Here is a 1,153,433-nt window from a genome sequence, read left to right as displayed (position 1 = left end):
ATCACGAGGATAAGTCATCCTACGTAATCCATGTCCTAAGTAATCATGGGGACACGTGATTGCTAATACATCACAGGGTGCCTATGTAAATAACTTAGGGAAAAAACTGACACTCAATTACGCATTATCCAAAATAATGTAGATTGACTTAGAAAGGTAAAACCTGAATCTGATTGTAATGATTTGATTTATTTAATTGGTTAAATCTTGGCTCCTAGGAATCTCTGCTCTGGGGAATTTTTCAAACCTCGGCTATTATTCTCATTACAGTCATCATATTAATCTCTCTTGTGTGTTGTTTTATCTCGAGGGTTTTAAATGCCTTTCAGCAGTCGCTCACATATTAAATGATATCCATCAGGATTAGACAACTAATCCTGACCGCTCATGGTCTGACCACCCTTGTTCATGATGACGATGCAACTGTTGGTAACAGCGACTACATGACCACCCATCTTGGCGACTCAACTAGCAGAAACAGCAAATAGGTCATTCTTCGGCCTGACTACATCAACGGTGCTAACTGAGAGGAACACTATACTAGTTGGTCATACTCTCAGCCTACTGAGAGAATGACCAAAAGGGGCGAATTATTAAAATTAACTACAAAATGGAGACCAGACTTGAAATTCTGTGGGCAGACAAAACCACTTAAGCCACATAAGTGAAACTTAATTTAGCTTGTTCTGCAAAACGGGTGAAACTTAACTTGGGCCACTTCTTGTAAATGCCTGATAATCATAAAAGAAACTTAAGTCATCTTCTCCATCTTTGGAATTTTTATTCCAAAAATAATAGGAGGTAATCACTTTTAACCAATCCCCTGCCATCTGGAAACCCTCATTGCAATAACAATCATTGTGAAGGTTAAACAACTTCCTCAATTTCACTTTATTAGCCATCCTGTAACATCATGTGCTTCAGCTCCATATCAGTCTTTGAATTTAAAAGCTCTCAGGTTGCAAGCTGTTCTTATATGTACAATCAACTCTTACTAAATACCACTTATTGATTTGTTGGGCCTAATTTTGCTATTGCTGGATTTTTGACACCTGTCAATCCCATTCATCTCCTTGTTTGGACATCCCCATGATTACCCTCAAATCTGTACCTCTGTCCCTGACCCCTCTCCAATCCTGATGTCACATTGGTAGCTTCACCTGCCTGCTCCATCAGCACTTCAAATTCAAAATGCCCCGAACAAACCTGGATATTCGTTGGGAAAAAGATAACATTGGACTCATCCCTCATACCATACACCAGAATAAACTCCAAATGCATGAGAGATCTATATCTAAAAAGTGAACTCGGACAGGGGGCGGAGTCAAGATGGCGGCGTAGGCAGACTCTGAACTCACCTCCTCCCGTGGACACAGCCAATTTACAACTACTTGTGGAAAAATTACCCCTGAGACAGAACTGAAAACTGGATAAGAGGAACTCCTGCAACAACGGACAATCCTAACTGGGGTATAAGAGGCAGAGACTCCCTTCTGGAGAGGAAAAACGCCGCCTTCACAAGCCGCCAGCTTCACGGCCGCCGGGAGCAGCTCACAGGTACGCAGCCTCCCTGGAGGCGCGGGGCCCTGAGCCGGGGAGCGCCCCCACTGTGGGCATTTTGTGGACCCAGCACAATTGAGACCAGCAGCATAATATCTGACTTTGCCTGCTACTAAAGCATTGGGTAGCACCCCCAGAAAACCCGGTTCACAAAGAAACTAAAACTGGCTCTTAAAGGGCCCGCGCACAAACTCACCCGTTCCAGAAAGCATCCTAAAATCACCACAAAGAAACGCGCACAGTGCTTGGTGACAAGAGACTCACCTAATAGGCCCTGAGTGCATCTCGGTGAGGGGTGAGACCTCTCCAGGGACTGGGACATTGGCGGCGGCCATTGTTGTGGCCTGGTGTGAGCGATGCTGACACAGACGCCATTGGAGTTCTCCCTGAGACCTGCTAGCCCAGGGTCTGCTCCACCCGCTAGAGCACCGATTTAATCCAGCTCAGCCAGGGCAGGCAGCCCACCCTAGAGACTAGCCCCACCCAACAACAAGCCCTCAGGCAACGTGTGGGCCTGCATAGATTGGTGACTGGATTCTCTGCAGCCTGGCAACTGAGCTGACTTGAGCAGGGCAGGGTGTGCACAAGGAGCGGGTGGAGAGTGTGGGGCGGTGGCAGAGTGTGTGGGGCTCCCGCCGTGGAGAGACTGGGTCCACTTGGGAGGTCGGGCGCCACACGGGCAGGACTGTGTTGACTGTGTGTGTGGACCTGTGGGCGGCAGGGCTTCTCAGCCACAGAAGACTTGTACTTCTCAAAGACCCACATAGGAGGTTTGCTCCACCTTCCAAAACCTGAAACAATTGGGTGCTCCTGTGCCTGAGGCCAGCCCCACACAGCTGCAATCCTCAGAGAGCTGACAAGAGACCTAATAGGCTAGAGGCTTACAGCAATTGTAAGGCCCTGAGCCTAACAACCTGCCACGGTGGGGGCCTACTCACTTAAAAGAAATACTGCAACACAAATGTGGTATTAGAACTTGCAGCCAACTGTGCTGGGGCTCCCCACACCTGATAAAGAGACTGAAGGGCCCACAACAACTACAAGCAGCTGAGCATTACAACAGCTGGCCAGGAGCATAACTCAGCCTCCCTGGGCGCCTACAGGGAGAGCAAACAGGCCACAGCAGAAGGATACACGTAGCCCACATAGGGGTCACCCCTGGAACATTGAGAACTGAGGGAAGCACACTGGAAGCCTCCTAAGACATCATTTACATAAGGTCACCTATCCAAGAGCAGGAGACGTAGCTGACCTACCTAATACGTAGACACAAGCACAGGGAAAGAGGCAAAATGAAGAGGCAAAAGAATACATTCCAAGTAAGGGAACAGGACAAAACCCCAGAAAAGGAACTTAGTGAAACAGAAATGAGCAACCTACCCGACAGAGAGTTCAAACTAAGAGTGTTAAGGATGCTCACTGATCTGGGGAGAAGAATAGATGGACTCAGTGAGAATGTCAACAAAGAAATGGAAGATATAAAAAAGAACCAATCAGAAATGAAGAATACAATACTGGAAATGAAAAACTCATTAGAGGGACTCAAAAGCAGAGTAGAGGATACAGAAGAACGGATCTGTGAGCTGGAAGAAAGACTAGAAGAAATTACCCAAGGTGAACAGGTAAAAGAGAAAAGAATTAAAAAGAGTGAGGACAGTCTAAGGGACCTCTGGGACAACATCAAGCACACTAACATCCGTGATATAGGTGTCCCGGAAGGAGAAGAGCGAGACAAAGGGGCAGAGAATCTATTTCAAGAAATAATAGATGAAAACTTCCCTAACCTAAGGAAGGAAACAGACATCCAGGTACAGGAGGCACAGAGAGCCCCAAACAAGATAAACCCAAAGAGGCCCACACCAAGACACATCATAATCAAAATGTCCAGAATTAAAGATAAAGAGAGAATCCTAAAAGCCGCAAGAGAATGTCAAGTTACATACAAAGGAAACCCCATAAGGCTATCAGCTGACTTCTCAGCAGAAACCTTACAGGCTAGAAGAGAATGGCATGATATATTTAAAGTGCTAAAAGGAAAAAACTTACAGCCAAGAATACTCTACCCAGCAAGGTTATCGTTCAAAATGGAAGGAGAGATCAAAATTTTCCCAGATAAGCAAAAATTAAAGGAGTTTGTCACCAAGAAACCAGTGTTACAAGAAATGTTAAAGGGACTGATTTAAGGGGAAAAGAGAAGACCACAAATAGGAAAAATTATCTATTTCCACGATTAGAACGTAATGGATACAAATGCACAAAAAGAGGTTAGATATGATATCAAAAACATAAAAGGAGGGAGGAGGGGAGTTAAAGAGCACAGCTTTCAGACAGAGGTCAAACTAAAGTGACCATCAATTCTGTATAGAAGAAGTAAGGAACAGAGAAGGACTACTAAAACACTGAGGAAAAAAAAAAAAAGTTAAAAATGGCAGTAAGTACATACTTATCAATAGCTACTTTAAATGTCAATGGACTAAATGCTCCAATTAAAAGGCATAGGGTGGCTGACTGGATAAAAACAAGACCCATATATATGCTGCATACAAGAGACACACTTCAGACCTAAAGACACTCACAAACTGAAAGTGAAGGGATGGAAAAAGATACTCCACGCAAATGGCAATGAAAAGAAAGCTGGGGTAGCAGTACTCATATCACACAAAATAGACTTTAAAACAAAAACTGTAAAACGAGACAAAGAAGGGCATTACATAATGATCAAGGGAACAATCCAACAAGAGGATATAACACTTGTAAATATCTACGCACCCAATGTAGGTGCACCTAAATATATAAAGCAATTATTAACAGACATAAAAACAGAAATGGACAGTAACACAATAATAGTAGGGGACTTTAACACTCCACTTACACCAACGGATAGATCATCCAAACAGAAGACCAATAAGGAAACATTGACCTTAAACGACACACTAGAACAGATGGACCTAGTAGATATATACAGAGCATTCCATCCAAAAACCGAAGAATACACGTTCTTTTCAAATGCACATGGAACGTTCTCCAGGATTGATCACATATTAGGCCACAAAACAAGTCTCCATAAATTTCAGAAGATTGAAATAATACCAAGCATCTTTTCTGACCACAAAGGTATGAAACTAGAAATCAACTATAGGAAGAAAATCAGAAAAGCCACAAATACATGGAGATTAAACAAAATGCTACTGAACAACGACTGGGTTAATGAAGAAATCAAAGAAGAAATCAAAAAATACCTGGAGACAAATGAAAATGAAAATACGACATGCCAGAATTTATGGGATACAGCAAAAGCGGTTCTAAGAGGGAAGTTTATAGCAATTAAGGCCCACCTCACCAAACAAGAAAAATCTCAAATAAACAATCTACCAATGCACCTAAAGGAACTGGAAAAAGAAGAACAAACAAAGCCCAAAATCAGTAGAAGAAGGGAAATAATAAAAATCAGAGCAGAAATAAATGAATTAGAGACCAAAAAAACAATAGAAAAAATTAATAAAACCAAGAGCTGGTTCTTTGAAAAGATCAACAAAATAGACAAACCTTTAGCTAGACTCACCAAGAAAAAAAGAGAGAAGGCACAAATAAGTAAAATCAGAAATGAAAGAGGAGAGGTTACAACAGACACCTCAGAAATACAAAAGATTATAAGAGAATACTATGAAAAACTATATGCCAACCAATTCGACAATCTGGAAGAAATGGATAAATTCTTAGAATCATACAACCTTCTGGTCCAACAAACTGGATCAAGAAGAAGTAGAGAATTTGAATAGACCAATCACCAGTAAGGAGATCGAAACAGTAATCAAAAACCTCCCCAAAAATAAAAGTCCAGAACCAGATGGCTTCCCTGGTGAATTCTACCAAACATTCAAAGAAGACTTAATACCTATCCTTCTCAAACTCTTCCAAAAAATTGAGGAGGTGGGGAAGCTCCCTAACTCATTCTACGAAGCTGACATTACCCTGATACCAAAACCAGACAAGGACAACACAAAAAAAGAAAATTACAGGCCAATATCACTGATGAACATCGATGCGAAAATCCTCAACAAAATACTAGCAAATCGCATACAACAATACGTTAAAAAGATTATACACCATGATCAAGTGGGATTTATTCCAGGTATGCAGGGATGGTTTAACATTCGCAAATCAATCAACGTAATACACCACATTAATAAAATGAAGAACAAAAATCACATGATCATCTCAATAGATGCAGAGAAAGCATTTGACAAGATACAGCATCCATTTATGATAAAAACTCTGAATAAAATGGGTATAGAAGGAAAGTACCTCAACATAATAAAGACCATATATGAGAAACCCACAGCTAATATCATCCTCAATGGTGAAAAACTGAAAGCTATCCTTCTAAGAACAGGAACCAGACAAGGATGCCCACTGTCACCACAACTATTTAACATAGTATTGGAAGTCCTAGCCAGAGCAATCAGGCAAGAGAACGAAATAAAAGGGATCCAAATTGGAAAGGAAGAAGTGAAACTGTCACTATTTGCAGATGACATGATTTTATATATAGAAAACCCTAAAGAATCCACCAGAAAACTTTTAGAAGTAATAAACGAATATGGTAAAGTTGCAGGATACAAAATCAACATACAAAAATCAGTTGCATTTCTGTACACTAACAACGAAGTAGCAGAAAGAGAAATTAAGAATACCATCCCATTTACAATTGCAACAAAAAGAATAAAATACCTAGGAATAAACTTAACCAAAGAGGTGAAAGATCTGTACACCGAAAACTATAAAACATTTCTGAAAGAAATTGAAGAAGACACAAAGAAATGGAAAGATATTCCGTGCTCTTGAATTGGAAGAATTAACATAGTTAAGATGTCCATACTTCCTAAAGCCATCTATAGATTCAATGCAATCCCTATCAAAGTTCCAACAACATTTTTCACAGAAATAGAACAAAGAGTCCTAAAATTTATATGGAACAACAAAAGACCCCGAATAGCTAAAGGAATCCTGAGAAAAAAGAACAAAGCTGGAGGTATCACACTCCCTGATTTCAAAATATACTACAAAGCTATAGTAACCAAAACAGCATGGTACTGGCACAAAAACAGACACACAGATCAATGGAATAGAATCGAAAGCCCAGAAATAAACCCACACATCTACGGACAGCTAATCTTTGACAAAGGAGCCAAGAACATACAATGGGGAAAAGAAAGTCTCTTCAACAAATGGTGTTGGGAAAACTGGATAGCCATATGCAAAAAAATGAAAGTAGACTCTTACCTTACACCATACACAAAAATTAACTCCAAATGGATTAAAGACTTGAATGTAAGACCTGAAACTGTGAAAGTTCTAGAAGAAAACATAGGCAGTACGCTCTTCGACATCAGTCTTAGCAACATCTTTTCAAACACCACGTCTGACCGGGCAAGAGAAACAATAGAAAAAATAAACAAATGGGACTACATCAAACTAAAAAGATTCTGCACAGCAAAGGAAAGCATCAACAAAACAAAAAGACAACCTAACAATTGGGAGAAGATGTTTGCAAACCATACATCTGATAAGGGCTTAATCTCCAAAATATATAAAGAACTCATGCATCTCAACAACAAAAAAACTAACAACCCAATTAAAAAATGGGCAAAAGACCTGAACAGACATTTCTCCAAAGAAGATATACAGATGGCCAACAGACACATGAAAAGATGTTCAAAATCACTAACTATCAGGGAAATGCAAATCAAAACTACAATGAGATATCACCTCACGCACGTCAGAATGGCTATAATTAACAAGACAGGGAACAACATGTGTTGGAGAGGTTGTGGAGAGAAGGGAACTCTCATACACTGCTGGTGGGAGTGCAAACTGGTGCAGCCACTATGGAAAACAGTATGGAGATTCCTCAAAAAATCAACGATAGAACTACCATATGATCCAGCTATTCCACTGTTGGGTATTTATCCAAAGAACTTGAAAACACCAATTTGCAAAGGTACATGCACCCCTGTGTTCATTGCAGCCTTATTCACGATAGCCAAGACTTGGAAGCAACCTAAGTGCCCATCAAGGGATGAATGGATAAAAAAGCTGTGGTATATATACACAATGGAATACTACTCAGCCATAAGAAACGATGAAATCCAGCCATTTGTGACAACATGGATGGACATTGAGGGCATGATGCAAAGTGAAATAAGTCAGAGGGAGAAGGTCAAATACCGTATGATTTCCTTCATTAAGTAGTAGATAATAACAACAATAAACAAACACATAGGGACAGAGATTGGATTGGTGGTTACCAGAGGGGAAGGGGGGAGGGAGGAGGGTGAAAGGGATAATTGGGTACATGTGTGTGGTGATGGGTTGTAATTAGTATTTGGGTGGTGAACATGATGTAATCTATGCAGAAATAGAAGTACAATGATGTACACCTGAAATTTTTACAATGTTATAAGCCAATGTTACTGCAATAAACAAAAAATTAAAAAAAAAAAAAAGAAATAAATGACACACAAAACTCAAAAAAAAAAAAAGTGAACTCATATAAGTATTAGGATAAAGACAGAATCTGCAAGATGGAAAATACATACCATTTAGTAGGAAAAATCTGTAACAATAACCTTCAGACACATTCTGGCTAAACTATTAAACTTAGAAATAAATAAATATATATATATATATTTCACATTCAGGACAAAAAGAAATTCACTTACAAGGAGGAAAATAAGGTAGGTTTCAGATGTCTTTCCTGCAGTAATCAGTGCCAGAACAAAGGATTCTACCCAGCCAAGTTGGAGCTTAAGTATAAAGGCAAGAGCTTACATTTCCAGACATGAAAGGACTCAGAAAATACAGCATCTATGAGCCCTTTTGAAAAATCTACTTGATGGTGAAATCTCGCTCACTAAAGGATGAATTGAAATAAAGAGCCCTGTTATTTTGAAGCCATAGAAATGGGCTTGGTGGGGAGCACAGAGTCCACTTAGATATAGGAATGCTATTAAACATCCAAGATCATTATGGTTGCAGATCATTATGGTTGCAGAACGTAAACTCTGACAAAGTTAAAATAATATAAGCATCAAAACTAGGAGGAAGGAGAGGGCAGGATGGAGGATATTTCTAAGTGTTAATCCCTTGTCTATCCTAGCAAGTAATCAATCAGTCTTGCCTATATGGAAACTCACATTTAAAAAAAAAAAAAACCCGTGAGGATTCTAACTTCTTAAATTCCCTTATATTTAGTGGCATCTTTTAGGAACTTATTTCTCTTGTGGGGAAGAAACAATTATCTAAAGAAGTTTGATCTAGGCATTTGTTTCTGTTAAATTCATTTAAAATTAAATGCAGTATTCATTTTTAAAAATATGTCACATACAGAATGATACCATCCTTATGTAATTGTTTTCATCTCTTTTGGTGTCTCTCTATATCTTTGTCTTGCTGCCTCTCTCTCTTTCTCTAGATCCTTCTTTCCATATATGCATAGAGAGCTGTCTGGAATGATGTCAACCAAGTGTTATCATCAGTTATTTTTAGTAGAATTTAGAATTTTTGGTAATTTGTCACTTTCTTCTTCATAATTTTCTGTATTTCTTAAATTTTTAATAATGAGCATACATAGTTTATATTTTAAAAAGTGACATACTTAAAGAAAATAAACAGATAGACAAAGATACCCAACACATATGCTCAAAAAGAAAGCAGGTGGAGATACCAACATTAGACAAAGTGGAATTTAAAGTCAAAAGCATTAATCAGAATTATGAGAGACATTATAGTATGGTAAAAGGTGCAGTTTGAAGAAAACTTAACAGCTATAAATTTTGATATTTCAAACAGTATAGTTACAAGATATATAAAACAAAAACTACTAAAAATACAAGAAGGACTTAAGGCATACACACACATACATTAATAGTGAAATACTTTAATATACCTACATCTGAATTTTACAGATCTAGAAAAATAAAAATAAATGACATAGAGAATCTGAATATGACAATCAACAAGCTTGATTTAGTACATATATAGAATTCAGTGTCTGGCTAATGAAAAATAAACATTATTTTATTTTGCCCTTGGAATCTTTATAAAAATTGACCATATATGTGGTTCCAAAGAAAACCTCAATAAAATACAAAATGTGGAGATATACAAGCCAAATTTCCTGAGCTAGGGCAATAAAATTAAAAATACATAATAAAAGAAAACCTTAAAAAGTATTAAATACTTAGAATTAAGAAACACCCTCCTAAATACCTCCTGCATCAGAGGAATTCAAATTTAAAATTGTCTAGAAAATAATGAAAAGGAGATACACATGAATGGATGAATAATTGAAAGAAAGGAGGGAGGAAAGGAGAGAGGGAGAAAAGGAGAAGCAGCAGAGGGAAGAAGAATTAACCTAACTAAATATGTTTTGGCTATTTGAAAGAGCCAGCAGTTGAATGCCAATTAATAAAGCCACACCGTGAGTCAGCAGGTCTAGACTCTGGTCCAACCTTTGGTGTCATCCTGGCATTAAAATTGACTATAGTGGAGCCATTTTAAATGGGGTCAGATGTCCATTAGTAAAGCTGTCTTTTGCCACATTAAAAAAAAATTTTAGAGGCTGGCCTGGTAGCATAGTGGTTAAGTTCACATGCTCCGCTTTGGCAGTCCAGGGTTAGCAGGTTTAGATCCCAGGCACAGACCTATGCACCACTTATCAAGCCATGCTGTGGCAGGTGTCCCACATACAAAATAGAGGATAATGGACACAGATGTTAGTTCAGGGCCAATCTTCCTCAGCAAAAAGAGGAGGATTGGCAACAGATGTTAGCTCAGGGCTAATCTTCCTCACCAGAAAAAAAAAAAAACATTTATGCTAGGAGAAAATGTATGTTTCAGTATAAGGAATGGAGATTTTTTTTGTTAAGCAAGTAAATTTGTCCTAAAGAAAAACTGGATATGAGAAAGAAGAAAGAACAAATTCTGAATGTAAAAAAGAAACTACAGATTTGTGGAAGAAGAACCCTGAGAAAACAGTCTTGTGCATGGTCAATTTGGCTAAGATTTAAATGAATTTAATTAAGTAAATGAGTTTTGATATCAAAAGTAAGCTGCTGCAAAATTAGGATTTGATTTTCTCTCTCTCTTAAAGAGATAGTTTTCTTGGACATTTAGTCTGCTCTTGATAAAGAGATTATGAAAGTTTTTTCTTTACTTCTGAGTAAGTCTATCTAAAAGGCAGGGATTCTATGTTTTGTCAAAATAATTTCCTGTGTTCAAAAACCTGAGGTCTCTCTATTAAGATAGCTAAGGTTTGTTTTTTATTTGTTTTTTTGACTGTTTAAGTCTCTATGTTTGCCTTTAACATCTTCTATTGTTGTCACTTTGGTTAAATGGATAACTAAGCATTGTTTCATAGTGACCTATGATCTTACTTGACCAAATGTTTTCAAACTTTTTGATATCTTTAACAAACTTCTCAAAAATTCAAATCCTAAATAAAGTCTTTTTTTTTTTTTACCTGAAAGTAACTTTGAGAATTTCCAGAGAGCCCCTGGGACTTCTCAAAGAATTTGTTCTTTCTTATAAAAAGGGAAATAGTAAACTAATTAGGTTTATTTGGTATGTTAAATTTCATGAGAAGCATTGTCAAATAAGTGATGCAAAGCCTCCTTTATAGATATCCTTGTATGTATATATGTTATTAATATAAAAGTTCTAAAAATAATATGAAATTCCTAAAATTCTGATATGTCTTAGTATAATGTTATCAGTCATAATTCTAGTTATTATCTTAAAATGTTATATGTCACAGAAATAACCAAATTTCCTTATCAATTGCATTAATCAGAACTTTAACCAAGGCACTTTAAGTCTTTTGTCATTTATTGTGTTATTGTGTTACTCTGATGCTTTTGCAAATATGTTTCATCTTCAGAGAGATTCCTGGAAAGGACTCTGACACATACTCTAGAATACAGGTTTCTGATAAACTTTCAGATCATAAAACTGAACTGAGTAAGAAATTACAGAACTCTAACAGAGAGACTGACGGCTTCATAAAACTGCTAACAAAAGATCAAGAACAAATATTAATGACATGGGACTCCATGAATTGAGGAGGATGCTCTAATATTTTGTTTTTCCAGATTTAAAGAAATCTTTTCTCTTAAGCTATAAACAATTTGGTAAGATATACCTTTGTAAATAAAGATGAAACATTTACTTTTTCTCCCTGCCTGATCCCTCCAGAATTCAGAAACTCCAAATGAATATTCTTATTTTCATTTAATCAGGCCAAGTTTTTAATATAAAGAAGTTAGTTTTACTGTGATTAACTTTGAGAAAAAAACTGAGGGTAATTGTGGAGAAAAAAAAATTATGTTTGCACGTTTGTAGATGTTAGATTCTAGTATCATGCTGATGATGAGCTACTGTAAGTCTCTAATGTCTTATACTCAAGCCTATCATCAACAGCTTAAGGAAGCTACTTGGATTCCAATGTAAAGGATCCTGTTGGTCACAGTCTGGAGCCTGGTGACTGGGTATTCTGGAAGTATCATCAGAGGAAGATAGCCCTCAGGCCTCATTGAAAATAACTTACCAAGCCCTCTTGACCACTGACACTGCTGCAAACTAGAAGGTATTTAACCTTGGAGATACATCTCATAGCTAAAGAAAGCTCTACCCAACAGCTGGTCCTGTACACGTGCTGGAGAGCTTCAAGTCAAATTGACCAGGAAGAGAAGCAACCGACGTCTGAGACAGACAGCTTTCCCCAGATGGCCAGACCAGGCCTGTACACCTACAACTCGCTGTTGTTTCTTACCTTATTTTCTCCCTCTCTTTCTTGGAAATACAAGACTCTTAGCTGCAGCTCTGAATCTATTACAAAAGGGGGAAATCTTTCTGACTATTTGGTTTGTCATCAGAAGTCTCATTCTGTACATGAATCTAGAGGTTCTTAGTTCATTTAATTACCAATCTCTTTGCCATTCCTCTCCTAATTCCTTGTGCTAAGTGTCTAGAAATCCTTGCCAAGCCAGTCAAATCCTTGGTTTAGTTGATTTCATTATAATGATTCCATGATTTGTGTTTCCCTAGGGTATATTTTTCACTTATACTTAGCAGAAAGACCTATGAGGACACACTGCTTAAGTCTCCATCAAACTAGATGTTGTTATGCAATTGGATTATTGGTTATACCTACTTCATTATATGATCAATCAGAAACTCAGCATTGGGCTTTATCTTTGAATCTACTTCTCAGACTAAAATATGAAACTAGTTTCATGCATAGTCAAGGGTGTTCAGTGCCTGGCGGGATCAACACCAGTGAAGCTACCAGATTTGGAAAAAATATTTTTTCCTTGGGTATGCACTGCTGTGAATGAATATATGACCAGAGATTTATCTAAAACCCTGGACAATATTGCTAAATCTGCCACTAAAGCAATAGCTTCCCAAGATAAATCTTTGGATTCCCTTCACGAGTCATATTAGGCAATAGAATTGCTCTTGATTACCTCCTAGCTGGACAAGGTGGAGTTGTTCTGTGGCAAACACCTCTTGTTGTACTTGGGTAAACACCTCTGGCAAAGTAAAAACTGAACTAGAAAAAATCTGAGCACAGGCCAAATGGTTAAATATTGTGCCCACTGACACCCCATGGTTCTTTGATCACTTTAGCTGGCTCTCCTCAGGAATGGCCTTCTGGTTCAGATCTATTCTCCAATTTGGACTTAGCATTTTGTTTATTGTTATAGGAATTCTCGCTGTTGTAAAACTTTGTCTTTTCTGCGTAGCTCGATGTTATGAAAACATCGAGTGGACAATTATGCACTTGGATAATGGTCACTCAGCACTTGGAATGATTGCTAAGGCTTCTAAGCCTTCGCCTGAGAAACTTTGAGGAACTACAGTGTTTGCTTTTAAAGGAACTTGATGGTAAGGCTTTTCTCTGCTCTGGCACTCTTGTTGCTCAATTGTGGCCTAAGGCCCCTAAGGAAACCACTTTCCCTCCTACGTGGGACATGACATATGAAGAATGAGCCTTTCTGGTGATGAGGGGCCAACGATGCTTTGATGGCTGATGGCTGATCGGCAATGCTTTCCAATAGTCAATCAGCAATGCTCTCAAATGGTTGATCAGCAATGCTTTCAAAGAAAGATCTTAACCAAATGGGGACATGTCAAAATTGACTATAGTGGAGCCATTTTAAATGGAGTCAGAGCTGCCCCTTCAGAGAAACTGGCTTGCTGTCTTAAACCTTGGACTGGGCCAAACCTTTGGACTGGGCCAAAATGGCAATTATTTTACAAGCAATTGTTTGAGAAGTCAGCAGGAGAATAGACATCTTGATCACAAAGACTGAGGCTTGTGGACTTTCTGAAGATATAATCAAGAGTCAATCGATGTTTAGCCAAGACTAGCTCTCTGTCTCCAGCTCCAATTAAAATTCTTTATAATACAACCTCACTTCTTTGTCTTTAAAGCTCCTGACTTTTACTCTCTAGGAGGACGTTATTTGCATTTCTACCTGAATTTGTTCTCCCCGAATTGCAATTCTTGAGACCTCAAGTAAACTTTTTGCTTCTCTTGAAGTTTATGCCTCTTATTCATTGACACTGATGAGACATGTCTTCCTCTGGTCCTCAGACTTCTATCTCCAAGATGATAGATTCAACAAGATGGTCTTTAGGATCTCTTCTGCTCTATTTCATTTGGTTCGAACAATATCTTTTATTTATTCCAATCAGTTACCCATAAGGACATATTGGGAGATTTGATATGAAAATCCAATCTCTGCCTTCCTTTAAAAACCAGAGGTTCAGGTGACACTCCTAGCTCGGTGTTAAGGCTGCCCCTTTGGAAGGGGGTGCATTCTCCAGTTCACCAGAGTCCCCATTCACCAGCCTCACCATTATCTGTCATCGCTTTGGGGTTTCTAGGCCCTGAGCAGAAGGAAGGGCTGTAGAATATCAGTTGTCACTGTCTCCAGAGAAAACCCAAGACTCCCATATTTTTTTCCTTCTTAGTCTTCCCCTTCTAGTGACTATTGGGCTTAGGCAGAACAAAACCTAAATCTGACTTTCTAAAGTAAATTCTCATTTTTGTTCTTTGTAAAAATTTCCATCCAGGTAAAATTTAAATAAACCCAACTGTTTCCAAGAAAACAGGATGAAAAGCAGGAGAAACTCTCCCCACCCCTAGACTCACAAGTGCTTGTTACAGGCACCAAACCTCTCCTTGTCAGTCTGGATCCTGGATGTTTAGGGTGGCTGGCCTGGGAAACACCATCTGGTAGAGGACTTCCTGTGGTTTGGCAGCGTTGCATAGGTAAAACTTTCATTATTAAAAAAAAAAAAGACTCTTTCACAATATAAGGAAGTGGGAGGTAGGGATAAATGCTCCAGAAAGGAAAAAAAAAGATGAAAATCCACATAGGCAACTGTCTTTGGTCTTCTTAGGGAAGCTTAGTCCAGGAAGCTTCTCCTAGTTTCTAAGGTGATTGTTCTTCAGTATTAGAATAAATGACCTTTCCTTTCTCCTCTCAAATGGCCAAAATTTCCTTTGCATCCCTTTGAATGGCCTAACTACCCTGCCTCCTTTCCCACTGTGGCTGTGCACAGGGAATCCAATTCAGCCAGGCACCTGGAAGGGGAGTGGAGCCGAGGACGGGGGCTATCGTCACAGATGGGGTGGGAACAGGCTGGCCTTTCAGACTTGATAAATGAGAACGAGATAATCCCCAATCCCACCATCCAGAAAGAACTACTGTGACCATCTTTCTAAACCCTTCTCTCGGTCCGTACATTGTGCAGGTATAACTGTACCCTGCATGCAATCATATATATGTGGCATGCAATTTGAGATAAATAGGATCATGCTGTTTTGCACTCAGCAATATGTGGTGAACATGTCTCAATATGAAGAAATAAAGATCCACATAAATGGCAGCACTGAACACATGATTTAAATTATTGGCTTCCTGATTAAATGTATCCATTTACAATCCAATTACAAGAGGATATGAAATTGCTTCACTTTTCTAGACCTTGACTACACCAGGTTTTATCATTCTATTTCATCTTTGCCAATCTAAAACTCACAAAATAAATTTTAAAATTGAAATTCAAATAAGATTTGCTTTTCTCTGCTTTGTGTTAATAGATAACTGTCGTCATCTTTTCATGGTTATTGGTCAATTGTATCTCTTCTTCCATGATTTACAGGGTCCTATTCTCTGTTAATTTTTCTACTGGGGTGCTGTGAAATTGTAATTTATAATAAGAAATACATAGTTGGTCTTTGCCCCCATTTCTACCACAGAGCTTCTAAAACCCTTAGAATTTTTGGTGATAAGAGCAATAAAGGTATCTTTTGTTACGTTACTGAGGTGACTACTGGAGAGCTCCTAGGTCACCTGAGGATGGGGGCTGGTTGCCAGGAGAATCAACCCTGTGATTGGAGGGTTGGAACTTTCAGCCCCACCCCTCGATCTCCAGGGAGGGGAAAGGGGATGAAGGTTGAATTGATCGACTGCCAATGGTCAGTGATTTGATTAATCATGCCTACGTAATGCAGCCTCCATAAAAACCCAAAAGGCCAGGTTGAGAGAGCTTCCAGGTTGGTGAACAGATGGAGATTCCAGGAGAGTGGCACCCACAGAGAGCATGGAAGATCTGCACCCTTTCCCCATACCTTGCCCTATGCATCTCTCCCATCTGGATGTTCCTGAGTTATATCCTCTTATAATAATCTGGTGATTTAGTAAGTAAAATGTTTCTCTGAGTCTTGTGAGCTACTCTAGCAAGTTAATCAAACCCAAGGAGGGAGTCTTTGGAACCTTCAGTCTAGAGCCAGTCAGTCAGAAGCAGAGGTGACAACCTGGACTTGAGGCTGGCCTCTGAGGTGGAGGAGAAGGGGCAGTCTTGTAGGACTGAGCCCTTAACCTGTGGGATCTGATGCTAACTCCAGGTAAATGGTATCAGAACTGAGTTAAATTGTGGGGCACCCAGCTGGTGTCAGAGAATTTCTTGGCAGTATGGGGAAATCCCCTGCCACACACACATGTTGGAATTGTGGGTACAGAGCCTTTTAGGCACCTGTTTTGTTCTTACTGAAAAGTAAGCTTATTTTTTAATAGGAATATTAACCTTTTGTCTTTTTTCTCCTTTTTATAAAATTTTTCTCAGTTTGTTGCTGGTTTTTCTACTTTGATTTTGGTGACAGTAATTTTTTTTTAAACAATGCTGTAGTTTTAACTTTCTATGTAGACACATCTGTAACCATGGGCCCTCTAGGACCAGTTCAACCATCTTATCAACAGAGTAATAAAGAATTGTCTTTCAGGAACTGAGAGCCCCCCCTGTCCAGTTCAGGCCAGTTGAGACCACCAACCCATCAACTGGGCCTGCACAAATGCTCGACAAGTGACCTTTTTGAGGTCAAAGAGCTCAAAACAATGCTCAGATCATGGTAACGTGGCCATCCTGTGTCCTGTGAAGAGCCATGAAGCTCGACTGTACTTGCACAGATCATCAATTACCTCACTTCTCCTCACCTCCAATCATCTATCTCCACACTTCAGACCGCCCTGCCCTTCATCCCATAAATTGTGCCGCAAGCCCCGGATCGGGGAGACAGATCTGAGAGCACATCTTTCCAGTCTCCTTGCAGATGAATCTCGCAAATAAAGTTATTTCCCAAAGGCTGATGCCACAATAATTGGCTCTTTATGCACATCTGGTGGTGAGCCCTTGCTCAGTAACACATCTTTAATCTGTCCCTTTACAGAAAGGAGGGCAGATATGTGTTAACAGACGGAGGGGAGGTGGATTGGGTGGGAGGGTCTCATGGCTGGACCCTCGTGTAGCATGGAACTCACTTGTGTATTCTAACAGGCAACCCGAACCACAGTCCAAAATCTGATGGAAGAGTGGACAACGGACAGCCTCTGTGCTTCAGGTGAAACAGCTTTCCAGGAAAAGTTGATGAAAGGAACAACTAATAAAGTGGCAAATACACATTGGCTGAATACAAGGCTGAGGTCACTTCTTCCCTGGGCTGCAGACAGTATTTGGAGCAAAAGACAAAAATTATTCACAGCTACAGGTAAATGGGCTCTCTTTTTACTAAAGAAAAGTTTTGGAATATCCCTGGGTTAGAGGGCCCAACAAAATCTAATTTGCTACTCTTTCCCATCTGTTGTGGAAATTTCATAGGAAGGCATATATTTTGAATGTCAAATGAAGACAAGGAAGGATGATAAATAACCAAAATACCAGGAACCCAGATTCTCCACTCTGAAGGGCAAAATAGTCTCCAAAAATAATGTTGTACCCTCAGCGAGGACGGTCAATTTCTCTCCAAGAAGATGGAACAAGGGATGAACTCTCCATACGATGCAACTTGATACGAATACCCAAAGACCAATAAGAGGTGATGAAACTTACGGCAGAACATCATGTGTTTGGAGCTGTTTCATTTTTTGAGGGTTTTATACGTAAAAGAGCTTTCTAGATTAGCACATCTTTACTGGAGGAAAGGTGACCTAGAAGAAAAATAGGTGGGCCATGTGGGAAGGCCCTAATGTCGTTAGCCCCAGACCCCACGTACCAGAACCAACCTACAGGTTGGAGCCTTGTACTGGGAGCTGGCACTTTCCCAGGTGTGTTAATTTTCCGTTGCTGTGTAACAACTACCACAAACCTACCATTTAAAGTGACATACACGTTGATTGTCTCACAGTTTCTGTGGGTCAGAAATCTGGGTACAGCTTAGCTCTTCTGCTCAGGGTCTCAATAAAGTTGCAATAAAGTTGCAATAAAGCTGCAATAAAGTTGTCAGGTGGGGCTGCTGTACTCTCACCTGAGGCCTGGGGTCCTCTTCCAAGCCCGTGTGGTTGTTGGCAGAATTCAGTTCCTCATGGTTGTAGGACTGAGGCCCTTAGCTCCTAGGGGCCGCCCATAGTTCTTGCCAGGTGATGCTCTCCACTGGTGGTTTACAGCATGGCAGCTTACTTCTTCAAGTTCAGCAGGAGAATCTCTAGCACATGCTCGCAAGACAGAGCTACATACATGTATGTATAATTGTTCTATCTGTCTATATATCATCTACCTACCTATCCATCTATTGTCTATCATCTATCTATCATTATCTATCTATCATCTACTTATCTATCCATCCATTGTCTATCATCTATCATCTATCTGTCTAATCATAACATAATAATGGAAGTGACATCCCAACACCTTTGCCATATCTACTGGTTAGTAGCAAGTCATAGGTCCTGCCTACGCTCAAAGGGAGAGGATTTATGGGGTATGGACATAGGGGCCACCCTAGGGTCCATCTGTCACACCAGGCTTGTGATCCCCTAGCCCAGAGTTTCCCAAAGGGTATACCTGAAGCACTAGTCCCACAAAAATTATTTTTTTAAAGAATTATATCTCAGTTATGCAAGTTTGGAGTTGCTGCATATTTTCTCTCCCTCTTGGAGATTCAAAATACACCTGAGCATATTAAATGTACTTAGGAGCCCTACATATCGGTTATGATTACATTCAGCTGCAAAAAGCAGAAAACTCAACTACACGACCTTTTTTATTTTAAGACAAGAAGCCTGGAGAGAGGTGGTTGTGGCCCTGGTTCGATGGATCAGTCGTACCAGAGGAGATGTCACTTCAATTTTCTTGGTCTTCCCTCACAGTCACATGATGGCTGCTGCAGTTCCAGCCATCATATTTGCATTTTCGGCAGATAAGAGGAGGAAGGAAAAATCCCATGTTGGCTCTTGCTTCATTTATCATGAAGGCATAAGCTTTCTCATAACCCCCCAACTTCTACCCTCTTAGGCTTCTGTTTATATCTCATGGGTTAGAACAGAGTCATATGCTCACCCTCATCCGCAAGGAAAACCACAGAAGTGAATATTTAACAATTCTAGCACTGATAGTGAGAAGTGGTAAGGTAGAAGGGGGTTAGGAGAGCTTTTGGGGGTAGCAAATTACCAGTGTCTGTCACATGCAGCCTTAAAGAAATGTGCTTAATTTTTCCACTTGGAGTTCTAACATCTAAGATGACAGAAACAGAACCTTCAAAAGAACAGAAACACACCTTCAAAAATACTGCTGTAGGGGCCAGCCCTGTGGCTTAGCGGTTAAGTGTGTGCACTCCGCTGCTGGTGGCCAGGGTTCGGATCCCGGGCACGCACTGACACACCGCTTCTCCGGCCATGCTGAGGCGGCGTCCCACATACAGCAACTAGAAGGATGTGCAACTATGACATACAACTATCTACTGGGGCTGTGGGGAAAAAAAGGAGGAGGATTGGCAATAGATGTTAGCTCAGAGCCGGTCTTCCTTGGCAAAAAGAGGAGGATTAGCATGGATGTTAGCTCAGGGCAGATCTTCCTCACAAATAAATAAATAAATAAGTAAGTAAGTAAGTAAGTAAGTAAATAAGTACTGCTGTAGCCAAAATCTCTTGGGATAACAGAACCAGGAGAACAAAACCCCTAAATTTTGGCTTATACACCTGACACTAAATTCTTCTCTTGTTCTCTCCATTCTTGGGAACAGCTTCTGGTCTCAACCATAGGGTGGAGACCAGGCCTCCTGGGTGTTGAAACTTATCATGCATCAGCTGCCCACTGCCATATACTGAAACCTTTTCCTTCCAGGGCAGCCAGCCTTCCTTTTCCACCAGTTTTTCAGCGGAATCAGGTGGAATTAGTAGTTCCATAGCCTTCTGCCCTCTTAACTTTGAAACACAGTGACCCCAAACCCTACAAGCCCAGCACCCCCTCCTCTTGTGCCACAGCCAAGCAAGACTCCTCAGCTGGGAGCCACACCTGTTGTGGGGAATGGCACAAAGCTACTGAGCAGGAAACTGGCCCTGAGTCCAACTGGCCAGTTTCTAACAATACCTTATTTTCAAGCTCCTCCTTTCCTTCCTTTCCATTTCCTCAGTTTCTCTCTTACTTCTTCCTCTGACCCAAATCAGGTGCCTAGAAGTCTCACCAGACTCTTTCTTGGATTTCCACCTCCAGTGAGATCATCTACCCTTTATCCCCTCTAGTTATGGCCTCATGTTTTGGTTGTCGACGGCACCAGTTTCTGTGGAGTACACCTGGCATATTCGACGGCCCTCCAGGGACCGTCAGTGTGATGGAGCGATGTGGTCTTGCAGAAAGAGAACTGGCTGGGGTGCCCAGCTCTGCCCTAACTAGCGCAAGACTCTGGGCAAGCCAGCACAAAGAGCCTTTGCATTAAGGAGGGACTTTGCGGGGCACCTGGTCCTCCAGCCTGTGCAGGATCCCGATGGGAATCATCAGACTGAAAGAGCACTTCAGAAGGCAGCAGATTTCACTGGGGGAAACTTCACTGTAAGAAAGTTCAGTGCTCTTAGGATCAACATTTTCAAGCCTGAACTCAGGTGTCCGCTATCCTCATTTTTCAGGTGAGAAAGATAAAGCTTCCAAAGCCTGTAGTTAGATTGATCAGGATCCAGTGTTTTTTGTTTGTTTGTTTTTTATCCCCATCATGGGACGGGTTCATTCATTCATTCGTGCATTTACTCACTCATTGACTCGCTAACATACATTCATTGAATGCCTGCTATAAGCTAGGTACTGGGGTAGGCATCAGAGACAGGAAGATAAAAATACACTGCTCTGGGCCGGCTCCGTGGCTTAGCGGTTAAGTGCGCGCGCTCTGATGCTGGCGGCCCGGGTTCAGATCCCGGGGGCGCCCCGAGGCACCACTGCTCCGTCCAACGCGAGGCCGAGTCCCACGTACAGCAACTAGAAGGATGTGAACCTATGACATACAACTATCTACTGGGGCTTTGGGGGAAAAAACTGAATAAATAAAATCTTAAAAAAAAAAAAATACACTGCTCTTCTTCCAAGAAACTTATACTCCAGAGAGGAGACATCCTTGCTGCCAATAACAACATAATCTAATGACGATCATGCCATTGGGGCAGCAGGTGTCTTACGGGTGGTTTTGGCGGTTAGGCAGCCGTTGTTCAACTGGGCTGGATTCTTCCAGAAGGGCCTTGACAGTATCTTGGGGCACGGATGATGTCATTCCAAATAGAACCCTCAATGAGTGATGACCACTGTTGACCGATGACCCTCAATGGCATCAGAGAAAAGCACAATTCTGTCTAACTCAGCTTTCTTGGACTTCGTCCTGCAGAGCCTCCTATTTTCTCAATTTCACACTTTCACCCCCTCTTCCCCTCCCTCCAGAGAGTGTGTATAAAGGATTGTGGGAACAGAAGAAGAGTACATAGGTCTCCCAGGAAGTGGCAGGAAGGTTCGAGAAGAGGTGGTATTGTAGGTGGTGTGTAAAGGATGAGAAGTCACAATGTTACTGAACAAGAAGGAGGCAGCCCTGGAAGAGGGAGAGAGAAAGGGAGGTAAGAGTTGGTGTGTCCTGCGAACAGTAGTTCAGTATTTCTCAAGGTTCAAGTTGCAGGGGTGGGTAGAGCACGAGGGAAGGCTAGACAGCTCAGCCAGGGTCTTATAAAGGGTCTAGTAAAGTCTGCTGATATTTGGTCCTATCTCAGTTTTGTGAGACCTCCCAAAATAAATGCAATGCTTTCTTATTCTCCATAAATGAATCCTCAAGCATATGAATATAAATATCAAAGCCCCCAAAACATAGATTTTAAAATACTCCTCTCTTCTCCAACCTGAAAATCCAAAGTGGCCCATATGGCCAAATGGCCCTTAGCTCAATCCCTGAGGAACTTGATTCAAACTTCTCTACAGAAGGCACCATGCATCAGAAAGAACTGGCCTGTGGGGGAGGGGTGCTAATGACCCACAGTCACTTAGAACAAGGCTGGGGAAAAGCCATGTCATCCAAGAGGATCTTGCCTCCAACCTCGCTCTCATGTTATCATTCAGAATCCTGTTCTAGTATCACCTCCCCTTGGTAGCTCCTCTCACCTCTGCACACTGAATCCCTTCTTCCTAGGTATTGTTTTGGGGCTTTGTGTGGACTTGTGTAACTGCATATATCACTGTGTGTTGTGGTTCATTTAATAACAACTTCTGAGTCTATAAATTTCTTGAAAGCAGAAACTGTGTCCTAATAATCTTTGTTTGTCTCCCAAAGCATAACTCAGGACACTTCTACTGGAATACAGTAAAAGCCCAATAAATGTTTGTCGAACTAAGTTGTACTTTGAAAGCATCACAGGAAGGCACTGGCAGAAAGTGCATCAGCATGAGTAAAATGATCAAAGAATGATGGTAGAAAACAACAGGGAGATTGTTGATTTGGCACCCCAGTGTATGTTGCAAATGATAGAAAATCTGACTCAAATTCCTTATGTAAAAACATAACTGAAAAGCTCAGGGTGAACTTCAAGTGAAGCAATAAAGAGATCAAACAACATTAGCAATATTCAGTCTCTCTCTCTCTCCTTTGTTCTCTGAGCTGTCTTCATTCTCAGACTCTATGAGAGGCAAGGGATCCATGGCAGGTGTCTCCCAACAATTCCAGCAAAAGTATTCATTATCACCAGCTCTGCTGACATGCTTCTCACCCTGAACCAGTCACTGTGGCTGGGGGAATGAGGTGTCCTGATTTTACAGCTGTAAGATAAAGATAACGGCCAGTCTGCAGGTACCATTCTTGTGGCAAATCATGTAAATAGTTCGCTGGTACAAATTGGCTCTGTGCAAGTTTCGGCAGGGTATTGTGGTTGAAAACACAGTGGATGGATTGGGCACCCCAGCTCTGCCAGTAATTAGTTTGTGAACTAGGCAAATCACTTTGCACGACTTCCCAGACTTAAATTTCCTTTTCTGTAAAATGAAGTTGCACTTGATCTCCACGGGCCCCTCCGGCTGTAATGCTCACTCTTCAATTAAGTAAACTACCTGCCACGTTCCAACCTTACGGTGACAGCCCCCTGCAGACCTGTCCGCCCTGATCCCTGCCCCAGGCGCAGCCCTGGTGGACCCTCGAGCCATTCCCCCCCCCAGGCACGTGTGTCTGACCGCAGGTGTCATCACAAGCCTGAAGCCTGGAGCGGTGGGTTTGGGGTCTTGCCCCTCCGGTTTCCCAGGAGCTGCTGCCAGTCCCGAAGGCCCTGAGCACTGGGGAGCAAAGTTCCACATGGAGCACTTCCAGACTAAGGAGGTTTGCTGATGTTTGTACGAGCGCCTAACTTGAACCACAGGGAAAACGTCTGAGGTTTTCTGAGTTAGGAGCGGGCTGAACAAATGTGCTGTAAATTTGAGGATTTCAGGGCTGATCAAGGAAGAGGTAGGACCACGAGACGCAGTAACACACAACAAGCTTTACTGGGTGGCATTTGGTTAATGCTGAATGAAAGGGGCCGGCCATCCCAGCAAGAGACCTTCCCAAGACAGCAGCACAAGGCCACCACCCAGAAGGGAACAGGGCAAGAGGACTCCTGGGGGCAGAGAGGGGCTTACGTATCTAGGTGATGTCACTCTGCAACAAAGTGGGGGGGGGGGTCTCTGGGTTTGATTGCTCCAGAAGGCAGCAGCAATATGGGGTCTTTCATAGCTGCAGGGTTTGTCTTATCTATGGTTAGCAGATGTTGAGTGCAGTTTCATGGGGTTTACAAAGCAGACAGGCTCTAATATCTAAAAATATATTTATTTGGGTTATATTTAAAGCAACTGAACGTGTAACAACTTGAGTTTGGCCCTGGCAGGCTTTGGGCTAACAGTCCTAGCCTGCTGTGAATAAATAAGCAACACGGGAACATTCTAGGCCCGTACACTGAGGCCATATTTGGCCCATTTACCTAACAGGAGATCCAGCTGAAAATGTCTCCTGGACCAAGGTTTACCAGCCAGCGAGGCCAGGTGTAAAAGTCCCACTGCATGGTGTTGAAATTATCCCCAGAAAACCCAGCCATCCCAGGACCGAGAAAGTTCTCACTGTGATTTTCTTTCAAGGAATTAAGTAAATAATAATCCTTTAAGTATGAGTGGAACTTTATCCTTTTCAAAGCCCTTTCATTTTGATTCTTACAACACCCTCGGAAAGAATCAGAATAGCAATGCTCCCCTCCTCTGCACCTCCCCCCACACCAACGCCCGCCCCCAGCTTTTAACAGGCGAAGACATGGCCTCAGACAAACCTGGGGACAGAGGACAATAACAGCCAGGACTGAGATCAGGTCTCCTAAACTCCTAAACTCCTGCCCATTCCATTTTGACCGACTGCTAGAGAGCAGTCGGAGGTCATGCTCATCAAGGGTAAGAGAGGGCAGCCCAAAACTGTTGTTTTCTGCCTGGCTTCCTGCCTTGCACAGACTGACAAGGATTCACCCCATGCCCATGGGCCACTTTGCTCCTTTTTCTCTTTTTCTTTCTTTTTTGATGGAATGGGGGTAGTTCTCGTAGAAGCTGAAGAGAAGTAGCATCGATGTCTTTGCTTTGTCTCACCGAATTTCTCGGCTGGACGGGTTCAGAAGAGTCAGGCATTTAACAGATGGGAAAACTGAGGACCAAGAAAGGAGGTCACACAGCTCAGGCCCCTCCAATGCCTTTTCCACAACTGGCCACACTTCAGCCTTTGAGCCCTAGGGGGCGCCAGCCAGCCTCACATTTCCTGGAATCCAGTGCTGAGAGCAAAGCCTCCAGGAGGGTGTTACCCACCAAAAGTCCAGTGGTATTAGGAGGCCAATCGGCCTCCCTCTTTTCGAGACATTGTTCTCTCAACCCTCTGTACCACCTGCATTCTGCCCCCTCAACATCAGAACACACATGGGGCCTGACTTCCCTGCCCCACGGGAGTTTAGGGTCATAGCTAATTTCCCCAGTGCTGTCTTCATTGCTCCAAATTCTTTCACCTTTACCAGGAAACAGCTCTTAAGGGTAGTCCCAGACTCTGAGGCTGGAGATGCCCTAAATTCTCTTCCGGGCGCAATTCCCTGCTCTGTTGATGCCCAAGGTCAGCCCTGGATAGCCACTGCCTTCAGCCAGGGGTGGACCCAGGTTTTGATGCAGTTTTGGGGGCCTTCTTTAAGAAAAATAATGCAAGATGACACATACAAAATGCCCCCAGGCCTCTAGGAGGGGCCCTGGCAGTGAGGAGCCTGTTCTCCTAGTCCCAGGGGCTGGGGTTCTCCCAGCTGCCGCATTCCGGGCAGCGACTGGTGGGGGCTCCCAGCGGAGAGAGTAGAGCAGCCCGGGGACACTCCAGAGGCCCAGCGAGGGCCAAGGGGTCCTTCGTGTCCTCCAATAGTTGCTGCGACTGTTTCATAGTCAAGTCACCTGGTTTAAAGCCTCCTTTAACAAAGTAAGGCGAATTCTGCTTTACTCTTGGCCGGAGTGGGCTGGGCAAATTTCCGACCACCTTCGCTCTTGGCACCTGTGAGTGTCGACAGATCAGAGTCCCCCCTAAATGCCCAGAGCTCCCCGAGGATATTCACCCTGGCATAGAATCGCTGCCATCTTGTGTGGCCAACCGTTTCCAGGACTGTCCCGGCTTTAGTACTGAAAGTTTCATGTTCCAGGAGACTCCTCAGTCCTGAGCAAACCAGGACATTGGTCACTGTACTGCCCCCCCCACCCCGCCCCCACTCACAGTGGGTCAGCTCTGGGCCAGGTCTCAATCCAGTTCTCAGAACCCAACCTTGGGTTTCCATTAGTACTCCAAACAGCCGGTCGGGTAAGAGTGAGGATCCACAAGCCTGCCCTGGGCCCAGCTCTGTCCCTGTCCAGGCAAGAAACAAGGCTCACTTATTATTTTAGCAGACAAGGAAGAACTTTGTGAGTGATATAGGACGGTACCATTGCCAAAGTAAATAATAGTAACAGCAGCATTATTCAGTCCCTAACGAGTGCCAGGTTCAACACTGGGAACTTTGCATACACCGTTGCATTTACTCCTCACTATAAACTGTGAGGGAGGTATTTTCCAGGCTGATCCCACAGAGGAGGACTTGGCAGCTCAGAGATATTAATCAGCTTGCCTAAGCTTCCCTGGTCAGCACAAGCTCTTTCAACCATGTCACCCTGGCCCAGGAGACAGGACATCTTCCTTCCTTCCAGGTCAGGCTTCTCATCCCAGCTCTTTCATTAACTAATTGTGTGACCTTGACCAAGTGCCTTAGAACCTGAAGCCTCAGCCTCACTGAAGAGTGAGAGCTCTGCGCAGGTGCCCTCAGGTCCTTTCGGGGGTCTAGCTTAACGACACAGCATGGGCCCTGGGCTCAGGCGGGGCTGAGTGTGAATGTCAACTCTGCCACTTACAACACATGTGACCTTGGACAGGTTACTTGACCTGCTTCCACCTGTCACATCTGGATACTGCCTCGGGTATTTGGTGGTAAGGATTAAATGAAAGAATCCATGTAAGTTCAGCACCAAGACTAATGTATATTAAGACTTAAAAAAAAAAAAAAAAAAAAAAGCCAGCCATTATTGTTCCAGCTCTGACGTTGTAAGACTTTGTGTGGTTCCTTCATGCCCTTTTCACCAAGCCCTTAGAACTTCTATGTGGCCCCAAATACACTGAAATTAGAGATGGCTTCTTTACTCTTTTTCTGAAATCTGTTTCCCAAAAATGGAACAGACGTGTCCGTGGTAACCAGAGGGAGGTAGCCAGCAGAGATGGAGAGATGGAGAGAGAAGAGTTGGCTCAGGACCGGCCCAGAAGGTGTGAGCCTGCAGTAACTGTGGTCAGCCCCTTTCTAGGCAGTTGCCGTGGGAGAACCAGCTAATCCCACCTTCAGGATTTCAGAGGACCAGGGCCACGGGTGTTGACTCTAGTTTTCACACAGGACCCAGCCCTGGTTGGGCTGCTTAGGTCCTGCCTGCCAGGCCCAAGTCTTAAGATCCAAACCAGGAATGGGCTACTCCTATAGAAAGTGAGATTTTTATTGCAGGATTAAGAAGCCATCACACTTTTTCAATCACATCAGTACTGACATCCCTGGAATTGACTAGTCAGCTCATTTGAACCAGTTGCAGGCCTTGTGGCCAGTTCTATAAGGGGCAGATTTTGTTAGCTATCCTGTGACCGTCTGTCTCATTTTTCTAACCTCTTCCAAAGTTTGCAGACAGTTTCAGGAAGCCATGCACGCTGCCAGGGGCTGAGGAGAAGCTGGGAGGTCGGGGTGGTAGCCACACGCTCCAACACCACCCAAGCCAAGCAATTGCTGGCGGCCCTGGGTCTGCTCCCTTCCAATAGGAGGAAGACCAGCTTTCCTTCGACATCAGGAGATCCTCTCAGCCAATGCGAGGCCGGACCCCAGTGACTCACCCCACAGTGTGGGGTTTCTCGAGCAGATGTTCCTGGACCACAAGAAAAGTTGGCAGAGTCCTATTATCTGGTTTAATGTTCCTTCTTTTGTTAAAATTCCTAATATAAGGAAGTGGGGGTTGGGGATTGAAGGAAGCATCATTTTACAGCCCAGCCCCCCTCCCTGGCAGCTCAGCTCTTGCTGGTCCTCCTGGGATGGCAGGAGACAGAAGTGCTTCCCAGGAGCATATCTGGGGGCTCCCCCCTCCTCTTCTCCATCCAGGATGTTAACTTTACTGGAATTCATTTCAGTATAGTGTACGGGGCCAGGGGGTGGAGAGGAGGGGAATAACTCCAGGCAACTTGTTTGTAATCCTTCAGGCCCCAGGAGGCCTCCTGGGGACACCCAACACTCTCTCAGGAGCCGGGGACCAGAACCAAGTCACAGACTTCCAAGCCCCTGGGATGGAGATCAAGCCAGGAAAGGTGGGTTCAGTCAGAAAGTAGAATGAACCCTCTTTCCTCCACTTCAAGATACACTTTAAAAATTTTTCAAATTATTTTTTATTTTCTTATTAAAATTTCAAAATTAAAAAAATGAAAAAAAAAAAAAAAAAAAGCTCTTTTCCTCCCCGGCTGCTTGAGGATCCACCGCAATCATGAACGACACAGTAACTATCCGGACCAGGAAGTTCATGACCAACCGACTACTTCAGCGGAAACAAATGGTTATCGATGTCCTTCACCCTGGGAAGGCAACAGTACCAGAAATTCGGGAAAAACTAGCCAAAATGTACAAGACCACACCAGATGTCATCTTTGTATTTGGATTCAGAACCCATTTTGGTGGTGGGAAGACAACTGGCTTTGGCATGATTTATGATTCCTTGGATTATGCAAAGAAAAATGAACCCAAACACAGACTTGCAAGACATGGCCTGTATGAGAAGAAAAAGACCTCAAGAAAACAGCGAAAGGAACGCAAGAACAGAATGAAGAAAGTCAGGGGAACTGCGAAGGCCAATGTCGGTGCTGGCAAAAAGAAGGAGTAAAGATTCTGCAGTGACTTTATCTGTGGTGATTGTGGAGATTTTTCATGAGAGGATTAATAAACTAAGAACTTCTAAAAAAAAAAAAATGGAGAAAATAGTATAGTGAATCTCCACACACCCATCACCCAGCTTTAATAATTATCCACACTGAGCATTTCTGAAACGGGGATACGTTTATAGTCAGTGGATATGTTTAATGTGTTTCTTTCCCCTGCCAAAACTATTATCAAGTCAATGAGGCATCTGACAACTGGTTAAGGATGAACAGGTTGACGCAAATGAACAACGAGGAAGAAAGTGAACCAGGAAACAACCTTGCCCTAGAGCAAGTCTCCCTGCGTTTTTACTAGCCATGATCATTTTTGCTGTTTTCTTCTCATTGGCCTTGGGTTTTGAAGGTTTTTACTCGCCATGATCATTTTTGCTGTTTTCTTCTCATTGGCCTTGGGTTTTGAAGGTTTTTACCCACCAAATTCCATTTATTATTAATGTTTCCCCCATTTTTTAAATAATTAGAAATGAATAGTAACTCATACATCAATGTTCATAGTAGCATTATGCACAGTAGCCAAAAGGTGGAAGAAACCTAAATGTCCACCGACAGATGAAGGGATAAACTAAATGTGGTCCAGCCATGTGATGGAAGATGATTCTGTCTTAAAAATGAAGGACACTCTGACACATGCTACAACATGGATGAAAACATTACGCTTAGTGAAATAAGTCAGATACAAAAGGACAAATACAGTATGATTCCACTTATATGAGGTTCCTAGCATAGTCAAATTCATAGAGACAGAGGTGGAATAGAGATAATCAGGGGTCAGGGGCAGGGGAGAATGGGGAGTCATTGGATACAGAGCTTCTGTTTGAGGAGATGAAAAAGTTCTGGAAATGGATAGTGGTGATAGCTGCGCAACATTGTGAATATATTTAATGCTACTGAACTGTACTCTTAAAAGTGGTTACAATGGTAAATTTTATGATATGTATATTTTGCCACAATAAATTTTTTTTTAAAAGGTAAAATTAGTAAGGATTTCAAGATAGTGACAGCAGAGCATTAAACCAAGTGTGGGCCTTTCTGAGCCTGGGGCCCTGTGCAACTGCACGGGTTGAATGCCCATGAAGCCACCCTGACTCCAATGCCCAGCAATGGAGTCACAGGGGCAGACAAGACCCCGGCTCTGCCGACCTGGACTTGTGGGCAGCCCCAGACCCCGACACTCTTCCTTGATAGTTGCCATGGCTGGAAGAGCTCCTGACTGGGGTTTCCTGACTTAGGTTCTAGTCCTGGTTCTGTCTCCTGCTCTAGGTCTTGTTTTCTTGCCAGTGAAGGCAACAACTTTCACCCATCTTACTTTCCTTGCTGTTAATGCAAGAATCAAATGAGAAAATACCACATCCTGGTTCCTAGATGAACATCTGGGTGATGCAAACAGGAGCCATTGAGATCAGAGTACAAATGGCACAGGGAGGTGGCCCTTGTGTGACCCCACCCTTTACAGAGTAACAACCACTCTGGACTGAGAGTGTTGGAGGTGGGTGAATCAGAGGCGGAAATACTGGTAAGGAGCAACGATCAACGAGATTAACGGATCAACCAACACCTCACTACTGGAAAGAGTCCAGAGTTTCTCCTTTGCGAATTACCGTGGGAAAGGAAAAACCTCTCAACCTCTGGACTTTTCTTTTTCAATCCCTACTCATAAGCAGAGATGTTAGCTCTGTCAGCTGTCATAGTTCTGCCCAGCCTGCCATTCTATCAGTGTTCCTCGGGGTACCTAGCATGGGCCACAAGACTGGACAAACTTACTGGTATCCCTTTAGCAATGGCTATGAGAAAGGATAGAGGCATATCTGGGGCCACCCAGGTTGCAGGGAGTGAAAGTTCTTGGCTTCATTTTATCTTTCCTCCTCTCATTTTCCCCAGACCTTCTTCCATGTATGTAGATTTTCCTTGAAACTGTCAGGAAAATTCACTATGTAAATAAAAACAATAAACAAAGGTCAAAAGCAAGACAATGATAGCTCTTGTCTTAAATAACTAAATACGAAATACATAAATTCCCAACAGAACATAGCCCTTGTTCACGAGTCAGAATGAAAATACTGACCCAGGAGTTACTGTAGTCAAATGACTTTAATCCAATCATGTGGCCTTTGAGCCTTAGTTTCTTCTTGTGTCAAGTGGGAATAACATTTACTACTTCTCAGAGGTGTTGTGGAGACCAAATGAAATTTGCTTTAGAAAGTCCCAAACCCCATACAGATGAAACTCAGGAGGAGCCAACCTTAACATCATGTTGGGCCCAGAGAGATCCCCTGATCATTGCCCGTTCCACCCACGGATCTGACAGCCAATGGTTGGTTGTATGCAGTGAGCCAGGAGGGCTTTCAGAGAAGCTACGTTCTACTCTAGAATATGTCTATGTCTGTTTTCCTTCCAGATCTTCCAGCAAGATGTTTGTCCCATGGTTTTGTGTTCTTGGCCCCCTAGTTTGAGAAGCATTGCCTTAAAGAGACGCCAGGACTGAGGGCCACTGTCATACTGCCTGTGTTGGAATTTACTTTAAAATACTTTGGTATAAATAGCATGATGTGTGTATGTGAAAATTAATTATATATTCATTTGCTTAGAATAGGTAATACATTCACATGGTTTAAAAATCAAAAGAGTATAAAATGTACAATGAAAAGTCTTGGGTCCACTTCTACCCCTACTGGCCCTGTTCCCAAACTCTTTTCCCACTCCTACCCCCAGAGGTAATTTATTAGTGTCTTGTATATTCTTGCAGAGAGTCTTAAGCAAATACTACTATAAACTCTCATTCCCCTCCATCTCAATTTACACAAAATGTAGCATAGTATTCATTCGCACATCTGCACCTTGCTCTGTTCTCTGATATTTTCTCTTATATCCTGGAGGTCTTTCTCCCGCCAGTTCCCAGAGAGCTTCCTTTTTTTTAAATTTCAGCAGCAGAGTGTCTCATTAAATGATTGTACCGAATTTTCTTTAGCAGTCCCGTGTTGGTGGACATTTTGGTTGTTTCCAGTTGTAAACTAACTTTAATCCACAACTTAGGAGTGGTGAGTTAGCATTTGAAGCAGTCTAATTAGGAATCCACATTCCAGAGGTGGCAAAAGCAAGATTCAAATATCTTTGGCAATCTAAAGGGTTCCAGAATTAAAGTATGAGATGTTAGAAATGTTTTCATGTTTCATTAAGGAAATGAATGTTGCTCAGTGGGATTAGCTAGAGAGATGTTACAGTACCCACCACCCTTGCAAGACCAGGCCAACCCTACTGGAGTACAGCCTAGGCCTTGAGCTCCAATTGGTCCTTGGTTTCCCCACTTCATGGAGAGCTCTGTTACCTGACTCACTGTACATTGACTGATGCTACTATCAGAATGTTATTTCACCCCTCTTGGCGTAAGCATCTCATGCAAGGTGCTAGAGGCATGCCTGTGAGTGGGGACATTCCTGACTTGACAAGAACAGATTGTATGATTGCTTTTATGAAGGCTTCCTCTTGGGAGAATTTGGTCTAAGACTTGCTTTTGTGTAACATGCCACCATGGAGAGAAATTGAGGGAAGGGGACAAATTGCATCTATCTACTTCCCATTCCTGGACGTTACTGAGGAACATGACAAATGCTGGAAGACCAACAAAATTAGGTCATTCCCAACAATCATGGAGTCACATTTTGTCTCAAAGTCAGAGTGAAAGTAGAAAATCAAATAAAAGTTCCCCTTGAAAATCCCTTAAATTTTCCAAAGATTACACCACACATGGTTTTTTTATATACAGTTCTTTATCAGTTCCTCTAATTGTTAGTCAAGGCTTACTGATGACCCTTAATTTATTATTTCATTTCTTCTTCAAGGACTTTGGCAAAACCATCACCCACCTGCCTGACCACTTGCAGATGGGTTACACTTTCTCTGACACTGGTCAGGACCCATTTAAAATGACCCACATGTTCATTCCACAGGTCTCTCCAGCACTGCTCCAGGTTGGATTGCCTCCACTGCTGTCTACAGTAGGTGATGCAAGAGGAGTGAGGGCTAGAGGTCAGGTTTGAATTCCCAGAAGTTAAATGTGCTTGGGATCAACTTCTGTGCCTTCCCTGTGGGGTAGCTGCAAGGAGGACCCTGAAGAGGTAGAGACTCTCCAGGGACATAGATACCAAAATCCAAGATGAAGACAGCTGAATGAGACATTCAGAGCTGGGCATGGGAAGAGAAAGCCAACACTTTTTTTCTTTTTTTTTTTTAAGAATTACTGTACTGCAATAGCCAAGACTCGGAAGCAACCTAAGTGCCCATCGAGGGACGAATGAATGAAGAAGATGTGGTATATGTACATAATGGAATACTACTCAGCCATAAGAAATGATGAAATCCATCCATTTGTGACAACATGGATGGACATTGAGGGTATTATGCCAAGTGAAATAAGTCAGAGGGAGGTCAAATACCATACGATCTCACCCATAAGTAGAAGATAAAAACAACAACAAACAAACACATAGAGACAGAGGTTGGATTGGTGGTTACCAGAGGGGAAGGGGGGAGGGAGGTGGGCGAAAGGGATGATTAAGCACATGTGTGTGGTGATGGATTGCAATTAGTCTTTGGGTGGTGAACATGATGTAATCTATGCAGAAACAGAAGTATAATGATGTACACCTGAAATTTATACGATGTTATAAACCCATGTCACCACAATAAAAAACACAACAAAACAAAACCCCCCCCCAAAAAAACAAAACAAACAAAAAAAAATAGTAGTGCTAGGAGCCCAGCCTGGTGGTATAGTTGTTAAGTTCACACACTCAGCTTTGGCGGCCTGGGGTTCACAGTTTCGGATCCCGGACTCGGACATACGCACCGCTTATCAAGACATGCTGTGGCAGCGTCCCACGTATAAAGTGGAGGAAGGTGGGCACAGATGTTAGCCCAGGGCCAATCTTCCTCACACACACAAAAAAAGAATAGCTGTGCTAGAAGTAAACATTTAAAACAAAGCAAGTAAGGGACAGTTTTAAGGAAAGTCCATCCTTTAATATTCTACAGGCACTAAAATGATATTTGGTGACAACAGATTTCCAAGGAAAAGCGGCTTATGGCGCAACGTTAAAGGGGGAAAAATCCACAATGGATCACATAGTATTTTGTGTTCATTCTGACTTTAGCTAAATAGAGACAATCAACCAGGAAAGAACACACACAAATAGTTGTGTTACAATGATGGGATTATGATTGAACAATTTTTTTTCTCTTCTCTCTGTTTTCCAACTTTCCCTGTATGGTTATATTACTTTGGTAATTTTTTAAAATTATAAATGCAGGAAAGGTATGCAAATAATTTAGACAAAAGATGTAAAGAATAATAATGGTTAAATCCAAATTACTTAAACCTACCACCGGATTTTGTTAAAATTTTTTGCTAAATCTCTGTTCCAAATGCAAAGAGAGAGAGAAAATGAGAGAGAGAAACTTAATCCTTTAAATTCAAGCAAATTCATGAGAAGAAAACTGAAAAAGGCCCAGGCTGCCTTGCCAACGGCTCTTGGCAGCTCAGTGGGCAGAGCTGGGGCCAGGCGGCCAGCCGGCATTCCACAAATGGCTGTTTGCTGGACTTACATTCCCTTCTACAATCTGAACAGAGAAGGAGCCTGCACTTCAGCTGCTTGTCAACCCCTTGGCATTGTCCAGCCTATTTCTGGCCCTGGCACCAGGGAGCCCATGTTTTCCCAGAGTCAGGAAGCCCCCAGGAAGTGCAAAGACTGGCTCTGGCCCAGTGGAGCTTGGCAAGGTACTGTCCTGGGGTCAGGCTCAAGTTTCTGGGAAACTGCCTAGAACTCTGGCCTGTGGCTTTTCTCAGTATAAAAGCCACACTTCCCCTTCTGACTATGGAAAGTAAAAGGAGGTGACTATGGGGGCAGCACCCTCAGGAGGACTGGGGACAGGAATACCATGGATCCCATCAGTGATGTTGCTGGTGGCCTCTTTCCAATCTCCTATCCTCAAAAGAAACCAGGATTGAAAATGTGGAGCCTGGTCCAGCCTGGTTCCTACCTAATCAGAAACCACAGCACGAAGTGAAAACTCTTCACAAACAGATTCCTGGAGGCCTATTTTGTGCCAGACACTTTGCAAGGTTCTAGGCTAATGGGAGAGAGGAAATGTCTACACTGGGCCCCACTTGGGTGTACTAAGTGCCCTCAAGGTGCTGAGCGAGCCCAGAGGAGGGAGTTGCTAGCTGCCCAGGGGAGCCAAGAAAGATTTTACAAAGGTAATGCCTGAGCTGGGCCTTAAAGGGCAGATTTACTAGACAGAATATATGACAGTCCTATAAAAGGAATGGCAGGGCAACGCCTCTCAAAGGTGGGCTCTCCAAGCTTCTTTTTTTTTTAAATTTTTTGTTTATTGCAGTAACATTGGTTTATAACATTGTATAAATTTCAGGTGTACATCATTATACTTCTATTTCTGCTTAGATTACATCATGTTCACCACCCAAATACTAATTGCAACCCATCACCCCACACATGTGCCAAATTATCCCTTTCGCCCTCCTCCCTCACCTCTTCCCCTCTGGTAACCACCAATCCAATCTCTGTCTCTATGTGTTTGCTTCTTTAATTGAATTGCGATTATATCAAGATCTTAAGTCACTCTTTGAGGTCACTTTCCCAGCTGGAAATGTCCCAGTACAGTGAAATGCTCTTTCTGGGAACTTAAAAGAGATTTAAAAGTGTTTATTTAAAAGAGTTTAAAAATGTTTATTTTTAAACTAATAAACACTGCACTACCCTAAGAAGGCTGAATTAGGCTTGAAAACAGTAGGACAGGAAGGGTGCAGGTGAAAGATATCCAGCTCAACTTCCAGTTTGAGCAAAATTTGTAAAAGTGTGTTATATCAAGAGCGAGTCCTGTTACCAAAATGGCTTGAGCTTTTGATCACAGAGAGAGCAAACCTCACCCAAAAGGTCTTGATGCCGACTTTGACCTTGGCTGCATCTTACATATAGCTCCTCCCTGAATCAGCAACCTACTTACTGGAGCTGACTGGAGATGGGAATGGGTGGGCGTGGAGAAAAACCCACTGAGCTCACTATGCAAGTGGGAAGTGAAGACAGACAGACTGTCCACACCCTTTTAGAAAGTCTCTTTAAACTGTGGTGATTAATCAACAACTGTTTAGGGGCATTTCCAGAAATTGTCTCGAGGTCAAGGAAGTCTGAATCCAGCCAGAACTGTGTCTTCACCAACTGCTTGGAAACAAGTAGGTCCCCCACCTGCAAACTGTCTGTATCTTGTGCAGGGGCTGCCTTCCAGCCTTGAGGCAGCTGACCAGCTTTATCTAGGGGTCATTTTCCACCCATCTAGAAGCAAAATAGCTACGAATTGCTCAGGGGGGTTGGAACTTCCTTATCCAATATGCTAACTGATACGACTTTCCTTCTCTCTCATCTCCCTCTACCTTCTCACATCCCTGACCCCTACACCTCCTGTGTGGCCACCAACACAGAGAGAGCAGTACAGCCTCAGAGCTACTCCGGGGGTCATGGCCTGCACAGAAAGTCATATCTCAGAGATGAATGAGGCAGTGTTGATTTCACCATCATCCAGAACCACTCCACATGATAAAAGGTAAAAATGCAACCATCATGTTTGTTGAAAATCAGAAACATTTAAAGAGGTAAAATATATGTATGAGGTTTTCCAGGTATTCCATTTATTCCCTTTTCATTACTGACATCTTTTAAATATTTCATTACTTAAAAATTCACAGGGGCCGGCCCTGTGGCATAGCGGTTAAGTTCTCATGCTCTGCTTCAGCAGCTGGAGTTCATGAGTTTGGATCCCAGGGGTGGATCTACACACTGCTCTTCAAGCCATGCTGTGGTGGCAACCCACATATAAAATAGAAGAAGATTGGCAACAGACGTTAGCTCAGAGTCAATCTTCCTCATCAAACAAAATTCACAGATCCTCATGAAATGATGCTCACCATCACTAATTATGGTGGGAAATGCAAATCAAAACCATAATGAGATACCACTTCACACCCATTAGGATGGCTGTTATCAAAAATAAATAAATAGAAAATAACAAGTATTGTCAAGGGAGTGGAGAAATTGGAACTCTTGTACTCTGCTGGTAGAGATGTAAAATGCTCAGCTGCTGTAGAAAACAATATGGTGGTCTCTCAAAGAATTAAACGTAGATTACCATATGATCCAGCAATTTCACTTCTAGGTATGTACCCAAAAGAATTGAAAGCAGAGTCTCAAAGAGATATTTGTACATCAATGTACATAGTAGCATTATTCACAATAGCCAAAAAGGTGGAAGCAACCCAAATATCCATGGATGGATGAATGGGTGAACCAAATGAGGAAAATACATACAATGGAATATTATTCCATCTTAAAAGGGAATGAAATTCTGACGCATGCTACAACGTGGATGAACCTTGAAAATATTATTCTAAGGGAAATAAACCAGACACAAAAGGACAAATATTGTTGTGAATCCACTTATGTAAGGTACCTAGAGGAGTCAAATTCACAGAAACAGAAAATGGAATGGTGATTACCAGAGGCTAGGAGATGTTATTGTTGAATGGGTGCAGAGTTTTAATTGGGTGATGACAAAGTTCTGGAGATGGATGATGGTGATGATTGCACAACAACGTGAATGTACTTAATGCCACTGAATTGTACACTTTTAAAAATGATTAAGATGGTAAATTTTTTGTTATATATATTTTACCACAATAAAAAAGTTGAAAAATAAATAATAGAAAATTCACAGATCTCTTTGGAATAGAGTTAATTATAAAATATTTGACCAATAGAGATAAAGTAAAAGTTCCACTTAATGACTCCATGCTCTCATCAGACATTACCATTGTTTTCAGTTTCAAGTGTATCCCTGCTGACAGTTCCTATGCATTTCAGTGGTGTACATGCATATGTAATTAACATTTTTCTGTTTTTCATTCAATTTTTACATAATTATTGTCATATTGAGCATTGTGTCCAATCAAATTTGACTCCAGTCTATTTCTCTTACTGCATTCATATCTGACTTTATCATTGAGCTTTCTTATCATTTTTTCCTCTCCCTCCTGGTTTTCTAAGGCTTAGCTTAAACACCATTTCCTCCTTGCCTGATGATTCTGAGTCAAAAGGATCTTCTTTTTCTTTAATTCCTAACAGTTTAGAGGCATAAGGGAACTTTGAAAGTCTTTGGTGTGGCCTTGAAGTAGCACGTGACTGCCCTCACCCCTACACTGGCTTCCTTACACCTATCTTGTCTCTGATTGGACCATCTTCCCACTCAGTTGTGAGCTCTCTGTGCATTTCCCAGCACCTCACACAGTACTAGGCACTAACAGGTACTGGGAAAGAATTCAAAAGCAAAAAATAAAATAATCAAACTGAAAAACTTGTTGTTTGATTAGTAGTTTCCTGGTGAATTTCTGAGTCCTGCCAGGCACTTGGAGGCTCTTGGCAGAGAAAGAAGTAAATAACTATCTGCCTTGCTTCTCTGTTTTACACCGGGCAGCATAAATGTGTTTTTTTCATTTCATTTCAATGTTTGGAAAATTCGTGAGCCAGCACCCTGCTCTGTCTGCTGACCGCACCGTGACCCCTTTTCTGGAGAAGCAGATCCCAGAGTACAGGTCCTCATAAACCTGGTGCTTGTCTTCAGCAAGACCAGGTGGGAATGAGCCCTTCCAAGAAGATGATTAGAAGATTAATCAAAAATAAAACGTGGCATAGGGGGCTGGGGAGAGGATGTAGGGGTCAAGTTTTTTGAAAGGCTCATTAATGGGAGCACAACCAGGCCTGCTGGTGAGGACATAGCAAGACCACGGGACTCTTGCTTGTAGCCACTTGCAAATAGAAAACTTCAAGTTCTAATGTTATCTGCCAGCAAAAGGGCAAAGAGGTTTTCTCATATACCCTTCTAGAAACCTATAGAACTTCTCACCAGCTGAGTCATTGAACACTAGCAGGAGCAGGGTTGGCTTCAACATTGGTCACAGGGCTCTGGAGAGAACAAGGTCCCAGGAATAGCTTTGGTGAGAATTTTTGTGCTTTTTAAGCTAGCTCTTTGAGACAGAACAATCTGGTAGCCTTTTTAAAAAAATAACTTTATTGAGGTATAACTAACATGCAATAAACTGTGCATATTTAAAGTGTGTAATTTGATGTTTTGACATATGTATACACCTATAAACTATTCCCTTAATCGAGATATGGAACATTTCCATCACCCCAAAAGTTTCCTAATGCCCTTTTTGGAATCCTTCCTTCCCTCCTGACTCCCATCCCCTGGCAACCACTGACCTGCTTTTATTCCCTGTAGGGTAGTCTGTATTTTCTAGAGTTTCATATAAATGGAGTTGTATAGGATATACTTTTTTTGATCTGGCTTCTTTCACCTTGGCATCAAGATTTTGAGATTCATTCACGTCATTGCACATATCAATAGTTCATTCATTCTTTTTTGTTGTCCAGCAGTAGTCCATCGTACAAATACATAATTTGTTTACCCAGTCACCTGTTGATGAACACTGAGGTTGCTTCCAATTTGGGGCTATTACCTAAAAGGCTGCAATGAACACTTGTGTACAAGTTTTTGTGTGAACTTGTTTACATTGGAGTAAATACCTAGGAGTAGAATGGCTGGGTCACATTCACGGGTTTTTAAACAGAGCCCAAATGAGCCCTGGGGTTTCTGCTGAGACTGGGGATGAAATGGGACTCCCATTTCAAACACAGCAGTAGCTCAAAGGGTTTCTTCACATAGTTGGCTTCCTCTGGCAGCTTTTCTTTGAAGAAATGTTTCCATAGCCAAGAAATAAAAAAGTTTGAAAATCCAACTCTCGTTCTAACTCCCCTCATCATTTAATAGATAAAGAAAACTGAGTTTGCAACTAGCCTATGGCCAAGGTTGATGGACTAGATGCTAAGTCTCTGCACTTTCCCAGGTCTGGGATTCTAGGCCAGTGACCATGATCTCTTCCAATTCAAGACTTTCACCTCCCTGGGGAGTGTGGAAGCTGCTAGTAGCGTCAGGTTGGCATCAGATAGAATCATATCCCAAATATGTGGACATTTCCTTTAGAAGGCCACAAAGCCAGACAGAGTAGACAATTTAGCCCAAGAAGTCAGGAAGTCATTGCTAAGGGGACTTTCCACAGCTGCAAAGCACTCTTCCAGGGAATTATGCTGAGAGGCCCTCCAGTCAGTCTGAGCCAGACAATGCCAGAGTGGAGAGGTTACCATCCTCCAAGAAGGAGGGGGACGAGAGGCCCATCCTCACTGCAAGGAAAATGCAAAGCTTTTCCTCCAGGCCACTTCAGCCTGACACACTCTGTAGACACTAAGTGCTGAGGACAGGGGCTGAGCTATTTCATCTCTGTTGGCCCAGCTGTTTGAGACGAGTTGCACATGCTGTGGCTTCCTTAAGGGATTTACAGATGAGGTGGGACAGGGAGGCCAGATCATGTGGAGACTTGCAGGCTCAGACTTCACCTCGAGAGCAATGCAAGGCCACAGAAGGGTTTCCACAGGAAAGGACTGGTCATATTTCAATGTTGTTAAGCACATCTGGGAGTTAGGGAGGATAGTGATAATCCAGCTCTCCAGGAGCTGCCTCTGGTGAAACAAGACCAAACAAGGTGAAATACAAAACAGAGGTACAAGCAGTTTGATGTGAGAGCCAAGAGGTTAGCATGATTAATTCCAACTGGAGGATTCAGAGAAAGCTTCCCGGAGGAGGTGGCATTTAAGCTGGGCCTTGAAGGGCACAGTGGTCTGTGAGTCAGAAGGGAGGCTTGGATATATGAAACCAATGAAAGACAATACATGTGACATTTTCCTCACTTCTATTTTGCTGGCCTTAACTGGTATCAAATGCTGTCATTGAGATATTTTCAAAGAACATCGAATTGTATTTAATCAGCGTGTATCCATTTGCATTGAAGCATTAAAAATTATTTTCCTTAAATCTCAAAAAAAAAAAAAAAAAAAAAAAAAAGAAGGGAGGCTTGGAGGCCTGGAAGTAGACAGCCAGCCTTGAGAACAGGTGGTCCAGCAGAGTGGCCCACCGGGAGGAGGAGGTGGGAGAACAGGTTAGCACAGAACTTACAGTGTATTAAATGGCACACTGAGGATCTGTGGTATTTATAGGGAGAGGTGTGCTCAAAGGTAAACCTTGCTCATGTCCCCAGCAGGAATCTGGGGCCAGGCCAGTTACCCAGGTAACACCAGGGCATTACTTACCTGTAGGGTTCTGGAAAACAACCTCACTAACTTCTGGTACACAGGTCCTTACTTGGGTCATCTCTGAGAAGAGCAGAGAACTAAGGGCCACTCAGCTGCATGATTTCCCCACCCTTAGCCCCTGTATTCAGGAAGATCAGGTTACAGGCTATGGGACCTGGCAATAATGAATATTTACTGAATAAATGAATGAATGAATGAGTACGGGAAGGCACAAAAGGATTGTGTATGTGTGTGTGTGTGTAAAAGGAAAGAGGTGCGATCCCACCCTTTGTCTTGGAGTAGTGGGGCTGGGAGTGCTTCTGAAGAAGGGGAGAGGGTTCTGATTGTCTGAGCAGAAACTTGAGGGTTGCTCTCCTGCAGCTCCGTCTCCATCATCGCCTTTCCCAGACACACTCCTCCACCTCCAATCCCCACACATGGGACGAAGGCCTGGATTCCCCGACATTAGGAAAAGCTCTGCCCCTGCCCTGGTATTGAGCCCACATTCCAAGGTCGTGAGGACTCCACTCTCTCTCCATGAGCAGCAAAGGGCTCCATAGAAAGCATCCCACATCTCTCCAGCTATTAGTACTCTTTTCCCCAAGATCCGCTTCCTACTGAGTCCCTGTGTGAAGCCCACCAGCTAAAGCCTCAGCCCACCCCCAAATCATGCCAGATCCTTTCCCCTCACTCTAAACACCTTTGTCACTCCCCCAGTTCAGTCCTTAAAAGCTCACTTTACTAGAGGCTGAGAACATGATCCATGCTGCCTCCTCCCCCAGGTTCCTCTCTAATTTCATACCCACACTCCATGGTCTCGGAAGGCAGCATAGAGCAGTGAGCGGTTCCTGTGCAATCAGGCAGAACCAAAATGGAATCCCAGCCCCTTTTCTCATCCTCCCTGAACCTCATCTGTAAATGGGAATAGTAATTACTTACCATACAGGATTATAAGAACCAAATGGCAATATGCTATGTGAGAAGTGGTTACCAATTCAGTCCACAAACATGAGTGAGCAAAATGATTTCCTTTTCTTTTTCTTCAAAGTAGCTCAACTCTGTCTCCCACTTTCTGCTATAGATGCAGCAACCTGGAAAGAGTATTGTTCTCACCTTTACAAAGATTTTTTTTTTTAATCTGGGAAAATGGGAAATTTACAACTTTCATTGAACCCATGAGAAAGCTGAGGTTATAGGGCAACCAACTAGCCTGAAATCTAAGAAGAGACAGGTGCCTACAGGGAGAGACAGGAAATGAACATTGGCTTACCTGGGGCAGCTGCAGCTGCACACCAGGAAGAATTCAGCTGGAATACTTAACAAACTAGTAGAGACAGAGTGTGGCCTGGCAAGAACGTGTGAAGCCCAAGGGGAGAATTTGCTTTTCTCTACAGATCCCAATGTTGCGGAGAGTCCTGAGAAAGCATCCCATATGACATACAGATGGCCAACAGGTACATGAAAAGATGCTCAACATCACTAATCATCAGCAAAATGCAAGTCAAAACCACAATGAGATACCACCTCACACCTGTTAGAATGGCTATTAGCAAAAAGACAAGAAATAACAAGTGTTGGTGAGGATGTAAAGAAAAGGGAATCCTTGTGTGCTGTGGGTGGGTATGCAAATTAGTGCAGCCTCAAAAAATTAAAAATAGAACTACTATATGATTTAGCAATCCTACTTCTGGATGTTTATCTGAAGAGAACAAAAACATTAATTCAAAAAGATCGGTGCAAACGTATGTTCATTGCAGTATCATTTACAATAGCCAAGACATGGAAATAACCTAAGCATCCATCAATGGATGAACGGATAAAGAAAATGTGGTGTATATATACCACATTTATATATATATTATACACATAATGGAATATATTCAGCCATAATAAGAATGAAATCTTGCCATTTGCAACAATGTGGGTGAAACTTGAAGGCATTATGCTAAGTGAAATAAGTCAGATAGAGAAAGACAAATACTGTATGATCTCACTTATATGTGGAATTTTTTTTTAAAGGGAAAAAAAGGCATCCCTTTTGATACAGGCCTGGGGGAAGTGACCATCAGCCACCACAGGAGGGACACAAAACAAAACTCCATCCAGATGTTTCTCCCCCATCTCTTCTATGGGACAAAAGCCTTAATCTGTAGGGGAAAGGGCAACAACACAGTAGCCATAAGGGCACTGGTGAAAACCCTTTGGAGCTGGGGTAAGGGAAGAGAAAGAACCCTCTACTCTACCCCTGGGGAAGGGGCATGAATATGTTCCAGGCCCAGAACTACATGGCAGATCCAGACCACAGCAATCAAGAGAACCAGACTCAGATACAACACAGAGGTGGGAATTATCTCACAGGGAATTTAAAACAACTATGATTAATCCGTCAAAGTCTCTAATGGAAAAAATGGGCAAGATCCTTTCAGCAAAAATATGAAAACTAAAAGAATCTAGTGGAAATGCTAGAAATGAAAACATAGTAACAGACATAGAGAAAGTTTTCAGTGGGCTCATTAGTAGACTTGACACAGCTGAGGAAAGATAGGCTTATAGAAATCACCCAAACTGAAACACAAAGAGAAAAAAAAAAAAGAGTAGGAAAAAGGAGAACAGAAATCTCAAGAGCTGTGGGCAATATCAGATATTCTAATAGACACACAATTAGAGTCCAAGAAATAAGTGAAAAAAAGAATAAGGTAGAAGAAATATTTGAAGAAACAATGGCTGAGAATTTTCCAAAATTAATGACAGACACCAAACTGCAGATTCAAAAAGCTCAGAGAACTCTAAGATAAATACCAGCTCCAGAAGATGCACACGCATACACACATCTAGGCACATCATATGAAAACTGTCTTTCATTTTCATGAAAGACAGAGCATTTTGAAGACAGATGTAGGACAGAAAACATTACGTACAAAGGAACAAAGATAAGAATTACAGCAGATGCCTTGCCAGAAACCATGCAAGTCAGAAGATAATGAAGTGGCAGCTTTAAAGTATTGAAAGGAAGAGAAAAGAAACTATCAACCTAGAAATCTCTACTCAGTGAAAAAATTTTTCAAAAATGAAGGACAAATAAAGACTTTCTCAGACAAACAAAAATGGAGAGAATTCATTGTCAGCAGGCATATACTACATGAAATTTTAAAAGAAGTTCTCCAGGCACAAGAATGTGAAATTGAAACTTGGATTTACACAAAGAAATATAGAGCAATGGAAATGGAATAAATGATGGTAAAATAAAAGTATTTCTTAAATGTTTAATTACTCTAAAAGATAAATGACTGTCCAGAGCATAAATAGTGTCAATATATTTTGTTTATATAATATGTATAAGTAAAATATATGACAACAACAGGAGGGAGGGAGGAATTGGGAATATACTGTTGTGAGGTAATTAAACTACACATAAAGCAGTTGAATATTATTTGAAGATATATTTTGATTAATTAAAGATGTCTATTATAAATGCTAGAGCAATCACAAAAAATATTTTTAAAGATATAAATAATAAGTCAATACTGGAGATAAAATGGAATCATAAAATATTTTCAATTAATTAACTCAAGAGAAGGCAGATTAAAAAAAAGAAACAGAGGCTGGCCTGGTGGTGTAGTAGTTAAGTTCACGTGCTCCACTTCTGGCTGCCTGGTGTTCGCAGGTTTGGATCCTGGGCACGGAACTATGCACTGCTCATCAAGCCATGCTGTGGCAGGTGTCCCACATAAAGTAGAGGAAGATGGGCATGGATGTTAGCTCAGGGCCAATCTTCCTCAGCAAAAAAGAGGAGGATTGGCAACAGGTGTTAGCTTAGGGCTAATCTTCCTCATACACACACACACACACACACACACACACACACAAGCAAAGAATAGATGGAACAAATAGAAAACATCTAGAAAGATGGTAGATTTTAATATAACCATATAATAATCAATAAAATCTCTGTCTTTTAATTGGTATGTTTAGATAATTCATTAAAAGACAGAGATTGCCAGATTGGACATAAAAATAAGACCAAAATATAAGCTTTTGACAAGAAATCCCCTTTAAATGTAAAGACATATGTATATTAAATGAGATGCCATATGAAGACTAACCAAAGAAAGCTGGAATAGCTATATTAATATTAAACAAAGAAGACTTCAGAACAAGGAATATTATCAAGGATAAAGAGAAACATTAGACGATGGTAAAGGGACCAAATCTTCAAAAAGACATAATAGTCCTAAATGTGTATGTACCTAACAACAGAGCTATAAAACATGAAGCAAAAACTGATAGAACTAAAGGAGAAATAGAAAAATCCACAATTAGACTTCAATACTTCTCAGTTGGTAATTGATAGAACAAGAAGAAGGAAAATTAGTACAAAAAATAGAAGACCTGAACAACACTGTCAACCAACTTGACCTAACTGACATTTCTAGAACAATCCATCCAACATCAGCAGGATACAGATTCTTTTCAAGTGTACATGGGACATTCAACAAAATAGGCCATATTCTGAGTCATAAAATATACTTTAACAAATTTAAAAGGCTATAAATCATACAAACTATGTTCTCAGACAATAACAGAATTAACTAGACACCAATAACAGAAAGACATCTGGAAAATTTCAAAAATTTTGAAATTAAACAACACATTTCTCCATAACCCATAAGTCAAAGAGGAAGTCTCAAGGAGAATTAAAAAAGATTTTGAACTGAATACAAATGAAAATATAATATTAAAATGTGTAGAATGTAGCTAAAGCAATGCTCACAGGGAAATTTATAAAACTAAATGCATACACTAGAAAATAAATGTCTCAAATCAGTAATCTAAGCATCTATCTTAAACTACAAAAGAGCAAATTAAACCCAAAGCAAGTATAAGGAAGGAAATAATAAAAATAGAAACAGAAACAAGGAACATGAAAACAGAAAGACAATAGAGAAACAAAATGAAACCAAAAGATGTTTCTTTAAAGAGATCAATAAAATTGGTAAAACTCTCACCAGACAGACCAAGAAAAAAAGAGAGACGACACAAAGAACTAATATCAGGAGTGAAAGAGGAGACATCACTACAGATCCCACAGACATTAAAAGGATAAAAAAGAATTCTACAAACAACTCTATTCTCATAAATTTGATATCTTTAAAGGAAATGGAACAATTTCTTGGAAGACACAAATTACCAAAATTCACTCAATTCTACACAATCTCTTCCAGAAAATAGAAGAGGCAGGAACTCTTCCCAATTCATTTTATGAGGTCAGTATTACCCTAATGCCAAAACCAGACAAAGACACTGCAAGAAAAATAATATAGGCCAATATCTGTCATAAACATAGATGCAAATAGTTGTCAACAAAATAGTAGCAAACAGAATCCAGCAATATATAAAAAGGACAATACATCATGACCAAGAGAGGTTTATTCCAGGAATAATTGGCTGGTTCAACATTTGAAAAACAGTACTGTATTTCACCATGTTAACAGACTAAAGAAGAAAACTATATGATCATCCGAATAGATGCAGAAAAAGCATTTAACAAAATCCAACATCCACTCATGATAAAAAGGAAACTAAAGGGAGCTTGAAACTTCCTTAACCTAATAAAGAGCATCTACAAAAGACCTATAGCAAATATCATTTTTAATGGTGAAAGAATGTATGTTTTTCCTCAAGATCAGGAATAAAGCCAGAACGAGCTCTCTCACCACTGCTAGTCAACATCATACTGGAAGTCCTGGTCAATGCAATAAGAGGAGAGAGAAAGAGAGAAAGGGAAGGAGGAAGGAAGGAAGGAAGAGAGGAAGGAAGGAAGGAAGAGAAAGAAGAAATAGAAAGCCATATAGTCTGGAAAGGAAGAAATAAATGAACTCAACTCTAAACTCACATTTAACCATGACGATAACCCAATTTCACTCATTACTGTATCTTCCTCCCCACTTTCTAAAAGATTTTACGTAGGCTCTGGGGTCTTAGACTGCACCAAGACATCAGGGAGGCCCTGATTAGTAATCTGTCCCCATTGATGTCCCCAGTCATCAATGGGTGTCATAGCTCACCCATTCCCTTTAGGTTCAGCATCACTCATTCACCTGGGTGCAGAAAACTTTGTAAAGGCTGGAGCTCTCAATGCTTGCAGACGCACCTTCCTTAAGTACCACATTGCCATTTAGGTGAGGCCTCACAACCTCCCTGAGCTCTGCCACTGAGTGGTGTATGGCTCTGCACTTAGACTCACTTCCACTCCCATCTTTGACCTCTCTTATTCTGGGTGAAATTCCTCTCTCTCCTCTGCTTAATATCAAAGGCACTCTCTCTTTCCTCTTTTTCTTTCATAACTGTTCTCTATGGCCCATTAAATTCTATGTCAGAATAATTAGCAACAGAAAAAATTAATTTCCTTTCCTGGAGGGCAAGGAGCTATTAATCTTCCAGTTGTTCAATTAATTATATTCCAGTATTCCAGTGCTGCAGAGAAAAATAAAGCAAAGTGGTGAACTTTCTAATGAATGGTGGATTTGTCTATTTCTCCCTCTATTCTATCAATTCTATCATATTATTTGAAGCTCTGTTGTTAGGTGGATACACATTTAGGATGGATCCTCTTGGGCAGACATCTAGTCCCCCTTCTTTTGATAATAGCACCCCCCTTCCACACCTAGTCTCTGTAGTTTGAGTGGGTCTAACCCTCTCTCTGACTACCAGGTTGGTCCATGACACAGACATGGCCAGTGAGAGTACCACCACCCCACCACTCCCATCTCCTTGGCAATGACTGGCTTAAGAGTATACACATGATACTAGATGGGCTGATCAGAGCCAGTAAGCACATCCCAGGGCGTTTCATCGGACTCCTCATCAAGTCTGAATTCCTTTGTGCATGAGACATCCTACCTGCCTAGGGTAGTTGATATGATGAAAAAATTTAAATGGAAACCACTAAATTAACAGAAATAGAACCTGTAGCTTCCAAACAGTAGAGTGATAAAAGGGGATGGAAATATCTATATAACTCTATCTAACTCAACATACAGCATAGACAGAAGGAAAAGGAAGAAAAAAACGAAAGAAATGGATAGTAAACAGAAAACAAAAATAAAATGGTTCACAATAAATGTAATGGATTTAAGTCACCTATTTAAAAATGAAATTATCAGATTGAATAAAAAGGAACACAAAGTCCAGCTACATGCTGTAGCCAAGACATTTGGCTAAAACAAATCAATTCAGAAGAGTTGAAAAGAAAGGAATGGAAAAAGTATACCATGCAAATGCTAACCAAAAAACAATATAACAATATTAATATATCAAAAAAAATGGAATTTACAGCAAAAAGGACGATATAAAAGAGGCTCTTTCACAAGAAAGACGCATGCTTCTTTTTTCCATGGTAATTGGTATTTTTAGCAAGACACGTGGCCACCCAGAATAAAGACTATTTTGCAGCCTCCCATGCAGCCAGGGGTGGTCTATGTTCAAGCCAATGGGATTTAAGCAAAACTATTGTGTGGCAGCTATCAGAAAACTTCCTTGAGAGAGGTGGTATATGCCCTTTGCCCTTTGCTGGTTTATTTTGTGTGTGTGCCTGCATGTGCACGTGTGCATGTGCGTGTATTTGTGCATGCGTGTGTGTTCTTGGGATTCCTGGAGGTCCCCATCATTAATATCAATATGACCGCATAACACATCTCTCACTTGCTCAACTGTTACAAATATGCTTAAAACTGAACTCATTTACAATCTAAATGCACGTGTAGGTTGGTAATCAGGGCACCGTGCTAATTTAGGTATTATGTTTTAGGGAAAACAAAACGTATGTTACTATTTTATTCATCTCCAAATTAACTATAAATTATGCATCCTTGTATAGTAAATGAGGAAGTCCCAGTTGTTAAAATTAATGCAGAAAAATCAAAGTTAAAATTTGTTTCCTGGCACCCTGCTTGATGACAGAGAATTATAATCAATGGAAAAATTGCCTGTGAGGGTCTGCCTTCAAAAGCTTCCTCTTCCCCTTCTCTTGCTCCTGTGCCTGGGCAAACATTTGAGTAGCCCTAATCACTTTCCCTTCTGCTGGGGAAATCACAACACACTTCTTTAAAAGGTAGAGAAAAGGAGAAAACTTAGATCGTCTGATACCAAGTCATTGGACTTTGGAGGGTCAGTAATCTTTCAAGCCCAGCAGGACCATAAAATGTGTCTGAAGAAGCACTGGGGTATGAGTGGGGAAGGAAGAAAAAAGAGTTAGAAAGAGAAAGAGGAGAAGACAGAAAAAAATGGTTTAGTGTGAATATTCATGCATTCATCTATCGTTACAAATCCTTGTTGAGCATCAGAAGGTGCCCAGCACCAGACCCTGCATGTTGGTTTCCACTAAGGTCTGACTCAGGGAAAATCTGCTGAATTAGTAGCTCTGAACTGAATCCAGAAAGTCACCAAAATTAGGAGAGTCACGGTATTAGTCAGGGTCACTCTGAAAAAAGTTACACCCTAGGGGAAGAATCCTCTGATCTGAATTTTTCTCCTCTTGAGAAATTCTCTGCTTCCCATTCAAAGCAAAGAACACACCAGCGGTAGCTACTTGTCCATCAAAGGTTGTGCAGTTGGCTTCTTCTGAAAAAAGGAATCTGTGTCACATTTAAGTTAGATTTCATTCTTCTGTTGCTCTCAGAGCATTAGCCCAGAAAAGGGACCAGCTTCCATGATGACTGCTGCAAGAAACAGGTGTAATTTATGTCCCATGATATTAACTTCCTTTTTTATGTCCATCATCCTTGCTAGAATTTAATTTTTATGAGGTCAGGTCTATGTCTGTTTTGTTCAACATTGGACCATCATCACCCTGCATAGTAGGAGCTCAATAAATATTTCTTGAATATGTAGAGTAATACTATTCACAAATCCAGCAAAGAGCCATAGCAGTGACAGAAAATAAACCACCAAACTAACTTATAATTGCCATTACAATGGACCCGAAGAGCTCTGTCATACAGAAGTTAGGTAGCCCGTAATGTACAATTAGTAATGTGCAAGCTACATGCCTTACACTTTCACCACCATCTAAGAAAGGATGTTGAAGAAAATGAGCAAGAGTGACATCAATAGAGGAATAACCTGAATCCTCTCTAACTTTGTAAAGGAAGGCATTCAGAATAATCAGTTCCTTATTATTAGTTATATGTAACTTATGATACATCTCATATCATGCCTGAGGACCAGCAAAATAGGCTATAAATGCTATGAAATAATTTGTAGCTAAATAAATACAAGATTTTTTCAAAACACTCAATGAAATTATTTCAGACTCTTTTTTGGGGGGGTCTTATATCCCGTTTTATTTTTCATGACATTATATTATGAGCACATTACAATGCAATTAAATGTAATTGCACAACATGATTATTTTATTGAGATATAAATGACATACAACATACTATAAGTTTCAGGTGCACAACCTAATGATTCAATATACATATATGTTGTGAAATGATCACCACAATAAGTCTAGTTAACATCCATCACTGCACATAGTTACAAATTTTTTTTCTTGTGATGAGAACTTCTAAGATCTACTCTCTTAGCAACTTTCAAATATACAATACACTATTGATTTTTTGTGTGTGTGAGGAGGATGGGCCCTGAGCTAACATCCGATGCCAATCCTCCTATTTTTGCAGAGGAAGATTGGCCCTGGGCTAACATCCGTGCTCATCTTCCTCCACTTTATATGGGAGGCCGCCACAGCATGGCTTTGACTAGCGGTGCATCAGTGCACACTGGAGATCCCAGCCTGTGAACCAGGGGCCGCTAAAGAAGAGCGCACGCATTTAACTGCTGTGCCACCAGGCCGGCCCTACAACACACTATTAATTAACTATAGTCACCATGCTGTACATTACATCCTCAAGACTTATTTGTCTTATAACTGGAAGTTTGTACCTTTTGACAACCTTCACCAATTTTCCCTGCCCCCACCTCTGGCAACCACCAATCTGTTGTCTGTATCTATGAGTTTGGGTATTTATTTTTGTTTTTGTTTTTTAGATTCCACATATAAGTGAGATCATACAGTATTTGTCTTTCTCTGTCTGACTTATTTCACTTCACATAATGCCCTCAGTGTCCATCCATGGTGTCGCAAATGGCAAGACTTTTTTCTTTTTTAATGTTTGAATAATATTTTATCATAGATACCACATTTTCTTTATCCATTCACCCAGTGATGGACACTTAGGTTGCTTCCATGTCTTGGCTATTGTAAATAATGCTGCAGTGAACACGGGGGTACAGATATCTTTTCGAGTTAGTGTTTCATTTCCTTCAGATAAGTACCGAGACGTAGAATTGTTGAATCATATGGTAGTTCTATTTTTAATTTTCTGAGGAACCTCCATATTGTTTTCCACAGTGACTGCCCTAATTTACCTTCCCACCAACACTGCACAAGAGTTGCATTTTCTCCACATCCTCACCAGCACTTGTTATTTCTTGCCTTTTTGATGATAGCCCTTCCTAGTTTCTTTCTCTTTCTTGCTACCTGTAACGCAACTGTGCCTTGGAACAAGAGTGAGGGCCACACCCTAGAGATGGTGGAGGGCTAAGGGCTCCATGGAACAAAGCTGCCCCTCCAGCCCTAGAATGCATACCTGTGGACTTGCTATCTTGTCTCGAGGTTTTTAGTTGCTCATAGCTGAATGTAATCTCAGTTATATACACTGATGCTATGTTATCTTTTTATGTACACATATCTCTTTTCTAAGATAGATTATGTGCCCCTTGAGGGGGACAGTGGTATCTTAGAGCTTTTTGGTATCCCACTTAGTAAAGCTCTGTGATTGCTTTCACAATGGCCCAATGTAGGACCAAGGTCTGGTAGTGTATCTTATATGTTGGCTTTGTAAAAATTGTAAAGACAATTAGTATTTGTATTCTAAGCCATCCCCAATGGCTACCATAGGGCTAGAATAGTTCCCCTTTGTCCATCAAAGATCTCAGGTCTAAATTTAGAAAGAGCTTGCAACCTCTGGAAGCCTAATTCCTTTTGAAGACTATTACACAGCTCAGCGCTCTCAGAAACTCCTTTCACAAGTCTGCTGTTCTCCACCCTAACTCACACCTTCCCTTCCCAAACCTTCTGCCTCCTGCCTGGGACCCTGGGCATCCCCAGAAATAAACAAATTAACTTGCACTGAGCATCTGTTTGCAATGTTATTAATCTGTGTTATTGTTATTAGCAAAAATTGTCACTTTGGGAGGAAAACATATTTATTTCAAGATTGAAAACAGTGCACATCTACTGGCAGTTTCACAGAATCCTCACCGTTAAACCTGATTCCTCTTCTTCCTGGCTCCTCTCTCCCTTGTTGACCCTCATCCCCCAAAGTACCCTAAGAGAGGGCTCTATTTCTGGCCCCCAGATGAAGGGATCAGTGCTCACGGAAATGCTGTGACTTCTTTAGGTGCTCGAGGCAAACGTGGAGTCTTGGCCTCTAGGATGTTTGGTAGAACAGTCAAAGCAGAATTTGGGGAACCTCATAAAGGAGTCTGTTCTTTTGAAAGGGGATTTATCCTTTTAGAAAGCACAGACAGAACCCAATATGCCCTAGACCAGGGGTCATCAAACTTCTCCTATAAAGGGCCAAATAATAAATATTGTAGCTTCTGCAGGTCGTATGGTCTCTGTAACGACTACCTGACTCTGCTGTTAAAGCACGAAAGCAGCCTCTCCCCAGACAGAACACTGACACTCTCTGTCTGGCTATGGGGCCGCTAGCAAAGGTATGTGAAGTACTGACCGAGCTCCAGAAAAACAGGCTCATGCATTCCCTAACTTCTGTTTCCCTCAAAGAGATCCTTGACCAACCAGCCCTCCATCCCACACCCCTCCAGCCATCCCTCCTTCCCCCGGAACTTCTGCAGGCGGGATTTGGGACCCTGCCAGGTTCCTGTGAGGGGCTCTGCAGGCACCACTAGCTCTCTTCCAAGGTCCTTCTGGTTCTCTGCTCCCAGACACTCCTTCCTTTCCTTGGCTTTTCCTTCACTTTACCCCCCACCCTAGCTATGGCCGATAATTCTGACAAAGCTGCTTCCCGCCTGATGTGGATAGTAAATTTACTGGATGGTGGGAGTGGGGGTGGAGTAATTATTTAGTTAGAATATCAGGAAGCAGGGGTCAGTTATGCAAAAAGTTTTGGGAAACCAAGCTGATTCAGATGACTCAGATGGGATTCATTCCTTCTCACTCCAGTACTCTTAATTCTTCTAAGGCATTGTGGCCCTGGAATGCGGAAGCAATTTCTCTTTCTATGCCGACCTTTAAAGTTAAAACAATAGTCACTTTTTGTTTTTTTGCTTTCAAGTTTTTTATTCTTTCTTTTGGGGTTTTTTCATTGCTGGTGGATAAAAACTTTTAATGCATGATCATATTTTAACTTCTGCCTTCTAGGATTGGGTCCATAGAGGGTACAAACTGGACATATAATTGAAAAATGGATTAAGTGTGTATTAGCTCAGCGAGGCTGTGATAGGAAGAGATCTGAGGGCAGCCATGGGGCATCTATCTACATTTGACTCAGGATCTTTGACCCAGCAAATACGTGGAGGCATTTTTTAAAGCAGTTTTAGATTATGAAAAGCTTGTAAAAATAACATAGGGTGTCCATATACCCTTCACCTAGCTTCCCCTGATGTTAACATTTTACGTAACACAAACATTCCTAGTATCAAAAGCAGGAAACTGACGTTGATACAATACTATTAACTAACCTATAAATCTTGGTTGAATTTCAACAGTTTTCCCACTAATGTCCTTTTTCCTGTGCAGGATCCCATTGGGACTCCCACATCACATTTAGTCATCATGTCTGCTAGTCTCCTTCGGTCTGTAACGGTTTCTCAGTTTGGGGGTCTGTCTGGTGTTTTCTTGTGATTAGACTGAGATTATGCATTTTGGGCAAGAACACCAGAAAAGCAATGCCATGCCTTCTCCGTGCATCATATCAGGGGTTCATGATGTCAATCATGAGGATGTTAGCCTTGACCACGTGGTTAAGGTGGTAAGTTGCTCCACTCTAAAGTTATCATTATTTTCCTTTGTAATTACTAAATATCTTGTGGGGTGGTTCTTTGAGACTACGCTAACATTTTGTTTCTCATCATACTTTTGCCCATTGATTTTAGCATCCATGAACGGTTCTTTCTTGTAACAGTTATTAGTGCGTTTGCCCAATGTTAATTTTCTGTTTTCCTCATTCCTTCTGCATTTATTAATTGGAATTCTGTAAGACAGAGCTGTCCCTTCTCCTCCAATATTTCTTTATCTAGTTATTTATAACAATATGAGCTAACGAATATTTATTTATTCTATGCATTACAATATAATGTTATCATTATTTATGTTATTGCTCAATTTATTTCAGCTTTGGCTTTAGGAATTCTTTCATGTTGGCTCCTGTGTCCTTTGACATGCCCCGTTTTTTTTTTTTTTTTGGCTTTTTTTTTGTACTTCTTTATTTTCTGGCCCCATAAGATGTTTCAGGCTCGTGTATTTTTCCGGACCCAGCCCTGTAATCAATCATTTCTCCAGTGAGCTCTGGTTCCTTTTATTGGAGAAAGGTATTTAGAAACCAAGATCTGGACACTACATGTACTCATTGCTAATGGGGTGTATTTGTTCTAGGCCCCCTCAGCAGACAGTCCTAGGAAACCATACACACACACACACACACACACACACACACACACCCCTACATTTATTTCTGCATCCATCTATCTGTGTATATGTCTCATTCTAATCTTCCTTATTTGTAACTTTTCTTGAACAGTGAAAAGCCTGGCTCTCATTACCCACGATATGTTCACTTATTTATTCAATCCTGTTATGGACATAAAGTAGTTTCAGAATAGCTAACCCATATCCCATGAGAAACAAATTTACTAACTAGAGTACAGCATTTGCATACAGTTATATATATACATGTAAAATTGTATATATAAAAGTCTGTTCGTGACTGTCCCCCCATTTTTCTCTAAGATTTTTGGTCATTTGTCCCTTTAGGAGTTCTTCATGTATTAGGAGTATTGGCCCATTGTCTGTGGTATATATTGCAAATATTTTATTTCATTGTTTGTCTTTTGAGTTATTTATGGTGATTTTTTGTCGTGATGTTTTGTTTTTTTTAATTTGGTCAAATTGATCAGTGCTTTCTTTTGTTGTCTCTGGGTTTTGAGTCAGAGTTAACTGAGTTAACCCCTTAACTGAGGTTAAGAGGAATTCACCCATGTTTTTTCCTAGTACATTTATGGTTTCATATTTCATTTAGATCTCTAATCCATTTGGAATTTATTCTTGTGTGTGGAGTGAGGTATAGATCTAATTTTATCTTTTTCCAGTTGTCCCAGCACCGTTTATTAAAAAGATCATCTTTACTCTAGTAATTTGAGATGCTACCTCTCTCATGTACTAAATTTCCATGTGTACTTGTGTCTACAGATGGGCCTTCTATTCTCTTCCACGAATCTATTTGTCTATTCTCACACCAATACCATGATGTTTTAATTAAGGACACTTTGTAATATGGTTTTGTGTGTGTGTGTGTGTGTGTGTGTGTGTGTGTGTGTGAGGAAGATTAGCCCTGAGCTAACACCCGTTGCCAATCCTCCTCTTTCTGCTGAGGAAGATTGGCCCTGGGCTAACGTCCATGCCCATCTTTCTCTACTTTATATGCGGGATGCCTGCCACAGCATGGTGCATAGGTCCATGCCCGGGATCCAAACCTGTGAACCCCAGGTCGCCAAAGCGGAGCATGCAAACTTAACTGCTACACCACAGGGCCAGCCCCTCTACCATTATGTCTTTTATCTGATTATTAGATTATTATTTGTCTATACGATGGCTCTTGATTTTTGTGTGTTAATTTTATTTTTATTTTTTTTGCTTATTTTCTTTTCTTTTCTTTTCTTTTTTTTAATTTTTTGTTTATTGCAGTAACATTGGTTTATAACATTGTAAAAGTTTCAGGTGTACATCATTGTACTTCTATTTCTGCATAGATTACATGTGTGTTACTTTTATATCTTACCACCTTACTGAATTCTTTTATTTGTTTGAATTAGTTTTATCATTGATTTTTCTCGGGTTTTCCAAGTACACTAGCAAATAAAAAATTTATTTCTTTTACTTAAAAAGAAATTCTTATGCCTATAGTTGACTTCTCTCATCTAGCTGCATTGGTTAACTAACTAGTAAAATGTTGAATGGTTGTGAAGACAGTTCCTTGTTTGTGGTCTTAGAGAAATGCCTCTAGTGTTTTTTTAGGGGATATCATTACATGACCCAAAGCTAGAGAAATAAAAATAATAATAGCTAATATTTATTGAGCCCTTGAAATTTACTTATGCGTCTTTACAGAGCATCCTAGAAAAAAGCCACCTCAGTTCATTCCAAAGGAGGGAAAAGCAGCTACATGTCCTCCAACTGGAGGATTGAATGTTAATAGTCCTAGTCATCTTTAAATTAGTCAAGGTTGTCTTTGTGCCCCATCACCAAATTGAGCCCTAGTTTTTCTTCTCAGAAAAACCCACAAGAGGAAGCCCACTAGGCAAACTTTGGGTATGGTAGACCATCTGCCTCAGAACGTTTTACAGCACTGCCTAATAGAATTACCATGTGAGCTACATATGTCATTTAAAACTTTCTATGGGGCCGGCCCTGTGGTGTAGTGGTTGAGTTCAGCACAGTCCACTTCGGCAGCCTGGGTTCGTGGGTTCAGATCCCGGGTGCAGACCTACACCACTTGTCAGCCATGCTGCGGTGGCAACCCACATACAAAATGGAGGAAGATTGGCATGGATGTTAGCTCAGGGCTAACTCAGGGCTCAGGGCTAATACTCCTCAAGCAAAACAAAAAAAAGAGGAAGATTGGAGGCAGATGTTAGCTCAGGGCAAATCTTCCTGAGCAAATAAATAAATAAATAAAACTTTCTAGTTGCCACATTAAAAAAAGAAAGTAAAAAGAAAAAGATAAAATTAATTTAATAATATCTTTTATTTAACCCAATATATCCAAAATATTATCATCTCAACATGTAATCAATATTTTACGTTCTGTTTTTCATACCAAGTCTTCAAAATTTACTGTGCATTTTACACTTACAGCAGATCTCAGTTCATCCTGGCCACATTTCAAGTGCTCAATAGCCACATATAGCTGGCTACTACTATGTTATTCTTGTGTATGGAGTGAGATATGGATCTAATTTTATCTTTTTCAAATAGTCGCTATTTCCAAATGGTTACTTTTTATTCTCTTCCACTAGTCTATTTGAACAGTGTAGATTTAGAAGAATTGTTATTCCTATTCCTTCATGGAAACATGAAATTATATTCGTTCAGTGCCAAGGCACCATTAGGCCCTTTAATATATACTATCTCATTTAATCCTCATCATAACACTCTGACATTGGTACGATTACCCACATTTTACACACCAGGAAACCGAAGCTCAGAGACATTAAGAAAATTCCCCGGGCTCCCACAGCTGACTCCAGAATTGACTCTAGGAACTATCTAAGCAACATGGGAAAGACTAATTGAGTCCGCAGATAGAGTGGGAGAGTACGGCCAGGAATGGCTCCAGAACAGAATCTCCTTACATGAAAGAGAGAAAATGACCGTCATAACTATCTAGGAGCACAGTCTCCTTTACCCAGAAAGAAGAGTTTCTGAAGACTTCTAGCCCCTCCACAGCACTCACTGTCTGCACACACATTGCATACTTGTTTACATCTTGCCTTGCATTATTCTTTCAATAAAAACGTGGTGCCTCGATAAGACCTTAATTGTCTCAATAGCAGGGACCTAAATTTATATTTCTCTCCTCTTCTGCCCCCTACTTTGTTTGGTTGAGATTGTGGATATAACTAATTGATGAAACAATATGAAGCCTCATGTCTGACCCCGATTCTTGCCCCACAGACACATTTTAGAAACAAAAGGGTCTTTCCTGTTTGTCTTCCCAACATCTGCTCCTGTTGCTTCAACTCTGGGCAGTCAGTTAGGTATGGAGACAGCTTTCTGCCTATCTAACATGGCCAAGTCTTCCTAGTGAGAACCAGTAATCTTACATCTTGCTTCCTGGGCATGCCTCTCTTCCTGGAGTTGAGCCAATGGCCAGAATCTAAGTATTCTGAACCTCTCTTGTTTCATAATCTTATCCAGAGTCAGCCTAGTAAGTATCAAAGTTTACAAGAACCAGAGTCCACAGCTGTTGGTAAATGGCCATCTAGGAGTGCTTCTTGGTCACTTGGGAATAGCCAAAGCTGAACTTGCCCATGGGTGCTGCCCTATGGTGGCTACATCAGTGCCAGGCACACACAGTAGGTGTTTAACAAAGATTTTCTGGATGGCAGATGGATGAATGGATATATTGACAATGGATGGATGAAGGAATGAATGGGTGGATATGCGGATGATGTTTAAATGTCCATAAAATCATCCCTGACCTTAGTAGTGAGTGTTTAGAGTATAAGTGTCCACAAGCAGTCTTTCTCAAAGTGTAGACCATGAACCTCTTGTATCACAATCCTCTGGGAAGCCTTTTAAAAATAAAGATGACTTGATGCCACTCCTGGAGTTTCCTGTTCTGTGGGTCTGAGGTGGAACTTCATAATCTGTAATTTTTCAAACTCCTTGGGTAATTCTGGTGATCAGCCAGGGATGGAGCCTTCATCCCCTTCCCCTTGCAACTGCTGAGCCTTTAGCTTTAAGACTAGGAAGGGAATCCAGATCTCTCTTCTTACCATGAGGTAATATTACCCAAAGAACCACAGCCTGACTATTGAGTGCGGCCTTCTGGATCCTCCCACTCAGAGTTGACAAGCTGTTAACTCTCACTCCAAGCTTTGCTTGACCAGTAGCACTTTTGAAAAATCTGAATTAGTTGCCAACATTTAGGAGTCAGATGATTTTTTAAAATCTGAATTTCTGAGTTTTCATGGGAAAAAATAAAGAGAGAGAGAGAGTCCTGGTAGAATTGGGTGGTTATTCTTGCAAGGCATTGACATCTGGAACCCAATAGCCACCACCCCTTTAGACAGGCACAGCCTCTCCTGCTGGCCACAGTCCCCACCATTCCTATTTCACTCATTCACTTTGCCTCTTGACCCCTGTAGGCATCTGAGTTGGTGTCCATTGCTTCACAACCCAGCCCGTCATTTTAGGAAAGTAATTTGGGTGGATTCAGACTATTAGCCAACGGCAAGACCAGAAGGACCCACTCTTTCCCTGCTGCGTGTTAACCGTCAAAGTAGGTCAAGTAGACAGAGATGGAAAACTTGTTTAAAGAAAATGAATTAGGAAGCTGACTAATTAAAGCATTGTCATCATCATCATCATGGTTATCACCTTAAAAAATTATAGAATATGTATTATTTATGAATCACCTTTCCAGGCAACAGAACAAAAGAAACAACAAAGACCTGGCAAGGGTATCAATGAGAAAAAGCATTTGGGAATTATTTCAGAACGTGTGATAACATGAATCAATATCCATAACACTCCTACTAAATGCAGCATTTAGTAGGAGAAAATGAATTTGATGTTTCCTCAACATGGATTAAAATATATCTTGGAAATTAAATTGTTTGTGGATACATAGCAAAATATCAAGATAAGTTCAATCAACTCAAAATTGTTGGATTCAAAGGAGAAAGGAGAGCTTGGCCGTTTTCAAGTCATAGGCAATCCCCAAACTTTGTTTTAGGCCAGAAACTTACTAACTTTTTGTAATTGCACAATCCTATCCTTGATCTGAATTTCGTAACCCCTCTCTTCCCTCTCCCTTCCCTGCTCTTCCTTTCTCCCTTCTTTTCTCACCCACTATCAAGCTCTTGGTCCAGAAGGAAGCTGACAAACTCACAAACTTTGAAATGTACATGACTCATACTAGTACCTAGGATTCCCACTTCCAAGCAGATTTAAGCTTTAATGGGAGTCAAGAACCACATTTCTTTTGCTTTGTTTTGTTTTGTTTTGTTTGCTGAGGAAGATTTGCCCTGAGCTAACATCCGCTGCCAATCTTCCTCTATTTTGTATGTGAGCCACAGCTATAGCATGGCCACTGATAGATGAGTGGTGTAGGCCCATGCCTGGGAACCAAACCCGGGACACCAAAGTGGAACACGTGAACTTAACCACTAGACCACTGGGGCCTGCCCAAGAACCATATTTCTAAGTGAGTATTTTCAAAGTATATCAAGCTAAATGGGAGACCCATACTGGGGGTACATTTTCCCCTGTGTCCCTAAAATCACTCCTACCCAACCCACATTCTTCTCTGTGGTCACCAGCCTCCCAGCAGGAGCAGCACCGGCCAGGACCTGAGACAAAGCTGCCCCAGTGTCCTGCCCTGGAGACTAGCCAGCCCTGGTCAGAACATTTAACCTACTTCCCCTAATGCCCAGAGATCTGGATTCCAGTCCTCCTCCACGTTGTTAAGTTTTGGGGAATGACAACAAACCTTTGACTTGTGAGATGGCTCTTGGCAGAAGCTGGCAGGCCTTATCTCTGCCCACAGCTAAGTTATCCGTGGTAGGCAGAACAGCAAAATGAACCGAGGGCTGCCAGCCCATCCAGCTTGCTGGCACTTACTCTTTTCCAGGCATTTCTCAATCAGTTTCTCACTTGGTCCTCCCAATAGACGTAAAATAAGCATCATAAGCCACAGTGCTCAGAGAACTCTGGCCAACAGCAGTCATGTGACTAACCTGAGACTACACAGACCAGCCGTTGTGGACTCTGACAGGGATTTTGGGTCAGCCTCAGAATATCTGCCTGGCAGTCTGCCTGCCCTGTGGGATGGTTCCAAATGACAGAGGTACACACAACTGAAAAATTCCAAGCAGGCCAGCAGTCCAAGTATTTGCCCAGCTGGTTCGTGGAGGTTCCCCAACTTGGGATGTGGTGAACAGCTACACAAGAGTACACGTCTCAGAAGTGAACCGTTCACAAGACTAATCCAGGCACAAGCTAGCACATGGCACGGTCTTGTGTGTGATTTTGAATTTAGAGTGGTTATGGTTCTTTGGCCCCATAGAAATCAACGTTGTTAGTTAGATGAGGTCTGAGGATGAGCATAGATGAGTGTAGATGAGCTTCTTAGAAGCTTAGATGGGCTTCTAGGACAGCTCAGCTAGAGGTTGATCCAGTAGTGCACACCCAGACAGGCTCTCCTCTCTTGGTTCATCCAAAGGCTCCTGATGATAATATTTTTCCTTGTTAAAGTCTAAGCAAACGAGTAGGGTTGTAGAGATGGTGGAACTCAGTGTGGGTAAACTACATGGAACCTGACCCTGGGAAGATCTGACTTCCAGCCCTAGCCCAACCTCAAAACCACCAGTGAGACCCTGGGATAGTCCTTCCTTTCTCTGGGACTTTTGTCTCCCCAATAATGAAATAATAAAACTGGAGTTGATAACCCCTGAGTTTCCTTCCGTTCGGTCGTCTTCTGGTTCTGAGGTCAGATAAGCAGTTGCACTATACCCCGACACACTGGGGCATATCCCAGACACAAGAACATGCCCTGGAGTCCAGGTGAGAGAAGAGCCATGAATTCACCCACTGACTTGCTGTTTCCTTTGGCATGTCCCTTCCCCTCTGGTAATGTCGCCCTCTGACTCAAACACAAATGCCATTGCAGGGAAAACCTCACCCCAAAGACTCCCTGGGATTCTCTGAGAAGTCTGAGAGGTAGGAAATAAACAGTTCCAAACAGAACAGAACCGTTCTCCAGAATAAACACATTCCAGAGTTGAGGAAATTCCATGATGAGTCTCCCTGTGTCGTCACAGTGACGCCAGAGATGCCAGAGAGTTAACACACCCTCGCAGATCTGCAGGTCAGTCAGGAGCTGTGTTCAGTGCTGGAAAGAACATACCAGAACTAGAAGACATGCCTCTGTTCTAATGGACTCTACTGCTGGATTAGAGAGAAAAAATAAACTCCATCCACTTCCCAGTGAGACTTTATCAATAAATTTGCAGCAGCCATAGCGGTTGAGAACAGGAAGAGGAATGACTTTCAGGAGAACTGGGTCTTCCATGTAGCTGAAGGTCGAGCCAGCCCCTGGTACAGCGCCTGCCACACAGGGGGCCCTCACTGATGTCTGTGGGGTGAATGAATGGATATGCCCTTTAGGAAATATGATTGTAATTTAACAAATTTTAATATAAACTTCCCTTAAGTCTAGTGATACTTCTCTGCAGATAGGGTTTTCTAGAAAGATACAGGATCTGACATCACGTGATGCAGCACCTGCCAGCTCTGTGACCTTGAGCAAGATGCATTGCTTCCTCTGTGAAACAACGATATAAAAATCTGTGCCTCACAGGCTTGTGATGAGAAGGAAATGAGGCAATGTATGCAAAGCTCTTTGCAGACTGTAAAGTACCGCATACAGGCTATCATCTAGCCTTCTCTGGACAGGATCAACACAGAAAACCATCTTTTCCTAATAATTCAAGGTCATTGTTGCAAGTATCAGCCATCACAATGTTCTTTGGCTACAGCCTCAGGTGGACACTGTCCTGTGTAGCAGGAATGCCCTGACCCCAACCACACCCACTCCCCAGAGATCCAGCAGGTCCGTGGGCACAACTCAAGGATCATCTTCCTAAAACCCCCTTGGGTGATACCGATGTTTCATAGAGGCTGCACTTATGCAACAAATGAATTTCTCTCCTTCCCCAGGTGAGGGGCAGCACGAGTATCTGTTCATCCCCCTTCTCTCCAAATCAGTAGAGTCAATACAATTCCCATCTCGTTATCACCAAGTACCATGTACTTCACATTGGGCCTGTTTGCCACTTGCCACCCGAGCATCTGTCTCATTGCTGCTTCTGCTGACGACCACGGTTACTCCTATCCCTCGGTGCCCCCACCTTTGCCCCACCCGCTTCTTCTCTGGGTCCTGTGGCTTCACCTTCACTCCATGGCTTTTGTAAGCAAGTATTGACCTTTGGTGGATCTTGCCAGCCTATTCCAATGCCCTTCTGCTTCTGTCTGCTGAGCAAATCCATCTCAGCCTGGGACAGTCTGGCTCAGTGGCGTCTCCTTCCAGTACCTGGGGGGTTTTAGTTGTTTGTTCTGTGGAATGAATGTTTGTGTCCCCCAAAAATTCACATATTGAAACCTTAACCCCCAATGTGATGGTGTTAGGTGGTGGGGCCTTTGGGAGGTGATTAGGTCACAAGAGTGGAGCCCTCAGGAATGGAATTAGTGCCCTTATAAAAGGAACCCCAGAGAACTCTCTTGCCCCTTCTACTATGTGAGGACACAGTGAGAAGTCAGCAGTCTGCCACCCAGAAGTGAGTTCTCACCAGAACTCAACCATGCCGGCACCCTGATCTCAGACTTCCAGCTTCCAGAACTGAGAGAAATAAATCTCTGCTGTTTACAAGCCACCCAGTCTATGGTATTCTGTTATAGCAGCCCAAACTGACTGAGACTATTTGGTTGGTTGGTTTTTTTCTGGAAGGCTTTGAGACGAGCAGTACATGTGAACAAATGCCTGAGAGACTTGGAGGAAAGCATTGAGGAACATTTGTAGGGGTCCATCTAGAGAGACTTTTTGGAGAAGGGAGAACCAGAGCAGGGTTTCTGTAGACGGTGCTTGAGTGGTTGGCCTAACAAATCTAGGTCCCACTTCCTCTAGGAAAAACACAAAAGGTTTGCAATTGATGTTGCCAACTCTTCACTAATTCATCATAAGAATAGCAGGGAGTCACATCTGCAGATCCAAACTTCATTTCTTGCATAACTTAGCTATCTTCTTCCTTCTCAGTGTCTGCAAGAGACGAGAACAGCCCAAAGGGGACAGAGGCCGTTGTTAAAGGCAGAGCAGGTCCCAGAGAGCAAAGGAGTGAAGCACCTGGAGACAGGACAGAATGATTCCTCAGATGCACCTGGCTTGTCACCTGCTCCTGGTTTCCCTGGGGAGTACCTGCTGAGGGCCTCACACTGTCCCCCTTGGTGTCACAGCCCAAATCGCTGGTGGCTTCACTGTGACTCTCACAGCAGGACTGGCTTGGGATACTTTGGTCCTGCGCATTAGGTCAGTTACTAGGTCACGAGATACATGGAAAAGGCAGTCTTTGTTTTCTATGGGTATTAGTTTGCTAAGGCTGCTGTTTCAAAGTACCACAAACTGGGTGGGTTGAACAACAGAAATTTATAGTCTCATGGTTCCAGGAGCCACAAGGGGATCAGCAGGGTTGGCTCCTTCTGAGGCTGTGAGGAAGAATCTGTTCCATGCCTCTTCACTAGCTCCTGGTGGTGTGCTTATCTGGTGGAATATCTTTGACATTCCTTAGCTTGTGGAAGCATCACCCCAATCTCCACCTTCATCCTCACTTGGCGTTCTCCCTGTGCACGTATCTGTGCCCAAATTTCCTGTGTTATAGGGACACAAGCCATACTGGGTTAGGGGACCACCCTACTGATGCACGTATGTGTGTATAACCAGCATGACCTCACCTCAACTAATTACATCTGTAATGATCTTATTTCCAAACAAGGTCGCATTTTGCGGTACTGGGGTTAGGACTTCAACATATGACTTTGGGGGACACAATTCAACTCAAGTCACTATATAACTGATTTGATCTTCCTCATGATCTCCCATTTGTTGTGTAGTGTGTGGTGTGGAGGGGGCAGGGGATGTTAGATATACATAGCCCAGTCCAATAAAATAATTCAAACAGGCTCTCCAAAAAATATGCAACTCTCTAGGAAAAAGAAAATGATCACGTCTCAGACTTTTCCCTGCCCCATCCCATTTCTCTCTAAGCTGACAGATGGGTTTGTGGCAGAGGAGGTGGCTTAAGCCACCTTATAGCTGCAGGAAGAGTGGAGTCTTCTGGCGTGATGTCCTAAGCTACTCTCCCTTCAAGGTGATGTCCCTCCTCTCCCTGGTGGCTGCTTGTCCAGCTGGCATTTGAGGCTTAGGGCAGGAGCTGGTGGAGCTCAGGGCCCATGTCCTTAGCTCTCAGGGGCCAGTTTGTCCACCCCAGACTCATCCTCTCAACTCTTCGCCTGGAGCTACAGACCCTCTAAGGTCGGGTTGCAACTCCCATTTAGTCCTTGACCCGGGTGGTCTACCATGTAGCCCAAAGCTCCAGGACCACTCGCCCATCCCCTTCTCCACCTAAACTTGTTTTTCAAAAATCTGTTCTCTTATTTTTAAACAGCATCAAAAATCTTTGTAATTGGGTCAGGAGCCATGTTTTTATATCACCATCCAGCCACATTCAAGGGGAGGAATCGGCAGTCCCTGCAGGTTACGTTACTCCAGGAAAGACCTAGTACTCTCTCTGACACCTTGAGGAACTCTGAGAGGAAGATTATCGAGAGCCGGAAATGGCCTGCGCTCTGCTTGTGGGGAGCACGGCCCTTCTATTCCTCTTCCTCCTTCATCATTGACGCATCTGTGCTGTCTGCTGCCTCCTCTGGTTGATTTTATCTTCTCGGACAGGCTTGGAGTTCCCAACCAAAAGGAACCAAGAGGAGAGGTTAACTTCTTCCCCATTGCTCTGTGGCTGAGCCAGGGGCCACTGTTGGTTGCCCCTGGGACAGCCAGTGAGGCAGGAAGAGAGACAGAGATGAAGTTTCTGATCCTCGGGGTCCCTTACTCATATCTCTACTTGGGGAGGTAACTGTGAAAAGCCCAATGTACGCTGAATCAAGGATTTACAGGATCAACAAGAAAGCCAAAACATCCTGTGTGCATGTGCCCTGAGGCACTAATGTAGCACCCAATCCAACCACAAAGGTGGATTAATTGAGACATTCAAGAGGCGGACAGTATGAATGAAAACTCAGAGGCAGGAAGGAACTAGGTGTGCTCACTCATGCCCGTCTCCCACCATCTGGCTTTCTACCCCCATCCCACCACCAGCCTCAAAACTGTTGCCTGGATTGGACCTCGAGAGGAACGGATCCCATGGCCACATCTCATTGTTCCTTCTCCTTGAATTCTTTGCAACACCGAACACTCTTGGTCACGATAATACTAGCTAACGTTTATCCTATGTTTAATATGCCAGGCATCCTTGTAAGGTCTTTTCACTTTTTATCTCAGTCCATCATCAAAACAACCCTAGGAGAAAGGTACTATTATTAGCTCAAATTTACAAAGAAGGAAATAAAAGCACAGAGAGGCTGTGTAACTTGCCCAAGGACGCACAGGATGTGGTGGAGCCAGGAACTGCACTTGAGCATTCATGTCCAGATCTCATGTTCTCCTTGACCAAGTCACACTTCCTAGAGAGAGGGAAAGGTGTTAGGTTGTTGGGGCCCAGGGCGGGCCACCCCAAAATATCCCACAATAGCATACTGATGATCTTGAATTAAAGTTACTTGAGAAGCAAAAGGGGCATTCTGACCTCCTGTCTCTGAAAGCAGGAAATAAATCTCCCACGTGAAAGGTGCTCTCACTGCATCCTTATCACCAGAGCTAGGGAATTCAGCACCAAGAAGCCTGCATAAACAAATCTTGCTAATTTACTATCTCAAGCCCAAACTCTGCTTAAATTTCTCACTATTTACATCCCTCAAATCTAAGTTTATTTGTCCCGTCATTCCTTACAAATTTGTTGTTTCTTTGTGGAAAAGATATACACACTGCCTGCTTTGTTCACTCTCCGAGCATCATTTCTCCATAATCTCCAATACACACATATTAAACTGGAGTTTTCACTTGTTAATCTGATCTTGTGTCAATTTTATTATTAGTCCAGCTGTAAGGACACAAGAAGGGTAGAAAGGGGGTTTTCCCCGACCCTGACGAGGTCTTTGATGCAGACTTTGAAAGGCAAGTGTTGGAGGTGGGGGTGGCAGAATATGTTTCCACTTGTGCAAGGCTGAGATTTTTCTTTTTTTATTGTTGAGGGAGATTAGCCCTGAGCTAACATCTGTTGCCAATCTTCCTCTCTTTTTGCTTGAGGAAGATTAGCCCTGAGCTAACACCCGTGCCCATCTTCCTCTGTTTTGTATGTGAGTCACCACCACACCATGGCTGATGAGTGGTGTAGGTACGTGCCCAGGATCCAAACCTGCAAAGCTGGGCCACCAAAGCGGGGTGTGCTGAACTTAACCACTGGGCCATAGGGCTGGGCCCAGTGAGATTTTTTACAAGGGTTCTTGTTGGATCTTGGTCCATTTCATGGTGGGATGAAATGTATGACTCATGTGGCCATGTCCTCCCTTCTGATAAAAAACTCTTCATCCTGGAACCCTGGTCTTCTTTTCCCTGTGTGTATGATGCACTGAGCCTCCTCAGGGCTCTACATGCCAAGTGTGGAATTGGGGCTTGGTGGCCACTATAGGCAAGTGCCCGCGTCCTCCTCCTCTCCACTGAGACCCACGCTCTCTGAAGTCCTAGCTTACCTGACACCTGACATAGGACGTCAGCATCCCCTGCCTGGGACAGGTACTCCCTAACTCCCACAATGTCACCATGTTGCTGTGGGGACAACCCCTGGGATGGGAGTGGGGTAAGGCGAAGATTCTCTGCAAAGGACCTGAAAATCCGTATATAGACCTGGTTCTACCTTTGAATGTACAAATCCTTGAACTGTATTTCTTACAGACTGAATAAATAGTATGTCTCATACATGTATTTTAAATGTATGTAGATATTGCTGTGATCAAAAGGTGAATTCATTTAAAAACATGAGTGACTTTTTGGTGGTAACAATGAATATTTATGTAGCATTTACTCTTTGCCAGGATCTGTCCTAAGCATTTTACATGTATCAACTCACTTAATCCTCACAATAGCCTTGGAAAAAAGTTCAGTTATTATTATTATCCCTATTTTACTTATGAGGAAACTGAGACACAGAGAGGCTGAGTAACTTGCCCAAGGCCACACAGCTAGTAAGTGGCAGAGGCGGGATTTGATCACAGCATGTGGGCTCTGAACCATTGCACTATATGAGCAGCTTTTCGCTGGTCTGCATTCTCTCAACCAATGGATACCACAAACACAATGATCCTGTCCGTCATCACGTGAATGGGAAAAAGCCTGCCAACCCAGAAAGTTCCAAAACCTTAGCTCTATGTAAATGCTCTGTTTTTCTTAATAAACTTTTTATTTTGGAATTGTGTTCAACTTACAGAAGAGTCACAAAGAGAATACAGAGAGTTCCCACACACTCCTCATCCAGTTTTAGTTTTCCCTAATGTTATCATCTTCCATCGATACATTTGTCAAAAAGAAGAAACTAACACTGGTACATTGCTATACACTAAACTCCAGATTTTGTTTGGAATCCACCAGTTTTTCCATTAACATTCTTTTTCCTGTGTTCCAGGACCCAATCCAGGATCCCACATTGCATTTAGTTGTCATGTCCCCTTAGTCTCCTCTGGGCTGTGACAATTTCTCAGACTTTCCTGTTTCTCATGACCTTGATGGTCTTGAGTTCCAGTCAGGTGTTCTGCAGAATGTTCCTCAGTTTGGGACTGTCTGATGTTTTTTCGTGATTAGACTGGGGTTACAGGCTTTTAGAAAAGCATTTGATAGAAGCGAAGTGTCCTTCTCATATCGTGTCGGGTGTGATGGTTAATTTTATATGTCAGGTTGACTGGGCTAAGGGATCCCTGATTGCTGGTAAAACATTATTTCTGGGTGTGTCTGTGAGTGTGTTTCCAGAAGAGATTAGCATCTGAATCAGTAGACTGAATAAAGCACATGGCCCTCACCAGTGTGGATGGGCATCATCCAATCTGTTGAGGGACTGAATAGAACAAAACGGCAGAGGAAGGGCAAACTCGCTTTTTGCGGGAGCTGAGACACCCATCTTCTCCCGCTGTCAGACGTCAGGCTTTTGGATTTGTTCTCAGGCTTTTGGATTCAGACTGACACTTACACCATCAGGCCCTGATTCTCAGGCCTTCTGTCTCCAAATGAATTTTACCACTGGCTTTCCTAGTTCTCTAGCTTGCAGATTGTGGGACTTCTCGGCCTTCATAACCGTGTGAGCCAATTCCTGTAATAAATCTCTTCCTTCAATCTATCTATTTATCTATCTATCTATCTATCCTCTATCTAATCTCCTATTGGTTCTGTTACTCTGGAGAACCCTGACTAATATAAGGGGATACAGGACATCCACATCACCAGTGATGTCAACCTTGACCACTTGGTTAGGGTGGTGTTAGCCAGATTTCCTCACTGTAAGCCTACTATTTTCCCCTTTCTATGCTCTGTCCTTCCTTTGGAAGCAAGTCACTAAGTCTGGTCTACACATGGGGTAGGGACAGGAGTAGGTTAAGGTCCCCCTCTTGGAGGTGGGAGTATCAACATACATTGTTTGGAATTCTTCTGTAAGGGAGATTTGTCTCTTCTCCTGCGTATATTCAGTTATTCAATTAATTACTTATATCGACATGACCTCAGGCGTAAATGCCACTTTTAGCATTCAGTTTTGCTGCCTCTCCATAAAGTCCTTGGTGTGACTCCAGATACACTGGCCTGGGTCAGATCCTCTCCTCCTTGGTGCCCACCCGGGCCTGCTTCATCTCTCTCTCCACTCTTTGGCTTGCACTATTTGCTAAACCCAGAGCATCTTGCACATGCCTTTCCTCCACCCAAGTCCTGCCTGTTTTTCAATGACGAGCTCAAGAATCACTTCTTCAATGAACCCTCCTTCAGCTTCAAGTTTCTCTTTCTCTCTCCCTCACTTTTTTTATAACTTCTATAACATAAGTAACAGCATTATCCAAGCTGGCACTTATGTTGCTGTTGATGGCTTCGCTTGGGTACCACTTGTAATTCTACCAGCTCCTTAAACAAAGAAAACATAGTCTCTTTTCTATCTTTTTGTCCTCATCAAATGGCAGGTATCCAACAATTCAATTCATTGAACTGAACAGCATCAGAGGATCAAATTCAAACAAAAGAGAATAAATCCAGGTAGACCTGGATAAATTCTTTAAACCATGCCGTTTTTCAAGAACAAAAGAGCGGTTTTATTTCATGACCAATATATAATTTTCCTAGCATCAAGCACACCAACCCGAAGGCCTGTGTCCTTCTCTTGGCCAAATGCCAAGTCTGTTCTTATCCTCAAACAAAAATATCTAATCTCTTCCTTTTCTTTTGCAGATTTCATTAGCTAATTTGTCTGACCAATGTTCAAAACCAAGGACTATCTTGACTAATTGCCAATAGTGCTAGTATTTACAAAGCATGCACGAGATCTTTGTCCTGTAGGATGCGTGCAGGGAGGAGAATTGTTTCCCTCGTGCTCCATATGAAAAAACAGCCTTCAGAGTGTAACACTACAGGACCGTGAATGCTGGTTTGAAGAGGAAAACAAAGGGAGGTGAGCATGAGGGGTGTGCAGTACACGCTCTCATTCCACACAGCATGTTGTTGCAACAATCGCCTGGTCCTCAGGTCACCCTATCACTCTTGAAATATAGCCCTGCCCCCTAAAGGCCTGATCTGATGAGATTGCCCATCAGTGCAGTGGGCAGGCCTGCCCCCCACACCAGCCTTGAAGGAGGGCTTCCCAGAGGCCAGACCAAGCCTGGTTGGTATGCTTTGGTGAAGGGGTTGGTGGGAAAGGAGTTGTTCCTCTCATGGCCTGGCAGACTCCAGACTGAAGGACTCAGCTCCAAGCTAGTATCTATGTTCATTGAAATGACCGTTTGGCGGAACCATCAGCTTGACACCGTTGGGGGCTACGTGACTGGCTCTTGAAGGGATCAGGTGTTCATCACCTCTGTGTCTCTTACATGCAGCTCTTACTCTTCTCGAGGGACATTATGATTAGCCAGGAACCTGTCCACTCTGAAATTGCCTGCCTCACTCCCCAGGACTCTCAGGCCACACTGGTGGGTCATTCCAAGCCCAGTTTCAGGAGTTATAAGGTCATGAGAACCTCCCGAGCTCGTATGGTGTTGCCATCTATTGACAATTTTTCCATCCTCAGCCCTGTGAGTAGAATTGTTCCCCTACGCCTGCGCCAAAGAAGGGTGCCTTTTCCCATGCTTGGGAGCTGGGCAGTGGGCAATGAGAGCACCAGGGCTTCTATTCATGAATTCACAACACTGACTACATTGTTCACAGTCGGGCCAGACATAAGCATAAAATTATCGTACAATGGTTGTCAAGTGTTGCACTGGCAGAGAAAATCTGTTCCAAATACCTCGACGTCAAGTGGCCAAGGTATCTCAATAGGACTGTATCTTTCAAATTCTGGAAATAGATGGAAACTTTACAGACAATTGACTGAGCAAATTCAGGTTTCCTTTACCATCCTAAGTCAAGAGGAAAGAACAAGAACTTGAAAAGGCAAGAGCTAAAAGACTAAAGTCTGATGCAGGAAATGTGCTCCGACCTCCCACCCAATGAAAGCCTTGACACGAGGTCGCCTGGAAGTCCATCAGAGGCTACTCTCATGTTCTCAAGCCTTACACAGCCAACAGAGTCCTTCCATGAACCAACAGTCTCAGCCTTGCATTTTCAGTTTGTGATGATTAATTTTATGTGCCAACTTAGCAGGGCCATAATGCCCAGAGAGTTTGTCAAACGTTATTCTGAGTATTTCTATGAAAGAGTTTTTTTTTTTTTTTGATGAAATTAACATTTAAATTGGTGGAATTTGAGTAAAGTAGATTACCCTCAAAATGTGGGTGGGCCTCATCCAATCAGTTGAGGACCTTAATAGAACAAGCATGGACCTCTCCAGGCAAGAATGAATTCTGTCAGCAGACAGCCTTTGTGCTCAGAGTGCAACTCTTCCCTGGGTCTCCAGCCTGCTGGCCTGCCCTGCAGATTTTGGACTCACCAGCCTCCACAATTGCATAAGCCAATTCCTTAAAATAAATCAATAAGTAGATAGATAGATTGAAAGAAATAGACATAGATAAAGACATCCTATTGGTCCCGTTTCTCTGGAGAACGCTGACTAATTCACAGTTAACTCCTGTTTTCATGGAGGGCTCCCAGGGTTTTGTTGTCGTGGCTTTCCTAAAATGTCAGCTGAGCTCCTGAGCTCCCAAAGCCTCTGATTCACCATTTTAATTCAAAAGCACTGCTCTTTTCCCATAGGAAGTCTCACTCACCCCAAATCCTGGTACCCCGTGTAATTTTTCGGTTAGTCTTCAGGCCTCTGCTGGTTACAGAAAGTAGGATCTCCTTCGTTCCTGGATCTCAGGTCAAGTCCAGGCTAGTTGTGGACAAGACAAAAGGGGACACATATTCCACCAATCTCCCCTTGGATCCTCAAGCCCTGGGGTTCCCAGCCACCCTATGTTCCCATCCCACCTAAGGATGATGATGGTACCATTCTGACCCCAGATTAGGAAGACACAGCTGATTCATTCAAGGATTTGGCATTAATCTCTGGAAAACATAAGCTTTGGTTTCCAGTCATTGGCATCAAAAGATGCCACCCCTACTTCCCTCAAACGATGCCACCCCTACTTCCCTAGGTCTGATTTCAGGATGCTACACTCCCTCCTGCTTACCTGATTTCTTTACTTGTAAAATGGGCACAGTCACATTAGCTGTGTCTGCTTGGTATAGTCTCAAGTGCTACAGTCTTCAGCCCAGATGGAAATAATAACCACTTATTTTATTGGGTGCTTACTACATGGCAGACATCGTGCTAAAATCTTTGCATGTATCACCTCATCTAGTCCTCACAAGAATCCTATTATTAGTCCCATAAGTCACTCGGTTCACAGACTGTAGGGCTGGCCTTGTCCTGGATGTAGAACTCCTCTGGGCAGTGCTATTGGAGAAGAGTGAGGGAGCACATCTTAGGGTCCCATGTTTGAACCACGGAAGCCTCAAGTGTTGACTAATGGACCACTCTTACCCTGAAAACATCATGGCCCAAGGTCCCACATCTCAAAGTCATCCAGGAGTTGGAAGAGGCAGCACCGTGAGGCGAGCGGGGGATGGATAGTCAGAACCCTTGGCAAAACCTGAGGCTCATCTCAGGTGCCTCCCCGACTCGCGTGGCTGTGCCATTTCTCCTGCTGTGCTCCTCTCCTCTCCCCTGCTCCCAAGTCCTCATTCTTTCTGTATCCTCTATGTTCGAGCCAGCTTTCAGGAAACTCTCCTCAATGAACACACACACTTTCCCATCTTTTTTAACGAAATGAGTTCAGCATCAGTTAGCCCATCCTTCGTTAGTAAAGGCCATCCTGTTGAGCATGCATTCTAGTCAAGGCCTGTGACACAGGGCTGCCCACAAGGTTGATGAGTGAATGCGGGAGGACTCATCCGCTGTGCCAACTGGCCCAGATCACTCTACTGTTTTGGTGATTAGGCCTGTTTTCCTAGACCTGCTGCCGCTGCCCCACTGTTGCGCAGTCCACCATCTCCTCTCCTTACCATGCAACCCACCTGCTCAGGACTTACCCACCATCTGGTTTGCTGCAGGCTGGAGATCTTACAACCCAACTTCTGAGACTCACGGAAGCAGGTCCTGAGGGAGGCCGGGCTGGGAGTGAGGGGCTTTTCTGTAACTGTATGAACCGTACATGTGGCCTCTGGAAGGTTCATTTGTAACTTGGATTCAAGCCTTCATTTCCTCTCCTATAAATGGTGATAATAATTACTAGTTCATGGAAGGGAATTAAGGGAAATAATATATGCAAAGAGCTTATAATATGGAAATATGTATTTACATATCTATGTAATGTCTGTATAGCAACTTACACATAAAAAACATTCAGTAAATGGTAGCTTTAATATTCTTATTTTGGCTGCCCTAGAATGATTGTTCTTTCCCTTCATCTCTTCTGTAGTGTTGAGGTTGTCAGACAAGTTAACACAATATGCTATCTGGTCTCTGTATTGTTCTAGCCACACTTTTAGCATCCCCATGAAAAAACTGTCTTTTTACATCTAGGTTCTCCTTTGACCCTGACAACCTCTCTGAGAGTGCTCAGTCGGGTTGTCCTAATTTCTCAGAGGTGGAAAGGGGGCCTGACAAGCATCCCGCAGCTCCCTGGCTACTCCTGTGTAAGGAGCTATGCATATATTACATGCATCCAGAAGAGTGGAAGAAGAGCAGATTTCAAAATCCCTTGGGCATTTGATGAGTATTGGTTGAGGATGGTGATGCTGTTGGAACCACAGGTGGCCTGACTCTTCAAATTGTAAAGAATGAAGTGAATTGGAAAAGTTAGGTGACAATTAAATCCTTGTAAATGTTCACTTAGGGAATTTGCCTTTAAAAAAATTTTAGTGACTCCTTTTCTACGAGTAAAGATTACTTTGTAAAGTGAATAATCACACCCTTATTCATCCTTTTTGCAAATCCAGATTGCCCATGTGACCCAAGTGCACCATAGAGAGAGAAGGCCAGATTGTTGAAGCCACAGAGGGTGCAGTGAGTCATGTTGCCAGCTGACTTGGACAAATATCCAAGCTAGTTTTCCAGTCTACACCTGTCCTTCAGCTTTGATGCCTCACAAATACTTCAGGTTTAGACTCACACTGGAGAGGAATCCATCTTTCTGATCCATCCCTTAAGGCAGAAGTGGGAGGAAAGAGAAGGGAAAGGGATTTGACAGTGGTAGGTGTTTCCATCTGTGTTCTCATCTTGGGAGCAGAGAGCTGAAACATTCCAACAGCGTACTTTTGTATTTCTAGCTCCCTAGAGGGCCTCTGGCACCAGCTGATAGTGTTTGAATGAAGTTACTTTTCTCATCCAGCTCCCCATTCTTCTATTTAAACTAGGACCTGATCAGAAAACTTTTGGGTGTCTTGGCCTCCTTTCCCTTCTCTCCACTCCTGATCTAGAGTGAGTGAAGGTTCAGATTCAATTTGAAAGGGAAACAGATTTCCTTGGTTAAGAGCCAAGTTCTTAACGAGTGTTCAATATGATCACGTGGTATGAAGAGATATGGGCTGAGCCCTGCTGCCACCACAGAACACGAGAGATTTGTCCCCCACCGCAGCAGCAGCATGAATATTAGCTCTTCAGCAGAATGACCTTGGGCAAAGAGCTGCAGGCATCTCTGGCTCTGCTCAAGATAACAAGGACTAGAACACCAGCAAGGAAGGGGCATGTTCAAAACCAGCATAGGACTGAGGGTACCCAGAAAGAAGAGTCTTACGATGCCCCTCGTCCCATGTCTCCCCAACCATATTCCTCCTGCCTCCCACCCACCCACCCATTGCCATGTGACCACAGCTCAGAGGGTGCACAGAGAGAGCTGGCACGGCGCAACTGGCTGTTAGGAGCCCTTCAAGTCACCAACATGGGAGAGAAGGGAGAGGCTCTGTGGAGAAGGAAGGGGGATTGGAGGCAGAAGGGTTATCAGAAAGGCTGAAAAAGAAAGACCAGGGAGCTTCCCACAATGACCAGGAAGAACTTGGTGCTCATCTTAAAAATACCTTTCCTCCCAGAGCATAGACTAGCATTACGTGAGAGCTAGAAGAGCTCAGGACCAGTGGTTTAGACTTCTTTTGGGTCACAGACTGCCTTGAGATGCTGATAAAAACTGGGGGTCTCTCCTGAGAAAAATGCATATGAGTTTACTCACATGTACATCTCACACACACACACACACACACACACACATGCACGCACAAGTTCACATACAATTTCAGGAGAACCATAGACCTCCCAACTCATCTTTGGGACCCTCAAGGTCTACAGATTTCTAACCTAAGAGCTCTACTTCTGGTCCAGTGTTCTCAACCAAGGGCAATTTTGCCCCCTGCATCTAGAGGGCAGAGGTGAGGTGTGCTGCCAAACATCCCACGATGCACAGGACCACCACCCGCAGCAAAGTGTCATCTGGCCCAAAATGTCAATAGTGCCAATGTTGAGAGCCCTGCTGGACTAGGAGTCCAACACATCATCTTATTACAGAAAAGTTGAATAATTTGCCTAAGATCACACAGGTAGTTATTAGTAAGGCCAGGACTAGTACTCCAGATAAGAATGACAGCCCATTTATCGAGCACTTATTAGGTACCAGACACTGTCTCAAATAGTTTACATGAATGAATTCCCTTACTTCTCACAACTCTCCTCTGGGATGAGTGTAGTTATGCTCATTTCACAGATAAGGGAATTGAGGCAAAGAGAGGCTAAGTGTCCTATCCAAAGACATGGCTGATAAGAGGTAAAGCTGGGGAATGAACCAGGCAGTGTGGGTCTAGGGTCTGTCCAGGCCATTAACCCTTGCAGCACACTGCCTGGATCCTAGTAACAACCATATTCCAGCAGGTGGGCAAAAATCAGCATCTTCCTGGGTGTGCAATATTGGTCCTCTAAAGTCCTTTTCTCTCATCCAGACCCTGGCTTTCATTTCTTATTATTTTAGACTTTGTAGTTTTTCTTCTTAGGGTTTATGTCCCCTATTCCTGACTAGATCTTACATTTCTATAGCTATTTACAGTTTTCAAAATATCTTATCATCCACTATTTCATCTGATCTTCAAAACATTGCTGTAAAGCGAACAGGGCACTTTGCAGATGAGGAAAATGGAGAACAAGGTCGCTGGGCAGGCAAGTGATGAGAGCCAGAACTGCAGCCTCAGAGTGATGCATATTCCAAAATTCTGTCTCCCTTCTCTGCCACCACTGCCACCAGCTCACGAGCTCTCGCTCAGACCTGGAGTGAGCTAGGAAGCCCGAGGTCTTGTCCGGCGAGCAGAGGGGCCTCCGCAGCCTCTGTGACATGAGAATCCTTATTCACATGCCTATTGTGATAACATTTTATTAACTTTCAACAGACACATAAATTTAGGTTAATAAAGCCTTATTTTAATGGAAATGTATTTATTTAATCTTTGCTAATAGAGTGAAGCAATCTAAAATTCCTAAGCGTCATCCTACTCTCTTCCTACTCCTTGCTACACTTTGTTTCTGAAAATCACGTTATGTTGTTGATGGTGGTGTTTTGTTTTGATTTTTCTAAAAATGAGCTGTGCTGGGCTGCCTGCCAGCTGGTGCCCCCACCCCCACGCAGAAATCACAGTCCTCCGCCATCCCCTGTGTGTGTTCAGACCCCAGATTCCATTCAACTGGTCCATCTACAGTTCATACTTTGTCTTGGCAGAAATCTCTTTGGCAAGAAATGGTTGTCGGTATCTGGATAAGACCCAGTATTTTTAAGCAATGTTCAAAACAAGATCCCAGAACAGAAAAAGAAGTTCCAATTCCCCTCACCTCCTCCCCACAATATACAGGCCTTGCTTCCTGTGTCTGTGTAATGAACAGAATTGCCTCTAGTTAGAGACAAAAGTGAATGAACACTCAGTTTTCCTTAATTTAATTAAGAACGTGTTCGTTGGCTCATCCAACTGCATATACTTAGCATCTATTATATATGACGTTTGTATTTCAATGTGTTCTGAAAAGGCTGGAAGGCAGATACAGGCTTTGCTGGTAAAGATCACTAATTCAGTTCAGTTTAATTTGATAACCATGTCTTTATCATCTGCTGACTAACCCTGTGTCAAGCCTGAGTCTCCTGGTCATGAGACAATTCAAATCTCTTTGGAGAAGGAAGATATTCACACATGAAATAGTTGGAGACTCATAAATAGTCGTCTTCAGCTCACAAGTGGGTTAACTTGTGTTGGTTGGGATTCTTTCAGAGACAAAAAGTCTGCTGTAGCAGAAGGAAAAAAGGGGATGTGTTTCTCAGGAGACAGGAAGGCACAGGGACGGTGGCTGTCTCAGGGACAGAGACCAGGGGCTCCGATGATGCACTAGGGGCCTCTCTCCTACTCTTGACCAGGCTTCCCAGGGTCAACCCCCAGCTTGGCTTTACTTTTTCCTACTGCAGAAGGCTTCCTCTAAGTGGCCATGGGAGGCAGGACAGGGGCAAGACAAGACTGTCAACAGCTCATGTCACCCCTACTCAGCAGCCCCTAGAGGAAGGAAAAGTCCTTTCTCGATACTTCAGTATGTCAAAATCTCAAGGTAGAACAGTGATTGGCCGGACTTTGATCATGGATCCCATGGATCAATCATTGGTGATGGTGGTGGGAGGGTTAATGTGATTGGCCATCCCTGGGTCACATGTCCATCTCCATGACCTGGCAGTGGACTAATGTAATGGCAGCATTACAAGTTTGGAGTCGAGGAGGCACACTTCCCCAGAGGAAGAGGAGTGGGCGGTATTGTTAGCAGAAGAAGGGAAAAGAGCCATTGGGCAGAACAAAAACAACAGATGTCCACTATAATTATGGTCCAAGAGTGCATTTGAAAGCGGTCGTTTGGAACTCAGATTACATTTCCAATAAAAACCATCTTATAACAAGCCCTTATATTTGTGTCTTATAAGGCACTTTCTTATCTATTATGTCATTTGACCCCTCAATACCCCTGTGAGGTAAAGAGGAGAGATACGTCCTTGTATCTCAAGCCAGCCCATAAACATCCTTTACTGGGACAGTGACTCTGTGCCAATTCCCATGAGCCCTCAGATTCCAGGCAGGGAAGAAGCTTCTTTGGAAGGATTTCCATGTTGGGGGCAGGGTGTCACACTAAGCTGACTGTTCCTTTCAGGCCTGAATGTTTCCTCTCCCTTCTCCTCTGACTTGGTCCTGGGATCCTCAGAGGAGGAGCCTGTGGATGGAGCCCCAAGGCTGTGTCCAGTATTGTGTGAAACCCTACACGGAACAGAGGGCACAGGGGTGAGGAAAACTGTTACCTGCTGGCACCAAACTTCCTCTCAGGAAAGTATCTGGGGTAGGCTGAAGCTGTGGGGTGGAATGAGAAGGAGAGAGTTGAACAGGGGAGACGAGTGGGGAGAGAGTGGTAGCTGAGCAGTGCTGTGGGTGGCTGGAACTATGGAATTGGGTGGAGGGTGGGGATGCGGGATTTTAAAGGCCGGAATATTCCATTTTAATTGATCCACTGTATGACGCTGTAATAAAACTCCCCTCATATAAATCCCTGAATCGACAGTTACATTTTCCAGAACAAGACACTCAGCACCCCTGAGGGGATGGAGTGGGTGTTGAGAGGGCAAAGGGAAGGAGGAGAGAAAAACAAAGATTTGGAAAGCTCAGAAGAAGCAGGAAGTTAGGGCCAGAGTGACTCAAGGACACATAAGCCCAGGGATTCACAGCAATTGTGGGGAGGGCGTCAGACATCCCCAGGAAGTGGGGTGAGTGTTGGCTGGATCTCATCAAGGGGCTGGGGAAGCTCTGTTCAGCAAGCACATGGCACCCCCATCCCAGCCTCAGTTCTCTGTGACCTCAGCCCTCATCAAGCACTGATCAACTTCCAAGCCCTACAGGTCATGGCTGGGGATGGGGAGGATGGGGAAGGGGACGTATGTGGCAGGAACATGAAGAGGACTGTGGACACTGGGTCACTCTCCAAAAAGGAGTGTAGGCCAGGCAGGAGACCCAGGGATTGTCTTCCACAAAGAAGTTGAAAGTGATCAGCAAAAGTGGAAAGAACAGACCTTTCCCAGATTACTCTTCTCCTCAAAAACTTCGAGTCATTCCCTAGGACACAGGACACCAAAGGCTTTTGAAATCAGCAGAACTTTTGACCTAGTAATTCTGCTTTTAGAAATTTATTCTTAATAAATAATCACAGATGCACATAAATATGTATATACAAGAATGCCACCAAGGCATTATTTATGTTTTCAAAACTTGACGTCAGATAACCACTAGTAGGGAATTATTAAATAAATTACAGATGGAATACTAAGTAGCTATTAAAAGTCATGTTTTAAAGACTGTTTCCTTCATGGAGAAATGCTCACAATATATTAATTACATTTAAAAAACAAGTATAAAGCCATACACCTATGACTGCAACTAAAAATTATTGGAGGGAAATTCATTAAAAATGTTAGCAATTGCTTTCTCTGGATGATGTGCTGGCTTGTGATTCTTTGTCTTTATTCTTTTCTATATTTTTCAATATTTATATAATTAACATTCATTACTTTGTAATTAAAAAAATGGTATATTTTTTTGTTGATTATCTGTTTTGAAAGAATTCTCTGTAGGAAAAACTTCAGCTCCTCACCCTGGCATTCAAGGCCCTTCATCATCAGAGCCCAAGACATGTCCCCGCCTTGCTGCTCACTCCACTCCTCAGGCCACACTCCTTCCTGGCCCCTGCCCAGGGTGCACTCCACCCTCTCCCACAGCCTCCCTCACCCTGTTTTCCACCTATTCAAATCCCAGCAGTGTTTACAGTCTCACCTCCTCCAAGTCCCACCCAGGCCTTCCATTTCTGGCTAGCTGAGCCAGAAATAAGCGTCTGAGGCTTGACTGGTTGTATGGCCTTTTCAGGTACTCTCAGGACTTCAAGCACAAAGAAAACCTCACTTTCCCAAGAGGCTCCCCCAGCATGAGCTTAAGGCAGCCTTCTCACACACACACGCTGCACGCCCTCTTTCCTCCCACCGGTGTGCTGTGGATAAAGGGGAGTTGATGTTCACCAACGCATGAAGACCATTCCTGGCCCCAGGGGACTGCTGACAAGTGTTCAAAATTCAGTTCAGTTCAATGCAGTGTTCAAAATATCAACATCATCAAAATATCAACCTACTGTCCTTGAGGGCAAATGAGAAAGGTATAACCAATTCGTCCACTCATTCATTTACCCAGACTTACATTTATTCATTTTTTTTGTTTAGTTGTTCATCCTGTTAATAATTTAAGTAACAAATACTTGAGCATCTGCTGTGTTGCAAGTGTGTGCCCAGGTGCTGAGACCACAAGGATGTACAGTGCCAGCCTTCAGGAGATACGCGGTCTACCTGGGGAGGCAGGTAAACACAGTACAGGGCAGTAAAAGGCAAGACCAGCTCAGCTCCATCCCCATCACACGTGCACACACATGCGCACACACGCTCACACGTATGCACCTGCACACACATGCACACACACATTTCTAGAGCATAGCACAGAGTTTGGCTCACAGTAAGCTAGATTAGCAGAGGAGGGGTGAATTGTTTTTACTTTCAACACTTCTGACACCAAATATGTGGGAGTTTTCCCCACACCAGCCAATTCTCCAACTCTCCAGACAGCAGCTGGATGTCCTATAATTCAATTCAATTCTGACACTAACTGTAGTAGTTGGTGCAGACACCACAGGCGAAGGGCTCAGTCCCACAAGGCTGCCCCACTTCAGAGGCCACTTGCAGCTGTACTTCTGATTGACCAGCTATAATCAAGAGTTTCTGTGACCCTCTCCTCAGTTCAAATAATTTGCTTGAACAGCTCACAGAACTCAGGAAAACACTTTGCTTACTAGATTACCTGTTTATTACAAAGGATACAACTCAGGAACAGCCAAATAGAAGAGATACTTAAGACAAGGTAGGGGGTGGTGCATGGAGCTTCCATGCCTCTCCAGGCAGGTCACCCTCCAGGCACCTCAATGTGTTCACCAACCTGGAAGCCCTTCAAATCTCATTGTTTAGGGGTTTTAATGGAAATTCCATTTCACAGGCATGATTGGTTACATCATTGGCCATCCGTGATTAACTCAATCTCCAGCCCCTCTCCCATCCCTGGAGGCTGGGAGGTGGGGCTTAAAGTTTGAACCTTCTAATCATGCCTGGTCTTTCTGGTGACCAGCCCCCATTCTGAAGCTATCTAGAGGCCCACCAAAAGTGGCCTCATTATAACAAAAGACAATCCTATTACCCAAGAAATTCCAAGGGATTTAGGAGCTGTGTGCCAGGAGCCAAGGGAAAAGACAAAATATTTACTTTTTATATCAAAAGGGGCCTTGGATATTTCAACTCCAAACAAAAGAAAGGAGAAAGAGACATTTTAACATAGTACCAAACAATCATTAGGCTAAGAGTTTGTCTCTCAGTGGTGCTAAAGTCCTGTATGGATGTATGTAAAGACACAGAAATAAAGGAAAGTTCAGCGTGGCTGGTGTGCGGCCTCCAAGTTGGGGTAACGGGCAAATATAATGCTGGAGGGGTGGGCATGGTTCAGGTCAAGAAGGATATTTTACACTGTGCATAAGAGTTTGAACTTTAACCTGAGAGCAATGGTGTCCATTAAAATGTTGACATGATCAGGTTTATCACTTAGAACGATGCCTCTGCTGCAGCAGGAAGAATGGATGGGGAGGAAATAGAGAAAATGTAGAAGCAGTATGCCATAGGTAGTTGTCAGGTTGTCACTGAGGGAGGTGGTGGCCTAGACTAGGGTAATAGCTGAGGAAATGGTGAGAAGTGGAAGTATTTGAAGTACATTTACAGATCTTGGTTTCTAATACCATGCTCCAATAAAAGGAACCAGGGCTCTTTAGAGACATTAAGACTGGGGCAAGAAATATACAGGATGAGCCTGGAGCATCTTGTAGTGCCAGAAAATAAGGAAGTGCTCAAAAGAAAAGAACCCGTACGCATTGATGGGGATATGTCCAAAGTGTACAGAAGCCAACTGAAAGCACTCCCAATGGCCAAAGCTGGAACAATTTGAGCAACAAAATAAAGTAGGATTGGATTATAACACAAAGTATAAAATAGATATCCATGAGACCACGCTGATACAAAAGAAATGATTGAATAAGTTAATAAATGAGAGAAAAGAGGGAAATCTCTGCATAAGAATTCCAAATAAATTATGCAGATACCTCATCCTCAGGGAGGTGGAGCATAACTCCCCACCCCTTACATTTGAGCTGCACGTGGTCACTTCCTTCCAATGAGTACAGAATGGAAAAGGGGGAAAGCCCGGTAACTTTGCAGTGGAGAAACCTGGCAAACCCACCTGGGCCAGGTGATCAAGGTCAATATCAACAGTGCTAAATCATGTTGATATTAGGTGCCCTTGATATGATAGGATGAGGTATATTTAAAGAGGTAAGATCTCATTCTTTCAACAAACATTTAGTGCATATAGGCTATTCGTTAATTTGAAAAATATTGAGGACCTTCTATGCACCAGACACTGGTCTAAAAGCTGGGGATTCATTTTACTGGAGGGAGACAGAAAATAAATGAAGAAATATACAACATTTCAGGTATAATAAGTGCTACGAAGAAAAGTGAAGCAGGAAAGAATGTCATGAGGATAGCGGTGTTATTTTATGAGGGGTGGTCTGTGAAGGCCTCTCTGATGAGGACCATTTGAGCAAAGATCTTAAGGAAGCATAAAAGTTAGTCCTGCATTTACTGAAGGAAGAGTACCCCAGGCAGAGAGACTGGTGGTGAGTCTCTGAGATGGCCCCAGTGATCCCTGCCTCCTGGTTTTGCACCTCTGTGTAGCTCTCTGGGGCCACTGAATACATCAGAAGTGATGGTGTGTGACTTTATGGGCTAAGTCATAAAAGGCATTGCAGCTTCCACCTTGATCTCTTGGCTCTTGTACTCAAGCGAATCCAACCTTCATGTCCTCAAGACATCCTACTGCAATCCCATGGAGAGGTCCACGTGGCGAGGAACTGAGGGCTCCTCCAATAGCCAGCACTAAGTTGCCAGCCCTGTGGATGAGCCCCCTTGGAAGTAGATCCCCCATCCTATTCAAGCCTCGGATGACTTGGCCCCTGCCAACCTGAAATATCGTGAACCAAAACCACCCAGCTAAGATGCTCCTGGTTTCTCATCCCACAGAAACCATAAGAGATAATAGATGATATTGTTTTAAGACACTAAGTTTTGGGGTCATCTGTTACGCAGGCTTAGATAACTGAAACCACTAGCAAGTACAAAGACCTCAGGCAGTAATCACTTGTACTAAAGATCAGTGGGGTGGAGATGGAAGGCAGTATGGCTGTGTGCAATGAGATAAAATCAGAAGCCCCTCAAAACAGAATAAGCCAGAGAAACAAAATGGACTCTGTGTAGCTAAGTGGGACATAAAAACAAAACAGGGTCAATGGCCATAACGGGACTGAGTTGCAGTCACATATTCTGTTCTCGGAAAAACTTCAAGCTGTACTTGTCATCAAATGTGTCCTTCTGTATCTAGGTCGCTCAGAGAGCCTCACCTTTACCCAGCAACCAACCGGCACAAGACAACGCTTTCCTCGTGAGGATAAGCTGGTAGAGGAACTGCTACAATGCTCCTGTGGCTCCTGTGGTTTTGGCCTTTGAAACCCTCAACGGGCCTCCTGCTCTTCAGAGTGTACTCTCCGTTTGCCCCAAACGCTGAGTCTCCCTGGTCTGCAAACAGTTCACACAAATGCAACAAAGCTTTCCTTTGACAAAATTCCTGTTTGCCAGAGATTTTTGTCAACAGCTGGAACAGAATGAATGTGGAGGAGAAAGGTGGAGATGAGGGTAGAGTAGCCAGACGCCACATTCAAGACAATGGATGTACTCCACTGGCAAACTATAGAGGCTTTTGAGCAGAGGCACACGATCTCTGTTTTAACAGAATCCCTCTGTGGCAGCTTTTGGGAACAGACAGCAGCAGGGTAGCGGTGAAAGCAGAAGGAACAATTAGGAGACTACTACAGAGTTCCAAGCAAGAGCTGATGGTGGTCTGCTCTGGGGTAGTAGAAGCAGGCAGTTTCAGGATATATTTCCAAGGCAGAGCCAAGGTTTGTTGAGGTGACGTTTGAGAGAGTCAGGAATGACTCCAAAGTTTTTGGCCTGAACAACTGTAAGAATGGAGTTGCCCTTTGCTGAAGGAAAAGGTTAATTGGGAAAAAATCAAAAGTTTGGTTTGAGACTTGACTGATTAGGCGGGGGAGGGAGACAATGATGATGGAGAGGGAGAAGTCAAGGACAACATCGAGATTCCTGAAGGAGCAAGGGGTATGCAGACGGCCTTGGTAGCTGTGGCATTCCTCCTATGTGTGTGCTTCATCCTCTGGAACACAGGACATCTCTTGAGGTCCTAAGGCTACTCATAACCACACTCCCTCTTCCACTGGAGATATTTTCTTTACTGTCTGGTCTCTTTGTTTTGATGCCTCAGGTAACATAGGCCAGGAAGGTCCTGGAAACGAAAGAACTGGAGAACGAACGCTCATCTAAAGTTATGACCATTATCAAGCACCCAATCATATCACATCTTCCATTTTATCAAGAGGAACCGGAAATCTGGATTTTTATGTGAAACCTCCCAGTCTTTAAATGTTGTCATTTAATTTAACTTTTTAGAAAGTTATGCAGACCACAAAACACAGCAGTGGTCTGGATGTGGCCTAGTACCCCCACTCTGGTTGTGGGGCCTTTCTGCCTCACTTTCCTTGCCTGTAAAATGGGGCTTTGTGTGTCTCCTCTGCTTATCTTACATGCCTGCTGGGAGGCAGAGGAATGAGATCACGTGAGTGAGAAGATTTGTAAACTACAGGACCTATGAAGCAGAGTGGTGCTGCTGTTGTAGCTACCACATCTGTTATTACAACCGTCACGCCTGGGACGCAGTATCCTCTGACTCACCTTTGTTGACATCACTGGCAGCACAGTGCTCTACCTCAGAGTGCAATTCAGTTATTCTCATTACTCAGTTATTTATTTAATTAAACTCACTTATTGTTTCCCACAGCACCTAACAATCCCTGACTCATAATAAATACACTGTAAATATTTGCTCTAGGTGATGCTAATAATCCATTCACTCATTAACTCCCCTAGGACTTTTTCCCTAAGTACTAATCATGTGCCCATTGTTGCCCTAGGCGCCATGGAAAATGCACAGTGGCAGCCCAGGAGCATTGAAGGCATCCACCTGTGAAGAACACACCTCCTGCTGAGTGCTCATTGGGAAGAGAACCGTAAATGCCAGAGGAGCTCCCACAGGGAGGAGGAGAGGTCAGGAAGGCCTTCAGAGAAGAGGGGAGACCTGAGGCAGCCTTTAAACTATGACAGGATCTGGAGGGGAGGAGAGAAAGGAGAGCAGCTGGGGTGACCAACCACCTGGGTTTGCCTGGGACTGAGGAGCTCCTCAGGATGTGGGGCTTTAAATGCTAAAACCAGGACAGTCTGGAGCAAACCATATGGTGAGTCACCCTAAGAGTAGAACAACATAATGTTTACGAATATAGACTCGAGAACCAGGCTCCCTCCTCTCCTACTGTCCTAGCTGTGTGATCGTAGTCAAGTTACTTAACCTTTCTGAGCCTTGGTTTTCCTATTTATAAGTACCCACATGGTGAAGTGGTTTTAAGGACTGAGTGAGAAAATAGAGTAAACTCTCAGTAAATGGTTGTCATCATCATCCACCTAATCCCAGGGAAACGGGATGAATCGTGCCTCTCTGAAGTTCCCAGTACATTGTGTGCATGCTTCTGCGGCCAGGGTCTCAAGACCAAGCAGCTGCCACAATGCTAACAGCCATATGGCCTACTCCTCTTGGGAAAGACACACAGTCTGGTGTGCCTTCTGAGGCTGGATACAGCATCTGAAGGTCTTGGAAAATTGTGAGCCAACCAAAGAGCTGGAACAAGAAGGCAGACACAGTGTCAAAGAGCTACCTGGTTGTTAGCAAAATCTATACCTAATCAAGATATCCATCTTCATAGGCTGTCTGTAGGGGCTGCAGAGTCCAACCTCCTGCCCTATAAATTTCAGATAGGTTGTAGGCAATATTTTGACTCTCCCTGAATTAAAAGCCAAGGAAACAACCCAGCAACACAGCCATAATTCCCCACAAACTGCAGTTGCTGTGTCTCCATAAACTTTTCTGGTCCCCCACTTCCGAGATGTTTTGGTTCCATGCTTCTCACAGCTTCACTGGTACCACAACTGCTTTTGGTCCTATCCACCCCACCACGTGCCATCCCATCCTTAACAACTGTAACCTCCTTTAAACTACTTTTTAAAGTAAATATAATACAGCTTCACTGAAAATAAATTTGGAATATCAAATATGCAAAAACAAGAAAGTAAAACTTTTCTTTAAAATTCTACCCACTAGAAATAACCATCAAAAGAACTCGATGTCTATCCTTCCAGATGTAGATAGATTAGATAGATAGATAGATAGATAGATAGATAGATAGATAGATAGATAGATAGATAATGGATAGATCCATGGATGGATAGACGGGTAGATGGGTAGATGGATAGATGGATGGATGGATAGATAGACGATGGACAGATAGACAGACACCACGGTGTCCATTCCTCCCTTCTTTCTTACTAAGAAAACCTTAGCTTTGTACCCAATAAAAATTCTACACTTCTCAGTTTCCCTTACAGCTAGGGAAGGCCAGGAGGTGTGGTCTGACCAAGGAGCCTTCAGCATTTGTTTGCTGGAGATTTCTCAGAAAGTTTTCATTTCCTGACGTAAGTGCTTCCCTTTCTTCCTTGTTTTTTTATTGTTTTTTGCCTTGCTTGGAATATTTAAACAATTTACAACTTTTGGAAGTGCTGTGCTATGACAAACAGCCTTGTAGCTGAAACTTTGCACACATCCATGATGATTTCAATAGGATAAATTCCTAGAAATGGAATTACTGGGACAAAAGGCGTGCAAAAGTGTTCATACTTTTGATAACTATTGCCAAATTCCCCCAGGAATTGAGGTACCATTTTAGACTCCCATCAGTAGCATGTAGGAGTTCTTCCCTCACTCTCACACATGCCCTTGATAAATATTTGCCAGTTTAATAGGAAGATATTGTGTCACAGTGACGTACATTTCTGGTAATGCAGCAGACTGGAAATCAGAAACCGTCTAAGTGTTCTGCACCTAGTTCCAACGTGGGGGTTTTTCGCCACACCACTAAGCAATGCTCCAACACCAGCTGGGTGTCCTAGAATTCAACTCATTTCTGACACCATCTACCCAGAGATAGCATCAGATTCCATAGGTTAAGGGCTCAGTCCCACAAAACTGTCCTCCACTTCAGATGGCAATCAGGCCAGGTTGTTACCTTTGCTTCTGACCGACTGGCTGTAAAGCAGAGGTTCTTAAAACCCCCTCCTTGGGTTTGGTTAATTTTCAAGATCAACTTGTAGAACTCAGGAAACCTGCTTACTCACTAGACTAGTGATTAATTACAAAGGATATTAAAAGCTAGGAATCAACAGCCAGATGAAGAGATACATAGGACAAGGTATGGGGAAAGAGCGTGGAGCTTCCGTGCTCTCTCTGAGCTTGCCACTCGCCTCAAATCTCCACATGTTCACCAACCAGAAGCCCTCCAAACTCGCTCCTTTGGGGATTTCTCTGGAGGCTTCATTACATACGTACCAGCCCTGGTGGTCTAGTGATTAAGATTTGGCACTCTCACTGTCATGGCCCGGGTTCATTTCCTGGTCAGGGAACCACACCACCTGTCTGTTGGTTGTCATACTGTGGCGGCTGTGTGTTGCTGTGATGCTGAAAGCTATGCCACTGGTATTTCAAATACCACCAGGGTACCCCATGGTAGAGAGGTTTCAGGGGAGTCTTCCAAACTAAGACAGACTAGGAATAAGGACCTGGCCACCCACATAGGAAAAAATTGGCCATGAAAACCCTATGAATAGCAACAAAGCATATGTCTGATATAGCGCTGGAAGGTGAGAGGATGGAGCAAAAAAAGACCAGGTAGTGTTCAGCTCTGCTGTACACACAGTCACTAGGAGTCAGAATTGACTCAATGACACTAACAACAACAAACATTACATAAGCACGACTGATTAAATCATTGGTCATTGGCCATTGATGATTGAACTCAATCTTGAGCCCCTCTCCCTTCCCCAGAGGTTGAGGGGTGAGACCGAAAGTTCCAACCCTCTAACCATATGGTTGGTACTCCTGGCAACCAGCACCCATCCTTAGGTTACCTAGGGGCTTTCCAAACGTCGCCTCATTAACATAACAAAAGATGCCTTTATCATTCTCCTTACCTAGGAAACTCCAAAGATTTTAGGAGCTCTGTGCCAGGAACAGTGGAAAAAAACAAAATATATATTTCTTATGATAAATCACAATATCACAATAGTCATAGTTGTTTGTATTTGACTTGTTTGTATTTGCATAAAGGATATACAAGAAACTAATAAAAACCAGTCACTTATAGGGAGTAAGAGGAAATGGGGTGGTAAGGAAAAAGTCAGTATTCTTTTGATTTTTGAAACATGTAAATGTATTATGTATTCAAAAATAATTGTTTTTGTCTGTCTTATTGTGTCTATTTTTGTAAATTAATAAACTATTTCTTAGAGTAGTTTTAGGTTCAAAAACAATCTTTAAAGGACATGATCAACAATGTCAAATGCTACAGAGTCAAGTAAAACTGAGGCTCGAGGTTGTCCACTAGACTTAGCAACAGAGGTGTTATTGATGACATTCTCCATGAAATTTTTAGTGCAGCCATGGGGATAGAAACTGGGTTGCAGTGGGTCAAGGAAGCAGAGACAATTGTGTGTAGGCATCTCTTTCCAGAAATGTGGCTGTAGAAGGGGAAAGTTAGGCTGTCTGATAGAAATAGCTAAAGGGGAGGCATAGACTGGAACGGAGTTTTATTTTATTTTGGTTTTGTTTTATTTCATTTCATTTTATTTTATTGATGAGAGAACGTACACTGAGGGGAAAGAGCCAGCAGACATGAAGGAGTTTTCATTTATTGAGATTTTATATAATTTGGTAGGCAGAATAATGGCCCCCCAAAGACATCCATGTCCTAATCCCCCGAACCTGTTAGGAATATGTTACCTTATATGACAAAAGGGACTTTGCAGATGTGATTAAAGGTATGGACCTTGAGACGGAGAAGTTACCCTGGATTATCCAGAGAACCCAATATAATCACAAGGGCCCTTACGAGCGGCAGAGGGAGGCAGGAAAGCCAGAGTCAAAGAACCAGAAAGATGGCAGCATGAGAAGGATTTGGCCCAAGTTGCTGCCTGGAGGAAGGGGCCATGAGCCAAGGAAAGTTGGTGGCCTCTAGAAGCTGGAAAAGACAAGTAAACAGATTCTCCCCTAGAGCCTCCAGGAAGGAACACAACCTTGCTGACACTCTGGACTTAGCTCAGTGAGCACTGTGTGGGATTTCTAACCTACAGAACTGTAAGACAGTAAATGTGTGTTGTTTTAAGCCATTAAGTTTGTGGGAATTGGCTACAGCAGCAACAGGAAGAGAATATACCTAATGTACCAGGTCCTGGGAACTTTACATGGATTATTTTATTTAATTTCTTGGCACCTCTGAGGTAGATACTATTCACTCACATTTTCAGATGAGGACACTCCATCTTGCCCATGATCAAATCCCGCCCAGAGCCAGGATTTTGAACCCAATGCACTTAGAGCAGAGAAAGAGTGGGAAGTTGTGGGACACAGAGAACAGGTGCAGATAGCAGCAAGAACTTGAAGGAGTTTCTGAGAGCTCTCTTTTTGGCTGAGAAACAGGATGATACTAATCCTGCTAAAATTACTTGGAAAAGGAGGGTTGAGAGCTATGAGTAAGAGGGTAAAGTTTGAACTAAAGAGTTTCCTTGATTCTAAGATGACATGAATTATAAGAAATGTCATCAATGTAATAGCAATTTGGGGGGGGCACTGTCACACTAAATATACATGTAGGTTATATGACACGCCTTAATTAAGGTGCCCTCAAGTGTTTTTTTTAAAGTGAGTCTTAGAATGAAGGAAATAGGGCACTTGTTTTAGGCAGTCGAGGGGAGCTGACTAGGGTCACCAGGGAGGGCTTTGCATTTGCTTGGGGTCCATGTGAGGAGGGACTGCGTGGGTAGGAATATATTGAGGACCACTGTGTGCTGGGCACCATATAAAGATGATGTGATGTGGAATTGACCATTAAAGGATGGGAAGTGAAGGTCAAGAAGAAGTGACTAACTCAGAATGGAGGGCAAAGAGCAAGGAAATCTTCACCTGTGAGTCGATTGGTCTTGGAGGCTATGTGGAAGCTCAACAGGCTGAGAACGAAGGTAAGACATTCCAGAAGGAGAAGAGGATGGGGAAGGTGACAGGTGTAGCCGGCATGGTATGTTGGGAACGGCAGGTAGTTGGAATCAGGTAGGATGTCAGGGGCAAGGTAGGAGCATCAGGAGATGACACTGCAAAGGCAGGCAGAGCTGAGGTTTGGGGCCTTTTGCTCTGAGGAACCAGAGGATGATATTAGGCAAGGGGATAAAATGATCAGATTTGCTTTTTGGACTCTTAGGTAAAGAGGCTTCCCTCTAATTAAAAAAAGTCAACACAGAGGGCCAGCCACAGTGGCCTAGTGGTTAAGTCCAGCACACTCCACTTTGGCGGCCCCAGTTCAGTTCCCAGGCCATGGAACTACACTGCTCTGTTAGCGGCCATGCTGTGCTGGCAGCCCACATACTGAAAAATAGAGGAAGACTGGCACAGATATTAGCTCAGGGCGAATCTTCCTCGGCAAAAGAAAAAAAAATCAACACACTTTTCTATACTCCAACTCATGATAACTAGCTTTCCTCTCACTTCAAAAGGTAGTTGCTGGTGTGGTCGGCTATACGGTCTCCTGCTCTTGTGTCTAGGTTACCAATGACCATTTTGAACTCGAGTGCTGAGAGGTCAGAGGCTGGGTCTCATTTGTTGTGTATTTTGGTGCAGCCGAACACCATACGCGAATTAAATCACCAGATCAAACCCCCCTTTTTCCCTCCTCTTCTCCACCTTTGCGCCCCCCTCCCTATTCAAAGAGGTCCCTGGCCTCTGGGCCTCACCAGCTTCACTTTGGCCCCGGAGGCGGTCTGAGGGGCTGAGTTGGCCACAGAAGGAGCCCCAGGCACACACGGCCTCCCAGGAACGCTGGCCCGGCTGGGCAAGGGGAGGGCAGACGGGAGGAAGCAAACTGTACGACTTTCAAGGGACATCCAAGCTCAGCAACTCCAGGAGGGAGAGGGGGACAAGGCCTGGGGCTGGAGGGGCCCTGAGAGACATTTCTGGATCCCCTCTCAATCCCTTTCAGCCTCATTCACCAGCTCGCTCTTTCAGCTCCCCCTCAAGCCCAAGATTGGCTGCATTTTCCCCTTTCTTAGCTTCCACTATCCACACCTTCCAGCCAGCAGGTCTCCCCAAAGACCGCTGCTCTCTCTTGAGAGCAGAGAGGTTGGCAGCATGGAACAGCCTGGAACCCTCTTCCTCTTCCCTCTGCGCTCCTGGGCTGGGGCTGAGAGCGGTGTCAGTTGAGCAGTCGGGAGACCACCCCCCACCCAGAGCTGGGGCACCCCTTGTCCACCAGACACTGCTGCACCATGTGACACAGCCAGGGCATGGGGAGGAGAAAAGAGGTTGGTGACACCGGTGGGGTTGTGAAGGTAGAGCAATCTTTTATTTTCTTAATAAAATTTGAAGAGAAAAAAAAAACCACATGAGATCATTTCTACAGCTATGATCAAAATCTGGGGAGCTAGGTTAGTGAATGCTGAAAATGTGTCACTAAATTCCTCAGCTCCCTGCCCTTGGCACAGGAAGCCAGGCCCCAGCCTGGACATGGCACCTTGGCAAATCCACATGCTTCTTGTCAGGGCCTGCAGAGAAGGAGGCCATGAGCCAGGCACCAGCCCTGTCTCCTGCCCAGGAGGTCCTACAGCGACCTTTCTGGGTTCTGCTGACTCAGAGTTGGATCCTCCTGTTGGTCTCCCATCCATGTGACCTCAGGCCAGCCCGAGCAGAAGCACAAGCAGATCCTGTCTCCTCAGTGTCTTTCCAGAAAGACTCAACACCATCATTCCCCATCCTCCTCCTCCCTCCTCCAGGCTTTCTCTCCTCAGCTCCACCCCTGCCCTAAGAAAACATGCACTGCTACAAAATATGTGATGTTCCAGACCACCCTGGTGGCCCCAATGCCAGACATGGAAAGGACCAAGAGGGAAAAGGAGACAAAGAGCATGTGCCCAGCCCCACCGTTGCCCCAGGACATGAGCAGGAGTGCCGCACACGCAATAACACAGGAAAACACATCAAAACATGGCACAGCCCAGTACCTTTGCAAAGGACCAGAGCCTGCAGCCGTTCATGACAGGCCCTTCCCATCTGCCCCGCATCTGGAAGCACCAGCCACGCTTCCCAAGCTTGAGTTCTGTCGAAAAGACCCCTGTTAAAATCAAACACAATCGGAGACCAGACTTAAAATTCCCTGAGTAGAGAAAACCAGTTTAGTCGTACAAAAAACTTAATTTAGCTTATTTTGCAAGACAAACAAGGCTAACTTGACCCGGGTCACTTCTGGCTTATGCCTCTGAAAATCATAAGTGAAACTTAAATTGTTCTCCAAAATTGATATGAGGTAACCATTAACCAATTCCCTTTAATTTAAGAAAATTCTTAATATTATAACCCATCACTGTGAAGAATAAACAGTCCCTGCCTTCTCACTGTATAAGCTGCTTTATGACAATATACCTCTGAGCCTTATTCCACATTTTGGTTTACATGCTCCCGGTTTGCAAACTGTCTTTTTGGTGTGTGCACAATAAACTTTTACTAGTTACTACTTCAGTGACTCGTTAGTTTTACTTCTGTTTTTTTCTGAACTTTTGACACCCTGGAGAGTGCCTGTTGAGCCAAGAGTGTGCTCTCAGCCTGGGAGCAGAGCCAAAACAGTGACAATTGTCCCTACACCTGTCATACCCACCCAAGGAGCACTGGGGTAGAGAAAGCAGAGTATCTAAGGCCAGAAGGCCTCAGGGCAGCCCCAAATGTGCCTTGAGTACTTGACAATTTGTCTGAACCTTATTGTCCGTATCTGCAAAATGAAACTAATAGAGATCCACAAGCTGACTGTATTAAAAGAGAAAATAAGCAAGTGCTCCCTGATCTTAGTTATAACGATGGCAATGATTATCCAGTTGCCTGGTTAATCAACATGAATTTATCAATCACCTACTATATGCCAAGGACATTCTGTACATCGCCTCTTGTTATCTTCACAACAACCCTAAGTGGAAGGGGTCATTATTCCCATTTTATGGATGAAGAAACAGAGGCTGGGCTGCAAGGTTAATCATTTGCTCAAAGTTACATTGCTAATAAGCAACAATTCACCCGCAGGTGTGGGGCCTCCAAAGCCCAGGCTCTTTGCACAATAGGACTCTGCCCCAGCTCTCCAGGGCAGGAGACAGACACGGGAGATGGGGTGCACGTGGACAGAGCCCATAGAATGAGGGTAATAAGTAAAGTGGAAGGAATTCAGCCTCCAGGGAGACCACTGGGCCCAGTGCAGGGAAGCTTCTGCAGGAGGTGAGTGTGGCCCAGGCCTCATCTGGGGGAGACAGGTGAGCAGACCACAGAAACCAAGACCCAGTGGCCAGTGAAGCCTGGAGCCCACTGGGGCCAAAGTGAGGGTGGGGCACAGTTGGGGAAGGGCACCTGATGGGAGCAGGGGGTAGGAAATGGGCTTGGTAGGTGGGATGGTTCATAGAGGCCCCGGGGGGCAAGTCTCTGGGAATGCTCTTTCCTTCCGGAATCTGTGATAGCCCCACTCCCCACCACCCAGCCAAGGCACAATTACAACTTGGCCAAGTTTGCCTTTATCTTCGCAGCTTCCCCATCCTCATCGTCTATCACCTTGCGGGTTCCCCTCCTATGGAGGCACCCAAGGCTTCTGGGTTCCTCCATTCTTCCATTGATTCTCAACCCTTCCTGAGCACTAGACTCTCCTTCTCAGCGTTACTCTGCCCCCCTAACAGTGACCACCACTGTTTCCCACTTGATGTCATAAGCACATCCCTCAGCAAACCCTGACCTTTGGACTTTGGACAATGAGAAATACAGCTTTGACAGCCAGGCTGTATAGAGCCCAAAATAAGTTTCCAAATTCCTGTTGATTACAAGGCCTGTATATAGACCTAATTTTATGCCCTTACAGGTCAGCCTCTGAAGGCCCTTAGCCTTGGTTTCCATGTCTTGAATTAAAAATAAATAATAATAATATCTAACTTAGAATGGTTTTACAAGGATAACTAGAAATAATACCCACAAAGAGTAATGCCTGACAGAGAAGATAGCATTCAGGTATTCCACAAATGCTTACTCAGGATCTGCTGCAAGCCAGGCATTGGCTGAGCATGGGAGGAATATTGGATGTGTCCCTAAGATGTCTCTGTCCTCACAGGACTCCCAGTCTAGTGGGGGATTCAGGTAAGTAGAAAGGCAATTAGTACGTAGAGATCCATGTGCTCTGGGGCCACAGAGGAGACCACCTAGCCCAGCTGGGGACACACATCAAGAGGCTTCCATTAGTCAGGCTGAAGGGAAAGGGAGGTGGGCAGTAGAAGAGCATGAAGGAACAGCAAGGACAAAGAAATGCAAGTAGCTCATTACAGCTGAAACAGACAGAGTGTATTGGTTTCCTAAGGCTGCCATAACAAATTACCACAAACTTGGTGGATTAAAGCAACAGAAATTTAACTTCTCACAGTTCTGCCAGCTAGAAGTCCAAAATCAAGGTATCATCAGGGCTATACTCCCTCTGAAGGCTCTGGAGGATAATGCTTCCTTGCTTCCTCCTAGCTTCTAGTGGCTCCTGGCAATCCTTGGTGTTTTATATCACTCCACCTCTGCCTCTGTCTTCACATGGCCGCCTTCTCTCTGTGTCTCGCTGTGTCTTCTCTTCTTCTCATAAGGACACTTGTCATTGGATTTAGGGCCCACCTAATCCAGAATGAACTCATCTCGATCTTTAACTAATTTCATCTGCAAAGACTCTATCTCCAAATAAAGTCACATTCTGAGGTTCCAGGTAGACATGAATTTTGGGGGTTACTATTCAATCCACTACAGAGGTCAAGAGAGGAAGTGGAGAGAGATGAGATCTCAGAAGTTGGCTGGGGACACACACAGACTTTGGACTTCATCCAGGGACAATGGTGAGAAGTGACATTTTAGGCGAAAAATTTACAGAATAGAATCTAAGCTAGAGGATATGCTGACTGCAGGATGGAGAACGGATTGGGTATGGGCAAAATTAGATATAGAAGAACAAATTAGGATACTGTTGCAGCAATTCAGTGAGAAATATCTCTCAACACTCAATAGATATTTGGGAGAGAGAATTGACAAGGTTTGGAAGTGGAAGGAAGGAAAGGAGCCACATTTCATCCCAAGTTTCTTACTCAGGCAAATGAAAGAGGGCAGGAGGAGGAGCAAGCGTGGGGAGGAAGGAGATGGGAGACCCGAGTTGAGATGCTGAGAAGACTCTGGACTCAATGCAGTAGACTCGAGCTCAGGGGAGCACTGGAGAGTGAGCCCGTGGAAGGACCTGGTGCCATGAGAAGAGAGCGATGTATAGCATAGGGAGAGAAAAAGGCTCAAAACAAGACCACCAGAGCACTGACATTTAGAGCTCGGGCCGACCAAGAGCTCACAGTGAAGAGTAAGAAGGAGAGAAGAGAGACCAGGAGAGTGGACAACAGAGGTCACACAGAGACGGCACCCAGCCCTTTCCCTGCCCTCTGTCCTGCCTCCCTTCCAGTTCCCTGTCCACGTCACCACAGCAGTGAAAGCACTTGACCTTCCTCGGGGTGATGGGAGGACAGCCTCACGGGGCAGAGCGCACAGCCTCGTATTTATTTACTCAAGCATGTTCTGTGCTTTTATTACCTAATCACAGCCTGGACTGAGCAAACTTGGTTTTACTTCCATCACCTTCCTCCTTTAAGCTCCAGCTCCAGGCCCCTGGGTATCCGGAAACTTCTACTGTGTCATCCCTGGAAAAGAGCCCACACTCTCCAGGTATTCTCTCCAAAATGGCAGCTATTAGCCTCATGCAGCTATTGATCAGCTGAAATGGGGCTGCTCCGAATTGAGATGTAAGTGTAAATTACACACTGGATTTCAAAGACTCAGTATGAAAATAAATGTAAAATATCCCAGGAATAATTTATATTGATTATATGCTAAAATTACATTTTAAATATATTGAGTTAATTAAAATATATTATTAAAATTAATGTCACCTGTTTATTTGTACTTTTTTTCACGCAGCCACTAGAAAACCTACAATTTAATATGTGGCTTGCATTATATTTCTATTGGATGGTACTGCCCTAGAGACCTTCCCTGAGGTCAACACTTACTTGAAACACACAAGTTTTCCATTTCCCCAGAGCCCTGCTGGCACAGGTCACAGGAAGGGAGAAGGACATGCCCTACACTGCACCTGGTGTTTCATATTTTCATTTTATTTCTCATAACTCATAATAGCTGTTATTCCCTCCCTCTCCCCCAATTTTTCAGATGAGAAAACCAGAGGCCAAATTTAACTCATGCTTACTCAATTCTTAAACCCATCATTTTCCCAATACACATTGTTGTCAAGTCTAATGGTGATAATAGTCTTTAAGGAACCCCCTCAGATAATGATAATAATTCCTTTATGCACATAAAGCGTCTCATATCATTTACATCAAAATAAAACCTTAAGACCTCCAATATAAAATATTTTTATTTTTAAATTTTGTTTATGCATGGTAGAAAATTAAAAGGTACAAAGGGATATAAATTCAACCTCCCACCCACCCGTGACTTCCTCCCTCCCACCACCCTCTACACCCTGCTCCTACCCTCACTCCTGCCAACAACATGCTCTGTATATCCCCCCTGTGAAGGTCATGCACAAATACAATCAGGTGTGCGTGTGGATATATAGCCATTTTTTAAAAACTCAAATAGCATCAGATTGTACCCACATTCCACCTGCTTCTCTCTGTACTTAGCACCTTATCTTGGAGACCCTTCACATCAGTACATAAAGGCCAGCCCTTAACCAATATGTCGTACTTAAATGAAAAGAATGTTATAAATTACAAAACACATTCAAATCAGGAAACTAAGTTTAGAGAAGGAGTCGTTTGTTCTCTTTGACAGTGACAGTGACAGAATGAGGATGGGACCCAGGCCACCTGACCCCAGCCAGAGCCCGCTTCCTCTCCTTGACCCTCCCAGTGTCCCCATTTATGAAATAGTGGAGACAATTCCTGGCCCACCTACTGTGAAGCTGATATTGAGATTGAACAAGCTAATGAATCCTGGAAAGCACAATTCAAGCAAAAAACATTGTCATTATTATTATTGTAACTTTTTTTTTTTTTTTTTTTTTGGTGAGGAAGATCAGCCCTGAGCTAACATCCATATCAATCCTCCTCTTTTTGCTGAGGAAGACTGGCCCTGGGCTAACATCCGTGCCTATCTTCCTCTACTTTGTATGGGACGCCGCCTTAGCATGGCCTGACAAGTGGTGCATCAGTGCGCGCCCGGGATCCGAACCCGGGCCACCAGCAGCAGAGCACGCACACTTAAGCGCTACACCGCAGGGCCAGCCTCTATTGTGACTGTTTCGTCTGAGTCTCACCTCAGTAGAATTTTGAGCAACATAGGGGAGGGCGGATGTATTTGGGCAGGGGGACATTTCCTCCCCTTGATTCACACAGTGAGGAATTGTCCACTGGGCCCATAGTATTGGCTCCCACCCAGCACTGCTCTAGCCCAAGGAGACAGATCCTGGCTGCCTCTCCTGAAAGGGTTGAAATGTTCAGAAGGGCTCAGGTGTGCCTGCCCAGGCCCTCGTCTTGTAGGGAGTAGGTGGCCACAGGTCATGGCCTCCAAGAACAGGCCTCCCCAGGAAAGAGACTCCACTTACAGGGCCAAGACATAAACACAGACAGACAGACATGGACCCTGGAAATCTGGAGCAAGGTGAATGGCAAACTGTCCTCAGCCCAGGAGTGGCTGGTTGTTTATGAATGGTCAGCCATAGCCTGACGTTTTCCAGGCCCAGGCCCAGGCCCAGGCCCAGCACAGGGAGTTGACTGATCCCCCCACCCCAGCTCCAGCCCAGACACAGGGAGCAATGTGAATGACGTGAACCACAGCCAAATTAGGCTGGCCAAGGAGTCTGGTTTGTACTGTCCAGGTGAGCAACCAGTGCTGCCTCATTTCACTTGGTGGTCATGCCCACAGCCTTGGTGTCTGGGACTTGCTTCTCCTTGCTTCTTCCTGGGTCTCCCCTGGCTCAGCATCATGGGGAACAAAAAAAGGGAAAAACAAATCTCTAGAGAAGAAAAAGCAAACCCAGACTTACCCAAGCTAAATCCAGGCCACTGGCTACCTAGGCTGGACGTATCCCACACATCTTCTCAGCTTCTCCAAGATGGCCCCATGGTCCCCAGACATGCAGGGAAAGTGTGCTTAAGCTGTGTGAGCACCAAGTTGGAGCTTCCCCAGGAGCTTTCTGGAGCCCCTTAGAAGGGCCCACAAAGCACGGAGCCTCCGGAAAGTGTGCTTTTCTTTACCTTGGCTCCTTGGCTCGGCAAAGACTCACATTACCTCGACCCGCAGAGGTGGAAGACAAATCCACCCATCCTGTTTATAGAAAAGGTGTGGGGAGAGCAAGCAGACACCTCCCATCCTCTCACAGGGCTTCTCTCCAGATTGCCCGTGTCTGAGCAGCTCCACTCCGCTCTCCATCAACCATCCACCTTTACTAAATTCAGCCAGTCAATGTTCTGCGTAGTTGGTCCTAAGAAAGAAACAAGGATTAAAAGCTGAATATTAAAAACAGACATACTTGCTGACAGTCCTCCACTTCATGAAAGAATTAATTATAGAACTTCTTTAAAGGGGCAACTCCCCTAGGGCATATAAAATACAATTTTACTAATATAGCATCAATGTATTCACAATTTGTTTTTGTATAAACCTATCAAAGGTGCATATGTTTGGTTGTAACTCTATATCTGTGACATTTTTGTTTTCTCAGTATAAAAACTTGATTTTTATACAGCAGGGCTGGTGTTATTATTTCTACCTTTCAGATGAGGAAAGCAAGACTCAGAGAGGTTCGGAGCAAAAAGAGGCATTCCCACTGCTCCACGCTGCCCGCCCCGTGGCTGAGGGTTTTATTCCTTAACCTGGCAAAGCTCCATTGTACTTCCACCTACAGTGTCTACAGAAGTAGAGTAGAGGTTACCAGGCATGAGTGAGTGGGGAATAGGGTGAGGGGGGAGTGGGGAGTTAGCGTTTAATGTGTGCAGAGTCTCTGGTTGGGATGATGAAAAAGTTCTGGAAACGGATAGTAGTGATGGTTGCACAACATTGTGAACGTACTTAATATACACTGAATTATACACTTAAAAATGGTTAAAAGGGTAAATTTTATATATATATGTTTTACCACCATAAAAAGATTAAATTTTTTTTAAAACATAGGAAAAAAGCACCTAGCAGAAAGTCTGAATCGTGGGGTGTAATAACATAAGTTCACTTCCCCTTGTGCCCTTTCCTTCTACCTCTCCCTTTCCCCAATATAATATAGAGAAGTAACCAAGTGAAAATAATTAGAATTGAAGTAATGCTGAGATATCACTTCTAACCAGGAAAAAATGAAGTGATTCTACCCTTTGCTAGTAAATATATTTACTCATATATTGCTGTTGAAAAGATGAACTGCGAAGCCTGTTTGGAAAGCAATCTAGCAATATCTTATAAAAATAAACTTATTAAATTAAAAATACACATCCCTGATATTGGAGAAAGGAAAGATATATAGTCAATGGAATAAAATAGAAAGTCCAGAAAGAGACCCAAACAGATATAGTTAGTTGATTTTTGACAGACAGGCAAAAGCATGTCAATGAAAAAGGATTGGCCTTTAAATTGGACATACATATGCAAAAAAATTAACCTCAAACCTACCTCTCACCTTATTCAAAAATTAACTTAAGTGAATCACGGGGCTGGCCAGGTGGTGTAGTGGTTAAGTTCACATGCTCCACTTTGGCAGCCTGGGGTTCACAGATTTGAATCCCAAGCGCAGACCTACACACCACTCATCAAGCCATGCTGTGGCGGCGTCCCACATACAAAATAGAGGAAAATGGGCACAGATATTAGCTCAGGGCTAATCTTCCTCAACAACAACAGCAACAAAAGTGAATCATAGACCTAAATGCAAAACCTAAAACTATAAGCTAAAATTATAAAACATAGAAGAAAACATAGGAGAAAATCTTTGTGTCTTTGGATTAGGCAAAGATTTCTTCAATATTATACAAAATCATGACCTATAAAAGAAAAAAAATGATAAATTAGACTTCACAATATTTAAAACTCCTATTCTTCAAAAAACACTCTTAAAAGAATGAAAAGACAGACCACTGACTTGGAGAAAATATTTGCAAAATACATAAAGGATTTAAACCAGATTATATAAAGAGCTCCCAAAGCTCAATAATAAGAAAGCAAACAGTTGAATTTTTAAAAAGGTGGGGAGGGCCGGCGCCGTGGCTTAGTTGCTGGGTGCGCGCGCTCCGCTGCTGGCGGCCCAGGTTCAGATCCCGGGCGTGCACTGACGCACCGCTTCTCCGGCCACGCTGAGGCCGCGTCCCACGTACAGCAGCTGGAGGCATGTGCAGCTATGACGTACAACTATCTGCTGGGGCTTTGGGGGAAAAAATAAATAAATAAATAAAATTATAAAAAGGTGGGGAGTGAAAGATTTGAACAGACTCTTTGGCAAAGAAGAAATGTATGTGTAAATAAGCACACAAAAAGATGTTCAATACTACTTGTCATCAGGGAAATGCAAATTGAATCTACAATGAGATACCTTACACACTTATTAGAATGGTTAAAATCAAAATAGCTGACAATACCAAGTGGTAGCAGGGATGCAGAGCAACTGGAACGCTCATATACTGATAGTGGGAATTCAAAATAGTACAACCATAGGAAACAGCTTGGCAGTTTCTTAGAAAGTTAAATATATACTTACCACACAACCCAGCAATCCTACTTCTAGAAATTTAACCAAGAGAAATGAAAACATATGTCTACATAAATACCTCCACATGAATGTTTGTAGTATCTTCATTCATAATGGCCAAAAAATGGAAACAACTCAAATGCTTCTCAATTGGGGAAAGGATAAATAATTCCACATAATGGAATACTACTCAGAAAGAAAAGGAACAAACCACTGATATTCACAACAACATGGCTGGATCTGAAAAACTGTTATGCTAAGTGAAAGAAGCCAGACTCAAAAGTCTACACTGGGGATTCCACTTATATGACAATCTAGAAAACACAAAACTAGAGAAACAGAAAAGAGATCAGTGGTTGAAAATGTGGGAGTTGGGGGAGAGCTGCCTACGAAAAACCATGAGGGAATTTTGGGGGTCATGGAACTGCTGTTTATCTTGACTGTGGTGTATGCATTTGTCCAAACTTGCAGAACTCTGCACCAAGATGGGTGAATTATACTGTATCTAACTCACACCTTTACACCTTTCCTTCAACTCAGAAATCCCATGTCTGGAAATCTGTTCCATAGAATTAAAAAACACCAATACAGAAGCATTGTTTATATTGCACAAAACAGAAATCAATCTGATGGCCCATCAATAGAAATCTGTTGAATAAATGGTGGTATAGCCACTTCAAAGAATGATATTTAGCCATTTAAAAAATGCATTATATTTATACCAGTTAACTTGGAGGGATTTCCATACTATATTGTTAAGTAATAATAACATGATGCAGAAAAATATATGTAGAATGGTCCTATTTTAAAGAAATAACAACCACACATTAACCTATAGATGAGTTTGTATGATTCTATGTACATAAAGAAAGTCATGGAAGGATAGACACTAGTCTGTTAACGTTGATTACCTAAGCTGGAATAGGTTAGAAGTGAGGAAAATCAAGGTGAGTTAGAAAGAAAGAGGGCCAGCCCCGTGGCTTAGTGGTTAACTGCGCGCTCCGCTGCTGGCAGCCCGGGTTCGGATCCCAGGTGCGCACCGACGCACCGCTTCTCTGGCCATGCTGAGGCCGCATCCAACATACAGCATCTAGAAGGATGTGCAACTATGACATACAACTATCTACTGGGGATTTGGGGGAAAAAAAAAAGGAGGAGGATTGGCAATAGGTGTTAGCTCAGAGCCGGTCTTCCTCAGCAAAAAGAGGAGGATTAGCGTGTATGTTAGCTCAGGGCTGATCTTCCTCACAAAATAAAAAAAAAAGAAAGAAAGAAAGAAAAAGAGACAGAGACAGAAAGAGAAGGAGGGAAGGAAGGAAAGAAGGAGGGAGGAAGGAAGGAAGGAAGAAAGGAAAAGAGGGAGGGAGGGAGGGATTGGGAGGGCTCAAAGGAAGAAGGAAGGAGGAATGCCTGGAACTAGCCCAAGACTGATTGTGACTTCACCTCCTTGCAGCTGGGAGTCCTTATCGACGTGTCAGTCCCACCAGCGGAGGAAGAGATAGGGAATTTCAAAACTGTCTCCCAAGATCCCACAGCCTCCTTCTCACACAAGAGACTAGGAATGGCATCGCTTTCTTCTAGTCAGATCCAGCCAGGATGAAGAAGGGAGCTTGTCCCTTTGCTGTGGGCTGCCTTTCCCAGCTCCAGACCAAGGCGAGCATTGTGGGGGCTGTGGGAGGGGACCACACAGCAGGAAGGGCTTGGGGAGTAGAAGCAGGTGGTGTGAGTAGAACCAATGTGTTTTTGGGGACAGGAAGCATCAAGGGCCACCCAGGTAAGAGACTGGCTTTTCTCAGGTTTCAGAGAAGAAGAGCAGAGCCAAAGTCATTCTCCAGTGAACTCTGGAAACAAAAGAACCAGTCAGCAAGCCCTAACGCTTACTTACTGCATGCTTAGCTCTGTACAAGTTGCTAAGGAAGAAATATGAGGGAATATATATTGTGGACCAGGAAATGACCTCACAGTTTACGATTTCATCAGAGAGACAAGAGTATTGCATTTTAAAAGTGAAGGAACACTGAAAGAGGGTAATATGATATAAATGGGGCTAAGAGAAGGGAGATCAGGCAAAGTAATTTTTTGAAATAACAATGACCATGCTTCCCTCTTTCTTTGTCTTTGCCTTCCTCAGCTCCTGCAAGTAGTGGACTCCAGTTTCCTTGCCAGGGAGAATTTTGCAAGGGCTTCCCGGCTTCCCCAGGTCAAAGCTCAATTGAGGAGAACAGGATATGAGGAAAGAGAGTTTTCCTAGACTGAAATCGGAGGCGGGGTTGGAGTCTATGGGTACCAAGATCAATAGGAATTTGCAACCTGTTTCCTGAAATACCCCAAACTGAAAGACCCTCAGAAGGAATTGTGGTATGGGATATCCTGGGCTCTGGGCGCACCACAGAAGCCCATGACCCAAAGGTGATCCAGAAGATGCGGAGCAGTAGACCTGGAGAGACCACATCTGCTGGGTAGCGGCATCTCCAGTGTGATCAGTATGGACCAGTGGCCCATGGCAACAGTGGCCTGGAGCATTTACCTAACACAGTGGGGGATCAGGTAGTGACAAAAGGAAGATTTGGGTTGAATTTCCTGACAACCCAGTAGGATGGGGATTTGAAATCAACATTAAGCTGTGTATTAGTCAGGGTTCTCCAAAGAAACAGAACCAGTAGGATATATATATATAGAGAGAGAGAGAGAGAGATGAAAGATTTATTATAGGAATTGGCTCACACAAATATGGCAGCCAAAAAGTCCCAGGATCTGCTGTCTGAAAGCTGGGGAACCAGGAATGCTGGTGGTGTGATTCAGTCTGAGTCCAAAGGCTCGAGAATTGGGGCAGGGTGGGGGGCAGATGGTATAAGTCCCAGTCTGAGTCTGAAGGCCTCAGACAGGAGAACCAACATCCAAGAGCAGGAGAAGAAAAATGTCTCAGCTCAAGCAGAGAGAGTGAATCCGTCCTTCCTCCACATTTTTGTTCTATTCAAGCCCTCAGTAGATTGAGTGATGCCCACCCACATTGGTGAGAGCATCTTCTTTACTCAGTCCACCAATTCAAATGCTAATCTCTTCTGGAGACACCCTCACAAGCACACCCAGAAATAACGTTGTACCAGCAATCTGGGCATCTTTCAGCCCAGTCAAGTTGACACATAAAATTAACTATCACTAGCTGTTTTTTAGAAAATAAACAACCATGCTGTTGCTTTCATACTTGAGTTGGTAAACTGATAGTCTTCTCAGTTACAGGAGATCTAGAGGCGGGTATTGTGGATGAGGGGGGGTTCAATCTCACCTTGAGAACAATAGGTGCTTGGGGGGACAAATAGAGGAGCCAGAGAACAGAATAAGCAAACATGTGACAGCCCAGGTAAGCAAGGAGTGGGTGGCAGGGACAGAGAAGAAATGGGCTTGGCTGGAACATAGGGTCCAAATTAGGGAACAGAAAGGAACCCACTTTTACTGTCTCTCTTCTTCATTATCAAAACAAATCTGTCCCTGAACATCTCCCCATACAAGGTTCTGGGCTTGTGCTGTGATGTGTAGAGAGAAGTGAAATGCAGAATCTGTGCCTTCTGTGAGCTCCTAAGTTAGTTAAAGAGATAATGTATGTACGTGAAAAAACACACTCAAGGCAGAGTGCCAAATTAATGATCATCAATGTGCATTAGTTTATTCAACCAAGTCTTATTGAGCTTCTTCTTCATACCAGGCTAAGCTCTGGGGACATGGAGATGAATAATACAAAGTGCCGTCCTTGAAAGATGCAGAGAAATCACTTCCAGTTGAGAGAGGTCTCCCAGAACTGGAGCTAGATGAGCTGGTAGAATTTGATAGGTATCTAAGGAGGAAGCAGGTGTTCCACACCTGTGGTGCAATTAGCATATGAGACCCATGGCCTGTGGAACAGCCCAGGTGAGTTGGGGATGAGGTGGGCAGAAAGTAGGCTGGTCTGAGAAGAAGAGTTGAGTGAAAGCAAAGAGCAGATGAGCCTGAACAGGACAGTTGGAAGCCGACAATAAAGTGTCCTAGACGGCACCCAAAGACCTTTGGGCTTCAGGTTGTGGGAACCTGGAGCTACTGAGAATTCCTGACCTGCAGTGGGGCCCTAAATGTGACCCACAAAAGCTCCTGACTTCCAAAGTGAGTGGCAAATGGGGCTGAGTAGGGCCGGGTTTTTAATCTGGGGAATGCGTCCCAGCAAAGGTAATTTGTAGCCCACTCATCTAGTGCCCACCTCTGAGTAACGGCTCTTCCAGAGCTCCTGCCATCTCTGGTCACTCACCAGAGCCTGAGGGAGCCCAATTAGCCCTCCCCAGCATGGCCCAGAGACCTGTAGGGGCCTGTGCGTTCCTGAATGGCTGATCTCCAGCATTCCTTGTTCCTGCCAGTCAGACTAAAAAAGACAACAGCGAGTCCCTGTAGCATCAACCTCTGCTCCCCATTGCCAGCTGAAAAGGGAGTGGAGGAATCCGTGAGGCCCACTGCAAAATCTAAGCGTGTTCCCTGAGTCTCCAGCGGGCTCAGATGGAGTCAGGGCCAGCCGGGCCTCGTTGACCATCAACTTAGCTGCAGGCTACACAGAATGTGTCTTCAGGTGCCCCAGGCAGGGTTGTGTGTGTGTACATGTGGGGCTCCTGGGCACACGGTGTTGGGTAACCCATCCCTAATGTCCCAGCCCAACAGGCAGCCAAAGGATTGTGACAGGCTTTGCCTTTGAAGGTGCCAACAAGCAAATCTCCTTGTGAGAAGGTCGTTGTCCTCATGAACCCTCATGGCACAAACACATTGCACCAGATGCTCCCTCTTCTCACAGAAAGTTCTGTACATGACAATTCCGTACATTTCACCTGCTGAAATCAAACACCAGAGCGGCCTAGACTTTACACCGTGTGGCCAAGTTTTCACCAACCCTTAGGTACCCAATCAATGTGTGCTGATTTAATGGTACAGGGGTCCCAAGAACACCAATCCAAGGCAGGTGTAGTAAATGGAAGTGGGAAGGAGCTTTTCCATCTCTTCCCTTGGGGTGGTGGTAATGGTGGTAGAGGTGGTGGGATTGACGGGGGAAGGAGAGAAGTTGTGGATTTGCTACATCAGAATCTCCAGGGCATTCAGTAATCTCCAGCATTAATATTCCCTGAAGTTGGGCCAGCCCAGTGGCTTAGAGGTTAAGTGCGCGCGCTCTGCTACTGGCAGCAAGGTTTCGGATCCCAGGCGTGCACCGACGCACTGCTTCTCCGGCCATGCTGAGGCCGCGTCCCACATACAGCAACTAGAAGGATGTGAAACTATGACTACAACTATCTACTGTGGTTTTGGGGAGAAAAGGGGGAAAAAAAAAACACAGGAGGAGGATTGGCAATAGATGTTGGCTCAGGGCCGGTCTCCCTCAGCAAAAAGAGGAGGATTGGCACGGATGTTAGCTCAGGGCTGACCTTCCTCACAAAAAAAAAAAAGTATTCCCTGAAGTGAAGTCAAAGATTGAGAAACAACTGTCCCAACGAGAAAGGCATGAAGGGAAGCCTTTTTTCAAACTGAATCATGTGCCCTGAACACGTTAATCCACCATTTCTGTAGAATCCTCCCGCTAAATGTTCATCATATCCCAGATTCTTGCCTCACTCTATTGTCCACATTACACGTCAGTGCCCTCCCATATTCCAGTTTGGCACTTTAATATTCCCGCTACCCATTGACAGCCATTCCCTTAGGACTTTTTTCCAGCCCCAGTTAAGAAAAACATATGATCACCACCTTCCAGACCCCACCATCTCCCACTCTGCACACTCCGGGATCCTCCCCCAGATCGGAAGAAGTAAGAAAAGTTTGGGGGTTATTTTCCCCCCAAGCAAACAGGCATCCAGATATGAGCAAAATAGGAGCATATTCCGAGTGTGACTTCTGGGCGCTGAGATGAATGGGCAGGCCAGACTGCAGCACTGCCAGGGTGCCAGGCACTTGGAGTCTTTAACTGCAAATTTCTCCTGTGGCAGCCCTGGCCTCTTCTGCAGGGTAGTGGCCGCCTGGGAGGAAAGAAGAGATTTAAATTGGGAGTAAAGTGCTGTACCAGATTGGACTTTGACCTTCTTCAGAATTCCACTGGCCCGTGTTCCCTGACCTGACACCCCCCTTTCTGCCCAATTGTTTCCTTAAGTAGCTGCCTGCTATCTAAGGCAGTCAGGCAGACTGTCACCAGCTGCTGCCTCCCTGGCTGCCTTCCACCTGGCTAGCTCGGAAAGCCTTGAAATTAAACAGCTTTGCCTTTCCAGCCTTTCTTGCTACCTCTGAGCCTGGAGTGAGACAAGAGTGGTCTGGATGAGGCCTCCGGCCCCGGCTGGGCCTGTTTGTAGGGCCTGTGAAGAGGTGAGTGCGGCCCCAGCAAGCCACTCTTACACATTCTTGGTTACCAAAGCGATTCCCAGACAAGGTCTGGAATGGCTAGTGTGGGCCAATATGCCTGCTACGTCCGTGGAGGCAGCATAGAGCCAATATTCATTTTCTCCAGCTCCCTCCACGGCCCCAGAACACCCTCTGCTTGCTGCAAAACACCAAGTTTTTGCTCATTCCTTCTGCCCGGAAGTTCTTCCACTTTCTCTTCTACATGCCTAAGTTCTGCTCTTCCTCCCAGGGCCTGGGAAACCACTCCCCACCATAAGGCGCCTACACTCCCCTGCAGCCCTACCATCCTTCTTCTCTACCTCCTCAGTCCATGATTCAAATCACGGATTTAGTCCCATGCTGATTTGCCTTGTTGTCTAATTGTTTCAAGTCTTATCTTTCCAACAAGATGGTAGGCTTCCAGGGACTGTGTATTACCTAGAATTGGTACTTAGTAGGTCTCCTGGAAATGAATGAATGAAAGGATAAATGAATGAGTAAATGGATTGTTTTGCTTAGAGCAATATTTTCTTTATAGACCCAGAATTCTCCCCAACAAGAGAGCTCTTCCTTCTACTCGCTTTCTTCGAGACAAAACCGCTGGTGGAAACTTCACTTCCAATGCCTCCCAGAGCACAGGGAAACCAGGAATGTTTCACCAGGAGGAGTCAGTTAGCCAGAACAGCTGGACTTCCACCAGCGTTCAAGGCACTAGTGAGTGCTGGGAGCATTTTTCCCGTCCTCTTTGATCTAATTGGGACGGCAGAATGCGCCCACATGAGGCTTTGGTTTCCCGTCAATGAGCACAGTCGTGTCCATGTATGAAAGGCCTAAAAGCAACAGGGCACAAGAGGAACCTAGGCCACGCTGTCCTCAACAGAGAGCATGTGAAGGACACAGAAAGTAGGGTTGTCGAGGGGAGGCAGGGAGGAGGCTGGGTGTCCAAGGGAGGCATGGAAGAGCGCCCCCTACTGCCTCCTCACCAGCCAGACTCCATCTGTCCATGTCTGCTCCCCCAGCCAGGTTAGCAAGAGCCAAAAAATGGGGCCAGGACAAGGGTCAAGATTAGGGGTGGGGTGGAGGATAGGTAGTTAGCTCAGGGGGTTCATCTGAGAGGCAACATCTTGGGACCGGTCACATCAGAATGGAAGGCAGCCCCCACACATGCACTGTTAATAGAAAGGGGAAAAAGAGAGAAAGGCTCAAAAAGCCAGCAGGATGGAAGACCACGCAAGAAAGAGGATCTGGGAAGACAAGTGAAGTGTGAGCTGCTACATCTTTGTACACAGCGGGCCCAGGGCTGGGGCAGGGGACCACTGATGAGCTCTGTCCACAGGCCTTCCACCCACCATTTCAGAGGGATGTCAGGAGCCAGGGGCCGTGGAGCAGCCTATGTGAGCCCCGTAATCTCTGAAACTCCCCTTGTGCCGTCGTGCTCCTCTGTCCTTCGCTGTGTGAGGGCAGCAAGACCCTCTGACAAAGAGAGGCTATGTGCTTGTCTTCTGGGGCAGAGGGCGGGCTCGGAGAGGAGAACAGGAAGGGAAGGGGGAGCAGCAGCCCCTGACCTGCAGGCGAGCGGACCAGATGCGGCAGGGCAAGCCCGGGCATCTGAGGAAAGAGAGACAAGGAGTCGTTCTGGGGCTCCCCAAGGGGCAGAAAGGCCCATGTGTCATTTCCCAACTGTGCCCTCCTCTGGGGCCAGCCCATGCACAGCACACTCTGGCTCAGAGACTCATGCCTGCCCAGTGACTGCAGCCCTGTCATCAATGGTAGTGAGCAGAGTTTGCCAATCCTATTTCTTTTGTACCCATGCCTTTCCTAGGAAAAGGAGCAGACCTGAAGGAGAAGGCAGTTGCCATGATCTGGCACTTGTCGGCATATCTCTTTGCTAACTCAGCCCCTTTCTTTCAAGAGGAATTTTACGGGCATCTACTGACGTCAAAACCGTTAGTCCACGGGGTGGTGTCCAGGTCGGAGAAAGCCCCACTGCCAGGGTATATTTCCTCCTTCTGCTCCCTAAGGTCCCCCAGGACCGTGGGAGGAAGAGCAGGCAGTAAAGGAACAGAGGCTGAATGCCCGGGTGTGTGCGCAGGGGAACTTCCTCTCCCACTCTAGCCAGACACATGAAAATTTAAAAAGTCGCGATCCTCAGGAGCCATCCCGGTGGCACAGCAGTTAAGTTCGTGCGCTCCACTGCGGTGGCCTGAGGTTCGCAGGTTCGGATCCCGGGTGCAGACCTACGCACTGCTTCTCAGGCCATGCAGTGGCAGCATCCCATATAAAGTAGAGGAAGATAGGCACGAATGTTAGCCCAGGGCCAATCTTCCTCGGAAAAAAGAGGAGGATTGGCGTCAGATGTTAGCTCAGGGCTGATCTTCCTCACACACACAAAAAAGCAGCGATTCTCAAAGCTGGGGCGGGGGTGGGGGGGATGTGTATGATGTCTTTCATTGCGGGGAAGGTGGGTCAAACACCTACAGTATCTGATAACCACACACTCTAGAGCACACTTGTGTATGTGCACACAGTGTAGCGTTGAATCCAAGAAACAGCAGAGAACCACAGTCAGAGAGGGAACAGAAAGGGGCCAATCTGGAAGACAATGCTCCATCTCCAATCACTCCATGCGGGGTTAGGACCATGGTTCTCATACCTGGCTGTGCAGCAGAATCACCCAGTGAGCTCAGAGAACGTGCAGATTGTCGGGCCCCATTGCAGTCCTGCCAAGTCAGACCACATGTGGTGGGGAAATTTGTGTGTGTGTGTGTGTGTGTGTGTGTGTGTGTGTTCAACAAGCTCCCCTGGGATTCTAATGCCACATTCCCCTACCCTGTTGAGTTTGGAATTGCTGGATTGAAGTGTGGTTCCATGCAAATTGGTGACACTCTTGTTCAAGGCCACAGGCAGCCCTCCAAAGACAGACTCGGGGCCCAGAACATGGCACGGGCAAGCCAGCTCTACACCCAGAGAAGCACCACAAAGCCTGAGCATCTTGCTAGCACACTCAGCCACAGCAGGTGACCACCTTAGATTGGCTGACTTCTAGCACTTTGTTGTTTATTTTCACAAAATCAACTATCAGAAATATTTGATGATAGAAAGTTGAATGCTATTCTCCTTCCTGTTTAACATGGTTGGCAACCAACCTCATCTGCCAGAGGTAATGTGGAAACCATCCCCCGCTGGCTCACTCAAGATGAGTCCGGGATCACTAAACCATTATCTTATTTTCCTTGGAGCTTCTGTTTGCCTGAACTGTTCTACATTCCACTGCCAAGCGACTTGGAAAGTCAGGCTTAGACCAGTACTCCTGGGCTAAATGGCTGGGCAGAAGAGACAGTGGCTTCATTGCTTTTGGGGTTTTTTTTCTACCTAAGAAAAAGTCACAGAAGAAAAAGCATTGTTTCTATGTGGCTAGCGCTGAACCCTTGCAATTTACCAGTGACATCTTACCCACTCATGAACTATCCTGGGTCTGAGCCACACACAGTAGGGCTTTTAAGAGGAGAAAAAAATAATTTCTGAAACGAATGAGTTACATTCTGGCCAGGGAGGCAATACAATAGAAGCACTCACTCTCACCCACACAATCGGGGCTGAGAGCTGAGGACAGTGGTGGACAAGGCTATGAAATTGGGGCCTATGGAAACAAAGTCTAAGGCCATCACAAGGTGGGTAGTCGGATAGGACATTTTATGCTGGACCCCCAGAGGGCTATACCCAAGTGGAAGGAGGGACCAAAAAACGTATCTGCCCCACACAGCAAGGAAGATTACCTGTCTCAACCTTGGCACTGAGTCAAAGGAAAATCATCTACCCTGAGAAAGAGTAGGGAAGGAAGGAGGGAGGGAAGGAAGAAGGAAACAGGAAAACTGACATCTATCAGGTGTCCTTTATATGACAGCTATTATATGATGGGGACTCACATCCTATTATCATATTTAATCCTACAATTTTCCCCATTTTTACAGAAGAGGAAACTAAGACATGAGGGCTGAGACTCATGACTTGGGATTGCAGATCCCGGGTCACTGGCATCATCTAAGATGCTTTGCTCAGATCCCGACTACCATTGTCAATCACTGCCCAGGAATGGCTTCTCTCACACACTCCAGGAACAGTGCCTTCTTTCCATTCATTTGGACATTTGCACTCAACCGGAGGATCTCGGCATATCAGTCACAGGTTCAGGAACAGATAAACACCCAGGCCCAGGGGAATGGACTTCATAAAAGAGCAGGACAGTCAGCCTGGGATGGTTAATTTTATATGTCAACTCAGCTGGATCACAGTACCCAGATACTTGGCCAAACATTATTCTAGATGTTTCTTTGAAAGTATTTTTTAGATGAGATTAACATTTAAATAGGTGGACTCTGAGTAAAGCAGATTACCCTCCATAATGTGGGTGGGCCTCATCCAATCAGTTGAAGGCTTTAATAGAAAAAAATACTGACCTCCCCCCAGGGAAGAGGGAATTGTGCCAGCAGATTGCCTTTGGACTTGAACTATAACTTCTCCCTGGGTCTCCACCCTGCTAGCCTAGTCCACAGATTTTGGACTTGCCAGTCTCCACAATCACACGAGCCAATTCCTTAAAATAAATCTCTCTGTATATGTACACATCCTATTGACTAATACACAACCCAAGAGACAAGGACACCCCACACCCTAGACCCATACCAGCAGGGAGACCTTTTGCCCCTGCAATGGGCAGAGTGTCACAACAACAAAATCAATACTGACCTAGGCAGCAATTTCTTTTTTTATTTTTGCAGAGAAAGATTGGCCCTGAGCTAACATCTGTTGCCAACCTTCCTTTTTTTTTTCCTCCCCAAAGCCCCAGTGAAGGGTTGTATATCATAATTGTAAGTCCTTTTAGTTCTTCCATGTGAGCCACTGCCACAGCATGGCAACTGACAGACAAGTGATGTGGTTCTGCAACCCAGGCCACTGAAGTGATGTGAGTGCTGAACTTTAACCACTAGGCCATCAGGACTGGCTCTAGGCAGCAGTTTCTATGTTGCTGCTGTCAGGGACACAAAGACATGTGGCAGACTCCCTGTCCTCCAATGGCTTTCTAACTCATCACAAAGTTAAAGGATTTCTGTGCTGAAAGGGATCCCAATGAAACTCATCTAATCCAATGCCTCTGTTTTACAGATGGGGAAACTGAGGTTCTGAGAGGGGATGGGACCTGCACAGCCTGCAAATGGAAAAGTCTGGACTAGATCCCATGGAGAGTATTCCAGACAAAAAGAGCTTGAGTGTGAGTGGCTGTGTGTGTGTGTGTGTGACACACACGCTGAGGACGGAGAGAAGGTGAGTAGCTGGAGCAGGGGAACCAGGGGCTGCAGACAAGCTGGAAATGGAGACAGGTGACTATGGAGAGCATCAGACACCTGAGTGCAAAGTTTAGAGCTGGTCCACCAGATGTGGGGGAGCTTCCAAACACTTTCGTCCTGGGGGGTGACATGATGGAAGAGATCTTACAAGAATGCTGCCGTCACAGGACCATTGTGAAAGAGAAATAGACAGGAAGGAAACCTCCTTCAAGCCAAGAGGACAGGTGTTTCTCTCGAGACAGAAATTAGGAGGCCAGAGTAGATGAATCACCGAGTTAGACTAGGAAATGGTGATGGGGTAGGAGGAAGAAGAACTTCAAGAGAAAAGCAGAAGGAGACAGAACGAACTAGAAAAGTAGAGACCCTGGCCAACCTTCCAAGGAGCTAACCCAGCTGTTTAAAACAAGCAACAACAGGGAGATGTTGGGTTTTCTGCTCAGAGCCCATGAGGAGGTACGAGAAGCCGGTCCACCAAAAGCCTGGTGGGTCATGCTCCACCAGAGCAGCGCCACGGCTCTGCGCACGCTCTTGGCTTCTGGTCTCCCAACCGGGAGTGAGGAGAGCTGGCTCATATCATCGTTGGAGCCTCCCCCATCTGCCCTCTTCCCGCCATCATGGGCCTCCCACCCCTTCCAGGCCTCCAGGTCTGTCTGCCTGAAGCTTAGTCCCTAGGAGTTGTGAGCATCGCTTCTTCCCTCCACCGACACCAGGCTAGCACTCGGCGAGCCCCTCCCTGGTGGCAGCGCCATGGTGGTGGCACCATCTGCACATCCAGCCTTTCTTCCCTCCCCGCCCAACCCTTCCCCAGTCACCGCTTCTTGTCTGGGGACTTCAGCTTTTGGACCAATGCTCTGCTGAGATACCTAACCCAGGTCTAATCTCAAGAAAAGATCAGGACTATTTTCCCAGTGGGGCTCATCCTCAAGGGCATTCTCTGAGGTATCTCTGATGAGGAATCTGCCAGAATCCTTGACAACTGTTCACTACTAAAATGCTGCAAACATGGATGAAACACGACATAGACGTTCATTTCTAAAAGAGAAATCGTGCTCAATCTCAAGCCTCTCTCTGCATCTGTCTCTCCCTCTCCTTCTTCCTCTCCCTCCCCACCCCCTCCCTCCTTCCAAAACCTAGTCTCCCAGGGTGGTAGGGGAAAATGTAGACTCAAGGGAAACTTTCATGTGCTCACCAGTCATCCCACACTTTACTCACAAATTCGGGTTTCTGATGAGTAATGCAGTTACTATGCCACCACGGGAGCATAGGAGAGGGAGGGGATGAGCCAGCCTTACACGCTCACTTGGGGTGTCTAGAGACATGTAAGCAGAACTCAGGAAAGCTGTCCAGGCTGGAATCAGAGATAGGTGGTGGTTTTGTTATGTAACTGGATGAGATATCTGAAGGCGAGTGTAAAAAAGAGAAAGAGATTGAAGAGAGCTCAGGACACAAGGAGAGAAGCTGGTAAAAGGAGACTGAGGACAAATTGGAGACCCAGGAAAACCAGGAACATGTGCCGTGTCAGAGAACTTAAGAGAAGACTGGAGGCTTTTCTTTCGCCGGGAAGAATAGGTCAAATCAAGAGAATTGAATTGGCCTAGAAAACGCACATTGACTCTACCAACGGGCATCTCCGTACCACACTGAGAGCAGTTCCCGCCCAGTGGTAGATGGACAAGCCAGAGAGCAGTGAGTTGGAAAACACCTTCCAGAAGGTGTGAGAAATAGAGGGGCAGATAGATGGGCATGTGAGGGCAGAGAGGGAGACTTTCATTTTTTTTAATGAATGAGACTTGAACGTGTTAAACTCAGAAAAAAACTAGCCAAAGGGGAGGGGCTAGAGACACAGGAGAAAGGGGACATTTAATGGGATCAGTAGGTTGTAAAATCTGGGGCACAGGTGTCGGGAGTTGGCTGAACAGGAGGTGATAACGTGACACAGAGAAAGAACAAAGGGTACCAAAAAATACAGGAAGGTTCAGTGACCTGGAAGGGGAAGGGGCTGCTTCTGATGGTTTCCATTTTTCTTTCTTTTTTTAAGTAGAAGGGGACCTCATCTTGGAGGGTGGGCTGGTGCAAATCAGAGGACGCATCATAGGGAGACAGGTGTGGAATCTCTGGGGCCGCTGCCTTCCAGGGCCAGTAGTCATCCCGGCATGCACCTGATATGGCCTATGCAACAGCTGCCTGTTGATCTCAAAGGAGACTGGCCTCAAGCCCAGACTGATAAAATGATGCTCTCAGGCTACCAGCTCCTGGTGGCAAAAATGTGGGGCTCTGTGGAGATACATGACTACAGGTGTGGCTCTGCAGCCCTGGGCTGGTGTAGCCCCCCATCACGCATCAGACTTCTGGGACTCTCCCGACAACACCTATCTTAGTCCATTAGAATTGCTGTAACAAAATACCAGAGACTGGGTAGCTTATAAGCCACAGACATTTGTTTCTCACAGTTCTGGAGGCTGGAAGTCCAAGATCAGGGTGTCAGATGGTCAGGTGAGGGTCGTCTTCTGGGTTGCAGACTTCTCAGTGTATCCTCATAGGAGGGATGGAGCTAGGGAGTTTTATGGGGTCTCTTTTATAAGGGCACTGATCCCATTCATGAGGGCTTCACCCTTGTGACCTCATCACCTCCCAAAGGCCCCATCTACTAATACTGTCACATTGGGGATGAGGCCTCAACGTACGAATTTTGAGAGACACAAGCATTCAGACCATAGCAATACCCTAAACCCCTTCACACCGTGTTGGTACTCCCGTATAGTGATCGTCACAGTCCACCATGGGTCATAACCACGTGTGACAATATTCACTATCTTTTCTTGTACGTTCCTGAGCGGGAGGAGCTCCATGTTGTTGATCCTTGTATTCCTGTTCAAAGTTGCTCTCTGCATGACGTTGATCATTTTTCGGCTAACTTCCACGGCCCTGATGCTGACATTTTGGCTCAGCCATCACTCAGAGATGGCCCCCGGAAAGCCACCACCCCCTCCTCTGGCACTAGCCTGCTTGACATAAGAGGGTTTTAACAAGACGATGACCAGGGAATTATAACCCACCCTGCCCCACCCCCAGCAGCCAGATCAGAAAGGAGAATTCCAGATCTTCAACCCTTCCCAGTTCAGCTGCCTCCCGACCAAAAGAGAATTTCTGGGAGTTTGTTCACAATTCCATAGCTTCCATTGTCCGGTGCACAGTTCCCTGGCCTTCCCCCTTATTAATTCATCACTGGGGAGGGCTACAAAGCTATGGGCCAAATTCCAATCGTGTCGTCACTGGGAAACAATAAAATGCCTGACCGGCTATAAAGACTATAACTGTCACAGAGATAAAGGTCAGGCTCTGATCCTCTCCAACAATGGCCTTCGGGGGGTGCTCAGAGTGCAGCCCCGGGAAAGCTCGGCTGCTCACGGCAGAAACTGGGAAAACATTTCCAGCTTTGAAGCCCCCGCTGGCTCTGGTGTGGGGTAAAATGGGCAAGGCATGCAGGGCAGGAGATGGTGCTGCCTGGTGGACGGCCCCAAATCGGGCTGAGGGAGCCCCACACCCATGTCCACTTCACACGCCCTACAGGCCCGTGTGCTTTAGCAGGTACGTGGAGCAGGGAGAGGCCAGCTGGTTTGCAATCAAAAGAGCCAGCCCTCACCTCAGGAAAGCGTGTGGCAGCTTCTAAGGTGCCTTCACATTTTTATCTCAGCTGATCCTCAAAGCTAGCCTGTGAGGGGCTAGGAACAAGCATTCCTTTTTTTTTTTATTGAGATATAATTGACATTTAACATTATATTAGCTTCAGGTGTACAACATAATGATTCGATATTTGTATACACTACAAAATGATCACCACTATAAGTCTAGTTACCATTCGTCACCATTCAAGGTTATAAATTTTTTTTCTTGTGATGAGAACTTGTAAGATTTACTCTCAGCAACTTTCGAATATGCAACACAATATTATTGACTATAGTCACAATGCTGTACATTATATCACCAGGACTTATTTATTTTATAACTGGAAGTTTTACTTCTTGACCCCCTTCACCCATTTCACCCACTCCCCTCCGGGGGAGCACCAATCTGTTCTCTGTATCTATGAATTTTGTTTTGTTTGTTTGTTTTGTTTTTTAGATTCCACATCTAAGTCAAATCTTATGGTATTTGTCTTTCCCTGTCTGACTTATTTCACTTAGCATAATACCCTCTAGGTCCATGCATGTTGTTGCAAATGGCAAGATTTCATTTTTTTATAGCCGAGTAGTATTCCATTGTGTATATATACCACAGCTTCTTTATCCATTCATCCACTGATGGATACTTAGGTTGTTTCCATTTGGCTATTGTAACTAATGCTGCAATGAACATAGGGGCGCATATGTTGTTTCAAATTAGTGCTTTTGTTTTCTTTGGATAAATACCCAGAAGAGGGGTTGCTGGATCATATGGTAGTTCTATTTTTAATTTTTTGAGGAACCTCCATACCATTTTCCATAGTGGCTGCACCAATTTATATTCCCACCAGCAGTGTCTGAGTGTTCCCTTTTCTCCACATCCTTTCCAACACTTGTTATCTCTTGTCTGTTTGGTCATAGTCATTTTAACAGGTGTGAGGTGGTATCTCACTGTGGTTTTGGTTTGCATTTCACTGATGATTAGTGATGTCAAACATCTTTTCATGTGCCTGTCGGCCATCTGTGTACCCTCTTTGGAAAAATGTCTATTCAGACAAAACAAGTATTCTTATCCCCACTTTATAGTTAAGAAAACTGAGAACCAGGTGGTGAAATATCCTTGGATCTTAAGTGGCAGAACCACTCAGGTCTTCTGACTACTAGTTCACAGCTTTCTCCTGTGGAAGCGCATTGCCTCCCCTTTTAAGAGAGTAGTTATTTCGTTGAAAGTTAAAAACAAACTCTGAGGATGCTATAATTTCTTCAGCCTCTCAAACCCACTTGGCAACGATGCATCAGAGAGAGTCTCCTCCACTTCCAGATGTAAGAACCACTTCCTAGAGCAGGCTCTGACCAAGTCACAAACACCTGTTGCCACCTGATGGGAACGAGGAGGTGCCCGATGGGAACGAAGAAGGTGAACGAGGCTGCCTTGGGATGCCTGGGCTCTGCAGGGTAGCAGACGAAGGTGGTCTGGGAATATATCCCACTGGAGAAGGAGGACCCAAGGCACAAAAGCCCCCACTGTTCAAAAAGATAATCTGAACTTCTTCCTTCAGGATCAGGGTGAAATGGCAGATTTCAATGTATATAACTTGGGAAACATGAAAACCACTTTATTTTTGCAGTTTATGATTAATTTAGTCAATCAATAAGTATTTTAGGGGCAACACTTGTTTGCCCAGCCCAATGCTAAGCACAGTGAGAGAGGCAAATGCACAAGAAACATGGGCCCTATGCAAAGCTAGAGAGAGCAGAGCCCCATGATGCATCCTCCTCTCTACTTTCCTGCCTGAGACTTCAAGGCCAAAGAGAAGAAAGAACAAAAATCTCTCAGAATCTCTGTTCTATCCACCAACAGAGACTCAAAACCAGGGCTTTGTGGGTTAGCGTCCTCATGAGACCAAGGGGAGAGAGAGGTTCCTTCAATGCTTTTGCTGTAGATCAGGGAGAAGGATGCACTGCGATGGATACCCTGGAGAGTGCCGTTCTTTCCTAGAGGCTGGGTCTGCTTTGGCCTTGAATTACCTAGAAAGGTTGGTTATAGCAGAGTAGAACTAGAGGCTGTCCAGCCCAGAGCAGACCCGAGGAGCAGGTCCCAGAAAGAATGACCACCTCATGGGTTACTTTCACAGCAGATCTGAACTGGTCTGGTCCAAACTGCCACTTCCCTTTGGATCCCATGTATATGACCTCATGTAAACTTGCAACCACCTAGGCTTACTTTGACTGTTAGAGTATCTCATGGCTGTGGTCATCCTGAGTCTTCAATTGGATGGGAAGTGACATAAGGGCAGGGAGGTAGCCACATGGTCTCCCAGAGACATAATCTCCCATTTCTCAGACCTTCACTCTCCATAGATGCCCTTGTTCCCTCTCAGGTGCTTAACATCCTTCCAGATGTTATCAAAACCCAATCTCAAGAATGGATCTAAAAATTAAGGAGAATCTGAGCCAACTGGAGCTGGAATGACTCCTTGACTTGAGATTAACGCAGCACTTAAGGTGTGCCGCCCTGCCCCTGCAACTCACACTTAAAGCACCCAGGAAAATTCTAGGCATTGGTGAGGAGGGAATATTACTTATGAGTGGTCAGAGACTTTCACTTACATTTATGAAACCAACACTCATGACTCTGCTTCCTTTTAAGACTTATCGTGACCCAGTAGGGACAAGACTTAGCACACCCTTGGCATCCACAAACACTAGTTCCAGGAACAAATGAGTGAGCCACTCTGGGTCTACATGCCTGATGTGGACATGATTGAGCTTGCACCAGAACATTTATTCACAAGGCATTGGCCCCAGGTTGATGTTCAGAGCAACCACAGAGCCATTTGCTCTTTCACCATTTTTCCCAGTCACACTAGAGTCACCAGTTGCAGCTCCAACACCAGGGCAGTCACACTCCACTTGTGTCTCCCCAGGTAGACAGTGTCTGGAAGCAGGAGCCTTCATCCAACATCTCGATCACACAAGATGGTTCAAGACACATTTATTGAGCATCTATTTTGTGCCAGGCACTGGGATAGGTTCTGAGAAACCAAAGCCACACAAGGCATAGTTCCTGTGTTCCTCACCATCTAATGGGGAAGACACGTGAGTAACCAACAACCCCAGTTCGCCCCATGGGTGCTTTGCTACAGCTCTTCACAGTGCTGGGGTGCTGGGAGAAGAGTAGCCCCTAACCCAGACTGGGGTGAGCAGGGATGCTGGGGTTGTCATGGAGGCAGACCTCCATCTGCACAGATAATTTTAGTAAAAGATGGAAAGTGAAAGTGTAGAGATACGTACAAAATCTGTTTTAAAAGACAAGTCCTCCCTATACCTTCTCCCCTTTTGCTTCATTGTATAGCAAAATTTTTTGCAAATATTATCCACACTCATTTCCCACTCCACTGAAATTGCTGTAAAATCACCAGTAACCTCATGATTGACAATCCAACAGCCCCACCTTCATTTTATAAACCCCCTATGGTATCTGGTCTCTTGGCCACTCCCTCCTCCTTTCTTGGTCTCTCGGCCACTCCCTCCTCCTTTCTTGGTCTCTCTGATCCCACCTCTACCTCGATGGCTGCTGGTTCCTTGGGAATTCTGTTCTTGATTCTCTTCTTTTTCACACTGCGCATTCTCCCCAGGGCTGTCTTACCCACATCCAGCTTTAAACGGATTTAAAACCATTTGCCATGTGCCTAGAATGTCCCAGACACTGTGCTAAGCACCTTACGTAGATTATCTTATTTAGTCTTCCCACAATCTTGTAAGATAGGATTTAGATTCCTTTGTAACAAAAGTGAAAAGCAACACACAGACAGCTTGTAGATTGTGTCTTCTTGAGTTTGTGCAACTAGTAAGAGGCAAAGCCAGGATTCAAATTCAGCTGGCCTCTTAAATATCTTCTCTAAGCCACCAGGTTATACCACCTCCAACATCGAGTCTCTCCTTCTAATCCCTCTCCATAGTCCAGATTCCTATGTCTAACTTCCCATGAGTCAGGGCCACCCATGGGCCCCTCAAACTTGCTGTGTCCAGAACAGAACTTATCCTCATCTCCACAGACTGTTGCCCTCAACACTGTCCCTGTCTCAAATCTCAGGGTACCACCAGGTACCCAGGCCCCTACCCCAGACACTGGGCTGTGTCATCCCAGACGCCCCTCTCCCTCGCTGCCTCCTTTCTCTCCCCACCCTCCCTGCCTTGGTCTCATTCCTCAGCAGTTTCTGATGCCTTCATGGTTTCCCCTTCTAGTTCATCCCTCCAGTCCCTCCTCCACACTGAGGCACTCTCTAAAACACAACTCTGACTACATTACCCTCTTATTAAAATCCGTCACTGGTTTCCCAGTGCCCTCATGTCAACCATCAAACTCTTTAGCTTGGAAGATAAAACCTTTTAGGACCCAGCCACCCGCCTCTCCGTTTGGCCTTCTGCCCCTCTCACAGGTGGTCTGCGGTTCAGCCACCTCAGCCACCCATGGTCCCAGGAAAGCCCAAAACTCTTTCCAACCATGTGATTTTTACATGCTTTTCCCTCCGTAACACCTATGTAATAAACCCTTACTCATCCTTAACAATGTTCAAATGTCATCTCCTCCAGGAAGCCTTCCCAAACTCCCCCCCACACTCCTTTTCAGGCACATTTCTGTACCTCTTCTCCAGTGTTCCCAGAGCATCCAATGTATTCCTCCATTCACCATTGGTATGTACCTGTTCCCTCAGCTGTATACCCCTGCACCCACAACTGGGCTGCACATGCCTCATTCCAGATGGTGCCTTATTGATCTTTGCACCGTGCTTGGCAGAGTTTCTTTAATAAACATTGATTGATTGGTTGATTGATTAATTGTCAAACAAGGTCCCCTAGGAAGGAGCTGCAGTCCAGATGGGGAGGAAAGCCAATTGTGGGGGAGGTGATGGAAGATATTCTTGCTAAGATCAAGCGTGTTTTCCTGACCCCAAAGGGCTGTAGAAATTTGGAGGAGGACGATATTGAGAGAGCTCAAGTGGCTGAAGTAGCAGGAGGTTTCCTGCACGAGAAGGGGGTGAATCAATGCACAAGCCTGGGCTGTGGCTTCACCTACACCTGGTTTATTTTCCGGCAGCAGCAACATTTGCGCAAATATTGGTGCCAAGAGGCACCCAGGGTCCCTTCCACATAATTAGCATGTCTCTGAGGGAGGCCTGAATCCCACAGTCTGGAATGCAGACAAAGAGAGTCTGTTCCAGTTATGCTAATTGCTGCCTCTCTCCCACAGAGGATGGGACTGTGAGAGATTCCAGGAGGCAGCTGAGCAGATGGGGAATTCCTCATCTCACGCAGCCTGGCCCGAGCCCAGGGAAGGGGCCCTGCCAGCCTTCAGCAGTGAAAGCTGGAGGCAGAGCCGCATTCATTTGCCCCATAGGTTGTCGCTGAGGAAGGGCGATTTCAAGACCAGGCAGCTTCCAACCCAGGAACCCCAAAGCTTAAAATTGCACTTTAGAAATAGTGCTTTCTCCCGAAAGCCACTTTTTAAATGTAAATGACCCTGAAAGAAGTAACACATTAAGTTCCTAACACCTTAGTGTAAACGGGTGGGTGTACAGCTTTCCCAAGGGTCCTGGGGGCCTGGGACGGCAGGTGCCCCGAGCTGTAGCGGGAATGCAGGGAAGACAGGAGTCCCTGGTTCACAAATCCGCTCCTGCCACGGATGTACCCCAACCCCACCCTTGACTGTTCTTGCCCAGCGGCCCACTTCTGAGCCAGCCCTTCCTTCTGCCACCATCCTAGGCTGAAGATCTTGTTAATCCCCAGGAGCACCCACCATCCCACTCCAACATCTCTTTGCAAGGGCTTCCTCCCCTCAGAATCAGCAACCCCCTGAGGCCACAGGCAACCTGTGAGTTTACAGCCCTCTGCTACTCTATCGGGGTGCTGGTCCATGCTGGGGAAGCATTTGGGTGGGTAGTGAGAGCACTTGCTACACATCCAGCAGTGGTTCTCAAACTCCAGCATGCATCAGAATCACCGGGAGAGCTTGTTAAGACAGATCACTGCACACCCCCCAGAGTTTCAGTCAATCCGAGGTGGAGCCTGAGAATTTGCATCTCTAACTAGTTCCCAGGTGATGCTGATGCGGGTCCAGGGACCCCACTTTGAGAACCTCTACTCTATAGCCTTGTGACTCACTGTAGTCTGTGTGCCAGGATTCTTGGCATCATCTGCGAGCTGGTTAGAAATGCAGAACCAGAAGCTGCATTTTAACAAAGTCCCAGGTGACTTGTATGCACATTAAATGTTGAGAAGCCTCCTCCAAAGCAGTGTTTTTCAAAGTGTGGCAGACCACCTGCACAGCATCACCAGGGAGCTTGTTAATAGTCAAGACTCTCAGACCCTACCCCAGGCCTCCGAAACCAGAATCTTTGGGGGCAGAGTTCAGAAAAGGGCATTTAACAACTCTCCTGTGATCTTTCTGACCCTAATGTTTAGGAACTTGTGCGTCACAGTCCATGGTCCCGCTTGTAGAATTTCCTGTGGAGTTTGTCCAGGCTGCACCCCAGAACAATAAAATCAGACTCTTTTGGGGGGGCTATCCAGGCATTGACATTTTTAAAGTTCTCCAGGTCATTCCAATGTGCATTTGAAGTTGAGAACTTCTGGTCGACAGCATCATCTTCTTAACAGTAAATGTTAGAGCACATACCCCAGGTGGCCTTACACCAGAGGTTCTCAAACCTGGCAGCAAATCAGAATCCCCGGGAAGCTTTTAACTTTTTCTTTTTTGAGATGAAATTCACATAACATAAAATACATCATTTTAAAGTGGACATTGCAGTGGTTTTTAGTACAGTCACAATGTTGTGCAACTATCACCACTATCTAATTCCAAAACATTACCATCACCCCGAAAAGAAAGCCATACCTCCCAATTCCTCCCTCCCCACATCCTCTGGAAACCACTAATCTGCTTTCTGTTTCTGTTCCTACAGACTTGCCTTTTCTGGACATTTCATATAAATGGAATCATCAAATATGTGGCTTTTTGTTTGTTTCACTTCACATGATGTTTTTGAGGTCTGTCTGTACACGTAACAGTACTTCATTCCTTTTTATGGCTAAATAATATTCCATTGTATGGATATACCACATTTTATGTATCTATTCATCAGTTGACGGACATTTAGGTTGTTTCCACTTTTTGGCAATTACAAATAATGCTATGAACACTCATGTTATTGTGGGAAGATGCGTTTTCAATTCTCTTGGGTATATACCTAGGAGTGAAATTGTTGGGTCATGATAACTCCATGTTTAACTTTTTGAGGAACTGCCAACTATTTTCCAAAGCAGCTGCACCATTTTATGTTCCCACCAGCAGCATATGTGAATTCTGATTTCTCCACATGCTCGCCAACACTTCTTTTTTTTTATTGTAGCCATCTTATTAGGTGTGAAGTGGTATCTCATTGTGGCTTTGTTTGCCTTTCCCTAATGACTAATAATTTTGCACATCTCTTCATGTACCTGTTGGCCATTTGTATATCTTCTTTGGAGAAATGTCTGTCTAAATCTTTTGCCCTTTTTTTAGTTGCATTATTTATCTTTTTATTGTTGAGTTTTAAGAGCTTGGGAGGCTTTTAAAATCATCCATACATAGGCCCCAAAACAGTTCAATTAAAGCAGAACACTGGAGTGTACCTGGGCATCTGTATTTTTTTAATTCCTACAATCTGCAGTCAGGGTTAAAAAGCAGTGGTTTACACCGTGTGGCCAAGCAGAAACAGAGGTTCCGTGTAAGAGCCTGCGGAATTTATGATCTCATCGGACCACCTTCAGGGCTGATTATCTGCTCCTCATCCAATGTTAAGTGCCTGTTTTGTGCCAAGCACAGCGCTAAAGTGAGGAGAGGTGGAAACCAAGACGAAAAGGGAGGTGAATAAAACACAGTTGCTGCTGTGGAAGAGCTCTCAGTGCAACAGAGAAGCTGGCCCCTAGACAAATAATTGCAATATAACATCTTAAGTGCTCTAGTGGAAGGATATACAGCATGTCAAGGGGACTCCACAAAAAAGTAACTCAACGCCTTCCTGACTGTATTATTAGTAGTGCTGAATGTGGGTTGATGGTCACCGAGGCCCTCTACTCAAAGGGCGGTCCCCTACTAGCAGTGTTAGTACCTCATGAGAGCTTATTAGCAGTGTAGAATGTCAGCCAGGTCCCATCCCAGACCTGCTGAATCAGAGTCAAGTTTAATAAGATCCCTAGGTGGTCCATATGTACATTAAAGTTAGAGATGCACTGATCTAACTGATGTCAATTAAGAAGCATCCAGACAGTCCACCCACCTAAAACAAAATGAAACAAAACAAAAAATTCTACCACAATAAGGTATGGGTTCATTAAATTTTTCCTTAATGTGACTGACTTCCTCTCTTAAACTGCAACACATTTAATAACTCTCAGTCATACATATCTTAGCAAGAATTTGTTTCTCAGAATGTTTTAGCCTAAGCCATTCTCTTTCTCAAGCTTCCTTGGCCAGCCAAGTTACTAAGGAACAGGAGTTGAGACTAGCTTGGGGTAACATTGGCACTTGAGACACATACACTTGAGGCACATTCAGCTGAACTGAATACGGAGGCAACAGGGAAAACAGAAGATGCTTCACGATCTCTTTCACAACCGGTCCTTGCTCACACTTTTATACCAGATTTGTAGAGGCAAATGGCTTGCCCCAGCATAGCACAATAAATGAGTGTAGCAGTACTTGGTTTAAAACTTGGGTGAAATGACCCCTTTGACTGTGTTCAACCCACTAGATCACATCTGAACTTGATCCTTCAAGAGGCTAAGTCACAGCCTCCACTGACTGTGAACTTTCCAGAGGTCAAATAATCCATATCCCAGTCTCATATCAGGTTGCATTTAATTCCCATGTGTCCTCATATATAAAAGTTTCCAGATCTTCCCAGAGGTGCCTCTGGGAAGTGTTTTGTGAGCTTTTCTGGAGAAATCTTCACATTTAACTTAAATGCCATATGCTAATGAGAGATTACATTTCTTAGGGGCGACTGGTTTCCTTGTTCCAGCTTTCCGTGATGAGTAACAAATGAGATCCTCCTACTCTCAACTCCTCATCACTAAGATCTCAAATGGGACCCCAGATGTGGTGCTCTCTGAGGGGTAAGAGATGGGCAAATTTACCATAGCAATGGTTCTATTAAAGCCTTAGTTCAAAATCTCTTTGGCCCACCATCAAAAGCTCTTCCCAGCTCCAAATCCTAAGACTTAAGCCAAACTGTTTTCTCTTCCCTCTCATTAACTGGGCATTAACAAAGAGCTAGGAATTTTGTATTTATTCATTCAGTCATTGAATGCCTACTGGCTTTAGCCTCTGAAGTGTCCAATCCAGGCTCCCCTCTTCAACCTTTGTGCTGGCACTCAGCTCTGGTCCCAGGACTACGCCAAGAGGTGCAACACAACTGCAGCTTCCCATCTACAACGCTCCAAATCCTACTAATGGTCTCTTCTTACTCATTTTTAACGACTTTGTTGAACTATAATTAACATACCACACAATTCATGCATTTAAAGTATACAATTCAATTGCTTTTAGTATATTCACAGAGTTGTACAACCATCACCACAGTCAATTTTAGAACATTTTCATCACCTCAAAAAGAAACCCTGGGGCCGGCTCCGTGGCTTAGTGGTTAAGCGCGCGCGCCCCGCTACTGGTGGCCTGGGTTTGGATCGCGGGCGCGCACGGACACACCGCTTCTCCTGCCATGCTAAGGCTGCATCCCACATACAGCAACTAGAAGGATGTGCAACTATGACATACAACTATCTACTGGGGCTTTGGGGGAAAAAAAGGAGGAGGACTGGCAATAGATATTAGCTCAGAGCCAATCTTCCTCAGCAAAAAGAGGAGGATTAGCATGGATGTTAGCTCAGGGCTGATCTTCCTCACAAATAAATAAATAAATAAATAAATAAATAAATAAATAAATAGAAACCCTGTACCATTTAGCAGTCAATCCCCATCCCCCACCCCTAAGTCCTTCAGCCCAAGGTAACCATTAATCAATTTTCTGTCTCTATAGATTTGCCTATTCTGGACATTTCCACATAGATTTTATTTCATATAGAGGGAATCATACAATATATGGTCTTTGGGGACTGATTTCTTTATCTTAGCATAATGTTTTCAGAGTTCACCCACATTGTAGCATGTATCAGAACTCCATTCCTTGTTATTGGTAAATGATATTCCATTGTATGTATATACCACATTTTGTTTAACCATTCGTCAGTTGATGGACATTTAGATTGTCTCCACTTGTCGGCTATTATGAATAACGCTACTATGAACGTTTGTATGCAAAAAAATTGCCTTTGCTTTCTGAGAGGACCAGGAAAAAAAAGAGTCCTGATGGTCACCCCAACACTTTGGGCAGAAAGAAACTGGTACAAGGAGAGAAGACAGCAGGTGACATTTCCTTGGACCAGTTATTAGAGTCAAACCCCTCAAGTTACGTACCACTGAGCTGTGAGAGCTTGGCTAAGTCACCGGCTTTATCTGTGCTTCATTTTTCCTGCTTCATTAATTGCTTCTTACCTTTCCTAAAGGAATCAGAAGACCATTTATTAAATTATTATCAGAGTATCTACTTGTTGTGCATGAGAGACTTATTCCAGAACAAACTAAGGAAAAATTGACATCACCATGGATAACACAGTGTTATTCAGATGTTCCAAACATTTACAGCCAGATGTTCCAAACCTTCCTTCCTGCCTCTGTGGCGGCCAGACCCACTGCACCAGCATCTTCCCCTGGCCTTCATGACACTCCTTGCGAGTGTTAATCAATCTGCCTTCATGGAATTTGAGCAAATCCACCAGTAGTCACGAGAAGTTATGTACACATCTACAGGCTAGGATGATTCAAGGCCTGGAACATCCTCCAGGAAGTTCAAACTCTCTCAGCACCAGCTGAGTATTCTTCCAGAGTCTTTTGTTCATGGAATAACCTGCACGTCTTTACAGCTTAAGTGAATCCTGTGAGCACCAGGGGATAGCCCTTCCTGGCTTAGCACAGATCAGGACAGGCTCCTCAGCACCTCTGGGCTGGCTTAAGTCCTAGCCCTGGGGACAGAACATTCATCTTTTGTCTCTCTCATCTTCTTATAATTTTCAGGACTCTGATGAGCACGCTGCAGCAGGTACGGGCTTTCTTGGGTCTTCCTTCCTTGCCAGTCATCTCTGGTCATTTTTGCCCATCTCTGTACCTCTCCTTTATTCCCACGCCCATACTTCTGGGCACAACCTTTTAGCTCATCTTTTCCTATATGTTGAAATTGGTCTGGGCACTGAATTCTTGGTAGACTACTAAGTCCTTGATGGAAAAGAGTCTGAATTACTGTATAAAATTACAGTTTTAAACAAATATTCAGTTTGATTCATATTCAGTTGATGTGCCATGGACTTCAACCTCAATAAAGTACATTGAAGGTCGGCCGAGTGGCATAGTGGTTAAGTTCATGCACTCTGCTTTGGCAGCCCAGGGTCCGTAGTTTTGGATCCCGGGCATGGACCTACAGACCGCTTATCAAGCCATGCTGTGGCAAGTGTCCCACATATAAAGTAGAGGAAGATGGGCACAGATGTTAGCCCAGAGCCAATCTTCCTCAGCAAAAGGAGGAGAATTGGCAGCAGATGTTAGCTCAGGGCTAATCTTCCTCACCAAAAAAAATAAAGTATATTGACAATTACAGACAGTAAATAAAATGGAGAGAATAGGCTGTTGGTTATTTATCATGATGAGCAAATCCTGGGGCAGGCTTCCCTGAAGATGGTCTTCCCGTAATCCAAACTTTCTTCTGATTACGGTGGATAGATGTGGAATGTCTTCTGATTTCCTGGGGCTGTTGGCATCCTGAAGGGAAGCAGAAGATGTTGTTTGGGAGGAAGCCACCCAAGCAGGTAACAATTACCTGAAGCAATCACCAGGTCCCCTCACCTCCTGTTCTCGCGGCAGGGAGGAAGGTGCCCGTGCACCCGCTGCAGAGCAGGAGCGGCGTGGCCAGATGGAGGAGGGGTAGCATGGAGCCATTTGGCCAGTGGGGCCAGCATTTCCAGCCAGGCTGCCAGCCCTGAACAGAGCATAGAAGCAGGCCATAATGAATGATGCATGAGACTTCTCCAGAGGGTCTGCAGATGTAGTCTGTAGTCTGACTGCGTGGGAAACAGTGGCAGTGTCCGGAGAGCCAGCCTTCGGCACTACAACCTCTCTGGCAACATTGTTTATGAGGCTACCTCTCAGGGTCCAAACTGCTTATACTTGTAAGGGATGCTCTGATGGGCTGTTAGGGTGGGGAAGAAGATACCTCCCAACACTACGCTCAGGTGAGCACAGAGTCGCCCCAGGCTGCCTTACAAGGAGGGAGGAGATGCTGAGTGAGTATCCATGCTGGATGCCCCCACCCTCCCCGCATCAACCTTTCCCTCTCTCAGCCTTAATCTTTCCACCAAGTAAACGTTCAAGAAATATTTTAAATACGGGTCTGAAGGTATGCAATGCCATTCATTATCCTGCCTAACTCTTTACTCGTTGTAATACAGTGATTAAAAACAAGAGATTTGGAGTCAGAGAGGCCTGGGCTCGAATCCCAACTGCCATGTATTGCTCTAACCTTTGACAATTCAGCCTCTCCAAGCCTGTTTCCATGACTGAAATAAAGGAGGGGAGGCCTCATCTCATAGCGGTGCAGTGAGGATTAATGAATGGGACTGGAAAGGGCCTGGTTCCACACTGGGTCCTCTATTACTTCCAGAACTCTCTGGGCCTGCCTTACTGGTGATAGCTGGAGCGCATCCAGGCCCCACGGCGCAGCTCCCTCCTCCATAGCACCTCTTGTTCCCATAGCTGCTCCTCCCTTCAGGTTCAGCAGGTGGTTTTTCTGGTAAAACATCTCTAGGCCATTCTTCAGGAATGTATGTAATTGTGGTATCCCACAGCAAGCCAGTTGGGCAAGTTTGGAAATCTTGGTGACTGCCAATTTCCTATTCACCTGGAACAACAGAGAGATCATTTCTTTCTTGTCCATTTTCTTATGAGAAAGTCTTGAAATGAATGTTCCTTCAAAGGAAGCAGATGTCTCCCACTTCATAGTAGATGAACATCCAGATTTATACAGAGGACAAACAGACTCACAGTAGGAGGTTTCTGAAAAGTAAATTCTTTTAGTGCTTTTAAGAGAAGGAGATAACACAGGATTTAGTGCCTGTAGACCCAAGTTTAAGTCCAAGTTCATCCACTTACTGAGAGCCCCTGTACCAGCCACGGACCTCTTGGAACCTCAGTTTTCTCCTCTGCCAAGAAGAGGTGTTGTTATGGGCATAACAATACCTACCACACAGGTGGTTGTAAGGGTCAAATAAGGGAACACAGGTGAAAGGACTTTATAATACAATTAATTTATTAGTCATTATTATATAATAAATTTACAAAAATATATGTCTGTCATATAAATGGAAACTCACATGAACTAGCCCAAGGTTGTTTTTAAAGACCTTATTCTAACTTTTAAAAAAATGTGGGTGATTCTGTGAGGCACAGATTATTGGGACAGAGTGGGACAAGATTTATGTCAAGGTGGAAAGACTGAATGTTGGCTAAGGTCTGTAGCAAAGAGCAATTAGGAAATCTATTCATTAGGATGCTGGTTGCCCACCTGGCAGTTCTGATCACTAGGTGAATAAAAATATGTTTTAGTTTAATCACTATGTTCAATTTTACAGTAGTTTTTGGTACTATTTCCTCCTACTTCCCATCTCACCCTTCTACCCCCATCAAACAGGAGTTGAGAAAAGTTATAAAGTGAGTCTTCTCCACCTTCCCTCAGTGCTCCCCGGGGCACTCCCAGCTCCGTGATGCCCTGTTCCCAGGGGGCGAGCCTCTCTGCTCAGCTCCTCTTGGCCTGTAGGAAAGGTTCCCTCTTGCCCGCTCTCTCCCCAGTGCTATCCCTGCTGCACTGAGGAGGCAGAAGCCTGCCAAGTGCTTTCTCCTCCTCCCAGTCAGGGTGGTTTCAAAGGTGCCGTGTGAAAGGGAAAGCACCTCTGAGGGAGGTAAGTGACTTTGACCATAAGCAAACAGTCATAACAGGCCAATGATAATCGGCTTCCTGTTTTCTCCATATCATCCCTGAGCCTCATAGGCTGACCTTGAATTACACTCCTTTAAGCCCTTGAATTAATTGCAAGCTGACTAGGAAATAATCATCTGTCTTTGGTTGGATTCCCCAGGAGATGGGCGTTGTCTGAGATGGAGATTTGCGTGCAGGAGTTTTACTGGGGAATGCTCTCAAGATCAACTCCTGTGCGGGAGTGAAGGCAGCGGGACTGGGCAGGGGAAGACTTGAACCACGATGCAACAAACACCTCGGCTGGTCCCACCGGGAGCGCCGCAGCTCTTATGGCCCTCCACAGTGGTCCAGCCTTGAGACAAGAAGGTAGGGCCCTATTGACTAGTCATTGGATGTGTACTGCCCCTGGGGAGGGGCTGTGACCTTGAGCCCCTTGGTTGGCTGAGGGCAGTTCTTGGAGAGAGGCTCAGATGAGAGCCCTCAGCTGCCAACACTCCCAGCAACTGGGGGAATGAGTACCTCAGTGCTGAAGGGAGCATCTGGGTGGCCCTCCACACACCCACTACACCATCTAAAGTGGTATCTTGACATTTTTTAATTTCCAAATTTTAAATTTTAAAAACAAAAATGCCATTGTAAATGAGTAAATATGTATTTGCTTAAAATCGTTCTATCAAAAATATTTTTTATATATTCGTAAGGAGTAAGCCATAGCTCCCTGAAGGAATCATTTTGTCACTAGAAAGCCAAGCTGTAAAATACCAAATTTAGTGTAGAAAGTGTTCCAATTCAAATTAAGAACTGATGAAAATGGGTTGAAAAACTCAGTATTAAGATATTAATACTCCTTAAACATATCTATAAATTCAATGCAATCCCTACCAAGATCCCAGAAGACTTTTTGTAGAAATTGACAAGCTGATTCTAAAATTCACATGAAAATGCAAATGACCTAGAATAGCTAAAACATTTTAGAAAAAATCCAAGTTGGAAAACTATCAGTGTCCAATTTCAAGACTTACTATAAAGCTACGTTAATCAAGAGAGTATGGTATTGATACGAAAATAGACAAACAGATCAGTGAAACAGAGAGTCTAGCAATAAAGCCACACATATATAGACAATTGACTTTTTTTTTTTTTTTGAGGAAGATTAGCCCTGAGCTAACATCCATGCTAATCCTCCTCTTTTTGCTGAGGAAGACTGGCCCTGAGCTAACATCTATTGTCAATCTTCCTCCTTTTTTTCCCTTTTACTCCCCAAAACCCTGGTAGATAGTTGTGTGTCATAGTTGCACATCCTTCTAGTTGCTCTATGTGGGACGCCACCTCAGCGTGGCCCGACAAGTGATGTGTCAGTGCGCGCCCGGGATCTGAACCCGGGCCGCCAGTAGCGGAGCGCACGCACTTAACCACTAAGCCACAGGGCCAGCCCCGACAATTGACTTTTGACAAAGATGCTAAGGTAATTCTATGGAAAAAAGATAGTCTTTTCAAGAAATGGTCCTGGGAAAATTAAATATATGTATGCAAAAAAATGAACTTTGATCAATACCTCACACCACGTAAAAAAAGTAACTTAAAATGAATCATAGACTTAAATGTAAAACCTAAAACTATAAAACTTCCAGATAAGACATAAGAGAAAATCTTTGTAACCTTGGGTTAGGTAAGTTTTTCTTACAAATGACACTAAAAGCAACATCCATAAAAGAACAAACTGATAAATTGTATTTTGTCAAAATTTTAAACATCCACACTTCAAAAGACATTGTTAGGAGAATGAAAAGACAAACTACAGACTGAGAGAAAGTATGTGCAAATCATATGTCTGAGAATTTATATCCAGAATATGTAAAGAACCACCCAAACTGAATAATAAGAAAACAAACAATCTCCTCTATAATGGGGAAAAGATTTGAAGAGATACTTCACCAAAGAAGATATATGAATGGCAAATTAGCACAAGAAAATATGTTCAACATCATCAGTCATTAAGTCAATGCAAATTAAAATACAATAAGATACCATGACAGACCAGTTAGAATGACTAAAATTGAAAAGACTGACCATAACAAGTGTTGACCAGGATGTGGAACAACTGGAATTCTCATACAACGTTAGTGGGAATGTTTCCGATCACTTTGGAAAACAGTTTGGCAGTTTCTTAAAAAGTTAAACATGCGTCTCCCATATGATCCAGCTATTCCATTCCTAGATATGTACCCAAGAGAAATGAAAGCATATGTCCATACAAAGACTTGTACACAAATGTTCACAGCAGCTTTGTCTGTAATAGCCCAAAACTGGAACAACTCAAAGTTCATCAGCAAGCGCATGGATAAAGTGGTGGTATATCCATAGAGTGAGTACTACTCAGGAATAAAAATGAATGAGCTACTAATATGTGCAAAAACAGGAGTGAATCTCAAGATAATTGTGCTGTGTGAAAGAAGGTGAACAGAACAAGAGAACACACTGTATATACATTCCACTTACATAAAATTCTAGAAAATGAAAACTAATCTATAGTGACAGCTGATCAGTGATTGCCTAAAGAGAAGGCAGTAGGAAGGATTACAAAGGGGTCTGAGGAAATTTTTGAAGATGATTGATATATTAGTTCACTATCTTGATTGTGGTGATGATCTTACAGTTTCATGATGACTTCATATATCAAAACATCAAATTCCATGATTTATATATGTGCAGCGTATTGTACGTCCATTAAACCTCAATGAAACTGTCTGAAAAAGAGGAAGAGTAGGAGGGAAGGGAGGGGGAGAGGGGGGAGGAGGCAGGAGACAAAGAGAGAGAAGAAGAACTACTGGTGAAAAAGCCTGCCTTGAAGGAGGGAGAGACAGCAGCAGTGCAGTCTCCAGGGAAATGAACTACAGGGTTTGTGAAGCCGTATTTCTGAAAAACTCTCTTTGGCCAAAAAGGAGCCTGTTTAGAGAGTTTGGGGTAGCCTAGTCAGAAAGAAGAAATATGTGTTTATCTAAGAAAGGACACACGACAGATAGTAGGACTGATATCTTTGACAGAAAAACAAAATGAGTTGTTGAGATCATGATGGAATGCCCTCCCTCCCAATAAATAGTTGAGGCTTTGGCTTCATGATAATCCCACTGAAGCTGTCTTGGGATAATGACCAGGGCAGAAGTGAAGATATTTTTACTTTGAAGTGTACTTTTAGCTTCTCCATTCCAGTGAGATAATCCCAGCCTCTGTTCCCGGCCTCGACACTTCCAAGGTTGATATGTGGCGTTTGACGATTATCACTCGCCTCCTGTGACAGCATAAATGAGGAAGAGTGTGGATTCCTTTGGGCTGAGATAATTAGCACTGGTCCAGATAACTCTGCTCCTTGCTGCTCCAGCTGACCTCTGGGCCTGAGCCCTTGAGCCTTAGACTTGTCCTAGCTTCTAGACTCTTCCAACGGCCCTGTCCCACCACAACACATACATGCTCTGGTATGACATGAAGAAAGTCATGATGAAATGGTATTGCTAACCTCAGACGTTAAGGAAAACAAACGACTTGAACCCTAGTTTATATTTGTTATACTCTTATTCCTTTTTTTCACTTATTAATTTTTTTTTAGGAGAGACCATCCCCAATTTGTAGATAAACCCACAGTTACAAAAGACAGTTTTGACTCCTCTCTGCACATCTCCATGGCAACTACTACTGCCATGGAGACCACTGGGGAGGAAGGGGAGGAAAAAACATACGCTGGTGCGTAGAGAATCTTCAAGATCAAGAGTGAAGGAACAAAACCAACTGTGAAAACCAGCAATATCTTAGGAGACTTGACTAGAGGAAAGATTCCCAAGCAGGACTAGCTTATTTATCAGGTGACTACCCCCACCTGATGTTTTTCTACCCTAACAGAAAACTTGCCTTTTGATTTGCTCTGCTGCCTCAATGCAAAAGCAGGACTAGCTTATTTATCAGGTGACTACCCTGACCCGATGTTTTTCTACCCTAACAGAAAAATTGCCTTTTGATTTGCTCTGCTGCCTCAATGCAAATCAAAGATTAATTTGGATTAACAAGCATCTTCTTTTAACCATGCAGATAACTCTGGACTGGTTAAAGGTCTACTAGCCATTTTTACCTAAGCATGAATGAGTTCAGCTAAAAGCTTGCAACGCATCCCTTGTGGAAGTCAGCCACACTGAATAAATGAGAGCTTGGGTTGAGGGAGAAGAAAGTCAAGTAAATTTAGAAAATGGAATGCTTGAGGTGTATGGGAGAGGAGGTGCTTGGAGCAATGTGAGAATGTGTAATAGGGGCCAGGAAAGGAAGCACCAAGGAAACAAAGGGGCAGAAAAGGAAAGCAATAGAGGAACCACTAAGTAAAGGATGATGGTCCACCCACTGTGTGGAACTTTCTGTGGCCATTTGAAAAATGATCATTAAGCTCTTTTGCAACAAGGGAAATACTCCTGATATAATGTAGAGTGAAGAAAGCAAGAGACATAAGAAAGGAATGTCAGAGTTTGACAGATATGAACTTCGTCTACTTAAATATTTTAACTAGAATTGGCCTTGAAAGTCTTCCTTCTTTTCCTTCTCCTCCTCTCACATCCTGATTCCCAAGACTCAGGACCCAATGAGTTCTGTTACTGCTGCATTTCAGCTGTATATTATGTGTGGTCTGGCAAACACTGGGAATATAACTATGGTTTAGAGCATTGTTTCTATGGGGAAAGCTTGAACATTCTCAACATTCAGTTAAATATGAACTTTGTTCATAAATTGGAAACTGCCTATAATTCTCATAGGATTTTGCTAATTTATATTGCTAATTTCATAATAAATAAATAAAAGGGCTCTATTCTTTTAGACAAGGCAGAGTTGGTCAGATTGTGTGGTTTGTCTCACCATCCCATTTACCCCTGCAGAGAGCATCACCTCCGGGCCCCTCCAGGGTGCTCCCCCTCCCCTCCAGAAACAGCTACACCTGCACTCTGCCTCTGCATGATGGACCCTGCAAATCCAACAGCCATCCTGAGAAAACTGCTTTGAGAAAAGAAACCATTGAAACGATCTGTACAGTATATTAGGAATTGCTCTGCTCATGCTTAGAATCATTCTAGGCCATTGACAGTGGACAACAAGCAAGAGAGGACTGTGTCAAAGAATATAGTTTCTATTTTAATTATTTCACTTTATTTTGTTATTTTATTTTGGACCTCAGCTTCAGAGAGTTGTATTATCCATTCTCCTCAGGTCATGGCATTCTACCATGATGAAAGTCTCTCTTGTTTCATTTTTTCCCCACCCTCTGCTTAATCCCAACTTTCATTTTCCTCCCTTCCACCATGGGCACCTACTCTAACACATTTGATATATATTCTTATAAAATATATAGTGTTATTTTGAGTGTATGCATTTTAGTTTACATAAAATTTTCTGCACTATAAACATCACTTTATTGCTTACTTTTTCTTTTAACGGTTTTCAGGATCTAGCCAAGACGCATCTAGTTCAGGGCTCCTATTATATGTTGTATTGTATTCCCTAGAACATGTCCACCACATTTACTTGCCCATACCCCTAGGCAAGGACACTAGTGTGGTAGGCAGATTCTAAGATTGTCTTCAAGAGTCCCACCCTCTGGAGTATACCTGTGTAATCCTTCCCATTAAGTATGTGCAGAACCTTTGACATGATGGAATGTCACTCCTGTGATTAAGTTACTGGGCAGTAGATTTTTGAGTTAATCAAAAAAGAGATTATCCTGTATGGGCCTCATCTAGTCAGCTGAGCCCTTTAAAAGAAGAAGCAGCAGAGAAATGCTTATCTTACTGGCCTCAAAGAAGATGAAAGTTGCCATGAGTTCTACAGCTGCACAGAACTGAATTTTGCTAACAACATGGCTTGGAAAAGAACCCTGAGCATCAGATGAGACTACAGCCCCAGCCAACACCTTGATTGCACATGTGTAACACCTGAGCAGAGGATCCAGCTAACCTGTTCCTGGACTCCTGACCTATACCTATTTATTATCTCTATAATAAGGATATAAAGATTTATCTGTAATAAAGACATAATAAAGGGGGGTTGTTTTAAGCCACTAAATTTGTGATAATTTGTTACAGGGCAATAGATACCTAGGTTCCCCCAACTTTCCACTATAACAAACAATGATGGTATAAATATCCCTATATAAATCCAATTAGGGACCAATGTGACAATAGTTCTGGGGTATATATACAGGATTGAGACAGCCATGTCACAAGTTATATATATACTTAAACACACTAAGTACAGCTAGATTATTATCCAAAATGTCAGTACCAGCAGTGCATAAGGGTTCCATTTCTGAACACTTTTACCAATACATGGTATCATCCATTTTTCATTTTTGCCATTCTGATAGTATAAAGTAGTACCTCACTGTTGTAATTCACATTTATTTAATTTCTATGAGTTTCAGCATTTCTTCATACGCTTCTTAGCCATTCTTTTCATATCTTTCCCATTTTTCTATGGGAATCCTGTATGTTTTGTGTGTCTTGTCAATTTACAGAGGTTAGTTGTATATACTAGATATTAATCTCTTATCAGTTTTGTATGTCACAATATCTTCTCCAAGTTTGCCATCTGTCTATTAATTTTGTCTTATTCATATAAGATTAAGAACACAAAATTCGGAGCCAAACTACCTGATCAAATGCTGGTTCTGCCACTTACCAGCTGTGTAAACTTGGGCAAGATACTTAACCTTTCTGTGCCTCTATTTCCTCATTTGTAAAAAGGGAATGATAATACTTAACCTTATAGGGCTGTTGTAAAAATTAAATGAGTTATATGTAAACCTCTTAAAACAGAACCTGGCACATAGTAAATACTCAGAAAATATTGGCTATTATTATTCATTAGCGTCGTAATTATTGTCAAACAGAAATCCTTAATATTCATGTAATCAAATCCATCAATTTTCAATCTTATGGTTAACACTTTAGGGAATCTTATTTAACAAATCTTGCTACTCTAAGATCTCAGATACTCTCCTTATTTTATTTAATTATCTTTATAGTTTTACCTCTCAATTTTAGGCTTCTAATCCATCTGCAGTCTGCCTTTTTATGTGGTGTAAAATAGGAACCCAATATTACTTTTCTCCATATATTGAGCCAATTTTCCCAACACCATCTACTACATAAGCTACCTTTCCCCATTGCTTTGTGGTGCCACCTTTATTGTAAAAAACAAGTTCAAATAAATACATAGGTTTGCTTTTGATCTCTCTATTACATCCCATTAACCGGTTTGACTGATTATGTACCAATAGCAGACTCTTTTTATCACTATGGCTTTATAGTATGTCTTAATATCTGTTAGGAAAAAAGTTTCCATTTTACTCTTCTTTTTCAAAGTTGAAATATATGTTTATAAACTTTACCATGTCATATGTATTTTAGAATAAAATTTTTAGTTCTTCAAAAATGCTGCTAGAATTTTGATTGGGATTGCACTGAGTTTACAAAATAATTTGGTCTCTTTATAGTATTAAACCATCTCATCCATGAAAAGTTCATTTATTTAGATCTCCTTTTATGACTTCTAATGGTTTCTTGAATTCCTCCATAAAAATTTTGTATAATATGAGTTAAATTAATTCTGGAATTCCTTAGGGTTTGGGTTGCTATTATGAACATTATTTTCTTTTAAATTTTCTGGGTAATAATAGCTGGTAAAAAGGAACACTATTGATTTTTATTATCTGGTCCTGTATCTGGCAACCTTGCCCAATTTTCTCATTATTTCTAATCATTAGTCTATTTATTTTATTACGTTTTCTGTGTAGATGATTGTATAATCTGCATAATAAGAGAGGGTTTTTTTTCCTTTCAATCATATGCCACTTATTTTCTTTTTCTTTTCTTATTGCATTGCCCAGGACATACAGTACTATGTTAAACAGTCGGGATGATAGCAGCGATCCTTGTCTTCTTACCAACCTGAAGAAAGTGAGTCGAAAGTTTCTTCATTAAGTATGATATTTCCTGTAAATTTCTGGTAAAGAGGTTTTATCAATAGGAGAGTTCTGAACATTTTATGAAATATTTTTCCTATATCTATTGAGATAATTATGTGGAATTTCTCTTTTAGTAAATTAATTGGATGAATTATGCTGATAGATTTTCTCATAATAAGCCATTCTTGCATTCCTAGCATGAACCAAGACCACGATATATTCCTTTCAGTACTCGTTGGATTCAGTAGTTGTGTTTGTTTGCTAGGGTTACCATAACAAAATAACATAGACTGGGTGGCCCAAACAACAAAAATTTATTTTCTCACAGTTCTGGAGGATAGAAGTCCAAGTTCAAGGTGTTGGCAGATTTGGTTTCCTCTGAGGCCTCTCTCCTTGGCTTGCAGACGGCTGTCTTTCTGCTGCGTCTTTGCATGGCCTTTTCTCTGTGTGTGTGCATCCCTGGTGTCTCTTTTGTGTGTCCAAATTTCCCCTTTTATAAGGACACCAGTAAAATTGGCTTAGGGTTCCCCTATATGACCTTATTTAACCTTAATTACCTCTTTAAAGGCCCTATCTCCAAATACAGTCACATTCTGAAGTACTGGGGGTTAGGACTTCAACACATAAGTTTTGAGCAGGACACAATTCAGCCCATAAGTGTAGCTATATTTTGAATTTTTACGTCCGTGTTCATAAGAATATGTGGCCTGTAATTTTCTTCATAAATGAGTTTGGAAGATTTCTATTTTATTCTATTATCTGAAGTATTTGTGTAAGTTAGAGATTATAATATTCCTTGAAACATTGGTAGAACTTCCCAGTAAAACCTCTATGACTAGGGAGTTTTTTTAATATATGGGGTAAAGAAGAATCTTTTATTAGCATTTCAGTTTCTTTAATATTTGTTGATCTATTCTAATTTTTTATTTCTTATTATTTCGGTCATGACATTTATATATTTTTTAGTTTTTATCCAGATTTCAAATATGCATTTCATTATATCTAGTAGATTTATGGCTTTCTTTCACATTTGTATCATTCATTAAAATGGAATTAATCTTTGTATACGGTGTGAGAGATGAATCTAAAATATGTTTCTCCTTTAATGAGCCTACTTTCCCAGCATCATCTGTCTAACCATCCGTTCCTTTCCCAATGATTAACAGAGTCTCTTTATCATATATAAAATTGCCACATAGCCATAGAAAGGATTTTATTTTTATCTTTTTCCTTTTCTAACTCAAATGTTTGTAAAACACTGATACTTTTTCTTCAATATATATATATTTAAAAATCACAACAACCCTGTAAAGTATTGTCTCTGTTTCCCAGATGAGCAGACAAAGGCTTAGAAAGATTATATTTAGCCTAAAGCGCATGTAATACTGAGTGAAATACCGGGATTTTTTTACTTCAAGTTAACTTTTCTTTTCCCAATTCCCCTACTGCCTGCTTAAGCAGCTGATTTCTTGTGCTTACCTTCATCCATTCATTTAAATATCTGTTGACAACCTTCTGTGTTCCAGACACCAGTCTAGGTTCTAGCGCTGCAGCAGCAAGCAAGCCAGATAAAAATATCTGCCCTCCTAGATCGTCCATGGCAGAGGGCTGGGGGTAGCTATGAACACAGACGCAATAACTTAGAAATACCACATTGGGTAACAATGGCTGTTCTAGTACCTGCTTGGTGGGTAACAATGGCTGTTCTAGTACCTGCTTGGCATCCGTCCTTCTAAGGAGTTCAATGCTTCCATTTGTTTGTACAGTCAAAGGAGGTGTTGTGGAAGTTCCCTGACTCTAATTAGTGAAGGAGTGGCACTGAATTCCCAAGTCAGACAAGACACACTGAAGTCACCCAGACTATGACTCTACCTTTGGCAATTTCAAAAAGTGCCTTTACTCTGCCAGAGAGATTTCTGCCCTTTCCTCATCACCGTAATTAGATTAAGAACATACTTCTTATTGTCTAACCCAATCCCTCCCCTACTGCCATGATTGAGTATGGTATTTCAAAGTGTCCTGGGTGGAAAAGAGCAGCCACTTTCCACATCATAAAGCCCCCTTTCAGAGAAGTTTCATCTCATTTGAAAACATTTTAACATTTAAGACTAGAAATAAAGTCCAATTGATGTAATTTGTCAAACTTCATAGTGATAGATCAGTTTAAGATTACTAAAAATTGACTACAAAATTGAATGATTTAAAAGGTGCCCTGGTCTATCTCCCCACCCCTAGGGAATAAAAATTAATTCGTGATGAACAGATGGCAATATCCAATTTCCCTCTTTATAAATAGAATTGGACTTTCAGCCGGGCTCATGGGAACCCTAAATAAAGATAGGATTTCCCAGCTTCCCAAGTGACTGTATGAGTGATTTCTGGCCAATAGAATGTAGGCAACTTCTCAGTCATGCTCTTAAGAGAAAATATGTGCCCCCTTTCCCTTTCTACCTTCCATGGGCTGGAAGGGAACTGAATGGGGGACACTTTGGACTGTAGGGATGAGGGGAACATCCTATGGATGGCACAGCAAAAAACTAAGAGCTTGGACCCCTCTTAGCTTTATGGAGCAGAACCTTAAGTCACTAGGTCCCATGCAACCAAACCTATATCCTCGCTAATGTCCCCCAATGTCCAGCCACCCTCCCAGTTCTTCCTGATACATACGTTCAGGAATTTCTACTGTGATTCAAATAATTTTTCCTCTTGTTCTTTAGTGAAAGGAGTTGTTGTCCACTTCCTGCTAATAATTAGTATCAGACAGAGAATATATCTTATATTGAAGTAACTCTGTGTCTAGGCTTGAGCAGCCATAATTCTTTCAAATTTTAAGAATTGAGCTGCCAGACCACTAAGAATTTTGTAGTTTTTTAATTATTTTGCTATTTAAAAATTTTAATCTTGAAATTGGTTAATCTTAAAATAGAAACTAACCATATATTTGTTTTAATACATTATATACACTCAAGAAATAAATAGTGTTCTAAGAATTAAAAAAAAAGCATCATTATATACAAACAAGGCTTCAAGACAAATGTATAAATACAGGACCCACCGAAGATTTGATTCCCAAGGCTTCTATGACTGAAAACAGAAGTTAGAAGTAATCAGAATGCACAGTCAATAATACAAGCTTCACTTTGGCTAGAAAGCAATCACAGAAGCAAGAGAAGAAGCCACAATTGGATTGAGAAAATACCTTGAATTAAGAGTTGACTGGTTATGTCTTGAGAAGTTTGGCATTGAACAATGATACAACTTTGGCATAATACAGATTAAGACAATGTCCTTTAAAAACCTAAGTACAAAGAAAAGCGCTCTTCCCCCCACCTGACATCACATCTCCTTCCAGATAAATCTCATCCATAAAAAACCCAACCCCTTGGCACAGTTGTTCTCCTGGTTATATGTTAATAAAAGGGCTTAGAGTTTTACAGATGGCTCTGAAAAAAAGTCCTTCTTTGTCACGTGTGGGACATATTGATGGCAAATGGCTGTAGAGGTCTTGATGAAGTTGTAGAGATGAGCATACTAAGAACTTTGCCTCCAGGAAATCTGGGTCCTCAGCCTGGCTCCGCAACCAACTTGGTATATAACTCTAGGCATGTGGCTGAACCTCACTGAGCCTTGGTTTTGTAAAATGGAGATGATAATAGCTGCCCGACTCACCTCCTGTTGAGTCCCTAATTAGGTGATGCACATGCAAATCTTTTGAAAAGTATAAAAGGGTTTCTCAGATTTCATATCTATTAATTCAAATCAAGGTCTTGAATTGGAGGCTTTTCCAAGAAGTTTAACCCAGAAAAGGCACTGGTATTAGAACAAGATATTCCAAGGAGGAAAAAGCCTTGTTTTAAATCTTAGCACCAGCTCTGTTTGACAGGTGCTGGTTCTGTATAAACAGATATGTATAACATATGTAATACCTTCCATCTTCCTAAACAGAAGAGATTGTGCTCCGAAGCAAGCATATTTGGCAATTGGCCGCCATTCTGTCCCCAGCACGTATGATACGCTGCTCGCTTCTCTGCTACTGATCAAATGTGTCACTCTTAGGGGGAACACACACGTTAACTAAGAAGAAATAGGCAGAAACCACTTAAAGCCTCAGGGTCCCCAACTTTTACATCCTGTAGCCCTCCCAATGCCCTTTGTGCCCTTCATCACGTGTATATCCATGAATTATCTAAACTGGAAGGGGGTCTAGAAATTCCAAAACCATTAGGTCCCAGATGAGGAGGAGACAGTCTGGAGAGGTTTACTAATGTGTCTACTGCCACGTGCTAGTTAAATTTAAGTGCTTAATAAACATTTGTCCAATCAGAAAATGAGCAACGGAAAAATAAGAAAGCCAATGATGAGTGCTTTAGAGAGTGAGTTGGGGAGCAGGACAGAATGTCTAAAATGTACCCAGTATTGATCAATGCAGCCCATCGAACCCCAACAGCGAGGGCATCAGCACCAGCCCAGATCTACTCTCCCCTCTCTGGGTGAACCAGGTCACAGGCTTGCCATCCTGACATGAATCAGGTCCCAGCAGAAAGACCTCTCACTATGGCTCAAGTCAGGTCAAGCAGCTGACAGCCCTCCACACAGCCACTTCAGAGTGAGTGTTCCTTGTCAGGCAAAGTATGGGCTCATCTGGCCACTTAGAAACCAGCCTGGTGTGCACAAGGGGCCCGGGCATTTAGCCATCTGCACACAGATCTGGAGTTAGAGCTATTCTAGAGCAGCAGCAGAACAGCAGAAACAGCAGTGCATGGTCCTCTCCAAAGAGAAGTCCCAGCCGTCATGGGAGGCAAGGTCCTGAGCCCAGCAAGCAGGCTCTTCCCGGTGCTCCAGGGTCAAGGCCGAGAGGGGTCCTTCCGTCAGGCGGGTCCTCAGCAGTAACTTTCCTCCACATGCTTAGAAGGCAGGGGCGGGGGGCCTTGCTGGCACCCTCAGGGACTCTCCATAGTTGGGCTGAAAGGAACCGTGTGAGAAGGGTGTTCATTAGCTGGCTTAGCAATCATGCAAGCCTGTATTGAGGGTGTGCTCTGTTTACCTCAAGACCAAGCTTTCTTACATATCTATCCAACTCTTGTACTTGCTTCTCTTTCAGAACAAATGAAAAAGGTCCTGAGTGCTTCTTTCTCCCCGTCCCTCAACAAGCCACAGACTCACTCTGAGAAACACCACACTAGAGCCCTCTCTGGGTTCCTGATTCCATACACCTCAGTGCCGGCATTTACATGTTTAGCACAATACTCACTTGCAACACGCACACACACACGTACACAAGCACATGAACAAATACAATTGCAGGGAGAACTATTTTAACAAGTCCTCTTTGCTTTGATCTAGAAATACAAGAAAGACTATAATATGGCAGGAAGGGGGCAAGACAGAGTCAGAGATCTTAATTCTAGTCTCAGCTACACTAACACACCATTGAACCTCTCAGAACCTCAGTCTCCCTGTCAGTGAATAGGGAAACAGTATCCACGTCAGGAGAGAGAATACTGAGGTGTAACATATGTGTAGGGATGTCACGACTCCCTAGTGTTAATTTATTACTGGGGCTCCTATTGTTTTCTGTTCCTTTGAGAGTAAAGGAAAGGACGACTTGTTTTTTCAAAGAGGTAGTATGAAGCAAGTTATATCATTCTCAACTGTTATGAAGTTCTGGAACAGAAAAGAAGAGTAGCATATCTCATCGTAAGATATTTTATCATAAGAATGGCGATCCTTCCTGAGCGTGTCCAATCTATATGGCTGTTCTGAGGATCAATGAAGTTAATATATGTGGAAGTACTTGGAAAGGTATAAATTTGAATACAAATGTAAAGAATTAAAATTATTATTATAGCAGAAAATCATACAAGCCCACACTAGACGGAGTCACTTAATTAGATGGGCAGTTTTCAGAATCCCACAGTGCTATAATCACTGAACTTGTGGTCATGCTGTTGCTTCTGAACAGGAGACAGAGCAGCTGGGCTGGAGCCTGGCCCTCAGGCTTGGCAGACGGTTAATCACAGGGGACCCCAGCATGGGCACAGCTGCTTGATAATTGATACCCAGATCAAGGTGAGGTGATTTATCTGAGAAAGTGGAACCTCCACACTCAAGAAAGAGCACAGGCTTTAGAGTAAACCAACTTGCTTCAAATCCTCACACAGCCATCACCAGCTGGGGGACCTGGAAAGAGTGACCTCACCTCTCTGAGCCTCAGGTTTCTCAACTGTACACAGATTAATACCAGCATCACGGGGTTGATGATAAAAGTAAATGAGATAACGTATGGAAGGCACTGAATGCAGGTAGGCACACACTACATGCTCGGTGTATGGCAGCAGCATTATTATCTCAGTTAGGGCATTATTACCTCGGTTAGGGCAAGGGGTGGGGGCCTCCACCTCCCAGGCGTTTAGGCTCAGAGGGTGTGTGACAGATTCCCCTTCTGGATGCACCCACCGCCTCACACCATGAGATCAGCCTTCCCCAATTCTGAAACAATGGCACTCCAGCATGGGGCAATGGGACACTGAAGCAAGGTGACCCGTTTGTCTGATTCAGCACCACCCACACGAGCATTCCTGCTTCTCAAAAGGGGGAGAATTGCCCACTCATATCCACTCACACCAACCGGGGTTCCAGAAAACCTATAAAGGGGGACTATATCTTGTGCATCTCTTTTATGTCCCACCCTAATCCAGCCTGGCGCCCAGAAGGAAGCTAGGAACCCTGGCACCTTCCCACAGCCCTGGTCACTATGGAGAAGATCAATCTAAGACAGGGGCATGGGCACCCACCCCAGGGACTTAGTCACTGAAAGATCTCATTCCAGCAGGACCACAGGCTGTGACACCTACAAGGTGAGGCAGAACAAGAGGCAAAGGGACATTAACACCCTCCGACATCCTACACACCTCACTGATCAGTCTGTCTCCTTCCAGCAGAAGGTCAGCTTCATAAAGGAAGAGGTTTTTATCTGTTTTGTTCACTGCTATGTCCTAAGTGCCCAGACCCATGTACAGCTCGTGCTAGGTGACCCACCAACATGCGCTGCATGAACAGATGAGAAAGTCCTGGTTACCTGGTTTCGTTTTTCATTCTCCAGCCATCCCGACACTTATGAAACCAGAGCTCTTGGCCAGGAGATATGCTGGTGTTCTCAAGGTCTTCTGCACAAAAAGTCGATCTAAGAGGAAAAAGAAACCAATGTAGCCAAATTTCTAGGGGGAGGTACATGGCTGTGCATTAGCCAGATGGCGCTTTCTGGATCCAAGTTGGAGGGAGCAAGGAGAAAAGAGAAGTCGTCATCATGCCACACCCTGACTCAAGAACCTTCAGAACTCCCCATCGCTACTCTAAACCTTGACATCTTCCACGATCTGGCTCATGTCACCTTTAATCACACTTCTTCCGCCTTCCTCTGTCTATCAAAAGGCGTGGCCTCTCTGAAGCCTCCCTGACTGCCCAAGCCCTTGAGCTCTCAACTTAATAGAAAAGCATATCCTTATATAAATGTTGCTTTTGTTATTGTCGTTACTTCTTATGGCATGGAGTTAATAATGAATGTTTTGTCTTATTTTAACACATTATACACTGCCTTTAATTGCTTGTGGATTCCTACACCTACGGTGGACTGTAAACTCCTCGAATGGAGAAACTTGAGGTACCTCCAGTACGGTGTTCATAAATATCCATTGACAAGCGTAACTGGAACTCAGCTGCGAGTCAAAATCAAAGATGCAGCAAATGGATAACCAAGATCACAGAAAGAATCAGTGGTCTAATAACCATTTCAACTATAACTTACAGCCAAACCATGTGGGCTGCCCCACTCAGCCTTGGTGGTGTGCAGTTAGCATAACTCTGTGACCAATAAATGTATGGGACGCCTGACACTGATGCTGACCCGAGGGACAAAAGCCACATTCAGAACAGCTTTAAGAATCTTTGCAGGAAGCCCAAACAGCCCATAAACATAAAAATGTGACCCCCTACACTCACAATCAGGAAATGCAAATTAAAACAACATGTGGTAGGGGACCAATTCACACCCAACAGAATGGCAAGCATGTTTCACCAAATGTAGGTGAGGAGGAGGGGAGAGGAGAACTCTTACTCTGTGGCTGAGATTGAAAATTGGTCCAAGTACTTTGGAGAGGGATGTAATAATATTAATCGAGATGGAGAATACATATACCATAACCCAGTGATTCAACTTTTTAGTATACCTGCCCCAAAGAAGCCCTCACACACGTGCACAAGGAAAGTGTACAAGGATGTTCATCTCAGCACTATTTGTGACCGCAAAAAAGTAGCAACAACTTAAATATTCACAGAACAATGGTGAAACTATTGTTTATACAATGACAGTTTACATACAGGAGTTAAAGGTGAATGGACTAGATCTACATGTATTGGGCAAATTTCATAAACACTGTTGAATGAAAAAAGCAACTTGTTAAGGGATGTGTCCACTCATGTAAAGTTCAGAAGCACCCAAAACAATTCTATATGCTGTTTATACATACACGAACAGAAGTACTAATGGCATAAAGATTATGAAGGAGGGAAACACACTACCATGAGTTAATGTTGAAAGATGAGTACATTTAGTTTGAAAGGGGAGGAACAGGACAGGAGAAGGGCACAAAGGGGCTTCAACTCTGTCTGTAATGTTTTACATTTTAAAATCTTATATCTGAAACCAATACGGAAAATTGTTTACATTTGTTATGTCTCAGATTTATTATGTTTGAAATATTTTATAAAAATGATCATCTTTCTGCTATCCATAGGTACAGGCTGCACTTACAAGCACCAAGAGAAGGAAAAAGACACACAGTTATCTAGACCACAGTCTTGGTGCTAACAGCTCCCCAGCTGGCACCCCCCAGTTCACAGGTTTCGAGACCAGAATCACTCAGACAAGGGACCCAAGCACTCCCATCATAGCTAAGCTGTGCCATGTGATGGATGGAAACAGGACATATGAAGAATTGTGATGGAGAAAAGGCTGGATGAGGTACAAAGAGGGTGGAGGCTGCTTCCTACCATCCCAAGGCTGGCGGTGACCTCCCAGAGGCCTGCTGAAGGACTTGGTCAAGGAAACCCTCCTCTCTTGACAAAGCTCTCCCAGGCTTCCCCGGCTTCTACTTAGAAAGAAGCCTGCTCAGAGAGTCAAGGCATGGTTTTAGGGGCTGATACATAAAGGTCTGGATTTTTCATGCTAGGCTTGGGGCTAAAAGACATGGGAACCCACCATGGCATAGAGGCATGCCAACGAGGATTCTCTGTTAATTGACTTAGGACTCCTCCCCATGTCCTTGACTCAGAGCCTCCGAAAGAGAGATATAAGTCTCTGAAAACAGGATGCTAGGGAAACCAGGTCCTCCCACAGACTTCATCCGTGGGGGCTCCCGAGACCTGACACTCTGGTTTGCTCTGGACAGGAGAAAGACTTTTGGTTGCGTGGACCCCCGAACAAACAGATTATCAAGGCAGTGCTCCTCAAGAGCCCTGGCCAGGAGAAGCCTCCTTTCCTCCGGGCCAACACAGGGCTTGGCAAACAGAACAAGGGCTGGATTCCAGTGCCCACTTGCCCCTCCCCCTCAGCCAAGGGCCTGTGATCTGGGCACAAGGGGCACAGCAGCTGACAGAGCCCTGGATCTGGAATTCACTTTTCCTGGCATCGGTGTTGGAGGTTTTGCCCTCTGCTCTGCATACAGAACGATTGAAGGTGCGTGCTTAGTAAAGGAAAGGACACCGCAGAGGCACACGCCTTCGGCTCACCATTGACACGGGGCTGAAAAGGGTCGTGAGGCACTTACTTCCGCTGGGTTTCCCCAGACTTGACCCGGATGCGCCTGATATTCAGCTCCCGCTCCGATTTTCGGGATCGAGACAGATAGCTGCGAAGCTCCTTCCACAGGCTGTACCAGGACTGAGATGTCCCCTCCCAGGTGAGTTTGATCTTCAAGAGGTCTCCCAAGTCCTCCTCGGTGTAGACCAGGAAGGAGTTGGTGGCATTCAGCCCGATCTGCTCCACTCTACAAGGGGAGAGAGAAGCTGGTCTCATTCCCCTGCCACCTGGAAAACTTCTGCACCGTCGGGGGTGACGCAGTGGCACCACCTGCCCCACACTGACAGAGAGAAAAAAGCGAGAGGGCCCTCCCCCACGCCCTCCACATTCCCCAGCAGGACCAAGGCAGAAGCTCAGCTGTGCTCCAGGCTGACAGAGAGAAAACTCTGCCCACAGCACACTGGCTTCTTACCAAAACCATTCCTGAGCATCTCCCCATTTATGCTACTTCCTGCAGGGACAGGACCAAGAAAGAACAGAAATGAGAAAGCACAAAAAAGTCACATCCCCACTCAACAGTGTCCTCTTCCCCTCAGCTCTCAGCACCTGTCTCCCTTGGAACTCATAGTCCCCTCCTGCCTGCCCCTCTCATTTGACATTTGTGTGCGTAAGTGTGTGCGTACAAACCTGGTGTCCCAACTAGACCCTGAGCCCTGAGAGTGAGTACTTTGATGACATTACTTCGCAATCCCAACAATACTCAGCATGTGGCTTTGTACCCTGTGAGTGCTCAACAAACACAGACAGATTGCTATGTGCCCTTCCCACAGATAATTAGAAATGGTCCAGGGATGACATTTATGAAGTTCCTAAAGCCTCAGGTGTCAGGTATTGCCTGAAATGAAACAGCAGTTTCTGCCCGGCTGATCCAGCAGCTTCTCACACTGCTGATTCATCCTGAGAGCTTCCCTCCCAGAAATGTTCTGAGTCAACAGCTTGGCGAAGAGCATACAGCGGGAGAGAGGATGCAGAGGCCCGCTGGAACCACCCAGCTCCTCCCCCAGGCACTCCGACTACTCTCTCCTGCACTTGTTCACACACTCCCATCCTCTCTCTCATTCTCAAACCAACTTGTTCTCTGTCATGAACCCAGCAAAGGAAACTCATGACTTACATTTCCAAAGGCAGAATCTGGGAGTCTGCATTGGTGCCATAAAGGGTGACATAAAACGTGGGCTCGATTTCTCCCACATTCTTGTAGCTGAAGACATGGATTTTCATCTGATAATGGTAAACTGCAGAGACAGCAGAACAAAGACATTGTGAGCCTTGCTTGTCATCTCAGGGCACCCTGACCCAAAATGAGTCACCCAGCCCATTGAATTTTAGGGACTGACATCCTTTTGGTCCAGCCCCGCCTCCAGCCTCCCTCGGGTCTCATTCTACCCAATGGCATAAGAGGGCACTGCAGTATAGAAGAAGCCCTGATCTTGGGGTTTGGGGGACCTTTTGGGAATTCTGGGCAACTTTCTAACTATGTAACCTTGAATTAAGGACCAAGGTATTAATTTCTTCAAGCCTCAACTTCCACATATGTAAAATAATACCCACAAAAACCTTATGGTTTATAATATGTCATAAAAATACAAGATATCATTTTGACCCCTTTTTGTCCTACTCCAGGTTATTATGATAGTCGAATGAGAAAACAAATATGAAACAGCTTTGAAAAGTTAAATGCAAGATAGAAATTTAAGATATTGATATTGTAATCATGGAGTGATGATTCACATCACAAAAGGAGTCCCCACCATTTATTTTTAAAGATTAACTTTCCTAGAACAGGCCAACATAATCTGATTTGCAATGATTTGATTCAACTATGCCTGTCACATAGCCTAGGCCAGCATGTGCCCTGTTCTACAATGCGGTATTTAGAAGGAGGGAAATGATGAAGACCTTCCTCATGGCACAGCGGGCAGGGACTGAGGGTTACCTCTGAAAGGCATGCCCGCCCGGGTTTTCAGGTACATTTTGCTGTTCCTCTTGTTCCTCATTTGCTTGGCGTTGTAGCCAATGCTATTACAACGGTTCTTCCGGCAGCTGAGACAGATTCCCTTTTTGAAGCGGTTGGAGTCGGTGCACTGGAATGCAAAGCTCGGCTTGTCCTGATTCACCAGGGAGTCGACAAAGAGGTGTACTGCCCGCTCATGCTCACACTGCATCACTTCTGCGATTGCTGGGGGAGAGAGAGACAGAGAAGATATGGGATGAGCCACTTCTCCATGATTCACCCACTCAATCAATAAGTACTGTACACTCTATCAGTAAAAACTACTTTTATTGTTACTGTTGGTGTTCTTGTTTGTGTAGCTCTTAATGCATGCCCAGTGACGTGCCAGGCTCCCATTAGAATATAGAAGGATCGAAGGCCGTTCCTGCCACCAAAATGCTTGCTCTCCAGGTGGGAAGACAGCACTAATACACACAAAGCAAGAAAGACCGAGAAAGTACATATAATAAGCACTAAATAGGGTGATGAAGACCAGTGGTGCAGTAGGAGTCACTAAGTCGTGATAGAGTTGTGCGGTCACAAAATGCTGAGAATGGGTCAGATGCTAAACACCATCTAGTCCAGGGCTCAGCAAACTCCAGCTTGCAGGCTGGGCCCATTTTTGTAAATAAAGTTTCATTAGCACATAGCCATGCTCATTTGTTTACTCATCGTCTTTGGCTCTTCCACACTACAACAGCAGAGTGGAGTAGTTGAAACAGAGACTGTATGGCCTGCAAAGTGTAAAATATTTACCAGCTGATCCTTTAAGAAAATGTTTGCCAACCCCATTCTAGTCCAATCCTTTCAATTATAGATTATGACCCAAAGGCCCATAGAGGTGAAGTAATTTGCTCAGGGTCACACAGTCAGTTGGTTGCAAAGTTAGGAGTATAATTCGGATTTTCTGGCCCATAGTACATCATTATTTCTTATAACCCAAGACCAAAGCCAATAGTTTAAGTAAATCCTGGGACCTTAAGAAAAATTTGGCAAAGCCACCCCCACCCCTCCCTCACTAACACCAACAGCCTTAAGAAATGCCATCATCTGATCCCCTGAGATAGGGCTGAACTTTCCTTGCATGGACCTCCAAGTCCAGCAGGGGCTACTTGGATACTATTACATGGGGAGAGGGCAACAGTCTTAAGACTAGGTGACACAGTGGGACACCCAAAGGGCAGAGCATCAGAGTAGAGAGAGCTGATGGGGCCAAGACTGAGAAATGCTGCCAGAATCCAAGGCAGTGAATGAAGAGAAACCCAGAAAGAGATTGGTCACTGGGGCCACACATCACTTTCAGCAGCAAATTCAGTTCAGACCAAGTGTGCTTGGAATAGGCTCGGGCACCCAGAAGATAAATCGTAAGTGAATGGAGACAGCGCCTTGGTTTTACTCCTTGAAGTGTTATAAAAAATAAAATCATAGTGCATCCATGCTGAAGAATACTATACAGCCTTTAAAAGAAAATAAGGTAAATGGATCTATGTGCTATGATGTTTGAGAATGTCCATAATATCTATCATGACTGAAAAAGGAAAGTTGCAGAACAATGTGATTTTGAAAAATATAATCACTCACACATGCACACACACACTAATAAATTTGCAAAGAAAAAATGCTGTAAGGATACACACGAAATTGTTCATATTGGCTACCTCTGAAGAGTGGAAGTAGGCGTGGGAACGGGAGGTGAGGGAGTATTTTTACTTTTTGCTTTACGCAATTCTATATTGCTTGATTTTTTTCCCAACAAACAAGTATTCCTTTTGTTATAAAAAGAAAGTAATCAATAATAACTGTAACTTCAAAGCATGAGAAAGCAAAGCAGAGACCATGGGAAGGCCGTTAATAGGCTTGCAGCATGATGAACTGCAAACAGTGTTGGAGGGCCACTGAGGTGAGAACAATAAAATGAATGTCACTAGGACATCAGCTCTGGCTGATTTAGGAAGAGATGCAATAATGGAGTCAACACTCCACATTAAGCAGAAAATAAGGAACTCACTTCCATATGCAATTGACCCCAAGATATCATTGAGTCCACAGCCCGGCTGGAAGTCACCCCCGTTGGGGTAGATGTCGATGTGGCCCACAGGCATCTGGATCCCGATGCTCAAGCCAAAGGAACGTGTGTAGGTGTGGAGGACATCCACAAAGTCTGCATCATCAGGGGACAGCCTCTTGTGGATGTCCACCCCTTCAAACATGGGCCCAGCAGGATCCAAACCTACAGCAGGAGGGGGAGCAAGATCGACCATGTCAGGTGCACCAAGTCAATGAGTCTGGACTTAAAGTTAAGTCGGCCTGTGCAGAATGAAGATGTCCCAGCCCTGTGAATCTTGAACAGCGTGGTGCCTGCTGTAGAGGAACTTACAGGCTTTCTTCTGAAGGCTTCATCTGTCCTGACAGCTCAGCTGACTCGGTAAACCAGCCACAAAGTTCAACTAACACGTGGATCCGAGGACTGTCAGAACTAGAGCAGTTCTGTAAAGAACTGGGGCTGGCTGAAACAAAGCTATTCATCCCATTTTTTCTGCCACTGACAGCCTTCCACAACCTTAATTTTAGCAGAAGTTTTACAGAATAACTAAGCTACCTACATCTTCTGGAGGGAAGACTGAGTCTCCCCAAACTGAGCTAGCTATATTTGGACTTCCTCTTCCCCTTCCTTTAGTTATGAATGAGGCCCAGAGGAGGAATGGCAAGAGAGGAGGGTACAGCAAATACACTGAGAATCTATATCCCAGGCCTCCAGAATTCCTCTGTTTTGCAGCCACAGGGAGAAAACCTTTTTGCCTACAAACCTTCTGTATTGAACAAGCAATCAGCTCTGTAGAGAGCACTGGTTCTCACATTTGAAACAGCACAAATATCGCTCGGGAGCTTGTTAAAAATTCAGATTCCACTATGTAGCTATAAAAAACTCTGCAAGGACACACAAGCCCCAGGTTACCCGTGTGTATATGTGTCGGGGGAGAGGGGAGGGAAGGGAACTGGACAGGTAATGGCAACAGTAAGAGACTTTCACTGCCTTTTAATTTTGGAACCATATGAATATAAAACCTTCAAAAAAGAATTTGCAAGTCACAAAATGCAGATTCCCTGAAGGCCTAGAAATTCTGACTGGTAGGTCTGATGTGGAGCCCAGAAATATATATGTATTCCCCAGGTGATCCTAAAAGTAGGTGGTCTGTGGACCAGATTTTGAAACACTTCTCCATGCTTCATTTAGTATCATCTATAAATGAAACTTGAATGTCTTAATTCATACAGTTCATGTGAGATATTGAGAGATTAAGTGCTTATCAATGTAAATACTCGCTACTGTTACCAAGCCCAAGTAATTATAGGAACCGAATTCACCCCAACCTAGGAGGTCTTTGCCCTACTGACACAGGGAGAGGACCTGGAGAGAGTTAAGACGAGAATATGTACAGCAAAGGCGGGGGGTCTAGTTTAGTCTCAGACAGTGGTTCTCAACTAGGAGTGACTTGGCAATGTCTAGAGACCTTTCTGGTCATCACAATTAGTGGAAACGGAGGGAGGAAACTACCAGCATCTAGTGAGTAGAGGCCAAGGATGCTGGTAAACACCCTACAATGCTCAGGTCAGCTCCCACGCAAAGCAGTATCTGGCCCAACATGTGAATAGTGCTGAGGTTGAGAAACCCTGATCTGGAAACACCATGGTGGGGAAGAGATATGACCAAGAACAGAGTGGTGAAAGGAGGAGATGGGTAATGGAACCATGTTCCCCAGACCCCAGTGCAATAGAACCAGGGAGCACATCGCGAGACCTGAGAGGGCTGATTTTAGGATAAACAAAAGGCAGAGCTATTGTCTGGAGTGGACAGTAAACTTGTGGAACTCCTTACTCATCAGAGCTGGTAGAGATTGAAACTTGAAATAGTTTCCAGAAGGAATTTAGAAAAATTTATGTATGATGGAGGCAGAAGGGAAGCCCAAGCTGCCTGGGGCTCATCCCTAGCCCAGAAGCCGAAAGAAAGATGGCACAAAAGCAGTGTCCTCCCTGAATCGCCCACGATGACTCTCTTTAGAGGCTGCAAGGACCACAGTACTAACACAGGCAGCCTCTGCCTGCCTCTCGCTATGTCCCCTGGAGGAGAAAAAAAGAAGAGGAACATTCTGCTCTGCAAGCAATACAAGAGAGGGGCTCTTTGCTTGGTGTGAACAAAAGTCTCCACCAGACAGTCAGTGCCATGGAAACCAAGCTGCGCTGGAGGAATGCAGGCCGCTGATGGGGCTTCTCTACAGGCCGGCTGGCAGGCAGGCTGAGCCTTCACCTACCCAGACTGACCCGGCCTGACACATAGCCAGGACCCACAGACTCTGGGGAAAAGTTGTACAATTTACTCTTTTTAACTAGGAATGGGAGGGAGAAGTTATCCCCTCCAAAAAAAAAATAAGTTGGAGAATCACGCCTTCTTCCATTCAGTCAGACTCCTCCAAAGGTGTTCCGTCCAGCAGATGGAATACACAGACGCGTGCACATGCAGACACGCTCTCATGTGCACACACGTACATGCACAGGAAAGCCTCTGCATTCTGGCCCGGCAGGGCAAAGCCTGCTGCACTGCAAGCTACTTTGTCTCTACCAACAGAACAGAGGCAGAATGGCGCAGTGGCTAGGTGTAGGCTCTGGAATCTGATGGCGTGGGTTTGACTCCTAGCTCTGCTCTTTAGGGTACGAGATATTGGGCCCATTATTTAAGCACTGAGTCCTAGTTTCCCCATCTGTAAAATGAAGCCAAAAGGACCCTCATTGCTACGCAGCTTAGAGATAACATGGAGTACCTGTCACACATTAGGTACTTGACATTAGGTGGCATCTAGCCCAGAGCCTGCAGAGTGGACATTTAATTCATATTTCTTGAATGAATGAATCTGCTGGCTTATTTGTTTATAACTAACTAGACATAGGTTCAATTAGAAATATATGACCTCTTCCCTACCACATTGCAGAATTCCCTCAGAAGCCTAAGAGGGTAAATCCTAGCAAACCCCAGTCCACAGCTCTCTGATCTAAGCAAGAGAGAGGTTCAGGTATCCCCTGCAGGTCTCAGGCTAAGGACCCCCTGCCGTCCTCTGCACAGCAGCATCACTAGGCTCAGGACCCCACACAAGCTGCAGTCTCTGCTCCTCTTCCCAGTCAGGACCACCAGGCCCATGGGAAGTCTGAGGGGAGAGGAGAGGGCACAAGCCTCCCCCATCAGACACACACAACAGCATGCATCCAAATACCCTCCGAGGTGCTGCTTGGCAACTGGACAGAGGCCACACCTTCCTGTCGTGTTCACCCCAGGCCCCTGCTCCACAGAGAAAGGCCGGAGGGAAGGGGCTGCGCTCAGGACACGCGGGCCCCCATGCTCCTTGCAGACAGCACGGAGCACTGATTAGCATTCTGCCAACGAAGCCCACATCTCAGCAGTTCCCACTCCAACAGACAGGGAGAAAGAACTGGAACACTCCTCACTAGCTCCATCTCATTTCAGATTTAGAATCAGGGAAAGGAAGGACCTGCAGCTTGTCATTTGTTGCCAACAACAGCCTGGGCCCCTGCACTGTGGCGGGGGCCTTGTGTGCGCTGCAGTTTGAACACAGCTGGCCCGGCTCTGAAACATCTTGCCTCTCACTGGGGGCTAGGAGGAGGTGCTGAGACAATAGAACCCAGAGTGGCTTAAGGCTGCACAGCTCTCCAGCGCCAGTGGGTTAATGAGCAGTCATGTGTGGCCGCACGATCACTGCCCACTTAACAGCTCAGGCCCCGCAGTCTTGGTAATCCAAAATAAAGCTCTCAAGCTATGCTGAATCCAATAGCTGGATCTAAAGGAGTGTGTGTGTGTGTGTGGTTGTGTGTGTGTGTGCACGTGCACACATTAAACTTAAGCCCAGGACAACAACTTGAGGAGGGCCACTAAAACCTCACAAATATATACATTTTTAAATCTACCCCACCAGCTTGCTGCTGAAACTTGAAATTCTACCTTTACTAAATCATTCCTTAGCTAAGGACTCCCTTCTACTTGAGTCCTGTTTTAAAATGAAAACACTGCCAGGAAAGAAATGGATCAACTCTCTTCCCCTAGGTGACCAATGAGGCCCATAATATGCTGGGGGCGAGGCGGAAGCTGGGAGTGAAGACACATAGAAGAATTCTGGAAGGAGGATAAAAGTTCAAGGCAAGAAATTTACCATTAGTTTTAGCCTAGAGGAAGCCCTGTGTATGTATCTGAGGGGGCCCAAAAATGAGAAAGAGAGTCTTTCTCACTTTTTACAATCATTAAATGATTTAATCCAAACTCTCACATCAAAAGCTCACTAAGATGGAAGGCTCAATTTTCTATTGACAACTTGGGTACCAATATAAGACAGATCTCTTTAATGATGAAGTTTAACCACCCATTCTAAACACATAATTATCACTACTAAATATGCCAGCTAATCATTGGAAAGAGGCCTTTGGCTCTTTCTAGGATGAAATAGAAATCAGAGACAGAATTCAAACCGGAATCCCATTCATTCTTTTCCTTTGAGGTCCTGGAGTATCACAGGTGGAGATGGGAAGTGAGCCCCTGAGGCTCGTAGGCCAAGACTCCATTCCAGTCCTGCCCCTTAGTTATTAGCTGTTTGCCCCTGGGTGTTGCAGCCGCCCACTCACCACCGTGGCCCAGGAACCACACCACCCACCTGTCGGTTGTCATACTATGGCGGCTGCGTGTTGCTGTGATGCTGAAAGCTATGCTGCAAGGATTTCAAATACCAGCTGGGGCACCTGTGGTGGACAGGTTTCGGTGGAGCTTCCAGACTAAGACAGACTAGGCAGAAGGACCTGGCCAACCACTTCTGAAAAAATCGGCATGAATACTCTATGAATAGCAGCAGAGCATTGGCTGGTATAGGGCCATAAGGTGAGAGGATGGTGCAAAAAGACAGGGCAGGGTTCTGCTCTGCTGTCCACAGGGTCGCTAGGAGTCGGAGTTGACTCCACGGCACTACCAAAGCCCTGGGTGTTTCCTCACCTGTTGGATTAGACCAGTGGTTTTCAAACCGTGCTCCCTGGTGCTCTGGGACCCTAAGATTCTCCTAGAGAAAGGGAAGGCCCAAAGAACAAGGCTATCACTACCCACATATACCCAGCTTTGACCAGAACATCCCTTCTGTCTGTTTCACATATTGGGGTCCTGAACAAGTTTTTTCAGGCTCTGTGACTAAAAAAAAACATTTGAAAAGTTCCGGATGTTCTCCAGGTTTCTTCCAAAGCTAACCCTCTATGGCTCACTCACACAGGTTTGGAAAAGCCAGGTGAACTCCCCCAAGGGAGCCTGGGGACCAACTGTCAGTGGAGGCAGCAGAGCTTACCTGTGATTCTGCCCACTGTGCCTTTCACGAAGTTGCCAGCATATCCAGCCACATGAGCTCCCAGGCTGTAGCCGATCAAGTGAACATTCCCGAGAGAAAAATCATCCTTCCCCTGCAGGAAGTCACAAAACTGTGTGAGTGAAGAGTGTGGTCCTGAGCCCACAGGATCACCAACAATTCAACAATTCACCCACAACGGGGAGGAGACGCAGGAGCCAGGGGCAGAGGCTGCCCGGGGCACAGCTGGCATTGCTGGCAATGGGAAATAGCCAGGTAAGGGGAGGTCAAAAGACTGGGTGACACTTCAACTGCCAAGTGCTGAGGGCAGGGTGGAGGTTGTGACTTGAAGCTGCATACCTGACCTTTCCCCTACATGCTTCTGTTCCTTCTGGCAGTATCTAAGTGGGGGAGGGGTGGCAGTGTGGAGGTCAAAGCCACCAGGCTCACTGGAGACTCAGTGCCAGCCACAGCCTGCAGCAGGATGCTCCTTCCCCACCCTCTTAAGCCCAGGAGCTGCCCGTCTCCTCACCACAAGCCTGCCTGGAACCCCAGAGCTGAAGCATCGTACCCTGACAGGGCATGAGCTAGTGGGGGGTGAGGAGGTGGGGATTTGATCCCATGGCTCAGGAACCAAGCTCTACAAAACAACCTAGGCAGAGGACTGAGGGACTGCTAGAGAATCCTGAATTCTGCCAGAATCCATCAGATTCCATGGGCTTTTGCTTCCAGAAAGTCAGGCTGGAATTGCCCAGATAATTGGGTCACTCTGCCAGCGTACCCCTGCCCTCAGTTAAGTCCACCGATCTCAGGCAAATCATTAACCTACAAAAAGTAAATTTAAGACCTCCAGATCTGTTTTCCACCTTAATATTTTATGGGAGGCATTAGGCTGCATTTGTTTGAACCAACCCCCTTCCCACCCTCAGGACAGCCACCTTTCAGAACCAAGAGCATACATCCTTGTTTAAGATTACAGGCTGGGGGGCTGGCCCCGTGGCTTAGCCGTTAAGTGCGCACACTCCACTGCTGGCGGCCCAGGTTCTGATCCCAGGCGTGCACCGACACACTGCTTCTCCGGCCATGCTGAGGCCGTGTCCCACATACAGCAACTAGAAGGAAGTGCAGCTATGACATAAAACTATCTACTGGGGCTTTGGGGGGAAAATAAATAAATAAATAAAATTATTAAACAAAAGAGATTACAGGCTGGTCCTGGTGCCTGACCATTCCCAACCTAAGGGCATCAGCAAGTAGTGACCCATAAGGCAAATTTTCTTCCTGCAAATAAAGTAACAGGAAACATCCAGAGATACATCAATAATTAAAAAGCTTTCTAAAAGTCCCAGCTTTCAAGTATTTCAAGCAACTCTTAATTCAGTAAAAATTTGAATCCCAAAGATATTCTCAGACTCCTGAAGTTCACTGTAGCACAGTCTGTCCTGTGTTTCTTAAGAGGGTTCGGGTTCAAGATCCCGCTCATGGAAGGAGATGACTTCCATCCCGTTACCTGCAGCCAGTCGAGCATCCTTGCGATGCTGTGTCCCACCACCCTAGTATTATTGACCGCATCTATGTAAAGCTGGTGAGCCAGGGGGAGCCAGTCAACTACCACGACATTGGCTTCTTTCTCTCTTGTCTGCAGGGCTGACACGAGTTTGTACAGCCAGTTTTCCAACATGCCGCTCAACTGCAGAGAAAACAGGGCATTTTTCAAAAATTATTCTTCTAAATTTCAGAAATCCTAAGGAATATGGAATTCAGTTCCATGACCCTCTCCCCAGCAGATTCCAGAACATTCACATTGGTGGCTCAGGGAGCACACATTTGCACATGAGCAGGGCCAGCCACAGGCACTTAGGATTGTTGCCTAGGTATTTGTCTTCCATTGTTCTTTACATCTCCAGTTTTTCCCATCAAAACTTTCATAGCTGGTGTCCTCTGCTGCTGGCCCCTTATCTGATAGGGAAACTATGAGATAAGTGCTGGTGGCAATACTGGCCTGAGGTTAGCCTGAGTCTCTCTCACAGTCAGGCAAGTGGCCTGGTCCATCATTCAAAGGTAGCTGGGAAGGGTTGCCCTGGAGAATCAGCTTCTCTCTCGGAGATGCAGGGAGATGCTATCTCCTAGGCAAATGCAGAGTTAACAAATGACCCCTTCCCACAACCCATCTCTGCCATCCCTTTTGAAGCCAGAATAGGGAGATCTGTTCCTGGAATCCCAAATTACAACTCGGAACACATTTTCCCACAGAAACAAAGTATAAATGGTGACTAGGTCCAGTTGTAAGCCTATCCACAAGTACATTATTAGATAAATAGATTTTCTGTGTCTGGCCTGGGAACCCAAATGACGTTTACAATCTTGCTTCTATGGGAAACTTCTGTTCCAAGTTCCAAACAGATTACAAAAGAACTTTCTGGAATGCAATCCATTTGTAAGTTGCAGGCAGTTTGTATTTGCATTTTGACAGGGGGCCTCAAAAAGGTTCAAATGCATGATTCTACTCGTGGGCTGTGGGATGAGGATAGATGGACAGGCCCTTAATCATCTCTTCAATCACATCAGGTAGGTAGGCACCTACCCACCCCTACTTCCCCCCAGGCCTGACCCCAACAGTTGGTGATAGACCTAAAGACCCAGAAAGCATGTAACGGATATGAATTTCTCATCATTAAGAGGAGGAACATCCCCTCCCAATTAGCCGAGGCAGAAACCTGTTCACTTAATAGTGCCATTTTCCTACAGGCTGTCATTGTATGAATGAATAAATCCCTCGCTGGTCAAAAGCTTCTGAAGCCAGCGTTAAACCCCTTTTTTGTTGAAGTTTGTCATGGGCCTTTCAATCTGAATTGCTCAGCTAGGGGATACAAAGAGCCCCATTGCCTTTAAACGGAGCCATCTCTATGCAAACAGGAGGGCACCATGCCAGCAATCCAGGCCAGCTGGCTCCTCATAGACTCTCTGAGCCAGTCAAGTTGCTTCAGTTCAGCTCAGCTCTTAGGGAGGGCTGGCCCCCGTGAGGCAGTGGTTGACCAATGTAATTAAGTATAATTAGAGGGGTCCTTAAGAGCCAGCGGAGCGGGGCTGCTGCCCTCAGGAGAGCCACTTTCTGAAAGCCCGCTGTGTGCCAGCACTAAATACCACCCTGCTGGAATCCAGATTGCCCCCTCAGCGAGTGCCCATTACATTCTTCACAGCTGTCTGAAATACAAGCAGCCCACAAGAAAAGAGGGGGAGAGAGAGTGGAATCTGGAAGCACCAGTATTCTTTTTAATGTACCAAAACAAAGGAAACCAAATCTTGTGTAAATCTTCGGAGCTCCCTCCCCCAGGCTCACCGTCCAGCCGTGAATGATGAAAAAGGTTTTGGCTGTCATGTTGAAGCCACAGTCTTCCAGGGGCTGGTCATGGCCAACAGAAAGGTAGCATCCTTCGTGCTCCGGGTCCTCAGAGGTGACGAGGTTAAACTTCACAGATGGTTTGGCAGCAGCCTGTACATCCCCAGATTTGTGGAGTTCATCTGGGGAGAAAAAAAACAGGGTGTGGGTGCATCTAGCGGGCTTGAGTAGTAAGAGACCTGGGGTCTAGTTATTGCTCAACCTTGAGCAAATTACTTAACCCCTCTGGGTTTGAGTTTTCACATCTGCTGAATGTCTCCTCGTCACCTCCTAGAAGAGCTGCAAAGATATTATAAAAGGGACATCTCATCTATATTTAAGAGTATTAATTAATCACTAGTATTAATTACTGTGAGTTTGAAATAAATAGGTCTCTCTTGCTTTTCATTCTTCTTCCCTATCAAAACGAGTTCTCTTTCCCTTCCTCAAGTTAATACCTTTAGAGTATAGGTCCTCAGTTCTTTTCCTGAAATGCTTGGGACCAGTTGAGTTTCTGAATTCAGAAATTTTCAGATTTTAGAAAGGCATTATGGTACATATACCATATATCCAGCATGGTCTGGGGCATTCCTCATTCGTCAAACACACTAATATGTGTACTACTACTGTCATGACTCATGAGTCATGAGTACATGACTACTCACTCTCCAGGGCAAAAATAAAGATTATAAATAGCCTCCTGTTGGTTCAGGTCAGTTTTTGCTGCTAAAAGAGTTCAGGTCAGGTAAGGCGAGGTCTTGCTGCCAAACAAGTGACCAAACAAAGTTTCCAATTTTGAGAGATTTGGGATTTTGGAATTGGAGGTGAGAAGGTCAACCTATTATACAATGGCCTTCCCCTAGAGTTCCCATCTCGATTCCAGCACTTACTCCAAAGACCTCAGGCATCCTCAGTGCTCCTCCTAGTGCAAGACATGTGCCAGGCATTCTTCTAGTTTGTTAAGTAAATAGTTGAAGCCATGAAGAAACTCATAAGAGCAGTTCATACTGCTTCGCTATTCCACACAGTGCCATCTAGAAGATGGCCCTGTTCCCAAAACACAGCCGATGTCACTGATGGTCCCTATGGCCTTTTAACATTAGACATTGTCATCACTACACTGTTTCAGACGGTCACAAATGAACCCCATCCAGCACTCTTCCAACCATCCAGGAAACCATCCCTTGATAACGGGCTAGGGAATTAGAAAATTAAACTCTCCTGTCACCCAGAAATCAAGGGAAAAGATACCAAATGACCATCCCAGGAGCTTAATTTCTCCCAGAGTTAAGAAGCAAATAGAATTATGGAAAGAGACCAGAGTGGTGGTCACGGTGGTGGTGAAGGGGGCAGGAAGAGGAAAAGAATACCCCAGATGTTAAAAGGATAGGGTTCCAGAAAATGCAACTAAATACACACAAGCAGAACTTTGTCGTTAAAGCAAGAACAAAAGCCCCGACCAGCAGAAATTTGAACCATGGACATAACTAGTTTGACAACTCCCCAGTTACCACCCAGATAGCCACTCACACAGAGACCAGATGGGGAAGTCTAGGAGAGAAGGAAAAGGAGTCTGCCAGCTTCCTGGGAGACATTTGTGGATAAACCCACATATCAACATAGAAGGTTCACCCTAGCATCTGGTCTTCTCTGACCCCAGAGCTCTCTAGCTTCATTCCTACTACTTGCAGCTTGGGTCACTTCAACCTGCAGGACTTGATGATTGTTCTCCACCCAGATGTCCTCGTGGCTCATTCTCTCGCCTCCTTCAGTCCCTTGCTCAATGGTCAATTTCTCAGTGAGGGAAGCCCAACCACAGATTAAACCTGCACCACCTTGTCCCACCAGCACCCTGGACCTTTCTCCTCTGTTTTATTCTTCTCCATAACACTGAATACCATCTGTATATTTTAATTAGTTTACTGTCTGTCTTCCCACCCCTGAAATGTAAGCCCCACAAGGGCAGGGGTTTTCATCTGTTTGTTCACTGCTATATCCCCTGCTCCTAGAAGAGTGACTGGCACTAAGCAGGATGCAATAAATACTTTCTGAATGAATGAAACGCCCCACAAATACTCAGAATCACAGAACACAGAAGTTGGACGGAGCGTTCGCATTTTACAGGAGAGGAACTAGAGATGCAACCTACCCCAGGGCACTCTTCGATTAGCACGAAAGTTGGCAACATGTCGAGTAAAGCAAGACTTTCTCATTCATTCAAATGAACCCTCCCAAATGTACACAAGCTGACATGAATCAACATTATTTGGCCCAACCTCAGCAGAATAGTAGAAGATTAAATAATGGGGTGTCGTTTAGGAGTTCCCCGCTCTCGCTGCTTAACTGACGTGGTACTCCCGCTGAGTGAGGCTACCCTCACCCCTCCAGGGCAGGCTCCTTCCAATGGAAGAAGTTGCCATGCAGAACTCAGGAGAAGGAAAAGTTAGCAGCTAGAAGGAGGAAGGTGAAGAAAAGTAGAAAGGGCGGGGGTGCGGGGAGGGTTAGAAAGACTGTTGGGGAGGAGGAGGATGGCAACCTGCAGGAATAAGCCCAGCAGCTGCTGGGCACAGGTTACTCACCAAATGGTCCCTGCAAGCATAATCAAACCAGAGCCAGCTACCAGGCCACCTTAACTTTCAAAACACCTACACTGAATTTAAAAGGAAGGGCACCAAACGACAGCTCTCTTTCTAACAACCTTCTTGCCTCGAAAAGCTCCAGGTCCAAAGAAGAGGACAAGGTTGAAGAGCCGGCTGACAGCCAACTCGGCTGACTGGACAGCGCTGATTAAGGGAACCACATAACGGAAAGGGGTGGGGCGAGAGCGAGCGCGGGCGAGCGCACCCGCCAGCCTGCGGCCTCTCGGATGTCTCGCTAGGGATGCCCTGGTCAGAAGCGCCGAGGAACAAGTGAACTGCAGGCTGCTTAGGAGAAAGTGGACAGCGCAGCGGGTAAGGAAGGAGGATTTCGCAGGAATGAGGAGGGACTGAAGAAGAGTGGACAAGACAGAGGGAGCCCGGCACAGAAAACAAGTGGGAGGGGGTAAATAAAGTAAGTGCACGTTACCTTGCAGCCCGCCCTCTGGACCAAGGGGTGCGGGGCCTCCCGCGGCAAAGCAACAATAGACGCTCCAAAGGCAGAGCAGAAGAACGGACTTTCTCATCGTTCTCCGCCACACCCCCTCCCGCGAAACAGGACTTCAAAAAAAGAACACCTCTCGGGGTTTCCAGCAGTCAGAGCTGGTAAGACCCGAAGTGGGCAGCCTTCTCTCGACCAGAGAGTGGTGGGCTTAGACGGTTGAAAGTGGAGACGGTGGAAGATGAAAACTTGGCTAAACTGAGCCGCGGGGTGAGGGGGAGGAGTGTGAAGGAGCTTGAACCAGAACCACACCTGCCCTCACCCGTGCGGCTAGCCCGGGAAGCCAGGGCTAGCTACTGTCACACCGGAGAGGTAGTTTTTTAAAGCATCGGAGTCATCTGACCCATCGCCAGATGGTTATTTGCATAATTTATTCCCGTCCCCGGACTCTGATTGGTCACACCTTCACTGACGCCGAAACCGAGGCTTCCCAAAGTTTGAATGAAAGCGCCGCACATCCACCGCGTGGACGCTCCACACGCGCAGCCTCGCTTCCTCCTGCGCCTGCTTCTCGGGCGGCCACCCTCCTGCCACCCCACTTCCTCCTAGTGCCCACTCTCGGACCCTAGACCCTCCGCTTGCCTCTGCCGCCCCCGAGGGGTTTTTGTCACGAAACCCTGCGCCCTCAGGAGACTCGATCCCTGGAGAAGGAAGGTTATCCTCTCCAAGGCGCAAAGCCACCCCCTCGCCCAAAATGATCTCCCCTCGCCCCGGGTCAAGGGTCTTGATGGGGGAGAGCCACCTGGTCACCCTTTGCTCCTCTTCTCCCTCTTCTCGCGCCCAGCGAGGCTCGCGACAGGTGCAGACAACGTGATGGGACTATAAGCCGGTAGAGCTGAGGGGCTGTGGGCTGTGGCCGGGGCTTCAGGATCGCACAGATCTTTCTCGGAGTCCTTGTTCCGGCACTAGCTGCAAAACTCCTGGCAAGCCACCCAGCTTCTCCAAGGCCGTTCCCTTGTCCACAGTACGCGGATGGTAACAGTCCTGCCGCCTAGGGACGCGGGAGAAATCAGGAGATAATGTAGTACAGCGCTTAGTGCGGCGCCTCCCACGTGGTAGGCGCTCTCTTACTTTGGGGGTGGAGGACTAGAAGGATACCAGGCGACAGTCCCCAAAGGGAACAGTGAGCCGAGCTTGGGGGTCTCAGACTCGTGACCAGCGCCGAATCTCGGCCGACGCGCGCAACTACCTGTTGAGTGCAATTAAGCAGCCCCTTCCTCTCCCTCATCATCTTTTCCCTCCTCTCCTTCCCTCTATTGATCCTCGTCCCTGCTCCTCTCTCGGGTGTGAGCTCCAGCTCTGTCCGCGGGACCCCGGGACCGAGGGCGGCGAGAGCCCGACACCCTGGCCGGGAACCCGCGTATGGCGCAGGGGAGCCAGAGCTGAGCGGCGGCCGGGACAACGGGAGGCGGCTGCGCCTCAACAGCCCTTGGGGACACAGAGCGGGTGGGAGAGGTAGAACGCGCCGCGGCCGGGCTGCGCACCATCCCGCCTCCATGCAGCCGGCCAGAGCTGGCTCTGCGACACTGCACCTTTGACCGCAAGTAACCCCGCCGTCGCCGGGAACCTGTCCCGCTCCTGCTGGGGGAGGAAAACCACCCGAGCGGCCCCGCGGCCCTTCCTCCCTGGTGTCGGGGCCCCAGCCTGGGAGATCTGTGTGGGGAAAGCAGTCTGGAGGAGCAGGTCCTGTTCCTGCTGATACTCGTTACTTTGTTACTCCGGCTGCCAGCAGAGCACGTTTTGTCCCTCCTGCGTGCTGTAATTCATTAACGAGAGGCAGGCTGGGTTTATTTTTTTAGTGTAAAACTCAATGCACTTTATGGGATGGTAAATGGTACCCCCAGGTGTGTTGCTTCCGTCCCCTTCCCGCTCTTTTTCTCCACTGGCAAACTGTACAGACATAAGCCGGGTGTTATCTCCATTTTACAGACGGGAAAACTGAATCATGGGCACAGGCTGCGGGTTTGAAGAAAGTCTGGACAACCAGGTCTCTCTCTCTGCTCTCGGTTTGATTTAGCCAGACGACCTCTAAATATGAGCCCTTGGGAACCACGTCTCCATCTCTTCAGTAACCTGTGAGCCAAAAATCCCTTTTTCTGCTGAGTTGCTCAAAGCCATAGTCCCTAGAACCTTAACTGGACAGTGTGAAGGGTGTGTCTTGGGGGCCCTTGTCACAAGTGAGATCCCCCAGGGGAGCTAGGTATTTCTGCAAAGTTGGTTATTCTGCCTGAAAGAGAGAGAGAGAGAGAGAGAAACAGATTTGACAAAATCAACATCCATTTCTTGAACTGCCAAGGCTATGAAGCTGTTTAAGTTGTATTGCTGGTTGGTTACAGTGCCCTCCTGTGTCTCTATATGAAAATACCATGTGAGAACTTCCAAATGACATAGTGAAATTACAATCACAGCATTAGAGTAGTGTATAACATCAACTGTTTGTTATGCTTCCTACTTTCCAGAGGAACCATGAGGTTACCTGGGGAGCCTCGAGTGTGGAGGAAGTCCCTGCCTGGGGAGTTTCAGCAGAACCATCTGTTTGTGTTGCAGTCAAAATTTCAGGGTCTTGGGCTACTCTAGGAAAGGACTCTGATCATTCTTTTTGGCTGCCCATCTTCTGAAGACACCTTCCTATTTTAGAGAAATGCATCCCCCTCTCGTGAGAGGAGACCACTTTCCACTCCAGAAGCTGAAAAGCAAACACATACCTTTCCAGTCTCCCTTGCAGCTAGAGTTCCTGATTTAAACTCAGCCAATCAAACTCTGAACTGGAAGCTAGTGAGTCTAGAAGTGCATAGCCACTCCGCTCTGCCAACAGAGCAGCAGCAGGGGCAGCCAGCTCTGATTTTCTGGGGCAGCAACAGGATTTGCGCATTGCAGCCCGCCTAAGTGTTGTCTTCCAAGCCTGGTTCTTTTGCCCTGCAGGGATTCTGAGTTCTACCTGTTATGCCTTTAATGAGTTCCTCTTCTGTATAGATGAGCCAAAGACTGTGTTGCTTACAATTAAGAAGATGAGTTAACCACCAGATGCCTATTGAGCAGTTACTGGAGGTAAAACACTGGGCTGAGCACCCCAAGGAATATTCAGGAAGCCATCCCTGCTCTCACAGACACAATGTAGAAAGTTAAAAGTACTGGAAGACTTCCATGTGGGAGGTACCAGACATCTGGACCAGTGCTAGCCAATAGAAATATAATACAAGCCACATGTCTTAGTCAGCTTTGGCTGCTGTAACAAAATTCTACTGACTGGGTGGTTCAAACAACAGAAATTTATTTTCTCACAGTTCTGGAGGCCAAAAGTCCCAGATTAGGATGGTCAGGTTCTAATGAGAACCCTCTTCCTGGCTTGTAGATAGCCACTTTCTCACTGTGTCCTCACATGGCAGGGAGCAAGAGAGAGCAAGCTTTCTGGGGTCTCTTCTTATAAAGGCACTAATCTGATCATTAGGGCCTCACCCTCATGACCTCATCTAAACCTAATTATCTCTCAAAGGCCCCATCTCCAAACACCATCACATTGGGGGTTAGGGCTTCAACATATGAATTGGGCGGGCACAATTCAGTCCATAGCACCACATATGTAATTTTACCTTTTCTAGTAGCCACATAAAAAGGTAAAAAGAAATGTGAAATTAATTTGAATAATATATTTTATTTAATGCAATATATCCAAAATATTATTTCAACATGTATATTTCAACAATATAAAAATTATTAATGAGATATTTTACATTCTTGTTTTGAAATCCACTGTGTATTTCACCCTTATAGCACATGTAAAATCGACTAGCCACATTTCATATCAAGTGTTCAACAGCCACATGTAGCTAATGGTTACCATATTGGACAGCATAGATCTAGAGTGTTAAAACTAAAACAAACCTTAGAGGTCATTTAGTACAACCATCTCACTTTACAGATAATGAAACCAAGACCCAGCCAGATTAACTGATTTGCTCAAGGTCACACAGCTGACAAAAAGGCAGAGATGGAACACAAATCCAGGTGTCTGATTCCAAGATCAGTGCTTTTCTCACATCCTCTCTCTGTTCAAAGACAGAAAAGATGATGGAGAGCTGAGAGGATTGGACTTAGTGAAATTCTGAAATAAAGTCTTACCATTGGTTCTAAAAAAGAAAAAAAAAAAACAGCACAAACTTGATCCCTTCAACTATTTCTTAAACATTTGTCATATTCCCAGCACTATTCTAAATGCTATAAGAAACTCAAAAAGAACTGGAAAATGTAATTAAATGACAACTTACTCAAACTATACATGCCACATTCAGAGAAGAGAAGAAATATAAGTGAATCAAACTGATAGGAAAAACTGTTGGGTGCAGATGGGGCTTGAGAAGACCTTAAAGAATGGAAAGGCCTTAAGTCTCAACTCTTGGCTGGTACATGGATCCCCATAAGTTATTTACTGCCTGCCAAGTTTGGAAAGGGAGTACCAAGCCTCCATCAAAGGAGTAATATCCCTCTGCTTACTTGGTCCTTAGTCCTGGGTGACAAGCAGGAATTAAAGTAACCTGGCTCTCCTTTGATTAATTCAAAGGGCTGAGGTCCCCAGCTACTGAAGTTTCTATCAATCAGTAGCAACACTTCCTCCAAAAAGAATAGGCTAGAGCGTTTCCCAATGTGTAGTCCTGGGATGTGAGTAGGTGTTACATGGAATAAATATGGGAACATTGAGTTAAACAAACTAAAACAGGCTTCTTCAACGCAGAACTTCTTAGGACCTTTAATATGCTTTGACCGTTCCTTAGCTTCAGGTTCAAGATTAAGATCCTTCAGTTGGCCTACAACATCCTCCATGGGCTGGTGTAGGCAGGGGGCACCACCCTATCTCAAACCACCCTCCTCTTTTCCCTCTGCCTTTCTGCCACACTGGCCTTGCCAATAAAGTACCCACAAGCTACCTGTGGGTCTTGAGCACTTGAAAGGTGGCTGATCTGAATTGAGATGTGCTGTAAATGTAAAATACATACCAGATTGAAAAGACTTAGAACAAAAAATACATATAAAATACTGCACTCAGGGTGACATCAGCATCATGGTGGAGTGAGCTTTCCCCCTTAAACTCTCCCCCCCAAGATACAAGGAAGCGGACATTCACATACCAACAGAGGACATTCACACAACACAAAAGATGTCTGAGAGACCCATGCAGCCTTACATCTGAAGGTGGAGGTGCTGGTACCCCCAGAGGAAGTGGAAGGAGGTAAGGAGAACTCCTCTCCATCCCCAATGACAGCGACCCTGGGACTGGGGCTGCGTGGCTCTCTGGGGAGGGGGGGCGGGGGGCGGCCCTCCACGGGAAAACAGTCGCTCTCCAAGTTCTCTCACAGCCTGTGGGAAATTCCCATATGGAGGAGAATGAACTATTGCAGGGGTGCCTTCATCACCCTAGCACCCCAGGAGAGCAGACAATGAGAGAAGAGCAAGAAGCCCCTGGGGATTGGGCAGGTGAAAGAAAGAGCCCCTCCCGCCACCTGGAGCCCCAGCACACCCAGTCAGCCAGAGCGCCCGTGGATCGTGGTGGGCTCAGAATACACAGCTCTTGACCCCCACCCAGTGGCAGCAGGTGGAAGCTGCAACCAGATACTTTCAGAATGAGGAAAAATAACCTCACGCCCTCAAGCAGTATGAAAAAATATATTTAATCTCTAAACCAGAAGGAAAATGACAAGCACCCAGAAATCAATCCTGAAGACACAGAAATTTATAATTTAAATGACAGAGAATTTAAAATAGCTATCATAAAAAAGCTGAATGAACTACAAGAAAACACAGATAGACAATTCAATGAAATTAGGAACTTCTTCACAAAAAAGATTGAAACTATAAAGAAAAACCAATCAGAAATGTTGGAGATGGGGGCCAGCCCAGTGGCGCAAGTGGTTAGGTGCGCGCACTCTGCTGCAGTGGCCCGGGGTTCACCGGTTCGGATCCCAGGTGTACCAACGCACCACTTGTCAAGCCATGCTGTGGCAGCGTCCCATATAAAGTGGAGGAAGATGGGCATGGATGTTAGCCCAGGGCCAGTCTTCCTCAGCAAAAAGAGGAGGATTGGCAGATGTTAGCTCAGGGCTGATCTTCCTCACAAAGCAAACAAAAAAAAGAAATGTTGGAGATGAAAAACACAATGGAGGAGATAAAGAAAAATCTGGAATCTTTAAAGAACAGATCTGACAATATGGAGGAAAGAATCAGCAATATTGAGGATAGGAATGCAGAAATGTTCCAGATGGAGGAGAAGAGGGAACTAAGACTAAAAAGAAATGAAGAAATTCTCCAAGAAATATCTGACCCAATTAGGAAATGCAACATAAGGAATATAGGTATTCCAGAGGGAGAAGAGAGGGGAAAAGGAGCAGAGAGCTTGTTCAAAGAAATAATAGCTGAGAACTTCCCACACCTAGGGAAGGAGCTGGAAATAGAGGTGAATGAAATCAATAGATCTCCTAAATATAGCAACATGAAAAGACCCTCTCCAAGGCATATAGCAGTAAACCTGGCAAAAGTCAACAGTAAAGAAAAAATACTAAGGGCAGCAAGGCAAAAAAAATAATGTACAATGGAATTCCTATCAGGGTCTCAGCTGATTTCTCAGCAGAAACTTTATAGGCTAGCAGAGACTGGAATGATATAAACAAAAATCTGAAAGACAAAAACTTTCAGCCAAGAATACTCTATCCACCGAAAATATCCTTCAGATGTTATGGAGAAATAATAACTATCCCAGATGAACAAAAGCTAAGGGAGTTCATTGCCACAAAACTCCCACTACAAGAAATGCTCAAGAAGGCCCTCATGCTGGGGGGAAAAAAAAAAGAGAAATGGGATACAAATCTTTGAGCAAGGAGAAAAATAGGTAGACAAAATCAGAAAAATTGCAGCTCTCTATCAGAATAGAATGGCAACAATTATAACACTAAATATTGAGGGGAGGAAAACACCAAAAATAAATATAACCTCATCATTTTAAACACAAACTCACAACACAAGATGGAATAAGTTGTGACAATAATAACTTAGAAGGGGAAGAGCGAAGGGGCGGAATCGACTTAGTCTAAGGAAATAAGAGGTCATCAGATAGTGGACTATCTCAGCTATGAGATTTTTTATACAAACCTCATGGTAACCACTAAACAAATAAACAGAATAGAGACACCTACGGTAAATAAAGAGAAAACTAAGAAAACCATCATACAGAACTACCAAACCAAATTGGTAATCCAAAACACATGGGATGAGAAACAAAGGAAATGCAAAAGAACTGGAAAATGAGTGATAAAATAGTAACATGAAGCCCCCATATATCGATAATCACTCTAAATGTAAATGGATTGAATTCTCCAATCAAAATACACAGAGTGGCGGGATGGATTAGAAAACAAGATCCCACAATATGCTGCCTCCAGGAAACACATCTCAGCTCTAAAGACAAACACAGGCTCAGAGTAAAGGGATGTAAGACAATACTCCAAATGGCAAACAAAAGAAAGCAGGTGCTGCCATACTTATATCAGACAAAGTTGACTTCAAGATAAAACAGGTAATGAGAGACAAAGAGGGGCAATATGTAATGATAAAAGGGACACTCCACCAAGAAGACATATCACTTATAAATATATATGCACCCAACACAGGAGCACAAAAGTACATAAAACAACTATTAACAAACCTAAAAAGAAATATTTAAAACAACACAATAATAGTAGGGGATCTTAACACCACACTTACATCAACAGATAGATCATCCAGACAGAAAGCCCACAAAGAAATAGTGGACTTAAACAAAAAACTAAACGAGATGGACTTAATAGATATATATAGAGCACTCCATCCAAACACAGCAGACTACACATTCTTCTCAAGCACGCATGGAACATTCTCAAGGATAAACCATATGTTGGGAAACAAGGCAAGCCTCTATAAATTTAAGAAGATTGAAATCATAACAAGCATCTTTTCCAACCATAATGCTATGAAACTAGAAATCAACTAAAAAAAACAACTGGGAAAGCAACAAAGATGTGGAGACTAAACAACATTCTACTGAACAACCAATGGATCATTGAAGAAATTAAAGGAGAAATCAAAAAACATCTGGAGACAAATGAAAATGAAAATACACCATACCAACTCATACGGGATGCAGCAAAAGTGGTCCTGAGAGGGAAACTTGTAGCAATACAGGCCCACCTTAACAAACAAGAAAAATCCCAAATAAGCAACCTTAAACTACACCTAACAGAATTGGAAAAGAAGAACAAACAAAGCCTAAAGTCAGCAGAAGGAGGGAAAGAATAAAAATTAGAGCAGAAATAAATGAAATTGAAACCAAAAAAACAGTAGAAAGGATCAATGAAACAAAGAGCTGGTTCTGTGAGAAGAAAAACAAAATTGACAAACTCTTAGCCAGACTCACTAAGAAAAAAAGAGAGAAGCCTCAAATAAATAAAATTAGAAATAAATTACAATGGATACCACAGAAATACAAAGGATTATAAGAGAATACTATGAAAACTCATATGCCAACAAATTGGACAATCTATAATAAATGCATAAATTCTTAGACTCATACAAACTCCCAAAACTAAATCAAGAAGAAATAGAGAATCTGAATAGACCAATCACAAGTAAAGAGATTGAAACAGTAATCAAAAACCTCTGCAAAAATAAAAGTCCAGGAGCAGATGGCTTCTCTGGAGAATTTTACCAAACATTCAAAGAAGATTTAATACCTATCCTTCTCAAGCTATTCCAAAAAATAGAGGAAGATGGAACACTTCTTAACATATTCTACGAGGCCAACATCACCCTGATACCAAAGCCAGACAAGGACAACACAAAGAAGGAAAATTACAGGCCAATATCGCTGATGCACATAGATGCAAAAATCCTCAGCGAAATATTGGCAAACCGAATACAGCAATACATTAAAAAGATCATACATCATGATCAAGTGGGATTTATACCAGAGACACAGGGATGGTTCAACATCCGCAAATCAATCAGTGTGATACACCACATTAACAAAACAAGGAACAAAAACCACATGATCATCTCAATAGATGCAGAGAAAGCATTTGACAAGATCCAACATCCATTTATGATTAAAAAAAACTCTCAACAAAATGGGTATAGAAGGAAAGTACCTCAACATAATAAAGGCCATATATAACAAACCCACAGCCAACATCATACTCAATGTGGAAAAACTGAAAGCCATCCCTCTGAGAACAGGAACAAGACATGTGTGCCCACTCCTGCCACTCTTATTCAACACAGTACTGGAGGTTTTGGCCAGAACAATTAGGCAAGGAAAAGGAATAAATGGAATCCAAATAGGCAATGAAGAAGTGAAACTCTTGCTGTTTGCAGATGACATGATTTTATATATAGAAAACCCTAAAGAATCCATTGGAAAACGAGTGGAAATAATCAACAACTACAGCAAATTGGCAGGGTACTAAATCAACTTACAAAAATCAGTTGCATTTCTATACTCTAATAACGAACTAACAGAAAGAGAATTCAAGAATACAATCCCATTTACAATCACAACAAAAAGAATAAAGTATCTAGGAACAAATTTAACCAAGGAGGTGAAAGACCTGTACAATGAACACTATAAGATATTATTGAAAGAAATCTATGATGACATAAAGAAATGGAAGGATACTCCCTGCACATGCATGGGAAGAATAAACATAGTTAAAATGTCCATACTACATAAAGCAATCTACAGATTCCATGCAATCCCAATCAGAATCCCAATGACATTCTTCACGGAAATAGAACAAAGAATCCTAAAATTGATATGGGGCAATAAAAGACCCAGAATAGCTAAAGCAATCCTGAGAAAAAAGAACAAAGCTGGAGGCATCACAATCCCTGACTTCAAAACATACTACAAAGCTGTAATTAAAACAGCATGGTACTGGTACAAAAACAGACACACAGATCAATGGAACAGAACTGAAATCCCAGAAATAAAACCACACATCTATGAATATCTGATCTTCAACAAAGGAGCTAAGAACACACAATCGAGAAAAGAAAGTCTCTTCAGTAAGTGGTGCTGGGAAAACTGGACAGCCACATGCAAAAGAATGAAAGTAGACTATTTTCTTTTGCCATACATAAAAATTAACTCAAAATGGATCAAAGACTTGAAGGTAAGACCTGAAACTATGAAACTCCTGGAAGAAAACATAGACAGTACACTCTTTGACATTGATCATAGAGGGATCTTTTCAAACACCATGTCTACTCAGACAAGGGAAACAAAAGAAAAAATAAATAAGTGGGACTTCATCAGACTAAAGAGCTTCTGCAAGGCAAAGGAAACGAGGATCAAAATGAAAAGATAACCCACTCACTGGGAGAAGATATTTGCAAATCATATATCCGACAAGGGGTTAATCTCCACGATATATCAAGAACTCACACAACTGAACAGCAGAAAAACAAATAACCAGATCAAAAAATGGGCAGAGGATATGAACAGACATTTCTCCAAGGTAGATGTACAGATGGCCAATAGGCATATGAAAAGATGTTCAACATCACTATGGGGCCAGTCCGGCGGCATAGCAGGTAAGTGCTCATGTTCCGCTGCGGCGGCCCCAGGTTCGCAGGTTCAGATCCTGGGCGCACACCGACACACCGCTTGTCAAGCCATGCTGTGGGGACATCCCATGTTAAGTAGAGGAAGATGGGCACGGATGTTAGCCCAGAGCCAATCTTCCTCAGCAAAAAGAGGAGGATTGGCATCGGATGTTAGCTCAGGGCTAATCTTCCTCACACACACACAAAAAAAAATCACTAATCATCAGGGAAATGCAAATCAAAACTGCACTAAGATATCACCTTACACCCATGAGAATGGCTATAATCACCAAGACAAAAAATAACACATGTTGGAGAGGATGTGAAGAAAAGGGAACCCTCATTCACTGCTGGTGGGAATGCAAACTGGTGCAGCCTCTATGGAAAACAGTATGGATATTCCTCGAAAAATTAAAAATAGAAATATGTTATGATCCAGCTACCCCACTACTGGATATGTATCCAAAGAACTTGAAATCAACAATCCAAAGAGGCTTATGCACCCCTATGTTCATTGCAGCATTATTCACTATAGTCAAGAAGTGGAAGCAACCCCAGTGTCCATCGGCAGATGGATTAAGAAGATGCGGTATATATATACAATGGAATACTACTCAGCCATAAAGAAAGACAAAATCATCCCGTTTGCAACAACATGGGTGGACCTGGAGGGTATTATGTTAAGCAAAATAAGCCAAACAGAGAAAGACAAACACCGCATGATTTTACTCATATGTGGAAGATAAACTAACACAAGGGCAGAGAGAACAGTTTGGTGGTTACCACAGGGAAGCGGGTTGGGGAGTGGGCACAAGGGGTGAAGGGACGCATTTATATGGTGACTGACAAACAATAATGTACAACTAAAATTTCACAGTGTTATAAACTATTATGACATCAATAAAAAAATACTGCATTCATAATCATAATTGTTTATGTTGATTAAATGTTGAAATGACAGTATTTTGGACATACTGAGTTAGGTAAAATATATTATTAAAATTAATTTCATCTTTCTCTTTTTATTTTTCATTATAGTTGCTGGAGAACTTTCAATTACATATGTGTCTCATGTTATATTTCTATTGGACATTCTAAAGCATCAAGTCTTGGCCTTTGACCTAGTTAATGTTAATTCTTATCAAATTTCAGAGAACTGTTTGTGTCCCTTCTTCAGAGAAACTTTCCCTGACCCTGGCCTAGGTTTCCTGTAAGCATGTTCCTTTCTTTTACAAAACTCATCTGGGTCTGTAATTAGACATTATTTGTTTGGCTATTTGATCAATGTCCATCTCCCTATTAGAGTATAGCTCCACAAAAGCAGCAACTGGGTTTGTTTTCACTTATTATTCTCTCCCAGAGCCCAGCATAAAGCTTGGCACATAGAAAGAGCTCATTAAATATTTGTTGAATGATTAATTACACAAATGAAGTGTGTTGTGAATCTCCAAGAAGGCAACAGAGTGTTCAGCTCTTGCTAAATTGATTTGACCACAGAATCCTCACCCCACAAAGGGTTTAGTGAAGGATCAGAATTCTCCAGGAACACAGCTTGGAAAGCACTGGATCAGGGGCTGTAACTACCGAGGAAGATAATTGAGCCTCAGTTTAAATCTCCATTTGCGGTATGACCTCAGCTCTCCTATATCCATGTAGCTATGGGTAGGTTTGTTTTGGTTTGTTTGGGGTTTTTTTGGTTTTTGGTTTTGTTTTGTTTTGTTTTTGCTGAGGAAGATTATCCCTGAGCTAACATCTGTGCCAGTCTTCCTCTATTTTGTATGTGGGAGGCTGCCACAGCAAGGCCACTGACAGATAAGTGGTGTAGGTCCATGCCCAGGAACCTGGGCCACTGAAGCAGAGCATGCCGAACTTAACCACTAGGCCACGGGACCAGCCCTGGTTTGTTTGTTTTTTTGTTTCCCCTCCTCTGCAAATCACAAGCCCCAATCCTTGAATTCTTCCACTTACAAGACATCTAAAGGGAGCTGAGTAATTCTCCTTAATGAATAAATGTCCATGCAAATTTATATATGCAGTTCATGCATGGTTGTGTTTTTCTCCTGCCTATACACAGGCACAGAGCAGGTGAAATATTGGGTTTAACCAAGGGTTTGGATAGTTTAAAGGAATTTACCTGAGAAACCAGCCAGGCCTGGCGCATTTCTTTTGGGAGAGGCAGTACATAGTAGTGGGCTACATTATCAATTGACCCAGAGGGTGAGACCCAGAGAGAGGTTGTCAAGTCTCACTCACAACGCACCTTCCCCACAAAAAAACAACCAGAGTGGTTCAGCTCAGGGTGTCATTTTAATCTGCTATGTTAATAATCTTCTCCAACTAGCCCTAGGCACAAAAGCTAAATGACCACTGTGAGAGCAGCCAAGGACTTCAGGATTCTGAGCAGCCCTGGAGATCAGCACCTCCCACGGAGAGGACAAGAGGGTGACAGCCAGCACTGTATGCAGGAAACACAGCTGAGTAAACTGAGTGGCTGGACCTGCTGGGACCCTTTCTCTCGCCCATCACTTCTACACAACGGAACAGAGCAAAGGAAAGGCTGAGGCAGAGGGGCTCATTGCCAAACTGAGAAGCATTTAAAATGGTTCCAATGACAGACTGGAGGACTAGATTGCCAAATTAAGTCCATTTTTAAATGCTCTGGGCATTTCCAAAGCTCTGTGAAAAAAAAAAATTAAAACTGATTCAAAAAGGTCCATTTTCTAGCAAATATGTTACAAAGAACTGACCCCAGAATATCTAAATAGACCAATTACCACAAGAAAAGATTGACAGTGACCAAACTACGCTAAATGCAGGAGCCCCAAAATGCCAGGTGTATATGGTTCTCCAGGTAAATTCCCTTAAACTACCAAACCGTTGGTTAAATCCAATTTTTTCACCAATCACTGTATCTACATAGCAAATCATAGCTGGAAAAAGAAACACGCACACAAGCTTGCTAAATTAAGTTAATGACCATTAACCTCAAGTAGTCTTTTAATTCTGCCTGGCAATCAACTATATTTCCCTGGACCATCAGTCCTTCTATTCCTTCTCCTAGACAACTCTCACACATCTTCTCCTCTCCTCTCAGGCCTCCAACATCTCCCCCATCTTCACTCTCAGCTGATGATTTGACTTCCCACTTATTGGGGGAATAAAATCAATCAGAAGAGACATCCACAGGCCCGCACTGTCACATCCATCCACCTATTTGCATCTGTACCCATGTCCTCAGCCTCCCTTCCTGTTGAAGGATGAATTGTCTGTGCTTCTAAGTACCCCACACACACACATTTACACACCAGATTCCATCCCCTCTCACTTACACAAAGACATCACTCCAACAACTGCCCCCTCTATTGAATCATTTCCATCAGCATACAAACACAAGTTACAATCTCTCCATCTTATGAAAATTCTATCAACTTCACTTCCCTCTTCAGACTCAATTTCTCTGCTGCCCTTTACAGTAAAATTCCTTTAAAGGGTTCTCGATGCTCCCTAATTCCAATCCCTCTCCTCTCATTCCCTTTAGAGCTCCACCACCTCACTACCACCCCTCTTGCCCTCCTCTTGCCCCATCATGGTCACTCCTTTCTCCTTGAACACTTATCTGGTTTTCCTCTTCCATCTCTGGTCCCCCCTCTTCAGTCTCCTTTGCTGACTGGCTTCTCACTGGCACTCATTGGAGTGCCCTGGGGTTCCATCTAAGGACATCTTTTTGTTTATCAAAAATCACTCCCTTGATAATCTCATCTACTCTCATGCCTTCAAAGCCATCTATATGTGATTCTCAAATACACGTCTCTAGGTTGAACCTCCTCCCTGAAATCCAGACTTGTTTATCACCTTAAATGCCTAAAAGGCATCTCGAACATACCATGTTCAAAAACGAATCCCTGATCTTCCCCCAAAATCTACTCCTGCCTGAGTCTTCCCAATCTCAATAAATGGCAAACTAATCCTTCCAGACACTCAGGCCAGAACCTCGAGTCAGCTTTGACTTCTCTCTTTTTTGCTTACACCACATCTAATATCCAACAAATCCCAGTGGCTTCGCCTTCAAGATTCACCCAGAATCTGACCACCACTTAACACCTCCATTGCTGTCATCCTAGTCCAAGCCACTGTTATCTTTCACCTGAAATAAACTACCTGAAATATCCTCCAATGACTCCCCAATTCATTCATTATAAAGATTAGTCCTTATAGTAACGTACCAGGCTCTGCAAGGCCTCTCCTTTCCCTCTCTGACGTTAATGCATACTACTCTCCCCTGGCTCAACTCCCTCCTCCTTCTGCTATTCTTACTGTTCTTTGAACACACCTGGCATGTTCCCACCTCAGAGTTTTTACATTTTCTGTTCCCTCTACTGACCCCCTAGATATTTTCAGAGCTCTCTCCCTCACCTCCTTCAGACCTTTACTCAAAAGTCACTGAGGCTTCCCTGACCGCCCAATTGAAAACTGAAAAACCCCTCCCAGCACCCCCTATCTCCCTCTCCTGTTTAATTTTTCTCCATAACACTTACCACCATCGGACATACTATATATCTTAACTACTTATTTGTTTACAGTCTGTCTTCCTCCACTAGGATGAAACAGATTTTTGTCTATTTTGATCAATTGCTGTATTCCCAGTACCAGGACTTAATAAATACTTGTTGAATGAATAAATGCACGAATAAATTCTGAAACTATTTAAACTTTTTCAGTGCTAGACAAAGTATACAAGCTTCAAAATTCTTTTTACAAATTCAGAATAATACTAATACCAAATCTGACAAAGATTGAAATGCGAAAAAAAAAAACTATAAATCAATCTCATTTCGAATATTTTAAGTAAAATATTAGCAAATAAAACTCAGCAGTGCATTAAAAGGACAATATATTGTGACCAATTGAGGTACATTCAAGCGAGAAATACAAGCATGACTCAATACAAGGAAATCTATGAGTATAATTCACCACATTTATACATCAAAGGGTGGAAAAAAATATTTCAGTAGGTGTTTGGAAAAAGTTAGAAATAAGATAATTCAATAAAAAGAATGATTACATAATTAATACACAAAAGTTTCTACTTTTCCAATATCACAGGGAAGGGCTCTTGAAGCAGGATATAAATACAGAAGATAAAAGGAAAGCATAATAAACTTGACTACACAAAATTTTTTTTAAAAACTTTTCTGCAGTAAAAAAGACTTTAAACAAAGTCAAAAGACAATTTAAAACTGAGTCACAAAATATTTGTTACATATAAAAACCCATTTTCTGAGATATCACCTCACTCCCACCAGAATGGCTATGATTGACAAGACAGGAAACAGCAAGTGTTGGAGAGGATGTGGAGAGAAGGGAAATCGCATACACTGCTGCTCGGAGTGCAAACTGGTGCAGCCACTATGGAAAACAGCATGGAGATTACTTAAAAAGTTAAGAATAGAGCTACCATACAATCCAGCTATTCCACTGCTGGGTATTTATCCAAAGAACATGAAAACACAAATGCGTAAAGATACATGCAGCCCTATGTTCCCTGCAGCATTATTCACAATAGCCAAGACTTGGAAGCAACCTAGGTGCCCATCAAGGGACAAAAGGACGAAGAAGATGTGGAATGGAATGCAATACTCCTCAGCCATGAGAAACGATTAAATCCAGCCATTTGTGACAACATGGATGGACCTCGAGAGTATTATGTTAAGCGAAATAAGTCAGAGGGAGAAAGTCAAATGCCGTATGATCTCATTCATAAGTAGAAGATAAAAACAACAACAAACAATCACATAGAGACAGAGATTGAATTGGTGGTTACCAGAGGGGAAGGGGGGAGGGAGGAGGGCGAAATGGATCATTAGGCATATGTGTGTGGTGATGGATTGTAATTAGTCTTTGGGTGGTGAACAATGATGCAATCTATCCAGAAATCGAAATATAATGATGTACACTTGAAATTTATATAATGTTATAAACCAACGTTACCACAATAAAAAAAATAGTATATTATGAAAAAAAAAACAAACTCATTTTCTTAATTTTCAAAGACATTTTTTAAAATTTCAATTTGTCATCCTCATGCAAATTAGAAAGTGGACTCTTCCTCAAAATACTTTACCTCCACTTTTCGGAAAAACTATCACACACCTCTAATTTTGTTAGGATAAGACACTTCACTGCCATCTGCCAGAAAAATAACATAATAAATATTGAAATCTGTGATTCCTATGATGTGAATAGCATCCTCTTGGTCAGACAGTATACAACCTGCACAACCATAATGCCATCTATATTCTAGACTTAGATAGTCTAGTAAATAGTATTTTTGACTTATATAAACATCCACCAGTATTAAAATGTTGTGTTGGAGGTAAGCAAATTCATGTTTTGTTTTGTTTTGTTTTGTTTTTTGTTTTGTTTTGTTTTGTTTTGCAGGATGATGAGCATTCTTGCCCCCTCCCAAAATTCCAGTAATACCTTCTAATCATTGGAAAAATCATAAACAGTCTCAGACTTTTCCAAAATGCCCCCAGGAGATGGCATTCCCCTTCAAGAACCAGTGGTCTAGATTGGTTGGAAGGAGTGGAGGAAGACTTTAACTCTTCATTTTATGGTTTTCTATACAGTTTGAATTTTTCTCCATGTGCATGCATAAAAAATGAATAATTAAAACATAAAAAATTACATTAGTACTCAGGAAAGAAGCTAAATATTAGGGAATGAGGAGTGATTCCCATAAAAGACATATAATATTTATCCCAGTACCTAATAGGAACAGAGGTCTGAGGTCTCCCACAGTCTCAGCAGTAACTAGTTGAAAGAGCCTGGTCCAGAAAGCCAAGAGCTTGAATCTCCCCTCAAGAGAATCAACCCTCATGGCATCTTGAATCTGTAAATAGATGGATGGCATAGCGCGCAAGAGTATTCAGACTCATTCAGATGGGAGAGCACCTGAAGGTCATGATGCTTTTTGCTGAAGAGCATTGAATGTTAAAATATTTTATTGTATCACATAAACTATGATCTCATGTAAAACTGTTTAGCTAAAGTGTGGTGCTTCAAAAAGTCAGTTTAATTAAATTTACACACTGCAAAAGAAAACATGATTACAAATACAGATGAAAAACCAGCTGCCCAAGCATTTTTGGTCAGTTCTGATTTTTCCATGACTACTCCTTTGTTACTTGTTTGTGCTCTTTTATCTGCTGGAAGCCTGCAAGCAGTAGAAAGCATAAAAACTTAAAGAAAAAATATGGCTTTTCTGTAAGCCTAAATTTAGTTCAAAATAAAAAGATTTTTTAAAAGGTAAAAATCAAATAAGGTCTGTATTAGGTTAAGAGTATTATACCAGGTCCGGCCCCATGGCTTAGCGGTTAAGTGTGCCCACTCCTCTACTGGGGGCCGGGGTTCGGATCCCGCGCACGCACCAACGCACCGCTTCTCCGGCCATGCTGAGGCCGCGTCCCACATACAGCAACTAGAAGAATGTGCAGCTATGACATACAACTGTCTACTGGGGCTTTGGGGGAAACAAAGGAGGAGGATTGGCAATAGATGTTAGCTCAGGGCTGATCTTCCTCACAAATAAATAAATAAATAAATAAATAAATAGTATTATACCAGTGTTGGGCTCCTAGTTTTGATGGCTGTACAGTGGTTATGTAGGATGTCAATGTTAGGGGAAGCTGGGTGAGGGACACGAGCTCTCTGCACTACTGTTGCAACTTTTTTGTAAGGCAAAAATTAGTTCAAAATAAAGTTTAAAAAATTATTTAAAAAAATAGGACTCTACAAGGCTGATGTAAAATTACAGGAAATCCAAGGTCAAAAAAAAAATTATGAGAGATGTATGGTACGGTGACTATAGTTAATAATAATGTACTGCATTTTTGAAGTTGCTAGGAGAGCAAATCTTAAAAGTTCTCATCATAAGAAGAAAATTTTTTATGTATGGTGATGGATGTTAACTAGACTTATGGTGGTGATCATTCCACAATATATACAAATAGCAAATCATTATATTGTACACCTGAAACTCATATAATGTTGTATGTCAATTATTCCTCAATTTAAAAAATCGCAGGAGACGGGCCGGCCCAGTGGTGCAAGCGATTAGGTGTGCGGGCTCCACTTCGGCAGCCTAGGGTTCTCAAGTTCGGATCCCAGGCACGCACCAACGCACTGCTTGTCGAGCCATGCTGTGGCGGCGTCCCATATAAAGTAGAGGAAGATGCGCACGGATGTTAGCTCAGGGCCAGTCTTCCTCAGCAAAAAAAGAGGAGGAGTGACATCAGATGTTAACACAGGGCTGATCTTCCTCACAAAAACAATCACAGGAGAAAACTTGAAATCGAGAATATTATTTACTTTAATTTTTTATGCAAAGTGGGAAAAGGCAGTTATTCTATTTTAGTTAAGAATGTTTTATACCTCGGGCTGGCCTGGTGGTATAGTGGTTAAGTTCACACGCTCTGCTTCAGCAACCCTGCCCAAAGTCACTTTCCCTCCCCCCAGGGCAGCCTGCATATAATGTCTAGTCTACTGTGGGATATGCCCGGTCCCCTTGCCTCAGTTGGACACAACTCTGCAGGATTGATGGAGGCCTTTGTAGCATCACAGTTCCACTCGTCCTTCTGCCACCTTCTGCCACCCTTGCTCCCTCACAGGTAGGATGCCAGGAGCATTCTCCCAACAAACCACCTGCACACAAAACTCTGCTTCAACGTCCATTTTCTAGGGAATCCATCCTAGGACGATCACAGCTGCCAATACCTTGGAATTATCCAATCCACATCAAGAAATGTATCCTTCATTTTGCTGTGCAAAGTCACATACACATGAGATAATTTATTGCAGCATGTTTGCAACAGCCATGCATTGTAAACAATGTCTGTCGTCAGGGACCTGTAAATCACGGCTACAATGGAATAACATGCAGCTGTATAAGAGAATGAGGAACACTTTACATCGTGATATAACACAATCGTTAATATATAAAGTTAAGTGAAAAAGGAAGGTATAGAAAAATGTGTATAATATGCTACCATTCTGTTTACAAACCAGGAGAATATATATGTATATGTTCATATATTCATAGAATATTTCCAGAAGGATTTAGAAGAAACTAAAAACATTGGTTGTTTCCAAGGAGAGCATTTGGGTAGCTGGGGAAAGGAGTGGAGAGAGTTTTTTGTTGTTTTTTTTTTTAGCTTTTTTAGCTTTTTTGAACCTTTTGAATTTTGAACCACATGAATACATTATCCAGTCAACACTAAATAGATGAAAGTAAAGCAAAATAAAATAAATGTTGAAAACTAGAAAGAGGCCTTGGGCTTGGAGAACAGTAGCCATGGATGGTCCTGAGGAAAGCAGTTTCAACAGAGTTATGGAAGTAGAACATTTCAGGAGGCACAGTGAGCAGAGAACAGGAGGAGAGGAAGAGAGAGAGGAGATGGAGGCCCGTCTTTCAGGGTGTCTGGGAGAGCAGGCAGGAGAGGCTTCCTCCTTACCCCCATCCCCACCCTGGCCTTCACAGACTCTGAGCTAAACAAAGTCCCCTCATGGGCTGGCCAGCAAAGGTTGCCTAGAACCTCAAACTCTGCCCGTCAGGAACAAACTAGGCCAATCAATTTTCTCTCCTTTCAGCATTTGAACTGGGAAATATGTGAAGGATCAAGTAGGAGCCAAAGAGTGAAGCGAAGAGATGCACAGAGAGAGGCTTCTGGTCAGAGGGACCGTGGTGGCCACAAGTGGGTCAAGACCATGAGTGAGCCAAAGCCAGCTATGAGGGAAAGAAAAGACACACAGCAGCAGGTGGGGAACAATCCCCAGAGGATAAAAACATCAAAAACAGAAAAGGTAGCTGAGTCACAATAATGGCGATTACACAAGGCTGGTGCCGAGGTCTGTGAACTTCTGCTGTTGAGGTTGCCAGACTGCCTTAGACAGGAGGGTCACAAAGCGTGGTCCTCGAACCAGCAGCATCAGCATCACCTCGGAGCTTGTTAGAAATGCAAATTCTCTGGCCCTACCCCAGTCTGACTGAATCAAAAACTCTGGAGGTGGGGCCCAGCAATCTGTATTTTAACAAGCCCTCCAGATGATTCTGACGCACCTCAAGTTTGAGAACCACTGCCTTAGACCATAGACCCTGAGGCCCAGCCGTACTAGGGCTCCTACCTGTGGATTCCTGGCTGTGTGTGTCTTGACAACAAACCCCACTGCTAAACTAGCATAAGCTCTCCAGCAGAACATCTCGTTTCCTGCACCAAAAGAGCTTACAAGCTAACTACTGTACCTGCTTGAAGCCTCAGCTCAAGGGCCACCTCCTCCAAGAATCCTTCCCTGTAGATCTCCCCCAGTCTAAGTTAGATGTCACTCCTCTGGGCTCCTGCAGCCACCCCCTGACCTCTGGCATGATGTTTATCACTATGTCCCGTAATCAGGGATTTATTAGTTCACTTCCCACAAGGGTGGGACTATGTTTTCACTGTATCTCCAGCACTGGGTACTCAGTTAATATTGGTTATTAATAGCTATTATTATTAAGCATTTAATAAATAAATATATAAATAGAGAGAGAGTGATGATTATTTTCTGTGAATCATAGCAGCTTCCTTAAACAATGCCTAACTCTTCTCTTGTGAGGTTTCCCAGCAGGACAAGCCTGCTGAGCCAAGTCATAATTGTTACTAATGGGCTGTGACAGCTCCTGAGCTGAATTAACCCTTTGTTTCTGTGCAGGGAATTCCGAGTAACTGGCAGACAGTCACTGGACAGAAACAGCAGAAGACGGCCAGGAGGCACGCCCAGTGGAGTGGGCCAGTGTTTGAGGTGCATATAAAAGGTCCCTTTTCTCAAGGATGCTGCCTTACAGGGAGGCAGACACATAGCAGGTCATTATGAGTTCTACAAGGATAACACAACAATAAGATAATAAAACGAAAGGAAGAGGGGAGAAAACAAGAAAGTACTTAGCATGTATGCATACCATACATGAGTGAGCCAAAACCACGTGTACATAAATAAGGGAAAACATGCATAGCTGCTACCATTTCTCTAACTGGTCACAAGGCTGTAGTCAATATTTATGACTTTCTTCTTCCACTACCCCATCCCATGTTCCTTTTGTCCTCAGCCTTATCTCAGCTGCTCGTATCCTCTAGATGGTGAGGTGACCCAAACCTTCATTCCAAAAAGGTCTGAATCCTCAATGGGCCTGCTTTTTTTAGTTGCTGTATTTTTACATTAACTTCTATTATTGGACATGGAAGTACTACGAGACACCCAGGGAATGCTCAGGGTTCTAGACATAGTCCTCTTTGCCCCAATTGTGTGGCAGCAAACAGCTTTCCCCAGGTAATTGGGATCAATCACTCCAGCCAGCAGCTCATGGCCACGTGGCGCTCTCACCTTCCAACCCAACGGAACCATTCTGATGCCTCCCCATGGAAGCGTTCCTCTCTTGGAAACTAAGACCTCCAAACCAACAGAGCCCAGAGTTGCAGGAACAGCAGGCAAAAATCCTGTGAATGGGTTAAGTGTAACAATTAGTGCAGCCACTCCCAGTGTATCCCTTGATTCCTAGACCCACATGTTCTGTCTGTGGGAAAAGCAGCACCATATTTTGGCCACCAATTCAAAGCATATCCCACATCCTATAAGCCAAAACCTCAGCATTTCAGGTTATTAATTCCAGTTGGCACTGTATCTAAGTGTTCCATTCCACCACTCAGGCCAAATGGGGCATGTGGTAAAAACAATGATTTCCACGGGCTTAAGCCCATTGTTAGATTTTTTTTTCCTGTGAAATGAGTTCCTTGGTCAGAAGTAATGTTGTATGGGTTATATTATCATGTCTAAGGCAATCTAGGAATCCACAGATGGTGATGGTGCCACGTGTCGTGACTGAAGAAGGCAAAACCATATTCAGAACAGTATCTATTTCAGCGTGAACAAAATATTGCTCCCTTCCTAACAAAAAGGGCCCAGTGTAATCAATCTGCCACCAGGTGGCTGGCTGACCCCTCCTGGGGAAATGGAAAACTGCTCCATTGGGGGCTTAGCCATGGTCCCTGCTGTTGGCAGGTTAGGCTCTCAGTAAGAGCAGTACTCATACTAGTTTTGTGAAGGGAAGACCTTCTCAGAAGTCTGACCACCAACTTAGCAGGGCCTGCCCTCCTTCTCAGAAGTCTCCATGTGGCCCCTCCTCTGACATTCTAATTATGACGCCCCCAGCCTGTTCTCCTTATTCCCCATCCCACCCGGGATGGTAGCTGCTTTCTGTGGTTACAGTCTCTGGGTTACTTCAGTGTTCCATTTTTGGAAGGAAAAAGCCAGCGTGTTCGTCCCCCTCCCTCTCTGTCTCTGGCAGCTTCTCAGGGGAAGCTCTGTCTCCCCCATGGCTCCAACTGCTGTCCGTCAGACCTGCTGTGGCTCCAGTCTCCCTTGGGAGATCCTGGCCCCGGGCTCTGATGATATCACCTCCTCCCTTTGACCCTCTGACTCAGAGGTGGCAGGTGCTTCCTTCTACTGCTATTCTCTAGATGCCTCATCAGCTCCTGCTTGGCAACTCAGCTCCCCCGTCACCGCGTAACCAATACCCAGCATTAAACTCCCTCTGCTTCACAGACTTCAGTGGTTTCTCTTATCCTGGTTAGCCGCTGGCTGATACAGATCTATTTGACTGGTTTGGTTTTTGAAGGCACTTTCACAATCCATTACACCCCCCACCCTTGTTTGCCTGGATGAATCTTATTTCCTACCTAAGGTTCAGCTTAAAAATGCTTTCCTTTCTAAAGACTTTCTTGTCTCCCACTCCCACCTCCTCTCATCTCACCCTTGCCCCTGCATCTGTTGCTCTGCCTCTGGACTCTCCCAGAACTTGGATTCTACCACTTTTTCCATATAATTATTCCTGTGTCTGTCTGTGGCTAGGATGGGAGTTTCCTGATGGCAGGAACCAAATTTTATGAACCTATTTATATATTTGAGCCATGATAGGTATGCAATAAACGTTTATGGAATGAATGAAGGGGTAATAGTGACTTTCGTCTATTTAGAACAAGAACAAGGGGCTGGGGGGAGGGTTGAGAGAGGAGTTATTGTTTGATGGGTACAGAGTTTCAGTTTGAGAAGATAAAAAAGTTCCGGAGATGGAGGGTGGTGACAGTTGCATAACAATGTGAATGTACTTAACGACACAGAACTGCACACTTAAAAATGGTTAAAATGGTAAATTTTATGTTATGTATATCTTATCACAATTTAAAAAACTAAACTAAACTAATAATGAAGACACCCTTTATTCTCAACTATAAAATGAAGTTCCACATCCTATGAACCATCAATTCTACTGTGAGATCTATACCTTGGGAATATTCTCGTACTTGCGCATAGGAAGGAAGGCAGTCCATGGAAGTTCACTGCAGTCTTATTTGCAATAGCAACAGCAAGGGAGGAGGAGGGGCAACCTAAATGCCCAGTTAGAAAAATAGATGAATAAAATGTAGCATTGCATACTATGGAATACTATATAACATTGAAGATGAATCAATGAGAATTTCATTGATCAACACACACTAATCTCAAAACCACAGTGTTAAATGTAAAACAACGACTGCAAATTATATCTATGGTATGACACCATTTAGTAAATCTTGAAAAGAAACAATATAACATATTATTTATGTAGTAAAAGAATAAATTCACATTCACATATGTAGTAAAAGAATAAAAACATGCAATTTCAGGTTAGTGTTTAACCTGAAGAAAGGGAGCAAGAAGGAATAAGAGTATTGGCCTTTAATGTTTTATTTCCCACAAAAGGAGAGAATTCTGGGGGCCAGCCCGGTGGTGTAGTGGTTAAGTTCGTGCTCTCCACTTCAGCAGCCCGGGTTCACGGGTTCAGATCCCGGGCATGGACCTACACACCGCTTATCAACCCATGGTGTGGCAGGCGTCCCACATATAAAGTAGAGGAAGATGGGCACAGATGTTAGCCCAGGGCCAATCTCCCTCAGCAAAAAGAGGAAGATTGGCAACAGATGTTAGCTCAGGGCTAATCTTCCTCACTCAACAAAAAAAAAAAAAAAAAGAGGAGAGAATTCTGAAGTAAATAAAGCAAAATATTACATATTTGTTAAATCAAGTGAATGGGATATATGAAGGTCGATTATATTTTTCTATGCTTTCTGTATTCTTGAAATATTTCATAAATTTAAAATCTAAAAATTAATTTAAGTTGATAAAGGTCAGATTTCTTTCATATTTTGACTAACAAATTCTCAGCACACAACAATTTGCAAACCCAGGCATTTGCCTACTTCCTGAAGCACAAGTCAGTGTGAGAAGATTTGAAGATGAGGAAATAATTGCAACAGGATGATTTGGGCAACTAAAACCTCACACTACACCTCACGCTGTGCACATGCACACATGAGCTTGCACACACACACATGCACACACAACAACCAGCTGTGGAGTGCTAAATAAAAAACCCAAAGTACCCACAGTAGGATGGCAATAGAAATGTAATATTGTCTCTTTTGTACTAAGAAAAGAACCAATTAGGTCATTGCTTGAAAGTAAAAGTTTCCACTAATGACAGCCTTTGCAAGCAAGCCGGTTACCCAGGGGCTGGTAACAATGCAGGCAAAGGAGTAGTGAAGAATGCTGATTTCATGTTGTCTGGCCTAAGAGGGCCTCCCGGGAGAGCCAGGCTAGGGCACTGTGGAGCCTATTAAGGAGGGTGAGCTAGAAAGGGAGGGAGCCAGTGGCCACCTGCCCAAGAGTTCCAGCAACTCACAGAGGAAACTTTGCCAAGGCCACTAGTGCATGGAATCCTTAAAAAACTTATAGTCTAACGGCTCACCTACTGCAGATATCTCTTCTATGACATCCCTGTCAAACCTCTGCTTAAACGCTTCCACAGTTGGGGCCCCACTGTTCTTGAGGCAGCCAATTCCATTACTGGACCCTTTTGTTGGAAGATTCTTATATGTTTTTAAGAGAAATAATCAGAACTAAAGCTGGAGGCATAATAGTACGATTATAGTATGTAAAATGTGCATGAGGGGTGTGTGTGTGTGTGTTTGGGAGGTCATACACCAAAATATAAAGCATTAACACTGATTGGGATTATTGGAGATTTTTTTTGTCTGTATTTTCTAAAATAACAAGTTTTACTTTGGTAAACTAAGAGGAAATAATATTACATATATTTTAAGCTTAGTGGGGCGATACAGTTCTTTCTCACAGAGGTGAAATAGACCCTTTTTTGTCTTGTGCCCATTGGTCTCAGTTCTGTTGGATCTACTCTCAAGTGGACAGTGGATCCAGGCTGGGCCAGCCAGAGAGAGGCCAGGTCAGAATTTTCAGTGTGGTCGGTTCACAATGGACACATGCCACCCAGTGTGAGAAGAATGATGTTTTTCAGTAGCTACAGTAAATTTAAGCATGTCCACACTTCAGATCAGTGAGTTGGAAAAACCAGTTTCCTAGGAAAAGGGAGCAGTATTCAGCCCTCACAGTCCAACCAGCACCTTCCAGAAATGCAATGATTTTAATGCCAGTCCAGCTAAAGACAGGTTAGTGGAGGAACATTTTGGTCAGAGCACTCCTGGAGAAGAAGATAATAATGCCTGGCATTTGTATAGCATGTTGAGTGAAAAAGTTTCACAGGCATCATGTTAATTGACTCTTAACCCAGAATACCCTCTTCCCCCACCACCCCAACCAAAATACACACTGTATCCAAAATATTGTGTGTCTATGCATATGTTCAGTTTGCTGGGAGGAAGAGCCCAAGCTTTTATCAGATTCTCAGAGGGGTTTGTTGACCCCCAAAATGTTTAGGACCACTGGGATGACGGGTGCAGGCCAGAGCTGGTTTTGCAGAGAGCTGGCTCCAGTTCCTCATCTGTTATAAGCAGGGCTGCGCTGTGTGATTTCTGCAACCTCTTCCAGATCCCGCTGCCCCTCTCTTAGCACATTGTCCAGGCCCTTGGGTGCCAGAACTTATTTCCAGAGCCTGGATAGCCCAACCTTCACTGTCTATTACGGCTTCCCACAGAACCTGCCCTAGAGCAATGAGAATGTCTGCCTGCCTGGTGACAGGATTTGCAGCCAAAAAACCCTCCTCCAGGCAAGGGGATTGTGCAGCCTGTCTGGCTACAATTTATTCTCCTCGGTTACTTTGACTGCAGCCAAGTGCCAGAAGAAATTTGAATTAGAATGCTGCTGCCTCTGAAATAAGCTTAGAAAAATATACAGGATCTCTTCAACAAAGAGCAAGCCTGACTGACTCTGAAGAACCACATTTGGTTTGGGATAAAGACCCATGGGGAGACACTGTCCAATTGAGCGGAGTCTCAGGAAACCAGAGGGAGATTAACTTCTTACTGGACAGAGGGCTTGAGCCCGCAGGAGAGGCAGTAACTCTCCATAGAAAATTTGAGTGAAGGCACAGCGTGACCCGGAGGGATGGGGACTATATCAGAAAAAGTTTATTGAGCTCACCTGAAGGATGCATTGGGGAAGTCACTGGCGTTAGTAGGCTGCTTCAAGGATAGATGTGTAAGGATCTTTGTTGCAACACGGTTTTCAATGGCAACAGGTTTGAGACAACCTACATGCACATCACTAGGAGACTGCATAAATGCACTGTGGCATACTATGTGGCCATTAAAAAGAATGCAGTAGGGCCGGCTCCGTGGCTTAGCCATTAAGTGCGCGCGTTCTGCTACTGGCGGCCTGGGTTCAGATCCTGGGCACGCACTGACGCACCGCTTCTCTGGCCATGCTGAGGCCGCGTCCCACATGCAGCAACTAAAAGGATGTGCAACTATGACATACAACTATCTACTGGGGCTTTGGGGAAAAAAAGGAGGAGGATTGGCAATAGATGTTAGTTTAGAGCTGGTCTTCCTCAGCAAAAAAAGAGGAGGATTAGCATGGATGTTAGCCCAGGGCTGATCTTCCTCACACAAAAAAAGAATGCAGTAGATCAATGCAGGTTGACATAGAAAAACTCCAATTTTTCTCGTTTAGAGAAGACAAAAGCAAAATATACCATGTGAAGTATGCAGAGTATGTTACTCTTTATGGGAATATACCTATATACTCATATAATATTTCTGAAAATTCCTAAGAAACAGGTTAGGAATGGGAGAGAGACTCACTCTTCACTGTATACCTTTCTAGACCTTTCAGATTATTTACCATATGTCTGAATTCCTGTTTGAAAATATAAATAAATAATCTCTAAAAAGGAAAGGAAAAAAAGAGAAGCCACTCCTCTCCCTCCAAAATCAGCTCTGCCATGGAACTATCTTCCCTACCCAGGTGTGATGGTTAATTTTATGTGTGTCAACTGGCTGGGCCAAGGAACCCAGATGTTTGGTCAAACACTCTTCTAGATGTTTCTGTGAAGGTATTTTTTAGATGAGATTAACATTTAAATCAATAGACGTTGAGCAAAGCAGATTACCCTCTATAATGTGGAAGGGCTTCACCCAATCAGTTGAAAGAACTAAGAGAAAAAGATAGGGTTCCTCGAGGAAGAGTCAATTCTGCCAGCATTCAGCCTTTGGCCTGAAACTGCAACTTTTCCCTGGGTCTCCAGCCTGCCAGCATACCCTGCAGATTTTGGACTTGCCAGCCTCCCTACAGCTACCCATATAAATATGCTGTTGGTTCTGTTTCCCTGGGGCCCCCTGACTTGAGAGCTTGAGGGACTCTCTGAGCCCAGGCTTGTGCAAAGGCAGAGGTGAGGGACATTTGTTGCCTACTGGGGAAAGGGTGAGGTGTGAGAATCACTCAGGCGGGGGCTGTCCACTGACCTCTCTCTGGTGGCAGAGCTGGGAGGCAAGTCTAGCTTGTCCTCTGTCAGCATGTGGGGCAAGCCCTGCCTGGTCCTCCCGTGGACACTCCAGATACTCCCTGAGCATTAACCGATAGGTTCCTTTGTGTCCTCCTGGCCCTTCCTCATAATCTGACTTTTTCTTTTTCCCGCTCCCACTCCCCAAGTCATTTTTCTTCCATGTCTTCTTTGTGAACAAGGTCACACCAACAAGGCAAAAATAAAGATGTTGCCAGGTTGCTGTTTCCTCCCTGGGTATGATCCTATTCGCCTCAGTTCAGTTACCCGTTGTGGCCTCCCAGGCCAGCAAATTCTGCTGAGCATAAAGGACAGCCAGTCAGCCGGTTACTTTGTCTCAAAGAAGGAAGGAATAAGGTTGACCATTTTCCCCCAGCTTTCATTGTTTGACCAAATAAGACCAGGCAATTCAAGTCAAGATGATTGAAAATGACATGTATAGATATCCTCCTTTTTCTCCCTTCCCAACTCATGACACACTGAATTATTCATTCAGACTGTGTTATTCATTCTTCATTCCACCATGAACGGGGGCATAAAATGATCTCAAACCTAAAGTCCTTGCATTGGGTGGTCCCTTTCAAATAAATCTCTTTCCATGGATCCCAGCTTCAATTGAGCAGTCAATCCAAAGACTAAATCAGTTATGATGTAGGCATCACACAATGCACTGAAAGGATTTGACGGAGCAGAAAAAGAGCTTATGCACAAGAAGAGTAGATAAAGCACACACATAAGTAGATCATAAATTAGCGAAGCAGGATAAGGCTCAATAAGTGACAAATCAGAGGAGACCAGTCACTGTGGGCTGGAGAATCTCTGAAGCGTCTGGTCTGGGCATTGATGATGGACAAGAGTCAAGGAATAACCCGCTTTCACTTCTGCTGTGTCATTTAATCCCTCCAGCTACCCAGCAGGATGGGTGGTTCAGGTGGGTTGTCCCACTGTCCAGGTAGGTTCAGTTTGAGTCAATAAATATTTCCTGCCATGCATCAGGAATGAAAGTTCAAAGAGGCCAGGTGCTTTGACCAATGTTACCCAGCACGTCAATGCCAAAATCAGGGCTGGATCCAGATTTCCCCAAGCCCTCATTGGTGTTCTGTTCACTAAATGAGAGAAATGGACAAGGCTTTCCAGGCGAGGGCATCAACAGACACAAAGGCCCAGAGGCACAAAGAGAGTAAACAAACCAGGCTAGGTGGTACAGTGGGAGAAAAGCTGAGAAAGTGGGGGCCCTCCCAATCCCTGTAGCGTGCGCACACACACACACACACACACACACACATACTCTCTTTTCCTCAAGTTACATTTCTGCCTGAAGAGTATAGACAATAAGCAAAGCATTAACCATGCATTGGCTGAACCATTTCAGAGGATTAATGTGATGATATAAAAGCTTCCATTTGGGTCTATCTAACTTTACACCAGAAACTCATAGAGGAAGTAATCATAATTCTAGTCAGCAAAATAAAGGAAAGAAGCTTTACTATCTATGCAAAGTTATGTACATTTTCCCAGAACTGATAAAGTTTGGCACAATTTCAGCTGCACACAAAAGAATTATCAGTGAGACAAGGGATTTGTTGTTGGGGCAGTAAGGAGTGGGGTGAGGTGTTCACTTCAGCTCATTGGTCTGAGGCCTCCAAATGCACAACATTCTGCCATCGGGTGACCAGCTTGGATACACCATAACTGGGAGCTGTTGCAACCCCAGCTGATGTGAGCAGGAAAGAATTGAGTGTAACCTGCCAAGAGATATGGGATAGCGGCTTCCACTTTCTGTACCCTAGTCAGTTTCCTTATCAGTTAGGATAATAAAACTCTAAGAAAAGTTTCTTTGAAGCCCTCAGAGAGCCCTTCCATGTGGGAGTAACTGCTACCATCATCTTGACCTTTACATCTGGGGAAAAGGGGGGCATTCTGGAGGCCTCTCCAGGGGGGCTTCAGACCTGCATAGATTCACAAGCAGGGTGAAGTTCAGCTTCCTCCAGGATATTTTCTCCACCTGGCTTCTGGGTTCTACAATGTCCACCCTTAATGCCCTCTAAGAAATACGGACTGTCTGCTTCTGAGATCTTAAATCCTACCCAGCAGATCCTCATGCAGTGGCGGAGTCTCTTCCAGTGTCCTGGGCAGGGTTCATCCTGCTGTGGATGCTGATTGAACCCAGGAGATGAAAGGAACAGGCCACTTCAGAAGGCGGCCAGCTCAATCTGTTCAGGTCATTGTAAATGCTAGAAGTCCTTTATGTGAAGCCACATCTATTCCTGATAATTCCTACTTGTTAGTTTTAGTTCTGCCTACACCCTCATCCACGTTCCAAAGACTGTCCTTATGAATGCCCCTTCTGAGTCTTCTCTGATCCAGGCCAAAAGCCCACAATTTACCTTAGTGTAACACAATGGTTATGAGCTTCAAATCTGACAAGCCATGTTTGGAATCCCTTCTCTACAACTTTCTACGTAAGTGCCCTTGGGCAAGTTACTTAATCTTGCTAATCTTCCTTTTCCTCACCTGTATAATAAGAATAGAAATATCTACTTGAGAGATGCTGGGGCAGACAGACTCTAAGATGGCCCCTATGACACCCACTGCCTTGTCTCATATCCTTGCGTAATCTCCACCCCTTGAGTATGGGCAGGACCTGTGATGTGCTTCCAACCCATAGAATACAGCAAAGGTGACAGGATATCACTTCCATGATAATGTTACATAAGATTCTAACTTCCATCTTGCTAGCAGATGTTATCCTTGCTGGCTTTGATGAAGTAAGAATCATGTTGGTGAGGCCCATATGGCAAGGGACTGAGGGCAGCCCCTGGCCAACAACTAACTAGGAACTGATAATGGCCTCCAGCTGACAGCCAGTGAGAAGCTGAGGCCCTCAGTCTGACAGCCAGCAAAGACTTGAATCTTTCCAACAACTATGTGAACTTGGAAGCAGACCTTTTCCCAGTCAAACCTTCAGATGAGAACACAGCCCTTGATTGCAATCTTGCAGAGAATCCAACCTTGTCTGGACTCCTGACACACAGAAACTGTAAGATAACACATGTGTATTGTTTTAAGCCACTAAGTTTGTAGTGACATTATTATGCAGCACTAGAAAACTAATATTCTGAGATATTATAAGCAAAATTCTCAGCCAATACTTGGTATATGATAAGTAAGTGTTCAATCATTGGTAGTTTGTTTTTGTTTTTGTTTTTGTTTTACTGCTTCTAACATGACATTTCACCAACATCGACACCTCCATCCATTGGTCTACCCTCCCCAGAGGTTTTCTAGTTTGTCAGTAATCTTCAAAACATATTTGTGACCTAGAATCCTTCATGTTAAAGAATTGCCTTTCCAGATCTCTATTAAAATGAACCTATATTACTTAGCTGGGAAGGGTCTGTCAGGAAACAGTACAGTCTGCCCTCCGTATCTATGGTTCCACATCCATGGATTGGATGCAGATTGATGGTTGCATCTGTACTGAAGATGTTCAGAGGTTTTTTCTTTTCATTATTCCCTAAACAATACAGTACAACAGCTATTTACATTGTATTAGGTATTATAACTAATCTAGAGATGATTTAAAGTATACAGGAGGATGTACATAAGTTATATGCAAATACTATGCCATTTTATGTAAGGGATTTGAGCATCCACGAATTTTGGTATCCACGAGGTCCTGGAACCAATCCCCTGCAGACACTGAGGAGTGATCTTCATAGAGCTGCCACCCTGGGAAGCAAATACAGGGCTCTGAGGGAAGGAGCACAGCTTTGTTTTCGATGGGGAAGGCAGTTTGGAGCATGGAGCAGTACCTGAGAAGGTTAGATCTGAATAAGACCCTGTTACGGAGGGCTTCAGAGAGGAATGGCATCTAAACAGGTGACAGAAAGCAGAGGACTAAAGAAAGAGGAGTCAATTTACGTTAGGGGCCCTGTTTGAGGAAGCAGCATCAGGATTTTAATATCCCAAGTTCTAGCACCTGGAGGGCTCAGTAAATGACGACTATCATCATCATATCCAGAAATAAGGACTCCTCCGTCTGTGCTCAGCCTAGTTAGACCACGCCTACATTACTGCATGTATCCCACTCTATGTCTCTTAATTAGGTCTCAGCTTAAGTGTTTTAGAGGCAGAGACCACATCTTTTTTATCTTTGAATCTTCCTCATCTAGCTCATTACTCACACATTATAGGTGCTAATTAAATTTTAGTGAACTGAACTAAGTGGTGAGGAAATCTCAGTAACTAGTCTTTGGAGAACTTTGACGGCAAAAAGGAGAAGAAAGGGAGAGTAAAAAACAGGAGGAAAGAGAAAGAGAAGTTGGGCAAGTCTAACGGCAAGAGAGAGAGCCCTGTGGATGCTGAGAGTGGGAGCCCCGTGGAGAAGCGAGCGCCGGGAAGGGTGGGGGAGGTGGAAGGACTCTGAAGTGATGAGGCCAGGAGCAGGGTGTCTCGGAGGGCGGGCTTGGAGGGCTCAGGGAGTAGGAGGCAAACCATCCTCCAGGAGTGAGAGAGAGCGTGGGGACTTGGGGGAAGACAAGGAGCTCTGGACCAGCTGCAGAGACGACAGTGTCCATATTTTCCAGGACAGGAGCACTATCTAGGCACAGTCACTGGTACCCATCTGACCTTATGTGTCAACTTTGTATTCCAAAAAAATATGGCCACTATAGAAATCACCCCTGAGGGTAAGTGGAAATGAAAGGGCATTTGGCAGCCAGGGAGCAACAATGGAGAATCCTTTCCCGCAAAGAAATAAATAGACCTTTCGGTATGTAGGCTTGATTGTATTTGCATGAAGAAACCGAGAAGGATATCCAGGAAGTAATAAAAATGGCGATCACCCGTGGATTGATGTGGGGAGGATGAGACAGAGGGGGAAGAGATGGAGTGAGACCTTTTGTTGGATGTCTTTTTATATTGTTTTGACTTTTGAACCAGATGAATGTATTCCGTTTTTTTTTAATTTAAATATGTTTAAAAAAGAAAAAACTGTTTGAAAAATTTGTCTAGAGAATTTCAAATGGACAAAAAGAAGGCCCCTTAGAAACAAAGAGTGGGGAGCAAAAGTTGCACCCTTTACCTAGTTACCTCACAAAAGACCGCAGCAACCAGGAAGGCCACAGGCAAGAAATGTTGGGACGGTGTTTTTTCTTAGAACAATTGGGTAAGCTGGAAATCACTCGTACAGAAAGTAACAGAAGAATGTTTCTTTACCTGTGTCAGGAGAGGGTTGGGCTAGAAGACTTCTCAGACCCTTCCAGCTCCAATGCTCTCATGGTCTTTGAGTGACAGTTTTCCTCGGTTTGGTATTATAGGTGGGGTACTGTTTCACCCCACTACACTGGCAGGCTTCCCTGGGGCTGAGGCTTCATCATTTTCAGTCTCTTCACTTCCCCACCCCCCACCCTCACTCATCCCCCCACCCCCACCCATCCCCCCATCCCCACCCATCACCCTATCCCGGCCCGTTCACAACTTCATCTTTGAAAAGCTTACAAGTCAGCCCAGTTTACAGGAAGTACATAGTTCATTAGATCAAAGTCATATTTACATGTCAAGGTAAACAGAACTTGCTATGTGGCACACCCTTTGCCCACAAAAATGAGGATGGGGAAACGTTCACCCAGCGCTGAAGTAGTGCCATCTAGTGGCCCGTGGTGTCACTTAGCCACCTCACAAGAGGACGTATCCTTCAAAAGTAGTTTTTGTGAACAATATTAGGGTTTCTTTCCAACCTAGCCTTTGGAAAAATTGTGAAATCTGAGGCAAATTTTCCCATATTTCCAGCTTCCCCTTTCTGGAATTCTCCCCCATGATAGGCAAGTGTATTGGAAAGTGAGCAAACGCTGGAGTCAGGCTGACCTAGCTCCATGCCAAACGCATCCTGTGCCACCTATTAGCTGTAGGATCCAGGGCAAGCGATGGAACTTCCCCGAGTCTTGAGTCCATCCTCGGTGAAACATGGGTAGTACATCTTCCCTACAAAGTCGTTGTGGGGAATAAGTGTGACGAGGTGTACACAGCACTCAACATACAGTAGATGCACCCTAAATATTAGTTCCATCCTCAAGTACATCATTATTTTAAAATAGGAGTGAAAAAGATAAATATTGAGTCTGGTCCCTGGAAGTAATCAAATAGAGTGTGGATAACCTTCTGTTTGGATGCCAGCAGGATACAATTCCATGCAGCGAGTTCACCAGAAGAGACTTTAAGGAACTCAAGAGATGTGGGCAAAGTTAGGGGAACTAACAAGGGACATTGAGGCACGCAGAGACTAGCAACAACAGAGAGACGTTTCCACGCCCGGGACTGATGGGACAAGGAGGTACTGCAATGGAGCCCGGGGAGATCTGAGCTCGGGACGAGGGACAATCTGGCAGGGGCTGCATTCTCAGAGGGATGCAGCTACTCCAGAACCTGGTGCCAGGGCAGCAAGGGAGCTAGGAAAAAATAGCCCAGCCTCTCTCCCCCTGACCTCCCAGTTCCTGCCCATGTTCACCATTGACCACACCCAACCAGAAGTCAGCTGGGTGATAGTCAGTAGGCTCAGCCTCACGGGGCCTAGAGCAAAGCACAGACACCAGAGACTGGATCTGGAGGAGACACCCAGAGGGTAACCAGCGCTGGATATCATAATGGAAATCCTTGCTTTGGGAAAAGAATCAGATTAGGTAATGTCCAAGAATAAATTCTAAGGAGAAGGAGGGAGAAAGGAGGAATGAGCCAATATTTACTGCATATCTGTCTTGTGCTATTCACTGTCTGTTAACTTTCTCTTACAACTTTCCCAGCAACCCAGTACAATTGGTATTATCTTCCTTTTACAGATAAAGGAGCAAAGCTCATTGAAACCAAGTAACTTGCATTGAAACCCCTAGCTGGGCAGAAATGGAACTCCATCCCCAGGTACCGGTTGCCAATATCCCTCTCCATGATTCCCTCCACTCAGTGCTAGCTCTGGGAGGTATGGGAAAGACAGACCAGGAGGCAGAGAGGAGACGGCAGCAGCACACCTGTCAGAGAGGCAAAGAAAAGGACTCAACCCCCCTGCATAAGGGATTACATTTTCCTTGTTGTCATGTAAAGAATTCCCCTTTCCTGGCAAATAAGGCCAATTTCTAGGTGAGGCTCAAACAGCATTGTGTGGGGAGGCTCAGATTGAGGAGAGCCAAATAAATCTCTGCCAAGGAATTAAGACTTTCCTCCCCTGACTGTCCTGGAGGCCCAGGAGCCAACCCTCGAAGAGTATTATACAAAGGGGTGGGGGAGGTGGATGATAATGCTAAAACACAGAACATTAAATATTGACCCATCTGAAAATCTCCAGAGATATTCCTTTCTGAGAAGATGGTCAGACTAATCCATATTGGCCAAATGATTGAATGGCCAGGCAGGCAAACCTTTTCCTAAGAGATTTATAACCTTGACTGAAAACAGTCGTTTGGACAAACTGTCAAACTCCTGCAGGGCCCACTTGACATCTGTCTTTGTCAGGTCAATGAGGAGAATGGCCACCATTTTGAAAGGCTAAGGATTTGTTGTTTCCTGCTGCTCCCTGGAGATCTACATAGTAAATGAGGCCCCAGCAGTCACCACTAAGGAGAATCCAATAGAAGGTCTCAGGGGAGCTGTGTTTAAATTGTGTTTGAGGAGCCCAAAGGCTTTTGCTATTCCTTCCCTACCTTCTTTGCCCTTGCCAAACTCTTATTACCTCATGCCTGAATATCTGCTACGACTTTTCCCGTGCTCTGCCAGAATCTAATTCCAGGTTCTTGCCCTCACCAATCCACCCAGCGTCTCAGAGCCAGAGTAATCCTCCTCAACACTGCTTTCATTAGGTCCATCTTGATGATTGCAGGCAACAGTGGACTGAGAAAGTGGGATTGTGGACCTGGAGAGCATTGCAAATGCTAGAGTGAAGCTTGAGTCAGACTGCCCCAAGGCAGAATGGGGAAGGGAGGCTAGCCATGGTGAGTCAAGGTCACCAGGAAACGTCGAGGTCACTGGTAAGCAGTCAGGAAGGCAGGAATGTGCGGAATTGGCAGCAAGGATGGTGGAGAAGAACACAGACACTGAGGGTAGATTTAGGTTCAAATCCTGGCTCTGTCCCTGCTGAACCTTGGTTTTCTTATCTGTAGAATGAACCAATAATACCCACTGTGGTGGACTCTGGGATGGGCCTCCCAGATCCCTCTTCAGGGAGGAAGGACTTATTCTCCATCTATTAGGAGTGCTATCAGTCCTCAGCTGTCAGTCTTCTTTGAAGATTGGCTGAAGAAAACTGCCTCACCCAAGGTCACACCTCCTTCCTGGGGCAGCCCACACCCAATGACTGATCAATCAGGGAGTATACAAGCTCAGCTGCACACCCAACTTGGGACAACGTTGAAGGAACATCCAGCTCCAGAATTCCCCTGGGGTCGGGGTGGGGTGCTGGCTGAAACCTTCATTGGGACTGCATCACAGCCTGAGTTGGCCCTCTCATCAATCCTGCTTCCTTACCCTCCTTCCCACAGTATTGAATCCACAAGCACTTCTTGTTTGGTTTTTTCTTTTTTTTTTTTGGTGAGGAAGATCAGCCCTGAGCTAACATCTGATGCCAATCCTCCTCTTTTTTGCTGAGGAAGACTGTCCCTGGGCTAACATCCATGCCCATCTTCCTCTACTTTATATGGGACTCTGCCACAGCATGGCTTAACAAGCGGTGTGTCGGTGCGCACCAGGGATCCGAACCCACAAACCCTGGGCCGCCAAAGCAGAGCGCACACGCTTAACAGCTGTACCACCAGGCTGGCCCTCACGAGCACTTCTTCATCTCTATCTTAGACTCTGCATCCTGGGGAGCCCAACCTGCGACACCTACCTCATCCAGTCATGACGTTCCATGAACTAGCAAATAAAGAGCATCCAGCCACGATGCCTGGTAGAATAAATGTCAGTCCTTCCCCTTCTCTGAATCTAACCCAGCTCACCTGGTACATGGTCAGCCAAAACCTTAAAGGCTATTGTAACATTTATTCAACCAGTATTGGCATGTTGTCCATATGCCCCAAAATGCAGAATGCCACAGAATGCAGTCACCAACATTACTTAAGATCTGCACAACTCTTTGGGGCATGAGTCCTGTGTTGTTTTATGGCATTGCTTCCATTGGGTTTACTTCTTTATAAAATGTGTCTGTGTCTTGCTGTCTACCTAATTAGACAGTAGACTGCCCCTTCGCATTTACTATACATGGACAGTGCACAGCCCACCTTGTACTTGTAATGGCTTCTTAATTGAATGGATTCATGAGACAGACAGAAATTTTATGAATTCTGTTGTTTAAGCCACCCCAGTCTATGGTACTTTGTTATGGCAGCCAGGCAAACTAATGCACACGCTGTTACTTAAAAGTATTGAAACCTCATACAAATTAAGAATACTGAAGAATAATATATATAATAATAACATATATAAAGGAAAGGACATGTACAATATGTGTACAACTCTAGAATTTTCATAAACTGGACCAGCATGCAGGCTAAGAAACTGTGTAACCAGCACTCAGATTAAGAAATAAAATCATCAGCACCCAGAAGACACCTTCTACCTCCTACCTCCTTCCAGTCATCCTTCCCCCTCCAAGGGCACCCACCATCCTGACTTCTTACAGAAAAGATTAGTTTTTGTCTTTTATATAAATGAAACATTATAAATACAATCATTCTCTTTCATGTGTGACTGTTTTCGCTCAACACTATGTTTGTGAGCACATAAGTGATTTTACCAATTATTGTGCTATTCACTGTTATAACTTTCAAAGTATTTTCTATATCCTAAAACAATGTCCTCCACTAAGATGGGGTGCTAACACTAATGCTGGAAAAATACCCCAAAATATTAATAACTTTGCAACAGAATTTAGATGTGATGAAATACTATGAAAAAGCTTTAAAAAAAAAGAAAAAAGAAATGCATGATATGCCATGCTGTTAATTTAGGAAATATTCCTCTGAAACATAGTTAATGATTTTTTACTTAATAAGTGCTTATGTAGCACTTTCTGTGTACCAGGCTCCTTTCTAATTGCTCTATAAATATTAGCTCATTTAATCCTCATAACAACCCTATGTGGAAGGCCCTATTAGCATTGTTCCCATTTTACAGATAAGGAAAGATAACATTAAGGAAACTAAGACACAGAGAACTTAAGTACTTTCTCCAGGTCAGACAGCTAGTGAATGGCAGTCCTTGAAAAGGAGAGAGGAGATAGGATTTGAAACTAGGAAGTCTGGCTCCAGTGTCTGTGCTCTTAAAAAATATGCTGTGAAATATTCGAGATAATGCTGAAAAAAATAAGTAGCATGTTATGATGGTTGCATATTTAGATGTACTAGGAGTACATTCCCTCTTGTTTTATGTTCATTGCCAAGGGAAATTAGTCTTGCCTTATGCAATGACTTCAGGAATTCATCTGTTGCAAAAAATTCTACTGTCTTCTATTGCCCAATTCTCTTCATAGAGGCTCTGCTCACTTCCATTCCCATCATCAGTGTCACATCCCTCTCCTGATTTTATTATTATCCACTCTCTAGGTTGACCCTCCCAGTCTCTGATTCTGGGACCCACATAAATAGGGTACATGCTCGCTGAGATGTTCAGTAAACAGCCTATCTCCAAAATCCCTCTTCTGGTTTAAGAGAATGTGAACTGTAAGAACACCTACTTCACAGGATCTTTAAGAAGACCCTCAAAGTTTTCTCAATGAGAAGACTCAAGTGAAATGCTTAAAACGGTACCTGATTCATAGTAAGTGCTGTTTAACATCAACCATGTTTCCTCCTATTACCTTCCCATCGCCATATCTACCAAACTACTTGCATCCACTCCATAGCCTCCAAGTCCTGTCTTGTTATCATGGATGATGTGCTCCAGCCTTGATCTAAGGACACCCCCACACACACTTATGGTCCAGATCCATCTCCTCTCTCCTTTTCAATGACTCACCTCTTACAATTATACCTTCTTTCTTGCAGAGTCACTTTCTTTCTCTCAACTGGAGGACTCACAGCTGTGCAAATATTCTCTTGTATCTCCTATCTTTTAAAAACTTTCCTTAAGTAACATATGATAAAGATAGCATTTTAAATCTATAGGGAAAACAAAGATTATTGAACAATTTGTTATGACATTTGGGTAGCCATGAGAAAAAGATAAAGTTGGATTCATCCCTCATGCTTTTCAACAGATGGATAGCATATTTAAACTTGAAAAATAAAACCAGAAACTATCCCCAAAATTGGAAGATTTTTAAAAAATTATCAGAGTAGAGATGCTTTTCTAACACAAAACTGTAAGAGAAACAAGAGTGATAAATTTAAAAACAGAAATAAAATATTTTGACCAAAGCAAAAAGCACCATAAACAAAGTCAAAACACAAGTTACAAATGGGGGCTGGGGGGTGGATGGATATTTGAAACTCTTATCTTAAACAAATGCCTAATCCCTTAGTGTATAAAGAGTTTCTACAAGTTAATAAGAAAAAAACCAAAAACACAATAGAAAAACAGACAAAGAATATGAACAATTTTCAGAAAAGGAATACAAATGGCTTTTAAATACTTTTTAAAGTATTTATTTTTTATTTTTAAAGCTTTTTTAATGGCTTTTTAAACACTTGAAAAAAGTGCTCAACCTCTCTTATAAGGGAAATGTAAATTCAAACTTCAATGAGAAAGAGATGTTAGCATCATGGCAGAGTGAGCTCTCCCCTTAGACTCTCCCCCCAAAGATACAATGAAAAAGACACTCATATACCAACAGAGGACATTCACACAAAACAAAAGATATCTGAGACCCACGCAGCCATACTTCTGAAGGTGGAGGTGCTGGACTCCCTGGAGGAAGTGGAAGGAGGTAAGGAGATCTCCTCCCCTCCCGAACAGCAGTGACCCTGGGCTCCAGACCACTCAGCTCTCAGAGGAAAGGGGGGAGGGGTGGCTCTCCACGGAAACACCATCACTCTCCAAGTTACCTCACAGCCCAGGTGAAAGCCCCACACAGAGGTGACTAAGCTACTGCGGGGGTGTCTTCATCAAGCCAGCACCTCAGGAAAGCAGATAGCAAGGGCAGAGCGAGAAAGCCCCAGGATTGTGCAAGAGAAAGAAAGTGCCCCTCCCCCCAGCCCGGCACTCCAGCTCAAGGAATCAGCCAGAAGGCCCATGCAAAGGATGGAAAACCAGCAGCTAGGAGCAGGCAAGCCAGGGTCACAGTGGGCTCAGAATACATAGCTCTTGACCCTCACCAAGTGGCAGCAGGTGGAAGCTGTGACCAGACACTATCACTATGTGGAGGCACAAATCTATGCCGTCAAACGGTATGAAAAAATATATTAAATCTCTAGACCAGAAGGAAAATGACAAGCACCCAAAAATTAATACTGAAGGCACAGAAATTTATAATCTAAATGATAGAGAATTCAAAATAGCTATCATAAAAAAACTCAATGAATTACAAGAAAACACAGATAGACAGTTCAATGAAATCAGGAACTTCTTCACAAAAGACATTGAAACTATAAAGAAAAACCGATCAGAAATATTGGAGATGAAAAACACAATGGATGAGGGGCTGGCCCGGTGGCATAGTGGTTGAGTTTGTGTGCTGCACTTTGGTGGCCCAGGGTTTGCAGGATATAATTGCAGGCAATGAGCGACACAGCACTCATCAAGCCATGCTGTGGTGGTGTTCACGTATAAAGTGGAGGAGGATTGGCACAGATGTTAGCTCAGAGCCAATCTACAGATGTTAGCTCAGAGCCAGTCTTCCTCAGCAAAAAGAGGAAGATTGGCAAAAGATGTTAGCTCAGGGCCTATCTTCCTCACCAAACAACAACTAAAAAAACCCACAATGGATGAGATAAATCTGAAATCCCTGAACAACAGAACTGATACTATGGAGGACAAAATTAGCAGCTTGGAGGACAGAAATATAGAAATGCTTCACATGGAAGAGGAGAGAGAACTAAGACTAAAAAGAAATGAATAAATTCTCCTAGAAATATCCAACTCAATTGGGAAATGCAAGATAAGGATTATAGGTATTCCAGAGGGAGAAGAGAAGGAGAATGGACCAGAAAGCTTGTTCAAAGAAATAATAGTTGAGAACTTCCAAACCTTGGAATGGAGCTGGAAATACAAGTGGAAGAAGCCAACAGGACTCCTAAACACATCAATGTAAAAAGACCTTCTCCAAGGCACATAGTAGTAAAGCTGGCAAAAGTCAATGCCAAAGAAAAAATATTAAGGACAGCAAGGCAGAAGAAAATAACTTACAAAGGAACACCTATCTCGCTTTCAGTGGATTTCCCAGCAGAAACCTTATAAGCCAGGAGAGAGTGGAATGATATATTCAAAATTGTGAAAGAAAAAACTTTCAGCCAAGAATACTCTATCCAGCAAAAACATCCTTCAGATATGATGGAGAAATAAAAAGTTTCCCAGATAAACAAAAGGTAAGGGAGTTCAGTGCCACAAGAGCCCCACCACAAGAAATGCTTAATAAGACCCTCACCTGAAAAAAAAAAAAAAAAAGAAAGGGGTTATAAAGCATTGAGCAAGGAGAAAAATAGGTAGATGAAATCAGAAAATTGCAGCTCTCTATCAGAACAGGTTAGCAAACACTTAATTATAACATCAAAGATAAAGGGAACAAAAACATCAAAAAGGAATATAATCTTGTCATTTTAACCACAAACTCACAATACAAGATGGAATATGTTATGACAATAATAACTTAGAAGGGGAAGAGGAAAGGAAGGGAATCAGCTTAGTCTAAGGAAATAAGAGGCTATCAGAAAATGGACTATCTCATCTACAAGATTTTTTATACAAACCTCATGGTAACCACTAAACAAATAATCAGAACAGAGACACAGATGATAAATAAAGAGAAAATGAAGAAAACCATCATACAGAACTACCAAACTGAATTGATAGTCCGAAATACACAGAACATGAAACAAAAGAAATGCAGAAGAACCAGAAAATGTGTGATAAAATAGCATTAAGCCCTCATATATCAATGATCACTCTAAATATAAATGGATTGAATTCTCCAATCAAAAGACAGAGTGGCAGGATGGATTAAAAAACAAAACCCAACAGTATGCTGCCTCCAGGAAACACTTCTCAGCTCTAAAGACCAACACAGTCTCAGACTGAAGGGATGGAAGGTGATACTCCAAGATAATGGCAAACAAAAGAAAGCAAGTATTGCCATACTCATATCAGACAAAGTAGACTTCAAGGTAAAACAGATAATGAGAGACAAAGAGGGGCAGTATATAATGATAAAAGGGACACTCCACAAAGTAGACATAACACATAAATATATATGCACTCAACAAAGGAGCACCAAAGTATATAAAGCAACTATTAACAAACCTAAAAGGAGATATTAACAACAACACAATAATAGTAGGGGACCTCAACACCCCACTTACATCAATGGATAGATCAACCAGACAGAAAGTCAACAAGGAAATAGTGGATTTAAATGAAAAATTAGTCCAGATGGATTAATAGATATATATCAAACACTCCATCCAAAAACAGCAAAATACACCTTCTTCTCAAGTGCACATGGAACATTCTTAAGGATAACCCATTTGTTGAGAAACAAGGTAAGCCTCAATAAATTTAAGAAGACTGAAATCATATCAATCATCTTTTCTGTCCATAATGCTATGAAACGAGAAATCAACTACAAGAAAAAAGCTGGGAAAGTGATAAAGATGTGGAGATTAAACAACATGCTACTAAACAACCAATGGATCATTGAAGAAATTAAAGTAGAAATCAGGGCCTGCCTGGGTGCGCAAGCGGTTAAGTGTGTGCACTCCACTTTGGTGGCCCAGGGTTCATGGGTTTGGATCCTGGGCACGCACCAAAGCACTGCATGTCATGCCATGCTGTGGTGGCATCCCATGTAAAGCAGAGGAAGATGGGCATGGATGTTAGCTCAGGGCCAGTCTTCCTCGGCAAAAAAAAACCAAGATTGGCATCGGATGTTAGCTCAGGGCTGATCTTCCTCACCAAAAAACTAAATAAATAAAAATTAAATTAAAAAAGGAAAAACCAAAAAATATCTGGAGACAAATGAAAATGAAAATACACCATACCAACTTATATGGGATGCAGCAAAAGCAGTCCTAAGAGGGAAATTCTTAGCTATACAGGCCCACCTTAACAAACAAGAAAAACCCCAAATAAGAAATCTTAAACTATGCCTAACGTAATTAGAAAAAGAAGAACAAACAAAGCCCAAAGTCAGCAGGAGGAGGTAAATGATAAAAATTAGAGCAGAAATAAATGAAATTCAAACAAACAAACAAAAACAGTAGAAAGGATCAATGAAACAAAGAGCTGGTTCTTTGAGAAGATAAATAAAATTGACATATCCTTAGCCAGACTTACTAAGAAATAAAGAGAGAAGGCCCAAATAAGTAAAATTATAAATGAAAGGGGAGAAATTACAATGGATACCACAGAAATACAAAGCATTGTAAGAGAATACTATGAGAAACTATATGCCAACAAATTGGACAATCTAGAAGAAACAGATAAAATCTTAGACTCGTACAACCTCCCAAAACTGAATCAAGAAAAAATAGAGGGCCGGCCCCGTGGCTTAGTGGTTAAGTGCGTGCACTCTGCTGCTGGCGGCCCGGGTTCGGATCCCGGGCGCGCACCGACACACCGCTTCTCCGGCCACGCTGAGGCCGCGTCCCACATACAGCAACTAGAAGAATGTGCAGCTATGACATACAACTATCTACTGGGGTTTTGGGGGGAAAAAATAAATAAATAAAATCTTTAAAAAAAAAAAAAAAGAAGAAGAAGAAATAGAGAACCTGAATAGACCAATCACAAGTAAAGATATTGAAATGGTAATCAAAAACTCTCCAAAAATAAAACTCCAGGACCAGATGGCTTCTCTGGAGAATTCTGCCAAACATTCAAAGAAGATTTAACACCTATCCTTCTCAAACTATTCCAAAAATTCGAGAAAGACAGAACACTTCCTAACACATTCTATGAGGCCAATATCACCCTAATACCCAAGCCAGACAAGGACAACACAAAGAAGGAAAATTACAGGCCAATTTTCCTGATGAGCATAGATGCAAAAATCATCAACAAAATACTGGAAAACTGAATACAGCAATACATTAAAAAGATCATACACCATGATCAAGTGAAATTTGTACCAGGGACACAGGGATGGTTCAACATCCACAAATCAATCACTGTGATACACCACATTAACAAGATGAGGAATAAAAACCCCATGATCATCTCAATAGACACAGAGAAAGCATTTGACAAGACCCAACATCTATTTATGATAAAAACTCTCAACAAAATGGGTATAGAAGGAAAGTACCTCAACATAATAAAGGCCATATATAACAAACCCACAGCCAAAATCATACTAAATGGGGAAAAAACTGAAAGCCATCCCTCTGAGAACAGGAGCAAGACAAGGGTGCCCACTCTCACCACTCTAATTCATCATAGTACTTGAGGTTTTGGCCAGAGGAATTAGGCAAGAAAAAGGAATAAAAGGAATCCAAATAGTCCATGAAGAAGTGAAACCCTCTCTGTTTACAGATGACATTATTTTATATATAGAAAACCCTAAAGAATCCATCAGAAAACTATGAGAAATAATCAAGAACTACAGCAAAGTTGCAGAGTACAAAATTAACTTACAAAAATCAGTTGCATTTCTATACTCTAATAGCGAACTAACAGAAAGAGAACTCAAGAATACAATCCCATTTACAATTGCAACAAAAAGAATAAAATATTTAGGAATAAATTTAACGAAGGAGGTGAAAGACCTATGCAATGAAAACTATAAGACATTATTGAAAGAAATTGATTATGACATAAAGAAATGGAAAGATATTCCATGCACATGGATTGGAAGAATAAACATAGTCAAAATGTCCATACTACCTAAAGCAATCTACAGATTCAATGCAATCCCAATCAAAATCCCAATGACATTCTTCACAGAAATAGAAGAAAGAATCCTAAAATTCATATCAGGCAACAAAAGACCCTGAATAGCTACAGCAATCCTGAGAAAAAAGAACAAAGCCGGAGCATCACAATCCCTGACTTCAAAATATACTACAAAGCTATAGTAATCAAAACAGCATGATACTGGTACAAAAACACACACACAGATCAATGGAACAGAACTGAAAGCCCAGAAATAAAACCACACATCTACAGACAGCTGATCTTCAACAAAGGAGCTAAAAACACACAATGGAGAAAGGAAAGTCTCTTCAATAAATGGTGCTGGGAAAACTGGACATCCACATGCACAAGAATGAAAGTAAACCATCTTCTCTTGCCATACACAAAAGTTAACTCAAAGTGGATCAAAGACTTGAAGATAAGACCTGAAAGCATAAAATTCCTATCAGATAATGTAGGCAGTACTCTCTTTGACATCGGTCTTAGAAGGATCTTTTAGAATACCATGTCTACTCGGACAAGGGAAACAAAGGAAAAAATACACAGTTGGGACTTCAGCAGACGAAAGAGCTTCTGCAAGGCAAAGAAAACCAGGATCAAAACAAAAAGACAATTGGGCCTGCCCCATGGCCTAGTGGTTAAGTTTGGTATGCTCTGCTTCAGTGGCCCAGGTTCAATTCCCAGGTGCGGACCTACACCACTCATCAGGGTCATGCTGAGGCAGAGACCCACATACAAAATAGAGGAGGGTTGGTACAGATGTTAGCTCAGGGTGAATCTTCTTTGGCAAAAAAAAAAAAATACAAATGAGAATAAAATTTAAAAACAAAACCAAAAAGACAACCTACCAACTTGGAGAAAATATTTGCAAATCATATATCTGACAAGGGGTTAATCTCCATAATATATAAAGAATTCAGACAACTGAACAACAAAAAAACAAACAACCCAATCAAAAAATAGGAAAAGGAAATGAACAGACACTTCTCCAAAGAAGATATACAGATAGCCAATAGGGACATGAAAATATGTTCAACATCACTAATCATCAGGGAAATGCAAATCAAAACAACACTAAGATATCACCTCACGCCCGTTAGAATGGCTATAATCACCAAGACAAAAAACAACAAATGTTGGAGAGGGTGTGGAGAAACAGGAACCCTCATACACAGCTGGTGGGAATGCAAACTGGTGCAGCCTCTATGGAAAACGGTATGGAGATTCCTCAAAGAATTAAAAATAGAGACGCCCTATGATCCAGCCATCCCACTACTGGGAATCTATCCAACGAACCTGAAATCAACAATCCAAAGAGGCTTATGCACCCCTATGTTCACTGCAGCATTATTCACCATAGCCAAGAAGTGGAAGCAACCTAAGTGTCCCTCAACTGACAATTGGATCAAGAAAATGTGGTATATATATACTATGGAATACTACTCAGCCATAAAAAAAAAAATCTTCCCATTTGAAACAACATGGATGGGCCTGGAGGGTATTATGTTAAATGAGGTAAGCCAGAAGGAGAAAGACAAACACTGTATGATCGCACTCATATGTGGAATATAAACCAACATATGGACAGAGAAAACTGTAATGTGGTAACCAGGGGCAATGGGGGTGGGGGGTGGGCACAAGGGGTGAAGGGAGTGATATATATGGTTCATTCTGTGGCTTTTTTTTTTTTGGCTGAGGAAGATTAGCCCTGAGCTAACATCTGTGCCCATCTTCCTCTATTTTGTATGTGGGTCACCACCACAGCATGGCTGATGAGTGGTGTAGGTTGCACCTGGGATCTGAACCCACGAACCCGGGCCACTGAATCGGAGCACGCCGAACTTAACCACTACACCACAGGGCCGACCCGTTCCTTGTCTTTTGATAGGAAAATGCAATCCATTTACATTTAGAGTGACTATTGATATAGGAGGGCTTAATACTGCCATTTTATCTCTTGTTTACCAGTTGTTCTATATTTCCATTGTTTCTTCTCCCTTGTTTCTCTGACTGCTATTTCAGTTTGGTGGTTTTCTGTGATGGTTTTCTCAGTTTTTTCTTTATTTATGATACGTGGCTCTGCTCTGGTTTTTTGTTTAGTTGTTACCATGAGGTTTGTATAAAAGATCTCATAGATGAGATAGTCTATTTTCTTGTAGTCTCTTATCTCCATTAACCTAAGCATCCCTTGGGCATCCCTTTCTTCTTCCCCTTCTGAGTTATTGTTGTCACAAATTATTCTTTTTTGTATTGTGGGTTTGTGACTAAATTGAAGTGTTTATAGTTATTTTCGATGCTTTCCTTCCCTTTATCTTTTATGTTATAATTAAGTGTTTGCTAACCTATTCTGAAAGACAGCTGCAATTTTCTGATTTTGTCTGTCTACTTATCTCCTCGCTCTAAGCTTTGTAAACCTTTGCCTTTTTGTTTCAGGTAGGAGGGCTTCTTTCATCACTTCTTTTAAGGGAGGTTGTTGTGAGAGGTTCGGGGATTCAATCGGAGATGTAAAAGACACTTTCCACTCCAAACAAATGGACTGAAGGTATATTTTATTATATAGAGGATAGTAAAGGCAATAGTCTGCAAACAGATCCGAATAGGTCAAATATTAAGAGGGAAAAAAACATCAGCCCGACTGGAAAGGGAAAACATCCACATCAGCTGAAGAGAAATGACACAAATCAACCGAAAAGAGAAACACCAGGTTAACCGAAAAGAGAACACATCAAATCAATTACTTCATATCAAATCAATTACTTCACATCAAATCAGTTACTCACAACATCCACGCCCCACTGCCGGGAGAGCTCTGTCAATCGACGCGGCTGGGCAAGGATCACACGTCCTGGGCAAGGTGTCCCTTCCACAGGTGGAACTCTCACCGGGTCTCAGTTTCCAGCAGTTTATATACCATCAGTAATTTTCAGAGTAAGCAATTACAGAGTTTGCAGAGCAAGAATTTAGTGTTTCCACGCACAAATGGTTATCAGTGGCGTACGTGCATTGAGCCCCTTGGCTAACGTCCCAGCCCAGTAATTGTGTACGTGCATTGTTCTCTTTGGTTATCGTCTTAGCCCGGCACGGATGGCCAGTCCATCCCGTGCTACGACGCTCCAAGAGCCTTGAAATGTTACAACTTGCAACTCTCTCCGTGGGAGAAGGGCCAGTTCCCGGGAAAGGCCAGTTCCCACCACGCAGAAAGCAGCTTTTATATTTCTTTTTGTGCTGGTGGCTGTAGGTCAATGGAGTGGCCAAACACGGCTGTACTCATGTCAAGACAGAGGTCTAGTGGCTATGAACTCCCTTAGCTTTTGTTTATCTAGGAAAGGCTTTATTTCTCCATCATATCTAAAAGGATAATTTCACTGGATAGAGTATTCTTGGCTGAAAGTTTTTGTCTTTCAGTATTATGAATATATCATTCCATTCTTTCCTAGCCTGTAAAGTTTCTGCTGAGAAATCTGCTGAAAGTCTGATAGGGCTTCCTTTGTACTTCTGACTTGCTGCCCTTAATATTTTTTCTTTGTCATTGACTTTTGCCAGTTTTAATATTATATGCCTTGGAGAAGGTCTTTTTGCATTGATGTAATTAGGAGTTCTATTGGCTTCATGTACTTGTAAGTCCAGTTTCTTCCCCAGGTTTGGGAAGTTCTCAGCTATTTTTTTGAACAAGCTCTCTGCTCCTTTCTCCTTCTCTTCTCCCTCTGGAATACCTATAATTCTTATGTTGCTTTTCCTAATTGAGTCACATATTTCTCAATGAATTTCTTCATTTTTTAAAAATCTTAGTTCTCTCTCCTCCTCCACCTGAAGCATTTCTATATTTCTAACCTCTAACTCATTAATTCTGTCCCCATAGCATCAGTTCTACTTTTTATGGTTTCTAGATTATTTTTTTATCTCATTAATTGTGTTTTTTGTACCCAGAATTTCTGCTTGGTTTTTTGTTTGTTTGTTTGTTTGTTTGTTTGTTTGTTTGTTTGTTTTTAGAGCTTTAGTCTCTTTGGTGAAGTATTCCCTCTGCTCATTAATTTTATTCCTGAGTTCATTGAACTGTCTTTCTGAGTTTTCTTGTAACTCATTGAGTTTCTTTATGACAACTATTTTGAATTCTATGTCATTTAGATTGTAAACTTCTGTGACTTCAGGATTGGTTTCTGGAGACTTGTCATTTTCCTTCTCCTTTGAAGTTTTACTGTAGTTCTTCATGGTGTTTGATGAATTGATCCTTTGCTGGCACATTTGTGGTAGTATCAGGCCACAGATTCTACCTGCCAGCACTGGGAGGGGCAGGAGCTCTGTTTTTTGATCCCACCCTGTCTGCTGGTTGTTATGCCGGTAGGGCCACTCTGCATTTGCAGGGGACTGGCCACAGCCTCTCAGCAGGTTGCTCTCACATGGGCAGGGCCTTTGTGCTCAGCAGAGCAGCTGAGCTGCTGCACTAGGGGAAAGGGGTGCTTTCTTTCATGCAGGCCGGCACTGTACTCACAAGTGGTTCAGCTGAGCTAGACCACTAGGCACGAGGGGCACCTATGTGGGGGCTGAGCCACCGCCACTTGGTGAGGAGCATTCCCACAGGTGAGGCTGCTGCATGGTGGGATTCCCACAGGTAGGGCCCTGTGGGCTGGGCTACCACTTCAAAAGTGTTCACACTTGGGCTGGCTGCGTGCAGACTGGGCTGCCCCCTCTTCCACTTACAGTTGCGCCAGGCCAACTGCTGTGTGAGGATCTGCAACCTGGCTTGCTGCCACCAGGGAGGGAGAGGAGTGCATTCACGTAGTTCCACTGCTTCCCAGGGATCCAGTCCACCCACCTTCAGATGTATGGCTGCATGGATCTCTCAGGCATCCTGTTGTGCTGTGTAGGCGATCCTCTGTCGCTTAATGATTGTCCATTTAGTTGTAACTTAGAGGGGAGAGACAAAGGGAACAACTCAGCCTGCCATGTTGCTGACATCACCATTACCTTAGGACAAGCAAAGATTTCTTAGATATAATACCAAAATCACAATTCATAAGAGAAAAAAATCAATACTTGTACTTCATCAAAATTTTAAACTTTTACATTTCGTTAGACACTATTAAGAAAATAAAAAGACCAGTCAGAACCAGGGAGAAAATATTTGCAAATGTTACCAAACCATGTTCGTTTTGCCCCCCTCACAGTCATGCCAATCACCAAGATGATGAGTTTGCAAAGAGAAAGGATTTAATCACAAAGCAGCCAAGCAAGGAGGCGAGAGAATCAATGTCAGATCCACCTCACTGAAAATGGGGACTCAGGGATATTTATGGGGTAGGGGGCAAGGTGGTCTGAATTGTGGGAATAGATGATTGGAGGTAAGGAGAAGTGAGGTAATTGATGATCTGCACAAGTGTAGTCAAGCTTCATGCCTCTTCATAAGACGCATGTTCACAAAATGGCGGCATTACCATGATCTGAGGGTGGAGTTTTTAGCTCCTTGACATCAAAAAGGTCACTTGTCGAGCATTTGCACAGGCCAAGTTGATGGGTTGGTGGTCTCAATCGACCTGAACTGGACAAGGGGTCTCAGTTCCTGAGAAACCACTCTTAATTACTCTGTTGATAATATGGGGTGAGTTGAACTGGTCCTGGAGGGCCTGCAGTTATGCAAAACTGATAGAGGACTTGTATCCAGAATATATAAATACATAAATCTTACAGTTCAATAATAAGAAGACAAACAACCAATTTAAAAATGACCAAAAGTTTTGAGCAGATACTTCAGAAGTATCAAATAAGCATAGGAAAAATGCTCAACATCATTAGACTTTAGAGAAATGCTAATTAAAACCACAATAAGATACCATTATACAACCACTACAATGGCTATAAATAAAAAGACAGACAATACCAAGTTTTGATGAGGATGTGGAGAAACTAGAATGCTCATACATTGCTGGTGGGAATGACAAAATGTATAACTACCTTAGAAAACAGTTTGGTAGTTTCTTAAAAGTTAAACATAAACTTAACATGCAACTGAGCAATCCCACTCCTAGGTATCTATGCAAGAGAAATGAAAACATATGTCCACACAAAAATCTGTACTCAAATGTTCAAAACAGCTTTATTCATCACAGCCAAAAATCTAAACCCAAATGTCCATCTACTGCTAAACTATCAACAAATTGTGATATAGCTAATCAATGGAATTCTATTCACCAATAGAGAGGAATGACTTACTGATACATGCAACAATCTAAATGAATCTCAAAACTTTTGTGTTAAATGAAAGAAGCCAAGACTACATATTGTATGATTCCATTTATATGGCATTCTGGAAAAGATAAGACTATAGTGACAGAAAGCAGATCAGTAGTTATTAGGTTCCAGAAATAGGATAAAGGGATTAGCTTCAAAGAGACATAAGGGAACTCTTTGGGATGATGCAAATGTTCAACATCACGATCATGGTGGTGGCTATACAATCATATATATCTGTCAAAACTTAATAAAGTGTATGTTAAAAATTGGGGAAATTTTATTTTATATAAAGTATACCTTAATAAGGCTGATTTGTAAAAATCCAAATCAGTCACCTTTGGTGGTTGCTAGGGAACCAGTTCATTTTTCTGAAAGTCAATAAATACAGGAGAAAATTAACTTATATTCTGCCTTTCTTGTGTGCACTATATTTCAAGAGAACCAAATAATTGGAAGAGGGAAAATTATTTTTTACACAAGTCCGACTAAAACATGCTGATAAAATTAGAAAAAGAAAATCACCATTTTTCAACACCAGATGAAATAATGGATCTAGGCAATGAATTTCAAGGGCTGCTAAAGCCATTAGGTAAAAAGCTGATGTGGAACTTTATAATGAAAGGATCAGACTCACAACTCTTAAACTCAGTTATCGATCTTAACATCAATAAAAATGAGAGAATCAGATGACATTATGTACCTCCTGATATGACACAATAGGAAATACTATCACTATGAAGTTTTCTTGTCCCCAAAATTGAACTGACTCTGATCAAGCTTCAAGATATAATTCCAGGAAACTTGAAAGATAGAGGAAATTGTTCAATGACACCATGAGGATGTAATTAGCCAAATCCTGAAACGTGGGAAATTCTACCTGACAAATTATCCAGCCTTTCCAACAAATAAGTGATATGGGGTGGGACGTGAGGGGATTACAAAGAGAATATAAGAAGGAGAAATAGTTATAGATTAAAAGTGACTTAAGAGGGGCTGGCCCTGTGGCTTGGTGGTTAAGTGCGCGCGCTGCGATGCTGGTGGCCCGGGTTCGGATCCCGGGTGCGCATCGAGGCACCACTTCTCCGTTCATCCTGAGGCCGAGTCCCACATACAGCAACTAGAAGGATGTGCAGCTACGACATACAACTATCCACTGGGGCTTTGGGGGGAAAAATAAAATAAATAAAATCTTTAAAAAAAAAAAAAGTGACTTAAGAGATATATCTCACAAATACAATGTTTGGATCTTGCCTGGATCCTGATTTGAAGAAACTGTAAAGACATTTTTGATCACAAACTAGGGTATGAGATATATTAAGGAATTGTTGCTGTTGTTGTTGTTTTAGGTATGATAATGGTATAGTGGTTATGTCTGGAAAAAAAAGAGGAACAAAATCCTTATCCATTAGAGATACATATTGAAGTACTTATAAACGAAAAGATATATTTAAGATTTTCTTTAAAATACTTCTGCAGGGCACGCACCAATGCACCAACGTACCACTTGTCAAGCCATGCTGTGGCGGCATCCCATATAAAGCAGAGGAAGATGGGCACAGATGTTAGCCCAGGGCCAATCTTCCTCAGCAAATAGAGGAGGATTGGCATCGGATGTTATCTCAGGGCTGATCTTCCTCACCAAAAAAAAAAAAAAAACTTCTGCAAAAAAAGGGAGGGGAGGTGGTGGAAGCTGGGGAGGGAGGAAGATGTAGATAAAATAAGAAAGACAAAATGATGATTACTATTGAAGTTTAATAGGGGTACCTGTAGGTTCACTCTATTATTCTCCCTCTACTTTTGTGTGTTTTTAAATTTTATATTGTGGGAGATTAAAAATTGGCCACCCTGAAATATGTCTCTTTACCTTGATTATTTTCTCTGACAGACATTTGACTTTCCCCAAACTGCCTAAAGAATTTAACATAGAAGACCTGTTTCAGGAAGGAGCCAATGTCATATGATGGCTGTAATATAATGTAAAATAGATGTTACAATAGGAAAGGCACCACCAAGCCCATCTTATTAAAAATTCTGTCTCTCTCATGCCACATTCTCTAGGTGGCTGTCTTGACATGAGTACAGCCATGTTTGGCCGCTCCATTGACCTACAGCCACCAGCACAAAAAAGAAATACAAGGCTGCTTTCTGTGTGGTGGGAACTGGCCTTTTCCCAGGAACTGGCCTTTCTCCCACGGAGAGAGTTGCAAGTTGTAACATTTCAAGGCTCTTGGAGCATCGTAGCCCGGAATGGACTGGCCATCTGTGCCGGGCTGAGACGATAACCAGAGAGAACAATGCACGTACGCAACTACTGGGCTGGGATGTTAGCCAGGGGGCTCAATGCACGTACGCCACTGATAACCATTTTGTGCATGGGAACACTAAATGCTTGCTCTGCAAACTCTGTAGTTGCTTACTCTGAAAATTACTGATGGTATAAAAACTGCTGGAAACTGAGCCCTAGTGAGAGTTCCACCTGTGGAAGGGACACCTTGCCCAGGACGTGTGATCCTTGCCCAGCCGCGTCGATTGACAGAGCTCTCCCGGCAGTGGGGCGTGGATGTTGTGAGTAACTGATTTGATGTGAAGTAATTGATTTGATATGAAGTAATTGATTTGATGTGTTCTCTTTTCGGTTAACCTGGTGTTTCTCTTTCTGGTTGATTTGTGTCATTTCTCTTCAGCCGATGTGGGTATTTTCCCTTTCCAGTCGGGCTGATGTTTTTTCCCTCTTAATATTTGACCTATTTGGATCTGTTTGCAGACTGTCACCTTTACTATCCTCTATATAATAAAATATACCTTCAGTCCATTTGTTTGGAGTGGAAAGTGTCTTTTACATCTCCGATCGAATCCCCGAACCTCTCATAACAGTGGCTCTGCAAAGAGTTGCCAGACAAACATTTACATTTATAAGGGAAATCTCCATTTGTAAAGGTATCTCTTTCTCTGTATTGGGAAGAGGGGGGGATGGCCTTATCTGTGAAAACTCATCAGTATGGAAGGAGAGGACTTAAATCTGCATACTGTAAAATCTGTCTCCCTTCTGTCTCCCTCTCCACCCCCAACATCCTCCTTTGTCTTTAGCTGAAGATGGTATTTAAGATGAGAATCTCTGCCATTTTGTTGAGAAACACAGTTTCCTGGGTTTCTCCCATGTATACATGTTATTAAACTTGGTATTATTTTCTCCTGCTAAACTGTCTTTTAATTATTTGGTCAGCCATAAGAACCTTGAAGGAAAGGGTGGAGGGGGATTCTCTCTCTTCCCCAACAATATATAAAATTGAAAAAAAAAAAAAAACTTTTCACGTGACCACACAGAAGTCTTACTTTATTATTCCTTGTTCCTCCTCCAAGTGCAGCATATTGTACCACCTTGAGCTCAAGCCAAAAATCTAGGAGCTGTCCTTGATGACTGTTTTTCCCTCACTTCCCACATCCAATCCATCAGCAAGTTCTGTTGGCTCAACCTCCGAAAGATCCCGGAATCTGATTCCTTTTCACCATCTCTTCTGTGACCAGCCTAGTGTAAGCTCTCATTAGCTGTTGCAAGAACTTCTGCCTCCCTATCCCTGATTCCAGTCTAGCCCCTCCACAGTCTGCTCTCCACAGAGCACTCAAAGCAATTTTTTTACAGCATAAATCTTTCTTTAAATTAATTAATTAATTTATTTATTTAGTGTGTTTGTGTGTATGTGAGGAAGATCAGCCCTGAGCTAACACCCATGCCAATCCTCCTCTTTTTGCTGAGAAAGACTGGCTCTGAGCTAACATCTGTGCCCATCTTCCTCCACTTTATATGGGACGCTGCCACAGCATGGCCCGACAAGCGGTGTGTTGGTGCGCACCTGGGATCTGAACCTGGGCCACTGGCAGCGGAGCGCATGCACCCAACCTCTATACCATGGGGCCAGCCCCCAACAGCATAAATCTTATCATGCCCCTTCCCTGCTTACAGCCCTTCAATGGTTTTCCATGACAATTAAAACAAATTCCAAGGGCCTTGATTCCTAGTGTCAAGGACTAGATACCCTAAAAAGCCCTACTGATGAGGTCCTTGCCTACCTCCTCGTGCTCTGAGAGGTGTGGAGAGTCTCCTGCTATTACTCAAATGGCCTTATTTTGCTCAGAACAGTGATGTCCTCTGAGATTGGCCGGACAGATCTTCTTTTGGCCCATCTCCAAACCCTACTGCTCTGATCCTCAAAAACACTTCCCCAACTTCTTACAAAGGAAATTCTTCCTTTAGCGATTCATGCTTCTCCTTTCAATCCAATACACAATATCTCTGGCAGATGTCATCCATAAAGCTAGTTTTCCTTTGTTATAATGAGAGAGGCAGGAGAAGACTATGCTACAGGCTCAATGAGGAGACATTGTCAGCACAATCAGAAAGGGTAGGTGAAGTTAAAAAGCTACCAACTTTTACAGCTTACAATAATGAAATCCTGTTACTTTTACTAAAATCTCTTGAATTCAACCACAACTCTCCATTCTCTTTGCCAAAAAAAATGAGCTGAATCTGATCAGTTCAGGCCACCACTATCTTTTGCCAGCCTCTGGTCTTGCCCCTGTGGCATTGCAAATGTCTCCCTCCAAAGTGAACTTTTCAAAAGTAAATCTGATCAATTAACTCATGCATCCCCCAAGGGTTTAAACACTTTCAAAAGTCCCTGTTGACCTTAAGATAAATTTAAAACTTCTTGGTAGACAAATAGGATCCTTCAAGATCAGTTTCATCTCTCCCCCTTATATCTTCCCATTCAAACCCAAAAGGAACCGGAACACCTGTAGTTCCCATTATAGAACTTTCCTGCTGGTAACAATAAGCATTTCCCTCTTATTGCTCTTTCTGGTCATTTATGGTGCAGCTGCCATGTCATATTCTCCTACCCTAAGTGCTATTAATAAGGTCCTCAATGCTCACCCTACTTGACCAATTTCACACTCTATTCTAATTGGCTGTTCACCTCTTACTTCCCTATCCCTCCATCCCAACCCTCACTCCAAGACTGTAGTTTCCTTGAGATTAGGGACTCTCCTAGTACCTGTTATAGCTCAGCATCTAGCACAATGAAAAACATATAGTAAGTGTTCAATAAATATTCGTTGAATGGATGAATGAACAAATAAATGGATTGCTAAGGATTAACTCTATTTGTAGTTCACTATTGTTTAATAATTATGATTTCTGCACAATAAATATAATACAATTAAAAAGAAGAATTAACAAACAACAGATTGAAGGAAATATATGTATCAAATACAATTTAAAGACTTCCTTTAAATTTTATAGGAAAAGCACTGAGACTCTAAAAGATAAACCATTCCCTCAAAAGGAAATAATCCCAAAAGGTTTGAATTCCTTCTAGCCTAATCCAGTGCTGGCCGATATAGAATCAAATGTGGTGCCATGTCTAATTTTTAACCATAGGCTTGATCTCTCCCTAGAATCAGAGAGAACATGGTTGGAGTGTGTAGGGGAAGGAGAAAGGAGGGGTAAGAGATGAGGAAGGCAAAGGCCACATCATGGAAGGCTCTTAAGTCATCCCCAGGAATTTGGAACAGGAGCCACAGAAAAAAATGGAATCTGAAAAATGACATGCTCATTTGGGCAGCTATTTTAGAAAAAGGATTCTGTCTGGAATATGGAAGCTATATTAGAATGCGGGGGTGGAGGGGCGGGGAGTCGAGAAGACAACTTAGAAGACTCTAGCAGTAATCTAGATTTTGTTAAGTACTTATGTGTGCAAAGACAAGGGAAGAAATTATCTCCCAGCTTTCTGGTTTAAGAACCTAGTGTACAGTATAGAGAAGTCACTGGCCAAGGCAGGGGAGAGGCAGGATTGCCTAGTGATGATGAACTTGGTCACTGGAGTGTGCCTTTGCTTCCAGTTCTGTCACTTCCTAGCTGTGGGACTTTAGGGGAAGTTCTTTAATTTCTTTTTGCCTCAACTTCATCATTTATGAAATGGAAATAATCTCTAAAGTGGAATAATATCTTTCAACAGTTGTCCTAAGGATTGAGGAAATGCATGTAAAAGCAATGAAATAGTGCCTGGAACTTAGTAAGATTTTTAAAGCATTGGTTGTTATTATTATTATGCAAAAGAAAAGCAGAATCTGGGGGAGGAGATAATGAGTTCAGTTTAAGGACATTTTAGGTTTCAAGTATTTGCCTCAGGGACTTCCCAGGAAAGATGTCCAGGGAGCAGTCTGATATCTGGGGCTAGCTCAGGAGAGAGATGTGAGTGGAGATGATAATTTGGGAGTTTCCTGGGAGTTCTCAGCCTACGATTGAAGCCATGTGAGGGATGCAATTACTGGGGAAAGACCATGGAATCCATCATTTGGCAATGGGAGTGGAGTCCAGGAGAGGGACCTAGGACTGAGGTCTCTGAAACTGAGGTCAAGGAAACAAGTGTGCCTAGAACGTTGTCCAGAGTCCACTCACTTGAGTTTGAATCTGCCTAGAGTGATGGCGCCACGAAATAGAAGACCTAACGTTAAATGCTAACACCACCAGTGACTGTGAGGGAATAACCAGATAGATGACCTGGGAGAGGAAGAGAGGGAGGAAAATAACCAAGGGTTTTTCTCCACCAGATGAAGATCTAGAAGTGGCAGCGGGGAACGAGACCCTTCACTTAGCACATCCTTTACACAGGTTGCAGTACAATTGATTGGGTGATATTCCTATCCTGAGAATTTTCTGATTATCATAATTACATCCCATCTTTTGCATTTTCTTAATTATGCAATTACAAACCACTTTCAGGGGTACGTGATCACATAGTCAAATCTAACGAATGTTGACGAATAAATGTCTCGTCTATACCTAATAATACGTGGTCCTACCCTAGAACTACAAATCTGTTTTTAATTGATTGATATTTAAAATCTATAACTTTATTTCCAAATACAAAAAAAGGAGAATTTTGAGACACTCTCTAAGGAGGCAATTCGTTTTCAGATCTTCTAAAACATATTCCACACTCCCTTTCTCCTCCTCCCCTCTTCAAATCTCGCTTTTTTCCGGCGGGGAATCTCGCGAGAAGTCGAGTTACCATGAATTCCCCCAGAGGCCACTGCTCTTCCTCTTCCCGTAAGCGGCCTGAGGTGAGTGTGTCGTAGCCATGTCTTTCTTAGTGCTCAATCCTCCGGTCATCGCCGCCATCCTGGCCTTGGGGGTGCTGATCTTGAGACCTCCGGGAAGAGGACTCCCGCAGCTACTGATTCCTCGCTGAAGGCGGTGTTCCTCTGCGCGGGGGGACGTGTCGGAGCGCCCGACTTGGCGCGACTGGGGTGTCCGGTCTCTGCGTCCCGCAGAGGGGCGCGATGGACGGGAATGGGGGCGGCGGGGGTACTGCGGGCGGCCCGTGTTCGGGGCGGCCTCCGACGCCTGAGGTCCAGTGTGTCGCGGTGAGTGTTGGCCGCAACGAAAGTTTGGGGGGAATAAAGTAAAGTGGGATGAGGCTTGACTCATTTGAACGTGAGTGTTGCAGACTCGCTGGCGCTTAACGTGGGTGATATCCTAAAAAGCGTGCGGAGAGATCGCGTTGCTTGAGCAAAGGGGTTTTCTGTAGGGGGAGCATGTAGGGGCTCTGGAGGGTAGTAGTTGAATTCTATTCCGTCAATGCGTGGGGTCGGTTTACGCCTGAAGGATCTAGAGTTGGATGGAATCAGGCGGTATTTGCTTCCAGGGTGAGAGAGGGCTGATGAGGTTCTTGTCACTAGTGGTGTCCACACTGCTGTAGTCACTGGTGGATGCACAGGAGAAGAAAGCTCTGAATGGAGAACGGGGTAGCTGCGGTGATGGCATTTCTTAGGACACCTTTGGATTAATCATGAAAAGAACTACTCTCTGAGCAGCTGTTCGTAGCATTTAAGACGTATTTAAACTGTTAGTTACTGTAAATGTGTATTGACAGAATTAATTCTGCTCCCTTCCAGGTGATCTCTGAAAATGGTTCGCTACTCACTTGACCCAGAAAACCCTACAAAATGTAAGTGAACAGGGGATGCGTGTTTCTTATTTTGGGGTAAGAGAAACAATAAGATGCCCAAAATTAACGAAAGGTTTTTTTTTTTAATTTTTTAGCATGCAAGTCACGAGGTTCAAATCTTCGTGTTCACTTTAAGGTACGTGAATCATAGCTATGCTCTGAAAGAGTCGTTCCACGTGTTTGGAGTTTTACCCCTCTAAAAAGGTAGCTGCAGTGATGCGTTTCTTAGGACACCTTTGGATTTACCGTGAAAACTAATCAGTTCTGAGCAGCCACCTTTTAGTCATTGATCATCAGTGTATAACGAGTACTGTGATTTAGGATTTGTGGAATTGGGTAAAACTAGCAGAGAACTACTTGAGAACCTAGTGTACAGATTAAGATATGGGACGCATCGCTGTAGTGACAAGACGGTGGAATTAAAAGATACTACAGTGAATAAGCAGGTTTAGGGTTCATTTTTCGCCAGCTTCAAACCAAGCCTCCCTGGCTCTCAATCACAGATATTTTTGTCTCACTGTATTGCATCACCTCCAAAGAATGGAAAGGTTTTAGCTGTTGATAATATGTGGACATTTTGAAAATCTGAGAAGTTAACGTTTCTTTGAGAAATTGTGATCCTTTATCATGGTTAACGCACGGTTTATATTATTATACTTAGAACACTCGTGAAACTGCCCAGGCCATCAAGGGTATGCATATCCGAAAAGCCACCAAGTATCTGAAGGATGTCACTTTAAAGAAGCAGTGTGTGCCATTCCGTCGATACAATGGTGGAGTTGGTAGGTGTGCCCAGGTGAGAATTCGTGGCTGCCATTTGAAAATGCAAATTGTAAGGGAAAGTGATTGGGTGGGATAAGGTTGCTGTGATGACCATCTTAGGACACCTTTGGATTAACCGTGAAAAAAACCATGTTCTGAGCAACCTTGATGTTGGATAAAATTCATCTTGGTTGTAACATTGATTTAAATTAGGAAATGACTAATAGTCTCTCCATTCTATTTTCAGGCCAAACAGTGGGGCTGGACACAGGGTCGGTGGCCCAAAAAGAGTGCTGAATTTTTACTGCACATGCTTAAAAATGCAGAGAGTAATGCTGAACTAAAGGTACAGAAACCATTAGCACCTTTATAGGCATCCAACTTGGGTGGTGGTTCAATTAATATTACCATTGTCCAGATTTGTTATATAGGCAATAAAATAAATACTATTAGAAAGGAATATAGTTATCAAATTGATGGCCTTGGTAATGGTTAATGTGGTTTGTTAACCTACATTCATAATGGAGAGATATGTTAAATTTCTGTTAAAAGTTAAACCAACGATGTAATCAACAAAACACAAGTTTATCCATTTTGGCCATTATCCATTACCCTTTTGCATTTGGAATTCTGGGCCTGAACTGGGATTAAAATGATGTTAAACCCTTCTAGCTGCCAATCCATGCTGCCAAAATGCTGTTTATCACCAAGGCTTCGAAATTGACACTAGCAGATCCTATAACTCCCCTTCTCCTAATGACCTTTAAGGAGGCCACTTACAAACAAAGTGCATTTAGCACTGAGTTTTGGTCATTAATTAGATTTAAGGAAGGACACTTAGAATAGAGGTGAAAAGAAATGCTTGAACAAATAAACTATTTAAAGTCTTAAGGATTGCCTTTCATAAATGGTTTCATCAGGGCCAGCATGGTGGCGCAAGTGGTTAAGTGTGTGAGCTTCAGTGCAGCGGCCCGGAGTTCGCCTGTTCGGATCCCAGGGCGTGCACCGACGCACTGCTTGAGCAGGCCATGCTGTGGCAGCATCCCATATAAAGTGGAGGAAGATGGGCACAGATGTTAGCCCAGGGCCAGTCTTCCTCAGCAAAAAAAGAGGATTGGCAGATGTTAGCAGAGGGCTGATCTCCTCACAAAAAAAAAAAAATGGTTTCATTAAGGCAGGGACTTGATTTTCCAGTGATGATGTTAAATGATAAAGAGGTTATCTGATTTTGTTCCCCCTTTTCTCTTCCCAGGGCTTGGATGTAGATTCTCTGGTCATTGAGCACATCCAGGTGAACAAAGCCCCCAAGATGCGGCGCAGAACGTACAGAGCTCATGGGCGGATCAACCCCTACATGAGCTCTCCCTGCCACATTGAGATGATCCTTACTGAAAAAGAGCAGATCGTTCCTAAACCAGAAGAGGAGGTTGCACAGAAGAAAAAGGTAAATTACTTCGTCCTTGCTCAGTTTCATTTATGTATGATGATTAGATTTGTGGTTGCTGTGATGACTAACTTAGGACACCTTTGGAACAACCGTGAAAGAAAAGTATCCTGAGCAACCAGCAGTCTTCTACTCATTTTGTTTTGGCTTTCATGGGTCTCATTTGTTTCTTGACTAATTGTATTAGAACTTGGTATTATTCAGTACATCAGAACTATATGATTATCTGCTGATGGCCCCCCTAGATGTCCATAGCCACTCCAAATCCAAATGCATCATGTCCAAAAATGGGCCCTTCCCTCCTCTCCACGCCCCTCCTCCAACTTGAATAATCTTGTTTAGAGTAAGTGATCATTCAGTTTTTTAAGCCAGGAAGCTGGGAGTGGTTCTAAACTACTCCCTACACACTTAATGAATTTAGCTTCTGTTGATTTTATCACTTAAATAGTATCTTCATTGTTGCTGCCACTTGGTGTTTACCAGCTGGGCTCCCTGCCTCAGAAGCATAAGCTTTCCCATTTAGTTTCCTCCTGTCTGCCCCTCCCCCCATACCGCTTCTGTATGCCAAAGGACTCTATGTTGAAGTTTGCAATTTTTCTTTCAGTGAACTGCAACCTACTCCTTTAAGATGTAGTTTGGGTTCCTTCAGGAAACTTAATAGTTCTTTTATTTTTTTCCCCAGATATCCCAGAAGAAACTGAAGAAACAAAAACTTATGGCCCGGGAATAAATTCAGCGTAAAATAAATGCAAATAAAAGTAAAAGCAGAATGTTAGTTGTCTTTATTATTAAATATATTTCAAATGTCCTCGCGGGATGGATCAAACAGGTTTCTCGTGATTAGAATTAGAAACATATTGTTTGCCCTGTGCCATAGATTTTGGTTCATAAACATGCTGTTTTGAATCTCTAGGTGCTTCTTTGTATAAGATGGAATTAGAACATGGGAAAATGTCTGAAACTTTTTTCCACTTTGAGATTCAACAGTTACCCATTCACGAGTTTAGTTTTATGGCTTTTAGTATATTGATTTATGCATCTATCGCCACAATTTTAGAACATCTTATCCCAAAGAGGAACCTTGGCAGTGGTTAGCTGTCACTCCCAAACCTAGGGAACCACTTTTCTATTTGTGTATATATATTTGCCTGTTCTGGATCTTTTATGTAAATGAAATCACAATACACTCATCCCTTGGGATCTGAAGGGGACGTAGAGGGCCTGCTGTATGTGGCTGTTTGTCACTGGCTTTGACTTAGCACGGTCGGTGTTTTCAGGGTTCATCCATGTAGCGTTTTATCTGTGCTTTGTCATTGGTTAATTGATTATATGAATATACTATTTGTTGAACATTGGGGTTTTTTTTTAACCTATTACAAATAGTGCTGCTGTGAACCTTTGTGTAGAACAAATTTTTGGGGTGGGCATGTTCTCGTTTCTCTTGGGTTATATACCCAGAGTGGAATTGCTGGATCATATGGTAACTTTGAATAAACTATGGAGAAACTGCCAGATGTTTCCAAAGTGGTTGTGTCCCACCAGCAATGTATGAAGGTTCCAATGTGTCCACATCCTGTCCAAGGCTGATTATTTCTAGCTATCCCAAACATCCTGTCCAAGGCTGATTATTTCTAGCTATCCTATTGGATGTAAAGTCGCATAGCCATTTCTTTTAAACTAATACCCGCTTAAAGTTGACATTACTTCATGTTAATTTTCCCTGCCCTTGAATTTAAGACCCTTTTAACTACAGAGAGAATAGCCACAACTGCGTTTGAAAACAGCCTAGCTGTCACATGCAAATGGTGTAACCTTTCCTATGGGTGGTGAACCAGTGGCACGGGCGTCTCTGCTGAATCACTGTTCTGAATTTCGTTCCAGTATCCGGGCGGGGGTACACCGGAGCCCGGCTCTGCCGCGCCCCCGCAGGCTTTGAGCTCACGGCGGCAGCGCCGGAAGCCGCGCCGAGTCCCCGCCCCGGCGTCACCGCTACGTCCTGTGCGCCCTGAGGTTGACGCAGGCGCGCCTTTGTCGGCCCTTTCCGCGGGGCCCATTGGCTCGGGGCGGCCCGTCCCTCCCTCCGGAAGTGCGGACATCTGCACCGGGCCTTGGTGGTCGCGGGTGAGCAGGGCTGGGGTTCCCCGGCAGGCCCAGGCTGGCGGCTGGGGGTTCGGGGCGGGGTGGGCTGTGGCCTCGGCGCTGTGGAGCCGGGCCGCGCTGTCGAAGCCCCGCCCGGGCCGCGGCTCTCCCGCCCCCGGCGCCTCGCGGCCCGCCGGCGCCCTCCCTCCGGCCTCCGGACGCGCGCCCCTGCCCCCTGTCCGCCCCTCGCCCTTCACCTCTACCTGCGTCGGCGTCCACCCCCTCCCGGCCTGCCCGCCTCTCCCTTCCTCTGTGTCCGTTTATTCTCCGCCTTGGCCTGAGTTGTCGCTTTCACTTCTCTCTGCTGTCGTCTTCACCACCAGTCACTGATTCTCTCCGTCTTTTCGGGCCTTGTCTTGGGCTCGACCTGCCGCCTTGTCTCCAGTGAAATGATATGCCGAGCTGGGTTACTTAAAGGGAGGTGGCGTTCCCCCTCTACACCTGCCCCGTTTCGGAGACAGCCTCAACCTTTCCTCTCGTTGTATTGGACTTAGTCGAATGAAAGAAAATTCCTCTTCTCCGACAGTTTTAATCCATTTTGCTCGCTTTCTTGTAATATCCGAGAACTAGCTTGGAGAGAGTGAAGAAAATAATTTTGTCAATTTATCGTAGCCACCTTCTAGACCTTTCTAAGCCACATTTTTCTCATGTAATATGAAGTAAAATACCTCACTGAAGAATCATGAGGATTAAGAGATAAAATACGGTGGTTTCGTTCTGAAAGAACTAAAAAGTTTTATAAAAGCCATCATTATAAGCGATAGTAGTATTTGTTCTTGGGAGTTTAAACACAGCAATTACAAGCGGGTAAAAATGAGGCTTTATGATGGAGGGGTTGGCAGTCTTCAGCTTAAAGTAGTGCTCGAGCATCGCCAGTGGTTTTGTAGGGTTTAGTTGGTTTTGAAGGTTTGGTGGAAAGGGAGTAACATGGTCATCGTGTTTTTGGAAGGGTAAAAAGCATTGAGCCAGGAAACCAGAAGAGAATTCTGGTCTTAGCTCTAGTTACTAGTTATCTCTGTGTGAACTTTGGGCAAGTCACAGCTTTTGCATCTGGATTTTCCTTTCTTTGTATGGTAACAACACTTAAGTAGCATTTAATATATGAAGACACTGTTCTGAGCTTTGTATTCCTGTTAATTTATCTAATCCAAGCTACATCCCCGCGAGCACATAGATACTGTTCTTGTCTTCATTTTACACGCGAGGGAATTAAGGCACGGACTGGTTAAATAATTTGCCCAAGAAGACCCTCTAGAGAGTGGTGATGGCAGGTCTCAAACCCAGGCAGCTGCCAGCCAGTCTGCTTGATTGCTATGCTGTGGGACCAGTGTGCAAGCCCTAAACCGGATCACCTCTTAAGTCTCTTCAGATCAGATTCTAAATGTCTAGGCCAAAAATAATGATTCCTTAACTCACTGCTCTTTTGGCCTATTTTAGTCAAAGAATATCTTCTTTAAAATTTTGGAGCAAAATACTTCGGTAAATTGTTCTTTTGATTTGACGAGGGGATTGTTTTAAAGAATCCAGTTATGAGTCCTTTGTAAAAAGCTGGTCATTCCTTGATGTATATTTACATTTTTATTTGTTTATAGCTCTCGTCATTCATTTCAAAGCCACATTCAGATTGGATTATCTATACCACTGTTCACTTGTATTGTGAATAATTATAAATTGCTTCTGTGTAGTCATGGTGCTCACTCATTTGCCAACAAATACCACTTAATTTACAATATTTTGAAAATAAAAGATTTTAGTATCCTGAATTAGCCTTAGGTACTGTTCTGTAGCTGCTTAGTTTTCAAGGCCTGCTCTAAGGGATTAAAAATTGTTATAAATTTAGGAAGTCTTTGGTTAATATATTATGGAAGTAGTATTGGTTCTTTTTCAAGAAATTATTGATTTTGAGAAATTCCAAGATGATTTCTAATCATCAAGAAAATTAGAGGTGTTAATTTCTGGAAATGGACAACTTATATATAACAATAAAATTAAATAAAATTTTGTATTACTTGGTATACCTTAATTGCCATGAAAAAGAAAAGCAAATATATTAAGGGAGAGTGGTTACGTGGACAAGTCCAGCTGATTTTGCAGCCTAGAGGTCTTGCAAAGTGATATCTCAGGAGGGTTTCATTTTATAAGATTTGCCCTTAGCATTGTAGGTTTGGCTAATCAATATTGTCAGTCCATGAAGATGATTGGTCCTTTATACTCACACTAAACTGGGGTATGTCATAATTACCAATTTCCTTAATGTTTCTGTGTCTCATTTGCTTTATCTTTAAGTGGAGATAGAATGGGTACCCAACCTCACTGGGTTTTTTGAGGACTAAATGAGTTGATATATGCAAAGGGCTTAACTGCCTAGCACCCAGCAAATGTTGGTGTCGTTCCTTTATCATCAAATTTATGGTTGAGGAGCAGTGATTGGAGAGGTCTCAGGCAGAAACCTCACTATTATTTTTGTGTCTGCCACCTATTGTTCCTTTACCTTGCAGATAGCATTTTTATTTAATAGACTCTTGCTTTTAGCTAATGGTTTAATTTAAGTTTTTCCTTCAGTGTAGAAATAGTCCTTTCAAATGTCTTAATCTAGGTAAATTCCTTCCGTCATTAATCTATTATGAATTAATTTGTTTTTCATCGCATGTAGCAACAGTTGAGGAGCTCAAGCCTGGGACAATGGTGTGCATTCCTTGTATCGTCATTCCGGTTCTGCTCTGGATCTACAAAAAATTCCTGGAGCCGTACATATACCCTCTGATTTCCCCCTTTGTCAGTCGTATGTGGCCTGGAAAAGCCATACGAGAATCCAATGATAAAAACAAAGGCAAAGGAGACTATAAGGTAAGAACATTAAAATGTCTTGAATAAGGTTGGGTTAGGGGGGTGATCACTCAGGGTAAAATACTTGGCTTTTTGGAAAGGCAAGTTCTTGGAACCAGAAGCTTCATTAATGTGTCTTAAGTTCCTTCTTTTATAAAATAGGAGCTTGGGGTTTTTTTTTAAGTAATTAGCGTTCATTTTAAACTAAGGTTTTAAACTAGGCCTCTGATTAATGCATTTGCTCCTTGCCCTATGGCCAAGATGATAACCAGTATTTCCTGGCTGATAAGAGTAATGGTAAATAGCTAATGGATAAGAAGAGATGATACTAAAACAAGCCAGTTTCACTGATAGCTTTGGTAAGAGATTTAATTGGAAGGGTGATAGAGATTTTTTTTAAAAAACAAAATGAGGTTATTTTTTAAAATGAATACCTAGACCACTCTGTTGTCTTTAGCATTGGTACTTGTTAAGTTCTACTTAGACTTTGTTCACCTGCACTAATTTAGCCATCCTGCATATTTCTAGAAGCAGAGTTTGTTCATTCTGAAGTTTGTTGTCTGTTTTTAAAGAGAATATCTCTTACAGTGAGTATTTTGTGTTGTAATGATATCTACAATGGTTTTTCATTTTAGGGTGCAGACATGAATGGATTCCCAATAAAAGGACCAACAGAAATCTCTGATAAAAAGAAGGACTGAAGTGATTGTCCCAAAGGATCTCATTGTTTTAAAAATGGACCTAATATGAAGCACCTTCTTTGTAATTGTCTCTGATCTTTTTCTCTGAGACCAGAACTCGAGATAGATAGTTTCGATATTTACCTGATGCTAATCAGAAAACACGCGGTAGTATTTATATTTTAAATGTATTTAGTTATATTTAATAACCTCATTCCTGAGTTCCTTTTTCATTAAAGTAGCTCTCATTTCTATTATTGCCGTTTGTGCCACTAGACACTGTTACTAAATCAGTACCTACAAATCCTTGGGCCTCTAGCCTCTATTCAGGCTCTCCTGGTTTGAGTAGAGTACAATTTTACTGTGAAACAGGACGGTGAGACTGTGCAGTAAAATGAAAGGCCGTTTTGGAGATGATAATGACATGAAACGTAAAGATGTACTCACTGTCTAACACAATGGAGCAGCTTATCTATGAGAGTAGTAGTTACTGTTTATTGCTCTGAGGAAGATACAAAAGACAGGGAAATAGGGGAAACTTCTTTGAAAAATGGAACACCTTTTACGTAAATGTCTAATGTATATCATAATAAGTTCTAATCTTTGTTGCGTTCCTTCTAGTCCTACAAAATGTATTAAATATTCAGTTTAGCTTGTGCTTCTTTTTTCTTTAAAGTTTAAATATTTAAAGGGAAAATTTTCACCACCATCAGAAAGCAGGATTATAATAGTGTGATGGCATCTGGATAGTTATGGGACAAGAATGTTTTCTTTTTTTAAAGAGTAGATTGTATCAGTTACTTATTGTTGCATAACAAGACACTCCAATATTTAGTGGTTTTCAACAACAGTGACGTGACTGGGCATTTCTTTGCTGGTCTGGGCCTCTCTATATGGTCTTTCATCCCTGGGCATCTTCACTTGAGCGTTGGGATCTATAAATATTCAAAGATGATGAGACATATTTTTATATCATATTTATTTATTCCCTCTGAAGCAAGGAGAGGTTAGAAGGGGCTCCTCCCCTTGGGTCCCCAGTGAAGTCCTAGGTCCTAACCAAGGCTCTGTTAAGTTATGTGTCTGATCAAGTCATTGATTCACCCTGGACTTCAGTATAAATCAATAGATTTCAACTTTTCTGCCCCAACCTCCCTGAGGGTTAAGATAAATTCCCTTTAGCAACTAAATTTAGTTAATTAGTTTGTTTTTGAAAGGTATAAAAACAGCAAATATCGATAGTAAAACAATGAAGAGCAAGTTAAATGAAAAGTTAATATTCTTTCGCTACTCTCATTCCTTTATTCTAGCTCCACAGATGTAACCACTTAGTTTTTTTTTTGTGTGGCCTTCTAGCAACTTTCTTAAAATTAATTTGTTTTTATTAAATATATCATTTTTTTAAAATCAAATAATATTGTGAGGTTTATGGTGTCCCTACTCTTTTAGTGCCCAAAGGCTTTACTCAGTTTTTGCTTTTGTCTTATGTTTTATCTCCGTATTTCTAAATAATACATACATTACTGCTATTTTTTGGAGCTGTCAACTTTAGACATTGACTTCCTGCTGTGGTTGAGATATAGCTGTCTACACTGTGTTCCTCTGCTTCTCCCACACATCCTCATGTGTTTTTGTAAATTTTGGTTAGGTCACTAATCAGTGTTTCTGTCATTATGAGTGCACAAGATACCTTCTATTTGCCCCTCCAAATCTGCTCCCTTCACCCTACTTTTCTGTCCAAGAAAGCTGTGTGGACTACATCAACGGACTCCCGTGGCCTCTGGGATCTGTTGGTTTGGCCAGTGGGGATCTGCAGCAGGAAAAGGGAGGGAGGGAGGGAAGGAGTGAGGTCAGGGTCTTTATTCCCTTGGCTCCTTCCCTTCAGGCCAAGCGTGTTCCTCAGCCAAGGCCACTGAGCCTCAGGGTGGCCAACACCACTGGACTCCTTGCAGTTTCCACTAAGGCCTCTGTCTCCTTGCCCTTTTGGGCCTAGGGGCGATAGCATCTCTCAGTACTGGCTCTGGGTCACTGCTTTGTCTCGAGGGTGACATTGTTTCTTGCTGGACACTGACTGATACAATGTAAATACTTCTCACTGCATAGATTATGAGAGTAGTGTGACTGAGTTTCCTTTCAAGTAGGAGAGGTGCTTCGCTGAAGTTATTAATTAACTACTTTTTTCTCCCATACATTTCCTCTCTTGACCAGTTATTGCTGAGGCCTGGAGCACAGTGGCAGTCCTTGGGACTTTTCTTTACCATTCCTGTGTTGAATATCTTGTTTCCTGGATCCCACGTTGTCTTTCTGGATTTACTCCCTCGTGCTTTCTGTAGCACACCAGTTTTCTAATTCAATACTCTTAAGAGGTTCAGTATGGATAATTTTGAAAAGATCCCCCAGGTCATTCCAGTTCATTTAAACCCACCCTGCTGAGAATCACTGGTCTCCTAAGGCCTTTTCCGCTTCTAACAGTCTCACACTCGAGCACTGGTTCCAGTCTTATATTTTACGTACTAGTAAAAAAAAAAGTGTTTAAAAAGATTGAGGGGACTCATACACAGTTGAGGTCTTTTTATTTTGCCAAGCAGGAATATATTAAAAAGCTGTAATTTATTATCACCATTATTTCATTTAATTTTATTTATTTATTTTTTCCCCCAAAGCCCCAGCAGATAGTTGTAGGTCATAGCTGCATATCCTTCTACTTGCTGTATGTGGGATGCGGCCTCAGCATGGCCGGAGAAGCGGTGCGTTGGTGCGCCCCCCGGGGATCCGAACCTGGGCCACCAGCAGCGGAGCGCGTGCACTTAACCGCTAAGCCATGGGGCCGGCCCGCCATTATTTCATTTAAAAAAAGACGTTGTGACACCAAAAGAATGAAAGAGAACGTGAGAATAAAGGATAACAATAGCCCATTCATTTGAAAAAGTTTATGAAAAGTTCACTATTCATATTTTTCTTCTTTTTATGGTTGATTGGTGAAAACTTATCACCTATCCTTGGACTGGATTTGATAGCCACTGTCCTACACCACACTGGCGTTCTCTTGCCCCAAAATATCAGTCCTACCATCTGTCCATCTAGATTTCAGGGTAGCCTTTCTAGTAAGAGCTATTATTTGTTAAATGCATGTGCTTGGCACTGTGCAAGGGTATTTCACACACGTGATCTTATCGGATCCTTATAAAACTGAAATACAGTCAAAGAAACAGAGTCATAGAGTTTAAATATGTTCAGTGGACAGACTAGGATTTCAAAGCCGTGCTCTTAACCTACGTTATTTTAAAATATTGACTCGCTATGGAGCTGTCACAGCTGCTGATACCATGTAAGACCATAGTGGGAATAACTGGGCAGAAATGGAGAGGGGAGTGTGGACTACTCCGTGATTGTGGACTGGTTTTAAAGTTTTAATTTTGCTCACTTTGCAGCATGACTTTTTAACTTACCTACTTTCAGTAGCTTATTTTTGCGTTCGTTCATTTTAACTGCATTTCCTATCTCTTTTTGTGAGATGGGCTCATCTCGGGTGATTATTCTAGGCTCGTCTGACTCGGGATTTGTCACGTGTTCTTTTTCATTACTAAGCTGCCTTCCTGGGAAACGGGAATCAGCACTTCCTCAAAATGACCACCACCGGCATGTGGATCTATTCAGCAGACTGACAGGTCGGAAAAGAACTTTTAACCACTGGTCTTAGCCTCCTGAACTCTCTAAAGCTGATTGTCCTGAGTTCACGCATATCAAAAGGAGGAAGAGGAGAGAAGTCTCCTGTGGTTTCCTCCCCAGGGAGCTAATGGTTCCATCCTCAAAGCCATCTTCATTAACATGGTGACTGCTCCTTAAGGAAGAAGCAAAGACTGTGAGCAAACGTATTAAGTGAAGAGAGAGGTTAAATTGATAAGGTGAGAACTGTCAATGAACTGTGAAGGCCCCGTGTGTGATAAGTAGTCACAAAATATACTAGCCACTCCACATGTTGAGCTGGTATGGACCTTCAGGTACCCCTAGCTCAATCCTCTCATTTCTTTTTTTTTTTTTCTTTTTTTGTGAGGAAGATCAGCCCTGAGCTAATATCCTATGCCAATCTTCCTCTTTTTTTGCTGAAGAAGGTTGGCCCTGAGTTAACATCCGTGCCCATCTTCCTCCACTTTATATGGAACGCCGCCACAGCATGGCTTTGACAAGCGGTGCATCAGTGCGCTCCCAGGATCCGAACCTGTGAACCCTGGGCCGCCGAAGCAGGGCGTGCCCACTTAACCACTTGAGCCACCGGGGCCGGCACCCCCTCTCACTTCTACTAAGGGCAAAAAAGGGTAAAAGAGGTAGCCTAGGTACTGGAACAGGGCAAGAGTGGAGTCTCCTGCAGGACTGCCGTGTACAGTTGTGCTGTGCGTGCACTGCCCAATTTCAGAGAGCATCATTCACATGGACAACAATGTAAATGATGCTCCTAGACCTATACATTACACACCCACCGTTTAAGCCGTACACAGAGGTCCTGCTCCTGACTTGTAATTCAGCAGGTGAACTTTCATACTTCCTTGGTGTATTCGTTTTCTATTGCTGCATAACAAATTACCACAAACTCAGTGGCTTAAAACAACACAAATATGTTATCTCACGATTTCTGTAGGTCAGAAATCTGGGATTGGTATGGCTGGATTCTCTGCTCAGGATTTCACTGGGCAGAAACCAGGATGTTGGCCTCGTCTGTGGTTATCTAGGCTTCCAAGCTCACTGTCAGAGAATTCATTTTCTTGCGGTTGTAGGACCGAGGTCCCCGTTTTCCTTCTAGTCAGCCAGGCACCGCTCTCAGCTCCTAGCGGCTGCTTGCAGTTCCTTGGCGTGTGGCCTCCATAAGCAGCTCACTGGATGTTCACTTTCTTCCAGGGCAGCCAGAGCACATCTCTGATTTCTAATCTTCTGGGACCACCAGAGAAAATTCTCTGCTTTTAAAAGGCTCATGTGATTGAATCAGACCTGCCTAGATAGTCTCTATTTTAAGGTCAACTAATTTGGTACCTTAATTATACCTGCAAAATCCTTTCACAGCAGCACCTAGGTTAGTATTTGATTGATATTTGGGAGAAGGTGTGTGTCCGTCTAGGGGGGCCATCTTAGAAGTCTGCCTACCACTCTTGGCCCCTTTCCTGACTAATGATTCTAGTCCTTTGGTTACTTGGGAATCCACTTGTGATCTGAGTCCCATGGTCTCCACCTATCAGTGCCCCCAGGCTTCACTGATTTTAAACTCTGAAGAGTTTATAGCTTTGAAATTTAAAGAGCTACTCAGCATGGCCTTTTCTGACCCCAAATTGGATGGCTAGAAATCACTTCAGATGGGGAGATGAGGAAGGCAGTGAAATAAATAGTGTATTTCACATCAGAAGAAAAGCACATAAACGTATGACAACGTGTTTCAGCAGGGTAGTACAAATTAAAACCACAATGGGAAACCACCAGAATGGTAAAATTAAAGCTCAAGTGTTGAGAGGGTGAAGAACAGAAGGAGTTCCTATATACTGCTGGTGGGAGTGTAAATTGGTACAACTACTTTGGAAACCAATTTGGCATTATCTGGTTGATAAAGTTGATATAAAGTTGAACGTGCACGTACACTATGATCCAGCCATTCCGTTCCTAGACTCTAAATACCAGAGAAAAACATGTATCTCTGGAGATGTACAAGAATATTCATAGAAGCATTGTTTATGTAATAGCCCAAATACAACGGAACCAAAAGCCCACAAAAGTCCATCCAGATTAGGAACGATGAATAAATTGGTGTCATAAACCCTTTTATAATGCTTTAAGTGGGTTTCAAAAAATTCCGTTGTGTAAACCATGGGATAATATTATTTGGGGTTAAGGAAATGATGGGGGTGAATTTGCTTAGCTCACCTGATCCAGGGATCCAAAAGCCAATCAGCAATCATTTTATGTCCAAATTCATAAAATATGCATATACTGGAATACTATGTGTCTAATTGAAAAATAGAAACCTCATTAAATTGGAGTTGGGAGGCCAAATCGGGGAGCTTGCCAGCCCCAGGTCAACAGCAGAGCCCAACAGGATGAAGAAATGCTTTGTTTTCTTTACCAGCAAGAAGCTCAGCCAATGAGAGACTGTCACAGCTCAGCCAATGAAAAGACACTACACATCGAATTCTCAATTGCTCCAATGGACTCTTTGTTTACAATAGCCCTCCCAACCTCCTCCTCCCGTCTATAAAAGAGTTTTTCCTCCCTACCTGCTAGGGGACTTGCAGGTGGCTTCCCATGGTTGCAGATTTCGAATTGCAATTATTTGCTGACCCCGAATAAATCCATTTTTGCTGGAGAAATAACTGGCTATTTGTTTAAGGTCTACTTTGCAGCAATGAAAAATAAATGAAATTAAAAGTAATCCGTGTTGCTCAAGATGTGAATAATGGTTACTTCTGGGAGGTATTGATTGGAAAGGAGAACAAGCGGGCTTTCTAGGGTGTTAGAAATGTTCTATATCTTGATGTGAGTGGTGGTTACACACATATTTACGTATGAAAAGATTTAGATATACCCTTAACATTGTCGGTTTACTATAGGCAAGTCAATAAAAAAATTAATTAATTTAAAGAGTGAATTCTTAAATGTATGCATCCACATGGATAAATCTCAGAATTTTGAAGGAAAAACAAGTCACAAAATAATACACACTGAATAATTCTTTTTATATAGTTCAAAAACAGGCAAAAGTAAACAATATATTTAGGAATACATACAGAAGTGGTAAAACAATTTCTAAAAATCTAGAGACTTATTAGCAGAGACGTTAGGATGGTGGTTACCTTTCGTCGAGGGAGATGCAATCAAGGAGAAGCACAGAGAGGGCTTCTGGGATATTGTTACTATTTCTTAGTTGGGTAGTGGGTTTCACAACATTGTCCTTTAAACTGTGTCCATTATATATTTCTTTTCATGACATGTTTTACAATTAAAAAAACAGCAGCAGCATGGATCAGCTCTCCAAAACTCTTCACTTACCAATGCATCTTTCCTAAATTTTAAATTTTATTCTACAAGTAATACGTTAAGGTATTCTTATTGTAAAATATTTTTAAAATACAGATAGTGTAAAAATTTCTCCTGACCCCCTGTTTTGTTTGGGGGGCAGCAAATTAATGGTCACAGACTAAAACTGTCTTTGCCAATAGTTTATTTAACACAAGTTCACTGTGAGATTTATAATAGTATCACAAGCCAATAGCCTACAGGATAGTATCTCTTAATAATCCAATAAAAAAATAACACACACCCAACCAATGACAGAATAATCACACTCTTGTTCCAGGCAAGGGGAAATAAAGGAATAAAGTCCAAATTTAACCCAGGTGTACCTTTGTGTATGACTATGCACTGAGGAGAGAGGGTTAAACCAACCAAAAGCTGACTTCCAGCTGCCAGCACACAATAAAAGTCCCTTGTTGCTACAGCATGTTGCTGGGGAACGACAATGCCAAGGTCGGTGGGCAGGCTGATCTCCTACATGGGCCACTGAGGTTTGTCAACCCTACTGATAAGGGAGTCACCCTTACCATGGTAGGAGCTAATGCCCCAAGGTCTTTGGACAGTTTATTAAGTCAGCAAAGAATGCCTGTTGCTTCTCTACATGTTCTTACTTATAAGCACCCCAACACTGTTCATCCAGTGACCTACTGAGTGCTTATCAATGACAAGAGATGAGATGATGACATCCTGACAGAACTTACTTCAATCTTTTTTTTTTTTTTGGTGAGGAAGATTGGCCCTGAGCTAACATCTGTTTCCAATCGTCCTCTTTTTGCTTGAGGAAGAGTGGCCCTGAGCCCATCTTCCACTATTGTGTATGTGGGTCACCTCTACAACATGGCTTGATGAGTGGTGTAGGTCCAGGCCCTGGATCCAAACCCATGAACTGGGGCCACCAAAGCAGAGCACGCTGAACTTAACCACTACACCGGCCCCTACTTCATCCCTATATCAAAACAACAACTTTTTTTTTGGCCTGTGTCATAGACAAGTGGATTTGAAGTTGTAACCATGGGCCCAGTAGGACCAGTTCAACTGACCCCATCTTATCAACAGAGTAATTAAGAGTTGTTTTTCAGGAACTGAGAGTCGGCCACTTGTCCAGTTCAGGCCAGTTGAGACAACAAGACCAGCACCTGGGCCTGTGTAAATGCCAGATAAGTGACCCTTTTGACATCAAGGGGCCAAAAACTCTGCCCTCAGATCATACTAACACCACCATTTTGTGAACGTGCATCCTGTGAAGAGCCATGAAGCTTGACTACACTTGCACGGATCATCAATTACCTCACTTCTTGCCTCCAATCATCTATCTCCACACTTCAAACCACCTTGCCCTTCATCCCATAAATTTTGCCCCATGCTGTGGATTGGGAAGACAGATTTGAGAGTGTTGCCTCCTGTTTCCTTGATGGTCAACCTTGCAATAAAGCCTTTTCTTTTCTCAAAAGCTGATACCATAATAATTGGCTCTTTATGTGCATCGGGCAAGAGAACCCCAATTTTTTGTGGTAACACAGTCATATCAAACCAATACACACAACACTCCCTATCCTAGATTTTTTTTGGTGTCTTATTTCTTTTTCTTATTGTTGACTTTGAAGATAGACTTTAAACAATCTTAAGGAAAAGAAATGAAATTATGGGGCCAGCCCCATGGCCGAGTGGTTAAAGTTCCACGTGCTCTGCTTTGGCGGCCCAGGTTTGTGGGTTCCCATCTGGGCACAGACCTACTCCACTCACCAGCCATGCTGTGGAGGCATCCCATATACAAAGTAGAGGAAGATTGGCACAGGTGTTAGCTCAGGGCTAATCTTCCTTGAGGCAAAAAAAAAAAAAAGGGAGCCATCCTGGTGGTGTAGCGGTTAAGTTTGTGCACTCTGCTTCAGCAGCCTGGGGTTTGCAGGTTCGGATCCCACGTGCTGACCAACGCACCGCTTGTCAAGCCATGGTGTGGTGGCATCCCATATAAAGTAGAAGATGGGCATGGATGTTAGCCCAGGGCCAATCTTCCTCAGCAAAAAGAGGAGCATTGGCAATGGATGTTAGCTTAGGGCTAACCTTCCTCACAAAAAAATGAAAAAAAGAAGAGGAAGATTGGCAATGGATGTTAGCTCAGGGGGAATCTTCCTCACCAAAAAAAAAAAAGAGAAAAAGAGATGAAATTAACATATGAACAATCTTTTCAAAGCCTAGTGTTGGGGAAGAGGGAGAATCCCCTTCCATCCTTTCCCTTAAAGTTTGTATGGCTGGCCAAATAATTAAAAAGGCAGGTTAGCAGGAGAAAATCAAACAAAGTTTAATAACGTGTATACATGGGAGAAACTCATAAACTGAGCAACTCATCATTCTGACTCAGCTGCTCGCTTGAGTATTTTCAGCTAAAGATGAGGAGGGTGTGTGGGGGGGGTAGTGGTTTGGGATTTCAGAGGGGAAGAAGACAATTCTCATGGAGAGGGAAATGCAAATGTTTGTCTGACAACTCTTTTCAGGGCCACCTAGAGAATGTGGCCTGGGAGAGACAGAATTTTTGATAAGATGGGATTGTTGGTGCCTTTTCTATCACAGCATCTATTCTACATTACAGTACAGCCATCATATGGTAGTGGCTCCTTCCTGGAACAGGTCTTCTATGTTAAATTCTTTAGACAGTTTGCGAGGGGAAACTCAAATGTTCTTGGTGAGTCATCTGAGCCTTTATTGCCTTCAGCTCAAAATAATCTGCATACCAGAGTGGCGCATCTTCGGGCGGCCTGCCCTGAACACCATCACTAGTCATCTGTTATCTATTCTCAATGTTCATATTTTAATTTTTATTATAAGAATAGTACATGCGGAATTCCCACCACCTATAACAGTACCTGGCCCAGAATAGATACTCAATAAACATTTATGGAACAAATCATGAATATTCTTTCAAAAAATTATAATTCAGAAGTGTATGTGTATTGTAAAAAGTAAAAAGCTCTTCCTTACCTCCCTGTCCCCATGCTCTTTTAATTCTGATGATTGTGTCAAAAGAAAACCCTCTATCCTTTGTAAATCTCTCACTTACCACTTCTTTTTTAGGAAATTGTATCTTCTGATAGTCTTTAATAGAGAAGGGCTGTGTGCTATTTGGGGTTCATTGCCACCTTTTGAGGTAGTGGAAACTGTGATGGGTTGGTTCCTGTGATATTGTGATTTATAATATGATATATGTATTTGGTCTTTGTCCTTGTTTCTGGCACAGAGCTCCTAAAACTCTTGGAATTTCTTAAGTGAATAGAGCAATAAGGGTGTCTTTTGTTATGTTAATGAGGTGACCTGATCCGTACCTAAGGATGGTGGCTGGTTGCCAGGAGAATCAACCATGTGATTAGAGAGTTAGAACTTTCAGTCCCATTTCCCTGACCTCCAAGGAAGGGAGTGGGGCTGGAGGTTGAATCAATCCCCAAAGGCCAACGATTTAACCAATCATGACTATGTAGTGAAGCCTCCATGACTACCCTAAAAGACAGGTTTTGGAGAGCTTCTGGGTTGGTGAACACGTGGAGATTTGGAGAGAAGGGTGCATTCAGAGAGCAAGGAAGCTCCACTTCTTTTCCCCGTACCTTGCCATGTGCCTCTCTTCCATCTGGCTGTTCCTGAGTTATATCCTTTTATAATAAACCGATAATCTAGTGAGTAAGCTGGTTTCCTGAGTTCTGTGTTGCTCTAGCAAATTAATCAATCCCAAGGAGGGTGTCATGGGAACCTCTGATTTATAGCCAATTAGTCAGAAGTACAGGTGACAACCTAAATTTGCAATTGGCATCTGAAGTGGAGGGCAGTCTTGTGGACTGAGGCCTTAACCTGTGGAATCTGATGCTATTGCCAGGTAGATAGTGTCAGAATTGAGTTGAATTGTAGACACCCAGCTAGTCTCAGAGAATTGCTTGGTGGTGTCAGGGAACCACGCCCCACCCCGTTGGAAATTGACAACAGAACACTTTTAGCCACCATTTATATACCACAACCTCTGGGAAGCCTTCCCTTTCTCCCCTTCATGGGGGTCTCCTGCCCCTGTGCCCTGCAGCCTCCTTGCAACAATTTCCCTCCAGGTGACCTTGCACTACAGATAGGTGGGTACCTGTTGTGTCTTTCACAGGATGGTGAGCTCCTTGTAGACAGCCATCTTCCACAGTGCCTTGGGGGATATGTTTGCTAAATGTTTTGGAACTAAATCTTTAAAAATTGCAGGACAATTAGAAGTCACCAAATGCTAAATCAACAAATTACTTGAATCTCTCCCCCTGACATTTTAGTAGCACTTTAAAGGGCAGTTTCAATGACCTCGTCCAACAGTTAAGCCACCACTCTGACACTGGTGACAGAGGAGGTTTGGGTCACTGCTTTTCCATGCTCTGTTCTCTGGATATCCCCATCCCTATTCTCCACACAGTGGTGGGATAGCACAGACTAGGTCGTAAGTCCTTTAGGCTCGTGCTGCTGGCTTCTGGAAGATTCACTGTGTCTAATGAGACCAGCAGTCTCGTTGTTGTATAATTGCATCCTTCTATAAAACATGCTCTAGTGTATGTGAAAACAATTTTTACCTAATTTGGTTCATTGGACCAATAAATAAATCTGACCACCTCCTCGGAGGTCTACAAACAACTAATCCAGGGAAGATTTGAAACTGTGTGCCTGCACACAGGGAGGACACCATGAGAAGATGACTGCAGAACTCGGGGTGATTCTTCTACAGGCTAAGGAATGCCAAAGATTGCCAGGAAACCACCAGATGCTAGGCGAGAGGCATAGAACAGATTCTCCCTCTCAGGCTCAGAAGGAACCAACCCTGCCAACTCCTTGATTTTGGACTTCTGGCCTCCAGAGCTATGAGATGATAAATTTCTGTTGCTTAAACCACCCAGTTCGTGGTACTCTGTGGCCCTAGTAAACTAACATACCTGGGTATTATAGCGCTTTTTTTTTTTTGGAAAGACAAAATAACTCCGGGAAGTCAGTATGGATGTTCACACACTAATGGTATTGGCAAAAGAGCTCTGAAATGGCCTTTTCCAGTGAGTGAGAGCAGGCTTTGCAGCCGGACTGACTGCCTTTGAATCACCATTTGCTCGCTTTGTGATGCTGGGAAGTTTATTTAACTTGGTGCTGTAAAATGGGGATGATAAATAAGTACCTACTCTGGAGGGTCAGAAGGACTATTAAGTGAGTTAATATACCTGAAACTTTTAGAACAGTGCCTGGCATTGGTAGGTGTTTTCAAACATCATTAACTAATATTAGTTTGTGACTCATCCTAATTTGTCCCTAGCGGGAAGGAGACAGTGACAGCTGTACAATGCCCCCTCCCCTAGCTTCCTCCAGCAGCACTGGTGGACAGCTCCTCCCAGGAAGAAAGCTGTCAGGAAATGTAATGGTCTGGCGGGCCCAGTGGCTTTCACCCAAGACTTAGCCTTAGGGCTCAGGATAAGGAAAGATGAAAGGGGACTCTGTAGATGTAGATGTATATATAGCTGGGCTCTCCTGCAGGCAGGAGGGATTGGAGAACTAATTGGTAGCGTCTCGGTCTGCCAGGCAGGTGACACCCCAGACTTGTGGAGTCACTGTCTTCTGAGCATTCAACCTTATCTGCAGCAGTGTCTTACTCTGACTGCTAACAGCTGGCATTGCAGGGGACTCGTTACATAGCATCAGGTGAGGACTTGGAAGACACTAGTCCTGGAGCCTGCTCAGTCCAGTCATCTGCACAGCTTACTGGCTGTGTGTCTTTGTCCAGATCCTCTCATGTCCCTAAGACTCAGTTCCTCATCTCTAGAATACAGGGACTTGGTTAATTGCCAACGTCTTTTCTCAGTTGTAATTTTTTTTTTAATTTTATTTATTTATTTTTTTCCCCCAAAGCCCCAGTAGATAGTTGTATGTCATAGCTGCACATCCTTCTAGTTGCTGTATGTGGGACGCAGCCTCAGCATGGCCAGAGAAGCAGTGCGTCTGTGCGCGCCCGGGATCCGAACCCAGGCCGCCAGCAGCGGAGCGCGTGCACTTAACCGCTAAGCCACAGGGCCGGCCCTCTCAGTTGTAATTTTATTTGACTACCTGTTCGGCCATCCTCTGCTTGAACACATGTAGGGATTGGAGCCTCATTTTTATTCCAGGTAGACCATTTCGCGACTAGTAAGCTTACGTTCACTTAACAACCTATGGTGAAGTGCTTTCCTAGTCAGTACATAGCTCTCTACACCAACCCTTTCTCATAGGATTGTTTGGAGATTTAAATAAAATAGCAGTGCATAAACCATAGCAAACAGCCAATAGTGTAAATATCAAGTTCTTACATGGTGCTGAAATCTGCATCCTGTAACTTCAAAGCTTTGGTCCTAATTTGGTTCCCTGGCACAACACAAAAGACGTCTGATCACGCCCCCTGAGAACAGTTATCGTATTTATCTCAAGTCTTCTCTTAATGTAGTTGTGCATACTCAGTTCCATCAGCCATTCTACATCTGACATGATCTCCAGACCTCCCACCATCCCAATTCCCCGGCTAATCTAGTTTGGATTAATCTATACCCCTTGAGGAGGAGCATCCAGAAACTGACAACTAAAACATGTGAGTTCATTACCATGTGGATTGTGCTGGTGAACCAAAATTTATTGAAAAAGCATGCTACAGGCATTATTTAATTTAATTCTCACAGCGACTATGAGGTATGGAGTGGGTATTACTGTCTCCATTTAACAGAGAAGAAAACTAGGCTCAGAGAGGTTAAGTAGCTCTTAAGTTATGGACTGCATGTTTGTGTTCCCCCAAAATTCATATATTGAAACTCTAACCTCCAATGGGATGGTATTAGGAGATGGGGCCTTTTGGAGGTAATTAGGTTTAGATGGCATATGAGGGTAGAGTCCCCATGATGGGATTAGTGTCTTTATCAGGAGAAAGAGTCTAGACCTCTCTTTCTCCACCATGTGAGGATGCAATGAAAAGACACTGTCTGCAAACCAGGAAGAGGGCTTTCACCAGACACCAGATCTGCCAGCGCATTGACCTTGTACTTCCCAACATCCAGAATTATGAGAAATAAACGTCTGTTGTTTAAGCCACCCAGTCTGTGTATTCTGTTATGGCAGCTAACTAAGAACTGACTAAAATGGTAGCTTTCCCCAAATCATTCAGCTCATAATTATGGAAACAAAATTCAAACACAAGTCTAACTGCACAGTCTGTTCTTCTTTCTCAGAGAAGTTGGAAAACTGAGCACTGTTCTTGGAACAGGATTGGAACAATAATCTCGAATTAGTCTTGATCTTGCTTATTAAGTGGCCTTCTGTTAGGCAGAGGTTCTTTTTGGCCGTTTAGGTTCTAAAAAGAGAGTCAGCCCCCTCGAGGTGAAGACTGTATTCACATATGAAGTCTGTACTCAATCCTAGACACAGAAAAGCTGCACTCTAGACACTGTATACCAGCAGTTATGAAAAGCTCAGCCTCGGAGGTCTTGAAAGACACCTGGTCTACCCATGTGGCTCCCCTTTATGCCCCTACCCCTTACTTTCCCCCTGTCGTTAATGTTGCAATTTTGTGTATTTCATGTGTTTGCAAGTCATCTTAAATATTTTTAGGAAGAAATGTATAAAAAAAACTTTGTTGTTAGTGCCATCAGGTTGATTCCAACTCCTAGCAACCCCGTGTACAGCCCAGCAGAACTCTGCTCAGTCTTTCTGTGCCATCTTCTCACCTTCCAGCACTATATCAGACAATGCTTCGCTGCTATTCTTGGGGTTTTCGTAGCTGATTTTTTTGGAAGTGGGTGGCCAGATCCTTTTCCCTAGTCTGTATTAGTCTGGAAGCTCTGCTGAAACCTGTCCACCTGCTGAAACCATGGGTGACCCCGCTGGTATTTGAAATACTACCGGTGGCATAGCTTTCAGCATCATAGTAGCCACCACAGTATGACGACCAATAGACGGGCGGGTGTGATTCTTTTTTTTTTTTTTTTTAAAGATTTTATTTATTTTATTTTTCCCCCCAAAGCCCCAGTAGATAGTTGTATGTCATAGCTGCACATCCTTCTAGTTGCTGTATGTGGGACTCGGCCTCAGGATGGACGGAGAAGTGGTGCCTCAATGCGCACCCGGGATCCGAACCCGGGCCACCAGCATTGCAGCGCGCGCGCACTTAACCACCAAGCCACAGGGCCGGCCCGCGGGTGTGATTCTAACAAACGAATACTTATCCCCTGCTCTTTCCCTTTTACTACATCATATCTGAACTGAACTTTCCAGAACAAGCAAGCTCTTTTAGTAGCCTGCTCTACTCACTGAGTTTACAGTCATCTAATACCTTTTAGGGTCCTTTTTATTTGAAACATGCTCCATCCAATTTTTTATTTTCAGTCTGCAGCATTTAAAAATTTTTAATTATACTTATTTTTTGAATAGGTGATATGTTCACTAGGCACAAAATTTCTAAGGTGCAAGAGTGCACACAAGATTTCTTCCTCTCACCCTGGTTCCCAGGCACCTAGTTCCCCTCCTAGGAGGCAGTCAAGGTTACTAGTATCTTTTTTATCCTTCCAGAGATATTCTCTGAATTGCAGAAGCAAATACATACATATTTATGTATTTTACTTTCTCTTTTTTTTAGACAAAAGTAACAGACAGTATGCAGTTTTTCATTTTTTTTTCAATTAAAAGTATATCTTAGGGCCGGCCCCGTGGCTTGGTGGTTAAGTGCGCGCGCTCCACTGCTGGCAGTCCAGTTCAGATCCCGGGCGCGCACCGACGCGCTGCTTCTCCGGCCATGCTGAGGCCGCGTCCCACATACAGCAACTAGAAGGATGTGCAGCTATGACACACAACTATCTACTGGGGCTTTGGGGGGAAAAAAAAAAAAGTATATCTTAAAAAGAATATGTAGGTCTTGAAGATCAGTGGATACCAGGATGTTTTCTGTCTTTTAATATTACAAAAAAATACTGTAGTCACACCTAATAACAGACCATCAAAACATATGAAGTAGAGCCGGCCCCGTGGCTTGGCGGTTAAGTGCACGCACTCCGCTGCTGGCGGCCGGGGTTCGGATCCCGGGCGTGCACCAACGTACCGCTTCTCCGGCCATGCTGAGGTCACGTCCCATGTACAGCAACTAGAAGGATGTGCATCTATGACATACAACTATCTGGGGCTTTGGGGGAAAAAAAATAAAATAAAAAGGCAAAATATATGAAGCAAAAATGGACAGAATTGAATGGAGAAATAGTTCTACCATAATACCCCACTCTCAATAATGGATATAACAACCAGACAGAAGATAAGGAAATAGATGACTTGAACAACGCAATAAGCTCTAACAGACATACAGAACACTCTACCCAACAACAACATTCTTCTCAAGTGCACCTGGGACATTCTCCAGAATAGACCACATGTTAAGCCACAAATTAAGTCTCAATAGATTTAAAGATAGATATCATATAAAGTATCTTCTCTGACCACAATGGAAGTTAGAAATCAACAAGAGAAGGAAAACTCGAAAATTTACAAATTTTTGGAAATTAAATAACACACTCTTAAACAACCAGTGGATCAAAGAAGAAATCACAAGAGAAATTAGAAAATACCTTGAGACAAATGAAAATAAAAACACAACATTCCAAAACTTATGGGACATAGTGAAAGCATTGCTAAGGGGGAAATTTATAGCTATAAATGTTTACATTAAAAAAGAAGAAAGATCTCAAATCAATAACTTAATTTTACAACTTAAATAACTAGAAAATGAAGAACAAACTAAACCCAAAGTTAACAGAAGGAAGGAAATAGTAAAGATTATAGCCGAGGTAAATAAAATAGAGAATAGAAAAATGATAGAGAAAACCAATGAAACCAAAAGGTGGTTTTTTTGAAAAGATCAGCAAAATTGACAAATCTTTAGCTAGACTGACTAAGAAAAAGAGCAAGAAGACTCAAATTACTAAAATCAGAAATAAAGTGGGGATATTACTATTCATGCTGTGGAAATAAAAAAGATTATAAGAGAGTGCTATGAACAATTGTACACCAACAAAATGGATAACCTAGATAAAATAAAAAAATTTCTAGAAACACAAAACCTACCAAGACTGAATCATGAAGAAATATATATCCTGAATAGATCAATAACTAGTAAATGGATTGAATCTGTAATCAAAAATATCACAACAAAGAAAAGCCCTGGACCCGATGGCTTCACAAGTGAATTCTACCAAACATTTACAGAACTAACACTAATCATAAACTTTTCCCAAAAATTTGAAGAGGAAGGAACACTTCCTAACTCATTCTATGAGACCAGCATTGCCCTAATACTACAGCCATTACAACTAAACAAAAAAGAAAAAAATAAACCTACCAACCAATATCTTTGATGTATATAGATGCAAAAATTCTCAAAAAAATACCAGCAAACTAAATTCGGCAGTGTATTAAAAGGATTATGCACCACAACCAAGTTGGCTTTATTCCTGGAATGCAAGGGTGGTTCAGCATACAAAAATTGCCCAATGTAATACACCACACTAATAGAATTAAGGGGAAAAACCTACATGTTCATCTCAATTGATGCAGAAAAATCATTTGACAAAATTCAAAGCCCTTTTAGGATAAAACTGCTCAATAAACTAGGAATAGAAGGAAACTACCTCAACGTAATAAAAGCCACATATTAAAATTCCACAGCAAACATCTAAGATTAGGAACAAGGTAAAGATGCCTATTTTTGCCCCATCAATTCAACATAGTACTGGAAGTCCTAGCCAGAGCAATTAGGAAAGAAAAAGAAATAAAAGCTATTCAAATTAGAAAGGAAGAAGTAAAATGATCTCTGTTCACAGATGATATGATCTTATATGTAGAAAACCCTAAAGATTCCATAAAAAATCAGTTAGAACTAATTAATGAACTCAACAAAGTAGGAGGATACAAAATCAATACACAAAAATCAGTTACATTTCTATACATGAACAATGAACAATTTGAAAAGGAAATTAAGAAAACAATTCCATTTGGTATAGCATCAAAAAGAATAAAATGTTTAGGAATTAACTTAACCAAGGAAGTGAAACTTATACAATGAAAACTAAAAACATTACTGGAAGAAATTAAAGAAGACATTATTTATTATGGGAAAGACATCCTATCGTCATGAGTTGGAAGACTTAATATTATTATTATTATTTTTTGTGTGTGTGTGAGGAGGATCAGCCCTGAGCTAACATCCATGCCAATTCTGCTCTTTTTTGCTGAGGAAGACTGGCCCTGAGCTAACATCCTCGCCCATCTTCCTCCACTTTATGTGGGACACCACCACAGCATGGCCTGACAAGCGGTGTGTCAGTGTGCGCCCGGGATCCGAACCGGGGCCACCAGCAGCAGAGCGCATGCATTTAACCGCTACGCTACGGGGCTGGCCCCAGACTTAATATCATTAAGATGTCAATATTACCAAAAGTGACCTACAAATTCAATGTAATCCCTATCAAAACCCCAATGATGTTTTTTGCAGAAATAGAAAAACCTATCCTAAAATTCACATGGACTCTCAAGAGACCTCAAATAGACAAAACAATCTTGAAAAAGAAGGACAAAGTTGGAGGACTCACATTTTCTGACTTCAAAACTTACTACAAAGCTAAAGTAATCAAAACAGTGTGGTACTAGCACATAGATAAACATATAGACCAATGGAACAGAATAGAGAGCTAGGAAATAAACCTTTGTACATATGGTTGAATGATTTTTGACAAGAGCTGTCTTTTCAACAAATGGTGCTGGGAAAACTGGATATCCACATGCAAAAGAATGAAGTTGGACCCTTATCTAACACCATTAGAAAAATCAACTCAAAATGGATCAAAGACCTAAACGTAAGAGCTAAGCCTATAAAACTCTTAGAAGAAAATATAGGGAAACAGTTTCATAACATTGGGCTTGGCAACGATTTCTTGGATATGACATTAAAGGCACAAGCAATAAAAGAAAAAAGAGACAAACTGGACTTTATGAAAAATAACAACTTTTGTGCATCAAAAGACACTATTAACTGAGTAAAAAGGCAATCCACAGAATGGGAGAAAATACTTGCAAATCATATATCTGATAAGGGATTAATATCCAAAATATATAATGAACTCCTAAAACTCAACAACAAAAACAAAAACAACCTGATAAAAAATGAGCAAAGGACTTGAACAGACATTTCTCCAAAGAAGATATACAAACGGCAAATAAGCACATGAAAAGATGCTCAACATTACTAATTGTTAGGGAAAAGCAAATCAAAACTACAATGTGATACCACCTCACACTCATTAGGATGGCTACTATAAAAACAAACAAACAAACAGAAAATAAGAAGTGTTGGTGAGGATGTGAAGAAATTGGAACCCTCCTGCACTGTTAGTGAGAATGTAAAATGGTACTGCCACTGTGGCAAACAGTATGGCTGTTCCTCAAAAAATTAAAAATAGAATTACCATATGATCCAGCAATTTCACTTCTGGGTATATACACAAAAGAACTGAAAGCAGAGTCTCCAAGAGATACTTGTATACCCATGTTCATAGCAGCATTATTCACAATAGTTAAAATGTGGAAACAACCCAAGGTTCCATTGATGGATGAAGGGATAAGCAAAGTGTATATAAAATATATATATATAACATATGTACCACATTATGTATATACATTATATATATCATATATTATATATGATTTATATGTGTATATATACACAATGGATATGTATATATGTATATGTGTGTGTGTGTGTATATATATACACAATGGAATATGTCAGAAAGGAAATTCTAACATGTCACAACATGGATGAACCCTGAAGACATTATGCTAAGTGAAATAAGCCAGTCACAAAAAGACAAATACTGTATGATTCCACTTATATGGGGTACCTAGAGTAGTAAAATTCATAGGGACAGAAAATAGAATGATGTGGCTAGGGGTTGGGGAGGGGGAGAATAGGGAGTTATTGTTTTATAGGTACAGAGTTTCAGTTTTGCAAGATGAAAAGCATTCTGGAGTTGGATGGTGGTGATGAATGTACTTAATGCCACTGAACTGGACACTTAAAAATGACTAAGATGGTCAATTTTTTTTTTAATTACCAAAAAAATGCTGTAGTAAATATCTTTGTAGGTACGTTATTTCACTTGTGTGCACTCATATTTGTAAAATATAAAAGTGTATGTTGCAGCGTCAAAGGGTATGTGTATTTATAATTTTGAAAATATTGTCAAACTGTTGGTTGTGCTGCTGTACATGCCCATCAGCACGTATGAGTGCCTGTATCCCCACACCTTTGCCAACAGTGTGTTATCAAACTTTCTGATGTCCACCAATCTGATTTAGGAGATGACATTCCAAAGGAGCTTTAATGTGAATTTCTCTTGTGTTTCCCCACCCCCCCCCCAAAGCCCCAGTAGATAGTTGTATTTCATAGCTGCACATCCTTCTAGTTGCTGCATGTGGGATGCGGCCTCAGCATGGCCGGAAAAGCGCTGCCTCGGTGCGTGCCCGGGATCCCGGCCTGGGCCGTCAGCAGCAGAGCGCGCGCACTTAACCGCTAAGCCACGGGGCGGCCCTAAATTTCTCTTGTTATAAGTGGGTATTTACACCCACTTATATTGTTCTCTCTTTTAAATTTCATTTGAACTTTAGAGTTCTCTCTTTTAAATTTCATTCAGATCTTTTTGGTTTATTTGCCATTGGAGTTAGTTGAAAGAATTTTGAATCTTGATTTTCTCATCTGGTAAATTGGCTGTATATTTTTGCCAGTTTTGGATCTTGTCTCTGGCCAGAACGCTTGGCTTTCCAACAGGGATTTCCTGAATTCCAGAGACACCAGGAGACTCTTTTTAGCCACAGAGTCTTAAAGTTCAATTCTAATCTATAGTCTCTCTTTCCACCACCACCTCTCTTTTACCATAAAAATTCAATTTCACAATTAAATCACCATAAAGCGACCACAAAAATCCATTCTCCTTGAACTTTGCTGTTATATGTTGTTTATATTAGAAGGTGAACACTTGGCGGTCTGAGGAACCTAGTTGTTTAACCTTCAATAACTTAAAAACAACCCCAAACTACTCTATATTATGTTTTCTCATGGGTAAAATGCAGACAATAATACATTACTCACAAGGTTGTGAGAATAAGGTCCAATTACATATATATTACATATATCAAAATATACATATATGTTTCAATATATGTATACATTCAAAGGTACAAGTGTGTAAAAATTGAAAAATAAAAGTTACCTTCCAAGCCCAATTCTACTTTTCAGGCTTTTAAATAAATTGGAATTATGTTTTACATATTGTTTGTTAAACTTAATTTCACTTAATCTGTTGTGAAGTGTTTTCCAAGTCATTAAATAACTTTCTACATCATTCTTTTGAAAGGTGCACTGTTCTGTTGGATGAGTGTGCTGTCATGTATTCAACCAATCAAAACAGGATTGCCTCAAAGGAGAATAAGCTGCTTCTTGGCTATAAAGCCAGTTCTTTTCTTTTCTGTTTTTTTTTTTTGTGTGTGTGAGGAAGATCGGCCCTGAGCTAACATCTGCCAATCCTCATGTTTTTGCTGAGGAAGACTGGCCCTGGGCTAACATCCATGCCCACCTTCCTCCACTTTATATGGGACGCCGCCACAGCATGGTTTGACATATTCGGATCAGTGCATGCCCAGGATCCGAACCAGTGACCCCGGGATCCGAACCAGTGAACCCAGGGCTGCCACAGCGGAGCACACACACCTAACTGCTTGCACCACCAGGCCAGCCCCATAAAAAGCCCGTTCTGAAGGGCTCACAATAGTTGCTAGGTCATTTTGGGGCAGGTAGAGGGTGTAATTTTTGGTACAGGCAAAATTATAATGTACTTTGAGTTTGATTTTGGTGCCTCTCTTTTTGCTATAATTTTAAAATAAAATATATGTAATTCATATTCATTGCAGAAAAATTAGGAAGCACATAGGGAGAAACTAATTTTAACCATACATGATCTCATTCCCCAAAGTTAGTAATTGTTAGTATTCTTTTAAACTTTTTTTCTCCCAGGGCATATATACACGGGCATTATAAATATAATTCATTTACGAAAATTGGATAATACTATACATACTGTTTCCACTCAATAGATCATGAACATGTATCCATAGCATTAGAATGACTGCATAGAAGTGCCCACCTCTTTTTAGCTAGGCTCCCAGGTATCTTGTGTTTTAGTATGTTTTCCTGTAATAATCCTGCAAACTCAGAGAATTTATCAGCAATAGATCTGGAAAAGTATATCTAGGATTTGTATAGTACTTTTCAGAGTACATTACCATATATTGACTCTATAACTGAAATAACAGTGATATCTATCTCATAGCATAATTTGGAGAAATAAGATCACAGTGTACAGCACACAGATAGTCCTGTATGGGAAGTCATCACCATCTTGTATACATTTTAGATGAGGAAACCGGCTGGGAGAGGTGAACTAAGAGCTCAAGGACGTCAATTTGGTAACCTCAGCTCATTTGACTTCAAATTCCATACTTTTGCCACTACACCACCCTGATACTCTTTCCTGTGTGACCTGTCCTTTCTGACAATATTGCAGGCGGTTCTAGACCTGCTAGCTGCTTCCATCAAACAGTAGTTTCCTATTTCCCAATTCTTCAGAGCCCTACAAGGAACTGCTTGACTTTGGGATGGTTATTGAGTTGGAATGAACAGGGGCCTTAATAAAGTTAAGCTACCAGAATGAGTGGTGTAGGGTAAGCCAAGACTCCAGCACCGGAAACCGGAGGGTTTTGCGTCTCCTGGATTTTGCCTTGTGGCTTGGCCGTTGCCCTGGAGGCGCTAGGGGGTGGAGAAACCAGTAACGCGCGAAGGACTACATTTCCCAGAAGGCCTCGCGCCGCGTGCCACGTGACCGCCGGCTGGAGCGCGCCGGCCTGTTCGGTCCGTAGCCGCGTTCTCGGCTACTTCCCCCTTCTCTCTCCGCCTCCTGGCTTCTGCAGCGACGCGGCCCGGTCGGGAGCCGGAGCCGGAGCCGCAGCCGCAGCCGCAGCCGCAGAGACGTGGAAACATGGAGGCTTGAGCAGGCGTGCGCACTCGGGCTCCGGCGGCGACCACGGCTTCTCCTGATCGTCCTCCGCCACCCGCTCGTCGGTCAGCGAGCTGGAAGCGGATCTCCCCCCGGCTGAGACAGGTGGGCTGTGGTGCCGCCCCCAGCAGCGCGGCCCTGGGCGCCCGGCAGGCCCCCGCCCCTTGTCAGGGCGGGTTGGGGGACCCCCCCCTCCCTTCCCCTCCCCTGGTCAGCGCCGGGAACTGAGGGGCCGCTCCCTCAGGGCGGGGGAGAAGGGTCCCTTCCTGCCAGTGGGGGACGGGGCCACCCTGGAGGGCTGTGCCTGAACCGCGAGAGCTGTCTTAATCTCCCCGCTCCCCCCTTTCTCGGGTACACTGGCACTTAGAGCCGAGGGGTGAGAGGGAGTGTTGATCCAGAGAGTGAGAGGGACCTCCGTCCGAGTGTGGTGTTGAGAACTGGGGGGATACCGACGAGCGGTCGATTCTTCGGGAATTAGAGCGATGTTGGTTTGACAAATGGGCGTGTGATGGGCAGGGTGAGCAATAGTGTTGTTTTTTTGGACATAGACTTTTTTATTGAGATATAATTCACATACTGTAAAATTCACCATTTAAAAGTTCAATTAAAGTACAACTCAATGGTTTTTAGCATATTCACAGGGTTGTGCAACTGTCTAATTCCAGAACATTATCACCCAAAAAAGAAACCTGTACCCGTTAGCAGTCACTCATTCTCCCCTCCCCCACCCTCTGGCTACTAGCAGTTGTGTTTTAACTGAAGGGTAAAAGGTGGGAAGTTAGCCCAGGCGTTTGTGAACTGGGGGCAGTAGTGGGGATTGAGGGTAGTGGGTTGATAAAGCTGATGGGATGAAAGGACTGAAGAGAAGTGATGGGATGATTGTAATAGGGCCAGCAAAGGGGGCTTTAGGGGGTTGGATGGAGTGCGATCCTTGAAAGGGGAGAGGGGAAGTTGGAGGGAGAGGTGTGTAGGGAGAAAGTGCTGTACTGGCAGGTGTGAAAACATGGGGAGTGGAGGCTGTGGAGAGGAGTGTAACCTTACAGAGGAACCCAGGCGTTTGGGCTAATGAGTTGAGGGAGGAACTGGAGGTAGAAGGGAAGAGAATCTATAGGAATAGGTGAATGGTTGCTGCTGAGCATGACGTTTATAAATATATAGATTTCTAGAATGATTATCCTGCTTTGTGGGTTTTTAAAAAAATTTTTTTTATTTATTTATTTTTTTCCCCAGAGCCCCAGTAGATAGTTGTATGTCATAGTTGCACATCCTTCTAGTTGCTGTATGTGGGATGCGGCCTCAGCATGGCCGGAGAAGTGATGCATCGGTGCGTGCCTGGGATACGAACCCGGGCTGCCAGCAGCGGAGCTCAAGCACCTAACCGCTAAGCCATGGGCCGGACCCTGCTTTGTGGTTTTTATCTTAGATAATTCTCTTGGCAACTCAGAGAGAGTGGGCAAGTATAAATATTCCCATTCTGCAGATGAAGAACCAGTCTGTTAGAGGTTAAAGACTTGCTTAAGCTCATAAGATTAGTAAGTAGGGCAAAATTAGGTGGGGATTAAAGGATAATTGACGAAATTTATCAGTTGCAGGTGGATTAAGTGGCAGAGAATTGAGGTGGGGCAATATTACAGGAAGGAAATTCAACTATTAAATATATTAAGTTTATATTTTATGGTAGATAGGTTAAGGACTTTTGTTTTTGTACCTTTTAAATATAGAAAATTCAAACAGTGGAATAATATAATATACCTCCCTGTACCCGTTACCCAGTTCCAACAATTAGTAACTCAGGCTAATTTAGTTTCATCTATACCTCTATTCATTCCTATCCCCCTGCTAATTATTTTAAAGCAGATCATAGGAATACACTTCATTTGTAATTATTTCAGTATACGTCTGTAGAAGATTGAGTCATTTTCTTTTTAATATACCCACAATACCATTATCACACCTAAAAATATTAATAGTAAGCTCTTAATATCATCAATATCTAGAAGGACTTATTTTTTTTAAATGTATCCATTTGATATAAGGGAAATAAGCAGTGCAAACACTTTGATGTTTGACTCTGAAAAATACAGTATAGTCGTTTCCTGATTTTTCTAGTTGATCTTGCTATCCTGACGGTTCCATTTTCTTGGTTAATGTGGTTCATCTTTCTACAAAAAGTTTGAAGAATTGTCACTGGCTGGCTTTTTAATGGATGGAGTTTTGTGAGGGTAGGAGAAAAATTGAAGTGAAATGTACTGCAACATGCACAAATAACTATTATGTTTCATAATGCTCTAAATATTTGGGCAATTTGATTATGCTTTTTTCCTCTAGATAATTACACGTACTGTTAGAAGTTGTTTAATGTGTATGTATTAGTTTTCTATGACTCCTGTAACAAATTACCACATATTTAGTAGCTTTAAATAACACAAATTTATTATTTTATAATTCTGTATTTTAGAAGTTCGAAATGGGTCTCACTGAGCTAACATCAGTGTGTCAGCAAGACTGTTCCTTTCTGGAGGTTTCTAGGGGAGAATCTGTTTGCTTGCCTCTTCCAGCTTCTAGAGGCTGCTGCATTCCTTGGCTTGTGGCTCCATCTTCAAACCCAGCAACGTTGTGTCTCTCTGACCCTTTTTCTGTAGTCAATCTCAGACACAGCTGGGAAAAGCTCTCCATTTTTAAGGACCCGTGTGATTAGATCAGTCCCACCTGGATAATTCAGGATAATTTCCCCATCTCAAGGTCCTTAACTCAATTACCTATGCAAAGTCCCTTTTGCCATATAACAGAATCAGAGGCTCCATGGATTAGGATGTGGACATCTTTGGGGGCTATGATTCTGCCTTCCACAATATGTTTTGGCATATTTTGCTGAGACTTAAGAAAATAGGTGATTTCCTTTGCTGCTACAAGTGCACTGCAATGTGTCATCTTTCCCTTCGTAGATAATGGGAATGGTTAGAGTAGAGCGGACTGTTCCATTTTCCTTTTCAGTGACTATAAACAAATATGTGGGAAACACCTGTGACAGTCGTAGTGTAGGCTTTGGTAAAATGAGAGCTTTGCAAGTCATTAAGTATAAAAACAATGTAATAACATGTAAAGTTTTTCTGTATTCCGTTTCCGTCTCTCATATTCACGTTTTCTAAGTATTGTATACTTGTAATCAGAGTGTATATAATGCTCAACTGCTACTTGAAGTCATAGGACGCTCTGGGGCAGTGATGGTTCCCTTGCCCAGCGTGAGAGGGCGGGGACTCTGTCCCAGTGGGCGATAGAGGCACCGCCCAATTCAACAGGAGGACTCTTCAAGTGAGAGAAAATTTTCAGGAAGAATGAGCTACTGTGCGACTTGGGCTTGAAGCCCCTTCTTGAATTTTTCTTCTGTGACCCGTCTGGGCATGGTTGAGTGCTGTGGGCCTGAAAAGCAGAGGGCCAAGATGGCTGTAGCTGCTCCTCCTTTCCTGGGACGGGGAGAAGACTCTGAATCTTCGAGGTAGAGAGGCTTTCAGCAAGACCTCTAATTTGGTGTCCTGCTTCCTGGGGGGTTCCACTTTCTAGCTTAGCTCTCGAGGTCTTGACTGTCTATGGGTGTGAAGGTCCTGGCTCTCTGATGGTGTTGTTTTAGTGTACCACGTATCAGTGAGTATAATGGGAATTGTCACATATCTGCTCCTGCCTTTAAGCTTATTTTCCCTGGTAAGGTTCTTAGTGGAGCTTAATGCTCTGAACTTCTACTTATAAACTGCTTGTAAACAGTTTGTAAGTTATCCTCATGTTACTTATTTCTAGACAAAATAACCTAAACTAGTAGGGTTGAGAACAACTTTACAAATTGGTCTTATTTATTAAAAGGTTTTGGTTTTTTTCATTCCTTTAAAGAAGTTTGGTTAGTACTTTTTGATGTCTTCTCTAATTTTTATCACGTTATTTAAAAATGCAGGCACCAGGCCCGGGATGAGGGGTTGGGGGAGTGGGCAAAATGGGTTCCAGTGATCAAAAGGACATACTTCCAATTATAAAATAAATAATTCCTCAGGTTGTGATGAGCAGCATGGTGACTGTAGTTGATAATGCTGTGTTGTATATTTGAAAGTTACTAAGAGAGTAGATCCTAAAGGTGCTCATCACAAGAAAAATTTGTGTGTGATGATACACGTTAATTAGACTTATCGTGGTGATCATTTCACAATATGTACATATATTGAATAATTATGTTGTACACCTGAAACTATGTTATATGTCAGTTATATCTCAATTTAGAAGAGGTCAGGGGCCGGCCCAGTGGCATAGTGGTTAAGTGTGCACGTTCTGCTGTGGCGGCCTGGGGTTCGGATCCCAGGCGCGCACTGACGCACTGCTTGTTAAACCATGCTGTGGCGGCGTCCCACATAAAGTGGAGGAGGATGGGCACGGATGTTAGCCCAAGGCCAGTCTTCCTCAGCAAAAAGAGGAGGACGGGCATGGATGTTAGCTGGGGGCTGATCTTCCTCACAAAAAAAAAAAAGAGCAGGGGGGCAGATGCTGAGAGTGGCTGTAACTCTCCAATAAGGACATTGTAAGAATTAAAAAAATTTTTTGTGTGTCATATGACTGATAATAAATTTCTTTTTTAGAATGAGTCAGTCACCGAGTCTTGACAATTCTTCCTTCAAAATATCTCTTGCAACCTTCCACCTTTCTCTTAGAATACTGTGAGCGCCTCCTGTATCGGTTAGAATTAGGTTTGGTTGTGAGTAACAGAGATCTGGAAAATCATCACTTAAACATGTTAATAGTTTGTTTCTCATATTAAAGAAGTCCAGAGGTAGGCAATTCCAGGCTGGTATGGTGGTCCGTTGTCATCAGTGGCCCATCCTCTTTCTACTTTTTTACTCCATCATCCCTAGAGTGTGGCCCTTGATTTCTGGGTCCAGGATGGCTGCTGGAGTTCTAGCCATCTAGCCATGGAGGAAGGGACAAAGAAGTGGCTGTCCACTCTTTAGGAGTCGTACTAGAAGTTGCACATAATTCAGTATTAATCCGAACTTAGTCATATGACCATACTGGCTGCAAGAGAGGTTAGAAATGTATCTTAGCTGGACAGACAGGAATGTACTCAGCCAAAAATTGGAGTTCTGATAGTAAAAAGGAGGGAAGATCGGGGATTGGGGTAGGCAGTTGGCATTTTCTACCACACTTCATAATTAGTTTCTCTGCCTGTGGACTCCAGACTAACATATACACTTCCCAAAACTCTAGGTTTGAATCCTAGTTTTGTTGCTTATGTGCTTTGGCATATTACTCAACCTTTTTGAGCTTCAGTTTTCTCATCTGTAAAATAGAGCTAATATTTACTTTATTTGTTTTGTTTTCTCTAAGGAAGATCAGCCCTGAGCTAACATCCATGCCAATCCTCCTCTTTTTGCTGAGGAAGACTGGCCCTGGGCTAACATCTGTGCCTATCTTCCTCCACTTTATATGGGACGCCGCCACAGCATGGCCTGACAAGCAGTGCATTGGTGCACGCCCGGGATCCGAACCCAGGCCGCCAGCAGCGAAGCGTGCACGCTTAACCGCTAGGCCACGGGGCCGGCCCAATATTTGCTTTATATGCTTGTTAGAATTAAAGGAAAATCCTTTTATGTATCTGGCAACATATACACTCCTTATCTCAGCTGTTTTTCTTTCTCTTCCCTTAGATTTCTGGACTTGTGTATCTGAATGGGTGGTGTAAAAAAGAAATTGGAAAAGGGCACAGGAGAGGATATAAAGTTCAGTACTGGGCATGTTCAGTTTAAGGTGCCATTAGGACACCCAGATGATGATGTATGGCAGGTGGTTAGATAAATGGTCTGGCACCCACAAGACAATTCTGAAGTGGACATAGATATTTTGAAATCACCAATGTATGGGGAAGAGTTCACTCATCTAGAAGACTTAGGGATGTATGTGATTTTACGGTTACAATGGGCAAAGTAGAAGACACTCTATAGTAAGTCTCCCCATAAAGCATTAAGCATCAGTTTGCTTTCTGGCCTTTGACTTTGATTCCGTCCCTACTCCAGCCATGTTGAACTTCTTGAATGGGCCCTGCCTGCTTTTGTCATAACCCCAGGCCTTCACACATGCTGTTCTCTTTGCTTTGAAAATTTTCTGAACCCCACACCCAACCAGGCCAATCCTTCTTACTCTTCGGTTCTCAACTTTTAGGGCATGACCCCTGGGAAGCTTTCACTGAGTCTTGAATAGTTGCCATATTATAATTTCATGTTGACTTATCTGTGTCTCTTACTGTAAATAAATTCCATTCTTCACCATTTTAACCTTGGCCCTTAGCGACGTGCTGGCTGCATAGTGGGCACTCAGGAAATACTGACGGACTCCTTGTGCTTACATAACCATACTGTGATGTAGCTTGGGTATGGCTAGTTTGCTTTTCAACCCTGCACTATTCTTTGGTATTTGCACATTGAGTTATTTATATGAATCAATGATTGTGAAATAGTAAAGTACCCTCCAATATATTTAAAAGTGAATTTTTCTACTTAAAGTAATACTTGCATATTGTTAGAAAAGATAAATAATACTAGAAGGCATATTATAGAAAATCAGCAGTACTCTGCCTTACCCATCCTCTCTGGTCCTCAGAGGCACCTACTTTTGACAGTGTTTATAAATAAAGTCTAAGTGGCTCTTTGTGCTGTATCAGTTTTAGATAACACCTGCTGGCTCCTTGTCATGGTAGCTGGGGTGCTCTTCCTCCTCCTCCCCCTCCTCCAGCCCTTCCAGTGCGGCTGTAGAAGAACTGTGGTTGATGTAGTGCTCAGTGTTTCCATTCTGACCACGTAAATAGCACTCAGGCTGGGCTGAGGAGTTGACCTTGTTTTGTTTCCCTGCCCCCCGGCCCCCTTGCTTATTTTTCCGTGAACGTATTACCAATTTTTACCAAATACTTTGAAAGACCTGTGGGGATTGGGGCCCAGGAAACTGATGCAAGATGTTACTCTGGCTACTGCTGTTGCTGTGAGCAGTGAACTGTTTTTCATCCTTGTCCCAGGGGCTTCGTGTCTCTGTGAGGAAAATTTCAGACCCTTCCCAGTTCCTGACTTGACAGTGCGTTGTTTGTTCATGCTTTCATTTTGGAACTCCTGTTATTAGTATATGAAGACCTTCTAGATGGGTCTTTTGATTTTCTAACTTTCTGCCTCCTGTTTTCCATTTATTTGTGTTTTGTTCTTTATTATAGGAGTTTCCTTTATCTTCTCTCCTTTCTGTTGAGTTTTTTATCCTAGTTTTAATTTCAGGTGTCCTTTCTTGTTCTTTTATTGTTTGCTTTTTTATCACATCTTGTTCTTGGTTCATGGAAGCAGTGTGGTTAGTGGTTAAGAGCCTGCTTGGGTTTGAAACCTGGAGTGTCGCTGTCTCTATAATCTTGGGCAAGTCACTTAACCTTTCATTGCCTCAGCTTATTCTAGGCCAAGAGTTGGCAGACATTTTGTGTGCAGGGCCAGACCATAAATATTTTAGGCTTTGTGGGCCAAGAGGCAAAATGAAGGATGTTATGTAGGTACTTACATTACAAGAGAGAAAAAATTTCCACACGTTTTTTTATTGATGAAATTCAAAATACAATACTAATAACGGTTGAGAACAATTTTTTTGTGATAAAGGTTTGCTGATGAGAAGAATGAAATCTCTTTTTAGGGGGGAGGAGATCACGTTTTACTTAATCGGGGTTTAAAGTTCATATTCCCTATCATCAAAATTGACTACAAATGTTCATATTTAATGCTGATTTGTAATGCGATTTTATGTATTTCATCTTTGAGAATACCTTCTTACACAGATAAGTACCACCGAATACTGATATCAGTCCATGAATGTATGGTTTTAGTAGAGCATATTTATTGCTTGGACGGCATCTATAGAATTCTGTTCGATTCTTTTCCTGATATTTACCTTTCGCAAATCATTGCATTGCAGACTGATCACTTCCCAGCTGAGGGTTACATGGAAGCTCCTTGTTGCACAGTTAAATGGTTTTTGATGTGTGGAAAGTACTTTTGTATTGAGGTCTGAAAAAGTGCTGCTGGATCCACAGTTTGATTTTGGAAAATGTGTCTACGGCTTATTTGTGTGAGATTGGAAATCTTGCGTCTTGTTTGAATTTTCGACAGCACGGGAAGTGTATACAGCAGCTTGACGTCACTCGTGATTCAAACAATGCCACTTATCCTTAAAATGACTTTACCTCAGTATAAATTTTGCATGTAGGTGTTGTTGGCTTTCTAATTTTAGGCTGAATTCATGAGAAATATTATCAAATCTGCAGCAAAATCTAATTTCCAAAGTCACTCAATATTCAGTAATAGTGATTGAAGGAGGTTCTTCTTGTTCAGGAAAATTTGTCTCAACTCGGAGCTTGAAAAATTTCCATGAAACTATACTACTGCTAAGCCATTTTTGGTGTGTGGTAGGACATATCAGAATATTCAGCTTCTATTTCTGGCAAAAATTACATGGAACTAATGATGGTTAAGTTCATGAGAACAAATTAAGTTAACCATTATAACTGGTTCCGTAACACATGATAGATTCAAATAGTTTCTACAGAGAACCTGCTGATACAATGAAGACTGAATGGGCTTTAAACACCTCACATTTTCACGTTTGTAAATTTGTCCAGCTAAGCTCTTTTCTGCTCCACACATTTTTACCACCATCAGTGAGTTGTTATACATCATAGCAGATTCCATTTCAGGTTGTACTGAGTTAGTATTTTCTTAACTTTTTGGGAAAATATTCATAGCTGTTGTAATTGTTCCATGCAGACTATTCTTTGAGCAACTATTTTCACTGAAAGATAAGTCTTAAAGATGTTTATTTTCTCCAGACATATTTCTTTGGCTGCTGTAATCAAACGTAATTTAACTTATGATTGGTAAATGCCTTTCCTTTCTTGGTTAACAGATGAACTGTTCGGAAACTTTGGTTGCAGCCTCATTGTTCATTTTTTTATTTCCAGGAAGACATTCTGCTGTGATGAAATGCCTTGTTTTAAATTTTCTTATTTTCGTGGTCATTGCTCTCATGAATTGGGAGTGAGTGCTGCGTGGTAGGGCATGTTGGACTTTTGTAATGAGTGCTTGGTTGTTAACATCTTCCTATATTGTATTCTTCTGGCACAGCTATGATGCTATTACATAATAAACATGATGTTTGACATCTAATTAGGTAGAAAAAAAAATCTATATTCCACTGTGACTTAAAAGTGTGACATTAGAGTCTACTTTCTTCTTTCCTGTTTTGACATTATAGGTATCCACTGGTAGTAATAAAAAATGTCACAGTATGGGACTGCATGACACTTGAAGTGCTGACTTATGACCGTGTCGTTCAGATTTGCAGTGTGCTGAGTAGTAGTATAAAGGGATGAGAGCACCACATATGGTCTCTGTAGTAACTACTCATCTTTGCTGTTGTATCACGAAAGCAGCTATAGACAATATGTAAACAAATGGGCATGACAGTGTTCTGATAAAACTTTACGGACACTGAAATCTTAATTTCATATAGTTTCCCCCTGGCACAGAATATTCTGTTGGCTTTTTTCAACCATTTGGAAATGTAAAAATCATTCTTCAGGCAGCAGGCTGGATTTGGCCCTTAGTTCGTAGTTTGCTAACCCATGACCTAGGCAATGAGAATAATAGAAGTACTACCTGATAGGTTATGGTGAAGATTAAATGAGTCAATATGTGTAAAGCATTTTGAATAGTGCCTGGGGGCATGGTAGGTGCTACATAAATGTTTTGCACTTATTGTTATTTTCATTATTATCTCTCTGAGTATATTAATTTTCATTTTTAATTTTTTCTTCTCTCAGAATCATCTGTTTTCTGGTTCCTTTCATTGGTTTATTTTAGTTTCTTTGTTGGGTGTTGGAGACTTTCCTCACAAGTCTGATCATTTTTGGTTGTTCATTCTTACTAAGATTGAGACCCCCAAAATTGGTTGGAAGCTGTTTGGTATGAGTGGATTTTGTTGCGTGGTGGGCATTGCTGTAGGTGGCAAGCCAGCTTTTTAAATGGGGGTAATCCCAAATCTCTGTATCTTTTCCCTGGGTCCTCCTTCAGTTTCTCTTGAGAAGAATCCTCCAGTCTCCTGCCATGGCGGCTGGGAAACCCACTGTGTGACTGTGGAGCAAGCCAACTTGAACCTCACTCTTCTGTTTTCATCCTCCACCTCATTACCCTTCCCAGCCTTGGCTTTGGAGTGCAGAGTCTCTCCAGTCAGATTTCTCCAGAGGGCACACACATGGTCTCCTACACGGGGGGAGAGACCCACAGACTTTAGCCCTGCACCTTGCCCCTGTCTTCCATGGTGCTTTTCTCCAGCTCTTTCTCCTTCCTGGTGTTCCCAGGGGTGGATTGGCTGGCTTCTTGTTAGTGTCCCCTTTGGCAGGCACTTACGTTGGGGCTTCATTAGCTCTGCGGGTTCAGTTACTACTGCTCTGTCACCTTTCTGTTTTCCACACCTCTTCTGATCTGATCTTTGTGGTATATCTTTTTGTTTTCATTACTCTGATTGCGCTGGAGTAGAATACCATGCTGTACCTAATATAGCACTTGGAACATAGTAACCTTTTAGAGAATGTTCCATTACTTGCTGGGCTAATGGCACCTGTGACATTTAACTTGTCCTTTGGCTAGTGACCATTGCCCACTATTTCTCTGGTCTCCTGTTTCAACTATGAGGTTTTGCCTTAAAGTTTCTTGAGTACAAATGGGGCATATGTATATGTGTATATATATATTTTTTCCCTTTTCAGGAAGCAGGTGATTCTGGAATATAGCTTATGATTTATGGATTCTCAACCTAAGTTGGGACAAAGTACACTAAGGTGTCATTTGCATATTTTGAGGGTATTAGGACAGAATTTGGTTATCATGGATTTTCAGATCCAATAACGTTTACTTTCCATTTAAGGCACACTAAATCAGGAGACGGTGAGTCAGTACACATAAAAGAGGAGATTTAATTTTATGTGTGTAATCAAATATTTCACAAATTAAATACAAAATATTAACATATCACTTCTTGTTCAAAGTATTGTTTTTGCCCATAATGGTAAAATTGACTTGGGGAAATATCTGAAAAATTAAAAACCAGTATAAGAGACGGGAAAACAAGATTTTATTGGGAGGGTAGTTAAATTCCAAATGAGTGGTGAAGATAATGAGTGCTCTAGGATTACAAAGAAAAAAGGGAGATCACTCTATGCTTAGTGAGTAGGGTTTGAGGTGCTGGGGGACAGATGTGGTTATGGAAGAAGACGTGAAGGGCAAGAGCAGAGGTGTGGATGAGCATGCTAGATGTTGAGAAGACAGCTTACCTCTGCTTTGTTATGGTACTTAGTTGCAAAGTGGGGTTTACAGACTACTTGTATCAAAATCACAGTGGATGCTTTTAGAAAATGCAGATGCCTGGCCCCTACCCTGACGTGCTGAATCTCTGGGACCCAGGTATTTGCATTTTTCACCACGTGCTCTTCAAGTGTTTTTTATGAGCCTTTAAGTTTGAGAACCACCGGTTTGGGGGGTAGTTGGAAATAAAGTTGGAAAGTGAGCCTTCAGACTGTGGAGGATCTTGAATGTCAGTATTCTGTTTTTCAGGTATTGAAGAATCGTTGAATGTTTTTGAGCTGGTGAGTGAAATGATAGAAGTGATAATTTTACTAATATTAGAAATAAATTATATTTGACCTTTTATTTGGCTAAGCACATTCTGTGTCAGGTCCTTTACTGAGAACTTTGCATGCATCATCTTGCTTCATCCTCAGAAAATCTTATGGGTTGTAAGTACTGCTGTTTTTCCCATCATGCAGTGGGGTTTTTATAAGTGATAAAAGGGACATTTTACCACTCTATGCAAACTTAGCAGGGTCTGTCTCACTCTAGAACCTTTGATCTTAATTGGGATGCTGCTCTGAATTTCCTATTTAGTAAGGATTAGTACGGTAGTGGAGTGTGTAAAGTGAATTGAAGTGGAGAGATTGAAAGCAAAGAATCAGGATATTGTTGCGCTAAGTCATATGAAATTATAGAAGCCTGGTCTAGCATGGAGGCAGTGGGAATATAAAGGATGAGATGGATTTAAAACATGGCATGTAGAATTGTGGATGTTGTAGAAGAACCCACAGGACTGGTTGATGTCGTCGGAGAGTCACCCTAGTACAGGTAAAGACCAGGGACTCTGGAATTAGATTGCCTGGGTTCAAATCCTGGCTTTGCCACTAATTATCTCTGGGATGAGCAAGTCACTTAACCCATCTGTACCTTAGTTTCCTCATCTGTAAAATGAGAAAATTGTGCCCACCTCTTACAGTAGTTAATGGGGACTAAATGAATCAGTAATTGTGAAGCACTTAGATTAGTTTCTGACATGCAGATCGTATAAGTAAATTGGCTAAGTAAAAGTGCCATAGCACATGTTGTTCCCTCTGCCTCAAATGCTCCTTTGTATTTCCATAACTTCTTGTATATAAATAACTCCATTGTAGTACTTACCATATGTGTTATAGTAATTTATTGACATGTTTGTCTTTCTCACTAGGCTTTGAGTGCATTAACGGCAGGGACCTAGTTTTATTCATTTTTGCATTCTCAGTACCCATTGTAACACCTGGCATTTACAGTAAGTGTGTAATAGGTATTTGTGGAATGAATGCTTGGTTATATGAGATAACTTGAGCCAAGAATGCTGATAATAGTGATAGAAATAGTGACTTTTGGAGGGGTCACTTATTTTGGGGGGCAGATGTTAAATTCTATTTTAAAATTGATGATAACAGCAAGACATCAAGTTGAAATGTCCGTTAAGTGAAGATTTGTGCTTGGGTTTTGACTAAGTCAAGACAAAATATTCATTCTGGGGTCACTCACATAAAGGTTAAAGCACAAGTTAGAAGCACATTCATATCTTTTCAGGAGAGCAGGTAAAGAGAGAACAATCCATTTATTTGACAGTTTTTTTTTTGCTTTAAATTATAACATGTTTATGGTTAAAAAAAATCAAGCACGGGCCGGCCCGGTGGCTTGGTGGTTAAGTGCGCGCGCTGCGATGCTGGTGGCCCGGGTTCGGATCCCGGGTGCGCATCGAGGCACCACTTCTCCGTCCATCCTGAGGCCGAGTCCCACATACAGCAACTAGAAGGATGTGCAGCTATGACATACAACTATCTACTGGGGCTTTGGGGGGAAAAAAATAAAATAAATAAAATCTTTAAAAAAAAAAAAAAAAAATCAAGCAGGACGGAAGGACATAAAGTGCAAAGTCCCTTCCCTCCAGATTTCCAGTCCCATCCTTCAGAGGTAACCAGTCTGGGACCCTGCTTATGTTTCCTTCCAGAAATTGTCTGTAAGAATTTACGTTTATTTAAACTAATGGGATCCTACTATATGAGCTGTTCTGTGTCTTTTTTTGTTTTTACTTGAAGTATTTAAAATATCTTTACATATTAATACATAAGATCTACCTCATTCTTTTCAGTGGCTACATAATATTCCATTGTATGCTTATTCCATACTGTTGTTAATCTCCAGATGATGATCATTTCGGTTATTTTGTGTGTTTGTTATTCCCAAGAATGATATGATTAACAACTGTATGCATAGAGCTTGTCAACTTGTATGAGTTTACCTGTGAGTTAATTTCTTAAAACAAAATTGTTGGCACGAAGAGTATGTGCACTTAAAATTTTGATAGGTATTGCCAAATATCTACACATTAATGGTGGGAGTGCCTGTTTTCTTATTACCCTCACCCTGCTATCAAGGTTTCTTTTTAACCTTTACTAATCCAGTGGGTAAAAATGATACCTTATTGTTTTAATTAGCATATTTTATTCCTAATTTATACTGAAGATCTTTTCATATATTTATTAGCTGTGGGACCTTGGCTATTTCAACAAGTATTTTTTTGAGTAATTTTTCTTAAGCAGTGTGCTGGAGGTTAATTAGGGATATGGGAGAAATGTAAGGCCTGATTCATGCCTCTCAGGAATAAGTTGTCTCAGGAGATATGTCATATATACTACAGAAAAATAACATGTCAAGGTAGTTTTTACATAATGGGAACTTGGGGGGAGTAGTAGGAAGTTGAGAGGGGAAACTGGTTATGGGAGGGAGGGCGGAATCAGCTTTGCGCATGTTAACATTGAGTTCTTGACTACATTGCATTGGAGAGAGGTCCTTTGAGGGGCCAGCCCAGTGGTGTAGTGGTTAAGTTCTTGCGTTCCGCTTCGGTGGCCCGGGGTTCGCCGGTTCAGATCCTGGCCGCAGACCTGCACACTGTTCCTCAAGCCACTCTGAGGCGGCATCCCACATAGAGCAACCGGAAGGATGTACAACTATGACATACAACTGTCTACTGGGGCTTTGGGGAGAAAAAAGGAGAAAAGGAGGAAGATTGGCAACAGATGTTAGTTCAGGGCCAATCTTCCTCAAAAAAAAAAAAAGGTCCTTTGAAAGGTTTACTACTAAAAGCATCAGCAATAGCACGCTTTTCATTTCTAGTACAGGCTTATGTAAGGAGCGTTGTTATTCACAAAATTACTAATTATATGTATATATTATCCTTGAGGTAAAAAACATCTGAAGTATGTTAGGGATGTAGATAGAACTGCCATTCTGGTCAGAGCTTGGGACTAGGCGAGATTTGAAAGTAATATCATGGAAACCACTAGTGAAACCAGGAGGTAGGCTCAGTGACTGACAAATTGAGAAAAAGAAGAGCTGAAAGCCAAGGAAGCCTTCCAGTGCACGCGAGAGGGAAAAGCAATAGGACTCTTAGGAGGTAGGTGATTGGATAGTGGGTTTTTTAAGTTTTGTTTTATTCTGGTTTTTGGTGACAAGGGTCTTGGGAGTTTCAAATAAATTGGGTGCAGGTGGAGTGTGTGTGGATGTGTGTTATGTATGTATGTATAATTCTTGGCATGAATTGTTGCAGAAGAGATGCCATTGGGCCTCAGTTTCTTTCTGGTAAGAGTACCTCGGTGACTGGTCTTCTTCGCTTGGCTGAACTTGTTTCTCCTGGGCATTCCAGCTGCCTCGGGCACTGCCTTCAGTCCCTGTTCTCAGCAGTTAGGAGCGTATCCGTGCTGCCTGCGGGAGTAACGGCTTGATCAGGGGTGACTGGGCAGGGTGTCCTAGTCACACCTGTTAGGCACCCCGGGGCTCTGGTGTTTTTCTTGCTTCTGCCTCAGGACAGGGATTGCTGTTCATATTCTTGGTACCCTTGATGGAGGGCTCTTGGCCTGCCATGGGATGCCATTTCCCTTTCAGTCCATTTACATTTTATGGAAAAAAAAAGCATCCTCACACCATCTGGTCTCTTGTGAATTTTTGAGCATGGCTATGTTATTACTGACAAAAAATCAAGAAGTTTGATTAAACAGTGGTGGCCGTGGGGTGGAGAAACAGGCATTGCTGAAGGCAGGTTGGCACCCGCCCTCTGAAGAAGGCAGCTGGGCAGTGTAGGGGAGGACAGATTTTTCCCTCTACCCTTCTGAGTTCTTAGCTGAGACCCCTGTAATAAAATACAGGTGAACAGGAGAAAAACAGAAGTTTATTAACATGTGTGCCTCATGTATGCATGGGAGAAACCTAGGGAAAAGTGAGTAACTTTCCAAGGTGGCCTGGAATTCTGACTTAAATATCATCTTAATAGGGAAAGCGGGATGTAGGCCTCCTGGGGGAGAGTAAATGATTTTTAGGAACGATGAATGGGCCCTTAGAAGAATAGAGGGGAGGTGTGATAGTTTGTGACAAAGTTTGTCTGTGTGTGGTATCAGCTTCTACTCTCCTCTCCTGTGGTGAGAGTCAGTCTTCTCTGGTTGATGACACTCCCAGGGAGGGGATTCGTGACAATTGAGTTCCTTTTGAAGGATCTGTCTTTAGGCAGGTAAGGGGAGTCCAGAGAAAGCCTCTCTCTGCATTTGCCATTTTTCAAGTGCCTTCAGCTCAAAATAATCAAAATGCCAAAGTGCCATATTTTGAGGTGGCGTATTCTGCCACCCGTCAGCAATATCTCCTCAAATCAGAAATGCATGTAATCTTTGACCCAGCAGTTCTATTTCTCTGGATTTATTGTACCTACATATTCATACATATGTGAGATATCTTATATATCAGGATATTTATTGGAGAATGATTTTTTTTTTTTTTGTGAGGAAGATCAGCCCTGAGCTAACATCTGTGCTAGTCCTCCTCTTTTTGCTGAGGAAGACCAGCTCTGAGCTAACGTCTATTGCCAATCCTCCTCCTTTTTTTTTCCCCCAAAGCCCCAGTAGATAGTTGTATGTCATAGCTGCACATCCTTCTAGTTGCTGTATGTGGGACGCGGCCTCAGCATGGCCGGAGAAGCGGTGCATCGGTGCGTGCCCGGGCTCCGAACCTGGGCCGCCAGTAGCGGAGCGCACGCACCCAACCGCTAAGCCACGGGGCCCATCTGGAGAATGATTTATAATGTAAAAGAACATAAACTACTTAAATATCCATCAATGTAGAATTTATTAAATTAAAAACTGGAATGTTGTAGAGTTGTAAAAATGAATGAGGAAGTGCTTTATGTGCAGATATGTAATGATTTCTAATATATATTAACTAGGAAAAGCAAAGAGGCGTATATAGTTTGCTATGTTTTGTGTAAAAAGGGGAAAATATGTGTTTATACATAAAATATCTGGAATGATACCCAAGAAACTGGTAATATATTTTTTGTGTGTGTGAGGAAGATTGGCCCTGAGCTAACATCTGTTGTCAGTCTTCCTCTTTTTGCTTGAGGAAGATTGTCCCTGAGCTAACATCTGTGCCAGTCTTCCTCTATTTTGTATGTGGGATGCCACCAAAGCATGGCTTGATGAGCAGTGTGTAGGTCCGCATGCAGGATCTGAACCTGCAAACCCTGAGCCACCGAGGCGGAGCGCGTGAACTTAACCACTATGCTACCAGGCCAGCCCCGGGTAATATTTTTTCTGAGTTGAGAAACTAGGTGGTTAGGAGATGGGGTGGGAGAGACTTTTTACTATATAACCTTAGAACCATTTGTATTCCATACCTTGTGCATTACTGATTCAAAAAATAAACTACAAATAAAAAATAAAGTCTGACTTAAATTTTCTTTAGTCGACTCTATAATAATATTGTTTCTCATTGTTGCCTTGTCTAGGAGAGATGGGATGGAATTTTGTTCTTCTGAAAATTCAGCATTCGTGTACCTAAACTCCCAAAGTAAATTGTTTTAATTGATTGCTTTTACCACAAGAAAAGTAAAATACTGGTTTATTTAATTGAGAATAAATTGCTCTGATTCTCATTTCTTTTTATCTGGTGTCGTTTTTATCTTTTTAATTATAATGAAGCATAGAAAAGGGAAATTGAGTCCATGGCAGAGCTAGGGAACCCATAACTAAATTGCTCATGCCAGTAAACCACCCCTCTCAACTAACCCATTGTGATTCACACGCTTCGGTGTTTATCCAGTAAACTCCTGTTAGGCCCACAATGCCTGCTGCTAATTAGCATGAGTCACCAGATTAATAGAAAACTATGAACAGGTTGTGGAGGTCTTTTTTGTTTGTTTAAAAAAAATATTTCATTGAGGCATATTCAGGAGTTGCAAGGATTATTAGACAAAAGAATTGGAAAGGTTTGATAAAAAGGAAATAGCATGCATTTAAGGAGGGGGTAGAGGACAAAATCTGCTATATACTCCCCAGAGTTACGAAGTTAATGTGGGACCCCCAAAGGACCCAAACACATGACTGACTTTGCTTTTATTGAAAAAGTTCAGTTTTGAATAGATTTGAAAGAAAGGATTTATTTGGGGGAAGTTGGGGAAACTAGTCTAAGAGCATTCCAAGACACCAAGTAAAATAAATGTGAGATCTTAATATCTCATCATGTGATAATATAGGTGACAAAGTAATTTAATATGTAAAAATAAAGTTAGTGGTTGAGAGAGAAATTATCTGTTAGTCTAATTTGTTGGCACCTTTTTTGGACATGTAGATTAGATTTTTGGGTTTGAATGTTTTTAGTTGATTTAAAAAAACTTTTTATTTTGAAATAATTAGACTCATAAGAAGTTGCAAAAATAGTGCAGAGAAGTCCCGTGTACCTTTCACCCAGCTTCGCCCAAGATTACTGTAACTATAGTACATTATCAAAACCAGGACATTGATATTGGTACAACACGACAGACTGTACTTGGATTTCTCCAGTTTTTATGTGCACTCATTTTTTTCTTTTGTATGTACAGTTCTATGAGCAGTTTTTATGTGCACTCACTGTTTTCTTTTGTGTGTACAGTTCTGTGAAATTTTATCACATGTATAGATTCACGTAACCACCACCACAATCAAGATACAGAACTTTCCCATTCCCACAAGCGAACTTCCTTGGGTTACCCTTGTATATAGTCCCCTCCTGCTCCCTGACCTTCCACGCCCTGGCAACCACCATCTGTTCTTCTTCACTACAGTTTTGTCATCTTAAGTGTTATATGAATGGAGTTATAGTACGTAACCTTTATTGTTTGTTTGCCAAAACTTTTTTAATAGAAGTTTTATTTTCTGATAGTGACTTTTTGACGAACCCAGGATGTTGTTCTTTACAATGTCCTACATCCTGCATTTGCCTGAATATTTCTTCGTGGGGTCATCTGGTTTGTTTCTCTATCGCTAGCTTATGGGTTTCCAGTGCTCAAAGCATTTTATGATTTCTCTTCTTTTAAATTTAAGATGCGTTTTTTTGGCCCAGAACGTGGTCTATCTTGGTGACTATTCCATGTGAGCTTGAGAAGAAAGTGTTTTCTGCTGTTGTTGGCTGAAATAGTCTGTAGCTGTCAATCATATGCAGTTGATTGCTGGTAGTGGTGAAATCAACTCTATCCTTACTGATTTTGTGCCTGCTGGATCTGACCATTTCTGATAGAGGGGTGTTCAAGTTTCCAGCTATATTAGTGGATTCATTTCTTTCTCTTTGCAGTTCTGTCAGTTTTTGCCTCATATATTTTGACAACTGTTGCTGGTGGATACACGTTAAGGATTGTTGTCTTCTTGGAGGATTGACTCTTTTATCATTATATAATGCCCTTTATCCATGATAACTTTCCTTGCTCTGAAGTCGACTGTGTCTAACACTAATAAAGCTACTCCTGCTTTCTTTTGATTAGTGTTAGCATGGTATATCCATCTCTTTACTTTTAATCTATATGTCTTTATATTTAAAGTGGGTTTCTTGTCATATAGTTAGGTTTTGTTTTTTGATCCACTCTGATACTCTCTGTCTTTTAATTTGTGTATTTAGACCATTGATGTTCAAAGTGATTATTGGTAAAGTTGAATTAATACCTACCATATGTGTTACTGTTGCTATTCATTGCCCTTGTTTTGGTTCCTATTTTTGTCTTCTACTTTTTCTGCCTTTTGTGAAAAGTTCATTCTATTCATGTCCTTGTTTTTGTTCCTATTTTTGTCTTCTACTCTTTTTCTGCCTTTTGTGAAAAGTTCTAATGGAACCTTTTATATGATTCCATTTTCTCTCCTTTCTAAGCATATCAATTATACTTTTTGTTTTTACTTTTTTTAGTAGTTGCCCTAGTGTTTGTAATATACATTTACAACTAATCCAAGTCCACTTTCAAATAACACTGTACAGCTTCCCAGGTAGTGCAAGTACTTTATAATAATAAAGTATTCCTAATTCCTCCCTTCGGTTCCTTGTATCATTGCTGTGGTTCATTTCACTTATATGTACATAAGCTATAATCATCAAATACATTGTTGCTATCATTATTTTGAGTCTATAACCTTTTGAGATGGTGTTTTTTCATTCACCACAATGCCTTTGAGATCTGTCCAAGTTATTGAGTGTATCAAATAGTTTGTTCTTTTTATTCCGTTGTATGGATGTGCCACAGTTTGCTTCTTCATTCACTTTTTTTTTTTTTTAATAATTTTATTTATTTATTTTTCCCCCAAAGCCCCAGTAGATAGTTGTATGTCACAGTTGCTCATCCTTCTAGTTGCTGTATGTGGGACGCGGCCTCAGCATGGCCAGAGAAGCGGTGCGTCAGTGCGCGCCTGGGATCCGAATCCGGGCCGCCAGCAGTGGAGCGTGCGCACTTAACCGCTAAGCCACGGGGCCGGCCCTTCATTCACTTTTTGAAGGAACATTTGTGTTGTTTCCAGTTTTTGGCTATTATGAATAAAGCTGTCATGAACATTTGTGTATAGTTTTTTGTGTGTGAATTTAAGATTTTCTTTCTCTAGGATCATAGCCCAGAAGTGCAATTGCTGGGTTGAATAGTATCTGTATGTTGAACTTTATAAGAAAGTTTCAGAGTGGCTGTTCCGTTTTACATTCCCATCAGCAACATGTGAGAGATCCAGTTTCTCTGCATCCTTGGCAGCATTTGGTACCCTATTTTAAACTTTAGCTATTCTAATAGATGTGTAGTGGTACATCATCATGGTTTTAGTTTATATTTCCCTAATTGCTAATAATGATGTTGGAGTATCTTTTCATGTGTTAATTTTCCATTTGCATATATTCTTTGGTGATGTGTTAAAATCTTTTGCATATTTTCTATTTGAATTGTTTTCTTAACTGTTGAGTTTAGAAAGTTCTTTATATATTCTGGATATAAGTCCTTTGTTGGATATATGACTTTAAAATATTTTCTCTGAGTCTGTGGCTTATCTTTTCATCCTCTTAACAGGGTCTTTCACAGATCAAAAGTTGTTAATTTTGGGGCCTGCCTGGTGGTGCAAGCGGTTAAATGCGCGCACTCCACTTCGGCGGCCCGGGGTTCGCAGGTTCGGATCCCAGGCGCACACCAACGCACCTCTTGTCAAGCCATGCTGTGGCGGTGTCCCATTTAAAGTAGAGGAAGATCGGCACAGATGTTAGCCCAGGGCCAGTCTTCCTCAGCAAAAAAAAGAGGAGGATTGGCATCTGATGTTAGCTCAGGGCTAATCTTCCTCACACACACACACAAATAAATAAATAAGTAAAAAGTTCTTAATTTTGATGAAGCTAAATTTATTGACTTTTTCTCTTATAGGTTGTGCTTTTGTGTAATATTTAAGCACCTCCTAACTCCAGGTCACAAAGATTTTCTCCTATATTCTCTTCTAAAAGTTTTATAGTTTTATGGTTTACATTTAGATCTATGATCATTTTGAGTTAATTTTTGTATAAGAGATGAGGTTTAGGTCAAAGTGCTTTTTTTTGGCCTATTGATGTCCAGTTGTTCCAGCAACATTTGTTGAAAATATTGTCCTTCCTCAATTGAATTGCTTTTGCAGTATTGACAAAAATCAGTTGGCTGTACTTTTGTGGTCCGTTTCTGGATTTTCTGTTTTGTTTTATTGATCTATGTGTCTATCACTACTATCGGTTTTGAATTTAATTCCTCTTTTCTGACCAAGCCCGTGACTATTGCTAGTTAGTAAACACATACAATGGTGGAAATTTGAAATTTAGATTTTGGGAGATATCAGCTTTAATAATATATGACGTTAAACTATATCAGACAAATAGATTTTCTTGAGTTTGCTAGTTGTGTGCTTCAGTAAAGAATAATTCATATTTTTGTTACTGTTAATTTAGTTATGTGGTAACTTTGTGTTTTCCATATATGTTAAAAATTTAAATTTGAGTAGGAAATGGAATGGTGAAGGATATTAAAAAATATTTAATTTTTAAAATCAAAGTAATATGTAGACATAGGTTTAAAATATCAAATAATATGATGGACTTAACATGAAAAAACTGCACTACCACCCTCCCCACTCAGAGTCCTTTTCCCTAGAGGTGGCCACACTCAAATCTCTGAGCTGTTGCTTCTCATTGTTTACCTCTTTATTTATAACTAATATGCTTCTACCGTTATTTTATGATTTAGTAATTTTAGATATTTTCTGTTGACTTCCTACCTATTGTGGAAGATGAAGTTTTCACACTCTTAAAGCACCACTCCTTTTACCAGCACCTTCCCAATGTAGTTACCTCACAATTTTTAGTTAAATCTATATTTAGAATTTACATTATAATGATTACGTAAATATTGATTGCTGTTGAATTGAGTCACATGCTACGATTATGTGACCTTTCTTGAACAATTTCTGTTTTTCCCAAGGTATGTAATCTTTAAAAAATCATTTACTTTATTTTCTGTGTAACTATCATTCATTCCTTCCAAGTTCTCCTACAGTATTGTAACACTCCACAGAATAAGGTTAGCCACATCGGGTGACCTATCAGCTCTGTGTTTTCTCCCCCTGGAAGTCTTGGAGCTGTTTTGTCTCCTGTCCCAGCCTGCCGCACAGCTTGTCCTGGGACTCCTCTTCACCGCTCTTCTGTGTTGAATGCCCTGTTTCCTGAATTCCATGTCTTCCTTTTCCTTGGTTTATTCCCTCATATTGAAAGAGTACATCTTCCAGTAGCCTCTGAAAATGGGTACATGGGAAGTTTTTTGAGTCTTGGCAAGTCTAAAAATGTCTTTCTTCTACCTTCATACTTAACTGCTAGCTTGGCTAGCTATAAAATTCTAGTTAAATTATTTCCTCTTAATATTTTAAAGGCATTGCTATCCTGTCATCTAGCTTCCGAGATTGCTGCTGAGAGATTGAGAAATCATTCTTTGCTTTTTAAAAATTAGTATGTAAGACTGGAATAGAAGGTAATATAACAAAAACCTGTGTACGTACTGTCCATTTTCAGCAAATCTAAACATTTGCCACATGTGCTTTGTCTGTCTTTCATTCTATTCTTTCCTCTTTTCTGTTTAAGAAAGTATTTATTAATACTGCTGAAGCCCTCTGTTGCTCTCCTAATGATATTATATAAAAGCATTCTTCTGAATTTGCTGTATATTTTTCCCATGTATGTTTTAATACTTGTACTAGCTATGAATATATCCATGATATTCTTTTAAAATCATATAAATGAATCATACTGTGTATTTTATTATGTAACTTTCTTTATATATATAATATTTTGGAGATGTGTCCATGTTGGTAATTGTCACTCTAATTCATTTATTTTCACTAGTGTCTTGTATCCCATTGTAAGACCAAATTAAAAAATTTAGTTTTAAATAGCTTAAAATGTATAAAGTAGCTTTGGAATAGGGTATAACAAGTAAGGAATTTATACATTTCAGAATATTTCTTTATAGCATTTTCTAATTGGGCTTAATGATTCCTATTTTAAGAAATTAAACTGAAATCTAGAGTTATGATTAGCTGGCTGATTTGGAGGTTTACTTGGAGTCAGCTATTATTGGGGTCCCTCTCCCCATGACTAGGAGGAGAGTGGTGGCCTCAGGTTCAGGGGCAGATGATAAGAAGCCAGATTGGTATTTCTCACTCATATTCAGAAGACCCAGCTGCCCATGTGCAGTGAGGAAGCCTCATGTCCTCAGACAAATAGCTCAAGCCAGTTCCAAAGAAAATGTGGATGGGATGCTTCCAAATTCTGATCTTGGCTTCGATGTCTTTGTGGAATAAGGAAGGACGTGAGTAAGCAAGTAAGTTCCTGCTAATGTAAATCCTCATCTGACCTGAGCTTCCTTTGGCCACTGAGCACACACAGTTTCCTTTCATTGTGGTGGTGATTTTAACATAGTGTAGTTTATTATTCATCTCATCATTTTATTTCTGTCATCGAGAGAATTTTTCTGAACAAATTGAGGTAAAACATGATCTATAATTATGTTTGTGATTTAATGAAGATAGTGACTCATATTTGTAGCTAAACCATTAGTTTTCCCCTTAGTGACCAAAAATAACAAATCCTCAAGATGCTAATGATTTATTCACTTACTCTTTTCTTCAACATAGTATTTAGAGAATACCTATTAAATGCTAGCCTAGACATTGGGGATAGAAGGATGCATAAGATAGTTCTCATTGTCAAAAAAGCTCATGGTTTAGGAGAAGGGGAATGTCCACAAATAGTGTATGTGCATTACAGCAGAATGAGAGAGACACTAAATGTGACTCTTTTGGTATTGGGTGCTCTTTCACTTTAAGCAGGTAACTCATTTCGGTCCTCATTCTCCTCTTAAGTGTAGGTGGTATATAGTAATTACTTGAACAACTTTCTCCCCTTCTCGGCACATTCAAGCCAGTCAGTCTCTATTTCTTTAGCACCATTGTTTTAGTTGTAAAAGAGCTTCATTTTCAGACTATTAACAAGTTATCATTGTTAAGTATTTGCTTTGAGACATTTTCTTGGGCAGAGGTATTTTATTGGGCCCATTCTAAGATCTACCGTACAAGATTAGGTTTGGATTTTGGTGTTTGTGTTGGCTAAGACAGATTTTAGCCCCATTTTTCACCTTGTAACTTTGTATCTGATGTCTAATATATTTAAAAATAGAGGTGTGATTTCCTTTAGTAAGTTTACAGTTTTTTATATTTAGGTCAAGGGTGGGAAAAATAGGATGATTATTTTGAACAAGTTTGAAATTTCTTTTCATTCTTTATAGGTTGTCTTGTGGAAATGAAGGTTTAAGGACAAGTCATTTACCAGATTAGAAGATGGGATCGAACAGCAGCAGAATCAGTGATCTTCCTAAAAATGAGTACTTAAAAAAGTTATCAGGCACACAATCTGTCTCTGAGAATGACCCGTTCTGGAATCAGCTTCTCTCGTTTTCTTTCCCTGCACCAACCAGTAGGTAAGATATTACTTGGAGATTGAAAATTCTTATAGAGGGCCATATAAATTTGTGTGGTATGCTGGTTTTTTAATGTTCTGTCTATCCATCTATCCATCTTCTGTCTGTGTGTCTATCTGTCATACATGTACAAGAAGAAAATCCAAAAGGTCTGAAAAGTAGGAAATGACGTTTCTCCTTCCTTTCCCCCATTCAGCCACCTCCCTTCCCCACAGACGATTTCTGGTAGCAGTTTCTTTTGAATTCTTTTATAGATAGTACCAGATTATTTAAGTATATATCACATGTAGTTTTACAAAATTGTTTAAACACAAATGGTAATGTACTACACACACCTTGCTTTTTTTTTTTTGCTTGCTGTTTCTTGCTTTTTTTTTGGAGTTAAGTAAACTATATCTTGTATATGTAAGCATGTAGGCAACTGCCTTATTCTTTTAAATGGCTGCAAAGTATCCATAGAATATATTTAATTAATTTTCTATTGGTGGACATTTAGATTGTTTCCAGTCTTTTGTTATAACAGATAATTCTGCGTACATCATCTCTCATGCATACAAATACATGTCTAGTATAAATTCCTCAAAGTAGGATTGCTGGGTCAAAGTGTATGTACATTTCTGATTTTGGTGAAGATTGCCAAACTGTACTCCGTGGAAGTTGTACCAATTTATGCTCCTACCAGCAATGCATGAGAAGGTCTGTTTCCCATACCTTTGTCAATTTAATGCAATTTTAGACTCTTTGACTTTTGCCAATTTGATAGGTGAAAACCAATATCTCATTTTTCACTCTCTTATAAAAACTGACAGACATATAATAATGTTGACTAGACTGTTGAATTGCCATATACTCAATATCCAGATTTATTCTTTTTTTTTTTTTCCCCCTCAAGGCCCCAGTAGATAGTTGTATGTCATAGTTGCACATCCTTCTAGTTGCTGTATGTGAGACTCGGCCTCAGCATGGCCAGAGAAGCGGTGCGTCGGTGCGCGCCTGGGATCCGAACCCGGGCCTCCACTAGCGGAGCACGTGCACTTAACCACTAAGCCACGGGGCCAGCCCAATATCTAGATTTAAAGTTTTAAATTTTTAACAGCTTTATTGTGATGGGCAGAATAGTAGCCCCCTGAAGATGTCCAGTCCCCAGAATCTGTGACTGTTACATTGTAACATTTATCAGTACTTCATTCCTTTTTGTTTCTGAGTGATATTCCATTGTATGAATATACCACATTTGGTTTATCTGTTCATCAATTAATAGACATTTGGATTGCTTCCATATTTGCTTTTTCTGTTTTTGTTTCTTTTTTCTTACTTATTTTAAGGTAAATTAGGGCTGGCCCCGTGGCTTAGTGGTTAAATGCGCATGCTCCGCTGCTGGTGGCCTGGGTTCGGATCCCGGGCGCGCACTGATGCACCACTTCTCCAGCCATGCTGAGGCCGCGTCCCACATACAGCAACTAGAAGGATGTGCAACTATGACATACAACTACCTACTGGGGCTCTGGGGGAAAATAAATAAATAAAATTATAAATAAATAAATAAATAAGTAAATTAGAATAAGGACATTTCCTTATGTAACCATAATGCCATTGTCACTCCTAACAAAATTAACGTAATCCCTCCTACTCAGTCCATATTTAAATTTCCCCAGTTTTATAGTTCGTTTGTTACATTTAGGAACCACGTTGCAGTTGGTAGTTATGTTTCTTAAATGGCTTTAATCTAGAATAGAGATATTTATTCCCCAACCCCTGAAACTATTTTTTCCCCCTGCCATTAATTTTTTTGAACAAACTGGATCAGTTTTTCTGTAGAATGTCTCACCTTCTAGATTTATCAGATTGCTTCTCATAGCTTGTAACTTGTTCTTTTTTTGGTGAGGAAGATCGGCCAAGAGCTAACATCTGCCAATCCTCCTCTTTTTTTTTTTTTTTGCTGAGGAAGACTGGCCCTGGGATAACATCCATGGCCATCTTCCTCCACTTTACATGGGATGCCGCCATAGCATGGCTTGCCAAGCAGTGCGCGCCCAGGATCCGAACCGGTGAACCCCGGGCCACCACAGCAGAGCTTGCACACCTAACCGCTTGCGCCACCGGGTGGCCCCCTGTAACTTGTTCTTTTATTTCCTGTATTTTCTGTAAACTGTAAGTCAGATTTAAAGGCTTGATAAAATTTAGGTTAAACATTTTTGGTAAGAGTATTTTGTAAGTGGTGTTATGTGTTTCATATTCTGTTACATCAGGATACAGAAAATGTGTGGTTTTAAACCAGTTATCATGCTAAGATTAATCAGAGGTTTGAGTGTGTTTTAGCATCCCTTGGTGATTTTGGTCTGAATCATCTATTTCATAAGAGATTACAAAATGGTGATATTTCTAATTTGGTCATTTCTTCTACATTTATTAAATGGAATTCTTCTGTAAAAAAGAGCTTTCCTTCACTAATTAGGTTATATAAAATATAGTTTTTACTATATTATTACATAAGAGTAAACACTTAATTTTAACCTTTTCCTTTACCAATTTTCAGTGATGAAAATGGTGTAATGGTGACAAGTCTCTAGTTTCCCTCTCCCCTGACTCCAGGGTTGGAAGGGCTATCTTGGTGTTTTGAGGGTGAATTAAAAAAAAAAAAAGGTATGTTTGTGTGTGTATTGTGGTCCTTATGATTAAGGATTATTGGTATTTCCTTTCTATGAACTATTTATATGTTTTGGCAATAAATTTTCATTTCTAACTTTTGGACACAGTTGGATTGGGCCTTGAAAGTTTAATTTAATTTGCAGTTTATGTGATAGCATGCATTAGTTGTGTATTATGTAAAATGGCTACTTATTACTGCTTCTGAGATCCTTGGAAAATTAAAGGTGGCTATGGATTGGTGGGAGGGGTAAAACTGGAGATGAGTTATAGCATCAAGAAATTTTGAAACCATTTGCTTATTCCTTGAGGAATTGTCTTTGAGTACCACTGCTCATGTTGTAGTAATAAGACTTAGAGAAGAAAGGGCATATGAAGACAGCATCATTTATTATCCAAAATAAATTTTCGTTTCACTTATGTAAACAGTGGTACAATCTATATGTGCTCTTCTGAAAGACATTAAAGAAGACTTAACTAAATGGAGATACATACCATGTTTAAGGATTAGAAGACTATCGTAAAGATGTCAGTTCTTCCCAAGTGACCTATAGATTGAAGACAATTCCAATTAAAATCTCAATAGCTTTTTTTTTGAGATGGGGTGGGGGGATCCCGATAAGCTGATTCTAAAATTTGTATGGAAAAGAAAAACCAGATAGCTAGAATACTTCTGAAGAGGCGTGTGTGTGTACTTGATTTATGCAGAGCTGGCACTTCAGAGCATTGGTGAAAGGATGAACTTCTCAAGAAATGGTGATGGAAATAATTTGTTGGCCATTTTTGTCTATTTCTTACCCTCTAAGTTTGCCATGCTTGTGCCAGTGCCTCGCAGTTTGAATTATAGCTTTATAGTTTAATTACTGCTTTTTCTCAAAGATCCTTTCAGGTTCTTGGGTGTTTATTCTTTTTGATGTCCTTCTTTTTTCTTAATTCACCCTAGTTTATAGAGAAAGGTATAGAGGAATCTTAGAAAGTATAAAAAGCTGTCAAGTGAGTAAGCTGCAAGTTGGTCTGTGGGGGGAATATAGAGGCTTCATTTGTGGTGGTGTGTTTTGGCCTCTCTGTCACTTTGTTTGAGACCGCCCTGCGCCTCAGTGCTGGTATTTGATGTATGACCTGTAGAACCTTGACTCTGAGCAAGCCTCAAGGTAGCAGGTGCCACCTCACTGGCAGAGTCAGGGATGAGATTACCTAGTTTTATGAATTATTCAGGAGTAAGATGAATCTCTGTAGGAAGACTGTGAATCCAGACATTTCTGAGATTGGTCACTCCTGGAATTCCTTGGATCCGTATGTGCTGTCTTCAAGTAGGGCCTATTTTTGCAGCCAAAAATTGGTATCTGCCAATTTGTTAGAAACACCAAGACCTTTAGGACTAATCTAATTCTTCCTTCCTATAAACTATTTTTGTCATCAGAGTAATCAGATTTTGTTAGAGTTTCCATTCCTGGTTGCAAAATCTTGTTGGGATTCTTCAATAGTTTTTAATTTTTCAGCTTATTAAAATTATTGTAAAGCAAAGGTCTGAAATAAAATCAAGATTATTTCAGAAGTAAAGTTTAAGTAATATACTGTTTATTTTTCTTAACAAACTATTTTAAACTATTTACATGGCTGATTTTATTCATGTTTCTAAATTAATAATAGTAATAGCCAAAACAAAAACCTTTGCTTATTATTTTTGGGTTCACAGGCATCTGAGTATCCCCACATGAGGGTATGGTGCATTGAACACATTCATAATATGTGTCATACTTGTCATTGAGAACTGCTGGACCAGATGACCTTTCACTATTTATAAACTATTATTTATTCATTTACTTCTTAGGGTATAATGATGAACTAGATAGATAGTGTCTCTTGCCCTCAAAGGGCTTATAATCTATCTGTAAACCAATAAGTGAGTATGGTGAAGTGTGATAAAGGCTCTCATAGAAGAAGTATAGGGAAGCATGAACACGGCAGGATCATCTCATTGCCTGAGTTAGAATGGAACAGGGTGTGTCAGAGATTTCCTGGTGAGGAAGAACGTGTCAAGTGTGCAAAACTGAAGGGGAGTGGTGAGGGAGGAGGTTTGGGAGATTGAGGGTTCTTGTAAAAAATATCAAGGAGTTTTGACTTTGTCCTAGTATCAGTGGAAACTGTTGAAAGATTTTTATCAGAAAGGACGTGATCGGGTTTTCATTTTATTTGATAGTCTAATTCTATCACATGATGGTAGTCACTCTATCCTTCAACAGAAATTATTGCTTCTTGACTATGCAGCTTTTGCTTTTTTGTGTGTGTGTGTGTGTGTGTGTGTGTGAGGAAGATCAGCCCTGAGCCAGCATCCATGCCAGTCCTCCTCTTTTTGCTGAGGAAGACTGGCCCTGGGCTAGCATGTGTGCCCATCTTCCTCCACTTAATATGGGACGCCGCCACAGCATGGCCCGACAGGCGGTGCGTCGGTGCATGCCTGGGATCCGAACCCAGGCCGCCAGCAGTGGAGCGCGCACACTTAACCACTACGCCACGGGGCCAGCCCCTTTTGCTTTTTTTTTTTTTTAAGAAAATAATTCAATTATAAGATCAAACATATTTCAAACAAGTAGAAAGTTAGTAGTACATGGATACTGTGTGAGATAGTCAGGATTACAGGATTCTGGAAAGTATTTTGGGGGGGTTGGAAAGTGAACAGAGCCCAGATGGAGGTGGATGATTTAGAAAGGGAGTGAGCACGAAGGAGAGAATTCAGACACTTTTGAAAAGAGCACGGACAAGGGCACTGAGGCAGGCCGCAGTTCTGTGTGTGGGTGTGGACCAGTGGGATACTAGCCTGCCTAAAGGGAAATATCGATCACAGGGCTTGTTCTGTGGGCCAGAGCCCTCTGTAGTGTTGACGGATGGTCTGGAGAGATGGAGGAGCCATCATGTCTGTAGATAGAATTAAAAAAATTATAATTTTGTTTATTTTTGACTGAAAAGATAATACATTCTTGTGGTTCAAAATTCAAAGGATACAAAGGTGATAAAAGTGGAAAGTCTCCTTTCTTCTGTCTGCTCTTGTGCCCAGAGGCAACCAGTATTAGCAGTTTTCTTAGATATTCTTTCAAGGGGTATTTCGTGCTGCCTTAGTCCCTTTGGGCTGCTCTAACAAAATGCCACCAACTGGGTAGCTTATAAACAACAGGAGTTTATTGCCCACAGTGCTGGAGGCTAGAAGTCCAAGATCATGGTGCCAGCATGGTTGGGTGAGGGCCCTCCTCCTGGTTCATAGCCAGCACCTTCTCTCTGTGTCCTCACGTGGTGGAAGGGGTGAGCAAGCTCTGTGGGGCTTCTTTTATAAAGGCACTAATCCCATTGGTGAGGATTCTACCCTCATGTCCTAATCACCTTCCAAAAGCTCACCTACTAACAATACCATCACCTTTGGGGTTAGGATTTCAGCATAATTTTTGGGGGGACACAAACATTTAGACCATAGCACATGCATATACAAATGAATGTGTACATATATCCCTCTTGTTTTAGACAAATAATTACATATATATATATATATATATATATATATATATATATATATACACACTTCTGCACTTTGTGCTTTCTTTCCTTGATTATATCTTGGAGATCCTTGTATACATTAGCTTCCTCCTTCTTTTTGATGGGGGCGTAGCATATCATCGCTGAATATACCAAAGTTAACATAGCCATTTACCTTTACCATTTGTATTGCTTCCAGTGTTTTGCTATTACATATAATGCAGCAATGGATAACCTTATATGTCTGAGTAGAAGTGATTCTTGTGCTGTAAATAAATATGACCAAATGATTTCTGATAACTCTTCCAGTTTGTGTTGGCAGGGCATGAGAAAGTGTAATAGGGAACGCATTTGAGGGAGCGTTGAAGGCATTTCCAAACATATTTCATGGTGTTTCAGGGTAAACTGATAAGGCTGCTCAGGTCTAGTGGCCTGGAGGCTCTGAAGGGTGTGGGGGTGATGACCACCGAGGGGGTGATTCCACCGAGGGGAATCAAAACCTGTCTACCTGTAGCCCATTTTAGGCAGACCTCTTAGAAAGCTAAGGCTTAGAATTGTGGTCTTGTAGGTTCTTGTTGAGTGGATTTGGTGAAAGCCTTATTTCAGGGAGATTACTTTTTTTTTTTTTCCTAGAAAATTTTTTTTTATTGATGTTTTAATAGTTTTTAACATTGTGAAATTTTTGGGTTGTACATTTTTGTTTGTCCATCACCATATATATGACTCCCTTCACCTCTTTGTGCCACCCCCCACCCCCATTGCCCCTGGTAACCACAATACAGTTTTCTCTGTCCATGTGTTGGTTTATATTCCACATATGAGTGAGATCATACAGTGTTTGTCTTTCTCTTTCTGGCTTACTTCACTTAACATAATACCCTCCAGGCCCATCCATGTTGTTGCAAATGGGACGATTTTGTCCTTTTTTTATGGCTGAGTAGTATTCCATTGTATATATATACCACATTTTCTTGATCCAGTCGTCAGTCGAGGGACACTTAGGTTGCTTCCACTTCTTGGCTATGGTGAATAATGCTGCAGTGAACATAGGGGTGCATAAGTCTCTTTGGATTGTTGATTTCAGGTTCGTTGGATAGATCCCCAGTAGTGGGTTGGCTGGATCATAGGGCATCTCTATTTTTAATTGTTTGAGGAATCTCCATACCGTTTTCCGTAGAGGCTGCACCAGTTTGCATTCCTACCAGCTGTGTATGAGGGTTCCTGTTTCTCCACATCCTCTCCAACATTTGTTGTTTTTTGTCTTGTTGATTATAGCCATTCTAACGGGCATGACGTGATATCTTAGTGTTGTTTTGATTTGCGTTTCCCTGATGATTATGATGTTGAACATCTTTTCATGTGCCTATTGGCCATCTGTATATCTTCTCTGGAGAAGTGTCTGTTCATTTCTTCTGCCCATTTTTTGATTGGGTTGTTTGTTTTTTTGTTGTTCAGTTGTGTGAGTTCTTTATATATTAAGGAGATCAACCCCTTGTCAGATCTATGTTTTGCAAATATTCTCTCCCAGCTGGTGGGTTGTCTGTTCATCTTGATTCTGGTTTCGTTTGTCTTATAGAAGCTCTTTAATCTGATAAAGTCCCACTTGTTTATTTTTTCTTTAGTTTCCCTAGTCTGGGTAGGTGTGTCATCCGAAAAGATTCCTTTATGACCAATGTCAAATAGTGTGTTGCCTATATTTTCTTATATGAGTTTTATAGTTTCAGGTCTCACCTTCAAGTCTTTGATCCATTTTGAGTTAATTTTTGTGAATGGCGATAGCAGATGGTGCACTTTCATTCTTTTGCATGTGGCTGTCCAGTTTTCCCAACACCATTTATTGAAGAGACTTTCCTTTCTTCAGGGAGATTACTTTTTAAGTAGGGCGAATGATAGATTGGAAAGAGCAGGAAAGAAGAAACTAGGGCAGGAAAGCCAATGTGAAGCAGCTGCAGTAATGTGACCACCGTGAGCTGAAGGTCTGGATTGCTATACCTCCATAGGAAATGGAAAGTCCTGCATCCTTATAAAACTGATGTATCCAGCTAACAGAACATTGTATAGCATAATATATCTTAAAACTTCTTTTGTTTTAAATTGATATTTGATTTGAGCGTTAGTACTTAATAAGCTTAGATGGAGTTCTAGGTTTGAGAGCAGTGCTGAGCAATATGGTGACAGCTTGAATACTTTTTAAGAATGAGACTCATTTTGCCAAAAGGTGCAGTGATTTTGTGTGAAGCGTGGAGAATGGAGGCAGAGAAGATGGTAGGGGGAGCCTAGACTTTAGAGCCAGACTGACCTTGCCTTGCATCTCGGCTCCACTGCTTACCAGCTTTGTGAACTTAGGCGAGCTCCTTAATCTTGTTGAGCCTGTCCATGAAAAATGGAAATAATAACACCTGCCATGTAGATTTGTGGGGAGGATAAAACACCATAATCATGTGAAGTGTCTGACTTTCCTTTTCTTTCAAAGAGTAAATACCCATTAATTTAAAAAAGAGTACGAGTTCTGTCTTGAGAGTGAGTCTAAAAAATTTGAGGGGTGAAAATGAGCAGCAAAAATTTTTTTTTTTAATTTTATTTATTTATTTTTTTATCCCCGAAGCCCCAGTAGATAGTTGTATGTCATAGCTGCGCATCCTTCTAGTTGCTGTATGTTGGACGCAGCCTCAGCATGGCCGGAGAAGCGGTGCGTTGTTGCCCGCCCGGGATCCGAACCCGGGCCGCCAGCAGCGGAGCGCGCGCACTTAACCGCTAAGCCATGGTGCCGGCCCCGGGCAGCAAAAATGTAACCAATTTTCTGATGACTGCTTTATTTTGATGATTGAAAATCCTATGACTCTTTTTTTTTAATTTTTTTTTGTGAGGAAGGTCAGCCCTGAGCTAACATCCGTGCCAATCCTCCTCTTTTTGCTGAGGAAGACTGGCTCTGAGCTAACATCTATTGCCAATCCTCCTCCTTTTTTCCCCTTTTTCTCCCCAAGGCCCCAGTAGGTAGTTGTATGTCATAGTTGCACATCCTTCTAGTTGCTGTATGTGGGACACAGCCTCAGCATGGCTGGAGAAGCGGTGCGTTGGTGTGCGCCCGGGATCCGAACCCGAGCCGCCAGTAGCGGAGCGCACACACTTGATGGCTAAACCACGGGGCTGGCCCCCCCACGACTCTTTTGAATTAATTGTTTAGCTGTTTTTTTTTTCTTTTCTTTTTTTTCTTTTGTGAGGAAGATCAACCTGAGCTAACATCTGCCAATCCTCCTCTTTTTTTGCTGAGGAAGACTGGCCCTGGGCTAACATCCATGCCCATCTTCCTCTTCTTTATGTGGGACACCGCCACAGCATGGCTTGACAAGCGGTGCATCGGTGCGCACCTGGGATCTGAAACAGCGAACCCCGGGCCACCGCAGCAGAGCACGTGCACCCAACCACCTGTGCCACCAGGCCGGCCCCTGTTTAGCTGTTTTAAAAATCAGGCCAGACACTGAGTATAGTAATATTCATCTTTGTGCTTATACATTGTCCTTTTATAAAGGCTACTTTTTAAAACCTTTAGTGCATTATGAAAACTGTGTTATGTATACTGAGCACTAGATGGTGCTCAAATAAGGCAAGAAGGCAGCTTTTAGCACAGTCACGGTCACTTGAACTCATTTTTCTGAGTCCCAAAGTAATGTATGCTCATTTTTAGTACCTTTAGATATAGAAAAGCACAAGGAAGGCAAAAAAGATAAAAATAATAACAATCGGTAGTAACCATTGTTAATGTTTTGGTGTATATCCTTTCAGTTCTCACTCTCATTTGCAAGTAAGTGTTGGCATCCTATTCTACACATTGTTTCTTTAACTCACGTTTCACTCATGTCAGTGTTTTCCTACACAATAACTTTAAGTGGTTGTAGAATATTCTGTCTTATGGATGTCCATAACTTAACTAATGTTGTTTCATATTTTTCATGATTATATATAAAATTATGATGAACTTCCTTGTAGCCAAGTCTTTGTGCCTATCCCTAATTTAAGTGGAGTGAGTTCTTAGTAGTTGATTTACTGGTAAAATAGTCTTTTTTAAAAATCACACAGTAATCTTTCATTGTAGAAAAGTTAGTAAATACAGAAACAAAAGGGAAAACAGTCATATGTTCTCATCACATAGAATTAACCACTGCTTATATTTTGGTATACTTCCATCCTTTTTTTAATGCACATACCTGTAGATGGACATGTGTATTTCTATTTGTCTTTTCTCCCTCACAAGTATGGGATTAGACTGTATTACTGTTATGTAACTTTTTTGAATTAATATATCTAATATATTTCCTTTTCAATAAATGTGAATTTTTTAAATTTATTTACTCTAAAAATGGAATGCCTCCCATTTGCCAGGCACTATTGTTTTGGTGGGGTTTTTTTTTCTTTTGATGAGGAAGATTGTCCCTGAGCTAACATCTGTGCCGATCTTCCTCTGTTTTGTACGTGGAATGCCGCCATAACATGGCTTGATGAGTGCTGTCGGTCCATGCCTAGGATCCGAACCCTGGGCTGCTGAAGTGGAGCATGCGAACTTAACCCACTACGCCACTGGGCCGGCGCGGGCACTGTTTTTAAGGGCTAGAAATCCTGCAGTGAGCAAGAGGGACAAAGTCCCTGCCCTCATGCAGCTTGTATTTTAGTGGAGGAGATGGGCAATAAGCAAGTAAACAAATAAATATATAAGATCATTTCTGGAAATGCCAGGTGCAATGAAGAAATATAAAGCAGAGCCAGGTCATGGAGAGTGACAGAATGGGAGCAAATGCAAGCAGGAGGTTTCTTTAGATAGAGGGTCTCTGGGGAAGCAGCGTTTGAACAGAGACATTAGTGAAATCAAGGAGTGAGCCATGCAAATTCTGGGGAAAAAGTATTCCAGGTAGAGGGAACAGCAAGTATAAAGGACTTGATGCAGGAATAAGTTCTGCATGTTAGAGAAATTGCAGAAAGGCAGTGTGGCAGACTTTGAGCAAGGAAACAAAGTACATGGTGACTTTGGCCGTGTTCAAGATTCTTTGTGTTGCATGGTATTCCAGAGATAATGCAAGTTTTAATGTTGGTATTTGGGAATTGAGTCTAGTCTGCTATATTTTATAATTGTCCTATAATATGGAAAGATTTTACTCACATAACTTATTGTGGTAAAATATGCATAACATAAAATTTACCATTTTAACGATTTTTAAGAGTACTATTCAGTGGCATTAAGTACATTCACAATATTGTACAACCATTACCATTGCCCATTTCTAGAACTTTTTCATCATCTCAAACAGAAACTTGTCCCCATTTCCCCCCTCTCCATCCTCTGGGAACCTCTATACTACTTTCTGTCTCGATGAATTTGCCTATTCTAGATACCTCATGTAAGTGGAATCATGATTTTAGTCCTTTGGTGACTGGCTCATTTCACTTAGCGTAATATTTTTAAGGTTCATCCATGTTGTAGCATGTATCAGAATTTCCTTCCTTTTTAGGCTGAATAGTATCCACTGTATGCATACACCACATCGCATAATGTTTTTTAAGCTTCAGTTTCTCGTACTTGCTCATGAATTCCTGTATATGTCCTCCGTTCCTCTTCAGCATTGTTAGGTTCTAGGTACCGCTCTGATGTTTCTTTCAGGGATCCCTCTTACATTATAAAAAATGTGTACATTCAGCTAAGAGGCTTGGCTGATGTAAACCTTGTGATTAATTCAGCAGTTCTTTATTGAGCACTTACTGTGTGCGGGTGCTGGGCTCACTGCCTTCGGTGCATTTCCTCTTTTAGTTCTCGCATCAAGTCTGTGAGGTAGGTACTATTATTATTCCCGTAGGGAGAAAACTGAGGCCTGGGGAGGTTGTCCAGGGTCACATGGCTAGTACCTGGTGTGGACCAGATTTAAACCAGGTTTATGTAGTGCCTGTGATGAAATCTGTTGACCATCATGCTATACAGTCTCTATTTGGAAGCATAGATTAATCACAGACCAAGCTTCAAATAATGGTTAAAGAGCTGCAGCATCAAATTATGTGATAATCTTTGAGAAAAGAAGCACCAGATTATATATTCACATTTTCAATCACTGTCAAAGCGAAGGTCATAATAAGGTACTTCATATTTGAGAGCCATTATTTGCAGTGTAAATGTAATAATTACATTATTTACAATTAATACATGCAAGCTGGTGGATAATCTGTCCGGTATTTTAACCTTGCCTTGAGTGGAGTGTGTCTTCTCTGTTTAAAGAGAGCTGTCTGAATGATTCTTTCTCAAAGTTTCTTGATCTGTTTTCTCAGTTGAGAAACAGGAAGAGAGATGTTTATTGAATTAGGTCACAAGTGTTTAACTGATAGAAACAAGTGATTGTAAAATTATTTTTTTCTTTGAACTTTTGATGCCTGTCTCCACTACCATATTTTTATACTCTTTGGCACACTTTATGTACAATTTTATTAGAACTTCTCCAGTTGAAATAATCTGTCACTGAGGTGGGCCTGGGATAACTACTAAACTATCATCTAAACTCACTTCTAATTCTTTCATTACAGCTTAACTTGAATGGGGACCAAAATAGTGTACTAGGCCATTTTACTAAGGGAATAAATAATTTGAGACTTTTTTGACATCTTATTTTCTCAAATTGAAGAACCAAAAGAAGTTCAGTCTTTACATCTTGAGTCAAAACCTTTATTTCCTGTTCTTTCATTTATACCTTTCTGTGCAAAATCATTTTAAAGGAAGCTTGAGTTTGCCCAGGGTTGAGCACTCCCTTAAACTAAAAGTTTTAATGGGGGAAAATTTAACTAGCATTGTTTAAAACATTAAGATAAAGGGCCAATAAATTTACTCTAAGTAAACCCTCTTTCTTTTTCTCACTGTGTTGGTTGGAATGTGAATTTTTAAGTCATTTTTTTCTGTTAACTTCTTGAGAAAATACATACAATATTATTTTGCATGGTAGTTGCTGAAATTTTGACATTTTAATAGTTATAGTTTCTTTCGTTTTGGCAGTTGAATGACAGCAGATAAGATTGTGAATCACGTGAATATAAACACCTTTTTGGTTCTGTTTGGTGCATTAAAAATTGCTGTAATAAATTTATATGCAGTTTTTATCCTTTGACTTTTTACCATGAATAGGCCCTTTTAAAACATTAACATTCCCACAGTTTAACCACTGAACGGGTTGATTCTGGTTAGTTTTGTGAATGATTTCTGTAATTCTCTCTTTGCTAAGGTAAGGGGAAAAAACTCTTCAGAAATGCTTCCATACTTTTCTGAATGGTTACTTGTTGATTTACTCAGGTTGTGTTTTAAACTGAAAAACATTATATAATTTGTCAGGGTATGTATGTCGTGGGCTGAAAATGACATTATTAGTATAAAATAGCAGTTTTGAAAGAAGCTTAAACATTTTCAGTGTTTATTTTATGAACCTCATAATTATAGTTGCTTTGATTGTTCAGTAAATCTGTGTTCAGCAATCTATGTATAATTTCCCCCCAGCAGCTTCTGCCCATCTGCTTTTATTAAAAGATTTGAACCATGAGTTATCATCTTTGATTATTGAGATTCACATATGAGATTAGTGTGCTTAAAAGTAAAATAAAACCAATCTAAATTACTGAAAGCTGTGAATTAGGGAATATATAATTTAAAAATTTAGCTTCCTGACCAAACTTCCAAACCAGTTTATGATTTCATAGCAGTTACAAAAAAGGCATCTATCGGGGCCAGCCTGGTGGCATAGTGGTTAAGTTCGTGCACTCTGCTTCAGTGGCCCGGAGTTTGCAGATTCGGATTGTGGACCCAGACTTATGCACTGCTTATCAAGCGTTGCTGTGGCAGGCATCCCACATGTAAATTGGAGGAAGATGGGCACACATGCTAGCTCAGGGCCAATCTTCCTCAGCAAAAAGAGGAGGATGGGCAACAAATGTTAGCTCAGGGCTAATCTTCCTCACCCCCCCACCCCCAAAAAATCATCTGTCTTTCCCCCTTTTTTTTTTTTGAGGAAGATTGGCCCTGCGCTAACATCTGTTGCCAATCTTCCTCTTTTGCTTTTTTCTCCCCAAGGCCCCAGTAGATAGTTGCATATCATAGTTGTACATCCTTCTAGTTGCTCTGTGTGGGACACCGCCTCAGCATGGCTTGATGAGCAGTGAGTACGTCCACGTCCAGGATCCAAACTGACAAACCCGGGCCACTGAAGTGGAACACGTAAACTTAACCACTGCGCCTCCAGGCCGGCCCCTATCTTTCCTTATTAGACTCAGATTTTCCTATTTTGTTCCAGTTCTTTATCATTCACATAAATTTTACGTGATTTTAACCATAACATAGATATTCTTTTTCTAATGGGTAATACGCATATGACTTCTTTTAGGTATATATAGAAATTCTAGGTAGTTAGTGGTAGGCTTTTAGATTGATAGTATGTGGGTTTGCTTTAATAATGAAGTAGCTAAATTAATATTATTTATATTGAAAGAGTATTAAACTAGAAGTTAGGTATGTTTATTCTTATATCGTGACCTTGGACAAGTTACTTAGCTTCTCTGTTTCTGTCACCTGTAAAATGAGGATACTCCTATTCCCTCAGTCAACTTCTCAAGGTGTTTAAAAGAAATCAAATGAAATAATCAAGGTGAGAGAACTTTGAATAGTATATAGATCTATATAGACTGCAAATTATATCTCATTAGCAAATTTATTTGCATATCAACAATTAATATGCTAAAGTCTTTAAACACATTTCTTTTGTAGAAGGTTAAACAATACTTTTCCCAAATCTCCTCCTCCTTTGTTAAAATACTTTCTTTAAAATATGACATTAAAGTCAGTTTCACCTCAATTTTAGCCAAACAACCTCAAATTCTAAATTAGTGGAGTTCAAATTAATGAAGTCCTGCTAAGTGTATACTTGGTTGCAATTTTTAGTTTTTAAAAATAAATTATTTTTCTCTACTGTGTAAAAAAGTTTTTTTAAATCTGATTTTATGTGGGAACCCAAATACTTCTGTATTTGAGAATATGATAAGAAGACTTTTTTTTAGGTTGCAGCTTTGTTCTACAACCAACTGGTAGGCTTCTTTTCTGAGATTATATATTATTCAACCTCTTTTTTCTTTGTTTAATCCCTGAGGGCCAACACCATGGCCTGGCAGTGTCCACTTGGTACTTCTTATGTTACTTAAAAATCCAAAGTGTAGACAGATGAAGAAGAACAAGACAGATGGCTTGGTAGAAAAGAAGAGAGAGACTCGAAAAAGCAAAGAAAGTTGGATGGTCGAAACTGCAAAGGGTCCACAAACAATTGCTTCTGGGGCTGGGGCTGTATGTTGGCTCCGTGAGATGGGTCACAGGTCATCGGTTAAGTTCTCAGCCTAAGTGTGCTGCTTCTGTTAACTAGTATTTTACTTGCCAGCTAGCCTGTCTGACCTGTTACACCAGCTGACTAAAACATTGTAAATAACTCTTACATATTTCCTGTGTGACAATGATCAGGAATAGGCGTTTCATTTATTAGATGACCTATTTCATGTATGTATTTTGCTTGTGGAAACTTGAATTCTTGAACTACACGCTTCATAGGAAATTGGTTTCTTCCCCCTACCAAGAAATGTTCGTTCTTGTTTATTTGTCAGCTTTGGAAAACTGCTTGGCCTCTCGCAGTGGTACTCTGTTGATGAATGAAGCGACGCGTGCTGTAGCTGTGCGTTCTGGTCTTTATTTCATTCACGAACTCATGTCAGGGTCTCCCTGGGGTTGTGTTGGAGAGCAGATCTAACCATCACGGCCATGGTGTTACTATTCTCTCCTGTCACCTCATGAATTGTGGCTGGTGACATTTTCTGCGCAAGTGGCTGATACAGTCGATCATCTATTTTATAATGACATGATATTATCCACAATTTTTTTACTTAATATTTGCTAATTTGTTTCTTTTTCTATCACAACCGAACATTTCTGTATCCTCTGCACTACACCATTCTTGAAGTTAAGGCCAGAGTTGTTGTCATGTCAGAGCGTTGTAACCCAGAGTTTAAATCCAGAAAAGGCATGAACTGTCTGTACACTGACTCTTGATGTGCCCCACCCCCCACGTAATTTAATACAAAAATTAACTGCCTTGTACAGTGAAAGAATTTAGGTGGTGTTGAATAGAATTTGTTTTAAATTTACAGTGACGTGATAATAATTTGTCAGATATCATATCCTTTATAAATTCCTCTCTATAGGCCATTTTAGAAGAAAGTATTTGTCATAAAGGTTCCTATGCTTGCTTACTGTCAACACATTATCTAAGTATAAAGATCACTGGATTTGCTGTCAAAAGATCTGGGTTTTCTAAATTTTGCAAATTTAGGAATATATGTGAGTTTATAAGCCACAGTTATACACTTTTGGTGGGAATGGTAATTGGTCAAATCTTTCCGGAATGTAATTTGCAATATTCATCAGAACAGAAGTGTTCATTAACCTAGTAATTCCACTTCTAGAGTTTATGTTAAGGAGATAATTGGAGAAGTTCAGAAATATATGTAGAAAGATATACGTATAAAGACGTTCATAGCAATGTTTATCATAGCGGAAAATTGCCAACAACCTAAATGTCTACCAGTAAGGAGATTGCATAAATAAACAAACAAATAAAATGATGCATCTGCTCACTGGACCAATATACAGTCATTAAAAATGATCATATGTTTTTAGTCATGGAAGAAGATCCACAGCATATTAAGTGGTTAAAGCAAGTTATAAAACCATTCATATAGCATAATCTTGTAAAAGCAAAATTGTGTATATGTATGTGCATTTAAAAAATGTGTATATTTATATAACTCTTTTGTATAGGTTTATATAGCTTTATTTTTATGATCCAATTTTTTTTAAACTTGTTATTTTGAGATAATTATAGATTCACAGGAAGTTGCCAAAAAAACGTATAGGGCAGTCCCTTGCATCCTTTACTCAGTCTCCCCCAATGGTAGCATCTTGCCTAACCATAGTTCAGTATCAAAAACAGGCAATTGACATGGGTACAGTCCACAGAAGTTATTGAGACTTCAGCAGTTATACATGCACTCATTTCTGTATGTGTGGCTCTGTACAGTTTTATCACGTGTAGACTTGAGTAACCACCACCATAATCAAGATACTTAAGTGTTTCATCCCAACAAGGCTCCCTTGTGCTTTCCCTGTATAGCCACACCCATTCTTTCCCTCTCCCCATCTCTAACCGCTGGCAGCCACTAATCAGTTTTCCATCTCTATAATTTTGTTATTTCAAAAAGTTATATAAATGTAGTAATACAATATGTAACATTTTGAGATTGGTTGTTTTACTGAGCAGTGTGTCTTTGAGATCCATTCAGGTTGTGTATTATCAGTAGTTCATTCCTTTTTATTGCTGAGTAGTATTCTGTGTTTTGTATGTACCGTAGTTTGTAACAATGACATTGAAGGACATTTCGGATTGTTTCCAGTTTTTGGCTATTATGAATAAAGCTGCTATGAACATTTGTTTACAGGTTTTTGTGTGAACCTAAGTTTATTTCTTTGAGATAAATGCTCAAGAGTGCAGTTGCTAGCTTGTATGGTAAGTGCATGTTTAGTTTTATATGGAATTGACAAACTGTTTTCCAGAGTGGCTATATCATTTTACATTCCTACCAGTAATGTATGTGAGATCCACTTTCTCTGCATCCTCACCAGCATTTGATGTTGTCACTCTTTTTTATTTTAGCGGTTCTGATAGGTGTGTAGTGTTACCTCATGGTGATTTTAGCATGGTTCATTTTTATAATAATAAAATATAAAAACTATTTTCTTTTAAAAGAGAAAGATTACCTAGATTTAAGTTTATGTTCTGCCATTTATTAAATGTTACTTAATAACAGAAGTTTTGCTAGGTGAATGGGGAATATTGATTTCCTTTGTAATCCACTAGGGTTATACTTCTACTATAGCAAAATATTGATGTAAATAAAAGCAAAGCAGATCACCTACAGTTGTTTGACACAGATGTTTTGGATACTATTTCAAAATGTAAAACTACCTCAAAAATTACTAAATTATGTTTTATAATTCCTCTCTGCCACATGTGTTGAAGAAAGGGGAAGGCTGGCAAATTACTTGTAAGAGGTATTAAAGAATGAATATATGCAAATTTGACAGTTTAATACTAGTGGTTTTGTTTTGTTGTGGTTAGGGGGTTAGAGAACTCACATTTATCGAGCTATGTGCTGGCACTTTCCATACATTGCCGTATCGTCCTCAAAACTATCCTATGAGATGGTGGCATCCTTACCTACATTTTATAAATGAGGAAACTGAGATTCTCAAATGAAGTAACTTGGCTAGGTCGTACCAACAGGAATGAGGAAGCTGGAATTTAAATATGTGGCTTCAGTCTGTACTCTTTCCATTATACCAGGGGCATACATTGTCTTTAGTAATGGGCCACATGATTGGAAATCCGCGTGGGCAGTGTGCATGAGTTTGTTAATTGATGGTGATGGATAAGTTGAGAGGTAGTGCACTTAGTGTATAAGTGTTGAAAATGACCAGCCTGTGAATCTGGCGGGTGCAGAAACATTCCGTATTCTTCTTGTTGGTATTCCTTCCTAGTGTTCCAATTTGGTATATAATTTTAGTGGAATTAAACTGGAATTTTTAAAGATTGTGTACTTGACTGTGTTCTGCTTTAGTAACAGTTAGTGATTTATCCCAGTTTGCTGGCCCAACACTTGGCAGCAGTAGTTAATTACAGTCGTTGTTGTGAGCACATGGTTAGGCTTTATCATATGCACTACTAGAGGCATTATTATTATTGTTGTTGTTGTTGTTGGTGGTCACATTAACCCACCTTCCCTCCTTTTTCTTTTTGCTAAAAATCTCAAGGTGGTTGTAGCTAGGATCAGACATTTAGCCATTGTATACCTGGGGTATCTTGCTGCTGCTGTAGGAGTTCCATTAGTGTATATTTTTGATTCTGTGCTAATGGCTTCCCATTTTATGTAGAATAAAATTCAAACTCCTTAACATGACATTAAGGTTCTTCACTCTTTTGCTCTATTTTACCTTGCCAGACTTCTCTGCTACCTGCACTCCCCAGTTACTTAGCTTTGTCATGGTGTATGTTGGCGCACTTAGCAGAGGTGGCATAGATTACAGTGATTATTTGAGACATAACTTAGAAATAATGCAATTGTAATATTGGTATTCATTGGGGAATTTTGTCACAGAAGCTATCATAGAAGCATGTTAGAGAGGTTGAGGTTGATGGCAGTACTCTCCCTAGGGAGATTCTCTTCATGAAATCAAAGCAAGGGAGGGAATAGACTTAGAATATAGCCCAGAAATGGCGGTGATAATGTGTAATAACTTTTCTATAGTGGTGAGAATTTTAATAACCACTTCCTTGCTGAATTATCTTCATGGAAGCCCAGTAAAATTTCTTAAAACTGTGGGAAACTCCCTAGACCAGTTTCAGATTTTCTTGTTGCTGGGTGTGTGTGTGTGAGTGTGAGTGAGTGATTCTTGGGCATAATAGCTCTCCAGCCCCATAGGTCCCATTGTTCATTGGGGTGTCACCAGCAAAACTGAGATCCCTATTTTGTGACTCCATCTATTCATGTTATTGCCAGAATGATATAGCGGTGAAGCCCTTAGTGGGAGGAGCTTGATATGCTGCCATGCATAAGGACTGCTTCAGACAGAGCCACACCTGATCTTTGGATCAATATGGTTGCTTATCTAGAGTTTAGTTCATTTAGCAAAGTCTGAGAGATTACCGGTTTCAAGTATTTGTCCCCAGTCTCCTGTTATTGACATGTTTCACATTGACCTGGAGTTGTGGAGTTCATGTATACAGTGAGTTGAGGTATTCTGTGTGGTACTCATTTATTTAATCTGTGTTGGTATGAACATTTGCTGCTTTTTCACCCCCTTTTTGCATGCTTCCCGTGCTTCAAATTGGCTTTCAGAAACAATGTTCGGTTTCTAACTGTAATTGTCTTGGAAACATTGGCATATTTTGCAGGACCGTTTTACTTTTATTTACTGCAAATGATGATTTGTTAGTTGCCTGCTGCCAGCACATCTGAGCTCATTTGTTTAACTAAAAGAGTGCTGTGCATAGATGCCTATAACACGCAGCAACAGTTACCAACCACCCCTGTTGGTTACCACCTCATTTTAGCTCTAAATCAAGCAAATAGGCAAGAAGATTATTCTTAAAATGTTCCAAGAAGTTTAGAAAATTGGAGGATGGAGGGATGGGAGGCAAGGAATTCGATTATAACAATCAGTGTGTTGCTTTTGGCAGGGGTGTGTCTGGCTGATTTCCTTTGTAGAAGTAAGTAACACTTCAGAGTGCAGAAATTGTAGGAATTTTTTTTTTTTTTAATAGGTAATTACGAAGTGTTTTTCTTTTGGCGGAGCCACTGTACCGTGCATGGGTGAATGAGACACTTTCCCTGTTCTCACGGAGCTTATAATCTGGGCATGGAAGGTGCTTCTGCCCTGAAGTGGTGATTGGTGAGGAGGCGGTGGCAGTGGTGCTGTTTCAGATCATGGTCCTGCGGGGAGGGGGGGACCCAGGCCTGAAGGGCCTAATCACAGAATCACAGAATGGCAAATGCTGGCTGGCTCACCACAAGAGGGAGCTTTCCAAGAGAGGTGGCATAAGTCCCAGTTTTTCTTTTCATCCTTGAGTGACAAATCAAACTGCTTCAAAAAGATATATTATTTTATGTTTCTAAACAAAATATTAAGAAATATTTTCATAAAAATTTTAACTTGGGGGCAGACCTTTCCTTGAGGGCTGGAGAGTGTGAAGTGTTTCTTGAGGAACAGGGGGAGATAATTAATTTTGTCCTCTGGTAATGAGGTGTCTGAAATGGCATTCATTCATTCAGTGCATTTTTATGAAGTGCTTGCTTTGTACCAGGCTGGGGACGCTGTGATAAACAAGGAGCCCACAATCTAGTGGGGGTCACAGATAAGTAACTGGACAGTCCTGCTACTGTGTGCTCAGTTTCATGATTGGGTGCTTTTGGGGCAGAGTCCAGGCTGCTCACTTGGTCTTAGGTTTCCTGGAGAAGTGATGTCCAAACCAATCTCACCAATACATATATCCTTTTTTCAGGCTAATACTGTGTTAAAAATAAATCAAAACCAATTTTTGTTTTGGGAATGCCCAATACCTTTCTGTTGAGAACCTGCACTCCTACTCCAGCCATCTAGTGTATTTCTCCAGACTTGTCATTCACCAGTCTCCAGTGTTGATTAACATCTGCTTCTCAGAAAGTGCCAGGCTCTCTGTGACTGCCATACATTTGTATGTGCTCTTCTTTGTGTCTGGAAAGCCCTCCTCTTTGTCTGCCTGACTGACTTCTCTTGCTCCTTCAGGACAAACAGTTACTTCCTCCAGGGTGCTTCCTTGACTGCTCTTAGGGTAGGTTGAACGCACCTCCTATGAGCTCACGCACTGGGCTGGTCTTAATCTTCGTACTTCCCCTACCCCAAATAGTCTGTCTACTTCTTCATTCCTCCATGTAGCCTGGAGGTAGAGGCAGCATCTTTCACAGAGCCCAGCATGTCCTGGGCACCCAGGCAATGTTTGTTGAATGAACAAATTCATAAGCTTTTGAAGGTTATAGCCACATGTATATAATTGAAGCTCTTGGTTCCAGTCGGTTTTAAGAGAGTGTTATTGACTGAAGAAAGTAGAATCACGAGTGAAACACATTTTATGCATGTGGTTTGGTCATTAACCTCATAAAGCTTTTTATAATGTTTTGCTTGCTTTTTTTTTTTTTTGATGAGGAAGACTGGCCCTGGGCTAACATCTGTGCCCATCTTCCTCTACTTTATATGGGACGCCGCCACAGCATGGCTTGTCGAGCGGTGCGTGGGTACGCGCCCAGGATCCGAACCCGCAAACCCTGGGCCGCCACAGCGGAGCGCGCGCACTTAACCACTTGCACCACCGGGTCGGCCCCTACAATCTTTTGCATTTTATACCTCTTTACTTTTATTTTTTGCCTGAGTAACCAGTAAACTGAGTAATTGATAGTTCTTACTTCTTGCCAAATACTGTGTATTATTAAATCTGACCACAGTGATTTATTAATTAGAAGTCTTTTGGTTATTAACAAAAATCAATTTGATTTAGCATGTGCCAGAAAGAGGGGCATATGTGATGAAGAGACAGAGGTCTCTGGTAGAATCCAAGATTAGAAATGCAGCTAGGCTTGTTCAGCATGACCCCACGCCCTGGCCATAGCTGACTGGATCAGGGATAGACATCTGATGTAAGCCATGCCAGAGTCTTGGGGAATTTGGAATTGATATGGAAAGACAGGCTTTCCATATGGCTGGAACTTGGCTGCAAAGCTGAGGGTTATAGGAAGCCATCCTCTATCCACTGAGAAGCAGAGAAAGCCCATTAGTAAGAAAGATGCATAAAAGAGCTTTGCGGATTGTGGGGGGTGGGGTGCAGAGATAAACAGAAAGGACTCTTAGGATTCCTGCTGGCCTTGCAGTTGATTCTTGGGACCAATTCTTAAGCATAGCTGTGTTCCTCAGTGGCATATTTACTGAAGTAATTAGTGAGTTTTAGCTTTGTTTGTATGTATAATACTTATACATGATACTGTCTTCAATTGCTGGGAGACAAGTTCTGGAGCAGCTCTGTGTAATAGAAATATAAGGTGAGACACATACGTAATTTAAAATTTTTAGTAGCCACGTTAAAAAAGTAAAATGAAACAAGTGAAATTAATTTTAATAATACATTTCATTTAACCCAGTATATCCCAAGTATTATAATTTCATGAACATAAGGGTTAATAATGAAGTATTTTCCATTAAAAAAATCTTTGAAATCTGGTACATACTTTATATTCTAGTATGTCTCAGTTTGGGCTAGCCACATTTCAAGAGGTCAGCAACTATGTATGGCTAGTGGTTACCATGTTGGACAGTGTAGTTCTAGAGGTAGCTAAAGCAATCTCTTTTCTTCTGTAGTTGCTCTAAAACGTTATCAGAAGGCTTAATGCTTACGGATCACTCTTTTTGAAGGTTTGGTTCATCAGCAACAGCAGAGAACGCTAGGAGGTAGGGATTTTTAAACTGGCCGTAGAATCATTGCCCATAGGAAGATTTGCTGTGCCATGTGTATTGGCATAAAAGAACACGTACTTTTTAACCCCGTCGCCAGGCTCTAAAGCTGGTTCTTGTTCTTCCTAGGCCTCTGATTCCTGGAATGTTACTCAAACTCTTTGGAAGCCTCAGTTTGCTTATCTATAAAAATAGAGTTTATAACTGTCCTGTGCATTAGAAGAGGTTTTAAATGTGCTAATAAATTTGAAAGTGCTTGGAAAACATTTAAAGGGTTATACAGATGTAAAACATTATTTTAATTTATTAACTAGGGAAAAAACACTACATTTTGGAATTAATAATAGCTATCATTTACTGAGGGTTTACTTTGTGCCAGGCATTGTTCTAAGCACTTTGTACGTATTATATAATTTAATGATAACACTTTTTGAAGCAAGTACTATTATCATCATCTCTATTTTATGTATGAGGAGACTAAGATACAAGGAGTTAAGAAAATTGCCTAAGGTCACATAGCTAGTTGAGCTGTAATTAAAATTGGAATGCACTTTTTTTTTATTGTGGCAAAATATACACGACATAAAATTGATCATTTTAACCGTTTTTAAGGGTACACTTCTGTCATATTAAGTACATGCACTTCGTTATGTAACTGTCCCCACCACCCATCTCCAGACCTTTTTCATCTTCCCTGACTGAAACTCTGTATCCATTAAACACTAACTCCTCATTCTCCTCTGCCCCGAAGCCCACCAATGGCAACCACCATTCTACTTTCTGTCTCTGAATTTGACTACTCTAGGGACCTTATATAAGTGGAATCATACAATATTTGTCTTTTTGTGACTAGCTTGTTTCACTTAGCAGTAATGGCTTTAAGGTTCATCCATGTTTTCGCATGTGTCAGAATTTCTTTCCTTTCTAAGGCTGAATAATATTCTGTTGTGTATATGTACCACATTTTGTACCATTATTCATCCATTGATGGACTCTTTGGTTGCTTCTACCTTTTGGCTATTGTGAATAATGCTGCTGTGAACATGGGTGTACAAATATCTGTTTGAGTCCCTGCTTTCAATCGTTTTGGGTATATATATACCCAGAAGTGGAATTGCTGGATCATCTGGTAATTCTATATTTAATTTTTTGAGAAATTGCCATACTGTTTTTCACAGCGACTGCACCATTTTACATGCCCACCAGCAATGCACAAGGGTCCCCATTTCTCTACATCCTCTTTAACACCTTTTTCTTCTTTTAAATAATAGTTATCCTAATGGGTGTGAAGTGGTATCTCATTGTGGTTTTGATTTGCATTTCCCTAAATGACTAGTGATGTTGAACATCTTTGCATATACCTGTTGGCCATTCGTGTGTCTTCTTTGGAGAAATGTCTGTTTAAATCCTTTGCCCATTTTTAAATTGGGTTGTTTGTTTTTGTTGTTATTAAGAGTTTTTTTTTTTTTTTTTTTTGGTATATTCTGGATATTAGTCCCTTATAAGATATATGATTTACAAATATTTTCTCCCATTCTGTTGGGTTGACTTTTCACTCTGTTGATAGTATCCTTTGATGTGCAAAAGTTTTTAATTTTAATGAAGTCCAACTTAACCTATTTTTTTCTTTAGATGCCTTTTGTTTTTGGTGTCGTCCAAGAAATCATTGCCGAATCCAATGATATGAAGCTTTCCCCTGTGTTTTCAAATCTAAGAGTTATTTTTTTTTTTTTTTGTGAGGAAGATCAGCCCTGAGCTAACATCCATGCTAATCCTCTTCTTTTTGCTGAGGAAGACTGGCTCTGAGCTAACATCTATTGCCAATCCTCCTCCTTTTTTTTCTCCAAAGCCCCAGTAGATAGTTGTATGTCATAGTTGCACATCCTTCTAGTTTCTGTATGTGGGACGCAGCCTCAGCATGGCCGGAGAAGCGGTATGTCGGTGCGTGCCCGGGATCTGAACCCCGGGCCGCCAGTAGCGGAGCATGCGCACTTAACCGTTAAGCCACGGGGCTGGCCCTAAATCTCAGAGTTTTATGTTTGTCTCTGTGTCAGTTTGTGTCTCTCTGTCTCTGTATCTGTTTGTGTCTGTTTCTGTTTTTCTATATATTCATAAATTATTGAAGCTTATATATGTGTTCTTTCTCTTTTCTTGCCTTGTTTCTTCCTTTTTTTGTTGTTGAACTATTTGAAAGTATTGCAGATAACACGAGACTTCATGTATCTCCTAAAAATAATGGCATTTTTCTAAATAACTGTAATCCCATGATCAGTACTGCCCTTGGAACTGGGCAGATGGGGCCCCTGCCTCGTGCTCTGTACTTTGGAGTGCCTGTCTCAAATTATCCTAAGTCCCCCAAACCCATCCCTTCTCCCTGTCCCAATGCCTGAAAGGCAGGGTGCCCTAAGTGCTTCTTTTTTAGGACTCTCATGTTGAGAATTATGGTAAATTTTCTAATTACAATGAAAATAGAAGCTTAACTTTATTTTGCTGGTATTATTGTTTACCACTGTAAACCATATTTTCCTTCTAAATTATTTTTATCTTTATTTTTATATATTCCTTTAACTGGTTAGTATGTACATATTTAGTGTTGTGATTATTAATTACTTTTCTTTTTTCTCTCCAGTTCTGAGTTGAAGCTCTTGGAGGAGGCAACCGTTTCGGTCTGCAGGTCTTTAGGTAAGGGGGAAAAATGAGTGTGTATGCATGTGTGTGGAGGCATTTATTTCAGAATTTCTGTTATAAATTTTGATAGTGTGCTACTAACTGAGTTAATGAAGTGATATATTCTTGATGATGATGGTAATAATAATTACTTTTATTCATGGTACTCATTGATGCCACTAGAAGGTACCAGTCAGTTAACAGCACTGAGACATGTTTTGTTATTTGCAGTAGTGATAATGGACTCTGCTAAGCTATAGACTCTCTTTCAGCTTGTTGTTTTTATGAATTTTGAAATACTGAGAAAACTCAACATATTAAGTTAGTTTTGTAGTTGCATATGTAGTTCATAGAGAATATAGGCTCATTCATCCTTTGCTTTGCCAACTGCACTGACTATATATGCTGTTGTTGGCTATATTAACCAGAATGGTTATCACTCCTTAATAGGAAAATATATTAGGAAGCTTCTTGAATTAGTAATAACAACTTGGTGTTATGGTAAAGCACATGGGCTCTGGAATCATTTTGTGACTTTTTTTTTTTTTTGTGAGGAAGATCAGCCCTAAGCTAACATCTGTCGCAAATCCTCCTCTTTTTGCTGAGGAAGACTGGCCCTGGGCTAACATCTGTGCCCATCTTCCTCCACTTTATATGGGACGCCGCCACAGCATGGCTTGACAAGGGTGCGTTGGTGCGTGCCCAGGATCTGAACCTGGGCCGCCAGCAGCGGAGCGTGCACACTTAAGCGCTATGCCACCGAGCTGGCCCTCATTTTGTAATTTTAATTTCAGCTCTGCTACTTATTAGCTGAGCCTTAATTTCCTTGTCTAAATTAAAAGATTCTCGTGAGGAAAAAAATCAGATAACATATGAAATATCCAGGAAAATGCCTAGCATCTTGTCATTATTCACCATTTATATCAACAAGTGTTACCTTTCTGGGGCCTCATTTCTCAAATACTTCACTTTCAAATTAGTAGCAATTGGAAAGGAATGTGTATGCTTAAAAAAATGCAGATAATTAGACTTACATGTCATTGTTGCTTTGAAAATTAGAGATAATGTGTTTTTAAAATGCCCAATGTACAGGAGCTCAAAATTATTTTAATCTGTATTTTTCACTTGACATTTTTTATTTAAGTATGTGATTATACATTTAAAACTACTTTTGGGAGGGTTGGCCCAGTGGTATAGCGATTGTTTGCGCCTTCCGCTTCAGCAGCCCGGGGTTCATGGGTTTGGATCCTAAGCGCGGGCCTACTCACCACTCATCAGGCCATGCTGAGGTGGCATCCCACATAGAAGAACTAGAAGGACCTACAACTAGGATATACAATTATGTACTGGGGCTTTGGGGAGGAAAAAGAAAAGGAGTAAGTTGGCAACAGATGTTAGCGCAGGGCCAATCTTCCTCAAAAAAAAAAAAAAACCACTACTTTTGGGAACAGCAAAAAAAGATACACATTTAATGCCAGAAATTCCAACAATACAGTGGTGCAGTTAAAATAAAAATCTTCCCATATTAAACAACACAGAAAATCACTGCTAATCTTTTGTGATAAGATTTTTTTCAAAGTATTCTGTGTGTATTGATTTATATGCACAATTTTATATAAGTGGTATTATTTATATGTTGTTCTCACTCAGCAGTATTTAGGAACTTCTTTTCACATCAGTAAATATAAATGCATATCAATTTTTAAGGGCCATGTGGGTGTGCAACAATCCTCTTCTTTTTTTGGTCTGAAAATGTTCTTTTTCCTTCACTTTTGGAGGATATGTTTGCTGGCTATAGAATTCTGAGTTGGCATTAATTTCTTTCCCATCCTTTAAAGGTAACACTCTGTTATTTTGCTGGTTTCTCTCATTTTTGTTGAGACGAAAGCTGTCAATGTTATTGTTGTTCCTTTGAACATAATGGAATTTTTTTCTTCTGGATGCTTTAAGTTTTTCTCTTGGTCCTTTGGTTTTTCAGCATCTTAGAATGATATGCTGAGGAGTGGTTTTCTTTGTGGGTTTTTCGCTGCTTAAGGTTTGTAGAGCTTCTTAAATCTGTGGGTTGATGTCTTTTATCAGTTTCGGAAAATTCTCAGCCATTATTGGTTTATACATTGTTTCTGTCCTATTCTGTCTTTCCTCTCCTCTGGGGCCTCTGTTATACTTCTGCTAATGTTCTCGTTGTGTCCCATCTGCCTGTTAGCCTGTTTTTTTTTTTTTTAATTTTACATTCTTTTTTTCTCTCTAACCTTCAGTAGAATATTTTCTATTAACCTGTCTTTAGTCTACTGATCTTTTCTTCTGTTGTTTCTCAGTTGCTATTAAACCCATCTATTGAGATGTTTAAAATAAAATGTTAATTTTAGAATAGCTTTAGATTTACAGAAAAGTTGCAAAGCTATGTATAAGGAGTTTCCGTATAACCCTCATCGGCATCTTCTCCTGTTGTCAACATCTTACATTAATATGGTACATTTGTCACAACTAAGGAATCAACATTGGTATATTACTGTTAACTAAACTTGCCACTTTATTCAGATTTCACTGTTTTTCTCCTAATGTCCTTTTTCTGTTTCAGGAATGTGTCCAGGATACCACATTACATTTAGTCATCATGTCTCCTTAGCCTCCTGTGGTCTGCAACAGTTTCTCAGATTTTCCTCATTTTTGAGGACTTTTAGAGTTTTCAGAAGTACTGGTAGGATATTTTCCAGAATGAGTTTGTTTGATGTTTTTCTCATCATTTGGATTGGGGTTATGGGTTTGTAGGAGGAAGACCACAGTGGTGAACTGCTGTTCTCAACACATCATATCAGGAGTACATGCTGTTAACATGAGTTATCACTGATGGTGTTGACCTCGATTATTTGGCCAGTGTTGTGTTTGTAAAATTCCTCCACTACATAGTTGCATCCCCCTGTCATCGTTGCCTTCATTTTTGAAGGAGAATTTTTCTGGATATAGAATTCTTGGTTTATATTTTTTTCTTTCATCCCTTTGAATATATCATTCCGTTGCCTTCCAGTCTCCTTTTTTTCAGATGGTGAGTCTGTTGTTAACTGTATTGTTGTTCCCCTGTAAATGATGAGTCGTTTTTTCTAGCTACTTTCATGATTTTCTTTTTGCTTTTAAAATTGTTTTAAATTTATTTTTTATTCTATTTGAGGTTTGTTGATATTCTTGGATGTGTAGATTGTTTTTCTAATCTATTTTGGAATGTTAGTGGCCATTATTTTTGTTAGGCTTTTTATATTCATCTTTATTACTTTTTCCCTGAATGCACACTTGAGGTTTTCTGGATTAGAGACAGATTTCTTATTAAATACCCCAGAGTAGAGAGTAAGTGCATCAGTCCTCCCTTGTCCTAGTTCTTACCTGCTAGGACAGTGCCGTGAGAACCAGATCACTTGTTTTATCTGAGTAGGCAGACATCCTGTAGGTAAGAGATGAGGAAAAAAGATCTTCCCTGCTTGTAAAGGGGAAAGAGTTAGCTGTGCCCATCATCTCTCAAAAGGATCTCCTCTTTACTTCAGCTCTTTGGTATGTAAATAAAATCTCTTCAGGAGCCAGATACACTTCCTTCTCCTTTTCTTGGCTTTTTAGACCTAGAGATGTCTCCAAGTTCTGGGACCTCATTCCTTCTTGAAATATAAATACTTAGGAAGATAATACTCTAGTCTCTCCTGCACTTTTGGAATCAGCCGAGGTACTTATCCTGCCATGTGACTGCTTGACTTTTGGTGAGATAAGAGAAATTTTAAACACCTGGCTATAGTTCTGAACCTTATGGTATGTGAAATAGTTCTAGGAGAAGTGAAAGCAAACTTTCTTTTACTTTATAGCATTATCTGTTTCCCTGACCTGGGATGTGAGGGCTTTTTTTTTTTTTTTTTTTTACAGGAACACTGAGAACTACAGGGAGATTTTATTTCCCACAACTTTTTCAGATATTTTTTCTGCCCTTTTCTCTCTTTCCTGTCCTTCTGGATCTGCTATTACTATTTCTGGGTTTTCCTTAGTCCTGGGGTATAGCTGTTAGTCACGGGATGTGGTTATGACTGCTCAGACATGGCCCTTCAGAGATGTCCATGGAAAGTCCTAGGCAGTAACCAAGTCCCTCTAATTTGGTGGGAGTTAGCTTCAACTTTAAATTCTGGCTCCTCAGCACCAGGCAGCTGCTAACATGTGTTCACGCTGTTTTAGCTCTCCATTTGCTGTTTCCATTGGGTTCCACGGATTCTTTTTCTGTTTGTGCACGGTGTAGGAGTCAGTCGAGCATGACAGACAACTTCTCTGTCTACAAACTTCTTTAATGTCGTTTCCCTCAAAACTCTGTAGGTGTTGTTCAATTCTTTTTTGGCATCTAGCATTAAGCTGAGAGGAAGGCTGAGATCTTAATTTTTTTTCTTTTTTCACATTGTTCATAAGACTTTTCCCTTTAACCATTGTGATTAAATGTTTCTCATTATACATTTTTCTTTATCTTTTGCCTGTAATTTGATGAGATCTTTTTATTGGTTTACTGAGGTCTTTTTCAATTCCGAAGTTTTCTTTAGTTATGACTTTGATTTTACCTGTGTTTAGTTTCTTCTCTCTCAACTTAGGATCACCTGTAATGTTCAGGTAGGATCTCTGTTCTTTGCCTTCTGTATCTGCTTTTTCTTCGTCTCTGTTCTTTTCTTGTAGCTCTTCCTTTATATCTTTGATTCAATGTTTTATACATTACAGTTCTTTTCTTTCAAGATTCTAGTTGTTATTGCATTTTTAGTTTATTTTTCATCAATTCTTGTTTTTCCTAGATGTCAAACTGCTCTCTTTTCATTATACCACTTTTCCCATTGCTTTTCTGTTCCTTTTAAAAAAAATGGATGATTGATTTTCCTATCTTCCACCGATGATGCTTGTGTACCAGAATTCTTTTGCCAGTATTGATTCAGCTCTTCCACTGAGGTTTCAGCATAACCTATTGCTTATTCCATTGTTACTGTTATTGTTGTTTTCTTACTCATTCATTAAACCAGCAAGTATTCACTGAGCAGCTACTGTATTACAGGCTCCGTTCTGTAAACTGGAGGCATAACTGCAAAAAAGACTGACCTAGGTCCCTGACCTCATGGGCCTCAGTGGGAGAAGGCAGACAATGAATTAATATACATATTTTATACGATGATGACTTCAGAAAAATAAAGCAGGGTAAGGGCATAGAGAGTACCGTGAAGGTACATTGTGTGCTACCAGAGGGAGTGTGTTTATTAACCTTGTTTATTGTGTGGATACTGTAGGTGCTTGTTGAATCTGCTGTTATTTTGGCAGGCTGATACCGTTTTCTAAGCTAATTTCTAGAACCCAAGAATGTTTTATTTTGTGCAGGTTTTGTTTAGTTTACATGGGCCCTTCCCTTATACTTACTCCTTGGCTTTGGAGTGTGAAACGTTGAACATATGGATCAATGTTTTTTCTACCTCTACCCTCCAGCATACGTTGCTCTGTGTTTGGCTTATTTACCTCTTCCCAGTTGTTTTCTGGGAGTTGTAGCCTCAGAGTTGGTACAGAGTTACTGGGTGGGAGGGTTAATCTAAGTTTTCTGGGTGTAGTAGGCAGCGAGAGGGGGCCTTTTTCCTCAAAGGTACTTTCAGGCAGTTAGGCTTGTAATGGTCCATTGATTACCGAATAGTTTTTATATCAGTTCTATAAACCTTGTAGTTAGTGAAAGTGTTTTCTATTTTGGGGAGGAGAAGGACTGTCTATCCTGAATCAGCATTTTTGTGAGCATTTTATGTTTTCATGGGTATTTTATTTTTAATTCTCTATTTTTGAAATTTTTACCCTTATACAAAAGCAGACAGAATAATACAATGAACTCCTATTTGCTGATCTCCCAGTTACGATTATTTTCAACTTGTTTCATCTTGTTTCATCTGTATCTCTCACCCATTTATTGAAGTATGACATATATACAGAAAAGTGTACAAGTAAAAAGTATATACAAAACAAACAAAAGCATTTCCTCACATATTAATTTGACACAAATCTCACACATTATATCAGTTCATCCATAAATATTTTAGTATGTATCTCATAATAAGGATTTGTTAAAGGGAAAAATACCATTATCTTACTAAAAACAATTTTTAACATCATAAAATGTCCACTGAGTGTTCAAATTTCTAATTGTCTGTTTGAATCAGGAGCCAAAAAAGTCCACACATTATTATTGGTTGATATGTCTTTATGATTCTTTTCATAGCTAGGTTCTTCCTGCATTTCTCTCTCTCTCCTTTTTTTCCTCTCAATTTATTTATTGAGGAAAGTGGGTAGTAGTTTCCCACAATGTAGATTTTGTTGATTGCATCTCCATGGATTATTAACCTGTCTCTGTCCTCTATATTTTCTGTATATTGGTTATTGGATTTTGGGGCTCATGGGTATTTTAGTGAGATATTGGGAAGGTTGTTTCAGGGGCTGGAAGCAAATCCAACCTCTCACCCCAGATGGAAATCCTCTTTATAATACCCTTTCTGAGTGTTACCCAGATTTTGGTTGAACTCTTGTAGAGATGAGGAATTCCCTTCTTTACACAAAAGCTACTTCAGTTAATAGATTGCTACAGGTTCAAGCTCTGAGTCAAATGAGTTAGTTTTCTATTTCTTAAGTACTGTTATTATCTTAATTTTACAGATGAGGAAACTGAGGCACGGGGAGGTTAAGTTGGCAGATGTCACACTACACCCAGTGGTGGAGCTGGGGTTTGAACCTAGTCAGATTCTGTAGTCTAGTTCCATTATGCTTTTCTGCCTTCCTGTCAGATATCCCCTGTTCCTTTTTTTTGTTTTTTAATATTTATTTATTTTTTTTTTTGTGAGGAAGATCAGCCCTGAGCTAACATCCATGCTAATCCTCCTCTTTTTGCTGAGGAAGCCCGGCTCTGAGCTAACATCTATTGCCAATCCTCCTCCTTTTCTTTCCCCTGCAAAGCCCCAGTAGATAGTTGTGTGTCGTAGTTGCACTTCCTGGTTGCTGTATGTGGGATGCGACCTCAGCATGGCCGGAGAAGTGGTGCGTAGGTGCGCGCCCGGGATCCGAACCCGGGCCGCCAGTAGCGGAGCGCGCACACTTAACCTCTAAGCCACGGGCTTGGCCCCTCCCCTGTTCCTACTCTGGCTCCTGAAGCTTATTCAACTTCAACATAGCAGTTGATTTTTACCAATTAACTTTGATCCTGTTCAATTCCATTGAGGTGTTTGGAGTATTGAGTCTACCATTGGGTATTGTTGTTTAAACATCATTGAGCATACTTAATTTTATTAATTTATTGCCCCATCTGCATCTTGTCCAAGAGTACTGTGAAAACTTAACTATCTTAGAACGTCAGCTCCATTAAGACAGAGAATTCTGTTTATAAGTATCTCCTTAGTACCTGAAACAGTGCTGGGTACATATAAGTAGCTCAGTAAATACATGATGAATGAATGAATGAATGAATGAAAAAGGTACACAAAGCTTTAATTACATAAATCTAGTAGCTGGTTGCTCTTTCCAATAACACAGGTTTTGTTTTTTTAAAAATAGCTAACCATTTATAAATTCAAACAATTACTTATAATATCATTCAGTAATAAAGGAGCTGTTGATTGAACACAGATTGTGAAGTTGGGATTCTGAATTATGGCTGTAGTCATATCATCCTCAGCTCTTTGTTTCAGTTTTTTCTTTTGATTTATAATAGCTAGATAATATTAATAATATTAATCCAAGCGAAACTCTAACAATATCTGATATCTAATTGCATATCTATTCTTAATTATAAAAGCTGGACCAAACCTGCCCTAACTTACGGCACGTGTTCCACCTTGCTTCTCCCAGTGCCTTCTCCAACCAGCAGCAGTGGGCATCAGCTGGGAGACTGTTGCAGAACCTCAGGGCACACTTCACACATGGGGAATCAGAATTTACACTTGAATAAGAAGGCCTTGTGATTTAAAGCCACGTTAAACTTTGAGAAGCACTGTCAACTTCAGGAGGTGTAAGGTGGACCCCGGATTCTGCATCTCCAACAAGCTCCCAGATAATGCTGATGCCACCAGTCCATGAACCACACTTGGAATAGCAAGGTGCTACAACATTTTATCACAATGGGCAAGTTATGCAGTTACTTGCACTGACTCTCAGGCTGTAACAAGAACACATACCCAGCAGGTAGACCTGAGTTCACTTGATAGTTATTGAGCACAGAGCAGGTATGCTGTAATGCTGGACTTACTGCCATGTACAGTTTTTAGAAGTATTTATGTGCAGACTTGGATTTAAAAAAAAATTCTGGAGAACTCCATCTTTCTAAATCTGACACATTTTCAAGAAGTTCAAATATATGCGTAAAGATGGCAGCAAAAGCATCATTCTCAGATCTGTATGAAAATGAATTCTTCTGGCAGCACATGCCAGTGTGTTTTTGTGTGTGCATTTCCGGTTTTCAAAATAGAGTCCAAAGGCCTGAGAACCAGGACAGCCATTGTTGAAAGTCCCAATCCAAGGGCAGGAGAAGACCCATGTTTCAGCTGAAGCAGTCAGTCAGGTAGAGAGAGAATGTAACCTTTCTCTGACTTTGTTCTATTCAGGCCCTCAGTGGGTTGGATGATGCCCACCACTTTGGGGAAGCATATCTGCTTTACTCAGTCCACCAATTAAAATGCAGAAACACCCTCACAGACACACCCAGAAATAACATTTAACCAGATATCTGGGCATCCTGTGGCCCATTCAAGTTGACACATAAAATTGACCAGCACATGTCTTGCTGTGCAGCCCAATAGAACTTTTATAGTTTGATTAATTCTAATTCCTTGATCATAGGGGTTGGTATAGCATAGCAATTTAGAGCCAAGGATTTGAGCCAGTAAATGAGGATGTGTCCTTAGGCAAGTAACAACCTAGATGTGAGGATCTGTAAAATGGACATAATATTGATACTTATCCCATAGGTGGTTTTGAGGATTAAATGAGGTAATGTGTGTAAAGCACTTAGTGTATATTGTTTAATGTATATTAGCTGTTGTTTCTTTTTCAGGTGAGAAAACTGAGGTTGGAGAAGTAAAGTAATTTGTCTGAGGTTCAATATCCTGTTAATTATAGACTTGGATCTGCAAACCAGATTTTCTGATTCTCATTACACTGTCCTCTCAATTTTTTAGGCTGGATTTGCTGAAATGCCCACCTTTTAAACTTGATTTTTTTTTTTTTAAAGCAAGTTCTTTAAAGTTTTGTCTGATCAAATAGCTTCCCCATGGCCATATTGCTTTCTTTATGTGTCTGTTTATTTTTCATTAGGATGATTTGTGATTATCTGAACAGAGTTTTACCTTTAAAGTTTATTATATTGTATATATTGGGGATATAGATGATCAATTTTTCAGGATTTTTTTTGTTTTTGTTTTGGTGAGGAAGATTTGCCCTGAGCTAACATCTATGCCGGTCTTCCACTATTTTGGTATGTGGGTTGCCACCACAGCATGGCTGCTGATGAGTGGTGTAGGTCTGCGCCTGGGAACTGAACCCAGTCTGCCAAAGCAGAGTGTCCCGAACTTACTACTAGGCCATGGCTCTGGCCCCAGTTTTTCAGTTTTTTTTAACATCTTCTTTTCTAAAGAGAAAGATGTGTGTGTGTAAATTGAGTGTATATATTAACTATTGTATCTTTCCTTTAAAATTTTGGATTCTGAGATGAGATGGTTACTGCTTCCTACTGTTTCTGTCATTTTCATTTTGCAAAGAATTTTTTGTTCAGAATTAAGACCAAACAGCAGTTTCTCTCATTGCTTATTTCCCTAATTAGATATGAAGTTAACAATAAAGTTTGTCCATGAACAACTTCATTTTGACATTTGGTTTTATAAATGTTATAATATGTTCACTTGGACTTCAGTTCTTAACTTTAACTTTTTAAAACCTTTTCTTCTCTTGCAGTTGAAAACAATCCTCGAACAGGAAACCTTGGTGCACTAATTAAGGTCTTCATTTCTAGAACCAAAGAACTAAAACTTTCAGCAGAATGTCAGAAGTAAGCTGGCTGATTAAATCACATTTTCTTTTTAGCAATATGAGTATTTTTCATTTGTTGGTAGAAATAGATTATGATCTTTTGAAAGCTATAAAGGAATTATTCTCATTAAGAGAAAAAAATAAAATGTTTTAATCTACTGTCTAAGTCGTTGAGATGAGATTATAAATTCTAGAAGCTATTTGATTTCAGTATTTCAGACAATCTTTAGAAATATATTTTTTAAAGAAGATTAATAATGATATTATTTAAAAAGGTAGTTTTTTGCCATGATCACTGCTGGTCATATGTAGTTTAAGTAATGACTTAGTTTGAGTATTATTTCATTCCATATCTGTTTTCTTTATTTCTTTCGTATTAGAAGAAAGAAAGTTCAGATTAAATATTATAGTTTTATATTACATGCAATGGAAGGTTAACCTGTTATGCACTCAAGCATTTTTTAAAACCATTTTTGGATGGCAATCTCTTAAAAGATTGTTCATTGCCCTGCTTCCAAATAAATTATATTGGATCCAAATAAAAATTTTCTTGTTGAGTTCATGGTTATTAATACAAATAGCAAGTATTATACTGTGCTGCTGGTGGTATCCCATTTAAAATTTGAGTTGTATATTTGCATATATTCTCTTTATGTTACTAATCGTTGAATTGCCTGTGTGTGGGACAACTATAAAGTTAAGAACAAAGAGCAGTCATGCCTAAAGGAAAATATTTTTATTAAGTTGGCTCACTAAGTAAAATACACAGAATGAAATATGAAGTAAACTGTAATAGAGATCACTGGTCCAGTGTAATAAATCATGAGCCATTAAAAGATGTGGACATTGTTCTACTATTACAAACAGAATGGGCAAAATGATTGAGAAATCATGAAGAAATCGTGGACTAGAAATAAACTGATCATGCTCCTGATTAAGTACTGATTCTTGTTTGATTTTGATCTTTCCTTTCTAGCCACATCTTCATTTGGCAGACACACAATGCTTTGTTTATTATTTGCTGTTTGCTGAAAGTGTTCATCTGTGAGATGTCAGAGGAGGAATTACAACTTCATTTCACTTACGAAGAAAAATCTCCTGGCACTTATGGTAAGTATTGCCTTTGAAGATGTTCTGGGGGTACCATGTGTAACATATAAGGGTAAAATGGGAGGAATAAAAGTATAATTTTGAAAATTCCATTTTTATTCTCATAATTTTCATTTTTAAATGACCTGACACGGTTATTCTTTCTTCTCCTCTATTAATTTGAATGAGCCAAGACTCTCAAATTTGTTTTTCTTTTTTAATAAGGAAGCCAGTAGGATTGAGGCTTTTATTTACTTTGACTTCCATGCATATGGAAAATAAAAGTAAAAATTACAAGTATTTCTTTCAGAAAACAGAGATGTCAATTTAAACATCATTACTAGGGCAATACGTTATTAAGAGAGACAACCAATCAGAATTACAAATTTTATAAATGTTAAAGGTTACTTTCATAGGACATAACAACAGTCTCTGATTCTGGGTGTCTTTGGGACTACTTGATCAGAAATAACATTTTCAAGGACAGTTTATGATGCTGAAGTGTGTCTTCCTTTTCTGAAGATACAGGGAAAGGTATCATTTTCTCTTGATATTGCAGAGATTTTTTTGCCAGTAGTTAGAAGGGCCTGTAGTTTTCAAGATCAACTGCTGCTGTTTCATTTTTTAGCATTAAAACTTACAATCTGGAAAGTAAAAGGACAGAATGGGATTATTAGCAAATGAAATATGGGGAAGGCAGTATTTTGTGTCTACCCTTCACGCCATCTTCTCTCTTTCTGAGGGCAGAGGCAGTGTTGTTCCTGAGGTTCCTGGGTTCGTTTTCCAGAACACATCACTGTCCTTCTCAGGCATTTTTGCCCACCGAGAGCTTTATACATTGATTTTGAGATTTAAGAGATGAATATGTTTAATTTACTACTTTGATAATCAGCCTTCTGTATTTGTTAAATATATACTGATGTTTAAACAGTTATGCTTTTAATCAGAATTGTGTCTTACGTGTGTTAGGCTTTGTTTTTGTGGTACCAACAATGCCAAAACAGTCCTACCTGGTGAGTTGCATACCTTTCCATTAGGTTCTAGCAGCAAGAATGGAGTGAGTGTGTATCCCCATGGGGCCAGAGAGCATAGTCCAACCAGCACCTGCAAACCCAACACTTTGTTTTGCATTACGTCATAAAAAATTATGCATATATTGTACTTTAACATGGTATCATTTTTATTTTAATAGAAAATTATTTTTCATTATTTACCATTGAGTAAATTGATGCACTTCAGAGATATACTTTATTTTGGGGCCAAATATTCTCCCAGAATACCCTCTTTGTATCTGCACTCCCCGCTCATATCCAGGCTTGAGCAGCGCAGTTTTGTTGTACATCCTAGGAAACCTGAAGTAAGGGCAGTGTAAAAATGACACATTTTCAACCATGAGCCACATTATCAAGATGGTTGTCTCACTGAAAGGGCCATCTGTGAGCTCTGATGATTGGTGGTTCTATCCATGTACTGACAGACTGTCTTTTTTTTTTTTTTTTTGTGAGGAAGATCAGCCCTGCGCTAACATCCGATGCCAATCCTCCCCTTTTTATTTCTTGAGGAAGATTGGCCCTGGGCTAACATCTGTGCCCATCTTCCTCTACTTTATATGGGACACCGCCACAGCATGGCTTGACAAGTGGTGCATCGGTGCGCACCTGGGATCCGAACCTGTGAACCCCTGGCCGCCGCAGCAGAGCGTGCGCACTTAACCACCTGCGCCACCGGGCCGGCCCCAGACTGTCCTTTTTTTAATACAGAGTTAGCAATTCAGGATTTTATACATGATCTTTTGTTTTCTTCTTTTCGTTTACAATTGAGCCTACTGTTGGTCCACCAGCTTAAGTCCACTGAATATCTTTTTAAGGTTAAAGACTTGCTGTTTTTGGCATATGTAATTATTTTCATTTTAGTCTTACGTGTTGTTAGTTCGAGTTGTCTACTTATCACTAGTAGCTTTTTACATTTTCTACCAATGTCTTTTTATAATTTATAAAAGTTTGATAAAAGTAAATGATTGCACAGATAGTATTGAATAGGAAAAAATGGAACCTCACTATGCAGTTGCTGAAAACATCCATTTATCAGCTAATATATGAATATCTGAAGTAGGTGTGTGAAAGACTGTTCAGAGATAGATAATATACAGTAGTACAAGTTGTTTGGAGGTTGAGTTGACAAAAGTAGAGGACCATCTCTAAACAATTGAGCAAAGTCAGCTGAGACATAACAGCATGAAGAAATTTTTTATTACCATTCATTGTAATACTGCTGTGATCAGATGGATATTGCTGGCATATTCAGTGAAGCTCTCTTTATGAAGGTAATGTGACTCTCAGTGAGCTCTCAGTTTGTAATAGAAATCCATGAGGATTTCATATTTGAATGCTTCCCGTAGGCTATGTATGATGTGGTAGTAGACTGTTTGCTAGAGAGAATTGGTATCATTATGCAAGGGTAGCTCTTTCCACTCTTCCGTACCTTTGAGAATAGTCAGGGGACAAAGCCAGCCCTAGGCAAAACTATGAAGTACTACAAAATTGTTTCCATTTTCCCTCTGCCTTCAATGTGAGGTTTCCTTTCCGTTGTCTTGGTATTATGCCCCGTTTTTGCCAAGGTAATAACTGATATTTATTTTACATTTCGTATCTCATAAATCCAATATTTTAAGTCCTTAGAGGTCTAAATTTGTTGTTTGTTTCTGCAAACACTTCTGGTGGCTCGTCTCCTTATGTATTTGATGATGTTGATTGCGAGCTTTAGTTTGTTTGATCTTAATGTGAGGCCCCAAATAAGGGAGGGATTTGCATTTGCTTCTGAAGGGATCCAGGGGCTGTACCTTAAGGCCTCCTTCAAAGGTTCTTGGCTTAACGTGGCATCTCAGGTTCAGCTTCCCAGTGGCAAGCCAGCGGCCAAGGCTGAAGACCTAGTCTCGCAGTGGCAGGCTTCGTGTTGGCATTCATCCTCAGGGTCACCCTACGCTTGGAGTTGGCTTACTGCTCCAGCGTTTTACTCTGGATCCAAGCTGCAGTTTGTTCGCTTGTGGTCCATCTTGTTGGTACTGGGGTCCTTGGAGATTTCCTTTACTTTCCAGAAGCCCATCAATGTATTCAAAGTGTATTCTAGCCAAGACTGGTTGTCTTGTACAGGAGGGCTCTTTCGAGTAACTGCTCCACTGTTCTGCTGCCAGTGGAAGGCAATTACGGTTTTTTTACAAGTATTTTTTAATTTTTTAAATGAAGGAAGAGGGCCGGCCCTGTGGCTTAGCGGTTGAGTGCTCGCGCTCTGCTGCTGGCTGCCCGGGTTCGGATCCCGGACGCGCACTGCTTCTCCGGCCATGCTGAGGCCGTGTCCCACATGCAGCGGCTGGAAGGATGTGCAGCTATGACATACAACTATCTACTGGGGCTTTGAGGGAAAAAATAAATAAATAAAATCTTTAAAAAAAAAAAAAATAAATAAATGAAGGAAGAAGCCTTTGGAGATTGAGAGACTAAAGATAGAAGCAAAAAAAGGGAAAAAAAGAAAAAGCTGAAAGGAAGGTCCGGGGAGGTAGGAGGCACTAGGATCAAGAGCACAGAGAGGGCGTATAGGTTTCCTTTGGAATCGCATACCACCTCTGCCCCCGAGTGAGCAGCTGTGTTGACACTGAGGGGAAGGGGGAGGCAGGTCATCTGCCGAGAGCTGGGGAGAGCAAGACATGTGGGTCTGAGGAGCATGCCAACCAGTTAGCAGAGCTGTGTGGAGAGTGGAAAAGAGACTAGGGACTTGTCTAGTCCAGGTAAGAGGCTGGCTTAACTACATTTCCTTGGCATAAAATAGTTCAATATAAATTTATTTTAAAAATCTATTTATTTTGTAGGACTTGCTCTCAAGCATAGTGGATTGAACATGTTTATTTTTGCTTTCTCCTGAAACCCCAACAAAATATCAGTAAAGGGACTTGTGAAAGTCATGAATTTGGGCCGGCCTGGTGGCCTAATGGTTAAGTTCAGCATCTTTTGCTTTGGCGGCCCGGGTTCCGTTCCCGGGTGTGGACCTACACCACTCATCTGTTGGTGGCCATACTGTGGCGATGGCCCACATACAAAATAGAGGAAGATTGGCAACAGATACTGGCTCAGGGCGAATCTTCCTCAGCAAAAAAAGTCATGAATTTATTAGGTTAAAGAGGAGGAAGGAGGGACACCACGTTAATAACATTGTGCAAGTTGGAAAATTGAGTAATGATGCACTTAACTGATCAGTGACAGCTGAAAGCTAAATGCCTCCAGGGTTGGAAGACTCCAGAAAAAAGCCAATGCTTGCCACAGAAACCTGGAAAGGCTCAGGAAATGGAAGTGCCAGGTGTCTCTGAAGGCAGACAACCTGAAGGATCGATTGAAGGAGGGAGTGAGACACCCAGATCTCTACCCTGCCGTGCAGTCATGAGACCACCTCCTCCCCAGTTTAATACTAGAATCTGTTCTCTGTAGAGGCTGAAACAAGAGGGCCTCCCACATGAGCGGTGCAGGGGCGGTGTACTGAGAACAGGGCTGAGAGAAAAGGCTACAAATGGAAGACTCAGGCATCTTAACTTGGCTTCTAGAGTGCTCGCCCCGGAGTTTTACCCACTCCGCTCCCTTTCCCACCAGAAGATTAGTGGATACTCTTCTGGAGAAAATGAACCAAAAAACAGGGGAAAGACTTAGAGAGACTGACATTTGGGTGTCTGTCAGCGAAACAGCTCGGACCCTCCAGCGGGAACTGCTTGTTGCAGGCTCTGCCTGTGCACGCAGAGCTTCCATCAGCGTTTGCCTCCCTCTGGTAAATGGAGAGCCAAGGATCCCAAACAGTTGAAAAAGCTTCCAATTTGTGAGAGATCAAAACAAAGAGAAGAAAAAAGTGATATGAGATAGGAAATTTGTGGAAATTTAAAAAAAAATCCATAAGCATACCTCTCTAACACAACCAGTTCTCCTTTCCATTCCCCTCTGGCTTAAAACCTTTTTGAAACTCTCTGGAATTACCTTCAGGATCCGTGGTGTAGTCGTTTTGCTAAACGCAGCGGAGGTAGGTCTAGCTGTGGCCTTTCCCATGGCTGAGGTGTTGTGCCTCCCACGGCGGCAGGGTTTCCCTGCTCGAGCTGCTCGCTAGGGCCTGGGGCTGCTGTAGCTCAAGAGCTGAGCCTGAAATGGTGCAGTGGGCGGGCGAGTGATTTCTGTTCTGTATTGTTTTGTCTCAATATAAAACTTAACAGTTCAGTTTCATTAGTTAAGTAATGCAAAAAAATAAACCAATAGCTAAAAAAGGTGACTCAGAGTAAAGAAGAAAGCATGGATTTATTCCTTTAAAATATTTAACATATAAGACTTGTAATCTCTCTTTGCAGAAAAATTAAAGTGCTTCTAGGAGCTCCTGAACTGTTCTTTGGTCATATAATAGGTGATATTGTTTTGTAATATTTCTCTCTCTCTCTTTCTTTTATGTTATCAGTGGAACAAAACCAATTAAACTTTACTAATAGGCACATTTTATAATGAAACCTGGTAGACTAAGTTATCCTTGAGGATAATTAGAAACGTTTCTGTTCGACCGCAATAATAGCAGTCAACCAGAATTATTGCAGATTTTATTGGAGTGGTGTGGGACACAGGCTTATAAATATTGTAGTGCATTAAAATGTAGATCAATTTTATTTTTAGAAAAGAGTGAGTACCTTTGCTTTTCCTAAATTTATGATTAATTTATAGAGGCATATTTGATTTTGCTAATTAGAAATTTAAATGATTTCTCATATTTCAGAATAATTCCAATGTTAGCTTCACAGTTAAAATGGACAATAACATAGACTCTCCTATGGTTTTCTGAATATTAGTTTATAGTAAATATAATCTGGCTGTGTGTCTTCCATTTTAAGGAAGTCAGTTTTGCTCTGAACTTGTCAGACACACTGTTAACCTGTTTTTGGAGTATAGCTCTGATATTTCTTAAGTTTTTAGAACTTGTATGTGGCACAGTGTAGTATTGGGCATCACTGAGAAACTGACAGCTTGACTGGGTGAATGCAAAGAAAACAACAAAGACTAGCTCTTTTATTTTATTTTTTTTGGTGAGAAAGATTGGCCCTGAGCTAACTTCTGTTGCCAGTCTTCTTCTTTTTGCTTAAGGAAGATTGTCCCTGTGCTAACATGCATGCCAGTCCTCCTCTGTTTTGTATGTGGGACACTGCCACAGCATGGCTTGGTGAGCGTTGTGTAGGTCCATGCCCGGGATCTGAACCTGTGAACCCTGGGCCACTGTAGCAGAGCATGCCAACTTAACCACTATGCCACTTGGTTGGGGCCTAGCTCTCTTTTAATATTCCTTTTAATAACTACATGTAACCTGATTTAAAGGACCATATGTTTCTGGCTACTTTGTTTTCCATCAATGCTGTTTTTCCCCTTCCTCCAGTGAGCATTTTTTTCATTCTTTTCTCCCTGTCTTGCCCTCCCACTCTGATGGAAGGCATTTGCTTATGACAGTATTTTACTGTTCTCTGGTTCTCTCCCTAAGGCCAAAAGGAGAGAGTGGTATCTTAGCACATGGTACTGAAGGGTGCAGAACAGAAAGAAGTAACAGGGAGTGCAGCTTAATTTCCTGTATAGATTATCAGAGCTGTAAGGGACTGTAGATATCATCTTGCCTTTCTTTGTTCCTTCCTCTGGTGACCCTCATAGGGACCAGAGAAGCAGGGTTAGGGCTTTAAAGTGGGAGAGCCCCAGGGATAGGGGTGGGATTTCAGTGACCTTGTTCTGCATAATACTCGTAATAATAGTTTATATTTATTTCTTGTTTGAGGTTATTTCTAAGTTGGATATTTAAGTCAAGGACTTCCAATATGTGTTGATGAATGTATAATATATCACCTTGATGTGTAAACTAATATGTAGTATTTTAGATCTCTCCCCAAACATGGCTCATAGTACTCACCTACCAGGGGTTTGTATTTAGGGTCTTCAGCGAAACATGGGTTGGTTGACTGGATTTTTTCCAACTTTGTATAGAAAGGGGCCTTTAAAAATAATTTGTGGGGCCGGCCCGGTGGCGCAAGCTGTTAAGTGCTCGCGCTCCACTTTGGCGGCCCGGGGTTCGCAGGTTCGGATCCCAGGCGCGCACCAACACACTGCTTGTCAAGCCATGTTGTGGCGGCGTCCCGTATAAAGTGGAAGAAGATGGGCACGGATGTTAGGTCAGGTCCAGTCTTCCTCAGCAAAGAAAAAAAAAGAGGAGGATTGGCATTGGATGTTAGCTCAGGGCTGATCTTCCTCACATACACACAAAATAATAATAATTCGTAAGGGTTTTTTTCTTTCCTTCCTTTGGGAGTCTGGATTTGGGTTCAAATCTGGGCTCTGCCACTTACTGTAAAAAAACATCTCTGAGCCTTAATTTCTTTCTCTGTAAAATGATGATGATTGTACCTACTCCTTAAGAGTTATTGTCAGGATTAATGTGAGATAAAGAGAATGAAATGCTTAGCACAGTGCCTCTCAGAGGGTAGAGTACTCAGTAAATATTAATATAGTCTCAAGAAGCTAAGATTTAAAATATTAAAATGTTTGCCGAGCTATAGAGGCAATTTAAAACTCTTTAAGAAATAAAAACTCTGGGTTGTGAAACTTCACAATACAGTAAACACACTGAATCTCTGCGAAGTCCTTTTTGCTCAGAGAACTTCAATTTGCTTTGTCATTGACCTGCAAATATCAAGGACTTTTTTTTTTTTTTTTTTGTGAGGAAGATCAGCCCTGAGCTAACATCCACGCCGATCCTCCTCTTTTTGCTGACGAAGACCGGCCCTGAGCTAACATCTATTGCCAATCCTCCTCCTTTTTTTCCCTTTTTCTCCCCAAAGCCCCAGTAGATAGTTGTATGTCATAGTTGCCCATCCTTCTAGTTGCTGTATGTGGGACGCCGCCTCAGCATGGCCAGACAAGCGATGCGTCGGTGCGCACCCAGGATCCGAACCCAGGCTGCCAGTAGCGGAGCGCGCGCACTTAACAGCTAAGCCACAGGGCCAGCCCCTCAAGGACTTTTAAGATTCTCTTCCTTGTGAGAAATGTGTGTGTGTGTGTTACTATAATTTTTGGTAGGTGAGTTTATATTTACTTTCTCTTATTGGAACTAAGGAAGATATCTGGCCCCATATGAAAGCTGGGTGATATAAATGTTGCTTGGAAAATAATGCAATATGAGTGATTTGCATAATGTCAAACCTGGTAAGCAGTCAAATCTTGTCACTCTTCACTTGATATGCAATTATTTGCTTCTAGATTAGAGTAGAGAAACAAGAGTATAGTATTCTGCAGGAATGTTTTGTTGTAGTAAATGGAAGTTGTCAGAGATTTCAACTGGAAATTGCTTTTTCTTGTCTTTCTTTTTGTTAGAGCTTTGGCCTTGAAATGTTACATTTTTCTTGTATGAAATGTATTTATCATCATTTTCATTATGAAGTTGATAACAAAGCTGTGAATATATCCTTTAATTGACCCAGCTATAAACTTGGCTGAGGTCATGATTTGATGGCACTTGGAACCAAATAGTAGAGAATCCTTGTCACCATTTTAAGATTTAAAAATTAGGTGTGTTTACACCCCTGGAAGAAAAAAATCCAATCAGGCACCTTTTGTGGGTCCTGAGCCCTTGTTCCCTTACCTTCTGTGATTAAAAAACTGTGCTGGCTACTTGGCTGAACAGGGGCATGTTATTAAATTGGCCAACCCATTGAGTCTGAAATGTTCTTTAGGGAATCAATGAGTGATTTTAAATGTTCTTACTTGGGCCTGGGTCGCTACATTTTGTAAGATGAACCAAGGAATGACAGTTCAGCAAATATGTATTGAGTGTATATTATATGCTAGCAAATCAATTTGTTGGAATAGGTTAACTCACTTAGGAGTCGGACAGCTTTGGCAATGAGAAGGATTTTAGTTAGATCTCCTTATCTAGTAGCCTCAGAAACAAATGTTACTTATTTCCTAATTTTACTTTCTTCACTAGTTGAGCTAAGCCTGCCACTTCTAGAGTGAGATTTAATGTGGTTGTTGAACTTGATTCTTGCTGTGTATTCTTTTTAGCATTTATTGATTGGTGTGTTCAGTGTGATTTAATAGTCTCTTCAAGCTTTGCACTCACCTCTCAGAGGGTTACTGTGCCAGTTCTATTTATGGCAAGGCAGGAAGGAATTTCTTCATAATTTCTGAATACCAGGAGATATTGTGGTCTAGGAAAAAGAATTGCTAAAACTTTTTTTTTTGAGATTCCAAGTGCTTTGATGCTTTGGAAATAACCACTGGATTTGTACTTAGACAGCTGGGTTCAGTTCAGCAGACATGTGTTGAGTATACATTATATGCCAAGCTCTTTATCAGTCATCACCCTCAAGAAATACAGAGTCCAATAGGTGCCTGCTAGACGGAAATCGTGGTATAATGTAACCAACATATGCAATGAAAGCCATATGCACAAGTCGTGGATGCTTTGTAGATTATTTTTATTCGGGGTGAGGCAAGAGAGTTGGGTTTTATGGAGGAAAGGAAGACTGAAGATGGTTCAGATGGATAAAGATTGGCTTTTTTAAAAAATCGGGTTTTTATTGTTGGAGAGCATTCCAGATAGAGGGAATGTTATTGAGGAGGCATACAGTGGTATATAGCAGGTAGCTTGGTATTGCTGGAATATAAATTGTGAGGGGGGTAGTGGTGGAGATAAAGGTAGAAAGATGCAGGGCCTGTATTTTGAAGGTCCTGGCATGCTGTACGGTCATGTGTCACTTAACGACGGGGATACATTCTGAGAAATGTGTCGTTAGGTGATTTCATCGTTGTGCAAACATCATAGAATGTGCTTATGCAAACCTAGATGATACAGCCTCCTACACATACAGGCTGTATGGTATGGCCTGTTGCTCCTAGGCTGCAAGTTTGTATAGCATGTTACTGTACTGGCAGTTGTAACACAATAGTCAGTAGTTGTGTATCTAAACATAGAAAAGGTACAGTAAAAATATGGTATTAAAGATAAAAAGTGGTACACCTGTATAGGGCACTTACCATGAAGGGAGCTTGCAGGCCTGTAAGTTGCTCTGAATGAGTGAGTGAATGTGAAGGCCTAGGACATTACTGTATACTACTGTAGACTTTATAAACACTGTACACTTAGGCTACACTAAATTTATTAAAAAACTTTTTTCTTTCTTCAATAATAACCTTAGCTAACTTTAGGTTTTTTACTTCATAAACTTTTTAATTTTTTTAAACTTTTTGATTCTTTTGTAATAACAGTTTAAAACGCAAACACATTGTACAGCTGTGCAAAAATATTTTCTTTATATTCTTATTTTATAAGCTTTTTATATTTTTAAACTTATTTATTTTTTACTTTTAAGCTTTTTTGTTAAAAATTAAGACAAAAACACACACATTAACCTAGGTCTACACCGGGTCAGGATCATCAATATCACTATTTTCTACCTCCAAGTCTTGTCCCACTGGAAAGTCTTCAGGGGCAGTAACATGCATGGAGCTGTTGTCTCCTATGATAACAATGCCTTCTTCTGGAATACCTCCTGAAGGACTTGAAGGTTTGTTACACCAGCATCACCACAAACATGTGAATAATGCATTGTGCTATGACGTTACGATGGCTATGGATGTCACCAGATGATAGGAATTTTTCAGGTCTGTTATAATCCTATGAGATCATCGTTGTATATGTGGTCTGTTGTTGACTGAAATGTCTTTATGCGGCACATGACTATGCTTTGGTGCTTGGAGTTTTTTCTGATACATAGTGATCAGCTTAAAGCAATTGAAAAGATCTAAACCAGGAGAGTGAAAGGATAAAGTTTAGTTAGCTCCCTGTGATAGCAATCTGGAGTTTGGATTGGAGAGGAGTCAAATTGTAGGTAGGAATACTAGTTAGGAAGGCTTAAAGAAGTTCAAGAGCTTTAACTTAGTAAACTTATTTAACTTAACTGAGATGATGAAATAATGAATGAATGCATGACAGGGAGTGAAGAAAAGAGGAAATATCAGAGAGGTAGACTGTGTAATTGAAAGAACCTAGAGATTGATAGATTATAAAAAGGTGAGTAAGAGAGGTAGTCTGCGTTTTGGGCCTGGATTACTGGTGCAGTCACCAAAAAGGAGGATAAAGAAGAAATAAGTGGATTTGAAGTGTTGGGAGAGATTTCAGTTTTGAACATGCTGAGTTTGAGGTACTGGTGATGCATCTAGGTGGAGATGGCCAGTAGGCAATTGGATATAAAAATAGGAAGTTCATTGGAGAGGCCAAGAGGAAAACTGTAGACTTAGGAATCACCAGCATGTAAGTGATGATTGATGAAAGAGAACATAGGGAGTGAGAAGAGACAAGAAGAAAGCCAATGGTGGGACTCTGGGGAACACACCAATAGTTGAATATACTCTGAGGAAGTGGATATTGGGAATGAATAGAAGAAGAAGTAGATTAGGAAGAAGGTGTCATAGGAACTGAGGGAAGAAAGAATTCCATGAAGGAGTAGGTGTCAGTAGTCTCCAAAGCCAGAAGTCACGTAAGATATTGATTGGCTTTGGAAATTAGAAGTTCAGTTAGAGCAGTTTGGGACAGAGGAGCATTTCTGTTGGAATGGTAATTTGCAACCTACCTTTGCCATTTACTTATTCTGTGACTTGGGAAAGCCATTTACCTTTGTCTCTTTGTCTGTAAAGAGGTGGTTGGCCTCTCTGTGGGTTTCAGTGTGTTATCTGTGGAGCCTCATGGGTTCAGAAAAGGTGCTTTGAGGCCCTTCAAGGAGATCAGGGATAAGGTCAGATATTTACTGGGGGGAGGAGGTACAGATATTCTATTCCTGATTCAAACAAAGCAGCTAGAGCAGCTTGATTTTTTTAAAAAATCTATTTTAAATATTTGGCTTTAGTATAAGATTTCATTTGAAGAAACAGCGCAGTAAAAGAAATGTGAAAAATACTGGCTTACAGGAGCCATGAGATACCTTCAAGCATTAGAAGCTATAGAATTAATAGCTGATGTTCAAAATTCCTATACTAGATGAAGATCATAATAGATGCTAACTTGCTCATGTTTTGGATTTTATTCAGAGGTTAACATTAGTGTCTGAGTTTATGTAATAATAATTATTCTTATTCTCATTAGGAATGAAAACTGAACTTCTAAACAGCTCTATTCTATTTTATACTTTGTTAAAAACCTTTTTATGTGTCTTACCAGGTTGTGACTCAGAAGATCTTTTGGAAGAATTGCTCTGCTGTTTGATGCAGTTAATCACTGATGTTCCGCTCTTGTAAGTTCTGGCTAAGCCAGGATTTGTTTTATCTTCTTTGTACATTGAAGATGGTAATTGATCATGTTGAATAGTCCGTAGGTCCTGGTGTAGTACTTGATGTATGTCTCCACATACATCTGTGGAGTTCTTTCTTTTCTCTCTCTTGCCTAATAATATTTATACTCCTACTATTCATCATCAAAGCAAGAATTTTATGTTGTTAAGGGGAAAATAATCAAACTGTTTAGCAATATTAAACATATGGTAGGCACAGAATTAGGTTAATCTCTGTAATGAGATCTTATAGATGTCTGTAAACAGGGTTTTAAGAGAGAAGCAGTTTGAATCTAATCCATATGTGGTAGAGGCAGCTAGTTGTCCACCCAATATTTGTTCTCTCCTTCTTCCTTACTTCCTGATTTTATTTCTGGCCTCTTTTGGGGAAGCTGGGATTTCTATTTCTAGCCTTACTTGAAGCTGGATGTGGTCAATGAGATGTCGGGGGAGGTTCTCCAGGGAAACTTGTGGGTAAAGCTTTTTAAGGGGACCTGACTCAGCTAGGAGATGTGTCTTTCTGTCCTTGACAGCCCTCTCTCCTGCTGTCTGGAATTTGGTCAGGGTGTTTGGAGTTGTGTGTCTGTCTTGGCACCATGAGCCAGGAGACTCACAAAATTCTGCTTTGATGTCATTGAGCTGCTGAACCAAAGACATCAGCTACCACCCGCCCCTCCCCCCGGACTTTTCATGTGAGAAAAATAGACTCTTATTTGTCTGCTGTAACTGGATTTCTGTTATTACTACAGCTGAACGCAATTCCTTTATGATTCAAAATGTTTACTTTTAAAGCAGGTACTCTCAACTTATTTCTAAATTGTCTCTCTGAGGATCCTTTTTAGACATTTTTTTCTTAATTGCCTTTCCCCTTAATGAAATTTGAATACCCCAGATACACTGAGTATCTGTTTATGCACTGTGGCCCTTTGGAGGCCACAAATCATTATAATATCTATGAAGTTTTTCACCCCTGAAGAAGCAATTTTCACTCTCTTGGGAGTGATACCACTCATGTTGAGAATGCATATTTTAAAGGAATTATTTTTGAAATAAAGAAGTAGATTTTAAGATTTATCATCACAGAATCTCAATCTACATGGAGATATCGTTGGAAATGTGCTATTTGCCTGTTGCCCAAAAAGGAAAGACAGGTATTTGTGAGAAAACGAGTTCCTGGCCTCCGTCGTGCATAGTGCAGTGCCCAGAATTATAATCTAGATTTAGGAATGAGAGCCCCAAGCCCTGTTGTGATTGGTCTGGTGATGTGCAGCCTGGAAGTAGGGCTGAGACAACTGGGGAGTCATCCGATGGGGAAGGACACAGGGCAAAATGTCCCGTGCAACTTGAACTCTTGTGGCAGACACAGATATTTGCACCCCTGATATCCTTTCTCACCTTCCTTTCTAAGAGATCTCCAATATTGTTTGGGGGGCCAGTGTGTGCCCAGCTTAGTTTTCAGTGTGTGCCCAGCTTAGTTTTCAGGCACCTTAGGAACTAACTGTGGCCCCGTGATGTAGTTTGGGCCAATTATATGTCAGCAGAAGTCATGAACTTGCAGAGCATGTACCTCCAGCTTTTTCCCCTTTGCCCTTCTCTTCCTTTCTGGAACCATGCTTGGGCCATCTTGAAACTATGATGTTGAGTGCCACATGCAAAGAATAGTGTCCCTGGAGCATGGAACTGTTACACCAGCCCTAGATTGCTTATCTTTGGATTTCTTCTTACGTGAAAAAAATAAACACTTATTTTGGTTAAGCCACTGTGGTTAGGTTTCTGTTACATATGGTCCAGTGTGGGAGGGGAACATATATTGTCTACTATTTACTTGTCATAGTGTGTGTAATGCTTCATGTGTTCCTGATTTAATTTTAAAAATAGCACCCACCTCTATTACATTTATGTCATAACCAAATACCAGCAATTTAGTATATATCCTAAATGAGTACTTTTTTTTTTTTCCCCTAAACCTTTGTTGATAAAATGTCTTGGTGAAGTTAAGGGGGATGGAAATAGTAAATCCCTGTAGCTGGTAAATAAGCCATGAATACCTTGAATAGACCAGCCACTTAAACACTCTTGGGGAACAAGCAGACAGTGTTGTAATATATCAGACATTTCAGTGTTTTAATGTGTTTATACTTTTTAAATGAACTGAAAATGCACAGACAACCAGATGTCTTGTATTATGTACACTCAGCTTTAACCAGCTGCTGAAACAATTTCTTATGATTTAATGTTCTTGGAACTCCATCCTACAAGAAGGTTTGTCTTGGTAACAGTTTCCATGTGAAACCAAACTACTATTTAAATGTTTCATCTGCTGTAACCATAGTGTAGTGTTATGGATCAGCTTATAATTTAAGGGGGAATATTAACATATGAAAACTGGGGATGCTCTTACACCTGACCATCATCAGTCTTGCTATAAGCTTTTCATGTTGAACATGGGCATGCCAGTGTTGCTTTAACAGGTGGGTAGCAAGAGGGATCTAATTTTAATGGCCACCGAGGGTAATTCAAAACTAGCTTAAACATTTCTTATGAGACTGTGAAATCATTCTATTAATATTGAAAGCAAGTGATTACCAAGAACACAGATATATAGATATTTGGAGATCTAGTATAAACTAAGTTTTAAATGATACTTTATTATTAGGAGAATAGGATCAAATGTAGTAGTTTAGATAAACTCTCAGACTTTGTAGGAATTCATTTGTAATGAAGATTGGCTTTTAAGTAGTTAGTGGATACTGCTTCTCAGACAGATTGGATTTTTTGATAAAATATTAATTCTCTGAGGTATTAATCTTCAAAGTCAGATTAAAATTGCACATCTTCCAGGAATCCTTCCTTAACTCCATATGTCTCAGCATTCATATTTTAAAATAAAGAAGTTGTGCACAGGCTCATGACGTGACATTTTTCAGTGTATATTGGGTTGATCCCACTAGAATTGGCATAAGCTTTCCAAAAGTAAAGCCTTGTCTTTGTTATACTTTCTCCTGTGAATGAGAGAGGAGTAAAGTAAGATAAAGATCTTTTCCTCAAGATACTAATAGAAAGTGTAGTAGAAAGAGCAGGGTTGGCAGGCCAGAGTTGAGAGCACAACACTTAGGATTTGTGACAGAGTATCAGTTCTCACAGTGTTACTGTAACGGTTGGATGAGACCCTGTGGCTGAACCCAGTAGTGGAGTCTGGTGGGGCCCTAGCAGCAGAAGCGGTTATGTTGTAGGGGCCCATACTTGTGTTTGGGGAACTGCTTGTGAGGCTTTTTTATTATGAAATAGAAGTTATCTTGAGAACTTGAACTGAATTTCTTTCCATGTCTCTCTCTCTCTTTTTCCGTGTCTCCCTTTTTATCTATTTTTGTTGCTGTTTTATTTTTGTCAAAGCTGTCACTGTTGGCTGTATGTGGTGATGCCATTGTCAAGAACAGGTCCTACTCCTTTCCTCCTGTGCCACCACTCTGGACAGGTCCCTGTGAGGTCTGCTCAGAGTGGGCCTTTCTGTTGGCCCCAGGCCGGACCTCCAGCCTCTTTCTCTGAGATCCACTGATGTGTTCTTCTCCTTTGTCAACCTGTGAACTCACTGAGGACTGGGCCTGCTTAATTCTCAAGCTGGCCCTGATTTGCATATTTTTAAATAATAATTTAACCTAAGAGACCTTATCTAGTTTTTTCCTAAGTTACATATTGATAAAGATGAGATACTTGTAACTGATTGCCTTCACTGTGTTTTTCGGGGAGTGTGTGTCTATTTATGTAGTGTGACTCTGTCTGCTTCTTGAGCACAGATGGTATCTGATGTTACCTGCTAACCTTGTCGACACCACTCATTCTCCTTCAGCGCTGTTGGTATCCTTACTAATTTGGAACATGCCAATCCACTCCTCTCTCCAAGGCCTTTGCCCTTTCTTCTTCTGTCTTGAATATCTCCCCTCAGATATCTGCATGGCTCACGTCTTGACCTCCTTCAAGCTTCCTTCTGCTCAAAGATTGGCTTCTTAGAAACAGCTGCTCTGACTACCCTAAAATAGTACCCCTCTCATTCTCTGTCCTTTTATTGTGCTTTATTCTTTGCCTTAACACTTATCAGTACTTTTCATATTATCTGTTATTTCTCTTGCTTGTATTTCTCAAATAAAATTAGAATGAAACCTCCATGAAAAGAAGGACTCTTTTTGTGCCAGCATTTATTTGCCTACTGCGGTATCCCCAGTACTCAGGTTAGCCATGCATATGGTAGGCTCTCAAGAAATATTTGTTGAATGAGTAAATTAGTAGGGGCACAACCTATTCAGTGTGCTTAAAGCATTTTGTTTGTTTGTTTCTCAGCGTCTAGTCTACATGGAAACATAGTGTTGCACTAAGGCGTATTCCATTGCAAGTATAGTGGCTCAAAGCCCTTTGCAGTTGGTACTTTATAACAACTAGATGTCTTATAGACATTAATAGTAAAAAGGGGCTACTAGAAGCTGAAACACTGAGAGGTAACATCTGACGATATTTAAGGAAATAGATTAATTAGTTATAAATGCTGAGTGGTCTGGGGTCATTTAGTTTAGGGACAATCAGCTTATATCTCAGTAGTCCCCGGATTATCCCTTTACAGTATAACAGTTTCTTTTTCGTTAAGTTCATCCTCAAAAACATATATTGTGACTATACTGCGTGTATATACTGTACTAGGCCCTGGGCAAAAAAAGCCGAGACTTTTGAAGAGCTTAGAGATGGATAGATACATAGAAGGATAGCCCAGTAAGAGGAACAGTTGATAAATGCTACAGTTGTTGGAGCTGCAGTGCTTTGCAGTGACTGGGTCGTTCAGGAGGCAGAAAGAAGCTCGATAGGCCCTCTTGGGTGTGAAGAATGTGTTTGGAGAATCACAAGTGCATTAGTGTGATGAGAGCAAAGAGTTTGTGGGAGATTGGGAATGGAGAAGCTATGTTGTTTGGTGTAGCAAAGACTTGAATATTGGAAGGACTAAAGAGCTGATTATGTTTAGGGTTCTCTGTTTATTAAGATACGAAAGAACATAATATAGTTTTTAGAGCTATTTCTCTAAAATCTATTTGGAAAGTATTTGGGGAGACATAAAAGTGATTAGGAATCTTATTTATAAAATTCACTTTATCCACAAGATTTATGAAATGTAATAAAATGACAAAAAATGCACATTTATTTGACCCATAGACTAATGTTATTGGCTTAGATGTTATACTGTAGAAAATTTGAATATTGAAAACTTTTAGTGCTAACAGTGAGTAAGAGGTTCAAGAACCTCAAGAGCCATCAACAATTTCTTTATGAAGTCTACAAGTTGTTGGAAGAAAGGGAAGGAATTGGAGAGACCCATGGTGGGCAATGAAGAGCCTAACTTGGGAAAATGCCTTTCTACAGCCCTGCATGTTGATACTGAAACACTTCTCCAAATCTAGCCTCCGCAGAGTGGGTGGCTAAAGCAAGTCAGCATTAAAGTTTTAGGTGCTGTAAGGTAAATATCTAGTGTAGCTTTCTGGTTGAATTAGGTATTTAAGTCATTACAAGCACTGAATGAAAGATTATAGCATTTTCATATACCAAGACAGTATAATATATTAAGTTCGCAATAGCTTTTTTGTTTGAAAGTTGATTTCTGGTGCCTCGGGAAAAAAATCCCAGTTAAAAATTTTTAATACGTAAACCTTTACCAGGTTTGTTGAAGAAATGTGACTAAAATATATCCAGTGCCACAAATAATGTTGCGTTTACAAGATATATGCTCAGATTGTTCATAACTGCTTAACTGGTTATTGTCAAGAAGTATAGGATATATTATGTAGTAGAAGAAAACACTACTAATCCTGAATCCAGAAAATAGAGTTTGAATCCTAGCTCTACCACTAACCAGCAGTGTCACTCCAGGCCTCAGTTTTCTCTTTTTAAAATTGGGGTTAATAGATCATAGGTCATCACTTGGAAAAGGCGTTTGAAAATGTCTAGTTCAGTTGTTTAATATTTAGATATGGAAATTTAAGTGCACGAGTTTGGAGACCAAATCCTGTAGCTATTTGGAGAAACAGCCAGGCAAGTTGATAGTTTAATACATCATGTCCTTAATTGCAGCAGAGAGGCCAGCAGCTGAGAAGGAGCATCTCCTCCTGGCATGAGGTCTGTCTAGGGCTCTCACTGCCTACTCTGTTGCTCAGGACTGTGTTGAGGACCAAAGTAATGCACCTGAAAATGCTTTTGTAAATTTTAAAATGCTTTATGATTATAAAAGTATATTGTCTTACGCTTTCTAAGTACTCAAAAACGTTGAACTTACTTGCTTCTGAGTTAATTTTCATATTTTGAACTTAATAAAGAGTAGTAGCACTTGGTCATTAACAGGTATGGTGGTCATAGGATACAGGATGTTTGAGATCCAAAAGAACAAGACTGAATAATTGTGGGAACTGAAGCAAGTTTCTGTCGTGTGGAGCTGCTTGGAGGAGCTTCTCTGGGTGTTTGGGAGGACAGGTTCTAGCCTGGCATTAAGTATGAAAGCAGCAAAAGCAGAGCCCTGAGTCCTGGCTGTCATTTTGTCTGCATATGCATATTTCTTTGCAAGTTATGGGCTATTTAGAATCATATAACCACTAGATTTTTTAGAGCTGGAATTAAGCTTATTTTATTTATCCTAGCCCTTTTGTTTATATATAATGTCACTGAAGTAGAGAGAAGGGAGGTGACTTTCCTAAGGTCAGTTTGTAGGATTCTTAGGTAACTCAGCCGTAAAAACGTTGACTCTGCCTTCAAAGAATTTTTACCCTTAAAAAAGCAAGTCTGGTACAGAATGCTTTTGTTAATTCCTTTTGCTGTTATTAAAGCATGTATAGCAGAATATGAAAGAGGTAGTTTGACATTAATAACTGCAAATTTTAATTCTACCAACAAACAGATTTTTTTTTTCTTTTTAATTTTTTGTGTCACTTATATAAGTTAATTCTTGACTGAGTAATTTTCAGGCATAATTCAGATCACGTTACATTTGGATATTTAATACTAGTCATTGATGCTGATGCAATTATGTTAAATTGTAATATATGTGTACACATGGTTTGGGAAAAAAATCAAATAGCAAAGAGGGCTTATAATGAAAACAAATATTCTTTGTCCGATTCCTTTTATCCCTTTCCTCCCCAGAGACAACCATTTTTAATTCTTAGCTATTCTGGTGGTTTATATAAACCTCTACCCTTATCTTACCTTTATATTTCTAAACAATATAACACTTTCTTTTTTTTTTAATTAATAGGCTTTATTTTTCAGAGCAGTTTTAGTTTCACAGCAAAATTGAGCAGAAAGTACAGAGAATTCCCATATACCCCTGTCTCCACACATACATAGCCTCCCCCACTATCAACACCCCATACCACAATGGTACATTTGTTGCAGTCACATTGACACATCATTATCTCCCAAAGTCATAGTTTACATTAGGGTTCACTCTTGGTGTACTGTACATTCTATGAGTTTTAACAAACGTATAATGACATGTATCCACCATTATGGTATCATAAGAGTAGTTTCACTGCCTTAATCTTCTGTGCTCTGCCTATTCATCCCTCCCACCCCCCTAATCCCCAGCCACCACTGATCCTTTTACTGTCTCCATAGTTTTGCCTTTTCTAGAATGTCATATAGTTAGAATCATGCAATATGTAGCCTTTTCAGACTGGCTTCATTCACTTTAGTAATATATGTTTCAAGTTTCTCCATGGTCATGGCTTTATAGCATGTTTCTTTTTAGCATTCAATAATATTCCATTGTCTGGATGTACTACATATACATAAATTCACTTTATGCATATATACAGATGTAACCATCATATAAATCTTAGAGTTGAAATTAAGCGCGTACATTTTAAAATTTGATAAAAATATGATAAATTTGGTAAAAAATTGTCCCCTAAAGAGATTATACCAATTATAGGCCGACCAAAAACATTTAACAGAACCTTGCCAATATTCTATATTATAAAATTTCTTGTTTTTTAAAAAAGGAAATCGTATTGTGATTCTTATATGCATTTTCTCATTACAGGTTAGGTTGAACATCTCTTCATATACTTGAAAACCATTTCTAACTTTTGATGAAGGTTTAGAAATCATTTTTAGTTCCTTGGAGCTCTTTTTTCTCTCATTGTTCCTTGTTTTATGAATGCATCATTTTAAGTTGGCATAATTACACTTTATGTGGACACCCACATAACCGTTTTGGTATATTTTCTTTACTATTATGTATCCATCTTAATTTTTGATTTTAAGATATATATATATATATTTTTTTTGTAAGGAAGATCAGCCCTGAGCTAACATCCATGCCAATCCTCCTCTTTTTGCTGAGGAAGACCAGCTCTGAGCTAACATCTATTGCCAATCCTCCTCCATTTTTTTTCCCCCTAAAGCCCCAGTAGGTAGTTGCATGTCATAGTTGCACATCCTTCTAGTTGCTGCATGTGGGACGCGGCCTCAGCATGGCTGGACAAGTGGTGCGTCGGTGCGCGCCCGGGATCCGAACCCAGGCCGCCAATAGCGGAGCGCGCGCACTTAACCGCTAAGCCACGGGGCTGGCCCCTGATTTTAAGATATTTTTAAAAGCTCTTTTTGGTTGTTGAACTTTATTTCAAGAAGATATGTGGCTATATTTTATACCTTGATGCTATATATAGTATATATATAGATGATATATAGTATTAGTTCTTTGAAAACTTCTAGGATAGATTGTTCTATATAAGATTGTTCTATATTGTTTGTATAGATTGTTCTAATACTATACAATATAGATGATATATAGTATTAGTTCTTTGAAAAACCTTGAAAACATGGATTGGATATTTCAGTTTATTTGATCCACCCCCTTAATTTTTACATATGATGAAGTTCTCAGGCAAGGTGGCTGATAAAGGTAAAAAGTGACAGTTCTGAGACTAGGATTCATAGTTTTTGACTCCTAACTTCTAGGCATTTTCTGTTCCACTGTTAAGACTTTTATAAATGCGAAGTATCACCGTGTCTTTGATTTTATTAACTTTAAAACTAGCCATCACTCCTATTGACAGTATCTGCCATATACTATACCACTTTTTAGTCTTTCCTTCCTCATATTTTACTTTTAGAATCTCCACGTTGGCATGACATTGATATTCATAAATTTTGGTCTTAATCTTTTGAACTTGTCAGTTGTTTTTGTTAAACTTATGTTCCATTTACAGTACCGTCGGGTTTCTCATCCAATAGCAAGTTAAAGGAGGATGTTTTTCCCCTCCGTATTCGTTGACTTTGCCCTTAGCCAACACTAACACTCATTTCGCAGAGGCTTTTGTCTTTATCCAAGTGTTCCATTCTGCCTGAGCAGAGCAGTGCAAGGTCACGGCGCCTGTCTTTTTTTTCTTCACATGAAATTAATAACTTGCTCCAACAGTAGTTTGTTCTAGGACATTTCCAGCCCAGATGGTGGAAAGTTCTTGGGATAATATGGCAGCCAAAGCAACACTTTGGCTTTTTAAAGTTGACTTTGTTTTGGTGATTGTGTAATGAAAATCTTCTGAAGATTGTACAAGGACATTAAAACAAGAAAGATCTGTTGGCTTAAAATATTTTTCATCTTTTAAAAACCACCACACTCAGCATGGTAGAATTTTGGTTTCTTTCAAGTATTGGCTTGCCTGGCTCTTTTCCCTGATTATTTGGCACTTAAGATAGCCCAATTAATATATTTAAAATTTTTTTTTCACAAGAATCTAACATCGCCTTGAATTCCTTTTTTTGAGCATTAAAGAAAGTTACAGCAAGAAATGACATTAGAGATCATCTTGCCCAATGCACTTATTTACACATAAGAAAACTGAGACGCAGAGGCGTTATTTGTTGAAGTTAACACTGAGTTTAATACGGAACTTAGAAGCAGATCCAGGGTTTTCTGATTTTGAGTTAATGACTCCTACAGCATACCACAATATGATTTAGTTTTTTATTTGCTCTCATTTCAATATGTCATCAGATTTTAATCAATAAAAGTTCAACTTTAAAATTTACGGCAATCCTGTTTTTAGTTCTTGATTAATTTTTGAACAGATGATACATTTGTATTGTTCAAAAATCCAAACATATTAAAGTGTACATGAACAGTCTCCCTCTTATCCTTGTCCCCCATCTCTCCAGCCCTCCTGTTTGCCTCCATAAGTAACCACTGTTCTTAGGTTTCTCTGTGTCCTTCCTGGACATTTTCATGCATATATATGCAGTTACGAATATAGATTATTTCCCCGTGTTCATACAAAAGATAGGAAATTATACCTATTGTTTTGAACTTTCCTCTTTTTCCAGTTAATCTATCCTGGAAGTTTTCGAACATGAGCATTTAGAGAGCGTTGTCATTTTTATTTTTTATGTTTATTTTATTATTTATTTATTTATTTTATTTTTTTTGTGAGGAAGATCGGCCCTGAGCTAGCATCTGCCAATCCTCCTCTTTTTGCTGAGGAAGACTGGCCCCGGGCTAACATCTGCATCCATCTTCCTCCACTTTACATGGGATGCCGCCACAGCATGGCTTGACAAGCGGTGCGTCGGTGCGCGCCCAGGATCTGACCCGGCGAACCCCGGGCCGCTACAGTGGAGCGCGCACACTTAACCGCTTGCGCCACCGGGCCGGCCCCTCATTTTTATTTTTTAAATAACAACTTTATTGAGATATAATTTAAATACCAAAAAATTTACCCTTTCAAAGTATATAATTCAGTGGTTTTTAGTATATTCACAAAAGTTGTGAAACTATCACTACTAATTCCAAAACTTCATTTACCCCAAAGAGAAACCCTGTACCCATTAGTAGTCATTCCCTATTTCTCCCTCCCCCCTACCCCTAGTAACCACTATTCGGCTTTCTGTCTATATGGATTTGCTCTTTATGGACATTTCATATAAATGGAATCATATGATATGTGGCCTTTTGTGTCTGGCTTCTTTTACTTGGCATAATGTGTTCAAGGCTTATCCATGTTGTAGCATGTCCCAGTACTTCATTCCTTTTTATTGCTGGAAAGTATTCCATTGTATGTATATACCACATTTTGTTTATGCATTCATCAGTTGATAAACTTTTGTGTTGTTTCTACTTTTTGCCATTATGAATAATGCTGCTATGAACATTCATGTACAAGATTTTGTGTGGACATACGTTTTCAGTTCTCTTGGGCATGTATCTTGGAGTAAAATTGCTGGGTCATATGGTAACTCTGTGTTTAACTTTTTGAGTAACTGTGTAACTTATCCTCAGTGGCGTCACCATTTTACATTCCCACCACCTTGTATGCGAGTTCTAATTTCTCCACATCCTTCCTCTTTCCTTTATAAAAGCTGCATTATATTCTGTTGTAGGTCGATATCAAATTATATTTTATCATTCCCCTATTGATGGACGTTAGGGTTATTAACATTTTTTTGCTCATGTTCTTTGCTCATTTTCATATTGGAGCCTCTATTGTATCTATTTCTAGGACCAATTTTATATTAGAAAAATTAGCCCTTCGTGACATGAATTTAAAGTATATTTTTTCTAAATTCGCCTTTTGACCTGACTTATTTGCTTATAGTATGTTTTTGTTTTGCTGTGATAGTTTTTAAAACTATTTTTAAGAATTTGAATTTATCAGTCTTTTACAACTTTTAGGCCTTCTGGATGTATAAACTGCCTCCTTTTTGCCTTTTTGACCTCATCTCTTACTACTCTCCTTCTTGTACATTTCATTCTAGCTCCACTGGCCTCTTTGCTGTTCCTCAGATATGCTAGGCATGTTCCTACTCTCAAGGCCTTTGCACCTGCCAGTCCCTCTCCTTGGAAAACTGTTCCCTTGCCCCCTTACTTCTTTCAAGTCTTTGCTCAATTGTCAACTTCTTGTTGAGCCTTCCTATTTAAAATTGTGTTACACTTGTGATAGTGTAACACAGTGGTTCCCCCAAACTCATTCTCCTCCTCTTTTTTATTAGAATTTGTCTGAGCGGTAGGCGTTTCTCAGGCTCCCCTGCAACTAGATATAGGTATACCAGAGGAAGTGATACATACAACTTTTATATTGCTCAAAAAGAGGTGACTTGCCTTAGAGTGCATTTTCCTCCCTTCTTTCTGGTGGGAAATGATGACAGCTGGAGCAAACTTGGAGTCACGTGCAAAGGGTAACAGAGCTTCCCCTCTAGCATGGGCCTTTGGATGGATGATCTTATTAAGTAGATCTGCCTGATCTGGATTGTTATGTGGCAGAGGAATGAAGTTTGATCTTGTTTAAAATGTAATTTTAGACCTCCTTGTCATAGAAGTTTAGCCTATTACTTATCCTTCCACCCCAACCAGGCACTCCTTGTCCAACCTTCATGCATTATTCTCTTCATAGCACTTATCACCGTTTAACTTACTATATAGCATATGTATTTGTCTGCCCTCTAGAATATAAGCTTCATGAGGCCTCGTATATAGTAAGTGCTCAGTAAATATATGAATGAATGGTTGGAAAGGACTTCTCTAAAACATGTTTATAAGAGAATTCTTCCATTTTGTCCAGTAAGTTGTTATATATATATATATATATATATATATGGGATTTAAACCTTTGATATATTTGGGATTTATTTAGTATAGGGTCTGAGGTATAGATTCAGGTTCTTTTTCCTTTCAGAAGGTTATCCAGTTGTTCCAACACTATGTGTATCACTGTCTTTTTAGAATTGTACTTATGAAGTCCTATTCTTGTATAACAATGATTTAAAAATAGGGAATGCCTACTCTTTTCCCTAATAGAGTTCTCACAAGAGAGATTATTGGAGTCTCAATCATCATCGAATATGAGTGGCTATAATGTAGTAAAACTTTCTTTTTTTTATTTTGCTTGCGTAAAATGAAAAGGAGATGCTAGATACTCTTCTTTTTAGGCATTCTTTTTTCTCTAAGTCATATTTTTGTTCATATTAAGTGGTATGGTGACAAATGGGATACCTTAGCCTTTGACTAATAGTTATAGGCTCTTCTGCAAATAACTAGGAATAGCAAATACTACGTTGTGGTATGTCACTGAGCTTTATATTGAGTAAAATTTTTTGGTGCTGAAACGTGTATTCACTTTTTATGGCCATTACAAATTAGGTGTCTGTGAGTGTTAGACTGCTGTTTGTCTCTTATGAAGGAACAAAATTTCTAGGTGTAAGACTTTTCAAATCGTGTTTAAATGCTTTTAATGTCTAAATGCTTTTAAGAAGACTGAATCTGACTCTGTGCCCTCTACTAGTATTTAAAAGTTTAACCGACATCTTGGATTGACAAGTGTGATTGTTAATTTTGTGTGTCAGCTTGACTGAGTAGAGGGATGCCCAGAGGTCAGATATTATTTCATTATTTCTGTCTATGTCTGTGAGTGTCTTTCCGGAAGTGATTAGCATTTGAATCGGTAGACTTTGAAAAAAAAAAAATAAAAGATCACACTCGTGCTGGTAGGCATCATCCAATCCATTGAGGGCATGAATAGAACAAAATGGTGGAGGAAGGGCAAATTGGCTCTCTTGCTTAAGCTAAGACAGCCATCTTCTGCCCTTTGACCTTGGCGCTCCTGGTTCTTGGGCCTTCGGACTCGGACTTTTCTGGTTCTCAGGCCTTTGGGTTTGGAGAACTGTTTACCACTGGGTTTCCTGGGCCTCCAGCTTGCAGGTGGCAGATAATGAGTCTTCTCAGTTTCCATAATTGTGTGAGCCAGTCTCTTTCTATATAATAAATCTCTTTCTATATATTTGTTTTTATCCTATTGGTTCTTTTTTTCTGGAGAGCCCTAACTGATACAAGTGTGGCTAACTCATTGCTTTGGTCTGAATGTTTGTGTCCTCCCAAAATTAATATATTGAAACCTAGCCTCCAAGGTGATGGTATTAGGAGGTGGGGCCTTTGGGATATGATAAGGTCATGAGGGCAGAGCTGTCATGAATGGGATTAGTGCCCTTATAAAAGATACCCAAGAAAGTTCTCTTGCCCTTTCTGCCATGTGATGACACAGCAAAAAGACACTCACTATCTATGAACCAGAAAGCCATCTCTCATCAGATACCAAATCTGCAGGTGCCTTCATCTTGGACCTGTGAGAAATAAATAAATTTCTGTTGTTTATAAGCCACCCAGTCTATGTTAGCTTGTTATTGCAGTCCAAAAGAACTAAGACACTCATGTTAGATTGTTTTTCCCTAGTTGCAAATCTCTTACTTTGATTGTTTATGTGACGTGAGAAAGAGGACTGAGTAAGAAAACCTATGGTCGAAATAAGATTAGATATTATCCCCAGACCATCTCTCATGATGTTTTTTTTCCAGGAAATTTCTCAGTAGAGACAACCAGTTTGAAGCAAATGTTTCTCCCACTCATTTTCTTTATGCCTTTCCTGTTTTAAAAATTTAAATTAAAAATAATAAAAATAGTCACCTATCATCTCATCTTCCAAAATTGCCGTTTTTATTTTTTACATATTAACATCTACATGTGTATTCATTCATATGGTACATACTATTCTATCTTTACTGAACATTATATCATGAAGCAAATATTTCAATGAAGCATATTTCAAAAGCAGATGGGGTAACTCGTTTTATGAGGCCAGCATAACCCTGATACTAAAACCTAACAATGATATTACATAAAAAGAAAATTACAGACAGATATCTCTCATGAATACAGAAGAAAAAGCCTTTTTAAAAGATTAGCAAATTGCATCCAGTAATATATGAAAAGGATAATACATCATAACCAAGTGGGGCTTACCCCAGGAATGCAACATTGATAATACTTGAAAATCAATCAATATAATATGCTGCATTGAAAAAATAAGTTAGAAAAGCTATATGATTATTTTAGTAATATGGAAAAAGCATTTGATCAAATTCAACATTCATTCATGAAAAAACTCTCAAACTGGGAAAAGAAGGAAACATCTTCAAGTAGATAAAGGGCATCTATGAAAACCTTGCGGCTAACATCACACCTAATAGTGAGAAACTAAAGCTTTCCCTCGTGTATGATTAAGAACAAGTCACGGGTGTTTGCTCTCAGCATTTCTGTTCCATGTTGTATTGGAGGCCCTAGCCAGTGCAATAAAGCAAAGCAAAGAAATAAAAGGCGTGGAGATTAGAAAAGAAGTAAAACTATCCTTATTTGCCGGCAACATGATTGTTTACATAGAAAACCCTAAGGAATATATAAAAGCTACTTGAACTGAAAAGTGAATTTAACAAAGCTGCAGGTTGCAAGATGATTATACAAAAATCATTGGAAAATAAAACCTTAAAAATTCCATTTTAGAGCCAGCCCTGGTGGTCTAGTGCCCTGGTTCGTTTCCTGGTCATGGAACCACTCTTACCCGTCTGTTAGTTGTCATACTGCGCTGGCAGCTCACATAGAGAATTAAAACTAACAGCTAGGATACACAACCATGGACTGAAGCTTTAAAAACAATTCCATTTTAAAAAAATATGAAAAACATGAAACACTTAGTAAATTCAACAAATATGTGCACAACTTATATATTGACAACTAAAAAACATTGCTCAGTGAAATTAGAGAAGACCTAAATGTAGACATATATCACATTCATGAATTCGAAGACTCCACATTGTTAAGATGTCAGTATTACCCAAATTGATCTACAGATTCAATTCCTCACATTTGTACTAGGTTTGTTTTTTTTTTGTAGAAATTGACAAGCTGATTCTAGAATATATATGGAAATGCAAAGAACCTAGAGTATCCAAAGAAATGTTGAAAAAGAACAACAAAGAATACTTATACTAAATCACTTCATCATGTACTGTAAAGCTGCAGTTTTCAAGACAATATGATATTGACATAAGTATAGACAAATTAGTGGATCAGAATAGGGAATCAAGAAATAGATCTACACTTCCATGGTCAATTGGTTTTTGAGAAAATCAGCAAAATAATTCAATTGGGGAGGTAAAGCTTTTTTCAACTAATGGTGCTGGAAAAGCTAATTATATAGGAGAAAAACAAAACAAAACAAAAAATCTTTGACACCTACCCTCACATATAACACAGAAATTAGGAAAATATACATAACTGTGGTTTAGGTAAAGATAACTTAAAAAGTTCACAGAAAACAATAACCATAAAAGAAAAACTTGACAAGTTAAACTTCTTCAAAAGTAAAAGTTTTGGGGGCTGGCCCAGTGGCATAGTGGTTAAGTTTGTGTGCTCTGCTTTGGCGGTCCAGGGTTCGCAGGTTCGGATCCTGGGCGTGGACCTACACACTGGTCATCAAGCTGTGCTATGGCAGCATTCCGTATACAAAATAGAGGAGGATGGGCACGGATGTTAGCTCAGGACTAATCTTCCTCAACAACAACAAAAAATAGTAATAAAAGTTTTGCCTCATCAAGAGACACTGTTCAGAAAATGAATAGTCAAATCACATTTGGGAAAAGATGTCTGTAGAACTTATAGCTGACAAGAGACTTTATTCTTGAATATATAAAGATCTCTTACAATTTAAAAATCATTAGGCAAATGACCCAATTAAAAATGGACAAAAGATTGAAATTGATACTTCACAAAAAGATATATGAATGGCAAATAAGCACATGAAAAGATATTTAATATGATTAATCATCAGAAAAATGCAAATTAATGAGCTATCACTACACACCACTAGAATAGCTAAAATTAAGAAGACTGATAGTACCAAATGTTGGTGAGAATCTGGAGGAACTGGAACTTTCAGAAATTGCAGTGGGTAAAGAAACCAATCTGAAAAGTCTACACACTTATTATTTCAACTGTATGACATTTTGAAAAAGGAAAACTGTAGAGACAGTGAAAAAATCAGTGGTTGCCAAGGTTTTTGGGGGAGGGAGGGATGAATAGATGGAGCACAGGGGATTTTTAGGACAATGAAACTGTTCTGTATGATGCTGTAATCATCAATACATGTTATCATATGTGTCAAAATTTATAGAAGATACAACAGCAATACTGGACCCAAAAGTAAATTATGGACTTTAGGTGATAATGTTGTGTCAATGTTGGTTCGTCATTTTTAACAAATATGCTACTCTGGGGGAGGCCGTGCACGTGTGGGAGCAGGGGATATATGGGAATTCTCTGTACTTTCTGCTCAATTTTGCTAGGCACGTAAAACTGCTCTAAAAAATAAAATCTATATAAAAAAATTGCTGTGGGAGTATAACATGGTACAAACACTTTGAGAAAAGGTTTCACACTTTCTTATCAAGTCAAAGCTCTACCTCTTCTCTTGTCCTGCAACTTTACTTTCAGATATTTACCTAAGAGAAAGGAAAATATGTGTCTGCAAATGACTTGTATGCAAATGTTTATAAAGCTTTATTTATAATAGCCCCAGACTGGAAACAAATGCCCGTCAACATGTCATCCTATTGTCTCTCTGTACTTTATTCTGGGTAATTTCTTGTGACTTAATGTCCAAGTCAGTAAATCTCTCTTCAGGTGGGTCAGATCTGCTGTCAAACCCATTCATTGAGTTTTTTACTCTTTCTTCTTATTCTTTTATTTTTTTTTCAATTGAGTTTTTACGTTTGGCTATTGTGTTTTTCAGTTCTGGAATTTTTTTTCTGGAACTTAATTTTTTTTTTTAAAGATCTACTATATTACTTTATATATAGTTTATAGGTCCTTGAGAAATTTTTGATTTGAAAAATTTGGGTTTTATCCCATAAGTGTAGTAGGCATAGTTGTGCTTGGTAATTATTATTATTATTGACAAGAGTTTTGTTTATTTTGTGGATGTATGGTGGTTCTTGTTCATGTAATCTTGTCTCTTTATATGCCTGACGATTTTTGATTGTTTGCTAGTTTTTGTGTTTGTAAAGTTGTAGAATCAGTTTGATAGCTAGGGTGATTTTATCTTTCTTCAGAGGGGATTTTCTCTTTTTTCTATTGGGTGCCTTGGATTCTTCTTAATTCAGTTTCAGGGCTGAAATTTTCCGGCCACCCAGGCAACTTAAAGCTGGGTTGTAGTCCGTGAGAGAGTTGATCTACTTCCTGCTCCTCCTTACTTCCAAGGTAAGGATCCCTTTGAGGATCTCCCTGTGCGCGGGGTGGATTACCTGGGCTTGCACCCTTGGCAGCCTTGGACTCCAGTGTTTGCCCCTAGACTGTCAGCCGTCTCAGAAGCACTGCTCAGATTCCCAGCCGCTCCTATGGATCAGGAAACATCCGAGGGCCAAGGCAACTCCAGGTGTCAGGCTGACCTCTCTAGATTTTCCTAAGTGCCTTTGAATCTTGGCCTTGTAATTCTTCAGTATTTTACTAGCTCTTTGGTGCTTTTAGGAATTGCCCTTGCAGACCCTCCCTGAGTGATTTTTGTTGACTTCATCAGGAAGATTCTTCTGAATTTCTGGTCCATTACTGCTGGAAATGGAAGTAGCCTCAACTCTGTGATGTCTTTAAATATTATGTGATTCTATAAGTTAATATTTAAGCTGCATTTTGTTACATTTCTCATTTATTTTCTATTAGTTGAATTTTTAAATTTTTTCAGCAAATGTTTGTTTTCTTGTGTGTTGTAGATTATAGAGTATGAAAAGCATTATAATAGTGGTGCTCAGAATATATTGTGGGAATGCCGTTAACCTGCTTGGTTGGTCAAGGTAGGTTTTCTGGAGGAAATTGCAAGCTAGTTCAAAGTCTTGAATGAGGAATATAAGTTAGCCAAGCAGTTTGGGGTTGGAGGAACTGGAGCCTCACATGAATTTGGGAGATGTGAGGGAACATGGTAACTAGGAAGTAGTAATTGATAGATAGTTTCATTTTACCCATGTGTGTCTTTAAAATGTATTTCTTAAATGGCTGTTTCAGAGATTTTTCTGTTTACCTCATTTTTTCCCCATGAGCAGAACTCAAATTTGGGTTCCTTATTTTGAAACTGACTTTTAAAAATGTCAGTCAGCTTCTATATCACTTACGATAGAAAATGGATTAAATGAGGGTATGTTGAGTATTTTTGCTGTTGCCACTAGTTCTGTTACTGTGGCCCCAGGAGTCTAGGGAATTTTTATATAGAGTGCTAAATCTTGGAATAGTGTTTGGAAGCTGGGAGTTTCAGATATTTTTTGTCCTGTAAAATTTGTACATGAATGGATGTATTTTTCTTGTTTTTGGTAAACCCCAAATAATATTAATTCCTCACTGTGCCTGCAAGCAGAGTAGAAGAGACTGTTCATAAGCAAATATCTGTGTACTTGTTGCCAGCCACTGTTTTAGGTGCTGGGGATACAATAGTGAATAAGACGTAGATTCTAGTCGTGGGTGGGGTAGGACAGATAATAAATTAATATATAATATGATGTCAGAATGTGGTAAGTACAATGGAAAAAAAATAGTAATGTGGTGATACTTTAGCTGAGACTGTAAGGGAAGGCTCCTTGTGAAGTGGACATTTTACTAGAAACCCAGGTGAAGTCAGAGAGGGAGTCCTGTCGCTATCTGATAGGAGAGCATTCCGAGCAGAGGGAACAGCCAGTGCAGGGCTCTGTGGTGGGCGCATGTGTGGTGTATCCAGGGACCACTAAGTAGGCCAGTAGAGCTAGAGCTGAATGAGCAAGGATGGGTGAGTGATAGATGAGGTAGGATGCTTAGTCAGAAGTCATAAGGGTCTTAGAGGCTAGGTTAAGGACTCTGCATTTTATTCTGAGTGGGGTGATTAGCTATTGGATGGTTATTATTCTTGTTTGAATATTTATCACTCTGTGCACTTTTCTGCTTTTCTCTTCTGCTTTGTGGCTGTAAACATTATCTTCAGACAACAAAAATTGGAAATTAGATTCTTGACATCTTTGCAAAAAAAAAAAATTCTGTTCTAGCCATTTCTAGTATTTATACCTTTGCTGTGTCATTTGAGGCTGTGCTTCATTGTATACTTAGATTATTTCTTCTACCCAGCCAGGTTGTTGGAGCCTATTTTAACCCATTTACAGTATTTGAACATTACATCTCCCCCTGGCCCCCTCCCCCAAATCTGGTAGATTAGTACAACTACTAGTATGAGTAATATTTTCATGTTGGCTAGTAGGGAGATTTTTGGAATAATTGAAATTAGTGCTTAAATCTGATTCTTATTGGCTACTAGTGGTAGGCAGAATAATGTCCTCCGCTGCCCAAGAATGTCCTCATTCTAATCCCTGGAACCTGTGAATTTGTAACCTTACATGTCAAAAGGATTTTGTAGACATGATTAAAATTAAGGGCCCTTTAATGGGGAGGTTGTTCTCTTTTATCCTAGTGGGCCCAGTCTAATCACATGAGTCCTTAAAGATAGAAGAGGAAACCGGAAGAGTGGATCAGAGAGATGGGACAGGAGTCATTCAAAGCCGTTGCTGGCTTTGAAGATGGAGGAAGGGATCCATGAGTCAAAGAATGAGGTGATCTCTAGAAGGTGGGAAGTGCCCTCAGCTTATAGCCAGCAAGAAAATGGGGACTGGGTCCTACAACCACGAGGAGCTAAATCCTGCCAACAACCCAAAGAGCAGAAATGGATTCTTCCCTGGAGCCTCCAGGATGGAAAGCAGCTTGCTGACACCTTGATTTTAACCCCATGAGACCTGTACTGCAACTACAGAACTGTGTGATAAATTTGTGCTGTTTTAAGCCACTAAGTTTGTGGTGATTTGCTAATGGCAAAAATATAAAAACTAATGAAACATATCCAATTTCTCAAAGCAGAAGACTTTAGCAAATTAAATTTGTGAAATGTAGAATTTTCTATGGTTCATTTATTCCAATTAGTATTTGCTAAGTACCTGCTATTTGCCAGGAAATATGGTAGGAGCTAGGACTAAGAGAGGTCCCTGTCTTCGCCAAATTTGGTCTATGGTCATGTCATAAGTGGTCAATTTTTAATTTTATATTTTTAAACTTATGTAAAATTTTAAGCATATAGATGTAGAGAAAATAATGACCCCAATATGCTTAACACCTCACTTCAGTAATTATCAATTCATGGCCACTCTTGTTTCAACTATATCCTTATCCAAAATCACCTTCCCCCCATTTCTCAGATTATTTTTAAGAAAATTCCAGACATTATATCATATCTGGACATTCGATTTTATGTGAAGCTTTGCTATTCAGTTATTATCTCCTGTTCCCCAGTGACACTAGAAAAATGCAGACTTTGATTTTATCATCTTTAACATAGTGTATTTTGTCATCTATCTTTGAATTCATTTGTAATCATAAGCTATTTTTTGTTATAAAATTTTGCCTAGGATTTCTTTGGCACAAATTAGTAAATCATGTAGGTCATTTCAACTTGCTGTGAATACTAATTTTTGGAGTTACAAATCAATTTTAGTGAATAGGTGAATTCACAAATATGGAATCCATGAATAATGAGCATTGATTGACTATACATGTAGAGTGATTTTCCATTTCCTATGTTCTTGATTTAGGTTGATGACATCACTATCTCTGAGTTCTAAATTTAGAAATCTTAGTCTTTCTTAATCTTTCTTGCCCACTTTAAGCATCCAGTTTGTCACTGAGTGCTATTAGTTTTGTTTTGTTAAATGTCGTTCAAATCTGATTGCTCTTTTCCATTCCTCTTGTCATTGTTTTAATTGAGGTCTTCATAATGTCCCAACTAGACCGTTTATTGCATGTGCTTTTTGTTTCCTGGATTAGTCTAAGCATTTTCCCACTTCAGTACACCCTCAACCTTTTATGCCCCCTTCATCCCACAATCTCTGATTTTGGACACGTTAGACATAGGGTTGAGTCAATCACATTCTTCAGTTCAGGGGGTCACTATCATCATAGGTTCATGTAAGGCCCATCCCTCCCTCCGTTTGATGTTAATCCATTCACTTATTCCCATTTATCCTCATTCCTTACTCCTCTTCATTCCTGTAAACAGCCATTTTAATGTGTTAATGTGTGTATTTTTGTATGTATATGTTCAAGTACAAAATGTTATTCTTATGTGTACATGTATTTTTAATGTACATAAATAGAATTGTAGAGCTGGCCCCGTGGCTTAGCGGTTAAGTGCACGCGCCCCGCCGCTGGCGGCCCGGGTTCGGATCCCAGGCGCGCACCGACGCACTGCTTCTCCGGCCATGCTGAGGCCGCATCCCACATACAGCAACTAGAAGGATGTGCAGCTATGACATACAACTATCTACTTGGGGGCTTTGGGGGAAAATAAATAAATAAATAAAATTATTTAAAAAAAAATAGAATTGTATTATAGAACTCATTCTGTTCTTTATTTTTCTTCTCAGAACTGTTTTTAAGAGCTACCTGTGATGCTAAATGGACATCTAGTCTCTTGCTGCTAAAACTGATCCATTGTGTGCATCCACCACATTTTACTTATCCAGTTCCTCAGTGATGGACACCTGGACTGCCTTCAATTTTGTGGCACCACAAATAACAAATGTCTTTGTTATTTATCTATTACTGCATAATAAATTGCCCTAAAACGTAGCTGTTTAAAACAACATTGTTTTACAGTTTTTTAGGACCAGGAATCTGGGTACAGCGTAGCTTGGTGCCTCTGACTCAAGTGTCTCATGAGGCTGTAGTTGAGCTTATGGCTGGGGCTGTGGTCTCATCTGAAGCCTCAACTGGAGAGGATCTCCTTCTTCCATTTCTCATTTGGCTGTTGGCAGGATTCCATTCCTCTAGGGTTGTTGGACTGAGGGCCTCAGTTCCTCACTTGGCTGTTGACTGGAGGCCTCCCTTAGTTCTTTGCCAGCTGGATGTCTCCGTATGTCAGAGGCAGTTGGCCTCCCTCAGAGAAAGCAAATAGAAGAGTGAGAGAGGATGCCCAACACAAGCCATAGTCTTTTTATAAGATAATCTCCTCTCAGAAATGGCATCCCGTCACTTTTGCTATGTTCTGTTTGTTAGAAACGAGTCACTAGATCCAGCCTACACTCAAGGGAAAGCAGTTACAACTATCAGGAAACAGGGATTATTGGGGGTCATCTTAGAGGTTGCCTACCACAGTCCTCAGACGTATTTCTGTGAAGTTTTCTTTGACATATGTACATATACTGGGTCATAGGTTGTTCTCTAAAATGTCTGTGTTGGTTAGTATTCCCATCAGCAGTACATGAGGGTTTACATATCATCGTATACCTGCCAATACTTTACATTTTCTAGAGCGTAAAGGGATATCCCATTGTTTTAAAGTGACTATATCTTTTGCTCTTTTCTTCTAGTGGAGTTCTTGCGTTTTTCTTGGCCATTTGCCGGAGTTGCGTGTAATGTTCTAGATACTAGTTCCTTGTTCTTCTTTCGGTCTCTCATCTGCCTGCTAACTTTGTCCAGGGTTTCATTTGTTGAGCAATAATCCTTAATTTCAATGTAATTAAATGCATTTTTCTTTTGCTTTATGGTTTGTACTCTTAGGCTTTTATTTTAGAAGTTTATTCTTGTGCTTATGTTACAAACTAATGTATTATTGTACATTTTATTCTATTAACTTTAATTTTGCTGTTCGCATCCAAGTCTATAATTCATCTTTAGTAGGTCTTTGAGTATGTTGTCAGATAGGGATCCATCATTATTTTTCTTTATGAAATGAGCCAGTTTTTCCCAGCACCATCTTCTGTACCATCTGTTCTTTCTCCATTGATTTGTGGATCCATCTTTTTTTATATTGTTTCCATATATATATAGGTCTGAGCTATACATTCAGTTCCCAATTGAGTTCCATTGGTTTGTCTATTTTTGTGTGTGTGCATCTACCATGCTGTGTTTATTACTACAGCTGTATAGCCTGGCTTGATATCTGGTAGGGAAAGTCCCTCCCTTCACTCTTCATTTTCAAGGTTCACTTTGCTACATGTTTATTCTTTCATAAAAATTTTAGAGTCAATTTATGAAGCTCCTGAAAAAACAATGAGAATATTGGTTGTGATTGCATTGACCATAAGATTAGTTTGCATAGAATTATCTTCATAGTATTAAGTCGCTCCATTCAGATCATCCTGTGTGTCGTTTATTAGTGTTTTAGCACTAGTAAACGGATACTCATCAGCAAAATGAATAGAAGATATCCTCTAAGTAATCAACAGCATCCTGGATCCTTCTTTCATGCAATTCCCTTTACATTTTTGTTGCAGTGAGTATTCCTTTTGTATTATGATTATGTATTACATGATCTCAACACATTTCTTCCTTTTTTGCTATTTTAAGTTATGTATGCCTTGTACACTATGCTGATGAATCTATTCAGGAAGTCCCAATCAGTTACAATCAAAATCAGAGCAAGAAAGATCCTTCTGTTTATCCATTTATCCATTGAGTGCCTATTATGTACTAGAGCTGGGAATACAAACAAGGGAAAAATGAAAGGGTCCCTAACTAGATTCTCATATGTTCTAGTAAGAAAGATAGACTTGTCTGCAGATAACTGCCACTCTTACTTTAGGTCTTAACTTAATGTCACTTTTTTAGAGGAGCTTTCTTTTGATCCCACTGTTAAAATCAGAGTGCCCTATAATCCTTTCTTGTTGTTACTTGCTCTTTTTCTTTATGGCCCTTTTTGGAGTAATTATTACTTGAGTTCTCTTTTCTTCACTAAATTGTAAGCTCTATAAAGGCAGGAGCTTATCTATTTGTTGATGGATGTGTCTCCAATATGTAGCATAATGCCTGTCGAGCCATAGTAAGAATAAATTCTTTGTATTTGTTGAATGATCTATGAACTTAAATACAATGTCATAAACAATTTGATAGAATTTTATCTATGGGCCTATGGAAGCACACAGGAGGGATCACTTAGTTCTGTTTAGGACTTTTGGGGAATGGATTTTTTGCTTGGTATGAAACTTAATGTCACATTGAGTCAATATTCTTATGTGCTATAAGCTTTTCCCTACCTCCCAACATTCAACCCTCTACTCTTCACCCTATAGCTTCACAAAATTCTGTGGCAAGAGAGGATGATCCAAGGGTTAGTTAACACTTTTCCTGTTCTCCCACTTGTGATTTTGTTTGACCCAATTAGTTTTGAAGGAGAACAACCCTCTGTTCTAAATATACACTCTTTTCTCAAGGTTATTAGACCTACTATTTATTAATAGTCATAGTTTTCAGTTTAAACAAACTAAAATAATTTCTTTCTGGATCTGGGACATAGAATAAGATGTTAAATTGTAAACCACTACAGTTGATTCTTTTTTATTAATGCAGTGACATTAATGAATGTATTGGAGGTAATCACCCATCTATAAGCTATATCATGTGGCAAGGGTTCAGGATTTGGCTTTAAACCCTGACTCAACTGAAAAGTTTAGCCAATTGATTATAGAGTATAGATTCCTGACAGGCATATGAATACATGATTATTATGGTGTAAAATCTTTTGGGTTCCGAGTACCCAAATCATCATTAATGAGGAATTAATGTATCATAACATAACACGTCAGGTTTGTCTTTCATTCAACTGAAGAAATAAGAATATAAGAATTGCATTTTTTGTGGTTAATATTTACAACAATAATTATGGAAATTTCAGAAAAGAGAATTGTTTTAGTACTTTAAAAGTCGTTTCTTTATTTTTTTTATTTTTTTTAATTTATTTATTTTTCCCCCAAAGCCCCAGGCGATAGTTGTAAGTCATAGCTGCACACTCTTCCAGGTGCCGTATGTGGGACGTGGCCTCAGCATGGCCGGAGAAGCAGTGCGTCTGTGCGCGCCCGGGATCCGAACCCGGGCCGCCTGCATCGGAGCCCACGCACTTAACCGCTAAGCCACAGGGCCGGCCCAAAAAGTCGTGTTTCTGAGTAGAACTGAGATTTATTCATTACATAATAAGATCAATTGCATGGACCTCTTGTGTTTGTTTTGTATATTTTGTTTTTAAAAGACATTTTATCAGCAATGACTCCTTAAAATATCTGGTAGAATTTAAGTTTGCCCAGTCCTAGAATGAAGTCATCTTTAGTTTGTTTGAGCCTCATTTAAGTGGATATTAAGTATTTTTCTTTGGGCTTTCCATGAATATTTTAGTTCTATAAAAATATTTTGATATTCTTTTGGAGCTATTACTCTTTTTGCTGTGTTGTTGAGATTTCCACTTGCCTGGTCTAACATGTTACTTTTCCCCATGATAATTGTGTTTAAACTTTTGCAATAACTTAAGATTTCTTGATGTGTTTATTCCTATTTGTGCTCCCTGCTCAGCCACAACTTTGTTTCCTTTTTATTTGATCTAAGGTTTGTTTGTAAAAGAGGTTAATGATCTTGGGAGGACAAGGGTAGTCCTTCATAATAGAAATATGCTTAATAAAACAAGAATAATTTGTTTACTATTTATATTTTGCTGAGCATGCAGAGTTGGCCTTGAGAAAGTGGACACTAGAAATAGAAGATCCAGGGTATACTATTTTTCTTTTTGTGTGTGTGTGAGGAAGATTGGCCCTGAGCTAACATCCGTTGCCAATCTTTTTCTTTTTGCTGAGAAAGATTAGCCCTGAGCTAACATCTGTGCCAGTTTTCCTCTATTGTGTATGTGGGACGCCGCCACAGCATGGTTTGATGAATGGTGTATAGGTCTGTCCCCGGGATCCGAACCTGCAAACCCTGGGTGGCCGAAGCAGAGTGTGCGAACTTAACCACTACTCCACTGGGCCGGCCCACCTTCCATCGTTCTTATTGTAAAGTGATTATCAACTCGAAAAGGCATTGTTTTCTTCCCTACACTGTGACTTCTTTCAGTTTTACAATCTGAGTGTTTGTTTTTGTCTTATAACTAGACAGGGATGAACATAAGAGCTTTAGAGTGGATCTTCAGTGCAGAGCATTGCTGGTAACTGTTTCCATCATACACTAATAGACTTGTCATTCAGTAGGAGATGGGAACTGGAAATTAGGAAAGTAATGGGATACCTGACCCAAGTATAAGAGCTAATGACTGGGAAAGGATTTCATATTTTTGCTTGACTTATAATTTTTATGTTAAACATGTTAGTATTTTTTTATAACCAGAAACCTGTTGAATATTTAGATTTGAGAGTTTTTTTTTTTTTTTTTTTTGGTGGGAAAGATCGACCCTGAGCTCACATCCATTGCCAATCTTTCTCTTTTTGCTGAGGAAGATTAGCCCTGAGCTAATGTCTGTGCTAATCTTCCTCTACTTTATATGGGACGCCACCAACAGCATGGCTTGATGAGCAGTGCATAGGTCCGTGCCAGGATCCGAACCCGTGAACCCTGGGCCACCGAAGTGGAGCGTGTGACCTTAACCACTACGCCACCTCAAAATCTGAGTTTTTAAATGTATAGTTTATTTAGAAAAGAGCAATATCACAATCTTCAAAAATGATCATTATTCTGTTTTGTTTTCCTGTTTCTCCAGAGATATTACATATGAAATATCAGTAGAAGCTGTATCAACAATGGTTGTTTTCCTTTCCTGCCAACTCTTCCACAAGGAAGTTTTGCGACAGAGCATCAGTCACAAGTATTTGATGCGAGGTCGATGGTATGTTTCTGTTTTAAATTTGTCTGGTTTTTTATTGTATAAATCTATATTTCTGGTCTTGTCCTCTTACCTTAGTATTGTCCCATATTTCCAACCAGACATTTCCTCCAGTTGTTCTGTCAGCACTTCAAACCCAACACGTACGGAACCAAATTCTGCTTTCCTGTCCAAACTGTCCATCCTTCCTGCCCCTCAGCCCCCAGCTTCATTGCCTTCTGTAGTGATTTCTTTGTAGAATTGAAACTTGAAAGTCATTTTTCTTCTTCCTTCTGCAGCATTCTCTATTTCTGAGCAGTTATTCAGTCACATTTGTTCCTTGAAATTATTTTTGTATCTTCCCCTTCTCACCAGTCCTGTTGAAACTACCAGTCCCATTGAAATAATCTGTGTCCCCTCTCCATGTGTTTGGACTACTTCAGTAGCCTCTTAACTGACTGTTCCTACTTGCGTTTAGTCAACAGTTATTTATTGTGTGCTAACCATGTGCCAGGCATGTGTTAGGATGTGGGGCTATGCTCCTGAGCAGAGGCTTACAGTCTCCTAGCGGGTGGGGATGGGAATAGAGAAATACACACACGCACATACACGCGTACACACGCACATACACGCGTGCACACACACACCTTCTGTCGACACAATCTTCACAGAACTTTAGAATGTAAAACAAATACAAATAAAATAGCTTTGATTAAAATTCTCAGGGAATTGGAAGCTTTGTCATTTTCACTTCCTTCTTGCTACCTTGAGGATTATATCTGTGGCACATTCACAGAATCCCTTAGGGCTCTTTGGAGAGCTTTGGCTCAAGAGTCTATTAAAAAGTGTTCTCTAGATTGCAGGAATGGATTTATCACCAATTTGAAGACACATATCCCTTTTCACCTATTTTCTCTCCCTTCTCCTCTCCTTCCATTACTTAAAAGCAAAGAATATTAACATTAAAAAAAATCTGTATACATATGTATATATTTTTTGTATGTATGCAAAAAATTGAAAATTTCGTACTTAAAAAGTATAGTCTTTTATATTATTGGTTTTTAAGTCTTGCTTTTCCCTACTACTTCTATGTTACTACCTTCCTTCAAGTGCCAGGTCCTGTTTTATGAGCTGAATTTGTATTTCACCTGTTATACAGATTACAGCTATGGTAACTGAAACTAAAGAGCTGAAGTGATTTGACCAGTGACTTATGGCATAGTGAGAGGAAAGCCAGAATTAGGCGTCAAGTCTGGTCTCAAAGCCCATGGTCTTCACTATTATGTGACAGTGCTAGATTTCTTTGAATTGTGCTAATCCCTTTATAGTAATAGATTATATAGATTATATTTATCATGATACAAAATCATATAACTCCCATAAATATGAGTTTGATATTGTTTTTTCTTTTTGTGTAGTCTTCCATACACCAGCAAACTTGTGAAAACCTTATTGTATAACTTTATCAGACAAGAAAAGCCGCCTCCTCCAGGAGCACATGTTTTCCCTCAGCAGTCGGATGGGGGAGGACTGCTCTATGGACTTGCATCAGGAGTAGCAAGTAAGCCTTATCAGATTTTGTCAGTTCTTTGATGTACAAAGATTTTGTCTAATTAGTCATAAGAAATTCTGTTCACTTGGCTGCCACTACTAACAGTTATATTGGCTCTGTGCATCTGGCTAAATGTGAAATACTGGAAGTAATTTAAAATATTTTTTTCCATTTGGTGCAGTGATTTATGCAGTGGAACATGAAAATAATGAATAGATTGTTTACCTGTAAGACACCATTTTTCAAGAAGAGTGTTTATGCATATTGCATGAGTTCTAGCTGTACAATATAAATACAATTAAGCTCTTGGAAACTTTTTCCTGCTTGTGTTTTATGAAAAAATCATTCTATTTTAGAGCCTTTATTGGTTATGATTTTACATGACTAATTAGGTGTGGTTTTCTTACTATACTCAATGTTTCATTTGTTCAGTGACAAATTAGCACATTTTGAAGAGTTTTGTAATAAATTCTGAAGTGGCACAAATGTGAGTTTTATCAGATTGGAAGCAAATTTCATTAACTGAAGGAAGTCTTTTCTCACCATACAGGAAAGCCTCATTTCTGTTTCACAGTGTTCAAACCTGAAGACGCTATAGAAGTACAAGAATACCCGGTTCTCCTCTTTGTCAGTGTGGAGGAGCTGGGTCATGTGAGGTTATATAAACTGAACTTTTGTTTTATTCTGAAAGAGAAACAAAAACTAGACTGACACTTTGGCAGTTGTAAGGTCTGCATGGTGCTCTTACTAAACTAACAGTATACATTCTACTTAATTACATAATGCAGAGTTGAGCTGTTTGAAGGAATTTTAAATGGAGCCAAGTCCACAGCTGAATATGGCTGTAGCATGCTCTCCACACTCAGGGAGGAACACCAGTTTGATATGAAAATGTAGTAGTGTGTGATAAGTTATTAGATAATGAGTCTTGGGAACCTCTTTGCATTAAAAGACCTCTGTTGACTTGAGGAATTGAGCTGTGGACCAGGCTTTCTAGATTTGCCTTCCTTTGATTTCTTTTAGTATTGTGAGTTGAATTACATTTGTGATCACTCATGGCTTTGTCTTTGGTGCTGAGCAGGCTACCTGGAATGCCAGACATGTGGAGGTTTGTTCTCCGAGTCACTCTTGGCCGCTGCCCTCATTGTTTCAGATGAGGAGGCTGTACAAGGCTTGCTCATTCATGGCCTCTGAAGGCAGCACAGGAATGGCTTCTCACGTACCCTGGGAAGGCTTCATGAATCCATTAGTGTTTTCTTTTTTTTGATCATTAAACTGGTATAAATATTTAAAAGTTGAGTATTTTCCAGTACTCCAATATGGTTGGAGAGTTTGGGGAGGAGATAGTATAAGTATAAGGTATAAGGAGTATAGTATGACTGCTTTCTTCAAAACAATGGGAATACTTTGCAGTTTTTTTTTTTTAAGTAAACCTAGATTTGTATCTGGTGTTTGGTTTTTCTTGCAGTTACGTGTCATCAGAAGGAAGTCTAGTATGGTATCTGGTGTCATCAGTACCAGGGTGCCAAAAAACTTGACTTTTAATTTTAGATCTGCTCCCACCTAGTTAGCAGCATATCAGAAGGAAGTCCCTTCATTTGCCTGGCTCCCAGGTTCTTGTCTTTCAAATGAGAAGTTTGGGATAGGTGATCACTGAGATTATTTCCACATCACTTTCAATAATTCTCTGGTTTCTTCCCTCACCTTTTAATATTTAATATTCAGTTAATATTTAATCATAAAGTAGACTTATGATTTTTAGTGTGCTATAGTCACAAGACATTTTACATAGCTTTCTTCCTAAATCTTCATGAAACTATTCATGTAAAGGTATAAATCATGATGGAGGAATTATTCATTATTTCACAGTAGATGACTCAAAGGATTATAAAAACAACAAAAAGACATTCTCCTTCTGAAAAATGCAGCTATGTATCATGGGCAAAATAAAATGTAAAAAAGATCACAGTCATATAATTCTTGTCAACCTTAAAAATGAAATAGCCAGTTATTTTACCAGCAAAACAAGTTTATTTGCAAATAGCCAAAGAATGGCAACTTGGAATGTGCATTCCATGGCAGACCGTAGGCAAATTCAACAATCAAAAGAGAGCAATGTTATTTTATAGGGAAAAAGGAGGAAATTGGGAAGGGTTGTTTTGAGTGAAAGTCCATTGGAGAAAAGCAAGAGTTCTGGGTGGTGATGGTTTCTCATTGGCTGAGTTACTGGAGTAGTCCATTTCTGTTTGGGATGCAATGTACATTTCTTCCTATAATTAAGGATTCTTTCTTGTTGAGACTTCTGTTGGGATCTGTAACTGATGATTCTTCCTGTTAAGGACTTTTTGTTGGAGTCTGTAATTGACCATCTTTCCTGTAATTGACCTCAAGTGGTACTGCATGGGAGCTCCCCCTTCTGGCGGCCAAACTCCATTTTAAATGAGGTTTCCCTTTATTAATTTTTTTTTTTTTTTTCCCTTTATTAATTTTTACATTTTGAATTAAGCCACATTCCAGGAAAGTCAGTCAAGTAGACAAAGAAACTTTGACTTTAGTTGTGTGATCACTTGTGATGATCTTTGGTTGGTAGTTAAGGAATTTTCTTACTGTAATATTGGCTTGAGAAAAATATGATTTGCAAGTTCCTCACTGAAAAAAAAATCATGTTGTAAAGCTAGATGCAAATTATAAACTCTTTTGCATTATATTCAGTTTCGCTGGGATTGAATTTTTCTTGGATATAGAAAGCATTTCTTTTCATAGCAATATGTGTATTGTATGTTTTGCTTAAATTATTTCCTTTGGAACAGCGTGCCTTATTTTGAAAAACTTCATGGTTTTGGATAGTGAAGTTCTGTTGGCACTGGCAGGGGAAGAGGAGAATCCTTGTGCTAGAACTGGGTCCAGATGAGTAGTGAGTCACATGTCTGGGCCCTCACCGGAGTTAGGCGAGGCCTTCTCCAGTCATTCTCACTTTTTCAGATTTCTTTCTTCTTATTCTTTGTTTATTGCCCAGACTCCAGCAAAAACTCTGTTGCATCTTGCATGCCTGACACTCTCTTGGTGCCTTTGCTTGAGTTATCTCTTTAGCCTAGAATCCTGCTTCCTCCTCTCTGTGACTTTGATTTTCTGCCCATCCAACTGTTAAGGTCCATCTCAAGTACCACCTTCTCCACCAAGACTTCTTTTCTCCCTCCTAGCTAGATGTGATCTTTTCCTGTGGCACTTAACACTGCTTTGTGTCATGATTACTGTGTACAAGCTGTATTCTGCCTACGTTGGCTCTACATACAATAAAATGAGAACTCACATCTATGTAGCACTTCTGAGTTTACAGAGCAACCTTTTGTGTATCTCACTTTATTTTTATAGCAACCTTGTGAAATAGATGGTGTTAATTTTTAATGTGATAGATGAAATGTTCCTAGTTATTAAATTATTTGTCTAAGATCACGTAGGAGAGAAGTGATGTTGGTTTGCACTTGGGCTGAGTTCTTTTAACTCCTGAGCCTTTGCTGTCTTCACTGAAGCCTTTGCTTCAGTGTCACCACCTGACTCCTGAGTGTGTCAGCTGCTTCTTGACCTCTGTGAGGGTGTTCACTGCAGTATCCAGCAGAGGACTTACATCTTTGTAAGTCCTTACATCTTTGTAAGTCCTTACATCTGTGGACTGTGGATAAATACTTGTTGTATGTAGTTAAATACCAAAAGCTAATACTTGTCTACACTGAAGGTAGGTATGAACTCAGTTGTAATAACATGTCTGTCATTTACGGAATGCCTCTGTTTTCCAGACACTTTAGAGGCTACTTTACATACCTGATTTCATCTACTCTTTACTTATTTTTCTTTTCTAACATTTTATTATGGAAAATTTCAAAGACATACAAAAGTAGAGAGAATGGGAGAAATGAGCCCCCCTCTACCCACAACTCATCTTCAGGAATTATCAACATTTTGCTTTTTTCCCATTTATCTCCCTCCTCGTTTTAAAAAAACTATATTTGGAAATAATGTTCACACATATAGAAGAGTTCCAAAACTAAAAATATTATAGAAAAAAATCTATATACCTTTATCCAGATTGATTTATTATTAACATTTTATCCCATTTGTGTTGTATTTGTATTCTCTCCCTCCCTCTCCCTCTCTCTTATTCTGGGCACGCACATACACACACACATATTTTTTTTTTTTTTTTTTTTACCATTTGAGGGTAAGTTACATACATCATGGCCCTTTGCCCATAAATACTTGAATATTTCCTAAAAGGGGATATCTCTTACACAACCACAGTACACTTATCAACTTCAGTAGATTTTACATTCAGCTACCCTTAAAAATAAATGAGGTATACTACCTCAGTAAGAATCAAGAAATGGAGATTTTCCTTTATATTTTAAAATCACCTTTATTAAGTATAGTATCATTTGTGTTGCACTTAAATTGAATCTTTACAGTTAGGTTTTATTGTAACTACTCTGTTATCACTTTATCTTAGATTAAAAGCTCTACGATGCAGCACATTCCCTTCTTATTTCTGCTCATTATTTGTCTTGTGGAACACAGTGAGTGCTTGGATGATGTTTGATCGGAATGTAATAAATAATTAAGAGGAATTATTAATATTTTTAAATTACTAGTAGTAAATTTTTTGTAGTTAATGAGAATAATGAAAGTTAACTTGTATAGATTTTGTTCTTTTTTGAAAAAGCATTTTCAGATGTGTCAAGCATGATTTATTTCTTTCACTGGAAGTGGTTAGAATGAATTGTACATTAATATATATTACTTTATCTGGTAATATCTATAATACATGCTGACAAGCCTCTATTCTTAATTTTGCAGTACAAGAAAAAAATGATTTCCTTCCTTTCGACAGTTTTTTAATTTAGAAATTCCTCTAATATGCTGACAAAATGGAAAAAGAATTGATATATCACTTTACTGTTTAGAAAAGAATACTACAGTTTTAATTAATGTGGTATTTTTTAATGAATCATAGAATTCCAGATTAGGAGAGATGATGGTAAAGGTCATCCGGTGGCTCCCAAACGTTAGCAGAACCGCCTGGCACACGTTTACAAAATGCGTGTGCATAGACTTAGACTTTGGAATTTCTAAGTCATCAGACAAGAGGTGGGGTCCGGTCATATACATTTTCAATAAGCATTCTAGGTGATTCTGATATAGCTGGTCCATGTCAGCACCACTTGTGTGGTGCAGGTCTCTTTCCCCTGCTGAATCTGTTCTGCTATAGGCACATCATGGCAGACAGCTGAGCGCTATTAACTACTGAGGAATGCGTTGTTTTGAGGCAGCTCTAATGGGTTTAACCGACTCCCTTATCTTTGTTTCTCTTCTTACTGTTTCTTTATTGCTCTCTGTTGCTGATGAGGTCCAGTTTATCAGGATCGTTCTTTATTTCTGACCATCAGTACAGTACTCCATCATGGAATGGAACTATCACCTCCCTGATTCTGGACACTGTACTTTTTATTAATCTAGACTAATCTGCCCATTAACTCTTTTGGCAGATAATATTCAGTTATTAATAAATTTATGTCAATTTTATCATCTAAGTCTTTTCCATATCTGTAGCTTTTATGTCCAGTCTTTTTCCTTCAGGTTTTGCATATATAGGTACAGACCTTTCAGTGTACCTTAGTCAGATTAATTTTGTTAGGTGTGGCATGGTCCATGATTCCAGCCAAAGAGTAAGATTTGTTCTTATTTTCAGCTTTAGATCATCGTTAAAGAAATATTTTGGGGCTTCCTGCTTTATTTGGGGTTGTGTCCTTGAGACCGTGTTGAGAGAGAATGGAGACATTCTAATTCCTATGTGGAAAGCAGGGTGTTTCTGTAGGTGGTACATGTAAAATAACATGGAAAATTAATGTAACTAGGGATTTTGTGACTTTTCTATGTAAAATAGATTTCATTTCCTGGAATCCTTGTGAGGATTTGCTGTGGGGACAGTAGCCTGGTTTTCCCAGGCAGCAGACTTTAGAGTTGATGAGGATTCCTGTAGTTTCCTGTGACTTTTAGGACTTGCCCACAAGGATCTTCATGAAACTGGAGCTAGGAGTCCCCTGTGGCAGGCGGTGCTGGGCGAGTCTTGTGACATCACACCAGGCCCTCCACCTCCTCCCCTATCTCTGCTCTTTGGATTACACCACAGGGACCTCTCAGCTGCCTTTTCTCTTCTCTTATTCCTGGAAGTCCTTGTGGGTAAAGGTGGCTTTCCAGAGCTTGAAGATTGAGAATCAGCTGATTTGGAGTGGAGCTCAGCGTGATCTTAGACAAGTTCTTCAATTCTTTGAATCTCATTATCCTACTTCATAAAGCTGATAAATATAAGACTTTTTATATGAGCTTATTGTGCAGAATAAAGGACTTTTTTGTATAAAGTCACTTCTAAAACTATACTACATCTATCTTCATGTAAAGAACTTTTGTTACCTGCACTGAACCTCTGCTGCTTCTTGTTAATTAAAATAAAAATAATTTAAAAGAAAATAAATTTAATTAAATGAAGTTAGTGATCAGAACAATCTCTGACAAACTTATGTAAGATAATTTAAAAATTTAAGAGAATATTTTGTCTTTTTGGTCTGCTCAAACTTTAAAATTTAAGTAAAAAATGTTTTGAAACACTGACTAAGTTGAATACACCAGCCATGTTTTTGCTCTTTCTCCAACTAGCTTTTCATTTTATATGGTGCAAAATTTGGCCAATGACGGTCAGAAAGGAAAATCTGATTGTTAAATAGATATTGCTCACAAGAGATTTCTCCTTGCTGCTTAAATGAACTTGCCTTGACAACTATCGCTATGGTACCATTTCTTATTCACTAATTTATCTGAAGGATTTTAGTTTCTTTTTGATAGTTTGTTTATAAAATTAGCCAGAGATTTTAATAAAGAAAAGACTTGATGCTGACCCAAACTGAATTATAATAAATATTTCAAATGTTCAACTAATCAAAAATAACAGTAGTATTGGGAGTCTTAGTTATAGTCAGTAAGGCAAGTGATACTTAATTCTTGCTTTAATCTATGTGTTTAACCTATTAACACATCACCCTACCCTGTTAGAGATGTTCTACAAAGCAAATGACCAAAGACTCTTACCTCTATGATTTGGTATGTGATGGAGGGTGTGTGGTGGTAACAAGTAGTCAGCTTAGACTGCTATAACAAAATACCACAGACTGGGTGGCTTGAACAACAGACATTTATTTCTCACAGTTCTGGAGACTGGGAAGTCTAAGATCAAGGTGCTGGCAGATTCATTTCTTGGTGAGGGCTCTCTTCCTGGCTTACAGATGGTTGTCCTGTATCTTCACAGGGCAGAGAGAGGAAGCTCTGGTGTCTTTTCCACTTCTTATAAGGGTACTGACCCCATCATGGGGCTCTACCCTCATGACCTCATCTAAACCTGATCACCTCCCAAAGGCCCTGCCTCCCATTACCATCACATTGGGGGTTAGGGCTTCAATGTATGAATTTTGAGGAGACACAAACATTTAGTCCATAATAGGTGTTAAATGGGTTGTGCTGGAATTCCCCTCACTAAAATTCTCAGTTTGGGAGGCCGTTCGTCTTTGGTATGTTAATGACTAAGGAGCCTTTCAGCTCCAGTCACACACAGCCCTGCTTGGTGGTGGTGGTGGTGGGAGTTGTGGCCAAAGTAGATCACTCATGGCCCATTCCAACCTCATTAATATGTTTAAAAAAAAAAAAAGAAGAGCATTCCAGAATGTATAAGGACCCCCTCCAAAAACAATTCTGTGATTGAAACAGATTATTTTCTTTTCTGGTTTTGGAGGCCACCACTTATGTTGTCCTTTGGAGGGACTGGCTCTAGATTTTGATAATTTAGCATTATGGAAGAAGTACAAGTATCAGACTCTGGCTGTTGGTATTAGATAGACCTAGGATTCAATGCCAGCCCTGCCATTTACTAACTGGGTATTCTTGGGCTGTTTAACCTCTCAGTGACTCAGATTCTCCAAGGTAAAATGAGGACAATACCTTCCTTTGTAGGGCTGCTGAGGTGATTAAATGAGCAAAATTATAGGGAAGAGCCTGGCACATAATAAATGGTCACTAATTATTAGTAACAAATATTACATGGTAATACGTAAAAGATAACTCTTGTTTAAAAAAAGCCAGTGACCTTATAATGATTTACAAGTTTACTCATTTTTAGTGTAAATAAATTATGAAAATGTCTGGTGTTTGGTATATAAATTTATAATGGAGACTTAAGGTAGTCAGTAAAAGAATTATGATGTTGAAAATTTAATGTTGTGAGAAGGAAATATAAGTTATAACATTTGTTCAGTTTTTCTTTTGATTCTATCTTTACTTCCTTGACTTTGTCTTTTAATATACGTTCAAGCTTTTTAATTGCCTCTAATGCCTTAAAAAAGGGTGAAGCAAAGAAGGGTTGACCTTGAAATTTCTTGTGTGTTTTTTCATTGTAAGACAAAGCTGTAATGTGATTACAACTGAGTATTTAATGTTTTAAAGAGCCAAGCCTAATTAAATGTGTTCTGCCAAACTGCGCTTTCCATCACAAGTACTGAGGTTTTACACAATAACTTTTGATATATGGCTTTTCCATTTGAATGAGCCATCAAAAATGTTTTTTTTTCCTTTGCTTGCAGTGGTGGGTGTCCCAGCCAAATTATTAAGGCCAAAGTAGTGATTATTTGTTTAGGCAAATGCTGTAATTGAAAAAGTTATAAGATAGAATTTGAAGATTAAGACTCACATTTCTCCCAATCGCTGTTATTGAGAAAGCTATTGAATTCATTGTGATAGGTATGGTATGCAGTAGTTGTAATTTATTTTACATGATGGTTATTTTTCTCTTCAGTTTTGACTTTTTCTGGGCTGAGTCATTGAGAGAAAGAAAAACTACAGTAAGAGAAAAAGTATGTGGCACTCAGAAACAGGCATAGTTGTGAAAACATTTCTAGTTAAAGCACTTTGAACTTTCAAAAAAAGAAAGTGTTTTATAAACAATAGTTACATTCTCAGTTCGTTTTTATTTGGAATGATTTGGTAGATTTTATATACCAGGTGAAAGAATGACATTTTTTTCCTTCTTTGTTTTCAGGACTGAACTCATTTACAAAATATAGTTAATTTCAGTTTACTGTTTCCTTGTAAGTGGTTCGTTGTAGGGATACACTGAGCATTTAGATTAGTATGTACAAAATGACTGTGTTTAGTTGAAGAGTAGTTATATACACAAGTTATTTTACTTTAAATTACTCTCTGAGAAAAGTATTATTTCAGATTTTAGATTTAAAGGTGTTTGTTAAATGATATTCATTGGAAGTAATATAGTGTCAAAATACGGTATTGATGTGTTGTCTTTTTTTCCTTGTAATTTGCCACCAGTCACTCCTAAGTCAGTTTCCAGAAATGGCTTTGAAAGTCAATGTGCCAGCCCTCTACTCTTGTTTTCTTCTTTTTTAAATTTTTTTATTCTTTTGAACAGTTTTATTTATTTATTTATTTTTTTGTGAGGAAGATCAGCCCTGAGCTAACATCCATGCTAATCCTCCTCTTTTTGCTGAGGAAGACTGGCTCTGAGCTAGCATCTATTGCCAATCCTCCTCCTTTCCCCCACCCCCGCCAAAGCCCCAGTAGATAGTTGTATGTCATAGTTGCACATCCTTCTAGCTGCTGTATGTGGGACACGGCCTCAGCATGGCCAGAGAAGCGGTGCGTCAGTGTGTGCCCGGGATCCGAACCCGGGCCGCCAGAAGTGGAGCTCGCGCACTTAACCGATAAGCCACGGGGCCGGGCCTCATTTTCTTCTTAATGTATTTGAAGGGAAGACAGGTCTCTTTTATGCCACAAATAGTTGGGTAACAAATTCATTCGTATTCACCAGCAAGAGTATAGAATAAAGCAGTCATTTCAGATGAAATCCTAGGAATAAATTTCTAAGTCTTGCTATAAGTGTTATTTGGCACCAATGATTTAATCTGTTTTTGAGACTTCTTTTTTTTTTTTTTGTTAATTGTTTTTGAGACTTCTATAACATAATTCATTGTGGAATTTAAAAATATTAAAGCTATTTTAAAAATAAGAATATTAAAAGTATGGAATTCTAATTTCTTGAGACCATAAATCTTATTTGAAAAATGAAACAATTAAAATGGATTTTCTTTAAAACTTAAATTCAATCACAGTCAAGTGAGTGTAACTTTTATTCAGTAACTTTTAATTTACATTAATTTTAGCGTGGATATTTGGAGTAAATTCAAAGGTTAAATTTATTCAAGGTTACTTGCTGACAGAATTTGTGAATGGTAGTAAAAGGCCTCATAAATTATAATTGGTATAGTTTTGAGACCATCTTTTACATGAGTAAATAATATTTTAAAGTCTAGTGTTATGAGTTATTCAAAGACTTCCCTTTTAAAATGTTTCTGCAACTTAACTTTGAAATGCCTTAATAAAATAAGCTACACTGATGGGTGGATATAAGGATGCATAGATGGATGGGGATGTTATCACAAATATAGCAAAATGTTAATGTGGAATCTAGGTGGTGAGTATATGGGTATTCACTATATAATTCTTTCACCCTCTTTATATGTTTGACAGTTTTTGTAATAAAATGTTGAGGAAAAACAGAATCACTATGAGGATAAATTAGTATTGTAAATTTCAGTTTATCCATTAAAAAGTTATGTCTTAGCTCCTAATTGCTGATAATTATCAGAATTGCTGGATAAGATTCTGAAGAACGTGGGATCTGACCAGACCTGGGCTCAAACCCTTACTGCAAAGTAATTAACTCTGTAACTTTGTGAAAGTTTTGTAACCTCCCCAAGCCTTTCCCTATCTATAAAAATGGAATGCTGATTCCTTGCAGGGTTATGGTAAATGTCTCTTCATTTTGCTCCTCTTGTACTTGTTGATAGTCTTTGGGAGCCAGACCGTGGTCCTTGAAGGCCCACTGAATTAATTGGATGAATGGTGGAGAGAGAGAGGGAAGTGCCATTCACTGTGGTGCCTGGCAGCCTCCCGAGTCACTTCTGGGCTGGGCTAGGCTAGGCTGGGCTAGGCAAAGTGAGGGAGGGAGAGAAGCAGCTAGCCATCCTTACCAGCAGGATAGTGGATCTGAAGAGAATATAGCGTTTGGCATAAGTCTGAGCTGGAAACTGGGCCCTGCCCTCTGCTAGTTGTATCACTTTGATGAGGTTTCTTAACTTCGCTGCTGAACCATAATTTCCTCGTTTTAAAAATGAAACTTAGAATATTTTTACCTGTGGGCTTCTGTTACATTTAAGTAACATGGTAAGTACTAAGTGTCTAGAACATGATAAATGCTGAAAACAAATATTGGTTAACATTTACCTACCTCATCTTTTATTCACCTCTAACCTTTGTCAATTTCTCTGGTTTTCCAAACACCTTACATATTTTTATCTTACATGTTTCATATTCCTTCAGCCTTTCTGCTTACAAAATTAAGGCAATTTCCCTCTGTTTTCTAGATTATTAAAAAGAGTGATAAACACAGATCTAACAGCAGCCTCCTTAGCATCCGTAACCATAACTGTATCAAATTGGAAGCCTTGCTAGCTATCAGTACCATTTTTCAGGCTATTTGGCTTGTGCAAAAGCAAGCCAAGTAGAGCTAATTTTGCAGTTAAAAATTTCCTAAGTTGCTGAATCACATATTTTTGTAGTCTGACGTGTTATATTTTCTGTGGCTCCTGATGCTATGGATTGAGCGTAAATGTTGAAAAGTTTTAAACTTGCCTTTTCAAAACTCTTTCTAATAATACTTCCTATGCCTTTTTGATGTTAGTCAATTCCCAGCCCCCAGTTTGTTTGTTTTAGACAGACCTAACAGATATTAGCTTTAAGAGGAAGTCTTTTCAGTAATTATTCCAAAGTATAAAGCTTTCCAGGAATGTTTCTATAAATAAAAATAATTTTACCTGTTTACATATCTGTATTGCTCAAGAGATGATGCTGTGTGAGTAAATAACAGTTTGTAGGTTTATCTATTTATTTGTTTATTGTTAAAGATCATTTCTGAAGTGACTGTCCCAGTTTGCTTTCAGTTTTCTATTCTTGTGCCCCCCACCCCACCTCCCAATGTTGTTCTTCCCTGTCTTCATTGCTCTTGGCTTTCTAGCCACTACATTTCCTGGCCTTAGTTTGCTGCTGTTCCTGGCCCTGAAATGAACAACTTCCGTTTCTGGGTTGCCATGGTGCTAGGAGCAGTGTTGGCCCCATGAGAAACATTGTGATCGTGAGTTTGTGAACAGTGGAGTGAGAGTCTGAGGTGGCAGGCATAGGCTTGGAGCAGAGTCAGAGAGAGTGGAGAAATAGAGTGTAGAGAGGGTGGGAGCTGTGTAGGACCATCTGTTTTGTTGGGTGGCCCTGGGTTCTTGAGCTAGTCTGGGCTTCTCTGTTACCTAACTACTACCCCCTGCTAGAATGTGAAGAAAGTCTGAACAGGAATTGCTTGTTATTCATACCCTCAGCACATTAGCAGAGGGCCTGGGTTGTGGAAGATACTAATTATTTGTTGCATGAGTGAATGTCATGTAGCCTCTAAAAATGATATGACTGGTCTGGAAAATCTGGATGGCTAAGGACTAGGAAAGTACCATTATACAAGAGGTAATTGTTTTGCTAAAGATTTTTGAAAATTCTCCATTTTCAGCCTTGCTTTTCACTCCTGCCCCCGTTCCATATGCCTTCTCTAATTCTAGACCCTTGCCAAAGATTCTGCTGGGCAGATGGACTCTCTCCTTTATTATAGACTCTTCTATGAGAATTTACGTCTGTGTCTCTTCCACTATGTTCACTGTTAACTTTCTGCCAGAAATTTGTTAAAATCTTGCATCGAATATGGCTTTATTTTCATTCTCTTTATGGTTGTGGATTTATACTTTTAATTACTCCTTTACATTTCATTAAAAAATTATTAGACTTTATTTTTTGGAGCAGTTTTAGGTTTACGCGAAAAATGAGCAGAAAATACAGAGAATTCTCATTTACCCTCTTTCCTCCCCAGTTTCTCCTATTATTAACATCTTTCATTGGTGTGGCACATTTGTTACAATTGATGAGCCAGTATGGATACATTTTTATTGCCTGAAGTCAGTAGTCTACATTAGGGTTCTCTCATGGTGTTGTATAGTTCTGTGAGTTTTGACAAATGCATAATTTAATTGCCCAATATTGGAAGCAACCAAGTTGTCCTTCAATTGGAGAAATAGATGAAAGAGATTGTGGTTCATCCATATAGTGGAATATTATTCAGTGATAAAAAGAAAGTGTCTGTCAGCCACGATAAGGCAAGAAGCCAGTCTAAAAAGGCTACACACTATATGAGTCCAACTATACGACATTCTGGAAAAGGCAAAAAATAGAGACGGTAAAAAGGTCTGTGCTCGCCAGGTGCTCGGGAGGAGGGAGGGAGAAGGATGAGTAGGTCGGGCACAGAGCAATTGTAGGGTAGTAAAACTATTCTGTGTGATACTGTAATGATGTATCCTGCTTCTTAGCTGGTAATTTATCCCCTTTCTCATATTGTTGGAAACATCTGTAAACATTGTTTTTATTGGCTCTTTATTCTACTGTGTGGATCTATCATAATTTATTTAAACTGTATCTTACTGTACATTTAGATGATTTATAAATTTTCACTCTTCTAAGTATTGTGGCAGTAAGCATCTTTACACCTGATTTTTTTTTTTTTATAGTTTGGTTTCTTTCTTTCAGATATGTTAATTCTGGGGCATTTTGGGGCCTTTGGCTTTACAAAATAAGCCAGTGAAAACTTGCATTCCTTTTATTTTTATAGTAAAATAAGTGTCTATGTTTAACTTTGAGTTATTCATAAATATTTTTATTTTTTAAAAATAGAAATATATATATTTTTAGCAAACTAGGGTATTTTGCTGTCGTAACACTTCCCTTGTATTTTTAAAAGAAAATACTTGTTTCAGGTTTTTTCCCCATGGCCTGATTTCCTTCAATAACAATCAAAGCACTGACATGTGGAGTTCAAATTACATGATTACTGCTGAGAGAGATTTTCAGGTTATCAAAGATTATATGGACATTTTGGTACAACAAAATGATATTATGTATCCATTTGTTTTTAAATTTTATTTGCGTGTTGGCAGAATTAGATAATAATTGAACTGATTATTTGAGATATGTTTATTTTGAAAAGTTAAAAAAAATTGTATCTTTCAGTTTTTCATGCAGTCAGGATGGCAACATGCTAATTTAAGTAATCAGATCATTAATGTTGATAGTTTTTCACAATGGGCAATGATTGGTGGAAAGTGGGAGAGTTCTCTGGAAAGTACATCACATTTTCTCATAGTAAATAAAATTCACTAAGAAATAGGGGCCGGCCCCATGGCTTGGAGGTTGAGTGCGTGTGCTCCGGTGCTGGCGGCCCGGGTTCGGATCCCGGGTGCGCACTGGCGCACTGCTTCTCCAGCCATGCTGGGGCCGCGTCCCACATACAGCAACTAGAAGGATGTGCAGCTATGACATACAACTATCTACTGGGCTTTGGGGGGGAAAAAAAAAAATTCACTAAGAAATCGATTGCATTTTCTTACTACAGATGTTGGTATACCTATTCTTTTTTTCACAGTTGGTGGGCAGGTCAAATATAATTCTGATAGATACAAATACTATTCAATATTTTTTTGCATGAGAATTTAAATTTATGGAGCTTAAAATGGTATGTTAAATGACTAAAGAAATAAGCAGTGTTAATAAACATTATTACAATGCCTCAAAGGAGTCAGCCAAGCAGGAGAGAGAGTGAAGAGAGCTCAAGACTTTGGGTTACTTGGGATACTTCCCAGAGATGTACAGCAGTCAGTCATAGGATACAAATATCTTCACTCACCGTAGTAGTTCTATGTGGAGCTGGATGTTGCTTTTTAGACTGGAGATGTAATTTTACTCTTATTTTACATGAAGTGAAAATAAATCTGTTTCAAAATCAGGCAAATATGAAAATAGGTACAATTGCAGACACTAACTTTTAGAAGTATAAAACTGGAGATGAATGTTACATTTAAATTAAAAAAAAGGCGTTGGTACTCCAGTGGGAACTCTGATTCACTTTGTGAAGATTGTAATTAGGTACAGTTACTTTGGAAAACATTTGGTCATTATTTGGTAAAACTGAATATGCACATACCCTACAGCCCAGCAGCTCCTTTCTTAGGTGTATTCTTTAGAGGAACTCACTCATGTGTACTAGGAAACATATATGAAAAGATTCATAGCAACATTGCTTGTAATGGTCTCCAACTGGAAACATGTCAGATGACCATCAAGAGTGGAATGGATGACGCATATTAGTATATCTTATATGTGCAGCTGAAGGAACTACAGCTCCACACATAAACTGGATGGCTCTTAGAAGACTCCATTGTGTGTAAGAAGCAAGTTACAAGAAAACACATCCAGTATGAAAGTTCAAAAATAGGCAAAATTATGCCCCAAAGGCCTGGCAAACGAAACTAAACTACATTGTTTAGGGTTCGGTCTATAGGAAGTGAAACTATAAAGAAAAGCAAGGACATAATTATCATAAACTTGCATAGTACAGTCATGCCCCCCATAATGACATTTTGGTCAATGACGGACCGCATATGCGACGGTAGTCCCTTAAGATCAGTACCATGTAGCCTAGATGTGGAGTAGGCTACACCATCTAGGTTTGTGTAAGTACACTCTACAATGTTCGCACAGCGATGAAATCGCCTAACGACGCATTTCTCAGAACAAATCTCCATGGTTAAGTGATGCATGACCATATTTGATAAGGAATAAACTACCTTTTCTCCTCAGTTTACCATGGATGACAGCGGTGTGTAAGAGGAGGATATTTTATTCTTCAAATGTCTTTGGTTTACAATTTTATATTAATTTCTTATTTACTTTTGTTCGTTACTTTTATTTTTGTCCCTCTTGCCTTATATTATAATCATAGTATTATTTCAACGTATTCATCACTTGAAATGCCGACCCAAAACACTTCCCATTCTTGTAAATCCAATATGGTGCATCTCTGGTTCTATTAAGTGTTTTGATATTATTTACAAATTTAGATTCTCTTATGTCTTGGTGTGCATGCGTCCATGGTGGTTCTCCTTATAACAGTGATGGCTATACACTGAACCGTTTTTGCTGTCCTTGTGATAACTGGGAACTCCAGGTCCATGTCCTTCAGGTGGGGTTAGTTTCAACCCTCCCCTGCACTCATGGGTTCAAGTTACACCAGTACTTTATTCATCAGGGAAATTTCTGTTGGCTGGTGTTTCTTAACCTTTTTATCCATTATCGTCATCCTAAGGAGCCTTTTTAGGCCATTTTTTCCTGATTGCCACTGCCACTCCCAAAGAAAAATTTTAAACCACAAATATAGTATATATCTGTTTATGAACTATATATATATATCTGTGCTTCTACATAAGGAAGAGTTAATTTTTTTTTATCTTTCCAAAAATCAAGTTTTGCCCCTTTGAGGTGATATTGCCACCTTTGAGAATGCTTAGTATAAGCAAAAATCTGCAGCCCTCCACTTGGGTTGAGCCACCTTCCTCCAGCTATGCTTTTTTACTGGAATGCATTTTCTGTTCTTTCATATTCTTTCTGTCCAGCTAGGCCATAACTCCCATAGATACTTAAATGGTATACAGTTTGATTCTGCATTTCCCTCATGCCCTTATCTGGCTCTGTAGTCACAACACTGACTGATGCTGATGACAATACAGTCATTTTAATCTTGTGTTGTTCATGTAATATTATGTTGTATTTTCCGTGCGATTAATATTTCTTCATAAATACAGTTTTAGTGATGTATCGTATAGTTCTACCCTAATTAATTAAAGTGATTAGTCATTTTGGTGGTTTCCAATATTTTGCTGTTCCAGATAACACTGTAGCGAATGTCTTTGTACATTGCATTGCGAGAGACCTGCCAGCTCCGCTACAACAGGAGCCTTACTTCTGAGCAGGAAGCCATTGGAACCGTGGTTGCATCTGCTAGAGATCCCACCAGAAGCAAAGAAAAATGGCTTCTTCATTCTTTTCTCCTTCCAGTCTCCTGCCCGTATCTCCCATTGTCTGCCATACCTGGAGCCAGCAGGCAAAGAAGTTTGGAAAATATAATTTGCAGGTTTCTAGCTTCCTACACTACAGATCCAAGATGGGAGGGGTATGGAAATGAGAGCAGACAGACATTAAACACCTAGTACTGTGATCCTTATTTTACAGAGGTTTGTAATTTTCTTAAGGTGACACAGCTAGTAGGTGGGAAGACTGGACTTTAAAATCATGTGTGGCTTTAAAGCCAATGATGTTTTCATGATACCATCCATCTGTCTTCATATTCTATGCTCTATGTATGTAAGATATACATGTGCCTGAGTGTGTGTTTATAAAATCTTAAAACATTATTGCACAAAGAGCGTTACAAGTAATGAAAATTTAAAAAATAAATAAAATTAGCTGTAATTCTACCACTGTAACAAATCAACTATTTCCATTTTCTCATTCTTTTTCAGTCCTGTCCCTATGTATATGTCTACATTTATACTTATAGCAAATTAAATATTAAGATAGGAGACATTTAAAATGTGCAAATAATATCATTTTACCTTGTCATTAGAGTACATTATGAAAATAAAATAGCATATTACTATATACTTGAAAAGTTTGAGTTCTAATAAAGAAAGGTACTGTTTAAATCCAAGCTGTTTACTTTTATTAATTTCAGTTCCTGACTTGGTCAGATCGGGAGAGCAGGCAAATTCTTGCTATAAAGCAGTTCAAGTTATTTACCCCCTCCTTTTGGCTGTATGATTAATAGCACATGTCTTGAGGCATCCTGTTGCTCATATTCAAAGGGAGGATGTCATGGTAAGACTACCAATACTTCTGCCAGTTCTCATGTTGTTTATAAAGCTCACTGGTTTATCTGGGCACAGTTGTTTCCCCTGAACTAAGTTAAAGAAAGGGCTCAAAAGACAGGGTATCTAAGGCAAACTAGCTGTTCCATCATCTCAAGTAGAAGGGGCATATCTTGGGGACATTTTAAAGGATTTATTCAAATATGATATGACAGTGACAGTTAGTTTGTCTCCTCCCCCATTTTAACTGACTACATGGATGCCAAGACTAGATCACATTTCTCAGAACACTTTGCAATGTAGTGTGGTCTGTATTTTGGCCAAGGGAGTGTAAGCAGGAGTGGTATGGGCAGACTTGCAGGTAGAGTTCTTAAAGGGAGTGCATATACTCATCTCTCTCCTGCTAACTTGAAAGAAAATGTGATGGCTGGAGCTGGTTTAGCCGTGTTGGACCATAAGTGAACTTAAGAATGGAGACCGTATACCGTGGAGCAGCAGGAGAAAAGGAGCCTGGCTCTTAAACGTCATGGAGCAACACTCACGCTCTGCTGCACCTGCTTTTGAATTTCTGTTGAAGCCATCTGAACACAGATCTGTTACTTGTAACTCAGCCTAATCCTGACTTAAACTTGGATGATAGTGTATAGTGGATAAAGACAAGGCAGTAGGATAATAAACTAGCTTTCTAGGATGTGTTATTTGTAGGAGTTATCATCAGAACCTCACAGCTACCAGAAAACAGTGGGATGAGAGAGAACCTTGGACTTTTCCCTCTCTGCATACCAGTTGTTGTCCTCAACCCCCCAGAATTTTTGTTATACTCTTCACAAAATAAAACATTTAAGTTCAGAGGGAAAGAAACAACAACAAAAACAGTGAGTTACACAAAGAGTCTTTGTTGTTGTTGTTAAACATCTTTAATTCTGCCAATCATTATAATTTCACACATTGTTGAGAATGCCGTTAGAGCCATTAACAGTGCTTTTTAAGCCTAGCCATAATAGCTGAGGCAAAGGAATGCATAACCTTAAGGATCTAGGAGTTTGTCAGTAACTGCTTGGTACATGCTAAGCTTTCATGGTTTATCTTATAAATTAATGCTCATTTTAAGTTCTGCTTTGGTAAACGTATCCATGTTTGTTTTGTTACTATTAAGATGGAATTACATGCAAGATCAATGACTTAATTAACTTCCTTGAAATCTTTGTGTAAAATTAATGGCCCAGAAAAAAGTGCCATGTTTATTTTCTGGCCTTGCTTATTCCAAGCATATCATGGACTATCTCCAAGAGTTCATTCATCCCAGTTGGAGAAGTAGCATATATGTGATTTGAGCCTAATGGAGTTTCTTAGCCAACTGGATTTTTCCTTCTTTCCTCTCTGAGTGGTGTGATGTATTGCAAAAGGCCTGAAACCTGGATTTAAGCTTGCTAGTTTTGTGACCTTGGGGGCAGTGGTAAAGATCATTGTATTGCTACTTTCTGGTAGCTTTGTGAGCTGCAGTTTTATTTTGTTGTGTTATGTCTCTGCTCTTCTCTTTATTTTTGAAATTCCTGTCACACATATGTCAGACCTTCTGATTCTATCCTTCATATCTCTTAATCTCTCTTAGAATTCCATTTCTGTCTCTTTCTCTCTCTGCATTCTGGGTAAAATCTTCAGATTATCTTTCAGTTCACTAATTCTCTTTCCAACTGTATCTGATCTACTATGAAATCCTTTCATTGAGGTTTTCTAACGTTTGAGTTATAGATACAAAATCTTAAATGTGCAGCTTCATGCAGATTTACGTGAGAAGTTGAATAAAGTGAGGTCTTAGACTTGACTGTTGGATCTGGTAAGATGTAAAGTGTTGGTTACTTTGTCAAGAATCATTCAGGTCGAGTGGTGTTTAGGAAGCTAATTAAGGTGGGTTGAGAGGAGAATGGGAGTCAGAGTGTAGACAGAAAAATAAGGCAGCAACTGGAAGGGGACATGGATTCTAGGGATGTTTTATTTGTTTGTTTTGGCTGGGAAATGGCACAGTATGTTTGTATACTGTGGTAGGAATGATTCAATGCTAGAATTATTGTTAAGCGCTTGCATTTCATAGAGCTTACATTCTTTTAGAGATGGAGAAATTGATATTCCAAACGATAGGAGAAGGGATATTTGATTCCTTTATAACAGGAGTGAAGGCAGGGTATGTACGTGTTGATGGCAGATGTGTTTGTAGATTTTAAGGTGGAAAGACAAGGTAGTTCTCTGATTGATTCTGTGAAAGTCAGCTGAGCATGAAGCCTGGGGATTGGTGTTGGAAGTTTAAAGAGAGAGCTGTAGGTGAGTTAATTGCCCTAGGTGACTAGAGAAATGTAGTAGGATTGCTTGGCAGAGCTGAGGGCCCACTTGAAATTTGTGGTGATGAACTTAAACAGCAGTGGGAATGGTTGTATGTTGTCTTTCAGCTATGTATAACTGCTTTGGGACAGGGAGTAGGTGGAGAGTTGGATTTAAGCAAGTTTGGGGTTCTGCTAGGCAAATACGATGGAGGAAAAGAGGAGTGAGGGAGTTGGGAAGGAGTACGCAAGGGAGTGATCCTGGTGCTGATCCACAGAATCCCAGCTGGGTGAGGAGAGAAGCGAGGACATGGGGGTGTGCGTCGGGGGGTGATGGACAATGAACAAGTGGTAGAGAGAACCAATCGGGTCGAAAATTGAGTCAGTACTAGAGGAAACGAACTGGAAAGCTGGGAGGTGGTAGTCAAAGAGTAGAATGTATGAATTCAAAATTGTAGTGGTAGTGCAATTATTAGTAAGGAGAATGTGTATGACCATGGGAATGAATGGGTAGTTGAGGTAGGATAGAGGAAGGGAACAAGCAGATCCAGGCTTTAGAGGCCACATTTTTGGGTGACTTGACTGTGAGTGTGTTGAAATTTGAAAAATGAGGGCTGGAGTGGTATATAGGGAAAGAGTGAGCCAGATGCTCAAATTATTAGAAATGAGCAGAAGTGACAGCGATGACTGTAGATGACTAGCAGGAAGGGTTGATGGGTGGTATAGTCTGATGGGATGTTTCAGGGTAGCTGGGATGTCAGGGGGAAAATGGTTTGGAAGCGATAATGAAGAGTCATCTCTGTACATAAGTTGTAGAGAGAGAACAAGCAAGCCACTACTTGAAAAGGCTTTTGAGAAAGAACTGTCCTCAGGGGACACCCAGGTTTCTGTTAGATCAAGGGCATTCAGAGAAGTTGAGCTTGATAGAGGATTTTTTCTGATGAAAGATGGGAGTTCCAGAGGACATAGTAGAAGGGTCGGGATGAGGAGAGTTGTGGGAGACTTGGTCAGTGAACCATATGGTATTGAGCCCAGGTGTGATGCAGCTTTTGGTCTCTTTGCTGACCCAGGTAAACAGGGATATAAGGCATAATATGATTAGCCCTGATGATCTTTTAGGGCAAGGTAGGTAATGAGTTCTAATTATAGCCTTTGACAGTTTGGCTTGGTGAGGTTTTTGGCCTCGTGGCCTGAGAAGGAGGTGTCTTATCTGAAGGATTCAGAGCGCTGTGAGCCTCCCTAATATCCTTCTCTTTGATTGTGCCCTGGCAGGGGTAGGGTATCTTATTGGTAGTGTGGTCTTACCGGGTATGCATCACTGTGTTCTGGAGGGTTAACCAGAGAACCCACAACCATCTTTATTGATCATTTTGAAGCTAATTTAAGAGAAACTTAAAAGGCTTGAAATGCATCAGTTGAAGATCATGACCAATTCGAAACAAAATGGATAGTGCCTCAATAACAGAACATCATTCTCCCAAACTGCAGGAATTCCAGATGGCTGTAGTATGTGTCTCTCTGCCTGCTGAGATGTGCACCAGAAGCTTTGCAGCACAAACAAGCATTGCATTGCAGTCAGACCTTTTGATAGGAGACTTAGGATCTCCTGTAAATTGTAATTTTTTTCCTAATTGTTTTTTCTAGTAATTGTTTTTTCTAAGTTTATGAAAACCAAATACAATATCCCATAATGGATTTAGTAAGGTAATAGTAGGTCAGTATTAATCATAGGTAAAACTGAAAAGGAAGGTTCTATAGTTGTATGTCATTCATTTGTAAGAACATCAGAAAGGATTTGAATTCTTGGCCTGTTTGTGGTCCTGCAGAATTGGGCAGTGGAGCACACCTTGAGGAACACTGTCATGCAGGCCCCTCACTGCCTGGTCTTTCTTCCCAGCCTTACCTCACTTCACGTCTCCAGTCCAAACTCCAGTTACACCGAAGGGTCATGTCTGACCGGCTTTTTCTGATACCAGTCCATGCACTGAAACGCCTCCCTCCTCTCCCCTGCAGATCTGTCACTCCCCTTCACGGCCCAGGTCGCAGGCAGCCGCCTTTGGGAAGCTCTCCTGGAATGCCCTAGAAAAAGGAGCTAGCCCTCTTTTTTTCCCACAAGACTCTGTGGAACTCTCAGTCCATTGTATTCTAACAACATTCCTGCCTGTCTCCTCCTAGTGTTATGGGCACCTTGAATGTAGTGACCACAGGGTATTCATTGAAGAATCTGAGCATCCTGCCAAAGAGACAATTTAGTAAATGTTTATTTACCATAAGAAAGGGGCAAAATGCCTGGGAGAGATGGTTCCTTAGGAGGAAATCAAGAAATGCAGATGCAGTACCAAGACAAACAAGGTAGAAGAGCCAAAAAAACAATCCAAGCAAAAACAAAAACAAAAATGTATGGGGTTCTGTGGATGAGGGTGAAGACTGGAGAGAAGTCCGCTAAGACCATTTGGGGCCAGACTCATTGTAAACCACAGAATGCAAATAGAGTGAATTTAGGCCTGTTCTATCCCAGGTGCTAAAGACCTAATCTGTGGTAAATTTCAAATTTGTCGTAATTCCCAACTGAGGCCAGGGGCCCCCTTTATTGTTTTAGAGAGGCAGTGAGGATCATGGGTGAGAGCATCCACTTAAGACTCACTGCAATGTGGGTGCAGATCTGCTTAGCTCTCTTATGTGAGTAAGGAGCTTAGCCTCTTTGAGTTTCATTTCTTTATCTGTAAAACTGGGTGAATAATACTAGTCCTTGGTGAGGTTTAAATGTGGTCATTTGTGTAGATCATCATTAAATGGCAGAAGCTGCTCTTTTTCTTCCCCTTCACTTTCCTTCTCTTCTGTCACCCCCATTCCGGAATCCTCAACAGTCTGTTGAGTCTGGCAGTCTTTAAACTTTATTGGTTGTATGTCCCATCAATATAACCTTTTAGAGCAGCTCCCCAATTTAAGTGAGTTGATTTATAAGTTATATAATGCGTTCTTATACTACTATGTTATGTACATTATAAGACATTTATAAATTGACATTTTCCAAAGGATAAGATTAAATAAAAATTTTAAAGTATTTAAAATTGTTTGTTAACAGTATAGAAAATCTTCTTTATATTACAAAAATTATTAATAATCGTCTGGATGAGTTTTTAAATGTCTTGCTAATCGTGATGACTTCATAGTGTCATTATTTAATGTCTCAAGGAGCAGTATATATTTTGAGCCATGTCCATTGCTAACAATAGTGGATATAAATCTACTTTAGAGAGTTGGTAATGGACAGGGAGGCAGATTTCTTCAGAGATCTGATTAATATTGTCTTGGTTTTTAGCTTACAAAATGGCTAACAAAGAGCCCACAGGTAGTAGAAGAGTCGGCCCTGCTCTTTTTTGTGTTGTTTGCTTGTACTTGAATCTTTAATATATATTTTTTCTATCTGTGATTTCTTTGCCAGAAAGTTTTAAAACAGTCTTATGGTTCCATCATTTCTAAAATAGATTTTTATGAGAGTCAGTTTAGTTAAACCTAGAAAATATAATGAAGCACACTAAACTGCAATATATCTCAGTATGCTGGGAGAGAAGGAAGGAGCGAGTGCCTCTGTCACCCCTGTTGTGGGCAGGAACCCTGCTCTTCTCAGGATACTTGGGTCACTGGCACGACACGTGACTTCCTGACAGATGGGCTGAGAGCGGGCACCAGTGCCAGGATGGATAATGTGTACTGCTGACATTTAGTGTCTTCATATTTCTTAGAGGAAACACAAAGTTCTAGTATTTTCTTTCTCACCCACTTTGGAAACTACTAGTGTTAGTGTGTGCTTATTGAATTGGATGCTTTGGGAATATTTTTTCAGTTTCACCAGAACTTTCAGACCATCCAGTCGACAGTGTTCGCTCTTATTTGCATATCCCACCTTACTTCCTGTAACGTTTGTTTGCTGATCATTTATGTCTTGGGAACCTTCCGGCTTCATTATTTTGGAATCATCTTTTTTCAAATGTTTATGTATGTCCTCTCTCTTCAAAGATCCTAGTTTCCTAGTGCCTCCCAAGCTCCCATCTTATTCTTCGATGATAGATGACATTGCTGTTGCTGCCTTTAAGACCTGGGACACCATCTTTCGTCACTAAGGCTTTCTTGGTATTATCAGTAAGGTTGAAATGGTCAGAGTTTTGGGAAGAAACTCTTTCCGTCTTTCCTTGAATGTCACTTTCAACCAAGGGATAGTAGTTATTTGCAAATTTTCTTATCTGTGGCCATCTTGCATGGAACTAGTTCTTAATTCCCAGAAAAGTAACAGCTGGAGACCTATATGGAAAAAATGATTGTTACTGAAGGTAGTAATAAGTCTATACTACATACTTTATTACATCTGCAGTCATTTGACTTATATTTACTCCTTAACAAGTGGAACTTGGATGCTAATGTAGGCAATCTGTCTAAGAGCTTACTAGGTAGAAACGTTTGTGGATTCCAAATTGATTCTTTTTGGTCACTGGTGTTGTTAAAGTTAATAAGTTTATTCTTTGTTTTTGAGTATTAGTCTAATTCTAGTGTTAATTTAGGTAGTTGCTGACAAAATTGCATGCATAATTCAGATTTCAATTTTGCATTTTATTGGGAGAAAATAAAGAATTGCATATGAATATTTTTACATAAAAGGTAAAAATCAATCTGCAAAAATGCAAAATTAAAAATTACTCATTGTTTTCCTATTTAATATAATATAAACAGTTGTGCTGGGTCCTGAGGGTACAAAGGAATCAAACCACAATGAAGAAGGGAAGGCACTCAGGGGACTCAGAGTCTAGCAGGGGACAGCCATGCAAGCCAGGGTATGCAATAATACAGCCATGTGTAAGAGACAGAAGAGGTTTGAAGTAACAATGAAAATTCTAGACATGATAAGGCCCTGTAATTTTCACAGGGGTGACAGATGACATTGTTGGATTTCCTCAGCTGAAGGAGGAGTGGATGGTTGTATTTGGTTAAAGCTTGTTGAAAGGTACTTATGTTTCTCTTCCCTTATTAACCACGTGCCTAAATTTTACATTTTGTTGGGGGTGCCTCATTGCCAACAGATGGAAGGGTGGGCAGGGTCCTGAGGGGTCAGAGACCATGTATCGGGGGAAATGTTGTGGGGACAGGGCTTTGGTTTGAAGAGGGGCACTCCTGTGGGGATATATACTGTCAGATGCTTGGAGCTGTGATGTGAGGACTTATTTTCGTGTCGGACAGTATTTCTCCAACTTCCGCCACATCCCTGCAACTGCCGTGATTTTATATGAGCATGGCTTGAATTCCACTTCACTTACTTCAATTTAAAAGGATTCACTTTTTCAAATTTACTCTCTCCTCATACTGAGTGGTAAAGTCCTTAAAAATTCTGAGACTGATGTGCTAGTTATATATATTTCTAATATACATGACTATTGAAGATTTTTGTGTGTGTGTGTGAGGAAGACTAGCCCTGAGCTAACATCCGATGCCAGTCCTCCTCTTTTTTTGCTGAGGACGATTGGCCTTGGGCTAACATCCGTGCCCATCTTCCTCTACTTTACATGGGACGCCACCACAGCATGGCTTGACAAGCGGTGCGTCGGTGCGCGCCTGGGATCCAAACCTGCGAACCCCGGCCGTGCAGCGGAGCACACGCACTTAACCACTGCGCCGCAGGGCGGGCCCTGAAGATTTTTAAAAAGTGAGACCCTTAACCATCCTTTACTTCATAGTGGTCTCTGCATCATTTTGGGAAACGCTGCTTTAGGGGCCGACATTGGGACAGATGGAATGAAGTTCCTGGGAACCACATATGGCCTGTTCAAAGGAAGGGCTGTCTGTGCTCTGGGCCCCTTTCTTATTTCATGGATCACAGTTTCACATGTGGGTGTGAGATGGGATTTATCTCCGAGGACGCTAGGTTTCTTACTTATTTTGTTTCTCTTTATGCTTTACACTTTAATTTAGTGCCTGGCTCATCTTAGGTTCTCATAAATGTTTATTTTAGGGATGTGTGATTCTAGAGTTTTACTGTGACAAATGAATTCTTTTACCTTCCATTGTTTTTTCTTTTTGAAAACAGTATCTTCATAATACTGTATACATATAATTCATAATACTGAATTATTTCAGTGGATTTTTTTCAAGTTTTTTTTAACAGTTCTGTTTTCTATGCTTAAAGGAATAAAAGTTTTAAAAAGTTCCATATGGCTTATATTATGCTGGGTTATAAATCAGAGATTCTGACAGATTTCAAACTACAAAGGTAGATAAAATGTTTTACTAGTCTATGAATTTTTAAAACGTTTTTCTCTCATCCTTTATGGTATATTTTTTTCTGTTTTTTGAGATGACCAAAGCATTTCTTTTGAGACACAGGATTGGGAATAGTAATATGTTGTTTTGTTAGGAAAATTGAATTTGACTCAAAACTGTTTTAGGAGCTAGCAGTCACCAGATATTTTAAGAATACTTTAAATGTAAACACATGTAAAAAAGTGAAATTATAGTGACCTTTTTTCCCTCTTGCCAAGCACTATGGTATGACTGGCTGTAGTTCAAGATTGGGTATGTTGCTGTTTTACATTCTTTTTAAAATGACAAAATTAATTGTTAGAGATCATGTTTTCTTAACATATAGATTGCACAAAAAAAGAAGTACTGGGAGACTCTGCCTTTTAATGAAGATATAACATCAAATATGATTTTTCCTTCATTAAACCAGCACTTTAATGTATTTCTTTTAAGAAATATGGTTCTAAGGATATCTTGTAAACTTTTTTCAAATTTTATGGTTGGTTTTACTACATGCTCATTTTAGAAATAGAAGCATTCTAGTGAGAAAAACAAATCACTTTTAGTTCCGTAATTAAAGATAACCACTTTAACCACTTTGAACATTATGGTGTATACCTATCATCATCATCGTCGTCATTGTCATCTTACAAAAAGTGATGCATACTGTTCTTTCCTTAGTGATAAACTAAGTGTGACATACAGAAAAGTACACAGACACTACATTAGCTCAATTCATTATCATCAAGCGAATGAACATACATGTAATTACCAGTCACGTCAAGTAGTTCCAGCACCCCAGAAACCTCTCTCACACACTTTCTTTTTCTTTTTCAGTTGTTTTGCGTGTGTGTGTGTGTGAGAGTGTGAGGAAGACCAGCCCTGAGCTAACATCCCCTGCCAATCCTCCTCTTTTTTGCTGAGGAAGACTGGCCTTGGGCTAACATCCGTGCCCATCTTCCTCTACTTTATATGGGATGCCGCCACAGCATGGCTTGCAAAGCAGTGTGTCGATGCGCGCCCGGGATCCCAACTGGCAATCCCCAGGCCGCCGCAACGGAGCGTGCGCACTTAACCACTCGCGCCACTGGGCCAGCCCGCCTCTCACACACTTTCTAATCACTCCCCCCTCCCAACTGCAGAGGAAACTGTTCTCCCAACTTGGCACTATAGATGAGTTTTGAACTTCATATAAATGGAATCATATGCTATGTATTCTTTTATGTCTTCTTTCTTTTGCATATTTGTGAAATTCATCCACATTTTTGCATGAAGCATAGTTTGTTCATTTTTATTGTTATGTTATTCCAATTTAAGACCATCCCACATTTTATTTATCCTTTATACTGTAATGTGTATTCTATTTATTTCCAACTTTTGGCTATTAAAATAATGCTTCCAGGTACATTCTTGTACATGTCTTTGCACATTAAGCATTTTGTTGGGTACAATAATTAGTGGAATTGCTGGATCCTAGTTGTGCATCATTCAACCATAGTAGTTACAATTAAATAGTTTTCCAAAGTATTTGTACCGGTTTATACTCACTAGAGTATATGAGAGTTCCAGTTGCTCCAAATCCAAGCCAGCACTTTTTTGGGGAGGGAAAAGGTGGAGTCAAGATTATTGAGATATAATTTATATACAGTAAAATATATAGTGTAGTATACAGTTCTAGTAGTTTCAAGTACATACAGTCATGTAATAACCACCATAATCAAGACATTGAACATTTCTGTCAATCCAAAAGGTCCCCTTGTGTCCCTTTGTAGTCAAACCCTAACAACCGGCCCTCCAATATAATCATAAAATGCAGATATCTACCACTTAACATCGGTAATCCATTCATGAAAATCAGATACTCTGCTAAAAATGCTAATCTGGAACCTATTTACCATTGTTTTAATTTTCAATATTATAACGTACAGAATAACCCAAAATATTCAGCCAATGTTCTAAAGCACCCTAAAAGCCTGTGTTTAAGTAACAAATTAGTGTGTTTTTATATAAAATGATTAAAACATGGTTTCCTAATCAAATAACGGTTATTAATGAACAGTTGTTTCCTAAATAGTAACATGCTCTCTTCCATTCTAGTCATTTTTTCATTTGACTCCCTTTGCCAGAAAGGGAGTTTATTTAACACCTTTTCAAATTTAGCCTCTTAGTGTATAACATTTAGCAAAATCAAGGGCTCGGTGTGAAAAGTATTGTGGAAACACATTTAGTATGTGTGCCCGGTGGTAGAGAATGGCTCACAGAGATGCCCTCTTAGTACCAACAACATCTGAGACAGATATCTACTTTTTTTACACTCAGTTCAAATTTCCACGTCAGCAATTCTCTCATATTATATTTAAAATGAAACTTGCTTCCTCCCCACACACACTATTTTGTTTAAAATGTTTTGAGTTCTGGAGATACAAATATAAAAGATTATTTTATAAACATTAGTTGAAAAGCATTACACTGAGGGATATAATCTAGGAAGTTTAAATGTTAAATACTAGGTGACATTCTACTGGGAAAATGTTCACCTGTTGACATTCTGGGTGATATGCCTGGATTTCTAACCATGGGCTTGGTTTTCAGTCGTGCTGATGAATATGTCACGATGAACTCAACCAGTTCCCTCTTATATTCCCTCTTACAGGTATCTTATTAGATATTTGTGTGTACATTTTCATTGAGTCTTGAGATGAGCAGCCCTTTAGTTTGATCTTTGTATTCATTCTGTAGAATATATTGTAGAATTGGACTTGCTGGGCCAGATAATTTGCATATTTTAATGCTTGTGATGCACATTGCCAAATTGTCCCTCATAAACACTCTACCCATTTACCATCCTACCCCTGGTGTCTGAAAGCACCTGTCTCTTAGTACCCTCATCAGCATTAAAGTATTATAATTTAAAATAGAGGATTAAAGCCAGTTTTTGACACCTATATTTAGAATTTTAAAAATAGCTTGCTTTTCTGTTAAATAGCAAATGTAAAATCTGTATCACTTATGCACTTCTAAAATATCAAAATTCAAATATGTATTATTTATACACTTTTGAAATATCCTTTGGTAAGTAACTGAAGTAAGAAAGTAAAGTGAAGTAAGTAAAGGAACAAATTAAGTTTATAAGTTGGAGCCCTCTAAGAACTATGAAACATGGAAAAGATGTAGCTCTTTTCCATCAAGGAGTCCACAGGAAGACTTGTGCATATGCAACATACACAGATATAATCAAAGTCAGGCGCTGGCAGGTGCAGAGATAGAGAGAGAGGTAACCAAAGTGCTGAGAGAGCAGAGAGGAGAGAAGAGTTATTTTTTTGCTTCATATGTTAGAACAGATGAGTGTGATTTGGACCTTGAAGGATTTTCTAAGCAAGCGAGAAAGTAAAAAAGAGAAATGAAAGAAAATTTTAAAAAGGGAGGAAGTGGAATGGCATTTTTAGTTGAATTATAAACTTGTAAAAACTCCATAAATGAATAGTCAGGTCTGTTCATTGATTTCTGAACTATTTTTTCTTCAAGGATCATCCTGACATTTAGATAACAGTAGTTTTCTCCCCCACAGACTTATTGCAGTTTGTTTATTTTTTTATTTATTTTTTTTTTTTAAAGATTTTTTTTATTTATTTATTTTCCCCCCCAAAGCCCCAGTAGATAGTTGTATGTCATAGCTGCACATCCTTCCAGTTGCTGCATGTGGGACACGGCCTCAGCATGGCCGGAGAAGCGGTGCGCCGGCACGCGCCCGGGATCCGAACCCGGGTCGCCAGCAGCGGAGCGCGCTCACTTAACCGCTAAGCCACGGGGCTGGCCCACAGTTTGTTTATTTGCTTGTCTCTGTTTCATGTTTGTTTCTCCTTAGACTGGAAACTCCATGAATAGCGCGTCTTTGGGTTCATCGTGTCTAATACAGTTTCTTACACTTAGCCCAATCTGTAGTAGACCCTTAATAAATAATGAATATATATAAGTGCGCAGGCAGTATTTTGACTGTAGCAATGTCAATATCCTTGTTGTGATATTGTACTATATAGTTTTGTAAAATGTTGCCATTAAAGGAAACTGGATAATGAGTACATGGGGTCCCTCTGAATTATTATTGTTATTATTATTATTTTGTTTTGAGGAAGATTAGCCCTGAGCTAACATCCGTTGCCAATCCTCCTCTTTTTGCTGAGGAAGATTGGCCCTGGGCTAGTATCCGTGCCCATCTTCCTCTACTTTATATGTGGGATGCCTGCACAGCATGGCTTGATGAGTGGTGCATAGGTCCGTACCCAGGATCCAAACTTGTGAACCCCGGGCCGCCAAAGCAGAGCATGCGAACTTAACCACTATGCCACCAGGCCGGCACCCCCTGTATTACTTTTTACAAGAGCATATCAATCTACAATTATCTTCAAATAAAAAGTTCTTAAAAATTATGATAGGCAAAGAATTTTTTTAAATTATTTATTAAAAAAATCTCTAACCAAGCAATAACATTCTGAAACTTTATAATACATAATTATATTATTTAGGATGTTGGTTTGGCTTTTAATAGAGATCAGATACCAGTGGCGTGAACAAGGTAGAAAGTTTACATTTCTCTCCATAAAAGTCTAAGCTGGTCCGGGATTGTAGGTGGGTTTGCTTCCTGAGGTCACCCAGGGACCCGAGCTCCTCCTGTCTTGTTTTGCTATTCCCTTGGGCGGTGTCCTCATGCACAAAGTCAAATCTGTCTCCGCACCACTATACCTGGGATCTAGCCCATGAGAACGGCGAGGATGTGAAGAGAAAATAGCTTCCTTTTAAGGATGACCAAAAACTTGCATATGCTACTCCCAGTCCCATCCTATTGGCTAGAATTTAGTCATAGGGCCATAGCTTGCTGCGAGAAAGACTGGGAAATGTGGTCCTACCCAGCTGAATCCCAGGATACTTTATCAGTAAAAAGGAAGAAAGGGAGGGTGGTATTGGAATCAGGTAGCTGACGCTGCCACCACGTTTGCCCTGGAATGCGTGTTCAGTATCTTTCTTGGTGAAACTGTCTTCCCTTATTATTTCACTACATTTATGTAGGAAAAGCACGGGTGTTTTAAGAGTTAGATATATGTGTTGGATCATTATGTCAGTTAAAAGTGGTTTATAGTTGTTTGAATGCTCTTCTCCCCTTTCTGCTAACTTCCTCAAAATTAAGGTATGATTTTTTCTTCTTTGTGTTTTTGGTCCCTGGCATAGGACCTAACCCTAATAGGCACTCACTACTATTTATTGACTAGTTAGCCTTTTATCTGTGTTGATTGAAATGTCTCTAAACAGAATTTTCATACATGTTTCTAATAGCTACCCTGCTTTATCCTTAATTCTTTCATAATATCTGGTTTGTTACAATATTGCAGGTTCAAAATAGATGGATATGACCCTTTTCACAGATTTTTATAACTATGGATGACAGTGTATAGTGTCATTTATTTTTTGTATGGTTCTGATGGAATAATTCGTGTTTTGTGATACATTTGTTAGATATAAGAAATCAATTATAGTTTGGCAAGTAGCATGTTTAGTAATATCAAAAAACAGAAATTTCGTTGTCTTAATAAAATAGTGTTTATTTTTGAGTTCAGTATTTTTTTGCTTTTCTGAGGAAGATTGTCCCTCAGCTAACACCTGCTGCCAGTCTTCCTCCTTTTTTGCTTGAGGAAGATTAGCCCTGAGCTAACACCCGTGCCAGTCTTCCTCTATTTTGTATGTGGGTCACTGCCACAGCATCGCTGATGAGTGGTGTAGGTCTGTGCCCAGGATCCGAACCTGTGAGCCCGGGCTGCTGAAGCGGAGTGCACCTAACTTAACCATTACGCCATGGGGTCAGCCCCTTGAGTTCAGTATTTTTAAAAATGAGAGTTCTTTTTTCCCCTTGATGATGATTTTCATTGATGTTTGATGTTTCAGTTTGTCATACATTGTATCTTTCTCACATTTTTATTGTTAAGGATAAATAATCTTGAGTCAGTACTTTAAAAAAATTGAATCATCAACACCAGATTTGTTCTTTTAATTTCAGTACTTTCTGGTTTTAGTTAGATGAATTTTATTTTAAGAGTTTATTTGGAGGACCTGAGGATACAATTAAAAATCTTTGGAGACTATCCTTAATTTGGTTTTTAGAACAGAAGGAAATATACTGTAACTTTCCCTTATTTTTCTGGTGGAGAGAAATTTTTTTTGCCAACAGGAAAATGCAATTCCACTAAGATTCTTGGGTCATAGATCAGAGGCTTGGATCAGCAAAAAGAAATGAACTTTTGGAAGAATTCTGGTCCAACATTATGCGCCAGTTAAAACTACAATGTAGGCAATGGCAGGCTGCCTCATTTCTCCCTATAAGGAAAGGCAACATAGCAGTAATATTTACCAGAGAAAGGAAGGAGGGCTGTGTGTGTGGGGTGGGTGGCTTCTCAGTAAAATGTTAGTTTGTCTGACATTATAAGCAGCTTCTCAGCCCTCTTGGAAAAACTTGAAGGGGAAAAATAAAGGAGAGTCAAGTTGTTGTGCTAAAAGAGAGTCAGAATTTTGTTTGTGAATTTTGTCCAGGGGTAGTCAACTCTTTATTTCTCCTAGTAACGAAGATGTGCAGCTGTGAAGAAAAAAAAAAAAAAACGCTTATATTTTCCCTCGGAGAGCATTTTGTCATTATTTTTGTTGCAGATTGAGCTTTGTAATTGTGTTTTTCTTTGCTTGCAATTGTGGAATGCACGGTGGTGGATATAGGGGTAGACAGTTATGGAGCATGCTCTGAGTAGAAGGAAGTGACTGGAAATTTTTAAAAATGTTAAGATAAACAACAAATCAGTCCAAAGCAAATAATACTTGGCTACTAGTTGTACTTTCTACGTAATTTTGCGTTTCTTGTTAAATGTCTCTCAACTATATCATGAACATTGTTTTTAATAAATTTAAATTTGTGATGTGTAATGATCAGTTATTAATTGATAATTTTTATCCAAATATCCAGATTTTCCTAATGAAAAGGAGGGAGCACAGGACTTAATAGAAACTTTCCTGTCTTCCTCAATCTTCTTAAAATCCTTCCTACATTAAAAACAAAAAATTCTTTCTACTGACTTCCCGTGCTGGGCCTGCACTTTGCTTGTGTTACGCTGAAAGTTTATACCAGATACGCTGTGCGCTTTGAGGCTCCCTGTGTACTTCTCTGGGGACCTCTGAAACTTGGGCGGGAGGGCTATTTACCTTCACTTCCAAATAATAGCTTCTTAAGAATTAATAGTAAAATCATTCCAATGAGTCACAGAAAAAGTTTGAGATTTGCAGGACCACAATTATGTAAGAAATGATATATTGATGAGATATCCATGAGATAGTTTTATATCCTGTGTTCAATAAAAATGCAAAATATTAGAAATGAACAAATGTTCACACTGAACTATTTACAGTATAAAGAAGAAATAAAAAACATCTGCCTGTGTTAGTTTAGGAAAAATAAAATTCATCAGTTTTGCTTATTTTGCTGTCCATTTGCTATGCATTTAATTTCCTTAGCTAAGGTGTTCTTGTAAAAATGACATTTGCCCATTGTAATAAGTAATAAAAAATTAGACGTGTGCAAAGATTAAAATATCATGCCCATTGCCACCATCCTAGATCTAATCAGTGTTAACATGTTGGTGATTACTCCTCCAAAATTATCAGGGGGCGCTTTTTAAAAACAAAAATCATAGGGTGGTATCCCTGGCCTGAGAGTGTATTGCATCACATTTTCTGGAGTTGGTGACCAGGAATTTCCTTCCTTCCCTCGTTTCTTTCTTTATTGTTTTTAATTGCTTAAGTTATGCTTGAATACATCTATGTTGTAAAAGAGTCAAATGAGTGAAAACAATGAATGAAATACGAGATTCCTTTAAGCCACCTTCCCTCCTACTCTTCTCCATGATCAGAGGCAACTAACCACTGTCAGCAGTGCACCCTGCCAGGCAACTGTGGGTTCATTTGCATACATAGATATGTATATTTACAATTTTTTAAAAAAACAAATGGGGCATATTATTTGTATATTTATACTGTTTTGTGATTTGCCTTTTCACTTAATGATATACTGATGAGTTTTTTCCATATCCTACATAATCATATACCGCTGGGGTCTATATTGTTCTGTTATTTTAATTTTATTATTTTATATTTATTTTTAAAGAAATAAGTGAATATATTCTTATTGCAAAAATTTAACTGTACAGATAAAGCAAAAGTCCTTGAATTCCATGCCAGAGGTAATTTCTGTTACCAGTATGATGTACACTTTGTCCTTCCTGTTTTAAAAAGTATGTATTTATATACATACACATAGATACACACATACATACATACATATATGGTTTTGGTGAGTGATTTTTAAATTATCATCTCAATTTTTCTGTAACTTGCTTTTTTCTCTTAACAGGGTACCTTAGAGATATTTCCTTGTTAATACATAGTACCTACCTCTTTATACTGTATTCTGTAGTGTGGAGTAACCATAGCTTATGTAACCATTTGCTATTGATGAACATCTACATTGTTTCCATTATCTGACTTTTTTTTAATTGATGTTTTAATAGTTTATAACATTGTGAAATTTTGGGTTGTACATTTTTGTTTGTCCATCACCATATATATGTTTCCCTTCACCCCTTGTGCCCACCCCCTACCCCCATTGCCCCTGGTAACCACAATACAGTTTTCTCTGTCTGTGTGTTGGTTTATATTCCACATATGAGTGAGATCATACAGTGTTTGTCTTTCTCTTTCTGGCTTACTTCACTTAACGTAATACTCTCCAGGCCCATCCATGTTGTTGCAAATGGGACAATTTTGTCTTTTTTATGGCTGAGTAGTATTCCATCGTATATATATACCACATCTTCTTGATCCAGTCGTCAGTTGAGGGACACTTAGGTTGCTTCCACTTCTTGGCTATAGTGACTAATGCTGCAACGAACATAGGGATGCATAAGCCCCTTTGGATTGTTGATTTCAGGTTCGTTGGATAGATTCCGTTCGTTGGATAGTGGAATATCCCACTATTCCAGTAGTGGGATAGCTGGACCATAGGGCATCTCTATTTTTAATTCTTTGAGGAATCTCCATACCGTTTTCCATAGAGGCTGCACCAGTTTGCATTCCCACCAGCTGTGTATAAGGGTTCCTGTTTCTCCACATCCTCTCCAACATTTGTTGTTTTTTGTCTTGGTAATTATAGCCATTCTAACGGGCGTGAGGTGATATCTTAGTGTTGTTTTGATTTGCATTTCCCTGATGATTAGTGATGTTGAACATCTTTTCATTTGCCTATTGGCCATCTATCTTCTTTGGAGAAGTGTCTGTTCATTTCCTCTGCCCGTTTTTTGATCAGGTTGTTTGTTTTTTTGTTGTTTAGTTGTGTGAGTTCTTTGTATATTATGGAGATCAACCCCTTGTCAGATATATGTTTTGGAAATATTCTGTCCCAGCTGGTGGGTTGTCTGTTCATCTTGATCTGGTTTTGTTTGTCTTGTAGAAGCTCTTTAATCTGATAAAGTCCCACTTGTTTATTTTTTCCTTTGTTTCCCTCCTCTGTGTAGGCATGTATCTGACAATTTTAAACAGTATTACAGTAAATATTTCCATACGTGCATCTTTGTGTACCTGTTCAAGTGTTCTCTAGTATAAGAAAAAAAAATTGCTGGGTTGATGAGGATATGCATTTTTAATTTCAATGCAAACTTCCAAATATCCTTCAAAAATTCGATGCCACTTTGATCTCTTGCTGTTATTAATTTTCTTTTTCTTTTTCTTTTTTTTCTGAGGAAGATCAGCCCTGAGCTAACATCCACGCCAATCCTCCTCTTTTTGCTGAGGAAGACCGGCCCTGAGCTAACATCTATTGCCAATCCTCCTCCTTTTGTTTTTCCCCCCGCTTTTTCTCCTCAAAGCCCCAGTAGATAGTTGTATGTCATAGTTGCACATTCTTCTAGTTGCGGGACACCGCCTCAGCATGGCTGGACAAGCAGTGTGTCGGTGCTCACCCGGGATCCGAACCCCGGGCGCCGGTAGCGGAGCATGCGCACTTAACTGCTAAGCCGTGGGGCCGGCCCGTTATTAATTTTCTATGCTTTTACCAATACTGGGTGTTATAAATCCTAAAAAATTTCTGTTCTCATGAATGATCTCATCATCATATTAATTAATTAATTTTCTCTGTTTATTGCTTTGAACTTTTATTGCCTGTTTTTATTTTGGATTGTTAGCTTTCTTTTGCAGGAGGTCTTTTTAAAAAATATGTATCCTTTTCTGTTTTATATATTGGAAGTGTTCTCCTTGTCTCTTACTTGTCTTGTTTATGATATATTTCATTGTATAGAAGTACTTAATTTTTAAGTAGGCAAATTAATATTCTTTATATCTTCTTGAATTTTGTTTCTTGCATAAGAAAAAGGCTTTCTCTATATAAGGTTTATACACATACTTCTGTAATTAAATACTGGCGAAATGATTAAATTCTCTTGTCCCAAAGACTTTTATAGAATTTTATCTTTTTCTCACTGATGTGGAATACTACCCTGTATCATAAAGTTAATTCTCAAATACATGTGGTTCTGTTTCTGAATTCATTTCTGTTTCATTGAACTGTTTGTCTACTCTACTGCCAAAATCATACTTTTATTTTTTTTATTTTTTATTTTTTTTAGGATATTTATTTATTTTTAATTTTTTGGTGAGGAAGATTTGCCCTGAGCTAACATCTGTTGCCAGTCGTCCTCTTTTTTTTTTTTTTTTTTAATTTTTTGTTTATTGCAGTAACATTGGTTTATAACATTGTAAAAATTTCAGGTGTACATCATTGTACTTCTATTTCTGCATAGATTACATCATGTTCACCACCCAAATACTAATTACAACCCATCACCACACACATGTACCAAATTATCCCTTTCACCCTCCTCCCTCCTCCCTTCCCCTCTGGTAACCACCAATCCAATCTCTGTCCCTATGTGTTTGTTTATTGTTGTTATTATCTACTACTTAATGAAGGAAATCATACGGTATTTGACCTTCTCCCTCTGACTTATTTCACTTTGCATTATACCCTCAATGTCCATCCACGATGTCACAAGTGGCTGGATTTCATCATTTCTTATGGCTGAGTAGTATTCCATTGTGTACATATACCACAGCTTCTTTGTCCATTCGTCCCTTGATGGGCACTTAGGTTGCTTCCAAGTCTTGGCTATTGTGAATAATGCTGCAATGAACACAGGGGTGCATGTACCTTTACAAATTGGTGTTTTCAAGTTCTTTGGGTAAATACCCAGCAGTGGGATGGCTGGATCATATGGTAGTTCTATCCTTGATTTTTTGAGGAATCTCCATACTGTTTTCCATAGTGGCTGCACCAGTTTGCACTCCCACCAGCAGTGTATGAGAGTTCCCTTCTCTCCACATCCTCTCCAACACATGTTGTTTCCTGTCTTGTTAATTATAGCCATTCTGACGGGCGTCAGGTGATATCTCATTGTAGTTTTGATTTGCATTTCCCTGATAGTTAATGATTTTGAACATCTTTTCATGTGTCTGTTGGCCATCTGTATATCTTCTTTGGAGAAATGTCTGTTCAGGTCTTTTGCCCATTTTTAATTGGGTTGGTAGTTTTTGTTGGTAAGATGCATGAGTTCTTTATATATTTTGGAGATTAAGCCCTTATCAGAAGTATGGTTTGCAAATATCTTCTCCCAATTGTTAGGTTGTCTTTTCGTTTTGTTGATGGTTTCCTTTGCTGTGCAGAAGCTTTTTAGTTTGATGTAGTCCCATTTGTTTATTTTTTCTATTGTTTCTCTTGCCCGGTCAGACGTGGTGTTTGAGAAGATGTTGCTAAGACTGATGTCGAAGAGCATACTGCCTATGTTTTCTTCTAGAAGTTTCACAGTTTCAGGTCTTACATTCAAGTCTTTAATCCATTTGGAGTTAATTTTTGTATATGGTGTAAGGTAAGGGTCTACTTTCATTTTTTTGCATATGGCTATCCAGTTTTCCCAACACCATTTGTTGAAGAGACTTTCTTTTCCCCATTGTATGTGCTTGGCTCCTTTGTCAAAGATCAGCTGTCCATAGATGTGTGGGTTTATTTCTGAGCTTTCGATTCTATTCCATTGATCTGTGTGTCTGTTTTTGTGCCAGTACCATGCTGTTTTGGTTACTACAGCTTTGTAGTATATTTTGAAATCAGGGAGTGTGATACCTCCAGCTTTGTTCTTTTTTCTTAGGATTCCTTTAGCTATTCGAGGTCTTTTGTTGTTCCATATAAATTTTAGGATTCTTTGTTCTATTTCTGTGAAAAATGTTGTTGGAACTTTGATAGGGATTGCATTGAATCTATAGATGGCTTTAGGAAGTATGGACATCTTAACTATGTTAATTCTTCCAGTCCAAGAGCACGGAATATCTTTCCATTTCTTTGTGTCTTCTTCAATTTCTTTCAGAAATGTTTTATAGTTTTCTGTGTACAGATCTTTTTGCTTGAGGAGGATGGCCCCTGAGCTAACATCTGTACCAATCTTCCTCTATCTTTTGTATGTGGGATGCCGCCACAGCATGGCTTGATCAGCGGTGTGTAGGTCCGAGCCCGGGATCTGAACCTGCGAACGCTGGGCCACCAAAATGGAGTGCATGAACTTAACCACTCCACCACTGGGCCAACCCCAGTATCATTCTTTTTTTTTTTTTTCCCCATGAGGAAGACCAGCCCTGAGCTAACATCCGATGCCAATCCTCCTCTTTTTTGCTCAGGAAGACTGGCCCTGGGCTAACATCCATGCCCATCTTCCTATACTTTATATGGGATGCCGCCACAGCCTGGCTTAACAAGCGGTGCATCGGTGCACGCCCAGGATCCGAACCAGCAGACCCCAGGCTGCCGCAGCGGAGCGCATGCACTTAACTGCTTGCGCCACCGGGCCAGCCCCAGTATCATTCTTTTAAATGACTATAGCTTTATAAAAATTTTGCTATTTGACCAGGATCACTCCTTTCCAGGAATCCTCCAGATTAATCCTTCTCAAAAATTTTTCTTACGTATTTTACATCCAGCAATATTTTTATTTACACTGTATTACAAAATATTACTCAAGTTCCTTTCGGTATTATGATGGTGATTATACTGAATTTTAGATTAACTTAGGGACAGTTTTGCAGTATTGAGTCTTTTTTTCCAGAAATTTATTGTATCTCTGTATTAATTCAGATCTCATATGGCCTTCAGCCAAGTTCTGTGGTTGCCTGCCTAAAGGTCTTACACATTTCTTTTGTGTTTATTTTGAATATTGTATTGAATTTGTTGCTACTGTGATTGGACTTTCTAATTATTTATTGCTCATAGAGGCTTTTGATTTTTTATATGTTGATTTTTTTAGCCATAGAATTGTACCAAAATCTATTATTTCTAATAGTGTGTCAGTTGATTTTCTTGATATTCTAGAGCAGCTCTGTCCGATGAAATATAATGTGAGCTATAGATGCAAGCCAAATATGTAATTTTAAATTTTCTAGTAGTTATATTGAAAAAGTAAAAAGAAATTGGTGAAATTTATTTTAACAATGCACTTTAACTCAGTATATCCAAAATATAATTTCAGCATGTAATCAATATTAAAAAATCAGAGATTTTTTTTTTTTTGGTATTAAATCTTCAGAATTCAGAGTGTATTTTATACTTAACCACACAATGCAATTTGGATTAGCCACATTTCAAGTACCTAATATCCACAGTGGCTAATGGCTTCTGTATTTGACAGTGCACGATTAGATTGCATGCAAATAATGAAATTTTTTTCCTTTTTTTTTTTGTCTTTTTTTTTCTTGCCTTAATGCTTTGGCTTGCAGCACCGGTAGTACCCTGCTGATGTTGGTGATACTATTATTATTTTGTGTGTGTGTGTGTGTGTGTGTGTGTGTGTGTGTGTGTGTGAGGAAGATCAGCCCTGTGCTAACATCTGCCAATCCTCCTCTTATTTTTTTTATTTTTTGCTGAGGAAGACTGGCCCTGGGCTAACATCTGTGCCCATCTTCCTCCACTTTATATGGGGCGCCGCCACAGCATGGCTTGCCAAGAGGTGCATTGGTGCGTGTCCGGGATCCGAACCAGCGAACCTCGGGCCCCTGCAGCGGAGCACATGCACTTAACCGCTTGGGCCACCAGCAGGCCCCTGATGTTGGTGATATTAATAGGAATTTTTCCAAAGTTTAACCACTATGGATTTCTGATTGGATAGACTTTAGAAACCAAAGAGGTTCTTTGCCTTTCTTTTTCTTTAAGAATAGGTTTTAAGTTTAATTTTTTTAAAAAATTGGCGTCTATTGAGATGATCATATTTTCTTTTTCTCCATCTTTTTTAAATGAAGAGAAATAAATTAATAGATTTTTTTTGTGTGTGTGAGGAAGATCAGCCCTGAGCTAAAGTCCGTGCCAATCCTCCTCTTTTTGCTGAGGAAGACCGGCCCTGAGCTAACATCTATTGCCAATCCTCCTCCTTTTTTTTCCCTTTTTCTCCTCAAAGCCCCAGTAGATAGTTGTATGTCATAGTTGCACATGCTTCTAGTTGCTATATGTGGGACGCCACCTCAGCATGGCCAGACAAGCTATGTGTCAGTGCGCGCCCGGGATCCAAACCCAGGCCACCAGTAGTGGAGTGCGTGCACTTAACCGCTAAGCCATGGGGCTGGCCCCAACACATTTTTTTAATGGTGAATAATTCTTGCATTTCAGAGACAAAATATTCTTGATCATATGCATTTATTCTTTTAATAAATTTTTCTACAAGATTTCATCTGCTTTTGTGTGATTCTAAAAGAATAAAGATTCTAAAAATCTTTATCATTTCTCTGTTTTTTTTTATTTATTTTTTTTTTTGTGAGGAGGTCAGCCCTGTGCTAACATCTGCCAATCCTCCTCTTTTTTTGCTGAGGAAGACGGCCCTGGGCTAACATCTGTGCCCATCTTCCTCCACTTTATATGGGACGCTGCCACAGCATGGCTTGCCAAGCAGTGCGTCGGTGCGCGCCCGGGATCCGAACCAGTGAACCCCGGGCCGCCGCAGCAGAGCACGCGCACTTAACCGCTTGCGCCACCGGGCCGGCCCCCTCTGTTTTGTTTTAAATGCAGTCTTTATCCTGTTTCTGTATCAAGGAGAGTTTTCTGGCCTTGTCAAATGAATTGTGTAAATATGATTCTTGTTCTGTAATTTGGAACTGCTTATATAATATGAGAATTATCTGTACTTGGAGGGTTTGGTGGCCTTATATGTAAAAAAATCTGGACTTGGTTTGGTTTTTAGGGTTAGCTCTTTAACTCTGTTTTCTATTCTTCTAAGGTTATTTGTCTATTCAGGCTGTCATCGTCTTTGGCCAATTTTGGTATTTTGTATTTTCCTAGATATTTCAAAATTTTGCTTAAGTTTTCAAATATATTGGTATAAAGTTGTACATTTCTTGTAATTATGTAAATTTTTTGATATGTAAAGAAAAGTCTAGGGAGATAAGAAACTTAATAGTGGTTATGTATGGAAAGTGGAAGTGGTATGGGACTAGGGAATGATAGTCTTTAAAAATTTTATATCCTTGGGCAATATGAGAATTTTCAAACAATGAGCTTGTTTTACTTTCATAATCAAAAAACAGAGTGTTGGGGCCGGCCTGGTGGCGCAAGCGGTTCAGTGCGCGCGCTCTGCTTCGGTGGCCTGGGGTTCGCAGGTTCGGATCCCGGGCGCGCACTGATGCACCACTTGGTAAGCCATGCTGTGGCAGCATCCCATATAAAGCAGAGGAAGATGGGCAGGGATGTTAGCTCAGGGCCAATCTTCCTCAAGAAAATAGGGGAGGATTGGCATCGGATGTTAGCTCAGGGCTAGTCCTCCTCACACACACACACAAAAAACAGAGTGTTATTTCAAACTTAAATATGAAAAAGTATAGAATGTTGTGCAGAAATATATTCATCTTACTAGTCCTAGCACATCTTAACTGTGGGTTTTCTTTTCAAGCTGGACTCTGGACTGTCTTCACACTGGGTGGTGTGGGCAGCAAAGCAGCTGCCACTCCAGAACTTTCTTCTCCTCTGGCCAACCAGAGTCTCCTGCTTCTGCTGGTGCTGGCCAATCTGACAGATGCTGCAGATGCCCCAAACCCCTACAAACAGGCCATTATGTCCTTTAAGAATACACAAGGTTAGTGTTATTTTTTCCTCTGAATATTCTTTCTAATGAGGAAAGAGGGTATTGTTTACCCCGTATGGTTTATTGTCTTATAGTTATGAAGATGACTGTCAACTTGATAGTGGTTTAGATAGTACAGAGAAATAAATTGTTCCAGTTTTCTTTTTTTTTAATTTCTGTTTTTGTGAGAACATTGAAGTTCTGCTCTCTTAGCAAATTTCAATTAAACACTACTTGTTATCAACTATAGTCACTATGTTTTACATTAGTTTAGTTCATTTTAAAGTAAAATTTAAAATGTAAATTGAAATTTTGAATCTGAAATGTAGTGACTTACACAAAATTAATGGGAATTGAATTGTATATATTAACAGTGCTTTTATTATTTATATAAGGCACAGTCCAGAAAGTACTGATGTAATATTTTTAAAATTTTGTGTTTTCTATATTCCAGATAGCAGTCCTTTCCCCTCATCAATTCCACATGCTTTCCAGATTAACTTTAACAGTTTGTACACAGCTTTGTGTGAACAGCAGACGTCTGATCAAGCAACTCTCCTCTTGTATACATTGCTCCATCAGAATGGTAATATTAGAACATACATGTTGGCTCGCACAGATATGGAAAATCTTGTAAGTGTCGTACTAAACTTCCCAAGCTTTTTGTATTTTATAATATTTTGAAGAGTAATTTCTTTTCCCGAGAGGGTATGTTTGCCTAGTTGCAAAGGTGATGGTCAAGGGGTTGATGGGAGATGCCACCAAACGCAGGCAGAGGTCTGAGTTGTACAGTGTAGGAGATGGCGTCACAGAACTGGAGAACACGGCAGGATGACAAGCTTCCTGTCCTTCAGTCTTTAACAGCCACCCACTGCCCGTGATTCAGCCTGACCAAGTCCTCCAGGAAGCACCCTCTGCCATTCTCAAGAAGCTTTTACACGCACTTGGTTCCTTCCAACTGCTAAGTGCCTCCCCACTAAGTTCGTGTAGCTGGTCACAGTTGCAGCATATTCCCGATGAGGATGGCGAAAAAGAAGGGTGATTTCTCAACTCAGTTCCCCAAGTGTCCCATCCCTTCGACAGGCTTAATTTCTAGGGCTGCCTGAACTCAATTCCTGGAGTGTTATAGTTATTTTAAGGTACCCTTGCCAGACATCACTTAAATGCACAGTATCCTTTACTATGTGAGTGAAATTGGTTCCAAATTTTTGCTCATTAGACAAAAACTCCTGTATGCAATCATTGATTTCCATTATAACTAATGTGTAAACGTCCATGTTTCTATGAGTGGAAAAGTAAACTACCTCACCAAGGTGTTATTACATTTGCAATACGTAATATATAGATAACCATGCATTATTCTTGTGTGAATAAAATTGTGTACTTCCCTGAAAGAGCTAGCAGGTCACTGGCAGCAACAGGAATGTCCCCTCTGCGCCAGTTTTTATAGGTTGATAGCAGGATTCACCAGGGATTTGGTGGCCGTTTTTTCAGTGTTAAAGATAAAATATTGAATAAACATGGAATATTAGAATTTATTTGAAAAGTATATTCTATGTCAGAGTTACACTAAGGCTAAAAAAACGTATTGAAAGAACCTATCTGCACATCAACTATGTGTGGAAAACGTTGGCTTAAATACCAAAATGGGATGTAACAGTGTACTGCTCATGTGAGTGAAAACTTGTGAAAAGAAGGCTTGTTTACTGATGGATAAGTGAATATAAGCAGAGACAATTCTGAGCATGATATAGCCTAAGGGAAATGATGGCAATAAGCAGAAAACCCATGACATCACCCATTCTAGAAAGTTCCGTGTAAGGATGTTGGTACATAAAATCGTGCAGGGTGCAGTTGTCTGTATATGATGACATACACCAGTGAGAAGGTAAAAGGTTTTGTTTTGGTTTTTTTTTTTGAGGAGGGTATGGTGGGGTTGGATTTGTATATTTGTTTTTGTTTTTAATTTCTTGCATGGATTACTTTGATAATGTCTTAACTGATGTCCTTATCTGTCCTTTCTTCTATAATAAATATTGGTAGAGGCTATGATTAGAAAATATGCTATTGATAGAAAATTTATTGGGCTGATCTGATTTTGTTGTTAACAATTCTTTTATTCTAGAGTCGTTGCTATTAAGAAGGTAATGTTTGACACATTAACATGTATCAAATACCTTATTGTGTGTAAGATCCTGCTAGTCTGGAGGCAGACTTGCTTCTCTTCAGTGTCAAGTGTTGACTGTGAGTGTAAATGGTCTTTGCAAACCCAGCCTTTGTATGGCAGCAGGCCTTCACAGAAGGTGATGTTTTTCTTTACTGGTATCTTAGCTATACAGTCATGCGTTAAAGCTTAACGACGGGGATACGTTCTGAGAAGTGCATCCTTAGGTGATTTCGTCATTGTGTGAACATCATAAAGTGTACTTACACAAACCTAGATGGTATAGCCTATTGCACACCTAGGTCTATATGGTACAAATCTTATGGGACCACAGTCGTATATGTGGTCCGTCGTTGACTGAAATGTCGTTATGCAGCTCATGACTGTTCAGTAGTCACTCCTTATCTGCAGGAGATACATTCCAAGAACCCCAGTGGTTGCCTGAAACTGTGGATGGTACCAAACCCTATATATACTATGTTTTTTCCTAACTACGGGCTGGTAGCATATACAGCGTGGATACACTGGACAAAGGGATGATTCACGTCCTGGGCAGGATGGAGCAGGATGGCGTGAGATTTCATCATGCTACTAAGAACGGCGCATAATTTAAAACTTATGAATTGTTTATTTCTGGAATTTTCCATTAATATTTTCAGACCAGGTTGACCGCAGGTAACTGAAACCGTGGAAAATAAAACTGTGGCTGGGGGGGACTACTGTACATGTGGAAAGTACTTTCAGTCAGAGGCTGGTTTGTGTTTTTTTCCTCTAAAGAAAAGTATAACTATGAAATTAAAGCAAAGGGTACATAATAAAAGTATAAACATTTAAAACATTTAGTCTTATAATAAAGTAATTGAAATAGTAAATTAAAATTTTTATTCCCTAGGTTTTACCAATTCTTGAGATTCTGTATCATGTTGAAGAAAGAAATTCACACCATGTGTATATGGCCCTTATAATATTGTTGATCCTTACAGAAGATGATGGCTTCAATAGATCCATTCACGAAGTGGTAAGTTCCCATTACTTTGATTAGAGTTTTAGAGTTACAGAGTAGACTTGTCCCTCCATGAGATTTACTGCAGCCTTAGCATTTCCCCTTTCTTTTCCTTCTGGTAGATGTTTCTGCAAGAACCTGACTTAGAAATGGTGTGTCTTTCTTTAGATTTATGAAGTGGTGCTTTTTTCCTGAATGACTGTTAGCCACTATTAAAAACTGTCTCAAAATGGTTTCTTTAGAATTTTTGATGCAAGTGTTTTTGTGCTGCCATCGGGTTCATTTTTCTTCTCTGTTTCATTTCTACTTTTTAGTTGTGTCAGAAATTGTCAAATGGATTTGCTCCTTGTATACAGAATGAGTGAAAGAATAGGGAACAAAGAGAAGAGGACTGAGAAATTGTTCTGTATTTTTAAAAAGAGTGTCACATAATTTAACTCTTTAAATTTTAGTCCTGTTGACGAGTTCCATTCCCAAACTGATTTTTTCCTCCTCTGTGGTATTTTCTTTGTGTCAAAGTAATACATGTACATAGTGAAAAATACCTCATGTTGACCCTGTTCCTGATGCCCACTTCCTAAAGACAAATGCTTTCAGCTTTGTCCATGTTTCTAAATAACGTGTTTATATTGTTATTTCTTGTTTTTTCAGATTTAGACATTAATTGTTATCTTCCAAGATGGAAGATAAGTCATTAGTGCTCCTTCCTGCACATCATATGTGGTCCCTCTGGGTTGCCAGCCCCCTTTCCAGCACATAGACTTTTTCCTCCTTCCATATTATCACTTTTGATTAGCTCAGCTTTTACATTATTATGATTATGTTAACTATTATTCTTAGCTCAGATGGAGTGTATGATAATTGCATTTCTTTTCTTATATGTGTTTTAATTTTTGGTAACACATCATTGCCCTCTTTCTTGTTCACGTACCAATCATTAATGCAACTCCCAGTACCTCAACAGAAAAGTCTCCTCTAAATGTATTAAAACCTATTGCGTATTTTTTCAATTTCATTTTCTTCTTTGACTCCTGTCTTAGTCCACATTGGAGGCTTTCCTCAAATGTCTGGTTATCCTTGTTTATCTGTTCTTATTTAGGAGTAAGGCACTAAAAAGTTGATTGGAAGTTCTGTGTGTGGGCAAGACTTATTTACTGTAACTTGTTCTGCATGGTCTGTTTCTCTGGGTATCCTGCTCTCTGTAGGCCTTTTCTTTTGGGCTGATCAGTTTCTCAGAGGGGACTCTTCCAGAGTCCTGGCTGTGGGGGTCTAGTGGAAGATGGGGCTAGGGCTTTCACTCTTCATTGGGTACAAACACTTTCTTTTCTTATTGTCTTCAGTAGGGCTTTCATGTCATCTTTTCTCTAATGTTCCATTAAAACTTTTTTTGCCTCTTATATGGTGTGACCATCATTTTAACTAGGATCTAAGGAATCTTGACACTGTAGAAACAGAATAAAACATAAAAATTTCTTAATTCTTATGGTCTGTGACTTACAATGGTTTGACTTAACAATTTTTCAGCTTTATAATGGTGTGCAAGCAATACCATTCAGTAGAAAGTGTACCTCGAATTTTGAATTTTGATCCTTTTCCTAAGCTAGCAATGTGCAGTACAATACCCTCTTGTGCTGCTGGGCAGTGGCAGTTAGCTGCAGCTCCCAGTCAGCCATGCGATCAGGAAGGTAAACAACCAATACACTTACAACCATTCTGTACCCATTCATCTATTCTGTTTTTCACTTTCAGTACAGTATTCAATAAATTACATGACGTATTAAACACTTTATTATAAAAATAGGTTTTGTTAGATGATTTTGCCCAACTGTAGGCTAATGTTCTGAGCACGTTTAAGCTAGGCTAGGCTAAGCTGTGATGTTTGGTAAGTTAGGTGTATTAAATGCATTTTCGACTTATGATATTTTCAGCTTACGATGGGTTTATTGGAACGTGACCCCATTGTAAGTCTAGGAGGGTCTGTATTTAGTAAAGTGCCACCAGAGAGAAAATATTTGTACTGATTTATTCAGTTTTTAAAAACAGCACTTATCTTTCTTTTTATAAGGAATAAAAAACCAATATAATATTTAAAAACATTTTAAAATTGACGTATAAAATAGAAAGTGCAGGGGCCGGCCCGGTGGCGCAAGTGGTTAAGTGCGCGCACTCCGCTGCGGCAGCCCGGGGTTCGCTGGTTCGGATCCCAGGCGCGCACCGACGCACTGCTTGGCAAGCCATGCTGTGGCGGCGTCCCATATAAAGTGGAGGAAGATGGGCACGGATGTTAGCCCAGGGCCGTCTTCCTCAGCAAAAAAAGAGGAGGATTGGCGGATGTTAGCTCAGGGCTGATCTCCTCACAAAAATAAATAAACAAACAAATAAATAAATAAATAAATAAATAAATAAATAAAAAAAGAAAGTGCACAAATTTTAAAGATACAACTTAGGAGTTTTTATATATGTATATAACTGTGTTAATCCTACCCAGATCAAGTTATTGAACATTCCAGCATAATAGAAGCTTCATTATGCCCTTTCTGGTCAATATCCTACACCAATCAGAGTTAACTACTGTTCTGACTTCCCTCCCAATAAATTAGTTTTTGCCTCTCCTTGCATTACAGTGTGTTCTCTTTTATATTGGCTTCTTTCACTGAACATAGTGTGGCTGAAATTCAGCTATGTTATTACATCATTAGTTTGTTCTTCTTTATTGCTATGTGCTATTCCATTGTATGAATAAACCACAATATATTTATCCATTCTCTTGTTGGTGAATATTTGGCTTTTTTCCAGTTTGGGGCTATTTTTGATAAAGCTGCTCTGCACATTTTTTTAAAGATTTTATTTTTATTTATTTTTTCCCCCCAAAGCCCCAGTAGATAGTTGTGTGTCATAGCTGCACATCCTTCTAGCTGCTGTATGTGGGACGTGGCCTCAGCATGGCTGGAGAAGCAGCGCGTCGGTGCGAGCCCGGGATCCGAACCCGGGTCGCCAGCAGTGGAGCGCGCTCACTTAACCACTAAGCCACGGGGCCGGCCCTGCACATTTTTGAACATGTATTTTGGTGGACATACTCACTCATCCTCTTGGGCATATATCTAGGAGTAGACTTGCTGGGTCATAGTTGTGTATTTAGATTTAAGAGATACTAGTAAAACTGAAACTGTGTATACCCTATAACTGAGCAGTTTCACTCCGAAGTTATCTAGGAAGATTCTTGGAAATTTGCATAGAGAGGACATGCTTATTAATGGTCATCTATAGCACTGTTTATAATATTGAAAATGTTTAAAATATGTGAAGTAAAACAGTCAGGGTACTGGCTACGTCGAGAGAGTAAGAAAAGGGAATGAAGGGCTGGTCCAGAGGTGCCAGCGGTTAAGTGCATGCGTTCCACTTTGGCGGCCTGGGGTTTGCCGGTTCGGATCCTGGCCGCGCACCAACACACCGCTTATTAAGCCATGCTGTGGCGGCATCCCATATAAAGTAGAGGAAGATGGCCACGGATGTTAGCTCAGGGCTAATCTTCCTCAAGAAAAAAGGGGAGGATTGGCGTCAGATGTTAGCTCAGGGCTAGTCCTCCTCACAAAAAAAAAAGAAAGAAAGAAAAGGGAATGAAAATGGGGATGGGTACACACTAGGGCTTCACCTAGGTCTGTAATGTTTTATTCACTCCTGCAGCAGCAAAAACAAAATAAAACAAGAAATAACCACACAAAAAACATTGAAGCAAATCTGACAAAAACATTAAGATTTGACAAAAATTCAAGGGTAGGGTGATGTCAGCATCATGGCGGAGTGAGCTTTCCCATAAACTCTTCCCCCGATAAGATACAACAAAAGGGGTCAATCATAGACCAACAAGAGACACTCACACTGCACAAAGGGACATCAGAAAGACCCACACTGCCACACATCTGAGAGTGGACGTGCTGGGGACCCCGGAGGAATTGGGGAGAAGTAAAGAGAAATCCTCTCCCTCCCCATCAGATTGGCAACTGGGGTCACGTGGCTCGCAGAGAGAGGGGAGGGGCGGCCCTCTGGGGGGAAATGTAGCTCTTCAGGCTCTCTCAGCCCGTGGGAAAGTCCCACACAGAGGACTCAGAACTGCTGCAGTGGTGCCATCAACATTTGAGCACCCCAGGAGAGCAGATAACGAGGGGCAAGTGAGAAGCACCTCCCCCAGGGACCCAGTGGGCAAAAGAAAGGGCCCCTGCCCCCCCACATGCCTGACATTGTAGCTCAGCCGACCAGTCAGAGCAGCCCCTGAGGAGTGCGGGTGACCCCTGACAGCGGAGCAGCCGGGGTGGAGGGCAGGGGGCTCATATTACGCAGCCCTTGACCCCCACACAGTGACGGCAGGTGGAAACTGCAACCAGATATTTCTAGGATGAGGAAAAACAAAGCCAATACAGCAATCGTGGTGTAAAAGTACATTAAATCGCCAAACCAGAAGGAAAATGACAAACACCCAGAAATCAACCGTGAAGGCACAGAAATCCATAACCTAACCAACAGAGAATTCAAAATAGCTATCATAAAAAAGCTAAACGAAATACAAGAAAACACAGATAAACAATTCAATGAAATAAGGAGTTTCTCCACAAAAGAGATTGAAATCATAATGAAAAACCAATCAGTATTGATGGAAATGAAGAACACAATGGAGGAGATAAAGGAGAATATGGCATCTTTAAAGAACAGAGCTGACAATATGGAGGAAAGAATTAGCATTATAGAGGATAGGAATACAGATGTGCTCCAGATGGAGGAGGAGAGAGAACTAAGACTAAAAAGAAATGAAAAGTTTCCGAGAAATATCCGACTCAGTTAGGAAATGTAACATAAGAATTATAGGTATTCCTGAGGGAGAAGAGAGGGAAAGAGGAACAGAGAGCCTATTCAAGGGAATAATAGCTGAGAACTTCCCAAATCTGAAGAAGGAGCAGGAAATGCCAGTAAGTGAAGCCAATAGGTTGCCTAAATATGTCAACAGGCAAAAGCCCACTCCAAGGCATATAGTAGTAAAACTGGCAAAAGTCAATGACAAAGAAGCAATATTAACGGCAGCTAGACAAAAACAAAGAATAACGTACAAAGGAACTCCCATCAGGCTCTCAGCGGGTTTCTCAACTGAAACTTTACAGGCTAGGAAAGACTGGAATGATATATTCAAAATACTTAAAGACAAAAAGTTTCAGCCAAGAATACTCTGTCCAGTGAAAATATCCTTCAAATATGATGGAGAAATAATAACTTTCCCAGATAAACAAAAGCTAAGGGAGTTCATGGCCACGAGACCCCCACTACAAGAAATGCTCAAGAAGGCCCTCAGGCCTGAGAAAAAAAAGAGAAAGGGAATACATAGCTTGGAGCAAGGAGAAAAATAGGTAGACAAAATCAGAAAAATAGTAGATCTTTACCGGCATAGGTTAGCAACCACTTAAATTCCAAAATCAAAGATCAAAGGAATGAAATCACCAAAAATAAATATAAACTCATCACTTTAAACACACACCCACAGCACAAGATAGAATAAGTTGTGACAAGAATAACTTAGAAGGGGAAGAGGAAAGAGATTGAATTGACTTAGTATGAGGCCATCAGATGATGGACTCTCTCATACATAAGATTTTTTATACAAACCTCAAGGTAACCACTAAACAAATAATCAAAACAAAATCACATATGATAAATAAAGAGAAAACTAAAAGAGTCATAAGACAGAACAACCAAAGTGAACTGGCAGTCCAAAACATATGGGACAAGAAACAAAGGAAATGCAAAAGAACCGGAAAATAAGCGATAAAACAGCAACATTAAGCCCTCATATATCAATAATTACTCTAAATGTAAATGGATTGAACTCTCCGATCAAAAGATACAGAGTGGCAGGATGGATTAAAAAGCAAGACCCAAGAATATGCTGCTTTCAGGAGACAGATCTCAGCTCTAAAGACAACACAGGCTCAGAGTGAAAGGATGGAAGACAATACTCCAAGCTAATGGCAAACAAAATAAAGCAGGTGTTGCCGTACTCATATCAAAGGTTAAGAGAGACAAAGAGGGGCAATATATAATGATAAAAAGGACACTCCACCAAGAAGACTTATCAATTATAGATATATATGCACCCAACATAGGAGCACCAAAGTACATAAAGCAACTATTAACAAACCTAAACCTTTTACCATGTTAGTGAATTAGAAATATCACTATTGTAGGCATGTCATTACCCTTAAATTGATACATACATTTATTGCAATTTCCCCTCTTGTCTGAAGTATTTTTATTTTGAATGTGAGAGTGTATAGTTATGTGTCACTTAACGACAGGGATATGTTCTGAGAAATGCGTCATTAGGCAATTTTGTTATTGTGCAAACATCATAGAGTGTACTTACACAAAGCTAGATGGTGTAGCCTACTACACACCTAAGCTGTATGGTATTAATCTTTTTTTTGTTGTTGTTTGTTTGTTTGTTTGGAGGAAGATCAGCCCTGAGCTAACATCCGTGCTAATCCTCCTCTTTTTGCTGAGGAAGACTGGCCCTGAGCTAACATCTATTGCCAATCCTCCTCCTTTTTTTCCCCCAAAGCCCCAGTAGATAGTTGTATGTCGTAGTTGCACATCCTGCTAGTTGCTGTATGTGGGACGAGGCCTCAGCATGGCCGGAGAAGTGGTGCGTCGGTGCACGCCCAGGATCCGAACCCCGGCCGCCCGCAGCGGAGCTCGCGCACTTAACCACTAAGCCACGGGGCCGGCCCGGTATGGTACTAATCTTATGGGACCAGCGTCCTATATATGTGGTCCGTCATTGACCGAAACATCATTATGCAGTGCATGACTGTATATGTATGTGAAAATTCTAAAATTTACTTGTAACTGAAAAGGGCTAAGAATAGCTAAGATGCCATTGTAGAAGAGGAACAAAGTAGGAGGACTCCATCTACTGGATATGAGGACTCTATATGTGGACATGACTTATGTCAAAGGTAGCCACAGGGAAAGATCTTCTCAGTAAGTGGTAGTGGACCAACTAGGTATCCATATGGGGGGAAAAATGAACTTGATCCTCTACCCACTTCATACACAAAAGTCAGTTTCAAATGTATTATAAATAGTAATATAAGGAGCAAAACAGTAAAGTTTCTGGAAGGTAATAGAAGAGAATATCATCATGACCTGGGGATAAGGAAAGTTTCTGAAACAGGCCTCAGCAAGCATTAGATAATTAGCAGTATTATTAAATAATAATTTAATTAAATTTAGACAATATTAAAATTCAAAGCTTCATCAAAAAATACTAGTAAGAGGGGCTGGCCCGGTGGTATAGTGGTTAAGTTCACTTGCTCTGCTTTGGCAGCCTGGGGTTCACAGGTTTGAATCCCAGGCACAGACCTACGCACCCCTCATCAAGCCATACTGTGGTGGCATCCCACATACAAAATAGAGGAAGATTGGCACAGATCTTACCTCAGGGACAATCTTCCTCAAGCAAAAAGAGGAAGATTGGCAACAGATGTTAGCTCAGGGCCAATCTTCCTCGTAAGAAAAAAAAATACTAGTAAGAGAATGAAAAATCAAGCCAGAGAGTGGAAGAAGATCTTGCTATATGTTACTCACAAAGAGTTTATATCTGACGTATATAATGAACATCCACAAACCAATAACAAAGAGACAATAGTAAAATGAACAATAGGATTGAAGAGGCATTTCAAAAAGGACAGTGTCCAAATGGTCAATAAACATACTAAAAAGTGTTTTAACTTCACTAGTAATTAGGGAAATGCAAATTAAAACCACAATGAGGTACCACTATACACCTACCAGAAGGACTAAAATTTAAAAGGATGATAATACCTAGGATGCGGAGCTGCTGGTAGAGGTTTAAATTTGTTACAGCTTCTTCGATAAACTCAGTGTCATTTTCTACCTAATTTGACCATACATATATCCCATGACCCAGCAATTCTACTAGCTATGTATACAAAGAAGTGCATTTACATATGAACCAAGAGACATGCAGATTATATGTTACAGCAGCATCATGGTTATGCTAATGAGTCTTAGGATACTGGTTTCATTAAGAAATATATAAAAATCCTATAGCATATAAAGCTTTTGAGCACTTGGGTACCATGCAAGTGTAATATCTGTTCATGTATCTGTTAAAGATAGTGATTGAATTTTTCTGGTAGAATAACTCTCCTTCAAACACAGGTTGAACATGAAAAATAAAGTAAAATAATAAACAAGCAAGAAACGTGAAATTTCTTTTGTACTAATACAAATTAAAAGCATCTTTCATGTTGAATATGTGTGTTCAACTTGTTCTAAATGGGCGACTTTTCATATTAAACCTGAATGTGTAGAATTACCAGTTTCTATTTTTAATAAGAAAAAAATCACCTCTTGCATACTATAATTATTCTACTAATCTACCACATTGCTGTGGTATTTACATCACATTTTCAATTCACCAATAGTGATGGTTTGCACTGAATTATTCTAAATCACTCATTCTTATCTGGCATCATTACCATAAGCAACAGTAGTCTGTGATAGGAGTTCAGCAAACTATGGCCTTCAGGCCAATTGCCTATTTTTGTAAATAGAGTTTTATTGCAACACAGCCACACCTGTTTGTTTATGTACTCTCCACAGCTGCCCTCAAGTTAGAACAGTAGATTCGAGTAGCTGATGACAGAGCCTATATGGCTTGTAAACCTAAAATATCTAATATGTTTAGTGTTTTTGTGTGCGTGTGTGTGAGAAAGATTAACCCTGAGCTACCATCTGTACCAATCTTCTCCTTTTCTTTTTTTTTTTTATGTGGGATGCTGCCACAGCATGGCTTGATGAGAAGTGTGTAGGTCTATGCCCGCGATCCAAACCTGCAAACCCCGGGCCGCTGAAGTGGAGCATGCAAACTTAACCACCATGCCACCAGGCTGGCCCCTGTTTAGTCTTTTAAGAAAAAGTTTGCCGACCCTAAAGAATACAGAAGAGGCAGCTGCAGAAAGTAGCTATTACCCTTAATCTGAGAGAGAGTAGGAGGAAGGAATTTAGAAATTTAAAGGAAGCTTCCCTATCCCCATCTGAGGCTGAGATCCAGATCTCTGAGGAAGATGGCCTGGCTAGTACAGGAATATATAGCCTAGCAGTAGTCAAGAAACTTGTCAGAGGGTGTGGGCCAAAGTGGAACTATGAAGGTCGCCTAGGTGAACATTACAAGGTCCCCACCTGCTTATCTTGTGGCTACTGCATGGAAAACACTATACTGAAAGAAGAAAGGAAAGTCTCTTCCTCCTGCTGTGGTGCTGAGGTGTCCCTCCAGTGTCCTCTACTGGTGAAACTTAACATCAAGACAGCTGACCAAACGTCTGCAGTGTTCAGGTCTGATATCATAAAGCAGGGCAAAATTAAGGGTGGATTTCGAGTTCAGAGGCAATAATTTAATAAGTGGCACAAATGTAGTCACAAAAGCTTATAAATCTAATAATGTAAAATGGAATAAAGCAAGGTAGTAAAAAGAGTATATCTGTCAATACCTAGTATTGCAGGAATGCAAGGATGGTTTCATATTAGAAAATCTCTTTATGTAATTTATTAATTTAAGAGAGAAAAACCATTCAGTCATCTCAATAGATGCAGAAAAAGCATTTGATAAAATTCAACACTTATGCATGGTAAAAAAAAAAAAAAAAAGACAACAACATAAAGGTAGAAAACAAATTCCTTGTCTCCACAGAAGGTATCTACAAAAACCTACAGTTAAGTGTTATACTTGATGGAGAATTTTAGAAGTCTTCCCTTGCAAGTCAGAACAGAGTGAGGATGCCCTTTATTGCCGTTTCTCCTCAACATTGTATCAGAATTCTAAGTAGATCATTAAGACTAGAACAAGCTATAAATGTTTTAAAAATTGAAAAGGAGGGAATCTAAATGTCAGTTTTTATGGATATTATCATTGACTACATAAAAAATTCAGAGACTCTAATATTAGAACTGTTAGGAAAGTTGAACAAATTTTCTGGATCAAAAATCAAGATTACAAAAACAAATACTATTTCTACATACCAATAACAAAGTTCTTCAAAAAGGTAATATAGGGATACTGCTTATAATGGCAATAAAACTGCAGTGAATCCAAGAATCAATCTAAAAGTACAGAATTTTTTATGGCAAAATTACCTAAATGAAGGTATTAAATATGGCTTAATAAGTGGAAAGAGAGACCATGTTCACAGATAGGAAGACTCAATGTCATAAAGTTGTTAATTTTGCCTCCAAATCATTCACTATGTTCAATGCAATTCTGATCAAAATCTCAGCAGTTGTTTGTGAGACTTGATAAGCTAATCCCAGAATCATAGGGAAGAGCGAAAAACCTAGAAAAGGGCGAAAAATTTTTGAAGCAATTCAGTGTGGAGTTACTCACCCTATCAGACAGACTAGTTATAAAACTTGAGTACTTAAGATTGTGTTTCATTAACATTGGAATAAAAAAATAGATAAATGCAAAAGAATTTAGAGGATCCAGAAACTACACTCTCATATATGGAAACGTGAAGTGTGACAGACATAGTAAGTATAAATTGTGCTGAGATTGAGAGCATGGCTCATCCAAATGGAAAAAATAAAATTAGATTATCTTGCCCCACATACAAAGAAAAATTCCACTTGGACTAATAAGACCTAGATGTGAAAAGCTGAACTTTTAAAAACCTTCAAAGAGACATTAAAGGATAATATTTTTATGAACTTCAGATAGGAATTTCTTAAGCAAAGCATAAAATGAATAAACCATGAAGGGAAAGATTAATAAATTTGACTATGTTACAATGAAAACTTTCACTGTTAAAACAAGTGAAAACAAGCTACAGATAGGAAAATGGATTAGCATTTTTAATTTATAAAGAACCCTTATACTCAATTAGAAGAAGAAAGTATTCAATAGAAAAGTGGGCAAAATAATTGAAAAACAGAATAGAAAACCTGAGTGACCAATAAGCATTTTTATAGGATGTTCAACCTGATGATTCATCAGGATCATGCTAATTAAGATAACTGAAATATTTTGTACTTATCAGGTTGGCAAAAATTACAAGATCTCATATAGAAAAAGTTGGTGAGGATATAGAGAAAGAGAAATTGGTAAAAATTGGTAAATTCCTTAGAAGTGAGGAGTTTAGCTGCTCACATTTCTCAAATTACCTGCAGAAGTAAATACTCTACCTCCCAGCAATTTCATTTCCTGGTTTGTGTCGTAGGAAAAACTTTTTCATAGATTCACAAGAACACGTTTAAAAGAATGTTCATTGTAGCATACGAATAGTGTTTAAAAGTCGCAAATAGCTGATAACATAAATGAAATACTGTAGAGCATCTAGAATGAATGAAATAGAACCATGTGAATTGATAATAATAAATCTCAAAAATATGCATGGTGATGAAGTACCAGATTCAGGATAGTGGCTGCCAGAGCTTAGAGAATAGGATCAGGGAGGAGTATAGGGGGTGTGAGGTGCTTCAGAAGCAAAAATATTAACATTTAATAAAACTGGGTGACGGATACAGTGGTGTTCTCTATACCAGGTTATTCAATCAAACTTTCTGTGATGATAGAAATCTTCTATAACTGCACTGTCCGATATGAAGCACTTAACGTGTGACTAGTGTGACTGAGAAACTGAAGTTTTAATTTTATTAAATTTTAATTTAAGTACCCGCTGTGGCTACTGCTGCTGTGTTGGACACTTCTGCTCTATGCTTTTTAGTTAATAGTGACCAAACATGCACATATTTTAAAAAGGAGCTGTTCAATGGCTTAGCAATTCTGCTTCCTATCAGATTCTTGTAAATGCGCTTATGAAGTCACTAAGTACTACAAACTGGGTAGCTTAAAACAGGTATTATACAGATATTTTTGTTTTGAAAATCGATGTGATTTCTGACTTGAGGTAATTAGTGTCCAGATATTAAGAGTATGGAAAGTAAGGAATCCCTGGTTTCTGAGTTTCTTAAGGTGAGATTTTGGGTCCTAAGAGTAAGGATCTATACTGTAACTTTTTTTTTTTTTTCTCTGAGGAAGACCAGCCCTGAGCTAACATCTGATGCCAATCCTCCTCTTTTTTTTTTTTTTTTTTTTTTTGCTGAGGAAGACTGGCCCTGGGCTAACATGCGTGCCCATCTTCCTCTACTTTATATGGGACGCCGACACGGCATGGCTTAACAAGTGGTGCATTGGTGCGCGCCCTGGATCCAAACCGGCAAACCCCGGGCCGCTGCAGCGGACTGCATGCACTTAACCACTTGTGCCACCAGGCTGGCCTGTGTAATGTTGTTTTTAATAGGGGAAAAACTGGAAATAACCTAAATCTCTGTTAATAGAGATGTGGATAAAAAATGTGGCCTGTTGGTAAAGTACTATACAGTGCTTAGATAGAATGAAGTAGACTTATATGCAGAGATAATTTTCAAACTATTTAACTAGTATGGCACCAGAATCAGCCAGTCAGAATGGGTATCGACCATCATCCTCTGTTCTCTGCTGTTCAATAATTGCTGAACCACGAGGAGGTCCTGGGGGAGTGGCTTGGGGCAGCAGCTGTTTACTAACTAATATAGAAGTAGTTCATTTAAAAAAAGTAACTAGTACTGGGGCCGGCCCAGTGGCATAGCAGTTAAGTTCGCGCGCTCTACTTCTGCTGCCCAGGTTCGAAGATTCGGATCCCTGGGGGCAGACCTACGCACCACTTATCAAGCCATGCTGTGGCAGCGTCCCATATAAAGTAGAGGAAGATGGTCACGGATGTTAGCCCAGGCCCTGTCTTCCTCAGCAAAACAGAGGAGGATTGGCAATGGATGTTAGCTCAGGGCTAATCTTCCTCAAAAAAAAAAAAAAAAAGTAGCTAGTACTGTCAGACTTCGGTGTATCTGGTCAATATTAATTCTTATATGTAGCAATATAGAGGAGTTACAAAAACATTGAGTGAAAGAAATAAGATGCAAACAAATACTTAACGTGTATTAGTTTACTAGGGCTGCCGTAGCAAACTGGGTGGCTTAAAACAACAGAAAATTTATTGCTATGGTTCTGGAGACCAGAATTCCAAAAGCAAGATGTCGGCAGGCCATGCTGTATGTGGAGGATCTAGGAGAGTGATTCTTTGCCTCTTCCCAGCTTCTGGTGGTCAGTCCTTGGTGTTCCTTGCCTTGCAGTTGCATCCAATCTCTGTGTCTGTCATCATGTGGCCTTCTCTCATGTGGGTGTCTGTTTCTGTGTCTCTCCTCCTCTTCTTATGAAGGACACTGGTCATATTGGATTTAGGGCCCACCCTAATTCACTATGATCTCATCTTAACTTGATTGTATCTATAAAGACTCTATTTCCAAATAGGATCACATTTACAGGTTATGCGTGACATGAATTTTGGGGGACACCGTTCAACCCAATATATCATGATACTCTTTATGTAAACTAGAAAATACACAAAGGAATGCTGGGTTTGGGGTGGGTGTGTGTATACATATAAAGTATTTGAAATGAACTAGAAAGATACATACTAAACTCAAGATAGTGGTCGTCCCTCTTTGGGGTAATAAAATGGGATTTATATCTTCAAAAATAAAATATTGGGGCCGGCCCAGTGGCACAGCGGTTAAATGCGCGTGCTCTGCTTTGGCGGCCTGAGGTTTGCCGGTTCGGATCCCAGGCGCGCACCGACACACCACTTGTCAAGCCGTGCTGTGGCGGCGTCCCATATAAAGTAGAGGAAGATGGGAATGGATGTTAGCCCTAGGCCAGTCTTCCTCAGCAAAAAAGAGGAGGGTTGGCATCAGATGTTAGCTCAGGGCTGATCTTCCTCACGCACACACACAAAAAATTAACAGTTTATGTCGGGGCCGGCCCGGTGGCGCAAGCGGTTAAGTGCGCACGCTGCGGCAGCCTGGGGTTTGCAGGTTCGGATCCCCGGCGCGCACCGATGCACCGCTTGTTAAGGCATGCTGTGGCGGCGTCGCATATAAAGTAGAGGAAGATGGCCACGGTTGTTAGCTCAGGGCCAGCCTTCCTCAAGGAAAAAAGGGGAAGATTGGCATCAGATGTTAGCTCAGGGTTAGTCCTCCTCACAAAAAAAAAAACAGTTTATGTCAATTGTGGGAGTATGGAAGTTAATTATTCTTTGGGCTTTTCTATATGTGTTGAATTTTTTAAACAGTTGATATTATAAAATATGTTATTGTATAATACACTGCCCTATATAACATATGGAAGAGATATATTCATGTGGAGGAATATACATCATATGGGGGAAAAAAGCTCAAAAAATGACCTAGAAGCACAAACAATTCTCATATACTTTTTGAGAAGGAAGACATTTTCAGATCCTTGAGGGGTTTCCTTCTGCATATTATTTGAGTTATTTTAGCATAAGATGGTAAATATATATGTATGTAATACATAAAAAATACATTAAAAAATGATAACATTCCACAACTGTTAAACTGTATGAATATTGAATGCAAGAAAGGAGTGATTGTTTTTGTAAGAACCAAATAAGTAGATTGGGAACCCCAGCGAGGTTACCAAGGACATTTTCTGTCTGCTGCCCACTGTGCAGTAATGTCTCATGGAGGCTATGTGAACTCTATAACTAGTTATTTATGATTTTTCTTCAACACTGCCAGAATTTCTAAACAATGGTATATATATTTTTGTGTGTGTGTGTGTGTGTGTGTGTGTGTGTGTGTGAGGAAGATCAGCCCTGAGCTAACATCCATGCTAATCCTCCTCTTTTTGCTGAGGAAGACCGGCTCTGAGCTAACGTCTATTGCCAATCCTCCTCCTTTTTTTTTCCCCCCCAAAGCCCCAGTAGATAGTTGTATGTCATAGTTGCACATCCTTCTAGTTGTTGTATGTGGGACGCGGCCTCAGCATGGCCAGAGAAGCGGTGCGTCAGTGCGCGCCCTGGATCCGAACCTGGGCCGCCAGTAGCGGAGCGCACGCACTTAACTGCTAAGCCACGGGGCCGACCCCCTTAAACAATGATATATTTTTCACAGGAGGAGAAAACAAACCTTCATGTAAATGCTAAATTGGATTTCTAATTTTTGTAATAACATTGTAAGTTTACTGTGTGGATACTCATTAAATATTTGTTGAATGTTAAATGATATAAGACTACTTTTATTCAAAATGCTTCTTTCATCCAGTTATATAATTGACACACACAAGCAGATGTTAAGAATTAATGACCTCTGGGGCCACCCGGTGGCGCAGCGGTTAAGTGCACTTGCTCCCCTGCGGCGGCCTGGGGTTTGCAGGTTCTGATCCCAGGCACACACCAACGCACTGCTTGTTAAGCCATGCTGTGGCGGTGTCCCATATAAAGTAGAGGAAGGTGGGCACGGATGTTAGCCCAGGGCCAGTCTTCCTCAAGAAAAAAGGGGAGGATTGGCGTCGGATGTTAGCTCAGGGCTAGTCCTCCTCACACACAAAAAAGAATTAATGACCTCTGTTTTAAATAAGGATGGCTTATGATAATTTCTTTCTAAATAAAGGAGCCACGAGAGAGGAGAAACCAAACTATACTCAAGTGCGTGACCTTTTAAAAGAGAGAAACTACTCTCACTAGTAAAGTTGCCTAATGTAATGACTATCCCAGTGTAGTATTCCCTTGAGACTTAGAACAGCAGTTCTTAAACTTTTTGGTCGTCACATTTAAAAATAATTGAGGACACCAGATAATTTTTTTGTGTGGGTTATAGTTGTCCACATTTACCATATTGGAAATTAAAACTGACATTTAAAAAAAATTTAATTAGGTCATGTAAAAAAAGATAAACCCATTACATGTTACTATCAATAACATATTTTTATGAAAATAACTATTTTCCACAAATAAAAATTTAGCTAGAAGAGTGGCATTATTATACATTTTTGCAAATCTCTTTAATGAATTACCTTAACAGAAGATAGACAGGTTCTCACGTCTGCTTCTGTATTAAATTTGTTTTGCTAACAGACATGTTATGTAGCCTCTGGAAAACTCAACTATACACTCATGAGAGAATGAGCGTGGAAAGTAATGTCTTGGTATTATCATGAAAATAGTTTTGACCTTGAGAATTCTCCAGAATTGTCTCAGGGACCTCTAGAAGTCCCAGGACCACATTTTGAGAACTGCTGCCGTAGAGAATAAGTCAGAGGGACTGAACACTACCCTTCCTTTATAAAGAGTCAACTGGCAAAACTCATCGTTTTGAATTTTTTCAACTACTATTATTTGTTTTACACATAGGTTATCTCTTCTGCTTGATTAAGGCCATAGTTAGTCATGAATAAAGGTATTTGTTTAAAATTTTACATTTTTTACTTTTCACTTTACAAACAATACTCAGCTACTGTGTAGTGGACATTTGCTGTAGGCCAGCCTCGGAGAGAAGACTGCAGAACAGGTCAGGGTTGGAGACATAGGGCTCTTGCCAGAGAGGTGAACTGAGTAAAAATCTGTTGTGGAGGCTTCTGTGTGCACTTGCATGAGGTTGAGCACAGTATTCTTTTTTTTTTTTTTTGAGGGAGATTGGCCCTGCGCTAACATCTGTTGCCAATCTTCCTCTTTTTCATTTTTCTCCCCAAAGTCCCAGTGTATAGTTGTGTATCATAGTTGTAAAGTTGTAGCTCCTGTATGTGTGATGCCACCACAGCATGGCTTGATGAGCGGTGAGTAGGTCCACGCCCACGATCCGAACCGGCGAACCCCGGGCTGCCAAAGTGGAGCCTGCAAAAGTAACTGCTACGTCACCAGGCTGACCCGAGCACGGTCTTCTTTTGCTTTTTTAATTCTTCTTATCTGTTTCCGTACCGCCTGTCTGATTCCTAATGTTGTTTGGAATTTTGGAGGTGACAGACTTAACCAGGGAGATATCTATTTTATAGGTCTTTTAGAAGAACTAAGGTGCAACCATATTATTAGACTTAATTATATTTTCCTGATTTTGTGGATTATAATTGCGGTTGTTTTTTGTTTGTTGCTTGGTAGTCCATATTTTCCTTCCCTTGAGTTCGTCTTGCTGGTGTTTGTTGTTGTTGTTGTTGTTATGGTGGTGAGGAGGGGCACCTAAGCACTTACATGTGTCATTTGTTTTTTCCTCCAGAAATGGTGCATAGGTAGTTCATGCTGAGTCTTTGCATAGTTAAAAGTTTTTATTTTTTCATGGTAAAAATAAGTTTTTATTTTTGTGTGTTGGTTTCTCTAGGTGTAGAATTCTAGAATCATAATCTGTTCCTCAAAAACTTGTAGGGCCCGCCCCCATGGCTGAGTGGGTCAGGTTCCGAGCACTCTGCTTCAGCGGCCTGGGTTCACAGGTTCAGATCCTAGGCATGGAACTACTCCACTCATGAGCCGTGCTGTGGCGGTGTCCCACATACAAAAATGTGGAGAAAGATTGGCACAGATGTTAACTCAGGGCTAATCTTCCTCAAGCCAAAAAAAAAAAAAAGGAGGATTGGCAATAGCTCAGGGCAAATCTTCCTCAGCAAAAATAAATAAAGTAAATAAATAAAAAGGAAAAAAACGTATAGACATTGTTCTGTTGTCCTTCAGATGTACAGTGTTGAAGATGAGGAATCTAATGTAGGTCTGCTTCTCTTTCTTTTGTGGTGACATGTTTCTTCTGTCTGGAAGCCAACAGGATTTTCTCATATACTGTGAATTCAGAAATCTTACCAGAATATATTTTGATTTTTTTTCAATATTTCTGCTTAAAATGTGGAAAGTTTTTCTTCCCCTCAAAGACATTTTCTCCTGTTACCAGTTTTTTTTCCCCTTATAGTCTGTTCCTTCTGAAACTCTTATTAAGTAGATATTAGATCTCCACTTCTCTCTTACATTTTCTGTCTGCTTACCTTTTATTGCTGTCATCTGAGAGAACTTCTCAATTTAGTCTTTCAGATCACAAATTCAGTTTTCCATAGTGCACATCCTGCTAATTCCTCTCTCTTTTAAGTCTCAGCTATCATATTTTTAATCTTCTGCAGCTTTTCTTTGTTCTTTGATTCTTTTTCATAGTGGCCTGTTCTTATTTTATGGATGATGTATTCTGTCAAATCTCACCAAAAATACTAACTAGAATTAAAAAAAAATTTTTTCCAGCTTCTTAAATTATCTGTGTTTAATTGGAGGTCTGTTTTCTCTGCTTGTTCAGTTTCGTACTTAAATTTCACATTATTTATTTGGTAAAATTCTTCTTATGAACACATCAAATGTAAACAAAATTGAGAAAAGTAGTATAATGAGTTCCCATGGACTCATGAACATTCTTCTGTTCTTATTTCACCTACCTACTTATTTTTTGGCTAACTTAAAAAGTTAGTTATAACATTCCTATAAATAAAAAATTAGTTATAAAATATAAATTATAAAATTCCTATAAATCGTATATAGAGAATTTCACTTGTAAATATTTCAGTATGTCACTTTAACAAGTATGGACTTTAAAAAAATATGTAGCCATAATACCATTATCACATCTGAAAAAATCAATAATTTTTTAATACCTCCTAATACTCAATTCTTTTTCTCCAGTTATCTTTAAAATGTCTTTTTGGAGTTGGTTGAGTTAGTTCTTAAGACCTTTTTAAATCTATAACAGTCTCTCCCACCTGACTACATTATTTATTTGTTGTAGAAACTGGGTCATTTGTTTAGTAGAATTTCTTACATTTGGCTTTGGCTGATTACATTGTTGTGTTATTTAACATGTTCTTCTATCCTCTGTATTTCATATATGCTGGTAATTAAAACAGAGGCTTGATTAGATTCAGCGAGTCTAGATTGTTGAATTTCTCCACTTTTTTGGTGAGTTTTTATTGTGCATTCATAGTTAGAAATGAAAGTCTAGATTCATTTGTTTTGAAAGGTGGTGGGACCTCCCTCAGCAATTGTGAACGATGGAAGTCTGCTGTGCTCTGCAGAGGGGCATACCTTCCTAAGGGAGAGGGCGGGAATCAGCCAGAAGTCTTGTCCTTATTCATGTTTAGCTGGAGAAGAATGTGACATGCTGACTCTGTGAGTCAGGGAGAAAGGAAGTAGGAGTGACCTTCATGGAAAAGAACAATAAGGGAGTTGTAGCGCTCAGCTGAGCCACTTTGTTTTTTTGTGTTTTACACAGAACAGCTTGTGGCAGCCCAGAATTGGCTTCTACACTGCCCAATTTTTGTCTCTCTCTCTCTGATGCCCATTTTACAAATCTACTGTGGAACTGCACCAACTTAAGTTAGAAAACAATTCTTGGGGCTGGCCCCGTGGCTTAGTGGTTAAGTGCGCGCGCTCCGCTACTGGCGGCCCGGGTTTGGATCCGGGCGCGCACCGATGCACTGCTTCTCCGGCCATGCTGAGGCTGCATCCCACATACAGCAACTAGAAGGACGTGCAACTATGACATACAACTATCTGCTGGGGCTTTGGGGAAAAAAAAAGGAGGAAGATTGGCAATAGATGTTAGCTCAGAGCCAGTCTTCCTCAGCAAAAAGAGGAGGATTAGCATGGATGTTAGCTCAGGGCTGATCTTCCTCAAAAAAAAATAAATAAATATAAGTAAAAATAAACATTTAAAAAAAAGAAAAAAGAAAAGACAACAATTCTTGCTTACCAAGGCTTGGAGGTGAGTGCCGGAGCAGAACACGGATGTGTTTTTTCTTGAAGATCTTGGCATATTTGCATTCTTGGCCTGTCCTGAACACAAGCGTGGAGGTTTTCTGTGGTTGTTGGGACAGCTCTACTTTTCAAGAGACTCTCGATTTTCTTATTTTCACTTTCTAACTTCTAAGCTGTGATTGATTTTTCTGTCAGTCTTGTCCTATGTGCCATACCTCTTTCAGATATATCTCCTGTTTTTCTACTAATAATGTCCTCCTCTATTTTCCAGACCTGTTTTTTTCCCTAAAGAAGGAAGAAGGTAAACATGTCAACACAGTTTTGCTATCTTGAACTGGAAGACTCACGATTCACTTCAGAGCAATTCCATGGCTTATCAGAAATTGCAGACATGGATAATTCCTTTTTTCCCAAAGCAATCATATTTACTTAAACCTTTCTTCCCCATTACAGATATTAAAAAATATTACTTGGTATTCAGAACGGGTTTTAACTGAAATTTCACTGGGAAGTCTCCTGATACTGGTCGTAATAAGAACCATTCAGTACAACATGACAAGGACAAGAGTAAGTATTCCATAGCTGTTTTTCTATCTTTATGCACACAGTACAAGTAAGACTATAGTTTAAAACAATCTCAGTATTTAGAGTGCTACCATTTTCATGAAATGCAGTGGGAAGATACAGATCAGCAGATAGTCACTATGTTACATGATCCTAAGTTAATGTGTATAGTGTCTGTTTCCTAATATTTAATAGATTGTCTGATCAGAGATATTTTACATGAAATAGAAAGCAAGCAGTGGATCACATTTAGATAAAGGATGTTGTATATCTTTGCTGGACCAGTAAAACTGATTTGCCTTTTAAAAGCAGCACCAAGAAACTATAAGATATGAGCACAAGAAAATATGAATTCAGATGGGAAAGAAAAGTAGAAGAAAAAGAATACTTTAAAGAGTGAAAGGAAAATTTCGACCAGATTGCATTTGCAGTACCTGGGAGCAAATTTCGGTTCTAGTCAATAGAGAAGCAATACACAGAATTTATAGCTCAGAGAAATGGTCAAGTTTGCTGCACTGTTTTCAATTATTTCCATCTGCGGCTGACATAGATAGATGTCCACAATCTTTTATCTGAAACTTTAAGAGCCAATTGTGTTTTAGAATGGAGAATTTTTTGATTTTAGAAAGATAATTATAGTGTGTATGCTACACTCTATGTAACCATTCAGTTCTGGAGCAGCACACTGTAATGAAACATTAATATTTCTGCAGTGAAATATTTCAGTATTCACCAGAGTGGAGATAATGTAAAGACCATAAATAGCAGCGTAATCTTTTGTGCCAGATGTTGCTAACAAATGAGTGATGAAAAACTGAATTTTCAGTGCTGTGTGGATTTTGGAATTAGAAAAAAGGGATTGTGGACCTGAACTTTCTAAAATCAGTGACGATTGAGGTTACATTTGCTTCTAGATAAGCTTGCTTAAAATGAGGAGAAGACTTGGTGTATGTTTTAAACGTGCTGTTTTCTGACAGGACAAGTACCTTCACACAAATTGTCTGGCAGCGTTAGCAAATATGTCGGCACAGTTTCGTTCTCTCCATCAGTATGCTGCCCAGAGGATCATCAGGTAAATATGAGCTTTAAAAGAAATACTGATTTTTGCCCTCTGGCAGGCCTATTGAAAAGGATGCTATGGCAGTCTCTTTTTAAATATTGTGTATGAGGAATATCAAATTATTCTACTTAATTTTTATTACTTTCTTGTTTGGTTGAAAATACATTGTTCTGCTTTGTTTTCTAACCCAACTTTTCGATCAAAGTTAATTGTCTTTACTTTCAACCTTTTCATAAAATCTAATTTTAAGCTTTGTGTGTTATCTTTTTATAGAGGAGCAGGTATATTTCTTAGGAATTCAAACCAAATCTGAATTAACATATTTGCTGGGCATTTTTTAGAGCATCACACTACTGTTGAAGGAGTTATCTGTGTTATTTTAGAGAGTTCTTTTCATAGCAGTTTACCATTATGTTAGTTTCCTATTGCTGCCATAACAAATTACCACAAATGCATGGCTTAAAACAACACAAATTTATTGTACAATTCTGTAGGTTAGAAATTCACCATGGGTCTTACTAGGCTAAAGTCCAGATGTCAGTAGGGCTGCATTCCTTTCTGGGGGCTCTAGAGGAGAATCTATTTCCTTGCCTTTTACAGCTGCTAGAAGCTGTCTGCATTCCTTGGCTCGTGGCCCCTTCCTCCACTTTCAAAGCCAGCAACGGTAGGTTGTTGAGTCCTCACATCTCATCACTTTGACCTCCTCTTCTACTGTGAGGATCCTTGTGATTGCCTTGGCCCTACCAGAATAAACTAGAATAATCTACTCATCTCAAGGTCCTTAGCTGAATCACAACTGCAAAGTCCCTTTTGCCACGTAAGGTAACATATTCACAGGTTCAGGGGATTAGGCTGTGGACGTTTTTGGGAAAACCATTATCCTACCCTCACAATATCATCATAAACCCCCCTCCCTTCCTTACCCTTTGCCAAAGACATGATCTTTAAGGTTAGGAAAGCTAATTAACAAATGATGAATGAATATCATTTGCAAAGATTTTTAACATACTTGGGTACTTTTTGGTCTTCAGTTAGGATGCTCAATATTGTCCTAGCGACTCTCAAGTAGAACATTTGTTATGGAGTCAGAAGTCAGATTGTTTCCTATAATTCTTGCTTTTGGGGCAACGGAGTTCTGACGATTAGTTTTGTGTTCCAGTCATTGATGGTTATCACAACTCTATATCACTTTTAAACTCTGATCTCACTTTCTATCCATTGGTTGGAGACATTGGGCTCTTATTGACTTGGGCTCATTTTTAACAATCACTCAGAATTAACTTCTGTTCTCTGTTTATTTATCCACAGAATTTAGCAGAGGATATTTTCCATTGATTCACTATTTAATTTAGGTTTGGTCTTAATACATTATATTGGGTTTTTTTTGTTTGTACATGAGAGATTGTCCATTTGACTGACTGTGGACTAACACTAACTTCATGATTTAAAGTAAACATAGGTCTCCTCATACCTCAGATTCTTCTAGGTGTTCTGAAGAGCCTTTAGTTTGTAGATATTAACCTTTGTCACCATGCTTTATTTCAGCCTGACAGATTTAATGATGTCTGTGCTGCTTTGCGGTCTATTTTTCCTTGTGTGTATGTGGAGTTTTATAGTGGTTTTATGAAGATTTCATTACAAGATTACTTTTCCTGGACTGGTATATGAACATTTGGCCTGTTTAATATGAAAATGCCAAATGAACTGGTTCAGAATTTAAGTTCTGATAAAATGTATCAAACAAAATTAAATAAAACTTTTCTAGGTGTAAGAGTTGGAAAAAAGCAAATAAAGCACTGTGCCCAATTTTCTGTCTGTGATGACTGACATAGAAAACCAGTCGTATTTGGAGAAATAAGAAACGTAATTTAGATTTGTGATTTGGGAATATTTATATCAAATTTATCATCAATAAGGAGTAGTGCTTTACTTCATTTTAATGGAGTTTTATTTAACATTATATTAGTGAGGAACATTGTTAATGGAAGGAATATCAAAATTAGTTATAAAAATTCTTGCCCTCAAGTAGCTTGTACTTAAGTAGCCAAGATAAGACAAGGACCAACATATCTTATATACAGGAGAATGTGGTAAATATTAGAAAGAAAGAAAAATTCCTGTGGTGAGGGTGAGTGGTTTTTGGTTCAGAGAATGGTGAGATCACGTCTCATTGAGAACTTAGGCAAGGTGAGTAGAGAGAGATGGCTTTAGGGACTGGCCTGTCAGGGGAGAGCATCAACCACAACCAAGCAAAATATAACAAGAAGGGGTGTGATGAGAAAGCATGGTTTATATTTAGGAAATGACCCATTTGGTTGGCATACTGTGAACCTGTACTGGGATTGTGGGAGAGAAGGCTGAAAGAACCAGCTGGGGCCTTCTTGAGGAGGGGCTTAACTATTAGATCCACAGTTTAGGAAAACGGAAGGAATAGAGAGAAAAGAAGGTCTGATCTTCAATAACAACAAAAAAGAAACTGTGAATGAATGAGTTGTAAGTGGATTTTTAAAGAAATAATTTAATGTAAATTTTTGGAGTAATCAGTTTCAGCAGATGATATCAGTACTCTCCATATGTCACACTGAGGGACATGCAGTTCTTACAAGTTCCCATGTGTTGCCAGTGCTTCTGGTCCAAGGGCCACAGTTGAGCAGCCAATGTGGACCAGAGCATCTGCATCATCCAGGAGGGAGGAGGGAGCTTGTTAGAAAGGCAGTGTGTTGGCCCAGCTTCAATCTGCTTCAACCTGCTGAATCAGAATTTTCATTTTAACTAAATCCCCAGATGATTTGTATGCACGTTAAAGTTTAGAAAGCACTTTGAGTTTGGGCCTGAGAATCAAGGTTTATTCCCTTAGGAAACACTTGTCTCAACTTGGAAATAGAGGCCAGCTTTTTTGTATTTTGAGAAAACTCATTTTCTACTAAATGTGTTTAGGGTATAAAATTGTAAAGTATGATAAGGAATGCATAACAAAAACAATTTAGATACACAGAAGATTTATGGTAGCGGTACAACTCAAGATTCACCAGATGCTCTAGTAACTCCTTCAAGTGAGAAATAATCAGTTTTCATATACAGGTTTTCTAAATTCTCTTTTAGGAAGAGACTACAAAATTTTCTGTCTGACAGCTGCAAAACTTAGAAGAGCTAATAGTTCATGTGATCTTCAACAAAATGCAAAACAGTTAACATGTTTCATTGATGTGAAAGTAGGATGTGAATAAAGCTTTTAAAAACCTTCTTAGGGGCCGGCCCCGTGGCTTAGCGGTTAAGTGCGTGCTCTCCGCTGCCGGCGGCCCGGGTTCAGATCCCGGGTGCGCACCGAGGCACCGCTCCTCCAGCCATGCTGAGGCCGCGTCCCACATACAGCAACTAGAAGGATGTGCAGCTATGACAGACAACTATGTACTGGGGCTTTGGGGGAAAAATAAATAAATAAAATCTTTAAAAAAAAAAAAAAAAACCTTCTTAGCTGGGCATAAATGTAAGGAATGATTTCATGTGGTATCTAAGCTATTGTTTCATACTTAATGACTGTGTCTTCCACAAACTGAGTATTCTAGAAAAATCACAAACATAACGATTGGGTTTTGCTCAACTATGAAGTCTTTTGAATATGGATATTTGATATCATTATTAGGTATTATAGAGTTATTAATTCAATTAAAAACATTTATGAAGAGTAGATTATATGCAAGTGATTGCTGTGGGTCACAAAGATATCCTTACTTATTTCCTGCCCTTAAGACTTTCCCTGTTGCCTGTTGCGTACCCCCACTGGCTCCTTCCTCTGGCTCCTTCTTCACCTTTGGCTTAACAGACACTTTTCTCCAGTATTTCATTCTAGGTTGTTTTCTTCTCTCTTTGCTCATTTTCCCTGCGAGTTCATATATATGCCTGTAACTTCACCTACTATGCCTTTTATGTTGGAAACCATCCAAATCTACATTTACAATCTCATTCTTTCTCTGTTTTCCTGAGGCAGACAGTACAGTGTAGTGGTTAAGAGCACAGACTGTGAGTTTGGGATTCCAGTTCCAAAACTTAACTAGCTATGGAATCTTAGAGAAGTCACTTCACTTCTCTACGCAGTAGTTTCTCCGTCTGTTAAATGGGGTGACAGTAGTTGCTGTCTCATTGGATATGGTGAGGATTAAGTGAGTGAATGTTTGTAAAGAGCCTGGCACATAACATGTACTACATAAGGGTTGGCTAGCTGAGCCCTAACTCTATGAACCTCACTACCTAGATATCCCCCACTTACCTTAAACTTTTATTATGTTTAAAACTGAATTCATTTTTAAACTTGCTGTTCCTTTTAAATTCCCTATCCTAGCTAATGGCCCCCACCACAGCCACCTAAATTGCCAAGCCAGAAACCTATGCGTAATCTGTGCCATTTCTCCCTTCCCCTCAAATGCTGTGTCTCATTGGGCCCTGGAGTTCTGTCTGACTCTACCGTTGTAATTTGCCTTCATACCCTCTTTTCTGTCTCCACTACTACTGCCTTGTTCCCCATGTTCATCTTCTTTACCCAAACTGTGTCCTTAGTCTGCCTGGTCCTTTTGCCTCCCTCTTGCCTCTCCGTAGTCCACCTCCGCACTGCTGCATTCATTTGAAGAGCAAATCTGATCATATTGCTCCCTATGCTTCAAATCATTAAATGGCTTTCCATTGCCAGCAGGTTAAAATTCAACCTCCTTAGAGCAGTGGCTCTTAACCATGGGTGATTTGCCCCAGGGAACATTTGGCAATGTCTGGAGTCAGGTTTTTTGTTATTTTTGGTTGTAGCAACTGGGGAGGAGGTTGCTACTGACGTCTAGTGGGTAGAGGCCAAGGATATGGCTAAATATTCTATAATGCACAGGACAACAAAGAGTTATCCAGCCCCAAAGGTCAGCGGTGCTGCGCCTGAGGAACCTTGCCTTAGAGTGACGTGATCTCGGCCCTGCCCTTTGCTCTTACTCTTCTATTACTACTTGACATGTACCCGCTGGTCTGTCCTTACTGAATTGTTACAGTGCCCTGCTCTTTCACGGCTGCACTCCTGTGTCTGGGTAAATGTGGTCTGAAACTAGAAAAAAATTGAGACCCTTCCGACTATCACCTCTTCTTCCTATAGGTCCTTTTCCACCAGCTTCCCACCCCACTATTCTGTTTTATCTTGAAGCTGCAACAGCCAAGGCCCCCTCCCCCCGCCCCCCATATAGCTCCTAGGCCTTTTTACTTTAGACCCAGCCTCTGCAAGCAGAGTCACTTCATATTTCCCTATTCAGAGTGGAAAGAGGAAGAATCTGACTGGCCGTATTCATCTCTTTGTAGCAGCTTCTGGGGCACTGTCAGTGTCTGGCCCAGGGGCTAGTTACTGGGGCAGGAGCAGTGAGGGGAAGGCTGGGAAAGGAGAAAGTCACATGTTAGAAAATATGGCTGTGGGGACCTGACTTCTCTTAGAGGTGGGTGTGGGAGAGAGACAACTTCAGAGTCTTGACCTGGTGACACACTGGCCTGGCCTGAAGTTGCAAATCTTGTTGCTTAATCAGAGTAGTAATTACTGGAGATATGTTATTATATTTCTATTGTATTTCTTTACAGAGAATATCTGTCAGTAGGCACACAATAGACTTTTAATAAATACTTAGTGATTGACTCCTAGGAGATAGGCTGGCGTCTGGGATTTTAAGCTTAGTTCTGGCAGCGGTCATTCTGAAACTTTACATAAGTTGATTCATCTCTGGCAGCATTTTGCAGATAATCTGCTGCTTCTTGAAGCTAGTGAAGTTGATAACAATGCAAGACAGTTTTGAAAGCTTTCTGGTCTCTCAAACCTCTTGAGAATAAAATAATATAAACATAGGTTAGATTTTTAATTAAAACTATTTAATAAGAGTAATACAGGGTTTTTTGTAAAATCTAATCATATAATTTAAGAATTTAAAAATTCTTCAGGGCCAGCCCCGGTGGCCTAGTGGTTAAGTTCGGCACGCTCCACTTTGATGGCCTGGGTTCGGTTCCTGGGTGCGGACCTACACCACTTGTCTGTCAGTGGCCATGCTATGGTGGTGGCTCACATACAAAAAGAGGAAGATTGGCAGCAGATGTTAGCTTAGAGCGAATCTTCCTCAGCCAAAAAAAAAAAAAAGTCTTCAATCCATGGTTTATGCTTTCACCTTTTCTTGCCATTAGCTACCACCAGTAGTGAACATATGCTCTTCAGATTTTAACTAAGTTGACTGCTGTGCAGCCTGTCTGTCTAGCCCCCGGCTGGCGGTTTATGTAAGCTGCCGTGTTCTGCTCTGCACATGTAATGATACAAAGTGCTGTCACCCAGCATTTTTCTGAAGACTACAAAAACACGTTGGCTATTTAACTCGGGGTGTTTAGCTCCTCTATTTTGGACAAATATAGATCTTTTAGAATGGCCCATAGAATCAAAGAAGGATAGTCAAATTTGTTTTTAATAATACTTTCTAGTATTAGCCTACCACATCAGGCTTCCTCACTTCTTTCCCCACTGAATTTAGTTTTCATGGGTTGATTTTTTTTCTGAACAAAGTAATACATTGAACTGAAAACGTACAAGAGAATATTAAGAAGCAAAATGGCCTGTTTGTTGTTGGGATGAATTTATATTACACAACATAAAATATTCAAATATGTAATATAGTAACTTGTTATTTCTCTTGGTTATGATATTTCAGGAATACTATCTTATTTTAAAAATAAAGTCCATTTAATGTCAAATTCATACTGTTACCTTCAGTGTCTCACACTTGTCTCTCTTCTGTTACATTTAAGACTAGTAAAAGTCTGGAGGCTTATACAATTTAGGGTGTTGGTGTTACACAGCTGGTTAGTGGCTATGACAAGTTTGTCCAGATTAAAAGTCTATACTCATTCCACTGCATTGTCACAGCAAGACTGGCAGAACATTATTTCTGAGAGTAATTCACCTGCCCTGGGACCATGGATCCAAACACTTGGGGGTTTTCTAAAACAGATAGTTCTCTGCAATCTAAGGTAGTCAAGTCCTTGTTGATCGTTCCATGTGCTGCTCCCTATTGAGCTTTTCTCGTATGCCTACCACTGCTGAAGTCCTCTTTGAAACTTTTTACATTTTAATTTCAGACGAATGCCATTCATTGTATCTAGAAATTAAGTGTTATAGTCATGTTGGTTTTATTTGTTAAAACTCTTAATTAGTCATGTTGGTTTTATTTTTTAAAACTAATTCAATTTCAACATCATGTTATTATCTGATATCATTGTAATTAGGAAATTGTTTCCTTAGAGAAGGAATTATCTGATATTAAGAGTTATAACAAATAGTTCAGTTTTGTTTCTAAAATCTTGGTAAGTTATTTAACTTCTGTTTTCCATCATGTGATTGTTGTGAGAGTTGATAATGGCTTGTAAAGTCTTTTGCAGCTCTATTTTCTCCATTATAATATTATAACAGTTTTTGAAATAATCTAAAAATAAATCTGAATAACATCCCTACAAAAAATTTCTTACTCTCTGTTAATATTCTTAGATTCTGATGCCTTGCCCAAAGGATCTTTAGATTGCCTATATTTCCCTAAATGAAGACCTCACTGAATATAGATAGTTTTTAATAATAATATGTTTTATTTTAGATTGGTAGAAGGTATGAGCATGGCTTTGCAGTCTAAGTACTTCTTTTAAACTGGCTTTGCAGTGTAAGTATGTCTATTATATTTATGTGTTTTATTTTTTAAAAGATAGAATTAACTTGTTCTTGCCCAATGACTAGGCGATAAAGTCCCAGTTTCTCCATTGCTTTGGTCTTTGCTGATCCTTGTTTGATCCTGGCATAGCAGTAGCCAAGAAAGGAAGGAGGAATGTTTTGCCTTAAAAATCTGGCTTCTTGCACTTCCTACAGCCAGTGATACTTTGAAGGTAGCTAAATTTTTCAGGAAAACCTGACTTAGTTTGCTTTTTAGTTTAGCCCTTTCTTTAGAAGTTACCTTGAGAGCATTTTTTTGTGTGTGTGAGGAAGATTAGCCCTGAGCTAACATCCATCCTTCTCTTTTTGCTGAGGAAGGTTGGCCCTGGGCTAACATCCATGCCCATCTTCCTCTACTTTATATGGGACGCCACCACAGCATGGCTTGACAAGCAGTGCATCAGTGCGCACCTGGGATCCAAACCTGGGCACCTCTGGTCGCCGAAGCGGAGCGCGTGCACTTAACCGCTACACCACTGGGCCTGCGCCACCTTGAGAGCATTGAGACAGCTCCCAGTTGAAAATTTATAATAGTTTTCAATAGAAAATTTCTAACTATTCAGAGGTTGCAAATATTATACAGTAGAGTGTCTTGGTAGACTTGATGGGATATGTGAAAACTTCTTAGTTGGTTTAATTTCAGTCTAGCCTGCTGGCACATTCAAAATGTCAACTTTTTTTGTGTGTGAGGAGGATTAGCCCTGAGCTAACATCTATTGCCAGTCCTCCTCTTTTTGCTGAGGAAAATTGGCCCTGGGCTAACATCGTGCCCATCTTCCTCTACTTTATATGGGACGCCGCCACAGCATGGCTTGACAAGCGGTGTGTCGGTCCATGCCCGGGATCCGAACCTGTGAACCCCAGGCCGCAGAAGCAGAGCACGTGAGCTTAATCTAACCACTATGCCACTGGGCTGGCCCCAAATTGTCAACTTTTAAAAAAGAAGCATTTCATACATTTATCTGAATTTAGATTTCTTATCAGTAAAGACCTTTGTGGATAAAATTGTCGCATGAGAAATTAAACATTAAAATAACTTGCATAGAGCTTTGTAGGATGTTACAGTCATATTGTAGAGGTAACTGGAAGGTTCATACTTTGTCCTCTTAGCCGTGAATTATTGAGCCCCCATTCCTGTCTACTATTGTGAGGAATCTGAGATTTTTGCCCTACTTTCAAGCTAACAAACTAGCCTGCCAGTTTTATGGATCCTGGTAGAGATTTAAGATTCCTTGGTCAGAGACCAAGGACAGTTTATTACTCACAGCCGTAGTGGGAGCCACAGTATCATCATTTTCTTGTGTTGTCCCCCACGCCCACAGGGCAATGTGACAAGGGTCACGTGACATCTGCACATACAGTGGGTTGCATTACAGGAGAGAAACCCTGAGCTTACGAAACCCCAATCTTATTTAGGCTTCAAGCAAACCTGCCCAACCCTCGCTTTGGATGGAGACTTCTCTAAATATATTTGTTAGCAAACAAACTGCCCTCTGCTCTAAAGGGAGTCACTGTCTCTACCTTCCACGTCTGTTCAGTCCACAAAATCCATGAAAAGATTGTCCAGGGCACAGGGCAGTTAATACCTCTGCTTTCAAGATGTGCAGAAACATGAGAGACCCATGGGGAATGTCTCCCAACAGTCTTTACCTAGTTATGCGTTTCTGTTGCCAATTGAAGAAACCTGTCACCAAGTCGTTAAGGTAGCTAGTTGATACTAGCTAGGTTTTATATATCACTTGCTAATGCATTGGATTTATGTATTTTAGAAGTAAAGGATTGTATGGCCTCACTAGTCTCTGTTTTGTCCATGTGTCATAACGAATCTCCTGCTCAGGTGTCAGTGTCATTAACGCAACCCTTAAAGCCTTGTTTCTGACTGGCTTTGACATAACCAGAATATATTTGTTTTAAACACAAATCATAAAATTTTAGGTTTGGAAGGACCTTTAAATAACATCTAAGACAAGTGTGTGCATTTTATGTATGGAATTATTGAAACCTAGATTTATTATGTGACCAGTCCAAGTGAACACTATTGCAGAAGCAGACGTAGAAATCAGGTCTCCCAGCTCCTTGCCTAGTGTTCTTCCAGAACAAAAGAGAGAAAAATGGCGTGCGTTCATGCGTGCATTTTCTCTCTCTCTCTCTGTAACATAATTGTGATACCTGATATGTTATAAAATGCTAAGGCCAGATAAGAGACATTAAGTGACTTAGTAAAGCATTTTCCTTCTTGATGAATTGCACATGCTTCATGGACTTTGTAAAAAGCACCTTTTCCAAGACAAAGAAACAATGGTTATGTTAACAGGAGAAATGGGAGTAAACAGGAGGGTAAAGAGATTTAAAATGACTCATGTGTCCAGTATAAATACGTGCAGAATCAGATGTACCAGAGATGGGGACAGACAAGGGAAGAGTGAATGCTTCCTTAGGAGAGATAAAAGGAGAGTTGGTAAAAAGGAGTTGCTACAAAGGTAGGTAAATACTCCCTATCACAAATATTAGTGAGTGTTCTGAGCATTTAACATTTGTTCATTTGTTTAACATGCCTCCGTTTCCTCGTTTACAAAATGGGAATATCCTCCTACGGCTGCTTTGGGGAATAAATGGGTTATTATTTGTAAAGTGCTTAGAATAGAGTCTTTTGAATAGCAATCACCTGGTAATTATCAGAGGGAAAAAAATCTTCCTTGTTAGAAAACAGACGGCACCATGTCTTGTTCGTGGTGGCTCAGTACATATTTGAACAAATGATGAAATTCTGACACTCTAATTGGATTAAAATAAATAGTTGAAATCTACCGGCAGTAGGTAAGGAGAAAACAGCATGCCATATAGGTTACCTTTTTTTTTTTTTCATACAGCTGGTATCTGCCATATTCTATGTACTGGGCCCTATACAATGTTATTTGTGTTATCTGATGATGTGGGTATTACTATTTCCATTTTACAGTGCAGAAACTAAATCTCAGAGAAGTAATTTATCTAAGCTCCCCTTGCTGGACAGTGGTAGTGCTGGGATTTGAACCTTCATCTGTCCTCCATCCGCAATACTGTACTACCTTCCACTGTTAAGTACTTCTTAAAAATGAAGTTTAAATTAAAAGCATACAAATAATTTGTGTGCAAGACATTTTAATATCACATCCTGCCTTAGGTGAGTTATTTTCAACCTTTCCAAGCATGTGATCCCCTCATTGACATATTTTTTAAAAAAAAACATCGACTATCTTTTAATAGTTCCTGACGGAGAAGATTCCAGGGTGAATTGTGGGGTCTCAGACACCTTCTGAGACTCTAGCAGAGTTCCTCAGTTGGGGTTCCTTGAGAGAGTCAAACCCTATGGAGAATGAGATGAGTGACAATTTTCTCCCAAGAATGACACATAGCCAATACCTTTCTAAATGCATAGGAGAGAAGTTAATTTACACCTTCTTAGGAATGAAAAAGATCTGAGGGGACTCTATTTGAGGCCCACGAGTTAAGAAAAACGACTATAGGAACCCAATAGACAATCCTGTTAGTGCTGATTTTCCTTCTAAAATGTGCCTTTTTTTTTTTTTTTTTTTTACCTTCACTAGTCAAACATGAAGTATGAGAACATTGTATATTATTTACTTAATAAATTTTCGTGAACCCATTAGTCCTGGATTTAGAAGTTTACACAGCTCATCATTATTGACTATCTGATGTGAACATAGTAATGGTGCCTTAGTACATAAGATAATCAAAGACCTTCACGTCATTACAGATTTCCCATTTAGAATCACTCAGTCTTAAGTAAATCACTGGGATTCTAAATATACCCCCTGAGAAACTAGACTAACTGGTTCTAATGATGTTTTCTTCACAGAGTATTTTATAACATGATTTTGATTTTTTAACAAGGGTAGGTATTTAGGGGTCATTTAATCATTTATCACCTATTTTCTGTATGTCTGCCATGTGTCCTACGTTGCCAGTCATAGGAGATTCTTGTGATATGCTCATGTCCTGCCTTCAAAGAGCTTCTATCCTGGCAGAGCCAGCAGACTACTAATCATAGAGGAGCACATGTAGTGCGCTGATGAGGGTCTAACAAGGGAGAAAGCCCTCAGCTTTCCTGAGGATTGCCGAAGCCTTCACCAGTGAGGTGTCTTTGAGTTATATCTTACAAGATGAGCCCCTTTTAAATTGGTACTAAGGGAGGCAGCTCTTTTCTCCATCTGTCTGGCTCTCAGTCCTTCCCCAAACTTCCTTTAGAAACCTTAGGTAAGATTTCACTTGTCTAAGTAGAGTTCCCTTTCAGCTACTTACAGAAAAACTCAAAAAACTTACTTCATCTAACTCGACTCCCACACACAGGTGATAAAAATAAATATTTATTAGAATGTAAACTACTGCAAAAGCTATGTGCCAAGCCGACCTTAGTCCAATTTTAAGTTGTTACTCAAAACTTTTCAATTTGTATTATAGTTGTCAGATGATTGGAACACTCAGATTACTTTAAAATTTAGTTTGACTAAGACGCAGATTAGATCAGCAGTTCTCAATTGGAATGGGATGGGAAGGGGTGAAGAAAATGTGGTGTGTGTTGGGGTGGTGGGAAAACAGTTGATAACTACTAGTGTAGAAGGTGACTTCTTGAACCTGTGAATTTGTACATTATTAAATTAACTAGAGTCGGTGGATAAACTTTTAAATATCATTTAGAAGCTTTTCAAGTGAGTGATCATTTTTTTCTTTTTAATTTGGAAAACTCAAAACGTATTTAAAGAGAATACTATAATGAACCTTTAGGTTCCCATCATATAGCTTCAACAAATATATCAATTCATGACCAACTTTACTTCATTTATATCTCTACCTTTTCCTCCCTACTCTGGATTATTTTGAAACAATTTCTGGCATCCTGTCACCATCAAAATTGCATTATATAACCAGATAAGTTTTTATGAGCATCTATTATTATTGGTCTTTCTTACAAGTGGTAGAGAGAAAAATAAAATCAGTGTTACCACTATCGTCCAAAATATGGACATCAGCCGTATTTTTGGTCCTTATTCATTCAGGATCCAATTCACTTCAGGGCTTACTCTGTGCCGCACACAATACTAGTCATTGTTATATGGAGGCTGTCTTATTTAGTTGTGGCTATAGCTCTGCAAGAGAAACATAATTTCTATTTTATAAATGAGGAAACTGAGGCTCAGAGACACTACAAAACTTATTCAAGGTCAGAGAGCTCATAGTGTGGCGGAGCTGAAATTGGAATCTAGGTGTGGCCTTAGCCTAGAAGTGTTCTCTTTATGGCAGACCTGACGTTGATAAATACTGAAAAGAATAAACAGACGTCAACCACTTTAAACTCAAATTCTCAGTTGTGAACGAATGGAATGTCCTCTGTGTAGAGTTTCTACAGTCTTTTGTCTTGGATCACAGCTAAGGCAGAGGTTCTCCAAGTGTGGTCCACAGGCTGCAGAGGTTCCATGGGGTCTAAGCTATTTTTATAAGAAGACATCATGTGCCATTCACTGTGCTGACATTTGCACCAGTGTTGTAAAAGCAAAGTGGGGGTAAAACTGCTGGTATCTCAACATAAATCAAGCCAGTGGCTCCAAACTGCACTAGTACTCGCTATATTTTCTACAACCACACACTTGCAGTGAAAAGAAAGCCACTTTCTCTTAAGAATATCCTTGATGAAACAGTAAAAATGATTAGTTGTAATAAATCTTGACCCTTGAATACATGCTTTTTAAAATATTTTGTGTGCTAAAACTGGAAGTGCACATAAACCATGTTCACGGTATATTGAACTACAATGATTATCTTGAGGAAGAGCACATGTGCGATTGACTTGTGAGCTGACCTAGCCACTTTTTTGATGGGAGACCATTTTTATGTGAAAGAATGAGTGACAATCTGTGGTTAGACTTGGCAGACATTTTCTTGAAAATGAATAAAGTGAGCCTGTCACTTCAAAGAAAACAACTGCTAGTGTTGGTTGCCAATGATAAAATTGGAACTTATAAGCAAAAATCAGAATTTCAAAAAACTTGTATTGGCACCATGAGTTTGACAGCTTCCCAATAATTAAAGACTTTTGTGATGAGATCAATGATGATATTAATAAGTGTGGGTTTTTTTGGATATTGTATGATGAAATGTGTCAGTATTTAGAAGATCTATATAACTCAGCAGTCCAATGTTTTTCAAATGACGAAAATATGAAGTTACAAAATTATTCATGGGTGGAAAAGATGCATTGAAAGTACAAAATAGACCAGTAGATCTTAATACAACAGACTGAACAAGTTTTTTGTTAAGGTTTCTGATTCCACATTTTAACTAATCTTTAAGAAGCTACCACTTGAATTGTATTTTAGTATCAAAGAAGAATATCTAGGTTTCTGTAAAGGGCATTAAAATACTCCTCTGTTTTCCAAGTACATGTATTATGAGGTTGCATTTTCTTCATATGCTTCATCTAAAACAAGATTGAGTTAAGCAGGAATGAGGATCTGTTTTTTCTGAAGCCAGACAGCAAAAAAATTTGCAGAAATAGAAATAATACTACTCTTCAGGCATTTTTTTGTTTGTTTTCGAAAGGAGTTTTTTTTTATTAAATATGTTAACATGTTAATGTGTTCATTATTATATTTAAATGAATTAATAAGTATTTTAGATATTTCTCAGTTTTATTTCTACTATAGTTAATGTTTACGGGTATAACCCACATATAAAAAAATTCTTTGGGGTCCTCAATCATTTTTTAAGAGTCTAAAGGGGCCCTGAGATAAGTTTACGAACCACTGCTCTAATGCCCTTTCCAAGGGTGAGGTAGAGATAGTGAATGTGAACGTGTGTGTATTACAAAGTTCACTTCTAAATATCTTCTGTTTCTGAATTAATTATACCCTTACTTCCTTCCATCAATATAATCAATAATTAGCTATGTTTGTATTATTCATGCTTTCACTTAATAAATATTTATTGAGAACATACTTATCAGGGGTTAGAAGAGAAAGGGCATATACAGAATATATAAATCATGTTTATTCCCTGTAAGAGCGCCCAGTCTCTATCTTTAAAAGTCATAAGATAGGAAGGTTACTGTACTAAATTGTCATATAAGTTTATTGCTCGTCTTGCCTGGGTGTGGCTATAAAATAAATTTGTTCTGGTTGTCTATTGCTGTGTAACAAACCACCCCAAAACTTAGTGGCTTAAAACAACAATTTATAATTGTATCTCTCAGTGCTGTGGATTGATGGCCTAGCTGAGTGATACTCACTTGAGGTCTCTTGTATGCTTCAATCAGACAGCAGCTAGGTTGGATGTCCAGTATGACGCAGTCTCATGGCTGGCAGTTGATGCCAGCTGTAGCTGGGGGGTCTGTTGAGACGTTGACGGGAACGCCTCATTCTTTTCCCCATGACCTGTCCATGAAGCTTGGTCTTCTCACAAGCTCCCAAGAGGGAACATCCCAAGAGTAACAGAAACTGTCAGGTTTCTTATGACCTAGCTCAGCTTCCCAGAAAATCACTTTCACCACATTTTATCTGTCAAAAGCAGGTCATAGGACCAGCCCAGATTCAAGAAGAGGGGACCATAAAAGGACATAAACACGCAGAGGTTTGGTTCATTTGTGGCCATCTTTGGATACTAGCGGCCACAAGACTGCCATAAATTATTACCCAGTGTAGCTGGGAAAATGAATGACCTCTTTCATTCTTAAATTCTAGGCTTAAGATAAATGTCTAGATTTCTATTCAAAATAGAACATTAAGCTGAATCCATCCATTCAAATGCTGTCTATGCATTTTTGTTTCCTTTGTTTAATTTACATTTGATATAAAAGTTCTCTCCCCTGACTTTGGCCTGTATTCAATTTCTTTTGTTCAGAAGGAAATGCCCACTTTCCAGTAATGGTGTCTTTACTCATAACAAGTGGGCAGAGTTCCTGACCCATGAATGCTTATGTGGCTGCACTTGCTGGTCGCTGAGTGGTTGATAATGGCCAGATCTTGTCTTTGGGCTGAGAAGATGTAGGGCTGTGTAATCCTGTGGCAATGTGACTGGGCAGATGTTCACTGTGCCAGTGGCAGCCCCAGAAGTTCTATACCAGAGAGGTTGAGAGGCAGCATTAAATTTGGAGGGTGGAGCGCGGAGACTTGGAAGTGGTATTTATCCAGCAGTCACACTGTCTCCAGTTTGATTACGTGTTTGCTGTGGCTTAGAGATCTGGCGGGAGGAAACATTTGGGGGGATGCTTTAGCTAAAGCTCCCCTTGGTGGTGCTGTTGTGCTATAAACTTCCAAAGAAAACATTTTCTTGGTGTCAATTTTCTTTAGCAAACATTTTATTGGACACCTAAGGTGCACCAGGCCCTGTGCTCGGCTTAGGGGAGCTAAGACGACACAGTTATTGTCCTCAGAGTCTGATCGTTGCTATTCACTTTCCAGACATTTTCTCAAAAGTGAAAAAATAATACCTAATTGAGTTCAAGCCAGGCCCATTGCTGCCTGTAGACACCCTAAAGGTAGTAACCAATTTGCCTAAAGGTGATGTATTCACAAAGTTTAAAATTTTTAAACTTACATAAAAGGGTATCACATACCTTTAAATATATTTTAAAATACTCAATTTCAATCTAATAAGAAAAATGCAATTTAAAACTTCACTGAGATGCCATTTTTCATCTGTCAAATTAGAAAATTCTGTTTGTGAGGTTATGTGGAAACAGACGTTCTCAAACTTTGCCAGTGGGAGTGTAAATGGGTACAACTCCTATGAAGAACAGTGTGACAGTAGCTATCCAAATTCCAAATACATTACCCTTTGACCCAACAGTCACACCTGCATTTGTGCAAAATGACAGTGTACACATTTATTTTTGCAGTATTTTTTAATAATAGCAAAAGGTTAGAAACAACTCAAGTATCCATCAATAGAGACCTGTTTGAGCAAATACGGGGCACTGATACAGTGGACAGTGTGCAGCTATAAAGAAAAAAGTGAAGGCTTTCTGAAATATGTGAAAAAGCAAGCCGTGGAACAATACGTGTAGTTTGTGATTAGTGTAAGTAAGGGGGAAGCTAGCTGTAATATATGTTTGTGTTTGTCCATACTTTCATGCAGAAGCCCTGGAAGATACGTAAGACACGGATAAAAATGCTCATGGAGCGAGAGGAAAGCGTGGTTTTTCACGCTATCTGTTTCTCTTACCACATAAGCACCAAAGGGACAGGATCTTTGTATTATTCACAAATGTATCCCAAGTACCTAGAACAATGCCTGGCACGTACACAATAATTGTAGAATAAATGATTATTCAAAAATAATTCAGTTACAAAACAAAAGTGACATAGACTCATTACAGAAAATATAGACAACCTTAAAGACAACCATAGTGCCTACTTCCAAGTAATCCTTAGACTAATGCCTTGGTGTATAACACTCCAGATAATTTTCTTCTTGTCTATACGTATGTTTTCATAAAAACAGGCTATACCACATATAGAGTTTTGTAAGCATTTTCCATTTTATATATATGTATATGTGTCGTGTATATATATCTTTGTGTGAGTTTGTGTGTGTGTCTCCGCTATGTCGAGAGAGATTTCTGTAACGAGGGCTTCAAAGTGTCATTGAATTTGTCTGATAAAATTAATAATGCCATGTATTTAGATGTTTAAGTTGTTGGCACATATGCACACATGTACACATACAACTCTGGAAAGGAAATCCTCGTGCATGCATGAGAGACAGTGTATGATAGTGGTTAACTGTGCACACTGGAGTGAGACCCACCTCTGCCTCTTGCTAGCTGTAAGATCTTGGGCAAGTTACCTAACCTTTCTGTGTGTTCATTTCCTCATCTATAAAATGGGGATAATAATAATTCCGATTTTGTAGCATTATTGTGAGGATTAAATCAGTAAAAATATGAAAACCATTTAGAGCAATGTTTAGCACATTTAAGTGTTAACCAACCCTTTCTCTTAGCACATTTAAGTGTTAGGCAACCCTTTCTCTCCAAATGCCGGGCGTGGGGAAAAAATGGCAGACTTGATTCTGAGTGACTGTTGCTGTTCATTATTCATGACCCTCAACACCCTTCCCTAGCATTTGTTTGTAGCTTGTCCTTTTGGTACTGTCCCCTAAAGTGATCCCTGGGGTTACAGGCAGGAGACCCTTATGGATAGTTTGCTTGATAAAATGTAGCATGAGGATATCCTGAATGAGCAGCTGCAGGGGAGTCCCTCTCCTCAAGGAGGCAAGTCTAGTTCTATTGCTCTCAAATCTCACCTGTGTCTTGTGCTTCACTAAGTAGCAGGGTAAGTTGTTCAGAGTTTTTCTGGGGAGAGCAGGTTCAAAATGGGTGATCACTGATTCCTTGGTTCACCTTGCAAAATGATATTAATGAAGAGAAGACCTGTTTGGGCTAATCTGACTCTAGTCGGTGTACATCTGTCTTCATCTGCTGCCAGGAGTTTCTCATGCCCAGCCCCTACATAGTTACATTTTGGAACAGTCAATTCACATTTTTTTCATTTACTTACATTATTATTTTTAAAAAGCTTTATTTTCATTGCTTATAGGTTGTTAATTAGCTCTTAGAATCCATCCCTGCCTATTTCCCTTCCTGAGTCTCACCATTTATAAAGCAATTTCTTCTTTCTACATATTGGTTTTCTTGAAGTGAGGTATACTTGATCAAATTGAAGCAGTTCAGAAATACAAATAACATGACTGAGAATGACTGTTTACATATTTTTTAATTTATGTATTAATGGATATTTCACAGACCACCCTCACATAAAGGGAGACTGAAAGTCCTTTCTGGAAGGTTTTAAAAGAAGGTTTTAATTTTTAGATTATCCGCAAGTGATACCTGAAATGTGACTAAACGTTCCAGAACCCCAAAAGTTTTTAACTAAATTATCAAGTATTTTACACGGATTTTGTTTTCCTTATATATCTTATAATCAATGAAGATTGAATTAGCTTAAACAAATTTTGCTTGCAGAAGTCTTTGATTTCTTACGAAGAAAAAGGATAATGTGAAGGTTTTATAGTATTATGTTTTTATAGTGCAATTATGAAACGGAGTATTTTGTGATAATTGAAAAATTTTAGGCATTTTTTTAAGCCATAGGTATTTTTTTCGTTCATGGTGATATATAGTATGTACTTACTTGAAATTGTGCTTTTCTTTCCTGCCAAACCATTTGCACCTATTTTGCTGATGTATATTAACCTTTTTGTATCCCATAAGTGATTACTAACCCTGACTGGTCCAGACCCTGGTAGCAATGTAATCTTATGCCATTGAACTCTCTGTTGCAACTGAAAAAGTGAAAATAAAGCTTATTAAAGTCTATTATCTTTACATATATATATAAAGTGTTCACAGCTTGAGATAGTATTTCACTTTCGTCTTTGCTATTCTTTAGCTGTTGATGATGATAGTGTGCTGTGTTGAAAGGATTTCATCAAGTGTATCAGTCAAATTTAGGTTCGACTGTGAGTAACTGAAAAACTGACAATCCTAGTAGTTTAAAGCAGAAATAGTTTTTATTTTTCTCCAGGTAGAAGTCCAAAGCAGGCCTTCAAGGATTGGTAAGGAGGCTTTGATATCGAACCAAGTGGGCTCGCCTCCTGGTGAGTTAAATAAGACTCTACACCAGTGGAAGTTGTCTCACAAAGTGTATTTGCAGCAAATAGGAGGCCATGAGGAATCATTTCCAAAGTCATGGTGTCTCTGAATAAAGGGAAGCAGGAACTTTTATTTCGGTTGGGGAATGAATATTCAAAAGGGAGAGGCAGGTACACCAGATATGGTAATGAGGCTTAATCTCTTCTTGAGGAGATCTTCACATTAAAAATAAGGCAAGGTCATGGGTGTAGCTCTTGAAGGGAGGCTTGGTTAGCTTCAGGGTGGTTGCTGGTTGTGTCTCCTTAACATAAAAACAGTTAAATGCTTCCAAACCCACTCTTGAGTTCCTCAGGGCACCGGTTGGTGAAGGCTCTGCTCCAGGAAGTCTGTGTTAGTTTCCTTTGGCTGCTGTAACAAATTACCACAAACTTAACTGCGTAAAACAACAGAAATGTATTTACCTCACAGTTCTATAGGTCAGAAATCTGGCTTGGCTCAGCTGGTTTCTCTGCTCCAGGTTTCACAAGGCCAAAATCAAGTTGCTGGTCTTCTGGGCTCTTATTGGGAGGCTCTGGGAAGAATCTGCTTCTAGATTCCAAGTTGTTGGCAGAATCCAGTTCCTTGTGGTTACAGGACTGAGGTCCCATTTCCTTGCTGGTGCTCAGCTGGGGGCTGCTCTTAGCTCCTAAAAGCCTGTCTCTGGTCCTTGCACGTGGGGCCCTACATCTCAGAGCCTAATAGCACATCAAATGGTTCACTTGCTGGGAGTCTCTCTGATTTATCCTTTTGCCACATCTCTCTGACTCTAGCCAGAGAAGGTTCTCTGCTTTTAAGGGCTCATGTGATTAGATTGTGCCCATCTGGATAATCTCCCTATTTTAAGATCTGTAGTCTTAATTACATCTGCAAATTCCCTTTTGACTTGTAACGTATTCACAGGTTTCAGGGATTAGGGCATGTACATCCTTGGGTAAACTCATTTCAGTGTACCTCCAGCACTCCTAGGGTCTCATCTTCCATAAATGGTCCCAGTCAGTAACTGAGTTGAAGCCACAGGATAGAGTAGGAGACAAAGAATAAAAGGTGAGGCAAGACACCAGGTGACTCTTCAGGAAGGTTCCCAGAACTGCCATGAGATGCTTATATCTAGTAGGCCAGAACTCAGTCACCTGAGCACATTTAGCAGCAGTGGAAGCTGAGAAAAGGAGTTTTTATTCACTGCAGCCATGCGCCCTACTAAAAAAATCTGTTGCTATGGAAGGGAAGAAATGAATCACTGGGGGGCAACCAACAGTTGCATTTTTCTAATCATTGGAAAACAAGAAAGTATAGGGAGATTTATAACAGCACACCACCATACTGTGGGAGTAGGGCAACAATGGCTTGCTGGGCAAGTTGAAGGCCCGTGGGGGCAGATTGAAGAGAAATCCTTAAATAAGCGGTGTTAACTTGACACCTGAGCAAAAAGTTTCTATACTTAGAGGAGCATCTAGTCTTGATTTATTTTTCTATTCTTGTGTACCTGGCACAGTGCTTTTACAGAGTAGCTTTTAGTAAATATTTTTTGAATGAATGAAAAATGTTACTACTCATGTGGCATTTGGAGTGAGACAAGCTATTTTGTAAAGCTACAGTGGATTTTTTTTTTATCTAACTGTTCTGTGAAAAGTATATTCTTGGATATTGTATTGAATCCCAACTAGAAACCTCCACAGTTTATGACCATTTTTGCATTATATGGGTCCTTAATTTCTACCACATTTAAGTGTCTGATCTACTGGAAAAAAATGTGAAAGTATAGTTTAGGAATAAGAAATTCAATTTCAATCCAGTAGAATTTCTATATGGCCAACTATAATATAAGACAGTGATAAGTTGTACAAAGTACTGTAGGAACATAGAAGGGGGCAGTAATTCTAACCTAGGATAAAATGGAGGCCTCCATGAAGCATATGGCATTTAACTGAGATCTTAAAGGATGAATAGTATTTCAACAGGTAAAGGTAGGGGGACAGGAAAATCACATGTGTAACTAAAAAACATCAATGGGCTGGCAAAGAAGAATTTTGGAAAGTATATAGAATTGCCTGTTATTATAGAAGAATTACTTGTTTTTTATTTGATATCAATGAATGTTTACTCCTGAAGTTTTCTGGTCTGTAACCCCTAATCCTTTTCCTGTTATCAGAAGTAAAATTGCTTTCAATTTTAGGAATCATGTTGATGTGGCCCTCTTCAAGTCTAGTTAGTACTACAGTCTATATTTAGACTTTGACTAAGGTTCTTCTGGTAATTTTTCAGCTCTGGAAGTGCTAGTACAGTAGGAGGCATGTTAGTGGTTGTTTGTGTCATTATAGCTGGATCTAGACAGCCACAGACTCAGAGGAACCAGACACAAAGAGATTCACTCCACCCTGCTCTGTTTGCAAAGTGGGTGTGCTGATGCTAATAACTACAAGGGGTGTGGTAGCTGTTTCGTGTATTTCAGTGTCTTTCACATAGAACAGTGTAGCTATGACCTGTGTTTCAGCTTAACCTGGGAAAGGACTAAGGTAACTTAAGCTAGTCAACAGTGGTTGCCTATCTTTGAAGGCACCATGGAAGAGACTAATGGAACATTACGTATAGTAAGGTCCCTCCCAAATCCAAGATGCAGCAATTCTGGTTTTTTGTTTTGTGTTTTGTTCTCCTGTAGATCTCTTGTTTTCCTTGGTGGTGGCCTCATGAGCAGCCAGGGCTCTCAGGCCACCTTACTCCTCCCAGAGCTGCTCTTCTCTACTATAACCTGTTTTACATGTTGCACTTGCACATCAGATTTCATTTGAAGAAAGGGTCCCATTACTTTAAATACATGCATACGTACATACCTATATGAATAAATAATTAAGATGAAAATTAGAAAACATTTCTTGAAATGATGAAATAATGAGGTTGATCTTGAGGTTCCCGGAACTTCTCAAAAGGCAGTGTATTCTAACATGTTACATCTATCTAGAAGATAGATGTTGGACATTAGAATACTAGCATTCTTTCAGTATTATTAGTGAAGTCAGTGTTTTTTTTGTTTGCTTTTTTTTTTTGGTGAGAGACTAGAAGGGAACATTTTCCCTGAGCTAACATCCTTTGTCAATCTGCTTCTTTTTTTGCTTGAAGAAGATTAGCCCTGAGCTCACATCCATGCCAGTCTTCCTCTATTTTGTATGTGGGTCGCCGGCTCAGCATGGCTGACGAGTGGTGTAAGTCCGTGCCCGGGATCCGAACCTGCAAACCTGGGTGGCCGAAGTGGAGCGCGTGGAACTTTCACCACCATGCCAGGGGCTGGCCACAATTTTTTTTTTTTTTTTTTTTTTAATAAATAATAGGTCCATTTGTGGGGCTGGCCCGGTGGTACAAGCAGTTAAGTGCGCGTGCTCTGCTGCGGCGGCCCAGGGTTTGCCGGTTTGGATCCGTGCATTGGATCCAGGCGTGCATCGACACACTGCTTGGCAAGCCATGCTGTGGCAGCATCCCATATAAAGTGGAGGAAGATGGGCACGGATGTTAGCCCAGGGCCAGTCTTCCTCAGCAAAAAAGGAGGAGGATTGGCAGATGTTAGCACAGGGCTGATCTCCTCACACACAAGAAAACTAATAATTGTTCCATTTGGTTGTTTAAATTCTGTGCATTTTCTTATATATTTGTAATATAGAAACGTTCTCTTTTGTCTTTTATTTATTTCTACAAATAGGTTATTGAGTTTTTCTACTTGGTTCTACTATTTATTCTCTCTTGGTCTCTGCCTTCTATAGAGTTTTATCTGTTAAAAGATAGAATGTAGATTCTTATAGAGAAAATCTGTTTTATTAATTATAAGGCATATGTCTCAGGCTACCAAAGCAAGCATACTGAGTGTTTTGAATTAAATATTTAGTGTTTCATTGACTATTTCCTCTGACTTCCATTAAGACCTCTAGAAATAATTCTTCTCTAATAAGTCTTCTGTTTGTTTGGGGCCAGTGCACAGATTGATGTGGAATGAGCCATTGCTGTAGTACTTAGGGTGTGGTAAGCTTTTCTTGATACTTATCTAACTTCAGTATACTTCATTTTGGTGACATGTTAAGTTTCTGTCATAGCAGGAAACGCTTGGTTTTGTTCCCAGATGTCTGATAGTAGTACTGTTTTGAGAATAGTAAGAAATTTTTGATGACGGCATGGAATAAGAAACTTTAAAAGTGTGCAGAGATTATAAAGAGCTTGATATGAAATGTTTTTACAAAGACGAATGGTCTGTGCTTGAATAGGATGCATAGAACTGAGCTTGGAATCTATAGTCTAATTTTCTTCTTTCCTTGAATACAGTTGGTATATTTGACTGGCATTGGCTAATGTTTCACCATAAGTGATTGTCATTTTAAATTTTTTAGGATAGTTGAAAAAATTGTTTTGTTATATACGGAAAACTTCCCTTTTTTTTGTTTTGTTGAGGAAGATTTTGCCCTGAGCTAACATCCGTTGCCAATCTTCCTCTTTTTTTTTGCTTGAGGAGCATTCGCCCTGAGATAACATCTGTGCCAATCTTCTCCTATTCTGTATGTGGGATGCCTCCACAGCATGGCTGATGAGTGGAGTAGGTCTGCACCCAGAATCCGAATCCGTCAACCCCAGGGCGCTGAAGTAGAGCGTGTGGAATTTTAACCACTTGGCCATAGGGCCGCCCCCCTAAACTTCCCTTTTTTAATGTATAGTTTGTTGAGTTGACACATACATATCATGCTGTATCTACCACCACAGTTAAGATAGAGAAAAGTTTAATCTCCCTAAAGATTCTCTGTTCAGTCCTTCCACCCACCCAAGCTCCTTTCTGTTCCTATAGTTCTTTCTTTTCCAGATTGTGATATAAATGAAATCATACAGTATGTAGTCTTTTGAGTCTGGACCTGTATCCACGTTGTTGTGTTTGTCATTCCTGTGTATTACTGAGTACTGAGTACTGTGGTATGGATACCACTGTTGTTTGTCCATTTACCCATTGAAGGATATTTGGATTGTTTTCATTTGGGGGCAGTTATGCATGAACTGCTGTAAATATTTGTATAGAGAATTTTGTATAAAGCTTTTGGAACATAATCTCTCATTTCTCTTGGGTAAATGCCTAGGAGTGGTGTTTTTGGGTCGTATGGTAAGTGTATGTTTAACTTTGTAAGAAACTGCCAAACTCTTTTCCAAAGTGACTGTACCATTTTGCATTCTTACTAGCAATGCATAAGTTCCAGTTACTCTGCATCCTCACCAACAATTAGTGTTATCTTTTTGTAAAAGCTGTTCTAATAGATATGTAATGGTATCTCCTTGTGCTTTTAAGTTGCATTTCTCTAATGACTAGTAATGATGAACATCTTTTCATGTGCTCTTTTGCCATCCATATAACTTTTTTGGTGAAACGTCTGTTCACAATTTTTGTCTTTTTTATATTGGGTTGTTTGGGCTTTTTATTTTTGCCTTCTGAAAGTTCTTCATATATTTTGGATACAAGTCCTTTTACAAGTATGTGTTTTGTAAAGATATGTCTACCAGTCAGTGGCTTGTCTTTTCATTTAACAGCATCTTTCAAAGAGCGGAAATTTTTTATTTTCATAAAGTCCAATTTATCACTTTTTTCTTTTATGAATCATACTTTGGATATCTACTTAAGAACTCTTTGCCTAACCCAAGGCCACAAAAATTTTCTCCTAGAAGGAGACCCAAGGCCACAAATGTTTTCTTCTAGAAGTTTTATAGTTTCAGGTTTTACCTTTAGGTCTGTAAATCACTTCGAGTTCATTTTTGTATATGGTACAAAGTATGAATCAATGTTCATTTTCTGCACACAGATATACCATTATTCCAGCAACATTTGTCAAAAAGATTATCCTTTCTCCATTGAATTTGGCAACTGCGGCACACTGGCAGTTGATTTTTTAAAAGAATTTGTGGAGATGAGCCTTTTGCCAACAATCTCTTGCATAGTTACCACCTATGAGAATTAGTAAAGGATAAAAGAGAAATTTAATTAAAGAAAAATGACAAAATTGGCAAATGTTTGAATTCCTTGTCCCCTTTTTTGAGAGATTGACTTAACCATCAAATGTACAGGGACACTGTGAAACATTGCCCTCCAGTTGTGCCTCTGATCTTCAGCCTTGTATCCTGAAGAGGACACAAGCATCCTTGTCCCTTCTCCATTCCTTTCTCCTCCGGATTTCTGCCCTGGTGGTGGTCTCTCTTGAGATGATTACCATCTGAAATACAGAAGTCACAACTGCAAATTATTAAAGCCACATTTCTACCCTTATAAGTTGATTTAGTGTTGAAACGATAGATTATAAACATCAAAGCATTTTTTATGTGAAGAAGTATGCTGAAAAGAGACAGAATCACTTGGGTTTAAAATAAGTCAGCACCTATACACAGTTGAAGTGTGAAGGAAAAATCGCTCTCCTTTCTGGAGGATAAAAATTTGTACAACCGATTTTGAATATACCTCATGTGCAAGTCTTGCCATTTTAGAGAAGATTGGGGCTCTCTGCTCCTTTGTTTATATTGTTCTAAGTTATAGCACATGTTCTTGGAAACACTGAAGTACTCTGAGAAGACATCAAGAATACTTAAAATTCATGATTTGAATGTGAAGGTAGTTTGGAGGAACGTTTTTAGAAAATCTGCTTTGTTCTAATACTGTTCTTAAAGAGTACTACCAAGTCGGAGATTATGTGTGTAGTTATTCTTCCTCTTCATTTTTCAGGTCTCAGCCTAGCTGGTACTTCCTCTGAGACCCCTTTTTCCCCTCTCCCCACTTAGGTTTGGATCTTCTCCCCCTCTCCACTACCCGCTGCCATGTATTCATGGCATTTTTAATATTATGCTATGCCGTAATTAATTGACTCTTTACTTCTCTTCCCACTAGACCAGACATTTGGGGGATTGCTGAGTAAGGACACAGATAATAGGCAGGTAAACAAATGAACCAGGGGATTTGAGATAAGTGGAATTGAAGACCAGATGAGGTGATAGTGACGGGGAGCTTCTTTAAATTGGCAGGTCAGAGAATTTAATATCTCTTCTCTAGGGAGGTATAAGATATCTTGCAGGTAATTTGTTTCTAATGATGGAGTAATTGTTCTCTTGTAATATAAATTAGAATGGATTCCAAATTAACCTGTAAACATTCCTTTAATCCTCTTGCATGCCATTATGGTTTCTAGAGTGGGAAGGAAAAGAGAGCAGGTAGAGCCAGCTCCTTGGAAGCTGTACACAGGAGTGTGTTAAAAGAGTAATGCATCCGTCAGTATACCAGTAGCAGGAAAATGGCTGAGAACAGCTAGATGATCTTTAAGATTTCTTCCTGTTTTGAGTCCTCCATTTTAAGTGATGATGAAATTGAAACGAGCAGAAGAAAGGCCCATCCACTGCTGCTGTTCTCCCCTCGCCTGCCAACCACGTGTTTCCCCAGCATCTAGTCCACTCGCCCAGCCCAAGGAGAGGAGAGTCCACTGAGCCTGCGGGGAAGGGGTTGTGATGACTGTACCACGTCGTAGTCAGGTCATTTCCAATTGAATGGACACAGCTTGCCCACTGTATTAGTTTCCTAGGGCTGCTGTAACAAAGCACCACAAACGGGGAGCTTAAAACGGAAATTTATCATCTTACAGTTCTGGAGGCTAGAAGTCCAAAATCAAGATGTTGGCAAGGCCATGCTTCCTCTGAAACTTGCAGAGGAGAATCTTTCCTTTCTCTTCTAGCTCCTAGTGTTTGCTGGCCCGTCTTGGCATTCCTCTGCTTATAGATGCATCATTCCACTCTCTGCTTCTGCTCTGGCTGTCTTCTCACTGTGTGTTTCTGGCTGTCTCTTCTCTTCTTAGAAGGACACCAATCATACTGGATTAAGTGCCCACCCTACTCCAGTATAACCTTATCTTAACTAATTATGTCTGCAGTGACCCCATTTCCAAATAGGGTGACATCCTGAAGTACTGGGAGTTAGACATTAACATATCTTTTGGGGTGATATAATTCAACCCCTAATACCTACTTAATATTTTTCTCTTGATACTTAATTCTTTCTAGTCCACAGTACTCTCTTCTAGTCCACAGTACTCTCTTCTGTCCCTATTCTTATACCTTTTAATGTCATAGATTTATTATTTTCTCAATTAGTAGATACAGTCATGCACTGCATAATGACGTTTCAGTCAATGACAGACTACATATATGATGGTGATCCCATAAGATTAGTACCATAGAGCCTAGGTGTGTAGTAGTCTATACCATCTAGTTTTATGTCAGTATACTCAATGATGTTTGCACAATGATGAAATTGCCTAACGATGCATTTCTCAGGCTGTATCCCCATCGTTAAGTGATGCATTAATGTATATGGAATTATGATATGTCTTAGGTTGTTTTCTTGTTGATTTTTTAGTATGTTTATGTCTTGAATCTTCAGCTAGATTATAAACTGCTTGATGGGTAACCATTGGTTAATTTTCTTGTGGATTATATTCCAAATAGAGATGAGAAGAGTCAAAGAACTAATAACTGTTTATTCAGATGCTAGATTTAAATAAGCACCTATGACTCTTCCATCATGATGTAGGTCTTCCTTGCACCCTGTTTTCTCATCTGTGAATGGTCACCAAAGAAGCCATTTGGTCTGTCTTTCCACAATAAGTTTTTTTCCCCCCTTTACTTCTTGCTCTCTTTCGTCTCATCTTGCCCATTTCCTATATCCAACAATTACACCTTCTGTCTTAAAAAGGATATGAAGCCTTTCATAAGGCGCCTAGTTCTATAAGTTGGTAGATTGTTGCTAATTTATTCCAAAATAATGTAAAATAATTCACAGAATGAATAAAGTGGTAGCTAGTAAGGTCTTCAGAACTATTTCAGGATGGCCAACTCTGAACTTAATCATATTGTTCCAGTTCTCTGTCCCATGGAAGGAAAATAGAAAGTTTTTGTTTGGTTGGGGAGTGGAGGTGATTAAAATGGTTGAATCTCTTGCACTTCTGCAAAGTGGACAAATCATGGGGTTCTTGTAAGATTTTTAAAAATTAGCAGTTACGGCCTTAGAGAAAAGTTATTGTGTAAGTTCCTGTTGCCAGTGATTTATAGACCTTTGCTCACTCCTAAGGAAGGAAGTAATTTTATGTTTATGGTTATGACTCTGAATCCCAGCCCAGCCTAAAATGTGATTGTCAGTGTAGTATAAATGCATAGAAACTAGTATAAACAAGATAACTTGTGGATCATTGAATATGGAACATTAATTTTTGTCAGTTTTCCTCTAGTGAATCAATAAATATTGTGCTTTCTTAATGCCACGCACGTTGCTGGGTGCTAGAGAAACAAAAATAAAAATTCAGGATCTGCCTTCAAAGAGGTTACGGTTGAGAGGGAAGATACAAAGACAGTTACAAATATCTTTTGTTAGGTCGTATATTGGCAGTAAGCACATTGCACAATGGGAACCTAGAAGGGAAAGCACCAAAATGTGCCTGAAGCAATTGGGGAAAGCCTCATAGAAGAGTCCCACTTAAAGAATGGAGGAGGAGGAGTTTGCCGGAAGGACAGGAGATGGAATGAGCGTCTCCAGAGAGTTGGCAGCAGGTGCAAAGACCCAGAGGCAAAAAAACACGTCTCTTCTCCCAGGAAAAGGTGTCCTGATGTGTCTGTCAGTTACTATGGCAGCAAGGCTAATACTTCAGTTAGGCTGATGAGAGCATTGATCTGGTGAGACCAGGGTCAGGCTTTTCATCTCCACCCACCTACGCCAGTGAGCTTCAATTTCATGATGACCACATCCCTGTAACAGACAGCACCCTTAATCCTTGCCTGCCAGCTCACAGATGTGGGTTTAGTGTGTGTCACCACACCCATGTGGGTGAAAGAGTGAAGGAGTGTGGATGTTTCAGTGTATATCCATGACCGCAATTGAAAAAGACTACAAGATGGTCTTATGATGATGAGTTATTAGCATAATTTCTATATTTGAAGACTTGTTCTTATTTTTTAATGACCTCAATAGATTTTCAACTCTAAAATTGTATATAACATTTTATCGTGTATTTTCTCAGCTCTACTATAGAAAGGATGTGACATAAATATTTAATCTGTCTGAGCAGAATTGGCCTTTTTTCATGGCTCCAGATTATCTGACTTCACTGATCTCATAATTGTGGCATGTGTATTGAAGAATCAAGACTTAGAACTCGGATTTTTCAGAAGAATTTTACAATGGCTATAAATGTTTCTGTGCCATTTTGTCAAGAGGGAGTTTGTAAAATATAATTAACTTTAGAAGTGAGCAAGCTTTTTGATGATCATAAAATGTGCTGAATATGCTATTTTATACCTATTTATTACCCAGTCTTTCCATTTCATTCTTAGTGTTTATACCCCACATTATTCAGTGTAGACAGATGTGTGTGGACTGAGGAACACTTTTGAATCTAGTATATAGTCATCATTAATGTTCTCTAGAGACTAGATTTTTAAAAGTAAGTCTCTTAATTTCTCCAAATGATGTGTAAAGGTAAATTAAAAATTTTCAGGCTGAGTTCTGTGTCTTTGATAGTTATTTCTGTAATAAGCATGTGCTTTAGGTCTTTTTTTCCTTCCATCAACTCCACCTCCACTGGAACCAATTTGGTGTCTGTGGGAGTCACCATTTTCACGTGTGCTCTGTCAATCCACCAGTTCCCTTGGCGCAAGGAGGAACACAATGACATATTGAAATGCTTCTTTTAAAATAGAAATTGTAAACAAATCCAATCAAGAAAGTATTTGCAAGTAAATTTTCTTTCCTTATGAAATTTCCATCCGTGTTCCCTCCTTCCTAACACTAAGTTCATGAAAAGAAAGTGTTAGAAAGGAACTTGGAATGAATGTCTGCATTTGTGGATTTTTAGACCTTGCTTATTAGACCACAAGTAGAGCAGACAACAACATGCTATTAACATGTTGAAATACAACTTCAAGCCATATAGCATAACTGTATATAGTTGGGAACCAAGCCAGCCCCACGTTGCTGCATGGCCATATTGGGCGTTTGCAGAGCAAATGTCTGTAGTGGAGAGCCATAACAACATTCTTTTCGAATAGTTGCATTGTCCAAAGTCAAAGATATGTTTTTGTACATATGCCGTGTCAAAAGGAATGCTGGTCATAGATGAATCTGTTTATCCACACCTGTAAATATAGATTGTAACATCCTCTTTAAAACGAGGGACAATGTTATACTTAATGAGTACCATGTAAGTTTCCATCTGCTTAGTCTAATATTTTTAGACATCTGGTGCGTATGACCCTTACTGTTTACAAAACTTAAAAAAAGATTATTTTCAAGTGCCTTGTCCCCTTTGGTGAAAATCAATGCCTTTAACTACTTTGTTTTCTATAAAGAGGAGAACGAGATTCTATAAAGTAAACTGTGATCAAGTCTTCAAAGACAAAGTTGAAGTTCTTAAAAACATTCTTGGAAATAAAGTTTGTCCCTAAAAGATAATATGATTAATCCTATAGATACTACCAAATTTATATCTGATTATAATAAATATTTTAAAATCAGTAGGCATGTTATTTGGCAAAAACATGGTAAAATTGCTATCTAAAATATTTGGCTATCTTTTAAGTTTCTAAAAATGTTCACATTTTAGGTCTTTATTGATGTATTTATATCCCAAAATAAGTAGCTAATTTAGGTGCTTATTGGAAGATTTTCAAATCGGAAAATTTGGTTAAATTTCCATATCAATGATAGTATAAATTCTAATTGATTAAAATGTTTTGTTGTGCTGCAAATCTAGGGAGTTTTCTTATTTTAAATTTCTTCAGCAACTGAGATAAAACAGATCACAGAAAAGAAGTTTATATTATAGTAATGTTATACTATTGAAGAGGTCCTTTTTTATTATTATTACAATCTTGATTACTTTCTAGATCTGGCAGTGGGATATTAGGTCATTTCATCCCTTCTGAGCTAGTAATGGATTGTTCCTTTCAATGTATTTTCCAGTGTTTGGGCCAGTTTGTTAATCATTCATTCTAGAGATTCCCAGGATCTTCATTGCTGGCAGTAGATTTAGCTCCAGGAAAAATGGCTTCTGCTGCCAGGGAGTTAAATGATTCAAGGTTTGTGCTTCCACCACTCTTGTGTAGTTTCCTGACATTCGTCCCAGATTTTTCTTTGCTTGTTTTCTTGGATATCCTTAGATATTCACATTGTATTGGGAGTTTTATGCTGTGTAAAATTGTGTGTGTGAGCTATTATATAAATTTTTGGTTTGCAAAAATCTTCCCTGGAAACTTAATGATATTTAATGCATGTAAATGAGCTAATCAGTGGGATTAACGATTAGAAGTCTTATATCTGGGGTTATGTTTTAATGATGATGTATTTTTTGATGTTACTGGAAAAAAAGGACTGTTGGTCACCAATGACTTCCATATTGCTAAATCCAATGGCCGTTTTTTCTGTCTTATTTGCCCTCTTACTTTTGGCACTGTTAACTACTCTATCCTCAAAACAGTCTCTTCTTGGTTTCCTCATCCTCCTCCTGGATTTGTTTTTTTGGCCATGCCTCAAAATTCAGTGAAGGCTTATCTTCCTCTATCTAGATTTAACATGATCGTATAACACTATTAAATGTTGGCATTTCTCAAGGTCACTCCTAGACCCCCTTCTCTTCTCTCTACTCCTTCCATAGGAGATCTCAGCCACTGTCATCTATGTACAGATGACTCCCAAACATACATATCCAGGCTAGACCTATCCTCGGACCTCTGTGAGCTTTTTGTTCAATCAGATACTTGATACATCGTCTTTCAGGTTTCTCAGAGTCATCTCCAACTCAACATGTCCAAAATGGAAATCTTGCCCTTTCCAGCCCTCCCTAATCCTCTTGCCTGTTCCTTGCCTCAGCGAATGACATCACCTTTTATGCAAGCCAGAAACCTGGGAGTCATTTTTGACACTCCCTTTCATCCACCATATCCAATTCATTACGGAGTCTTGTCAATAACTCTCTCAAATCCATCTGCTTCTCTCCTCTACCCCATGCCTTAGCTCCTGCTCTACTGCAGTAACTTTCTAACAGGTCTGTTACCAACTCTTGCCTCATCAATCTGCAGCCAGACTGATCCTTTCAAAATGCAGATCTCATCCTAACGCCTCTGCTTAGTACACTTCAGATGCTTCCCATTGTTCTCAGGATAAAGGCACAACTCTTCTGTAATCTGGCCCCATCTACCTTTCTTCTCCAAGATCATCTCCTGCCACACTGTTGTCTTTTACTCCTGCAAAAGAGACATGTTTCCTTGCAGCACAGATCCTTAGTCTATGTTTTTCCTTCTGCTTGTAATTCTTTTCCTGCTTAATTCATCCTTTAAATCTTGGCTGAATCATTACTTTTATAGGGAATCATTACTTTTATAGGGAAAACTTCCTTTACCTATCTGATCAAGTGAAGTCTTCCTATTTTTAGTTCTCACTTGTAGCACCCATTAACTGTTTACCTTGGTTTGATTATTTAATATGTCTGCCCAAGAAAATTAATAATAGTTCCTTAATATTAAAATCTGATATCAAACCCATATTCACATTGTGCCTGATTATCTAAAAAATACCTGTTTATTTTTGTTAGTTCAGAAGGATCCAAGCAAGGTCCTCACGCTACATTTGATTAGTCATGTCTCTTAGGGTTATTTCAATCTAGAACAGAGTCAGGATTTCTGTAAATAAAGTTTTATTAGAACACAGCAATGCCCATACATTTACATCTTGTCTGTGGCTACTTTCTGACAGGAACTGCAGAGTTAAGTAGTTGTACAAGAGACAGTATGGCCCACAAACCTAAAATATTTACTATCTGACCCTCTAAGAAAAAAGTTGCTGATCCCAGATCTAAATCTTTTTCTTCTTTCTTTCTTTCTTTTTTTTTTTTTTTTGAAACTCACAACTTTGACTAGTTGATCAACAGGTCATTTGTCTTATGGAATATCCCACATACTGGGTTTGTCTGTTTGCTTCTTCCCTCGTCCTTTAGTTTGTTTCCCTATCACTGATTTATCCCGTAAAATGAAAGTTAACTCGAGAGAATAGATCATTCAGATTCAGTCATTTTGGCAAAAATACTCCATAAGCGTTCCTGCATATTTCATATTGCATAGAATTAGGAGATACATAATATCTAATTATCCTGGAGATACTAAGATTGATCTGTGGGTTCAGGTGATGAGAACCTGATCCCTTCATTCTGAATTTCATGAGTGTTCTTTCATGTGATGGTTTAGATCTTTGACTGAATTAGTTGTTTCATTACAGGCTGCCAAAAGGAAAATTTTTAAGTATAATATTACATGCACATTTTTTAGGTAGAATTCTTTTTTCCAATTAGGTTTAGTTGGAAAGACAGGATTAATGCTTAATTCTTTCCCTTTAATATTTAATTTTCAGAAAAAGAGATTGGTGTCCTTGTTACCTTCCGTAGTAAGTAATGCAGTTTTGTTTTTTGTTTGTTTTATTTTATTATGAATTCTTGGATTTTTGTATGTATTCTATGTGTTTCAGTCACTTGCAGGGTAATTATTCTTTTTGAGTTCTGATTGTGCCATCTTTGGCCAATGGGAGACCTCTTATGTTATTGCTATGTCCTTTCGATAGGACTCCGTTCGTCTTTGATAGTTTCTTTGCTTCCTTGCTCTTAGGCCTATAGAATATCTCAGGCTCGTCTCGCACGTTTCCTGTCTCAGACCTAGAAACAGCTGTTCTTCTGAGGATCTCTGGTTTCTTTTAGTGTGAATGATATTTAGAAACCATAGTCTGGTTGGTAGGTGATAGGAGTGCTAATCACTAAGGAGTTTGTCGTTTCTTCTAGGTCTCTTGGGTGGACAAAGCTAGGAAAATATAAATTCTTGAAGAGGAAAAAAGATAGTTCATACTTTTGGTTCTGATTCAGATTTAAGATTATTTAACATAAATTCTGATTTGATTCTTTGAACATCATTAATATATTTTTTCTCTTTATTCCACCATATATGTATGTCTCTGTGTCTATATATACGTGTAATTGTTTCAGAATAATATTAGTATTACTACTAAATGAGTGAAGTTTAGGATTTTTTTGTCTTTGTCCTTAGAATATATCCCACTGAGTATGTATGATCAATTCTATATTTTAAAGTTATTCAGAGCAGTTCTTTGTGTAGTTTTATCATCACTTAATATACAGTTAAATTCATTTGTTTCAGTTTTCAATTTGAGAGGGTTTTTCTTTTTGATTTAATTTTAGTTTTTTTGTTTTATTGATGTCTGAATAGTTTATAACATTGTGAAATTTTGGTTGTACATTTTTGTTTGTCCATCACCATATCCATGTCTCCCTTCACCCCTTGTGCCTATCGCCCACCCCCTTTGCCCCTGGTAACCACAGTACGGTTTTCTCTGTCCATGTGTTTGTTTATATTCCACATATGAGTGAGATCATACAGTGTTTGTCTTTCTCTTTCTGGCTTATTTCACTTAACATAATACCCTCCAGGTCCATCCATGTTGTTACAAATGGGACAATTTTGTCTTTTCTTATGTCTGAGTAGTATTCCATTGTATATATATACCAAATCTTCTTGATCCAATCGTCGGTCGAGGGACACTTGGGTTGCTTCCGCTTCTTGGCTATAGTGAATAATGCTGCAATGAACATAGGGGTGTGTAAGCCTCTTTGGATTGTTGATTTCAGGTTTGGTGGATAGATTCCCAGTAGTGGGATAGCTGGATCATAGGATATTTCTGTTTTTAATTTTTTGAGGAATCGTCATACCGTTTTCCATAGAGGCTGCACCATAATTTTAGTTTTTAAATATATATATATATTTTGTGTGTGTGTGTGAGGAAGATCAGCCCTGAGCTAACATCCATCCAATCCTCCTCTTTTTTGCTGAGGAAGACTGGCCCTGGGCTAACATCTGTGCCCATCTTCCTCCACTTTAATATGGGACGCCGCCACAGCATGGCCTGACAAGCAGTGCATCAGTGCTTGCACGGGATTCAAACCCGGGCCGCCAGCAGCAGAGCACACGCGCTTAACCGCTACACCACGGGGCCAGCCCCTAAATATATATAATTTTAAGCTATACTGATAGCATATAATTTTCTCATCATTGCCCAAAACACACCACATCTAGAATAATGTGTTCACTTTTGTTGCCATATGTTAAGATAACCAGTGGCATCCTAAGGGTGAGATGATATCAGTGGTTCAGGCAATAAGGGAATGTATTGTCTATGTTTGTAAAGAATTTTAAAACTATAATAAAACCGACTAAAAGTTGGTCTGCTTTTTTATTATCACCATGTACCAGCAATTCTAAATACTGTCTGTGAGAATGTACTCCTCTCTGCCCTTCTTACATTGCTGAGAAGCATATTAATCAATGTGAATATTCAAAGGAGAAGAATAAGACTGACGGAGAATTCAGAAACAACAGCCCGTGAAAGATGAAGGAACAAATGTTTAATATCAATCAGAGAAGAAAAAATTAAGAGGTTCACAGCTTCTTCATGTATTTAAAGGCTATCATGTAGAGAAAAAGTTAGACTTTGTGTGTCTAATTCCAGATGTCATAACTGGGTAGAAATTTGACTTATTATAAGAAACGGTTTTCTAATTGTTAGATTTACTATCTGTGGAGTGGGGCTGTTTGCCAAATTAGAGAGTTCTCTTTTGCTTAAAGATGTCTAGTAAGAGCAGGATGAACATCTTGCCAGGGGTACTTAGAAAGACATTCTGCTGAGGGTAGAAGATTGGACAAGATGACCTCCTGGGCCTTCCGGCCCTGTGATTCTGAAATCACAGCTCCCCGTTAGGCATCCTCATTGTCTAGTGCCATCCACTGCAAAAACTCAGTATCTTAGTCACGTCTGAGCCCTGTTAAAGTTTATTAATATCTCTTTCAGTTGAAATGTCAGATGTTCTTAGTTTATAGAGAATGTAAATTAGTTCATAATGTTATGAAATACTTGAGAGGTTGAGATTGTAGGCATTCATTCTTCTAGGCATTCATTTCTCAGCTCAAATGTCATTCTATTGGTGAAACCTTTCCTAACAGTCCAAAGTAGCCCCTCTCCCACCACCTTTTATCGTATTTTCTTTATTTCATTAACTGAAATTATTTCTTTTTTTTTTTTTACTCACTTATTCTCAATCTCCCTCTATTCACTTCTCCTTCTATTCAAATGTATGTTCCCTGAGATCAGAACCCATGTCTATTTTTTTTGTACCACTGAATCCCAAGTGTGTAGAATGATGTTTATCCTTTAGTAAATGCTCAGAAAACCTACACTGAATAAGCAAAAGAATACTAGTTGAAGTCCTATGTATTGACAAATTATCCCCCAAATCTACTTTTGGGCCTCTGTCTATGCTAACTCCTTGTCTTTGCCCCATAATTCACTTCTGTGACTAGACTTACACTAACTTGATATCTAGAAAAACAAGTGAATTATATGGAGACCCAAATCTTAATTCTAGACCCTAGGAAATTAGTTTTTATTGTTGTTTTGCTTTTTTTTTTTTTCAATAAAGCTAAAGAGAGTACTAGAATAGTTTCATAGAAATGGAATTATTGGGTCAAAAGTAATGTACATTTTGATGATTTATCAGTTTTTTGTTGCCTTCCAGAAACATTGCCCAATTTACATTCAATAAAGTGTGCACGAAATGTCAATATTCCTGTATTCTTGCCATCCCCATTAACTTTTTTTTAAAAAACATCTTCCAATTTGATAACCAGAAGTTGATATTTCATTCTTATAGTTTTGCTTTTTAATCACTGGTGAGAGTAAATTGTTTTTCAAATGTTGATTGCTTGTATATTTTATGAATTACCAGTGTGTACATTTTGTTCATTTATCAGTTGTGTTTTTCATCTTTCACTTATTGATTTCGAAGAGCTCTTTATAGACACAAGGAGAAACTGACTGTTATGTTATAAATATACATGTTGCCTTTTAATTTTATTGATGCTGTTTTTTGATATTTTAAATGTTTATAAAGTCACATCGACTAATCCTTTTCCTTGTGGCCACGTCTCCCGCTTCTCTCTTTGATTATCCTGCTTCTTTGGTGGATCCTTTTCTTACATTCAACCCTAATTGGTTTGGAATTTAGTGATTAGCTGTGTAAGATAAATGTCTGATTTTTTTGCAAATATATCACGTGTTTTTCCAGAGACAGATATGAAAAATCCCTCTCCCAAAATTTAAATGCAACCTTTATCGCATACTAGCTTCTATTTGGGAGTTTTCTTTGCTATTATATTGATTCATATATCTGTTCTTCTTCCAGTCCCACTCACTTTTATTGTTACAGCCTTATGTAGGTGAATAGCATAAGGTTAAATTCCTTCTGATTACTCTTCTTTTTCCAAGTCTTCTTGGGTCTTTTACCTATTTCTTCTTCTGCACAGGAGCTGAATACTTGACTTCATGAATCTGGGGCATAGAGATGCTATAAATGGGCTTCGGGGGCCCTGTAAAGATCTTGAAATTTTATATAATTTGTGTATATATGACTTGGTACATTTTTCTGTAAGGGGATCCATATCTTTTATTGACTTTTAAAATGGACACTTAAATAAAAGAAATTTAGGAACCACTATGAGAGAGTTACATTGTCCAAGTCAGATATTCTTGTTGAGATTTTGAATCTGTGGAGGATAATAGCATCCTTTATAATATTTTGTCTTCCCATCCAGAAACATGCCAGTGTCTCTTCATTTATTCAAGACTTCTTTTATGCCCAACAGTAAATTTTTGTAATTTTCTTCATAGAGATCGTAAACATTGATTATTTAATTTCTTACTATTTTGTATCTACTAGTTCATCTGCTATCAAGCTTTTCCAAAAAAGAAACAAAGAAAGAATGAAAGAAAAATGGAGATTGGAAAGGGGTACACAGAATATTGTAGGTAGTCCATAAAGTTTAACCTGCCCCTGGTAATCTCATTTTTTAAAAAAGTTCATTAAGCATATAAATAATTAAAAAAATAAATTAGTAAAACGTTGCTATGAAAATTTTGTAATTTTATTGTCACAGTACTGTAAAATACTTTATTAGAAAGCCTGACTCTTGGGTCTTTTTTAAGCATCACTATTTTGCTTGTGGTTTTTGGGCCTTTTAGATTTAAATGTTGTTCTAGGACAGAACATTTTCATACTTTGGTGAAGCATAACCATATCAAATAACATTTCAGAACTATACATTGCATAATCTTGGACATTTTCATTTAAGAAGGCACTAAAGAGATTTTATTTTTTATGAAAGTGCAACTCTTAAGTCACAGTGACTGTTTTTTATGGGATAGCTCCAGACCACATTTGCTTACTTCCCACGCGCTAGTTTTACTGATGTCCTCGGCTTTAAGTGTAGAGGTCAGGATGACATTTTAGGGCTCTAGATGGGAATCCGATAGTCTTAAAATGGATATTATTCAGCATATCAGAAAGACTAGTTCTGTTTTCTTTATTTTTTAGATTAAAAACAAATTAGTTTTTGATGTTTTTAATATTGTATTCATTTTTTAAAACCTTTTATCTTGAAATTGCAGACTGGCAAAAATAGTATAAAGATTTCTCATTTGTCTTTTACTTAGATTTCCAAAATGTTAAAATTTTACATTTGCTGTACCCTTGTTTGTCTCTATTTTTTTTGGAAACCTTTGAGAATAAGTTTATAGACATGATGTACCTTTACCACCAAGAACTCCAGTGTGTATTTCTTAAAAACAAGGACATTTATCAAAATCAGGAAATTAACATTGAGAAAATACTATTGTCTAATCTACACTCAAATTTTGTCATTTGCCCCACTAATTTTCTTTCTAGGAAAAAAAATGCCTTTTTAGCCCCCTAGTCTGGGATCCAGTCCCAGAATCACATATTCCATTTAGTTGTTCTCCTTTGTCTCCTTTAATTCAGAACAGTCCCTTGGTCTTTCTTTCAACATTTGAAGAATAGAGAACAATTTTTTTTGTAGAATGCCCCTCAATTTGGATTTGTCTGATAATTCCTAAGGATTAGATTTACGGTCTGCTGTGATCATATCAGGAGACACATGATGTGTGCTTTACTGATGATAATATCAACTGCCATCACTTGTTTCAGGTGGTGGTGATTCACATTTTTAAGGAACACAGTTTTTATGTTTTCTTGAGTCTTGGCTTTCCTTTGATAAATTGAGTCTTGGAGTCCTTTCCAGAACTCACTAAAAAAATCCATTTAATTATAAGTGGTCTGAAATGTGGCACAAGTGAAATTGCTCCGACAATAATAATAATAATACTTATAATTTTACTTTTTTGTAATAGCGCTTCAAAATTTTGGAGTAATTAAAAGCTTTTACATCTGTGTTGCAATTTGTGGAATTGAGGCTTAGCGAGATCAAATACCTACTATTATAAAGCTGCCAGTGGCTGGGCTGGATCTAGATTTGAGAGTTTTCTGATTCCTAATCAGTGTTCCCTCCACCATGGCATCTTCCATATTAATGTAGTATTATTACCTGTCTTCCAGGAATTGTTTGTAATACTGTAAAGAGAAAATATCTCACATCACTTTATTCTACCAAGGCAAATTTCATATGGTTAACTAATGACACTATCATATTTTGAGACTTTTCCGCATCAATGTATCTTTTTTTTCTTTTAAATATAAGACTTTTTCTGTAAGAGCGGTTTTAGGTTCACAGCAAAATTGAACAGAAAATACAAAGAATTCCCATATACTCCCTGCCTCCTCACACACTGCCTCCTCGCTATCAACATCCTGCACCAGAGGTGAAGCATTTGTTACAGTTGATGAACCTACCTAGACACGTCATCATCACCCAAAGACCATAGTTTACATGAGGTTTTGCTCTCAGTGTTGTACATTCTATGGGTTTTGACAAATGTATAATGACATGTATTTACCATTATGGTATCATACAGGATAGTTTCATTGTCCTAAAAATCCTCTGTGCTCTGCCTATTCATCCCTGCCTCCCCACTAACCCCTGGCGACCACTGATCTTTTTACTGTCTCCATGGTTTTGCCTTTTCTAGAATGGCATAGAGTTGGAGTCATATGGTGTGTAGCCTTTTCAGATTGACTTCTTTCACTTACTAATATATGCATTTAAGGTTCCTCCATGTCTTTTCGTGACTTGATAGCTCATTTCTTTTTAGCGCTGAATAATATTCCATTGTCTGGATGTACCACAGTTTATTTATCCATTCACCTTCAGAAGGACATCTTGGTTGCTTCTAAGTTTTGGCAATTATGAAAAAAGCTGCTGTAAACATCTACGTGCAGGTTTTTGTGTGGATGTAAAGTTTCAGCTCATTCGGGTAAATATCAAGGAGCTTGATTGCCGGATCGTATGGTAAGAGTATGTTTTGTTTTGTAAGAAAACTGACACTATCTTCTAAAGTGGCCGTACCATTTTGCATTCCCACCAGCAATGAATGAGAGTTCTGTTGCTTCACATCCTCACCAGCATTTGGTGTTGTCAGTGTTCTAGATTTTGGGCATTCTAATAGGTGTGTAGTGGTATCCTGTTGTTGTTTTAATTTTCATTTCCTTAATGACATATGATATGGAGCAGCTTTTCACATGCTCATTTACCATCTGTATATCTTCTTTGGAGAGGTGTGTGTTCAGGTCTTCTGCCCATTTTTTAATCAGGTTGTTTGTTTTCTCTTTTATCTTTTTTTTTTTTTTTTTGTGAGGAAGATCAGCCCTGAGCTAACATCCATGCCAATCCTCCTCTTTTTGCTGAGGAAGACCGGCCCTGAGCTAACATCTGTTGCCAATCTTCCTCCTTTTTTTCCCTTTTTCTCCCCAAAGCCCCAGTAGATAGTTGTATGTCATAGTTGCGCATCCTGCTAGGTGCTGTATGTGGGAGGCCGCCTCAGCATGGCCGGACAAGCAGTGCGTCGGTGCGCGCCTGGGATCTGAACCCGGGCCGCCAGTAGCGGAGCACGCGCACTTAACCGCTAAGCCACGGGGCTGGCCCCACCTTTTTGTCTTTTTTAAATTCTCTTTGAACAGTTGTTTTTTCCTGGGCACTATCTAGTGAAAATACACAGAAAGCTTTGAGGACGTTAAGAATAATTTATTTTTTCAAAGGAAAACTCCTCTCTTTCTGTTTTCTCCTTCTACCTTTGTCTTTCAGTTATACCTGCCGCCACTTGCGGAGATATGTGTATGTGTTGGACAAACTCTATTTCCCCCACTCTCACTGTTCTACGCTGCAGCAGTGCTTCTCGACCCTCAGTGACAATGGAGAGGAACTCTTGTCTTTAACTTGCTCTCACATTCTCAGATCCTATGCTTCCAGGTTATTAACCTCTGCTCTCCATTTACTGCATGCTGCATGCTGTATATGACTGATCTGTGCATGTTTTAATGGGACACATGTTCATTAAATGATTAAAGAGGAAATTTATATTTGAAATGATACTAATTGTTTAAAATAATATCTGAGATTTGCTTCCTTACAAACAAATGTCTTCTTAAGTACTTTACATTATGTTTCATGGGAGAGCGAAAAACTTTTGACCACACAGTTGTCTTATAAACTTGACAGAGCTTTTCTATACTTTGCTCCATTTGGAAATCTTTTAATTTATAATAATTGGGAGTGCACTGTCTGATTTGTGTATGAAATAGACTCTACAGTTACTATTTTATATGAATTTTGAGTTCTCTTTCTTGCTCTGCATGCACACCTGAGAGCTAGCTGTGAGACTTCACCTGTGTTTTGATAGAGGCACGTTCAGCTGAGCAGGCTTGATTTTATGAGAGGGTAGAAGTTATCCATCGGAGTTTTGTGTTTCTTACTCATTTTATTTACATACAGAGTAGTTATAAAATCAGCAAGTTGCAGTGTGTCGTGGATGAATGCAGATTAAACATAATGATGGTGGGAATATTAAGAAAGGGACAAGCCATCAATCTCGAGTATCAGAGAAAATCAGCACCTGCTGTCTAGTGTGTATCACGCACCAAAATAGAGGGGCAGCATGACGTTATCACTGGGTACTTTGCAGTTGACTTTTTTTTTTAAGTTTTATTTTTTTTAAAGATTTTATTTATTTTATTTTTTCCCCCCAAAGCCACAGTAGTTGTATGTCATAGCTGCACATTCTTCCAGTCGCTGTATGTGGGATGCGGCCTCAGCATGGCCGGAGAAGTGGTGCGTCGGTGTGCGCCCGGGATCCGAACCCGGGCCGCCAGCAGCAGAGCGCAAGCACTTAACCACCAAGCCACGGGGCCGGCCCTGCAGTTGACATTTTTAACACACGTTTTCTGTAAGTCAGAGATGATTTATGCCAGCACTATACTATTAGCTAGGTATGATGTTTGAAGGCAGTGTCTCCACTGCCAAACGATTTGGAGAAAGAAGGAAAAAACTCCATGACCATCTTCCAGAAAATAACAAACATTTAGAATTAAAATAGATCTTTTCAGGTGAATAAACATACAAAAGCTTCAAACTACACAGTATTTCTAAGTGAAAACACTTTGTTTATTAGGAGTAGAACACAATGTGTCTAAGTTGACAGAGCCTTTTATTGGTAGCAGAAAAATTTTACAGACTTTTGTAATGATGTTGGTCAGACTCTCACTGAGTCAATAGAGATGCTTCTAGGAAATCCAAAAATCAAAGATAGAAAAGCAAGTGAAAGTGATAGAATAAACTCTTATGTATATAATGTAGAAGAATTTATTAAACTTATCAAACTAAAGCCAGTGACTTTCAACTGATGTATGTAAAGTGAGTGAATATCAGGTAAGTGAATACTCTTAGGAATTGGAGACAGAACTTGTCTGGTTGCAAGGAATGGAGAGAGCTGCTGCTAATCATTGAACCTCTTAAATGGACGGCATAATTGATCTTGCCCTTATTTACTAGTGTATTAGTCAGAGTTCTCCAGAGAAACAGAACCAATAAGATACATCTGTGTATAGTGAGAGAGAGAGATTGAGGTTTATTTTAGGGAATTGGCTTTGGTGATTGTAGGGGCTGGCAAGTTTGAGATCTGTAGGGCAGGCTGGAAATTTGGGTGTGCATTCATGTTCAGTCTTAAATCCTAAATCTATAGGAAACTCAGGCAGGATTTTTATGTTGTAGTCTTGAGACAGAATTCCTTCTCCCTCAGGAAACCTCAGTCTTTACTCTTAAGGCCTTCAACTGTTTGGTTGAGGCCCATCTACATTGTAGAGGATAATCTGCTTTCCTTAAAGTCAACTGATTATGAATATTAATCACATTCACAAATTATTGCACAGCAATGTCCAGACGAGTGTTTGACTAAACAGCAGGGCCCCGTAGCCTGGCCAAGTTGGCACACACAGTTACCGTCACGCTGTGCTTCTCCTGGTTTTTCTTTGCCTGTGTCTTCATGTGTATCCTGTCTGTCCTACCAGACTCTGAGCCTCCTGGGGGTAGACACTGTATCTTATTCCTGCTACACATCTTAACAGTGCCTCACGCCTGGCGCATCGTGGACCCTTCTTCATTCTAGTAGCGGCAGGTTTTACTGTTTGCCATTTGTGACAGAGGCCACTGTCTGCTTTCCTCTGGAGTCACACCCCTCACCTCATGGGAGCAGACAGGAGAGAGAGATACGCGATCAACTGGGAAGATAAAAGGAAAAGGACCAGGAAGACAAGTAGGGAGGAATGAAAGTAACGAGAGGGGAGAGATGAAGGCACCAAGTGCAATTCCAGGGCCCCCTCACCTGATTCCTGGCAGAGTTAAATCCACACTCAGTTTCCAAGTCGGTGTAGCGTTTCTTTCCTATTTTCCATTTCCTCTCTCTGCACCTTTCCTGGAACCCCTCAGCTCTTACCCACTCCGGGTCCTTTCTCATCCTCAGGAGGTGGTTCAGTACCCTCAGCTAAGGTTTAAGGTATTAACCCTCCGAAGGGAATTTTTTTTTCAGTACAAAGCCCTCCTCAAGACTGAAAAGCCTTTATGACGCATCTATAAGGAAATGTCAGACCCTGGTAGTCCCAGGGAGATGGGTAAGGAAATATTCTGAGGACAGGAAAACTTGACAGTGTTTTTGATATGCTGCCCCCTCTCTGACAGTGTCCTGTCTTCCACCTCATTCCAGGGCTGTTGCACCAGATGTCCTGTCTCTTGGCCTCCAAATTCTGCCAGGCCCTGTCCACCTTTTCTGAACAGCAGAGAAGAAATAGAGTGGTTAGTGACGTGGGCTCTGGGATTAAGGCCTCTCCTCCTCCCCACTGGCTCCACGACTTGCAATCTGGGACAGTGTCCAGGACACTCTTCTGTTCGGGACAGACCTCAGAATGTGGGCATGACTTGCATAACAGGAGATTTCTGGTCACCTTTGTGCCATGTTCATTTGCAAGTGACTAACATCCTGCATACACAGTGACACATGGTCAAGTGTAATTTAGTGCCTGCGGTTGAAAGATTTTCCTCTCGACAGAAATGTTATATAGAAGGACAAAGTAAGCCAAATGCCTGAAGGGAGCAATCACAGACTCACTTCACAATCTCAGATAGCTTTTGGTTATTCAGAATGTTTAAAATGTAATTCATTTCTTAGAGAGAAATATAAGCTTATTCCTTAAGAAAGAACTTTACCTTAGTCTAACATGAATTACTGCTATAGATGGAAATCTCAATCATTCTACTGCAAATTTCTTCCTAATGTAAGAATTCTCTTTAGGGCATCCCTAAGAGAGAGCTTCTGGGTGCTTCCCACCTCAGGAGGCAGTAGTTCTTGCTGTTTCGTTGTTAGAAAGATTGTCATGTGTTAAGTCGGCCTGCCAATAACTTTCATGTATTGGTCTGGCTGTCCTTGAGAGCAACACACAAGTGTACAAACTTTGCTGCTTATAAGAGCCCTTCAGTTTTTAAAAAATTCTGTCATGACTCCCCTTAATCTTTTTTCTTTAGCTTAAATAGCCTAGTTACTTCCCCCATTCCTGAAACAGATGATTTTTAGATTATTCATTCTGATTATCTTACCGGATGATCTGTATTTGTTACCACCCATCATAAAATTTGGTATCCAGGATTGGATGTAATATTTCAGTTGTACTTTATAATTTTGGCCTTTATAAATTAAAACTATATAAATTATAAATTAAATTATAGTTATACATTGTAATCTGTTAATTTGTCCTGAGACAAACTACACTGATGTTTGAAAGCAGGCACATCTTGGCTTGTGTAAAATTCACAGGTCTTTTTCACGTGAACACACATCTCCCTAGACTTGTTGTACATTTAATTATTTGAATTTAATTGCAGGGCCTTGACGTTTATTCTTACTTAAATGTAATATATTGATTTTGTCCCGTCTTTCTCTGAGTCATACCCGATGATGCTTTAAGCCTTTCAGACCTGGTAGCTTCTCCTTTTTACCCTCAGAAGCATTGAGATCAACTCTCCAGTTACCAACCTTAGCATTGACTTCTTTAGAAATCAAATTTAGAATTTCGTGTAAGCATTTGAGAATTTTAATTCGTTGCTAGTAACTGCATGAAGTCAAATGCTCTGATTGCCTAGATCTTATGTACAATTTAAGTTCTTCTTTCTTAGGTTTCAGGGTGAAGTGGTAAATAAGTTTATGAGAAATCTGTGAAAAGAAAATACTGATTTTGCTTTATTTTTAAGTGACTGTATATTTAATTTACATATTTTGCTGATGTCAAAAATACAGCAGATAATATTGTTTTAATTGGGCCTGAGACAAGGAGAAATCAAGGGAAGGTTTAGTGTTGAGATGATTCTGTTCCAGTGGTATCACTTATTTTGAGTTACTCTTCACTCAGGGCTTCAGTTTGTTGCTATCTGATGCTAGAAAGCTGAGAAAGAGCACCGATGTTTAAGAATTATTTTCTAGCACATGGTGGTTTAAAAACAGTATGTTCTCTTCTTAAAAAATTAAGCATGTTAGCACTGAAGTTCTTGGCTAGTTAATACTTTGCCAAGGTCAATGGTTCCTGACTTTTTGAGGAGTCATAGAACTCTTCTAGAATCTATTGAAAATTGTGGACCTTCTCTCCAAAAGACAAAAATAGAAAATTTTGCCTCTAAATTCAGAGTTTGTGTGTACCTGAATTAGTTAGAATATTATATACAGCTGCTGTAAAAGAAGACCTCCCCACCCCCCAAAAGTCTGAGCTGGTTTGGCAGCTCTGCCCTGTAGAATTTTCAAGACCCAGAGTCCTTCTCTCTTGTGCTACACTACCCACAGTGTCTTGCTCTCATCCAAAAAGTTCAGAATGGCTCACTACAAGTTCTGCGTTCCAGCCAGCAGGAGGGTAGAAGGGATAGGGATGGAAGGTACACTCCCATTTAACGGCATCACACATCCCTTTGGCCAAAACTTAGTCACAGGACTATCCAGCCTGCTTGGGAGGCTGGAAACAGAGTCTTTAGCTCAGTGGCCACGTGGTCTGCTGAAAATTCTTTTACTGGGTAAGGAGGGGAGACAGTTATGGGGATAACTAGTAGTCTCTGCCACACCACTGGGAGTTCCTGTCCCCAGTAATGAAACTAACAAATGTTTACACAGTGACTGTTGTCAGATTAGTCCTATGCTAGGCAGCAAGAGGGGTTCACGGTGAAGACAAAGCTGTTGGTAAAAATCATTGCCTTATACTGTTAGTTAAATACAAAATTAGTAATTTGTAAGGAGAGATCTTTTCTGACAGTGGGATCTGAAGTGGCCTCAAACAAGTAAGATTTGAGGAACTTAAAGGTTAGCTGATGGTTGATTAGGAGAGCAGGTATGGAAACCTCAAGTGCAGAAGTTCACAGGTGGAGAGCACGTGACGTATTCCAGGGACAGTAAATAGGGTAGTGTGGCAGGAGCAGACTTACATGTGGGATGAATCAGTGTTACAACTAGTTATACTAGCCATACTCCTCAGGGCCTTGAATGTTGGGCCAACACTTAGTTTCTATGTTTGTTTTTGTCTTCTTTATTTTGGATTTTTTTTGTTCGTGTATAGATTTCCATAGGCATTGGGTTTTACTTAGTGTCTTTGAGTGTAATACCATCAAAGCATGCTTCATCTGGCGATTGTAGTGCATTTAAAAGAATTTGAGAGGAAAAATTGTGAATGTAGGTAATAGCCCAGCAAACACAGACACTACCTGATTGTGGCAGTGGAGATGAAAAAAGAAGGAATCAACGGAAGTGATTTTTGAAAAAAATGAATTGGAGAACCATATCAAGAGAACATAAACATTGAGATGGTTTAGTATGAACTATGAGTGGGAACTGTAATGTTACTTCCGTACATGTAGTTAGTTCTTATCAATTGATGTTGCAGATATTTAGTATGTGTCATCTGTGTGACTTAGACGTTTTATGCTGTAAGAGTGTGCTAGAGATATTCTTGTTACCAATACTCAATATTAAAAGCTTGCAGAATCCAGTCAGTAAAAGGTTGATTTTTTTTTCAAGAGTAAAGACTTTTTTAACTGTCCAACCATTTAAAAATTTGTTTTAATATACTAAAGATATGATGTAATACTCAATCCTGGATTATTTCCCAATCATAAGTTGCACCTGTAAGCTAAAGAATGGTGAAAAGTAGTGAATTTCTATCAAGACATATCTACCAAAAGTCATTAAAATGTTAATATCTTGGAATTTATCCTAAAGAAAGAACTTAATCTAAGGAAAGAATTACATTTAGGAACATGATAAGGGAATGGTCAAGTAAACTGTATCCTGTCAACTCAGTGGAATATCCTGCAGCTGTTAAAAATATTATAAAGAAAAATAGGAAGAAATACGGAAAACATTTGCTATAATGTTAAGTGAAAAAAGAATATAAAATTGTATACTGCTATTAAAACAACTGTATAAAATTACATGCATATGGACAAGGACTAGGTAATGTATAAAAATAGTTTTGGAACATTAGTAAAATAAACATGACCTTTCTTTTTTTTTTTTTTTTTTAAAGATTTTATTTATTTATTTTTCCCCCCAAAGCCCCAGTAGATAGTTGTATGTCATAGCTGCACATCCTTCTAGTTGCTGTATGTGGAACTCGGCCTCAGGATGGACAGAGAAGTGGTGCCTCGGTGCACGCCCGGGATCCGAACCCCGGGCCACCAGCATCGGAGCGCGCACACTTAACCACCAAGCCACGGGGCCGGCCCGACCTTTCTTTTTAAAATAATTTTAAGGGTTTTTGGGGGCATTAAAAAAACTTTTACAAATTTAAATTATAAGTTTCTCTTCTCCCTTTTCTTTGCCCTCCCTCCACTGCCCTCAAATAAAATGTGTATCTTTGGCTTTTCTTTTTTTGCCACCCCACCAACATAATGATAGTCAGTTTATTCGTTGGCAAAGAACTTCCATGGTTTATGGGAATAGACAGGATTTCCCCAATCTGTGATCACAGAAAATTTCTTCCATGGCTTAGAGTTTTTATTTGTTTGTTTATTTATTTTTGCTTTTCTTTTTAACTGAAAGGGTTTCATTTCTAATTCTAAATAAGCACAACATTAAATCATTCCTATATCTAAACTGTAGCACTTTCAAATTTAGGAGTTTTTTTAGCCATTTGGTATGTCTTTTATACTGTGGTTTAAAAAAATCACATCTGGTGCCATGTTATTCCATTGCAAGGATTGCATCTTCAGGCTAAACCTAAGACAATGTTCTAATGAGTTTCCTCAAAAGAGTTTTTAAAAATTGCTAGAATGGTCTTGTCATAGTATATACCACTCACTAAATCTGTAATGAATAAATATTTGAAGCCATAGTAATAATTTTTCATACATGTGATACTGTCTTAATAATTCTGTTGTGGCTATGTGCTTTATTGATTTCTGTGCCACTTCTGTGGCGTGAAATGAAATGTATTATCCCACTTAAACCATTATGGTTTCCTTTTGAATTACATATTCACTACTTGAGCCTGTCATCAAGCTTATTCCATTTTCTATAATGTGGTGCTCAGTCTTAAGATTTACTGCTTTAGTACTCAGTGCCGTATAATAACTCAAAGTAGGGCATGTAAATTCAGATGAGAAAAGTTGGAAAGCAAAAACAATAGGCAGTTAAATTTTTAAAAAATCACTCCTAACTTAGTAGGTTTTCAGGTTTTGAGTTTTCCTTTTTCTTCTTCAGAATCACTGCTATGCATTCTGTAGAAGAGAGGAGGGCACAGCTTGACAAACCAAGCCACCATCTTTGCTTGGCCTCAGAGCTGAGGTAGACAGCTTTGCCCCACCTCCTTCTCTTGGCTTGTGTGACAGCATACTCCTGGCTTTCTTCCCACCATTTTTGCTTTTTTTAGGTTGTTTTAAGTATTAGAATTCCTCAGGCTTGATCCTAAGGTTCTATTCTCTTTTCACTTAAACTCTTACCTTATGCATTTTCCTCTATTTCTCTTACTTTACATGTCATCCATGTGCCAGTACTTCCCAAATTGATAACTGCAGCTCAAATTCTGAGCACCAAGCCCATACTGTGAGCTGCCTTAATGTTAACATCACCACTCACACCTCTCACCTGCCCTATCTCCCAGGTGAACTCTTACCTTTCTTCATAAACCTTTTCTTTTAGTCTCTTCCATCTCAGTAAGTGGTGTCTCCATCCATCAAGTTACTTATGCCCATCACATGAGAATCTTCAATATTTTCTTCCCCTCACCCCCTAGGTCCATCCTCATTCTATCCGTTACAGTTCTGCATCCAAAACGTAAATGCAATCTGTCCTCTTTTCTGCGTTCCCAGTGACAACTACTCTAGCTCAAACCATCTTATCCCACACCTAGACTGTGAAGACCTGCTGTCTGGATTCTCCTCCTCCAGTCTCCTCCCTCCCACCCCTAATTGCTCACCTAGCGAGCATCTTCCAATGGTCTAAGTCAGACTGCATCACTTCCTTGCTCAAAACCCTTCTGTGGCTTCCTTTTGCCCTTGCAATGGTACATCCCCTAACCACACCAATTGCCTTTTCTTTTCTAGGATTTGCCCACCCCTTTTCCATCTTAGGGCTTTTTACATGTTCTTTCCTATCTAGAATGTTCTTTCTCCTACTGTATATTTCTTACACTTGTTACTTCCTCAGACAGATTTTCCCTTACCCCTGAATCCGTTGTTATACTTAATATTATGTTTTCTCTCACACACACATTCTCTCTTTCTCTCTCTCTTAGAGTAGACTGTAAGTTCCATGAGGGCAGAAAATGTGTGCTTTTTAATCCACTAATCCCTAGCACCTAATGTGATACTTAGATATACAGTGGGTACTTCATACTTGCTGAGAGTGGATGATTTTAGTTTATTGTAATTAACTTTTTGCAGACGTGCCCAGTCTAATCTGACCACTTCTTCAGAGACTACTTGACCAGAAGCAGTAAAGTGACAATCCTATTACAATGCTGCTGCCTCTTCAAAATAGCCTTCAGGGTAGCATCATTAGATAATGGAGCGTCTGGTTATAGTTTCTACAGGTATGCAGCAAAACTGCCTGGCAAAGGAAGGCTTTCTTAACTCTTCTTGAATATGTGCAATTGCATTGCTTTTCTATCTCAGCTAAATATTTTACAAATTTTCCACTTTTCAGATTTATATGGTAAACCGTGACCATCAAAGCAATATCAACATGCTTTGAAAGATGCTTCATAAAAATGCAAAAATAACATTTTCTCTGGCGGCTCTAGCTAAGCAGAAGAAACTCAGAGGAAAAAGTAAAATTATTTTACATTAAACTTTGCCTGTTGAAATTTAAATGTAACTACTGGAAAATAATTTGAAAGTAGAATAGTTCTAAAAGCTTGACCATACCCCACACACCCTCCCCAAAAAGTTTTCCTTTGGCATAGATAAATTATGGAGGCTAGTGGCTGTAATAGAAATAACAGACTAAAGTGTCAGAAATGTTGATAAGAAGTAAGAAAATATCACTGTACATATTAACAGTTCTATTTAACATTCTTTTTAATTCCAAAATTGCCTAGTAGAAAAGCAAACATACTTGTTATACTATACCTAATTGGAAATGTTTAGAAAAATATTTTCAATGTGTTACTTACAAGAATTAGTAAGATTTTTGAAGACCAACAGTAACATTAAAACCCTGCTCACGATAGATGTTATACTAGCCTGCCATGGTGATCTTCACCAAAATGTCACCAAGTTACATTGTACAATTTGTCATCCACAGGGAAGAAATTTAGATTAAATCAACAATGAAAATATAACAAAAGATACTTATTAACTAAGTAAAATTTTAATCTGTGAGAAGGATGTGATGAGAATTTTGGCATATGGAAACAAAATAAAGAAATGATGGAATTTTAGGAAACAATAACATGAAATTGACATTTGACCCAAAAAATGGTAATAGATCTTTTTTTCCCACCAAATGCTCTTAGGTATAGATTTCTTTGGTGGAGACACTCAAGGCTTAGTTGATGTCTAGGTGCAACCAGAGTTCCTGAAGATGAACGCTCTAAAGAACAAAATTAAAATTTCTCAGGCGGTTTAGACTATATGAAGGATTTGGAGTGGATACAAAATTCCCCAAGTTGGATGCTCTTCCCCTGGGGCTGCCATTTGCAGGGAATTTCATGTACATATTCAGACATGCAGACTTGCGTAACTGCTTATTATAGAAATATTCTTGGTTACTAAATGTCTAACAGACTTAAACATACAGGGTTTCCCGTATAAGGAAGAAAAGTGATTCCACCCACTCTCTATGCCTTGGCACGTCGTGATGCCAGCCTTACATTTATTTGACTTCCAGAATTTAAATAGGCAGTGATGTAAATCAGAAGTTAATGTTTCACCTACAGGCACTAAGTAACTAAATCATCATGCTTGTGATGAAAAAGGTAAATTCTTTTCAGTTTAGCCACAGAGTTGGAATGGCATTTATTCTAATCTTACCCTCTAAGTTAGATTGACCACAAAAGATTTATTTCTATCTTACAAAAGATGAGGAAGTAGAGGAGGATATAGAGAAGTTAAATGGTTTGGCAAAGATCACACAACAAGCTGGAAGTAGAATCCAAGTCTCTAGAGCCTCTGCTCTGATCAGTTTCATCTTACTGAATGTCACAGCATTATAAAGTGAGATAAATGCATCTCACCATACATGTGCTTAATGAATCATTCTCAACAGAGAGCTGCTTCTATTTCTTCTGTTTTTTTTTTTAATTTCATGTTTTGAGATTTTAAAATTTCAGTTCAATCCTGTTATATTTTAAATCTCCATCTTACAGATTTGAGCTGGAATGGAAATTGAAGAGTTACTAATTTATTTTCTTAGGCATTTTTCCATGTGCATTCTTATATCGATCTTAAACTAGAATCAGTTATGTTCCAAGAGGTCGCTTGTTTTGCACAACAGTTCTACAAACTAGCTGTCTATAAGAGGCAGTTCATTAAAAATTAATTTTTAAATGAACTTTAGATATGCTGTATAGATTTTCTAAAGCCTGTATATTAGAGAGAGCATACATACAAAATATTTTCTTTGTCCACTAGTAGTAATAATAGCTAATATTTATTGGGCTCTCACTCTGTAATGGGCACTGTTCTAATTATTAACTATCTTTATTTTAATTCTCAAAGCAACTGTATGAGATAGTTAATATTATATCCCTATTTTATAGATAGAAAACTGATGCACAAAGTGATTTAATGCCTTGCCAGGAGACGGTAAAGCCAGTATTGAATCCCAAACATTCTGGCACTAAAAGCCACACTCTTAACCATTATACTACTTCCCAATAAGTCTTTCAATAATAGTTTAATTTTATTAAGTAACTTTGCCCTTGAAATCATTTTGACCCATCTTAGAGCCCACTACAAATCTGATATTTGAGGATTACACATTTTAAACTCTTTGTGTTTACATTCTTGAACTTCTCTGTTCTCTGCCTACTCACAGTTTCACTTGGAGGTAGTTTATAAAACTTGATAAAATTTAAAATTGAAATGTAGCCTGTAGAAGCAGAAGAAATTCAAAACTGCATTTCTTGGTCCTCTAAATTTGATATGTACCATTTAGTCTGGTTTCTACTCTCTAAACATGCAGTGTCTCCTGTTTTTCAAAGCTACTGAATGCTTATAAAAGTTTCATAGTATTGTATCCTAAATGTCTAAGTTTGGTTTTAATTTTTGATATGGGTTTGATTTTTTTTTTTCTTCTGAAAGTAATAGTGGATACAAGCTATTCTCAGAAGGTTGTCAGCTAGATTTGACAAAGTAAGCATTTATAGACAGATTTTCAAGGTAACCCAAAGGATAAGTTTTACATTTTACTTACCACTGGGAAAAGAAAAAATAAGAGCAATTAGCAACTGGATATAATTTCTAATATTGACTGAAAGTCTTATAGCTTCCTTGTCATCCCTCTGTTTAGTGACTAACAATTGTGTCATTCTTCTAGCTTTAAATAAATAAGCAGCTTTCCTGGGGATTTAGAAGTATAGTTACTGGGCCGGCCCCGTGGCTTAGCAGTTAAGTGCGCGCACTCCACTGCTGGCGGCCCGGGTTCGGATCCCGGCGCGCACCGACGCACTGCTTCTCCGGCCATGCTGAGGCCGTGTCCCACATACAGCAACTAGAAGGATGTGCAGCTATGACGTACAACTATCTACTGGGGCTTTGGGGGAATAAATAAATAAATAAAATTATAAAAAAAAAAAAAGAAGTATAGTTACTATATATATATGTATATTTTTATACAGGTAACATTATAAGACTTAAAAAATGTACATTGTTTTTAAGCTTATTCTTGGTGTATCTCTTGTTGATACTAGTAATTCCTTTTCCCATGTGCATTTATTTTCAAGTTGCACATACTGTAAGCCAATAGGAAGTTCAAGTTCCTAGTATTCATGACAGTAGAAGTTTTAAGAATTTAATATATGATCTCTACAACCTAGTACGCAGTGGTTGTGACAGCACTGGGAATCTGGTCAGAGAGAGCAATCTGTGTCTTATTAAGGTGGGTCCACCTTTTAGGATTCACGTAATATTGTTCAATCCTAAACTTCCAAAATCATGTTTAAAGATAGTGATGGAGCTACATATAATGATATTTTAGTATCTTTTCTGTAAAATGTTAGAAAGTAAAAGAAAGGTTAACAAATCAATCTAAAACCAGTGAATAAATAGCTGCAGGTAAATTTATTTCTACATGTTCAGTAAGAAAAGCACGTTTGGGGAGTACTTTTTGTAGTTTAGCTGGTCGTACAAGAGCCTCTGGATTCCTCGTACTATCCTCAAATGGTCAGGTTAGAGAGCATCCTTGTGGATTCAATACTGGTCAGTAGGATACCAATGGCAGTCGTCTGTTATATGGTTTTCTTTATTTTTGCTGTTTTCTTGTCTCGCATAACAGTATATCACTGTAGCAGGCAAGATGTTGAAGCAATGTGTTATGAAAGTCCAGTTTAGAGGAAAAAAAAGAGCTTTGATTTTCATTACCTTTTTAATATTCCTTCTCATGAATCACTGTCCCTTGATTTCTGTGCCTGGCACTAAGCAGCAAATGCAAGAGGGATCCAGGCTCCCAAATTGAGCATGACTCTTGGTGTGACTCTGGCGAGAGTTTGTGGTGTTTCCTGTTACCTGGTTTAGAGAAATTTTACTTTACCCTCACCGTCTGGTTTTCTAGTCCCTCTCTTCCTCTTGTGAATATAATAGTGATAATAGTAAGCTGTTTGTACATTGAATCTGTGTACGTTAGTAACTTGTGGTTCCACTGACAGATGGTGCACTTGAACTGGAATCATGGGATAAACGAAGAAGCATTGGTTACAAACTTGTACATGTAACTCACTTACGCATCTTTTCTTTAAGTGAGACCAAGTCAGTTTGGCTTTAATTTGCAAAGCCTTTTACAGGCAAAATGGTGGTGGTTCTGTTCTGCAATAGCAGGAATGCTACCCCAAACAGTAAAATGAACTCTTAAAATTATTGCTTTCTTAACTAACTCAGCTCTGGTGTATTTGTATTCTTGCATTTGAATTTGTTAGCACATGACTTAAATCACTGCTGCTTATATATTGGGGAATGTACCTGCTTATTTGAGTCAGTGTTCTTTAGCTTCAAGAATTAAAAAGAATCACTAAGTAGTCTTTTCAGAGGGTCATGTGGCCTTATTTGTTTACATGTGGAAATTTGACATGCCTCCCCATAACCAAAACCATAGAATTCACTTTCCCAATACTTGTTGGGTTCTTTAGCATAAAGAAGCTGTATGTAGGGGCCAGCCCTGTGGCGCAGTGGTTAAGTGCATGCACTCTGCTTCAGTGGCCCAGGGTTCGCAGGTTCGGATCCTGAGCGTGCACCAATGCACCGCTTGTCAAGCCACGCTGTGGCGGAGTCCCATATACAGTAGAGAAAAATGGGCACGGATGTTAGCCCAGGGCCAATCTTCCTCAGCAAAAAGAGGAGGATTGGTGTTGGATGTTAGCTCAGGGCTGATCTTCCTCACAAAAAAAAAAAAAGGAAGCTGTGTGTATTTTCATGTTATTCCTAATCTAGTTCTGCAAGTGCATTCTCTGATTTTGTGCATTTAAAGAAGCTGATTTTTCCCTCTTACATAATCAAATGACGTTTCTTCTGATGACCTATACTTGTATAAATACAGTAGTTATTTCCTTGCCTATTAATATTTGTTATTCAAATGTTTTTCTGAGGAGAGTTTAGTTTTCATTTATTATTTTTAGATATGTTATCATCCCATTAAAAGTATCTTTTTGATGTTGTCCTATTTCAGCTTTGACTTTCAATTCATTGTTTTAAAGGAACCACAATGTTAAAAAATTACAGTGTTATCTAGAACTAATTATCTTCTTTGTTGAATGTGTGATTCCCTGAAAAACATAATATGCTAATGAGATTTTATCCTGCATTGGTTCATTAGACTAGTTCACTAAATCACTAGTCTTTGGTCTAAAAGAGATAGCTTTCCATGTGCCATTTTGTTTTTCTCACTTTTCTCTGTAGCAGATATCACTGTCCTTATCGTCAGTGTGGACAAACAGGCAGAGCTGGTATTCAGAATTGGACAAGTTGTAGTTGATAGCAGGGTAAGACCATTGTCCCAATTCACCCATTTTCCCCATGAGACTTGGAGTGATTTTTTTTTAGACTGTGTACTACCACTGAATATGGCCTTCTTTTTGACAATCAAATATCCACATCTGACTGTTTATTCCTGTAGCCTCTGAAAGCAGTGGTTGGATTTGTGATTTTTAGTAAGATCCCTTTGAATTACACATTCTCTTTGGTTAATAGATATAGATGTATCTAAAAGCCCTACTTTTGAGTTGTAAAATTTGTCAGGATTCACATTCTCTTTGATGTGAGTGAATATAATGAACCTCATAGTAGTGTAATAACAAAAACATTTCAAATTTGAGCCTCTGATAGGTTAGTCTGATGGATTCAGCCCATAAATAGGACAGGTGGGTAGATGGCTGATCTCGGGTAGTCTTCACTAACTAAAGTGACTTCTAGAAAGTGATTTGAGGACAGATATTTGGTGGATTAGTAAGTTGTTCCAAGAGTAGGGAGTGGGCATGAAAGAAGATATAGGCAAGAGTAGGCAAGAAAGACAAAGGGTTCATTTAAGAGAAAAGAATGAGGAATGGGCCAGGGTGTGGGAGGAGATGAGATCAGACATACGAATTGGAAAAGAGTTATGGAGCCATTTGGAGACAAGAAAAAAAGCTGTACTTTCAATGTTGAGAGAGCCAACACTGATTAGAAGCGTGGTCGACTTATACTCCTGAGAGAAAGAATGCTGGCAGTTTATATGTTTCACTGTTTAATAAGAAAGGCAATAAATGAGCAGAACAACAACAAAAAAAATGAAATGATTATTAAGTGGGTGAACATATATCCTTCAAACTAGGACCCTGTAAGAGAGTGAAAGTGGACTCTGTTTAATGGCTCCACTGGGACAAAATGCTTAAACTGGGACTGTCCTCGGCAAATAGGGCCCTATAGTTATCCCATTATTGTTAAATAATTATGTGGGGTTCATTAGTATATCACAAAGATAGGAAAAATTAGAATCCTGAGTTTTGAAAGTGATACATCATAATATTCCTTTAAAAAAATAAACTGTAAATAGTTAAGTGTCAGATTCTGGCTGGGACTAGCAGGGCTGTCACTGAGGCTGATTTGCAGATGTTGGTGTTTTCGTGGCAGGGTGGCCTGGTGCTTAGGTGTTGAGCCAGGCTGCCTAGGCTTGAGTGCTAGTTTACCACTGAGAAACTGGTATCTTTAGCTAGTAAGATGGAGATAATAGGGAAACCTGCCTCTCTGGGTTACTGTCAGGTTTAAATGAGATAACTGAATGCAGAACACTTAGCAAAATGCTAATGTCGCACACTGAGTACCCCAATTCTGCTGTTATTATTTTTCCCATAATTATTTAAAAAACCGTTACTGTTTATATATTGAGAGTTCAGTGTTTTCAATTTAAATGAATTTAAAGTAGTAAATACTTGAAGCTTTCTGATGTTGCTGTTAGCTTTCTGCCTTTTATTTGTAGTGGTAATTGAGTAATTAAATAAGTTTAGAAAACTATTTTTCATTCCTGCTGTAATATAGTACAGCTCACATCTCATCTTCTGTCTATGCCAGTTCTCACTTTTCAGAAGTAGACAGGTTTTCACAGTTATATTATTGAATGATTGAATACAGTAATTCTCATTTTACATGCAAGCGAGTCTTAAAGATGTATTCAGCAACATCATGTTTTTCAAATCCCATTCCTGTTCTGCAGCAGACTGCTGGCTGCAGAGGAATCATTTAATTTTCTGTTTTGAGTAAGAAAGATGAAACTTTTGCTAGGAGTGGGGAGAGGTCTTGGCAAATAAAAATAATGATGTACCTTAGATCTTTTAAGCTTTTATAATCATTTAAAGAGATTCGTGAGATTGTTACCAACAATTCAACTTGAACATGCCATTCTTTGGTCCACTTGCATTTGTTATTCCTTTTTCCTAGAATAGTCTTTCCCCAGATATCTGCACGACTCACACCTTCACTTTCCTCGAGTCTTTGCTTAAATGTCGCCTCCTCAGTGAAGCCTTCTCTGACTTCCCCATTCAGAGCCTTTTTCTAGCTCTCTCCATTGTCTTTAGCTTTATTTTCATAAATGACAGTTATTTTAGAAGCACTGTGACAGTTCTCCATACCTCTGAGTTATGTACTGCTGGAGTAACTATAAAGTCTAACCCTAGGATGGAACAAAAATTTGTGCTTCTCTAATGCCTCAGTAACCCAGTCCTTAGGGAATTGAGCTTTCTTTTAGAATTGATTTGTTTGTAAAAGGCTTTATGGAATGTAAATCTTCTCAGTTTGGAGTGAGTTGTGGTAGCAGTGGCTAAGGACGAAATGGCAGTACTATTTCAAGAACAGGCCTCTGGAGAGAAGGCAGAAATAGTTTTTTTTTTTTTCAATAGAAGAGAGAGTTTCCACTGCTGATCCTGGAGACCCAAGAACCCTAACCTGCCTTCTAGTTGGGAGAGAGGAGCTCCTTGTCTTAACCACATCCCTATGTGTATTAGTCAGCTCTGGCTGCCATAACAAAATACCATTCATTGACTAGGGGCCTTAAACAACAGAAATTTATTTTTTCACAGTTCTGGAGACTGGAAGTCCAAGATCAAGGTACCAGCAGATTGATGTCTGGTGAGGGCTCTCCCCTTGGGTTGCGGATGGCTGCCTTCTCGCTGTGTGTTCCTGTGATCTCTTCTTTGCTCTCTCATGGAGAGAGTAGTGGGGTCGGGGGGGCCCCTCTTTGGTGTCTCTTCTTATAAGGACAGTAATCCTGTTGGATCAGGGCCCCAACCTTATGACCTCAGTTAGCCCTAATAACTTCCTTACTCCATGTTCAGCCACACTGGGGTGGGAGTTAGGGCTTCAACATATAAATTTTGGAGAGACATATACATTCAGTCCGTAACGGGGGATCCCAAATTATTTTTATCTGTGAAATTAGTTCAATTAAACATTTTTGAGAGCCCTTTAAATATACGGACACTATGCTAGGCACCAAGGAGGCCAAAGTGAGTTATTCCATGCTTAAGAACTTAATATTTTAGTGAGGGAGATAAACATGGGTACAACTAACTAGAAAATGTGATCATTGTTTTCTCTAATTTTGAAGGGTGGGTAGAAATTTGCCAGGCTGATTTATGTAGGAAAGGGATTTATGATGGGAAACAAAGGAGGTGAGCTTGTGAATATCGCAGCTTACTGTTTTAGGAGAATTTCCAGACCTTTACCCTGAATTATAGCTAATAAGCCAACAAATGCAATCATAAAAATACTCAGTTCCAAAGAAGATGGAAAAAAAGAATAGAGGGGACAAATAGAAAACTAACAGCAAAATGACAGACATAAACTTAACCTCATTGGCAACACTGGTCAAAAGAAGGCAGGAGTGACTTCAGAGCACAGAATATTACCAGGAATAAAAAAAGCAATTTCATAGTGATAAAGGAGTCAATTCATCAAGAGAACTATTAGAATCCTATGTGTATGCACTAAATAAATAACAGAGCTTCAAAATACATGAAGCAAAAAACTGATAAAATTGTAAAGAGAAATAGACAAATCCACAGTTATAGTTGGGGATTTAAATACCTCTTTCTCAATAATTGATAGAACAAGTAGACAGAACATGAGCATGAATTTTGAAGACCCAGACAACACTATCAACCAACTTGACCTAAATTGACATTTATAGAACACTCCAACCAATAACAGCCAAAAACACTTTCTTCTCATTTGCACATGAGAACATTTGTCAAATAAGATCATATTCTGTGCCATCAAACAACTCTCAATAAGTTTAAAAGGATTCTAGTCATAGAAAGCATGTTCTCTGACACAAAGGAATTGTAATAGAAATCAATAATACAAAGCTCTCTGGAAAATCCCCAAATATTAGGAAGTTAAATAACATACGTCTGAATAGCCTATGAATCATGGAAGAAATCAAAGGGAATTTAAAAAGTAATGCAGACTAAATGAGAATACAACAGATCAGAATGTGTGGGATGCCACTAAAGCAGTATTAAGAGGGAAATTTATAGCCTGAAATGCCTATATTGGAAAAGACGAAAAGTCTCCAGTCAATGACCTCAACTTCTACCTTAAGAAACTAGAAAAAGAAGAGCAAATTAAACCAAAATGAGATGAAAGACAATAATAAAGAGCAGAAATCAGTGATATAGAAAACAGAAAAGGAGTAGAGAAAATCAATAAAACCAGAAGTTCATTCCTTAAGAACATCAATAAAATCATACATCTCCAGCCAAGATTGTATGTTGAATAAGTTTGGATTGTATCCTGGACATATGAATGTTATATTGTAGAGACTCCGGATTTTATTATAAACCAACTGATCTGTCTCTGCTAGAACAGGGAATGACATAGTCTCTTTACTGGGGAATCAGGGATTAAATTGAAATACATTTGTATAAAAATCAAAGATTTTAAATTGGAATATGAATATAGTACCGAGCTATCATGGTGTGCCGGGAAATATGCTTTTTGCTTTGAGTTTATCTCACAAAGTCATTTTAACCTCCACCCTTGACTTTTCCTGCCAGAGCACGTCTTTTTAGAACATCCATGTAACCCCAACACAACCTTGACTCCGGATGCTTTGCTCAGTTTCATGACATGTGGCATTTCCAGTGATTCTCCAAAACAGAAACTACATACTGACAGCTGGTGGTCTGGACTCAGCCCAGAGAGGTGCTGTGTTTGGTTTGCATAGTATTTTTAAAAACTTAGAGTTTGTTGCTAACATATAACAATTAAGAGTTGGAGTAGCTCGTAACCCAGAGCCCACATTCCTCCATGCTGATAACAGTGGAACTGACTGGTGGCCTTTTCCTTAGGCTCCCTATTAAGGGTTTTTACATTTCTCTCATTTGATCATCACAGCATCTCTTACTCAGTAGCTATCTCCATCATCACCACATGTGATGAAACTGCGTCTCAGAATAACTTAAATGCCCAAGTTCACACAGCTACTGTAAGTAGAGGACTGGTGTTTAAACACAAGTGTGTCTGAATTGTCCTCAATTCCTTTCTTCATAACATCAAAAACAAGGTTATTTTTTATCTGTCATTTCAGTTGAGAAATCATTAATATCCATAAATATATGACGCTAGCTGTAGAGTCCCAGCTAACAAGCTCATCACATTTTTTAAATTCTATAAGGTTAAAATTTACATTCATTTGTCAATTTTCCCTAAATTCCTTAAGGCTGGATTTAACCTAGGCTACTTTCTCATTTCTAAAATGTTTATATTTGTTGTCTGTACTGTACGAATAGGTCACTGATAAGTGATTGAGAAATATGTTCATTTTAACACCATTTTCCTGTTTAAATGCTTTAACATGATTCCCTTCCATGAAAATAACAATTCATTGCTACCAGAGAACAGGGATAAGCACTGTCTTTAGTTTTCTGTTTTCAGAAGGAACACAGAATTTAAACTTCACTTTGAATAAAAATTGTCCGTGATTTAGATAACAATTTATATCTTTCATCAAGAGACAAATGTCTCTTCCCCACAAAGATGGACTTGTATATTCTAGCTTAATAAATATTTACTTTTTGTCTGAACAGATTAGATTCTTTAATCCCAGACTGTTTGTGTCTATCTAAATAGTATTGTTATCAGACCAGACCTAGTGTTTTCAGTTTTCCACACACAGAGTGCTTGACAAATAGTTAAATACATCACAAAATGCAGTTGGAATTAGTCTAACTTATGCTATGGGTTAATGAACGTGTGTGGGTCATGTACCTTGCTCTGCTAAAAGTAAGGAAAGTGTTAACCTTCCCCACTTTAGCTTACATTTTAAAAGAAATTAAACAGGTTCGTGTTTTTAATAAAGTATCTTTTCCCAAAGCTTCCTTTTTTGCAGGAGGTGGGAGTGATGGTGCTGGTGGTAAGAGAGCATCTGTTACTGTCTCTGCTGATTGAAGAATGAACAAAATATCAAGGCAGTTAGGTACAGAGCAAGTAGTAGCAACTTTGATGTCAGACAGACCTTGGACAAGTTACTTTCCCTCAGCCTCCTTCTCTATGAAATATGGATAGAGATGCCTACTTTGTAGATTACCCTCGGTAATAATCTCTGTAAGGGCCCAGCCCTGAACTTGGTGTGTAATAGGCACTCTATAGATGGTACTATCCCTCCTCCTCCTCATCAGCAACAAAATGACTTGACTGTTTTTGCTGACATGAAGATGTATTATACAATGACCATATGTTCCAAGGCAAATACTGTGGCATGTGATTCGTAAGCAAGTGTTAGAAGCACATTAGGAGAAATTTAAGTATTCAGTGTGTTAGGAAACTTTGCAGTAGGTTACTTAATTGGGCATTATGCAAGAATATTAGAATCATGGATACTCTTTGAGCCTAATATGTTTGCACTGAATATTGGTCAAATGCCCTTATCAATTGTGATTGCAGTTCAATGAAAAATTTCTATGTGGCCCAAAGATATCAATCTTCCGGTTTTAGATAACTTGTAGCAAAGTATAGTTCAGTAATAGTCTTATCCATGAAGACACTGAGATCATCATGGAATGGGAGGAGCACTGGATCGGGAGTCAAAAGACCAGAATCGTTCTGTCCCTCAGCACCCTACGTGACCTTGGTCAAGTTATGTTTTTCTCATTTTGTTTTTCCTAAACATTCAGAGTAGGGAGCTGAATTTCATCTTTAAGATGCCAAATATATGGACGGTGCCTTTCAGTGTGTTGTAATGGGATTGCCTTGTACAAAAGTCTCCCAAGAATGGGATTAACTATAGCTATAGAGCCAGCAGAGGGAGCCCAGAGCATGAATTAGTGTCTGAATTTTAGGAAGATTGGGGGGTTTTAATGTGGTTAAACATTAACCACAGTTCTTAAAACAGGAGATTATTTTTTATCAGGTTATGCTTAACTTGATTTGAGCTGTAATTTTGTCTTGAAATGGTGATATTTTTACAACTAATGATAGAATTCTACCTGTATAATTATTGGTAGTTATAATAAAGGGCTGTGTTCTAAAAGGACATTTAATAGTGGTTATTTGTGAGGATCACTGTGGTTTATGTTCTGTATTGTTAAATATATTTTAATTAAAAACATTGTAACTTTATCATATCGGAAATATTCTGGTTGATACTGTAATAACTCTGCTGTTTGAAATTAACCCTGAACCAAAAAGGGATTGTGGCTTCAAATATTACAGGCTTTTAAAGTCTTATTTAAGTGGTACCTCATTTATCTAGCATCCCTGGGAATTATGGAGTTCCACATATTTTCCAGATAACAAAAGTATGTTTCATGAAAGCACTACCTTAAAAATGGTTTAAAAGTATTTCTGATAAGAGCTCTTGCTATCACAGACTTGCTCGAGTTTTTAAGTAGGAGACCTTGTACACTTGAGTCTTTTTCTTGATACATCACAGGGATGTCGCTGTGAACGGATGGAATTTTGAGTTTGCTCCTACTTTGATGTCAAAACTCTTTTCTCTGTTTTTGGTTACACTACTCTTAAATTTTCCCCATCTCCACATATTCCCATCCTGGTTTCCCCTTCTTCATTGATTTTATTATTTAGCAGTTTTAGCTGAGGAAGCTAATAACTTAGCTTGTTGAGAATTATGTTAAATCAGATTAATACACTTTGAGTTAAGTTCCTAGCTTTGCTTTGGGCATTGATAACCATTTCATGCATGGAAGTCTTTCTCTCTTTGTGGTTTGGGTTTATGTCTTTAGAGGTGGGAAAGGGGGCTGCTCCTATATTTGACGGTAAGTCATGTGGAGGGGGGTTTCCTTGAAGGTGCTATAAATACATATTTGGTCTCTTGGTTTTTCTAAAAAGTATTTCTAAACTTTACTTCAAAGTATATTTTATCCACAAATAGTCATTTTTTTTTAAGAATTTGATCAGGATATTTTTTAAAAAAGGAAAGTGAGGACAGGGAATAACTAGCTCACTGTGCATACACAGGAGGCATTGCAGAGGAGTTCAAAGACAAGACGAGGAATGGACATCTGTGCCCTTGAAATTGTGCTCATAGGAAAAGTATGATAAATACACAAGCAAAAGATAAAGGAAGCTATGTGTTAAAAACAGGTAGAAGTATAAATTTGTAATTAAGTACACAAAGGTTGAAAGGAAGTTGAAATGGAAGGACCGAATTTTTACAAATCTAAAGACTTTTAATAGTAATGAGGCTGGCAGAAGTTGAAAAAAGGCATTTACGAGTGAAGACCTATAATTCCAATTAAGACTTCCTGTTCCTATAGCTCTCCTAAAGACTCATTATATTTGCTAAGTTAAGATTAAGGGCTAAGCAAAAAGAAATCCCAGAGTTCTAGTTGGGTTCCTCAAATTAAGAGTCTAACACCTGGAAAATATCTTCCTGATAAATGGTGTTATAATATAGAAGTAGGTATTCTGCAGCATTTTCTAAATACAGTTATTAGAGTCATGTTTCCTGTGACTGTCTTTGTGAAATCTGACATATAGTAAACATACTTTATTTGGTAGATTTCCCCTGAGAGGAAATTTCTTTACACTTAGGAAGTGCTTTATGACTCGTGATAACTTCTAAACTGTCCATCCTGGCTCCTCTTGTGCTCATTATGGGATAATCCCACTTTACAAATGAATTTTCTCATTAAGTATTATTTCAGTCCTAATTGTTGCCATAAGTTAGTGACATTGTGCTACAGAATTTTTTTTTTAAGTGGATAGGTTTGCTATCTGCTTGGAGTGGTTTTCTCAAGGGACTAAGAAAGAGTGATAGAGAATGATGACCTAAATTCCTTCAAGTCAGAAGATCTGTTTCTGTTATTTACAGAATATATTTTCTAATAGAGAAGAGAAAATACCTTAAAGCTTCTTATAAATTTGATGTCTTTAGAATTGCGTACTAATTACAAAATACTTGAGGTCTTTCATTGTACTTGAGTTTATATAAGGATATACATTTTTTTGTATATTATCCATGAAAGAGATATAAAAGTAAGTTCAAATTAGGGATAAAGTTTTTCTTTTGAGGTAAATAAAATTACCAATTTTTAAATTTAATTGCGGGCCGGCCCCGTGGCTTAGCGGTTAAGTGCGTGCGCTCCGCTGCCGGCGGCCCGGGTTCGGATCCCGGGTGCGCACCGAGGCACCACTCCTCCAGCCATGCTGAGGCCGCGTCCCACATGCAGCAACTAGAAGGATGTGCAGCTATGACAGACAACTATGTACTGGGGCTTTGGGGGAAAAATAAATAAATAAAAAATCTTTAAATTTAATTGCGACATTCTTATTAAATAGCATTTCTGGCCAAATTTAGTCAAAATTGGAAAAATCTGCGTAAGAAAACAACTTTTTGCATTATGTCCACTTATTAGATATTTTTCCACTGAATTACTTTAAAGTTAAAAACACAAGAAATTTGCATGAATGCCTTTGTGAAAAATAAAAGTAAATATCTTTCGGCTAGGTATAGTCTTATTTCACTCACTTGTATTTTTGGTAATATAGTTACCAGATCATGTATTGACAGATCATATATTTTATCCATTGTTTTTAAAGTATTTTTACTCCTAATAATTCTTGTAACATTATTTTTAAAGTTGTTCATCATCTTTCAATTTTCCTTCTATGTCTTCTTCATTTAGTTACCTTAACCAGGGGAAATTCAATTCCTGAGTTTCAATATTTTTTTTAGGAACATTGTTTAGTTGAATACTTTGCCCTGTTCAATGACTGGTAATTTTTGATTCTCTATGTAATTTTTGGTTAAGCAGTCTTCCAATGAAGATCATACTAGACGTTGTAACCATAATTTGAAGTTCTTGCTAAGATGCCTTGTGTGCTTTTTGTGTGTGTGTGAGGAAGATCAGCCCTGAGCTAACATCGGCCCATCCTCCTCTTTTTGCTGAGGAAGACTGGCCCTGGGCTAACATCCATGCCCATCTTCCTCTACTTTATATGGGACGCCGCCACAGCATGGCTTGACAAGCGGTGCGTCAGTGCGCGCCTGGGATCCGAACCGGCGAACCCCGGGCCGCCGCAGCGGAGCATGTGCACTTAACCGCTTGCGCCACTGTGCCGGCCCCTGCCTTGTGTGCTTTTATGGCAATAAGGTTGCAATTCAAGGTGTGCCTTTTTGGTGGGAACCTTGCTTACTAGATTTTATAAATGTATATCTTTATATCTTTTGCTTTTACTTCTGAGCTTTTGAAGAAGACGAATTTCTGAATTTTCTTTAGAGTGTTAAATTATGATGCAATATAGATTCTAATGGCTCATATGGCAGTGTGCTGATCAACACATCTTTTCATGCATTATGCTCTCTACTGCTAGTCCACTAAACATTTGCATTTTAATAAGCCTTACTTAACAGTCAGCAAACTGGTGGTGCTGAGGTTTCTTATTTAGTACTCTACCTTCTATGTCATAAGGTCAACACCATTTTAGCACTTGTCTTGGATGGAAATGAGTTTTAAGCTAGTTATTATATATCTAAAATAATATTTATGGTTATTAAGTAAATTAAATGTGGATGAATGGGCAGTTTACCCTGCTCTAACTTCTTTTTATAAATGTCAGTGTTCTTAGCAGAGATAATTACGTAGTTAGCCATCTCCTTCATTTTAATTTTAGGTCCTTAAAAATTAGATTTTTTTTTACTAAGAATAAACTCAGACCTCTTATTTCCAATTTTGTAAGGCAGGAATACTAATGTCTTCACAGTTTCTTTTGCTGTAGTAAGAAAGGTAGAAGGGAAAAAAAAAAGACAAATCATCAGTAGCAAGCATATTTTAGACCCTGTTGTATGCAGAACCCTGTAAAAGAAAAATCTACAATAAAGGCCTTAAATGAGCTTAGCATTGGGGGAAAAAAACCCATGTTAACAATACATATATATATTATATACATATATAAACACACATATAGGTGTATAGCAATTTAAGAGCATAAAACGGCATATTGAAAACAAATAATTAATATTATATAATTTGATAGAGAGGAAAAGCCTGAGAAGTTACTATTTTTTTATATTCTACACAAAGGGACACGTTTCATAAATGAGTTTGTTCTAGTCTTCATAGACTTTGATGAGTTTTATTGTATTGAGGATGTGTTCCTCCTCAGACCTCACCCGCATTTATTAGAGCCGTTCAGTATCCATTCCTTTCTCCCTCAGCCTTTCCCTCACCTCTGATTTGGTCTTTGACAAAGGCTTCCTGCATCTTGTCCTTGGCAATCATGGGTCTGCTCGACTTTCTCTGAATAGACAGGAGGATTTTTCATGAGAAGCAGAGAGGTGGAATGAGGAAGAAAAACATTTTATGTGAACAGACCTGCGGAATCGGACATCATCTTAAACTCCCCTGCAGCTGCACACACCCACATGCACACACTCTTCCCCATTCTCCCAGTGCAGTTACACAGAAATTTTAGGTTAGATCAGTAGTCAGTATTTACATTGTCATAACCGGATATTATTCACCGATGACCCATATAGTATAACCTGATGATATTTACTTTCTCAAATAATTTGTCTAAAAATGTCTTTATTTTCACCTTTCTCTAGAATAAAAATTTGGTAGGGTTTAGAATTCTACTTTGAGTCATTTTCACTCTGCATTTGGAAGGCATTGCTCCTTGTTTTTTAGCTGTTGAGATGTCTAATGCTATACTAATTCTTTTTTTTTTTTCTTCTCCCCAAAGCCGCAGTGCATGGTTGTATATATCCTAGTTGTAAGTTCTTCTAGTTCTTCTGTGTGAGCCACCGCCACAGCATGGCAACTGACAGATGGGTGGTGTGGTTCCACATCTGGGAAGTGAACCCCAGGCCACCAAGGTGGAGAGCATGGAACTTTAACCACTAGCCCATCAGGGCTGCCTCTGTACTAATTCTTGATAGTTTGTATGTGGCCCTCCCTCCCTCTCTTCTCTCTCTCTGTTTTTAGGACCTTATTTTGTCTCCAGTGTTTTGAAATTCCAATGCCATTGTGTGGGGGGTTTTCTTTATTTTTACCCATTTTCTGGATTCTTGGTGGACTCTTTCATTCTAGAAATTCATGTTTTTAGTTTTGAGAACTTTCCTTGAAGTAATTCTTTAATAACGTCTTCCTTTTCTCCTTCCATTTTCTCTGTTCTCTTAAAACATCCTTTGTTAAACTGTGTGGACTGGTTCTCTGATTGCCAGTTTTCTACTGTTTTCCATCTCTGTCTTTTCTGTTCCACTTTCTGGGAAAGTTCTTCAAATTTGCTTTCCAACTCCTCTGTTGAATTTTTCATTTCTACTGTCGTATTTTTGTTTTCCAAGAGTTCTTTTTTGTTCTCTGATAATTCCTTTTTATATGGCCTCCTTCTTGTTTCATAGCTACAGTATGTTTACTTTTCTCCCTTAGCTTAGTAATTGTAACATTTTGGGAGTTTTCGTCTCCTTTCTGCATTATCTCTGTTTTGTCCAGGTTCCTTTTTCCTTTTTGGCTTGTTTCTCATTTTGGTGGCGCTCTCTGGTGATGTGTGGCAGAGTTCATATTTAAAAGCAAGGCACTAAAGAACCGATGGGAAGTTCTGTGTGCTTGGGCTGGGCTTTGTTGACCAGTGGCTTCATTTAGACTGCTCCAGCTGGGCTGGTTTTCTGGAGAATTCTCCATTGTCAGTATCTGTGGATCCTTTTGTCTTAACACTTTTCAGTTTCTCCTGAGAGTAAGTCCTGCAGTATTTTTCCTGAGTATACAAACCTGGCTGATGGCATTCTCTGAGCTGACGGGGGGGGTGAAGCCAGAGGTTTCAGTGTTCAGCCTCTAGACTCTTACTTAATCACTCTCTTTCAGTACAGCACTCCCATCCTCAATCCAGAGACCTTCTGCTTCATCCTTTTGAGAGCAAACACTTCTACTCCTCCACCAAGGTGGAGGAAGGCACTCCTTGGGCTGAGCAGGGGAGGAGAGGGGAACTGCAAGTCTGCCTTTTTTAATACAGATTTTCAGTCATTCTTCCTGTTTATGGCCTCATCTGCACCCCACTTTCTGTATTCTATATACTTTTTATATTCTGTATGCTTTCTGTATACAAGTGTTCTAATACCTGTACCTTGCCAGAGTTCTAGAGTATAAACTGGTAGCATCTGGTCTTCCTTTACTTCTAGCTTAGGTTTCAGCTTTTTCTGGTCTTTCTTCTTTTCTCTAGCTATACTAATTACTGAGTTTTTTCATCCATTGCCATGGCTTTAAATTCTTTTATGTTTACAGTTCCCAAATACATATCTTTAACCAGAATCTGTTTCCTGAAGCCAGGCTCGTATATCCAAATATCTACTTGAAATTTTCACTTGGGTCACGAATAGGCATCTCAAACTTACCGTATCCACAAGGGAACTCCTGGTGACCTCCCTGGAACCTGTTCCCCCCACAACCCGTCTTTCTATTTGTTTAGGCTAAAAACCTTGATGATATCCTTGATTCTTCTCTTTCTCTTATTCCCCAAATCTGGTTTGGCAGCAAATCCTCTTGGCTTTGCTATCAACTAGGTTTGTAGACCCAGGAAAAATGTTGAAGGATTACTCTCAGGAGAAAATAGAAAGTGTAAGACAACTATATTTCTAGGTAAATGGGAGAGACTGCTTGTTTTTTTAATGTAGTAAAAATATGGGAAAAAGAAAACTTTCTTGGCCATAAAAATATCAGGTATTTGGGGGCCGGCCCTGTGACTTAGCGGTTAGGTGCACATGCTCCCCTACTGGCAGCCCAGGTTTGGATGCCGGGTGCACACCGATGCACAGCTTGTCCAGCCATGCTGAGGCAGCGTCCCACATAGAGCAACTGGAAGGACGTGCAACTATGACGTACAACTATGTACTGGGGCTTGGGGGTGGGGGAGGAGGAGGAGGATTGGCAATAGACGTTAGCTCAGGGCTGATCTTCCTCACACACACAAAAAAAATCAGGTATTTGTGTAAAGAATCAGAAACCAGATAAACTTTGAAATTTTAAACTTAACAAAAGTACTTTCTTTTCAGTGAATTTCTACTTTGTATTTTATTCAGTGAACCAATATTGTATACCTGCTGGGCACCAGGCATTGTTCTCGGCACTAGGAAAAGAGCAATAGACAAAACAGGTGCAAATTCCTGCCATCATGGAGCTTACATACTAGTGCAAGAGTCAGGAAACCTTTTCTATAAAGGACTAGATAGTCAGTATTTTAGGCTTTTCACTTCAGATGGTCTCTGTCACACCTGCTCAACTCTGCCATTGTAGCGTGAAAGCAGCCATAGACAGACGGTACATGAGTGAATGGATGTGGCTGTGTTCCAATAAAACTTTATTTACAAAAACATATGGTGGGCGGGGTTGGTCCGCATGCTGTAGTTTGCCTGCTTCTGTTCTAGTGGATGGAAACAATGAAAAGTATCTAGTATTTTAGAAAGTGATAAGTAGTATGGGAAAAAATAAAGCAGTGGGAGGAAAATAGAACGTGCCAGGGTTGGGCTGTGATAGGCCTCAAGAAGAGGTGACATTTGAGTAAATATTGGGCCGGCCCTGTGGCTTAGTGGTTAAGTGCGTGCGCTCTGCTACTGGCGGCCCCAGTTAGGATCCCGGGCGCGCACCGACGCACCGCTTCCCCAGCCATGCTGAGGCTGCGTCCCACATACAGCAACTAGAAGGATGTGCAACTATGACATACAACTATCTACTGGGGCTTTGGGGAGAAAAAGGAGGGGGATTGGCGATGGATGTTAGCTCAGAGCCGGTCTTCCTCAGCAAAAAAAAGAGGAGGATTAGCACGGATGTTAGCTCAGGGCTGATCTTCCTCACCAAAAAAAAAACCCAAAAAACAAAACAAAACAAAAAAATTTGAGTAAATACTTCAAGATGAAGGAGTAAGCCATACCAGACCCTAGCATGTGTGAAAAAGAAAAGATTTGTCTTAAGGGTACTTTGTGGAGAATAGCTCACAAAAGAAATACAGGAGATATTGGGAACCTCAGAGACGTGAACTGGGGAGTCAGCACCTCCAGGGCGTATTCTCTGTCTCTCTCTGTCTCTGTCTCTGTCTCTGTGTCTCCATCTCTGCCTCTCTATGTGTATGTGTCTTTCTCTTTCACTGTCTCAGCTTAGGTTCATTCTCTCCTCTTGCACATGGATTTTCTCCATTACACTGAACCATGACCATATGCCCTTCCGGAATTACATCTTTACAGTATTCTAACAAGAGAGGAAAAGCAGTCTTTCTTACCATTTCTAGGTAGAAAAATCTTAGGGAAAATTGAGCCACCTGGCTCAACTTAGTGTGTATATCCAGTGACCAGTTTTTGTGACCTGGGGAATGGGGTGTTATAATTGACTCAGCCTGTGTCATGAACTCACTTTTTTCAGGAGAGTCAGTTCTGTTCCTAAAAGAAGGGAGTGAGAATGAATCATGATGGGCAGAAAAAGACAATAACCAGGGCCGGTGCCGTGGCCTAGTAGTTAAGTTCAGCACACTCTGCTTTGGCAGCCTGGGTTCAGTTCCTGGGTGCGGACCTATACCACTCGTCAGCCATGCTGAGGCGGCGACCCACATATAAAATAGAGGAAGATTGGCACAGATGTTAGCTCAGGTTAATCTTCCTCAAGCCAAAAAAAGAGGAAGATTGGCAACAGATGTTAGCTCAGGGCGAATTGTCCTCACCAAAAAAACCAAAAAATGGAAAACCATAGTTTCTAAAAAAAAAAAAAAAAAAAATAGCTACCATAATTAATAAAACAAATCTCCAGATAAGAGATAAGGTAGTTACAAATACAGGATCTGAAGTCAGATTACCAGGGTGTAAATTCTAGCTCTTTCACTTATGAGCAGTATAATCCTTGGCAATTTACTTCTCTCATGTCTTAGTTTCCTTTTATATAATATGATGTTAGTAATACCCTCTTCATTAAGCATGTTGTATATTAATTTAGTTGACAGATATAAAAGATTAGAAAGTGCGTGACCCAGAATACATTCTAAGTAAGTGACAACTGCCGTCATTCTTATTATTTATCCTCAGCATGTAAAAGGATAGCCAGCAAGATCTACCCTAAGAATGTAAGACTGTGTTAACATTCCATAATCAATCAGTACAATCCTCTATATTAATAGACTTAATTAAAAAGAAAACCATATGATCATCTTAGTAGGTACAGAAAAAGCATGTGATGAAATTCTGCACCGATTCATGATAAAGCAAAAAAGAGAAAACTTAGTTAACAAGGAATAGAGAGGAATTTCCTCAACCTGATAAAGGGCATCTATGAAAAACTTACAGCTAAAACCGTACTTAATGGTAAAAGACCGAATACATCTTCCCTAGGATCAGGAACACGGCAAGGATGTTCACGCTCACATTTATTCAACATTGTACAGGTGGTCCTAGCCACTGCAATGAGTCAAAAAAAAAGAAATTTTCAATATCCAGATTAGAAAAGAAGATGTAAAACTTTCTTTATTCACATAAAACGTAGTCATACGTTTAAAAAATCCTAATGAATCTACACAAAATCTACTAGAGTTAATATATGAGTTTAGCACACTTGTAGGATACAAGGTCAGTGTATAACAACAATTGTATTTTATATTCTTGTGATGAACAATCAGAAATTAAAATTTAGAAACAGTGCTATTTACAGTAGCATAAAAAATATGAAATAACTTAGGAATAAGTGTAGCAAAATACACACAAGATCTGTATACTGAAAACTAAAACATTGCTGAAAGAAATTAAAGAAGACCTAAATAAATGGGGTGATCCCATGCTCATGAATTAGAGACTTAGTATTGTTAAGATTCTGAAATTGATCTATACATTCAACACAATCCTAAACAAAATCCCACCAGGCTTTTTGGTAGAAAATTCTAGAATTTGTATGGCTGTGCAAAGGACCTAGAATACCCAAAGCAGTTTTGACAAAGAAAGCTCAGGTTGGAGGACTCACACTACCTGATTTCAAGATTTATTGTAAATTATAGCTAGAGTAATCAAGACAATGTTGGATAGATTTCAGACCAATGGATTGGAATAGAGTCCAGAAATAAACCCATGCATATATGGTCAATGAAATTTTGACAAGGCTGCCAAGGTAATTCAAGGGGGAAAGGATAGTCTTGTCAACAAATGGTTCTAGAACAATTAAATATTTACATGCAAAAAAACAAACCAATAAAATGAACCTCAACTCTTACTTCATGCTAGTGGAGCATACACTTAAGTGTAAGAGTTAACACTGTGAAACTTATAGGAGAAAATCTTTGGGATCTTGGGTTAGGCAAAGATTTCTTAGGATGCAAAAAAGCACAAATCATTTTTAAAAATTTGATGAATTGGACTTCATCAAATTCTAAAATTTTGCTCTTCAAAAGTTACTGTTAAGAAAATGGAAAGACTCCCCTTTTCCCCCTCCTCCTGGTCTGGGAGAATTTATTTACAAAAATATATCTGATAAAGTACTTGTATCTAGAATATATAAAGAACTCTTAGAACTCAAGAAGAAGAAGAAGAAGAACCTGTTTTTTTAAATGGATAAAAGATTTGAATAGACACTTCACGAAAGAAACCATGAGCCCAAGAAAATTCATTAGGGGAATGCAAATTAAAACCACAGTAAGATCTATTTCACACCCACTAGAATGGCTAAAATTAGAAAGACTGAATACCGAGTGCTAGCAAGAATGTAGAACAGACGGTTTGGCAGTTTCTTACAGAGTTAAACAAATAGCGTACAACCCAGCATTCCCACTCCTAGGTAGTTATTCCAGAGAAAAGAAAACGTGTTCACACAAAAACCTGTATGAGAATGTTTGTAGCAGCTTCATTTATAATAGCTCAAAACTGGAAACACCGAAATGTCCATCAACTAATAAAGAGATAAACAAATTGAGGTTCGTTCATAGATGGAAAACTACTCAGCAATAAAAAGGAATGAATTGCTGATCACAAAATAATGTGGATGAATTTTAAAAACATTATCCTAAGTGATAGAAGCCAGACACGAAAGAGTACATAGGACATGATTCCATTTACATGAAATTCTAGAAAAGGCAAACCCACAGTGACAGAAAACAGATCAGTCAGTGGCGGCCTGGAGCAGGGTTGGGGGGTGGGGGGCATATTGGAGGAGGGGATTGACTGCAAAGGCACAAGTTAGAGAATGCTTCCACAGAGGATATGGAATCAGCAGTGTGGAGCTGTGCCTTGACGGAGAGGCAGCATTTAGATGGGCAGAGAGGAGGAAGGAGGGGGCTTCTGCGTGGGGAAGGAATCAGTGTCTACAGAGGAGAGGACGGGAATCTTGGCATAAGGAGATTTGGTTTCTAGCCGTAGCTCTGCCCTTTAATAACTTTAATAATATTTTTATTTCTTTGCATATTAATAGCTCTTTGGGATTTATAAAGAACTTTTCTATTCACTAGACTATGTCACTTTGACCTCAGATGAACTACCAGTGCTCTGTACCTAAGTTTCTTTATCTGTAAGTCATCTGCTCCCTTTCTTGTGTGGAGTTGAGGTGCTCCTCATTTCTCTGGTGACCCCTCTTATGAGTGTATTAGAGGGAAGGACTGGGGCATGGAGAGAAGCTAACTGAAAGTTCTGAGGAGTGGCAAGATTCTTGTGGGAAATGTCTGAGATTTTCAAGGAGGGAACCTCCACGCCACCTCCCAGTACCTGACCTTCCGTCTGGATTGACCTCCCTTCACGGTATTACTCTAGCTCTCCACTCCCCAGCACTGCCTACTTCCCCACATCCTGCTTCTCTCGCAGCCACTGTGGTCCAGCTTCGGCCTCCTCTCCACTGAGAATGGTTTTTGGTAATGCCACCACTGATTTCTTTCCTCGGGCCAAAGCCAATGACTTTGTTTCTTTTTTTGAGTCCTCCTTTACCTTTAGACAATGGTGAGTCCTCCCTCCTTGAGATTATTCTCTTGGCTTCCAGAATTTCTTTCTCTCTTCATTCTTCTCCTACTTCTGACAGTTTCTCTAGGTGGCCTTTACTGGCTACCTTTGCTCTGCGTACCCTTTTAGTCTTGGTGTTTCTCAGAATTCTGTCTTTGTACTTTTCATTCCTTACACATTACCCTTGGGTGATCACCTGTACTTTTATGATTTCAACTGATGCTGATAACCCTAAAATTTCTCCCCTCTCTCCTGAGCACCAGATTAGTATTTCTGAATTGCCCATCTGGATATTTCTAACCGTCTCCATCCGGATATTCTCGAGCACCTCTGGGTTTCGTGACAGAATTGTTAAGAGCACCGAGTCGGGAGCCAGCTTGCCTGAATCTCACTCCTGACTCCACCACTTAGTACCTGTGGAGCTTGAGCAAATGACTTAACATCTCTCTGCCTCGACTGCATCATCTCTTAAAAAAAAAAAAAAGAATGGATAATAATAACACCTACCTCATATGGTTATTTGATGAAGAGTGTCTGATACACAGTTAGCACCATATGAGTCTTAGCTGCTGCTGCTGCTGTTGTTATGTTCTTTAAGGCACAGCTCTTGGTCTTCCTGGGCCCTCTCCCTGCTCTTCAACTCTTCTTCACATATTCCTAACATGTCAATCACATTCTCAGCCAGCCACTAGGTTTCCCAAGTTAGAAACCGTAGAGTCATCCGTGATTCCCTTTTTTCACTCTTTATGTTGTCTCTTCTGCTTTCCAAATAGCTCATATTTGCTAGTTCAAGGCCCCCTCATCTCTTACTTTTAGCAATGTAAAAGTTACCTAAAGGATCTTTTTGTTTCTACTCTTGTTCTCTTGCCAACTCCTGTCCATCCTTCCCTGTAGGGGCAGAGGAATTTTTCTAAGACAAATATGCTTGTTATATACTTGTACCTCACTGCTCAGGTCAGTGGTTTTCACACTGCTTCTAGGAGCACTGGCGTTCTGTGGCAGGGACTCTCTGGCCACCATGAGATGAGAGAGCACAGGGGAGAGATTGAGCACGTAGATGAGCAAGGAGTAGTCACCCTTCCTGCCCATCCTCTGCCCCACACCTCCCACCTGAACACCAAACACAGCAGCTTTGCTCTTGTCTCTTTTTCTCATCATTGTAGTCCCGCTGTTGTAAAACACCACTGGCGTTCAGGATGAAGTCCAAGGTCTAAGAGGCGCTTTATGGACTTTTCTCACTACTACCCCAGCCGTGTTGTGGGGCTCTGTGTACTTAACACTTTATGAACATGTGTGCTTTGCTGTTTCCTGCACCAGCACTGCTCAGATTTCTCTGCCTTCCTTCATGCTCTTTTCTTTGCCCAATTACCTTTACCATTGCCTCATTTGCTTGCCTAACTCCTAATCGTTCCTTAAGTTTCAGCTCAGGCATCATCTCCAGAAATGGTTTCCTGTCCCTACCTTCAGGTGCAATTGGGCAGCCCTCATCTTTGTCTCCATTGCACTCCATGCTCATCTCCATAACCACACTGATAGTAGAAACTTCTGTGCAGGTATATCCTCCTTGACCTGACTGTGCCCTCCAGGAGGGCAGGACAAAGACCATGTTGCTTTTGCTTGTCATTGTATCCGAGGCTGCTTGTGCATTGCCTGGCACATAGTAGTTTCTTGGTAAATATTTGACTTACTGTCTGTCTCAGTGACTTGACAAGATGGAATGCGAACCTCCAGCAAGGTGTTGTTAATAGGCCCCTGCCTGTCTTGCTGGCTTCATCTCTTGCCCCCTCTTAGCCCCCATGGACTTTCACTGTTCTGGCCGGATAAGCTATTGGTACTTCCCTGAAGTCTCTCTGTGCCTTTCTATGTACTGTTTCCCCTTTCTGAATGGCTCTCCCTCCTCCTTTACTTTTCCCAACTAGCAAACCCCCTAACCTTCAAGGCCACAGCCAAGATAGATTCCCTCTGTGGAATGTACCTGACCTTCAGCTGTGCTCCCGCAGCACTCTCTTCAGACCCAGGGCCTTCTCTGACATCAGTACTGTGTACATTTTTTTCCCTTATTCCATTAGACTTGAGCTCCTGGGGGACAAGGCACGATGTCTCTTTCATCATTTTGTAAGATTGGTGTCCCATTAGCTTCTCACTCCATGTAGAATAAAGTCCAGGGCTTTTGATGTACCGTGGTGGCCCTTCACAGTCTGTCTGCGAACTGTCTTCATTCTGCTCTCATCTCCTGCCAGCAACTGTGCTGCCTAAACTGCAGCCCCTTTCAGCAGATTGTCGTTTTCTGAGCATATTCCAGGTTGGACTGACCACACATAGTCTCTTTACGTGCTTCTTTCTTTTGTGAAAGGCTGGCTATTGGCAGGTGCTCTGTTTTCTTCAGGATAGTGTATTCTTTTTATCCCGTTTTTAAAATGTATATAATATTTCAGGCGTACACCAAAAAAATAGAGAGTAATATAGCACTCCCCAGTATAACCAAAAGAACGTTAGAGAGAGAGAGTGCTTGTGCCAAACTCCTTATTTCTTCCTCCCTGATCCCTTCTTTCTCAGAGAATAATGGCTATCCTAAATGTGGGGTTTATTATTTCCATATGTATTTTATTATTTCATGTGTTTTATCAGTAAAAGATATACATATAGTATTATTTATATAATATTTATATATGTTTATATATATTATATATAATATTGTTTTGCACTTTTAAAATGCTGTACAAATAATATCACCTTGTTCACATTCTTCTACAAGGGTTCTTCTGTGTAGGACAACATTTTTTTTGAGATTTATCCATATTGTTACATATACCTTTAGATAACTTTAAATTGCTACATAGTATTTCATTGTCTGAATAGTCCACAATTTATTTACCCATTCTGTTCTTTTTTATTTTTATTTTTTGCTGAGGAAGATTCACCTTGAGCTAACATCTGTAGTCAGTCTTCCTCCTCCTTTACTTGAGGAAGATTAGCCCTGAGCTAACATCTGTGCCACTCTTCCTCTACTTGGTATGTGGGTCACCGCCACAGCGTGGCTGACAAGTGGAATAGGTCCATGTGGGATCCAGACCCGTGAACCTGGGCCGCCGAAGTGGAGCGCGCTGAACTCAACCGCTATGCCACAGGCTGGCCCCCTACCCGTTCAATTCTTGATCCATGTTTTGGTTATTTTCAGTTTTTCATTGTTAAACCAATTTGTAATGAACATTCTTGTAAAAGAAGAAAAATCTAGCCTTTTTCTAATTTTAAAAAAAGTATTCTGGCAACTATTTCCTGACTGGGTGAATATTAAGCACACTTGACAGTCAGTTTCACTTATTTTTAAAATCAGAATTATCCCTTTACGTGCAGACATCATTTGTCTTTATCACTTACTCTATCTAGCATTAAGCTAGGGCTAGTACTTTGAATGCAAAGCTTTAAGCAAAAGTTACTTGTCTCAGACGTCTGCAAATCGTGTGTCATATAAATTTAAATCATTTTGCCTTAAAAATGCTAAATGAAAGCCAAAGTTAGAATGTTAAAAAAAAAAAAAACACCAAAATTTTGGAAGCTCTAGGTATAAAACCTGAGGAAAAAGCCTATTAAATTGTAAAGGAATAACAACTTGAAGTATGCATGAATTCTGTTTCTCATTCATGATAGAAGACTGGAAGTGACCTCAAATTGTCTGTTCTTGTGACCTCAAATCATCCGTTCTTATACCAGCTTTCTTAAAAACAGCGGGGAGCAGTAGCCACAGCGTCTTGAGGTGGACCATTTCAACATTTTGTGCCCTTGAATAGTCAAATTTTCCATTATGCCCAACTGAAAGAGCTTGTGTTTGAATTGAAGCTCACTTCCTTGTTTTGTCTTCTACTAACAAGGAAAGCGGATTGTTAGTGTTCTCGTTTAAAATAAATAAACTAGCCTTTCTTCTCCAAGGGAAACAATTTCAAATCCTTTTTGCTTTGATTCCTAGGACTTTAGTAACTTTCTTCAGTTGATGCTGAACGTTACTATAGATTACGTCTGTTGTCCTTCTCTGAATGTACACTCTTAGGACACTGTCAGAGAGAGAATCCCAGGTTTCTTGAGCCCTTAAAGCAGCTCCTGAGTTGTGGTATTTGGTCAGCTCGGTGAAGTCGCTGTCTTGCTCCGCTTGCCCCTTCCCTCTCACTAAAACCAGGCAGCTCCCTTCTTCCAGGTATATTGCTTCCTTTCCCTGTTTGTCTGGGCATCCAGGTTATGCCTCTGAGTCTTGCCACGCCCTATGCTAGAAGTGACCACCAAAGTTCTTTCAGTCTCAAAAAAACTTCTGAAATTTTATTTATTCCAGAAAATATACTGCAACCAATTACAAGAATCTTACTAATTTCCCTCATTTTATGCATTTCCATATGAATGTGATTTATACACTCTTACAGCATATTTTTACCTTTTTATTTTCATTGCCTGCAAAATAATTTGTTTATTTAAAACTAAATACTCATACTACAGTTCACTATTATGTTCAGTGAAGTTTTACTTCAAGGAATTTATCCTATAGATAGTCTCACCTTCGGTATGCTAAAAGTTATGTACAAGGGTATTCATTGCAGTGCTGTTTATAATTAAAAAAAAAACTAGAAACATTGCAATGATTGATTAATAATGAACTAATTAAATAAATTGTTAGATCTATATACTTAGATAATCAAGTAACTGGCACTCAATAAATGTTGCATGAATCAAAGAATATATTGTTAAGTGGAAAAAGTGTGAGGTACAGAACAGCACATATTTTGTGGAGTAAAAAAGATGGATGTATATGTACAGTATTCATTTATATACATCCTGTGCTGCATATAACATTTCTAGAATCATACACAATAAACTGCAAATGTTAGTGACCAATGGGTCATGGGAATGGGTGTGAGTAGGGTGTGAGTGAGATGTTTACTTTTAACCTTAAGAAGGAAAAACAAAGCAAAACTAAACCTCAACTGGAGAAGACCCAGAAAAATAAAATGATTGAAAAAAATGCACATACCCTTACAGACTGAATCTTATTTCCTACTTCTTGACATAGCACGTCCACTCCACTCTTCTCACTGTCCCCTAATTTGCATGTGTGCTTTGCCTTCTGTTGGGAAATGGCTTCTCTCTTGTCTTGCACAAATAAATCTTTTTTCCTCTGGAAGACTCTGTATAAGATCTAACCCCTTCATGAAATTTTGCTGGACTATTCCATTTCAAAGAAATCTCTCTTTTAGATTTATGCTTAGCACTTAATCAGTATCATATGATTTTACACTTATTCAGTAATTATTTCACTTTTCCTTCCTACTGGATCTGAGTATAGATTTAGAGAATATTCATTGCCTCTGTTACATTTGCTTTTTACAACATCTAGCATTACGAGTAAGTGTTTAAGGAATTTTCTTCCTTGATAATGTTATTTAAAACTTAATCTAGAAAGAATACTTAGTAGCCCTGTCTTCAGTGACTATCCCCTTTAAACCGTCTGAAATAATTACGGATTTTCCTAAATTGATATTCAAATCAACATTCTACTTAGAAGGGTATCACTAAGAAATGCTAGAGTAATGGTTTTGGCATTTAAAAAATATGCCAGATTTACATGGAAAAGCACATGGAATCAGAATTGCCTTTAGTTTTAAGCTGCCATCTGACCCAAAGAGGAATTCTGTATTTATTAGCTACAGTAGATTTAATATTAGGAGCATTTAATTATGTATATTTTGAAGCTCTGTTATTAAACATACACATTTAGGATTGTTATGTCTTCTTGGTGAATTGGCCCTTTCCTCATTATAAAATCCTTCTCTTTATCTGTAATAATAATATTCTTGTCCTTAAGCCTAGTCTGTCTAATATCAATATAGCCATTCCAGCTTTCTTATGATGACTGTTTATATTATAATTAATTACATCTTTATAATATGTTACTATTTAACCTAAGTATAATATTTATATATATTAATATAATATATCTTTATAATTAATTATAACCTTTTTTGTATCATTTTACTTTTAATTTATCTTTGTCTTTAAATTTACAAGTGTGACTCTGGTAAACAGCATGTGATTGGGTCTTTCTTTTTTAGCCAGTCTGACAATCTCTACCATTTAACTGGGGTGTTTAGTCCATTTACATTTGATATAAATTAGTTTTATTCTTTGAGAATTGCTCATTTAGGTCTGTTAGGGTTTATCTTAGAATAATCTTTAGTCTAGCCCTACTCCTAAAGCATGGCCTTTGTGACAATTTAACTGAATGCCCACGTTCAATGAATTTTCTCCACTCCGGCTGTTTGGAAGGCCAGCATCCTTCAGCCTGTTGTGACCTCCAAAATAGCTGTTCATTTTACAGCTTGTGAGTAGTTGTTCACTGCCACACCTTATGGGGTCTTTCTCTGCACAGTACAGCTTAGTATTTGGCCATTTAAGAAGACCCTTGGGCAGATCTCTGGACCTCCCTCTCGTATTTCTCTCTAGTCTAATAATCTGCCCTGCAAATTCCAGCTGCTACAACAGCCCCAAATTCATATCTCTGTCTTCTCAGCTCAGCACAATACTGCTATGTACTGTTTAGGTCCCCCCTTTCTGAACCATAGTCTGGAATGTTCCTCTAGGCAGAAACTCATCATTATGGGACCCATATGGATCTCTCCTCTTTTAGGGATCATAATCCTGCACTTCAGTTGTTGTACAACACCTGAAAACAGTTGTTTCATATTTCAAATGAAATATTTCCAAAAAAGGAAACAGTTGTTTCATTTGTCCAGTTTTTAGTTATTTACAGGAGGTGAATTATTCAGTACCAGTTAATCCATCATGGCCAGAAGCAGAAATCTTATAATACATATATTTAAAGTCTTTTTTGTTTTTAAGAAATAAGAATATAAAGCTATCATATAGAATCATAGACTCTCTACTGTATTATGTTACTGAGAAATAATCTAATCCAGCACACTTATTTGAAAGATGAGAAACTTATGAGTTACTCATAAAGTCTGTCCATAGCCCAGGTTTTCTAAATCTCTGTCCACTGCTCTTCCCACAATAGTAATCTTCTGAAAATTTCTCCTGTGTTTGAAATGTAATTTTAAATGTCAAACTTTTTTTATTTTTTAGAACCCTTGTAATTCTCCTTGCTTAATTTTTTGTTATATCAATAGTATTATTCACCTTGCTGTTAACGCAGGCACGAAAAAAGAATCGTTACAAGTATATTTTAGAATAATTGATGATGATGATAATATTTAGAATAATTCTGGAACTATGTAATTTCATATAAGACCTAGAAAAGGAGTTACTTAGTGCTTTTAATATAATTGAGGTTTTTGCTTGTTTTTTTCAGTTTGTTTTCCTTGCTGTCTAAAAAACACAACAAAGTTCTGGAACAAGCCACACAGTCCTTGAGAGGTTCACTGAGTTCCAGTGATGTTCCTCTACCAGATTATGTGAGTAATTACCTTACTTGGTCAATAAAAGATTTTCCTTTGACTGTTAAATTTATAAATAAGACTATGCCTCTCCTCAAGATCTGTGATCTTGGTACCTGAGAAATATCTAATACACAAATAAAGGAGTAACGTCTCAAATCAAGGGAAAAATTTTTAAATGATTATTAACAAGTGGTTGAAGTCAGTCAACCCTAAACCAATGCTTGTTAATAATTAGGACTGTTATTACCTTAGTCAGGAAACCCATTCAAACTAATTACACAAAAACAAAAAGAGGGATTTTATAGGAAGTGTGCAAGGTTTCTCTTATCTGAACTCCAGAGGAGGAAGTACACCTGGATTTCACAGAGAACTAGAGCGTGAAATTGGAAAGCCATTGGATTCAAGAATATCCTCTTTCAAGGCCATTTTGTTTCTGTTCTCTGCTTCTTTGTGCTTCAGTTTTATCCTTCTACTTTTCCCTATTTGCTGACTTGGAACTAAAATAGTGACTCCAGCCCTTCCCCTTCCTGCCTCCCAGCTCGTAACGTGTCCTTGTGAGTGTCATGCCTTTAGCTAACTGAGTCTTGAAGTCCTACTTCTCGGTTCCTGAGAGAGAGAATCTGATTGGCTCCACTCAGGTCAGCGTGCAACTCTAGTCTTGTCCGCCATGGTCAGCAGAGAACAGCACTAACATGCTGCCTTTGTTCCATCCACTTTAAGGGTGAGGAGCTTACTACCGACCTCAGAGGAGGATGGTGGAATAGAATAGAAGCAGCATGGGGATGAGCATTATATAACAACAGGAAGGAGAATCCATTACGCGTTTCTTTAGGCCAGTGCCACTATCTGTGACAATTCTTATATTTTGGAACATGGCTTAGATGAGGGTGCTAAAAATTATCTTTTGTAGAACACAGAAGTAGTTCATCAAGTTCTAACAAGGACCTCCCTAAATCCCCAGACAACAACTTAGTGGGTTGATATTTAGAAACTTTATGAGAGAATTTTTAAATTCTGAGTTTGAAGTGATACATACCAGACAGCCAGGGAGTTGTTTTGCTGGTTTCCTGTGGTTTGTTTCATTTCTAAATGGTTGTGCTGATATGAGACTGTGGGAACAGCACCCAGTCCGGATAGCAGTCGCTGATAAACAGAGATAGCTATGTGCAGCCACAACCTGACTGGTGCTATTTTTCTTCTCTTTTATTTATTTTGTGTGTGTGTGTGTGTGGGTGGGTGGGTGGGTGTGTGTGGGTGGGTGTGTGATGTTATGATCTGTCATCCCATTAAGGTATTAAGTTTGTAATTTCAAAGTACTTCTCTCTTACCAAAAAAACAACAGTTTTTTCTAAGATTTTCCTACTGGTTTAATATTCTCAACTTTTGAAAAAATTAGCAAAAAGCTCACTTACTTCTATCCTTGCCATGACTTGTTATAAGAAAAATATTTCTTTATAACTGCTCCTTGGAAACCTCAGTTAGGGCCGGAGTGGCATTAGGGGTTGTGTTTATTAAGAATTTGAATCTGATTCATTCATAAATGTTTTGTTATTTTTATGTAATTATCATTTGATTTTTGTAGTATTCCTGTGTCATGTATTCCACAAAAATGTGTTGAATGTGTATAGTCCTGAGGTTGCCCCAGCAGCATTCTTCTTTAATCAGAGACCATAAAATTGTTATTTCTTTGAGAAAATGGGTCATATTTCATAGTACTTGCTAATCATGGAGGTGTTTATGCAATGAAAGGAGAGGTTGAACTCAGACATATGAATTCTACTAATAAGCTTTACGTTTGTGTTTTTGTTTTTGCTGAGGAAGATTCACCCTGAGCTCACATCCCTTGCCAATCCTCCTCTTTTTTTCCCTTTATGTGAGCCGCCACCACAGCGTGGCCGCTAACAGACGAGTGGTATAGGTCTGCACCCGGGAGCCAAACATGGACCACTGAAGTGGAGTGTGCTGAACTTAACCATTAGGCCACCAGGACTGGCCCTTGAACTTCACGGTTTTTAGAGTCGCTGACTATTTTCTTCTTGCATTAAATTTTCTCTAAGTAAAAAGTGAATTTATTAAAGCATTCACTTTCTAGAAATACTGGGAAAATTCCATTTGGAATCTGTCATTAACAATCTTAATTTTAATATTTGTGTGTTTGAGACTTCACAAATCACAGCATTTCCCAAATGAGTTTATGAACTTGAATTTTACCGTCTTTCCTCAGTTAATTGAAAAGGGTGGGTAACACTAATTCAGTAGTAGTGATGACTGTGAATCTCTCCACCTGCCATTGATCTGAAAGATGAGTAAAGAAAAGAGTAGCAACCTCAAAAGTAAGTGCTGCAGTGTGTTCTTCTTTTTAATAACTCAGTGTTTTATTGGTCATTCCCATTGCTCAAAACACTATGTATAAGTGATTGGCACATTTGAAACCATGTTATCATTGTCATTCTCTTGTACATTGGTCATTAACAGGGAAAATAAAATATGTTCCTCCTTTTTCTTCCCCAGAAATTTTACTTGTTAAGTGTCTTTGCCAAAAACCACACAAAATTCTGTATCTTGGACTACTGCTTCAGACCAATTGTTTGTAAAAGATGGAAAAGGAAAAGGAAAGGGTCTTAATGTAGCAGCACATTCCCCGATGTACGCTTTCTATACCAGGATTGAATGAACTATATTAGCAAAGAGTTTAAATACGTGCTTAAAAATAAGGATATGTTTTTCTTCTCAATGTAGTACATAGAGTACTTTCAGTCTATCTAGAGGTTTCTGAGTTTATTAAGAAAATGTTTATTCTCATTATACTGTATAATTCGCAAGTCAGTTAAGTAACAACATAGAAAGCAAATAGCAAGTTACAAAAACATTAGTATTAGTACTTTAGTACAACCGTGTTTGTCTGAACATCTCAGGGGAAACCTGAAGCCTTCAGCCAAGTCTAGATAATGAGGAAATGCCCCAACTGCTTAAGGGGAAATAAAACAAAAATTGTACTCATTTCCTCTGTGGGGAGAGAGAATGCCCACTACAGAGAGTGAAGGCTGGTTCTACAGCTTCTGCAGGGGCAATAAAGATGTTTAGGAATGCCAATGAGGTTCAGTTGACTTGGCTGAGCTTTGGTGTCTTGATATCAGGATTTCATAAAATTTAATTCAGTGATTAAAGAGAGAGGAGAGAATTGTTAAAGAATCTTTCAATAATTTTTTAATAAGAATGAACCTCTCGGGCCGACCCCATGGCTTAGCGGTTAAGTGAGCACACTCTGCTACTGGCGACCTGGGTTCGGATCCCGGGTGCGCACCGACGCGCCACTTCTCTGGCCATGCTGAGGCCGCGGCCCACATACAGCAACTAGAAGGATGTGCAACTATGAAGTACAACTATCTACTGGGGCTTTGGGGGGAAAAAAAGGAGGAGGATTGGCAATAGATGTTAGCTCAGAGCTGGTCTTCCTCAGCAAAAAGAGGAGGATTAGCATGGATGTTAGCTCAGGGCTGATTTTCCTCACAAAAAGAAACAAAAAAAAAGAATAAACCTCTCAAACAACTTTGGTCTTCATATACAAGAGAACCTGAATATAGAAAATGAAACAAAAATGATAAATGAGTTATAGTTGCTTTTTAAACTATAACCATGTTTTTTAATTATGAATATTGTCACAATGTCGTATAAGCTTTGTTTCTCTAATTTCTAACAATCATCTTAGCAACTATTTGAGATAAGAAGAATCTAACTTTTATTCTAGGTGGAACCATAAGGAATCAAATTATATTGCCCTTTGATCATCAAAGAACTTTTTAAACTTTCTGTAGGACCGACTCTCCCATCTCATTCCAAACAGTAAATGCAAAGGCACAAGCCAAAAAGACCCGGGCCAAAAAGAGTAAGGAGTGAGAATCAGAAAAATCAGCAGAAGTACAAATAGTCGATAAGAGTTTATCATTGACTTGCTAAGCAGGTATAATGCTACTAATCTATATATATAAACACACACACATTCCAGTGGTTTTCAGAGTCTCATTTTTACTTTCATTCTCTCATGACTGTACAGTGGAGTTGTCCAAAGGCTACATGATAAGTGGTAATTTCATTGCTCTGACAGCTAACAGAATGTGTACCTGTATAGTCTCCTGGTTTCAAGTTTTTTTAGTTTTAATTTCTAATATGGTAGGTACCGATACATAAAATTCACATAAAAATAGCTTTTTTAGAGCATCAGTGATTTTTGAAGGGATCTTGAGATCAAAATATTTGAGAACCAGTGGTATGTATGATCTATCATATACATACTCAGAAAGAACAATTAAATATATGCTGTCTTATATTCTGTAATTGTTTCATTTGTGTTATTCTCTCTTCCAGTAAGATTGAATGCACTTTGAAGGCATGATTCTCTTGTATCTTTGGCTGAAAAAAATAGACTAAATATTAACCAATTAATTGATGAGTATGAAGCCCCAACTCAGTACATCTGTGTGTGGTGTCAAAAACCGAAAAAGAGTCTTAGACCTAAATCATATCTGTGTGACATATAATTTGAAGTGTTTGATCATTTTCTTAGTCAAAAAAGATTAGTTTCTAACAGGTAGTGGACATGGGTAATTTTCAAGCTAACTTGTTCAATTTTCTCATTAATTTTTGCATGATCTTTGACAGAATTCTTTCATATTTAACAGGTGGTTTTAGCATTTTCTCTTTTAGTTCAATGCGAATAGAACAGATTGTTCAACCTCTACTTGATCTTATAGTTTGCTATCTTAAATCGTAACTTCCCAAAGAGCAAAAGCCATGTATTTGAGATTTATTTTGATCAGGTCTTGATTGCTTATCATTATCATTCTACATGGAAACCTAAAATATTGCTAACCCTAGAATATGTCATTTGACTTATCTTTTAAATTGACAGTTCTTATTAATAATCTTTTAGCCCTTGTTTATAAGTTTTGTATCTGCTTTTAATTTCTTCACCAATATATTATGAGGTATTCTCAGCTGATTCCGTACGACAAGAAAATTTAAATTGAGGGATTTTTCACTTTTTTCCCCCACCTATTTTAGGTCATTCCATTTTTAAGATTCCTTGTTAGTGATTCCTTTAACTCAGATCTCAAATTCATTTGACTCAAATAGTTGATGGATAGGTAATATTGAAAAATATCTTCACCTGTTTTTTTTTTTTTTTTTTTTTTTTTTTTGTGAGGGAGATCAGCCCTGAGCTAACATCCATGCTAATCCTCCTCTTTTTTTGCTGAGGAAGACTGGCTCTGAGCTAACATCTATTGCCAATCCTCCTCCTTTTTTTCCCCAAAGCCCCCCAGTAGATAGTTGTACGTCATAGTTGCACATCCTTCTAATTGCTGTATGTGGGACACGGCCTCAGCACGGCCAGAGAAGCGGTGCGTCGGTGCGTGCCCGGGATCCGAACCCGGGCCGCCAGTAGCGGAGCGCACGCACTTAACCGCTAAGCCACCGGGCCGGCCCCCAGCCGTTTGTTTTGTAAAATGTTTGTGCCTTTACTGACCTAATGTTAAAATGCCCCTCTTCACACACACATACACATTAATAAATACAAAAATACACATACATACTACTCTTTATATTTCATAGTATTCTTGATGAGACCGTCACAAATTTTTTGGTAGGATTTAAAGGCTGGGATAGAGACTATAACATTTATATCACACGGGAACAGTTATCTTGGATGGGCTGCCATATCCAAGAAGTTTGAAACTATGAAATTTGTCACTATTAAAATAGTTTTGGGGCCGGCCCGGTGCCTTAGTAGTTAAGCGTGTGAGTTCTACTACTGGCGTCCTGGGTTCACATCCCGGGCGCGCACCGACGCACTGCTTGTCCGGCCATGCTGAGGCAGCATCCCACATACAGCGACTAGAAGGATGTGCAACTATGACATAAAACTATCTACTGGGGCCTAGGGGAGAAAAAGGGGAAAAAAAGGAGGAGGATTGGCGATAGATGTTAGCTCAGGGCTGGTCTTCCTCAGCAAAAAGAGGAGGGTTGGCAAGGATGTTAGCTCAGGGCTGATCTTCCTCACGAAAAAAAATAAAAATAAAATAAAATAGTTTCTTTCAGGTATTGTCACTTTTGAAGGAGTTACTTTTGGGTGTTTATTCCAGTGATGATGACATTAATCAGAATATTGCTAAAACTTATGTTTTGGAATTACTTTAGCACGACATGAGAAGTAAAAATGAAGAAGGCATAGCAACTATACACAGGGAGGCTATACACTATACACTAAGAGGCTAGTTAACAACTATACACTAAGAGGCTAGTTAAAACAAATGCACAACTAAAATACAATTCAATGTGACAAATTTTATAAGAGGGTTGTAACCAAAGTTGTGGAATGTTGTAAGATGGAGAGACAACTTTTGGGAAGTAGGGAAGGAATTGTGGCAGTTTTCATAAAAGGAGTTGAAATCTGAGCTGGACAGTATTTTTAAAAGGAGAGGTTAAAGCAGGAAAACATCCCAGGGGCTGCCCTTCTAGAACAAGGGCATACAAGTGAACACAATGCCTCACACCATTGGGGTCCTCGTGTCCAGCACAGCGTCTGGCGCATAACAGGTGCTCGGAATTATTTGTTACCCCTTTCTCACACCATACACAAAAATTAACTTAAAATGGACCATAGATCTAATTGTAAGAGCTAAAACTATAAAATTCTTATAAGAAAATATAGGAACAAATCTTTGTGACTTTTGGTTAGGCAAAGACTTCTTAGATGATACCAAAAACACAAGCAACAAAAGAAAAATAGATAGATTGGACTTCATCAAAATGTAAAACTTTTGTGTTCAAAGGACTCCATCAAGAAAGTGAAAAGACAACCACAGAATGGGAGAAAATATTTGCAAATATTATATCTGATAAGGGACTAGTATTCAGAATATGTGAATTACTCTTACAACTCAATCATAAAAAGACAGATACAATCACGTGTTGCTTGATGACAGGGACACGTTATGTGTTAGGGGATTTTGTCATCGTGGGAACATCGTAGAGTGTACTTACACAAACCTGGATGGCATAGCCTACTATACACTAGGCTATGTGGTACTAATCTTATGGGACTGCCATTGAATATGTGGTCTGTCATCGACTGAAATGTCATTATGCAGCACATGACTGTAGTCCAATTAAAAAATGAGTGAATATTTTGTAACCTAGTTCTGTAGCTTATATAGCTGTCTGGCCTTGGGCAGGTCATTTTGCCTCTCTGGGCCTCAATTGCCTCATCTGTAAAATGGGAGTAACAGTAGAACCTACCACCCAGGGTTGTTGTGAGGATTAAATAAATGAGTCCAAGTGGGATCCTTACCACACAGCAAGCGCTTAATAAGTGTTAGCTACTAAAGTTATGCTGTTCAGCTCATGTGTGGGAGAGAGGTTCTGGGACAATAGATGTTGGTTCAGAGGATGGGGTTGTGTTTGCATCCTCTAGTGACAGGGAGAGCTTCCTGCAGGAGAGTTGTAGGACAGTATCAGATGGAGAGGTAGAGATAACAAGAGCCACCGTTAACTAACCACAGATAAGCAGCTAATCAGGAAGCGTTTCTAATCTGTCTGGGAACATGTGAGTAGTTATTTGGCATCAAAGGGTGAATCTCAACCCCAAAGATGGGCCCTTGCTTCCTAGCCTGCTCCATGACCTTAGAATTATTAGGGCTCAGTGTTTCCCAGAGCCGCTCAGGTGAACCAAACCAGAGTGACCGCCAAGAGCAAAGGAATGGGTCATGTTGGCATTCTCTATCGATCAGCCGCCTTTCCTGAATGCCAGGCATGTGCCAGGCACCCCACTAGGCCTTGGGTGAGGCAGTAACTAGCTGGATGCTCACCAAACCCATTTCCTCTCCCTGCTTACACAGCTAAGCAACATTTTCTAACACCCTTGCATCTTGATGGAGAGCATCTGACTAGCTCTAGCCAGTGGAATGCAGGAGGAAATGATGTCACCACTGTGCCATCTTCCACACTTCACTTCTCTCATCATCTGCTAGCTAGATGCAGGAAATCCAGTGTGAGATTCCCACAGGATGGCAATGCCTGGACCCCTGAATCATCTTACAGAAGACCAACTTGTACCCTCTTGGACTGTAATGCAAGAGAGCAATAAACTTTTATTACATTTAAAAAAATGGGCAAAGGGTCTGAATAGATGTTTCTCTGAAAAAAACATACAAGTGACCAATAAGCACATCAAAAGATGCTCAATATCATTATCCATGGCGAAATGCAAATCAAAACAATGAAGTTCACACCCACTAGGATGACTATAGTCAAAAAGGCAGATAATCACAGGTGTTGGTGAGGATGTGGAGAAATTGGAATCCTCTCATAGCTGCTGGTGAGAATGTAAAATTGTGTAGCTGCTTTGCAAAACAATTTGCAGTTTCTCAAAAGACTAAACATAGAATAACCATATGACCCAGCATATGGTAATAAATACTGCCAAAGAATTAAAAACATATATCCACACAAAAATGTGAATGTTCATAGCACCGTAATTCACAATAGCCAGAAAATGGCAACAACTCAAAGTCCGTCAACTGGTGGATGCATAAGTAAAATGTGGTATATCCATACAGTGGAATGTTGTTTGACAATAAAAGGAATGAAGTACTGATATGTGCTTCAACATAGATGAACCTTGAAAACATTACACTAAGTGAAAGAAGCCAGTAACGAAAGGCCACATTTCATTTATATAAAATGTCCAGCGTAGGCACATCTTATAGAGATAGATAGTAGATGCATTGGGCTGGGGGTGGGAAGCAGGATGGGGAGTGACTGCTAATGAGTACAAGGTTTCTTTTGGGCATGATGAAACTGTTTTAAAGTTAGCTTGTGGTGATGGTTTCACAACTCTGAATATGCTAAAAAAGAATTGTACACTTTAAATCGGTGAAGTACATGGTTGTGAATTTTTATCTTGATAAAGCCATTTTAAAAAAGTAGTGCTGGGGCCGGCCCGGTGGCGCAAGCAGTTAAGTGCGCGCGCTCCGCTGCGGCGGCCCGGGGTTCACTGGTTTGGATCCCAGGCTGGCACCGACGCACGGCTTGTTAAGCCATGCTGTGGCGGTGTCCCACATAAAGTAGAGGAAGATGGGCATGGATGTTAGCCCAGGGCCAGTCTTCCTCAGCAAAAAAGAGGAGGATTGGCATTGGATGTTAGCTCAGGGCTGGTCCTCCTCACAAAAAAAATAATAATAAAAATTTAAAAAGTAGTGCTTGGAACACTAGAAAAAGAACTATTTATTGTATGAAATAGCAGATAGATAGCAGCTTGGCTGGCATTAAGGCACGAGGGTGAATGTAGGAAAATAAATTTTATACTTTGAAAAAGTTAATATTTTCAAAAAGGGAAAATATGTTTCTTGAGCAGTGATTTGACTAGAAACTGCTAAAGTCAATTAGAGATGCAACTACAAAAAGGTGTGTGTATTTTTCAGCCTGGCTTAACAGCAAAAAATGGAAACAAGCAAAACATCCCTCAATAGGGATGAGATAAAATATAAATTCATCCAGTGCAACATTCTGCAGCCATTTTTTTAAAAAGTGAATTCAAGCCATATTCGTTTATATGAAATATAACACTTAAATCAGTAAAAAGAAAAAAAACCCCACACTTTATAGGTTATTCATACATACGTGTATGTTTGAAAATATGCATTTAATTTTTCTGGAAAAGTGCATAAGAAACTAGTAAATAGTAGTTACCTTTGAGGAGCCACTGAAGGACCTCAGGGAAGAGAAAGTAGAACTTATGCTTTTTACCTTATACTTTTCTTTATGGGTATAGATCTTGAAATTTTTGTAAGTATACACATAACTTCCCTTCCTTTCCTCCTTTCTTCTTTCCCTTCCTCCTTCCTTCCTTTCTTTATTAAGATAATTTTAGACTAACAGAGGAGTTTCAAGGAATTTCCATATATCCCTTCACCCAGCTTTCACTTTTGTTAATATCTTACATAACCATAGAATATTTATCAAAGCTAAGAAATTAACCTTAGTAAATACTGGTAAGTAAAATACAAATCTCTCTTGACTTTTACCAGTTTTGGCACTAATGCCCTTATTCTTTCCTAGAATCCACCCTAGGATCCCACATTGCATTTTGTTGTTACGTCTCCTTAGTCTTTCCTTGTTTTTTGTGACTTTAACACTTTTGAAGAGTACTGGTTAGTTATTTTGTAGAATGCGCCTCAGTTTGGGTTTGTCTGGCATTTTCTCGTGATTATATTGATGTTATGCATTATTGGGAAGGATACTACAGAGATGATATGCCCCTCTCAGTGCATCCTACCAGGGAGTATATGCTGTTGGTATGTCTTCCTGGTGATGTTTACCTGTTTACCTTGATCACTTCACTAGGGTGATGTCTGCCAAGACTCTTCACTGTAAACTTGCTAATTTTTCCTTTGTAATTATGTATTTTGGGGAAATACTTGGAGACAATGCCAATATTTTGTTTTTGCTTAAACATTTTCCCACAAACGTTAGCATCTATTGACGGATCTTGCCTGCAGCATATTATTCTGGTTTATTAGTGATTTTCTATTTGTCTCATTCCTTTTACATTTATTAATAGAATACTTCTGCGAGGAACAGTTGTCAGCTCTCCCCAGTGTATTTATTTATGCAGTTATTTGTTTATATCAGTATAGACTCATGGATAATAATTCTATTCTTTGTCTTATAATCCAGGACCGTTGTTTTGTTGCTCAGGTTGTTCTACCTTGGGCCATTGGGACTCTTGCAGGCTGCGTCCTCTGCTCTTTAAATGTGCTCCTTTTTTTTTTTTTTGAGACCCTCAAAATGCTCCAGCTCATCTTGTGTTTCCCCTGCGCCAGCCCTCGAACGACCAGTTCTCCAAGGAGGATCATGAGATTTGAATCAAGATCTTTATAGTTACTTTCATAATGTAGAAACTAGCGTAAAGAAAATCAGAGCCAAATCTGGTGAATAAAGTGGGTGAACATCCCTAGGAACAACTGCTTTGAACTTAAATAGATCCCAGCCCCCACATTGATTAGGTCCCAGGAAGTTTCTTCTTTAATTGATTTTAAAATTCAAATAAATAAATCCTCTAGCAAGGGACCAAGTCCCCGCCAACACCACCCCTTTTTTTCCTAGTTAAAAACCAGGCCTGACTTGAACCTAATCAGACCGATTTTCTTGGTTGTATTATAACCTGGCTTTGGATGCACTTCTGAACTGGGAGTTCCAAAAATGTTTTGCGAATGTTTCTAAGGACAGTATTTAGTTGGAGGGCTCCTCTCTTGTTTAAAAAGAAAAAGTTCTTCATTCTTGAAAAGCACACCTCAATTAAAGGAAAGAATGTTGCCCTTTTTTTGTTCCTGGAGAGGAATTTTGTTCCTTTCCTTCTTACAAAGTATGGTGGAATATTTTTTTAAGGATTTTTAAAAAATTGTCACTAAAAATACTTAAATAACTTGTATGTTCCTTCCTCTGGCTTATAAAAGGAAATAGGATGTGTTTGCATTGAGATCTGGCAATGATTGATTAACTTTCTAAGTGAAGTTTAAAGAATACAGAAAAAATAACCCATGCATATTAAATTCAGTAGCAATGTGTGATAGATTCGTAAAGAACAGTGATCACGGTTTCTTTTTTTCCCCCTTCCTATTGTAGTGAAAAAAATTCTTACCTCTGCTGTGCAGAGCTAATATAAAGATACCTTTCCCTGAGAGTCTTCAAATTTTCTTTTATTTATTTAACAAATCCTTATTTTAATTTTCTGTTTGCTCCAATTTTGATTGTTTTTCCCTCTCTTTCCCCCTTTCTGCCTGAGTTTGCAGTTCCTAATAGGAAGAAAAGAAGTCTACTATTTGGAATTTTCTTTGATATATCCTTGATTTACATGGCAAATAGAAAGCAGCTGTCTATTTAAGCATCTAATTCTTGAAACCATAGTCCCCTCAAGCATCATCTGGAAATAATGTAGCTTGTAAAACAAAGCTAAGAAGAAAAGGCAATGTTTGTTTTATGTGGGGTGAATGATTTCTGTTGGGGTCCTTTAATCGGCTATTATGAGGCTTATTAAAAAGCAGTATTACAAAAGAGGTTTAAATGAAAAGAATTTTTTTGAGCTGGTATCTTATTATTACAGTTGATTATAGTCAAAGCTGCAAATGTTTTATAAATGGCGCTTTATTTTTGTTTCTCCACATAAGACCCGCAAAAACCAGTAATCTAGTACTCATTGTATGAATGGAAATTCAATTCTTCCCTTAGTTGATTTAATTTCTGAAAACAAATTATATTTGAAAATTTAGCTGTTTTTCTGGAAATTTTCTGGATTTCTGAAAAATTCTTAAGAATCCTTACAAGAGTATTTGGGGATCACCTTAGAAATGCAGAAAATGAACATGAAAGCATTTAGAGTTTATCTAGACTTAAGGTATTATTAGAAGAGTCAATTAACATCACATAAAGTTAAGCCTAAATTGTTTATTAATTTATTCATAGATTATTTTAGTTTCTGAGATGTGAATTTGGAGGTCTTAGTCATGAGAAGTGGCATATTTTGGGAAGTAGAAAGGCAAGTTAAATTGTGCTTTGACAGTTGTTAGAGATTATTCCATGATTGCAGTTTATTGGTTTTTTTGATTTATTAATACAATAAAGCAGTTGTTTTGGGATAGTTGACATATACTAAATGTTCAGTCCTTAAATGCACTTGGTACCACAGAAATGAAATTACTTAGCATATTTGTTTAGTAATCAGTAGGACAGGCGTGGGTAATTATTTTCATGCATTTGAGTCACCTGTAATCTCTTACCTGGTATCTTGTATGATCTCAAATTTGTATTTTGACTGAGGTTGCGAGGAGAGTATTGTGTTGCTCTGAAACATATCTTTTCCCCTTCAGTGTACAATGCTAGTTGATCAATATAGTGATTGAGTTAATGACTCATCCTTTTTAGGGTCATGTTCTAAGCCTAAACAGCACTGAGCCTTTAATAATCAGATGTTATCTTTCTTATGAAGTTGTTTCATGCTGGTTAGTGAATTCAAATTAGAATAACAGTAACCTTTGTTTCATTATTAGTAGTACTTTAAACTTGTATGTGAAATAACTCATTAACCAATTCCAAGTCCTAAATTCCCCATACCCATTGTGAATGCTCCATATAGTTACTAATATTCTCCAGGTTAACAGTTAATAATACCAATTACAAAAGAGGAATGCATCCATGAACACACTCCGTAAGGTACTTGAAATTGCTTATTCTTTCATCCAACAAGTAGTGAGCAACTACTAACTGTTTCAGGCACTTTTCTCTGCCTTGTGAAGACTTCAGTGAAGATGAAGATCTCTGCCCTCATGAAGCCTACATTCTAATGAAGAGAGATGTGTAATGACTGCATGCATGGGGGAATGAATGAACAAATGAATGAAATGTTGGAAGACAATAAGTCCCATGGGAAAATAAAGCAGGATAAGGGGATTGGGAGTACCGGCAGTGGGAAAACAGCAATGTAAATGGGTGGTAGTCGAGTGTGTGCCTCCTTGAGAAGGTAGCATTTGAGCAGAGACCTGGAGGAGAAGCAACAAGTCATGTAGGTATCTAGAGGAAGTGTGTTCTAGTAAGATGGAAGAGGGAGTGCAGAGGGCTTGAGGCAGGAGCCCCGGTGAGCCCAGCAAGGTATTGTAGCTAGGAAGGAGATTATCTGGATCATATTTATAATCTCTTGAACAAATGCTTATTGAGGAGTGATCCAGAAAAGTTTTAGATTGAGCAACAGCCTGAGAATAAGGCCTGTGTTCTATTTTTTTATCTTTAATTTACTATGAGATTAGGGATCTTAATTTTGCCTTTCTGACTCTTGATTTCCTTGCCTTTAAAATGTATCTTAAAGTAGAATTTTTTTCGTGTGATTTCCTTAACGTTAGCATTCTCTGGTTCCATTGTTTCCATGAGGAAACACTGGATATATAGAAAGGGATTTGTATAGGATTGCTGCAGTGACAATTACAGGCGACTCCACTCATACTGTATTCTGTGTGAACGATGTTCCTGAAACACATCCTAGAGCCAAGTATGAATGGTGTGCCCTGGAGTTATACAACAATAGTGGGCCTGAGTGTGTGAGGAGGCTCAATAGGAAATACAAAGTGAGGATACAGATCCTTTCTTTAAGGATTTGAGACAGACATTTGTAGATATCAGAGTGATGTACATATTTATAGATAAGATAAATATCAGCTTATGGTTTATAGAATGCTGTAAATAAAAGGCTCCTCTGAGAACGCACCGTAAAAGTTTTGAGTGGTTTTCATCTGAGTCTCTCAGAGTGGAAGGGCCATTAGTTAAGAGTCAGTATATATAGTGCTTGGAAGTATACACTTTGTGAGGAGAATTCCTGGAAGATGGACCCAGCTTTATAGTTTAATTTCCTGAAATTTCCCCATGAAAACAACAAATAGAATGCGTCAACAAACAGTTACCACATCTACAACAAAACTAGATGACACAGTGGCCACATGAAGCCCAGAATACAAGAGGGTGGGCACAACCTCCCAAGAGCTACAAGATCCTGTAGTATCTGTGAGAGGACCTGAAGGAAGCAGTGAGACACCCGAGGGACCTGAGAACAGAGGAACCCCACAACAGCCAAGGGGCCTCACTGGGAAGTACGCGGGCCTGAAACTGGCAGGGGTTTTGCACGCTCCAGTTCACAGTTGAATGTAAGGAGTCTGCAGTGCCATCTGAAGGGCTTCTAGCCTCTTGGCCCTATGAACTCTTAAAACTAAACAGCTGAAGTTCTCTCCTAGGACCAAGCCCCACACTGAGGTGAAGCTACTAGAAACAGCCCACAGAGTAGGTCAGGGACAATAAGCAAAGAAAAAAGAAAGTTCAGATGAATGTAGGGTTGGAGAAGAGAGCCAGAAGATCCCAGAAAGTGCATGGCCATATTTATGAACAAAAGAAATGGTAGCCCTAGAGCCCTGAAGCTAGAAAGTGCTACCCTGGCCCTCCTCTCCCTCCTAAAAAATTTCGGGAAAACGTACTTCATTAAAAATGAGCAAAAGAGGGGCCGGCCCGGTGGCGCAAGCGGTTAAGTGCGCATGCTCTGCTGCGGTGGCCCAGGGTTCACCGGTTCGGATCCCAGGCGTGCACTGACGCACCGCTTGTCAAGCCATGCCGTGGCGGCGTCCCATAGAAAGTGGAGGAAGATGGGCATGGATGTTAGCCCAGGGCCAGTCTTCCTCAGCAAAAAAAGAGGAGGATTGGCAGATGTTAGCTCAGGGCCAATCTTCCTCACACACACGCAAAAAAATAAGCGGAAGAGAACAGTCAAATTCAGTGCAAAGATAGAAGATAAAAGAATAATAATATCTGTATTAACAATGAAAGCATGAGATGTACCCACAAAATAGATGAAAACTTAAATAACTTCAAAACAACAAGAAATTAAGAAAATGATACAAGATAGAACAACATAAATCAAAATTATAAAAACTCAAATGGATAAATTTTATTTCCAAATAAAATTAGAAATAAAAGAAAAAAACACTTCAGAAGTGTAGGCTATACACAAAGATAAAGTATTTAGTAAATAAGTAAATACAATGCCTTAAGAAAACTAGAAGATGAAAAGGAGGAGAAACTTGAAAACAAAAGGAAATAAAAGAAATAAAAAGGATTTGGGAGAAAGTGACTAAAGAATATGGGCAGAGATCCAACATCTGTAAAATAGAAATCCCCAAAAGAAGAAATACTAAAAGCTATACTTCACTTTCCTAAAATTAAGAAGAAAAAAGATTTGAAACTGCATGTTGAAAGAGCATACTGTGTGCCTTGGAGAATCAACCCAGGACAACCAATACCAACACATATTATAGTGAATTGTGAGTTACAAAGATAAAGAGGAAAAAAATTGGGGGGTACCCAGGCAAAAAGACCAGGTCACTTCTAAGGGAAGAAAATCAAAATGTCAACAGACTTTGTGACAGCAGGGTTTTATGCCAAAAGAAAATGGAATAACATCTTTAAGATACTCAAGGAAAACAAATGTGAGCCAAGGATTTTATATCCAGCTACACTGACTTGCAAATATAACAGACACAGACAATTTTATTAAATCGAGGAGCTCAGAGAATATTATTCTCTTCCTGAGGAGTCTACTAGACTAGTGCTCAGCAGAGGTTTTCTATAAAAAGCCAGATCGTGAATGTTTTAGACTTTATACACCACATGCTGTCTCTGTCACATACCTTTGTTTGGGGTGTTTTTGTTTTGTTTTCACAAGCCTTTAAAAATGTAAAAGCCATTCTTAGCTCAAATGCCATATTAAAACAGGCCACAAACCTGATTTGGCCCCTGGTTCATAGTTTGCCAACCCCTGCACTAGAGAAAGAGCTTTAGATAACCGCGATGACTGCAGAGACACAGACATCAAGACTGGTGCCGAGCGTTATCTGTATTTTTACTTGTAGAACCAACACTAATGATATTCGTAGAGGAGAAAGTGGCATAGTACATAAAGGCTGTATTTCTGACAATGCAGATACAACACAACTATTAAAATATGGAGGGGGAAAAGGGGAGCACACGTGGAAAGTAGAATAAGCTTGCTAATTGCTTATGATTAACTGGGAGTTGAAGGATATTCTTCAGATCAGATGCCAGGAGAGAAGTGGGAGGAAAAAGAAGAGATAATTAGCTAATTTCAATATTGCTTATGGTAGTGAACCAACAGAAAGTGACAACAAATAAGAGGATGAGGGGACTTATATAAAGTTATTCATATAAAGGTTACCATTAGAACAAAAATCCAAACTTCCTAAATACCAAAATATATACTAAAAAATAAAATATAAAAAGAAAGCAAATAAAATAAACCACATCAAAAGGCTAATTATATAAAAGACTTTGATACATATAAATGTAGCATACAATTATATGAGAACATTGAAACCAAACAAATTGATCTTCAATCTAAAGCTCCATCAATAAGAACTGGTTGAATAAACTTTGCTACATTCACACAACAGAGTACTATACAGCTATAAAAATGGATGAAAAATATTTCTATATGAAGCTCTATATGCCACCACATAATCATCTTCAGGGTAGGTTGGTGATATCCATTTGTATCTATTTATATTTGAAAAAAACAATGGAAGCACAAACTGTAAAAAAAAAATTTTTTTTAACCATTACCTATAAGGAGAGTGAAAGCATGGGGTGAAAGTGACTGAGAGAGGTAAAGCTAGACTGTGAATAATTCTTGTTCTTTAGATTTAGCTTAAGAACTATTTGTGTAGTTCCTCCAATAGAGTTGGATTGAATATTAATGATTATACGTATAACATGATTATAAAACAATTTAAAAAGGCAATCTCTAAAATTTAAATGAATTGAAATAAATAAACTTAAACGTATATCCAGTTGGTAGCATAACCAAACATCCAAGTGACTTTCATCCCTAATAGGCTATACCTTAAACACGCAACTGAAAAAAAATTAAACTGTTTTTACTCATCATATTTGTGTAGAAACCTTGGTATTATTTCAAGACACAATGTGTGTAATGTGATATAAAGCAAATGAGTAATTGTGCAGTATTCTAATTTTGTTTTCTCCTTTGCCTTGGGAACCTGGATTCTTGGCATGGGAGTATATGCAGATGTTAAAATAAAAGAGATTGAGTCAAAACCCTTTGATCTTAGTTTGAATAGGAAGTATCTGTATGGACTCATGTTTTTGTTTTTTTAATATCTCTAGCTATGTCTAGTCATTCTACTTCTGTCCTTTGAACTCATGGAAACAGTGACCAACACAGTGGCGTAGCATTGAGCATCCTCAGCAACCAGATTTTCACTAAAAGGAACAAGGAATTTATCCTGCCTTTTATGTAAGATGGTAACAAAATAATAGATAGGGGAAAGTTCCTCTTTAGAAAAGTGTGACGGTTAATAAAACTGAAAAAGGAATGATAAAATTAGAATATCACCATTTTGTAAACCTTAATAAATTAATGGATCCAAGCATTGAGCATAAGTGGTTGCTAACTTACAGAAAGAGACAACCAGGCATTATGTGCCTCCTGATGTAGAACACACCACCATTTATGAAGTAGTCTTGCTTTAAAAAAAAAGTCAAACCTAAACTGATCAAGCATCTAGATTCAGCTACCAATTTACCAGAAATATCCAGAACAGAGAAACATTAAACACCGCCACCAGAATCCAGATTGCAAGAAACTATTTAGGACAATTAACCTGGTTTGTTGAACTAATAAACTGCAATGCAAAAGGAGAGAGAGAGAGAGAGAAACATACTTCAATAAAGACCAATTGCACTGTAAAAACTTTATTTGAACCCTTAGTCTAACAAACTGTCTTTAAAAAAAGAACAAAAACCATTTTTTTACCTAATTAGAAAGTTGAGAACTGACTGGATATTTGATGATTTCCAGAGATTACTGTTAACTTTTTATGTGTGAGAATGGCGTTATGGTTATATTTTTTAAAGAATAATCTTTCTCTTTTGGAGATATTTACCAATATATTAATGGCTGAAAGATATGTCTAGGGTTTGCTTCAAAATAACACTTGAGGGGAGGAAGTGGGTGAGTATAAAGAAACAAGATTGGTCATGAGTTGATAATTGTTGAAGCTGGGTGATCGGTAAATGGATGTTCATTATACTATCCTATTTTTGTATGTACAGTTATGCGTCACTTAATGACAGGGATACATTCTGAGAAATGCGTCATTAGGCAATTTTATTGTTGTGCAAACATCATAGAGTATTCTTACACAAACCTAGATGCTATAGCCTACTCAAGGCTGTATGGTGCTAATATTATGGGACCATCGTCGTATATGCAGTCCGTTGTTGACCGACACATTGTTATATGGCACATGACTGTATGTATCTGAAGTTTTATAATTAAAGAAGTTAAAGAGGTTACACGGTGTAAATATGCTTAACACTACTGAACTGGTAGCAAAATGGTAAAGATGGTAAATTTTATGTTGTGTGTATTTTACTACAATTTTTTTTTAAGTTAAAGAGTATGAGCACTGGAATCTGAAAAAACTAGATTTAACCTTCACGTGACCTTGACGTTAACCCCTCTGATCTTTGGTTTTCTCCTTTGTTAAATAAAAACAATAATACCTAGGCCATGGGATTGTTGTGAGAAGTAAAGGAGAGAATGCGTAGAAGGCATTTGGTGCAATATTGGGCGTGTAACGAAGACTGTATAAATATTAGTGGCCAGTATTGCTGCCACTACAGCTTCTAGCACCTGAATGATAGGAAAATATGTCCTTTATTCTTCCATCACTGAAAACTGAACCTTATTGCTGAGGAAGGCTATTTAAAATTCTCTTTTCAATGCCCCGTGGCGTAATGGAATAAGCTTACACTGCGGGTTGGACTTGAATTAACTGTTTTAGCACTTACTAAGTATTCTACCTTGGTTAGTGAATATTTGGTTAGCGACCTTAGATAAGTTATTGTAGCTCTCTGAGCGTCAGTTATCTCATCTATAAAATGAAGATACTAATAGCTACTTTGTAGAGTTGCATTGAATATTAGTGATTATACATATAACGTTCTTGTCGTAATGCCTTGATCATAGTAGATTTTCAGTAAATGATGGATATTATCATACCATGATTGTATTCATCAAATATGATTATCTATCTTTGTTCAGGAGTGGAAATTAAGACGGGCTTTTCCATGTATCCTTCCTGGGCAAAATTTATCTGAACATGGAATAATCTATTTCTGATTTAATTATGGGCTTTAGAACATAGTATTAAATTGTATATATTTTTCTCAATTGTTGAAATTTCAGCATATATCTTTTCTTTGTTTCGCTGGGTTTTGTTTTTCAATAGAGCCTTACTGCCTTTCTATTTATAGGAGTGATGGAATGCTCTGTTCTTGGTGATGGTGGCAGATTAAAGGGAACTGAAATAGTGATGCCCCGTGTTAACCTGCTCTTTTTCTAGTAACATGAAAATCCTACACCAAAAAGGACTTACTAGGTACCAGATGCAAATAGATAAAGTACTCTTTCTTTCCCACTAGAGATTCAAGCATAAGAGATGAGGTCTGCATCTAACAGAAATGCTCTAGAACTGGTTCTAGAACTATAATGGCAATGACTCCCCAGATCTCTTTCTGACTCTGTAGTCTGTGGAGCTTTTGTGTCTGTTTTTTTCCATCCTAATTGCTTTATTTCTTCTCATAGAATAACTTAGCATGACATTGCATCATCATCATTGCTTACAGAGCACTCACAAGGTGTACTGGGACTATATAAAGCTCTATGGAACTTGTGTGGTGTTAGCAGACATGGCCATTGTCCTTGAGGAACCTGTCAGGCAGTAATACCACAACGGGGAGCCACAGAGATTTTTTTAAAATGAATCGATTGTAGAAAATTTGTATTCTCAATATGTGAGTAATAATATGCATCCACTTTCTTTCCCAGAAAAAAAGGAAAACAGTCAAATTCTTATTACATAAGTCATTGATAAATCATTTCATATGTCTCAGCTTCAGTTTCCCGGTCTAAGAACAAGGACTCTGGCGTCAGACATACTGGATTTGAATCCTACATCTTTCTCTCAGTACCTATGTGATGGTAAAGAACTTACTTCCTCTTTTTGAGTTGCAATTTCCACATCTGAAAATAAGCACGACAGTCCTATTATTAATTACTTATTATTAATTTTTAAGTAGGATTAAATACAGTAAATACAAAAGTAAAACACAGCATAAATTTAAGGAGGGCATCATCCATTCAAAACATGATTTTCTTCCTGTCCTGTTTTGCCCCAGGCATTGAATGAATAGTGATGAATGAACACATATGGACCCTACCCCATCTCAGAGAGCTAGTGGAGGAAAAAAACAATCATTTAGCAAACAAGTAAATACAAAATTATAAATAGGGCTAGGGAAAATAACTGCAACATAGTGCAAGAGAATCATGAGACTTCTAATTTAGATTTGGGGGTGTAGGGGAGATTGGGTATTTGTTCTGTGAGAAAGCGATATTTAACTGAGACCTGATAGATGAATAAGAGTCAGCCAGAGGAAGAGTTGGGGTAGAGTGTTTTAAACAGCATATGCAAAGGCCCTGAGGCAGGACAGAGCTCTGTTTATTCAGGAAACTGTATGCAGGCCAGACTGTCTTGTAGTGTGGATGGAGGGCAAGGAGGGAATAGCATTAAATGAGATTGGAGTTATAGGTTATTGTCAGGCTATGCCAGGCCTGATGGGCTATTCATTGTAAGGAGTTGAGATGTTATCCATAGTTTGGCATAAAGTCATTAAAGCGTTTTGGACAATGGAGTAACTGGCCTGATGTACCTTTGAAAAGAGTATTGTGGAGAAGTGAATTAAAGGGGTAAGAGTTGAGACTGAGAGGCCAGTTAAATCCACCTGGTGAGAGATGATTTGGTGAACTTGGAACTCAGGGAAGTCTAGATTGGAGATGGAAATGTAGGTATTGTCAACCTAAATGAGATATTCAAAGTCATGGCAGTTGATGAGAGCACAGTGAGAGAGAAAGTGGCATGAGAAGGAGAGAGGGATCAGTCCAGAGCACTAACGGGCCACCGGCTTCAGAAGTTGGATGGAAGAGGAAATGCTCTCAAGGGGAATCAGAAACCCCATGTGCACAGTGTCAGGTAGGCATGTCTTAAAGAGGAAGAAATGCTGAACCAACTATGGATTGAAGATTGAGGATGAGATGAGGATTAAAACATAGCCACGGGGCCAGCCCGGTGGCATAGTGGTTAAGTTCATGCACTCCACTTCAGCGGCCCGGGGTTTGAGGGTTTGGATCCCGGGTGCGGACCTACACATCGCTCGTCAAGCCATACTGTGGAGGCATCCCACATACAAGACAGAGGAAGATTGGCGCAGATGGTAGCTCAGCGACAATCTTCCTCACAAGAGGAAAAAAAAAAAATACCCACTGGATTTGGCAAAACAGATGGTATCTGGGCGTGTAAAAATGGTAATTACTTTGAATAGTATAAGCTTGAGAAAATTGTTTTAGAGATTATATTTTTTAATTGAAGTCCAGGAAAGAAAGAGTATAAAATTACTTATTCTCAATATCCTATTTAGCCTTTCTTTCCTTAGAATATGTCTATACTCCTGTTCCTATTTCTTAGCATATCCAACGTTATGAAGTTCTTGTGTAGACTAATGATAATAGTTAAGCTTGTTTAAAATGCCAGTTTTATATCAATACTTAAATTAATAACAATTCATAATAATAAACCTCATAGTAGCTAATACCTTAATTTTCTTTAAATCTATATGTCTATCAGATTCTAAATTAAATTATGCTTAATAAATCAAGTGAAAAGTACTAAAGTCAAAGGGTATTCCCACAACTCAGGTTATGGGAAGCTCCAAATGGCCTCATCATTGCACTGGAATTATTTCCATGAGATTGCAGGATATATTTCAGTATCTCTTACATTATATAATAAGCTTTGCCGTCACCATCCCATCTGTGATTCAAAAAAAATACTCCTTGAAAGCATGTAAAAATATTTTTTGCTTCACAAATATTTGTCATTTCCCTCTCAAAAAATATAGAGGAAGAGTTTTTGAGAACTGAGTACAAATCAGAAAAATGAGTGCTAGGTAACAAAGGATAATTAGAGAGAGAGAAGAGAGTGTGTGTGTGTTTGTGTGTGAGGTTTCTGAAAAAGCCTTAGATTGTTTTTTTCTTTTCAATCTTTCATCCTCATGCCCTTACTATTATATTACTTATGTAAAGCCTTCTGTCCGTTGAGTTCAAAGCACTTACAATCATCAAGTCATTTATTTCTTGCGTTTATTGAATGGGTGCCCATTGTTCAAAAGCCCATGGGCGTAAGTACAAAGTTATAAAAGCACACAAATTAAATGTAATAGCACAGGAGCAAGAGAGAAAGCCAGCAGGATCTTTGCTGTGCCTATTGGGAATGCCAGACTCTTATAAAGAAAGAAAAGAGGAGAAAACAAAAGAGAAAAAGAAAAGGAATAAAACAACCACCTAGGATTCGTCATATTCTGCGAGTTATAAAATAAATTTGTCAGTCAAAGGGAAGGACCATGGGGTGCAGTTAAGAGAGGCCTAATTGAATTTATAAGGCTCTGGAAAAATGCTCCAACTTTCATAGTCTCAGATTCTACTTTAGTAACCAAACTTGAGACATTATTGTTCTCTCTCCCTCATTTTGCAGCTAAGATATTCCGATACAAGGGGACATGGGTAACTGCTATTGTCTCAGAGCAGTGTCATAAAATTTGAAGCGTGCTCTTATTCTAAGATCCCCAGTTCAATCTTGGTTTCATTTCTTTCAGCATTTTTATTTAGAGATATATCTGGGTTTTTTTAGTTGTCTCTTTCATCCAGTGGTTTAAAAATGGGTATTTTCAGTTTAGTAAATTAGAAAAACTTAAGCTGATTCTAAAATTAATTTAGAAGAGGAAAAGCCTAATTTTTCAAGAAGTCTATAATTGAAAATTATAAAATTAAAAATTAGGAAATACCGGCACACATATTATTTCAGAATAAGAAGACAAATGTCAGAGGACATAGCTAAAATGGTTCCAAATATTTTCTTCTGGGGAGTAGGAGTTAGGGGAAGGGAAAGTATGGGTCCAGGGACTGCTCTTGTTTTGTTTCAAATCTGATAGTAGGGCTGGCCCCGTGGCTTAGCGGTTAAGTGTGCGCACTCCGCTGCTGGTGGCCCGGGTTTGGATCCCGGGCGCGCACCGACGCACTGCTTCTCCGGCCATGCTGAGGCCGAGTCCCACATAACAGCAGCTAGCAGGATGTGCAGCTATGACAAACAACTGTCTACTGAGGCTTTGGGGGAAAAATAAATAAATAAAATTAAAAAAAAAAAAAAATCTGATAGTAGTCTTGACTTTCTAACTATGCTCATTTGTTAATTTGATAAAATTAAAACAAAAGTTTAGGGAAAAGAAAAATAACAGGAAACCAAACCCTCACGTACAATAAATATTTGGGATCATTTTCAAAATTGAGTTTAATACATTATTCTCTGAGTCTTAGCCTATACAGTAATAGGCTCGTCAGCACCCTCACTCTATAACTATAAAGCGTAGTCTGATTTTTGGTAATTCAAGAGAGACTGGCTAAAACTGCCAATAAATTATGCATTCCACAATCAGGCATTTTCCCCTGCTTCTGGTATTCTTCCTTATTTAAGTGGAAATCTCCGATGACACTGGCTGAAACTCTTGAAAGCATTGTAACGTGAAGTCTTAAATGGGACACTTCCTGTGCTGCCTTATTCAGGTCTCGGTCTAAATTGAATTTATTTATCCTTCTGTTTCTGCGCCTTCATAGGATTTCCCAGAATTCACAGTTCCCTCCCCCTGGACTCAGACCTCTGTGTAAGCAAGGATTCTGTCAGTAGTTGGTCACTGCTTTAGTCTAGTGCCTTTTTATAACATTTTTCAGTATTTGTTGAATGCGAGACAGATTTCATCTGGGAATGTTGTGTTGGCTAATTGGTAGCTATTGGGAGGATTGATTAAATTGCAGCAATTAGCCTGGTAACCTGAAGGAGTTAATAAAACTTCCTCCGCTGCACAGAGTACATTGAACCAGACCTACCACGGCCAGTCAATTACAGGAGAGCACGGCACCCTGGGCAGGTGTTCAGGATCCTTGTGTTACCAAAGCTCTCAGGAGGTGTAAGGAATATTCAGATAGCAACTGTTTTGAACCCTTTTGTAAAAGGCAGTTTGTAACTGGTTTTTTGTGTACGCAGTTAATGCATTTTTAGCATCTCCCTCTGTGTCTTTGTCTTCAGTTTTTGTATTTTTTTGCTCAGCATGTCTGATTCCTCATCCAATTTACTCAAATTTTAATTCACATCAAGTTGAAGTCATTAAGAAGATTATAATCATACTTTTATTTGGTTTGTTGGCACACCAGAGAGTCAGAGTTAGCAGTGACTCTTGAATAATAACCAGTAAATTAGTTCAAATAATGTCACAACATGTTTCCTAAATATAAATGAAACACACACAAGGAGGAAAAACTGCTTCCTAAAAGTTTTGCTTGGAGAGGTATTTTTATTGAGAAAGCAACTAAATTGCTAAAATTGATTTTATATTGCCATTTTCCTGTTCTTTGGGTATTTGAGAGTTCTTGTTCACCTAACTCCCAGTGTGATCTCTTGGTAAAACAAAGTGATTTTCGGAAAGTTTTAACTCATCATTGGCTTTATTGATGAAATGACGTAAGAGATTTTTCTGTAATTGCTGCTGTGCACGTTTAGGTCCTTGCCAAAGTGAAGTGAATGGCGTCCATTACAAAAGACTTTGTCTTGCACCCCTTGTCTGTGATTGATGCGTACCTCGTGCAGCAGTGTGTACAGTCTGTCCCACCTGCACATGTCTAATAACATCTCTGACTTTGGACCTTAAAGAAAGCATGCTTTTCCTTTAACAAAAAGCTGATACTGCCTGTCTCTTATTTACAAACTTACAGGGCAGCTGACCAAAGAGAATTATCATTAAATTGCCAACTTAGTGGTCTACACATTGTAGAAAAAACTACATCTTTATTATATTACTTACAAACAACAGCCAAGATAAAAATTGCATTATATATATATGCTTTTGGGTGTCTTTGAGGCTTTTGAAAATGTAAGTCCGGTGACATTAGACTGAAGACATCGTGTTTTAGTAACTCTTCCTGTAGAAAGCATTCTTCATTACTCTAAGGAGCTTCAAACTGCTTTTAACATTAGTTTCTGCCGCAAGAAATAAATTGCAAATTTAATACAGGGTTGCCTTCCAAAGTTTTGAATGGTAATTGCTGGGCAATAGGCAGTTTCCATGGCAGCTTCTTCAGTGATCCCTAATTGTAGCAGCAGACTGAGTGACCCTCAGTGCTGTTGACCTTGACAGTTGTTTGGACAAAATGTAGGCATTGGTCCTAGTCATTAGGCAGCCATAAATACAACTTTTGGTCATTATGTGGAGTATGGTTATAATGCGGTGGGTTTCAAATGAATCTGTCTCAGTCAGGGGTCACCTGTATTTCAGCATTAGACTTGGAATATTTTTGAACATAACATTTCCTAAGGGGATTAGCCAATTAATAATACAATAGCATTTAGGTTCTTAAAGCTCTCACATTCACAGTTAGCTCAGCACGTTTCATTGGAATACACATAAATGTTCTAAAATTCAAATTTCAAGGTCATGGGAGCCCTTCTCTTTAAATAGACATAAAAGTACAAGTCAGAAAACATTACTTTGTCTTAGTGCCTGATAGTTAATATGCCTCCCAAGTACAGCTGTATCTAATAATTTTCATTCATTATTACAATTGCTTTTAATAGTAAGAGCAACAATTTCTTGAGCTGCTGCTGCATGTTAACCATTAGGATAGGTGTTTTATATATTCATTATCTTGTTTCCACTCTACTGTAACAGTTTTGCTGATAAAGAAATCAAGGTTTAGAATCATGCCCTAGGTCACATGAGCAGTAAATAGTAGAACAGGGATACAGAGGCCAGTCAGGTTGACCATAGAGCCTGGGCTGTTAACTCCTGTGCCACAGTGGTTCCTCTTCTATAACTCTGGCCAGTTTTCCATAAAACTGGGGAATCTTTAATATGCAGAGTAATTGCTCCTGATTTGAACCCATGAAAATAGTTTTTGATGTCTAGATTGAGGTTTAGCATCCCTTAATTATATTTGCAGTATTATTTCCAAGTGAAAATAACAAGTTAGGCTTTTGTTCCCTTTTTTTTTTTTTTTTTTTTTTAATGAGGAGGACTAGCCTTGAGCTAACATCTGATGCCAATCCTCCCCTTTTTGCTTGAGGAAGACTGGCCCTGGGCTAACATCCGTGCCCATCTTCCTCCACTTTATATGGGAGGCCGCCACGGCATGGCTTAACAAGCAGTGCGTCGGTGCGCGCCCAGGATCTGAACCTGCAGACCCCGGGCCGCCGCCGCAGAACACGTGCACTTAACCGCTGCACCACTGGGCTGGCCCCTGTTGTTCCCTTTTTAAAATGTTAAATCCTTACGTATCTTTAAAGAAGCTTTTTTTTCTTTTTCTTTTGTGAGGAAGATTAACCCTGAGCTAACATCCGATGCCACTTCTCCTCTTTTGCTGAGGAAGCTTGGCCCTGGGCTCACATCTGTGCCCATCTTCCTCTACTTTATATGGGACGCCACCACAGCATGGCTTGACAAGCGGTGAGTAGGTCTGCGCCTGGGATCTGAACCTGCGAACCCTGGGCTGCTGAAGTGGAGCGAGCGAACTTAACCGCTACGCCACTAGGCCAGTCCCTAAAGAAGCATTTTTGAGAGTTTCTACCTTACAAAATTAGACAGGATTTTATAACTCTAAGGTGAAATAAAGGGTGAGGACTGCATCTTATTATACATCCTCGGTACCGTTCTCAGTGCTTAAGACAATGCTGAGCGTCATGATGTTGGCCCTCAGTTACTGTTTCTGAAATCCTTATCTTCTGTGGTTATTTTATATTCATTTCTCTGTCTACTTCAATCAACTGAGAATCTGTTCTGTTTTTGTTAAACTGTGGGGTAGATTTGTTTATTCCCATTGAGAAATAATTAAATCGAGACAGCGTTAGTTTTATGTGTTAATTATTTTAGAGGGAACTTCCTTTTTGAAAATAAAAATGCCTCATGCGTAAGATATAATTTGGTTTTTACATTAACAATTCAAAAAATACATCCTTATGTTATTACTTTTCTATTTTAATTTGCTAATTACCTGAAAAATAAAGTGGAGTGATATTTAATGCTGTTTTTGAGACTTAGTCTCTTTATAAACCTTATGCAAAAGCTTGTTTGCTGCTGCTTTGCTAGAAATCTCACCAACACCTAGATTTTCATCCAGTGCAGTTTGAAGACCATTGATTGAGGACTGGTGGGGAGGGGTTTGGAAGATCATTGGGCTAATTGTTTTTTTCCTCAACATTTTATTATGAAAATTTTCAAATATACAAAAGTTGAAAAATTTTTACAGTGAACACCCATGTACTCACCACCTAGATTTTACAATTAACATTTTACTAAACTTGCTTTATTACCTACCTATTCACCTCTGTCCTTCTATCAAGCCATTCTGTATTTTATACATTTCAAAGTAAGTTGCCTGATACCCATCATTTTAAGAACTACATGGGATTCCATTGTCCAGATATACTATAATTTATTTAACCAGCACGTACTGTTGGACATTCAAGATTGTGGTAGGTGTAATGACCCTTGAGTAATTGTGGCAATGGCCCCTGAAAAGTGTCCATGTCCTAATCCCCAGAACCTGTGGATGTGTCAAGTTACATAGCAAAAGGGACTTTGCAGGTATAATTAAGGTTAAAGACCTTAAGATAGGGAGATTAGTTTGGCTTATTCAGGTGGACCCCAGTCGAACTTTCTCCAGCTGGAGCAGAAGAGGTACACAAAAGGGGAAGTCAGAGAGAGACAAAGCTGAGAGGGATTTGACACACCGTTGCTGGTTTGAAGATGGAAGGGGCAATGCGATGCAGGCAGCCTGAAGTTGCTAACAGAGAGAGACTCCCAGCAGACAGCCTGTGAGAAGCCATGAGGAACCGAATTCTGCCAACAACCTAAATGAACTTGGAAATGGATTCTCCCCCAGAGCCTCCAAATAAGAGCCTCACCCAACTGATGCCTTGAGTTTGGCCTCTTGAGAGGCAGGGCAGAGGAATCAGCCAAACCTACCTGAACATCTGCAGAACTGTGAGATAATAAATTTATGTTGTTTTAAGCTGCTAAATTTGTGATCGTTTGTTATGGCCCCAATAGAAAACTACTTCAGGGATGATGAGAATTTTTTATTGTACAATAAACATCCACAGGGCTAAATCCTTGAGCACAGTCTTTCTTAATCCCTTAGGATAAATTTCTAACATTAGGCACATGAAAGTCTTGCATTTTTAAGACTTTTAGTTTATATTTATAAATTGATCCCTAGAAAAGTTGTTTCAGATTATACTTCCATCAGTGGTCTGCTGAGAATGCTCTTTTCCTTTCTTCTTGACAACATTGGGAATTACAATTATTTGTTATTTTTGTCAATGTGATAGGTCAAAAAGAAGATAGAGCATTATAATTTTAATGGGCCTTAACTCCTAGCAAAGTTGAACATATTTTAATGTTTTTATCCTTTGCAAATTATGTGTTTGTGTCTATTGTGCATTTTTCAGTTGAAGCCCCTTTGTCCTACTTTACCAAACAGCTTTTTAAATGAGAATTGAAAACTAAATTTTCTCAAATTCCTTTTAAGACTCCATTAGTCTTAAAAATTAGTCCTTAAATCTCCATTAGGATGATTATAACTTTTTTCTTCTTTGAATGTTTACTATGATTACATCAAAAGACTTCCTAGTATTGCACTGTTCTGGAATTCTTGAAACTACTTGGGTTGTGGAATTGTTTAGTACAATATTGACTTTGATATGTATATGTTTTATTGAGTATTTTAGTGACATTGGTTTTTATTTTCATTTTTGAGCTAACTTTACCATATTTTGAAATCAGTTATGCTACTCTCAAATTAAGGGAAAAAATGAGAAGCTGTCTTTTTTTTCTGATTTAAAAGCTTAAATGGCATAGTAATTATATATTCCCTGAAGATATAAAAGAATTACTCAGAAAACTATATGAGCACAATTGCCTTTTTTAACATTTAAAAGTCTCTGACAAATTTTTCCCTTTTTTTATGTTATTCTCTTCACATTTATTTATAGGTCAAGTTGAACAATTTGTATTTACCTAGACAATTTTCTCTTTCATTCAAATCATCAACTTAAGAAAATATTGTATTATGAAAAAAATTCAAACATAACAGAAAGTTCTTTAAATGAACCCCTGTATGCCCATTATCTGGATTCTACAATTAGATTTTGTCATATATCCTTTATCTGAACTTTTTATTTTTCCTTTGGCAAAGTATTTCAAAGTAAATATTGGGATTTTACTTCTTTATATTTCAGTATGCATCTCTAAAAATAATATTTTCTTTCATAATCACATATCATCACACCTAACAAAAACAGCAATATTTCCGAGGTGTAATCTAATACACAGCATAATCAGATTTCTCCAGTAGTCTCAAATAAGGCTATTGGCAGTGTGTTAAGATCCGAATCCAAATAAAATTCATATGTTTGGCTATTATGTGTATTAAGTCTCTTTTAATCTAGACCAATACCTCCTTCATTTTTTTTTTTCTTTTTTTGCCATGCCACTATCATATTGCAGAAACGACCATTTGTCCTGTAAAATCTGCCCCATTCTGAGTAGGTGTTTTTGCTTCCTTTGGTATTATTTAACTTGTTCTCTGCGCCTCATATTTACTGTAAATGGAAGTTAGCTCTAAAGGCTCACTGCAGAATCTGAATAGATTCAGATTCATCTTTCTTGGCAAGAATACTTCTTAGGTGGTACTGTTTGCTCCACACATTAGGAGGCATGGTTGTCTTACTTTTAGTGATGCTAAGATTGATCAATGGTTTTAGATGGGGACAGCCTGATTCACCACTGAGAAGTTCCACTTGAGCTTTTCATCTAATAGTTTTATCCATTGATGATTGTTGCCTAAATTAGTTGATTAATTAAGAATTGCAATCATTTGATTTTCAAAATTATTTTTCCTTCTATGTTTATTAGCTGCACTTCTGTAAAGGAGAACATTTCTTCATCAGATAGGCCTAGTTGAAATACAGTTCATAAACGAAAGTCAAGATAAAGGCTTAATTACTTCCTTTTAATCTCCGATTTTCAGAGTAAGAAGCTGGTGGCCTAGTTACTTGTCCAGTGTTATCCAATGAATTGGTGGGTTTGGGGGATGAGAAATTTCTCTCTCTCATTTTTTAAAGGATTATTATTAAACTCAAAGAGGTTTATATATTGAATAAATTTAAACCCATTGCATTCTTATTCTTTAAAGAAAAACCTTTTTAGTGAAGTATTGCACACATACAGAAAAGTGCACAAATCATAGTACATAGAAGGATTATCACAGATTGTCCCCCTTTGGCTGCTTTTAAAATACTCTGTTTTTCAGTAGTTTTACTATTATGTACTTAGAGTGGTTTTGGTCAGATTTATCCTGCTTAGTGTTCATAATGCCTCTTGAATTTGTTACTTGATGTATTTCATCTGTTTTAGAAAATTCTCAGCTAGTGTCTCTAAAATACTGTTTCTGCCCCGTTCTCTTTATTCTGGATGTTTTCTTATCAACTATTTTTTACTTCACTAATTTTCTCTGCAATTGTGTCTAATCTGCTGTTTAACCCATCTATTAAGTTCTTGATTTCAGTTGTAATATTTTTAACTTCTAGATTTTTCGTGTGGTTCTTTTTTTGTAGTTTATAATTCTCTGCCAGAATTCTCAGTCTTGTCCTTGAATTTATTAAGCACAATTATTTTAAAGCACATGTCTGACTTTTCCCTGTAGGTCTGTTTCTACTTTGTGTTGTTTCTCTTGTCTTTCAGTTATGTGGTCTTACCTTTTGCAGTTCCTGGTTATTTTTATTGCGTGCCAGATATTGTATATGAAAAATTTTGGAGATAATTGGAGGCCCTGGATGATGTTATCTTCCTCCGAAGAAAACTTTTACTTGTGGCAACTGGCTAAGCTAGGAATGCTATTACACTCATATTGACTTAATCCAATCTGATTGAGATGCTTCCAAGCCAGACTTGAGTCTCTGTAAGGGATGGTCTGTTTCTTTTTCACTCTTACATAAGATGAACCTCTTGGTCTTCCAGATGAAAGCCTGAAGGAATTACCTGGGTCCCTCTCCTTTGACAGACCCTGAATTCCTGTTTTTGCACTTTTCCTCCTCCAAGTCCTGTGAGCCCATCACACTTTCCGCTAAGCTTCTGTTCTACACATACTGATCTAAGCTACTGTTCACAGGATATCCCAGAGAGCACTCAATATAAGTGTAAAAACATCTTCATTGCTTTTCCCAACTGCAAAGTTTTCCATTCTGTGGATGTACCGTAGTTTATTGATAGACATTTTTGGGTTTTTACTATAGAAAATAATGCTGTAATGAATAACCTTGTGCATATGCTATTTCATAGTTTTGCAAATCTACCTTTGTAATCACTTTCTAAAGGTGAGATTTCTGAGTTAAAGTGCAAATACACATGTAATTTTCCTATATATTGCCAAATGTTCCTCCAATGAGGTTGTACCATTTTGTATTCCCACTGGCATTACATGAGAGTTCCTGTTTTCCTATAATCTCACTGAGTATATCATATTAGTTTTTTTAATTTTTGCATTTTTGTCACAGATTGTCAGTTTTCTTAGAGAATTGTAATTGAAATGTCTTCCATATCTGTAGTTATATTCCTTTTCTCTTCTCTAATGTTTTATGTTTGTGTTTTCTTCGTTTTCCTGATTAGCATTTTGTTAGCTTTTAAAAGAAACGAATATATTTATTCACCTCTTCTCTTGTGATTTAATTCTATTTTCTAATTTATTCATTTAGGTTTTTAATTTTTATCATTTCTTCTGTCCTGCTTTCTTTGGATTTATTTTTTGTACTTCTAAATTTTACATAATTACGTATGAATGACTGTGAGGCTATGTGTTTTCCTGTAAGTACACCTTTGGTTGCATCTCTATTACTGATTAGCTTTTTACCATTGCTCTATTTATATTTTTATTACTGATCTGTAAGATTTCTTCATATATTCTTGCTCTTTATGACATATGTTGTTAATATTTTTCTTAGTTGTTACTAGTCTTCCTTTCATGTATGAGGTTCCTTTTTCAGTTCAAAAGATTTACATTTTCATGTGTTCAAAAAAGCTGTGTATTTTTTCCTTTAGCGACTCTGGATTTTTTTTTTTTTTCAAACTTTATAACGTCTTCTTGCTTCTTTCACCCCATGCCTGGGTCAAGATTATGAAAATAATTTACCTATATATTTTCTGCCTCCTTAAAATTTATTTTTTATCTTTTAATCTTCTAGAATTCTTTTTGTTGAAAGGAATGAATTAGAGATCTAGCCTTTACTTTTGTGTGTGTGTGTGTGTGAGGAAGATCAGCCCTGAGCTAACATCTGATGCCAATCCTCCTCTTTTTTTCTGAGGAAGATTGGCCCTGAGCTAACATCCACGCCCATCTTCCTCTATTTTATATGGGATGCCGCCACAGCATGGCTCGACACGCAGTGCGTCGGTGCGCACCCAGGATCCGAACCAGCAAACGCCAGGCCGCCGCAGCAGGGCGCGTGCACTTAACCGTTTGCGCCACCGGGCCAGCCCCAAGCCTTTACATTTTTTTCTATTTAATTATTACTCAGTTAACGCAGTAGCAGTGATTCAGTTTTTTATCCCTTCTGATATGAAATTCAATCTGTATAATTTATTGAATTCCCATATATACTTGAATGTGTTTCTGGATTTTTTTCCCCCAATGTTCTGTCTATGGTACTATTTCTAATGTATTAATTAGTATAGTTTTGTACTATGTATTGTTTTATTATAAAATGTCTTTACTTTGCTCTTCAAAATTTTGGATAGTAGTTCCAAAGTTCACCCTTAAGTTTCAGTCTCGGCTATCTCCTTTCCATTTCTCATGCCCTTTGCACTATGGCTAACAAGTAATACCCCTGAATCTCTACCTCAGTAGGTTTTTAGTGTGCTCCCTGGACCTCTCCGGGGTTGTTTCACCTTCTGTTCTCCTAGAGTTATTTGACGTTCTCCAGTGCTGCTTTTTAGCCGGAAGTGGTTTTTTCTTCTCTTTTTGGGTATTTCTCAGCTGGAAGGAGCCCTAAAGTTCCTCCTTGCACTAAGGGAAGTCGTGAACTCATCTGACTTGACCTGTGAGGCCTGCTTGACCTAGTTTTACCTCTTGTCATTACCATACCATGGTCCGATTCACTATCAGGCTTTCCGTATGTGCAGTTCCTTCCACCTTTCCTCTTCCCTTACCAACTTGTGCAGGACTCTGTCTATTAGTAATAAATAATCATAGTAACTACCTTGGAAGGAGCACTCTTTGTCTGCTAGGGAAGACAGCAAATATTATTAAATACATTGTATTATTTAATCACATCCTATAAAATAGGTAATATTCTAATTTTTCAGATGAGAAACTGAGGTTCACAGAGGTTCAGAAAATTGCCCAACGACACACGCTAGTGAATGCTAAAGCTGGTTCACATCCAGGTCTGACTCCAGAACTTATGTTCCTAACCACTCTGCTGCACTTCCTCTGGGAAGCCTCCTCCCCTTCCCCCCAGCAACCCCAGGTGTTCCCATAGCACCCTGTACTGTCCAGAGCATATCTCCTCTAAATGATAACCTATGTGAAGGTGTGGGCATGTCTGGATCACTGCTGTGTCCCCAACACCTACCAAATCGTGTATTCTGTTTTACTTATGGACCATATGATTTATTTTGTGTGTCTCATAATTTCCCCTTCAATGCTAGACCTTGCATTTAAGACAGTAGAGTCTGCAGTAGAAAGTATTTCATGTGTAAAAGGGCACACCTCTGCTGCTAGACTGCTAATATGGAGTTGGGTCATCCTAATTAGGACTGGGTTTGATGTCTTGAGTGCATCACCAGCTTCAAATTCCCCCAAGCATTTGTTACCTTGTGCTTGAAGAATGGGGCCTGGTGTTTTTTTCAGTGTTTCTTTACCATCCTCTGCTGTCAGCCGTGCCTGCAGTAGAGTTGGAGAAGGGGTATTTCTGTTATCCTGGTCCAGCATCAATCTTGGGGAGTCCATGTGTGTGCCTGGTCTTAGAGGTGAGGCCTTCTCAGCATCTCTGAAATACTAAGATACAGCCAAACTCTGCCTTGTATCTGTGGTTGGTCTTGAGTGGGACTTTACTGCCCATTCCTCAGTGGTAGCAGACCTCTGCTTGGTATTGGTATAGAATCCTGGACCCGACGTAGTTTCCTGCCCCAACCCCCAGTGTTAGAAAATTTTTGCTTCTGTCCCTCTGCCAGCGGGAATGGATTTTTGCCTGTGTCCTGGAGATGAGAGGGTTTTCTGCTTCTCATTCAGGGGCAGATGGGTTGTGTTTCTACTTCTCCCCTAGAAGCAGTGGAAATTTGCCTGTGTTCTGGGCCAAGAGGGTTTGCTGCCTCAATAGCTTAAGGCTTTTGCTTAGCATGTGAGGAAGGTCTGGGAAGCAAGAGTCTTGGTGCCTGTCCCCAGCTGCAGCTGATCACTTTCTGCAAGCTTGGGCCAGATAGAGGGGCTTATGAGCACCTGGAGGAGGCCAGTGGAAAAGAACTTTCGGCTGAGTGCAAACTCCACTGTATCTGGGGCTCCAGCTTTCCAGACTGACACGTTAGACTACACTAAGCCTTTAAGAATTCATTGAGATTTTAGCTGATTTCTTCTTACCCGCTTCTTTGGAGACCATCTCTTCCTCCTGTGCTCTGCCAAAGGTGAGGGAGTGTGTGTGTTCCTTCTCTCCTTAGAGGGACTGTCCCTCTTGGGAGTTCATTTCACTTGATTGCCTTGCAAGATCATTCTCTGATGGCCTTAAGAAGACTTATGATTTATTATATTATCTAGCTTTTTCTCATTGTTAGGGTTAGGAGAGGCATTCTTTGCAGCTTTTTACATCCTAAGCAGAAGCCAGTGTGGGTGCCATATAATGCATCCCAGCCTCGCCCCAGAGAGCCCATTTGTTTTACATTTGAAGCAACTGAGGCCCAGAAGGTGACTTGTCCAGTCCATTGCAAATGGCGAAACTGGGACTAGAACCCAATCTAGAGCTTCTCTCTACTGACTTGCAGCTACCACTGTTTTTCCTTTAACTTCAGGGCTATAGCTCCCCTGTGTGCGATTCTTTACTGCTTTTCTTAGCACCACTGACTCTTCTTCCCAAGAAAGAATGTAAAAAGGGCACCAAGCATCATAGGTCTCTGAAGTTCTTGTGAAATCCATGGCATACAAGTTTAAAGATTATTTCCCTTCTGTGAGTTAACAATATCAAAGATAATTAACAAACATTGAAAATAATGAGTTGTAGAAGAATCAGTAGGATCTTTGTTTGGAGAGTGATTATTTTCACTTACCCTTGTACCTTTTTTCTCTCAAATGCTGTTGGGGGTTTTTTCCCTTCTAAACTAACAGTGACCCTATTCAAGATGCTGGAGTAATCTAAAGTAAATTCTGAATTTTACTGAAGTTTGACGTCATCCTAAAGATTTTTCTACATTAATTACATTTTTGGTTACTCTAATAAAATTTTCTTTTCTAAATTCAATATTTTCTACATCCAGTATGGAAGCTGAGACATAAGAGTAAGAAGGGATTTTTAAAATCTCATAAGCATTTGTTTTTGCAAATAAAAAACTGCAGCTCAAGTTAAGTGACTTACCAGAGGTCACACGGCTGATTATTGGCAGAGTTGGGACTAGAACTGGGACTCTTGTATTTCCAATGAGGATGAGAGGAGGCATTCAGTAGAATGTCAAAGCCATTAGAAAAAAAAAGAAAAGGGCCGGCCCCAGTGGCTTAGTGTTTAAGTTCGTTGCACTCGCTTCGGCAGCCCCGGTTTGGTTCCCAGGCAAAGACCTACACCACTTGTCTCTCAGTGGCCATACTGTTGCGGCAGCTCACATACAAAAAGAGGAAGATTGGCAGTGGATGTTAGCTCAGGACAAATCTTCCTCAGCAAAAAAAAAGCAGCAGCAGCAGCTACATCTTCCTAGAGAATTATTTTACTCAGATTTTACTTTTTACAAGATGTAGAAGGGCCTTTCTTTTTATAGTAAAAAACTAATGTATTTTGAAGAAGAATGGAAATGAATACTAGTTCATAAGGTAAAACATTAAATTTTAAAAAACAAAACGAAAAACTCCAAGCTGGCATGTGTGCTTACTGTCTCCTGCCAGTAGGAGGGCCCAAGGAAAAAGAGAAGCACTGTGCGGCACTCCACTTTCTGCCCAATGTGAGTAGCCTGCTAAGGTGATGTGATGGTTGGGGGCCACATCTTGGTTGGATTTCAATCAGACCATGCCTTTTTTGTGAGTTCTCTGGCTGTTTTCCAGGTATGGAAAAACATGTAAAGTTAGCCAGTGTCCCTTAGCAGCCACCATTATCTTTGCCTTCCCACCACTGGTTAGCATGTTTTTTGGGGGTTTTTTTTCTGAGAAAGATCGGCCCTGAGCTAACATCTGCCAATCCTCCTCTTCGTGCTGAGGAAGACTGGCCCTGGGATAACGTCCATGCCCATCTCCCTCCACTTCATATGGGATGCCACCACAGCATGGCTTGACAAGCGGTGCGTTGGTGCACGCCCGGAATCCGAACCAGCGAGTCCCGGGCCACTGCAGTGGAGCGTGCGCACTTAACTGCTTATGCCACCGGGCCGGCCCCTGGTTAGCATGTTTTTAATGACAGACTTCCCAGGGTTCTAGTTTAGGCTTGTGGGCCACGTTCAAACCACGTTGAAGGAATGAAAAAAGAGACCACGTGGTTGTGCGTTCCCACACAAGAACCGTGGTGCCATAACTCTGCCTTCTGCTCCCCCCTCGTTACTCCCTCCACACTGTTAAGGTTACACATTGTCTCATCTGCTCACAGGATTTATTCTTCAACTGTGATTCTGCATGTAATATAAAGCTAGTTCTTGCTATCAAAAGCTCGACATTTTGGGAGAAATCCAGTTCTGGTTGGAAATAACGTGGTCACAAAGCTTTTCAGTGTGTGCGCTAGTGAATTAGCCACGTAAGGATAACAAGAGTCTATCACCAAATGATTGGCTTTGAAGGTCGTTTGTGCATTAACTTTAAAAAGAGGTTTGCCTGTGCCTCACCTCCCTCTTCTTCCCCACTTTGGCAAAGACCCATTAATTTTGTTGAAGATTTTATTTTCTGCTGAAAATGCAGGAAATTTAGACAACTCTCTTGGAATCCCCCCAAAACTAATACAAACAAGATACATATGCTTCTCTTAAGGAAACTAAAAATAAATGATTTGAAACTATTTAGCTGTATAAATTCCCTCTTAAAAGGAAAGGGAAGTTTATATAATGAGGCAGCCATGAGTGCTGTTGACAAGGGAAGATCCTCCCCCCACTGCCAACTTGTGCGTTTGACGTGAAATCACGATTTAGCACAGACCTTGTTTGGGGTTCATTACCAACATGTACAAAACCATCAGAAAAATCTGAAAATGGGACCATTTTCTCATTGTCCTTGTTTTTATGTTTGAGATTTTCTGCAATAAAGTAAGTATGCCCCCCCTCTTTTTTTTTCCTTGAGAAAAAAGTCTGTTTGATCTGGGATCCATTCCTGGAATGGAAGCTGTGTGTACTAAAAAGAAAACACCACGAATGAAAAAGGCACAATATTCTCCACGTATTTTGCAGCTCTACCAATGAGCCATCAGATTTTATCTCTGACAAAGCTAATTTTGACACGGTACAGAGGAAACAGTTTTTAAAAGCATATCTTTTTATAAAACCTTATTTTATTCCATAAATGTAAGTCAATTTTTCTATACACTATCCCCTAAAGGACCAGTTTTATAAATGAATAGAAGTGGAATTTGGGGCTTACATTTAAGACTAAGAAATGTGATTTCTAAGTTCTTTGTAGTTACAGTAATTGCATTAATTTATCAGCTTTGGAAAGGCATTTATCTTTTTGTTCTTTTTTAGTCTAAAATCAAAATGATTTTTCTCCTTTAAAATACTTTAATGGGGCCTGGCACAGTGGCACAGTGGTTGGGTTCGCGAGTTCTGCTTTGGCGGCCCGGGGTTCGCCGATTCAGATCCTAGGCGTGGACCTACTCACCACTCATCAGGCCATGCTGAGGCGGCATCCCATATAGAAGAGCCACAACTCTACAACCATGATATACAACTGTGTACTGGGGCTTTGGGGAGAAAAAAGAGGAGATTGGCAACAGATCTTAGTGCAGGGCCAATCTTCTTCTTCAAAAAAAGCACTTTCATGTATTTTTATTTAAAAAAAAAACAACACTCACATGGTACTTATCCTATGCTAAATATTGTTTTAAGAGCTTTACAAATGCTACCTCATTTAATCTTCATGAAAGAAAAAATCATATAGCAATCTTCTTTACATACCTTTTGAAATTCTGACACTCCAATAGTGATTAGATTAGACAACCCTTTAGGTGTGTTTAAATACTGAGATTCGAATGATTTTTTAATTTTAAAGAAACTAATCAAATTCATACTAATTTTTCATCTTTTTACAAGTGATTATTTCCCAATAATTCTTTTTAAAAATGTAACATAAAGGATTTCATTTGCTTATTGCCAGGCATAGTAGATACCCGCACCAGAATCTAGTCATAGTAGCAATTTGAAGATTCAAGTAACTTGTAAATTATAAATACTGGGATAGTTTTCCTTGGAAATTAGAATTAGCCTGAAGTTTGATACTTTATTTCTAGTAAATCAGAATCTCCTGGTACATAATTCATCCCTCTGTTCCTTGATTATTTCATGACCTGCTTGGTGCCTTGAAGCTGCAGTTGATCTTCCAACACAAATGGAAGGATCCATAAGAGCATGATTTCTAGGAAACACCTTACAGAAGGAATGCTAGCTGTTCCTTAAAGGATGATTAAAGCAGTGGTTAACAGACAACTGCTGCCGCTTAAAGATGGAAATGAATCAGTTGAAGGATTATAAATGTACGTTTGTGTACTTATGTATCTTAAGGGAGGTAACTAAATATACAGAATTACATTTATGATCAAAATAGTCAAAAGGGTGAGCATCTAGCAGAATATGAATAGGATGATGAGAAGACTTTAAACCAGGTTGTATTGAGGGATAGTTGAAGTTGCTGGTGGGTTTGAGGAGAAGGTGATAGCTGTGACAGTGGCATAGAATGAAGACCATCACTATGGTGATGGACTTCTGCAAAGTCCATCGTTACAGCTAAGCTATAACGGTTTTCTGTAACTGCAAAGAAATAATGAACCAGGAGCCTCTCAAAGTTTTCTATGTTCAAGGATAAGTTGGTTGACCACTTGGTATGAATATTATAGAAGAGATTCTGGCATTAAAGAAAATGTCTTATATAACTTCTGAGTATGTCTTATGATTTTATAATTCTCTGATCAAATTATAAGCTCTCTGGATAGTTGATAGATGGACAGATGGAACTGGATAGATGATAACTGAATTGCTCAGTATTAAGCTAAAGAAGTGCTGGGCCGGCCCTGTGGCTTGGTGGTTAAGTGCGCGCGCTGCGATGCTGGTGGCCCGGGTTCGGATCCCGGGTGCGCATCGAGGCACCACTTCTCCGTCCATCATGAGGCCGAGTCCCACATACAGCAACTGGAAGGATGTGCAGCTATGACATACAACTATCTGCTGGGGCTTTGGGGGGAAAAAAAATAAAAAAATAAATAAATAAAAAATCTTTAAAAAAAAAAAAAATAGCTAAAGAAGTGCTGAATTGGATAAAATAATGTATGTAGAAATTTTTGGTACATTTTTGGAACATAATAAGATCAATGAATGTAGATACCTGAATTCAAAGAAACCTCATTTTATTTCTCAAGAAATAATCTTGTCAAAAGTACTTGTAGGGGTGCCAGCCCAGTGGCACAAGCAGTTAAGTGCACGCGCTCCGCTGCAGCGACCCGGGGTTCGCTGGTTCGGATCCCGGGTGCACACCAACGCACCGCTTGTCAAGCCATACTGTGGCGGCGTCCCATATAAAGTGGAGGAAGATGGGTGTGGATGTTAGCCCAGGGCCAGTCTTCCTCAGCAGAAAAAAAAAAAATGAGGAGGATTGGCAGATGTTAGCTCAAGGTTGATCCTCCTCACGAAAAAAAAAAAAAAGTACTTGTAGGAATAACTATGACTGACATCCAGCAGGTGCAGGCTGATAGGGCCACATGGGTTGTGTACATCCCACATCAAGCGGGACTAGCAGTTGTTAAATATTTTGACCTACTGGTTGTTAAATATTTTGAATTTCACCCCTGGATGTAACCAGGAAGGAAGCTGACCATATCTCATCAACAGAGTAGTTGGCCTGGAGTTGGGAGGAGGTCTTCATATTGAAATTTTAGCAACCTAAATTATTTACACTGTTACGTGTTAAAATAGATATTGAGATAGAATGAGTTAGGAAGCGTTGCATCTTCTTCAGTTTTTTGGAGTAGTTTGAGAAGGATAAGTCCTAAATCTTTGAATGTTTGGTAGAATTCTCCAGAGAAGCCATCTGGTCCTGGACTTTTGTTTTGGGGGAGATTTTTGATTACTGTTTCAATCTCTTTACTTATGATGGATCTATTCAGATTCTCTATTTCTTCTTGATTCAGTTTTGGGAGGTTGTATGAGTCTAAGAATTTGTCCATTTCTTCTAGGTTATTCAATTTGTTGGCATATAGTTTTTCATAGTATTCTCTTATAGTCCTTTGTATTTCTGTGGTATCCATTGTAATTTCTTCTCTTTCACTTCTAATTTTATTTATTTGAGCCTTCTTTCTTTTTTCTTAGTGAGTCTGGCTAAGGGTTTGTCAATTTTATCTTCTCAAAGAACCAGCTCTTAATTTCATTGATCATTTCTACTGTTTTTTTTGTTTCAATTTCATTTGTTTCTTCTCCAATTTTTGTTATTTCCCTCCTTCTGCTAACTTTGGGCTTTGTTTGTTCTTCTTTGTCTAGTTCTGTTAAGTGTAGTTTAAGATTACTTATTTGAGATTTTTCTTGTTTGTTAAGGTAGGCCTGTATTGCTATGAATTTCCCTCTTACAAACATTTTTGCTGCATCCCATAAGAGTTGGTATGATGTATTTTCATTTTTGTTTGTCTCCAGATTTTTTTTTTTAATTTTTTGTGAGGAAGATCAGCCCTGAGCTAACATCCATGCTAATCCTCCTCTTTTTGCGGAGGAAGACTGGCTCTGAGCTAACATCTATTGCCAGTCCACCTCCTTTTTTTTTTCACCCCAAAGCCCCAGTAGATAGTTGTATGTCATAGTTGCACATCCTTCTAGTTGCTGTATGTGGGATGCAGCCTCAGCATGGCCGGAGAAGCGGTGCGTCAGTGTGCACCCAGGCCGCCAGTAGTGGAGCACGCGCACTTAACCACTAAGCCACGGGCCCGGCCCTCCAGATTTTTTTTTTATTTCTCCTTTGATTTCTTCATTGATCCATTGGTTGTTCTGTAGCATGTTGTGTTTAGTCTCCACATATTTGTGACTTGCCTCAGCCATAAAAAAAGACAAAATCGTCCCATTTGCAACAACATGGATGGACCTTGAGGGTATTATGTTAAGCAAAATAAGCCAGACAGAGAAAGACAAACACCACCTGATTTCACTCATATGTGGAAGATAAACACATGGACAAAGAGAACAGATTAGTGGTTACCAGAGGGGAAGGGGGTTGAGGGGTGGTTGAAAGGGGTAAAGGGGCACATATATATATGGTGATGGATAAAAATTAGACTACTGGTGGTGAGCACGAGGCAGTCTATACAGAATACTGATAAATAATAATGTACACCTGAAATTTCATAATGTTGTAAACCATTATGACCTCAATAAAATAATAAAAAAAGAAAAAAATCGATATTGACAGAAAATGATCAGCTGCTCCTTGATTTAAACTTATTTTTAATTTGTAAAGTATGTTTAATGTCTCATTTTTCTCCTAATAGTTTTACAACATTAAAATATAGAAGGTGCTTCCTAGTATGACAGTCCAGCAAAATATGATATTGTATAAAATGTCTTTGCTGTAACTTCCCACATTATATTTACAGTTGATTTGAATAATGCTAGAAACTTTTTGTTCTTCTCATTCAGTTTATAAGTCTGCAGTTGAAAAGCATCTATAGAAGATAGCATTACAGAACTAGAACCTAACTTGTCACAAAAACGATATAAGAGAAGTTAAGTAAAACATGCCGTAACTCCTTTAAATGAAAGAAGGTTAGTGTAACTCTTAGAGAGCCTTCAGTCAAATGATTGATGCAGAGTGCAGACGAATGCAGAGTGTGCTTATTGATGTAAGGTTTCCAGTTTATATTTTACCTGGCTTGAGAATAAAATAAATGGTCAGTGTTTTAGTTTGTTTTTAAATGATCAAAAGCATCTTTTTGGAGGTTGGGTATATTACCTTGCTTGTTTCAGAAAACTACTCATTAAAACATTGAAAATAAACTGCCAATGTGTTTGAAAGCAGAAATTGTCAGCTATCAACAGGTAATTCATTTTTCAAATTTAAGTTTCATATATTAGGGCTTATACTTAACATAAGTGGGTATATGGTATATTTATGAACATAAAATTCTATAGACAGCTAGTATTTTTACTTGTATTAGTGAAGTAGTCATACTCTCTCACTGGGTGCTCTTAAATGACTTTGAGAGAGAATTCTGAAACTTGAAGTCTCTTCTTCCTCCTGTACTAATTCAAGTACCAAAATGAGATGAAAGTATAATCGAGAGAACTCCCATCAAGATTATGTTGTCAGTTCCCGATTTGAAGCCTAATGTCCTCCCGTTGCTCCCAAAACATCACAATAATAGATGAACCATAACAAGAGAAAACACATAGCCACCCCTAAAAATAAGATAGATATTTCTCGATGGAGCAGAAATAGAAAAGGCAGTCAAAGCAGGATCTGAGGCAGTGAGCCTGCCAAGTGTCAGGTCTGTAAGGAGGCAGAGATGGCTGGGCACTCAGCTACTGCAGGTGCAGCACCCAGGTGAGAGCAGCACACTAGTGCCAGATTACTGCTAGAAATTGGGAGCTGAAATAGATCTCTTATTGAAAGAGCCTGAATAAAGGTGCTAATAATGGCTGTGAAGTTCTGTGTCTAGGGAGAGGGGAGGACACAGAACCAGCCTCACAATGGGATTTTGAGCCAAACTGATACTGCTTGGTGAGAGACCCTGCCCATACTGTGTGTCTTCAGTGTGATTGCCGGGCAGGAGCCCTGAGACACCAATTATGAGACCTCATTTCAGAATGAGGGCTCTAGGAAGAGGTCACTGCATGACCTGCAGATTTGGGGGGATTAAACCACATTAGATGAGCCTGCATAAAAATATTCTGAAATACATGCTAAAATCTAACTTAATACTAAGAAAGACAGCTGACATAGTCATGATCATAGTTAAGGTAAATTTATCCAAACAGAATGGAAAATTAATAGAATAATTTTGAAATTACTCTAAAATCAGTATTTTTAGTATCCTCAAAGATAAATGAAAAATAATATTCATAAAGAAGAATAAATAATCGTGAAATAAAACAGGGAGAAATGAAATAAGAACATGACTGAGAAAGAACTAGTTAATTAGAAAGCTTAAAAATGAAAAAATATAGTCATTAAAATTTAAAGCTCAATAGACAAAATAAATTTTGAATTGGGAACTATCAAAGAGGGTTCGCAAATTGGAATATAATAATGAGAAAAAAATTGTCCAAATTATTTTATGAAAGAGACTAGGATGTCAGATAAAAAGTGCACTCTGAATACTAAGCAGGATAAATAAAGATAAATCAACACCTAGACACATGGTTGCAGAAATGAAGTGTTAAAGGATGAAAAGAAAATCTTAAAAGCTATCAAAAAGAAAAGACATTATCTACAGGGGAACAGTAGTTACATTTACAAAAAACTTCTCAATGGCAAAAATAGATGCCAGAATAAAATGAACCAACACCTTTAAAGTGCAGGAGAAAATAACTAGAATTCTATAAAATTTCTTATAAGAGAAAATGCAAAATAAAGACATTTTTCAACTGTACAAGGACTAGAAGAGTTTATTGTCCATAGGCCTCAGTGAAAACAGTGAGTACTAAAGGATGTACTTCAAGTAGAAGAAAAGTGGGTCTGCAGAGAAGTGGAATGCAGGAAACAATGATGTGCACTGAAATGAATATATAAATTAACTGTTGACTTTTTGAAAACCACTTTATGAGGTTTATTTTAAAGATGAAATTAAAAACCTAAGCAAATCTAAACAAAACAAGAAAGAAGAATAAGGTCAGAGATTACCGTTCAAGGAGGAGTGAAAGTATGTTAACCTTCTTGGGTCTTGTTCAGGATAGCAGTATTTTTAAAGTTGGATGTGTATGTTAAAATTTTAAGGGCTACCCCCTACAAGAATAGAAATACTATCTTTAGCCCACAAACCAGTAGAGGGGAAAAGGAGGGGCCAGGGTAATAAAAAGCTTTATTAATTCAACAGAGGCTGGAAAGGGAAGACAAGGTTGGAAGAGGTGAACTATAGATAAAGGATGGTAAACAGAAATGTGGCAGATTATATTTTCCAAAGATGACCCTAACAATATCTGCTGCCCCACATATTCTTCTAGAACTTTGCCACTCTTTAAGCAATAGAGTATGGCACTATTAGTAGTGACACTAAGGGATCGCTAAAATTAGATTCCTTGGAACCTTTGTGCTGTGAGAAGGCTCACACAGCCCAGAAGAGACCTTGTGCAGAAGAATCCAAGACACCGCTCCAGCTCACTGCCAGCACCAACTTGCCAGCCATGTGAGCTATCGTAAAAGTAGATCCTCCAACCCCCAGTCAAGCTGCCCCGTGTGAAGCCACGTGGAGCAGAGAAGAGCTGCCCTCACCACACCCAGCTCAAATTGTTAACAAAACAAATAATTACTGCTGTTGTAAGCTGCTAAGCTTCTGTGTAGTTTGTTACACAGCAATAGATAACTGATATAAAAGTCACAAAACAAGATGGTAGGAATAAATCCAATGATACCAATAATAACAATAAATGTAAATGAATTAAACTCACTTAAAAGTCAGAGACTATCAGATTAGATTTAAAAATTATAAAGCCTAGCTGTATATTTGCTTTTTAATTATATATGTTGTCAATAACACAGAAAGTTTGAAAATTAAAGGCTGGTGAAAGATATACCTGGCAAATGCTAAACAAAATGAAGATGGCATAGCAATATTAATATCAGTAAAGCACACTTTAATAAAACAAACTATGGATGAAGAGGAACAACACATAATGATAAAAATGTTTTTAAAAAGATGGCAATCATGAACCTATAGTCACTTTGAATATATGAATCACTTGAATTGATAAATCCTTTATCATGTGGTCAATTTTGACATAACTGTGTGAAGAAGTAATGAATCGTTCAAGCAGTGAATATTAAAAAGAAGAATTATACCTGTTGGTGAGAAAATGTGGGCAAGAGCTTTCCTGCATTGTCGGTGTAAATATGTTGTCATTGCTCCATAAGCAACAATTTGGCAACAATTTGGCAACATTTATAAATGTTACAAATACAACCTTTTCAGCAGTCCCTCTCCTGGAATCTTTCCCAGAAAAGTAAAAGTACCCAAATGTAAGAAGAGATCTACCAGGATGCTTATTGTAGCCTTGTTCAAAGAAACACAGAAACTGGAAATAAATTGAATACCCATTTAGTAGGAGAATGTTATGATGCATTTTATATATTTTACATATGCTATAAACCTATAATATATTGCTACTATATTGCTTCCGAAATCACTTTTCTTTTAGAATGGTTTATTTCCTTGTGTAGATCCACAGTTCTGTCTGGTTTCATTTTCCTTCTGTCTGAAGAAATTCCTTTAACATTTCTTATAGTGCAGACGTACAGGTAATACATTATCTCAGCTTTAATCTGGAGAAGTCTTTATTTTACCTTCATATTTGAAAGATATTTTTGCTAGTTATAGAATTCTTGCTTGACTCTTATTTGAGCATTTTAATGATGCCACTCCATTTAGATTGGCTTGCATAGTTTCTCGTGAGAAGCCTGCTATAATTCTTACCTTTGTGCCTCTGTAGTTAATGTGTTTTTTCTTCTGGCTGCCTTTAAGATTTTCTCTTTGTCTTTGGTTTTCAGTAGTTCGAATATGATGTTATCAAAGTGTGTGTGTTTGTTGTTTTTTTGTTTTGGGCTGACTTTGGGGGTATTCTCTGAGCTTCTTAGATCGGTTGTTTGATTCTTTCATTGTTTTTAGAAAATGCTCAGCCATTTTCTCTTCAAGATTCTGTCAAGTCTACTGTTGAACCCTTCTAGGCATTCTGCACTGCTTTTACCATAGATTTTAAAAATTCTAGCATTTCCATTTATCACTTTCATATAGTTTTCAGCTCTGCTGAAATTCCTCATTAGTTCAAATATATGTAAACTCATGGTAGATTTTGTAGATCATAGTTTTTTAAATTCCATGTTTGATATTTTTAGTATCATATTTCTGAGTCTGATTTTGCTAATTACTTTGTCTCTTAGACATGGGTTGTTTTTAACTTGCTTTTTTGTTTATCTCATAAATTTTGATTGAATGCTGGATGCTGTACTTAGAACAAAAGAGGTGAAGGTAAATTGTATGGAAATAAGCATACCTTTTTGTGTGCTAGACCAGGGTGGTAAACTTTTTCTGTAAGGGGCCAGATAGTAAATATTTTTTACTTTGCAGGCCATATGGTCTTTGAAGTATACTGTATCTGATATTAATATAACCACTTCTGCTTTCTTTTGATTAATATTTATTTGCGTAGTATATCTTCTTCCATCCTTTTACTTTAAACCAGCTGTATTTGAAGTAAGTTATGTTTGAAGTTTCTTGTAGATAGCATATAGTTGGGTCATATGTTTTTTATCCACTCTGCCAATCTTTGGGTTTTAATAATTGTATTTAGACCATTTCTAATTAATGTAATTATTGATATGTTAGAGCTTAAGTCTACCATTATACTTTCTGGTTTCTGATTGTTCCCTATTTTTCATTTGTCTATCTTGTTTTCCTCTCTTCTTGTAGATATTTGAACATTTTTTTAGCATTCCATTTTGATGTATCTGTAGTATGTGTGTATCTCTTTGTGTAGATTTGCTGTAGACATTACACATACATAACTTGTCACCATCTGGTAGTGTTACCAGTTCCCGTGAGATGGAGAAACCTTTCCCCCCTTTAAGTCCTTCTACCCTCCTGGTTTATAATATAATTGTCTTAGATGCTCCTTTACACACATTGAGAACCACATCAGACAATGTTATAATTTTTGCTTCAACTGTCAGGCATAATTTAGAAAACTCAAGAAGAGAAAGGTCTATTGTATTTACCTATATTTTTGCTCTTTCCATTGTTCTTTCTTCCAAGAGATTTGTTGATTGCTTACTTTGAGTTTTACTATCTTATAGCTATTTCATGTTCAGATTCCCAAAGACTGTTGACTCTGAGGAAAAAGAGACAATACAATCAATATAAAGATTGAAATGGCAGTGTAGAGAAATGAGATCATATTTACTGAATTAGGCACTTTTCTTGGACTTGGTAAGAACCTACCACCACTTTGCATTGTGGAAATCCTGTGATGTAGGATGATACAGTGATGAGAATATGAATAAAGATCTATTAAATGAGTGGCTGAGTAAGCTCCAAATTGTCTTCTAGGGTGGTGAGTCTATAATTTATGTGAAATTCCTAATTATCACGGTACTAAGTTCAAAAGATTTTAACTCAAATCCTTTAGTAACTGATAGACTTAATTCTAAAGATTCTTGACAAAAATAACCTTTTATTTTTCATGATCTTTCCAGTGCTGTTATAATTTTAAAGCAGTTACTCTCATTCTGATTAATTCTATCTTAAGGAGAAACACACTGAATCTGTGTGGGGATTTTCTTTCTTTATCAGGCACAAGACCTAAATGTCATCGAAGAAGTGATTCGAATGATGTTAGAGATCATCAATTCCTGCCTGACAAATTCTCTTCACCACAATCCAAACTTGGTGTATGCACTGCTTTACAAACGGGATCTCTTTGAACAATTTCGAACTCATCCTTCATTTCAGGATATAATGCAAAATATTGATCTGGTAAGTGTAAATGGAGATATTTATTATAATTCTTTTCTAAGTATTAAAGCAGAGAAACTTGAACAAACCTTGATAAAAACTACAATAGTTAGAATTCTTTCTTTCAACGTTAACTGTATTTACTGTGTTTTCTGCTATAACAATTGTTGCATTCAATTATGTATTATGTACATACACACACATATATATTCAATAGAATTGAGATCATACTTTATTTTATTGTTGTTAGTGCTGTTGAGTCGATTTCGACTCTTAGCGGCCCTGTGTACAGCAGAGCAGAGCCCTGCCCAGTCTTTTTGTGCCATTGTCTCATCTTCCAGCGCTACAGCAGACAATGCTCCACTGCTATTCACAGGGTTTTCATGGCCAATCGTTTAGTAAGGGGGTGGCCAGGTCCTTCTTCCTAGTCTGTCTTAGTCTGGAAGCTCCGCTGAAACCTGTCCACCGTGGGTGACCCAGCTGGTATGTGAAATACTGGTGGTGTAGCTTTCAGCATCACAGCAACGCAAAGCCACCACAGTATGACAACCGACGGATGGTGTGGTTCCCTGGCACAGAAACAATCTGGGCCATGGCAGTGAGAGTAAAATCTTAACCACTAGGCCACCAGAGCTGGTGTACTTTATTTTATACAGTTTGGTATTTGCCATTTTTACTTAACATTTAGATCATCAGCCTTTTTCTGTGTTATCATTAATTCTTTGGAAATCTCACATTTTAATATCTGTATAACCTCTATTACAGAGGTCCTAAAGTGTATTTAACAATTATCCCATTATTGTTCATTTTGGTTGTTTCTGATATTTTATATTATTTCGTAATTAATAAACAATTTGTAAATAAATCTTCTCTCACCTTTCTTTAGTTATATTTTTGGTATACTCTCAGAACTGAAATTTTGCTAGTTTTTACTGTCACAGGGTGTCTGTATTTTCAAGACTCAACACATGCTGCCAAATTGCTTTCCAGAAACATTGTACAGTTTATACATCTGCATATCATCACTATGATGATATGAGTAGTGAGAGATGGTCTATCTCACTGCACTCTTGCAGCTTTGAGTCCAGTCATGTGCCACATAGCGACGTTTCAGTCAACGACAGACCGCATATATGATGGTGGTCCCATACGATTAGTACCATAAAGCCTAGGTGTGTAGTAGGCTATACCATCTAGGTTTGAGTAAGTACACTCTATGATGTTCACACAACAACAAGATCGCCTAATGATGCATTTCTCAGAACGTATTCCCGTCGTTAAGCAACACATGATTGTATTATAATTAATATTTGTATTTTTATATCAAAAATTGTATTTCTTTATTATTTTAATTTTTTTGTGTGTGTGAGAAAGATTCGCTCTGAGCTAACATCTGTTGCCAATCTTCCTCTTTTTTTTTTTTTTTTTACTTGAGGAAGATTAGCCCTGAGCTAACATCTGTGCCAGTCTTCCTCTATTTTGTATGTGGGTCACCGCCACAGCGTGGCTTGACAAGTGGTGTAGGTCTGTGTCCGGGATCCAAACCTGCAAACCCAGGCTGCCAGAGTGGAGCATGCCAGCTTTAATCACTACGCCACAGAGCTGGCCCCATTATTATTTTTACTTTTAGTTTTTAATTACTGGTGTGGTTGAACATTTTTCACAGGTCTATGAACTTTTGCTTCCTTTCCTTTTTAAAAATGTTTTTTTTGCTGAATTTTCTATTGCTGTATTTATGTTTTTCAGTTCAATTTGATTCCACAAATATTTCTTGAGTAGCTAATCTGATTCAAAGTGCCAGGCACAAAAGTAAACTGAAGGGCCAACATCCTTGTTCTCGTATTACTTTCATTTAAGAAGACATTGAATAATTAAATTATCACACAAGTGTGTATATATATATATTATATATGTTAAATTTTAATATATTTTATATTATATATATAAAAAATTTAAATTTCTAGTATATAAATATGTATATAATTTCCATCATAAGTAAGCACATGTACGTGTACACCCAATGGTGGGATTGTTGAATAATGTGATTCATACTAAACTGTTGTCCGTGGGGTGTACCATTTCACTCTCTGACCAGTGGTGTGTGAGGATTCCTATTGCTTCACATCCTCATGAACACTTAGTTTTATTGGCTTTATAATGGCATCTCATTATAATTTTAATTTGTAATGCCTTGGTTACCAATGAGGATGAGCATGTTTCATATGGTTTTTTTTCCCATTTGCATTTTCTCTTTTGTGAAGTTCCTATTCAAGTCTTTTGCCAGCTTTTCTATTGAGTTATTTATATTTGTGCAAATTCTTTATATATTCTAGATTCTAGGCGTTTCTTGGTTTTCTCTTGCAAATGTCCAGTCACTACCACAGCTGCAGACTTTCTGACAGAATTCTAAAATTCCTCTCAAAATGGTCAAACAGATCAGATAAAATTTTCATGCCCATTGTCTTGGAGACCTACTTCCTGCCACGACGAGGTTTTGTGGTGGTTCTCCTGCCCAGCTGCAGCACCTTCCCGGGAATTTCCTTCACCTGTCTCCTGTGGTTGGTCTTGGCTCCTGTGTCTTCCGCTTTCTTGGTTTACTGCTTCATGTTGGTGGAGCATATACTACAGTAGCTTTCTGGGAAAAAGGTTTATGTGAGATAGATTTTTTTAATTTTTCATGTCTGAAAATGTTTTTCTTCTCTCTTTATATATGACTTGTTGTCTTTGGAAGCTTTTCTGATCTCTTTATCCTTGTGTTCTGAAATTTCATGATTCCTGTGCCTGGTTAATTATATTGGGCACTTGGAGGGTCCTTTGAGTCTAGAGGCTCATGCTCAGAACTGTCAAATATTCATTTTAGTTATTTCTTCCTTGCTGTCTTCTCTCTGTCTCCTGCTGTCTCCTCTCTGTGAAACTCCTGTTAGTCTCAAGGCCATTTCCATTTGAGCCCTCTACTGTCAATATCACTAAGTCTTATTTCTTGGACTGATCAGTGTCCTCAGATTAAGAGTACTCCAGGCACCTGCTTGGGGTCTGTCTATAAGCCTGTCTGCAAGGGTTTAAAAGCTGAGGTAGAAAGAGGCTGGATAAAGTTGGGGGGCGGAGTGAAGGGTGAGAGTGGCCTCTACAGCGAAAACTACCGGTTTTCTTTCAGTGTAGCAGCAATACATAGATGTACACATGGACGCTGATCAAATTTAAGAACATCTCTCCATTCTCATAAGCCAATTTTACCAAAACTGGTAAAATAACCAAATTAACCAATTTACTAAAGCTAATTTAACCAATGTAGGGTAACTTTTTGCTCACCCCGGTAGAGTCTTGTGTACTTGTTAGGTACTTAACTGAAATCAGCTTTGGGCTATAACCAGCCTCCCATTCCAAACTCTTAACATATAGGATCTGTCAATTGCTGAATACTCTGGAATCCACAGTTACACATGGATTTAATTACAACTATGCATACTGTTGCAAATCTGTTCTTTGATTTGCTCCATATCACTGCCATGTAATGATTGCTGGTAAACAGAAATTGCTCTCAGTTTATTTAGTGTTTTCATGGGCTTTCCTTAAGTTGCTTCAACTGTATACCTAAGGGTTGTAGCTATAGCAAAATATTTTGCCATGGACCCTCTTATCGTTTTCCTAAACTAATATCAATATCATTTAGATTTCATTAACAGAATTGAGGCAGTTGAGTACAGTTGTTGTCATTGCAATCAGGGTAAAGCAGAAACACCATTTCAAATGAGCAAGTTTCTTTTTTGGAGTTCGACTTGACGTTTCTAGTCTTTAAATTCTCACCATTATGAACCAGTACTCCCGTGTAGATTTGTTGGTATTTAGGATGTGTGAGAGCATCTTCAAGCTGCTTCTCAAATATTTCTTCTCTGGCCCCATGTCCTTCCTGTTAACTCTGGGTTTAATTGGTATAAGCTCCTTCTTTTAAAATTGACAAGTACTGTTAACAAATCATGAAACAAATTATTGCCTGAGGGACATCCATTACAATTTATCCCTGCCTTCTTTTGTAGGATACATGCTTTTTGACAACTGGATGGACTGTAGTTTATGGTCCAAGAATTAGTGTTAGTTGTATGCTTTGGTAAGAAAACACCAGGCATTGAGGAATCTCTGTGGAAAAAGTAGAGTCCACAGGAGGAATGCAGTCCCTGCTCTGATCCCAGCTCTCAAAGAAACTACCCAGAAAGGAGAGTTTCTGGATAGAAAAGGCAGAGCCTTTCTCTGTTCTTCCTAATAGTGGATTCTTTTTTGTGTGTGTGTGAGGAAGCCCAGCTCTGAGCTAACATCTATTGCCAATCCTCCTCCTTTTTTTCCCCCAAAGCCCCAGTAGATAGTTGTATGTCATAGTTGCACATCCTTCTAGTGGCTGTATGTGGGACACGGCCTCAGCATGGCTGGATAAGTGGTGCATCGGTGCGCGCCCAGGATCCAAACCCGGGCCGCCAGTAGCAGAGCACACGCACTTAAGCGCTAAGCCACAGTGCCGGCCCCCTAATAGTGTATTCTTTATAGCCGTCTTAAGGATTACAATCATGAGAGGAGATTGTTTTCTCTATGAAGGGAAACTTTACAGGCTAGCTATTTACTTATTTCTGAAAAGCCACTTCTAGCCAGCCTGTTCATGGCTTTGTCCAAATTCATTTCTAGTTTCTTACTAGTACCATTTTTGGGAGTAAAATACTGAGCTTAAGATTCATTATGCTTGTGAGTAAAGGTTTAACAAAATCCTTTCCTCTTTTACATGAGAAATTGGCTTTGAGCTCAGCTGCTTCTAGCTCTGTTCCCTGGAAGTCTGATGCAGGTAGAATGTCAGCTGTGTTGCTAGGTAACACTGCTGTGATAAAAGGAGAAAAGAGAAAATGATATTTGATTGGTAAGTTGTCTGGACTGGAAGGACTATGAATGAACTATACATACCTGGCAGGAAGCCATAGCTTTGGGCTTCCCTGAGTAAGAAAACTCTTATAACCAATCTTGTCCTTTTCAGGGACCTAGAAGCTGAGACTGTCACAAGGGGTGTTAGTTTCCGTTTGGGACATGGCTTCTAAGCTAGGGTGGCTGTTGCGTCCACACACATAGTCTCATTCTCTCACATCTGAGCTGATATTTGAGGGTCCAAAGACTAGCCCTGAGACTGCTGTGAGGATTCCCAGGGAAAAAAAGCCTGTGGCCATGCTGTTGGCATGCTCTTTTTCTGGTCCTTTTATCCTTTGAAATTAATCTGATGCCAGGTGTGGCCTGTTTTAGTCTCAAGTCTGTTGATATATAATTGGGTCTAAGAATGTTACCCCAGAATGGGCATTGCAATGCTAAAATAGTATTTTCTTGTATTTGTTTATAAATGTATCTTTTTCAAGTTCTGGGGTAGCAGATATTCCTGGTTCTCCAAGATTTATCCAGATCTTTGAATTATAGAAATAGCCAGTATTATAGAAATATCTCCTTTTTCAGCCTTTATATTTCTAATCTGCATTATCTCCATCATCTTAGTCTGCCCTTAGGCAAGCCTCTGACCATTCTGTCAGAACTTTTGCCTTTCTCTGGACCTCTGATTCCAGTTTCTTTCTTTGTTGCTTCCTATTTTTCTTTTATTTTTTTTTTTAAGGATAGTCACTTGAACTATGCACAATACATGTCAGGGTAATCTACACCTGCAGTATATTAGGGGAAGATGTTTTCTGTTTTATTCCCAATATCTTTCTTTGTAATAGCCAATATTGTCTTTGTGTTTCTGACAAAAGACTAACCCAGAGTTTCTTTTTTTCTATGGTCATAATTGTAGTAGGTGATAAATCATCATGTTATAAAACATGGTTTGAATTATTTAGCTTTAAATGTTTGTTTAAACCACATCAAAAACCTTTGCTCCTTTTCTATTCATTTCATCATCATCATTACTAGCCTTTATTGCATGCTTGCTAAGCATTTACATGCATTATCTCATTTAATCTTCATGAAGAAACTAACCTGTGGGGTATAGTTCATTTCAATTTTCAATTTACAAATAAACCAGCTTAGAAAGATTTGACTTGCTCACAGTCGCACATTCAGAAAGTCACAGAGCCAGGACTTAGACATAGACAGTTAAGTGGTAAAGCCCACGTTTGTAATCGTCATGCCTACTATACCCATTCACTAACTGTTCCTACAGCCCCTCATTGGTTTGCCTATTCACTACCTGAAAACTTGCGATCATATCCACAACCTGGAGATTTCACTGTTTACTTTCTCCTTCAAGATCACTTCTAACAAGGTCAGATTGGTCTTTATTCTACCAATGGTGAAAATGAGGATCCTTCTTAGGAACCAGGCTATTGACATCCTTAAAAATATCTCTGAAGGACCATATTATTTTTTGGAAGGACATACGGGAACCATGCAAAGGATTTAAACTACATCCGTTTGAAACTTAGTCTTCTTTGGAAGAAGTGAAAAGCAGAGGGAACGTGAGGGAATAGAGAGGACTTCACTGTCTATCACATGGTGTATAACCATGTGGAAACAGAAGCAGGTTGTTAAATTGGACTTACATCCAGTGCTCACTTTCCAGTCGTTGTCAGAAGAATGAGCCACTTACTGACACTTCAGCTGTGTTCAGTGAAAAATGCACTCCCGGTAAACATATATGCTGTTATGCAGTTCTTAAAACTAGATAAATAAATGCCTCAGCATTTTTCAGCACCTACTAAGTGGTAGGAATGAGGCTAAGTACCTTTATATACATTATCTCTTGTATTCTTTTTAAACGGGTAAACTAAGTATTATTGTCCCACTTCACAGGTAAGAAAACCAAGATGCTGAGAGAAGGCTTCCCGGGTGATTTTAACACAAATCCCATTCTTTTTTTTTTTGGCTGAGGAAGATTCGCCCTGAGCTAACGTCTATGCCAGTCTTCCTCTATTTTGTATGTGGGTCGCCGCCACAGCATGGCTGACAAGTGGTGTCCATGCCCAGGATCTGAACCCGCAAACCCAGGCCGCCCAAGTGGAGCAAGGTGAACTCAACCACTAGGCCATGGGGCTGGCCCCAATGCAAATCCCAGCGTAAGGATCATTGTCTTAGATAACAATCACATATTTGCATAGGGCTTTATCTTTGCTGGTTATTTGCATTTGTATTATCTTATTTGACCCTTAAATCCTCCCTGTGAGGGAGCAGAGCAGGGCTTGAGAGGTGAAATGGTTGGCTCAGAGTCACTCACTTAGCTACTAAGTCACTCAGCCAGGCCTTGAATCCAGGTCTTCTCATTATAAGCTCCATGTTTTCAACATTCACTTGGATAAACATAAGTAAAATTCCAAGCAAGCAGGTTTTCCAACAACTTTTTGTTGAATACTGCCATCCAACAAAGTGCTGGGCACACTAGAAATTCATTCAAAAACGTTCTAAACTCTTTTTACGTATTTGGAAAAGAATGCCATGATAAAGGTATAAATAACATCTCTACTTTTTGCCTCTTGCAGCACTGTACCTTCCCCTTCCCTCCCCTAAATGCCCCTGAGATTTTGGCTTAAGCAAGCCTTTGCTATTTCTTCTTTCATGGAGTTAACCTGGAAAAGTTTTGGTAGAGGAGACTATGAATCTACTGTTATTTTTAGCTGACAGGGAGTTGAGAGTTGATATTTTTCATTAAGACATTCAGCAGTGTTGAATATCTGAGACAGGAGTGACTAACCTTGGAGCACTTTTAACTTCTGCAGAAGGAGTTAGACATGTGTTTAAGTGGCCACATTTCTATTAGCCACTGGTACATATCCCTCCCGTCTAACTTATAAGATGATATGATCTGGCTGAATTAAGCAGCAGGACAGAATAGAATTACCACACCAAACAAGGGACAACGTGGAAGAAATTTCATGGCTGAATATAAGTAGAGAACAGAAGCAATGAACAGTAATAGTTGTGTAGTAAGGTAAAGGCAAGAAGTATTTTTATCTCTAGAAAGTGTAAAATTCAAATTGGATTTTGTACATTTCCAGACCTGACCATCCTTACTGAGCTCCAAACTAGTGCATTCGATTGCCTGTATGACAGTCCCAAAAATGTTGAAAAAGGTTAAATTAAAATTCTTTATTTTCTTAAAAAAAAAATCAAACACAAAATGAATCAACTTTTCTTCTGCAGTCTTCCTTATCTCAATAAATGACATCAATATCTACCTAGTTGCTTAAGCCAAAAAAAAAGAAAAAGTAATAATGAGCGCTAGTTGGAATAGAGGTGGGGAATTGCAGTTCTAAAGAGCGCAGTCAGAGAAGGCCTCTCTGAGAAGGTGCATTTGAGCTAAGACTTGAAGGAGGTCAAAAGTGAGCCATGCAGATATCTGGAGTCAGTGTTGTAGGCAAAGAGAACATAGGGGTAGGATGGGGGCGTGTCTCTGTCTCCCTCTGGAGCAAAAGGTAGTCATGCTTACTGCCTATTATAAAAGATTTGGGTTCCCTAAACTCAGAGTTCTATTTCTATAATATAACCCACTGCATGTGCAGGGGTCATCTGGCCCTCTTCAGATCACTCTTCTGCAAACTGGGGCTTGAGGAACTAGAGCAAAATGCTGATAACGCTCTGGTTACTGCTATTGCTTTGACTAACAATCTTTCCTTCATCACTGACCCAGAAATCTCCGTCTTCCAGCATCCATGAAACCATGACTGACTAACTTACTAACTTGCAAGTAGGATAAAATTTCAGACTCTTCACGGTTCTTGACAATGTAAAATGATATAGTATTATTTGAAGGTAGACTGATAAATTAAAGATGAATATTGTAAACTCAAGGCCAGCCACTCACGCAAAAAAGAAATAGAGATATAACTAGTAAGCCAAAGATGGAGATAAAATAGAATCATAAATTATACTCAATCCAAAGGCAGGCAGGAAAAAACAGAATAAACAATAGTGGAACAAATAGAAACAACAAGCAATGTGGTAGATTTAAATCCAACCATGTCAGTAATTATATTAAATGCCTCAATTAAAAGAGAGATTTTCAGATTGGATAAAAAGTAAAATCTGACTATGTGCTGTCTATAAGAAACTGATTTTAAATATAAAGACATAAATAGATTAAAAGTAAAAGAATGAAAGAACTTTTACTGTGCAAGCACTAATAAAAGAAAGCTGGAGTGACTATGTTAACCGCAAAATAGACTTCAGAACAAGGAATATTTCCAGAGATAAAGAGGGGCACCAGGTAATGATAAAGAGGTCAGTTCACCAAGAAGACATAACACTCCCAAAGATGGATGCACCTAACAGAGCTTCAAAATACAGGAAGCAAAAACTGACAGAATGCAAGGAGAAAGACAAATCCATAAGTATAATTGGAGAAGTCAGCACTTCTTTCTCAGTAACTGATACAATAAATGGACAGCAAGTTAGTAATGATATAGAAGACCCAAACTATACTACCAACCAACTTGATTTAATTGACATTCAACCCAACATCATCAGTGCACAGGGAACGTTCACTGAGATAGACCATATTTGGGGCCATAAAACAAACCTCAGCAAATTTAAAAGACTTGAAATCATATAGAATATGTTCTTTAACCACAATGAAATTAAACTAGAAATCAATAAGAAAGATATCTGGAAAATACCCCCAATATTTGGAAATTAAACAGTACACCTATGAGTCAAAGAGAGGAGGTCACAAGGGAAATAGGACATATTTTCAAGTGAGCAAAAATGAAAATGCAATATATGAAAATTGTGGGGCACAGCTAAAGCTTTGAGGGAAATTTATAGCATTAAATGCTTCTGTTAGAAAAGAAGAAAGGTCTTAAATCAATGATAAGATTCCACATTAAGGAACTAGAAAAAGAAGAAGAGATTAAACCCAAAGCAAGAAGAAGGTAGGAAATAATAAAGATAAGAGCAAAAATCAATGAAACTGAAAAAGAAATAGAGAAAATCAGTGATACCAAAAAAGCTGGTTATTTGGGGGAGCGGGGAGGGGGGGAATATAAAATGGATAAATGTGTGGCCAAACTAATCAAGAGGAAAAAGAGAGAGGACGCAAATTACCAATATCAGAAATCATAAGAGGGGGAATCGAAAGGTAATAGGAGAATACTGTGGATAAGTCTCTGGCACTAAATTTGACAGCTTAGATGAAATGGACAAATTCCTTGAAAGGAACAAACTTTCAAAGTTTACTCACCAATAAACAGATAATCTGAATAGCTCTATGTCTTTAATAGATATTGAATTAGTACTTAAAAATTTTCCAACAAAAACTCCAGACTAGACGGCTTCACCCTTGAATTCTGCCAAACTTTTAAGGAAGAAATAATACTATTTCAATGCAAACTCCTCCAGATAATGGAAGAAGAGGACATACTTCACAACTCATTTTATGAGGACATTATTACTCTAATACCAATACTGGACAAAGATGTTACAAGAAAAGAAAATTATGAATCAATATTTCTCGTGGATCTAGGAGCAAAAATCCTCAGTATTACCAAGTTGATTCTGGCAATATATCAAAAGAATAATACAGCATGATCAATTGGCATGTATCCCAAGAATTCAAGTTTGCTTCAACATTCAAAAACTAATTAATGTAATTTGCCACATTAACAGACTAAAGAAGAAAAACCATATGATCATCTCAATACATGTAGAAAAAGCATTTGTCAAAATTTAGCATTCTTTCATGATAAAAAACTATGAAAAATTCCTCCATCTTGTATTAAGTTTAATTTTTCTGAAAATCATAAAACTAATATAAATTTTTTGAAAGAGAGGAGTTATGCATAAATTCATCAAGTAAAAGTAGAAGAGGTTTCAGTTGACCCTCAGTAATGTATTAAACTAGTGGGGCACTCATGTTGGTTTTAACCTGCAGGCTTTCCTGGAACTTACTTTCAGTAGATTTCACTTGCTAGTCCTGTCTGGTTTGGATGAGGTCACCTTTGCCACCAAATTTAGTTCTTACAAATTTTTCACCTATGTGAGGCATAAAATCAGGAAATATAGACATATAACTACAAAGAAATGTAATTGATTGGATAGATTGTTGGTAGTAGAAATATGCATGGGTTTCATCCTTAACAGACTACTTTCATATGTATTATAGTTGTTCCCTATGTGGTAAATAGGGCCACTTTTTCATTTTATAAATGAAGATACTGAGAATACACCTAATAATAATGATAGTAGCTGACATTTTGGGATCACTTACCATGTGCCGGGCATTGTTCTTTGCTCTTTGTACTTTGCAGGTATTAACTTACTTAATTCTAACAACAACTCCATGAAGCAGGCATTATATTTTTCCTCATTTATAGATCAGGAACCTGAAGCATAGAGAAGTTAAATAACCTGCCTAAGTCTATAAGGAGAGCTGGAATTTTAACTCAAGCATCTAACACTGCTAAGTGGTCAACCACTGCATGATGCTACATCTAGAAGAAGTTGTGTGTCTTATAAGTCACTTCACTAGTAAGTATCAGAGGCAGGACCCTTCTGACTTTGAGCAGTTCCTAGTCCACACTACCAAGATGTGTGATCTGTTTAATTACAGTCATGCATCACTTAACAACGGGGTTTCTTCTGAGAAGTGTGTTGTTAGGCGATTTCACTGTTGTGCGAATATCATAGAGTGTACTGAAGGGGAACAAAATTTGCCACCCCAAAATGTCTCTCTAACGTGAGGATTATTTTAGGCTGATGATTTTTAAGAAACAGAAGACTCAAAGTTTTTCTTGTTACCTTCCTCTTACCTGCCTGAAAGAATTCAGATAAAGAAAACCTGTCTTGGGAAGCTAGCATAATATGAACGAGTGGTAGACAGAGTGGACCCTAAAAAAGCCTGTTTGCTGGGCTCCTCTGTGTTCTTCTGTTTCTGTGTGACCAAACACTTATTTTCCAAACATTTGCTCCTTTTCTCCTAGTTGTGAATTGCCTTCCTTCCCTTTGAAGTCCCTAACTCTCCCCACCCCCAAAATCTCCTTTTGTCTTTAGCTGAGGATGGTATTTAAGGTGAGAGCTTTGGCCATTTGGGGGAGTTACTCAGTTTTCCTGGGTTTCTCCCACATATACATGTTATTAAACTTTTGTTTGTTTTTCTCCTGTTACTCTGTCTCATGTCAATTTAATTCTTAGATCAGCTGGAAGAACCTAGAAGGGTAGAGGAAAATTTCTTCCTCTCTTTCAGTACTTGCACAAACCCAGATGGGTATACCTTACTACACACCTAGGCTATATGGTACTAGTCTTATGGCACCACCATCACATATGCGGTCTGTTGTTGACTGAAATGTCATTATGTGGTGCATGACTGTATACACGTTTGATCTGTGTCTTGCCTTTGAATTACACTAACATATCATTCATTCCCTTTTTAGCCAGAGGTTTCACTTTAAATTTTTTTTATTATTGGCTATGTCTTGTGCAGACATTTTCAGAGGGAAAAAAGTTGATCTATTTTAACAGTTTTAATGGTTGCTATGGAAGTTGATAAAAGCCACATCTCTTATAGTCATCATCACTAAATTTACTATTGTGTGCAAAATTCTAACCTGGTAGTAGGAAATACAAGTTTATATCTTTGAATGAATTGTTTCTCATTCTTTGCTAGTGTTGCAGCCTGACTCCAACCGAAATTTCGGGCTAAACAACTTACACCTTTCTCCTCATATATTTTCTATTAAGAAAAACTAAGCCTTTTGTTAGAGAAGAATTGCTGGAGACAACATGATAAAGTAAGAAGAAACATCGGCGTTGCAGTCCCCCTCCTGACACCTAACCTGGCTAACCCTGCTCAAGCTTCTCTCTCTGATCCTGTTGAGTCATGTGTAGGACAGAGATTTTATCAGCATCATAGAATGAATTAATAATATGTGTAGAGCACATGGCCCATAATAAACATGCAGTAGATGTTCATTCCCTTCAGTTTTGAACATCTGGAACATACCCTTCTGGAAGTGGTAGCTTTCTCATTTTCTAAAGTAATGTGAGTTTGAATGCAAAAACATTAGACTGTCAGCTTTATTTTTTTTTTTTTTTTTTTTTTTAAAGATTTTATTTATTCATTTTTTCCCCCCAAAGCCCCAGTAGACAGTTGTATGTCGTAGGTTCACATCCTTCTAGTTGCTGTACGTGGGACTCGGCCTCGCGTTGGACGGAGAAGTGGTGCCTTGGGGCGCGCCCGGGATCCGAACCCGGGCCGCCAGCATCAGAGCGCACGCCCTTAACCGCTAAGCCACGGAGCCGGCCCAGACTGTCAGCTTTAAAACATACAAACGAGAGCCAGTTTGAAAAAGGAACTTAACTTAGCAACTGAGTCACATGCCTACTCTGCAGCTCTGCTGGTGGAAATGGGAGTTCCTTGTGGCTTAGAGGCAAGTCCATTTAGGCCACAGAGTGAACAAAACTAGACTGTCATTGCATTACTTTGTTCTTTGATGATGTGTCATGTAAGTACTCTCTCTTATGTTGGTTTGTAATGTCTGTATTTGAATACTATGTATTCCGCTTAGTTTTGACTATATGCATTTTTGTTTTCTTGATCAGCAGTCTCCAAAGTGGATGGATATACATACCCTGGAGGTAGCACATACTCCAGAGATTGCACCAACAGTCCATAGAAACATGGGAAGAAAATATTAGAGGTGTTATTTATTCACCTACAGATATAGAGGTTTAGTTTTACTGATTCTTAGTATTGGCATGGACAACCTCTGTGTCAGCTGCCATAGTCCAGGTATCCTTGGGGAGGAGATAAGAGGAGTTCCTCAACCTGGAGGGCTTGGTGTGGGTACCCTCACTTTTTCATTCACTTAAGGCTTATTGTAATGGATATTATTCATGGTTATGATATCTAGATTTAACTAAGTAAACCTTCATAAAATGGAGGATTGGTATGATTCCTGCAAAGGAACCACAAATTAAAGACAATATGATAAGTATACATGACAAAAAGAAAATGGCAGAGCTGACATCCCCTTCCTTCTAGAACAAGTGCTACATTACAAGAAACCAGTCTAATCTCACAAGAAATGAATCCATAAAAATTATCAAGAAGACTCTTTGGGGGCCAGCCCAGTGGCTCAAGCAGTTAAGTGCGCGCGCTCCGCTGCGGCGGCCCAGCGTTCGCCAGTTCGGATCCTGGGCGTGCACTGATGCCCTGCTTGGCAAGCCGTGCTGTGGCGGCATCCCATATGAAGTGGAGGAAGATGGGCACGGATGTTAGCCCAGGGCCAGTCTTCCTCAGCAAAAAAAGAAGAGGATTGGCAGATGTTAGCACAGGGCTGATCTCCTCACAAAAAAAAAAAAAAAAAACAAGACTCTTTGCATTATGGATTTACATCCACTATAATAAACACAGTGCATCTTACTATCAGCAGTATTGTGTTTGCTGATGGTAATGTGAAGCCTTTGTGATTAGCAAGACATATGATAGCTACTTATCCAGATTTTTTTTTTTTGGTGAGGAACATTGGCCCAGAGCTAACACCTGTTGCCAGTCTTCCTCTTTTTGCTTGAGGAAGATTGTCCCTAAACTAACATCTGTGCCAGTCTTCCCTATTTTGTATGTGGGACGCCGCCACGGCATGGCTGACGAGTGGTGTAAGTCTGCACCCAGGATCTGAAGCTGCGAACCCTGGGCCAGCTCCTCCACGTTTTTTTGAGGAAAATTAGCCCTGAGCTAACATCTGTTGCCAATCTCTCTCTTTTTTGCTGAGGAAGACTGGCCCTGGGCTAACATCCATGCCCATCTTCCTCTACTTTATATGGGACACCCCCCACAGCATGGCTTGACAAGCAGTGCGTAGATCCGCACCCGGGATCCGAACCTGAGAACTCCGGACCCCCAAAGCAGAACACATGAACTTAACCACTAAGCCGCTGGGCCGGCCCTAACCCTCCAGATTATTTTTAATTGATAATATTTTAATGAGTATCAAAAACTGTTTTGTATCTATAGTTAAGTAATTTATAAAATCTAGTTTATTTTGTCTCTATCTTATTCTTTTAAATTTCTTTATGTACATTTTATAATATGTAAACCATTAATGCTATAGTATATTGCGTAATTTATAAATAAATAGAACATATATCAGAAGTACATTCTCATTTTTTTACTCATAAGCATATATAGTCAAAAAAATTTAGAGACCTCTGGTCTAGATTCTGGCTGATGGTCCAAATCCCCTGGAGAGACTGCTGAGGAAGGTCTCTGGCCAGGCCCTGGGATCAGTATTTTCACAGAGCTTCCTAGCTACTTTTGAGGATCAGCCACCTTTGAGAGCCAGTCCTTGTCTACATTATCTACAAGTATAAGCCAAAAATCATCCAATGGTGAAAATGGCTGCATTTGGTAAATATTAGAAAGGGGAAAACCATTCTATAGGCCTCAAGCATCCATAAAATCTATTTGCTTTTCCATTGACATTTTTCATTTCTTAGAATGTGTTTTTAACAGATATGTTCCTACTCTATAAATATTTTTTGGTCAAAGAAGAAAATTTAATGCATAGATATTAGGCTGAACCATATGAAATTGCCAATATTCAACCATTTTTTTAATATACAAAAATGGCATTTCAGGGCCAGCCCTGTGGCTTAGCAGTTAAGTGCGCGCGCTCCGCTACTGGCGGCCCTAACCGCTACTGGGCTTCATATCCGGGCACACACTGACGCACCGCTTCTCCGGCCATGGTGAGGCCGCGTCCCACATACAGCAACTAGAAGGATGTGCAACTATGACATACAGCTATCTACTGAGGCTTTGGGGGAAAAATAAAAGGAGGAGGATTGGCAATAGATGTTAGCTCAGAGCTGGTCTTCCTCAGCAAAAAGAGGAGGATTAGCATGGATGTTAGCTCAGGGCTGATCTTCCTCACCAAAAAAAAAAAAAAAAAAAAAAAAAATTCTATTTCATATGGTTAACCAAGTTTTTCCTCAGAAAAACAGTGTTTAAAACCTGTAAAGATATTTATACAAAAGGAAGGCATTTATTTTACATCTTTGTTGTTGCATATTTTAAAATAAGATTTTTATATAACTATTACAATATGTTTTCTATTTATGTTGTGTCTCTCTTCAAAGACTTAATCACTATATTATAAAAGTCAATTTAAAAACATCAATTTGAGGGCCGGCCCCGTGGCTTAGCGGTTAAGTGCACGCCCTCTGCTGCTGGCGGCCCGGGTTCGGATCCCGGGCGTGCACCCATGCACCACTTCTCCGGCCGTGCTGAGGCCGCGTCCCACATACAGCAACTAGGAGGATGTGCAGCTATGGCATACAACTATCTACTGTGGCTTTGGGGGGAAAAATAAATAAATAAAATCTTAAAAAAAAAAAAAAAAACATCAATTTGAGCACGTGCTGTGTCTAAACTCTGTGAACAAAATTTTATCCCAGAATTCCCAAAAAGAGCTTAAAATCTGGCTTGGAAAAAACATGACCCATCAGCATATGCTGAAAACCAACCTTTCGTAGACAGAGTAAGCAACTTGCAAAGGAGCTGGTACCAGCAGACTGCCTGAGATAAATTATTTATCTGGACTCAACAGCCATCGGCTGCCTTTGTCTTCACTCATTGCCACAGTCTCTCAAGGCATAAGCTTCTTAGGGTCCTGGTTCCACCTGGGTCTCTTTACTTTCTAGAGTAAATGCATTTCAGTGGCATTTATGTCATACTGTACACATTCCACTAGAATGGTTAGGAGAAAAGTTATTGCACTCTTGAACAATAGTAATATTTATAATATTATTAATTATAATAAATAGTAATATTTAGGAGAGTAACCTTGGATGAAAATTTATAAGAATGTTTATAAATGTTAGTAACTTAATATAAAATAAAAAACATGTAAGTGGAAATATTCAACTTTTTAAAAAAACAAATAAGCTTTTATATTTTTGCATGTCTGACTATAGACACTTAAGTGTTATTCTCTTGAATAAAAAGGTATCCACAGTCTTCCTGATTTATTAACATTGTGATTTTGAAATGATTTCCTAAAGAATGATGACATTTTAGATTTTTGTGACAAATATTAAGGGACAGTATTATTTCCGGAATGCTACTGTGTTAGCATCTTGCTACATAGTTAGGCTGTGCTGTGACATGAAGTAAAAGTAATTATAGCTTGCTGTTGATTATCCCTCGTGATCAGGGTAAGAGTGTTGTGGATAAATTAAATTAATAAATAATGCCCAAAATATCATTTTAACCATTATCCTCAAATTCCTTTCTTATTAAGCCTTTTTTTGAAAGTTACTATTAAGCCTCAATATTGACAGGTTTTAAGCTTTAGCTTTCTTTTCTCACCTTCTGATGGGTCCTGCTTTCTAAAGGAAATAAAAATGCAAGGTGAAACAGCGCAAGAAAGAGCAGAACAGAAGCCTACTTAATTCACAGAACGGATAATCAGCCCTGAATATTCAGGGATTGGCTGTGATTCAGCCATCAAACCCTGTGTGGAGAGGACTGCAATTAGGAGGGCTAGTGAATTAAAACCCAGGTCACTCCAAGAAATAGAATTATGGTAGTTTGGCTACCATGTGAGAAAGGCATCTACTGAAAATACATCTCATATATCCGCTTGTTTAAAAAACAACACTTTACATTCCAGGTGATCACCTTCTTTAGCTCAAGGTTGCTACAAGCTGGAGCTGAGCTATCAGTGGAACGGGTCCTGGAAATCATCAAGCAAGGGGTTGTTGCCCTGCCCAAAGACAGGCTGAAGGTAAGACTGGCGAAAGAATATACATACTGCAGTATCACTTGACGTGAATATGTGTCTGAGCAGGGTCTATTCAGAATGGTACCACTTACCCAGTTCTTGTGCTAGAAAGAGCTCTTTAAATATTGCCTACTATATGCTGTACAGATACACAGAACTGTGATGAAGAAGGGTTCCAAGAGTTTTCCACAAGAAAATAGCCAAAGAAGGACTAATATCTTCACACCACTGCATGTCCTTTGAGTAACCACTGCATGTACTATGAGTAATTCATATCCTATGAATAAAAGAGTGCCTTATTTTTTTAACCCAGTGAAATAAATTCAGTCTTGTGAGTATCATCAAGGGTTGATGGGAAGGTAGTGGTGGTGGTGATGACTACAGTGATGGCTCACACTTACATAGTGTTTACTCAATGCCATGTGGGGTTCTAAGTGTCTCACGTATATTAACTCATTTGATCCTCACAACAACCCTTGAAGGGAGGTAGTGTTATCATCCTAATTTTTCAGATGAAGAAACTGATGCACAGAGAGGTTAAGTAACTTACCAAAGCCATACAGCTAGAAAATTACAGAACTGAGAGATTCATACCCGTGCACTCTGGCTCCAAAGCAAATCCATGTTCACACTCACCACACCATTTACTGCATGCTTGGGCATAGCTATGGAAAAAGAAGCCTTCACGGAAGAGGTGGGGGAAATACTGTATTCAGAAGGCATTTACATTTGTGTGGTAGATGTGTTCCTGAAGTGATCTCGGTGTAAAACTCATACCTCAAGACTAATTTTCCCATAGGAAAAAATATAGAGGGCATATTTTGCAGGGATGCATGAATGTACAGCCTTGAGGCTTATTTTTACTTTAATACTTATTTTTAATTTTTCCTACATTATCTTTAATTTTTTTTGGAGTGCTCATTCCTAAATTAACAACACAAGCATCATGTTTGGCCTTCTTCATAGTATTTTATCACAACTAACTTCTGTTCCAAAGTTACTGTTTTGGGGCCCGTGTTTTCCAGCACTATCACTAGAACCAGTGCTTAATGAACGCTTGAGAGAGATAGTTGTAGGATGTGAAAATATTTTCAGTTATCATAACAGAGTTTGTAAAACAACAGCACATTAGTCATCATAACCACTTACAGAAGCTCCACAGGACATAAACAGCAGTGAGGTTCACGCAGTGCTGAGCAAGGTGGCAGGTGTTTCTGCTTATCAGCTAAAATGGCACCACCATGTGGCAATAGCATAAAAGCTGATTACTCCTCTGGACCCTCTAGATATGACTTTACCCTATTCCTAACAATTCTTTAAATTTAGAGAATTCATATTTTCCATTCTTACATAAAGTAAATGTTTTGGGATTTTTTTTGCACTATTTCAAATTTACTTGAACTATGCCATATGAACCAGAACAAAAATCCATGAAGATAAGAGTGGCTGCTCATAGGCAGTGATGGATCTTGGTGTCTAGGCTGAGTCAAGAAAGAAGGGGAACTATCAGGAGACTGTAAGAAAAGGATCACGCAGAGGAGTCAGGGAAAGGAGAGATCAGAGAACCAGCATAATGGAAGGAATGGAGATTGTGATTAGAGAACAGTGTAGTTAGACTGAAGATGTCAGAAGTGGTGCAGATCTTGGTGATATCATGGTCTGGATTTGGCCGTGAGTGGGGGACTGAGGCGATGTGGATGTGAATGAAAGTCAGTATGATTGAGCCTGTTAATGGACTGGAAGCCAAGGACAGGTCATTCACATGGGCATCCTAGTCACCCAGGATGGTAAGCCATGGGATGGAGAGAAAGACTCTGAGTCAAATGCTGCAGTAAATGGCAAAGTGGCCTAGAAATCAGTAGGTGGCAGCTACAAGGACGAGAAGAAGCTCATGTCAGCCTTATGTGAGCAGAGCTTTTTGCTTAAAGGTAGAGGAATAATACAGTGAAAGCAAAGAGGACACCAACCCCACTCCTGACCGTGAAGGCTGTGGAATGTGAAAGAATAAGTAGCATCTCCTTCCAAAGGCTCCAGGGGCATCCGTCCTGAGGGGAAAGCCGGATTTCAGTTAAAAGAGAAGTAAGGAGGTAAGGTTCAGTGCAGGGACTGAGAATGGAGGGATACTTAATAACCATGAAATAGAGGTTCGAAAAGGCACTGTGGGAATGGGAGGGAGGGAAGAACAGGAGATTGGATTAGGGGAGAGAAAGCACAAAGCAATATGGGGACAAATTACAGGAGAAGATGGCTGATTGGAGGGGCTTATGTTTCAGGCAATGACCAGTGATGAGGAGGACATGGGATGTGTTAGGTTTAAGCTTGCCACAAGATTCCATCGACACTGAAGAAGTCTTTATCAGGCACCTGCTCTGTGACAGCCATTGCTTTAAGTGCTTGGGTGCCTCAGTAAGCAAAGATCTCTGCCCTTACAGGGCTGACAGTTTAGCAGGAGGAGACGGACAATGAACAATCAGCATAATAAATAACAGAGTGATCTAGTGAACTAGAAACGTGGTAAGTGCTCTGGAAAATAAAAGATAGAGCAGGTTAAGGGGGTTTGAGACTTTTGGGGAGAGTGTAGTGGGAGAAAGTTGTAGAATTACAAAGAATGGTCTGGGCAACATTTAGCAAAGATAAAAAGGAGGTGAGAGAGTTAAGCATGCTGATTCAGAGGAGAGTCCCAAGCAGTAGGAACAGCCGCTGAGAAGGCCCTAAGCCAGGAGGATGCCAGGCGTGTTGAAGAAATAGCAAAGAACCCTAAGTGGCTGGAGCTGCGTGAACAAGGGAAAGATGATCGGGGGTGAGGGGGTGCAGTGAAATGGAGAACCAGTACAAATTTTTGAGAAGAGGAGTGGCATGATGTGGCTTATATTTTAACAGGATCAGTCTGGCTGCTGTGTTGACACTAAACTATAGGGAGACAATGAAAGCAGAAAGATCAGTTGGAAGATTATTGCTTGACTTGGACCATGGTGGCAAGGTGGAAGTGCCAATAGAATTAGTCCGAGAAGTTGTCTGGTGGGCACAGGAGAGCCCTTAGGCCTCTTAGGAGACAGCTCCAGTCTGCACTGGTTACAAAAGCTCCAGGGAACAGTGGCTAGAACATAGGTTCTGACGGACCGGTTAGAGAACTGGTCTGCAAGTATTGGAAGAGTTGTTTATGGAAGTGGATTTAGACTTGGTCTGTGTAGTCTCATGGACAACTTTCAGATGTTGGTTTGCCAAGTCGGTCATGGTTAGAAGCCTGGCTCTGCTTTGCTAAATGTGGTGTGGCTCAAGAATGTGTGCGGGTCAGTACACTATACACTACTAGTGTATAGAGGCTATACTAGACAATTCAGACGAAACTTTTGGATGCCATACCTTAAGACAACTCTGGAAAACTTTCAGAGAATCACCACAATTGTGAAAGAACGCAGGGAGTGGTTAGAGGAACTCACACTGTTGTTATTAGCCTTAAGAAGACAAGATTCGAGCAGAAGAGACTTGTTTTCAAGTACTAGAAATATTGTTTATGAAAGCAGATTTGGACTGGTTCCTTGTGATCTCAAGAATAGGAACAATGGATAGAAGCTACATACAGGGACCTGCATTTCAGTCCCATATAAGGAAGAACTTTCTAATAGATGGAATTATTTAGAGATGGAATAGACAACTTTTGGGAAGTGATGCATTCACTCTCACTGGATAGGGATTTTAGAGTAATAGGCTGATGGCCGCTTGGCAAGGATGCAAATAGGTTGCATGTTGGATGCAGCTCTTATCTATTGGTACTAGCTGGTTAGAGCAGTGAAGGGAGAGAGATTCTAAGGCAGAGTTCAGGTTCAGCAGAAGGAGGGCTGAGATCCATTAACAATGCCTGCCGTTGGCAACAAGGGCAGAAAGTAAGGAGCTCATGTGATTATTTGCCATTCCAATTGTAAAGACTCAACTGTTGGTTGGGAAATCTAACTATGTGACTTTTAAGAACCTTCCCATTCCTAAGAGTATAATTCTGTCTATGTGTATACAAAATTGTTGTTCTCCACAAAGCAGGAAAACTGCATAAATTTTTGACAACAGTTTTCACTCTCAGAAGATGTGGGAAACAGTAAGGGAAAGTGATTAATCTTGGAGTATATTTTATGAGAAAGAGTTCATTTATGACAGAGGTCACCTTTCAGTTCCTGGTAGCAGAGGGCATAGTCAGATCTGTATGCTAGAAGAAACATAAATTGCTAAAAGTTGGATGTGGCTCGTAACAAGAAAAAATATGGTTCAGGAGGGATGGAAAACTAAAAAAGATTTGACTATCCAATCACTGATTGTCTTGTGCAAACAAATATGAGAACTGCATTTGTCCTGGAGTATCTGTTGTCAGCTCTGCATCACCATCACCCCTTCTCCTGTCTCCTCTACATCACAGAGAAAAAGCCAGAATGCTTTTCCCAGAATCCTCCTCTCTGTGTAGTTCTGAGTTAGAGTCTGCCAAAGAAAGGTATTTATTTGCATGAGATTTAGAAGGTTGAAGAGAAGAAGAAACCATTATTCTCCAGAGGCAGCTCCTGCCCTTCGCCTGGCTCAGGGCTGTAGATGGCAAAGGTTGTTGATGGCTCCCCAGGGGTACTGAGGTTTGCAGCGACTTGCAGTGAGCTAGTGAGAACCATCCACTCCAGTGCTGAAGACTGTGTTCTGTTGCAGCTTCCCTGATCTTTGCCTACCTTACCCTTTCCAACAGTTGCATAATCCTCTATTTTCCATATGAAATCCTTATATTATATGAGTTATATTATTATGAGTTATAGAGAGTAGCTTCTGTTTTCCCTGCCAAACCTGTCAGGGAAATAAAACCCCTGATTTCAAACAGAAAGAAATTTGATGTAGGGAATTAAAAAATCGTTGAAAGGACTAGGGAAGCCGAGTTCAGGGAAAATCACTGCTGGCTTTCAGGAAATCAGAAGTGGCAGAAATGTTATCACCAATGATCTAGCCTGCCTGTAGCATCCATGTGGGGGGGTCTGCAGGAAGATTTGTAGAAGCCACTGGCAAAACTTTTACTTCTGCTGAAGCCCACCGGCCTGCCCATCATTGTTACTAGAGCGACAGTGACCTCTGTTTCTCTTGTACCTTCCAAAATACACGCAAGTTCCTCTCATTGCCGCAGTCTAACCCAAAGCCCTGCTGGAGATATTCTAGGAAATGTAGTTTCCAGGCTTTCCGCCCCTGCGATGCAGGGGATGGCATGAAAGGGGAGAAGAGTGCTAGAGTTGCCTACAAACAGTGTGGCATAGGATCAAAAGAAACTGATGAAGCAGCATGAGACACTCCTTGATAAGCATGGATTCTTAAAAGGGTATGCACAAAAGATAGAAGGAGTGTTATGTGTAGAGGCCAAATGGAAAGGAGTGGCATGAACTTATACAAATGTTATCAAAATACTCAAATTAGAAAGGAACTTTGATCCTCTGAGAGGAGAAAGCAAAAAAAATAAGAAGTTGTGGGCTTTCAGCGTGGGAACAGTAGACAGGATTACATGATGATTGATTGATAGTGCATTCGCCCATTTTCAAATACTAGTTTGTTTATTTTATCTCCTTCAATGAGAATAATCTCAAACTGGAAAAGAGTATATCCTTTAAATAAAAGTGAAGTCTATGGGGCCGTCCCTGTGGCTTAGCAGTTAAGTGCGTGCGCTCCACTACTGGCGGCCCGGGTTCGGATCCCGGGCGCACACTGACGCACCACTTCTCCGGCCATGCTGAGACGGGTCCCACATACAGCAACTAGAAGGATGTGCAACTATGACATACAACTATCTACTGGGGCTTTGGGGAGAAAAAGGGGGGGAAAAAAAAGTGAAGTCTAAGATAAGTAAATGAATGGTAAAAGAACTGCCAGCACTTTTAACCTTAAGGCTCAGATAAATTTCTCAAGATGCTGACAGGTATAACCTGTCAGTAAAATTTGAGAACTCAAGCTCCATAATAATCATAATCATAATAATGCTGCAAGACAGTTTTCTAAGCACTTTGTAAGAATTGGTGCTATTCTTATTGGCCTGATTTTCTAGATGAGGCAACTAAGGCACAGAGAGGTTCAATAACTGCCCAAGTGCAAAGCTGGGCTTCACACCAAGGCAGTCTTTCTCCAGGGTCTGTTTTGTTTACCGCTGTCCTGTACCCTATTCTGTTTTGTGCTGGTAAGACCACACTAGGGACGTTAGGTTCCGTCTGAGCATCACATTAGTAAACTAAGCTGTGTGCAGAAGCAGGTGAAGTTACAGTAAAGAACCAGTCAATCACATAAGGTGAGAAGCAGAAGATATATAACCTGGAGAAGAGAGAACTTCAGGAAAATATAAAACCTGTGTTCAACTACTTCGAGGATTGTACTGTAAAAAAGGAATTAAACATTTCATTTTATACCATAGAGCAATGAGTAGAAATAGAACCAAGACAGGTATTAATTCAACCTAAGGAAATGTTTTCTGACAGCAAAAGTTGTTTAGCAGTCCATATGTGGCTTCATGAAATAGTGACGTATTCACAATAAATTCTGCATGTTAAAGGGAAGAAGAGCACCAGATGGCAGGGGGACTCATCCATAACATAGGAAAAAAGATTGAAAGAATTTCTATTATAAAAAGTTATATTGGATGATCCCAAAGATTTCTTGTAATTAATAAGAGTCTAGAATTCTATCTTCTAAAATTCTGTGAAGAATTTTTGTAGAGCGGAGCTCTGGTAACATCCTCTACCTATTCAGAAATATTTAGAGGTCAATGCCCCGTTGCTACCAATAAAGTCTGGAGTCCATAGACTGGAATTCTAGACCATCCACAGTATAACCCCAATCTGCCCTTCCAGTCTTTTCTCTCCATACTTGCTATTGTCTACCCAGTGCTCCAGCCAACCAGAACTATCTCTGTGCCTGTCACTTCTCTCTTCCTGTATTTTTGGATTTGCTTACACAATTCTCTCTTCCAGTATACCAGTCCCCCAATTATTTGCTTTTTGCTTATCCAGATTCTAAGCATTCATTAGCCAGCCCTGGTGGTCTAGTGTTTAAGATGCGGTGCTCTCACCACCACGGCCTGGGTTCATTTCCTGGTCAGGGAACCATACCACCCGTCTGTCGGTTGTCCTACTGTGGTGGCTGCGTGTTGCTGTGATGCTGGAAGCTATGCCACCAGTATTTCAAATACCGGCAGGGTCCCCCATAGTGGACAGGTTTCAGCAGAGCTTCCAGACTAAGACACACTAGAGAGAAGGACCTGGCTACCCACTTCCGAAAAAAATTGGCCGTGAAAAGCCTATGATTAGCAGTGGAGCATTGTCTGATATAGTGCTGGAAGGTGAGAGGATGGCACAAAAAGACTGGGCGGGGTTTAGCTCCCCAGTTCGTAGGGTCACTAGGAGTCGGAATCAACTCATGTGCCCTAACAACAATGAAGCCTTTCCTTCTACTCCTCAGCCTATGTATGTCTCCCTCCTCTAAATACACATAGCATTTTATATTTTGTGAAACTCCTGTCCTCTTCTACCTTGTATGTAGTTGTTTAAATGTTTTCTCTCTCCCACTCAACTGTAACTTCCTTGAGAAGAGAGATCATATCTTACTCATCTGCATCCCCTTGATGCCTAGTTCAATGTCTTATACATAATAGTTGCTCGGTAAATGTGATGAGAAGATGAATGAAATGCTCCCTTTATATACTCTAGAGAGGAAGTGGGGACTTGTTAGAATTCAGGAATTTGTGAGTAAAATTTTGTCTCCAGATCTGCTTTTCTAATTTTTATTCTACCATCCTTTTTTTTACAGTTTTACTTCATTTAATGGTCTCTCCCTGTATCTGTCAGGCCCTATTCTAGACTCTGTGGATACAGCAGTAGACAAAATAGAGAAAAATCTCTGCCCTCGTTGGGCTTATTTTTTTGTGGGGGAGAGAGACAATAAGATAAATAAGTAAAATATTTGCTATTTTAGATAGCAGTAAAGAAGAAGAAAAATATAGGAAAGAAGGAGGATAGACAATGTTGGGAAGGGATCAGTTTTAGACAGGGTGGACAGAAGAGAAGATATTTGATCAATGCTACCTTGCTATTTTCTTTTTTTTTACATTTTACTTTAAAATAATTTTAGACTTACAGAAAATTTGCAAAAATAGTAGACGGTTCATCTAAACCCTTTATCCAGATTCCCCTAATGTTAACAACATGTGTAACTATAGTACAATTATCAAAAACAGATAATTAATATTAGTTCAATAACTCTTAACTAAATTGTGGGCGTTATTTGAATTTTACCAATTTTTTCCCCCGACGTTCTTTTTTCTGTTCCTGAATGCTATCCAGGACCCCACATTGTATTTAGTTCTTGTGTCTCCTTAGTCTCCTCCAATCTGTGACTATTCCTCAGTCTTTCCTTGTCTTTTGTCACCTTGACACTGTGGATGAGTGCTGGTAGATTTTTGTAGAATATCTCTCATTTTGGGTTTTTCTGATGTGTTCTTGTGATTATATTGAAATTATGCATATTTGGCAAAAATACCACAGAAGTGATGTTGTGTCCTTCTCAGTTCATCGTATCAGGATGTACATGATGTCAACATGTCTCATTACTGGTGGTGTTATCCTTGATCATTTGGTTAACATGGTGTCTGCCGGATTTCTCCAGTGAAATAGTGAAGGGTCACTATTTTTCCCTTTGTAATTGATTACTACCTTGGGAGTGAGACTTCATGACTTTGCTGATACCCTGTTTCTCTTCAGACTTTTGTCTACTGATTTTATCATCCATCAGTGGATCTTACCTACGCAATTGTTACTGTAGTGTTTCCCTAATGATAATTTTATATTTTATTCTATAGATTATAATTCAGTACTATCATTTATGTATTTCGTTGCTCAGGTTGTTCCAACTTTGGCCACTGGGGCTCCTCCAGGTTGGCTTGTGTGTCCTTTGACATGCCCACCTCTTGTTTTGAGTACTTCTTTGCTTTCTGGTGCCACAAGATACTCCAGACTCATCTTGTACTTTTCCTGCCCCGCCCCTAGAATCAACCACTTGTCCCATGATCCCTGGTTCCTTTGTTTTTTCTTACAAATGGTATTTAGGAAGCAAGACCTGGGCACTAGGCCGCCTTCTTCTTAGAACCTTATGTACCTTTCCACTCATCCATCCCTTCCCCCTCTCCTTTCTTTTCCACGGACAGCTAGTGCTGCTTCACTCTGCTGTCATACCCAGGTACTTCCCTTCTTTTCTATCTATCCCTCCCCTATGGTAAACCTTAGCTCCCTTCTTTTGCCTCATCTCTCACTAATTGTGTCTTTAGTCCATTTTTTTCTACTTATTCCAATCCCAGGCTTTTCTTTCTAATTCCTTTAGTGAATGCTTCTGGCCCAAGAGCCCCTCAATGGACCATAGCAAATACTGAGCAAAATGAATTACAGTGTACAGGCTATTGTTTGAATGTTAGTATGTTGTTCAGGTGTTATACTATGTTCAGAAAGAAAGAGTCCTTTGTATTTGAGACAGTAACATACAAATGAAAATATAACTCTTTGTTTTTCAGAATTATGGCTAAATAGAGAAATTAATTGATCCGTGGGAGGTCCCAGGCCAGTTGACTCTTATTTAGAGCAAGATCCTATTGAGGCCAAGGTCATGGATAAATCCCTTAAGTGGGCCAGCTAATTTTGTTCTGAAACATAGCAAAAAACTGTACTCCTGACTCCAGCTTACTATCTCACTCTGTGGTTGCAAGAGGAACAGATGAGGAGGATGGATGATTCAGTTTAAAAAAAAAAAGGAGGAAAGAAAGCCATCCCCAGTACTAGAAAAGAAACTAAATTATATTTATTCACAGATGATGAGTCATCCTCAGTTGGTTTAAATGATAGCACATTATTACCACAGATGTTACTAGAAAAAAAGGCTGTTTATAGTCAAGCCTTATCTCAATTATTTTAATCATCTTTTTGGATTGAGTGTTTATAATAAAACGAATCACTTAAAACCTCCAGAGTTTAATTCACAGAATACTGCCGTATCTGAAGTTGATTGAAAATTCAAGCTGTGTGTTGACTAATATTTGTATTATAGTACATGACAGCACGTTATAGTCTTTTGGGTGGGTCACTAATACATACTGATAAAATAATTGCTGGGTATGTAATAATAGCTTTGAATGCGAGATTGATGTAAAAGAGATTATTTCATTGGAAATGCCGTTTTAGTGAACTCTTTATAAAAAGTGTGGGATGGTGTGTACTTATTGATCTGTTCTTTCTTAAAATATAAAGTAAACATTAAGAAAATTCAAAGTTCTTTTCAGCTACCTTTTGGATTGTTAAGAGGAGCACAATGCCCCTTACTCATGAGTAATTAGCCAGCTAATGTCAACTGAAGAAGATGAACCAAAAGTTTTTGAAGTTGCCTTTGCATTATAGAACTGAAGCCAAATTTGTAGAAGAATTATTCTTCCAATTTTGGGCAAGTAAACATTAAGATCTGGAAGCCCATGGCATAGTAATTGACTTTCAACCAAATATTTTTCAATCAAATGTTATTTGACATTGCCTTCTAAAATATTTGTGTAATATCCTGTGTGGGAATATATACTCTCTGGATAAATCTGTCTGTAGAGTTAAACAACTTGGCTGTTCAGAGTAAATAGTATTAATGTCATTCTAAACATCCTCTTCTTACTGGTATTTCATGAAGTCTGGGAAAGGCAATACCAGGTAATTAGTTTTTTTGGACCCTCCTGCATAAACAGAGACATAAAGAACAGGCTCTGAAATCCTAAGTTGCTTATTTCTCCTTTGGGGTTTGGAAGGAAATAAGTAAAGTTAGTGTGTCCTCCAGAGCGGAGTTAGAAGCTACAGCTCAGGGTTCTCACTGTCTGCGTGCGCAAGAGGGCATGTTCCTGGTTCCCGTTTCGCTTACTAGCGAGCAATTTGACTGTCATGATGGTGGGTCAGAATTCATCCAGGTCTGTGCAGGTTCTCACACCACTACCATGCCACCTCCTATTTGATTATGTAAAGTTTCCAGATTCCCTCTTTTCTTCGGTTTAGTGAATTATCTGTAATTTGAGGATTAAGAATTTTACCATATCTGAATTTTACCAAACATTCAAAGAAGATTTAATACCCATCCTTCTCAAACTATTCCAAAAAATAGAGGAAGATGGAACACTTCCTAACTCATTCTGCGAGGCCAACATCACCCTGATACCAAAGCCAGACAAAGAAGGAAAATTATGGGCCAATGTCGCTGATGCACATAGATGCAAAAATCCTCAACAAAATATTGGCAAACCGAATACAGCAAAACATTAAAAAGATCATACACCATGATCAAGTGGGATTTATACCAGGGATGCAGGGATGGTTCAACGTCTGTAAATCAATCAACGTGATACACCACATCAACAAAACGAAGAATAAAAACCACATGGTCATCTCAGTAGATGCAGAGAAGGCATTTGACAAGATCCAACATCCATTTATGATAAAAACTCTCAACAAAATGGGTATAGAAGGAAAGTACCTCAACATAATAAAGGCTATTTATGACAAACCCACAGCCAGCATCATACTCAACAGGGAAAGTCTGAAAGCCACTCCTCTGAGAACAGGAACAAGACAAGGCTGGCCACTCTCACTTATTCGACATAGTACTGGAGGTTTTGGCCAGAGCAATTAGGCAAGAAAAAGGAATAAAAGGAATCCAAATAGGCAACGAGGAAGTGAAACTCTCACTATTTGCAGACGACATGATTTTATATATAGAAAACCCTAAAGAATCCATTGGAAAACTATTAGAAATAATCAACAACTACAGCAAAGTTGCAGGATACAAAATCAATCTACAAAAATCAGTTGCATTTCTGTATGCTAATAACAAACTAACAGAAAGAGAGCTCAAAAAGATAATACCATTTCCAAGTGCATCAAAAAGAATAAAATATCTAGGAATAAATCTTACCAAGGAGGTGAAAGACCTATACAATGAAAACTACAAGACATTATTGAAAGAAATCAATGATGACATAAAGAAATGGAAAGACATCCCATGCACATGGACTAGAAGAATAAACATAGTTAAAATGTCTGTATTACCTAAAGCAATCTGCAGATTCAATGCAATCCCAATCAGAATCCCAATGACATTCTTCACAGAAATAGAAAAAAGAATACTAAAATTCATGTGGGGCAACAAAAGACCCCAAATAGCTAAAGCAATCCTAAGAAAAAAGAACAAAGCTGGAGGCATCACAATCCCTGACTTCAAAACATGCTACAAAGCAATAGTAATCAAAACAGCATGGTACTGATACAAAAACAGACACACAGATCAATGGAACAGATTTGAAAGCCCAGAAATAAAACCACACATTTACGGACAGCTAATTTTTGACAAAGGAGCTAAGAACATACAATGGAGAAAGGGAAGTCTTGTCAATAAATGGTGTTGGGAAAACTGAAAAGCCACATGCAAAAGAATGAAAATGGACCATCTGCTATCGCCATTCACAAAAATTAACTCAACATGGATCAAAGACCTGAAGGTGAGACCTGAAACTATAAAACTCATAGAAGAAAATATAGGCAACACACTATTTGACATTGGTCATAAAGGAATCTTTTTGGATGCCATGCCTACTCAGACTAGGGAAAGTAAAGAAAAAATAAGCAAGTGGGACTCTATCAGATTAAAGAGCTTCTACAAGACAAATGAAACCAGAATCAAAATGAGTAGACAACCCACCAGCTGGGAGAAAATATTTGCAAAACATATATCTGACATGGGGTTATTCTCTATAATATATAAAGAACTCACACAACTGAACAACAAAAAAACAAACAACCCAATCAAAAAATGGGCAGAGGAAATGAACAGACACTTCTCCAAGGAAGATATACGGATGGCCAATAGGCACATGAAAATATGTTGAACATCACTAATCATCAGAGAAATGCAAATCAAAACAACACTAAGATATCACCTCACACCCGTTAGAATGGCTATAATCACCAAGACAAAAAACAACAAATGTTGGAGAGGATGTGGAGAAACAGGAACCCTCATACACAGCTGGTGGGAATGCAAACTGGTGTAGCCTCTATGGAAAATGGTATGGAGAGTCCTCAAAAAATTAAAAATAGAAATATCTTATGATCCAGCTATCCCATTACTGGGAACCTATCCAACGAACCTGAAATCAACAATCCAAAGAGGCTTACTCACCAATATGTTCATTGCAGCATTATTCACTATAGCCAAGATGTGGAAGCAACCCAAGGGTCCCTCGACTGATGATTGGATAAAGAAGATGTGATATATATATATATATATATGTACACACAATGGAATACTACTCAGCCATAAAAAAAGACAACATCATCCCATTTGCAACAACATGGATGGACCTGGAGGGTATTATGTTAAGTGAAATGAGCCAGAAAGACAAACACCGTATGATCTCACTCATATGTAGAATATAAACTAACACATGGACAGAGAAAACTGTATTGTGGTTACCAGGGGCAATGGGGGTAGGGTGTGGGCACAAGGGGTGAAGGGAGACATGTATATGGTGATTGACGGACAAAAATATACAACCAAAATTTCACAATGTTATAAACTATTAAGACATCAATTAAAAAAAAAGAATTTTACCATATCTAATAGTGTTTGAAAATTAAGTCATGCTTTTTAGGGGGAATTAACCAGAAGATAATGTCTCTTTAGTGGAATAAGTTACTGACATTAACTGAACTTTTCATTTTATGTACTTAAGACACTGGATAAATTGTAGGAATTAAAAGTGGATAACCAGTTTCACACTAAATGAGTTTTAAAGCCTTTATTTTATATCCACTTTTTTTTTTTTTTTTTTGGTGAGAAAGATTAGCCCTGAGCTAATATCTGTTGCCAGTCTTCCTCTTTTTGCTTGAGGAAGATTGTCCCTGAGCTAACATCTATGCCAATCTTACTCTATTTTGTATGTGGGACGCCGCTACAGCATGGCTTGATGAGTGGCGTGTAGGTCCGCACCCAGGATCTAAACCCACGAACCCTGGGCCGCCAAAGTGCAGTGAGCAAATTTAACCACTATAGCACTTGGGCCAGCCCCTTTATATCCACTTTTTAAAATACTTTCCCTGTTGTTAGTTGCATAAAGAGAAATGTAGAAGGTTAACTGAAATTTCAAGAATTTTTTCACAGCTTCTTAATATTTTTTATTTATTTATATATTTTTTTGTGAGGAAGATCAGCCCTGAATGAACATCCATGCCAATCCTCCTCTTTTTGCTGAGGAAGACTGGCCCTAAGCTAACATCTATTGCCAATCCTCTTCCTTTTTTTTTTTTTTTCCCTTTTTCTCCCCAAAGCCCCAGTAGATAGTTGTTGTTGACATAGTTGTATGCCATAGTTGCACATCCTTCTAGTTGCTGTACGTGGGACGCGGCCTCAGCATGGCCGGACAAGCGGTGCGTCGGTGCGCGCCTGGGATCCGAACCTGGGCCGCCAGTAGCAGAGCGCACACACTTAACCGCTAAGCCACAGGGCAGGGCTCCCATAGCTTCTTAATATCAACTTGCTTAAAAGCTTCCCCCTTTCTCCTATTGGGAGGCTCTCCCTGCCCCCACCCCAGTGTCTTTCATTTCTCTGTCAGTTCTGTGTCTCCAGAGCACATTGCTGAGTGCCACACTGGTGTGCCCACCTGCTGTTGGATGGCCCCACAGAAACCAACACTCCGCATGTCCACAGTCACACTCTTCTGTGTCCTTATATGTCTGCTCTCCTTGTGTATTTATACCCATGGAAATACAACTAGCCAGCGTCTTCCCTCTAACTCAAAAGTACTGTTAGACCCCAAATTCTGTGAATTCTGATTATTTCCCAAATCTCTGCCTTCCCTCCACCTTGCCACTATCCCATTTTGCTTCTCCACATCTCACACAGTCTATTACCATAGCCTCCCAATTGGTGTCCTCACTTCCATGTTCTTCTTCCTCCCAAGGCATCCTTGGCCCTGTAGCCAGGGTATCTTCACTGTGCCCCCTGCTTTGAGCAACACGCAAGGCACTTCATCGCCCAGCTCTTGACTTATCTTTGGTTCTTTTTTTCCCTACGGATCCTGTGCTCCAGACTGCTGGCAGATCTCCAGTGGACAATATTCTTGCACATCTGCCCTCCTACATGCTGCTCCTGCCTTCTTCCTCCTTTCCTTCCAGCTTCTCGCAGCTTCATGTCCTATCTGTCACATGACCTGCTCATGCTTCAAGTCAAAACACAAGCCTTCCCCTTTCTATGAAGCCCCCCTTGATTCACCCACGCAGACTTGGGTGACTCTTTCTCCATGTTCCTATGGTACCTGTATGTCCCTGTATGTCCCTCCATTATAGCAAAAAGCATCCTGCAGCATCTAGCTCGAGGCCTGGAACCAGACTCGTTCAATACATGTTCACTGCATAAATTCTCCACTCCACCTCTTGATTCCTTATGTCTCTCTTCTCAGCCAAAATATTGGTTTCTCCTTTGATCCTTCAACTCTCCTTATCCATTGCACAGCTTTAGAGCAAAGCATCAAAATAAATTACTCCTACCCAGTGAAAAGTGAAGATTTTCTCCATGGCATGCTATACCAAGGACCCCTCAGCCCAGGCTCTAGGGTGGAGAGTGGGAGGATTGGAACTGTACCCTCTCTTACCGCTAAGCTCTCCCAGCCAATTGGTTTCCCTTTATTTTGCCCTGTTGCTACCACCTATGTACCTCTGTCCCCAGATTTGCATCTCACTTATTCATTCACCTGTTCCTTTACCTAATTTCCATCATCATCATACATATTACATATAATATACAACTAATAGTTTTTAACTTTAAAATGTCGTTTGATTGTTTATTCCATCTACAGCCAGTCCACTTTGAACATGACATTACTAGGGTGTCATTGAGGAAATGCAAGTGTGTAAGACATGAACCCTGCCCTCAAAAAATGTATCCCATTTCAGGAGAGAAGAAGCACACACTTGCAGAGATCACTAACAAAGCAGGGCAATTTATGCTACATGTCGATTGAGTGGTATAGAGGTCAAGTTCTGGAGGAGGAAGGAAAGGAGACATCATTGGGGAGGTTTTAAGGAGAAACCTGGACTTGATCTTCTCTGTCTTGAAGTGATGGTAAGATTTCCACAGGCTGAGATGAAAGAAGACAAATCCAGGCAGAGGAAATTTATGAGTGAGTAGAAGAGAAGACCCAAGGCAAGTTCAGCTTAGTGTCCAACTAAAACTAGAGGACTCCTGTAATTCCCACCACCAAATTAATGTGGCCTTTGTTGTTTAACGACACACTAAAGTCATTAGACTAGTAGTGGCTTTCAAACTTTTTTGACCACTACCCTCAGTGAAAAGTACATTTTACACACATTTATATACAACTGAAACAAAAGTTTCGTAAAACGTAAAAGCTTCATTTACTTCTAGTAAATGTGATGGGCTCTGATATTTCCTATTCTGTTTCTTTTATTTTTAATTGCCAGTGAGACCTATTAAATTGATTTAATGGTCCACTATTATTTAATGACTCTCAGTTTTTAAAATTATGCAGTAGGTCGTTGGTTCTCAAAGTGCGGTCCCTGGACCAGCAGCATCAGCATCCTATAGGAACTTGTTAGAAATGCACATTCCCAGGCCACACCCCAGACCTCCTGAATTAGAAGCTCTGGGACTAGGACCCAGCAGCTCTGCTATAACAAATCGCCCAGGTGATTTCTGGTGTGGGCTCAAGTTTAAGAAGCACAGCAAGGGGGGCCAGCCCCGTGGCTTAGCAGTTAAGTGCATGTGCTCCGCTACTGGCGGCCCAGGTTCGGATCCCGGGCGTGCACTGATGCACCGCTTGTCCGGCCATGCTGAGCTGGCATCCCACATACAGCAACTAGCAGGATGTGCAGCTATGACATACAACTATCTACTGGGGCTTTGGGGAGAAAAAGGGAAAAAAACAGAGGAGGTTTGGCAATAGAAGTTAGCTCAGGGCTGGTCTTCCTCAGCAAAAAGAGGAGGATTAGCATGGATGTTAGCTCAGGGCTGATCTTCCTCACAAAAAAAATAAAAAATAAAAAAGAAGCACAGCAATAGATAATTCCCCCAGCCACACCAGCACTCTCCACCCTCAGGGCCTTTGCACTGGCTTCTCCTTCTTGCCTCAGTTGCCCTGATATCTGCATGCCTCCCTTCTGCACCTCCTTCAGGTCTTTGCTCACACGAGCAAATGAAGCCTATATCTCAATGAGGCCTTCCCTGACCTCCCTGTTTAAATTTCAGCCCTCGCAATCCCCCTAATTCTACTGTATTTTTTCTTTTTCCACAGCATTTATCACCTAGCATACTGTGTAATGACTTATTATCATTCTCCCAGGTAATGTAAGCTCCAAGAGGGCAGGGCTCTTCACATTCTGTGCACTTGTATCTGAGAGTGTATCTGGCACATAAGTGGGCGCTTTAGTATTTGCTGCATAGAAGGGAGGCAGGCAGAGAAGAAGGTGTCTGTTGACCACTGAGTGATGGTCGGAGATGCTGCTTCAGATAAAGCTTCTTTTTTGGAGAACAGCTGTCCATAGACTCTTGCAAGGTCAACCTTCATGCCAAAATATTATAGAGGAGCTAAGTTAAGAGTGGAGGTCCTGGTCGCTCTGCTGGAATAGGTATATTTTTTACACCTATAATAGTATTCCACACTCATGCATTCTTATAGCTACAAAACCCTGATCTGAAGACCTCCACTTTAGTACCTCTCACCAGTAAGTTAATTCCTACGTATATTGCCCTCACTAAATTTTTGATAGTTTCTCAGGGGTTCTCTACTTGGCCATCACCCGCAGTGATTTCATTATAGTTCAAGCAGAGTAAAATATTCTGGTTAATGTTATTAGAATAAAGTTTCTCAGCTGATCTCATATTATTCTATTTCTGAATCTTTCTTAGAAGGTGAAGAACATGGTAGAACTATTGGACTTATATGAAGGTCTCATAAGGAGCCACTGTGTGCTTTTTTCTGATTGATCTCCCTCTGCTTTCCCCAATATACGTAGAGCATGCATGTTTTCAGGTCCAGACAAAAACAGATAGGAGCCTAAGCCTGTCCCGTTCTGACTGGGAAAGTTGAGGAGCTCTAATGCCTGGCGTCGTCCCACGAGCCCAGCACCTTAGCCTCTTCTTCAGAATAAATCTGCTGCTAGCTTTTAACTCCTTTAATTGTAAAAATGGCCTTGTTTGACTTTTTTTCCTGTATTTTTTTATTTATCATTTTAGACTTAATTTTTTTCTTACTGTTTTCTCATTCTCTTCTTTTTGGAATATTATCATCTTAATTCCTTTTTACTTTTAGGTGAAGACTAGGAAGCATAAAAGGTACAGCTCTGTGCTGGGCTTCTATCCTGAAAAAAAGGAAACTAGCTACATTCCTACTCTTTCCTCCAAACCCAAAATGATCCCTTCAGAAGTCTGACAGTCGGAGTGGCTCTCCCTCCTGTTCTAACCCTCCTTGAGTTTCTTGTCCAGTAAAGAGAGAGCTAAAGTCTTTCTCATAAGTTACTTCTTCCGTTCATGGAACAATAAACATAAACTCATTAATGGTTCAGGAAACTGCTGGAGTAATGCTGGCACCTGATTTTTAGGACCATTCAGTCCCCTTTTGAGGAATATATTATGAAATACATGATCTCAAATGCACTTGTGCACATGCACGCATGTGCGCGCACACAGACCCCAAACACGCACACAGGATGTTGTTCTAGCTTTCCAAGTCACTGATCTGTACTTTGAGAAGGAAGCAAATAGACAATCTTAGCCAACGACAGTCAGCCCCTCAATTGAATCCCTCAGAGCAATTCTTCAGGACGAGGCCTGTAGAAAGCACAATAGAACTTTGATAATGTTGACATTAGAATCCCGTCTGTATTGGTCTCACATAAGAATGAATCTGCTCACACTGATTCTCCTTCCATCAAGGTGAGGATTCCAAGAGAATGAACACAGTCACCGGGAGCACTGTTTTCAAATACAGTTTTCTCACTCCCACCTCAGATCCTGATTCAGTGGTTTAGTGATAGACTCGGGAATCTGCCTTTTTAAATAGTTCTCTGAGTAACCCCAATGATCTGCCGGATTGGGGAACCACTACTGTATGCATGACCTGGTTTTCTCCCGTTCCCTGTCCTTATAAAAACTAAGGAGATGATGGCTAGGGTTAACACTTAGCCTTGATAGGATGGGAGCTGTTTTATATTCCTTTCCTACAAAAAACAGAGAACTTTCACTTCAGGAACCTTAAAATAGAAGATTTCTTTAAAATAGAAGATTTCTTCTACATGTAACCCAAATATAAGATATCACAATTATTTTATAAATTAGACAAATGGTAGCAAAAAATTAAACTCTGTTGTCTTTTAAAATGTTGTATCTGCTCTTCAGTCTGACATAAGTATCCCTCTTTTGACTCAACTCCTTTTTTGTTGTTGTTTATCATCTAGTTACATTTATTGAGCACTTGCTCTGTGCCAGGCCCTCTCCTGGGTATTTTTATACAAGTGTTCTCATTCAGTCTTCCCAACAACTTTACTGAGATTTAGGGAAATTTACACTTTGCAAGTGAGGAAACAGGCTCAAGAGAATTTAAATTGCTTGTCCAAAATTATTTCAGTTTGTCTTATCTTTGAGCCATAAATTTCAGCTGTTCCTTCTTTAAAGTCTTAAATTTTTGTCTCCTACTAACTCAGAAACCTATTTGCCTATTAGATCAATTTGTTTAACTTAAAGCATTTGTAGTACACCTAATTAAGTTCTTGGTTTTGACAGTATCTGTGTACAGTGTTGTAGAGTAATCTTTAAAATGTTTGAAGTTATACCCATTGCTCCCAATCTTGACTATTCTATTAGGTTGACCATATGAAAGTTACTGAGATTGTCTGATTGCCTCTGTAGTGACTGTTCAAGTCATTTATACTGCAACCTTACAAAGTATTTTATAATGTAATTTATGCCAAAAAATAATAGCTCCCAGATAGTTACAAAATTATTTATTATTAATGGAGGATACGTAAAGAATGAATTATTTCTGATCAAAAGCATGACTAACAAATTATCTACGATAATTTGTTCTGTGGATTCTACTTATTTTATTAGTGTTCTCAAGTCAGCTTTTTGACATAGAAGTTTTTAAGTAAAAGAATAAGAAAACTAAATAAATATTGTGTTTGGTTCTTGTGATTTTTAAAGGGAGGTTCCGGGCCGGCCCCGTGGCTTAGCGGTTAAGTGCGAGCGCTCGGCTGCTGGTGGCCTGGATTCGGTCCTGGGCGCGCACCGACGCACCGCTTCTCAGGCCATGCTGAGGCCGTGTCCCACGTACAGCAACTAGAAGGATGTGCAGCTATGACATACAACTATCTACTGGGGCTTTGGGGGAAAAATAAATAAATAAAAAAAATTATTTAAAAAATAAATAAAGGGAGGTTCTTAGCTGAGCATACATCCTAAAAGTTTCTGGAAACTTTTGAGGTGATATAAGACTTTTTAAAGAAACCAAAGTCCAGTGCCTTAAATACTAATATAATTCCTTACACATAGCAAAATTGGTCATTTGGGGGAACAAAATTGCTTTCTTTATGAAGGCTTTCATTTCTGCGGCAAGTTGGAAGGAGCAGTGATTGGCACATCAATAATCACACTGAGGGTGCTGGTGAGCATCTGGCTGTATCAGTTAAAGTTTCTTAGTCCTGCATTTTTTGGTTTTAGAGGACCCTGAAAGCCTAGCATAGTTCTGTGAAGAATATGAATACTGTTGATGCCTGTCAGTGAATTTGAGAGAATTAATTGGCTAATGTAACAGTTTTTGTTTTTCTGGCAATTTAGCACATCCAAGTTCTTTACAGGATTCTTGCCTGGGAGCTCTAAGGACAGTAGGAAGTACCTTAGACACTGCACGCTAAGTGGCAGGAACCTAATCCATTTTGAAAACTTAGAAATAGTGGTAAGATCTTTAACCCAAGCACAGCTTAAAATATGAACTTGGACAAATATTTCAGGGGATTTCCTAATCTCTGACTAATATAGTGCCATTTATTAGTTCACGAAGATCACTGCCAATATGCCTCTCTTAAGAAAACCTAATATACAAAAAGCCCAACACTAAAAAATGATAAATTATAGGCAAATTATTTGTGTCCAGAAAGGATCTTTGCTCATCAAAAAGATTTCTCACGTGCCCTTTCAAATAGAAATGACCCTGTTACGTTTAAAGTAGGAAACAGTTTTTAGAAAGCACTTCAAGTCAGCTTTTCTTTGGCATTAGGTAAATTAAACCTGACCTGTGTTTAATATCAAATTATATTGTTGCTCACTAGTCTCACAGATTGGAAGGAACGTGTTTTATGCCCGTTGTCAGAAGTTTATTGAGTCACAAGAATAATAACTTGCTCATGGTCATACATCACATCTAGAATGTAGTCAAGCGTTCCATCTACTAATAAAGCCACCCACCCCTTTTTGTTTTACTTTTTAAATTGTGAGCGACATCATATATAGATGACTACATAAACTATAGATATACACATTAAAAGAATAATTATAAAGTGAATATCCATGCAGTCGCTGTTCAGACCAAGAAATGGAACATTGCCAACAGCCCAGAAGTCCCTGGAAATAAACACTGTCCTGACCTTGAAGGTGACAGTCTTATTCTTCTTCATGATTTTACCATCTGTGTGTATATTCCCCAACAATATGGTTTCCCATTTTTGAACTTTTCATAAATGGAATCATGTAGTTTATTTTCCTTTGCACCTTTCTTCTTATGGTCGACATTGTTTATGAGAGATGTTGTTGCATGAAATTTTTTCCTTTCCACTGATGTATTAGTATTACATTGTGTAAGTAGTCTACGGTTTATCCATTCTACTATTGGTACACATTCAGAACAGTTTCAATTTTAAGTTACTAAAAAAAGTTCTCATGCTACCCTGTATATAAATATGTATGTATATATTTTAATCTCTCTCATTTGATTTTAAGTTCCTTGCTGTATTTCCTATGTTTATATCCCTCCATAGCATCTAGCATAATACACTGCCTTGCACAGAATAGCTACTCATCAGATATTATTGAATGAATTAACATAGCGTGGCTGAAAATCAGCTTGAAAATACCTGCCTGTAGGTATCATGGACTGAGACCCTACCAGATGACACCCCCCCGCAGAAACAACTATAAAGCTTAGACAAGTAATGCAAAACACAACTCTATGTAAGGTACTGGAGAGTGAATAGAAGGGACTTCATGCTCTTTTAGAGAAGGGAGATAGGAAGCTATATAAGTAAGTTTCCACTTCCATGGCTTTCAGCCTGGGGCTAAGCACAGTCCGTGTAGTTTACTGCATGGTCATGAGGGGCTGACATGGAAAAACTCTTAGTTTATCTGGCTTGAGGAACCACAGAAGTGAAGCTGGGGAAGCCTGAGAGTGCTGAAGAGAGTAGAGGAATCCCAGGAGGGAAAGAGCCGGAGGGGGAATCCTCAAACTGTGTCTGTCCATATCTCTAAGTGACCCCTGAACCATATGTGGGAAACAGACTCAGAGCAGCTCAGCCAAAGAGCAAAAGTCTGAACTGAGACCAGACTTGCCACCCTGAAGATAAAGATGCAAGAAGACTCTGGTGGGGAGTGTGCTTTCACTTGGAGAAGGAGAAATAGCAAGCTTACCTCCAGTCTCTGAGACTTTTAGCCTAGGGCAAATTGCAGTCCATGGCACACATAGCAGAGGTGGGGTGCTTGGGGAAAATTGTAGCCTTTCTGGCCTGAAGAACCAGAAAAGAGAAGCTAAGAATCCATAAATTCTGAAAATAGTGGAGGAATTCCAGAAGGGAAAGAGTCAGAGAAGGGGATCCTTAAACTCTGCCTGTCCCCACCTCTGCCTAAATGTTGCACCACACATCTGTAGAACAAACTTTAAGCAGTCTAGCTAAAGACAAAAAGATATGAGCAGAGATCGGAGGTGCTACTCAAAATATAGAGTTTGCAGTTCAAATCCAGACAAGAATCTCCACAGCATAATATTAATATTATTCAGGATGCAGTCCAAAATTTCTCAACATCCACGGAACCAAGAAAATGGAACATGTTCTCTACATAAAAGAAAATCAATTGCGTTCAACCCCAAGATGAGCCAGATCTTGGAAATCACAGACAAAGATTTTAAAACAGTGACTATAACTCTCCTCGATGTTTCCATTGCATGAAATGTTTTCAGTGCATGAAAATCTCAGCAGAGGAATTAGAAATCTCACCTGAGAAATAGAAACAATAAAAAAGAACCAAATGGAAAAAAGACAGAAACACGGAGATGTGAAATGCCAACACCAAGCAGAAGGAACACAAAGAATCCCATGTCAAGGCACATTATTGCCAAAAGTGTTGAAAGACAGTGACAAAGACCAAGAAAAAAATGGCGTAGTACATACAGGAGAATAGTCCAATTAACATATCACTTCTTATTAGAAATTGTAGAGTCTCAAAGAGAATGGAACAAAATCTTTAAAGTGCGAAAGAGAAACAATTGTCAACCCAGAATTCTGTATCCCATGAAAACATTATTCAAGAATGAAAATGAGGGGCCGGCCCAGTGGCGCAGGCGGTTATGTGCGCGCACTCCGCTGCGGTGGCCCGGGGTTTGCTGGTTCGGATCCCAGGCGCGCACTGACACATCGCTTGTCAAGCCATGGTGTGGTGGCGTCCCATAGAAAGTGGAGGAAGATGGGCATGGATGTTAGCCCAGGGCCAGTCTTCCTCAGCAAAAAGAGGAGGATTGGCAGATGTTAGCTCAGGGCCGATCTTCCTCAAAAAAAAAAATAAAAGAATGAAAATGAAATAAAAACATTATCAGGTAAAAGAAAACTAAGAGAACTTGTTGCCAGCACACTTGCATTATAAAACATGCTAAGGAAGTTCTTTGGGCTGAGTGGAAATGATACCAGGTGGAAACTCAGATTTTCAGAAAAAAATGAATATTTACCAGAAATGGTAAATATCTGAGTAAGTGCCAACTACAGCATAAAGGATCATAAAGGATAGGAAACGATGGATGTAGTCCTGTATGATATGGTCCTATATGATGTTATATATTTTACATGAAGTAGTAAATTATTATCTGTAAGTTGACTGTGCAAAGTTAAGGATGTATATTGTAATCTCTAGAGCAGCCACTATAAAAATAATATAAAAATGAATAGGTAAGAAGCCAACAGAAAAATTAAAATAGAAATCTAAAAAATATTCAAGTAATCCACCCCCCAAGGCAAGAAAGGAAGAACAAAGGAACAAAACAGAGAAGATTCAAATAGAAAACAAAAAATAAGATGGTAGACCCAAACCTAACCATATCAATAATTATATTAAATGTTAATGAGCTAAAAACTCATTAAAAGGCAGAGATTGTCAGAACGGATAAAATAAGACCCAACTATGTACTGTCTGCAAAAGATGTGCTTTAAATATAAAAACATAGGTTGAAAGCGAACGATGGAAGGAAAAAGATGTACCATGCAAACAGTAAGCATAAGCAGGTTAAAGTGTCCATATTAATATCAGATAATACAGATTTCACCACAGAACCTAAGATGAAGGGGAAACTTCAAAATGATCAAAAGGATAATCTAACAGGAAGACATAATAATTGTAAATGATATGCACGAGTAACAGAGCTTCAAAATCATGAAGCAAAAGATTGGCAGAATTGGAGGGAGAAATAGACAATTCCACTGTCATCACTGGAGATTTTAACATCCCTCTCTCAGCATTTGGTAGAGAGCATATTAGACAGAAAAGAATTGGCAAAGACATAGGAGATCTGAAAAATACTATCAACCACTTTGGCTTGAGTGACATTCATAGAACATTTCACCTAATGATGGCATTCACATTCTTTTTAAATGCACGTGGCACATTTACCAAGCTAGACCATATTCTGAGCCATAGAACAAGTCTCAATAATTTTAAAAACATTAGAATCATTAAAGTTAAATTAGATGATTAGAAATCCATAAAATGCTAGAAAAGCCAGAATTGTGATTAGTGCTGCCTTGGGCCAAGAGGACAGGGGCAGGGGATCAAGTGCAGAGGGGGCTTCTCAGAGTGAGGGAACTCATCTATATCTTGATTGTGTTGATGGTTACACGATTGTATACAAATAACAAAATTTATCAAATGGAACACAAAAATTGGTGAATTGTATTGTGTAATAATCTCAAGCAAAAAAGAAGGAAACAATCAGTTTGGTCATTTTCACCTAACAAATGCCAGAGTTCAATTCAAAAATATAATCGGAGACCAGAAAAACATTGCCAAAAGGAAGAAGAAAAAAAGTACTTTTGTGAAGCTCCTCTGTTGTGCGGGTCACAATATGTTTCACCACTTGAGAAAAGAGCTAATTTATGGTTAGATCGTTGCAGGAGTTCAGATTTTGGAAAAAGGAGCTCTATAAGCTAAGCTCCTACAGAGGACTCAAGAGCATGCTTTCTCCTGTTTCTTCTCACACGGCCCAGAGCTAGTCTTTGTAACAGAAGAAAAGCTGCGTAATGCCCACCCTCAAAAACCAAGCTTTTTTAGTTGAAACAAAAAAAAGACTGAGCATATTATCTGTCGCAGAGTTATCAGGACTGGCAGCAGTGGTGTGTTCTGTGGCATCTGTAGCCTGTCTGTGGCGCTCCCAGGGAGAATTCTGGGAGTAACTGAAACCATATTTACGCAGTACCTCCAAAGGTTATTTTCAAGCAGAATGTACACCTCACTTCTTCCCAGGTGTCTTTAGGGTGTGAACATTCTGCACTTTACATTGTTACTACATTTTTATATAAGTTCATATAAAAAGTAAAATGGCTCCAGAAAAATCATTTTGTATGGCCTTTAGTCTCAAAACCTACACAACACAGTGCTTGTGATTCCATTGGAGTTGTGAATAACTTGAACAATTACAATAGTATGTTTTACCAAAACATATTTCAGTAGTTTACTTCTGGCATAATCTCTGTAGCATGGAGAGTAAACCAAAAGTAGGAAATAATTTACAGTGTTGTCTAGAACTGGAAAGGAATGGCAGTTTTTCTTAATGCGTCTTCCAGACTCAAAAACATAATACTTTTCATATGGCTGAGACTATGTTCATATTTATGTTTATACATACACACTTATGTGTGTGTATTTACCCATCCGAATGTAGAGACACACACACAGAAAGATTATTCCCTAAAATGAAAATATTTACTGACTTTGAGTAGTAAGATTAAGGGTGGTTTGCGTTTGTTTGTTTGTTTGCTTTGCTTTCTCAAAATTCTCTTTAATGTTGTTCTGCTTTCACAGTGAGAGGGTGCTCCTGCTAACACATTTCTGACATTGCTCTGTCAAAATGGAGGATAAACATTACCACAGCCTCAACATAGGAAAATATGTGTTAGCAAGCTTTTTAAGTGTATGGGGTTTAAACTCTTCCCATGTTATATCAGATCCTTACTGTAAACTAGCCAGAATGTTTCCCAGCAGAAAATAATAATTATGTCTTCCACTGGAAAGAGCACTTCATAAAACTTTTTTTTCCTGTAAAACAGAGTAAACACTCTTTTGATCCCTTTGCTTCCCCACCTCAAAACTTAAACTACCATCCCTTGTTTCCAAGACTCACAGTAGTAAATGTTTTGAATTCTCAGTGTTGGAAAAATTCTGACATTTTATAGCATTACTCACTACCCCCATCATCAAAACGTGGATGAAATTTCACATCTATAGTTTAGCTCATCGTACCCGTTGCCAGTTTCCCAAGTAAGGATCCAGAAATGTGTGTTTTCCTCTTGACCCCATCGTTGACTCCCTGTTTATCCTTCACTAAATCTCTCTGTACCTACGTTTCCTCAGCTATATAGTGGTTGTATTTGCTTGCTTTAGTTAAACAAACATTTCTGAGGGACTCCAGGATGAAAGTCTGAAGAGAGGTGTAAGGAATAATGGGAGTGGGAGAGGATCCTTCTTCATTCAGGCTGATCTGCCCCCAGCCAAGCCAGCAGACTCTCCCTCCTCAGGAGCCACACACTCAGCTCTCACACGGGAAAGTATGTGACTCACATTGACTGAAAAGAAGCTTGAAGGAAGGAAAAGCCTACTGAAAGAGGGAATTTCCCTGGCTCCTCCTCGTAATAAGCACTTCAGATTCCTAATTGTCCAGACCCTGGGATCATGGGTCCTCATTCATTGTCTAGCTGTAAAAACCATGCTGGCCGTGCTTCCTTAGCAAAGAGGCAGAGTTGAAGCTAGGTCCCTGGCCTCCTGGACTTTCAGTTGTTGAGCATCTGAGAGAAATCCTGTCCTGTCTGCCTCCCCCGTGCTCATCAACAGCCTCTCTTATCAGAACTCCGGGAGTCCAGGTTCCTAACTCCCACCCCCGTCTACCTTCTGAATTTGAGATGATCTGAAAGCAGCCACGTTCAGAAGACAACAGAAAAATGTTCCAGTGCTCTTGGAACTTAACTGTATAAGAAACTTGTGCTTTGCAGAATATTTACAAGAAACAGTTCTTGAAATTAATTAAAAGCCTCAGATGTGCTTTGGCTATTAACCTCAGTAGTCATTTGTAGCTCTGTTCTACAAAGCACTGACAATTATCTTTTAAATAAGTCAGTTTTCTTGTTATGAACCAGACTAATTCTCCTACCACAGGTAATAAGCCCTATTTTTAAATTAAAATTTTCAGTTTTTCCTTATTTTCTGAATTTAAAAGTACCATGTACAGTTATTATATATGTAGATAATTAAAATTTGAAATGGTTCATAAGCATAATATTTAGAAATTTGTTTTTTGCTCTGGATTTATAAGATGTGGAGACCAAAGAGCCCTGGTGTTAAGGTGACCATCTTTTTCGGTTCACATGACTGATCAGAGTCACAACTCAGGTGGTTTTTAAGTAACCTAGGAAACTCCCTTTCCAGTTAGTCTTTGCTGTTATCAAATTATTTGACCTAAATAAGGCAGACTTAGTCCCGACTCCCTGCAGGTGAATGCAGAAACTTCTCTCGCTAGCCTGGAACTGGAGACAGCCTAGCTGAGTGTCACCACGAATCTAAAGTGGAAGTCAAAGAAAGAATGCATCTTGTGGTCCGAAAACCATGGAAGAAGAGAAAAAAATGGATTAAAATGGCTAAAGAAGAAGTTAAAGGGCTCGTTGGCTTTCCCTCTTTCCTTGTTTTATGCATTATTCTTGGTGGATGAAATGAACACCCTCCCTCCCTGTAAACCCCAGCATTTCCTCACTGCCTCTGTGACGCGTGTTTGCGAGGCTGAGGTTAATCAGCTCCAGGTTTCCTCACTGCCAGTCCAAGCCTGCAAGCCTCCTGAAGCTCACTGGTTTCAGGTTTTGTTTTCTTTATTTTTTATAATTAAGGGCCTGAAGCCATTATTTAGGATTTTTTCTCTTCTCCCACCTTCAAGTATTCACTTGACTATTTTATGTAGGGTAATTGTATGTGTTTTCCAAGCAAGCCCAAATTAGGTAGTTTAAATGTTGGCTTAACCTTTGACAAAAATTTACTTGAATTTAGCAAACGTATTTTAAAATATATGCTTTGACAAATTCTGAGTTAATGTGAAAAATGTTCTTTATGATTTTTTTTTAATTTTAAGCATAAGTGCAGCAATATATGGTTATGAGACTTGTCTTTTAGTTTACTTAAACATACAGATATTCATTTCATTTCAGGCTTAAAATGAAAATGATCTTTGATCAATTAGGCTATTTACATTTCAGGTAAACTTGTTTCAGTATTTTGAGGTACTTTCTATCATTCATAACTCCCCTCGGATTGACTTTCTACATTTTACTCTTATTTATCTGAGTATTTGTTTGTTTTCAGACATTGCATTTCCCTAACTCTAAGTCTAAACTGAATGCTGGGGATATTTTGGTTTTGGTTAGATGAGGGGGACTACATTTAAATGATGAATACCATTAAACACGCTGTTCTAAAATAATTTTAATAGACGTATGTATGCTTCCAGCCCCACAGGGTAAAAAGCCCAGTATAACCGAAGGGATATACGATAGCCGTATCACTTCTTAAAGGGATACTGTGTGTTCGTGAAGACCTCACTTGGGCTTCAGTAAGCTGTAAATGGAGTCTGGCAGCTGCCCCATTTGCATGGGGCTGGCTGGCTCAGCGGTGATAAGCAATAGACAGGCTGGCTCCTTCAAGGAGTCTTTCAGTCAAGTCTGAGCTCTCAACAGTTCCGAAACGCGCTGGCCGACTGTCCCCTGTGGACCGTTCATTTATCAGGAAATGAAATTGGTTACAGGGTTTCTCACACTGCCAAACCTCACTGACGAAATCTGGTTTCTTCCAAAGTTCAGGAGGAGCCTTAACTCTTTATTGTCGTCCAGCACTTCATGTTTTGGTCCATGGGAACCTCCATCAATACTAGGGTGTGAGGAACCCCACAAGGAAGAGGCTGGAGTGGGGAGCAGGCAGTGGAGTGGGTCTGGGGGCTACTTCTATAGATATAAAAAGATGACCCTTTGGGATGGCATTTTTTTTTTCCATGTTAGTATCTTCATCTTTCAAACTAAAGTGTCAGCTTCACAGGACTGATTTTTCCGTTTTTAAAAATGAAAGCCTTTAAACGTGACGTGAATCACTTTATTGGCAGCATAACCTTGTTTATGGAGATCATTGTTTAAATTTTGTGAAACTAGAAGGAACAAAAATAAAGAGAAGCATGTAGTTGCATGGCCAGAAAAATGTTTGGGTAAGTGAAGGTTAAATTATTACAGGGTATATAATCTAGTTCATATGGTTAAGGAGCGGAACTAGGCTAAATTATCTAAAATATTCTGACGTACTGAATCATTTCATTTTGTAAAACAAAATCTGACTAGCAGGGCATTCGGTTGTAGGCTGGCCTGTTGAGTGCAGTCTACAGCTACGACCTCCTGTGTTTGGAATGAGCAGGCCCAGAGGTAATACACAGTGTGCATATGGCAGTTATTATGGATGTGGAAGTGGCTGCTGGCTAATTGATAGCAGTAGCAGCTGGAAACAGGCTTACTTAATTTTCAGTAGTCCCTATGACAAGATGCTATAAATGAGACCCTTTGTAGTCTTACCATTATTGTCCTTTCTCTCTCTGTCCTTAAATATGTGATATTTAATGTGTACACTTGATAATATTTAGGAATGAATTTCTTAGAGTCTTTTTCTCCTCTTTGGAGATACTTTCATTCAACTTTTAGCCCTAATTATTTTAGGCCCCCAGGTTAGTAAAGAATTACTATCAGTGAGCACTATTTCCCTTGACTGTCGTGGCTCATATTTACTAAAAATATACTCAGAGTCACAGAGCCAGCCCTTAGCCTGTGCTGGCTGGTGGCTTTGCTCATAATCTGAATCCCAAAGAGACACACTAGTTCCATAAAGGGTAAATGAATGAATCATTGTCTCTATTCATCACTCAGAGATAAGCTTTTGTGAACCTGAATTGCATTTAGAGCATTGTGTCCATGGTTTCAGTTGTATCCCAGAATGTTACAGACTGAAGTGAGTGGTTACTTTTAGTCAAGAGTGATCTTATTTTTCTCCATTCAGTTGTAATATGTTTGTAGCAAAAGCCTATATGTTTGGGAATGAAAGGACAGTCTTTCTTTAAAAAGGAACATTAGAGGAATTTCACCAAAGAAAATATTCAAATAATGTGTCTACTTCTTGTTTCTAACAACCTCTGCCATTAAATAAATATCAGACTTATCAAATTCATGCATTCAGCATTCTTCCTGTTGATAGAGATGAGAAATAATAGCAGGTAGGCGCTATAAAGATCTGCCTTCATCTCTGGCCACCTGTATCCCAGCCCTAAGCTACAGGATCTGAAAATGAAAAATCAGGATTTTCGTCCTTTGTACATGTTCTCCACATTCCCTCATATAGCCTTTCATTGTTAACAGTCCTTATTGAAGAAAAACACCGAATCCAGTATTGAGGGTTTTTCAGATCAGGATAACAGCCGGGTACAAGGAACCATGTGGGCTCTGGATCATTGTGTTTATGGTGTTCCCACAGTCCTTGGACCTCTGAGTTCCTGAATAAATATCTCTGACATCCAGTGGACAACATTCATCTTTTTACAAAGCTAGTATTTGCAATAGGGATTTTCTTGCCTTTCATTTATTTGTTCAGCTAGTATTGATTGAGCAACTCCTGCCTGCACAGCACTCTGCTAGAGCTTGTCCCTCAAAGGGCCTTCCTGTATAGGAGGACACAGTTTCTAGTCAAAGAAACAGCGTCTCTACTCTCTTCCTTCTCAAATGAAGAATCTTGAGTAAATTAGGGAATGCAAATGGCAAAGGAAGTGATACCAAACCAAGTGGGCTCGCCTCCTGGTGAGTTAAATAAGACTCTACACGGGGCCGGCTCCGTGGCTTAGCGGTTAAGTGCGCGCGCTCTGATGCTGGCGGCCCGGGTTCGGATCCCGGGCGCGCCCGAGGCACCACTTCTCTGTCCAACGCGAGGCCGAGTCCCACATACAGCAACTAGAAGGATGTGAACCTATGACATACAACTATCTACTGGGGCTTTGGGGGGAAAAAAATGAATAAATAAAATCTTTAAATAAGACTCTACACTAGTGGAAGTTGACTCACAAAGTAAAGTGTATTTGCAGCAAATAGGAGGCTATGAGGAATCATTTCCGAAGGCATGGCATCCCCGAACAAAGAAAAGCAGGAACTTTTATTTGGTTGGGGAATGAATATTCAAAAGGGAGAGGCAGGTATTCGCTTGCACAGGCTCAGTTGGAGAACATGCTTCCACATAATGAGGCTTACGCTCCTCCTAGAGAGATCTTTGCATTAAAAATAAGGCAAAGGTCATGGGCATAGCTCTTGTGGTGAGGCTTGGTCAGTTTCAGGATGGCTGGTGGTTACATCTCCTTAACACACAAAAGGAAAAGAAACAGCTTGGAAAAATAGTTAATTGCTTCCAAACCCACCTTTGAGTTCCTTGGGGCACCTAGTCGGTGACAGGAGACAGCTCAAATCCTGAAGAACTTTGAAATACCTTGATTTCCCTGAAATGAGAAATGGCTATGGACGAAATACAGATCTCGAAACCAATGCCCTGAAGCACATCAATGGAGGGGCAAGCAGGATACTGTAGGGCTTAAGAGTGAGTCATTGTCTCCGCCAGCTGTGTTGTCTTCAGCAAGTGACTTAACCTTCACTGTACGTCAGTTCCTCACCTCCAGGTAGATCCATCTCAACCTTGCTTTCCTCCTGAGGTAGCTGGGGAAATTTAAAGGAGATAATGAATGCAGAGTTCCTAGCACGAAGTAAGCTCTCAGTAATCATTACTCAGTGTTATTTTCCCACTTACCTATCAACCTCACTTTTCTAGAACTAAACCAAGAACTAAGGCTCTAAGTTCTAAACAATCAAAATAGATGGCTCAAAGTCTTTTTCATGCACTTTATTACCAGGAGAGTGCTGTGAGCCCCTTGTTCACAGCTTGATACTCCTTACTTGATACACGACCTTAACAAGTTTAGCTCTCTGGTCCCCAAGTCCATAAGAGATTAGAAGCCACAGCCTAAAAGAACTGCTATAAACAGGAGTGAAAATTGAGGGCCACTTGTCCTGATACAACAAAGGAAGGAACAGAAAACAGATGTGAATCTTACTTTTTGGTGTCTTCTAAGAACTTTTACAGGGAACTATCTACTGGGGCTTTGGGGGGAAAAAAATGAATAAATAAAATCTTTAAAAAAAAAAAAAAAGAACTTTTACCTTTTACATACTATTTATGAAAAGACATCAAAAGAAGTTACAAGTCTGGAGGGGTCATGACCCTGAGGAAAAGTTGGGGCAGTTATAAGACATCGAGCTGATATCATCTCTATCCTTGAGAAACAGGCCTCGTCTTTCAGAACAGCAAGTGAATGACCTGAGCCCAAAGAAGCCTCTAAGTCGCTAGTCTGAACTCGCAAAACAGATAAATTCCTGAGTGATTTTATTTGAGTGGTTGGTTTTTTGTTTTTTTTTTTCCCCCTAAAGCCCCAGGCGATAGTTGTATGTCATAGTTGCACATTCTTCTAGTTGCTGTATGTGGGACGCGGCCTCAGCATGGCCGGAAAAGCAGTGCGTCTGTGCGCTCCCAGGATCCGAACCCCGGGCAGCCTGCATCGGAGCGCACGCACTTAACCGCTAAGCCACGGGGCCGGCCCAGGTTGGTTTGTTTGATGTTTTAGCTTGGAAGATATTATAGCAAGAATCTTTTAGATAGTCACATTAAAATATGATTTGATTTATAATATACAGTTTATTCACCATTTTTCGTGATCACATCAATAGCTCCATCAGGACTAAGTTATCTCATTTAATTTTATTTATTCATTTATTTTTTCCCCCAAAGCCCCAGTAGATAGTTGTATGTCATAGCTGCACATCCTTCTAGTTGCTGTACGTGGGACGTGGCCTCAGCATGGCCGGAGAAGCGGTGCGTCGGTGCGCGCCCAGGATCCGAACCCTGGGCCGCCAGCAGCGGAGCACGCGCACTTAACCACTAAGCCACAGGCCCGGCCCTAAGTTATCTCATTTAACTCACACATCACTCCATCTAGAAAGTTCTATGTTGTAAAGTGAGGCTGAGCCAGATTGTCTAACTCTGAAGCTCTGTTCTTTCCATAATCAACTTACTGTACTACGTCTTTTGTTGTGCCCATGTTTCATCAATATACATGCTATTCTCGGTATACAAAATCTGAAAACTTGGCATTACAGATTTTTCCCTAATTCCAGTATTTTTAAAAGACCCTTCAGTGTATGTATTTATGAAAAGACCTATCAATTCCATGCAGATATATTCACATTTACCATCAGAGTTGACCCTGACTCTATCTCACAAGCTTACCACTTTCCAGTTGAATAAAAAAGATGATTTGGAATGCAATCACTCCAGGGAGAAAATAGGAGAAGCCACTTCCTTGTTTTAAATTTCCACTGCTATCCTCGGCATATGAGAGCTGCACGTAATATTTAAGTTCTCACAAAAGCAGCAGCCAAGTGTCAGGGCTTCCATTTCATGTCTTTGGTGGTTTTGATTTGTCTTATTCTTCTTACCTCCAGCAGCCCAGGCTAACAAAAATTGTGTTAAAATGATTTAAAAAACAATATTCTCTGGAGTTCCCTTCATTTCTCAGGAATAGCATCAAACTGTGCCCTTTCTCTTTCGTAGGTCTTAGGGCTTGTGGGAAATTTTGTTGTTTCAAGAAAGATACAGAGGAGCCAGGCATGAGCTTCTCTCATTCTTAAGGAAGTAGACTGAAAAATATCCCTTCTCTTAGCACCAATTGTTAGAATGGAGAGAGAGAGATATTTTAGAAACACTGTTTCAACCCCTTTATTTTATGAATAGAGAAAATGAGGCGTGTTGACTTGTGGCCCAAGGTCACAAGGCTGGCAGGGGGAGATGCAGGCCCAGATCCAGGTTTCCTGACTCCATTGTACTACGTGACACTTCTCTGCACTCAAGGGGTGCTGTGACTCCTACCATCAGGCTAAGTCATCCATCAAAGCAGCCTCAGAGTCCAGCTCTTACTAGTAATTGGCCCTTGCTGTTCTTTGTAAAGAGAGATAGTGCTGTGAGTTTTTGCTTGGTGTTGATGATGTATTTGTGTTAATTCACATCCTCTTTCCCTGACCTGCCCTCTTCATGACCAACAGAACGTCTTTACTAGGGCCACTTTTGGAGTACTGCTTGGCCTGTGACAGTAACATCGCAGATCTATCTAGGCCTTGGAGGGATCACATTCTCAGGCTAGGCCTCAGTGTTGTAGTACCATAAGTATTTTTAGAACTGTGTTTTGAAATTGTGTTTGAATACACGTTTGTGACTAAATGTAATGCTTTTAACTGGCAGACTTTGATTTTTTTATTATGTTATATGTCTTAGTTGGCTGTAAGTTTACTCTTTAATTGGCCATTTGAGAGACAGATTCTGCCCCTGTGCAGCTGAATGTGGCATGGATCATTGTTTCAGGATAACAATCGTCCTTCCCTAGTCTCTAAACATAGCATGCACATTCCCAGACATGACCTTTGCTCGTCTCAGCCCTGTATTTCCCTCGAAGCCCAGCCAAGATGAGATCTCCTCCACAAGATTTTCCCACCTCACCCTGCCCCTTCCCGTGCTGTGCTTCCATAGCACTCGAATCTACACCAGTCATTTGCTGCTTAGTGTGTACTGCCTCTGTTGAGACTTACCTTCTTATCGGTGTGCCCTTTTGCAACTAAGTTGTAACACCTGGTGTCAAGGATCTGTCATCCCCCTTTTTATATCCCTACCACTCAGCCTGGGACCCTGAATAGAACAGGCACGCACTGCATGTTTCCTCGTTGTCATGAGATGGAAAGGTATGAGTCTGACCAAAGTGCAGGAGGCCATGTTGGCCAAGATGCAAGTGTGATGGCCACCAAGTAGGCTTTAACAGTTTCCAGTGAGGGTTTGATAGCAGGGGGAGGATCAGGGATAAGAAAAGCAGTAGACAAGATGTGATGTGGTCATGGAAGACCTTTAAAAAAATTCTTTGGAAAGTAATTTAAATTGTACAAACAGTAGAAAAGTTTGGCATATCTGCTAAAGTTGAACAAATGCACAAGCTGTTCTATTCCTAGGTGTACCCCTAACGTGAATGCATGCCCTTGCGTGCCGGGAGACACATAGAAGAATGTCCATAGCATCATTGTTCGTAACAGTCAAATCTTGGACGCAACCCAGTGTCCATCAGCAGTAGAGTTAATTAATAAATAAATTGTGGTATATTCAGACAATAGAGTACTGTGTAGCAATGCAAATGAGTGAACCACAGCAAACCACATGTGTAAACCTTGCAAGCATAATGCTAAATGAAAAAATCCAGACACAAAAGGGTATATACTGTATAGTTCAATTAATATGAAGTTCAAGGAAAGGCAAAAGTCAACTCCAGTCTTGTGCCACATACTGTGTTTCAGTCAACGACGGACCGCATATATGACAGTGGTCCCAGAAGATTAGTACCATGTGGCCTGGGTGTATAGTAGGCTTGTTGTGTTGGTGAGGATGTGGATAAATTAGAACCCTTGTGCACTGTTGGTAGGATTGTAAAATGGTGCAACCACTGTGGAAAACAGTTTGGAGGTTCCTCAAAAAATTAAAAATAGAACTGCCATGTGATCCAGCAATCCCACATCTGGATATATATCCAAAAGAATTGAAAGCAGGGACTCAGAGATATTTGCACACCCTTGTTCCTAGCAGCACTATTCATAGTAGCCAAAAGGTAGACGAATGGATAAACAAAATGTAATACGTACATACAATGAAATATTATTCAGCCTTAAAAAGGAAGGAAATCCTGTCACTTGCTACAACGTGGATGAACCTTGAGTTTGTTATGATATAAGCCAGTCACAAGAAAACAATGATTCCGTTTATACGAAGTATCTAAAGTAGGCAGATTCATAGAAACAGAGAATGGTAGTTGCCAGGGGTTGGGGTGAGAGGGAAAGGGGGAGTTGTTTAATGGGTATGGAGTTTAAGTTTTGCAAGATGAAAAAGTTCTTGAGATCTGTTTCACAACAATGTGAATATACGTAACACTACTGAATTGTACACTTAAAATTGGTTAAGATGGTAAATTTTATGTTTTTTACCACAATAAAAAAAAGAGAAAGAAACAGATGGCCTAGGCAGTGTGAGTTAGAGGAGGTTACTGTGGTGAATGTATGGACTTAGGAGTTAATGGTTTTAAAACAAGTGGGATTGGGAAAATAGATTATATCACTGCTTTCTCTAAAATAAAGGCCCAAGCGTTCCGTGGGTATTTTAGTGATGTGCGGTGCAAAGAACCCCGAGCCAAAGCTTGTGATTTGTTGGTGAGCACTTTCAGATACTTTGTATTTTTGAGTTATTCTCTCTGATCTAGCGATGAATTAGCTGAACAAGTAACTTGAAGTATACTTTAAACAGTTCAGTACTTTCAGCACTAAGAAGGTAACTAACTTGGGCCGGCCCCGTGGCTTAGCGGTTAAGTGCGCGCGCTCCGCTGCTGGCAGCCCAGGTTCGGATCCTGGGCGCGCACCGCCACACTGCTTCTCCGGCCATGCTGACTCTGCGTCCCACATACAGCAACTGGAAGGATGTGCAGCTGTGACATACAACAATCTACTGGGGCTTTGGGGGGAAAATAAATAAATAAATCTTTAAAAAAAAAAAAAAAAAGAAGGTAACTAACTTAAATCCTACAAGTAAGTGAAAAACTTGAGAAAATCATTTGTTTATAGCTTACCAACCCCCGGGGATTGGGCATCTTTGTTGTTGAATATTATATCTATAGTATGCAACCAAGGGGCTGAATTGCAAAACAGCATTTGAAAGTAAAGAGGGAAACTATGATTTTGAACATGGGAAAACTTAAAACTAGATTTATTTCAATTGCAGATTTAGAAGTCTAAAAAGGAAAAAATGTATATTTGGAACACAGTGTCCCAGAAGATATATTAATAGAACTTAATACGCTCTTGCTGGAGAGCTCAAATACATGTTATCCTCTCTTCATATAAGTGCAAAGGCTAAAAATTCCCTTGCATCAGTCTAGTAGAGTTCTGTATTATTTTTAACTTTTAAGTAGGATTTAATCAAATAGATCATAGCTGAAAATTCAGAGTGGCTCTCAGAAAGTGAATGTGAAATCTCTTACTGTTAACAATTTCTTTAGGGAGTATGAAATCATAGAGCTTGCTATGGAGAGCGTCACTAAAATTAATCTATTTTCAGAATTGATAGTATAGTTGATACAAATTTTTGCATGTTTATTTTCAAAGCCCTTTTCTTTATAAGTGATAAATGACTTTTGAGAGAATAGGATAAAAAGAGTAGTTTAAAATCATTGAAATCTCAGAAGTTAATTTTTCTTGACCAGTGAATAGGTTTACAAAACATCCCATTTTGAAATCAGAGAATTTATATTTCCAAGCTAGAGTCTGCCTAAAAATGCTACTTTTCTAGGCGTTGCAGTTCTGATTAAATTTTTTTATAATGTGTATAGTTTTATAATAAAGTTCTCTGTGGGCTTACAAATTATAACCTGTCAGTGTTGTGAGAAGTAAAAAATAAAAAACCTAGTCCTTTGAGGAGTGACCAACTTTACTATCTCTTCTAAAGATCAAGTGACTACTGTTGTTTTCGCATACGACTCTATTCGTGTTTTTCCCCAATGTCTGAAGTGCTTCCTCCCTACCAAAACTCACCCTTTCTCTCAGAATTTAGAGTTATCACGTCCTCAGCAAAGCCTTTCCCCACCACCTTGTTAGCCCACCTATCAGAGCACTTCACACTGAACAATCCTTGTGTCATGTAGTTGTGGCTGTCCCCTAGAGAGGAAGCTCCTCTGGGTCAGGAACTGTCCTAAACCACACTCAACTTCTTGGCTTTGTGATGTAGTGTCTTTCATTTGCATATTTCTTTAGTTCTGTCTGTATATTTATTTACTTTCAAACTACAACTTCAGTACAGCTTATTCCCTAAGGTCCCCCACCCCACAAAGCCCCAGTAGATAGTTGTATGTCATAGCTGCACATCCTTCTAGTTGCTGCATGTGGGACGCGGCTTTAGCATGGCCAGAGAAGCGGTGCGTTGTTGTGCACCCGGGATCCGAACCTGGGCCGCCAGTAGCAGAGCGCGCGCACTTAACTGCTAAGCCACGGGGCTGGCCCATTCCCTAAGGTTTTTATAGTAAGAGGGAAATTTTTTAAGCATAGATGAGGAAGATGTTCCTTTTTAGCTTTTGTGGATAATTCAGAATCTTGCTGAGTTTCCATCATCTGTCTAATGTCGGTTCTTTTTGTACAGGCCTGCGTCAGGTGTGGGAAATCTCACAGAGTGTATAATAATCTCAGCGGGAGGGTTCCTTGGAAGTTTGTTGTGTTTTTTCTTAAATTACTGAATATGTTCTTGTTCCCTTATTTGTTCCTTTGTCCTAAAAATAAATGTGCTTTAGTGAAAGTTCCAATTAGTTGGGTTCTAGGTAAATCTAGAGTTTGCCACACTGGGGAAAGGGTAGATGAGAGATGAATAAAAACTGTTGATGGCAGAATATCCCAGATTCAGAAAGCTCCTACTTGGGAATTTTTTGTCTTCTACCCTTAGATGAAGTCAGGTTACCTAAGTGGCTTTCTGGGTTTATTATAATCTCCTTCGCATCACCCACTCCAGTCCCATCCCTGATTTCCAGAAGTGAAAAGGAAATATACTAGGGAAGAATCCCAGGAACAAAATTTGCATGCACGTTTCTGAAGGGGAGTAAGTTTTTCTAAACTTTGTATAGAGGGTGAACCCCTCACTGGAATCAGTTTTTCTAATCTAGAACCCGTAACCCTAGTGTATCCCAAGGACTCCTGTTTCCTGTCCAAATAATTCAGGGGTGGAGCAGGGGGACAACATGTGGTAAACAGCATGACCATCCGTGTGCGTTCCGTGCCTGGGAAACAGGGTAGGTCCTGTGAAGCACCTGGAGTCCAAACCATTTTAACTTTCATCCCTGGAATCTTAAAGCCTTGCTGTTTTTCCCCAAACATGTGGGATGCAGTTTCCTGGCTTCACACTTATGATAGGGGGACTGTCCATCAGTCACTGTGCATTTGCAGGCCTTGGAGATCCCAGAGTCAAGGGCTAGGGACTGACCAGGGCATTCGTCAGCAGGTCTTGAACTTGAGCTAGATAAGGGTGCACTTCCTAGAGTCTGAGCAGAAAGTCATTCATTGACAGTCAGTCTGTCCTTGTTCCTAAGCCATTTTTATTGCTTTCTAATATTTACAGGCTCATGATCAAAGACTGAAATGGACAACATTAGGCAGAACGTCTCCCTTCAGAAATAGGCCATGAGACTTTCTCCCAGCTCCATTTCCCCCTTTTCTAACTTTTGAAGATAGAGGCAGGAGAATCAGAATTTTGATAACACTTCCAGACAGCTTGCTTAATCTGGGCTGTGAGGCTGTCAGGACTGGGGACTTGTGTCAGCAGCTCCTGCTGAACTAAACATAAAGGCATTGTGAAGTCAGCTGCACAGAGACCCTTTCCCAGAGGCGAATGGGCTCGAAGAAACCATATCACAAAGATAAAGACTCATTAGAATGGAGCCAGACGGAGGATGGAAACAGAATTTTATTTGTCTGCTCTTTTGTTTCTAGTGAAAAACGAAAGTAACAAAGGTCATTGGACTCAAAATATATGACCATCAACAGAGGAGACTCTTGGATTTATTTCTGGATCTGTCACTTCCAAGCCCTGATTTCCCTTTCTGAGGAGAGGCAACTGTGAAGAGCTGCCAAGTCTCCCTCCCTCTTCACCCCGGTCGCGTTGCCACCACTCCTCTGTTCCCACTTTCATCTCTTGGGCTCGTGCCCTCATCCCCCGTCACCTGGACCCCTGCACTAGTCTCCCAGCTCCTCCTCTGGGTCCAGCTTCCTTGCCACCCACCCCCCTCCCTGCCAATCCAAATAGGTCACATTGCTTCCCAAGTAATCCTCCAAACCCACATTCAGGTCCTGGTCACTGCTCTGCTCACATACACTTAGTGGCTCCCCTTTGCAGACTCAAGTCCGGAGTCAGGTTCAGTAAGACTCCACAACTTGCCTTTCACGCTTTGCTTCACCTCACTCTCCCTTCTATTCCTCATTTTTCAAACAACCTGAACACTGGCTGGTCCTTGGGCAACCTGTGCTTTTCTGCCTTGATGCCTTTTTTCCTGTTATTCCCTCTGCCCCAAATGCCCTTCTGCCCACCTTCACATGCCTGAATCCTGCCCATTGTTTACACACCACCCAATCCACCTCCTCCTTGAAGGCTTTCTTGATGCTCCCATTTAAAGTAATTTCTCCCTTCCATGGACTCCCATAAATTACATTTATTTGTATACTTCACATGATATAATTGTCTTGTCTTATAATTCTTTTTGTAGGTGTTTTACCTCTGTGCCTAGGTTATAAATACCTTGGTGCAGAGTCTCTGTCTGTTCTTTTTGGTATCATCTCTGTCAGTAGTTTTCATTGGGAAGCCGTCAAGGATTTTTTTGAAGCCACGGAGTACCTTGATCAGATTTCGTCATTGCTCATGCGCCCCTCACTACCTGGGAGCACCTTGGACAGGTCAACATATGGGAGGGCTCCCACCTTTTTCTTGCTGGGCCGGGCTTCTGAATCATTCCCTCTTCAGGGAGTCCTTTTCCACCACTCCTCTGTCCTTTAGGACCACCCAAGTCCACTATCTCGTCAGCCTCCCCTAAGTGCTCTCCTCCGCAGGGCTGTCTCTCTCCTACGCCACCATAGCCCCGGCAAGGGGTACTGTACCATTCCTCTCTCAGCAAAGCCTTACCTGGAACTGTGGGTGGCACACTCATAGAGCCTGCCTTCAAAACATTTATGTCCAGTAGCAAGTGAAAACCACGTACAAACTCATATCCAATCCAGGGACTTTGTGGGAAATGTAGAGACAAATGCCTGTGGGTGGACAGGCAGGCACCAAGCACTGGAGAGGACCGTGAAAGGCTTTCTGGAGGAGGGAAGGATTTGAGCCAGTTCTGTAGGAAATGGTAACGGGGTGGGAAGGACATCTTAGCTATAGGGAGCAGTGTCAGAAAAGGCGTGGAGGTGGGAATTGCCCGGAGTGTGCAGAGGACCTCGGGGAGTTCACGTTGGCAGAGGCTGATGGTTTGTGTTAAGGAGAGGAAGCAGATGAAGCTGAAAGGTCCTGTGGGTCCGTCTGTACACATCCTAGAATCCATCTAATCAGAACTGGCAATTATTACACTGCGTCTTTTAACAATAGATTACGTTGGAGAACTGTGTTTTCATGATTCTTTTTTCCGTTTGCATTCATCTTAGCTCTGCAAGTGACTGTTAAGATTACTTAAGGGCAGGGACCATGTTTCATATATTTTGTTAAGTACTTTACGATACAAAGGGTCATTCTGTAACTTAATTTGTTCCCATAGTGGGTCATCTTAAAAGTAGAGCAAAAAGTTCTTACCTGTTTAATAATATGTAGGTTAATATTTAGGGATAAAATTATATGATGTCCAGGATTGGCACCAAAATAATTCAGAGGAGGGAAGTTTGAGGTAGATGAAACAAGAGTGACCTTGAGTTGATGACTCGTAGCTGGTTGATGGGCACACGGTTCTCTCCACTTTTGTGTATGTGGGCAATTTTCCCTCGTAAGATGTTGAGGGGAACTTCCGTTGGGCCTTCGGTGGTACTGAGTAAACCTTCAACTTGGGCTCCTAGCCCGTCGCCCTCACACTGCAGCACGATGTGGCAGCCACCATGCCTTGCATTGCCCTGCTGCAGCCCTGGCCACCAGAACAGCCGGGGAAACAGCCATTTGGTTGGGGTCTTGTTATAATGATAACAAATGATGCAGACCCATCAGCCAGATGGTAAAAACCATTATTTTGTATCCATCATTGTGTTAAAGTAGCATATTTGTTAAAGCATCAGTGGTTATAATTAAAATGTAAATAGTAATACAAAGGAAGGAAGGATGCATGGGTGAACAGGTCACCTTACAAGAGGAATTTAATCAGAAGCTTTATCTTAACACATCTTTCTTCATCAGAAGGTGTTTTTTATGTTCACTGTGATGGGGAAACCATGGAAGATGTATCAACAATGTAAATTACTCTTGGAATAAACACAACGTTCTCTCTCTTCCTTAGTCTGCTTCTTTTGAAAGTAAAGCAGTATTTTTAAAGTCCCAGAACTCAGATGTGTCATCCCTTTCATGCTGAGCATGCAATAGTTCTCTTTAGGGGAAGTTTATAATTTTCACCTAGTTTGCTTTTTTATCCCAAATTTTGACTTTTTAAAAAAAATAAAACATACGTTCTACATTCTTTTTTCTAAATAAACTCCAAGTATAGAAGAGTATTTTATTATTTGTTTCTTATATCCAAATCCTAAAATAGAATATGTGGTTATTTAAATTTAGAATTTCCCTTAGAAATATTCTTTAAAATGTTTTATGAATATTGTCAAGGTAAATTCCAATTTATTTAATTTTCATGCTTGCAGTGTATAACAAATTTAATTATCCATGGTTAGTCCCTGAAAGTAAATTAAGAGATAAGCAGTATATCTTTCTTTATTGAAATATGTAAATTTAGAATAATTAGAGCCTGTGTTATAAAACATAAAACCCCTCTCTTAAACCACTGTCATGTTTCAGACATGACTATAGATCTTCAAATGCTTCACCTACAGATGTTTTACTTGCCTTCTGGGGCATTGATTTGAGAAAAAATAATGGTGGAGGCTAAAATGGAGAAGGCAGAAGTCCGTCCATTTCCCAGGTTTGATGTTTTTTTGGCTGTGACCTTTGTCACAGGGCAGAAGTTGGGCTCTTTTAAGGCCCTTCTGTGGCATTGCTTGGACAAGGCAGAGCAAGCTGCTGGCTGGATTGGCCCAGCAGCTCTGCCTGGCCCTTGTTGGGCCCCCAGCCCCACAGGTGTCACTTAAACATCACAGCCAGTCTTCAACATCAGTCCTCCGCCGGCAGTCAGAGCAGGCCCCTGCGGCAGTCAGAGCAGGCCCCTGCAGCAGTAATGGTTTACAGATGAGGTAACTACGTGTCAAGGAGGTGACGTTATTTGTCCAAGTTTATTAGTGTCAGAGCGAGATCTGAAATTCAGACGTCCCGAATTTTCCCTCCATTGTACCATTCCTAGCCTAGATGGGAGAGAGACATATTAGTCTTAAAAGTTTATGCTTTCTTATCGTAGTGTTTATTTCCATTTCAAATAATTGGTAAGTATGACCATTGCCATGAAGAGCATTAAGTACCAACTGCCTGCCTTTTACAACCTCCAGTCTTTCTAAGCTGGGGAATTAAAGGGGACAGGAGTCAAAATGCTCTGCCTGGCCCAGCCTCAGCTCTTAGACTGTGAGTGACATAGGGCCTGGTGGCTCCCAAGGCCCTGCAGCTCCCTGGGCTGATATTTGCAGTGATAGCACCTCTGCCCATATCCACAGCCTGCAGAGCCACTGCCTTGGAGAAAACAGAAACAAGTATGCCTCCCAGCTGCCTTGCCTTGCTTTTTCTGACCATCATTCCACAGGTCTGTGGCCCTGCCTGACCCAGTACATGAGCCAGTGTCAGTGAAAGACCTGGGGCTCCAGGAGCATCCGTCTTCAGAGTGTGCAGATTCACACTCTTCTGTGGGCTCCTGGTCTTGTTGGCTAGAACCATGGCTTTGCCACCTCTGAAAATACTTTTAACTTACAGTGTTGTCGCTTATTCATAAAGTTGTAAAATGTCCCCTTTGTAAGAAAGTTACGGGAAAAAATTGAAATCACGTGGATTTATACCAGTGCAGTTAAATTTCTAACCTGCCCTGAGGCCAGTACAATACTCCATTTTAGATTTGGTGGGCCAATTTTTAAACTTCTAACACACTAAGGAATGAAATGTAAAACCTGTGCCTTTTTTGTAAAGGAAAGGGTAAAAGCAGGATTCATGAATGGCGAAGAAGAGGCTTTTCTAAATGGGAGATTTGATCTTCGTTTCAGCTTACAAATATTAGTATCTTCACGTTCATGAGCTGTCTGTGAGTACCTTCCTCAGTGGCGTGCCATCTGAGAGCCAGGTCATATTTGATTTGTGACCACATCACCTGTCGTTGTTTCTTACCCTCTCTCTACATTGGTTTTGGAAAGCAGAGAATTGGAAGTATTTTTCTTTTCTGCCGTAATATTGACAAAAAAAATACTCTGTCTTTAGTGAGCTGCTTAGCTGCAGCGCTAGAATAAAGAAGGCCCTTGAGCCCGTTTTGTGGCTCTTAGTGTCTCTGAATTGTCTTAAAACTCCTGCCTCTATTTCAGGAAAGTGGGAACAGAGGGTGATAGCTGAAGAAATGGGGATGACTTGAAACCCCTGAAGTTGCCTTCAGCCTTCTCCCTCCCTCCCCCTAACTCCCTTTCCCAAGCCGGGCTCACACTGCTGGCTTGCTGGCGGGGCTGGGGGTCCATCTCCACTCACTGGCAGGGCCTCGGCACAGATCACTGGCTGGCCCCAGGGTCACAGTCACTGGTTGCTGGGTCATTCGTGTTGTGTGAGCCCCCCCAGGGTATTTCTTGGAACCCTAGAGAAGAAACGTCTCTTCATCCAGCCTTTCCAGTCTCCAGCTCATCATCTTCTTTGCCTGCCCATTCTCACTGCAGGGAGACCTTTGTCCAAGAAAGGGAATTCAAATTATTTTACCCAAAGCACTTGAACAGTTTGCCTGTTTAGCCACTCTGCACTTTAGGGAAGCTGTGCAGCTCGGCGCTGAGCTGGTAGGAAGATGGGCCGTGAGCAGGATCCTGCATGATCCATTTAGAACTTCAAACCAAAGAGAATGTTACTACTGTGGATTAGAAAGAGCACTCGATGCTTGGTATTCCAAATCTGTCTCCTGTTCACATCGTCACCTTTGAAGACAGACAGCAGCCGCATAAAAGTAATTCGTTATTTGTGAAATGATTGCATACTAGTGGAACTAGGAGGCTTCTAGCAAAATCTGGACCTACTAGATTGTCTTGAAGCACCATTTTTCGGCATCCTTTCCCATATGTTTTCTTGCTCTTCACCTCCGCTGTGTTCTCAGGCTCTAGACACATGGTTCCCAGCTTCTGTCTCTGTCTTAGGGCCAGCCTAGCCATCGGCCCAAAATACTGATTTCTTGTTAGGTCTCTGCCACATTTTAGCCTCAAGGCCTGAAATAAATCATTGCTGTTACAGGCCTCAGTTTCCCTTTATGCCAAATGAAAGAGCTGTCTAGATGGTGTCTGAATCTTTCCAACGCCAGTATGCTGGGATGCCTTTGCAGTTCTGTAGTCTTAGTCCTTCCCAATTCCTGAGAACCTTGACTCCCACATGCAGCTCCTTTTCCAAAACTGAAATTCTTTTTCTTTCTGGTCATTCTTTCCTTTCTGCTTTCCTGAATCACGGAATATTTGGGGCCCAAGAACTTGCATTCCTACCAAGTGCCTACCCAGGTGATACTGACACTCCTGAGCTGTGGATCTCATTTCTCTGACGTGACTTTTGGGTGTTGAGAGGGAGTGGATGTAGTTTGTTGAGGGAAATGTCACACAAACACACGTATTACAATCATCACTACCACCTGTACCACCCAGTCATTTTAATAAACTTCACTACCTCTCTCACCTCCTTCACTGCCCCCTCCCCAATGCCTGAAGAATCCAGGAAAAATAAAGTACAATTCGAACTCTGCCCCAGTCCACCTTTAGAACCCCAGCCTGTACCACCTACCCCCATGCTCCTTTGCCTGCTCTCTATCCCCAGCCCCTGAACACTCTTCATTCCTGCCTTGCTTGTCTCTGCCTGAGATGACCTCCTCACCCTGCTGCCTCCAGGAAGACTGTCCCAGACATAACAGATTTATTGACCTCTTCCTGCTGGAAAACTCTTCAGTTTTTCACTCTCTGTATCACTCTTCTTGGTATTTAACAATGAGATTGCTATTTAAATGTTTAGTTTGTGCATTTATATTTTGTCTCCTTACTAGATTTTCAGCTCCTTGAGAGTAGGAACTTTGCTTTACACCTGCCGTACCCCACAGTGTTTTCCACATAGTAATCGATTGGTTAGTTGATTAAGATGGAGTGAGGAAGAAGGAGGAAGAAGTGAATACGGGAGCCGTGGTGTCCTTCATACAATATAGTACATAACGGAAGGACGTGTGGGCTTTGCTTCTCTCATATACTGGTGTGTATTTTGAAATTTTTAAATCTTAAATTTTCAAAATTAAAACTTCTGAAAATTTGGGCCGGCCCTGTGGCTTAGCAGTTAAGTGCGTGCGCTCCGATGCAGGCGGCCCGGGTTCGGATCCCGGGCGCGCACAGACACACTGCTTCTCCGGCCATGCTGAGGCTGCGTCCCACATACAGCAACTAGAAGAATGTGCAACTATGACATACAACTATCGCTTGGGGCTTTAGGGGAAAAATAAATAAATAAAAAAAAAAACTTCTGAAAATTTGAGTCTCAACCACTTTTTTTTGAACTATAAAATAAAATGTATCCTATTCCCTAGGTGAGGTATTTTATGTAGATCTTTTGGTTAGTTCTCCTGTGATTATAACAGAGCAGGTGTAAATTCTAAATTATATACATCTGTGATGGTCCAAATTAGAGGGAGGGATGTTATACCGTTCAATTATTTTAGCTTTATAGTTTAATATATAGTAGGGCAGGTTCTCCTTCATTATTTTTCTCTTTTGGTCCTAGTTCTCAAATCACATAACTCTCCTGTGCTAGTGTTTTTCTCATCCCCCCTCCTTCAGTGACCTACCCAGCCACCTCTTTGCTCTGACTGCTTCTTGCTGTTCCTATTTTCCTTGAGAAAATTAGACAAACCGATTTGATTTGCTCTTTCTGATGCATTCATTGCATATCTCTTATCTTGAGGTTTTCAACCAATTGAACATTTCACAACTGGTAGCTATTTTACAAATTGAAAGAATACATTAAGGTAATATATTACATTGTGATATGTATACCAAATCAAGTTTTTGATTGATTTAATAATATGTTTACTGACTTCAAGGGGGTAAAAACACAACTAATTTATCAAAAGCATTTTTTTGGAAAGCGTCCATTGCTTTCCCAGAGAGAACAAGCCTGAGTTTGAAGGAGTTTGGGGCTGAGGTAATGAATATGTTCACTATATTAGAGTGATTTCTTGAAAAAGTAAACTTATACACTAGTCATTTAATATGAATTCCAGTTAACTTGGTGTACCTTATACTGTTACGGATTTTTGTGATTTTATTTGTACATTTGTCCCAGCCATAGTGCTCTTAGATATGCAATGTATTGTGACTGTCTTCTGAGCCACCCTCATTGTAGGCTTCTTAATTTTAGCTTTGTATTGCTTAATTTGTAGCTTTTAATAAGTGGCCCTTTCTAATTTTCTATGTTTTGAATTTAGTTTTTCATTAATTTTGAAATTAATTCACATAGACTAGAACTACTCCACATTCTGTGTTGCTGTTACTGGTGGACCGGTGCTTATCTTCTTTTCGTCAGTTAAATAATAATATTTGATACGTGTGTAACTCATTCCATTATACTCAAAAGGGCCTGCAGTTCAGGCTTGTTCAGACCGTAACTTAGCTGAATTGATAACATAGATGTGTCCTGATTTGTCGGTTCGTTATTTCTCCTAGAGTTTGCTGTCCAAGCCCACCTGAGATCTTCTGCCCCCCATATTAGCCAGTCTCCCTGGGAGGGAGCCCCTGCTGGGCACTGTCCTTCCATCTTGTGTCAACTCCCTGCTGTTCTCAGTCCTCCTCCTAAACTGTACCCCTGTTAGAGGCACAGCAGTTATTCCTCTTCTTTCCTCTACAGCCTCAAGCACAATGCCTCATACATGGTTGGTGCTCACCAGCGTTTAGTTTCGGGACCCATCACTGAAGGACCCAACGTTACACAGCAATAGTATATGAGGGAAGGAATGGTAGGGAAACTGATAATCATCCCCAAATTCACCCCTGGGTAAAAGAATCATATGTAAAAGCTTACCTTGCCGTCTTATGCCAGGATCTTGAAACCAGTTTACTTTTCAGCTACACAGACCTACCCACCACACTCCCTGCATTTACCACAGCGGTAACTCACATCACACCTCCTACCTGCACCTCTGCCGGCCCTGACGGGCTGCTTCACTCCCGACCATCACCCGTCGCTTGTCTATTCAGAGGCTTAGTATGGCCTTTCAAAGAATTTTTTTAAGGTGCTAGGTAGCTATTTGGTTTTAAATTGCACTAAACTTTCTGGAGCCGTGCCAGGTACTTGCTCGAGTTTCTGATGCTATCTGTATCATCTTTAGGTGGAAGGGAGAAAACTCCATTGAACTTCTGTGGTAATAAAATATTGCAGTGAAGCCCTACATCTGTTCACTGCACTTCCTGTGGGTTTCCACCAGATCACATGACTGACAGCAGAGACGGTCTTTAAAGCTTTTGGTCTGCTTGTTATACCCAAGTCTCAACCACCAAATCAGGCCCCTGCTCGGTCTCGGGGCTGGACGTCCCGACATCCCACTGAGGGGGGTTGATTCACTGGAACTGATAAAAACATTCCGGCCAAACTTGAGAGTCTAGCATTACCTCTGGCTCCAAAAATCAAAACAACAGGATTGTTGTAAGTAGCTTTGGATTGAGCCCAAGCTCCGAGCTTGAGAGATGGCTTTTCTCTCCTTGTTGAGCTGAGTCACAGGACAACTGTCTTGGAGAGAGAGGGGCGAAAGCTGGGCCTGAAGTGACCAGCATCCTGCCCTTTGCTAGCCTGTTCCAGATGAGTGGTTGCCGTCACTGTCACATCGAAGCCCTCATCCCCCCAGAGCCCCTTCCTCCACTTTCCCAGGGCTTTAGTGTCTTCAAGCACGTCCACCCAGCAGTCCCTGGCTGGAGGCCACAGAGGGCCTGAGAAGTCGAGAGAGGAGATGGGGTAGAGAGGAGCCACATGGACGGCAGAGCTGGGGAGGCCTCGGAATGCCCGAGGGGCCTGGGCAGCCCAGGGGAGTGGGCTGGTCGAGTCAGAAATGAAGACGCTCTCACATGAGGAAGTTGGACTTCCCTCAGCCATCGCAGGATGGCATTATTGTTCTCCACGGGCTTGGAAAGGAACGTAAAGGAAGAGTGACTTTTTCTAGGTTGTTGTTCTGACATTCAGACTATGACATTTCTTGGACTAAATCCTGACAAAATGTGTCCCCAGTGTCATTAGTGCTAAATAAAACCTTTTGTCTTTCCTTTCCTTAGCTCTCAGACTTCTAAGACATAGTAGAGGAGCACATATTTTTAGGAATGTCTGTTTAAATCTCAAACCATGTTGGCTATCTCTCTAGGTAGATAGACAGATTTGGGAGGGAGTCAAATTAAATGCAGCTTGGGCAAAGCTAGTCGTGCAGGGGCTGCCTTCACATTCAGTCAGGCTGACTGAACAGTGTTTTCAAAACTCCTTTATGATTTATGCCTATTATTCACCCTTTTAACATGTTCCCAGTACATTGTCTTAAAAACAACTCATTGCAAGAAAAAGAAAGATCTGTACCTTGTGCTTTCAAATGTTAGCTTTGTGTAGCCAGTCCTAGAGAACATGCTCTTGTTTTTCATGCTATTTATGCTTTATCCTCCTTTCTGAACCTTTTAAGTACTAGTGAAAAGTTCTAAGAAAATAACCCAAGAAATAATATCTCGCAGGTCACTTGTTCCCCTGAGGAGAGAGGAGCTGGTGCTGTAGATTCGGGGGCGTGTGTGCTGTCTGCAGTGTTCACGTGTTGCCAGTAATAGAAGTCTGTTCATGCTGCTATGTCTGTACTCACTCTTTTGGTTCCCCCCTGTCCAGTGGCACACACTTGGGAGACCGTGACTTAGGATCCCGATCTGTGGAAGGGGTCAGGCCTTTGCTAGCCAGCACAGGGGCCACGTCTGGAGCCTCAACCCACTTAGCCATGAGCTCTCAGGTCACAGAGCAGCTCAACCGCGGCCTTGTTTGTCTTGATTTTAAGCAATTGGGAGTCCTAGCCTTTAAAACCATCTATTGTCAACATACAAGACAGCCCAGGAACGTTTAGACATTTACCGTCTCCTGAGACTGTCACCAGGTGAGGCCTGGCTCAGTAAAAACCAGCAAATGCTTGACTTCAGGATTGCAGCTGAACCCAGGCCCAGCCCGTTCACCCTTTCTTCCCGGGTGACCCAGCAGAGCCTGGGAGGCATGGCAGAGAATACAAATGTGTAGACCCTACTGGATATATCCCATAAAACCACACCCAGTCAGAAATGGAAGGAGGGGCCGGCCCCGTGGCTTAGTGGTTAAGTGCACGTGCTCCGCTACTGGCGGCCTAGGTTTGGATCCCGGGCGCGCACTGATGCACCGCTTCTCCGGCCATGCTGAGGCCGCGTCCCACATACAGCAACTAGAAGGATGTGCAACTATGACATACAATTATCTATTGGGGCTTTGGGGAGAAAAAGGGGAAAAAAAAAAAAAAGGAGGAGGATTGGCAATAGATGCTAGCTCAGGGCCAGGCTTCCTCAGCAAAAAGAGGAGGATTGGCATGGATTTTAGCTCCTGGCTGATCTTCCTCACAAAAAAGAAAAAAAAAAGACATGGAAGGAGCTCAGAGGTCCTTCCTTTTACACAAGGTGAGAAAACTGAGTCCTGGAGAGATGCAGTGACTGGCCCCAGTTTACTGCCCTGCTTGCCAGCGGCTGAGCCAGGACAGAGTCAAGGCCTCCTGACCCCAGCCTAGGGGAACCTGGACTCTAGAGCTGGAACAGGGACCTGGACCTCACTTCTGTCACTTCCTGGAGAGGAAACTCAGGCACAAAGGTTAAGTGGCTTAGTGGTCGGGGGACATTGAAGAAATGTTTGAAGCTCATTGTCATTACTGGAAAGACATGGAAACCTAGTGTCCATGTTGAAGATGGACATTTTGAAGAAGTGCACAGCCAGGTACCTGTAGACTCCGGGGAGGCCACAGTGGAGAGGTGTGGATTTCCTTCAGCCTCTGGCTCCACCACCTGCTAGCTCTGTCCTCTTTGGCACGTTATTTATCCTTTTGAGACTCGGTTTTATTATCCATACAATAGAGTTAATAATACCTGTGATACAGGATTATTGTGCAGATTCGAAGTCAGGCCCCCATTCATTTAACTCATCATTCAACAAACATCTCTTAAGAGTCAGTAGAATGCCAGATACTCAGAAGGTCCCTGCCTTCTTAGAACCTATATTCTAGTGGGGGAGAGAAATGGTCCACAAGCAAATAAATAAACAAGATAAGCACCGATTGTTGTGAGGGATATAAACCGATGAGCTGAGAGATGCCACTTCTGCTTTTTATAGTGAGGTTGTGGGTGAGGTGGGAAGTACCTGGCACTTGGGCACCCTCAGTATATGTCACTTCCCCTGAAGTTGGGGAAGTGAGATCTCCTCCTGGGTTGGCTCTGTGAGCTACTAGCAGAAGGCTCGGTATCCTCGCCCCTGGATAACCTTGGCCACTCTAGCCCTGTACTGCTCAGGGTTAGATACCACACCCCTGGCTCAATCTTGACTGTTGTTGAACATGCCACATAGTCACACAGGAAGGCTGTGAACACCTAGGTCATGTTCCTAATGTCAAATGCATCTTGAAAGTGACCCTCCTGTCCTCGTTACCATAGCCATCAGCTCACCTCAGGGCCAATCCTCCCTTCCAGTTGAGTTAATAATACCTATGTCACAGGATTATTGTGCAGATTTGAAATCACGTATTCGTTCATTTAACTCATCATTCAACAGTGATGACTCTGAGACAGAGAAAGAAGGCAGTTCTTCAGAACCTGCTCTCAGTGACATAATTTTGTTCTTTAAAAATATCTATGAAGATGAGTGTGTCACTTGTAAGCCATTCATCAGCACTTGTTCCTGGGTTTTCCTGTAGGGACGGCCAGATCTTTCATGCTCCTGTTACTGAGAGTCAGAAACAGGGTTGCCAAGTAAGAAGTGGCCATGTGGGTGGCGTAAGAGAAACGGGCTTAGAGAAAGAGAAAGACAAACAGGGCATGATTTCACTCATATGTGGAAGATAAACCAACACACGGACAGATAGAACTGGTTGGTGGTTACCAGGAGCTAGGGGGGTAGGGGGTGGGCACAAGGGGTGGAGGGATGCACTTTTATGGTGACTGACAAACCATAATGTACGACAAAAATTTCACAATAAAAAAAAAAAAAAGAAAGAAAAAAAGAGAGAGAAACGGGCTTAGGACCAGGCCAGTCACGGTTCTAGTCTTTAGGTTTGATTACTGAAAGTTATAAACTAAGAGCATACCCCATATTTGCATATTATTTCAGTGTCAGTCGTAATAGCCAGCATCGATTGAGTGCGCGCTCTGCGTAGGCACTACAGAGAGCTCTTCCTCATGGCTCATCTCATTTGATTGTCACAACCCTGTGAAGTAGACAGGACGCTTCAATTCAGAATCGCAGAGTAGAGTAGACTTTATCTTTTAAGAGCCTGAGTCTGAGTGAGGATACGGGACTTGTCCCAAGTCACTCAACTAGTAAGGACTGGACTTTTCGCTCTTAAAAGCTGGGATTGTGTGTGTCTAATTCACAGCTATGCTTTTAGTACTGTGCTTCCTACACAGTAGGCCCTCAGTAAATATTTGCTGAATGAATGAATGGGAAAAGATGGGGCTAAAACTCAAATTATCTGCCTGCCTTTCAAGTGCTTTTTCTAGTTACTTCAAAGAGTAAATGAGTAACTGTATGTAAAGTGTTGGAACATGGCTGCCACATAATAGGTAATCAGTTATCAGCTATAAATGTTGGCCATAATGTCAGAATTGATTATTGAGGTCTTTTTTTGTGTTTTGTTTTTTGTGAGGAGATCAGCCCTGTGCTAACATCTGCCAATCCTCCTCTTTTTTTGCTGAGGAAGACTGGCCCTGGGCTAACATCCGTGCCCATCCTCCTCCACTTTATATGGGACGCCGCCACAGCATGGCTTGCCAAGCGGTGCATCGGTGCGCACCCGGGATCTGAACCGGCGAACCCCGGGCCACTGCAGCAGAGCGCACGCACTTAATGCTTGTGCCACTGTGCCGGCCCCGATTATTGAGTTTTTATGGAGAACTTCTATAGAAATAATCATTGATCAGCTTGAAGAAAAACTTCATAATAAAATATATGTCTGCTACTGACAGATAAAGTGTATACCATTTTTTATGTACTGGTATATACCATATACCTTATATACTTGCCACTCTGGGTCTCGCCCTATGTTGAGATTTTGTTTATGAAATTTACTCACTCCAGAGTGAGATGGATTATTGTTTTGACATAAACTTGAGTCAAAATGAAAACGAGGCATTTTCGGCTCCGTTTGACGGGTGGTGGGAAGGACCATGATGGGCGTGCAGGTGCTTTTCCAGTGGCCTTTTCCTGGATCCGCCTGGGCACGATCAAAGGGCAGTCTTTGACTCATTGCTCTTTCTAACTGAATACGTCGTCATCAGAATTTCCCCAGAGTCACGAGGGCAGGTAAACTTAGTGCCAGCCCAGAGTGGCTCTTGCCTGAGCGTCTTTAATTCAGTGGGAAGGAATTCATAGGAAAGCGGTTAGTTTGCTCGTTTTCTTTCCCATCCCACCCTCCTTAGAGATATAATGTCAGGTGCCTCACATCCTTCCTCAGGCCCTCATGGGAAAACCTCCAAATATGTCACTGTATGGAGAAAAGGTTTCACGTCTTTTAGTGATTTTTATTTCTAACAAGAAGAAGTGCATCCTACCGGCTACATGACCACATAGAAATGTAGGATGTTGTTATTCCAGCTGAAAGAGGCAATGTGGGGGCTCTGACCTTTTCAACCACCACCTCTGCACCCCCTGGCCCCTTGACTTCTCTCCAAGTCAGTGTGAGAGGCTTTCTGAAGTTTGAGGCCATTCTAAGAGCTAGGACTTTCATCCGCATTATTAGGTGGTAGATTTCTTTTCTTCTTCAAACAGCTCTCCATCCTTTCTTGAGTATTGACATCATTGTGGGTTTGGTAATTTTTCTGAGGGCCGGCAGTGTGCTGGGTCCTTTGCATACAGTGAAAGGGCACAGAACTAACCCCGAAGGGTTCTGTGGAGCCCAGGAGAATCGAATTTAAGGACCAAGCACTTGGGTGGCTGTGACTCGGGTGTCACTTTTTAAGCTGACTTTCCCACCCAGTCAGACCTGGGCTTTAACCCGATTCCACTCCACAGGCTGTGTGACCTGGCACCAGCTGCTTAGCCTCTCCAGGCCCCGCCTCACCTTCAGTTAGTGGGGTTGGCCATATGGGCCTTGGCAGAACGTGGTGGTGACTGACCACGGTGCTGCGTGTGGAGCTTCCAGACAGACTTGGTGCACAGGGAGCACTCGGTTGGTGGTAGCTGCACCCTGTTGCTACAAATGCAGATTTTTCACGGGAAAGAATATCACTGTGTTGCTGCCTGTAAGATATCTGATTCCATGACAGAGACTTGTTGCCATATCCAAGAACCCTGTCCCCACACACCTGAGAACCCCATGCCAGGCTGAAAGCAGCACAGAGTGTGTGAGGCGGCCCATGAAGGATGCCCAGGCCCCCAAGAGACCACCCAGCTACTGAGAAGTTATGGTGCCCCCAGAGAATGCTGGCCCAGAGTGGGAGGGATTCAAGGGGACGGCGTGAGTGGATGACAAAGGAATGGAAAACTGGGGGGCCTAATGGAGCCCCAGTCATGTCAGTGAGTGCTGGAAGTAGTGCCACATCCCTGAGCTGATCAGACTCTGTCAGCCAGACTGACCCGAGAGCCCAGTGCGGGAGTTGTCCTCTATATTGCAGTCATTACCATGGCTGTCAGCACACACCAAGACTTAGCCTACACTGATGATGGTGGGAAAGAAGTGATTGGGAGCACTGATGGTCTGAACAGTCTTAGGTTTTCATTAAATCAGAGTAGTTTTGCAAAGGCCTCTGGAGTATGGGGTACAGAGAGTATGGGGGAGGATCGAGGGGTATGTAGTGCTGGAGTGTGGGCCACTTAGAGAATCCGTGTGTGTAAATTCTTTTTTTTTTTTTTTTTTGTGAGGAAGATCAGCCCTGAGCTAACATCCAGGCTAATCCTCCTCTTTTTGCTGAGGAAGACCGGCTCAGAGCTAACATCGATTGCCAATCCTCCTCCTTTTTTTCCCCAAAGCCCCAGTAGATAGGTGTATGTCATAGTTGCACATCCTTCTAGTTGCTGTATGTGGGACGCGGCCTCAGCATGGCTGGAGAAGCGTTGCGTTGGTGTGCGCCCGGGATCCGAACCCGGGCCGCCAGTAGCGGAGCGCACACACTTAACCGCTAAGCCATGGGGCCAGCCCTATGTGTGTGTAAATTCTGTATTTCCACAACGCCCTGGGAGCCATGGAATAGAGTTGGTTTTCATTAAAGACATAACAGATGGGAACTGTGCTGTCTGTGCTATGCTGTAACATCCGTGTCCAGAGTACCCTCCTTTTCAGGAATTCTTAGACACTTGTTTCAAGATTTAACTCGAAACTCCCCTTGCCACAAAGCATTTCCTGCTTCACTCGGCCCCTCTTTCATCACTCTGGAACTCTGAGGATCCAGCACATAGATGTTTAGTCGTGTAGGTCTCCTACCCACCCCCCGTTTCCTTTTCATATCTTCTGAATCCACACAACTAGTGTCATCTTCGGCCTGTTAGCCGGTCACCTGGACCAGGCCCTGCCCCTGCCCCTGTGGGGTGCCCTCCAGTTCTCCACACTGTGATCGGAGCAGTCCCCGTACAGAGCCTCTCTCATCAGCCCTCTTCTCAGTCTTCCCGTGGCTCCTCTGCCTCCCCACCCTCCCGCGTCTGGGCCCTGCTCACTGGTGCCCGCTCTTCCTCCGCCCCCTCTCTGCCCTGCAGCAGTGCGCCTCATGCCTCACACACTGGCCTTCCCTGCGCGCTGTTCCCTCAGGAGGAGCACACTTCCCTCTTCACTTGGCTGCCCCTCCACCACCCTCCAGCCCCTCGTGCCTCTGGTCCTTCACTCTCTCACCACCTACTCTGTCATCACTGTTTTGTTGTTGCTGCTGTTCATCTCTCTCCTCCACGAGAACACACCTCTGTGAGGACGGGAATGTGTGTGGCTGCCACACCCTGTGTCCTAGGCCCTGGCACATGCAGTGCCTGCCTGCGCAGAGTAGCAGATGCTCAACCAATTGAATGAATGAATGAATGAACGACTCACATAAGAAGGACTGAATAAGATAATATACGTGAAGCCCTGCCTACTGTGCCTGGGATGTAGTTGGTTGGTCCTCAGTGTGTGGTTGATTGTTTCACTGGTTCACTCAGTCATCAGATTATCAGTGCTGGCCACTGTCTGTGGGGACACAGTAGCAAACAAAATAGGTAAAAACCTTTCTGCCTGATGGCATGCCTCCTGCATGTGTTTCCTCTCCTTCTCTGTCAGCCCTCTCCCTCAACCTGCCACACCCCTTCTCCTAGGACACTGTTGCCCCTTCTCCTGCCCCCTCTGGGACACGGTCACCGAACTGCAGCCACTCCCGCCAGAGTCACCTTGGCAAGGGAAGAGGCCCGGGGCTCTTAGTAGGCTCCAGCGGCTCCTCAGGCTGCTGGAAGAAGTACGTCAGGCGTAAAATTAGAAGAGTAAAAGCCCAAATCCTGGTGAGCACTGTGGTGACAGTGCTTCTGAGGGCCCCGGGACCGCGCACGGTCTCCCTTCACAGCCGGGGGACCACGGAGTGCAGGCCCGGGGCACCTGGGAGCGTTTGTAGCACCAGGGCGAAGCTTTTCCTGAGCCTCAGTGAGGAGTCACTGCAGCCTCACCCTCTGCAAAGCCGAAGCCATCACCGCTGGCCCCCAGGAGGCGGAGGCTGAGGCTAAGCCTAAGCCAGGAATTGAGAGTGAACATCCTCATCTCCAAGGTGACTCCACCCTGAACACAAAGTCTCCGGAGAAGAACCAGCCCTCAGCACTGCACAGTAGACAGTCTTTGCTGGAACCCGTCTGCCTCCTCAGGCAGGACCCATTTCCCAGTCCCATCCCTCCCCCCGTCCCGGTCCCTGCCCCTCTCAGCAAACTGTCAGCAAAGTGACATTAACTGACCAGCACCAATGGGTTATTTGCCCTTCCTACAGGTAATTGACACTGTCTCAGGAGTCATTTGGAAGCTGGATCTTGTAAAGCCCCAGAGCTGTCAGGCCCTATGACCTATTAGGGGAGGGGGCTCCCTGCACACCCCAACACCACTTATAAACTACTGCTGCTTCTGTTTTTACATGGAACTGTGAGATTGTAAAATCCTCTTGTTTTCATTGCAGAAATTTCCAGATTTGAAATTCAAATATGTGGAAGAGGAGCAGCCCGAGGAGTTTTTTATCCCCTATGTCTGGTCTCTGGTCTACAACTCGGCAGTGGGCCTGTACTGGAACCCACAGGACGTCCAGCTGTTCACCATGGGTGCTGACTGAGGCGGGTGCTGTCTCCCACCCTCACCCCTCCAGCCAAGCATCCCTTCTCGTTGTTTTCTTTCTGGCAAACAGAACCAGACAGACTGCCTGGCGCATCTTCTATTAAAGAGGGTCACACGGGCGTGTTTCCCTTGCACACTTGGGTTTGGAGAATTGGTGCCAGTTGGCAATATATCACTCAGCTTAGATTGTAGTGCAAAAAAAGGGGAGAGGGACACAATAATAAATGTAAAAACCTGCCATTCCACTTGAATTTTATTTTTAAACCAAAATTCTAGAGCTCTTCCAGGAACCCCACTGGCATATGACACTTCACCAGTACATTCTTTTTTTTTTTTTTTTTTTTTTTTTTTTATTTGGGCTGTGATTTTTATTTCAGCACATCACAAAAATATTAGTTGACAGCTTTGAGTAAATCCCATGCAACAGATACTACAATAAACACTAAATTCAATCGACTTACTCAGTCTTCCCAACCCTTCAAGATTGAAATTATTAGCACACAATAATACTACATGTTTTACAGATGAGAATATTCAAGATTACAGGAGTAAGTCATTTATCCAAGAGTTATGGACATCTGTGTCTTTTTTTTTTTTTATTGCAGTAACATTGGTTTATAACATTGCAAAAATTTCAGGTGTACATCATTGTACTTCTATTTCTGCATGGACTACATCATGTTCACCACCAAAATACTAATTACAACCCATCACCACACACATGTACCGAATTATCCCTTTCACCCTCCACCCTCCCCCCTTCCCCTCTGGTAACCACCAAATCCAAGATTTTGATTTTTTTTTTTTTAATGCATGTTCAAGATTTTTGTCTTGGTCTATGGTGTGTGTATGTGTTTCTTTCAGCATTAAGAAATATCACTCTGCAAAGATGAGACAGGAGTCAGTAAGGAAATGAAGTCGTGTGTGCGTGTGTGTGGTTGCCTTTCAGAGGCCCATGGTTCAATAAACACTCTGCCCGGGTAGATGGATAGAAGCCTTTAGACCCTCTGCATCTTTCCCTCAAAGATAGAAATGGCTCCTTCTCGTGAAGCCAGATTAGCTTTCCTGTGGATTTGGCCTCTGAGCTGTAGCTGAATTAAATTGGAGTCTAGCACAAATTAAGTTCATCTACTCTGTATTAATCATTGGGAAAAGAAAAGCTTCATTTTCAAAACAATCTTTTTTCTCCAACCAGACTAATAGGAGAAAAAGGAGACCAATTTGATTAATACAGTACTCCACATGAGATGAAAAACATGTTTGGATCTTCATCTTGGACTTTATTTAACCTCTTTTGGGCCTTTGCGATCCTCGTGTTTGGTCCCTGAGCTGGCGGAAGGAGCTTCTCTGAGGGAAACGGCCACCAGGACGGCCCCAAGCAGAGCGCGCCTGGCAGAGCGGCGGGCACTGAGGGCGGAGTGGGACAGTCCTTTTGAGTCATGCTCTGCCTCCAGGGCCGCCCCTTCACGGTCTAGATGAGGAGCCCAGTTTCGTTCGCAAAGACAGAAGAAGTGTGTGCTTTTCTGCATAGAGAGCACGTTTTCCCCGGCGAGACTGAGCTCCCTGTTTCACCTGCTGTTGCTCATCTATATCAGGAGCCAAGTTTTCTCCTGTCCCTGTGTCCCTGGCCTGGAACTCAGTCATTTTGGTCCATCACTGTCTTCTGAGGGTCTAGGACGAGCCATCTTCATGGAAGATGCTCTGGAATGCTCTGGAAAAGGTTAAAAAGGCTGCCGTCACATCAGTGCACATCTGTGTGCTTGCCCCCCCATGAAAAGCCTGGGCTGCTCCATCCTTTCAGCAGGCTTTTGAGGTCTGCCAGGTGGGGGTGTTATCCTCGTGGGAACAGGTGCTGAAACCGAAGCTCCCTGAGGCTGACTGCCCTAGGAAGGGTCATCACTGGTGGGTGGACCCGGGAGGCAGGGGCAGCTTGCCCACTGCCTCCTCAGGCCTTGTGCTGCTCAGGCCTCGTGCTGCTCAGGCCTCTTACCTGTCTGCACGAATGGCTGGGGACTCCTGTAGTTCACTTAAGATCACATGGACAGGGCCTCAGACCAACAGCTGAGGTGTGCACAGCTTCTGTTAGTCTAGCTTGGTTGGGGGGAGTGATCCTCACAGTCAGAGGGGGAAATGATTTGGTTATCATTTCAGGTAGCAAATATTTTTATTTCCTATGTGGGGAAATGATACACAGCCTTAATTTGTTTCCATAGCATTTTGAGTTACTTACTTGCCTTTAAACCAAAACACAAAATTTTGACAGGGTCGCGTGGAACAGCCAAGCCTCTGGTAGGACCGTGGAACTGTCCTCGGAGGCTGAGGGCTGAGCAGTACCCTGGGACAAGCACTGGGATGCAGGACTGTCGGTCCTTGTGACTCAGTCACAGGGGCAAACGACCACAGAAGCTTTGATTGAGGGAATCCCACAGTCTCTTCCCCAGGCCGCCTGGTTCACTGAGGTGCCCCGAAGCTCCGTTCTCCAGCAGTCCCCTGTCCCTCTCCTCTCCCTCCCCCTCTCTTTTAATTAACCACACACTAGAAGTGCTCACTGGCCTAAAAGCTCAGCTGGGGCTGCAGCCTCAGAGGCAGCATGTGAGTACACGCTCCCAGACACCACTGCATCACTGCCTCGGCTCTGCAAATCCGCCAGGAGTCTCTTCCTTATTTTTCTGAAAAATTTATTACATGACAATAAATTGAAATGATAAACTTGAATTAAGCTTGCATTAATTTGCTTAGAATTTTTTTTTGTTTTCCACAAAGTAAAAATGTGTAGAATAGGGCAAGACAGGACCATCATGTGTTTGGATGGAAATTAACATCTGACTCTACCCAAGATACGAAGCTGTTATTGCGATGTGTCATCTTATCAACAAAGAGTTCTGCCACAACAGTTATTTTTAAAAGAATGTGCCCCTTTCAGTACCACCTTCCCTATCAAGAGTTCAAGGCACTGTGCAAAAAGGCTTTACATTCTGACTCTGGTCCCACAGTCAGCCATTGAGGCTGGTGTCATAGGCTCTGTGAACAACAGCCTTGCAACGTTGTCATCGCAGGCTGGCCTCCATTCAACAGTGGAGAGGAAAGTGGGGGTGTGGAGCAGCTCAAGGACAAAGACGAGAAAGGGAAGGTCCCTGCAGGTGAAGCACAGAGAGTACACTGCACACACAGCCCTCTCCTTCGGAAGGACATCCCAGGAGCTGGAAAAGTGGAAGATGGAGAGAGGATGGAGCATAGGAGCAGCGTCAGTCAGAACATTGACAGCTTCCTCAAGCTTGTGAAGGTAGGCCCAAGAGAAGCGTTCAGTGGGGGGATGCTTTTAGGCCCTGAATTTCTTAATAGTTGTCATTCTTTAGGCAACATACTGTCCTGTAAGTTCTGGGGAGCCATGGCTTTGCAGTGGGCATCAAAGCTCTGCATGACTGAGTCATTCTGTGCTCCTTTCCAGAGCCATAAATTAGAGTCCTGTACCTGCTGATACTTGATAGGCTTGAGTGTGCAAGGTCAACCCTTTGGGTCTCTTAATTCCCTCCTAGGCACTATGCCTGCAGTTTAGTAGCTGCCACTTGATATTAGGGACTGATCCTTGGGCTTTCTGATGCCAGATTCAGGGCTATTCCAGTGTCCTACATCACCTCCAGGAGTCAAGGAGGTCAGGGTCTCTATTCTCTGATGAAGAGCCAAGCTTCCTATGAAGATGAAAAGCTGAGACATGGATTATAGCACATGATTCACAGCAAATAATGCATTTTTATTTTTTAAGAACTCAAAGCATGGGGCTGGCCCACTGCGGTAGCAGTTAAGTTTGCACGCTCTACTTCTGGCAGCCTGGGGCTCTCAGGTTCGGATCCCGGGCACGCACCGATGCACTGCTTGTCAAGCCATGCTGTTGCGGCATCCCACATAAAGTAGAGGAAGATGGGCACGGATGTTTGCCCAGGGCCAATCTTTTTCATCAAAAAGAGGAGGATTGGCATCAGATGTTAGCTCAGGGCTAATCTTCCTCACCAAAAAAAAAAAAAAAAAAAAAAAAGAACTCGGGGGCCAGCCCCATGGCGTAGCAGTTAAGTGCGGGCGCTCTGCTGCTGGCAGCCCGGGTTCCGATCCTGGGTGCACACTGACGCACCACTTGTCAGGCCGTGCTGTGGTAGTGTCCCACATAAAGTGGAGGAAGATGGGCATGGATGTTAGCTCAGGGCTGATCTTCCTCACAAAAACAAAACAAAAAGAACTCAAAGCATAAAATTCAATCTAGTCAGGGTATATCCACTTGGAGTCCCCCACCCAAAGCAAGAGAGATTCATCAGGACCCCCACCCCTTGGTCAGGACGTGTATGGCAGCGCCTGGTCTCCTGACTTCACAAGAGCCAGCTTCTCAGACACGGGCTCTGGAATTAGGAAAAGGCCCTGGAGGAAAAGCAGCCCCATGTGACTAAACAGGTAATACTTCACCAGCCTGTTGGCTCTGGGATGACTTCAAACTAAACTTTAAAATATTTTGGCCAGATTTCCAAGTTGTCCTTAGCTGAAGGGTTGGTGCAGATTACCTGGTCATCCATTGCTATCAGTAGACATCCTTCATGGATACTGTGGCTCAGCTTCTAAATCACCACGGTCCCTGAGTGTGGATTGAGGTAAAATCAGATTACGAGTGTCCCCAGGTGCCTCGCAGGTTCTCTCTGGAGGATGTGAACTGTTATGGACTGAATGTTTGTATCCCCTCGAAATTCGTATATTGAGCCCTAACCTCCAATGTGATGGTATTAGGAGGTGGGGCTTTAGGAAGGTAATTAGGTTTAATGAGGTGATGGTGGAGCCCCCATGATGGGATTAGTGCCTTTATAAGAAGACACATTGGGCTGGCCCCATGGCTTAGTGGTTAAGTGCGTGTGCTCCACTGCTGGCGGCCCGGGTTCAGATCCTGGGCGCACACGGAAGCACTGCTTCTCTGGCCATGCTGAGGCCGCGTCCCACATACAGCAACTAGGAGTATGTGCAACTATGACATACAACTATCTGCTGGGGCTTTGGGGGAAAAAAAAAAAAGGAGGAGGATTGGCAATAGATGTTAGCTCAGAGCCCGTCTGCCTCAGCAAAAAGAGGAGGATTGGCATGGATGTTAGCTTGGGGCTGATCTTCCTCACAAAACAAAACAAAACAAACAAAAAAAAGACACATGAAGGAGAGCTGTCTGTCTCTCCACTATGTGAAGACATAGCAAGAAGACCATTGTCTATAAGCCAGGAAGAGAGCCCTTGCCAGGAACCCAATCATCCATCACCTTGATCTTGGACTCCCCAGCCTCCAGAACTGCAAGAAATAAATGTTGTTTAAGCCACCCGGCCTATGGTATTTTGTTATAGCAGCCCAAGCTGACTAAAACAAGAGCATAACCCAAGGCCTCAAGTTATTTCTACAAATGTTACAATCAGAAATATCCAGGCATGTGAGAAGACCAGGTAATATGAATTACATGAATTAAAACCATCAGAGAAAAAAAAAATACCCACAGTGTCTCCAGATACATCAGTCACAGAATTTGAAACAGCTATGCTTTCTGTGTTCAAAAAAAGTGTGGCCAAGAATTTCAGAGAATTAGAATCTATAAAAAGGGACCAAATGGGGGGCCTGCCCCATGGCTTAGCAGTTAAGCACGCGCGCTCCGCTGCTGGTGGCCCGGGTTCGGATCCCAGGCCCGCACCGACGCACCGCTTGTCTGGCCATGCCAAGGTGGCGTCCCACATACAGCAACTAGAAGGATGTGCAACTATGACATACAACTATCTACTGGGGCTTCGGGGAGAAAAAGAGAGAAAAAAGAGGAGGATTGGCAATAGATGTTAGCCCAGGGCTGGTCTTCCTCAGCAAAAAGAGGAGGATTGGCATGGATGTGAGCTCAGGGCTGATCTTCCTCACAAAAAAAAAAAAAAGGGACCAAATGGAAATTCTAGAAGTGAAAAATATTAACAAGATATAGAATAATTCAGTGGATGGATTTAAGAGTAAATTAGTCACAACTGAGAAGAGAATGAGTAAAGTGAAAAATTAGGAAAAAAGCACAGAGTCAAAAAGATAGCGAATAGAGAGTAAGAGACATGAAGGATACAGTGACGATGTCTGACCTGTGTAGTTGGAATCTCAAAAGAGTAAAAGAATGCAATACTTACATACATAAATGTTGGCAGAGAACCTTTCCAAAACTCATGAAAGATATCAAGGCATAAATTCAAGAAGCCCCAACAGATCTCAAGTGGGATAAATAGACAATCCACGCCTAGACACATCATAGTTAAAATGTTGAAAACCAAAGAAAAGGAAACATTTTAAAGCTGCTGGTTGTGGTAGGATAGGGGAAGGATTACCATCAAAGGAGCAACAAACTGAGAGCTAACTTTTAGCAGAAACAGTGAAAGACAATAAAATAGTGCCTTTAAAGTGCTGACAGAAAATGACTGCCAACCTAGAAATTTCTAATTGGGGAAAATATCCTGCAAGGAATAAAAAGAGATAAAGACATTTTTAGACAAACAACTGGAAGAATTCATCAGCACACATACCCTGAAGGACTATTAAAAAAGTGTTCTAAAGGTAGAAGGAGGGGCTAGCCCCGTGGCATAGCAGTTAAGTTCACGTGTTCCACTATGGTGGGCCTGATTTTGCCGGTTCGGATCCTGGGCTTGGACCTACTCACCACTCATCAAGCCATGGTGAGGCGGCATCCCATACAGAAGAGCTACAACTCTATAACTGTGATACACAACTATATACCAGGGCTTTGGGGAGAAAAAAAAGAAAAAGGAAAAAAAAGGAAGATTGGCAACAGATGTTAGTGCAGGGCCAATCTTTAAAAAAAAAAAATCTAAAGGCAGAAGGAAAATGATCCTAAATGTAAGGACAGAGCTTCAGGAAGGATTGAAGAGCAATGAAAATGATAAATGTGCAAGTCAACATAAACACTGACTACATAAAACAATAATTGTGTCATGGAGTTTTAAATACATATCAAAACGCATGAAAGTAAAGGTATATAAGTAGGGAGAGGTTACACGGAATTTAAGTATTCTAAGCCCCTTGTATCATCCAAGAAGAGGGTTAAAAAATCCCATTTAATAATAGACTTCAATAAGTCAAAGATGCATGTTGTACTAACCATTAGGAAAAGAGTATATAAGCTTCAAGCTAATGAGGGAGGATGGAATAATCGATTCAGCGGACTGGTTTAAGAGCTACAAAAGAGAATAAGGAGAGAAGGAAAACAGAACAGGTGGGACAAATAGAAAGCAGGTTGTAAGATATAGGTGATAAATCCATTATTACGTTAAATGTAAATGGGCTAACACTCCAATGTTGACAAAGATTGTCAGGCTTGATTTAAAAACAACCACATGCTGTTTACAAGAGACACTTTTAAAACATATGAATTTAGAAATTTTGAAAGAAAAGGATAGAGAAATATATACTCAGCAAACAGTAATCGCAGTAAACTGGTGTAGATATATTAATATTAAAGTAACTTTAAGGCAAGAAAAGTATCATAAGAAATAAAAAGGGTCAATTCAATTACCAGAAAGAAGTGATAATTTTGCATTTTTATGCACTTGATATAATCTCAAAATATGTAAAAAGTTGATAGAACTAGATGATTTAGGCAAATATACAATCATAGTGAGATTTTGACACCCCTATTTCAGTAATTGATAGAAAAAACAAGCATATGAAAATCAAGTTATAGATAATTGAAGCAATGCAATTAGCAAACTTGGCCAAATGGATACATGTAGAACACTATACTCAACAGCATACTTTTCAAACACAAATGGCACATATGCCAAAATTTGACTGTATGCTGAGCTATAAAACCAGTCTCAACAAACTTCAAAAGAATTAATTCAAATGAAATATGTTCTCTGACCACAATGCAATTAAGCTGGAAATCAATTACAAAAAGGTAATTTGATGATCCTCATAGATTTGGAAGTTAAATAGATTTCTAAACCTATCTGTCAAAAAAGAAATCATAAAGGAAATTTGAAATATTTTGAACTGAATAATGAAAATACCACATATCAAAACTTATAGAGGGGCCGGCCCCGTGGCTTAGCGGTTAAGGGCGTGTGCTCTGCTGCTGGCGGCCCGGGTTCGGATCCCAGGCGCGCACCAACGTGCCACTTCTCCGGCCATGCTGAGGCCGTGTCCCACATACAGCAACTAGAAGGTTGTGCAGCTATGACATACAACTATCTACTGGGGCTTTGGGGAAAAAAATAAATAAATAAAAATTTAAAAAAAAAACAACTTGTGGGTTTCAACTAAAACTATGCTAATAAATTCATATCTTTAAATGCATATGTTAGAAAAGAAGAAAGGCCGAAAATCAATTAGGCAAACACCTCAAAATTTAAAAAACAGCAAATGAAAACCAAAATAAAAGCCAAAATATAGAACACAAATATAAAATAAAGGGAAGCAAGAAAGTAAAATATTGGTTCTATAAAAGGACTGAGAGGATTGATAACCCTGAAAAAAGCCTGGTCAGGAAGGCAGGGAGAGCAGGTGGGAGAGAGGGAGGAGGGACAGAGGAATAGCCAATATCAGAAGTGAAAGTGGGCGAGTTACTTCAGATCACACAGACGTTACAAACATTCGAAGATGTCATGAATACTATCTAGATGGCATGATCTTGATTATGGTTTTATACGTCAAAACTAGTCAAATTGTACACTTTAGGTATGTGCAGTTTTTGTACGTCAATTATGCCTTAATAAAGGTGTTTGTAAACTTTGGATAAAGTGAACAAATTTCTTTAAAAAAAATAGCTTTCCCAAAACTGACATCAGAAGATCTTGAAAACTGGAGTCATCCTATATCTATTGCCTAAATTGAATGCATTATTTTAAATCACACAAGGAAGTCTGCAGGTTCAGATGGCTTCCCCCATGAATTCAACCAAACATCTAAGAGAGAAATAACACCAATCTTACACAAACTCTTCCAGAGAATAGAAAACCTCCACATTCATCTTATGAGACCAGCATTACATTAGATATCAAAAATCTGACAAGCACAGGGGCCAGCCCCGTGGCATAGTGATTAAGTTTGGTGTGCTCTGCTTCGGCGGCCTGGGTGCTCGGGTTTGGATCCCAGGCTTGGACTTACACCACTTGTCAGCCATGCTGAGGCGGCAACCCACGTACGAAACAGAGGAAGATTGGCACAGATGTTAGCTCAGGGAGAATCTTCCTCACTAAAAAAAAAAAAAAAAAATATCTGACAACAGCATATTAAAATTGCAGGTGAATCTCTCGTCATTGTAGATACAAGAGGTCTAAACAAAATGTTAGCAATTAGAAACCTGCAATATGTATAAAGCAATATGTAAAAATACATCATGATTCAATTGGATTTATTATTTAAAAATCAGTCAAAAAAATTAGTCATTCACGTTAACAGAATAAAGAAGGAAAAGTAAATGATCTCAATAGATACAAAAAAAATTTTTTGATAAAATTCAACATTCATTGGGTGATATGAATGTTTAGCAAACTAGAAAAATAAAGAAGTTGTCTTAATCTGATAAAGATTATCTAAGAAAAACCTGCAGCAAACACATTATACTTAAAATATCAAAAACTTCCCTCCTCCAGTTATTCCATTTCTGGGTACTTATCCAAAGGACATGAAAATACTAATTGGAAAAGACACATGCTCCTGTATGTTCATCACAGCATTATTCACAATAGCTAAGGCTTGGAAGCAACCCAAATGCCCGTCAAAGAATGAATGGATAAAGAACATGTGGTGTATATATACCATGGAATACTACTCAGCCATAAAAAAAAGATAAAATCATGCCATTTGCAACAACATGAATGGACCTTGAGGGTATTATGCTAAGCGAAATAAGTCAGAGAAAGACAATGACCATATGACTTCGCTCATATGTGGAAGGTAAACACACACATAGATGAGAATACATTAGTGGTTACCAGAGGGGAAGAGGGTGTGGGAGGGTGAAAGGGGTAAAGCGGTAAATATATATGGTGATGGATGGAAACTAGACTTTTGGTGGTGAACACAATGCAGTCTCTACAGAAGGTGAAATATAATGATGTACACCTGGGGGGAAAAAAGACTTTTCTGAGGCCAGCCCAGTGGCATAGCGGTTAAATTCACATGCTCTGCTTCGGCGGCCCGGGGTTCGCCAGTTCGGATCGGGGGCGCGGACCTACGTACCACTCATTAAGCCATGCTGAGGCAGCATTCCACATAGAGCAACTAGAAGGATGTACAACTATGACATACAACTATCTACTGGGGCTTTGGGGAGAAAAAAGGAAAAAAGGAGGAAGATTGGCAACAGATGGTAGCTCAGGGCCAGTCTTCCTCAAAAAAAACAAACAAAACTGTCCTCCTAAGATTGGGAGCAAAAAAAAGGATGTCCGTTATCACTTCTTCTATTCAAAATGGTACTAGATAATGATATGCGTGCCAAAGTATTTAGGGGGAAGTGTACGGATGTCTGCAACTACTTTGAAATGCATCACAAAAAGAAAAAAAAGGATGGATAGATGTGTGATCAAGCTAGTATGGTAAACTTGGTGAAATCTAGAATGGTGGACTCTAGATGGGTCCACTGTAAAACTCGTTGAACTTCACTGTATGTTGGGGAAATTAGTACCTGAGGTCTTAGCCCAGTGCAACGATGTTTAAAAAAAAAAGAAAGATTGGACTGGGTGGGAAGAAATAAACTGTCACTATTTGCAGATGACATGATTACATATGTAGATAATCTAAAAGAATCTACCAGTAAACTAGTAGAATTAGCAAGGTTTCTGGATACCAGGTCATATACAAAAAAAAATCACTTGTATTTCTATATGCCAGCAACAAACAACTAGAAAGTAAAATTTAAAAAGGATACCATTGGGCCTGCCCCATGGCTTAGCAGTTAAGTGCGTGCGCTCCGCTGCTGGCGGCCCGGGTTCGGATCCCGGGCGCGCACCGACGCACCGCTTCTCCGGACATGCTCAGGCCGCGTCCCACATACAACTGGAAGGATGTGCAGCTATGACGTACAACTATCTACTGGGGCTTTGGGGGAAAAAAATAAATAAAATAAAAAGGATACCATTTACAATAGCATAAAACAAAAAAAACAGATCAATCAAAAAAATGTGAGTGAAATTAAAAGCCTAAATAAGTGGAGGAGTATTAGACTCATGGACTGGAAGACAGCTACAACAGCAATGTGGGTGAAGGAGGATTCCACTCACGATCTCTCCCTTTGCCTATCCAACATCCACGCACAGTCTAGTTCCCCTGCAAAGAGCACGGAACACCCTCCTCAAAGAAGATAAACCCAAAGCCGCATCCCCTTACTGCACCCAGCCCGGCGTCTGGCTGTAGCCTTCCTTCCTAAGCACAGGAGGAAATAGCCCTAATGTTTTCCCACTGCATAACCAGGGACCCCGGCTTTTCCCCCGCAATGGGTGGCCTTCACCTTCTACCACCCACCACCTCCTCTAGGTCAATGGCACATTTTAGGTGATGTTATCTGCAGCAATCACGTAATCTACATAAGCTAATTTAGGCAGAAAAGGACTTATTTCTGGGTATTAGGTAGCTACCAAATTTTGGGGTGGGAATGGGGAACTAAGCTTGGATGCTACACAGTCAGGAGAAATACCCAATTGCTCCCCAGGACTGAGATACAGCTTGGCTCCTGCCCCACCCTGCTCTCAGCGTCCATCTACACAGCTAGAGACCAGTCACTAAACTCTGCTCACAGCTGCTTCAGAGGAACCAAGGTGCCCTAATGCCCGTGGACCTGCCACCCCCCCAATGCTCACTCCCACCTTCCAAGTCTCAGCAGGGTGGCTCTGCTTGGGGAAAGCTGGGTGCATGCAGAAACCCAGCTGCAGGGGAGCCCAGGAAGTGAAGCCTTTAGCTTTCCAGCCTCTGTGGCAGGAAAGCCCACTCCACAGGGTGGGAGTGCACTGCATGAGTCAAGCTGTGGCATCTGTCACTTAACCTCATGCTGTGGTTTGAGTCTCAAGTGAGAGAATACTTAGAATGTAAATTCTCTGAGGACAAGGATTTATGTCTGATTTGTGCATGTCTGCGTCCCACACCTAGAACAGTGCCTGACCTCAGGAAATATTTGTTGAATAATGCCAGCATTTAGCACAATTTCTAGAACATGGTAAGCACTCAATAAATTATAGCTAATATTATTTCACTTGATAGGATGTCCCAGAGAGGGCTAATGCAGCAGGCCAACACCATCTTAAGGACCCAGACTCTGCCCATCTGTAGCTTTGACACCCTCTGGCTGGTTCCCCTCATAGTCACAAGAGGGCTGCCACAGTTCCTGATGTTGCATCAAGGCATGATCTCATCTAGGGCACAGCTTGGGAGTGGGGCTCCTCTCCCACAGGCCCCCTCACATTTCCATGCCCTGGCCTGCTTCCCACTCCTAAACCATCATTGGCAAGGAGAGGGATCTACCATCATGCACACTAATCCAGACCTGGAGCCTGGCTGGATCAGCTGTGTGGAGAGAGTCAATATCAGAACAGAAATCAGGCTCTTTTAGGAAGAAGGCAGTGGGGGTGGACAGGTACCCAATAGTGTCAGCTATGATCAGGGGCAGAGGGGAGGGCCAGAAGAGCAAGGTTTTTCACGAGAAACCCCATCCAGAGCTCCCCTGAGTCCCAGCTCTCAGACCCTGCAGTTGGATACGGCTGCTCGGGAGCCAAGGGACGGTTCCCAGGACAAAGGCCGGGTCTGCCTGCAGAAGGCCAGGAGGTGTCGGGGGCAGGTGCACCCACAGCGTCCACAGCCACTTCTTAGCCCTCCCCAGCCCCGCCCGCATCAGGGCTCCTGCACACAGGCTGCCCAGACGAATGGTGGCTTCTCCATCTCCCAGAGTCCGCTTAATAGGAAACAGGGTTTGGTGGGGAACAAACAATTTATGACAACCGGAGTCCTCAAACTGGAAACATCTGTCCTCACCATAGCACAGCTCCCCAACCCAGCCCAGCCTGGTTCCTGAGGGGCCCACCCGGCCCGGCCTGGGGAACTCAGGAACCTTCTGGGGGATAACAGAGGAGCCTGCAGCCTGGGAGGGGTCTCTAGGCTCCCAGCTTGGACCTCAGAGCCTCAGGGGCTCCCAGCCTTGTCATGCTGACCTCAGTGCTGCCTCAGCCCGAGGCCATGGGGGGATTTAGAGCTGATGGTCCGAAGGGAGCCCTGGGCTATACTTTACCCACCTACCTCCAACAGTGGTCGGGGCCAGGCAGGGAGACGTCCCGTGCGAGGGCTCTAGCTTCAGTCCCTCTGCCTCTGCTCACACTGCCTGGACCAGCCCTCCCCTCCTTGTCTCCCTGCCGGTTCCTGTCCCCCGTGAGGCCAGGCTCAGAGGTCGTCTTCACCAGGCAGACCAGCCCAGGCTGGTTTGACGCCCAGCCTGGGGCCCACAGAGTCCCTGTCGGGGCCCCAACTCCACTGGGCTATGAAGCTCTCCGGGGCAGCACCATAGAGCACTCATCGCCATGCTGGCATCTGTAAGGCCCCGAGTGGACATCTCCAAGACAGGAGAAGTGACTGAATGCACCTGGGCCCAAGGGGGCATGGCAGGGGGCCGGGGGCCTGCAGGTTCCAAAGGGCAGAAGCTGGCACCCACACACGCAGATCCCCTGAGGACCACCACTTCTGGGGCAGAGAGCAGTGCAGTCCCCCCAGCGCCACCAGAGAGAACCTGGCTTGGGAGCGGCCAGCCTGGCTACCTAGTGGGCACCTGTGTGGCCCGGGCCTGTCGCCAGACTTCTCTGAGCCTCAATTCTCCCGTCTATAACGGAAGTGACAAGCCTGCAGGCAGCAGGGCTGCAGGAACCCTGGAGATGAAAGAGCAAAGGGCCCGGGAAGTGGGGCCTTAATGGATGGTAGGGGGCACAGTGGTGGAGCCATGACCAGCAGGCTGCCAGGAATGTTGGTTCCGACCTGAATTCACCTGGATGACAGCCTCATAGAGGGGATTTCACAGAAGACATGGGGTGGGGGCAGCTAAGCCCCAGAAAGCTCCGCCCAGAGCCTGGCACGGTGGAGTTTGGAGGGGGCTGTCTGTCTCGTGGATGGGAGTAGAGGGAACAGAAGGAGCCCTGTACCAAGAGCACTTCCCCATTGACCCAGCTTAAATCCAGCCTCCTCCAGGAAGCCATCCTGGACCAGCCCAACCCATGTCCTCTCTTCCGGGGCTCCTGTAGCTCAACCACAGCCCTGCCACCCCAGGAGGTTTTCCAGAGGGCAGTGCCCCTGCCAAGTGGCATCTTCCTTCCTCAGGGTAGACCAGCCTCCCCTCTGGGCTGCATGGCCCTCCGTCCCTCCTCAGAGCACCTGAGGTCATCCCCATGATGCAGACAAGAGACTGAGGCCCAGAGGATGAGCAAAATCCTCGTTCCTGACTCTGCTTCCGTGTTCATTCCCTGCCCAGTGGAGCGTGGGGAGAACTGGCCCCAGAGGAGGCAGCACCCTGGGGAGGGCATTGCTGGCAGGGGGCTGTTGGGCGAGCGATGCCAGGTGACTGAGGCTGGAGAGGGCTGAAGAACCTGCCCTCCCTCAGGAAAGGTGTTTCTCTGCCAAGGCCGGCCAACCAGCAGGGCTCTGCAGTGAGTGTGGGGAGGGGACACCCTTGGAAGGAGAGTCCCGTGTAGGGACATTTCCACCCAGCCCCTGGCTGCACTGGCACCCCATCCACAGAAGCCCCCCACCTCTGCCCTCCCAGGCCTGGGCCTTGGTACCATCTGCAGCCCCCCAACCCCACAGCAGTGAGGTGCTGGCAGAGCAGGGGGTGTCCAGGTGGGTGGAAACACCTGTAGACCAGCCCACCCCCACCAGAGAGCAGGAGGCCCAGACCTAGGAGGAGAGGAAGAAAAGACCAGGAAACCAGATGTCAGCTGAGGTGGCCGTTCCAAAAGGCACACATCTTAAAAGCAGGGCTATTTTCCATGTCCTATGGGCAATTTTAAAACAAATTTGTAAAACTGGAATTTTAGTAGATGACATATTGGCGTGCGTGCGTGTACGCATGTGTGTGTGTTCACACATACACGTGTCTGGGCACCTTTGGTGGCTATTGCTGCTACAGCATCTTGGGAGATGGGTGAGGTGAGGGCGTTTCTTAAAGGACATCCAGGTTCACTTCCAGGATCACTGTGTGTTGCAAAGGAGCTGAGCCTTCAGGAATAGTGGGAGGAGAGCAGGGCTTCAGAGCCAGCTGGGGAGGGGTGTGGGCAGCCCTGGAGGCCTCCCTGTCTGCGGTGGGGGTGGGAAGCACGGCCTGATCTGAAATCACTTCTACACACCCCCCAACACTCCTGTGCCCCTTCTCCTGCCTCCATTTGGAACCCAGCTCTCTTAGTCTGCTCGGGCTGCTGTAACAAATACCACAGACTGGGGCCTTAAACCACGACGTTTATTTCTGGTCAGTTCTGGAGGCTGAAAGTCCAAGATGAAGGTGTCAGCAGGGGTGGTTTCTCCTGAGGCCTCTCTCCTTGCTTGCAGACAGCCACCTTCTCTCTGTGTGCCTATGTGGTCTTTCCTCTCTGCGTGTCTGTGTCCTAATCTCTTCTTGTGACACCAGTCATATGGATCAGGGCCATCCAAGTGACCTCATTTAACCTCAACTACCTCTTTAAAGACCCTGCCTCCAAATAGTCACATTCAGAGGTATTGGGGGTTAGGAGTTCACCATATGAATTTGGGGGGGACACAACTCAGCCCATAACACCCGATCCGTGAGTTTGCCCTCATTGTAGTCCCACTTTCAACCCCTTCATGTTCAACTTGTTTCCTTGCTTCCCTCTACTGTTGGGTGCTCTCCTCACACACACACACACACACACACACACTCACAACCGTACTCACACTCAGGACAGGGCCCCACCATCCTCTGGCTCTGGCTTGGGAAGCTGGACCCCTTTCTCCCTGGAACCACCCTTGGACACAGCACCAGCCACATGGGCCTCCTTGCTGCTTCTCAGTGGCTGCCCAGGTCACTCCCCCCACTCTGGGTCCCCCACCAGGTCTATCCTTCTCCCAGGTCCTCTGACGGCCATGTCTTCTGACGTCCACCTCCTCCCCTGCCCTTGGCCTGAAAGGGTCCACAGCCCGCCTGCCTAAAGAGGCTCCCCAGCTCTACTCCCACCCCCGTTACTCATCTGCCTTGTTTCGTCCACACCCTTACTCCATCCGTGTGTATCCTGCTCATTAATACGTTGACTGTGGATGGTCTGCCTGTCCACTGGGGCGCTCCGGGAGGGCAGCACCAGATCCCAGGGATGTGCTGGAGACATTTCCACCCTCAGCCGCAGAATGGCTCCCACCCGCTGTCCACACTCTCAGGCAGAATCAGAGCTAATGAGGGCGAGGGGAGCGAGAATAGCTGCCTGGGAGCAGCGGGCTCTGTCTTTACGTTTTGGGGTGAACTGATTTGCAGATGGTGAGCAAAAGGTCAACCTGGGCAGTGTGCCCTTGAGCAGGCTGATGGGGCATCAGGGGAAACACTGCTTACTTTCGGATCCTCACGAAGCCGTGAGGGGGTCACTGCCGAGCATTGCGGCAGCCCACCCCTTGGTCAGGTCTCCGGTATCCTCACAGCGCCTCTGCCTTCGGTCCAGTTTGCACTCTTTCCTCACCGCTGTATTCCCAGAGGCCAGCTCAGGGCCTGTGGACCACGGTGCCCAGACAACGCCCAGGAACAACCAGATGGACGGACTGGGTGGGAGGCCTCTGGTCCCCGGCCACAGGAAGTCCAGGAGGAGCAGCAGGGCCAGAGGGGAGAGGCTGTGTGTGCTCAACAATGTGGTCTGCACTGGAGACGTGGATTTGGGGTCCTGTGTGCTCAGAGATAAGCTTAAAACTAAGGTGGAGATCCTGGAGAACACCCACATTCGAGGGGTAACTGACAGAGGAACCCCACGAGGCACAGGCAGTGAGGGAGAAGGCCGAGACCAGGAGGGAGGGAGGGCGGTGTCAAAAGCCAAGGATCAGGGTAATTTCGAGAAGGCCGGAATGGTGGCAAGAGGTGAAGAAAAGTCAGGGGGAAATGAGCCCATTAACTTAGCCGCCCAGAGATGCTGGGGACGTTGGCGAGAGGGGCTTCTGTGGAGAGTGGGAGCAGGCTGCAGACGGCAGCTGTCTCATTTATCTATTACTGCGTAACAACAAGCCCCACACTTAGCAGCTTAAAACAACCATTTTGTTATGCCCACAGATTCTGTGGGTCAGAAGTTTAGACAGGGCACAGAGGGGGCGGCTAGTCCCTACTCTGTGACATCTGAGGCTCAGCTAGGGGACATTCAACAGCCGAGGGACATTTAACAGCTGGGGCCCAAAATGACCTGGAGGTGTCTTACTCATGTTGGTGGCCAATGCTGGCTGTCGGCTGGGACCTCAGCGGGAGCTGGCAGCTAGACTATCTACACGTGGCCTCCCCGTGTGGCCTCAAAACCCTCACAGCATGGTGGCCTCAGGTAGCTGGACTTGGACATGGTGGCTCAGGGCTCCAAGGAGGTGTCCCAGCAAACAAGGCAGAAGTGCATCACCTTTGCAGACCTAGTCTCAGAAGTCATGCAGCATCACTGCAGTGTCATTCTGCTGGTCACATGCCCACCTGGACTAAGAGACCCCAGCTCTCACGGGAAGAACGTCAAGGCCACATGTTGGGAGAGCATATGGGATCAGAGACCTCACTGCCACCATCTTTGGAAAATACAGTCTCCACAGCAGTGAGCGGAGCGGGAGGAGAGGGGAGGGAGCGGGCGTTGTGTGGCAGGGGAGTTCTTCAGATGACAGAGAGCTGGGCATGTCTTCAGGCCCGGGAAGGAGCTGGGGGAAGAGAGAGACTGCTGGAGGGGGATGGCTGGCATGAGGCCTTTCGGGGCTCAGAGAAGCCTCCAGTGCAAGGCCACATGTCAGCTGTGCCTCATGGTCCAGATGAGGGACACCATGAGGAAGGGCCCGGCCAAGACAAAAGCAAGAGGCAGGTCCTGAGAACAGAAAGCAGCTCAGGCAAGGCCTGGGCCAAAAGGAGGGCTGTGGCCCCAGGCGTTGCCCCGGTGGGTCCCTATTAGGGTTGTGATGGTAACTTTGACTTTTGGGAGCGTGAAGCTGGACCAGAAAATGGATTTCAAAGGAAAGGCAATTTGGGGCCGGCCCCATGGCTTAGCGGTTAAGTGCGTGCACTTCGCTGCCGGCGGCCCGGGTTCGGATCCCGGGTGCGCACCGAGGCACCACTCCTCCAGCCATGCTGAGGCCGCGTCCCACATACAGCAACTAGAAGGATGTGCAGCTATGACAGACAACTATGTACTGGGGCTTTGGGGGAAAAATAAATAAATAAAATCTTTAAAAAAAAAAAAAAAACAAAAGAAAGGCAATTTGGCTCTTCCCTTCTAAATCCATTCCCCTAATTAACAGAGCCCCAGGCCACTCTCACCCCTTGATTTTGCTGCTACCATCTTTACATAGGGCAGGAGGCTGGCCCTGTGGCCTAGTGGTTAAGTTCGGCACCTTCCACTTTGGCGGCCGGGGTTCAGTTCCCAGGCAAGGACCTACACCACTAGTCAGTGGCTGTGCTGTGGCGGCAACCCACATACAAAACAGAGGAAGATTGGCATGGGTGTTAGCTCAGGGCGAATCTTCCTCGAGCAAAAAAGAAAACAAAAAACCAGGGCAGAAGAAATGTGCACACATCAGGACATCAGTGTGAAATCACTCTCAAGATGCCATGTGAATGTAATGCGTGTGTGTGTGTGTGTGTGTGTGTGTGTGTGTGAGAGAGACAGAGAGAGAGAAATGGAGCCATCATTATCACACATTGCTGGCCATCACATCAAAGTCTCCGGGGGGTGGAGGGAGGCGCCCCATGGAGTTAAGCAGTGCACAACCTATGCAGCAGTACTCAGGTGCCCTGACTGTGGCCTCCCATCTGGTAGGGAAGCCCTTGAGGCCCAGGTCCTGCCCCCAGCCCCCTAGCCCTGCCCCCTGAGCTGCTTTACAGGCTCCACACTCTGCAGGCTGAGCCAGGGAGGAGCTTGCGGCTTTCAACTCCGCAGTCCCCCAAACCGTCAGAACTCCCCACTGGTCCCTCGTGGCTTCCCCTCTTTGTCCCCCTGTGAGGCTGCTCCCTTGGCCCAGTGGGCAAGAGGCGAAGGCAGTGCCCTCTGGTCCTGGCGTGCACCTTCTACAGACACAGAAGGGATGGCGGGGTGGCAGGGCTGCATGACCTTGGCTCTGAGACTTTGGCAGGGCCCCGCCCCTCTTACCTGAGTCATGGAATTCTCCAGAGGTGGGCAGGGCTGCTGCCTGGAGCCAGGAGAGGTGAGGTCATGGGTCGCGTCCACCACAGGCCCGCCCCTCCCTGGGGCGTGGCAGCTGAGCTCATGTTTCCCGGAGCTCGCTCGCCTTGACCTGGAGACTCTGGAGAGGTGGGAGGTTTCCTGTTGATGCTGCTTCTCCTCTGGGCTTCAAGTCCCCCTCCACTGGACAGAGAAGCCAGGGGCCTGGGGGCCCCCACGAGGAGATGCGGGGAGGAAATAGCAAGCCTTCGGGTGAGGGGGGACTGGGTGCGCTACAACAGAGGGGGAAGCGACAGGGCTGTCCTCCCCCTGGGGGAGAGGGGATGTGGTAGGGAAATGCTAGGCTGGAGGTGGAAGGAAGTCAGGGTCCGACTGGAGGCGGGGCCGAGGCCTTGGGCTCCAGTGCGGGTGACGGATCCAGCCCTCGAGGGTTCTGAGCCGGGTGTTGCTTGGCAAAGGTCAGGGGGCATTGCCCTACCAGGAGGGCTGTGTCGCCGGGTTGGAGGCGCCCTCGGGAAGGCAATTACAGCCGGGCACTGATGGCCACAAGGGTTCATCCAAGAATGGAGAGCAGTGAAGGGCTGGAACCCATGCTGGCCGAACACGCAGTTACCCAGTTACCCCGGCTCGATCCTGCTCCCCACGCTCCAGAGAAGTGCTCCTCACCCCCCCCCCCACCGGCCACGGGCCCTTTCTTCCAGAAGTGGTGGGACTTGGCCCCAGGTGACTGGACCACAAAGAGGAGCAGCCATCAGTGGAGGGAGGTGGGCCGTCTGGGGGGCGAGCAGAGAGGGTGAAGAGACTGTTTTCAGACTTGTGAGTTTGTGGTGGGGATGACACATCCATGGACGTGTAGAAACCACTGGAAACACAGGTCTGGAATGGAGGGAGGCAAGGACTGGGGCTCCCAAAGCTATCTCCCCAGAGGCAAGAAGGATGACCCCAGACCACCTGGGCCCTCAGAAATTCAGGGGATTTGCAGAGCAGAGCTGCCCAGGACCTGGGAATGTGAGGGTGAGGTGTCAACCTGGGAGGGCTGTGGGTCATCAGACTTCATGCCAAACCACAGCAAGTCACCCCTAGAGCCCCTGGATTTGGAGCTGGGATGATCTGCGGCAGTAGCGGACGGTGGAGGAGGGGTACGGGGGTGTGGCTTTGCATCCTCCTCTCCAAGGCCCCCCGACCCCGGGTTAGTACAGGATTCCTTCCTCCACTGCTGCTGGGGGTGCTGGGGTGAGGATTTAGAGCCAGAGCAGCCCGGGGGGCTCCCCAGGCAGTGAAGTCTGCTAGGCTCTGCCCTCCCTCCTGCCTGCCATGCCCCCTTGTGGGGGGGCAAGGTCATGCTGGTCACTCCCTGGCGCTGCCCTGGGACCAGCTCTCTCTCCCTCGGCAGTCACGAGGGGGGATATTTGTGGCAGCTGTCATAACTTGCTCCCGAGCTCACAGGCATACTCACCACACACACACACATTCACACACACTCACACGTGCTCAAGCACACATGTGCACACCTGCAGCCAAGATGTGGGCTCATATCATGGGACCAGGTGGTGTCCCAGGAAGGTGGGGGGACCCTGGCTGGGAGTCCTCAAGTGAAGGTCACATGTACTTCACAGCTGTGGGCTGTGGCCCTGAGAGGGGAGAGCTGCTGCAAGGTCACCCAGCCTGTCAGGGCCGGCCAGGCCTAGGTGGCAGACACCCCCAGCCTCTGCCCAGGACTCCGGACTCCCTCCCCCTGCTGTTCCCCAGGCCTCTGCTCCCATCCAGGCCAGGCTGGGCTCTCTGCAGGTGCGTGCCCAATGCCAGGTGTGGTATAGTGTGCCCCTGGGGTGGTCCCTCCCCGAGGACCCCACCCCAGGGCTGGCTTCCCCAACTTGTACCCTGAGCACCAGCCCCTCGGCAGGCAAGGTTTCCCTCCTACTTAACAGCCCCCCATGACTTGAGCTGCACCCCACCCCTATGACCTGAGGAGTGAGGAGGAGATGAATCAGATAGTGAGGCCACAAAAGGAGTGTCAGCTCCCTCTGTAGAAGACCCAGACTCAAAACTCCCCCAGCTCACAGCCATGCCCATTCCCTCAGCCGGGCCCGGGCTGTGTGGGGTTTGGGGCTAGCAGAGCCTTGGAACACAGCAAGCGTGGTGGTGAGGGGGCAGTTTCCTGCTCTGTCAGTTACCAGGTTGGTGACCTTGGGCAAGGAGGTGCCCTTCTAGATCTCTCTCTCTCAACTGTGAGGTGGGTTTAATGAAAGTGCCTGCCTCAGAAGGCTGCTGTGGGGGCTAAATGGGATGATGCATGAAGAGGGCAGTGGACGCTAAGTAGATGAGACCATTTCTCCAAGGTGCAGGCCACAGTGGCTGGCCCAGAAGCCTGCAGGCCCTGTCACTAGGCCCTGCAGGCTGAGCTCAGGTGGGGAGGGAGGATGAGACAGGTCAGGGCCCCAGGGAGGGAGAGCCTCACTACCAGAGGGCTGGCCCAGCCAGCAGGTACCCGGGGACCCCTAGCTGTGGATCTGTGCGGGGGTGGGGTCTGCTCGTGATGCTCAGAGGCCCAGAGGGAGGCCTGTTGAGCACTGCTAAGGAGACACAGAGGATTCCCGGGGTTACCAGCCCCTCAACCGGAAAGCCACTCCTGAGCTGGGTGGATGGTGGTCCTGGAAATAAAGGGGGAATTTCTGGGCCCAAGCCCGAGCCCTGAACAGGCCATTGGCAGGGGCTAGGGAACAGCAGCACTGGTCAAAGACCTCTTCACCCTGTCGAGGGCTGCTCAGCGGGCACCAGGAGTTCAGGGGTGCATAAGGCCCCCCTCCTTCAGAGCCCCAGGCCAAGGCCCCTGAGGGGTTCGGTTCAGTGCTCCCATGGGCCCTGTGCACAGCCCACCCGTCCCCATCCCTGTCTCAGCCTTGCTGGTTACTCCACGCCGCGGACTCCCTGAGGGTGAGGGTGAAGTCTCTGCCTTGGTTTCCCCAATTGTTCCCGGCAAGGTGGGTGCAGCAGCACTTTCACCCTAGGAGCCCTCCACGGCGGGTGGCTGCTGGCATGTGTCGGAAGACGAGGAGGGGGAGTGTGGGCAGGGAGGGTGGAGACCAGGGTGGGCCCCCACCCAGATTCACCCGAGGAGTGGACAGGCCTACCCGGGCCTTTTTGTTCTAACCGCCCTAATTTCCATGGGTTTGGTGAAGGGCAAGAGGGAGACTTCTATTTCCCCTAAACCCTCTGACCCTCAGGGCGGCTTCTATGGGTGAAGCCTCTCCCTCCTGGGCCTCAGTTTCCTCCTCCTGCAGGTTGGTACCTGTCTGGTGCACCTGAGGCCCTTCCTGTGAGCACTGAGGTCATGGCTTCCCAGCCATGAGGCTCCTCCAGGACTACGTGCCATAAATACCTCCTTGGTCTCATTATCTTCATTAGGGCCCAGGAGCCCAGGCGTGCCAGAACTAAGTGGCAGGGGTAGGAGCTGCCCCAGAAGAATGGGGTCCCCCTGGGGAGGGAAGCGGGAGAACAGGGTCCCCGCTCTGGAGAGGGCTCCCCTAGCCACCTAGTGCCCTGGTCAGCTATCAGGCCTCTTCCCCCACTGCTGCCCCTCCAGCCCCTCTCACTCATCCTCCGTCCTCCCAAACACATATACCCAGGACCCCACCTATACACCCAGGGGAAAGAACATTTATTGAGCACGTGCTATGTGCCAAAGCCAGCTGTGACAATGCTGCACGTGGATGCTGAGGGGCCAGAGGTGGCCCTAAGGAGAGGAGAGGTTCTCCCTGCTGGAGGTGACTCCTGAGGAAGAGCTAGGAGAGAGGGAGGGGAAGGTAAGAAGTGATGGGTGCCGTAACTGGGGAGGAGACTTAGAGGTGGGCTGGGGGAGAGAGTTGGCTGAGATACCCCAGGCCAGGCGTGGGCCTGGAGACCACGTCTCTTTCTGAGGGCAGAGCTGGCAGAGCTGGGGTGCATGCACGAGTGTGTCCCATGGTACTGGGTGCAGGATCAGCAAGTGGGATGCCTTCTCTTGTCCCCCCGCTGCTCCCTATCTGGGCAGAGCAGGGCCCATCAGCACTTTCTGAGTTAGTGACAGAAGACTCATGGCCTCCTCACTCCCAGATCTGCCCCTGCCAGCCTCTCTTCCCTCCTCTGGCCAAAGTAACCCCAGAGCATGCTGGGTATCCAAGGGCAGTGAGCTGACTGCTGTCCCTCTCTTGTGTCTTCGGCTCCCTGACCAAAACCTCCCCAGTCTCCCCACCAGGGGAGGAGAGTGTCCACTTACAAGCCAGGAGGGCGGGGCCCTATCCCAGCCCCGAGAACCTAAGGCCTCCAGATCAGACAGGAAGAAATAAAACTATCTCTGTCTGCAGATGACATGATCTTATATATAGAAAATCCTAAAGAATCGATTAAAGAAAAAAACTATTAGAACTAGTAAACAAGTTCAGCAAGTTTGCAGGATATAAAATCAATATGCAAAAATCGACTTTATTTCTACACACTAGCAAAGAGAAATCCAAAATGAAATTAAGAAAACAATTCCATTTATGATAGCATCAAAAAGAATAAAATGCTTAGGAAAAAAATTAAAAAAAATTTAAAAAGGGCCAGCCCCATGGCTTAGCGGTGAAGTGTGTGTGCTCCGCTGCTGGCGGCCCAAGTTTGGATCCTGGGCGCGCACCGACGCACTGCTTCTCCGGCCATGCTGAGGCCGTGCCCCACATACAGCAACTAGAAGGAAGTGCAGCTATGACATACAACTATCTACTGGGGCTTTGGAGGGGGGAAATTAATGCTTAGGAATAAATTTAACAGAAGAAAGGTAGGTCTTGCAGTCTGAAAACTACAAACCATTGTTGAAAGAAATTTTAAAAGATTGAAACAAATGAAAAGATATCCCATGTTCATGGATTGGAAGCCTTAATATTAAGAGGACCATACTCCCCAAATTGATCTAGAGTCGATGCAATCCACTTCTCTTAATGCTCTGAAATGTCTATTTCTGTGAAGCAGGGATGGGGCCTTCTATTTGTGAGAGAAGGGAGTCTCACCTTAGTCATTCCCTCAGGACCATCCACAGCTAACCCCAGAAGCCTGCCCACCTTAGGGCAGTAAGTTAGTTGGTCTCAGACTTTGAGGCCAAATAGGCCTGGAATGAATCCCAATGCTGTGTAACCTTGGGCATGTTACTTAACCTCTCTGAGCCTCTTTTTCACAAGATGGAAGTTGATACCACCTATCTCACAGGATTGTGAAAAACAAATGAAACAAATGTTTGCAAAGCACCTCCCATATGGTTCAGCACACACGAGGTGCTCAACCAAGGTTAGTTTCCCGTATGTGCCTTCTCTCCTCTCTCCAGGCAGCTGGGTTAGATGGGGCCACCTGCCTTGGGATAGGCCTAGGCCCAGGGAAGGCTTGAGACCCACAGTAATGCGTCCTCATGGATGTTGCTCCGTGGCCTGACCGTCTGTGGCAGAGCTGGGACCCGCTGGGGCCTCCAGAGCCCTCAGGATCCTTGGTCATTGGTTTGCAGGCAAGCCTCCACAAACGCCCACAGTACTGAGTGTGTATAAACTCCTTTACTCCTGATAACAACCTTAGGAGGTAAGTGGTACCTTTAATCACAATTTTGTAGATGAGAAAACAAGCATAGAAGAGCAACTTGCTGAAGGTAGCACAAACAGAAATGACTGAGCTGGGACTTGAATCCAAACTGTCTGACTCTGGAGCCCTCGGCTACTTCTTTATACAGTCCCTCGAGGTCAAGAAGGTCAAGGCGGCTGGCTTTACAATGACCACAACTACAATGAACGGAGTAATAAGACCCCTAGGGTCTTGGCCTGTGCTAGGGCTCAGAAGGTATAAATGGTTCATAGAAGGTTCTAGGCCCTCCAAGGTAAATTAGATTCTGGGGCGTCTGAGCATGCATTTTTGCAGGGGACCACCCCTTCTCCCCAGGCATGGCCAGACCAGTTCTTGGGCGTGGGGCACGTGGGACTCCTACGGACCTGTCCTGTCCATGACTTATCAAAGGACGCCAGGGGGCCTGTGGGGCTCATATCCCACCTGCACCATGCCTCTGCGCCCCAAGGGAAAGCTGACTTTGCGAACATGCCCAGGGGCACCGGGATTCCGCCCTCTTTGATTTGATTCCCAGCTTGGTCACTCACCAACTCTGTGACCTTGGGCAAAGTCTCTTAACCCCTGTGAGCCTCAATTTGCTCATCTATAAAACAGAGCTATAGGCCGGCCCTGTGGCTTGGTGGTTAAGTGCGCGCGCTGCGATGCTGGTGGCCCGGGTTCGGATCCCGGGTGCGCATCAAGGCACCACTTCTCCGTCCATCCTGAGGCCGAGTCCCACATACAGCAACTAGAAGGATGTGCAGCTACGACATACAACTATCCACTGGGGCTTTGGGGGGAAAAATAAAATAAATAAAATCTTTAAAAAAAAAAAACAGAGCTATAATCTACTTCTCATAGGTGATTTAAGAATGACAGAAAACATGTAGAAAGAGCCTGCGTGAAGTAGTTGCCCAATAAATGGCAGAGATTTTTGTTAGCCTTTTAGAACGTAGGAGTGCAGTGCGTGGAGAAAGTGCTGGAGGGGCAAGTCGCCGTAAAAGCTGCCGCATTCGGATGAGGCTGCGAGGGAGAAGCAAGAGACTCCCGTGCAGAGGGAAGGAAAAAGCACACCAAGCGCTGGGAACAGGAGTAGCCAAGGTAGGGAGGTGGGAAGTTTCAAGGATAAAAGCCAACATTTGTGTCCTGCTTACTAAATGCCAGAAACTGGGCCAAACACTCGCTGGGTGCTAACACAGTCCATCCTCCCAATAACTCACTTTATAGAGAAGACACTGAGGCTTAAAGCATTTAAGAACCTGCCCGAGGTTGTGCAGTGGTGAGGGACGGAGAAGGAATTCCCCTCTGTGGATGATGAGCCTGGAGGCCAGGGTGGCTCTCTCTGTGGGGTGCAGTGTGGGCCCTGGCAGGGCACTTGGGAGGAGGGGGTGAGGGGGGAGGCCGGGGGACTGCAGCAGGGGCCCAGTGGGCCATCCTTGAAAAAACTAGGCAATGGACCTTGCCCAGCAAGCCCACCCCAGGGAATAAAACAGAGATACAAACAGGCAAAGCCAAACCATCGCAGGACAAACGCACAGGAAAGCAAGGAGTGATCACCGCGAAATCAGGACAGCGGTTCCCTTTGGTGGGGCCAGAGGAGGCTGGGCCCAGGAGGGACTCCAGGCCCCACGGGTGGCTTCTGGGGTGCTGGAAACATTCCCACGATCTGTGTGGTGGTTGCGGGCGTTTCCTTTCTAATCCTTTATTCAGCTGGACATTTGTCTTAAATGCCCTTTTATCTGTGCCTATTTCGTGATAAGAAAGGTTTTTAAAAAGAGGAAGGAAAAAAAAAACTTCACAACAATAGAGCCAGGAAAGGGAGCCCGACCACAGATAAGCCCGCGACTTTTAGGTTGTTAGGAAGTATTTTGTGTAACATTATGCCAAATCGTCTGAAAATCGGGATGATATGGATGCTTTTTTGGAACTGCTGGGAAAGGAGACTCAGGAAGGGAGAAAAACTGACCAGCTCCGTACAGACCCTAGGCCTGGCGTGGGCGTTTCCCACGTGGTTCACTTCTGTGATGGGTGTGATTTTTGTATGCAGTACAGAGTACTTTTATAATGGGGAAAACCCCAAATGTTTAACAAATGAAGGGCAGCTGTGGTCATTCCTGCTGAGTGAGGCTGGCCTGGAGGCGGGGAGGCTGTGCTCCAGAGGCGGCCTCTGCTGACCCATTTTCTGGAGGCGCCCTCCAGAGACAAGGCTGGCGTCTCCGCCGGACTTGTGCTGCGATCAGTTGGTTTGTCCACTGGAGCAGGAGCCCCATTCCCTCCGGAAAAGTCCATTAACATATCTCCCCTATCTGGGCGCCTTGGAGCCAGTGCTGCCCTGCCCTCTCCTCTCCCAGCAGGATGGTGTCTTGAGGGGCAGAGCAAATCCTGTCCTGAGGCTCCTGCTCGCTTTCCCTCCTGGGCTGGGGGTGGGCCAGGGAGTATGTCTGCAGCCCTGGGGGAAGGCTCCTGAGGGCAGGAGGGGCTGTTCCAGGGGCAGCCAGAGGCCTGGGGTCCCAGTGCTTCTGACTCACAAAATGCCTCTCTCAGGGTAAGCCCCGGGGCTGAGCTCTGGTACCAACAAGGTCTGAGTCCTCATCATTTTTACCCTGAGGGGTAGGATTTAGGAGGTGCGGACACCCAGAAAGCAGAAAGGAATACTTTGGCTATTTAGAAACTGAAAGAGGGGGACAAAAGACCTCACAAACAAAGTTCCAAGACAAATGACACACAGGATAAAATATATATTTGCACCATATGTAAAATATAAAAGATTTGTGTCCTGAATCTATACACGAGAAAAAAGATAACCCAATAGAAATAAAGCCAAAGAAAGATAGGGAGATGAAATTTCCAAAAGAAAATAAAATGGTCCATAAACGTATGAAAAGATGCTTAGGGCCGGCCCCGTGGCTTAGCGGTTAAGTGCTCGCACTCTGATGCTGGCGGCCCGGGTTCGGATCCTGGGCATGCACCGACGCACCGCTTCTCCGGCCATGCTGAGGCCGCGTCCCACATACAGCAACTAGAAGGATGTGCAACTATGACATACAACTATCTACTGCGGCTTTGGGGGAAAAATAAATAAAAAAAATTAAAAAAAAAAAAAAGAAAAGATGCTTATTTTTTCCAGTAATCAGAAGAAATGCAAACTGACACCAGTGAGATATTTTTCCTCTATCAGTTTGGAAAAAAATTAAAAGATTGATAATACACGATGCTGGGAGGGATATGAGAAAACGTTAGCATGCACCCTCAGTTTGAGAGTAAATTGGTGCTACCATTTTAGGGGTTAATTTAGCAACAGCTCTCCAATGCTTAAATCCACCTAACTTTTGACCCAGCAATTCCCGTCCAGGAAATATTGCACAAAAGCACTTGCACAAGCTCACGAGGATGGTTTTGGAAAGATGTTCACACAGCGTTGTCTGAATTAGCAAAAAATTAGAGACAACCTGAGTGCCCATTAATAACACGTTGCTCTAATAAATTATGGTACTTCGCCCTGTGAATCTCAGGCATTATATTCGTTACAAGGAATTTCCAAGGTATCGTGCTGTTGAGTGAAAAAACAAGTCGTAGAGGAAAATGTGTCCTCTCAAAACCCCCCACAGGCTGTGGGGTGTGGTCCTCAGCCGGGAAGCCAGCTGCCTGCCCTCCTCTGCAGGCCTCCTCCAGGTTTGCATCTTTCTGAAATGCAGAGACCATGGGGCCCTGCGTCCCCCCCCAGAGCCCTCAGGATGAAGCCCCTGAGCGGGGTCCAGGCTCTCCAGCCTTGGCTCCCGCCAGCCCTCTTTCCCCACCCAGCCTAAGCCTGTTGCTGAAACCTACTCTGGGGCAGGCCTCAGCCTCCGCCTCTGGCTTCTCCTTCCCAGAACAGCAGCCAGCCTGCCCTGTCCGCCAGGAGACCCCCACTCACCTTGAAGGTGCTCAGGAGCCCCTGCCCTTGGCCCTGCTTCCGACAATGCCCCGCCCGCCATTTTGTCATGGCCTTGGAAGACTGGAACCAGGCCTTATTTGCAAAGAAAGAGGATGTGTGTGTGGGTGCGAGGAGTGACAATCTGCTTCTTAGAGGTTACAGGTCCCTCTGCAGTCTCACCCTGGGCCCCAAAGTCAACAGCTGATGGTGTGGGTAGTTCTCCCTCCAGCTGTGGGTGACCCAGGTGGAGCAGGGAGAGGGAGAGCCACCGTCCTCTGCTCCCCTTATGGCGGTCAGCCTTCCTTGGGAACCACTGGACTGTCCAACACGCTGTCCCTCAGAGAAGCCAGAGACTTGCTCGTCCTCCAGGCCCCACAGCCCTGGCCTTTCCTGAAGGAGTGGGAGGGGGCACCTGACCCTTCCTCCAGGACAATGAAAGCTGACCTCCCCACCCACCAATGCGCCGCCTCATTCCCTGCCCCAGTTGTTCCCAATTTTCTTAAAATTTGTTGATTTTTTTAAAAAAGTTACAAAAATACTTGTTATTTTGAAATTCAAACAATAGGGATGTATATAAAGTAAAATTTTAAAAACCCTCACTCTCCCTCCCCTCTCCGGACTACCCCTCTTAACAGTGTAGAGTGAATCCTTCCAGACTTTTCCCCTGGAAGGAATGTACAGAGAAACATTTTTTATACACGTACCCAGTGTAACCAAAAGTCTTCCCATCTCCCACGGCCTCCAAAGTCAGCTCCGAGGCCTGGGGTTTGGGACCCTGCATGATGGGTCTTGCCAATCGTTTTTCTTTTCCATCTCATCCTTTTCCTTTCTTCCTTCAACAGCTATCCATGAGCATCTCCTGGGGGCAGGCAGTGGGAGGACGAGAACCAGACAGAGGGAAGTCCGGTCCGCAGGGAGCCTGAATTCTGATGAGGGAGCCGCGAAGTAAGTGAAGGAGATGCTCTTGGATGTTGCTAAGCATTTCTCTCTCTCTCTGGTCAGACCCACCCTCGCTGTCTCCCCACCTGTCCCTCTGACTTTGCAAATCCACCAGCTCTCCTCTTCTAAACTTCTTCACTACTAAGTTGTGCGCTGTATTTTATCTTTCACTACTAATTCACATTTGTCCTATAAGACTGTCAAGCACCTACGTGAAGCCCCTATGATGTGCCAAGTTCCCTTACACAGAGTAAGTCCTATCGCTTAAATGTCATTTAAGTATGGCAACCCTACAAAGTTGTTAAGGCCATTTTACATAGGAGGAAACTGAGGCGCAAAGAGGTCAAATGCGTGGCTTGAGGTCACGCAGGGGTTGGGGTCTGCCTGAGCGCTAAGCCCCAAGTGGTTCCGCAAACCCCACCACAGGAATCAGAATCAGGTCCCCCAGCTACGATGACACCCATCCTGGGTTTCCCAGGGCAGCCCTGGTTTCAAGCCTTCTGAAAACATGGTGTTCATCCTCTGAGCCCTGTGACAGCTAAGTAGTGAGGTTTATAAAAGAAATGGGGTGTAGGGCCAGTCCCGTGGCTTAGCGGTTAAGCGCGCGTGCTCCGCTGCTGGCGGCCCGGGTTTGGATCCCGGGCACGCACCGACGCACCGCTTCTCCGGCCACGCTGAGGCCGTGTCCCACATACAGCAACTAGAAGGATGTGCAGCTATGACATACAACTATCTACTGGGGCTTTGGGGGAAAAAATGAATAAATAAATGAAATTATTAAAAAAAAAAAAAGAAATGGGGTGTGGATTTTGTGGATCTGTGGATCTGTAAGCAGAAGAAATGCCAGGTTGAGGAGAGTGAGTGGGAGGACAGGGGCTGGAGGGAAGGGGCCGGCCTCCCGGCTTTGCCTGAACTGACAGTGCTCCAAGCATGTTTTGACACGTCGTGCTCAGAGGAGGGTGTAATTATTTTCAGTAAGGGTTTCCTAACGTATCATTAATGGATCGTTTCCTGCCGCTGCTGAAGGCGGTTGCTTAGAGACTGGGGGAAGGGGCACATTCTCTAAAGGGCTACATGACAATCTAGAGAGAGCTGGATGGCGGCCCGACCGCCACACCAGCCCACGGGCTCCCCAGCCCCCTCCTCGCCACCAGCAGACTCCGGGGAGCCGGGTGCTCCCATCTCTGTGCCCTTATCCACAGAGGGACGGGGCCCAGTGGGCTGGGTCCTGTGTTACGATGTACTGTATGTTTCTGGGACATGCTGGGTTTGGCCATACTGTGTGTCACCTCCTGCTGGGGGGCTGCAGTGGCCTTTTGGGGGGATGGGTAAAGGGCTTTTAGGAGTAGCTGCCTGTCATCAGGGAAAGAGCAGAGGCTTCCAAATCAGAAAGAAACCAAACACCAACCCCTCTAGCTGGGCAACTTTTGACAAACGCTTTACTTCTCTGAGTCCAGTTCTCTAGCCGTAAAATGGAGATTGTGCTGCATACCTCGCAGGGATTTTGAGAAAATTAGAGCGAATGTTTGAAAAAAGGTCAGAACAAAATATGTGCTCAATAAATGGTAGTTTTTACTTGCTGGGGTTATGTGGACTTTCGTTCATTCATTCAACAAACACACCCTGAGCCAGGCTCCTTGATTGGCGCTCAGGGTCAGCAGTGAACACAAGATGCAAATCTCTGCCTGAGCAGAGCTGACATTCTGGTGGGAGAAGTTAGCCTCTAAGCAAGAAATGTCATAAATAAGTAAATTGTATGAAACGTTAGAAGGTAATTCATGCTATAATGAAAAACAGAGTTGAAGATTTAAATAGGTGGGAAGGGAAGGCCCACTTGAGAAGGTGACACTGAGCTAAGACTTGAAGGAGGTGAGTGGGCAGAGTAGACAGCCAGGACAAAGGCCCCAGGGCAGGGATGTGTCTGCAGTGTTTGGGGGTCAACAAAGAGGCCTGCTTGGCTGGAATGAAGTACAGTCATGCGCTGCATAATGACGTTTCAGTCAACGACGGACTGCATATATGATGGTGGTCCTGTAAGATGAGTGCACAGAGCCTAAGTGTGTAGTAGGCTGTACCATCTAGGTTTGTGTAATACACTCCGTGATGTTCGTACAACGATAATACCGCCTAACGGCTCGTTCCTTAGAATGAGTTTAAGCCATGTCTGGCCGTAATTGATGGGGGAATGGAGGGGATGAGGTCAGGGAGGCAGTAGGGCCAGACAGGGTATTAGATCAGTAGTTCTCAAACTTAAGTGTGCATCCGAATTACCTGGTGGGCTTATAAAACAGATTGCTGCTGGCCCACCCCCAGAGTCTTAGATTTAGTCGGTCTAGGGCGGGGCCTGAGAATGTGCATTTCTAACAAGTTCCCAGGCATGGATGCAGCTGGTCTGGGGACCCTGCTTTGAGAATCATTGTAACAGACAACTGTCAGGTCTTCGGGTTTTACTCTGGATGAGATGGGGAGCCATTAGAGGGTTTAGGGTTTGGAGCAGAGGCGTGATGGGCTTGCATTTTACAAGGATACTCTGGCTTCTATGTTGAGATTAGACTGTAGGGGATAAGGGCAGACACAGGGACACTGGTGAGTAATGGAAATTCTCAGATGAGATTACCGTGGTCATGGAGGTGGGGGAAGTGGTTGGATTCTGGCTATACTTTGAAGCCGAAGTCAATGGGATTTCCTGACAGATTGGACATGAAGTATGAGAGAGAGGACAGGTCAAGGATGACAGCAGGAGTTTTAGCCTGAGTCCCACAAGGATGGAGTTGCCATTGACAAAGCTGGGAACCCTCCCGGGGAACAGTGTGGGGGAGCTCAGGAGTTGAGGTTTGCCCTGCTGCGTTTGATAAGGTCATTGGACATCCCTGTGGAGGGGTCAAAGGAGCTGTTGGATGGATGAGCCTGGAGTTTGGAGATGGCTGGGCTGGAGGACGAATGTGGGCCTTGTCAGGAGACAGTTGAGGTTGGATGAGACCACGGGAATCTCCTTCCTGTAGCTGAAGGAGGGCAGAGCCCAAGTAAGGAAAGGGCAGAGAGAAAAGATGGATGCAGCGGGGGAGGAAGAAGAAGAGGGGAGGGAGGAGGAGGAGGTAGTGGGAGGGGAAAAGCAGGAGTGTTGTGCTGGGTGAGGCAAGGAGGGTGACCCTCCTTGAATGCTGCTGATAGATCCAACAAGGTGAAGATTGAGGGCCGACTGCTGGGTCCAGTAACACAGAGGTTGTTTTGATTCACATCATTCTTTCAGGTTCATAACTGACCCAGCCACGCATTCATTCAGGCGTCTTTTGAGGGCCAGCTCTGGGCTGGGCTGTGTGCCAGGCGCTGCCAGCGCCTTGGAGAAACGACAGCCGTCTTCCTCCCTTGAGGCAGGTTCGAGGGTACCCCAACACAAAGAAAGCTCTTCAGACACTGCAAGGTGTTTCTGCAGAAATTCTTCATTCTCACTCTTCACAAACGCACGCTGAGGGAAGAGAAAATATTGCAGCCCCATTCTACACCTGAGGGTCCTGTCGCTCACATATGTCACTGACATAACTTATTCACTACGCTCTAAAATTGTTTCCCATGCTTTGTACGTGCTAGCTTGGGGGCATATGAAGCCAGGAGTGTACTGGGTGGGGGCATGTGGGTATATTCCCCTAAGTACCCCACAGACTGCCTAACTGACCCCCACCTTCTTTCTCCTTTCCTGGCTTCCTCTCAGGCCCACCTCCAGCCCCCCTCACCCCTGCCAGGGAGCAGCTGCCTCAGAGGCCTGGGTTGGGGGACAGGCCTCAGGTCTCAGTTGGGATAGGCTCAGAGTCAAGTAAAACACACACATTGCAGACCCTTGAGGAGAGACAGTCCAGAGCTGGTCTCCACCCTGGGGCCTGGGGCCTGAGAAAGCTATGTCCTGAGCCCATTCTCTCATGCACCCCCGAAGGCCCACGCTCTGCCCAGGAACGGCATAGAGTCCAGATCCAGGCGGAGCCTTGGGTTATGCAAAAGGGCGTGACGCTGCCGGCCTTGTTAGAGGGGTCTGAGCCCCTGAGCACAGGGGAGAAAAAACTCCAGGCTGGACCCCCAGATCCAGGCACTCTGAAGGCTACAGAGGGCCCCAGCCTCAAGGCACGCCCTGCTCTACCAGGCCCCCGGCTGTCACACTCCACTCCACCAGCCCAATTCACTGGGCCCACGTAGGGGATGGAGATCTAATTATTTGAGACAACTGTTCTTAGAACGGAATTGCATGGAAAGGACCAAACAGCTCCCTCTTCTCCCCCACTTCCGCCTTCCTGTCCCTTCCTCCCCCATCCCAGGATCCCTGGTGTTTCCTGAGAGCTTTATCTTTTCAGGGTACTTTTCCATCAAAAGAAGACTAGGGGAATAAGTACAGTCCTTGCCAACTCTGGAATGACACTGCACCATTGAAAAGCACAAGGAGACCCCAGGTACCGTGGAAAGCCCTCTGAGATACGGTGGTGAGCTAGGAAAGACAATCAGAGAACGAGTGAAGAAAGGCCCACAAAGTCGATACACGTGAACAGGGATGTGGGTACAGAGATGCCCGTGAATGCAAGGAAAGGGTGCTTGCTGCCAGCCCTGGAAAAGGGGACGAGGGCTCGCTATGTCTAAACCTTTTATAGCCAACATTTACCGTATATTATCTGAGTAATTTTTTTTTTCAGTGAGGAAGACTAGCCCTGAGCTAACGTGCATTGCCAATCCTCCTCTTTTTGCTGAGGAAGATTAGCCCTGGGCTAACATTGGTGCCCATCTTCATCTGCTTTACATGGGACGCTGCCACAGCATGGCCTGACAAGTGGTGCACTGGTGTGTGCCCGGGATCCAAACCTGCGAACCCTGGGCCACCACAGTGGAGTGTGCGCACTTAACCACTGTGCCACTGGGCTGGCCCCAATGTGAGTAATTTTTAAATAGACCAAAGAAATTTTTATATTTAAGTGGTGAGTTAGATGAAAGGAGTGTCATTCTTCCCACTTTGTAGATGAGGAAAACTGAGGCCCGGGGCAGCTGAGTGACTGACTGAGGAGGCAAAGGCAAGTTAATGATTGAGGTAGGGCTGGGCCTAGGGCTCCAGGCCCCCTTCCCAGAGCGCCTTTCCTGGGTGCAGCTGGGAGAGGCGCCTTAGGAACATGCCTGGGGCTTCGGCTTATCCGAGCCTCGGATTCAACAGCCTCGTGAACAGTTCTGGAGCTGAGTGCTGACTGCGAGCCGGCCCAGGGCCTGTGTCCTCCATCACCAGCAGCGCCTGCCTCAGGATGCACCTCAGCCTTTGACGCCTGACGGGGCAGAGAACTCACTCCGGCTCCACAGAAGAGGAAACCGAGGGTCTGGTGTTCGTACCTCCACATTTCCACTCGGGAGGAAGGGGCGACCCCTCCGTCACTAGGACTGGAGCTGGCCCAATGGACCGGGCCCAGATGGCCTCAGGGAGACGTGAGGCAAAGGTGTGGAGAAGAAAGGAGACCAGGAGAGCACAGTGGGGCCTGAGGCAGGTTGGAATCTGCCAGTGTGACTTCACGCAGGCTGAGGAATTGAGGGGTGGACACGGGGGAGGGGAAGAAGGTCCCCAGTGGGCCTCTAGAGGCCTGTGGAGGGGCCGAGACGTGTCCAGGTGGCTGTGCTGGCCCAGCCCTGGCGGGGAAGCCCTGTGTGTCCCGCACGCAGGGGGGCTGCTCCCCGCTGGTATTAGTCAGCGTCTCTAGAGAAACAGGGCTGATGGTGTAAGTCCGAAGGCCCGAGAATCAGAGGTTTGAGTCTGAAGGCCTGAGAACCAGGAGCGCTGATGTCTGAGGGCAGGAGAAGAGGGATGTCTCGGCTCAAGCAGAGAGAGTGAATCCTCGCTTCCTCCACCTTTTTGTTCTGTCCAGGCCCTTGGAGGATTGGATGATGCCCACCCTCATTGGTGAGGGTGATTTTTTTTACTCAGTCTACTGATTCAAACGCTAATCTCTTCCAGAAACACCCTCACAGACACACACAGAAATAATGTTTTACCAGCTCATCCTTTAGCCAAGACAAGTTGACACATAACATTAACCATCCCCCCACTCCAACTTTGAGTGGTGGGCCAGGCTCCCCTAGGGCCCTGGACCCCTGTTACTGCCAACAACTTTGCAGGAAGCTAGATGCAACCAAGAAGCACCCAGCACTTGCTTCTTCCCAGGAACGAAGATCTAGATCCTTCTTCCCTGGAGGACAGACCCTCACTTGGCAGCTTGCTCCTCTGGATGGTGGGGAGTCCATGTGACTCCATGTGAGGTGCTGGGGGACAATCTTGGAGTCAAGCTCCAACAACCAACTCCTTTTCTAAAAAATTTACTACAAATTAATTATTGTAGACTTGTTGCTAGAATTAATTGGCAAGTGTAATGTTGATTTTGATTTTTTTTCTCAATTTTGAGGTCTGAATTTTATTACAGAAAATGCAATTTGGGGCCAGCCCAGTGGCGAAAGCAGTTAAGTGTGTGCTCTCCGCTGCGGCGGCCCGGAGTTCGCCGGTTCGGATCCCGGGCGCACACCAACGCACCACTTGTCGAGCCATGCTGTGGCAGCGTCCCATATAAAGTAGAGGAAGATGGGCATGGATGTTAGCCCAGGGCCGATCTTCCTCACAAAAAAAAAAAGGAAAGAAAATGCAATTAATTGATTCTTTTGTGCTCTTTGATTATTTGGCCAGCTCCATATTATACTTAAAAACTGATCTGCACATTAAGGGAAACAGTCAACAGAGGGAAAAGGCAACATGTAAGATGGGAGAAAATAATTGCAAATCAAATATCAGATAAAGGGTTAATATCCAGAATGTATAAGAAACTCCTACAACTCAACAACAAAAAAATCAAGTAACTGATTTTAAAAATGGGAAAAGGGGGCCGGCCCCGTGGCTTAGCGGTTAAGTGCGTGCGCTCCGCTGCCGGCGGCCCGGGTTCGGATCCCGGGTGCGCACCGAGGCACCACTCCTCCAGCCATGCTGAGGCCGCGTCCCACATACAGCAACTAGAAGGATGTGCAGCTAGGACAGACAACTATGTACTGGGGCTTTGGGGGAAAAATAAATAAATAAAATCTTTAAAAAAAAAATAAATGGGAAAAGGACCTGAATAGACATTTCTCCAAAGAAGATATATGAACGGCCAACAAGCATGTGAAAAGATGCTCAATCACTAAAGAAATGTAAGTCAAAACCACAATGAGATATCACCTCACACCCATGAGGATGGCCACAATAAAAAAAAAAAGAAGAAGAAAGAAAATAAGTGTTGATGATTGGAACGCTGGTGCACTGCTGGTGAGAATGTAAAATGGCACAGCCACTGTGGAAAACAGTACAGAGGTGCCTCAAAAAACTAAAAATAGAAATACCGCATGATCCAGCAATCCCACTTCTGAGTATTTATCCAAAAGAATTTAAAGCAGGGTCTTGAAATATTTGTACACACATGTTCACTGAAGCATTATTCACAATAGCCAAGAGGTGGAAGCAGTCCAAATGTCCACTGACAGATTAATGAATAAAGAAAATATGGTATATACATATAGAAGGGAGTATTATCCAGCCTCAAGAAAGAAGGAAATCACTTCACATACTACAACATAGATAAACCTTCAGGACATTATGCTGAGTGAAATAAGCTAGTCACAAAAGGACAAATACTCTATGATTCCACTTATATGAAATATCTAGAATAGTCAAAATCATGGAAACAGAAAGTAAAATGGTAGTTGCAGGGGCTGAGGGTGGAAATGGGGAGTTGTTTGATAGGTATAGAGTTTCCGTCATGCAAGACGAAAATGTTCTGGAGATCTGTGACATAACAATGTGAATATACTTAGCACTATGGTACAGTACATTAAAAGATGGCGAAGAGGTTAAATTTTATATGTGTCTTTTACAATAAAAAATAAACTGACCAATGAACAAATTCTAAAATCTTATTTAGTGGATAGCTTATGCTTGCTTGTTTGTGAGCTTAGCGCTCTTTGTTTACCAATATGCACCTGCCTTGATTACATTTTCAGAGCCCAACAGCCAACTGTTACCTCCATTCTCATCACCCAGCACCCGTGAAGGCACTACCTTCTCCCACCCCAGTCCCAATCCAGCACTTTCCTAGGGGTCTTACCTCTTCCCCAGCCCCCTAGAGGGCCATGTGTGCCCACAAGGGGAGCCTGACCCTGGGCAGGGCACACAGTAGGCTGGCAGCTAAGACCTGATGCCCGACTGAGGGCCTGGGAGCCTGAGGAATGTGGCCTTTGGGTGGGACAGGCAGCTCTGCTCAAGTCAGGAGAGGGCCCTGGGGTGTCAGAACCCAGGGGGTACCTGGGGCCCCAGAGACACTTGCCGAAAGAGAAAAGCCCAGCAGCTGGTCGGGGGGTGACATTGGGCAGGAGCCCCTGGTCTCAACCTTGGCTGCACCTTAGAATCTCACTGTTATATCAGATCCATATTTTTTAAAGCTCCCCAGGCGATGCCGGTGTGGGGCCAAGGCTGAGAACTGCCGCTCTAGAGAATGGACTGATGTGCGTTCCCATGGGGCCAAGGCCTGGGCCCGTCCTCAGTGGAAGCTCTGGCCCAGCGACCAGGACGCCTTCCCCAGCCCCAACCACAAGGCTTGAGTCCAGCTCTCAGCCGCACCTGACCTTGGTCAAGATCTGGCAGGCGGGCACCAAGGGTCCTGCCTGGAATTTCAAGGCTGTCACACGTTCCCCATCACCCCATCCGGGAGCCAGGGGTGTTACATCATGTCCATGGCCCTGAGTCACTGCGAGTGTCTCTGGCGATGACCACAGAGACGCAAGCGCCCGGCAGGAGGGAGGAAGCTGTGAGCACAGCCAGGCTCCCACGTCCCCTCTCTCACAGCAGCCCCATAAACAGGACCAAGCTATTTTAGGGGAATAAGATCAAATGTGGGTATCAGTTCTCCCAGCTACTTTTGACTCAGTGCTTCAGGTTATTTCTGTGAGGGTGCAGGGTGGTGACACCCCACGTCACCGAGCACTCTGGGTCTGAAATTAAATGTGCGTCTGCCTGGAAGAACGAGTGTGAATTCCTATAGGATAGACGGTTGCCAGGCAACCGCAGTGTCGAGGCCAAAACACGGGCCAGGACAGGATGGGCGCGGGAGACACTCAGGTTTGCAAAGTGCCAACTCAAGCCCATGACAGTCTCAAGGGTGTCCAGTGCTCCAGACCCTGATTTTTGCCCTGGACAACGGTCGGCCTTTAACCACACGCAGAGGGGATATAATGTGGAGCTAAGAAGCTTGAGCCTCAGGGCGTCTCAGAGCCTGGGCCCCTGCCAGGGCCCTGCACCTCATTTTGGTTAGTGATTCTGTAGTATTTTTCTTGAGGAGACACCCTCACAAAGTGTGTAGGCTTCAGGGACCCCCAAAAGCTGGAGCAACCTCTGAACCCTTACTGTCACAGAAGAAAAAAATTTACTTATGTGTATCCAGGTCAAATTGATTTACAATAAACACCACTGCCGTGAAAATTCCATTGAGCAAAGCTTTGGTCAAACACCCAGTTAAAATCAGTTCTATGTATGCAATTGGGAACAGTCATGCCCCTTAAAACTAGCTTGGCCCATTTTTAAGATGGGGAAACTGAGAGCCTGGGAGGTAAGGCAGCTTGCCCCAAGCCCCTCAGCGAGCTGCAGCAGAGCCCCCTGTTGTAGTGGGCTCCCCTTCCCTGCTTCCAGCCCAGCTCCTGGAGCTGGTAATAAGGGGAATCGACCTGTGACTATGTTGAAGAACATGCCTTAGAGGTGCAAGGCACAGAATGCGAAGTTGCATTTTTATTATTCTCGTGATGTCATCACTTTGAGAAGCTTATCTGTACACGCATCTCCCCACCCCAACAACAGAGACAGCTTCAAAGAAGAAAGCCCTGAAGCAAACTGTTTGTTTCACGAGTTGCTTAGCAAGGAGAGGCATCTGCTCTCCAGATTCTAAAACCGTAGGTGTTGTGGGCAGTGAAAGCTCCCAGGTCTCTCTGGGGGCTGGGGGGTAGGGTGGTGCCCCGGAGGAGGAGGCTGAAGGCAGGACAAGCGGGGGAGGTAGAGAAAGGCTCAAAGCCTTCTCTTCTCCAACACTAGCCCAACCTTGATGGTTTCCAGAATCTTCTGCCCCAGGATCCCCGCCTTGCTCACAAGCCCACTCCTGGAAATGCCATCGCCTTCCCTCAGGCGAATTCACCCATCCTCCAGAAAATGAGGCCTAGAAAGGATCTTAGAGATCATCCAGTCCTGCGGCTTTTCCGATGAAATCGCCAGGCTCTGATATGTGAGAGTCAGTAGGCCACTTGCTGCTGGCTCCTCAGGCCCCCTTGTGTTTTTCTGGACCACCAGTCTTTTCTCCTTAAAACACTGCCCTGGCTCCTGTTCCTTCGGGGATTTGCTCAACCAGTGGTTTGCAGAATGTGGTCCCTAGACCAGCAGCATTAGCAGCACCTGGGAACTTTCTAGACAAGCAAATTCTCAGGTCACGCCCCAGACATCTGAATCTGAAACTCTGGGCTGGGGTCCCAACATTCTGTGTTTTCACAAGCCCCCCAGGTGATTCCAATGCCCCTAGAATTTGGGAACCCTCATGCTAGACTGTAAATCCCATGGGAGCAGCCATCCACCTCCTGTTCACTGACACTTAAACAGAGTCTAAGTGGAAGATCGTAGGTGCTCAATAAATGTTTGTTGAATGACTTACTAATTCAAGCCAAAAAAATGCCAATCTCTTTTTTTTATTTTATTGAGGTCTTAGTGGCTTATTGTGTAAATTTCAGGTGTACATTATTATATATCAGTTTCTGTATAGACTACATTGTGTTCATATAGTGTTCACCACTAATAGTCTAGTTTTTATCCGTCACCATACATATGTACCCCTTTACCCATTTTGCCCTCCCCCACCCCCTTCCCCTCTGGTAACCACTAATCTGTTCTCTTTCTCTATGTGTTTGTTTGTTTATCTTCCACATATGAATGAAATCATATGATATTTGTCTTCCTCTCTCTGACTTATTTCACTCAGCATAATACCCTCAAGGTCCATCCATGTTGTCACAAATGGCACGATTTTGTCTTTTCTATGGCTGAGTAGTATATATATATATACCACATCTTCTTTATTCATTCATCAGTTGACGGGCACTTGGGTTGCTTCCACGTGGTGGATACTGTGAATAATGCTGCTATGAACACAGGGGCCAACCTCTTGTCTAGAAATGGTGCTCTTGGTTTTCCGGGAAGCAAGACCACCGAAAGAGCAGGAAGTGAAGGAGGGATCTTCACAAACTGGAGACCAGCATGGCACTCAGACGATGCCCTGTCAACCATTTTTGGAACAGAGGAGCCGATGGGGGCTGTGTCATCTACTCCTCGGCCGATCCCAGGTCAGCTCGAGGCCGGCATCGCTGTCTGCCCTGTGCTCTGTCTTTCTGGTCTGCTCACCAGCTTTGAGGCGAAGCCATGGTGGATTCAGAAAGGGAGGCCAGGCCAGTAGGGTCTGATGGCTTCTCCCGCCAGCCTTGGTCTTGGCCCCGCAGAAGGGAGATTTCCAGGAAGGGCCCCTGGTCGACAACAGATATTTCTTGGGCTCCTGAACTGTGCTGCATTAAGGCAACAAGCACGTGCTGTCCCCTGCTACTCCACACTGGTCCCCACTCTATGTACCAGGTGATGTGGGGACATTGTTGGGGCTCAAGGCACAGCTCTGTCCCCCTCAAAGGGGCAGTCTGACTGCAGAGGGCAAATGCAGCCACACGAGCTGTCTGAGAAGCACTTGGTGAGAAGGCGGGAGGTGGGGTCCCCGAGGGCTGCCCCAATACTGAGGGGTCAGCTCAAGGACGGGCTGGGTGGGGAAACATCGGGAAGGGATGAGAAATGGGTGTGGAGATAGGCTGTCCCCCAAGAAGGCAGGTCTTGGAGGGCTTGTGGTGGGGTGGCGCTGAGAAGGGCTCACGGGAAGCAGGGGGCTGTGGTGGGTTAGGCTGGCCGGGTCACTTTTGGGGAGGCGTGACAATTGTCCCTACTGCCTGCATGCTTTCGAACTCATGGGGATTAACTGGAGAGCACACAGCGAAACACCATTCCCCCAAATCCCCAAATTGCCAACCATCTCTGAACCCAGCTACCGGCCACAGCTTTACAACTGATATCCAGCCCTACTCTCCTCTCTGGGTTTGTCGTAGCAGGATTTTCCCTGAATGTTCTGTAAGGTCATGTGTGGGGCGTGGGGGTAGAAGGGGAGTGAGGGGGGGTTGGGAGAGGAGAGGGAAGCACTTTGGGAATATTGCTACATAAATAACTTACTATTTTAGTTTTACTACTGGACTAAAAGCCAAATATCAATTAAACATTTTGAAGAAAAAATAGATGTATTAATCCCAGCTTCATCCCTTGGTTGGCATGTCTGCCTTTTGCTGTTTGTGAGGTTGTGTGTGGGTGTGAATGTGTGTGTACGTGAGACCTGTTTTATAGCCTGTGTGCTGAACACACACCGTATACACATACACATTCACGTCCCTATGATACGGGTGCCCTGCAAAAATTATAAAACTGTTTCATTCATCCAACCTCAGAAATGACTGGATTTAGCATTTTTACAAGATGGGATGCAGAGGCACGTCCCCTCCGCATGCCATCTCCCATGAGGACAGAAAAGAACATCATACTTTATTTTATGACCAACAGGTCATTCGTCTATATCTGCTCTTTAAAGCCACTGAGGACATTTGCCAATCACCAGGAGAAACTAAATAAACAGAGCTAAACAGTGTCGGCTCTCAGTGGCTGAGTAATTATGAGGAATTCCTCTTTAAATAGAAGTTTAAGTAAATATAGAAAGATCACTTTACAGAAGGCTGCTCCGGCAGAGGTGGGGGAACGGGCAAGTGTGAGACCCCTTCCAGGTCGAGGAGGAGGTGAAGATGAGGCTCTGGAGAAGTTCGAACCACGAGATTCGGCTTCTACTGCCACATGTCTCTAGCTGGAGGGCAGGAAGCAATGTGTGGCATTGCTCCTGTCTTCGTGTTGGTAGGTTTCAATTTCAGACGCTTCATTCATAAAAATGGCTCCTGTTCTGGGCCTGGGACTGAAACCCTGGCCTCTCTGTCAACCAGCTCACCAGGGTGTCTGTCCCTTTGGGCACTGTGCTGAGCCCTGGGGAAGGGCTGGGGTGTGGTAACAGGTAGACCTTGGGCCGCCAGCTGGACACGATGAAAGACGTCATTGGGAATGCCTAATAACTAATTAATGACACTGTTTGATTGGTGTCTGGCAGGCAGAAAGGCCAGTGGGTGATGGATGAGTCAGAGGAGACAGTCGTTGCGCTGGTTGGGAGGCAGAGGGCCATGGAGGCTGGTGGTGGTTCAGATAGGCAGTGGGTGTGGAGAAGGCATGCCAGGCAGCAGTTGCCGGGGGAGCAAAGGTGCAGAGGCTGGCAAGTGTCAGGTGTAGGTAGAGTGCAGGACTAGAGCCCTGTGGCTGGGGCAGACGGACCTTGTTGGCAGCAGTAGGAATGATGCCAGAGGGGTGGGGCCAGCTCTGGAGCATCGAGAGGGCTGGACCGGTGGCTGCTCCTGACATAGGACGTCTGAGCTCTAATCACGCTCCGCCCCCGACTTGGGAAGCAAGTTTAGGGTGTCTCTGCTGGCAGCTGTTGGGGGCTGGCGTCACCTTTGGCTCCATGCATTGAGCACCCAGGCTGGGGGGCACGAAACAGCCGAGAGCATTCCCTCACCCAGCGAAGAGTTCCAACCCCCCAGTACGTTCCAGGCACCGTGCCGGGTACTGGGGATGCAAAGAAAAATCAGCTGTGGTCCCTGCCCCAGGGAGCTCACTGTGCAGTGGGGGGCACTCGGGGACACGGAGAATCCTGCTGGGTAACCGTCACCCCCGGAGCAGAAAGAAGTCACATTAAAAGAGCCTTCTGCTGGGGGCTGGGGGCAGCGTGGGGGGCACTGCTGACCTGGTCTTGATTGCGATAGTCGGGTAGAGTCCCCCTAGTCCTTTACCCTGGGGGTTTGTTGAAAATGGCAGGGCCTGTGCTTTGTGAGAAAGCATATCCAGTCTACACCACTTGTAAATGCAAACTATGAACCCCAACAGTCTCCGGACCCCTCAGAGGAGCTGGAGCAGGAGCTCCTTCCAGGAGCAGCCAGGAGGCACCTCCTGCTCTGCACCATCTCCAGCCCTGGACCTCGGCTTTCTCACCCCAGCATTTTATTATACAGTTATTTCTTAAATTTCAAACATGCAGCAAAGTTGAAAGAATTTTACAACCGTTTGTGAATTTTACCAGCACCTAGACTCTCCCGTTAACATCTGACTGAACTTGCTTTATCATTCGTCTCTCATCCTCTCTCCATCCGTCATACTTTTCAGGACACATTTCAAAGTAAATCAAAGACATCAGTTCATTTCCCCCTAAATACTTCAGCATGCGTGTCGTTCACGAGGGTTCAATCTTTGTTCAAAGTGTGTTTTCTTTTGATATAAAATATATACACAATGAAATGCACAAATCGTTAAGCGTACATTTGCTGAGTTTTGACAAGTGAATACAGCATGTAACCCAAACACCAGCAAGATACAGACCATGGGCATCATCCCAGAAAGCTCCCTCGTGGTGGGCCTCTGCTTCTCACTTGAGAAGGCTCCTTACCACATTCTCACCCAAGACTGCAGGCTCTGCCAGCTGCATCCCACAAAAGTCTGACAAGTCCCAGGCCGGCCCCGTGGCTTAGTGGTTAAGTGCGCGCGCTCCACTACTGGCGGCCCGGGTTCGGATCCCGGGCGCGCACCGACGCACCGCTTCTCCGGCCATGCTGAGGCCACGTCCCACATACAGCAACTAGAAGGATGTGCAGCTATGACATACAACTATCTACTGGGGGCTTTGGGGGGAAAAAAAAAAGGAGGAGGATTGGCAATAGATGTTAGCTCGGAGCCGGTCTTCCTCAGCAAAAAGAGGAGGATTAGCATGGATGTTAGCTCAGGGCTGATCTTCCTCATAAAAAAAAGTCTGAGAAGTCCCCACCAAAAAGCCCCACCCAGTGTAGGCTGCCCACCACACTCTGTTAACACAGGGCTCTGTGATGATTTCTCTCCCCTCCTCTGAACACTCTGTGGTCCCCCCGTAGAACTCCAAATTCCCCACGGGCAACAAGAAGAGTCGCCAGCTTGAAGGCTAGAGCAGATGTGCTCCACACAGTGAAACACCCAGACACGGTCTGAGTCATTCCTGCACACAAACTGGGAGGTCCTGGAAGGCTTCCCAGGGGAAGTGGCACTCAAGTGTGGTTTTGAGGCATGAATAGAAGTTCGCTGGATAAAGAGGGGAGGGCATTCCAGAGCAGGTGTGACGGTCTCACAGGTGTCAACCACAGTGTATTGGAGAACTCTAAGGAGAAGGAAAGGCTGGAATGTGGGTGGAGGGGTGGGGGGAAGGAATTGGGAGGAGGAGATGAGGGCAGACAGGGGCGGAGATGAAGGCAACCTCTGTAAAGAGGACTTTGTCCTAAGAGCAGCGGGGAGCCCTGGAGAGGTGTTAGGCAGGGAAGTGGCATATCCAGGCCCCCATGTTTCAAAGTTCCCAGTGGCTGCTATGTGGAGAAAGGTTTGAGGGGCGATGAAAGGGGAAGCAGGAAATCCAGTTATGAGATTATTGCAGGTTCTGGGTGAGAAATGGTGGTGGCCTGGACCAGGCTGGTGGAGGGAGGTGGAGAGAAGTCAATGGAATGGAGACTTAGGTGGTGGGATGAAGTGAGAGCTTAGTTGGGTGGTGGGGCAGGAAGGAGCACAGGACAAGGTGGATGAAGCTGTGCTTTCTGAGCTAGGGGACCAGGGGAGGGGCGGGTTGGGGGTGGGCAGGTTGGATATGTCTGTGGGACGCTAGGGGAGACGTTCGGTAAGCAGCTGGATGCGGCAGTCTGGAACTCAGAAGAGAGGGCCAGGCTGGAGAGAAGAGTTGGGGTACACGTAGCATTGGAAGCTATGATTTGGAATAAGTCCCTCCTAGGAGACTTGGACAGGCCCCAGGAGACCCTGCCTTTTGGGCAAGTGGTAAGGGAGACTGAAGCATCCGTGGAGAGGAGACCTGGGGGAGGAGGTGCTCTAGAAGCTAGGGCAGGAGCCAGAGGAGGGGATGGTCTACAGCATCAGCATTACCGAGAGGTCCCCAGTGGGACGGCCTGACAACTGGCCACTGGAAGATCACAAGGTGAGGCTGGAGACCATGAGGAGGCCCAGGCAGTGCAGGAGCGGACACCCCAGGCTGGCCCGGCCTGCAGAACTGGCCCTGTCCAGCTGCTGCCGCCCATCGCCACCCACACCTCTTCCTGCCAGGGAGGTGGTTGTCTGGACAGCGGGTGGGGGTGGGGGGGCACTGTCCAGCCGGTGCTAGATAGAGGGGGGGTCAGACCATGATGCCCCCCTGTGTGTCTGACTTGAATTTGAGGCTGACAGGCAGGTGTGTATGAGCCTTCACTCCCACCTGAACAGAAGATGCTGCTTCACTTGCTTGGCTCAGGTGGCCAGGTAAGGTTGCTGCCCCTCACCTGCAGGAGAGACCAAGTGTGTCAGTGGGCATCCCAGGTGAGCAATGTGCCCTCTGGCAGGAGCTGGGGAGGGGAGGTGTGTGGGAGAAGGTGCCCCTTACCTGGAGACAGGTAAGTCTCTAATTCAGAGGTTCTCAACCAGGCCGCATCCCAGACCAATGGAATCAGAGGCTCTGCGGTGGGTCCTGGCACCAGTGTTTGTCAAAGCTCTCCAGGTGTCTCCCCCACACCGAGGGTGGAAACCCCTGGTGTAGGGAGAGCAGAAGCCAGGTGTGGGGCTCTGTGCACGTTTTAGGTTAGTACCTGAAACAACAGAACCCTGACAGGAGGCTGGACTCAGAGAGACCGAGCTGGCCACATTGCCTCTCCATCCTAACATGGCTCTTCCTTCTCCCTCCAACCCTCAAAAGGTGGGTGTTGTCTACTCCAGGAAGGGCCGCCCCCATCCCAACCCCCAGCCCCAAGTCTTGACCCAGTAAAATCCACTCAGTGCCCTCCTTCCCCCAGCCACTGGGGAGGCCTGCAGGCCACCCCAGCACTTCTAGAAAACCACTCTGTTTGGGGTCCTGTGCTGGACAAGGTCGCTGCCTGTGGCAGGCCCACAAATCAACCCTGAAGCCCCTCCCCAGCATTAGGAAGGGGAGGGTCACCTGAAGGCCCCTCACCTACCTCTGTCTTTGGATTAAATCAGAGCGCAGAGGTGGGGCAGCTCACTGGGGTCACTGAGTTCAGAGCCGGGCTTTGCTCCAAGTGGGAGGCCAGCCAGCTTGGCAGTTTGGGGCTCAGGAGAAGGCGGGGAAGGGTCAGTCAGAGATGACATGGTGGCGTCCTTCCTGGAGGAGAGCTGCTGGGAGGTCATCCTCTGCTGGGAATCTGGAGATCGCAGGCAGGACCAGGATCTGTCCAGCCTCAGGGCAGGGTGGCCCTAGCACTCTCCCAAGAGGAACTCAGGAATGACTTGACCCTGCTGTGACCTGTGGCCTCTTTCTGGCCTCATTCCTAACAGGTTCTGCAGAGACAGGCTAATCTAATCTCTTCCTGGAGTAGGAAATGAGAACGCTACAGAGAGGTTAGGTGACTTTCCCAAGGTCACACAGCACAAGGCAGTGGAGGCAGTTTTAGAGTCCAGGGCTCCTCATGCCTGACCCAGGGAATTTTAAACGCACCGCATGAATCATTTCATAGTCCGTGAATACTGAGCACCCATTCTGTGCCCTGCTCCCTTCTCCGAGGCTCGCTGAGGGGAGGGACGTTTATGTGTGTGCAGCCCGGGAGCCAGCAGCTGGGGGGTGGAGACCCATCTTGCACACTCACAAAACAATTGTATGCCTCAAGGCACGCCCGCACGTGGTACCCAAGGGCGCCCTGCGGGACAGCCCTCCATGAGCTCACAGAGGATTGGAGGTTGGGAGGGGGAATCCTTGCAAATTCAGCAGCATCTCTGCTCGGACTAGACTGGGTGAGAGGCAGGTAAGGTCTGGGTGAGCAGCGAGGCAGGCGGAGGGTGTGTGAGGGGTATAGGGCCTCGTGGGTCACCAGCCACAGGGACGGAGGGACAGGGACGTGGCCAGTCCTGAGGCTGGGCCCTGCCGCGCCAGAGAGCGAGCAAGCCAGAACAGATGTGAGGACAGGGGGTGGAGGGAGCAGGGCCGAGGCCCAGGACAGGTGGGGCCTCTCAGGCTGTGTCCAGACCTGGCTTCCCTGCCCCTTTCTCCTTCCTTCCCGTTGCTGTGTGAGCACCCAGGTATCCAGCCTTAGAATCGTCTTTAGGATGGTGACGATAGGCCTGCAAGCCGGGAGGGGGCAGAAGGCTCTGCAGAATGGCACCGAGGATTCGGGACTCAAGTTGCCTCTGAACGGGGGCTTCTCCCCTGCCCTGGCCTGGCCCCTCCCTGGGGTCTTTGAGCCCCCACTGCAGGTCGGCTCCACCCCCACCCGAGTTAACTAGGCCGGAGCTGGATAAGAATTCAGTGCTGGGCCTTTGGGAAGTAGAAACTGCTAATCTTATCCACTGGGCTCTGAGGAATTTGGCAGGGCAGGAGGAAGGGGCTCCAGGGACCGGGTGGCCGGCCCCAGCCTGTCTCCCCCGCCCTGGGGCATGGGGGCGCTCATTATTAATAGCCCTGCAATAAACCCCAGCGATAAGCCAGCTCCTCCTCCCACAACACAGACAGTCCTTCGAGGCTGGAACAAGGAACTAGATGAACAAACCACCAGACCCAGCGTGGCTGGGTTTTGTCTGTGTAACAAATCTTTGGCTTGATGCCATAGCCTGTGTCCAAAGAGGTCTCACACCCGCTGGTCCACCCAGTGTGCCAGGAGAGTCTCTGTTCTACGGACGCAATGTTCATCTAACCTCGGTGCTTTCTCCAGAGATGCTGTCTCCCTCCCTGCCAACCGAAGGCTGACCCAGGCCTGGCAGCGGGTTCCAGCCCCACCTCTCTGTGAGGCTCCCTGGGCCCCACAGTCTGAATCTTCTAGCCAAAGCAGAGGCAGAGGCATGCCGTCCGGTAGTGGTCCCTTTCCTCCGAGGGTCCTCCATCTCCAGTTTGTGAATGCCCCAGGAGAGCAGCAGCCAGCCTCTCCCCTCTGGGTCCCCAAAGCACTCTGGGAGATATTTTGTTTGTTTGCAGTTGTTTGTTGACTGAATAAATGAATGAATGAATCACAGAAGTTAGCCCACCTGGTTCCTAGATGCGGCCTTAAGAGTGATAACACTGCTGACAAGTTTGTGAAAGCAGAGCAAATGCGCCGGGGTACAGCTGGGGGCTGGGGTGCTGCCTGGCACGTCAGGGCCTGGCCTCCTCTGCTGCCAGCCATCAGGCCATGAGAGGCCTCCTCAGGACACTGAGATCTGGGCCAGGCCAGTGCCTCAGGGCACACCCCAGTGTCAGCTCATGAGCGCCCTAAAGCACTCAGTAGCCCACTTCCCAGGGTCCAACAGAAACACCCAAAGCCCTGGGTGGGGCTCTCAGCTCTGGCTGATTCAGATCTTGGCCCTGCCGTTGCAGGGCCTGTGACCCTGGGAAGGCCTGCTGCCAGCCCGGGGCCCTGAGCATCCTCCCTTAGCTGTCACCTCCTTGAGGCTGAGGCTACATGGCAATGACTGAGGCTCCCCTGGGGCCTGGGGCCTGCACGAGCTCTGAGCCGTAGGGCAGGCCTGGGAATGACCCTTCTGCCTGCCTCACAGGGCCTCGGTGCTGGGCAGGCCTTCCTGGGGCCCACTGGGTACCGACGAGGCAGGCCCTGCTCCTGGAGCTCGGCTGGGGAACGGCAGGAGCTCCCGAGACTGACGCCAACCGCAGGTCCAGAGGAGCCTCAGAAAAACATGACTCTTTTCCTCCGTACGAGCAACTTTTGGAAAACTTTTAAACAAAGAAACCACGTGGGGAGAGTGGAAAAGAGGGAAAGAAGGAGAGGGCAGGAGAGGGCAACTTTTTTTTTCTGAGAATACTTATTTCTCTCTGAGTGGCCAAGCAAGGCCTAATCCCAGCAATTTTGGGGCCAGATTCAATAAAAACTCTGTCTGCAGAGGCCTGAGCAAAGCCACAGAAAATAAATACTTCGTGGCTTGTCCGGTCTCCTGCTGCCCGGAGCCCGGAGGGCCTTTCTATTGACTCTCGGCCCAGTGGGATATGGACCGAGTGTGGAATTCTCTCCCCAGCCAATCAACTTCCTCTCCCCAGTTAGACCATTTAAAAAATCAGAAGTAGAGTTTCCGGTGTGGAGGGGAAAATACAGAACAGAACATATTTGGTTGAAGGAAGAAGAAAAGAACTGTGGAAAGGCTAATTTATTTTCAATCAGAGCCAGAAGCTGCTGAACTGTCTTGTTTGTGTAAAATAATATTTGGGGTTGGGGCCTTCCCTGAGCTCTCACACCTCCACCTCATGTCTCCTTAAAGAAACTCCTGTCTCTGCAGGAGGAAGGCCCCGTTCTCTTAGAATGTGGCTGTTGTCAGGTCTTCCGGGGGACACGGGGCGCAGTGGGGCTGCCTTGAAGGCCATGGGGCTCAGCTCTGGGGGCTGAAGGGCCACCTGCAGCTCTGCAGACCTTGCTAGGTGACGATGGGGAAAATCAAGGGCACAAAGAGGATTGGGAAACCAGGAGAGAAAAATACTCAGAGCCACAAACAATGACGAGTTGAACCGAGATTCACCAGTCAAAATGGAACCGACTTTTATAAACAGGGGAAGTATAGACATTGATGTTGTGGGGTGGGGGGCTTTTCCAGGAACTGGGGATGAAAGGAAGGGTAAGGCATCACTGATGGGTGAGCAGGTGGTCCAAACAGAAACGGGAAGATGGCAGGAGAGCACCATTAAATCCCACCAGGGGCCTGGGGCCCGAAAATCCCCAACTTTTCACGGGGGTTACAAGTCAAAGCATTTGGACAGCCATCTGGAGATGCGAAAAGTCCTAACTAACCCCAAGGGCAGGCTGCAAGAATGTGACCTCTTTCCGCTTCCTACATGGTCTAGACCCTCCCTCACGCTGGGTGCCTGGTAGGCTCCAGAGAGAGGGTGGATGTTGGTGTAGGGGCTGAGTTTATGCTCTTCTCCTCTCCCATGCCATGTCCAGGAAGAAAACAATGGTCCGTTCTTGTCTTCCAAGGGAAGGACAAAGCAGAAGGCTGGAGGGCTCTGGGCCCGGGTTCTGTCTGGGGGGCCTGAGCCTGGAGAGTCATGTCCCCTTCTTTCAGCTGCTGCCACCTGTGGGGGCCTGGCAGGGCTGCCAGAGGGTCACAGGCTCGGCCTATAAATGCTTTCCCGGACATGACATTCCACCTTCAGAGACTTACTCTATTAAGTTAAACACTTCTCCCCAAGTTCTTGTTTGAAATGCAGATACTCTTGAGTGGGCTGATTCTGAGAACAAGTGCCTGTGACTGACTCGGGGACTGGAGGATGGGAGTGTCCTGAACCGACCCCACGGGGTTTGGGTTAGCCGTTCCCTTTCTGGTGGAGGGAACTGTTCCTCACAGCTCTCCCTGATGGCCCTCAAGGTCAGGATTTGGTGGCTCATTGGACAGAAGGAGAATCTCACAGCCCATTTTTTTTTTTATTGAGGTAACTGGTTTATAACATTATATAAATTTCAGGTGTACATCATTATATTTCGATTTCTGTGTAGGCTACGTCATGTTCACCACTCAAAGACTTCTACTTATGAGTGAAATCATATGGTATTTATCTTTCTCCCTCTGACTTATTTCGTTTAGCATAATACCTTCAAGGTCCATCCATGTTGTCACAAATGGCAAGATTTCATCTTTTTCTATGGCTGAGTAGTATTCCATTGTGTGTGTGTGTACATATACATACCACATCTTTTATGTGTGTGTGTGAGGAAGATCAGCCCTGAGCTAATATCCATGCCAATCCTCCTCTTTTTGCTGAGGAAGACTGGCCCTGGGCTAACATCTGTGCCCATCTTCTTCCACTTTATATGGGACACCGTCACAGCATGGCCTGACAAACGGTGCCTCAGTGCACGCCCGGGATCCGAGCCCGGGATCCGAGCCCGGGATCCGAACCCGGGCCGCCAGCAGCGGAGCGCGAGCACTTAACCACTACAACACAAGGCCGGCCCCTATACCACATCTTTATCCATTCATCGGTCGATGGACACTTGGGTTGTTTCCAAGTCTTGACTATTGTGAATAATGCTGCAATGAACATAAAGGTGCATAAATCTCTTTGAATTGTTGATTTCATGTTCTTTGGATAAATGCTCGGTGGTGGAATAGCTGGATCATATAGTATTTCTATTTTTAATTTTTTGAGGCATCTCCATACTGTTTTCCATAGTGGCTGCACCAATCTGCACTCCCAGCAGCAGTGCATGAGAGTTCCCTTCTCTCCACATCCTCTCCAACACTTGTTGTTTCTTGTCTTGTTAATTATAGCCATTCTGACAGGTGGTGTGAGGTGATGTCTCATTGTAGTTTTGATTTGCATTTCCCTAAAAATTAGCAATGTTGAACATCTTTTCATGTGCTTGTTGTCAAAGCCTGTGGTTTTGGGGAGGGAGAAAGGAAGGAAGAAAAGGACGAGCAGAATGTGCTGAAGACAGTCTTAGGTCTGGTCCACAATTTCAAACACAGAGTAGTCGTGGGTAGTTCAAAATAAGCTTTGGAGGCAGAAGCTACTTAATCTCTCTAGTAACTGTATTTACGAGTGGTGACATGTCAACTAGTCAAAAATCCAAGTATCTAAAATACCCCCATAGGACCAGGATTTAAATAGAAAAGACTTCTGAGCAGCCAAAATAATGTCACAAACCCACACGCTAAAACACGAGCTCTTTGTTTATTGGTGGGACTTTAGTCAAAACCTTGAACTCATACTTTATAGACAATTGTAACTGCCTGCTTGAGTTTATGTCCAAACCCAGGGATGAGTAAAAGGTAAAAGGGGGGAAAGTACGTTAAAAGAAAAGAATGATCCAAACTCGGCTAGACTGTTTGGAATAGAAGGAGGGGCTCACCTTCACAGCCCCCTGAAGTCATGGCCCAAGAAAATAACAGGCTTCACACAGGGGACCACAAGTCACCAAGAAAGGCTTCAGTTCTGCTTGGGGAGTATGTGCTAGATTTCAGAGAGAATTATATTAAAAATTGAACACAGGGCCAGCCCCGGTGGCCTAGTGGTTAAGTTTGGTGCATTCTGCTTTGGCGGTCTGGGTTCAGTTCCCAGGAGCGGACCTACACCACTCTTTGGCAGCCATGCTGTGGTGGTGACCCACATACAACAAAGAGGAAGATTGGCAATAGATGTTAGCTCAGGGCGAATCTTCCTCAGCAACAACAAGAAAAAATTGAACACAGCTTTGAACAAGGAACATAGCTCTCTCTTTTAGAGGGATAAACACTCATTTATTGGAGGAGCATCAGGTTTCTCTTCCGCTGAGCTGGGAATAGAGATTTTACTGCACAAACCTTTGACTCCAGCACTCTTCAGCTCCCCCAAGCACTGTTGGAGGGAACAAGAGAACTGAGCCCTGCCCCTCGAGCCTGCATCACTGAGCAGCCCAGGCCCACACTCAGCAGCACTCAGACCCTGAGACATCTTGGGCTATTGAGTTCTCCAAATGTGGCTAGTCCAACTGAGGAAGTGAATCTTTAATTTTAATTTAAATAGCCACATGGGGATAGTGGGTACCGTTTCTGGACAGCACAGTGACCCTTGAGGGGCTCCAGAGGGTCTTCTTGGGCTGCATGGAGAAGCTGCTCACTGCCCTGGGCTACCACAGGCATTCATTCCTTGTACATGCAACAGTTATTAAGCACCTACTGTGTACCAGGCAGAAGAAGATTATCTTGGGAAATACTTTGGTGAGCTATCAGTCCCTCCCTTCTTCTCCATTTTTCCTTCCTTTCATAAGCAAATCTTGATTGCCTACTAAATGCTCGATACTGCATGACAATAGTTCTCAAACTACAGTGAGCAGTAGAATCACAAGGAGACTTGTTAAAAATGCAGCACTCCCCTCCCCACCCATTAGATCTACTGAATCGGAATCTTCCGGGGTGGGTCCTGCATCTGAGGCTTCCCACAAAGAATAGAAAACCTATAGCAGTTGCTTTTCTACCAAGAGTTTGTAATTTGGAAGGTGTGATTAAAAAAAAACAAAACCAGGCCTGTAAATAGTGAGCTCTTTTTACGAACAGCTATTCCCCAAGAACTGTCTGCAAATACCCCAGAGGGGACTAATACCAGAAACCTTTTTACGGTGACACCTTAAGGGAATTCCTTGGGCAGCTGTTTTCCTACCACGGGGGCGAATAGTGGCAGGGGAAGATCTGGCCTCAAGTCCCGCCCGTGTGACCTTCACAGAGACCTTGCCCTCTCCCATTCTGTCCCCTATCTAAACTGGGAATCAGCATCCTCAGTTTTGATGTCACTGGGAGAGCAAGACACGCGTCAAGGAAGGTGACAACCTTGAGGCTCTCAGGGCCCTCAGGGCTGGGAGGGGTTCTGTCCTGCAAGAGGGCATGAGAAAAGGGAGTCCCCCCAAACAAAGGACATGTAGATCTTTCTTCACTTTGGGAAATTTTCAGCTTGGAAAACATTATGTTCTAATTGGATTCCTGTTCAAACAGAATGCATTTAGAAAATGTATGGATTTGGTGTCTGCTCAGACTGGTTTGTTGGGTACTTTTTGAGTAAAATAAAATGGACTTAAGTAATTAGTCAGTAAAAAAATTCTGAGTTCAGGGTGGAACATTTCAGGGGGAAAGTTTTGATTCACTGGTTCAGGTCAAGTCCCTGTTGTTCAAATCAACTCAACCATCATTTATTTATTTACCTAGTTTGTTCCAGGATGGGTGTGGGACAGTCTCAAGGAAATTCTGCTCAGCTGGAGAAGGAGAAAACTAAACCATCTTACTCCCCATGAGGAAAATACCCAGGAACCCCAACAGGGTGCAAGTTCTGGGTGAGGCTGGCCATGGAGGGTGATGTGTGGATGTGGGCACTGAACATGAGTGACGAGGGCTTTCCCAGGCAGAGGGTGATGAGAAAGGGAAGCAGGAAGGTCTGCGAAGCTGTGGGGTGCACACAGTCACAAAAGAAGGGGAAGGGGGCAGTTTGGTCTGTGGGGGGCCTGTGGGCTTGGAGAAGTGCTCTGAGGACACCATGAAGACTGCCTGCCTGGCCTCTGCGCTAGAGACTCTGTCCCCACTCATGGTATGGGAGCTCCATCAGTTCAATAAATACCCTGGGCAGAAAGAACAGCCTTGTATTTATTCACGTATTTATTGGTTTAACAGCTTTATTGAGATATAATTCATATACAACACAATTCATTCATTCAAACTGTACAATCAAATGGTTTTTAGAATATTCACAGATATGTGCAACCATCACCAGTGTCAATTATTTTTATCACCTCAGGAAGAAACTCCATACCCTTTAGCTATTACCCTCCTATCCCAGCAACCCCAGACCCCCACACCCACCCCAGCCCTAAGCAACTACTAACCTATTTTCTGTCTCTATGGATTTCCCTATTCTGGACATTTCATACAAATGGAATCATACAATATGTGGCTTTTTGCATCTGGCTTCTTTCACCTAGCAAAATGTTCTCAAGGCCCATCCATGTTCTAGCATGTATCAGTACTTCACTCCTTTTTATGGCCAAATAACATTCCGTTGTATAGACATACCACTTTTTGCTTATCATTTGTCCGTTCACGGACATTTGGGCTGTTTCCACCCTTTGGCTGTTGTGAATAATGCTGCCGTGAACATTCCTCTACAAGTTTCCATACAAGTCATTCCTGTTATGACTCCCAGCTTACAGATGAGAACTTATGTTTTCATTTTTCTTGGGTATATACCTAGGAGGGGAACTGCCAACTGTTTGAGAAATGGCCAGACTGTTTGGTATTTACATATTTATTTTGAGGAGAAGGAAACAAATGAGGAGATGGCAGTAATAATGGAAATCTGCTCCAAGCCAAGGTGAGCTCGTGTTGGGGGAAGGGAGAGGTTAGGAAAGCAATCAGATCACAGTGAGTGGCACTGCTATCATCCCAGGGACAGTGCCAACTGGGAGGAGACAGGCCAGGCGCAGGGCCAGCACCTGTGTCCACCCACCTGGTGACCGACGATGGCACCTCCTTGTCCCTGCCCCACCCTTGCACAAACCGAGGCCCAGGCTGGCTCTGAGTCTTAAGGGAGCACAGCAAATATGTCGGTGCCCCAGCCTGGCATCTCTCCCTTCGGAGACAGTTAAAGGTAAAGATACCAGGTCTGGCAGGGTGAAGAGACTTGTTCAAGGTCATGTTCGTCCTGGCACATCAGTTGAGCTCCTACTATGTATCAGGAACTGCTAAGCGTGTACAGATATTCTGTACACACAGGGCTCACCACGTGCCAAGCCCTCTTCTAAACCCTTTCTCAATCTAATTGCTTTAAACCCTTCCAACAACCCTGTGAAGGGGTTCCTGTTTGACTCCCACGTTTTGATTGAGGACACTGGATCAGGGGTGAGCCAGCTCGCCAAGGCTGACTAGCTCAGCATGATGAGGCTGGGATGTGACAGCAGCCTGTCTGTCTCCAGCGCCACCACACTACACCGCCTCAACTATTCTCTCGCAAGGACAAGGTTGACATTCTCATTTCACAGACGACGACACTAAGGCCGGGTCGGATACCCTTTCCCAAGCCTGGGGACTCAAGCCCGGTCTCCGGCCCATGCCAAGGCCTCCCTTTACGGTGATGGGGGACAGAGCTCAGCATACAGCAAGTCACAGCCATTGGAGGTGCAGGCACGGGCCTTCACCTAGTGCCACATCCTCCAGGAAGTTCTCTATGACTGCTCCCCCAGTAGGGATTACAGGACCCCTCTCTGGGCTCCCAGGGATGCTCCTACTATGGCCCTGCTCGCTGTGTGTGTGACCATTGGTGTGTAGGTGGCCGATGCCCACTGACTATGAGCTTGACCTCGTCCCCTCTGCATCTGCAGCACTGAGCCCAGGCCCTGCCCCAAGCAGCTGATGAACAAGCCTGTGGGGGATAAATGGGTGAACTGTGACAGTGAGGTCCCAGTAATCAGTGACAGAGGGGCTTGGGGAGGGAAGAGCTGGGCTGTGCCTTAAGCCAGGTCCTGGAGGTGGGGCACCCAGAGCAGTGGAGGGGTGAGGGGACCCCACATGGGACAGGGACTTCCAGTGGGGAAGGCTGGGGGTGTCCCCAGGTCCTGAGGTCTAACAGTCCAGAGAGGCCTGGAGGTGGGGGGACTGCTCTGCTGTCGGGGGGTAGGTCAGAACCATGGCCAGTACAGCTGGGGCCTTTGTGCAAATGAGAAGGCGGCACCCTTCCTCCCTCAGGGGCATCCAGCCCTGCCCAGGACCCTGTGAGCTGCAGGGACCCCTCAGCTGGGCCCCTTGTGGAGGACGCAACCTGCACACTGTGCTGAGATCCTCTGGGGGGTGTGTGTGTGTGAGTGTGAATTTGTGCTGCAGTTTCTAAATCTTCCCAACTGGTTGGCCTCCGAGCAATGAGGAGGGGGAAGCAGAGGTGTGAGGGTCCCGGGTCCCCGAACCAGAAGTACAGGGGGGTCTTTCAGAGGAGGTCACCGTGGCTTTCCCCCTGCCACCTGGGAATGGGCCAACAGGTCCCGCGATATGCTGAGAACCGGCTGTTGGTCCCGCACGGGCAGGCCCCAAGCTGGCCTTCTGCTCAGACAAGACCTTCCTTCCGTGGGCTTATCCCTCACTTGGTGAGGGGAGAGGTCTGGACAGACAGGAAGGAGGAGTCAGGGGAGGAGAATGTTCCCGAGAGGGTCAAGGGATCCAGTCACATCAGGCCCTGGTCACGAAGGACTGTGGCTCAGGGGGAGAGGCCCAGGAGGACACACTAGGGATCCACAGAAGGAAGAAGAACGTTTTGGAGACCAGAGCTGCCCAGTAGTGGAGGCAGCCACTTCACCAGGGAGCGGGACCCCACCAGGGCACGTGTTCCAGCAGAAGCTGCAGCCCACCGTCAAGTGGTGTAGGAGGCATCTCTCCTTTGTGGTGCAGGCCATGGATTAGAAAAAACCCCCGAGGGCCGGCCCCGTGGCTTGGCGGTTAAGTGCGTGCGCTCCGCTGCTGGCGGCCTGGGTTCGGATCCCGGGATCGCACCGACACACCGCTTCTCCGGCCATGCTGAGGCCGCGTCCCACGTACAGCAACTGGAAGGATGTGCAGCTATGACAGACAACTATCTACTGGGGCGTTGGGGGAAAAATAAATAAATAAAATCTTTAAAAAAAAAAAAAAAGAAAAAACCCCCGAGATCACTTCCACTCGGAGGCTCTGTAAGGGGAGCAGGGCCTCCTGGGACACCTCCCTTCCAGGATCTGCACTTGCCCTTGACCCCTGGAAACTGCCTCATCCTCCCTCACTCCCCCCCACCTCCAAACACCCCAGGCTATCAGCACCTGGAGGGGAATTCAGAGCCCACGCTCCCATTTTACAGATGAGAAAACTGAGATCCTTACAAGAAAGGTACTTGCCCAAGGCCCCAGGGGTGGTGGCTAACATTTATGGGCAAGTCTTAACCCAGGCACCCACCTGAGCCCTGCCCCACATCTCACTGCACCTGGAGGGGACTGTCTCCAGTTCACAGAGACGAGAGAGGTTCATCTGTCCCAGGTCACACCACTGGAAAGAGGAGGGGCAACTTCTAACAGGGTCCCCTCTGCCTCCAGAGCCCTTGCTGGTGACCCCGAACCTCAAACCTCTGTGTCCCACACTCAGCGATCCAATCAGATAAGTCCAATGAGAAATGCAGACAGTCCCTTTCAGTGACGTCCATCAGGATAAGCCTAGTGAGGCCAGCAAGTCATTTTATCTTTGAGTTTGTTTCCTCCATTGTAAAATGGGGGAAAAAATGGTAATATTCCAGAGTTTGTAAGATTTCAGTGAATAACATAACGTAAAGCCTCTCTTTGGAGCCCTCCACAGATAACATTTCTCCTTCCTCAATCTCTTTCCCTCCTCAAAGTGACATTGGTATAATATTTCAAGTTATTTCTCTCTACGCATTCACAAATGTGAAGAATGACGCAAAAGGCTGATTAGCTACATGCCCTTGACAAAGCTACTACTGAGATTGATGGCCTCAGTCACCTTACTGAGATCTATCTGCATACAGTAAATGCACTCATTTTACAGTTTGGTGAGTTTTGACAACTGTATACACCTATCTAACCACCTCAATCAAGATATGCGACATTTCCATCATCCCAGAGTTCCCCACCCCAGCGACCTCCCCCTGCCCCACCCTCAGACAACTAAGGGCTTTTGGTGGATTATGGATTAGATCTGTCTTTTCTAGGGTTTTTACAAGGGGGTGTATGTATTCTTTTGCGCCTGGCTTCTTTCACTCAGCATAATGCATCTGAGATTCATCCCCTGTCGCGTGTATCGGAAATTTGATCTTTTTTTTTTTTCTACACAGGATTCAACAAGTGAGCCGGATGCTTCAGTGTGGCTCCTCGGACAGGCTGGGCCTAAGAACTGACCGTTTCCCGCTCAGCTGTGTCTTCAGGGCTAACCACACGGGGCCTGGCCCATAGTAGGCGCTCAAGTTTGTTGCAAGTAAATTCATAAAACATGCAATATTTGTGAAAAACCTAAACCGCCAGAGCGAGGTGGTGAGTCATTTCATTGCTTTCCAAGCAGCCCCACCAGAGTGGAGAGGAAGGGGTCAAACTTCAACGTGATGAAGTGGAAAGGACGGTTTAAAATAAAGAGCTTAAGCCGATTTGGGAATACTAGTCCCTGTGTTCAATTATCCAGCATACCTCGGCCTTCCCCGCCCCCGACCCCACCAGGGATAATTAAAAGCTCGACGCCTCGGTCCCTTCCCTGGGGAGGCGGCGGTGCTCCCTGTGTGAATGGGCTCTGAGGAATGAATAACGACACAGTGGCCTCATTGTTCAGCGGCCGGGGAAACTGAGGCCAGAGGGCGGGAGGCAGGCCGCCGGGTGACTGGAGGCTGGGTCACCGCGTGAGTCAGCGGCGCAGACAGGCAAGATTGCTGTCATTAAGGTTTACAGGTCCGCCGCCGCCACCGCGGCTGTGCAGCCCGCGCCCCGCCCGGCCCGAGTCCCCGCCGGGGGCGCGCCGCGCTCGGGCCACCACGCCTCGGCGCCTGCCAGGGGCGCCCCCGCCTCCTCCCGCTGCGCCCCGAGCGCCGCTGCGGGAGCTCGGCCGCCCGCGGGGGGCTGGGGAAGGGGCCCTCGAGGCAGTCCCGGCCCCGGGCCCGGCCCGCCCTGCCCCGCAGCACCTCCTCCTCCGCCCTCCTCCTCCGGCTCCCCCGGGCCCGCCCGCCCCCTGGCAGCGCGCTGCTTCGGGCTAACACAGGCGGCTGGAACCTGAGCCCCGGGGTGGCCCCCGCCCCCGCCTCGGCTTCTACCTGCGCCACCCGCGCGGCGCCCCGGGAAGCGGCGCGGGCGCTCGGAGCGCGGCGCCGGGCTGACGGCGCACGGCCGGGCCCTGGTGTCCGCCCGGCGCCGCCGCTGCGCGCGCGCTCCCGCCACCCCCCGCCGGGCGCCGGGCGCGCGCCCCACTCCTCCATCCCCGCGCCGCCCTGCCACCCCGGTTCCCGGGCGCGCGCAGAGCGAGCCCTCGCTGCTCCCAGGCCTCGCGTCGCCGCCGCCGCCGCCGCCGCCTCCCGGCTGAGTCACGGGCCATGCACTCCAGGAGACTCGGCACGGGCGACTCGGGCCTCGGACCGCCGCAGCCCGGAAGGGGGATGGAAGCCCCGCTTCCCCACCCCTGTCCCCAGGATGTTCCTTGCAGCTATTTTAGAGGAGCAGCGAGCATCCCCATCCCCCCCGCCCCCAGCCTCGGCGGCTTAGCCTCCTCCAAACCCCCCTGTGAATAATGTTCCCCTCCTTTTCTTCTACCCCCCACCTCCCTCCCCGGTCGTCTAACCCGGCCTCCTTGCCAGCCGCGGGCAACGGGGGACCTCGGTGCCACCGTCCCTCAGCCTCTCCCCCGATGCCTGGCCTTCTCGCCACCTAGCGGGACTGGGGAGGGGGTGGCGAGAGGGGGAAGGATGCAGTTACCAAGGGGACCCGGGCGTAGGCCGTGTCTGCTTGCTACCCTGTGCTCAGTGGGTGGGGGCCAGGAGGATGGGGGGGGCCGGGGTCACTCGGAGGGGACGCATTGAAGAGAGCCGGGTGGAACCAGCGCCCTGTCTAACCTGAGCGGGTGTGGACTGCTGGGCTTGGTGTGGACCTAAATACGTCCTTAAATTTTTAAAAATAGTCTCGCTGTATAGAGAAGAACACTGGAACCTTTAAGTCCTCGTCCCCTCGCCTGAGTCCAGAGTGAAACTCCAAACATACTTATTAAGAAACTGTTGCCTTATTTTGACCCGTTTACATAAATTTTCCACTTTGGGGGGATGGTGGTGGGCTTGTGGAATCCCGAAAATAACTTTTAATGGAGCGAAGCCTTCCATTATGGGAAGCGCCTAGACGCGAGAGGCGTCTGGAGGCCTAGGTTCCCGTTGCAGCTCTGCCACCAACTGGCTGAGCCACTGGGGCACATCGCTGCCCCTCCCGGCCAGTGTTAGGAAAGTGGACACAGTGTGTCAGGCCCACACTCCCCACCCGGAAAGGAGAGACTGGAGGAGCTATCACTATCATTAAGAGACAAGAGACTGGGTTTTCCTTCCTTAAAATGCTCTGATGCTGTAGAGAGACAAAGTGGAGATGAGATTAAAAATAAAAAAGGTGAAAGCAGTTTGCTTTTCTGAATGGTGTGCTCTATGCCTAACTCCAGTTCTATTTATCGCTCAGTCAAGGTCAAGGTAACCTTCACGGTCTGTGCAGTTCCATTAATTATATATTTCTCTATCACCATGGGGAAACCTCCACTGAGAACTTGATTTCCCACATCACTTCAGAGCCCTCAGAGCTTTTGTACCATCCTCCCCCAAAGAACATGCTGGGAGGGGCACCAAGGGCCTGAAAGGAGGGACTTCTGATGGAAGAAGAATGAAGGTGGATGGGTGATGTCAACTTGATGTGTCACATTTCGGGGAGCCATAAATGGTTTATGACCCTGTCCCGGGGAGGCTCTGTGCACCCTAGCACCATGGCTCCGTGGGGCTGAGTAATGCGGACATGCAGGTAAGCAGCCACAAGCTTTACTACCTGGTCAGGTGCTCTGGTAACCTGTCTGGCTCTTCCCCACCTCCCCTCTGCTCTACAGGGGTGGGGGTGGAGGTGAGAGTGGGACAGAGCCCATAGAGATTCTGTGCTAAGCAAAGCAAGTGTCAGGGTCCCCTTCCACGGCCCCCCAGCAGCAAACACATTTCTGTGGTGGACCAGATGGGGCGGCGGGAGAGAAGCAAAGGGTTTAATTTAAAATGACGGAATGGTGGGAAGAATGAGAGAGAAGGCGATTAGGGCTTGACTTTGAAAGAAGGCAGGGGAACAATTACTTTAAAAGGTTTTAATTGGTCCTGTTCTGAAGAACTCACTCCTCCTGTGCTCAAACCCCAGGCCAGCTCAAACCTGCAGTTCTGGATCGCCCGAGTGCCTCCCTGTTTTTCCTCTTTGAACACTAAATCTCAGAGTGAATGCCTCTATTGCCCTCCCCTGGTACCTTCTCCCTTTTGACATATGGGTGTGTATGTGTGTGCGTGTGTGTGTGTGTGTAGCTAACTGGCTACTTATCTATCTTTCTATAGCAGTTTGCCAGGCTGGTGGGTCGGGAGGCCTTGCCAGAGGAGGACTTCTCTAATTTATTCTCCCAGCTCTGCAGCCTGACTCACCTGGGGCGGGTCTACATCACAGTCTAAGTCAAGTGAGTGAGGAAGGTGGCTTCCAGGGACCTGAAAACCATTTGGGAGAAGGGACGGTAGCAGGCAGGTGAGCACATAGCTACTCTGACCATAGCAACAAACCAAAATCGGGGGAAACCCCCACAAAACAACAAGCTAGACTTAAAGTTGTTTGCAGATGAGTGGTTTGCACCAGATCATAAGGCTGGGCTGTTTCCCACCATGAGGACTGCTTGCATCTTGAGGGGAAAAGGTGGGTCAAACCGGCCAATCTGCTCTTTGAACAAATGGCTGATGTTAGGGCTGGAGCAGGAAGTACTCAAGATGAGCCTAGAGCATCTTGTAGTGCCAGAGAGTAAGGAAGTGCTCAAAGATCAAAGGATGTGGCTATTTCAAAGGGACCCAGGAGCCAACCTGAAAGAGCTCTTGGTCACCAGTGCTGGAACAATTTGAGCAAAAAAATAAATAATGTCATATTGGATTTTAATCCAAAGAATAATATCTATAAAAGAATATCCATGGGGGCTGGCCTGGTGGCGTAGTGGGTAAGTTAGTGTGCTCTACTTCAGCGGCCCATGGTTCAATGCTTTGGATCTCGGGAGTGGAGCTATGCATCGCTCATCAAGCCGTGCTGTGGCGGCATCCCACATACAAAATAGAGGAAGACTGGCACAGATGTTAGTTCAGGGCCAATCTTCCTCACCAAAAAAAAAAAAAAAAGGAATACCCACGAATGAATCTCTGCCAATACAGAGAAATGATTAACTGAATAAATAAATGGGGGAGAGGAGTCAAATCTCCCATATAGATGATTCCTAGTAATTTATGTGAATATTCTCCCCTCGAGGAAGTGGAGCTTAATCCCCCTCCCTTTGAGTGCAGACTGCACTTAGTGACCTGCTTCCAAAGGGTACTGTGTGGAGAGGGTGGTAGAAGAGAGTAACTTTGCAGCGGAGAAGCCTGGCAAACACCGCCTCAGCCAGGTGATCAAGGTCAACGTCATCAGTGGTGAGTCGTATTAACAGCAGGTACCCCTGATTTGATGTGGTGAGCACTTCACCTCTGTGGTCTTCCTCCCCAAATCCATAACCGCAGTCTAACCATGAGAAGAACCTCAGAAAAACCCAACTGAGGGACATTCTACAAAATACCTGACCAATACTCCTCAAAACTGTCAAGGTCATGAAAAACAAAGAAAATCGGAGAAACTTCACAGCCCAGAGAAGCCTAAGGAGACATGAGGATTAAAGGTAAGATGGTATGGGGCCGGCCCCGTGGCTTAGCGGTTAAGTGGGCGCGCTCCGCTGCTGGCGGCCCGGGTTTGGATCCCGGGCGCGCACCGACACACCGCTTCTCCGGCCATGCTGAGGCCGTGTCCCACACACAGCAAGTAGAAGGATGTGCAGCTATGACAATACAACTATCTACTGGGGCTTTGGGGGAAATAAATAAATAAATAAAAATTATATATAAAAAAAAAAAGGTAAGATGGTATCCTGAAAGGATCCTGGGAGAGCAAAAGGACATTCGGGGAAAACCTAGAGGAATAAGAATAAGTATGGGGTTTAGTTAACAGTAATATAGTCATGCCATTTCTGAGTAATGTAGTAGTAATGTGTGTTAGCAATATGGGGAAATTGAGGACAGGAGAAACGGGAACTGTCTGTACTGTCTTTGCAACTTTCCTGTAAATCTAAAACTATTTTAAAAGAAAAAGTTTTTAAAAAAAGCCAGGCTAGCTTGGGTCTTAGAATCCATGATTTGGGTGTTCTAAGGAATAGGGGAAAGGGCTGGCAATGGAGCCCTAGGGACCCCGAGGGAGACTGCTGAACCTCAATGGTGAGTTGATCAGGCAGAGTAAAATAATTTGGTTTTTAAATCACTTTATGGTCCATAGAGTGATTTTAAAGCAGTTTATCAGATTGCCCAAACCAAAAACAACGCTATCCTGAAATTCCTCTACGTGTAAACTCCTAAATTTTTAGTTGCTTAAACAGAAAGAGCATTAAAAAAATGTAGCAATCCCATTTATATAAAGTTCAAAAGCAGGCAAAAGTAATCTCGGGTGTGAGGAGTCAGAAAATTGGTTATCCACGCTGAGAGGTGGCGGCAGAGAATGAAGGAGGGAGCTTCTGGGTGTCCAGTGATGTTCTGGTTTCTGACCAGGTAGCTGGTTATATGGGTTTATCAGTGTGAAAATTCATCAAGCTGTATGCAGTGATCCATGCACTTTTCTGTGTGTAAGTTATACATCAGTTAAAAGTTTATAAATCATAAAATAGGTTGATTTCAAGCATTAACCTTTAGAACCAGGAGAGACCAACATGCCTCTCTCCTCCCCCCAGGAGGCAAAACCTAGAAAGGTCCAATAGTTTGCCTGAGGGCACGAAGCAGCCTCGGCGGCCCATCCCAGAGCCCTGGTGTCCATCCCTGGTAACTGGGGCTTCCCCACTGGACTGCTCGATGGAGCAGTAAGAACGCTTGAACCAGCCGACAGGTCTGGGCACAAGCGCGTCTTCCAGGAGGGAACCTCAAGGAAGGGCAGCACCAACATCAACTGCGTGACCTGAGACCAAACACTTATTCATCTGTGCCTTAGTTCACCCACTGTTAACGAGGATCTCCAACTACTATCCTGTGTCTGTAGATCACCAAAAATGTCACTCTGTCATTAAGTTAGATTGGTCTTGGTCTGTCTGATTCCTCAGGTTCCATTGTGTACTTAGATCCCTGCAAGTTTTGTGCCTGGAAAATCAGGAGTGGGGGCAATGCTGGCGACTGCAGCTCAGTTACAGGGTGACAGAGGGAGAGAGGCTGGACCAGAGCGGAAGGACAGAGTGCGCCTGTGGCTCTGTCTCAAAAGCTGACCTCAAAGGGCTGCTCAGAGGATGGATGTGTGGTCCAGTGAAGAGGATGCTGGGCCACAGGGATAAAGTGACTTGCCCAAGCTAATGGGCTCCTGAAGGTTCTAAGCTCAGCAGTGTCCTCTAACAGTGGACAAAACAGGCTGCCACTGTGACTATGAGTTTTGTTTCCTTAAATAAAGTTTTTTTTTTCCTGTAATTTCTTTCATTAAAGAAAAATTTATAAAATCTAGAAAAGTGAAAAGCATAACAACCAGAATTTACTTGTTCCAGCATTCAAAAATGCAACTATCTGAAAGTTTTTACATTGCAAAAGAACACCTACCGTGACATTACATTTTTGTATTTTTTTCATATTTAATTTTTGTGGCTAAGTTAAGCAGGAGAATGGGAACTCTTGGTTGGCACGTTTGGGAGTTAAATGGGTCTCCAGAGGCTTCTCCAGAGGTCTGGAGATGGGTGGAGTTGAGTTGTCCTGAGGGAGGAGGATGGGGGATGTGACCAAAGTGCCCTATATCCAGGAAATCCCGTGGAAACTTTTGGAGGGGTTTCTCTCCTGAAGAATTATGCCATCAAACTCACAGAACAGCAGTTTGATGAGAACTGGGTTCAGCTTTAAGGTTGGGTTGTCTTTTTTTTTTTAACTTTTTTTTTTTAGAGCATTGTAGATTCATCTGCAGTTGTAGGAAACACTATGGAGAGATCCTGAGGACCCTTCACCCAGTTTCTCCCAATGATAGCATTGTGCATTAAGAGTGTCCTTTTGTGTGATCTGATGGACTTAAGGAAGCTCAGTGGAAGATCATCTAGCTAAATCCTTTTCTTTTATGGATAAGAAACTGAGGCCTGGGTGGGCCAGTGACTTTCCCAGGCTCATACCTGGGAATACCAGGGTCTGGACCGCCTCCCTCTGGGTCTCCATGGCTTGGTCTACGTGGGGTTTCATTTTCTCTTCCCCCGAATGCCTGGGATTAGGTGGATTTGGCAGGTGGAGATAGACACCCTGTTGTTTTTTCCCCAGTGGTAAAGGAACAAAGATTGATTTCTCATTTGTGTTCCACGTCCATCATGGGTTGGCTGGGGGCTCCGCTCTGCGTTGTGCCCATCTCTGTGTGTGTGCGTTTGCCAAAGGCAGGAGAAAGGGAACTCAGGGATCGAACGCTGGCTCTTCCGCTTGCATTTCATCATCAAGTCACACTACTACACCTAACTTCAGGGGGCAGGGAAGTGCGTTTCTATCTTTGGCCTGTGAATGGAACAAGAAATGTTTGTTGAGCGGCACTAATGAACACCCCAATAACCCGCAGTCTGTCAGGCGAGACAGGACCTTTGAGCCGATCACTGGCAAGCTTCTTTCTCTGCATGATTAGAGTATTTGTTTCCTGATTTCACCTTTTCTGTTGTGCTGTCTTCTTCTTTGGCAGGCTCCCAAAGGGGGTGAGCATCAGTCAGCGGGCCCTACAGCCTTATCTCCCCAGGGAGGGAAGGGATCTGGGGAGACGTGCCTGCACTCCCAAGCCAGTGAGCTCTGGAAGCTCCTCCTGGAACTGCTAATATAATCTGAGGCTGTGTTAATCAAAGGGAGATGATAGTTCTGGTATATTATCATGCTAATTGGGCCACTGTATTCATCCATTCATTCAACATTCATGGCTAGGACATTCCAGACTCAAACACTGTGATCTGGGTACCAACTTGCAACAGGAATGTTGACCAATTGAGGATCTCCAGAGCAAGGTAACCATGATGGTGAGGAATCTGGAAATCCTGTCCTGGGATGATCACCTGACAGAACAGGGCATGTTTAGTTCATAGGAGAGGAAGTGAAGGAGGATGTAGTAAAAGTCTTCAAGAAAGGCTGGTGGGTGGAAGTAGATTACATTTCTCACATGGCTGCTGAAGGCAGGAGTTGGATTAATGGGTGGAAGTTATAAGCAGGCAAACTTCAGCTCAGTTTGGGGTCGGACTTTTAACTCGCAAGTCCACCAAGGGAAAAACAGGTTTCCTTGAAAACAGGGAATTCACAGGCCCTAAAAGTCTTCCAACAGGCTGGATGACTTCTCTTATTGATCATTTCTAATGGTCTTCCCAATTCTGAGTCCATAATTCCTGAGAAAAGAGACTTTCCAGCATCTCTTATTTCAGGATCTATAATTTCCTCTTTAACTACGGATGAAGTCATCTACATCTTAGCATGAGTTAGTCTTTTTCATATACAAGTCAATTTAAATAATAATATAGATGATCGCTATTTTACAGTGAACACTTGTAGAACACTTACTATGTGTCAGGTACATTTCTAAGTGCTTTACATATATTAATAAAATTATTAATTTATTTAGTTCTCAGAACAATCCTATGACAAGAGTGCCATTATTATCCCCCCATTTTACAGATGTGAATACTAAGGCACATTGCTAGTAACAGGCAGAGCCAAGATTTGAATTCAGCTAGTCTGGCTCCAGAGTTTGTGCTTCTAACCACTGCCTCTCATGACACCTCTTGTTGATAGCCGAGAAAATGGTACCCAATGGAATTTAGTGATGTGTCCATGGTCACAGGGCTAGTTGAGTGGTGGCACCTAGATGTAGATGGAACTCAGTCTCCTGGTTACCCCAATGTGCTCAGTGTGGAAGGCTTTTTATCACCTATGACCCACACATCTGATTAGGGTCTTGGACAATTTATTGCATTAAATGAGATGACTATGCCATGAAGACTGAAGCACATGCCCCAGATCTCCCAGCAAGCTGAGGATAAAGTATGATAATCCAAATGCTTTTCTAACATAGTGAGATGCTTGTCTCTTCCCATTTCCCAGAATTTGAAATACTTCCCCACTTTCCCTCTCTATACAAGTCCTACCAATAGTTCAAGACCATGAAGTTTGGTCATGGCCATGAAACTTCCTGAGTCCTCAACTCTGACAGTGCATAGCTTCTGCACATACCCTTCCCAGGACTTGCCCGCTCATCTAACCTGTAACAGCGAGTTCATGGTAGTTTAGGCCAGCAAAGATCTGGATATTTTATGTAGGCTAAATTTATCAATCTTTTAAGTCTTCTGGGTTTAGAAAAACTTCTCCTACTCTGAAATTTTAGAAGAATTTTCTCTTGTATTCTTCTAATATTATTATGGCTTTACTTTTTATATCTAAATCTTTGATCCATCTAGAATTTCCTTTGTTGTATGGAATGAAGTAGATAACCAGTGTTTTTTTCCCCAGGTTCCCACTGAGTTGTCCCACTGCTATTTATTGGACAGCCATTTTTTCTCAATTGATTTGAAGTGCCATCTTTATATAAAACTAAATATATAAATATAAATCTCATATATATTTAGAATCATTCAGAGTATGTTCTCTGACCACTGTGACATTAAGATGCAAAAATGTAGCTAGAAAATCCCCCAAATGTTTGGGAACTAAGCAACACACTTCTAAAATAACCTATGGGGCAAATGGAAAGTAGAAAATATTTTTAACTGAATGGCAATGAAAATATAAAATATCAAAGCTTGTGGGCTACGGCTAAAGTTATGCTGAAAGAAATGTGTAGTCTTATGCATGTATTATAAAAGAAGAAAGGCTGAATGAAAATCAATGATCTGTCTATTTCAATTAGTTAGGGGGAAAAAAAAGCATATTAAGCCCCCCAAATAAGGAAGCAAATAATAAACAAAAGAGTGGAAATTAAACAAAATAGAAAATAGACATATAAAATAGAAAATTATCAAAGCCGTAAATTGGTTCTTTGAAAGAATCATATATATTTAAACCAATTTCTGGCCTCTCCATTCTGTTGCATGGATCTCTCTATTTAGGCATACGTCAGCAAAAAACTGTTTTAATTACTAAGACTTTATAGTGTCTTTTAATATTTGGTTGGGCTAGTCCCTGTCCATCTCTCTTCATTTTCAAATTTTACCTAGCATTTGCCTTGCATTTAAATTTTAAGCTTAGTCTATCAACCTGGTCAGTTCCCCAGCGCATCCCTTGCTTAAATCGTATTGACATTTCTGTTGGGATCAAGTTAAATTATACATTCATTTGAAAAGGATTGACATCTTTCTAACACTGAATCTTCCTCTCCAAGGACAGGGGTATGTCTTTTCATTTATTCCAGGCTTCTTTATTGTTTGAACATTGTCTTCATATAGATCACACGTATTTTTGGAATGCTTTCCCAAAGTATTTTATCTTTTTGGTTGCCATTGAACATGGGAGCTTTTCTTCAATTATATTTTGTAGTTTCAGTTGGTCAACTTCTAATACCTCTATTTAGCATGTAACGAAGGTTGCATTTTGGACATTTTAGCTAAGCCCATTGAATCGCACTTGTCAATCTCATCCTCTTTAAATGTGAACTCCACATCCAAACTTATGTTTCTTTCATACTTCTGACCAATAATCTTTAGGCAACTGCTGTAGATATCCCAAAAGTTTCAACAAAACTGCTGCAGGTGCCCCAAAGCAGCGTAAAGTATTTGGGGGCCACAGTTACCTAATCACAAATATTTATCACAAGTGTTCACATTGTGCCTGGGTACTTTGCAGGCAGACAATGTGCATGACAGATCTGATTCATCCTCAGGAGGACTTATTGGAAGCCTATGCTATGGATGGCTTCCTGTGCGAACCGCTGCCTGACCGTATTCAGATCTAGCAGGGACCCGAAGACCCTGCTGCAAGCTCGACAGTCTTTTTCATATTGATGTATCACTTTTCCAATATAAAAGTAATTAACATATACTCATCAAAGAACATTAGGAACATATGAAGAACATAAAAGTACACCCATAATCTCTAACACCCAGAGATAACAACTAGTTTATTTCCTTATGATCCTTTTTCCTTGCGCATATACTGGTGCACATATTTCAAAATTGAGATCACGCTGGTAGATGGTTTTGAATCCTGTTTCTCATGAATATGTTGCCATGTCATTAGATAGTCTTCAGAATCAGGCTTTTTAGTGGCTGCATAGTATTTCCTAACACAGATATGCTATAATCTTATTTACTCATTCTGCTATTATTTTGCCCTTGGGTTGTTTCCAGTTTTTCAAAAATAAGACTTAAGTCAACAATCTTGTGCAAACATCTTTGCCCTCTTCTCTGATTAAGTGCTTTGAATACATTCCTAGATGGAACACTGGGTTAGAAACGAACATTTTAAAAAATTGTGGTAAAATATACATAACATAAAACTTACCACTTTGACCATTTTTAAGTGTACAGTTCAGTGGCATTAAGTACATTCACACTGTTGTGCAACCCTCACCACCATCCATCTCCAGAACTTTTTTAGTCTTGCAGAACTGAAACTCTGTTTCCATTAAACACTAACTCCCCATTCTCTTTTCCTCCCAGCGCTTGGTAACTTTTATTCTACTTTCCGTCTCTGTGAATTTGGCTACTCTAGGTACCTCATACAAGTGGAATAATATAGTATTTGTACTTTTGTGACTGGCTTATTTCACTTAGCATAATGTCCTCAAGGTTCATCCACGTTGTAGCATGTGTCAGAATGTCCTTTCTTTTTAAGGCTGAGTAATATCCCATTGGATATATATATCACATTTTTTTGTCCATAGGAACATTTTTAAGGCTCTTGATTCAAATTGTCTACTGCTGTCCAGGAAGGTCACACCAATTTACATGTCTGCCAGGACTGTGTGAAATTAAAATTCTGAAGTTTGTGCACCTAACTCTGTATTAAAGTAGTTCATGGGGGCTGGCCTGGTGGTGTAGTGGTTAGGTTTGCCTGCTCCGCTTCTGCGACCCGGGGTTTACAGGTTTGAATCCTGGGCACAGACCGATGCACTGCTCATCAAGCCATGCTATGGTGGCGACCCACATACAAAAATGGAGTAAGATGGGCACAGATGTTAGCTCAGGGCCAATCTTCCTCAGCAAAAAAGAGGAGGATTGGCAACGGATGTTAACTCAGGGCCAGTCTTCCTTACACACACACACACAAAATTATAAAAAATAAAGTAACTCATGGTCTAATTTGCTCATATTATACCTGCACAGAGTTTTCTGCATTTACATACATGTAGCACCAAGTTATTGCAAAAGGACCTCCAAAGGACTCCCCTCCCTCCTAATGTGTGTGTGTGTGTGTGTGTGTGTGTGTGTGAGATATGCAAAATCATACATAAAACTGAAGATGAACATAGTTTGTGTTTATCAAAGGGTAAAGGAGTTCTTCTACAGTTTGGATCAGAGCCGCAGAGTCTAAACTAACACCCAAACTGGCATTTGTCAGATTTTGACCTCCCAGTGTTCCATTCTTTTAAACCTGATTCAATTTTTGTGCCTACCAAGAAGGGCACCAAAGATTTTATTTGGGAGGAAACATCTGGAATTTGTATAGAGTGTTAAACTTTTCAAAGGGTGTCACTTACATGGTCTCACCTGGTTTCTATAACATCCCCAGCCCCAGGAGGCAGGCAGGCTGATATTGTCAATCACATTTGTGTAGATACAGGTTCCAAGAAGTGACACTACCCGCTGTAGGTGGCATAGCTGGTTCGGGACCCCAGGACTCAAGCTCCTATCTCCTGGCCCTGTGTATGGCCTCTGTCCTCTCACTAACTCCCAGCTCAGCCTTGCTGTTGCTAGAGTGTGCTGTTCCTTTACTTGGCTTGTCAACCTTCCTGGGTTGTCCAGGAATGTACTTTCTTGGAGAGGAAAGGGAATGGATATTTTAGCCACACACAACACACTGTGCTTGCCAGGCACCTAATAGGGACACTCAATAAATATTAATTAAAGAAGGCAGCCACATTGGCTTACACACTGGCCAGATTCTTTACAGTTTCAAGAGTATTCCGTGAGAGATTGAGTGTTGGGCTGGAAGGCCGTGTGGAGGCAAAGGATAGTGAAGATCTGGAGTATAGAGCTTATTCTCTTGGAAGATGAAGATACCCCCCGGGGGCCCTATCCATCACCTAGAGAGAAGGAGGGAGAGAACACCGTTTGTTGAGTGCCTTCTGTATTCCTCGCTGGGCTGGGATTTACTCTGTTCCTCCTCTACTACGTCTCTCAAGCCAGTGGAGGACATTGGGAGACAGCTGGCTAGGGTTAAGGGTGAGTGTGATTCGTGGAGTGTGGGTGGGAAACGGAATGGGTGCCCACCCTCCTCTGGCATCCTGCGAGATTTACTACACATAGGGTAGGTGCCTGTTAAGTGTCTCTTGCTTAAACAGAGAACCAGCAGAAGTCCATTTGGATAAGCAGTTCTGGGCGCACAGGCAGTTGTTGGAGCCTCTCCCTTGGCCTGGGCCCACGGTGGCTCCCAGAAGACAGAGCTGGTGTCCCCTGGAGCCCAGGGTCATGGGAGAGGGGAAAGCTGGGCTGGGAGTGGAGGGCGAGGCAGAGGCCTGGGTGGGGAACCCTTGGGGAGCCACTTGGTGGGAGGACTGCTGCCCAGCAGGCTGATGTGCCAGGAGGAAACCTCCCCTCTGGGCCTGGGGAAGGCCAGAAGGAGGGGGTTGGGCCCTCTAACCCCACCCAGTGCCTCCTTCTCTTTGCATCAGGATCTGTCTGATGCAAAAGCACATGCAAGGAATGTGAGGCTCCCCTGGAAAGGCCAGAACCCGGCCAACGGTTTAAGACCCTGGGGCTTTTACAAGTGAGCTTATATCTGCTTTCCTGGGCCTCCTTTGGCAGTTTTTATTTTGTTTTTTCAAAAGTAAGATTTGTGTGTTTGTGCAATTTTAAACAAATAATCAATTTCAGATTATTTTAGTGTCAGAGTTTTTACACCATCTTCATCATCAAATTGTACTCAGTATGCTCCTGTTAGTTCAAGGAGAAAAAGAGGAATGGACATGAGCTATCTATTTGTATATATAGCCATGAAATAATAAGAAATTTGCTACATGCAGGCCCGGCCCGGTGGCGTAGTGGTTAAGTTGGCACGCTCTGCTTCTGTGGCCCAGGGTCCGCGGGTTCAGATCCTGGGCGCTGACCCACGCACTGCTTGTCAAGCCGTGCTGTGGCGGCGTCCCATATACAAAGTAGAGTAAGATTGGCATGGATGTTAGCCCAGGGCCAACCTTCCTCAGGAAAAAGAGGAGGATTGGCAACAGATGTTAGCTCATGGCCAATCTTCCTCACCAAAAAGGAATGAAGGAAGGAAGGAAGGAAGGAAGGAAGGAAGGAAGGGAGGAAGGAAGAAATTTACTACACAAACGCATCCAGCAGTGATTTCACAAATGGAGGGTCAGCCAACCTGTATAAGTGGACACTCTTAGGGTGTGGATACCAAAGATCTATTCTATGCCGGCTTCAGAAATGCCCAGTTGGAGTTTCTTCTTACATCAGGATTCTGTAGCTCCATGTCTGCAGTGATCTTTCATATACATCATCTCATTTAATCTCAAGACATCTTTGCATTGGTAAGTATAATTATCCCCATTTTATCCGTTGAGGTCTTAGGTGACACAGCTAATGGTGACGGAATTGATGCTTGAACACAGCATTTCTGGCTCCAACACTGGGGTGCTTGATACCATAGCTGTCTGCATTATCTTGGATTTGCTGGCTCATTCCATTGAACAAGATGAACACCTGGGAGGCTGTACATGATCCAGCCTCCCAATAATTCTCTTTCCCACAATTCCAGTTGCTCTCCCCATGCTGACACTACCCCAGCCAGGCTGGCATCCCAGCTGTTCCTCTGATATGCCAGCTCATCTGGCTCAGGTGACCAACCCTTCCTGGAAGGGTCTTACCTGATCTCTGCTCCTCCCCAGACAGGCTTTCCCTGATCACAGATCTCAAACAGCCCTTCTCAGCCCCACGCCAGCCCTAGTCCCTCACTCTACTCCATGTTTTCCAAAGCTCTTGTAACCATGTGAAATTCTGTTTTTTGTGTATTTGTTTACTTAGTTATTATCTGCCTCCCCCTAGAATGCAAACTCCCTGAAGGAGAGACCATGTGCCTGAACAACGTTTGGCACCCAGTTGGCATACAGGCGAACTGAGGAACAGCCTCTGTTCGCCTGGCCCACAGTACAGCCAGGTGACACAACTTTGGGGGACCGTGAAACCCTATCTTGTGAACTGTGGGGTACAGATCATGAGTGCCGTTTGAGTCCCAGAAAGGAGGTCAGAGTGACCAATCATTCATTCATTCATTCATTCACTCACAGAGCACCTACTTTGCAAAACAGCCAGGGTCAGCCAGCCAGCGAGAGCTGGTGTTTTTCTGCTTCTTTTCACCTGTACATTTGCTACGCTGTCTTTTAGATATTTGGGACAACTGCTCATTCCTGGGTGTAGAGACATGTAAACAGAGGGATAGATGAGTTCTGGACTTGAAGGACTTGCTGCTAACCAGCTGGGTGATCTTAGAGAATTTTCTCTCCATCTTCGTGGAGCTCTGGATGAGAGGAAGCATGTGAAGACCCTCAGACAGGAAGGGGACAGATGGGGGAAAGGCACTGAATCAGAAGTAATCAGGAGAGTTTTAATTAAGTCCCCAGGACTTTTGGGACACCTTGTTCCTCAGAAAGCTGTTTAGGGGGGCCAGCCCAGTGTCTTAGCAGTTAAGTGCGCGTGCTCTGCTGCTGGCGGCCCAGGTTCGGATCCCGGGCGTGCACCGACGCACCGCTTCTCCGGCCATGCTGAGGCCGTGTCCCACATACAGCAACTAGAAGGATGTGCAGCTGTGACATACAACTATCTACTGGGGCTTTGGGGGAAATGAAATAAATAAATAAAATTATTAAAAAAAAAAAAAAAAGAAAGCTGTTTAGACGTTTCCAGGTCTCTCTCGGTCTGAGATTCTATCCTTGGGCTTAAGGAGTAGTTTGTCCTCTTCAGGGTTTTGAATTGAGGAACCCTCAGTTAATGACCAACATTTAATTTTGCTAAATAAGTCTGTAAATAAATACTACCTATTATCACCACTATTTCATAAAAGCTAGGGCACATTAGTTCCCCAAACTACAAAGGACATTATCTCAGAATAAATGATTGACTCCTCTGTTATCAGTCAAACATTCATTTATTCAGCCAGTGTTGGTGAGTGCTTCCTCAAGGGCAGTCACGTGCTTGATATACTGGACTAGTACCTGTCCTCATGGAGTTCACAGCTGGGAGTAGGGGGACAGACATTGATCAAGGAATTGAAATTAAATGTATAATTTCAAGTCACAAATGCTATAGATGGGAGATGCCTGGGGCTCTGAGGGTGCATAATGATGGGGGTGGAGTGACCTAATCCCAAAGACTGGGAGCCTGGAAGAGCGGGAGGAGAGAAGGAGAGGGGGCGTTTCAGGCTGAGAGACAGCAGGTGCGTAGGCCCTAGGGTGGAGGGAAGATACTGAGGTGAAAGAGAGGGGAGGGAGGGGTGCCAGGCCACTCAGGGTTTTTAGGCCAAGGAGAGGAGTTTGTCTTTGTTCCAAGTGTGGTGGGAAGACTTGGGTGGTGGTGCAGTCAGACCAGCACTGAGACCAGCCTTAGCAGAGGGGGATTGGTGGAGCCGAGTGGTTTATGTTGATGCTGGTTGCAGTGGGTGGACCTGGAGAAAAGTGGATGGGCTGAGGCATCTTGAAGGTAAAAGAGGCCAGCCTTTTTTTTGTGTGTGTGAGGAAGAGCAGCCCTGAGCTAACATCTGCCAATCCTCCTCTTTTTGCTGAGGAAGACTGGTCCTGGGCTAACATCCGTGCCCATCTTCCTCCACTTTATATGGGACGCCGCCACAGCGTGGCTGGACAAGCGGTGTGTTGGTGCGTGCCTGGGGTGTGTTGGTGCATGCCTGGAATCCGAACTGAGAACCCCAGGCCGCCACAGCAGAGCACGCGCACTTAACCGCTTGTGCCACCGGGCCGGCCCCGACGCCAGCCTTTTAACTTGACTCTCTTTCTGCATCCTTGGCTGTCATGGGGCCACCTCCTAAGAGAGGAGTGGGTGGCTGGGGGCCCAGGTATAAGGAAGCCTAATTTTTCTCTTCATGTCCTTTTGTACTCTTTGAATTGTGTAGTACCACTATGTATGTATTACTTATTCAAAAATCAATAAAATGGAAAATGCAAACTAAAAATACCGAATAATTTAGTATTTGAAAAAACGCACTACATTATGCAAACTTGACCGTGGATGAAGCATTCTGGTGTTTGGACTGGAGATGGGGACTCTCTGGGCTATGTATCCTTTAAAATCCCTTCTAGCTCTAACCTCATTTTACTATAGGTTTCCTTATCTTTTCTCTTTGGTCTACCAGACTTGAGCAATGCTAAATAGCATCATATTCCACCGACCTTGAAAGCCTTCAAAATAAATGTTTAGTGGGGGAGGGAGGGTCGAGACTGAACTCGGCAGTGGGGAACCCTGCCTACTGGGTATCTCCTTCCCCGTGAACCTCGTCTTACTTCCTCGCTGCTGTCATAATTCCCAACAAAGTTATTTCCAGGACCGGAGAAAATATTTATGACCACAGTAATGATAAAAAAGAGCTAGAAATGCTTTTTATTGTGTTCTTTCCTATGCCTCTCTCATTCTAAGCAAATGATTTCTCAGGCTTATTTGTCTGCCTTTAAACTCTGCTGCTGGTCTTGCCTCCTTGACGGGGTCCCAACTGGTCCTAGGAGAACCCACACAAAGTCCCAGACGCTAGGAAATGTGGCTGGCTTCCTTCTTCATTAGCTTATCACTTGGACACTTATCTCCTTTAAAAATTCATTCCCTAGGCTCGGAAGGTTAGGCAAAATTAGCTAATAGGGCAGCTCCGACCTTGGAATCCATGATAATTGTGCTATTAGCATCTGTATACCGCTTCGTTTACATAACGCTGTGCTGGCGGAGTGTCCACGCCTGGTCCCAGCAACCCCATGGTGAGGGTTTTGTTCTCTGACCCCCACACCGGGTCTGGCACACACAATGCATTGTTAATTCAGTGTTTATTGTATGAGGAAGGAAGACAGGCTATAGAAACAGGCTTTCCTAAACGTTTGCAGCTAGAAATAGCAGAAAAGTATTTGTAACCCTAAAACTAGGTCAAGTGTCCCTTCTGCTCCCCCAGGTCCTCAGCAGTCGAAATGCCTTGGCCGTCACTCATGGGGCCAGGCTCCTCTGGTGGGTCCCAGAACGTGCCAGGTGCAGTGTGTGTGGTCACCTATGACTCCTTTGCTTTACTACAGATGAGACATCATCCAGCCCTGCTGCAGGCTGCCCAGTTCTGATTCACCATTACCAGATGTCTCGTCGCTCTGATCCTAACCGGCACTTACTAGGCAGAACTGAGCACTAAAGTCATCCTTTAATGACTTTTGGCAGGGGAACGGGAAAGATGAAAATAGGGGGAAGAATCAGAACAGAGCTAAGGTTAGCTTGGTTGTCCAGTATGACCAGGAGCTCGGAATCTGTCTGAGTGTGGACTGAGGTTTGAATGAAGACCCTGCCTGCAGTGTGGACGGTGAGTAACAACACGGGGCTCGTCCAGGTGCCTCTGAGTTAGCTCAGTGTTTATTTCCTTGCTTTGCTGTCTTTAAAATCAACCTTTTAGTGCCTGTGGGAATCATCCAAACTGCCGGTCTGTCTGTTTATACTGCAATGGCGAATAATAATTGTTCGAGGTTTGCATTTGAGAGCATCATCTAAGTACCCCCATTACTGGGCCGTCACAGGCCAACTTCGATGCTGAAGGCCCTGCCCTTCCACTTGTGTTAAAATGGGCATGTTTCCTGACATGAGCCAGTGCGACACCAGTGACACCTGACTGTTGATTTGACGGCGGAGGTTTCCCAGTTCTTTGAGGAGAAAGTTTTCTGTAAACTATAGATGACCTAGTGTTGTTCCTGCAATTTCTTCTACAAAGAAAGCTTTCTTCTGAGGGAGATGATCTCCCAGACACCCATTTTAGGGGCCTCACCTCCATTAGTGACTTCCTGAGCTCAGGAACATTTATAGATAGAGTTCTTTTATTTATTTATTTATTTATTTTTTCTCCCCAAAGCCCCAGTAGATAGTTGTATGTCATAGTTGCACATCCTTCTAGTTGCTGTATGTGGGACGCGGCCTCAGCATGTTCAGACAAGCGGTGCGTTGGTGCGCGCCCGGGATCCGAACCCGGGCCGCCAGCAGCGGAGAACGCGCACTTAACCGCTAAGCCACGGGGCTGGCCCTATAGATAGAGTTCTATACCTCAGGTGACAAGCATGGCTTGGGTTTTAAAGACAGCTCAAAGTTGATAGAAAACTACAATTTTCCCTTCTTTTGTGTTTTCCTTTTGAACATGACCATTTGTACCATGAGCACCTGTGCCTGGTTAGTCAACCCAGACAATCTGGTCCAAAAGATTTCTTCCTTCAGGAAACCTTTTGAGACCCCTCCAAGACTGAATAAATCCTTTGATATTCTGTTCTCCCAAGCAAGTGCCTGCATTCTTGCTGCCAGCATAGTGTTGATCACATTTTGTGAGTGCTGGTTGTTTTCACATTTCCAGCCTCCGAGATTATGTACTTCTTTTTTAAAATTATTATTTATTTATTTTTTATTGTGAAATTTTTCTGTTGTACTGCACTTCTTGAGGGCAGAGGCTGTTTAATACTACCTTTATGTCCCTCAGAGGTCTCGCCTGGTTCATTGATTCAACATCTTGAATCAATGCTGGCTAAATGGATCAGAATCATGTGAACACATTTCTGTTCCAAAAAGCAAAGCTCTCATTTTCTCAGATAGGGCAGGCTTCTTCCTGTGCCCCTGTCGTCGCGACATCAGTATTTATGAGGCTGTCCATCCCAGGTCAGGACTTGCACCTGACTGATACCTAGAATGACTTTGATTAGGCCTGGCGTGCTTCCTCACTGACTCTCGCCAGGGTCATGACGAGGCAGCTCCACCCATGCCGTCTGGGATGACACATTGGCCTCTGTTGTCATCGGCCTTCCTGTAGTGATTGCCCCACCGAGAGAGAAGCTGTCTACAGCCTCACTTCCACATGCGACCTCGCCAACTCGTCTTTTTCTACAAGGACAAGCAAATTTCAGGAAATGAGAAAAGCAGGCAGGGATTTAAAAAAAATCTTTAAATCTGTATATTTTTGAATAAAAAACAGAGTCACGTGGTGCAAAATTCAAAAGGCACAAAAAGTTAATATACAATGAAGTTTCCCTCCCAGCCAGGTTCTTCAGCCATCCAGTGCCCCTCCCTGGAGGAAACTGTATCTCTATATGACTATATATTTGAATGTCTCTGTTGTCCTTCATCTTTACTTTTTCTGCATGTTTCTCTTGTCTCCTTCATAAACCGTTCAATTCATCCTGCCCTTCCCCCACCCAACCCCCACGACCTAGTTGAGCTCCCTGGACAGCCACCTGGCAAATGTTATGGATCAGTTGACAGCATGTCTGTAATACAAGAATATTTGATGAGTCCGGGCTTATAGCATCTTTATTTGATTGTGAATTAGATGCATTTTCATTCACTTATGTTCTTCTTCTTCTAAGATAAGCCAAGAAGTGCTGATTGTCACATCAGCCCCACTCATGCCGTCTTCCTTTCATGAACCATCACTTCCATTTGCGTTGCTGCCAGTTCAGGATGGTTTAGGGCTCACTCACACATTTTTTTCAGGAGACGGTTGTGCAAGAAATGTTGATATTTTCCAATACTTTTTTGGCCTCTTCAATTGTTTCTTCTTTTGGCTTCTGCAAGGAAAAATCCTCATCCCTGCCTCGCCCTTGCCCTCGGCCCCACCGACGCACGCTCACTTGGGCTTCGGGGCCTCCCTCCTCTTTCTCTTCCAAGAACCACCAAAAATGAGAAAAGTATTGAAAGGAAGAATCCTGTCTTCCCTGGACAGAAGGTTTTTTTTAGCTTTTGCATAGAGTTGCTTGCAGGTGTGGAGAGTTTTGCAGATTCCCTTTTTCACTCTCCTCTTTCTCTTTCAAATCAATCTTCCCCTGGCAGTTGGTGGAGGGGTTCACCCGCTTCTCCTGCACTTCCTTTGCGCTCTGCTGCTCTCCTTCCTTAGGCACCCTGGGCCCCTGACTGCTCAAGACCAGGGGCCTTGGAGCAATTTCCCTCCGGCTTCCTCTCTCCTCTAGATGCTCAGCCAGTGGTCAGTCAAGTGGCGGCCCCCGCAGTCCTCTGGGTGCCAGGGGCCAGTGATTAAGTAGCCAGGTCTTTAGCTGACTCCATCCTTGTTTGTCGTAACTGTGCTGCAAGTTATTTTGGTCTCTGTGACTTGTGGCTGCACCATGATTAGGGTTTGATTACTATCACCAAAGTGACTAAAAGATGAAAATAGAAGCCACAACAGGAAATAAACAACTGCAAATGAGATATTTTATTCCATATTCCCTGCCAGCAAATGATTAGAATCAAACTCATTCACAACAGTTTGGTGAACTCCTAAACTTTTTTTTTTTTGCAGGATCAGAATAGTTTGAAACGGGGTGCTTGTCGGTTTCATGTGTGCCTGTGGAAAGGAAAAGAACTCCCTTTCTAGGCACACCAGCCAGCCGGGAGTTCCTTTACCGCCCAGCTTCTTTCTTGGAAGGGAAAGAAATAAGAATGCGATGGCGTGGGGCTGGCTCTCAGGAAGGCTTGGGATGTGAACTGATTCAGGGGATGCCAAGGAGCCATAAAGCAGCACCAACCATTGTAGCTACTTGCCCAGCATCCCACCCATCGTCTACCTAGGGTAGTAAAATGGAGGAGGAAAACCGTGTGTAGAGGGCAACATAGGGGTAACGCCTGAATTAAAATACCCACAATTACACTATATGGGAGCATATCTGTGCAAGTATATGCATGTTCCACCCAGACAAGCTGTGACGTCAGATTCAACTCCTGAAACACCTACTGAACCTATCTGCCCTGTGCGTGCTCTGTCCTCTCATCACAGAGTGTTAGCACCACTAGCCAGATTTCCAAGTCTCCAGATTCTTCATTTAGCCAAGAAGCTTAATTAGAATTATGACATTTGCTTAATCTGTTTATTTAAGTCCTTCCTGTCACTTTGCAGCCTGGCCTAGCCTCTCTTGAAAATTGAAGATCTTCTAGTGAGGCCCAGAGTAGAGAGAGGGAAGGGGACCCCGAGAGGGCAGGAAATTTTGCCCAGAAAGCTTTTAAACCCTGCCAAGTGCTCAACTAGTGGTGAGGGTCACCACTAGTACAAGTTATTTAACCCGTGAGTGGCAGAGCCCCAGCCCAGAATCAGGTTTTCTGACTTCTAGTCTGGTATTCTTTCTAAGCCTTTCTAAGGGGAGTATGTTATACATTTCCCACACACCTCAAAAATCTCATTCTGTCTCTTCTGCTTTTCCCTGCCAAGGATGATGGGCTCACCCGGATCCAAACCTTCCTCTCCTCCATTTTCCCTGGGCTCCTCAGCTGCGGTCTTTGCAGGCTGCATCTTTAGAAAGTTTCACACAGACACACAAGGTTTCAATGTCCTTCTTGATAAGCAGCATTTTTACTTATAACCAAATTATGATCTTATACAATTGCAGCCTATGTGGCCTTACAAAGTAAATGTTTAGAATGCCCTGTCCTACACACCTCTCTGCACTGCTTGGCATTGCAGTGTCTTCTGGGTCAATAAACTTCAGGGCTCCCTTGCCTGAAGATGATCATGTAACCAATGTCTCTTGTTTTTCTCTCACATTTATGTCTTCAAAGGTGCTTTTGGTGGGTTGGGGGAGGGGGAGTGGTCCAAATGTTCCTTTAAGTCCTATCCAACTCTGTTGATTCCTAAATATTTATTAAGCATCTATTGCATGTCAGACTCCTTTTAAGTTGCTGGAGGGTAGGGGGCTGAGCTATAAAGCTAAGATTCATCTGTGCCTTTTCCTTTATTTTTTTTTTTTTTGTGAGGAAGATGGGCCCTGAGCGAACATCTGCCGAGCCTCCTCTTTTTGCTGAGGAAGACTGGCCCTGGGCTAACATCCATGCCCATCTTCCTCCACTTTATATGGGGACGCCGCCACAGCATGACCACTTGACAAGTGGTGCGTTGGTGCGCCCCCAGGATCCGAACCAGCAAACCCCACCGGGCGGCCCCTGTGCCTTTTCCTTTTAAGAACGTATAATTTAGCTGGGAAAATGAAAATAGTACATTTCGTCTTTTCTAAAGATTCATTAAAATCCCCAATGAGTTTCATTGTCCTGATCTCACAATTCTAAACGACTTTAAAAAAAATCTTATGTCACTGAATAAGAAGTGAGGTTAGATCACCATGCCAACTAGTGGCCTCCTTAGTACTGACGCATATATATGTATGTAAGTCATTATGTTTCTCAGTACCATCAGCTTTCAGCAAGTAAACGCGTTCTCGTCCTTTGCCCTACCAATCCTCACCCATTTTCATGCAGTAATCTGCCAGCTGGGTCTATGCTTCTCCCGAACCCGGGGTTAAGGGATAAACTCTCTGACCCTAAGCACCTTGAAAGCTACGAGGCCGTGGAGGGCGCAGAAGCAGGCCCCGTATGCATATGCATGCCCTAGGCAGGTCGGCTCCGAAGGTAACCTTCCCGCGCCGGGAGGCGGGGTGGCGGAGGTCTTCCGGGCTCCGGAGGAAACCTGCCGGCGGCGGGCGGGCAACTCCGCCCCCCCCCGCCCCGACTTCTCCCGCCAGGATGCTGCCCCTCGCAGCTCGTCAGCCAGCCAAATGCATTCCAGAGCTGTGCACAAGACACACTTCTCCAGGCAGTCCTAGAAACCCGAGCCCGGAGCGGGAGAGGGCGGGAGGGAGCGCGCGGCCGCCGCTGAGGTCACATTCGCGCCGCCTCCCCGCCCTCGGCGGCCCGGCTGTTCCCTCCAGCGCACACTTCCCAGGGCCTCAGTCCAGTCCGGTGTAAATGTCTTTTAGACGGAGACAGCGCTCTCCTCCCCCTTCCCTCCTGCGCGGCCAGGGGATCCGCCGCCAGGGCCCTTAAAACAGAACGAATGAATGAAGCGCTTAGGGCGAGCGCGCGCGGGACGGCCGCGGCGAAGCTCCGCGGCTGGGTCTAAATTGGGCCACCGACCCGCTCGTTCCGCTCCAAAACTCGCCAGCGAAGCCAGCTCGGTGCTCTCGGGTCTTCCCATTTCTCCTCTGATCCGGCCAGGTCTCAGTCGATTCTGGGAGCTTCTCTGCTCCCCACCTTTATTCGCCCCCCCGTCGTTGGTCCCCCCTCTGCAGGCCCGGGAGGGGGTGGCGGAGGCGGGGGGGCGGGGGGAGAAATAGCTTTTAGAAACCCGATCTGTTGTTTGCGAAACACAATCGCTTTTTTTTTTTTTTAAAGCGACAGGGTGTCTAGACGGCCACGTGACGAGGCCGGAGCCGGGCGCGCCACTGCGCAGTGGAACCAGCAGAGCAGAGGGCCGGGGGCGGGGGCGGGGGGCGGGGAAGAGGCGGGGGGGGGGGGTGGGGGGGGGGGGGGGAGGGGGGAAAAAGGGGGAGGGAAGGGGGCGGGGGCGGGAGGCCTTGCGGGAGGCGGCGAGCCCTGGGCACACTCGCTCGCTCGCTCGGCGCACGGAGGAGCTTGTCCCCGAGCCGCGCCAGCCGAGCCAGCTGGGCGCCGTGCTCGGTCCGCTCGCTGCGCCGGAGAGAGCTGCGGGAGACAGAGCCAGCCCGCCGGCGCCGAGCTGCCGAGCTCCCGGCCCCGGAGCCCCTGAGTGCGGCGCGGCGAGCCCTCGGCGGCGGCAGAAGGACCCGAGCGCCAGGAGAGGGCGGACGGGGGACAAGGAGGCTCCCGGGCGCGACGAGGAGAGTCTCAGAGGAGGAGGCAGCGTGAGGACACCGGGGCCTCCTGCCGCCGCAGCCGGGTCGGGGCGAGCAGCCCACACGGGGAGCCCCGGCGGCCAGCCGCGGCCAGGGGAGGGGGGCGCCGGCGGCCCCCGCACTAGCGAGCAGCTTGCGCCTAGGAGGGCGAGAGCGCGCGACCCGCCAGGGGCCCGCCGCCGCGCCGCCCTCCCCCGCGCTGTCAGCCCCACCGGGCGCAGCCGCCGCCGCCGCCGCCGCCGCAGCATCTTCTGCCTCTGCGCCCCCGCCAGCCCCGAGGAAGTCCCCTCCGAGGACTGGGGCCCCCGGGAGCGCAGGAGGAAAGACCAGAGACTCCCTTAAAACACCCAGATGCGGAGGATTGAAGCAGCCTAGCCAAAGCTTTCTGTGGATTAAAAAAATAAACGATTTTTTTTTCTTGGCAGAAGAAAAGGAGAGGAAGACCCGCGGGGCTCTGCAAGGAAAAAAGGGGGATGTAACTCGTGGATACGCTTTTTCCACCCCTCAAACGTCTCGTTCTACTTTGTAAAGATTTTCTTTTTTTAAACCCCAGCTCCAGCCGGACGCCCCCAGACCTCCGGGGTGCGAGGAGGTGGTGTTTTTCATTGGCTTTGCATATTTGGTTCTTAGATTTTGAGAGAGCCTCCTTATTTCGCCAGACATCTCATGCGGGGTGAAGTCCACTCGGCCCCCTCCCCCGAGTCTTCGTGTGCACGGAATTCGAGGAGATCCGGTTACTAAGGATATAGAGGAAAAAAATAAATCGCGTGCCTGCTTTTTTTTTTTAATTGCCTGCTTCTCCCCACCCCCAAATTAAGTTGCTTAGCAAGGGGGAAAGAGGCTTTTTCCTCCCTCCAGCAGCCCAGCCGAACGCCTTTCGTTTTTTGTCCCCGCGGATCTTCCATGTAGGAAGCTGAGGCTGGCGAGCCCGACACTCGGGAGCCGCTGCGGGGGGGCCTCTTTTTGGGGAGGCGCCGACCCGGGCAGGCTTCGTCCTCCCCAGGGAAGCGGCGGCCGCGTTCCTCCGGGGTGCGCCGGGGCCCGAGAGCCGCGCACGGCGCGGGCCGCGCGGGGTGGGGCAGCCGGAGCGCAGGCCCCCGAGCCCCGGCGGGCGCCCCCGGGCCCCCGCGCTCGCCCCGGCCTCCGGGAGACTGGCGCATGCCACGGAGCGCCCCTCGGGCCGTCGCCGCTCCTGCCCGGGCCCCTGCTGCTGCTGCTGTCGCCTGCGCCTGCTGCCCCAACTCGGCGCCCGACTTCTTCATGGTGTGCGGAGGTCATGTTCGCTCCTTAGCCGGCAAACGACTTTTCTCCTCGCCTCCTCGCCCCGCATGTTCAGGACCAAACGATCTGCGCTCGTCCGGCGTCTCTGGAGGAGCCGTGCGCCCGGCGGCGAGGACGAGGAGGAGGGTGCGGGGGGAGGCGGAGGAGGAGGCGAGCTGCGGGGAGAAGGGGCGACGGACGGCCGGGCGCATGGGGCCGGTGGCGGCGGCGCGGGCAGGGCTGGCTGCTGCCTGGGTAAGGCGGTCCGAGGTGTCAAAGGTCACCACCATCCCCACCCCCCAGCCGCGGGCGCCGGCGCGGCCGGGGGCGCCGAGGCGGATCTGAAGGCACTCACGCACTCGGTGCTCAAGAAACTGAAGGAACGGCAGCTGGAGCTGCTGCTCCAGGCCGTGGAGTCCCGCGGCGGTACGCGCACCGCGTGTCTCTTGCTGCCCGGCCGCCTGGATTGCAGGCTGGGCCTGGGGGCGCCCGCCGGCTCGCAGCCCGCGCAGCCGCCCTCGTCCTACTCGCTCCCTCTCCTGCTGTGCAAAGTGTTCAGGTGGCCGGATCTCAGGCATTCCTCGGAAGTCAAGAGGCTGTGTTGCTGTGAATCTTACGGGAAGATCAACCCCGAGCTGGTGTGCTGCAACCCCCATCACCTTAGCCGACTCTGCGAACTAGGTAAGAAGTTGTTCTGTGCCCACCTTCCCCTCCCCCTGGCGCTCAAGTGGTGGAAGAAAAGCCCCTGCGGGCTGTGTTTGTGCAGCCACCTCTCTGGAGGGGAGTGTACATTCCCTCCTGGGAGGAGACTTGGGCGACCAAAGTAGAGAAGGAACAAGGGGAAACTGGAAGGGCATTCCCTGGGGGGTTCCCTTCCAGTTTTTTTCTCCTCGGTTGCCCCGAGGGGGGCTTATGGGCACTGCTCTTGCACACACTCTACAGACGTGTGGCTAAAAATCAGACGCTCTCATTTCCGGATCAGTTGGGGGTGCAGAGAGAACTGGGGGTCACGCCTCCCCCGCGCCCGGAAAGGCGTTGAGGTGTGTGGCCGAGTTGGATTCGGTCCAAGCCCGCCAAGGAAGGCTGGGAGAAGCGACTCGTAAAGGCTGGAGAGCCTCTGCTCCTTTAGTAAATAAGGAGAGTCACGTCGTGCACAAGTGGCCCGGATACTGCCCTGGATGCGCAGCTTTGGGGTTTTGGGGCAAAGAGGGTGAGGGAGGGAGGGAGGCCAAACTGGATATCTACTCTCAACTCTATGCCAACTCAGGGTGGAAAAGAACAAGCAGTCAGGAGAAGTTGCGTGTCCCCTGCTTTTTCCTTTCTTTCAGCACAGGAAAGCGCAGACTATGGAACTGTATAGACTGTAGGTCTGCCCCCAGCGCCTCCGTGACGTTGCTGCCTCTTAATGCGCTGGGGCCTGGGCTTCGCCGCCGAGACCCCAGCCTCCTCCTCTTTATCCTTCCAGCTGCCTCCATTGCTTCCCTTTTCTCAACGTCTCTGTGGGGGGATGGGGGCGCGGGTGCATCCTGGGCGCCCACAGACCCTCCCAAGTTCACCAGCGCTCTTGGGGCGCGCCTCCCGGGTGGGCTGGGTAAGGGGAGCCCCGCGTTCCCCTCGCGGGCGCCGAGCGCAGCGGCGGGGGCGGAGGTGAATTGCGCCCCTTGGGGGCGGGCCTGGGCGGTGGACAGTGGGAGCGGGGCTGAAGTTCGGGGACGGGGAGGGGGCTATGTAGACCCCCGCCTTGTGAACTGTGAAGTGCGCGGCCGCGGCCGAGCCGGTGGTTTCCAGCCGGGCCGGTGGAGCGCAGAGGCTGCGGCCGCAGACGTGGAGGAGCGGAGCGCCGAGGCTGGCGCCAGGCGGCCTCTTTTGTTTATCTGACAGCTAAATATCAAGGCAATCACCGCCTCGCGGCCCTGCCTCCAACCCCCACAGCTAAGACAAACAGTTGGGCTAAAAGAATGCCTCTGTTATCATAAGTTTCTATCTCTCTTTCTCATGGCCCGGCCTTTATTTTCTCTTACTTTTTTAATTCCAGAGTCTCCCCCTCCTCCTTACTCCAGATACCCGATGGATTTTCTCAAACCAACTGGTGAGTAGATGATTTTAAAAATATCCTTCCTATCTTAAGTTAGAAATGGAGCCTCTAGAACCAAGATTTTTATGTCTAGGCAGTGGCTTTGGGGAGGCGCTGGGTTTGCTCGGGGGTGGTTATAGGTTTCCTCTGTTGGAAGTTTGGTGGGTTTTTCCTGTTTTTGTTGTGGCTGGAGATATGTATATATGTTTAGGGGGGAGGCAGCGACGTTTCCTAGATATGCTTTACATTTTGTTCCTTTTTCTTGTGTTTGCACTCCGTGGCCAAAGTTGGCTCAGCTTTAACACGTGGAATTTGATCCACGCAGAAGTATCCTGGGAACCAAATAGGACAGGTTGATGGGAAAATGTGGAGACTCTGGGAGTGCCAGAAGAATGGGTGGGAAGAATGGATAGTTTGATGGAAGGGAAGACAGTTTAAAAAAGTGCAGAGAGGACCGTGACCTGGAGTGAGAGATTGGAAAATGGGAAAAGTAGAGGCACCAGCATCCCCACGGGTTTCCCCTGCTCCCCTCACCTGCTGGTCAGCACTCTCCAGGGTTTTCTCAGAATTCTTGGTAGGGGCTGTAAAAGTTTTTAGCCTAGGTCTGCCTGCCTGTTGCTTTGTCACCGGCTGGCATGGGGCCAGGGCAAAAGCCCATTTGAGACTGGCACCAGCCCTGTTGCGGTTGTCTGCATTCAGCTTCTGGCTGGCAGTGCAGGGGCTCACCCTGGGGCGCTAACAGTGCCAGGGAGAAGAGGGTCAGCAAAATGGGGACATGGAGGTGACAACAGGGACAGGCCTCTGTGTGCTGGAGCCCCTTCTTAGAGCGGGAGATTCATTTGCTGAGAGTATGGATTGTAACTGGGTCTTCGGGCCTAGATACTGTTCCCTGAAAATTGCAACTCTTCTGAAGTTTTTATTTTTCTAAGGTTCTGGGAGAAGAAGTGAAGGGCTGGGCCCCATTCGGCTTTTGGAATTCTACAGGTCCTTCCGCCTCATGAGTTTTGGCTGTTGGGCCTTTCCCCCGCTAATTAAAAGTTTTACTGGGGCGTTGTCATAAATTAAATACTTTAATGAACGGTGTAACTGAAGCCCGTGCTCTGCAGCCAGCTCTCCCGGGACTCCACCGATCCCTCAAGTCAGGAAGGCGTTGCTGCCTGCCTGGTGCCTGTAATAAGTGGCCTGCAGAGCATGTATTATTTTGCTTTCGATTTACAAAACACCAGATAAATGGTCATTAATGAGGAGATAACCAGCTTTCTGTATTCGTAACAAACGTTGACTGAGATTATCAACCTCTGTTTCTCAAAGAATGTAACTTGACTGGGTTTTTGGCTTCAAGACTCAAGAATTCTTTCTCGAGGTTAGTTCTCCAAGGGGCCATCTCTGTCCTGTTTTTGTTTTTCCTTCCGTAGTCTTCAAATTTGGTGGTTTTCCTTGAAAGAGAGAGAAAGAGAAAGACCAGTCACCTTGGCCCAAGGGGTAAAGACTCCTAGTGGTAAATGTTCCCAGAAACTTCCTAAAATCCTAGAAAAAAAGGGCCACATTCTCTTGGGTTTTGCAAAGATACCGGGATAAATCTGTTCGCGGGATTTAAGCCGTCGTTCTGCCAGGCCAAGACCTCATTTTCAGAGAGTGGAGTGATATATTTATTCATTAGCAAGTGTTGACATTAGGTAGCAAAATGTGTGTAAACAGAGAAGCCACAAAGACAGGAATGTGCCATTTCCAAGGGAGAGAAAAGTTCTCCAGATCAGCCAATAGGAAGTGATTAACCTGCCAATCAGAAACTCAAACAGCTGGTTACTCACCCAAAACGTTTTGTTTAAAAAGAAACAAAAAAAGGAATGAATAAAGGTGCTGTGTGTAAGACATGAGGTGGTAACAGGCGAAGCCCCTGTGGAAGGAACTGTCCTGACACGTTGGAGGGCAGCCAGGTCTGGGAGTGGAGGGGCCCTGGACAGGTCTGGGGCTGGTTTTGCTGGCTGCTGTGGCCAGAGGCGCTGAGGTCAGACACACACACACAGATGGGATGCTGCCCCTGGCTTTTAGCCTCACCTTGTACTTGGGAGGAGAGTATTTGGCTGGGGAATTGAGATCAGCCGCTTACATTCTTAAATTTCTAAGCCCTAGGTTGAATTTGTGGTCTTGGGTTACTAGGTGAGAACCAGGCACAAGGTTTTACAGTGGACAACTGTTAAAGTCTTAACCAGTTGCACAACTAAGGGAATCTCTTCTGTGAAGTCTCCAGCTTGGGAAGAGGTGGTGGGAAGGGGGCTGGCCTCTAGCTTTTGGAGGAACTCAAGGGCTAAAAGCCCGGAGCTCCATTTTGCAATGGTTCAAGCCATTCCACTGTGGCCTTTGGGAGTTCCTGACCTTGTAGACTTGGGTGCTAGGTGGTCCCAAGCCAGCAAGATCTTCCAGGAAGGAGTGTTAGACATGGCTGAACCTAGGGGTAGGGTGGCTGTGACTTGTGGCTATCAGAAGTCAGGAAGACTCCCCCATCTCATGGCACAAGGAATAAGAACATGCTGTTTAAAATTAGATCTAGTTTATGGAGTGGGGATGCTGGGGGGATGGCTCCATGGGCTCTGCTCCTGGTGTCCTCTGTATCTGATGGTCTGAAAGGTTTGAAGGATGGCTGGAGGGAGGGATGTTGCTGGGTGCACTCTTGCTTAGGCGGGGGCTAAGCACTTGCTTAGGCGGGGGACCGGGTGACCAGTGCCCAGTGCCCCATGGCAGATGGAGCCTCTGAAGCCTAGTTGAGAAGTGTGGCATCTAGCTCTGCCTTTACCTCTTAACTCAGGCCACTCTTAATTTTTCCAAGCCTCTTTTTAAATCCAGATGATCAAAGAGTTAGATTAGATGATTCATTCATTTGCTCCTTTATTGGTTCGTTCATTCATTCTACAGGCCCAGTGATGTGCCTGCCTGAAAATATGATGATTCCAATGCAGAGGATTGTCCTGTAACCAGGTTGTGGATTGGGGCAGAGCTGGGACACTTAGGGTATATTGGTGGTGGTGATGGTGATTGGGGGGGCTCCTCTGTCCTGGACAGTACTTAAGATGCTCAGAAGTAAGTCGACAAGAATGTCCTGGCTCTCCAGGAGCCATTCTATTGGTGAGAGAAGTGGGATCCCCAGCTCACTCACCTTGTACCCCTCTCAGCAGCTCATTCCTTGGCTGCTCCCCAGGCTGGCGTCTTCAAGGACTCTGTCGTTGCTGGGAGAGGGGAATGAATCTTTCTCCCACAGAACCCAGCACTTACTGGGTGCTTGGTAGTGTTTAGCGGTGGATGAGAGCCAGGAATGGCCTAGAGCTTCTGAGTGTGTGCCAACCTGGGCTCGGGGGAGCGGGCGATACAGGCAGAAGCTGAGACCCTGACTTGGGAGATCTGTCTTGCCGGAGCTTTTTTGTAGGTGAGGGATGGAGGTGTGGCCTCTTTGACCTTTACAAGCCTGGCAGTAGCTTGAGGCCAGTCTGGATGCTGAAGGCTGTCTCAGCCTGACTACCTGCAGGGAGGAGAGTTGGGACTCTGGCCTGCCTGAGGAGGGAGAGCTGTAGGCCAGGAACTCTTGGGTATGGCCCAGCTCACTGGGTGGCCCCTTGGGCTAGTCAGTGACGCCTCAGTTTACCTGGTTGAGTGTCAAACAGGTATACTTTGCTACTTCACAGGGGTGGTAGGGAGGCCTAATTAATGTTTGTAAATCCCTCCTGAGATCAAAGGCCCTGCATAAGGGCAGAGCACCATTTCATAAAAACACTTGTGGTTGCCAGTGTGGAGCTGGCTTACCTTTGATCTGAGATGGGCTGACACCCTGAATGTGATCCCAGATCTGCCCCGAGATGCTGGGCTCTTCCTTTGAAACACACCTTGCCTCTGGGATTGAGCCAGACAAAGCAGGGGGCAGGGAGTGGCCGCGGAGAAGTCCTCCTGTTTAACGAGGGGGTGTCTTCCGTTGGGGGGTGGGTAGAAGCCTATCTCTAGAACATGGGGAGGCCATCAAAGTAGTTTAGAAAGTGCAGGGTATACACCATTGAACAAGCAGCCCCATTTCCTGCCTCCCCTATTGTTTTCCATTTGATTAAGTGTATCCTGTAAAACTGTATATTCCTGTTAGGAATTCTACTTGACCCTGATAAAACGAGATTACACACACAGTCTTTTCTCTCTGCCCTGCCTACTATCCCTGCTGCTCTGCTCCCTCCTCCTCTGTTGAGGAGAATTCTTGAAAAGTTGTTCTTCCAGCCTGAGAGAATGCTGGAGAGGGATTAGAGAGACAATCTCAGAGAGAGTCGAGGGGGACAGGAAGCAGACACCCAGAGGTTGTTTGGGGCCATGTGTAGACCAGGCTCAGCCCCCAACCCTTTTTCAGGGAGTGGAGGCAGCTGCTGGGCTACTAACGGCTCCCATGGGCTACCTGTCTCTGGGCTGCTCTCTAGCTTGATTTCCTATTTGTCAGCACAGCCAAGTGGTTCCAGGGGGAAACTGGTAATGCACACTGTAGGGACATCCTGCTAGTGGCCTGGGATGGGGGGGACGGGGATTTGCACCATCCAGCCTGGTGCGTGTGCTGGGGAGCTGGGCAGCACCTTTGTTGAGCCGGCCTTTCTCTGTGAAATCCAATCAGTTTGGCGTTGGCAGTGGTGCATGATAAGCTTACAGGGTCTTGTGTATTTTTGTTTCATGGGACTAATTAATTGTGGTTCGTGGGCGATATTTTTTTGTCTTAATTGCTTGGAGGGAGGTTGTGCAGTCTGTTTCTCAGCTGGAATTGTCATTATCCTCGTTAACATTTTGGTGACTGTGCTGAGCACCTGAGGGTGACAAAGACATTGAAGAGAACCTATAGTATAGTAGGACAGACAGGATCTGAAAGTAAAAGATGAGTAAAGACAGCAGAAGGAAACTCCAAGAGCTGAGTGCCAGGAGATTTTAAAGGAACTGAGAGCAGGGTGCCTTGCAGGTCTCGGGTTGCCCAGGAAGGTTTCCAGAGATAGGGAGTTGGGACTAGGCCTGGAAGGAGGTAGAACATTTCCCCTCCGGCTGGAAGCTTTGCTGAGAATGTTCTCTGTCCTGATCTGGTGGTGGCTTTGCACAGGTGTATACATGAGTAAAATTCATTGAGTTGTACTTGAGATGTGTGTGCTTTGCTATGCTTGTTATATACTCAGTTTAAAGGAAATTTTAAAGTTTTCACCTCAGTTAAAAGGAAAAAGGGCCGGCCCCGTGGCTTAGCGGTTAAGTGCGCGCGCTCCGCTGCTGGCAGCCCGGGTTCGGATCCTGGGCTCGCACTGACGCACCGCTTCTCCGGCCACGCTGAGGCCGAGTCCCACATACAGCAACTAGAAGGATGTGCAGCTATGACAGACAACTATCTACTGGGGCGTTGGGGGAAAAATAAATAAAATAAAATCTTTAAAAAAAAAAAAAAAGGACAAAGAAGTCCCTTCAGCGCAACACCAGTCTTGAGAAAGTCCTAAAGAACTGGGAAGTCTGTGTTGAAAAAGATGAGCGTGAGACACTGGTCTGTGGGAGTGGCAGAGAGACCACTGGTTCCAAGCAAGGAGGCTTTGCCCTTGATTTTTCTCCAGGAAAGATGGCAAGGAGACAGCAGCCGGGGTTGAGAGAGCAGAACTCAAGCTCCTTTGACCTTGGGAACTACTTGGTTTCCTCAATGGGGGACTTGCAATAAAAGAGAAATTCCAGCCAGTCTGTGATCGAGCCTGACTTGACTAATGATTAACTGGCGGCCTGGAGCCCAGACGGGTGACAAGGTGCTGTGGTCTGTCTTATGATGGGCAGCGAAGCCTGAGCAGACCATTAATAATCAGCATCGTGGCTGGGAGTCAGCCGTTTGGAATGTGTGGTTTGTCTTTAATGCTGTTTAGAATGTGCTTAAAAATTAATCTTGGTGTTTTTATTTATTTATTTGTGTATTTATTTATCTCTCTCTCCTTTTCAAATCCACAGCAGACTGTCCAGATGCTGTGCCTTCCTCCGCTGAAACAGGGGGAACGAATTATCTGGCCCCTGGGGGGCTTTCAGGTGAGTCTCTTTCTCTTACTTTCCTGGCAGTTCCGAGACCTCTTGAAAGTACTGGAGGTGGGAGGAGTGGGGGTGGCCCTCTGCCACCCCAGCTGGTCTGGAATTAATTCTCACTTTTCTGTGTGTTAAACTGGATAGATCCATGGTGACTCTGGGGCCCTTTAGCTTGTCATTCTGCAGTCCCTTACACATCAGGACACTGGGCCTGCTCCATCCATGTGGAAATAGGGCCAGCTGGGGACCAGTGTGCTGAGTTTTGTGGTTATTGCTAAGCAGCTTCTGGCTCGAGGGGCTTCTATGTGGTGACTTTGGTGACATTAGTTCATGGGTTTAAGCTGTTTTTTGCTCTTGGCCTAGTGCATCTGGTGCCTTGAAGGGGATGGATCCACCTTTGGAGAACTTGTTGAAGACAGATCCCAAGTGTAGGATGGGAGTTTAGAGGCGGTGTCCTTGATGCTTCTCTGCAAGCCCTAATTCCAGTCCAGCGTGGTGCAGGATCCTGTAGTGCATGTCTGGGGATGGGAGCGGCAGGGTGGGGACACTGTAGACAGTAGGTGCCAACACTGCTATCCAGGAGGGAAGGTTTTCCAGGGCCCAGGGGCATGAGTGAGGGCCTGGAACGCCAGTGCTGGAGGGCTATGGGATTGGATGAGGCGCACTGCATAGCTTGAGCATCATTGTCCCCAAGGGACGTGAGAAGACAGTGATAGACTTGGAGAAACTCATTACACATGTAAGTGGGAGGCATTTCCATCTTTTTCTAAAGACTTCCTGTTTCCACCTGTTTTTCCCACCCCAGTATGCCATCACTGGATTTTCTAAGAACTAGCTAAAGCAAGAGGGAAAGTAACCTGAAAAAAAAAAAAGGAAATTCCAGCATTTTTCATTTCTTGCCTTTGGGACATTGGTGTAGGATCATGGCAGCTCAGATGGAAGCTGTAAAACTGTCTTTGGGGGACTGTGGTGCGCCCTCTTTTGTGCGATGACTTCAGTGGTCAGGCGTGGCTCAGGCTCGTCTCATCCCGGCCAGGTCCCTCCCAGGCTCTCCTCTCCAGGAATTGAGCTTGCTGAGAATGTCTTGAGGGAGACCTTGTTTGTTTTTGTTTCAGCGCAATATATACTCTGACTGTTATCTGAGACAGAGGGTATTGTTGACTCAAAGCTCCTAATGAGAACTGAGCAGGAAAAAGAGGGACCCAAAGAGGGGAGGGGGCTTCGGGTGTGAGGATGCGAGTGGAGCGGAGCAGTCGGGAGAACGTGCAGCGACGTGTGGCATGCGTGGCCTGCGTCCTTTCTGCTTTCTAAGGCTGAGAGAGTTCCTGAAAGAAAGAAGGCTAAGGAGAGGAAAGGGTCTGGGCAAAAGAACACACTCAGGATGTTGTTAGATGGTTTTATTTTTTAAATCCTGAATGTGCCGGGAGGAGCCCCAGCCCCTCCGAACCACATGAAATAAGCAAGGGAAGTGGTAGCTTTTGAAAGGGGGCTTTTCGGAAGGTTTGTCTTATTGATAACATCTTGTCTGTCTCCTCTGCTGGAGGAAATGACGCCACTGGGCTGAGCGCGTCCTTACCCAGCCCCGAGAGCTAAACAGTGTGATCCGCTGAACAGCATGCCCCCTGAAGCCCCTTCTGAGATGAGTGGGCTTTAGGTTCCCAAAAACTTTTCCGGTCCTAGAAAGAAACTGGGGGTAAAACCATTTATTAACTACTCCCCCCCACCCCCAAGGTAATTTTTTGCAACCATTTAGATTAACAAGGAGCTGCTAGGCAGCAGCGATGAGTCTCTGAAGAGATCGTGAGGTTTAACAAAACTGCAAAAACAAAACTTAGGGGGAGGGCCTCCACATGAAAGAGCGTTTGTTTTGAATTTTAGGTCTTGATTTACTAATTCCCAAGGCTTCAAAGTTAGAGCTCTTTCTTCTTTCCATTTGGAGTCGGAGCAGTTTATAATGTGCCGTGGAGGGGAATTGAAGAAACTGGTTTTTGGGTTGGTGCCAGTGGTTTGGGGGTGTCTGGGAGGGGAGGCGATGGGCATGGAGCAAACCAAGGGCTATACCAAGGGCTATACCGTTTGTAGAGAGAATGCTCCCCAAAAGATGATTGTAGTGGCCCTGGTCCAGGGCAAAGGGTTTTGCAAATGGAGGAAGCCCAAACCTCCTCCTTTCCAAGAAGTTGATCTTTCCATGGGGGGGGTGGCCTGGGTGTGTCCGCCTTGCAGAGGATGAGGCCAGTGGGGGCTGCAGTGGCTGAATGGGGCAGGGCTGGGGAGGGGAAGGGGTTAGCAGAGGCTGGAGGGTGGGAGACTGCTTTGGGGGAGGGGGACCAAGTGGGCATCAGGGTGGGGAGCCAGGAAAGCGCCCACAAGCATCGCCCTCTCCTCCCCCTTGAAATATCCTCTCTGAGTGTCTCTTTCACAGGCTCTGTGTGCTGTTTTCCTTCCTGTCCTGCCCTGGCTGAGTGCAGCCTTAATGAATGGGGCTCAGTTTAGGGTGGGAGGAAGGTCGGCAGCGGGAGCCAGCGCTTGATTCTCTTGGCAAGGGAAGAAGGGAAAGAAAAAACAGCCGAATGTGAAAATGTGGTGCCTCGGAGGTGGGGGTGGGGGTGTGCTCTAAAGGCATGCCCCCTCCTGAAATGCAGGGGTGACTCCAAGGCTGGACCTTCCCTTTCCTGCGAGGAAGGGGAGTGGGCGGTGGGCGTGCTGGGAGCAGGCCCGCTGGATGCAGGTTGGAATTCCAGCCTTGCAGCTTGGGGCTGGCCGGTGAGCTGACAGGCCCAGGCCTTCGGGACTCGCAGTGAAACATACCCCACCCCTGCAAGTTTCCTCAGTCTGGGAAAATGGCACATTTTTAGAAGGCTGTGACTCTGTTCCAGGAGATTGTACTTTCATTTCTGACAGCCGGCTCTCTGAGACAGATGGATTGTTCGGTGCATGGTTGTGTGTGTGTGTGTGCGTGCACGCACACGCACGTGTGCTGCAGACATACAGATAGACAGTCCCGTGCACAGACACATGAGCAGGCAGACGCCCAAAGGCAGGCTCTGGGATAGGCTGGGGTCCCTCTTACACGAGGTCAGTGGACAACAGGCCAGCTTCTCCAAGAGGATATGCTCTTTGGGGGTGGGGGAGAGTTGGTGGATTGGTTCTGAATCGTGATTTGGCAGCCTGAGTTAAGCTCTCTGGGTCTGGTGCCTTTTGAAACGCATGCAACTCCAGGACAGGTCCTTGCTGCTGGCATGCGTCCTGGCCCAGGAAGACCCACCTTGGAGAGAGGTCTGACGTAGACGGGAAGCTTCTAGCTTTGGCTCCGTGGTGGAAATGGAAAGGATTTGCTCCCAGAACTTTCACTGTGTCACTGGTAATTAAAAGCATGTGTTAGAAGCTGTCATCTTTGCAGCGTCCATCTGGAGTTTCTAGGGGGCTTTCATGTAGCTTGTCTGCTGGCCTGGTTTGGAGAGTTGAAGGAACACCATCTCACTTGCAAGTTCCAGGTTATTCACCCATCCTCCAGCTTCCTCCTCTATATATTCATGTCTGGAGCTGGCTGGGCCTCAGCCATACAGACCTCCCCAGTTAGGGGAGGGATTGGAGGCCAGCACCCATTTGTAGTTATTTAAAATTCAAAAGAGGTGCCACCATGGATTTCAAGGAGGGAGGTGGGAAGCAATGGAGACATAAGTACTGATGTGTTTTGGGGGGCAGTTGAGGGAACCCCATCTCCTGGCTTTGCAAAATCATGCTTATTGGAGAGACACTGTTCCACCAACCCAAGAGAGGGCCACTCCTTTGCTAAAGTCTTAAGATCCATGTACAGCTTCTAGTTCCCAAGTCTGGATGACGGGAGTATCTCTAGGTCTGCATGTACCCCAGGAACAGTTCTCTCCTCCTCTTCGATCCCTGTTTGCATCTATGATAGCCTCAGAGGAGAGTCTTCAGAAATACCTATATGTTCTGAAAATGCGGTCCTGGCTCAGTTCACAGTCAACTTGGGGTCAAACCAAATGGCTTAGGAAAGATTGCTCCATCTTGTTTTTAAGGAAAGTTATTCAGCTGCATGTGAACAATTATTTATTGTCTGGCTTGCAATGGTGATAGCAAACTGGGACCCTGGGCCTGGGTGCCTGTTGCCATGAGTTTGATGTCTCCTTCCCTGCCTGGGAACAAGCCGCATGTGGTTTCATGAGCCATCTAATGCCATGGGGAGGCCGGGGGGAGTGGATTGAGCTCATCCAAGTGGCCAAGAGAGCGTGGGTTTTGCGGGGGAGTCAGATGGAACAGCACATGTGAGCAAGCCCCTCACCTCCCCACAGTCTGATGATAAGTGACAGCCTGGATCTCTAGGGACCCAATCCACATCTCCCTAAATGCCATCTTAGGGCCAGCTCGCCTGGTACACACCCACGCCCCGGGGAAGACCAGTCATGGACAGCAGCTCAGGCTGCTTGTCATCTGTTCTGCAATGCTTGAGGTCGTGCACTCACCCTTGGAGAAGGGCCCACTGATAAAACCCCTTTTGTCCTGGAAAGAGTGAGGCAGTCAGGCAGGGGTTAAATGCAGGGTGACAGCATTTAAAGTCTCTAGAGCAAATTTGGGCTGCTCTGCAGGCCAGACTGGATGGGCTGTTGCCTCACGCATCCTGTCACTGAGGCAGAACAGGGCTGGCCAGCGAACAGGGAGGGGCCAGGTGACGGCCAGGTTCCGGTGTAGCTTTTGGCTACAGCCTAGCACACTAACACACACACACCCTCCCCCTTGGGCCTTTTCTTAGCAGAGCCTGGCTGTAGCTGGGTGGACTTCTGGACTTATGGGACCTCTGTGGCACTCAGAGCCAGTGGGGCAGTGAAAAGGGAGGAAATGCCAAAGGATTCATGATTAAGTCTGGCTTCCTTTGCGTCTTGCTTGTTGCTGTGACCATAATGTTGGTCCTGCAGTGCTGTGATTGCCAGGCAGCTCTCCGGTAACTTCTTCAGTCTAGGCCTGGAAGCTGGAGCAGCACCTTCTAAGCAGGTGTCTTAACCTGGTGGGACAAAGAAGGCACAGAGCAGTGCTCCCCAGACTTGCCTGCACCTTAGAACCCGGGGTCTTCTGAATCACAGTCTGTCAGTGGAGTCCTGGCATCAATGTTTTTTGAAGTTGTCTTGGGGATTGCAATGTGCCAACGAGTTGGGTTTGGAACCCCTGGTGTAGGGGGGTAAAGGAGTCTGTGTTGCTGTGGGGAGTATCTTTGGTGGCTTCTCTTGGTGGCCTGGTGGCCGGGCAGGTTTTCTGTGATTCTATATATGCTTCCGTCATGAAGAATTTGAGTGTCTCTTTTCAGATAAGATTTTTGCATGATTGTGGAAACTTGACAAGGTGCATTAACTCCACATCTTCCTTCAGTTGGCTTTGCTGTTGCGAATGACATTGTAAAAGTGACCCGTGGGGCAGGATTTCCTTTTGGGGTGATAAAAATGTTCTGGAACTAGGCAGTGGTGAGGATTGCACAGCTCTGTGAATGCACTCAATGTCACTAAGGGTAAATTTTATGTTATGTGTATTACTACAATGTTAAATGGTAGTGACCTGTGGTAGCTTTTAAATACATGAAGATATTTGAATAATCAATGAAGAACAGTGACACAGAGAGACTCGTTAGGTGCCTGAGATCCACTGTTGATAGACACTTGTTTCCAGAGCATATGTGGGGTCTTGCAGGTGGGGACACGGCGATGGGCCTGTCTCTCTAACTCATTTTACCTGAAGAAGCAGGCGTATCTCTTGTTGAGTTTCCGACCTTCCCTTTTCCATGTGGGTTGCAGAAATGAGAGGCAGGAAAGTTCCCTGTGGCTCGTTTTCCGAGCCTGACCTTTCTGCAGGGGAAGTGAGTGCACTTGCTCCCTCTCTGCCCCAGATCCTGTTTTCCCCTGGCCTGCCCAGCCTGGTTCTCTGGCCAGCCTGGGGACCCGTAAGCAGCGCGATGCAGGGGCTGCCTTCCAAAACTTGGGGTCCTCCCGACCCCTCGCTGGGTGATCCGCACCCTTCCTCTGGCCCTGCTGCCGGAGCCCCTGGTCTGTGTGACATCCTCGCTGGGGTTATAGGGCTGCAGAGTAGGCAGGTGGCTCGCCCGGGAGCCCTCCCTTTGCGGGAGCCTTGTGAAAGGATACTGTACAGCGCGGCCACTGGGAGGTCACCACTGGCCCTACCATCTTTCTCGCTCAGTGTTGAATGGCTAGCCTGGAGTCTGGCTGTGTGCCTACTGTCACAGAGAGGCTTCCTCTCCGGGCTATTTTCAGCGGGAAGATATTATTAACTGCTGAGACACACTTCTCAATTTAGTGGCTAACACACCAAGAAAGCAACATTCCCTTGGTCACGGCCACTCGACCTAAACACTTTGGCTCATTTGGGGGGGCTTGGCCGAACCCAGCCCCCTCCACTTCTCCCCATGTGATCTCTTTGGGGATCTGGGCCCCTAGCCCAGTTCCTGGAGAAGCTGCAGTTGTAGATTCAGTGTCTGCCTGCTCTAGAGAGAACTAGGCTTTTCATTAAGCCAATTCTTTAAAGGTATAGAAAATGATAGTATTTATATTCTAAGATGGGAAGATTTTGTGATAGGAGTGGGGCACTGGTTGGAAAAAGGAACTTTCTATGGAGTGTAGGACAGTTGTTTAAAATAGGATGATAACTTTCACCTTGTGAGTGAACAGGAAATATTGGGACAAGACAGGAAATTGCATCACATTCCTTTTATGAGAAGAACTCCAGAAAAAAGTTGTTCGTGAAAGGTAGTGGCTGAGAGAGGAGGCCAGGCCTGTTTCCTTTCCCCCCTTCTTCCCTTCCACTCCCACGAGAACTTTTAGACCATTTTCTTTAAGAAAGAGGCTGTTTGAGAACTTTATGTTATTTTTATTATTAAAAAAAATATTTTACCAGAAGGGTCACCTTCAGTTGAAACGTTGACTGCAGCCTTATTTCCCGGTTTACTAAAGAATCTTTCATGAGTTTTTAGCTTCCTTCCCCAAATGGTGAGGCCAAGCAGCTCTTGGCTGGAAGTGAATTTTGGTTTGGCTGCTTAGTCCTCAATACGGAGCCCCACCCAGTGTCATTAGCTCAGTTTTAACTTGCAAAAAAAAAAAAATAAAAAAATTCTTATATTTTTTTGGTGGGAGGTGAGTAGGAATTTACTTCTGCCCTTAGCCCTTTTTTTTTTTTTTTAATTTTTATTTATTTATTTATTTTTTTCCCCCAAAGCCCCAGTAGATAGTTGTATGTCATTGCTGCACATCCTTCTAGTTGCTGTATGTGGGACGCGGCCTCAGCGTGGCCGGAGAAGCGGTGTGTTGGTGCGCGGCAGGGATCCGAACCCGGGCTGCCAGTAGCGGAGCACGCGCACTTAACCGCTAAGCCACGGGGCCGGCCCTGCCCTTAGCCTTTTAACGGAGGTGCCTGGCACTTGGCAGGTTGGAACTCAGGGCTGCCTTTATTTTCAAGCCACTGAGCCCCGTTCCACCCAAGGAGTTCCCTTAGCTTAGGAGACTATCTATTTCTTGGGCGCTAGTGAGGAGTGGAGAGGAGACAGGCGTGAGACCTTCCCCAGTACAGCTGTGCCCGGTGTCTGTGCTCTGCCCTGGGTGGGTGGAGGAATGTGGCCTACTGGTTACCCGGAAGCTTCCCCCGAAAAGAGGGCTTGCTACAGCCCCACCACGATGGGGAGAAGAAGGTGGTATTGTCCTGGGTGTGAAAGCAGTGTTTCTGTTTACTCATCTCTGGGTTTCTAGGTCCCCTCTCTTTTGATGATGTCATTGTTCTAATGACATGGGACAGTGCCCCGATTCGGGCTGCCCAGGAGCCATCTTTAGGATGGAGAGCAGAAAGAAAGACTCGTGTGTGGCTTGCTTGCTCCCCAATCACCGCCCCACCACCACCAGCTTTTTTCCTTAGCGCGCTTTGTTTTGTTTTCGTAACACAACAAGAGCCCTGGGGTGTGTAAAAGCATTGTTGAGCACTCTGTGAGGGTGACTTGTCCAAACAGAGCAGTTCGCCAAGGCAGAATGCTGTGGGCAGGTGGTGTGCCCACAGAGGTTGCCGGGCTGGCGCCTGGCTTGGAAACTCCTCTTGAATCTGCCACAGCTGGCTAGGAAGTAGCTGAGGCCAGGGGCTTCTCTTTTCCCGCCTCCACGGGAGCCCAGGACAGGGCCTGGGCCCTTCTAGCTGACCCCTGCCCGGAAGGCACGCTCCCCTCCCAGATGGGTTCATGTGGGCCTCCTTCGGCCAGGTGCCTTGGGAGCAGCCAGCGTGTCCCTGCAGTTCATTCATTTATCAATTATTTCTTGAGCACCAGGCTCTGAGAGGCGTGGAGGATGCAGTTCTTGGGCCCTGATAGAATGAAGAGCAGGAGATGTGATGGCCTGTCTGAAGGTGCTCTTGCGTCGATGAGGTAGAGGGCTTTTGAACAGGAGTTGGCACCATCAGGAGTCAGGCAAGGGGCAGCTTCTCAGGCAGTTTCTACAGGACAGAAGGAGCCAGGTCCTGTGGGCTCAGAGCTGGGCCATGGCGTGATGTGTTGTAAGACAGGGCAGAGGTGCAGGGGTGGGCCCCCGGGATGATCGCCTGAGCACACAGGGCAGGCAGAGGGCTCTTCTGTCGTCAGCTTTGGCCTCTGCTTTGGTTCTGTGGTCTATTGAGAATTGAGATAAAGCAAAGCTTATGGATAAACAGAGGTCTGTCTCCTCTGGTTTTGGTTCTAGTCCCCCCAACCACCCATTTGTTGATTGTGAGATAACAGCAGTAACATGAGGAGGTGCGGTTATAATCCCGACCCTGGTGGTACCTGGGAGTACCATGACCAGTCAAGCGCTGGCTGTTCCTTGGGACCACAGCCGGGGGGTGAGTGGACATCTGAAAGGATGGTATTTAGTGTCCTGACAGCCGCAGGAGAGGTGGGCCGTCTTCGAAACCCCCAGGAGTTTGACTTTCCTTTTGTAACACCTGTGGGCTTGATTCTTGTGAAGACCATCTGGAGATGCACCTCTTAGATTTTCGTTTTAAATCTGTTGGTCAAGCCCATTGCTGAAGTCGCAGCCCCGTGTGTGGTTGGGTTTGCACAAAGTAATCTAATACGCAGTTACCAAGGTGTTTCATTTTTATGCTCATCCTGCCCCTGTCCATTCCCCCGAGGTTGACTGATGGCTCCGTTTGCGGAGTTCACTAATTTAATTAATCTCCTTGCTCCTCTGTGGAGCCCCACTGGCTAGAAAAGCTCTGGAGAGCTGGTTCGGCCTGAGGTTTGATCCAGGTCAGACGGAGTAGAACTGATCTCAACTCCAACTTCATCTTGCAAAGTTGGGAGTTTGTGTCTTTCAGACAGAAGACAACTCAGATAACAGGCCAGTGACTGTTGGTGGCCCTCGTGTTTGTTCATTTCTGTATTGCCTTTTTACTTTTTAACTTGCTCGCTCAGCAGGAACAAAAACGACGCCAAGATGATTGCTGTGCTGCCAGTGCACTCACGTTTCTGCATTTGCCACTCGGAGGTGAAATTATCGTCCCCATAACCTTTCCCACCTTCCGCTGCTTCCAGTCCCCTAAGGAAGTTGGAAGTGTCTCCTTCCCCACTAGGCTAAGTGAACTTCTGAGGCAAGGAAGGGTCATGAAGAGCTGCTAGTTCAGAAACGCTTGGGGACCTTGCCAGCCCCAGGGCAGGCTCTTAGCCAGCCCGGTCCCTCCCCCTCATTAATCAGTAACCAAGAGGGAAAAGCAAAAGTTGAGTTCTTCCTGTGACCTGGGTGCACAGTACAGTTCTTTTTTTTTTTTTTTTTTTTTAAAGATTTCATTTATTCATTTTTTTTCCCCCCCAAAGCCCCAGTAGATAGCTGTATGTCATAGCTGCACATCCTTCTAGTTGCTGTATGTGGGACTCGGCCTCAGCATGGCCGGAGAAGCTGTGTCTCGGTGCGCACCCGGGTTCCGAACCCAAGCCACCAGCAGAGCAGAGCTCGCGCACCTAACCGCCAAGCCACGGGGCCGACCCCACAGTACAGTTCTTAAAAATAGATGGCCCCATCTCCAGCTCAGTAGGGTCACAATTAAAACCCCGCTGGGGGTATTTCCTGCAAAGATTCAAAAACCCCCCCAATCTCAGTCTTTGCCGGAGGAGTCCCAGGAGGGGGCTTGGAGAGAATTACAATAGGGGGAAAAGTGCCCTCCAGGTGTCTGTCCCCAGAGGCTGGCCTGCTTTCCTGGGCTGGGGGGCTGCGGGGGGTGGGCCGGCGCAGAAGCTCAGCCACCACCAGGCCACATAGCCTTGGGTGAGCCATTTTTGTGTCCTGGGCCTCTCAGTTTTCTCATCTGCAAAATAAGTGGTTGGACCTGGTCTTTAAGTCCCTTGCGGTACTGACATCCCGTGGTTTGTGATCTTTGGTTCTTGGATTTGGAGGTGTGTGGGAATGAGACCCCTGTTGCTGAGGTGGTGGGTAGCTAATAGCCTCTTCCGTCTGCCAATAAAAAGGTTGTAGTTCTTAATGTTTCTTGGTTTGCAAACTCTTCCAAGAATGAGTGAAAGCTGAGGAATCTTTCCCCAGAAAAATGCATATGCATACCAGTATTTGCATACATTTCCATGGGGCCTTTAGCCTTGCTGTGGGCCCCCCACTGATGGAATCCCCTATACTCAGGAAGGCAGGTTTATAGGGGGCATGCATAGCATTAGGAGAGGCAGGGCCTTTTTCTTTCTTGCTTTTTTTTTTTTGTGGTAAAATGTATATAAATTTTATTTATTTATTTATTTATCTCCCCCAAAGCCCCAGTAGATAGTTGTATGTCATAGCTGCACGTCCTTCTAGTTGCTGTATGTGGGACGCGGCCTCAGCATGGCCGGAGAAGCAGTGCGTCGGTGCGCGCCCGGGATCCGAACCTGGGCGGCCAGCAGCGGAGCGCACGCATTTAACCGCTAAGCCACGGGGCCGGCCCATGTGGTAAAATGTATATAACATTTACCATCCTAACCATTTTTAAGTGTATGGGTCAATGGCATTAAGTACATCACGTTGTTGTGCAACCATCACCACCATCCATCTCCAGAACTTTTTCACCTTCCAAAAATGAAACTCTGTACCCACTAAACACTAACTCCCTGCTCCCCTTCCCCCTAGCCCACGGCAACCACCATTCTACTTTCTGTTTCTGTGAATTTGACTATTCCAGGTACCTCATATGAGTGGAATCATAAAATATTTGACCTTTTGTGCTTATTTCCATCCATGTGACCTGGCTTATTTCACTTAGCATAATATCCTCAGGGTTCATCAATGTTGCACAGTAGTACGTGTCAGAATTACCTTTCTTTTTAGGTGTGTGTATACACGTCTTGTTTATCCATTCATCGTTCAATGAACACTTGGGTTGCTTCCACCATTTGGCTATTGGGAATAATGCTGCTATGAACATGGGTATACAAGTCTCTTTTGAACATCCTGCTTTCAGTTCTTCTGAGTATATACCCAGAAGTGGGATTGCTGGGTCATGTGGTAATTCTCTGTTTAGTTTTTTGAGGCACTGCCATATGGCAGGGCCATCTTGCCTTGTGCATGGACGGATCACATGGGGCCAGCAAGGAAGCCCGACTGCCCATCATACTCTTGAATGCAACTGGACGGGCTTGCAGATGAGCCCTGGGGCATGGGGAGTGAGGGAAGGGTGGGGGTGGGGGTGGGGTGGGGGGTCTGAGTCTGTCCGTGTGCGTTGGAGGAGGGGCAGCCTGGCTCTCTGCAGTCATATAAGCCAGATTGGAGCCCACATTGATGTGAGGCCTGGAGTCCTCTGAAATGTGGGGCACACAGCACAGAGCAGCTGGCGATTTATGTTGGACTCCAGGGGCCTTGTGATGGCAGTCCAGGCTGGGGGAAACTTTCATCTGTCTTTCTTTCCCCTGGCCTCACCACTGGAGGCCAGGGGTGGAAGGGCCTGGGAGAGGGGGCTTTCAGGCCTAGGAGGTCCTGGGTGCTTTGGGGGCGAAAGGGCTGGGTTGGCTGAACAGTGAGTGTGTCAAAGCTGGCGAGATTAGATTACAGAGGCAGACAGAAGTAATGATTAACTTTTCCAGTCTGCACACTGACTCCAGTCTGTCGTACTGTTGTTTTTCCCTGTAAGTACAGTGCGGCCCCGGCCTGGCCAGGCCCTGGTGTTGGGTTGTAAAGAGAGAAGGAATGAGGACTGGGAGTGACAGGGGGCGGGGAGCCAGGGAGCTGGCCAGAGAGGGAGCCTTTTCCATCAGATCCTGCATTGGAATTTATTGGCCGGAATGCAGTAAATGTTCAAAATGCCACTCCATCCAACAGTTTTCATAATTGTTATGGAACAGGGGTAGCTGGGGGAGAGGAGGGATGAAAAGGACTTTTGTTTCTCACGGTATTTTTCCATGTCTTCGGACGATTTTCCTCTCCTCTAGAAAAACTAGAGTTGAGTTGGAGCTGTGTGGGGGTTGGGGAGGGGGCAGGGCAGGCCTGCGTCTGGGTCCTGAAATACCTCTCCGGGAGCTGGGAGGTCAGTGTGCATGGGGCTTTATTAAAATGAGGCCCACAGCAAAAGCAGCTTGCCACAGAGCCCCCAGACCCCCAGAACCAGGCGAAAACCCTCCTGTACTTGGAGTTTGCATCCTTTTAGAAAAATTGGCTCCTTAGGCATCCGTTTTTATTAAGATTCTTATCGGGCTTGAACATGGACCCCACATACTTACAAGTGGTCAATAAAAAGAAGAAAACGAGGGACTTTTTGGTGGTTTAAGAAAGGTTCTTTTGGATTCGTGTATGCGAATGTGTGTGCATAATGCACATGTGGAATTTGGGGGGATCTCTGGACTCTGTCCAGGTGGGAGGTGGGTGGGTGAGGTAAAGATTGGACTTGGACATCTTTCTGTTGCATGATGGTCTCACCTCTTCTTGTGTCTTCCTGGGAGCGACCAGGGTCATACCCAGTGGGCAGCTGGGTGAGCAGATCATGCTGTGCAGGTCTGGGGGGTTCTGTGTGTGCAGGTGTGTGAACCCCCTTTCCGAAGAGAGCTGGCTGAGTTATTTTAGGGGTTATGGTGGGAGTTTGGTGGTGCACCGTGGAGTGGAAGAGTCTTGAAATTGGAACTTGAGAAATGGTGAGGCTGGAAGCACACCGAACAACAGCCAGGGAGGCCCACTTACTGTAAATATTATGAATGGAGTTGGCCGGCCTGGGAGTCCCCACCCTTCCTCTGCGGCCTCTCGGAGCTGGGCAGAGCTGGCCTCCTCCGAAGGCAGGCAGCCGGGTACACGCTATAATTTGCATGGCTGAAGGCTGGGGCACAGGAAGCCGCGTCAGCCCAGCTGGCGAGACAGACAGGAGCTTTTGCTTTGTGTGGCTTCCCTCCCCTGCCCAGCACTACCCTCAATTATATTCTCTGATGGCAGAATACTGCTCTTAGGAGAGACCCCCGGGCTGGGGGCCTCGGACTTGGACGTTTGTGGGGCTTTGGGAGGTGAGATTGGGGCCGGTTTGGGGAGCAGGGAAGTAAATTTTAGCTCTAGTAACTGATTACTCATCATAATTTGTAAGGCACAGTCACGAATCAGTCTTCTAGACTAGCAGGATCTGCCAAATATGTGAGCTCGGGAGAGTTTGCAGGAGGAGGGTGGCGATGGGTGAGGACCTTCGGGGTGCCGAGCCTGGGCGGACATTGAAAGTATGGTGATAAGGAGATCTCCCCCGGGGACTCCCCTTTTCCTGAGGGCCATGAATGACCAGACAGAAAGAATACAAGTCTGTAACTCTTTGAAATTAAAAAAGAAAAGTTGGTTTAGAGAGGGACGCAGCAAAATAGGACTCAAATCTCCTTGCCCTTTGATTTTGTCTTGTTCTGTTTTCTTGTTGCAAATTAAATGCAAAAATGTGCCCCCCCCCACCGCCAAAGTGATTTTCTTACTCTCTGGAAGGTAGTAAAAATAAATGGAACCAGTGTGGTTTAATACGGATTGGGTGCATTTGTGAATCACAGAGTGTAGCCAGAGACAGTCAGAGCCAGAAGGGGGCCCCTGGGTCTCTTTTGCCAGGCCCTCTTCATATGAGTTATGGACAGCTCAAACTGAGACTCTGAGAGGGCAAGCCACTTGGCCTAGGTCGCAGATCAGCTTGCTGGCAAAGAAGCCGGTTCACTCCTAGCTCTTGTTTCGAGGGAGCTGGACCCCTCTCTCAGCCCTAAAGTAGGCATAGCATTACTAAAGTGTGTTCTGAAGGACACTTATTTTTCCCTCTAGCATTTGGAGAGGAACCCTTGGGGACAGGTGGTGTTAGAGGCCTGAGGTGGCTGCCCACTCACAGCGCACACTGGGCAGTATTCTGAATCCCAGAGCCCAGAGCCTTGAATCCCAGCTCTGCTTTTTGGCAAGTGACATGTGCCTCAGTTTCCCCATCTTTAATATAAGGATGGTAATAGTGTGCAACCTCACAGGGTTGCTATGAGCCCCGTCAAACAAGGCCTGTACATGGTAAATGCTTATTAGGTGTAGGCATCGGCCCAGAACTGTTCTCCCGCCTGGTGTGGGGGAAGGAGGCAAAGGGGAAGAGTGGTCAGCATTTTCTGAGCATTTGGAGAACCCAAGAGAAGATGGGCTCCTAAGAGATGAGACCCCCGAATGTAGCCACAAGCCGGGCCCTGGTCCATGGCTGTTTTTGTATCAGATCATTAAAACAACCCTGTGAGGCTGGCACTGGGAGCTCTGTTTTAGGGATGAGCTTAAGTCAAAGTTCCATGGGAGGCTGATTGGAACTGGGAGGGAGGGCAGGGGGTGTGTGACTCCATAGCTGGTCAGCTCATGGGAGTGGGGAGTGTTGCACTGTAGCCAAACTCCCTGAGGCGTGGGATTTGGGGAACTCAGTTAGTTGGGCCCAGGGACCCGAGGAAGCACCCTGGCCATTGAAAGAGACCTTACAGCACCCCCTGCTCACCCCCTAACCCTGCCACCTCAATAGCGATATCTCATTGCAGAGCTCTGAAAAAAAATCCAGCTTTCTCAGTCCTGCTTTCTACCAGCCAGAATTCATTCTCTGATCCATTTGGTGAAGGAGCTTGGGGTAGTGGCGATGGGTTGGGCTGAGCGTTTTCTGGGTCACTGAGAGTTAACCTGAAACGTTTTGAGTTGATTTCAACCCCCATGGGTAACTTGCTCTAAACCCCAGAGTTGTCTGTGCTGCCTTGGGAATCTTTCGTGTTCTGGATGAAGTTGTAATAAACACTGGGTAAATCTACCCAGAACCCAGATTGAAGCCAGATACCTCAGCAAGTTTTTTTATGTGTTTGCTTTAGTTTTTGGTCATTAGCCTCTTAAAAATAAGACACCAACAAGGGTCCTTGTTAATTGTGAGTATTTGGGCTGGGAGTAGATCTGATGGATTGGCACTGGTCCTGTTTATTGCAGTCCTTGTCCCCGAAGTGGGCTGGTTGCTCTCAGAACAGCCGGTTTCCTGAGCAGGGTGGGGAGCAGGGCTGATGGGTGCTGTTAACCTTTGAGATACCTGATGTAGGGGAAGGAAAGGATGAAGCAGCCAGCGGCGCCGGAGTCCCGAGGAGGGAGGACCCTGGACCTGCGGAGGGCGAAGCGTGGCAACGTTTGTGTTCCAGATTTGCTGGGTTTAACTTAAATGGGTTTCCATTGTGCCCTCCGTGTGCCCTCATCAGCCTGAGTGCGGCAGCCATTTCTCCCCAGGCTCCTGTCTCCTTGGCTTCTCCATCCTCAGCCTTCTGCTCTGCTGGACCACTGGGCAGAGGGCTCGCAGGCCTGTCCCACTGTGGGATTTTGGCAGAGAAATACCCCTTTACAGTCGATGCCTCGAGGAGACGAGATGGGGTTGAGACCCCTCCTTGCCCGCCTGTTACTCCCGCCCTCTTGTGCCCTGGCAAGGAGCACATTTAATGCAGTGGACTACAGCTGCTGTGGCCTTGTCTGTACTGGCTTGGTTTCCCAAGTGTGTCCCTGTCCTGAAAGGTTAGAATCTCGGGGACCCCCCTCTCCCCTTAGCACCACCACATCAGCACAGCTATGCTCAGATGGCCTCACTCTTGTGCACATTTGTGTTCTCCGAATCCCACGGGGTGTTATCAGAACAGCTCTGCCTCTCTGGCCTCATGCTTGACTCCATAAGCTGGAGACCAGACATGGTACCATTGAGGCACTGAACTTGGCCTTTTCTCCCTCCCTCCCTCCTTCCTCTCTCCCTCCATTTTTCTTCATTTCCTCACACCTTCAAATAAAAAATTTAAAAAGGGGAAAATTCCTCTCTTACCTAAAATATGGCCCTGAGGTCTGATCACCGTGCCATTGAGACCCTGGGTGTGATTCATTCACGAGCCTCAGGTCTTCTAGAAGGGTCTGGTCTGTTCATTCATGACTAAGGTAATTAAATAACTCTTTGTAAGAGGCAGGGAGCACCTTGTTAAGTGGTCTTCCCTAATGGAAGTGCAAACACAGGGCAAAATCCTTCCCTTCTCAACACCCACCTCCCCCTTCCTTTTAAAGGATAGATTTTATGCTTTAAGGGAAATGGGAGAGGGGAGGGGGAAAAACGACCTTAAAGGAATTTTAGGCCGATTCAGCATTTTTCTGGGGTTGCTCCAAAAAATCCCTAAACTGTAATAAAAAGAAAAAATTGTGAGCAGGCATCTGATTAGTTAGTGTTTTACAACACAGCTTTTCTTTTGAATGCTTTAAAATGCACAAATAGAGTTTTAAAACAAGCCCCTGTACAGTTTTCTGATGGGGAGAGAAGTTGTCGAAAATATTGGAAAAGGTTGTAAAGTTGAGGGAAATTAACGAGGGACCACGAGTTTTGCCTTTGGAGGTTTAAGTGTCCGCAGCCGTGACAAGAAGCCCAAGTTGGGCTTCGAGCCTCTTCCTTAGTCCTGCCTGGTAAGAGGGAGACTTTTCTGTGGGAGGCCCTCCCAGCTCCTCACCGTGAGGCCTGGGAAGCCCCCAGGAGCTAAGCGTCTTCACAGACCTTTGTGGGGAGATGCTTGTGGGCTGAGGGCCTAGTTCAGGGAACTGTGTTTCTCTGAAGATGATGCTGAGCGCTTCCCAGAAGTGAGCCCACGTCGCGGGGAATTCGGGGCACATTTCTGAATTGGCAGTGTGGGATGTTGTGCCGGGCCCCCAGAAGTGTGATGCGTTAAAGGGGCCTTTGCCGTTGCAATGGTTTTGCTGGAGAGTGTGTTTTTGTGCTCAGAGATAGTCCAGGAACAGGGAGAAGGTGGGTATCAGGGTGCTGGGAGGCCGCGGGGTGACATGGGGGCGGCTTGGAGGGCCAGTGGAAGGGAGGAGTAGGCAGGGGTCCTGCTGTACCAGATTAGGGCACCGAGTGGGCTTTCAGGGGCCTTGTTCACACACGGGGACACCCCCACGCTGCCGTTTATCTGGGCCGGGCCATTAACCTCAGCAGAAAAGCTTTTTCCAGGGGATGTCTGGCAGCAAATTGCTGGGTGGACTGGAGGGCTGCACAGATGAAAGAGAAACCCTCCAGAATGCTCCCCCTTCTCCCCCCACGGCGCTGGGCTTGGTCTAGTGGACCTCAGGCCCCAGCCCCCGCCCAGCTTCCTCTGCCCACCGAGGCCCACTGGGCAAACAAGGTCCCCACCCCTTGCCAGTGGGCCTGGCCTGGGCAACTCGATCCCAGGCCCCCACCCCACCCCACCTCCAACCTCCTCCTCCCCCCCCTCCATCTCCTCCCCCACCCCGCTCCTCCTCCTCCCCCCCTGCTAGCGGGTGCCAGGTTTCAGGGGGGCTGGACTCCATGAAACAGAGTATTGTGAGGCTCCGCCGAGGGTCTCCTGACCCTCCCTCCCGGCGACTCCTCGAGTCTTCCTCTCCAGGCCAGGTTTGTTGGCCTGAGTTGGGATCATAAGCAAGAGCTTCTTACATTTCAAAACACCCTCCTCCCCAAAACGGGCAGGCGGATGCCCTGTGCCTTCCAGAAGAGGGCTTTCTCCTTCCCAGCAAACTTGCGTGCCAGAGTCGTCTTATTTCCATGGATGTTGTGGGTCTTTAGCGTAGCCTTCAGAGCTGAACTCCCTCAGCAAGAAGGTTCAAAGATTGCCAGCACTCACGAGTTTATTAGCCGTTGATGGATACTCTGCAGAAACAAGTTAATGCCCGATGAGTCACCTTCTGCTCGCACCCCTTGTCCCTCTCTTGTTTTTCCATATGTTCCAGTGTGTGCGCACGCAAACACACGCTCACATAACACACTCGTACGTGTGCTCACACTCATGGACACACACAGTCTCTCTCACACTTGTACTGTATAGCTGTATGTATTGGGGGTGACAGGCCAGTTTTCTAGGGTTGGTTTTCAGTGGGGCGGGGATTGAGGGGAGAGGAAGGAGCCCTCAGCTTCCCCATTTTGTGTAGCTGTCTGGATAGACATTTGAGAAGGCTAGGTGGGGTGTCTGTAGGAGACGGCTGCTCAGGGTGTGTGTGTGTGTGCGGCTGCCTCAGTGGGTCACAACGCACATTTGCACAGACTTATTCACGGGGCACCTCCATGAAAGACTGGCTGCTGTTTGGAAAAAGAAAAAATTAATGGAGCTGACTCGTTCCCAGGTCCTAACATGCCTGGAGATGTTGGAAGGAGTTGGTGTGCTGAGCTGCACTGGGTTACCCAGCCTGCCGGGGCAGCAGGACACGGGGCCCAAGCCCTCCTCCACCCCCAGCCCACTGTCGTCGACCCTCAGTTGTTCCAAAATCAGGAAGGCCAGAGAAACCAAAAAACAGTTCACAGCCAACCCCCACCTTCATGCCCCACCCGCCCCCCCCCCCCCCCCCCCCCCCCCGAGAGAGTGAGGAGCAAGGGCTGCAGACAGGGCAGGAGGAGGCCTCTGCCGCCTGGCTTTTCCCCATTTTTGTTAACAAATACAAGACTTCCGGTCTCCGCCCTGCCACCACAAACCACGGCGTTCCTGCAGCCCGACCGAGCCGGGGAGATTTATGGTTCCCAGTCTGAGGCCTGCCCTGCTGGCTCCAGCTTAAGGAGGAGTCGGAATGCCAGGCACTGGGGCTCCCTTTCCTTCCATATGATCCTCCCTTTAAAGACCTCTGAGCGTCTGTGTAGGAAAATCACCTTAACAGAGTCACCCCAGTCTCCCTGGCTGCCTTTGGAAGAACCACGTCTGGGAAAGCTGAGGTGGGGCCTCCAGGGGAGGGAGGAAGGAGGGGGCAGGGCACTGAGTCTAGATGCTTCTGGAGAGGGAGGGGAAAGAGGGGTGCAGGCAGAGAAGGGCGCTTCAAGCATGGCTGCACCCATTTTAGACACATAATCTTCTGTCTGGGCGAGAGGAAGCTTCGTGAAGGTAGTCTGGGTTAACACCACTCTGCATGTTGTCATTTGGCATTTTGACATGAACTCGCTCTTTGTGTACAAAGCTGCCACTGGCAGACACACTGAGGGTGATTTTTCTATTAGGAAGATAGATGTTTTTGCCCCAAACCACCTCCATTTTAGTTTTTACCAGATAGCCCTCCCTTATGACTAAGGCACCAATCTGAGAACTGGGTGACAAGCACAGAGACTGTATAGCAGGCGGTCGTGGAGTCTGGAGACCTGATTCTAGGTCTGGCTGTGCGACAAGCTTTCTGGGTCCTGGTTTTCTCATGAGGATGACAAGGGTCTGGAGCAGCTGGCCTTCAACGTTCCCTTCAGTTTAAAGGCTGTAATTCTAGACTCTGTCTGTAAGGCCTTTTCTAGCCCTAAAGCCAGGACCAACCAAGTTACTAAGTGTCCCCTGGCTCCTGAGCATTGCAGGGATGGGGCTTCCTTTGGCCAGGTGGGCACACATGTTGGTGTCCTGGGTCCCTGACAGGATGGGGGGGAGTGGAGGGAACAAGCACCCCAACCCCGTGCTTAAAGGCAGGGCTCTTCTGTCAGTGGGTCAGATTTCCAGGCCCCCGTAGGAGGATTAGAGCCTGCAGCAAACCCAGCACCATCACCTCCTCCTTCTGTCTTGTTCTGAGAGATGAGCTGGTTATGGGGGTACGTGTGTGTATGTGTGTCTTGATTCCAGGAGGAAGAGGAAAATACCATTCCCATCACCACCAACCATGTCCACCATTTTGTTTTACAGATTCCCAACTTCTTCTGGAGCCTGGGGATCGGTCACACTGGTGCGTGGTGGCATACTGGGAGGAGAAGACGAGAGTAGGGAGGCTCTACTGTGTCCAGGAGCCCTCCCTGGACATCTTCTATGATCTACCTCAGGGGAATGGCTTTTGCCTCGGACAGCTCAATTCGGACAACAAGAGTCAGCTGGTGCAGAAAGTGCGGAGCAAGATCGGCTGTGGCATCCAGCTAACGCGGGAAGTGGATGGCGTGTGGGTGTACAACCGCAGCAGTTACCCCATCTTCATCAAGTCAGCCACACTGGACAACCCGGACTCCAGGACGCTGTTGGTACACAAGGTGTTCCCCGGTTTCTCCATCAAGGCTTTTGACTATGAGAAAGCGTACAGCCTGCAGCGGCCCAACGACCACGAGTTCATGCAGCAGCCGTGGACTGGCTTCACTGTGCAGATCAGTTTCGTGAAGGGCTGGGGCCAGTGCTATACCCGCCAGTTCATCAGCAGCTGCCCGTGCTGGCTGGAGGTCATCTTCAACAGCCGGTAGCCACGTGGGGAGAGGACAGAGCGTGAGCCGAGCGGGCCCAGTCCAAACTACTTTGCTGCTAATGTTTTCCTCCTGAGTGCTTGCTTTTCATGCAAACTCTTTGGTCCTTGTTTTTTTTTTCCTTCTCGTCGTTCTTGTTTATGTTCTGTTTTGTTTTGTTCTTTGAGAAATAGCTTATGAAAAGAATTGTTGGGTCCTTTGCGGGGTGGTATGGTAGGCAGAACACCCCAATATGAAGAGGGGAAGCAGAAATCAAAGTCCCACCAAACACAGTGTATGCGTGGGGAGCAGGCCCTAACTTGGGGGCATTTCCCTTGTCATGGTTATGTGTGAGCCAGTGTGTATGTGTCTATGAGTGTGTGCCCGTGAACGGCAGATGGGGAAGTGGCATGCTCTGTGTGTTTCTTATGGATGTCTCCGGCTGAGAGGTTTGCGCTGCCAAGCTGTCTCTCTTGCCCTTTTGGACATGCTCAGCGGGCAGAGGCAGTACCTGGGCAAGCCGCATGAGTGTCCCAGCAGCTGCCAGCAGCAAGGCTCTGCCCCCAGCCTGGGGAAGTCCCCGCCCCTCCTCACCTTCTAGGACATGGGCCTGTCTGCAGGCTTCTTAGAAGCAGCCCTGTCAGAGGCTGAACCAGAACCCACTGCCTCCATGCTTGTCTTACTCTCCTCCAGCCACCCCGTTGCCATTGTCGTGTCTTTCTTTTTTGGCCATCTGCTCCTGGAAATCTCTGAGATGGGCTTCCCAAGGGCTGCCGGGGCAGCCCCGTCACAGTATTGCTCAGCCAGTGCCCTCTCAGGCCCCTCAGCCTCTCCCCTGCCCTGGTTACATCAGGTTTTTCCCGGACTCAGAAAACCAGCTCAGCACTTTCCTCCCCTGCGCAGCCTGTGTGTTGAGCTCTGCTGTTAGACCAGCGAGGGGAGCAGCCCTGGGAGGGAGACTTCTCAGCAGCCCCCCTTCCCACGAAGAAGGATTCGGTCCATCATCACCCAAGGTACCATCCTGGGCTGACCCTGACTCTTTTTTCATTTCTTCTATAACTCATACACTCGTATGATACGTTGACACTGCTCTTAGCTCAATGAGCATGTTTAGACTTTAACATAAGCTATTTTTCTAACTACAAAGGTTTAAATGAACAAGAGAAGCATTCTCATTGGAAATTTAGCATTGTAGTGCTTTTGAGAGAGAAAGGACTCCTGAAAAAACGAGATTTATTAAAGAAAAAATGTATTTTATGTTATATATAAATATATTATTACTTGTAAATATAAAGACGTTTTATAAGCATCATTATTTATGTATTGTGCAATGTGTATAAACAAGAAAAATAAAGAAAAGATGCACTTTGCTTTAATATAAATGCAAATAACAAATGCCAAATTAAAAAAGATAAACACGAGATTGGTGTTTTTTTCTATGGGTGTTATCACCTGGCTGAATGTTTTTCTAAAGGAGTTTATGTTCCATTAAACAATTTTTAAAATGTATACTTGATTCCATGTTGTCCTACAGCTCCTTTTTCTTCTGGCAGGAGGGGTGTGGGGGGCGGTCCATCACAATCCAGGACAGTTGGGGTCTCCCCAGCCCGGTGCTTGATTGGGGAGGAGGGGGAAGGCCTGTCACAAAAGGGAGACATCCAGAACGGTCTGATCTTCCCTGTATGCTAGAAAGACCCGTCGCTGCACAGACACCTGCTTTCTTGTTAGGCAGTAACCCTAGGGTGTAGCTGAATTTGCAGTGGGGTCAACCTCAGGGAGCCCTGGGTTACAAAGGCAGGTGATTTTTCAAAGCTTGAAGAGTTGAGAAAATGGAGTTTCATTTGGGGTGATTGGGTGCGAGATTGCGTTGGGACACAAGATGGGGAGGTATAGTCCCAAGAACTTGGGTCCATCCAGTTCCTGCTGGCTGACTCCTCACTCATCCTGAGCCTGCTGCACCTTTCCCAGAGGAAGGTCGCTGCCATGCTGGATTCCAGGAGAGGTTCCCTGAGGGCTGAAGCCGTGGAGGAGAGATGAGTCCGGGGTTGAGTGTTGGTGGGTGGAGGGATCAGGCTACCTCCTGGGTCCCTCTCAAGTTCTGTACCGGGCACTCTGGCAGGTGGAGCAGATCCGAGAGGTCACCAAGTCCAGGTCCTACTCGAGCATCCACTTGAACTCTTAAGCCACAATCTCTATTCCCTGGCCCAGCCCAGCCCCGATGGCACTTGCTGGGAAAGTGGCTCTTCAGTACTGCCCAGGGATTTCCACAGCTTGATCTGAGCCACGTTTTAGACTCAAGGCCTCTTGCATAAGAGATGGGTCCAAATTGGACATCAAACAGAGGGCTGTGTAGGTGTCTATGTCGGGGTCGGGGGGGGGTCTTGAACCTTAGACCCAGGAAGGAAGTCTGTGAAGCAAGGGTTAAGGTTTTGGATATCACAAACTGGTACAATTTCAAAACTTTTTGGAGGGCAAGTTAGGATTGCCAATTTTTTATTTTGCCAGATAATGACACAAAGCACTACAGCCTACTGGCACCATCATTTTATTCGAGGGAATTATAATACAGTTGCATAGCGAGAAATATTAATACCTGTTGATTTATTGTCCAGAAACATTAGTGCCAAATGGTCATCTGGGTCAGCTTGTTCATATGAGGTGATGGGGAACTCATCACCTCTTGAAGCTTTTCGCTTTTTAGCAGGTGAACCGAAACCTGCCTCCATTTATTCTAGTTCTGCAACCCAGAATAAGTGTAAAAGTCCCGTCTCTGGAAAACACCCAAGGAAGGTTCTAATTAACTCCAGGGTGGAAGGTGTTGCATTAGGGAGCTGTCAAAGTCATTTTAGTTTGCTCTAACTTGCATCAGCATGCCGGGAAGCTCTTTAATAATAATAATAGCTGCCATTTATTGAATGCTTAACTAGGTGTCAGGCACAATGCTAAGCGTTTAAGGGGATTATTTAATCTTCACTAGGACCCTCTGCAAAAATGGAGGCTTTGGGAGGTTAAAAGACTTGCCCTAGGTCACTCGGCGAGGAAGTGCTTAGGGAGATCAGGGTCTGACTCTGATCTTACTCCTTGGTCCATGCCCTGGAGAGATGCTATTTGACAGAATCCGGTGTGGCATCGGTCCCAACTTCTCAAAATCGAGGGAAGGTGGGCTACCATGCTGCCGGCTGGCCCTGCTGCTTGGGCAGGACCTCTGGATTCAGGGGGCAGGAACTGTGGCAGCGGCACCTCCATGCCCCCCTCTGTTATCTGGACTTGACTTTCAGCGTCAGGAGGTTGGAACTGGGGTGAGGGCATGTGGATCCTGGTGGGGTGGCTGACTGGGGGTTAGGGAAGACGGATACGTAGGGGAAGCCTGTGTTTGTGGTAGCCGCAATTTTGTCATCTGGCCAGAGCGGCCGTCACCCACGGGCATCCGCTGAGCACCTCCGTGTGCCAGGACTGCTGTGTGGGGCACCCTGCCCTCGGGGATGCTGGAGGACAAGACACCCACATCCAAGATGGTCACCAGCAGCACAGGTGAAGTGTGGCGAGTACCCGGGACCACCTGGGACTCGGAGGAGGCGGGTTCCAGCCCAGCTGGAGTCTGGATTTGTGGAGGGGTGGAGAAGGTGCCCCACTGGAGGGAGGTTTTCCTGCTGCCTAGTCCTCCTCCTCTCAGCTCACCCCTCAAATTTTGGGGTGTCTCACAGGGTTCTGCCTTGAGCTCTCTGCTCAGGCCACACTCTCTCCCCAGGCAGCAACATCACTCTGGTGGCTTCCTCTCCCCTCGCCCGTGGATGCCTCAGCTGCCCCAACCAGAAACCTGGACTCTCCCATCTCCCTCGCCCCTGCCCCTCATCATGAAATAAAAAACCAGATCCTGTCTGCCCTGCCTCATTCAACCCATAATTATGAAATGCAAACGTCTCTCACGTATGTTCCCTTTCTCTATGTCCACTAGCACGATTTAGTTCAGGATCTTCTAGAGTCTCCTCGGCTTTCCTTCCTCTACTCCAAGTGGCCTTTCAGCATCCGCCTCTGCCAACCTCACCCTTTATCCCACCGCCCCCCCCATCCCACCCCCTTACACAGACCCTTGGTCCTGGGAAGGCAGGGCCACTTGCAGCTCCTCAAACACCCCTTGCTTATGCGCTTCCAACCAACTGCTTTCCAGCTCCTTCTTCAATTGGCTGTCTCCTTATGCTTCAGATGCAACTCAGGCCACACCTCCTCCAGGAAGCCTCTGCCCTAAAGAGACGTCGGTAGTGTAGGATTCTGTCTCCTCTACCGAACAGTAAGTTCTTGGCGCTCCGGGGTCTCAGTTGGGGCCCCAGTTAGGATCCACTGCCCTAACAATTCCTGGCAGGGTGCTCAGACAGGGCTTGTCCCATGAATGAGGGAAGGAGAGTCAGGATTGTGGGCTTAGCTTGGGCTGGGAATAACAATAATAATAATAACAGCCAGCACTGATTGTGTTCTGACTATGTGCTAGGTAGTGTTCCAAGCCCTTTGCATTGAGATTTTGCCATATAATCCTTACAACCACCCTAAAAGTAGATACCATTATCATCAGCCCCATTCTACAGATGAAGAAACTGAGGTTCAAAGAGTTGCCCTAGGTCTCCCAGCTGGTGAGTAGTAGCATCAGATTTCATCATCTCTGTCCTATCTCATCTCTATGGGCAGACCTGGGTCCAGGGGTGATTCTGTTGGGCATATGTCATTTCTAAAATAAGTTCTGGTTTGAAAGGACCAAGCTGATCTGATTGCCACACAATAGAAACAACACCCTACGTTTGTATGCACCAAGGGTCTTCCCAGGGTTATGCCACCCGTGGCCCCACACCGCAGCATGAGGCAGGCAGGCCTTAGCTGACTCAGGAAGAGCCAACCCTCCAACAGGTGCGTAATTTGCCCAGGACATCCACACACAGCCTGTGGGGGAGGCTGGAATTGCACCCAAGCCCACAGCAAACACAGACTTCCAGACGGATCATGTGAGCCCCTGCACTCAGCCTGCAGAGGAGGTTTTTGTCAGTCTGTGTGTTGGCAATGCAACAGTGCTAGAAGCACAGCTCTCGACTGTGACTGCATGAATGTGGGGGCAGGTGGGGGAGGAGGTCTGACATGAAATAGGATGTGACTCAGGGTCCCAGGTCTTGGAGTCAGATAGACCAGGGCTTGAGTACTCACTTGGGCAAGTCACTTAACCTCTCTGAACCTCAATTTCTGAAACATAAAATGGGCATTATACCTGTCTCGTGGGGCCAAGACTGGGATTAGTGGGAAAATACATCTGAAGAGCTGGCCATATGATAATTAGGTTGAACCACGTGGGATTGCTAATGTCTGACCATTTTGACCTACAAAAATGGCAATTTCTTATCATTTAATCTAGATGCTCAATTCAAGGCAGTGGCGATTAGGGGTCCCCAACCTTCTTTTTCCCCTGCAGCTGCAGGCAGGGGCTGGCGGTGCCCTCCGTGTGTTGTGCAGCAAGTGGGCTGAGAGAAGACAGGCAACTAAGCCAATTGGCAATGGGGGTGGTCTATATGGGGGTGACCCCATGCTGCTCAGAATGCCAGCAAACTGCCGAGCCCAGGCCAGAGCAGGAAGCAAAGGCCAGCAAGACCCAGGGCAGGAGGGCTGGGTGTCCTGGCCTCAGGAAGAGGGGGTATGGAGCCCCGGGTGGCGCACACTGAGCTGGGAGCAGCTTGCACAGTCCCGGGTTTCCTGGCGGCTCGAGCAGCAGGCCCGAGCTGCCAGCTCAGCAGTTTTCCCAACCAGAAGGCCCCCCTCTCTTTCTGAAAGTAATGATTTTCTAAAAATGGATTCCCTCCCCTCCCCCAGCTGCAATTAATCTACAGAACCCAGAGTGACCGCTGGAGGAGGACCCTGGTGAGTTCGGACCAGTGCACGTGCTTTGATTAATTCAGGGATGATTTACTGGCTGGGGGGTACCGGGGCGGGGGGCCGGGCTCACTGTGGGGCCTGTTTGGTGCCCATCGGAGCCACAGAGACAAGGAGAACTAGGAGCGTCTTTCTAGAGAGACTGTATGATTAGGCTTCCTCCTGATTTGAGAGGCTTGGGATCTCAGACCCCATCTCTAAGGTCGTCCCATGGACATGCATGCCCCGGGCCAGGCAAGGCTGACAAATAAACCTGGGGCATCTTTCTGGAGCTGCCATTTCAGCAGGAGCTTCGTGGGAGAAAGGATATGATCGTTTTATCGTAAGACAATCCCATGTATATTATGCAGTAGAATGCAAACTTGAATGAATCTTCGAGAAAAACAAGACACTTGAAGGATGTGTCCTTGCTCCCGGTCTTGCTTTCAGCGTGGTCCCAGGCGCTGTGGGCACTTTGGTGGAAAAGTGTGAGATGGAATCTACGCCTCGGCTTTACAGGCAGGACATCGAGGCCCTGGAGGTAGAAATAGAATGTGTCTCTTAGGGCTGCCTTGAACCTGAAAGAAAATATAGCTAATTCGTAGATAACAATATTACATCAGTTCTCAACAATGCAGAGAATCTTTTCACACACATTCTCCTAATGATTCTGGATGGGAGCTCTGATTATCCCCATTTTAGAATAAACTGAGGTTGCAGGAGATCAATGACTTACTCAAGTCACCCAGCCAAGAGGTGGCAAAGCCATGCCAGGCAGTTCTCCTTAAGTCTACCCCTGGGCTCTTTTCTCTAAGCATGGCATTCATCTGCTCTGTCCCATGCCCCTTTCAAATTCCTCTTCCTCCGCTCAGCCTGCCCAGATCCTGGCAGTAATGAATGGCCTCCTCAGGGAGTAGCCATGTGCTCCTCAAATTTCCCAGCCTCCCTTGCAGTTTGTTTGGGGCCATGTGACTAGTTCTGGCCAATGGGCTGTGAGGAGATATGCCATGTGCCCCTTCTGGGCTAAAGCACTGAAGAACTGGTGAGCCTGATCCAGCTCTCTCTCTCCCTCTGCCACAGGCACTGGAAGATATGTTTTGAGATGATGGAGTCACAAGATGAAAACTGCCTGGATCCCTGAATCACTGCCCTGGAAAACCACCCGACCCACAGCAGACTTTGTGTGAATGTCCAACTTTTATGTGCGACCCGACTGAGATTTGGTGGTTTGCCCATCCAAATGAATCCGTGGCCTGTCCCACACACTCAAGTGCCTGACCCCATCTGTCTTGCTTTCTTCTTCTTCTTCTTTTTTTTGTGAGGAAGATCAGCCCTGAGCTAACATCTGTCACCATTCCTCCTCTTTTTGCTAAGAAAGACTGGCCCTAAGCTAACATCTGTGCCCAACTTCCTCCACTTTTTTATATGGGACGCCGCCACAGCATGGCTTGACAAGCGGTACGTCAGTGCGCGCCCAGGATCCAAACCCCAGGCTGCCACGGTGGAGCGCACGCACTTAACCACTACACCACCGGGCCGGCCCCTTGCTTTCTTCTTTTTAAGGATATTGGTCTTGTGTCTCCAGCATAACTGGTGTTTTTTGAAGTCAGGCACCAGCTCTCATACTTACTCGAATCTTTCATAGCAGAAAGCCCAGCTCTGGTGTCCTAGAAGGTGCTTAGTAAATGCCTGCTGTAATTGACTTGAACTGAAGTGCTCCCTCCACTGGTGTCCCTTGAGGGACTGCTGGGGTGCCCTCCAAGGGGACAGTCTCCCCACTCTCTTATGAAAATGCCCCCTTGCCCAGTCCTCACCTCCTACAGGCCAATTGCATCATCTCTCCACCCGCCTCCTCAAACCACCCATCTCTGAGGGAGCAAGCTACAGTTCTAGCCCAGGCCGGTGACAGCTTAGACCCAGCCAAGACCAGTGCCCTCCCGGGCTTCCTCACTCAGTTGAAGAGAGAGAAAGTTCCAGGGCAGAGCTCAGGCTCAACTGAACACGTTGATGGGAATCATCAGATTGCATTCCCAGTACATCACTCCTCTTATCCCGCTGTATTTTCTTCACGGCACCGTTTAACAGTATAGGTATTATATACATGTTTAACAGTTTACTCTGTATCTGTCGGTTGGTTTGCTCTTGTCTGACTCGCCAGCAGAGGGTGGGCTCTGTGACAGCGGAGACTTGGCTCTGTCTTCTGCCAAATCCTCAGTATCTAGAACAGTGCCCAGCACATAGTAGGCACTTGACAAATATTCCTTGGATGAATCGGTGTTGAATGACTACTTAACTTTCCAACTGAAATATATGCATTCAAGTTCCAGGTGAATTCAGTTTTCCCCAAGAAAAGTGGGTTTGTATTTGCTTTATGATATTTATGAAAAGAAAGAGTGCATTCTTTTTTCCCCCAAAAGGTGAATGCAAAACTCTGCCTCTTGGGGTGATGGGGATAGCAACAGCCGCCACCACAATCATAATAATAACAGCAGCCTGCGTTTACTGAAGGCTGAGTATGTGCCAGGCACTCTCTGCAAGGCACTTGGTGTTGTCTCTAAGGTAGGGTTGTCATTATCTCACATTACAGGTGAGGAAGTGGAGGCCCAGGGAGGGTCTCCCAGCCAGAGAGTAGTAGACCAGGAGCCAGGTCTGCCTCACTCCACAGCCCTTGCTCTGAGCCCTGAGCCCCTTGGGAGGCTGCAGCTTCGAAAGAGCTGTTTTCCTGGTTTCTTTCCTCAAGGTTAAGATACATCCTCAGGCCCAGGTCCCACCGAGGCAGCTCAAAACTCTAGGGATATCTCTGCCAGGAGGCTTGCTCTGTGGCCAGGCTGTCCTGTCCCACCAGGGTCTGGAATCTTTGCTGCATCTGAGCCCGATGTCATCAGCATCGGATCTTCTTTTTTTTTTTTTTTTTTTAATTTTATTTATTTATTTTTCCCCCAAAGCCCCAGGAGATAGTTGTATGTCATAGTTGCACATTCTTCTAGTTGCTGCATGTGGGACGCGGCCTCAGCATGGCTGGAGAAGCAGTGCGTCTGTGTGCGCCCGGGATCCGAACCCGGGCCGCCTGCATCGGAGCGCATGCACTTAACCGCTAAGCCACAGGGCCAGCCCAGCATCAGATCTTCTAATGACGCGCTGCAGCCAGGGAAATTACAGTGCCCAGGAGACCTGTCCCAGAGGCCCTGCCCAGGGTAATTCCAGAGCAGGAGAGAATGCTGGGAATAACAAGAAAGACAGGGTGAGGCTACCAGCCTTAGGTAACGGAATGGTGTGTTGTAATGAGGCGTGGGGGATGGAGAATTTTATTTTATTTATATGGGTTTTTTTTTTTTCCAAATTTTAAAACTACTGAAAAACACAAAATCAAAAGTAAAAATATCCTCAATCTCGTCATTTAAAATTCTGCCTTCCAACGCCAGTCCCCAGAGGTGACCACTATCAAAGGATGCTTTGATACATCCCCTTTCTGAACTTGGCCTCTGCCTCCATGTGTGCACAGACACAATTTTCATGAATGGAGTCATGATATACATATTGGCTTGCAACCTGCTTATGTCACTTAATGATATATCACAGACATTTCTGTAGATGATGCATTTTCATGGTTGTTTAGTATTGGAGCTGAATTTAAAAGATGCTGGTATTCATTTGAAAGATATACCCTTCAATTCTGAATGAGACTGATGGTATGGAGCAACTGGGTCCATTCTCTTTTGAGAATGGTGGGGCTATAAAATTTGTTTAACTGTAACTGTTTGGTAGTATCCACTAAAGCTAAAGGTAATCATGCCTGTATCAGAAATGTCTGCATATATTCACCAAAAGACATGTCCAAGAATATTCACAGCAGCACTGTTCAAATAGCCAAAAACTGGAAACGACGCAAATGTCTATCAAAAGTACAACGGATTTTTTAAAAATACGGTTTATTTATACAGCAGACATCATGGGGCAACAGGAATGAAAGGACCACAACTATACACAACAACAGAGTGACTCTCACAGAGGTAATGCTGAGCTGGAGAAGCCAGACACAAAAACACACACTGTATGATTCCGTTTGTATAATGTTCCATTTGTATAAAGTTCAATGTCAGGCAAAACGGGTCTATGGTGTTAGATGTTAGGAAGGGGGCATGAGAGGAACTTCTGGGGCTGATGATGTCCTGTTTCTTTTCTTTCTTTTTTTTTTAAAGATTTTATTTATTTATTTTTCCCCCCCAGAGCCCCAGTAGATAGTTGTATTTCCTAGATGCACATACTTCTAGTTGCTGTACATGGGACGCGGCCTCAGCATGGCCAGAGAAGCGGTGCGTCGGTGCGCGCCCCGGATCCGAACCCGGGCTGCCAGCAGCGGAGCGCGCTTACCCAACCGCTAAGCCATGGGGCCGGCCCTCCTGTTTCTTAATCTGTGGGCTACTTACACAGGATGCTCCGTTTGTGTACTTCACTAGGCTGTATGCTTACGATTGGTGCACTTTTCTGACCATGTGGTATATGTCAGTTAGGGTCTATTTCTAAACAGGGGATCAATGGCATGCAATCCCTTGCAAAAACATCGGCCTTGTTCCCCGGCTTTGCCCCTTTCTTTCCCTTCCAGGACCTAATGAGCGCGCACAGCACGTGTGCCGTGCCTTCATGTATCGGGTGGGGCAGGGAGGGAGTGAGAGCTGGACGTTCTGGTTTTGGAATCGTGGGACCTGGTGGCCAGCCTCGGTGAGGACGCAGGCTGCACTGTCCCCCAGGCTTACCTGGGTGGTCAGTAGGCAGCAGGAGGAGAAGGAAGGGCAGGGAGAGGAGGAGGGAGAGCAGGAGGAGGAGGAGAAGTGACTGTCAGGGGGACGGACACAGAGCCTGCGGATGTGCAGCTCCACGAGTGGTAGAATTTTGGGGGTCCTAGGTACTATGGCATCAGCAATAACATCTACTGCTATTGTTATTAGTAATGGTAGTGAATATTTCTTGAGCACTTACAAAGGGCCAGGCCCTGTGCTAAGAGCTTTATATGCACCACCCATTCCCATCCTTTTAGCACCTCTGCGTGTACTTATTCATGTCCCATGTACTTACTGGAGGCTCACATACATGCAGAAAGCCCCCTGCCTACAATATCCCACCAGCCCCTACTTAATTTTGATTGTTCAGTTGTTCATTTGAGGACCTACTATGTGCCAGACACTGCGGTAGAAAAATCAGCATGATACAGTCTCCACGGTGTCCGAGCAGGTTAGTAATTGGGTGCTTAACCAAACCCATATCATTGTATTATTTCTTATTTTGGAGGTGCTCAAAATAGGTAATATGTTTGTTTTGCTGTTTATTTTTATCTCTTTATAGCAAGCTATGTTAACTGTTTAAAAATTAGAGACTAAATTAACCAACAAGAAGGACAAAGAAGTTTTTAAAAATTACCTCTAGTCCCACCAATCACAGAGAACCTGTTAATATCTGAGCACATCCTTTTTAATTTTATTTTTTTGTGAGGAAGACCGGCCCTGAGCTAACATCTATTGCCAATCCTCCTCCTTTTTTTCCCCCAAAGCCCCAGTAGATAGTTGTATGTCATAGTTGCACATCCTTCCAGTTGCTGCATGTGGGACACGGCCTCAGCATGGCCGGAGAAGTGGTGCGTCAGTGCGCGCCCGGGATCCGAACCCGGGCCGCCAGTAGCGGAGCGCGCGCACTTAACCGCTAAGCCACCGGGCCGGCCCTTAGCACATCTTCTTTAAAGATTTTATTTATTCAGTTTTTTCCCCCCAAAGCCCCAGTAGACAGTTGTATGTCATAGGTTCACATCCTTCTAGTTGCCGTACGTGGGACTCGGCCTCACGTTGGACGGAGAAGCGGTGCCTCGGGGCGCCCCCGGGATCCGAACCCGGGCCGCCAGCATCAGAGCGCGCGCACTCAACCGCCAAGCCACGGAGCCGGCCCAGCACATCTTTAGATTTTTAAAAATACATTCTGATGTGCCCACCATATCAGTAGGTGCTGGAAGAAAATTTGTTAATTTGTTATAAAATGACACTATTATACTGTTTTGTAAACTGCACCCCCCCCCCCACACAAAATGACACAATGAGCACATGTTCCAGATCCATGAAGGCACTGCTACTTCTGATGGGTTCTTTCATTACTGAAGGGGGGTGGGAATTGTTTTTCATGTGTTGGAGGGACATTTGCATTTCTTTTGTGAATTTCTTGTTTATACTCTTTGCTTATTTTTTTCTGTTTGTTAGTCTTTGCGGCCAGTTATTTTTTAGTTAATTTTTTTCAAAGTAATTCATACACAAAATTTAAAAAGTCAAAGACCATTGAAAGCTTTACAGCAGCTCACAGTCCTTTTTTTCCTCCTCTAAGTTTTCCGGAAATAACCCTTTTGACTCTCCCAGCTGTTTCTTTTGGTATTTATTACCATCTTTTTTGTTTTTTCAGTATTTTAAAATATTTTATTGGTTTTAAATGTTGTAAAAATAATATATATCCATCCTCAAATATTCCAAAAGTACAGAAATGTGTTGAGAAAAATAGTAAAGCCCTGCTCAATTTCTTCAGTGCTACTTTTCAGGGGTAATTTACATTAGAAATGTGATTATATCACCATATTTCTAAGAAATATTCTTATTCTGATATTTCTTGATACATCAGTATTAGATATTATCTATTAACTTTCTAGTAACTTTCTAGCTGGGGATTAGCTCTCTTAAATCTTCACACTACTTCCCTTCTCTTCACTAGTCAACTCTTGCATTATTAGGACAGTATTGTTCATTGTTGAGCCATGGAGTGTACTATGGTTGCATTCATTTTCTTACACAACTCTTTGGTACTCCTGGAGTTTAAGACTTGCCTAGGTGTTTTTTCATTTGCTTAGAATTCATTGTATGTTTTGCCATTGCTTTCCACACTCTTCAAGCACTTCTCAACAATATTCCTCAAGGTCAAACCTATCGGAAAACTTGTCAGTCCAATGTTTTTCCCTCCTGAAGCCTCCGCTCTGCTCAAGTCTGGACAGGTTGCCTCGTGGGCGTGATGCACAGTAGTCACCTTGAAGCTTCCTTCCACCTCTTCCATTGACTTGAGTCTTTTGTTCCCTGGATCTCACTAGTTCACCTTCTTTGCTTTTGTTCCTCATTTTGGTGCCAACCATGTTTAAATACTCTTTGTACCATGTTTTCCTTCCTTCCTTCCTTCTTTCCTTCCCTCCTTCCTCTCCCTCCTCATCTCCCTCCCCTTCCCTTCCCCTCCCCCTCCTTCCCCTCCCCCTCCTTCCAAGCATGCCTGAGGACTGCATGACAGAGGAAAAGGAAGGGCCCACTGGCAGCCTCAGCCTCTGCTCTGTTATCTTGAACAATTCTTCTCTGGCCCTGACTTGCAGAGTCCACTCAGCAAAACTAAAGCCCTGCAGATAACCAAATGTCCCCCATCAGAAGGTTGTTAGGAGCTATCTGTTGTTACCAGAGCTTGCCCCTCAGGAACTCACTCCCTGCCCCACACAGCTTACCGTTCATGCTTCAAACCACACAGAGAACCCTCTGAAGAGAAATGCTCCATCTTGTTGCTTTCTCAATGGCTTTTGGTGCCCATCATATAAAGGGGCGCTGAACATGCAATCCAGCACCTCAAATACACCTGCCTGAAAGCCGAGTTACTTTCTTCCCCTTCTCTCTGCTCCTCCCCTTGTGGTTTCTCTCACCCCGGACTGGAGGTTTCTGGGTGTCAAATTATTATAGTTACCCTGCCACTGCCTCAGCTTAGACACTCCTGGCCTCCAGCCTGAGCAATTCAGAGGCCTCCTGGCTATTCTTTCTGGACCATGCTTGTCCCCTGCTGATCTGTGCTCCTGGTTATGGCAAAGGGCTTTTTATGAAACCCAGCTCTGAGTTGTTTTGTTTGCAAAAGCCATGCACTTTCACAAAGGTGTGGACCTTTGCACAGGCCACTTGGCCTTGAATGCATGTCCCCCCTTTCTAGCTGGTGAAATCCACCTTTTCTTTTGAGCTCAAATATTTCCAGCTCAAATATCTACTCCTCCAGGAAACTTTCCAGTCTCTCCAGTTGGCATGAATCATATTCTGCAGTTCTTTATATGACACTTTTTTTTTTTTTGCTTTTTTTTAAATTGAGGTCATAATAGTTTATAACATTGTAAAATTTCAGTTGTACATTATTATTTGTCAGTCATCATATAAATGCGCCCCTTTACCCCAATTCCCTTCCCCCTGGTAACCACCAGACTGTTCTCTCCTTCCGTTTTTTAGTTTATCTTCCACATATGAGTGGAAGAAATGTCTTTCTCTGTCTGGCTTATTTCGCTTAACATAATACCCTCCAGGTCCATCCATGTTGTTGCGAATGGGATGATTTTGTCTTTTTTTATGGCTGAGTAGTATTCCATTGCATATATATATGACATCTTCTTTATCCAACCACCAGTCAATGGGCACTTGGGTTGCTTCCACTTCTTGCCTATAGTGAATAATGCTGCAATGAACATAAGGGTGCATAAGTCTCTGAATTGTTGATTATATGACACTTTCTTATAACCCCCGTCCTTGTCTGCCCTGGGAAAGCAGAAAGAGGAGTCACGTAACCCAGGCCAGATCCTGTCACCAACTAGCTGAGCCACAGTTCACCTTCCCTCAGCTCGTGCATCTGCACACTCCCCATGGAGAAGAACTTGACTTTGTTCTAGTAAGTGCCACGCCCTATGCTAAGAATTTTACTTTCATAATACAATTACATGCTGAACCTCAAACCCTTCAGCAACATCCTTCTGTGCATATGTTCAGTTTTGATAGTCTGGGCGGGGAATGGGATAAACCAGGACTTGGAGGCGGGGGAAGGAAATCGAGGACGTCTAGTATTGTTGATTTGCCTGTGTGTCGTCTGGGCTGTCTACCTGGCTGGGAGAATTCTCTTTACTTGAGTCAGTTGAGAGGCTACAGAGCAAGATACCTGCTGTCTCAGCTTCCCTAGTAGCCAAGTATATGTGGTGACCTGGGATTGGCCAATCGGATGCCCCTGCTTTGGTCTTGGAGACAGGATCTGGGAACAGAGAAGCAGGGATGCAGGAGAATCATTCTAGGGGTGAGCAGTGGCCACATCCCATTTCTGGGGAATAGCATGGTCCCTAGGGCCAACAGCAGTGTCCGGTGTTTGTTGTCCAGTGTTGATATCAGTGGGGAGTGAAGAGTCATCTGGCCCTCTGTGGTGGGGCCAGTGGACGCTCAAGAGGCAAGCTCCGTGATGTAGTTTGGGCAGCCACCCCTGCTACGGAGAAGTTCTCGGGCTCACTATTGATTCTGTGCCTACCCAGGATCCTGTCAGGACCTTTCTTTTGTGCTTAACTCAGCCGAAATCACGTTCTGTAGTTTGTAGCTACGAAGACTGACCATAGAAAGAGGCCTGGAGGGGCATAGGGCATGGCTGGCTGCAGAGCCATCCCACTGGGACAGGAGGGCTGGGAATCTCTGTCCCTCCTGATGGTGATGATGGCCATGGTCTCCTCCTCACCTGGCTGGTCACTTGGGTCCTAAGTAAGCAGAGGCCACTCAGCAGAGGCAGAGTTGTAAAGTTACAGAAGCCCTTGCGAATGCTCCAGGAGAACCCAGCCTTGAAATAGGAGTGTCCTAGGCAGTGTCCCTCCATCATGAGAGCCATGCAGTTTTAAAGCCAGGGCCACCCTTTGGAGGAGCAGGGGGCTGGCGCCCCAAAGTCAGGAGGATGGGTTCTTACCTTGCTGCAGTTAAGTCACTGTGTGGCTTGGGCAAGTCACTCCTTTTCCTGGGCCTCAGTGTCCTCCCCCAAATCCCTGGGGTGTGGGCAGATAAACTGGGGGGCCCCTTCTGGTACTAGTGCTTCCAGTATGACCACCCAGAGCCTCTGGGGTCTCCTCTCCCCACCCCCTGAATTCCCATGAACTCCCTGACAGCAGGTCCTTGCTCTGCACATGGTAGGTACTCAGAACTTGTGGGGTAACAGCAGCAGGGAATGGCTGGCTCTGTTAGGGGGTGTGGCTGGGTGGCTGGGGTCCTGGGCCATGCTTGAGGATCTTTTCCTGGGAACTCAAGATCTGCCTCTCCTTAGTCTCTACGGAGGAGGAGGGGAGAAGGGGAGATGGAGAAAGAGAGGGCAGCAGGCCCAGCAGTGGCCCCGAGGCAGCAGCAGCAGGCACTTTCTGGGAAGCCGCCCCGAGAACCCAGCCCCGCGCAGGCCGAGGAGGCCCCATCTCCAGCCCGTTTCCCTTGAACTGGAGCCAGGCGGTCCTCACTGCATTACTCACTGGCGGGGCGGCCTTGGCCCAGGGCCAAGGCAAACAGGCCTCCAGCCTGCCTGGGGGCTGGTTGGCCTGGGCTTGGGAGGGGAGGGAGGCGCGCACGCCTGGCCCCTGCTGTGGCCAGCCTGCCTGTGTCCCCCTGCCAGCCTGGCCCCAGCCTGACTGAGGGGTCAGGCTTTGGCCCAGCCAACCCCAGGGTCAGGTTTGGCAGTCTCTGTGGAGCTGGTCCAGCTTAGGGCCTTCCTCCTGCTAGTGCCTGAATCCTTCCTCTTCACCCAGGGAGAAGCCATGACTCCTACCCATGTGGTCAATGCAGTGGCTTCACCCGGTGCCTGCCACTGACCAGCCCCTGGGACAGCAGAGGAGCAGGGAGCCAAGGCCCCCACCCTCCCCAAGCTCCAGATCTGCATCTCAGGACAGGAACATATCTATAGGGAATGACTGGTGATGATATGGGTGTCCATCAAATATTGTGCATTAGAAGGAGTGTAGGAAAGGGACAGATCGCATGGGCTAGGACGACTTCCTAGAGGAAGCGGGGCCTGGAAAGACCTTGAAGGATAGGGTAAATTTGGATGGCCTTGATGGAGGAAGAGAGGAGGGGCTGTGCAGTGGGTGCGGGTCTCAGGATGTGATGGGCCTCAAGATTGGAGCAGGAGTGGAGGGTGGGAGTAGCAGAGAGAAGGTAACTAGGTAAGGAGGATAAGGTCAGGTACTGTTGGTCTTGGGAAGGCCCAGTCAGTCTTTGTCCAGAACCCACCTCTCTACCCTTCCAGACACTCATCCACCCATCTACCCATTCATCCATCCGTCCGTCCATCCATCCATCCATTTACCCATCCACACACCCACCCACCCACCCATCCATCTGTCCATCCATTTACCCATCCACCCATCCATCCATCCATCCATCCATCCATCCATCCATCCATCCATCCCTCCCTCTCTCCAAACTACAAATATCTATTGAGCACCCACTATGAGCCAAGACCTGTACTAGATATTTTCACTGACTCTTATACATACAGGCCTGGCTTATAGTAAGTAGGCTCAATAAATGTTTGTTTAAATAGATGGATAAGTGGTAATCAGAAGAGACCTATCTCTGCCCCCAAGGAGCTTATCGTCTTGTGGAAGAAAAAGATATAAAATTAAAAATTGTGACAAGTGCTATAAAGGAAAAGACCAGAGTGCCAGAAGAAACAAGGTGGGGGTAAAGACTATGGGCTCTTAGACTCCTGTATGATCCTGGGCAAGTAACTTGACATCTCCATGCCTCAGTTTCTGTATCTGTAAAATGGGAATAAAGATAGTACCTACCTTATAGAGTTGTCCGTTAATTTTTTTTTCAATTATCAAAATCAGAAAGTTTTAATATTGGCACAATTTTCTAATCCATGGTCTATATTTAGTTTCAATTGTCTCAATAATGTCTTTTTCTTAACAGCTTTATTGAGATATAGTTCAATACCATACAATTCATCCATCTAAAGTGTACAATTCAATTGTTTTTAGCATAGTCACAAAACTGTGCAACCAACACCACTGTTAATTTTAGAACATTTTCATCACCCTAAAAAGAAATCCTCTACGCTTTAACTATCACCCATTTACTTCCCCCAACTCCCTCCCTACCACTAGCCCTAGGGAACCACTAATCTGTTTTCTGTCTCTATACACTTCCTTGTTCTGGATATTTCATATAAATGGAATCATATAATATGACCTTTTGTGACTGGCTTCTTTCACTTAACATTATGTTTTCAAGGTTGATCCATGTTGCAGCACGTATCAATGCTTAATTTTTTTTTTACTTTTAAAAATGTTAACAGACTATATTTTTAGAGTAATTTTAGGTTCACAGCAAAATTGAATGGAAAGTACAGAATTCTCTCATACCCCTTCCCCCCAACCACAGCCTCCCCCACCATCCCACACATCTCATGCCAGTGTAGTGTAGTATGCTACCAGATTCTTACAATCAATGAACCAACATTGACACGTAATTGACCAAAGTCCATAGTTTACATTAGAGTTCACTAATTTTGGCTGAAAAATATTCCATTGTATGAATATACCACATTTTGTTTATTTGTTCACCCGTTGATGGATATTTGGGTTGTTTCCACCTTTTGCCTATTATGAATAATGCTGCTATAAACATTCAATACAAGTTTCTGTATGAACATATGTTTTCATTTCTCTTGGATATATACCTAGGGGTGGAATTGTTGGTCATATGGTAACTCTATGTTTAATATATATATATATTTTTTTGTGGAAGATTAGCCCTGAGCTAACATCTGCTGCCAATACTCCTCTTTTTTGCCGAGGAAGATTGTCCCTGGGCTAACAGCCATGCCCATCTTCCTCTACTTTATATGGGACGCTGCCACAGCATGGCTTGATAAGCACTGTGTATGTCCGCGCCCAGGATCCGAATCTGTGAACCCCGGGCCACTGAAGTGGAGCGTGCGAACTTAACTGCTATGCCACTGGGCCGGCCCCTCTATGTTTAATATTTTGAAGAGCTGCCAGACCATTTTCCAAAGTGGCGGTATTATTTTACATTTCCACCAACAATGCATGAGGGTTCCAATTTCTCCACGTTCTCGCCAACGATTGCTATTATTTGATTTTTTGAGTCTAGACATCCTAGTGGTTATGAAGTGGTATCTCATTGTGGTTTTCATCTGCATTTCTCTGATGACTAATGATGTTGAGCATCTTTTCACGTGCTTATTGGCCATTTGTATATCTTCCTTGGAGAAATGTCTATTTATCCCTTTTGCCCATTTTTAAATTGGGTTATTTATCCTTTTTTTTATTGAATTGTAAGAGTTCTTTATATATTCTGGATGCAAGTCCCTTATCAGATATATGATTTGCAAATATTTTCTCCAATTCTGTGGGTTGTCTTTTACTTTCTTGATAGTGTTCGTTGATGCACAAAAGTTTTTAATTCTGTTGAAATCCAATGTATCTATTTTTTCTTTTTTTGCTCCTGCAAAAAAGATATCTAAGTATCTTTTGCCAAATCGAAGGTCATGAAGGTTTACCCCTATGTTTCTTTTTTTGTGTATGTGAGGAAGATCAGCCCTGAGCTAACATCCATGCCAATCCTCCTCTTTTTGCTGAGGAAGACTGGCCCTGAGCTAACATCCGTGCCGATCTTCCTCCACTTTATGTGGGACCCTGCCACAGCATGGCCTGACAAGCGGTGCCTCCGTGTGCACCCGGGATCTGAACCCGGGTCGCCAGCAGTGGAGGGTGCACACTTAACCACTACGCCATGGGGCTGGCCCACCCCTATGTTTCTTCTAAGAGTTTTATAGTTTTAACTCTTACATTTATGTCTTTGATCTGTTTTGAGTTAATTTTTGTATATGGTGTGAGGTAAGGGTCCAACTTCATTCTTTTGCATGTGGAAATCCAGTTGTCCCATCTGTTGAAAAACTATTCTTTCCTCGTTGCATGGTCTTGGCACCCTTGTTGAAAATCAGTTGACCATAGGGGCTGGCCCCGTGGCTTAGCAGTTAAGTGTGCGCGCTCTGCTGCTGGCGGCCCGGGTTCGGATCCCGGGCGCACACCGATGCACAGCTTCTCTGGCCATGCTGAGGCCGTGTCCCACATACAGCAACTAGAAGGATGTGTAGCTATGACATACAACTACCTACTGGGGCTTTGGGGGGAAAAATAAATAAATAAAATCTTAAAAAAAAAAAAAAAAGAAAATCAGTTGACCATAGATGTATGAGTTTATTTCTGGACTCTCAATTCTATTCCATTGATCTACATGTTTATCTTATGTCAGGACCACACTGTCTTGATAACAGTTGTTTTGTAGTAAGTTTTGAAATTGGGAACTGTGAGTCCTCCTACTTTGTTCTTCTTTTTCAAGATTAATTTGGCTATTCTGGGTCCCTTGCAATTCCATCTGAATTTTAGAATCAGCGTGCCAATTCCAACAAAGAAGTCAGCTGTGATTCTGATAGGGATTGCACTGAATCTGTAGATCACTTTGGAGAGAATTTCCATCTTAACGATGTTAAGTCTCCTATCCATGAACATAGGATGTTTTTCAATACTCTAGATTTTCTTTCATTTCTTTCAAAGTGTTGTAGTTTTCAGAGTATAAGTGTTGCACTTCTTTTGTTAAATTTATTTCTAAGTATTTCCTTGTTTTTGATGCTATTGCAAATGGAATTGTTTTCTTAATTTCACTTTTGGATTTCCCACTGATTTTTGAACAAACACTTATTGTGCTCGGCATATGAGAGGTGCTGGGCTTATAGCAATGAGTATATTATGAGGATGAATGAGATAATATATTAAAGTATAATAATGGACTTTTTAATTATTGCTTTTCCTGTCTCTCCAGTTTTCTTTAAATATGTCATAAGAGGGCCTCCTGCAGAGGCAAGAGGGAGCTATTTAACTTTAGGAAGAGAAGACTTGCCAGTTGGTGGTGTATCTCGCAGCAGCTGGAGGACCTGACCATTTACGAGGGAAGCAGACCTGCCCACACTGGGTGGCTGCAAGGCCAGAGCAAGACTCCAAGGAGGCTGAGGGAGTGGTCCCTGGGAAATGGGCATCCTTAGGCTGGGAGAGGCTAGGCTTAGGGGCCCAGTGCTGCCTATAAGGGATTTCTGCAGGGAGCAGCCTTACTCTCACCCCTGGGCTGGGCTTCCTCCTCCATGAGTTTTCATCTTTTATCTTGTGGCTTCTCCTCATTTTCACATCCCCTTGAGGATCTCATCTTGTTTTTGGCCCCTGTCTCTTCCTGCCGTCTTTCCCTCCCTGCCCCACCATGCCTGTCTAGCAGGCAAAGGATGGGCAGCAAGACCTCTTGGGGACCCTTGGACTGTGCAAGGGCCTGCCCATCAATTTGGGTGGAGAGAAGCAAAGATTCCTCCCTCCCTGCTATCTCCCCGCAAAAGCAATGGGCCAGCAAGTGGGGAAATTTCTCACTGCACCAGCTGGCTTTTTCCTGCCTCTGCTTCCAGCCTGGGACCCTCACCCTGGCCAACTGCCTCACAAGTGGGAGAGTGGCTGGAGGCCTGGCTAAGTGGGGGCCTGCGTCCCGAGAGGGCCAGTGCCAGTCCTGGCATCTCCCTCCCTCTGCACAGGGCCTCTTCCTCCTCCCTGCTGTCTGGAGGGCCCCAGCAGGTTCCTCATTTCAACCACTGCTTCCTCTCCAGCCAGGTCCCGTGGTGCCTGGAGGCGGCCCGACAGCCCCTAGCCTCACAACTGTCCGCCAGTCATCCCCATCTTTGTCTATACCAGAACCTCCATACCCACTCCCTCATGTCATGGGCCAAACCACAGAGGGCTAAGGCCCAACTGTGGGTTCAGGCCCTGGGCCTGGTGGGGTGGGGGTACAGGAGGTGTGGCCCCTGCGCCTGGCACCTTTCTGCCCTCCATACACATCCCTGCACATGAGATGGTCAGGCATCGCGCATGGGGCTATGAGCCAGTCCAGAGAAGGGAGGTCAGAGTGGGCTGCGGGCCTGGGGCAGACTTAGTGTAGGACATCCCGGGTTCTCAGGGGTGGTGGAATGTGGCTAAACCCTCTGGGACTCTCAGCTGGACCCTGATGGGACCGTTCCTCCTTCTGACTGAGAGGTGACTTCAGTGCTGTGGGTAGACAGACAGGGCTGCCCACAAGGAAGAGGATCTTGGCCACAAGGCTAAAGTGAGATGCCACAAAGTACGGCCCAAAGCACGGACTGTGGCCCCAGACTGCTTGGGTTAAAGCCACCTGCTGACTAGCTGTGTGACCTTGGGAAAGTTACTTAACTTCTCTGGGCTGCAGTTTTCTCAGTGGTAAAATAAGATGATGGTCATAGACAATATCTTAGACTCTAAGGCTTAGAGCAAGTTTCTCAGCCTTGACACTATTGATATTTGGGGCCAGATGATTCTTTGTTGTGAGGGGCTGTCCTGTGTCCACTGTAATCCCTCTACTGATTAGATCCCAGTAAAATCCCCTGCCCCCAGTTGTGACAACCAAAAATGTCTCCAGACATTGCTAAATGTCCCCTGCGGGCAAAATCGACCCCAATTGAGAACTACTGGCTTAGAAGGTTATATAGGACTTACACAAGTTAATATATGCAATGTACTTAACACAGTGCCTGGCCCAGAGGCAACACTCAATAGTCCTTGTCTATTGTTATTATTACAAGCAGGCAACAGAGACAAAAACAAAATATAGAACAAAAAAACAAAGGTCAAAGACAGAGAACATGCTGAATAGGGTCTAGTGACTGGAGAGTAGGGTCTGGGATGAAGAAGGGGAGAGACTGTGTGTTTAAAAAAAATTCCGTCATTGGCTTGACGAACTCCCCCATTATTGGGTCTGTTAACCAGAATGTGGATCTGGACCCCACCACGGGTACGCTGGGGTGTGCTGGGGCCCTGATGACACAGGGAGAAGGAGACTCAGCCCCACCTGTCTTCTGGGGCCTAACTTTACTTGGAGAAAATCTCGTCTGCTTTAAATTTCTCCCCAAGGGTTCAGAGGACAGAGCCATCAGCTCAGGCCAGGGCCCACTGGCCGGGCATTTCTTCACTCAGCCACGCACTCATTTGTTCATTTGGGAAATGCTCACGGAGTGCCCCTCCATGCCAGACACTGTGCCGGGTGCAACAGAAGGAGGCGAGAGTTTGAGCAGTGGTTTGAAAGTTGGCCAAGCTTCAGACGGATAGAGAGGAGGAGGAAGAACGACGTAGGCCCTGGACGGGGCCGTGGTGGCGGGGGGAACTGATCAGGCAAAGGCCCTAAGAAGGTCAATTCCTGGGAATTGTGGTGCGGTGAGAGGGGTGGATTAGGGTCAGCTGTGAGGAGCCTTGGGTACCGGGTTGGAGACACCATAGCTCTTTATTCTGGAGTCCTTCAAGGGTTTTGAGCAGAGGTCTGGGGAATCCCAGGTCTGCTCCTGGGAGAGAAGGGGCTTGGTTATGTGCCGGCCCTGAGGGCCTCCCCAGGCAGGGGCAATGGCATGGGTCCTTCAGCCAGGGCTCATGTTCCTATTCCTGCCCCCAGTCCCAGGTAGGTCCCAGAACAGAGGTTCCGTGGGGCTGCCTAAGCTGGGTCCTTGCCTCGGAGTGATGCTCCACCTCAGTCTCCTCAGCTGAGAAATGGGACTATCCACCTGCCTCCCAGGGCCTTCCCTCCACTTGGGCATAATTGAACGTTGCTTCCATTTGCTTTGAACTCCATGGCAGTCACACCACTTGGCAGGAGGAACAGCATGGTGGCCTCTTTGCGAGTGGAGCACCAGGCTACCTTCAGGCACGCACAGCGACCAGGAGCCCCGAGGAAGAACCAGGGGCCCCATGGGGACGGGGCAGGGCCGGGCAGCAAGAAGCCGAGCCTGTGTGAGCACTTCCCCCTCGCCTCCATCTTGGCCCCTTGCCTCCTCTGGGGCTCTCTGCTCTTGCCTAGGGCACCAGGCCGGCAGCCGCCTGGGCGGGGCCACACCCACAGGGTTGTTAAAACCACCTGGGCTGGGCTTGGCCGTGGGGAATGAGCTCATCAAGTCACTGTCCTATGAGGGGCCAGGTTCAGGTGGCACAAACATGGCCAGTCTGCAACGAAGCATGGGTGCAGAGCCAGGCACGGAGAGGTTGGCCCTCCGGCCCGAGGTTGTCCAGGTCTCAGGATCCCAGTCTACAGAGTCACACTGTCATCCCCACAGGCACAACATCCCTTTGGCTCCAAAGAAAATTTGGAAAATATGACTCGGGCTTCTGAATTCTGCCTACCCCTTGGCCCGGGGCCCAGGCTGCCATGGAGAGGGTGGAGGGTCTGGTGGAGGCCCGTCTGAGGTCCACACAGGGGGCCAGGACTCCCGTCTGGCCCACAGGAACGTCTGAAGCTCTGAGCACCGTGGCTCTGTCACCCCCCGCTATGTCACCTGAGCACGTTCCCTTCCTTCTTGAGCCCCTGTTTCCATTGGGACCATTGAGAGTCATGAGGCTTGCCCTCCCTCCCTTCAGGGTGGTTGTGAGGATCAAATGAGATCACGAAGATAAAAGAGAATAGAAAAGAAGAAAGCTCGGAACACACGTAAGTGGTTGTTATTGTCACTGTTGTTATTATTAGCTCCTCGCCAACCCCACTCGGAACAGAGCCATCCAGGCAGGTTCTCAGCCTTACCTGGGAGCCCTGGGGTGCCGGGCTGGCCTGGGCCCTGCCATGGGCCCTGCCATGGCCCCTGCCACACCCCAAAGCTCTCTTCAGGGGCACATTGGGGGTCCAGAGCCTCCTCTGTCCCTCCCAGTCTTCCAGCACAGAACCCCTGGGGGTGGAGGAGGGAGGGGAGAGAGGCCTCTCTGTGGGAGGTGGGTCCCTCTGGGCACTACTAATGTCACCTGGGAACACCCATACTCCCAAATATAACACATGCTCACACACAGACACATCAAACACACACAAACCAGCACCCATGAGCATCACCCAGATCTTGACTGACATGGGTATCTCTGACACACACACACACACACACACGCACGCACACACACACACAGGCAGATGCCTTCTCCAAAGCAAATTCCAGGGCCGGCCCTGTGGCTTGGTGGTTAAGTGCGCGCGCTGCGATGCTGGTGGCCCGGGTTCGGATCCCGGGTGCGCATCGAGGCACCGCTTCTCCGTTCATCCTGAGGCTGAGTCCCACATACAGCAACTAGAAGGATGTGCAGCTATGACATACAACTATCCACTGGGGCTTTGGGGGGAAAAAATAAAATAAATAAAATCTTAAAAAAAAAAAAAAAAAACAAAGCAAATTCCATCATCATCTCCTTCCATCTGGAGGCCAGTGGGGCAGGCAGGGATATTATTACCTGGGTGGTTGTTGTTGTTATGATCGTCCTTAGAAAAGCCTCAGCTTGGCAGAAAACATCAAACAGCGGCCAGCAGCCTCAGATAGCAGAGGCGACAGGCCCTTTGGGGCCCTTTCCAGTGCAGACCTGCCTCCTCCTTTGGAAAAATGACTTATTATTAATCTGCGATTGAAACTGTAATTATGCCATCACCGTGTCAACAAGCTGGAACACGGCGAGGACTGGCAGAGCTGTCTGGAAATGTGTTCTTACCCTTCACTGTGACCATGCTGGCATCTTCCAGGGGGCCACGCATGCACCTGCCAAACACAGAGCCCACCTCCTCACAGGGCGCCCTGGCACTGTGTGTGTGTGTGTGGGGGGGGGTGGGGGGGTTTGTGCCTCTCCCTTGGAAGAGTCTGGTGAGGTGTTGTGGTCCAGGTGTGCTCCTGAGGCGAGAACAGCCCTGAGGGAGCCCCGGGCAGCTCCAGGGCCCCAGCCTGCGGGTCCAGCAGGGGGATTCCAACATCAGAGTGTGCTCCCGCAGTTAGGGCTGACGGGCCGGGTCCCCACGCTGGGCCTTTCTCAGCGAGCCCCGCGTGAGAGGCCAGTCCTCAGCGCGTTTCACAGACGCAGCACCGGGGTCCTTCGAGTCCTGTCCCGGCCTCTGCTGGGCCCTGGCGTGTGGCTGGGCAGAGGTCCACTCATAAGCTGTGTTCACCTACTAATGAACAACTTTTATTAACCACTTACTATGCATCAAGTCTGGTGCAAAATACTTTATGTTCATTATCTCATTTACTCTTTTGAAACCATTTAAATCCAAATGAAGTAAATATTAGTATTAGCTTCACAGACGAGGAAACTGTAGCCCAGTGGAGTTAGGTGGTCTGCCCAGGTTCTGCAGAGCTGGAGGTTAAAGCCAGGTGGTCTGCCTGCCAGCCCCCCGCTCCCGCCACCGCCCCACTCCTTCCTCGCATCTCACACCCTCCGCTGTGATCCTGGGGAGGCAGAGCCCTGGCTAGTGCTCCTCTGCCTGCCTGCAGCCCCGGGTATAGTAGATGTTGAGGAAACCGTCCACGAGTGAAGGTTGAAAGTTCAGGCATTGGGTGTTCAGGATTGGCCTGAGAGACATGAGCTTTTCAGAACCCGTGGTGACCTGCAGGCTCAGGCTTTGGCCTTCCCTGGGGGCACTCCACCTGCTGGCACACCGGGTTGAGACTTCTGGGTCTGGGAGGGGTCCCAAAGACTACTTCTTCGCCACATAGTGGGTCCCAGTGCGGGCGACTAAAGAAATGACAACACCAACTGGCCCAGAGGGCAAGGCCTTTGTGTGTCTGTGTGTGTGTGTCTGTCTGTGTTTTGTGCACATGTGTGTTTGCATGTGTATATGTCTATGTGTGTGTGTGACTGCACCTGCAAACCTGCGGGCGTGATTTCAAGAGACAGCAGTGATAGAAGGTCGTGGAGCTAGCTGGCAGCCATGCTGAGACGAGAACCCAGGGCTCCTAACTTCCACCCAGGGACCTTCCATGCAGCAGACTGGGCGGATCCCAGCCCTGTGGCCGGCCATGGGTGGAGACAGCGTTGATGGCCTGGTCAGAGAATGTGGCCCTTTCAGGTCTCATCTGGAGGGTGACCATGGACCCTGTGCTCACATATAGCCACTTTTCACTGCCCTCTAGGGTCACAGGGAGGAACCATGGGCAGAAGGACTATATTTGAGGCAAAGGGCAGGGATGTACAGAGGAAAGAGGAAGGGCTTTGGAGTAAGGTGGGACCTGGCTTCAAATCCTGACTCTACCACATTCTAACTGACTGCTCTTGGGTAAAGTTTCTGAGCCTCAGTTTCTTCATCTCTAAAATGGGTATAGTAAGGCCTGCCTCACGGGGTTCTGATGGGACAAAATGAAATAACATAATACGAAATGCTGAAATGGATCCTATGTCCCTTGTGAGGACAGGTGTACCGCTCTGGATTGTTCCATAGGCTGCACTCTGTGCAGACTCAGAACTTTTGCAGCACAGGCCAGATGCTCAACTGCAAGGTGGTTTTGGGTCTGGAAACCAAGTACTTTGACACCCCCTCCCCCAGAAACCCACTGTTTCGCACTTCACGCCCCACAAATATCTCAGTCACCTCCAGTCCTGGCCCACTCATTCCCTGGTGTTTCATACTGACTTAAGGCTTAATGCAGTCCCTGTCTATCAGGGCCTGGGCAGGGTGCCAAAACTGCTTAGATGGAAATGTCCCAGTTCATTCATTTACTCATTCATTCATTCAACAGGCAGAGACTGGGCAGACACTGAGGAAACGGAGGTAAGCTGGGGTAACTGGGAGCAGGAGCTGATAGCAGGGTGGAGGGGGGAGGCCCAGCAGCTAAGGGTGCCTGGGATCCTGCAGGGATAAGTGGCCGGGCAAGAGGAACAAGAGAGAGGGAGGGGCTGTGCTGAAACCAGCCTTAATTGGGCTTAATTGATCCTCTGTTAATGCTGCTGAAGCAGTTCGGAGGCAGGCAGAAGGAACCAGCCAGGCGGGGAGATGATTTGCAGCCGACAAAGCTTTTCAGGCATTTTTTACCACAGGCAGAGCCAAGTAGGGTCCAGTAGGGAAACCTGTGGCTATTGGAGGCTCATATTTACCGGGGTGGGGTGAGCATGGCCCTGGCGGTCTGGGAAATAGGCAGCAGCGGCTCGAGGCCCCCGGGCGTCGCAGGCGCGGACATTGGTGGGGCAGGCCGGGCGAGCAGAGCTCCGGGAGGCGGCGGCGCGTCTGGGACCCGGGGCAGGAGGGAGGGCGCCAAGCCGGTGGGTGCGGGTGCGCGATGGCCAGGTGGGCGGGGGCGCACCTCCCCCGCCGACTGGTAGACGGAGAGCGAGAGCCGGGAGGGCGCGGTGATGGATGGCCAACCGGGCTCGCCTGGGAACCGAAGCGGCGACGCGTCCGCGCCAGCCCGGGGGAGCCAGGGGTTCAGATGGCGGGGCCCCTCCCTCGGGAGGCCCAGCCTCAGCCCCAGCGCAGGGGGAGGGAGCGGGCCGGGCCGGCTGCGGGGAGGGCCCGCAAGCAGCTTGCCGCCGCGGATCCTGGCTTTCCTCCCATTCCGCCTCCGCGTCCTCCAGCAGCAGCAGCAGCGACTCTGCACGCGGGTGCACGCGGGACCTTAGGGCTGGGATGGGGGCTTGGAATGCCAAGCATCCCCAGGGCCTCAGAGGGCGGTTCACACCCCTCCTCTCTTTACAGGAGGAGGAAACTCCCCAAGCCCCCAGCTTCTGTTTACAGGACCTTATAGACATGATCCCGGTGCCCAGAGAGGGAAAGTGACTTGCCCAAGGTCACACAGCTGGGGAGAAGCCGAGGGGAGACTCTGTTAACTTTTCCCCAGGTCCAGGCCACCCTCAGAAACAGACGTCAGTTTCCATAGAGGTGAACGTGGCTGCTGGCAGAGCCCTAGCAGAGGAGATCCCTCCATTCATATGGGGCCCAGGTTGGGGGAAGACGGAAGGCCTGCAGGAGCAGGGGTTCCCGTGTCCTTGAGAGTGGAGCAGAGGCCCTCCTTGAGTGAACAGCCCACCAAGGATTTGTGTGTGTGAACCTGGTTCTCCTCAGAACATGGCAAACCCTGCACCACGTCTTTCGGTGTCCCTGAATACTGCAACGTGCGTGTGCTCAGCTGGGTTCCCAGTCCTGGGTTTGGTGCCAGGGTTGCGGGAATGACAGCTACATTTCCCACCCTGCAGCCCTGGGCCTAGCTCAGAGCCAGGCGCCTAGCCGGGGCTGAACAGACTGTGGTGAGGACACAGCGCCTCTGACTGCCAGAGTCTCCACAAGTGCCTCCTCCCCCGGCCTCACCACATCCCTGCAAGCTAGGTGCCTCCAACAAGGCTTTGTGCTGTAAGGTAGGGAAACAGGCCCTGAGAGGACAAGTCCTGGGAACAAGGTCGCAGGGGTGAAGGGGGAGCTTGCCTCTCTGCAGGGCCTCTCCCAGCAGGCAGTGCAGTGGCAGAAGGATACTTGGATTCAGAGTTCTTGGTGTAGCTGGGCTTGTAACTTGGTGACTCTGGGCAAAACATTTCCCTTCTCTGGGCCCCAGTTTCCTCCTCTGTACTATGAGAACAACCGTATTGTGCCTGTCTTCCTCCCAGGAGTGTCTTAGGACCTACTTGGTGAGTGCTGTCTCTGCAACCCAGACCTGCTGCTCCTCACAAAGGGAGAGAGTGTTCCCTGGGCCCCTCCTGCTCCAGGAGCACTGTGCGTGGACCCTGGCCCTATTCCCAAGGAGCGGGGAGGGCAGGGGGCTCTCAGCTGCTCTTGTGCCAGCCCCTCCCTCCCATTCAGGCAGGGGCAGAGAGGTGGGGCCCATCTTCCCCAGACTCCATGCCCTTGAGGTGGGCAGGTCCAGTCCCTGAGGCCGATGCGCCCTTGCCTGGTGATGCTACTTGATGCGCCCTTGCCTGGTGATGCTACTTGCTGGGCGAGGTGCCCAGGTCTCAGATAGCCTTCCAGGCCTGCTTACCTGCTCTGCGTTAATGTGGTAGAAAGAGCAGACTGGAACACTGACGCAGGCTCAGGAGGCACAGCAGACAGGCGATAAGCTTAATTAATAGAATCAGGACACATCAATAGTCTCTCTCTGCCCCCGCCGCAGCAGGCTGTGCCAAGGCTGGCTTGGCATTCTGGGGAATTGCCCATCATCCAGGGACTTCTGTGTGCTCAGCCTGGGCTGAGGGAGGCAGAAGGCAAGACAGGCTTGGGAGCTCAATGCTGAGCAGGGATGAGATGTTTAAACCATTTAGGTGTCTTCCTGGGTGGTGGGTTTCTAAGATGCAATGAGATTCCAAGGAGGAGGGAGAGGGCTGTGTGGCTGAAAGCCAGGAAGGTTTCCCAGAGGAGGTGGCTGTCAGTCTCAGGGATGCTCTGGCAGGAAATTGTGAGGATGGGTAGAAAGGAAGGCGAAGAAGAAATGAGAGAGAAGACTGTGTGTCTCCTGCCAGGAGAGGTGGACCCTGGGTCACTGGTTACTTTCCCTAGTTGAGAACCCCTTTGTCAGACACAGAGGGTAAGGGGGTACCCAACTGCTAACATACTAGGCCCTGGCTAGTTGCTCCCCCAGTAGTAACAGACTCCTCACTACCTCCCCCTGAGACGGGTGTTCTATTGCCAAGGAAATGGAGGTGTAGAGAGGCTGATCCATGTGCCTGTGGCCCCACAGCAATAAGGAGGGAGGTCGGGGTTGGATTTGGGCATCTGACTCTAGTCCTTCAGCTACAGGAGCAGGACTGACCGAGGGCCCTAGGGGCTGTGTACTGGAATCGTGGTTGAGTGGCCCATAGGCTGCTGTCCAGTCTGATAGGGATACTGAGGCAGGCCCATTGCTGGGAGGCCTGTGACTCCTGGCAGCTGACCTTGGCTCTAGGACTCCCGGTGGCCTCGCTGAGCCTTCCTTAGACTCGACAGTGCCCTACATGCTTCCACCCAAACTTTCCTCCCCGTCTCTCACTCAGGGTTCGGTTTGCACCATGATCTAAGGGCTCTCTCAGACTTTCCCATCTACCTCCCTCATTTTCTTTCATGCATAATCCCGTCTTAGGAGGGAACATCTGAGGACACTGGTCACACAGCTGGGAAGACAGGGGGCCTGGCCCTTTGGGTTTCTCTCCAGTCACTTTGAGATATGCCTGGCCCACCATATTAGACAACAGGAGGTTCTACCCATTTTAGAGATGAGGCCTGGAGAGGAGCAGTGGGTTGTCCTCATGCAGTTGCACAGCTAGTGGGACCTTGTAGAAGAGTCCTCTCCATCTATCTCCTCTCCCTGCCAGTTGTCACTGGGAGAATGAGAAGTAGCAAGGGGACGTGCTGGTAAGCGAGGAAGGGGTGGAGGTTGCTGGGGGCCAGGAGGCATCTTCCCAGGCTCACCCTAAGAGGGGTTGTCATGGAACCCCCCTGGCCCCGCCTCAGTGTCTCTGACCAAGCCCAGCTGCCTCTTACCATAAAACCTAAATTTACTCTTTTAACAAGTCCAGCACTGCATTAAAACACAGTGGAATGCTTGGGAAGGGGGGACATCGTCTAGGGCCAGTGAGTCAGGACCGCCACGTGCAGCCTGCTTAGGGCCAAGTGCCTCTTGGAGAGAAAGAAGGCCCCACATGCCCTGTCTCCTCCTCCTGAGATGTGGCGGGCACGAGTCCTGGGTTCCGTGCTTGGGAGCGGGTCTCCCTGAGTCTGCGGCAGGACTCAAGTTCCTCATTGCTCTGGGTGACCCTGAGGACTCAGGGCTCTCCTCCGTGGTACAGAGTGTTCACCCCACTATCTGGAACTTACTTGGAGGTTGAGCCCTGGAACAGCCAACAGTGATGACTTAGGCTTCCCACCCCCAACTGGTAGCCGACCTTCATGAACCTCTTCCCTGCTCTGGACTTTGAACTCAGATTGGACTTTTGAGACACTAGTGGGGGCTAATGCCATCCGATTCCCTCACATCCTTCTTATTCTCCATCCTGAAAGGAGTCCAGCCCTCCAGGACTATCCATTGTCACCTGGACTCTCCCCACTTCTTGACATCCCTGATCTGACACAGCCTGTCACCCTCCTTGGTCTCTGCCATTCGAGATCTGTGATCACAAGTGCATCTGTAGCCTTGGCTTCTTGTGTGAAGGCCCCTTGCTCCCTGAGGACTCTCTTGGCCCTGAAGCCCTCCCGGGGGAGGCTGCTTTCTTTCCTCCACCTCCATCTCAGAACCAGGAGGTGGGTAGGCGCCATTTTTGCTCACACTGCCACTTCCAACCATCTCTCCTCTCTCCTCCTCCTGAAACTCCACCTCTTTTTGATGCTCACCGCCCTGGGTCACACTCTCTCTGCCTCCTCCTGGCTGTTACCTGCTGACTTCCTGGTCATGGTCACTCCCCTTTATTCCTTGGGACGCTGGCTCTGTCACCAGCCTCTTGGGACTTTCCATGTGGGTGACCATTGTCCAAGTCTCAGATCCTTGACTGCCTCGCCTCCAGACTCTCATCCTCCCGGAACAGTCCCAAGGGCACAGCCTGACCTCTGTCACCACCAGCAGCTGCACTTCAGGAACCTGATCCCAGGTGTCTCTCTCTCTGGCCACCCGTCTTGTTCTCCAGGTCTCCGTTGACCCTCAATGGCAGTAATTTTTTGACTTCACCATTTTTGGCTTTAATCTTACCATTTTTGCTTTAACCCCACCATTTTTTATAAAAATTATTTTATTGAGGTCATATTGGCTTATAACAGTGTGTAAATTTCAGGTGTTTAACCCCATCATTTTTAGCTTCTCTCTCCCTCTCTGTGTCTATTTGAAGCATCCCAACCTTCGTGGATCCCAACTATTTCCTCAAGAGTTGAACTTTGCCGGAGAAAATCTTGTCACTGGACTGACTGGACACATCACAGGGCTCCAAGGGGGACTCATCGCTGCCTGGAAAGCCTTGTGTGCTTTTTGGGAAATTTGCTGTTCCTCAAGACTTCACACTTCCTGCAAACCTCCCACCCCCAGCCAACTCTCGGTTGATGACTCTGCCTCACACTTCACTGAGGAAAGGGAAGCAGAACATCCTTCTCGCCTCCACAACATCCTCAAAACCTCCCTGTAGTTTCTGTCTTCCCACGTCCGAGCGAAGCCTGCTGGCCCCTCTCAGCCCCTTTGCCTGAACCGTTCGGGGCACCTATCGCAACATGTGGTGGCTTAGCTGAGCTATTGTCTATTTCTTCCTTGTCACCAGGAAGTTACCATCATAGCGTCTGGTGCAAAGTCAGCACTCAATACGTATCTACTCAATTCATAAATGAATGTGTATTAGGGACAGTTAGGTTGATTTAATAACGCTTTCAAATTATAAAATTAATATGGAATGCACTCAATGCAAAAAACTCGAGGCAATAGAAAAGTAAAAAGCAGAAGTTAACCATAATCCTATCCCTCATTAATAACTACTGTTCACATTTTTCTATGTATGCCTTCAAAGGTTTCTACACGTATGTTGTTTTATTTACAAAATGGTACTTGAATAGATATAGATTATGGCTAAACAATTGGTTATGAACATTTTCCTACATCTTTAAACATTCTTCTAAATATTTTTAATAACTGCACAGTGTTCCATTGTATGGATGACCTTCATTTGCTTCACCATTTCCGTAATGTTGAACATTTAAATTATTTCCGTATTTTTTATTTTCCCTATTTAGTCAGTATCCTTATACATAAATATAGGTATACATTATTTTTCCTATGGCAGAATTCCTAAATGGACTTCTGGGTCAAAGGCTATGCATATTTTAAGGCTTTTGATTTATATTATTAAATCACAAGAGACAATTTGCTTTGGAAACCAAATAAACACAAACACAATCTCCTACTTTGCCAAGCGTAACAAGCCCTTTTCTGAAGCTCTGGAAGGCTCAGCCCCAAGATATCTTCATGGCCGACACCATCTTTTCCTTCAGTCTTTGCTGAAATGTCACCTTATCAGACAGTCTTGGTGCCCCCCCGCACAAAATCGCATCTCTCCTTCTCTCTTGCACCCTCTACATCCCTTTACAGATGTCTTTTCCTCATCTGTACTCAGCGCCTCTGACAGGTTTCACGTTTGCTTGTGTCTCTTCCCAGATCCATGAGAGTAGGGACTTGGTCTATTATGTTCATCCTGTCTCCCCAGTGCCTTCCCCGTGCCTGGCACAGAGTAAGTGTTCAATAAACGCTTTGTGACTGAATGACTGCGTGTTGACACTTCTAGTCTCAAACTAATAGTGATGATAATATTCAGGGCTCTGGAGGGGCTGTTTTAAGCAGTAGAGGCAATTTATAGACAAGAGATAAGAAAATAGACAAATAGAGCCAGCCCTGATGGCCTAGTGGTTAAAGTTTGGCGTGCTCTACCTCGGCGGCCCAGGTTCGGTGCCCCGGGCCGGAACCACACCACTTGTCTGTCAGTAGCCATGCTGTGGCAGCGGCTCACATAGAAGAACTAGAAGGACTTACAACTAGAATATACAACCGTGTACTGGGGCTTTGGGGAGGGGAAAAAAAAAAGAAAGAAAAGAAAATAGACAAAGCAACTTCTTAGTGTAGTAAGAGTCATGAAGGGGGACATGGTTAAGACAGGACCGTCAGGGAAGGCCACTGTGTGAAGTAATATTTGAGCTGAGACCTGAAGGATGAGCAGGAGTAGGATATGAGAAGAATGTGGACAAGCGCATCCCAGCACAAGGAACAGCATGTAAAAAGACCTTGAACTGGGAAAGAGATTGGCAGGCCACGCTGCTGAAAGACAGCCGGTGCCATCCTAGTGGTCAGCAGGCGAGAGCCACAAGTGAGAGTTGGGGAGATCACCCATGTGCTGTGGGTCAAGGAACGTGAGGAAGAATCCTCTGCTCCAAGCTCCTCTCCTAAAGGGCCTTCTGTGCCTGAAGTGCCACCATTTGAGGGTGATTCCTATTAAAGTGTGGTCCCCTCCCTACTCTGCTTCTTCTGAAAGCAAACATTCCATCAAGGACCTACTAGGTGTAAATGAATATATCAGCTGCTTCTCTCAGGTGGTGTGGGGAGCTGAAAGGTTTTGTTTTTTACTGTGATGGGGTGGGGGACCTAAAAGTGGGACACTTCCATGGAGTAACAGCTCCTGTGCTGGAGAGATGGAGGGACACCCAAGAGAAGTCAGCTCCTGATGACCTAAAAAAAGCCATTTATCCTCTATCTCTTAGTAAGTGATCACTGGGTACCATGCATATATACTACCTCCTTTAATCCTCATGACAACACTACATCGTTTTTAAGATGACAAAACAGCTTCACAGAGGTTATGTGACTTGGGCCAAGATATACACATTGGTAAGAGACAGAGGCAGGATTCAGGCACAGGCTCCAAAGGCCATTCTCTCCTTCAGTCTGATACACCACGAAGTCTCATCAAATTCATATTTAATGCATGAGACTTCCAGCTTCTTCTCTCTTATGCAATTAAATGCCATAAGTAAATTTTACATGTGTACTCTTTATTACATACCGTCCATTATCACACTTATTACACATATACAAACACTACACTGTAGAGTATTGTACATACAAATCAATTATACTATGCTCTATGGGGGTAAATTTAGGGATTTTTTAAAAAAGTGATTTTCTTCTTGTGCTCTGATTTTATTTTCTATCAAATTTCCTCACTGTGCTTCAATACTCATTATTTTACACTGCCCTGTTTTCCAGTTTATGAATCCTCTGTTAGCTGCATCTAATCTGCTATTAAACCCATCCATTGCATTGTTAATTATGATTATTATATTTTTCATTTCTAGATAACTTTTAGAGGCTCCCACTTCTCTGCTTAAATTCTTTATCTTGTCTACTTTTTGAATATATTGATCACAATTATTTTAAAATCTGCCTTTTTTTTTTTTTTTTTTTTTGGTGAGGAAGACCAGCCCTGAGCTAACATCCAATGCCAATCCTCCTCTTTTTTGCTGAGGAAGACTGGCCCTGGGCTAACATCCGTGCCTATCTTCCTCTACTTTATATGGGACACCGCCATAGCATGGCTTAATAAGCAGTGCTTTGGTGCGCGCCCAGGATCTGAACTGGAGAACCCTGGACCGCCACAGCGGAGTGCGTGTACCCAACCACTTGCACCACCGGGCCAGCCCCAAAATCTGCTTGTTTTAAATGCCCATATCTGGATCTCCTGTGGGTCTGTTGCTACTGTCTGTTGTTTTCTTTTCTCTTGGTTTTGGTCATATGGTCTTGTCTCCCGGTGTGCCTGGTAAACTATATTGCCTGCCAGACATTGTGTATGGAAAAACAGTAGAGATAATGTGAGGCTCTGGATGATCCAGAGAGGGTATACTCTTGCTTCTGGAAGGAAGTTAGAGTAGAGACAGCTCACCTTAATCCAATCTGGAATTAAGTTTATTTGAAATTTCCTTTCAATCTTTGTGAAGGCTGACCTATTTCTGATGGGCTTTTCAAGAGTCCCAACTCAAAATCTTTTTTAAAAAAATAAGTCCCCCCTTCCTTGGAGTTGCTTGAGCCCCTCCTCCCTCCTTTTTTCCCTAACCCCCTGAGATTGCGAAAACTCAGTCTCCACTTTCTGCTGGGATTATCCACTTCCCAGCTACTGCTGAGGGGGAAAATGAGGCCAAATGTTGAGCTCATCGCTCTGGATTTCCTTTTTCTCCAAGATCATGGCCTCTAGACCTCTTCAATGCCTTCAAACAAATTTTAAAAATATATTTTATCCATTTTTTTTTTCAGTTGTTCTTGGTGGGAAAGTTGGTGTGAGATAAACCAGTCCACAGTAGCCGGAAGTAGACATCTGCATGGACCTTAGAACCCACCCCTGCAAACATGTAATTCTAGTCCACTGCTTCAACTTGACCTTCCAAAGGGCCAGCCTTGCCCTGTGTGGAGCCTCCCTCCTGCCCTGTGCACCTACTTGCCCTCTGTGTGGGGGGTGACTGCTGCCTAATGATGTTGTGGCCTGGAGGCTGCCTCTAGGCTGGTGCCCTTGCAGCCCCAGAGTCAGGCTGGCCAAGATGGTGGTGGTCTGGTTTTCACAAAGCCTCTGCCACCGCGAGGAGGCCAAGGCTGCTTCTCTGTGCTGATCAGCTCCACCCAGCAGCACCCCCCTCTGTAGACTGGGCCCTGCTGTGCCAGGCTGAGTGTTCAGTGTTGAGCATAGTCGTCTCATTGCTTCCTCTTAGAAACACCAGCGCATGACTAGAGTTATCTTCATTTTACAGAAGAGGAAACTGAGGCTCCTGAGGTTTCTTCAGAATCCCTGGCCACTTCATAAAAGTACATATTTATTTCCATGTTTACTTATTAATTTTCTTGTGCTCCAGAGAATATAAGCATCCAGAGGGTGGGGAACGTGTCTACACGTCTGTCTTATTTGTCACCGTGTACCCATGCCTGGCACAGTGTGGGTAGATGATGACAAACCTTGAATGAATAAATAAAGCTTCAGGTCCCGAGGTTGTTTATGGTGGTGGCCAGAGCTCCAGGTTCTTGATCCTAGTCCACCATTCCTGCCACCCACATCGCGGCCAGGTAAGGAAAGTTTTCATCCAGCACCTTCTCTGTGTGGAGATTCTAGCCAGGTTTCCTACCATCTAAGACCATTCCAAGCTGCCTTCATGTCAGGGGCTCTGGTGTCCTTAACCAGGGTCTGGGGACCCATATGGAACCGAAGGATGGCCTTGAAAGGCTTCTGATGTTAGAGTAGAAATCCGCAAGCGTGTGATTGTTTTTCTAGGAAAAGGATCCGTGGTCTTCCTCAGATTCTCGGAGAGGCCTGGAACCCCAAAAAGGTCAAAAAAGCCTGGGCATGGGGGTTGGTACCTTGTCTGTCCCTCAACTTTGCCTCCCCTTGCCAGGGAGGGGCTTCCTGAAGCCACCCACAGATTATTGTGGGGGTGGCTGGAGAAGTGGCCAGGGTGTGAAGGGGACCCCTGTTCCCCAGCCCAAGCAGGATGGAGGGGCAGTGCCCAGAGCACTCCAGCTGGCCTCCTCGAAAACCCCCGAGGTGGGGGAGGTGGTTACTTCCGAGGACTGGGGAAACGGAGGTCTCTCCTCCCGACAGGAAAGCTGCCCCACCGGCTGAGTGACATATTTGTGCAGCTCCTGGTTCTGAGGCACCGGCCCGCCCTGCGAGGCTGGGGGTGGATGTGTGGGAAATCCCAGGCCCCTGCTCACCACTTTGAAGCCCAGCTCGTGGGAGAAGGAGGAGGAGGAGACCCTGAGTCCCGGATGGACAGGGAACAGGAAGGAGTCCAGGCCCCTTGGAAGCAGACGTTCTGAGGCTGGCCTGGCTCTCCCCTTGCAGCCTGGTGTCTGGAGGGCATTCTTGCCCAGTCATCAGCATGTGCACCCACAGGAACATTATCTCTTAGAACAGAGATTTCTACGGGGTTTAAAAAATGTCCAGGGACCGGCCCGGTGGTGCAGTGGTTAAGTTCATTGCACTCCGCTTCAGCGGCACTGGGGTTTGCAGGTTTGGATCCCAGGTGCGGACCTACACCACTCATCAAGCCATGCTGTGGCAGCGTCCCACATACAAAAAAAGAGGAAGATGTGCAAGATGTTAGCCCAGGGCCACTCTTCCTCAAGAAAAAGAGGAAGATTGGCAGCAGGTGTTAGCTCAGGGCCAATCTTCCTCACCAAAAAAAAAAAAAAAAAGCAAAAACAAACAAACAAACAAATTAAAAGAATGTCCAGGTCAGTGGTGTTCAAGTGTTTCTAAAGCAGCGGGAAACTTTTAGTTGTCCCCATCACTCCATTTGTAAAATAGATGAAACTGAAGGTGCTGGGGTGAAGTGGGCTGGGCCCAGCTTCCCCTCCACCCTGCCTGCCCCATGTCCCAGACCCTGTGTGAAAACCCCTGTTCTAGCCAGCCTCCTGGGTTTCATGAAGGAACTGAGGGGAGAGGTGGAGATTGTCTCAAAGTCATGCACCTGGGCAAAGGCAGGTCAGCCAATGCGATTCAGGAGGGTATGTCAGACCTATTTGCTCACCGGGCTTTGTCACCCACCTGCAAGTGTGTGAGGCTGGGCGGGTGGAGGAGAGTGGGCCTGGGGTGGAGGGGCCAGCAAGGATCTGGGTAGGTGGGCTAGAGGAGGGGGCTGCAGAACTGGAGCTGGGAGGGCTGACGTGATCTTTCCTCCCACAGACCTTGCTGGCCATACCCCCCAGCCCTGTGGGCGATGTGGGTTCTTGGCTGTGTGTTTGGGGGGTCCTGAGGAGGGGGCCCTCCCTGGGGTGCTGAGGAATGGTCAAAATGGTCAAACGTGAGATGCTGATTTAGGGGTGCAAGAGCCGTGGAGAGGAGGTGGTATCAGAGAGAAGGACAGCTGGGGAAGGGGGATAGGGGAAGGCCACAAGTGGTCCTGCCTGGGACAGGGAAGGAAGGTGGGGAAGGTTGCCCTGTGGAGGAGGGGAGGGTGGGCTGCGGGGTCCGCAGCCTCTTCCGCACGCAAGAGGACACAAATGCTCTCCAGGCCCTGGGCTCCTGCCGCTCAGGCCACCTGGGATCTCTCCCTGGCCGGTGAAGGCCTAGGTTCTCTATCTCTTCCTTTCTTCCATTCTTTAAAGCTTGCTCTGTATCATGCTCGCTTCACCACTGGAAGACGGCAGGGAGCAGGGCGAGTTCCCTGACCACAGGGCAGCATCTTCCCCAAGCTAGACAGGGGCTCTTGGGAAGAGCACGTATCAGGAGGACCCCAGCCCCTGCCCAGGGTCCTGCTGCCCCTCACCCCATCTCCCACCCAGCCCAGCCCAGCCTCTGAAATGGAGTCAAGGTCTAGGACCTCCTTACCCCCCAGTTCAGCAAAAGTCTCTTGCTCAGAGCTTAGAGCAGTTTAAGGAAGAGGAAATGTTTAAGAAAATCCAAGAAAACCAAATTATAACATATGTCCAGGTGTGACATGACTCAGCTAGTGCACATTCTCCAACCTCCAGACCAGAACCCTCCCCCACCCCACAATGGCTCCCGAGGTGGGGGCAGCAGGAGGGGGAGGATTCATGTTCCCCGGCGGGTCCCCGGCAAGGGTGTTCTCGGAGAGTCTCCATCTTCTCGGCGCTGAGTGTTCCCTTTGTGGCTGGGCTCGGGGACACGGCATTGCTGGACGCCTGGGCTTTGGGAGGGTCTTGACGTGGCAGTGTTACCCCAACAGTGAGGCTGGGTCTTGGGAGAAAGTGGTCTACAACAGGGGTGATATTTAAGCTATTCAACATCCAGCGGCGCTGAGGGGTAAGAACTGAGCTGGAGCAGGGCCCCTGAGTTATGAGATGTGGGTGGCTGCCGTGACAGCGGGAACTTGGGGGTGGGGGCGGGTAAGAGAGATGGGGTGGGACAGTGGCTGTTTAACAATTGCTCCTGGAGAATTTCAAGAGTTTGATAACCTGTGCGCACGTGGTTAGCCAGACACGGAGTTGGCTGCCTAGAGCCTGTGTGGTCTTTTGGGAACTCTGAAATGTTAAGGATAAAAAGAGAAGGGGGAGCCCTGGGGGGTGTTGGTGGCAGGGCCTGTGAGAGAATACCACCACCAGCACTTAATATTCATAGAGCTCTCACTGTGCTGGTATCAGGCTAAGTGACTGACACTTCTTAGGTCATGTGCTATGTATACATATTTTTTTAATCTTTACTTTTTATTTATTGAAGTCAGAATAGTTTATAACTGTGAAATTTTAGCTGTACATTATTGTTTGTCAGTCACCATATAAATGTGCCCCTTCACCCCTTGTGCCCACCCCCAACCCTCTTCCCCTTGGTAACCCCCAAACTGTTCTCTCTGTCTGTGTGTTAGTTTATCTTCCATATATGAGTGAAATCATGCAGTGTTTCTCTTTCTCTGTCTGGCTTATTTTACTTAACACCATACCCTCCAGGTCCATCCATGTTGTTGCAAATGGGACGATTTTGTCTTTTTTTATGGCTGAGTAGTATTCCATTGTTATATACATATTTTTTATTGAGATCACACTGGTTTATAACATTATATAAATTTCAGACATACATCATTATACTTCGACTTCTGGGTAGACTACATCATGTTCACCACCAAAAGTCTAGTTGCCATCCATCACTGTACACACGTGCCCTTTTATCTCTTTTGTCCTCCTCAACCCCCTTCCTGTCTGGTAACCACCAATCTGTTCTCCGTATCTATGATTTTGTGTATCTTCCGCATATGAATGAAATAATAAGGTAATTGTCTTTCTCCTTCTGACTTATTTCACTTAGCATAATACCATCAAGGTCCATCCATGTTGTTAGATACGGCAAGATTTCGTCTTTTTTATGGCTGAGCGGTATTCCATTGTGTATACATACCGCATCTTCTTTATCCATTCATCTCTTGATGGGCACTTGGGTTGCTTCCAAGTCTTGGCTATTCTGAGTAATGCTGCAATGAACATAGGGTGCATGTATCTTTTTTTAAAATTTTATTTATTTATTTATTTTTTCCCCAAAGCCCCAGTAGATAGTTGTATGTCATAGTTGCACATCCTTCTAGTTGCTGTATGTGGGACGCGGCCTCAGCATGGCCGGAGAAGCGGTGCGTTGGCGTGCCTGGGATCCGAACCCAGGCCACCAGTAGCAGAGCGCGAGCACTTAACCGCTAAGCCAGGGGGCCGGCCCGCATGTATCTTTTTGAATTAGTGTTTTCATGTTCTTTGGATAAATATCCAGAAGTGGACTAGCTGGATCACAGCTCATGTGATATTTTTAAACAGTGTTATTGGGGGGGCCGGTCTGGTGGTGCAGCGGTTAAGTGCCCACGCTCTGCTTCGGCGGCCCGGGGTTCGCAGGTTCTTCGGATCCCGGGCCCGCACCGATGCACCACTTGTCAAGCTGTGCTGTGGCAGTATCCCATATAAAAAGTAGAGGAAGATGGGCACGGATGTTAGCCCACGGCCAATCTTCCTCAGCAAAAAAGAGGAGGATTGGCATCAGATGTTAGCTCAGGGCTAATCTTCCTCACACACAAAAAAAAACAAAAAAAAACAAAAACAGTGTTATTGAGGTATAGTTGACATAACATGTGTACGTTGCACATGTGTACAATCTGATACATTTTGACAAATGTATATAACCTTGAAACCATCACTACAATTAAGATAATGAATGAATTCATTACTCCAAAAGTGTCCTCAGAACCCTTTGTAATCTCTCCCTCCTGACCCTTCCTCCCATCCCCAGGCAGCCGCTGACCTGCTTTCTGTCACTATAGATCAGTTTCCATTTTCTAGAATTGTATATAACAGTAGCTAATTTAATATTTACAACACCCGCTGATGTTGCTACTACTATTATTGTCATCACCTCCTTTTTACAGATGAGAAAACAGAGACACAGAAAAGTTAAATGACTTGCCCAAAGTCACACCACATGGCCATGGAGGGGTGGAGCCAGGATTTGGACCAAAGGAGTGTGGCTTCAGAGTCTGGCCTCCTAACCACTGCACCATACTGCCCCTCACACAGCAGCCCCCTTGCTGTTGGCAGTCAGCTCACTTCCAGGGCCTAGCCCTGCCCTGGGTATGGGGGAAGCACAGGTGGGGCCACTGCCTGTGAGGAGCAAACAGGTGAATGAAGGGGACCCTCACTACTTACCCTCTCTGAGCCTCAGTTTTCCCATCTTCAAATGGAAGTAATCATCAACTGTTGAAAGGATAAACAAATTGTGGTCTCTCCATACAATGGAATATTCATCCATAGAAAGGAATGAAGTTCTGATATGTGCTTCAGTGTGGGTGAACCTTGAAAACTTTATGCTAAGTGAAAGAAGCCAGACACAAAAGCCCCCATATTGTTTGATTCCGTTTGTATGAAATATCCCAATAGGTAAATCCATGAAGACAGAGAGCAGATTAATGGTTGCCACGGGCTTGGGGGAGGAGGGAATGGGAAGTGACTGCTTCATGGGTATGGGATTTCCTTTTGGGATGATGAAAACGATTTGCAGCTAGAGGGGAGGTTGCATAACACTGTGGCTGCACTAAATGCCACTGAGTTGTTCACTTTAAAATGACTCATTTTTTGTTATGTGAAATAAGGTGATGAGCCTACCACACAGGTGGTTGTGAGGGTCACGTTTCGTGAAACTGAGTCAAAGGCAGAACGTGAGGGGCTCCCGTGGTGCCTGGCACACAGAAGTGTCCAGGAGAGCTCAGCTGGAGGTGCAGATGGTTCTGACACCAAGGATGAGGTGACAACAGGTGCTCCCGCCAGGTGGGGGATTCTAGGTCCAGGCCTGAGCCCAGGAAGGTCTCTCTGGACTTGTTGCCCCTTTTCACAGAGGCTAGGGGGAAGCAAGGAGGGTTTGGGAGAGGGATGAGGGAACCCCAGGACCGTGAATCTGGCCAGCAGAGTGTGGAGTGTCTTAGCCAGGCTGGGCCTTGGCTGGAGCGAGCTGTGGGCCAAAAGAATGACTGGAATCCAAACCCAAATGAGGGTCAAGAAAGATCTTAACAAGGGCCTGGAACCCCTTCCTGCCACCAGAAGAGAGGCGGTGTGGGTTTCCCCTCCGGCAGGCTTTTCCACGTGTGTCCTCGGAGGCCCCTTTTGTCTGAAGAGGCTTTCTGTTTCATCATGGAGAAAAGCCTTGGGGCCAACTCTCCCACTGCAGTCTGGTCGGGCGGGGCTGAGGCCAAGCCTGGGAGGAGGTTGGTGGCCTCCAGGGCCCCCCGGGTTCTCTCTGCCTGGGCTGAGGGAACTTGACCCCTGGACCAAGAGACCGTGGTCATCTGGAACCTCCAGAACAGTTGGCTCGGGGCTGGGCACACAGCATGGTGTCTTAATGACACCAAGACTCCAGCTAAAGACCCCAGCATACTTTCTAAGCGTCTTTTTCAGAGCAGAGCTTGGATGGAGCAAAAGAGGAGATAGAAGCGTTTGGGCCTCTTTGGGGTAACTCAAGAGGCGAGTGTCGGAGGAGGCAGATTGGAGCAAGGCTTTGAGAAGGAGGACTGGGGTGCATGACCACGCAGCAGCTGCAGGCTTCGGCCAGGACGACAGGGAGCTGTCTGCTCTCCAGCCTTTCTGCGATGATCACCAAGAGTAAACAGTAAAAATCGAAACAATAAACACTGATGAGAGGGCAGTAATAACTACAGTTTATGTTCAGCCAGCCCGCTGCGGGGGTGGGGTTGAGGACTGGATGGTAAATAACAAGCAAAGACTGTAAATTATCCTCGGAGACCTAATCGATGCCGTGAGGAGCTTGACCCAACTCCCTGTCCCAGGAAGTGTGGGAGCCCATCCTCGGAAGTCCTGGGACTCCTGAGGCTGTTCTGATGCTGGAGAAGGGGAGACCCTCAGCTGGGAGACCAGAGCCTGTGTTCCAGCCCTAGCTCTAGCTTGCTGTGCTGCCCGGGGCTGGTCGCCGCCCCTCTCTGTGCTCCTTTTCCTTCAGCTGTGAAACAGCGGCCTCCGATAGTCTATGATTCCAAGTTCCCTCTGCCGCACACAGTTTCTCAAGATTCCTGGGCTTCCTGGACCCTTTTAGGAAGAGGTCAGCCTCCTCCAACCTCCTTGGAGGGCCCAGGCATAGGGAAGGAGTAGGGTGAATGAGGGTCCTGCCAAGGCCCCTGCCCAGCCAGTGACAGGAAGGCAGTGGATCACGGCACAGGGAGCGATTTTACTGGAAAGATGAAAGGAAATTGCATCTTTAATAATTCACCGGCCGGTTTGGAGGGAGGCATGTTGGCGGGGCTGCGGAGCCGCCCGGCGATCCCAGCCTCTGTTCCTGGAAATCCGCTGGCTCCAGAGACTGCCCGAGAGACCCAGGGCTCTCTATCTCCTCCTGGCCGAGGGACAGCGGGAGCCGACAGAGTCTAGACCAGGGTGAGAGGTTAAAACACAGCCATCCCGGGAACCTGCTATATTGATATCCCCAGCAAAAAGGGAGCCGAAATAATCAATACGGCAGCAGCCCAGGAAAGCCGCCAAGCTCGGGCCCAGCCCCGAGCGGTCGCTGCAGGAAAGGAGCGCTGGGGCTCTGCAAACCGCGCGGGGCTCCAGCCAGCAGACGGGGGGCCGCTGCCTGTGCCCACCCGGGCTGGGAAGGGGCCTGACCTCCAGGAGCCACGGATGCTGGGCAACCTGTCCAGCTGGTGGGGTGGGGTGCAAGGGACACACTGCCCAGTGTCCTCAGCCAGTCCTGGCTTTGGCTTCCCTCCTGGTCCCTCTCAAGTGGGAATGCCTTCACTGATTCACACGAGTGGCAGGACCCACCTTCTGCTTCCCTTCAGAGGGCAGCCTGGGAGCCTTTAGTGCCAGACAAGCAAAGAAGTGGACTGAAGCCAGAGGAACTGGCCCGGAACACAGGCGGAAGATGCCAAAGAAAAAGTAGCTGAAGAATTGTTGGTTCTGGAGTCCAGAGATGTTGGTTTTCCTCCCAGCGCAGCCCCCTGGGTGAACCCCTCCCTGGGCTGCCGTCCCTCCCTGTGAAGGGGGTGACAACCCTAGGGTGCAAGACTCTTTGCTCCTGGAAAGAGCTTTGCATCTGTAGGTTGTCATTATTCTTAGGCCTTTTCCCTAAGGCCTGTAGAATCTTAGTTGACTAATCCAAAATTTAAAAGCTTTCCTAGGTGGGTCAGCTCAGATAGAAATTTGGTTGGGGGAGGGGTACCTCATAAGGGAGATCAAATCAGGGGGCTGAGGGCCTCTGGGGGCCCAGGTGGGGCTCAGGCAGAGCAACTGTTAATCTCTCCCTCCCTTCCTCCCTCCTTTTCCTGCTAATTAGCAAAGACAACTCAAGAATCACAGAGAGGATGCTAATACACTCATCCTTCTTTTACGGACGGGGAAACTGAGGCCCAAAGAAGAAATACCTCCGTGGGCAGCTGGCTGGTGCCTGGGGAACCAGGACTAGAATTGGGAACTGCTGACTCCCAGTGGAGTGCTCTTTCCACAAGCCCAGGGGCCTCTGGCTTCCTTTCCCCACAGCTCTCATGATAGGAGGTCTGGTGTGGCCCTGAGGCAAGGTGCCGAGGCCAGCGGTCAGAGGCTCATCTTGCTCACTGTTGACCCTGGCCCACCCCAGCCTTCAGGCTCAGCGTTCCTCCCTGGAGAACTGGGGTAAGACGCATCCCATCAGCCTCACAGGGCATCAAGAGGACAACACGAACACATCTTTAATTCTAGGTCAGCCAAACCTTCCTTATCTGATGGATCCACCACTTTGGGAAGAATAGGGGGACAGAAGGTAGGCAAAAATAGTTTCCGAGCGGGTGAAATGATTGTTGAAAACATCTTGCTTATAAAAACGTCCCTGGGCCCTCACTCTGTGCCTGTGAGCTCTTACTCGACAAACAGTTCCGACAAGTTGGTGGTCTGGCTTCTCAGGCCACAGCAGCTATGCTGATAGTGAAGAGATCTTTGTGATGAGAGAGGAGGCAGAAAAACTGTAGAATGCAGATGTGGTAATTAAAAAAGCAAAACAGACTGGAAAGACCCTGATAATCCCTGAGGGTAACCCAGTATTACAGTTCAGTCTACTAATTAGTGTTGTCGAAATGAGCCTGAGTCATCAAGACAGGGTGAGACACAGTGCCCTCTGTTCCAGAGCTCAGGGGCGGGTGTGAACCCCTGAACAAAGATTTCTACCGAAAATATTTTTTAAGAAAGTTTTTGTGAAAAGAAGTAAGTTACAGCTACAGAAAGTGAATGTAAGAGGAACAACAGCTCCATTCTGGAAAAGGCCAGGCGCCTGGATGGGGAGAGCAGGTCTTGTGTGAAAATCAGAAGCCAGAGAACCCTCCCCATCGAGGTGCCGCCCCCTGCATTGTTAACTGGTTTTCTTGCTGTGTCTCTCCCCTTTAATCCATTCTGCGTGCTGAAGGAAGATTAATCATCCTGAAGTTCGTCTCTCTTCTGATAAGGAGCCTCCATGTTCTCCCCCAGAGAACCTAACTTTACTCACTGGTGACTCAACCTGGCTGGCCCTCCCTTCTCCCCAGCCAGGCCCCTCCTTCATTTACACGGAGCTCCTCACGGACCTGGCCTCTCAGTCTCCGGCACATCCGGGGCTTTGCCGGGGCATTCTCCTGCCTGTCCACTCAAGCCTTGCCTTCCAGGGTCCGGCCGGCCCATCCCTCCCACAGCATGGCCACCCCCCTGACCGCACAACTTTTTTTTTTTTTTCCTGTGGGGAAGATCAGCCCTGAGCTAACATCCATGCCAATCCTCCTCTTTTTTTTTTTTTTTGCTGAGGAAGACTGGCCCTAAGCTAACATCCATTGCCAATCCTCCTCCTTTATTTTCCCTTTTTCTCCCCAAAGCCCCAGTAGATAGTTGTATGTTATAGTTGCACATCCTTCCAGTTGCTGTATGTGGGATGCTGTCTCAGCATAGCCAGACAAGCGGTGCGACGATGCGCGCCCGGGATCCGAACCAGGGCCACCAGTAGCGGAGCACACGCACTTAACCGCTAAGCCAGGGGGCTGGCCCCCCTTGACTGCACAGCTTTAACTGTCATCCACCTTGGCACCTGCTTACACAGGGTGAGCCCACCCTCAGGCCGACCTCTTGTGCTAGGTCAGTCCCCTATCAGACCACACCTGGAGACTGGGCGGTCCCCAGGCCACTGCCTCTTTGGCCTACCCCTCCCCAGGGATTAATGGCTCCATCACCAGAAGGTGTGTGGTTACCCACCATACCTCACAGCCCCTTCCTTACGTGCCTGCGTCCTCTGCCAGCCAGCCTCCACTGCCTGGTCCTCACTGTGTCCTCCTCCCCAGCACAGACTTGGCCCACAGTGGGTGCACAGGAAAGGATTGTTGCATTGGCCTGAACACCTACTGGTCTCAAGGGCTTGTCAAGATTGCTGACACTTGGTGTGGGGTGGGGGTGTTGTGGGGGGGGGTCTTTCTTATGTATCTCCCAGGGCTGTGCCCAGCTCTGTGTCTTGCGCCTAGCAGGCACTCAAGGTCAGCTGATGGATGCCTGAGGGGGCGTTATGTGTGGGTGACAGGTCAGCTCACATGTCAGTGCCTCGGAGGATGTGATGAAGCCAACACTTGAGGTCCTACCTTCACAAGTGCTCAGGAGTTCAGCCATACCCCACCCAACCCCAGTCCAGCTGGTCCTGGTGGGAGAGTGGACATATTTTAGTGTACACCCATTACCAGAAAGAGTAAGAGCCACACATAGCCAGTGAGGCAGGAGAACCTGATGGTTAAGTGGAAGAGAGCTGTCATCTGTGAAGGACTCAGAGAACATGTGCTACTCATCCAAATCTTCCAACAAGACAGGACTGTAAATATTAGTATCTTCATTTTAGTTTAGTTTTCCTCATTAGAGGAAACTAAGGGTCAGAGACACTGAGTGACTTGCCGGCCTCACTAGGCTTATCCTGACGGACGTCACTGAAAGGGACTGTCTGCATTTCTCAGTGGACTTATCTGATTGGATCGCTGAGTGTGGGACAAGCAGGTTTGAGGTTCGAGGTCACCAGCAAGGGCTCTGGAGGCAGAAGGGACCCTGTTAGAAGTTGCCCCTCCTCTTTCCAGTGGTGTGACCTGGGACAGATGAACCTCTCTCGTCTCTGTGAACTGGAGACAGTCCCCTCCAGGTGCAGTGAGATGTGGGGAAGGGCTCAGGTGGGTGCCTGGGTTAAGATTCACCCATAAAAGTTAGCCACCACCCCTGGGGCCTTGGGCAAATCCCTTTCCTGTAAGCACGTCGGTTTCCTCATCTGTAAAATGGGAGCGTGGGCTCTGAATTCCCCTCCAGGTGCTGATAGCCTGGGGTGTTTGGAAGTGGGGGGGAGTGAGGGAGGATGAGGCAGTTTCCAGGGGTCAAGAGCAAGTGCAGATCCTGGAAGGGAGGTGTCCCAGGAGGCCCTGCTCCCCTTACAGAGCCTCAGAGTGGAAGGGATCTCAGGGTTTTTTTCTAATCCACAGCCTGCACCACAAAGGAGAGATGCCTCCTACAGCATGTCAGGGTGGGCCGCAGCTTCTGCTGGAACACGTGCCCTGGTGGGGTCCCGCTCCCTGGTGAAGTGGCTCCCTCCACTACTGGGCAGCTCTGGTCTCCAAAACGTTCTTCTTCCTTCTGTGGACCCCTAGTGTGTCCTCCTGGGCCTCTCCCCCCGAGCCCCAGTCCTTCGTGACCAGGCGCCTGATGTGACTGGATCCCTTGACCCTCTCGGGAACATTCTCCTCCCCTGACTCCTCCTTCCTGTCTGTCCAGACCTCTCCCCTCACCAAGTGAGGGATAAGCCCACGGAAGGAAGGTCTTGTCTGAGCAGAAGGCCAGCTTGGGGCCTGCCCGTGCGGGACCAACAGCCGGTTCTCAGCATATCGTGGGACACGTCGGCCCATTCCCAGGTGGCAGGGGGAAAGCCACGGTGACCTCCTCTGAAAGACCCCCCTGTGCTTCTGGTTCGGGGACCTGGGACCCTCACACCTCTGCTTCCCCCTCCTCATTGCTCGGAGGCCAACCAGTTGGGAAGATTTAGAAACTGCAGCACAAATTCACACTCACACACACACACCCCCCAGAGGATCTCAGCACAGTGTGCAGGTTGCGTCCTCCACAAGGGGCCCAGCTGAGGGGTCCCTGCAGCTCACAGGGTCCTGGGCAGGGCTGGATGCCCCTGAGGGAGGAAGGGTGCCGCCTTCTCATTTGCACAAAGGCCCCAGCTGTACTGGCCATGGTTCTGACCTACCCCCCGACAGCAGAGCAGTCCCCCCACCTCCAGGCCTCTCTGGACTGTTAGACCTCAGGACCTGGGGACACCCCCAGCCTTCCCCACTGGAAGTCCCTGTCCCATGTGGGGTCCCCTCACCCCTCCACTGCTCTGGGTGCCCCACCTCCAGGACCTGGCTTAAGGCACAGCCCAGCTCTTCCCTCCCCAAGCCCCTCTGTCACTGATTCCTGGGAACTCACTGTCACAGTTCACCCATTTATCCCCCACAGGCTTGTTCATCAGCTGCTTGGGGCAGGGCCTGGGCTCAGTGCTGCAGATGCAGAGGGGACAAGGTCATGCTCATAGTGGGCATCGGCCACCTACACACCAATGGTCACACACACAGTGAGCCGGGCCATAGTAGCAGCATCCCTGGGAGCCCAGAGAGGGGTCCTGTAACCCCAACTTGGGGAGCAGTCATGGAGAACTTCCCAGAGGAGGTGGCACTAAGTGAAGGCCCGTGCCTGCACCTCCTACTGCTGTTTGTGGTCCAGAGACTGGACTTGGGTCCCAAGCCAGCCAGCCAAGATCATCCAAACCCCAAACCATCTGCAGACCAGTAAACAAGAGCAGTGAACATCTGTGTTGTAAGTCCCTGGGATTTCAAGCTCGTTAGTTACGCAATTAGTTACACAGAGTTACATGGTAATAGTTAGCTGACAGACCCTGAGTACCCTTTCCTCCCCTGGCGATGAGCTTCAGGAGTTGCTGTCCGCTCCTCATCCCCACACTTCTCCTTTTCCTCCGAGCTGAGCCCACGGCAGAGCCGGCTCTGGCCCTGTCTGTGGTCCAGAGCCGGTCAAATGGGAAAGGCATTCATTACATGCTGGGCCATGACCCTCTCTCGCGCCCATTTCTGTATGTTTGAGGGCCATGTCCCTGAATGTTCTGCTGGGTCACGGCAGTGTCCAAGATCTGTGTCCCAAGCCCCTGCTTGTCCCTGGGAGCCAGTGGGCTCATTAGAGTTGGGGGACATGGCGGGGTGAGGGGACTTGGGGACAAAGGCAGCCGTGGGTACTGGGGGCCAGCAGCCTGGATCCTCAGCCTGGTCCCCACACATGCCCACCAGGCCCGTCTCAGGACTGAGAAGCAATTCAAGGCCTGGCCTTCATGCCTACTGTCACATGACATGGGGTGACCACTGCTTCTCTGAGCCAGTTTCCTTTATCTCGAAAATGGGGTCAAAAATGTCCATCACCTGGCAGGTCTGTTGTGAGGATCAAACAGGGTCATATATTTGAAAACTACAAATCTCCATTCCAGCAGATGGTATGGCTCTCTAAACCTGTTTCCCCAGATGTAAAATGGGTATACGAATTTTGTTTACTTCCTTCCCAGGGCTCTGGTGAGACTATAACCGTGTAATGTGTGTGCAAACGCTGTGGAAAGAAGCAAGTGCTGTGTGCCGGGGTGGGCTCTCTGGGCCAGAGTCTCCTTGGCCAGGCAAACACAGCTGCTCGCCTCGCACTCCGGGCTGTCTGGCCGGCAGCCAGCCTGGGGCAGAAGCAGCTGCTGCATCTGCTTCCACAGCCAGGCCAACTGCAGCGTGAGCTGCCCTTTGGACCACCCCCCCACCCTCCTGTGCCCTGGCGCCCCCGAGATCAGGTGGGCTGCAGGAAAAGGCAGGATTCCTTGCTTAGGTAAGATGTCCACGTATGGTCGACGGATGCATTAAGCACAGTACTCCGGGCACATGATATGTTTAGGGGCCCATAAAATGTTTTCATCTCTTTCAAAATCAGAATTAAGAAGTGAATTTTTGGGGGCTGGCCCCGTGGCGCAGCGGTTAAGTGCACGCGCTCTGCTTCAGCGGCCCGGGGTCCACAGGTTTGGATCCTGGGCGCACTGATGCATCGCTTGTCAAGCCATGCTGTGGCGGCGTCCCACATAAAGTAGAGGAAGATGAGCACGGATGTTAGCCCAGGGCCAATCTTCCTTAGCAAAAAAAGAGGAGGATTGGCATCAGTTGTTAGCTGAGGGCTGATTTTCCTCACGCGCACACAAAAAAGTGAATTTTGGGGTTAAAAAATGTTTTAATAAGTATTATTAATATATTTGTCTTTATACCCATACGGTCATATAATACAATTTTTATACTATTTTAAGGAGCAAGGGGCTAGGAAGGCATAAGTGTCTTGGGCCCATGAAAGTCATAACACGGCCCTGAGTCCATGGTGTATATATTCTGCTCCACACTCAAGCGACTTCCTCGAGCCCTTTCTCCCATTGCAAGTGTGGTGGCCAGCCTCATTTTGGCTAAGATGGCAAATCCCCCTATTGCAAATCGAGGTGAGGAATGCGGCACCGTGGCCCGTGTTTCTAGATATTAATTCTGCATCACTGTAACAGCTCTTCATGGTCATCATTGCGCTGTGTTCCTGGAGTGGTGGGTGGCGGCCCAATCATCTTTTCTCCCACACCCCACACAGGGTATGGCACGCGCGTACCCACTGGTAAGACTGGTAAGACGAGGGGCTCCCTACGGCCAGAGTTCTCAATGTGTTGGTGTGTATGTGTGTCCTCTTTCAGTAAGTAGTTTCAAAAGTTCCCAGGCAATTCAGATATTGACCCCACCCGTTGATAAGCCCCCCCAAGAGGGTCTCCCTCACCTCCCGCCCACCTTGAGAACCACTGGCCTGGAGGAAATCCAGCAGGACAGTTTGCACCTGTTACAGCCGATCCTTTGATACAGTACCAGACTTTGCAACATCGCGTCATCTCCTCCCCACCCCACTGGAATCCCTTGATCTGAGGTATTTCATCACGCTCCTACTTTCCACAGACGCAGAGGGAAGACCATGTAGCCTGCCCATGACCGTCTCAGCGGGCAGCTGGCTGCTCCTTCTGTCTGGCTGGCGTGACTGTCCGGCTCCCTGGGACCGAGCTCGCAGCAGCCAGAGGAGAGGGGCTGCTGAGGACATGCTCGCTTTCTGGGCTAGGGGAAGGGCCACTTGGCTCTCCCTCTGCCCGACTCTCCCACTGACTGGCCTCTGGCTCTGGGTCAGTTGTGTTACCACTCTCATCTGTGAAATGGGAATCAAAAATAGTCATCTGCCTGCTTCATTGAACCACCTGAGACCGTGTATGGAAGGCCTGGGAGCTGCTGGGAGCTGTGGAAATGAGACCGTTAACAGTAGGGCATGACCACCTTGTCCCCTTTCACCTTCTCAATCGCTTCTTTTTCTGCTGTCTTTGCCTCGGTACTTAAAAGGCCCTTACGAGTTCTGTGTGTGTGTGTGCGTGTGTGTTCTAGCTTATTCATCTAAAATAAATAGTCTTCCCCTTCTTCCCTCCGGTAGACCCTAGTACAAATGTAACCCACCCTTGGAAGGACAGATAATACATATCAGCAGAGATGGTGGTGAAATGCAGGATTGAAACATTTATTATTATTATTATTTTTTTTTTTGTGAGGAAGATCAGCCCTGAGCTATCATCCGACGCCAATCCTCCTCTTTTTGTGGAGGAAGATTGGCCCTGGGCTAACATCCGTGCCCATCTTCCTCTGCTTTATATGGGACACCACCACAGCATGGCTTGACAAGTGGTGCACTGGTGCACGCCCGGGATCCGAACCTGTGAACCCGGGGCTGCTGAAGCAGAGAGCGTGCACTTAACTGCTGCACCACTGGGCTGGCCCCAAAACATTTATTATTTGAATAACATGTTTCATAGTTTTCAGTAACTTAGAACCTCCGGAACCTGGACTAAATCACCCAGAAAAATCTCTCCTTCGTGGTGAATGGTGTTTGATAACATTTCTCCTTCCCTGCCCTCTCTCCCATCTGCAAACATCTTTCATTTTGACTTCCACTTTCTGCTCCTACTCCTTTTGCATTTTTATAAAAAAACTTTGGCTTGACAAATATCTCAATTATTTAATTAAAATGCTATCACCCTTGACCAATCTATGTGCTTTTGGCCATCCCTCTGGAGTGTCCTGGGGCCCAGTAATGGGCAATGCCCTCTCCAGGCTCCTGGGCTGGTGTGGCCGTCGTCTTGGCTGGGTCAGGGAAGTATGAAGGGGGGTGGATGCTCCAGTTGCCACCTGAGGAGCTGAGAGCCTGGCAAGTTCTAGCCAGAAAGAATCCCCGAGGGGCATCTGTTACCAGGAGGCAGTGTCCCCCGTGTCTTGCCATGGGAGGGATTGTGCAAAACAAGGGACGTGTCATCACAGGAAACTGGATCACTGGGCTCCTTTGAGTAAAGACTGATTTGACCCACCGGGACCGGACAGCCACTTGCTGCTGACTTTTAGAAATTGCTAGGCCCAAGTCTCAGTCTTCTTCTTCTTCTTTTTTTTTTTTGTGAGGAAGACTGGCCCTGAGCTAACATCTGTGCCCATCCTCCTCCACTTTATGTGGGACCCCGCCACAGCATGGCCTGACAAGCGGTGCATTGGTGCGCGCCCGGGATCTGAACCCGGGCTGCCAGCAGCAGAGCGCGCACACTTAACCACTACAGCACGGGGCCGGCCCTCAGTCTTCTTAAATGAGTCATTGCCAAATGCCACAGCAACATTTCCAGGGAAGGGGTAGGTTTGGGGTGGGGAGTGGTGGTGTTAAACATGCAACGAACCAAATCTTTAGTGTGAAAGCCATTTTCTGCAGGACTGGTTTAATCCTACCACCTTGGGCAGGCCATAGTTTCCAGCTTGGGGGACATAACTCTCTTCCACCCACATTCTCCTGGAAGACTCCTTCACAACCTTCCCCAGGTCCAGACCTTGCCCCCTGCTCCCCACAGTGGCCAAACAGCAGGGAATCTTCTCATTAGCTCATCACTTGGGCAGGGGCTCCTCTGAGGGCTCTGCCGGCACCAGCTGAGGTACCAAAGCCTTTGGGAGAGATTTCCTTTGCCAAACACACAAAGAATGTGGATTCAGGGCATTTTTGTTTTTTGGTGTTGTTTATTTTTTAAACCCACTTGTAGTTTGGGTTTGGCTGGAAAGCAGGACATACCGAGGGAGGGAAGGTGGTCGCGTGAGCAGGATTCCACTGCAGCTTTGGCGGGCAGCCTCAGGCCCCTGCTCCAGGGAGGTAGGTCCTGCCACCAGGTTCCCAGCTGGCTCAGGCGAGTCGGGCGGCCCTTCTGTGCAAGTGTCCCGAGCAAAGGAAAGCTGTCTTCTCTCTGATCTGCGTCCTCACAGGCCCAGACAGAGGTTTCCCAACAGAGCGCCCAGCAGCTGAGGGACAGGCCTCCACGAGCAGGCCCCGAGAGTCTGTCACGCGAGGAACACTGGCCGGTTTCTGATGCCAGATAAGAGGCTGGGACTTGGCGTCTAGGGCGGCCCCATGGGGCTGCTCCTCATGGCGGCCTGGCTGTCTCGGTCCCCACCCCTGCAGCTGCCCAGGGTGTGATCAGCGGTACATTTCCCACACCCCCCCTCCCACTCCCTCAGAGAAAATAAAATAAAATAAAAATTAGAATAAATACCGACTTGGCCGACATTTACATTTACATGGATGGACAGAACAATCCCCAAACCTTAAAGGTTTACAGACTGGTTAAGGAAGGACGAACAGACGAAACTGGGTTTGGGGGTGCACACTTCCAGGGAGGATGGTAGGGCTCCCGCCTTGTCCAGGGGAGGCCGGGAGCCTTCATGGGGCTGCAGTCCCAGCGCTTAGGCAAAGCCACAAGGCCGTGGCAAGTAGGACTGTGGCGAGCAGGCCAGCTGCCTGGGAGGAAAACAATGACTACCTCGACTTGACTGGCAGGGGAGAGACTGAGACAGGATCAACATCAGATGGCCGGACTTTGCCTCTTCAACACGCCAAGAAAGCCGCGGGCGAGCAAGGAAAACAACACAAGCCTCAGAAATGCAATACCCAGTTCAGCCTCCCATCAAATACATTCAGAGGTCACCTGGATAGGGCCAGCCTCACTCAGCAGAGGGGATGTCTGGCCCTGGGGGGAGGTGGAGGCCTGTGGGGCTCTCACTTCTGCCCCCCAGTTCCTGTCCGGGTACTCTTCCATGGGAAGCTGCCTCAGAGTCTCAGATTTTAGGCCTTAATGTTATGTCCTTAAAAAAAAAAATTTTTTTTTTTTTTAAACGTTTTCCTTCCACGTCTGAAAAAGTAGCAGCAACCTGCATTTAGAAAAACAGCTTAAATTGTTATTCGGATTGGCCAGGAAGCGCTTTCAAGCAACGGAATAAACTAGGCAAACCATATGTCTGGAGCCACCGTGACACGACACGTAATTAAAAATATATTTATATATGTATACATATTTATATCTCACTTCTTCACACTCTGGTCCTAACAGTCGAGGAGGGGTCGGCCCTGAGGCAGGACCACCACGGAGGGCCCTGACGAGGAGGGGCATTAGGCCCATGGTGCCCACCTGTCTCGGCTTTCCAGGGCACATCAGCCCCCTGAGCACCTTCGATCTGGGGCCCCTTCACAAAGCACGTTCTCTGAGCCCAAGGTCGGGGTGGGAGACCCCACTCCCCGCCTCCTCGGCTTGTGCCCCTCTCCTGGGCCTCTCCCTTCTTTCGGGCCCTGCTTTGTTCTTAGCAAATGTGCTCACACACACACACACACACTCATGCACACGCACACCCCCCCCCACTTGAGGGAAACAAGGCCGATTTCAGCACAGGTGTGGCTCTCTGAGGGCTGCTTGCCTGACTCCTAGAGACCATGATTTCCCCGGTGCCCTCTCTGAGCATCCTAACCTCAGCCCAGCTCTTCCCTCGAGGTCTCCTGTGGGGCCTGTGGTGGCTCTGGGACCCAGGCTGGGCCGAAGGTGCAGGCTGAGGAGGAAAGGCAGTGAGGAGAAGCCTGGGAGGAGAAAGGGAGAAGGTAAAGCCAGGGCCAGGGGCAGCACGGGCTTCTTGGCAGAGGGTACAGACCCATTCCAGGCAAACCTGTGCCCCCACGCCTTGCCCCCAGTAGGCTCTTTTTGGGGACTGGCATAGGCTGCTGCTCTGGGCCTGGAAGGCAGGTTGCAGCTGATGGGGAGAGCCAGGGGAGACTGAGGAACCTGCTCCCCACGCCCCACTGCCCCGTCTCCCAGACTCAGGGTCACCAAAGGGAAACCTCCTCCAGCCTTCACCTGCTGGCCAGCCTGACTGGACTGGCCAAGCAGCCAGGGGGGCCTCCAAGGTGACCCAGAGAGTGACTGGCCTCAACAAAGGAACAAACAAGGAAGCTGCTGGGCTCTGAGGTCATTTTCTGGGGGGTCATCAAAGTGGGGGCTCCAGACCTGGAGATGGGGCTGTGCAGACGCCAGTGACAACCCAAAGCCAGCCTCCCAGGGACCGCCCTGCATCCTCCTCTCTAGCCATCTGAGAAGGGGCTGCTCCCCAGGACCTGGCCCTTCCAAGAAACCCCAGCTTCGTTCCCAGCCTGGAAAGCTGGTGGCCAGCTGGGTCACCTGAGAGCCTGCTCACGACTCAGTGAATGCACCCTTTCCCGACAGCCCTGGGGTTGCAGTGTCCAGAGCCCTCCTGGGGCACAGACCTTGGGAGACCTTGTGGGAGGTCTGGGCTTCTAGATCCCGCCTGTGACGAGGCTAGGGCAGCGACACAGCCCATTTAGCTAAACTCCAAGCCCTGGGGATCCAGGCAGCCCCCACCCCCACTCTCGCCCTAGTAAGAGCTTGGGACAAGACCCGCGTGTGGAGCAGGAAACATCACCTAGTGTTTTGGTTCTAATTTGCCAGCCCTGTTCTGTGCCCAGTTCACCAGAAGGCGCTGGGCCAGGACAGGGTTTAGTGCACTCCCAGCGGCGACGGTATCAGCCCTTTGAGAGCATAGTTAGAAGAAGAGAGAACAGAGGTCCAAGAAGCCAGGGGGTGAGGAGCAGGGGTTCCAGTGGGGACCCCTGCCGGGGCACAAGTTTCCAATTACTCTAATTGGCTACTGGCAAGCTGTCTGTGGCTAGAATCCTTCCAGAGGGGGCTGGATTTGATCTCCCACTAATCAGGGGGTCCTCGTGGGGCTGACTGTGATCACACTGCGGGCTCTTTTCACCGAGAGAGGAGACTTCAAAGCAGCTGACTTCGGAAAAATAAAACAAAACAAAAGAGGGCCAGTAGAACTGCAAACTCCAGCTCCCCTCTCTGCTCCCGACCCCCGAGGCCTGAGCGTGGGGGCTGAGCGAGGAGGAACTGGACGTAAGGAGGGTGGAGTGTGAAGGTTAGAGGAGACAGCCCCTGTCCCCCAGCTCGACCGTGGCGGACAAAGGCCGTCAATTACGGGCGGCTGGTGGGGACCGTGCCTGCCTTTGTCCTCCTGGACATCTGCTACACGTCCCCTGCTGCCAGTTGGCGACTGCGGCTGACAGCATGCGAGAACAATGCAAGCCCGTCTCCGACCCACTTTTTCAGCCTTCTGAGGTCCTTTCTGACCCAAGCGGTATCCCGGCGCGCAGGGCTGCCGAGGCCTCGGAGGAGTCATGGAGATGAAACCCTTACACAAAGCCCTGCGGGGGACGCGTTTGATGGGAGGGGGTGGGGAGGAGAGGGAGTAAGGAGGGGTGAGGGCCGGGGCCACCAGGAAAAAGACACATGCTTCCCTTATTGGTGTGAGCTGCCGCATGCTCGGGGCTGGGGGGGCTCGGCTGGGGGGGGCGCGCCTCCTAGGGATTTGATCCCTTCCCCGTCTGGCTCCAGACTGGCCGCCGGCTCTGCCTGCCTTCCTCCCCATTTCTTTCTCCCGCCAGGGCCACCCCTGTCCTCCCGCCTGTCCATCTGGCCCTGTGCACCAGGGCCCCAGCTGCCCGCGGGCCGCCCGCCAGGCCCCCTGGCTGTCAGGCTGTCAGTTTCTGGATGGTTCTGTTGTAGTACTGCGTGATGGGGGGCGTCAGAGGGTTCCAGCTGTTGGCATGGAGCTCGATGACCTCTAGGAGTAGTGACCGGGTCAGCATCGACTCCGAGGGGCATAGCATCTTGTCACGGGCGCTGGCCAGGAGCTCGGTCATCATCTCGGGCAGCTGCTCCTCCAGCAGCCGGCCTGTGCTCTGCAGCTGCAGACAGAGAAGGGGGCAGTTAGGACTGGGGTCGCACAAGGGCTCCTGACCTACCTTGGTCAGGTGGGCTGGGGGCAGGGACAGGAAATAGCTGGATTATCTCAGGAAAGTGCAGGCCCAGGCCTCTGTGCCAGGGGACAAGGACAGGGAGTAGGGAGGGTGGAAATAGCCAACCATGAGAGCCCACATTTAACACCCAATCTGCCGGCAGAGAAAAGAGCGATCAGGATATTGCCTGCTGTCCAGGGCTGAAAAGAGCCTCACCAGGAACATGCCACTTCTCCCTTTCACCCTCTTGCCTCCCCTCCTACAAGAAGCCTTCCCTGACTACCACCCACACCCTCAATGACTGTGTGACCTGCTCCCTTCAAAGGTGATCAGGCTGCACCCTGTTAATTTTCCCTTGCTAGGCTGTCTCTCTGGAAACGAGCTTAGTCATTATTACCTGCGTGTGTCCACGTGGAACTTGAGAGCAGGGATGAGTTCTCCTATTTCTCTCTTTTCTTCTCTCTTGCCCCAATCCCACCTCCCCGCTCCCAGCACTGACCTCTGCCCACACTTGTGACACGAAGGGGAGGCGAGAAATAAGAACTGGGGGAAAAGGCCAGCCAGAGGGCCTGCCCTCGAGAGAGGCCCCGATAATCCTGAAAAGATCCTGTTGGGAAGAAGGACCCCCTATCTTCTGGATCAGTCCACCTCCGCCAGCAGCCCCTGCAGGTCCTCTCTGTACATTCTCCAACCTCATCTCTGCCCCTCAGGCACCTTCCCCTAACCCCACACCACCAAAGCCAAGAGAGATATTTGGGGGCAGGGGGTCACCTAGACTCTCTTAAGTCATTTGTGTGGTGTGCCTGGTGTAAGGAGAATGGGGTCTTGGGGGCAGAGGGAAAGTTAACAAGACCAGCACTTGGTCCTTCCTTCCAGAGAACCAGCAATCGTCTCCCTCCAGCCAGCGGCGGGCTGGTCTCCCCATCAACAGGTACTCTAGTTGGGGTTGACAGTTCTGGATGCAGAAGTCCATGTCCACTCAGGAAGCCATCCCCCACCAACCCTCTTGACACACCCTTGCCCTGGACTTGTGGACGCCTCTAATGGTCCTCGCGCCCCTACAGCTGTGAGGCATGAGGCGGGAGGGGTGCACCGGGTCTGAGGTGGGAGATGTCTAAGCCGCACTGCTTACCTCCATCGAGCAGCACAGGACGGCGTCTTCCTTCACATCCTGAGATTGCAGGAGCTGTGAAGACAGGGGCAGAGAACACCACTTAGGGGCTGTGTACCAGCTCCTGGCCCCCTGCAGCTGGTCCACCCAGATCTGGTCCTGGTGCAGCCTGGAACAAGCATCTCCAAGGGGCAGGCCAGAGAGAGAGCCCACGAAGGTCAGAGGGCGGCAGGAACACTGCACCAGGAAGCAGTGAGTTCTCGGATGGGATTTAAGCAGCTGGAGGACCACCGTGGTCATGGAGTCTGGGCGCCCTGGTCAGGGCAGAGGGCTGCAGTTAGAGGCCATGGCAGAGCAAGGCTGCAGGTGGGTTTGAAGGCGGCGGCAAGTATGCTGAGATCATCAGCTGTTAACAACTGGTGAGCGAAAATCCTTGGAGAAATGAAATTAGCTGAAAGATGCCCTGATGGGTGAGGGGAGGCTCAGCCACGGTCTCAGGCGTTCCTGGGCCCTGGCTATAGGAGGACTTCCAGAAACCAAAGCGCTCTTCTGCAAAACCACGGGTGCACTGACTTCCCCAGAGGCTGGAATTGCTGCCTGACCAAGGCCATGGCCAGGCTGCTCAGCGCTGGGACTGGCCACGGCCCCATCCGGCTTCCCTCTACCTGTCTCATTTCACTCTCTCACTCTCTCTCTCTCCTTTTAAATTGAGATATAATCCACATAACATCAAATTCGCCATTTTTAAGTATACAATTCAGTGACTTTTAGTATATTCAAGGTTGTGCAACCATCACCACTATCTAATGCCAGAACATTCTCATCCTCCCCAAAAGGAACCCGTACCCACTAGCAGTTAGTCCCCTTTCCCCCATCCCCTGGCAACCCCTAATTTCCTTTTTCTCTATAGACTTGTCTATGTTGGATGTTTCATATAAATGGAATCATACAATACGTGGTCTTTTATGACTGGCTTCTTCCACTTAACATTATGTTTCTAAAGTTCACCCCCGTTGTAGCATGTGTCAGTTCTTCATTCCTTTTTATGGCTGAATAATATTTCATCGTATGTTTACACCACGTCTTGTTTATCTGTCAACAGTTGATAGACATTTGGGTTGTTTCCACTTTTTGGCTATTATGAACAATGCTGCTCTGAACGCTCATGTACAAGGTTTTGGGGGAGCATATGTTTTCACTTCTCTTGGATACATCCCCAGGAGGGGAATTGCTGGGGCATGTGGTAACTCCATGTTCAGCCTTTTGAGGAACTGACAAACTGTTTTTTACAGTGGCTGCGCCATTTTACATTCCCTCCAGCAACGTCTGAGCGTTCTGATTTTTCCACGTCCTTGCCAACATTTATTATTTTCTGCTTTTTAAAAAAATTCATTTTTTCTTGAACTCCCAGTAAAAACCTCCTCCAGGCACAGCTTCAGAGAAGCTCTAACATCCTGTTCTCCCCACACTCCACTGACCCTTCCTCCCCTGTTCCCTTTGCTGGCTAGGGCTTCTCCTCCCAACCCCTAAATCCACCTCAGTTCCGTCTCTACCCCATCCCCTGTACGTGGATCACCACATCCATCCGATGACCCCACATCTAGATCACCTGCTCCCGGTGACTTCTCCATCCCCTGGAGCCCTCCCCTTCAGCCCTGCACACTTCCCTATCCTTCAGGGCCCAGGCCACCTCCCAGCTTTCCTTGGAGACTTCCAGATTGCCCAGTTCATGGTGCCCTCTCCTGCTTCTCACTCCAGTGAGCGCTCCCTGGCTTTCCCACCCACTCAGATTCCACACAAGTGAAGAGACACTTTCCATTGTGAACTGCTGGCTTCCCGAAGGCAGGGCCAGTGTCACATACATCTTTGTCGCCCTTTAACACCCAGCACAGCTCCTGGCAACCAGAGGGATTTGCTAAATGTTGGATATAATTGATGCATTGTTTTTTGGTTTTTGTTTTAAAGGAAGTGTGGAGGGTGAGGAGAGCACAAGAGGAAGGCACTTTTGGGTCAGTTTCCTTATCCACTGACGGAGACCTGGAGTCAAGATTCTTGACCCGGGCGTGACGTGTTCAAGGAGAGGTGAATCGCACACAGCCCAGGGCGACTGTTCCCACTGCTGGCTCAAAATCCAAATTCCACACATCCTCTTACCCCCTGCCCTTCTCCTGTCATGTTGCATCCACCCACCGGCCCAGGGGCCCTCCTACAGGAGTCACAAGCATCCGCTTCTGGAGGGCTGAAGATCCAGGGCAGTCTTTGCTAAATGCCCACTGAGCATGCAGGCCGTCAAGGCCGCAGGAGTCCAGGGGACAGGTCGGTGCTGGCTGCATTGGCCAGAGACGCTCTCAGGGACCAGACCTCCTTCTTCTTTGCACCTCGGTCAGAACCGGGTTCGCAGTAGACACGCAGAAAAGAAATCATTTTGAACGAGCAGAGGTAGACCCTGAGCTGCTCAAATGAAAAGCAGGCGGAGAGCAAGGGACAATCCAGGGGAGGGAACGGTGTGGATGGCGCAAAGTGACAGGCGTTGACGGCCATCCGTGTGCGTGCTCTACCCATTGACACATTTCTGATTCTGAGCCTTTGTGCTCTTGTCATCTGGGAATTCTCAGCCACCACATACCCACAGACATCTCTCCCTTACTTGATTCAGGGCTCTGCCCCAACATCATCTCATCGGCCCGGGCTTCCCTGACCATCCTGGGTGTAATTGATCGCCCCGCTCACCTCCTGGCTTACTGCTCTGTATAGCAGATCTCACCCCCGACATATTAGCTACTTGTCATCTGTCTCTTCCTACTAGAAGGCAAGCTCCATGAGGCCAGGGCCTCTGTTTTGTCCACTGTTTTCCCCAGCCCCTGCCACAGTGCCCCGCACACAGTAAGCCCTTGAAGTATTTGTTAACAAAGATACTTTGGGAGGCAGGGAGAAAACCCACCTAGCTGGGAGAGGCTGCAGGCAGGAAAAGGCCAACCCCGAGAGGCTGCCATCTGCAAGCTACGCTAGTGCACACACTGGAAAAGGTGAGAGTGAGGGGAAGGCGGATCCCCCTACCCCACACATCCCTCTTGCCAAAGGGGACATGGCATGAAATTATAATTGACCTGTCTGCGAACATACAGTACTTGTGGAAAGAGAAGTTAGTATAACTCTCTAGAGGACAATCTGGTATAACTATTGCAAGTGTACAAACTCTCTGACCCAGTGATACTCCTTCTAGAAATTTATCCTACACACGTACCTACACGCATGCACTATGACATGGATACAAGGCTTTTGCTGCATTATTGCAAATAACTTGAAGGGCCACTAATAAGGCGACAGGTTAAGTAATTCCGATACATCCACACAGTGGAATACTCTGCAGTACATGGCTGCCCCTCCCCTTCTACACTGGCGTCTGCTTCTGGAGTGTTCTTGCCTCCCAGGACTGCAGACCCTCAAGGAGAGACAAGGGAGGCTTCTACCAATCCAGTGCCTGGGGGAGCTCTGGGGGACACACAGGGAAGAGCCTCCCTCATCTAGAGGACCCAGGAGGCCAGAGCGAAGACCAGGAAGCAGGTTCTGGAAAAAGCTGGGGGGAGGTGACTCACATTGCAGCAGGCCTACCTGAGTCGAGTGGTCCAGCATCCAACCTGCCTGCTCTGGGAGGGACTGGCTCACGGATGGGGAGGGTCCTGTGACTCTCTGGGATGGGGTGGGGGGAGATGGGCCTAGCCCCTGTACTCTGCAGGGAAGATAGGGACTCCTATATCTTAGGAGAACTCTGTGAGGTTTGCTGGCACTTTATTTATTTATTTATTTCCCCCAAAGCCCCAGTAGATAGTTGTATGTCATAGCTGCACATCCTTCTAGTTGCTGTATGTGGGACGCGGCCTCAGCATGGCTGGAGAAGCCGTGCGTCGGTGTGTGCCCGGGCGTCCGGGATCTGAACCCTGGCCGCCAGCATCGGAGCGCACGCACTTAACTGCTAAGCCACGGGGCCGGCCCACTGGCACTTTTTTCTGATGGTAACTTTGTTCCCTTGTAGGTTTCCCGCAGTGCTTAGAAGGGAAAAAATCCTTAAAATAAAAATTACTGGTAGAAATCACAAAGAAAGGGGGGAAAGTGTATCTGGTGGGAAATGAGCTCCTAGAGACAGAGCCAGTGGTGGCAGTGGGGTGGGGACGATGGGAGCAGGCAGAACCGGGAGCTTATGGGAAGGAAGAAAGGGATTGCCTCCAGATGCACCCAGTGTGTTGGCTGACACATAGTGGGTGTTCAATGTTTGTCCTGGCGAATGGAGATGAACCTGGGGTCATGTTCTGTCCTCAGATCAGCTTCTTAGGGGTTCTGGGCTTTAGAGACAAGTGAGGTAACATTATGGGAACTACCATGAAGAGTCAGGGCCTGGCAAGTACCAGATGCTCTGAGACGTAGTTGTTTTTCCCTCCAAGAGGCCCTCCGGGCTTCTGACAGTGCTGCCTGGAAAGCCTCCTGGAGCCTCCATGCTCTTGCCAGCCGAACGCGTAGCCCTGATGAGCAAGTGTCTCCTTCTCATTTCTTCTATTGCCCAAGGCTGGCCTGCCCTCTGTCTGCTCCCCAGTGATGATTCAGAACTGCAGAGCGGGTCCATGTCTTTCTATTCTCTCCCCTGCATCTTTGTGACTCCCCGTTCAAGTCCTTTCCTCCCCTCTGCATGCCTCGGGCCTTGCCTACGGCTGCTGCCCTGCTCCCTCCCTGGCGGGGCTCTAGGTTCCTGGCTGCGTGGCAGGGGACAGACTCAGGGTGATGGGGCTCCTGAGGATGAGGGTGGCCTGCTGTAGGCTTTCCAGCAGAGCTGTGGGCGGGCTCTTCACCCCAGAGCCTCTCCTTAAACTTATCTTTCACTTGGTTGTTTGGGAAAGTCTGTGTGAAGCCAAAAATCACATGGTGTGATAGGCCCTCTTGCGAACGGCCTGTTGGGTTTTCTCAAGGAAGTCGGGGAGGACGGGGAGTTTTCACTGTACTTTTCCTCTGCGGTTGCTGGGATGCAGAGCTCATGAAGGGAATTGGTGGCTGCAGACTGTGTCCTGATTCCTCCCCGAGCCGACTTGGCCTCTTGTCGCCAGCTTTAAGAGCGGACTCTCAGAGCCTTAGAGCTGGAGGGACTGCAGAGTGTCTCCACCCCTCCATCTGAGGGAACTTTCCCCACCATCACAGACAGGAAGTCGCACCCTGCTGCTCTTTGTGGTATAACAAGAGGTTGGTCTGCCTCACCTTGGGGAGCCGTTGACACAATTCTACAGGGGCTCCCTCCTCGAACCCCCTTCAGTGTCATTCTTAGAGGCTCCCCCACCTCTGGGTGATCAATGGCTTCCCAGGAGTCCGTCCTCAACTTATCTTTTGCGGGCAGTGTCCCCAGTGCAAGAATTTTCTGCTCTTTTCAGTCTTGGCCAAAACTTACCTGTTCTGTGTTCCATTTCTTCAGGGCTCTGCTTTTTCCTAAGGGACAGCTAGTTTTTTTTTTTTTTTCTTTCTTTTTTTTTTTTGTGAGGAAGATCGGCCCTGAGGTAACATCTGCCAATCCTCCTCTTTTTGCTGAGGAAGACTGGCCCTGGGCTAACATCCATGCCCATCTTCCTCCACTTTATATGGGATGCCACCACAGTATGGCTTAACAAGTGGTGCATTGGTGCGCACCTGGGATCCAAACCAGCGAACCCCAGGCCGCCGCAGCGGAGCGTGCACTCTTAACCGCTTGCGCCACCCGGCCGGCTCCATGGCTAGTTTTTAGATAAAAAAATCCCTGCCAGTACATTGAGGGGCCAAGGAGCTCTCTTGTTTATGTATGTTCTATTCAGGAATCTTCTGGAAACAATGCTTTATTTAACTCCAAGATGAGTCTCAAAAAGTAGTGGCAACTTGAACGGATACTTGTCCGTCCATGTTCGCAACAGCACTATTCACAATATGCAAGAGTTGGTGGAAGTAGCTCAAGTGTCCGTCAACAGATGAAAGGATAAACTAATTGTGGTACATCCATACAAGGGAATGTTATTCAGCCTTTAAAAGGAAGGAAATTCTGTCACATGCTACCACATGGATGAACCTTGAAGATGTTATGCTAAGTGAAATAAACCAGTCACAAAAGGACAAATATTGTATGATTCCACTTAAATGAGGGACCTGGAATAGTTAAATTCAGAGAGACAGAAAGTAGAACAGTGGTTGCTAGGGGCTGAGGGGAGGAGTAATGGGGAGTTGTTGTTCAATGGGTACAGAGTTTCAGTTTTGCAAGATGAAAAACGTTCTGGAGATGGATGATGGTGATGGTTGCAGAAAAATGTGAATGTACTTAATGCCACTGAACCATACACTTAAAAATGGTTAAAATGATCAATTTATTGTTGTGTCTATTTTACAATTAAAAAAATGGTTAAAAACAAGTGGTGGGAGGAGCAGGTACTCTTTGGATGGGCAGGACTGTCTCTCTCCCTGCTATCACTCTTTGGAAGAAAAGCTGCACTGATGGAGGAGGCAGGGCTGCCGACCGGGGGGTTGAAAGCCTGGGGTGGGGGGAGAAGCAGCCCACTCATCAAAGTCTCTGGCACAGAGAGGGGTGTGGGCGGGCTGGGGCAGGCAAGCCACCCGCACCCTCGAACAGCGAAATGTGTTTCTTGGACGAGAATCCAAGTCAATTGTGCGAGCCCACACAGTGTTTGTTCGGAAGCTAATGCATTCCTGTCCTATTGTCTCTGCCGGAGACTTGTTGTGGGCACACCCATCATATCCTCCCTCGGGGAGAGGCCAGGGTGCTCGGAGTCAGGCTGTGGGAGGCCCCACAGCAAGTAGGGAGAAAGGCAGCCTGGTGGGAGCACCCCGGAGTCCCTGGGGTAGGTCCACAGGGCATGGGCATGCTGCCCAAGGCGTACCCAGCACGTAACCAGGCTGGCTGCTTGGGATGCCACCCTCTGGGGAGGGAAAGAGGGTGCTGATGGAAGGCCCCATGGGGCTGCCTTATTCTGCGGGAGCGGGGTGAGCGCTGGAGGCCATAACTTCTTGCCTTACCAGCGAGGAGTGGAGTGCCAACTTGAGGCAGGCTGGCCAGCCTACCTTGACCACCTCAGCTCGCCAACAGCATGGAGTTTCAACCTTGTAGAACAAACCCAAGGAGCCTAATGCAGCCATAGTAAAACCTTAGCTCAGACCTTGCCACAGGACCTCCCTCCTTTGGGGGTAGTCGAGGGTGAGCTGGGAGCAGCAAGAGGGAGCAAAGCAAGATTTCAGAGTGCACGTGACTGGCTGGTTTGCTAGGGAACAAATCCAGAGAGCTCTGATTGGCTGGCTGGGTCTCCAGGAGGGCCAGGGCTATGGTGGGACAAGCTGAAAGCATGGAAGACATCCCAGGAAGAGGAGAGAGAAGAAAGAAGAGCCTAGAGTGGGAGGTGGAGGTCTGTGGTGGCCGAGGAAGCCACAGTGATGGGCACAAACATTGACAGTGGAGAGAAAGGGGAGAGGGAGAAGTACGAGGCAGAGCCAGAGTGGCCCTGACGTGTGGCACGTGGTCTAGAATGGTGGCCGGGGTGAGGAGCTGCACGGGCTGCCGGCACATCAAGAATGCCCTCAGGTACAAGTCTGGGCCCCTCTGCCCTGCACCTCTGCTGGACCTGGATCAGCATCTACAGCTGAGTCTAGAGGACAGCACAGAAACTGATGTTCACGATAAGACCTTGAGTGATCAAGAAGAGGGTCAGTTATGTCTGGGTCTCTACAGGGAGGCAGGAAAGTAGATAATCTATCTGAAAAAGGCTGTCATCAAAAATGTGCAGCAGGCTTGGAGTCAGAAGACCTGCTACTCACTAAGAGTAACCCCAGGCGTGTCACTTAAACACTCTGCACCTCAGTTTCCTGACTTAAGAATGGGGATAATACCTGCCTAGAACTGTTTTGAGAGTCAACTGAGATAATGCATGTCAAAGAGCTTTGAAAAGTGCAAAGCTTGATTCAAATGCAAGGTGTGATTATTGTTATTAAATGTATATCTTGATAAACATGTATCTTCCCTGAGGATCTTGACACACTCTGTAGACACCACCCTATTTACCCTCGTGACACTCTTGTGGAGACAGGGAAAGGCCACAGGCATTATTATCTCTACTTAAGAGACAGAGAAACTGAGGCGCAGTAGTTAAGTGGCTTGCACAAGCCAGACAGACCTCAAATCTGAGAAGGACTAGAAGTTGCTTAAGAGTCCTGGGTCAGCATCCTCTTTCTTGGAGAATTATTATTATTATTATTATTTTTTTTTTTAAAGATTTTATTTATTCATTTTTTTCCCCCCAAAGCCCCAGTAGATAGTTGTATGTCATAGGTTCACATCCTTCTAGTTGCTGTACGTGGGACTCGGCCTCGCGTTGGACGGAGAAGTGGTGCCTCGGGGCGCGCCCGGGATCCGAACCCGGGCCGCCAGCATCAGAGCGCGCGCACTTAACCGCTAAGCCACGGAGCCGGCCAGGAGAATTATTTTTAATTTCTCCCACATTAGCAACTCTTATTTTGCTAGTTGGAGCTCATAAATCTTAATTCTGTTGACTGGTGACAATAATCAACCCGGGCCTTAACAAAACTGAATTGATTTTACCTATTCTTTGTCTGCACTGGCCACCATCCATCCATCCATTCACTCATCTATTCATCTACTCATCCATACACCGACTTACTCACACACAAACTCATTAATCCATTTATTCACCTACCTATGCATCCATCCATCCACCAATGCATCCATTCATCCTTCTATCCACCCACACATCATGTATCCAAGCTTCCATCCACCCATCCATCCTTTCATCCATCTACCAATCCATCCATCTACCCACTCACCTACTTATCCATCTATCTATCCATCCAACCATCCATCCACCCTTCCACATAGTCATCCTTTCACCAACATTTATGGAACATCTACTATGTGCTAAACACTCTGTAAGTACAGAGATAACAAGAAGAAGAAGACCTGTAACTTACAGTCTAGTAGGGGGAAATCAGGAGATTGTGCTGGGTATATGGGGTTGGAGCACAGGATGGAATGGTGTGGGAACACGCCAGGCATATGGCGTAAGAAGCAGCAGATGGCATATGCACAAAAGCAGAAAATGTGAACTAGCGGAGTGCACTGGTGAATAACAAGTATTTCAAGATGCTAAAATATATGGTGCTGAGGGGAGAGAGAAAGCATGATGATGAAGAAGGCAAGGGCCACATCCTAAAGGGCTCTAGATGCCATGCTACTGAGTTTGGATTTTATCCTAAGGGACAGGAAAGCCAATGAAAGATTTTAACCTGGAGAGTACGGAGATAATATTTGCCTTTTAGAAAGATCCTTTCTTGTACAGCGTGGAGAACAGACCGGAGCTGGTAGGGTGGAAGTGTGACTGCAGACAAGGAGACAGTGAGGAGGCTGCTGTGAGCAATTATGGTGGCTTGAATCAAGGCAGGCAAAATGGGAGGAGATATGCTTAAGAGGCAGAAGTGAGGGTGAGGAATAGGACAATGTAGAAGATGGATAACTCCAGGTTTGGGGCTTGGTCAACTGGACAAATGGTGGTGACACCAATGATACTAGGAAGTCATGTGGAGTTGGTTTGCGGGAACGTGAATGAGTTTAGTGTTGGAAATATTGAGTCCATCGTCCTTGGGGATGAGCTGGGAAGATGACTAGTGGGAGACTGGCTATCTGTGATCATCAGTGGCCAGGTGTCAGTCAAGGCCACAGGTGTGAGTGAGATGACCTGGGAGAAGACACAGAATGAGAAGAGAAGAGGATAAGGGCTCCAAACCTGGAAAGAGCACAACTAAAGAGTGGTAGAGGAGGAGGGCCCCCAAGGGAGGAAGAGGATGGTTAGAGAGCTAAGAAGAAGGAGGAAGTAATGTCATGGAAGCCAAAAGAGTTCTAAGAAGTCCAAGGTCAAGTGTCAAATGCTCAGAAAGGTCAAGTAAGATGAACAATGACCAGAGCACCCTGGATTTGGTGATTAGGAGAGCATGGGCGACCTTTGCCATGATGACTTCAGTGCAGGGGTAGGAGCAGGTGGAAGCCCAGGTCACGTGGGGTTGGGGAGAGAGGTCAGGGAGTGGAGACAGAAAGACTACACCATTTCTTTTTCCTTGGGGTTTCTGTTCCTTCTTCTCTCTCTCTCTCCTTTTGTCCTCCCTCTTTCTTTCTTTCTTTTGGACCTTGCCTACAGAAGAGGAGAAGGGTAGGATGCTAGGAGAAAGAGACTGGCACAGGGTCAAGGGGACTGCTACAGTGTTAAAGTGGGAGAGACTCGAGCATATTTAAAGGCTGCAGGCAGAGATGAGCGGGTAGAATGTTGGAGAGATGCGGGGGTAAGCAGAGGCAAGGAAAGGATCAAGTGCATAGATGAGCCGTAAATAAGAGAAGGGATATCACTCCTCAGAAACGGCCAGGAGGGACCAGGGGGGCTCTGGACATAGGTACACGTGTAAATGCTCATGCTGCCCAGCTGCCAGTGCAACTACGAGATTAGTGTCATTCCACGTTCATTACTTATTATCATCACTCTGTGCCTGCCTGCATTTCTGTCATCCCCAGGAGAGGGGAATTTGCCCCATGTCACTTTTCCACTAGCCTAATAAGGAGCCCTGGTACAGCAGCTATGGTCAGATGTCAAGGAAATTCATGGTTCTGACCTGGACTTCAGTCCAAGCTTGTGCCCTGTGGTCTGGCTGCCAGCCCTCCTAACTAAGGCGGGCAGGCACCCTAACTGGGACCAGGCGCCCCAGAGGGAATAATTAGCCTCCTTCCTGCCGAGCTTGCAAACTGCCCCGTACAAAGTGGCCACAGTAAATGTCACATGGGAGAATGCTTCATCCCACAGCTGGCCCCAGGGGGTGGAAACATAATCTGGGGCTCAGAGCAGACATTGAATCCTGCAGACACCGGAGCCAGAGGACTGGGGCCATGGCTCCAGAGGCTCCTCTTGGGGGCCGAGCCCTGGCCAGTGGCCTGGACAGGAGGCAAGTTCTGTTCATCGAGTCCCCGCAGCCATGAGTTCCCAGGACCTTGGGTCGGGGTTTGAAACCCCAGGGACATTGGTCATGACTGACTGCTGTCAACACCTCCTAGCTTCTCCTTTAGTGCCCTTCCCTCCTTCTCGAAGCCTAGCCTGTCCTCTCTGTGGCTCCTTCTGTGTTCACTGCCCTGATGTCCATAGATCTCTCCTAACGGCGAACAGAGAATGCCTGAGGCAGCTCTGAGGCTGTACCTTTCAAGAGGGGGTCTCCTTCCGGGTCCTCAATCCTCACCTGGCTTACATTTTTTGAGTGCTTGCTCTAGATGCGAAGCTTTGAGCTGTGTGTACATTTTAAGATCCATTTTATCCTTATACCAGTTTATCTGAGTTAGACGCCATGGTAATATCTTCGTTTTATGGCTGCAGAATCTGAGGCATGGAGAGTGAAACGGCTTCCCCAAGAGCACATAAGTGATGGAGAATCGGGATTTGAACCCAGGTCTCATCTGCCTCCACAGTCAAATGACATAACCACTGCCCCACAAGTACGGCCCACATACACTAGGCTAATGAGGGGAGGTCAGCAAAAAGTGGGGTGACCACACACCCGGTTTTCCTGGCATAGTTCTGGTTTTCACCTATCATCCCAAAGTAATTAACAATAATGTCCTTTTCTCTCACAAAAGTGTCCTGATTTGGATGGTACGTTATATAGTCACCTAGACAAGGGAAGGGGCGCTGAGGCATTGGGAACCCCCCCAGATTATCTCCTGACGGATTGGCTGACCTCTAGCTTATTCCACTTCCCCTCCTCATGCCTCAGGGTCCCCACTCATAAAGTGGGTGAGTGCTCCTGCCCATCTCTGAGGGTTCAGCAGGAGCGGGGGAGAGGAAGGCTCTGAAGGTGACAAAGTGGCTCTGCTCCTAGCAAGAGGCAGTTATCATTACAGGAGGTCACGACCTGCCGCGGGCCTCACCTGAGCTTGCCAGTGCTAACCGCTCCCCGAGGCTCGGAGCCGGGAAGGATGGAATTATGGTCACGGGCACGCCGTCCATTGCTCTCTGCTGGAGTGGTGGGGCCCTGGGGAGAGCGGCCGGAGGAGAGGGAGATGGAGAAGCAGTTAGTCTCCAAGCTTCCCCTGGGGAGCTCAGCCAAGAATGCCTGGCCCGGGGGCACCGGGTGTTGGGTGGCACCTGGGACCATCACCCCCCTCACAGCACCCTCCAGACGCCCCTCTGAAGGAGTGACTGCATCCTGTGTCTGACTCAGCACAAAACGACTCCCTGAGACGGGGGTGGGGGGGGTGGGGGAGGTTAGCTGGCTGGGGGCCAGGTCTGGGGCTCAGGGCAGTGGGCAGACGCCCCTCACAGGCCCAGCTTCTTAACTCGAAGGTCTCTCCTGGTGCCCATCAGGTTGGGACCCCCCAGCGGGCACAGGAAGGGGCAGGGCACAGGAGAGCGCCCCAGGCTGCCATCTGCTCTTAGCTGGGCCTCTCCCAACTCCTGGCCCCTGGCCCCATCCCCTGGCCCCTCCACCTCCGCCCACCTGAGGCCTGGACTTGAACTTGCTGGCTTTGCCAGGAGGGTGTGATAAGCGTCTTGGTGGAGGGAACTAGCTGCCTGCAAAGGCATTTTCTGCTCTCTAAAGTAAACAATCAAACAGGAAATTAATCGAGAAACCCACATCAACGGAAGGTTCAGGTTGTGATTTTCACAGCCCCAGAGCCAGGAAATTCAAAGTTATAGTTCCCATAGCAACTCGCTTGTAGAATCAGCCACCGTTGGGCTGGAACGAGACCTTGAGAGGTCAACTAGGCCTGCCCCCTGCCTCCAGGAAGCGCAGCCCAAAGGCAGGTCTGAATGTCTCGGGGTAGACGGCTCTTCTGAGGTGGAACATGAAGCCTGAAAGAGAGTCAGGAGCTGCAGGGCTGGGATTCTACTTTCAGTTCTTACAGCAATGCGCCCAGTAAACTGGGTGAGCAATTGACATCTCAGGGCTTCAGTTTTCTCTATTCTCATATTCCAACAACTATTCCATATTCCCATATTATATGAAATGGGAATAATTCTCAGGCCTGCAGGAGCTCAAGTGAGGGGCTGTGTAATGCATGCTTTTTTTATTCACTTCTTCCACCCCTTGGTCTACGCAGTCCCCAAATGGCCCCCCCCATGGAGATCCCAATCGCCCCTGAACCTTGTGATCGGCTTTTGGCCCACCTCCTGGGTGTTCTTCCTCCCAGGAAGATCTCAACTGACAGACAGGTCTGAGAGCTTTCAGAGCCGCCACCAAGGTGGCTCCATTTTTTGGACATTCTTCTTAACCTGCCCCCACTTCTGGAACAAATATATAATATTAGAATTTTAGCTCAATGCCCACTTCTCGCCCCCCTGACGGATACCCAGGTAGATTGAACGGAACCAGAGGCGAGCCCTCCCCTTCAAGTATGTGGGGGGTTGTATGTCTTGGGTGGGGTTTTCTTTTGTGTGTGACTAGTGAGGAGTCCCTGCCTGGCAGGAAAAGAGATAAGGGCGGTGGCTCTCAACCGAGAAGGAAATAGTCTGGAATCCTTCCCCGAGGGTCACCCTGCCTTCTCACCCGAGATGGCCACCAAAAGCTGGCTGGTCTTATCAGCGTGGTTCTGCAACCCCAGGCCCGGGGACCCTTGTGACAACACTAGCTGAGGCATGAGCGCGCGCTTCCTGGGCACCAGGCCTGTGGCAGAGGGTGCTGGCCCGCCCGTCCACCGCCAGCCTGGCCCTGGAGCCAGTGCCGTGAATTGAGCAAAGCAGTGGAAAGAGAGAAGTGGCGCCTGCTGGAAAGCAGACAGAGCGTCTCCTTGATTTCCTAACAGGCCCAGCCGCACGCCAGGGGCCGACGGGCCAGCTCAGAGCGCCCGGCCTCGCTTGCGAAACAGTCCTTTCCTCCTTTGGGTAAGCTTTCCCGGCGGCTGAGCTGCTGTCCAGCCACCCAAGTCCCTGTATGAGGCCTCCTCCTCACCCCCACCGCCTTCCTGCCTTCTCTTGTGGTTCAGACATCAGAAGATGGGGGGCAGCTCCAGGAAGATGGGATGCCTCCTAGGGGTGCAAGAGGCTTGTTTTCATGAAGCCAAAGAAATCTAATTACAAAGAAGGGTGGCGGGTCGATTTCTCTGCAGGCTCAGAGGGAACCGAGGAGGGCAGTGCCACAGAGGAAGGGCCCCACTGTGCACAGAGCCCAGGGGCTGCACTCCAGCCCATGGGCCCCTGCCTGCTCACTGATTGGGGCACAGGGTTATCTGCAGGGCTGCACCAACCCAGCTGTCCTGGAGCCTGGGAAGAAGCTTCTTAGAAGGTTCTTCATGGTATGCCAAGCTAACCAGGTGTCCCTCCTATCCATCTCAGACTTTACAGGGTATGTGAGTGGGGGAGGGCACAAGAAACCAGTAAGGGGCCTCGAGGAGCTGCAGAAGGGGCACACTGGCCCCTTACTCGGCCACCGAGCATGGAATTCTGAAGAAACCTTTGCTTACAGCATGTCCTCTTCAGCATGATAGTCTTGGCGTGCCGTGTTTAAGAAGAATAAACGCCTGCAGTAGCCTCATTACTAGACGGAGGTGCCAGCCTTCCTGGGGTGGGGTGGGGGTGGGTGGAGTTTGAGGCCTCACCGCAGAAGCTGGGCTGGAGGGCTGTCCCGTGGGCGAGACCTCAGCTGCTTCTGCGGTGGGTTTGGGTGCAAGGCAGTAACCTAAGACCAACTGGGCAGGGACAGCTGGGCCAGGGCCTATTAAGCAGAGAATACTAGGGCTGTGGTAAAGGCATAATTAGCACTTGTATGCTGAGCAGCAGCCACCCAATAGAGAGGCAGACAGGCATGGGCTGAGACAAGGGCCTGGGGCTGCCTGGGGCCGCAGAAGGGATTCGCTAAGCACTCTCTGCCAAGTCTAAGGTTGGAGATAAGAGAATTTAATTGGCACCTGGAAGTTTATTTGGCTTCTTACGCTGAGCAGAATATAAATTTTCATAATGGGGCGACTCTTTTTCAAAACTGAGATGATCTTTTCAGATGAGTGGGCGTGAGTCGATATTTTGCATTACCCACGCATTCTTACCACGTTCCACTGACCGGGCTGCAAGGGGATAAAAGTGCTTAGCCTGACACCCAGGCGCTCGCTGGTCCACTTCCACCCCTGGGGCCCTACATCTCCCTCCCTCCCCTTCACAGACCTCAGGTCCAGCCAAAAGCATATGCTCACAGGCCTATGAACCGGTCTTGTCCTCATCTGCCTCCAGCTTTTGCTCCTCATTGTCTCCGCTGGGCCTGCCTTCTCTCACCTTGGCTCCCTTTACTGCATCCCAGACTGCAAGACCCTCCTCTGAGAAGCCTTCCCTGATCTCCTCCCCTAACCCCCATAGCCAGAAGGCTCTCTACTCACAGGCTGGGGGCAACTATTTGGTTCTACTGAGTTCCAGGTCTAGTCTACAGTCTACCGAGACTAGGTTTTCCTCACACAGGACCTTATGTCCAGCTGGTTGTCTCAGAAGACCTGTGGATCGGATTTGAAGGAACGCATGTGCTGGCTGGGGCAAAGCCACTCAGAAGGGCCCCTCGGTTCCCTGGGATCCAGCACCCCCAGCGGCATATAAGCCTGGAGCACGGCAGGTCCTGCACCTTCCTCCAGGGAGTCTGAAGCAAGAGTAACAACTTTTTCATTCATTCATTCATGGATTCATTCAACAAGGAGGCATGAATCCTGCCCTCATAGATCTACGGGTCTACCAGAGAAGACAGTCTCTGCAGAGTTGCACAGCCTTGCACAAGCAGATCAGTGACGGGAACCCAGGCTGTAAAGTGAAACTGTTCCGACTCGGTCACCCACTAATCATGTCACACAGGTAGTTTCTCTGTGTCTTGGTTTCCTCATCTGGAAAGTAGGATTAAATGAGATAATCTATGGGACATCTTTAGAATAGTATCTGGCACATAGTAAGGCAGCTCAATCAGTGGCAGCTCTTCTTACTAAGTGGGCTGCTTGTTGCTCAGAACTGATGGCGCTGTGGGGGACAGAAAGGACCACTCACCTGTGCAGGGAGATGAGGCTCAGGGAAGGCTGCCTGGGGCAGAGCTTTAAGCTGACCCTTTAAGGTTGAGTTAGGGAAAGAGTGAGATCAGGAGAAGAAGGGAGGGAAGAACATTCCAGACTATGAGAGAGATTACCCTCAAGAGTCCTGTGAGCCTGGAGTATACAGAGAGCAGGGAGCAAGTGAAGGATCAGAGTGAGGAGGGGGCCAAGTCTGAAAGGCTGGTGGGGTAACTCAGGTGAAAGGTGAAAGGTGACCTTGGGCTAGATGAGCTGTGCAGAGGGAGAAAAGTGGAGGCCAACCCAAGAACTACATCAGAGTCGCTGCCCACAGACCTTGGGGATGGGGGCTGGTGGTGAGAGAGTCAAGGATGACCTCGAGTCTCTAGCTGCCACAGCGAGGAGGATGGTGGCACCTTCTCTGGGAGGAGAAGCAGGTTTGGGGAGCAGGAGATGGATTCCATCCAGACACTCAGAATTTTAGGGGTCCCTGGGCCAGGGGGAGGTGTCAGGTGGATGCACCCAGACCTGGAGATGCAAATCTGCAGGTCAAGTTTGGGGGCCACTGCTGCCCTGGGAATCTGCCTGTGACTAACACAGGCTTTGGGGCCTGTACCTGGGGCCCCACTCCTGGCTTACCACCCTCTGTGGTTGCCTGTCCTTCAGTAAATCACAAAGGACATCGACTTCACCATGCTTCTGGTGAAGGGGACACCAGATGAAGTTTTGGAGAAAGCCGGAAAGATGAACACAGTCCCCCAGCGAAGGCTCCTGTACTAAACTCGGGGGAAACACATATACCTGGAAGCCATCAGTGTGAGCATGGCTATCCACTCATGCACAGACAGATTGTCTATCTATGTGCTTTATATGAATTGAAACTAGAAAGGAGACTGGTTTCAGGGGGACATACAAAAATCAATCTTCTTTCTTTGTATTTTCTTCTAGCATTTATGAGAGTACCTGCCTGCCTGTGCAAGCACCGGTGAGAGTCTCCAGGTGAGAGCCGAGCCCAGAGTCTCACTCAAGGCCTGGGCAGCCCAGCACAGCCAACTTGAGAGGAGTGTTGGCTTAGAAGCGCCTCCTGTGACTTCCTGGTGGGGGCATATCTGCCTTCCAGCAGGCATTTCATCTGGGATGAAGCACAGTGGAGCAAAGAAGAGGGGCAGGACCAGTTTGGAGCTGGTGCATGGTGATGTGCATGACAGAAGAGAAGGAAGGTGGCCCTGGAGAGGAAGACAGAGGGTAGACAAGCTGCATATTTGGGGGGTTGAAGCTACAGGATTTGCAGACAGATTGGATGTGAGGGGTGGGGTGGGGAAAAGGGGGGACATCAAGGGTAACCCCCTAGTTTCTGGTCAGAGCAAAATGGGTGGACAGTGGTTTCATCTACCAAGACTGAGGCTCACTGGAGGGATGAACAAGTCTGGCCACTTGAGTCTGGGGGTCAGAGGAGTGGTCCTGGTTGGAGACGCATTTGAGAGCCCTTGATGCAGGAGGTACTTACAGTTATGAGGCCGGATGAGATCGCTCATACCAGGATTCTCAGCCGCGGCACGACTGACATTTGGGGCCAGATAATTTTTTGTTCTGGGGCTTCTTGTGCCTGGTAGGATGCTGAGCAGCATCCCTGGCTTCCACCTGCTGGATGCCAGTAGTCGTGACAACCAGAAATGTCTCCAGATACTGCCAAATGCCCCCTGGGTGGCAAAATTGTCCCCAGTTGAGAACCATGGTTCTAGATCGGGGATTGATAACTTACAGCCCACTGGTCAAATCCCGTCCTTGGCCTGCTTCTGTGTGGGTCAGTGAGCTACAAATGGTTTTTGCATTTTTAAATCGTTGAAAAAAAATCAAAAGAACAATATTTTGTGACACACAAAAATTAGACGAAATTCAAATTTCAGTGTCCACAAATAAAGTTTTGTGGGAACACAGTCACTGTCACTGGTTTACATATGATCTACGGCTGCTCTCTTATGACAACGGTGGCGTTGAGGACTGAGCAGGCCTCTGGGTTTGGTAACACGGCGGTCTCGACAGGGACCATGCTTGGCCTGGTGGGGCAGAAGCAACCCAGAGAGATAGCAGGTGGAGAGACAATTCTTTTGAAAATTCTGACTCTGAAGAGAAGAGAGAAATGCGGTTGTTCTTGCTGGGGAATGAGGGGTCAGGAGGTTTACCCCCTCAGTTGGGTTTGCTGAGCTGATGAGAAGAAACCACTAGAGAGAGGGAAGCATGTGATGCGGGAGAGAGAGGAGAAACCCATGGGAGGGACTCCTAGAGAAGGCGAGAGGGGACGGGACAGGCAGAGCTCTGGAACCACTGGTGTGCTGAGCAGAGCCACCGCCCTGGCGGACAGGCTCCTCAAAATAGGCCAGACCAAGGCAGGTCCATCCCGGTTGTGAGAGGCCCGAGACAGCCTGTGGGCCCCCTGAGATAATTAAAGAAAGCAAAAGTTATGTAAGCAGGCTTAGATAGCAGTTTGGGTTAAGAAGAAAGATACTTAAATCTGGCCTTCGGATTATTTTAAAATCTTACTCTATTATTTGTGTTTATATATAAGTGACTCTTTCTTCTAGCTATGTGCTACCTTCATTGCAAAATTATATAGAAAAATCCAAGGGGGTGATTTTATACCGTATTTCTACTTTTTTCATTTGAACCTTGTTTTCAGAAAACTTTTTGTTGGAGTATCCTGCATGCCAAAGCATGCACACATCCTAAGCATTCAATGAGATGAATACACGTGTGCTACCAACACCCTGACCAAGAGCTAGAACCTGGGCCGCACCCCCACAGCGCTCTTGAGCCCCTTCTTTTCACTGACCCTCCCCTAGGGTCACCACGATCCTGCTTATCACCAGAGCTTAGTTGTGTCTGTTTTTAAAACTCCCAGGTATTTAAATTTCAAGCAAACACACTGACCCTGAAGGGTGGCCCCCTGTGAGGCCTCTGCTCACCTGGTGGCAGCTTTCAGAGCCCACCTGTCCCTGGCTGCCCTACTCTGGGTTTTCCTTCATAGGACATCATCTGATTCTGGAGTGGGGGGGACAGGTATGCTAGTCACAGTCTTTAGGGCTGAGGAAATGGAAGTTCAGATCTGAATTAGATGATGGGCAATGGGCCCAAGGCCATACATCAGGGTCAGGGGGCTGATTCCCAAATCCAGGAATCTGTCTCAAAAGTCTGGTACTCTCTTCTGCATTGTGTTTCTACACGTGTGTCCTTTAACTTTTTGGGGAACGTGGAACCTTTTGAGGGTTTGATGAAAACTCTGGCAACTCTCCCAGAAAAATGCATATCTACACAGGTTCACAGATATTGGCATACAATTTCCATGGGTTCCCAGACCCCAAAGGCCACCCAAAAGCTCCAGGTACAAACTTTTGACACAGGCCTTACACACCGCAACCTAAATCACCAAGGAGATGTCACAGGAGTGGGGAACGTGACTGCCTCCATAAGGACATCAACACAGTCACGGGCTTGTGTGTTGCCAGGAAGATCAAGTAGCCTTTTTCTCTGGCTGTCCAGGCTGTGGCTGGGTAGCTCTGTGGTTAAGGCATAATGTCAGGGTGGCCACTAAAGATACCACAAACGTTCTGCACTATGTGCCAGACCCTTGACAGATGTGGTCACTAATCCTTTTGGCAACCTTGCAGACGTAGGAGCTGTTTCCCCGTTTTATTGATGGAAAAACTGAGGCTGAAAGAGGTTAAGTAACTTGCTTCAGGTCCCAGCTAGGACCAACAGTGTGGGATTCAAAATCATGTAATCTGACGTCCAAGCCCTCATTCTTTCCATTTCCCTTCTCACGGAGGGGGCCTTCAGCTCCCCTCTTGTCCCCAGCCTGCAGGGCCCCGAAGCTGGCAGGGAGTTTCTCTGAAGCGCACGGCAGGGTGGTCAGGAGGGAGCTGACTGGCGGCATGGGGATGCCTCAGTGCACATCGTCTCCACTCATGGGAAATGACTCACCGGGGCCCTGCCACTTTGGGACTCCAGGGGACACACACATTTCCTGTGTCTCGGCTAGCGCCTCGGGCAGTGTGAGCTGGCAGGGCAGATCTCTGAAGGTGGCTAGAGATAGGAAACCACTCAGCTCTGCATCCTGGGACGAAGAAGCCTCTCCCTGGGTTCATATGATAGAGCTCGTCACTTCTGAGCCTCAGTTTTGTCATCTGTAAAATGGGGATGGAGGTTAGACTAGAGCTCCATCCAGTCTAGCATGTGGTCCTCCTACAGGCAGCATCAGCACCTTCTGAGAAACTGCAAACTCTCCTTTATGACAGTGACTCTCAATTTAATGTGCGTCGACATTGCCTGGAGGGTACTTTCCCAGTGGAGAACCACAGATCTAGATGGGGGTCGCTAAACTGCAGCCCAGCGGCCAAATCTGGTCCACAGACTGCTTTTTTTTTTTTTTTGGTGAGGAAGATTGACCCTGAGCTAACATCTGTTGCCAATCCTCCCCCTTTTACTTGAGGAAGTTTGTTCCTCAGCCAACATCTGTGCCAGTTGTCCTCTATTTTTTTGTATGTGGGACGCCTCCACAGCATGGCTTGAGGAGTGGTGTGTAGGTCTGCGCCTGGGATCTGAACCCGTGACCCCTAGGCCGCCGAAGCAGAGCATGGGAACCCAACCACTACGTCACTGGGCTGGCCCCCACAGCCTGCTTTTTAGAGGCCCGTGAGCTAAGAATAGTTTTTACATTTTTAAATAGCTGGGGGAAAAATCAAAAGAATAATAATATTCTGTGACACATACAAGTGATATAAAATTCAAATTTCAGTGTCCATAAATAAGGTTTTGTTGGAACACAGTCACTCTCGTTCATTTACATATCATCTACGGCTGCTTTCCCATTACGAAGGCAGAGTTGAGTAGTTTCTAGAGAAACTGTTCTCATTTGCTGCGCACTGTTGCCCAGTGTAGTACAAATCGCAGGGATGTGGTTAAATTCGATTTTCCCTCTTGGCCTGCAAAGCTAAAATATTTACTGTCTGGCCCTTTATAGAAGTGTGCTGACTGACCTCTGATCTATGGAGAGTGTGAAGGGGAGAAGAGCGGGGGGCGAGGGGAGAGGGAGGCGAGGAGGGCTGTGTATGAGCTAGGATTCCTTCTGGCAGAAAAAAAAGTGAGCTCTCAGGGGCTTCTGGAGTCTGTGGGAGTCCTAATGTGTCCTGGGTCAGCCCTGGGAATCCTTTACACAACCGCTTTGAGGGCGGTCTGGAAGGCCCCTCTGACCATTTGCCTGTATGAAAACCCAAATTCCACTTCTGGAGCAGGGGCTCTCAACTGAGAAGCCCCCCAGAGGACAGTCTCCAGGGATTCTCTGCAAGCTTTATGCATGGGGGTATTTTCTGGAGAAAGGGTTCATCGGAGGGGTCAGTCACTTCCCCTACCCTTCCGAAACCCGGAGCATCTTTTTTTCCTTTGGGGCATACATTTTTCTCTTCCAAGCTCTCCTTTCAAAAAGTCCCTGGAAGGGTAACACCCTACATACACATCCTTCCTACCTAGGGAAGGGGGAGGATATCTGATGGCCCCCCAGGCCTTAGGAACGTCCTGGGAGTCTGCGGAAGGGTGGAGGGAGGGGAGCAGGGAAACTGAGGTGGAGGAGACATTTGGAGAGAGGAAGTGGTAACCAGGAAAAGGGCCTCTTTCCCAGACTCCTCGACACCTCAAACTCTAGAATCCACTTCTCCCCAACGGCAAGAGGCAAAAAAGGCTTGTGGCCCAGTGGGCCAGTGGCAGCCATCCTCATCAGCGGTAGCTCCACTCCCGGAGCCCACGAGGCCTCCTGCCTGCGGCGGTACCCAAGCAAGTCTCAACTCTAGCCCTGGGATTCCAGGTATTTTCCCAGCCAGCCCCACCTCATCTAATTGCTTTCCAGTCAGCTAATCCTTGGCCCACACCCTCAGCTCCAGCCAGGCAAGCCACCTCACTGTGGCCAGCAGTAGCTTCTGAGACTTCCCATGGCCGGTGTCCAAGCCTAGGGCAGCCTCTCGACTCCCCTTGCCCAAACCACATCCTCCTTGCTCTTCCCCACACCTCCAACTCTCCTCTGACTAACGTTTCCAAACCAAGCAGAGTGCGGTCCAGTCCAGACCAAAAGCAGCAGACTAATTCATTCCCTTCCGTTCCCCCTTCCCCCCGGACTGGCCGTATCCAGGCTATCAGGGGAGAACAATTAGCAAGAACAGGAGTTGTCCCTACTGTTCAATCCCCAGAGCTAATTGTTTTAAGCAGGACTTCGGCCTTAATTAAAGGATAATTAGTCAGTGAATGTGTGTTTGCATTTCCACAAGTGTGTTTGCGTTTCCTAAGTCTGTCTTTTAACCCTGGGAAACCAGATTCAGCAAATACTTTTATGTTTCAATACCTCTGAGTAAGGGACAAGGTCTTAATTACAGAAATGGCAGTCCTGAGAACAACAGTGTAATCAGAAGGGCAATGAAAGAATGAGCTAATTGTGCCTTCCACGTCCTGGGCCATGATTTCTGTTTGGCCATTGTGGGGAGGAGCTGGCAGCTGCCTGCCCTCCCAGGGCCGCCCCGCCTCGGTCTGTGGATGCTGTTCTTAGCTCTGTCATGCAGTCCGTCATTCCTGCCGCCCACTGCCTTTCTGTTCCCCTTTCTATGCTTGCCTCTTCTCTTACCGTTTCTGCCCCTTCTTTCACTCTCCCCACCTTTCTTCTTTTTGGGGTCAAAAGGATTGCCTTTTGCAGACCCCACCAGGGAGGTCCAGCCAATCGACCAACACCAGCCCACTGCCTGTGGTTTCAGCTCAAACCACTTTCCTTTGTTTCTGGGTGCTGAGAGAGAAGCTATAAAAAATACTTTTTCTTTTATTTTTTTGTGAGGAAGAGCAGCCCTGAGCTAACATCTGATGCCAATTCTCCTCTTTTAGCCGAGGAAGATTGGCCCTGGGCTAACATCAAGCGCCCATCTTCCTCTAAGGGAGGACGCCGCCACAGCATGGCTCGACAAGCAGTGCGTCGGTGCGCGCCCAGGATCTGAACTGGCGAGTCCCGGCCGCCGCAGTGGAGCGCGCGCACTTAACCGCTTGTGCCACCGGGCCGGCCCCTATAAAAAATACTTTTGAGACATTGAGGATCCAGATACTTTTGGGATCCAGAACTGTTCTAAAAGCCCAAAGACTCCAGAAGCTAGCTTCCAGACGTATGCTGTCCAGTACGGTAGCCACCAGCCCCATGTGGTCGTGAGCACTTGAAATGTGCCTAGGCTGAATGGAGAGGTGCTTTAAGTGCAAAATACACACTGGATTTCAAAGACTTTGTACAAAAAAAAGAAGAATATAAAATGTATGTCATTGATGCTTTTTTCATGTTGATTACATGTTGAAATGATAATTCTTTAGATATATTGGATAACATAAAAGATATTAAAATTAATTTCACCTGTCCCTTTTAGAAAATGCAGCTACTGGAAAATGCACAATGATACGGTGGCTCCCGTTATATTGTGCTGGACATGTTGCTCCACCTCTGGGGTTGTGCTGAGATTAAGGGCTAAGAGGTTGTCCTCAATGTTTGTGACTGTGCGTGTCCTCTCCCACCTGCTCCATTCTCCCACCTCCTGTGCCATGCTCCCACCTTCTTCTCAACCCCCACAGCACCCTCTTGTGCCCTGGGCATCCTCCTCACTCCTTCTCTCTCCTCAGGAGAGGAAGGCTCTGCTGCTCTGCTGCATCTCCAGGCCCCGAGGACGGCCGGCACAGTACACAGCAGGTGCTACTTAGGGGCCCCTCAGTCACCCCTTCCCCATGGCTCTCCATCCGTGACTCTGTGCCAGAAGCCCCCCCCAGCCCCCCAACTTCTCCTCATGATTGTGGCCCTCGGGACTTTGACTTCGGAGAGACCAATTAAATCTCATATGAAGCTTGGCAGACTGAAGTCAAGAAAAGACCACTTCACTGGAGTGAAAGGTGGGGACAGAATACAAGCAGCTTCACTGGCTGACTGCAGTTTTTGAGCCGGTTCACTTGTACTGGGAGCACAAACTGCTTCCTTTGAGTTTGATTTGGGGTGAGTGTTTCTCTTCCCTCTCCCATTCCGAGTCCATCCCCAGGGACCCCTACCAGCCAGCCCACCTGCTGGCTCACCTCACCTCTTCAAGGATTCTGGATTTATCTCCTCTGAGACATCTTCCCAGATTAACTCCAGATGGGTGACCACTGTCTCCTGCTCTGCTCAGTCTAGACACTCTATTTCATTAATTTATTCAACAAGTATTTATTGAGCACCTATTATGCCAGGTACTGTTCTAGGCACTGGGCTATAGCCATGAAGAGAAGAGACACATTCCCTGCCTTCAGAGAGTTTCCATGCCAGCTGGGGAGACAGAAAACAAGCAGATTAACAAAGAAAATTCTCTGGTAAAGCCAGAAACAAGTGAGGGGTATGAAGAAAAAGAAAGCGAGGCTGGCCTGGTGGTGTAGTGGTTAAATTCACGCGCTCCGCTTAGGCATCCCGGGATTCGCAGGTTCAGATCCCAGGCGCGGACCTACGCACCACTTATCAAGCCATGCTGTGGCAGGTGTCCCATATATAAAGTAGAGGAAGATGGGCACGGATGTTAGCCCAGGGCCAATCTTCCTCAGCAAAAAGAGGAGGAATGGCAACAGATGTTAGCTCAGGGCTAATCTTCCTCATCAAAAAAAAAAAAAAAGAAAGGAAAAGAAAGCAGGCTGTGGGGATGTGGTCAGGGAGGGTCCCTCTGAGGAAGTGACATCCTGGAGGGACACCTGGAAAAGGGCATTCTCCCAGAAGGAATGACAAAGGCAAAGGCCCCGAGACTGACTTTCCTGTGTTCCTTCACATTTTTCCTCATTGAGACGCACTTCATTTTACCTGATATAAATATGCTGCTGACTGATCCCTTTATTCCATGTCTTTTGTTTTTCATATCTGTTTTGTGTGTCCTGCTACAGAGAAGGGAGGAAGTCAATTTGTAATTAGCAAATCTACTGATGAGGTTTAACCCTCGGCCCCACAAGGAACTGAGAGCCAGAGAGGGTGAGCTGCTGGAGTTTGTCGCGCTCCGAAGTCCACCTTCTTCCCTGGGGACCCTTCTCTTCTGGCTACAAATAAAGGCTGATCCTGGTGATTTCTGTTCATAGGGCCTGGCCCAGGCCACCTGCTACCTGCTGATCGTTGTGGTGGCAGTGATAATGGAGCCATCAGTAAGAAACTGGGTTCTAGCTATGCCTAGTGGACAGAAAACACGAGAAAAAGTGGTTCCCAACCGTGTCTGGCCTGGACCAACAAGGGCTGTGGAAACCTTAGGACAGCATCGAGTGGGGTGTCATCAACTGCTGAACTTACATGGTCCAGAGAGCTGGACTAAGTTAAAGAAGAAAGATCAGTGCGGGTCCTGGAGAGAGTTGTATGTGACTTAGGCACCAGCTCCCAGCACAGGGCACTTGGTGTTTTCCCTTCTCCTTCCCAGTAGACAGCGGCTCTGCAGGGCAGGGACCACGCACAGCATGCTCATGCCCAGGCCCCTGCAACCGGCCCAGCGCATGGCATCCTGCTGGGTGGAGGGTACCCGAAGGAGGCATGAAGGCCGCAATGGGGGGGGGGGGGGGATGATGGGCAAACCATGGGGAAGCATTTGATGGGGGGCACTGGGGGGGTCCAGGCCAGGCTTCAGTGAGGCCACTTACATCCTCCCTGTGGGTGGGAAACAGGCAGACTTTGTTTTTTTGATTTCTGGGTTATCTGAAGTTACTGATGGCCATTTTTCACCCCCACAGAGCCTGGGTTCTTATCTTCTAAATATATAGGTCACTCCATCTCCCTCCCAGCCAATCCCCCCACCCGGACCTACACCCTCGGAAAGTGCCCCAGCCTGTCTCTCCCCTCGTGCTCCCAAATTGGCTGAGCAGACTCTGACATCAGCCTACTGGGAAACCGCCACTGAGGGGGAGGGGGGGAGGGGGGCATCTTATTATTATTTTTTTTAAACCCAAAGGATTTAAAAATCTAGACGGATGCACGTGCACGTGTATATGTATATGTGTGTGTGTATCTTGTACACACAACACCAGCAAGAAACAATTTATCGTCTACCGTCCTTCGCCAGCTTAGAAAAAAATCGCACCCAGGCCCTCCCTGCCACAGCCTTCAGCTCCTCCCCGTCCCCGCCCGCCTTCAGCGCCACTCCGCAGAAAGCAGGGGCCCCTTGAAGTTCAGACATTAATTACTGAGTTGGAATATTTTTCAAAATTACAAGGCATGGCCCCAGGAGATACGAGGAAGGAGGAGGAGAACGCGGAGGGGAGCCGGGAGGGGGCGAGGAGAGCGAGTCCGCCCAGGGCTGCCGAGGAGGGTCTGGAGACTGGGGCGGGGGAGGCCCCTGCCTCCTGGAAGAGCCCCCCACCCCACCCCGCAAGGCCAGGCGCCCCCTGCAGGCGGCGCCGAGATAAGCAGGGAGAGTTAGAGCTCCGTCCGCGGGCCGTGCGGAGGGGGCGTCCGTGGGGGAGGGGAGGGGAGGGGAGGGGGGAGGGGAGGGGGGTGGGGAGGGGAGGGGGGTGGGGTGGGGGGCGGAGATGCAGGACTTTTGCTTTTGGTCCTGAGCAGAAAAGTTTAGACAACTCTATCTCTTACCTCCCCACCCGAGGCCTTAAACGTAGAATTCCTGCTAGAAAATGGTTATGTTAATTAAAACTGTTTTCAATGAAGAGAGAGAGATCAACTCATATCCCCTCTATAATTAGGAGGATTGATGGCGCTGAGGACTCCCTGGAATGGAACTGGAAAGACTGGCGGCAATTCAACCTAAACTTTTCAAAAATGCCGAAAAGCTGCTGTTTAAGAAAAACTGCTCCTACCTATATATCCTTTATATGGCTACCTAATTCTCAGAGAGCCACATCCTCTCTGAATCTCTAAATTTTAGAGAAAACACCAAAGCTTGCAACGACCACCGCCTTCCGAAAGGGAATTGAAGAGATGTCCTCCTGAAGCCATGCTGAGATGGGGTTGGAAATCTCTTGAGTTTTAAGACTGTTTAAAAACGGTTCTGGCGTGGAGACTGGTTTCCCTTTGGAAACCAGTGTCTGGTGGAAGCTGGTATTTTTATAACTCCAGGCTCTCTATCAGATCCTGTGTTACCATGGTTGCTAAGGGGAACACTGGCTTCAAATTTCACATTTCAGTTTGCAGAGTCTGGCTAAGGAAGCAGAACAGTTACAGGGTGGGGGTTGGTCGGGGGTCTGGGAGTCGAGGTGGAGGAGAGATTGGAGTTCTATCTTGAGGAGGTCAAAGATCCCGAAGCTTCAGATGGGGGAGCATCAGTGTGTTTGTGTGTGGGTGTTTTGGGGGGGGGGGCTGTCTGAGCAGGTCAGGGGCATCACAACACAGAGTGACTTGGCCACCAAGTGGAAGAGGGGGATGACAGCTCCGGAGGGGACAAAACTGTGGGGAGTTATTTTGGCGGAGGTTACAGGAATGGTTGCTTAAGCTGGGGTATTCATAGCAGCAGCTGCTGGACCTGGAGGAACTCACAGCCAAACCAGTGCCCAGGAGCTGTGTACCTGCCCCCGGGAAGGCTACATTCTCAGAGGAACATTCCAGGCGGGGTCTGTGCCTAAGATTAGGGCTGGAATAAACTGTTCATGGAGAAAGGTTCTCCTGAATTTTCAAGGTTCATTATAGCCTTTCACTTCCTGCTTAGTCTTTTTGATTGACTGTTATAGTAAGAACAAATTTAGAGATGACAGGAGTCGAGGATTGTTCTCTGCTCAGATGCCCTTGCCAGGCAGATCTCCTTGTTTCGTCTGCCATCTGGGCTCCCACATTCCTGCTTCCCACTCTCGCCTTATTTTGAGCTCTGCACTTTCCACTGTGCACTGAGTTACCCGCGGGTCCCTCTGGCCAGGGAATGCCCAGACTTATCTGACTTTGTTATCTCAGCACATTTCCACCAGGAAATGTGTCTAGGAGACTTTTCAGCTCAATAAAGAAGTAGCATTTTTCTCAGTGTTTGTTGAATGAATAAATAAACTCTCCTTTATACTTTCCATGGTGTTGCTCTGTGGCTTAAAAACTTTCAGAGGTTCTATTATCCTGTGTCCACCAGAATGCCTCGCTGGGAGCCAGTGTGGGCCCATAACTCACCCATAAGGCCCTCTCTCTCCCACACCGACACAGATGGGCCACGCTTATTCTGGCCTCCATGTCTCCGCTAAAACTTTTCTTCCCAGAGGACTTTCTCCTTCTCCGCCTACCTGTCCAAAGCCTGCTTACCCTTAAGCTCTAGCTCTCCCTCCCCTTTGTCCCCAGTAGCTGCCCACACCCCTAAACTCCCCCCCCCATATTTGTACAACCCATCATAAATGTTCTTGGGTGCTTAATTTCTGTGGATGTGGTAGACAAGTGGATTGTACGCCTTTTGGGGAGGGATCACAATTCATACTCCCTCCTTCTAGTACAACTAGGAAACTCTGCAGTTCAATAAGAAAGTAGCATCATCTTAAACCAAGTCACTGCTGACGAATGAACACAGAGTCGTGAGCAAAATGCAGTCAGGGTGACGTGAGAGATGAGACCTAGCCTCCAAGGAAAGATTGAAATGATCTCAAAGCAACCAAGAAGAGGTCACAAGGCATTAATACAACCACCTGGCAAAGGACATGTCCAGAGACCAGGCATCGGTAGCCCTGTGTGGACACTGGTTCTATAGGATGTTCTGGGAGGAGTAACTCAGGGCGGGATGTGGTGGGACTTGCGAGTGGGCTTGAAGGTGGGCAAGGGTCAGGCAGGAGGAGGAGGAAGCTCGTCCTCAAGGCAGGAAGAATGCGAGAGGCCTTCTGTTGAAGTACAACGGGAACAGTGTGGCTGGAACCATAGAGGACTCATGAGAAGTTCCCCAGGAAAGGGGGGTTGTGTTTGTTTGTGGGGGGCCTTGGTGCCCAGGTAGGAGAATGGACCTTACTTTCTGGGCCTGTCTGCAGTGTGATACTTCTCTTGAGCGATGCCTGGAATACAGTTTGCTTTCAACAGAAATACCCAATGTGTTAGCTCACTGACGGGCTGTCACGTGCCACATGTTTTACATGAACATTTCACTTATTTTCAGGCTTAAACCTGCAGAGTGAGTATTATTCCCATGATTCCCATGTTACAGATAGAAAATTGAGGTTCGGAAAGATGAACGAATTAGATTAAAGCCCCCCAGCTAGTAAGTGGCAGAGCTGGGATTCAAACTCAGGTCTCTGTGGCTCCTCCAGCTGTGCCCTCCCACAGCGCTCCCTGCTCCTCCATGCCTGCCCACTAAATGCACCTGAGATGCAACTACTCATGTTTCCTAACCTCGGCTGCACACTGGAGTCACACGGAGAGCTTAAATCTTTTTTTTCCCCCTTCAAACCCCATCCCCAGAAAGTCAACCGATTATGGTTGAAGGAGGGGCCTGGAATTTTGTAAAAGCTTCCTAAGATGCAGGATCAAGAGTTCTGGGCTGGATGGAGGATAATTTCAAATCTCCATTCCCTGTTAGGGCCCATCGGTACCCCAGGCACAGTCGACCTCGGCCTCCTCTGGCCACAGCGGGCCCTGCCCTGGCCCCAGCTGGGCAGCTGAATGCAGCCCCCTGTCCTGTTCTCGGGAAGGGAGTCATGGTCCCACTGGAAAGGTACCACTGAAGAATGTTCTGCTTGACTCCCTTAGCCTTGTGAAATAGCAGAGGATCTCCACCCATACCCACTTCATCTCAGTCTTTTCCGAGGTCAGATTTCCCCTGGAGCCAAAACAATGTGAGCAATTGAATGCACGCTCACGCAAAAAGTTAAAAAAGTAGCTCTCTCATTGTTGCATGGAGCAATTTCATTTCCTGAGAAGCCTGACTGCTGCCCTCTGTGTTCTCCTCCCCAGCCCACGCCTGCCGGCTTTCTTCTCTAGGAGCCCAGCCAGTTGCATCCCAGGGGGCGGGGGGGGGGGGGGGGGGGCCCCTCGGAGACACCCTTCAGAGGCACCTGCTCCCTCCCTGCCCATCCTCTGGAAGGGGTTTCTGGGGCCTGGGGGCGATGAGAGCAAGGGAGCCAAGCAGAGGGAGAGGTTGCTTGGGGTCAGAGCGGGGTGCAGAGGGATGAGAGGTTACTGACAGAGGCACCCCCTCCTTTTCTCCAGTCCTGACCTCTGGCTATGGCTGCCAGACTCAGAAGAGGGCAGGAGGATGGCAATCAGCGGTAGAGATGGGCTGGGGGCATTGGAATGGAGAGAGAAAGGATGAGAGGGAGTGGAGAGAAACAGGCCCCCGGTGCCGGGAAAGTCTGCTCAGAAGAAACAGGTGTAAAGGGTTAAAACCACTCCAGCATCCCCTGCCAGAGGAATTTTTGACAAAGCTCTTGAAGTCAGGGGCCCAGAGAGAAGCATTCAGTGATAACCGGGAGGAGTCTAGCAAAATCACCACTGGGTCACAGAGGTGACAGAGGAGAGGAGGGGGCCGAGAGAGTGTTGTAGGGTCAGGAAAAGGCAGAGTGGGGAGGATGGTGCTCGGTGAGCCAGACCTGAAGCTTGGCAGGTCAGCTTCCGCTGAGGTGGGGGATGACAACACCTTCAGCTCAGGCAACAAACACTTATTACACCCCTCCTTTGTGTGGAACCCTCACAGTCACAGTTTGGCTGAGGACCTCGGCAGGATGACGGGGTCCTTAGAATGCTATTAAAAAAGAGCTCGAGGGATGTCTTTCCATTTGTTTGTGTCTTCCTTCATTTCTTTCATCAATATTTTGTAGTGTTCAGTGTACAAGTCTTTCCCTTCCTTAGCTACCTTTATTCCTAAGTGTTTTATTCTTTCTGATGCTATTGTAAACGGGATCATTTTCCTAATTTCCTTTTCAGATAGTTCGTTATCAGTGTATAGAAATGCAATTGATTTTTGTATGTTGATTTTGTATCCTGCAACTTTACTGAATTCATTTATTAGTTCTAACAGTCTTTTTTTGTGGAGTCTTTAGGGTTTTCTCTAGAGAAGATCATGCTATCTGGAAACAGAGACGATTTTACTTCTACTTTTCTGATTTGGATGCCTTTTATTTGTTTTTCTTGCCAATTGCTCTGGCTAGGACTTCTAGTACCATGCTGAGTAGTAGTGGTGAGAGTAAGCACCCTTGTCTTGTTCCTGATCCTGGACTGGTAGACTTAATATTATTAAAATGTCAATACTACTCAAAGTGACCTACAAATTCAATGCAATCCCTATCAAAATTCCAATGGCGGTTTTTGCAGGAATAGAAAAAACAATTCTAAAATTCATATGGAACCACAAAAGACTTCAAATAGCGAAAACAATCTTGAAACAGTTTGAAAAAGAACAAATCATGAGGCATCACACAGCCTGATTTCAAAATATATTACAAAGCTACAGTAATTAAAACAGACATATAAACCGATGGCACAGAATTGAGAGCCCAGAAATAAATCCATGCATATATGGTCAACTGATTGTTGACAAAGGTGCCCAGAAAACATAATGGGAAAAGGATAGTCTCTTCAACAAATGGTACTGGGAAAATGGGATATTCACATGCAGAAGAATGAAACTGGACTCTTATCTTACACCATACAGAAATATCAAGTCAAAAAGGATTAAAGACTTAAACATAAGACCTGAAACCGTAACTCCTAGAAGAAAACATAGGGGAAAAGCTTCATGACGTTGGTCTTCACAGTGATTTCATGGATGTGACACCAAGAGCACAAAAGCAGAAATAGGCCAGTGGGGCTACATTACACTAAAAAGCTTCTGTGCAGCAAAGGAAATGATCAATAGAGTGAAAAGGCAACCCAGAGAATGGGAGAAAATATTTGCAAACCATATATCTGATAAGAAATTAATTTTCAAAATACATAAGGAACCCCTACAACCCAATAGCAAAAAACCTAATAACTGGGTTTAAAAAATGGACTAAGGACTTGAATAGACATTTTTCCAAAGACTACATACAAATGGCCAACAGGTATATAAAAAGATGCTCAATGTCACTAATCATCAGGGAAATGCAAATCACACTTGTTAGGCTGGCTATTATAAAAAAAAAACAAAACAACTCAAAAGACAAAAAGTGTTGGTGAGGATGTGGAGAAATTAGAACTCTTGTGCACTGTTGGTGGGAATGCAAAATGGTACAGCTGTATGGAAAACAGGGAGGTTCCCCCCAAAATTAAAAATAGACCTACCACATTATCCAGCAATCCCACTTCTGGATATTTATCCAAAAGAATTGAAATCAAGATCTCAAAGAGATATTAGCACTCCCATGTTCATTTCAGTGCTATTCACCGTAGCCAAGATGTGGAAACAACTTAAATGTCCACTGATAGATGAATAGGTTAAAAAATGTGGTATATGTATATACAGTGGAATACTATTCAGCCTTAAAAAAGAAGAAAATTCTGCCATATGCCACAACGTGGATGAACCTGGAAGATATTATGCTGAGGGAAATAAGCCAGTCACAGAACAACAAATAAGCATATTTCCACTTATATGAGGTATCTAAAATAGTCAAACTCATAGAAGCAAAGAATAGAATGATGGTTGCCAGAGGCTTGGGGGAGGGGAGAATGGGGAGTTGCTAGTCAGGGGGTACAAAATTTCCGTTATGCCCGCTGAATAAATTCTAGAACTCTGCTGTACAACAGTGTGCCTGGAGACAGCAATACTGTACTGTACACTTAAAAATCTGTTAAGAGGGTAGATCTCATGTTGAGTATTCTTAACACAATAAAATTTAAAAAACATTAAGAAATTAAAAAGAGCTCGTGAGGCAAATATGAGAGGTAAACAGGAGAGCAAGGAGACTCATGCAGCTTCGGGTCACCAATAATTCTCTTCAGTTGTTGTGAAAACCATCTTGGCAGAAAACTTTTCCTCTTACAGAATAAAAGGGCTCACTAAAAATTATTCTTCTCCATCCCTCGAAGAAGGATCTCTGACTGGCACATGTTATTTATGGCAAAAGCAGAATTAATTCCACAAAGATCTACTTGGCTTCTGCCACGTAGCAGGTTACGAATAGAGACTAGAACAAGAGGAGCTGCTGCTCGGCTCACAGGGCAGTGTAGCAGGATGGTTAGGAGCAGGGACTCCGGCGGTCAGACCTGGATTCCAATACTGACTCTGCTGCCTGCTGGCTGTGTGGCCCTGAGCAAGCTGCCTGACCCCTCTCTTCTCTGGAAAATGGGGATGATAATCTTCAGGGTGTTGTCAGAGTTAAAAGAGAAAAGAACGCATGACATGCTTTGGACAATGCCTTCCACGTGGTGCAATGTGCTGTTATCATTATTAAATACCACTATCAGGCGATGTGAAAAGGAGGGAGCTATAAGGATGGAGTGCCCTGCCCCGCGGAGGAGAGAGCTGCCTGTGTGCTCTGCTGGGGGCGGGGGCAGGAGAGCGTCCCAGAAGAGGTGACTTGAGCTGGGCCTGGGAGGAGATGTCAGGGCCAGGAAGAGGGAGATTCCAAGGATGGAGTGCAAGGTTTCAAGCTTGGGTAACTGAGAAAACGGTTAATTCAACTAGGTCAGAGTGTGGAAGGACATGCCCAGGGGACTGGTTCTAGGGCAGGGTGGCTCTCAGCGAGCTGAGCTCCTCCAGTCTGATGGGGCCCGGAGGCCAAGTGAGTCCCAGGTCCAGTGAAGGTGGCCTCTGTGAGCATGAGGACCCCGAGACTGGGGCTGGGCTGTGAGGATTGTGTATCTTACCCTTAGGTTTGTTCTAAATGAGACTCGTCACACCAAGATGGCCCGTGGGTTTGTGTCTGACTCAGGGGAATCGGGGAAAGAGGAAAGAGGAGTGAGCGGGGGAGGCCATGGGGGGCGGTGGAGAAGCAGAGGATGGAGTGGGTGGCCCATTGACCATGAGAGGAGGTGGTTCCGGGGCTGTTGCCTGGCCGCAGGGAGGCAGGAAGGGAGGGTCTGGGCTCACATGAAGACCCAGACTGGGCAGGAGGGCCCTGGGGTGCAGCTCCAGCCACATCTTGTTGGACAGGCTTGAGGCCTGACCTGGATGTGTCTAGAGGGCAGCTGGAAATGCCACCCGGGGGCGGCTCTGGGAGTTGGGAGGACCCCAGGGTGGGGCGGGCCCTGGAGATTTGGGGTCAGCCATCTGCATGGCCCCAGGGGAAAAGCCTAAACTTTTCCAACATGGAGGGAGGCAGCAACACTGCCTTTGGCTTCTAGAAACTTCCTAGAGCTGACTCTACCTGCTTTGGGCATGTCAGTCAGGCCTGGGTATGAGTAGGGGAAGCAGCAACTGACTCTAAGAATGAAGAGGTGTCCAGGGGGCTGCGAAACGTATAGTCTCTCCAAAGGGACTGAGAGGGCACCGCTTTATGTCCCATCTTTCTTAAGACCTATTTTGGGGAAGTCAAGTTCTCTACTGGAAAAAGCCTGGGATCGGGAGTTCAGGAGCTCCAGGCCAGCTCTGGCATGGACCAACTGTGTGTGCCTGGGCAGGGCAGTGAGTCCCTGTGCCCCTTTAAGATTGGGCATGTGCCCAGGCCCTAAGTCAGACTGGAGGACAGATGCCCAGCTCTCTGAGAGCTGCCCTGCCCCAGAACCAGTCCCCTGGGCATTTTCTTCCACATTCTGACCTAGTTGCCCTAGTGCACTTAGCACTCTCTCCATGCCATGTCTTCCTCCCCAAATCCCTGCAGAACAAGCAGCATCATCCCCCTTTACAGATGAGGCTCAGAACAGGTGAACTCTCCCCCAAGACGGCACAGCTAAAACACAGTGGAGGCAGGAGTTGAACCCAGGCAGCAGCCTGGCCCCTGGGCTCATGCTTTTGAATCATCTCACTATGTGGCTTCAGGCATATAGCTTGGAACACGGGGATCTCGTCTCCTCTTTTACAAAATGGTGAAAGCCATCGATGATTTATTTACTCTCCAAGTTTACCATGGGCATGGCAGGGGTCTGTGTTGGTGAAACCGTCCGGAAACGTTTAATGCATCTAACAAGCGTGCATTAGGAGAGGCTCCCTGTTTCTGGTCTGTGCAGATCTCCTGGCACCTTCCGGATCTCAGACCAGAAAGTTTGCACCCCCTCAGGCAGTATTAGAAGTGTCCCAGTGGCCAGGGCCAGGGCTCAGCTGTAGCCCTCTTCCTTCTCGGGGGAGCAGGTGACGGCAACACCAGGAGGTGCCCAGATCACGCAGAGGGAACGTGTTGGGGCACTCCAGGTCACTGCCCTAGAACAGTGCTGCTCCCTGCCTTGAGCTGGGTTGTCAGGGGCCCATGGCAACTCAGGCAGGGATGGAAGGACCCCAAGAGGCCATCCGGGCCAGCCCCCTGCCTCCAAATCATTGCAAAGGGACACAAATGGCAAAGCTATGGCCCCTCTTGGTGCTGCTTCTGAGCTTAAGACATTTGAGAGTGAAATAAAGTTGGGAGAGGTCATTGTCTGAATCCAGAACATAAGTTGCATTTGTTAAGAAACATGTTTGGCTATGTGGGGTGGCAGAGGCTCACGGGTTCACAAAGTGCTCAAGAGAGGCCTGTGCGCTCTCCTTTCATGAGCATCCACATGGTCTCGAACAAGCACGCTGTTGTCTTATAAGGGGATGCTTCAAAAACATTTACCAATACCCCCTCTCTTCTCTGAAATTGCTCTGTTACCTTTTTTCTTTCAAAAACACAAAAATGTCCCTTGACCCCATACCTCCCCTTTCCCTGCCACCTCTCACAGAAACACTTTTCCAAAGACTTGTCCACACTCACACCTTCACCCCACCGACTCCTGAGTGCGGCCCAGTGTGGCTTGTGTGCTCACTCCACTGACACCACAGGCCCCTTGATCTCCTTGTTGCCAAACCCAGCCCATGTCTCTGTCCTGGTCCTATAGATTCCACAGAGGCTGTTCCTCCCTTCATCCTGGGACCAGATGCTGAGGGGGAGGGGACAGCACATGAGCAGTGCCGGCTGGCCCCCCTCCCGCTCCCTTGACGGAGCGCTGTGATGATTGTGGAGCTCTCCTGGAGCCTCCTCTGACCTCCTGGCTTGCCTCCTCCCTGCCGCCTCCTCCTTCCCGCCTCCGGCTGGCTCCTGTCCTCTCTTCCATCTACACCCTCTCCCTGGGTGACCCCATCCAGTCCTCAGCCTTGAGCACCAGGTACTCACTGACACGTCACACAACACTCAATCCTGTGTCCCCAGGGCTGACCTCTTCCTGATTTTCAGACACTTCTACCCCAGCAACCGCGGGACAGCTCCCTGGGGACAGCTCCAACAGGTCACCAAACATTAAAAACTGACTCCTAGTTTTCATCCCCACTCTGTTTCTCTTCCAGCCTTCATCATCCCAGAAAATGGTGCCACCAGGCTGGTAACGAGGAGCCCGTGTCACTTCCCGCCTTCTCTATATATCACGTCAGCAGGGCCTGTTGGTTCTAACTCAAAAATATAACTGGAATGCAAACAGCAGCCCCACCACCCCCCACTCTCACGGCTGTGTTCTGAGCCTCCAGCCTCTCACTGGATGACACCAACAGCCCCCAAACGAGCTCCCAGCGTCCATGGTTGCCCTTTCCAATTCTATCCCAAGAGCAGCCAGCGTGACCCTCTAAAGTAGGTTAGACCACCTGGTAGGGCATCATAACCTCTTGCTTCCCAAAAGTTTCTTGGTTATTCTTATTTATTTCTTTTTCAGATGAAATTTAGAAGCAAATATTTTTTTAAAATAAATAATTCAGTGGTAAACCAATCCAGTCCAAAGATCCATTCATTCAAATAATACGTACTGTAGGCTCCTTCTATGCAGTCAGTGTTCTAGATTATCAATTACTGCAGTCTGAGTTAGTGATACTTTCTTTTGGGGGGGCTTGTTGCTTTCCTGGAGCATCTGAGATGACTTGATTACAGACATTCCAGCTCGGCGCTCTCAGGAGGGCAGGGGGCAGGCCGTGCGGGTCTCTTACCTCCCTGAGGCAGGTGTAGATGGGGCAGACGAGCACGCGGAAGGGCTCGCCCGTGCTGCTGCGCATGGTGCCGAACACCTCGCACAGGAAGGTGATGAAGCCCAGCCAGCGCTCCACGTCCTGCTGCTGCAGCTCCTCCCGCACCGTGAAGTCCTTCTGCGGAGGCACAAGAGACCATGTCAGCCTCGCCGGGAAGAAGGGACCCGGGCACCACCTTGCTCTGCTGAGTGCCTGCTGTCTAAGGGTCGGTCCTGGGCAACTGGTAAACCCCATGTGTTCAATGAGGACAGGGATGAGTGACCTGTGGCTGAAGTATGAATGCTGGGGACTCACTGGGGGCAGCAAGTCCACCCTGACCCTTGGCCACAGCACCTCTTCTTCGGTGTCCCCTGATTGGGAACCGCTCAGCCTTGCTTCACTGACCCCAATACTGAGGTGGGGGGAATGAGATGAAGGAGGAGATGAAACCTTTCCTAGAGTCATCAGGGTCCCCATTCAACTCCCTGTGGCTAAACTATCTCCCTCTGCTAACCCTCAAATCATGCCCTCCACATCAGGGTGGGTAACCAGAACATTGCCCCGTACATGTCGGCAATGGGCGACTGAGGTCCATCTTGGACCCAGCACTGGGGCAGACACACAACTACAGCCCTTGACCGCAAGGGGCCTAGAGGATAGTAGGAAAATTAGAGGTATTCATTCATTGATTCATTCATCCTCAAAAATATTATTGCCTCACTATGTGCCAGGCACTGCACTAGGAGCCAGGATAAGACATGTTCACTCATAACTACGATACAAGGGAGAAGGTATTCAAAGCCATTGGAAGGGTCCAGATGAAGGGACTTTGGGAGCTCAGAGGTAGGAGTTATTACTTTCAACTGGAAATCAGGGCCTTGAAAGAGCTAGGATTCGGACATGGGAATATCGGATATTTCAGGGGGAAAGAATGACAACAAAGGGGAAGGCACAGGGAAGGCACTTGGGTGTTTGGGGAACAGGAAGGTATAACCCAGCCCGGGTCCAGCATCAGTGGAGTCGAGAGGAGAAACAGGAAGCAGGGCTGGGAAAGAAAGGTGGGGCTAGAGTATGGACAACAGAAAACAGCCAAGGAGCTGGGTGTTGTGTGACAGTCGGAGGGAAGGCTTTGGGTGGGTCATGAAATGCCATGGTCATACCAGTGTTCTTTAGAAGGTTAATATGGCTGAGGTGTGGAGACCAAGCAGGAGGATACTATAGAAGTCCAGGCAGAATGAAATAAAAACCTGAAATCTCTGGCAACTGAACAATAAGAATTTTTGGTAGGTTAGATGATGATCAGAAATATATTTCCCCTACCCCTTGTCTTTGGGTTTGGCCAGATGACTTGCTTTGGCCAACAGAATGAGGCAGAAGTGACAGGGTGCTGGTTCTGATCCTAGGCCTTAAGAGGCCTTAAGTATTTATGCTTACTCTCTTATGCTTCTTCCATCATCATGAGAAGACCATTTCTGGGTAGGCCCAATGGTCCCAGTGGGGTGGTAAGAGAAGTGTGGAGCAAGGCCCCACCCAAGTCTAGCCTAGACCAGTTCACCCCCCAGCCAAGTTGTACACACAAAATCTAAATACATGCTTATTGTTGTGTGTCACTGAGGTTTCTATGGATGTTTGTTAAGCAGCAATAGCTGACTGATACAGAATTGGTACAAGGGACAAGAGACAAGGTAAAGAGTACTTGCTAAGTGGTGGGTTATAGGGGTGACGGAAAAGGAAAACTCAAAGATAACACTAAGATTCTGGGTCTGGGAGGGAACAGGTTGTAGAACATGACCCAGGCCATTCCCACAGGCCAGTACCCCTCCCCCTGCTTATTTTGGTTGAGCATCTTCCTCAATGCCAGAATCTCAGAATCTCCAGAGGTGGAAGGTCCTCAGAGATGACTTGGTTAATGTCTGTCCCTTGTGTCTGATGAAAGTGGCATCTAGAAATCTAAAAGGGCAGACGGGACCTCAGCCTCCTCAGCTGGCAAATTAGGGGCTGGAGGAGAAGACCTCTAAGAGAAGTCCCTCCAGTTCCAGCTTCTGATGAGCCTGGGTCACAGCTTATAACTCGCAGTTTCATCCGCTTGAAGTGTGTGCGTGTGTATGTGTATGTAAAACAGCAGCAGCAGCAACAGCTACTATCTGTGGACCAGACGCTGGACCAAGCATCTTAATGGTAACATCTCATTTAATCATCACACTGAGCCTATGAGGCAGGTCCTATTATTGTCCCTCTGTATAGATGGTGAATCCGAGGTTAGAGAAGTTCCCCAACTTGCCCATGGCTATGTGGCAATGGCAGAGCTGAAATTTGAACCCAACTGGAGACCAAGCTCCCCCACCCTTTTAATGGTGTTTTTAAATCACTCTCCCAGTCTGAACTTTCCACTACGCCATTTGTCCAGACTGTCCCCTGGAAGTCTACTCATGCCCATAGATCTCATGGGTCTCATGCCAACCCCTCAGGCCTCCTGCCTGTCCACTCATTTCCCACTGAAATGTCTACCTGTGTACAACTGTGGTTTGCCAGTACATGGGGTCCTGTTGTTTGTCTCCCATCCTGGAGTCTGAGCCAGGGCAGGGTCCCTCAAAGAGTCTCCTGGGTTTAGCCAGGGACTTCAAAAGTAGTGGGTACCCAGCACCTTCGATGGCTTTGTATCTTCTCCTTAGTACAGAGCCTAGAGCAGGCAGCCCCCATAGGGGCTGCCCTGTGGTGTTCTGGGTACCTGTGAATGAATGAATGAGTTTGCCTGTCACCCCAGAGCCTGCAAAGGGCCCTGTACTGCTGGTCTTGAAGTCAGGAATCTTTCGGTGGTTCTACCCTCATTAACTTGTGATCAGAGCAGGGGCAGGCATCATCGTTCTCATTTTATAATGGAGGAAACTGAGGCATAAAGAGATGAAAAGCCTTGATCAAGGTCACCCAATACTAGAACTTGAATGAACGTAAGCCCTTCCATGACTATAAAGCTGAAGACAAAGATAAATAGATGGAAAAAAAAAGGAAGGAAAATGATAAAGAAGACAGAGTGGACATCTAACCTGTGAATTATAGAGGTTTTCAAAAAGAGAACAGAGAGAAAAACTAAGTTGAAAACAAAACAAACAAACAAACAAACAAACAAAAAAGAGCTAACTCTTCAGGTAAAAGGGTTCACCATGTTCCAGACCCCCACTACCTATACTTAGCAGGAAAATTTTCTTTTTTAATTTCAAGAAAAAGGAAAAATTCTAAAAACAGCTAAGAAGGAAAAAAAAAAGCTAGGTTTCTTACAAAGGAACAAAAATATGATTGGCATTATACTTCTATATTTGATGTTAAAATTCGGAGACATTGAGGCAACATCTTCATATATTTGAGGTGAAAAGAACACACCCAGCTATGAGTGAAAGCAAGATAAAGACATTCTACACAAGCAAATGTTTTTAAAAAAATCTCATCTAGGGGCCAGCCTGGTGGCGTAGTGGTTAAGTTCGCGAGCTCCGCTTCAGCGGCCTGGGGTTCGCAGGATCGAATCCTGGGCGCGGACTGATGCACCGCTCATCAAGCCATGCTGTGGCAGCATCCCACACATAAAATAGAGGAAGATGGGCACAGATGTTAGCTCAGAACCAATCTTCCTCAGCAAAAAGAGAAAGATTGGCAACAGATGTTAGCTCACGGCCAATCTTCCTCACCAAAATAAATAAATAAATAAATAAATAATAAAATACACAATGAATCGGAGATAATTAAAAATAATCTCATCTACATGCTTATCTTGAATTAAATGGTGCAGTGGCTATGAAAAATGGCACGGTGATCCCTCAAAAAATTAAAAATAGAGGGCCGGCCCCACGGCTTAGCGGTTAAGTGTGTGCGCTCCGCTGCTGGTGGCCCAGGTTCGGACCCCTGGTGCGCACCGACGCACCGCTTCTCTGGCCATGCTGAGGCTGTGTCCCACATATAGCAAGTAGAAGGATGTGCAACTATGACATACAGCTATCTACTGGGGCTTTGGGGGAAAAAAAAAGGAGGATTGGCAATAGATGTTAGCTCAGAGCCGGTCTTCCTCAGCAAAAAGAGGAGGATTAGCATGGATGTTAGTTCAGGGCTGATCTTCCTCACAAATAAAATAAAATAAAATAAAAAATTAAAAATAGAATTACCAATATGAGCCAATAATTCTATTTCTGGGTATATATCCAAAAGAATTGAAAGCAGCATCTTGAAGAGATATTTGCACATCTGTATTCATAGCAGCACTATTCATAATAACCAAAAGGTGGAAGCAACTCAAGTGTCCACTGACGGAAGAATGGATAAACAAAATGTGGTGTATGCATACAACGGAGTATTATCCAGTCTTAAAAAGGAAGGCTTTTCTGACACCTGCCACAGCATTAACCATGAGGACATTATGCTGAGTGAAATAAGCCAGTCACAAAAGGACAAATACTGTATGATTCCACTTATATAGGTACCTAGGGTAGTCAAATTCATAGAGACAGAAAGCAGAATCATGGTTGCCAGAGGCTGGGGAGAGGGGGCAAAGGGGAGTTGATTAATGGGTTATAGTTTCTGTTTTGCCAGATGAAAAAATTTTGGAGACTGATTGCATAACAGTGTGACTATACTTAACATGACTGAACTATACACTTAGAAATGTTTGAGATGGTAAATTTTATGTTATGTGTTTTTTTTTTAACCACAATTCAAAAATAATTTAAAAAATTAAAAACTTTCTCAAATGCGTGCTCCAGCCAACAAAATTTATTACTCTACTCTGAGGAAATCATGGTATAGAAGGACCGGAAGCGAAAACTGAAACTAGGTAGACTTACGAAGTGAAGTCAAAATAAGTAATTATAATTTTGGTTATAAGATTGAGTCAGGGGCCAGGCCTGGTTGCCTAGCGGTTAAGTTTGGCACACTCCGCTTTTGTGGCCAGGGTTCAATTCCTGGGCATGGACCTACACCACTCATCTGTTAGTGGCCATCCTGTGGCAGCAGCTCACATACATAAAGAGGAAGATTGGCAATGGATGTTAGCTCAGGCAAATCTTCCTCAGGAAAAAAAAAAAAGATTGAGTCAGAAGCTGGAAATAACCCTTGAAAGAAGAGATATCTAATTATTAAATGTAATTTGAATAAGCATTTCATAGTAGTAGTGATTTAATAATCCAAGATTAAATTACTAAGGACTGATAAATACTGGTGGGAGAGGGACAGAAGATCGTAAAGCACACAAAATTTCATAATTTAGACCATAGAGATTCACAGGTTATTGCTTCTTCTTTTTTTTTTTTGTGAGGAAGACTGCCCTGAGTTAACATCTGATGCCAACCTTCCTCTTTTTGCTGGGGAAGACTGGCCCTGAGCTAACAGCTGTGCCCATTTTCCTCTACTTTATATGGGACGCCACCACAGCATGGCTTGACAAGTGGTGCATCGGTGCATGCTCGGGATCTGAACCTGTGAAACCAGGCCACCGAGGAGGAGTGCACACACTTAACCACTGTGCCACCGGGCCGGCCCATATTGCTTCTTTTTAAGTCTGGTAAATAGAGAAATAGAAGTTAAGGATTGCCTTTAAAAATGTTAAAAGAGGGCTGGCCCCGTGGTGCAGTGTTTAAGTGCGTGTGCTCTGCTGCTGGCAGCCCTGGGTTTGGATCCTGGGTGCGCACCAATGCACTGCTTGTCAGGCTATGCTGTGGCGGCATCCCATATAAAGTGGAAGAAGATGGGCACAGATGTTAGGCCAGGGCCGGTCTTCCTCAGCAAAATGAGGAGGGTTGGCATGGATGTAGCTCAGGGCTGATCTTCCTCACACACACACAAAAAATGTTAAAAGAAAACACTAGTAACCACTAGCAGAACTGAAAATAGGAGATATAAAATAAATGGATAGGTAAAAATAATTTTGGGCAAAAGAAAATAAAATTAAAACACTAGTAAAATCAAAGTAGTTTTCAAGATAACAATCATTATATAAAATAAAAAGGTTATTTACATAGATAAAAGACACAATCCATAATATATATAAAACATTATATACTGTATAGCATACTCAAAATACATAAAACAAAAGCTATTGAAATATAAGAAAAAAATAGAAAGAAAGAATAGTGATGGGAAATGAAACCACTAGTATTTTATGGCTGATTAACAAAATAAATTACTTAGATGATTTAAATAACATAATTAATAAGCCTAAATGAAAACAAGCCTTGTAAGCTGTGATTCCACTATAAATCTGAAAACACAGAAATTCTATAAGTTAGATACTTCGACTGAGAATGAAGAAAATTAAACAAACAGCCAAATACTTGGATGTTTAAAAGATATTCTCCTAAAGAAAGATGGAATAAAGATGTAATCAAATATACAATAATAGGAAATAAAGAGCTATAAGAACTTGTGGGATGTGGTCAAAGCTACAATGAAAGGTAAATTTATAGTCTTAAGTATTTTGGCTATTAAAAAAAGAAAGCAAATATATCCTCTAAACTTGTGCTGTCCAGTGTGGTAGCCACGAGCCACATGAGACAAGTGAGTGGTTGCAATGTGGCTTATACAACCTGAGATGCTGTCAGTGTAAAAAGAGACACCAGTTTCTGAAGACTTAGCAGGAAAAAAAGAATGTAAAATGTCTCATATTTTAAAAATATTGATTACATGTTGAAATTTTGGATATACTGGGTAAAGTAAAATATATTATTGAATTTAAAATTACATATGTGGATCACATTATACGTACTTCTATCGAAGTGTTAATCTATACAGCCAACTCAAAAAATTAAAAAACCACCACCAACTAAGGAAGTATATGAAAGGATATAACACAGATAAAGCCAGAAATTAATTACTTAAAAAATAGAGAAAGAAAATTATATATAAAATCAAGAAAGAAGAAACAGAAATAAAATTAGAAATATGAATAATGTATGAAAATAGATACGGAGTAGATAAAAAAGCATTATAAAAACTATTTACAGGGCCGGCCCTGTGGCTTGGTGGTTAAGTGCGCGCACTGCGATGCTGGTGGCCCGGGTTCGGATCCCGGGTGCTCGGCATCGAGGCACCGCTTCTCCGTTCATCCTGAGGCCGAGTCCCACATACAGCAACTAGAAGGATGTGCAGCTATGACATACAACTATCCACTGGGGCTTTGGGGGGAAAAAATAAAATAAATAAAATCTTTAAAAAAAAAAAAACAAAACTATTTACAACTCTATGCTGATGATTTTGGAAAAAAATAATGAAATAGATGACTTTTTAGAAAGTAAATACCACCAAACTTTACTAAAAAAAACAAAAAGCCAGAAAAATCTAAAAATCATAAAATGCAAAGTTCTGAAAGACTTACCTATTATAAGGAGGTCTCTAAATTTATGACTTTTATAAGTAAGTTGATTCAAACTTTCAAAAAATTAGGTAACTGCTCTGCTATGTAAACCAATCAAGAATATAGAAAACGATAGGCTTTTTCAGTTCCCTATTACCAAAATCTCATAATGATAGTAAATTACAAATAAGGAAGTCTATAGGCCAATCTCTCTAATGTGAATACATGTGCAAGTCCTAAATGAAATATAACAAATAGATCCATTATAACCAAGAAGATTATATCCTAGAAAGGCAAGGATGATTTAGTATCGGGAAATCTATAAATGTAATATATTACATCTATAGGCTTGATTGAAAAACAGCAGAAACATCCATGACCCGTGGAAGGAAAGAGATGAAATGATTTGATATGTTATATATACGAAAAACCCAAGAGAACTCTCTAATAAAGATTAGAATTAACAAGAGAGTTTAGTAACTAATAATAAGAGTATTTAGATGGAAACTTAATATACAAAAATCAACAGCATTTTTAGGACAGGATTAACCAGTGAGATATTTTAATGTACAAAAGCTCATTTAATAAAGCAAGAAAAATTCTTACATGACATCATTAAGAAATGTGCAAGATTTCTATGAAGAAATTGCAAAACTGAACCGAGAGATTAAGAGAAAGTCGTAAACAAGTGAAGAAATATAATATTCCTAATGGGGAGACAGCATTGTAAAGATGGTAATTCTTGAAATAATTCACAGATTTAACACCAATATGTATTTGGTTTTCCAATGGGAACTTTTTGGAGGGAAAGGGGGTACGGAGACTTGAAAAAAATGATCCTAAAAGCAATTTGGAAGAATAACAGGGGAAACAGCTAAAATCAAACAAAATTGTAGATTTTTGTAAATTTGTATGTTACTTTTCACCTATCCTAAAGCTTTAAGAATTAAATGGGCGTGGAACTGACATAAGAATGGATAGGTAGATCAGACAGCTTAGAAACAAATTTGGCATCCATAAGAGTTTATCACATGGTCCCCAGAGGACCACAAATCAGTGGCTAAGGAAGCATTATTCACTCAAGCAACGATGCAGGGACAGCTGTCTAAGTGTGTGTGTCGGGGGATAATTTAGAGTCTCCCTTCACACTGAGTCCTAAGATGAATTCCAGATGGAATAAAGAGGTAAATGTTGAAAAAAAAAAAAAAAAAAAAAAGACAAACTATAAGAACTTAAAGAAAATTAAATTGAGTATTCATCCAATGTCTGGATGGAGAAGGGCTTTCTACATTAACACAGCAGAGGAATGCATCAGAATATTATAAACATACTTAGAAGGCAACTGAAATGCTGGGAAAAATATCTTCAATGAATGTGACAAAGGGTAATGGTCTTAATGTATAAATAACTTGTTCAAATTTGTAATAAAAACACTAAATCCCTCATGGACAAATGGGCAAAGGGCATTAAAAGATAATTCATGTGTCAAAACATAAATTGCTGATAAATATATGAAAACAAAGTAATTAAATCTTAGTAGCAATGAAATTAATGAAAATACCATTTTTTTTTTCCACCTACTAATATTAGCAAAGCTTAAAAACTGATAATTGTCAATGCTGGTGAGGATGCAGTGAGACAGGCACTCTTGTACAGGCAGTGTAAATTGGTGTCACTCTCCTGAAAAATCTTAAAAGAAGCCTTCAAAGGGTTCTTATTGTTTGACTCAGTAATTGCACTTCTGGATAATTATCATAAGGAAATAATTAAAAATAACAGGAAAAATAAGCTTAATGCATGCAAAAATTCAATAACTTAAGCTTCCAACAATAGGGTAATGATTAAGTAAATGATGATTCATGCACCCATTAAAAATCATGTTTATGAAAAGTTTATAATAGCACAGGAAAATGGCTATCTAATGCTAAGTGAAAAAAGCAAAATCAAAATTGCATGTACTATATAATCTCACCCATGAATAAATTTGTTTTTAAAAAAGGAAAAAGATGAGAAACATCCAAAGGGTTAACAGTGGTTGTTTCTCAATAATGGAATTATGATGACCTTTATTTTTTAACTTTTTATTATTTTCTGAGTTTCTTTACTTTTCTGTGAATGTTTCTTTTCATAATCAGAAAAACAGTCCCTTAAAAAGAAATTGGCAGGTTGTAACCCAAAACTTGACTTTTTTGATTAGGACAGTGGAACTCGTGGAGTGATCTGCCAGCTCGTGGTGATTCTCACTGGAAGGGTGGGGAAATGGGTTGTGAACATGCCCAGCCCAGAGGGCACCAAAAACCAGCCTCGGTGTCTCCTCTGGGCACATATGTGGTAGGTTGCCAGCATTTCCTCTGGAACAAGGAGCTCTTTTCTGCCAACTAAAACCAGCCATCCCCTGGGTCCCTGGCTCTGCCTTCAACCACAGCCTCTTGCATCCAGAACCAGCCAGGGGCCTCAGATTGGTGGCAGCCATTTCAAAGTCTGGTATTTGGCTCCAGGTTCTCATCTGACTGGCAGGCTCCCTCCCAGCAACCCCTAGTGCCTTTCCCCAAACTTTAAGGCTACCATTTAAGCCCCGTTTCCTGCCTAAAACTATTTATTGACGTACTGCTATTTCCTGCACCGGCCACATCAATAAGCCCTGAAAGCCATTCAGTGTCTCAGGTTTCTCAAGGCATTCTGGGAAATTCTTCCCCGCTCTGGATAACCACATGAACTCTGGCATGATAGAATCCTGTGGTCAAGCCAAAAACAGCTGCATACAGGCAAAGGAGGAAAACACCCCCGCCCTGGCGGCCGGCAGCCGTAGCAGGGAGATGCTGCCCTGAGAGAAGGGAGGGGGAAAGACACAAGGATCACAGTGTGTTCTGAAACTTCCTGAAGCAGATGGGCAGGCCCACCAGTCCCTGCAAACTCACCATCATTTCCTTCTCCATCTTTTAAAACAAATGACCAGGGGAAATTTGCCCATCCACGCTATCCATCCCCGGTGACTCTGGGTTGTCTCTGTGCAGAGAGGAGGCGGCTGCTGCCATCTCCCCAGTGGGGAGGAGAAAGTGCACTTTTATTTACTGCTGGCAGGAAGTTTCTTTTTCCTGGAGAAGTTGGGATGAGACGTGGGAGGGATGGGTACTGGGGAGCTGGTGACAGCCCAGCAGCAATGATTTGGTCCCAGTCCTTCTCCCAGGCCATTGGTTGCAGGGCTTAAAAAGAGTATTTGACAGAATTCTTTATATTGGAAAGGGGAAAGTCATTTTCAAATAGAAGGTGCTCTATTTTTTATTCAGCTCAAACTTCTACTCCCTTCAGGTTTCTGCTCCAATGTCAGCTCCTCAGGAAGTCCTCCCCTAACTGCCTCTCTAAAATAGTAGCCCCAGGGCCCGTCAGCCAGACCCCGCTGTATTTTTCTCCTAGCTCTTATCTCCTGTATCAGGTCCTATTTTTGTTGCTGATCTGATCCTTTTCTAGAAAGAAAGTTTCACCAAGTCAGGGATCTTGTGTGTCTTATCCATCACCATGTCCCCTAGAATAGTACCTGGGTCATAGTGGGTGCTCAGTGAACATGTGTGGCCTGGATGGGTAAACATTCCACCATAAGTGATGAGACATTTCTAAGAGGTCAGCCTGTTCAAGGGGGACAGGCTGCACCATTCTTTTCTTAATCCAAGACCGGAGAGCAGAGAGTATGTTTGCCCGATTCACCTTTTCTCTCTTTTGTGGCTGGCAATTCACTCCCCAGGTATATTGCTCCCCCTACTCTGTGCCAGCCCTTGTCCCTGCTCCAGCGCTGTCTCGTAGCATTCGTTTCACTCTTGTGGGTAATATTTTTATCATAGAGTGAGGTTCCTTTGTTTATTTGGGACTTTTTTCCCTTTTGAAGGTTGCATCAAGTAAGGCCATGCCATTCTGCAGAGTCACCCCTTGTGACAGGGTCATCTGTGAGTTCTGTCTCGCTCTTCCCAGCCTTGAGCCTCCCCTTCATTCAGACTGTCCTCTCAGTGCTGCTTGCCACGGCCATGTGAAGCCCACTGCAGGCTTTCCTCCTCCATTTCCCCTCATTCCTCTGTACCTATTACCCAGACCAGGGCCTGCTTGCCCACCCCCAGTGCCTAGGAATTGGCCCTGGGTAATTCCTGGCAAGTTCCTGCCCCACTCAGTTATTATCATCTGGGGGAACTTCAGGACAGGAGCCTCCACCTCAAAGAAGGTAGTGTGGTCCTTTCTTGGCACCTGGCTGCAGAGGCAGGGCAATTCCCAAGCCTAGAGCTGGTCTGTGGAGGGGAACCTGGAGACACTACAGAAGATCAATCTCCCTTGGACGGAGAGAGAACCCTGAAGGTGCCATTTCCTTTCTTTCCTGGGGCCTTTGGGCTCCATGAGACACCTCTGAATCCTCACGAAAAAGGATTCAGGGATGTTAAGCCACTTCAAGTTGGTTTCTGTGACTTAGGACCGAAAAGAACTGATCAGAGCGACACCAGGCCCCCCTCTCTGTGATGGAATAATAGATCCTCGGGCCCTGGGCAGGAGGACGGAATGGGGCTGGGAGCCAGGGATCAGGACTGCAGGCTGCGCAGAGTCGGAAAGAAGGGTGGGCTGAGGCTAGGTGGGCGTGCTTCCAGCAAAGCCTGGAGTCAGGAGAGGAGGAGACGGGAGAAAGGGCTCTCTGGTCAGCATCTGTGTCTTGGGCGGTCCTTCTTGGGCAGCAGTCTGTGGGCCCTGCCTCTCAGCCATCCACTCGGGGCAGCATCACGGAAGGATTACCCAGATCTTGGCGTCACTCTGACCGGGTCAGACAGACCTCCTTGGCTTCAAGGAGTGACATGTGCAATGTATCTGGCGCACAGTAGGTGTTTAACAAGTGGCAGAGAGACCTCCTGGTCGTTGTATCCTGAGTCATTCTGTCCACCAAAGCCAGCTCCAGACCTGGCCACCCCTCTCCTTCTGGCGGGCTGTGTGCAGCCCCAGCCAAGGGGCGTGCCCACCAGGCTGCACTCACAGCTGGCCATCACAGCCACATCGTGGCCACAGCTGCCAGTCTTGGCTCAGTCCTGCAGGTCACTTCAGCTCTGGCAATAGTCTGCTCCAGCTCCCCATCTTGTCTGGAGGGAGAAGGTGCCCCAGGGGCCAGTGTGAGCACAAGGCTGCAGCCTCCACCCTGGGACTGGTTGCCTGCCTTGAGTTCTGATGTCCACTGGGCCCTGCATGCTCCCTGCCTGTGGGCATATTCTTCCCACTGGATGTTTCCCTGAGCATCCCTGACCTCCCTGGCCCATGGCCTGGACACCTGCCCACATGATGCCAAAGCCCTGGTGACTCCACTGCTTCCTTCTGCTCTGCCCCCAGACACTATTAGATAGCGTTCTCGGCTGCGAGTGACAGAAACCCTCTCAAACTAGCTTAAGCATACAGGGCCTGAACTAGCTTACATGGGCTGGGGACAGGGGGGTATTGAGGGTGAGGGGGTTGGGTGGGTGGTCCAAGGACACTGCCAGTCCACAGGGCTCAAACAATGGTGCTAGTCCTCCCTGCTCCTGCCTCAGCTTGTCTTGGCTTTGTGCATGTCCCTCACTTTCTCTCCTGCCAGGGTCTCCCTTTGTGATGGCAAAGATGGCTGTGTAGCTCTTAGGATGTATCATAATGGCTCCTGAGCCAAAGGAAGACAGATCACCTCTCTCCTAGCGTCCAACCTGCAACTCTCAGGGAAGGATTCTGATTGGCCCTGCTTGTCACATGACCATCCCTCAGACCAATCACTGTGGATGTGGAGATGGGGGTTCCCTGATTGGCCAGACCCATGTCATACATACGGCCAATTCTGTGGCTGGGCAGGCCTGCGACAGAAACGCAGACCACAGACAGAGACAACAGCTGCCCACTGCAAACACAGACCCTGGCCTGGGACCATCAGTGTGGCTTTCACACGTGCCTGAAACTCCTGACCATCATGTCAAATTCCCTGCTTGCTAGCGGCAAATACCGCCCTTTGAGTCCCACCCAAAAGAATGAAGAGAGAGTGACATTATTGGGATGGTCTTGAATCTGCTCTAATCAATAGATGCGAAACTCACACCCCAAATGCCGGCCCTTTAACTATTAATAAAAAAATATCAGTGGAGACATGCTCTGTGACTGACCGTTCTCCCTGGCACTTGGCTCCAGGGAAAGGGAACATACTGTGGCTGGGACCTGCCATCAGCCACTTCCAGTTGAATCTCGAACATTCTGGAGATATTTTCTAAGCTTCCCAGGGTGTCAGCACCCAGAATATTTCTGGGTTGGCAAAACCAGGTCAGGTAAGGCTCAGCTGTGCTGATCTGTAGGAGGGGGGCGGGGGAAGCGGCGCTGGGGAGCAGTGGGGAGAAGCTGAGAAGTTGGGCTGATTCAGTGGGAATTCTGTCTCACACTTATGCAGGCGTGAAGCCTCATTCTCAGGCAAGGGGGAGCCAGCATCTGCTGTGGCTGTGGCCTTGAAAAGCCCTCAGAAGACGCTGCAAGTTTTCCTTTCAGCCTAAGCAGGAAGAGAGGGTTGGACAGTCTGACAGATAGGAGTGTGGGTGGATGAGCAGGAATTCCTCCAAGCAGGGTGTCACAGGGCTCATTGAGCCTCAGGTAGACACAGGTACCACTCCCCAGGCACAGGTGGGCTGGAGCACTGAGGTCCACGACCTAGGGCAGCCCTCTGTCGCCAGACACTTAGTAGACTATGCCGGTGCTGGCACCCTGGCCTCATCTGCAGCCTGCCTGATTTTGGTGTAATCGTACCACCATACATTACACAGCAGTTTTGTTTTGCAAGCATTTCCCAGAAGTGTTATTGGCTCTACCCCACACAGCATCTCACACTGGAGGACTAGGTCCAGGGGTCTGACCAGCCTCTGAGGCTGGTAGGGCTGGAACCCAGGCCTCTGATTTTGCTTCGGGGGCTCTTTCTCCCCCCACAGGTGTTCTGTTTGAAAAGGCCCACCTGTAGACAGGACAGCTGTCTGCCTCTGCTCTGCACATCCCTGCAGGTCCCCCCAGATGACAGGGCCCGGCTGGGCTCTGCAGAATTGGGATTCCTCCCTGCCTGGCTGTGGTCCTGCCCAGAGAGCGGCCGTGGGCTTGGTGGCAGGTCTCCACCAGGGTCTGGCCCCAGCACAGGGAGGCCTCGCCCATTATGCAGAGCACTCTGTGGGGAGCTCTCTCCAGGAGCAAGCTGACTGCAAAATAAAAAGACACCAAGATAGTTTGGTCAAGTCACTGTGTGACTATCGTGCTAATTGTTGTCTGTGCCTCTGTGTCCTCATCTGTAAAATGGAAAGAGATGATTTGATGGGCACAGGGTCAACGAGGTGATGCAGTGATGAAACAGACGTGAAAACCCTCCAGAAAAGCTGAGAGCCCTCCCTAAATAGAAAGGGTTACTATGCCCACATTCTCCAATTTGAGAAACGAGGGAAACAGCGGACAAGTGTCTCGTCCAGGGTTTTCCGTGGGAGGAAAGTGGGAGCTGAGGCCAGAACCCAGCTTATCCAGCTTTCTGGAGATTCCTAGAGTCTGCTCCCAGAGTTTCTGCCTGGACCCAGTTCTACCAGGACGCTTCGGTCACCTCCTCCAGGCAGAAACGCTGTCCGGGATCCCACCTCTCAGGGCCAGGCCCACAGGCCACGCTCTGAAAGCAATCGGAAACTGAAGACTTGTGAAATCCTACTTTCAATGAGCAGCCTCATTACTTCTGAAACTGTCTGGAAGGCTGGCGATAAAAATAGATGATTACACAGGCGTTATTAAACTATTTATAGAATTTGAGAAAACCCCTTGAAATGCTCGAGAAAAGATTTGGCCTATAATGGGGATTCCAGAATGACTCAGCCCAAAGCCCAAATCCACCCTCGACTTTAAACTTGGCCACAGATGAAGTCTTCAAAAGCGCATTAACATTTATGGGGCATTATCCCTCAGGGAAGCTGTAACGGGGGCGCACACATCTTTTATCAAGCTGTATCCCAAATGTTTACTGAACGACAGTTAAGCAACAGCCATGTATGGGCCACACAAAGGGAGCCGGGATAGAGGAGAAGGACGCAAGGTCCAGTGGGCTTGGGGAAGGCCAAAAATTGCATCTGTGAAATGGGGACCCTGGCTCCTGCCCTGCCTCTGGAGACAGTGTGGGGGGGGGAGGGGATGTGGAAGTGATTGTCATGCCTGTTATTTTCTGCAAAGACATGGATGAATTGCATCAGGCTCTGTCTGAACAGGCCCCACTATTGCAACACGCCATTCCGTTGGTCCTACCCATCTGGATTTGATGTCTGCTCTGTGTTCAGTGTGGCAGGGGTGGGGGTGGCCCTGAAGGAAGCACTCAGGCCCTCTCGATGAGCCCTGAGCTCCAGGCCGCAGACCCTCATGTTGTTCCAAGGAGCCTCAGGCCACCTGTGGAGGTGGATGACAGGGTGATTGGGTGGGCAGACTCTGAGCACCTCGATTCCAGGCAGAGTCCCTCTGCTGGATCTATTTCACATGGTTGAGGATATGCCCAAAATCGAGTTTGGAAAAAATAGCTCGGCTGCTAAAAATGTTTGAAAACCACTGGTGTGTCAAGAGTATGTACAGTGGGCTTGAAAGCCAGACAGGCGTGGATGATCTGACTCCCACCCAGCCCTTGGACCTGGGTAAGCCCCAAGACCTCCCACAGTCTTGCATTCCCCATGTGGGAAAGGGTAAGAGGGACAGACACAATGAGAATGAAAATTGCCTGGCTGGGGAGATACTCAATGGATGTTTGTCCCCTCCTTGCTTCCCTGGCCTTTCCAAGTCAGGGCCCAAGGACATCCATACCAGGTGTGATGGGATAGCCTGTCTGACCTCTCACTCCTTGGCCAGTGTGTCGTGGGAGTTAGAGCTGGACAAGGGTGATGGTGTCAGTGCCTCTAGAGAGGAGGGAGAAAAGTGGGTGGTATTGACATCAGGTGACTGAGCCAGGGGAGAGGGGCCCTCCACTGGGAGCTGATGTTCTGGCTAGCACAAGTTTCATGAGATATTTTATGTCCTTGGCTAGAATGGAAGCCTCTTGGTGTCTCTCTCCTCTTCTCTGCCTTCCTCGTGTATCTGGCAGAGAGTAGAGCTGGGTATAAAACAGCAGTGTGGGGACTCTTGTTGACTTGATTTGAGAGGAGGACTTCAAGATATTTCTGATGATGGGTGTGCTAACTGTGAAATACTGGAAGAGTTGGGGAAAAAAATCCATCTTGTCTCCATGCATATGGAGGTGCCCCACCCCCACCCCACTAAGCTTCTCTCACTAGGACTGGGGACACTCTGCTCCAGCCTTCTCGTCTTCTCTTCCCAGAGGCCTCCTGTCTTGTCTAAGTAGATCCTCTGCTCTCATTACTGCCCCTCACTGTATCATTTGTTCTTCTTCACAGCACATGCCACAACTTGGAATTAGACACCTGTTGGCTGATGTGCCTAGTGACTTTCTCTCCCACCTGGTCCACAGTGCCATGAGGGCAGGGGAACTCTGTCTGCTTTATTCACCAGTATACACCCAGCGACTAAGACATAGTAGGCCCTCAGTGAGTATTGGCTGCATTAACTGAATAAATGAATGAGGGACTCTGAGGCAATGCAGTGCTGGGAAGGAGATATTGTTAAGGCACAGGTGGGGCAGTCTTCTGACCCTTATACCAGTATGTAGGTGTAGGTAACTTCCCTGCTAGATCTGAACTTGGTCTTGGTAAAAGGCCAGAGAGGACATGACCACAAGATGATTCTAGATTGGGCTGTAAAGGGAAGTTTCTTAGGGAAAAATGTGGATGCCAAGAGAGGAAGCTCATTCTGTTCTTATTCGGGGTTCTACTCATATTAAAGTGGATGGAAGAAAGGAATGATTCCTCATCAATATGGGATACGACACGACCCAAGAGAGAAGAGGGAGCTCTGAGATTGGAGAGGGCTGTGTTATCCTTATTAAGAGATGATCTAGTGAAAAGACCAGAAGACCTGCCATTGTGGGGCTATGTGACCTTGGGCAAGTCATTCACCTAAGTGGGGCTCAGTTTGGTCATCCACAAAATGGGGCTGATTATACTTGTCCCATCAGGCTCACGAGTGGTGGTGAAGACTGAATAAGGCCACGTATATAACTGGGTGGTTGGTCTTGATGGATGGACACCACACGTTGTTCATCAGCCCCTTTAAGTCCAGCTTGGACCTGGCCTTGCACAAGGTAGACAGCTCAATGGACACTTCCTAAATTGATCCATGTGACGAAGGGCCGCTGGCCGGCACCATCCACTTTCCCCATCTGTGGTCGTGTTGACCAGGCACCTCCTATAAGCCACACGCTGGGTGGCGGGAGGAGGCGCCATCTGCCAGAGCAAGCTTGCTTGATCTTGGCATTCTGGACATTTTGGGCCGAATTATTCTTTTTTGTGGGGGGTGTCCTGTGCATTGTAGGCCTCCCCCGACTCAATGTCAGTTGCAGCCCCCCACCCTCACCTCCAGTTGTGGAAACCAATGATATCTCCAGACATCTCCAAATGCCTGCTAGGGCAAAACCACCCCCAGCTGAGAACCACTGCCTAGAGCGACAACCTTGCATGCTCCTGCTGCCCCTCCGCACAGGGCAGTTTCTTAGGATACAGCAAGACTCAGAGGTATTTGAATCACACTGGAAAACAGCGCAGTGAGGGGCTCTGCTGTAAGGCCTATGAGGGGGCGCCCCTGAAGCCATCTTTAGAAACCTCCTGGGGGCTGCGTATGCCACACTTGCATGCCAAGCAGCTACTTCACTGGACTCAGAACGGAGCTCAGGCGAACTCAGCACACCCCCAGTCGCAGTGTAGATGAGCTGCCCCTGTGTTTAATCTGCAGACTGTGGCCCTTTCCCCCTTGTGGATTATAGACACAGAATTACGGTTTAAATAAAGCGTAAGCCCTTATGTGTGATGAGCCAAAAACCCAAGAGGGTAAAAATAAAGCTTGGGCTCTGTGCTTAGGCTGTGATGTCAGCACCATGAGCAAATTGTCTTTCATCAGTCTGACTGTATTTTTAAATGTGAGCAGCTTAGCACACTTAGCACTACTTATTTGGGGGTGCCTTGGACAACAGATAATTCAACTGCGTTTACCAGATGACACTGACAGATACCTCCCACGCCAGTGTCCCCAGATAAAAATAACACCAGCTGCCAGCTTGCTCACAGGTCTGCGGAAGGAAAGGGCAGGAAGCTGGAGGTACCAAGCGTGTCTGGCACCTCCTCGCCCCCCTGCCAGCCCCCAGTGACGCTGGCTCTGCCACAGGCGGAGGAAGTGCTACCCAGGTGACATGTGATGTTCTGACTATGTGAGAGGAATGGAGAGGCCTGGGGTGGTCTCCTTTCACGTGACACTAACTCTGCCCACCACAGAAAACTCTGCTTCTTTGTAAACATCCAGGGAGAGTGCAGAGAGCCCTATGCAAGCTTGGGCAAGTCACTTGGCCTTGCTGAGCCCCATCTGGAGAATGGGCTCATAGGATGTGCCCTACTACCGCTCATAGATGCTGTAAGCTCCAAATGCCTGATTCTTATCCTATAGGGGAGAGGCCAGCTGCAGGCCTAGAAGCACAGGCCTCAGTGGGGTGATCCCCAAGGCTCCCCTCTGCCTTAGAGCATCCCACCTCCTGCCACCAGCATGCCACAGTGCCTGAGGTCGCCCCATTAGCACCACACCTTCAGGATAAGGCTTTTTCTCAGAAGCCCCCCAGTCAAACCACAGGGTAAAACATCAACCACAAATCATACTGGCACAGTTCAACTGATCAGAAACGTGCCCTTCTATGAGAAAAACAGGACTTCAGACAGGTGAGGTGGGAAGGGAGGAAAATTAGGGAGAGTTTAGATACTCCTCATGGGCTAGCACTATGGGAAATCATCCATAAGGTGGCCGATCACAGGAGGCCTCGGAGTTCATGGGAGACTTTGACAAGGATATCAGGGACCCAGGCAGGGAAGGCAGGGGGCGTAGGATGCTCACATGGTCGTTTTTGCTCTGGACTGGGCACCTGACTCCAGCTGCCAAAGAAAAGGCCTGAGCAGGATAAAGGACGGCCCTAAGGAAACTGTAGGTCTCCAACTCAGATCTAAGCAGTGCGATTGGGGGAAACAGTTCCCATTGCACAAGTCCCTTGCATCAGCAACCCAAGCGAATGAAAGGTGGGAGTGTGCCAACAAATATTCCAGAAGCCACGAGGATGTAAAAGAGGCAAGCCTGTTCTAATTTTAAGTCCTTATCCCCTCATCAGCCTTCAGGAGGCTGTGGGGTGCACGTGTTTGAGAGTGTGGGGCAGGTGTGTACAGGGCATCAACTAAAGTTAAGATGGTCTCTTCCTTATAATAATGTCTACCTCGATAAGCTGCTTTCTGCTCTAACCACCTCCAGCTAGGCCCTTCTTGTGCATAGACCCTCACTGATCCAAAAGCAAAAAAAAAAAAAAGCAGAATGGTGAAAATGTTTACCATCTTCAAAACTGGTCTTTCAGGGGTGTTTCCCTCCCCTTCCCTATGCCTCCAGTTCCAGTAACCACCAGCACCTGAAAGATGGCACCTGGCTTAGTACTACAGATGGCAAGCAGCTCGGCTTTCCCAAGGCATGGATGGTGAAGGCTCCATCCTTTTGGGGGAGAAAATCCGATTTTCCATAAACATTAAACACTTACACAAAGAGAGAGGGTTTCTATTAACAGTCTGAAATTCTTCCCCACACACAATTCTGAGTCATCAAGCAACAAAAAAGAAGGGGCGCATCCCCCAGTGCTGAACCCCATTCTGGGGATCCAGAGGAACGAGGTCTGGTCATATCTTCCAGGTGAGTAAGCTCCTGGGGAAAATAGGACCCACCTATCCGAACGAGTCCAGAGAATACACGTACCTCCGTACAAGCCACTTTAAGAAACATAAATAAATAAATAAAACTAAGAAGTGATTTTTTTTCCCCTTGGTGAGCATCTTCATTAAATGGAAGAACTGATTCACTGCAAGCTCTCGTTACTCTGGGGACTCCCTTAGAACACTCCTGGCTAGATGAAAAGGTGATGTACAGGCTCGCATCTGTGGTAGCCATGAGACGGCCCATTGCTCAACAACTGCAGGTTATCATAACTCCAGGAAGCTGTATATATGGGAGCTGATGACCTTGGAGAAATGAGGTTGGGGAAGATGCCCACTAGGAGGGCGCAGGGGATGCTGGAGGGGCAGGGGATGCTGGCAGAGAACGGCAGTTATCTGGGGGCTTAGGACAGCATCCCTGCTCTGATGGGCTCCCTCCAGCAACTAAGTCATGGTTGGATGTGCCATCCTTCAAGGAGAAGGCAGCCTTGCCAGTTGAGGATCAAAATACCTGGCCAGGAGTAATGCCACCTGCTTCCAAAACATGGCTTCATCGTAACATGAAAGTAACATTAGATGATGCCAACACAGGGAGTGAAGACAAAACTGACCACTTTTGATTTCCATGTTCTCTGTCATGGATCCCCACATGGGACTCTAGCCGGCTAATTTGGAGTCTGCAACCAACTATCCATCCATTCATTTGTCTGTCCATCTGTATACCATCCTTCCTTCCCTCTATCCCTCTCTCCCTCCTTTCCTCTCTCCATTCATCTATCTATCCATCCCTCCTTCCCTTCCTCCCTCCCTCCCTCCACAGATGTTTGTGGGTCTACTCCCTGTCAGGTGTTGTACACACAATGCAATACACACAATATCCCTTCCTCCCTCCCTCCATCACTCCATCCCTCTATCCCTCCATCCACAGATGTTTGTGGGCCTATTCTCTGTCAGATACCGACGCTAATGCAGTATACACAAGGGGCCTGGAGGAAGGAACATCCTAAGCTGCATTCTGAGATCTGCTGAACAATCAGGAAAACCTACAGAGTTCCGACAAACTCCAGGTCTGACAGGCATCTCCAGAGAGCATCTGTTTCAATCCCACCTGCTTTCAATCATCCTAGGTGGTTTGTAAAGCTGCCCTATTTTTAAAGCCATTCTGGGAAGAACATCCCCAAACTTCCCTCTGCTTCCAAGTTTTCTCTCTACCCACCATCCCAAGCAGTTGGCTACTGAAGGTCAACCCCTTGGCTCAGCCAGAGCCCCTGTCTCTGGGACCACCAGCCAAAGCCCATCCCCTCTTGGTCTAAGACCTTCCCCCCTTGGGGAGCCTTTTTGGGAGCCTGGGTTTGCTGGGTGGGAGTTTAGCCGAGGGCCTCAGCTCTTGAGTCTGGGTGGCCCTTAGATCTGGTTCTCCCTGCTCACCCTGTCTTTCCATCACTGCTGTGCTAGAAGGCTTGCCTGACAGGACTTAAGACTGTTCAAAAGCTCACCCTCACCTTTGGGCCTCGCTGGGAGGAATACATCTGTGGAAGGAGCAGCACAAAATGTGAGAAGTATTGTCTGTGTATCTCTAGGAGGAAGGGGTGGTGGGCAGGAACCGAGCTGGGGATCAGAGCGGGGTAGACAAGGCAGATGCTCCTGTGGCACTTCTGTGGGGGCCGAAAACCGTCCTTCGGGCCACTAGTCGGCTGGCGCGAAGGATTCTGAGGTGGTACAGGTGCCACCGTCTCCATTTGGTGATGGAGAAGAAATCTTCCCTAGAGCAGGAGAGAAGGTAATAGGGGCAGCAGGACCCCCAGCTCATTTTTGCTCAATTTCTGGTGCCCCACTGCCAGCACTGTGCAGGCAGGGGTGGCTGGGAGACCCCCTGAGGCTTCTTATCTGCAAGGCTGGGCTAAGGGCACAGTCCCTGTGGTCTGAGCGTTGGCTGTCTGGGAATCAGGCCCTTCCTAAAAGTCCGTCCCCATTTTCCTGGAGAAATGGCTGGACCTGATGGCATCAAACCTAATAAAACTGGGGTGGGCTGACATTTTGAACTACACCATGATTCCTGCTTTGGCATTTACACAGTGACCTCAAAGAAGTATTTGGGAGCAATTTTAGGGAAAAGTAGATCAATGAAGAGGAACTTCAGCTGGGCTAATTATTAAAAAGGAACAGGAGAGGAACGGGTACTCAAGCAGCCCGTTGGCACATGTGGCCCCCGAGCTCACCATCCTCCCTTAAGGCATTCTGTTTACTGAGGGATCATCATGGAGGCAGGAAACATTTTGTCAGAAATACCGAGCACAAAATACAGTGGGCACTAAATACTTAATCTTATTGGCAACACCTACAGAAGACAGAGGTGTAAATGGCTGTAGGGGAAAGGTCTGAGTTATATAAAGCCGCACAGAGCAAAGATAGCCCTAGGCGCCCATCCCAGCCTCTCTGTCAGTTTTCCGGAAGCTGAAATTTAAGTCTCATCAAGGAATGAAGTGATAAAATGACACCATTTTCCCATGAAAAGTCAAGAGGTTTAGAGGTGATGGGGCTGCAGCGCGCCCCTCCTTGTTTCTCTATAGAAGCCTCCTTATTAATACGCATAACTAATTGCCTCCCATGTGGCCTGCCCCGTGCTAGCCTGGAAAAGGATCCTGGGGGACTGGTGCTGGGGCTACAGCCCGTCTCCTCCAGTTGGCCTGCTGTGACATGGGGGTAGCTAGAGCACAGGTCATCGGCCACCACTCATGACCTGGACAACTGAAACCACAGTTCTGCTCTAAAGCAAGTGGCCTTTTCACCATCTACTCTCATTCCCTTGAGATCTCATGGTTTTAAATGCCACCTAATGCTCTCAGAGGCTTATTTCTATCCAGATCACCCCTCTGAACGCCGGACTCCAACTGCTCGCCCGACAAGTCCACCTTCTGTCTATGACGTATTTCGAACATGACATGTCCAAGAGTGAGCGCCTGGTCCTACCCTCCACACGTGCTCCTCCCACATCGTCCCTTCCATCTCAGCGAGTGGCAACCCCCTTTTCCATTGTCCAGGCTCCAAACCTCGGGTCATCCTTGACTCCAGCATTCTCTCTCGCATCTACATCCTGTCCTTTAGTGAATCCTGTTAGCTCTTCCTTCCAAGTCCATCCAGACTTTGATCTGTCTCTCCACCCTAATCAATTCCCCACCACCCCTCACTTAAACTCTCCCTAAAGCCTTCAAGCTGGTCTCCCTGCGTCTACCGGACCCTTTCAGACTAGTCTCAACCGGGCAGCCCCAGTGATCCCATTAAAACCTAAGTCGGATCTTGCTTTCTCTGCTCAAAACCCTCTGAGGCTTCCCATCTGGCTCAGATTCCCATGCAATGTCCTCATGGGCCCTGTCACGGCTCTGACCTGACGTCCTCCCATAGTCCCCACCTTGGCTCCCTCCCTTTTAGCCCCCCAGCCTCCTTGCTGTTCCTCCACGGGGAAGGCACATTCCTGCCTCAGGGCCTTTGCACTGCTGTTTCCTTTGCCCAGAATGTTCCCCCAGTGCTGCCTGGCTCACTGCTTCACGTCTGTCCAAAGGTCACCTTGGTAAGCCTTCTCCCCATCGCCCTATTTAAAATGGCATCCCAGTATGCTCTGCTTCATCTTCCTCCACAGTCTTATCATAACTTACTTATTGATTGACCTATTGTCTCGATGTTCCTCGTCCCCTCCTCACTAGAATGTCAGCTCCATGAGAGCACGCTGTTTACTCTGTTTTGTTCATTCGGAATCCTACCAGAGCCCAGGGCCCCGCCCAGCACCTGGCACACAGTAGGCCCTTAATAAATATTCACTGAACGTTGAATGAAGGAAGTTGCCCAAATTTTTATTAGAGAGACAGGAACAGGCCCGAGAAATGAAGCTAAGAACACCAGGTAGTAAAAGCCCAGTGCCCAGTGAGGGCACAGACAGACCACAGCAGCCTGGGCCATCAGAGAAGGCTCCAAGGAGAGAGGGTTCCAGGAAATCCGGGAAAATGGATGGGATACAAACAGGGGCAGCTAGACCCAGGGACGACACTCAGTAGAAGCTCGGAGGAAGATAAAGCCATAAGAAAAGCGACAACGAAGCCAGCGACAGGCTGCTGGGAGGACCCGGGGAGATGCTGGGATTAAAGCGTTCATCCTCTGGTGATCCGGACAAGCCACAAGCGCATTCCTGTCTGCCACTGTTTGCTTTACAGAAGAGGAGGAGACCCCCAGGCCCGGGCTAGGCAGGGGGGCAGTTTCCACCCAGCCCGGGGGTGGGGTGGGTAGGGACCCTGACTCTGGGACATGGCTACACTCTTCTCTTTCTTCTGGGTCTCTAGTGGCCCTGCCTATAGAAGGAAGAAAATGAAGATAGAAGAAAATGAAGTAAAATCCCTAAAATAGTTTGAGAGAGCACCGGGCTGAGGAGACCTAGACCCTAGATCCGGCTCTGCTCGATCTTATTGTAGGGCCTTGGACAAATCCTGACCCCTCTTGGGCCTCAGTTTCCCCATCAGTCCAGAGTGTGGCTCTCACAGTCTGACCGGCCAGCAATACAGAAGACCTGCTGAGGTACCTGTCATCAGGCATCCTTGCTGCAGCCTGGTGTCACCCCCTCTCTTGGCTCGCACCATTGTGTAGGGTTCATATGGCACCTCCCCTTCCTCCCCCAGGTCTGCTCATGACCTCAAAGGACAGAGACATGATATTCCTAGGAGGTCTGTCTGTTCCCAGAGCCAAGACTCTCCTGGGCAGATGGTGTGTGCAGGTAGACAGGTGCGGGGCCAAAGGGGAGCAAAGACTGGGGGAAGCTGGCTAGAGGAGACCCCCAGGCCCTCCAGGAGAACACCAGGAGGTGGCCCGCTCACAGAAGCCACCAGGAGGACGTGTTCCCCTGCACAGACTCGGCCTATGACGTGCCTCTCTGATTTCCAGGGTGGCGACTGGAGGCGCCCTTGGCTCCAGCCCGGCGGGGTCTGAAGTGGGAACTTCAGAGCCGGAGTTGGCTGCATTCCTCTGAAATCCCCGGCCTCTGAGAATGAAAGCTGCCGGTCACGTCCTCCCCTTACATGTCTGTTCCTCCATGAGAGACCTGGCCCCGAGCCTCAGGCGGTTGAGGTAGCCCCTCCAGCTCCTGGAGCCTTCTCAGTCTTTCAGGAAATGTCTCTAGGCCAGGTGGGGTATGTGTATCCGGGGGGGCAGGGTGCGGGGGTGGGGAGGGGTTGGCTGAGCTGGGCCTGGGCCAAAGGGCTCTATGGGGTGTCCTGTTGGACTTGGCAGCCTGCCCTTTGGTGACTCAAGCCTGCTGGTCATCCCCAACCCACAACACCCTCCTTGAACCCAGGGCTCCAGACACAGCCTTCTCCTAAAGCCCCAAGGATCCCCTTTGCAGCTCCTTGTCATCAGATCTTCATTAACACTCCCCGTCTGCTTGAAACTTCCTTTGTATTTACTCTTTGGCCAAGTGACCCTGGGCAAGCCACTTCCCCTGTCTGGGTCTCAGCAAAGGAGGGGCTGGGCTCACAGATCTCAGGTCCTCAGCTCCAGTGTTCGTCCTTTGGGAATGGCAGTTATCCTCCAAGGCTCACCTCTGCCATGGGACCATGAGACCCTGGGGGTAGGAACTGTCCTCATTCCATTTCCCTCCCCTCCCCAACACTTAGTAGACAGGCTTGGGCACTGAAGGCATTTCATACATGTGAATGACACTCAGTTCTGCTTTTTCATTGCATAGTCTCCTGCCCACCTAGTTGAAGACTTCCCCACCCTCTGAAGCCCTCTGAGCATTCCTGAGTGTCCAGTCACGCGGCCCTCCCCAGATACGGCCATGTGTATGTCTTATTTTCCCCACCAGATTAGGAGCTCCGATTCCACCCAAGCAAGAAGGCTGATCTTGGTGTTCTGTAGGTGGAATGTATCTTATTAATAGATCACCTCATTTAATCCTTACAACAGCCCCATGGCAGTAGCACTGTGATTATCCCCATTTTACAGAGGAGAAATCTCAGCCACAGAGAGGTTAAAAGTATCCTGCCCAAGGTCGTGAGCTTGGATGTGGCAAAGCTGACATTGGAAGCCTGGGGTTCAGGCTCTGGTGTCTACACTCTTAACCTTAACTGCCCCACACTCCTGTGGGTCTCTCCATTAGAACATCTAGTCTTCCCAACAAAGCCTTAAGCTTCCTGACAGCAAAACCCAGCCCTTGGTTTACACTTCCGACTTTGTTCTTCTCTTTCAGGATCCCTTTGGATATTCTAGGTCCTTTGTGATTCCAGATATATTTTAGAATCAGCTTGCCAGTTTCTATCAAAAAGCCTGCTGGGATTTTGATTGGGACCATGTTGAATCTCGAGATCAATTCGGGAAGAACTGACATCCTAACAATATTGAGTCTTCCAATCCACGAACATGGTACGTCCCGATTTATACTTGATTGTATCTCCCCACAGCTTCACACAGGGCTAGACCCACGGTGTTAGTGCACATGAGATGAATTGAATGGAAACACAAACCCCTGTCACTAGCACCCCAAACAAAGTCCAGTTGAATCATTGCCAGCATTGTGAGAATGTACAGGGAGCCAGCATTGTACTAGCCATTTACATACATTACCTCATTTAATCCCCCAGCAACCCTACGGAGGATTATCATCCCTGCTTTACAGCAAGAAAACTGAGGCTCAGAGAGGTTCAGAAAACTGTCCAAGTCTTCACGACCAGTAAATGATGGAGCTAGGATTTGAACCCAGGCCTGCTGGACTCCCTACTCCAGGCTATTGCCCTCCACGTTATAGGAAAATAAAAATCAGCTAACATATCCCAAAACCCAAAGAACATGATTTGGGGCTTCTCAGTGGTTCAGTACTCCCTGCTAAGGAGAGTGCTGCGGAAACAATGGAGGGAAGGTTTAGAGAGACCCTGCTAAGGAAGGATGAGGGTCTGCAGCCCAGGAGCACCCCATGTCTCCCAGTACCCACCCACCCCCACATGCACACACCCACTCGCTGCCACCTCCCCCCATGCTTGGCACAGCCTATGTCCTCCTGAGTCTACCCAGGTGTGCTAGGCTGAAGGGCCTGCTGTGGGAGGTGGGCAGGGGGCTTTTTTGGTTGTTACCACCCAGGCTCCTTCGTGGTCCATCCTGAAGTCATCATGCCTGTGTTATCTCAGCCTTCCTAGCATCTGTGTCCACTCTCGGCCTGCACCTCCAGGGAAATGATGAGTCCACCCCCACCCTGTGCAGCAGAAAAATTCTTTTGTTTTTCCTCTAGTGATTTGTCCAAGGGCGACCCCTGAGTTTCACTGTTCTGGGATTTATGGCGATGGCGATGAAGTCTGTGTTCTGTCCCTATTGTAGCCACATCTCCACCTCTCCCAGACTTAGGACTCTTGTCTACAAAGGCCGTCGCTGTACTTTTTGGCTGTTCCCACTGTTCTCCTGACTCCTTCAGATCCATGAGTTCTTGCTGGCAGTGCAGCGACCGAAGGGCAGGTGTGCAGCCAGGCAGGGGGAAAATGCTCCAGGCGTGGGCCTGAGATGCACAGGGAAATGGGAGGAACACGGTCACAGGACCCACTGTTGGCCATGAGAGGCCCTCAGTGGCTTTTGGTCATTTATTTACAGGTGGGAAACTGAGGCCAGGGAGGAGAGATGGCTCACCCAGAGTCCTCCTAAGAGTATGGGGCAGAGTGGGACCTAGAACTCAGCATCCTGAGTCCTGGCTAGAGCCGGTCTCTGCCCCTCCTCGGGGGCATAACCACACTTTACACATGAGGTCCTCAGAGTGAGGCTCCATCCCCAAAGCTGGAGTGCCCTGGTCCCTGACCCTCCTCCTGGAAAGGGACAAAAACAAAAAAATTCAAGTTTCTCCTCCTCCAACCTGAAGGTCAGAGGGTCAGCCATCCACTTGTCCCCTGTGGGAGCTATCACTTGGAGACTTTGAAAGGGGGAGCTCCCGCCCAAGGTCATAAGAGCTGCTCCCCCAGGGCAGCATTTCACGGGCAGAAGAGTCTGGCTTCACCCTCACCTACGCCGAGGTCCTCCCTGCTCAGGGGAGGTGATAAAGGCAGATATGCAAACACACAGGATGGCCAGGCCTCCCAGCCCTCGGCTTTCCCAGTCTTTCTGCTTTGCCAGCCCCTCCAGGGCACCTGGAGGCTGTGTGGGAGTGGGGGCACCGTGGGGGAGTTGGGGTGAGGGCTGAGAAAATACCGTTTATAGTCGGGAGCCCTCAATCTACACTGCAGACCATCCTTTGGAGGAAACGCAGACAGTGAGCAGCCAGATCCACGCTGTCTGGGAGATGGAATGCATAACATGGCCACACAATCACACACACAAACGCATGACCACACACACACATGAGTGCAGAACACACACCCCCCCCCCTTCTTCCTTCCAGGAGGGTGGAAACTCAACCAGGAGAGGAGACCTCGGAGCCCAAGAGCTGAGGCTTATCATGGTCCCTTCTTGCGACACCTGGTTCAGGCGGCAGCTGCATTTAAAAAAAATCTCCTAGGGCAGAGGCAGCTAAGGCCTAGAGTTGGGCTGCACAGCCTTGAGTGTGAAACCAGCCCGCAGAGAGAGTGTTATTTGGGAAAAGCCCTTCCTTGGTGCCTCACGGTTTTTCTCTTCTGAGAGATATGGGTCCTCTTCCTTCCTGCCTTCTTTCCTCCCTCCTTTCCTCCCTCCCTCTTTCCTTCGTTCTCTTTAGATACTTAAGATGTGAATCAACGTGGCCACAGGCGTCCAGGCTGGGCTCTCCTCCTCTCTGCATCCCTCACAAATCTAAGGACCAGGGGTGGCTCTCAGTCATCTGTCTCCTGTGCCCCCTCACCGCTGCTCCGAGACAGCCTGTGAAAGGCAGTGCTGTCATCCTGACCACGGCCCCGCCCCTACCTCAAAGGTTTAGAGGCCCCAAACAAAGTCTCACCCCTAGTGCCCCCCCCAGGCCTCCGGCTAAACCATATGGACAGGCTGTGGTCCCCAGCAGGATGCAGGCTGAGTGACAGGGTGAGAGAAGGGAGATTTACTGTAGTGCAGGAGGGAAGGGACTCAGAGGTCATCCAGTCCATCCCCTGCCCCCAAACACAAGGCTTTTATGGAGTCAGTGGCTGCCTGGGGGGAAAGAGTGGAGGTGGCAATGATCCTGGCAGAGGGAGGAGGAAGGGCCCTGGGCTGGGCTGGGGTGAGGCCAAGGAGGGAGGACAGCTGGGCCGGGCCCCTCCTCTCTCTTCAGAGTTCCAGGAGTGGACTGTGTGCCCCAGCGATTCTCATCTTCTGGCTAAGAGCAGGTAAGGCCAGGGGAGAAACACTGACTGGGGATGGCACTCAGTGACTCAGGCCCGGGTCAGCCCCACACAGCTGCACGATGACAGCGGTGATCCTTAGCGCACCTGGGTTTACTGCGTGTTCACTACGTGCTGGGCACTGCTTTAAATCCTTCCATGCAGCGTCTCGTTTAATCCTCATAACAATGCTACCACCATCCCCATCATGCAGATAAGGAAACAGAGACAGGAAGATCAGGTCTCTTGTCCGAAGTTGCAGGGCGCCTGAGTGCTGGAGCTGGGATTTGAACCCAGGCAGGGATGTAGCTCCCGAGTCCAGCCAAGCTCTTACACTGCTCACTGCTGGGCCCGGGGGGCCCTCAAAGTATCTGCTGATGCTTAGGTTCAAGCAGAGCTGGGTGGCCCTCCAGTCCCCAGTATCGGGGTCCATCCTGCCCTGGGAGGGTGGCTGGAAGAGAGACCTTCGGCTTGCAGCCCCATCCCCAACACCAGGAACAAGTTGGCCGTTCTGCCTGGAACTCCCTGTCTCTCCCATCTGTTCTCTCCCACCTACACTGGCTCACTCACTCACTCACTCGCGCTGTGTGCTGTCTGCACAGGTGTATCCAGCTTGCAAAGGAGGAAGAGTAGTGGGCTTTGGGATGAGAGAGAACCTCGAGGATCCTGGATAAGTTATTCAAACTCTCCGAGCCTCAGCTTTCTCCTTCATATAAACCCGGCAGAGTTGCTGTAGAATGACCTTAACCCGTGGAAAATTCTAAGCAGAACGCCTGGGACCGTGGTTCTCAGCCTTGAGTGCATGTTGGACTCACCTGGGGAGCTTTGAACAATGCTGATGCCTAGGCCCCACCCCCAGAGATGGTGATTCAATTGGTCTGGGGTGTGGCCTGGGCACTGGCATTTCCAGGGCTCCCAGTGCGGCTGACGTACACAGCAGAAACCTGGGGAATGGCAGCAGGTGCTGCTGCTGACACGGAGGTCACAGCTAGTTCGTGGCAAAGTCAAGGCCACATCCTGGTTCTGCGTCCCAGGCAGTCTCTTAAGAATCCCCCAGATCCCTCCCCCTGGGTGTGGTCTCTGGGGCTTCTCACATTTGAAGGCCTTTTGCTCTCCCTGCTGGTCTTGTGGTTGGGCCAGGCTCCCTGTCCATTTCAGAGGAAATATGAACTATCGCAGGTGGACAGGTTTCTGCAGGATGGTAGGTGTGTGCATGGGAGGAAATCCTGCCCTCAGCCTGGAGATGCCAGGGCCCCCCAGCAGCGCGGGCAGCAGTGGTGGGGCCTCATGACACACCGAGGCTGCCTAGACCACTTCACGAAAGGACATCCCAAGTCAGGTTTCACTTTCTGCAAATTATTTTTTCTAATTTTGTAGTCACTTAAAGCAACCATAGTGGAGTTTAGGGGTGGAGCCTGTAAGAGTGAGAAACATCAGTCTTCTATGTACTCCTTCTGCCTTTCTGTGAGCTTTTTACATAAAAGAGAGAGAGAGAGGGAGGGAGGGAGAGAGGAAGGAAGGAGGGAGGGAGGGAGAGGAGGAAAAAAGGAGGGAAAGAATAAAGAAGAAGAGAAGGAAGAAAAGAAGGGAGGAAGAAGGAAGAAGGAAAGGAAAGAAAAGAGAAAAGAAATCTATCCCAGCATCTGGTTTTGCCAGAAGGAAGGAATCAAAAGCAGAACTACCCCCTGTGGAAAATCTGATGCTCACACATGCAGCAAATGGCTGGGGGCTGAGAGCTGGTCCCTTTGGGTGTGTTTATCAGGAAGGATGGGGAGATGCTGGAGGTGACCACTTCTGAGAGTGGGGATGATAGTGTGGCTTTCCCTGGGCACATATGTGAGAGGTGTTCACATGTACACGCACACGCACATGCATCCACGTTCTCTGCCCAAGCGTCCTGCACTCACGGTGCTGACATGTTAAATGAAGGGGTCCCTGCAGACATCCGAGCTAGAAACTTGCCAAGTGTCTCTTGCTTCTTACCTTCAATGGGTCATTCAGAACTGACCTTGAGATCACTCTCAGATCACCCCCTGGCCCTCGGGTTCCATTGCCACCACCTGCGTGGAGGGTCCAAATCACGCCTTTCCTCCACAAAAGGGACACCTTGCTCATCACAAAGTCCTCGTCCTGCCCTCCTCCATCCTGCTGCAGAGGGAGGCTTAAAATGCCAACCAGGAGATGTCACCTCCCTTATAAACCTTCGATGGCGCCCCAAAGACCGAAGCGAATGGTCCCCACTCCTTGGTAGGGCAAACAGTGTCCCTCCCAACCTGGGCCGGCAACCCCCGCTCTGCCCCCACACTTCCCTCCAGTCACATCCCCTCTTTTCCTGCAAACTAGTCCTTCCCGCTTCTTGCCTTTGCTCATGCTCATCTGTCTGGAATACGCTCCTCTGTACACTTCTTCATTTGGTCCCCCAACCCAGCTACCGAGACTCATTTCCAGTGTCCCTTTCTCTGAGTGACAGTCTCTGGTGTTCCCTATATGAGGTCTGTCCCCTCCAGATTCTCAGGCGGCCCATGTGTGCCTCTATTATAGCATTTCGCATACTGGTCGGCAGTCACTGGTCATCTGTCTACACCCACCATCAGATTATGAGGAACCCAATGGTGGCAGAGGGTCTTTCCCATTTTTCCACTAGCACACTGCCCGGCACAGAGCAGGTGCTCAGCTAATACATGAAGGAATCTCTACGTGGAAAAGGCCGTCGACCAGTGTGCGCGTGGAGCGATGTGAGATGGACAGAGGGTGAGAGAGAGAGAGAGAGAGATCGAGGGTCAGGCGGCCATGTAAGGCTGGTAGGAGTGTGTGCCGATCGAGTGACTGGGGTCAGCATTCAAGAGGGCAGGGGTCAACATGCTGTGCTTGACTGAAGGCAGCCCGTGCAGCTTCTCTGAGCTTCCACAGGTCTGCAGGGACAGGGGCAGCCCGCAGCAGGCAGCTGGGACACTGAATTCCCAGCCGCTCAGGAGCAAGCATCTCCAGCTGAGAGAACAGAGCCAGTGGAACGAGCTGGAAACCCAAGCCATGAAGCTTGACAAGTTAGTGTCCGGCTGAGACATGCAGCCCCAGGTGTGGGAGCGCCCTGTCCCAGCTCCCCGGGCTGCACCCCACTCACTTGTCAATTCCTCCCACCCAGCGGGCCTCGCAGGCCTGGGCTCTCCAGTGCCTGGGACATCCGGGGGCCCAGGTGAACTGTGCTGTTCTGAACATCAACCAGGGCGCTGGGCCCAGGCTCTGGGATTTCTTGGACCAGTAAAATTTGAGGGTTGCCAACACTTTATTTTGCTAAGGATGTTTTTAAAAAAGCTTTCATCCATCATTTCATAAAAGAAAGGACACTGTAATGCCAACATGGTAGGAAGGATGCAGTCTCAGAATAACGGCCAGTGATTACAGGACAGCGCAGTTGGCAACTGTTCAAATCACACCATACATAAACCACGCTGGAGCAGCGTGTTGTGTAGACCAGCTTCGGCGGGAGGTCTGGCGCCCAGGAACCACTCAGCTAAGGCACTCTCAGCTGGTCTGCATGTGCAGGGGTCTGCGTGGTGCCCGTGTCTTAACAGGCCTGCCTTCCAGTCGCTCCTCTGGGCGACTGGCCCTTCCCAGAGGCACTGGCCCTTCCCAGAGAGGAGAGGAGGGTCAGCACGCTGTGCCACTCACTAACGGGTTAGGACACAGGACAGATAAATGTGAACTGGGGATAATGGAGAAAACCCTTTGTAATCTGAGATGTGCTGGGAAGGCAAGCTGGGGCAGGGGAGAAGGGCCAGCCAGGCAAAGCTCCCCACTTCCCAATCCTGCCCCCCGCTGGCCCTGGTTTCCTGAGGCTGGTGGCGTGCTGGCCAACGGAGGGAGGGGGGCAGCAGCTGCCCCGGGGCCACAGGCGCCGGGCATTCCTCCTCTAAGCTCCCCACGCGTCCCCAGCCCCGTTTATAAGGCACAGGGAGCCAAGGAGTCTGTGTGGCTCCGCCAACTCAGCCCGGAGGCTCAGAGGAGGGAACCCAAGCCGGAGGGGAGGCTGAGCCACCCTCTCATGCCAGGCCCAGAAGTAGCCGGCCTGCAGCTTCCCAGAGCCCCTGGCACCTGACCTATGGCCCTCTTGGTGCCCTGAGGGCCTGGGATCTGGGCCAAGGAAGGAGAAGCTGAAGGCCAAGAGGGCCTGGGGGGGTGGGTGGCATTCATGCCCCCTGGGCGCCGCACGCTTTAAATAGCTCAGCTTCTCTCAGCCTAGCAGCCCTGTCACCCCTGCCAGCTCCTTCCTGCACTTTCCACACCAGGGACGGCTGATTTCCAGGTCAGGATGGGGAGGGGGGTGGGGGGACAGAGTGACCTGGCTTCCTCCGGCGCTGGAGGTTAGGAAAGGAAAGCAAAGTCCTCCCGTTTTCCCTCTGCCATTGGGTGGACTTTATCCTCCAGGCCGGGCAGGTGCCCTGAGACCCCAGTGGGTGAGGGGCTTCACACAGCTCGCTCCGTCTCCCTGGAGAAGTGCCTGCCCAACCCAGGCCACCTTCCCCTTGAGTCAGCAAACCTGTGACCAACACCCCCACCCACAGACAGCCTCTGACGCCTCCCTTCCTGCCCCGGGGCCCTGTAGGGCCCGCTCCTGGCTGGACCTATGACCTACCACTGCCCCCAGAACCTCCCATAACCCACCTCTTCCCTGAGGCTCACCGCCTGTTCCTCTAACCCAGGTCTTGATTCAGCAGCCTAGCAGACACGAAGCAGTTTTAATCATTACGATGTCTTCCGCTTATGTGGCACTTTACAGTTTACAAACTATTTTCTCGTCCTTTTTTCATAAGATCTTTCCAACCACCCTGTGCGATATTCAGGGCAGATATAAATAATCCCCATTTTACAGCCAACGAGACTGAGAGCCAGAAATATCAGGGGATGTATCCAAGTTCGTATGTCAAATTAGTGATACAATTGAGGCTGAGACCCAGGCCTTCCAGTTGCACTGCACACCAAGAATGTTCCCTCGTGCCATGTCCCTCCCCTTCCCACTCTTTGGCAAGAGGGGAAGGAGGAACACTGAGAGGAACACAAGACAGGGGGAGGGGAGGGCAGGGCCACATGTCGTCTCTCCCAGGCCCTGAACTCTGCTGCTGGCTCCATAGGTCACTTTCACAACCCAGGACAAAAATCTCACTAGATACGGCCTCAGACCGGCTGGCTCCAGCCACCCTGGCCGGCAGACGCAGACGCACACAGACACACAGAGAACGGCCTGTTATCTCTCCTCCCCAGCCCGTTTCCTACACTTCTCAAACAGCAGATTTCTTCCAGCCTGGCGGCCTCTCCCGGTCACCACCCACAGCCACTGGCCCCTGGGGCCCAGCCAAGTCCCCTAGACGGTGACGCCGAGTCCCTGCTATCAGACAGTCGCCTCTGCCCTCCCAGCCACCGCCCCCAGAGTTCCCTGGAAATGTCCCTTCTCCAGGCCCGGCCCCCGCCGCGACGCACGGCTTTGTCTGCACACACAGCTGACTTGTGTTTGCAGGGACAGTCCGGGGCTGGCGCTGGGGCCAGAGCCAGGAGGCGCTGGGAGGGCAGAGCAGATGGGGAAAACACAAAGTTCAGAGAACAAACTTTTGCAAGCAAGCCCTTTGGGGTCATTTGGGAGCCTGACAACAAGGAGGGGGCTCCCAAGGCCAGAAGCCCCACGAAGGCAGGGATGGGGGCTTCAAAAACATACATTGGCTGGTCTGAGTACAGGAAAGCTGTGCCAGCCAGGAAGGGGTAGCATGACAGAGGTGGGCCTGGGGAAAGCGGGGAAGGGATAGACGGGCCTCTGAGCCTGTCTGCACGCCCCTCCCTCAAGCCACACCCCACCAGTCTGCCCCCTAGGTACACAGAGGGTGCTCAATAAAGATGCTTGTTAAGCTGAACTGGCCTCCAGCCATCTTGCCCCTGTGGGGCTCTCACTCCAACCAGCTCTCAAGAACGCTGCCTCTTCTGTCTGGGCTGGAGGGAGAGGAAGCAGTGGGGAGCTGGCTACGATGTGCCAACACACCGTATTTTTGAGCTTCCCTTTTATATGGCAGAGGAGCCAAGGTGTCTGTGTGGCCGCACCACGCTTCCAGGGAGAGGACGCACACGAACCCAAGGCAGCAGAGGAGCGCGGGAGCACGCTGTATTAAGTGTGCTCGGCTTTCCTGCAGCCCCACCTTCCGACTTTTTCCGTTTTGAGCCCTGGGCTACTTAACCTGATTCTGAGAAGAAGCTGCAGTCGCTGGAATGTGTAGGAGTCATGATAAATCAAGTTGTATGGGGGGAGTTTAAACAAAAGAAAAGGCAGAGCAGCAGCAGCAGCAAAGAAAGGTTTTCGCACTGTGGCTTTCTCTGCGGTGACGCTCTGGGCTACGGCCGGAGAAACCTTAGAAGGACTTCTGCGGGACTGAGCAGCCTGGGCCGCCTCGGCTCACACTCCAGGGTCCTCACTTCTTAATAATTTAGAACGTTAGAAATGAGACAGCATGCGGGCACACTCTCTCTCTCTTTCCTTTTTACTTTGCAGGCCTGATGTCCTGGCCTCTCAGGCTTGCTGGGCAGTGAAGAAGGGACCAGTTAGAGGTGCCACCACCGCTTCCTCTGGCCGAGACAGGCGACGGAGGCTTGAAGCCTCATCTGAGACATGATCTGCTTCCTCTGGGCTTCCGTTGCTGGGCCTGTCACAGGAGACTCAACCTGCCACCAGACTGCGGGGGCTGCGAACAGAGGGGCCCTCACAGAAGCCCAAACACCCAGGGCACCCGTGGCCCCCACTCACCAGGACCCACTTTAACCCGGAGCTGCAGCCTCCAGCCCCCAGGGTTGCCAAGTGGGAGCAAATCAAACCCAACCGACTTTTCTTCTCTTTGCCTTTTTCATGAATCGTGAGGGTGATGGGCTGGAAACCAGCGGGTGGGACGGTCACAGACAAGAAGCTGAGGCCAAGGAGCACCTTGCTTCCTGTCTGCAGCCTGGTGAAGAAGGACACCCCCGCCTCCTGCCCCCAGCGAGACAGGCAGGGAGCAGCAGACCCGGAGCACCCACTGAGCTCAGGTCTGGAAATTGTCTCCAGATTCTTTCGGTCATAAGATGACAGTGGGGAGATCACATGGACACTGTTTAGTCTGCGGGGAGGAGGATCCCATCAACACTGTCATCTAAAAGGCGTCTTCTTATCTCGTTTCCCTGCCACCTGTTGTCTACCTTATATCTGGCCCCGCCCTGCCCTCCAACACAAACACGCCTCTGGCCCACAGAGACACTCAGGCGAGGCACGTTCTCAGGAGGCAGGGGCTCAGGGCGCTGGGAACTGGGGTCCAGTTCTGCTTCTGTCATTGAGTAGCTCTATGACTTCAGGTGTGTTTCCTAAGCTTTCTGGAACTTTCTTTACCCATGCGTAGAATGGGACTATTAACACCCACCTCACGAAAGTCTAATGGGTACATAAGGTACACAGTGTCTGCACACAATCGGTGCACAATAAATGCCTGCAGAGTGACTGCTCAACAAAAGGGAGTAGGAAATAGTGCTCCTGGCCAGACACCTGACAGGAGCCCCCAGATACTGGGGAATGAGCACTATGCCTGCCCTGGAGGTCTGGAAGGGACCCCCCAAACTGAGGTGTCTGGACTCAGGGCTGGGGCCCAAAAGGGGCTGGACAGTGCACATGAGAGGGTGGCTTTGTGGCAGAGCCATCATCATCACATGGCTTAAACCTTCCCTGTGGGACAACCCCCAGGATGCTGGGTTGGCCTGGGAGGGGCCTGCAGGCCTCTGAGGCTGGCCTTGAGCGCTGGCGCCCCCTGCAGGCCGCTCTGCCCACAGGTAGGCACTGACTCCACAGAACCAGCCAGGAGGTTGGGGAAGAGCACCCAGGACTGCAGAGAGAGTCCCAGATGGGATCTGCACTTCACGGGTCAACTCAATGACCAATCAGTCAGCAGCGGGCAATTAACAGGCACCCTCTGTATGCCCAGCATGTCTGCTGTAGGACAATAGACAAAGAGCTGGAAGGAACCTCTGAGATCACTTCTTCTAATCCCCTTATTTTAGGGGCGAAGAAACCACCAGAAGGGTGAAAGGACTGGCCCAAGATCACCCAGCTAGAGAAAGGCAGGGTTGGAGCTAGAACCCGGCATCCTGCAGCACACCTCGAAATCCTCAGGGTCTGGTGCCCCTGCTTCTGAGCAGCTCCCCATCTTCTCTTCCCGCCCTCAATCCACCCCCAACCTACGAAACCTTCTCAAGCCACCTGAGGGGCTGTGAGATCTGGACAGAAGGACCATGAGCCCTGTTGCCCAGTGGATAGACTGACCCCCCAGACCACATGAAGACACTGAGGCCCAGAGCAGGTGGAGCCAGGCAAGATGCTGGCTTCAGACTTCCTGTCTCCTTCTCTACCAGAAAACGTGTGCTGGGGGAGGAGGGGACGGGGCTTCTGCAGAGGAGGGGGAGGTAAAGGCGGTGAGGATTGCTCCATGAACCTGCCCGGCCCCGCGGTGTCGTGCACCGCCTTTCTCTGGTTCCCTGCGGGCTGACTGGTTGCAGCGGGAGGAAGGGCAGTGAGACAGCCCCTGCACTGCACGTCGTGTGTGGGTGACACGTGGCCACCCGCCTCCAGATGGCTCTCGGAAGCAGCTGATCCACATGACAGCTGAGTGGGCCACATGAGGTGGCCACCCAGGACCTTGGCCTCTCCCACCAGCAGTGAACCGGTAAGGGAGGAGAGGTGCATGGCTCTTCCGGCCTCAGATGCCAGGCCCCACACTATCTGCCTCAGTGAAACCCCGGTGTCCAGAGACCCCAGCAGGCTGGCCTGGGCCCCACACGCGGCAGCCTTCCCTGCCTCCTGCCCAAGACTGACCAAGGCCCAAGGCTGACAGGGGGCTCACTACTCTTAAGGTAGAAGTTTCAGTTTTGGATTACAACAGTCTTGGCCTGACATGGTGAGAAGCAAGTAAGTGCCAGCAAATGAGTGGGCCAGCATGGTGACCATGAGCTGGAGTCACTGCCTGGCTGTGCAGCCTCAAACTGGGGCTCACTAACACTTGGGGAACCCCCTGCTGCTGCCCAGACACCCTCAGCCAGGCTGGCAGCACACGACCTGCCTCATCCCACCACACTCTCCTGTATAGTCTCACCCCGCCACCGGCCCCGTCCTGGCTCCTCCCACCCAGAAGTCTTCGCTTTGGCTCCTTCCTGCTGTTTTCCTCTGTCTACCCAAAACCCGAGTCTTCTTTCATGCTACCTCCTCCAGGAAGCCTTTACCAGCTGCCAGCACTTAAAAGGCTTGCCCCCTCCTCCAACTTTCCTAAACTGCTCTCTGGTTGAGCTGGTCTTGCCCCACCAACATGCCTTTAAATACCCGGTAGAGGCCAGTGGCCCCTGCTTACTGGGTTTAACACGGTTAAACTGAGCAGGGAGTACCCAGCAGGGCCTCGATGCCAGCCCCAGGGTCCCTGTGAGAGCTCTCCTTGTGGCTGGACCCCAGAGCTATCCATAGCATCATATCCGAACCCCAAGTCCTAGCATGCCTTGGGGGCCCCTGGGCTTGTGGAAGAAGATCTGAGTGGGGCCTCTCCTAGGAACGATGAATGGATGGGATTCATCAAGAGTAAAAGGAAAAACACGCTTTTATGAAATGCAGAAGTTCCTGTGGAGGAGGAGCCTTACGAGAACAGAGACAAAACGATGTGTGTTTCAGTGGATTTTCACAAGACCGTGTCTGTGGGATAAGCAGGTGCAGGAGATGGGTGTTACTACCCCATTTAATGGAAGAGTAAGTGGAGGGCAGCCAGCCTGAGAGACACGCCCAAAGTCACCAGCTGAATGGTACTGGAACCAGGGCTGGAAGGGAGGCGTTGGCCTCTGGGCCATCAATGATTTCTTATGCCCCATGGCAGTAAGTCCTTAAGAGCAAGTCTCTGTGCCTGCAGGCTGAATTCCAGGTGACTCTGCTTCCAACCCCACGTTAGAGATATCATTCCTCTAATCAGACTTGTTTTAATGCCCAGAGTAATGCACTGGTTGTTGTCTAATGGGGGTCCATGGTAAGTGTTAGTCCGAAACGTGGAGCTGTGATTTACATGCAGCTGCTCCAGAAAGCACTTATTCCAGTTATAGAGAGATACTCATAAGCTTTAGATGGAGCCCAGCCATCCCTGAGCACCACCTAAGCTACTCTCTCCTCTGCTACTGCCCCTGCTCAGCCGCTAAGCTGGGAGGTGGGGGCACTACATGGTCACGTGGTGGCCCTTGGGCCCTCTCTGCTTAATGGGTCTGAGTGGGAATGATCCTGGCATGCACACACACACGTGCACACACACACACGACACAACTTCTCTGCCATATGTATGGTCCTTGCTGGGCACTGTCAAGAGTGGGATGATTTGGGGGACAAGGGGCTTTCCCAGCGGGGAGGGCTGGGTGGCCAACCCAGGAGAAGAATGCTCTTACCTGAGCATGTCTGTCCCCATGTTTCAAAGTGGCCTGAAGTTTTTCTCTCTCTGTGAACTGGGACCTGGAAGGGCTACTGAGGGGTTAAGTGAAGATGGTCCCCTACAGGTCATAACCTGCTCCCCCAAAGGGGCAGCCCCCCTCTCCCCGGCACTGCCAGTTGCAGCTGGGGTTGCGATGGGCCCGGGCAGCAGCTGGGACTGTTTCTCCCTGAAGACTCAGAACTCTGGGCATGAGGCAGCGGGGGACGAAGACTCTGTGGGTGCGCAGGGAGCCTGATTCTGAACTTCGGGTTCCGAGGCCAGGTTCCCTGTGCTGATGGTTCTAAGACCACTCCAAGGGTTCCTGGCCTGAAAGGTGACCTCGAGAGGTCACAGCCTAGTTCTTGCCTCATGGTCGAGTGTCACCACCTCTCCTGGACAGAGTGCCATCAAACAGAAAAAGGTCTACTGGTAAGAAGAAACTAGCAACTGGGCATAACATGGGTTTGGCTTGTTCACTTGATGCCAATCGGCCCTGGAGCTGACCTCTGTCCACTTAAAGGGGCCTCTTATTTATCTAGGGGAGACGGCATACAGCCACCGGAAAGCAGTGAGTTCACGACGAGTATAGCATTCCTGCTGGCTGTTTAAATAGTTGCTCTGTCACCATCTTTCCATTCCCCACAACCCCCTCTGCCCACACTAACTTCCTGACAAGTCACTCTCCTTCAGCCGGGCACCCAGACCACAGCCAATGCACGGAGGTGTGGGTGAGCGAAGTGTCAGGGGAGACGTGCCCACAGCCTTTGGGGAGGGCACCAGAGGTAGAGGTAGGGGGATGCTGGGCAGCCCTGTTCATTCACCCCAAAGGTGGCCAGCAGGCCATGTGCTCAGTGCCCACTCTGGAATACAGGCCACATGCCCTTGGCTGGGAAGCCTGTTCTTCTTTGAACGCAGGGGCCCCAGTTAAAAAATGTCTACTGATGGATCCTTCTAGAAGCTCTTGGAGCCCATGGTGGCAATTGCAGAAGGAAGGAGAACAGAGATAGAGGGACACAATCTCCCACGCTCCCTGTGGTAGGCAACCCCAGCTTGCAGCCTCTGGATTGTGGGGGTCGTGGCTGGAACGTTACCACCTTATGCACTAAGGGCCATGGAGCAGGCTCCTGAGAGAAGTGTAGGGGAATGAGGCCTGCAGCTTAGATCTCTGAGGAGCAAGCTTGAATCTGTGTGTGCTCCCTTTACAAAAGAGATAACTGTGGTCATCTAAAACCCCTGGTTCTCTAATGTAGAGATTTCCAAGCATAACATCCTATAACCCAATATACCAGTCTTCCTAAAGCACGGCTTCTTTTAACCTCCCTAGGTCTCTAGTCTCTCGTCTATGATATGAATGGGTTGGATGAATAATCTGTAGAGCCTTCCTCCAGGTCTATACTATTGTATGATTTTTAATTAATCTTGGGATGCTACAGCTCAAGAACCAACAATGGCTCCCTGCTCCTCCCTCACAAAGCCCAAAACCTTTTGCCTCTAAGTCCCTACTTGCTCCATCTCACAGACTTTCTCCAACTCTCCACTTATACCCTTGATCCCAGGTAAGGCAGTGTCCCCACTGTCCCTTACTTGCATATTTTCTTTGGGTCTGGGTTCATTATATTTCCCCCATCAAAAATGACCTTCCAGAAAACAGCTTGGCAGTTCCTAAAAAGTTTTCCATACGCTTCAGCAATTCCACTTCTAGGTATGTACCCAAAAGAATTGAAAGTAGGGGCTCAAACAGATACTTGAATGCGAATGTTCATTGCAGCATTATTGACAATAGCCAAAAGGTGGGAACAACCCCAGTGTTTATCAATGATGGATGAATGGATAAACAAAACGTGGTATATCCATACAATGGAATATTATTCAGTCATGAAAAGGAAGGAAATCCTGACATGTGCTACCACATGGATGAAACTTGAAACCATTATGCTAAGTGAAATAAGCCAGACATAAAAGGACAACTATTGTATGATTCCACTTACAAGCGGTATACATAGAGTGTGCGAATTCATGGAGACCGAAAGTAGAGCGGAGGGTGTAGGAGGGCTGGGGGCTGGGAGTTATTGTTTGGTGGCTACAGGGCTTCTGTTTAGGAGAATAAGAGGGTTCTAGGGGTAGGTGGTGGTGGTTGTGCTCGGTGCTGCTGAGTCGTGCACTTTTTTTGTTACTAGTGCTGTCACGTTGATTCTGACTCCTAGCGACCCTGTGCACAGCAAAGCGGAACCCTGCCCAGTGTTTTTGTGCCATCCTCTCATCTTCTGGCGCTATATCAGACAATGCTCCACTGTTATTCATAGGGTTTCCATGGCCAAGTTTTTTTTTTTTTTGCTGAGGAAGATTGTCACTGAGCTAACATCTGTGCCAATCCTCCACTATGTTGTATGTGGGAGGTCTCCACAGCATGGCTTGATGGGCGGTGTGTAGGTCCACGCCCGGGATCCAAATTGGCGAACCCCAGGCTGCAGAAGTGGAGCCTGTGAACCCAACCACTAGGCTACCGGGCTGGCCCCCATGGCCAATTTTTTGAAAGTGGGTGGCCAGGTCCTTCTTCCTAGTCTATCTTAGTCTGGAAGCTCCGCTGAAACCTCTCCACCGTGGGTGACCCTGCTGGTATTGAAATACCAATGGCGTAGCTTTCAGCATCACAGCAACAGGCAGCTGCCACAGTATGACAACCAACAGACAAAAAAGGCGTGGTTCCTGACCAGGAAACGAAGCAGGGCTGCAGTGGTGAAAGTGCCAAATCTTAACCACTAGACCACCAGGGCTGGCTGAGTTGTGCACTTAAAAATGGTTAAAATGGTAAATTTTACGTTGCATATATTTACCTCACACACACAAATCGCCAAATGAAAAAACCAAACCAAACAAACCAACAACGAAATCGCCCTTCCCTCTCTCCTTAACCCCTCCTTCCGGGTCCACGTCCCTGGACGAGCCTTCCTCACTCTGCTGGGCTACACGGTGTGGGCAGGCCTCCCAGCTCCATAAGCATTTATAGGGAACACCCTGGTCTTCTTGGGGCCTTGAGGACCTTGGGTCCAGAGAAGGAACTTGGGCAATCACGCAGGACTATTTGCTTCCCTTTGAAAGAGAGACCCTCTGCGGTCCCCTCCCTGGTCCCTCTTGATGGCTAGGGGCCTCTCTGGGGAGCCACGGACAGGGCGGCGAGCAGTTACATAACCCGCAGAGAGATTTTTTCCATCGGCCCAGGCGGTGCCAGCTTTCCAGCGGCAGCCGAGGCAGGTAGAGGCGCCCTGTCTGGGCCGGCCGTGCCTGGGCAGGGCAGTGATGCTGCGATCTGGAGCGGCTTAGCATAGCTCGGATTCCCGGCGGCGGCTGGGGGCTGGCCACTCACTGGGCTGTGGGAAAGGATCTGCTGTCTCCTGCTGGCCCTGGCTCTGGGGAGCGGGGAGGAGGAGGTGCCGGGGGTGAGCTGCCAGCCAGCCAGGGGTGACCCGCTGGGGCCCGGGACACCTGAGCTGGCCTTCTCCGATAACCCACTTATCTGCAGGGCCTGTCTCGGCGTGGCAGCCTCAGACAGGGAAGTGCTCGGCCAAGTTCTATCAGGGGATTTAGTAGGGAAAATGAAGCCGGGTGGGGGCGCGGTACGGGTGTGCAAGGAAGAGGACACGGCCTGGCAAGGGACACGGGTGATGGTGAAACAATTCCTGACCTGGGTGAAGCTCCCCTGGCCCAGAGATGGAAGGGAGCAGAACACTGCACTGTCCCCTTCTGCTGCCAGGGCTACTGCCCACCAGTGCTCCCTGGTCCCCACTGAACCCAAGCTCCTGAAACCAGCCATCTGACACCTGCCGAGTACCTGCTATGTGCCAGCACAGTGAGGGGACACAAAGATGACATGGACACAGTCTTTGCCTTCAAGACACCCGGGGGGACAGCCTTCGACAACAAAAGCTTGACTGGCAGGCTGCTGCCCTGGGCTCCTTCTGGGACTCACTGAGACTCAACGATCATGTTCTTTCCTCTACTTATTTTCAGACGAAAAAATCAAAATGCTTTTTTCTGTTCGAGTCATGGGCTGCTTCTGTCCCCCTGACCATTCCCAAGATCCAGAGGGGGCCTTAGATTTAGCACTTTGGGAAGCCACCATGCCCCCACCTCCACTTCCCCTTGCCCATCCCCAGCCCCCCAAATTGAGCAGTCAGAGAAACCTGGTCTAAACACTGACTTTGAGACATTCCAGCTGCGGCCTTGAACACAACACGTAGACTTTAGACAGTACCCCTACTGCCACAAACTGGGAGAAGAAGACCGAGGGGTGCGTAGATTAACAGAGACAACACAGACACCGGCTCTGCCTCGGTGCATGGTACACAGCAGGTGCTCAATAAGTGTTTGTTGAGAGGAAGAAATGAGGATTGAAGAAAGAAGGTAAAATTCACTCACTCCCAAGCCAGCCTGGGCACCAAGTTTGGCAAGAAGGCACAGGGCCTCCTCTGGTTCTGGTAGGGTGGGCTCAGAGCCTGGGTACCAGCCAGGTGTGCGCTCTCCCTGTTGGGGTAGCCACACCTGCCACAGACTCTTGTGCAGAAGATCAGGCTCCTGTGACAGTCGGTCACCCATGACATGTGAGACAAGCCCACTGGTGCCCACCCTCGGGGGTATGTGTGTGCCAGCTCTGCCTGGCCCTCGCAGGGCACGGCCTTCAGCATGGGCACAGGGTGATCAGACACCAACCAGCAGGTGGGGCAACATTTTTTAGAAAAACAGACCTTTTGTGGGCCTCTGAAATCACCTCCACCATCTGCCCACAGGGAAGGGTGCTTCACTGCCCACTGGCACCTTGCTTCCTCCCCTCCTGATTTCTAGCAACGAGTAGAGGGGAGCTCGGGGTGGGTACAGCCCAGGGCTCTGCTTGGGCTCTGGAATGCACAGAACAATGTGCTTCTATCCCCGGGTATGCCTGGCCTGGGCCAACAGTAAAATTAGTTTACATGCCTGGAGTGCACATCGGCTCAGCGGTGGGTGTGCAGGAAGGAGGGAGGGGGTCTGAGCAGAGGGAGAGGGTGCGAGGGGGAGAGCTGAACCCAGGAGTAACAGCTGTGTGGTTTGTCTGGATAAAGCGATGGAGACATGGTGTTTCCTCAGACACCCTCCGCCTTCCAGCGGCCCAGAAATCTTAGAGACTCAGAGACCACTGGAAATGCCGACAGATTATTCTAGAAGGGTGGATTTTGAAATCCCCACTGATAGCCTCACGTGGTAGATTCCTGACTTTTCCCATTTCTGATCTTTAAACTCTATTTGGGGGGTGGCATGGCAGCCAGAAGCTTGGGGTGCTGGGCTGACCACCCCTATTCAGCCCCGTGACTTGGGGTAAGCCTGTAGCCTCAATGAGACGCTTTTCTGTCTATAAACGTGGGCAAGGATTCCTACCTTGGGACCCACCGCAGAGAGAGAACCTCCACGTTCGCACGCATGAATGTGCTCACAAGAGTTGAGGATCCCATCACACACCAGGGAGCACTGGTACCTAAGATTGAGGGCTCCATCCCTCCCTTCTACAGGCATTTATGGAGCATCTACTGTGTACAAGTCATGATGTCAGGAGCTGGGACTGATGATAACTCAGCCAGGATTCTTGTCCTTGAGGAGTTTACTACTTAGGGCTGGTTAGAACCCCAAGAATCAATGTTAATCCCTTTCCTCCCTCCCTCTGTGAAAGACGGAGGTTAGGAACTCCAAACTCTGGGTAAAGAGGAATGACTTTTGATTTTCCTGAAACTTGAGATAATCCAGAGAGAAGGTTTCCCCTTATGAGTAGACTTAGAGGAATGGCCCCATTCCTCTGCCCCAGCCAGCCAATGTGGGACCAAGAGAGGGAGCAGAGGATGGGAGAAACGGGGGAGGAGCAGGGTGAATGTGTCCTGAAGATGTATCTTATATTTTGATTTACTGATAGGGGCAGCCAGACGAGAAAATCTTGAATGGCCCTTCTGGGGCTAAAACCCACAGTTAAAATCACTCCCAGAGACCCCACAGGGGGTCCAGGAGCCCCTGTCACCACTCAATTGGGTTTCTATGTATCAAAAGGCCCAAACACAATGCTTAATGGTGACCCAGCTAGAAACTGAGGAGCTGATCCATTCTCTAGCTCGAGGTCAGCTTTTTAAGAGGCTGTCTTCTAGAAGGTGCCAGCAGAGAGCAATTTATTTTGAAATCTGGTCACATGCCAGATTCTGATTTTGCGTTGTCTTTTCACAACAGCCCTGCTGTGTTTATGACTTGGTTGAGATGAGGTTTTTTTTTTTTTTTTCAAAAAAAGGTATCGCATCCTTCTGTTAGATGTGTTGTTGGCAACGGTTGCTAGGGAGAGTTGGGTTCAGTTACAGACACACTGATGCCTGCTCTAATAATACTTTGCTCTGCATAGCTCAGATGCAGACACCTCTTGGCTAAACAGGGCACACACATTTCAACAGACAAGGGCTTGAACTTGTACCACCCAAGCATATCTCGGCAAAGGAGCACCCCCTGAGCCCAAGTGGAAGGCCTGTGGTGGTGACAGGGCAGTGCTGGGTGGAGGGGGCTCACGCCTCCAATTCCTGTCATTCCAAAGGTCCCATAAAAAGAGGCACGCTCATTCTTCACCTCGCCATGAAACTGGAGCCCCCCTGCCCCATTATCACACCACAATTCCCTGGTGAGGATCAAGGCAGAGTTTGGGTAACTTCTGTTACCCAGGGGCCCTGGGCAGCCACATTCTCCTGGAAGTCAGAAACCATCAATGCACAGACTCTAGTGGGTGTGGGACCCTGCAAACACGAGGAAGCCGGGAGCTGGGTGGGAAGGGGGTGGGGTGAGGCGGGGTGGCCAGTGAAGCCGATCACCGTTCCAGCTTTACCGGGTGGCCCAGCCTCCAGCACAGCCTGGCAACGTGGGTTGAGAGTGAGGCCCTTTTCCTAAAACACGTGAGAGCTGCTCCCACAAATATCTGAGGCCAACAAAGAGAAAAAGGACTTGGGGAGAGGAGCTGAGGGCAGAGAAGCGGGGACGGCGGCAGAGGCGAAGCAGCTTTGGCTTTCCACCTGGTTGACTTGGTTCGGTCCTCGGGGGGAGCCTCAGAATGACAGCGAGGAGCAAGGGCCCCTGGGATGGTCCAGACCAGCTTCCTCACTGAACAGAGGGGAAACTGAGGCTGGGCAAGGTCAAGGGACTGTCTCAGCTGTCAATGTCTCCTGCTCCTATTCTCCCACCGGCTCAGGCTCTGAGTCCTCCACATGGCTCAGCAAAGAATCTAGTCCCTGGCACAGATTTCTTGACTGGTTCACAGCTATTCATCAGTGACAACAGTGGCAGTCAGGGCATCTCTAGAGCATCCTCCTAATGTGGTGCTCAACCTGCTACACCTTAGAATCACCTGGGGAGTTCTTTGGGAAAGGATGCCCAGGCCCATCCCTGGAGAGTCTAATTCAACTGGTCTGGGGTAGGGTCCCTGTGCCGTACGTTTAAAAATCTCCTCCACGTGTGATTCTAATGGACAGCTAGGCTGAGAACCACTGGCCTAAAGAAAACCTGGTGGCTGAAACTCAATATTCCCAGGCTGGATCTCCACTTCTGACAATCACAATGATAAAAGACTGTGCCTCAGTTGGCCCATCTATGAAATTGACCCCTCACCTACAAACTGTCAGTCACCCAATGGCTTGTCACTCAAAGTGTGGTCCCTGGGCCAATAGCGCCAGCAACACCTGGGAGCTTGGTAGAAATACAGAATCTCAGGTTCTACCCAGACCTGCTGAATCAGAATCCGCATTTAAATAAAATCCCACGTGATCCAAAATGCACATTCAAATTTGAGAAGCAGTGATCTAATGAAGACTACATGCTTGGCACATAGTAGACATTTAAGAAATGTCTGTTTAATAAGTAGAATTTTATTTACAAGAACACTACTAAGAAAAGGACCACATCTAAGGCAAAAAGACTCAGTTTAGATGTAAAAATTTAAGACTATTTTTGAGCTGTGGGATTGGTGACAGGAGTCCACTAAGACCCAGAGTCTCTAGCATTTTCATGGCTCATGAAGGTAATGCTTCTGGATTCTTTGAGATGACAGTGTTGAGTCTGGCTGGGAAGGGTTCAGAGGCCTTTGACCTCCCCTTTGCCCCATGTTCCTCTCCACAGGGGCTGCACCCCAGCTTGGCAGGCAGCCCTTACACCTCTGCCAAAGTGTGTCCACTACATCAGAGCTTGCTCATCTCCCCACATGCTGCCAGCTCCCACCACCGAAACCCAGGCAGCATAAGCGGTTGGCCAGGGAGGGCGATATCCAAAGACAGCTGCTGGGAGCCCTGTTCATAGGGCACTTCACACCCTGGCCCCTTTGCAGCCAGCATCACTAAGCCGGGTCTCAGAACTTGTACGTGGAGGCAGCAGCCAAACCTGGCCACATGAGGGGCATCTCGGAGGCCACTGAAGTGATCCAGGAGCTGGCTGCAGATCCAGAGGCCGTGGGCCTTGAGTGGATGGAGCCGAGCGTAAACCTCAGAGGGAGAATGGGGAGGAAGGGCTCTGGAGGCCAAGCCCAGCACTGTCTGCCAGGAAAAGGATATAAATCAGGTTTGCCAGAAAATGAGAGCAGACACAAAAAGACATACCTGTGGGTGTTAAGAAGGAAAGTGGGGTTTGATGAGCCATGCCCACTGCTCTCTTTTCTTGTACCTCATGAGTCTGGGGTGGAGAGTGGCCGTGAATTATGCTGCCTGGAAAGCCGTACTCCAACCTGCCACCTCCTTGGCTGCAGAGAGGAGCAGCAGGGCCCGAGGAGGCCCAATCAGACATGTGCTGTCGGCTTCCTCTGGGCCTTGTAATCGGGGATCCGCAAGGGGCTCGGGACAGCCTCATACCAGCACATCCAGCCTGCCTTCCCCTGGGAGCCCAAAGGGCTTGAACAGTGACCCAGGAGGCCTAAGTGCCTAGCTCAAGCCCTAGGGTTATACCCTTCGATGGGGTCCCTCTTTGGCTTACACGAAAGCTGGGGCTACAGGTGGTGAAAAGGGGGTGAGTGGGGGTCTACGGGGAATTTAAATTTCTAAATACCCGACCCACATATGCTCCACCCAGGCAAATCGCGACATGGGAGTGACAGCTTTGCTCTGCTCAGAGACAAGGTGGCATTGGTAGGGCGGGGTCTCTTGGGCTGCCCCCCCAAAGCCTGTCACACATGATGTACCTATCATTGAGCTGTGATGTGGGGTAAGCAGGTTTCTGAGGGCTAGGGGGATCCAGGACCACTTCATGCCAGTGGCAAGGTTTGGAGAGAGTGAGAAAGGAAGACTCGCATGTGGGGCCACTCACGCCCCTCCCCGAGGCCCCTGACTCATCACCAGCAGCACAGAATTGCAAGGTCCGCTGTGGAGTGTTGAGCAGCCAAGCACTTTCCCAGCGGGAACTGCAGAGGCCAAGCCCTGGCTGAAGCAGGTGGAGAAGTCCTGTTTCCTGGCTTTCAATTTAGTGTTCTTTCCCTACCTCAGTGTTTGCCAAACTGTGTCTCTCAGCACACTAATTCCACAAGAAGTTATTAGCTATGCAAAGAGGCCTTCATTGAATTCAATGCAGCCAAACAGGTTCCCTTCCTGCCGGGACATCTGGTGGCTGGTCCACTTTGCGGCTGATCGAGAGGCGGGTGTAGGGGCCAGGGAGCCCCTTTTGTGGCTGAGCATTTCCCAGGATTGATGCTCTGCTGGACACCATGCGCAAGGCTGCTAGAACCATGCGGTGTTAGAAGAAACGCCTGACCGGGGCAGGATCTCGGACGGCCCCTGCAGCCAGCTGCCCTTCCAGGCTGGGTGTGTCTCACCCCACGCCCTGTGTGTCTGTCCACCACTGGCTCTGGCTGGGTTACTTGGAGCTGGCAGCCATTGTCTAGAAGTCTTGCCCTATCCTGGCCCTTCTCTGAAAAAGAACAAAAGCCAAGGCCAAAGGCTGATCCCGACCCTGACTCCCCCGTGCCTGGCAGTACCTGGCAGCCTTCTCCCCGCCGTCACCCTCCACACTCTCCCAGGACATTCCGGCAGGCGAGGAACACGCCCGATGTGCAAATCCCTCAGGTAATGCGGGAATTCGTCACCAGGGGAGTGCGGGCGATCCAGGAATGGGAACCTGATCGGGGCCTGGAACTGGAGAGAAGCAGTCCAGGCTGGCCAGGGAGGGCTCAAGTTACAGTGAGCAGGCTCCCGGGAAGAGAGGACAGTGGGGAGGGAGCCCTGAGGGCAGCATGCGGAGGGGGCTCCTTCCTCCTAGTTTTCAGGAAGGAGACGGCAGACCACGAACCAGGTGGTTAAGACCAGGTGACCATATGCCCTGGTTTACGCCTGGCGTCTAGGTGTAAATATGAACCGAGCCCCTCTGACTCCCAGAAGTGTTGTGGTTTGGATGCCCTATTATGTGGTCACCTAGTTAAGACGGACCGGCAGGTGGTCTCTTCCAGCTCTATAATTCTACTTTCAGAACTTCCAAGCTACTGTTTCCCTTTACCTGGACTGGAAACTCAATTCGGATCTCAACTAGTCTAAGGTACAAAGTAGGAGTAGAGATGACTTTTCCCAGCCAAGAGTCTCCAAGGATAGTCCCAAGGCCTGGTATGGCCGCCATGCCATGCAACCTGCTATCTCTCCCTGATGCCACCAGTTCACCTGCTGCTGCCCATGACAGAAGAGCAGATATCGGCCCCCAGCTCCCCACTTGTGAGATGAAACAGTGCTGGGCTCAGTCTCAGCACCCACACCCACTACACACCCTCACTGGTAGAACCATCACTGGACGCTGGCACCCGTGGAGGAAGGAATGTGGAGGAGCGGGGTTAAGCAGTCTGGGGTAGTGGGATTTTGAGTGGGAAGGCACCAAGGAACAACACAATCTTGGATCTCCACGCTTCTCCTCTGCCCTAAAAGTGGATTCAGGAAGCCCAGTGCATCAGCAGACAGACTGAACCTTTCCTGCACAAAGCCCTTGTGTCTTCTGCTCAGACCCATCTCAGCACCAGCTACCACCAACAGCACCACCTCCAGGGTTGGGGGGGGTGGTCCTGGGGAGGAGGAGGAAAAGAGAAGGCCATAGCAAGTTCGCATCTGCTCAGACGCAAGGTCAAAGCACAAAGCCTGGGTAAGGCCGAGAGCCGGCCCTCTTATCATGGAAATAGAAAGAGGGAAAGGCTGGTTAAACATGGAGCACCTATAAAATTATATTGGTCCATTGTAGCCATGGAGCAGTCACACAAACACACGTAAATCCGGCCACTCATCCCCTGCCCCTTGAGTGCCTTTTTATTTTCTATAATTAATCGGGCAAGGGTGGAACTTGGGAAAAGTTCAACTGTGGTCAGAATTTGCAGCCTTCTCTCTAGTAATAACCCACCGGCGGGGCGGGGCGGGGACGGGAGGCACAGCTGTCGGTGTCCAGTTACCTGAAGCATGTTGAGGAGCAGGCTCCGGAACTTGGTCCCCTCCACCATGAAGAGCGCCATCTTGTCGCAGAGCTTGGCTGCGGTGAAGGCGAAGCTGCGGTCGGACACGGCCTTCTGGTAGATGGTCCGGACGATCTCCCCCAGCATCTCCTCGGAGTTGGTCGAGTTCTGGGCCTCCTCCATGAAGGTGGTGAGCTTGGCATCCACGTCGCTGCTGTTGTTCCGCATGCTGTTCAGGATCTCAATAAGCTTGTCCATCTTGTTCTGCTGAGGGTTAGTGGTCTCCACCGCCACTTCATCCTGGGGGCGTGGGAGACAAACCCAGTCGCGCCTGAGTGGAGACGAGGTTTCTGCGGGGGGTGGCCGGTGGAGGGAGGGCTGCCACCCCCAGAGAGGACCCAGCCCTACCTTCTTGAAACTGAGGTCTGATCCCTCTGGGAACGTGGACCTCTACCCAGGACCCTCGGGCCCCAAGGCTCTCTGCTGACCTCGTCCTTGGCCCCTGTGACATCCTCGGCTGATCCTTCTTGTAGTTCTAACTCTTACCTAGATTCTCATACACACTGGCTTTGTTTATTTACCTGTCCATCAAATGTCTCAAGTAGAAATGATTTCATGGGGCTTATAAAAGATGAAATAAGGTAACAAATAAGAATTGGGCCAAAGAGAAGACAAGAGGAGGCAGACTAGGTCAGGAAGGAGGACGGTATCCACAATGCCTGCTAGTTGGTTAGAGATGCTCAGAGAGTGGAGACCTTGACCTCCAGACTCCCAGCTCCTGCGGCCCAAGGACAGTTGAGTTCTCTGGGTAAAGGGATCCTTGTGGACATGGCCCTGGCTCTGTGTCCTACGGAGACTGTGCTGGCCTGCTACAGCAAATACTACACACCAAGGACCCCTCCAAAGTGCCACTAAATGACTGGCACTTCTAGGAGGGAAATTTCAGACAGAAAAAACTCCTCGCCTTTAAAAGGTTTCCCTGCAACTGGGACCAGACTTGGGCTGGAGAAAGAAGACAATGGCATCTGACAGTCTCAAAAGTATTTACTCCAATATAGTAGATTCGTGGCTGAGAATGCAACTGACTTAACTGCGGGGATGTGAGATCAGGGTAGAAGGGCAGGATCAGGATGTGAAGCCAGGTCCCGCACTTGCCCTTCTGTTCTCAACACAGAGGGCTCTGGGCTAGAGGCAAAGACTGGGCATTTAGAACCTGCTCCATGGCTTTGGGAAGTGGTTTCACTCTCTGGGCCTCAGTTTGCTCACTGGTCACATGAGGAGGTTAGAGTAGATGGTCTATGGCTTGCCTAAGCCCATGTCTTGCTGGTCTAGAAGTCCAGGAGGCCTCGCCTAAGGGGAGTCCTTGAAACTGATGTATGGGTGCTATGGACCTACCTGCTCTGTTCTATCCCTCCCTTTCCTACCCCACCCTGACCATCTGGGCCCCAGGGCAGGACGAGTGGTCTGTATATAGAATAATAACCACCCACAAGGGTCTTTACACATGTTACGACATTTAATCTTCATAGTCTGCCTGCAAGGTGGATAGTATTACACCCATTCTACAGATGAGTAAACTGGGGTTCAGAGAGGTTAGGTGACTTGCCCAAGGTCACCTAGCCAGTCAAAGGCAGAATGAGGACTGAGCCTGGTTTGCCGGACTCTGAAGCCTGTATCGTTTCCACTCGGCAGCACCGTGGTTACATTTAGTAGAACTGGAGAGAACTTAGTTAATAATCTCTTCTCCCTGGCCAGGCTGCAGCAATCTGCCCCGAAGCTCTTTAGACCACACATTGGTCATCAGCTAGGAACCTCTTGCAGGCTCCTACCTTTGGGACGTAAGGGAATGAGTGAGGCTTTCCTCCAGGACCCCACAGGGAGCGGTGGGGTGGGGGGCTCGGGGCTGGGAAGGACACCAGGAGCAGCCTGTCAGCTTCAAGAGTTGATCAGGGAAGAGATCTGATCTGCCTTGTCCTGCCTGAGTGTGGCCCTGGGCCTGGCCTCTGAGGCGAAAGATGGAGGAGGTAAGGGGGAGGAGAGAGGGGCCGGGGAGAAGCCTAGAACTTGGAGCCCTGCAGAAGCCCCAGAAAAAGGACTCCATGGGAGGGCTGAGGGCAAGCCAACCCTTCTCAGGACCTGTTCCTCTCCAAGGTGACCTCACCTGCACTCTTGGCCAGGGAGGGGGAGCTAGGAGGAGCACAATGGACTTAATGCTGCCAGGGACAGATCCCCACCCCTTCTCTGGAGGCTTGGTGGCACCTCCTCCTGAATTTGTGAACCAGGCTCTAGAGCCCAGGGCCAGGACTAGGGGGAGGAAAGAGAGGCTCCTGGGGAGCAAAATTTAAGGAAGTCCTCGCTCTCAGGGCTGTGCCAGCACAGGGTTGGCACCTGTGTGATGCTGGGAGCAAGGGCCTCCTTAAATTTTGTCCCTTAGACCCCTCACTGGCCGCTGGTTGATGAAGGAGGGGAATGTTGCCCACTCTGCCCAACTCACCTTTGCTCTCGACCCTGGCAGGGACCACGGCCTGGCTGGGACTTACCACGGGGAGAAGCACCAGTCCTTCTTACCTGATAAGCTCCGTGTTCTCCCCAGATGCCCTTTAGCACTAACAGGGCAGTATCTGACCCCAGAAAATGCTGAAGGGAAGAACAAGGTCTTCCCTGCACCCCTCCTATCACCCCGAGGCATGTGCCTCTTCCTCCCCTCCCCTCTCAGGTGGCGGGCTGGTACCAAGTGCCCACCTGGGGCTCTTGGGGGCCCAGAAGGTGAGGAGCCAAATGTGCTGGAGGGCCTACCCTCTGGTGACCAGGTGTGGTGGGTCCACCCTTTCTTCCCTCCACACGGCTCCCCAGGCCCTCAAACCCGAGCCCACCTACCGAAGTGCCTACCTCGCGCGGTCCTCCCCGGTGCAAGAGAACAAGGAAAGGTCAATTACCGGTACCTTTTCTTTCAGCCTTCGCCGCAGCCTGTCTTTGGAAGACTGGAGCAGGGTAATTTTGGGCCGCTCCCCCATGCGCTCGGGAATAATACTGTCTTTACGTCTTGCCTCGGCCTCTGGACCCCCTGGCTGCTGTGGGGGCAGCCTCTCAGAAGCCACTAGGGCCAGGGCATCAGGGCTGTGGGGGGGCTCGAGGCCGCTGTGCCCGGTGTCCCCCAGGGCATCCTCGAGTTTGGGGCTCTCCATGGCCACCGTTTCTTTGGCATTGCGGTGGGCGCCTGACTCCCCCTTGTCGCCAGGTGGGTGCTTCATATTGCTGTGGTGCCAGCGCCGGTTCTGGCTGTAGCCGTGATGGGTGGGCCTCCCTGAGGAGTGGGGCGCTGAGCCCCCCTGGTAGGATTTCTGGTGGTCCCTGTTGTGTTTGGCACTGCCCGGCTGGTGGTCACCATGCTGTTGGGGCTTGTTTCCTCCTGGAGGTCTCTGCTGCCGTCTGCAAACCAAAGGGGGAAAGATGGAGAGGGGGTCACTGGGTGGGCTGCTCAGAGTCCCCCTGTCCAAACAGTAGAAGAGGAATTCACTGATTTGTTCTTTTATTCATTCTTTCAACACCCTTAATGAGCGCTTCCTACGCACCAGGCTCTGTGATAGGGCCTGGGACACAGCAGAGAATAAGATAGACAGGGCCCTGTGATTATAGAGGATTTAAGTCAATCCTTGGCTTGAAATGAATATTTTATCCCCTTATTAGAATATGCATTAATACACGTGTAGGGAACAAAATTAAAAAGATACAATAGAATATACAGTGAACTCTCCCGCCTCTGTCCCCAGCCACTCAGTATGTCCTCTTGAAGCAACTTTGTAAATCTTCCAGACATATCCTATGCATATTCCAGCAAAGATATACACAGGGACCTGCATCCGATAATGACTTCTTACCATAATGGCTCTTGAAAAGTTATATCATTTGTTAAACTTTTTTTTTTTTTTTTTTGGTACATTGACATTTTCACCCCCAAACCCACCAACGAAATGTGCTATAAGAAGTTGTTATAAGCTGAAATTGTGTATCCCTCCTGCCCCAAATTCATATGTTGAAGCGCCAACCCCCAGTACCTCAGAATGTGACTGTATTTGGAGATACGGTCTTTAAAGAGGCGATTAAGTTAAAATGAGGCCGTTAGGGTGGGCCCCAATCCAATCTGACTGGTGTCCTTATAATAAAAGGCAGTCTGGACACAGAGAGACACCAGGGATGTGGGCACACAGAGGAAGGACCATGTGAGGACACAGTGAAAAGGCGGCCATCTGCAAGTCAAGGAGAGAGGCCTCAGAAGAAACCAAACCTGCCGACACCTTCACCTTGGACTTCCAGCCCCCAGAACTATGAGAAAAGAAAATGTCTGTTGTCTAGCCACCCAGTCTGTGGTATTTTGTTATGGCAGCCCAAGCAGACTAATGTAGAAGTGATATTTAACACGATGGTTTTAGGCAAAGACAGGCTCACCAATTCACTTGAAACAACACTTTCTAAGCAGAGAATATCATATGGAACAAATCTGAGGTGTGTAGCATGGGACGAACCCCAAGCATTCTGATTTTTGGACCGAAGGCAAGCAAGGGCGGTGGGTGGGGGGTCGGGGGGCACATCCTCAGCATCCTTCAGTCTTGTGCGCATGGGCTGCTTCCATCACTGGAAGCACTCTTGTGTTCCACCTCTATTTCACCCTCACGGTGTCCTCCGCGCCCTAACTTTATTTCAAGCGCAGTTGGAGAACAAGGTAACCACAAGCCCCTCAAAAGTTGTAAAGTTGGTGAAGAAAGTTTGCAGAAAGAATTTACCTTCTAAAGAATAAGTCCCACACTCTCTGTCACCCATCTCTTTGGCAGGTACAACAGACCTTCACTGCATTGCATTTTATGAACAAACTGTATTTATTTTCAAATTATTATTACTTACATAAACTCAATTTCAATATTCACTTGATAATTTTTTCATCTTTGAAAATTTGGGGGTATCTTTGGTTGGGGTTAAACATATAATTTTTTTCCATTAAAATTAGTGAAAACATTCTTTTTTCTCCATTGGAAAGTTTTCCCTAGTGGCAGGGTTTTCAGGGGTAGTTGAAGTTGTTTCCACACAAATGGTAACTTACAACACATTGTATATTAGGAGTAGAAATTAGTGTAATGTTTGTGCAGGGAAATTTGACAGCTTGTCACAAAAGCCTCTAAAACATGTAAACCATTGGACCTTGCAATTCCACTTGTGGTAATTCATCCAAAGGAAATGATCAAAGATGCGCATAGTGATGTATGTTCCTCATGGTAGGGCTTATAACAGTGAAAAACCGAATGTGCAGCAATTAAGAAAAGGCAACAGAGTTCACTCCTGTTGACGGAAGAAAGCACGTATTGTAATACGTGTAGCACAGTGCTATTTTTTAAGGCAAGTATTTATATGCATAGAAAAATCTGGAAGGATACGCTCCAAAATGCTAACAGTGGTTATCTCTGGGGGATGAGAGGAGGATTTTTCTTTTCTTTTTTTATTTGTGTTTTCTAAATGAATATGAATTTATTTTTCTAAACTTTTTATTGTGAGACAATATGCTGTTGTACGGAATAATATGGAGAGATCTTTTGTACCCTTGACCCAGTTTCTTCCCATGGTAACATCTTGCCAAACTATGGTACAGTATCACAAGCAGGATTGTGACACTGATACAGTCAAGATACAGAACACCCTCCTGGTGACCTTTGATAGCCATGCCCACTTCCCTCCCACCACCTCCTCCTTAGCCACCAGCAACCACTAATCTAGTCTCTATTTCTACAATTTTGTCATCTCAAGAGTGTTATATAGATGGAATCATGTAGTATGTGACCCATTGCGATTGGCTTTTTTCACTCATCATAATTCCCTGGACATTCATCCAGGTAATTGCATGTATGAATAGTTTGTTTCTTTTCACTGCTGAGTAGTACTCCATGGTGTGACTGTATCAGCGTGTTTAACCATTTACCCGCTGAAGGACATCTGGGTTGTTTCCAGTTATTGGCTATTGAGCATAAAGCTGCTATGAACACTTATGTACAGGCCTTTGTGTGGACACAGTTTTCATTTCTCTGAGATAAATGCCTGGGAGAGCCATGGGTGGGTTGTATGGTATTATATGTATGTATGGTATGTATGTATGTATTTAGTTTTTTAAGAAACTGCTGAACTGTTTTCCAGAGAGGCTGTGCCATTTTACATTCCCACCAGCAATGCATGAGAAGTTTCCAGCCACTATTTCTTTGGGTAATTTTTCAGCCCCGCCCCCTTTTCTCCTCTACTTTCCAGACTCCGAGGACACGCACGTTAGATTTTCTGTTATGGTCCCCCAGGTCCGGGACGCTCCACGTTCATTCTTCTTTTTTTTTTTTTTTTTGTGAGGAAGATCAGCCCTGAGCTAACATCCATGCCAATCCGCCTCTTTTTGCTGAGGAAGACCGGCTCTGAGCTAACATCTATTGCCAATCCTCCTCCTTTTTTTTTTCCCCAAAGCCCCAGCATGGCTTGATGAGCAGTGCGTAGGTCTGCACCTGGGATCCAAACCTGCGAACCCCGGGCTGCCGAAGCGGAGCATGCAAACTTAACCGCTATGCCACCAGGCCGGCTCTGCGTGCTATTTTCATCTTTGTTGTCCAGGTTTGATCTCGTTGGGTTCTGACTTACATTCCTGGTCCAAGAGCAGTGCTGCCCTGATACTTGAGTGGAAGAGGCAGCTCCTCCAGTCAAAAACATCCCCCCGCTGGCATGCCTCAAAAACTCAGTTTCATTCCCTACCGGTCTCCTTCTAAAAACAAGGATGTCAATGGGTCTAATGCTTTAAGTTGCAGAAGACCGTCAGTTTGCATTCACAGCAGGGAGGGACCATTGGCAGGAGCACCCAGGGGACAGCTGGACCCTATTAGCAAAACCTTTCTTTGAGTCAGGTTCCTCCCAGGGATTTGATCACCGCCTGGCCTTCAGATTGCCCAGACCTAACCCGGATGCCTGAGACACAGGTCAGCTCAGAAGCCTGCAGCTCTCATTCTGAGAAGCACAAACCGACCCACACTGGGAGAGCACAGAAGACACTCCACAGCCCAGCAAGTCCCAGGGTGCCACGTGTCTGTGACTTTTTGTAAATTATCTTGACTTGTATTTTTTCAATTACTTTCAACAAATTGGCCCTTTCTCCTTCCGCTCTCTTTGTTCTTCGAGTGTGAGTAATTTTTAAGCCTAGAGAAGAAACTTGGAAATTCCCTGGCAGATCATACTCGATTCTCACAACTTTTGTTATCCTTATTTAGAATTTTTGTGGTGCCTGCAGCTATGGCCCAAGGAATGCCCCCAAAGGATGGCTGACCAAGCCCTTCCCAGCAACTATCTTGAAACTGTCCGGCTTCCCACTTGCCATGCATATCAGGGATTTCCCTCTCTCTGCCCAACATCCTTCCCACCCCACCCCCAACCCCCAAAACCCCAAATAAAACTTCTCTCCACCTGGAGAAGGAAGGAGGTAACTTCTACAGGGCTGGTGGTCAAGGGCTCAGAAAGAAAGGAGCGAGGTCTTGCAGAACTTCTGCTGTTCCTCTCTAGAAATTTGGGGGAGGGGGCCTGGAATTCCATGTGCTGCTAGTTGGAAAGACCATAAAGCCAGCCAGCCCCGTCAATAGAGCAATGACCAAGAATGCTCCAGATGGCTGGGCACTGGTGGGTGTTCTCAGACCCACTCTTCCAGGGTGGCAGCTCCTTTGCACACAGGGAGTGATGTCTGTGGATGGCAGGGGAAGCCTAGGAGTCCACCTTCAAGGGCCCCTCCTAACTGGGCAGGCAAGACTAACAGATTCAAAAGGAGGAGGGCAGATGTGGGGCTGGATGGCAAATGAGATTGGCTGGGTGGCCCCTGGGAGGGAAGAGCCAGATGCCCTTGGAGGCAAGGGGCACAGAGCCTCCCTCTTCCTTCTCGCTTCTCCTCCTTCCTGTTCAAGGCCTGCTTCGTTCTCAGGGCCAGTGATGGCTGCGACTGACCTCTGTGTGTAGGCTGGTCAAGAATCTTTCTTCCTATTTTACAGATCAGCCAGCTGAGGCTTAGGGAGTTGAAGTCCCACAGCAGAGGGCCCTGCGGAGGACTCGGGAGTGCACCTAGCCTGTCGGCTTGTCACAGCCCCAGTGCCCACCTCTTGTCTGTCTCCCACGTGCTCTCAGATCCAGCCGCCTCAGGAGAGAAGGGCTGAATTTCCGCTGAGACCTGCAGTGGGGACGGCCACATGAGGCCCATGTCCTTGGCGTGGGAAGGAACTGAGAGGGCCCTAACCACTTGAACAGATTTGGGGCTGGGCCTCGGTTCCCAACAATGGAGACCCAGACCTCCTGCTCTGGCCATTCATAAATATTTGTTGCAAGACCTGGCTGGGCTGGCCAAAACCAGCTCCTCTCTCTTGTGTGTCTGCTGGCCTCCAGTTTCGTCGATACCTTCCTCCAGGGGCCAGCTGGCTGCTCACCACGGAACCTGTGGGTTTAGGTTTGGATGGGATGGGGATGAGCCGCGCTTTTGCTCCCAACGGCCGGGCAAGGAAGCCACATTTGGTTTCGGATACATGAATATGTGGATCCAGGTTTTGGAGACACACTAGGCATGCAGTTTTGAAGCCCTGCAAGTAAAGAGGGCAAAGATCCACTCCCTGCCTGCTGATGTTCTAATCTCTCAGGGGAAGTTTTCTCTGGTCGGGGGTGGGGTGGGGGAATGGCTTAGGAGATAAGATTAATATTCCATTTGTGTTACTGGGAACACCTGCTGTTAGGAAATAATGCTTTATTTTTTTTGAGAATGGAAATTGTCAGTATGCTTTTCCCACCACTCATTTAGTTTATTCTTTCTTCTTTGGGCTCTGAAATCAGACGTCTTGTTTCACTCTAAGGCCGTTCTCTTTTATTAAAAAAAAAAAGTTCTCGCAACACCACAGCTGCATTTTGGGAGGTGGGTGTAGGGAGAATAACTTCAGATTTTGTTTTAAAAAATGATTTTAACAACGGTCCGAAGGCAGACAAACGTCTCTCTGTTCATTTTTTATTTCATAATCGTTCCCAAGCAGATATTCCGAGGGCCACTGACTTATTATGGCTCTCTCAATGTCGGACACTTTACCACATAATTTGTAGGTCTGCTTAAAAATTTCTGAAAGCAAAATTCCTAGGGCGAGTGGTTTTAAAACTATGCATGGGCTCATATTTCTTGCCTTCAGGAAAAGTGATGACTGCTCATTACTAGCTCGGGCGCCTCCGTTCCTGCCCACCTACACACGGGGTCCCACCTTCCCTGCCCCGGCCACCCGGACGGTGCAAGAGCTGAGGAGAGATGTAGGGGCTAGGGCGCAGGGCTTCTCTGCAGCTCGGGGGCTGCTTAGCTTAGCAACAGCACTTGGGGCCCAGAAATGAAGGGCCCACCACATACGTCAGCCCCAGTTTGCAGAATGACTGGGAAGCTTGACAAGGAAAAGCTTATAAGGGAGTCTCACTTCCTTCTTCAGAGAGCCAACCCAGGGAATTATGACATTAGCTTCACAAAGGGACAAGGATCATAGTGGCCTGCATTAATTGAGCACCTACATGCCCTCAGGGATGACTTAGATGATGGAAATCCATGGAGTCTGTTCTGCAGGACACTCGTCAAGTCTGTCTATGAGACTGCAGCCAGCTCAGAGCCTGGCTTGGCCCTCATTGTTATGTAGGGGGTGATTTCACCTCTCTGTCTCTGTTCCCAGCTGTGTTGGCTCCCACGTCAGGGGTGGCTGTGAGGATCAGCCACGAATGACAGCATGATAGTTTTACAGATGAGAAAGCCAAGGATCAGAGACGTTGCTTCGTTCCCCTCGGGTTGCCCAGCTGGCAAAGCCTGTACTGAAATTTTCCCATCTGTGTTTCTGCTCTAAGGTACTGCCTGACACGCTATGATGGGATTCAACAATGACTTGTCTGAGGCCTTAGCGTTCTCTGGAGAACCAGGGCATCCCTACAGAGCTTAGACAATGGAATCACCCTGTAATTGCCAGGGCCATCATCAACATCACGGCAGTAACAGCAGCACCGGAGTAGTTGGCTTTCTGAGTGCCAGGCCCACTCCCCTGCACCAGGTTCTCCTGGTAATCCCGTGAGCTGAGTGCCCGCGTGCTGCGGGAACACCCCTGTTGCCTCAGACAGTGAAGCTTTAGGCTTTCCCTCCAACACTGTGAGACTCTCCTTTCGCTCAGAGCTGGGCAGGAAATAATTCAAGACCAAGGCCTCTGCCAGCCAAGGCGAAAGTTCACGAAGAAGTGCGGTATTTCACTGCATGGATGGAAAGCTTTAGAAAGCAGATGTTTACCTGAACAAAGGGATGTTCTGGAATGGAAATGAGAGGATCTGACTGCACCTCTGCACCCTGAAGGCAGAGAAAAGACTTTCCCCACCAACTGCAGAATGAATGAACGAAGGAATGAGGGGAAAGGCTGGTTCATTTATTGCTTCATTAATTAAATATGTTCTGAGATTCTGCTCTGCCTGGAGGTTAATCAGAGGTGTCAATGGGCTTGCCAAAGGCCAGACGGCTCCTGGAACACTCCAGGGAAGCTGGGAGTGGGGGGTGACAAAAGCTGTGCAGCTGTCCCCAAGGAGTCTCTTAACACGTCTCCTATCCCCTCCGGGCTTCAAGGCCCAGACCTGCCCAGGAGCCTTCCCCAGCTCCCAGGATGCCCCCTCCCTCTCTCCAGACTCCTAACGTGATTGTAGTCTGAATTTCCCTAGTCTCTGCCACCGGATGGACGGCGTTGTTCATTTCTTTTGTCTGCCCTTAAAAGCATCCACTTCCTTCGGATGGGGCAGAACCTTCTCTAAATCTCCCTCGGGGTCTGGCATGGGGCTGGGCATTTATTCATGCCTCAAGGGAGCCCAGCAATGTGCTGGGCCCTGGGGACACAGCAATGACTCTGACACAGGGCTGTGCCCTCAAGGAGCTTAGGATCCATTTGGAAGGACAGACACTATAACCAAGTAATTACAGAAATAGGTATCTGGCTACCACCAGGGACAAGAGTTGTGAAGGAAAGGAAGCAAAGAACAGCAAAGGGGTCTGTCCTTATCTGGTTCTGGAGGCAGGACTGGCCACATAATTTGTGGGACCCAGTGCAAATGAAAATGTGGGCCTCTTGTTTAAAAACTATTAAGAATTTCAAGACAGCCAAAGCAGAGCATTGAACCAAGCGCAGGCCTTCTGAGCATGGGTCCCTGTGCAACCCCACAGATCACTCACCCACGAAGCTGGCCCTGCCCAGAGGGCGGCCCCGAGAAACAGGACTGGAACTGAGATGACAAGGACGCAGAGTAATAGTAATAACAACAGGCTAACATGCATGAAGCACTGACCACGTGCCAGGCACGGCCTTCATTTATCCCTAAGAGGGTGGGGCTGTTGCTAACCCCGTTTTACAGAGAGGTCAGTGGGGCACAGAAAGGGTAAATACTTGCCTGAGGCCACACAGCTTGCAAGAGGCAGAGCTTGGGTTTGAATTCAGGTAGTTTGGCCCTAGAACGTGCGCCCTCAACTACCGCGCTCTCCTGTCTCAGGGTGTTGAGGCCTGTTCCAGGGTCCTGAGGGCCTGGGGCAGCCACACACCACTGCCGAGTCACCAAAACCCAAATCCAAGGACCCAGGCCTTGGCCAAAGCCACGGGGGGAGGGGGCCATGAGCAGGGCTAGATATGCAGAAGGAAAGGCCAAAGGCTGGGCTGGGGGCCCCTGGAGACGGGGAAGCTGAGGTCCGTGAGAGGGAAGGCCTGGGCGGGCTCTGGACAGGAGCGCTGGGTCGAGGTTTGGAAATCCGGCCTTCCAGCCTTGGCTCCGCTGCGTCTGGGGAAAACCACAGAAGCCACATGTAGCCCTTGGGTTTCCATCCGTGCTGGGAACAATCCTTTCCCCACCGCAGTCTGCGAGTTCCTGAGGCTGGGGCCTGTGGGCAGGGCTGGGGGGAGCTGGATTTCGGGGGGCCCTCTGGCTCCGCTGCTGCGCCCTGGGGGAGTGACGGAGGAGCTGCAGGCTCCTGCCACCTTCATCTGCCCCAGGGCAGCACAGGGATATGGCTGTCTCTGGGGTATTAGATGGGGCTCTGAGTGTCTCTCAACTGTGGAGGCATTTCTGAGCCTTCCTCTCAACCCCACTGGAAGTCCAGGGCTCTCAGCTCCAATTTGCTGGCAGCTCTGGCACACCACCCGACTCCCCACGTCTCAGTGTTCCCACCTGTAGGATGGGAATACCAAATCCCCCCTCGCAGCGTTCTCTTAGGTGAGTTCCCACCTTCCCTGCATTCCTGTCTGGATCACAAGGCTGGTCTGAAGTTACAATACAATAAAGCCCAGGAGAGCCTTCGGGGGAACAAAGGCACATTATAAATATGAGGTATTATTTTTGTTCCAGATGAATCAGGCATTCCAAGAATCCTTGGCCTCAAACGTTCTGAGGCAGTGTGATGTCATGGGAAGAGCATGCGGCTGCCCTGGCGGACTGCTTCCAGGGAAAGGCCCTCGCCCTTCCGCCTGGCCCAGCCAAGCCCCGTGGTCTCTGAGCTCTGGCCTGCGGACCCTCAGTGCAGCCTGCTGGTGGGTCTGGGCATCCCCCGAGCTACGTACCCACCCTGGGCACTCACTCAGAGGAGGGTGGACACCAGCCACGGACATGGGTAAGGCTCAGCTGAGATGCTCAATTTTCCGGCTCTTAGTACCTGTGGCTAAACTGACAGAGACATGTGGATCAACACAGGAAGCAAAATCTGGCCCTGCCACCTTTCTGGAGTCTTGAGATTCTGCCAGCTCCCACCCACTTTTTCTAAAGAACTGAGGAGGACTGACTATGGGTGTGAACTTGCCCCACTGTGTGGCCTTCTCCCACAGCCCCTCACTGCCTGGAATACACAAGGTGCTCAATACAAACTCCCAGGGTATTTGCCAAGAGGCAACACACTGCCGTCCTTCACTGTATAGACTTTGGAGCCAGACTCCCAGAGTTCAAAGCCTGGCTCTGCACTTCTAGCTGTGCAACATTGAGAAAGTTCCTTAACCTCTCTGGGCCTTAGCTTCTTCATCTGTAAAATAGGGACAGATAGAGTACTCATCTCACAGGGTTCCTGTGAATTTTAAAGGAGTTGATGTAAGTGCTATATTAGTGTTTGCTTATATTATGATATTAATATTATACGATAATATTATGTTGTGTGTTTTCTAAGCAATATAGCATGAATCCATCAGACTTTCGGAAGAAGTGATGAGCATTAGTGCACCCATAGTACAGATGGGAGAACTCAGGCTGTGGGGAAACAGGCTGTTTCAAGTGTTAGGAATCAAGGAAGAAACCCTAGGATGTCCAGCTTCTGGCTTCTGCTCTCATTCTGGCCTCTAAGGGTTGCATTTTGGACACAGTTTCCCACTATGAAAGTCTTTATCACTCACCACCATCATCCCAAGGGGAACACTGCCCAATGGGTCCCCACAGGCTTGGGGGATACCTCCAATGACTTCCTTTACTCCCAGCCTAAAGCCTGGCCATCAGTGTCTACCACAGCTGCTCAATGGGCCTCAGCTGGCCCCCCGCTATCTTGCTTACTCCACATGCTGACTGATTTCAGAGGCACACTCAGAACTAGGCCTTCTCATCACCTGTTATAATCTCACCATCTTCGTGCAGTGGGATCGCCCTCAAACTGGAACAGGTAGGACAGAGAGGAAGGGGGATGGAGAGCAAGTCCCCTAAGAGTTGTTTAAGCCCCAGGTGTGACCAACTGCTGAGCCCCTCTGAACTATGGAGGAAGGAAGGCCAGAGACACAGCCTGAGTCCACCTAATGGAGGAACTTCCTCACAGGGAGAGCTGCCTCACAGTGGAGGGGCTGCCTGGGAATGTAGTGAGCTCCCTGTCACTGCAGGTTCAAATCACCAACCAACAGTTAGCTATGGAGACCTGCTATCCCTAACATGCCCATTCTGCAATAAGCACCTCCTCCAGGAAGCCCTACTGGGTCTCTGCAGCTCCCCCCAGGTGTCCTCACCCGGAGAGGCAGCATGATGCAGTGACAACCTGGGATTTGGACACACCTGGGTTCACATCCTTGTTTTCCCCCCATCTTGCTGGGCGGTCTTGGACAAGTTGCCTAACCTCTCTGCCCCTCAGTTGTCTTCTCAATCAAATGGACCCCACGACTGGAAAATGAGCGAGGGGTAGAGCTGAAAGGGATGACCACAGGGCTGGGTGATAAACCTTGCCCACTCACCCCTCTGCCTCGGGCCAGCCCCGGGAGGGTACCCCAGGCCTTCTTGGCTAGCCCTGGGGGCTCTGGGAGAGGGCCCCGCGTGAAGGAAAGAAGGCTCTGTTATGGGACCAGGGCTGTCCCTGAGCTGGTTCTGTGTGGTGGGCAGCGGAGCACCGCTGAGCTTCCAGGGTCTCCGGGGAGACTGTCTGCCTGCCTCCTCACTGCATCCGCCATCGCATCCCGGCCACCCTGCTGGCACAGGCTCCTCCCACACAACTTCATTACTGACAGGTTTGCTCTGTCCCCAAAGGGCCATTTTTCCATCCCGGGCAGGAGAGGAAGTGTGAAATGGAGTTAGCTGGAGTAGGGCCTCCCCTGGGCCACACTTTTCAGCCAGGGCTGGGGGAACTGACAAGTCCACGGCAAAACGTCATGGTGGACGGAGAACCGCTCGACAGCTTCACGCACATCACAAACCCCAGCCCCAACCCAGCCATCCCGGGACACAGCTGCCCAGCAGATGGGTTCTTGGGCTTCCAGAGTGCAAGGGGACTTGGAGCACGTGCTGATAGCTTTCACATTGAACACCTGTCAGCCAGGATTCAGTGTCCATATTCAGGGAGGTTCAGATTACTCTCTCTAGCTCCCCAATGCTGGGGTCCTGAGGCTTAGAGGTGTGAGTTTAAAATCAACCAGAGACTCTCTCTGACAATAGAAAGACAACCAGTAAAATCAGAAGGAACGATGGAATTAGAAAATCATTTGGCAACCATCATCATCATAATTGTTTCAAACAAGAATCATCCATGGAGGCTAGTGGGTAAAAGTTTAAGGAAAAACAGAATATTGGCAGAGTTTCAGAGTATCTCCTCACCAGCTATTTCTCAATTACAAAGGGAAAACTCCTCACTTTACAGTAGAACCTTGGCAGACACCGCCTTAGCCAGGTAATCGAAGTTAGCATCACCAGTCATGGGATGAAAGGAAAACACAAGTCTCCTCATACGACGCATTGGGAAGGACACAACATCAGTGAGCGAACATAACCTGAGTCTAATCGTGTGGAAATACCAGAGACACCCAAATTGAGGGACCTTCTACAAAAATAACTAGTCATTCTCAAAAACAGTCAAGGTCATGAAAGACAAAGCCTTGGAAACTGTCCCCAGATTAAAAGAAACTAGAGACAGGACAATTGAATGTAACCCACGATCTAGGATCTGGAAAAATATGAGTAAGGACGGTGGGGGAGTAGATCACAGTATTGTATCTGGGTTAGTTTCCTGATTTTGATCATTGTACTATGTCTATGAAAAAAAATGTCTTTGTTTTAAGGAAACACGCTGTGAAGTAATTAGCCATAGAAAGGCAATTTACTGTCAAAGATGTCAGAAAAAAGTGTACAGGAGAGAGGGAAAGATAAAGCAAATGTGGTAAAGTGTTCATATTTGAGGAATCTGAGTGGAAAGAATATAGGAATTCTTTGTGTTATTCTTGCAACTCTTCTGAGGGTCTGAAATTTTGTCAAAATCAGAAGTTTTAAAAAATGATAGGATTTGGTTAGAAGTGGAGAAGTAGAGAGGGCATTCTAGAAGAAACATCAGACTCAACAAAGGCTTGCTGGCCATTTTTCTTAAGTCAATTTCTTATGCACCAGGCAAACCAAACAAAATACGATAAAATTGACCACAGAGGGTCCTGCTTCACCTGGGAGCAGGTAAAACTGCAGAGACCCCTCACCATAGGGGTAGTCCCAGCGGAGCTGAATGCAGAGCTCACTGTGCATTTGTGTCCTCGAGACCCACAGGAAGGCCTTGGTGGAACTCAAGGATCCGGCACAAACTGAAGGGCAGCCAAACTGTCCTACATCCCAGGGGACACAGGCCTGGGCGGACCCCGTGCACCACCATAAGCAAGTCAGATCGCCCTTTTAGATAAAACTTGCAGGGGTGCACTTCCCAAAGCAAGCCCCCCTTCCCCCCGGGGTGGGTCTGTATGGCACCCACCAGGAGACCTAGCTCCTCAATGAGTGGGAAAAAGCACACATTTTTATTCTTATTTTTAAGCTTGTGGAAACTGAGACAGTTTAGTGGGCTGGCCACAGCCTTGTTCAACTTGACAACTCCTCTCATAGTAACACCACCTTGCAAACACCCTTAGGAATTTAAAAAAATATTTTGTTGTTTTCAGCGGTATTCGATAAAAAAGTTATTTACGTAAAACAGTTTTTAGATTGATATGTGACTGGGAGCGAATTATAAGGTTCATGTTTAACACGATCTTTAACAATATTAATGAATACAGGCAAACTTGAACCTTCCCCCACTGATCAAGTGATGCCTTCTCCTTCTTTACCGTAAATGAGTTATGAAAGCAAAAACAGGATTTTCTACAAAGAAATTTCAAAATGACATATCGCCATTACTTTGTGGCTTTGGCACCAGATACATGCCAACATGTAGGCTCAAGTTTGACTATATAAGGCAGAAAAAGAAACAAAAAGCAAAAACTGATTTTGTGGCCCATTGTTTGGAATTCTTGAGTTTTACGTTTGTTTGTTTTTTTAAAATAAAAATCTGCTGGTTTGTTTTTGTAATTTTCTTGCTTTGTTTTTAAGTGACGAGACGTGAGAATTTGCAGCTTGCAATCCCTTCAGCCCACATAGCAGGGCGTGAGCGTGGAGGGTCTGGACTCCCTGTTTGCAGAGCTGGTCGGTCTCTCTGCAGCCGGGGGAGTGGAGCTCTGCGGGCTCCGGGAGCTGTCACACAAGGACTCTGACCAGACGGATAGGACGCTCCTGGCAGAGCACCCGAGGCAGACGTGCAGAATGATTGTGTATTCCTCATAAACCAGGTTTTTAATATCAGTGTCCTTTAATGCTTCCTGCCTTTAACCAACTGTCTGTTATGGGTAAAAATTAAATATTCGACCAAGAATAAAAATAATTTCAAACTGCATAATGGTTAAAACTACCGAAGTGGCTGGCGGGGCTGCTGAGTGATGAATTGGCTGACGGGCCGAGTCCTGGGCGGGCTCTCTGATCTCCATGAAGCCCGGTACTCGCTCCACCCGCACAGGCAGGGTTCCACACTGTGCGGTTCTAAAGGTGAAAACATACCCCTGGGATCTCCCAGCTGTGTGCCCCTGGGCAAGGCGCTTTTTGGTCTGTGCCTCAGTTTCCCATTGGTAAAATGGGGGAATAATGACGACAGGTGTGTTGCATAAGGTTCTGAGAAGGAGGCTCAGTGCTGATAAGGGGTTCCCACTGCTGCTGTCACAGCGTCACTCAGGAAACAGCAGCAGTGACAAGTCAGGACTCTGGGCGCGGTGCTCTCGCCTCTTGTGTGAACCCAGAGGCCCGAGCCCAGAAGACACCTCCCCTGGCATCCCCAGGGTTCATGGCATGCCCAGCATCTTCCACATGACTTTCAGGTTTGCAGATCCAGTGTGAGATATTTAGAAGAGTTTGGAAACTCCTGCTGGCCCCGAGAGAGTCTCAAAGCCTTAAACATCCGCTGGAGGTCTGCACACTGTGCTCTAACCTGCCTGCCCCCCTCCTCCCCGAGGACGTCCATGCCATTCCCCCATGGAACTCCTCCCCACTCGTCTTTGCCTCAACACATCTTCTCTAGGGTCTCAGCGAGCTCAAGTCCACTCCCTTTGGGGAACTGTCCTGGTCACCCGGCCATGGTGAATGCTGTCTGTCCCCAGGATCTTTCCCCGGAGTTGATGGTACGTATCAGCGTGTTTGCAGCCTGTGTCCATAGCTCATGCCTGGAGGGCAGGCAGGGGCCACATCTTGTCCTCTGCCCCGCCGGGCTCATTACAGGAAGTATAGGCTCCACTGGAAATGGATGTTTAGGTTCTTCCTGTGGGGTTGTGGGAAGTGGTTTCTGAGACCGGGAACGAGGGAGGAGTTTCAGAGGCTCGGAGTGAGGCCTCAGGGGGCCTCGGTGCCAGCAGCATTCACTGTTCCCTTCCTGTGCAGGGCATGGCCCTGAGAGCAGGATGGGGAGGGGAGGGTGGCAGAGGGACAGAGTTTCAGTGCAGCCCAGTGAGCCCATTCCTTTCAGGTGGGAAACCAACGTAGGCTTCTAACCATAGGCTCTGGTCAGGAGGGGAAGTGATGGGGTTGGGCGCGGGTGGGGGCCGGGGCTGGCAAAGCTATGGCATAGGGCAGCCTGGGTGGGATTCACACTCTCATTTGTGGTGGCACTTTAGACCTACTCAGTACCCACTGCCTGGCAACGTGCACCAAAGGAGACGGAGAGGCAAAGTAACAGGGGACGCTGGCTGGAAAGAGAGAGGTGGGACCCTGGGGTCCACTCCAGCTCTGTGGCTACCAGCTGTGTGCCCCTGGGTTAATGAAAACACCTCTCTGGGCCCCAGTTCTCTTTTATAATAATAACAACAACAATAATAATAATAACAACCCTGATGATGAATGACACTTGAATGGTACTTTCTACGTCCAAGACACTGTTCTAAGAACAAAAATTAACTTATTCAATCATCCCCACAACTCTATAGGTAGACAGCAACATTATCCTCACTTTGCAGCCGACAAAACAGGAACAGAGAGGTTAAGTAACCTGCCCAGGTCACACAGCTAGAAAGGGAAGCTGGGGAGAGCCCATGCTATCCTTCCAGACTTGGCAGAGGGGTGGGGGCTAGAGAAAATGATTTCTAGAGATCTGTTAAGCTCTAACATTGTAATATTTGTACAACCTGTCAGTAATCTTTAATGGTCTGTTTTTGGCTGCCCCAGGCTTCCAATGAGCTGACTGCAGTAGGGGACAGGTTCAGGGAGCTGGACCCCACTCCTTCTGAAGCCAGAGCTTCTCTACGCTCCGGGGACACCGAGGGATGGTCAGGGTAGGCCAAGGGCAAGGACTTGAGTAGCCCCGACGCCTTGACTGATGGCTATAAAACCCTTCCTGTTTCTGGGCATCCAGCATAAAGTGCCCTGGGAAATGGAGGGACAACCCGTTTGACCCTGGGGGGTGGAGTCTCGTACAAGCAGAGAGGCCTAGCAGTATGGGCGGGATTTCTATGAGGGAGGAAAGATGGCCCAGCAGGGAAGTCCTGGGCATGGTCAGAGAGCGAGGAGTGGGCTGGCTGATTGAGACACAGGTGCAACGGGCAGTGAGGGTGGGGAGGTGAGAAGAAATTCTGGAAGGTTAGGTTGGGGCAGGTCTTGGGGGGCTCTGCATACCGATGGTAGAGGAAGGGGAGGAATCTTGGTTCTGGCTGGAGGAAGCCTCCGCTGAGTCTGGAAGCTGGATGGTCAGAGGTAGGCTTCAGGGATAGGGCTGGGGCGGTGGCCAGGCCAGGGAGTGGCTGAGTCACTGGTGGCCAAGAAAGGTCGCGAGAGGCTGAGCCAAGAGAAAGAGGGGAAGCTGAATTCAGGCCCCAGCTCTGCCTCTGCCTCGCTGTGTGACCTGGGCCAGTTATGTCACCTCTCTCTGCCTGAGTTCCCTCACCTGTAAAATGTGGATACAACGGTACCTACCTCAATGCGAGGTTGTACTGACAATGTGCATTGATATTTGTAGATCCCTTTGAACACAAGACGTGCACTCTAAGAATTTATGAAACACAGGGGGTAGCCCTGATGGACTTCGTGGCATATCAGCAGGAAGGAATCTGGGCCACCCCAGACGGTCAGGCACACATGTGGGCTGTGGGAGGGATCGGGAGGTAGAGGGTGAGGAACAGACAGGAGTATATAGTCCAACCACCAGCACGGCTCCTTCCCATGGCTCTTTAACAGAAGGATTAAGGCGCCTGTGAACTTTGAAACCACAACTCATTACAGAACGGTTTCCCTCACGGGGCTCTCAGCTTCCTGTGGCCTCTGACGCTTGCTCTCTGCCAGGCCGCCATTTTGGAATATCACCCATCCAGGATAGGTGCAACATCCACAATGGGGACTCACTCCATCTCCTGTGAGTGGCAGTGATTCTTCTGCGACTCTTTAAAGATGAAGAGATGATGAGAGACAGAAAGGTTAGTCCATAGGCCCAAGAGTGAAGAAGGGTAGAGCCAGGGCCAGAGCAGGGTGGCCCGTGGGCTCTCCCACAGTATGTCACCAGGCAGAGTGAAGGACCTTTGAGACCAAATGAAAACCTTCCACCTGAGGCCCATCAAACAAGAGTCTGTCCCTTCTGAAGGTGTCACAGGCCATGGTGAGTGGGTGAGCTCGCCTAGCGTCCAGCTTGGGGTGAGGCCTTTCCCTCCAAACACCCCAGTTTCCTTCGGCCTATGCTAACTCTGCCCCACAAGTCCCTCTGTGCTGTTTCGAAGCCTCCTAAGCCAGGAGGAATCACGTCTGATTGGCTGGGGAGTTCAAGGAGTAATTAACACTATCCTGATGATGACACTCATGGAATTTCTATGTCACAGATGCCAGGAGGCGGTAGCAACCTTAGAGATAAGGCGACCAACCATCCAGGTTTGCCCGGGACTGAGGAGTTTCTAGGGATACAGGACTTTTAGTGATAAAAAAAGGATAGTCTAGGGTAAACCAGGACAGCTGGCCCCCCCTAGTTAGAGTCCAGCTGACTCAGGTCCCTTTGTTTGGCCAGTGAAGAAATGGAGGCCCCAAAGGTTAGGTGGCCTGCTCAAGATCCCTCACTGACTCAGGGAAAGAGAGAGGGTCCACCCTGGGCTTGACTCCCACCCAGTGCTCTTCCCGTCACACTGTCATGACGTGAGAAAAGATGACATTGGGGAAGGGGGAGGAGGTAATGTCTGGCAATGCCCAGCCCTCCCCCACCACTGGAGGTCAAGCCAAGGAGGCTCATCCAGCCCCCGCACACTCAATTCCCCCCATGACTGGGCACCATGCAGGGAAGGCATCCAGAAGACATGTCGAGGATTCTTATTTGTGATGATTTGACTTGAACTTCACCTCCTGAGAAGGATTTGCACATGGGTCACCATGACCCATCCTCTAGGGTCTCGCTTGAGGCTTAACATCCATCCCCATCCACCTACCAGCCGCTGATCCACGACCCAGGCCCGGGCCTTCCTTACGAAGGGCTCAGAGGGGGTGGTGGGAACTGACGTTTTTTCTGCTTCAAATCTAGATGCCAATGCTGGCTTTCTTGGGTTGTCTAACAGACTTATTTCTGGGCTGTGGCAGGGACGCTGCAGGACCAGAGAGCTGGCAGGACTGTAAGTGAGTTGCTGAAAGGCCTTGCGAGGACAAAGTAAGTAACCTAGGGTAGGGCTGGCTACCTCCTTGTCCTGTCATTCATTTACCCCGTCATGTTTACTGAGGGTCTACTGTATGCCAGGCTCTGCTCTAGACACTGGGATGAGGTTGGGAGCAATTTGACAAAAAGCTCTGCTCTGGTGGACCTCATCTTCTAGTGGGGAGATACAGATTAATAAACAGAATAAATGCATCACGCATAAAGTCAGAGGGTGTTACATTCTATGGAGAATATGAAGCTGGGAGGGAAGATTGGGAGTGCTGGTGCATGGTGCGGCACCCATGGGAGAGTTTGCACTTCTAGATAGAGTGGTTAGGACAGGTCTCACTGAGACAGAGCCATTGAGCAAAGACTTGAGGGAGGAGTCATGTAAATACCTGAAGCAGAGCAATCCAGGCAGAGGGGACAGCGAGTGCAAAGGCCCCGAGGTAGAAGCTTGCTGGTGTGCTCAAGACCCCCAAGAAGGCCGGTGTATCTGGAGTGTGGAGTGTGAGGGGGGATGGTAGATGATGAGGTCAGAGGTTATGGGAACTAGATCATCTGGGGCCTTGTAGACCATTGAAAAGACTTTGGTCCTTACTCTATGTGAAATAGGGAACTACTGGAGGATTCTGAACAAAGAAATGACATTTAAAAAGGCAGAATCAGGGAGACCATTGAGGTTATAGGAACAATGCAGGAGAGAGCCAATAGTGCCCTGGACCAGAAGGGCAGGAGTAGAGGTGCTAAGTGGGTGGATTCGGGACCTGTTTGACTGGCAGGAATTTCGGACAGGCTGGATGTGGATGGAGAAAAGGGGAGAAATCAAGGCTGTCTCCAAGCAGTTTGGCCTCAGTAACTGCAGGGATGGAGCTATGTTACCTGAGCCAGGAGGACTGGGGGAGGGCAGGTTTGGGGTGGACAGAGGCTTGCTCTTGGGTATGCTGACTTTGAAGAGTTTCTGAGACACCCACGGCGGGATGTTGAGAAGGTTGGAGGATCCGGGAGCCTGGAGCTCGGGGAAACGGCTACCCCAGGAGCCGGCCTGGACACCCAGCTCAGGCAGCGCACCTGCTTTCTCATGTATAGCAAAAAGGTTTGTTTTCATTTCAATTTAATTTTTATTTATAATTATGTAAAATATTTACACTGTTCCAAAGTCAAAGCTGCAAAACATGGTGTTCAGCGATGTCTTCCTTCTCCTCTTCCCCCTTTCCTTCTGTAAATAACCATTTTATTGGTTTTAAGGTTTATCCATCCATTCATTATCTTTAATATAAGTACATATGAATATATATTTAGATCTGCCTTTTTAGGGGGAAATAGTAGCATACTACATATACTTTTACCACTTTTCTTTTGTTCAGTTAATATTATTTAAGGTCATTTATTTCTCTCTGCTTTTTATTTTTAGTTATGGATTTTTTTTTTTTTAAATTGTCTGTACCAAGGTGGTTCAATCCTGCTTTCTAGTAAGCACCAACCCTCTGGATCAGGGGAAGACAGTCTCTAGAATTCCATGTGCAGCAGCTTACAAGGGAATGGGTTATCCTGGGGTTTCTTCCTGCTCTGACTTCTAGAATTCCCTGCTTCTTGGTGATACACAGGATGAGGCCTTGTCCAATGCTAGGAGAAGTATCAGGGCAGAAGCTGGGACCCAGGTTATAGTCTGGCTCTGCCAATGTGTTTGATTTTGGGGAGCCCTGTTCTTGCTGCAAAACGAGGAGCCTGGATAAGATCTCTATAGGCCTTGGAGCGGATACGGTGGGTTTATAAGAGGACCACTTGTAGAGGCCGACCCGAACCTCTTCCTGGCAAAGCCATAGAAGTAGCCAACCCTTTTATGGGGGAAGGAGAAAAGACAGGAGCTTGTCACGTGACTGCCTCAGCGCCCATCACTGGCTTCTCTGAGTATGGCAAAGGGCTGCTGGGTGCTTTGGAACCATGTGGTGGGTCACGGAGACAGGGCTGCGAGCAGGAGGTGGCAGTGTGAGGGCAAAGCAGGGGTTCAGCAGGGAGCAGCCAGCTGAGCAGGTATCATGCTAGGGAGTTCACAGGTGCCAGAATGTGAGTGGAACAGCGGGGCACTGGGTGACTCATTGGGGGCTCACTGGCTACGGTGGTCCACATCCAGAAAGTTCCTGATGCATAAGGTTGCTTTTATTCTTTCTTCCCCTGAGAAAATTTCAGATCTGGAGCCACCCATTCTCTCTGTTTTTCCTTCTCTCTCCACACCCCCAACCACTACTCACACAAGTAAAGGCAAGAGGCCAGGAAATAAACGGGCCCAAAAGAAAAATCACCGGAAGAAAAGGAAAGAGCAGAACCCTGAGCCACCCCGAAGTGGCAGCCCAGGTGGAGCTTTCCACGCAGCCGTGCATCACACATTCCAGCTCAGAGTCGTCTCCCAAGCTTCCAGCCACAGCTCCGACTTCCGCCCTGCGCAGCTGGAGGCAGAGAGGGCCCCACACCCCGGGGAGGTTGTGGGATCTGCTGAGTGGCCCCAGAGCATGCCAAGAGCAGGACGGCTGGCTTCAGAGCCCGGAGAGGCACAGGCCTCCATCCAACCCTCTTCACCTTCCTAATCCCAGACGTGAAACACATAATCACCAAGCTCATTAACCACGGCCCCCAGGGGGCCGTGCGGGAAGGAACGTGGGAGAGGAGTCCACTTTCTGCACTGACTGGCTCCTGACTCAGTGTATCTTGGAAGAAAGAAGAGGAGGTCTGAACCCTCCCACCCAGGGGCGGCTGGGTAATTGCAGGTTTTCCTAACACTCGGGGGAGGAACAGTTGCTGCTATGGAGAAGCTGGGGAAAAGGCTCTGTGGCAAGCGTTCCCAGGAACGAGGCCATCCTAACCACCAGACCACCCTGGCGTGCCCTTTCTGACTCCCCCACTTCCCCTGACACACGGATAACAAGCAGCCCAGCCCTCCCCAGAGGCCATCCCTTCTCCCCTCCGCTGGCACGCCTGGCTGTTTACTGTCTCTACCCAGGATGCAGGGGCCAAGCTCTCAGGGAGCACGGCAGGTGGGATGGGAGCACCTCTGCCTCCTCACCAGCGCTAAGTGCCCCTGGAGAGGAGGACGTCTCCCATTTTGATTGCGACCTATTTTGATGGGGGAAACTTCATCACCAGCAAGCATTCTACAGACTCCAGCCTGAAAGGATGAGAACTGGGCTCTGGGACTCAAGACAAAAACCCGAGGCTGCCTTGAACACCAGCAGATACAGATCCTGTTCAGGTACCTTCTCCTTACCTCTTGACTCCTCTCTTCCTCCAGCTTCCTATCTCATCTCCCTCTTCTCTTCAACACCAACTGTCCTCCTCTGCGCCACCCTCCACATGCCACATCCCTTCTGACACATGCCCTGGCACCTGCTGTTCCCCTCCAAGGATGTCGTCTCCTAGCCTGGACATCTGCATACGATGCATCCATAGATGTGTCTAAAGCTTGGTGCACCGGGCCTCAACCCTCTGCAGGCCTTTCAGGCCCTTCGCAGAGGGCTCACTTCCCTGACACGCCCTCTCTCCTCGGCCCCGCAGCAGTGTCCTCTGCAGTCAGGCCGGCCTGCCCACTGTCCCTGAACACCACACCAGGCAGGTCCCACTTCGAGGCCTTTGCCTCTGCTCAGTCACTCCCCAGGAATGCGCTTCCTCCTGCCCTCCGCCTGACCCCACTGAAGAGACAGATCAGGTTCTACCTCCTCCAGGAAGCCTTCTTGGCTAGAAATCTCTCCTTCCTCTGAAGTCCTAAGGCCTGTGGCCTGGCATTGTACTATTACACACACACACACATAGACACACACACACATGTACACACACTGCGCACATGCACACACATCACACGTACACACAAACATAAAATATACACTACACACGCACACAAACACACACAAATTTTGTTAAGTGTGAATTGTTCATTACGTCTTTTCTCTCAACTAGTCTGTAAGCTCGTGGAATGCCTCACATAGACCTCAGCCTGTGAGAAGCTCTCAGCGGACCCTCTCTTCCCACTTACCCATCTGTCCAGGGGCTGGGGACAGGCTTGCTCCCACCACCCGGGAATCAGGAGGTGGGTGAGGTCAACACTGCAAAGGGCTTCGGCCTCTGAGAGAAAACTTCCCTCTCTCCCCTAGAATGCTGCCCTGATGATAAACACGAGGCAAACACACCCCAATGAATCCTGGGATCCGACCAATTTTAACGCAGCTCATCTGATGTCATCTCTTTGACCACAGTGATACTCCAGGGGTGGGGGGGCCCTGACCTAGTTCTGGTGGGCAGTCATTGCCAGAAGAAGGGGTAGCCTTGAATGTCTCCCCCACTCCCTGCCCCACAGGGAGCAGGTGGGGCCTGAGGCCTCTCTTCCAGTCTGGCCCCTCCCCCTGCTGGACGTTCGTCTTGGATTTGAGTCAGGGTTCACAGGGCAGGCTTGGCGGAGATCAGAGAACCCACCATCCCTAATGGCCTTGCTGAGAGCCAATCCTGCTTCAGGGGAGATGGCCAGCTCTGTCTCCAAATACCCGCTCTAGTGTACCCCAAATTGCCGCCCCTGGCTAAAATGCACACAGGAGTCCTAGGATGGGAAGGTAGGCCTTTACATGGGCTGAGACCCAGCCCTGAGCGACTTGGAGAAGGGACGGGCTAGTCATGATTTCCAGGGGGAAAGGGACCACGACCGGGGAGTTAGGGGCAGCAATGTGAGCAGAGTTGGGAGGGTGCCCTACGAAGGGAGGCCGAGGCAAGCTGACTTCTTTCACAATGCTGCTCTCACAGAATGAAAAACCTTGGGCAGACTCGGAGAGAATTTTCTTCCTTTTCCCCAACACTCCCAGTTGCACTGTGGTGGAATGGGCCAGCTCAGCCCCCTGGGATGCCTTCTAAATACTCACCCAGAAGCCCTTCACGGAAGCGGGTATGCCTCATCCCTGGCAGCCAGGGCTGACGGGGACCAGAGACCCCTGCCAGGCCATCTGTGTCCCTGTTACTCTTCTCGACTGCAGGATGTTCCCTGGGGCTTGGCCTGGCTCCATCAGTCCCCGGAGAGTCCCTCTCCTGACCCCACACTCAGCAGGCTCCCCCAGGAGAGCAAAGAGCCCAGCTAGTCCTGCTTCAACCACTCAGGCTGGGTGGGATCTGAGGGATTTAAAGGATGCGGGAGGCCGCCACTCCCAAAACAGGCAGGCAGGGCTGAGACACAATCATCAGGCAACCAAGCTGGGCCTTCAATTCCACTCTCACCTCCCCCACCCCACATACTTCCTCCAACTTCCCTTTCTGCCCCCTTCAACCCCTCTCCTCTGTCTGCAGACCACAAACTTAATAAAGTCAGTCCCAGGAAGGTGTCTGAGAGCCTTGGGGTACTTCTCCCCCAGGGCAGCTACACTTTGGAAGGGACTACAGCAAATGTGAATTTTTAACCCAAAAGAGGCATGCTCTAATGGAAGTTCAGGCAACAAGGCCCCAGCGCCTCTCAAAATAACATTCATTCGTACTATGATTATTAATATTATTAATATGTAGATCAAATGTCTGCGGAGAGGACACCAGCCTCTGCTGAGGGCACAAAGATGAGTAAAGCCCCCAGATGGTTGATCACATGCCTACGCTCTAGATGGAGACCCTGGCTGGGAGCTGGGCAGCCCTGTCTCTCCGCGGCACGGCTGGTGCACTGTGGAGGCCACATAAGGAAGAGCGCTGCACTGGCTGGACCATATTGGAGAGGCAAAGATCCAAAAGAACCTAAGAGGAGAAGGAACGAGAAGACTTGCGTCCAGAAGGGGCTGGTCAAGGATGGGGCACCAGGAGCAAGAGACTTCTCTTGGCCTGAAGACGCTTTGGGCCCTTGTGTTAGCTCTAGGCTGTAGACTTAGAGAACAGGCCCTGCTGAAGGGGGGCTTTGCAGCAGCTTCTCCAGGGGGATGCCAGAGGTGGTGGCTGCCCTGTGGCAGGCATGGGAGAGTCCCATGCAGGGCAGGGTCTGGGCTGGGCAGCCCCAGGGCTGAGGCAAGACCTATCTTGTCTGTGCACTGCCCTGCTGGCCCTTCTTTCCCTTCCGCCTTCTCAGGGCCTGCCTTAACAGCTTCAGGGAAGCAGGGGGCACATGACTTCCATTTTTCCTACAGCTTTCCATTTCTGTTGCTACCCCTGAGGCATCACTGGCTACTCTGAGGTACCCTGAATCCTGAGGTCTCCCATGGCAGCATCCAGCAAGGCCTTCTGCAGCCTCCATGTGAAAATGCATTCCTAGGGACCTTCGTCCATTCTGGGGCAGGGAGCCAACAGGGCGTGTGGGGTTAATCGGACTGGAGCCCCAGCACCCGGCCAGCACAGCGGCCCTCAGAACTGCAGTACTGTCTCCAAGGACTATAGCACGCTGAGGGGGTGGGGTAAGACAGCCTGGTGCCCCGGGGCCTCTCTCCTGGCTTTCCTGTTACCTCCATCCCAGGGGCAGCCCTTGGCAGGCACTCCATCCCAAACAGAGTAGAGAGACGGGGACATGAGCTCTGCTCAGACAGACCTGGGTCTGCCCCGAGAGGCCCGTGAGAGCAGAGGCAGAAAGGTGATTTCATGTTGCTGTGAGAAGCTAGACCAGGGATTCGCAAACTATGGCCCATGGGCCAGATCCACCACTACTCGTTTTGTAAATAAAGTTTTGTTGGAACAGTCACTCATTCGTTTGCGTAGTATCAATGGCTGCTTTGGGGCTGCAACGGCAGAGCTGAGTACCCGTGACAAAGACCACGTGGCCCACAAAGCCTGAAAGCTTTACTACCTCGTCCTTTATAGGAAAAATTTGCTGACCTCTGATGCAGACAGGATGTCCAGGATGGGGGACACTCCACAAGGAGCAGCTTCAGTAACTACTCTACACAAGTGGGGACAAAGGGATAATGGTGGTGGGGACAGTTGGGTTTCTGGCCTCAACCTGATTTAAACTAAGAAAGTCTTCTTTTATTGGTTTATATGTTTAGTTTCTATGTAAGATTTTGTTTGAAGAAACTTCATCCATCTAGGCACTCCCTCACTTACCAAAAACAAACCAAGCTCTCACCAGGTGCCCTGAGCAGAGCCTGGGAGGCCACTGTTGAGACATGGTTTGTGCACAGAGTTCTCCGGGAAAGAGAGGCTTAATGGAGTTCCACTCAAGTAGAGAGGGCAGGAATGTTTCGGCAAAGGATCCAACGGTGAGTGGGGGAATGAGGACCTCTCCATTCCCCAGAAACTCCCAGGTGTCTCCCCCTGTTCCCAAGGATGTGCCCTGGATCGCCCACAATCAGGGCTCTACACTCAGGTCTCTCGGTGATGTCCCCATTAGGTCTGGGGGAGGCTGCACAGCTCTCAGGGGTCCTGGTGGCCTGCAGGGTGAATCTGAAGTCCACTCCCTGGGGGTAGCATTCTGCTTTCCTCCAGGCCATGCTTCTGAGCAAAGACCCTGAGGAAGTGGCCCTTGGAGGCTTTGGACCCCAGCAGGGCAGGCACTGTTCCTTACCCCTAGACCCAGCTCGAAGAGGAACGAACACCTCCTGAGCCTCATAGGGAGGGAGGAGGAGGAGGCACGCGCTGCTCGGTGAACACTTCTCTAGCTCAGCTTCTTCCTTCTGCTCTTCAGGCCTTCCTCCCCTGCCCAGACTCTCAGACTGTTCCACTCCAGTCTTCTCTCCTTCCTCAGCCACCCCATGCCTGGCTCTCTGGAGCCTGGGGGAGCTCCTGCAGAGCAGGGATACCTAATAGAACTTTCTGTGAGGAGGGAGATGTTCTCTATCTGCACTGTCTAATGCTGTAACCGTTAACTACATGTCACTACTGAGCACTTGAAATGTGGCTGGTGTGACTGAAGAGTTGAAATTTTAACTTTAACTTTAACTAACTTAAATAGCCACTGTATTAGGCAGCGCAGCTGTAGACAAAAGGGGCTTATTATCATTTCATTCCAATGGGTCCACTTGGAGCCAGCACCTCCTGAAGTCCTTCTAGTGATGCCTTCAGAATGGAGGGGGAAGAGCATTTGGGTAGATTGGAAGGGACAGATTAAAGGGGTCCTGTTTTGCCCATCACCACTGTACCACTACTGTGTGGTCCCTCACAACCTTTCATCATATCCACCAAAACATATCCACTTCTGAGGGATGTCTCTCCTCTCCCCATTATTCTGAACCTTATGATACATAGTCTTCTTTCCCAGGCAGGACAACCCTCACTCAGACAGGCAAACAACTCCAGATCACCATTTATTCTGGAGTGGGTGAAAAAGAAGCACATGTTCCCCTGCACCAGGCCAATGTTCCAGAACCCCATGGAAAAGAATCTGGATATTCTGATGTCTGAAACCAGCCTCAGTTCTGCAAGGTCTTGAGGAAATCATGTAGCCTCTCTGAGTCTTATCTACATCACTCTCACAATGGGGACACTTGCATCTGTGTTATCTGCCTCCCAGGCCTGCTGCGGGGATGCTATGAGAAAGGCTATGTAGGACATCTTTGTTTGTATTAATATTTGTATTCTTTTCTCTCCTACCAAGGAGAGTGTCTTCCCCATCAGTGTCTGACAGATTAAAGTATTTCATTCTTCTAATTAAAGCCCAACCTTTTATAATCATTGAAATTTTAGAGTTTAAGGGAAAATAAGTATATGTGTGAGTGTGTGTCTGTATCTTGGAAAGGTCCCATTTCCTGGAACTACTTTCTGGACCCTGGAGGTCAGGTGTGTTCCAAAGCTAAGACAACAGCATCTCTGGCTTAAAACCTCCCCCACGGAGGAAATATTATAACTCATGCTCCATTGTAGAGATGAGCCATGGACAAGGAGAATGGAAGGACAGAAGAGAGGACAGGATAAAGAAGACATTCTTGGAAAGATCTGAAGTTGAACCAGAAAAGAGAAAACACACAAAACCTCAACCCATTCAAAGCTATTGGTGGGTTTTACCAGGTCATTTAAAGTGGCAAAAAAAAATGACTCAGGAAGAAACTAGAAACAGATAAAGATGGCCCCCAGTGGCCCCCACCTCCCGGCATTCACACCCTTGTGTAGTCCTTTCCCACACTCTACCAAGATTCGTCTGTGTGACCAATAGAATATGGCAGAATGGACTGTATATATCACTGTGGAGATTAGATTACAGAGGACATGGCAGCTTCCATCTCTCTCTCTCATCACTCACTCTGTCATGAGCACCCTACAGAGAGGCCCACATTGCAGGGAAATGAAGCTTCCGGCCAACAGCCAGTGAGAAACTAAGTCCTGCCAACAACCACGTCAGGGAGCTTGGAAGTGGATCTTCCAGCCCCATCTGAATCAAGTCTTCAGATGATTGTAATCCCCACCAACAGCTTGACTGCAACCTCATGAGACACCCTGAGCCAGAACCACCCAGTTAAGTTCCTGCTGGATTCCTGACCCTCAGAAACTGTGTGAGATACTAAATGCTTGTTATTTTAAGCTGCTAAATTTGGGGGTAATTTGTTACACAACAAGAGATAACTACTGCAGATTTTGGTACTTGGAAGTGGGGTGCTGCCCTAACAAAGATCTAAAATGTGGGAGTGGCTCTGGGAGTGGGCAGTGGGTAGGCAGCAGAGGATTCTGAGATAAGTGTTAGTGAAAACCTGAAGCGCCACAAAGAGGCTGTGAGTAGAAATATGGACTTTGAGGAGACCGCTGGTGAGGGCTTTACAGGAAGTGAGAAATATATTATTGGGAACTGGAAGAAGGGAGATTCTTGCTATGTAGCACCAGAATGTTTAGCAACACTGTCTCCTGCAGTTATGCGAAAAGTAGAAAACGTACCTAATGGCTCCCACGATCTAGCTAAGAGATTTCCAGCCAGAGTGTTGCAGTGTTGGTTTCTTCTTGCTGGGTATAGTAAAATGTGAGAGGAGAGAGGAGCTAAAAGAAGGGCTGTTACAAAAAAGGAGCCAGGACTTGCAGTTTTGCAGATTCCCAGACTTTCCAGATGGCAAATGATGCTAAAATTAGGAAATGAATCCTGAGCAAAGATCAAATCCAGCCACTCTCAGGAAAGCATGGTCCAAAGATGGGGCTGGGGTGTGACTAGGAAATCCTTTGTTAGGATCTCAGAAAGATCGATGGTGGTGCCTCCAAGGACTGTTCAGTTAGACAAAAAGCTCTAAAGATTTCAAATGTGTGACTCTCAGATCTTCTCAAATAATAGAGCTTCTAAGGAGCTTAAGGGCGTTGTTCCTTAGCAGGACCCAAAGTAGAGAAGGGATGATTTTAAGGAGATTTGTGGGTGGGTTTTACTTAGTGAAGTAGACCCCAACAGAATTCACGGAAGACCCATGAAGTTTTTAAAATAATTATATCAGCAGAAACATTGACAGCTTGGGCTGGAAGGGACAGGGACTGTACAAAACGAAAAGAGACTGTTAGGCCTCCAAAATTCTACTGGCACGAAGCTAGCTGAGAAAATGACTCAGTTGTACACACATGCTACCTTTCATAGAAAAGGAAGGATGACTCAGAGGCAGAACCAAGAGCTCAGAGTATTCATGGGGCCAATGACCTAACTGCAGTCTCATGAGAGACCCTGAGGGTAGACAGTGGAGCTGAGAGTGATGGTGAATAACTCCTATGTAGGAGTAGGACTGAATTCTAATCAAGGAACTTCCAACATTTGCCTGGCTGGATTTCAGAACTGCTATGGACCAATGACTTCTATATGCTCCTTGTTTCCCCCCCCTTCTTGAACAGCGGTGTCTATGGCAGTTACCCTACACCTGTCCCATAGTTGTATGTTGGGTATGTGGGGGTGGGTGGCAGCTAACTTGTTTCTTTTTTGTTTTTGTGAGGAAAATTAGCCCTGAGCTAACATCCGATGCCAATCCTCCTCTTTTTTGCTGAGGAAGCTTGGCCTTGGGCTAACATCTGTGCCCATCTTCCTCTACTTTATGTGGGACGCCGCCACAGCATGGCTTGACAAGCAGTCCATCAGTGCGTGCCTGGGATCTGAACCTGCGAACCCCGTGCAGCTGAAGCAGAGCGCGCAAACTTAACCGCTACACCACCAGGCCAGCCCCCTAACTTGTTTCTTTAAATCACAGGCTCAGAGATCAAGAAAGAGCTGTACTTGAGGAGCTGTATGTAAGGAACTGCGCCCAAAGACCCTCATCCATACCTGAATATGATGTAGATGACGAGATTCTGAATTTTGAGCTGATGCTGTAATCAAATGAGACACTGGGAAGAGACAATGGGAGAGGTGAGTGTATTTTGCATGTAGGAGGAATGTGCATCATTGGGGGCAAGAGGGTGGGGAGTGATAGCTAACCTCCAAGATGGCTCTGGCCTCATGGGATTCACACCCTTGTGTAGTCCCCTCCCATAGTGTACCAGGGGTAGTCTGTGTGACCAACAGAATATGGCAGAAGTGATGGAATGTCACTCCTAAGATTAGGTTATAAAAATGCTGCATCTTCCATGTTGGTGTCTGTCTGCCTGTCTCTTGGATCATACTCTGGAAGAAGCCAGCTGCCATGTCATGAGTAGCCTTATGAAGAGGCCCATCTTGTGATCAACAACTAATGAGGCACTGAGACCTGCCAACAACCTTGTGGGTGAGCTTGGAAGCAGACCCTCCAACCCCAGTTGAGCCTTCAGATGACTACAGCCCTGGCCAACAGCTTGAAGACAATCTCAAGAGAGAACCTGAACCAGAACCACTGAGTTAAGCTGCTCCTGGATTTCTGACCCTCAGAAATTGTGTGAGATAATTAATGTTTGTTGTTTTAAGCTCTAAGTTTTGGAGTAATTTATTACACAGCAATAGATAACCAATACAAACATCCAGGCCAAGCTCCATGTCCAGTAAACTCTGGAAATAACTGGCAAAGTCCCTAAAGCAGTCATACACCCACACAACTATAAACACAGACATATGTATACTACAAACACAGATACAGGCAATAAGTCCTCATGTTCGTGCTGCCCTTGGCATTTTATCTACTTTCAGAGCATCATCTCATTTGAATCACAAAATAGTCTTAGAAGGTAGATGTCCTATTTTATGGAAGAGAAACAAGCCTCAGGGAGGTGAGGTAATGCCTTTGAGGCTCCACGTCTAGCAATGAGACCCAAACCAAGTCTAGACAAGTCGGCACACTCAAGGGGCCACATACACATTTGGCTGGAAGCTGGGTCCTGCAGTGGCTCATGTTATGTGACTTCCAGAAAGTGAAGGTAGAACAAAAAGGGTGTTTGCCTAAAGTGGCATGGTTTTAGGCTTTTAGAAGCTAAAATCCTGCCTTCCAAAAATACAACGCATCCACCCTCCCTACCTATCCCCCACACGTACTGGCTTTTCAGTGTGCCAGAAACTCTCAGCACTAGATGATCCTCTTAACTCTGGGTAATCACTGAAGTTTCCAGTGAAAATGCAAAGTGTCTGCCCCAGGTGGCCAGATCGACCACTGACCCCCAGTTCACAAGATGGGATGCGAGAGCAGTAAGTCCGGGCACACTAGAAGCAGCTTGAGAGTAGGGGGAGGTGGGGTGGATGAGGAGGCAGAGATGGTTTTCCCAGTTGCGTGCAGAGGAAGGCACCACAGTAAAAATACACTAGAGCTTTGGCCAGGAGAGTGTGCCCAAGATTCCTCTGCTGTCTTGACGGCAGTGAGACTGGAATTGAACAGTGGGGCCTTGGGAGGGAGCTGGCCTTCGTGGGCCCTGCCTAGAGAGGTCCTAATGACCACCTGCTTTGCCCCACTGAGCATCTCCAACCTTCCAGAACATCAGGGCAAAGTCAGAATCCTGCCCTCTGCCTGTCTCACCCATCTCTGCCCATCCTCTCTGAGCCATGGTTGCAGCTCACATTCAGGTACCAGGTTTCCCACTCAGGGTGACCAGGCAGTGCCATCTGCTCCCTGATGCACCAAGCCAGTCTGGAACACGTGTTTACTGCGGCCACTCAGCCACCAGACCAAACACACACACAGCCCCATACAGTATTCTTTTGTTTCTAAAAACAATTCTCATCTTTGTTTTGAGTCCACACACATCGTTCCTGAGTTCAGTGTCAGTTCTGACAAACAGAAAGCCTGAAATTGGATCCTTTGTCCAAGGAATCCTTTCCTCAAAGCTGAAAAGATGTTGTTTGAAGACAACTCAAGGGCAGCGTATTCCTGAGGGAGGGGTAACTGTGGATAATGCTGGCTGGGGGGACTGCTTTTGGTCTGGGCTCATCTGTTTACCCGGAGAGGTGTCTCGGGATACGGGGGCTCACCCTCTGCACACCATGAACGAGTGTCCTGCACGCTCTCGGGCCTCCCGCCCATCCCCAAATCCCTCAGCTGCTGCACCTGCTCCAGGTGAGCCAGGGAACTTGAGCATGGTGGGAGAGCTCTCTTAGTCCATGCAGGCCTGACGTGCCCCAGCAGTTGTGGGGAAGGTCAGAGAAGAGGATCAAGGGAGCACTGGATAGTGAAGGGCAGGCGGAAGCTGCAAAATGGGAGAGAGCAGCGAGGGCAAGGGTCAGGTGAGGAAGGTCCTAGGCAGAGGGGCCAGCCACACAGACAGGAGTGAGCTTGGCTTGTTCAACGAACCGAGAGAAGACTGGGGCCTGGAAGTGCAGTGAGCGAGGACAGTGTGGTGGGAGAGGAGCTGAGGGCAGGTCGAGCAGGCTCTGTCTTCAGGGAGTGGAGGAGGGGAGGTCAGGTATGGCTGGCGCTGGTTGGGTGTTCTGAAGGTCTCTTAGAAAGGTTTAATAATTCCTCCAAAACCCTCTGCAATGTTAATGTGCTGGAGACTGTAAGTTTTAAGCTGCCCATGAATTGTTGTTGAGTTTGAGCGTCCTACAAGCTGGACCTACAGAGCTTGGCATGAGTGTGGACTTGTCCACCCCTGGTGCTTGGGCTGTCCGTCTGTCTATCCAGGCCTACTTGGAAAGAATGGGCAGCTCCATCTGTTCTGCATTCTGAAGAGCACTGAGATGCCTGCGGTGCTCGGAGAGCTGGAGATAATGACACAAATGCCACTTGAGAGATGGCCACTGGGCACGCAGGGGACACTTTGTCTTCATTTCCCCCCTGGAGGCTAAGCACAGGCATCACTTCTGGGGATCCGAGGGCCTGTCTTCTTGAGTTATTTTAATTCTGCTTGCTGATGTCTTGCCTAATTGAGCCCCTGCATCACTTCTGGAAACCAAGGCCTCCCAAAATACTCCAAACCATAATAGAGGCCACCTTGGCTTCCCCAAAACACATGCATTGGAATAAATGGCTAAAATTAAATTACTGGGAAGACTCAGAAATAACTCTCGGAGCTCAGGGTAAATGCTGACCCAGGCAGGAAGGTTCCTTGGTATTTTTAAAACCTGTGCTCCTGTCCCTGCTGGGGAGCCTTGGGGAGTGGAGGGCACCCTTGTGCCCTGGCCTTGACCTCCTGACACTGGGGGGAGCTGGCAGCTTGAGGAAGCTCTCCCTGGCCAGACGCTCCTCCCCTGAGAGCTGCCCACGATTCTGGAACTCACACCACCTTTCCTCTGGCCTCTCACTGGGCAGGGACCCCACAACCTGGGAAATCTCTGGGCTATTGCAGGAACTTCCTAAATATGTCCCTGCATGAATCATCCGGACCAGGGAAGGCATCTATGGGCATGACTGACCTGGTGCAGGGGTGCAGAAGGCAGAGGGTGGGCAACCCCGTCTGGTGGTTCTTGTCTGAAATCTCACCATTTGTTCATTCCTTTGAATAATACACTAGTCCTCCCCTCAGTCCTTTTGAAAATGGCAGCCCCTGTGCTGCCTTTACCACCCCTGGCACAAGAGTTAATCAGGGGGTGTATGTAGAAGGCAGTGAGGGACCCAGCAGAGGGAGGCTGAGCATGCCAAGGGCGGGCAGAGGGAAGTTCTCCCGCAGAGAACTGGTTAGGGGCACCGGCTCTGAAGCCAGACTGCTTGAGTTTGCAGTCTGACTCAGCTACTTGCCAGCTCTGCAACTTTGGGCAAGTTACTTTACTTCTCCGTGCAAGTTACTTCCCTCAACTGTAAAAATAGTATCTTCCTCCTAGGATTGTTGGGAAGATTATATGAGCTGATATTTGTAAAGGGCTCAGTGTGTCCTGAACATGGTGAGCATTCTGGAAATGCTTGTTAAATCACTGAGTGACTTCCAGGCAGGACTGAGGGTGGGCTGAGGTTTCCTGTGGGTCCAGAAAAATGTCCTAGAACCAACGGGATGTGCAGCCCGCCCTATGAGTAAGGTGGTCCTGGGCAGTGTCCTATCTCAGGCAGCCAGAATGCTGGGAGTATGGGGGCTCAGTCAGGCACAGCTGGGTGCCCAGGGTGCAGACCTGGACCAGATTTGGTCCTGAAAGATGTACACAGGAGCAGCAGACATGGCCTACCTTTCTGGAACTTTCTGGAGAGGGTGCCTGGGCTGGGCTGAAGACATAAGGGGCACTGGTTATTTGCACTGAAAGCCCCAACCGGCCTCTAGAGTGTATCTCAGTAATGTCTTTCCCAACCCACAGTTAAGGAACAGAATATTCCTGAGAAGTGTTCTTTTTCATCTTTAGCCCTGTGCTCTTCCTAACACATTTGAGAGGTGGAATCAGGAGCTCCATTTTATTGCTGAGAAAACAGCGGGCTCCAAGAGTGTAAGGAACTCGCCCAGGGCCACACCACAAGGATGAACACCCAGATTCCCCGACCACTAGCCCAGCGTTCTTTCCTTCCTGGCACACTGCCCAGGGCACAGGGGTCCCAGGAGCGAATGTCAGGAAGGAGAGAGGACTCATGTTTCTGTACTTAGAGCTGGGCACGGGGCTGGGACTCTCCATGTACCTGCCATCACACGTCATCTACCGCCATCCCTGCAGGCTGCACATCCATGTCCTTGGGGACAATAAGAAGAACAGCCTTGGCGAGAGTCCTTATTTTCTCAAGATCCCCTGGTTGGTGAGGGACAAGCCAGACCCATAACCAAGTGAGCCTGGCCCAGGCCCTGGGCTGCCCACCGTATACACTGCCTCCAGGGAAGGCTGTGCCGACTTGGTGCCAAGGTCATGTGGGGCCTTCAGAATTGCCTGTTTCCATCTGCTCCTGCAAGGGAGGAAGGGCTGGGGGCTAACATTTGTGAGCCAACCCCCAAATGCCCAGCATTTCAGCGAAATAGAAACTAAGATCTCTGAGGAGGGGTAATTAAAGCCACTTGGGTGGCTGGTTCCCTTCTACTTCGGGCCCCAGGCACAGACCCAGTAGAGATGGCATTTATCTCTCATGGTCAGTTTCCTAGTCAGCAGCCCTCCTGCCCTCCTGGTCACTAGGCATGTGCCCCCTGCCTCCTCTTCAGTCAGCTTCCTTGCTCACAGGTCTCCCTCTCTTGCCATCTAGGGTTTAAGGAGTCTGAATGAATCCTAATAGGGAAAGAGGGGAAGAGAGTGAACAAGGAGGAGCGATGCTCAGCTTCCCAGCTGTGGGCACAGACAGGAGATGCCCCCTGCCAAGGTGGGCAGGCCCGGCACCCAGGAGCTCTGCCAAAATGTACAAAATAGCCCCCACACGGATGCGAGTCCTGGGCCAAGGGACATGCTGGTCCTTCCCTGCCAGGGGGACCCCAGAGCCTTGTGTGATGCTGAGAGTAGGTCCTGAGTATGCAGCAAGTGCCAGGAAAGAGGGGCACAAAGGGCATCCGGGGATGGTACGTCGCTCGTGCATGTGACGTGGGCCAGCCTCCACAGGGCCCTCCCGGCAGCCTGTTCTGCCCGGGAGTGCTGCCCGAGGCGGCTGCATTGTCCAAAGGATGATCTGACCATTATGATTTGTACAAAGGCTGGGGTCTTCTCTAGGTGTACCAAGGCCTTCACGTCAATCAAACACGGACCTGGACATCTGGCTTCAAGAAATGAGCTGCTCTTCTTTCCAAGAGAGCCCGCTTAGGGGTGGGCGTGGGGGAGGAGAAGGAGCCTAAAAATAATTCCTATCTGACTCATTTTGCTTAGAGTCTGACAGCCCTGCCTGCCAGGTGGGGGTTTGCCTGCCCCATTTTCTTCTCTATCTTTAGCAGGGACTTAATGAGGGCAATTTCCTTGCTGGGATATAAAGACAAACCACAGGCAACGGGAGCGTGGATCTGTCTCACTGTCCCCTGGGCTCCTGATGACAGGATGACAATGATGGTCACTGCAGGGTTGAGCAGTCAGGAGGGCTTCGGGGATGGTGTCATCCCAGGATGGGGCAAAGGAAGCAGAGGTCCCCTCAGTGAAATCCAAGCCAGGTGACGACCAGTGGAGGACGTGCCTCCCTCTGCCCCCTTCTCTTCCCCCCAGCTCTACCATCACCACACGAACAAGATAAATGACTCAGACCCCAAGTCGTATCACTCACAACATATTCCTTGACTTTCAGTATCTCTCTCCCTGTTTTAAAGAGCAAACACGATCAGTTCTCATTATTCACGGTAGTTATGTTCTACAAAGTCCCGCAAACACTGAATTAGGGAATACTGAACCATTGCTTCTAAGGGAAATACAGGGCTAGGTTCCTGCGAGCCTCTGGTCACAACATTTTCTCCAAGTGATCAATACATGACCTCGTTTTACATGTGTTTCTGCTTAAAGACCCTTTATTTAATATATACTGTTGATTCATTAACACTGAACTCAGCCAACAGCACCAGAACTCACGCCTGAAGGCAGCTCAGCTAACACACGCATTTTCTGTATAAGGCACGTCACAGCCTTCTTGTGCTTAGGAACACTAGACAGCACTTCAGCGCTGCGCTTGGGGGTATTTTAAACAGCAAATTCACCAAAGAAGAGCACGCCAACGTGAAAAACATGCCAGTAAATAGATCAGAAAAAGGACACTTGTTTACAGTATGAGAGCTGGAACAGGAAGGCAGAGCATCTCCTCGTTTGACCTCAGCTGGGAACACGCATGTTGGGCGACTTGAATTTTTCCCCACTCTATGCATGTTGACGAATGACCTTGAAAGCACTGTGAGTATTGATTTTGGGATCACAAATGAACTTTAGCAAATAGGCGAATTTGCAAATATGCAATCCACGAACAAGGAGGATCGACTGTACTTCCAAAAGGGCTACTTTAACAACTCATGTGAATGGCCTGACGGAGAGATCCTGCTCTGAACTGGGTTAATTCCTGATCAGTTCCTGGTGGGAAGATCTAAGACTTAGCCATCTTCATAGGATGAAGGACTGCATGACTGTAGGAGTGATCTGAGGTGCTAAAGGGAACATCAAGCTCCAGAAAGCAACTGTGACTTACAGACAGGGGCTTAAGGAGGCACTGGGCATCCCCCAGGGTCCTTGCCCCATGAGCCCAGATGTGAAGAGGAGGAGGGGTAGGGTGGACTCCAGAATGGGATGAGGGGTCTCCCGTAACCAGTGATGACCATCAAAGCATGAGGTGGAATTGTCAGAGCTTGTCAAGGAGTGGGCTTAACAAGTGTTAATGACAATTCTAAAATTATATTTTTGTATTTAGAGTGAGAAGGAGGAGGGAAGCATGAGGCTGCTGATGGGATGGATGATGTGAAATTAAGGGGGCGGCCGAAAGAAAGGTTTGCCTTCTGTTGGAGAACAAGTGTTGGACCAGGAAAGGTAGACGCCGCTAGAGCATCCGTACAATGTCGAGGGCTTATGAGATCGTGGGAGAGCAAAGGGGGCCCTGAGTTCTCATCTTCTTGCCTGAGGGTTGGAGCAATATTGCTCAGGGAAAGAGAACTCCTCATGTGAGGTCGTAAATGTCCCCTGACCACATCTGAGGAATCCTGGAGACTGTAGCTATGTGCATACAGTTCCAATTTTCAAAAATCAGAAAAATATAGATATCATCTCTCCCAAGGAGATTCCCAAACAGCTAATTTGGAAGAAAAGATGTGACTACTAATAGCTAGCACAGATTCACACAGACCAAGTCACGACCAGACCAAATCTACATCCTTTTCTGAAAGGGTTACTAGCCTGATATATTTGGGGAACGCTGCAAACATTGAGATTCAAGGAGTGTTTCCAGGGGCTTGCCACATCACTCCATCCTGGGACCTGCCTTATTCACTAAAATAAATTTTTTTAATTGAGATATAATTCACATACCAGAAAACTCACCCTTTTAAATTACATCATTCATGATTTTTAGTATATTCACAAAGTTGCATATACATCACCACTAATTCCAGATGTCCTATTTGTTTTTATCAGTGACCTAGATGATGTCAGAGAGCTTGCAAAATTAAATCTGATGGCTGACACTAACTTTGTCCCCAGGGAAAGAGCCTGGCACCCAGGGAGGGTTTGGGCACATGCTGGCAGAGGACAGGGAGGAGGGATGAGATTCTTAATTGGTCCTACAATTAGAGGACACCAAGCCACAGTCACGGTCAATCATAGGACAGAGTGAGCAAGAGCTGCTGGAGGCTCTGCTTACCCTGCAGAGCCCACAATGTGTCCTGACTGCACCCAGGGGACAGATGCAGGGAGGGGGTGACACTCGGAGATGTGGGGATGGCTTGCTCTCCTGCCTCTCGCCCAGCAGAGCCATCTGACACTAGCTGGGAATGACCACCACATTCTTTTTTTCTTCCTTTCAAAGTTTGCACATGAAGTAAATTAACCATTCTGAGACCTCAGTTAATGAAACAAATTAATTTGGAGAACAGCTCTCCCGTCTCCCCAGACACACGGGCATCATGCGATGGACCGCTAACGCCTCCATTAGCTGCCCCACTCTAACCATTAGGAGTGGGGCTCTGGAGCCTGCAGGGTCTACCGAGATTTCTAACAGTCTGGCCCGGGGCCCAACAGGAGCCAGGAGCTCCGGCTTTTCCCTTCTGTTTAGCTCCGGTGGGGGTAGTGGCTGCTGTGAGCCTCTCCCATCTGGCTCTGTTTCTGGGGAGCTTTGTGGGGGTGACTTCTGGGGAGGTGGGAATCCCTGGCTCCCACACCTGTTTAACTGTGGCTTCCATGCTCCTCTCATCCTGACGCTCTCCCATCTCCTTTCCACATCTTCCTCAGGTCTCACAGCTAGGTCAATGCCCACCTCCTCCAGCAAGCATTCTGTAACCACCTCCTATTGGCTCTCTTCTCTGAACCTCCTCGAGCAAACATGCTGATGCTACATAGTCATGCACCATGTTCTGGTGGCTTCCGAAGCCAGAGAGCATTGTGCAAACTATACCTCAGGCCATTGAGAGCAGGGACCATGCCTGACACTTCTCTGCTGTTCTCTGGAGCATGGAATGTAGCACAGAGCACTGCTCCATCACTCCTAGCTGGAGAGTTAATAGTGCTTCACTGTGGCATCCACTGTGATTGCCACCCAGGTCTCCCTTCAGGAACGATGCACTCCCCTGCCCCTTAGCTGTCAGGCCCTACGGAAACTGCCCTGGATGAAGAGAGCTGCTGGCCCAAGGTCACACTCCACCCCCAGGCTGTCCCCATCCGATGACCAATGGACATGGCCATAAAAAGACCTGCCCCTTCACTCCATCTTGGGACAAGTGTAAAGAGTCACCCCAACTTCAGAGCTCCCCATAGGGTCAGCACTGCCCACCCACACTGCACTGTGGGTCAACTTCTCCCTCTGCCCAATCCTGCTCCCTTCCCTTCCTGTCTAGAGGTACTGATCCCAAGGGTACACCTTAGTAAGTGCCCTGCCCTCTAATCTCCATCCCAGAGTCAGCTTTCCCTGTTAATTGCCTCAGTTCGTTCATCTCTTCAAATGGAGCGGGCATGGGGCCAGAGGAGTAGAGAAAATCCCCATACGCCCTGGAGGTGAGAGACCTCCCTCAAGGTCAACACAGGCAGTGGGTCAGCAGTGTGGCCAGGACTCGGCCCTCCAGTGATTGCTCCTCTACCCTACATCCTGTGGGGAGGGAGCTTGCGGCGGGAGACAACCCCAGCAGGAACCCCCTCCCAGTCAGCAGGTCTCCAGCTTGGGTGGGGACAGAGCACAAGGAGGCACACTGCTCTTTGAGGAATGCAGGAAACACTCATTTAGTACATTCACATCATGAAATGCATAATTTTGTCTGAAATCAGCAAACATCTTTGACTGGTTTCCCAAAATAAACAAATGGTTATCAATCGGCCAAGTTTTGAGAACATGTTTAAGGAGAAAACCTTTGAACTGCTTGTGAGTTTAACCTTTTTCTGCAACATGAGGAAAAGACATCCACAACTCAGTTTTAATCATAGAGCCCCTTGGAGCAGCCCACGGAATGCGGGAGCAGAGTCTGCTGACAGCGGCTCTAGAGGAGCTCTCCTTCCCTGCCAGCCCCCACCTTGGGGGCAGAGCTTTACAAGTTGATCCAGGAGAAGGAACAATCGATCCTGGGCTCCCCGCCCCTGGAGGGAACGCAAGGCAAAGCTCTGCTCCCTGGGCTTATAAGCAAATCCAGCACTCGGGATGGGGGGCCGAAAGCCCACACTTCGCTGCAGACATCTTCTCCCCACTGTCACCTTACAGGGTTTCCTGAGCCTCTTGGACCCCCTCTGATGTGAAGAGTGGGCTGGCACAAAGACCATCTCCAGGAGGCTTACAAAGATTAGCTTGTTTAAGCCTCCCAATTAGGAGACCCATTTTACAGAAGAGGAAATAGAGTTTTCAAGATATGAAGCAATTTGCCCAGATCACAGAGTTAGTGGGTGGAGGAGGCGGGACTCACACCCAGTGTCTAATTCCAGGGCACGTGCCTCAGACGTTAACCACCCGGAAAAAAAGCAGTGAAGGCAAGTCCAAACACCGCGCGAGTCACCTGGAACTGGGATATAATGCAGACTCGAGAGCCCAGTTTGAAAATTCCTGCTCCAGGCTGCGGGGTATCACAGAGCCCAGGTCCAGCAAATTGCCCCTGCTAGGGGGAGTTCACAGCCATCAGACACAACTCCAGGTACTCTGCAGGAAGACAGAAGGCCACAGCCCCCTGCAGGCATTCCAAGGAGAGACACCATGGGTATAGAGGGGCCATTGCTCTTCATGGGACATTACAGCCACACCCCAATTATGCACCTACCAGCTCCCCGCTGTTGGCATTTTCTAGGTCAAAGGTCCACCTGAGGTTGTGGAGTCGAAAGGGCTGAGCATTGGAGTCAGTAGAGGGGAGTTCAGCCTCTACTTCTAGCTGAACCATCTCGGCTGATGTCCCTGGCCTCAGTTATTCCATCTGTTAAATGGGGAAACAGTACCTGCTCTCCCCCACAACAGAGGGAGAGATCAGAGGCATGACACAGATGATGGCCGTGCCCTTTGGCCACCAAACCTGATTCTGGTCGCCTCCCCCTCTGCCACCTAGGAAATGCAAGCCCCTCTGGGTGTAGTTTAAGCCCCAAATACTAGGAAAGTTAACCTGCTGTACAAAAATATTAACTATCAAGGTCAAATAGAAAGGTCTGGGGCTTAGCAAGGCCACTAACTCTTAGCAAGGCTGGGAGTTAGGGTCGACATGACGATATTCTGCAGCCATTCCTCAAACGTCAGAATCACACGCTCTACCACGAAGGACTTGGAAGGGCCCTGGTGTTGGCTTCCTGCTTTCCGACAATGAGGTCCTTAAACTACCTGGCTGCCTGCTCTTCTCCTGAAAGTCCCCATTGCCTGGGGACTCCAGGACGGCTGAGGGCTGGATTGCACCGTACTCCAGATCGTGATAAAGGTGGAGCGCCCCGGCCTCACCCGGCTCTTGCTTGACGCGCGTCTGTATAAATCTTTCATGAGTTTACTGGCATGAACGTTCTTTCCCTGCAGCCTCCTCTTCTCTGGCCCCGTCCCTGAGCCTCTCCTCACAGGACATACTTTCCATCCTTTTAATCATCTTTATTGCCTTGCTTTGGACCCTGTCCCAGGTCCACATCCTTTTCGAGGTGTGCTGACCTAACCGGGCATTTGTTAACACGAGCGCGGCCTGGCGGAAGGTCAGCTTCCCGGTGCGTGCATGTCACGCTCCTCTTCCTACGCTCCTGGGTCACGCTGCTGCTTTCCGGAGGCCTGCCACTGTCCCGGGACTCCTGCTGAGGGAGGTGACCTGGCCCACATGTGGAGGTGTGGCTGACCTGGATGCTGGGCGGCAGCCTGCCACGGCCTGGGCCCAGGGAAGCGGGTCAGAGGGTGACTGCTCATTTGGAAGCTCAGGGACTCCCCACACCTCCAGACACAAACTCAGGGGACCACAGGGCAGGGGAGGAGGGACACCAAGCCTCTGCTCTCCCTGATACCTCCCTAGGCCCCCGTAAACTCCCTTCCCCTTTAGGGGGGCGCCCCCTACTTCTTCCCTGCACCAGGAACCCAGAAACCAGGAATCAACCTCTGTGAAGCCGCACAGCAAAAAGGAGGCACTCACAGTGCAATAACCACACTCTGGACAAGCCAGGAAGAGGGCTCGTGCCAAATCTCCTCGCTCAGTTCCCCCTTCTGATGCCGCTACATAAAGTGCCTGGTGGTTCTGAGTTCTAAGCCAGCACTGCCTTCCGCCCAGCTAGTTGTACATTTACCGTCCTCTGGAACTGTTTCAGTCCCACTAAATCCACCAGCTGATGAAGAGGCATTCCGGGTGCCCAGTCCTCCACCCACTCAGAGCTGCGGCCACCACCCAACACTCCTCACTCAGGGCCCACGCGTGGAGGGAAGGATCGGGGACCCTGGTCAGCCACAGCCCTAGTCTTGAGGGAGCTGCATGAGAACAGACACTTCCAGTTTCTGAGCAAGGATGTTGGCTAGGCTCTTTCTTGGCTCTCGGAGCACATTCTCTATTCAGTAAAGGTAAAACCACAAGCCATCACCTTTATCTAAGATGAAATTCCCTGTAGAGGAACACTTCATTTTAATTCCTCAGGCAGAAGTCTTTTTTCTCTTTCTTCTCCCTCTCTCCTTTCTTTCTTTCTTTCTCTCTCTCTCTCTCTCCCTCCTTCCCTTCCTTCCTTCTTTTATATTTCCACCCGGAAATCATTTATGCACGTTCAAGCAAAAAATATACTCTAACCCCTCTTTTGCACAAATGGCCACACACTGTAAACATTTTTCTGCATTTGGAGTTTTCCATTTGAAATATAGCTTAAGATCTTTCCATGTCAGAAAGCCTTCAAGGAAACAAAAGCCCGCCTTCCCAGGATGCCCAACCTCAGTGGCTTGTTCCTACCCCCGGCTACCTCAGGGCACTTTTTCTGGCCCCTCGCGATCACCCAGGACTCTGAGCTGCAGGGAGACCCTGGTCTCTGCCTTGGTTTAAGCGAGCTCCTCCATGCATGTGAAAACAGCAGCATGTGCAGTTGCTGATCTGTGTGTTGCCTGTCACAGCAGAGCTGAGCACAGCCAGGGACGACTCTCAGTGACTGGTGGGGAGGAAAGACAGATACTCTTGGAATCGTGAGCTCCAGAGCCTCCTGGAGGCCACGTCTCAAAACACACGCCAGCCGGGTCCTAGTCCCCGAGGACTGCTATTGTTGCTGCAAGGTCCAAGGAAAGAGCAGTTCTGCCGAACTGCAAAACCTGCCTGGACTCCTGAAGGGCTCCATTCCCGGGCCAACCAAGACAAGTGTAGCCGCTGCTGCCCAACCAGCAACCAACCCACCGTGCCCCCTCTGGTGACTGGGAAAAGCAAAACACACACTAGAACTGATGGGCTACAGATGACGACAGAGGACACGAAAACCCAAAGCTCGCGATGGAGTCTCTCCTACCTTCGATCGTTTCTCCTCCTCCGGAACAACTTCTTGGTGTGCGCGATCTCCACTTCATGGGGCATTGGGTGGTAGCCCTGTGTTGTGGGGGAAAGAACGGGGGATTGTTAGTAACTTCTGAAAGAGAACCAAGAACTTCTAATGCTAACACTATCTATGACAAAAAGAGATGGAGGGCTTGGAAAGACAACCAAATCCAGACTGAAAGATGGAAAATACCAGAGTTAGTGAACGGAATTACAGAACCAAAGAAGAGTAGAGACACAAAGGGGACCTTAGAATTCGTCTTATCCAGTCACTCAGATTACAGATGAGAATGCTCAGGTCCAGAGAGGTGAATGAGCCAGTTCAAGGTCCTGCAGGGAATTAGCAACAGAGCTGGGACCAGATCCTAGATTCACCGGCCGTGTGACTGAGGACAAGTTACTTCTCTAACATCAAGCTTCCTGATACAATAGGAATGTAAGCATCTTTTCTGAGCAGTTGAGAGGACCAAGGAGATGCAGCCCCCTTGCAAACCACAAGCCTCACGCAGAGGGAATGGCTAGGACCCAGGTCTCCTCATCCTAGTCCAGGACCCCCCGTGCAATTTTTGTCCAAGATCCTCATTACTTATACTCCTGGGGAGTAGTTAGGGGAAACACGCAAATAGCCAAATGCCTTTTAAACCTTAAACTGGGGAAAATCCTAAGGATGGTCTTTTGTATATTGTTGTCATGACAACAACTATCTACATATTGACAGCAAGGTTGGAGAGAGACCCTCTACTTATAACGTGGGGTGATCCTACAAATACCAGGCCCCAGGCAGAATTATTTGCAGAAGCTGGGCTGGTGGCCAGCTCTGTTCTTACCACCTCCCTTCCCCTTAGGAAAGTGTGTTCTGGTGGGATATGGGAGAGAGCACTGCCATCCCATTATGGGCAGCCTGTGGGGGGTGGGCAATAGGGTGTTCCTAGGCCTGGGGGTCTGGGAGGAAAGGGTGGTCCAGCTTGGGCCGGGGATACCTGGATACAGGCCCTGATGCAGAGTCCACAGCCTGAGTGTCACCCCCATGCCACCCACAGGGCCCTGGGCATGCACAGGGTGAGAGGGCATGACAGGGCCCAGGGTGCTGGAGAGTGCTCACTGAGAGTCCATTTCCTCTCCCCTACTCCCCCAGCACACACACTTTACCGACAGAAAGACTGAGGCCCAGAGGGCTCATTCAGTGATTTAGAGACAGGCAATTCTGTGGGGCTGGCGGCCCAGACCCTCTATGGTGAGGGCATATGCAGCACTCCGGATACAGGCTCCACAGTGGAGGGCCCTGCTGGCCCTAGAGACTCCAATCCCCGACCCAGCGGAGGGGCAGAGTGGATGTTGGGGCTGTGCCAGGACGGGCCAGTCTTGGGGAGCTTCCTCGGGGGCACTGGGAGGACAATAGGCTCAGGAGGACACAGGGACCCTGGTGTTTCGGACATTGGCCTAGACTCCCATTGAGTCCAGAGAAGGAATGACACATTTCAAAATATATTTTAATGACAACCCCTCCCTCCCACCCTGTATCTTGCCTCCGACAATCCAGCCAGAAAGGCATGAATGAATTCCGGGCTCCAGGCAGCCACAATGGGCCGCTGCGGCTTTAGGATGTGCTTTGTTGAATGGTTTTCTCAAAGGATATTATTTGCTTGCTTTAATACAAAACACAAACAAGGAAAAACACCAAGTCTTCCCCTCTCATTTCCCCTCTCCCACCCTGACCCAGCTCCGGGCTGGCCCCTTCCCTCCCTCTCTCCCTCCCTCCCGGCCTCAGGTCACTGCAGGAACATACTGGGTGTGCCCCACACAGACAATGGAAGGAAGCGGAGGCTCCCTCTCAAGCTGGCGGCCTGGACGGGGATCTCAGCTCTGAGGCCAGGCGGAGGGAGCTGTCCGCAACATTCGGCCTTCCACGAGCCCAGGAGGTGCCGGCCTCCCCCGTCCAGGCCTCAGAGTCCTGGACTCTGACCTGCATCCTGGTCTCTCCCCCAACACTGGCCACAACAGTAGGGAGCTGCCCTTGGGACCCAACCTCAGCATGGAGTCCTAGCTCTCTGCCAGGACTCCACGTGGCCCAGTGGCATGCCGGGCCACTGAGGGCTTCTAATGAAGCCACTGCGGTGACATCTGTGTCCATCCATCCATCCCCCCAAATTAATATATACGTATGTACATATATAAAATATTACAGTAGTTAAAGCATGGGCTCTGGAACTAGACTGTGAACATTCAGTCTGGCTCTTCCTCTTCATGGCTGTGTGACTTTGAGTAGATGATCTAATCTCTGTGTGCCTCAGTTTCCACATCTTTAAAACGGAGCTAATAATAGCATCAGCCTCCTAGGACCCTTGTGAGGGTTAAACAAGTTAATAAACATGTAAAAGATGGAGAGTAGTGCCTGGTACAGAGTAAACCTCAATAAGTATCTCTAGTGTCGTTGTCATCACCATCGTCATTATCATCATCGCCGTCTTTCCCATGATCCTGACACTCTGCTCAGGGCTGCTCTGGTCCCTGTCCTCATGGAGCCCCTAGTCTTGGCAGAAAGAGTCCAGTGGAGGTGGTTTGTAGGAGTGAGTGGGAAGCTCAGGTCAGGAAAGGCAGAGAGAATTAGCAGAAAGCCTGGTGACCCAGGTGGTGTGCTGGGGAAGGATGCAGCTCTCTTTCTGAGGCTGGCAGACCCCAGGGAGAGGCCAGAAATCAGCTGAACAAAGTGACAAAGGTGACAGAACAAAACCTCGCACCTCTGAGGTCCTCCCTCCCCAGGAACAATCCATGCCAGGGCTATAGGGGAGTCGTCCTGCCCACAAAGCCACCTGGGCCCCAGCCTGTTGACATCACGGTGAATAAATGAATGACTGCTTTCTTCCTGGGGCACTTACACAGAACTTTCAGGCTCTCCTGCATAAAACGGGGTGCACTGTATTTATACAAGCTTCACCGGAGGACCCTCTTCAATCAGCCACCTTGTTCCTCAACCTCAAGCTGGTGGTTGGTACCAAGTGACACACACAACTCCAGATGCTGCCCACATTCCCCCCAGAACAAAGGCATCTGGGGGCAAATATGAGGCCAGCAGAAGAAAAAAGAGGGAGAAAAGTTGTGCTTAGCCACACATCTGCCATCAGGTTAGCTGCTGACCCAGGCTAGCAGAGGTTCTTTAAAGTCATTGGTGAGAGGTGAGACTTATACATGAATATTCATAGCAGTATTCATAATAGCCCCAAATGGAAACAACCCTAATGTCCATTGACTGATGATTGGATAAATACAGTGTGGTATGGCCATACAATGGAATATTATATGGCCATAAAAAGGAAGGAAATTCTGATATATGCTACAGCATGGATGAACCTTGAAAACATCATGCTTGGGGAAAGAAGCTAGTCACCAAAGACCACATACTGTATAATTTCATTTCTACGAAACATCCACAATAGGCAAATCTGCAGAGACAGAAAGTAGGTTAGTAGTTGCCAGGGGCTGGGGAGAGTGAGAATGGGGAATGACTGCTAATGGGTGCTGGGTTTATGTTTTGGTTTATGAAAATATTCCGGAATTAGACAGTGGTAATAGTTGCACAACCTTGTGAATATACTAAAAACCATTTAACTGTACACTTTAAAGGGTGAATTTTATGGTTTGTGAATATACTAAAAGCCATTTAATTGTACACATTAAAGGGTGAATTTTATGGTATGTGAATTATATCTCAATTTTAAAAAGGTGGAAAAAATTATCTGGGAGCAGGATATTCCAGGTAGACAGAACAGCAAGTGTTAAAAAAAAAAAATATCCAGCCACAATGAAAAGTGTCCCTCACTCAATTACTCTCCAAGAAGCAGTTGCCCTAAAACATTGTCCATAAGATAGAGCTGGAAAGGGTGGCATGTCCTAGGCAAGGGGGACCCAATGACAGGAGTGACTAGGAAGGAATCTGGAAAGGAGTGTGGTATCTCCAGGCCTGGCCAGGGGAGATGGTGTTCTGGCTTTAGTATTCTGCTTTTCAGATAGGATATATCCCTCAAGTGGAGAAGAGGAAATTTATCAGGCTCGTCAGAATTATCCTTTAAGAGCATACAGTGGCCTTTGCTCTAATTCTTTACTCAACAAATCCTTCCATTTCAGGCTTTGAAAGAGTCCCATGTGGACTTCAGTCCAGGTATGAATCCCCCCATAAATGAGAGCACTGGCCTTTGGATTTACCAGCTGGTTTGTGTGTTTCGTCAGTAGGAGTCAGGTGCGCCTCTGCAGCAACACCCTGCACCACCCTGCCTGCTCCTTCCTCCACTTCTCTACATGAGAACACTTCTCCCTTTAGCTCTGAGACCTGGCTGCAGTTCCCCCTCTGTCTAACCTCTGACCGCTTTTGATAAGTAAATGGGCCTGGGAGACAAGTAGATTACATAAACCAAGGCTCTCCAGGGAGGGAGGGAAGATAATACTCCTGCATGCAGCGCTGGCAGAGTACACATGAAATACACACACACACACACACACACACACACACACACACACACACACACACACTCTCGTCCCAGTGGCCAGCACTGGTGTAAGATGCAGCACGGCGGGGCAGCACGTTATTGCTTTGGTTGAAGAAACATGTTATGTAAAATCCGCTTATTCTGGGGCAGGCTGAGGCTGATAGCTCACAACCAGGGGCAGGGGGTATTTCTGAGGGATTAAAGGCAGGCCAGGCAGAGCTGCTGGCCCCAGGCTGAGAGTACAAGGGCCTTGTCCTGAGATGACAGCTATAAACAAACAAATCTTGGGTCTAGGGGTGAGGATACAGGGAGGGAGGGCACAAAGCCAGCGCACTGAGTGAGGACAGCATGTGTGCCTGGTGGCTCTGCAACTAGCTGACTCTGTGAAAAGAGTGACACTCTTCCACTGGGCCACAGACTCCCCTCCATCCATCCATCCACCCTTCCATCCATCTACTCAGCCTATAAATATTATTGTTTCAGGCACTGAGGATACAGTGGTAAAAAAGAAATAGGCACAATGATTGTTCTTTTAGAGCACATATTCGAGTGAAAGGAGACAACAAACAAATAGGTACATAATGTGATAAATGATGAAAAATGCTATGGAGCAGAACAAGGCAGGGCAAGGGGATGAGAGCAGCAGGGGTGGGGGTGGGGGTGGTCAGGGAAGACCTCTGCTACTTGACATTCATTCATCAATCCATCCACTCATCTGTCAATCCTTGGTTCTTCCTCACTCAGCACTGAAAGCCCACTATGTGCCAGGTCCATCAGATGGAGAATTCCAGAGGAACAGACTCAGGACCAGCCCTAGGAGCTCAAGGTCCTAGGCTGGTGCCCAGCCAAGCCCTCTGGGTCCCAAGAAGTGAGGAGGAGTGGCTGAGAGCCAGCCCTGACCTGTGCTGGAGCCCCAGCTGGGCAGCCCCACTTCTGACCACGATGCCTCCCACCAGGCCTGAGGATGGAGAGCTGTGTCATCGGGCACTGGTTCAGATGCCCTCTCGATGTCTGCCCTGCAGAACGCCTGCCTGCGTGTGCTTGCTGTGTCCCGTGAGATGACCCTGGGCATAGCCCTGTTGGCTGGCCTCTGCTCCTCTTTTGCTAGAGGGTGGTAATCACGGCTGTCAAGCTCGCCTTGTCCTTCACTCACAGGTTGTTTTGGGGGGGGGACAGTGGGGGACTGGCTGCTGCTGTGCCTGACATCCTTTTAATCTTGCTGGACGAGGCTTAGAAATGCCCAACAGAACTCAATCCCACGGCCTGCAGCTTCACGGAACCCCAGGGAGATTGTCCTGATATTCCCATGACCTTTGACCTCTGACCACTAACCCCGGACCTGGGTCTGATAGGTCCTAACTATATCACAGGTCTCTTATCTTTCTCTCATACACCAGCTCTTTGCAAAGGGAGAGAGTGTTAGACAAATGAAAGAGAATCTCGCTCCTATTGTGTGAAGTATCCCTCCAGACTGCGGAAGACCCGGACAAACTGCGCACATGGTGTACGGCGTACGTGGCCTTTAGCAGGAGGTGGCGCAGCCCTGAAGTGCTGGAGTTGGAAAGGAAGGCTGAGGGTCCCGGCCCAGGTGAGGCAGCGGCGCGAGGTCTCAAGCGAGGCGTCTTCACCTGATCAGGTGAGCCCTGCGGCCCCAGCCCTGCTCTCTCCAGCGACCCGCCTGTCTGCCGCCACCGCCTGGATATCGACTCTTGGCCCTGGCCTCTTGGAAATCACCGTCCCGCTTCTGCATGAGCTTGTGTATTGGCCCCACCAGGCTCCTGTCATTCCTAAGAGTGCTATTATATACATGGAAACTAATGGCTTCCTTCCCTCCAGAAAATTCCAGATGATGCAGAGTGGAGGGCCCCTGGATTCATTTGGCTCAGAAGAACTGGACATTGGTTCTGCCATGCCCACTGGACAAGCCCGAGTAGCTGGAGCCCCAGAGAGGCAGGACAGACCCTCGGGCAAAGCCACCTGGGACTCCCCAGGCTCCCTGGTCTCCAGCCTGACCCAGCCCGACTCGGGGAGACGTGCCCTGGGTGAACGGTACAAAGGAACCACAGCACTCGGCAACTTAAAGGGCCATAAAAACACCATGTACAGCTCCTCTGATAATGAGCTTGTCTCAGCGGAGCCTTCCTCCTGCTGGGGGTCATGTTTTTTCATAGCTTCTAAGAAGTTATCCTACCAATGTCTTGCTCCACGTGGGCAGGATGTGTGGGTCACGTCCAAGCCGAAATAAACAGGTAATGTTTCTAAAATTCCTGGAATCTTGGGGCTGCACAGCTATTCAAAGAAGCTGACCTGTTCAGAAAGAAAGGTGGAGAGGCGGGCGGGCTCGCCCACATTTAAATTCGTGGTTTTCTAACTTATCTTTTAATTTATTTTTTTTAATCAGTAGAGACTCTTTTAAAAACAATACATCAGCTGGAGTCCCAATATAAAAACATAGATAAAAGCAGAAAGGGAAAAGATCCAGAGGCTGCCCTGAGCCACGGCACCCACCCCCTGCTCCAGCTGCCCGCCACCCGCACCCTGGAGCTTGAACCTAAACTCCACCCACTCTGAAAAGATACCATATGGATGCTGGCTCCACAAGAACTAACATTTTTCTAGAAGAGGAACTTAACTTAAGCTCTCTGGACGGGTTTTAGTGGAGTCTATGATCCCCCCTGAATTGCACATGAATATTTTGCCTGTAGTGGTCTTCGGGGTGAGAGCCCACAGCATTCATCTGACTTCCAGGGGGTCTGTGCCTGCCCTGCAGTGGTTACAGAGGCTAGGTTGCTGGCATCGCTGGCATGTGCAAGCCCTCCTTGGATGCACTAAGCCAATAAAACCTGCCCCCTTTTTTTTTTCTTCAAGTTGGGTTTCTCACTGTAACAGCCAAAAGAATCTCGACTAATAAATCAAACACACCCTTTAAGCAACCTGGGTCCCAGATCTGTTGCCAAACTTTGGTACCACCGGGCAGTTGGTGGTGCCCACTCATCCAGCCTTCTTCTCCATCTTGTGTAAAATGAGCATGAAAATACTTATTCTTTCTACCCACTTCGTCATGACTATGTAAGCCTTCCTTTGATTTCATGGGCCAATACATTTCCTTTTTTATCTTTAAAATATTTTGAGGTGGGTTTCTGTCACTTGCAACCAAAAAAGTCTTAAATAATTCAGTGTGATACAACTTCAGGTGTTGTGGTTGATCTTATTATATCCGTGAAGTCATGGAACGCAAACACGACCATCCCCACCCCTCCCATGGATAGCCATGTCAGGAAGAATCCCCTGGGACTGTCAAATACAGATGACACTTAGTGGATAACTTCTGAAGAAACAGAAAAGAGGGGAGAACATTGAGGCAAAGGACAGAGACTAAGAACCAACTGAAAAATGTTAGAAAATTATTTCTATATTATATGCCATAAAAAGTGAAGGAAACAATTACTAATGTGCTGCTTTTTTCAACTACCATGGTCAGTCTTCCATTTTGCAATCGGGGCGGTACTGTGAAGGGTGTGTGCATGTGTGTGTGTGCGTGTGTGTGTGCGTGCATGTGTGTGTGTGTGTGTGTAGGGATGACTATGACTCTCTCTGTGTCGAAGACCAAATGAGATCAAGTGGCTCAGGGCCTTGTCCAGGTGACAAGCCCATGACCAAGAGTCCAGAAGCAGTCCTGGACGCAGGTCACCCAGACTCACATGGTGTCCCTGCTGCTCACTGACACAGGGACAGACACGTGAGAATGGAACTGGGGCAGACAGATGCACTCCACTCCCCTGCCAAGCGACATTTACGGAGGGTCCCGGGAGCACTGCTGAACTAAGAAAGTCAACACCTTCCAGCTGCTGCAGACCAGGGGCAGGAGGATGCACGAGAAATGCAAGAGGTACAAGCGGCCGTTGGAAATGGCACAGTGTCTGCTCTGCAGCCTCCAGAAAAATTGCCTGGGCAAGACTGACACATATGGCCTGAATTCCGGTCCCTGAAAGGTGTGTCCATGACAGAGATAAGACGCAAATCCTCAAAAACTCCATAAACCAAGCTCAAGACAAAGCAATACCTATGCTCTGGCCTCTAAGGGGAAGTGACATTGTTTGAAAGGTAGGCAAGTTGGTGAATAGTTTCATGTACTTGGGGAGGTTCAAAGACCATCTTGGGAACAGAAGCAACAGTGGATTTTAGAAGAGGAGTGATGACTTTACAAACACTTAGAGGACGCCCACTGTATTCTGTGACCATACTACGCATCACAGACATAGAAAAATGAGACTGTATCTGTGTCCTGAAGAGGTCCACAGGCTGCTGGGGGGAACAGATAAACGATTTTACTACTCCAGACCCAGGGAAATCACAAGGGGGGACATCCAAGGTACAAGGAACCCCTGTAGGAAGGGCTGCCTAAGGCTACCCTCTGAGTTACCAGAAGGCTCTTATGTTAACAGAGGAGACTAAGAAAGATGGTGGCCCCAGTGGAAGTTACTGGGAGGCATGCATTGCTGGCTGTGCTCTGGCTTCTCCTGAATATGCTCTGGTGTGGTTCATTATACACACCGGCAGTACTCGGGATTTGATAAGTGTAAGGGCTTCTATGGGCCATGGGCGGGGGGTATCTCCTGCCCAAACCACCTCTACCAGCCACGCTGAGATCCCAGGGTGAGTGCCATTCCACTGGGCAGGGATGCCTCTAAGGCCTCATGTGAATGAACGGGTTCAGCACTCTCCTGCCCCCTGCACGGCTGGCCAGAGCTGGCTGGTCAGAGGACATGGGGGACAATAAGGAGGCCATGACAAAGGAGCACCCATGAGCAGCAGGGCCCACATCCCAGCGTTTGCCGAGCCCAGGGGTCTTTAAGCAATGCAGATTCGGGGCTGCCCAGCAGGGATAGGTTTCATATCAATGCCATCATTGCCACCTACTATGGGAGCCTGGATTGCTGCTTACCTTACTTATGCTTCTATTTTCCTCATCTAGAAAATGGCAATAATAAAGTATTATACCTATTTCAGAGGGTTGTTAAGAGGATTAAATGAGATTATTTGACATATAAGGCACCTTGCTCTGGCCTGGCACAGGGTAGGTGGCACAGGTGATTTCCCCAGTTGCCCACCTCACCCCTCATCCTCTGAATACCCCCCACACCCCTTTCCTTTCTTTGGCACAGTCTGTGAAATCACCCCATCTGTACCCAGAGCCCGCGTGCCAGGAAGGTCGGCCACCCCGAGACTACTTCTTCTTTTTTTTTTTTTTGTGAGGGAGATGGGCCCTGAGCTAACATCTGCCAATGCTCCTCTTTTTACTGAGGAAGACTGGCCCTGAGCTAACATCCGTGCCCATCTTCCTCCACTTTATGTGGGACGCCGCCACAGCATGGCCTGACAGGCAGTGCATCGGTGCACACCCGGGATCCGAACCGGGCCGCCAGCAGCGGAACGCGCGCACTTAACTGGTATGCCATGGGGCGGGGCCGGCCCCCGGAGACTTCTTAAGTGTTTCCGTCCATGTCCCTCATGAGCCTGCTGGAAGCCGCAGACCAAACTCCCAGTAATGCCATCCTAGAATGTGGCAACCTGTGTCCACCAACCAACCACTTCCTGAGCTCCCTGGCAGTGTCCAGAACATTCTCAGAGGACAGAGGTGCAGCTCGCTGCAACCTCAGCCTCCTCCATGCAGACGTTGAACTCCCACCCCAACTTAAGAGAAATGGTGAATGAAACACTCAGTAGACCAGCCTGGTCAGGGCCGTCGGGCACCAGGCAGCTCACGGGATATCTAAAGAGCTGAGCCACGACAGAGACAAGAGTGCGGCAGAGAGCGGGGGTGGGATGGGAGAAGGCCTCTCCTCTCAGGTTGACTGAGAACCTGCAGGGCACTGGAGAGACAAGAGGGCCGACACGTGGCTCCTCCCCTGAGGAACCAATCATGCTTTTATCCATTCACACCACACATCTGTGGCGAGGTGCCAGGAGCTGATCTGGATGCTGCGGATACAACGGTGAATTGAACCACAGATAAGGGCTTCCACTCTACAAGGGGGACGTGTTAGTCAACAGGATGCAGCTAAAAAGAAAAAGAATTTAAACAGAGACAAGTGTGCTGGGAAAAAAATGAAGAGGGTAACGCTTTCGATCGGAGATTCAGAAAAGGCCCCTCTAAGAAAGTGACATTTGAGTCAAACCAGAATGACCAGGTTGACAGATGGAGAGGGATTCAAGGCTGAGACTAACGTCCTCTATGGGGGGGAAAACTAGAGAGGTTACTCCCCTGCTGTTTATTCTTTAATACACAAAGCTTAGAGTTTCTTTAGTTTAAATAAAGGAGTAGGCCTAGATTAATAGTTCCATTTCATAAACAGGTAAAATTTAAATTTAAAAATGGGGAGTTGCTTTTTACTCTGCCTAAGGACATCCCATCTACCATCACCATCATTTCCTAAGCACATAACTTTAAAATAAAACATGGTCCTTTATATGGATTAACTTCAGCTCTATAAAAAAGTCACTTCGCTATCCTATAGAATGCCCTTTACACAGAGTTTCAATCAGACACTTGTCCACCTGACTCAAATTCACCTGTATATCCTTAGAAAGAAATAAAATTTAAATATTATATGGGGCTACGTACTCTTACAATGGAGTACACATTACACACTTATACGTATGTAACATTGCACAGGGTATGTACTCCAAACCAAGGATTCTGAACTTCCTGGGCAATTTAAGGAGTTTTCAAGAACAATTTTGAATATAAGTGATCACTTTCACCTGACCTTAATCCCCAAGCAAAATATGAATTCATCATTTTTCTCTTTTTGCCAAAGACCAGTGGGCACACCTCTGGCTTGCTTGTGTTGGCCTGAGCCATGAACCCTCAGCAGCGAACATTACCTTCCTGGCATGAAAAGTCAAGCAAGCAGGTAATCCAGACTCTTGCCCTTCTTGCTAACGGCATTTCATCAAGCCATAACCAGTTTTTGTTTGGTTTTTGTTTTGAAGTGTACACAGGGGATTTCTTGGTAATTTGCTCATTGACCCTCCCCGTCCTGGGCCACTGTCCTACCCTCCTTGGGCCACTGACACAAACACAATACAATTAGTTTAGTGCCCACTCATTGACGGAGAAACACATAGCCCTCAGCTGCTGGCAGCTCCTAACACTGAAGTCGTCTCCCCAGAACATACAAAAGTGAGTCCTGTGCCAACCGCCGGGCCCTCCCGAGCTCAGCCTGCAGCCAGGCTGTCTCCTGTGACAGGAGGTTTCAGAAGGGCAGCACCCCCGACGAGACTGTCCAGCTGCTGGAACAGAAGAGGCCAGGAAAGCTGTGCACTTGCTGTCCCCTTCCTCCACGAGGTTTTAGGGGTGTTTTGCTCCTTCCTTTCTTTTAAAAAGACGGTGAAGTTTTGCACAATGTTAACCTTCAGGAGTAGAGAACTGCCGTGCAAGGCTGCACAGCTTCAGGCCCTGTGCACAACCCAAGGTGTGCAGGAAGGTCAATGTGCAGAAGCTGGGCCCAAGGCATCAGATCCAGGGCTGCAGGGCTGGGTGACCGACTCGAGGGCCAGGATTTAATGAAATGACCAGTACTCCTGGCTGCACCACAGCCTTTCCAACCACTTATGTGGAGGAAGCGATTCTTCAGGATCTCACTGCCCCCTTCCCATGTCAGATCAAGAGCCCACCCAGAGGGACTGCTTTAAGCTTCTATTTATGGAAACGCAGCAGAAGGAGCACTGGGCTGGGGGCCAGGAGACCCAGGTTCCTGCCCTGCGGTTTGGAGTTAGACTGGAGAACAGTCAGCCGCAGATCTCTAAGGGCCATCCACTCCTCCCTGCCCCCGTGTGCCTGCCACCCCACCCCTGAACACACATTCCTAGAACCAGGCTTTTCCCTTTGCCTGGAGCATCTTCCCCACTTTTGTTCACCCCTGAAATCCTGTCCAGCCCTGGCCATTGGCATAAATGCCTCTGCCCTGCAAAACCAACTCTAATTCCCATGAGAATTAATCCATTTGGTCACACAGCACATATAGACAACTCCATCCTGCCGTCCAAACAGACTAGGTAGTTGCTTAAAAGCTTGCCTCCTCAACCACATCAGGGGCCACATTTCCTTCACTTTTGTGCATCCCCCAGTGCCCTGGAGGTACTGTAGTCCTCCATAATTGCTTGTTGGATGAAAAGTTAAGATGACAGACTAGAGTTGGGCCATCTTCATTCTACCTACTGTGAACCAACGGCATTCACAGGTGACCCATGGGCCTGGGGCCTACAGACTGTGGCCCTCAACCAGACGATATCTCCTGTGCCGCAAGAAGCCGGGATGCTCTACTGCCTCATCGGCCCTCAACCTGTAACCATGAGGCCCAGTGCTTAGCGACTGCAACTCTCCTTCAGTTAAATGGAAAAGACAATGAAGACTTGGATCCCCCAGTCCTTGGTTGGAGTGCAAGCTCTCCAAGGATCCAGGTGGCCATTCACTGGCCTGCACAGTGACAACAGCAATTTGGATGCTCGGTGCCCACCACTCAACTCCACAGGCCCCTAGTTTGTAACAAGTGTCTCACTTCTGCCAAACCAGCCCTACATGCAAGGCCAGAGACAAGTCCAGCCAGGCAGTAGGACTGCTCACCTCCCCTCTCTGAGCCTCAGTCTCCTCTACTCTAAGATGGAGAACTTAAACCTACCTTCTGTCGTGAGGATTAAATGAGGTGCTGGGAATCAAATGAGATAGCATATAGGAACACACCTAGCCAATCCTCGAATACGTTTGTTGAACTCAAATGGGGAAGTGCTCATGCCCAGACTAGCCCTGAGGGAGAAGGGTCCAGGGTACCCCAGGTCCGCAGAGCTGAGGCTGGACAGGCTGAGAGGGGGTCAGTACCTACCCAGGGAGGAAGATGGTCTGGAGGGGTCACACAAGTAACAGCGGCCAGGAAGGTGAGGCCAGAAGTTCCACCCTGCGAGGGCAGAGGGATGAATGGGCAGCAGGGTCCAAGGGGGTAGGCATGGTCTCCTTAGGGCCTCAACACAAGGCTTCTTCTGCGCAAGGCAGATTGAAGGTGGGCTGGCCCAAACTGTGACTGGAAGTCAGGCACCAATGGGGAGGCCCCACTCAGTGGCCCCTCCTGGGTCATGGTCATTGATTCCAGAATAGAATTCAGCCCCTGCTCTCTGCCCAGGACCTGTGCTCTTTGGTGTAAAAGCGCTGGGAGTGAAGGCTAATTCTGGATCACAGCCGGGACCACAGCCCAGGCAAAGGGGAGGCCTTAGGGTCCCACCTTCCCTGTCAGAGCCCTTAGTTTCATCTCCAAAACGGCATCTTACATGTTGCAGATATGCAACGAGAATCTTCCACTTGACTGATGACATTGATGGTTGGGGAAGAGGTGAAGGGGGAGAACGTGTTTGGGAGATAGCCTGTACACAGGAGAAAACCTGCCATGCACACTCCTTGGCTGCTGGCAACAGGTTCTACTAGCTACCTCCTAAGCCGTGTCAGGGTAGCAAGAAGATAAAGAAAGAGATGGCAAGGCGTGGCAAGAGCATCCTTGAGCTGAGTCCCATGCGGACGAGCTGGCCCAACAATGGGGGGAAGCTAGCCTGCAAAGTCTTTCCTTCCCCTCCAGTCCTGCCTGAGAAACATGCTCCCTTCCACTGAGTGAGCAATTCCATTTTCCTGGAAGGTATTCAAAAAGTCTCCTTACCATAGAAGGAACTAAATTATGTCTGCAAGGATTTCGAGCTATAATAATAACAGTGTCCGTCACTTATTGAGGCAGACACCGAGTTAAGAGTTTTACATGTATTAACTAATTTAAACCTCACAACAACCCTGAAAGGGAGGCACTATTATTATGCATTCTCTACAGGCGAGGAAAAGGTGGATCGAATAGATTAAATAGCAGACCTAAAGAAATGCAGCGTGTGCGTGGTAGAGCTGGGACATTAACTCAGAGGCTCAAGATGGAACAATAACACAATGCCTGCAAGAGCAGCAGATCTGAGAGCCAGCGCCAGCCACAGCAACCACGGATCCAGCAGTCAGTGGGGTTGCATTTCTCCTCCAATAACCCCAGGTTCCATCACAATGGACTTTGCATGCGAGGTCACACAGGAGGTCCTCAACAAGCGTTTGTTGATAGAATGAGAAAATGAATGAACAAATGATGAGCACAGTTTTCAGTAAGCCATGGAGAGGGTTAGCCCACTCCTGGTTTTCCCTGGCTTCACTGTGTAGACAATTGCAGTGTCAAAAGCATAAATTCACAGGGTTGCTGTAATTGAGCTGTGCTGGGAGTCCCTTGCTTCTTCCCTCTCCCTCCTTCCAAATTAAGTCACTAATAGCTATGCTGCCAAGCTACACATTAATATAATCAGTATCATGCAAAAGTGATGGACCTCTCTGACAAGTGTGTTGTCAAAAATTAAAAAGTATAAGGAACATGGTCTTATGGAGGTGTCCAATTAGGAAGAAAGATAAGAAATCAGTAGATAGAGATGAGTTCCTAAAAAGCTGCTTGCGCACAAAAAAATTTCTGTACAGAATTGTGTTTTAATTGTACTAGGAAATTATAAGTTCTATTGCAAATATCTTTGGTAAAAGAAATAATTGCCTCCAACTTATTAATTTTTTAAGTGAATACTTCAAGGACTCGGGTTGTACCTCTCTCTGACTACAGGAAATGTACCATTTCAGAAATTCAATTACTTGTTCCATTCCCAGAAAGCAGGGCTGACCCTTTGTTGTGTGGATGTGGGCCATTAAGGATTCCCTGCCACATAAAGGAGTCTTTACGACTTGTCTTAAACTGGGCTGCCATTGGTTTCAGCCGGCTCACATGACAACAGCAGCTCTGATGACCTAGTCGGTATCTAATTCCCTCCATGTCTCTGTAGCGGGCAGTGATTTGACCTACTTTCAGGGGCACAGTGGTGGCTCAAGAAGGAATGGAGGGCAACACGAGAGCCTGGACACAGGACTTTGAAGTGAGGGCCCTAGGCACTTCCTGGCCCTCCTCCCGCTCTGGTGAAAACAGCTCATCCTCTCCCTCTTCTCTCCATCTCCAGAGCCTTGCAGCCCCTCCCCTGACTCCATCCTCCTTGGGCAGGAAAGGAAGGAGTCCATTCCTAGCCCAGTCTGCCCAAACTCTTAAATCTATCAGGTTTTGATGTGGGACCTCCCAACCCTCCTATCTCACAGCCATTAGAGAGGACAGTGGCATCTGTATGGCCCACTGGGGTAACCTAAAGAGGCTGCTTGGGGCCAGAGGGCAGCAGTCCGTACCACTGGCCACCCAAGGCCTGACACCTGAGGCTGAGTGAGGAGAACCATAGCTTAGCCCAACCAGGACTTCTTCTCAGACATCTACCAGGACACTCCGCTATGCTTTAAGAGCAACTAAAAAATTACAGAGTCTAAGAAGTGGTTTTTAAAACTCTGAGCGCTTGTGTTGATACCTAAGCTACAACTAGGGAGTACATGCAGGGTCAACTCTTTAGAGCAGGGGTTGGCAAACTTTCTGTAAAGAGCCAGAGAGTAAATATTTTAGGCTCTGCAGGCCATATGATCTCTGTGAAAACTACTCAATTCTGCCATTGTCTAGCAAAAGCAGCCACAGACGCACGGCTGTGTTCCAATAAAACTTTATTTATAAAAACTGGTGGGGGGCCAGATTTGGCCCATGGGCCATCGTTTGCTGACCCTTGTTCTAGAGAATTCTTGGGAGGCCATGTGCATTTTGCAGCAGTTTATCTTCCCTCTCTGGGCCCTTCCTTCCACTGAGTGGTGATTTCTTGCATTTGATAGGTGCCTCGCATCCTCACATTCTCTCCCCTACTGCTATTTGAACCTGCTTTCAGGGAAGGATCTGACAAACTCAATCCCCTGAGATGAGGATAAATGGATTACATTTACAGTTCAATCAATAAAAACCTAAGGTCGGTGGCTCTCAGCCCTGGCTGTTCACTGACAGCCCCTGGAGAGCTTTAAAACATCCTGGTGCCCAGAGACCACTCCAGAGGCTCCGGTGCAAGTGGTCTGGGGTGCAGCCCAGGCACTGGGGATTTTGAAAGCTCTCCAGGTGATTCTAAAGGGTGGTCAAGTTGAGAACTACTACCTTAGACCAAAAGGGAAAAAAAAAATTAGTGGTAGTGTTTCCAGAAGCCAGCCCTGGTGGTCTGGTGGTTAAGATTCGGTGCTCTCACTGCCGTGGCCCAGGTTCATTTCCCAGTCAGGGAACTACACCATCAATCTGTTAGTTGTCATACTGTGGCAGCTGCATGTTGCTGTGATGCTGAAAGCTATGCCACCAGTATTTCAAATACCAGCAGGGTCCCCCATGGTGGACAGGCTTCAGCGGAGCTTCCAGACTAAGACAGACAAGGAAGAAGGACTTGCCACCCACTTCCAAAACAATTGGCCATGAAAACCCTATGAACAGCAGCAGAGCATTGTCTGATACAGCGCTGTAAGGTGAGAGGATGGCGCAAAAAGATCGGGCCGGGTTCCGCTCTGCTGTATGCAGGGTCGCTAGGAGTCGCATCGACTTGAAGGCACCAACAACAAAAGTGTTTTTGGAATAAGCGAGCCCAGGAGGTAGAGGCTGGTTTTTTCCCCTCGGGGGTGGGAATGGGGTGGAAACATGTCCTGAGCCCTTGAAACCAAGCCACACAGGCAGTCACCTCAGCAAGGCTGCCACTGTATAGACTTCACCACACTCTAGCAAGATCCAAGATCTCATTTTTTTTCCCTCTTGACATCTAGTAGGTTCCTTTCTGGCAATACGTGCTCTATTAACACTGGTTAATCATCAAAAAAGCACCTAACAGCCTTATATTCAATCATCAGTCAATCAATCAATTTTCAAAAAAAAAAAAAAAGTGGTGACCAAGTTCTGCCTTAGAGGGGATTGTAGTCTCTGCAGGGAGACAAGGGAAGCACAGATGAAATAAATCGTAGGCCTAGCCACATTCATTCTATATAACAAGGCAGTGGTTCCCACACTTTCCTGCACACTACAACCACCTGGGGAGATTTTAAAACTCCCAGTGCCTGGGTATTACCCCATGCCAATAAAATCAGAATATCTCAGGGTGGAAGACTGGCATGTCCTCTTTTAAAACCTTCAGGTGATTCCAAAGTGCAGCCAAATTTGAGAATCACTGTTATGAGGTCCTGCTACTCGAAGCGTGGTCCACGGACCAGCAGCTGGGAGGGAATGCAGGAGTTCAGGCCTCACCTCGTCCTGCTGAATCAGAATTTGCATATGAGCCAGATCTGCATGCTATCTGCACCCACATTAAAGTTTGAGAAGTGCTGCCATAGAGACCAAGTTCCAAGAAAGAAAAGATTCTAGAATGTCCCAGCAGAGTAATCAGGGCACACTTCTTAGAGGAAGAGAGAAATGAGAGATTCTGAGGGACGGGAGAATGAGAAGCAGAGAGCTGGGTGGGGGGAGGACTCAGCACACAGAGGCAAGAAGCAAACTGGTCTTTATGTACGTGAGCCAGAAAGAAGAAGAAGGAGTCTAAAAAGGATTTTTTACAAAAGTAGAAAATTAAATCACATTTAGTCACAGAATTAACAAGCTGAAGTTGTTGGAAGGGATAAAATGACAGGAAAATAGGGCTGTCCTGGAAAATTGGGGACAACAATTAGGCAGTGGGGGATGATAAGAATGGACGGGATCATGAAGAAAGAGCCCAGGGACTATGCATGCCCTGCAGAGGGCTTCAGATTTTGTCACATGGACCAGTGGAGAGCTGCGTGTTGCCTTGTGAGTCAGGGAGGGAGGTGACGGGAGAGGGGACTGGGCAAAGGTGCCCGGACAATTTCTTTGAGAAGGACAGGCTAATAAGAGAAGCGGTGGAGAGGCAGGAAGACCAGACAGGAGGATATAACCCAGGCCCAGAGAGATGAGCACCTGTGAGAAGGTGGAAAAATGGAGCATTAAGAAAGAGCTTTCAAAGGAAGGGACTCATATTTGGTGGGGGTGTGCAGAGAGTCACTAAGCATTCTGAAGTCTGGGACATATTACTGACTGAAGGGAAATCTAGAATCTCAAGTATTGTTATAATAAACTCTTTCGGTAATGACCCCCCAAAAGTTATCTATGGGAAAATACAAAGATCTCAAGCAAACACGACCCCCAAAGGGAAGTTGAGAGGAAAAGCTGAACAGTACACAAGCCCTGGGATTGTCTTCAGCTCCATGGGCCATGAAGACCCACAGCCCCCTTGAGCACAATCCCTTTGTTTCCAGGCCTCTGGAAGTCAAGTTGATTCCCAGTTGAGCTGGAAATGCCGGGAGATTGTTCCCATGTTGCAGTAGACTGAAACAATAACAGCAGAATGGATGTTACCACAATTGTTTCCATTGAAGTTATTTTGGGGGAGTTTAAGAAGATTGTCTATTTCCTTCACCAGATTCCCTTTATAAAAACCCTGAGGGAAGAAGCCAGTGTCGCCACCAACACGTCTGCCCTGCTCACAAGCACGTGCACAGTGTTACATGGCGAATGACTCCCAATGGGCCCCAGTGAGCTGCCATATGCAACACGTATTTACTGATGCCCTCACAGAAGCCCTGATATTGACCAGGGCCTCACAGTTTTCAAAGTACTTCCTCAATGATCATCTTGCTTGTTCTCATGACAGCCTTCTGAGATGGTGGCAGGCAGGGGGTAAATTCTCTGAGGAAGTAAAGGTACTTGGTCAAAGTCATCTAGCTTGGAGGGGGTCGAGCAGGACAGAATCCTGTGTTGACTCCTAGAGGATGCCTTTGGGTTCTGTGCATGTTGTGGCGTGTCCCAGGGCTGCTGGAGTGTGTTCACTACCTGTTCATGGTCTATTTACCACTGCCAATCCCCACGCCAGGCACTGGCTCCCGACAGATCAGCCAAGAGAAGATGGGGGCCTGGCCCCTCTGTATTCAGGGCCCCAAACGGGTCCATTGTGGCTGTGACATAGGAATGCATGATGGAGAAAACGTGAGATCCAGGGCTGAAGGGAGAGCAGGGGCTGGACTGGGAAGGCCTTGCATGGCAGGAGCTTGGTCCCAGGTGTGATGGGGAGGCAGGGAAAGGCTTAAGCACGTTAGTAAAATAGCTGAATTTGTGTCCTTTGTAGATCATGCTGGAGGTAACGTGGAGGGTGGATTTAAGGCAAACACAGGGCAGACTAGTTAGGAGGCTATTACAACAGTCAAGAAATGACAATGTCTAATGCAGGGCTTAGGAAAGTGGCAGAGGGATGGAAAGAGGAGGGTCTATAAACATTTAAGAACAAAATTGGCTAGTTTTGGTGAAGGATGGGGCTGGGGCTGGGGGATAGGGTACCATCTGTGAGAAACGCAATGGCAAATATGACATGGTTCCTGAGCTCAAGGAATCCTATATCCTTATGGGACAGACAGAAAATAAATGAGTATTATGCAAGGCCTATTGTGATTAACGTCAAGAAGACAGAGGTCACTGCACTGATGTCTTATAAGTTTGGAAGTCCTGGCTAACCCATTGCTTTTCTATGATGCAAACACCTTACAGGATAGGGAAATGGGATAAATCCTTAATACCTTAGAGCAGAGGGTCTGGGCCCTGACTGCACATTAGAATTACTCAGGGAGTTGTAAAAATGGTCAATGTTCACAACCCATCGCCCAGAGCTTCTGATTTGTCTGTGGTGGGGTCCAGGCACGGGTATTTTTTTAAGAGCTCCCCACTTGATTCTAACATGCAGCAAGGATTGACAAAGGGGACACAGCACTTCATTTCAGGGACCTGGAAATAAAGTCTTCTCAGCTTTGCAGAGGGAGCTGCAGTTTCACATCACGCTAGTGGCAGGACTGAAAGAAGACGTTCTTAGTCACTAACTTTTGACTCTTTGAATCGCCCCGAGGTCTCTGGGTCATCTCTTCTTGTAGCACAGAGAGGTCCCCCTGCCTAGTTTCCCCAGTGACCAGCAAGGTTCCTCCCTGGCCCTCGTCTATAGGATTGGTGTATCTGACCCTCTGTCCTCCACCAATCAGGTTTTCTCCTCCAGTGCATGGACATCCTGTGCCAGCTGCCCAAGCTGAGCGGCCAGCCTGACCCACGTGGCCAGCCACCGTGCTGCCGCCCTTTGGGGTGTCCTGAGAGGACCTTGCCGACGGGGCGTGATGTGTTTCCTTGACCACACCACACACAAGCCTGCTAGAACAATGTCCCTTTTCTTGCCGCCAGGAAAGGCCACATAAAGGCACATCTTCTCTTTTCTTGCCAAGCAAATGTTTCTGCTATGACCTGGAGGGTACACTTTGAAGCAAAAGAATGACCCAGAGGCCACTGAACTGCCCTGGAGGTCGTAGGTCAAGAACTAGCATGAATTGTTCCCAACATTTTTAGGCTGTTGAGAGAATACTTTGTGTGTATGTGTGCATGTGTGTGTGTGTGTGTGCGCGCGCGCACGGTGAGACAAGTGGAAGAGGGACAACTGCCCCTCAGGTGAGCAGCCCCTGACCAGCCACTATGCCTCGGCTGGGCCGGGTGGACCAGGACTATAAAGATTCTGCTGTCAGAATGTCTGCCTCTTATGGCCAGCTTTGCTGAGGGTCATTGCAATAAATTCCTTAAAGTGAATCACATACTACTGGCATGTGTTATCAAATATCACTCACATGTCCACAAGAAGAAGCTATGTGCTGAGTGGATGACCTCTGGCCAGAGCAGGTGAACGAGGTGATCCACTAGGGTCTCGTTCAAGACTCTGAAGAATATGGGGAATCTGGTAGCAGTTTTTTTTTCTCTGCAAATCACCTCTGCACTCAGCCCCTCCTGGACTGCGGGAGCCTCTCTCCCAGGCACGGGGACCTCTGACTCATGATAGCCTCTACAATTCAGCTTGTCGCCTCTGTACTGGGAGGAGCAGAGCCCTGTGCTCAGAGCAAGAAGGTATGTCTGGGCCTTAATTTTCCCAACCGCAAAATGAAAGGAGCTGGACTAGACGACCTGAAGGTTCCTTTCAGAACTAATGTTCTATAACATTCTATAGCATTCTATGGCCTGACTCCTTCCCCCTGAAGAAATAGAATGGGTTCCCTCGCCTTCTGGGCTATTGGATATTACTCTCCTAGGGGAGTTCTCTTTAGCTGGAAATATTCTAAACTGAAAGTCTTTCCTTCTGTAAAATGAACTAGTGACCTAGGTATTCAGCTCAAGCTTCTGTTTGTGAAATTTCCTTAAAATGAGGACCAGCCTGCTGCCTACACATTTTGCATGACTCCAGGAGATGGTCCTCGCCTCTTGGTCATCATAGATTTGAACCATTTTTGACAATTTTGGGCAGAGGCTGTCGAACGTGTAGAGGAAGGAGCACCTCTTTCTAATCTGCACAGTAGCCATCCTGGCTAGTGGCGGGGCTGCTCCATGTCCTAGAACTTTCCAAAAAGCCTTCTTTAGGGGCAAAAAAAAGGACTCACAGGCCTGCCCGACACCCAGCATTGAGAACAGAGAACAACAAGAGGATGCGGTCCCCTCCGTCTTGCTGTGCCCGGACCCCGCAGGACCGAGGAGCGGGCCTCAGAGAGCGCATGGCCAGGGGTCGGGGCTGCCATCACGGCTCAGGCGGCCTTGCTGTTCTGGTCGGCGTGAGGGCAGGGGGTGGGGCCAGAGAAGGAGAGGCAGCTCTGATCACAATTTTCTTTCCTTTCTTCTTTTTTTCTTATTTCCTTCTACAAAACGTTTTATGTGTGGACACTTAAGCGAGGAAGACTTTTCAAAGATACCTACTGATGCTGATCCTGCGAAACGCTAGAAAATAAATCTTTAAACAGATGTCCTGTGAGCCTTATACAAGGACCAATCATTAGAATCCACTATAAAGGAAACTGCAGGATGTGTGGGAAGAGCCGTGACCTGGGATCCTGGGCCCCCAAATCAGTGGCTGAATTTGCTGCATGCCCTTGGGGCAGCCCTTCCCCAGGGGGGCCTTGGTTTCCCTGTGGAGTATGATGTGTGCAGAGTGCTCTCCTCATGGTTTAGAATGCTGACTAGGTGGTCTCCAGGAAGGATGTCCAGGGAGAGATTTCAACTCTTGCTCCGCCGCACAACGCTGGCTGTTCCTCACCCTGGGCACCAGCCTGACGCAGCCAAGTGGCCGTGTTTTCTCAGGCTGGTCTAGGTACCCGTTCTAGGCGTGCCCTACTCCTGGGCCTGCCCTCTTCTGACCCTCTCCCCATCACCAGCTCCATCCCAAGCACACCCCAGCTTTATCCTGCTCATCGCAGCCTGAGGTGACAACTTGTCAATAGGACGAATCCCTGACAGTGATCAGTCAGAAATGGAGCACTTCCCAGTACGAGGATGTACCCAGAGTCCTTGCCTTTCAGGGCTTTGTGTTCTGGAGACAAGGAGCTGCTAACAGAGCCGCATACAGACTAACCCTCCATCACCTCCATTTGGGGTGCCAGACTTTATCACTAGGATTCAATGTGTTACACCGGAAACACTGCCCTGCCTGCCCCTAAGGGCATACTTGCTTATTTCAAAATTTCCAGAAATGAGCAGGAACTCCCAAGTAAGGAGATTAAAGCTACCAGAAGTTCTACACAAATGGTTTTCAGGAACTGCAGAATGCATGGATTGTTGAAATGCGAATTGGCAAGAGGCAGGGACAGCTTGTACTTTATATGAGGCCTTCTGTGGCCAGTCTACCATTGGGGGGGGCGTGGTATGGGGTCATGTTTCTCAGTAATGCCAAAGGGAGCAGGCTCAGGCAGCTACAGAAGGAGAGGCCAACAACGACCTGGTGACCTGCAGATTTTCAGGGGCAACTGTAAGAGGCTGCTTTGCATCTCCCATTTGCACACAGTTGGCTCACACATTTGCTCTGGCACTGTAGTAACTATAGTTCTGTGACTTACTGAGCTCCAACTGTGTGCCCAGGCCTGCCCAGGTGTGGCGCTGGACAAGAACCCTGCTCCCAGGACCCTGGAGGCTTGCTGGGGAACAGTCTTTCCCACCACAAGGGGTCAAGTGCAAAGCTAGGCAGGGTGTGGCTGGAATCCTAAATGGCTGGGCAATAGAGCCTTAACCTTGGGTCCCAGAGCACATTTGTCCTGGTGGCTCTTGGCTCTCCCGTGGGAGCAAGTCTCTCTGTAAGGTCTGAATCCGTGCATATTTTCCCAGGCCCCTCAGACAGCTGGTGCGTGTGTGCGTGTGTGCGTGTGTGTGTGTGTGTCTCCCCTCTTAGAGTTCTTTAAACAATAGGAAAGAAAAGAATCTATTCATTGGCATTCGGGTACATCCTGCTGCCCCCTTTGTATTCTAACTCAGTGACAATATGTCCAGGGCCTCAGCCACATGCCCGTCCTCCTGCCTGGCCTCAGAGGACAGAGCACTTCATCCCTCTACTCCCAGATGCACACTTCTGCTCCCTCTGTTGCTCCCGACAAGCACGCTAAGCTTGGTGTCTCCTATATACTCTCCCTCTTCCCCTGATTACCTAAATCCAACCAAATTAGACTTCCGACTCGCCATGGTGTATTGACCACACGCACTAATTTCAACTCTCCCTCTCTCATTAATAAAAAAAAGTTATAAACCCACAGAAGCACAGAGGACAAGAAAAGAGATTTCAACAAACTTAGGGAAAAAGAATGCGAATGAAGGAGCAACGGGTAACTTAGCAGAGAGGGATACTGATGAGCAATGTGCTGATGGAGCCTGCAAACCTCCAGAGAGCTCAGAGCTTGGCAGTATTGGGTACCACAAAGGCAGGGTTCAGAGGCTGGGAGGAAACAGCAGAACTGGATGAAAGTCTGACTATGGGCTTTCCCAAGTCTCCTTCCCCACCCCATACAGCCATGTAACTATCCTTCAGTCCCTGCCCCCAGGCAAAAGATTTTATCTTCTGGAGAAGTTGAATAAGAGGAGCTCTGACCTGGGGACACAGGTGCTCAGGAAATGGGCGAGAGGAATGAGTCAAAAGACAAGGGATTCAGCAGCAATGAGCACACCTCGCACCTGGATCTGGGTTTCTAAAAACCATCCACTAAAAAGTACCAGGGCTCCGTGGATAATGGTAGATTCCAGGGCCGGCAGAGAAAGCAGCCAATAAGCCCAGAACAACTTCTTGTGCCAGCAAGTAAGGAAGTACTCAAAGAATAATGAGGACATTTCAGAAATACACAGAAGTGAGTCTGAAGGGGCTCCCAAATCTGGGACAATTTGAGCATCAAAATAAATAATAATAGTATTGGATTATAACCCTTAGAATAACAAAAATCTATAAGCCAAGACACATAAATAAATAAATATGGGAGAAAGGAAAGATCTTCCTTACAGTAGAAAGTCAACAAAAATATGTAGCTAGAATTAGAAACGTCACCATTTGCTAACCAGCATGATGATATTTCAGGCAAGAATCATCGATGAATGCTAAAACTAGTGGGTAAAAGTTTTATCAGAAACAATGTATCTACATAGTCTTAAATACCTCCCTGTGAGATACTTATTAATTATAAAGGGAAACATAGTAACTTTATAGTGGTGAGGCCCAGAAGCTCCCACCTGAACAGGTGGTTAATGTCATGTCACCAAGTCAACATTTTGTGCCTCCTGATATCTTGCACCGAGGACACAGTGCCTCTTCCCTGGCATTCTTTTCAAAAGCGCACAAATTTAATCATGAGGAAACATCAGACAAACCCAAACTGATGGACATTCTACAAAATAACCAGCCTGTACTCTTCAAAAAATGTCAAGGTCATGAAAGACAGAAAGATGGAGGAGACTAGAGAGACATGACGATTAAAAGCCAAGTGTGGTCTTGTATTGAGTTTTAACCCACAAAACAAAACAAAACAAAACAACTTTTTCTTTAGCTCTAAAGGATTTAGTAGGACAACTGAAAATATGTAAATGAGGTCTATAGATTATATACTAGTTTTCTACCAATGTTAATGTCCTGATTTTGATCATGAAATTGTAGTTCAGTAGGAGAATGTCCCTGTTTTTTGGAAAACACACTGAAGTATTCAGGGGTAAAGTGGCACCATGTCCACAACTTATTCTTCACACCATCAAGAGAAAAAATAAGAAAATTATATAGAGAGAATGATAAAGGAAGTGTGGCAAAATGTGAACACGGCATCGGGTGAAGGGTACACAGGAATTCTTTGTATTATTTCTGCAACTTTTCTGTAAATCCGAATGTTTTTCAAAATAAAAAGAAACGTAAAGTAGGATTCAGTAAGGAAGTAATAATCTGACTAAAACTAACTAAAATTTGATATAACTATATTGAGAAGATAGGGTACACGAGAGCAAAATTCTCATTTACCAAAACGGACATCAGCAGATAATACCTCAAATCAACACATTTTAAAAGAGGAGAATAAGAATAGTTTACTAGATATTAGAAATATTAGATATTTTATATGTATATATTAGAAGTATGATGGCACATCAGGAAAAAAAAAGAGGAAAAAAAGTGAAAGCAGTTGCTTTGAGGAATGGAACTAGTAGATTGAGGAAGAATGGGGCAGGGAATCACTATTTTCCATTACAGGCCTTTTAGTATTATTTAACTGTTAGTATTTTTAGTATTATTTAATTATTTAATTTTTAGTTTTTTTTAGTATTATTTAATTTCTTAATTTGTGTAAGCTATAGGCGTGTAGTATGTTTGGAAAAACTGGGTAGATGGGTCTAAATCTTTAGGGCCGCCTCCCCACGAAGCGGTGAAGTTTCTCCAGCCCACCTTTTCTGAATCCCACCTGCACCAATGGCATCACCTTATACCAATGAGTCTGAGTTAACTGTTACTTAATTAGAGCCACAGAATGTACGAGGCGGAAATGGCTACTGGGACCATTTGCTCTGACACACTCACCGTGGAGATGAGGACACAGAGCCACGGAGGCAGCAGGTGAGCTGGGCTGGGACCCTCGAGGCTCTAGCTTATACCCGGCCTGACGTTGCAGCAATGCCCACAGGTGGGACTGAAGTCCATGCCCGAGCAGCCACTCCACATAAAATGTGTGGGCTGACAGCCCTGGGCCTCGCGGGACAACAGGTTCCCAGCAAGCACTTGGGAGCCGGGGCCCAGAATCCTTGGCACCAGCAGCCCACAGCACCACTGTGTTTGTCCTGGTGGATCATGAGGCCGCCATTTACCTCCTGGATCTCCCCCAGGCCGGCAGAGCTCTGGGACCCAAGAGAAACACACTCCAAGACACAAGCACCAAAACGCTAAACTAAATTCCCCATCAGTAATGAAAAAACTCAAGGTTTATCAACTCGGGGGAGGGAGAGAAGCTGGGGATGTGGAGGAAGAGGAAGGGAACGGAGCTGGTATGGCCCCCCGACATGACTGGGGAGGCAGAAGTGCTTCCTGAACCCTTCAGGGGTTGGGCACAGAGAGGAAAAGTGAGGGTCTTTTGAGAACACAAGAATACATACAATGCTTTAATAACTGACTAGGTCTTTCCTCTAGAAGCACCACAAGAGTGGGTAAGGGGGGTATGAGGTTGGGCCCAGAGGGATGGCAGAGCCTCCACTCCTGTCTGACGGTGGGAAGGGGGGGCTCAGAGGCAGGACAAGATCACCCCTCGCTGGCCCAGTGCTCGGGCTTCCTCAGCCCTCTGCTCGAAGTTAGAACACTGAACCTCAGAGGGAAAGGCCAGAATTGTTTTTCGGACACGACCTCAATATTTAGACTTTCCATAGTCTGTTTAGCTAGGCCTGTTAACTACATTACCGTTATTATTTATAGTCTATTTAATATCAACTTCTGATTATTCCCTTTGTAGGCAGAAGCTAGTGTTTGTTGTTTTATCCCCAGGTCAGCTTCCTCCTGCCACCAAGTATGCGTCAGGGTCACTGCCTGTGTTGACAGAGGCTCTGAGCTCAGGGACAAATCCTTTCACCATCAGCCGCCGCCCTACATGCTGAGGGTGGTAAATCTTCACGCAGAAGTGGAGTGAGGGACAAGAAGAGTCAGAATGATCAGGTCAGGGCTCTCCATCCTTCTCTGAACGAAGGCTGCCCCACATCTCCACCCCAGGTGTGGCTCTGACCACCCGCAAACGGGCAGTGTCACTGGGGGCCGTCCTGAGGTTTCTACCTTTGATGGGCAGGAAGGTAATGAGCCCCCAGGAACCCTAATCTGCAGGGACTCACCCAAGGCTGTTGGGGCCAACAGGTCATCCATCTGGGGCACAGCCAGTGATGGGAGCAGGTGCTAGACTCTGGGGGACTGTGTCGTTCCTGAATCACTTAACCCTTTGCAAAGCCACATCCTTGGTTGTCAAATAGGGCAAGATTCTTTGTCCTCCTTTTGAGCAAAATCATGGTAAAGAGCAAACAAACAACCAAAAATTTTGGCAGCAAATAGAAGGGGATAGATGATGTCAATTACTCAGTAAATTATTAAGATAGACAACAAAACTGCATTATAAACATTAAACTTGCTAACAGATTAGATCTTAATTGTTTCCAATACTAAAAGAAATGATAATTATGTGACACAATGGAGATGTTAGTTAATGGCATTTATATTGCAATATAAATGTATCAAACCAATATATTGTATACCTTAAACTTGCACAGTGTTGCATGTCAAATATATCTCAATAAGAAAAAAAAAAGAAATTATTAAGAGCCAATTGCCTGCAAGAAGGTCCTCAGGCACTGGTTCTCAAACTTGAGGGTGCATCAGAATGGCCTGGAGGGGAGGGCTTGTTAAAACACAGACCACTGGTCTCTGGGTCAGTAGGAGTGAAGTGGGGCCCAAGAATTTCATTTCTAGCAAGTTCCCAGGTGATACTGAGGCTGCTGGTTTGGGGACCACACTTTGAGAACCACTGTCCTAAGGGTTGCAAAGGTGAATAAGTTTTCAGCCCCCAGGATTTGGAGTGTGTGTTGTGGGGAGAGGTGTGCATGTGAGGGAGAGACACACATGCATACTAACGACACGGAGCGGTAAGCCCTTCTCTGGGTATATACTAAGTGCAGGAGGGGCCCAGGTAAATCCAAAAGGATGTGGGTTATCAGGGAGGGCTGCACAGAGGAGGTGACCTTCAAGTGGTCTTTGAAGAATCGGCAGGCAGGCAAATGAAGAAAGAAGGATATTTAAGGCAGGGACCAGTGCTGCTGGATCAAGGGCCTATCAGTTAGTCTTAAGGCCAGAGCACAAGTTGGAAGTCACAAGAGAGAAGCCTGGAAGGCCAGCAGACACAGAGGGCACAAAGGAAAGTGTGGAGCTTTTCCATAGGCCTTGGGAATCAGTGAAGAGATTTTAAGCAGGGCAATAAGAAGTCTGGTAAAACCTTTACCTTTTGGGTCTCAGTTTCCTTGTCTGTGTAATGGGGTGATGGGCAGAAGGTCTGGGTAGGCCTTTTCCAGCACTGACATGCTATGATTCAATGGGGGCAGGGGGAGGGAGTGGTGCCATCCAGCCAGTGGTCTCACCCTGCTGGCAGCTGCTTGCAAAGAACAAGGACCCAAGAGCCACTCACATCTGCTTTGTCTGTCTGTCCATCTGCTGCCTCCAGAACCCTGGCCCAGCCTGGGAAGTGGAGGCAGACGACTAAAGGTGTCGCACACATTGCTAATCTCTCCTGGGCCTTCCCCTCAACCACCACCCCCCTCCTCAGGCTGTGCAGAGCCAAGCAGACTGGGATTGTGTGGCGGCTCACAATGGAAGGAAGAGGGTGTAGGAGGGAGGTCCCCGGGCTGACCCTGGTATTGTTCTTGGGCCAGAAGAAAGCTTCCTCCGGCCTGGCCACTGCAATGCTAGAAACAACCATGTCCAGCCAGTGAGAGTCAGCCTGTCCTGGGGGGGCTGCCCGCCGTCGGGGTGGCCTGGGAGCTGGGGCCCATTCACAAACGCCTGCTGGAGAGCACGTAGCCCCGTCCGCTCCCGCCCCCTCTGCAGTGAGAAGTTGGGGGAACAAAAATAACCGGGCTTCTCCGCCCCCAAGCTCACCGCCGCCAGGAAGGAGAACGCGACCAGAAATGGCACACTGGCTAATAAAGGAATAATGGATGCTTCACACCCTTAGCAACACCTTCCTCTTCCCCCAGTCTCAGCTACTCCTGCCACTGGCCAAGGACAGAAGAGGAAAGGTGCTAGACCAGGGTGCAGCCTTGCACAATTAGGACCGGTCCAAGTCAGCAGGGCATCACCAAGACAGCAGGGGCATTAAACCAGCCCTGGAAAATGCTCTGTGAACGGATGATGGGGCTGCAGGCAAGGTGACCCTGCCACTGCTGGGGGCTGTGTGTGCAGGAGGGTGGACCTGCCTCTGAGCATCTGTCGGGAGGCCCCGCAGGCCAGCGTGGGGCCTGCTCACAGCGCTCTGTGCCTGGCGTCTCTGCTGACCTCCTTTTCCCAAACCCAGGCCACTCCCGAGCACGGCTGGGTGGGCAGCTCCTGTTCTCTGTGAGAGGTCCTTGGCCTGGCCGGGGCCGCGACGGAGGCGCTCCTCAGTCTGGCCTCGCTTGGGCCCGCTACTCCCCCACCCCCAAGGGCTCCCTCCCAGCCACTGATCAAGCCCTCTGGCATGCAGCAAAGGATTCTGGGTAGGATCTGGCCCAAAGCAGGGCATGGATCAGATGACCTCTCTACCGGGGTCAAGTCCTGTTCTTAAGGGACCCTGGCCTATCCCTGACAAAGTAACAAAACTTCCTTTCCTGGCCATTGCGGGAAGATGTGTACAATCCTAGGAATTCCCCAGGGGTCCCAGGAGGAGGGCATAAAGATTGAGGCCCTAGCCCTTAGTTTCCTAATCCTCCTTCCATCATGCACGTCCCTGCTCAAGAACATACCGTTGAGTCCCTATTTGGTCAAGTCCCAAGGCCTCAAGGACCTCCACCAACTACTCTCTGCATATGGAAACGTCCTTTCTGGACTCCTGGACTCCCCACCTCTGTGGCCTCCACTTTTTCTGAACCACTGCTCATTGATGTCCGAAGCCCTTAAAGCCACACTTTCTCTTTTCTCTCTATAGATCCACCTCCCTGGCCTCCCTCAGGGCCCAGTTCGAGGTCGGCCTCCTCCAGGAAGCACAAACACATGAGAGGCAGGAAACAGCCGGAGAATCTCAAAAGTGGCCTAGAATCAGGTCCTCCAAACATCCATGAGATCTCTGAGGATGGGTGGTCTGAGTCGTTCGGGATAGTTTCCCGGAAGAAGTCAAATATGAAGAGGGCCATGAAAGAGGGGGGAGATCTGGGCGGGGGAGAGGTAAGGTCACACAGGTAAGAGGAATGGGGTGGGCAAAGAAGGCTCCAGACACAGCTGGGGAGGCAGCACGTCTCTGTCTAAGGTCCCTGCAGGTAGACAGTTACTCTTTCAGATCTCAGCCTCAGAAGGAGCTGGGGAAACTCACCAGAATCTCTACCTCCCCCCACTTCCCTTCTCCAAACAAAAACCCCCAGAAGGGACGGCTGGATGGCTCCCAAGCACGTTTCTTGTCTGTCAAGTCACCATTCTGTCTTTGTTTCCGCTAGTAACGGGGCCACTTAGTAAGGCCACCTCACGTCTGCAGAGTGTTTTTCGGTTTACAAATAACTGTCGCTATATGACCTGGTTTATATTCTGACCCTCGGCATAGCCTTGAAAGTAAGTCAAACAGGTGGACGATCCCCATTTTACAGTCGAAGAAACGGAAGCAGGAAGAGAATGAGTTTGGATGAACTGCACGATGTCCCGGGTGTTGAACTGAAGGGCTGTCCAATGACCACAGTGTATGAATTTCAGGATTTTCACCACCTGTTTTAACTCTCAGGGCTTTTGTTCTGTTTATAGTCTAGATCAGTGTTTGGCAAACGTTTTCTGTAAAGGGCCAGATAGTAAATATTTTAGGCTTTGCAGGCGGTCGGGTCCACGTTGCAATTACGCAACTCTGCCTTGCAGCGCAGATGCAGCTGTGGACCGTGAGCAGAAGAACGGACGGCGCTGCGTGACAATAAAACTTTATTTGCAGAAACAGGCTGCTCGGCTGGGTTTGGTCTGTGGACCACAGTTTGCGGATCCTAGTCTAAGACCCTAGCCGTGTTCTGGATAATGGAGGCTGTCACATGAGGAGGCAGATGTTTCCTGGACCCCCTGGAGCCCGAAGCCATTTGCCACCTGCTGTCCCAGCTCCCTGCAGTGTACTCGCCCCTGGGGACCGCGTGATAACCAGTCCAGACTCAGCCAGTTGCCTGTTCCCTAAGAACTTTCCTAGTGTCACCAATAAAAGTCTTCACCCCCTAAATAATAATTTCTTGTAAAAAGACTCACCAGCAACAAAAGTAAAAATGGGCTCGCCTCCCAGAGCACGTTCCCAGTCCCTACGGGCCTTGCTAGCTGGCCGCCTCAGACAGGAAACCACGGATTGAAGGACTCCTGGTCTCCTTCTTTGTATGGGCGCTTATTTTTGTCCTGAGGGAGGAAGCACTGCAGGAGGAGGGGGAGGTGGCCGGAGAGGCCGAGGGGCTCTTCTAGGTACGCACTCCTCGATAGCTGACACAGGACAGGGGGAGGCCATTGGAAACCTTTCCAATTAAAAAAAAGTAAGAATCATATCTTTTCCTCTTTCAGGTGTCAGTAGGGGCCTCTCTCTCTTCTGTCTTTCCATTTTTAGTGCCTTCAGCAGTAGAGGGGAAAAAAAAGATAGCCATTTTCTTGTTCTTGCTTATTAAAGGAAATGACATTCACCCCTCACTTGCTGTACGTGACCACAGTCACCAAGAGTTAGAAAAGGGTCTTCCTCCTCCTCGTCACCCCTCACAAAGGGGTCCTGGAGGAGTCGGGCTCCTGAGTTCCAATCCCTACTCCCCCGTTTATAAGCCGTGTGATCTGGAGCAAGGTATTTGATCTCAGTTCTCTCATCTGGAAAACGACCAACGACAATAACAATACAGGATAGTTATGTGGATTCTGATATCGCAGACACGAAGCTCAGATAGCGTTCAATTCACGTGAGCCCCTGTGCAGGAGGCACAGGTTTTGGACTGGGGTGCTGGGGGTGAGTCCCTCTGGGACAGGAGCACGACAGGGCTCCTTCAGTCCTTCACCCAATATTTAATGAACACCTGGATGTGCCCAAGTGGAACCTACACTCCAGAGGGAGGGTGCAGACCACAAGATAAAGCATATGGGCGAGGAGCGCTGTGGAGAAGAATGAAGTGAGGGGGGGATGGGGAGTGCGGGACGGGGCATTCAGGAGGTCTCACTGAGAAGGTGACAGCCGCCCAGGGAGATAGATAACAGCATGCACTCCACAGGGACAATGCGAAAGCACATCAGAGATCCCTGGAGCATGGAGAGCACTCAGCAAATGTTTGCAGTGTTACTGTAGGTGCGATAGTCATTGCTGGATGCTCATTAAGGGGACATTAGGAGAATTTCACGTCCCGGTTCACTGGAAATGCGGTGGCCCCTGCATTTTAACTTAGTCCATTGTGGCTAAGCAAATGCCTGGTCCACAGAAAAGTGCTCAGTGAAGATTGGTGGATTCATCGAATAAAGTCAGACTGCACCTCCTGTGGGACCAAGAAGCGACATGAAGCAGCACTTGGGGAAGAGGACAGGCCTGGGGGTGCGAGGTGGGGCTTGGTTTTCTCGTGACTTTGTTCCTCGGCATCTCGGGATATTTTAATAATCCTTATGCTTGTGACTTAGCATATCCTGGAAGTTTCCAGAAGACTTGGCAACAGAGCTGGTATAGCTCTGGGGAGCCATAAAGGCACTCCTTCCCACTTGGAGTGCTGGGAACTGGGCTACAGCAGCTTCAGTCCAGTGTGGGGCGGCCCGTCCCACCAACCCATTTCCAAACAGCAACAGCGCCGCCTGCTGGAGGAACAAGGCGGCTCCTGCGTCTGCCACCATGTTTAATCTTCCAAGCACTCAGAGGAGAGGCGAAACCTGGCCGTCACTCTGGGGGGCAGTGATTTTCATTCTGAAAGCTCATTTGTCCCTCAGATTCCTTGGGAGGGGGGTTCCTCACCCTGTCCTTATTTGGGGCCAAGCAGAAGAATGGGGTGCTTAACCCCAAGTCTCACTGTCCCGTCCTTTAGCTGGTCTCCTGTCCTTTCTCTGGGTCCTCTGTGAACGGAGTGCCTTGGACAGACTCTCACGAGGGCAAAAATCCCGCTTTACCTTCCGTGAGTCTTCCGGGCCCCTCCATACGGAGCGCCCTGCGCACAGCCATGAGGCCAGAAGTCCCACCTAACTCGGTGAGGCTCCTTGTGCAGTGTGGGGCTGGGCTGACCTCATGACGGGGGGCTCACTCTGTGAACTACTCAACTCGGTCATCTCCAGAGGGTCAGAGCAACGGACCTGACCAGGTCAGAGAGAGCTCATAACTAACTGCAGACAGACACAGAATTTAGTTTCGAAATTTCCTAACAGGAAGGCAAAAAGGGAAATAAGTTGGGTTTTGCAGTTCCCATTGTCCGACAAAAGACGGCAGACATAACGTTCGTCTGACAGAGAATTCAAAGAAGAGTGATCAAAGTCAGTTCTTGTAGAAAGCCTTGGCCAAGACACGGGATAATTCAACAACAGTCTTTCCGCTGGGGTTTGGTACAGGACACAGAAGCCTGGGGCCGCGGGGGGAACAGGGAGGGTATTTCGGCAGGGCCCTGAGGCCGTGTGGCCCTCTGCGCTCTGGTGGCCTGAGGAGCCGCGAGGAGAAACTGCTCCTCAAGTGCCCACACCTCAGGGGGAGGAGCCCCGGGGTGGCGTCTGGGCAGGTGGTCTCGGGCCAGAGGTGAGGCGAGGGGTGCGCGTGGGGAGGCGGGAACCCATTCAGATTCCATTCCCTTGCCCGCACGTGGAACTTAGTCAAGTTTAACCTGGCTTGGATAAACGAGCTCCATCTTTCCCCCTCAGCACCTGCCAGTGCCTGTCCTACCAAGGGCAGAAGCCAACACTTTGTAGCCCCCGAGCCCCACACCAGCGGTGCCTCCCCTGCAGGCCCCGGTGAAACCGTCTGGTGTGGGGAATGCCACCAGCGCCCCTCACTCCGTGAGCAAACACCCTCCTTGTCTGTGCAGCTGAAAGAGCCTTAAAGGGTGTGTCCTCCCAGGAGTGTCACGTGTCAGGGGTCTGAGGCATGTGTGTGTGTGTGTGGGGGGGGACAGACTCCCTGGAGGAATGTCAGCCCTTTGCACAGCAGGGGACATTTTGGCCAAACAGGTCTTCCCTGCACCTCTGTGTGGCTGCCTCCTTCACTGCCTCATCCTCTCCCTTGTTCTGGGGAGGAAGGGCCTGAGCATTGGCCTGGGTCATTTTTGGGACCATGCTGAGCCCCAGTGAGGCAAGGACACCTTTGGCTGCTGGGAACAAGGGACTTCTCACTGCAAACGCCAGTCTGCGGAGACTCCAGAGCCGTGCGCTGGTGCCCTCTAGTGGGAGCAGATAGCGTGTCGCCGTCTGTCCCGCAAGGCCTATGCACCAGCCACACCTGCCCCTGGGGCCACGCTAGGAGCAGGATTACAAATGACGGGGGCTGGAACGTCCACATCACTGCCAACACGGCAGGCTGGCCAATCCCTTTCCACCCTTACTCAGTTCACAATAGAGATGCCAAAAATGCAGGGGGAGCCCCAGGACTCCATTCTAAGCCCAGTTGTACGGTCTCAGCTTCTGCCCTGCCCTATGACTTTACCACCTGGAACCATGACTGATGTCCCCCGGAATCCATGTCATCGTGCTCAGAGCCTCCAGCTGCCCTCCCCTGATCAGAGCTCTTGGGGAGCAATGCTTCCAGTCTTGGCTCACCCAAGGCTGCCGAGTGTTTGTGGACGCTAGAATCTGGCTGCAGGCTGTAACCCACCCCAGCACACCTGCTCTTCTCCCTCAGCCACGCTACTGGGAGGCAGACCTTGAGGACAGTCAACATCACCAGCGTCAGCCTTTACTAACCACTAAATGCCTTTTATGGGTAGAGAACTGTGCCCAGCAGACTTGGACACCTACTGTACACTCTGCTGCCCCAGGTCCTTGGGTGGCCCCAGTGATGGGGTCCCTGAGGGACAGCACTGTGGTGAGACTCGCCCCCTGGATTCATTGCCTGCTGTGGAAATACGACCATGTGGGATCATAGGGTCCTCGGCTTTGGCTGCAGGGGGGATTAAACAGGCACCCAGGTGTCAGCATCTGACCTCTGACTGAGGCACTCCCACCTAGGACCACTCATTGTGACATGTGTCCCATGTGTGTCTGATAAGTCATAGAGCTAAGCGAGAGCTCCTCAGAGATCTACAATAGGTATTAAGTCTGGGGGCCACTGGGGCCCTCTGCTCCTTACTCAGCCATTCATTCAAGCCCAACTGCAGAGACTGCAGCAGCACTGGGAGGCAGGTGGAGTATGCAGGGAGAGGACCCAGTCCACCCTACAGGGACTCTGACCTGGGCAAGGCACCAGCGTGTGCTCAGACATTATAGCTTCATCTCTGCAGTACTGTCATCTGTGTACATGTCTCATCTCTCCTAGACTGTGCCCCTCTTGGGGAATCGTATCTTGTGCAACTCTCTCTCTAAAAGGCTGATGTAAAGCACTCGCCCGTGAAGATCAGTGAAGTGAGCAAGTGAAGGAGAGAGGAACATACGGCAGAGGTATTGCTGCTCGCACATCTACCTCGTGCTCCTCACCCCTACAAGCCCCTCTGTGGTTGGTGGGGTCATGTGATTAGTTCTGTCCAATGGGCTATGAGTGCAAGGGACACTTCTGGGCCAAAGCATTTAAGAGCTAAAGCGTGACCCTCCAGCTCTCTCTCTGCCTGGCCAGGGCTACCTGAATGCCATGGGTTGAGATGGTGGGGCCACAGACGGAATTCAACTGGACCTTTCAGCCCCCACTTTGGAAAGGAGCTGCCCTGGAGGACAGCTCGACCCTCAGCAGAATTTCAGTAAATGAGAAATAAAATCCAGTGTGTGAAGCCTCTGAGATTTGAGGGTTTGTTTGCTATCGTGCTATGGCCTATAGTATCCTAATACAACAGATAATGGAAAAATCCTGTTTTGTTAAAAAAAAAAAAAAAAAAAAAGACGTGTCCCAGAAGTCACACTGAGCATACCAGGTTCGTGTCGAAGTTCTGCTGGAAAACGGTAGGAGAAACTCATAGGCAGAGGGATGGACTGAACGTCACGACAGACAAACCTCCTCCCTCTCTTGGATCCTCCAGACAGCCACATAATGCATCTTGAAGGGCTATTCTTCAGCAGTAATTCATTCAAGAGCGCCTGGTGCTGAGGTTATGAAGATGAATGAAATGTGGCCCCCGCCCTCCTGCCCACAGTCTAGGAAGAGAGTCTGATGATTAAACAAACAGGTGCAATGTGATGGGAGCCGTAACACAGGGGTGGGGGTATGGGGGTTGGGGAGATCGGCAGATGGACCATCGGACTCTGCTCTCTGCATCTGAGAGGGCATCACAGGGTAGGTGTCCTGAGGCAGGACAACGAGTCCATTGGGCAGAGAAAGGGGGAGCTGGATTTCCAGGCCGAGGGACTGCAGGACAGACTGGGGGCAAGGGGCCCTGCTGGAGCAAAGCCTGGACAGAGGCCTGACATGTGGGCTGGGGCAAGTCTGCTGAGGAGTCTGAACAGGGAAGGAAGGGGTCAGAGATGGCGGCCCAGGTCTCTGTGGGGTGGGGAGATGCCGGGCAGGCAGAGCTGGCATCAGCTTGAATGCCCGTCTTCTTCTGGGTGGAAGAAGTGGAGGGAGGTAGGCAATGAGCTTCAGGCCAACCTTCTCCCCTCATCCTCCTATCTTCTTTCCTTCTTGCCTCCAAGTGGGGAGGGGAGGCAATAGGTTTCTTTCTACTCCTCAAACTCTGACATCTGTTGAAGAAAGTCTCTAGGAAGCCCAGGCATCTCTGCTCAGGCCTAAGATTCCTGTGGGAGGGCTGGGGGTCCCTGCTATGGGGGGCTTTTCCTCCCATTCCATGGCCTTCAGTTGGGTGCATACTGTCTCCTAGGCATCTGTCTCTGGAAATGGGAGGTGTTTTTGGTGGTCGCCATGACTGCCCTCTCCCTAGTGACCAGCATTCAGTGGTTGAGGCCAGGAACACTAAATATCCTATATCGTACTGGACAGTTCCATCCAATTAAGATTTGTCCCCCCACAAATGCCAATAGCTAGGCTAGCTGACCCTCAGGACCCAAGGCTGGACAATGGAACCAGCCAGCCCTCTCTATGAGGGGCTTTCAAGAACGCTAGGAAAACTCAGAAAAATCATCCCAACATGTTCCACAGGACCTCAGATTCTGCCACCAGACCCCTGTGTTTTGATCAAGAAGCCTGTCAGCCCTGCCCTAATGGTACCCAGATGACATGCAAACACCCCAAGGAGAGGTCAAGCCATGGGCATGATCAGCTATAACTTTAGGTTTTAAATTCTTGGTCATAATTTTGATAAAATGGTAGAATTTCTTGTGATGCTTTTAAAAATACAGATTCCTGGGTATGATTCAGTGGGTGTAGTCACCAGCCTCCAGGATGGCCACCAATGATCCCTGTCTCCTGATATTCACACATTTGTGTGGTCCTTTCCATACTGTCCCAGGGTTGGTCTGTGGTGCAAGCAACATGGCATGTTGCAGAGTGAGAGTATATCACTTCTGAGTTTACGTTATAAAAGATGGGGACCTCTGTGTTGGATGCTCGTTCACTCATTTGTTATCTCTCTCTCTCTCAGATCACTTGCTTGGGAGGAAGCCAGCTGCCACGTTGTGAGGACACTCAAGCAGTTTATGGAGAGGCTCATGTGGCAAAGAACTGAAGCCTTCCACCAACAGGCAGGGTGCAACTGAGGCCTCCTGCCCTCTGCCATGTGAGGGAACCACACAGCCCCAGTCAAACCTTCAGATGGCTGAAGCCCTGGCCATCAGCTTGACTGCAGCCTCAGGAGAGACTCTGAGCCAGGATCCCCCAGCTAAGCTGCTCCCAGATAGATTCCTGACTCTCAGGAAGGCTGTGTGATAATAAATGTCTGCTGTTTTAAGCTGTTAAATTTTGAGCAATTTGTTACAGAGCAATAGATAACTAATATAGTGGACCTAGGGTGAGATCCAGAAAGCTGTAGATTGAAAAGCTTCCTAGGCAGTTCTGATGCATAGCCAAGGTTCAGTGCCACAGGCTTAGTGACTTATCTGTTGGCAGTTTTCTGAGGACAAAGCTGGTTCAAAGTGGTGTGTGTGTGTGTGTGTGTGTGTGTGTGTGAATATCGAAGCCCTTCCACTGTGTGGATCCAGACTGAAAATGGAGACGAGGGTGAAGACCTCCACCTTAGCACCCTCTAAGAGCTTATGTCACACACAGGTCCTGCAGAACCAAGAATACTTGCTGATTGACCATTCCTTGAAGAAATATGAAACCTCAATGGGACCCTAGTCGGATGATTTTCAAAATTTGTTTAGTAGTGGAACCATTTCTTCAAATGAAACCATCTGTAGAAGACTGATTTAGAGATACCGGCAGTGGCCGGCCCTGTGGCTTGGTGGTTAAGTGCGCGCGCTGCGATGCTGGTGGCCCGGGTTCGGATCCCGGGTGCGCATCGAGGCACCACTTCTCCGTTCATCCTGAGGCCGAGTCCCACATACAGCAACTAGAAGGATGTGCAGCTACGACACACAACTATCCACTGGGGCTTTGGGGGGAAAAATAAAATAAATAAAATCTTTAAAAAAAAAAAAAAAAAGAGATACCGGCAGAGCAATTCTGGGTGAGCTCGAGAGGGGACCCCCTGAGCTTGCTTCTTCAGTCTCCCTATCCTCACCCCCAGCAGCACCCCTGAGGCACCACTGGGAAACCCCAAGGGCTTCATGGTTTGCAAACCTCTGATCTAGTCCAACTGTGTCATTTTCCTGATGAGTAAACCGAGGCCCCCTGAGGGGAGGTCACAGGACACATCTGTGGCAGACATCCAGAACGGGATTCTCCCGACCTCCAGTCCAATCTTTCTGCACCCCCTGGGAAGCCACTTAGGGAAAGTGCACAGGTTGGGGATGGGGCACAGGAAATTGTTCCCTCTCCCAGCTCCTAACAAAGGGGGACCCATAGCCTGGTCCCCTATCAGAGGGTGGGGCACCTGCTATGTGCCCGGCATTGTTCTCAGTGCTTCACACGAAGTCATGAACTCCATCTTCTTAACAATCCCATGAAGTGGATGCTGTTATTGTCCTATTTTACAGAGGAGGAAACTGAGGCAGAGTGAGTAAGTAGCTAGCCCTACCCCTTGGCTAGTCAGTAGTGGGGCCAGGATTCCAGGGGCTCCATGTCTGGGGTCCTGACACCAAGTCCTGAACCCCTGAACTCTGTGGCCTCCCCCCCAGCCAGGGGCTCAGCTCTCGTTTCCCCTCTGAGCAGGAAAGAGAGGTCCCCTGCTCTGCTCCCCCAGGAGCTCGGAGATGGTCACCAAACAGGAAAAGTGGTCAGACCTGTTACTTTTACAGCCAGGATGCCCCAGGGCTTCTAGCTCAAAGGCCACCGAAGGGTCAACATCTCACCTAGGGCAGGGGGATCTTGTTCCTCACCAGACCGGTGTCTCTCAAATGTATTTTTTCTATCAATAATGAATGCTGTAGGCATTTAGGAATGGAGAGATAAATGGTCATTTCTGTATACTTTACCCTTTTATCTTCTGCACTAGGGCTAGCTTTACATTAGCTGTGATAATATAACACAGATCCAGCCCAACGGGTATTTCTTGGGCTGATACTCTGTGGCTTTGATACGGTGTGCCTTACACACCATGGCTGAAGCCCTATTGATGCTTTTTTTCTCTCAAATTTACAGGAAAGTTGCAAGAACAATACAGAGAACTCCCCTCCCCTCCTCACTCAGATTCTCCGACTGCTAATACTTCACCACCTTTGTTCCTCTCTCCATCTATGTATCTCCAAACCCAAGATCTTTTTCTTTTTCTAAACCATTTGAGGGCAAGCTGCAGACATGAGGCCCCATGTCCCTCAAATGTTCTCCTGTGTATTTCTCAAAAACAAGGACACTCTCCTACATAACATGACACAGCTCTTCAAGTCAGGACACTGGCATCCAAGCAACACTACTGGCCCACCTAGATCCCATTCACACTCTCCGACAGTCCAAGGTCTCTGTTTCTTTCTAGTCCCGGATCTCAGCAAGAAACACAGGTTGCATTCACTCATCTGCCTCTTCAGTCCCCTCCAATCTGGAAGATTTCTTGGTCTTTCCCTGTCTTTCATGTCTAAGTCGTTTTAGAGAACAGTCCTTACATTTGCTTCCTTGTGACCAGACTCAGGCCATACTTTCTCGGCAGGAAAACCCCAGAAATGATGTTGGGTTTTCGCCCGGCAGCACATCAGGGGCATGTGGCATCCACCCATCCCACCGCTGATGATGTGCACCTTGATCACCTGGTCAGGTTGGACCCTGCTGGGTTCCTCCACCAGACAGTCACCACATCTCCCTCTGTAAGGTGGGGAGCCCGCCATGTGCCCCAGGCTGGTCCTGAAGAGAGCTTCCAGTCTGCCCACAGGGAGAGAGTCTACACAGAGCCCCATGGTCTCAATGAGTTAAGCAGACAGAGTGCAAAATGCAGGGAGTCCGAGGCAACCAGAATTTGTGAGGCAGAGGCCCAGAGAGGAGAGAGTTGCACAGAGAGAGGAATCCACAAATCTGCAGACCCTTGAGTCTTTGGCTGAGCACTAATTTGCACGTGTGTGAGGAAACTTCCAGGGCCGGCCAAAAGCTACCGAAGGGAAAAGGTGGAACAACTCCCTGAGATCACATGGGGCTGCAGACAGTTTGTGTTCCTGGCAGACAGGGTGGAAACACCTCCTAGTGCATAGGGCATTGGGCAGCAACCTCAGAAGGTACTGACTCAGCAGTGGAGAAAACGTTCCCTAAAGGCTTCTCATCTAACAAAGCTTAAAAAGCAAGCCTTGAAATGACCAAACTATTTTGAAATAACTGTGTTTCAGAACAAAGCCCAAAATATTTAAACGAATACAAAAAAAAAAAAAAAATCCAACACCCAACAATGTAAAATTCCTAATATCTTCCATCTAACATAAAATTACCAGACATGCAAAGAAAAATACGGCCCATACCCAGGAGAAAAATCAATTAATAGAAACAGGCTCTGAAATGACATGGATAACAGAATTAAAACAGCTATTATAAATATATTTCGTATGCCCAAGATAGGAGCAAGTATGAGCAGGAAGAGGAGAGAAATGGAAGATACAGAAAAAAAAAGATCCATACTGAACTTCTAGCTATGAACAATACAATATTTGAAATGAGAAATATACTGGAGAGGATTAACAGTAGATTAGACACTGCAGAAAAAAAAACTAGTGAACTTGAAGACACAGCAATAGAACTATCCAAAATGAAACACAGAGAGAAAAAAGACTTTAAAAAAATAAGCAGGGCTTTGGTGATCCATGGGAAAATACGAAGCAGCATACAGATCATTGGAATCCCAGTGGTGGTGAGTGTGGGTGGACAAAGGCTGAAAATTTTCCAAATGTCATGAAAACTATAAACCTACAGATCCAAGAAGCTCAATAAACCCAAGTGGAAGAAACACAAGGGAAAATCAACCCAAAGCACATCCTAATCAGATTGCTGAGGCCATGACTGTACATTCTGTTGTCTCTCATTAATGGGCCCGAGGCATGCACACTGAACCAGGTGGGAAAGGCACAAAGGGAGCAGGAAGAGAAGAATGGATGTAGGTGAAATAGCAAGAGAGACTCAGAAGAGAGGAGAGGGTGGTGCGTGAGGTGGCGGCAGGTCACCGGCAGGGCAGGCTCAGTCACCAGGAGCGTCTGCTGCTCTCACTCCCCTGCAGCAGACCCAACCGCCTCCCTGGAAGCAGCTGGATTTCTACTGTTTTTGCCCAAAGACCAGCACCAGAAGCATCTAGAGACTCAGATTCACCGTCTCTTTGCCGAGCAAATCCTCTCGTCCCATAGGCTGGCCCGATTCAGGGAAAGGAGCCAAATCAATGACAAAATCAGCAAGCAAAGCAGACACAGACACGTGGAGGCTGGTGGGACAGCCTCACTTTTCAAAGGCCTGAAAATGGCTCTGACCACCTTAGCCCTGTCAGTCCCCCGGGAACACACTGCAGGACGCCTCACCTGCAGAGACTTCAGGTCAAGGGACAAAAACTTCCAAGTGCGCTGAGCTGCCATGGCACGGCCCATTTCATCTCTGGGGGACGTCAGGCCCACCACCAGTGCCCGCAGCACAGCTGAGAGAGGGCTGCCACGTGCACTTCACAGTGGGATGCCCTGGATCCTGGAAGGTTCCCATCCCTGCCCACCTAACGGTGCAGTACCCTGGTTATGCTCTGCTGGAGCATGGGGCCAGCGGAGCACTTACGCCCTGCCAAGGCCCAGGATCACGACCTGGGGTGGGAAGTGTTGGGGATTCTGCACCTGCACCTACCTGCCAGGCCGGGAGGACCTTCTCGATGTCATTCAGGTTGATCCCATCCCCATCTTCCAGCTTCCCTTTTCCACACCTGGACCAGAAAAGACAGAGAGGTGTTGAAAGATTGGTGCACTCATGCATCCTCTCCTGGTCCAGCAAGCAGAAAGAGCAGGGATGCTCAGGAGATACCTGGTCCTGCCCTCCCTGAAGGCCTGCCGAACCAGCCTGTCCCACCCAGAGAAAACGGCCCAGAGAAGAGTGTCCTCCTCCAGGCCTGGCAACACAGGCCCTTCCTCAAGGACAAAGGACCTCGTGCAAGTGGGAATGCTGGGACCAGCCTGGGGGCATGGGGCACTAATGCGATATCCAACCCTTAGGGAGGTGAGAAAGGTACCTTACTCCCCCTGAGCCTTCCAGGCAAAGATACTAAGCTCCATGCTGGTGAACACCCCAAAGCCTGTCACAGATCCTGCAAAAGCCCGTCGTCTTGCCCCATTACACCAAAGGGAAAATGAATGAACAGAGAGACCAATCAACTTTCTTGAGGCCACACAGGCCCCAAATGGGGCTTCCTTTCTCCTTAGCCTGACTTTGGGCCAGTCCAACAAGCCCACTCAGATAATGATGTCTTCTCTTCATGTCCTCTGTGGCCGGGTGCACCCTCAGGCCAGAGACGCCGGCCCGGATTCACTGGCAAAGGTCCACGTCTTCTGCATATTTAAAGGTGCAGACTCTGGAACCAGACTGCTGGGTTGGAACCCCAGCTGCATCCCTTACTAACTGGGTGATCCCGTGCTAGTCACTTAACCTCTCTGGACCTCAATTTTCTCATCTGTAAAGTGGGGATAATTAATAGTGCCCAACATCGTAGGTCGCTGCAGGATTAAATTAAAGTATCTAAGTGCTTAGAACCACAGCCAGCATATACAGACATATATACCTTTATATATACATTAAATATACCTTTTAATGGTATAATATCATAAATGGTAAATATATTATCATGGTAAATACAGGTAATAAATAAAATCATAAAAAATAATAAGGTAAATAAATGTATTATTACTGCAAAGACGACTTCTACTGCCATTACTATTACTGTTGTTGTCGTTGTTGTTCTTGGGGAACAGCAGCAGTGCAGTGATTGGCTAAGAGCACAGACTCTGGAGCCAACCCAGCCCCACGCAAGTCACTAATTCTTCCTGGGTCTCCTAGTTTCCTCATCTGTCGAAGTAAAGGTAACAATAGTGACTACCTCCCTAGGTTGCGGTGAAGATTAAATAATATGAGGCAAGCACTTGGAGCGGGGCGTGGCGCGTGGCCAGGGCACAGGGCGCATTAGTTCCAGCAGCATTATTGTTATTATTGTTGACAGAGGTACGGTGAGGGATACTGGGCGGGTGAGTGGCAGCATTTCCAGCTGCGGAGTTAATGCAACGGTCAAATTTTAGAGTAATTAGTTTATTGGTTCAATATTTGCCAAGCATCTCTTGTGTTTTGGGCCCTTTCAACCTCCCTTGGAGCCACGGAAAATAAACCCCGCGCGGTTCCTGTCCTCTGACGGCTCATCGCTCTTAGGAAACGAGTCCAGAGCTCCTCGAACAGGGCGGCTCTCCTGGGCACCAGTAGGGGGCAGCATGAGATAAGTGTGATGAAAGTCCTACCGCCGGAGGCGTCCTGGAACCCGAGGAAGAGAAACCATGCGGTTGCAAACCCAGCAAGGCTTGGGTGGAAGAGGGCGCAGGGATACGATCTATGTGCTCACTCAACAAGCGCTTCTGTGCGGGCTCCGCTGGGGCTGGGCCTCAGTGTAGACAATGCGCAGACCGGGCCCTGCTCTGCCCTCCGTGCCACAGCGCAGTGGGAGTGCGCGGTCAGGGGCAAGAGGTGGGTACAAGAACAGAGGAGCAGCGGTCTGGGGCTAGGGGAGGGAGGGGAGGCGTGAGCCGGCCAAGCAGACTCTGGGAGGATGCCCCAGGCAGAGGGCAGCGGGGCAAAGGGCTGGAGCTAAGAACGTCAGCGTTCACGTGGCTGGAGTGGAGTGGGGTGGGGTGGGTGCCAGGGGGTGGGCAAAGGGCCAACAGGGCGCTGGAGGTCAGCTCGGGTTCTGGTAAGTGGAGCTGGGGTGGGAGGGGTGTAAGGAGGGAAAAAAGGAGAGTTTTGCCCCCTCCTCCCCACTAGGGCCTGGTGATGTGCTGGGCTGCAAATGACGAGGTGGAGAAAGGTCTGGAAACAAATCTGCCGGGTAGAGACAGGCTGGCCCGTGAAGGCACCAACTGCTCGCAGTCATCTGTTTTGTATGTGCCATGGCAGTGGGGGAGGAGGGAACTGGAGACTCTTGGCTGACTGCCACGGCTGACACCCCCTCCCCCAGGTCACGTGTGGCTGTCACACACCTCTGGACTCCCCGGCGTGCACCAGCCCAGCCTCGCACACGCATGGCCTTTCACTGTCCCCTCAGCAGCCCCCGGGGTCTGCAGTGAGCGGTGTGCAGGGAGGGCTTGCTGTCCCCCTAGGCCTGCCCAGTCTGGGGCTCAGAACCCCCTGGAGGACTGCGGGTTCAGGGGGCAGAAGGTTGCTGTAGACCAGCTGAGTCACAGCTGCCAACACGGTTTCCAAGGCAACAGCCTCTCCGAGTTCTGTCCCTCCATGGAAACACAGGCTGTGGGAAGCCTTGGCAACTGAGTGATGCCCTGCTTCCGAGGGATGCAGCAGCTGGGCACATGGAGCTTGTCCCCAGGGCACAGGACTCTAAGAGGGACACAGTTCCTGGCCCAGCCACAAGGTGGCCGCAGGATGCTGTGCCCAGACTCCCCCCAGGAACCCGGCAGAGGCAGGATTTGGCCAGAGAGCCAGATGTCTGTAGGAGACCCCAGGTGACTGTCAGCACATCTAGCAGGCTCCTGCGAGTGGTGAGCCTGGCCTGCAGCTGGCAAGCAAGTGTGGCCGGTTCCTCTGGCTTCAGAAGGGCCTGCAGCACGAGGGGAATCTTTCCTTCCTGGATAGTCACCTATCGCTGCTGCTGCCAAATAGTATGTTGTTACGATGTTAATTTGTGAACTGGTGCAGACCCTTTCACAAACCTCGACTTCACGCATTCTCCATCTGACTCCTTCAGGTCGTGAGGCAGCGCCATCACTTCTATCCTCTGGGCCTCAGTTTCCCCACTGGTTGTACCATCTACGTGCTCCCAGGGGACACAGGAGCACAGGAGCTTCCCAGTGAAGTGCCTTCTCTCTCCCGAAGCTTTCCTAGACAGTTCATCCCCCAAAAGTGCTCTCTTCTCACCCACTTTGCATTTGCTTTATTTAACCGCCCACCCGGTGGCTTATTTTATACTGTGTATTCTCTAAATGTCTATACCACAAAACTGAGTCTTTTTTTTTCCTACACAGTCTCAATCATCAATGGGTTCACGTCTCATTTTGACAGAGAGCAAACAGTCCTTCTGGGCAGACCATATTTTATACTCTGTGTGTGTGTGTGTGTGTGTGTGTGTGTGTGTGTGTGTGTGTTCCTCACAGGACCGAGCACCATGCAGGGACCCAGCAGGCCTAGTGACTGGGCTTCAGAAGTGCAAAATGCTCCTCCCGTTCCTGGTGCATACCCCGAGCTCCCACAACAGGGCAGATGGGAAGCACCACCTCTGCTGAAAACCTGCTCCTGATCTTGACCTGTTAAGGAAAGGTGAGTTTCCTGAACTCAGAAGTGTGGAGGGCACAGCCCTGTGCAGCTTAGCAGCTCAGGAGGGAAGTGGCCTCACGGCTGTGGGGTGAGGGGTTGAGCCTGCAGTGAGTGGTGGACGGTGTGAGGTAGGGCCAGAGGAGCCTCGTGGCTGGGCCTCCGCTGTGCTCTGTCTCCTTCTATCAGGGTGCCTCCACGCTCAAGGCCATCTCCCTCTCCACCCAGAGGAAAACTATCCCAAGAGTTCTGAGGGAACCCACACAGGCAGGACAATGAAAATAGGAGGTGTGGTGAGAGGCTGGGGTACCCTGAGGGAGTCTGATGTGAGTGATGGGCCTCTCCCCCAAAAAATATACACCTGCACACACTTTTGCATAAAATTTGAAGGGGGCTAAGCCAATTAAGGATACTCTGCTGTCATGACCTGGGCACTGGATGGCATTAGAAGGCCTTAAATCTTGGCTCTGTGACTTGGGCACAATACTTTGCCTCTTTGAGCTTCATTTCTCTCCTGTCTGAAATAGAGATGAGAATATTCCCTCCCAGTTTGTTGCTCATTACCCTGCAGGGAAACCCGTGTTGCCAAGAGAAGGGGGTGGCCACTAGGGGTGGAGTGTGGCAGAGTGGCAGTGAGGGGACAGGTGAGATGCAGGAAAGTGGCCCATAATACCAGTTATGTGTAGATCTGAAGTGACAGGGAGATAAGAATGGGTGTGGAAGGATTGGAAAAATAAAAGCCATGCGTACAATTAAAAAAAGAAAAAAAAAAAGGAAAATAACAAGTATTGGCAAAGATGTGGAGAAATCAGAACCCTTGTATATTGCTGGTGGGAATGTAAAATATTCAGCTGCTGTGAAAAACAGTTTGGCAGTTCCTTAAAAAGTTAAAACATAGAATCACCAAGTGTGATTTTTTAGTAAGATATGTTTGGTCTCTGTCCCCAGTCCTGGCACAGAGCTCCTAAAATCCTTGGAATTTCTTAAGTGAAGAAAGTGATAAAGGTGTCTTTTGTTACGTTAATGAGGTGACTTTTGGAAAGCCCCTAGGTAACCTGAGGGTGGGGGGAGAGGGGCTGGAGATTGAATCAATTGCCAATGGCCAAGGATTTAATGAATCATGCCTATGTAATGCAGCTTCCATAAAAACCCGAAAGGATGAGTCCGGAGAGCTTCCTGGTTGGTGAACTAGTGGAGATTCAGGGAGAGTGGTGAGTTTGGAGAAGCTCTGTGTCCTTTGCCTATATCTTGCCCTATGCATCTCTTCCATCTGGCTCTATATCCTTTTATAACAAACTGGTGATCTGATGAGTAAAATGTTTTCCTGAGTTCTCTAGCACTCGAGAGCACTCTAGCAAATTAACTGAACCCAAGGAGGGGCTTGTTGGATAGCCAGTCAGTCAGAAGCACAGGTGACAACCTGGACTCTGACTGGCACCTGAAGTGGAGGTGGGGGCAGTCTTGTAGGACTGAGCCCTTAACCTGTGGGATCTGATGCTATGTCTAGGCAGATAGTGTCAGAATTGAGTTGAACTGTAGGACATCCAGCTGGTGTCAAAAAATTGCTTGGTGGTGTTGGGGAAAAAAACACAAACGGGAATTGGTATCAGAATTGGACCGTGTGACCCAGCAATTCCACTCCCAGGCATAGAGCCCAAAAGAACTGAAAACAGGGACTGAAACAAATACTTATACATGAATGTTCATAGCAGCACTATTCACAGTAGCCAAAAGGTGGAAACAACCCAAATATCCATCAGCAGATGAATGGACAAACAAGTGGTGGTATATCCATATGATGGAATATTATTCAGTCATGAAAAGGAATGAAGTACTGATACACGCTACAGCATGGATGAACCTCAAATATATTATACTGAATGAAAGAAGCCAGAGACAAAAGACCACATAGGATTCCATATATATACATATCCAGAATAAGTAAATTCATAGAAACAGAAAGCAGACTTGTGGTTGCCAGGGGTAGGAGGGAATGGGGAGTTACTGCTTAAGGGGTATAGGTTTTATATTGGGGTGTTGAAAATGTTTTGCAACTAGATAGAGGTGGTGGTTACACAGTATTATGAATGTACTAAATACCACTGAATTGAACACCTTAAAATTGTTAATTTGTTTAACTTTATGTTATGTGAATTTTACCTCAATAAAAATTATTTAAAAAAGGAAAGAAAAGAAACCATCTGTCCCACACCCCATGTCCAGCTGAAGTCACATTCCTATCTGAGGTCAGCCAAGGCCCTAGCACTGTCTTTAGAAGGGGAAGGCAGCATTGACACATGAAGTAGGCAGAGGTGACACAACCTCAGTAAAATCAGCCACTACACCAGTGGTTCTCAAAGTGGGGTCCCTGGACCAGCAGCATCAGCATCCCTAAGAACTTGTTAGAAATGCACATTCCCAGGCCACACCCCAGACCTCCTGAATCAGAGGTTCTGGGGGTGGACCCAGAGACCTGTGTTTTAACAAGCCCCCAGGTGGTTCTGATCAAGTGTGAGACCCGCTGCACCAGACTACTGACAAGCAGGGCCACTGTGAGTGGTCAGAAAGGGGTGCGGGCAGTGTGGCTGGAGGCAGCTGGGCAGTGAAGGGTGGAGGGAGGCCAGTGAGCCTGCAGGTCTGGGGCGATGAGCCTCTCCCGACATCAGCCACCTGTGTGTCCCCAGTGCAGCAGGGATACCTGCCTGCCGGGGAAAGGCCCCTCCCTGCTCTTATATAGCCACAGCTGGCCTCCACCTCACCCCACCTCTATGTAAGAGTCCCCCGAGTCGTCCCTTACCCTTCACGGTCGATGTGTGGCAGGGGCTGCTTGGGCGTGTGTCGCAGCTTCCTGTGGAACTGGGTGAAGTCCAGCTTTTCGGGCTGCAGGTCCCAGGTGGCACCACTAGAGGGCGAGGGAAGGCGAGAAACAGGAGGAAAGGGGGTGACAAGCCATTACTGATGGGGACGAGAACTTTGGGGCACAACCAGGGAGGGCACCCACTGGCCAAAGGCAGGGGTTGGGCAGGGACCCCTCACTCAGAATGGAGCCCTAGGTGTCAGCTCTGTGCCCACAGACGACGAGGCAGAGGGCTGCCTGAGAAGCCCTCCCCTCCCCTCAACCCTGCTGTGCGGTTGTGCACGCCTGCAGAACACACGTGTGGGCCTGGTGCCCACTCTACAGCAGTCCCCCTCGAACACGTGAGAGTTTGTTTTCACACCTACGTTTGAGAAAGGCCAGAGAGAGAAAGGAGGCCAAAAACCTGTCATTAGAGCCTTGACTGCAGCTCAAAATGGGGACAAGGCAGCTCTGAGGTACAGAAGGCAAGTCAGTGGAGAAGCAGGAGGCCAAGGTCCAGTCCCAGGAGACCCACGGCGCTTCCATGCTGGGCGAGCCCGGGACAGGGGTGTGTCTGGAGGACGCCCCAAGGTGGCAGCTCCAGGGCCGGGGCAGAGTGGAGCTAAAGGGCCACCGCCATGCATGGCCCGAGGCCGTCACTCCCCAGAGGAGTGGTCACCAGGGCAGGAGACCATTAGCTCACCCTTCAGGGGCACCGTCCCCACATCCTGAGGAACCCTGGCCAATGCCTGTCCTTCCAACCTGGCCCATCAGGAACCTTCTAGAGTCTGAGCCACTGACAATCCTTCCTTTCCTCCAGACCTCTCTGCAGCCAGCACCACCACCCCCTCCATAACATCGGGTGGGAAGGGTGGGGTCTATCCATCCTGGGGATAACCCAGGGAGCCTGACGCCCCCACGTGTCATTCTCCTTTGCTCTTCCTTCTCCCCAGCCCTGCCCTCTGCTCTCTCTCCCTCTCCCTGTGGTTGGACTGTCGGCTTCTGTCTTCCCTCTCCCCTCAACCCTCATTTCTCTCTGCCTCCTCATCCCTTCTCGTTCTCTCTTTCCCATGGATCCTCTCCTAGTTTTCCTTCCTTTGTTCTCCTCTCTCATCTCTCCGACCTCCTTCCTCTCCAGTCTCACCCTCTCTGCCTCATCCCCTCTCTCTCGTCGTTTCTCTCCACTTCCTGATCAGTGAACTCTCAACATTTACTCAGCCCCCAAAGACCCTGCAGGGCAAAGGGACAAGGAAGCTGAGGTCCCTGCCGGAGCCACACACCACAGACGAGAGGAGGCGGGGCTTACCTGAAGGAATCAAAGGCGTTGGCGGCCCAGATATCCGTGCCCAGCATGTCCAGCGAGTTGTCCTTGCTGCCGTTCTGGAAGAGGTGGGGGACGAAAGGGTGGCATTATTTGCTCGGCCAGGACACTGAGAACAAGCGGTGGAAGGCCTCCCCAAAGCCCAATGCCAGGGAGGGCTGCAGAGGCCCTCCCTGTCCCCCTCTGTCGGCCATCCTGGGCAGGAGTGAGCGTCCTGGCTGGTGCACTCAGTAAGAGTCGAGAGTACTCGGCCTCCCCCCGGGCATGGGCTCTTGCTTCCATGGTGTTTGACAGAGCTGTGCGGTCAGGTACAGAGATCGTCTGGGTCTCTGCTGCCCCCAGCCCATGGCTCTCTCCTCAAAGCCTCCACAATGACGAGCCACCATGATTGCCAGCCTGATGGCAGTGGCTGCTGCCCAGGCAGGGGCTCTGCAGAGGCAGGCACACTGGAGGCTCCATGTCAGGGGGGTTGACTTCCTTAGGAGTTAAGCCCCACTCGCCCAAATCAGGCAGCACCAAGAAGCCCCCATTGACCAGGGCTACACCAGCCACTGAATTTCTCCAAGTCCACCTGCTCCAGTCTCCATCCTCTGATGTTTCCTACATGATCCATCCCATAGACAGAAAATGCTTTACTTGATCCAGCTCCCAAGATTTGGCTTCTCTGCTCCTTGGCTGATGATGGCTGCAACAAGATCTCCAGCTCCCTGCCTTCACTCCTGATGCCATGCGTCCCTCGTTACCCCGAGAGTCTGCCTTCCACCACCACACTCTAAAAACACAACTTCCGCCTCCGCTACAGCTGAATGTGTGCCTGCCGTATGACCCAGGACTTCACTGCCAGGTATAAACACAACTGAAACGTGACAGATGTTCACCAATGGTACATAGCGCAGAGGTACAGAGCATGATAGCTACTCATGATAGCTTCAAACTGGAAACCACTCAATGCCTACCAACAGTTGAGCAGACAAACAAATCGCGTATGTTCACATACTGGAATATCACACAGCAGCGAGAACAAACAAATTAGAACAACACACAACAGCATAAATAAATCCCACAAACATAAAGTGGAACAAAAGAATCCATGGTTCATCCATGACCCCAGCTGAGTTTTAAGCTCCTAGATGGCTACCTTCTCTTCTTGTGCCCCTACAGTGGCCAAGCTGGGCACACAGTAGGTCTACCTCAGATGCCTGCTGACTGCTTAAATAGACTCTACCCTGTAGGTGGAGGAGGGGCAAGCCTGCTGCCTTTGTGTCTGAAAGATTGATTCACAGATTAGAATGTAAGATCGATTTACCATCCTAGGATTCGAGGAGGGACGTAGGGTGGTGAGAGAGAGAACAAGCATAAAAAGGGACAAGAATGTCACAGTGAAACCCAGGAGTGCAAAGCATCTCACAGGGACGAGTGTGATTCCCTTGAAGGCAGCTCGAGGGCCCTGCGGAGCACAGGAACCTCCCTCCTGGGCTGTTCACCATCAGCCCCTGTGCAGTGGGTCAAGGCCCCTCGCAGACGGCTGGCAGGAACGCCACAGCCAGGAAGTGGGGGCGCTACCCTCAGGCTAAGAGGGCACCTGGGCATCTCAGACTCGGGCTCCAGCCTCTTCTGAAGCAGCATCGCTGGCAGGGGGACCTACCAGCCTCTGGACCTCCTGGGGTCCAAGGCAAGGGCCCCTGGCTGATGGGTGGGGAAGAGTGACAGAGCAGAAGTCGTTGGAGGAGACGCCCCTGGCGTTTGCCACACGTGTTTATACTCTCCAAAGGAAGGCCACCTCTCCGTGCATATGCAGGTCACCCCCGATGTGCCGTTACCATCTGTGATTTGAGGAGAGAAACCAAAGCTCAGGGAGGGAGGTCTTGAGAACCAGCTGGTGACTGGCAGAGCCAAAATGCCGACCAGGGCTCTTTCAAGAGCCACAGCAGTGGCGACCAGACACGTCTATTTTTTCAATGCTTCATAGTTTATACACTCTCGCCACACATTTTTCTCCCTGAATCCCTACAACTGTCGCCCCTCCTTACAGCAACCCGGAGAACATATTCCTGAGCTGTTGTAGATAACCTGAATCATATTTGAAATGCCAGAAAACTCAGAGATATCTGCCGATCCCAACGTATACCTTGTTCCTCAAACCTCCACCCTCCTCATCAGCTCAACCTCCCGGCTCCTGTGACTGCCCCAGCATCTCCATCACCCAGGTCAGAAGCCTCCACAAACGTGCTTCTCCCCCAGCATGGCCCTACCCCTGGGGCCCCTCCGCGCTGGTTCTCAGCTCTCCGTTTCCAGAGGGTTAGGTCTCATTACTTCTCACAGTGACCTACCTCATGCCTCCATTCCTTCCCCCCCGACAACACAGCTCTGACTCTCAGAGCTGAGGAACAGAAGTGCCAGGAAGGGAGCCCTCTACAGACCAAGGCAGTGGAACCTCGTCTTTGCACAGCCGAGGGATGCCCTGGGGAAACGCCTCCAGGGAAGAATAATGTGGACAGCACCCTGGAGCTGTGCAACTCAGCAGCCCTGGAGGAGGTGACATCCCTGGCAAGAATAAGGACCCTCGGCCACTGAACAGGACATGCGAGGGCTGCGGCAAGCCAGCCTCTCTGTGCTGGATATACCAGGAAGGTAGCCCCCGTTAAGGCTGGTGTCCTAACAGGTGAGAGGACAAGTCTCTGCAGATGCTCACAATGAAAATCTTGTCACAGGGGATGACCTATTTATTGTCACTCTATTTGACACAATCACTGCAGCACATGACAAGAATCTGGACATTTCCTCAGAGTTTGTTGCAATGAAATGTGACAGGCATATAATCATGGCAGACAAACTTTTATCAACGGGGGCTGGAGAAATAGCCGGCACTGGGAAACAAAATCTATCTCCTCTAAGTCTCAGCCCAGAGAGGGGAGAAGCTCACCTGTAGGGCCTTCCTTATTGATGTCCCTTGTCGATGCCGAGGTGGTGGCCCAGGCAGTGCCCAGAGGGGCCAGGCCTCACTCAGCAGAGTGACTGACTCTAAACTGGACAACCAGGAACCCAATAGCCTCCCACGCCCATCCCCAGGGCCCGCTAGCCCTGGGCTGACAGCATCCAAGCCGACCACGGGGCCACCCTACCACGTGGCTTCAGATCCCACCAAAGCCCTGGAAGCCGTAAAAGTACCTGGATATTCCTTCTTTCTTGAGTTCTGGACCCTCAAACCCTGCGACCCCCAACACACACACACACACACACACACACACACACACACACACACGTCACCTGTTCCACAAACCCTCTTAGTGTCCAGAGAGGTCAGGGAAGCCAGAGGGGCAGGAGCCTGCAGACAGATGGACCCACAGACAGGCAGACTGCAATCTGATTTCTGGAACTTCACACCAGGAGCCAGACCCACCTCACTCTCCAAACCACTCCCAGCCCTTACTCACACTGAGGACCCACAGGAGAGGTGAGGACAGAGAAGAAGGTGACCAAGGCTCGGCTTGTTCCCAGGTACCCCTGCCCTCTCGAGCCCCAGTCTTCAGCTGCAGGGACCTTGGCTTCCTCGGCACACTAGTAATGCATGATGCTAGTGTTCACACCATGTGTGTTCACACCAGTGAACTAGTGTGAGATCACACCGAGCTGCCAAAGGTATGGGTTATATTCCTCTTTGGGCCTCTATGCTCTTCCTGGACTCGGAGAAAACAAACAAATATTCTTCCCACCCTCCCACCCCCAATCTGCCTTTCTGTTAGGATCCAGCTCGAGACCCTCCTCCCTGCAGCTCTGCAGTTTCCTCAATGCTTGTGCCCCATGAATCCACAGCTTGTACAGTGCACACCCCAGTGGCTGGTTCCCTTCCTGACTCTTCCACTGCAGAGCTCCCCAGTGGTGTTCTAGAAACACTAATCTGCTGGCTCCCAAATGTCAATGTGCATCAGAATCACCAGGGGAGGGGAGCATTGGTGGTTTAACTTTAGTGCAGCTGGGGTAGTCCATGGAACATGCTTTTAGAAACACTGGATGTTAAAAAGAGTTCTATGGGGAAAACAAAGTTCAAAAAGGCTCCCTAGTCAGATGTTTGGGACACAGTTAAAAGACTGTTAAATAAATTACTTCATTGCAGAACTTCTCAGTGCCTTTATTGGTCTTAGATGGATGTTGGTTCTTCACGTAGGTGGCAATATAGTATGCAGTATTTCCCAAACTCCTTCGACCAGAAATCTACCCCATAGAGCATTTTGCAGGATTAGGGTTCCATGGAACTCACTTTGGGAAACAGTCACCTAACGCTCTCTACATTAACTCTCTTCCCCAATTAGTCTGTCACTCCCTTGACAGTAGGATCCCTAGCTTCACTTTTTTGTTGTACCTCCCTGCCCACCCATCCCCCACCCTAGCCTTGAGACCCAGCATCCTTCATTAAGTATTTTTTAGCAAGGACTCGGTGTCCAGGCACTAAGAGCTCTCCATAAAACCTCCCTGGCTTCTTTGAGAAGTCTCCCTGGCGACCACAGCTTTTCTCTGAGCCCCACCCCCTCCCTGGCCTGAGGTGACTCACCCCTGCCCCCCAGGTTGCTGCAACGCCAAGCTCCTGAGAAGCCTTATCAGAAACAATCGCTCTTTTCAGTGGATCGTTTTTAGCACTTAAACGCGGCTGAAGCCTTCACAACAGCCCCTTTTACTGGCAATTAGGGGGCCCCACGCCAGAGTGAACTGGGCTGTGCTCAGAACAGATCACAAAGGGATAATGAGCACTTTAAGCCATGTAGAAGAAGAAATGGAAACAGCCTGCCCACGGGCAGGGCTAACGCTGCTTCTGAGAGGGCCCCGCAGGGGACACAGCTGCCCCCAGCTCAGGGGAGGACAGGCTTCACACGATGACAACAGTAGACACAAACACAGCCCTCACTGACCGCCAGGCACCGTCTGAGCACTTCACGTGTGTTACAAGCCCAGGAAGCAGATGGTAGCATCACCCCATTTCATTGATGAGGAAACTGAGGCTCAGAGAATTTGCCTGTATTCACAGAGTTAGTTCCCAGGATGGGAATGCAGAGTGGCCCAGAGTTTATGCTCTTAACCACTGCGCCATGCAGTTATATTATTCAAATAAATTCTGACCCCACTGCAGATTTCCATAACACAGTAACATATCCATCCCCTACAAACATTTGGGTTCTCCGAGTCCATCTCAGCCCATGTCTGGGAAGGCAGGGCTGGTGGAGGGAGTAAACTGCCTGTAGTGAGGGAATACGGGGGTGTGAGCTGGAATGCAGAGGGATGGGGGCTCCGTGCATGAGTGAAAGAAGCAAGGTAGGAGTGAATCACTGCACAGTAGAAGAACAGGCTGTCAGGTGCAGTGGGAAAAAACCCTCTTCTGTGCTGCTGTTTTTTTTTTACTAATACACAACTGCAGAGTGATTTTTGCTTGTGAACATGCATGTGCATGGGTGTGTGTGTGTGTTGACAATTCCAGGCTACAAGGGTTTAGAAATTAGACAGAACCTGGCTGAATAGGACAGGGGGCAGCAGGAGGATTCCCCCCATCATGGGGAGGGTCACAGGTGAAGCTCCAACTAGAGGATGTCAGGGCGTGTCAGCCTGCATTTCCCCAGAATGTCTGCTGCTGCGTGAGGCTGGGGTGGCCAGCCCTTGGTCCTGGTCTCCTGCAGCTGAAAGCCCGGGATTGCAGCAACAGGGGCCAGCTGCTGTCAGTTGGCTGCACAGGGCCCAGTGCTGGGCACCAGAGAGAAGAGGGCGGTACAGCCCCTGCTCCTCAGAGGGCTCACTGTCCCAGTCCATTTCCCTTCCTGGTGCAGAATGTCCTTCCCTAGATTCTGTCCATCGTGAGGGCCAAGAGCAAGCCTGACCCTAGCGTGGATTCTCTGACATCATGGAGACAGGGTTCCCAGGGGAGCTGATAGGGAGGGCCGTCCCTTTAGACAACGGACAAAACTTCTCTCCCTCCTCTCTAAGGACGCCCTCTCCGACTCCCCTGCCTCCAGCTCTGATCTATCACCCTCATTGGTAGATCATCAGAGTGCTGGGACACAAGAGGTCTGAGGCTATTGTCCCTGCCCTCAAAGGTCTTACCACCCAACTGAGGATCATAGAAATGGAGAGTACAATGGAAGACGGCATGTAGCCATGCACCACGCAACATGATGCACATCACCCAGGCTGCCGGCTTCGGAAGAGAAAGTAGAGTGGCTTTAAGACTCTAGAGAAAACTTTCTGCAAGCGGCAACGTGATTTGGACTGAGTGGGGAAAGCAGGATTCTAGGCTTGCAAGCTGCTTCCGGGGGGCCTCATGAGAGTCACTCTGGCTCCTCGGACCTGTGCTGCCCCTTCTATACCACGAGCATTTGGGCTAGACTGGTGATTCCCGAGTTGGGTTGGAGGAGAGCAGGTGGAACATATGAGACACTGGGAGAGTTTTTTACATTACACCAAATATTTGGAGACCAAAGGACCCCGGAGGCACATCCTAGGCTGACACAGGGGCTTCCTGAAACTCCTCTCAGGCCCAAACTAAACCAGACTTTGAGAGCAACTAGGGTTTGCTTGAGCAGAGAGGAAGTAAGGAGCCAAGCGCAGAAGGAGGTGCTGGGGAAGGGCAGGGATCAGGGAGAAACAGTCCTGTCCTGGCAACTGTGCGCGCACACGCGTGCATGTGTGTTCAGCACCAAGGACAGCACCCCCATTTTGGTGGGAAAGTTAATGATGGACCCCCAATATTTTAATCCCCTGACAAGAGAAGGGCCTTTGAGGCAGGAGAATGGCAGAGCAGAGACCAGCAGAGAGAGCCACCTGGGCAGCACCAGAGCTGAGTTCAAGAGCAGGAAAGGCTATTCTTTTCACTCTGGAACTTGCCTGTCTGTCTGTCCATTCTGTCCCTTTCCGCTCTACCCCCATTGTCTTCAGATTAAGACCCAAAGGCTAGGAGAAGTAGGAGATAATATGGCCAAGTAGATTTCTCCTAAGCCAACGCTTTCTGCCTACTCTTTCTCGGCTAATTAAGTTCGTGCTTTAGGATTTAAATGGCCGTGTTATTTGAACGTGTCCTGGACTGGGCCACACCAGAACCCGCTTCTGGCTGGCTCCCTGTCCAGCATCTGCTGAAATAATGGGGGCCCATTCAACTGTCCCCAGTTCCCCACCCTGCTCCATGCCCCTGTGCAGAGAAGGGATCCTGCCCTTCAAGGCTCCTCACTAGGAGGCCTTCTTGGAATGCCTGAGTCCCCAGGGATGTCTTCCTTCCTGCCAGCAGCAGACTCAGAACCACAGAAGGTCAGGGAGGAAAGGGCTGAGAGGAATTGGAATTCTGCAGAGGTGGCCCCAGAGCAATGAGGTGGATGGAATGGGGGAGAAAGCAGATGGGCTCCTGCCCCCTGCCTCACCAGTTCTGCTCCTTTTGGTTTTCAGTATGGGATTTCCTTGAAAATTTTTGATCAGACAACAGGTTCTGTACTTTAAAAAAATTAACTTTTAGATAATTGTAGATTCATATCTAGTTGTAAGAAAAAATACAGAAAGATCCTGTGTACCCTTTACCCAGTTTCCCCCCATGGGGAAACTCATAAAACTATAGTTCAATATCACATCCAGGATATTAACGTTGATACAGTCAAGATGCAGAATGTGTCCATCAGCTGGGGATCCATAAGGATCCCTCCTGCTGCTCTTTGGTACCCACACCCACTTCATCCTGCCACTCCTTCTCTAATCCCTGGGAACCACTAACCTGTTCCCCACTTCTATCATCTTGTCATTTCAAGAATGTTACGTAAGTGGAATCATAGCGTATGTAACTTTTGAAGATTGGTTTTATTCACTCAGCATAATTCCCTGGAGATCCATCCAGGTTGTTGCACGTGTCAGTACTTGATTCCTTTTTATTGCTGAGTGCCACAGGTTGTTTAACCATTCACCTGTTGAAGGACATCTGGGTTGTTTCCATTTTGGGGCTATTATGAATAAAGCTGCTATAAACATTTGAGGACAGGTTTTTGCGTGAACATAAGTTTTCATTTTTCTGGGATAAACATCCAGGAGTGCAATTGCTGAATCATATGGTATGTGCAGGTTTAGTTTTTTAAGAAACTGCCAAACTGTTTTCCAGAATGGCTATACCACTTTACATCCCCACCAGCCATGTAGGAGTGATCTGGTTTCTCTGCATCTTCACCAGCATTTGGTGTTATCACTTTTTTTTTTTTTTTTTTAATTTTAGCCATTCACATAGGTGTGTAGAGATATCTCATTGTGGCTTTAATCTGCATTTCCTTAATGGCTAATAATGTTGGACATCTTTTTGTGTGCTTATTTGCCATCTGTATATTCTCTTCAGTGAAAAATGTCTCTTCATGTATTTCGTCCATTTTCTAATTGGATTGTTTTTTTTTAATGCTGAGTTTTAAGAGTTCTTTATATATTCTAGATACTAGTCCTTTGTCAGATATATGTTTTGCAAAATCTTCTCCCTCTCTGTAATGTTTCTCTTCATCCTCTACACATGGTTTTTTCCAGAGCAAAAGCTTTTAATTTTGATGAGGTCCAATTTTGCATCTCAGTGTTGACATCTATTGATTGTCTTTTTCATTCAGTTTGAAATCTTCCCAGTTCTTGGAATGACAAATGGTTTTTTTTTTTAGGAAGATTGGCCCTGAGCTAACATGTGTTGCCAATCTTCCTCTTTTTTTCCTTTTCTCCCCAAAGCCCCAATAGATAGTTGTATGTCATAGTTGTACATCCTTTTAGTTGCTCTATGTGGGACGCTTCCTCAGCATGGCTTGATGAGCAGTGAGTAGGCCTGCACCCAGGATCCGAACCAACGAACCCCAGGTCACCGAAGCAGAACACACAAACTTAAACGCTGTGCCACCGGGACAGCCCGACAAATGATTTTTGATTGCAATCAAGACACTTTCCTGTTATGTTATGAGACTCTGAATCTCAGTTAAATCTTCTGTTTTAATTGGCTTTTGGTGATACCACTCTGGGAGGGGAGGGAGGGGGCATAGCCCCACTACTGCCAGTGGAGGTAGAAGTCCAGGGGTGCACTTGTTGTTATGGTTCAGTGAAGGTGGGATTCCAGGTCCCCACTGGTCCCCACTGCCATGGGGGTGGCCTCATTACCACCGGGCAGCAGTGGAAGTCCCAACTCTCTATTAGGCCTCGTCTGACACTATCCCAGCAGGGAGGGGAGGGGCACCCCAACACTGCTGAGTAGGGGTGGAAGTCCAGGCCTCTTGCATGGTCTCCAGTGACACCATGGGGGTAGGTAGGGGGCCTTCTTACAAGCCAGCAGGGATGAAAATCAAAGCTTCCTACTTGACCTTCTCTGACACACCCTGGAGGGGGGTTGGGGTGCCTCGTTACAGCCCAGGGTGGGTGGAAGTCTAGATTCCCTCTGGTTCTTTGCTGGTCGGGGTGGGAGTGGGGCCACAGTTTTCTCTGTGCTGTTTGGCTGGGGCAGAGCAGGTATCGTCTAAAAGTTTTCTATCTTGTTAGGCTGCCCTTTTCCTGCACCTCTGCTTAGAAAGAGCAGGCTTTCATTGGGACTTTCTAAATCTGTGTCCATCGGCATTTCCTGGTTACCCGTTTCTTCAGCTCCAAGTCTGGAATATAGGAGGCAAAAAGAAAACCCAGGGAAGTCACCCCTGTGTCATTGCTCAGGTCCCAAGGGCCCTAGCTGGTCTGACGTCTCTCCACCTTTCAGATCTTCTTATATTTGTTTTATATGGAACGTCCAGGGTTTTAGTTGTACCTAGCAGGAAGAATATAGAAAAGAACATCTACTCCATCTTCCCAAAAGCAGAAATATAGGTCTGTATTTTTAGGAAATTTTGAGGGCCTTAACTCTAGTTCATCTCCTCATTTTTCAGAGGGGAAACTGAGGCTGCAGCGAGAGATGCATTTCACCCATGATCGAATAGTAAGTCAAAGGTACAGAAGCTAAGACTCGTGTCTCCTCGCTCCCAGTTCAATGCCGTTTCCATGACAGCATGGCGCCTCCTCCCCGCTGCCTGTGTGTCTGACCTCCTCTGCCAAATGCAAGCTCCCCTGCAGATGCCAGCCCCACTCCTCCCTGGACTCACGTGGGCTGCTCTGGACTGTTGCTTTTCCACTTGAGAAAGTCTTATTTCTCTAAGCAGACTCTAGGTTCTCTGAGGGCAGAGACCAGGCCACATGGCTCATACTGTTTACAGCAGATGCTCAACGCGTGGTTGCTGATTGTTCTCCCTATAAAAGTCAACCATCAATATTGTTCGATAAGTGTTGTATCCTGGTTCCTCCAGGTGAGCAGAAGCCAGAAAGCACCTGCAAGACAGTGATAGGTGACATCTTCTGGAAAAGAGAGGCTCATGTGCTGAGAACAGCAGAGGTGACACTATCAGATCATGCCAGCTGGACTGTGTTCAGTTCTAGGAGGCTTATTAAGAGGAATTATAGTCCATACTCATAGTGCTTCCAAGTGGGTAACCCCGGATGGGATAGGACCTAAGAACCATCGTATCATGTTCCAGACTTCTCAGCACTGTGGTTCAGAAGCCTGTCCTCCCCACTCTACCCTCTACGTGGACAGAGTCCGTGCCCATCTCTTTCACCATCCCGATTCCTAGTTCCTAGCACAGTGCCTGGCACACAGATGGCCCTCAATGATGGCTTGTTGATTGGATCAATGGATGAAAGAACAAGTAAATAAACAACTGAATGAGCTAAGATGACAAAGGGAAACAGCTGTAGGAATGAGGATATTTGGCTTCAAAAGCAGACTTGCCACGGTGGACACTGGGGGAGAGACCAAATAGCCATGGGCAAAAGGAGTAAAACTAAAACCATCAGCTGGAGTTAGGAGAAGGGGATTTGGGGCTGAATCAAAGAAAGAATTGTTGTCAATGTTAGGAGCTGCCTAACAATGCTCTGTGATGCTTTTTGAAGCAGTGAGCTCCCCATTTCTGGAAATGTCCAGTAGCTCAATAGCCACACGAGGGGGTTTCTGCACTGCAGGGTGGGGGGTTGGATCAGGTGTCCTCTGAGCTGTTTGTCATCTTGAAAGCCCATGATTTAGGGTTCGCTGGAGACCTCCTTAGCTCTGGATTGGATGTGGGAAGAAAGAGGTCAGCTCAGCCTCTGGTGACCTTCTACTAGAAGTGCAGCATGTGACAGTCATTCTAGCCAGTCACTAAATAGTTCTGGTTTTCCCCATTCCAGGCACATAACAGGGTTATACTTTTTAGTGTTCTTATGGTTGGGTGGGGCCATGTGACCAGTTCCAGGCAACAAGCTAAGAGTGGAAGAAGTGACGTGTGTTACATCTAGGTTGGAGCGTTGAATTGACAATGCAAGACCCTCCAGTGCTCTTTTCCCTCTGATGTCTGGTTAAAATAGCAACCACTCTATCAAGCTGGGTCCTGAATGGGCTTGTTTAAAGTTACTGAGATTCAGGGCTGTTTGTTACTGAAGCATTATCTAGACTATCCTGACTGATACAAGGGGACAGACTTTACCTGTATGGAAAACCAGAGAAAATGTAAGATATACCAGGTACACAAACAGGGGTGGGGTCGGACAGTAGTTCCAGCATCTCAGTGGAGCACACAGACCCCTCCGCATTCAGCACCTCATCTCCCACCACTTTAGGAACACCCAACACTAAACATCCACTCTAGCTGTGCTTTCTCCCATCGCCCTAACATCCCAATGTTATGCTCAACTTGAGCCTTTGCTAATACCGTTCTCTCTTCATCCTCTTCTCTCTTCCCTTCCATCTGGCCAAATATCCTACCCATTCCTGAAGGCACAGATCAAGTCTCACAACCTGCAAGACACCTCCCCACCTGCACAGACCAACATGACCACTCTTTGGTATGAGTGCAGCGTCTGTGACCAGGACGTCTCTTTGGGGGACTTAACGTGTGTGCCTTCAGCCTGTTTCATGTTAACTAGCCTCTACTCCACAAACAGGTAGGGATCCGGAAGGCTCCAGCTCATGCGTCTGCCACGCTCACAGCAGGTGCTTAATAAATGCTGACTAAATAAAGAACCACCCCATGACATATACATGATATTTCTTAAATACCCATAGAAGCTGATTAAAAATCTAGGTACTTGTGCTAAGATATTATTCATACTAATGAGTTTTTAAATTGGCACCGAATCAAATATTATAATTACTGGAGGGCAGCAAGATGACTGGCAGAAAACTCTCTCTACCCTTTTCTGTGGCCAGAGGTAAGCAGTGTGTCTGAGGCTCACCTCTGCGTACCACCTGTCATCCCCGGGTCAGAGTCAGTGTTGGCCCCCAGGATGTACCTCGTCTGCAGGTTGGCACAGGTACCAGAGTGGGTGGGGGCACAGTGGAGAAATCAGGAAAACCCAGACCTGCTGCAGCTCTCAGCAGCTGGTTGGATCCAGTTGGTCATTTCATGGAGACATAAAATGTAAACAATGAAGGAGATGTCCAGAGAGGCTCAGAGAAGTCTGTGCAGCCCAGTGGCTCATTTTGCAGAAGAGGCATTGCGTGCCACACGTGGGTCAACATCTGGTTGTCCTGACCCTTGGGACAAGGCTCTTTCACTCTCTCCTGATGCCTCGATTTGCTACCGGGCATCATGATGGAACAGGGGAGTGCCCTTCTCTCATCATTCCAGGGAGTGTGGATCACACACTATCAGCCAAGACTTCAAGACATCATTTCTGACACACCCCCACCTTTCCCAGGGCTTCGCATGAACCCGCCTGATAAGGAGGTGTGTTCATTAGGTTTCCAGCAAAGATTTCATCGCCTTGCTCAACAACCAACACTGCAGGCCAACAAGTCTTTCAGTCAGGAAGTCCTTCTCAAGGTCTAAGCAGAGGCCCTGGTGCTGTTGTGCACATTAATTTCCTTTCCCTGGCACTTCTGTGCAGATGGAGAAGAGCTGCTCGCTCCTGATCCCATACAACTTTTCTATGCCTTCAGCTTTCTTCCCTGAACGCCGATTCCCATGTCAGCACCTTGAAATGTTTTCTAAATGCACTGGATTGCACTCTCTCATTTCAGGTACTTTCCTGTAAATCACCTCCACGCATTTCCCCCAATACAACGAAAAGGCAGAAACTGTATTCCAACCTCCTAACTAAATGACTAGGTGATGGACAAGCTCTCTTGGAAAGAGGCTGCCAGGATGCCAAATGATCCCTATTGCTGGCACCTGGACAGGCATCTTCAGGACTGTGTGTAGTCCATTTTTTGTTCTGGACATCTCATGGGACTCAACCTACCCTGGGTTACCCCTACTTTAAGCCTCTAAAAGGGGTCAGAGAAGGCAAGGCTTTTCTTTTTTACATTAGTTGAAATAACAAATAATTGCAGTGCCATCCCAAATGGCGCCTGCCCCTGGGCTCCTCACTCAGAGCATGGTCTGTGAGCCACCACAGAGAGCTTCCTGGGCAGAATGTTGGACCTTAGCATCCTCCTGCTGGCCCCCCTTTCCTGGGTGCATGTGGCCAAGGTGGGGCAGGCAGGTGGAGTGCCAGAGCAGCCAGTCACCCCAGTCTCAATTTAGCCTCAGTTCCCAATGAACCTAATTCTCCCCCACGGGTGAATGTGGGCAGTAGAGCTGCCCCATCATCCCAGGATAATCGGCACTAGACACTAGAGACGGTGCCCCCGCTGTGCGAGGCCTTAGGCCAAGAGGTGGAGGGGTTCAGGGAGTATAACACAGGGTCCCTGACCAAGCACTGGCAGTCTAGTGGTAGGGACAAAAGACCTCCATAGAAGGATACCTACCACAGCGAAGGAAGGTGAAAGGTCAAATTGGGGGGTGGGGGGTAAGCAAGAGACCTGGGTTCAAGTCTCAGCTCTGTCAGGCCATTACACCTCCGTGGACCCCAGTTTCCTCATCTGCAAATGGAATGAAGACACTAGAAGGACCCTCAGAGGTCATCAAGTCTCCTGGTTTTTATACGAGCAAGCAGAGGATGAAGAGGATTGCCACTAAGTTTGTGGCAGAGCAAAATGAAGAACCTGGGTCTCCTCCCCACCCGCCTCCCAGGGATCTTATTATGGCCTCTTACTTAAGAGACAAATACACACACACACACAAACATCTTATAATGGGAGAGAACTATCCAGGGCGGCCGTCTCCCCGCACCATGGTGTAGCAAAGCCCTCCAGCCTAAGAAAGATCTAGAACTGAGGCCACCGACCATCTTCCCTCAGGACAGAATAGAGAGTTAGTTGAATCAGCACTGTGGGACCCAAGTCGGACAGAAGCAAGTGGGTCCAGGCAATGTGCTAATGCAGCTGCATTGAAATTGGGAGCAAGTTATTGCCGTGAAGGCTCCCTCATGTCTCTGGACAGGCGCAGTGTGAGGCGGGGCTGGGGGCTGGGGATAAATGGGTTTTTCAGCCTCTAATCCCACTGTCTCCCACAGGCAGGGATGAGGTATCAGCAAGAACAGCTGGACAGACAGAGGACGCACAGGGGCCTGGAGGTCCCCAGGACAGCTCTCGAAGAGCAGCTGCCTCCTTCCCTCCTGGCCATGTGACCCACACGGAGCTCCCTCAGGGTCTCACAGGCCAGCAGCGGGGAGAGAAGCAGTGGGCTCCAGCCTGGTCCCAGGACAGCTGGTTGGCCGGGGGGAAATGGACGGGTCTCTGACACCTCATCCCCTGTCTGCCCCTCTGGGTCCTCTGCAAATCTGGAGCAGAAGTGATCTGTGAAGTGTCCCACCAGCACCAAAATCCTAGGAGTAGCGTTGTTTGTAGGATCCACCAACATTGATGGGTGAACCTCCAGATCATTCATTTTACTGCTGTATAATATTCCACTATAAGGATATATCACATATCACTTATCCATTCTCCTCTCAATCGACACTTGGTTGTTTCCAGATGTTTGTTATTATAAATAATGCAGCTACTGAAAAGACATCTCACGAGTCTACATGTTCCAGGGAGCTTCACTGTTGGTTGAGGGTTCAGGGAGAATTTTCCAGAGGGCAGACTGCACCCTCTCCTCTCCCATTTCCTGCTCTCTCCATATCCCCACCTCTCAGGAGAGCCATGGGCCAGCCCAGGAACCCAGACAGACAAGACACATGACAGCCTCAGATGGAGCACAAAGCTGGTTCCCTACCTGCTGTAGGGGGGCTCGCCCTCGGGAGAAGGAACAGCTGCTGTCCAGCTGCTCACCGCAGTCCGCTGTCCACTGCAGGGGAGAAAGGAGTGGTCAGTGATGGCAGGACACACGGGCTCATCCTCACTCTGCGCAGGCCCCCCGCCCCCGGCATAGCCCTGCCCTTCTGCAGCAGAGCCAGTATAAAATCCTGCTCGGCCATTTGCAACAGCAAATCCTTCCCCCAGCAGGTCCCAGTTGGCATCTCCAGATTCCACATGGAGGTGACCCTTTGGTGTATGGTCGGGGAAGGCAAACTCATTTCCCTTCACCTAGCCCACCAAAGTGATAAGGATCCAGCTACATTCCAGAGTCAACCAGACGCAGCACAGGGTCATTGTAAGTTTCAAACAACCAGCACCACGTTTGACCGCCTGACTGTGCTTCAGCTGCACTAGCCGTCCACAGTGTCAAGGCCGGAGCTGGAGGTGAGGCAAGCATGTGCGGATCTTCCTGTATACCCAGCTCCAAAAGACAATAGACCTGTGGACTGACAGGACAGCCTGGCACTGGGGAAGAGCCCCAGACTAGTCATCAGAAGCCTGGCTCAAGCTTAAACCCACCACTCAGCCCCTGAGAGCTCAGAGGCCTAGCGTGCCCCGAAGTGTGGTCTGACAATCCCCTGTGTGAGAGTCCCCAAAGCCTGCCACATGGAGATCCTTGGGCCCCACCTTCCACCCACTGAATCAGGCTTTCTGAGGGTAGGGCCTGAGCTTCCGCATTTGGACAAGCGCCCCACGTGATGCACCAGAAGTCTGGGAGCTACTGGAATCCACGTGATCTCCCAGGCTTCATTTCATTACTTGTAAAATGGGGACTGCAAGGCTGGGTGACTCTGCAAGGTTGACATGAGGACCTTTGTAAACTATAAAAACACCGTAAAGATATGAAGTAGTAGTACAGGTCAGCTCTTCCTCTGTAAGGCGCTATGCTATCTAGCCATGTGGTGGTGTTTTATTATTGGGTTAAACGTTAGCTAGCCTCTGGGCTAATGTTGAACATTGACCTTGACCTACAGTCTGTGTGATACAGGAAAAGCAGAGGAGCCCAGTCTCTTTCTGTTTGACACACTTGGTCAAAACTTGGGTGAGTGTGGATGGCCCAAGGCCAGTGCAGTCCAGTTTTATAAAACCTTGGCTGGACACGCCCTCCTGACTGTGGGTTAAGGGCGTGATCTTTGTATAGGAAAGACTTTTTATTACAATGCTGATGACACAGGCCGGTGCAAGCGTACTCTAGAGCAGCACTGTCCAACTGAAATAAAATGAGAGCCACAGACCTAATTTTAAATGATCTAGTAGCCAGATTTAAAGAAGCAAAAAGAAAAGGGTCAAGTTAAATTTAATAATACATTTTGTTTTTCTCAATATATCCAAATATTAGTATTTCAACAAGTAATTAATATAAAAATTGTGAATGAGATATTTTACATTCTTCTTTCCATACTAAGTTTGTGAAATCCACAATAGAGCACATTTCAAGTGCTGGAGAGCCACATGTGGCTAGTGGCTACCATATTGGACAGCACAGCTCAAGCAAATCGGCAAAGGCAAGGTACCAGTCCCAGGCAAGCATGCCCTCAGATAGACTGTTTGCCCATCCCTGCTCTGTATCACAGAGGGGCTGACCCCTGCAGACTGTGATTCCCAGGCTCCTGCATCAGCTGGCTTCCAGCTGGGTTCAGCCAATGGGAGACAAGAAGGGAGAAGCCAGGGCGTATCTTCCCCCTCCCCTCTATGCCTCAGGTGGCATTACCAGCAGGGACTGGGTCTCCTTCATGACTCCAGCCCTACCAGATAGGCCTTCTGTGCATGACACTGACCCCTGGGCTCTGGCAACACCATCTCCTCCCTTTGTGCCTCAGGCCTAGAGGTGGCAATGGCTTCCTGCAATTGTTGATCTCAGGGTTGTTTAGATTCTCAACTCTTTTATCTGTGGGTAACCAACTCCCCGGATTAAATTTCCCCGTCTGGATATTTGCAGTCTTAAAGCATCTCCTCCAAGCTATTTATTAATTATATGAGGAAAAAAATGGAAAATGAAAAATCCATCAGTCACCACCTTAGCCAAGTGATGGGGGATAATATCACCTGTAATAAAACACATCAACATCACGGACTCCCCAATATGATGCCCAGCAAAGGGCACATCACTTCTGAGGTGTTCTTCCCCAAAAGCACAACCTCAATCTAATTATGAGAAAACATTCGGCAACCCAAATTGATGAACTTTCTGCAAAATAAGTGACCAGTACTGTTCAAAAGTGTCAAGGTATGGGGGCTGGCCCGGTGGCGTAGTGGTTAAGTGTGCACGCTGCGGCAGCCCGGGGTTCAGATCCCAGGCGCGCACAGATGCACTGCTTGTCAAGCCAGGCTATGGTGGCACCCCACATAAAGTGGAGGAAGATGGGCACGGATGTTAGCCCAGAGCCAATTTTCCTCAGCAAAAAAGAGGAGGATTGGTGTGGATGTTAGCTCAGGGCTGATCTTTCTCACACACACACAAAAAGTGTCAAGGTCATGGAAGACAAGAAAAGACCAAGAATGTGACAGATTGGAAGAGAATAAGGAGACATGACAATTAGATGCAAATTTGGATCTTGGAACAGAAAAAAGACGTTAGTGGAAAAACTGGTGAAATCTGAATAAAGTCTCATTGTACCAATGTTAACAACTTAGTTCTGATATTTGCAGTATGGTTATGTAAGATGTTCATATTAAGAGAAGCTGGGTGACACGTATATGAGAACACTCTGTACTATTTTTGCACCCATGCTATAAGTCTGAAATAATTTCAGAATAAAATGTAGTACATATATGTATGTATGCATACGTATTTTTGAATAATATATACATATGTATATACATGTGTGTGTATATGTGCATGTGTATATATATTTATATATAAAATGTTTAAACTACTGTAAAAACAATCCCTCTGCTCTATATACTTGGAGTGGTTTCTCCTTTCCTGCTTGGAGCCTGCTGTCAGGGTGAGGGTCGGCCAAGGCACGTAGTGACTACTGGCTGGGGAGAAGATTAGATCATGCATTCCTCATCCCATCCTAGGACAGCCTTACAGAGAAAGGCTTTCCCCGTTCAGGGCGTCCCAGGACACTTCAACCCCAGATGCATAGTGCTGATGTGACAACCCATAGAATGGTGACCCGAGGGTGGGAGACTCCATGGTCCCCGGCAGGGTGGGGCTGGGGAACCACGATGGCTCCTCCTGAGAAGTATGCACAGAGAGGAGGCCCGGCTTCTTTCACAGGCACATACAACCTCACCCCCGTGGTTAAGCTTTCCAAGAGCAGTTTCAAGCTCCGACCAGACTGTTCTGCTTTGTCAAAGTCACCCTTAACTTTACATCAGCCAACTAGAAGCGGTTTCCTGAGTGCCTTTGGTGTGGGACCTGCAACAAGCTTCTCCTTTCACAGGAGAGGTGAGACGTCCAATAACAGGAATGTAAGGAGAGGTGGAGGGCGAGGCTGAGAAGGAAGAGTGTGCTCTGGGCAGGCGTGGTTAGGGAAGGAAAATGGGCCAGCCTGGATTCCTGGAGAAGACGGGGTCGGAAGCCTTCTGTTAGGGGAGGGGTGTCAGCAACGCTGTGCTAGGGGAGGCTGAACTGATGGCAGCGCGTGTGTGGGGAAGAGCAGGTCGGGAGGCTGGAACTGACAAAGTGGATCTGAGAGCATGGTACAGACAAGCAGCGAGTGAGGGGCTTATCTGCACGAGGGAAAGCAAGCAAGATGGTCAAGTCCGCAGAAACCCACCCCAGAGACCCAGCCAGGGCTGGATACTGCATGGCCCACGGGTAAAGTTGTTGGAGGAGGGACTGTGGTCCAACTGTGTACAGCTTTCCTGACGCCAGAGGGAGGAATTAAGTGTGAATCACTGCACTTATGTCACTGGGCTTGCACTCACACATGAATCCCACCGCCAACCCCCCAGCCAAGCAGCAGCTCCAGGGACCTCCTTTCCCTGCTGCTGCGTGAAGCACGCCACGGGGACGAGTGCTTCTTCCCTGGTCCTAAAGCCCCCTGGGACCTCTCCCTTCCCTGTTCCAAAGCTCCTCCCCTCCCCGCGTCTGCTGGGATTCCGCGCTATACGCTGTCTTCTTTCTTCTTAGGCTGCAGCCACCACCTCGTGCCTCCCCTTTGCCTTTTCTGAGCCATTGCCTTGAAAAATCTCCAGATACAGACCTTCCTGGAACCTGTCCTTCTCTGTATGAGATGATTCCAGAATGGAGAGAAGAGCTCCACCTCAGGAACACTGTCCTCTGCCCCGCTCCCACGCCCGATTCCCACCCATAGAGCATCTCCTTCAAGGTAAACTCGTTTACAGCTAGAAGCAAGCCCTCTGGGGGGTGAAGGCGGCTCCTCTTGAAAAGGTCATTGAACAGAGCGAGGCAGGAAAAATGGGAAATTTTTATACATGCGAACAATGAACATCAAATTCATGGGAGCGGTTTTGGGCCTCCATTATTGTTGTTATAATTTATTTCTTGATTTAAAGAGCTGAAGCAAAGATGGCACAGGGTTAAGACTTAATAAACAGGGAAATACTCAAAATAGGTGTTTGTTCTATTATTCTCTGCTCTTATCAGTCCATTTAAAATATTTCACACTAAAAAAGAATTAGAATCCGTTATCGGCCATTTGCATCCCAGAATGTACAGTATTTCAGGAGCAGACTTGGTGAAGGACAGGGGAAGATGCTGAGCATTGAGAGAGGAAAAGCAAGTGAGGGAGGCCGAAGGGGCTACAGACAAACCGCCCCACTGTTCAATGGTCTCTAAAGTCCCCCCAGGGATGTCCCTTCTTGATATCAAAGGACAGTTGCTCTCTGTATGCCTAATATATAGGTGCCCTTCCTGTGCATCACCTCCTGACATCCCATTCCTTTGTCATCTGTCTTTCCCCGCCTGAAAGCAAGGGCTGGGAGGACAGGGATTGTGGTCCATTCTGTTCATGACTTTGTCTCCAGAGCCTAAACAGGGCCTAATATATAAATATTAGCTTTAATTATACTTTACTATCTAGCCAACAGTAACCGGCAGAAAAAGAGCGGATTTAAACAACTATACTTTATGCTAAAAACTGCCAAACAGTGTCTAGGAGATCATGCCAAATAAAAAAGCAAGCTAAAAATTATATGTATGCTAGAAGCACAGGTTTGTAAATGTTATATATATAAAAAAAATAATACACAAAAATTACATTCATTTTTGTCATAAAATTATGGTGGACTTCTTTCTCTGTTTTCTGACTGTCTCTGTTTTTCCAATTGTTGCTTTAAAAGTAAATAAAAATTTAACCTATTTTTAAAAAAGTGACTGGTAATCTAGTGAGGGCTCAGCCTCACTAGAAATCAAGAAAATGCAAATTAAAGCGACAAGAGATGATTTGTGCTAATACACTGGTGGTAGTGTGAAAAATGGAACAGTCATTTTGGAGAGCAATTTGTCAATAGCTATGAAAATTAACTCTACTCAGCATCTACCTAAAGAAACACTTGTATATATGCAGGAGGAGGCTTGTCCAACAGTATTCACTGAATATCTTGTATTTCCAGGGGAAAATTTTAAAGTAACCTGAATTCCCATCAACAGGTGAACGGTTAAACCATGGGACATCCATAGGATGGGCTACTGTGCAGCAGATGGACAAGACAGAAGAATCTTCAGGGCATACAGTTAGGGGAAAGATGCGGGTTATTCCACAACACATTCACTGGCTATGATATATAATTTTGAAATAATATATTTCTATAAATCATATTATATATATGTGTTGGTAATAGCATTAAAAAAGGGTGTGGAAGTTAACTCACCAATCTGATGGAAGGTAGGGGAAGGTAGTGGAATGAGGCGGTAGCTAAGGGAGATTTTATTGTTAATATTGGAATTCTTGTGTGAGAATTCATGACAATGTATGCATATAGTACTTGCATAATTAAAAATAAATTACTTTTTAATAAAATGAGTCCCCCATGCTCAACCACCCCCAAAGTCCCCCCTTAAACTCACTTCTTCTGTAAAGCCTTTCATGGGTGGTCCACCATTGAGTGCTTCCTCCTATGAGCAAAGATGGCAGGGGAAAAGGATTCAAAGGGCAGGAGGAAATGAAGGAATGGGATCAAAGTGAGTGAAGGAACAGTGAACAGGGAAGGCAGAATGAAAGAAAAACATGAAAAGAAAGAGAAGGAAAAACACTGTGAGAGAGAAGCATCAAGCCAATCTGAATACAGTCATGTGTTGCTTAAAGATGGGGATACGTTCTGAGAAATGCGTCGTTAGGCAATTTCGTCGTTGTGTGAACATCATAGCGTGTAGTTACACAAAACTAGATGGTACAGCCTACTACACACCGAGGCTGTATGGTACTAATCTTATGGGACCACCATTGTATATGCGGTCCATTGTTGACTGAAACGTCATCATGCAGCCCATGAGTGTACTCTTATCCCATTCTTCCTATCTGCACTGTTGCATCTCTCTTGGTAAGGTTGCTCTGCATTTTAGACAAAACCCAGGACTTCCAAGTGCCTGACAGCATCAAAAAAGACTATAGAAAGTTATCTTTACCCTCACTGGCCCTTCATTTGATCTATTAACAAGAATTTTTGGAAAATATGCCTTCATTAAATGTATCCACTCTTTACAATATCCCTACATTCTATCCTTTCAAGAGAATAGAGCATAAGGCAGCAGGCCATGGAGGTGTGGGGAAGGGAGACAGACATGCCCCACCTGTGGCTGTGGCTGTCAATCTCAGTGGGACATCAGAGTCATATGGGGGCTTACAAGAATGCCAATTCCCAGGCCCCTCTTCATTCAACTGAACTCTGGGGTGGGGCTTGTATATCAACATTTGTCCAAGCTCCCCGAGTGATTCTAATGTGCAGCCAGAGTTGTGAATGCTGCTTTAAATCTTGATGATCATCCATTAAACCTTCTACTAACATCAGAAGTGTCAAACTTTTCCCTCTTGTGACACCTCAATCTCTTCCACAAGGTTAATGGTCAATGAGATTTGGAGTCCTAATTCTCATTCCATAGGGGAAAAATATCTTAATCACCCAACAGCCTGTTAGTCACAGCGTGTACCCATCAGAGACAAAAGTAGGTGGGGAAGGGTTGGGCACCAGGGCCCAGCTCAGCCAACACCAAGCAGTGCAGTTTGGCCATTTCCCATCTCAGTCTCAGTCTTCTCTCCTGCTGAATAGGGCTATAATTCCCCCTTCTCTTAAGGACAGAGTGAGGTCAACTTTCAGGATGTGCCTTTGGGGACTTGTAATCCATTGGAGAGCAGGCACTCTGGAAATGTGGGGAAGGGTATATTTTTATTTATTTATTTATTTACTTATTTACTTACTTACTTACTGAGGAAGATTCACCCTAAGCTATCATCTGTGCCAATCTTCCTCTATTTTGTATGTGGGTCCCCACCATGGCGTGGCTTCCAACAGTGGTGTAGGTCCACACCCGGGATCCAAACCTGGGCCACTGAAGCAGAGTGTGCCAAACTTAACCACTAGGCCACGGGGCTGGCCCCCTATTCTTTTCGTAATTGGGGTAATGTTGGTTTACAACATTATATAAATTTCAGGTGTACATCATTGTATTTTTGTATTGTATTTTGGCTTCTGTATAGACTGCATCGCGTTCACCACCAAAAGTCTAGTTGCCATCTCTCATGGTACATATGTGCCTCTTTACTCCTTTCACCCTCCTCCCACCCCCATCCCGTCTGGTAACCACCAATCTGTTCTCTGTAGCTATGTGTTTGCTTGTTTGTTTATCTTCCACCTATGAAATCATATGGTAATTGTCTTTCTCTGTCTGACTCATTTTGCTTAGCATAACACTCTCAAGGCCCATCCACGTTGTTGCAAATGGCAAGATTTCATCTTTTTATGGCTGTGAAGTATTTCATTGTGTATATATACCACATCTTCTTTATCCATTCATCCAGCAATGGACATTTAAATGTTGCTTCCATATCTTGGCTATTGTAAATAATACTACAATGAACACAGTGGTGCATATATTGTTTTGAATTAGTGTTTTCGTGTTCCTTGGATAAATATCCAGAAGTGGAATAGCTGGATCATATGGTATTTCTATTTTTAATTTTTTTGAGGAATCTCCTTACTGTTTTCCATAGTGGCTGCACCAATTTACATTCCCACCAGCAGCGTACAAGGGTTCCCTTTTCTCCACATCCTCTCCAACACTTGTTATTTTCCTGTCTTTTTAATAGTAGCCATTCTGACGGGCGTGAGGTGGTATCTCATTGTAATTTTGATTTGCATTTCCCTAATAATTAGTGATGTTGAACATCTTTTCACATGCCTGTCGGCCATCTTGTATATCTTCTTTGGAAAAATGTCTGTTCACATCCTCTGCCCATTTTTTTGATTGGGTTGTTTTTTGTTGTTGTCATTGAGTTGTATGATTTCTTTATACATTTTGGATATTAACCCCTTATCGGATATATGATTTGCAAATATCCTCTCCCAATTGGTAGGTTGTCTTTTTGTTTTGTTGATGGTTTCCTTTGCCCTGCAGAAGCTTTTTAGTTTGACACAGTTCCATTTGTTTATTTTTTCATTTGTTTCCCTTGCCTGAGGAGACATGGTATTCAAAAAGATACTGCTAAGACTGAAGTCAAAGAGTGTACTGCCTATGTTTTCTTCTAGGAATTTTATATTTCAAGTCTTTAATCCATTTTGAGTTAATTTTTGTGTATGGTGTAAGATATTGGTCTACTTTCATTCTTTTGCATGTAGCTGTCCAGTTTTCCTGACACCATTTATTTAAGAGACTTGTCTTTCTCCACTGTATGTTCTTGGCTCCTTTGTCAACAATTAGCTCTCCATAGATGTGTGGATTTATTTCTGTCCTCTCACTGTGGGTGTAATTTTTTTTTTTTGCTGAGGAAGATTTGCCCTGAGCAAACATCTGTTGCCAATCTGCCTCTATTTTGTATGTGAGCCACCGCCACAGCATGGCCACTGATAGACAAATGGTGTAGGTCTGAGCCTGGGAACTGAACCCGGGCTGCTGAAGAGGAGCATGCCGAACTTAACCACTAGGCCACCAGGGCTGGCCCTGGGTGTAATTTTAAATATTGTATCCCAAAAGTATTGGGAAACTTAGAACATACGTTCTCTTGGTTACCCATCAAAAGAAAAGGAATCCTGTTTGCTCTATCTATCTATAGTTGTTGCTGGGGGTGGGGCAGGGGAGAACACAACTGTACAAGCATCATGAGGCATTTCTTTCCTGAGTGTCACCTGTCATCTCTCGGATCCTAAAAAAATACCTCACCAACTGAAGAGCAACATTCTTCTCCACTCCCTCATGTTTTCTCAAGCCTTCCAAGATTCTTAACAATTTTCCTCTCCCAGAAACATCAAAACACCACCACAGACAGGCAGACGGGGACATTCTCTGAGATTTTTTTGTTTTTGGCTTTCATTTAAAATAGTCATAAGATTAAATAAAAACAAGCACAAGTGTTTTAGCAGAAAGATTTCTCATAAAGCTGTGTCAACAGAGATTGTATTTTTTTAAAGAAGTGTTATATAGACACATCTAAGCCCGGCCTTGCTTAGAGCTGTCCACAGCTGGCCCCTCCCCTGGAGTCTGTACTCCAGCTGTGTTTGTGGGCAAATATGGGGTGGGTGAGAGGGGTTTGGTGGGAGCAGGGCTGAAATGTCCCTCCTTGGCTAGCAGCACATGGGGTCTGGCCAGGTATTTGCATTCTTCCAGGGAACTTCAGAGAATGCAGAAATTTTAAGGAATGCATCCAGATGTTACAAGTGGCCGGATTTTTTCACACTCGGCCTCACAACAAACATCTGTTTAAAAGCCCCTCCAGATGTGGACATTGAGCACGGTCAGGCCCCACCTATCCCAGGAGCAGGAGCCGGAAGTGCAGGGCGGGACTGAGGGTACTTCTCTATCTGCTCTATATCCTGGGAGCTCAGCAAGGCACCACAGGGAGGTCAGAGACAGTGGGAGGGCCCCTCTTTCCAAAATCATCTCCCTGATGGCGGCTCTGGGAATAGAAATTCTACCATTCGCAAAGCATTCCTCTGGGGTGAAGCTTTATGGCTTCCTCGGACCCTCCTCCTGTAAGTGTCCATTTCACCTGCAGGGACCTGTGAAGGATGCCCTGCTGGAAGCCACCAGAGTCCACTCAGTAGGGGAGGAGGGCAGCACATGCCAGGCCGGCCCCACGCGCCTGTCTACGGGGCCTGCTGCTGGGGAAGTCAGCTCTAGGATGCTTACAGGAGGCTGCAAGAGTTGATTCACCTAGTTCCTCCCCTTCCTGCCCCAGACAACCCAAAGAGGTCCATTTCCCTCAGAAATCTTCCACTGTAGTCTGACCACCCTCCCCCTTCCACTTCAGGTCAGATATTGTTAACTATACAATAAGAGCAGTTTAAATCAAGAAACAAAGTTGTACAAATAGTAACACATCACCAGAAAAGCACCCCCCACTGCCTCCTTTGCAGTCATCTGTAGACCCCCAGGTCACCCACCCCCACCTCACTCCCTGCACTCCTCGAAGACTTTTCAATTAGATCATTGCCACCCTCTCCAGCACCTGCTTTTCCTTTCTTGGTGATTTCGATATCCGTGAAGATGGTTCCCATGCCTGGCCCCTCCGTTCACGACCCCTCTCCTCCTGATCCATCCTCTACCCCACGCACTCCCACGCTCATACCCAGCCCTTTCATCGCCAATTTCTGCACTCCCTCCAACCTGGATTTGAAACATCCCACTCTTGGACACGTCTATCTTTCCAGCTCACTCCTTCTGGTCCCAGGACTCCAACAATTCTCCGATTCCCCAGGACCTCCAATCCACTGACCCACGACCCCTCAGCGTCCACCAGCCACCCCTGGTCCTCACCCCCTCCTTGCCTGGCTCGGTGTTGGGGGACGTCACTGTCATCACTCCCTCCCTCCCTCGCCCTTCTCCCCCTCCACTGTCCTCACCCAGAGAAACCTCAGTCGTGGTCAAATTCACCTTCATAACTGCACCTGCACCATCGTGGCTGAAAATAGCTGGAGAAACCCACAGCTTTGTTGTGCAACTTGGTAGCATTCTGGATCCATGGCTGCAAGCCTGGCCACTCCCTTCTGTGGTTGTGGGGGAGCTGCTGGGGGCCCGAGCCAAGGCCAGGCCTCTCACCTACTTAAGGGCATTGCTCCGGCAACCCTCCCCTCTGCCCTGGACCATTCCCATCAATGCACAATGTGTTGTTAATGCTCCCGTTTTGACATCACTTCCCCAAATATCACAGGTCTCTCCCCTTTACAGTGAAACTCCTGTTATACAGAGAGGATCTGCATTATCCTCCAGTCCGTCTCCTTGACCTTGGCCCCCACCGCAGGACTGTGGATTGGACCCTAGTCAGGGTCACCAATAGCACCCCCATGGCTCAGACAGGTTATTCTCAGTCCTGTCTTCCCGGCCTGCAGCAGCAGTCAACGCAGTCAATCCGCACCCCCACTTCCTTGAAACACATCCTTCCCAGGCTCCCAGCACCACTCTCGCTGGTTTCCTTCTGCGTCACTGCCAACCCCCTCCTGGTCCCTGCCAACACCCCTGCTTTCTAAATGCTGGCAGACCCCAGGGCTCAGCCCTTGCCCATCTTGTCTACATGACCCGCTTTCTCGCTGATTCATCTCCTCTGGCTCTCCCTCTTTCTCTCTGCTCCAGCCGCACTGGCCGCCTTGCTGCACTGGGAATAACTCTTCCAGCTTGGGCCTTTGCACGTGCTGTTCCTTCTGCCCGGAACGCTCCTCCCCCAGATATCTGCAGGCTCTCCCCTTCACCTCCTTCCGGAACATCTTCCCCGACATCCTCTTTAAAATTTCAAACCCCTCCTGACCTTCTTCACTCCCCATTCCATTTTCTTGCTTTATTTTTCTCCACAGCAATTATCACCCACCACTAGAATGTAAGTTTCATGAGGGCAGAGATTCCGTCTGTCTTGCTCAGTCCTCGATACCCAGCCCTAGAACAGCACCAGGCACACAAGAAGTGCCTAACACACACTTGTACAGTGAATACTGGACAAATTATAGGTTTACACTAATTGTGATTTTAGAACCTCAAGGACACAGGAAAGCATCACATATATTCCCATTTCTCTCTCAGGGCTGATTTTCTCTTCCCTATCCCCCAATGGGGATGAGGAGTGGGACCACCATGGTTCAGAATCTCCCGGGTTGGCCCCTGGCCCTGAGTTCCAGGAACACCACAAGTTCATTATGGCTTTCTAAAAAGCTGGAGGGTCTGGATCTTCTGCCCACCCAGACAGTGAGCCAGCCAGTTGCATTTGGCTTTTCTCCAAAGCAGGGCACCCAAGTGGCTCCCCTCTACTTGTCAGAGGAGTCCCAACTTGAGGTGGGGCAACAAGTAAAAGAGGTGGACACCTGGGACCAGACTCTGAACAGAAGACCCCATGTCTCCTTGTGAAGGCAACACCCTGCTTCTCCATAGCTTCTGAGCCTCTTATTGACTTTGACCCTCTAACATTCTTGAGGCAGCAGGATAACCCCCATTTGCTGGATAAAAAAACCAAGCCTCAGAGAGGTTGAGAGTTTGCCCAAGGTCACACAGGCAGCTAGAAGTAAACCTGGAGCAACTCTTGAGCAAATATCTACTGAGAATTTACCAAGTTAGGCAAAGAGGCATGAGATATGGTCACTGCCCTTAATGGTTCACACTCTACTCGGGAGAACTCACGGCTTACAAATCTTGGCCCACAGTCTTTCAGCTAAGTCCACCTCCTACTCAAGCCCAGGGCTGACACAGACTAATGCAGGAGGGGGCAGGACCAACCTGAGACTCTGGTCAGAACGCCTCCTGCCCCTGACTAGCTCTGGCCCACAGAGCCCTGACTGTCTGAGAGTTTGGCTGCTAACAATTGCCTATATTTTAAGTCAGAGAAAATATTCAAGTTATAGCCTTTTGATTTTATACATTTTGGATAAAATACGATCACCAGATCTCTTCTAGAACATAAGCTTGTCGAGGACAGGGAACGGTGCCTAGCATACAGTAGGTGCTCAATAAATGTGTGTCACATGAATTGCGAGTCTGGCTGGGCCCCAGCAGCCTAATGGGTTAGGAAGGAGTAGAGGTGGGTCAGAGTGGCTGAGAGTGCACAGCCAGGGGCTTCCTGTCTGGATTCCATGCTCTGCTGGGCGGGACCATCCAAACCTTGGCAATCTAGGGCAGGCGACCAGATGCTGCCTAGAATGAGAGCCCCCCTATTACTCCTCTTGGAGTTCGCCAAGGTCACCGTACGTGCCCAGGGCCCTCCCCGAGCCAGCGCTTACCTGGGAGATGTGGGACTGTGTCTTCTCACTCTCTCCATCGCCCTCCGTCTTGTCAGCCAGCAGCCCCTGCACCTGGTACTCAAGCACGTAGCTGTCGATGAAGCGCTCTAGCTCCTCAATCTCCTGGGAGCGGCTGCTCCCCGCCTCGGAGGAGGCTGATGCTGCCGAGGAGTTCTCCATCCCTCCAGCTCAGGGGCCTGGGTGGGGGCTGTGGAGACAGAGAACAGACGGGCTCTGTGAGACACCACAGGAGGCTGAGACGATGCCCCCACTTGAGAAATACTCCCCGCTCCTGGAAGCATGCTCTCGCTCATCATGGGTCTCCCAACCGCCCTGAGAAGTCGGTGGGTGCCGGCTCACCTTTACTGTGAAGAATATGCTGCATTCCCCCTGTGGGGGGAGGGAAACTGAGGCCCAGGGATGGCAGGTCACTTGCCTAACTGGCCAACACAGTAACTTGTGCGATGTTGGACGTTAGTCCATATCTAGACCTTACCACCTGGGAAAAAGCAGAAGATAGACCCAGCCTACCACCCAAGCCCCACCTCCCAAACTGGAGTTAAAATCTACCACAAAGCAGAAGAAAACAGACCACAGGCTTTGCTGTCCCCGACCCAAGCATTAGGATATACGGGGGACCCCCAGACACAAACCCTCTAAGGGGCCTGGGCCCTCCAAGAAAATGCCTCCTTCTAAAGAGACATATTCTCTTTGGACACCAGACTGTCCCCTAAGTTAGGTGAAGGCTGTAGGCCGTAAGTGATGAACACAATTTTGCAGCCTTGTCATGGTGCGGCTCCTGGGTGGGACACACGCCATGCTCTGTCTGTAGCGACGTGACTGGATGTAATGATAGAACTTGAAAGGCCTGATGGGTTGTCTGGGAGGGCGTGGCCTAGTCATGGACGCTGCCTGCCCACCCTCCACAGGAGCAGGACTCCCTCGTCAATCCTTGGGCCCTCTCTCTGGGACGGCCTGACATAATGTGACCAGCATTCCAGGGAAATCCGCTAAAGTCCAGTGACAAAAGTGCTGTCCTTCCCTGATGGACAGGGTGGACCCAGCTGCTGCAGGGGCCCCAGGCCTCCAGGGACACTTCCACTGCCCACTCCTGTCCCCAAAATCTCCCACCTGACCCACTCAGAAGTGGGGAGAGCTGGAACCTTTCTCACCTCTAGGTCCCTTCCCACGAGGGACCCTCTGCTTCCTCCTGACAGGCTCTAGGCCAATGGGAAGGGGCTTTAAAGCTTGCCTGGTGTCCCTTTCACTGTCTGGAGGTCTGTGCTCTTCAGGGTGCAGCCCACTCAGCTGGAGAAAGCAGAGCCTGCACGCAGTTTCACATCAGAACTCGTAGAATGGTCTTCTACCAAACCATGGTTAGATAGCAGAGAACTGAATAATGTGTGCACAGAGCTCCAAGACAACAAAAGGCTGTGTGTGTCTAAAATGTTACCGTGGATGATAAAAGCAAGGTCCTAGTATGTTTAAAGGAAGATTTGAGTTTCAAAACCTTGGATTACTGAGAACTTTTTTGGAACATAGGTATTCACCAGTAATCAAGGGTTTGTTGAGCTTTTAACTGTAGTGGATCCAGAACAGGACAAATAATGGCCCACTGGGTTCCAGAAATGCTGCTGAGACCCGGAATGCTGACTCCCCCTGACCCTCGCTGTTTTTTTCAGAGGTTGGGGTTGGCGAAGGGAGGAAGAACCGCCCTGGGTGGACACACTTTTTTCAACTGGTTTCCTGACTTGGTTTTTGGCTTTTGGCTGCTGCAGAGGGCCCAGCCTCCCTTGGACCACAGGCCAGCTGCAGGGGAGCTGTGCCATGCAGTAGGCGGTGTGCTCTGGGCTCTTGAGCTCAGTGGTCTTGGGGCTTGTACGTGTGTCCACCTATCCCAGAGGGAAGAGTCCGAGGTTTCAGGCCTGAGTGGTGTCCTCATCAGAGGGAGGGCACCCAGGTGTGAAGGCCGGGGTGGCAGTGGGTCTGCAGGGAGTCGGCTCAGATGGGGATAAGGGTGCCTAGTGGTACAGGGCCACAGTTGGGGGTGGGGGTGGGGTTGTCCAATGCCCCTTCCTCCATCTGTCCTTCAAGGCCTACAGCGGCCTTATACCACTCCTACCACCAATACCCACCTTACCCCTCCTGCTGCAATGGCTGCCTGTGCCCCCCTCCAGCCCCCTGGCTACTCTGCTCCTGTGGGCACACACCACATGTGGTAAGCAGAACCCTAAGAGGGTCCTGGGTGTACACCTTCTCCCAGTTATTCAATCGAACACTAACCCAGGTACTCCTGGGAGGGGGATGTGCAAATATAACTAAACTCCAAATCAGTGGACTTGAAGACAGGGAGACTATTCAGGAGGGCCTGATCCAATCACAGGAGGCCCTTAAATCTGGGACTGGGGTGGGGACAGAGATGCAAAGCATGAGAAATACTCATGTGCTGCTGCTGGCTTGAAGAAGGGGGGGCATGTGCAAGGATTGTGGGCCCCTCTAGGAGTTGAGAGCAATCCCTGGTCAATGACCGGCAAGGAAAAGGGCACTTCAGTCCTACAATTGCAATGAAGTAAATTCTGCCAAATATCAATGAGCTTGGGAGCAGATTTTGTCCCCCGGAGGCCCCAGACAAGAACTCAGCCTTGCCGACACCTTGATTTTGGCCTCATGATATACTGAGCAGACTTCTGACTTCCAGAACTGTGAGATAATAAACGGGTATTGTTTTATGCTACTAGGTTTGTAGTAATTTGTTATGCGGCAATAGAAAACTAACATGCGACGCTCTTTCTGCCTCTGTGCTCTGCTCACGCTGTGCCCCGCACCCAGAGGCACTTTCCCCTCCCCCCCACCTACCAAATCTTGAGGTCCTTATACTCATGGAATGTTGCAACAGCACCTGTCAGGCCTTCCAGCCCCTAGCCCAATCCCCTGGTTTAATGGCATCTAGTGGGCAAAGGATTCACCCAGCTTTGGCCTTTGGACATGAATACTGTGACTTCTACTAACAGGAACGGCGAATGTGGACTGGACCCATGTCGTGCGCCAGGCACTCTTCTCAGCACTTGGTATGCCTTCACCCACTTCCCACTCACAGCTACTGTGAAATCGGTACAATTATACTACTTAGAAGAGAAAACTGAGGTTCAGAGAGGTTAAGTAACTTGTCCAAGTTTGCACAGCAGAGCTCCAGGTCCGCCTATACCCCACAGCCTCCCCACCCCACCTCCTGGCAGCCTGCTCAGGCCCTCAGGACATCTCCCACTTCTCCAGTCCCCACTGCCGTTCCAATGCCCAGTGAATTCTTCAAGTGCTGTGTGTGTGTCTCTTACTCCCCAACTGGGCTGCCCACTCTAGAGGGCTGGGCCCTAGGCAGGTGGCCAGCCTCAGAGAGATGGGATGATAAGGTTGAAGTCCAGAGAGGGCTGAAAAGGAGCCACCTGCAGGGAAAGCCAGTGCCTAATGCCGCGCCCATTATTCCTCGAAGACTTAAGATCTTATCAGGGGCTTCCTGGCTCACTGCACAGGTACAAGCAGAGGACTGGGTTTTGTGGGAACTAGATAGGAGTGTTTCCAGGAGTATGGAGAGCCCAGCTCCGCCTGCAGCAGCAGCTCGGTCTCACTCTTCTGGGCTCTCCCAGGCTCCAGTGGCCTCTCACGGGACCACATCACAGTCCTGAGAGGGAGCCTGGGGGCAGTAATCACCCCAAACCCACACTAGCTCACCGAGGAAAGGGACAGAAAACAGGCATTGCCACCCATTTCCACCCTGCAGAATTTTGGTGCCCAGAGGGAAAAAAAGGACTCTCTTCACTGGTCACTTGTTTTGGACACCTCCTGTGTCCTCACAATGCCCCCTCCTTCTCCAGTGATTCCTGCCCAATCAGATTGATGCAGTGTGGCCTGACAGTGCCTCACCTCACCTGTCCCGAGTGACTTCTGCCCCGGGCTCCTCTGACACTCGCCAGCAGATCCCTGCAGGGACCCACCTGGCACCTGGTCCCTGCACCCTGGAAGTGTGAGGAGCTAACAGACCAGGACAAACACTCTCTCTGGCCTCAAGTGACAATTGAGGTGCGGACAACACTGCCCTTCAGCAGGTTCCAGTGGATTGAGCCCCAGCTGCCCACAGTGGTGACCAGATCAATAACACCCCTTTGCCTGGCTCTCCCTCCGCCCGTGTCACTCCCCCCAGGACTCCTGCTACTGGGATGACTCCAGGAACTCTGCTTTCCCAGGGGAACCCAGGCTAACATGTCACTTGGACTCACTTGTATGTTCCAGAATGAGTCCCAACTAGGCAGCTGAGAAACTCCACCTTCAGCAGAAGAGCCCAGAGCTTTCTCTCTTTACCAGAGAAGAGGGAGGAGGAGGGAGAGGGGGATAGTGCTGTCCTCATGGTCCACCTCCTCAGCTATCAGGCTGGAAGTGCAGTCAGGCACTTACGCCTCCTTTTTTTATTGTGGTAAAATGTACATAACATAAAACGTACCGTCGTAACCATTTTTAAGAGTGCAATTCAGCGGCATTAAGTACATTCCCAATGTTGTGTAGGCATCATTGCTATCTATTTCCAGAACTTTTTCATCATCTCAACAGAAACTGTGCCCATTAAACAATGCCCCATTCGTCCTCGCCTCAGCTCCTGGCAACCCCTGTTCTGCCTCCTGTCTCCATCAGTTTGTCCATTCTGGTTACCTCATATCAGTGGAACCATATATGTGTCCTTTCGTGACTGCTTATTTCACTTAGCATAGTGTTTTCAAGATTCATTCATGTGGTAGCACATCTCAGAATTTCAGTCTTTTTTACGGCCGAATCATACATTGTATTACAACAATAATTGTATGTGTGTACCACATTTTGTTTATCCATTCCTCCATGGAAGGACATTTGGGTTGTTTCCACCCTTGGCTATTGTGAATAATGCTGCAGTGAACATGAGAGTACAAATACCTGTTTGAGTCCCTGTTTTCAATTCTCTGGGGTACATACCTAGAAGTTCTGCCGCATTTTTAAGGTGAAAAGAGTGAGGAGGCACAGTAAACTCTCAGGCTGGTGCAGACACAGGGAAATAAAGGGGTGCTTTCCTCCAGGGCTTGTTCCACTCCCTTCCTGCCTGTGTTTGGGGTCTCCTGCTGGCTCAGTTTCTCATTCACAGCAAGATCAGGATGGCGAATGCCCAGCAGGTGGGCTGCTGGCTAAGCTGAGAGCCAGCAAGAGGAGCTTCTGTTTTAATGATCAGAGAAAGTGATAGGGGGATGGAACCAGAGGAAGGAGGAGAAGGAGAGGAGAGTGTGGAAGAGGAGGAGAGACACCTCGGGCTGCAGCCACACCTCCGGGATGCAGAGCGCAGAGCAGAGGCTGCAGGAGGATCCCAGGAACGCACCCCTGCAGCTGTCCCACCCTCTCCCCTCCTCTCCCGGCCCTGCCCCCACTCCCTGCCAGGTGATGGATGAGGAGGAACAAAAAGGCGAGCCACAGGAGTGGGAAAAGTGCTGAGGCCGCACTTTGCAGTAAAAGGCAGGCAGCCCTGAGCCCGCAGAGGGGAGGGGCGGGCCTGGGTGGGCACAGCTTTAAGAGGGGCACGGAGGAGCCCAGGCTACAGAAAGTCATGGGGGCATGGAGAGGTCCTTGGCCTGCGCTTCCCAGGCAGGACTTAGGCACATCTACAGCAGTCTGGTGAAAGGGGCGGCCCATGCTCTCCTCTTGCTGTTGCAACATCTGTGGGTTAAGGAGCCTCATACCAGCCCCAGGGGCCCAGGGCACCCCCACCCCCTGCTGCAGCCAATCACATTCTCTGCTTGTCACTATAGCCCAATGAGCCTGGCTGACTATTTTTAAGGCCAGAAACAAAAACACTCACGTCCTTTGATGCAAAGGTGCCTTTCTCCACTTCCATATTCCACCTACCCAGATCCATGGGAACCTTCCACCGTGTCCTCTGCCCAGAGCCATGTGGCTTCCTAGCACACTCAGCAAAGGGGCTTCTGCCGACCCCATAGGGCTCTCTGCCTGGGGTCGGGAGTCTCCCCTCCCAACCTCTGGCCCTACCTGCCTTGGAGGGGGTCAGGGGCGAGAGGTCTGGAGGAAAGGGAGGCTGACATCACCGAGTGCCCCGAGGGCCCAGAGACAGAAGCTGGAACCATTCCAGCAGATCAGCATCCTTTTGTACCTGCCCAGTGACAAATGGCATTAGTAGCTGTAAATTTAGCCAATCCCTTTAAGAACAGCCAGGCATTAGAGGCATTACCTCCTCCTCCAATCCCCAGAACGAATTTGGTGACCTGCAAACCAGACGAGACGCTTCTGCTCCGTGGCCTATCAGCCCTGCTCTGGGAATCCATCATTCCAGGCCCAGACAGGCGGCAGCACCGCACGCTCACACTTCATCAGACTCCCCTGGGCCTTTCAGCATGCAACTCCCCCAGACCTCACAGAGGAAGCCCGGGAAGGTCTCGATTTCTGCTTTCCTGATGCATTTTTTTGGCTTTTGGCTGCTGCGAGGGGCCCAGCCTCCTGCAGGGGAGCCGTGCGGTGCTGTAGGGGCTTGCTATGGGCTCCTGGTCCGTCCCCCTGTCCTGACATGACAGCAACTCTGAAGACTGAGGTGGGCACATCTGAGCTGTGGGTGGGGGCAGGGCTCACACTGCTCACCCCGTGTTGAATCGCACCCACCCGCCTTCATCCCACCTCTCCCGTGGCCACTTCATGCTGCTTGCTGCAGCACAGACCCCTCCCCGGGCTCCTCTCCAGCAGTTGGCTCCCGGTGACCTTGATATACACAAGCCCCATCCCTTCTCCCCTTCCACTTCCACACAGTGCTGGCAACCGACACCTTCACCCAGAGCCTGCAACTAAGGCTTTCTCCTTTGTCGGCTGTCAGGCGGTCCCCAGGGCAGGGCCAGGCCACAGCCACAGGCCAAGCCGCCTGCTGATGTGTGGGAGGAGAGAGGCCGTGCTGGCTGGGGACACAGGATGCCCACAGCTCTTCCTGAGGAAGCCATGGGAACCCCGTTCACAACACCCTGCTGCCAACCCAGCCCTCCGAGTCCAGCCCACACTCCACCTCCTGCATAAACAGGACTCCGGAGACAATGCCTTTCCCGCCAACTGCAGCCCTCATGCTTGGTCACTCCTGTCGGTGCTGGTCTGCAGACGCTGGGCCACGTTGGTGTTTGCCAGAGAATAGCAGGGGTCTTCGGTGGATGCCTCTGCATATAGGAGCCTCAGGACCCCAAGCACCGGAAGTGGGAAAGTTCAGGAACACTTGGAGCTGGAGGTGACCTTGGAAGTGGGCAACATTTACTGTCTCAGGAGTCAGGACACCTGGTGTCCTCTAAATGTCTGACACACCCCCACACACACCAATGTAACCTTTGTCACTCAAACATCAGACAGGGTGTTAGCTAGTGCAGTGTTTTTCAAACTGCAAGTCTCAGCTATTTACTGGGCTCTAAAATAACCTTCGTGTAAAATAAACTCATGGTCTCAGCATTAAATAATATATAACAAAATAGAAAATATTGGTGAGTGATACACATTGTAAGTGTAACTGTTGTTTCATGGAACTTTTGTTGCCCCTACCCGTGGAAAATGGCTTTCTTTCTGTGAGGCATGCTCAAGAATTTAAGCAAAGCGGTCAGGAACGGCGCGCCCCAAACTTTAATGTGTGCGCGAATCACAGGCGATCTTGTTAAAAGGCAGATTCAAACTCAGTGCACCGCAGGTGGGGCCTGAGATTCTGCATTTCTAACCAGCTCCCAGCTGATATTGTTGCTGCTGGTCAGAGGACTTCACTTTGAATAGCCAAGATCTAGAAAACCTCTCACAACCCTTCTATCCACTGTTCATATCCCACCCTGTTCTGGAAATTCTCCATCCTGACCCTCTGGCCCGCGGGTCGGCTCCCTGGAAGAGGGGCAGCATTCCCCCGTGGCCCACTTGGGGCCAGGCAGGACCTCAATGGGCTGAATTATTATTTATTTGTGAACCCAGGGCTCTCAGCCAGGTGCATACAACAGCACCTGCTTAGAGTCCTGCAATGCTGAGCTGTGGGCCCAGACACATCCAACTGGTCTGAACAAACTGGGGAGACTCCTGAAACCTAAGCTGCAGGACCTCAAGAGTCGTTAGAGAATCTGGCCCCTTCACTGTGCAGATGAGGATGACACTGGAGCCAAGAGAAGAGGAACGACTTGCTAGGAGCCACTCAGATGCCTACAGATAGGGCCAGACCTACAACGCAGGTCCCCACACTCCAAGCCCCTCAACAGTCTGCCATCCCCAGAGACCCCCTGCTGAGCTGAGTGTTACCTCCCCTCTCCCCAGTGACTGCCAGTGTATTTGGAGCCCAAGTGCAGTTCTGGGTTATAATCATTAATGTCAGGCAGTAAAAACAGGACAGATAGGGGCCGGTCCCGTGGCTTAGCGGTTAAGTGCGTGCGCTCCGCTACTGGCGGCCCAGGTTTGGATCCCGGGCGCACACCGATGCACCGCTCGTCCAGCCATGCTGAGGCGGCGCCCCACATACAGCAACTAGAAGGATGTGCAACTATGACATACAACTATCTACTGGGGCTTTGGGGAGAAAAAGGGAAAAAAAGGAGGAGGATTGGCAACAGATGTTAGCTCAGGGCCAGTCTTCCTCAGCAAAAAGAGGAGGATTAGCACGGATGTTAGCTCAGGGCTGATCTCCCTCACAAAAAACAAACAAACAAAAAGCAGGACAGATAGTCTGAAATAACAGACAACCCCCAAATCGTTGCATCATTTTCATACCCTAGTGAGCCCCCACCCTGTGCAGGGCCCTGGAGCAATGGTTCTTTCATAACCTCCACAGAGAGACAAATGGGGCTCAGGCCTCCCTGGTCTCTCCTCGAGAGTTGCCTCCAGGAGTAACTGAGGATTTTATGGTGAGGGGACAGGTTACTGAGGGCCAGGAAGGCAAGAGAGATGCTGAGAATCCTTGTCTCCTCAGCACATCCACTGTGGCCACTGTGGCTGCATCCCAGAGAGGGGTCTGAGAAGGGAGGCCGTGCAGAGAGGAAGGAAGCGCACCCTGCTGGTGTGACGAGGGCGCCCTTAGCAGTCCACCCAACGGCACCGCATTAGATTCCAGTCTCCTGACTGGGACTTCCCCTCGGAGGAAGAACCTGAAACAGCAGCATCCCTGGCTCTGCGGAGGCCTCTACACTGGCAGACGGGCCCAGGCCAGAAGGAGGAGGGCACCTGGGGCGGGTTCTGGGAGGTCTAGCCCCTCCTTTACCCCTGGACACTCCTGCTGTCCAGGTCTGCCCTGCCTGGCAGGCCCCTGAGGCCCACAGGAGCCTCCACTGGGCTCCTGGCACTGACCCCCAACCTGATCCCATGGCTCAGAGCACAGGCTGCCTCCTGACACCTCCTCATCCTCCCCTGTGCTGTTACCCAACTCCTGTCCTGCTCTTGAATTTTTTACGGGTTTTTATCTTGTCTTGACAAGACTGCATGGTCCTTGAGGCCCTGCTCCATCCTATACCTCTCACCACCCCAAACCCAGGACGGCAGGCTGGCCTACGGCTCCCCAGCCCTCCCACGCCTACCCAACACACTCCTCCCTGAGAGTGGGCCTCCTCAGCAATCCTGCCCACTGCCCCTGGGCCTGGGCTCTCCCCCAGGCCCTCCCAGCCCTTAGGACGTTAAAGCCAAGGGTGCGGGGAGTGGACCCGTCCAGTTCCCCCTCCCTACCAGCCACCAAGGTCACTTGGTCGCAGAACCAGGGCTCCAACCTCTTCCCACCACACTCAAGGGCTTCCTCGAGGCAATTCATTCCAACCAATGGCTGCTAAGCGCCTGCTGTATGCTGTGCCCTACAGGTGTCAGAGGGTGTGGAAGTCACAGGGGAAGCCCCACAGAGGAGACAAACGTACCAAAGCTGTCACAGGCCTCAGGGTCACTGGCCAGCCAGCCACATCCCTGGCTGGAGTCAGGTGGCTTCCTCACTGCTGCCTAGTCCTAAGACAGAGTAACATAAGAGTTACGGGTTCTGATTCTAGGTTCCAGTGCTGGCTAAACCACTTCCTAGCTCTGTGACCTTGGGTAGCCTGTGTCCTCATCTTTAAATTAGACTGATGATGAAACTACCATCTCATAAAATGTAGTGAGGATTAAGGAGAACGTAGGAGAAAGTGTACAACACAGCCAGGTACACAGCAAGCACTCAATTATTGCTTGTGATTGTCTTTTGACATCACAACTGCCCCCTGCTATGCCCCACTCTGTCTCCTGCAATCTTTCCCACCTCTGCCTCTCCAAACTGCACCCTCTCCCTCAGGGCCTGGCTCCAGACACACCTTCTCCACGATGCCCTCCTTGGCCACTCTGACTATCACTGGTCACTGCTGTTTCTGAACTCCATTTCTCCACAGACTCCACTACTCCCTAATGTCTCCCCACTCTGAACTGCCTGTGCCCTGCTTGGGCCTCAGTCTGGCCCTCTCGTACTCCAGTTCCTGGGTTGACCTCAGCTCTGCTAACCTGGATGGTCTCATGGGGACCTATTCTCTCTCCTGCTTGGGCCCTGGTGGGTAGACAGGGTGGGCCCCACAATTGGCCTTCAAAAACTTCTGTGTTGATGGACAAAGGGTGAAAACTAACTCAAAGCAGCAGGGAAAGGAGACAGTGTCCTGCTCTGAACCTGGCAGTGCACCTGTAAGAGCACCTCAGATTAAGGCCAGAAAGCTCCTCCAAACTCGGTGGCCCCAGCACCCCAGGCCTTCCTTCTCGGGTGATGCTGTCTCTCCAGTGTCTCCGTCGGGGTAACCAGGGTCCCCCCTGGAAAGCTTCCTGAGCCAGAGCCGAGTGGGAGCAGTGAGAGTCCTGACGAGCTTTTGAGAGCCCGGTGGGGGGCTCAGAAGCTGGGAGCAGGTTCCACACAGCCTGGCCCTTGGCGGGGACTGTGACTCTGCAGGCCTGTCCCACAGCTGGGACGGCAGAGCTGGCTCACTCTGAGAACAGCATCCATGTCCCTCTCCTTTCCTCATCCTTAAGGACAGCTCAATCCCACCTCCCGGACACCACTCGGACCACCCCAGCTCACAATGACCTTCCCCTCAGAACACCCATAGCAGCTGCTCACCGGGCCTCGGGCCTCTGTCCTCCACCTTGGATGACCCTGGATGACCTTCCCGCACAGGAGTATAACCACAAAGCAGAGGTTGCAAATGTCTGTTTGGGCCACATCTGGACCACAGTGTGCTTTGTTTGGTCTGTTGGTATTTTAAAAATATTTGAGCCAACATTTATAAATCAAAGTTTTTTTTATATAAAAATCCACATTTCTGATTTTCTTGAAAAATTGGACGATCTAGCAACATCGGCCCACCTCCCCACTCTAAGCAGTGCTGACCTCTTCAGAAAGGGCATGCAATCTCCAGTCCTCCACAGACCCCAACACTCCCTAATGTCTCCCCACTGCCCACAACCATCACTGTTACATGGCTCTGCACCCTCACACGTATTACCTGCCTGGCCCTCACAGCCATCTGAGTTCGAGACCCCCTGCAAGAAAGTAATTGCATGTGATCTATGACTACTAAAATGAGGGGTGTCCCTACGAACTTGGAAATCAAGAACAAGGACTGTCCCCTGGGAGCTACAATGTGCAATTAACATATGACAGTTCAAACAGAAATATGCCAAGTCATTGCAAAGAGGGAGAAAGAAAGGTTTCGAGACCAGCAGGACTCAACCGTAACCTGGTTGAAGAAGCCACAGGGCTATTACAGGAAGATTGTGTCACTCGGAAGGGACTGGGCTGCACAAAAGGCAGCACACCCCCAAGCTCTGTCCAGGGAAAGGGGTGCCTCTCCTGGGTGTCTCGAGGGAGGGCCCAGGTAAAAGCACAGGGCTATCCTACTACTCCCCTTAAAGCCCCACCACACTCCAGCTAAGCCCTGAAGGGGTCCAAGGGGCTGCCTCCTTCCCCAGCTAAACCATGAGCTCTTAGAGGCTGAGGACGTGTCTGCTCCTTCCTTTGTCCCCTGGGAGCCAGACCTGGGCCCACTGCAGACATTCAGTTAATCACTGAGTATTTGATGATGGAGTCCCAGAAGTGAGGAAATAGTCAATGGGTAACTGATGCTCTGTCCACCTGGAATTAGCAGACAGACAGCTGCTGGCTGCTGACGGGCAGAGACGGTGGCACATTAGCAGTGGAACTAGCTCATACAGCCAGGCTGGGGGCTGCCCCTCTTTGACCGAGTGGCCTGCGTGTCCCACACACAATACCTGAGGCCCACCGGACAGCAACCACAGGAATTGTGAACTTGATCCAGTGCCCAGGGCCATTACACCTCTCCTTGAATTCTCTGTGAACCACAAGGAGATAAAGAACTGAGCAGCCAAGGCCCAGGAGCATAAAACCACAGAAAACGGAAGGCTGGACCCCTCATTCCTGGAGTGGCCTCCAGGCCCAGAGGCGGCACACACCCATGGCTGCCTCGTGGGGAGGACCCCACGAGGGTTACTCCTGCTCAGGGACAGCTCCCATTTGACCTTCACTGAAGCAGGGAAGCAAATCATCAACACCGTATTCCCCACAGACTGCTGGTTTCCAAACTATGTTCTTCTAATACACACTTATTTTTCAAATGAAATTACAAATGGCTCCTCTGATATATAAAAGATAATAACAACTAGCAATTATTGAGCATTTACTGTGTGCCAAACCCTGTGCTAAATGCTTGTCATATGTTAATTTAATCCTCAAGATAATCCTATAATGTAGGCATCATTTTTATCTCCATTGTACAAACTAGGAAACTGAGGCAGACAGGAGTTGCCCAAGGTCATTTGGGTAGTAAGAGGCTGAGTCAGGATTTGAACCCAGACAGAGTGGCTCCAAGACATGGCTTCTCTGATTGAACAGAAGTGAGGTGCCCAGAGCTCCATTCACTCAACGTTCCCATCCTTCGCCCAACATCCCCCATAAGCAGTGGTACCCAGGGTCACCCCTGAAGTGGGCCCTGGAAGCTGCTCCACATTGAGGCTTTGTGCCTTTCACAGGGTAACAGAGTGAGCTGCCATCAGACATGAAGTACCCAGGTGGTCAGAAGTTATCTCTGGAGGCCTCATGCTCCTGGGGTCTGCCCAGGGCAGCACCATCCCACCAGTCGCCTCTCAATAACCCAGTGTGTGAGTAAGGCAGGGCATGCATCACCACCTCCCTTTTACGGATGGGGACCCTGGAACAATGTGCCTGTGGCCCAGTGACAGTGAAGGACTGTAACCTAGGTCTCTTGACTCCAGCCCCAGGTGTTTCCCTAGTACCAGCAATGTCCCAGGGTCCCACTACCTTGTGGCCAATGAGTCGCTGAATGTTCCCACTGGGTTGTGCTGTGATGGGGCAGCAGCTCTGAGGGATGAAGAGGAAAGGGACCGGATGAAATAGATGAAAGTCCTATGTGCTGCAAAGACTTCTTCTGGAGAGAGAATGTGGGAAAGCCAAGCCCTACAGACCACAAACACTTGTCAGATACAGCTTTTATCTCGTGGAACACGGAGCCCCAGTTATGGAGGTCTCCGGCAATGGATAGCTGAGCCAGAGAGGAGAGCTGTTGGCCAAGGCCATGTTGAAGACTCAGGTGTGGTAGTTCTCCTGCGGTTGGTTTCCCCAAGTGTTTCTCTCTGGGACATGCTGAGCTCAAGGAATTAGGGAAACAGGCAGCCAGAAAATCTGAGCTCCAGATCGCTTCTGCTGGGAACCCACAACAGTATGTGTTCTTGCAGACAGAGATCATTTTGTCTTTCCCACCATTATTCTTCCAGGGCCAGGCACAAAGTAAGATTGATTCCACAGAAGATGGATGGAGGGACCATGGGCTCCCTGCGGGCAGACTGTAGAGCTGCTCATATTGGGCCTCTATGATCTAGGGGCTCTCTCTACCCAGGGTTGGTTTGGGACAGCTGCAGCGAGGATTGCCAGACACAGCCAGATGCCTTGCAGAGAGAAAAGAGAATCCGTCTGGTGGCAGATCCTGGAGGGCTGTTCTTATTAGTCCATCACAGTCCTTTGGCTCTATTTCCCATTATCCCTGTGGTTAATTTCACCCACTAGAGTGCAGTAGCAGCAGATAACCTCTTTACACGAACACAGCAGGAACAGTCTATAGCCAGTTACAACCACAGGGAGCAGGCTGAGTGGTTAACTGGCAGATAATTAACAGAATTTCCCCACAGCCCTCTGCAAACTCCGCTGAGACAGGGAAAGCAGGATATATGAAGCCAGAAAGGAGCCTCCATAGTCTCAACAGTCACTGGATATCAACCCAGAATCCTGGGAGCTTAGAAGTAGAAAGGACCTTACGAATCAGAGTCTAGCATTGGCAAGGATGTGGAGAAATCAGAACTCTCATACACTGATGGTGGGAATGAAAACTGGTGTAGCCACTTTGGAAAATGGTCTGGTAGTTCCTCAAACAATGAAACATAGGGTTAACATATGACCCATAATTCCATTCTTGGGTGTATACCCAAGAGAAATGAAAATATATTTCTGCACAAAACCTTGCACATGAATGTTTTTAGTAGCATTATTAATAATAGCCAAACCATGGAAACAACCCAAATGTCTGCCAACCGATGAATGAATAAACAAAATGTCCATGCAATGGAATATTATTCAGTCGTAAAAAGGAATGAAGTACTGATGTATGCTACAACATGGACAAACCTTAAAAACATTGTGCTAAATGAAAATCACAAAAGATCACATATTATATGATTCCACTAGTATGAAATGTCAGAATATAGAAATCTATAGAGACAGGAAGTAAACTGGTGGGTACTTAGGGCTCCAGTACATCAGTACTCCATTAGGGCTAGGGCTGGGGGGATGGTATAATTGGGCAGGGAGGGCAATAACTAAAGGGTATGAGGTTTCTTTTGGAGGTGACAGTGTTCTAAAATTCACTGTGGTTGTCCTTATCTGTGATTATACTGAAAACCATTTAATTGTACACTTTGAATAGGTGAAATGTGTGGTATGTGAATTATATCTCAATAAAGCTGTTTAAAAAATTAGTGTATCTACACAAGCTGGCCTCAGGATAATTGCCTTGAGCTGGACTCTCTGGCTAAGTAGCTTAGAGACCTCTCCAGAGAAAACTGTAGTTCTGAGAGTCAACTAAGACTATAAATAAATCAACAAAAAGCCTGAAAAATGGAGTCTAGGTTCCCACTGAATCTGTGAGAAATATCTGCAGCTTCCCTAGAAGGAATTCTGCTGCCTCATCAAAGATGGAGATTCATCTCCTGGTACAGCTCCATCCATCCATCTATCCATCCATCCATCCATCCACCCACCCGTCTGTCCGTCCATCCGTCCATCCGTCCATCCGTCTATCCTTCCGTCCGTCCATCCATCCATCCGTCCATTCATCCATCCATTCATTTATAAAGCACGTACTCAAGCTCGGTATTAGGTGCTAGGGACACAACAGGAAAGGCAGGAAAGTAACCAGGCAATTGATATCATGAGTCAAGTGCTGTGGGGCCCAGAGGAGCAGCACCAACACATGAGAGGAACACTGAAAATGTCATTTTTATTAGCTTGCTCTAGCTGACAGAAAAATGCAAATATAACTATTAGATATTAAAACCAGGAGAAACCTTAGAAAGCAAGTCATCAGTTGTAAGACCCACCATTATTTTATGAGCCACAAAGAAAAGAAAAAATGCTGCCACCAATTAAACTATGACATAATGTCTCAATGACGTCCTGCATGCAGACAAATTGGTCACATGAGCCTCATGTGACTTTGAGATCCTTTCATCCCTTCTGAGGGAATTGGGGATTTCTCCTGCCTTTGGTGGCGCTGCATAGCATGCATGAGACCGGCAATTCTTGTATGAGATTGCAGTCCTTCCCCCAATAATGACTATTTGCTTTTCTAATATCCAATCGATGCCCCACTGCTGTTTCCATGCCTTTCTGTGTACACAGTCACTTTTGGTGTCAATAATCAATCACAGTGAGATCTTTTCGAAGACATTTTGAATGACAATGACACTTAACACGTGGCTAACAACAATGCACCTAATTCAACTGAGGTCATGACAGTCTGAACCGCAGGACCATGTTCACGCCTGCTCAGGCAATGACGGCTATGTCGTACCCGCCATGTGGCTGCCGACGAGCGATAGTCAGATGCACCGTGATTTCAGAGATATTAACATGTGAAAAAAAACCATGCCTCCTTGGAGCAACGAAATGGGCAAGCCAATCCCTCATGTTACAGATGAGGAAACACAGGCGTTGGAGCTGTGACGTGACACACCCCAAATCAGAGACAGGACTACAGCCCTTGTTAGCTGAGATTTGTGCCAATGTGTGTTTTTTCTACTCCCTCAGGCTGCCTCCAGGAGACTGCCATCGCTAAGCTTATCTTACATTTTCTTGCCTAAAAAAACCAAAATAGTCTTTTAGAGCATATATCACAGTAAGATTAACATATCTGTACATACATTCTTAGTCCTACAAGCCCCGTGAAGATGGGTGATGAGAAACCTCATTCCAATACCGTCTAAGGAACCATTAGTTTATAGCTGCCAGGAAACTGCATTTCTACTCTCCACAGGCTGATCCGGGGCTGCCACTCAACAATATTGGGCCATGTTTGTAAATGAGGCTGGTCAGGTGTCTTCTTGGAGTCACACACCCTCTCTAAGGGCAGGGTCCCCAGGGAGACAGCCTCCCCCCATCAGATCACCTACAGGAGAAACGTCCTTGCCGAGCCTGACATTAGAAATCATTGTGTCTGTTGCACGCCAACAGAATACCCGGAGTTCAGGAGACTGCTAAATTGATTCTCAATATCTAAACACGCTGTTCGCATCCTGACAGTGGATGTGTCTCACCTGGCACTGGATCAAGATGGGGAAAACTGCATTTTTCTTTTATGAGCCTAGGACTGCAGAGCTGGCGCCTTGAGAGCAACACAGGTCAACAGGGTCAGTTCTCTTTGCTTCAACAAAACTTTCTTTTTTTCTTTTCCTATAGCTGGATAAAGAACGGGCCGAGGGGCCGGCTCCGTGGCTTAGCGGTTAAGTGTGTGCGCTCTGATGCTGGTGGCCCGGGTTCGGATCCCGGGAGCGCCCCGAGGCACCACTTCTCCGTCCAACGTGAGGCCGAGTCCCACGTACAGCAACTAGGAGGATGTGAACCTATGACATACAACTATCTACTGGGGCTTTGGGGGGAAAAAACTGAATAAATAAAATCTTAAAAAAAAAAAAAAAAAAAAAAAAAAAAAAGAACGGGCCGAAAGCCTTCGAGGTGAGGGTAGATGCAGTTAAACTGAGCTGAGATACAGAACCCTGAAAGGACTGAAATGGGCAAGCTGACCCAGAAGTGTGCGTGCCCACCACGTATGAGAACAGCGGCCGTGGAAACACTCTGTCCACGAGGCTGAGAGAGTGAAGGGGGCATTTCTCAGATTTCAGCACGAGTCACAGTCTCTCCAGGGACACACCAGTGTAAAATGTAACCAATAAGAGACAAGCTGCACGGGGAGTGATGGAACAGGAGGAGGCTGCTCAGGGCCGGTCAGAAATATCAGGGGAAAAAGGAAAGAACTAGTTATACTGCAAAAGGTAAGGAAGAATTTGTCCAGTTCATCCAGAACCATCCACGGAGAAAGAAATATACAACTTGCTAGTCTGACTTGTTGTGACACCAAGAGCTGGGGACAGCGAGTGTCAGAGCTCAAAGGAAATATCCCTTCACGGCACCCAATGCCCTTTACTCTGGCTCCAGCCTTGACGCAAAGCACAACAAATCCCAGTCACCTCCGCAGCGCGTGCCAGGCACTGTGCTAGACCCTGGGTACCAGGTGAAGGAGACGGGGCCTCTGCCAGGAGCAGCCCCCCCGGGGGGCAGGGAGAAGATGGTGCATGGTAGGAATTCCTGTCGGGGGCCCCAAAGACACAGGGACAAGGACACACATGGGAGTGAGCACGGAGTAACTGGAGCGGACACATGCAGCCTCTGCTGCATGACCTCCAGTAAGTGACTGAACTCTCTCAGCCTCGGCGTCCCCAGCTCCCAAACAGACAAAAATCCCTACCTCACAGGGCAGTGGAGAGGACTATAGAAAGATACGTCAAATGAGCACAGCCTCAGGCAAACAGTAGGCAATCAATATACCATGCACGCACTTGAAGCGCTTATCTCAAAGTCAAACACGCACTAGAGGCTCAGTAAATAACGGTGGCGAATAATAATCTGTCTGGGAAAGAGGGTCAGGGAGCGCTTCCCTTGAGTGACCCAGGAGGAGGAGCAGGAGGTCTGCCGGGTGGGGGAGGGGAGAGGCCCCAAGTGCAGGGACTGCATGGCCGAGCAGTATCAAGCCACAAGCAAGCCCTGAGGCTGTGACATCCTCCAGGCAGGGGCCGTGCCACTGTCTCCTCTCTGGACGCCCACTGCAGCAAGCCCAGGTGGCCAGGGCACAGCGAGACTTGCTGGATCAAACAGCCCCCAAATCCTCATTCCACCCCGCCGGGCAGAAGGGGTTGAGGAGTTGGTGTTGGCGTTTGGCCCTGTGTACAGCCATGGAGGCATGGACGGAATCCAGCTCTTCTTCCTAGGCCCTCGGGCCACACGACCACCAAGCTGGCCCCCAGTGGGCACATAAACTCAACTAAGGTGACTCTCATAGTAGCACAGGGACTCCCAAAGTGGGACCCTGTGGAGAAGTTGTCCCAGGCTGGGAGCCTTGGCTGAGCCCCATGGCCTCTAGCCCGCATCCCTTCCCACCCCCGCTCCACTTGGCTGCAGGAAATCCATGTGCATCTATGACCCTGACAGATCCAGGGCCAAGAAGGGCTAAATGAACGCAAGGCCCCTCTTACTTTCATCCTCGTTATTGGGGCGAGCTACTAGGATGAAGAGCGTGGGTGTTAAATGAGATTACCCACCCAAAGTGCCCAGACCTTGGAGCTGTCACAAGTGAGACACCAACTAGCAGGTGGTGGAACCTGAACCTCGGCAGCAGGTGTGTGTATCAGCACAGCCCCTCGCTCGGCCCTGGCATCACCCACTCATCTACGGCATCCTTGTTACTTCCTACGCCAGGCCTAGCTCCCCAGCCCCCGGGAGCTCCCCAGTAGCAGGTGATAGTGACAGCACACATCTGTTGTGTGTCTGGGGGCCAGACACCCTTCTAAGCACACTTCATGTTTTATTGCATTTAGTGGTCACAACCAATGGGCACTATTACTGTCTCCATTATTTGACAGTGAGGAAACTGAGGCACAGAGTGTCATCAGAAACGTGGTTGGCAACTTGGTGAGCTGCCCTGTTCTCGCTCAAAGTGGACCAGCCACTTTGTGGGTACCATAGGCTGGAAAGCTTTGGGGAACACTGGGCTGGCTCAGGAAACCCCCCTACCAGGCTGAGTGAGGGGCGTGGCACCCTCAGTCAGGGCTCTCGGAGCCCCCACCATGCGTCCCATCTGGGGGTCTCATCCGTCTTACCCAAGACATGGGCGCTGCTCTGCCTCCTGCTAACGTGATACCCCATACTTGGTGCTGAAACATCGTCACACTCAGCAGCAGAAAGTGGTTCCACTACGGCCATCTCCCCGATGGATTATTCGGCCCGTGGGAATTATTTACGAAGGATTGTAATAACCTGGGAACGTTCATGTTGCCATGTTATGCGGAAAAAATCATAATTTTTTATATACTAGGATCTCAATTATATGTAAATGCACAGAAAAATGACTGTAAACAACAGATATCCTAAAACATCTCTCAGAGGCAGAATGAGGACTACCTTTTCTATATTTTCCTATTTTTTAAAAAAATGAGCTTTTGGCATTTTTATAAGCAAGGAAAAAACAAACTTGAGTTTAAGAGAAAAAACAAGGTTAGCTGTTGATCACCTGGTTAGAACGCTGGCTCTGAGGGGCCTCTGTCCTAGACGCCGTGGCAGGTCACGCGGAGGGCACATCCATACTCGGAGGCACCTACCACACCCCAGGCCAGCAGGGCCATCTGCTCATACCCCTCCTGCAGGGACACTGCCTCATTTGCAAGGTTTTTCTGCACCCATGAGTTGACTGGCACTGAGGTCATCTTCGACTCCGGCAGTGCAGTAGGGCTTCTGATGGATGGGCAGCATTCTGTCCACCCGTCACCCTGAGCATCATGGCTTAATCTAGAACCTGCTAACCTCATGTAGAGCCAGAGGTGGGAAATGGGAGTACCACTGGGGTTGCCCACCGTCCTGGGAAGAAGGCTAGGAGTTGGAAGTGGGGACCAAAGATAATCCCCACAAAGCACTTTTAATCCATGCTGAACACCTCAATATATTCAAGAAATGTCGTTGTCATTATTGGCACTACCATCCTCGTTCTGGCTCTGGGTGTTGGTATAGAATTCTCTCTCCGTTTACCACAGTGGTGAGTACAGGAGCCCGCATGCCCACACTGCAATGCCATTTCACCATCTCACATACCAACCGCCTGGCAGTGGATTCTCCTGATGGCAAAATACCAAAGGGGAAGAAGTTCCCAAGTTCCGATCTGCAAGTTTTAAATGCGAGAGATGCACATGCCATGAGCTTCTTCCTAGCTCCGCCAGCACGCCTGCTGCCTCGTGGGCTCTCTAGTCTAAGCCTGTGTATGGTGACAGAGGGCGCACAGGCTTCAGGCATTTCTGAGCATCCTCTGATGGTGCCACCTTAGCCCCAGTGCTGAGGTGCCCGCCACACCTTCCCTGCCTGCTAATGATACCACACTTCTAACTTTCTTCACACCGAGGCCTCTGACACCTTCTTAAATATGAATGAGCGGAAGTTCACAGGTGAAGTTGTATGGTTTTGACTGTTCTCTTGTGACTTATCAGGCAAACAAGGTCTGGGGGATGCCTGTGGCTGCCAAGCAGGAGAAATCTGGAACCCTGGTGAGATCCAGAACCTCCCCTAATTCCCCAGTAACCTCAGCTGGGGTTCCCCTACCTGCCTGACTGTTTCCCCCTGCCCTCCCCCGTTTAAGGGCCTGGAGCTTGATGCATGCCCACTGGAGGTCTAAGGAATTTGGCTACAGGGTCCAGGCATCAGACGATGGACTAGAAAAGCTTAAGAGGCAACAGAACAGAGGGTGCCAGAAGCCCCATCAGAGGCCCTGCTGGAGGTAGAGGTCTGTCGCTTGCAGTGGCCGCTGGGTATCCTCACCTGAAACAGCCCACATTCTCAGGCTGGAGAAGAGAGAACACCCCAGCAAGGCCCTCCTTTAGGCCAGGGGGATGGATCTGCATGTCAGCACACAGGCTGCTTCCTTGACCCGGTCCCATCCAGACAACTCCTATCCACCCCTCAAGACCCAGCTCACATGCCCCTTCTCCCCAGGACTGGTTTTCTAAGGAGTTATCTGTTGAATGGTCATTTATCCACTCACATATCTGTTTTCTCTTGGATGTTGTGGGTCCCTCATGTCTTTTTCTTTCTCCTTTCCAGCTGCCTCGTGGAGAGTAGAGGAGCAGCAAATGGATGCTCAATGAATGAGGGAGGGAGCAAATGAAATCGGCCAGTCGACATACTTCCTCATTCAACGCATCATCCGACATTGCACTAGCACTTCCCCCTTCAGTTCATCCCCCTTATTCTACCCACACAGCTGCCCCAGGAGACCAGGAACTGGGAGCAGGGCCCACACAATGCAGTAACCTGGCTTCAACACTTTTAAGTTGTGGAGTCATGAAGGCGGCAGACACTTCTAGTTGAATCCGTAATATGTAATTCTCTCCTTCTTCCTCACTAACAAAACTCTTATAACGGGGGACATGATGCGCCCAGATAAAAACTACATTTCCCAGCCTCCCTTGCAGATAGTAGTGGCCAATGAGATGTAAAAGGAAGTTATTGGGTGGGAAACTCTTTAAAGGGACTGCTGAGCTGGCACGTGCCTTTTGCCCTTCCTACTTTTTGGACATGATGCCTGGAGCTCCAGCAGCTCTCTTGGACCATGAGGCAACTTTGGGGATAGTAGATACTCAATATGCATGGCAAAACAGAAAGACAGAAAGAGCCTGAGCCCTGATGACCACAGAGCCCCCACACCAGCCCTGGGCTGCCTGCCTTCAGATTTCTTTTACATGAGAGAAAAATTAATCTCTGGGTTGTTTAAACCACAGTTATTTGGGTTTTCTGTCAAGTGCTGCTGTGGTAAGCAGCTTTCTAGGATGGTCCTCAATGACCTCTGCCTCCTACTTTCCATGACCTGGTGTAATCCCCTCCCTTGAGCAAGGCTGGACCTAGTGACTTGCTTCTAAAAAACAGAATATGGTAAAAATGATAAGATGTCACTTCTGCGATCAGATTACAAAAGACAGTGACTTCCATCTTGCTGACTCTCTATTGCCTTCTCAGCTTGCACATTTGGATGAAGCAAGCTGCCGTGATGGAGAGGCCCATGTGGCAAGGAGCTGCGGGCGGCCTCTGGCAAACAGCCGGTGAGGAACTGAGGCCTCAGGTCAAGAGCCTGCAAGGAACAGATTCCCGTCAACAACCACATGAGTGAGCTTGGAAGCAGATCCTCCCGTAGTCTACTACAGCCCTAAACCACACCTTTTCTGCAGCCTCAGGAGAGAATCTGGAAGTAGAGGGTCCAGCTAGGCCAAGCCCAGACTACTGACCAGCACAAAGCGAGAGATAGTACGTATGTGTTGTTTGGGGGTAATTTGTTACACAGCAATAGATAACTAACACAGCCACCCATCCCAATCCTAATGAAACCTTGAGCAAGACTCTCCCCTCCTTTGGCTTCAGTCCCTGTGTCAGTAAAACGAGAGGGTTGATCTGGGTGATCTTTAAGGATGATCTACCAACTTTAAAATCCTAGAATCCTGTGACTTACTCAAGGTCATGTCACAAGAGACCCAGGGCTCCTGATCCCCATCCCTGGAGCGGCTGGGCTCAGGAGCCGGTTCCCTCATGACTGCTTAGTGCTACTTCTTTTGCTCATTGTGACTCGATGCTTCGAGACAGGGAAGAGAAGCAGGATGCCAGGGTACTCTTCCCTGCACCTGGCACTTGAGGCCCTGACCTCTCGCTGAGGGTCTCTCTTCCTCTTGGCAGACTGGAGGCCTCAGGGCCCTGAAAATCCTGCAGCCACTCTTGCTATTTGTCAAGACTACTCCTCGACCAGGGCCTCCTGATGGGGAACCGAGACGGCTGGGCTAGCACAAGGTCCAGGTTAGCCGATCACAGGAGCAAACAGCTTGATTAAGCCAGTGGTTTTCTAGCTTGTTTCACGGCTTATGCCATTAGTTATGGGTTGAATTCTGTCTCCCCAAAGTTCATACATTGAAGTCCTAACTCCTAGTACCTCAGAATGTGACCTTATTTGGAAATAGGGTCATTGCAGATGAAATTAGCTAAAATAAAGTCATACTGGAGTAAGGTGGACCCTTAATCCAATTATAACCGGTATCCTTATAGAAAGGGGAAATTTGCACACACATACCACACACCAAGGAAGAATGCTAAGTTAAAATGAATCAGGGTGATACATCTGCAAGCCAAGAAATGCCAAAGATTGCCAGCAAACCGCCAGGAGCTAGGGGGCAGCACGGAACAGATTCTCCCCATAGCCCTGGAGAAGAAACCAACCCTGCTAACACCTTGATCTTGGACTTCCAGTCTCCAGAACTGTGAGGCCATAAATTTCTGTTGTCTAAGCCCCCCAATCTGTATTACTTTGTTACAGTAGTCCTAGCAAACTAAGACACCATGTGTGCATAATATACTTGCACTCACACACACACACACTCACCCTGGTAATACATTTTGTGCATTACAAAAACATACCCCAAAACAGAAATTAAAGGATGAAAAATATACAGAAACTGATATATAATAATGTACACCTGAAATTACACAATGTTATAAGCCAATATAACCTCAATAAAAGAATTTTTTTTAAAAAATGAAAAATAAATATACATAGGCATTCTAATATTTTCCTCAGGGGTGGCACTTATGTACCCCACTTTGGAGACCACTAGTTTCAGGTGGCAAAGTTGGCACTAACTATCAAAATATCCCTTCTCTGGAGTCCCCAGAGAAGGGGACTTGCAAACCGGGATCTGTAATTCTGACCTCGCTCCTCAGCTCTCCAATTGCTCTCTTGCTGAACTTGACGCCCTGCTCTGGCAGGGTTTGGGTGTGGGGTGGTTCTGCATCTGGGAGGGCCTGGCCCTGCCCTGCTCAGGGCATGAGGCGGCCTGACGGAGTGCACCAGGTGAGGAGCAGGCCCTTGGGAGCACAGCCCTCATTCCTTGGATAGTTCTAGTCTTCTCCATCCATCAAAAATATACCCTGTGCGGAGTGTGGATGGAGCCAACTTCAGGGCAGGGCAGGGGGTTGACAGGGGGAGGATTTCTGGCCCCTTGCCCTTTGCCAGCAAGGTCACAGGAGTGCACCTGGTGTTTCCAGGTGAGGAGGGAAGGGGCAGCCTGGGATGGAGGGAGGGAGGGGTGGAAAGCGGCAGCCAGAGAATGCGTGAGCTCATTCCAGAAATCCTTGTCTAGCCTTGCTCAGCTGCCCAGCTTCCAGGTGCAGCTGCCATAAGTGCCGGCCCCACCAACAGTGGGAGCTGTGGCCTCTGCTGGCCCCTCCCCAGCAGCTGGGCCAGCGGACAGACCCCGGAGACCCCAGGCGTGGCTGTGAGGAGCACAGGCCTCATGTCCTCAACAGCTGTGGAACCTTGAGCAAGCAGGACTGGCTACGTGGTTTGAGGGACCCAGTGCAAAATGAAAATTCAGGGTCTTTTGATTAAAATAAGAATTTCAAAACAGAGACAGCAGAGGATTCACCAAGCATTAACCCTTCTGAGCGTAGGGCCTTGTGCACCTGCAAGAGGTACACATCCACGAAGCTGGGCCATGACCAAGGCATCTCCCCCGGCCCACCCACATAAAGAGGGTAGTCCGGGGGCTGGCCGGGTGGTGTAGTGGTTAAGTGCGTGCGCTCTGCTTTGGTGGCCTGGGTTTGCGGGTTCGGATCCCGGGCGTGGACCTAACCACTCATCAAGCCATGCTGTGGCATCGACTCACATACGAAACAGAGGAAGATGGGCACTGATATTAGCTCAGGGCGAATCTTCCTCGCCAAAAAAAAGAGGGTAGTCCGACTGCAGCCACAATGCTCCACAACACCTCTCTGCCATATAAACTCTCTCTGCCTCCACCACAGGTTTCTGGAGTGGGGAGCTGGGGCCAGGTGGAGGGGAGGTTCCTGTTCCAGGAGGCACCTGTGCCCCAAGAGAGGTAAATATTCACCTCTTTGGTCCATGTCATCTGGTTGATAGAAGAGTTCCACTAAATACGTCTTCAGGAGCTTCTATCATATGGTACAAGCAGCAGATACTTAGAAAGAATAATCTGAACGAGTTTCCAGCACCACTTGGCCTGCTCCAGCCCCACATGGGGCAAAGGCAAGCTCTCACCTGAGCTGGGTCACCTGCGTCAGTCACCTGCATGTTTAGGCCTACCTATGGATGAGAATAACACCTTTTTTTCCCTTTATTTTTTTTAACTGCCCAGGGTTGTTAAGAACATAAATATCAGGTCTAAAATACAAAAGAACTCCAAAGACGTACTATCAATACCAATAATGATGACAATAAAGATAATTTTGCTTTGATTCAGCCGAGTCCTTTCACATGTGCTACAAACTTGCCCTTTTCTGCAGTCTTCTCCGGAGAACCCCAGAGCTGGCTCTGGAATCCCGCTCTCCACGTGGTACCCCATCGGAGAGGTTTCCTGTGCATTTCTGCCAACCGCAACCTGACCTAGGGAATCCCTCCTGGAGCCTCCTCTCGAACCCTGAGAGGTGCCACGCTCCCACCCAACAGCCAGTGCCACAGTCTTTCTGGCCACCGAGGATTCCCAGGGGGAGGGACAGGAGAAAACTTTATAGGGCTCATTAAAAAAATGTGCTAGCTCATCTGGAGGCTCTGGGCACCGTGGAGTCAGCCAGCTTGGCTGGGCCCCCCCGTTTCTGGGCCTCCCAGCTCCCAGTTGCCCACCATTCCCTGCTCCCATGGCAGCCAGCCCCTCCAGAACGAGAAGAGGCCCCCAAAGTTTGCAGCGACTCCCTTTGTTCCCCTCTCCCTGGGGCCCCGGAGCCCAGCGCGGCGGCCAGTGAAAGGCAGGCCTGGCTTCTGCTTGGCTGATCAGAGCGATTAGTACCAGCCACTCCCTGCTAATTGCTGTCCTCAGCAGTGCCAGGCCCGCCCGTCCACTCTCCTGGAGCCCTCTGCCGGCACACAGCCTCTGACTGTTAACAGCGACAAAAGTTGCATGTCATGGGAATGACAGCGTCCAGGGCTCTGAGGCAGGCTCGCGCCAGTTATTAATCCATTCACTGAGCAGTCGAGACCCACGGCTTCTCTGCTGAGTCCGAGCCACGGCCTCTGCTCCTTGCCCCATTCAGAGGAATGCCAGGGAGAGCCATTTCAAAACCATCCCTGGGAAGTAAAGTGCCTCTCAAGTGGAGAGTTTACGGTAATTTATTCACGCGTATCTAGGTGAATTGGGGCAAGGCAGAGAACCACTCCTGAAACCCAGATATTGCCAGGGTGTTTCAGTGGAAAGAACACAGCACCAGGAATCCAAAGGGCTGGGTGGGTCCCTTTCCTGCTCTACTATCAATTTCCGCATCTGTGAAGTAGCGTTAATAGTACTGGCCCTGCCTACCCTCCCGGCATTGCTGTGAGGATTAAGAGAGGCAACGAACATCATAATAATAACTATGTGAGTGGCTATTAGGAGCTAAGCCTTTAAATGCACTCTCTCCAACCTTCCCTCTAGTCTGCAAAATGGATCCCATCTTAGAGATAAGGAAACTGAGACCCAGAAAGGTCCAGACACGAAGGCCACACAGCAGGTAAGGGCATGTGGACACGGGGCCATGGGGACTGCTGTCACGGTGCCAAGCTCTTCCTGATGCTGAAACTGTCCCCTCCCACGTGTCCTGCTCAGAGATTCAGGCCCGGCCATTCTGTGCCTGCAGGCAGCCACTGCTTGGAGCAGCGGACGCCACACCCAAGGGTGGTCCACCCGCAGCCCACTGGGAACCACGAGGTGGCTTGGTGGGAGGGCCCTGCCCTGAAATGGTAATTAGCAAGGCCATTGGACTGGTTCCTGAACAGGTCTGGACTGTAGAGCATGGGATGCATCACCAGTCTGTGGACAAGAGAGACAGGGCAAGCACCAGACAGGAGCTGAGATGCTCTGAGAGCGTGAGGAGAGAGCTGGTTCTGGAGCTTCCTCCATTTCTGAGGTCTGCCTCTTTCCATCCACATGCACCTTACGACACGCCCCAGAATGCTGCGTCTGTCTGATTCCAAGTCTGACTCTGTGACGACTGTCCGAGCTCCCCCAGGAAAGGACTGACATTCAAACTACAGTGTAAATGACTGACACAAGCAGGTTTCCATGAGGAGGGGTAAGGAGTGGCAGAGGCCAATGGGATCTGGAGAGTGGCCCAGAAAAGGAGGCCAGGAGATGTCTGAAATGGACATCTGTCTTTTCCCGATTTGGGTGCCGCCAGGAGTGTTGGTCATTCTCTTCCCAGTCTCTGGTAAAGTGGGTGCTTGAAGGGATCCCACCCTGATGACAGCATGGCCTCCTGGCAGCATGGCTCCAGGGAAGGGCAAAGGACTTGGAGTCCAGAAACCCAAATCTAGTGGCTCTGCCATTAACTATGTGACCTCGGGCAAGTCACCTCCCTGGGCCAGCCGAGTCTCCACATCTATACTAAAGGGGCATTGGACTATTTCACCTTAGGCCCTTTCCAGTTCTAATCCTTCTAATTCTGAGATGTTCGCTTCCCTCACTGGCCCTTTCCCTGGGCCTCCTGGTCAATGCAGAGGCAGGAAAAGGGGCAGGTCCAGCACAGATGGGCTGCCACTTTTGTCCCCAGCTGTGCTGCACAGCAGGCCATGGCTGCTCTGGCTCAGGGCTGGTGTTCCGCCCTTTCTGGCATCCACTGTGGCCTCAGAGCAGCAGCTGGAACTGGATTCCAGACTAAATATGGAGCCCGAACCCTGGCTTCTCCCCACCTGCAGGCCTAGGGCCCGAACCTCTGCGGCCATGGAGAATCATGCTGCCCCGCCCTCCAGCCCACCCGAAATGCTGACTCAGAAACGCTGCGCATGGGCCGAGGCCAGACAAAGGTCAGGAGGCCAGAGCAACAATGAACTTCCAGAGCAATCAAAAAACCCGTAGCATAAGGCACTTGCCTGTACAGGAAAACGGGAGCAAGCCTGCTAGTTTAAATAACAGAGAAGAATGAAAAGCAGTGAGTCCCAGGGCGTGTGCAAGTTTATTTCCCAGACTGGAACAATGACAAAAAGGTAAAAAATAAAAATGATGGCCCCATGAGGCATTTCTCCCTCCCCTAGGCTGAAATCTTAGTCACATCTTAAAAAAAGGCCCATCTCACTTTAGTCCTCCACTCCTCACACACGCACAAAGAAAACCCTACTACTAGCAAACTGTTCATTACAAGTACAAGTGGAGGAGTGAGGGTTTCCAACCTTAGATACCAGGCAGAATTCTACCCCAGGGTGACCCAGTGTGAGCCACATCTCACACCCCTCTTCAGCACCACAGAAATGGGTGACACCTGCCACATTGTTGTGGGTTGAATTGTGTCCCCTGAAAAGACATGGTGGAGCCCTAACCCTCATACCTGTGAACGTGACCCTATTTGGAAATAGGATCTTTGCAGATGTAATCAAGTTAAGATGAGGTCATATTGGTGTAGGATGGGCCCTAAAGCCAATGACTGGTGTTCTTATAAAAAGAGAGAAATTCGAAGACAGAGACACATACAGGGGGAGGGCCAAGTGAAGATGGAGGTGGAGATTGGAGTGATGCATCTACCAGCCAAGGAATGCCGAGGATTATCGACCACCACCAGAAGCTGGAAGAGGCAAGGAAGGATCCTGCCCTAGGGACTTCAGAGGGAGCGTGGCTGACACCTTGGTTTTAGACTTCTAGCCTCCAGAACGGTGAGAGAATAAATCTGTGTTGTTCTAAGCCACCCAGGTTGTGATGAATCGTTACAGCAGCCCTAGGAAACTAACACACACCTAGGAAAGGACCCACCACAAACGCCCAGCTGTGTGACCCTGAACACTCCCCTTCTCTGGTCATGCATTTCTTTTCTGTAAAATGTAAAGAGTTGGGCCAGACAGCCTCTTCAGGCTCTTACATCCAACCACAGGTCCTTTGATCCACCAAGCCTCCGGAGATGATGGGAGGTAGTGATGGGGAGGAGGATAAACACAGGGAAGGATGGGGAAGCACAGGGAGGTCTCCCACTGCCCACCCTGTGCTGGGGGGTGACAGAAACAGTGAGAGGGGAATGGCCTACCTTGATAAAGGATAGGTCAGGTTCATCTTTGCAAGCATGCATCCTCCCCCATGTGGGATGTGGGTGCAGTAAAGAGGCAGAGCAAAGATTCCCAGGGACATTCATTCACAGGACAGAGGTTTTCCTTGTTTTAGATTTGGGGCAAAGTAATAAAGAAAGACTGGGAGGGGGAGAGACTGGAGGCAGAAGGAGCAGTGGAGAGAGCACTGTAAGTGGCCAGACCAGAGCAGATGTGGGCTGTGCCAAGATGGAGGCAGGGGACAAAGACAAGAAGATACAACGAGAGCTGTGCAGGCAACAGGACAGATCAGTGAGTGGGTTTGCGGGGAGGGGCAAGGAGGGTGCTGGATGTACAAGGAGGGACTGGGGACACAGGAGAGGCAGACTGCAAGTCCCAAGTTTGGGCATGGGGGGTCAGTTAGGTGACAAGAAGGTGAACCACAGCAAGGGGTGTGGACAAGGATCTCAAGCTGGATTTAGGAGGTGCCGGAGGTCAAGGTGTCCAGGAGGCAGTCGGGTGGGAACTGACCGGGATCAGAGGACAGGCCTGGGGTAGAGAACAGACGTGACAGTCAACGGCACTCAGGTGACAGCCAAGGCCACCCGAGGGCTAGTGGAGAAGGGGCTGGGACTAGGACCCCGGGAAACCCCAGGCCACAGAGAACAGCTCCCTGTGGGAAGACGTGGAGTGCAAGAAAGGCATGGAGGAGCAGAGGAAAGTGGTTGTGGGAGCCAAAGGCAGGGAGAGTTATGGGTGTCGGGGGTCCTTGCTGGGAGAGGCCACCAGCAGAGCAAGCAAAATAACAGCGCAAAGGCAGAACGGCCGTGGAGTTGGCACACAAGAAGGTCCCGGAGAGTTCAGGCTCGAGTCACTGCTCCACCAAAAGGCAATGAGGTTCTTGAAGGCTTGCTCACTTCCGAGCTCACCAAGGAGACACATAAACGGTTACTGAGGAGGGAAAGAAGGAAAAGATGGAATGACCCAAGATCACCAGTTTCCCATTGTCAAATGCATCCATGCCCTCTCACCAGCAACTTCCTAGACCCTGAGGACACCCTGCAGGACTAGGTCAGGTGGAAATTTGGTGAAATGTAAAAACATACGTACCAGATTTTGAAATGTTTTTGCTTTTATATAAGCCGGATGCTAAAGAAAAAATAAAGCTAAACTGTCTTAAATATGTCATAATCTTTTTGTGAAAAAAAGAAAAATATGGCTAGAACTTGGGCTCATGGATATCAGAACTGAGAACGACGTAGAAGTTTATCTAGTTGCAGCTCTCACTTTACTGGCGAGAAAGTGAGGCCGGGACAAGCTGGCTGGCTTGCCCAAAGTCACGTCATTAATTAGTAGCAAAGGCAGGACCAGATCCCGGGCCTCTTTCCTCCCCTCCAGGCCTCTGCTGCCATAGCACGCTGCACCCAAACCCCATAATGGTAACCTCATTCAGATTCCATTCAAAACACTGTGATGCCCACGTTAGGAGACTGGGAGGTTCGATGATTGTAAAAACTGTGCCATCCAGTGGCTTGGGGTTTTTGATATTATTTTCAAAACTGGCTCAATTCAGTTTTCTAACACTCTGAGCAGCCACAGAGTGGCGCATGCTGCGTGGATTGTGTGGGTTGTACAGCTGTACTCTGAACAGGGGTGCCCAGCTGAGGGACCCAGACTGGGCTGAAACCCACCTGTGCCCACTCACCAGGCCCTACCTTAGGCATGGAGCTGTGTCCTCCAGGGAAGGGGCATCTCTCCTAACTCTCCCAAAGACCACTCAGGAGATGGGCTAGTGGTGGCCTGGTACCACTCTGAAGTTAATTTAATTTGTTCCAAGCTTCCAAGTTTAGGTAGGGATAAATATTTTTTAAGCTGAAAACCAAGGCCTTAACCTAAATGAAGACTTCTAACTAAAATGAAAGAAAAAGAGAACTACAGCCATAGAAAAATGGGCAAAGAGCATGAAAGGTAAATTTCCAGGCCTATAAATTCCTGAAAAATCTTCAAGTTCACTAGTAATCAAAGAAATGCAGAGGAAAATGAGATACAGTTTTATATGCATCAATTTGGAAGCGTGGAAAGGAATGCTGCTACCCAGTGTTGGGAAACAGGTATTCTCACACTCCATTAATGGGGTGAAAACGTGTGCAATCTCTAGGGCGATTTGGCACAAGTATTAAAAAAAAAAATCCTTAAAATTAGGTTATTAAAAAATATAATTCCTAGGTTATTTAACCTAGGAATCAAGAAAATCAATCAAGAAAGTAACCAAAGATGTCTTTGACCCTTCACCTACAAGTATGTCTCTAGGAAAAACAAGAACAGAGGCCACAACCCACAGGACAGGCGTCCTCCTTCAAGCCATCAGCCCTCGGAGTCAGCAGGGGCAACGCAATAAGGCTCACGAATGTGAGTTCGCCCAAAGGGAAAAACACCTGCGGGTGGTTATTGTTTTTTCTAACTCAGCTATGAAGACTCATGAAGTTGAGGCAGGAAAAGAAAGCACGAAAAAAGCCTGTGAAATGGAAGGAGAATCACTGAGCAGGAAAGATAGCATCACTGAGCAGTAGGCTGGGTCAGCTGCTCAAATGTTCTGACCCAATTCTGTCCCTAGGGAGTGTCAATGCCCCTTAGCAAAGCCCCAGGGAGCTACTCAAGGCTGGAGTCGATTGCCGCCGTTGCATGCTCCTTCCCTCCAAGGGAGGCAATGAAAATCCCACAGGTCCCTGTCCACAGCTTCATGGCTTAGAAGTGAGGACCCTTCAAAGTGAGCCTTTGAGAGTGGGCTGCCCACCTAGTCTGCAGGGAAACCAGTGCTGGCCTCCCTCCCAGCAGGTCACCCCTGGGGGTGCAGGTGGTGTGGGTGTCCAAGCTGTGCTCCCAGGCCCCACCCCAACCTCACAGAAAGCTGATGGGTCCTGGGACAGGCTCCGGCAATGCCACATTCTGGGCATTGCCAAGACCTCTCCCAAGCCTGGGCCTGGCCAGGAGCGAGACTGCATTACCCTGGGGGCCAGGGCAGGGGTTGAGAGAAGCCCAGGCCAACCTGGAGCTTTCTTTAAAGATAATTTTTTATTTTCAACATCCAAATGATTTTTGTTCTGCTCTCTGTGCATCCCTTTACTTTAACAACATGACAGATTTTAAGTGCAGTCTTCACATGCTGTGGACAGTCCAAATAGATGCACCACTCTCATCCTGCAGCTTGGCCTGGCTCTGGCACGTGAACGTGTTTTGGGTTGGAGAAATTTGGCAACAAGCATTCCTGCCTCTTCCTGAGCCCTGCCCCATACACTGGCCCCACCTTCCAAGGGAAATTACAGAGAATACAAGACACACACACATGGAACAAACAAGAGAGGTGGTCTCCGTCCCCCAAACAGCTGCCTTCTATCCTCACTAGCCTTTCTAATATGCTTTTAGAACCAGTGATGAACTTCCAAGGTGATGGAAATGATCTTTATTTTGATCTGGGCAATGGCTCCGCCAGTACAAACATTTGTCAAAATCCCTCAGGCTGTGCACTTAAGATGCATGCATTATCCTGTAGGTAAATTACTCTTTGGTAAAGTACTGTTCATGTTAAGAGAAAAAAAAAACCATTGATGGCTACAGGAAGCATGATCTGCAAACCAAATGGTACAGAGTCAGCCTCCTGGCCTTGGAGACTGTCAGAGAGTGGGGAGCTGGGACAGAGCCGGGGGTCAGCTGGTGGAGTGGAAGGAGGCCTTCACTGAAAATCATGGGAGTGGGGTCAGGTCTCAGCCCACCCTGGGTGCACCTGGGCAAATCACCATCTCTCTCAGGGTCTCTGTTTCCTTCTCTATAAACTGAAGAGATGGGCTAGATCTATGGTTTCCAGCTGGGGAACTTACAAAAAATACAGATTCTTGGGCTCTGTCCTACCTCCTGAATCACATACAGTGTAAGTTTGGGGAACAGGAATCTGCATTTGGATAAGTTCCTTGGGTGATGGTAATGTTCTCCAGGGTCCAGAGCCAACATTTGTTCTGACCTGCATGGTAACAGTCACTGGTTCTATGTGGAAATAACAGCAACATAGGGCCAAGAGAAGGGTGTAAATAAATAGGATGATCAGGGTTGGGTGACAGAGGAAGGCTTCCCATCTTATACTCTCTCCAATCAAGAGCCTAAACCCAGACCTTAAATCTCAAAAGGGTGACCCTATCTAGTTGTGCAGTTTGTGTACTGCTCAAAGATATCCATCCAAGAGAGGGAATGAGGGCCAAGAGCCAGCTCGTACCCCATTGGTCAAACCACGCGCCCTGACGCAAGGCTGCAGCCACCTGAGGGAGGGAGGAAAGGGAAAGGGCTGCTTTCTTCAAAATTCATCCACCAAGATAAGGGAGCCCTTTTTCTAATCCTGACAAAGGTACTGCATAGGTGAGCAGAGGCCTGGTCTGCTGAAACACCAGCGTCAGGAAACTGTTCACGCTCTTTGGACAGAGCACGCGTTTTCAGCCCTTGCTCCCTAAAGACAAGAGAAGTGACGTGATATTCAAGGCACCACTGGTGCTGCCTCGTTCCATCAGTCCCCAGCTTCAACCCGGTGCTCCTTGTCACCTGCCCTTCCTAGACATTACATGCCTTCCGTCCCTCCATGTCTTGGTCAAGCTGCTCTTGCCACCTGCCAAACTTCTCATTGATCAACTACCCAGTTATTGGCACCTCCTGCAACCCCTCGGGAAGGAATTCATCCTCCCGCCACACTTGTGTGCCCAGTACCGAGGACGGAGCAGTGAGGGATGGAGGCATGTTCCAGGCCCGCAAAGACCTTAGGATCTTGTGTGAAGATGATTAAAACACTAATTACAATAAAGCGTGAGCAAGGGGAGCGTGTAACGGGGGGCACACTGTCTGTTAATTACAGAACTCATACAGCACTGTCTTAAAATAGCCCAGCTTCCTCCCCTGCCAATCTATAAGTCTAAGAATAATGCAAGCTGAACTCAAAGTTCTCTCTTGGGCTGGTATCACTCTCATCCCTGTGATGTCTAAACACTTCACACTCTAAGGAAATTAAGCTAACGGGGCATTCATTACAATTTTCTGCAGCATCCGATTCCACAGACTACCAGTTGGACAGGACTTCCGTTTCCTAGTCCACCTCTCTGTCCTTCTTTGCCATTCCAGAGGCCTAAGAACCTCTCAGGGCCAATGCTCAGAGCCCAGCTGGCCTGACCCAGACAGGGCTGCAGATGTCCGCCAGGTCCGGTGGGGTGGGGGTCAGTCACACAGCGGCGGCAACTGTGGCTGTGCTCAGGATCCGTCCAGCCCCAGGGCCTGGCTGCCCCTTGAAGGTCAGCGTTTCCTCTGTCCTCTCTTACCTACCATCACAGACATGGCGTGGAGAGGGCGCAAAGGGCACGGCCCTGGGCATACTGGAGGTGCTGACCCACATTTGCTTTAAAATGGCACAGTCAATGCGATTCAACAGACAGTGACTGATGGCCTGCTCTTCTGAGAGAGAGTAGAGCGGAGTGACCAAGCATGGGGTCTGGGGCCATGAGTCTGGGGTTTGAGTTCTGCCCCTTACTAGACGTGTCACTTTGGGCATATCGCTTAATTCTCTATGCCTCAGTTTCCTTATCTATAAAACGGGGCCAACCCCATGAGGTTGTTGTAAGGACTAAATGAACTAGTCAGTAAGATGCTTAGCCCGTAGTCACGGCTCAAATGATCATATCATTGCCACCACCAGTATGAGTACTCCAAATGATCGTATTATTACCACTCCCAGTACCAATCCTCCCACCCCCACCATCACTGCCACTGCTACTACTCGCTACCACCGTGGCGGGGAGGCCATGACTGTCCCTGTGTGGAGAGGCACACAGCACACGGCAGGCAGGTCAATATGACCCAGTGCAACTCAGAAGCCCATTCAAAGCACAGAGGGGACCCCAAGGCAGGAGGGCACGGCAGAGGCAGCAGGGAGGCCATGTCTGCTGGAGGCCCCCAGCGGACTATACAGAATCAATGCCATCCCCCAGCACCTCCCTCATCCCCCAGAGCCAGGCACTCGGCCCTGCAGGGTCTCCCACTGAAAGGTCTCTCAATCTCACCCCTTCCTCTTTGTTCCTACCGATGTCTTTATGCCATCTGCGCTGCCATCACCTCCCTGTGCCAGCTGCCTGGGCCACCAAGTCCAGTTACTCACAGGCCTCCCTGTCCTCACAAGGTTCTAGGTCCCAGAACTCATCCCTAAACAGCTCCATGAAGCTGTCAGTTCGTCTTTGTAAAGTCTTATCATGGTTCCCCACTGGGCAGAGTGTGAGGCTCTACCTCACATGCAGGGGACCCCACCCCATACACGCGGGGCCTGCCTCTTGCTTCCCGGGAGGCTTCACTCTGGTACCTCTCTTCTCAGGGCCTCTCAGATGCCAAGTCACACAGGAGGTCCCCCCAGGAGAACAGTAATGCCCTCTCCCTCCAAAATGGGTCCCTCTTCACCCAACTCCAACCCCCCTATCCTACAGGGCCCCTGCACCCACCTCAGAAAAAAGGCCTTCCCTGCTTTGGCCCACAGTGACCTCCATTTCCCAGAAGTCTCCAGCACTTATTTCCAAAGTACGCCATCTGACACTTAATCATACCTTTCCCTGCATGGAGCCTTAACTTCACCCTGTCTGCCATCTTTCCACCCAGCGACACGTGATAACACCTTCCTGGGTACCAGGTACACATCTAGAGCTCAACGAACACTTGCAGGATGGATATGCACTCTAGCCTTCAAGCCCTATGCAAGCAACAACAAAAGCGAAAAAAAAAAAAAAAAGAAACGAGGAAAAGGGGGTGGTTGGCTGCCTGACCCAATGGAGCAAATTGGATGGGGAGCCCCATCCTCCCAGCCACTTGCTCTGCTCCACTCTTGCCAACAGAGAAAGTATTCCCTCCCCTCGCCAGCCACTCTTCATTCCTCTGGTCTGCTTCCCTCAGGAAGTGCCAGTGGTTAGAGAAATGCCAGAAAAGAAGAAAAGAAAAGAAAGGAAAGAAAAGAAAAGGGAAAAGCTCTTAGAACGTGGAGATAAGAGGGGGGCAGGGCCAAAGGAAAGCCCCCAAACTTAAGGTAGTGGCAAGAATTATTTTTGAAAATACAGGAACAAAGTGTAATTTTGGACATGGGGCTGATAAGTTATGCAATTCCTACTGGGATGTGGTAGATCTCAGGATTTTTACAACAAATCAAAAATTTTTACAAAAATCAGCTGTGGTATTTGTGGTATTTGTGAAAACAGAGTATTGCTGTCTCACCTTCTTTCACTGTGAAATGGGAAATTTATAAAAATACATATTAGAGAGCTGGTGCTGGCACAATGTTGAAGAGGGAACGAGTAATAACCTGGCAAAGTCATGGCGACTCATTGATAAGTGGGAAGAAGTCAGCTGTAAAGCAGGACGGCAAAGCCTTTCGTTTCTGGAGCAATACAAGAGAGTGTCTTAGATGAGCAAGGCTCTGTTGCTTCCAGCAAGTGGGTTAGTTGCTATCTAGTCCCCCGGTGAATCTACATGCTGCCGAAGGCCTCCAAGGGGACCTGTCCCCCACTGAGGCCCAGGCCAGACCCCAGATACTTGGGGGGTCAGAGAGGAGTGGACATAGAGACCAGCCTGCAGGGCAGGAGAACAGGAACTCTAAGAAAGAACGTCCCACAATGGGGGAAGCAGCCTGGCACACTGGGACAGACAGAACCTGAGCACCCAGAAAGAGGAGTGGTCTGGGCAAACAGTGGCTGGTACCTGGGAATAAAAGCCCCAGTCAGAGAGTGTCCCAAAAAGGGAGGTCAAAGTCAATAACCCTATTTCCAAAATAGTAGTAGGATGCTTCTACCAAGGCATCAGGGGGTCCAAAGTGGTTCAGATTGGGCCCAATTTCAGGACTCATAGAATGTAATTGATATAAGGACTAGAGGTCCCAAGGATGTTATTGCTGAAGGCTGGTGGTCTGCACAGGGCACCCGAGAGTGAGAATTTCTCAGCAGCCTCCACCTCTAACCTGTGGCACTAAATTCTAATGAGCAGAAATCACAATTTAGACAGAAATATTCCTGGAGTGGAACAAGGGGGCCCCTGAGACTACCCTGTTCCTCTGCTCTAACTCTTGCTCACCAGGTCAGACATGTGTCATTGGCTTCCTGAGGAGACCCCTCCCACACACACCAAAAAGGCCCCTGTGCCAATGACCCTCACCAAGCATTCTGCCAGGGACAACAGCCAGGGTAACCTCAAACACCAGCTTCCTTGTAAATTGGCTACCCCTTGGATGATCAGATAATTCTGAGCTTACAACAATACAAACTTATAACACATGCTGATCCAGCCAGCATCCAGAGGCCAAGCAGCCAGCCCTGTTCTTTCTCAGTAGATGGATGGGTAGATGGGTGGATGAGTAGACGGGTAGATGGGTAGATGGGTGGATGGATGGATGGGCAGATGGATAGATGAGGTAGATGGGTGGATGGGTAGATGGATGAATGGATGGATAGAGGGATGGATGGTTGGATGGATGGGTAGGTGGATGGTGGGATGGATGGTTGGATGGTTGGGTGGGTGGATGGATGGGTGGATGAATGGATGGGTGGGTAGATGGATGGATGGATAGGTGGATGAACTACCATTTTAGTGAACAATTTGTCAGCCAGAGGCCTTGTAGAAGCCTCCATTTAATTATCCAGTCAGTGAACACTGTTCAGAAGGATGAGGGGCTCCACGAGGGTCATGCCTGGGAAAGCTTACATCTGTCTTGGGAGCTAGAAATACAGCTGTGGAAAGATAACATATTAGTGTAGGCTTTTTAGGTCACATGCAGCTCCTCCTTCATGCCCTTGCCCTGAAGGAGCTGAATACTCCCATCTAGGGAGACAAAAGAACACATAAAGAGAACTGAGTAAGCAGAGATCCATCTGGGAAGGAATCCTGGGAGTTGGGGACAAAGACATGGGCTGCATGGAAGCCTCCCTTAAGCAGCAGAGATGACCGCTGCTTCAGGGCAGGCTGCAGGGCTGTGTGCGTGTGTGTGTGTGTGTGTGTGTGAGAGAAAGAGAGAGAGAGAAGGTTATTTTTGAGTAGGAGAAAGGCATGATAAAAAGAAAAAGACAACTCAATGAGGAAAGAATATTCTTTTCAACAAGTAGTGCTGAGACAACTCGATATCCACATGCAAAAAAATGAAGTTGGACTTCCACTTCACATCATACACAAAAATTAACTCAAAATGGATCACAGATGTAAATGTAAGAGCGTTATAAAACTCTTAGAAGAAAACATTGGAATAAATCTTTGTGACCTTGGATTAAGCAATGGTTTCTTAACTATGACACTAAAAGTACAAGCAATGAAAGAATAAATAAGGAAGATAAATTGGACTTCATCAAAATTAAAAACATTTGTGCCTCAAAGAACATCATCAAGAAAGTGAAAAGATAACCCATGGAACCGGAGAAAATATTGCAAATCATGTATCTGATAAGGGTCTAATACCCAGACTGTATGAAGAACTCTTACAACTCAACAATAAAATAACCAAATTAGAGAAGGGGCAAAAATTTGAATAGACATTTCTCCAAAGAAGTTATACGAGTGGCCAATACCCCTTAGATGAACAGGTTAACCTGGGCTTTTACCACTACAAAGCACATGAAAAGATGCTCAACATCATTAGTTATTAGGAAAATGTAAATCAAAACCACAATGAGGTACCACTTCAAACCCACTAGGCTGGCTATAATAAAAAGACAGATACTAATAAGTGTTGGTGAGGATGTGGAGAAACCAGAATCCTCATACATTGCTGATGGGATTGTAAAATGGTGCTGCCTCTTTGGAAAACATTCTGGCAATTCCTCAAAAGGTTAAACATAAGTTACCATGTAACCCAGCAATTCTACTCTGAGGTACATATCCAAGAAAATTAAAAACATATGTCCACACAAAAACTTGCACATCAATGTTCATGGGAGCATTATGCATAACAGCCAAAACATGGAAACAACCCACAAATGTCCATCCATTGATTAACGGATAAATTAAAATGTGGTATAACCACATAATGGAATATTATTCAGCAATAAAAAGGAATCAAGTACTGATCCACGCTACAACATGGATGAACCTAGAAAACACTATGCTAAGTGAAAGAAGCCAGATACAAAAGACAACATATTATACATAACTCCATTTATATGAAGTGTGCAGAATAGGCAAATCTATAGAGAAAGAAAGTAGATTAGTGGTTGTCTAGGGCTAAGGGAGTTGGGGAGAAATGGAGAGTGACTGCAAATGGGTACAGCAGGTGATGAAAATATTCTGGTGGTGATGTTCTAGAAAATGATGTATCTAGAAAATGTTCTAGACAGTGGCTAAAGACTGAAAGGAAGTTCAGATGCGAGAGGCGTCAGATGGAAGGAAGGACATGTCTCAGGAATCGGATCCTCCACGCTCTGTCAGGATTAATATCTCTTAGGGCAAAAGATTAGGTCCCCAAACAAGACTATTTCTCTGGATGTGGCTTTTGACACCACCTGCCTCAAAAATCTGAACTCTGTCACCACCCTCTGGTCCTGAGGCGGGGACACACGTCAGATTCCATTTTACCCAAACTCCCTGCCTCAGGCGGACGCGGCAGCATTTTTCTAGAGTCACGACATCTTGTGGTTTTCTTTTCACGTCTCTAACCTCAAGTTCCCGAGAGTCAGTCTGAGTCCCTCAGGCCAGTCTGCCATGCTCGGTGTCACATGACGACATGGGGGCTCTGGGCAGACCCCGCTCCCCCTGGGTCACCATACAGGAACAGAGGCCGTGACTCATGCCTGACCTCCCACCTGTGCCTTACAGATGTCCCTCTGATCAGATTCACTCTTCGATGGCATGTCCATAACAGCTACAATGACTTCCCTTCAGTAATTCCCCTCAAAACACTCCCTTGGGGGCCCCACATGCCCATCTGCTATCGTGGCTTGCAACACACAGGGCTCTAAGATCACACATTCCACAGATGCAGCTCTCAAGGTTTTAAGAACAATTAGCGATTTCAACCTTTTAGAATATTCTCCCCTCAACGGAGAACGCCAGAAAACAAAACCCTAGAAAGACAAGCCCTGAATCCCCAAACATCAAGCTTATGAAGGAGAATAGAGAATTACTGTCTAAATGGAAGAATTGTAAAGGGTACATTTAGCAGACCGAATCCTACCTATGTCCTTTTTTCTTCTGTCTTCTTTTTTTTTTTTTTAAATTTTGTTTTTTTTTTATATATATATATTTTTTAAAGATTTTATTTATTTTATTTTTTCCCCCCAAAGCCCCAGTAGATAGTTGTATGTCATAGCTGCACATCCTTCTAGTTGCTGTATGTGGGACTCGGCCTCAGGATGGACGGAGAAGTGGTGCCTCGATGCGCACCCAGGATCCGAACCCGGGCCACCAGCATTGCAGCGCGCGCACTTAACCACCAAGCCACAGGGCCGGCCCTCTTCTGTCTTCTTTGTCTTTGTCACACAGATCCTGTACTGAGGCCTCCACGGGACCAGGTTTTATTGAGTTTTACCAGAGACTTAGTGTCAGGGAATAAACGGTTATGCCTCAGCTGGCACAGCGAATCTGGAAAGGAGAAGAGTCTTTGGTCAGAGGCGGCTTTTCGCCTACTTATTCTGGTGTTTGTGTTGGCTGAAGGAGAGAACTGCACAGAAAGAGGACTTGGAAGGCGAGAGGAGTGAGTGAGTGAGGGCCCGGGCGAGGATGCCCGCGAGATGCGGGGGAAACGGCAAAGGTCCTCAGATGAAGGCCCATCTCAGGAAAGGCCATAAGGTACCGGTGGACCCAGCGCCCCCACAACTACTGCACGATGCTTATGTCTTTTTGGTTTCCCAGTAAAAATGGCCAGGCCGAGGGAGAAGGGAAAATCATGCTGTATTAAGTGCTTCTCTCTTGGGCTGGTGACTGGCCTGGCAAAGCCCCAAAGGCCACGTGTTTGCCCTTGCAAAGGTCAGCGCTGCCCTGGGCGGCCCCGGCGCGAGTGACCGCACACCCACGGCTCCCAGAAGGCAGGCCCACACCTCAGCACGCTCTCGCGCCAGGACAAGGGGCACCTGGGTGCCCTGCCCGCAGGCGCTGCTGTCCGAGGTGAGGGAGACGATCCACAGACCCGAACTGTTCTCTGGCAAGTTCTCTCTGAGGCCGATTGTTCCACAACGCACGTTTCTCCAGCTCAGCCCTGCCTGGCAGGCCCCGGGCCTCCACAAACGTTTCTTGTTGACTCCCCGGGGTGAAAAAGCAAGACTGGGATTGGGCAAAGCATCTCATTTACTAAGGCCTTAATACAGCAAAAGCCCTGACTTCAACAGTTTATGTTGGAAAGAGGAGGCCCCATAAGTGGTTGCTGTTGTTTATTTACTCCAGAGAACCAAGGCTTGGGGCCACAATCCTGTGTAGACGTGTGCTCAAAGCGGCTTTGATAAAAATGCATGCTGGGCAGGAGCATCTGTGACAGTCCTGGCCTAGGGGGCAGAGAACATCCCAGGAGAGGAGAGCCAGACCAAGAGGCTGGGCCTCCACCGACCATCCCTCCTCTCGTGGGGTCACGGGGTGCTTCCTAGGGGGCACATGGTTAAATAAATGTGCAGCTGACTAATTCTTGGGCGTGGAGGTTCTCACACCAGAACTTGCAGCTCTGCTCATGGTGCATTGCTGCAATCCCACTGCATCATTTTTAAACTCCCGAAGGCAAAAGAAAAGTGAAAATTAATCTAATTAATGTCGACAGTGTTCACAGTGAGGAAAATTCTGGTATTTTGCCAAGAGTCTCTCTCCCCAGCCAGCTTTGTGGGTAAAGGGCATGGGGTTTGGAGCCTGACCGGCCCAAGCTGGAGTTCGGGCTCTGTCACTCAGCTGTGTCACCGTGGGGACATCTGTCAAAGGGGCAAAAGTGACACTTGCCTTACAGAACTGCTAAGAGGGTGCATGAGAAAAGACCTAAGAGCTGTAAAGCCCCCAGGGCATAGTAAACACTCAGCAAAAGGGGGCACCTTATGACCCACTGGCCTTGAGCCCTACCCACCGACCCCAACAGGTGGCCTGTTTAGGCACCTCAGGAGGAGCTGGGACCTTCCTGCGCCCCGGATCCTGCCCGCAGGAGTCCTGGCAGCAGAGACGAGACTCGCTCCGTGTGGGGGTGGGAGCTCCACGGAGGGAGGTTCCCAAAACCCTGCAGTACCCAGCTGCCAACACCTTCCATAGCTATTATTGTCTTAACTCATTTGGACCTGGCAGCAGCCTTGGGAGGCAGGCAGGTGACTGGCTAATATTTCTATTATCCCCATTCAGAGAAGGAGTGAGTCTGGGGCTAGGTCACGCAGGAAGTGACCCCAAGAGCTGGGTCTCAGACAGTCTAGTGCTCTGTCTAATAAAATAGCTAATATTTATTGAGTATCCATTCTCCCACATCCTATGGGGATAGAACAGTATCCACACTTCCCAGGGTGTGACAGCATATTCAGAAATGCAGCAGAAGTGACATTATGTCTGTTCCAGGCCCAAGTCTGAAGAAGGCCTGGCAGCTTTTCCTTTTGTGTTCTGAGGGGAGCTAGCCACCTTGAAAAAAGACCCACTACACTGAGACTACCATGTCGGAAGGAAGCCTAAGCTAACCACATAGAGATACCACATGGAGAAGAACAGAGGACTCCGGGAGGATTCTTTCTCTCTCTAATGGTTCTGTTTCTCTGGATAACCTGCCTAATCCAGGCTCCTTGGGGCCGGCAGCCAAATAGGATTTGCCTTTGGCTTCTCAGCCTGCATAGCGTCCAGCTCAGACTATCAGGAAACCACCCAAACATCCAGAAATAGAGGATGTGCAAATAAATGACAGCCATATGATAGAATATTCTATCCTGAGAAAAAAACAAGGAGGATCACTAGATGCTGATGTGGAAGAGATCTACAGAATATTCTGTTAGGTGAAAGGAGCAAGGAACAGAATAGCATTTTCAGTATGGTCCCTTTGATGTAAGGAAGGAGAAAATAAGAATATATTTCCGGGCCGGCCCTGTGGCTTAGCGGTTAAGTGCATGCGCTCTGCTACTGGCGGCCCAGGTTAGGATCCCGGGCGCGCACCGACACACCGCTTCTCCAGCCATGCTGAGGCGGCGTCCCATGTACAGCAACTAGAAGGATGTGCAACTATGACATACAACTATGTACTGGGGCTTTGGGGAAAAAAAAGGAGGAGGATTGGCAATAGATGTTAGCTCAGAGCCAGTCTTCCTCAGCAAAAAGAGGAAGATTAGCATGGATGTTAGCTCAGGGCTGATCTTCCTCACAAAAAAAAAAAAAAAGAATACATTCCCCCCATAGTGCATGAAAAAACACTAAAAGGAGAAAAAAAATATTATTAAAAGTGCTACCTACTGTGGTTATGTTTTTTAAAAAGAGTTCTTACATTTTACCAATATATACTGAATTACTTATGAGTGAAATAATATGGTGTCTGGGATTTGCTTCAAATAATCCATGGATAGACAAATGAACAGCAGAAAAGAATTAAGCCTGGTCACGAGATGATAATGGAGAAAGCTGGGTGATGGGTACACAGAGGTTCATTATACTACCCTGTCTACTTTTACATCTATTTGAAATTTTCAATAACAAAAGGTTTTTAAAAAAATTATTTCTAGGAGGGAGTAGGGCAAGAAGGAAGGGGACGGTGGAGGGGGACAGAACAAAAACAATACTTTCATATTTCACAGAGCATATCTACTTTTTTTTTAATTATTGAGGTGAAATTCACATAACATGAAATTAACCATTTCAGGCATGTTAAAGTGGACAATTCAGTGGTATTTAGTACATTCACAATTTGTGTAACCACCACCTCTATCTAGTTCCAAAACATTTTCATCACCCCAAAAGAAAAGCCATTAAGTATTAGTCCCTCTTTCCCCTACCTCCCCACCTCTGCTAACCTCCTACCTTCGTTCTGTCTCTATGGATTTACCTATTCTGCATATTTCATATAAATGGAATAGGGGACTTTTGCGTCTGGCTTCTTTCACTTAGCACAATGTTTTCCAGGTTCATCCATGTTGTAGTGTTCATCAGTACTTCATTCCCTTTTCTGGCAAATAATATCCTGTCGTATGGATACACCACATTTTATTTATCCATTCATTGGTTCGTGAACATTTAGGTTGCTTCCAGAGCATATCTTTTTATTTTGAATTTATTTTTGAACTGTCTAAATGTATTGCCTCTTCAAAAAAATTTTAAAAATTAAATTGCTATTAGACAATGCATGTGGACCACAGAAGGCAGGTGAGGACAAAGAGGCAAATTCACTAAAAAGTTAGGAAGCTTGGCAAAAAAAATAGTGAAAAAACATTCAAAAATATAAAAGGAAAAATGGATAATGTTATAATTACCTGTCTTGGGGTATGTGGTTATTCCACCCAATTTATAATTCTTTCAAGCTTGGAAGCACGCCCTGAGGAAATATTTGGGGTAAGGTGTTGGGAGAGTGGGAGACGAGTCTGGGCTGGGTTGGCAGGTGGGGCCTGGACCGTGAGGGTCTCCACCCCAGGCTGGAGCCAGGGTGCGATGACATCTGTCACTGTGACAGGCTGACCTTAGACCGTTTCCCCGTTCCTCATCTCCCCAACTAAGGGGAGGGCTAGGGTTTCTACTTCCTGTGGCCCCCCAGAGCACTCAAAACACAGAGCTTTGGGCAGCTGGTGAATTGGATGCTTCCAGAGGGAACAAGAGCAGCCCACCCAGGCACCCGGGAGAGTTAGGGGCAGTTTCCAGGGACGTGGCTAGTAGGGCAGGGCAGCCAGTGGCATTCTGCTCCCTGTTCTGTGCACTGGGCCTCTGACTAAGAATTACTTTGAAGAGCTGCACCTGTGGCTTTAAAACAAAAGGTCTGTAAAGACTATTTCAGGAGAAAGAGCTCCGGGCTTGGAGTCAGAAGTCCCGGTTTTTAGCTGCAGCTCTGACCCTGGGGTGGGTTACTTGCCCATTTTCCAGATGGAAATAATGATTCTTGCTTCTCCTGTATCTTGGCATATTAGATGGTTCAGAGATAATTAAGGCTTTGAGCTCTTCGCAAGAAAGATGCTGGAAACACAAGCAGATATTATAATTCCTGTGGCCTGGGTGGGTGGAGTGGAGACTATGAGAGAAGTCAGTATATATAATTGAGCTCAGAAAAGTAATCTAACCTCCTAGACTTTATCAAGAGGGAGGGGAAGAGAGTCTGAGCAGCCAAGCAAGCTCCATATCAGCACCACAAACTTACATTTATATAGTTAGGTATAGTCTACTGTCTCGTTTGATCCTTGCTCAAACCTGCAGGAGTAGGATTATTCCCTGTCTGAAGGAGGAGAAACTGAGGCTCAAAGAAATAAGTAAATGACTTGTCTAAGTAAGAAGTGGGGCCAGGACCCAGCCCATGCACAGTCCTGCTGTTACTCTGAGATCATCCAAGTACAACACGCTTGGTCACCTGGGCTTGTTGGTGGCTTATCAGAATTAGGGTTTCCATCGTGTCATTGTCTCATTCGCCTGCCCCTTCAGCAGCATCTCCTATGCCACGTGGCTGAGCGCTGCAGATAGAGAGGGAGCACAGAGCCAGGCCCTCGGAGAACTGCTGGTCCTCCCTGGCTCACTCATATAACATCCCATGGCAGAGGCTGCTAGTTGCCTAATCAATATCCATTCTCCCATTCCTCCTTACTAACAGAACCTTGGGTAAGTGCTCAGCTGGAAAACTACATTTCCCAGCCTCCCCTGCTGATAGGGGTGACCAATGAAAACTGATTCCAGTTCCTCCTCCTTCTTGCCCAGAATGAGGGTGTGAGGGCTCGTACTCCAGCAACCACGTTGGACCATGAGGTGACCTTGAGTAAAACAGCCACATGCAGAAGATAGTGGCACAAAAAGATGGAAGTGGCCTTGGTCCCATGGAACCAGCATACAGCTCTGGCCAGTCTACCTCCAGGCCTGTTTTATGGAAGAGAAAAATAATCTCTATCTTATTTAACCCCTGGTTATTTCTGGGCTCTGCTACTAACCAATACTCACGGTTTGGTTCCTTTGAGTTGGTTTATATACTCTAAACAACAAAGGCTGCCAGGCTCTGAAGAGATCTGCACTGGCATGAAGGGGCACAGAGGCAGCCACAGCCCAGAAAATAGCCAGGCAGCTTGGTGTGAAGGGCGAGGAGGCCATCCAAACCTCACAGTAGAATCAAAGAACAAATATTCCAGTCTGGATGCCAATGAGGGGTCTGAATGAGACCTCCGAGCACCATATACAGTGGGTAGGCCGTGTCCAGACGGCCTAGCACTGTGGTCACTCCAGCCCAAGGCACCTATCACAGGATCTCTGGCTTCAGAATCCTGGGGCAAGGTCTGGTTACTCACCTCCACCTGTGTGGCTTCACACTCTGGCCTCTGCTCAACAATCTAGCCCTATTCTTCACCTCTCTCCACTCTCCTCAAAGTCTGTGCCCTTAGAAGTACCTGAATCACCCCCCACCCATGCACGGTCTCACCACCAGGCCTCTGCATATAATGTTCTTTCTGCCTTAAGCATTCCTGTCCCCACGTCTTAGCCAGAATAACTCCCCTGTATCCTTTGATTTAGCTCTCAACTTACTCAACACTTCCATAAGGAGACATCCTGACTCCCCAAGCTGGACCAGGCACCCCTCCAGGGACTCCCACAGCGCCCTGGGCTTCTCGTCCACTCTGTGTGTGAATGTCTGTCTCCTCCACTACTCTGTGCGTCTCTTCAGGGCAGGAATGAAGTACTTGACCTTCTAGAATTGCTCTTGAAGGCTCTCTGGCCAGAGGAGACTACCATATGGCCCTCAGTACCCAGCACAGTCCCTGGCCCGCAGTATTCTTAATAAATATTGATGATGGAAGGACAGAATCTAACACCCAACAAGAACCGGCTTTATTAAACCCCCGTTTCCTCTGCACTAGATGACAAGTGCTCTTCCTCCCAATAATCGTCAGCTTTTACGCTCTAAGCATCATGACACGCTTCCCTGCAAATGGATCAGTCACACACACGCTTTCCTGGTCATACACGTTTCCTCTCTTAGGGGGTGGGTAAGGGCCGTTTTGATCTCTGCTTCCTCCCCCCATGCCAGGCAATGTGCTCCACTTATAGGGAAGACTGGAAATTAGTCAATTAACAATCATCTTGGCCATGTTTGCAGCTCTGGGAAGAGTAAAATGTTTGCAGGTTGAAATCGCTAACCTCAGGTTTGGACAACACTTAATGTTCATTGGTCTATGTCCCCTTGCCCTCTAAACTGACAGGGGACCAAGGTCGCTGCCCCCAAGTGACAGAGATCAAGAGGGACTACGTTGCACTGCTGCCGGCACAGACCCAGCGTTGGCTCCTAGGAGAGCAGGACGCAGGCCCCAGGCCCAGGCAGGAGCCTGGCGATGGGTGCTGCCCTCCCCCAGGACTGGTGGGCTCCCCGCACACACTTACCTGCAGGGGAAGGACCCGCGAGTGCCTCAGCTGCTTTAACTGTCAACTGTTGTGAACTGAGCTAGTCGTTGGAGGATGGAGTTTCAGCAAAATTCTAATTACAGGCTGTCTCTCCTGCTTTTAATGGCCAGGCTCTGAAAACGCAGTACTTTAATCACATGGTGTTAAACCAAATCACTTTTTAAGTATATGAGTGAGGTTGGGTATTTAAACAAAACCTGTTATGAAATCTTTTCTAAAGCGAGTTAATTGAACATTTTTGAAATACAGGGGTTTTTTGTTTGTGAAGTTGACTTAGGTGAATTCAAGTTTGCCGGGCACACAAATCATTCACTCATCTGTGTCTGTCTTGTCATATTTCTCCATGGGGCTACCTCCCCCAAATCAGGTCTAAGACAGTGCCCAGCAATTTTACAATTCTCACTCCCCTCTTCCTCCAGGAGTGTGCCTTTCCACTCAAACCCGTGCACACTCTGGAAATTCTGAAAGAATGTCAGAATGGTTTATGGGCTGAATGCTGTTCCCCGCCCCCAATTCATATGTTGAAGTCTTAACTCAGCCTCGGTACCTTAGACCTCAGACTATGACTGTATTTGGAGATTGTGCCTTTAAAGAGGTAATTAAGGCAAAATGAGGTCATTAGGGTGGGCCCTAATCCAATAGGACTGGCCTCCTTATAAGAAGAGATTAGGACACAGACACACACAGAGGGAAGACCATGTGAGGACATAGCAAGTGGCCAAGGAGAGAGGCCTCGGGAGAAACCAGACCTGCCGACACCTCGATCTTGGGCTTCTCAGCTCCAGAATCCTGAGAAAAAGCATCTCTGTTGTTTAAGCACGAGTCTGTGGCACCGTGTTACAGCAGCCCCAGCAGACTAACACAGAAGAGTCTGTCAGGGCCCTGTTCGTCTGTCAGGCTCCGTCGCTGACGAGCTGCCGGACCCCGGGGCTGCAGCTCCAGCTCAGGGTTCCTTCAGTTTCCCCCCTCGGGGTGGTGTGAGGATCAAATGCAAATGGTGGGCCGATACTCCTGAGCTCACGTCCCCCCTCCTGGGTTCTCTGATGTTTGGACAATGTCATTTACCCACAAGAAAATGAGATTCCTCTCTCACTTCTTGCTGTGTCCCAGGCACAGGAAGTGAAAGTGAGAAGGGGATCCTGACACCAATAGCCTGGATTTTTCTCTTGAATTAACGCTTTTTTTTTTTCTAAAGCGTTGTCACATATATTCTCAAAGTTAAGACTTACAGCAAAGCTGTGAAACAGCTAGGATTAGAAATCTTATTTTCATTTTACAGATGAGGTAAACTGTGGCACAGAAAGAGTGAGTGATGTGTCCGTGACCCCATGACTCGTTGGGCAGGACCCTGGTTCTCTGGACTCACATTCATTTGCTAACAGCTCTCTCCCACCATCACTGACACCCTAAACACTCGAAAACATCACCATTACCAGGTTACTCCTCTGCTGCAAAACCTTCAATGGCTCCCAGGTACAGACTACGTCAAGCCCCCACTGACCTGCACTGGCCCCTGCCCTCTAACCTCTGCCCCCTCTATCGCCAACTCCATTGTGACAGACCAGTCACACTGCCTGATGGACACAAGCCGTGCTCACATGCTACCACCTCTCTGAGAACACCTTCCCCATTTCTTTCTGATGAGCCTAGGAGCCACCTCCTCCAGGAAGCCTTCCACGACTGCTCTCACTGAGTTCTTTCTGTAGTGCTCTCAGGTCCAGCCACATGAGGTAACTGAACAGAACTGCCCTTGTTTTGTTTGCAAATTGCTTGACCATGTTAGTCCCTAGGGCAGGGAGCACATCTTCCCACCAGCCCTGTGTACCCAGGCATAAAGAAAATATTCAATAACACTTGTTGGTCTATCAGAAGACCAGTCGGGGCTGTTACCTTGGTAATATAAACATGTTCAGAAATAGCTATTTACAAGCTCAACTTTGTAAACAGAAGCTCATTCTTCCCTGACTCTTGCCACATCGCAAGAGTGCTGGATGTCCCCCCTGTCTGCCTGGCCTCTGGTGACACTGCTTCTGCTTCCCTCTGTCCCTGGTCATCCCAACTACCCCCACTGTCCCTGCCTCTCCGTCGCAAAGCTAACGATCCTTAAACCAATGCCTCTGCAAACTCCAGGAGTTACTACTTAAAGATTGGGGGGGGGGAGTGTCTTTCTTTAAAGATGACCTCTTGTTATAAAATTAGACCCCATGTGCAAGAATTTTTGTCTGTTTTGTTCACTTGCTATATTCCCAGCTCCTAGAAAACAGCCCGGTGTATAGCTGCTCAAAAATATCTGTTGAATAAGTTTGCTGAATAAATGAGACTATTAACTCTTTGACTTTTAAAAAATTTAATGATTGAGTGAAAATCCAAATCGACAGTCTCTCAGCCAGGCCTGAGCTAGGTGGGCTCCTGGCTGTGGGGTATTGCAACCCAAATAGGAGTGCGGAAGAAGCCCTGTCCTTTGTCATAACTGTTAAGTCCTTTAGGCATAACTCCAGCTTTATTTATCCCTTCCAAAAAGTGCCTCTCATCATCCACCCGGGGCTATCCCCAAGGGGGTTTCTGTAGACTTTCCAAAGCTATCCTTTCCTTCTGGATGAAACAGAGAACCAGAACTCCCACCCCAAAGGGAAATGCCTCTCAAAGAGGCATGCGAGAGGAAGAGGCCAGTCCCAGAGGCAGCAGCTGCTGTCCCAGCTGTCACCTCCAAAACCAAGCAGTGGAATGAGGTGGCTGCCCACAGCAAGGGAAGGTCATCTCCGCTGTGTCCCTGCTGTGGACGGGCTGACCTCCTTCCCTGCCCTCAACCCTTGTGAGGGCAAGCCCCACACACAACAAGCCCATCTTGGCCATGAAACCTCGACTCCTTCCTCTCTAAGTGCCTCCCTGAGGGGCTGGACAGTCACAGGACCTGGTTTTGAGTTTTAGCTCCTCTCTCTTCCCTACAGCTTTGGGGAGACCTACTATGCGCTGCTCACTGAGAGGTGGCGCAAATATCGAGTTCCAGAAGCTCACCATTGGCAGAGGGAATTCTGCCAAAAGCACATAAGAGGCAGCCCTGTGTTCTGGCACAACAGGAGCGAGGGGGCCATTAGCCCCTTGAGACCACTGGAATGTCCCCAACGGGGGGAGCATACCTGAAGGCTGTGAAGCAGGATAAGCCAGAAATGCAGAAGATGCTGGAGGTTCCAAAGATCCAGCCCTGAGCAGGGTCAGAAGTGAGAGCGGCTCCCCTCTCCAGATAATACCCCGAGCCCCACACTCTCACGCCCTTCACAGCCTCCAAAGGTTTCCTACATTACTATGGGTCCAAGGCCAAGTCCATCCAAGATCCTGCGCCAGGTCCTCGTTGCAGGATGGCCTGCACTCTCCCCCTTGGTCACTCCCCTCCAGCGCAATGGCTTCCTGGGGCTCCTCAAACAGACCACGCCCCTCCCCCCCTCCCTATACTCCCTACTTCCCGCAGGACTCTGCCCTCACACCCCAGTCACCACTCCCCTCCCGGGCCCTCCAGCCATTGGCCCAGCTTTATCCCCTATCAGAGCACGCGCTCCCTCACTCTCTGCTCGCTCCCTCGCTGCTCGTGGGCTCGTCTGTGGTCAGGAAGCTCGGAGAGGCTCTGTTCTGCTCACAGCTGCACCCCCAGCTTATTGTAGTACATGCTGGTGGAATGAATGAATGAACCCCCTCTTTCTTTACACATCACACACTGTTGATGGTTTTATTCCTTTGTGTGTGTGCGTATGCTTGGTGACACCGAGAAGGTAGTAAGTGAGGCAAGGCTGGGAGCCAGAATGCCTGGTGACCGCAGCCTCGGTCTGTAAAATGGGCTGGCAACACTTGCTGGGGGTTAAAAAGCCCACAGAGCACGCCAAGATCCCTGCCTGAAGGGCACTGTGTTCCCGCAAACAGTCATCAGTTCAGCTCTATAAACAGCCTCATGTCCTTGTCGACCTGCCCTGATGAAGGAAAGGGCATGACTTTTGGAGGCTGGACCATGCAACACACAATCAGGGACAGCCACAAAGTCACACATGTGGGCCCAACTTTCTCACCTTGTATGACACTTACCTGGGCACAGGTCGTATCTGCATTTCTGGATGGTGTGCCTAAGCCATGCGATCCATCTGTCCCCCACATGGGTGGAGCTACTACTGTCCCTCATAAGAGCTCACATGTATCGTCACCAGGCACCGTCCTAGGCACATGTAACAGCTCATTCATCCTCACAGTGGCCCTATGAACTAGGCACTATTATGATCCCCACTGTGCAGGACCAAAGCACAGAGGCCCGGGCCCTGGTGTCTGCGGCTGGTCCTGTGGTGTGGCAGCAAGAGCACAAGGCTGAGAGAGAGGATGTGGCCTCTGGTCCCGGTGTCAGCTGTGAAGCCCTGCCTGAGACTTAATCCTTCTGAGCGTCTTTGTAGAGCGACAACAATAAGACCTGCCCACCCCACATGCAGGGCGGGGCAGCACTTGGTAAATTCATAACACTCGACACACAGGAGTGGCAGCTGGTGTTATTTAAGGGTACGACAATCCCGGCGATTTCTCAGCTGTTTTCTTTAGGAGAAGGGAAGGAAAAGCCCTCGACAGCCGGAAGCACAAACTAGAACCAGACACTCTGCTGAGAATGTGTCGCTGGTGAAGGCAGTGATGCAACACAGCTGTGGAGCGTGGATCTACAGAAAACTGGGGACATGGGTAACAAACAGGCCTTGAAACAAATAAAAAGCAAGCTAATTATGTATACAAAAGTATTTAACATAACTGCAAATCAACCAGTTGCTATTAAAGGGGAAAGGGATATAACAGGCAAAAATTAACACAATATTCAAGTGATAGGAGGGGACGGTTCTTCTCTTCAAATGTATTTTAATGCAGTAGTGGCACCATAATTTCAATAACATTTTTTAAGTTGTTAAAAACACAACCACACATATTAATGAGGTATCTTCAATGGGAACCAAGCTTCCAGTTTCCAAAATAACTCCCCAAAATTAAACAGCTTCATTTTATTCAAGTACCTCCTGCTTTCTGTCTACAGTTAATCACTAGATGAACGAGGTTAAGTATTCTTCCAGGACAAGCTAGAGGAGAGCCAGGCTTTGGGGACCTGCATCGAGGCCTGGGGAAGGGGCCATCTGCAGCACATGGAGCTGCCCCCAGACTGTGGCACCGACCTGCACCCCACCTGCCCCCACCCAGGCAGGGTCTCCATCCCGCAGGGGCAGTCGGGTCCCCCCAAGGCCCCTGCCTGCACTGCATTCCAGGAGGAGGCGAGCATCCGGGAAAAGAAGGGATTCCACTCACTCCTACAAAAGCCCCTTTTGCTTTGGGACCTTCCGGCCTTTGGGACACCCAATGATCAATTCCAGTCATGCCTAAAATAGGCTGGACTGCAGGGAGGGAGCACTTCAGAAAAGCTGGCTCCTGAAAACAAGGAAAACCCCTATTTGGATAAACCGAGGGAAGCAAAGAGTGGCCTAAAAGCACTCCCCCCTAAAAATCGGAAGACTTTACAAGCCTTCCCTCAAATTGAAAATCTCCAACTGAGAAGGAACTGGATTCCTGGTTGTCACGAAGACTCTGTCATCATTTTGGGGGTGGGGGGTGGGGAGCAGTGTGCTGCCGGCTGGGGGAGGAGGCAGGGCCAGGGACCCCAGGCAGCAGGGGAGAGCTTAGAAAAAGCCCACCCTACCCACCCACTGAGGCAGGCAGGGACACAAACCTAGGAGAAAAGGCAGGATCAGCAAAACTTCAGAACAGGAGAGATCCTTCTGTACAGCAGGAGCTACAGGCTGGCGGGGAGAGGGGGTCCCCTAGGAATCAGGAGTCCTCTTAAATGACTAAATTGAATAGACACCATTGTTGAGATCAGCCAAAACACCAAAGAATAAACTCTCCGCCAAGATGCCAGTCACCTTCAAACCACCACCAAGATCACGGTCAGCTTTCCACGGACAGTAAAAGTAAGCCACCCTCACCTCCCTGCTCCTAGGAGCGTTTCCCCCCCAAAAGGCAGGGAAGGCTATATTTCATCCCTGAGGACTCCACAATATGGGAAAAGCGGGCTCAGTCAAGACAGCTAATCAGCATGCAGGGAAGACCCCAAGGGCCCGTCTGCGGCCCCAGGTTCCCACCTTCCCAAGAAAAGCATTCATCTCTTAACTCCTGAGGGCTGATCTGTGGTTCTGGGTAGGAGGGAGCTGGGAAGGTGACATTCAGTGCAGGAAGTCGGCCCTTGCCGAATGTTATGGCATGATTCTGAGGTCAATCACTCTAGCCCGGGGAACGGCTCCAGATAGACTTACTGGTTTTCATATTTGTTTGGGGCATTGCAATTAATCGAAAGATGCCTTCTTGCGGTTTCTTGTTCTGAAATGCGGACCTTGGTCTCCTAGCACTCATTTTTATTGGGCATATTTATGATCATCTAGAAACGGTGTTTGTCTGTGGTCCTGATTCACAGGGAACAGTGCTCTCTACAGCTCTGGGCCTGCTTGAGTTCCTAACAACCAGGACCCATTCCTCTAGTAGAAACCAAAAAGAAGCTCAAGTCCCCTCTACAAGCTTAGGACCCTACTATTTGCTAAACTTACAGCCTCCAGAGGTTGTCAGACGTGGCCCTGAGGGCCCTGGAGCTGCAGAGAGAGGATCGGAGGGATGAGGGGAAGACGCTGACCATCCCCGTATCAGTTCTAGGCAGCCCGCCCCGCTCCGCCCAGTTTTCACATCAGGCCCCCACCGAGGGCAGCGTGGAGCAGCAGGGAAGAACGTGGGCTCCGGAGCCAGACTGCTGAATTTGAATCTTGCCCTTGCCACTTATTAGCTGTGTGACCTTAGGCAAGCTACTTAACCTTTCTGTTAACTCTGTCTCAATTTTCTCTTTTCTAAAATGGGGATGATAATAATAATACCCATCTTATAGGATTTTTATAAGGATTAAACCAGTTAATAATGTTAAAGCTCTTGGTACAATGCCTGGCATATGGTAAGTGTTAGAAGAATTGATTGATTGGTAAATAAAAATTAAAAAGTTATTAGAACAAAGAACTTTGGGGCTAAAATGAAGTTTGAAAACCATTATTCTAGACCAGGGGTCTGCAAACTTTTTCTGTAAAGTGCCAGAGGGTAGATATTTTAGGCTTTGTAGGCCATATGGTCTCTGCTGCTACTAGCCAAAGGCACCCCCAGGCACACACAGAGCAGTAGGCGTGACTGTGTTCCAACAAAACGTCCCTTAGGAAAAGGCGTTGGGCTGGCTTGGGTCTGCGGGCCATAGCTGCTGACCCCTGGACCAGACAAATTCCCTATTTTACAGATGAGGAAAACAGAGTGGGGGGTTATCTGACTTGCGGGAACGCAGGTCTCTGCCCTCCTGGGCTGGGGCACTTTCTAAAATCAAGAGCCCCAGAAAGGGAAAGAGAAGTGGTCAATACTGCATTCCCGCCAGACATGCTCCCACTGTGTTCTGCCAGCTGAAGAGGATATCCTGAGAAAAAGTGACACTGAGGCCATTGCTTTCCATGTACAATACACACCCTGGGCTCCCTGAGGTAGGGCATGGGGCCTGGGTGTCTCCTGATTCATCTCTGTAGCCCCAGAGCAGCCAGCACAGGGTCTTGTTCTGAGAAGGCCAATAACTATGGATGGCCCAGCATGGGGCAGAGAGGGGGAGATGACTATGATGGAAGGACTGGAAGGACCAATGGGGGGGGCGGGGACTCCCACCCAGGAAGGCCAAGGGCCTGCATTTCCCTATTTCAGGGAACTCTGGGAGTGACTGATTAAATGAAGAAGCCCACACACCCATGACAAGGGGAAGCCACTTGTCAAAGAATTAGAATATAAAAGAGACTTCACATAAAACACTAACTATAACTGAGTTCAAATGTTAGAAACAGGGTTTTACAGACATTTCTTTTTTCATCCCTCCACAAAAGGCTGCAAGTAGAAGATGAAATCTAAGTCTCAGGGAAGGTGAAAAGGAAGGACACTCCCTTTCCGTGAGATCAGCTCTTGTGGTTTAAAACATGGTCCCCCAGTCTCTGACACTCCTCCCATAGAGAAGCAGGGTCTGTGTCTCCTCCTTGAATCTGGGCTCAGCGACTGCTTGACCAATGGTATAGAGAAGTGACATGAGCCAGTTTCCAGGCCACGCCTTTAAGGAATCGGCAGCTTCTCCTTCCTGTTTCTTGGAACATTAGCTTTTGGAACCCAGCCTCCATGCTTTGAGGAAGTCCAAGCAGCCCCGTGGAGAACACATGGCGAAGACCAACAGCCAGCACAACTTGTCAGCCACAGGAATGAGCATCTTGGAAGTGGATCTGGCCCTGGTTGAGCCATCCCAGATGATGCAGCGTGGAGCAGAGGTGAGCTGCACCCATTGGGCACTGCCCAAATGGCAGGCTCATGAGCAGAATAAAGGATTATTATTGTTTAAGCCACTAAGATTTAGGGGAGGTTTGTTATACAGCAATGATAACTAGAATCGGCTCTTAAATTTCAATCATATGCTCAGGTCACAAAGCTATCTGTTCCCACAGGTAACACAGAAAAATATTCTTTTGATTGTTAGGAATTTGGGGGCTGGGGTGGGAATGCAGGCCCCAGATTTAACATTCTGTTATATTCACAAAGTGATTTATAATAAGAAATATAATTTGGTCTTCAACCATCCCTGACACAGAGCTTTTAAAACCCTTGGAATTTATAAGAGCAATAAAGGCGTCTTGATATTCATAACAAACTCCTTTCCACCACAACTGGGTTTACGTTAATGAGGTGACTTTTGGAAAGCACCAAGGGTGGGGGCTGGTTGCCAGGGGAACCAACCACGTGATTGGATGGTTGGAATTTTCAGTCCCATTCCCATCCCCCCACCCCCAACCTCCAGGGGAGGAGGGAGGGGCTGGAGGTTGAATAGATTGTCAATGACCAATGATTCAATCAATCATGCCTATGTAATGAAGCCTCCCTAAAAACCCAAAAGGATGGGCTCAGAGAGCCTCCAGGTTGGTGGACACATGGAGATTCGGGGAGAGTGGCAGACTGGAAGGCATAGAAGCTCTATGCCCTTTCCTCATGCCTTGCCCTATGCATCTCTTCCGTATGTCAGTTTCTGAGTTATATCCTTTTATAATAAACTGGTAATCAAGTAAGTAAAATGTTTTCCTGAGTTCTGTGAGCCTCTCTAACAAATTAATGGAAGCCAATGAGGGGGGTTGTTGGAACCTCCACCTCCAATCTATAGCCAGCCAGTCAGAAGCACAGCATCTGAAGCTGGGAGGTGAAGGGGCAGTCTTGTAGGACTGAGCCTTTAACCTGTGGGATCTGAGGCTATCTCCAGGTAGATAGTGTCGGAATTGAGTTGAATTGTAGGACACCCAGCTGGTGTCAGAGAATTGCTTGGTGGTGTGGAAAACCCACACATACATCATACTGGGAGCAGAATCGTAAGGAGCTAAGATATTTTGGGAGAAACTAGAAAGAGAAAGTAAGTCTGAGGAGGATCTGAAGGTAGAACCAATATTTTTATCAAAAAAAAAAAAAGAATTCTAAACTTGTATAAGCATATGAACAATTTTGAAAATGAGACCCCGGAGTCCCAATCTAGATACAAGATGACAATTGGGAGAAGTTCTGAGTTCAAAAATTCAAATGTGCATCCTGATTTCTGGTTCAGAAAATGGTCACCATTGCTTACAATATAGAAGAGAATATTCTGGCCTAAAAATGTTGAGTCCAGTGTTAAAAGTGGTTGTCACAACGTCAATATAACTCTTATAGATTATCTGAATGAGTAGCAAAGCTTTTTCAGGTTTACTAGGATGAGTTAGTGCTAAAATGCATCCCTTAGTTAACTTGAGACAAGAGTCTTTATCATCAGTTGGAGAATGAATAGCAACTGGAACGCTCTTTATTGCAGCAAATTTGATGCTAAAATGATCTTTCTGACCATTAAATATATTAACCGTCATTGTGCTGAAGTTATTCAGGTGCCAATTAAGAAGTTTCTGGTTATCAAAATCCTAGATAGCAGAAGTCAGTGTTTAAAAGTCTAAATTTGCAAAACACGTGCTTTCGAAAGAAACTGGAGACTATCTAAAAAGATTCTTTGCTTTACAAAAATACTTACTAAGGTTGCCTTTAGGTAACGACCACCTTTTGTGAATTCCAATTACAATCACATGTATAAAAGTTTTATGTAAGTAAATATTTAGAAACTCGCATTTGTCACTTGAAAAGAGGTAGCCATGGCCTGAAACTGGACCTGTATTCATCAAAACTCTCCCGGTGCCCAGTGACATAAACCCAACCCAAACTTGCCTATGCCGCATTTCCCAAAATTCGCCACCTTGGAGTTTTCTGTCACACCTCTGTACCGGTTGTAATATTATTATTGACCTTGTATTGAGTTTTTACTAAACTTAGCTTCCTGCTAAGCAATAATGAAATTATGAGTTCCATGTACTAGTTATGTTTTTTTTTATTTAATGTACATTTAATTGAATACGTGGCTTTAAAATTTTTACATATTCATAGACACTGAACTGAAAATCGGCCTATAGTCCATCAGTAGTATAAATGCCATCCTTTAAGGCGTGCTCAGCGGGTCTTCACCACTGGGATCTGAAGGCCTCTTCCCCGGGTCCCAGTGCTACAGCCAGAGAGCTTGGGTTCGGAGCTTCGGCGGTCATAAGCAGGCCCCTGGGGAACTAGAATTTGACATTCCACTGCTTTTCTAAATCTAAAATCTATTACAGATACATTAAGTAAACTCGGCTCCAATGAGGTAACTAAAGTCGCCAAAACCCTATGGGGATCAACCAGGAGCTGGGCTGCCAGAGGTTTAAAACCAGGTCCCCGAGAGTGTCCACAGGCAGCCCAGCCCACCTCCTCCCGGTTCTTCAGTCTGCGGGATCCAGGAACCACGCCACTGCCCTCTCCTCACCATCCCCCTTCATCCACCCGGGTCTCATGGGAAGTGGAAACAGGATGAGGCTAAAGACGAAGAGGCCTTTGGCTCAACCTGGGCTCCCAAGGTTTGCTGCCCGCGCGGTTGGTTTCTCTCTGGCATGGTTGAGGCTGCAGTCAACCGCGTTGGTTTTACCCGGAGGGAAAACCTGTCCACACCAGCAGCCCTGTCCCCATAGCCCTCCGTGGATCTAACTCAGAGCCCACATCCTTAAAAGACCCAGAATGGGGCCTGGCACAGGGTGCGGGTAATTTCCACCTTATTGAAAAAAATCAGTTTTATAGGGAAGCAGGAAATTGCCAAACCATACGTGCACCCGGCCAAATCACGCAGATCCAGGGCAGAGGCCTTAGGTGAGGGCAAATGCTGACGATGACGTCACAGGGATTCTTCCGCACCGAGAATATAATCCCTGCCCCAGAGGCTGGGCGCTGGGAACCTCAGAATGAAACATCAGAGCCTTAGATATTATCTCGTCCAATCCGAGGTCACCGGGGAGAAGACATCCAGGTGTGAAGTGACTTGTCGCAGATCACCCAGGTCACTAGCGGCAGACCTAAGACCAGTGACTTTTTCAGAACACCACAAGGGGACCTCAGCATACCCTGGGTGTGCCCATTGGGAGGCAAAACTCAAGCAATATTGGCTATGCCACCTATTAGCTGTGTGACCTGGGGTAAATTACTTAACCTCTCTGTGCCCTCATGTCCTCATCTATAAAATAGAGGCTGTGAAGGCTAATTAAGATCACATGTAAAGTGCTCCTTAAGCACTGTAATACTTAACAAAAGTTAGGTTTTTAAAGTTATTATTGGATTACCCCAGGGTCTCAGTAGAAATACCACTGGTTTAATCCCTGAGTTGACAGACATCTCTGCCACGGCCCCAACACAGCAGCTCACAGAGCAACAAGTCTAGGTTTTGGAGTCACACAGGCCTGGGTTTTTAGCCTGGGTATCATAACAAAAGAGCACAGATTGGGTGGCCTAAACAAGAGAAATTTATTTTCTCACAGTTCTGGCAGCTAGAAGTCTGACATAAAGGTGTCGGCAGGAATGGTTTCTTCTGAGCCCTCTCTCCCTGGCCTTGCAGGCGGTCGCCTTCCCCCATGGCCTCACATGGCTGTCCCAAGTGTCCTAGGTCTGTGTCTTCTGGTCTGTGTCCTAATCTCTTCTTCTTTTAAGGACACTGGTCATACTGGATTAGGCCCACCCATAGGACCTTAGTTATCTCTTTAAGGGCCCATCTCCAAGTACAAGTCACATTCCCAGGTACTGGGGGTTAGGACTTCAACATACCTTTTTGGGGGATACAAGTCAACCCACAACAGCATGGGGGAGTACCTTTCTTCCTCTTTAGGGAAGGAATATGTAGAGATCCATAAGTCCTCAGGCAGGGCACTGTGCCAGGCCACACTGAATGGGTTTTGAATCTGGAAAGATGTCCAAAATGAGCGAGTGCCTTTCCTCATTCTACAAATATGCATCCTGGGCACCGTAGACCCACACCAAGAGACAGAAAACTGCATGCCCTAAAAAACACTGATTGTGAACACTCTCCTGTTTGTGACACACCGAGGTGTGGACTCTCCAGCAGACCACTTTCTTGATCTCATGGTTCACACTCCTAAGCATCTCAGCAAATGCCCCAGGAAGATGGCAAAGGCCTGTGGGTTCTCAGCTAGTGGTGAGATCATGACATCGCCACTGCCTCCCCAGGGGAAGGCCCTATAAGGGAACAGCAGGGGAATGTCCGCTCCGCCCACTCCAGCGGGAACCACACACATTCCTTCTGAATAACTTCAGGGCTCAACTGTCACGACAGTTAGGCATTTCCATGTTCCTGTCTCCCTCTCTCCCAGAAATTACTTTTATTGGTGAGGCCCACAGAGACTGCCCGGCACTGAGCCTGGCACATAACAGACACTCGAGAAGCATCAGCTCCCTGCATCAGGTTCCTGAGTCACTTATAAGCTGAAATGTATTCTGGGGGTTGGAGGAAAGAATGTGCGGTGTGTGCTGTCGCGTCTTTCATGATATCTGAAAAGCACGGAGCCAAAGCTTCTCAGAACTTCTACATCACAGACTGCACCTCCGCAGCCAGCTCAGCTAACCTTACATCTACCTTCAAAAGCTCCCTCTGTGCTAAGGAAGGTAGGATGGAAGCTGGCTGGATTCTCACAGAATCTTAGCTTGACAAATTAAGGCCCTTCCAGCAGAAGCAAGCAGGATGGCGAAAGGCCTGGAAAGCATCTCTCACAACAGGCGAAGGGGCGATGGGTGGAAATGGCTGGGTGGTGGCTGAGGCACATAAAAGGCCTTTCTAGCTGCAGAAGCTTTCTAATGAGGGAAGGTGCTGCCTCCTACAGCAGGACACTCTGGCCATGGGAAGCGTTTGAGCAAGTGCGATGTGGTCAGAATTCCCACACCAGGTACGGGATTGACTTGGTGACCTGTAACATGTCTCCAAGTCTGAAATTCTAGGAACTCTAGACTCTGAGCATGAGGAAGACAATGTGGTGCATGGTCTAGGGGACGGGTAGCAGTTGACATCTGCATAGGGCACCCTTAGGGGGTACCCAGACAGAAGCCCCATCTGCAAAGACCTGGCCTGAGAAAAGCAGAGGAGAACATTCTGGCCTTCCTGGATGGGCTGTTTGCAGGCTTCTGCTAAGTGACAAAGCCCTGGGGCAGGAACAGCCTTTCTCCACAGCCCTGCACATGCCTTTTCCAGTGTGCAGTTGTCTCGAAGGCCCTTTTAAAAGGTTCCCACCAGGGGCCAGCCGGGTGGTGTAGTCAAGTTCGCACGCTCTGCTTCGGCGGCCAGGCGTTTGCTGGTTCAGATCCCAGGCATGGACCTATGCACCACTCATCAAGCCATGCTGTGGCGGCATCCCATATACAAAATAGAGGAACATAGGCACAGATGTTAGCTCAGGGCTAATATTCCTCACCAAAAAAAAAAAAAAAGGTTACCACTAAGACCTCTCTCTCCTTCTTACTCAGGTGGGCCGCCCTGGTCCTGCAGCATCTCTCTAAGATGGATACCCAAGCCAGTGAAGGTGAAGAGCCCCAGAATCTTCCCAGGACCCCTGAGAGCCTAGAACCCACAGGCTGGAGGACCCTGGCCTCTGGAGGGTTTATATGCTCATTCCTCCTCTTGAGGACCTCCAGACCACCTCCGGACCACGTGTGTAGTGGGCATCCAAAGCCATAACAGGCCTGAGGTTTCAAGTTTCCAGGGAAGATTTTTCCCCGCCCCAAATCTAGGCCAAGACAGACAAGCACCCCCACTTCCATGCCAACAGGCTGACGGCCAGTCCATCCTTTCTCCAAGCGTGCAAACCTTTGCAGGGCTCATTTTTAGGCAGGGTCTCCACTGCAACTCCCAGCCTCATCTCCAGCCCTGGAGAAGACATTGTCAGGACTCAACTCCGTTTGGTTCTGACACCAGTAACCGTCCCCCTCCATACCCACCAACCACCCCCACCCCCAGGACTGGCCTAGCGTAAGGACAAGCTTACCGTCCACACTCACTTTTGCGTTCTCTGGGGATTTATCTTACATTCTATGAGCTTAGCTCTTCTTTGAAAGGATGCTAGTTATATTTTATGCAGCATTTCTAGGTGCTTGGTAGTTGGAAGGTTTTCAAGATTTTTACTCCACTGTGGCACCAAAAATATTCTAAATCAAGGTTGGGATACCCTCTTTGGACTTGTTCAAGGAAATCTGCCCTGGCTGACCTCCCACTCCAGACAACTAATTCTGGCCACATCCCTGCAGATCCACACGCGCAGGGTGAACACCTACTATGTGCCAGGCTCTATTTTAGGTCCTGAGAATTTAAAAATGAAAAGATTGGAGCTCTGCCTGAAACACATCAGCCCTATAAAAATGCAGCATGACAGGAAGAGAAGCGTCTGCATCCCTTTCCTATTTAATTTGCATTCTATTTGCCCAGGTTGTTACGGCTTTTTAGTGGCTTCCTGTGTGAACGTCCTGTCTCCCAACTAGACTGCCTGCTCCTCCTAAGCAGGGTCCACGTCTTCCCTGCCCTTGACTCATGCTCCAAGGGCCTGGGACAGCGCTCTGCTCACCACAGATGTTAAAAAATGAAAATGCCTAAGCTAAGGAAGGGTGGAGGCATGTGCAAATAAAACCTAATAGGGAAATGAACGCTAATAAATATTTGCTAAAAAAGAAAAATGAAAATGCCTCTCCCCTAACTCACTATAATGCTTCCAGCTGAAGAACGCTCTCGGCTGTTGCTGGATTCTGCCAGCTGGGCCTCCAGCATGACACAGCATCCCCGCCTGGCTTCCCTGACGACAGCAGCCCGGGGTGACAAAGGATTCTCTGACAATGGGAGGAAGAGGTCTTCTTATTGTCCACAGCAGCCCCAACCACGGTCACACTCAGCAGAAGACCTCTTCCCACTCCCAGAACTATCGCTTCTACCCACACTTCTTCCTCCGGCTTCCGACCCGGGCATTGTGTTGTCTGTAAGACAGCTCCATTGGACTATCCTTCTGCAATTCGAATTCGACGTGCCCAACATTGAACTCACCACAATCCTCCTTCTCACCCCAACCCCAGCAGACCAGCTCCAGCAGCCAGAAGCTCACACCTGGATAAACGCCCCCATCTACCAGGTCAGTGAGGCCAGAGACCTGGGAGTCACGGAGACACCCCCCCTTATTTCCAGGAGCCAAGCCATCACTGCAGACTTTACCCCCCAAATGTTTATGAGGTATGACCGTCCCTCCATCCCCATACGCAAGGCCCTGGTTCCAGCCAGGCCTCATCCCTGTGACCTGCACACTGTATGGAACTTGTCCTTGCCTCCTCAACCCAGTGGCCACCTGGCTCCTGGTCACATCCCCTTCTGATCCATGGCAGCATGCCTCACCTCTGTTTCAAGCCTGTCCCCCATGCTCTACCTGCAGGCTGGAGGCCAAGCTCCTCAGCCAAGCTCCCAAAGCTCCTCAGATCTGAGCCCCGTATGCCTCTCCGCCCTTGTACTTGACCTCACTGCTGCCGTCCTTCCTACAGCCAGGTAGCCTCAGGCCTGCACACCTCTGCACACACTTTTCCGTCCCCCAAATGCCCTTCTCCTGTCTCCTCTCCAGGCTAAATCTTTTTTATCCATTCAGATTCTGCTCCTGGTCCATCTCCCTTAGGAAGCCCTCCCTGATCTCTGAGGCTAGAACAGGTGCCCCGTCCGTGCTACTGTAGGGCCCTCAGAACTTTCTGGACCACTGTGCTCACCACCCCATGCTGAATTTAACCGTTAAGTGTCTGTCTCTCCTGCGAGACAGTGGGCTCCCTGAAGGCGGGGGATTGTGCCTGTTCCCTGTTGTAGCCCCGGACCTGGCACAGAGGTGGGCATAGAAACAGAGCCCAATTGCTATTGAGAGGTGCCCTCTGACTGCAGGATGATCCACCCCCACCCCAAGCACACACAATTTCCCCTTTACCACTTTGGGGCCATTGTCCCAGCCAAAAACCTCCGCCAGATCCACCATGACCCAAGACCTACTCCCAAATTCACCTCTTCCATGAAATCATCCCAAACCGGCCCCCCTTCACATATCACAGGTATGGTAACTGCCTCCCATCTTTTATCCATCCCACCCCCTGGGTAAGTTAGCACTTGGGTCTGGCTCCTTGCCTGGATATGAGCCAACAGTGGACATAAAGAAGCTCCGCGCACAAAACTGTAATGGTGACGTGACATGGGGGACCCCCTCAGCCCTGGGCACTGGATTTGAGGTCTGAAGGCCTGGGTTCAGATCCCTGCTCTACCGCTTCCTTGTGACTTCAGCATGTCATTAACCATGGAGGCTCAGTTTCCTCATCTGCAAAATGGGAATCACGATAACAGCCTCACAGGGCTACTATAAAAAGCAGACGAGATAATTTGTGTGAAACACTTTGCAAACTGTAAAGCCAAATCAAGTATAGGGTGTGATAATAGTCTCCAGTGCCAGTCAACCCCCTACCCATTCCACCACCTCCCACCCAGGAGTTTTTGTCAGGTGAGCATCGAATGAAATCTACGGATCCTCTTCCTAGAAAAATGCACATACTGCTTTGCAAATGCTTTCAGGAGGTTCCTGAGGACCCTGCCATGGGAATGGAAAGCCGCAGACCAAACTTAAGAATGTTGGAAGGCCCCAAGGAATGGGCCTCTCCCAATTCTATGCCCTCATCCAGATTCCTGGATGCCAAAGATGACAGATAGGGCAGGGAAGGCCTGTCTCGAAGGAAAGCAATCTCAAGACTAAAATATCAATCCTAGAGCTTTTCCCAGAACCAGAGGAAAGGAGAGAAGATGGAGAGTCCTCTTGCTCTTTGGGAAGTAACAACCTGCTTTTTTTCAGAAAGCATGATGGTATAGAGCAAGAAGATTGATGAGGTATTGAAATCCAAGATTTCTTGTCCCACTTTGCTAAGGGCCTCCTGAGACTTTGGGCAAGTCATTGCACCTCTTCAGGCCTCGCGGTCTTCCCATGGACATCAGCTCATCAACAAGGCCCTTCCCAAGTCTGGGTGCCCAGAATAGGAGGATGTGTCTGTTCTCACCCTGTTCTGAACCACAGCTCTGGCCTGGGTTTAATTCAGAAACACAAGGCAGATGTCGATAGTCAGCATGATGATAAATCAGGGAGAAGGCCACCATCACAGCATTGTTCTAAATTAAAGGCCGTGCAGGATGAGGCAGGGGGCAGAAGAGCAGAGCCAGAAGTGAGCAGCTGAGCTCAGGTGACCAGTGAGTCAGCAGTGAGGCCCAGAGGTAGAGGATTCCCCCAAAAGAACATCCAAAGGGGCTGCCACATTATTGGGTAAGCTAAGCAGAAATGCCACCAAGTTTGGAGAATTCCCAGAAACTGCGATTTGCCCGTCTGTTTGTACCTCCTGTTCTCTATCTGGGCTCGGGATTCTTTCTCCATCCTAACCACCCCCTCCTGTTTCCTCCTTCATGATCTGAGCTGCAAACAGCAGAACCTTAAAACAAGGGCAATGGACCCCCCAAACTGAGATGAAATTGGAGGACAGTGTCAGGGACCCCAGAAGTGAGTTTAGGGATAGATAAAAAGCAGACCCATATTAAAACACCTACACAGACCCGTAAGACAGAAACTACTAAACCCAGGGGGTCCAAGGAAGACCTTGACCAAAGCCACAGCCTATCACTGAAGACAGCCTATCCCAGCCCATCCCAGCCCAGCAGAGCTGCGGCAGGACCATGGAGAACAACTTGCCAGCTCCTCATTGCCCAGCAGAGTAACCTGTTGGTTGGCTTTGGGGTCATTTCCCACTAGCTGCTTAACTTCTACAGAACAACATACCTCCCAGCCCACCTGGGAGGCTCCAAACAGCCTGAAGTCCAGGGTAACAAGGGACATAAAGCTGTTCGTCCTCTGTTGCTGTCTTCTGCATCTGTTCCAGGATAGGAACTGGCACTATGAGTCCCCTGCCAACATATGTGAAATTGACTACATCCCAGGGTGAGTGCTCTAAAATATTTATGATTTGTTCCCTCCCGTCAGCTGTGAATCATCGGTTTTACTGCATTGTAACTCAGCTGTTTCTGCCACACTATCTCTGTGTGCCCAAACAGGGTCGAGGATCTAGCCTAAGGTAGGGGCTCGAGAACCATTTGCTGGACTTAGAATCTTACATTTGTCTCCACAGTAGAATGTGTCTTTTGGCAAGCAGGGACCCCGTGTTACATTTTCTTTGTATGAGCTTCAAGATACACAAACATGTAGGTGCTCGATATACATTTGTGAATGAACAGTTGATTCGTTGGCCAAATCTAACAACCCTCCAGACTGTGTCTGAGAACTTTCACATTCACAAACCCTGAGAAATACATACTGGCATGTATGAGCTCTCTGCTCTTTTCTGGGCTTCCCCATTCCTGGAGATGGAGCGGGGCCGGGAGTATAACCTGAGATGGTTTCTCAGGGGTCCACCCTTCAAATCTGATGGCTTTGAAACCAGTAACCAAAGAATAAACCTTGGATTTGATAAGGACTCCGTGAACACACCATGTGAACCTAGGTATGTGTTGTATAAACATGTATACCATACGCACGTATCACATGATACTGGTATATATAGGATGTATCAAAGCTGATGCCCGGGCCAGCCCATGGCTTAGCGGTTAAGTGCGCACGCTCCGCTACTGGCGGCCCGGGGTTCGGATCCCAGGCGCGCACCAACACACCCCTTGTCCAGCCATGCTGAGGCTGCGTCCCACATACAGCAACTAGAAGGATGTGCAGCTATAACATACAACTATCCACTGGGGCTTTGGGGGAAAACAAAGGAGGAGGATTGGCAATAGATGTTAGCTCAGAGCCGGTCTTCCTCAGCAAAAAGAGGAGGATTAGCATGGATGTTAGCTCAGGGCTGATCTTCCTCACAGAAAAAAAAAAAAAATTAAAAAAAAAAAAAAAAGCTGATGCCCATTCACCAACAGCAAATTATCAGATGAGTGATAATAACAGCAAAGGGGACTTCTGTTCTTTAGTGGCTATTCTCATTAGGAACTAGTAGCAAATCAAAAGTGTTTTGACAAAGAATAAATACCAGCATAATTTACCCCCTTTCTCAGGTTCAGTACCTCCTGAGGTGTGAAGACCTACTCTCCAAAAAAAAAAAAAAAAAAGAAAAGTGGTCACTATTTAAATAAAAAGCCATAGGGCAGAAGAGAAATCAGAAAGGGGCGGGGGTGGGGGGGGGTGGAAGCAGCCCTTCCTCTACTGAGAGGCCTTAGGCAATCAGGGCACTTTTTGACCCTCAGTGTGCTCATCTGTAAAATGAGGCTAATACCCCCCTACCTGACAGGACCGTCTTAATAAATGTGATCATACAAGGAGAAAAAAGCTGCCCTGTAAAGTCATACAAACATATTATTATTCTAGCAATCTCTTAATCACTGATGACACTGTACCCCAGAATGAGTTACAAAATTACTGTCTCTAAGCGTACATTATCCAGGACAGACACTTGACACAGCCGATGAGATGAGCTGTGTGTAAACCGAATCCTGTTTCAAATACTCAAAGGGAGTTTCCTCAGGCAACCTGAGTGCATCCTGTGAGGGACTGGACATCTTCTATCGTCTGTTCGGTGCATTCTGTTCCCGTAAAATTGGGTTTTCTTGAAAGCCAGGCAATTTCCTCGCGCGGTCAGAGCATGCTCGGAGCCGAGATTACTGAGGTTTTCGGCCCAGACCCGGCGCTGGGCAGGAGGAACCGGGACCCGACAGCCCCGGCCCCTCCCCGCCCTCTGGGCGGCTCCTTCCTTTCTCCTCCAGCTCGGGTGGCGGCAGCGGCGGCGCTCGTGCTGTGTCACTTTCGCCCTCTGGAGTCTTCAGCTGCCGTGGAGCGGGCAGCTCCAGCGGCTTCTTCCCTTCGCGCGCGGGCCCCTAGCCTGGGAGATAATCCCCCGACCGGAGAGACCGAGCGCCGGCCGAGAGGGCAAAGGCTGGCGGCCCGCTGGACACTGGACAGCGGCGCAGGCGGCAACGCCAGGCTGGGCCCGGGCCGGGGCGGCCGGGCAGCCTTTGATCCCCACTGTCTCCAGAACCAAGAATTGGGAGCCGGGTCGCAGAGCGCGCTGATTCTCTCCAAGGTCTGCGCAGGCAGCGGCGGGCGCACGGGCACGCGCACCCACAGAGCGCCCCGGTGCAAGGGTCACCCCGAGCGTGTCCGGCGGGCGGCGGCGACACGCGCGCGCCCGCGGCTCCTCCCGGCCCAGCCCCCCGCGCCGCCGAGGAGGCGGCCAGTCCTCGGGGTCAGGGGGCGTCGGGGACGCGGAGTGAGGAATAGTGTGACTCTGGCTGCAGGGCAGGACGGGGACTCCCTGAGGGACCCCGCTCACATACAACGCCGGAGGCTCCCCCGGCCCACAGTCTCACGACCCCCTCTCCAAGTAACCAGGGTGCGCGCGCGCGCGGACACACACACGACGACGAGCTCAACTGGCGCCACGAGGGGGCTGGCAGGGCCAATCCCCGCGGGGGATCGGGGCCCACGCGCGTCCCCACTACGCCGCGGTCTGCGGTCCCCGCCCCCCACACATACACGCCAGAGCGGTGTGTACACACAAACAGCTGGGCGGGGGAGGCGACGCCTCACTCCCCGGGGTGGGGACGCACGCGGCGCCGCCATACATCCCTCCCCTCTACACGCCGCACCACCCTCCCTGCTTACACTTGTCCCCCCAGCCCCAAAACTCAACGAAACCAAACAGCCAACGCCGCCCAGATGAGGGGTTCAGACCTTCGATTGTCTTCTAACGTCAACGGAGAGAAATACCCAGCTCAGACGCGCCGTACCCGGGACCCCTTCTCCAGTCGCACCCAGGCTCGGGCACGCGGCCCTCAGGGGCCCCAGACCTCCGCCGCAGACCGAGCCACCGCCCCCTGCCCACCCTCCCCCACTACCGGCGTCCGGGACAGTCACCTGCTCGTCATCCTGAAGAACCCAAGCCAGAGCCCACCCTCGGCCGCTCGGGTCACTCGCCACCGCGAGCTAGCTTTTCAGAGCCTGTCAACTTAACCCCCAATCCGCCAGGCGGACCTATTCCCCAGGCCCAATTACACCGAGGCGACGGGAATAATAATACAAATGCCAACAGAATCACCACCGTGGGGAATGTCCAAAGCAGCGACAGCAATAGCTCCACCGATCCGGTTTCCTCCTCTGCTCCCATCCCCCGCGCCCCCCGCGGCCCGCGGGCTCGCCGGGGACGGAGGGAGGGTGCAGCCTGTCTAGACGACAGACATCCCCGCGCCCGCGGGGACGGGCGCGCACACACACGGCCGCTGCCACAGACACAATCAGTCACCGGAGGAGGGAGGGGCGGCGTGGAGACACTCTCTCGGGGTCTCTCCGGCAGCCGCGAGTGCAGCAGCCTCCGGCCCTGAGCCCCCGAGCCGCGCTCCCTACCTCAGCGGAGCGCAGTCAGAACAGCTGCAAGTTTGGCTGGTACTAACCAACTGCTCGATGCAGCAAATGCGGGCGTCAAAACAAAAGGGAGAGGAATCACGCTCGCTCTCTACCTTCCCCCGGGTCGGAACCCGGCACATGACAGCGGCCACACCGCGCGGCTCCAACGCGAGCCGGGCTCCAGCCGTGCGCCCCCCAAGAACCCCCTTCCTCACCGGAGCTCCAGGGCGACGGCTGCCCTCGGGGCGGGGAACCCGGCAGGGAAGAGGCTAACCTGGGGAGGGGGCGAGATCACGGAGTGCCGTCCTCAAGAGAGTGGGGGACGGTGGATGGGCGCGGACGCCCGGCTGCCCCGGCGCAGGAAGGGGGGAAGGGGGCTAATTGTTTGGGGCGGTTTTCCCGGATTTATCTATAAGCACGCGCACGTCACGCAGCCCTCCTCCCGGGTCCCCGAATCGATGGGCAAGCTGAGATGACTAAAAGAGGGGGGCAGACGAGGGGATGCTCACCTCGGGGTTCCTCCGGCCGCCGCTCCGAGCCCGAGTCGGGGGGTGGGGGGAGGGGGCAGGGAAGGGGAAGGGAGGGAGAAGGCTCGGAAGAGCCGACTCCTGCCTGGAGTTCCGCGCGTCCCGGCTGCGGAGGGGATCGGGCGCCCCAGCGCACAAACCCAGCCGAGAGGGGAGGGAGGGAGGGAAGGGAAAGAGGGAGGGAGGGGCGGGTGGGGGGGAGGGAGTAGAGGAAGGAAAAAAAATGAACCCTGCTCTGACACAGGGAAAGAGAATGTAGGAGAGTGACGTCCAGGCCCCACCCTCCCCTCCGGCCACGTGCAAAGACTTGAAAGGAAAGAGGGAGGCGGGAGGCCTGCTGGGTAATGTAGTTCGCCTTTCTTTCCTAGGATGGCGGGCCCTGGAGAGCCGGGCGCCGCCGGGACGCCGGGGATGCAGCCGGAGCAGCCGCGACAGCTCAGCCGAGCGACGCCGAAACCTGCCGCCCTACGCTCGCTCCCCCAGGACGCTGGGGTGGGGGCCTCTGCGCTGGGAGAACTGGGGGTTTAGGCGCTGTCCAGGATTGCAGGGAAACGTTTAGTTTTAGGGGCTGGAAAGCTTTAAAGATGAGGACTTCCGAGCTTCAAGTGCAAAGTCTGTCCTAATGGCAGAGAAAAGGAAGCTTTGTGTATGCACCGGGCGGCCCAAGTGGCATTATTAATGCTGCATTAAAGGCTAACGTCTGTTATTGAGATGCATATGTTATAATTAACATTTGAACATCTCCGTGGCAGGGGCGGGATGTTGTAATTAGATATGCACTTTGCAACCAATTAATTTTCCATTGGCCATGCGAAGGGCTGGGACGGGGCACGACGAGGTGGCTGGGAGAATTCAATGCAATGGATAATTCAGTAATCACTTAATCAAATCACCAATGTTTTCAGACTTCCTACTAGGTGCCAGCCACTGAGCTTGGCACAGAGAGGCCTTCAGGAGAAATATACCATGCTGGACACCCCTGCAAGCAAAGGGGTTATACAGTCATTGGAGGAACTGTGTGACACAGTATAACTGCCTTAGAAATCCACTTATTAATTCATATAACATTTGGTGGGCACTTTCCACAGACCGGATGTGTCTGGGAATGCCAAGACAAGTAAGACCCTTAGTCCCTGCCCTCAAGGAGCTCAAAGTCTAGTGTAGGGACCACAGTCAATGAAAGTATAAGCGATAAGTCAACACTGAACAAAGGGATAAGCGTAAAGTGCTAGGGAGCCCTTAGGAGGAGCAGCCAACCTGGATGGGTGTGGGAGAGGGTCTGGGAAGGCTTTCTGGAGGAGGCCGTACTTGAGCTAAGAATTGCTAAGATTTTTAACAAAGGCAAAAAGGAAGGGTAGGCATCTGACTAAGGCTACAGAGTATAAAGGATCCAGATGAGCAAGAAGAGAGCGAATTCTGAGAGCCTTAGTAATTCAGCAGGGCGGAAGGGTAGATGGATGGGGGGCAGAGGTGGAGGATGAGTCTAGAGGGCAGAAGGAGCCTGGGACAGCTTCTCACTGGAGGTCAGGCTTGCAGTGGGCCTTGAAGGATGGGTGGGATTTCATTTTGTGTGGGGAGCCTGTCTTCCAGGCTTGAGGCTCAGCATGAGCCAAACCAGGGAAGGAAAGCAAAACACCATCACAGTCACATCCTATAGGGCAGCTCATTTGATTCTTGTACAGTAGTCCCCTCTTACCCGCAGAGGATACTGGAGGAAACACCCCCCCATGGATGCCTGACACCTCAGACAGTACCGAACCCTGTATATTCTATGTTTTTTCCTGTACATACACACCTATGATAAAGTTTAATTCATACGTTAGGCACAGCAAGAGATTAACAACAATAACTAAGGATAAAATAGAACAATTATAACAATGCACTGTAATAAAAGTTACCATAGATCTTAGCAACCTCTGCATATGATTTTTTTTCTTTCCTTATTAAGTTGAGAACTTTCACCTTTTCACCTAAAGGAAGCACTTTACAGCTTCTCTTTGGCATATCGGAATTGCCAGCATCACTACTCTTGTGCTTTGGGGCCATTATTAAGATAAGGGTTACTGTAACACAAGAACTGCGATATTGCCACAGTTGATTCGATAACCGACAGGGCTACTAAGTGGCTAACAGGCAGGTAGTGTGTACAGCGTGGATACGCTGGACAAAGGGAGGATTCACATCCCGGGTGGGTCGGAGCCGGTCGGTGCGAGATTTCATTACGCTACTCAGAACCCGTGCAATTTAAAACTTATCAATTGTTTATTTCTGGAATTTTCCATTTAATATTTTCAGACCACAGTTGACCGTGGGTAACTGAAACCTCGGAAAGCGAAACCACAAATAAGGGGGACGACTGTACCAAAGGGCATGGAGGTGTCATCCCCTCCCTTCTAGAGGGAGGCAGCAGGCCCACTGTCATGCACTGGTAAGAGGCAGAATGGGTACTGGGAGCCAGTTGTCTGGGTAGCAGGCCCAGTCCCCCTGCCAAAGGAACATATTTAAGCACACCTGACTCTTCCCGCTGGTTTGTCGCTCTTAGCATTTATGGTTCATTGACTCAGCAGTGTGTTATTTTTATGCTTTAACATCTAGATGATTTCCTGGGTTTACAAAATATAAAATAATAGTACCAGAGTCTATCCACTCTGCAAATTCCCACTTACCTGCCTTTTGTGCTGTTTTGCACATTGTGCGAGAGGCCAGCCACCTGCAAAAAAACAACAATGGAATTGTCTAGGTCTTGGTTTTGCCTTTGCTTTAAATCACATCCCAGAGGTGAGGAGAGGATCCACGCTGGAGGTGGAGAGAGGCTGAGCAATGTGCAGAAAGCAAAACCTTGGTGGAGAGTACATGCATCTGTTTGAGGGGTGCACCTGGGGTGACACGGCCAGTGGGAGCAACACAGACTGCAGAGCCTGACCCCTGGGTTTGAATCCCAGGTGTGGTACTTCCTGGATCTGCGACCTTGGGCAGCTTACTTAGCCTCCGAACAGGTGACCTTGGGCAGCTTAACAACCTTTCTTGGCCTTGTGAGAACCAATAGTGATAATGCATTTAAACTGGCTCTGTCACATAGCAAGTGCTTGGTGATAGCTGATTCCTTTCCTCCTCCCAGGGTCTTTCTGGGCCAGGAGAATGATCCCTGAACTTCTCTTTCTGCAGAGTCAGGCCGGCAGAGCTGGTGCTGCATGGAGGATTCCTGGGGTGGGACTCATCTTCATATGAAGTAGGTTAGGTTTGTCTTCAAGGAACCTTCACCCAGTTCTAATTCTCACATTCAGCTGGCCCAGCTTTCTAAATCCTCACCAGCTAACAGTGCTTATGCTCTTCCCCTCCTCGCCCTGCTACCCAAGGACCACATAGTGTTACCCCACCCAAGGTGCCTTCTCTGGGCAGTGTCTCCGGCCCACATTGCTTCTCCCCACCCATCGAAACTTACCTCCTGCTCTCCATATACTCAGAGCCTGGCTTCTGCTTTACGTCCAGTCTAATAAACCTTCACTAACTATGATGAGATAGTCTTTTCATTCTCCCCTCCAACCCCAACATTTTTCTCTTCTTATTGCCATCTCTCTGAAATGGACTCTGATGATGGGGATTCTAGGCTGGAATGGGGTCTTTGAAGGAAGACTGTGGGTCCCTAAAATTTCCCAGGGTGGGAGGCCTGGAGCTTACTCTGTCCCTCATCTGTTGTCCTTCCTTCTCTGCTTTGTGGTTGATCTTATGCCCAACCTGCAGGCTTAGGTCAGAGGAGCCGCTGGGTGCAGAATTAGTGAAATGACACTGCATTGGTTTAATTGTGGAAGACTTGAGTTGCCAAGAGTTGACTTTGTCTGACTTGTCACTGCATAGCCTAGAAATTAAAAGCCAGACTGTTTCTTTCTGTTTTAAGCAGTTGATTTCCCTAATTCACACTTGCCTAAGATAGTAGCAAGTATCTTGCTAGTATATAGCAAAAAGAACTATTTCTCCTTTCTTCCCATTCTTTCTCCTTCTCCCTACCAGCTTTTCCTCCATCAGTCAAAATGTTTATTGAAGGCCTGATGGTGTTACTGAGCCCTAAGGGACCAGTGACCCACAAGTGGGTCCTTTTGCCCAGAGCCGCTCGTGCCAATAGAATGAGACCGGGTTCGGAATAGCAGAGCAGAAACTACTCGTTGATCAAGGAATACGGAGAAGGAGAGCTCACGCTCTAAGACACCTCTGCAAGGTGACCAGGGTTCTTATGGGATGTGAAGGGGGAGGGGTCTCTGCGTCATTGCTCGGGCAGGGGCATTTGGGGCATGCGCAGATCTTCCCTCCTTGCACGTGGCACTTTTGCACGCGGTTGCTTTTGCCAAGGGCACCCTGTCGCCATCTTGGACCTTTCTGGTTTGGACTGGTTCTGCAGTTTGGCCATCTGGCAATGTTCTGCCTTGGTTCCTATAAGCAAGCCCAACTTAAAAACAAAGCATTAGACATGGAAAATGTTTTGAGGACTTCTCTAGGTGACAGTGGGAGCCTGCCAGAGTGCAAGGGGAGAAAAATTACCTGCCTTCAGGAGCTAAGGAGACCAGGCTGGCAGCCATGATATAATAGGGAAACTGATGAAGTGCTATACTGTGTGAGGGTGATTTTAAGGGATCAAAAATTTCCTGGTAGGCTGGAATGGTCAGAGAAGGCTTCTGGGAGGAAAGTGGGACTAGATCCACTTGTAACTTCCCATCAGGAGGAGGTCAGCAGTGGCCTAAATCCCTATGTTGTAGCATTGACCTGGGAGGCATTGCAGAAGTCATCTTTAGGTGGAAACCAGAGAATGGGCTCATCAGCATCAGTTTGGTGTCCATCGACCTTGCAGAAGGAAGGAAGTTACCGGTCTAGTGTCTACGCTCTGTTACTGTGGTGTTGGCCTGGAGAGATAATGGCTTGATAGAACCAGGTTGAATTTCACCCAGGCCTCATCTCAGCTTCCACCATACAGCCCCCAAAACCTACACCTAAAAGGCAGGTGTAAAGTGATCCTCTAGGGTGAAAGTCGGTGGTGGAGGAAGGGACGTCAGTAGAGAATGATGAGCTTGAGAAACGCAAAAGCTGAATAAGAAATCAACGAACAAATGTTTATTGGGAACATGCGATGCATAAGGCATTGCAAGGCACCACAGGGAACTAAGCGCGTGAACTAGGTTCCAGGTCCCACCTGATTGTGTCCTGCTGTGTGACATCTCCTGTCTCTGGACCTCAGTTTCTACACCTGTAAAATGGGAGGGTTGGACTTTATGAGTGCTAAGATTATTTCCAAACTTGAAGTTCTCCCTTCAAGATGTTTATAATCTAGCTGGCAAAAGAAGCTATAAAGCTAAGTAGCCAAAATGATGAATGTTAAGCTGTTTCATTCCAGCAGAGCAGGAAGGGTTTGTAATATTCATTAAACAAAGCCCTGAAGTCTCCCAGGGCACATAACACAAGCAGATCTTGTCTTGCAAGATTAAAGAACATTAAGTGAAGTCCATGAGTACTTGGGCATTCCTCAAGTTCCTCGGAGTTCAAGGTTAGATCTCACAGGTCAGCGGCAGGAGCTCCTCATCCACGCACCGCCATGTCCATGATGAAGACTTGGGCAAAGATACACCCCTACATCTCTACAAGAGACAAGTTTCATTGTTTACTAGGCTACACTCTAGAAAAACTGTGCCATCCTTACCCCAGGAGGCGCAGTCAGGCTTATTAGACCCAGAGTATATGTACACCTGATCCAAGGGACTCCAGGCCATTGGCTAGGCCTGGACTTAAGAGGCTCTGGCTCCAGCAGAAGAACTAAGCCAATCAGATTCCCTCTTGCAAGAATCTACAGGAAAAGGCTGAGAGACCTCTGCTCATTGGTGATTCCTCCTCAGTCCGGCCAGGGGCTTGTGGCCTGAGTGGGCCAAGAGCAAGCTGAGACAGTAGAGGAGAGGGGTGGAGGGGGAAAGAGAGAGGGAGAGGGAGAGATGTCTAGAGTAGATGTTTAGAGCAGTTCCTAACTTTCCGATTCTCAGTCACAGGTGCTCTGCTATACCTCTCTTGGATTCCTGATATCTCTGTATCCTTACAGTAATTCCCTTTAATTTGCACTAGGTTGAATGGGTTTCTGACCTTTGTAATCCAAAGACCCACATCTAGAACAGCCCGAAAGAGAGGAAGTGCAAGAGAGGCGTTACGGCCTTTAGGATCCCTGTAGCTGAGAATTTCCCCTCCTGAAGATGCCCTTCTCTTTTCTATCCTAGATGTCTCCCTATTCAACTAGCTTGTAATTCCTGTCTCCTAAATCTTATCCTGAAAGGTCTGCAAAACAATTTCTCCTTGAGCCTTCCACAGCCCCTAAATCCCCTTTTAAAAGAACAGTAGCTAATGTATTAATTGAGCAATTACTATTTGCCAGGCAACAAATGAAACCCTCTCTGCGCTTTGTCTCATTTAGTCGACATGGCGCCTTTTACAGTGGAAGGAACGGAGGCTGGGAGGGGTGACATAACTTGCCCAGGGGCACAGAGCCAGCAAGGGGTGGGTGGTCCACACGTTGCTGTGGACCTCAGAGCCAGCGAGCCTAACCACGCCCCCTCATCTCCAAACATCAGGATCCACCTTCTCTAAGTCCCCTGGGAGCACCTCTCCTGCCACTGCAAAAAACATCCATCTGTCTTCCTCACTGTGCATTTATAACAAGGTGTTTTTTTCTTTTAAAACTTTCTTTTTTCTTTTAAAACTTCGGAAATGTGTGTGCATTTGTTTGTATATGTCTGATGCCCCAAATGATTCTATGCCAGAGAAGAATGATCTTTGTTCATATACCTCATCAGTCAAAAAAAAATTTTTGATCCACATCCATGTGTTTATCATTTATCTATTACATTTACCAAAAAAGACATTTTAAATGATGACCTACAGATGAAATAAATATTTTTAAATAATTTAAAAATTTTTACGAATTAATAATTCCAAAGTCCTTTTGCTCTTAGAGAAGCTTACTTTTTTTTTTAAATGTGAGCAAGATTGGCCCTGAGCTAACATCTGCCAATCCTCCTCTATTTTTTTTTTTTTTTTTTGCTGAAGAAGACTGGCCCTGGGCTAACATCCATGCCCATCTTCCTCTACTTTATATGGGATGCTGCCACAGCATGGCTTGACAAGCCGTGCGTTGGTGCGCGCCAGGGATCCGGGCCAGCGAACCCTGGGCTGCCGCCGCAGGGGAGCACACGCACTTAACTGCTTGCGCCACCGGGCTGGCCCTAGAGAAGCTTACTTTTTGCCTATATTTACCGTAAAAGTGAGCATCAATAACTATCAATATTTTCTTCTGGCTCCCCAGTGGCTCATTGTGAGACACACGCACTGGACCCCACATACCAGACCCTGGATTTTCAATGTTTGTCATGTTTCCCAATTTGTTAATAATGAAATGATTGCAGGAAATAATGAAGATGCAGTCAGCTAAACCTGAGTGATGTTTCATTCCTTTCCTGACTTATTTCTCACCCTAGTAGTTTTTACTTTTTGTGTTTTAAACAAATGATTTATTATGTATAATTATGTCACCAGTTGAGATAGCACTGCTTATGCATTTTCACATCCAGCTTGAGTCATTTAATAAAATTAAAAACACACGTTTTCTGTGTTGTTAAGAAGTCTTTATAGATACCATTTGTAAAATCACTAAAATGTCCTTTATTTTTTTACTCTGGTGTTTATTAAGTACATATAATGCATTTGCTCTAAGTTAGATATCATGAAGGACAGGAACACACAAAAATGCGCATTAATCTAGGTTTATGGGACCTCACAGCTTAGGTCAGACGGAAAGACAGACACATTTTGAAAAGAAACGGCAGTATAAGATTAAAATCCAAAACATGCCAGATGTACAACAGACAGAGTGATTGTCTAGGGAGAGGGGGAGTCTTGAGAGCTGGAGTGGTAGAGAAAGTTTTTCAGGAAAAGTGCGGCCCAGCCAGACTTGGAGACCTGAGTGTGATTTGCGTGGGAAGGGGACTTTCCCAGTGGGCAGACAGCAAGAGTTTTTAAATGGGAATTAGCAAGTGGAGGGGTGGGGATGAGCAAAGGGAAGGAGGAGGAGGCAGTAAGTCCAGAAAGTTAGTAACGTGGAGCTGGTTTGAGCCTGGACTCAGGAGGCACACAGACCAGGGTTTGAATCTTGCCATCACCTTTTATGACCAGCTGACAGCCTTGGGCACCTTCAGTGCTCTGAGTTTCTGTGGCCTCTATCAAATGGGGAAATAACAGAACCTGCCTTGCTAAATTGTTATGAGGATTAAATGAGATCATGGGGATGGAGCCTATAGCCATCATAAGGGCTCAGTGAATGTAAGCTTTTATGTTTTGGTTATTATTGTTGTTGTTTTTGTTGTCATACTGGGGATAGGCAGTGTGGGACCTTGAATGAAAATCTGACCAATTTGGACTTTTTTCTTTGGCCCAAGGGCATGCAGTTTGGTTTTGAGTCATAATTCACAGAGACAGAGGAGTGTGCCCCAGACAGTGAGTCTGCTCCGGCCTGAGCCAAGATCCCAGTAATCCGCACTGGCACCTTCAGCATGGCCTTTGGGGCTTCAGTGGGACCTGGGGAATGAGAGGCAGTCTTCCAGGGGCCCTAGGAACTGAACTTCTGTCCCCCTGTGACCCATGGGGCAGACACAAATATGCATACCCGACCTCTTTTTCTGTTTTGGCAGTATTGATTATCAAATTTGTTTATACTCCACTCTTTCCAGAAAAGACTTGAGACAGCTTTTTAGATTCTAAAATATACCTAATATATGAAAATCAGAGTTTACATAAAAGACACTTTATGAGATGATTATCCTTTTACAAAAGGGGTAACCAATGTTTCTTTAAATAGCAGCTCATCTGGTGCATTCAACATCAGATCGGACTGACAAAATTTTGTTTTGCCAGCCACTTTTCTGGAGTGTATCTATGGTATTAGTGTGGTTCACAGCATTGACTGATTTTGATCAAGTTTGGTACTTGAATAAAGGATATAAGAATCCTTGAATTTACTTTGTGCCATCTTAAACCAAAATAGGGGCTCTGCTTTACTTTTTGATGAATTTCTGAGAAATGTGAGAGCTAAGCGATTGAACTGACTCTGGTCTAGGGATCACAGAGCTGCCAGTGGTTGGGGAAGCCTACTTGGAGGAGGTGGCAAGTGAGATTTTCAGAAAAACAAGGAAAGGTGCCCATTGTCTGGCACTGAATGGGAGACCGTCCCAGGGGAAGGGAGCTGTGTGGGAGAGAGTTGGTACTGCCCTTCTCCTGCAGGGCAGCAGCAGAGGGGGCCAGCCAGCCTGGAATCTCAGACAGGGCCACAGAAGAGAGGGGATCAGGCTGGTGACAGTTCACCTGTGCCCCATCCTACAAAACAATTTTGGTCTGACACAGAGATAAGATGTGCAACACTCCCTCCATTTATACTTTATTCCAGGCCTTATCAAACATACCCTTTCAGTGGGCATGTTGCCATGACAACCTTATAGTCACTGGAGGGCATCTATAATTGGTAGAAAATGGCATTAATTTAGTCACAGTTTTTTTTTCTGGGAGGAGTTTTAGTCCTAGGCTGCTTAAAGTACTCAGATGTAATCTTTTTGCCTGAGCTGACTAATGATCACCTTGTAATTTAATTACTAAGCCAGCACCAGTGAACTCTTCTTCTGCTCTCAATTGAGTTGTAATTTTCAAATACCAGCTTCTTGGGCAGGGCCTAGCTCTGCAGGCTGTAGTTATCCAGATGCGGGTCTTAACCTATGCTGTGCTTCTCGAAGCCACTCGGTCATGGAATTAGCCCCAGGGACACTTGTGAAATGAGGGGATGTTCTGAGCTGTCCACCTGTCAGCTATGGCTGGCCTTCATTTCCATAAAAGAACATCCAAGTTGTCCTCACTGTCGCTTCTCCAGTCCCTACAATCTCCTTCCGTCTGGTATGTTCCCCTTTGCTAGGTAGAGAAAACCCCCCAATCATGGAATTGTAGAGTTTTTTCAAATTTTTTAATTTTTTTTTAAATTGTGGTAAAATGCATATAACATAAAATTTCCCATCTTAACTATTTTTTTTCTTCTTTTTGGTGAAGAAGATTGGCCCTGAGCTAAGAACTGTGCCCATCTTCCCCTACTTTATATGTGGGACGCCTGCCACAGCATGGCTTGACAAGCGGTGTGTTGGTCCATGCCTGGGATCTGAACCCGCAAACCCCGGGCCACCGAAGCAGAGCGTGCGACCTTAACCGTTATGCCACCAGGCTGGCCTCTCATCTTAACTATTTTTATGTGTACAGTTCAGTGGCACTAAGTACATTCACATTGTTGTGCTGTCATCACCACTATCCATCCACAGAACTCTTCATTTTGCAAAACTGAAACTCTGTATCCATTAAACAAGTACTCCTCCTTCCCCAGGCTCCTGGCAACCACCATTCTACTTTCTGTCTTCATGAATTTAACTACTCCAGGGGCCTCATATAAGTGGAATCATACAATATTTGTCCTTTTGTGACTGGCTTATTTCACTTAGCATAAAATCTTCAAGGTTCATCCATGATATAGCATTTGTCAGTTTCCTTCCTTTTTAAGGACGAATAACATTCCATTGTTTGTATATTCTACATTTTGCTCATCCATTCATCCATCATTGGACCCAGTTACTTCCACCTTTTGGCTATCATCAATAATGCTGCTATGAACATGGGTGTACAAATATCTCTTTGAATCCATGCTTTCAATTCTTGGGGGGTATATACCCAGAAGTGGTATTGCTGGATCATATGTTAATCCTATTTTTAGTTTTTTGAGGAATCTCCATACTATTTTCCATAGTGGTTGCACCATTTTACTTTTCCACCAACAGTGCACAAGGGTTCCAATTTCTCAACATCCTTGCTAACATGTGTTATTTTGTTTTTTTTTGGTAGTGACCATTCTAATGGGTGTGAGGTGATCATAGTTATCTTTTTAAGGAGAAGGCCTGACTAACCCCACCATCTAATATTATTTCTACTAATAGCAATTATAATAGCTGGCGTTAATTAAGCACAGACCATGTGGAAGGCACTTGTATCTTGTATTAGGGTTCTCCAGGGAAACAGAACCAATAGGATATATATAGAAAGAAAGAGACAGAGACAGAGTGATTTATTATAGGAATCAGCTCACATAACTGTGGAGGCGGAGAAGTCCCAGGATCTGCTGTCTGCAAGCTGGAGGCCCAGGAAACCCAGCGGTGTAATTCAATCAAAGTCCAAAAGCCCGAGAACCAGGAGCGCTGATGTCTGAGGGCAGGAGAAGATGGATGTCCCAGCTCAAGCAGAGAGAACACATTCACCCTTATTCCGTCTTTTTGTTCTTTTCAAACCCTTGGCAGGTTAGATGATGCCCACCCACATTGGTGAGGAGGAGCTTCTTTACTCGGTCCACCAGCTCAAATGCTAATCTTTTCTGGGGACATCCTCACAGACATACCCAGAAATAGTGTTTTACCAGCTCTCTGATCATCCCTTAGCCCAGTCAAGTTGACACATAAAATTAACCACCATAGCACTCTATGTTTGTTATCTCATTTGATTCTCACACCAAAGCTATTATCCCATTTTACAGATGAAGAAACTGAGAGAGTTTATATAATTGGTGATTTGCCCAAGGTCATGTAACCAAGTAACTCTTCTATACCACTGAAGGCGGACACTGAAGAAGGCTGTAGGATTCCTCAACGCAGAACAAGATCTGCTTATGATTGGACAGGACAACCTCTAGTAATGCAGTTCTTTTCTTATGTTTCTAAAATTTAGTTCTTTTCTTGGTAATGACAACAAACAACAATGAAGACAATAATCGTAATGATGTTAAAGAAGAAAAATGAATTGACTATAACCAAATGTGCAGCTATAATCTCCATATGTAAAAAAAACCCTCAATATTTGAATATTTCATATTCATAGAAAACTAAATTAGAGGGTGATTATTCACATAATGGAATTATTTGCTTTATAGAAGGATTCACTGAATTATCCTCTTCTGTGATGAGCTTTCCCCATTCATTTAAAATAGGAATTAATTTATAACAATATGACATATATATAGCTCCCCAGAACACATCTATTGCACGGCATGAAGCCAAATCAAGTTGCTAAAATGATTTTGATTACTGGATAATGATAGTGGGGAATACTCACTCATTTCAGCGCTTGAGGATTCCAACTACAAAAGGATTTGTAGACTCAACTGTCAAACCACTATCCTTAATCCTGGTGAAATTATGAAGGACCAGAGAAATATCAAAGACAGGGGGAACAGATTATTAAACAAATTGTTTGCAAGCACCTACCAGAAGAAGGAATCACTCGAAGACACCTTAATGAGAAATTAATAACAAGCTGAGCCAAACTGAAAAATTTTCTTGTATTGCTGATGCTAACAGAGAGCTACAATAGGAGAGAGCCACGGATTTGTTATGCATTTGGCAGTCCCTCCTGACCTTCTCATGAAAAAGAAGAAGAAATGTCACCAGAAAAGGGCACAGGGGTAGATGAGCAGTTACTTCTGGCTTTTTGGTTAAGGTGACATATTATGTGCTGGTAGATTTCTGTCCAGGTGATCAGCAGTCAGTAGGCACATTCCCACCATATCAATGAGGAATTGCGTTCGACTGCTAACAACAGAGACCCAATTACCATGGCTTAAAAAATGATAGGGATTTTTCTCTCACATTAAAAAAAAAATTTGGTCCAGCCACTTTGGAAGACAGTTTGGCAGCTTCTTACAGATCTAAACATACTCTTACCATGTGATCAAACAATGTTATTCCTTGGCATTTACCCAAAGGAACTGAAAACTTATGTCCACACAAAAACTTGTGCGCAAGTGTCTATAGCAGCTTTATACATAATTGGAAAAACTTAGAAGCCACCAAGATGTCCTTCAGTAGATGAATGGGTAAACAAACTGTGGTACACCCAGGCAATGTAATATTATTCAGCGCTAAGAGAAATGAGCTATCAAGCCATGAAAAGACACAAAGAAAACTTGAATGTCTATTGCTAAGCGAAAGAAGCCAACCTGAAAAGGCTGTATGCTTCCAACTATATGACATTCTGGAAAAGGCAAAACTATGGCAAAACAGTAAAAAGATCAGTGGTTGCTAAGGATTCCAGGGGAGGGAAGGAGGGATGAGTAGGTGGAGCACAGGGGATTTTCAGGGAAATGAAATTACTCTCTATGATGCTCTAATGGTAGGTCCAAGTCATTACATATTTGTCAAAACCCATAGAATGTACAACACTAAGAGTGAACCCTAATGTAAACTGTGGACTTTAGTCAATAATAATGTATCAATATTGGTTCATCAATTGTAACAAATGTACCACACTAATGCAAGATGTTAATAATAGGGGAAACTGGGGGTGGAGGGATATTTGGGAACTCTGTACTCTCTGTTCAATTTTTCTCTAAACCCAAAACTGATCAAAAAGTAAAGTCTATTAATTTTTAAAAAGAAAAAAACAAGACTGAGAATCAAAAAAGTCCAGTGTTAGACAGTCTTGTGTTGGTGTGATGGCTCCATGTTTCTCAGGGCCCCAGCCCCTCTGTCTTCCTCCTCTGTCTTGCCCAGTGCAGGGCTTCTGTCTCAAAGTTGGGGTCACAAGGTCACAAAATGGTGAATTGAGCTCTGGCCATTTAATTGTCACATAACAGTAGAGGGATGGGAGGAAAGGCAAAGGGACATGTGGTCCTCTACGAAGTCCGTCCTCTCGAAAAGATTCCCCAGTTAAGTACAGACTGCATATCAGATGATATTAAGGAATTATTGCTAATTTTGTTAGGTATGATATTGGTATTGTGGTTATGTTAAAAAAGAAAGTATTTCTTGGAGAGACATACTGACATATTTATGGATGGGAATGATATAACATCTGGCCTTTGCTTTAAAATAATCTAGAAAAAAAAAAAAAGACAAGACAAGTGGAAAGATAGATGAAACAAGAATGGCAAAATGTTGATAGTTATAAAACTACGTGAAGGGTACATGGTGGTTCCTATACTATTTTCTCTACTTTTATATATGTTGGAATTTTTTATTATAAAAGGTAAAAAAAAATTATTTCTGCATACATGTCACTGATTACCACTATTTGCAAGAGAGACCGAGAAATGGATTTTTACCTGGGCATTTGTCACACTCAACATATGGAGTCCTCTCGGTGAGGAAGAAGGGAAGCCTGGATATTTGGTAGACAACCGGCCATCTTGGCCACATCCACTAATAATAAGCCGTTGAAAACTGCGATTCTGGCATAGGCTTCAAATCACCCTGGTCACCAGACCACATTTTCCTCACGTCATTGCCCGGACAGGCTGCTGGTTAGACTCCACAGTAACCTTAATCATGCCGTCAAGCTTACTGCATGGAATGTTCTTCCCTGAGCCATTGTTCATTTTTTTTCCTGCCCCTCACTTCTTCATGGGGCTTCTACTCCCCATCCTTTAGGACTCAACTCACAAGCTGCATCCTCCAGGACGCCATTAACAGCCTGCATGCTCCCCACTCCCACAGCAGGTTAAATGCCCTTCCGGGGTCCCACGTCTCCTGTGCTTACCTCTACTAAGTACCTATACCTTGAATTGTGACATAAATTTTTATTTATCTCCTTCCACCACTAAACTATAAACTAAACATAGGACATGTCCTATGTCTTATTTGCTGTAGGATCTCCAACACCTATGAAAATACCTGATACACAGCACAGGACGCAACTCGGAACTAGATTGCAGCCCTTATCTTTGAAATGGCAATAATATGGACAATAATACAACTAGCCTTTCTGGAATATATATATATATATTTGTGTGTGTGTGTGTGTGTGTGTGTGTGAGGAAGATTAGCCCTGAGCTAACATCTGTTGCCGATCCTCCTCTTTTTGCTGAGGAAGATCAGCCCTGGGCTAACATCTGTGCCAGTCTTCCTCTGCTTTATGTGTGGGACGCCGCCACAGCATGGCTTGACAAGCAGTGTGTACGTCCGTGCCTGGGATCCGAACCTGTGAACTCCAGGCTGCCAAAGGGGAGCACCCAAACTTAACTGCTATACCACTGGGCTGGCCCCTTTTCTGGAATATTTAATATGTGCCAAGTTTATTACATGCACGGTTTCATTTAATCATTACAAGATCCCCATGAGGTGGGTGTGCTGATTCTCATTTAATAAAGGAGGAAACAAGGCTTGGAAAGGTTATATTAACTTGTGAGGTTTCTAAGAGGTAAAGCCTGGGTTCAAGCTCAGGACTGTCTGACACTGGAGGTGAGCTCAGAGCCTCCTTCACATACCACCTCTGTGTACCCTCACTCCTGCAGGCAGTGGCAGGCCCCATGATGCAATGCATTAATAGAACCAGGAAGTATATGACCTTGGCGCTGAAGCATTTCCTTATATGGCAATGGGGGTGGATCCTGGCATGCAGATGTATCCCCGCCCCCTGCCTGAGGGTATAAAAGGGCAATCCAGCACCAGCTGGTCCTCCTACTCAGTGAATTCCTCACTCAGTGTGGTCTGTGCTGAGGTCTGCGGTGCCCAAGACTGGTGACCACTGAACTCCAGGCGCAGGCCTGTGAGGAGGCAGGAGGCTCCCCTGAGGTGTTGGTCCTCTGTCAGTCCTTTACTCAACTTGTTTCCTGGTTGGAGGTGGTGATCCCAAGTGACAGGCTATGTGAGCCAAGAGCCGTGCCATTCACTCCTGCAGGCTCTGCATTGGTACAGGGCCTCCCAGGGAATGACACTGCTAAGTGCATGATCTCAGGTCTGAGGCAGGTTACATCTGTTGGTTCCTCCTCCTCCTTCAGGCACACGCTTCCTAAAGGATGTGGGTGGCAGAAACCAAGGAGGTACGCATCTCATGCATCTCTCACTCTAAGGCACCTCTGTTGAACAACACCAGTAATGGGAAAAAAGGAAAAGGTAGCTAGCTCATCTCACATTGTCTTGCTCCTTCCTGTCTTCAGCTCAATGCTGCAGCAGTATCAGTCAATTTCTCTCTCTTCATAGGCTATTTCCTGCTCCTGGTTCTCGTACTCTGGTTCATGTGGTTTCCTTTGCCTGGAATGCCATCCGCACCCCACTTCCAGCCCTTCTGTTCATCTTTCACTCAGTTATCCCTCCAGGAAGTCTGGTTGGGTTCCTCACTCTGGGCTTCCTAAATACCTTGTCCACATCTCTATGTTGCAGTTGTAACACTGCTTTACAATGATACTCTATGGGTCGGCATCCTCTACTAGGTTACAAGTCTAAGACCATTCGCTTTATTCTCCTTTGTGTGCCAAGCACCTTGCACCATGCTGGCCAAAAGATATGTAAGGAATCAATAAATAATGATACTTCACTTTTATCTAGCACCTACCATGTGCCAGGCAGCATGCTGAGAGCATTACCTGCATTGTATCATTTGATCTTCACAACAACTCAGGGACCGAGGAACTAATATTAATTCCATTTTACAGTTGAGAAACCTGAGGCTCGGAAAGGTTAAACTGCTTGCCCAAAGTAACCCAGGTAGCAAGTGCCTGAACTAGGACTCAAAATCTAGGCTTTAGGACTCCATACTCTTAAACACTACAGGATACTGCCTCCTCCAGATACTTGTGGAATTTAAGAAAAATTGCTTTTCATGAGCTGTATGTGCATTTTCAAAACTTAAATGTTTCTGATGGTGGAAAAAAAGGGGGTGAAATCAAGCCCAGAGATTCAAATTTGGAGACAAGGAAATGTCTTCTCTTTCAATCTCTGTTAATCAGTTCTACAAATATTTATGGCATTAGATTTATTGTGAGCTCAGCATTGTGTTAATAGCTGTGGGGAAGCCAAGCTAGATGAGAAGATGGTGTGTTTCCAGCCCTTGAGGACTTCCTAATGTGGCCAGAGAGACACAGTGACACAGCAGGGGGATGGCCTGAGCAGAGTCTGATGAATGGGGCAGGCAGTGGGGGAGGGAGAGAGAAGACTCGAGTGGGACTGGGGGGTTGGGGGGGCTGGTCAGAAGTGGGTTTGAAGAGCACAGAGCCATCTTTGACAGGAGCAGGATCTCCTTGCTTCGACTTTTCTATGGATCTTGTCCAAACCCCCTACAGAAATGGCCCGGAATGTGCCTCTTATGTGATGCTGAATTTCTGCCTCAACACCCTCCATCTTTGTTTCTATAGCTAAGAACGGAAGTAGGGGTTCTCTGGTTGGGCCAGAACAGGCAGAGAGGCTGTTCCTCAAGCCCCAAACAGCTGCTTCTGTTGCCCCGTGTCCCCGTGACCTTCTGTGGTGTTTGGAGAAAGGCAGCTGTGTGAGTGTCCCCATAATGGAGCTTTGAGGGCTGCTGGCTTTTGAAAACCCTCACCTCTCCATTCTCTCCCTGGGGAAGCCAGGGGATAATTGGGTATTATGTGCAGCCTCTAAGACACAGGACCCTTTCAGCACGACTGTCCCCTGGGAGTGGCCATATTTGTGTCGACTGCAGTTTTCCCTGGGCAGGTGAAAGGAGCAAGTCAGGCCCAGTGCTGCCTTTTCAGTGCTGGGAATTGTAGCTGGATTTGGGGACTGTGGTAATATTCACAGTGATACAAAGCTGGTAACAGAGGAGGCTGTGACAGTGACTACAGAGTGTAGGCTTAGGACTAAACTATTTTCTTCTTCCTCTGGTGGAGGCTGTGCAAAGAGCTAACATGGTTGCCCGTCAACACTGCCTTTTCTTGTAAAGTGTGGCGAACTTTCTTGTGGCTTCTCCTTCCTCCAGACATCCAGCCCCCTTGATCTTTCTCACGTCCCTCCTCTCTTGGAAGCTACACTCAGAAGGAGTGTTGCCCTCCAGCATTTATAGCTGTGGAGCAGAAGAAAGTTCTGAGCAAGAATCAACGGGCTGAGGTTCTAATGCTGACTTTACTACTACCTGGCCTTGACCTTGGGCAAGTGGCATCCTCCTTCTCTGGTTCTCTTCTCTGCATGAATAAGTTTGTGGGTTGGGGACAGGGAGGGGCTAGCTCAGTGGTTCTCAACCCTGGTTGTACACTGGAGCTATCTGGAGTTGCTTTGTAAAAGTCTCAATGTCCGGGATCCACCACAGACCAGTTAAATCAGAATATTTAGGGGCAGAGCCAAGGCATCAGTGTGTTTTAAAAGCTCCCCAGAAGGTTCTAATGTGAGGTAAGGCCGAAGAACCCCAGATCTAATGATTTCTAAGATCATGATTATAGGTAATTCTTAGGTTATAGATCCCTGGACTAGCCTAATCAGTAATTTTGACATTTCATATCTTATTTCTAATGGTGGAATTAAAATGTTGATTTCTTTTGTAAGCATAGAGAAAAGTAGTACCATTTTTGTGATGGGGTTTTCTAGACATCCAAGAAGTATGATGTTCACAAAGCAGTCCTTTCAGAGTGGCTCTGACAAACCATCAGCCTCACCCAACCTCAAAATTCCCAGTTGGCATTAGGAGGGAGGAGAAAGGCGTTCAGTGTGTTCCCCAAGAGCCGGGGTTCTCCAGGCATAGAAGGATCAAACCCTACCATGGGCAAAGGGACCCCCCATGTAGGTGTCTTCAGTCACTCGGTGTGAATTAGCAAGTGATCCTCACACCATTTGACAAGGGTTAGAAACAGGTAGGTTTTTTTTTTTTTTTTGGATTTTGAAATTTATTTATTTATTTATTTTTAAATTTTTATTTATTTATTTTTTTCCCCCAAAGCTCCAGTAGATAGTTGTATGTCATAGTTGCACAGCCTTCTAGTTGCTGTGTGTGGGATGCAGCCTCAGCATGGCCGGAGAAGTGGTGCGTTGGTGCGCGCCCGGGATCCGAACCCGGGCCGCCAGCAGCGGAGCATACACACTTAACCGCTAAGCCACGGGGCCAGCCCAGAAACAGGTAGGTTTTGATGGTGAGTGTGGGGTGGTGGGAAATAGATTCAGGGTGTGATTCCTTGCCCAAGGTGAACTGGCCATAGGATGCACTGGTGTAGCAGCTTTGAGCAGCTGGAAAGAGGATCCTAGGACCTTGGAACAGCAGAACCCGGAAGGTCCTGGAAAGGGTATTAGGATGACAACAAAGAGAAAGAGACCTTCTATTTATTTATTTCCCTAACGTCTGGATCTGGGTGTAAGCTCCAATTAGGCAACTTCTGATTTTTTTCTCTTTGTTTCCTCATTAAATAAACACTTAGGCAACCTGTACATCAGCCTGTGAGATGAGCTATGAGGGTCCACAGATGTGCGCCCTGAGGCCTAAGTCACGTGGTTTGACCCTCAGATCCATAATCTTACCTGGTTCTTTGATTGTTTTCTGTGGATTTCTCTTTTCCCCAAAGGGATTATCAGCTCTGTGAGGATATGAATCTTATCTATTGCTTTGCATGTACCAGTCAGTGTCCAGCCCAGGACTGGGCACACAATGACATTTGATATCTGCTTATTTATTTGACTTCATGTGAACCACAATGGGAGTCCATATTCCAGGCAGGATAATCTGAAGTTCCTGATACGAACATTCTTTCATTCAGCAAATATTTATTGAGTCTCTAATACGTACTGGGCCCTTGTTATGGACTGAATGTTTGTGTCCCCCTCAAATTCATATGTTGAAGCCCTAACCTCTAATGTGATGGTATTTGGGGATGAGTCCTTTGAGAGGTAAGTAGGGTTAGATGAGGTCATGAGAGTGGTACTCTCATGATGAGATTAGTGCCATTATAAGAAGAGATACCAGAGAGCTGGCTCTCTCTCTCTCCCCATCTCTCTCAAATGCACAAAGAAGAGCTCATTGAGCGCATCATGAGATGGCGGCCTCCTAGAAGCCAAGAGAAGAGGCCTCAGAATGAAACCTGCCTTGCCAGCACCTTGATTTTGGATTTCCGTCCAGAACTGTGATAAAATAAATTTCTTTAATTTAAGCCACTGAGTCTGTGGTATTTTGTTATGGCAGCCTGAGCTGCCTCAGGTGACTAAGACAGCTCTATACAACCCTGAGGGAGGGACATGGACTCTTGTTGCTAATTTCAGGTTTGTCACCCCCTTCCATCAACTGAGTGATCAAATAACTCAACCTTCTCATAGACAGGGATTGTGTTGCATATTTCCTTTTATTCTTCATGAAGCCTGGTGTTTTTTGCATATATAAGGCAGGCCCTTGATAAAAATTTTTGAATGACTGGCAGGGTAAATTGAACTGTTTACTGAGCACATATTATTAAATCCTCACTATATGCTATATGATGTGAGACATATAAGAAAAAGAATAGACATGGTCCTTATCCTTAGGGAGTTTAAAATCTCATGGGGGAGTATGTCAGAACTTCTTATATGCCATTGCAGATTATGTAAGCCTTATTGCCTCTTATTCTTGTCAATGCTGTAGCAACCAGTTCTAAGAGGCTCCAACCAGTTTCCCATGGTCCTGACCTGGCATTGTGTCACCTCAGACCATGCCCGACACCCAGTACCACCCTTAGATCCAGGTAAGCGGGACCCATGCCTCTGATCTGAGCCTCAGGACTTGCCCATCCCTCCCCACTCCTTCCATGAAGTTTTCTAAGGGCTCCTAAACCTGAATTGCAACGTGCATGGGCCTGGGGCCTAATTTCTTCGATGGTATACACACACGAACACAACCGCCCCCCGACATGCACACCATGCAAGGGGTCAACTAGATATCCCGAGGGGCTCCAGGACACCAGCCTGTGGGGTTACCTCAGGGTCCACTTCTGGTTGGTTCCAACAAGGCAGTGCTCTGGGGATGACCCTTCCCATGTCTTCCAAAGACTTTCTGGACCCTTACTCTCAATGCCATTGAGCTCTTCTAATGGATGTGGTGACACTGTGCTCTCCCAGGTCAGTCTGAAGCCTTGCTGAATGAGGGATGGACATTCCTTGTGGAAAACGTCCCACTCTTCGGACCTTCCCCACAGGCCTGTTGCCTCTCCTCCGTTTTGATGGCAGTGTGTGGAAGGCAGGGGTGAAGTCAACATTGAAAGCGACCACATTCTGGGATGCAGTGATTAGGGCTGAAGAGTTCAAGGGAAGACATGGTTGGAAGACATGCTGTTCTATATACGTTAGAAAATTTAGAAGGGCACATTTAACTTGCGTGCCCAGAAAATGAATTATCATTCACCTTTTCCTGCATACTCTGACTAAGTCTTGAATTTGTGATCCTCTCAATGAAGCACGTTAACAACCTTTAAGAGAGTCATTGGGAGCCAGTATTCACAGGTGGCCCCACAGATGGGGCAGCATTATGAGTAATGATGTAACTAGCATTGAATACATGGTATTAGGGAACTGCAGAGGCAAGAAGATCTATATTGTTTCAGTACAAACAGGTTCCAAAGAGTCATGACATTGTGAGTAATAACAGCTTGCTATAGTTGTCTCAGGATTACGATTAGTCAGGAATGGTGCACTGACGGTAATGAGCAGGAAGAGATACTTGATGGTCCTGAACAGGCAGAGATGGTGCCTGGACACCACAAAAAATCTTCGCATGTGTTGATGGGACCTATTCTCTGTCCATTATTCTCAATTCTCATCGACAAATCACTCTATCTCATGTGAGCCTGTGAAATTTGTAGTAGATATTTAAATCAAATTGTTTATATAGAGGGAGCCCTACAAAAAATATCTGTCCTAGGCCTTGTAGGCCCTAAGGACAGTCCTGCTCATACTTCTCACTTCCTGTCCTAAGTCGCTCTGACACTGCCACATGGGACTCATGGGAACCCATGAGGTGCCCGTGCATACTCAATTGGGACTTGCAGGGGAGTTAGCACCCACCACATGGAACAAAAATGACCAATGGCAGCTGGGAGCCAGGAAATAAATGTCTCAGAGGGATGATCCTGAACATGTTTCATACGCCTTCCCAAAGGGACTCGTGGGGCCAGGCAACTAACACCTGTAAAAGTGAGCAAATCCATAAAGCAGCCTTATGCTGAGTCTCCCTCTTGCTCTGCTTTTCTCCCTGTCCCTCACTTTTACTCCCTGGTGTCACGTTCTCCGATAAGGTACCTGCACATAAGCCTTGTCTCAGGCTCTGCTTTCTGGGAACCCAGGCTAAAACAGGGACACAGGGTTTATACAGTTAAACAAATAGAACAGAGCATAAAGTATATAACAGTGCTTAACTGTTTGTTTTCAACTGTATGGCGACAATTTCCAACTTGTCGTGAATCAAACTCACTTAGCGATCTTTGTGGAGGCGTACTTGTCCTCCTGCCTAGATCTGATAGACACCTCTTCATTGGAATCACTGCTACAGAGAGCTGCTGGTTGTATGGGACTGTGCCAGGAAAAAGTTTAGGGACCACTGCTATGTAACACAGGGTTTAGAAAACATTGAGATCTGTCATAACAATAACCAAATTCACTGGGATGTAAGAAAGGTTTCATAGAGAAAATAGAGTTTATATTAGTTTGCTAGGGCTGCCATAACAAAGTACCACAGACTAAGTGACTTAACAGAAATTTATATCCTCACAGTTCTGGAGGCTGGAAGTCCAAGACCATGGGGTTGGCAGGGTTGGTGTCTTCTGAGGGCTCCCTCAGAAGACTTGTAGACGGCCGTTGTCTTCCTGTGTCTTCCATCTGTGTGTGTCTGTGTCTTAAGATTGGATTGGGGCCCATCGTGACCTCATTTTACCTTAATTAATTCTATAAAAGCTCTATCTCCAAATATAGTCACATTCTGAGGTACGAAAGGTTAGAACTTCAACAGACGAATTTGAGAAGGGGCACAATTCAGCCCATAACAGGGTTTGAGGGGGCCTTGAAAGGCGAGCCACATTTGAATAGGGACAAGGACAGAGCCTCCCCTTCCACTGTCCTCACTGTGGTGTATTCAGATGCCCTTACGGAGATTAAACTTCTTTCTCTCTTCTCTGGTGAGAGAATTGCAGAGAATCACCCTAGTTGAACTTAGGAGGGTGAATCACCTCTGAAACAGGAAGGTGCCCAGTATCTCCAGAGACATCTTTGTGTTGGACCCACCTAGATCCCCTGTGAGGGATTCACATACTATTCCTCATACTTTATGCTTGAGAATCCAAAGGAGAAGCTGCATGTTGAGTTGCGCCGCCCCCTGAAGGCGATCCAGCTAGTGTGCTTTGGGGGTCAAGCAGAATTGAGTGGTGGTCCTACAGCATGTAAAAGGAGGAAAGAATGGTGGGAGGGGGCCTCAGGGCCTGGCCAGGAGAAGTACCTGGAATAGAAGATCCAGCCTGGCATTGACTACTCAACCCTGGGTCATGCTTTCAGCCACATCTCAATAATCACCGTGAGCTCCTGAGGTGGAGGCTAGGGGCTGAGCTCTGTCCTCTGGGGATCTGTTGGGCGTGCTAATATACCTAGAGCTGAAGAGAAGGGGGAAGACAGCACCCTGGTTACAATGCTATTGTCCCATGTGTCCACATTTGCCCAACTTAATGGGAATGATTGCTTCCTCATTGCAGGTATCCCCGCTGTCCCTCCTGCCCATCTGCCCCCTCCCCCTGGTCCTAGTCAACTTCCTGGTTGTAACCAAAGCCTGACACGTGGCAGGACAAACTTTCTGGGGTGGCTTCCAGGAAGAACAGGGTCATTTTCATACATGAGGGAGATGCTCTGCTTCTGCTATAAAGAAACACTGCCTTCCCATCAGACCCAGCTCTGACAGCCTTTTGTCTGCTCCCTACATTTCTGCCAAGCTTATTCCATGTCCTGCTGGGTCTGATTAACAAATCTGGGCCCACTTTTCTGTTTCTGACCAATAGAGAACGAGCTGACTGCCAGCGAGGAGGGTGATGGTTCCTTGCCAACGGTGGGGGTGGCAGAGGCAGAGAATTCTCCAGCTGGGCAGTTTGGACTGGCGCACAGCATCCCACTGGGCCAGCTGCAGGTGTTCCAGATGGCCAGCCTTGAGTCTGTTCATCTTCGATGCCAGCTTTTGTTTATCTTCCACCATCGTCACTGTCCCCATCAAATGCACGTCGAGTGCCCTGGCACACCTGGAGCTACAGCAGAAGGCTTCTTGATGGAGGTGGCATTTTAAGGCATATTTGTCTTAAAAAGGAGGACATATAAGAGAACTTTATTGTGGAAAGTGTTGCAGGCCAAAGGGAATTGGACTGTATAATGTCTGCTGACAGCTTCTGGGTATGTCAATTAGGAACCCAATATTCTAGAAAGTAAGAATATTTTTATAACAACAGCCTATTTGAAATGAAGACTAACCCAGAAAATCTGGATTGGATGGTTCCAGTTCCTAGAAATCATTAGTTGGTTAAAATGTTGAGTGCCACATGATTTCATTCATATGAAATTCAAGAACAGGCAAAGCTAATTGAGGTGACAAAAGCCAGAATAGTGGTTACTTATGGGAGGAGTTGACTAGGAAGGGTCATGAGGGAACCCTCTGGAATGGGGAAATGGTGTACATCTTGACCTGGGTGGTGGTTATATAGGTGTATTCATATGTGAAAATTCATTGACAAATATACACACTTAAGATTAGTGCACTCGTATATGTGTGATAAACCTCAAGAGAAAAGTTAAAATTTTTTTCGTGTGCCTACTGTATGCCAGGTAATGCACCAGACACTCAAGATACACATTCTTGTAACGGAGACAGACAACCCGGCAATTATAGTATGCTGTATTAAGTGCGGTTGGCAGGAATTACTGGTTGCCTGTCCATATCCATTTTCTCCCTCAGTAGTAACAGAATCCTGACTCTTAGCTGGGAACACTGCTACCCATGGTAAAGATTACACCTCTCAGGCTTCTTTACCTATGTGTGGCTCCCGGATTAGCTTCTGGCCAATGTGATGTACGTGGAAATGCTGTGTGGGACATCTGGGAAGGCTACTTAAAGGGAAGGCCACTCCTTGGCCCCTCCTGGTATCTGCCATGTGCACCAGAAAGCTGTATTTCCAGCTGCCATTTTGGATCATGTGGTGACCTTGAGGATGAAATCATGCAGTGAGGATATTGGAGCAGAAAGAGAAGAGAGTGTATGTCTTTACGGAGCTGCCAAGCCTCAGACGGCCTACATTCAGATGGTTTTTTATATGAGAGAATAAACCCGTGTGCATATAAGTCACTATGTTTCAGGTCTCTATTACTCACAGCCTAACTAACCACAAGTTAAGACAGAGGTATATACAGGGACCATGGGAGAGAGAGGAAGGCTCTAGCTCAGTGTGGATGGCAGGTTGTCACTGGAGATGATTACTTAGACGAGGCGCCACTTGAGCTGAGCCTTGAAGGACAAAGAAAATCTGGCTAAGAAACATAATGGGTCTTTTAAAATGCTTTTATAAGAGTCTCATCTGGGTAGGAAAGTTTGTTAAGGGTTGTTCAAATCCAGTCAAAGAGACACTCTCTTACCTTCAAGAAGCTCATAATCGGATCTGCCTCTTGGATAAGCAGCAAATAGCAATGCCTTACTTTTAGTTGCTGTGTGAACATTTGTCGATAAAATGAATAAATGAAGCCTTATTTCTTTATTTCATTTGGAATATACCCCTGATAAAAAGAAAAGCTATATTTTATACTCAAATGTCATTTCTTTTTTTTATAAATTCAAAACTTTATGGTGAAAGACATGCAAGGCTTCTATTCTAAAAAATACAAAACATTGCAGACATAGATTCAAGAAGACCTACGTAAATGTATGGGGATGCTCAATATTGTTAAAATGTCTATTTCCCTCATATTGAGACCTTTCTTCATCTTCTAATATGATCATTTAATGCCATAATGTCCCTCTAAGTGCTGCTTTAGGTGCATTCCACAAATTTAATATGTTTTGTTTTCATTTTCGTTCCATTCAAAATATTTCCTAATTCCCAGGTGACTTTGACTCATGGGTTACTTGGCAGTGTAGTACGTAATTTACAGATATTTGGGGATTGTCCAGATATCTTTCTGTTATCTATTTCTAGAATAATTCCTTTATGGTCTGAGATCATCCTCTCTATGATTTAAATTCTTTTAAATTAGTTGAAGTTTGTTTTATGGAATATCTTGGTGAATGTTCCATGCGCTCTTGTAAAGAATGTATATTCTGATGTCATCTTTTGGAATGTTCTATAAATTCAATTAGGTCAAGATGGTTTTGATAGTGTGGCGAGGTCTGCTAAGTCTTTACTGATTTTCCTTCTACTTGTTTTGCTAATTAGCATCACCATGTCCTAAGGGAGGGGGATGGGGTTCCAGAGGATTTTTCTCAATGTTCCTCCTCTACCCTCGGTTTCCCTGTGTTCCTGAACCACAGAGGGAGTCTCTTCCCAGTCTCTTGCCCCTCCCGCAGTGGCAGATGGCTGTGGTTCGTTACTTGGTGCTTGCCGACCTGGTGGTGGGTGTGGAGGGATGGAGTGGGCTTCTCTGTTGTTCTGATTCAGCCCCAGCCTTGGGCAGCCACTGGTTTCTTGGAAGTGGGGTTTTCTCTGTGATCCTGACTTTCCTCCAATAACAGGAGATGTACTGGTGTGGGCTCAGGACTGTGTGCTGTCCCTCCTCTGAGAGTAGAGACTTTTGTCATTTCCCTTACTCCAGTTGTAATGTGTCTTCATCTATGCCCTAGAGGCCATAGGGCTGCTGCCCTTTCCCCAACTGGCTTAATGCCTTTCGTTGGGAGAAAGATATGGGAGTGGAGTCATGACTTTCCTATGGCTATGCCCACTGCCCTCTTCCAGCCCTGAATCACGGAGGAGGGTTTTCTCTGGTCTCCCTCCCTGCCCAAGATCTTTTTCATGAGTGCCTGGTGGAGGTCCACGGAGAAGAGCTGCCGAGTGATGGGAACCGCCCGTGTTTGTAACCCCAGAGGTTCTATGGTCTCATGCTAGCCCAGCCTCGGTCTTTGTGACTCTTTGAATATTTTAGCTGGATGCTTCTTGCTATCTTATAGGGTGGCCCTGTCTTCCTCCTTTGCTCTGTTAACAGACGAACCAACGCTTACATCCTGTCCATCTTCAGAGAAGCCTGTCTTTCCTTGGATTTCATGTTAATCATGTTGTCCTGTGACATCAGTTTTTTGATGGGCTCAAGAAAAGTTATGATTTTCTGGATTTTCTGGGTTTTCTTGTGAAGGCAGGAGTGACATTTTTCAGCTTTCTCCATCCTAGGTGGCAGCCAGAAGTCAAAATATATTTTTAGATAGTTCACTTTTATCCTGAATCACTTTGGGTTCTTTTCAACAATCACATTTATCCTCTTTGAATGAAAATTTATTACCATAAAAATGATTCTCAAGAATATGTGCCTCAAGATCTGGGGGACATTCCAAATGCACAATTCCAAACACGTGTGTAGTAATGAACACCATTTGACAACTATGTCATTTCTCAAGATGAATACTCCCAGCAAGGATACTCATTTGAATGTTCAAGTTCTAATGGTTCTTTATAGTCTCATTACTGTGTGGTTACAGGAAAACTGAAACATACTGTCTTCCAGATCTTGGTAAAGTTAATTAGCTTCTCCAAGCCTCAGTTTTCTGATCTGTGAAAATGGGGATAATAATAGTTCCCACACGGTAGGATTACAGTGAATATATAAAGAACTGAGCACAGTCTAACAATAAGTGCTGAGCAAATATTATATTTATTATTATATGCCCCTAAAAATATAAGTATTTATTATTTTGCTTAAGAAAGGAATGACTGTACATTATATTGCTCTTGTGAAGTCAATATTAACATTCCCTTTCCCTTTCAAAAGCGTCCTGGTTTGGACAATAAATTATTTATCATCCTACCAAGATCACACAGCTAGTCAGTTGGGATAGTAGGGGTTTGAGCACTGGTCGCTCTGAGTCAGAACTCTGGGAATCACAAGGTTAAAAGTAAGAAGGCTCTCTAGGGCAGAAGCCAGGAATTCTCTTTTCTCTTCAGCCTTCTGCACAGGCTTCATTCCAGGATGTTCCCCAGACCAGGAATAAAGCATCCAGTATATTCTGTATGCAGAAGGCCTCCCTCTCTTCTTATCGACTTCCTGTGCTATCCTGTTTTGTGTTTTATTCCTTGCACTTTCTAATCTGAATAGTTCTCATTTTGACCCTTTCGCAAGATTCTCATTTAGGATTTCACAATTGGCTTTTAAAGGCAATTTTGCTTCAGTTCACAGAAGTTCCCTTGAACTTTATAACACGCAAAAAAAATACTTAAGATTTGGTTAGTGCATTTTGACCTAGAAACTTCAGATCAATGAAGGGGCTCCAGGGAGAGAGGGAGAGTTTCCTCTAGGGGAGTGAGAAAAGGTAGGTGGCTGACACCTGTTGAGTGGCTTTCTTGATGCCCTCTCCTCTTTCTCTCGGTGACAGAAGGGCGATCTTCCTCTGGGTAGGTATATCCCTCCTTGGTCAGACTCAGACCTGGTCAATCAGCAACCATGAGGACCTATGGGATGGGCCTAAGGACACCACCTGAGCCAGTGGGAGTCATTCCAGGGCTTTCCTTCACGTGTCAGGATAGAGACATTCTCTTTCCACCAAGAGGATGAAATGGGGGAGGGTGGAAGCTTGGAGCTGCTGGTGGTCATCTTTGCCACCCCATGGGGACATGGGAGAAGGATTCCATCCCAGCGGAAATGAGAGCCAAAGATGGAGAAAGATTCCTGATGAGGTAGAGTTCTGCCCCCTTGTAGTAGAAAGAGTCCAGATTACTGCAAGAAATTCGCTAGGGAACTTAGTGACAGAAGAGTTAATTACCTGGGTTTGTCTGATAGACATTGTCCAAAAATATCTAATAGTAACACTACCTGCTGTTTATTGAATGCCTAGTGTGAGAGACTGATTGATCTGTTAATAACCTCCCTGTATCTTACCCTCTGAATATGTCTTTTGCAACACCTTCCAGCAAGAGGTGGAGCCTATATCCCTACTTCCTGAATCTGGGCTGGCTTATGACTTACTCTGGATAGAACAATGGGGTAGAAGTGACAGGGTGCCAGTTCCAAGCCTTGGTCACTGCCACGGGAAAAAGCCCAGGCTGGCCTGCTGGGGGATGAGAGATCACGTGGGGGAGAGCCACGGCACCCCAACCACAGCCAGTCAATTCATGTAAGCAGTGCCACCTAGCTACCCTGCCACTGACCACATATGCATGAGGGAGCCCCATAAAGACCAGAAGAACCACCCAACTGAGCCTAGCCTAAATTACTAGCCTGCAGAATTGTGGGCTAAATAAATGGTGGTTGTCTTAAGCTACTAACTTTTGGGGTGATCTGTTTCGTAGCAGTTAGCTAACTGATAATCTTATTATGACTGAAGTACTTTACAGACATTAACAAACACCCTAGCATTGGAGACAGACAAGCCTGATTTTGAGTCCTGGCTTGATAACTTACCAGCTGCGTGACCTTGGGCAAGTTTTTTTTTACCTGTCTCTGTTCAGATTTCTCATCTGTAAAGTGGGTATAGTAATCGTGGTTATGAAGTTTTGTTAAGATCAGTGGGATAATGCATATGAAGTACTTAGCACAGTGCCTGTGGCATGCAATACATTCTTATACTCATGATCCATTTAACGAGGTAGCAGCTGTTATACCCGTTTTACAGATGAGGAGACTGAAGCTCAGAAGGCTACTTGATGGTAATAGCTACTAAATATGGAGGATCCACTCTGTCCTGAAGTTCTCCTAAGCTACATCTTCCAGAATTAGAGCCACGGGATCTGTAGGTGCAGCACAAGGTGAGCCCAGGTGAGCTCAGGTGACTTGAGGTCTGGCTGGGGTCAGGGTGGGGAGAAGAGTCTGCCCTCTCACCTTCTGGAAAAAGCATGAGGACTGGACCTAGAGAGTTTCCAGGCCAATGTTCTCTCAGGGAGGAGCTGAGCCTGAGAACAGGAGAGCAAGGAAGGCCTATAAGATTCCAGGGAGCTGGCACTTCACCCTCATTTCAGCTCTCACCAAGTGCTGAGAGGGGAGGGGTCCTGACAGGTGCAATTCCCCAGTCAGTTTCTCATTCTGCCTCCCACAACTGGGTCATCTGCCACCAAGCCCCATAGGGCACCTTGTCTAGACTCTCTCCCTGCTCCAGCCCAGACAAAGCCAGAACAATGAATCACAGAATAAACAGGTCTTGGACTCGATGTTCTTCCAAAAGTCAGAACAATTCTGTCCCAATTCTTACCACCAAAATTATACTTGTACACATATATTTATACGGTTCTTCTACCTCCAATCCCCAGCTCCTCCTTTCCTCCCACTCCTTCCCCCTCCGCATGCTCCATGTCAACACACACACATACACACGTGCACACGGGCACTATCTTTTACCAGAGTAGTATTTAGACTTAGGGTTTTCACAGTATACTTTTTTTTCTATATTACTTATCACCACTTGACATTTTCTATTTATTTATTTGTTTATTATCTGTCTTCTCTCACTAAAATATAAGCTCCAAGAGGGATATTTTGTTCCTAGTATAACCCCAGTGCCTAAAGCAGTGCCTACCATATAGTGGATGCTAAAAAATTTTCTGTCGAATGAATGAATGAATAAATGAATTATTTGTGTGTGTGTGTGTGTGTCAGGGTGGGATTCACAGTTTTGGGGAGGAATGGATGATGAAAGGAGAATCAACAATATTATGTGTTTTTAAAGCACCTTTAACTTTTCAAAGTGCTCTATGGATGGTAATCTCATGAGATGCTCAATACCACTCAGGAAATACTCAGCCTGCGATGTTATTCTCACTCGACAGATAAAGAAATTGAGACCCAGTCTAAGATTCTAGAATCTAGTAGTGGAAAGCTAAGACTAGTTCCCATGTTCTCCTGAAGTGGAGATGACGAGCCAGAGCCTATAGACGGAAAGTGAAGGTGAAACAAAAGCAGTTGACAAATGTACCGCCATTTTAATTTTGTTGATCATTTTTGTCCTGATCTCTCTCTTCTTGCAGGCAACCACCGGTCCCCAAAGCAACTTACTCACATACCAAAGGTAGGCCTCACTTTCTTAAACAGATTTTTTTGCACAAGACTTAGGAAGAGAGCGTCCACTGCCTGCACTGTCATACAAATCAAGGATGTGTTCTGCATTCCAGTAAACTCTTGGATTAATGACAGCATGAGCATTCCATTTCATTTTCATATTTGAACAACTTTGAATGAGGTGTCTTGACTGGAGCTATTTCTAGAAACTCTAAGAAGAATGCTCTTTCCTTCTTTCCCCCTTTGGCCTTTGTGTGGATCCTGGCACCTGCAGCATGCCAGTAGAAGACACAGACTTGTGTTTCCATGACCTTTGTTATGGGGTTTGTGAAGTCAATGTGGGCATCTGGAGAGCTGCTAGAGATTCAAAAAATGGGGAAAGTCAACCTCTTAGAGAGGGACTGGCTTTCGGAGGTGGCCATTATGATAGGATAGAAACGTGGTAGTCTTGGAAGGAAAATGCTCATGAATTGAATAGTATTGGGGAGGTATGGAATGAAGGAGGAGGAGGAGGAAGAAAAGGGTGTTGCCAGAACCCCTGAGGAGGAATCCTCTTCAATTTCCCGGGGAGGTAGGACAGGGAAGGTCCTCAGGCACGCACCTCTGTCATGGCCAGGTCTGGCTGGGAGCACAGACTTGGAGCTAACTGTGTACTGATGGCTGAAGAGAAACAGGCCTCTGTTAAGCTGGGAAGGAGGAGAAATCTGTTCTACCTGTGCCCATTTTCATTCACTCATTTGCTTGTTCATTCAACAAATGTTGACTGAATGTCTGTTACATGACAGGTACCTGTCTACTCTCTTTAGCTCATGGTACCCTGATGCTTTCCTTTGACATCCCAAAGCTGGTAGCACCCGTTCTTTTCTGGGTCTCTGGCCTAGTACTTATACTTTAGAAGTTGTCTGCTTATTTATTGGTATAAAAAGCCACTCCAAAACTTAGTGACTTAAAACAAACATTTATTGCTATCATTCATAATTTTGTGAGTTGACTGTTGTCAGTTGAGTCATTCTTACTTAGAGTCTCTTGTGAATTTGAGTCCAATGGCAGCTGGGCCTGGACTTGTCTGAAGGCTTGGCTGAGCTGCCATTCAAGGTGTCTCACTCGCATGGCTGGCAGTTGATGCTGTTGGCTGCCAGCTCAGATGGGGATGTTAGCTGGAGAGACGGCATGTGGCTTCTGTATGTGACTTGGACTACTCAAAGCACAGTGGTGGGCTTCCCAGTGGAAGCAACACAACAATATATTTGAATGTTTATGCTCAATATATATTATATAAATATATATGCTATGTATACTTACATGTAAGTGAAATGAATGGCAGCAATGATACAGGGGATGGGAGGGAAGAATTAGGATTATTTTATTATTATAAAGTACTCACACTACATGTGAAATGATATAGTGTTATTTGAAATTAGACCTGGATTAGTTGTGAATGTGTATTGCAAACTCTAGGGCAACCACTAAAAAAGAAAAAAAAAGAAGTATAACGGATATGCTAAGAAAGGAGAAATAGAATCATACAAAATGCTCAGTAAAAACCACAAAGGGCATAAAGAGTGGAAGACAAAAATAGAAACAAAGAGCAAGGACAACAAAAATAGTGACAAATATGGCAGCTATTAATCAACTATGTTAATAATCTTTTGGAGCATCAATGGTCTAAATGCACCAATTAAAAGACAGATATTGTCGGAATGGATCAAAAAATAAGACCCAACTATATTTTGTCTACAAGAAACCTGTAAATATAAAGACACATATAGATTAAAAGTAAATGGATACAATAATACGCCATGCTAGCACTACTGAAAAGAAAGCAGGAGTAGCTACATTAATTTCATATAGAGCAGAATTCAAAGCAAGGAACGTTATTAGGAATAAAGAAGGCTATTGTGTAATGATGAAGGGGTCAGTTCTCCAAGAAGACACAACAATTCTTAGTGTGTACGTGCCCAACAATGAAGCATCAAACTACATGAGGCAAAAACTAATAGAAATGCAAGGAAAAATAGATGAATCCACTATTGTAACTAGAGACTTCAACATTCCTCTATCAGAAATAGGCAGATCCAGAAGGCAGAAAATTAGTAAGGAAGTAGTTGAAATCAGCAACACTATCAATCAACTGGATGTAATGGTCATCTATGGAATCCTTCACTCAACCCCACAGCAGAATACACATTCTGCTCTAGCTCAGCGAACATTCACCAGGATAGACCACTTTCTGGGCCATAAAACAGACCTTAACAAATTTAAAAGAATAGAATCATACAGGGTCTCCTCTCAGATCACAATGGAATTGAACTAGAAATCAGTAACAGAAAAATAACTGGATAATCCCAAAATACATGGAAATTAACACACTTCTAAACAACACATGAGTCGAGGAGGAAATCTCAAGAGAAGTTTAAAAATATTTTTAACTAAATGTAAAATGAAAATACAACTTACTCAAATTTGTGGGATAAAGTAAAAGCAGTGCTTAGAGGGAGATTTATAGCATTAAATGCATATATTAGAAAAGAAAAAACATCTAAAATCAATAATCTAAGCTTCCACTTTAGGAAACTAGAAAATGAAGAGCAAATTAAATCCAGAGTAAGCAGAAGAAAAGAGATAAGAATTAGGGCAGACATCAATGAAACTGAAAACAGGGAATCAATAAGGAAAATAAATGAAATGAAAAGATGAGTCTTTGAAAAGATAAATAAAATTGATAAGCCTCTAACCAGGCTAACTGAGAAAAAAAAGAGAGAAGACACATATTACTAATATTAGAAATGAAAGAGGGGACATTACTACATATCCCATGGACATTAAAAACATAATAAAGGAACGCTATGGCCAACTCTATGTTCACAGATTTGATAGTTTAGATGAAATGGATCAATTCTTTGCAGACACAATTTGCCAAAACACGCAAAAGAAGAAATAGACAATCTGAATAGGCTTACATCTATTAAAGAAATTGAATCGATAATTAATAAGCTTCCAAAACAGAAAGCACCAGACTCAGATGGGTTCACTGGTGAATTCTACCAAAGATTTAAGGAAGAAATCATCATTTCCCTCAATCTCTTTCAGAGGATAGAAACAGAAGGAATACTTCCTAACCCATTCTATAAGGTCAACATTACCCTAATACCAAAACCAGACAAAGAAAATTACAGACCAATACCCCCCGAACATAGATGCAAAAATTAACAAAATATTATCAAATGGAATTCAACAATGTGTAAAAACAATTATACGCCGTGATCAAGTGGGATTTATCTCAGGTATGCAAGCATGGTTCAACTTTTGAAATCAATTAATGTAATCCATTACATTAACAGGCTAAAAAATATCAGATCAATAGATGCAGAAAAAGCATTTGACAAATTCCAACAACGAATCATGATAAAAATTCTCAGTAAACTAGGAATAGAGAGGAACTTTCTCAACTTGATAAAGAACATCTACAAAAACTACAGCTAACATCATACTAATGATGAGAAACTCAAAGTTAAAAAAAAAAGACAAGAAACAGTTTCTTTTAAGTTCATTTTTCTCTTTTCTCTTTCTGTGGGTACCCTGTCAAATGTGGCTAAAAGGAACATATTGGCGCTTAGAACCCTCACCCAGGAAATCTCCTTTGTCAAATCCACAGGGGCCGGCCCGTGGCTTAGCGGTTAAGTGAGCGCACTCCGCTACTGGCGGCCCGGGTTCGGATCCCGGGTGCGCACCAACATATCGCTTCTCCGGCCATGCTGAGGCCGCGTCCCACATACAGCAACTAGAAGGATGTGCAACTATGACATACAACTATCTACTGGGGCTTTGGGGAAAAAAAGGAGGAGGACTGGCAATAGATGTTAGCTCAGAGCCGGTCTTCCTCAGCACAAAGAGGAGGATTGGCGTGGATGTTAGCTCAGGGCTGATCTTCCTCACACACACACAAAAAAATCCACTGGTTCATTAGGTATATTTTCTATGTAATGTCACTGAAGTTACCACTGTTGCCACCGTCCCCCGGTACATGAGATGTGGAAGAGCCTTTCCTCTGTGCTCTGCCCCCCGTCCATCGAGCTTTCACCAACAGTCTCCTCTGAGCCTCTCTCGTTCTTGCCTGTTCCCTGGTCTCAAAGCCAATGTCACCAATTTTAGATTAAAAACATACACACACTCAATAGCATCCCACTTCCAGGTGCCAATTTCTGTTTAGTTTATCAATTGCAGCATAACAAACCATGCCCAAATCGTAGTGGCTGAAACAACACTATTATTACCTCTCTTGACTTCTTGGTTCACTGGCTCAGCTGGGCGGTTCTCACTGGGATTTCTCGTGTGCTTGTATTCAAACAGAGCCAGGGGCGAAGGCTTACCAGGGCTGGATGTTCAACATGACTTACTCCATGGCTGCCAGTGTGCTTGGAGCTCAGCTGGATCTGGTGACTAGAATACACACCTACGCATGGCCTTTATGGTCTGGGCTTCTCGAGCATGACAACTGCTTCCTGAGAGGGAGCGTCCCAGGAGTGACTGTTCCAAGAGACCCAGGCTCCCTAGAACCTAGCCTTGGCCATCCCAGAATATCATTTCCATCTCACATTGTTGGCCACACAAGTTCCTAAAACCAGCCCAAATTCAAGGTCAGGAAAATTAGAATCCACCTCTTGAGGTGAGGAACAACATGTACGTACTGGAGGGGGGTGGAATTGTTTGGGGCCATCTTTGGAGATTATTACAGATATTTTCCTTCCTTTTTTTCCCCCCAGTAAAGCTCCAGTTTTCCCAAAGTCCTGGCTCTGTGCAAACTCACACTAGGGTGTTTATGGCTGACTACTAGATTAATGAACCCTGCTGGTGTATCAGTCAGGATGGACTAGATTATACTATCATTACACACAATACCAATATCTTGGGGGTGAATACCACAGAGTTATTTCTCACTCAGACCGCGTGTCCATGGAGGTTGATATCTTTACCCTGGGACCCAGGGTCCTGGACCTGACCTGATTCTGGAGAATCAGTGGTCACTGTGGCAGAGGGAAGGAGAGTGTGATGAACTGTGCCCTGGCTCACAAAGCTTCCAGGTGCAAGTGACTCACCATATGCCCACTCACATTTCATCGTCCTCAGAGAGTCATGTGGCCACACGCAACTCCACGGGGACAGGGTGTGCCATCCTATCATGGGCCTGGATGGACAACTAGGATATTTGGTGAATAACACTAAGGCTACCACCGGTGGAGTTTGTATTTTAACAGAGGCCAAAACCTTAAGCCCAATAAATACCTCTCTAAAGGGGGGACTCCAGGCAGCAGTTAAAAGTTGGGTAGAGGGAGCAATTTTGAGGCTTTCCGTATATCCTCTCAGATCTCACCTTCCAGCAACCTCTGCTGGCCCTGACCAAGAACCCTCTAAGGCAATGCTCCCTCATCCTCCTGAGTTCCAGTGGGCACACTTGTTTCCTTTGAAGCAATTCCTGAAATAGTTCAGACAGCTCAGCCCTGTCTACAGTGAAGGGTGGGTTGCACAATCCTTTATGGTATCCACAAGCCTGTGTATGTGACCCATGTGGGCTAAGGACACAGGACCCTCCCTGTGAACTGGTCTCTCCCTCTCAGGGAAGGGATCAAGTCATATATTTTGTCCTGAGTCAAATAGGCCTAGATTTGATTCTACTTCTGCCACTGTCTAGCTGTGTAACATTGGCCTTTTAATTTTTCTGAGCCTGGTTTCCTCATCCTCCAAATAGGGAAGGCAACACTTACCTTGCAGGGTTGTCTGAGGATGAAATCATCCAAATGACCAGACTACTTACTACCTGTGTGACCTTAGACAAGTTTCTTAACCTCTCTGTAATTCTCTACTTATCTCCTGGGTTGTCATGAGGCTTCAGTGAGTTAAATTTGTAAAGAGCGTACAACAGTGTCTGCACATACCAAGTATTACTTAAGTGTTGGCTGTTATTAATATTAAGGTATGTGAGCTGGCTGATACGCAGAAGACCTCCAAGAAATGTGAGTTCTCTTCTCTCCTCCCTTTCATGCCCACATCGTTAGCTGCAGAACACTGGATTGTCTGAAGACCACAGAATTCCAGGCACTCCACTTATGTGGCTTTGAATAGTTTTAAGTGGCCTTGGTTCACCTTCAGTCATCAGAAAAATAAAGTAACAGAGACACCTAGTGGGACCGGGTAGCAAATGCTCAGGCAAGTCAGTGCCCGTGACGGGACCTGATGTCTGTACAGCTGTGACCCAAGCCCACACACTGGGGGCTACAGGGCTCAGAGGACACGTCAGTGCAGCTTCACCAATGGGAAGCACTTCTCATCCACCCTGCAGCTGGCCTTGTCGAGAAGGCTCAGTCCCATCAGAACAACACTCCCCGGGCGGAGTCTATCACTGCATCAGCTCACATTGGACCTAGCCTCAGGTAGCAGTGGGAGACATAGGAGAGGAGATCTTTGAAGAGTTGGCGGAAAATGGACAGGCTTACCACTTTGTTGCTGTGTGATCTTGAAGGAGTCATTTAGCATCTCTGAGCTCCAGTTTCCTGGTTTGCAAAATGGAGTTAGTAATACTCACTCACAGGGTTGCTGTAAAGACGGTTTAAAATAATGGATGTAGAAAGATGAGCACCATATTGGCACACGGAGAGCATCCAAGAAATGGTAGATATTGTTATTGTTGTAGTTTTATGGTAGATGAGTGCACATGAAATAATCAGGGGATAAATCTACACAATATTGGGCCAGGTGGAAGCCACCGTAGCTTATAGAGGCCGAGAGAGAAGCTCATCCAAGCGCTGCAGTGGTTAGGCGAGGCCTCAAGGAGAAGACCGAATCCCTTGGGAGCCTTTCGTGGCAGTAACAAAAAGATCGTGCTCCAGCTGGCTGAAATCATTATGAGGCTGTATTGGCTCATATAACTCAGCAAGACTTGATCCAGCAGCTTGATGATTTCACCAATGACCCAGTCTCTTTTTTTTAAAAAAATTATTGTGATGTATATAAAACACACAAAAAGATTTAGAAAACAACATAACATTCATCTTAAGAAATAAAATAACAAATACAGTTGAAGCTTCCTGGCCTTTCCTCAATGGCATTTCCTCTTACACTCTACCCCGCAAAGGAAACTACTTTCCTAAATTTGGTGTTTATCCTTTCCATGCATGCATTTACACTATGTATTCCTAAACAACATATGGTAGAATTGCATATTTTAAAACTTTATATAAATATGTCATAGAGTATGTATCCTTCTGAAAATTGTGGTTTTTTTCCACTTGATGTCATCTTTTTGAGATGTTCTTGTTGATATATGTAGACCTAATTTATTTTGTGCTGTATAGTATTCCGTTTTATGAATGTGTCACAATTTATCTGTCCTTTCTCCCATTTTGAATTTCTTATTATTACAACCAAAAGATGCATGAATATATTTGAGACCTAGACGTAGCTACATGGCTTCTCTTTTTGTTTTATTTGGTGTCATTTTTTTTTTGGTGAGGAAGATTGGGCCTGAGCTAAGATCTCTTGCCAATCCTCCTCTTTTTTTTGCTAAGGAAGATTGGCCCTAGGCTAACATCTGTTCCCACCTTCCTCTACTTTATATGTGGGATGCCTGCCACAGCATGGCTTGATAAGCAGTGCATAGGTCTGCGCCCAGGATCTGAATCTGCTAACTCCCGGCCGCCGATTTGGAGCATGTGAACTTAACTATATACCACCGGGCCAGCCCATATTTTGTATCTTTTAATACACAAAAGCGTACAAAATTTTTTAGGTGGTAGAATGGACAAACGTTTTTCTTTATGGTTTATACTTCCAAACTTTTGGCTTTCCCAACCCCAAGTTCATAAAGATATTTTATATTTTCTTCAAAAAGTTAAAAGATGTAGGTCTTCAATTCAGCTAGAATAGATTTTGTGTATGATGTGAGGTTGGGATTCACTTTTATTTTTTCCATACCAAGGAGTAATAAACCCAGCATCACGTGTAGAATGGCTCATCCTTTCTCTGCAAATTTACAATGCCATCTAGGTTGAAAAACAAGTTCTGTGCATGTAAGGATCTTTCCTGGGCCCTCTATTTTTTTCGTTGGTTGATTTTTCTGTTATTGCATCAGTAATATAGTGTTTTAATTCCTTTAGCTTTATACCATATTTTCATAGTTTCTAGATCAAGTTCTCAGGCCTTGTTCGTCTTTAAAATTGTTTTTGTTATTATGAGCTCTTTGCTCTTTTTAATGAATTCCTTAGGAATTTCAGTTTGCCAAATTCCATGAAAAACTTTATTGAAATTTGAATGGAATTATATTAAATTATATTAAATTTACAGAACTGACATCTTTATGATATGGCTACTTTCATCTAGCCATGAAAATCATATTTCTCCATTTGTCTTCTTTAAAAATATTAAAACACTTTTATAGTTTACTCCCTAAAATTATTTCATGTCTTTTACTAGATTTATTCACAGTTACCTTTATTTTTAAAGTAAATAATATCTTTTTCTTATACTACATTTAAAAATTCTTTGTTGTTAGTGTGTAAGAAGGCAATTATTTTTGTATATTGGTCTCATATCTACAACATTTATGAACTCTCATTAGTCTCTATTCAATAATTCAATAATTAGTCTCTATATTCTATCAGATTTTCTGTATCATCTGCAAATAATTATAGTTTTGTTTCTTCCTTTCCAATACTTATGCCTGTAATTTTTTTCCTGTCTTACTGTACTGAACAGAAGTGGTACTAGTGGGATCCTTGTTTTGATCCTGATTCTAAAGGGAACACTACCAGTCTTTCACAATTAAAAGTCTTTGATAGAGGTTTTTGCTGGATACTTTTTGAAAAATCAATTTAAGGAAGTTTCCTTCTATACTTAGCTTGCTATGAGGGTTTTAGGAGACATTTCTTGGTCAGGAGTCTGGATATGTCTTAGTTGGCTCTTTTGCTTAGGGTTTCATAAGGCTGCAATTGAGGTGTCAGCAGGGCTAGGCTCTCAACTGGAGCCTTGACTAGGGAAGCATCCTCCTCCCCACTTGTGTGGCTGTTAGCAGTACTCAGTCCTTTGCAGCTATAGCTTGCTTCTTCATGGCAGGTGGATTCTTCAAAGTCAGTAAGGAGAGCAAGAGAGTCTGCTAGCAAGATGGAGTCTTATACAATGTAAGTAATTATAGGAGTGACATCCCATTACCCTTACCATCTTTAATTGGTTAGGATCAAGTTAGAGACACCACCCACACTCAAAGGGAGGGAACTACACAAAGGCATACACATCAGGGACCACTTCAAGAGTATGTCTGCCATTGTCAGCTCTCTGGTCCCCAGTGATTCACATTTCTCTCATGTATAAAATATATTCACTTCCCATTAAGGTCCCCCAAAGTCTTGTCCCAATATAGCATAAGCTCAAAGTCCAAAATCTCATTATCCTAATCCGATCCAGATGTGAATGAGGCTGGATGAGGCTCCTGGGGTGTGGTTTGGTAAGTACATCTTCTGTGGGTGTGTAAAACTACAGAGACAAGTTACCTGCCCCCAACACACCCAGTATACACTGCTGGGATAGGCGTATCCCAGCTGCAGCAGCTGTAGACATTCCATTTCAAAAAGGGTAAAAATGGAGGGTACAAAGGGATCATTGGTCCATAGCAGTTCTAAAATCCAGAGGCTTCATACGTGATGATGTTATTACTTTGCCAGGTACTGGAGGGTGTGCTTGTGTATTCTTGTGTTTTCTAGAATTTTCTAAGTTGGTAAGATTAGGGTATAAATATTGCATTTTTATAAATTAACTCAGTTTGTTCTCAGGAATTCTACTTCTCTTACTACCTTTCTTTGGTTATGCCTGCTATAACCTCTGTGACTTCATTATTGTATAATAATTAATACTTTTGAAATCCCAAAGTTTTCCTGGCATCTATACAGAAACACAAGAAGTATATAATCTTTGTTGTTTTGTTTTATAATATTTTTAAACTTTTCTAAATTTTAAATATCTAAAACATTAATTTTATAATTTAATTATATTTTATTCTAAAATAAAAGAAAACATACTTACAATATTTTTCCTTATTGGAAGGAATCATTGGCTTAAAAAGAGAGATTAGAAGACTCCTCATTTCAATCCACAGCTGCACTGTCTACATTTAAAGAAGCTGAAAAAAGATAAAACTGTGATATTAGAGAGTTCTCTGACTCGTGCAAGAGAGGAATATATTCCAAAGAAACTAGGAGAAGTAGTCAATGAAAAAGGATAATAGGAAAACTATGTTTCCTTCAACTTTATAGATATTTACAATTTATTGTGTCAAGCAACGGAAAATTTTTGAATAGTATTATGTCATCAGGTAATTTGTGGCACAATTTTGAGGCCCGTCATTCAGAGTTTAAGGAAAAAGAGAAATTGAATATTTCAAATGTAGACATGATGTAGTCCTTAATGGCAAAAACTTGTTTGTTACAGCTTTTCAAACCAGGAATGAAAAAAAAACAGGCCACTGAAGCATCTTACAGGTAAGTTATCATGTGGCATTGGATGAAGAAACACACACAATAGCCGAAAGGCTAATAAAGCCTGTAGAGGTGACATTGCCAACTGCCTGCTGTACAAAAAGTCAGCGAAAGAAATCATGGCAGAGTTATTTTCCAGTGGTATAGTAACTTGTCAAATCAAAGATTTAGCTGCAAACGGGAAGTCAGAGTTAACACCTTGTTTGCAGTTTCAATCGGGAACTAGAGCAAGAAAAGGCCTTCAGCAAGCCCAGGCTAGAGTCCTCGCCGCTCACCCACTTGGGCCTTGTGATCCAGCAGATCCAACGATACTCGAAGTGCCTGTGGCAAATCGGGATACTCTTTGGAGTCTCTGGAGAATACCAATAGGAGAACCACAGCATAGACCTCTAGGATTTTCGAGCAAGTCTATGCACTTCTGCAGACTCTCATGTTGAGAAAAAGCTTCTGGTTTGCTTGGTAGAGACCGAATGCTTAACCATCATGAACTGGGGGTTATCTGGCTCGCCAAGATGTAAGATTGGGAGTACGCAAAAAGAATCGATTATCAAATGGAAATGGTAGATAAGATCTCAGGCTCACGTAGGTCCAGAAGATACAAGGAAGTTGCACGAGCAGGTAGCTCAGCCTTCTTCAATCCTATTGAGTTGCCTCCTGTCCCTCAATATATGACTACGGGCTCCTGGGGAGTTCCTTATGGTCAGCTGAAGAGGAAGAAAACACTTGAGCCCAGTTTACGGATGGGTCTACACGCATTACAGCCCCACTTAGGGGTGATCCTGAAGGACATGAGCTTTCCTGCACTTCTGGGCTGCTCTCACATGTGAGCTGAGAGGGCCCCTGAGGCCCTGGAGGAAGCCCCAAGACAGAAAGCAAAAAGGCAGAGCGCCCAGTTGAGGAGGGGCACTGCAGGGTGGGCTGGGTCCAAGCTCATATGGATCTGTCCCTTGCAGCTGAGACTGAAATTAGAGGTGGCCATGAGCTCATGATACAGGGCGCTAAAGGCACCTGCTAGCGCTCCAATGTTCTTTGCTTCATTTTAATCTCTGGAAAGGTAACTTTGCGTGGAGCTGGGCGGTATTTCCCCTTTCCCTCATATTTAAGCAGATGGCTTTTCCAGGCTTTTAGGAGGAAGCTCCAGCTGGGGGTGGGGAAGGGGAGTTGGGGAGGAGATGGGCTAGGGCAGTCTTCCCAGCTCAAGGCTCAAGGTCACCTCCTCTGTTGGTGTCATGAACGACTCAAAATAAGGCCTGTCTCTGCAGCCGCTTCTTTGTCTCTGAGATATAAGTCTGGTTCTGGGTGATTGGTCCCATTCCAGCTCCAGTCCTCAGCCTAGAGCTCTACAGGCCTAGCCTTCTAGCACATTCTCTCTGTTTCACGTGTTGTATTTCAGTGTTTTCCAAGACTTTCTTCCTCTAGGTGCCTCTTCTCCTGCCATCTAAGCTTTCTCTTTCGCTTACTCATAGTGTTCCTGCCCTGCTCAGCTTGGTTTCTGTTTCCAGTATTTTTCAAAGTGAGGCTCGTTCCTTCTGGAATGAATCGATGGCCAGATATTTCTAAGATTCCCAAGGCCTTAAACTGCTCCACGCCCCTTTGCTCTGCCCGTGTCCACACAGTTATTGTTGCTGTCTGCCACAGCTTCCAGCCTGTGGGACTTACCTTCCCCACACAGGGTGCTCTCAGATCTGTGGGCCCACCTTTCTGCTCAGGGTGTCGTCTTCTCCTTTTGGGGGTGAGCATTTGGAGGTGACTTTTTCATTTTTGTGGCCAAGTCCTGTTGTGGCTGGTTGGATGCATTTGTCCACACCTCAGGGTTTGATAGATTTCCTGTCACCTAGTTTGGTTGAAGAGGTTATATGCGGGTTTTTTGTTTATTTGCTTTGTTTTGTATTTGGAGAGAGGTATCCTATCCAATCTGCTTGCTTATCGGGGGGGTTATTGGGACATTAAAAAACTAAACTTCCAGGGCTGGCCCGGTGGTATAGTGGTTAATTTCACATGCTCCGCTTCGTCGGCCCAGGGTTCGCAGGCCCAGATCCCGGGTGCAGACCTACACACTGCTCATCAACCCATGCTGTGGTGGCATCTCACAATCAAAAATGGAGGAAGATGGGCACAGATGTTAGTGCAGGGACAGTCTTCCTCACCAAAAAACAAAAACAAAAAAAACACTAAACTATCACCAGGACCACACTGCCCTTAAGTATAGTCTTACTTAATTGCTTTTCTTTCTAATTTTCTAATATACAGATTTAAAGTTACAAATTTCTCTCTAAGTTCTGTTTTTATTGAAGCCCACAGATTTGATATGTAAGGCTCTTGGGTCGTTTATTTTTAAAGATTGAGTCATGTCAGTTTTGGTTTCTTTTTTTAACCAACGATGCCTATTTTCTCTGCTAGCTAGCTATGGAGATCGCAATTGCCTGGTGCACCACTGAGAACCAGCCACAGAGTTTCTGCAAAGGTTGCAACACATTCCTGTAGGTTCACGGGCAACCTGGTAGCAAGAAAGGGGCTATTTGAGGAAGGTTATTTGATGACATTGTGGACTGAGCAGGAGGGGTGAGTTGGGAGACAGGAAAGGAAAAGGCAGATGCAGGGGCCCCGGGGGGAGGCAATTTCAGCCGCAGGGCCCTCTGCCCTCGACTTGGTTCCCCACTGCCAATCTGGGGCAGCCCCTGCTTCCCCCAAAGTGTGTCCCGTAACAATTTCCAGTGTAGTCACAGTCACTCTGTCTTTCATTATTCCCAATAGCTGAACTACCTGAATCCAAAAATTCCCCCAAGTCCTGCGACTTGGCCACATCACACAGCTAGCCACCGTCCACACTGGTAAACCTTGTAAGTCCAGGCTGTCCTACTTGAATCTCCGTTCATACACTTGTACAACCGTGTGTATGTCTGGAATTGTCCTTAGAGATTAAATATTCTATAGGTTTTCAACTAGTTTTAGCAAATAAACTCTTTTATTCGAATGAAACCTTTGGTAAATCTTCCATATAAAACAGATAAAAAGAGATTAGTGGATTCCTTCATGAGTTCACGTTCTCTTAATTTATGGAAATTTAAGACTGTCGTGGAACCCATGAAGAACCTCCATGAAGTCCCAAATTTCCCTGGAACAGTTTAGAAACCACAGATCTTTTCAAACTCCTCACTTCACGGATGAGGAAATGGAACCCAAAGAAATGAAGGGAACTAACCAAAAGCACACACAGAGCAGGAGATCTGAGGGGGACTCTGGTATCTTGGAACATAGAATAGTATTCTTTCTATCACGAGGACCTGCACTCCGGCAGCACTCCGGCAGCCAGGATCTTTTTTTTTTTTTTATAATTTTATTTATTTATTTATTTTCCCCCAAAGCCCCAGTAGATAGTTGTATGTCATAGCTGCACATCCTTCTAGTTGCTGTATGTGGGACGCCACCTCATCACGGCCGGAGAAGCGGTGCGTTGGTGTGTGTCCGGGATCGAACCCGGGCTGCCAGCAGCAGAGCGCGAGCACTCAACTGCTGAGCCACGGGGCCGGCCCTGGCAGCCAGGATCTTAATAGGAATATGCTTACTGGTTATTTAAGGAAGGGTTCCTCAAGTGGGTTCTGGAGAGCATCTTGCAGGATGCTCTTTGAAAAGTAATTTGCAATGCTCAAATAAATTTTGGAAATACCATCTTATAATCCCTTGTAGCTGACTCTCATAGCACTTTAATGTACTCAAAGCTCTGAGAAGTCCTGCAGTATAGAAAGCTGTTTATCTTTGCTTAATCCAGTTTTTTCAAAAAAATTTTTTTTTGGGAAAAACGTGCTAGTTTTTTCTAGATCTACTTGCATTCTGCTTTGAAGCCCAGAAAAGGCTTCCTTCAAGGAATGAATCTCTGTGGGGGTGGGAGAGGTGGAGAGGAGGACTCAGTCACCATACCAGTGGGTACAAGATGGCAGCTGCTGCCACTGTACCGTCTCCTCTGCCTAGAAGTTAGTTGGCCAGCCTCTCCGGCCAGTGCAGGGATGACGCATGAGGGAGACAGATAAAGGGAAAGCCGTACGGTAGAAGTGGATGGTGCTGTCTTCAAATTGCCCGGTGGAGTTTTGTACCGTTTGTACCTTCCGGAGGAGGAGTAGCCTGCAGGGGCCTGGATGTGGCCAGTGGTCTGGAACCAGGAGAGATTTCCTAGCCTATTCTTTCATTTTTACCTCCTTCCTCTCATTTGAGTCCAGTTCCAAATCCTGTGGGTTTCCCCCGTTGAAATGCTTGTTCCTCTCGATTCCTGTCGACCCCTCTCTCTGGCAGGCAAGCCCTTGTCACCTCTCTCATCTGCCTCCAGGCAGAGCCCCTGACGTCAGTCTCTGCCTTCAGGCTGCACATGCACCAGCCTGGTCTTCCTTAAAGAGTTCGTGCGTGAGTGTGATTAGCCAGATCCTCCACAGGGTGAGGTTCCCACGCTCCAGCATGAGCAATTCCATTATTCCTTTAAAGTCCAGGAACAGACAGACCAGATTAAATTCATCACCACCAGAGGGTGCAGCAATTGAGGAAGTTGAAAGGAGACGGCAAAAACTTATTCTTGAAGTGCTTTTTTTTCCTGTTCACAGCCGGCTCACACAGCCTTGGAAATAGGCAGAGTTTGAATCTAAAAGTGCAAAGTGGAATACTGTAGCTTTGGTCACCATTTGTGACCTCTTCGTCACCTTTGTTACAAATGCAGTGGAACTCTGTTATAACGAAACTCATGGTCACATCATTTCAGTGATGCCTGGGCCTAATCTCAGCCCTTCAAATACGTGCAGGCAAAGGGTGTTCAGAAGAGGTTTTCAGTCCTGTTTTCAGAAACATGAATTCTAACAGGAGTTCCTTTATAATAAAACGGTGGCCATTTGGCCCCAGCACAAAGCAGGGCTGGGGAAAACAGGATGTGTAGTAAGGCTGTTCTGGGCTAGCCTTCAGAAAATGGGGCTCTGACTCTGGCTTTAATGTTATTTACCATGTGAATCTATGATTCCTTATTATCGGATTATTATTATAGAATTCTTTATTAATAATAATGAAAGTGGATGTTCATTGAACACCCACTATGTCAGCAAGTGTGCTTGGCACATTATAAATATCATCTCTCATCCTCATGATAAACTTGAAAGATAGATATTTTCATTTAACAGATAGAAAAATGGATGCTCAGAGATGTTAAATGATGTGCCCAAAATTACACAGCCAAGGGTTGAGCCATGGAAGAATCTCTAGGTGTGTTTGACCAGACGCCAGGTAATTTTCCATTACCTGCACTTTTCCTCACAGTTTGATATTTTGGTCTCTGTACATTCTTCATAGTAAAACTCACACCTCTTTTCCTGTTTTACTTGGGCTAGGTTAACTGTTGTAACAAATAATCCCAAACCCTCCGTGGTTTAACAAGATAGAAAGCTGTCTTGTTCATGTACAAGTCCAATGCAAGTCGGACAGGGGCTTCAGCTCCACGCAGTCTTTCAGAGACCCAGGCTCCTTCCATCTGATGGAGCTGCCAACTTCAGTGTGTGGTCTCCAAGGTGTCCACAGGTCAGATAAAGAACGGAGGGTCACACTTAAGAAATTTGTATGGGTCAGGCCTGGAAGTGGCACAGACCATTTTCCATTTGTCTGAATTTGATCTCTTGGTCCTAACCAAACTGCAGAGGGCCTGGGAAATGTAGTTTAGACCCGTGCCCAGGGAGAAGAGGAGAAATGGATATTGATGAGCACTGTCTCTCTCACACCTTCCTATCTCACAAGATTGTGGTGAGGATAAAGCGAAACAATATCTGTTAGAGTGTTTCCCCTGATTATGGTGGCTTACACCTGGAATAAAGGGGCTATGAGACAGAGAGTGCAGGTCGGGATATATCTGAATGGGAATTACGATGGTCCAATTAAGAGCCTGCCCTATGGCCTGGATTGAGGAATGAGGATGGGGGAAAGAGACTGGAGAGGCTTTCCTGGTCTTCCTGAACTTACGTAAATTTTCACTCTCTGACTCACACATTTATTTCCAGTATTCATTCATTTATTCACTCTTTTATTCTCCAACGAATTGTTCCAATGCCCTGAGTGTTGTGCCACATACTGGTGTTTGTCTGTGTGTGTGTGATGTGTGTAATGCCTTACCCTGAAGAAAATCCTTCTCTGGAGTTGCTGCCAATTGTAGGAAGGATGAGTTGCTGCCTGCTCCAAAGTGGAAACGGTCCAATGTAATTGACCTGTCCCCGGTGGCTAGCTGGTCTACATGATGGATGATGCCATTTCAAGCACTCAGCATTGGTCTCTTTTGCTGGCAGGTTGGGCACTCAGCAATCACTATTAAATAAATCAGCCTTGGTACAGGGGAGCTCCTGTGTTTGGACTTTTGTGTGACCTACATCCTGTGACTTTGACCACTCTGTTCAAAGACACGTTAAACAAATGCTGAAATATCTGAAGAGGGAGATTGGATGACTAACTGAGGATGGGCCATCCTGTCTTGCTGCTGGCTGAGAGCACCAAGTGTGTAGATGCTCTCAGGTAGGCACGTATGTGAGGCCCAAAGATTCATCCATGCACTTGATGCCCGCTTCCTCAGGTCCATCCACATATCTCTTCTCCAGATTTCCTCATCTCTGATCTTCCAGTCTGTACCTTCCAGGCCCCTGACTATTGGCCCAGCTATCCAATAGCACCAAGAAGGTAGCGTACATCTATGCCTCAGGCCCCGACTCCCTCCACATGACCAAGTGTACTGGTTCCAGCTTGTTCCACTAGAAGAATTACGTTTTGCCACCATCTTTAAGGGTCATTCTTGATTTGGGTGACAAGGCAGCAGCAATCCTATTCTGTGAACCAAGACTGGGTTCAGCGAGATGTAGGGTACCCCTAGGAGGCTATAGGTATGGATTGAGGGAGAGTTAGTAGTGTGGCAGAGATGAGGGAAATGGGAGTCTAGACCACCTGTTTATGTAATTTACTTAATCTTTCTGGATCTTCTAAAGGCTAGCATCAAACTTACCACTTCCATTGCATGATTGATTGCTGATATATATGTCCAAACCTAGGATTCTGTAGGTTAGACAGCACCCAACTCATACTGGAGAATTAGATTGCACAGTAATGGGATGTCCCGTGGTCAGCTGCTGAGTTGCTATTAGGGTTCAGCATTATGCCAGGGGCTACTTTTCAAACAGTATAGTTCTCTACCATAGTGCATGGCCTTGTTCCAGAATATGAAGACTCCATGCTGTGACTCTTCTATTGAGGATTGCCACATCCTTATCCACTACAGATAATAGCACCATTGGATCTGTTGGTCACATAGCCCAAGAAACAGAGTACTTCGAACCACAACTTTGACTTGCAGCCCTTGCAAAACTGGTGGCTTTCTGAGTCATCAGAGAAATGGAATAGAAGTTTAGACTATATTGCCTTCAAAATCCAAGGAAACCACCAAGCATGATATCTCTATCTTTGTGTTATAAGATGCAAGGTGCAGCAACTTGTTCTTTACTTTAGAAGGATGTCCCAACATATCCCAGACAAATGGAACTCTAAAAAATTCATCAATGTGGCATCCTTCTGAATCTTTGTGGAGTTTATCTCCCACTTTCTAACATGCATGTGTCTTATTAGTGTGTTTAGGATACTTCCTAGTTCCTGCTCACCAGTTCCAATTAGCACGATGTCATCAATATAGTGGATCAGCATGATGCTGTGATGTATCATGACAGAGAGCAAGAAAGTTAACACAGCCTGAGGCAAGACAGTGAACGTGTACTACTGTTCCTGCTAAGTAAAGGTAAACTTCTTTTGATTCTCCCTAGTGATGGATTGCCAGGCACTCTGTTGATCTGCCCCAGTAAAGATCCATATTCAGACCAGCAGCTGAAAATGGAGTTAATCTTGCAGTAGTCCACTGTCAGGGGTGAATAGAATGAGAATACAATAGGGACCACCTTCCTCATCTTTTGAATCTTTGATGGTTGGTGCTCATCTCTGAAGTTCCTCCAGAAATGTGATATTGCTTCTAATTTATCTTGGAGGCTGGTGTTGGGGATAGGGAAATTTCAAGGGCTTCCATTGGCCCTTACTCCACAAATCAGGCCAATATTGTGAGGGATCTGCCAGCTACTAACTATATGCTGAGTATATCTATCCTAACTATATATTTGGGAACTGGATGGATGACCACAGGATGGGTTTGCAGATACACTGGATCCTCTGTGAGGTTGACTTTGGTCAGAACATAGGGTCCTGGAATTCTCTTCAAAATGGGCTTTGTCTGTGAACTGGCTTAGAGGTAAGGGCCACAGTTTTACTTTGCAGTCATTAATGTCAGCCTTCTACTTGCCAGATCTAGACATTTTTCTGTTTACATAAATGCAATATCACTCTAATTGGTTGTCCATCTATCTCACTTCTAGGACACCATAATCTATTAATTACTGCTGTGGATTCCTACAGATCAAGGAATCCTGACTGCCACTCCAGCTTGCTGCCTTGCTTGCCCATTAAGTAATTATGTGCATTGTGCCTCTGAAAGCCACTATTGATCTCCAAGATGCTTGACAGCTTCCTCACCAATGGTTTTTCACCACCTTAGTGAAGAGTATATCCTCTGAGTGGTAGGTTCTTGGACCCTACATGATAAATCCATGTTTAATATTTCCACTTCCCTGAGTCTTCTGATCTCTTCTTTAACACTCTGCCAAGGTAATTCTGGCATCTCCACTTCGATTACTGTAGTCCCTTGTGGAGTCCAGGCTTCCAAGTAGCCATCCTAGCAAACTATCCAGGTGTTCTTGACACAGATTAAAGTATGAGTTATAAATGAATTACCCCATGTCAATGAGGAATCCCCTCTATGCAGCTCTACATTCTGCCACCCTCTGGGCTAGCACCCTCAATATTCACTTCCATTTATGTTCCCAAGTTCTTGCTAGTTTCGTAATTGCTTTCCTATCTAGACAATTCCTCCCTAGAACAGGGATTTGCTTCTCCATCTGAGCTTGCTGAGACCTGACTTTGGTTACCAGTCTGGAAACAATGAGGGTTGGTGGAGGTTAGCTTGTCTTCAGGAGGACAAGCATCATCTTGTGAAGAAACTGCTTTGGGTGAGATCATTGCACATTCTCCAGGCCAGTAGAATCTAATCTCCTCTGGCAAAGGTGAAGGTGCTGCTTCTTTGGGAAGGAGGGCTTAAGGGAATTGGGAGTTTCAAGATGCTCGGGTTCATTCACCCAAATGTCTCCATCCCAGAACTCAGAGTCCTACTCTTTCTCTATCAGGGCTCTGACTTGACATAGAGTATTTGCCAAGGCTCTGCATTTCACCTTTATGGCAGCTCTGGAACCCTTTGCATCAGATCCTTATTCTGATTTTCAGCAGTCTTCCCTGAGGTCAAAGGAAATAAAGACTTCCTTTAATACCACCATAGAGGTCATCTGGATTTTAGATCATGCCTTAAAATGACTTCCCTGAGCCTATTATTTATTTAAGTGTCTTTAATGCTGAAGTAAGTATCCATCTAATCCATGATCCTGGTAATTAACATAGTTTCTCTATTGGTTGAGTGCCATGACCGCTTGACCTCCCAGTGCCTTGATCTCCCTCCACCTGCACTTTATCCCAATTAACTACAGTGAAAGTTGAAGAAATCATGAATCTACCAAATTCCAAGGGATGAGTATCATTCTGTGTACCACCAGCAATGGAGTACCTATTACGTTCAGACAGGTGGGCCATTCAACTCCCTAATGCCATCCTGAGGATTATTTTCTAGAACGACTTGTGGGCAATTGTTTTAGCCTGTGTCTTCTAAAAAGCAGAGGTTTAAGCAAAGATCCAAGCGCTGATGTTACATTTGTGAAGTGCAAGACCAGGGAGATCAGGGTGAAGAAAAGTGGGAAGTGAGTCAAGGAAACACGTGAGACTATGCAATATGTTACTGTACTGGCCATTGCTTCACAGCAAGCCATGAAGAGACATACAACTCAGTTGGCATGCATGTTCATGTTGCACATTGGATTTTCTCCAAAAGAATTTCAGGGAGAAACTAGTCCTCAGAGTAGTCTACAGAAGGGAGAAATGAGGAGAAATTTATTACGCAGCTCCCTTTTATCTTCCATTTTCTAGTGGATGCTAACCCTTGTAATACATCGTCTGGCTCCATGGCAGCTGCTCAGAGAGCCAGATGCCATGCTCTGAATGTGACATTTTTAACCAAGTGTAGAAATGGAGGATCCCTCAGAATGGCACATGGTACGTGTTGGCCATGTGGCCTGGGGCCTAGCCTGGATTCCTGTCAGCTTGGGGAGGTCGTTACAAGCAGTGGCAGCAGCATGGTTTAGGAGACAGGCAGAGCCTTGGGAAGGAAGCTAGGAATGGTAATCCAAGGAGGCACAAGGTCTTTGTCAGATGCACTATGCTTCAGGATAACAGCAAATTAGGGGCATGTTACTCAATAATTCTTACCTTGGAGACCATTTAGCCAGATGCACATTGATTACTTTCAAGGGCTCTGTATATTATAAATTAAGACTTACGTGTGCTAACATTGTCCATGAAAGCATCCAGGTGTGCCTAGTTTTATGCAGTAGCTCTGCTCCTGAAACGTAAGGAAGATCTCCATGTGTCAAGGAGCCTGGTGGATAACTCTTTTGTAAGGTGTGAATTCCCTTGGTGATGTCAACGATCATGCTCCAATTTAGCAGTGCGAAGAGTTTAGTTTCAGCATAGTAGTTTTTCGTAAAGGTCCACGTAGTCCAATGTTGTATCTTGATCTCAAAAATCTAATTTACTCTTTTCCCAGGCCAGATTTAATTTTTACTCACTAGGGATAAAGCCAATGGCTTCCAGATACTGTACATTCTGAAGTGAAGTTGAAGGGCATGGATTTTTCTCATGAGGTGGTTTCTGGCTTGTAGTTCTGGATGAGGTTTTATGTAGCCAGAACAGCAACACATGGCAGTAAAAGAAAACCAGTATGAAGACTTCACCAATTTTGATGGCCTCAGGACAAGCCAATGACAAGATAAGGATAAATTAAGCTGATTTTGCTCACCAGTTTCAACCTTTTAGGGTTTAATGGAGGAGACAATAATTGCGGTGACAAGTTCGCATTTCCACAGTAGAAAAAAATACTTTTCCCTGTGCAAATACTGAGATGCTTTCTCTTTCTTCCATAGATTCATTTCTTCACAGAGGGAGTTGTACCACAAGGTTTGATTGAGAACCACAGGTGAACAGTGTGATGTTAGCATTAAATTCTCTCAGAGCCATGTTACTTAGCAAGAGTCATGTACAACGCTCTTAGCACTTGCTAGCAAATTGAGGTCTATTTCAAATCTGAGGCCCAATTCTACCTATATATTGAAGGAATGCAAGGAGCCCTATTTTCTGCCCTGGTTGAGCCTTGTAACCAAGTTTTCTGTCTTTCTTGTGCTGACTCTGCCTAGATCTATGTGGCTTCCTGATCCACACTTGCTGGAAGGACCTGTAGATCTGGGAATCTGTCCCAAGGGCTCTCAAACTCAACTGTGCATCAAAACAGTCCCAGAAACTTAAAAAGAATACCGATACGTAGGATTATACCCTCAGTGAATCAGAATCTCTAGGGATGGAGCCTGAGGGTCATCTGTAATTTTGAAAACTCCTTATATGACTCTAACGCTGCAGTACCGTCATTAGGCAATGGTTAGTAATAGCCTGCTTTCTCCTGTGCTAACCCCTTTGGGCTACTTTCTGTTCAGTTTTGGAGGTCACCTCTAGATGCCTTGTTGGTAAGTGTGGGATACTCCTGGGTTTAATAGAGAAAGGAACATTTATCCACACATACAACTATGTACGTGTGTGTGTGTGTTTGTATGATGTATGTCTCTATCCATCTTTCCATCTAGGTGAACAAATATTTATTCTTGGATGCCTACTACAGGGATGACTGTGAGTAGAAATCCATAGGATTACTTGAGCCTTAACTCTGTGGGACTCTGTGTCAGTCACTGAATCTCTGTTAGTCTGCGATTTCCTTGGAAGTAGAGACCCCATCGGTCTACACGGTTGTGTCTTTAGGAACTGTTTCCTGTCAGAACTGTAGAAAATGCTCAACATTTTTTTAAAAAATAAAATTAGGTCCACGCCCAGGATCCGAACCACCGGCCCAGCGGAATGTGCGAACTTCACCACTACGCTACCAGGCTGGCTCCTCAACATTTTTTATTACTGAAATGAAATGAAAATAGAGTCACTACTGTCTCTATCTGTCCCAGCATACAAACAAGGCAAAAGTGTTAGAGGTTTTCCAAAGGCCCATTGCTTGTGAGCTGGGCATTCAATAAGCCTTAATCTGTTTACTTAAAGTCTGAAAGTCAGTGTAGGTCACAAGGGGTTCTTGGGAGGCACTGGAAATGGTAGGTGTGGACAGAAGGAACAATTGGGAATGAAAACCTTAACTGGGGTAGATTGGGATATATTTTATTCTAGAAGGATGACCTCCCCCTTTTATAGCAGGTATGCTTTATCTTAATGCTGCAGGATTTTGAAATGATGACTATCTGAGCAGCCCTGCTTGTACTGTGTGGGCTTGTTCTGGCCTTCTGATTGAGGATGGAGGGCAGGGAACAGGGTGCAGCCTGATTTGGTGTGGAAGAGGGCCTTGCAGATATGGGAGACAATCTGCATCTGTGTACTTTATCTAGCAAAGCCCTTAACATATTAATCATAGTTGTTTTAAATTCCTGGTCTGATAATGCCAACATCCCTGCCATATCTGAGTCTAGTCAATGTAAGCAGAAAAATGGAAATTCTAAGAAAGAATCCAAAATAAATGCTGGAGACCTAAAACACTGTAACAGAAATGAGGAATGCCTTTGATGGGCCCATTAGTAGACTGGACATGGATGAGAAAAGAATCTCTGAGCTTGAGGATATGTCAATAGAAACTTCCCAAGCAGAAAAGAAAAGAGACTGGAGGGCCGGCCCTGTGGCTTAGTGGTTAAGTGCGCGTGCTCCGCTACTGGCGGCCCGGGTTCGGATCCCGGGCGTGCACCGACGCACCACTCCTCTGGCCATGCTGAGGCCGCGTCCCACATACAGCAACTGGAAGGATGTGCAACTATGACATACAACTATCTACTGGGGCTTTGGGGGAAAAATAAATAAATAAAATTATAAAAAAAAAATGAGAGACTAGAAAAAAAGAATAGAGTATCCAAGAACTGTGGAACAACTACAAAAGGTATTATTGTTAGTGCCATTGAGTCGGTTCTGACTCCTAGTGATCCTGCACACAGCAGAGTGGAACCCTGCCTGGTTTTTTTGCGTCATCCTCTCATCTTTCCAGTGCTATATCAGACAACGCTCCACTCCTGTTCATAGGGTTTTCATGGCCAATTTTTTCAGAAGTAGGTGGCCAGATCCTTCTTCCTAGTCTTTCTTAGTCTGGAAGCTCCACTGAATCCTGTCCACCGTGGTATTTGAGATACTGGTGGCCATAGCTTTCAGCATCACAGCAACACGCAGCTGCCACAGACAAAAGGTATAACATACATGTAGTAGGATTACCAGAAAGAGAAGAAAGAGAGAAAAGGACAGATGCAATATCTGAAGCACTAATGACTGAAATTTTCCCCAAATTAATGTTGGACACCAAACCACGGATCCAGGAAGCTCAGAGAACACCAGCAGGATAAATGCCAAAAAAAGGAAAAACAAACAAACAAACAAACCCAGCACCTAGGCATATGATATTCAGACTACTGAAAATCAAAAAGAAAGAAAAAAATCCTAAAAAAAAAAAGCCACAGGAAAAACCCAGCTTACCTATTGAGGAACAAAGATAAAAATTACATCCAACTTCTCCTCAGAAGCCATGCAAGGAGGAAGAGAGTGAATGGAATATTTAATGTGTTGAGAGAAAAAAAACCCCACCTATCTGGAATTCTGTACCTGGAAAAATTATCCTTCACAAATGAAGGAGAGTAAAGACTTTGACAAACAAAAATTGAGGGAATTTGTTGCTACTCAACCTGCTTTGCAAGAAATGTTTAAAAAAGTTCTTCAGAGAGAGGAAAACTATCGATCAGAAACTCAGCTCTACATAAAGAAAGGAAAACCATTGGAGAAGGGATAAGTGAAGGTAAAGTAAAAATTTTTATTTTTCTTATTCTTAATTGATCTAAGAGATAGCTATTCAAAATAATAATAACAACAATGTATTTGATTATATATGCACGTATATATGCTTATGTATAAGTGAAATTAATGACACCCATGATACAAAGATAGAGAGGAAGGAATTAATGCTATTTTGTTATTATAAGGTACTTGCACTACCTGTGAAGCAGTATGGTATTATTTGAAAGTGGACTTGGATTGATTGTAAATGTATATTGCAAACCACTAAAAAAAATTTAAAAAAGAAGTACAACTGATATATTAAGAAGGGAGAAAAAATGGAATCATATAAAATGTTCAATTAAAACCACAAAAGGCAGAAAAAGAGAGAAAGACAAAAATAGGAACAAAAGGCAATGAATAGAAAACGGAAAAAAAATTTTTCCGTTTTCTATTCTGTTTTCTAGTCACTGTTTTCTATTCATAGATTAATAATATCTACTATTAATATCTAATAGTAGATATTAATCCAACTATATCAATAGTCACTTTAAACATCAATAGTTTTAATGCACCAATTAAAAGACAGAGATTGTTAGAGTGGATTAAAAAAACACGACCCAACTATATGTTGTCTACAAGAAGCCCACTTTAAATATAAACACATATATAGAGTAAAAGTAAAGAGGTGGAGAAAGACATACCATGCCAACACTAATCGGAAGTGAAGAGAGGCATTACATAACCATAAAAGGGTCAATCCTCCAGAAGACATAACAGTCTTTAATGTGTATAAGCCTAACAACAGAGTGTCAAAATACTTGAGGAAAAACCGATACAACTGCAGGAGAAACAGATATATCCACTATTATTATTGGAGACTTAAACAGCTCTCTATCAGAAGTGGACAGATCCAGCAGGCAGAAAATCGGCTAAGGATATAGTCGAAATCAACAGCACACCAGTCAACTGGATATAATTGATATCTATTGAACTACTTCATCCAATGGCAGCAGAATACACATAATTCTCAAACTCACATGAAACATTCACCAAGATAGACCACATTCTGGGCCAGAAAACACACCTTAACAAATTTAAAAGAGTGGAAATCATACAACGTCTGCTCTCAGACTGCAATGGAGTTAACTAGAAATCAATAATTACAGAGATAGCTGAAAAATTCCCACAACAATGAAAACTAAACAACACACTTCTAAATAATACACGGGTCAAAGAAGAAATCTCCAGAGAAGTTTAAACATATTCTGAAATAGATGAAAATGAAAATACAACTTACCAAAATTTGTGGGATACAGTAAAAGCAGTGCTTAAAGGGAAATTTACAGCATTGAATGCATGTATTAGAAAAGAAGAAAGATCTAAAATCAATGATCTAAGGAAACTAGATCTTTAGGAAACTAGAAAAAGAAGAGCAAACTAAATCCAAAATAAGCAGAAGAAAAGAAATAATATGGATTATAGCAGACATCAATGAAATTGAAAACAGGGAGTCAATAGACAAAATCAATGAAACCAACAGCTGAGTCTTTGCAAAGATCAATAAAATTGAGAAGCCTCTAGCCAGGCTAACTGAGAAAAAAATAAAGACACAAATTACTAATATCAGAAATGAAAGAGAGGACATCACTACAGATCCCATGAACATTAGAAAGATATTAAAGGAATACTATGAAGAACTCTATGTTCACAAATTTGATAACCTGGATGAAATGGACCAATTCCTTGAAAGACACTTTGCCAAAACTTGCAAAAGAAGAAATAGACAATCTGAATAGGCTTATATGTATTAAAGAAATTGAATCAATAATGAATAAGCTTCCAAAACAGAAAGCACCACTGATGAATTCTACCAAACCTTAAGGAAGAAATGTTTCCAATTTTCTATAATCTCTTCCAGAAGATAGAAGCAGAGGGAACACTTCCTAACTCATTATATGAGGTCAACATTACCTTAATACCAAAACCAGACAAAGGCATTACAAGAAAAGAAAACTACAGACCAATGTCTCTCATGAACATAGATGCAAAAATCCTTAACAAATATTAGCAGAAATCCAATGATTTATAAAAGCAATTATACACCATGACCAAGTGGAATTTATCCCAAGTATGTTTCACAATCCATGAAAGAAACAATTGATAAACTGCACTTCATTAATACTAAAAACTTTTGCTCTGTGCAAGACACTGTCAAGAGAATGAGAAGACAAGCCACAGACTGGGAGAAAATATTTGTAAAGATGTATCTGATAAAGGACTGCTATGCAAAATATATCAAGAAACTTAAAACTCAACATAAGAAACCCAAATTAATTAACCCAAACCCAGTTAAGAAATAGGCAAAAGACCTGAACAGACACCTCACCAAAGAAGATATACCAATGGCAAATAAGCATGTGAAAAGATGCTCTACATCGTAAGTCATTAGGGAAACGCAAATTAAAACAACAAAGGGATACTACTACACACCTATTAGAATGGTCAAAATCCAGAACACTGACAATGCCGAATACTGGTCAGGATGTGGAGCAGCAGGAGCTCTTATTCTTTGATGGTGGGAATGCAAAATGGTACAGCCACTTTGGAAGAGAGTTTGGTGGTTTCTCACAAAACTAAACATACTCGTACCATATGAATCAGCAATAGTGCTCCTTGGTATTTATCCAAAGGAGTTGAAAACTTATGTCCACAGAAAAATCTGCACATGGATGTTTATAGTAGCTTTATTCATAGTTGCCAAAACTTAGAAGCAACCAAGATGTCCTTCAGTAGGTGAATGGATGAATAAACTGTGGTGCATCCAGACAATGGAATATTATTCAGCGCTAAAAGGAAATGCACTATCAAGCTATGAAAAGACATGGAAGAACCTTAAATGCATATTAGTAAGTGAAAGAAGCCAATCTGAAATGACTTTATACTGTAAGATTCCAATTATATGACATTTTGGGAAATCTAAAACTATGGAATCAGTAAAAAGATCAGTAGATGCCAGGTGTTAGTGGGGGTGGGGGATGAATAGGCAGAGCACAGGGGATTTTTAGAGCAGTAAAACTGTTCTGTATGATACCATAATGGTAAATACATGTCATTATAATTTGCCCAAACCCATAGAATGTACAACACTGAGAGTGAGCCCTAATGTAAACTATGGACTTTGGGTGATAATGATGAGTCACTGCAGGTTCACCGGCTGTAACACATGTACCACTGTGGTGGGGGATGTTGATACTGGGGGGGGAGCTATGCACGTGTGGGGACAGCAGGTATATGGGAACTCTCTACTGTACTTTCTGCTCAGTTTTGCTGTGGACCTAAAACTACTCGAAAAAATAAAATATTTAAAAGGAAAAGAAAACAATCTGGAATTTCCCCAGAAAGTCTGAGTATTTCCACCCATGCCTCAGCCACCATAAAAAAACAAATAAAAACCCCTCATGCTTCATACTTGGACTCCTGAGTGCCAGGTCTTGGTGAGCCCCAATTGAGTGGTGCCTTAATTACATGTTAATTGCCATTCTATTGCATTGATTTGTATAAATTTTAAAGTCATCGGAGCAGATTGCATCTAGGGAAGTTCTCTGAAAGTTCTGGCCCCGAGGCATCAAAGTATAAAGTTGCATTCTCCACTCTCTCTTACTGCTCTTCATTTATTGAAAGTAACACACATAATAGGAGAAAAAAAGCAAAAAAAAAAAAAAAAAGAAAAAGAAATCCCATTACATTAAGCAATTAAGGCATGATATAGAATTTTTTTTTTTTTTTGTGAGGAAGATTAGCTCTGAGCTGACATCTGTTGCCAATTCTCCTCTTTTTGCTGAGGAAGACTGGCCCTGGGCTAACATCCGTGCCCATCTTCCTCCACTTTATGTGGGATGCCACCACAGCTTGGCTAGACAAGCGTCGCGTCAGTGCTCGCCTGGGATCCGAACCCCGGGCCTCCCAGCAGAGGGCGCGCACTTAACCGCTACGCCACGGGGCCAGCCCAGAACTTCCCTTAGTTAAGATTTACCTTCCAAAACTCTCTCTGCTCAGCCCGTCTCCTCACTGTTTCTTCCCTTAAATCATAATTATCATGAGTACATTCCACTGGACAGTTCACAAAACATGTTCGTATATACGTGATGGCATTTAAACTTCAAAACTATGAGAGATCAGCAATATCATTATCCTAATCTCCTCAAGGAGATGGATTCAGATAAGCTAATTAGCTTCCAAGGGACCCTCCCGGGGTCGGTGGAGGGAGACCTCTGGTGGGTCTTCCTTTTCTACCTCCTTCTCCTTTCTGCTTTACCTGCCTCCTCTCCAACGCCAGCACTTTCCACCGTGCTCGTGCTTACTGGAGGCTACATTTGGAAGGTTCACCTTTTCTTTAAAAAAAACTATTTTAAAACATTTCCCCAAAGTTTTACTTTGAAAAAACACCAATTTACAGAGAAGAGGCAAGAAATGTACAATGAATACTTGCAAATCCCTCTCCTAGATTTTTCGTGGATTAACATGGCGCCCCATTTTCCCTCTGTCTCTAGCTCTGTCTCTATTTCCGTCTCTCTGTGTCTATGTGTCTATCTCTCTCCCTCTGTGTGTGTGTGTGTGTGTGTGTGTGTGTGTGTGTATATATATTTATATTCCCCTGCTGAACTATTTGAGAGTTAGTTGCCGATATTCATGACACTTTATCCTTAACACTTCGGCATTAATATGTCCTAAGAACAAAGACTTTCTCTAACACACCCACAATTCAGTTCTCACACTCAGGAAATTTAACATTTGTATACTATTAGGTAATATCCAGTCAATATTCTCATTTCCCAAGTTGCCCCAATCCCACCAATGTTCTCTGGTGTCTTTTTTTCCTAATCCAGGATCCAGTCACGGATGACAGCTGTGATGTCTCTTTAGCCTCGCCTGCATTTTTGTCTTTTACAACCTTGACATTGTAGACTCCCTCTCTTCTTGCTCCCTTTACTTCCTGAGTTCTCTCTGACATCTCTGTTAGATCCACGCTGAATCTCAGGCATCAGGAAAGCCCCATGACTAAGAGTGTAAAACATTTCTATGCTGGGGCCCAGATTTCAGACAAGTCAGAGAAGGACTCTTGGGGCTGGAGGGTTCCATGAGCAACGTTCCTGTGGTCAGGATACTGAGGAGCAAAAGAGGAGCAGCAGACAGTGGGGTAGTACAGCCCTGGGATGCACTCACATCCCCACCCACGTCTGGTCTGCTGGACTCTCATTGGCCCATTCACCGCTCTTCACTGTGTAGATTCTTCTGGGCATCTGCCAGGCATCACTTTCTCTTCCCTCAAATCTGGAGCTCAGTCTTGTCCTATCTCCTCTCACCCATAACTTCCTCATCTCCCACTGGATGATAAGAACAGGACTGGGACCTCTTCTCTGGTGTCCCCAGAGTGGCCGACACACTGGAGGTGATTAGTGTCTGGCCACAAAATACCGAGTTTGAGTGAACACTGCATTATGGACTTGTCTCTGCTCTACAAATGTACTTATTCCTCCCAGAAACAGATCCTTTACCACCGAAGCTCCTTTGACCCATGTTAATCTCAGGAAATATAGTATAAGTCTCTTCGGTGGTGGCAGGGCTATGGGTAATTTGGCAATGATACTATTTCAAGAAGATTTTCAGGGTGTTTCTGAACTCAGACATTCCTAGCCCATTTATTCATTCATTCTTTCCTTGATTCATCACTTTTTTTTGTTTACTGGCTGCCATACAGGCAGAGATGGCCTCTCGACCCCTGATCCCGTCTTTTCCGGTGTGTGAATCTGAGCTTAGCCACTTACTAGCCTGGGTGACCTTGAGAGAGTTCCTTAACCTCTCTGGGTCTCAGGTGACTCTGTCTTATTTCATAGGGAATACATAAGGAAAATTTCATATTCCTTATTTCATAAAGGAATAAATAAGGAAATATATGTAATGTGCTAATCAAAATGCCAGATACATGTTATTATTCAATACCACTTCTCCAGCC

At 44.8% G+C, this 1,153,433-nt stretch overlaps 6 protein-coding genes, 4 non-coding genes and 1 pseudogene across 14 annotated transcripts; 9 read left to right on the top strand and 2 right to left on the bottom strand.

Annotated features, from left to right (window-relative positions):
* Positions 1-28,433: 28,433 nt before the first annotated feature.
* LOC147915308 (small ribosomal subunit protein eS24 pseudogene) lies at positions 28,434-28,939 on the top strand (annotated as a pseudogene).
* A 113,213-nt stretch (positions 28,940-142,152) lies between these two features.
* LIPG (lipase G, endothelial type) lies at positions 142,153-165,316 on the bottom strand. Its single transcript, XM_004422525.3, has 10 exons — positions 164,974-165,316; positions 161,869-162,050; positions 160,039-160,218; positions 158,532-158,643; positions 153,158-153,379; positions 151,093-151,335; positions 150,271-150,391; positions 149,125-149,343; positions 146,379-146,483; positions 142,153-144,262 (listed from the first exon to the last, which is right to left on the bottom strand). The coding sequence occupies exons 1-10, from the start codon at positions 165,068-165,070 to the stop codon at positions 144,241-144,243; spliced, it is 1,503 nt and encodes a 500-aa protein (XP_004422582.2). The 5' UTR covers positions 165,071-165,316; the 3' UTR covers positions 142,153-144,240.
* A 59,317-nt stretch (positions 165,317-224,633) lies between these two features.
* On the top strand, positions 224,634-224,699 carry LOC147915307 (small nucleolar RNA SNORD58). Its single transcript, XR_015554365.1, has one exon. It is a non-coding gene; the product is annotated as a small nucleolar RNA SNORD58 (small nucleolar RNA).
* A 65-nt stretch (positions 224,700-224,764) lies between these two features.
* Positions 224,765-228,548, top strand: RPL17 (ribosomal protein L17). The gene is made up of 6 exons (XM_004422521.3): positions 224,765-224,832; positions 224,928-224,968; positions 225,494-225,628; positions 225,842-225,940; positions 226,847-227,038; positions 227,721-228,548. Exons 1-6 carry the CDS (start codon positions 224,793-224,795, stop codon positions 227,766-227,768), a joined length of 555 nt encoding a protein of 184 aa, XP_004422578.1. The 5' UTR covers positions 224,765-224,792; the 3' UTR covers positions 227,769-228,548.
* On the top strand, positions 225,041-225,105 carry LOC147915306 (small nucleolar RNA SNORD58). Its single transcript, XR_015554364.1, has one exon. It is a non-coding gene; the product is annotated as a small nucleolar RNA SNORD58 (small nucleolar RNA).
* Positions 225,694-225,758, top strand: LOC147915305 (small nucleolar RNA SNORD58). The gene has a single exon (XR_015554363.1). It is a non-coding gene; the product is annotated as a small nucleolar RNA SNORD58 (small nucleolar RNA).
* On the top strand, positions 227,094-227,157 carry LOC147915304 (small nucleolar RNA SNORD58). Its single transcript, XR_015554366.1, has one exon. It is a non-coding gene; the product is annotated as a small nucleolar RNA SNORD58 (small nucleolar RNA).
* Positions 228,549-229,029: 481 nt separating the features above from the next.
* On the top strand, positions 229,030-233,335 carry C14H18orf32 (chromosome 14 C18orf32 homolog). The gene is made up of 3 exons (XM_087439194.1): positions 229,030-229,159; positions 231,831-232,024; positions 232,639-233,335. The coding sequence occupies exons 2-3, from the start codon at positions 231,860-231,862 to the stop codon at positions 232,702-232,704; spliced, it is 231 nt and encodes a 76-aa protein (XP_087295320.1). The 5' UTR covers positions 229,030-229,159; positions 231,831-231,859; the 3' UTR covers positions 232,705-233,335.
* A 22,419-nt stretch (positions 233,336-255,754) lies between these two features.
* DYM (dymeclin) lies at positions 255,755-693,429 on the top strand. Of its 3 annotated transcripts, XM_087439192.1 has the most exons (18): positions 255,755-255,980; positions 267,533-267,564; positions 280,419-280,610; positions 306,551-306,603; positions 316,549-316,642; positions 317,600-317,733; positions 329,968-330,040; positions 357,490-357,615; positions 359,010-359,152; positions 401,741-401,923; positions 402,366-402,544; positions 404,968-405,093; positions 425,199-425,312; positions 426,287-426,381; positions 509,138-509,240; positions 557,978-558,160; positions 575,755-575,868; positions 633,870-634,477. In XM_087439192.1, the coding sequence occupies exons 3-18, from the start codon at positions 280,471-280,473 to the stop codon at positions 634,017-634,019; spliced, it is 2,010 nt and encodes a 669-aa protein (XP_087295318.1). In that variant the 5' UTR covers positions 255,755-255,980; positions 267,533-267,564; positions 280,419-280,470; the 3' UTR covers positions 634,020-634,477. The 3 variants fall into 3 exon arrangements, with proteins under 3 accessions (XP_087295318.1, XP_087295319.1, XP_004422577.1); XM_087439193.1 differs by lacking the exons at positions 267,533-267,564; positions 633,870-634,477 and adding an exon at positions 693,352-693,429; XM_004422520.3 differs by lacking the exon at positions 267,533-267,564.
* Positions 693,430-718,066: 24,637 nt separating this feature from the next.
* SMAD7 (SMAD family member 7) lies at positions 718,067-749,798 on the top strand. 2 transcript variants are annotated; one of them, XM_087439190.1, is made up of 4 exons: positions 718,067-720,223; positions 721,578-721,631; positions 727,596-727,667; positions 747,772-749,798. In XM_087439190.1, the coding sequence occupies exons 1-4, from the start codon at positions 719,611-719,613 to the stop codon at positions 748,308-748,310; spliced, it is 1,278 nt and encodes a 425-aa protein (XP_087295316.1). In that variant the 5' UTR covers positions 718,067-719,610; the 3' UTR covers positions 748,311-749,798. The 2 variants fall into 2 exon arrangements, with proteins under 2 accessions (XP_087295316.1, XP_004422576.1); XM_004422519.3 differs by having other exon boundaries at positions 727,593-727,667.
* A 53,096-nt stretch (positions 749,799-802,894) lies between these two features.
* CTIF (cap binding complex dependent translation initiation factor) lies at positions 802,895-1,092,013 on the bottom strand. Of its 2 annotated transcripts, none has more exons than XM_087439188.1 (12): positions 1,091,818-1,092,013; positions 1,021,402-1,021,609; positions 1,007,996-1,008,067; positions 992,862-992,935; positions 991,517-991,621; positions 985,054-985,129; positions 942,131-942,207; positions 898,970-899,462; positions 896,034-896,333; positions 844,639-844,794; positions 807,655-807,708; positions 802,895-806,471 (listed from the first exon to the last, which is right to left on the bottom strand). In XM_087439188.1, the coding sequence occupies exons 2-12, from the start codon at positions 1,021,579-1,021,581 to the stop codon at positions 806,256-806,258; spliced, it is 1,803 nt and encodes a 600-aa protein (XP_087295314.1). In that variant the 5' UTR covers positions 1,021,582-1,021,609; positions 1,091,818-1,092,013; the 3' UTR covers positions 802,895-806,255. The 2 variants fall into 2 exon arrangements, with proteins under 2 accessions (XP_087295314.1, XP_087295315.1); XM_087439189.1 differs by having other exon boundaries at positions 898,976-899,462; positions 1,091,818-1,092,012.
* Between the last annotated feature and the right edge of the window lie 61,420 nt (positions 1,092,014-1,153,433).

This window comes from Ceratotherium simum, chromosome 14 (genome assembly GCF_057802395.1).
Source record: "Ceratotherium simum simum isolate JZ-2026a chromosome 14, ASM5780239v1, whole genome shotgun sequence".
Lineage (NCBI taxonomy): Eukaryota > Metazoa > Chordata > Mammalia > Perissodactyla > Rhinocerotidae > Ceratotherium > Ceratotherium simum.
This window is presented reverse-complemented; position numbering and strand designations above follow the sequence as displayed.

Excerpts from the sequence above, each read along its gene's own strand:
- LIPG (XM_004422525.3), bottom strand. The coding sequence starts at position 165,070 with ATGAGAAAGTCCGTTCTTCTGCTCTGCCTTTGGAGCGTCTATTGTTGC. Across the intron at positions 146,484-149,124 it reads TCTGGGGAAACCCAGCGGAA|ATCGACTTTTTGTGCAGAAG; the intron begins GTAAGTGCCTCA and ends TTTTCCTCTTAG. Across the intron at positions 144,263-146,378 it reads AGAATGAAAAACGAAACCAG|CCCAACTATGGAGAGTCCCT; the intron begins GTAACCAGGACT and ends GGTTCCTTTCAG.
- RPL17 (XM_004422521.3), top strand. The coding sequence starts at position 224,793 with ATGGTTCGCTACTCACTTGACCCAGAAAACCCTACAAAAT. Across the intron at positions 225,629-225,841 it reads GAGTTGGTAGGTGTGCCCAG|GCCAAACAGTGGGGCTGGAC; the intron begins GTGAGAATTCGT and ends TTCTATTTTCAG. Across the intron at positions 227,039-227,720 it reads AGGTTGCACAGAAGAAAAAG|ATATCCCAGAAGAAACTGAA; the intron begins GTAAATTACTTC and ends TTTTTTCCCCAG.
- C14H18orf32 (XM_087439194.1), top strand. The coding sequence starts at position 231,860 with ATGGTGTGCATTCCTTGTATCGTCATTCCGGTTCTGCTCTGGATCTAC. Across the intron at positions 232,025-232,638 it reads AAGGCAAAGGAGACTATAAG|GGTGCAGACATGAATGGATT; the intron begins GTAAGAACATTA and ends TTTTCATTTTAG.
- DYM (XM_004422520.3), top strand. The coding sequence starts at position 280,471 with ATGGGATCGAACAGCAGCAGAATCAGTGATCTTCCTAAAAATGAGTAC. Across the intron at positions 359,153-401,740 it reads ACTTGCATCAGGAGTAGCAA|CTGGACTCTGGACTGTCTTC; the intron begins GTAAGCCTTATC and ends TTTCTTTTCAAG. Across the intron at positions 575,869-633,869 it reads TGCCCAAAGACAGGCTGAAG|AAATTTCCAGATTTGAAATT; the intron begins GTAAGACTGGCG and ends TTTTCATTGCAG.
- SMAD7 (XM_004422519.3), top strand. The coding sequence starts at position 719,611 with ATGTTCAGGACCAAACGATCTGCGCTCGTCCGGCGTCTCTGGAGGAGC. Across the intron at positions 721,632-727,592 it reads GGATTTTCTCAAACCAACTG|CAGACTGTCCAGATGCTGTG; the intron begins GTGAGTAGATGA and ends TCAAATCCACAG. Across the intron at positions 727,668-747,771 it reads GGCCCCTGGGGGGCTTTCAG|ATTCCCAACTTCTTCTGGAG; the intron begins GTGAGTCTCTTT and ends TTTGTTTTACAG.
- CTIF (XM_087439188.1), bottom strand. The coding sequence starts at position 1,021,581 with ATGGAGAACTCCTCGGCAGCATCAGCCTCCTCCGAGGCGGGGAGCAGC. Across the intron at positions 1,008,068-1,021,401 it reads CACAGTCCCACATCTCCCAG|TGGACAGCGGACTGCGGTGA; the intron begins GTAAGCGCTGGC and ends TCTCCCCTGCAG. Across the intron at positions 942,208-985,053 it reads AGGTCCTCCCGGCCTGGCAG|GGCTACCACCCAATGCCCCA; the intron begins GTAGGTGCAGGT and ends CCCACAACACAG.